At 40.1% G+C, this 1153433-nt stretch overlaps 11 protein-coding genes, 2 long non-coding RNA genes and 1 other non-coding gene across 69 annotated transcripts in view; 7 read left to right on the top strand and 7 right to left on the bottom strand.

Annotated features, from left to right (window-relative positions):
• Positions 1-159128, top strand: part of TENM2 (teneurin transmembrane protein 2) — a 1003091-nt gene extending 843963 nt beyond the window's left edge. For 2 of the 9 annotated variants that reach the window (XM_048960703.1, XM_048960704.1), the window contains exons 9-34: positions 3731-3969; positions 38600-38722; positions 48494-48699; positions 56490-56685; positions 59500-59601; positions 63318-63350; positions 76403-76597; positions 81799-81999; positions 83423-83635; positions 110350-110496; positions 120590-120800; positions 122970-123089; positions 124587-124848; positions 125584-125851; positions 126981-127124; positions 128687-128936; positions 131663-131683; positions 135556-135788; positions 136751-136905; positions 137385-138259; positions 142670-142845; positions 144420-144655; positions 148668-148964; positions 149896-151510; positions 153770-153900; positions 154776-159128. In XM_048960703.1, the coding sequence (XP_048816660.1) occupies positions 3731-3969; positions 38600-38722; positions 48494-48699; positions 56490-56685; positions 59500-59601; positions 63318-63350; positions 76403-76597; positions 81799-81999; positions 83423-83635; positions 110350-110496; positions 120590-120800; positions 122970-123089; positions 124587-124848; positions 125584-125851; positions 126981-127124; positions 128687-128936; positions 131663-131683; positions 135556-135788; positions 136751-136905; positions 137385-138259; positions 142670-142845; positions 144420-144655; positions 148668-148964; positions 149896-151510; positions 153770-153900; positions 154776-155537 (7411 nt within the window). In that variant the 3' untranslated portion in view covers positions 155538-159128. The remainder of the gene's footprint in view (positions 1-3730; positions 3970-38599; positions 38723-48493; positions 48700-56489; positions 56686-59499; positions 59602-63317; positions 63351-76402; positions 76598-81798; positions 82000-83422; positions 83636-110349; positions 110497-120589; positions 120801-122969; positions 123090-124586; positions 124849-125583; positions 125852-126980; positions 127125-128686; positions 128937-131662; positions 131684-135555; positions 135789-136750; positions 136906-137384; positions 138260-142669; positions 142846-144419; positions 144656-148667; positions 148965-149895; positions 151511-153769; positions 153901-154775) is intronic. The other 7 variants (XM_048960706.1, XM_048960711.1, XM_048960712.1 and 4 more) reach the window with 7 other exon arrangements.
• A 1278-nt stretch (positions 159129-160406) lies between these two features.
• WWC1 (WW and C2 domain containing 1) lies at positions 160407-222565 on the top strand. The gene is made up of 23 exons (XM_048960713.1): positions 160407-160680; positions 187206-187315; positions 192119-192322; positions 193753-193829; positions 194738-194817; positions 195694-195823; positions 196300-196446; positions 197302-197375; positions 201886-202128; positions 203535-203624; positions 205927-206465; positions 211284-211392; positions 212701-212781; positions 213658-213744; positions 214583-214775; positions 215851-216003; positions 216603-216703; positions 217505-217652; positions 219077-219241; positions 219526-219618; positions 220101-220331; positions 221350-221471; positions 221978-222565. The coding sequence occupies exons 1-23, from the start codon at positions 160562-160564 to the stop codon at positions 222042-222044; spliced, it is 3363 nt and encodes a 1120-aa protein (XP_048816670.1). The 5' UTR covers positions 160407-160561; the 3' UTR covers positions 222045-222565.
• A 133-nt stretch (positions 222566-222698) lies between these two features.
• RARS1 (arginyl-tRNA synthetase 1) lies at positions 222699-272386 on the top strand. 8 transcript variants are annotated; one of them, XM_048960730.1, is made up of 16 exons: positions 222745-222831; positions 223905-224004; positions 226313-226447; positions 226944-227132; positions 230264-230375; positions 231323-231423; positions 231873-231994; positions 232325-232445; positions 232690-232819; positions 233147-233251; positions 234159-234337; positions 234855-234964; positions 235687-235792; positions 236384-236556; positions 236815-237062; positions 244307-244459. In XM_048960730.1, the coding sequence occupies exons 4-16, from the start codon at positions 226980-226982 to the stop codon at positions 244414-244416; spliced, it is 1770 nt and encodes a 589-aa protein (XP_048816687.1). In that variant the 5' UTR covers positions 222745-222831; positions 223905-224004; positions 226313-226447; positions 226944-226979; the 3' UTR covers positions 244417-244459. The 8 variants fall into 8 exon arrangements, with proteins under 8 accessions (XP_048816685.1, XP_048816683.1, XP_048816684.1 ...); XM_048960728.1 differs by lacking the exons at positions 223905-224004; positions 244307-244459 and adding an exon at positions 272186-272386 and having other exon boundaries at positions 222699-222831; XM_048960726.1 differs by lacking the exons at positions 223905-224004; positions 244307-244459 and adding an exon at positions 265220-265613 and having other exon boundaries at positions 222699-222831.
• LOC125700277 (rho GTPase-activating protein 7-like) lies at positions 240378-306701 on the bottom strand. Of its 19 annotated transcripts, none has more exons than XR_007379830.1 (12): positions 306142-306700; positions 286577-286648; positions 286081-286162; positions 285447-285510; positions 283605-284917; positions 282771-282941; positions 282260-282416; positions 281855-282053; positions 281205-281424; positions 279792-279906; positions 278739-279101; positions 242910-243213 (listed from the first exon to the last, which is right to left on the bottom strand). XR_007379830.1 is itself a non-coding variant. In XM_048960720.1 (11 exons), exons 1-11 carry the CDS (start codon positions 306146-306148, stop codon positions 242888-242890), a joined length of 2538 nt encoding a protein of 845 aa, XP_048816677.1. In that variant the 5' UTR covers positions 306149-306701; the 3' UTR covers positions 240378-242887. The 19 variants fall into 19 exon arrangements, 6 of the variants coding, with proteins under 6 accessions (XP_048816677.1, XP_048816675.1, XP_048816676.1 ...); XR_007379834.1 differs by lacking the exon at positions 278739-279101 and adding an exon at positions 279319-279538 and having other exon boundaries at positions 306142-306698; XR_007379840.1 differs by lacking the exon at positions 278739-279101 and adding an exon at positions 279319-279538 and having other exon boundaries at positions 242946-243025; positions 306142-306698.
• Positions 306702-310738: 4037 nt separating this feature from the next.
• On the bottom strand, positions 310739-313587 carry LOC125700280 (uncharacterized). The gene is made up of 3 exons (XR_007379842.1): positions 313477-313587; positions 311881-311961; positions 310739-311762 (listed from the first exon to the last, which is right to left on the bottom strand). It is a non-coding gene; the product is annotated as an uncharacterized LOC125700280 (long non-coding RNA).
• On the bottom strand, positions 313422-313493 carry TRNAD-GUC (transfer RNA aspartic acid (anticodon GUC)). The gene has a single exon. It is a non-coding gene; the product is annotated as a tRNA-Asp (tRNA).
• Positions 313588-316354: 2767 nt separating the features above from the next.
• Positions 316355-331174, bottom strand: PANK3 (pantothenate kinase 3). Of its 2 annotated transcripts, none has more exons than XM_048960504.1 (7): positions 331011-331174; positions 328658-329010; positions 326965-327218; positions 326195-326371; positions 325241-325364; positions 323436-323561; positions 316355-322583 (listed from the first exon to the last, which is right to left on the bottom strand). In XM_048960504.1, exons 1-7 carry the CDS (start codon positions 331036-331038, stop codon positions 322533-322535), a joined length of 1113 nt encoding a protein of 370 aa, XP_048816461.1. In that variant the 5' UTR covers positions 331039-331174; the 3' UTR covers positions 316355-322532. The 2 variants fall into 2 exon arrangements, with proteins under 2 accessions (XP_048816461.1, XP_048816460.1); XM_048960503.1 differs by lacking the exon at positions 331011-331174 and adding an exon at positions 329659-330413.
• A 4014-nt stretch (positions 331175-335188) lies between these two features.
• SLIT3 (slit guidance ligand 3) lies at positions 335189-848962 on the bottom strand. Of its 7 annotated transcripts, none has more exons than XM_048960347.1 (38): positions 848910-848962; positions 809608-809857; positions 783440-783511; positions 779459-779530; positions 755178-755249; positions 561836-561907; positions 550507-550635; positions 537649-537720; positions 517406-517477; positions 513052-513215; positions 500310-500451; positions 486721-486792; positions 480756-480827; positions 470716-470787; positions 459339-459482; positions 456981-457144; positions 444406-444556; positions 443443-443517; positions 439158-439301; positions 435846-435989; positions 430291-430454; positions 428027-428159; positions 419857-419925; positions 418464-418535; positions 418212-418283; positions 412236-412307; positions 407425-407588; positions 402705-402829; positions 387472-387569; positions 380932-381071; positions 368979-369072; positions 364308-364445; positions 357929-358169; positions 357256-357386; positions 344465-344619; positions 341911-342196; positions 339651-339859; positions 335189-338589 (listed from the first exon to the last, which is right to left on the bottom strand). In XM_048960347.1, the coding sequence occupies exons 2-38, from the start codon at positions 809787-809789 to the stop codon at positions 338351-338353; spliced, it is 4689 nt and encodes a 1562-aa protein (XP_048816304.1). In that variant the 5' UTR covers positions 809790-809857; positions 848910-848962; the 3' UTR covers positions 335189-338350. The 7 variants fall into 7 exon arrangements, with proteins under 7 accessions (XP_048816304.1, XP_048816305.1, XP_048816300.1 ...); XM_048960348.1 differs by lacking the exon at positions 848910-848962 and adding an exon at positions 820380-820402; XM_048960343.1 differs by lacking the exon at positions 848910-848962 and adding an exon at positions 809963-810389.
• Positions 848963-862774: 13812 nt separating this feature from the next.
• SPDL1 (spindle apparatus coiled-coil protein 1) lies at positions 862775-887139 on the top strand. Of its 9 annotated transcripts, none has more exons than XM_048960619.1 (13): positions 866875-866959; positions 868054-868458; positions 870129-870306; positions 872333-872509; positions 873055-873249; positions 873539-873688; positions 874327-874425; positions 875225-875335; positions 877696-877836; positions 878593-878702; positions 878872-879059; positions 880108-880453; positions 886314-887139. In XM_048960619.1, exons 3-13 carry the CDS (start codon positions 870148-870150, stop codon positions 886462-886464), a joined length of 1827 nt encoding a protein of 608 aa, XP_048816576.1. In that variant the 5' UTR covers positions 866875-866959; positions 868054-868458; positions 870129-870147; the 3' UTR covers positions 886465-887139. The 9 variants fall into 9 exon arrangements, with proteins under 9 accessions (XP_048816581.1, XP_048816576.1, XP_048816574.1 ...); XM_048960617.1 differs by having other exon boundaries at positions 866902-866997; XM_048960620.1 differs by having other exon boundaries at positions 866916-866959; positions 868420-868458.
• Positions 887140-889546: 2407 nt separating this feature from the next.
• Positions 889547-1043540, top strand: DOCK2 (dedicator of cytokinesis 2). Of its 2 annotated transcripts, XM_048960175.1 has the most exons (52): positions 889547-889793; positions 898317-898400; positions 901409-901449; positions 901992-902047; positions 902194-902290; positions 904523-904671; positions 906355-906490; positions 908637-908791; positions 910211-910292; positions 910760-910895; positions 911430-911505; positions 912525-912601; positions 913045-913170; positions 914028-914152; positions 918122-918220; positions 919285-919357; positions 919432-919535; positions 920383-920566; positions 920668-920765; positions 921826-921915; positions 922173-922273; positions 925912-926046; positions 928135-928243; positions 930380-930450; positions 930925-931031; positions 942461-942603; positions 946184-946279; positions 978152-978250; positions 979542-979636; positions 991293-991371; positions 1002105-1002205; positions 1002305-1002363; positions 1004047-1004195; positions 1011804-1011889; positions 1015277-1015433; positions 1017129-1017169; positions 1018849-1018939; positions 1020038-1020157; positions 1021592-1021681; positions 1022054-1022158; positions 1024072-1024213; positions 1025503-1025584; positions 1028191-1028275; positions 1029178-1029264; positions 1030488-1030664; positions 1031962-1032045; positions 1035470-1035607; positions 1037178-1037305; positions 1038810-1038981; positions 1040266-1040386; positions 1041349-1041491; positions 1042794-1043540. In XM_048960175.1, exons 1-52 carry the CDS (start codon positions 889754-889756, stop codon positions 1042866-1042868), a joined length of 5496 nt encoding a protein of 1831 aa, XP_048816132.1. In that variant the 5' UTR covers positions 889547-889753; the 3' UTR covers positions 1042869-1043540. The 2 variants fall into 2 exon arrangements, with proteins under 2 accessions (XP_048816132.1, XP_048816133.1); XM_048960176.1 differs by lacking the exon at positions 1020038-1020157.
• INSYN2B (inhibitory synaptic factor family member 2B) lies at positions 951967-977120 on the bottom strand. 4 transcript variants are annotated; one of them, XM_048960180.1, is made up of 5 exons: positions 976839-977120; positions 959403-959544; positions 957404-958761; positions 955518-955592; positions 951967-952437 (listed from the first exon to the last, which is right to left on the bottom strand). In XM_048960180.1, exons 3-5 carry the CDS (start codon positions 958741-958743, stop codon positions 952251-952253), a joined length of 1602 nt encoding a protein of 533 aa, XP_048816137.1. In that variant the 5' UTR covers positions 958744-958761; positions 959403-959544; positions 976839-977120; the 3' UTR covers positions 951967-952250. The 4 variants fall into 4 exon arrangements, with proteins under 4 accessions (XP_048816137.1, XP_048816138.1, XP_048816135.1 ...); XM_048960181.1 differs by having other exon boundaries at positions 959419-959544; XM_048960178.1 differs by adding an exon at positions 961532-961603 and having other exon boundaries at positions 957404-959544; positions 976839-977119.
• A 5379-nt stretch (positions 1043541-1048919) lies between the features above and the next one.
• FOXI1 (forkhead box I1) lies at positions 1048920-1057467 on the top strand. Its single transcript, XM_048960182.1, has 2 exons — positions 1048920-1054799; positions 1055776-1057467. The coding sequence occupies exons 1-2, from the start codon at positions 1054226-1054228 to the stop codon at positions 1056327-1056329; spliced, it is 1128 nt and encodes a 375-aa protein (XP_048816139.1). The 5' UTR covers positions 1048920-1054225; the 3' UTR covers positions 1056330-1057467.
• Positions 1057468-1102380: 44913 nt separating this feature from the next.
• Positions 1102381-1122424, top strand: LOC125700471 (uncharacterized). 4 transcript variants are annotated; one of them, XR_007379939.1, is made up of 5 exons: positions 1102381-1102459; positions 1110943-1111110; positions 1114473-1114565; positions 1120074-1120184; positions 1120719-1122424. It is a non-coding gene; the product is annotated as an uncharacterized LOC125700471 (long non-coding RNA). The 4 variants fall into 4 exon arrangements; XR_007379938.1 differs by having other exon boundaries at positions 1102425-1105586; XR_007379940.1 differs by lacking the exon at positions 1102381-1102459 and adding an exon at positions 1106378-1106483.
• Positions 1122425-1123715: 1291 nt separating this feature from the next.
• LCP2 (lymphocyte cytosolic protein 2) lies at positions 1123716-1152078 on the bottom strand. Its single transcript, XM_048961095.1, has 21 exons — positions 1151765-1152078; positions 1148696-1148758; positions 1144790-1144836; positions 1138814-1138879; positions 1137782-1137813; positions 1136913-1136947; positions 1135522-1135720; positions 1134705-1134805; positions 1133440-1133497; positions 1133155-1133238; positions 1132343-1132368; positions 1132232-1132251; positions 1132019-1132123; positions 1130906-1130936; positions 1130194-1130206; positions 1129131-1129245; positions 1128470-1128519; positions 1128162-1128265; positions 1127254-1127331; positions 1126007-1126162; positions 1123716-1125313 (listed from the first exon to the last, which is right to left on the bottom strand). Exons 1-21 carry the CDS (start codon positions 1151840-1151842, stop codon positions 1125188-1125190), a joined length of 1587 nt encoding a protein of 528 aa, XP_048817052.1. The 5' UTR covers positions 1151843-1152078; the 3' UTR covers positions 1123716-1125187.
• Between the last annotated feature and the right edge of the window lie 1355 nt (positions 1152079-1153433).

The raw sequence follows: 1153433 nt of genomic DNA, 5'->3' as shown, positions 1-1153433 counted from the left end.
GGACTTAACTTTCGCATCGGTTCAGCTGCTTTGGATGTAAGGCAGTATATCTGGAAATATTTCTTTCTTAAGAAGTACGAGCATGTATATCTACTATGCATTATTTTAAGGAGAGTTACCATAAAAAGTGGTGGCCACAGGACCTAGAGCACTGGTAAATTTGAAGTTAGTAGTTCGGATGTGATTAATCAACCAATCTTTCCTTCTCCCACATAGCTTTTTTTCTCTGCTTAATGTTTTGTGTCAGTAACCTCCAAGCACATACTGCGCCCTGCTGTGTGCAGTGAGGTGAGGAGCAGTCACCTCCCCCTCAGAGAGCCCTCAGTTCTGTCAGCATGGCTGCTAATCCTTCAAGAACCCCAGAGCAAGGACATGCTATTAAACCTCCTTTGGGGAGGACTGAGGCCCTTAAGCAACCAAATCTTCCACCAGCTTAACACTCAGAGTTCATTCTTAGCATAAAAAAGCATTAGAACAGTTTTGGTTTCTTTTTGTCTAAAAGTGAGAAAATATGAAACTTTGCTGCCTGAGTCTGGCAGCCACTTTCAGGCTTTCATTGACACAAATGGCATGGCTACTCTTCTGCACAAGAGTTTAGAAGACTAGATTTTTTTGTTCCCGTACAAGTGGGCATATAAAGCTCCATGTTGCATTGTGTCTTCTGCAACAAATAAATGTCACAACATGATCACGTAAATACAATTGGATGTGATATTATCAGAGCTTAAAGATCACTTATTTGTAAGTCCTTGAATCAATCGAGTTATAAACTAATCTCTTGGAATGTTTCTATTTCTTAATTCCTATTAAAACGGTAGTATGGAAAAAGACACTTTAAGCATTACAGCTCTCCATATTTCTTTTTTCATACAGAATGAGCTTAGGATAGCATGAGGAGTGAAAGAAGCAATTTCTGTTATGGTACCTTGTTCTTCCTTTCTATTACAGTTTTTCATCTCAAAAAATGATAGATTTTTTTCTCAGCTGGTTCTTGCAGTGTGCTGCCATGACAATCTGACCATAAAGAAGGGGGGAAGAAAAAGATTTTTCTCTCAAAGAGTATGGAAGTTAATACAGGCTCTGTCAGACCACTATTCCCTGAACACCAGAGGTCCTTTTGACCTGTGGGAAAATAAATGCTATAGAGAGCTCTGAATTAATGAAGAAAGCAAACGATAGCTTTTTCCATTTACCAGTAATCCTCAGGACTGTGGACAAATGTCCCCTTGCATGCTCCTCTCCCACAGATGTCACCTCTGCTGGCAGTGTGCCGCATGCAAGGCAGCGCTCCCTGCTCTGCTGTGCCTGGGTGCGAGGGGCCAAGGATCAGGGGCTGCTGTGGGGGAGCCCTGAGTGAGCTAGGGGACCAGCTGGTTTTCCATCAGCAGCATGCAGACTCCATCCATCGCTTTCACAGATGTTTAAATTACTGAAGCTTTGCATGGTGGTGATGGCATTTTGTAGTTATCCTGTATAGAAATGCTTTGTGATGCACAGAAACTAGAGAGACTGTGCTAAGATTAGCAAATCTATTCCCATGCTTTCAAAATATGTTTAGGCCCAATCTAAATCATAATACTAATCCTAAGTGAAGTGGTTAATGCGTTTTCCCTTACAGTATTTGATAGATGAACGTGGAATATACAGTTTATTATTTAATTCTACTACTTGAAATTAAGTGAATGGATACAAACAAACAAGATCATTTCTCTCCATAAGCATTCATTGTGCAATATCTTCCAGTCTTACCTCTGAGAGAATGTAATTAATGTTGATAAATGCTTGTGTTCTTCCTTTGCAGCTTTGGTCCACAGACAATTGGTTGTACCAGAGCATGGCAAATCCCACATAAAAATATAGCTATAGATCATTGGTTTTAGGGATAGAGTTCAGACAAGTCAATTTATTTCCATTAGGAGATGAAACTAAACTTAAAACTCGGGGGGCTACAAAAATGTTGCCTGTTATGTTATCAGTCATTCTGGTCTGCTTTGCTGTAACGTAAGGTGTTTCCACTAATCTGCTTTCCAGCTTCTGAACACAGTGCAGCTTTCCAAAATGGCTCGGTGGGTGCTTAACATATCTTTAGTTAAATGTCTTTTTCTTAATCTTCTGAAGATGTAATTACTGTACTCTAACATGGCATGAAATCTTCTGGTGTTTGCCACTTTGTCAGAAATGCTCTTACAGAGATAGCAAACTTTCCGCTTTTGAAATACGTGGACAGGAGTTGAACGTGTGACAAAATGGCATATTTCCTTATATCCATTTCTGTCAGCCTTTTTGCTTCTATTAAGTTCTGAGCAGAGTGACAGAGGTCATGTTTGCATGTGTAAGTATTTTGCTTTTCTTTATATACTTCACATACCCAAAGTGGACCATGGTGGGACTCTTCTACTTTTTTTCCCTCTTTTTTTTCCTCACTGAAACTGTGTATGATTGGCATGTTCTATTAAAACATATCTAGGTATTCATTCATTCATTCTTGATGGGAGCGGAGTTTCATTATATATCTGAGTTTACTTTAACAGTGCTATATTAAAATTTCTGTTAGTACTGCAGCTGCCTTCCTGGCTGAATAGCACATAACATTCCCGGGTTAAAAGCTTTGACATTTCAGATAAAGGCAGTGCCAAGGACTGCAATTTCCAGTTTGATTTTGTGATTTCCTGCTTTGGGGCAGGAGAAAAAGGACAGTAAGAAGCACCTGCTGCAGACCCTGAGGTCCAGGCCTGACAGGGCCACGCACCACAGGGGGCCGGCTGAGCAGCTGCAGTGAGTGGGAAGGAGAGATGGGCCAGTCTGCGTGTGACCCACGTCTGCTCTGCCTCGCCACGTCTGTCCATCCGTCCTTCCTCACACCACATCTCCTGTCTGTCCATCCTTCCTCACACTCTGTGTGGCTTCAGCCCCGAGCTCCTGTCACGGAGCAGCGCTGTGCTCCCAGCAGCAGCAGGCTGCCAAAGGCGCTAAAACTGCTGCTGCTGCTGTCGGTCAGGTTTAACCAGGCTGAAGGAACAGAAGTGTCAGCAGCTCTCACGTAACAACACCGGCTTCATATCATCATTTCCCAACAGTTATTTTAATTGAATTGTTTTTCTTTTCAAAAGCAAACAGAAACAACAGAATTAATCTGCTTGAGATACTTAGCAAGTGTCTGGGCAGTCTGAGAGGTTTTACTTCTGCTAAGCTTAGCGCTTTTGATGATAGTTCTAGTTCTTCAAACCAAACTGCCCTAATTATTTTTTTTTAATGGTTAATTCTAATTCTGGTAAAATCTCTTCCTGCAAGGCTATAGTCTTTCTAAAATTTTATTTTTTGCTGGCAGCTTTTTCCAAGGCTTATAATGTCACATCTGAGTGTGAGCCCTGTTACCAGACTGCTCCCCCTCCTTGATGGACACAGTCTTAACGTACTCAAACTTTAGTCATGTTGGTTTTTTAGTTACTATCCAGGCCAACTGCGTCTAATCACAAAAAGATCCAGAAGGTTATGCTGGCAGAAGACATCCTGACACTGTGTTTCAGTGACAGTTGTTTGGTTTTGGTGGCAGAAGGATTGTGAGAGTGTTCGTTTTCCTTATTTCTTCATGCAAAGTCATTTTACTTCTTGAATTTAATCCTTATGTCATCTGGGTTAGGAACAGGAGATAACCTTCCTTCATAACTACAAGATTTCTTACAGTTTTCAACTGTAGTTCCATTTTTTGTTTTGTCTTGCTTTTTTCCAGGCATTTCTTGTTTAAGACATCTTCTGGAACGACGCCGCTGTTCAGTAGCTCTTCCCCTGGCTACCCACTGACCTCAGGAACAGTTTATACTCCACCTCCCAGGCTGTTACCTAGAAATACATTTTCCAGGAATGCATTCAAGCTGAAAAAGCCCTCCAAGTATTGTAGCTGGAAATGTGCTGCTTTATCTGCAATTGCTGCTGCAGTCCTGCTTGCCATCCTGCTAGCCTATTTCATAGGTAAGACTGTTCTCTATGTCAAATCACATGCCTATGTCAGCAAATGAAACTTGAGCAGATGAAAGGGTGGTTTAATCTGTTTTGCAGATCTGTGTAGCTACTGAGCAAACAAAATTTTTATTCTTTATACTGGTTGATGAGAAAAATACAGTTCTCTCGTCCTGTTTGCTGTCATAAGAGTGGGAACAAGACATGGATTCAGGATCCTCAGCATGCATTGTTAAATGGAGGTGTATAGGTGCTTCAAACGGGCAGATGTAATGAGGATTTTTTTAAGTATTATATTGGTTTTAAAATATTTTGCAAAAATGGTGATAGTGAATCCATAAGAGTAACAGAAGGTACTGGTGTTTGAATTGAGGTAGCACCATAGCATGCTGGATTTAGAGGAAAAAAAATCCAAAATCATTTTGAATGATAAGTCTCAGTTTATATCTCTTCTCATGCCTAAATTCGTCTTGTTTTTAGACCTCAGTAAGATAAATCTATTAGGTGTGCTATTGTTTTCTGCATGCCACACATCCTTAGTGTTTTATAAGGAAAACTCAAATTTTGTGCTGATTTTCTGTGTTTAGCATATTAATAACGACAGCACTATGTTCTGTCTTTCTTGGTCTTTTCAGATTTTCTTTAAACGTGCTCCTGTGCTTTTTTTTGTCTTTACTAGATTAATTTTTCTGATTTCTCCCTCAGTATCCTCCTCATTGTCTGTTGTTTTGGAGATTTTTCAAAGGATCTATACCAGTTAGATGTGTATTTTGTACCTTTTACAATGCCTTCAACAATATGTTGATAATGACATGCTACACAGATTGTCCAGCTTCCCTGAGTAAATGGCAAAATTGTAGTACCCTGTAAATACTTTCTAGACCCATTATGTTGGGGTTTTTGTTCATTTCTGAGACTCTTTGTGTTGATATTAATATGTTGCTACCTTAAAGAGCAAGGTTCATGCATAATATGTGAAAGCCCTGTAAGGATGCACTGAATTTTATTCCTATTTCCTCCATTTGAAGAGTGATTATTTTTTTATTTTTTCTTTTTTGACCAGACAGCCTAACTCAAGAGTGTAGATAATGCTTTCTGTGGAGATTTCAATTTTCACATTAATGGTCTTCCACAGGTAATTAATACACATGAGGTGAAAAAGAGCTGATGAGCTCCTTCATTGCTTTTGTCTCTTTAGGCCAGGCCTGCATCCCAGCATATTCAGTACTACAGAGTAACCAACTTTCTGTGCTTCTTCTGTAGAAAACCTCAGAAGAATAGCAGCCTTAGTTTGATACATAAATAAGAAGATTGGAAGGCACATGATTTATTGAACTTGACAGTTATCATACAACAACTCTCTGTTTGAGTGATTATGCACATGGGAAATGATATACTGCAAGCTGAATATTTTAATCGTGCATGACTTTGAAGTGATGAATTATGAGATGTGTTTTTCCCTGTTATTTAGGCTACTATAATCTAAAGCAAAACTTTGCAATGTGGTTATTGCCTTCAACAGTTTCTTAACCATTTAAGACGAGGTGATGTAAAACAATACATAGACCCTTAGCAATTGACGAATGGTCTTCAAGTCACGACATAACTGATCTGTCTTGACAGAAGTTTTTGAGGTCTTTTTGGAAAAGACAGAAAAGAAAACTGAAAGGAAATTGCATTGTCTTAAGACAGTATCTTGAGACAGCGTCTTGAGAACAACAGGATGGCAAAAAGGATGTGCTTAAGACCATCAGCTATAAGCTTATCCAGCCATCAAATTGTTGGGACTCTGCTGTCCTCCAATGGTCTGATCCTAGACACTGAAGTCTCCTTATTACAAGAAACCTGAAAAATCTTTCCTTGTTCTGCAGTTCCCTGGAGGGATGCCTTCTCTTGGGCATGTGCAGTACTTCAGACCTGGGAAAAATAATTATCCCCTCTCTTGGGCAAAGAGCAGCAATCCCAAATACCAGCTGTCTGCTCTTCTGCTGCTTGCTTTGGAGCTGCTGACCTACTAATCCGTGAACTGCTGTGAAGACAAAATAACTCTGTCTTGTTCCAGTCAGTCTCTTGGAAGAAAAAAATGTTTTTCTGTTTTTAAGATGATCAGAATTATGTTCAGATCAGACCAAAATCCCAGTTCTGTCCTAATCATTGACACAGCTGGAAAGTGAGAGCTGTTAATCTACTGGGGGTGGTTATTTAAGTTTGACCAAGATAGGCAGGAGGAAGGGCAGCACTACCCCAATGTATTTTGCTGTCAGAACTGGAAACACAGGGGACTCTTTAAAAACACTGATAATGTTTTACTGCTGCACATGTCCAAAAAAGCAAATTTCTTGCTCTCCACCAACACAGAAGTTGTATTACTGAGGATACATCTGCTAAAAATAATAGCTATGAAAAAGTTATCAAAATTTGCGGTGAATGGTTCTGCTCTTTAGGTTTAGCTCAATATATCTAGGCTCCGTGAAGATGACTGTATCAAAGTAGCAAAGACTACTGCTGGACTAAATGAAAAACACAATGCTGGCAAATAAGAAGTAAATTATATTGAAAAAATAGTTTGAAGATCTCGTAGGCTTTCTGAATGAATTGTCCTAATATAACAGATGTGGGAGTCAAAGCAGTTCATTGAAAACATGCTGTCTTGGGTTTCAACATCTGAATTTCAGACTGCCGAAGATGAATGGTGTCATGAAAAAATTTCTAACAAGGGGTGATTTAAAAGGACAGGCAAAAAGCATATCATAGAAGAAGATATAAAAGAATATCAAAGAGATGTAGGCATTCTTATTGTCTTGTCAGGTAAATAAAAACAGCCTGAATGAAATGGGGAAAAAAAAAAATAATCACAGTCCAAAATACCCTTTGGAACTAATTGTCCTCCAGACCTGTTTGAGATTTGTCATTTCTCAAAGTCTGGGATTTATTCTCATTTTCCTTGGGAGACATTTGAAGAATGTAGAATCAGCCATTCAAATTAGGACATCCTGGAGACATTGGGCTGGTGGTGAAACCGAGTTACAGGAAAGTAATTTATAAAGTGTCAGAAGGAAAGCATATACCAAACGTACTGTCTTTGTCAGTGTTCACTTCAGAGATTATGGGAGTGATGAAAGACATTGTCATGTTAAATTAGTTTTTAGCCCTTCAGATTCATGCCGAACTTGGAGGGGAAAAAACAATAAATAAAGGAGGAAAGTGAGGAAGAAGTCTCCCTGTGCTCTCCACGATAATAACTCCTGCCAAACACTAAATATCATGTTCTTGCAAGCCCCTACACTGCTCTGATTTTTGCCAGTCTAACTTGGAGCATGGAAGAACATGTGACCATCAGCATGCCAGGATGTTAAAAATGAGGTAATGTTAAAGTGTTTACACTTTTCAGAGGGAGGCAACAAGTAGAATAACATTCCCTGTACGATGAGTTCAGAGATGCTCCACTTAAAAATAGCATCTCATGCTGATAACTTTTGGTGTTGGTGTATTTTGTCTACTTCTATTCTGCTCAATGATACAGAAAAATAGAAGGAAAGTGATAAATTATGAAAACAGCATGTTTGTACTGCATCTTTAGCTCATATACCGCATAGGGAAATGTTATCACTCATTTATTCTTCAGTGTTATTTGACCCTAAATATGCTCAAGGCTTTAGATAAACTCCAGTTTTCTCCTTAAACTTAAAATAAGATAGCCATGTCTGTGCTCCAGAAAGACCTGGATTGCCAAAGGCTCTGGCTGCTATTTAAGCAAATGAAAGTTTCATTTTTATACCCTATACATTTATTTAAAATTAAAGCCTGGAAAACAGTGGCACACAGAACAAATATTTGGTAAGTTTCCTGCTATTAGAAAACACCACAGCAGATTTGTGAATATAATACATATAGGCAAATAAATGGTTAATTTATTTGGTTATCTTTCTCGCACAGTAGTATTCATTTGTTTCTGTGACAGGCAGACAATAAAATGTATGGGCTTCTTGAGGAAATTAGGCTCGGAAGCAGAAGTCTCATCTTTTCTCTGCATGAAATATGTGCATAGACTACAGTTTTCATAAAATTGTCTTCTTTTGATGTTAATATCATTTTGAATTATTTTCATCCCAAAAATGAGTACGATATTTGCCAGTGTAAGAGCTTATGTGAAGTTTTTTTCATTCATATTTGTATTTTTTTCCATTCATAAATGCAGCACTCAAACTATTACTGTAAATCCTTTCACTGCAGCATCTAGAGCTCTGCAGACACCACCGCTCCCAGAAACACAGACGTGTAACTAACTGCTCCTAGCTTCACTGGCTGCAACTTTTGCCATTCGCGAGAATATTTTTGAATTTGGGAGACATTGATGATGATATAAGTCCAATTGTCTTCTTGACTGGTTCCACAGGTCAGGATTCATGATAATAGTTCACGCAAGTGGTTGCTTTATGTATCAATTGATTTATTTTCTCTGTCTTTGAGCTGTTTTTGACAAATGGCAACCTATGTTTCATTTGATTTTTCTGCTGCGTTTGTGTTGTATCACTTTTAAAGTCAGAAAACCATTGAGCTGTTCTTGGCCAGACTTCACTGAAATCAAATATGCTAGGCAGCTGGGAAACCAAGATTGACAAAAGGGAAAACCATGCTAAGATGGAACCTCTGTCATGCAGGGGGCATCTGGTTGTCAATCACTGCTACCAAGTTTCACTTGAATCTTGCATCTTGTGAGATGAGATGGTGACAGAAGTTTCTGTTGTAAATTTGCAATGAAAATAGGTATTGCTTAGGGGGCAATAATTAAGTTTTAAGATAAGCCTATCACTCATTCAGATATTCTTCTTGACTGATTCATTCAATCTGAGGAAGAGAAGAGTGGTCATCTGGTACTAGCTCTGAGAATAAGCTTTGAACCTTTCAAGGAAAACTGTCTGTCCCCATTCTATAATGAAATTCTGCACTTTTGCTGGGAATTGTGGAGCTTGGCTCCAGGAACATTGAATGTGGAGTTTTCACTTCACAAGGGTCCTGTTTCAAGGTGCAAATGTGAGGAAGAGTCATTAGGTGAAGTAGATCATCTTGCTTTAAAAACAGCATGCTCCTGCTGCTATAAATGCATAATGGCACAAAGAATAGGAGCATTTTTATGAGAGGTTATGTGGGTTTAGTTTGCCTGTGCCTTTCCTGAGTTAAAAATAAAGGCTTGATCTAGAGGTTTGCTCCAAGAAAAGCAAATGCGCATGTTTTGCCTAGCAGAGATCTCAGAGATAATAGAAGTAACTGCCTTTCAGTGTGCAGGGGCAGTTTTATCTGCCTGTTCAATTCTTTTCCTCTTTGTTGAGGATTACCATACCTTAAACCTGAGCACTTGAAACCAGAGTGAGCCTAATGTTTCTGTAACTCACAAGTGCCACCAGGCGCTTAGCGCTTGAAATTGAATACCCTTCCTACCTATTTACCAAGTCAAACAAGCCTACTCAGAAACCCTGGTAAGAAATGGGAGACCAAGGTGATGCTTTGTGTTGGGTGTTACAGAGATTTGTAAATGGGGAGAGTGGTGTTTGTTTTTAATGCATGTTTAATGCAATCCAAGAAGAATATCCGAAAATATTTTTTCACAGATTTCTCAGATGCTGGTTGTTAAAAGTGTCGAAAGATACTGCTGTGAACGTGAGAAAAATAACATAGAAGTCTAGCTGATGCTGCTCTACTCAAAACGTGTATGTCCTTAGTCTCATAAAAGTTCTCAATGTGATCTAGCAGGATACCAATGGCTAAACTGGAAATTTTAGAGAAATAGTGCTTAAATTAAGTGCTACTGTCATAGAATCGTTATTTACTCAGCCCAGTTTTTTGCTTTTTGCTCAGACCTACAAGAATGGCTTCCTCAGAGGCTCTTTTTTTCCACAATTTATAGTAGCACTGCTTTATGTTGTGCTTCACATGCTCCATTATTTTCCTACTGTGCCCAAACAGGTAAATATCCCCAGTTTCATAGTAGCTGGGGAACAGAACCTGTTTTCTGTCCCATTGGTGCAAGGACTGATTGTTTTAGTAGTCTGGGATTGAATCCAGAACTACAGGTATGGAGTCTCATCAGGGCAAAGGTGTAGCAGGGATAAGCAGATGCAAAGCAAGTCTGGAGGAAATCAGGGAAAAATGATGAAAAAGCTTTGAGGCAGTTCAGTGAGACATACTTTATTTATAGCCTGGCACAGCACACTGAGATGAGACCATCTTTCTGAGGAAGGGTGAGCATAAGCGATCTTGAAGATTAAATTTTGCTAATCTAATGCTAAGTCAGATATACCTATCAGATAAATCTGCAGTCATTTTCTATGAAAAGTCACTGTTCAATATCAGTGTAAGATTTCACAGTTCTCACAGTTCTCCCTAAGGAAACGTTGCTCTGTTAGCTGCTGTTTATGCTGAGATCATCAGTTGATCATTTCTGGATTCATTTATATTTATTACTTGTTGCTGCGTTTCTTTGCTAACTGATCTTGTTGTTTTACGTTTTGTGTGCTTACAGATTTTATTCATTTAAGCCTAGAAGTACATTATTGCTTTTAGGATTATAACTGTCGCTCAGTGGGGTAATAGTAGATCAAAAGATGTGACAGGGATTTTGTAAGTATGGCTAATATAGCTGCTAAAACACTGTTATGAAAGCCATGAAAAAAGCCCACAGATAAAAGATATTTACATGTACTACAGAGAAAAGTGGAATATAAGAGGAACTTGCATTAAGACAATTTTAAAAAAGGAATTAAATTCATGTTGTGAAAATAATAGGACAAGGTAACAAAACACAGAAGTCTTGGAGGAAAAGAAATTGAACAGTGGGAAGAGAAATGTCACATCACTATAAAATAACAGAAAACTTAATTTCAGTGCATTACATTAAATAGCGAATAATCTCCTTTCAGTAACTGAAAAAGCTGTTTAAGAAACAGTTTTTGGGTTCATTTCAGCTTTTGGTTGTTCAGACTTCAGTTCTGTGTAGTTTTGCAGCATCATACTTCGTGCTGCCTGCTCAGACTCTACTCAGACACAGAAAATATCCTGACCATTTTATACAGTCTGTATATCCATATGCCTATATGTCGTTGACTTGCAAGGGTCAGTGAGTTTGAATGCCTCACACATCACATACACACCATGTTGTGGGGCCTTGTTATTAATCCTTTATATGTGACTCTTGTAGATATAATGAGGAAAGCAGTGTTTTCCATCACAGTCTGCCTGATCTCTGGTTTTGCACTCTAGATTTAAGTTTATCAATGACAGGATAATTCAGGGTTGAAGGGACCTCTGGAGGTCGCTAGTTCAACCTTCTGCTAAGTCCAGTCTGGTCTTGAAGACCTTTAAGTTCAGGGACCACATGACCTTTCTTGGCAACGTTCCACTGTTTGACAGTCCTCATGAGGAAAAAGAATTTCCGTGCATCCAATCTGAGTCTTCTCTTACCGTATGCCATTCATCTGCATTCTCCTGTCATGCACCAGTGTGGCTGCCTTCATCCTCCTGATGACCTGTGGTGCTGCCATTTCGCCACCGTCACCTTCTCTAACACAGCTCCCCCAGCCTCTGCTCCTGGGACAAGTGCTCCAGCCTTGAGGATGCTAGTGACTTCCAGTCGACTTACTTTGTTTTATTGATGCCTTTGTTGTACTGGGAGAGCCAGAACTGGATTCAGTTACAGTAGAAGCAACCTAGTGGAATGGTCTGGAATGAGCTGGAATGAGGTGTTTGAATCACTGCTACCAGAGGTGTTCGAGAAACATCTAGATGTTGTACTGAGGGTTATTGGGGAAGTACTGGGGGTAGGTGGCTGGACTGGATGATCTTGGAGGTCTTTTCCAACCTTGGTGACTTTGTGATTCTAATGAGTGCTGAGCAGGTGGGAATAATGTCTCCTGGCTGTGCTTCTGTTCCTACAGGCCAGGCTTCTGCTGCCCTTCTTTGCTGCCAGGGTGCACTGCTGGCTTATTGCAGCTCTGTCCACTGGGACACCAGTGCCCTTCCTGCAGTTACTCCCAGACAGCCAGTCCCGAGCTTGTTTCACTGCAAGGAGTTAGGCAAATGTCCAGTGAGCAGGGGCATCTTTGCCTGAATAATGAGGAGTGCTGAACTTTTAAGATACGTTAGTATTCACTAAACATGAGTGAATGCTTGTTTTCCACTACAGACTTTGATTATTGTGGTTATAGGAAAGACAAAGCCTATTTTATTTCATAGAATAGGTTGTATTCTTCAATTGAGCAAATTCTGTCTCATTTTATTTCTCATAAACGTATCTGACATCAGAAGCTTGAATTAAAATAACAAAATGAAGAACGTAGTTAGTTGGGAAAATCATGCATCGACTTGCATGTGGAGCAGATTTGATAATGAGAGAATCACTATTGAGACCCCCCGTGTGATTATTAGGCATTATTAATGTCTTTATCTAGGCTATTACTAATTAAATAGCGGAGAAGACAAGTATTTGTATTAATATAGTTCCTGAATATCAGAAGAATTCCATTCTCACATATTGGTCTTACATAACCTTACTTAAAACATAAAATACACTGTGTGTTTAGTGGTTTGTTTTCTTCTTCTGGGATGTCCACATTTATCCTGCTCTGTTGCATTTAATTTTTAAAAAGCAATATACATTATGCATAAGTGCTGCAGTTAATTTAATTTTCAGCTATTTTTAATTTTCTGGTTGGTTGATCAGTTGGTTTCTTCCCACATTTTTCTTAGTAAATACTTCCTGAGGAAGGTCAGAGAGTATAAAAAGTTTTAACGTACTGATGCCACTGTAGTGGAATGGACTCCCTTTGCCATATGGGAACAGACAGCCTGTTTTTGTGGTGCTTTGTCTTGCAGGAATTGACCTGGACTAGATAATACTCTGGAAGATCAGCAAGACTTTTCCTTATGTCCTGCTGGAAACTGTATGCTAACAACTGTTTTGTTTAAGCCTGGGTGTACCCCACTCCATTAGCACAAATAGTTGCTGGAGGATTTCTGTGTCAGTCATAAAAGTAAAAAAAAAAAACAAAAAAAAAAAAACCAACAGTGCTTGATATGCTGAGAAAAGTAAAAGATGCTCAAAAAAATCTCAAGAGTAAGCAGTAAGAATCCCAGCTTAAGGGAAGAATGTAGCCTTTAGTGAAAGAGATGCAATGAATTTAACTGCCAGCACACTGACAGTTACCATAGAGAGACACTGCAACATCACAGTCCCACTCACCTTGCCTTACTGGGTGTGTGTGCTGACATCAGACAAGGTCTTCTCCAAGGAGAGAACTGCACGTTTATTCCAATGCAGTGCAGAGCTGGGACCTGCAGATAAAGAGAACTGTGTGAGAATTGGCCACAAGGAAATGGTGAGCTTAAAGAGAGGAGAGATGCAATTCAGGTCCCTGAGATTTATTGAGCTTAAAGTTTGTTTCACCTATTGTTTCTTTCTTCATATATATACATGCATATAGGTATGCAAATATATATCCCCTTCTGCATCTTGAGACTCCATTAATCAGTGTAATGCAAGCCTTCAGCCACACGAGAAATGAGAAGGAAAACCGCACAGTAGAAACTGCTTGTAAAGAAGATGCTTGGGATTATGATTATTCTTATTCTTGCATGGGGAGTATTTAGCTTTTCTTTACTCTTTTCTCTCACTTTAACTCTTAAAATAATGTTAGTGTCTTTATAGTTAGAATTATTTTGAATCTTAAAAACATCAAAGCTCTTCAACATAGGCCGGGGACTTGGAGCTTGGTTCATTAAATGTGTAAGGGTCTTTTTCATAAGATGAATTTTTCTGTACCTCTGGAGGCTTCCTGAAAATCCTAAAATAAATAATAGAAAAATAGTGATTTAAAACCTAATTTCTAATACAAACCAGACCTGGCTGTCTAGATGAAGAATAAGCTTCAATAAATGGGAGACAGGCGCAAGCCTCTTCAGTATGAAGAGTAGCGAGGATGCAGAAATAGAAATAGGTTTTTCATTACATGAGGGATTATGCTTGGGCCAGAAATGCCAAATATTCTGTGGACCGCAGCTGCACTTTCTGTCTGCCGTTGTATTAGCTGGTAATAGTGAAACAATGATGTGATGGTAGAGACAGCTATTTGTTCTCAGAAATACAGAAAAGTTGTTTTCTTTGCTCAGATTGCCATATTGTACTTCATGGTATATCTTAAACTTCAGTCCCTTTTGCAGCAAATGGGCTACAAATTAAAGTGTACATCCTCCTTGGGCACCACCTGAGGATGTCTGTGCAGGTGCTGATGTGCTCCCTTAGCCAAGTTCCTCTGTTGTTCCATCACACCTTAGTCAATCTGGGGGCCTGTTATTAACCTGGGCCATTGCAATTGGCACAGCAGCCGTGGGCAGGCACTGCCTGTTGTGCCTGCAGCCGAGGTGTGCTACTGTTGCTGAAAGCAGAGAATTTATAGGCATTCAGGGAAATGGCAAGATACATCTTGACTGGTTGTTTGTCATTTGATGGGCACAGTCATGTCATACGGACTGCAAATAGTGCTGGTTTTCCGGATGTACTTGGAAGGGTTTCACTCAGTCTCATCATAGAATATTGGTGAAGGGAAATTGGTGAAGGTTCAAAAGCTGTGATTTTCATCACTGTTTTTACGTTTCATATGGATCTCTTCAGAACGAGCTTTATCTCTTTTTATATCTTCATTTGTGCGCTAGCACAAATTTAACAGCATCTAATACACTGTTTTCTTCATTTTTAGATTTTTCTTTTTTTCTCCTGTCAAAGCTCTCTGCATGTTCTTTCTGTAAAACTACTGTGAAAACCATCTGCTTGACTCTATTTCTCTGTGTTATGAGGTATTGTTTTAATATGTTGTTTGATTTTTTTAAAGTGAGCATTCATAAATCACTCCTCTTTTCTCTCATATTTTCCAAAAGAAAATTGTAAGCAGCTAGAACAGGAAAAAAACTCCTAAACACAGTGCAATTTGCTTAACGTTGATTTGAAGCTCCTGGAGTACGAGGTAAATGGATAAATTGAAGTAACACAACTTTTCTTTGCCTTCACTGCATGTGCATTAGAAAATGTGCAGTTCCGAAAGCAGTTTCCATGATTTTGGAAATACGTTCAGTATGGCATTCACCAATTCAGGTACAGCTGTCTGCATCCCAACCTGCTCCTAAACCCGAGTCTCCCAAGGGCTCCCTGCTTTTCAGCCGCCTTCAGCAGAGCTGAGGAGCGTTTGGTGCAGAGTTCGGTGCTCCTGAGAGCAGGCAGCAGAGCAGGCAGGGTGCAGTGGAGTTAATGGTCACATACATTGCACACCTCTTTATCTGCAGTATAGTCACGACACTGGCACGGTATATATATGTATCTATATGTAGCATACGTATAGAAAATACATCTAATGTTTCTTAGCTACACAAAGCATTTTTATAAGCTCACTACTGACAGGTTTGAGATGAGCAGATTACAGCACTCAGCTGATCACCGGGACATTTCTGTATGGATGCTTGTAGCCAAAAACTGCACATTTTCATAGCTGTTTTATTGCACGTCATTTTTCTATTTTCAGAGACAAACACTTTTTTTGCTCTCTCAAGGCAAAATGGGCTTCAAATACCAAGGGCAAGATACAAGTTTTTGGAGGTAGCATTCATTCAGTATTTTTCTTTGCTCAGTAAGGTTGCTCATGAAAATCTTCAGACAAAAGATTTACTGATTTGATCAGAGAGCAGCAGACAGGCTTTAAAAGTAGGCTGATTCTTTGGTTAGGCACGTATGCACTTGTAGATAAAGGGGAAGGCATGCAATTGTATTGAAGATAAGAGTCACTCTGTGTTTCCCTTGGCTGGAGATCCCAACACAATTGTGACCTTCCTTGGCTGAAGGAAAATTCAAATTTTTAGATGATGTCCCTTCCTCTGAAGAGTCTTTAGGGCTTCTTCTTGTCCTCTTCTGCTGGGAAATCATTCGTTAAATATAGTTTACGTCCACGTGCCTGTGCACTGTGCAATCTGTGTTCAATCTTTATTAATTCATACTATTTATCAGTGCCAGCTGCAGACATGGGGCGGTCATGTGTGTCACCTTTCTGAAAGTATCCCCTTGGCCTATTCAGGAGGTAGAGATCTCGCAGTCGTTAACCCTTTTTGGGGGGAATACATCTCCTGCATACCATCTGTGATTGAGGTGGTTTTGCTTAGTATAAATGGCTGTTTCAGTTTGAACTGTGTCATGCTATCTTGTCCTACGATAGCTTTAAATTTTAAAGGTTTTTCCAAATATAAATAGACGTGTTCCCTAAGGCTTTTTCCTGGAATTCAAAGGTCTGGAATGAAATGGCATCCTTGTAATAGAGTTGGAGCTGTGGATTATTAAAAGGACAAAGTAGACAGGACTGTGTTGTACAAAGTAGTCTGCTTATTGTTTTTGTGTGTCTACATGTGTATAGACATTTACAAATTTAACTGATTTATATGTATATGACACTGCTTGATTTTACCTGCTTTTTGTTATATGTTTTTGCTATGTTATCACATGCACTGAAGTCATACATAGAAAAGCTTCTGTGCTGTCCTACAAGTAACTATTGCTAGAGATTCTCTGGTTTTCAGTTTGCTTATTTTCTGTCTTTGCTAGAATTTTACTGTAGTTCCTCTCCTGAAAACACTCCATGTGCATCTTTCTGAGGTTTGTTAGATCTGCACACGAAAGTCTCAAGTGGGAAACTTGATCAGAATTTCTGCAGGGCTTTCAGCACAAGGGAGCAGTTCTTCGTTTTAATGAACGTGAAAGACAAAAATGGCAGTGGTGGCAACTGGAAATACTTTCGTTTTGCTAAAATTAACACTGTCTCTAAGTCTTTAATATTTCTGGAGTAACCCAGTATTCATTTGCCAGCAATACTTAGTGATAATGAATTACAAATTTTTTCTCTTTTGTAGAGAGTGATGCTGTGACTTTGACCCATCAGTGCTGCAGGGTTGACTGTAGTTTCAGTGCAACGTTTCATGTAAGTTTTAGTATAGCAAACATAAGGTTCACTGAACCCCAAACCTAGGTTTACCAACAGGTTCACAAATCAGCCAGGTCTTTGAAAAACTCTCTGTGTATGGTTTTCTTAGATAGGGCTCTAGGGAAAGTCTTTAAGGACAAGTCATTTAGGACAAAGCAGTGGTTCAGAAATTGGGGAAAAGTTTTCTAACTCTCATATTAATGGTCTAGATTTAAACACAGCCCTTAGTTGGGAAAAAATAGAAAATAAAAAACAAAAATAGCTGGAAGTACCTCAGGTACCTCGTAGTTGTTAAAAGAAAAATTCCTCTGTTTCACTGGCTGAAGGTCAGATGCGATTTCCCACATCCATGAGGTGAGGGGGGAGGTAGTGCAGATTTTTCACCTATTCCTCTCGAAGATCATCTGAGGCTGACCATCCGTTTTCTCCCTGCCCTTGGCAGCGGAGCAGGCACCACTTCACAGGGTCTCTCTGGCACAATCAATCTGTTGTATGAGCTTGCAAGTCAGAAATGTGCAGAGATGCCATGTTAGGAAAACAAATAGTACCAGTGTCCTCGCCAAGGACTAACAGATGGGGCTAAATTCTGCTATCCCCTTAGCAAAGCTAGCTAGAAAATTTATAGCCAGCTTTCTCTTTACTAAACTGAAATAAAGTAAGTCCCGGATCTACGGAAGAAATTCCATTCTCATAGAACTTGAGACTCTTGGCTCTGTAGCTGAAATTGAGATTGGCGATTTCTTTGAATCGTCGCTTTTTTTTTTTTTTTTGAATTTATTTTTTCCAAACAGTATTTCCATATTGGCATTTTAATTCTTGACATCTCTTAGCTGACCCAGATGTTGCTGGTGTCATTCAAAAAAACGCAGTTTTATTCACATACTTGGATTTTAAGTGAAAACATATTCTGCAGTGCTGTCATAATTAAACAAAGGATCATGTAGAAGCCATTGTTCTAAATGTTATTTTCTTTAAGAAAAAGTGAGCATCTTTTTTAAGAGAGAAAAAAAATATTTATTTTCAAAGCAATGGCTGCTGTGATTGAAATTAAACATGGAATCATGCTGCTTCTGATTAATTCTAGCACAGAGGAGACAATAAAAGACCTGATTTTATTTAAAATAAGTTAAATTAGCTTTAGGTAAATAATGCTAGTTGAAGGAGTTGAAAAGAAAGACAAAAGTTATATTTCCTACCATTTGAATTAGTTATTCAAATTCTGTGAGATTTGTAGGAATTGGAGCCATTGGGTTTGTGTGTTCTTCTGGAACAGTATCAGATTCTATATTCTGATATTTGAATGTGGTACAGTAACTAGAACAAAAGGAATCGCATTGAGTTTCAGAAAGAAGCCACAGTGTGAGTGACTGTGGTATGACAGACAACTCATGTCTATGAAGTTAGCAAAGAATGATAGACAATTCATGCCTGCTTTTAGGTAGTCCAGGAGGAGAGATCTGTGTGTGTGAACATTTCTGTTTGTAGGTAATGTAAGTAATTACCTCTTCACCAAGTGCTGAGATAATATAAAATTCACTACATGCCCTTTCCAAAGAATCCCAGCCATTCACATCACCTTTAGAGTATGTTATCTTTCCAGAATAGGCAGTGACAAAGAGCGCTTCCTTCACAGTGAAAGTGAAGTGGGACCACTTATGGAATCTTCCAGTTCTACTCCTATTGTGAGAGTAAATGGGAAATATTAGGCTTTGGGCTATCGGTCTGTTGTCTTTTGTTAACAGGATATTCACTTAATAAAATAAAATTAATTAAAGTACAGTCTAATGTGGTGATAACTATAGCAGTAATAATTAACTATTTTACATGAATGCTCTGTTGTGAAGGGAAGAAAAGGTTTATTCAGTTTTCAGTACAACTTAATGAAAAGAACCTTGTGGAGCAAAGCAAAAGAGCAGTGTTACTGCTGCATTCAGGTTGATTTTCTTTTTGAGACTGGATCCCAAATCCTATGGATGTTTTCCAGCTCAGTCTGCTATCCCATCTCAGGCGTACTCATCCATTTTGTGAAGCTGATACTTCCCACACATTTCAGGGCCATGATGTGTAGAGATAGTTCTGTTTTCTGTGCATTACTGTTAGTGAGGACGATGGATTTTCTCATTTCATAATCTACAGGAATCTTGTGCCTAATTCCAAGGGAAATAATTTGCTTATTACTGCTGAAAAAAATTTAAAGACCTTGCACAAGAAAAACACCATTTGAGGAAATTGAGTATTAGCAATGCTTTTTTGCTTGTGCATTTGACAGCTCTCTTCCCAAAGTATTTTAAATATTTTAAATGTATTCTTTTGAAAATACAGTCAATAGTTTAATCTTGGCAGTAATATCTTGATTGCTGATACAGATTGCTGGTACTCCTGCTGACACAGGAGTTACATTGCAGAGCTGTGTGATGTCACTTCTGTTTACATGGGACAGGTTCATAAAACAAGGTGTTTTATTCTTGATCATTAAAGTTTTAGTTCTTAAAATTGTTTTTTTTTTTTTATAGCTTCTCTATTTGTTATGTAGAGAGTTATTATAGAAATGTACAAGTTTTCTCATTGATGCATAGGACTTGAAGCACAGCTGTGTATATCTTCTTTTACAACTTCCAGCACCTGCATTCCAGTGCACCAGTGGCAGCATGCATAGTGCTGCGCTACTGAAAAATTCAGTACAGCTTCAGCCTGCAGCGTTTCTGTGCAGGCCTGCAGCAGACCACGTGTGCGGAGACGGAGCCTTCCTCCCTCTCATCCTGTCCTCGGCAGCTCCGTGTCTTTTGGCAGATCTCACAAGGCTGCTGTGAAGAGCAATGGCAGCTGGCAATACAGCTGGTGCCACCCCGGTGCTGGGAAGGAAACCTATTGGCTTTTGCCCCCAGCTCCAGGATGTTTGGTTTGCTCGTGGCTGATAAACAGCCTCAGAGAGTCCAGTAGGGAGGCTCTGGCCCTGTTTGTAACTGAGTTAAGACCCCGGCTTTCCTGGAGAATTTCTGGGTTTAAAAATCCCAAGCTGAGGGTTGAAGGGTTTAAATTAAATTATGCAGAAGCTGATGAAGAGCTACAGAGGGAACAGTCTTCACTAAAGACTACATGCTTTAACCCCGGATTTCCTCCTTTGATCTAATTACCAGACAAGCTCTTGTTGCTCAAATTTTCCCTCACTTCGCAGAGCTGACAGTTGTTTTATCCTCCATACGCAGAGAATAGAAGTTGCTTCTTGGTTCTTTAAAGGAAAAACTGAAGAGGTTGTGTTAGTGTTTTCCTTGCAAATAGTAAGGTTTTATTGCCATCTCACCTGGATATGACTATAGCTGATGTGGACAAGCTCCTGAAGCTTTCATATGATCAGTCTCATTGCAGTTTTCCAGGAGGGATTAAACTTCATTTCTCTGCTCTGCATGGAGTTGTTGAACTCCAGTTAGACTCCAGTTAGACTCCAGTTAGACTCCAGTTAGACTCCAGTTAGACTCCAGTTAGACTCCAGTTAGACTCCAGTTAGACTCCAGTTAGACTCCAGTTAGACTCCAGTTAGACTCCAGTTAGACTAGTATTGTTCTTGGCTTTCATGGAATAGATTCATAGTAAGATGCAATGGATACATAGACCTTGTTGACCATAGTTGATCACGTATTTTAAAACTGGTACTGTGAAAGATGTCAAGTTCAAGGGTGTAGTGCCATCAGACACATTTCTTGCTCCAGTTCAGATCAGGTGCTGTTATTGAAACCTTATAATATGGAAAAATTGGACGTGGAATGCTTGTGCTATTCAGGATGGCTCTTGTATTCATACTTCTGTAATGAAACCTTAATATCCTTGCCACTGCATTTACATGACAGATCTAGTGAATACTTTAGAAAATTGTACCACTAATTAAGAAATGCAGTCTGAGTTACGCAGGTGAAATGTATTCAGCATGATCCTGTAGTGCAAGATTTATTCTCATAATCATGGCTATCAGTGCTGAGGCAGCTATTCTAAAAATTAAAACATCCCTTCGTAGATAAGATTTTTTAGCCTTTTTCCTTATTTTCTGTTATTTTAAGGGTTGCTAAGTTGTAAGATATAGGAAGGTAAGTTTACTTAATACATTTTGTTGAATGCATTCTATAAAATATTATTGTGATCCATGGCTCACTATTGTGGCTCACTATTGTATATCTGAGGATTCGCTGAAGCAGAATTGTCATAAACAACAGTATGAACTTGATTCGTGATTGCATTAGTCCTTTCTCACACTGATACAACTACACTGAAAATAATTGGCTTACACATATGGGATGAATTTGACTCTGTACTGAAACGTGTAGTTTTTTGTTTGGCATTTGCTGTACCTTAGAAAAAATCAGAAGACCAATTACATCAAATCACAGTATTCAAAGAAACCTTTCTTTGCTCTGTGGAATAGAACTGATCTAAAACATTTATGTGCTCAGAATTTTCTCAAAAGTGCACTTTTTTCTTGCCCTGTATTTAAAAATTGATAACCAAGGGGAAAAGAATGTTGAGTTATAAAAACTCTTTTTCACTTGTAATTGTGTCAGCCACTGGTAAAACATAATTGAACTCAAGGTTTGCATTTGCAAATGACCTTGACCAAAGTTTTACAATTCAAATAATTTGTTTAATGGCTTAAACTATCTAGAAGGGTAGAACAGATAACAGGGCAAAAACTGTGTAGCTCCCACTGAGGACACTCAGTGTTTGGCAAATTCAGAAAGTGACTTTTTCTGCCCCTAATGGGATGACTTTAAGCTCCGTTTACAAAGAAATTCAGTATGAGGTAGCAGTTCAGACTGACACTGAATGATCTTAGGAGTCTTGTTCTTGCCTTTGGCTTGAAGAGCCAGCTTGTGATCTCTCTGGGGGTACCTGCCTCAGCAGCCTCCTGTAACCAGTAGCCTTTTATTGGCCCTGGTTTGGGGAATAATGTTTGCTTCATTGCTTTCTGCATATGGAGGCTGTTACATGTCACCAGGATGACATTGCTTTGTTGTGCGTTCTGCATGAGCACTGAAATAGTTCCTGCAAGGCAAAGATGGCTCGATAGCATGTCTGCTTGGTACACACAATTCCCAGGCTCACACCAGATATAGCACGTATGGTCTATTGGTTATGGAAATCATAATGTATTTCTGTCAGTCCTCATTGCTCCTTCTCCTTTCTCCCTCCTTAAAGGGGAGATGCATGCTTAGACTTTTCCTTTGATTCAAGCTTTGAAACTTCATTGCATTTTTTTTTCCTGAGTGGAAATGAAGGAAAAAGAACAAGAGAATGATTACATACCATTAAGTGCTTGAAGATGAGAATCTTCAGTCTTAATTTCTCACCTTGAAGCTACTATTCATTTCTTCCTGAGTAAATTCTTTCCAAGAAGCATTAGTGACAAAAGCAGCTGTCTGCATGGATGTCCCCTTGTAAGCATGTGTTGAGTCTGTCCCAGGGGTGCTTACCCACATTTGTGGTGTATGCTGAGTATAGTATGAAGCACTTTGGAGGGTGAGTGTTCATTGCTAATGTGGAGTATGGAAGTTCTGTAAATTCACAAGCTGATTGAAGTATGTGTTGTTCTTTCTGTTGAGTTCTTTAGGGGTCTTTTTAAAGGCATGAACCATTTGCTTTATGACTTCTGAACAGATAGAGCAAGCTGTCTGACTGTACCTGATGATGCTTTCCTCTAGATTCCTCTTTTCTGCCTCCAGCTCCCCTCACCAACTGTATTTTCCTGTAAGTGCATTCGGGAAGGACGATGGGGGATGAAATGACTAAAATCATTTCTCTCGTGAAGAGTATCAACTCTCACATGTCCTGGTCATTCCTACAGCTGATGGGGGTGCTGTTAAAACCCACTGACAAGAGGTAGTTTCTGCTTATGTGTTACATCACTGCCCTGGCCAGGGCTGTGGTCAGACACAGCGTGCTTGAGCAACAGAAGCCGAAGTGCCGCGCTCCCTGCTCAGCACAGGGCAGTGGATTCCTAGCTGGCAGATGGGATTACATTGCCAGTGCAGAATCCATAGGAAACTAAGTACCTATATGTGTTCCTGACACTTAAGATATCTTCTTTATTTAATTCTTCTTTTTCTGGCTATTCCCAGAATATTCTGCTATTTCATAAAATATTCCCAGATTATTCTGCTGTTTCATAAAAGCCAGGGACCTTGATCAAAACGTATTCGTACTGTGCTGCAGTCTTTCTCTTAGGCTCTGTGTCCCTTTCCCATCTTGTGTATACATATATTTGAACATCTTCTGGAATGTCAAGGATATTGTTTATAATTAAGTAATGGCTATTATTTAAAATACCACTTGAATGAGAGGATGTTATAATCATACCTGTAGATTTTCTCCTCTGGGGCAACCTGTGTTTTAGTAACCTCACCAGAATTCCACAAATGTGAAGGTGGTCTCAGCCTTCGAGGTGTTGGGTTCTGCATTTCTCAGTAGTTGTGCTTCATAAGAGTTCAAGTTTGTCATCTGCTGTTCCTTATCTCCTCTCACATACATGCTGTAAAATATTGGAAACTCAAGGATCAAATCCATGCTTCCTTTTAGCGTGGAAAAATATACATGTTTAAAAATAATTTAAAATGGAACTTCCCATTATTAACAGCACTATTGTGAGAAATGGGCTGAAAGCCATACAGTTCCCTCCTTGCCAAAATGGGGTATGACCAAATTTGTTTAGCAGGCTTTTCATAAGTGTCAGTCCTTACAGTGAAAGCTCCTATTCTGTCACCTGTTCTTAAATGCATCAAATTTAGGAAGCCTGCTGCAGATGGTATCAGTAGCTTTACTGATCTGAGGCCTTGGGCAAATTCATTTGAATTGCTTTGAAACTGCATATTCAAAATTCAATAAAATAAGAGGGTCTGATGGTGCAGCTGCAGCAGATCCCCTCCAGCTGGGTAAGCTGAGATGGTTTCAAGGCCCTGGACTAGCAAAGCCTGGGTGCGATATACAGATTATACAGATAGCTGCCAGGGAAGAGCTTTTGGCAGGCTGAGTGCAGCAGTACCCCCTGCCAGCAGACTTGGGAGTAACAGTGGCTTTCGTGCGACGTGGCATCTTTTGCTGGCTTTCCTAGACAGAAATTTGTTGGTGCAATAGTGGCTGCAGGCCAGTGGGAGGGGATTGCCTCAAGGGTAAAGGGATGGGATGTAGGAAAAACAATAAAATCAAAACTCTCCAGTTGTTCTGAAAGTGACTGGCTATCCTGAGTGCGTTGGTATGAATCCAAAATGATCTGCTCCGTGGGCGGGTTTTGTTAAATTGCATTCAGAAATCATATTTGCCCTTGGGCAAATACCCTTGCTTTTATGCATGCGAGGCAAGTCACGTGCACTCAAATGGAATTCACATGGTGCTTTAGTCAAAAAGCTAATGTCAGTCATCATACCTTTTATGCATATCCAGTCCCCCGGTTCTTTATGCCCATTTACATATGCAGAAATGCTTTTTATTATTACGTTGCCTGTAAAGCACTGATCTATATAAGCAGTACAATTTACTGCGTTACAGATCTTTCTCTGCCTATCTGTTCAGCACTCAAAAAACCAAATCAAAATTGTGAGGCATCAAATATTTGATTTTCTGAGATTCTTTTGTGTACTGTGCACCCATGCTTCCCAAATAGCTCGTTCTGTAGCAGTGCATGCCTTATCTCTGCAGCGTTGGAGCGCTGGTATCCTTGTGAGCGTCACAGCCCTGGCAGCACCACGCAGTGCCTAAAGGTGAGCTAATGGCAGAATACATGCAGGGGTGTTATTTGAGCACCATATCATTGGGCTGCACAGCGTGTCCCTCATTACTGAAAAGGCTACCATGAAATTTAATTTAGAATTTTACAGACGCATTTTGAATTGGAAATCTGGGTAATAACTTTCCCTTTGCTCAGCCTTTTAACTGTGAAATTCAGTTGGGGAGTTCTGAAGCAGCAGGTAGCGTCGCAGCGCTCTAGAGGGATTTTGCCAGAATTCAGCTTAAGTGCTTGCAAGTGTCATTTCCATATTTAACTAATTTCAGTTTTTAATTAGCTCCATGTGAAAAATGAGAGTTCACAGCGAGCTAAGCTGTCAGCACAGAGCCTTGTTTCCTTTCTAGCCTCTCAGGACAATCATTGCAGCATTCTCTGTTTGCAATGAGAGTGCTCAGCCACGGCTTGTCCAGTCCCTCCCGTGGTTGCCTGGCAGGGAGCGGGGGGGTTTGTTGTGTCTGCAGCAATAAAGTGGGGAGAATAAGTTCTGAAAATATTTCAAATACAAAACTGGCTTAGTAAATGTTCAAAGAACCTAATAGGTCTGACTCAGAAATACACAGCAGAACATAATGCATCCTTCCCTCAGACCTCGGCGGCCCTTGTGCAGTCACTTATACTGTTCAGAACAATATCTGATCGTTTCAGCTTCGTTACTTACTGCAGTGGGTAATGCTGCAGCTCAGAAAGCACAGTGTGAAAGCCATTTTTCTCACGGTGCTTTCTGTTAGCCGAGTGCTAACAGCACAGTCCTCCAGAGACTGTTCCACCCCAGCGGCCTTTGGCCCTCTGGAAAGGAAACTGCTTTTGCATAAAATTCCGTAACAGTGTAAGGAGGACAATTTGTTAATCCCTGTGTACCAACTGAAAGTTTACCTCTGAGGACTTGAGTGTTGATGTTAAAACATTTTTCAAGAATGAATTGAGACCTGCAGTTTATGTAAAATCTGCAAAAAGCATGGGATGTGAGCAGATTTCTGAAACAATGCTATGAACCAGTAGAGATCCTGAGTGTCACCTGCATGATGTATGTATCATACCATTGTTTATTGTTTACAGAATGCAAAAATGTCAAAATCACATTTAAATGGAAAATTGGTGAAATAATTCTTTAAGTTACCGGATTTCCTTAAAACTATCCTAGAAGGTGAGCTTTGTAAAGCTTAATGGGTAAGTCTGATAATGTCCTGATTCTACTCTCTGTTTATATCCAAACAAAATTAAGTTTGTGTATATTTTATTTCTTACTGATTAGTATGGATAGCCACGTCCAGTAGACAGAAGCAGATTTTCTCTATTGGACCATAAAATCAAATGCATCTTCCTCAAATTGAAACTAATAGGGAAAAATCTCAGCTGTAGCACTTTTCTGGGTAATTAGTAATGTTGTGAAAGGAAGTAAATAAGCTGCACTAACCTGTCAGGCACAGTGACACAGTGGAGTTCCTCATTGTTTTTCTTTTAAGTTATTGAGGAGCAGCTTTGGTACCTGCTCTGAGATAAAGCAAATACTCAAAAGCAAAATAAAAGGGAAATAAATTTAACAGTGAAGAGTAAGGCTGAAATGCTAGATGGCTTTTGTCTGTAGTGTGGTCATTTTTCGTTATTTTTGTTTTTAACATGTAGTGTTTACTCCTTCAGTCAAAGGAAAAAAGATACGTAAGGCCAGTTTGGTTGGTGGCCATCCAGAGAAGCAGAACTGGAGTGCTAGCTGTTAAATATTGACATGGAGTTCCTGATAGTGTCTGTTGCTTTTGGCCCCTTGTAGCTTAAGTGGTCTTGTCTTTGAGGAGCAACTCCTGTTTCTTTGTTGGTATTCCTAAGTAATATTGTCACCTATACTAAAATTGATTTTATTACCATTTAATCCAGTTTGGTTCTACTGTTTAAAGTATATGGAATTGAGTTTGTTGCTGGAGTCAGAGGTATTTGTGGATGTGTAAACTAGCTCATATTTTATTCTCGGATTCATTAATTGCAAACAGTGATGCATGTGCTAATGCAGTTTAAACTGTTGACTTTGGAAGGTATAGGTCTTTTCTATGGGCTTTATTGCTCTTGCCTATAGAAAATGCCCTTTTTTTCAGGCATTGTTATGATATTCACAGTCTCCAGTACTTAAACAGAAGAGCTCTGAAGTGAAGCTCTCTCCAATGAAGTCAGCGGCAGTTTTGACCTTGATTACAATGGGCCTTGATTTTCAACAGCTCCAAACCGACTGTTGATGAGCACTGTGCGTTGCTGACCTCAGACTATGGAATTGGCTGCTTTGCCATTCTGTATGCGAGATGGAAAGCTTCATTAAAATGATCATGCATCAGATGCCCTATACAATAATTTGCCCTCATTTTTCTGTTGTGGGCAGCAGCTTCATCTGTAACAGATCTCTATTATCTCTGCTATAAATTTTGTTTTATCAGGAAGAAAATCAAATCGAGCCAGATGTAAAAACTTATGATAAAAGGTATAATAGGTTTAAGGTATAATAGATAAAGAAAATAATAAAAATCACTGTTATTTAATTAAGTGTATATTATGATGGTGTTCCCTAGTTGAAGCTATCTAAATTATATTTAATTATCTGCCATTATGTACAGTGCCTAAATGGACTGAGGTACTCTGTTGTGCTATGGGGTTTGTTTCTCAGGACTTGAAATGGGTACGCAAGCTTCTCTTCATTGCTATATAGGCCAGTGAAACTGTATAACAGGATGTTTTGGTGATCAGTCTGCTAATCCTGTATTCACACACACAAATTTGTTGTAAAATGTCTATTGCTGCATTTTGAAAACTTGCAGCTCTGCAATTTAAAGATAAGACTGTGATCTAAAACTAAATTCCTGGTATGAATAAACTTGTCATTGATCTCTTTATTCCTTAATGTACTTCCTCCTCAGTGGGATCTTCCTACAACCGTGTCCTCACTTGCAGCTCACACTTTCTCACCTGCCCTGGAATTCCAGGCAGGACAATGAGAAGGCATGGATGCGGGAGGGCAAAACCTTCAGTCTCTGCTCTGTTGGTTACTGTGGAGGATAAGTAAGAAAACCTCGAACTTGGAAATCTGCGAGAGTAAAGCATGTGTAAGATTGAAAATACAGTGGAATGATAGAATCCTTATAGTTGGAAGGGACTTTTAAAAGTCATCTAGTCCAGCTCTCTGCAGTGAACAGGGGCACCCGCAGCTCCATCAGGTGCTCACAGCCCCATCCAGCCCGGCCTTGGCTGTCTGCAGGGATGGAGCACCCACCGCCTCTCTTGGCAGCCTGTGTCAGTGCCTCACCACCCTCAGTGTGAAAGACTTTTTCTTTATAGCCAACTTAAATCTCCTCTCTTTTGGTTTGGAACCATTTCCCTTTGTCCCATCACGGCAGACCCAGCTGAACAGTCTGTCCCCTCTGTTCTTCTTTAGATACTGAAGGTCGCTCTCAGCTCTCCCCCTAGCCTTCTCTTCTCCATGCTGCACAGCCCCAGCTCTCAGCCTGTCCTTGTAGGAGAGGTGTTAGAATCTCAGGTGTTACAGTCTCAGTTATAGTAAACCCATTGTGAGAAATGGTTAGTGGAAATCATGTAAGGAGAACAGATAAAATATTTTGTCAAAAATAACTAAAATCCGGTTTTAAAATTACTTCTTTTTAAAAATGTACTATTAAAAAACAGGAGTAGAAGGCCTGACTGTTTCTTTGTATAAGACATCTGTTAAATAAAACGTATATTTTTATTTTTCAAGTATGTTTCTATTCTGGATCAGTAGAATTTCTAACTCCAAATACATTGTAAGCATCAGCTTTGCAAGGTATGCATCAAGTGTAATTCTGCCTAGATGCTAAATATAATCTGTAATTGTATCTTAATTCCAAGATGTAATTTAGGCTATGTTTATAATATATCTTTTGAAGCCCATCGTGAAGGAAGCATAAACAGTATGTAGTATTGAATATGAGTGAGAAGCTCGGAGGAGAAGAAATCACGTTTATTTTTCATCTTTTTTTTTTTTCATTTATTTTCTCTTTGTAATGAACTTCTACATTCAATAATTATTTTTGTAGAGAGTAAAAGCTTACATTTTCTCACTCATCCAATGTTTTACATTCACATGATTCAATTAGGCCGATCTGTATAATTCGTTATACATACAGTTTGCCTGGAGAAATTGCTCTGTCTTGCACTGAGGACAGAAATCTGGCCATTCATAACTACATAGTTCAGTTTCATGTAGTGTATGCTAAAGAGCAGTAAAGGTAAAAAGTATTTTTTTAATCAATATGGATAACAATCAGAGGTTCAAGGTCTCAGTGCTTTGGAAGAGTGAGATGAGCAGAGCCTCGTCCAGCATGTTGGTAGAGATGCAGCTGCAGTTTTGAAAGGTGAACATAGTGCAGCAAATGTTTGAGATGATACTGCTTAGAACTACAGTTAGTATTAAAAGTACAGTTGCAATTCCGGGTGTATAGTGTAATTCTTGTAAACCTGTGTGTCAGTGCTTTAAGAGGGCGTGTTGATGTCTACATTCCTTGAAGCTGCAGTTTCAGATCTCAGCTAGGTTCTTCCTTCTGGGAAAGAATAGAGTACTTCATTCGTGATAATGGTGCCTTTTAGGTGTGAAATTAAAACTGAATTCAGTTTGCTTTGTGTTAACATTAAATGCTCACAGTTGCTCTGAGACATTAGAGTTTCTATTGTGTTTTTCTCAAAAGTATCCCTTTCTGATGCTGTAAGCCTTTTTTAGCAGCGGCGGTGTTTGGGCAGTGCTGGCGGTGAGGATCTTCTGCAATGTGATGTGGGACCTGTCAGGCTGAAAGATACTGTGCTAATTAATACAAATATAAACACCTTTCTGATTAGTTACAACCACCTAGTTCAGATGCAAGACCAAAAAGGCTGCAGCCTTGGCTCTTTAAATTGCCATAAGGAGTGAGTTCATTTTATATATTCTGAGGAACTGATTAATCTTGTGCCAGTTTTCTATGCTCTCTACAATCTAAGGGCTGTCATGAGAATAAATGAATAGTGCACTGCATTCTGCCTCCCTTTAAGGTCTTTGTTGTGAGATTCCAGATTGTAAAGGTAGCATGCAATACTGCTATCCTTCTTGTGACAAAAAAGGAGTCTCTCAGAAAGTGGCACAAAATCAAAACATTTCAGTTTTCAGGACCAAAAAGAGAAAAGTTAAAAAGTATAAAATAAGAGTTCTTTGTCAGTCCCGGGCAGAACAGTGCCTGGGGAACTGAGAGCAATCCAAGGTAGCACTGCTGTTCCTGCAGTCGGAGGCTCTGTCGTTATCCTTGGAACTGAGGACGGGGAGCCATACCTGCTCCCCACTGCCATCCCCAAAAGTAACAGCAAGTGTGTGTAAGCTTTTCAAGTATTTTGGAAGTGGAAAGGCTGAAGTTGGATATAGAGGAATGAACTTTCAAAGCATTGCATGGCAGATAAGCAGACAAATCACATTACCACTAATGGGATTTGTGGGCATATCTTTCATGCTGTGCTTTGAAAATTCATTCCTTTCAATTTACTGACGTACATGAGGAAAGAAATCAGTTAGCTTGGAGGGAGTGTGTGAACAATTTAAATTTAAAAAAAAGAAAAAGGTTTTCTTGGGTCCCCCCATTTCTTCCCTATGAACACAGTGACAATGAAATGTCTTATGGCTTTCCTTCCATCTCCTGTTTCATCTTCAGTAACGTTTATTCAAATGAAAGCAATTAGTAAATCTCAGCAGAAGTTTGGCCTATTGTAACAATGCACCCATTCATCGATTTTATTTTATTTATTTATTTTGTGGTATTTCTATAGAACGCTTCTGGGGCTAGAAATGCCTCATAAAGCAAGAGCCCTGTCCTAAACAATTTATTATCTAGAAGAGTTTACATGCTGAGGGTGAAATTATGCCTGAGGAACACTTTCCGTAAGATTGTTGAAGTCAACTTTCCACTGTGCTTTCAGAAAGGCACTGTATCCCTGTGTCACCCTGGTGAGCAAAGAAAGCGTGCCTGACATCTCTGCCACGAAGGGGAGCTCTGTGCTGCCCTTGTGCTCAGCAAGCACTGGCACTGCAGAGTGCAGAGGCAGAAATAAGAGTCTGCCTCAGTTTCCTTCTGCTTATGTCCTGGAAAGCAAGGCATCAAAATTCAAGTTTTACTGTAATGACATTTATTAGACCACTGTTATGTAGGGGAAGATAGAGTTGTATTCTCTCAGCAGCTGCAGAAAGGCAAGTAGAACATGCAGCCTGGTATGTGTTACCTATGTTGTTTAATAAGCCTGCTGGGTAAGTAAGTATTCCTCAAGATATTCCTAGTAGTACAAAAAGACAGATTGTGCTTCTCTTGGAAAGTTAGAAGAAATTTAAGATTATGATAATTATTTAAGTAAAACTATTGAAGAGGTCAGACACAGTTAAGTATAGAAAATAGAAATGCAGATGAACAACAATATCAGTTTAACTCAACAGATGGAGAAATTAAACAAAAAAAAAGATATAGAAATAAGCAGCAGTGTAGTTAGTGAAGTTCTCCATTTCTTAAAACTGTAAATTAAAAAAAAAGAAAACCAATACTAAGAAGTAAGATATTATGTTCAACATTATATAGAATAAATAAGACAAAAAAATTGGTTCTTTGTTGGGCAGATGCAGAATGCAGAAATGCCTATTGTTTTGTTGGAAATAGTGAGAGCCGTGACTTCTGAACTTGTGCATTTTGGTAGTGCTTTAAATGGAATTCCCAAATGTAATTTTAATTCAAAATTATTAAGAACATACAGTGCATACCAAATAGCATAGTGATGATTAATGTGATTTACTGAGAATTCATGGCTTTGGAAACGAACCGTCCATTTGTTGTTGAACCTAGTGGTCATGGTCAATAAGCCATACTTTTATTATAAATTCTACAATAATAATGTTAAAACTAGATCAAGTGATCTGTCTTTGAAACAGTATTTTAACTTTTGCTGCAAACAACTGAATGCTCACAAGTAGAGGAGACAATGATCAGTACATCCAAATATTGTACACGACATCTGTAGGATCGTTAGTAGTACAACTGGCAGTCTAGAGACTTTTTTAACCTTAGATGTCTTATAAAACTTTACAGATGAAGTCTCATCTCTTGTGCTTTTGAAATCTCCAGCAAGATATTTTAAAAAATACTTCCCTTGTAATGATAGCTTTTCTTTGCTCTTAATTAAACAGGGTATTTACTGTTGTGCTGGTGAATAACTACACAAGGTTGAGATGCGCAAAGTGAAAAACAAGCTTTGTTTGCCATTTCATACACTGCACTCCCAGCTCATTTAGATGTACTGAAGCTTATGCCCTAGGGTACCTAAAAATCACACTGCTTCTAGGAAATGCTTTGTGGCATAAAAATTCAAAGGTTTGTCTGTGATGTGCTGATCTAAACATCACTTGGTGTGTCTGGGCTGGTGGATGGGTAGAGGATGTGCTGTGGTACAGTGTAGGGGATAAAAATACATCAAACGTGTCAAGGAACTTGGGGACACGTACATACACCAAGGAGTGATGTATACGTGTAGGAACAGCTGTGTCAGGTCAGATAAAAGTCAAATAAGCTCATAACTTATTGCCAGCATCCAAATGTGGATGTCTTGTATGAACAAGCAGAGCAGGTATGTACTTTTTCCCCACTGATGTTCCAATCTCTGGTTTTGGGTTGTCTCTAAGAAGCAGTCAGGTGTCGTGGCAATATTCCTTACTTTGTTCACTTTTCCCATATGATTCGATGTTTGATGCTCTCTTTTTTTACTTACTTGAATGCTGAATTGAAATTTGCAGAGAACTTTATCATTTAGCTCAAACTTTCTCTGTCTGAAAACAGTCAGCTCAGAGACCATTATTTTGTACTCAGAGACCATTAAGTAATGGAATACCTAATGGATATACATGGAGCTAAGGCTACTCTTCTCCAGTATGTTTTATTTTATCTTAATCTTGAATGTTGTCTGCCACTTGGCTGTGCAGTCACTCAGTTGCATTACATGCTTATGCAGTTCTTGCTCTCCCTCTGCCTTGAACAATGCCACATCAGCAGCAGACTTGTCCCCACCCTGCATGGCCTGGTTTTCATTTGGCACCCTACCTTAGCTCAGTTTTTTTTAAATACTATTTTAAATGTCATGTAGATAACATAAGAAAGATGACACTTGTCCACCCAGCAGTCTATGTGCCTTTGTTTTGCCTTTAGAAGGTGGTTTGGGAACACAGTAGCATCTACGGAGCTCTCTCAGAGATCCTTATGAGTACTCCAGCATCTATGCTCCAAGCACACTGGGTATCTCACAGCGTGGTGTTTATTTGTCTTCTGCTTGCCTAAGAAGACCCAATGTGGCATCAACATAGTTTGTGTAGGCATCAAGCACATTTCTTTCATTGGTAATTCACATGCAACTATCACACGTTTGCTTTTGATTATTTTTTTTTTCAGCAGACTGCAATGGAATCAAAACCATTCTATTTCCTGAGAGTAAGTTATTTCATTATGAAAGTTTAGAAGATTGTAAAGGAGCAGGGAAGAACTGAAAGTTCTGGCAGCTAGTCCTGAAATTTAGGAAACGCATTGCTGTGTATGCAGCAAAGAGAAATGGTAACTCGTTCACATGCGTTCATTTTAAAACTGCTCTCTTTGAATAGTGAAGTCTCGCGTTCTGCAGTAATGGTTTTCCAAACACTTTATCATATGTTAAACCTGAGGAACCACAGTTTACAACTTTCTGTGGACACTGTCCCATTCTGCCAGTAGCAGAATACAAAGGAGCCTTTGTGTAATTGCAAGTCCAGGTCCTGAGGTCCAGCAGCTTTCCTTCAGACAGCTGTCATCTATTAATACAAGAAGCCATACAGCCTGCCCGTTGTAGCTGCATACTGACAGTGCTTGTATTCCTCTGCTGCACATGCAGACAAAGACTGGCCAACAAAATTACCTGGAGAAAGGTAAAAAAAAAAAAAAAAAGCCTCTGCAAAACAGCCAAGACTTACTGAAGAATTTTTCAGGCACATGTTGCCAAATCCCTTCGTGGGAAAAGACTTTTACTGTCTGCTATGCAGACATACTGCATACATGAACACTTGCAGAATTGCACATCTGATGAAGGCTAGCTGTTCCACATGTTCAATTTCTAATAATTAGAAGATGCTACCAAAATATGGCTCTCAATTGAAATTTAATTTAGCAAGATCTGGTTGTGTGTGTGTGTGTGTGTTAACATGAATTGTCAAGAGCTAGGGAAGGCTCCTTACCTTTGTCATTACACCCACCCAATATTTCCTGCTCCCCAGCTAGAGAGCATCAGTTAGAGCCAAGCACAGTGTACCCAGGCATTGTGAAAGTTTTTCATGGGCAGTTCCTTCAGACTCCTGCCATTCCTGTGCAGGACGCCTCTGCAGGAGAGGCTCCTAACTGCATTGTATCATAATTCCCACTGTAATAGGGGCACATGATCACAAGGGATCATGGTTTAATTTTATTTTATTTTTTTTTATTTCTTGGGATACATTTATTCTTGCCAAGTCATTCAGGTCATCCATCTTTATGTTCACAGAGGAATCAAATGCTATTTTTTCACCTTATACAACTATATGGGCGGTATGTTGTTTTAATTATCTATTATATTTATACAAAAATCTATCTGCACATCCACTTTTAATTTATATAGTCAGTATAGTGTTTTAATGCATCATAACATAATAAAAAATGCACGTGCAGAAATTTTTTAAACATACACGCTGTAGAATTACATGTTGCTAAGATTTATTAGGAACCTTTGGTTTCAACTTGTCCATGATTCATTAGGGTCTGATTTGGAAATCATACTTTTGTCACTCAAAATTGATTATACCAGAATAACAAGTTTATTTCATAACTGATCAGAAAGGAAATTCTTTCTAGAGTGTCCACTGCCCTATGATAGACTAGCCTGCAAAAAACAAATGTGTCTGTTTTCTAATATTTTTGATGCAGACCAGTTTATCTTTCACATGAAAAGAGATGAAGCTGCTGAAATTAATAGAATACTGTGTTTAGATACATCCTGACGAAGTGAGATCATAGTTTGGGAGGTTCACGGGGTAAAGTACATAAGGGGAAGTGCTTTGCAGTGGTTTAGTATGCATGGCAACTTGGAAAGTTAGTATTTAGAAACACTCATTATTCTGGACACATTTATAATCTTCCCAACTTTCTGAGTTGCTCCAGGAATACTGAATTTCCTGATAAAGCAGTGATGTGTATCTCCCAGTCCTTAACTGGGAAGATGCACTAGGAGTGGGAAACGTGATGATCGTTCATCTGTGTATTCCTCCTTTTAAGGAGTGCCGTAGAGGGAAGGTCTAAGTGCAAAAATTGATTCTGTCGTGTTGTCAGGCTCTCAGTTATAGTGCTTCAGTGAATGAAAAGACCAAAGGTCTCCCATTTTAGAAAAGTGTGTGCCAAGGGAGGACAGAGAGCTTTCCTAGCTTGGAAAATGTTGTCCATTAGACTGAGCTCTGACTGGTGTGAAAACTGGGGCTATGGCCACAAAGTGGGATTGAACTAAAGAAGAGTCTTAGAGAACATTCAAGAAAGTTTCGTATGCCAATTTTCTCCTTTGTCTGGGGACCTGCATGCCTTTGGGGGTTTCTTAAAATAAGGTGTGATTCATTCTGGTAACCTCTACCATATGCAAGTTAGATTGATACTTGACAGCTGTAACACCTTTAGTGCTAAACTAGCTCTTTGCTTTTGTTCTTGATGGACATACAGCTTTAGCTTCCAGTTTTATGTGTTTTCACCGTGTGTGCATGTCTCATTGTGGTAAGGTTGGTTTTTTGTGTTTGTTTTTTTTTGGTGCATTTTGTTTTTTTTACCTAAATTTCAATGGTTTCATTTCATGTGTTGCTGTAGTCTCATTGTTAGAGAATATAAATGTACAATTCAGTCTCCTCAGTTGCTTATGTTAGTGTTAAATGAGCCAGATAAACTGTGACAAGCTCAGTGTTTGAAATTCAAAGCCAGAACGTGAAGAATGTGCTTAAATGCTGAGGAGGAAAGCAAACAAACGCAATTAAATACCTATAAAACATACAGAACTATAATTTATAAATGTATCATATGCATAATATGAAATGGCACTTCTTCTGAAGGGTTAATCTGTAAACCATATGTGGAGCTCAGGAACTGTGTCTGAGTAAGTGGGCTGGTGTGGAAGAGCAGTGCTCCCCTTGGTGTCCGCGAGGCCACGGCTGTGGGGGCCAGGCAGCCCCCAGTGCCAGGTCTCCAGTCTGTCTCAGCATATGGGTCTGGCTGCATGTCCCAGCTCAGCTGGCTGCTGGACAGATAGCCACAGGAGAGAGAAAGCGTGGTCAGAACCCGACCAGAGTGTGGGAAAGGAGGCAGTCATGGCATCACAGGTTGTTCAGCTGTTTGAAACAGCAGACACATAGAAAAACCAACAATAGAAATAAGCAGAGAAGGGACAAAAATTCTCAAGGCCAAATTTTTCGTCTGATACGCACACACTCAGCTTCTGAGTGGATCCCAGTATTTCTAATTTAATGGGCTTCTGCTTATTGCTTTGCTGGAGGCTTTTTTTTTTTTTTATTAACAGAACAAAAGGTTAATCATATAAATTCCCCATCTCGTGTCATTCTGAAGCAGGAGGGAATAGGTATCTCCTTGTTCTCACTGCTTAGCTGCTATTCAGGCTTGCTATGTGCAGTACAAACACGGAGCTCTCCCTGCAGGCCCCCATGACATACTTTTCACACTGTGCTCTTGGTGGAAGATGAACGCTCCTCACATTTATGATTCCGCTTCTCTTACTGGAAGGATGGGGATGGAACAATGGCTATGTGAGCTGTGCAGGAGATCCTCATCTTTGGCTCTGCAGGGAGCTGCAGCAGATGCACGAACCCCTGCTCCATTAAGAAGGAGCTGTAATTGCACCTACCTCGTGTGTTTGTGATTAAAACACTGAGCGGTGCAGTCACTAATGAAATCATGGCAAACTTGGAAGCAGATGGATCAAGGTTTTCCTTAATATCTTTTTTAATTCGTTGTATAAATCTACCTGGTAATTATGAGTTAGCAACTATAATTCTCTTGGACAGGCTATTAGTTATGATTTCTTTATCTCTTTGTTGTAAAGAGTGGTTCATACTTGAAGCAACAGAATTTCATCTCCTCAAATGACCTACATTTATGGTTAAACCTGCAATAAAGAAATAATTGCAACTTTGAATAGAGGATAAAACACCAAAGTCTAATTCTCCTAGCACTAGTTTTCATTCTGGGAATCTGCAATGCCCTTTGCTTAGGATAGAGGTGCAGCAGGACGCTTGGTGGCAGCAGGTTGGGGCCCGGCCCTGTGCTGCCATGCAGTGTCTGCCCTCAGCGGGGCCAGGCAGCAATCTGCCTGTTATGTGAGCTTTGCCGTGCGTAAAAGAAAATCATTTGCTTGAGATTAGGCTGATAAGCTATTTAAAAACGTTTGTTTTGGCAAAGCGAAAAAAGTTGTAGTTGAATAAAACATTTCATCCGATACAGCTTTTTCGTTAACTTTCCAGGACTTGTTGCTCAGCTAAGCATCATTTCAGGCTATTTTTCTTCATTTGTAAGAATACATGTATGGATCAGTCCCATTCCCGTGGATCTGTGTGTTCCGAGGCGCTGTGTCCGATGGTGTCTCGAGCTACAAACCACAGCTCTGCAGGAACTGCTTTGCCCTGACACTGAAGCAGCAGCAGTTGGCAGTTGCCACTCCTGTCCTCACCGCAGCACTGGCACGTGGCACGTTACCTCACGTGGGTCTGACGCTGCAGGAGGGAACACTGATGGTGCCCATCATTGTAATGCCAGTGTTCTCTGCCAGCTGACAGCGCGTCCCTCAAACACCACTGTAGCACATAACTCAAAATACTGAGTTCTGGCTGGGGGAAGTGAGCGAGCGAGCAGGATGGAGCACACGAAAGTGAACAGAAACTGCACAGCGGCCTTTTCAGTCCGCCACCTCTACTCTGCATCGGGAGGATGTCACAGGGATAATATGATGGAAGTATGGAGATGTATTCAGGTAGCTTCTGTTTATACAAAGCGAAGATGCACATAAATCCACAGCTGAGTGATTCAGACCTGTCAAGTCTCATGCATTATGCACAGGAGTTATTCAATTAGCCCCTGCCGCTGTGCCTATAGCTCACGCTGTTGTGAAGGCACTGCAGCAGCCCTTCTCCCACTCCAGAATCCTCAGCGCCGGCCGTTGCCGCGCGGCTTCCGCTGTTCGTGCGGGGCCGGGTGCGGTGCGGGGCCGCGATGCCCGCGATGCTGCGCGCGGCGCAGGCAGCGGAGCTCCTCGCTCTCGGTTGGAGGTTTGGCAGAGCCGGGTTTGTCGGTGAAGCGTAACCCGCAAAATTAAGACAGAAACTAGTAAACGTGTCGATACGTTGTAATAAACGTGAAATAACTGCACGCTATTATACGCGCAGCTAAAGGTAATTTTACCATCAGTGAAGACATTATCACACACGATAGAAACGTGGGGCAGCACCGAATCTCCGAGAGCGGCTCCGCCTGCGGCGCTGTGCGGTCCCAGCGCCTGCCAGGGTTTGAACTGATCCGCTAGCCGATAAAGAAATGAACGGAACAGATTGATGGGAGTCATCGGGCTTTTCTTTGTGTTTCGATTTTTGTTGTTGTTGCCCGTTGTGTTGTTTTGCTTTTTAGCACACTGCCGTTCCTCCGGGACGAGCCGCCGTAGCGTTTCCCAAAAAGCCGTTTAATTGAAATCAGCTGTATCTCCTCCCCCCTTCCCCCCTTCTCCCCTTCTCCCCGTCCGCGTGCAGCGGCCTCACTGCTCCGCTTTGTGTCTCCGGCAGCGATGCACCTCCTGGGGCTGAACTGGCAGCTGCAGCCCGCGGACGGACACACCTTCAGCAACGGGCTGCGGCCGGGCGCGGCGGGCGCGGAGGACGGAGCGGCGGCGCCACCTGCAGGCAGAGGTGAGCTGCGGGGCCTCGGCCTGCGGGCGCGCGCCCCGGCCGTGCAGCGCTTGGCGAGCCCCGGCCCGTGCTGCTGTGGCGCGTGGCGCGCCGCACGTTGCTGTTATTCCTTTGCTTGAAGGAAAACCGCGTGCCGTAGAGAATGAAGAGCGAGGGCAGCGAGGAGGAAACGTCTGGAACCAGAAACGCTTTCTTAGTCTATGAAGGCATACGTTAAAAAAAAGAGAGAAATTACGTTATCGTAAAGAGGCTTTTAAACTTTTAAATTGAATGCTTTCTAATGATGATGAGGTTCAGGTGTTTGCTACGTAGCACTGCGGCTTTCCCTGGCTCCTACCAGAAGAGCAGCAGTAAGGCAGAACGTGGCCTTCCAGCTCCAGGTGCCACGGAGTGCTTTGCAGCAGGGTGAGAGCGCTCTGTGCTGGTCTGCAGCACAGCTTTGTTTGGAGCTGAGCATCGCTTTGTTCAGTACCCACAGCCCACGCCATGCCTGCTGCTCCCCGAAACAAGCCTTAAGCTAGCAAGTGTTAATGCAGGGCATGTGCATGGTATGGATGGACAAATCTCAGCCAAAGTGGTGTTGGGAGCAAAGCTGAGTTCAGTTCTTCGGCATGCCGGGCCTTTTACAAATTGCAGATTTGCTGCACCTCTGCTTCTTCATGTTTTCTTGTGGAGGCACCAGCTTTGGCTTCCTCCTTTTGTTGGAATGCAACGTCCTTGTTGTGGCAAGACAACTGTAGGTTTTCAGACAGCAGCTTGTTGGCTTGGCTTCCACCTCCTACTGTAGGTCACGCAGTGGATGAACAGCACATCCCTAAGTACCTGGCAGAATGTTTGTATTACTGCTGAACTCCTTCCAGATTGCACACAGGTGAGAGACCCTATGGTTTGAGGCAGGAACCTGAAGAGCCTAGGACCTCAATTATGGTCACTTAGCAGACAACTGCAGTGTTTAACACATTTCCAAATTCCCTCCCCTGCAGCTTTTTGTTGCCATCTCTGTGCAAATGTAGGGCAGCAGAATTGTTGAATTTGAATGTTCTCATCTGCCTGGGGCACTGCAGTGCAAATTCTGGCAGTGCATCCCAACCCTACTCTAATTAGCATTGCACATTTCAAGAGGCAGAGATGCCGGCTGTTGGGGATTGGTAGCCTCCTGTGGAGGAGACAGGAGGCAGCGCTGTTAGTTATGTCTTTAAATTGCTGCAGTTGGACTTCTTCAGAGTGTGTTGGAAAAGTTTTCTTCTGACATTTTGTAGAAGGTTCCTGAAATGTTGATAATTTTGTAGGAGGAAGGAGAAAATGTTTAGGTAAGTCATCTTCCACAGAGGAGTAATGGGAATGACAGGCTTGGGTGAGCACAAGGAATATCTGAAACAGACATTCTTGCAGCAGGGAAGAGTGAAAAGTTTTTCTACCTCACCATTCATTCTATTATGTTCAAGTTAATATTGCTACCCCAGCAGTTTTTAGGAAAGCCTCTGACAGCTTTTAACACAACAACCATTTTCAGGACTCTGGCTGTGGAGAGTGACCTTTTTATAATTGACACAGCTCAGGATGAAGCCATTCTTTTCAAAACATGGCTCTCCCAAAGAAACCTTTAACCCCTAGTCTGAAAACAGCCACTTAAACACAAGCTGTGCCTACTCAGCAAGTAAGGCATTTTAAAGAAGAGCAATTCAGACGGGAAAAAGAGGCAGATACTTCAATTTGATCTGCTTGTTCCTTATTAAGAGACTGAATTTAGGTAAGACATAATAAAAATGCAATTTAAGGGAAACTTGAATTACATTATTACCACATTTTCTTATCAGAATGAAAACAAAATTCACTATTAAGAAAACACAATTGGACATTTTTTGTAATTGCACACTATGTATCGCTGGTGCTGGGGTTGTCTGAAAGGAACAAGCAAATGCAATGGGCAGAAAAGTCCTCAGTGCTGCTGTAAAACCACAGGGGAAGTCCACCATGCTCTGGCTGCAGGGAAGCCCCAGATGACTTCCTTTGCCTTTAGGCTCTCATACCTGTGCTGAACTCCAGATTTTGATTAATCGACAAATTGAGGAGATTTTGCTTCTTAACAAGTGGTAAGGCAGTAGTCCTTCATAGTGCATTAAAAAACAGAAGTTGGGGCTGCCTTGGAGTCATGGAATTGCTACAGGAATGGGATAGATGTTATGAAAAAAAATCTGAGAGTGAAGCCTGTTGGTCTGTTACTATTACAGAAGGATAATGTTAGAATTTTGGTGTAATCAATCTAGAAGAGGAAAAAAGGAAAAAAAGAGTGTTTGGGCATAATCATTTCTTCACCAACAGGTGAACTAAGTGACCTTACAGTGCTTTCATTTGCCTGGATTCTGTTAGTCTGTGCTATGAGTATATTCTAAATTTAAAATTACATAGCAGGCTGGACACATTTCCTGACAGTATGTGCAGTTTCCTTTCTAATTGACAGAATGTACTATAAAAGTCAACTTTAATCATTTCAGAGTGCACCTAAGATAAGTGTAATTCATGTGGAATTATCCGAAGTAGCTCCAGCTGCAATCCCAACTGCAGTATACTTTAGAGATTTTTTTTCTGTCATTTGATATATTGTCTTTGGTGTTCTCACAAATTCATCACATTTTATATTACTTAAAACCAAAAATCAAGAATTTCATTATTGTTTTTATACTTTATGATTTGCTAAGTTAAGGTTCCATACAGCTGAAAAACAAAGTACAAGATGGACCCTAGAAATGAGCATTTTAAAAGATACCAAAGGCAATTATAGGCAAGGAAAGATCAGTTTGGTTACTATATATCTGTTCACTAATTGGAAAAAGCAGATTTGCATGTAAATTCTGATAGTCAGATATTCCTGGGTTTGGGTGTTTTTGAACCAACCAGCTTCATCCAGGTTCATCTCAGTGAGGCACTTTAGGAAGTCCACCAAGGCATGTGGATTTCAAAAACTGTGTTACCACCAATGAAGAATACTTACTTCCAGTTATCAGGTTCAGTGCATACAGTGGCAACAACAAAATGAAGAAATGTAAGTCTTCTGTTAAATTTTATATTGTCCTCTGGTCTGAACTTACGTCCTTGAGATGGATGCTTAAAACCTGTCAGATCTAGGGAGACAAAAAACGGAATTCTACTCATTTAGCAGAAATTTGCTTTGCATTGGTATGGAAAACTGCAGTCTGCAGTCATTGTGAAGCTGTGTAGCTTGTCTTCATCTCTCTCCATGTTACGATGAGAAAGAGTTGAAAGGTTTGCATACAGCAGTGTTTCTTTAACATTTAAAATATTTTATTATCAGAGCAGCAAACAAGCAGCATTAAAGAAATGATAAATACTCTACATTGAAAGAATCTTTACATATTGCTGGGGATTCAAGTGAAATAAGTTGGTCCCTGACCTGAGTGCCAGGAACAATGACTCTGAAAATGGCACAGTCATCAGTATCAGGACTGGGGGCCACGTGGAGGGACTTCATTGTCATGTTGCAGAAAATTAGAAGATTTAAGAAAACAAAACAAAACAGACTTCAAAGCTCATTAGCAATGTAAACTGCATGCATCTTTGGGTTCCAACTGTTTCCTTTTAGACGCTTTGAACAGATGATCAAAACGTAATAACAGTCAATGTATTTTAAATGTCACTTCCGTTATCTTCATTCAGTTTAATTAAGACGTGCTGTCATTTTCCAGGTGGATTAATCTTACCAAATACTTATGTGGCTAATGTAACTTAGAACTTAATTAACCTGTTAGTGAGCAGGAATAATAATGTGGACCCTATGAAGGGTGGCAGATGTGGTCTTCTGAAAGTACACCAGTCTCCAAGGCTGCCAGAGCATAAGCAAAGTGTATGACAAAGTTCAGCAGAGCAGAAGAGGAATTCTTTCTACTTGCTGTGATCGTGTTGATGATGATGGTATGAGTTGCTATGTTCAGAGTTACTTGGTGAGCTGTATTATACACCATCAGAGATGACTGTTGCATTGATGCAGGAATACATGCCAGTGGGTTCTTTGCTTAACGCTGGGAACTAACAGCTCTTCATTTCATTTCAGTTATAATTTGCTTTTGATTCTGAAAACAACACATCTTGCGAAGCTGTGCCCATGGGAATGTGAAAATGTGCCTACGTTTCTGGGTGTATCAGAGTAGCAGAGAGACGTTTCTTAATTCCACCCGCAGGGCCAGATTGCTTGGCTGCAGCTGAGGCAGAGCAGTGGTCTTAAGCAGATGGTTCCTTTGCAGAATTTCTTTCAGCACAATAGAAATATGCAATCCTGGCCAACAGTCCCGGTGCTGATTTTGTTTCAGATGCTGTTTTGCTGGACTCCTGGAAGCTCATACAAATTCAGGAGCTTCCTTCCTCTTCACTAAATAGAGCTCATTATTACCTCAGCATCTTCAGCGTAACTGAAGTTCAAGAAGTGTCATAGCAGCTTCTGCAGACAAACCCTCATTTCCTGGCCTCTTACATTATTGTAGTTCTGGGAATTTGTTTTGCACCAGCAGTCAATCTGTTTTACCTGTTTTTCACTTGGGTCCTAGGTATTAGCAGTAGGTAATTTTGGAGTGTAAGTTCACAGAAGAATTAATATGTGAGATAGTAATGCATAATACTGATTGATTTATTTTTTCAATTCTGAATTAATAAGAAATGCCTGGTCATATGAATAACAAACTTACGTGGAGAAAAATGTCCATCATTAAAAAATTGTTAATTATCATCTTTTTTTTTTTTTTTTTTTTTTTTTTTTTTTTTTTTTTTTAGCAGAAAATCAGCGGAATACATTTTTGAATGCTTACATATATTTATTTTCTTTATTGAGTGATTACACAGTGATACCATACAGCTCATTGGAATTCTGAGTCAACTGTGAAGATCTCTAGTGATACGAAAACAGAAAAATGAGTTAGATTTAAAGATAAGGAAAGCTTTATCTGAAGTGGAGAGGTACCGGGAGAGCAGCGAAGGAGAAAGCTCTTTAACCATCGTGGTGATATTTGTTCCTTGTAATTAATTTGAGATTATCCAGATTGTTCTGGTAGTTTTTTATGGATGTGTTGGAATGGTTATTTTGCCAGATATTTTTCAAGCATATTATCAGGACACATTTTGCAGCCATCTCTGTTATAAAGGCACACAATCAAAGGACTGAAGTAATTGCTATTTAAACGTGATGTCTGTAGCAGGACGCTGGCAGTAGCCAGATTTAATTTTGACTGTTTTGAATTTTGACCCTGATGTGGCAGAGCAGCCTATAAACCCCAAGTTTTCTCGTCTCAGCGTAGGTGCAGTTCTGCTGCATCGCTGACACTGCTTGACGTAATTTAAATTAAAGGCTGGATGGGCATGTCGTATCAGCTGCCACCTTGAGGCTGACCTCCAGCTCAAAGATGAGGCCAACTGACAAGTGGGGGAGTTTGCCTTGCTGTTGTCGTGTATCGCCTGTCTGATAGCTTCAAAGGCAAACATACTGGAGCTCTAAAACAGTCTTTTCAGATGTATATGCCAAAATAGTAATTCGACTGGGTAAATAACACAGCAGTTTAAATGAATAAAAGTGTTATTTAGTTGATAAATATATGTTTGACTGAGAGATTGAAATGACTCCCCTGGGTAAGGAGAAGAAGTACGCTTTTAAAACTCTCTTTTTGCTGATGTTTATAGGGAGGAAATCACAGGGGAAAAAATCAAGTATCCATAGACTTACAGAATAAACAAAACTCTAAGACAGCCACCCGCAGCAGAGAGAATGATTTGGGGGTTTATTTGCTCATGGTAATGTGAGTTGTTTGGTTTGGTCTTTCTTCTCAAATTTGTCAGTCTGTCACATCTGTAACTTCACTTAACTGCAGTTTATGTTCTTTGAACGTGATCTGCAGTGGTCCATCAAAATGGAAAAGCTTCTAAAAATAGCTGGAGGGAGTGAATCAGGTGGAAAGATGCATGCTCTGCATTAGGAGGTGAAGACTGAAGGAAGCTATAAAAGAGGTTTACTTTAAGAGTCTCTAGAGACAAAGTTTTTAAGTGAAGCTGTTAGCGCCGCAAAGCTGCTGTAAATGTAAAGCTAGGATGACGGTGTTCTGCTCCTGGAGTTTTAAAGAAATGAACTGAAGTCAGTTGGCTAAGATCTGGTTCAGTGGCCACGTGTACTTTGCGTTTCCTTCCTTTATTTCTAATTTGAGGTGTAAGGAACATGATGCAGCCAATGGCGAGAGCCTTCCTATGCTGTTTTTTATGTGACCGAATTATTGTTGAAAGTGAGTTTTTAATAGATGATGATTAATATTTGCTTTACAAGTATTGATCTTAGAGTGTCACGATGATGACCAGCTCAGTGCACTGGCTGTGACAAAGCAAGAAGTCCTGCCAAAATGCTTGTGTCTTTTTTGTGTTTTGTAACAATGGGAGAATAATTCAGCAGGAATTTATGAAAATACATTCAATAATGCATACTCACTTGAGCTATGCTTGCTTGCTGGACTTAAACCTTCCCTACAAATTAGTTGAAAATATTTTGACATGACTCCAAACATTTGTAAGTCTTACAACTTCAGCATTATAACCAAGAGCCATAAAAACAGGAATTCTTGCATTAAATTCTTAAAATTAAAAATAAGGGTCTCTTTCACCATGCCAGACAGAAGGCAGCAGCTAAATTTCACATACGTATGGCATGGGCTGGATGCAGAGCAGAGATATGCATTACTCCAAAAATGAAGACTTGAAACTAAAGAGTCATTCATCCATTCCATTCTTTGTTCTTTTTTTTTTGAGGGGTTAAGTGTATCTTCATCACGTGTCTGTCACTTGATAAATGCTCATGTAACTCACTTTTAAAATTCTCTACTGAGTTGAACTCCTCCAGCTGTCACAGTCCTTAGGAATTGCTAAGTGGAGTCTTGAAACACTGAAATATTCTGGAAGGAATGGTTTGGACAAGTGGAAAGTAGGTCACCTTTGTAGTACAGCAAGAAAATAACATCTATGGGGAGGTGCTTCTGAAAATAATGCCAAACCAAACTGAATAATTGCAGTAGTTTTAGGAGTCTGAGTCATGTTTTTAGGCTGATTATTCTTTATTAGTTTGCTGGTCTTAACTGCCATTTTAAGCAATTTTTACACTAAAGCTTAATTATCTTCATGAGAAAAATAAATTGCCATTTTGCCATTTAAAATTTTTTTTTGTAGGTTTGACATTCAATATATTATCACCTGTGAGGTGTGCATCAAAGTAGTGTGAATGTAACTCTGGTTCTCTTGATGACTAGAATATTCTCTTCTAAGCTTGGTTGATGTATTACGAGGTTAGATCCTCCTGGAAAATAGCCTTTCTCTGTTAGAAACACAGAACAGAATTTGTAAATACAGAGGAGGCTTAGGCTAAATTCAACCACAACTACTAAAACTCGAGCCTCTATTGAAGATCTGCCTTTTAATGATAGGAAGTAAACTTATTTGCAAAGTAAGTGAATATACAAGCGCTGCTCCAAAAGTATTGCCTCCTGCTTTATTATGTAGGCTAAAGTGTGCTGACCAAAACATGCAAATCAGATACAGCATAAGGTCATTATAACCCCATGTCAATTTTAAAGTGTTCAAACAAGGATTCATTTCTGTGTCATAAGCTGTTGTGCTGTTTGGTAGCTGGCTCAGGACTTAGCAGCTCTGATTAGATATACAGTGTTTATGAGGTGAGGTAAATGTAACTATAAGCTTCTTTTATTTTTTACCTGCTTGGAGCATTGGATTTGTGCTGCTGACACAAACCATATCTCTGACTGTACAGGACCACTTTCCATTGAATGTTAGAGTTGGATCAATAAAGTATTGCTTCAAAAGAACTGAAACAACAAGCAGATTCCACTGCAGGGGCTGGAGGGGAGGTGGAGGGAATGGCTGTTAAGGTGAGGCAGAGTTGAGCTACAGATTCACACCTGCTTTACATCTGGCTCGGTAGATTACATCTGTCAAAGATTTGCACTGGAGTTGATGGACTGAAGTGACTTTGTTGCAGTCATGAAATCAACTGAATTGAAAATACACAGTTCAGATTATTCATTGATGAGTGAACAGGTTTAGAATATTGGAAGAGGTGCTGGTGTATTGATCTTTTCACCTTTACTCCTTATGCAGCCTTTATCATAACAGTAATGCTTATTGTCATGCTACCTGTAAATAGCTTTTTCATTGAAGGCTTCTCTTCAACTGCACATGTTCTTAGAAAGAGGCAGGAATAACTAATTAGTCAGCAACTAATTCTCCTTTCTTTGCAGGCTGTCTCTGCATCTCTTTCATTGCTTTAAGAGCTGTAATGATAAATATATGTTTGATTGATCCGTTAGCACAGAAAATGAAAAAAGAAAATTTACCAAGAACTGGGTAGCAGTTGGTGTTCAAATCATTCTTTTACCACTTGAAGACACTGCCAACGTATCTGTTTCATTATGTACAAGTGTAAGCGCTGCTAACAGATCATTTGGAACCAGAAATGAAGCAGTGCTATTGCAGCTCTCTCAATTAAGGATAGCCAGTGCAGAAAAGCTGTTATGTTATGTACTTACCTGCTGGAATTATATGTTACTGTGTGCCATCCTGTTACGTTCACACAGTGCTGGAAAACATTTCAGCAGTAGCTTGCCACATATGGAAATTGATGTTTCACCATGACAAAGACATGAAGTAAACAGCTGAGCTTTTAACAAATCCTGAGGTATTGGTACCATCCAGTATGCATCAGTAGAGATATTAATGACCCCTTTAGACTTCTGTGATGGCAACAGAAATTTGTCTTTTTCTGGCCTTTTTAGTATCTGTTATAATAATTAAAATACGGACTTATTACCAGGTTGCTTGAGGATACAAGACACAAAATGAAATGTTGTATGCTGTAGCTTGAAAGCACTGCTAACTCTTCACCTATCACACTCCGTGTTTAAAATGTGTAACCTCAGAACCATCCTGATCACTGCCAAGCAGACGAGATTCACACCAAGTTTTGAAGGCTGTTTCAGGGGCTGGAAGCCAGAGCACTCAACCAGAAGGGCCTTGTATCTTGGCTTCAATAATGCATGCTGAAGAACCATCAAAAGATGGATTTTAGCTAACCCTGCAACTATCTGTGGGGAAGAAAGAGACCTATAGATAGACAGTCTCACTGCTTCAGACAGAGAATTAAAAGGCAGTGAATTGAGTTACACTAACTTTCTTTAAAGAATAAGAAGACACATGTTACAGTACAGAAACTGTTCTCTAAATCCTCTTCTGTGCATTTCATTTCTTCTACCAACTCTATTGTCTGTGAACGGGGATTTATTGGACTGCTTTGCTATATAAAGCAATAGTAATAAAATTTGCAATCAGTTCATTAAGATTGAAATTACACCTTCAGTTCACCTTTCTGAAATTTGCTATGCTGGTTGCATAGAAGACAGCTGAAAAGCGCAAAAGGAGATTGCAGTGTGCTTAAATGAGTCTCTAAGCAGTCACAGAATTGAAGGCTCAGAGGAATTAGAAGATTGCAGATGCTCCACAGAAACAGGTTCAAAGCCTTCTTTCTTAGCATATATGGACCAAATTCTTCCTTTTTTTATTGAACCAGCAACAGATTGGATGAAATTAGCAAAGTCACAGTTCGATTTAAACAGCAGCATTGCTGCAGATGTTATTCTTGAATGCCACTGCTAAAAGTGCCTTTATTAAAAGCAGTTATCTCATTTGATTTACAGTTGATTTATATTTGTTTTTATTTTATAGGACCGTGGGTCACTAGGAATAGCAGCATAGATAGTGGGGAAACAGAAGTTGGCCGCAAGGTCACCCAGGAAGTGCCCCCTGGAGTTTTTTGGAGGTCTCAGATCCATATCAGCCAGCCACAGTTCCTGAAGTTCAACATATCCCTGGGGAAGGATGCTCTTTTTGGTGTTTATATAAGAAGAGGACTCCCACCATCGCATGCACAGGTACTTTATCCATGTATTTCTTGGCTGTACATAGGAAAATTCAGAAGTTGGGAGAATTTGTGGGTTCACGTTTGAGCTTTTGGAGCTTAAGCTTAGGGATTCTGTGTGGTATTTTGGGGATGACTCAATTTTTGATATTTGCCCTGATATTAAGATTTCTAGGTTATTACACACCTTAACAATATTTTGATGAATGAAATAACCAAGTATGATGTTCTTGCTAGTCAGGTTTATAAAATTACTTTCAGTTTGGCATGAAAGGTCTTAAATCTCTGAGGAAACTATGGAATCGGTTGCAGTAAACCTATGTAGTTAAACGTCCATCAAAAATGATAAAGTCAAGGTGGTCAGATTCACAATATCAAAACACTATATGCAGTTGGAATGCAGCACAGCTAGATCTGATAACACATCATTTTAGGCCTTTGTAGAAGTTTCAGACTCCACAGGATTTTGACAGTATTGCTGAGCACACAAAAGGTTTGAGCATCACTGCTACCCAACCATATTAGAAGACAGAACACGGTGGCCATGTCTGGAAAGCTTTAATTTTACTATTTTTCCTCAAAGGTAGTATTTAGGCTTAACATCTCACTAAGACTTCGGGCAGGTCTTGCAGCTTGGAATCCCAGTTCTTAATTTCTAACTGTCTGCAAGATGAAAACTCTGCACCACCGCTTTTTTTGCATTGACTTTGTAGTACATAATTAAGGGTGTAGATAAAGATAGCCTTATAGTAGGACCAAATTTATGTATCTTTTTCCTCTAGGCTGTGCAGTGGTGTTTAGATTTCTTTTGCTGTAATAATAAAGTGGCATGCTTTGTTTTGCAAAGAGGAAAAAATACATTTAAAGACATTAATGTGAATAGAAAGATTCTCATTTATTTAGATTAGAACTGTAATGAGCAATAATATTTTGCAGTTGCACGTACTGAAAGGAAAGAGCCTCCATTGTTTTTAGAGAACAAGGACAGGAGAAATAGGAACCAGCTTTTGGAAAGGAACCTTTACTTCATGCATATCCTTGCTGCTGAAAATCAGTTCTTCATTAAAAAAATCACCAGCTACACTTAAATGCTTGATTTAGTTTATGATTTCCAAAGATCAAATTTAGAACTTTGAGGAAAAGCCTTTTCAACATTCGTAGATGCCTTGTCCAGGTTTGCAAAGGACTGATAGTATGTTTTCATTTGGCAAAGCAGACTGCAGTTACATAAATAATTAAGCCAAGTGCAGAGACTTCAACATAATTGCATTGTCATACAAAGAAAGTGTTTTCATATTGCTTGCAAGGAGGTATCAGCCCTGAGAGAACAGCATCCATGTGCATGCACAAAGTCATGATAGAAGGAGTATCTGAGGAAAACTACACCTATGTTAACTGAATTTGGGATCTACTTATTATGGAACTAGTCTGCATTGGCTCTTATTTCCTGGCTGTTATTCTTGCCTGAAGTCTGAATTGAAATCCAAAATTTTTAAGCTGATTTGGGTAGAATTGAGAGAAAAGGTTTACATAGATTTAAGACTTCTGCTTTTAAGAATTGGTGAGCAAGTAGCTTTACAATTATTCAAACTCCATTGGCTTCTCATATGCTGTTAAGAATTCTTCTACGAGTTACCAAGTGTTTGTATGAATCTGATATCCAGATATGTCTGACTGGTAAGAAATGAAGACCAGCAGACCACAAATGAAGGAGAAGGGCGAGTGGTTTGTTTTCCATACAGCCAAGGGCTAGTATATAACATCCTGAAGTTCTGTACAAAGATCAGATAAACTGGGAACATTTTTATATAATGTTGAGCAATTTTCAGCCATTTTCAGACATCCATCCATCACAGAAGATATCCACTGAGAATATGATCCAAGGCTGGGACCTTTCTGGAGGATGTTTTGATTTTTTTGGCACTTGTGTTTCGATGCGTTGTCACTGGCCAGATAATGTCTATGGATCATAAGCTGCACATGAGGCAATGACATAATTCATTGAGCATGTCTCATCAGTGCAGAATTTTGGTGCTCTCTTCCCATATCATGCCACCATGGAAAATCACCCAGCAATTTAGATGATGAAAACAAACAAAAGTATAAATCATGAAGTAAAACTAGCTTAGGGCAACCAAAGCTCCAAAATGACCGTCAAGATTTTATGTAATTACAAGTTAATTATAATTGTCTAACTATCACATAGTGGAGGTAAGAAAAATAAGTGGTAGTACAAAATAAATACAGTTTGTACTTCAAGCCGAACATTAATTTCTATTGCACTGTGTTCAGCTATATTTGTTCCAGATCTCATTATAATGTTCTTGTCTGAGAAGCTAGGATCAAGCAGAGTTCCATTCTTTCCTTTGCTAAACCTTTTGAGCACTGGATATAAATTTCATAACCTTTCTGATAAATTAAATAATGAGAAATACCAACTGTGTTTCCAACTTAGCTTGAATCCTCCTTAGAGAACCTCATTTCCAGCCTTTAGATAGTGGAAGCAGTTCCAACCTTCTTCCATAACAGCATAATGAAATCGTATATTCGTGCAAGTTCTTGGTGCTTTTCAGTGGGAATAATACAGCAGAAGATTGCTATATCAAAATCCACCCAAAATGCTCCCAGGAAAAAGAAAAGCAAGCTGTTACACACTGGATTTGGTAAAAGGATGACCTGTTCTGACAGAAAGAAACAGAATGGTTTTGTATTAATGAAAATAGTCTGAAGTTAACACCAGGCAATATTTTAGAATTGAAATTTGAAATCCTTGTTTCTGCAAGTTAGGGACGTGAACTGTAAAGCAGAGAACAGCTTGACTTGACAGTTCATCATGATCAGTGCTGGTATGTCAAGCCTAGCAAAATCCTTTGTGGGAATAAGTCAATAATCAGCAAATTAGATACATGATTAACCTGAGACAACAAGATGCAGTTCCTGTCTGTGGGCCCTGCTGAGATTTAACCTTCTCAGTAGAAGTGTTTAGCAGATATTCCAGATGCGTAGTTCAGTCAGTCAAACTGATGTAGCTGTAAACTTCTCTAGAAGCAGTTGTGTGCCATGTGCATGGGGAATGGAGCTCTAGAGGAGAGAGGAAATATTCTGAGTGGCAAGCAGACTAGAAAAAGAAACGCATTGCTTTCAAAGAAAATTCTTCCAATCTATGTAGTACTGCATAGAACTAGAAAAATGTGCAGTACAGGCTTGATCGTAGAAGACAGTATTAATAAAACTGATAATGTATGGAAAATGAACTGTAAATGTCAAACAGTGCATGAAGTCATCCTGCAGAGATTACAGCAATTATGTTACTACACGTTGTTAAAGTATTCCCAATGATGCATGAAATAAAGTAACCATATAGAAGCATCCCTACCATGTCTGGAGAAGGCAGTGCATGGAGTTGTTTTGCCTCCGTTTGCAGCAGTGTTTTCTATTTAATGAAAACCATTTTGATTTAGAACTGTCTTTAGTTGAAACAGTGGGAATAGCTGAAGAGCTTCAGTATTACCTTGCTTCCCAGCCACTACTGCGGCTGGAAAGTGATCTGTTCATTTCAGAGCTCGGTGATGGTGGCTGTGCTGTTGTAGTGAATGCTGTGTTGCACTGCACCCATTGTGTTCTGTCACAGTCAAGATGCACGTTTAAATGCTGAAATGAACGCCTTGGCTGTTGGCTGTGTGGGTCAGATGTTTCATGGGTGTATTTTAATGAATAATTATCAACTGGATTTGATAAAGAACTAATTTTAAAGCACTCTGCAAACAAGTTTCCCTGACATTTGTTTTATTATTGGCTTTCTAGCTCTTACAGGGCTTTAGCAAAATAAGATGAATGCTAGCCACAATGCCAGATATGCTTTTTTCTTCTTCTTTTTCATTTCTCTTTTTTTTTTTTTTTTTCTCCATCTGAAGACACATCCATTATTAAGACAAGAGCTCTAATAGTTCTTTCTATTCAGCTCCTATTTTCAAAGACTGTTAATGATTTTGTGGTAGTATGCAAGTGGTTTCAAATCTAAGAAAAGACGATGTTCCAGTGCCTGAGAGCTGTTTGCTTCTTGATGCTTTCACAACTCGTTCTCTTCTGGCAGGCAGCTGTTCTCAACAGATCTTATGAACGGATGTGTGGCATTGTGCAGAGGATGCATTGTGGATGATGCTGTGCATTGTAGTTGCTATCGTACATGCTCTGTTCCTAAACTGTTTTTCTGACTCCTCGTGGTTACTGGAAAAAGAAAGACCTTATTAGCCTGTTAATAAAATGCATCAGAGAAAGATAGAAGAACTGAAGGAAGAAATCATAAAAACAAATTGCCCAGCAAGAACTTAGCGTGAGATTTAGGTTTGTGAATAAAAGTATGCAGTAGGGTTTTGGTGTGCTGTGTAGTAAAATAAATGAACAATCATGGAAAGTGTGAATTTAGAATTTGTTTGAAGAAGTAGCCTTCTTTATATGGAGCTTTAATCCTTGTAAATACTCTCCCCTGCAAAACTGAACGGTGAGGATGTCATCATTTGTGATTTCTGGTGCATTTTGTTTCTGGCCAGATTTTAGTTGTTTTTAGTGTGATTTTCTGAATGAAGCCGCAAAATATAAAGGATCATTAAAAAAAAAAAAAAAAGCCAGTGAAAATTAATAACTGCTTCAGAGCTGATTTTGATAGTTGACTAGATCCATTTCCTAGTGCGTGCAATTCAGTTTTCCTCAGTAGTTGTTCTTGTTAGATTAAAAAATTACACAGTGGCTTCTTAACGATCATGAAAGTATTTATTTTGTTTCCTAGCTGTGTCTTCTAATCTGTGCATATTTGTCAGTAGGTAGCTTTAAAACAAAAGTGATATCTTTGGAACAGTGTTATATAATGGTAATTAATCATGAAAGTGGAGTAAATCAGAAAATCAACAGGGCAGCGAGAAACAAAATGATGATCCAGCCAACCATAGAGAGAAATCAAATCTGGTTATGACCTTCTGAGTGACCTTTTGGTCAGGGATTTTAGATTTTGGGGTGCACCCAGTACTTCCATTAAGATTGTACATGCAGGCAAGCAGCAGCAAATGAATTATCTTCTTTCTTTTTCTCACAGTCCTGAGGAATCCAGAGAGGGATAAACATTTATTGTTATATTCTACATCAGTTTGCGGTGGTGCTTCACAAGTCATAAAGTTATTGATGTTTAGTCATTACACTTTTGCCTGAGCATGAAATAGTTCTTCACGGTTTAATTGAAGAGTCTCTACAGTGTGTAGTTAAAATTATTGCCTTATGGGGAGCCATGCCAAGAGACCTGCTCTCTCTAGGTCACACCTGTCATTGTGAAAAGAGATTCTGCAGCTAAAACTACTTCAGGCAGTTTCAGCCTGAGTACTATTCCCCTTCGATCTTGCCAACTGCTGAGCCTTCTCTGCTATATGAGGTAGAATCAGCATCAAACAGAGGGGAGGCAGAGGAACCTGCCAGCATAAGCAGAGATGAACAGCATGTTGCCAGTGAGAAATGTCAGCTTTTATTGCTACTTCCCTAGCTGACCCTTTGTGAACGATTGTTCTGAGGAACAAGATTTCTTTTTCCCAAGATGTTGCCCAAGTAATAACATTTCCCAAAGAGGTGATGAGTCTGTCCTTAACCTCTGACTGCTAGACAGTAGGTTTTAGTAATATTTCCAAATGTCATTGATTTAAGAGATAGATACATGTGTGTTTGGCACCTCGGATGCTCTGAGAGTTTCTGACACGCCAGAATTCTCTACACCTCTGGTGTGCATTGGCTTAAATGCATTAATTTACCTGATTTATCTTCTTTGGTGAAAATCCTGTGTGAAAAAAGGCTCAATAAGAGGCAATTAGATTTTAACAGTTTGGTGAAACTTTTTATTTCACATCACTTATTCTTTTGCCATGAGTAAAGGCATTGGGAAGAGTGACTAATGCACTTACTGTGGCAGTAGCCTTCAACAACGTAGATACAGGCTCCAACTTGTGCTGTCACAGATTTCCTTTGTGGCTGCATACTGATGTCATGGTTTCATGTATTTAAAAAGAAAGTACTAGTACCTCCATACTTTTGCCTTTGTTGTAATGCTAAGTCTGTTGAGTGCTTTATTGCTCCTATTATAATCACTACACAATTTCAAAACAGAAAGGTCAGCTTTTATATCACTGCTTGAAATAGATGTGCAGTATGTCACTAACTCATTAAATCAGTCCAACCTTCTGTCTTTTCTACAAGAAGGGATAATCTTCGTTATTTTATTGCATATTGTGTATTATTTGCTAGAACTCAATGTTAAGGAGCGCAATTCGATGTACAAGACAGCCCTTATGGATCTTTTTTGGATGGAGGTTGACAGTTTTCTGTTTAAAATAAAACAAAGTGAATGTTTATGCTTTCTTAGAAGTGCCACAAGCACAGGCTGTACATGCTGGAGATAACAGAAGGAAGTGCAATGAAACTACTGGCCAGCAAGCATGTACTTTCACTATATTTTATTGAACATATCTCTTTCTTTAGATATGTCTGTCTCTATCTACTCATAGATAGATAAATGTGTCTAAAACAAGTTGTATTTTCATAGGGGACTTGTTATGCAGCTATGAAAAGATGAGATATTTTTTCTTGTTTCCTAAGGACTTCCCTTAGATAGGGGCCATGAGAGCTGGGAAGCTGAGCGTAGCATCAGATTGAGAACATGAGAATCACAAAGCTTAAAGACAGAATAGGAAAAAAATATATATATATTAAAAAAAAAAAAAAAAAAAAAAAAAAAAAAGAAAAGAAAGAAAGAGTATTAGGAGTTCTGGTACAGCTGCTTTGCTATGCAGAGTTATTCCCTATTGTAGATTAACCAATATTTCTTCTAGTCTTTGTTTAATTGTGTGATGCAGTGGCATCTCCACTGGGAGGCTATTACTGAGCTTAATAGATGGGAAGCTTATCTGACATTCATCTTAAATTTCTTTCTTTCTTTTTTTAGCTTCATACCGTTAATGGTGCCATCCCTCTTATACTCTAAATAATCACTTGCTATGCTTCATTTGTCTTCCAAAGATTAATGTAATTTTCCAAAGCATCCAAACAGAAATTCTCAGTTTTCCTTAATAGAAGTTCAATGCCTTCAGCTACCTGATTTGTGTTATTCCTTTTCCATGCTCTCTCTGGTTCTTGTATCCTCTTACCCGATTGTTCTGCATATCAACTCAGGTAAGCAAACTGCTCTGTGATGTCAAACTTTCACAGTGTGTTTTAATTGGATACTAACTTACATTGTGTTAGACAGACCCATTTTTTGTTTGTGCTTTCCTGTTTGTTTTTGCATTCTGGGGTTGTCCATTCAATTATATGTCTGAAGGTGCATCTGACATATTTGTACATCTTGCAGCAATAAATTGTGGCAGGTGATTGCTAAGGAAAGGGTGCTTCTCTCACATGTTAAGGTTTTCCAGCTTTGAAAGCTCTGTAGGAACCTAAAATTTTGTGAAGAGTCAAAGCATTGATTTTAACTTCTTTCTCAAAACTCGATTGGTCAAGAAATACTGCTGGTACATTTTTAATCACCTGTGCAGAGGAAAGATGCACAGTTCTGTGTCAGTTTTTAGGAAAACAGTCACGAAATTCTGTGAGTTCAAGGGGAACCCAGTAGAAATTAGCTTCACATTAACCTGTCTTCCAGAAATACCATTTTATGATGTTTCTAATACAAGACTATGTGAGATTTTGAGATATCATTCTGCATTCTGGTCTGTTTGTTTGGGGTTTTGTTTTTTTGTTTTCTTTTTTTGTTTTCTTTTTCCTATACTGCAGTATGATTTCATGGAACGCTTGGATGGGAAAGAGAAATGGAGTGTGGTGGAATCCCCACGGGAACGGCGAAGCATTCAGACTCTTGTTCAGAATGAAGCTGTGTTTGTTCAGTACTTGGATGTGGGTTTGTGGCACCTGGCGTTTTACAATGATGGCAAGGACAAAGAAGTAGTCTCCTTCAGTACAGTTATTTTGGGTAGGTATTTCCAGAAACTGGGCATTTCTTCTCTTTATTGATACGTTCTCATACTTAAAGTCATGATACTCTCATTCAGTCTTTAGTAATCAGCCTTTTTTTGTCCTTGTGTTGTTGTGCATTTTTTCTTAACGCTAATCTCAAATGGGTCCAGTGGGGTATTGATTTTTTCATTATTTTTCTTTTAAGATTTTTGCATTCCTGTAGTTCTTGAGGTTAGTTCTGAGAAACAAAACTTCATTCTCCAGCTGATGTTCCTCTCCCTTTTCACAGTCATTTTTTATACCTATTTGCTTCTCCAAAGACCTTTCTTTGTAAACCAACAGGACACTGCATTCAACAAGAGAGCTGTTTAATCTTTGCAGAAAGATGGTACAGAATGCTGACAACTAAGAATGAGGTTGTTTGCAGTCACCTCAGAGGTGAACTAAGCTCATTAATTAGGTGTATGCCGTATTACAGCTAGCTGCTCACCTAGTGGTGAGCATCTAGCTGGTCTTCATCTCAACATGATGGAATAAATAGCAGAAGAGCATCCAACCTATCATCTGAGATGCTTTCAGTTTTGTTACAAGATTAATTTTGGCTTTAATTGAAAGCCAAACTGAACATAAGCTCTCCAAGCTTTGTCAGAAGATGTGTTGATCTCTGGAGCATTTCATGAGCTGTGAAAGTCTTATCACAGTAACATCAAAAACTGAGATAGTCTACATGCTATTCCATCCTGGCTGGTGAAGTGTTAAGTGACTCTATATTGCACAAATGTATTAGTTTTGAGAAAGAGAAATTGAAAGAAGTTGAACTGAGTGAGTCTGATGAAAAATAAATTGGAGGTCTTTTCCAGCCGTGTGTGATTGATGATATGAAGCTTTTTCTTCCTTTTACATTATTATAAAATTTAGTTTCTTAGCTGAAGTCCCAGAGGGTGGGGGAGGATAACCAATACTGTGGTATTAAGTAGGAACCTAACTGTTCATGTGAACTTCAGTTGGGATGAGAAAACATTTTGGATTCTGTAGTTCATGTGTGGTTTTGAAAGGGTTACTAGGTGCTGTGCATAATGTTTTATGTATTTGTGTATCTGCCATAGAAGGCATTTTCTGCTTCTTCGAAAACAATTGTGCTTATATCTTGGTATGCTGCTACTGTGGCTTCTTAGAAACTCTTCAGCTATGATCAGCTGTCCTTAAAAGGGCTGGCTAGCCTGGACTACAGCTTTCAAGAGTATCAAAGGTCTAATGGACAGGTAGACCATATGATAGTGCAATAATAGTGATTGGACTGAAATACAGAGAAAAATATAGTGTTTTATCCAGTTCACAGGTTATTCTACACACACCCAGTATCAGATGTTTCATAATCAAAAGATCAGAGAGAGATGAAGGCTTCTCTGATGTGAGAGGAGAAAAAATGACAGAAATGATGTTGGCTCTCAGGCAGTAGTAAGTTTGCCATGATTCTGAATACATAGAATTGTGTGCCGTGAAGCACAACAATGAATAAATCTATAGACAAACTACTTCATGAGACACATTGATGTTTTTGACCATTACACATTACAGTTCTCCTTTTCACTGTTTATAAGATTTATTTAAAGAGGACAAAATAAAGACATCTTTTTGAAATTTTGCTTCTTTGTATTATTCTTATTTTGTTATTATTATTACTATTATTTACTAAGTGTCCTGCAACTGTGATATTAGATTTACAGTTTTGCTTGACTCCTGTTCCTCTTTTCAGTTTGGCTGGACAGAAAAACACTCTGTATGGTACTAATAGTTCTAAATCCAAGATTTGTTTTCTGTGTCCTGCAGCTGCTCTTTGTTTGGTGTCTGGGACTGACATTTAATTTGGGACAGTGCAACCCACAACAGGGAATTATAGGGAAGAGTAACAACATTCCATTTATATTTTTGTTCCAGTAATTCAGTGTTGACAATATATTCCTATGAAATCCAACAGCTTTCAATTGAAAATAATTTAAGCATTAATTTCAAAATTGTTATTTAATTTCCGCTTTATATTGTGCAAAGCAAATGTATATGCCATCCAAAATAATAACAAACTGTGGAAAACATACAGGCTGGTACAGCTGAAATTTTATCATCAGGCTGATGTGCTTATGCTTCACAGATTATTGAAGTCACCAGCATTTCAGTTATTTAAGCCTGGAGTTAAACCTTGCCCTCTGGCTTTACAGACCTCTTTGTCATGTGCTTGCGTTGCTACTTGGACTTTTTTCGGGCTTTTTTTTAGGGTAATGTTTGCTGGAGCAAAAGAGCTGTTCTTTGTCAGGTGCAGCAGACATTTCTGTCAGCTTTCTTAACAAAGCTTTGAGTATCTGTGGAAAGAAAAGAAGACAGACTCCTTGGAATAATCAGTTCCACATGGAACAGTGGCTGTGCAAGATCAAAGTCAAATTGTAAAAGGGAGATTGTCAATTTTCCTGCTCAAGTATTATGTTTGAAATACAATATGAATTCAAGTATGACTATAATGATCATAAAAGAAGTTTTGGCTACCTGTTTGAGCAGAGGACTTGAGTGCTAGCAGTGAATTTGAGTGCTGGTGATGCTCAAAGACTTGCTACCTTTAGGCTATCACTAGTTCCAACACTTTCTCATGCTGCCATAAATGTTGGTAACTTTCTGCTTCCCCTGAAATTCGTGCTGTTAGCGTTATTAGTGTTCTCTGGTTGTCCACTTAGTACTCTCCCAAGTATTTAAGACAAAATAATGTTAAAAAAAAAACTAAGCAAATAATTTCCAGGTGAAATAGGAACCATTTAATGTGTCTGTGATGTTTGTATTTCAGATTCAGTGCAAGACTGTCCACGTAATTGTCATGGCAATGGCGAGTGTGTTTCTGGTGTCTGCCACTGTTTTCCTGGATTTCATGGAGCAGATTGTGCTAAAGGTATCGTTTTCCTATGTTTACAAATAAACACAGTGTGTCTTTGAGGTATATGGATCTACAGTGCCTACTAGTTAGCATGGATCCAAGCCAGATACAAGTTGATCAATATGCATTTTTTTCTTAGTTCTCTTAGTTAAGTGTGATCAGATGGAAGTATTGCCCCACTGCTTGCATAACTGCAACTTCTTTTTCTCAAAACCAGTATGCAGAAGTAGCAGAAAATTTCCTATTGTCTGTACGAGTGGACAAATAATGATCAATGCTTTCTGAGAATAATTAATCCACATGTATACAAAAGACCGATTATCTTCATTAATAGAATGTAATGTGTATTCTGGCTTTGCTGAGCCATGCTTCTAGTTCATTGTTGCTGTCTTGCATATGCAATTGCTCTTGACCAAAGGATGTTCACCTTTTCTTTTTAGGAAGCTAGAAGAACTTGGTGAAATCTTAAAATAAGCCTTTTCTTGAGTCTTGAGAGTTTGGAGTAGCTGTGTTAGGGGAAAAATTTATTAAGGATGGCCTCTAGTTTATAAAGCTATTGGTGCGTATGTTGCCTAAAATCAGTGGGTTGGTTGAATTCCCCAGTGTTCCTGAGCACCGTCATAACGTCACAGTTTGCTTCCTTAGTTTATGTAGCTTTAGGCCCACTGTAAGTATCAAATATTTACCATTGTTTTCCACAGGAATAGTGTTGTTAGTGTTAAAAGGTGAAAAGTGTGTCATTAAAAGCTGTTGAAATGCCTTGAATAGTATTATAAAACTGCTTGGTTTTGCTTAGATCATGATGCAGTGGTGAAGATAGTTCATTGTGGCCCCAATTCTTCCACTGTTGCAGTAGGATGGCAGCTGGCATACCTGTGCCTGTCTGTGAAATACTCCTTTAATAGCTGTTGTAAACATAGTGGAGGGAGTAACTTCTATTTTGTGTCCCTGTATTTGCCTCCTAGAAAGTGTCCAATTAGGAGGGGGGGGGGGAAAAGACCCCAGGGGCGTAGGGAAGTTAATGATATCTTAGTGGTAGCCTGACTCATTTTGGAGTGCTTAAAATGTGCATGGGGTTGGATTACTTGAGAGATTAAGACCCTTGGCAAATATACAGAGGAGACGTGTATATTACAAAATAAATGGTGTGAAAATGTGTGCTCTAAATACACGCTGACAGCTATATGCATTTCTGTGGCCTTAACCTGTGAAAGTATGCATGTAGTGACTGTGTGCTTCCCTGCCACTCCCTGCACATACATGGCCCTTAAATCAATTCATTTGCATTTTAAGTTGTGGAGGCTCCAGCTTTGTGTACCAAACCTCTGTGTAACGCTGTATTCTATGTTTGTGCTAGAAAACAGTCTATTCAGAGTGCATTAGATGAGTATCTTTTTATAGAGTATTTGTCAAACTCTGTCTGTTTCTACAACCCCTCAGAATTTTCTCTGTGGTTCCTGCTGTGTCCATTGCATTGTCTCTTTCTCCTCCAAAGCAGGTTTTGTGGAAGCTTCTTTCACCTCTCTTAGTATTTCTTTATCAGACATCGTGGTATTTCTAAAGAACTAAGAAGCCTAAAATACTGTGTAATGTGACAAAATGGATTTATTGTCCGAATTCTCGTGTGCATATGCAAGCACGCAGCTGCTCATCTACACACTGTAAGACATACCCAGAAACGTGAGGCTGAGTAAGTGTGTAAAGGGCTGCATGCCTCACCAGTGTCAGACCTGTACCTGTGCCCACAGGCTTTTTAGTGTGCTTGAATTCTGATTATACGTGAGAGCACTTTCAGAAGATGGAAATCAAAATCAGGATTGAATAGTAAGCGCATTAAAAGGAGATAGAAATTAAACCTACTGCAGCATATTAAATGTTTAAATACATTTACCATGTATTTACTGTGATGTTACATTTATATTTAAGTAGTATGGAAGTAGCATGTATGGAAAGATAATTATTTTACTTTCCATCTGATTTTTTTTTAATTTTTATTTTTGCTATATTCCTGGCAACACATTCTTTCATGTCTCAGTTCTCCACTGTAAGATGAGGGAAGACACAAACAGAGAAGTGTGGAGAGAAGATGACCAGGCCCCTTAAATAGCTGATATTACTTGCTTCGTGCTGTAGCACAGCAGCCTGAGAGCTTCACAGGAGGCATAACCCGAGTTTGGGAGGTGTGAAATGTGGTCATTTCTATAAGGTTCTACAGTTGCTGTTTGCTAGGGTGATCTTGAGGATAACAAAGACAGTAAATCTTGAGGGGAATCATCTGTATGCTTTGCAGATGGTGCACTGTTCCTCTCCCTGTTCCTTTAGCCAATCCATGTAGACCTAAAAGATTAAACTGAAGGGAATATATGAGAGAGAGCACAGATTTGACTTCAGATCCAATAGCTCCAGCAAAGTCCCACAGAAATGACTAGGAAGGTTGAACTTTTGGTCCAATGCGCAGGTTGAAATACCCTTCCATGTGTTGATTGAAGCAGAATAAATTTCACTCCGCCAAACATTCCAGCCAAATACTTGGGACTTTAATTCTCAGCCTTATCTGTGGAAGTAATTTATTCTCAGGTAGCCAGTCTCAACTGATTCACTTCAGCCTTGCTCAGACAAGATTCCCTTTGTAATCATGTGGAGTTTAGCCTGATTAAGAATTTCATCTAACACGCAGAAAAGGTGATATATTTTAATCTCATATGGTTAAAATATGACATTTAAAGAAAAGGAAACTCTCATAATCAAAAGATAATTTAGAGGATAGAGATGTATCCTAATCTAGAAATTGTGCATGGTTAAAGCCAGTGGAAGATTTGCTGCAAATTAAACTGCACTGCAGGTATCCTCTTGTGCATAAATAATTGGAAAAGTCATTGATAAAAAGGGATGCTACAGCCAAAGATCAATTAAACAATCAGATTTGCAGCTGTTATTGTTGGTTTGGTGTGTTGTCACTTCTTTATATTTGTTTCTATTTTTCTGTAATTTCCATGACATTGACATACCCACCCACATGTTTCAAAGATGTCCTTCTTACTTGGTGTTCCCACTGTTAATGTCTGGTAATAGTTTCCTCTTGTAACTGCCCAGTCTTGTGGTAAATCTGCAAGCCGGCGTCCTTCATTGTGTCCCGCTTTTCACCCCTTCTAGAGTTCAGTGTCACAGAGGTGAAGTGACTGTAACTTCATTTCATCTCGCAGTATTCTGGAGGTCATACAGCTCTTCCACGCCTTTAACCAAAATGCATCGAAAGACACTGTCATGTACAGTTTTGGGAATGTGCTCAGAGACACTTCAGATTGTGTACTTAAGAATTCTAGCATTTATATTGTAAGCATATTTATCTAAACTGAAAAGGTGAAACAAGTGCCATCGCATGGGGTTGCTGCATTAATACAATGAGCACAGTATGTTAAGAGATGGTGCGTGATTTGTAAACAGGAACAAAAATGAGTCGAGTGGCTTGTCAGCTGCCATGAAGTTGCCATTTAGTTGACACTGTTAGTGGGTTATGCAATGCAATAAAAAACGTGTTTAATATTTTAATCTAAATAGAGTGAAGGCTTTTGGATTTTTAAAACCATGTTTGATCGGTTGACTCTTTAATCTGATTTTAAGAACTCTAATGACTTAGATTTATGTTATACTCAGTTTTTTTTCCTGTTCTCCTTGTGTGGGTTTTTCATTATTTTATTTTCATTCTGTTTGTTTTTGGCTTACTGGCAAAGGACGGCGCCACTTTAATAAGTATAAAAAGAAGGGTAGGTTTTTAAATTTTCTTTTATTTCTTTTGCGACATCTATTTTGTTTGAAATAGTTGCTAAGCTGTAAAGTGCAGTCTATCTTTTTTAAAGTTCAGTGTAATGAGTTTGCTGTTTCTGATGATTGCCCAAACCATGATACGAATTCCTACCACTGCTGTTTTGTTATGTGTGTACTGTTAACTTATGTACAAAAATATTCAAAGCCCTCAATTATTAGGTAAGTAAGGTGTAATTGCTAGAAAAAGCAATGTTTGCTTCTTCATAGCTGGTATTGAAATACTGTTGCAATTTCGAATTTTAGTTACTGGGGACTCTTCTTGCTCTGAGGTTATTCGGAGCCATATTGTTTGGGCAATGAAATCTTAAGTGCATAAAGGAGTTTTTTGAATATTGAATACTCAAAACTATTCTTGAACCAGAATGAATGTCCAATGGCATAAGAGGTTCTGGGAGTGATCACTGTGGGAAAATAATGAATTTCAGAGTGTGCATTTCTGAATAATTCCATACTCAATTCATTGCTGTAGAACACGTGGTCAACATGAATGAATGCTGTCCAGCACACGCTGCTAATGCATAGCAATTAGCATCTCCTTTCTGCGAGTGATGAAAACAGTATTTGCCTTTGTAGTTTGGCTAGAAATTCTAAGAACTGAAAATAGCAAAAGCAGACAGAAGACCACTGGGCTTGGAAGGAAAAGGTGAGAGCTAGTTCTGAACAGCCTCTCTCCTTTGCCTGTCTTGCACATACTGTGTAGCCTGACAGAAAATGAGGGACCACTGTGGGTCTTCCAGGCCATAGTCAAACCTGGGTGAGTGTGTTTGTTTTATTCAAATGAATAGCAGCAAACTTAGAGAATAAATGATGATAGGCAAGGAATTAGGCTAAACATGGTGGTACCCCAAAACAGTTTGGTAAAGAAAAGAGGAACAGTAATATGGGAAAAATGCCATAATGCAGTTTAAAGGAGGAGATATGTGTAGACTGTCATAAGCATTGCTACTTGTTCAAACTAATCTGTTGTGGTTAGGACTGTACAAGTAAACTGAATGAAGACAAGCAGTGCCTACCTCCAAGAACTTACCATGTCAGTGTGAGTTTAAAGGGAATAATTGGCTACCAAGTGATATATGTGGCAATATAGAGGGGAAAAAAAGTATGATAGACAGTGTTATAGAATACTGGTAGTGTGACTGCTGTTATTTTTGGGAACACTGGTTAAAAGGCAATTTTAAAGGGGGGCTAATGGCAAACAGATACCCTGTTGGTAACGCGGGGAAAACGGTGCCTACAAACCAGATGAAGCACAGGAGAGAGCACACAGCAGCAGGCATGAGTGCAGCACAGTACACAGACATGAGTAGAGAAGGCTGAATTTATCCATGCTGTAGAACAAGATTTTGGTTTGCTCAAAGCTAACACAAAAATCCTTGCAAACAGATGCAATGCAGAAGAAATCTGTGAGACTTGGACAAAATTTGAGTGTGAGGTGAGGGAATGGGTGAGTCACAAAAATCATCCAGATGAGTGACCTAAATGACAGGCAGAGCAATGGCTTTGTCCACAGCACCAGAGAGAGAACATGGGAGGGCTGGGAACTATTAAGATGGAGAGAAAATAGAAAACAGAGCAATAGCATTATTGGCAAACATTTAATGTGTTCGCAATCATAGCATGTCTCATCAGTAACACTGTATGAATAAAAATAATTAAGCGTGCTTTTCTTTAGAAATACTGCTTTCATGACTTATCATCCACACACGCCTCTCCTCCTTTCTTGCAGCTGACAAAATCCAGCACATCCAGCATCTGTTCTAGTATCTCTTTTTGGGTGGGATTAGTTTTAGTTTTGCTGTGTGTTTGTGTGTGTGCACCAATTTTTGCCACTGCTGCACAGTCCTGTCTGCTCCCATCTCTCGTTTAGGGGTGGAGGTATCATTCTTATGCTCAGACAAATCTGTCTTGGCAGCATTCCTCTCCAGCAGTTCCCATCTCTTTAGATTCAGTACCTTAAAATACCTTTGTTATAAATTTCCATCTCCCTTTCCCAGTCTCATTCTTTATTAGCAGACATTTTTCATTTCTGGCAAACTGATTATGTTCTTGGTTGGCTTCCAACAAGTTCTGTGTACAGGGCAGTGCTTGTCCTGTATGCCCTGATCTGGTAGTTTTACATAGCTGCAATGTGCTCTGAAAAGAGTTCTGTGCTATTAACTGTGCCTAAAATCATTACAGAATAAATCAGTGGACATATAACCTATTTTGACAATGATTGACAGTCCTTCTATCTATCAGCTGCTAGCTCTCCTGCACAAAATGGTATAGTAGCTCAAAATCTACTGCTCTGATATTTTCTAATTGGCAATTTAAGCAAGAGCCAAGAACAGAAAGGGTTCCAGGCTGAGTTCTGTCTGATTGTTAGTGGTCATGGCTCTAAGGGGTTTGAGGTAGGCAGTCAGTAATGCAACAAGAGGAATACAGGAACTGTTGTTTCCGGCCTTCTGCTTTCCTCATCAATTCTCATAGACTTGGTTGAAGATTAGATATTTAAAAAAAAATGGACTGGAATGAGTGAACACCTATATTCTGCATACAGGTGTCGTTCACTTTCTGTTACAGCACAAGTCATTAAGCACCCTAGCATTTCATGCAGGATGCATATCATTGTGCATTATAGTTTCTAGCAAGCCAAAAATCCTTCTTCCAGAAGTCTTACGGTACTTCCACTGGAGACTAAGAATCTGTCTAACTGTGCTCTGCTGAGTTGAATTGTGCTCATGATGAAGTATGCTTTGTGAATTTGTTTTTGTGTTTATTTGGTTAGCTTATTTAATTGCATTGCAATCTAGTTTTTGTTTTTAGATCACTTTGTCTCTATAGATGTGTACTGATTTTTTTTCTTTATTTCATTAAGTTTTAAGAGTTTGTCTTTGCACTCATGTTGGCATCAACTTGGAGTCCTTGCGAATGGTAAATGTCATTGAAGCAGCTATGATCAAGTACTTGCAAATCACATTATGGAAATACAGCTGTTAAGAGACCTTATGCACTTTCTGTCTCTGAATAACAGATATGGCCCTGAGGCACAGCTTCAGATTTCAGCATACTTGACTTTTAGGTGTCTTCATATCTATATTGTATCTAGATTTGAACCTGTAATATAGATTTCTTCCTATATTTAGTCCCTACCCGAGTGGGACGAATGAAGTTTGGGTAGCTGACATCCCCATTCACTCTCTCTAAAAACCAAACATATTTCTAATTCAAATGTAGCAAAATCTCAAATGTTTATCTGCAGTCCACATAGAACTATGTAATTGATCATGTTATGATTAAAATCTGTTCTGATGAATTTTATAATACAAATACTAGTAACTAGAATGACAGCAGAGCAATCTGGATTTTAAATGCACTATTTAACTCTTATTTTTTTTTACCCACTATTTAGGTGCAGTCCTACATTTATTTAGTCATAGCAAAACTATTACCACAGAAGTATGGATAAAACCAGTTCTGTCATTTCAAATTCCATAAAATCTAAGAAAAATTACTTCAGTGTTTCACTTTACATTTCTTTTTCTAAAACGTCTAAAACGTCTAAAATGACTTATTCATGTTGTTTGTGCTTCTCTGTTACGAATCACAGCACGTGCTTGGAAGCATAATTCTCAAATGTGTTGGTTCTCCTTGCTGCTGCCTTTTGAAAGCTAGGAGCTTCATCTCCTTGATTCCTCTCTGGTTCTTTCCACTAAGACAGCCACTGAAACATCTAAACTTGTTTTCCTTCCTCCTCTGTTTTCCAAGGGTCAAAGTTATCACACATGCAAATGAAGAGCCACATGCTTGCCTATGGCAGTAGCCTAGCTCAACACCTAATGCCATCTGTTGGTACAAAGTAGTTTTTATCTCTCTCTGTTTTTACAATTGGGTCAACTGCTCATCTCTAGGGTAGTGTTACTTGTTCCAAAGGGGGGGAAAAAAAAAAAGAAAAAAAAGGGTAGCAGGGTTATGTTTTGGGTTGGGTTTTTTTGTTTGTTTTTTGGTTTTTTTGTCCTTTTTTTTTTTTTTAACAGAATATCTAACAAACTGATTGGCAACTCCCATTTCATTGAATGCACTTATGCATGTAAAGACCCGTGTTAATGCGGCTGTCTTTACAGGGAGGTTCCCTATTTACGAGGGGATTCCTGAATGGAATAGCTGAAAATTAATCTCTGCCATTTTGCAAATGATCTTAGTGTGCTGCATGGAGAGCTACAATCATTTCTTTAGCATAGATAGTGATAGTTGCAGGGCTTCAGTAATAGTGGAGGCAGAACAGACAGGTTGACAAAGTGTCAAATTCAGAAAGTAATGACAAGAGAAAGTCCACAAGACAGTTTGAAGCCTGACACATCTTGAGGATTTTTCAGGTGTTCATGTGAATTGAAATGTCTTCTTTCCTCTCTCTCTCCAATTTGTAGTTTGCTTTGTACCGCTTGATTTTTTTTTTTTATGTTTAGCTCTGGCTTTAGCAGTGAGAACACACAGCAATCTTCTCCAACCATTTAGAAGTCTGTATCTTCAGAGAACTGAGATTTAGATCTTTGTTGATGGCTAGTTAATCTTCAAGCCCATCTTCATCTTAGTAGTAATGGAGCTGCAGACCTTTCAGTCCACTGTGAAATTTGTTCAGGTATATCTGACAGTTGCTTAGTTTTTACTGCTGCTGTGCATTGTTATCAGGCTCTATACCTAAAGCAAGGACCAAGCGGGCAATCCCAAAGGGATAACATCAAAATATGCTGTGATTCTGAAAATTTATACTCAGCACTTAAAAGTTCATATTATCTATGTTTTGCTAGGTAGTGTAGGAATAAACATTCATATTTCTTTCATGGATTTTTGTAATAATTGCAAAGAAAGCAAATATTTAATGGAAATGGATCCTTTGCAGAGTGACACAGGAAGATACACCACGTGTTGTCTTTTCGACATGGAGGGTTGCATGCTGCAGGCGACGAGAAAAGCTGTGACATTTTTGATAAATTTTGGTCAAGGCAAAAGTTTGCTGAGTGTTCAGAAGAATGTAAATATTCATTATACAATTATTGCTGTTCAATCACTTCTATAAAAATCCTGCCATTTTTTTCTTGTCGAACAGCTTTTAAGTACTTATCGATTGAGAACTTCTTTAACTCTCAAAATGGAGGCATCCCCATATCTCTACAGGTATTTTAAATGAATTGAATTAATCATAGGCTTAAAAGTCTCTAGTGATCTTCGTTAACTTTCCTGGGTTTAATTAAAACATCTGTGCGCTTTTAATTTATCGATTCATCCAACTCATATGTCATGTTTTTAACACACCCCAGCATGCTCTGCATCATTTTTAACCCGATTTCCACTTAACTAAAGCAATTAAATTCACCCCGGATTAATTAAAGCATCCATACTTTAGTGCTTAAGTCAGCGTGTGCTGCTTTCCCCAAATGGTTTCTGAATGTCAGAGATTTGACACACCTGATGAGTTTTTTGTCCTTCTGGAAATTCTTTTGTGAATCTCATTCTTGCTTACTAATGTGCAGTTTGACAGAGCTAGAGAAGGGAGCATTGTATGGCTCAGATCTGGGCAACTGAGTAGGGACTGCAGAGCGTGACTGCTGGGAAGCGCTGTGCGCTTCCTCCTGGTTCTGCCGTGGTGTGTAGAACATGGAGAATGATACTGTTAAACAGTCTAAACTGTGCTTTCTGTGGTCAAAGTAAACAGTTTTGAGAAGCAACTTAGGAAGCTTGTATACTGTCAGTAACAGTTTTGTGTTCGTTCTGCTCTTGGGTGAATTTCTACGAACTGACTTCCAGGCTTCTCCTTGGCAGAGCAGAAAGTCCTCAGACATGGGCATGCACCCTTCTGGCTTTCCTGGATGGCCTTGAGTGAAAAATTGTCTTGGGCCTCATATAAAATACATATGATAGTAAATACATATAAGTAATATTTTTCATCAAAGCATGAAGAAAGAAGGACAACACAAACATAACGTTGTTTTTTGTGAAATATTAATCAAATGCATATTGCAAAACTAATTAAAAATATACCACAAGTTATCAGTATCAGAAGTTCACAAGTTAGTGAACTTTTTGAGACATTGAGAACTACAAGATTTGTCAGCACTGCGAGAATATTCTGAATATTTCCTCTGCAGTGAATATGCTGTCTTTTTAAATTATTTTACAAAATAACACCAGCCCCAGTTTTAATTAAGCAGGAAATCCTACATGTCTGCTTCATAACAAAAAATGTGTGTCTTCACAGGCACTCACCCATGTAGGTAAGATGAAATATTATTATTAGTAATTGTGGTGTTTTATTTGCCAGCAGCACAAGCACACAGAATGTGTAACACATACAGGTTTCAATCCAACTCCACACAGTGCAGTGGGTAAGAGACGTGGTCAGCACTGCTCTCCCCTCAGCAGTGTTCTGTTGTAGCCTATACAGTCTGTGCTCAAGCTATGAGCAATGAACTCGTGAAAAATACTGCTGAAAATCACATAATTGTGTTAAAAGTTCACAATATTTTGGGACCTCATTACCAGCTGTCCAGTGCTGTGGATTGGACGCCTGTCCTAGAGCAAGCTGCAAGATACTCTAGGTCTTGCTAATTGTTACTGTTCTTTTTCAGCCTGGCTGAAGTTAGCAATCTCAGAAAAGCAGGTAGGCCAGTCCATGCCATTCTTTCTGAGTGCTTGTGAGGCATACAGAACAGATGGGCAGGATTCATTCCAGCTCCCATTCCCAAATTATTTTCTTCGGGTAAAGCTTGATGGGTATGGGAGCTTCGTAAAGCTTCATACCAGGAAAGTGGCTTGGAAATAGCATAAATGAGTAAAAATGAAATATCATAAACCACAGGGCGGTTTTAGAAGTTATTTCAGATTCTCTTATCAGTAAATGAACTCCAGGAGAAAGCAGTAGGCCTGCAGACAAGAAATGTGCACCTACCTGATTAAAATAGGTTTAAAGGTAAAATAGGAAAGATGAAGTTGGCAGACAAAATGTGTATTTTTAAACTACAACTGAAAATACATATCTGATGTCTCCTACTTTTTAGAAATATCTCGTGGGCTGACATTTTATGTAACGAGATGTACGTGATGATTGTAATGTTTCAGAACTGTTTTGTTTAAAACAATATTAATGTAAATTGTAGAGCCAACATTTTCAGTCACGTTGTCCAAAATTAACAGCTTATGCAACTGGGTGGACTTTATAAAATTCAGGTGTTTGTTGTTCCTTCGTTTTTTATGGTTTGGTGGATTTTAAACTATTCAGAAATAAGTTTGTTGATATGTAAGTAGGTCTAACTTCAGGAGATTGACCGTAGGCAAAAGAAAACAACTTGTTTGTGGTTTTTGGAGTGGATCTACATACAATTAGTTCAGACTTTAATATATAGTCATAGGACTCAGCTCTAGCATCAGTAAAATACATCTTCACCTGCTTACACGTTCTTCGTGTTTGTCCTTGGAACAGAAGTTAGTGTTTTTAGATGAAGTGCTCCATGTGGGTTACTAAGTTGAAGGCCGAAAAAAGAAGCATGTCTGTAAAATGTGACTTTGCAGATATTTTTTAGGTATCTGAAACAGGCAGTTGTGGATGACATCAGATTTTATCTTACCTGTATTTCTGCTAAAGCTTGGATCTGATTTGAACTGCATTTGTTGGTTTCAGATTGATTTCTGATAAACAGTGATCTGTTTTTCTAACATATTTGCAAAATCATGCATAATATTGCAACGGCTTATTCTCTGCTAAAAGGAAGTCCTAGTGTGAGCTATTAGAGAATCTGAGTGAGTTATCTTCTAGAGGGATTGCACCCGGAATGTCCACTCTGAGGTCCTTGGTTAGAAGTTCATTCTACGTTGGACTTCACTACAGTTCCTAGTGGTCAATCAAACAAAGAACAATTTACTTAATATAAGAGGACTTTAGGCTCTGTGTAAGTGCTCTGTTAGTGTAGCCTTGAACTGACACTTCAACAATCAGGCCCAGTTCTCCGTACACTGTAAATACATGGTCAACCTCATCTTTTGTGTGAATCAACTTGCAGTAGGAAGAGTCTGGTTTATATTTAAAATCAGGGATTACAAGCATTATGGGTACAACCTTTCTAATCCTTAGTTGAACAGCACCTCACTGGCACAGACACAATCATTTGTCCACCCAGACCAGTGACACCCCTCACCAACCTGCCGTGAGCTTCTCACCACAGGTTTCTGTGGAGCAGATGTCAAAGAACTTTGATTTGATATGGGGTGATGGCTGAAAACTTGTTTGGGCTCTGAATAAGCCGGAAGATAGCACAAAGGAAGCTAACTTTCTTATGCCATGTTTGCAGCTTTACAGAGCTGCTCTGCTTGCAAAATGTGATCATTATAAAGACATTGCTTATGACCTAGTCCAGGGCAGGGAAGCAGTTCAGGTACAACTTGTAACATCTTTCAGGTCTGCATAATTGTGTGCCCAGAAAGTCACATAACTTTCAAGGCAAGTATATGAATTTGCCTGTATTATGAGAGGAACTGGAAGAAAGCTGCCACGGAACTGACATCTGAGGTCCTAATGATACAGAATTCTCTGCACTAGGATAGTATTTGCTCTACAGAAGGAGGAATCGAGCCAGGCCCCTTCACAGCCATTTTTGAGCTTCAGGTATCAGGGGAAGGCCTCTAACCAAGCAGCATTTAAACTAAACCAAGTTCTGCAACTACCTCCAAGCATTTGGCTCCTGAAATATCCTTTACTGATTTCTTGTCATGCTCTTGAAGAAAACTCTGGTGAGTACGTATGTGTGAATACCATAGGGGTGGGTGAAAGGAGTGTGAACATGGACTGCAGCTGGGATACTTATTAAATATCCGTGGACAAAATGATGGCTTTTAGTGCCCTGCAACTTGGGCATTATCCCTAACAATCTCCCTTTCTAGTCCATGTGTAGTGGACTGTTATCATTTTTTCTCATCCACCAGGGAATATTATCATTACTCCAAAATTTTCAGTGAAAACTTTGAGAGGGAGAACTTTCAGACAGGTTTTTGGCCGGTCTTCACTGCCCAATTCACGCTCTTAAATTTGTGCATCCCACAGAACTCAAAGGCCTATACGTTCCATCATCTGTAATTAAATCAGCTGACAGCAATGTTAAGAACCCAGGCTGTTTTGTTCAAGTATTGGTAAAAGGCAGAATCACATCACCAAAACCACATTCGTGGCTGTAACTGTTGTCCTTGTTTCAGCTTGACTCAGAGGATTCACCTCTGTGCTTATCTGACTGGAGTTTTTCAGTACTTCCTAACAGTTCTGTCCCCTTTTTGATGGTGATGGTTGTCTTTATGCAGTGTAATCTGCCTGCAGAAATGAGATAGAACTTAATTGTTCTATAACCTTTTATTCCTTCACATTCTTCCAGCATGCTAGATGAGAAACCAGGACTGTGCTGGAATAGGAGATGTCTGCTGCACATGGGGGAAATAAGCACTCCTAGAAAACCAGAACTGCAGATGACTCCTGAGTTGTTTGGACATTTATTGAGGCAAGCTTGATGGAAAATTATGATCGAGTGCTCTGGATTTCACTCTTCAGCAATATGACCTAGCAATTAAGCCTAACAGAACTCTTCTTTGACAGCCTGCTATTGTTTTCTACAGAAGCAGCTTGATTCTCTCTCTGTTCCTCACTGAAGTCAACTAATAAACCCAGAGTAGAAGCATTAATGAAGAGCAGTTTACTACAGCAGTGACAAAACAGCTTCTCACTACCCACTCTTGCTTGCATTCTTGCTTACATTTTTTTAAATCTTAACTCTGTTATTTTAATTCCTAAGATTAAATGACAGATTCTTTCATTTGTGCAAAGTTAGTTCTTATGTCACTAACATCTTGGCAGTGCATCCCTCAACTGCAGATCACTGAAGGCAGATTGCTTTTGAAGTAATAGAGAAGCTTTGCCAAGGACTAAATAGTCTTGTGAACCCTCTGACCTGATTGAAGCACAAAGAGAGAAACAAAAAGCTACAACATGGCTTTCAGCTTCGCTTAGATTCCTAAAGCTCCAGAACAGGGCAAGGGAACACCGAAAAAAGAAGAAAAAAAAAAAACTACTGTTGGATCTCTTTATTCTGCAGCCCAGCACCATCTGGTAATCCTTCTTCTGCTATGCCAGCCATACAATCTCTGGTCTCCCAGAAGTTGAACCCTGCAAATCTGGATTAAAAGTGGGAGATGAAAATGACCCTCCCATAGGCATATTCCAAAAAACAGATATATGTTTGTCTAACTGGACCATAATCGCCAAATGATTACTTAGATTTAAAGTGCAAGGCAGGGAAAGAAGCAATCTTACAGCAGATGTCTGACACGTTACTGTAGCTAGGTCTAGGTGGATCCCATCTAAATTGCATGGTGGTTGGTTTTTTTTTGTTTTCTTTGTTTGATTTCTAATGATGGCTGTTTATTTCTTGTCCCTCTTGTAGGCAATTCCTCAAGTCCCTCTTGTAGGCAATTTGCTCGAATAGGCTTATTGTCTGTATTTTAATTTTGACTCCAGAGGAGAGGGTTGCAGAACAGACATCTTCTCTGTTGTTGAGACTGATAGACAAAAGCAAGATGTGCAGTCATGTCACAGTGTAGTTGGAGCAGCTACACTGAGCAGCCGTGAATAACATCAAGTCTTTTCAATGGCTTGGAAGCATATAGAGAACATGCATCTAGCAGTAGCACTTCATTCAGTAATGAACTTGAACAGTAGGGCTGCAAGTTTAACCACCATATACAGTAGCTCAACGGTGTGACTTTCTCAGAGAGATTTTATGTTAGGATGAGACTCTACAGTGTGTCAGGGTGTGGAAGGTGGCATCTCAGACTTGGCACTCAGTATGATTGCTCCAGGTCTTTGGGACGAGCTGCCTTCTGATCATTCACCTTCTGATCCACAGCAGTGGAAGTGGTCCTACTGTGATCCCATTCTGAATGGCTCACCTACATGGCCTACCATAGCAGCAGTTAGCATTTCTAGGCTGTGAAGAGCAGTAAGTGCATGCTGAGGAGCTGAGATAGAATCCCTGATGTAATGCTTGAGGACAGAATTAACAGTAAGTGGAATGGTATCCAAAGTGCTAATGGTTGAATGTATATTGTGGAAGGATGTTTCATAGTGACATGCAAAAAAGCTTTAAAACAGAATGACTCAGAGTGCAGTGTGGACATGATGGATGCTTGTCTCCATTGCATTTTAATCCAGATCGTTCAGTAGGCATAATTCTAAAACCAGCTGCAAAAAGCAGGAGTAGAAAGCGTAGCATAAAGTTTCATAAAACACAGTAAAGCACTTAAAAGCAAATATCACCTTTGAAATCTGAAAACTGCTACTGAAAATTATATTTTATTTGCACTCAATTTTGGAGTGAAGGAGAAAAAAATTAAACAAAATTGAAAAGACTCAGAGTAATGGTGTTGCTATTTCTACCAAAGGATTAATCATATGGCACTGAGACAGTGAAGGGAAAGCAAAAAAAAACCATCCAACCTCAACTTATTGATTTTATTGTTATTTTCTTGTAGGAAAAAAAATAGATTAAAAAGTGCTATAGAAGTGACATATGTCACTTGTATATATATGTGTATATATATATATGTCACTTATAATCCTAATTGAAATGATTTGCAGCACTCCAATTTTAGCTGAAATCCAAGGTTAAAAATGTGAATATGTTTGTCTAATTATTTTTTTTTTCTGCTTCAAAGAAGAAAATTCTTGAAAATAATCCCTTCTCAAATGTGTATTTGCAGCAGATCAGTGGACAGCTGAGATTAATAAGGGTTGCTGAACAGTGGAGAAGTCATATAACAGGACAATTACATGTTTCTTTGTAGTAAATCAATTACTTGGTTCTTCTTGATCATTCAGGTTAACGGGATAATAGAAGCAAGAGGGACAGAAAGACCTTTTAATGATTAATAGTAGCTTTGGAGTATATTTTTGGTACTGTAGAAGTAGCCATTAGTTTCTGATTGCTTTGAAAGTTGAAAAGATGGGGATATACTTTATAGACTTTATCAAAGAAGAGGGCAAAAGTGCACCTCTTATCAAAGATACACTTCATTAGTTCTATTTTCTTTTACTTCTTTGTTATTTTTTCCATTTCTCTGGCTGGGGACCATATGTTGTGTTTGGCAGGCATGTAAGTTCACAGTCTGCCGTGTTTGTATGACAGTCATAGGCATATAGATGTGTAAAAATGCCTTAGTGTAACTTTTATGTGTTTTAATAAACTATTTACTTCTTTCCATTGTTCTGCATATGTCCAACATTTGGTATCCAAAACCACCTTTATTATTTCTAGGTTGCAGTTCATTTGCATAATGAGTCCTTAATATTTGCTCAGAAATTCTTATTCCTTTAATACAACAGGAAGGGGTAGGAGTTAATGGTTATTTCTTGCCAATACACCCAGGGAAGAAACGTTCACTCTGGGATACGGGTAAAGATTAGGCAGTTATATTGGTGGCGCATGAGTTTGTTGTAGATAAAAATGAAAGCTTTTGTTACTTCTGTGTTCAAGATCCTTATGAGGGAAAAAGAAGTCATAGGGTCATAGAAATTTTGGAACACTAAATTAAAAAATGTTGTGAAAGAAGAAAGATGCTGTATACTGACGTGTTTGGGGGATTGTGTTCTGCTGACTGTGAAAACTGGACGTTACCTAATGGAACCAGGCGGAATAATGTCAGAATCAGGTCTCTTCACATTGCCTCATTAGTTATCCCAGCCATCATGGGTGGATTGTAAAGAATAGTAGATGTACTCGCAGAATGCCCAACATATGCATGCTTTGTTAAAAAGTACTCAAATAGTTTCTTTGCAAAGAGCTGAAATAGTACAAATTGGCTTAATTTTTCCAGCTAATTAAGATACTTGTGTATAACTATTTAGTAGTGGATTTTTAATGCACTTTTACAGGAATACTTTTCTGACCTCATGTGCTGTTTTTTCTTCTGTTCAATTTTCCAGCTGCCTGCCCAGTGCTGTGCAGTGGCAATGGTCAGTACTCTAAAGGAACCTGCTTATGCTACAGTGGCTGGAAAGGTCCAGAATGTGATGTACCCATCAGCCAGTGTATTGATCCCTCGTGTGGAGGTCATGGTTCCTGCATCGAAGGGAACTGTGTCTGTTCTGTTGGCTATAAAGGAGAAAACTGTGAAGAAGGTAATGCTGGGCACATTTTCTTTCTGCATTGTGAGATTTTTTTTCTGGTTTTGGAGCTCTTAGAAAAGAAAGGAAAGGACAATAACATTCTGAATGTAAAACTGCTGTAGCAGATATTGCGAAAGAGAGGTAAGAACGTAGTCCATCACGATTGTACGGATCCATGAAAGCTTAAATTAAAGTTCTGATTTTTATATACACTGTTATGTGGTGCTAAGAATGTCTGCCACAAGTAAACCTGAATAATTCCTTTTCTGAAGACAGAAGATAAATCTTTTCTTATGGATTATATGTATTGAACAATTTAGATTTGAAATGCAGAGTAAAAATGAGTAGTAGTAGGGAGAATTGTGTAACTGCAGCTCCACACAAAGCAAAGAGATAAATCGCTTTTAAAACAGAAGTTGATGTGACAGATTGGAAAGACTTGGGTGTCCATGTTGCATACAGACATCACCCAGCACACATTACTCCTATTAACTGCAGTCTCATGGGAGTAAAGAAAGGTAGCTGGCACATGAAAACAGCAACTACTTTTGAAGTGCAGAAAAGCTTTTCGTGTTGGAAGTGTCCAGTTCTTTGTGTATGCAGGGTGAGCAAATGTAACAAAATGACCCATTGAAAATGTGGTCATACATTGAGCTTGGTGTTGGTTTTATTCACAGTGGGTGCCGTTAGAATGCACTGTGTCAGTCAGACTCCTGTTCTTTTTAAAATGCATTGCTATAGTTTTAGAACGGAATTTAACTCTCCAGAGGACTGCTGGATCGACAGTTCTGCATACCTTGGCATGTCCTCAGAGAGTAATATTTCAAGCAATTTTATGACTTCTCAGAGTTTATTAATCCTCCAAAAGGAGGAGCAGTTTGAAGACAAAGGTGACAGAACTGGAGCTGCATGGGTTTAGGACTGAAGGGCCTCTAAGGAGTATTCTGAGTGGAATGCAGCCCTGTACACTACATATGCATCAATGTTTATCTTACCAAACACCTATTTCTCCCATTAAAGTAAAAAGGAAGAGAGGGAGGGAGGGAGGAAGGGAGGAACGAAGGAAGGAAGGAAAGAGAAGGAAGGAAGGAAGAAAACTATAGGGACCTAAACCACCAAGGGACTTCTTTGGATATGGACTGCAGTCATCAGCTTTGGGACAAGACTGTGCATTAGTCTGTGCGAAGTTATTTTGCTAGGAGCAAAAATAAGCTGTGATTCTCACTGGTGGCACTGCCAAAACTGCAATAATTTCTTCATTCTTGTCATCTCTTTCCAGGAATTTTTCACAACACTGTAGCTCTAATTCAGAACTCAACTGGAATCAGTAGATTTTCCATTTCTTTTTTTTACAGTTTATGCAACATCCAGAAAATTCTGTAATGTCCTTTTTGAATGGTAGATTTGACAGTTTGCAGTTCACTCGGAGTGTACATTTCTGGGAAAAATTCAAAGATGGTCTGAAATACCCTGCTGTAAGCAGTGTTCTCATGGGCACTGGACATGGAAAGGACCATGTAGCACACTCTGCAACATCCAGTCTATCCCCCAGGAATGCAGAACCTCTGTGGCACAAACTGCAATTGTTTGCTCAGTCTAATTAAGTTATATGAATTTCATCATGTTCCTCATTGTTATATTAGAGTTAATATTATTAGAGAGACTATGGTAGATGGCCTAAATTGATCCTTCTTTCATTTAATTCCATAAATTTTACCTTGTAAGCAGTTCCTCATCCATTTATATTATAATTTCCAGATGCTCTCTTTACTTTCAATTGTGTAGAATGCTTGTTCTGTATTTGGGCTAGACATCTCGAATCCCCTAACGCTCCTGTAAGAGAAGTAGGTTTTTCTAGTGCTTAATTCAGCTTATCCTACTGCGAACGTTTGAAGTGGGTAAACCAAAACATCAGCAATTCCAGATAAGTTTATAGAACAAGCTAGTGCATGTATAGCTGCAAAGGAGTTAATGTAAACACCTTTCAGAGCTGGAAACGCTCCAAAATTTTCAGTCAACAGTGTTGGGGAGATGCATTAATATGTGAGGGGAAAGGATATAGATTATTTAATCACCAGTGCTTCAAAGGATAAGGATTCTAACAGATAAATGGATTACAAAGGCAAAGAGGTATTAACTGCAAGCTTGGAAGTGCCGATAACATGATAGAAAAGGTTAGAATAACCTTTTGCATACATCATTGAGCAATAAATAACTCAATAAATTAATTTACAAATACATAAAGAACCAACCAACATTTCTTCTCTAAAATTCCATTACTTCTTTACATATTTCTCCTATTAATTCATGAGGTCTGGGAAGAGGATCTGATATGAAGTCTCTCCAGTTGCAAGTAATCATCTGCTCACATTTAAACTTTCTGTTTGAATTAATGGTAGAACAATACAAATAAATATATCTGTATACAAGATAAATATATCTTGTAATATGAAATCTCTACTGATTTGAGTTTTCAGAAAGAATAGCAAAGGTTGGTTCATCCTCCATTTTCCAGCGAGGAAACTGAATTAGAACAAATGGGTCAGCATTTCTTCTTCCAGTTCACTTTTTATTTCTGATATTCATCATGGTCTCACTGTTCAAACAATTTACCTGAAATGAAAGTGGCACTAAAATCAATATTTTTGATGCACAATTTTTGCAGCATAAACACTGTTGTTCTATTAACAAATTTGCACACAAAACGAAGGGGCATGTTTGCCAGGTTTCATTCAATCTGGTATGTGGGGAGACAAGTCAAATTGACAAATTAGGTTAACGGTGTTTTTCTTGTCACTTTCATGGTCGAGTCATTTTTCAATGACATTTAACTTCATAAATGTAATTCATGGCTCTTTGGGGGTTTATGGTACATATTGTTCATAAAACTCCTTGACCTCCTTTTTTGTCCTTAGGGATATAAATTGCTTTCAGTACCCTTTTTATCAAATCTACAGAGGGCCCAATACTAAATGAGCTCTAATGATCTGAGCTGCCAAGAGACTACGAATTCCAAGTCTAACAGAGTGGCTTGCTAAAGCGTGTTGTCCTTTGTTTAAACACCAAAGAATCTCCATTTATAATTCCTTATTAAGTCCATTGTAAACTCTTCTAAAGAGCTGGGGACAGAGCCTGTGCAGAATTAGCCAGTGCAGTCCTATTGCAGGTAATCAAGCTACGCTCATTTTGGCAGGGTTCACATGAGTTGTTATTCTGTAAAATGGTGGGCTGGGATTTGGGGGAATTGGTAGGCTCATTCTGTGTTAATAAAGCTCAGCTGAAAGCATACAGCAATTTTGCAAAGAGGAAAGATAGTGCATTTATGTAGAAGGATAAGTTTTTGTTCCACACTGCTTTCATTAGCAATTGAGAAGGAAGGAGGTACATTTCTAAAAGGGGGCATACATTGGTACTCCTCAGTATTTCCTCAGGTTCCCAGCTGTGCTGCAACACACAACAGAAAGCTGCACATTATCCATTTAAATTTCACATGAAAATATTACCTTTAAAAAATAATAATACATTTAGGGGAAGACATGACCTTCACCCTTGAGATAAATTGACCTAATTTTTTCTTCTGTTTCTTTATTTATTGGATAAGATTCTTTTGCCTGTCTGGTTCAACAGAAGTGTCGTGAAAGGCGTATTCTTTGGAGCTTCTGGTTTTGCTCAGCACCAAGGCACACTAACAGTGCGGGGAAGGCATTCTGGATAGTTTTAGAACAATTAGTAATTTGTCATTTTTCTTTGGCAATTTTTTTCCTGAGCAATCATTGCTTATGTTTACACTAAATTGCACAATAATATTTTCAGATCCCATTAACTGAACTCTAAATCTTAGCAGAACCCCCACACTGGGGTCATTGTTACTGTGAAAATCTTGTAAGAAACGTTACAGTAATTTCTGTGCTACTGTAATCTGAATTAAAATCTAACGTGAGTTATTCTGATAACTCACATTATTGTATATCTAAACGTGCCTGCTTCAATCCTGAGTTGTATCTAATCTATATACTTACTTTAAATGTTCTGTAACTTCATAAAATAATTTGACATGTCTGTTTATAGAAAAGTTGAGATTTAAGAGATCAAGTATTGTTCACAGAAGTTAAAATGAAAATGTCTCTGCCTTAATTTAGAAGGATCAATTTGGAAAAGATGAGAGATAAATCACTTTCATTATAAACTGAGATCTTCCTAGAGCTGCAAAAGAGAATGCCAATCATTCTTGATTCTTCTCCTGTGAGCTGATATATACTAGTCATGAGGTGAATTCATTTTATTTAGGGCATAAGTTTGACCTTGGCCCTCAATTCCCCAGCAAGAGGCAGCTGGTAAAACCTCATGCTGCTGTTTGCAGGAAAGCATAGCACACTTACACAAATTCATGATATGAGATGGAAATTTGGACAACCATAATGTTACTGATAGAGTTTATTTGAAAGAAAGGTCGTAACATTCCGTTTATTTATCAGGGCTAAAATGGCAAAAGACATTTTATGGATGCCTTTCCATCGTAACTGTTTTTTTACTTTCTTCTTCTGCTGTTTCTGGATGGTGAAGAGACAAAATCTGTATCCACATCTGTGTTTCTTTATTTACTAAAGAATTGTCTGCTGGTTAGAACGTAGGTTGAAGTAACTGGGTCTTGTCAGTCTCACTGCCATAGTGGAGTAGGAATCTGAAAGCCACAGATAATTTGACTTCTAGGTACCCAACTGAAATATCACAGTATCATTCTCACAGGCGTCCAGCATTTGAATGGCAGTAATAGTAGTACTGATGAAGATACTGCATTTCATTTGTTGGTTGTTGGTTTTGGTTTTTTTTAAGTTATTATTCAGAATACTCTTTAACTCGTTAGAACTAGAGTGCATTTAAGAAGTAAAGTCCCCATTTAAGGCTTATGTATGGAATCTCACTGTGTGTATGTAGCTTTTATTTTTGAGCCTTTGTGCTTTTTTACCACGGATTTCATGCAGTAAGAGTTTGTTTTTCAGCCACTCCCTATTTCAGATGGACCTAATGCAAAGCACAGGTTCCTTCACACTTCTCTATTCTCAGACCAGATACTTATAGGACATGAAGAATCATAATGATTTGTTCTATTTTGCCGCTCTGTCAAGATCTTAAAAGTGTCCATCTACTTTTTTTCCATACATTGTATTGTGGGAACTGACCTTTGTGTGCATTCTTTTTGTTTTCTTATTTAGTTGATTGCTTAGATCCAACATGCTCCAATCACGGAGTCTGTGTGAACGGAGAATGTCTCTGCAGCCCAGGCTGGGGTGGAATAAACTGTGAGCTTCCCAGAGCCCAGTGTCCAGACCAGTGCAGTGGGCACGGCACATACCTGTCTGACACCGGCCTGTGTAGCTGTGATCCCAACTGGATGGGTCCTGACTGCTCCGTTGGTAAGAAAACTATTTCCTGCAATTTTGCATCAGTGCTCCTATTCTGGAAAAATGTTAATATTGGAGGCGGATTGGAAATGCAAATAGGAACTGTTCTTAGGAACAGGCTTGGTCCTGTTCTGGACTGTGTTGGAAAGAAGCATGCATACATTTTAGATTATTTTTTGTGACATCCCTAATTTGGGACTGACAGCTCGGGGTGGGGGTGTAGGTTAGGAGCCCATATTTCCTTCAGATACTGACTTCTTTCTGAACTGAGAAAGTTACTTAACTGCTTCATATCTCTTTCCTCACTTTGACTGAAAACTTCCATTGCAGAGATTCACAGATATGTCCATAATATTTGCAAATACTCTATTTTTGGTGCTTGTTTTATGGCACATCACAATGCTACCCACTTACGAAAAATATCACGAAACAGCAAGATCTCCTAAATATGGGGTATTTTTCAATTTTCAGTTGTACACTGAATATTTAAGCAATTAGTTTTAGGGCAAAAGGCACTCTAAAAAGCAAGAACAGAAGTGTAAGCTGAAAAATTCATCCTCTTCAATGCTTCAGTTGACTGAATATTGTAAAAGTGTTTATTCTAACAGAAATAGCTAAGGGGAAAAAAAGAACAGCTTTGACGTGACAGCAAATGTTCTATTTGTGGCAAAAAATACTTGGAGTTTTGCATTTATATTGTGAGCTGATTCTTGAGGTGCAATTGTCTCTCAAAGTAATATTTACAGCTTTCACATTTATTCAGTTATTTCTTAAAATTAATGACTCAGAATACCCCACCAGTGAAATGAGGATCGAGATATGTTTTTTCTGCTTCATGCATTAGCAGCAGCCAGCAAAATTCATGAATGAGAATTTAAACTGTCAATTTCTTTGATGATGCGTGAGGCAAAAGACCCTCTGCTTTTCTGTGACTGCTGGCAGAGAGCAAGAGAATTTAGGAGCAAGGTACTGTGTGTCCCACCATTATTAGCAATAGGATTCCAAACCTGTCACTTGCAAGTATGTTTTCCAGTCACTCCGAGAGTCTCTGTGACCCTGAATTGTGACCATTCTCTGCTGAATGTGTTTTAGGTGAGTTTCAGTCTCGTTCTTAATAAACAAATGTGTTAAAATCAGCGCAGGTTCAGGTTTGAGTAAAGCAGATCCATGTTCCCCCTTCTGCCATACTGAAAGGCATTGAGGAAATTCTCTGCATTGGAATGGAGGACACAGCTTGACCGTGATCTGTCCAGAATACAGCAGCAGATTTTTGTAATCATTTTCTGAACTTCACAAAGTTCAGTGCTTAACGCTGGTTTTGATCCCCACGAGAAGAGGCCTGCTTTCAGCAAAAGGGTGCCTGTTCTGCTCAACTGCTGACTTAGGTTGCCTCTGACATAAGCCAGCTATAACCTGTATTCTTTTTTTCTCCTAGAAGTGTGCTCTGTAGACTGTGGCACCCATGGGGTGTGCATTGGCGGAGCATGTCGCTGTGAAGAAGGGTGGACAGGAGAAGCGTGTGACCAGCGTGTGTGCCATCCCCGTTGTACAGAGCACGGAACTTGTAAAGATGGGAAATGTGAATGCAGAGAGGGCTGGAATGGGGAGCACTGCACCATTGGTAGGCAAACGACAGGCACCGAAACAGGCACATATTGCTTTCTTTTCATAAATCGTAGAGACATAGTTACTGTGGTGTACTGTGATAGGCTGTTCCTTTAAGGACCCTAACGCTTTCCAATATTATCTTGGGCTCCAAGTGTGTTGGGCGAAATGCAGATGAGCTCTTAGAAGCATTGAAAATAAATAACAAGCTGGTTTGGGGGGAAAAAAATCCACAGCAAACAAACATTAGTAAGTAAAGATGTAACAAATGGTCCATCACGGTGTCCTTTGAGCCAAGCTTTTCAAACTTAACTAAACATTCCTTTGTGTGAATGGCATCTTTTTTAATTTCCTGGTCTGATGCATCAGTGCTTTCCTGCTATTATACATCACATCTGAAACACACCACCACCATCTCCACACAGAGCAGGGGTCAAGTGGTGGAGGAATAAGTGCTCCTGGTGCTACAGAAATAGCTCCCTAGCATTTCCCTGTGTTGTGCTGTGACAGTGGGCATGGTGTTTGCATATAGACAATCACAGCATGGGAGGGCCTGACAAGTAGTGCAGCATGCTGCTGTACCCTTTCCTAATAGTGTGTTGCTCAGCGCAGTGTTGGCATCATGCAGAGTGCTGTGATTAACACGATTGCATCTCAGCTGTGATGTGTCAGCCTGGGAAGTTCAAAAAGGTTATACTTACACAAAGTAATGATGTGCTATCCCTTCAATTACAGCACTTGAAATCTTATTTTGAAGAGCAATTAATTGTTCCTAAATGATGTTCTTTATTTTGTCCCTACGAGCAGTCAGGCGGGGTATTTGGACAATATTATCAAATTACTGGAGGGGTGGGGGGGGGAAGGAAAAAAATGTTATTTTCCCTGTATTGTAGTTGAAAATTGGAAGATCTAAATGGTAAAATCTTGTTTGATAACTATAAGCAAAATTATATGGAGTAAGAGTTTCCAAATATGAACTGGAACTGTGTGAGTTTCAGGCAAGTGTATTTTTCTCAAAAAAAATTATAGAGAACGATGAGGTGTACCTTAAATAAAAAAACCTGGTGAATCAAGAAGCAAGATCTTCTGGAAGGGATGAATTTACCAGGGAAAGGAGTAGGTCAATTGAGATTTTCATGGCAAAAAGGGACCCTAATGGGACAGTCCTATTACAAGTGAATTGCTATTTCTTTAATTAAAAGTATGGTGAGATTATTGCATCCCTCAAGCTGTTTTTCTTTTTCATTCCCCTCTGATTTCTCCTTGAATATACAAACCATTTCAGATGCATACATGAGTTGGAAAGTAAAAGAATATGCTTATTGGTAAAACTAAATCATATTTTTAGGGCATATCTCTGACTTTGTGGTGCTGCATGCTTCCACCGCACTACGGCAATATGATTAAAGTCAAAGCTTTTGTGATTGAACACTTTATCACCAGCAAAGATGCAGAGCGTTTATTCACAACTGCTTCCTGACTTCCATCATGTCAACATCTCTCTGCTAGATTAATCCAGGCGTTTTGTTGTAATATTGAGTACAAAATGCCTACTTTATAAATATTTTTGCATTAAGTTGTGTAATTATTGCTTATTCTAAAAGTTGCTTCTTTGCCCTTTTTTTTTTCAATAATTTTTTAGAATCATGCCTGTTCAGAGATAATTAGTGTATTTCAAGTCTTCATTACTGTGCACACAAAAAGATGCCTTGTACTGATATCGTAAAAGAATTTGAAAAATTACAAGCTGGACAAGTGAATCCTGAAGTGAGATTTTTCGTTTAATTTTCAAAGCTGTGAAATAAATATTTTCCCTATTACTTTTCTTTTGAGAGAAGGCCAACACTGGTGAAGTGGTTAAAGTAAGTAAGTGGAAGCTCTTTTTGTTTGGTATGTATCAGAAAAGTTTCTTTTAAATTTAACGTGGGTCTGCCTGCAGTGAAGATTAGACTTTGGGCAAAAAAAATAAAATAAAATTAGGTTTGCCCTTCCATTTATCATACATTTAAATTTGTGCAGTCATAAGCTGTGTGCTACATGTGGACAGATAGATGTTGTTGTGAGGAGGCTGTATTAATGAGACATTCCCTGACTGTCAGACCATTGACAAAAGCAACAAAGCGTGATGCCAGAAATGGAAGTCAGCTGAGGAAAGCATCACAGCTTTATCCCATCAGTTTGTTTTCTCTGCTTTGCTTTTAACACAGAGGCTCGTTATAGGGGGCTCAAAAGGAGAGAGCGCGGAAGGTAAGGGTGATAAAACTAAGCTTTGTCAGTGATTGTAAAGAAAACACTAGGAGTTACTACTGGACAATTGGTCCTTGGAGAATAGATTGGTCCTGGGAGCCAAGAATGAATTGCTCTGTGTACTTTAAACGTTTGTGTGAATAGCTAAAACATACTTAAATTTTACAGGAACTCGTTCTAACTTAGTGCGCTCCCTTTATGGGTTAAGCTTTCAATTGAAATGTTGAGATCAGAATTACTAGCTAGGGAATGTCTGCCTTAAACAATTATATTCAGGAATGTTAATTAATGGTTTTTTAATTCAGAGCCATTCCCTTAGTCCTGTCTGGAAGGTACCTTGGAAACCCCACAAGTCTGTCTGTCCAAAGAGGAAGCAAGGCCAGGCCAGGTGCAGAAGGCATATGAGCAAAGGCTGAATTCTTTCCCTTCCCTCTGCACAGCTTCAGTTCTTTAATAGCTGTGTTCAGTCTCTCTAGGAACTTCACGATACGCACTCCCTACACAGTCTTCAAGCAGAAAACTGGGATTCCTGCAGGAGAGTTTATTTGGTCTGAACATTCACATATTGCTAGACCCAGTCTGAAATCCTTTCAAGTCAGGAGAAAAGCCCACTTTGATTTTAGTGGCTTAAGCCAAGTCTGCTCAGGATAAATCAGTCTACTTTGTGAGGAAAAAGAGGTTTCTATGTGTAAACCAAACTTTCTTTTATTTTCTTTGTGTTTCTTCAGCAGTTTCTCATTCTATATCCCCATCACAGTGGAAAAGAAATCATTATTGCAACCTGCAGGTATCCAAGTTTGTCAGGTTATTTTGTTCTATCTAATATACAGTCAGTCTTTTCAAAACAGTCCACTATATGTGTACGCTTTGGCTTTTCAGCATTGAGTATCTAAGCTCATATTCCTTCTCATGAGCTTTAAACAAGAATGTGGTTTGTCTCTGCATTAGCTGCATTATAGGAAAAAAATGTCTGCAGTGTCAGCTCACTGGTAACAAGCTGTGCAAGGCAGCCTTCACCTTTGTGTATCAATGGAGTTATATATAGAAACCAGTCAGCACAAATTCCATGTCACACAGAGTTTGAAGAATCCATATCCAAATAATATAAAAATGGTGCCTGGTCTTACTGAAGTGCTGGCTGGAGCAGAGCAGAACTGTGCTCCAGACACTTCATTTCACTTGGCTACTTCAGTTAGGAAGAAAAATTGCTTACTGGAGTGATGATAAAGTAAATGAATCTTTTCCAAGTGCAAAAATAGACCTGTCAGGATATCTTTATTAAGTGATTACTATTCAGTGATTGCAATTATGGAGGAAGTTATAACTAAATAATAGAGGTAATCTAGATGAGGAAGAGATTATTGGAAAACCACTAACAAAGCAAAAGCCTAAGATACAGCAGTTGCTAAATCTTGAACCAATTTCATGCCAGAATTTTAAGATGAAAGATTTATCTTTTCCTTGAAGCATCTGTGTGTTGCTGAAGCATGCTGTTATGAAACCGTTCTGTTACTTTCACTGAAAATAATACTTGAATGTGTAAAACTATTGTTTTTACTCTACTGTGAGGGCGTTCTCTATGTAAACTGCCAGAACTGTAGACTGAGAACAATGTGATACGTAAGGAGATCTTGAGAAGCAGACAACAATATCATTTTTAAAGTGTAATTTTATCTGTAATTCATATCCCTGCAGCATGAAATACATCTGCTATTAAGTGATTCGTAAAAATCTTACTGTGAGACCAGAGAAACCAGGATTTCATCCTGAATATTTATAAGTAAAATTTAAAAGACTGCAAACACATTTTATCTTAAAAGGTGAGCTCTCTCATTGGAAGTCAATACAGGAGATTTTATCAGGGCAGCCTGCCATATTCCCAAAGCCTCTTTCTCTCCTCCTCACATCTTGCAGTAGGTGTAAAGTAAGCATTCCTGCTTTCAGACAGGAAGTCGAGGGAAGATTGGAGTAAAGGATACTTGATAGTAAAGATACTCTGCTGCAAGTTAAAATCAAGATAATTCTTATCTTTTCTGTTTTTCTATTTTCAATGCAAACAAGCTGTGACCCCTCTGTCAGCCCTAGAAGCTGAGCTTCCAGTGCCTACCTAAAGGCAAAACACAAGGCTAGACTAAACTAGCAGTGGTAATGTGTGCATCTCTGCAGATTTTTGTCTCCTTGCCTTGGTGCTGTTTTTCAGGATCTAACTCTGGAGGTGAAGATCTGCCAGTCTCTTTCTCCCACTGAGTTCTTGGCCTCTACACTGACAGTGTCAATGGCAGAAATTGTTCCTTGGCCAATAAAGAATTCAGAGATCTCTATTAGCACTGTACCTATATCTTGTAGATTTACAGGGCCTTGAATAAAGAAGGATTTGAAGGAACTGAGATCCTCTAAACTACATGGTGAAAAGTAACATAAAACCTTCAGATTCATGGAAAAGTGCAGGGAAAAGAAAAAGAAGACTCTGTCTGGGGTGATTGATAAGAAGTTTAAGTTACAAATTGGGAGATTTGTATTCGGTAATAGGAAAATATTGTTACAGAAAATGAAAAACTAAGCAAGTTGTGGAATTGCTTCAGTGGGGCTTTTAGCAACAATTTAGACAAATGTCTATCAAAAATAGCATGGAGGTAATTCATCCTGCTATGGGGCAGAAAGCCAACCAGAAAATCATTGAACTATATGAGATCCCTTCCAGTGTGATTTTAAATGATAGTATGAAGTGGACTGTTGGAGCTTAAAAGGAAGCATTCCTTTTAAATATCTTATTTTATAATGGTCCAAGTTAAAATTTGTACTTTCATCCCCTCTAAGAACTTGTAAAAGTAGATTTCAATCATTTATCCAACCAAGGTGGCTATTTGCAGAATACTAGGCTGACAAGTTATGCCGTGAGACATTCTAAAACTCCCAAACAAGGAGAAAATTAACCCCAAGTGGGCAAACACTTAAAACCCCCTGCCTTTGGAGTACCAAGACTCACCAAACTGAATATTGGATAGATAGCATCACCTCTCTGTTTTACGAAGGCAAAGAAATGTTTCCTCAGGAGTTTTGCAATAGCCATGCACTTTCTAGCTTTTAGACATGTTTACATTTTTTTGGAGGCACAGAAGAATACCACATACAGGGTGGAAGCATTTAGACTTTTACCTTATCACGAAGTCAATAATTGATAGAGAAATTAATAATGGAGCATTATCTTTGGTTACAGCAGGATATTTTTGTCCCATGGTAATACTCTTTGTGTCAAAGATTTTTTCTTCTCCTGATTTTTCTAGTAATTATAATGGTAATGATTCAAAGATGAAGCAATTTTCAGAAGAGATAGAAAGTGTGTGGGAGGAGACGGTGGAAAGCCATTGGATCTGACAAAGAGCAATTTGGGAGTTAGATATATTAGACTTCAATGCAGTTCTGACTTAAAATTTATCTATACCACTTTATAACTTATCAAGGTTTAAAAAGCTCTGACAAAGACGAGAGATTTCGTTTGCATGCTCTGTAGAGTGAAGAGCACATTTTTTTCACTTTATTTGGAAAATGAATAGCACATATGGGTCATGAGCACCTTTCATGGTGGATGATACAAAAATGTACTGGTAATATTTATGATGACATGACCAGAAAAGACAGGGATGATGACTGTTTCCATATACATATGAATTCGGGTTCCTCATCAACAGTCCTTCTGTTGTCTTTACACCTGATTTCTTAGTAACCATGTCTTTGATGCAGTGCTTAGGAATGTGATGTCAAGATTTCATTTGGAGTATCATAGGATGGGTTCCTCCCATGCATTTCTTCAGCAAAACAGAACAGTCACAGATATTGCATACATTAATCTCAGATATTCTCAATGATTTCTGTTCTTGGCGCACAATTTGCATTTAAATTTGTCATGCAAGTATAGGGAGACTCAGTGTGAGAGGGGGATGTTCCACTAATAGACTGACATTTTTGTACTTTGACTTGAAAACAGTACTTTTTAGTTAGGTTTCAAGGTGGTATTTAATATTGTTATTCTTTTAAAATCTTTGTATGGACTTTCACACCTAATTCCTCCAAAGAAAGTATCCACTTCAGAAAGAGTTTACAGCAGAGAGACTTATATTATTATAGTAACGAAGATATATTTCACTACTGCAAACTAACTTCACAGCTGTAGCTTTAGCTGATGCTCCTGATCCATTTATGATCACAGATGTGTATAACATAGTGCTACGTAGACTTGTAGGTCAGGTTTGTGATATTTAGAGAATCATGTTCACCTGTGTCACATCATACCACGTTACATTACAGCCCAAAATGAACAAATGAGTTAGGTGGTATTGTAGTCCAGCATCACTGTGCTTCAGCAAAGGTTCAGGTGCCCTATGAATAATCAGCTAGGAATTTGTTCCTTGGAAGGGTGATGCTTTCAGTAATTTCCAACTACACTTGCTATTGTTATTTTTGTAAATGTCATCTTTTACCTCACCTCCAAAACTTGTGAATGATATCTCTGGATGGTAGTCCCCAAACTACACACTCTGCAAATAACAGCTCTTATTTGAGAGCTCAGCATATTTTCTTTTCTGCTTTGTTACTTCCTAAAGTCCTTTCCTGGTAACTTACCTGTACTTTGCTACTTTTGTCTATTAGGCCTGAGAGAACTTCCTGAGCAATTTATGTAGCACTAAAATATCCAGAACTACCATGTGTATCCTCTTACTTTTTTGTAGCCAGGGGCAATAGACTATTTCCTTCCAGATACATATAATCAGCTATGTAGAGATTTGCATACAGTGAGAATGGTTTGACTTTTAAAGACTTCAGAAACCGAGTTCATTTCCATTTACAGGATTTACACAGGGCAAGTAGGGATATATTTTTTTGACCAGGAGACAAGATTATTCACCAGGAAGAAGTTTCCTGTTAGCATTCTTTGCTGAGAGCTTCCTATGAATGATTGAAATATGCCACAGTGCAGCAACAGAACATTTGAGCAGCTTTTTTCTTTCCCTTTATATAGGATATATGCAGAACATGACCTTACTTCTCCCCTTTCTAGCCCAAAAACTGTAATGAGTGTGTTTTCAGCAAGGCTTCCTGTATTTTGTCTGCTACTTCAAAGATGCACCCAGCAGATCTCGGTGAATAGTTTTCAAAACTGAAATCACATTTCTTTCTCCTTTTGGAGAGGCTTCTACATGAGCTATACTGATTTTCTGGCCAATTCTTGAACTCTTAAAAGACTACAAAAAGGTAGGGAGGGCAATCAATCAAGCTGCTGATCTAACTTTTCAAAGGGCAAAGCTGATTTTGCTGTTCATAGACGTATTCACAGCATCAGGCAATCTTTTCTTGTTCCAGAGATAATGTTTTCTGTGTTATTTTGTACCCTGCGGTGTCAAGCACAGCTTCAGCGAGTGAGTGAATAACACGGAATGCTGGATACAAAACAACAAAGACAGGAATGCTTGTGAGAGGTCAGCGAGATAGAGATACAACAGTAGTGCCAGATCTTGAGAAATATGGATGTATACACGCAGATATAATATTTACTAAGAAACAAACAGAAAAGAGAACAATATCTGTCCATTCTTTTGAGGACTGCTGTTAGTGTTCCCATTAAAGATATCTTTTCCATAATTATGTTTATTCTCGCTTGTCCATCCTCAAGATATAATTACAGTATTTTTAGTATCAGTTTCATACAGTCTTTTATATTTGAAGATGCAGTTAAGGACAAATGTGTTTCATCTGCCTCCAGCCACCTCTGCAGAATAAGCATTCAGACATAAGCTATTACATTTTCAGCTTCTTGAGAATTTTGTTTCTGATTCCTACCTTAGCATCGTATTAACAGGATGATGGCAGGAGAAGTTAGGTTTGCCTTATTAAGGTATTTGATGCTATTGAATGTCTCCAGTTAATAATTTTAGTTTAATATTGTATTAAAAGTACTGGTGTCAGGAAAGAAAAAGCATCTCTGAAGTGTCAGTTCAGGATTTTGCTGTGTGATTTGTTCAGGGCTTTGGGGAAAAAAATGAGCTACTGAAAGCTTTTTCTTTATCATCAGTTATGTTTTGTGCGGTATAACTACTCATTGAGGATAAAGTAGAAACTAATGTTGAATACTGATACATCCTTCTTGCAGTGCTTTCAGTAAGAGCGTTTACTATTTTTAAAACAATCTTAAGAACCACACTGGGGGAACTTGTTCATGGTGCTGGCTGTGAAGCAGTCTGTGTCCTGAACCATTCACACTGAATGAAGTTTTTACAAAGGTATTCAGCTCTTTTCTCTCATTCTCTCTATCACTATTCTGACCTGCTTATGAAATTCTTATTAGAGTAAGCTCACCTTATGGAAGTATTTCTTGCAAGTAGCCTCAGCCTGTTGCATTTTTGATACATTATTTCAAGACATATAAGCAGAAGGAACGTTTTATGTCAAAAAGAAATCATCATGTAATGCAGTGTATTTCACTTCCTAAAGAAAACACAATTATGTATGTAACTGAACTGTAAGAGAGAAATCCAGACTTAAGCATTCTTGAAAGTCTTTGGGCCGGAGCTTGGTGGTCAGTGTTCACATCTGGATGTTGAAAATGGGAATAGTTGGTGTAGTGCTAAGGTCATTATTATTTGAGGTGTAGCTGCCATCGAATCTTAATTATGAGTTTGGGTTTCTACAACTTCTAGCACGTATCACTGTAGTGTTTTCAGTGATACAGTATTGACTGACATATAGCTGTCGATATCCTTCTGTCAGTTGTATTCAGAACACATCCACGCTGTGACAAAGACAAAGCAACATTGGTGGCTAATTAGTCCTTATTCTAGCAGCAGTTCAACACCATGTTGCTAAAATCCCAGGAAAAGTGGAACATGAGAAATTGAGGTTACTATATTTATCCCATTTCTCTCTTCAGTCATTAACAGGATTAGAACAGAGAGGATCCATTGTCCCACTATTTCCTTGAAGATTTTCTGATCCTAGAGCTGACCCATAGCAATGGCAGCTACATAGTAGATTTCAGTAATTCAGTCCAAGCAAGTTCTTCTCTTAAACAGTTAAATACTTCTCATGGAAAAGCAGCACCTTTTCTTTCAGTGTTACATGGATTGTAACATTATTTACTCCCTCTAATTCTTAAAAAAAACTTTAAAGGTGGTTTAGTTTCTGCCTTACAACAGTCTGCCATTTCTATGACCCATGACCAATACCTAACACCTAGCATTCATTCTTGTGTTTTCTCACTGGTTATTGGGAACCATGCAATGAATTCTGGACATTCAGAGTGTAAAGCAGGTTGCAGGTTCTTCATTCTCTCAAAATCTCATTCTCTTTCCTTGCATAATGGCATCTAAGTGCTACTCAACTAATTAATATTTTATCTGTTAGAGGATGCCTTTAAAGGGCTGTGTTTATTGCATAGGGAGCCATAATTTGGAAAAGCAGCCAATCGATGTCAGACTGCTTTTCCTAGCCCCACTGTGTTTTTAGTTGCTATTCAGTTTTTAACAGTCCAGCGCAGAGTAGGTGGATCAACTCAGCATCAATAGACTGTGACAAGCTTTCAGAATGTTTTAAAGATACCGTGCAAAATAGCTGCAGGGAAAGGTTTAAGTATTTCTGCCTCTGTGTTTTTGTGTGACTGGTGTAGGCTGACAGCCACATAACCTGATAGTTCGTCTTTCATCTAATTAAAAATTACAGACACTCTTAACATTTTAATATATTTTTACCAAAATCAATGTGGAGTAAAGATTAAAGTTTTCATTCTGATTAATTATGCAGATGAGATTTTTTTTTAGGTAGTTGTTAAAAGAATTTAGTTATTCATGAGCGTGACAAGTGAGTAAGATTCACAATGCGTCCAGCCAAAGGATGCTTTAATTTGCCTCCAGTTAGTTTTTCAGAGAATTGAACGTCTGAGCCAAAGAACCAAAGTGCTTCAAGAATGCAGTCCCTGTAGTACAACTAGTAGAACTAGTATTGGTAATTGGTGTGTTATCTGAGAAATCAATACCGTGTTGTAATCATGATTAAAAACCAGTGTTGTTTATTAAAAAGTAAACCATTTCGTACTGAAAAATAGTATTGGGTTCTGATTTTAGATTGGAAACAGTGCTAAGGGGACAATTATCCAGAAGACCAAAACAGTAAAAAAGATCAATTTAGGGATAGCATGTTTCCCTACTATGCAGTGATTTGTTGGTCATAAAAGCACTACCACTTCAAATACTGTGATTTTCCAACTGTTAGGAATCAGAACTGATTGCTGAGCTGTTTGTGGAGTGAGTCCCTCAAGAATAGCACTGAAGTTATTTTTGTAAGTTCAGCATGCACAAACACAAAAAACTAAATGTCACAGAAGATGCTGATCCTCCTAAAGCCAAAGAGACATTAGTACAGATGAGAGAACTGACTTTTTGTTTTAACCGCTGGGAATATCAGAAAGTAGAACTCCATTCCCGATGTAGCATGGTGCCATCAAATTTTCAGCACGTTTTAAATATTAACTAATCTGACTATTTTCCATTTAATCAAAAATCAAAATCAAAATATGCCTATTTTGGGTTACAGATTGTTTCTCACTGAAATTAATGAAAGAATTAGCTCTATAGCATATAGTTTAATGACAGGACAGTATGCCTAAAATTAGGCAGTTATAGAAAAAGCAGTTGGATGTCTCTCTCTCTCTCTCTCTCTGTTCCCTATTTTCTCATATTTTTAAATTACAGAAATGCTTGTTTTTGAACAAGAAAAGTATTACTGAAAGCAAGAAGCAATGGGTCTTTATTTGCAGCTGAAGGAAGAAAGCAAAATATGTTCCCATTTTAACAGCTCCTGATAATTGTATTTCTGACACGTACATCTGCATTTGAGTGCACCGCTAACAATGCAGGAAAAATAAGGATAATGTGGTTTCTTTCAAAAAAAATTAAAAAATGCCTTAGACTTAAGGCAGAAAACCACTGCATAGGAGTTTGTTAGGAATGAATGGTGGTTGCAACATAGTTAATAGGTAGCTGAGTCTGGGGGCAGGAAAGTATAGTGGCACAGGTTTTTAGATCCAGTGCACCTTTTTGTTGTTTTATTTGGATTCTAGGGATAAAATTATTTTGTTGATGGTTTTGTTACCATCTCTCCTGGATCGTTATTAGGTGATTGTTTATCGTAAAGCCGATCATTGTGTCCTTGCATATTTGAGCCTTTTTTTTCTGAAGTAGGTCAGAAATATGGATTTAGAATGAAGAAGGCCTTCCATATTTAGAGAATGGTTTGTCAGAGTCAAGGTCACTTTGCAAAGGTTGAGAGGGCAGTGTTTGCTTAAAGGAAATACGAAGTGATTGCTGTACTAGAGAAAATATTAATCTTGTTTCAATAGCTCTGCATTACTTCTGAATTACTCCTCTAGAGAGATGATTATGTGCCAGAAGCCAAGAGAAGATATATGCTGTTATACTACTGTGCGTGTAGCTAGAAGGTTGAAGGGGAAATAAGAACCCCAGCAAAATCTATGCTGATGAGTAATCAGTTTGGAGTTGCAGCTCTCCTTAATTCAAATCCATAGAGGCCTGTAGAGATCATCAGTTCTATGATTTCTCATTGGAATCCTTTGTTAAATAATTTTATAATTGGTTTGTTTGTTTACATGCTGAAGAAAAAGGTGAATTAAAATTGATCAAGCTCACCCTTAATTTCAAATAATAGTTCATATCTTGTACCATAAGACTTGAATACATATGAAGTACCAAATTGACTCCTGACTTCTCTGCTTCACAAAATTTACTAAAATGAAATGGAGGCACTCCTTATTGAACCTGATGGTTTCCCTTTTTCTTTTAATCTGACAGTCTGCTGTGCACAGATCATTTGTTATGTAAGTCTGTCTTTCATCACCAGTATTTATATTTCTAGTTACCTTGCAATTCTTACTAGCACATGGAAACTTTCAAGTTTAAGATGCTTTGTGAAGGGAAATGTTTATTCCAAAAAATTGGGGTAATTTAAAATACTTGTCTCTATTTGAGACTGCATCTGTTTATTCAACTTGTGTAATCACAGGCTCCTCTACAATCATAAGGATTTTTTTCAGCAGTTCACAGATAAAGCACTGAATTTTTGAAATATTCTAGCAGGATGTACTCAGAGTATCTCATTCCTTGGACCAAATTTTCCTATTGAGATTAAATGGAAGCCTCCTTACAAGTTGTTTGCATAAATATGCCAATAGGCTTTAATTATTTTTTTTTTCTATATTTTAGTGCTTTAGATAGAGATGTTACAAAATGTGAGGAAAGATGTTGTTCAGATGTGAACAAGTAACAGCGAACCAAAAAGAATGAAGTTGGCTCTTTTCAGTGTTGTTCCTATGTTTGTAGTCCTGTGACTAAAACTTACAGGTATGTTTCCCAGGACTACAACTACTGGGTCCTAACTTGAACTAAGTGCTTCCATTCCCTGATAGGAAATAAGAAAATGTGGTAACTTGTTTTATTCAGAATGAAAAGCAGGTAGACCTAACTGGAAAACGCACTAAAATATCTTCAGCTTTCTAAGCTGTGCATTGATGAGAAAGGCAGTCCTTTGTCATTAGGGTGCACAATAGTTTTTCCAGTCAGTGAAATCCAGCTTAGGAAGGATTTTTGGGAAAGGTTCCTAACCACTTACAGGAGTTATTACAGTAAATTGCATAGGCACTATGCCTGATTAAACATATTCCCATGTATGTATTTACTTTGAAACCTAAAGCCGTTCCAAAGTTCACTTTGCTTGATGAAGCAAATTGTAGAGCGTCAAACTGCATCCATCCTCAGGTTTGATGGATTTGAAGGTCCTCAGAGACCTTCAGCTGAAGTTCTGTGTCATAAGGTGTTCTTTTGTTAGCTGATCATGAGTGATACAGTGAAGATTACAAACTGCAAGTCCTCTGCAGTTGGAGTTGGGACACGGCTTCTCACTTTGTGCTCCTGAGCTGCTGAAACGCTGCTGTGCAGTGACAAAGCTGCTGCGTGCTGCTTGGTTTCACAGCCCTGAACAAATGACTGTTGTGTAAAGTAAAGCCTAATTGATATATGTTTCTAATGTTCTGCAACCTTTATAGTGGGTAATACTTCAACTGTGAGAAAGACATGGAAAAAGGTACTGTACCCAATTGAAATTCCTGGAAACAGGCCGAGAACAGTACCATAAGTTACTGTATTGTTTGTACTCTGATGGTAAATAGCCTTCGGAACAAATTCACACTGTGGTAATTTTCTCTTCAGCTTTTCTTAGATAATTAATAATATGAACAGAAGATGGAAAAATTCAATTTCCTTGATATATATTTATTGCATCCTGAGATACTGCTCACGCGAGCTGTTAGGACACAGAATGTTTTCAGCGTTGCAGAGAAGGAACAAATTGCACAAAACTCTAGCAAATTGTCCTTTAGGAGTTCATTGTATGGATCTAAGATATTGTTTTTTACTTGTGTTATTGGAATTCCTAGTTGATTTCTTATTTTTAATCGTGTTAAGTCCTCTTTTCCTGTTTCTTGTTTTGTCTTGTTTTTCTGTCTGATGCAAACATCATGACAATGTACTGTTTTTCATCTCCAGGTCACTCAGTTACTGTTTCTTATCCATAGAGAAGGGTCCTCCCAATGTAACCAATAGCATCCTGCCTATCTCAGTGTTTTAAGTCGTGTCAAATGTAGGTGCAGGGCCACAAAAGCCCTGTTGGTGCTTCTGAGGAAGAGAAACAGAGAAGTGGAACCAACAGAAGAATGGAAAAGAAATGCTCCATTTATAAGCAGAAAGGCATAAGTATTTGTTCAGAATTAAGGTCTGTACCAGTGAGGCTACGGGAGGAGCAGAGCTATCGGTTGCCTGATAGGAAATATTTTTAATATAAAGCAAGCATTGCCTAAAGAGTCCTTCCACGTTAACATTGCTCCTAAATAAGGATGAAATGCTGTGGGCATTTTTTAGTGGTGAAATGGTGAAGACAACTCCCCTAGCAGATAGATCAAAATCATCTTTTCAGATGTATTTAAATATTATGGCATCTGGCTACGTGTGGAGGATTGTTCTTCACCATGTAGGCAGGTAAAAAAGGAACAGAAAAAAATGTTCATCTGAAAACATTCTTATTTCTTTAGCTTTTATTAGTTACTTGTGTATTTGGTACATACAAAAATTGGGAAACTGAATGATATTATTCATGAGGCTTATATGAAAGATGCAGAATGGATACCTAGGACTTCAGAATTAGATATGTTTATAAAATGCATTTTATGTATTGAAACATTCATCTTCTATCCTGATCTGCCAAAGCAACTCAGCATGCACAAACGCATAACTCAGAACGTGTTGTTCATGTATTTTAATTTGTTTTACATATGTTACCTTCATGGGAGAATATTGCATCTGTGTGCTGCATGCTTATTTCAATCCTTTATATTTGTGCATATTTGAACCCCATATATTCCATCCCTAATAATGATATGAGGTACATTTTCTTTAATATTCAAATATCCTTTAATTTTTGTCACTTAATTGTACTGTGAGAAGCGCACAGTGTATGTTGCCAAAGCTTTTTCCATTCTGAACTACTCCAGATTGCTTCTTGAAAAATTCTCTTTTTTTCAGCACTTCCTTTTGATTTTCCTTTGGGACAACTGAAATGTTTGGAGTCTGTAGTCCAGAACCGTGCAGTATGGTGCTGTCTGTTGGAATCCATGCAATTAATACTTCAGAAAGATCAGCTCAAATTATAACACATTTGTCAATATAGTGCTTTCCATCTTGTAGGGATTCCAGAATTCTATACTAAACTAAGGGATAGCTGCTTGTAGAGCATACTAATCTTTGAGTAGTAATGAAGGAAAATGTGTACTTATACTAAGGCTCATATTTGTTCCTCTGACAGAGACAACCTGCACATTTATACAGGAACTGCATTTGCATACCTGAAAGTTAATTGCTAAATTATAAATTCTATACAGACATCAATATCTGATGAACAGCAAGTAATTATATTGTAATAATGCCTGAGAAAAAAAAGGCATATGCTGCCCTGAGAATTATGAATAATAAAGCTCTACAGCGGAAAGATTCATAGATAATTCAGGTTGGAAGGAGGTCATCTAGTCCAGCCTTTTCCTCAAATGGCATTGTAGGATTAGTTCACATCAGACCTTACCAGGCCCATAGTTTTTAAGGCAGATAGTCTACAACCTCCTTCACTATCTATTAGCCAGCTGCTGTAGCTAAGCATCTACAGAGGCACGCTGAGCAACGCATGTAGTTCACAATATCTGCTTTCTCTTACTGTAGTGCCTTTCTTGTGTATGCACATACATGTGCACGTGTACCCTGCCCTCTGCCATGGTTTCGTGGGTTTTTGTCAGTGTTGTACATCATAACATCATGCAGTCCATGTCCAAATATAAGCAGGATTAGAAATATTCTTGTAAACTACTCTTAAGTAGTACTAGTGTGAGAGAAGCAGTTCTGTTTGGTCACCAAGTGCAGGCTGGGCTTACTAGTGCACTTTGGTTCATTTCTAATCCTCCTCTGTATAGTTGTAAAGCTATTTGTATATTCTGGGTGTTATGGTGAAAGAAATTCAATTTGTATTTGGAGCTGAAAGTGGATATGTGATTTTTCTATATGTAAGTTCTTATATATAAAGTGAATGAATTTATTTCATAATTTTGAGTTGGCAGCTTAAGATCTCTACCTCCTACACAGATAAGATGAGCTTTTGTCAGCTCAGCAGAGCTCTCAACCCCAGTTTCCATCCTTGTACCTTAGGCATTTTAAATATCCTGAGCCTACCAGATAAGAAGTAAGGCCTTGAACATGATTTTAAATTTCTTTAAGAAGCCAGTGGTGAGAGAATTAAAATAATATTTGATGTGCCTGTTCTTGTTAAGAGGAAATGCTTCAGCATTCAACTAGCTGAATTTAATGTAAGCCCATATATATTGTGTTGCTGTAGTCAAGGCAAGTATAAGGGAGGTAAATTCTTGTTATGAAATGGACTGTTAGAGTCCCTCAGAAGTGATTGATAGCACAGCTCTTACATGCCCTGTGTGTGGAATTTCTGAAGTGTATCAACGTATTCTGAAGTTAATGACTGAACTGAGAACTGTGTCTTCCCTGGAAATGCAAAATTGTGTTAGATCTGAAATATTAGCTTAGTTTAGTAGGAATGTGTAAAAACGTATGGGAACTGAAAAGTTGCTACCAGTGGTACATGGTTAGAATGGTTACATCCCAGATTTTCTTCACTGCTGAATGGTCAGACTAATGCCAGGCTAATGAAAGGAGATCTCAGCATCTGAGTAATCCATTGCCATTCAGACAGAAGCACTGCTTATCCGTGACCCTTTCAGGATGCAGGAAGAGCTGTAAAACCACCACAGCATTTTAGAAATGCTTTTTACCACAATCTGTTGTTTTTACCATGCTTGCTAGTCAGTTAACTTACAGGAATAGCTGAAGGCACATCCTTGTCTGAAGAGCTGCCAGTGCGGTAGCTTTTAAGCGTTATATTGAGGGCCGAGGTGCAGCAGACTGCTGTGAACACTGAGGCTGTATATTAGCTGATTGAAATCCATATCATTCTTTTGGATTTGTCAGAGTTTTGCCAGTATGGAGCAATTATGTCCTAGCCCTCAGCTCAAACAGAAGGATGAAGAGTCAATCCAGTCAGTGAAGGATTCAGTCCCTCATAAGATTTAATGGCTACTTTAATTACATGATAGTCTGACAGTTTTTCTCAGGCAAATACACTTCTCCATATTTGCAGTATTCCTGTAACAGGCCTGGTCTGTTGTAGCAGCTTTCTTGTCCCTCCCAGCTCACCATTTGGTGGTTTTGTTGTTCTCACTGTTTCTCTCTATATATTTCCTCAGGAGGCACTGGAGTTTGTTTGCTTGCCTTGTTCTCACTTTGTGCTGTGCCATCATTGTTTGCACTGTACAAGAAATAATTTTGTTGTTACTAAAACTGATGTAAGAGACCTAGATTCAGGTGTGTGTGAGCACAGCAGAGGACAAGATTTCCTGCTTAATTACAAACATCCTGGAATTTTCATACTACATCAAGTCTGAAGAATTACTTTAATGTAGTTACATTTCATGTAACTCACCAGAAATTGTCCGATTTAACCTCATTTGGCACTTAAATTCCCTGCAATTTGCTGCAACAAATGACAACATTGCTTCAAGTATGTTCTGAGAGGTAAAGGCAGTGACTGTGAGTCTCATTTAAAATTTCAAGCAGAAGAAATGCTGGGTGGCATTTCTGTCTCGAGAAAAGCTAGCCAGTGACAATGTGATCTCCCCTGCTGACTCATTGAGGCATTCAGAGAGAAAAATTGGATCTGCATCACTGGAGGGTTTTCAGTCAAATGAGAGAGCTGGGAGTACAGAGCCTTGGTAGTAGCAAGCAGTCCTGCCTTTTTCAGGGCTGATCTTGCACTTTTTATGTCAACAGTGTCTTAGATTTTAAATGTTTGAAATGAAGGCCTACCTCAGTATAGCGTTCTAATATATACTGGGATTTTAGAAGTTCCTATCCGAGCAGCTGAAGTGTAGGACTTATCTCTAGTGTTCTACAGGCTGCATTCGCAAGATCATCCAATTGTGTTCCCATTTGGATGAACATGGTGCAGTTCCATCTCCACTGGCAAGCTTAGTCAGTTGGGAGTGCAGAATGGAGTAAGAGCTCCTTTGTTGTTGTCCACACGCTTTTGTTGAAATCTGTATAGAGGAGCATAAAATGAAAGAAATCTGTAAACTCACAGCTTGTTTTTCAGGGCTCAAATATTACGGATGCTTCAGTAAGCTGAATATGATCCTGAGTTCATACTTTTTTTTATCTATTAAAAATACCAATATTACACATTTGTGTTATTTCCTAACTGAAGCAAGAAAAAAACAGATCACTGTGCTGGATTTATAAATCTCGGTTAGCCAAGTGAAACTGAGTGTTTGAAACCCGACGCCTGGCACCTGCTGGTCAGTTTCACTTGTCCTTTCGCTAGGTACAGTTCTCACTTCAGCATCACGTTGCATGTTTTTTCTCTTGGCCTATCGCTGGGACATGGTGAGGGCAGGATGGGTGAAGATAATTGGAAAAGAACACAGCTTTGTGCACCACTGTAAGATCAGGTTTTCTAAGTCTTGTATATTTACATGTAAAAGTATACCAACACTTTGCCAAAACATTTATTCGCAAAAGTTCCATGACCTGTACAAACACATGGTTGCCACATATTTAAAATAATTTTAAAAATCTAACTAGTAAAAAAGTTGAAGTATATAAAAACTGTACAAATACATGGCTGCCACATACTTGAAATAGAAAGCAAATTACACTTGTGCAGAGAAGTTGAGTAGCAATTACTGTGTGAATCCTGACTTTTACAAATGAATGACTCAAATTCCCTGCCATTGCACTGTGATTAATGTAGGGATTTTAGTTATTACATTTTAATTAGGTTATCCGTTCTTTTAAATATGAGGTCAACGTTTTGCTTGTTGCTCTTCAATTGACTGAATTTACACATCCTGTCAGTTTTGTCACTTTATCATTTCAGTGCCGATAAACTATTCATATTGATGTTATTTTAGAGATAAGCCCAGCTTGAGAAGGATCCTTCCTCTAGAAACAATATTATGTTTTACAAAGGATGATACCAGCCCTTCTACCCTGTATCAGAAACATTAATACAATAAAAGATTATGGTTTTGGTACTGGCTTTATGAATGCAATTTCATACCAAGTTATATTCTAAATGGATTCTGTTACAGTAAGATTAATTTGAAAGACCTCTCTATCTTAAGTACAAATTTTACTGCATATTTATGTATCTTTTTATTGGATATATGAAGATGAATTGAATATGAATTTTGTCTGAAGAGTGTGCACTGTATGATTTGAATATGCTGCTAGAGTCTCATTTTAGTCCAGAATCTCAGGAAATAATCTGCTCAGGCTATAGACAAAACTACGCACCTGTTCTGTAGCTTTTGGGCTGCAGCAGTGTCTTTCCACATGCCCATGTGTTCTGTGTAAATACCTGGTTTATGCTGGTACATTTGCCATGTTGCCTTCAAGTGGCCACTGATAAAGCCACTGTGCACAGAGCTGTTTCTGTGCAGAACATGGAGCACCCTCTGTGTTGTGGTTAGCATTCCTGGGGCATGCAGCAGCACCCATGCCTCCCTGCCCACAGTCAGGTGCTTGAGGAGCCGTGGGGGCAGGATCCTCTGAGCACCCCACACTTGCATGGTCCTGATCTGCACTGCTGGTTGCAGCAGGGCACTTGGCCTCTTAGCATCGCAGGAGCTTCTCCATCTTGGAACTGCCTTCAGTGCAGACTCCATTCCTTTCTGAAACTGTGTCTCATGTGTATTCCTAGTCCAAATTGTTGGGTTCACTGAAGCTATTTGTGTGTACTCGAGATTCAGAGCAGACCTGGATTCTTTTGTTATTCATCCATCTGGTTTCCTCAAGCCTCATGGCAGTGAAGCACAAATGCGTTGCCCTCTTTTCCCTGCCCAGCTGTTAGTTTGGGTATGGTTGCTCCAGAATTCAGTGTAGTTGGAGAACTCCTTCCATACATGCCAGGAGACCTCATGGGGATCTTCCCCCTGAAAGTACTGGGAGCCCTTGTGCCTGAGACAGAGTGAAACTGGATCAAAAAGAATGGACTGCTACTTACATCTCGAAGTTTTGTGATCTGTACTGCAATGTGAAATTCCCTCTATCCTTATTTTTTATTTCTCTTCATGCCAGTGACTTCTCTCAAGGCTTGCTTTTTAGTACCAGCGGTTCCCTTTTTTGTGAGGTTTACTTCTCTTCTAAGGACACACATCTTTTTCTCTCATTTTGCTGTTCTGCCTGGAAACCAAGGTGCTCTCCAAGTTACTACCTTTACAAGCGAAATAAATAACATAGATATGTAGTAAGTTGATGCAATGTTAAAGGAAATTTTGTTATAACATACATTTCCCAGAAACCGTGGTTAGCATTGTAATTGCTCTGTAAGTGTTGGCATGGAAGAAATCGTGATTCGGAGTTATTGAAACTTACTTATTAACTTTCCTTTTTTTTCATCCTTTTCAATTAAAAAAAAATTGTAGTTGGCCCATTCTTCTTTACTTGTAGCTCAGCTGGGCAGTGCAATCAGGTTTTTTGTTACACTGAAAGGCTGGGTTAGTTCTTAACAGCTTGCCAGTCTGTGCAACTGTCCTGCTTTGAAGACCTGAGCTGGTCCTCTGCAGGCTCTGGAGACTGTTCTGGAACAGTCCAAACTCAATCAGAGGAGCTTCATTTCTCACTCAACAAATGGTAAATTGTGTTGGCATGTGTTGAGTTACATATTTTGGATTTGAGCTTATTGAAATATGAGCTTGTTGAAATATAATGATGTAGAAAATAACTTGTGTGCTCCTACCATAATGCTACGTGTCATTTTTATTTTATGTCCTTTCTTTGGCTTGAACTGAGCCCCATAGGTTTTTGAATTGAAGGATTAAAAATAATAATAGCAAAATAAAAGCTGTGGATTTTTTTTCAGTGTTGCTAGGTACCTCATTATGTGTACCTCATTTATTATTTGCTAGATAGCCGTAGGTCAGCAGCAACACACTGAAGGAATGAACAGAAAAGTATGAAAATAGTGATAGCCCTCTAAAATACAAATTAAACTGTTATCATTATTGCTTTTTTCTAATTTCTCTATGTTTTGTAGGTACTGTGTCAGAGTACCTTCCTTTACTGCAGGTCTGTATTTAACAACTATAACGAGGAGGAGGATTTAGCTGAAATTTAAGTGTTTCCCTTAGAAACTGATGTAATGGATACTGTGTGACAGAGAACCCTGGGCTGAGCACCACAGTCCTCACTGCAAGGCATCTGTACCCATAGGACTACCTGGTGCAGCATCCATGCAAGTCAGTGGAAAGACTCCATTGCCTGCCAGAGGGTTTTGGATGAAGATGTAGAAAATGGAGTTAGACAAAGATAAATGAGAGGTGTTATATTTCAGACTAATAGCTGCACTGTGAACTAAATGGGGAGAGGTACAAGCAACCCACATCCCTCCATTAGTTATCAATTAGAGGAGATATCCATGCCTGATAGCTTTCAGACTAAAGGAATCAGATGTAGCCTCTTGATTTACATGTAATTTTCTGTGTACAAACTGGGTAGAGAATAAAATCATGTTTACTACTGTATGTGATTATTAGGTGCCAGGGAACATTTTTACCTTTTTCCTCTCTCTGCTGTTTCTCGTTTTCCTTGCTTGTTGCCCTTTCTTTTCCTTCAAGTGATTGGCCCCTCTGTGAGTTCTGGTGGTTATAACCAGATTCAAGATTTAGATGATAAACACAAATTACCTGAATGGCATGTCACTGTACTTTGATTTGTTTGAAGAGTTTGTTTTGGAGCTTTGAATTAGTTTATGCAAAAGAAAACCTGTATGTGCCTGAGTAGCTGTGTACATGTGTAACTGTGTACCTGGGGTTTGTCAGTGTCCGTGGAATGGAAACAAACTCAATGTGGAATTTATCCAAAACTGGATTCAGATTTTTCATGTACTGCCTAGATACTGGAAATTCATTTGCTGAGTTCATCAATGAATTAATCACCTTACAGTTTAGATCCAGAATAGTTTTACTGTATGAGCCTATGAGCACTGTCTCATAAATACATTAACCATTATCACTCTTGAAACCAAGGACTGTCCATATTGATTTTCTTGACTATTCATAATGATTCTGTGAGCTTTCTTGTTAAGTTCAGCTTTCCGTAAATCTCATAGGTCTCAAAAATAAGAAGTTATAGAAGCAGATAAAGCTGACATAGGCCTGCTAGAAGCAGTGGACTTAATTTTGCTTACAGTGAACTCAGTAATAGCAGTTCTTCTTGTTTTCTGGAGTCACTATATTTTTCTCACTCCTCAGTTGTTAATATGAGCAGCAGTAACACTTTAATTTCTATTTTTATAACATCTTCTAGGCCCCATCATGGACTGTGGCGATGTGGAGCTCTACAAACAGATAGCAAAGTCTAGTATTTAATACGTTGTGTCTTCTGGGTTGCAAGGGCTTTCAGACAGCGCTTTCTTTTCCTGTTACATATAACTAGAGGTCTTGAACCTTTTTGACTCTTTTTCTATAGTGAATATTAAGGAATAACTGAAATGAAATAATTCTTCATATGCATTTGATCAGAGTTTAAAATTGAGAAAACATAACCAAAGTGTTTTCTCTGTGTATTCTTTTTCTTAGTGTTTTGCGTAACAGCATCTTGTTCTTCTACTGCATTGTGTATGTAGCATCCATGGTGGATTCTCTTCCTCTTACTGATAAGCACAGTCAAGAGACACAAATCTAATTCATTCTTAGGACAAGAAAATCAACTGTTTTCAAAGTTTAGATTCAGAGATATAAGAGCTTTCATTTCTCCCTTTCCTTTCCCAGTGTCTTCCAGCATTCGCTTGACATGAATGCTGGATGCTTTTTCTGTGGAGTGGAGAATGGATTTTAGTGTTTTGATTTTGAAATCTTCTCTTACTGTGATACTCCCTCACAATGCTAGTCACATATTCCCGACAGTACACTGAAAATAGCACTGAATTTTATCTTGCTATTTTAATTCAAAATGCATATGTTCCTGTACATACACTCACCAGTCTCAGAGACCAGAGGGAGCCTGAAAGGGAAGGAGCTGCCTCAGTGCTTGGGCTCCTGCCGCAGCAGTGTGTGCAGGGCTGTGCAGGCACAGCTGGAAGAGTGAGACACATGAACTGCTGTTGCCCATACAGTGACTGTTCTGTGAATAAATAGCTTGTCTATCTGGCACTTTAAACAAGCACTTTCTTCTTTTTTAAGCTGGCTTTTTGACATTTTCCATTAAGCATACTGTAATAGAAAAGATGAGTAGAATTTTTCTACACCTTAGGAATAGCAACCTGTCTGCTTAGCATGGAGGACCCTCTCCGTGCAGTGACTGAGAGCTTTATGCTGTGCTGAATTACTTCTCAAGGTTAGATTCCAATCTGCTCACTGCTGTAGCTGCCTTGCTCTCTCACACTGCCTTTCTCTGTGAGTAGAGCCATAAGGCAGCCAGGAGGTAGCACGCTTTGTGATGTGAGCTGTGGCTGCGCAATGAAACCATGTTGTACCAAAGCACTCAGCGCTACCATGGGCTGACTGCAGTGTGTTTCCAGCAAAGGTCGCACGCCCAGCAGTGAGCTCTGCAGCTGGGGCTCCTCAGGTAGGGGCTCTGCTGCCTTGTCTGCTCTCAGAATGCTCTGAAATGCATCAAGGCGCTGTGTGAACGCTGTGTGCAGGGGCTTAGGTCTGCACCAGTCCATATGCACGTGGGCACATAGGAATTACAAAATACAGATTGCCAGACTTCAAATGAAAGTGCACTGCCTAAATAAAGTTTTTTTAAAAAAAAAAAAAAAAAAAAAACTTTCTATTTATATAGTAACTTATAATGGGACTCTTTTGTCTATTTAGTTAATGGGTCATTAGAATAAATTTTGGCCTAACAGATCTTGTGTACTTGTGTAAATATTTGCTTGAATAAAGATGTGCATATACAAACAAGCATAGTGTGTGTGCATAAATGCACATGAGCATGCAAAATAGTTCAACTCTTCTCCCTTGCTTAAAGCTGTTTTGAAAGTCAACACATCCATTAATTGTTGTCAAAATACTTAGATCATATTGTAGTCTGCAACTGCTTTTGTTTTTTTTTATCCTTCTGATATTTAGGTTACTCAAGCACAAAGTCTGTCTTTGGAAGCCCGTTAAATAAACTACAGAGGTAGCATAGTGTTTCCTAGCAACATCATGTCTGTAACAGTGATGCCTGCTTCCCTCTTTAAGCTAAAAGCAAAGTCATGTCCATTAATCCCCAGCTGCACATAAACTTCTCAGAGATTTTGCTAGCTCCCTACTGTTCGTGTTTTCATCTTGCTCATATGATGCAAAGTAAACTGTTCCTATGATTTAATTCTCTTCAGTGCTTCAGTACAAAGCCAACCTTGTATGTTTATTCACAATTACTGTTTGTTTTTCATTTAAAACGAATAATTTTTTCTCCAGTATGATGCCTCCCATCAGACATTTCTCATTTTGGTCATCCGAACAACCTGACAAGCCAAAGAGATAAAATAAATGCCTTGAAAATATGTTATCTGGGTTGAAAAACAAGTGCATTTTCATAGCTGGGGTATGTAATGCCAAAACAACCTTTCACTTAAGTAAAGGAGGAACTGTATTTTTTAGTCCTCAGTAACAGCACTGAAAACTCTTCGGATTTGTTTCTGTCTGTTGACAGCTTTCTCTGTAGAATGAACTGAATGATCTTGATCTAAATGTGTATGTTTGGTGGCCCTGCTAGGCAGGGGGGTTGGAACTACATGATCCTTGGGGTCTCTTCCAACCCAGGTGATTCTGTGATTCTGTGATTCTGTGACCGTGTTCACAGAGATCTGGTGTCTTACTTGGAGACATTTGGTAGAGGTGGAGCTGCTGTGCCAGTGTTGCCAGTGGTATAGATTTGAGCAACAAGCAGGACATGTGGAAACTTTGGTTGCTGTTATCTATAGACAGTCTTCTCCACAGGACAGCTGAGGTCTCCATCCTAAAAATTTAATTACTCAGTCTGAATTTCTCAGTAGCCCAGTAAGGTAAAGTAAGAGTGAATGTTTACCTCTAGTGATACCAGTGGTGAACAGCAGGGATGCAAGGCAGCTTGCTTTCCCACAAGGAAACTCCACAGCACTGTGTAAACCAGTTTGGGGTCAGAAGAACTCCTCTCTAGCATCACCTGATCATAGAAAAGGCTACAAGGAGTAGGAAGAGACCCAAATTCAGAGCTCTGACTTTTTGAACAGGCTGACAGATATGCACTTGTAGAAGGTTCCGTAAGCATAGCAGGCTAAATGAGTGATTTCTGGAAGGCTGCTCAACCTCTCAGCACTAGCTGTGTAAGTTTGACAGTTGTTCCTGGTCACCTGCAGAGGCCATGGGTTGCAAAGGTGACTTAGTCTTTCTCCAGTGCTGCATATCTGAAGTGGTGTTGCTCAGACAAAGGGAACACAGTTATTTGTTTTCAGGATGTTTCCCAGTGCTGCTTTCTTGCTTGTGCCTGATGAAAAGAGCGAGGGCTGCCCATTAGTTCCTCCTTGCCTCTAAAATGCCTGGGGAAGGGAATGGAGCACTTCATAGTCACAGCATGGGGTCACAGTGGCAAATGCAAAGGACTATTCCAGCTAGACAATGAGACTCTGTAGGAGTCTGAGAGTCTGTAGGAGGTCCTTCAGTGACCCATCACTGGTACTGAAAAGAAAATGGAGAGTATGAAGCTTTGTGAGCTGTTTTGAGATGAAATTCACTGCCCAAGACAAAAAGCAATGAGAGACGTTATGTGGTGGGTGTATAGATACCTGGCAGGATGAGACTGTATCTCCTAACTAGATGTGAGAGCTTGAATGATTGGGTTCCAATATCTGTTGTCAGAGTGGCAACACAGCCTTCTCCTCCTGCTCAGACTAATTAGAAGAGATAGGAGAGGTCCACTGCAGGACTATCAAATCTTCTTTCACATCCGTAGACTTGTGTGGATTGGATGTGGTGTATCTGGAAGGTTATCAAGACCTCATTATCTTACAGGCTGGAATTTGATTTTCATGCCCTTCATTCCAAAGGGATGCTCGGTAATATACAGAGGCATCTCCTGAGAATAATTTAGTTGCAGGAAAAATAAAAAGCAGTCAAGTTGTTCTCTTGCCTGTGGACATTCTGTTGGAGCTTATAAGCGCCTCAGCAAGTGAATGTTTTTGTTCCCCATTTAATTTTTGCTGGACACATAATTCCCATAGCCAATTAAAGACATGTATCTTTTGTGAGTTATCTCTTCTTGTCTTTCAGAAAGCATGGCAGGTTGCATCATACTGTTCAGTAAACTCAGTGTTAAATAAATAGTCTTTTTAAGTGATTGTTAAAAGAGGAAAATATTTTCAATATCATTTACTGAAACTTTGTGTAGAGAAAGCTCTTGAGAATCATGCAGTGCACAATATAAATGGCACCTGAGCACTGAAGTGCTTGTTTCAGAAAACATTCCCCCTCTCATATATGTACACAAACACACGGAAGGAAAAAAAACACGATCTTGCCAGCAGACTGCTGTTTCTATCCACTGCTTTTAACTCGAGATGGGAACATTTACAGGGCTCTTAGAACATAGCTGCTGTTAGGGCTCATTTTCCCACCAGGCTTGAGCTAAGTCCCCACTTCTCCAGGCTAGCTCCTTTCCTGACCTTCCATCTCCACATCACAGTCATGGCACTGGAGCAGGGCAAGTGTTTTTCCCACCAGCAAGAGCAAAACTTTCTGTATGCACAGTAATATTGCCAGCAGCGTGAGTGTGAGTGTGAATAAGCCCGCCTTGTACTTACCTGTCTCATTTCTTCCCCCAGATGGCTGCCCTGACTTGTGCAATGGCAATGGGAGGTGCACACTGGGCCAGAACAGCTGGCAGTGTGTTTGCCAGACCGGCTGGAGAGGGCCTGGATGCAACGTTGCCATGGAAACCTCCTGTGCCGATAACAAGGATAACGAGGGAGGTGAGCAGAAGTCTTCCAATTCCCCATCCCTAAAGACCAGAGGGTTATCCATATTTCTTCATGAGTCATTTTACTTCAGAAAGAGTTTGGCTGTCATTATCATCAAGTGTTGTTGTTTCCCTCCTTTTGAAACAAACAGGGCTGAGCGCTCTGGCCTTGCAGAGTGCACCTCTGTTAGAGTTTCACTGCAGCCCATGGCATTTCAGGGGTGCTGAGTACAGACCGCTGGGACGGAACTTCTTCCTGCAGGCTCCTGGCACACGTGCATTGCAGAACAGCTTACTATGCCTGTGTGCACAAGCATAGCAGCTGATTTAGCAGGATAGCTAGGAACATTTTTGTAGCTCTGTGCTAGAGGCCAGGGTCATACTCCTGTGTGCACAGCCCATGTAAGTCATTGTAGCGTGCTGTCATATTTCGCAGCTCATACGCCAGAGCTGAGTGAGTTGTGCTGAGCGATCATATATGGTAAGGTTCTGAAATCCCCATTCAAATTTCTCTCCTTTATCAGGAATACCTTTATAAAAAACAGAACTTATTCTGTATTTTACAAAGATCACTTTAGTTTATCTCTTTTTGTACAGCCTTCCACTTTGTAATCAATTATACTGACCTGAAAGCAGTTTTGAGAAGATGTATCATATAAATAAGACTGCTTGGTAAACTATCCCATTCACCTCAAACAGCTTTTTGTATGTCTCATTGCAGTGTCTATAGTAAGTCACCATAGATTCTTTTCCACTTGATTCTGCTCACCATTAAAAATCAAACATCAGACACAGCTTTTTTCTTTGGGACTCTTTCACTTTTCTTTGACCAACAATTAAAGAGTGCATCTGCTGTTTGCTGATTGATAAATGTTTTACTTGAGATACTTCTTAAAACTACAGATAAACATTTGACTTATGTGAATGATCGCTTGTAAGGTAAATTTGGGTTTTAATTTTATATAAAATTTCACTGTGTAGAAATGGTTCATAACTCCAAAACTGAGGCACCATGATTTTAACCACACCTGGATATCAGCTGCTAGCTCTAATCTGTAAATTCCCCATTAGTTCCTTGGTTTCATGTGATCAGTACTGACAGGAATATTTTGGAAGAAGTAGAGCTGATTGAATTTCTGAAAACTGAAATTTGTTTTATTGATATTACTGAATCTGTTACTCCTCTGTAAGAAACAGAATCAAACTCCAAGTTATATTATGTGGAGACTGCTTCCTTACTTTGGTCCTTTAACTAAACAAGAAAATGCACTAAGTGTATTAGTGTGCACTGTAAGAAACTAAAAGCTTAATTGCTAATTGCTTATGTTTGCAGCTTTCTTAGCTTTGAAGATTATAAAGAAAAATTTGTAAATGAGTGTTTCATCATATTTTTCCCCAAACAAGGAGTTTAGAAAATATTACTAGAAATACTGAGATAAGGTGTCTAAAAAAGAACTAAAATATATGCATATGGGGAACAGCTTGTTTACTTATTCCAGGACAGTATTCTGCATTTGTGAAACAGAAAGGCATGTGGGAATAATTATTTGACTACTGAGGTCATTCAGCTGATCCTCCCAGTTTAAAATTGCAAAATTCTAAAAATTTATGAAAGAGAAATCACTGACTATATAGAATATATATGCCATACAACAGATCTGTAATACTGATCAGCACTACCTTGCAAGATGCATGGTTTCTGGTTCACCATGGTCACACCTGAAGGCTGTAGTGTAACTGAATAGCAGAATACTTAAGGGGAGATTCCTAAGAAGTTCTCAGCACTTGCAGGTTGAAATTAGGGGCTAGAGAGACTGCTGCTCATTGCTTCTTGAGGGAGCATATGTATTCTGAACATCTGCACCCTTGTCAAGGTCCCAGCAACCTGAAAAGTCCACTTGGCCTTTTCTTCATGGGGATTTTATGATAAAGCAGAAATGAAACCCTTGTCTCCCAACCCTGAGATCAGTGCTTTAATCTAGAGATCATTATTGGTCTCTAGTAGTATCATCCTTGTCATGTTTCTGTAGAGCTTTTCCATAAGAGAGCTTAGAATCTGTTCCACACCTGTCCAGTGACCTGTTTCTTCAAACAACAGCAAGGTGTATGTTAATAAATTAAAGCTGTTGGATTCAATCACTGTGTGCACTGGTGGTACAGTGAGCTGCACTGCACTACTCATCTGTCTTCCCAGTGCCTCTATGATTTTTTGCTCTTGCAGTTTGATGATATTCTGGGTTTCAGATTTCTTTAAGATGGCCTGAGACCTTCCCCAGTGTTCTCTGTAAGGACAGACTCATTGTCACACCCATCAGGGTGTTAATTGCTCAGTCACAAATGAGAGCTGTAACAAAACTCGAGACTGAAAATAACTTGCATCGCTTAATAGAGTGAGGTTGTGCCTTTGCATTAAGCTGCTCTACACTGTGTGGGCCTGGTTCGCTGCACATCTGGCCAGGAGCACAGCCAGTGACCTCTGTGTTTATTAGTGCTAACTCAGGGGAGACCACAGGAGCATTCAGGAATGGAGAGGAAGGAAGGGATGTGTGCAGTGTGCTTCAACATGCACCTTTATGTAATTGTCACTGTGTCTAATAAGAAACAAATAGAATTAAGTTTCTTCACTTGGTGGAGCTGAGAACAGTACTGTTGGAATCAATTTTAAAGATTTAGCTAATTGCTGGAACCCCAACTTTCACATAAAATGCAAGTTTACTGAACGTTACAGAAATCTCCACATTCACGCTTTTCATTTTCATTGAAACTCAACTCAGCTTACTTGCAGCCAAATGCTGAACTCATTTGCTGCTTTGTTAACATCTTTGCTCTGTTAACGTGAGTGAGTAGTTCTGGAGCTGTACTGAGTACACACAGTAGTCTTTCAAATGAAGGCAGGTAGTTAAAACCACAATATTTTGTCTAAATGAGCAGAGGTGAATATCTGTCTTTCTCTATCCATTTCATATTGCTAAAATGTAGTTGTTTCAGATTGTCACTGAAATAGAACAATAACTTTTTGTCTACTATTCTTCCCCATGTGTCTGTGGATTTAACATATTTTGATGCTTTTTCTCTGTTCAACCATTCTTATTGTGATTCTATCTCACAATCAGATTCAAAGGCCTTGGGCCAAGTCTTCATTTCATGGATGTCAAGATGATCATTGCCACTGACTCCAAAGGGACTCAGATTTGTCCTCTTTTGTCTTATTATGTGCCACAATGTGCATTACATACCGTAGTTCAAAAAGAAAAATGAAATATCATACTTAATATTTTCTTTCAATTTTAGATTAATGCCCCTTAGCTGGTTTGTTTCTAGAAGTGGCAGCTATTGAGACTTACAAATCTTTGTGGTGTATGAGATGTCAGTGCATATTACTCATACAGATAAAACAGGATTCCAGAGGACAGTGTCCAGAGCTGTTTTCTCCTCTCACAGCTGTTCAAGTAGAGTTGTGCACGATCCGAGGCAGCACAGGCAATGTCACTTGTGTTTGTTCTTACCAGCACATCTAGATAAGTATTAATTGTGTCTGGTCTTCATTATGAAGATGTTTACAGTCACTAAAGGATACTTTGCTTAAAAAGATTCAGAGGGTCTTGTTTGTTCCTTTGTTTTTAAGGCAGAGACCTAACCAAAAGGTAACGGTGGGTGGGGCGTTTTTGGCACTGACTCACTTTTAAGATCCTTTTTATATTGACAAATGTTTCTGTTTCTTCTAAACATGTTTGAGTTATGCAGTTCACTCACTGTGACCATTTCTAAATCTAATCCCTTTTCTTAATCGCTCCCTCAGCAGTCTAATAGTTATTAAGCATCTTTTGGAGGGATTTGAAACTGCTTAATTTGATGACCTATAATTGTGATTACAATGTATAATCCCCCCAATAGACTTGTATAGCCCACTTAATTCACTGTAGACATATTTTAGAAAATTAAGGGATTAAAAATGGTATTTCGAGGAATGGGAGGAAAGTGCATTACTTATTAAATACATATTTCTTTAACTTATTGCATAAGGAAATCCCTGTAGGAGCGTATTTATACCCATCTTTTTACACTAACTGCTTTATAATAATTTGGTGGTTCCTGAATCGCACAATGCTTTTAACCTCTCAGAAGAGTCTTCCTAAATTGTGTATATTTAACCTTAAACCTTCCATTGCCTCAAGGAAAATGGGCATTAAGCAAGATTAAAAACAAAAAACCAAGATTAAAAAAAAGTTCATTTTCTGAAGAATATTTTGCTAGATGTTGGAAGCAGTTCATGCAAGGAGCTCACTTTTGAGACCCCTTTATCCTGATCTCAATGAGATAACCCACAAGAGGTATTTAAGGAAGAGCTCTGCAGGAGCAGCCTTGTCAGGAGACTCGTATCACCACTTAAGTTGCTCTTGCTAGGCTTTTCTTCTTCTTTTTCTCCCACCTTTTTCATCCTTTCAAAATTGTCACACTGATATTTATAATTTTTATTGACAACTCATGTAAATTATGTTATCTCAGAGAAAGAAAAACAGAAAACTACCAAAATTTTGCTAAATTGGTTTATTTAACATCTGACTGTGATGGAGAGAAAAGCCACAGGAAGGTTAAGAAAAAATCTGTAAAAGGCTTAAACACTTTCATTGCTTGTATCATTTCACAGTTCATGTTTCTCCCCAGAATGTAATTTTGTAATTATCTGGACTACAGTTCAGTGGTGAAGAAAGGGAAGCAGCCAAAACATTATAGAATGCTAAGGTAAATCCATTTGGCTTTGTAAAGAGAGTTGTGCATATCTCAGAAGACAAATTTTGCCCTTCAGTTTGCTACTATATAGCTGTAACAACTCCAAGAAGTACAGTTGGCGGTAGTTCTGTTTGGCACAAAACATTAAAGATAATGAATGAGAGAAAGCCAGCTATCTGCTACAGTATGAATCTTCTTCAATTCAAGAGAAAAATACATTCCCAGTGAAGTTCACTGTCAGGACAGTGCACTTGACTGATTGAAAGGCTGTTTATTTGAGTTGTCTTAGAAAACTCATCTCTAAAATTAGACAGAAAGAAAATAGAGAAGTGTCTTTCTGCAATAAACATTTAGAAAAAAATTGCTTTTAGAGAATTACAAATCCTGTGACTTGATACTGCATCAGGCTCGTGACATTTAAGATAATACAAGTATTTCACAGCACAAAAGCAAATCATGTAATTTAGCTTGCCTCAACAAGCATTGCCTCAGCAGGGGTCTCTAATTCAGCACAGACAAAAGATTTTATGAAGTTCTCAATATAAATACCCAGAATACTCCTGGCACAGAAAGTACCTTCCCAGAGCCTGCACAATAGTCAGTTTTGGAGCACTAAATGTAATGAGTGGTTGAAATCTGTTGTGGATGGGGGCCAGAGTGAGTCATGTAGACCCAAGTATAAAATCTGTACTGAAACTAGACATTATATAAGTTTGACAAGAGCTAATGAGTATGCTCGTATGTGATTTTGTTAAAACTTCGTGTCAGCCTCTAATTGTCTTTACACACATTAGTCAGCTTATCCTCACGCTGTCCCCCGTGGGATATGTTACTGCAATAGCACGCTCTTACAACCCACAGGGAAGGGAAAGCAAGAAATTTAGTGATTGCAGATTGCCTGGTTAAAAAGCACTGACTTAATGTATTTTAAAAGCTGTCTTATCACGGAGCCCTCTCAGTCATCTCTGCTGGAGATGTGGTTTGGAGTTGGAGCACCTAACCTGCCAGCATCCCCAGGCCTGAAGGTCCCCATGTGCTCAGTGCATGCAGGAGCTGTGCTGTGTTGTCCTGGGTGGGCAGGAGAAGGGGAACTGTTGCTCTACCACTACCCGAGTCCAGGGCACTTTAAACCTCACTGGGTAGTTTTTGGTATTCTGAGAAGAAGCCTGGGTGATTTTTTTTTTTCTATTTTATCACAATTTGGGATTTACAATCCAGTTTTTGTGGAAAAACAGCTTTGTTTCATGTTTAGGGTTGTGAAAATGTTCTGCCGTGTTCATGGTTTGCTCTAAAATCAATGTTACAATGGCATTTCACAGGGAGCCCTTCCAGCTAGGCTGAGCCAATTGAGGAGTAGGGCTGGAAGAGGATTAGAAGCATTTCCTTTCTTGTTAGCACCAGGACTTCTGAGGAATTATTTTGAACAACGTGTGCCAATATGACAGCAATTAGGTCAAGCTATAAAAGTGAAAATTTGAGTTAATATTAGATAAAAACTGGTAATAAGATGTACTGGGCTGTGGAATAGTTTATCCGTGGAAGCCATTCTGCATGCAGTTTTAGAGCTCAATTAAAATACTTCCATATTGGCAGAGGGAAGATCTATTCTTTTGATAATCTGACAGAGCATCTCTAATTCTTTCACCTTGGGTATATTAATACTACACATAATTAAAATCGGATCATGATAAATTAACTAATTTGCCCTTAGAGTGATCAAAGGCCCTTTCACCCTCAGGGCTTGTTGGAGCTGCCACTCCCCCCCACACTCCATTTTAATCGTAAGTCTGAAATGTTTATTGGAAAAAGAAGTATTTCCAGGAATTCCGCTCTGAAAGTGGCTGGCTCCTAAAGCTAATGAAGTGTAAGGATGCCCTCTGCTGAGCGTGGGCTCAGGAGTGTTGTTGGGAAACAGCACTGTCTCCTGCTGGCTACAGAAAGCACCTCCCAGGCAGCTGGCTGCCAGGACAAGGTGGCCATTCCAGCACACATGTGAATCGAATCTGTAGTACCACCAGGATTTGATGAAGAGTAAGCACTGAGGAAATTAACTGGACGAAGTTTAAAAGAAAACAAAGAGAAACCAGTAACTCAACTGTCAACTAACTTTCCAAAGAAGGATGTAGCACAATTTTGGAGTTTAAGCATCTGGAGATGTTCAGAAATTCCCTCAAGTGGTGAAGGAAAACTGATGTTTAGAGGTCCTAGATACTTTAGCAATAATATATATCACTGTTTCTATGGTATGCTTTTTTAGGCCTTCTAATGGTTCAGAAGCCATCTTGAAATGAAGCTGTGCACATCATTTTTCTTATGTGATATTTCAAAATTTTGCTTTTTGCTGTGCATTAAGCCTATGTATGATTTAGTTTTTGTAACCACTCAGAAAAGGTTAAAAAAAAAAAGTGCATCCCCAATAACAGATGTGAAGTCTTCAAGAGGAATCCCATGTCACTTAATTTGCTTCTGGAAAGATTTGGGAATAACTAAGGAACAGAGAGCTAATCTTGCGCTGCCAGTTTAAGTTAGATCAACATTTCTTATTTCTTCCTTGTAAGTTAAAGCCGAGTCAGGACTTCTTTGCATCTCAAACTGTTGGAGGAGGCTTAGCACCGTCTTAACTCCCTCTACGGTGTCTTTCCTGTCAGAGTGCTGCTAACTTAAACTCAGATGTACGCGCTGTGACAAGCAGTGGTATCTCGATGAGGCCTATAGTGAGGATTTTGTCATTGAATTAACTGTATAAATAATTCAGCATGCCTGAGGAAATCTTGAAGATGACAACTTCTGAAATATATATTAAAAACAAAGTCCTGAATTCTAATTAAAATTCATGCTTATGGCAGTTTTCTCTAATAGAAGGTACATTTTTTTCTAGCCTTGATTTTAATCAACTGAGTCTAATGCAACTAAGTGATTGCACAACTGTTCATTAATTTCATGTTTTGTGGTACAGTGTGGCTGGAGGAGTGGCCTGAGTGGAACCTCATGCAGTTCAACAAAAACTGTGAAGTGCTGCACTGGGAACCAGCAGCCCTGTTCTGTAGTGCGTAGAGGGGCACCCCACTGCAAAGCAGCTTTTCAGTAAAGGCCATTGGACACAAGGTCAAATGTGAGCCAGCAAGGTGCTCTTGAAGCAACCAAAGCCAATGGTGTCCTGGGCTGGGTAGGCTCAAGATCACAATTTTCTGTGATTGCAGAACAAAGGCATTACTGAAGGTTTTTCAGTGTATGAAGGAGGTTTCTCACGCTGAGACTCACCTTGAGAAAGTTTGCAGCAGTATATTTAAAATGGGATAATGATCCAAACAAGTAGATTTTAGATGTGTATATTTATGTTATAATACATGAAATATTCCTCTAAGTATATGAAATTGTGCAAGTATGAATTCCCATAATGCATGAAAACCTTCCTGCATGAAACAGCTCATGCGCAGGTTTCTCCCTGGTACGGAATGGAGATGTTTTTAGCCTCCCAGGTCCTGAACTGGCAATTCAAAGCAGTGTGATTGCCTGCTTGATTGTTTGTGAGATAACAGTAAGATTGGCAGTGACAGGGTAATTTACTGAAGATTGCAATGTCAGGCTATATCCAAGGGGGCTTGCTAGCATAAAGATGTGATTCTCATGACTGACAGGACACTGAGATTGATATGGCAATTGAAAGTTCATGGTGTCGTCAGAAGTGTTCGGTCACAGCAGCCCATAATCTGCTGCGTGATGAGGTCATTACAGACATAACACACTCACCTATAATAACAGGTGTAGCAAAAATACGATGCAGCTGTAACAGCTAAATGTAAATTTGTCAGAAAGAGTAATTTATATCCTCTATTTTGTTTCTGCTGTTACTGCTGATAGGATTCTCTTCACTGAGAGTCGTCTGAATAAAAGAACTGAGTGGACTAAATAGTGGACAGCTTTAAGTTCATAGTTTTAGAAGTGCCACAAACCAAGAAAAGAGAAGAATGGCAAGAAAAAAATTCTTGGAGCTTAACAGAGAAATCGCCCTGAGTTATAATCTGAGGCTGATGGGGTCTTCACAACGATTGCATAAAACAGGGGGGAAACAGACTGCAGCAAAATAGAAATAAAGATATGTACCGCCATGTTGGAAGGGATTTCAAGATGAATGGGGCTCCTAATGTGAATAGGCGACTGACCTTAAAGAAATCTATAGCTTTTACAACAAGATAGTTTGTCTAACTTAAGTTTCCTTAGTGGGCTGAATGAAAAAATTGTCAGTATACCTTGGCAATTTTGTTCTTAAATCAGAATCAGTTGTTTCGGGCACAAACAATCTGCTGGAAATTCGGGTTAATTGTAAAATAAGAAAGTTTCTTATAGCTGATTGTTGTTTTTTTCCCCTTCCAGTTATCACTCTAATGTAGTGCTGGTCTGCTTGGAAGATCTTGAAAATAAATGAGTTGTGATCTTTCTCTAATCTACATCTGTCAGCTGACCTTCTGGAATGGTTTTTCTTGTGTCTGTGATGCACTGCGTGCCCGGGCTGTATCTGTACTCAGCAAATGAGACTGATGTGCCTTGCAGTGTCTCTGAAAGTTTACAGACTTGCAGATTGGATGCCTGATTTTTGTGATTTCTCAAAAGTAGATGAATGAATGTTTCTAAATTCTCACAGATAATAATACTTCAAAGTAAACAGTTATTAATTTACTAAGCTATTAAGTAGAACTCCATTAAGAGAAAACATTTAATTTAAATAATGACATGAAGGGAAGGGATGATGCTGGAATTTGTTACCATATGTGATAAAAATAATTATGATTCATCTGCCTATGCAGATTGGTATCCCTATTCAGGATTGCATTTCAGTTCCCAGTGGTTAGATTATAATTATTTTTAAAAATATTTCTTAACAAATATTCTTCATGGACAAAGTAATGTGTACTATGATGGCTGAGCTCACTAGTTTTGTGGCTGATACCCCAAGCACGTGGCCGAGTTCTCATTCAGATATTTATGAGAGGTGAGTTGCAGCAGAATTCCCTATGAATTACCAAAGTGGGTGCAGCATAATTTTTGTTTTCATTAGGCAAGGATAACAATAACTTGTTTAAAATCCTTTACTCCTTCCACTATTCATTTTTTCTTATTTCGACTCTTAATGGATTTCTTTGGGCTTGATTCTCCTCTAACTCAGGTGTAAATTAACTTTAATGATGTTTAACTAATATACTTCATGAAAGTCTCATCTCTGTTGTATTTCTGGTTCAGTTACCAGTTTTCTGGCACAGAGATGCTATGAAGAGTGTGCATTAACGTTTTCTCCCAGTGCCTTGAGAGGTCCATTAGATTTTTTTGCTTGATAGCACTGTGCAGCTGAATGAATCTTGATGATTCTTGCCTTTCAGATGGCTTGGTTGACTGCCTAGACCCAGATTGCTGCCTCCAGTCTACTTGTCAAAACAGCCTGCTCTGCCGGGGTTCCCGTGATCCTCTTGACATCATACAACAGAGCCATTCTGGTTCACCAGCTGTGAAGTCATTCTATGATCGAATCAAGCTCTTAGTGGGGAAGGACAGCACTCATATCATTCCAGGAGAAAATCCCTTCAACAGCAGGTAGCAAGCTATAAATATGACATTTCATCTATGTGGTTGCACTGTATGGGAAAATTTCCCCCAGAGCTTTTGTTCATCTTTTTACATGAGATGCTGCTTTCAGGTTCTTCCTGTGTTTCCATCTCAGCAATCAATTCCATTGAGGGTACTCTGTTGCAATTTATATTATTGCTTTTGTTTTATAACACTTGAGTTTTATTTGCATTTTAACACACTGGCAACATCTAGAAGCAGGTTTCTTCCACTCAGCAAGAGCTGCTGAGCTTTATCATTTATAAAGACTGCAGTGTACAAGAATGGAAAGTGCACTCTTGTTGTGAGTTTGAAGAGATCTAAATAATGCTGTAATATAGTCTTAATTGTAATTACTAACAAAATTAAATTTAATTAAAAAAAAAAAAAAAAACAGCTGAAAACACCCATCTTACTTAATTTCAAGCAGTTAACTTAGAAATAATCAAGCTATTCATGTATGAATGTTCTAAGAATTACAAATCTAGCCTGAACAGGAGCTGGCTACTTCAGAGCTGAGACTCTTTTGAAAAAATCCTGTTAGAAATTTTAAATTCATTAAGTTTTTAGTGTCCTGAGTTGCAGGGGTCTCAGTTCTGTTTTATTTGCACCTCACATATTTTAGTATCTCCTTACATGTGGCCTCTTAAAAGACTACAAAAAAATTCTGTGGTATACATTACTATAAATGAACACAGTGCTTCATACAAGTGTGGATAGTACAGTTAGAAATAGACATCAGAGCATCCTGAGCATTTCAGAATAACAGAAGAGGCCTGAAAACAACCCTGGTATTACTGGTGGAAATGAATATGTACCTCTGATATGTACACCACTTTAGAAATACATGAATAGGGGATAATGCAGGCCTTCTGGCTGTCCCAGAACTGAACTAAATTTGTCCATTTTTGGCAAAACACAAACCACTTCAATCCCCTCATCCCACAGCTTGGCCAGGGTCCAGGAATCTTTGCTGTCAGGTCTCTGTTTCTGTCGGTGTGCCTGAAGCCTGCTAAGGGTTGTGCGCAGCTCCAGCCCTGCCAGCGCAAAGCCGGCTTGGAAATGGGCCTTTTTGTTTTCTGCCTCTGTATAGCTACCAGTCAGAGGTGGTGCACTATGCCAGAATTGCCTAGTGCTAGTTAGTATAGAATACTTTACACCTGCAAAGCTCAGTGCTGTGGTCCTTCTTGCAAGGCGCTTCTCCTTTTCATCTCTTTTTCTCATGCATCTTCCTTTTCTCACCAAGCTGCCTCTGTCAGGATTGGGAAGTGGGAGGAAGGGAGCCAGGAGAAGGAGTATCCTCTCCAGCTATGAGAGCAGGGAGAAAGGCAGGAAGAGGCAACTGTGCCAGGGAGCAGCAGAGCAGGGAGGAGTGGGGCTGCTGTTTCCAGGAGGCTGGAATCCTCATACTGCTGTATGTGCCTGCTGCATGCTCTCCAGCAGCGAAGTGCTCTCAAAAGAGAAGAAGTCTGACTGTGCCCGATTGTACAGGAATGACCAGTCTTCATTCCCTTTAGTTTAAGCAAAGTGGGTAGCCTGGTGGCTAAGAAAACCATTTATTCTGCCGGTGCATAAAGCGGGCCTTGTGTCAAATCCCTTCTGCAACTGACAAAGTGAAAAGCAAGGATTACAGATCAGGAGGCAGTGCACAGTGTACAGAGGTCAGTCACTCCCTAAGATGAAGGTTCATGGACCGTAATTTGGAAAATCATTTGTATAAAATGGAGATACATTCATTACACCATATTTTTAAAGTGTACGAGGCGTCCACAGATGGTGTTGTAGCCAGGCAGGGTATTCTGAGAAGTGATGGGTCATCACTGCTCTGGGACTTCAGGGTCACAGCTCTGGTTCAGCTGAATGTGAGGTGGCAAAGCCTCTGCAAGGCCTCATTAGACAGTTGCATCTGAGGTACAACCCAAGGGAAGGCATCAAGTCCGATTCCATCTTTACAAGCCCCAACGCATAGGTACACATTTTCTTCATTTAAGTAAACAGAGAGAGCTGGGTGATCCTGTACTATCTTCAGGTTCTAATAAACCTTGAAGCAAATTGAATTTAGAGTAAATGAGGCACATGTGTTCCACCGCTCGGTTTATAAACACTGTAAATGTTTTCATAACTAACTTTATTACCTTTCATTATTTTCTTTTCAAGTCTTGTGTCTCTTATAAGAGGCCAAGTGGTGACTACAGATGGAACGCCTCTAGTTGGGGTCAACGTGTCCTTTGTCAAGTATCCAAAGTATGGCTATACCATCACTCGTCAGGATGGCATGTGAGTTTGCTTCTTTCATTGAGTACCTATTATTTTATGTAGTATCTCTGCTGATTAACAGATGGTGCAATCTATTGGAGCCATGTGGTACCATGCATTTCATTCCTCCCAGGGCAAAGAGCTAATAAGTAAACACAAAAGTAATTTTTCACATGGCATTTTGAATGCTAAATGAAAGTAAATATGAAAAGGCTGACTTCTGATAATGATGTGTTAGCAGTCACACTCACTTCAAATAAATTGCTCTGTATCTATGAAAACATTTGTGGACTACAGTAATACCCAGCTGAGAGCAGAAATATTTTAGCTTAAAATGCAAGGCAGAAGAATGCTGCTGGGGAAAAAGGAAAGAAGAAAAGTTGCATCATTTTAGTATAATATATTTTGTTAAAAGTCCCTGTCTGTCTCTCTCTCTCTCTCTTTTTGAAGATCTGCTAGATTTTGAGTTTCTTCAGGGGTAGAATATGCTCAAAAGATTCTAATTGACTGTATTTAGACATTCTCCTGCTGTGCAAAGATGAGCTTTTTCCCCTTTGTATCATTTGATTTGAAATGCACACAATTTCAGAAAAATAAAAACTGACATGTCATGGTTTATCTGGCTTACTGGCTGTGGTAACTAAAACAGTATGTTTACAACACATACATTGTAAACGTTTGCCATTTTTTCTTTCATACAAAGAGTTGAATTACTTAATATGAATCAGTTGAACTACAGACTATTTCACGTCCACATTCCAGAGTATTTTAGTGTTAGAAATACAGCATAACATTATTGATTTCAGTGGTTTAATGCAACATCAGTATGTGTGCTGAACTTATATTTAGATCTAAATAAATTATCTAAATCATTGAGTAATTTGTTACATTACTATTTACACGAAACAACTGATAATCAGTTCTGTTGTCAGAACAACCTTGAATTATTTCATGCCTTTAGGAAAGATTTCAGAACTCCTGCAGAGCTCCACGTTTCTGCTGTGATTTTGCAGAGGCTTGGGAGTAAATATCTAATCTCTATGAAAAATGATAGAAACAGTAATTCTGGATACAGTAATTCTTATCACATTTGTTGAACAGAAACAGCTAAAGTCTTCATTATTATTCTTACTGCCATCCGTCCCATTACTTTTCTTGATGGACAGCATCTGTTAGGAAAGGAATAATTCAGTGCCCAGCCCAGTGTTAACTTGTTTTCACTGCTGGTTCTATGGATATGGGGGACATGCAGTAATAAATGTTTGTTCTTTTTTTGGAAATTATTTTAATGCAGATTTTATAATGTATCAGAACGTTTGTCCAGATGGCTACAAATTGCTGCTTGCCTTGACTGTGTTTCAGTCGGTCATTTTGCTGCCAGAGATTCACATCCAATGACAGATAATTTGAAACAGGACACTTAAAACATATATATTGCTGTGACATTCTGTTAGCCAAGAGTGTTATTACTTGGATCATTCAGTCTCATTGCCTCTAAAGCCTGCCTGTTTTTTTTAGGTTTGACTTGGTTGCGAATGGTGGATCATCCCTAACTTTGCACTTTGAACGGGCCCCATTTATGACTCAGGAAAGAACAGTATGGCTGCCTTGGAACAGCTTCTATGCCATGGACACACTTGTAATGAAGACAGAGGAGAACTCCATTCCCAGCTGTGATCTCAGTGGCTTTGTCAGACCTGATCCAGTCATCATTTCATCACCACTGTCAACTTTCTTCAGTGATGCTCCTGGCCGAAATCCCATTGTACCAGAAACCCAGGTAAGAACAGAGGGAAAGATACAGAAATTGGTGGTCAGGTGCTACTGTTGACATAAGCACTTGCCACAACCACCAGTTGTCTCCTGGAGTTGCTACAGCAGAAAGCTCTGTAGAGTTGTATTCATTCTGACAGATAACAAGTTTTCTGATGAAGACTGTAGTAGATATCCTATGTTTTTGTCACCCAGACTCGTTTGTCTTTGACTACCTTGCACCTTCTCATTATCGCACAGTATATTTCTGTATTTCAATTGAAAGCTTACATGTTTCAAGGGAATTTTACAGAGGCTTTGCTGTATGCTATTAAGCACAGTCCCAATTTCTTGTATGCTGTTTAGGACAAAGGAAAACTTCACTTGTTTTCACTTCTCTACTCAGTTAATATTTACTTTGTATGAATTGCTGGTAGAAATTGCAGGTTCCTTTAGCTGTATCTTCTTCTATTCCCCTTGCACATAACTTACAGTAAAACTGTTTGTTCTTATTTTGCTGTTGCAGTGGATTCTTACAAATAAATGTGTTTGCAGACAGCAAATAATATTTTCACCAGAAACATCAGCTGAACTCTGTCACTGCATTGAGTTAAAGATACTCATTACCAGTAGTAGAAAGTCATTAGGTCATAGGAATATTATTAGCTGAGAATAGTATCTGCTATTCTAAGAAAACAAAAAATTTAAAAAAAAAAAGCCACCAAAGCAGTAATGTAAAATGTTTGATCTTTTTCATATTCAGGTTCTTCATGAAGAAATGGAGATCCCCGGCACAAGTATAAAGCTGATCTACCTGAGTTCCCGTACTGCTGGATATAAATCCTTACTTAAGATCATCATGACTCAGTCACTTGTGCCACTGAATCTAATCAAAGTTCATTTGATGGTAGCAGTAGAAGGGCATCTATTTCAAAAATCATTTCAGGCATCCCCCAACTTGGCTTATACATTTATCTGGGACAAAACAGATGCATATGGTCAGAAGGTTTATGGGTTGTCAGATGCTGTAGGTAAGTCAGTATATACAAGCTCAGTAGCTTTCCAAACACAATTTTGTGTAAGAAAGCTGCAAAGATTTTCTGTGAGAAGCAGATATAAACTAAGCAGTTCTTGTCTTCCTTACACATTTTACTTGTGCATCATGTTCCTTTTATGTATTGAGGAGCACATTCAGAGGGTCTAGGCTACCACTGTGTCTATGTTGCCTAAACAGCAGCTCACTTAGAAGTTTTAGATCAGCCAATGGAATAAGCTGGTCGCAGGGACTGAGGTGAAATGTAGTCCATCGCTGTGCCTTTATTTTCTTTCAGTTAACAAATAAATCTTGTGTTTCAAGTGACTGGCATTCTCCAGTGCTTTTGGCATCTCCTGCATGCTATTATTACAGCCTCTTGTAGAATATTTGAAATGAAATAGTTCTCCTAATGTTGTTCAATCTAGCAGTACTACAGCTCCTTTTAGTTCCTTTATTTATAGATCTTGGTTCTAGTGGGTGGGAAAATGGGTGAACATCACAATGTTTATAAGTTTTCATTTTCGTTTGAATATTGAGAAAGATTTTGCTGTACCATTGCTAAAAATGTGTATTGGAGTTGTGCCAACGTAGAATGAAAAATTTGCTTAAATCGTTGTTCTCCATATTTTTCTAAAATCTTTTTTGCTACAGTTTCTTTCTTATATTCTTGCATGAGATATTGCTTTCCTGAGTAATGCTTACAATGTCTGTGAGTGCTTGAAGCACATGCAGTTGTCACTGCTCCTTGGTGTATGGTGTGGAAAATGAACACAATACACGCTGTGAACATCCGGCAAATTAAGAATTCGATCTTGTCCTGTTATCTGATGGGAGAATGTTATTAGTATCATTTTTTTAATTCTATTTCCAAAGCGGTCACTTCCCAAAGCCAGCTGTTCAATAAAAGGGATCTGCTCCCTGCAGAGTTCGTGTGAATGGAGCTTAAAATTTGTGTTTAGTCAAAGATCTGAATTTAATATTGTAGATGAAAAGAGGGAAATGTAATCACGTCATCTTTTTGAGGTTACTGGGGACTGGAATGATGGCCCATTGAATGTGCCTTGGACATTTAATTCAGTGTTCAGCAGGTATATGAGATTTTTTTATTTTTTCATTTTTTTCAGTTTCTGTGGGTTTTGAATATGAGACTTGTCCCAGTTTGATTCTGTGGGAGAAAAGGACCGCGCTACTGCAAGGATTTGAACTAGATCCTTCAAATCTAGGAGGATGGTCTTTGGATAAACACCATGTACTTAATGTCAAGAGTGGTAAGTCAGTTAGTTCCACATGTTTTCTGGGCTATATGGAGTTCTGACTGTGAATGCTTCTTATTTATATTATCTTTACCCTTTGAAAAATGCAATTTCTTCACTCTTTTTGTTTCATCTTTAGCTTAGTAAGGAATGGGACGTTTTAATTGTCAGAAAATTTCTGTATAATTTCAACAGATTTTTTACCCTCCTGCCAAGCATTGTTTTCTAGAAGTCCAGATCTTCATCCTCTGTTCAGTTGTTCATTTATTCCCCTGTAATTAGTTTCTGTCTTCCTTCCGTGTTCTTTTTATGTTAACCATATCCATTCCCAGTCCTCCTTGTTTGTCCTTTTCCATTATTATCTGAGGTAGGGTTTCAAAGGAGTACGAGACTCTTGTTAAGATACTGATTCTCGTCTTTTCCTTTTGACACCTGTTGTGGTTTTTTTCCTCACTTTAAGTATCCTAAAATGAGCATTCTTAGACGTCACATTTTCTCAAAGACTGCTAAGGAGTTGAATGCTTGGTAATACACATTTCGTTTCATTCCTGTAGAGGGTTTTCTGCAGCTTTCCTGCTCTTTCTTGCAGGAATGCTCTGCATCAGCAACTTGCACAATATATTATTGTCCAAGAAATCTGAAGGAGCATTCAGAACAGGCAAGATCAGGCTATTCAAACACATTTATAAGTGCAGCAGATCAAATGCTTCTGAGATGGCCATTCAGATAGAGCATGATATTCACTGGTGACAACAGTAATGGCAGCTATACTTGTCCCTGGGGAGCCAGTTACTTTATGTTAAGGGTCACACAGCAGTATTTCCAAAAGAGCAATAAATGCAGCTAACTGTTTCCAGCCAGATTTCTATAATCTTTGACAACACTGAAAATGCCCATTTTGACAGAATGCACTCCTTTCTTGGAACAGATATGTACTTTTAGAATAATATGTTTAAAAGAGAAAACCCATCTTAAAGGCCTTTCTGGAAACCTAATAAGGAACTTACCACTAGCTCCCCTCTTGTCTTTCATTAGTGATCATAGGAGCTCTTCCAGGAGTTGCGTCTTTAATTTTCTGCACTGTCCTCTTTTCTGTCATCTCCATTTGTGCACAGAAAAACTGAGAGGTGGACAGAGAAGAGTAAAGTTAATAAAAATTCCAAACAAAATGCAACACAAGAAACCAGACTCAGAGGATCAGGGTGCACTAACAAGTGTGTATGTCCTCTGTGCTGTTTGCTTCCTCACTCCATAGTTACTAAAACTGCCTGAACCACTGTGCCAATGTAGGGATGTATGATGACATTTTCTTTCATAATGAAGACCAAAGTACTGTGGGTTTAAGCTTGGATTTGTGTTTGTAGCTGTATATGTGTGTGTTTTTAACAGAGAATCCTCATTACACTTTTGTTGTTTACTCCTGCAGACCTATTTCACTGTTTTTGCACTGCTGGAGAACCAAGCATTGAAATCATATCACTGTTCAGACCTTAACAGCAGCTGCTGAAAGGAGAACTACCTGAAGTCACCTGTAACAAATGACTGTAATAACCACTTCTCCTCCTGTCTGTTATTAGGTATATTGCACAAAGGCAATGGAGAAAATCAGTTTCTAAATCAGCAGCCAGCTGTGATAACCAGCATTATGGGGAATGGGCGCCGAAGAAGCATATCCTGTCCTAGCTGCAATGGTCTTGCAGAAGGAAATAAGCTTTTGGCCCCTGTAGCACTGGCAGTGGGAATTGATGGAAGTCTCTTTGTTGGAGATTTTAATTACATTCGGCGTATCTTCCCATCCAGGAATGTTACTAGCATACTGGAGCTGAGGTAGGTGTTGGGACTCCGATTCCGTAGCCTGTGCTTAAATCAGCCTTTACCATTGTTTTTATAATTTTGTAAAACATTATCACTGTCAACCAATTCAAATTCCAGTGGAGAAATGGGGCACAGAAATGCAGAGTTCAAAGGCTATAGCTAATCAGAGCAATGCTTATAGGGAAAGATGAAAAAACCATAGTGCACACCATCTTATTCTCTCCTGGTGGTGATTATTTGAACACAGTTTTCTTTCATTTGTGTATGTAATTTAGTTTTATTTGAAAAATGCAGAACTGACTGCCCTTAGGTATTGAGCCACAGTGATAAATAAAGAATTAACACTCTTAGGAGATTAGAAAGGAGGTTTTCACATCAATGATTTTGAGATCCACTTTCCCACTTCTTTCCCTTTCTTGTAGGTTTAGTTCTGTAGGTTGGCTAGTACAGTAGAAGTTGACATACAGAGTCACTTTGCACCATCAGAATTCTTTCTAAAATCATATCTCTATTCCTCTCAAAACATTGAGATTTTGGCACTTTTCAGGGAGGGCATGAGTGTAGAGTGTACCACTTCACCCATTTCTGTTTCATCTCCTTTTTTCGTTCCTCTGGTAGAAGGAAGAGCTATTGCTTCCAACCATAACTCATGTAACTGTTCTTTATTGTTGATACACTACTGAGTATTCGGCAGAAAGCAAATGAGAAGTGGCTTGCATTGGCTGTCCTCTGATACTTCTGCAACCCGCTCAGGCAGTAGGATCAGTGCTCTTGTAAATAACTGCAAAGCGCATTGATTGGATTTAAGTCATTAGCCTTTTTTTTTTTTAATAATATGAGCAATAACCAATACCTCTTCTTCTACTGTGCTTTTATTTTTTAATTAGTGGGGAAAAATGCAAAGTTAAAGAGCTGTTAGGGAACAGGAGGCCTAGCTCTATTTCACACCTCTCTCCCATTCATGTCATTCTGTTGATGTCCCTGTTGTGAATTCTGATTTATATAAGAGAAAAGAATCAGACTTGGGCCAAATCAACTCTGAGATCACTGACACCTGCCTACACACCATCAGGCTGACTTACTCTCCAGAGGTTTTAAAAAAGTACAGGTTAAAACAAGTAATAGATCATCCAGTGCTTTCTGATTGGCAGCTGGGGATGGACCACAAGAGGTAGCTGGTGTGGCTGTATGACCTGCTATAAACATTTCTATCAGCATACACTATAGTTCTGCATTACATAGAATATGCTGATGTTTGGGTTTTTTTCAACTAGTCCGGTTCTGCCTAGCTGTCTGGTGAATAGGACTACAGCATTATAGGTGAAGAGAAACATTTTCAAACTAGCATAGTTACTGGAAGGCATTTATGTCCATCTCACCTCCAAATGTTAGTCACTGACACAGTTTCTGAGCAGTTTCTGCAGGTCTGCAGCACTGCTAGTCTGAGAACTTTGGTTTCCACCTAGGCAGGAGACAGCTCAGACTTTTCAGAATGTGTGAGGGATTATAGGAAAGATATCAGTAAAGATGAAGATGCCTATTTTCCATTTCTGCTGTTGTCCATTTTCTCTTTTCTTTTATGAAAATCTGTTTTCCACAGTGTAGTTTCTTTAGCTTCTTCTACAACTATTAGCAATGAGCAGTGAATGTTACATTTTGAGTACCTGTTGCACAGCTGCAAATGACTTGGCACCCAAGCTTTTAGGATCTATGGTGGTATTTTTACCCCTTGTAGAGAATTCGGTAGGGTCCATTCCAGCAATCATGTACAGAAGTAGTAGTGATTCAGTGGCCATTTTAAATTCTGACTCAAATGGCTTTAATCCCCCAGCTCTTAGGCATTTAAGTATAAACTGGAGTGAGTCTGCAGCAAGTATCAAATATAACATGCAAATAGTGCTTTCATAACAATTTCAACAAAGTATATTCAACAATGAACATTGGTACTGCAAGCTGGGGGCTGTGCCTTGAGTTCTGCAGGAGTCATGCACCTTGCTCCTTTTTTCAAAGTGTATTCCTAAAAAGAAATGATAAACACAGTGCAGCACTGTGGTGTGGAGAATGGATTGACTTCCTGGAAGCAAAAGATTCTTTTGGCTTGTTTCTAGAAAGTAGACTAGGCATCAGTTAATGCTACGTATCTCCTTTGTACAGTATTTTACTGCTCACTTAAAAGATTTGGTTTTTTTAACCTAATGTTTGCTTTGATTGACTTAAATAGAATCTAGATAAGATGCTATAAAGTCTCATCCAAACTTGTCTTAAGTGCTTTTTTAGAGTCTGGGGGAATAGAAAAAAAACCTGTGTAATAGAAATTTGTTTAGAAATAGCCTGCTAGAAAACTGTTTTGACGAGAGAAGTTGCCCATAGCTGGCAGACAATATCCTAATCCCCGTGCTTCCCCATTCCCACGTTTATATTAAGAAAACTGCCAGTTCCTCTCCCTCTCAGCCCACGAGCTGCGTATATTTCCATTTGAAAACTCTTCCAGTCCTCAAGAAAGCTTTCTGCAGCGTATATGGGGGTGGGGGATGAGGGAAGGGGTATCATACCAGGGAACTAGTTGGCAAGTGGATTCTTCAGGCATTCTTCATCTGTAAACAAAGATAAGGCTAGTGCTGGATAGAGGTACCTTCTCCTATGTCCTTTTGTAAAATAAAACAAATACTATGTTTGCTTTACCATCTATTCTTCAGCTAACTGTTTGTTCTTTTTCCTTCTGTTCCCTTTCTATAAAGAAATAAAGAGTTTAAACATAGGTAAGACATGAGCTCTTTCCCATATAATTTGATATGGTTTGTTTGCTTCATTGTGTTTGCTTTTTGTGTTGTGCTTCTTGTGTAATGTTATGTTCTTCATGTACCATATATAGAAACATTTTATGTGCTAATTGTGTGTTATGAATATGATAAGCATTAGCAATTACAAAATGTAGTCAAAAAGCAACAAAACAAGTTATGACAGTAATTAGAAACTTATAGTAGAATGCAAGTATAATGAACCCCAAGCTAACTTCTACATAATCATTCCTCCCTGCTGTCTATAACTGGTCCAAATGGTTGAGACAAACTATGAGAGCAGTTCTGCAAATGCCAGAAAGTTTCACAAAAGCACCGATGAGTGGAAATAGGTCAAAAATGCACTTTCTGGACATCAGCAACTCCCTGAACAACGTCCTTACTTATAAGTTAGTTTCTGTGTCGTTCATTGAATACATTCAACAGCTGGTTGTGTGAAATCACTAGAAGGAATCACTGTATGATTTACAAGGGAGGAGTTACATTTCTGGAGGAGTACAGATTTTTCCTCTTGCCTCACGTGAGCATTAGGCTTTCTGGATGGGAGCAGCAGAGCAGCATAGAAAATACTTATGCCTTCTTCAGTGCGATACGCCTTCACCCTGCATAATACCAAGGGCAAGAACAAGAGAAGCTGTTAAAAGTTCTTCCGTACTGTTCTGTCCATGACTTTTTTAAAGGTATTCTTTGGTATCCTTCCATTTCTGCTACGTAAGTTAGATACAGAAGATAGTCTGACTAAATAATGTAATTTCCTGTTCACAATGTGTTTTGGTATATGGAGTCTAACTCCACTGAATTCTTTTATTTAGATGAATTCACAATTTGCTAATGGTTATTGGTGATGCTGGAGGCTTCTCATTTGCAACTGTAAGCTTAGTTAATTCTTCAGGTGCATAAAGATTTGCTCTGAGCAGCTTTTCTTTTTTGGTTATATTTCAAGAAAAGCTGTTGTAACACTATTTATGCATGTATGAGAAGAGCAGCAACCAGGAGCTGGTGCTGCCTGTACTTGCTATCAGGCTCCAGGCTCCCTGGAAGATGAAGTAAGGTTGCAGATTGTAACTACTATGCACACTAGGGAAGACTAGAGGAAGAGAGGCTTCTGGGCAATATCAGATGTTATGGAAAGTATTTTAAAGCAAGGTATATTCCTTCATTTCCTATAATTCAAATAAAAGATTGAAATGGTGCTGAGAAAAAAGACGCAGAAGGTGTTTAGTTGCTTAGAGGCCAGTTTGAGAACTATGCACTGTTCATTTATAAAATACATCCCTGTTTGAGGTAATACTTTCTTCAGTTTTTCTGCGACTGTGGACGCACGCCCACCAGTTGTCTTGTGCCAGAATTGTTCAAATGTGTTTTGTGGAGCATCTTCCACTGCCTGTTCCCTTACCAGGCTCAGGAGCAAAAGTGAATAGGCAAGGCTAGCAGCTGCACTGAGTTGTGCCCTGCTCTGGAACAAAAGCTATCTAGCCCACACCCTGACAAAACTGCTCTGAGGGAGATGCCAGTACACAAATACAGGACAAGCCCCATGGTCACATCAGTGCCTGCAAAAGAGAAGAGGGAGATGAGCCCACATTCCACCGTTGCTCTTGACTGATTCCTACTTTGCACTGTGCTGATAGCAGCAGGACACACCTAAGACTAGCTGTGGGCAGAAGGGAGGCAGGGGCATGCTCATGGGAGGGCAGGCACAGGCTGGCAAAATCATATCTGAACAGTACAGAAACCTTTCCTGCAGCTCACAGGGCTGCAGCAAGGGTAGAGCAGCTCCCACAGACTCTGCTGAGAGCACCCCAGTCCAGGGGAGTGCCCTGCCTTAAGCAGGCAGAAGATAGGTAAGGGCATCTCCAGCCTGTACATGCCTCTTCCCATCTCAGCAACACATTCTGGAAAAGACAGGCAGAAAACATTAAGGATGACAACACAACAGGCCCACAGCATCAGTGTGTAAGCACTGTCTGTTCTGCTGCTGTTGCAAGGCTTTGACTTAAATTTGGGTGTCTTTGCAAAGTGATGTATGACACAGCACTAGTGTCACAGTGAAATTTCTTCCTAAGTGCCAAGGAGAAGGTGTGATGAAAGTAGAGCAGAATTTCAAAACAGTGAGTAATATGCAGGTGTTTGCATGGCTCAGATACTTGGGAGTGTGAAGAAGTGGAAGGAAATATTTTGCTATGTGGCAAAGATTAAGCTTTGTTTTGGAGGGATGAGAAGGAATGTGGTAAAAGTGTAGTGAAAAGGTGCAGTCTGCTGCTGAAGATAAGGAGAGGAATTTGGAAAACAAAGAGATTGTGCTCTAATTTCAAGCATGTCACTAGTCTCCCTGTATAACCTTGTCTGCACCACTTAACCTCTCTGTGCCTCAGTTTCCTCCTCTGTAAAATGGGTCTAATACCCATCTTTATAAAGCACTTTGCAATTCGTGCATGAAATAAAACTGCCAAGTATTTTTTGTTTATTGTATATATTCATCTCTAATTTCTACACTCCTAGACTTCAGCAAATGGCATTTCCTCTGCCTATTTAAGTTTGATCAAACAAATCTCCTTCCTGCTTTCCACGGTTTTAGAACTAATTGCTATTGACCTAAAGTCCTGACATGTCACAGACTGGCATAGAGGAAGATAACTGTAAAAAGTGATATTTTGGGGCCTCCTCATTCCTCCAAATGTGCTCATGACCACAGAAACGCAGTTGTCTTTGTTACTGATAATCATCTGCCAGATGTGCCCTTACTGTACCTTCCGCGAATCTGATCAAGAAATGGCTTATGTCCATCATAACTTATCACTAAGTATCCTCACTCTTGGAGATGGGCACTTTTGCCACTTGAAACTAGGAGTGTGGATATTTGGAGGCAGATCTCTCTGGTTACTGGTAAGTAACCTTCATTATTTTTCTTCCTGTCTTCATTTGTCTTCTATGTTTTGAAACCACCATTGACCTTATTTATGCTCACCCATAGGCACCAAAGGCTTAGAAATTCAGATCATGCTTAAAATCCAACTAAATTGAGTTAAACTAGCCAGGCAAGATTTTGAAAATATTTCTGCACTGCAGTTCAGTGTGTGCGAATGTATATATATCGCTTGAGATTGACATTTCTCAATTTGCAGATGATTTGCTAAAGTAGTTCCAAAATGTGACAAGCTGTCAAAAAACATATATCTCATATGAGAAGTAGCTTCCCATATGAGCACCTGTTCTAATCTCAAACTGAGGACCAGTTTGTCAGTAACAGAAGGTTTGGAGTTAAAGTCAGACACTCGGGGTCTCTCTGGTTTTAGTTACATAACCAACTTCATCTACCGTAAATGAGATTCTTGATAAGAATGAATGAGAATGAATTTGCTTTAGGAATAAATTTGTTATGCTTCTGCCTTCTATTTATGCAAGACCACACAAATCTTGTGGCATAATATATGTAACTCAGAAGCTGACTTTTTTATCTTACTCCTATTACTTCTCCTTTCAGGAGAAGGGTGGTGTTAGCAGGTAGATATAAGCCAAAGAGAATGGACCTAAAGCACATTTGGAGAGCTAAAAAGATGAAGGAGAAAGTCCACTGTATGGTTCTGGCTTATTGGGCTTTGTTATGCAGTGTTTGGTGTAGCAAAGAGCGTGAGATTTGGAATGACAATCCTGAAACGCTGGCCGGTCCCTAACCAAGTTAAATCTTCAAACAGAACTTCTTCAGACCCCAACTCTGTATGAAGGTGTCGGACTTTCTTTCCAGATCTCAGTGTGTCTGATGAATATCTACACTCTGCGAAGTTTTTGAGTTGCTCAGCTCTTTTTGTTTTATGCTTCCTTTTTCTCTAAAGCAACAATCCTGCTCACAAATACTATCTGGCCGTGGACCCTGTTTCGGGCTCCCTGTACGTATCAGACACCAACAGCCGACGGATATACAAAGTCAAATCTCTCACTGGCACGAAAGACCTGGCTGGTAATTCTGAAGTGGTGGCGGGGACTGGAGAGCAATGCCTGCCCTTTGACGAAGCCAGATGTGGAGATGGAGGGAAAGCAGTGGACGCAACCCTAATGAGTCCTCGAGGTAACGTAATAAAAAAAGGCAGAGAAAATGACTATGTGAGGCTACACTGGATGTGGAAATAATTATCTGGCAATTAAATCACTACTTGCTTGGTAATTTTTATTCCGTGCTTTAATTACAGTGGATTGGCAAGTGTTCGTGCTTTGTTTAGTTAAGCAAACTTTATTACCCCAGCACTGAATGCCACTGAATAAGAACAGAACAGAAATTAGCAGGGTACCACTTACTCCATGAAGCAAACATGAAAACTAGAAAACAAATCACTATTTGAGATACAGTATTTTGGGAAGAAAAACCTCCCACTGTGGCATTTTTCTCTGCTTTCATATGTCGCCTTAGATGTCTCTGATTTTTAAAAAACAATTTTAAAAGTGATGTAGAGATTTGGGAGACACATTGCTGTTCAAGTTCTGGATTAATCAGGTCTATTGCCAGGTGTTTCAGACACCTTTGTTTCTTTCTAATGGTTGAAAGTAACTAGATGATAGTAGAAGCGAAGAAAAATGAATAAAAACAAGAGGTCCTGTTCTTTGTTTAGGTAATAGTTTCTGTTTATATGTACAAAGTATGTTAATGGGACAGAACAGCCCTACACAGTGGTTGAGAAGATAAAGCTTCCTCTTCTCCCCCTCAACAGTACAATGAGTACTGCTGCAACCAGTGTAAGGCAGAAAGCTTAGATGAGTATTTCACTTTCAGACCAAGAACTGAGCTAGGCATTGCACCAAATTAAAGCAGGAAAGCCAAGTGAGAGTATGCCTGCCCTCCTTCGTGACAAGCAGCAGCGTCATTCTGTGCCTCCAAGAATTCCCTTTTCATTTTTCTGTGCCTTTCCTCTTCAAGGATTTACAACTTGGAAGGCAGGAAAAGTAAACAAACACCGCCATCTTTAAACTTGTTAACATGATTAATCCTACCTTGAAGCTAGAAGCTTCACTGACGCCTATTTTTCATACTTGCAGGAATTGCAGTGGATAAGTATGGACTCATGTATTTTGTTGATGCCACTATGATTCGAAAAGTGGATCAGAATGGAATTATATCAACTCTGCTGGGCTCCAATGACCTAACTGCTGTACGACCTCTGAGCTGTGATTCCAGCATGGATGTCAGCCAGGTAAACTCCTACGTTTTTTTACTTCTCAGCCTTAGAAGAGATGGGCAACTGTTTTGGATGACTTCCTGGCCACTTAAGAGATACATTATTTATTGCAAGATGATAGCATGTTTGATTCATTATTGAGATGAATGAACTATCCTTTTACTGTGGTTAATGCAGGTTATTTATGCAACAATAGTGAAATAAGGTTGAGATAATGGAAGTAATTGTCTTAATTGCCTGTTTTTCTGTAATTATTGTAGAGTTTCCACAATGTAGCATTCATTCTTTGCACCGAAACACAATTCGCCAAAGTTACCATTGCACATAGCTTTAATATTTCCAAGAAAGAAAATGATTGTTTGAAATAGTTGCAGTTTCATGATTTGCGCTGATAAACCCCTCACTAATTTGCTGTTGTTACACATGGAATTTTAAACACTAGAAGTGTACTTTTCAGTTATGAGTTTTACAGTAATAATTTGTGCAACTCATAGGTACGGCTGGAGTGGCCTACTGATCTCGCTGTCAATCCCATGGACAACTCACTTTATGTCCTAGAGAACAATGTTATTTTACGGATCACAGAAAACCATCAAGTTAGCATTATTGCTGGACGCCCCATGCACTGCCAGGTTCCTGGTATAGACTACTCTCTTAGCAAACTGGCTATTCATTCTGCACTTGAATCAGCCAGTGCCATTGCCATCTCACACACAGGAGTTCTTTACATCAGTGAGACAGATGAAAAAAAAATTAATCGGCTACGCCAGGTAACTACCAATGGAGAAATATGCCTTCTTGCAGGGGCAGCTTCAGACTGTGATTGCAAAAATGATGTCAACTGTAATTGCTATTCTGGGGATGATGGGTATGCCACTGATGCCATCTTAAATTCACCATCTTCCTTAGCTGTGGCCCCAGATGGTACCATCTACATAGCTGATCTCGGAAATATCCGCATTAGGGCTGTCAGTAAAAACAGGCCCATTCTTAATTCTTTTAACCAATATGAAGCTGCATCTCCAGGAGAACAGGAGCTGTATGTCTTCAATGCTGATGGGATTCACCAGTACACTCTCAGCCTTGTTACCGGGGAGTACTTGTACAATTTCACCTATAGCAGCGATAACGATGTCACGGAGGTGATGGACAGCAATGGCAACTCCTTGAAGGTCCGTCGGGATGCCAGTGGAATGCCCCGCCATTTACTGATGCCTGATAATCAGATTGTCACGCTGGCTGTTGGCACTAATGGTGGACTCAAACTAGTCTCAACGCAGACCCTGGAACTTGGATTAATGACTTATAATGGAAACAGTGGTCTCTTAGCAACGAAGAGTGATGAAACAGGATGGACAACATTTTATGAGTAAGAATGTTTTTGGATATATTAAGCGTACTTTTATTTTTCAAACGGTAGTGATGGGGCCCTGAAGTGATCCCACTGAAATTTGTTGTAGGTTTTTCACTGATACCGAATAAGGCCTTTGCACCTCAATCTATTATGATGCTGGACATAATTAAGTGGCTGCTTGATTTCATCGGTTTTGCCGTGTCCTTTAGGTGGGTACGGAACCACCTAAACTCCTGCCCATAGTTTGAGGCCAGTGAGGAAGTTTACTACCTCCAGCACGAAGGACTGTGTGCGACATTCAGAAACGTGCTTTTGTTTTGCCAGCTTGGGCCCCTGTTCCCAGTCGCCAGCAAGAATGCAGATAATTTGAATCCAAGCCAGCCCCCAGCAATCTGTGGCTCCTACTGAGTTGCCTGTGTCTATAAACCTTAATACCATGGTTTCTTTCTTTTAGAGCTCAAATTATCTTTCTATTCAGGCTCATATATTACTCATGGTTGATAAAATGTTGATTAACTTTACTGATTGTTCATTCTTGAGACAAGTGAGGAAATTACATCCCCAGCTATCTGTCAGACCCCTGTGTAACTCACATAATTTGTTGATAACCCAAGAGCACATTGGTGTTCATGAGCGCATAGATTAAAAAGCCAGAATGTTCTCTTTAGATGGAATTCATCAGATGAGGTTCAAAAGCATATTAAGAATCTAGAAAAAACAGTCAGTTTTCTCTTTAATAATTTCCATATTTTTAGTAGTCTTATTGCCATTTATTGACCAAAACCTTTTTAGAATGAAGCTAGATGGAATATTGTAAATGTATGTATGACTTCTGAGTATGGTAAGTCTGATGCCTCTATTTTTTTTTTTCAGGGAAGTAACTGTTTATTACTAAATGCCATTTCTCAAGTTACCAGCTAGAAAGTATAAACAGGATCTTATGTTTGACTTTAAATTGTAGCTTTATTTTTAAGGTTACAGAATGGTAATAATGCACACCTTTTTTGTTTATTAATGCATTCAGCTTGGCCAACATTTTTTTTGTTTTTTAGAGAAAACTAACGCAGGATTATAAGGAATGGTGTTCAGTCTGCTCAAAATACATCGAAATTAGCATTGCTCATCAGGGCTTTCCCCACTATGCCTTTTCCTTGCAAAGGAAGGCAGTGCCCTCTCGTGGTCCTCCTCTAACGTGGCCCTGGAAATTGAACAAGCCCTGGTTTTCACAAGGACTCGGTAGAGATCCGAAGGTTTTTGCTCCTTAACATTTTAGCAAGGGTATTTCTGTACCAGGCGTTAGTTAGGAAAATAATCCAATTATTTTATTGCTCGTTTGTATAGCTGTGCCCAAACAATTCTCACAGAATTCAGTTTGTTGCATGTATCAATGTGTGCACGTCTATAAGCAAGAACACACACACACCAACTATTTTAATGTACAGTGAATACAAATATGCAATGAAACTGTGCTCTAACTGGAGTAACAGAAGCTCCGTGACTTCAGTGTATCCAGAATCCACCTCAAGTGAAGACACTCAGATGGCCTTATCAGATCTCATTCATCCAGCCTGATGCTGTGTCGTGCTGTGATGTGTATTAGCTGCGTCCAGCAAAGGCACAATAAGTCCCAGAGTGATCAGTATATTTTTATATTGCCAACTTTTTTTTTCTAACTTGATGAGAATCAGGTTTGTGTCATGAAGAAGAAAGTTAGATAAGCATTTAATTCCTGCATATCTCTATTCTTATTATTCAGGTAGATGCCTGGTTTTTGTAGTCTGCTAAGCACTCGCTCTCAAGAATACATAAATTCAAAAGAAATCTCAATAATATGTCACTTCTAAATTACAGAGTACATAAAAGTTTTCTGGTTTATTTAGCTTGAATTTTTTACCTTTCATGTTTTTTTAATAGGATTTTATTGATGCAGTGCATAAAACAGTAGTGCCTCCTTTCTATACACTGGTATTGCAATCTGTATATATTATTAGGTAGAGGTTCTTTTATGCCTAGCTCGTAAACTAAACAGTCTGCAGATCATAGAGAGTACAATTGTCCTATAAGCCCTTCTTTGTTTTCTTTTTTTTTTGATCTGCCATTTTTGTTTTCAAACACTGTGACCAGCACTGGGGAAAATGCCCTGGGAGATGGAAGGGGCAAAACAGTGATTTGTAGAAATAGCATTAGAATATTTCCATTTTTCTGTTTCAGTCTCTGTACATCCTCATTCATATTTACTTTTAGGCTGTCCTTGGACTTTAAACAGAGATTTTCAGTGAGTAGCCCACAGCAATCCCTAGGAATTTTTCCTGAGTTAATTAAAAACCCAGCAATGTGAATGAGAAGTTTAAATTAATCTGTCTCATTTGCATTACCTAAAATATATCTGCTGATGGGGAATTTCACCAGCCATTTTTCTGGATATTCACCAAGCTCTACAGCTTTCTCTGAGTCTAAAGCCACTCACAAACTTTTGTAGTTTTGCCCTATGTAATATTTTCCCTTCTGCAGTATTTGGCACCTAAGTATTCTCTTCATACCTTTGCTAATCACTAGGCATGCAGAGTTGTCACATGCAGATCCTTAGGGGGTATCCCACTATTAACCTTTTAGATTTCCAAAGGTCTATTTTTGGTGCTTCTTGTTTCCCTTGCTAGGTGGATGTTTGGCTGGATCAAGTTCTCTCCTTATCTATGCCTTCTGAGCAATTTCAGTATTTCTTATAAATACTTTTATAAAGACTTAACCAAAACCCTTTTTGTAGGTTACCTAAATGTATTGTGTTTTATCCAGTATATGGTTGACAGAGTAAATATCTGTCTGTCTGTCTATCTATCTATCTATCTATTTATCTATCTATAGTAATGGGTAGAAACTTGTGGCTTTTATTAAGAAAAATCATGCTGCTTTATCTTTATTTGAACCTGAACTGCTTGAATGAACACACTATATTATTGGTTCCTTCCAGGTCGCATGATGCTTTGTTTTATTGATTTACTTCTTTGCCTAACCCTTCCGTTGGTTCTGGTAAGACTTGTTGCTCCACAGGTGATTTTTTTCCTTCCTCCTCCATATTCAGTTGAATGAGTGCAACCAATTGCAATGGATTGAAAGGCATAATTTATATTTGCGTTAACTGAGGAGCCTATTTTGTATGTTAATCTTGGAGATAGTCTGTACAGTTCAGGTCCACTTTGAGATTTCTTAATGATTTAATTGTAAAAAATCACGTTGAAAGCACCGATATTTTTTCTTCTTTGCAGCTAAACACTGACCTACAAAGAAATGATCCAGCTTTGTGATACTAAATGTTCTGCTCTTCTCTTCTCCTACTCTCAGGCAATGCAATGGATTTACCAGTTCTCTTCCAGGCTTCCCACTCCCTGGATTTCTACATCCAAAGGATGACCAGTTGGTTTCAGTCTTTACCTAAACTTTTCCCTTTATCTACACAGGACATTTTTTCTTGTCTTTCTCCTTTGCGCTTTGGTAGCGGCTGGGTGAGAGACTTGCACAAATAGAGAATTGCAGCAACTAGAGGAGTGCTGATTTTGTGTTTCAGGTCCCCATTTCTTGCCCTTAAAAGATCCAAGGGATTGCTTCTTTAGCATATGTATGCACAGAAATACAGCATACAAAAGGAAAGGGAAAAACAGAATAATTCAATTTCTGGCAGCATTCCTTCTTTGCCTCCTCCCCAGGCTTTATACCTCTAAAAAACTTAACTGCTTCTGTAAGGTCGATAACCTAATGGAGAGCCCTTTTACCTTTGTTTTTTATTTTTGTGCCTCGGGAGCACTTAATCCATCTTCTAAGGTGTATTCTGAGTGCTGACTGCTGCCCTCTGTGCAACTCCAACCTATCCCGTGCCTTAACTTCTTACCATTTATCTATATGGGCAAAAGACTCACCCCAAAAGGCAATGCAGTACCACAGATAAAACCTAAATGAAATTATTATGTTCTCAAGTTGATGTCTTTTTTTTGATCTCTTATGGCAAATTTACTCCTTGATATGTCATTTAAAGTCATACTTAGTAATTTCCACTAAATATTCAATTGCAAATGTGGAACGTAGTATCGTAATGGTGCCACATCCTTAGAGTTAAATGCAGCAATCAAAATACAGATGAATTTACTAATTATAATGGATCCACATATCACTCTGTATAACCGTAAGAATTTAATTGATTTTAAAAGAGACTAGTCTGGATTTACACTGATGGAGTTGAGATCAGTATCTCTAAAATTAATATTTCATCATCATAGACCCTTTCAACAACAGAGAAATAGATATAGCCAGGATGTTCTTGAAAATCTGTTTCATTCTGTATTTTTGCAAAAATTTGGTGCATTATTAATACATTGGGTATTGAAATGAACATATATCCTCATGCTTTTTTGCTCTTACTAACTTTTCTATTAGCTATGATCATGAAGGGCGCCTGACCAATGTAACACGTCCCACTGGAGTGGTAACTAGCCTTCATCGAGAAATGGAAAAGTCTATTACCATCGACATTGAGAATTCTAATCGGGATGATGATGTCACGGTCATCACAAATCTCTCCTCTGTGGAGGCTTCCTATACAGTTGTTCAAGGTACCAAAGTGCACTTCTCAGCACATCTCCTAACCACACACACAATTTGAGAAAGCAATTCTCAAAATATCTGTGTCATAAATACAGTCATGAGCAGGGGAAAAATGATAAGGTTTGCAAGACAAAATCCCATAGAGCTCATTCCTAAAATGACAGGTCTTCAGGACAGGTAAGAGACATTTCACAATCATACTTTGTGTCAAATACGTGTGGTCGTTTTCTGCTGATGAAAGTTAGTCCTGCTGTTACCTCTTGTGTCAGGTTCTCTTTACCCACTAATACTGCTCTCTGTACTTCACTGCAAAATCTGACTTTGCTGCCACAAAATGTAGTCTGGCTGATGAATGTTGACTGTCTATGTAAAAATCCTTGTGGAGAAAGAGGCTCAGGTACCTTTTGTGATTAGACATGAATCTTTCAAATGTATGCACTACCATTAAATAAAATGTGAAACAGCACCAGTGGATGGTCTTGTGCCCCAGTTAGCGCATGAGAGAATGGTGTAACGCCCCAAGTGTGTCCAAAAAGGTTAGCAACAAAATGGTTAAATGTTTGTGTAGATCTTCCCAGCACCACCCAAGCATTATATCTGACAAACTGAAAGCAGTCACAGTTATCAAAGACACGCTGAAAGGAATTTGATGAATGATGAGGGCTTTTAAATTAAGATAGAATGTCACTGCCGTAAGAATATCGTCACTGAAAAATAGCCTCCTCCTGACATAAACGTCAACATTTACAGACTGTTATACTGCGACATGTCTGGTTCCAAAGTCTTTCTTTCTCTTCTACCGGATGATTAATTATGTAGATGCTGTCCTTTTGTCAGACAAATATTGATGCTTTGGTGACAGTTGCCCGCTGTAGCCCTCTCTCCTCATTGTCTTAGAACAGAGCTCACTGTGTCAAAGCTGGGAGAATAGCACTGCCGTCAAAGTACTGGATTATTTTTATAACTTTCCTCAGCAAGCAGAAAGGCCGGGGTGTGATTGGCTAGTGCAGTTCTTGTGTGGCACAATGAAGAATGACAAATAAAGGACTGTGGCTGCCAGCTTGTATTGTTGGAGCCTCGTACCTTGAGGATTTAAAGCTAAACTAATTCTGTTCAAAGCGCCTGCTTGGAGACAGTTTCTAAACAGACAGGAAAAGAAGAGGAGCTTACTTGGTCACACACAGAAAGAGTCTAACAGTTGTGTGGGTTTTTTTTTCTTTTTATCCTAGAGCTTAATGTTTTATTGTTTATCCAGCAGTTCAGTTTTCAGGACTTTTTGCTCATATTAGAAATAAATTACGTGGTTGCAGTATATCACTGTGCATTTTGATTCATAATTAAGACTAAAGGGAAAATGTAATGAAATAAACATAGTATCTCTCTGCAGGCTCACTGTTACACTACTGTTCTTTACATGAATCAGTAACATCTGTAATTTCCACCATAGTACCACGTAAGTGGTAATTGCAGGCTGACTTCATTTAACATCAACAGGAGTGCAATAAAAAAGCAATCAAATTAAGCTATATGTTTTCTTTATGACTGGAGTAGCTAAATTATTTTCTTTTCGTTATTGCTGTAGATCAAGTGAGGAACAGCTACCAGCTCTGTAATAATGGTACTTTGAGAGTGATGTATGCCAATGGCATGAGTATTAGCTTTCACAGCGAACCTCATGTCCTGGCTGGGACAGTAACTCCCACCATAGGACGATGTAATATTTCTCTACCAATGGAGAATGGTTTGAACTCAATTGAATGGCGTCTGAGGAAAGAACAGATTAAAGGCAAAGTGACTGTGTTTGGAAGAAAGCTCAGGGTAAGTAGAATTACTGCAGTGGCAGCATTACAATAATGATCTTTTCTTCTGTGGGCTGACAGCTTTCCATTTGAAGAACACATCTTTTCTATTTTCACTTCTTTAAAATGTGTGAATCTAGGATTGTCTTTGGTGTGAGAATCTCTTTTATTTGAGAGGCCAGTTAAGTACGTGGAATCATCTGTAATAAGCTACAGAAATTTCATCCGCAAGAGGTTGGTAAAAATATCCAGAATATTGCTGCAAGTGAGAAAAAAAAAAGCAGCTGACCACTTGTAAAAATCCCATGTCACTCTTAACCACAGTCAGTCCTCTGAAGCACACACAGAGTTTGAGCAGTTACATTCTGCTTACCTAAAATCCCCCTACAGTTTCATCCAGTCTGGCAGACTGTCGATTCCCTTTCCTAAATGGCATGGTTGGAAAATAATTGCCATAATTACAAAGTCATAAGCATAGGAAATGAAAGACACTCCCATCATGTAAGCCATCCCCTACAAATTTAAAGATCTGCTATATCCAGATTGATCCCATTCTTTTCTCACCTACGCTCTTTTTCACCTGTTAAATATCCAAACACTCTCGTTTCCTCAGTATATGCAGTTTTGAGAGGATTTTCAGATACCAGGCAAGAAAAAATGTAGCGCTGATCCAGGTCTTGTTTATGTTAATAATTCTTTTGATATCATTGGTCATGAGATGCAATACTGTGTGTTCAAGATGACCATAATAAATGCAGTGTATTTAGCCAACTACTTGTAAAACTAAATTAGACTGGGATGTTAAATTTTGGTATTTTCCTCTTGCTTAGCATCTAATTCACGTTCTTCCCTTATTTTCACAAATCCTCAGAATATGCACATATTCGTGTGAGAGGGAAGATTAGACAAAAAATTGAATGAGATTAGCAGGTAATCCTTAATGACTAAATTTCATGGCCGCGTAATTGATTTTTGATGTGTTGACCTGCACAAATTGACTGTAAGTAGAAAATAGATCAGCTCTGCATTTTGACTAGGTGTTCAAAATAAAAATAAATAGGACTTTAAAATGAAAACTGCTGTAATCCTAACTCTCGATACTAAAAATTTAATAGAGGTACTTGTGGTAATTAAATGGAATTAAACACATCTTCGAGCTGAAACCTTGCCTGAGATGGATTCTCTTGCATCATGTTTATGCAAATGAAAACACTGCTTTATCTAGCAACACCTCAACATTTAATTGTCTGCTGTTAGTTCCTGTAACAATAATCACATATCCATTTAGCTCTTTTAAATGAAAATCACTGTGAGATTATAACAGGTTGAGTGGACTGAAAATGAAATCTGAAAACAAGGGAGAAAGCGTAGAATTTATTTGCATCTCATTTATCCGAATTCATCTTTATAAATTGTTTAGTGAATGAAATATAGCGACTGTGTTGGGAAGTGGGTGTGGAGCAGTGCTGGGCAGGGCAGCTGTGGCAGCTGTGCCAGATGCAGTGCCCAGCAGCACCAGCCAGGCCACAGGGGAACACTTAGCAGCAAGTGTTCTTCTATGGACCTGGTTCTTATGAGAACCTACTGTTAATCTCCAGTCCTGCAGTTGCTCATTAAGTGTTAGCAGGGCTGAATGTGAATGCAAGTACAGCCCCTTTGTACTGGGGACAGTACAAAGCTGGGGACAACAGTGCAGTCATTCCTTCATTGGGTCTTATTGCTTCTCATGAGCGGTACCAGACACACAAACAGGAGTGAGAAGTGGGAACCTCCTCCCCCTTAACCACCCACCACCAGTTCTCGTGCCACACGTCCAACGTCTCGCTAGTATTTTCAGACAAGGCCTGGATCAGATTTTGTTCAGAAGAGTTTCTGATACACTGCAATTAAGTGATTTATTTAGGGAGACCTTTTACTTAGGGAGACCTTTTACCAGCGCACAGAAGGGATGTTGCCCTATTGCCTCTTGTTCAGCAGCAGCGAGAGGAAGAGATGTGCACAGAAGTAGCAGAACAAAAGAGAAATGGCTTTTGAGATGATCCTCAGCCACGATATTTGCAGCAGTGTTATTAGTGTTCCCAAGAAGAGTGGGAGTTAGTCATTCTGCTTGGGTTTCTATATAATTAATATGACACCACAATTAGACTCCGTAGCTTTACTTGTTTTACAAACAAAAATGAAGTTACTGAGTTATCCAAACAGAGGCTTCTTTATTCCCCGAGTGCTGTTTATGTGGTGTAATCATTCCAAAAAACTAATATTTGGGTTATCTTTGGGGGAAAATGAAATCTAATTCCCTTTATAGTGTCTTTGGGAAAAGGGAAGATCTTTCTGAAATACTTGTTAAAAAAAACTCTGCCTATCATTTAAAAAACCAAGTTCTTTCTGTCATATCCTACTCTTTTATTTTAATGTTACAGCTACATACTTCTGAGAAGTGAAAGCTCTGTCCTGCTTCACCAAGACCTTTGTGCAGCAAAGGGCTTTGACATGTCTCCATCATGAGAACTGACCTCACGTTTACAAAAGCAGAGTAACTGGCTGAGAAAGGGCTGGTGCCAACTTTGCCTCCCAGAGCCTTGTTTCCATTAACTTGGGACAGCAGAGCATGATCCATTTTGCCAAGATGTTTTTAAAACCACGCCGTGCCTTTGCTTTGACTCACAGGAGAAGTTGTTGCTGGAAAAGCATTTGGGAAAACCTACAGAAAAGCTTTTCCTAATGATTGCCACTGAGGAAATGCAGACTGTTAAAGAGCTAAATTTTATTAATGGAAAAAATGAGGATAATGAGCGATAATTTGAAATAATTACTTCTTTACAAACACAAAATTGTATTAATTTTAAATTTGCTGTCAGTGCAACTGAATTCCTACAGAGTCGGTTGTGATGGGAATTGGGTTTACCCCTGCCAGTGAAAAGATCTCTGAATAACTTTCATGTCTGCAAGAAAGGCTCAGGGTTAATTTACATATTGTTTGATGTGCGGTTTAATTTTGGATAACAGAAAACGTTGCTTAATCAAAGCTACTGAAAAATATAAGCTGAAGAACAAATTCCCAGAAACCAATGAATACTTTCTAAGCAGTCACTGCTGTCAAATGATATCTAATTTAAAGACTTGTACTTTATTAATGACGCATCTACAATTAAATTACTTAAGAAGCTTTATCAGATTATAGCATTAGCCTGAATTCTGTGGCTTAGCCTCCAGTGATTATTTTGATGTATCTCTCATTATAGTGCTTTCACTAGAAACCTCACCATTTTGCATTCTTATGCTCTTTTGTTTTGGCTTTGCTTTTGGTTGTGGTTTGTTTGTTTGTTTTTGGGTTGTTTTTTTTTGTTTTTTTTTTTTGCTTTTTGCTTTTTTTTTTTAATTCAAAAAAGAAGTAAAAAATCTTGGACTGAAACATTTCATGCTGTGCCTTTATTTGAAAACTAACTAAAAACTAGATGAGAAGAAAAATATTTAACCTAACTGCTTAGAACATTTGTTTTGCACAACTAGAAGTCCATCCCAGCCTGCTCGACTGGGATTTTTGATCAGAAGAAATGAAATACATTGCAAGTAATTGAGCTGCTTGAGGAATCTGTTGAACATTTGGAAAGTAAATGAAGAAAACATTAATGACATGAATGAATAAGTGGGTGTTCCAATTAAGGTGCCTAAGTAGTTAAACCACCAAGAAGATACAACATTATATTTTTTTCTGTTGTCCATGAAGTCACTGTAGGGAAAAATGCTAAGTTAGAGCTACTGGTGACAGATGTGAAACAGTTACTTCCATGCAAAATCACTCGTTTTGCTGCTAATTGTTAACAGTCTGCAATTCAGGAGCCAGGTATGCAGTATGTCTGTCCTTTGACAGGGGAATCCTTTGTACGATTACAGCTCTGGGCGACAGCCCAGTCAGACACATAAAGCATATCCTAAATTACTTAGAATGAAATATGAAAGCCTGTCAGTCTGAATCCTACACTTTCAACAATTCAGTGGTCACTGAATACAGCCTTCGTTCATTTCAACAGGTTCATGGAAGGAATTTACTGTCCATTGATTACGACCGGAATATACGCACTGAAAAAATCTACGATGATCACCGCAAGTTTACCCTGAGGATAATTTACGATCAGCTGGGACGGCCCTTCCTCTGGCTGCCCAGCAGCGGCCTGGCTGCTGTCAACGTGTCCTATTTCTTCAACGGGCGCCTGGCGGGGCTTCAGCGCGGAGCCATGAGTGAAAGGACAGACATCGACAAGCAAGGCAGGATCATATCGCGCATGTTTGCAGATGGGAAGGTTTGGAGTTACACCTACCTAGAAAAAGTAGGTGCTGTCCTTTTACATTCTGACATTCGTTACAAAGAGACAGGACTACTTTACTTTGTTGCTTCATTTTAAGCTCCATCTATAATAAATTCACACTGAAGTTACCCAAAAATATAATATATGCAGTTACATATTACAAAAGCTGCTAATAATCCCACTGTGCTTGATCTCAAATATTATTATTTTTCAATTAGTAACTGAATTTGACTTATTTTTTAATAGGAGATCCTTTTTTCATGGTTTGTATCTTTTGATATTTTCCTGAAAACGAATAGACCACCCACTGCATTGTGGCATAAACTAACGCAATGAGTTGTGCTTAATTAAGAACAAAAATGCAGGACTAAATCTGACCAAAGGTTCAGGTAGAACAGGTAATTCATTTCTACTCATTATGAATTAAAAGAAAATACTTTAGTGCATTTTTATTTATCCTAATTAAGACTCTTTAATAGTGAAAGAAGCTTAAATACCTGAAAATTGCAAATTATCTTCCCCTTCTCTTCTTTGAATCTGTTTTAACCCATTCTCTGCTTAGTTTGTCACATGCTTCAAAGCAATTGCTGTGAATTACAATTGCTAGCAGAAAGATCAATCAATTCATTTACCAAATTCCATTTCATCCTAAAAAAAAGAAAGAAAGAAAAAAAAAATCGTACTGAAGAGAGGGTAGCTAATAGGTTTCTAACCTACACTTTCTCTGGAGTGTCAGCATATTGATTTCCAAGTAGCAGATCCTTTCATCTGGCAATCTGACAATACTTCAGAGCAGCTCCGTGTCCCTAACTAACGCATAGATGTCTCTTTTCATTAATTTAACATTATTGCCTCTTTAGAAAACTTCTGTTTTTTTAAAATGCCCTCTCAGAGGTCACAAGCTAAAAAACGGTAACTGTGTATGTATTGTTGTGTTGTATTTTTTCCATAGTCAATGGTACTACTGCTTCAGAGCCAGCGGCAGTACATCTTTGAGTATGATTCTTCAGACCGGCTCCATGCTGTTACTATGCCTAGTGTTGCTCGGCATAGCATGTCAACTCACACGTCTGTTGGCTACATTAGGAATATTTATAATCCTCCTGAAAGCAACGCATCAGTGATTTTTGATTACAGTGATGATGGGAGGATTTTGAAAACATCATTTTTAGGTACTGGTCGACAAGTCTTTTACAAGTATGGAAAGCTATCCAAATTATCCGAAATTGTTTATGACAGTACTGCGGTTACTTTTGGATACGATGAAACTACAGGCGTCCTAAAAATGGTGAATTTGCAAAGTGGAGGATTTTCTTGTACAATCCGCTATCGTAAAATTGGCCCTCTTGTGGACAAACAAATCTACAGATTCTCTGAAGAAGGTATGGTCAATGCAAGGTTTGATTACACATATCATGACAATAGTTTTCGAATTGCAAGCATCAAACCCATCATAAGTGAGACACCTCTTCCAGTTGATCTTTACCGTTATGATGAGATTTCTGGCAAAGTTGAGCATTTTGGCAAATTTGGAGTTATTTATTATGATATAAATCAAATTATTACTACAGCAGTTATGACACTGAGTAAGCACTTTGATACCCACGGACGCATTAAAGAAGTGCAATATGAAATGTTCCGATCCCTGATGTACTGGATGACTGTGCAATATGACAGCATGGGAAGAGTAACTAAAAGAGAACTGAAACTTGGGCCATACGCTAACACAACCAAGTATACCTATGATTATGATGGAGATGGGCAATTACAAAGCGTAGCAGTAAATGATAGGCCTACCTGGCGCTACAGTTATGACCTAAATGGAAATCTTCACCTCCTGAATCCTGGAAACAGTGTTCGATTGATGCCCCTGCGCTACGACCTAAGAGACAGGATTACACGCTTAGGTGACATACCATACAAAATAGATGATGATGGATTCTTGTGTCAACGAGGCTCGGATGTATTTGAGTACAATTCCAAGGGACTTTTAACAAGAGCTTACAACAAAGCAAATGGGTGGAACGTTCAGTACCGCTATGATGGACTTGGCCGAAGGGCTTCCTGTAAGACTAACCTAGGGCACCATCTGCAATACTTTTACGCTGATCTTCACAATCCAACAAGAGTAACACATGTCTACAATCATTCCAATTCAGAAATTACCTCTTTGTATTATGATCTGCAAGGCCACCTCTTTGCAATGGAGAGCAGCAGTGGGGAAGAATATTACGTCGCCTCCGATAACACAGGCACTCCATTAGCCGTATTCAGCATCAATGGCCTCATGATCAAACAGCTTCAGTACACTGCATATGGGGAGATTTATTATGACTCAAACCCTGATTTCCAGCTGGTTATTGGGTTCCATGGAGGGCTGTATGATCCTTTAACCAAACTCGTTCATTTTACCCAAAGGGACTACGATGTCCTTGCTGGACGCTGGACATCTCCTGATTACACAATGTGGAAAAACATTGGTAGAGAACCTGCTCCTTTCAATTTGTACATGTTCAAGAGTAACAACCCTCTTAGCAATGAACTGGATCTAAAGAATTATGTAACAGGTGAGACTTCGTTGCATTTTTGTATAAATAACGCTGTTGTTTTGAAGTTCATTTGGGAAAGGACTCAGAATTCACCTTACTAGCCATATACTGGTATCAGAGCATCAAGATTGGGCTATTTTCTTTTCTATGCTGTGAAAAGGGCTGGCTACTCTTGATTCTTTGATAGTGCTCCTCCCTGGAGAAGGGCAAGAAATGAGAAACCACAGAGAAAAACGGGAAGGAGGAAAAGTAATTTTGGGCTAAATACTCAATTTCAGTTCAACTTAGGGCTCTTCCTTTTGAACTCAGTGCTGTATGGAGATGTGTTTGTAAAAGATGTAAAGCAAAGTGAAGTTACCAGTAAGCAGGTTAGTAAGCAGAATCAAGAACCAGAACATCTTGGAATCTCTTCCCTTCAGGGCTACTTTCAAAATTAACTTCTGACTGAGCCCACAGACACATTACATATTAGCACCAAGAATGGATTTAATTAAACCTCTTTTTCCCATTTATCTTTTAATATGCAAACAGTTTTTAGTCTCTACAACAAAAGTTCTGTTTTTTATTTTTCAACTATTATTTTCTCCTGAAAAACTTAATAAATTTTATGGCACACGTTCAGAGAGAAACCATAAAGTAGTTTTGATTGTGCATGCTAGAACTGGGTAAAACTTGTAACCTTTTCTTAATTAGTAATAATTTCTCACTTAGTAAGATCACACAGTACTTGAACTGGCTGCCGGCAATTTCTAAAAAGAAAGTTAATTAACATATATTTAAGAAAAGCCTTTTTCAAAGTTGAATCTGTAGTGTACAGTAATTAGAGCAGTGATACTTTAAAAAAGGATCTAAATTTTAGCAGTACTTTGAAATTCAAGAGAAGTGTGCATTTCCTTCAAAGAAAATTGTAGCAGGTTTCCTTCGTTCTCTGGGACCCAGTCACACGTGTGACATCCTGTCACCTCAACTATAGCTTCTTTGCAATATGAAGACAGTGCAGTTCTTCTTAGTGTGAGAAATATTGACTAAAATTACTTTGGGATCAAACTTCATTGTCTTAAATGCAACAAAATTCTGTTTTTATTTATCAGTGCTTGATTTTGACCTTCAATGCCATCTTCTGATATTTTGCTATATTCAGAATTAGCATTTATTTTATTTATCCATCTACTGGATTAAGTCCCAGAAAATGCATTGCTTTTGGTATAGCACATATCTTCTCTGCAAAAATAATTCATTGGCGGTTGTAACGTTTGTTGCTATACAGACTAAGCAAATCGTATTGCACAGGAAGTGATTATGCTGGCACCTCAGATTTCATGGTGAAAAAAAAAAAAAAAAAACCTTCTCCCTCATGTAATTGGAAATATGTATAAATATGTTCATACAAACAGAATATTTTAGTACTTATTTTACTGTCAGAACAGTTGAGAAAAGGAGACACTTGCTGTCACAACCAATAAGTATAACACTTTACAATCAGTACTACACATTAGGATGTCCACGACCATCGGGTATTACACTTTTTATGAGGCAGCCGCTGAATCTTTAGGGAAAAGAGGCTTTGTGGCAGCAGACAGGTGCTGGCTCATGGCCATGCATGCCCTAGGGGCTGGCAGTGCACGGTGCTTAGTCCCCAGGGCTCCGCAGCAGCGAGCAGGGCATGGTGGGCACTTTCAACTAGAAAAGAAGACAGGGCTTGTCATGTTGAGCTGAGAGCTGGAGCTCCCCACAGCAATCCCTGGGCTGAGGTGAGACCCTGCCCTGCAGCACCCTCCCTTTTCTCCTGCACTCACAGTGGACCTGCCTGAGCGGGCACAGCTGTGCTGTGGAAGGCAGACATCTGAAGCTTTTGACTGCAGTTAATGGGTACTCCAGGGAGCTCAGGACAGCTAGGAGGAGCAGATAAGAAGAGAAAGCCGTGCATTTTGCGAGAACACTTTGTAGCTGTTCTTAGGAGTACAAACCTAATACAGCATAATTTTACAATATCACTTACGGATTTCATTAACCTCATCAGAAGGTGTCAGAGAGGGGACAGATATTACATAAAGTGTTCCATGTGCAGTTGTGGAAAAAGAGTGAATGAAAGAGGTTGTGTATCACTGATGAACTATTTAGGATGTATTTGAGGTGATATTCCATGTTTGTTCACTGTGGAATACCACAATTCTGAAAACCGCTACTTGCAACAAATGAGGTCAAAGGTGGATTTCCTTAATCTGTGGATTTCTTGCACATTTATTTCTTACTTGCCTCCTTACTTTTGATTTTTAGATGTCAAAAGCTGGTTGGTGATGTTCGGATTTCAGCTTAGCAACATTATTCCTGGTTTCCCTAGAGCAAAAATGTACTTTGTGTCACCGCCGTATGAGTTGACTGAGAGTCAAGCGTGTGAAAACGGACAGGTAGGCAGAAACATGAAGTCCTTTTTCCTGATAAATTTGCCTCTCTGTGAATAGAACTGCTGTCTCTTCAGTAGTTACAGTACTTACAGTGGAAGGCCAAGGGATTTATTTCAATGTAAAACAAAAGTGAATATAGCTAGATTTTATATTAATGAACATATGTCTTTCTTGCCAGCCCTCGTTACCATAATTACAGTGTCATTAGTTTGTCTTTTATTGACTTCTTCCTTGATTAACAACTTGTAACTTGATTAACTTGATTAACAATGACAAAAGGAAACTTTGCAAGGTAATTTATCATCTGTTGTACCATTGGTAAAATTAAGCTAATAATGTGGGTGTCACAGTGAACTTAGGTTGGGACTCATTGTACTGCTAAGAAATGATTTTGCTCCCCACCCCATACAAGCTTTTTCATTGCTTTTTTTCTTGAACATTTTCATAGGAAGAGGCTATGGTTTCCTACTTCTGTAACTACAGCTAGTGTCAGTTATGGCCTTCATGTGCACTTGTGGGGTTAAGGCTGGGATATGATATATGCTTTCTGCCTTCATCATAAATTCCAACCAGTTTAATATATTTAAAAGAAGTACTAGGCCATTTTCAAACAGTCTGTGCTAAACTTGCACAACCGACATGACCATGTAAACCAGCACATGTGACCATAATCCTTTACTTGACATTACTGATTACAAAATTATTTGCCAGATGTATTTTTATACCAATTCTGGATGTATTTATATGGGAAGGGAGTGGTCTTTCCACAGAATTTTTCATTGTGCAACTTGCCTTTATAAAAAGAAAACAAAGATTAGCACTGTTCTCTGAAAACAGTATTTTCAGGTCTCTATCTTCTTTGTTTTGTTTTTTTCCAGCTAATTACAGGAGTCCAGCAGACAACAGAAAGACACAATCAAGCTTTCATGGCTCTTGAGGGACAGGTCATATCTAAAAAATTACATGCCAGTATTAGAGAAAAAGCAGGCCACTGGTTTGCAACAAGCACTCCTATTATTGGGAAAGGAATCATGTTTGCTGTGAAGGAAGGCCGTGTAACCACTGGCATTTCCAGCATAGCCACAGACGATAGCAGAAAAATTGCCTCTGTCCTTAACAGTGCTCACTACCTGGAAAAAATGCACTACAGCATCGAGGGGAAGGATACTCACTACTTTGTCAAGATAGGCTCAGCCGATAGCGACCTCGTCACCCTCGCGATGACCAGCGGGAGGAAGGTCCTGGACAGCGGCGTAAACGTGACCGTCTCCCAGCCAACCCTCCTTATCAATGGAAGGACTCGACGGTTCACAAACATCGAGTTCCAGCATTCCACCCTGCTGATCAACATCCGCTACGGGCTCACCGCCGACACACTGGATGAGGAAAAGGCACGAGTGCTAGACCAGGCTCGGCAGCGAGCCCTGGGGTCGGCCTGGGCCAAAGAGCAGCAGAAGGCACGGGACGGCCGCGAGGGCAGCCGCGTATGGACAGACGGAGAGAAGCAACAGCTTCTGAACACGGGAAGGGTTCAAGGTTACGAGGGATATTATGTCCTGCCTGTGGAGCAGTACCCAGAGCTAGCAGACAGTAGCAGCAACATCCAGTTTTTAAGACAGAATGAAATGGGAAAGAGGTAACAAATTAAACTGCTGTCATCCTCTGATGGATGAATCAGTAGTCATAACTGTTATCTCCTCTCCTAAGGAGATGAAGACCTACATGGGGGCACTAGGCTGAGCTACTTTGGGATAGCAAGTGGCAGAAAAGCTCATATTTTTTGAGTTAAATGCTACTGTTCAAGTGATTAAAAACCACATCCTGAAGTGGACTAAAGCCTGACTGAAAACTCTAACCATACAAATTTAAAAGTACCCCTGAAATATTACCCACTTGTTCTGGGTCTAAAGAAAAATAAAAAGAAGGCCTCGTATTGTATTACCTCACTCCATTCACACGTGAGCAAACTAAGAAATCCAAGTGGGCCACTTTCACTAACCAGCTGATGAAACACAAACAATTCAGACTGCTTGTTTGATAAATATCCAAGAGGTTTTCATTTAAAGCAAAATACAGGTGCATTTAAAACATGACTTTGGGGTGATTTGTGTGTAGCAATTGGAGGAAAAGGAGAACGCAAGTGAGAGCACACTGGAAATAGTAAAGGAAACTATATTTAAAATAACAAAACCGCACTTGCACTCTGACCCTCCATTTGTCTGGCCTGAAGCTTAACTTATTCAAAGAGGGCAGAGTGTAAAGTTACATACAAAATGGTGGCTATAAATCACTACAAATAAATTTCATACTCTGTTTGTCTTTGAAGATTTCCATTGTGGACAGTATAACACAGTTACAGGGTGTAGTCTGTTTAGATTCAGTAGTTTGTTGGTATCAGTTCCAGTAGAGCTGTGGGCATTGTGTTACACTATTGCAAATGGGCACCACGTCAGATCACCCTGTACATACATCAGCCAGAAGGCACAATCACTGTTTCAGATTTAAAAATTATTAGTGTGTTTGTTTGGTCGAGAAACTGAGACAATCACATTACAGTCACCGCAAAAGAAAAAAAAAAAAAGTCTAACAAGAACTTTGGTACAAGAACTTTTTTGTAATATACATGTATGAATTGTTCATTGAGTTTTTATATTAATTTTAATTTGCTGCTAAGCAAAGACTAGAGACAGGCAAAGATAATTTATGGCAAAGTGTTTAAATTGTTTATACATAAATAAAGTCTCTAAAACTCCTGTGAATTATTGGTCTTCTATTGTGAAATCTCTGAAAATGAGAAAAATCTTAGTGTGCCACTGTCATCTCGTGTACAGCATCCAATATGTAGAAATGATCACTGTACCATGGATTCTGCAGAGGGGTGTTCCTTTGATCTCTGGGTAAGCAAAGTCTTACATAAGCATCACCTGTTTATGACAACAAAATAATTTGTAAATGCTCCTATCAACTCTCTCTGCATCTCATGACTAGTAACCCTCAGATCGCCACCTTACAATCCTGAAATTAGTTTAATTGCACCAAAGAAACTTCCAGACTGTTTGAAAATGCAGTAACATGGTATTAAATGGAAGACGGAAGGACTTGCTGTGAGCCCCGGAGCCCCCGTGCAATCTGTCTTCTTTGTGAGATTGCTTATTTCTACCGCATTTACAAATGGGAGGTAAGATCAAAGACCCTCTCCTGAGCTAACAGTCGCTCTTGATGATGTTAAAAGGGAGCCATGCATCAGCGAGAGCCCTGCTGCTTTTATCTCGTTTAAGTATGTAGTCAGAAAGCTCCACTTAATTTTGAGAGCAGTCTTGCTTTTGGGGTTGCAGATGAGGTTTTTAATGATTTATGGTATCAGCAGAGATGTTTGAATTGATTACAGGCGTTAATTCACTCCAGGGCTCGTTTAAAGCAGAACAGCTTGGTGGCTGTTCTGTGCAGCACCTATCGCACTCAGAGCCCATCTGAGTTTTGCTGAGCAAACAGAACACATCCTGTTCTGATTGCAGTGTTGCACCTGTGTGCTCCCGCTGTGCACTGCATGTGCCAGAACTCCAGGCCCTGTTCTCTCAGAAGGATGAATCCGGGTACATTTCCAGAGAAAGTCCTATACGTCCCTCACTGCAGATGTTACTCTGTGCTGATAGATGTGAAGTGCTGTTATCAGACTTGTCTAGAAGTGAAACTTATTAAAGAAGTGAAATATTAGGTGGGTATTCATGGAGCTTACTTTGTTATTACTTTTGGTGTAAACTTAAACCGTGAAATCACAAGGTGGAAGCACTTCTCACTGTCACGGTTTTCCTGAATGCTCTGATCTGTACTGGTGAGCTTTTTAGGTCATTTTTTTAAAATAGAAGTTTTCTTGCAGCTGAGAGGCTGGATATGAGAATTTGCTGCACAGTCTTGTGTTTCCTTTGTTCTCTTACCAGTGTCCTAAAGCTGAAACTGTTCAGACTTAATTTTGCTACTTCTCTTTATCCTCTGCAGAAGGAAACAAGTGAAACACCACTTCTGATATTACTTCCTGGGGACAGATTTGCAGGGGAAGAACTCAGAAGGACAAGTTCCTCTGCAAATACAGGCATCATCAGGGTACTCTTAAACAACTTTTGGACCTGGTTCAGTCACATAGTTAATACTCAGAGACCATTTATCCCCATCCGTGAATGGTTTCCAAAGCACAGGTCCCTAGCAACACATTTGAGCTCCTAGATGCAAACAGCTTGTGCTGGAGGTCATTCCCCTGAGCCCTGTGTGCAGCACGCAGCTCAGCACCCACGGTAAGCTCCTGGTGGCACAGCGCTGCCAGACTCCCTGCAGGAGAGCTGTGTGCGGGGACCTGCAGGAGGTCACGTGCTGCCAATGGTTCCGTTTCCACACGTCCTGTTCCCAGAACCTCTGCAGCACTTGTTCAAAATCCATATCAGGCATAAATAAATTAGGCTTCTCCTTATTTTGTTTGTTAAGATACGCGTAGTGTCCTGACCTCTCCTGAGAACTGTTCTGAGGCCGAAGTCAGGCTTCTGCTGCAGAGTTCGAGCTGAGAACTGAAAAAGCAATACGGAAATTGAAAGCACCATGGGAGAGAGTTGTTTGGAGTTTTGGAGAGAGGCAAGAGAACGTAGCCAGTGTATGAACCCTCAGCAAATACGATTTACAATGGAAGTGTCAGCTCGATCATTATGAGTACAGAAGGTGGCAGATAACATACCATAATGCTGCCTGTGCTGTTACAGCAGCTCAGCAGCATATTGCTATTGGAGAAACCATATCTACAGAAGTTTTATATCCTTAGACGACAGCTCCTGGCAGGTTCTAGCCTAATTTTGTAATTGAGTATGGAAATCTGCTGGAATCATGCTGGATGCAGCCCAGGTCTCTTTGCTGTTGCAAATAGGCACACATAGTGTGCTTCATCAAGTGAAGAACACATATAAATGAAAATAGAATTTCAAGAAGCATCACCTAATGCTATAAATCAGTACTATCAGAAAAACCAGGCCTTTCCATCAGTTAAAAATTCATATCAGAAGTAGGAAGGAGAAACCTGTTCGCTTCTGTGGGCTGTAAGGACACTTATGATGCCACCCCCACCTTGACGCATGGTCTCTGCCCAGGTGAGGAAGGCAGGCCGTTACAACGCACTGCCGCAGCTGCCACAGCACCCAGCCCCGCCGCGGGCCAAAGCACAGCAGGGTCTGAGATGAGCGCCGATCTGCGCCTGCGCGGCCCCTCCGTGCTGCGGCCCGCGGCGGTCCCGCCGTGCGGCACACCGGTGCGTCCCAGCGCGGAGGCGTCGGGCGGGCTGTACTGAGCTGTGCGAGGCTGCGCTGCGGGGGCACGGCACTGCGCGCCCGATGGAACGCGCGGCAGCACGCGCAGTGCGGTCGTTTGTAAAAAACAAACAAACATAAAACCTTGATGTGGTTGAGGAAAAAAAATCTCACAGCACGCCGAGGGCGATGAGAGGTGGTCATTCCCTCGCTGCGGACGGTTTTGTGCCCGGGCCCGCACGTGCGTCCCACGCGCTGCCCGCTCCCCGGGCTCGTTCTGCTGGCGACGGGCCCGGCGAAGCTCCGTGCTGCTGAAAGCAGCCGGCGGCAGCGGGGCTCATAAAAGTGAGTAAATCGTTTCATCCGAGGGATTCTACTCCTTTTCTCAGCGCTGAGGGTAGCGTGCCGCTGTGGGAAAGGCCGCTTGACATTTAACAAATCCGCGGTCACCTGTCCAAGGCTCTGATAGGGAAAGGCCAAATTAAACTTTCCTCTGTCAGAGACCTCCGTTGGTTTGAGTACAGCCATCGATGTTACTGGCTGCAGGGGCTCCGTGCAGGGTTCGCTTGGCACAGAGCCGTACCGATGCGTTCAGGGCTGCGTTGGACGCGCCCCGCGCAGCCGTAACCTGCGGGATGCGAGCAGGGCGTGCAGCCGGAGGGCCGAAAGGTCTGTGCCGAGCCTAGGCACGCCGTGGTTGTAGATTCCTGGACGACACAGGGCGTTCCGTCACGCCGTAGCTCCGCTGTGGCGGGCGGGATAAGACCGAGAAGGGTCACATGGGGAGTGGTCTCTCAGGTCAATCGAAGCCGCCTGCGCGCACGTCCGGGGAGATTTGCGCCGCGCACAAACGGCCGTCGGAAGATGGCCGGCTGCTCGCCGCCGCACCGCAGACGCCGGCTGCCGGGCACAAGCGGGCATTCCGCGGGCCGCCCCTCCCGCCCCGGGGCCACGCCCCCGTTCCGGCTCCGCCAGGCCTCCGCCCTTCCAGCAGGGGGCGCTGTCCGCCCCGCCGGTGCCGAGCGCGCAGGGGCGGGGCCGCGAGGGCGGCGTTCCCGGCCGGGGCAGCGTGGGCGGCCCGAGGCGGCGGAGCGGCGCGGGAGTGGGGCCGCGAGGGGTCGAGTCCCTCCGCAGCGTGTTCCGAGGGCTCTCCCGCCCCGCCCCTCCGGGTCCCGCCCCCCCGCCAAGCCCCACCCCCGCCGCGGGGCCGGCATGTGAGGAGCCGCCGCCGCCTGGGGCGCTTCTCTGCGCGGCTGGGCCGGCGCGGCCCCGCTCCGCACCGCTCCGCTCCTCGCCGTCCGCCCGGCCCGGCCCTAACCCGGGGTCGGCCACCGCTGCGGAGCGGGGCGCTGCATGGGGCGGCGCGGCCGGCACTGGGGACGATGCCGCGGAAGGAGCTGCCGCTGCCCGCGGGCTGGGAGGAGGCGCGGGACTACGACGGGAAGGTGTATTACATCGACCACGGCAGCCGCACCACTAGCTGGATCGACCCCCGCGACAGGTGGGCGGTGGGGGGCGGGGACGGCCGTCTGCCCGGGGAGCGGCCGCCTTGCGGGGCTCGGCGCCGGGCCCGGCCTCTCTGTGCCGTTCCGCCGCGGGCCGGGCCCGCCCTCACCTGCGGCGCTGCCGCCCTCCTTCGTCCCCGGGGCGGCCGTACCTGCGGCGCGTCCCCCCTCGGCGCGCGGCCCCGATCGGCTGCTCGTGGAGCGCGGGCGGTGCCGCGGCCCTCCGAGTTCAGCGCCGCGCGGGAGGCGGTAGGACGCGCGGGTCGCCGCTTCCTGGGGCGCTCCACTCGGCTCTCCGTGTTCCCGAGGGGTTCTTTCCTGGCGTCGTTCACTTTGAAGAGCCACGGGAACGAAGCGGGCCGCCCCGCGCTCGGGCCGGGTCCCGGCGGTTCTTTGTCCCGGCGCCGTGTCGGGCAGCCGCTGCGAGCGGGCGCGGGGAGCCCCGTTGGGGCGCTGCGGGGTCCGAGCGCTTCCCGTCTCGGGTGCCGTGTCGGGAATCCCGGGCACGCGGCTCGGACGTCCGTCTCGATGAGCTGCAAATCCCGACTGCTGAACGTGGTCGGCGTGTGCTGTGAATGCACCTTGCGGGCTTCCTTCCGTGTCGTTAAGTATTCCCCGCACCCCGCTGGTTTCCCACTTCTCCTGCTCAGCTCCTGCTCAGCCCCTGCTCTTTGCGGGGCTCCCGTTGCGGGATCCCACGTGGGATGCCGGCACTGTGTTTTATTCCGGTGCTGCATAGCTCAGCTGATGTTGAAAAGAAGTGAGTTGTGCAGTTTTACAGGATTTTAAGGAGTGTTCTGCATTCCAGGAGGAATCCTTTTGTATCCTGGTGACAAACGTGTAACCTGTTGGACTGCTGAAGGTTTGGAATGTGTTTTAAGCTGATATTTCAGTGAAGTGATTAGAAGAGCTGAGAGAGCACGTTTGTGCCTCAGTGTGTTGTTTAACCTTGGTAAAAGTTGATATGAGCTTGAAGTGGGGATACTTTCTTAGTGTCTTTATTTTTGGTGAAGATAAGTGAGAAATCTCTTAGGGCTGATGGCGGCTTATAGCAGTTCTGGTGTGTCTATGCTTGTGAGTCAGACACAGAAGCAGCTGAAGGCTTGCCTTATCCATGCAGGGCTGACTGCTCAGTGCTGTTAAAAGAGAGCATTCATCACCAACAGGCCCTATCACAGGACGTGTTTGTTGTGCACATAGTAATACACCTGAATACACATGGCCCTGATGGGCTTTGCTTCTGAGTCATCTTCCAGCAGCGTGACCAGGCTGCTGTGAACTCAGGCTGTTGGGCACTCCTCCTGCCTCAGAACACGAGTGAGGTTGGAAGAGCTCACTGATCGACTGCTGAACAATTTCAGTGTTAAAACATTTACCTGTCATATGGGGGACCACGTGTTTGAATGAGTTTGGCACATGGTCTGCTGTACTTATGAGAATAAGTTTCAGCTGATGACAGCTCTGTGGACACCAGGTGATGGGAGTTTCTGAGCAGCTCAGGCATAACTGTCCCTGCTATAGGGAGGTTGGCTTTAGGCACTGTGCATCTGATGGTGTGCGTTCAGCATTTCTCTGCATGGACATGGTGTGTGAATTAGCTGCAGCTGAGAGGTGATTGTGTGTGTTTGCTGCAGTGTTTTCTTTGCTCTGCTCATGTATGCTATCCTTGATCCAGGAGGAAGCAATAGATACTGGGTAGTGTGATTGTTAAACTGCAGACTTCAGGGAAGTGGGCAAGATTTATGTTTGAAGGTTCATTCTGAACCCCATCGCCTCTCAGTGGTGAGATCTCATTGTGACTGTCCTTTTAGAATACCTGGTTGGTTTATTTAGTGAGCAACAACTAGTGGCTAAAAAAAGGCATGAAGGTTTTGAACCTCCCTAAGTCTTTCATTCCAGCTTAATTGAGTGGAAAAAGCCGTGAGCAGGGATACCATCTAGCTTCAGGGCACAGACTTGCCCATTACAGTTGGGATCACAGCTGGTGTAGGGTTTGTGCTTGGGTTGGCACTGCCATCCCTGCAGGTCTGCCTTTTTTTTTGTTTGTAGCTCGCTGCACCACCTCTTCAGATGGGCTGTTGGTAAGAGGGGCCGTTGCACTTCAAGTGGTACAGAGTCACCGCGACCTGGGTGAGTCGCTGTCCTGCGGCGACCTGAGTGATGCTCTGACAGCTTGGCTGGGCCTGCTGTGTGCTGGGGTGCCTCCTACCTTGCATCACGTAGGGCTGTTCCAAATGAGGAGGCCTGAGGATTTTAGAGTGTTTAGGGAAATCATCCAGAGAGGAATTTTGTAATGTAACCATTACTGTGCTACAGTGTAACAGAGGAATTGGGTATCCTGTAGGCAAGGTTTCCGGTTAAAAAAGCTGTGAGGCACTTCTAGAGGGGCAGGTGGGAAAAAAAGATATTTTTTTCTCTATATAGAAGGGTGCAGAAATAACGGACTTTTTTTTTTAGTTGTAAGTTTGTCCTGTGTTAGGTAATTCTGGACTTGGATGCATTGTGATAGGTGACTCAGCCTTACTGAGCTGCGAGAAAAATCAGTTTGTTATTCCTAGTTCTAAAGGCAAGCATGATTTTCCAGGCATCCACCAGCATGTGGTAAAGCGTATTGGAGTCCTGTCCCAGCTGTAGGGGATGCATCTGCTCTGTAAGCTGCTGGGCTGATTAGCAAATCAGAGGTAAGAGTGTGTCTCAAACATCAGCCCCAGCTGCTGTCTGACGCACAGTGATGTTTAAGAGCAGGAGCTGCACCAACACAGTGCCTCAAATGAGACTTTGCTTTCATCAGACATCGGGGTTGGAGACAGGTATCTGGATACCAGGGTGTGTGCTGTCCGTGGGTTCTCTGCAGTGTGTAAGGGAACTTCTTGATCTGCCTCAAACTGTCTTTTAAGAGGGTTTTCTACCTTGAAGCTTCCGGAAGGTGCCTGGTAAACGTGTCCTATTCTCCAGGTCTTGTGTTCTCATGCTCCTGGTTTGTTGGCATACGTGGGTTTTTCTAGCTGTTGTAGATGGAGCTGGCTGACCTCACTTTGTCCCAGTCACTGGGCTTCTGTTGAGTGTGGAAGATGACAAACTCAGAGAGCTGCTCAAGTCATCCTGGGGAAGCTACTGAACCACAGAAGGTGCTTGCATTTCTGGGAGGCAGCAGTGCCTCAGTTGGTGCCTTCATTTTTCAAAGGCTACGGCGATGTGCGTGTTGGAGACGCTTCCTAAAAGAAAGCTCAGATTCTGCAGTGTCTCTCTGAGTCAACTTCATACTCTGTATAGAGACTTCTTCCACTCAGAACCTGCAGAGCTCTGGTGAAGATAAGAAGGGATGTGCCAGGGTTCAGGGCAGATGTATGTCAGTGTATTTGTTGTCACATGGAGCATACTTTGTGCTCTTAAAGCTAGTGCCGCCTGTTTACTTGTGAATATGCTGGGCTTGAAGAGCCTGAGGATCTTGATGAAGACCAGCTAATGTTATATAGAGAGCATAATCATCTTGCTGTGCCCCCCTTAAGCCTCCCTGCCAGGCTCTATGAGGTGCTGCAGCGTGCTGTGTTTCTTCTGTTATTCTGCTCATGAAGCTTCTCACACCTGGTCTGCTCTGCACACTTGATCTCCAAACTTGTTGTATTAAAGAATGAAGTGTGAGCGTCTTGCTGAAACTTCATATGTGAGTACCTGCTACTTAGATTATTTGCCTATTAACTATAATCATTGCAATAAAGCGAAATTTAGCTACTTAAATTGTAAGAATTGTTAAGAGTAAAAAGACTTGAAGGGAGAGCACTCAAAAGCCTCAAGAAAGAAGGGAGCTGTGTTTTTCTGCAGGTGAAAATCGATGTCAGGAGAAGACAAAATCCTGACAAAATCCTCATTTCTTTTCTCTGCATTTCTTTATCACCAGCAGCACCACGGCGTGCTGCTGGCTGGCCTGCTGTTATCTCTTGTTACTGCTAGTTGCCCTAATGCCCTGTCAGGTGTATGTAGATCTGCATCTTTCTCATGTTTATATTCCCCCAAATAGCTGATTCTTTTATTATAAAGAACAGGCAGTTCCACCTGTGTGTGTAAAAGCCATTTTCTGTGAGCACACAGCTGAGTGACAGAAATGCAGTCTTTGTAATCACTTCAAATGCTGTCTTTGGGAGAAGGTGTCTCAATGTGTAGGATTTGTACTGTTCTTTGGGTTCTTTTTCCCCTCTCAGTAAGTGGAAGTTAATATAAGTTCTAATGCATAGGTTACTCTGAAAGTAATGCCTCCTGTTTATTTCTGTGAAAACTACAACAGATACAAAGAACACAAGAACACTGTTTGATAGAACAAATTTTCAGCTATAAAATACCATTTTCCAACACAGTCACCACCAGTAGCTGTGCATTTTCACCAGTAATGAACGAGAGCCTGCATGCTGTGCTTGTAAATATACCAGCAGAGGTGACCCACTGTCACCACTGCAGAAATGCAGCACCCACCCCTCATTGTGCTCACATCCACTGCTGGGTTTCCATAGTTTAGGTTGAGCTTCATCTTCTGCTCTGCAAGGTTGCCTTTCTTGTGGGGAGGGCTTAAATTGTGCATCAGAAGGGCTGCCAGCTTGTGAAGTTGTGAAGCTGTCTCTGACTGCAGCTCACTTGAGCAGGGGATCAGCAGCTTCCCCCTGTGCAGGTTGTGTGTCTTCATAGCAAAGTAGCTCTACTGAAAACCAGCTTGTAAATGATGAAGATGTGAATATGGCGAACATGTAGGTGGCTATCCCTGTGCTGTTGTGCTGGGCCCAGGGGCACTGCTGACTGGGACAGCTGGAGCTGCTGCTGTTGGAATGGAATTCTGTAGCTGTTCAGGAAGCCTGATCCAGAATGTGCTCTGGCTGGTAAATGTCTCATTGTCTGGATTTGTTTAACAGCAGCAGCTGATCCGGGTCCTGTATGGCAGTGTGGGAGCTGTTTTGGCACAGGTGGTTCCAGGCAGGAGGTTGTGGTGGCTGCGCTCAGCCCAGGAACACTGCAAGGACATGTTGGCAGCTGTGGCCTGGGCTGGCTGTGCCCAGAGCTGGAGGTGCCAGCTCTGCCTGTAGCTTCTGACTGCTTTCTGCAGGTAGGGCACGTTGTGTAGCAGAGCCTGAGTGAACACTGCCTTGTGGCGCAGTGTCCTGGGGCTGTCACTGACACTTTCTTCACAGTGCAGCTGTGGAAGGAGGAGCTGGTGACAAATGTGATGGTGTCTGAATCTGATTTGAAATCTTCTAGGTTGTGTGAGAAAACATTGAAAGACCCAGAAAGGTTGGTCCCAAAAAAATAACTGTTAATGGAACACCCTGAAGACAAAGCAATCTGTGCTGGCAGCATGGGGCGCAGTCCTGTGGCTGACCTGCTGCTGGGCTCTCATTGCAGTGACTGAGGAGTCTGTTGGTAGATGATTGATTGTGTCTCCTGTTCCAGCAAGTGTCGGCGAGGTGCTGAGGCACCATGCTCTCTGCTCAGCATGCAGGTGTGGTGCTGCCCACAGTACAGAGGTATGGCTGGTGGTGCTCTGTGAAAGAGCTGGGCTCAGTGTGGCACTTGGCTGTGTCAAGTTTGGGAGAATTGCATGGCCTTGCCATACAGGGGGAGATTGTATATGTGTTAGTGGAAAGTCCTCCTCGCATTGCTCAGTACTGCGGCTGGCTGGCTCAGCCTGGGTGCCCTGCTGATGCCCCTGGCAGGGCACGTGGCAGCTGAACAAGTGGCCAAGGGCTGGTGGATGGCAGAGGCTGGGATGTGTGGGCTGCTGCTGCCACGTGCATGTGTCCAGGAGCTGTGTAGATCAGCCACTTCCTCAGAGGGAAATACCTTCTCTGCTGGCTGCTTGCCATTCATGATACCTGTTCAGTAAGGTTATGTGCTTTGCTTGTGGTAGTGAGAACTTAGCTTTAACTGCTCCAATAAAACCCAGAGTTCTCATTCACAGAGCCTGAGGTTACTGCTCCCCCTTCCTGTCCGTCCCCCCACACACATTCAAGCTGCATGCATAGATAATTTGCTGAGCAAACAACAGACAAAACTGCTCCCAGTAGAATAATAACCATTTTTCACTGCCACTCAGCCAGTCAGATGACATCTGGAAGACTCTCTGGGTATTCACAGGAGGTTTGGTCTGCAGCGGGAAGACGCAGAGAAGCCAAGTCTTACAGCTGTCAGTGTTCTTCTGCTTTCTCATGCTCTTGGATGTGTTCTGCTGGCTCAGCTTGCTCTGTTTGTTCTGGTACTTATAACTTCCACCCCACCTCTGTATTCCGTAAGAGAAATGCCTAGCACATTTAAAAACAGATGAATGGTGCTCTCAGTCTCGTGGAGGTGCTGTGGGGATTAATTAGTTCTGATGGAGTGCTTTCTGGCTGAGGTGTCACGCTGATGTTTTATGACTAATGGTATTGTTTAATGAAACTATTTAGTTGTCCTAAAATGTCTAATCACTGTTTCAAGAGAATTTACTCTGTGGAGAAAAGCTTTATTGATTTAAAGTACCCAATGAGCAGTATTGATTTGCAGGAAGCAGTCATTCATACCTGTTCCGTGTTTGAGAGAATTTTGGTGCTCTAAAGTTGGAACCACTGCTTGTTTCACTGCAGGTTGGTGCAGGGGGAAAGTTTTCAGCCAATTTTGTTTCTGTAGTTCTAAAGATTCATTTTGAGCCGATTGGGCACATGCATGTGTTGTGCTTCTGCATCTTATGTTGCTGATCTGGAAGAGCATCTTGAGAGGGCTGTGCTTTAGAAGTGATGCTCCTCTCCTTAACTGCTGGGTGGCTGCTGTTCAGGCAGGCTCTGGCTGCTGCAGTCCAGCCTTTGTTCACAGTGGTGCTGCTTTGATTCCTTGCCATCTGTTAGCACAGTCTTCTGTGCTACACAGGACTTGAGCTGTTGTTGGGACTCAGCTATCCGGAGACCCTCCTTTTCAGAGAGATACTGCTGGCAGCTGCTTCTGTGTTGGTGGTGCTTCTCCAGATACAGCCTAGGATTGATGGAGTGATGCTGGAGGGAACCATGAAGCTTTGTGTCCTACTGGTGTTCTGAATGAGTTCCTGCAAAGCAGAGAGGGAGAACTAAAGGAAACCTTTCAAAGATAGAATTGTATGACTTGCCTAATTTGGGATGATTGGCACTGGATGCCGTGTTCCAGGTGAGGCTGTCAGTTTTAAAAAAAAAAAAAGTCTCTCAACATGAGTGTGGAGTTTTGTGGTGGTTAAACCAAAAATGAAATCAGCAGTTTGTACAAAGGTTTTGTTGGAACGTGTTAGTGGTGAGCTCTGGTGTACTTGATTAGCAGCACGTGTTCACCCTACAGAGGATGGGGAGCTTAAAGCACTCTGCCCTGTATGCTGGTCAGTGTGTTTCAGCATCTCATTTCTCTCCACCTCAGCTGTCACTTCACCCACTTGATCAGATTTCTTCTGAAATTCCTCAAAACTCTCCACATCCAGCTGCCCCAAATAGCTGCTTAGTCAGTAGGGCAGTGAGTCAAACTTGCTGTTTGTCCTTTCTTATGTCGGCCGTATTTCGCACTGCAGAAGATCTAAGCAGCAAGGGTAAAATCTGTTGCCTTGGAAGGACTTTTTAATTCTTATCTGGAAGCTTATGTAGAGTGCTTTGGGCTGCCTGACAGGTGCATCTCTATGAGGAGGTTTTCCAGTAAGATAGAAATAGGCAGATTTGTCCACAGAAGAGATCTTCCATGGGCAAATCTCTGTATAATTAAATGCAGAGTTCTGCATTTTCTCTGTGAGCGTTGTTCTGTCTGTATGTTAACCTGTGTGTGCAGGGAGGGGCAATGTTGTGCCTGTTATCCATATCCTGTCACTTTCTGTGACACTAGATGCTTTAGACTTCTTATTTTTTTGCTTTTAAACTTTGAATATAGGAACTTCAGAATTTATCTTGAGCTTACTCTGTAAAATGTGTGATGCCTTTCCAGTTATTATGGATGTCATTCCCCTATTTCAGTTCTGTGTGATTTGTGATCTGCGTCTTCTGATAGTTTTCCTCTAACCCAGTGCTCTGAATGTTAGAACACCCTTCCTTTCATGCTGTCTGTGAATGGAGCCTATCCCTCTGCTTTCTGCTCTTTCTCCAAAGTCTCTCGTAGTGCCTAATAAACTGCAGTTCCTTCAATCTGTGAAGCTGGGCCAGAAATGTGATACTGCAAAGATGTGAGTGATAACCAAAAAAAGCTGCTGTTAGGGCTCCAAGCCTCCTTGACTTCTGGGAAGTAACTTTCAGGCTCTGAGCTCTCCTGTATCTCTGTCGTAGTTTCTCCTCTGCTGTTTTGCACTGTCTTCATCTGCTGCTCCCTTCCTTTGTCCCAGTATTTGATTGCTGATAGACTGCTAGCAGGGAGGTAGAGCAGCAAAGCTGAGACTCCTGGTGTCACCTCTTGCAAGCTATTTATTGCACAGGGGCACACTCTTTCTGTGCTGTCTTGGTGAGAGACAGCATCAGATCTGAGAAGGTGTTCCAGTTAAGTGCATGTTCTTGGTGAAGCACTTCTGACTAAAGGATGGGAAGTCAGTTTTAAGGGTTAATCCTTAACAGCTCTCCCCAGTATGTTCTGTCTTACAAAGAACCTTCTGCAATCTTCCATCTTAACATTTTGCTACTTTATTTGGCATGTACTTCTGCTGATGAGCAGCTGCACCTGGTGTGCTCTGCAATAGACTGTGCAGCTCTCAGCTTCGTTAGAGTGATGATGGTTTGCTACGTGGGCAGCTGAAACAGTCTGTAATTCTGAGTAAAGGTAAATGTGTTGTCATAGGCCATCTGTTAATTCTTCAGAGAAGATCTGATAACACTGTTAGTTCCTCATGCGACTAGCTCTCTAATAATTAAATGTGGAGGGTATCTGCTGTCATGGTCTTTCATTGCTCGATGCTAAGAGAGGCATGTTCTGAGCCCAAATACTTAAGATGTGTAAAATCAGAGAAACAAACATAGTTGGGCATTAGTTTGCCCTTCCTCTTTAAGCTTCGCTTCACTTTTAGAGGAAGAATGTGTGGGATGGTAGGGAGGGTGGGTTATATGGCTTAGGAACCTGCCTGGATCTTTTGCAGGAGAGTTGCAGATTGAAATAATTTACCAAGATCAATTTGCAGCTGAGCAGCTCACACTTAGTGACATCTTTCATTCAGGTTTGCTTTCACACTTCTTTTGTAAATGCCACTCTTAGCCCTAAAACAAATGCTCTTTGTTGAATTTTCTCATCTTTACTCCCTATTTGTCCAGTAGGCTGTAGCTAATACCCTGACTGCATCCTGGTGTACTTTCTGTCTGCTTCCCTGGGACAGGCTGCTGCAGCTTTGGATAGTGGTTCTCCTCTAGTTCTGATGGTATTGTTGCATCTTCAGTAACTTAGGTGGTCTGGCAGTCCTCGTTCCAGGCATGGTTGCTGTAGTTTTGGATTCAGGGCGCTCTTTACATTTCTTCCTTCATGAGGATCTTTTTCTCTGTTCTTATTACCATGGCAAGGCATGACTTAAGCTGAGTGTGTTGCAGTTGGCAGCCTGGATTAGGTGTGTAAAAAGGCAATGATTATTTGGGAGAAGAAGGAACTTGTCATGCGTTGATCATGTTCTGTTGTGCTCCTATGGCTGCTGCATCTGCCCTTCTGCTCCCTGCAGTGGGTCTCCCCTTTGCAGAAGGGGGCTGTAACCTGGGGGCTGTTTCTGTTTCCCATGCAGAGCCAAGTGACACCAAGTCCTTGGAGGAGGAGGACAGCTGAGGCACTTAAGTTCTCAATGCTAAGAGTTCTGCTGTGTATTAACAGGAATGAAAGCAGTGCAAGTGTTGGTGATTCACCCCTGCAATCATTCTGCTTGGAAGCCTGCTGTGACTTGGTTCTGATGGAGTGCTGTATGCTGGCGAGTGCTTTTTTGCCAACAGGTTTATTACAGCATAGATTTGCAATGAAATAACCTAAATTAAATCATTCCAACAAGTATCTTTAAAGGCATTGCTGAAATTACTTCTCTGAGGTCGTTAGGCAGGTGTGTGGCAATACCCTCCTGAAGGGCGGTAGCACATCGTGCCAAACATTGTTGAAGACAGGCTGAAATGCTGCTTCCTGAGCAGCCCGGGTGCCTGATGAAAGGAATAATGGAGTTCCATCAGCGGCACAAGGTTTTTGCATTAGGAGGTTTAGTATTTATGTTGCTTCCTAGATGCCTGTGGAGGATTTACTTCCCTTTAGCTAGAATTTTTGCAATCAAAAGCAAGCTATTGACCTGTCACTTCACACCTTTATTCCCTACTCAGATGTTCTGAATACTTTTTCCTCCTCTCTCTGGCTGTTGTCATTCCTGTTTTCTCTCTCAAGTTGTGTACCACTGTTGCTTAGCTCTCTCGGGGACATGCTTAAAGGGTGTTTAAAGCCTCTCATACAGTATGTGTTTTCCCTTATGGAAGGAGGAGATGTAGAGAGTTGTTGTTTTTTTAAAGGGTGGAAGCAAGAAATGCATTGTAGGTAATAGATTTCAAAAAATGCAAATTTGTTCAAGCACCTCCTTAAAAAGAAGGGAGGAAGAATAAAACTTGTGTTTATATACATGTAGATGCTAGAGGCAAAGCAATCCATTCATAAATATACAATAGGATTTATATCGTGGTGAGAAGTGCTGCATGCATATTCATGTATCATTTGCAAATCCTTTAGCGATTAAATACTTTGCTGCAAACTCTCCAGAACTAAATAACCTTCTCATTGAAATGAGATGTCCAAAGGCCCTAATGTTCCTCCAGCTGAGGTGAAAGGCTGAGTGGTGTAATAGATCTGATGCTCTAATTTTCGCTCTAAGAGGGTTTTTCGTGCGCTTTTGTGTGTTATTTTATTAGGATAATCAGTAAGCCTTGAACAAAACATGTGAAGCAGAGAACTGTAAGAAGCATTATGAACCTTAACATGCTAAGAAAGGCATGGAAACTTGTTAAGATGTTTTTCTCAACTGATTTTAATGAACGAATATAATGGTCTAAACTTTGATATCCTGTGCATGAAAATGGAGGCACATGTTCCTGTACTGCAACAGTCAGCTCCAGGGCTCTGTGTGTACTTCATGTGTGTTGCTTACTGTACCCTTCCCCAGTGTTCTGACAGCTCACCTTGGAATTGCTTCTCTTTACTGATGTTTGAGTTCTTTCTCCTTTGCTCTTTAGTTTTGTGTTGGGGAGAATATAAAATGCATCTATGTTGGATGGGAAAGGCTAGCAGGGTTCCCATGTTCTTTCCTCCCCACTGAGTTCTTTCTTGAAAGCTGTGTTGTCCAATTTAGCTTTCCTGCTTTCTTGCAGCCTGCTTCTGGGATGCCTTGATTCAACTGAACAAAAAAGCAAGGCAGTGCACTCAATTCACTGAGGACTATGTATTCATTTTTCTGGCTTGCACAGCTGTAACAAATTGCCCTCTTAGTCCTGTTTACTTGTTTTCTTAGCCGGTCACAGGTAGGTTCTCTGCTTGATGCTCAGAGAAGTTCCCCTTGCTGTCATATATTGTAAGCAAAAAGACAGACAGCAGAGGTGATGTCCCTTTGGTGCCTGGAGGCTCTGCTGTACAAAGCTGAACTTGTGTTGATTTGAAATAAGGTTTCTAGGTAACTGGAAAGTTGTTGCATTTACAATGAGCGCTGAGAATTCGTTACCGTCTGCCGTGTCAGAGCATCACTGCACCCGAGCTGGTGACTGGACACACAGGGGACCAACGTGCAGCACTCTGCACTTGAAGAGCATTAGGTCCTTTATTTAGCTTTAAAGAAAGGACAAAACCGGAGTAAACAAATCTGGTCCTTCTGAGACTGAATCCTAAGAGGTGACTTGTTGACTTTACGCGATGGGCACTTAGTCCATCAAGTGGTTTGGGTGCAGATAGGGGAATGGCTGATGTATGAAGAAACGCAGCACTTCTTGTTGCTGTGAGGCTCTGCGTTGCATTTTTCTGAGAATATTTTTATTGTATGCTATTGAGGAAGAATAGAAGGCATTAATTTATTAACAAATCTCATTTTTTTTTTTTAATAGTGAGCACTGTGACTTGTTTTACTCCTGACTTCTTTGTGTTAGGCCCTGATCTCTCTCACTAGACTACCTGTCTGCATCATTTTATTGAGTAAAGTTAGAGGCTGGATGGGATGTGGGTTAGATTCTTTTCCTTGTATCCTGACAGTGGTAAGTGGTTGCCTCTGGATTCATCATGAGAGTGCAGCAGACCATAGCTTATGATGTGCAGGCCACTTGTGCACTTACTTGCAGGTGGAAGGGCTGGACAGCTTTGTCCCAGAGCCTGTCATGGCTGTGGCGCATTGTGGCCTCCTGCCTCTCTACTGCTGGGTCCTGGGAGGTGTGGGTCCTTCACCTTGCTGTGCCTCAACCCTACTCTGTGCTTTCAGGGCTCTGTTTCTGCTGCTGCAGTAACCAAGGAGGCATGGGGGTTGGGCTCTGCAGCAGGAGAGCCTTCCCCCACAGTGTGCTTCCTTGGGAAACCCTGACTTGGTGCAGGGGCACTGAGCTGGCGCTACGGGCAGCAATGTCACTTCCGGTTTGCCTTTCGGGGCAGACAGCTTAAATATCAGAGATGGATGCTGTCTTAGTGCTGCTCTGCAGGCTGTAATTCCATCTGCTGTGACACTGTGAAGGTGACACCTAACAGGATGCTGGCTTCTTTCTGGATGTCCTTCCTGGATCTGCTGTGTGCAGATCTGGAGGGCACTGTTCTGCATGTTTGCTGGACTCAGTGCTGCTGCTTGGGAACTCTGCAAAGCAGTTCAGAGGAAAAAAGTTGTTAGGATTTCAGTGACTTCATTCATCCTGGGCACTGCAGTCTCTGCAGTATCACTGTCCTTTGTCTTCTTGGGTGTGGAACAGTAGAAGCACGTGTTTCTGCCATTGATTTGGCAATTATTAGAAGGACATTGAATAAAGGACACAATTAATGGAAGAAAGGAGGAGAGCTCAAAGACCTCTGCTGGTAAGGTCTGTGTTTTTAATAGTTATGTGCATTCATCACTGATTTTGGTTCTCTGAATCAGTTTGTAGGCTTGCTTAGATATGCAAAGCAAGGTTAGCAGGAGTATTTGATTTGCTGGAGGACTTCAACTTGGTCTTTGTGGACTACCTGGACTAAGAATGATAATTCTTTTAGTTGCATTGATTGAAGGAAATTAATGTATGCATATATAGCTAAGTATGCGTTGACCAAGTAGGTCAGTGTTTGTGTGAGGCGTTAGAAGAAAATGCTGAAAAAGTAGCTGGTGTGGGAATTGCAACTTGCACTGGTGCTGAAGGTCTGGGCTGAGCTGTGAGCCCTGCCACTGCTGTATGGCTGCTTCTGGTGGCCCGGGGAGAAGTCCTGTGTGTGAGTATAGCATGAGGTGTAGGATGTGATCCCTTAGGAAAGGGATGTCTGTAGGATGGAGCCATGCTATGGGGCTGAGGCAGACTGGATGAGGGCGATAGAGCTTGTGTAGAGGTAATGTCAGATGCTTGGAGATCTGAGAAGGTGAAGTGAGATCATTAGCAGAAGTTCTTTTAAATATGAGAAATATCAGAAACTGACTAATCCACATAAAACACAGCTATTGCTATTCGTTTTTACATAGAATGCACCCTGATGCTTTGTTAATGAGCACAGGAGTAAAATGAGAACCAAACCGAAGTGCTGAACACACACTGTCCTACTCTGTGACACTTCCTATCTACTGTGGCAATTAGCTGGCAGTGGCAGTGGGCATCAGCCTGCAGACCCAGCTCTGCGCTGCGGGATGTAGCGCTGCGGGCTGCTGTCCTGAGCTCTGTGGGGACCAGACTGGGCTTCTATAAATGAAAGCTAAGTGAGTGAAGGACAGAAACATGCTTGCTGAGGCAGGTGAGCTGTGGCCTTGGGTGTCCGGTGCCTTTGAACGGGGGAGGGGGGAATTGCCATCAGCTGAGGTGTGGCTGCTGCCATAGGAACGGGTCTGTGAGCCGGGGGGGGGGGGGGGGCTTCCCATGTTCATCTCTGGGATCACCTGAACTGCCTGGCTTTCCCCAGCACTTGAGTTGCTTTTATAATACAAGAAAAGAACATGACTTAAACGTTGCACTGCACTCTTCTCGAATGTTGGGAGGGAGGGGGAAAGGAATAGGGGTTCTAAACAGTGTTGGGAAAGCTGGATGTGCAGCCAGATCATATGCAGCCAGTGAGGCTCAGGGGCAGCCCAGCTTTGCATTCAGATAGGCTGGTTGGTGAGCTGCAGACATTCCAGATAGTTGTGTTCGTTCTGGCTGTATCTAGGCACATGGTCACAAAGAGCAAGATGCGTGCAGTGAAGTATAAATCCCATGCTCTAATGACTCAGAGCACTGTGGTGCATGCACACATGCCTAACAGCTTGTATAATTAGCTTGCCCTGTGAACGGGCAGCACATAAGGTTTTTTTGGAAGCTACCTAGGAATCCTGCCTGGCACAGCAAGGGCCTGTGGTCCTGCTGTGTGTGCAGGGATGAGTGCTGGGCAGAGGAGGCTCCCAGGCTGACACCTTACGCACCACTTCCAGCCCTGCGGCAGGGTGCTGCAGCCACTCACTCCCAGGAGAAAAGGATACAGTCAGTAAGGTGTTTCTGAGCCCAGGGAGCCAGCTGATGAGATGGGGTGTGCTGGTGTGGAGGAATGTGACAGGTTGTGCTGGTACCTAGGAGACATGTGGGGTGGGAATGTGCTGCAGCCGCAGGCTGCGTGCCTGGGGTTTCACCGGAGCCAGGAGGGAAACAAACATGACCTTGAAAATCCTTATCAAGATGAAAAGGTGCAGTCGGCAAGCGCGTTCTTTGCCAGCCATGTGCAGTGGGCTGCTTGGCTGCCCAGGGCTGCAACAAGACAGCTCCTTGTGTCCTGCAGCGTGTCACTGCCGGGAGCACAGCTGTCCCTGCAGCACAGCCAGCTCCTGCTGGTGTGCAGGGATTTGGGGGACCTGCTGCTAAAGCTGACAACTTCTGTGCTCTTCACTTATAAGTAATAATGAGTGTAGATGCATTAGTGTGGCTGGATCTGGCAGCTGGGGTGAATGGGCCACTCGGGAGGCCCAACTTAAGTTACAGTGCTGTGGCAGATGAAGCACATTCAAGAGCTGGGTTCCCAGCATCCTGGTGAGCAGTCAGACACCTCACCAGGTCCTCACTAGAAGCCAGGGCTGCACTCTCTTGCTGAGGGCCCTCACTGTTTCTGGTGTGCAGCTGACTGCTGAGAGCCCCAGTAACTCGGGGGTGAATTGACTCTCATTAAAATCTGTGTTACTGACTGGGAGCAACTTGTGGGAGGGTCTGGGGTATGATAGGGGAGGGCAGAGCTGCGGGAAGGAACCAGAGCCAAGGGCAGGGTGTGCAGGTTGGAAGGTGGAAGAGCTGCTTTTTGTGGCAGCAACTATTTGCCTGGCTCAGTTGTCAATGTATTTGTGCTGTAGATTCTCCCCTCCTCCCCTCTACTAGCATGTGTTCTTGTACAGTCGCATGGAGTGCTTGGGTAAAGAAATTGTGCTGCCTGAGAACAGATGGATTCTGTTCTGAAATGCTTTTTTGTTGCATTTAATCCTGGAGCACATCCCAGAAAAGTACATAGCTTCACAGTCCAGTAAAACAATTCTTGTGGTATGAAAAAGAAACTGATGCTTATTACTATGAATAGGTGCTATGAAATGATAAATGCTGCATTCCTGAAGGAACCATAGTTCCATTGCAGCCTGACTGTGACTGTGGCACTTCCAGAACTGTGGCTGCTGCAACTTTGGGAGCAGATACTTAAACTCAATGTTTTCTCTACAGGGATAAAATAGTAATGTCTTTCTTCTGGTTATGTGAACTTCTGTGCTGCTTATCTTCCATTAAAGGAATTGAGGTGTTTGCTATTGTCTTAGGTGACTTGTTTATAAATGCTTTTCTTACAGCATTTGGTCAGAAATGTTTCCTCAGTTATCAGACTTTCCATTTTAGAGGTCTGATGTGTGCTAGGAATTTGGATGTGTGCTAATGATCTTCAGAATTCTATTTTCAGCTGGTACTGTGAAGTGTGGCCTCTGCTCACAGCAATGGAGATGCTCTTGCTCCTGCTGGTTAACCACCAGTTACCAGGCAGGAACTTGGTAATGAGAATAGGAAGCTAGCACTACGTAGAAATGTTCCCTTTAAAAAAGAAAATATTAATGTGGGAGATGGATGTCAGTGCTGCTAAGTGGTGGGGGCACTGCCTTCCCTTCAGGAGGTGAGATGCAGCAGATAAAAAGAAATGGAAATAACACCAGGTTGCGTGATCCCACAAGTGTCTGAAGTACTACAGGGCAGGTGGCATGGGAACATTAACTACTGATAGATGCTGTCTGTGTTTCAGGTGCAGTTAGATTATATCTACTCTCCAGTGTATATCTCAGTTTCGGCAGTGTACTTCCCCTGCTGCACAGCCTGTGGTTACACACAGGGCACTAACACTGCTTTTTGAAGTGGTGTATAGGCAGTGAAGTGCTTCTGTGGCAGCATAGATGTGCGCAGTGCACAGCCGCAGTTTGGAGTGTGAGCATCTATGCTGTCTTCACTTGCTGGTAAGAAAAGCTGTGCATTTCTGAGGAGTAGCTAGAGAAAAAGCTTTGACTGTGGGTAGCTTTGTGGAGTCCAGTTGGAGACCAGGCACTTGAAAATAAATACATTTGGGACACGCTTCATTAGGTACAAACCTGGTTAATTGCTTTAGGCCAAAGCATGCAGCATTCTCATTTCTGCAGCAAAATAACTGTGTCAGTTTCCCATTCCAAACAGATGACAATTTAACACCCACATGCACAGGCACACACACTTTAAAGATGCCACCTTGCATTTTTGGCACCCGGTTACAATTTGTCACGGTCTGGTTTATTGCTTCTACTTAACTGCTGAGCCTTTCTATTCCTATCCTCTTTGAACAATTGATACAGATTAAATCCATAATGTTGTGCTCATAAAAAGCCTCAGATAATACTCCTTGCAACAATATTTGAGTTGGAAATGGTTTGGGGAAATGTAATTTTCATAAGGAGTTTTCCCTTGAATTCTGAAAAAATAACATATGTTGCTTCTGTATCTTGTCTTAAAATACTCTAAATGTTGAATGTGAGCAGACTGCTCATCCCAGTTAGCAGACAAGTTGCAATTCAAAATACAGTGAAAGTTGTACTAAATTCAGGAATATTGTCTTCTTTCTCAGTCTTCTACACCAATATAGAAACTGTGGCACTGCTGGGGAGTCTCGAACATGCTCAGCACCCAAGCCATTGTTCTGCTCCTGTTTGTATGAGCTGTGGTTCCCAGGTCCCTGGTCTGTGCACCGGGACTCAATTCTTCTTGTGCCTAGTAGAACCTGGGGTGGGAGGCTTTTGAGGAGGGTGAGAGGTGGAGAGGGCGAATGTTCAGTCTCTTGTTAATGCAAATCTCACTTTTACTGTCCTCAAGTGAGCAGGTAAACTTCAGTAGCTGTTGATCTGTATTGACTCCATTGCAATGGAAGGAGAGTATGTTTTGGGCTTTGTACTGTTCATGGCACTAAGTATGGCTTGGAGTTGTTTCTTTCTGTTTTTTACTAGGCATAACTACTTGGTAAATGCTCCTGTTTCCCAAGGTGAAAACAGTGATAAACCTATTCTTACCCTGATGCTTTTGTATTAGGCTTCTTATTCATCCCCTGAAGCTTTACTCTCCCGTGGTACTGTTAGACATCTGCTCTTCTTTGACATTTCTGCTTTTTACTTTAAAACAGTATGATTTTACAGGAATCAAGAAATTGTGTCAGCACCAGAAACAGCAGTTGCTGTTCTCAGTAATGTTTTCGGGGTCATACTGTTGTGATCATACTGTCTGAGGCTGTGCTGGTGCCTCATGGGCTCACGGGCAGGTGTGAGAATGGCTACTTCTTGGATGAGAAGTCTTGGAAACCGAGAGTGCTGAATGCTCCATGTGTAATATGGTAGGCAATACTCCATTCTTGATCTTAGTGTTGCTGAAGTGTTCTGCTTTTCTTGGGAGCTTCTTCCAGTTCAAATGTAGCTGTATCAGTGCTTTTCCTTTGTTGACATAATACACTGTGTTACTGGTAACCTCAACTTAAAAACTAACTTCTTGAAGAACTACCCCAGGAAGCTCTGCAGCAAAGCTCTTAGGAATTGTTTATGTGGGCCTGTTGAAGTAGTTTTGGTTTACCTTTCTTGAGCAGAATGGCACATATTGCAGTTCCCAGGGTGATGTTTATGCTTAACTATTGTGTTCCATATCTTGAATTCAGGATGGCTTTCCAACTAGAATCACAGAATCACAGAATTGTAGGGGTTGGAAGGGACCTCCAGAGATCATCGAGTCCAACCCCCCTGCCAAAGCAGGTTCCCTACAGTATGAAGACTGCTTCTATTGTTTTCCATTGCTCCAAGACTATACTGACCAACTCTCTCTGATTCTAGAGGCTGACAGAAATACTGTGGCTCCCATCTGGCAGTGCTGAGGTCATGGAGACATTAAAGGAGCAATTGGCCTCCTCTAACTGCCCTTGATCTCTTTGGGGCTCCTGTGGCTTGATAGGATCCATTGCTGAACCTGCCTGGACAGGACTTCAGAGCTGCCAAGACCCTATCAAGTGAGGGAGCAGGAATCATTCATTATCATTCTGTATTTTTTTTTCCTCAGTAGGGATAGAACATGCTGGTAGAAATGAGGCGATGTGTGCTGTTCCTTGAAGAATTCAGGTTTTTACTTGCCAAACAGTACTGTGTGAAGTGAAAATTCAGGGTGCCTGCCAATGTCTGTTTGCAGGGTGAACCAAAAATCACTTCCAAATGGGCAGCTCAGTTCCTACTCTGCTGCCACTACTGAGTTCTGAGTGCACGCGGCCATCCCTGGCGTAACAGCTTCCTGAAGACTGAGGTATATTGCTCAGTGCTTTCCATGTTGCCAAAGTCTCAAATAAATGTGTATTTTAGTAAGTAGCTATTGGCTCCCTGCTGTATAAGCTGGAGGTAGGCAGGAAAGGGTGTCCTTTACTCCTCTTTATCTCTGAGGCATATTGCCCGTGTAAACTGTTGCTGCCCACGCTCTGTAGGCAGCCTTTCAGAGGAGCGCAGGCTGCATGAACAGAAACAAACCTTCCAGTTCCTAATCTTCAAAATACATCAAGAAACTAGTTGGACTACTCAGGCTGGATACTTGGTAGACAATTGACCCATTGCTGTGAAGTGGAGAGTCCCTTTCTTCCAAAGCAGCTGAACTGAGTGAAAGGGAGACCTGACTTGATTCTAATTAATCTATTCAGGCTTTGCAGGTGGGAAGGCTGCTTCTGATGGTGGAAGAACTGAAGTCAAACTCCTTTGGGGGGAAAGAAAATAACAAGAAAAAACAGCCTTAACTGTTTAAAACCAAGGATGCTTGAATGACTCGCATGGTTAAACTCAAACTCTTGTATGCTTTAAGAGTGGTAGTGCTGCACTGTTCTCAGAGTTGTACCTTACACTTCTATATCTTTTCTGTTTAATCAGTTCTGGAAAGCATGCAGGATATACAGGCCGGCAGGCAAGTTAATGTTGTGAGAAGCCCTAGCTCCTACTTCCTGACTTTTAACCTTGAACTATCTCAGGAATTTTGCATTTGAGTGATTAAGAGAGTATGACTGACCTCCTGCCTCTCTCCTGCTAGCAGAGCCAGTGTGTTAATCTCTAGGAATGATCTAAAACCTGTAACTGGTCTTTGATAGTCTTTTCTACACAAATAGCTTAGTAGTTTTCTGTTTCCAAAGGTGAATAATCTGTGTGGAGAAGAAATGCACAGACAAGTACTGTCACTGTGCAAAGCAGAACTTGTGAATGTGCAAGGCTTTTTCAAAAATGGGTAGAATGAGCAAGCAGCTCTGAAGCAGTTGACTGATGCATACTGGGATGCTTGCTGGGTTTAGTGGGGTGTTAAATTGTGTACTTTGATACTTCCATTAGTCTGTTTGAGTAATATAGATCTAATATTACTACTGAATGTATGAATGTATTTCATAGAACCATAGAATGGCTTGGGTTGGAGGGACCTCAAAGATCATCTAGTTCCAGCCCTCATTTATTTGGAATGCTTGGAATACAGGGTGTATCCTGATTCCTGGAGTCCTTGCAAGTCCTTGGTGCTTTGTGTGCTGCCCAGCTAGATGCTAACACAGGTTGTTTCTGTAGAAGAATAAAAGAATTTGTAAGTTAGCAATTTAGGTACAACTCAGATTCTCCTTAATGAGCTGTTTGGTGTATTCTCATGTCTTGGTTAAACAGTAGGAGAGACCATAGCTGAATTATTGGGTGTCAATGAAACTGTTGAAAATGAAGATACTGTGGAAAATAAGCTTCTTCCAGAGGTGACTCAATGCATGGAGTTTCTGAAGCTGGGAAGAGACAGAGGATGAGGTGAGTCCTTGAATCACAGAATCACCAAGGTTGGAAAAGACCTTCAAGATTATCCAGTCCAACCATCCACCTATCACCAATAGTTCTCACTAAACGATGTCCCCCAACACAACGTCCAAATGTTCCTTGAACACCTCCACCTTTGGTGGCTCTTAGTGGCTGCTTTCTGCTCTATGGGTGGGGAGACTTCCTCCGCTAAAAATGTCACAGTGCTGGGGAGCTGAGTTGTAGTGGCCCACAGCTGTCTGTTGTCACGTCTCAGGGGCTGGCTGTCAGGGGTGAGCTGTTCTCAACACCTTTCCCTGCATTGCAGCTGGAGCAAAATGCAAGGGAGTGTTTCACAGTGCTCGGGATGGTGGGTGAGGAAAGGTTTGCCAGCGAGATCCCAAAACAGAGCCTCCCCGCTACCACACCTTTGGCCTCCAAAGGTAATCCTCTATGCAGCTAGAGGAGATGCTCTGAGGGAAAATGGAGTTACTATAGAGACGAATAGCCCAGTGTGTTTGAGGGCTGGATTGCAGATTTGAGTAATAAATGTGTGGGAGTCTATTTTTAAAAGCTCTTGTAAGGGGTAGATTGCTCCAGTCCTAGAAAACTTGTCAGAAATGTGACAGATTTTATTTTTAATGCTGGAGTTTAAAAATAATCATCGACTGTCTTGAGAACAGGATGACCTCATTAAAAACAAAGACTCTGTATGCTGTCATGGTGAGGCTCCTGGCAGCAGAGCAGCCCACTGAGTGGCAGCAGCCTTCACTGCAGCGCCTTACCTCTGCACTGCCCTCGGGGAATGTGTGCTGCCGGGGGCTGCTGGTGGGCTCTTGGATTGCTCCAGTCCAGTCTGCATGGTGTGGGCTGCCATGCTGCCAGAAGGGGATGTCAGGCAGGTGGGACGCAGAGAAATGCTGAGTGAAGAGCTTGTTCAAGTAAAGCAGTTGAATATGATTAGGAGTAGCCCCATAGAGGACCTGGGGGTCCTGGTAGATGAAAAACTTAGTGTGGACCAGCAGTGTGTAATTGCCACCCAACAGGCCAACGGTGTCCTGCGCTGCATCAAACAAGGGGTGGTCAGCAGGGAGAGCGAGGGGACTGTCCCCCTCTTCTCTGCCCTTGGGAGGCCCCATCTGGCGTCCAGACCCAGGCCCCCACCACAGGAAAGATGTGGAGGTTTTGGAAGGGGTCTGGAAGAGGACCACAAAGATGATCAAAGGGCCTGAGTGCCTCTCCTGCAAGGACAGGGTGAAGGAGCTGGGCTTGTTCAGCCTGGAGAAAAGAAGCCTCCGGGGAGACCTTATTACAGTCTTCCAATGTTTGAAGGGAACTTATAAACAGGAAGGAAATCAACTTTTCACAAGTAGATAGTGATAGGACAGGGGAGATGGTTTTAAACTAACGGAGGGGATGTGTAATTAGATGCCAGGGGAAGTTTTTCACTGAGAATGCGGTGAAGTGCTGGCGTGGGCTGCTCAGAGTGGTTATGGAGATGCGCTGGCTCTGACTGGATGGGGCCCTGTGCGGCCTGACCAAGTGCTTGAACTAACAGTTTGCAACCCTGCCCATTGCATGGGGGTTGGAACTAGATGATCTGAGGTCTCTTTTAACTCAAGCCATTCTATCATTCTATAAAAATAAAACCTGACTTCAAGCCTTCTCCCACAAATTGTTTGGTTCAGAAACTGATGCTGTAAAATAAATGTTATGAATTGAAATATTTGCCAGAACTGGTAACTTCTTATCTTGTTTCATAGAATCACCAAGGTTGGAAAAGACCACCAACCATCCACCTACTACCAATGCTTCCCTGTTAAACCATGTACCTTAGTACAACATATAAATATTTCTTGAACATTTCCAAGGATGGTGACTCAACCACCTCCCTGGGCGGCCTGTTCCAGCATCTGAGCCCTCCTTTGGAGAAGGAATTTTCCTAATATCCAACCTGAGGTGGTACTTGTCCATGAAGCTGTGTGCTTGTAGGAAGAAAAAACTGAAGGCAGCTGCTGCAGTTGCTAGTCTGTGGTGGACATTGCAGTGGCTGCAAGGATCTGCTGCCTGCAAGAGCTGCCTCACCTCGATGCGCATTGAGCTCTGCAGTCAGTGTGGTGCTGTTGGTAATCCCTAACTTTGTAGTTTCACCCATGGAGAGTCGTGAAGGATTTCTGTGTAAGGCCATGTGATCTGTATGGAACTGACTGAAATAAAGCTCTTCTCTTGGAATGCCTTTACTTTGCTGTGGTGGTTTGAGGAGCCCTGCAAATATGGGGATTAAGTGGGTTTAAGTACTAGGCAGGAACTTGACAGTCCCTTGATGGTTGATAAACTGTCTTTGTGACCTAAGCACGCTGTTTCCTGCGTATGTGTGCATATGAATACGTGTCTGTACACACAGCTTAACTGAAAGGCACCATGGTTCTGTCAGATTGCTGGGGGCTTGTAGTTGGCACTGAAATGCAGTAGCTGAAGCTAACATGTAACATTATTTTTACAGGAATTGATTTCTGATATCTTTATAGTATTAAGTTCAAATCTGTAAATGGCACAGTTCACCTGTTTGCCACTTCACTAAGAAACCTTTGTGATGTTACAGCTGTGTTTAACAAGCCTACTGTCAATCAAAATCTTGTTATACAAGACTTATTTGCCTTCAGTTTCCTGTGTAATGAGGCTTTTGGTTGACAAGAGCAGAGTTGGAGATAGTAGAAACGCTTTCCAAATCCGAGATGAGCAGGGTTGAATTTAAGTATTTGTGCATGATAATGCTGGCTTCCAGTTTTATCTGTACTAGGAGCTGGAGGTGATATGTAAAAAAATCATAAGAAATAGAGAAACCTCTCATTAAAAATGGCAGTCAGAGCTAGGAAACTGTTTCCTGCTGTGGAAGAGAAATTTGAAAATCATTTGATGTATGAATACTGGAGGAGTTATGGGCAAACGTTTCATAGAGGTGGAAGCGTCTCCACGCATTTACGGGGTGATGAGTGGAAGCTTGGGCTAAGGCTTCCTCTCTCCTGTTTCTGCCTCAAGACCAAATGATACTTCTCAGGGTAGTGCGCCATGTGGGGCTGTTATCTTTTACCTCTGTTATCAGGATTGGTCTCTGAAGCAGTGCCCTTGGCTTGCTGCTGGGTGTTGGTTGCTAAGGACACCTAGTTTCCAGGTATCTTAATGATCCATTACACTTTCTGGAAGTTACAGCTGAATTTCCTGAATATAAGATCAAATGAAAAAGTAACACATTAAAAGCTTAGGTGTTATGAATCGATAAAACTAAGCTGATGTGCTGTTTCTAAATGCTCCTATTTAAAAAACCAAAAAAAAAAAAAATCCAAAAAAAACCCCACCAACCTTGATTGAAGCTTGCTGAATGAATGTTCTGTACTCTGAGAAGGGGAAAAGGCAGCCACAGGCAAGGTGTCAGGGCAAACCTAGTGTAGCTGGAAGATGTGCCTAAAAGTGTGTCACTTCTAACTAGACTTGCTTGGGTTTAATAGAAGTTGTTTGATGTGTGAGCAACCCCCCACACGCATTCTGGTTTCCTCTTTGGAGACCAGAAGTCATGCATAGTCAGGACCTTCTGAACTTCTACATGTGCTGCTTTCCCTGGGAAGCTTGGATGAATGTGTCTGGAGGTTCTCTATCCAAGGACAGTGAGGAATGCATAAATACTTCTGTAGGTTCTTTTCCTTGTAGTGCATGCACAGTGGGTGAAAGGAGTCAATTCTTTTAGACAGTTGAGTCTAGCTACAGTGAAGGCCAATTAAATGATAATATATTTGACTGAGTTGATGAGATTTTTCCGAGGCTGTGAGGAAGCTTTGTGAATTGCAAATGAGATGTTTCAAAAGAAGTCGTTCTGCAGATGTGTCCTGGCTTTAATTTCCCATATGCAGAAACTCTGCTGTTTTTGCAGAAATTACACTCGGACTGAATTGTGACTTGCTGTATGAGAAAAGCTTTACCTTTTCCTACCTTAATAGATTGTGCTGCATTGTGGGTGTGCTTAGGAAGACACTTGATTTTTTGGGCTCCTGTTGGAAGTTGAAGTATTTGTCTTCATAACAAATGCACAAATCACACTATCTTAAAGGAAAGTAATATCTCCCTTGTAATTGTTTCTTCATTAATCTGGCTGTGCACCACACTGCATGTCTTTCATCTGTCATTGTAGCATTGTTTCTTTGATATGTGCCAGTTTCTTTCTGCAGCACCAAAGGAAGGAGTTTAGAAGAGTGATTTGGTTCTAAAGCTGCAGTTATTTGAGGAAATAGCTATATGACATATGTTGTCTGTAATAAATGAAATTATGTTGTTAATTCTGAGGCTAATTACTTCTTTGTTTGCTAGTTGAATGTCAAATTTTTCCTTTAATGAATACTTCCTTAACTGCATAAATGGGATAGTTGCAAGTTTGCTATCAGCAATGGGAGCCAACATTAGTCTGGTTGGTGGTGGGTGCTTTTTGGGAGATGTTCCGAGCTTTAATAGTGACTCTGTGCTTCTGAGCCCCAGTACCTGCTGGCAAGTCTCCCAGAAGAACTGGGCTGGCTCCTGTCCTTGCTAGATTAGAGTGATCTCACCTTTTTGCCTTCTCCAGGACTCCAGCTGAAAGAACTGAGTGGCTGAAGTACACGCTTGGCATTTGGGAAGAAGGCATCCTGATGATGCACATCTAGCTGTCAGCAATACTGAGATTGTTCAGAGTAATCCATTTTCTGTATGGATGTTCTATGGTATTGATAACAGTCTAAATAATCTTCTTAAAAAGTAAAAGCAACAAACCTTTCAGTAGAATTTGAGTGATAAAGGGACTTTCAGCAGTTCTGTGCTGGGAAGTTCTGATTTTCTTCTTTTTGTGATATAATTCTTCACATTTTCCATTTGAGAGACTGGTGGTTCATGCACTGCTTCACATGGCAAAGGCAGTGTGTTCAAAGAAGTGCAAAGGCAGGTAACTATAGAGAGGATATTGGCTTCTGCAGCTTTCCTGGACGTGTTTCTACATTGGTCTTGCCATGTACCGGATTTCCAGGTCATGTTTTGGGGACGTGCATTAGTCATCTTAAATGTTAGTTTTATGTTGAACCTCTAAATCTGGAGGCTTGTTCCTAGAATGCCCTATTCTGCTGACACATGGTTCTCAGCTATTAACGTGGGTTCCTGGTTCACTGCATAGTGCCTCCAGATAAGCTCTGTTGAAGTGTGCTCAGAACTCTACAGCTTACAGAGCTCTCAGTCCTGCTGAATTTTCTTGGGATCTGAAGGACTTCCCACAGACCTGCTCGGACTCTTCTGGCTGCAATGCTCATGGTGTGTGCAGCATAACAGCTGGAGAAGGTACTTGGTGCTTTGCTTTGCATCCTGTGTCTGCTGCCCCAAGGCCCTGCTTCTGAGCTCACCTTGTTGGCATGAGCTGAACCTTGTGAGCTCAGAGTCAAAGGGAGGGAAGGAGTGCAGCTTCAGTAATTGAAGTCTGTAAGGCTGAGCTCAGAAGTGAGCTTTGCTTTAGCTGTGCAAGCCTTCAGAGAGCTGCTGCCTGTGCTGAAACTCATCAGAGCAATTTTGTGGAAATGATTCTTGTTTGGACTGAGTGGATTACTTGTTTTTATGATACAGAGAAACTGTTCTAGTTTGTCAGTATTGAAACAGAACATATTGCAATGCAAATGACTGGAGTGATCCCACAGTCCTCAGCACTTGCTATTGATTGTATAGTCTTAATTATTCATGCTATGCAAATTATATTTCTCATCTTGCTTCTTCTCTTCTTGTCTACTTATTTGGATACAGGACTGGCCTGCAAACAATCTTGTTCTTTCAGTGAAGAGATTGGGATTGTTTCTGGCAAAGTTTCTCGTGTTCCTTTGAATAGTACTGCCTGAGCCAGGAAGGCTCGGACATTCTTTCACAGTGAATTCATTTTGCTGTAACTTCAGATGAAGAAAGGGAAGGGTTTGGGGAATGTTATTAAGTAAGAGCAGAAGCTTTAAAATAGTTTTCAACTTCTTCAGTGTTTTATACCAAAAAGGGACTTGGTTTCTTCTTGGAATTGACATGTGGGAGTGTTGTATTTTTAATCCTAAATATTTTGCATTTCAGGTATACGAAGCCACTAACGTTTGCTGACTGCATTAGTGATGAATTGCCATTAGGATGGGAAGAAGCGTATGACCCTCAGGTTGGAGTTTATTACATAGACCACAACACCAGTAAGTGGCATGTTACTGTACTTTGCAGAGACATTATCTTGTACCTTTAAAATGCACTGAATGGAAAACCACAAAATTGCCTGCCTTTCTGCATATTGGGAGCTACTCTTCCCCCTCTAAAACAAGGATTTGAGACCTGTTTGTTTGCGGTCTTCAGATCAACAGTCATGTTCAAGCTGATAATGTGGACACACCTCTCTAAGATTTGGCTGTACTGAAGAGTCCGACTAGGCAGCAGTGATCTGGAGTTTGTTCTTACCTTGGAATTTGTCTTTGTGACAAGACCATCAGAAGCAGTGCAAAGGTCCTGTGTTGATTTCCATGGCAGGGATAAACTGAATGACTGCTGGTATGGTTAGTGGTGCTTTCTCTGAGCTGCTAGAGTTCACATCCCTTTTACTAGGGAGGAAATTCTCAAATTTGAGGTATCCTGAATTGTGTGTAGGTAAGAAAAGAGTTAAATTCAAGCTCGTGACATCTTATTCTGTATGGTCAAACTAAGCCACTACTTAACTGTCTTTGTTAGATTGTTTGATAGACCAAAAATGTTGTGCTTTGCAGCTCATTGAAGTTACCTGTAATAAAACTTAAGAACTTGATTGTGTCATTACAGATACTGTTAAGAAATGTGTTGTGCTAGAATTAATGCCCTGAAAAAGTCATAACCAAAATAAATCAGTGACTTTTGCTCCCCTTAGAGAAGGGCTGCGATTGTAGTCCAGGGGTTCACAGCAGAGCCCTGCACAGTCCCTTTCAAATGTAGATTATTGTAACTAACGAGAAGAGAAACTTCTAAAAAAAAAAAAGCAAAACACAGATGTATCTTGACATTAAAAATGTTTAAAAATAAATAAAAATCTGCCAACTGAGAACCTCAGGTTTTGGTGTTCTGTTTTTTAAGCAAGCTACAAGAAAGATCTTTTAACTAAAATTATGGAGGTCCACCTTGTGTCTTAGCTATTTTTTACTCTCCCTTCCTTTCCTGGGGGGCCACATTTCCATCTTGCCTGAGACTGCGTATTCCAGGTTATACCAACTTCAGAGTATTAAAACTGTAAGATGGAACAAGTGTATTCTCAAAAAGCCCTAAGTACGGCCTGCAATACAAAGTTTAAGCATCTTCAGATCTAATAGTGACACAAATTTTTTTATTTAAAACTTATGTCATCCCAGTAGCACAATATCTACATGCTTTTAAATACCTGTTAGACCTCTTGAGTGTTGCAGGTAACAAGCTTCAGTATGTCGTTAGGACAAACGGAGGAAGATCTATTCTGTGCGTTTGAGTTGACTTCACTGTGAATGCATAAAGATTATGCTGCAGGTTTGAGTTCTGTGTGGTCAATCCAGGACAGTTATCCCTGACCCACGCTACTCGAAACCACAAGCTTCAAGGGTGTGCAGTTACAGCTTCAAATGATGCTGACACCTGCTTAACAGCAGTTGCTGTTAAAGTTCCACTTCTCGAAGATGCCAGAGGCTGCAGTACTTGAACTAGAGCTTCATTTAAAAGGTTAAGATGAATGGAAACAAAATCATTACCGTATTTCTTAAGCCAGCTCTAATCCAAATCATGATAAAGCAAACCATATCCTCTTACCTTCAGTTAATCAAGAGGCACATCTTTGTGGTTTGTGTCAAATAGTCTCTGGAGAGTGTCCAAAACCTTACTCCTCTCTAAGGCTCGGCCTGTGCAGGAAGGAGCAGCAGGGGATGGAGGCATATTGGTTCTTGCTTTAGAACTGATATATTTGAGCCTAATTATCAGAAACAAGCTCAAGGACAGATCTAAGTTTAAATCGAAAGCTAGGAACCCTTTAAAGTGAAATGGAGAAGACTCCTAGCCCTCCCTCAGTGGCAAAATAAATGTAATTAAATTGAGTATTCAGAATATTTCTAAGACAGTATTGGTGCATAGCCTTGGGTATCTCAGATCCTCATAGAACTTCTTTGGAATTTGATTTGTCCAAAGAAAAGATTCTTTTTAGTTACAGATACAAGAATATTGAGGTTACATTCTTCAAATATGAAGACTTGTTTATGACAAGATCAACACTAAATTAAAAATTCACAAGGCATCCCATGATATAATGACCTTTACTTCTGTAGCTCTTGCATCTGACTTACAACTGTATTTTGCATTTCTTGTTAGCTGAGAGCAAGCTAAGAGCTCTTGGCCACCATGCTCGTGGATGGCTTTTCAGAACAGGATAACAAATCTTGATGCTACCACTGAGGGATACATTTAGTGATTATTAAGAAAGAAGAGGTGAATATTTGGAAAAATGGGATTAAAGCCATTTCAGGATTTCCATCCTCTCTGAGCTGGGTGCCAAGCATTTGCTTTGTCTGATGGCATGTGCCTTTGGGCAGCACTTTCTCTTGGATGGCTCATTGTGGAGTTGCATGGACATTACTGTGTGTGAGCAGAGAGCTGTGGCAGTGTCAGCTTAGGAGTAAGGTGTGGAAGAACACACAGACATGTAGCACATAGATCCAGACAAGCTAGAGTTTTCTTCTCTGCTTCCTGCCCTTGCTGTTGCGATGAACAGTACTGTACTTATTTTTGTGTGTGCATGTGGTCCTTGTATCAGGCAGGCTGGACCATGTACTGAGTTAAGCTGCTGGCTTTCTGAGAGATGCAGGAGGAGTGGAAGACTTGAACAGTCTTCATCCAGGTGGCTTATAAGGAGGGATTTCCCTGCAGCAACTTCCACTGCCCTTCTTGTAATTACAGGAAGAACAGGCTGCTAGTTCAAGGGAAAAACTGGACATTATCAAAGCTTGAAGAAGCCACAGGTACAGGTAGACTCAGGATCATGCGTCTTGAATGAGTTCTGAAGACTCATGGATACTTTGCCAACATATTTGTTAAGCTTGAAATAAAGAGGCCTGCCTTGTGGTTCCTGATGATCATTGATGCAGTCTGATCTGGGGAAGCTGCCCATCAGGATTGAGATATCCAGGCATCTCCAAGTAACTTGCAGCAGGCTTCACCTTCTGCTTAACTATGGAGACAAGGGAGTTACTCCATTTCAAGATGTATGTAATGACTATTTGGAAAATGTGTTTTTTGTGGGCAAGTACAGAGACAGGAGTATGTGATTTTGAGACTCCTACTGCTGATATGTTCCTGTGTCTCCCTGACTTTTCCTTTTCTTTCTCTAAGCAAGACCACAGCCTCCCTCTTGGGATAATGCTAACACATTCGACTGATAAAAGCAGTTGTTTTTTTTCCTCAAGTTATTTTGAAGCATTTTTTTTTCCAGGTATCTCTTCAGTATTCAAAATGAGTAAAAAATCCTGCTTGCTAGCAGGATCTGTAACAATGTTTTGCTGAAACAATTCTATGAGCTATAGTGTTAGTTTCCTGAAAGTTTTGGGGTTTTTTGTTCCTCTAACCACCTTTTGCAGCTTTTGTTTAGACTGTGCTATGTCATTTGAAGTGCTGTGTTGTTGAGATGTCCTGTTAATTTTCCCCTCCATGGACAAGCTTGTGAAAATGTCGTTGAGTGTCCATCCTTTGTGTAGAATTCTTCATTTTGATTTCTGCTTCTAGGGTTATTGTCAAAATGTTGTCTTGCCTAAGTCCTGCAAATTGCAGTGTTAGTGTTATGTCTGACTCACTGAAGAATTGCTCCTAGCTTCCACTGTGACTGCTCTAACTACATATTTAAAGAGGCTCTTAAGATATGCATATTAGATTCCCTCTGATAGTTTCAAGCAGCTATTCATTCATTATTCATGGAGTGGTGACTAGGTATGCTTATTCATGTGCTGTAGTTCAGACAGCTTATAGCACTTAGTCACATGAGCATTGGAACCTGTACCAAGCAAGAACATGTAATAACCTTGAAAGAGAAATGGAAAATATTTGGGGCACTTCTTCACAATAGAAGCAAATACCAAATTTGCTGTATTGATATTAGGGTACACAGGGTATACAGACATAAGCTACGTCTGTGCCCTTATGCTTCTTCATTGATTAAAAATCTTAAAAGTAATGCATTGGTTGTTTTGGGGTAACGGAGATGAAGGTGATGTAGCTATCCATGACTGCATTGCCTGTGTTGCCCAACAAAAATCTATCTCAAACTCTACCTCGTATATTCTGCAGTGATTTACTGCTGTGCTTTCTTTTGGTGAGGGAAATGTTTACTCTCCTCCTGAGATGCTGTTTATATAAAGTAATATGAGGTGCTTTCACACGTGCTCTGTGACTTAGGAATACTTTGTACTTACCTATAGAATGTGAGTGTGAAGGCTTTATTGCCTCTTGCTAATAACAGACACCTTGCAGCCAAACAGGACAGGTAGAGTTGTATGTGATAATATGAAAGCAATTACAGTCACGTGGCAATGAAGTTTTCAGAAAATTTTTCTATCAGTGAAATAGCAGAGCTATTTCATTAGAAATGTTATAAACCAGGTACAACAAAGATAAGCCTTGCATTCAATGTCAGTTTTCTAGTGTCTGTGTGGGCATATGCTTGCATGGGCGTTTCAAGAGGCTGAATCGTGTTGCCATCGACAGCAGATGTGGTCGTGAGTTGTGTGTTGATTTCAGCTTGTATTATTCTGTACAAGTCAGAATAGCAGAGATCATCACAGTGCATTGTGAATCAATGGTCACTTCCTAAGGGGTTGAAAAGAAAACGTAAGTGTCCTTATTACAATCTTTTTTGCTGGGAGAAGGGGCACAAGCATTTTTAAAATATTGTCATAGATGGTGGAGCTTGTCCAAGCAGCAATACAGACCTGGTTTTTTTAATTCATCTTGCCTCCTTCTGTTTTCTCTTAAAGAAACCACACAGATAGAAGATCCTCGTGTGCAATGGCGGCGGGAGCAGGAACATATGCTGAAGGACTATCTTATCCTGGCCCAAGAGGCAATTGCTGCACAGAAGGAGATCTATCAAGTGAAACAGCAGAGGCTTGAATTGGCCCAGCAAGAATACCGGCAGCTGCATGATGTTTGGGAGCACAAACTGGGCTCTCAGACCAGCTGTGAGTACTGTCAAGTGATTTTCTCAGTCAGATCTCACTAGGAGAGTAAAATGCTTGAAGCTGCTTCCCTAATAAAGCCCTTTGGTATGTTATGCTGTGTCAAGTTACTTGTGTGTTTGCTTTTGAAACTAAGCAAGACTTGTTTAACACCCGTTTGCTAAAGGATAGTATTATGAGCATTATTACTGTGGTTTTCCTGGTGACTGGATGTGGTGTACAGATTTTAAGCATGGCCTTCAACAAATGCAGGGGGAGGATAAAATGAGATTCTGTGTTGTTCCTTGATCCACCTTTCCAAAATACAGAAACGAGGCCAGAAGGCTGCTCTTGAGTAGCACTCTCAGGCCTCTTTGGAGTTTAACATCCCAGGTAGTTTAGTGACTGTCTTAGGATGCTCAGGAGTCTGTATAATATGTGAAGTGAAAGGAAGCACCGGTGGAGTATTTCTATATGAAGAACATTGCTTTCTACTCTGTATTCTCTGTCACAGCAGGAAACCTCAATGCCTATTGCTTAAAAAAAAAAGGTACAGAGAAGTTTATAGAAGGCCAAGATTCTGCTTGCTGTTACTGGTTAGGAACTGGAAAATGTCCAGAGGAGGATGTATTTCCTGCAAAGAATGTTTTTTTCATAATCCTTACTATTGTAAACTTTGTTTTCAGGAGCCACATCAAAGAACCAGCCCCCTACCCTGCCCTGCTGTCTCTTCACTCTCACTGGGTTATATATTAAAGGTGGTGAATCTTATGCCTGATGTCAGAAAGTATTTAAGTAGCCTTGTCATTGAAGGGTTCTTAACATTTGAATAGGGTTCTGTCATGTCTGAAATGAAGTTTTTGGTATTTTTTTGGTCTCCACCTAAGTACTGACTGGTGTATTAAAGTAATAAGTTACGAATTTGAATTGCATTAGGGTGGTGCTAATTTGTAAAAATACAACCAAAGAACTAGTAATGTTTTCCCATGTTTTTGTATGGCATAAGATGATGGCTGCAAGGATGAAAGTAACTCCCTTGCCTACAGCTGCTTCTAACAACATTGCACACTGGGAAACTTCTGTACTTTCTGAAGCGTAAGAGTTTTAACCGCTGCTGAGAAGAGAGTTCTGCTCTTAATGGGCACTGATTTAATCCAGTGTGACACATTGGATGATTGGCTATGTCCTCAAGCCTGTGAGAAGGCTGGCATCACCTTTCTTGTTCTTCACGTTCCTTTGTTTCTGAATTTTCAGGGATTATTATACAGCTAGAAAGTGTAAAAAAATCCTTATGCTTGTTGAAGGGAGCTGTTTCCCTTCAGTTCTGCTAAATGCTTTTGGAAATGCGAGAGGTGAGAAGAGAGATTCTAGTAAACTAGATTCATAGTGTGGGGCTGATAGAAGAGTAGGTGAGGATAGTAAAGCTGCTAAATTTAGTGTTTGTTTTGCTCTAGTGCTGTCTGGCTCATCGTCAAGTTCCAAGTATGACCCAGAGATCCTCAAAGCAGAGATTGCTACTACGAAATCCAGGGTAAGAAGTGCAAGTGGATTTTCACTTGCCACAAGCAAACTTCAAATATTTCCAAACCTCATGAAAAACATTGAAAGGTGACTCAAAAGTAGTTGAAAGAGCTAATTTGCTGTTCGTTATCTAGGAGATAAACTATCAGAATTCTCAAATGTTACCGGCTTAGACTGAAACAATTGTTTTCCTGATAGACTTTAGACTTCCTTGTATACTGATAATACATTTTGCTCCATTTAACTGCATGCTCTCTCCTCAGTGTGCTGCAGCACCAGAGAGCTACAAGCTCTCTCCAGAGAATGGCAGCTGTTTTGTGGAGAGCTCAGTGCAGATTGTTAGCAGTGGCAGTGTGCTCCCTCATGCAGAGCTTGGTTTGGGAAGAAGAAAGGACTGAAGTAAAGTAGGTCAGTCTGGCCTCTGTGGAAGAATATAAAACAAGCTGTAGGGTCAGTGGATTTACAATATGTGTTATCGGCCTGCTGTGTTACTCATGCAGAGAGGCCTTTTAATTTGATATCTTGGAGGATGGTTTGTATCATTGCAGTGTAACTCTGGTCCTGATACTTAACGTTTTTTAATGACTGGAAAGATTTTAAACATCAGTGAGTAAAATCAGCATGTGTTTCATTCCTGACTTTCAATTTTTTCTTCTCACCTTTTCTGCTTATGAGGTTGGAGCTTCTCTTGAGCCCCTGATTAAATGATGTGGCATCTGGGTGTTGGATAAATCCCTAGACACTGATAATGTCCTGGAGAGTATGCATTCAGCTGTTAGTTGCTGATGGAGTGATTATCTGTGAAATTTGTCTAGATAATATTGTCTACACTAAAAAAAAAATTTGAATTGAATGGATACTTCTGTGCCTAAATACTCATGTCAGGTATTGTTCTAAACATGCACCAACTTCCTACAGGTCAATAAACTAAAGAGAGAGGTCGCTCACATGAAGCAAGAAATCCAGTACAAAGAGCATGGATTTCAAACTCTGAAGAAGTAAGTTGGATCTGAAGGTCTTACTTTTGGTAACTTGTAGTACTTCCCCTTCTACATTTACAAATAGCTGCCTGAAGAGCATAAGCTGAGATATGTTGCTGCTGAGATCTTTAGGCACATGAGCGACTCATAGCCATGGGGTTAGTTCCTTCAGTTCTGTGTCTGTCTGTGATTAGCTAGATGAGAACTGACTTCATGGGGAAATTACTTTTACACTTCATGATAGTATCTTGGTTCATTCTGTTGTACTCAATATTTTTCAATATGTATACAGTACAGCCTATTGTCATAATAGAGAAAGATAGGAAAAGATAAATAGATAAAATAGAAAAAATTGGGGTGGGGGCAAGCTTCAGGTGCTTGTCTCTCTGTGAATACACACATGGCATTATTAAGTAATGTCACTGATTTAGTATCCTATGGTTTTTTCTCAAGTGCCAACTTCAGTAAATGGTCCTTTCAGAAGAGGGAAGGATGAAGTGGCTTGTGATTAGCTTGTACCCTTTACATCAGTGTGTGAGGTCTGTGCCTTAAAATAATGCAGTTAGCATACAGCTAACTTATCTGGTTTAGAAACAAGGTAATTAATAGAAGTCTGTCTGAACACTGTTTTTTTGGTGTTTTTTTTTCCTCATGTCTTCCCTCCCTAAAGAATCAAAGCAATTGCGTGGCTAAAATCAGAGTTTCGATGTTTAATGTACTTCTGATGAAGTAGCTTAAAAGGAACAAAGAGCTCCAATCATCACTGCTTGTCTTTTGACATACTTAGTGTGTTTTCTTAAAAATGATTGTCAAGATGTATGTCTAGGGTGATTTATATAATGCAGTTAATTTTAGATGTTAGCTTACTGTATGTTTTCTCAAATTTCTACGCAGTATTGACATGAAAATGTCTGATACTCAAGGTGGCTACAAACTTGATGAAGCACAAGCCATTTTAAGTGAAATGAAAGCTCTCAAGAAGGCCATCACATCGGGGGAGAAGGAAAAGCAAGACCTCATTCAGGTACTGAAGCAGCTTTTGTAGTATTTTGTCCCTATTAAATTACTTAAATTTAACTTTATATTAATTATTTTGATTTTACATGTCATTTAGTTTTTATTAATCTAAAGTAGTTCTATATTTTGGCTGGACTGTGACCCTAATCTTCAGATTTTGGAAATAAGAAATACAAAATAGCATAACTGACAGTAGTGAACACTTGGTTAGAGATGGGCTGTTGTCTTAGGGTTTCTTGATCTTGTCTGCTCTGCTGTCAAAGAGCAAATATGCAGAAGCCTTAAAAAAACAGTGGCCCATTTGGTCTGTGTCCTCCAGCAGGCTCCCAGCAGAGAACATGTGGGCATGAGAGTGTGCTAATGCTCTCGTGTCTGCAGGGTCTGACTGTATGCAGTGAACAGTCAGAGTTTCAGCCAAGGCATATAGCTGCCAAGGTATTTTGAGTGAAAGTGAGCTCATGTGATGAATTTTTATGGTTTCAGAGTTTAGCCAGGTTAAAAGACAGCTTTGTGAATGACAGAGGATCACAGTCAGACCTGTGGGCCAGCAGTGTGTCCTTAGAAAGCTCAAGCCCTTCGTTACCCAGGCAGTATCTGGATGTCAGCTCCCAGACGGATGTTTCAGGAAATGTAAGTAACAAGTGAGAAACCAATTGCATGTGGAAGCATTCCTCTGAACTGGAATAGCACTGCCATAATATTACCATAATAAGGTTTCAAGCACGGGTGAGTGCCTATGAAATAATGATCTCCTGGTTTAAACTTCCACGTGACCAAAGCTCTTCATAAGTGATACGCTACTAGACAAGAAACATTCCGTAGCTGTGTATGGACTAAACTCTAATGAGAACTCTTCTCTTACAAGAGTGCATTTTGCTTTCAACTTGTAAATGTTAATGAGTAAGAATGATAACATACATGCTGATATTTTGATGCCATTAAACATGCGTCGCGAGTGCTACGTAAGCCTTCAGTCTCAAGATCATAATTGGCAGGCTTTTGCCAGCCTCAGCGAGGGTTTGAGCAGTGCTTTAGAATGCACTGTGTTTTATGTCAGTCATCACAGAAGCCTCTCTTGTGAGCCATTACTTAAATGTTTGTGACCGTTTTCAATCAGGGCCTCACATGTGATTAAAGCTCTTCAATTTGGCCATGATAAGACATCATTTGTTTTCAAGACTTAGCAGCAGAAGTAAGACTTCATCCAAAACCAAAGATGTCACAGAACTTTAAGATTTCAAAACTACTCGTGTGTGCATGAAAGTAGGAGCCTGAGATGCATGCAGTAGGAACTCCACTGTGGTGAATGAGGCAAAAGAGCTGCTGAATCTTGTGGAAAATATTTTCCCATTCTGTGATTGGTATAACTACGATAACTGATGAGTTAGTTTGATAAGAGAAAGTGTAACTTGCAGCATCATTAGTGTCATCAGAAAATGTCAAAATAGGAGTAATTACTAAGTTACTGATTTTGTTTTGTCTTAGTTTATTACCAGCAGCAATAATCAGTTGGCTGAGAAAGTAAGATTGCGCCTTCGATATGAAGAAGCAAAGAGAAGGTAATTCTATGGTCTGTTTTACCTTTGAATGTCATTCAGCTTATTTTGAAATTGTGTTCCACTAGGAAAGATGCCACTTAGCAGTATCTCTGGGTTTCAGTCTAAATAAATACACTGATCTTTGAGCCAGGGAGGCAACACGTTTTCTGGGCTTACGTTATCATTTAAGAAATAAATATCCATCCTAGAAATTACTGAGTGACTAATACATCAAGAACTCAGTTTAGCCACACCTGTGAGGACATAAGTGGCTTTGCTGCCCATTGCCAATGCTTCCCCATTCCATTCCAAATAAGGAGGCTGTACTGAAAGGCATCTCCTTACCTTATTCAAAATGTAATGAATGTTTACATGGCTTCAGGTCAGATAAGAAGGAATGAATATTGCGTTCACACCTTGCATACCAAGACGTGGTTGAATGACTACAGTTTTAGTGCTTGTCTGCTTATCTGACAAAATGTAAGCTTTTACTGTTGTTTTCTGAGATGAATGGAGAATAGACTTTTTAAAATTGTACCTACTTAAAAAACTTCTGCCAAAATTAGACTGTATCTTATTTTAGTACAGATAAGAGCTAATTCAGCTTACTAGGAGATCCTTTCTTTTTTTTTTTTTTTTAATGGATCGATACCAATCTTAAATGAAAAAAAAACCATGAAGCAATATTATTTCTGTGGACTTTGGCTGGGCTAGTCCTTGTTGAGAGGTGTAGCCATCAGCAGTAGCGTTCTTGATGTTAACTGCTCTGAAGGGACTTGCCTATTCCAGAATAGTAACTTTAAAGGTGTGGAACAATCAGTACTTGGGATATTTGCAAAGAGAAGAATTTTTTCTCTAGTTGCTGTTCAGATACAAGGCTTAAGGCTGAAAATATCCATAGTGTTCTCATCTTAGTATACTGGCATGCACGTTTCTCAGCAGCATAAATTTTGATCTGTATCTGTGGTAGTTGTCAAAGGGTGTGTGTGACCAGCCACTGTTGACAGGAGCTGAAACTTCTGTGGGAAAGTTTGTCAGAATTGACTGTTTTGCCAAACCAAGGTAAACATCTGCCATAAGATTAAAATCATTCTATGATTTAAATCAATAATAATAGTAAAATTATTAATCCTCCAGGTGTAACAGGATGTTTCAGTGTTAAAAATTATTTACTTTTAAGCTTTTCTCAGGACTGCAGTTTAATTTACAGTCTTTACATCTTCAGATTGAGATGAAGATCTCTCACTATAGCCTGTATCTTTTCCAAGGAGCAAGTGAGTAAAATGAATGTGAAGAGAAAATGAATATACTCTTTACAAAGAAATGACATTATAAGAGCAGGCTAATACTTCATTTGAAGTAAAGAAGAAGCACGTACAACAGCATTACATTTAAAGGTTTAATACCTCATGTCTCTCTTAGATAATATATAGATTTTTTTCATTGTTAAAAAAAGCATTGAGGAAAGATTGATCTGAAAGGGAATGAATAATTAATGCTGAAATGAAAAAGTCTCCATCTGTCAGAGCACCGTCGTTTTGGCAAAGTCTTCATTAGGAGCTGCAGAAAGAAACACCATAACTGGTTTTAAGATGAAACAGTACTATGGATATAGTGACTAACAAGGAATCTTCTGCTGCTATGAAGATTACTCTTTATGATGCGTTAGCATCTCCTGTCTCCAAAATGGAATATTAAAATGTTTCAAGAACTGAAGGAGAGAGCAGTTCACTCATACAGGTTTTATGAAGGGAAACAAAATGGTAGCAACACCTCTGTCCTATTAGCTCTGCTTTGTCTGGAAAGGTAACACTTAAGGCTTTCAGATCAAGGTGATGTCATATTAGGTATTTTATAAGGTCCGGATGATTTTGAAAAGAGACAGTAGTAGACAGCTTTTGCCAGGTGACCAGACTAATGCCACAAGATGTAAGGGAGTATTTAGAACTTTTCCAGGCAGAGCAATTAGAGTGCAATTGCGTGTTCCCTCATCTACCACGAAGTCCTTTTCCTTCATGGCTTAGTGAAACAATGAGAGCCCTAAAGTAGATCGTGTCAAACATGCACAGAAGGAACTAGGGACGACTGCAATGACAAATTTTAGGCTAATAGGTTTGGAAACTAATCATAGACTTACGCTGAAATACATGTCAATGCTGCATCTTGCCTAGGAGATAGCTCCTGCAGCAGTGCTGGAAGGATAGGTGTCATCAGGTTCTGTGCAGTTTCAGACATAATATATTAACTCAGTTGTGTATCAGTTGCTCTCCATGCAATGCTTTAATTCCTTCAGCAGCTAAAATTTCATTTTGGGTGCTATGTGATTGTTGATAACTCTGGACTTTAAAAAGTACATTCTGTATTCTCCTAAACTGGAATATTTTAAAGTCAGTTGAAGCATTGGAACAGTGGTGTGGATATATCACAAATCAGTTTTTTCGAGTGCACTTTCCAGTTGAATTTTTCTGAAGAAGTGATCTGGGGATGTGTATATTAACATGCACGTTTCTGGAGATGCATGTACTTCATGAGGTCTCCAAAAGGACTAAAAATGTTACGTGTTATGCTTATACCAGATAAAGATATTCATGTATCTTTCCCAAAGGGAAAAATTAAAAGCACTTGATATGACAGATGATAAATCATTTAATAACTGAAGTTTTATCCTTGTTTATTTTTTATACTAGTAGCCACACAGAAATACTATGCAGTGACTTCAGCCCAGTACTGCTGATTTCCTTGCAGTGCAAAGTTGGCATGGCACATGGGTTATGTAGTCCAGACTCAGTCAGAGGATGCTGAAGGGTGAAGTTTTCAGTCAAATGTCAGTCTGCAAAGCATTTCTTTTGTAATGTTACTGTCTTAGTGGACTAGAAAAACTGACAAGGAGGAAAAGTGACCATATACAGAGCAGGGTGAAAGTTGGGGTTAGTGTAACAGAACTGCTAGACATGGAAGTGCATAGAGAACAAATTCCAGTGGAAAAGCCATATCCATGCAAATGTATGCCAGAAGTGATCAGATTAATGCCAGACAATCCTCTTAAACTCATATCCCTTCAAAATGCACAGAGGAATTCTTGGATTATGAATTAATGCCATTGTTAATTCTTCATTGGAGCATAGTATTACACTTAATCAGGCACTCAAAAATAGAATAGCTCCTAAGAAAACATAAAACTAGTTGAGTTGAATATCTAACAATTATGGACATTTAATTAGAATAAGTAACCTGCTGTGGGAGATGGGTTGACAGAAAAAATGAGGCTTCTCTTCAGAAATGTAATCTCTAGCTCATCTCCTGTAATGGATGAGGCAGATCAGTCTGGGCAAGCCTAATTTTTGCACCTTGATTTTACAGGCTGCTGTAGGGCTTAAGTTTCTCTTGGCATGTGGAGCTTGGGAGACAAAGCTTTATTCTTCACGGCCATTGTTCAACCATTGTGTAGCTACTGCTGTCCGGGTCTGCATTCTGTTACTCGAATCACTTCACACTGAGTTTGTTAGGTTTTGCACTTCTGTAGCATAAAGCATATTCTGGAAAGAATCATCCAGATTAGTAACCATAACTATTTGTTGTGCCCAGTTTATGTTCAGTAGATCCATCACATCCAAGACCCACACAGGTTTTTTTGCTTGCCTCTGTTGCATTGCAAAGCAGGTGATTGTTAGAGCAACTTAGATACTTGGGAAACAGGGAATGGGCAGATAGTTGTGGTGAGCTGCTGCCTCAGCCGCTGTGAGCTCTGCTATCCTCTTCTGGAACTTAACAACAGCTTTGTCAGGCAGATCTGTGTTGCAGTTGACTTCTTCCTGAACTCTGGAACGATATGTTATATCAAAATGCACTTCGGTGTTCATGCAAATAAGTGATTCTGGATTTAGGTGAGATTGTAGTGCCTCTGACTTCTCACATCATGTTGTGCCAGAAGAAGCCTAGCTATTAAATATTTTCATCAAGCTTAGTGTTGAATCAATGGTTGTATTATTGTAATAGTGAATGCATGTGATTAACTTCAGCACTGTAAAATCAGAATTTGTTTCTAAACTATTGAGTAATCAGATATTTACCAGCTTGTTTGAATTCAGTGTAGGGAGTGTAGAATTGTCTTCGATAAAACCAAGTAAACGTTGGATACTTACTGCATGACACTGTCCACACTAAGCACTGCGAGGGCATGAAGGTGTGTGAAACACCTCTAGAATGTATCTGACAGCTTTTTTTTTTTTTAATTTGGAATTTTGAATGCTATTCCCTAACTGATGGAAACCCCTAGTTAGCTAGAGCCTTGGCTTTCCATTGGAAGTAAACATGAGTTAAAATCCCATTCTGCATATTGGCCCCCTGTCAGAGCCACTCTTAAACACCCCCATAAAGAGGGCATAAAAGTGAGATTAGTTGTCTGTGTGCTCAGATTCTTCAGTGTTATGGAAGATGTGGTTGGTATGGTGCATCTTTGTGCATCCGTGGAACAGCAGCTCCAACACTCCTCCTGGAATAATTGTTGTTTTTTTTTTTCTTTTGCCTGCAGAATAGGAAACCTGAAAATACAACTGGCAAAGCTTGACAGTGAGGCCTGGCCTGGCGTGCTGGATTCTGAGCGGGATCGGTTAATATTAATTAATGAGAAAGAGGAGCTCTTAAAAGAAATGCGATTTATTAGCCCCAGAAAATGGAGTCGAGGAGAGGTAGAGAGACTGGAGACGGAGAGAAAGCGCTTAGAGGAAGATCTTCAGGCTGCTAGAGACACTCAAAGCAAAGCTCTAACTGAGAGGTAGGTCGCTGGGTGTAGGACAGAGCTTGCCTCGTTGGAGGGGGTAATCGGGAACAAGCAGCAGTACCTCCTGGCTGGCTACTAACAGCACTGTGCTTTTAGCCTTAAATAAGGCCATTTCTGAAATCATCTTTCAAAAGAAACTGACTACAGTTGTTAATCTCCAGTGGGGAGTCCTTGTTTGGGCACATTCCTCCGAATTGATCCTGTATGAAAAAGAAAGAAATACTCTAAATAGCTTTGTATAATGATAACTTACTCCGTTGTTCCTATATGCAGCCAGCTGCTGCAGTTGCTTTGCTCTCTGGAGCCTGCAAATGTCAACAGATAAAAGTTCAAAATTTAAAAAAATTTTAGTTTGTTCAGAACACCCTTGTGTGGGATTTCTCTAGGAATTGGTACTTGACAGGACTGTGGGAGACAGATGGACTGTCCTGTGAATCTGAACTAGCTGAAAGAAATGAGAGCTATCCTCCCTAATTTTGCTTTTGTTGCAGTAGGAATGTACACTGAGGATGAATGCTGCATTAGGTGCTGCCTACAGCTGCTTTACAGTCTGGATGTATTAATGTGGATGCCCATGGCAATGCTATTTTTAGTCACAGTCTCTTCAATTTATGTGGAATAAGAGTACTGCATTCATTTGTCTGTCTCTATTTTCATTTCCTCTACGTGCTCAGTATCAAGGCTACATAAATTTTCTATGTCGTCTCTTTATGGTTTTATTGTATTGGAAAAATTTTAGGAGTCTCAGCTGCAGGATTTTCACCAGCATGAAAAATCTATGGTTGACCAAATGTTTCTTAGCAATGCTGCAAGATGAACATTTTCATTTGTGATTTTTAGGAATATGGTTCTGTTCAAGTGTGCTGAAGAAATAAGTTGTTTCTTGGGAAGGATTTCGTGCCTGAAGGCCTGTTAAATTAGAGAACAAGCACCTAACTGCACATTGTGCCTCAAACAGTCCAGGTGTGAAATAAAAGTGAGATGTTCTTGAATTCCCTTAATTCATGTAAAGTCATAATGAGATGGTTAATAACTGAATCGTATAAGCCTTACTGAAAGCCAATGAAAGCCACTTCTTTATTAGCCCAGTAACTATAAGAACACAGTGTCATATGGCAAGCAAAATCTGTTAGACTTCTTGTGAGGCCTGATCCTAAGAAGCATAAACTTTCATATTATGATGCATAATTTTCTGTTGTTGGGAATGTTTTCAGGATTGAGTTCTTCATTCTAAGAGTTTGGAAGTTGGTAAGCACTGCACATCCTAACTGAGTTCTGTCCTTTATGTTGTACGCAGTCATTAACTTTAGTAGGATTTCACTGGAGGAATAGAATTTCCCTTTACTCTTCATTTTAAATTGCAAATGCTGTTTTAGATCATCTTTTTTCTTTTCCCTTAGACTGAAATTGAATAGCAAAAGAAATCAGCTAGTCCGAGAACTGGAAGAAACAACACGATTGGTTGCCATGTTGCACACCCAGCTGAAGAGGTATGTAACCTTTAACAGAAGTTGTAGGTTCTTTAGCTGCATGTGGTGTAACTGCCCTTTCTCTGCTAACAACTTCACCTCTCAGCTGAGTGATCTTTAAAGACCTGCGGTAAGTAGTTGCCTAAGATGCCTGGGATTCCTGTAGTCAGTAGAAAGAGGAACCTTGAGGATTATGTGCCCCACTCGAATTAGATAGGCATTTAGAAGGCGATAAGTGTCTTTGCGATGGTGCTTCTGAGAACAAAGTGAGTTCCAACAATCCCTTTTATTTCTGACATAGGACTCTTAGGTGACAGTGGCTAGGAGTGATTTTTCCTTTCGCAAATATTTGGAGCTATTTTATTAGTATGTATGTTAAAGACAGCTTAATATCAACACAGCAAGTGAAATGTGTCTTAAAAATGTAAATACATGTTACTGTGTTACGATTCCAAGTATGCTGTTGCTTACTATGTAGGCAATGTGTTGTGTTACCCCAATACTGCTGTGGTTAATGTGGTATACAGAAATATTTCTGTAATCTTAATGTAGTCTGCTTATGTAGGTTGTAGTTCTTGGAAGCAGTGGAGTTACTCTTTTCAGAGACAAATGCATGTCTGTAAGCCGTAAAGTCAAATCTTTGTAAGTGGCAACTGTCTTTAGCCTTGTGATTAGAAAGAGTGTTCGGTGGGGTTTTTTCTTTGGTTGAGGTTTTTTCTATTTGTACTGAATTTATTCTGTTTGTAGCTTCTGTTCCACTTGGATTCTGTTTCATGTTGTGAAGATGATACCGAAAAGACTGGAAAAAAATCATAGTGCAAGACTGATTTGTAAATAAGCCACCATGGAGAATAGCTATCTGTGATGTTCTTGTGCAGTGGAGCTGCATCATTTTGGTTTCTTCTAGCTGATCAGGGATCTTTTGAGGTGACCGAGAAGCATGTGAAACTAATTTTTCCTAACTATGTTCTCAGTGTTCTTGGCATGCTCCTTCATAAGAATAAGCCTTTGCTATTAACCCTATAATACGAAATGTCTGCCATTCAAAGGTATGCACAAAGTGAAGTCGAGCCCAGTTGGTTGATGAGGACAAAGTTAATTTAGAACAGAAACAAACAAAGAAACCCGCTCCGTTTTTGTAGAGAAGTACTAAAGACCTCTAGATTCATTAGCCCTTAACAGATTTACATATATTGCTAAAGTGCAGAAATGTTTATCGCATCTCAATTGTTTCATCCAAAGGTTTTTTTTAACAAATGTGGTGCAGTGCACATCTGTCATAAAAACGAAGACATTCTGTGCCAAAATTATACTGGATTCTTTTTCTTGTAAGGTCATAGGTATAATTTTATGACTAAGCTTCTAGCTTGTTCCCATAAATAATGAATTATTAGGCTTAATAACATCCTCACTGTTTTTCTGTGAGACAACTTAAGCCTAAGCCACTCACACATATGCAGAGATATTTTTAATAGCTAATCCATATCTAAAGTAACAATTAAGAGGTCCTTAAACAGTCAGCAGTAAACAAGGTATTTATTATCTGAAGCAGCAGAACTGATTGAAGCAGAATTTCTAAAGATGGTATACATAGTCAGTACCAGAGGTCTAAGCACTTGCTCAAAACTAATTTTACTGTTATATTTTGTTATTGGGTCTCTAGGGAAAAATAATTAGTGAGGACTAACTCCATAGTTCAGCCCCAATTCTTGCCTTTGCTCTTATGGACCTGGAATCCATATAGCAGCCTTTCATGCAGGTAGATCCTTCCAGTGTTCTGGAAACTGCTGCATGTTGTGTGGGCCATGTGGACAAGTTCCAGGCAGCTGGTGTTGTCCTTCAGAGCTGAGCTCCAAGATTGAGGTGGATAGAAACTTTCTTCTGTATGGACAGACGGATGCAATAACTTGATCTGCTTGCATGACCTTGCCTTTTCTTTTTTTCTTTTTCTTTTTTTCTTTTTTTAATGTGGTGGTTAGTGGAGATTAACAGCTACCACAGATTTTTGCAAACAGAAGTGGGAGGAGAATGTTGTCACTAACTTCTGATTGCTTCAAAACTATTTTAGTATTGCTTTGGCTGAACAGGAGTTCTTAGGAGAATGTTAATGGTGAGTTCAGAAACGTGCGTGAACTCTTTTTATTAAAAAGTGGCCTAACTTTTCCACTGGGTAGACTGTGGTTCTAGATTGGGGTAGATGGAGCTAATGCATATGGCCTGAGCTGACAAAGCAAAACGCACTGACTGCGCTTGGAGATATTTTAGTGTCTATTTCAGAAGTCAAGAAATACAATATAACTGTTTTCTGACTTGTCTCCTTCAGTCTCTCCGCCAGCATGCTTTCCCTCTCCTCAAGCAGCAGCCCTGGCTCTCTTGCATCTAGTAGAGGATCTCTTGCCACCTCCAGCCAGGATTCATCCACCTCTGCCAGCTTCACTGACCTCTACTGTGAGCACATGGAGCAGTTGGAGCAGCTGGACTCAGACTATCAAAACAAGATTGACTTGCTCTTGGAAGGAGCCACTGGATTTCGGCCATCAGGCTGTATCACTACTATTCATGAAAATGAAGTTGCAAAAACTCACAAAGCAGATGCCACCAGTCGCATACAGGCTTTGAGATCGCTGTCTGGTACTCCAAAATCCATGACATCACTATCTCCAAGGTCATCTCTCTCTTCTCCATCCCCACCTTGCTCTCCACTGGTGATAGACCCACTCCTTACTGGTGATGCCTTTTCAAGCCATATGGATTTTGATGATACAGAGATAAGTACAAATCTCTCAGAAATCACCCTAAACATTGGGAGTGGCAACTGTAGACTGGAAGAGCCTAGAGCAGGAGATAAACATCTAGGTCAAGGTATGATAACAGAACATTTTTGTGCACGTGTATGGGTTTATTTTAATGTAGTTTAGAAGGCATTAAGAAGCAAGTGTCGCAAAAGCTGTCCCTCATTTCGAGATCTGTGTTGGAAAGTGCATTCCTTTGTACATCCTGCTTGGGAGAAAGGCTTGGTATTTTAATTTGTGTGCAAAATTACCAGTAATTTGATGATTCATCCAGAAGACTGTTTTTAGCGACTTGTACGTATACACAAATGTAAATTTCAGTGGTGGGATGTCTGGATTAATTAGGCACTTAACTACTCAGACTGTGGTCTATTGTGTTAGGTCTGACATTAGGAGGCAGATAATGCCATACTGATGAAAATGTTTTGGGTGAGATCTGAGGATGACTCGGAAAGCCGTTCCGCTTAACAGCAGACAAATGATAATCAAAATCCTTCCCTGCCACTTCAGCATGCATGACAGCTCACTCTGGATCCCAGTAAATCAGTGGCAGTGAATTCATTAATGTTAGCTGAGCAGGCATGTCAAGGCTGTGCTCAAGTTTCTGCTGTTTTGAGGGGGTGGTCTCTTAGCAACAAAAACGTGTTCAGGTTGTAAGCATGATAAAATAAGCCATTTAAAGGGTGTGAATGTTCCAGTGCATACATATGGCTCGTATGTGGTTGGGAGATATTCATCCATTTTTAGAGTGATGGCCCTGCTGTGGTGGAGGGGAAGCAGGAAGTGGCAGTTAATGCCATGAGCTGGGGCCTGTCTGAAGCTGGTGTCTTGGCAGTCAGGTTAAACCCAAAGGAAACAACTCCAAGAGCTTGAGTTGTGTGTGTGGCAAAGAAGAGCTTTAAGGCAGTGTGAACTCCTTGGCTATAGAGTTATGAAAGGGCTGTTTGTTTTTTTCAGTTTTGTACGGGATCATAAAAAAAGCCTACGTGAATAGAGGAACTAGCACCATGTCATCACTTCCTTCTGTCATGGTTGCCATTAGAAAAGCTGGTGCTATTTAAAATATGGTAAAAGACATGAGTGCAGAGCTTCCCCTTTAAGTTACTATTTTCCTATAAGCAAGAGATATTATGGGTTTGAGTAGGAAACAGTAATTATTCCTATTAGAACAGGACACTGATTAGTTCTAACCTTTTTAGCTCTTCAAGATTTGTCAAGGCTGTTGAAGTGAAAGCTAAGGTGTTAAGCAGATTAAGCGATTATTACTGTTACCCAGTCAGCAGACAAAATAATCACCATAAGTAGTTTATTTCAGGGCAATAATGAGACGAGATTTTACTCCTCTGGCATTTTGTGGGCAGTCTGGTATAGCACCCAAAATGAGGTGGCTGCAGCTGTGTGGTCAGTCCATGGCCTCGTGGCAAAAGCATGCTCACATGTTCTTGTTAAGAAGAGCTGAACAGCATGGATTTGAAAGATTTGCTTTTGTTTCCTCTTAAAAAGGAAAATAAAAAAAAATCCCTGCCACTTCTGAGGCTAATAATGTAAGGTTTCTTCTACTACCTGAGTGACAACTGAGTGGTTTAGGTGAAACTAATAGCAAAACTTGGAATTTGGTGGTGTCCCATTCTTTGAGGAAATGGCATGGAATGAGGACAGTGCAAAGCATGTACTTTCAAGTTCTTGTTATGCTGTGTCAGTGACAGCCCATGAAAGAGGAAATGGCATGAAAAGAAAACTTACAATTTTTTGTATGAATTAAATACAAAAACTGAGGGGAAAAAAACATAGCAAGTGTTACCAGCCACCCTGTGAATTAAGAAGGGAGTAGAGCCAGTAAACTTCCATTAACTTGCTTTTCTGATTAATATCTCTCCAGAATCATGCAGTTTAAAATAAGATACCCAAACTTTGCATTAATTAGCTACATGAAAAAGTTCCAGGTCTAGTGTGCATGTGTGAGTCTTAAAGTGCTGAGTGTCTGAGTGGTTTACAGGAAATGTGAGGGGGGGGAAGGATGGGTGCATGGCGTCATTTTCAGCAAACTCCTTCATCTTTATTCAGGTTTACCCTTCAGCATTCTGATGTCTGTGTACCCACTATATTTTTGGTGTTTGTGCATGCTCTCTGTTCCCTGTTTTTTACTGGGGTAAGGATGAGTCAGAATTCTGCCAGTTGCTTTCATTTTAAATGCACGTTTGCCAAACAAGACACAGCAGGTTCAAATTGTCACAAGTTCCTGTTTCTTCCGAGGCCTTTTCCTTTGGGATTTCAGTTATCTTGGAGCTCAAGAGCAGCTGGGAGCTGAAACATCAGACAGGGAATCTCTGCTTCTGAGATTCCCCAACTACATCTCAGTACCCATCAGCTTTACCCATCAGTTTTCTGCACTTTAGCCTGTGCCAGGGGCTCCTGTTCTGGGTGAAGGTGTCCCAAAAAGACACCAGAAAACAGCAAAAAACAAAACAGGCCTCCAATAGAGGGAGGCTTAAGTTTCCTTAATTGCAAAGCTAGCAAGCCAAAAAGGGGCTGGAAAAGAAGTGATTGCAAACTGTTGCAGATCTGAGATGTGTCCAGAAGTGTGCGTTGGGAAACTGAGAGGATTCGTTCACTCCCCTTGACCACAAGATACTCAGGTGGAGTTATCAAAAGCAAAGGCTTTCTGGGTTGAAGTGATTAAATGGCACTGGTAATCAAAGGAGAAAAAGAGCTTAAGCGTGTGGAGACCGATTTGCAGCGTTCTTCTTAATAAAGAAGCTTAATATGAAAAGATTCCTGGATTGGCATTTCAGGGAGCAATGCATAAACATCCAACAACTAGAAAGCAGGGGAGGAACCAGGGAAGAAAGGGCACAGAGCAGTGCGGAAGGAAGAGGAAATACTCCTGGCCTCTCACGTACCCAGGGTCAGGGTGTGGGGAGCACAAGGGGCCGGGCCCTCCCACATGGTGTGAGAGCAAACGGGTTGAATTGAGTGCCAGCATGAAACATCTCCACTACTTTCTGTTAATGATTGAGCTGCTGTGTTATGGATGGCAAAGTTTACTCGTGTGGTTTGACCTCTGGGGAAAAGGTCTGGATGTTGATTTCTGTCCAGCAGTTCTATGGGCGTTTTCGGGTGGAAAAAAAACAAACATCCTTTGGTGCTACTGTCTACAGAAAAGGATGAGTTGGCCCAAATTACTTGCACACATGAGCAACATATTGATGTTACCTGCAGCACCATCTACTGATAATTGTGGAACAAGTTTTTTATCAGTCTACAATCCTGTGTTGAACTTGCACACTTCTTGCACCGGTGCTTTTCAAATCTGTTTTTAATTATGGGGCTTTATGTAACTGTGTGCAGGGAAAAAAAAAATCTGCTTGGTAATAAAACACAGGATGGAAACAATAGATTGATTCAGGGTCCTCATAAGGAATCTCTTTGGAAAGACAAAAATCCCACAGGAGGAGCGTGTCCTCACACCTCTGCTGTGGGGTTTGTTGCTCTCTGTGTGACAGCATGGTGCGTCCTCACCCACAGAGCAGATGTTTCTGGGCCCTGCCAGTGCTGGAGGGGGATGAGCTGGATGTGCCACAGTGCTCATTAGCTGCTCTGGCACACCCAATTCTCAGACCTATGGCTGAAGTTCTGCCTGCAAAGTTTGCCAGAATTTTGAGTGTGCATCATTCCCTGTTTTGTAGCACAAGAAATGGAATAGAATAGTTGTTAGAAGGAACGTACCAAAGATCATTGAGTCCAACTGCATGACCTCTCCAGAGCTAACCAAATGTTAAAGGATAGTAATGAGAACATTGTCCAAATGCCTCTTGAATGCTGATGGTGTGAGACATCCATTCCTCCAGGAAGCCTATTCCAGTGCTTGACCACCCTTGCTGCATTGAAATTTTCTCTCGTGTCCATTCTGACCCTCCCTGGGCACAGCTCTGTGCCATTTCTGTGTACCCTGTGGTTCCCATACACCAGAGACCAGCACCACCTCCTTAACATCCATATGCAAAACTTTTTGCTTTACCTCTCTCCTTTTCTGTTCTGCCTTCTGTGTGTTTCTGTGTCTGCTGACCCGAGTCCTGTAACTTTTCTCCCCATGTGTATCTAGATAACCTTATCTTTCCAAACTTATATTGTGTCTTTTGTATGCTAACCTAGTTGGTCAAGGGGTATGGGAGTGTATTTTCTTGCTTTTCCCTCTTCCTTGAGGCTGAACATGGTGTAAGCTCTCCAGGTAGGATAAACCCCTCAAATAATCCCTTCCTGGCCAGAGCTCGCTTACCAGTATTTGCCTTCCTTGCTTCTCTCTGTGGTGGTAGGACAGAAGGGCTAGTACCTGCTCAAGGCTCACTTGCAGAAGAAGCTCTTTTATCGGTTATTGATGTAATTTTTTTTTGGAGTTTAGAAGCTCTATATCTTCTACGCATTGTCCTCTTGTCCTGCATACCTCCTTGCCTTTCAAATGCTCTGAAGCATCATCACTTCTTTTCCCCGTACCCCCAGAGGTACTTGGGGCAGCCGTGGTACTGCAGCCAGCACAGCGTAGCTTCCATCTGTGGGCACTCTGCTGCAGGACACAGGTATTAAATGGGCACTGACTGTGCAACTCCTGCTCTCCTTGCTGCCACATGCTGTTCCTCTGGTTGTCTCAAAGCTGTGTGCCCTCCAAGTCAGTCTGGCCCTCTCCATAAGTACTAATTCCACTCTGGATGGTGAGCACAAGTCACCCTGTCTTTGTGCTGTCTGTGTTCAGAAATGTGCTGTTGTTTACCTGAAGAGGGGTGGGGAAAAAAAATGTAATTCAAGGGGAGAATGAGGAAAAAGCTGCTTCTGATCCAGACAGTTCATTATCATTAACATTTGTTTTTGGTTTTCTTCTGTGCTTTTCTGATAGGTGTAAATGCAGCCGGAGGGCCAGCGCTGAAGGTGGCATGTGTGTCAGCTGCAGTGTCTGATGAATCTGTTGCTGGAGATAGCGGGGTGTATGAAGCCTCTGTGCAAAGGTAGACATCAGATCTTTCTCTAGGAAGAAGCTAACGATTCAGCATTGCACACAGGATTCAGCTGGGGCAACGCTGCTTGGATGGTTTTTTTTTTGTGATTAGATGACTAAGATTCCCGACCTCAGGCTCTATAATATTTCTGAAAAAAGCAAAACTGTAAGCAGGTTGCACTGGATTACAACTATGACTTGCGTATCCCATTGCTGGAAACAAGGGTTTCACTTCTGTCTTCATGGAGAACTGCTTGAACAGCTCATCTGTTTCTGAAACCACCGGTGAGCTGTGACAGCAGAGAGCCATCTGGCAGGTGTAATGCTCCCCTCTTGCCAGCCAGCCCTACTGTGACAGTGACAGCCCTCAGCCTGAAAGGCCTCTGGTATGCTATGGAGGAACAAAGAAGCACCTTATAGCTGTCTGAGCTGTGATGCAGTTTCTGGGTGTTTTGGGTTCAGTATGTGATTTGTGCAGATATTTATCTCTTAGAGAGAGGGGAGGAGAGAGAATGGGGGGGGAAGCAGAGAATGCATCCCATGCGTATTCATGTCTTACGTGACTTAATGTTTGGGTTGTTGACTTGGCAACCTTTGTAATGGCTGCAGTATTGTTTTGATTCCTGTAAGAAATACTGAGCGTAGGATGAACAATACATTTGTCCTCTGTGGATGAAATGCAGAAGGTTGCCAAGGAATATGGGAGACACTTTGATCCTGTCTTAACATGCTACAGGGTAGTCTCTCAGCTAGTTAGATGGTGAATATAGCTGTTGGGACTTACAGCTCATAAAAGCTTGGAGGAGAAACTGGGAGGAAAAACTATGCAGGTGGCTACTTTAAAGAAAACTTATCAAGGTACTCTGTTATTTTTAATGTTCCTAGGGAAGTTTGATTTGTTAAAGAAACAAAGGAATGACTTAAATCTAATCAAACTTGAGAATGCTGTTGTGGTGCAGGATAGGATTTTAACTGTTAAGTCTTATTTCTGTTGTTGGGCAGTCAGCTGTCTTTAATAAAATCCTGTCAAGGGAACCCTTTAATAGCCCTCCCTGCCTTCTCTTTGCACAGTTTGTCATGTGGCTTTCTTGGCAGCAAAAGGGGAAGGCATATGACTTTCTGCTGATAAGGACTGCAATACATAATACATACCTCTAAGGGTGACTGAACTTCTTTAATTGGGCTTTCTTCTAGATGCTGGTTTTACAAAGTCTATATGCTCAACTCCTGAATGGAAGGCAAAAGATTTTCTATTGCTTGTGTGGTAGCACCTTCAATAAGAGGGAAATTAAGCCGTTAATTGTCTGATTTCTCTTAGACCGTTTGCATCAGAAGTGATGGTGTTTGACAGTGATGATACAGAAACAGTTGGGACAGCTAAAGTGCAAATTGCAATGAGGTAAGCACTATGTATTTTACTGGATTTTCCTTCCTATAGAAAGAATATTCAAGTTTATGCTTTGTTCTGTTTACTTACCATATTTACCTTATCCCACTGGTATTAACAAACACTCTCTTTGTACTGTCATTGACAATTACACTCATCTCTGTGAGATCCTTGGCCCAGTTGCCTTCTTTCATGTCACTAGAAGTCAGTTGGTGATAGTGGTATGACAGTACAAAGTAACATTTGGAGCACTGACATTGCTGGACTGCAGGAAGCATTTTGGTGGTTCCCTTTGTCTCCTTCAGTATGCAGTTTGTGGGGGCAAAAGCTGATGAGGGTAAATGGTAACCATTGGCCATACCTGAATCCCACAAGAAGCAGGTAAGGCATAGGAGGGTAGGCACAGAAGTGTTGTCCTTAAATGATTCAGTAGAAGGTGATTTATTAGTAGAGGAGATAGAAGAAGTGTAAAATTACCATGACTTGGCCATCAACAGTGAAACAATGGTTACCCACAATGTCTTTGCGGTACTTGTATCAAGTATTTCTGCATGCAACTTTTTTTTGTATTAGATTGATTATATAAGGCCTTTCAAAAGGTTTTAGTTCAATACAGCAATTAAGTAGATCCCCAAAAAATCAGTGTGGTAACAAATCTGTAGTGCATTGTATCTACGAACTCTAAAGTTACGCTGCACGTTCTTGTAGCAGGATTTCATGTAACGCAAACTGATGTAGTTATAAACTGCAGGCAGGCCATGTTCCCATTATAGTTTTGTCTTAAACGTGTAATGCTTTTTCCAGTACTGTTGAAAGAAGTGGAACACTCATTCATGGCATCTGTGACAGACTTTTCTCTAATGGGTTTTTTGTGTCTTTTCAATTCAGATATGATGAAAAAAATAAGCAATTTGCAATACTGGTTATCCAGCTGAGTAATGTTCAAGCACTGCTGTTACAACAGGACCAAAAAGTGTAAGTGGGTGAAATAAACATACTTGATGTATTTGTATTAGATTCCAGTAGGAGCTAAGCAGATGTTGATTCTTTGCTCACGCTTTTAAAATGTGTGTGTGTATATATATAAATAATATATATAATTCAAAAAAATGTACCCCTTCTGAAATGCTTGTGAGTTTCATAATGTCACATCCTTTATGAGGCCTGTACTCAAACTGGAAGATGCAGCTTTCTCCTCAAAGGTCTGTATTAACAAGAGCAAACTTTGCTGGGATTAACACTGGCCAGCAAGATTCTTAACTCTTGCAGCACCCAGAGCAACTATGTCAAGTGACGAGAGGGCTGTCATTCTACTGCAGAACTCATCTTGGAAACGTGCACAGATGCATCCATATATGGGGAAATGCACAGGTTCCACTACACTCATTCAAGGCATAACTTTTAAATTCAGCTGTATAGTGAGTAAACTCACATAAGCTTGATTGATTTTTGCACTGCTGTTTCTACTAAAGGGTCATGTTAGTGTGTCATATAAGTTTAAATTTAGTCATATAAGTTTCTCTTTAGTGACAGGCTGTGCAGAGGTAAACCACTGTGTGAAGCAATCCCATGATCTTCCATCACAAGATTCAGAGAGATGAAACCTACAGCAACTAACACCGCCTTGTCTCTGATTTTGTGATGAGATGTTCCTTTTCTTTCCTCAGTTTACTAATATTCCAAACAGCAGGATAGGACAATCATGTTCACCGTGCTCAGGAAGAATTTTGCTTACAGATCTATGGAGCTGTTGCAATGGAGATGACTGCAAACTTGTCCAGCAGTACTGACTGCAGCATGTTTTTTGCAATAGGAACGTTCGCGTGGCAGTCCTGCCCTGTTTGGAAAGCACAAGCTGCTTGTTTCGCACGAGACCGTTGGAAGTTTCAGACAATCTCATGTACAATGAAGTATTTTGGGTTTCTATCTCTTACCCAGCTTTACGCCAGAAGACTTTAAGAGTTGATGTTTGCACTGTAGATAAATCTCGCCTTGAAGAATGTTTGGTTAGTATTCATCTATTTCAGTACATTTTCTGTGTTGATTTTTCCTTTCTAAATTGAACAAACTTTTAAACTTTGAATTGTGGCAACTTCTCAGAGTCTTGTTTTTTATAACCCTGAGCTTCACTATTAAAAATCACATAACCGCTGTTCTGAGTGCTTGTGATTCCCTAGGCACGTAGCCCCTTCTTGTTAGACCAGCCTTTTGTTCAGTGCTAACTGGATAACTTGATTTAAATGCCACTGCTTCTGGAGTAATGTACTCTAGAACACAAGTAGAGTGTGTCGAACTGGGATATAAGCAAGTTAAGTTACAGAACTCTTTTTTCTCCTGCAAGTGTTTTGTAGCGTCTTCTATGGTGCAAGGAAGTGCATGTTTTATGATGGTTCTGCATTTCTTCCTTCACCTGCTTTGCAAAGCAAATCCGGGGTCAGGAAAAGACCTGTTTTCCAAATAGAGGTTTCCTGTCTGGCAGCATGTAATGTCTTACTGTACCTGAGCTCCTGATGGGACCACATTAATCGCATGACGTGTGCTCAGTGTGCAGTCTGCTGAACTGTGCTAGTGAAATGGAGTCTGCTCAGACGCCAATTAAAGTAATTGCAGAACAGCTTTATTTTGGTTGTAGATTTGTTAATTAAATATGAGGTGGGAAAAAGGGAAGGCAGGTGAAGAACGGAATACAAAGAACTATAACATCACAGTCTGAAAGAGTGATATTTTTTGTCAGCCTTGCAGGTCTCTTGAAAGGAGTCTTCTCCTGTTCCTTTTTATTTTGAAGCTGTGGCTGTAAGTTATCCCAGCTGCAGCAAGACTGTTAGTACTTGTACACAGGACCTGTAGTAAGGCACTTGATATCTGGATTGGAAGTCTTAACCAATGTTAAAATAATTAAGCATAAAACATTACTAATGCAATTCCTCACATGCTGTTGAAATGATGGGGATAAACAGGGCAAGTTTTCTTTCAGGTGAACTTGCCAAACTCGGGCAGTCCTGACTTTTTGCTTTCTTCTTACTGGTATATAGTACTAATGCATTTCAGTATTTTACTAAAACTATTTTTCCCTCTAAATAGGGTGGAGCACAAATTAGCCTTGCTGAAATCTGTAGATCTGGAGAGAGATCAACCCGTTGGTATAACCTCCTGAGTTCTAAGTATCTGCAGAAGCAAAACAGAAAAAATAAGCAAGGAAACGTTTATTCTGAAATATCCAGCACTGATAAAACAGTAAGAACTCCTTAAATCAAAGAAATATCTTACAAACCCTCTCAATAGTACTTTTGGGGTGGCTGAAGAAAGGACTTTTACAACAGACAAGAAACAAAGTCTGTCGTATTTATGTTTAGAATGTTACTAAATGCAGCAAAATAGTAGAGTGATTACAGATATGCCCTTGTCCCAGGCTAGCTGCTTACTGAAATCTGCACCTTGTGGAGCATGAGGACTATGGTGTGCAGTCTGATGTAAGCAGTGTGTCAGCTTTTGCCTTTCTTCTCACTAGACAGATTACCTTGCTGCAATAAACTTGCTGGGCAAGTGAGAATACACAGTTACCCTTTCTGTGTGCACGGCATGCAGCATGAACGTAATATGCTCAGTCTGGCAGTTGCACACATGCTGTGCAGATAGCAAAACTGGCAAAAGCTGGACCAGGTATACTTAGTGGTTTTGACTGTATGCTGACATGTATTGAGCTGCTTGAGCAGTGTGGATGTAGAGATCACAACTTTCTCCTGCTACACAGCTGGCAGGGCTGTTCTGACCAAAAGGTTGGGTGTGTTGCTGTCGGAGTGCTACCTTTAAAAGAAGCCTCTTGCTCTCCTCAGGACTCTGTATCAGCACTCTTAGAGCAGACGGCTGTTGAACTGGAAGCTGTGGAGAAGAAACTGGAGGAAAGCAGAACCACTTTAACTAGTGGAGAGGGCTGGTAGGTAGCATTCTACTGTCTCGTTATCATGGGATTATCAGAGCATTTGGGGATTCAAGACTGAAAATTGACGTGCAGAGAAAAAAAAGTAGGTGATACCAATCTGTGGAAACCTGCTTCCATCTTGCCGTGAATTTTGTATTTCTTCTGTTATGGAGATAGTGCTTGGGAAATTAGAACAAAGCTTAAAGCTTAGAGATAGTTATGATAGCACCGTGTTCATTCTTTGGTAGAATGTACTGTGAACCTCCGAAAGCTCCGCTGCATGGTGGATGGTTTTGCTTCAGTATTAGTTTTGGTGGTTGCTTACACTGTTCAGCTTCAAATTCTATTAATGGAGCCTTACTTTTGAAATAAAAATGCAAGCCAGCCCAATTGACTTGATTGAGAAGCCAGCAGAGTTCAAGTGAGCTGAAAAGGATGTTTAAAAAAGTGTTTCCATTTTCTCCAATATCACTTCTTAAACTAAGATTAGTTGCGTCCCGAGAAATGGACTCATCTTAAGCTCAGACTACATGGCTGAACCCTGAACTTTCTCCATTTATAGCAAGATCAGTGTGAATGCAAGGTTCTGGTTGCAGTGGTCTTCTACTGCAGCTTCACTATAGTTTTCCTTATTCTCTTGTGTATAAAACTTCAGTGTGTGTAATCTCAGTTGCTACAGAACCACTGGCAACAGGTGCAACTGACTGCTGTAGGGATGAGTTTCTGTTCAGCAGCTTACGGGAAGTAACCCCCTTCTGGGACACCTGAATGTTGTACAAAACAGGCCAGTTCAATAACAGAAGCTCTTCTTAACAGGCAAGATGAAGAGGTTGCTGAGCAGGAAGAACTGGATGAGATCAGTGAAAATGAAGCAGAAGAAGAGGAAGAATTCTGTGCTGGAAAATTGCTGTGGGAAACAGAAGAAAGTCTGAATTCCCATCCTCACGTGGAAATGGCAGTAAAGGTAAAGCTTGAGTTAAACTTCCTGTTGTTTAATGCAGCGTTCTGAGCAGCCCCCGTTTGATTGCACCATCCGAAGACTTGAGGATGAAATCTTCCTTTGCTTTTCTCTTAAGTGCTTACATGTGCAGTGTTCATACTTCACTCTAGTTTTAAATGTGAAAAGGAATAAACCCTCAGGGAAAAAAAGCCATGGTGAGGCAATGATTGAGAACTGGTTATGAACACTGAAGACGCAGCCCTCTGCAGTAAAGAGGTACCTGTGCTTGATTTTTATTCTGTTTATGGCCAAAACTCAAATTACACTGGGAAACTGACTTTCAGCAGGTATGAGTTTGTGTGGTTAGCTTGATTGTGCAGACTTTCTCCTACCAAAAACTCTCACGGATTGGCATTGAAAATAATCATTTTCGTATTTCACTGGGCAGCAACCTGATTTACTTACACAACCACAAGGCATTGCTAGTGTGAATGGTCTGCACCAGATGCTTCCTGTGAAGAGTGAAGTGTAATTCTACCCCAAAGTCCTTTATGCTGAACCAGTATTGTCTATCCTGTGATATTGCACATAAGGCTGTGTATTTTATTAGCTGTGCTTTTTTCTTCTTTTTAACAAAAGATTTTCTGACTTCTAGAAACTCAAAAAAATCATTGTTTTTATTAGAATATTTTCTGTTGTCTGATGTCAACATTTTTCTCCTTTCCGTTCATCTCCTGCTAAGGGAGCTCTTGTTTTATTTAAGGTTTCAGTTGAAAGGGAGAAATTGCTGCTGCTTAGTTGACTGGGTTGCTGTTATAGAGCTGCAGCAGTTTTTGAAAGCTCATAATTGATTTTTAAATGCTTACCTAACTGAAATATTAAATAACTGCATGACCACTTTTCCCCGTGGTTAATAAGCATTTTCACGCCTTCTTTTGTTATTCATGGAAACTGTTTTCATTAATATGTGGCTGTGGCTTTGACCTTATATGGTTTTGAGTGTTACTACATTCTCACAAGCATAATTAATGTGCTCTAGATCTGCTCTCTGTGCATGTAGGTACAGCTATTTATATCTGTATTTGCTGCAGATGCACAAAAGGTAAGAGAGTGGTCTTCAAAATTGTAACTCACTTTCTGTATGCGAAATTGCTGGTTCACACTGATGTGCTGGATCCAACAGGCAAAGCTCATTGGACTCAATTGTGTTGCACAGCAATCAATGGACACAGAGCCCTTAGGGAGCAATACAGTTAATGTAGCAGCTGCTGAGTTCAGAGTGAAGTGTCAGAACACCCTGTATGAAAAGGGCTAAAGAGCATCTGGCTTTTAGTGCGATGCCTCTGGGCTGAAAGCAGAGATCTATCTCAGGTGGCTGCCAGACAGCCCTGGTATGTCACTGCTAAGATGGCGAGCTGGCATTTTACACTGCAGTATCTGTCTTTCAGGTGGATAAAGAGACAAACACAGAGAGCCTCGCACAATCCTCTGCTGTAGTTCGTCCAAAAGACAAAAGAGCAGCAAATCCACCACAAACTCAGTTTGTCAGGGGTAGCACCATCATCCGCTCCAAAACATTTTCACCGGGACCACAAAGTCAGTATGTGTGTCGGGTAAGGAAAATGCAGCCCTGGATCTATACCATATTGCTTTTCATTAATGAGAGAATGATACCAGTGTTTGCACAGTCTCAGTTTTTTACCGAGTCCTGACACTGCTTTCTTCTCTTCCCCTTTGACTTCAGAAGTTTCAGTCTTTTGGGGGGGCAGTGTCTACTGCAGTCTTTACGAAACCTGAAAGTTATGCTTACATCACAGCTTACACTGTGATGTTGCTGCTAACGTGAGTACATACTTGTATGTTTGATGGAAAATGTTTTTTCACTTCCATTTTTCAGCTGAATCGCAGTGATAGTGACAGTTCAACGCTATCCAAAAAAACCCCCTTTGTTCGAAATGCAATGGAGAGACGAAGCGTCAGAGTGAAACGGGTAAAAGCATCACTGCTTGCTTTTTGTCTAGTACAGATGTGTAAGAAAAGGAGCGAAAACTGTTTAAAAGGGAGAATGCTTTGTAAACACAAATCAGTTGCCAAGTGTTTTCATTCGGAAACTTCTTTGCATGTGAGATACTTTTCTTAAGGATAATTTACTTGAAATACCAGAATGTGACAGGATTGTTTAACTTCAGAGTTTGCTTAGAGAAATCATTTTAGAAAGATTGTTCCTGATATCTCCCATCGTAGAGTTGAGTAGCAAAAATTTGTCTGCTGTGTTTATTGTTGTAATAGCATTCAGTGCTTGTGCTGTGATGAGCTGGGAAAGAAGGTAAAACGAATACAGCTTCAGATCTCAGGACAGATTTTTTTTTTTTAACTAAGAGGTATTGCAAGAACAAGAACAGTCTCATGAAATTATTGGGTCTTCAGTGAGCTCTGGGTAGTTCTCACTCTTGTCCATAAATTTTTTTTCAGCCTTCAATTAAGTCTGTTGGTACAGAGCGCCTGATTCGCACTTCACTGGACCTGGAGCTGGACCTGCAGGCTTCAAAAACCTGGCATGATCGGCTGGTTCAGGAGATCTCTGTGCTGAGAGAACTGAAGGAACAGTTAGAACAAGCTCAAAGTCAGGGTGAGAAAGAGTTACCGCAGTGGGTGAAGGATGATGAGAGATTTCGACTGCTGCTGAGGCTAGTAGAAAAACGAGTAAGTAATACCTGCCTTTGGATTTTGTTTAACATTTGAGAAGTGTGATTTGAGAAATGGGATTTCAGACAACCTGGAAATTAAACCTTAGCACTGCGGTCACTCGTGTCTTGCTTGTACTTACGATTCCATCAGCAAGCTATTGATGATGGAAGTTGCTGTTCTCAGATTCTGTTTGCAGACTGCAGTCTGTGCCTGCCTGCCTGCAAATACAAAGGTTAGGAGGATAGCATGTAAATCTACTTCTCCTAAGAGAAATGATGGCTCAATAAAACTTGTGCATGATAATCATGAGGTTAAGATGATGATCATTTCTAGTTAGCGTATGTCTAGCATGGATGTATGAACTCCCCTGAGCTGAGTTCTCTCCTAACCTTGTTGGAGTTTGTCTTTAGCTTCCTTGCAGCATTGTGTTACTCCTGAACCCGTGCAGCACAAGGGTTTCCTGTCTTAGTTCAGGTGCAAGTATGGAAACTCACAAATCCCATCTGTTCTGTAAAGTTCAGCCTCCCAAGCTACAGTAGGGTGCAGTGTGCAGTGGTTAGCACTTAACCTTACTCCATCTACAAGTTCCTTTCCCTAGTACATAGGGCTGCTTCTCAGCTTTCCTAGTTTATCACAGCACCTCTGGCATCAGGCAGAAATATTTTGAGTTCTGATGACGCAGCATGTAGTTGATTTAAAAAAAAAAAAAAAAAAAAAGCCCTCTGGGATAGAGCTTGGAAGATAGATGACCATGTTCTTGCATAAACTGAAAGAATCATGATAGAATCATGATACAAAGAAGACATAGATGATAGCTGTAAGTCTTAGCGAGGGGCTTGAAGAAGACCTTGCAAAAAGCTCTCCTGGTTACAGTGGTTGACAAGCCTTCGATTTACCTTCTGTGGCTTCTGCTTCCAGTGTGAGCAGTTTTCAAACCATTCAGACCTGCAGGTGAAACTGCTGTATTTACAGATTTATTCAAATAGAGCAGTTCCTCCCGGAAGCACAAACAGCTTTCTTCTGTTTTTTTTAGGTGGAAAAAACAGAACACAAGTGCGAGCTCAAAGCTGATAAAATGATGAGAGCTGCTGCCAAGGATGTTCACCGGCTCCGAGGGCAGAGTCGGAAGGAGCCTTTGGAAGTGCAGTCATTCAGGTAATCATGGATCATTTGGTAAAGGGGGTGAGGACTGCCTTCTTTGTGGATGATTACTGTACTGATACAGCTGTTTTTTGTACAAGTAGTGAACTGTTCTGCTAAACCAATTCAATTTTCAAATCCAATCTGGAAGTCAGAATTAACTGCAGCACTGCGTGTGAATGCAAAGCAGCTAGAAATAGTCCAAATCATTCCCTGCCTGGCACCAAACATGCAAATCATTATTTTAATGCGGAAGCAGTCCTTTGCTTCCTTAAGTAACATTACTCATCGTGCCAATAATGATCCTTTCTGAAATGGCTTTTTTTTTTCTTTAATTAGATCAGTATTGTGGGTTTAGCTGCAAGGATCTGTGGTGTGTGCGTAAAAGGTGTAGCTCGAGAGAGGGTGTGCTGCTGTTGGTGGTGGTGGCAGAGTGGCAGATGGTGGGTTACTTGTTAATGCTGATGATGCACATTTCTGGCGGGACCTCTATTGCACTAACAGTGATCATCTTCTTCTAGAGAGAAAATGGCATTTTTCACACGGCCCAGGATAAACATTCCAACACTCTCTGCGGATGACGTGTGATCACCATAAAGTATTTGCTTTCGGGACACTTCTACAACTGCAGTTTGTTTGTTTTGAAGTTATTTATGTGGTATATGAAGGTACCGAGGCCTTTTTACGTTAGAGCTTCTGTCAGTGCGTGGATGTTTTAAGGACTTCAGGTTGACGTATATCATCACAGAAACCAGCATTCAAGTGACAAGATTGTATAGTTTGTATATTTAGGAATGTATTTTTGGGAAATAGAATTTTAAATAAGAACAAAAGCAGCAGCATCCGGTGCTGTTATTCATAAATAACGCTGTTTAAACCTTTTGTACAGCTCAGCGTTTTAGCAGCCTGACGGCAGTCGGCAACACTGGAGAAACGGTGCGGCAGCAGCTGCCTGTCTGCGGGGCGGCCGTGCGTGCGGTGAGCGAGGCCCGAGGGCCGTGTGAGGCACGCAGGTGCTGCACGGGAAGCGTGAGCCCACGGGCCGCGGTGCACTGCGGGACTGCGGCACCCGTTGAAGCCGCGGGCGGAGGGTGGCGGCCCCCGGCTCCGTGCGGGGTTTTCGAATAAAGCAACCGTTCTGCACACCCGTGGCTCCTCGCCTGCTCTTGTCTCCCGCATACCGGCGCTGTGTGACGTCATCCCCCGACCAGCCGCGGCTCCTATCCGCGGTGCCCTCCCCTCCGCTCGGGGGCGCTGTCTCTCACGTCGGCGTTTCCGCTTCCGCTCTGGCGCTGCCGTTTCCGCTTCCGCCCGCTCCGGCAGCGGGAGGATGGAGGCACGCGTGGCGCAGGCGGCGGCCCGGCTGGCGCGGCAGGTGGGGGCGGGAGTGGAGCGCTTAGCGCGGCTCGGCCGGGCGCTTCTCCGGGGTGGTGAAGGCGCGCGGAGATCCTCGGGTGGAGGGGGGGGAAGAACCGTGCAGCCGCGGGCTATGGGGCGGGCTTCGTATTCGAAGGAAGAAAGCGGGCGGAGTATTTGGTGCTGCCACGGCCGTGCTTCTGGGGAACGAGCAGAGCCAAAGCGCTGCTGCGGAGTGGGGCAGCTTCTGCGCGGGGCCGGAGGATCCCGGTTGGCCCAGGCGAGGCGGCAGCCCCGGGTGTTCCCGCAGGGGAGCGGTGGCCCTAGAGCGCTGTGGTGGGGAAGGAGGATGGAGCCAGCTGTTACCAGGGGCTGTATGTAAAGATGAAAGGCTGTCCAGTCAGCGTTAGCACTGCTTGCGTTAACAGTAGAGTACACGGACAGCTTTAGGAAAACGTCGCATCCTTCTGCAGGTGTGCTGCTCACGGTGCCCCAGAACGTGCCTGGGCGTGAGGGATTGCTGCACAGCCGAGCTGTGAGTTTTCCCTGCCATACGCGTGCGCTCAGACAAAGCTGCGGTACGTTTTCAGCTCACAATTTAAACATAAGAGAAGCACTTCCGTTAAACGCTGAGATAATAAATCTGGTTGCTGAACGTGTGCAGCTCCTTGCGTTTTCCTTTGTAGCTGCTGAGAGGCAAGTCGTCTCAGGGCTGAGCCCTTGTCCCAACTCCGGAGACCCCTGGGGGCCAGCAGGGTTCATTAGCTCTTCAAGAGAGCGAGTGTGCAAAGAAAGCAGTGTGCTCAGCCACTATGCTGAGCCGGCTCAGCAGCTGGTGAGGCAGGCGGGAGGAGCAATAAAACCGTGCAGGTGGCGAGAAGGGAAAGGGAGAGAGTTGTTCCTAACGCTGCTGCGCTTTGTCAGCCATTTGCTTTCTCATTTTTTTAATGCAGCGGAATAACACTGTGTACCCAAGACTGAAGTGTGTACAAGTTCAGTGATAGTTCAGTGGAGCCTGAATTACACGCTCACGGAAAATACAAGGATTATTTTGGTCTTTTTGAAAAAGCTATAGTTTTTTTGTATTTACAGGTGAGGGGAAGATTGCTAGTACTCAGCTGACCAAAGAGCCCTTGGAGATGTCAGCATGGCTTCATGCAATTCCCGCAGCTTCTTGTGAGGTGGTCATCAGGTATGACCCTTTACTGACAAGTTGTGATGCATCCAGGGCTGTGCAGGTAGAGTAGAGGATAGAGTTGTATTCCTGGAGCAGCAGCTTTTCCCTTCCTTTCCTCAGTTACTTGTTTTGCAGATCAGAGGCGTAGTGCTGTTGTGTTCTCTCCCTCCCTCCCTCAGAATATACTGTGGGAAAGGAGGGATATCCATGCTTTAATGTAGTAATCGATTTTTTAGGACGGTTTCAGGATTTGTGTCTGTTTAACAATACCCAGCATTCACAGGTGATTTGCTAGATTTATTTGCAGGCTTATTGCAGGTGGTTGTCATTAAGGGTGTTTGTAATGTGTGTGTGCAAAGACTTTCTCAGGTGATCTTAATGATGGTCGTGCTGCTGGCTCAGCCCTTCTCATCCCCTCTGTTCTGGGACATGATGTAACACCAGCTGATTTTCAGTCTTTCTGCTCAGTGGTTCTGAATGAGATCAATTCGTCGTCTGCATTAGATGCTGAAGAGCGAAAAAGGGGAAATTTATATGGCAGCAGCAATGCTTGGGTAGGCAGCCAGAGAGCTGGTGGATGCAGGACTTAACAGATAACATGACCTTGAGAGTAGAACCTCATCTTTGTGTTTTTCTTAAAGTACATTCTAGGTTTTTTGAGTGTAGGTGAGTTTGTTTGTTTTGCTTCTCCAGCATTGCTCCGAGTTGCTTGTTGCCATAGAGCTTACTTAAATTTACAGTGAAACAGCCATGAAATAATGCGAAGAAATCTCTCAAGCTATTTTAATGTGAAGTTCAGTCTGGAAATTTGTCGAGCAGATCTGTAAGTTGTATGAAATACCACCAAGTCAGGGTAGTAAGAGAACTTTTAAATAAGGAAAGCATATTTTCTCTTGGATTAGTGGGAGGAAAGGTGTATGAAAGCAAAAGGGTCTGACTTGGGTTTCAAAAGAGAAGTAATAAGATACAGAAGACCAGCCGGCTGTTGGAATCAGGTCTGCTTGAGCTATAGCTTTGGTTCTGCATCATCTAACACTGCAGGGCACAGCTTGTTCTCCCGTGGCAGAGGACACCTTGGGGCTGTAGAAGAGGTGTGCTGGAAGCATTGAAGCTGAAGTGCAAATGAAGAATGACCTCAAAACTTTTCAAAAGCTTTCCAGCTTGCTATGCGGATGGAGCAATCTTAAGATCACTTTGGCCCAGCTCTGAAGTTTTGAGCATCTGCAGTGATGCCGGCACCTGTGGGAGCTGCTGTTCAGGTGAAGATACTGGGCCAGAAGATTGGATGACCCGGATTTTGTTTCCTTAATTAAAAAATGTTTCAACTGTTCCAAGAGCAAAAAGCAAACGAGCTCTTTTTGTAAGGTTTGGCCGCATATTTGTCTGTGATAATAGCCTGAGCTGCTTCCTGCTGTGAGCATGTTGATAGCCCAGAGCCTGGTCGGATGAGGGGTCAGGATGGGGAGCTGCCTCCTAGAGCTGCCACGTGTTTCCAGCAGCACCCTGACTTCTCCTTGTGGAACAGGTTACAGGAGAGGTGGACAACAGGGAAGAAGCTTATGAGAGCTGGGTTCCTTGGGGCTGGGAGAAGGAAGTGGCTGCTCCCTGCAGCAGCATTGGGCTGCTGGGCTGTGTGATTACACCTGGGCTGTGAGGTCAGGAGGGGAGAGGGGAGCGGTGGGTGCTGCTCCTGCAAAGAGTTCTTGGGCTGTGGAGGACACAAACCTGAAGGACGGCTGAAAGCTGGAGCTTGTTTGTTTGGAGTGTAAAAGTCCACCTGAAATTTCTCCCATGGCAGTTTTAAGAGAAGAAGCCACTGCAGCAGTAGGGGAGGAAACACGCCGTGAGCTGGGAGCGAGCACACGCTGCAGGCCAGCCTCACACTGCCCCGTGAGCTCAGGTTGCATCCGTGGTTGTGGGTTCATCCTCTGGGAGAGAAAATGTGGCCCAGCTTTGGAAGTGGTGGAACTGGCTGAACTCCTGAAGGAGGCTTCAGGGAATTTGGAATCGAAGCATTGGATGTCTTTGCTAAATTATAAAGGAAAAGCTGGAGGAAATGCTTTTTTTAAGAATGTATTCTCTTAGCCTTACCTGTTGTCTTTCTCGTGCTTCTGTTGTGAGCCTAGTAAGATGATGACTACCTCACTGACCCATGTTTTTGGCACGAATAGAAACCACCTTGAAACAGCAGATGGTTGGAATTACTTGACTTGCTTGTAGTTGTTACCTTTATAAGGCAGGACTACACCTGAAGTCCTGCACTCCCCACCTGCTGTTCCCCTTCTCCAAGACCCACTGTGTGTCCATCTCATTTGCTTTTCAGGAAAACGAGATTAAGTCACTAACTGCAGAAATTGAGCATCTGAAGAACTTTGGGTGCTTGGGAGTCTCCCCAAGTTTGGAAGGCTTGCGAGACGAAAACGCGAAACTGAAGTATCGGTTGAATTTCCTTCAGAAGGTAAGGGAATAGAGAATTTAAGGTGCATTACGTGGTTCTGGTCTCATTAAGAGAAAGTAAATAAATGATGTCAGTTTGTTGCAGTTAGTGGTGTGTGACTCTGCATTCTAACGTCTTAACTGTTGATTGTGCTTCAGATGTTTCTTGGTTCCTTAAACAAACCGTGACTTTATGAAGGATGTTGGTTTGTAAGCCCCCGCTGTGCTCCCTCAAATGGTCATGGAGCTGCAGCCCAGCTGCTTTACCAGGATCACTGACTGACTGATGTGAGAAATAAAACGCAGCACTGCGTTCAGGGGAAGTGTCTGTGCTGTGATATTCAAAGGGAGATGTATCTCTTGAGTCTCATGATCTCCGTGCTGTATATGTTGCTCTTGTACCTAGAGATGTCAGCCGGATCTTTCAGTCATGCTTTGCCAGGCAGCCAAGGAGAAAAGCAGGATGTGACTGTTCTATATGTGCTGTGAATTGAGCTTTCTGTGTTTTGTTTTTCCAGAGCCTTCAAGAGGAACAAAGTAAAACAGTGAAAAGCATGATTAATATCAACAGCCGTCTTCAGGAGATCTTTGGAGCTGCCATTCAGGCTGCCTACCCAGAGTTAGAAAACCCTCCACTAGTGGTGACACCGAGCCAGCAGCCCAAATTTGGGGATTATCAGTGCAACAGCGCCATGGGCATAACACAGGTAAATCTGAGGGATCTTGCAAAGACAAGAAAAGTGGGAATGTTGCCTGCTAGAAGCAAAATGGTAGACAGCCTGGTGACAGTTGCAGTATTGAACCTGATTAAGGCTTGTTTCAGCCCTCTGGGATGAGAATTCACTGAATATCTAATGGCATCGAGAAAGCATTGACCTTTACAGAGCAGATCTTTATGTCTCTTTTTAGATGACTGTAATGAGTTGAGAATATCTGAGTTATACATTGCCACAGAGTAACTGGCAAGTTTGTAGGATTTAAATCATTTGTATTCCTTTATTTATGATTAAGTACTTCTTAATTACTTCTGTATTTTCTGTTGAAATATGGATCAGAAGTTAGAAATAGTGTTTGTTTTGTTATGATATGTATGGAGGTTTTTGGGCAGCTGTATCAATGGCTGCACTTCACAGAACACCTGTGGTGTGTGTGCCAAGGAAGGAGTGGGGTTTTTAATCCTGGCAAGTACCAGCAGTGTTGCTTGGACAAGTAGGGCACTGCTGGTTTGTAGAAGGTGTTGGCCAAAGAGGACCCAGACAGAGTAAGAGGCACTTCAGGCATTGCTCAGTAGGAAGGGACTGTAGTGAAGTGAAATGAGGAGGTGAGGAACAAGGTGCTGCAGCCTCATTTGGACGAAGGAAGTGTCCACACTTCCAATGCCTTGCTGCTTTTGGGGGAATAGAGAAACTCTTCGTAACTGGAGATCCTTGGTTTTGCAGTGAGCGGTCTCAACAGAAGCGACTTTTGTTGTTAAGATAAATACACATGAAGTTCTGCAGTCCCAGGCTGCCCTCTGCAGTGCCTGTGCCTGTGTCCTGGGCAGCACCGATACGTGCCAGGCAGCAGGCTCTGGGGCTGCAGTGCCAGGGCAGAAACAGCCTCCTGAATACATGTCTGCCCTTGGTCTTGTTAGCACGCTGCTAGCATACTGTGCCTGGGCTGCAGCCAGAGGGCTGCGCTGGGTGACTGCACCGACACAGACTTTCAGAGCTTTGCCATTTTTCTGACCGCTGCTTTACCCCAATTAAGTCGCTGTTAGAATTCTTGAGCCGTCCTGGCTTCTCAGTGTCAGCATTGTTCACATAACTCAGTGTCCGACCAGTTCCCCGTTGTCAGCAGTACTGGTGAGTAAATGTTCCTTGTGCTGGGCTTGGCTGTAGGGTTTGTTCCTTGGCAGGCATGGCGACACACTGGGCTTGGGAGTACTGACTGACACACGCAGGGTAATCAGTGCAGCAGAGCCAGTGGATGCAGCGCAGTCATTTCTGTGAGAGCAGTGAGTTAGGTCGGAGATCTGACCGTGCTGCAGTTACCTTTGGAGCTGGAGCATTGCTCACCACAAGAGGAGCAGGAATCATCTGACTGAGGGCAACCACTACGTGCCAGACAGCAGCCTCTCCCTTCCAGGCGCTGATGTGGAAACAGCCCTCACAAATGCATATTGTTTTCCTTTAAACTTGTTAGCATATTAATGCCAGGGGCTTGAGCAAGGAGCTCTGCCTGTTCCTTAGAGTAATAGGAGTGCTGTGGCTGTTTCTGGAGTGATTCAGAGGACATGCCTGTCATCCGGTGGAACATGCTTAGCGTCTGGTTTTGCATTTGTTCTTCCTGAAGTTTGCACTCTGGGTAACATAATTTGATCCCTGCAGAAGTTTGCATTTCTTGCCCATTCAAAGCCATAACCATCTTGCAGTAATCAGTGGTGTGGCAGATCTGAACTGCAGACTAACATCTAAGCAGAAGTCACATGTTGCAGCAGACTGCAAGTTAGCATGTAGCAGCAGTAGCAAGCTTAGATTCTAAATTGACCAAGATCTAATTGTTCTTTTTGGCTTTGGTAGGAGTGGGGTGATGGAATGCTTTCAAACGTGCCACATTAAGAACGAAAAACCGTGCATCAGAAACAAGTAGTTGCAGTAATATAGGAAATATGTAGCATTAATATAGGAATGAATGAAGCATTTTGCAAGGGGAGAGCTCACAGCATCCTCCTGAAGGGTGTTTTTCTAAGATCTGCAAGAAGCTGTGTGAGAGGTCTGGGGAAGGGACAGGTGAATTGTGGAATAACCTAGAACAGAAACCTGAGTCATGTTACTGCAGCTTCTCTCTGTGGGAAGTTTGGAGGGAAAAAGAGAGCTGCCTCACAAGCAGTTTTTCTGATGTTCTCTAAGGAAAATCAGGCAGCATTAGGATTGTCCTTGGTAGCTTGGGTTCTGCTTTTTATTACTTACTTATTGATTCAGGTTGAGTCTAAGGAAGAATGGAATGCCCTTTGTTTTGGTAGCTTGTAATCAGAAATCAGAAACCATGGAAAAGAGAAGACAATGGGGTAACCTCATTGCAGCCTTCCAGTACCTAAAGGGAGCCTATATACAGGAGGGGAGGCAACTCTTTCAAAGGGTAGATAATAGCAGGATAAGGGGAAATGGTTTTAAGTTGAAGGAGAGGAGATTTAGGTTGGATGTCAGGAGGAAGTTCTTTACAGAGAGAGGGGTGAGGTGCTGGAACAGCTGCCCAGAGAGGCTGTGGATGCCCCGTCCCTGGAGGTGTTCAATTCCAGGTTGGATGGGGCCCTGGGCAGCCTGGGCTGGTATTAGATGAGGAGGTTGGCAGGTGCTGCCTACTGCAGGGAGGTTGGAGCTTGATGATCCTAGAGGTCCTTTCCAACCCTGGCCATTCTATGATTCTGTGATTCTCTCAGGGACAACTTTAAATTCTTCAGACAGGAGGCCTGGCACAGCTGAGGATACCTGTGAAATGGGTTAACAAGGTTTGGCAGTAATGCAAAGGACGTGCTGGCTGTTTCGATTTTTAAAGTTTAAAGTCAGTTTAAGGAAATCAGAATCTGCCAAAGCACTTAATAGCCTGAAAGATTTTCATCTGACGTCCAGCCTTTGGGTGTGCTGAATGTGTTGGGTCTAATTAGCCTTCTGTTGTGTGGAAAGAGCTGATCTAATCTTTAAAAGGTGCTGGAGTTGTTTTCCTTGGTGTGTTTGTGCCTACGTGATGAGGATAAAGGATCGTGGGGCTCTTCTAACACAGCAGTATCTACATTTTCTGTTTGATTTTGTGGAATGCTGTGGAGGATTGAATTTCACTGGCTCTTCTTGTTTTTCAGATACTGCTCAAAACCAGGGAACAGAAGGTTAGTCCGAGAGAGATTGCCGAGAAAATAACAGAGCATATTCCTGTGAACGAATGCATTGAGAAGGTTGAAATTGCTGGTCCTGGTAAGATACTTCACGTTACAGTCTTTTATGTTAGAAAGCTGAAGGGGTGATTTTATACTGGATGGAGCTGAATTGAGTTTGACTCGCTTCTCATTTACAGTTGATGTTATGAGATGAATTAGCTGCTGCTTGGTGAGCTTCGTAGCCCCTACGTTTCCACAGCAGCAGATCTACCTCTGTTTTAAACTGGTTGGTGTGGTCCTAACCCCTAAAGGACCAGTTTTACACCTTGAGTATCAATGCACAGGTATGGGATCACAATCATATGAAATTACTGAAGAATTGTATGTCCTTCTCATTCAAGACCTGGCATGTCTACTGTTGCTTATAGGGCTAAGGGGAGGCCTTGCCCTTTTGGCACTGCAGGAGCATGGAAGTTACTAACTGCTGCATCTGTTTTGTCCCTGTGACTTAGGAAGAAATAGGGCTCATATTCCTTAGGGCAGAAGTGTAAAGATGAATATAATGTGGCACAGGCCTGCAGGGCGCTTGGGCAATTAACTCTTAGAAGTAAAACACTTGTCCTACAAGCATGAATTACGGCAGATGGAACTACATTTTAGGACATTAATTAAATAAAAAAAAAAGATAGTAGGACTACTTTTTGCATTCTGCAAACTCTGATAAGATTACTTCTTTTCTAATAAAGGAAGTTTTTATGAATTCAGCTCTGAGTGATAGTGTGCTAAAAGGAGTTGTGGGTGGTCAAGCAGACTCTGCTGCAGTAAAGGGCATGACTGGGTGAAACAGGCTCTTTTAATCTGGGTACAGAATCTGTCTTCTAGTGACAGCTTTGTTCTGCTGTTGCTGGAATAAATTTTTGTTTAGTGAAGATAACCTTATAGGCTCTTGTCCTCAGTATGAGGAAAGAGAAATCCAAGGGGGAAAAATAGGAAAAGTGGCAGTTAAGCAGCTCCTATGCTCATTGCTGATTTTCTCCTCTAAAGGTTTTATCAACGTCCATCTGCGGAAGGATTTCGTATCAAAGCAGCTGAGCAGTTTATTAATGAATGGAGTTCAACCACCAGCTATTGGCAAAAGGAAAAGGGTATGGATGGCAGTAAGCAGATGGGCATCTTGCACCCACATGGATGAAGCACGTGCCAGGCTACAGGCTGCTTTCAAGTCCTGCCCCTTCCACCCAAAAGTGGTTTGTTGGATGGGTGGCCATGTCCGCTGGGCATTACAGTGGCGTTTATGTGACTTCAGGACGGGGGGGGACCATGGGGGCCCACATACCAAATGTTGAGGTTCCAGGGCTCCCTGGGGATGGTATGTTGTTCCCAGATGGGTCTGTGACTGATCCCTGACCCTCTGGGGCAGTTGCAGTGGAGACCTGGGTTGAAGCGTGCTCTGAGGTCCTACACGGGCTGCTCTGCTGTCATGTGCTGCCAGCAGCGTGGGTATACCTCCCTCTGCCCACCCAACAGAATCCACGTGAAACACATGGGATGGCTGTTGCCTTTATTCATATTTTCCTTTTGTACCATCTGTAAGGTGATACTGGATTTCTCCTCCCCTAACATTGCGAAGGAGATGCATGTTGGTCACCTGCGGTCCACCATCATTGGAGAAAGTATGTGCCGCCTCTTCGAGTTTGCAGGTTATGATGTGTTGAGGTGAGAGTTGCTTTTTGGGTGGGATAAGGTTCTTTGGCTATGTTTCTACAGTAACTGTCGCTGTGCTTTAGTCGGCAGTGATCTTCTTTATGAGCACATAAAAAAGTAGTCCTTGATGTGCAGCAAGGTAGGAAACTGAGCAAGTGTAGTGAGGTTAGGAGTCAAGATTGGCAGCAGTTTCATTTCCCTGAAGCAGGGGCAGAGCTTACCTGCTGTTGGTTTCTCTTACTGTGTGTTTTTTCATGTAGAATATATATGTATTTAAAATGTTCGTGTTTTAAGACATATCTTTGAGAAATCATTTTTGTTGTGCTCTTTAATTGCTTCAAGGTTAAACCATTTAGGAGACTGGGGCACCCAGTTTGGAATGCTCATTGCTCACCTGCAAGACAAATTTCCAGATTACTTAACTGTTTCTCCTCCCATTGGGGATCTCCAAGCTTTTTACAAGGTATTTGTAGCAAACAATTGTGATATTTATGTCAACAGCCGAGAAGCAGGTTCGGGTAATAGATGATTGCAATTACCTACCCACGGATAATGAGTTAATTACAGTATCTGGAGTTGTCCACGTGGGGAATGATTAAAGGACCTGTGGTCTGAGATGATCGTGCTTTGGGAGTGTGTTGTGGATGTTCTACTCTTTTTCGAGGGAAAAACCAGGTGCTTCTTTCATGCAGTGTGTTTTACCATAGGAATCCAAGAGGAGATTTGACACAGAGGAGGAATTTAAGAAACGAGCCTACCAATGTGTGGTGCTGCTGCAGAGCAAAGACCCTGACTTCATTAAAGCGTGGGAGCTGATCTGTGACGTGTCTCGGAAAGGTGACTGCCCCATTCACAGCCATAGCTCAGCACGTGGATGGTGTGGTTTTTCTCACCGTCCTCTAGTTTTTTTTAATGAGGTCACTGCCACCATGCTATAACAAGTTTAGAGAAAAAGGTTATGAGCCAAAGGACTGGCCTGTCTGCGGGGGAGTTCAACTAAAGCCTTTGTCTCCTTGGTCTGGTCTGAGTCCTTCTCTGATAGCTTGACTAAGAGATAGAAAACATATTTAGGGATTTGCTGTGTTTGTTAGTAAATATGTATGCTACTAAAATTTCCACTGTATGATTTAATGAAAGTATTTTCTATTTGTTTTCTTCCTGAAGAGTTCCAGAAAATCTACAACTGCTTGGACGTCACGCTCACAGAGAGAGGGGAGTCGTTCTACCAAGATATGATGAAAGACATCGTGAAAGAATTTGAAGATAAAGGTGAGGCTTTTTGTCTTGAAATGAGCAATGGTGCAGATCAGCACGAGAGGTAACTTCGCTCCTAGCCTCCGAGGCTTGGGACTGATGTTCAGAGAGGTGCATGTTCTCTGCACTTTGCTCTTTTTCTCAGCAGCAATTTCTGAGTGGGTCTTTTGTGGAAGTTCCTCCCAAAGAAGCACAGGCAGAACTCATTACATATATCACTCCAGAAAGATTGAATCTCTCCTGCTGACAGCAGAAGTAGTTTGTGGGGGTATTTGTTGGAAGTAGCACGAGGCACTTCTGGAGTTTATTTTATTTTCACCAGCTATCTTTCTTAGTGTTGTGACTATAGGTGAACTTGCATTAGAGAAATTTTCTCTGTGAAGGCAGTGACACTTTTGGTTCACATTGACTCTGAGACACACAGGAAGCCAAGTGGAATGTAATGAGTTTATAATTTTATGTGTTTCTATCTAGATTTTGCATTTCTTGAGTCTCACCATCTGTGTTGCTCTAACTAGTCTTATGTCCTATAAATATGTTGTGCATCTCTGTAGTTTCCATTGCCTTTTGCGCCTTCCTTTGTAATGGTATTTTTGCAGCTGCAAAGGTAGATCTGGATGCCAATGATGTGGGTTTTTAAATCCAACTAAGACTCTTGTGGAAAAGCCAGAGTGGTACAGAGCTGCTTTCTTGTGCCCGGCCTTGAGTTCTGGAAGTGCAACACAAAATCTGACTTGGCTGTTAAGGGAGTTCTCATTTAGGCTTAGTGTTTGGTTTTGTTCATGTTTTGAGATGTTAAGTATTTATTAATGCATGTGCATGGACTTCTCTTTCTGATAGCATCAGAACACGAGATGTTTCTGCCTATCGAGTCCCACAGCCTCCCCTTGATGTACAGTGCAGTATTGCATTGCTTTTCTAGGCTTTGTCCAGGTGGATGATGGCCGGAAGGTGGTCTTTGTCCCAGGTTTCTCTGTCCCGCTGACAATCGTGAAGTCAGATGGAGGTTACACATATGACACGTCTGACTTGGCTGCACTTAGACACAGGCTGCTTGAAGAGAAGGGTGATATCCTTATCTATGTTGTCGACAGTGGCCAGGTGAGTATGTCAATCTCTCCTGTTTCTGCTGATACAGATAATCAGAAATCTCATAAATAACAAGCACAACGATGAGTTAAATGGAACTCCTCTGTAGGGTTTTCCATGTGCTGTATGGGCTTTTGACCTTAGTGGTATAATGGTGAATCTGATGTGCTGGCTGGTGGCCTCTGTGAAGAGCCGTGGAATGAAGTGATGAGAGAAGCACAGTGACCCCTGGAGATATGCTGAGCCTAAATCTCATAGAGAGATGTACTGTGTATACTTTACATCTCTCCTTACCTGAGGAAATGCAGGACTGTCAGTGCCGTATCTGAGCCCTGATGTAAGTTCGCTGTTTGCTGCTGTTGTAAGCCCAGCAAGTTCTGGAAGATTAAACTTTCTGAAGGGGAAGTGGAGCCAAAAACATTTAAAGTTCGCATTGTCAAAGCAACATTGTAAAGGCAATGGAAGTGACGAGAAAGCCATGTCCAGAAGAGTGGGTTGAGAACTGGTTGTTGGTATTTCTTCCTTCCAGTCGGTGCATTTGCAAACAGTGTTTGCAGCTGGGCAGATGATTGGCTGGTATGACCCCAAAGTAACCAGAATCACTCACGCTGCATTCGGAGTGGTGTTGGGAGAAGACAAGTAAGTCTCTAGACTTGTACTTTTTTCCTCTGAACGTGCTCTGAAGAGGATGTTTGATTGAGTGCAGATGACGTTTGCTTGTTTATTGACAAGTATGTATGTGATATGCCATATCAGGGCCCTTAGTGTTGAAGTCAGGTCTGGCTTCTGCTGCCTCGTATTTGGGGAGAGGGCTGTGAATTGGATAGTAGAAATGCAGAGGAAGGTAATGCAAATACTGGAGATGGCAGTGGTAAAGGCCACGAAATTCTTGTTTTCTGTGTGCCCTGAAGAAGATGGAATAGAAGTTGGGAAAAGCACACCAGTGTTCTGGTGTGCAGGTTATGCCCTTGTGCTCCAGAGTTGGTCTTGTGTTTCAGTTAAACCAGTTGTGTACTGCAGTCACATAATGCTGCAGACCGAGTGGTTTTGCTGTGGGCTTGTTACAAAAGTAAAGATGCCTTGCTGGATTCGAGTCTTGCACTGGTATTGTGTCCTGCCTGATACTGGGACAGTTCTGGCTGTTGGAGCCTTCCCTGTTCCCCCACTCTCACCTATCCTATGTATATTGTTAGATTCCTACACCTTTCATTAGGTTTGGCTGTCTGGTGCCCAGTTCTTCAGTACAAAGCAATGTGTGGGATCGTTTGTTTTTTTAAGGTACCAGAGGTGTTAGCAGTGGAAATTCCTGGGAGTGTTTTGCCTCATGTGTAAGTGGTCATTTTGGCTGTGTATGTTTTCAGGAAGAAGTTCAAAACTCGTTCAGGGGATACAGTGCGTCTTATGGATCTTCTGGAGGAGGGGCTGAAACGGGCCATGGACAAGCTGAAAGACAAGGAACGGGACAAGGTAGCTCATATTTCCAGGGAACCACACAGATTTGTTCACGGGTGTAAAACTTGGACATTTTGAATGTGTGCTGAGACAATGGATGCAGCCAGGCTGCATGGGATTGGGAAGCATGGCTCCTTCATGCTTTGCTGAAAGCTCCCTTTTAAATGAAACAACATGAAGATCTCTCAAGGACTCATACAATGTAGGTACAAACCACTTGGCCATGCTGACAGCTTGCAGCTGTACCGAAGAGGTGCTCTTTGAGTGTTTGGCTGATCCAAAATGCTCTGCAGGGGCATTTCAGAGCACAGTGTGTGTGCACAGGTTGTGAGAAGTGGGAGCACAGTGTGAAAGTCCGCCTGCATGGTGGCAGATGGTTAGATGTTATGGGGGGGGCAGGCCTTCAGCAGCAGAGGATGCACTGTGTGCATGCAGGCCTGAAGGCACGGATGGGGTGTCAGTCCCCTATGTGGAAAGGCAGTTGGGAACTTGCTTCCATGTGCCATGGGTTAAAAACTCCTGAGCTTGTCATGCAAGCTGTTGGGCGTTGTGGTGCCAACGTAGCTTTCCTCCTTTTGATCATTACCCGTTTTAAAATTGTAATAGGTCCTCACACCAGAAGAGCTGAAAGCTGCCCAGATGTCAGTCGCTTTTGGATGCATTAAGTATGCAGATCTCTCCCACAACAGACTAAATGACTACGTGTTCTCCTTTGACAAGATGCTGGATGACCGAGGAAATACAGCTGCTTATTTGCTGTATGCCTTCACGCGGATCAGGTGAGTTGAATGTGGAGGGAGTCACTTGAAGCATGTAATTAGCTCTGAGTCTGTAGTGCACAGGGAGGTGGGGAAGGAGTGGCTTTTGTTCAATCAGTGCTCTTAGGGGTATGTGGAAAGAGAAGTCAGCTCCATCACTCATTGTCCAATGCCCACGTCATTGGAGACGTTTGCCTGTGGTACCTGAAGCAGGGTACTGCTCTGCAATGGTGGAAGTTGTTGGTAATGACAAGCAGACCGTGGTCTGTATCATTTCAGGGCTATTGCTCGTCTCGCCAATATTGATGAGGAGATGCTGCGGAAGGCAGCAAGGGAGGAGGCACTTGTCCTTGACCATGAGAAGGAGTGGAAACTGGGCAAGTGCATCATGAGGTTCCCAGAAATTCTGCAGAAGATCCTGGATGATCTGTTATTGCATACCCTCTGTGATTACCTTTATGAGCTGGCCACCACCTTCACTGAGTTTTACGACAACTGCTACTGTGTTGAGAAGGACAGGCAGACTGGTGAGTGCTGGCCAAGCGGTGCTGTGCATGTCATTGTGTACTGCAGGGTCTTTCCCTGTGTGGGGAAGGCGGTTGTTGCCTTAATGGTGGCGGTCCAACAAGTGCTGTCCACGGGAGAGGGCTGAAGGGGTTGGCAGAGGAGGAGGATAAAACTGTGAGCAGCCCGTCCCAGGGGCAGCTTGGGGGCAGATGGGCCCCAAGAGAGGCGGCAGAGGTGGTTCATCTGAGCAGTGGCTCCAGCTTCAATGTTGGTCTGTTGTTGTTTTGCAGGCCAGATTGTGAAGGTGAATATGTGGAGGCTGCTGCTGTGTGAGGCCACAGCCACCATCATGGCCAAGGGTTTTGACATCCTGGGAATTAAGCCGGTGGAGAGAATGTAACAAACTTGTTCCCTGTGGGGTAACAATAAAAGGACTGACTGCCTGTGTCCGTGTCTGATGGCAAGGGAAGGCGCTGTAGAGGAGCAGCACCCAGAGGGGGAAAGGGGAGGGAACTGGAGGGAACACAGAATCACAAGCTTGGAAACGACCGATAAGATCATCTAGTCCAACTGTCTTCTCATTACCCCAAGTACTAAACCTCATCTCGTAGCTCCTCATCCAGCCTTCTCTTGAACACGGCCAGCGATGGTGACTCCACCACCTGCCTGGGCAGCCATTGCAGTGCCTGATCTCTCTCTGACAGGAAAGATTTTTCCCCAGGTCCTGTTTGTTGCCTGGAAAAACCTCTTAGAACCATTAAGGCTGGAGAAGACCTCTACAATCATCTAGGCCAAGAGCCAGAGGGAAGTGTGACCTTTTATTGAATAAACCTTCCTGGTGTACATGCCTGGGGCTGCGTGCCATGGCCTGAGCAACCCGATGGGGCCTGTGGAAAGACGTGTCCCAGGCACCGGTGATTGGTGTGAAACACTGATGGCAAGCAAGCAGAGGTGCAGGGGAAGGCCCAGAAACATCTGCTGGGGCTTGAGTGCTGCTGGCACAGTGCAGCAGGTGAGGCTCATTGTGATGACCAAGCCATGGATGACAGCATCACTGTGGGACGGGTGGTGATGACCCGGAGTGAAGGGGAGGACTGGCAACAGGGCCAAGTGATCCTTTGTGACATCGCTGTGCGGTGGATTGTGACTGCTCAGCCCACCCTGCTGCAACGCGGGTGCGGCAGCCCAGCCGATCAGTTCGTGCCTGGCATCGGACCGAGCGTGTGTGCGAGGACCGGAGCGCAACAGGGCGAGTTTGGAGCTGGAACGTGCTCTGGGTGCTGCTAGCGCAGCTCTCAGCGGCCGTCTCAGAGCCACTTGTGCCGTACCCTGACCCTGCTGGGAGCAGGCAGACGGGACTTTGCGCAGAGTCGCGTGCAGCAGTGCAGGTAGGCAGCGTGGCAATGCCTCACGCTGGCAGCTGGGGGGATGCTTCTTGAGGAACCCTCCCCAGGTTGGTCGGTGCCCGTGTGGTCTCTTGTCCTATTGCAATGTGACACCTGCTGCCCCAGCATCAGTGTCGGGGAGCAAATTGTCATCTCCCACTCCTCCATTCCCACTGCAACTGGTGGAAGTGTGGAAGCAGCTTTAGGCACCCACTGCCCCTTGTGCCTGGAGAACTGGGACAGCGTGGCATACACTGTGCCATGCTGCCACCAGGTTTGTTTCCACCGCATCCAGCGGTGGACTAGCAGCAGGCCCCAGTGCCCGCTCTGCAAGCAAGGCACGCAGTCCATCATCCACGCAGGGTGGGCAGGCAGGGACTTTGAGGAGCTGGTCCTCAGGCCAACCGCAGCGGCATCCATTGCTGCATGTTGAACCTGCCTAGCTTTGTCACGTCGTCTTGTGGCACCACCTCATGACAGGTTGGTTACAAGTTACATGTGCAGAAGAAACACGTGCAATTTTTGTTTTTCCAAGTATATTGCCATTATGAAGGAAAATCATGGAATGACGGAGGGTGAGGGAAGCCCAGGCTGGTGCCCCAATACGTGCAGTGATGGACTGTGAGGTCTCCGACCGAGGGGTTGTGACGGCAACGAGAGACGACTGTGACCTCAACAGCCCTTGCTGTATCCATTTGGGTGCCAGCAGAGGCCAGCGCGCACTCGTGCCTGGACTCCAGCTGAGCGTAGCTGCCAGACTTGGAGCACTGAACCAAGCGGTTGTGTTGCGCTGTGGGGCTACTGGCAGCAGTTCTTGCTGCCCATCCCACAGCATCACCAGCGTTTCCCCCAGCCCTGCCTGGCTCAGGCAGCTGGGGCTCTGCAAGGTGCACTTGCAGCAGCAGAGGTGAGAGGTGCAGGACGTGGCCCCTGCAGCAGCTGGTGGAGAACAGGGACCGGGAGGGTTTCTTGCTGAGGGACCGGGGGGGGGGGGGGGGGGAGGCATCACTGCTGCCTGCCCCTGGGGCAGCAAGCGACTGTGGCCTCTCTTTCTCTTTTGCAGTTTGTAATACCTTCTGCCTGCTGCAGCACCTGCGAGGGGAGCAGCTTCCCAACCTCAGCTCTCCCCAGCCCACCGCAGAGCCCGGGACCATGGACGTGCCATCCAACTGGACCTGCCCCGTCTGCGGGCAAGCTCGGGAGGATGTCACCCATGTGACCCCCTGCCAGCATCGGCTCTGCTATGGCTGTGCCATCTGGTGGGCCCAGAGGAAGCCGACTTGTGCCATATGTGGGCACAAAATCATCACCATCCGCTACTCCATCAGGGCGGATGACGATTATCTTGAGTGTCCCATCCCGCAGCCCACGGGACACTCAGATGATGGCCTGCAGGACGAGCAGGGGCCTGCAGAGTCAGTGCTTGCAGAGCCAGTGCCTGCAGAGCCGGAGCTCATTCCACCGGAGCACAACTTCCCTGCCGAGGTCTGGGCTGCGTTTTTTGGTCAACATCGGGAAGACCTCGCTCCCCTGCTCTTCTGGCTGCAGGAGGTGATCCGGGTAATGTCCGGCGACAACTGGTGGGAGGTGCAAGCGGGACTGTGGACCACGGTGAACTTACTGTGCGAGCACGGGCTCGACCAGGCGGCCTTGGTACGGGAGCTGCAGGTGATCACCCACTGCGACATCGTGCCCTTTGTGCAGCAGGTCATCAGCATCGCCGCAGCCCTGTATGGCCCCCTGATCCGCCGCCAGCTGGACCAGCAGGACGGCCGTGCTGCACGAGGGCGGGAGGACGGCCCTGCAGCCAGCCCCAACGTCAGCACCTCCCATCAGCATCCTCCTGCCTCAGGCACCGAGGAGCTGCTCGGCGGCTCCATTGGGGGACCTGGGCTCCCCGGCACCGCCACCGCAGCAGAGGAGCTACAGGAAGAGCCAAGGCAGGCAGCAGCTGCGGGCCCTTCCATCCCGAGCAGAGACCGCTCGTGTGGGGGGCCCCGGCGCGCCACGAAGAGGAAGGCCCGCAGCAGCCCCCAGGATTCCCCCCCACCCCGCAAGAGGCGGCCCCGACGACGGCGCTAGGCCTCGTCCCACTGCCATCAAAGCACGCCTCCAGGGGGCTGGGAGGCCAACATCTGCCTCCCAGCCTGCTGTTTGGAGACAAAATAAAGACACTTTCAGAAAAAAAATGTCTTGGTGTTATTGACAAGGCTGTTGGCTGCTTTCTCCCTCTTCTGGTCCCATGGCGGGGTGTAGAATCACTGCTTTATTTCCACCACCACACACTGGCACTCACAACTTGCAGCTACTTCCTCGGGTCCTGTTTGTTGCCTGGGAGAAGAGGCCAAACCCCTGCTCACCACAGCCTCCCCTCAGGAGGTTGTGCAATGCAATGAGGTTTCCCCTGAGCCTCCTCTTCTCCAGACTGAACAATCCCAGCTCCCTCAGCCGCTCCTCGTAAGACTTGTGCTCCAGACCCCTCACCAGTTTCATTGCCCTTCTCTGGACACACTCCAGGGCCTCAACATCTTTCCTGTAGTGAGGGGCCCAAAACTGAACACAGTACTCCAGGTGCAGCCTCACCCACGCTGAGCACAGAGGGACGATCACCTCCCTGCTCCTGCTGGCCCCACTGTTTCTAATGCACGCCAGGATGCCATTGGCTATCTTGGCCAGCTGTGCACACTATCAGCTCATGTTCAGCTGAGCATCAACCATCACCCCCCAGGTACCTTTCTTCTTCACAACCATCCAGCCCCTCGTCCCCAAGCCTATAGCACCGCATGAGGTTGTTGTGCCTGAAGTGCAGGACCCGATGCTTGAATGGGATGGTGGAACCTCATCCCATTCATCTCAGCCCCGTGATCCAGCTTATCTAAATCCCTCTGAAAGGCCTCTCTACCCTCAGGCAGATCGATGCCACCTCCCAGCTTGGTGTCATCTGCAAACTTACTGAGGGTGCACTCAGTGCCCCCACCCAGGTCATCAATAAAGACATTAAACAAGACGGGCTCCAGTGCCGAGCCCTGGGGGACACCACTTGACACGGGTCGCCAGCTGGACTTCACTCCATTCACCACGACCTGCTGGGCACTGCCCTCAGCCAGTTCCTTACCCAAAGGACCTGTCCAGTCCACACACCAGGCAGCCCGTTTCCCCAGAAGAAGCCTGTGACAAACCGTGTCAAAGGCTTTGCTGAAGCCCAGGTAGACTGCATCAACAGCCCTTCCCTCATCTACCAGGCTGGTCAGCCAGTCATAGAAGGAGATGAGGTTGGTCAGGCACGGCCTGCCTTTCACTAACCCTGGCTGGGCCTGATCCCCCAGACACAGCGCACCTGCCGTGCGATCTCACCTGAGATGATTTGCTCCATTACTTTCCCTGGTACCAAGGTCAGGCTCACAGGCATATAGTTCCCCAGATCCTCCTTACAGCCCTTCTTGAAGATGGGAGTCACATCAGCAAGCCTCCAATCCTCTGGGCCCTCTCCAGTTAGCTAGTGCTGATAGATGGCCGAGAGCAGCTCGGCAATCACCCCCGCCAGCTCCCTCCGCACCCAAGGGTGCAGCCCATCCGGTCCCATGGACTTGGGACAGTCCAGATGGAGGAGAAGCTCTCTGTCTCCACCTGAACTGCCGGGGGCATATTCTGAGTAGCATCCCAGACTGCCAGATCAGGGCGTAAAATGTCCAGAGGATAACTGGTCTGGCTATTAAAGGCAGATGTAAAGAAGGCATTGAGGACATCAGCCTCCTCTTTGTCTTCCGTGGCCACATTCCCTGCTGCATCAAGTATAGGATGAAAATTATCCTTGGTTCTTCTTTTGCCTTTGATATACTTACAAAAGGATTTTTTATTGTCTTTTACGGCAGTGGCCAATGTGAGTTCAAGTTGGGCTTTTGCCTTCCTAACCTCCTCCCTGCATACCTTAGCTACTCCCTTGTAATCTCCCCAAGTAGCCTGTCCCTTCTGCCAGAGGACGTAGACACTCCTATTCTCCCTGAGTCTCAACAGTAATTCCCGGCTTATCCACACCAGTCGTCTTCCCCTACAGCTCACCTTACGGCGCTCAGGGGACAGCCTGTTCTTGTGCCTTAAGATTTCCATCTTGAGGAGCGTCCAAGGCTTCCTGGACCCCTTTACCCTTGAGAAGCGACTCCCAAGGGACCCGTGCTACAAGCACCCTGAGCAGATCAAAGCCCACCCTTTGAAAGTTCAAGAAAGTAGTTTTGCTGGTCACTCTTTTGACGTCTCCAAGAACGGAGAATTCTACAATTCTGTGGTCACTCTGCCCAAGATGGTCCCCAGCCTTCACTTCTCCCACCAGTTCTTCTCTGTCAGCAAAGACCAGGTCCAGCAGGGCACCGCGCCTGGTAGGCTCTCCGACCAGCTGCATAACCACACAGTCTAGAAACCTCCTGGACTGCTTCCTCTGTGCTGTGTTATGTTTCCAACATATATCAGGGAAGCTGAAGTCTCCCATGAGAACAAGCGCTGGCGATCGTATCCAGGTCCAGAGGCAGACAACAGGTGATGTGGGCGCAGCTAAGAGCATTTCTGGTCACAGGAACCGAATCCCCATGGCTGTACTCTTTATCCTGAAGTTTGAGAAATCAGAAATACAAGGGATCTGCAAGGTGCGTCCCATGTTTGATGGTGTCTTTCACAGCCCTCACCTAAGTGCGGGGTTGGTGCTCAGGGTGCTCACTGCATAGAAGGTGTTAGTGAACTGATAGGGCTGCACACTTGTAGCTGCAGAAGAGGTCAAACTCTTCTCTGGCTCAATCTGTGGATGGGGAAGGAAAAGGCAGTGAGCCAGAGACTGTGTGGGATCAGAGGTGCTGTGATCAAGGCTCACATGGCATCACTGCATTACCCCTGCTAGGGCACCCTGACTCCAACCCCTCTCTGAGAAACCTTTAAGCAGCAGGGGGCTGTGAATCAATACTCAGCAGGACAGTGGAGAACACTGAGGCATACCACCTGCAAGGACATCCCACATTCTTATTGCTGTACCTTGCAAGGGCCCTGTATTAGCACCCAGACAAGCAGTGTCTCCTGCCTTCAAAGCCCAGCTGCTAAGTAGTATGCATGCAGCCACACTCTACTGCTGCACAAGCCTAGGGCAGATCTACTAGCAGAGTCCTCACAGCTGGTAAAATGAGAACTCCATGCTGCTTTCCCTGTTACTGCACCTTCCAAAAAACCCAAAGCTAAAGGAGACCACAGGTGCATGAGATTAAACATAAACCAGCAAAGGTGCATGAGGACTCAGGGGACTTTGAACACTGCTGGCAGCAAGGATAGGCATTTCCCCTCTGCCATCCTCTGGAAGGACTGTGACTCTGGGTATCTCCCTTGGTTTACCTGCTTGCTGATACATCTGTTTGTGAGTATCACCTCCTACAGCTGCCCCCATCCTATGGCACAACCATCCCGCCTCAGAAGGCAGAGCTGGGCACCATAGCCATCCCACAGTACCTGAGCAGTGCCTAGCAGCTGAGCACAAGTTCCAGCACCGGCTGCTTTTTGATGTCAAGGCCAAGCCAGGTAGGTTCTGGTCTAGAGACAGCAGCCAGGGTCAGGCGTGGTCCAGTGATGAAGGCTTGAGTCTGGCTGAGCAGGTCCACATCCAGGTAGAGCTCCACAGGGGCCACTCCTCATGGTCACCATCAGGAAGGGGAGCAACCCTGTCTCAGCTGTCCAACAAGTGCTGTCCACGGGAGAGGGCTGAAGGGGTTGGCAGAGGAGGAGGATAAAACTGTGAGCAGCCCGTCCCAGGGGCAGCTTGGGGGCAGATGGGCCCCAAGAGAGAGGGCAGAGGTGGTTCATCTGAGCAGTGGCTCCAGCTTCAGTGTTGGTCTGTTGTTGTTTTGCAGGCCAGATTGTGAAGGTGAATATGTGGAGGTTGCTGCTGTGTGAGGCCACAGCCACCATCATGGCCAAGGGTTTTGACATCCTGGGAATTAAGCCGGTGGAGAGAATGTAACAAACTTGTTCCCTGTGGGGTAACAATAAAAGGACTGACTGCCTGTGTCCGTGTCTGATGGCAAGGGAAGGCGCTGTAGAGGAGCAGCACCCAGAGGGGGAAAGGGGAGGGAACTGGAGGGAACACAGAATCACAAGCTTGGAAACGACCGATAAGATCATCTAGTCCAACTGTCTTCTCATTACCCCAAGTACTAAACCTCATCTCGTAGCTCCTCATCCAGCCTTCTCTTGAACACGGCCAGCGATGGTGACTCCACCACCTGCCTGGGCAGCCATTGCAGTGCCTGATCTCTCTCTGACAGGAAAGATTTTTCCCCAGGTCCTGTTTGTTGCCTGGAAAAACCTCTTAGAACCATTAAGGCTGGAGAAGACCTCTACAATCATCTAGGCCAAGAGCCAGAGGGAAGTGTGACCTTATATTGAATAAACCTTCCTGGTGTACGTGCCTGGGGCTGCGTGCCATGGCCTGAGCAACCCGATGGGGCCTGTGGAAAGACGTGTCCCAGGCACCGGTGATTGGTGTGAAACACTGATGGCAAGCAAGCAGAGGTGCAGGGGAAGGCCCAGAAACATCTGCTGGGGCTTGAGTGCTGCTGGCACACGTGCAGCAGGTGAGGCTCATTGTGATGACCAAGCCATGGATGACAGCATCACTGTGGGACGGGTGGTGATGACCCGGATTGAAGGTGAGGACTGGCAACAGGGCCAAGTGATCCTTTGTGACATCGCTGTGCGGTGGATTGTGACTGCTCAGCCCACCCTGCTGCAACGCGGGTGCGGCAGCCCAGCCGATCAGTTCGTGCCTGGCATCGGACCGAGCGTGTGTGCGAGGACCGGAGCGCAACAGGGCGAGTTTGGAGCTGGAACGTGCTCTGGGTGCTGCTAGCGCAGCTCTCAGCGGCCGTCTCAGAGCCACTTGTGCCGTACCCTGACCCTGCTGGGAGCAGGCAGACGGGACTTTGCGCAGAGTCGCGTGCAGCAGTGCAGGTAGGCAGCGTGGCAATGCCTCACGCTGGCAGCTGGGGGGATGCTTCTTGAGGAACCCTCCCCAGGTTGGTCGGTGCCCGTGTGGTCTCTTGTCCTATTGCAATGTGACACCTGCTGCCCCAGCATCAGTGTCGGGGAGCAAATTGTCATCTCCCACTCCTCCATTCCCACTGCAACTGGTGGAAGTGTGGAAGCAGCTTTAGGCACCCACTGCCCCTTGTGCCTGGAGAACTGGGACAGCGTGGCATACACTGTGCCATGCTGCCACCAGGTTTGTTTCCACCGCATCCAGCGGTGGACTAGCAGCAGGCCCCAGTGCCCGCTCCGCAAGCAAGGCACGCAGTCCATCATCCACGCAGGGCGGGCAGGCAGGGACTTTGAGGAGCTGGTCCTCAGGCCAACTGCAGCGGCATCCATTGCTGCATGTTGAACCTGCCTAGCTTTGTCACGTCGTCTTGTGGCACCACCTCATGACAGGTTGGTTACAAGTTACATGTGCAGAAGAAACACGTGCAATTTTTGTTTTTCCAAGTATATTGCCATTATGAAGGAAAATCATGGAATGACGGAGGGTGAGGGAAGCCCAGGCTGGTGCCCCAATACGTGCAGTGATGGACTGTGAGGTCACCGACCGAGGGGTTGTGACAGCAATGATAGACAACTGTGACCTCAACAGCCCTTGCTGTATCCATTTGGGTGCCAGCAGAGGCCAGCGCGCACTCGTGCCTGGACTCCAGCTGAGCGTAGCTGCCAGACTTGGAGCACTGAACCAAGCGGTTGTGTTGCGCTGTGGGGCTACTGGCAGCAGTTCTTGCTGCCCATCCCACAGCATCACCAGCGTTTCCCCCAGCCCTGCCTGGCTCAGGCAGCTGGGGCTCTGCAAGGTGCACTTGCAGCAGCAGAGGTGAGAGGTGCAGGACGTGGCCCCTGCAGCAGCTGGTGGAGAACAGGGACCGGGAGCGTTTCTTGCTGAGGGACCGGGGGGGGGGGGCATCACTTCTAACTGCCCCTGGGGCAGCAAGCGACCGTGGCCTCTCTTTCTCTTTTGCAGTTTGTAATACCTTCTGCCTGCTGCAGCATCTGTGAGGGGAGCAGCTTCCCAGCCTCAGCTCTCCCCCGCCCACCGCAGAGCCCGGGACCATGGACGTGCCATCCAACTGGACCTGCCCCGTCTGCGGGCAAGCTCGGGAGGATGTCACCCATGTGACCCCCTGCCAGCATCGGCTCTGCTATGGCTGTGCCATCTGGTGGGCCCAGAGGAAGCCGACTTGTGCCATATGTGGGCACAAAATCATCACCATCCGCTACTCCATCAGGGCGGATGACGATTATCTTGAGTGTCCCATCCCGCAGCCCACGGGACACTCAGATGATGGCCTGCAGGACGAGCAGGGGCCTGCAGAGTCAGTGCCTGCAGAGCCAGTGCCTGCAGAGCCGGAGCTCATTCCACCGGAGCACAACTTCCCTGCCGAGGTCTGGGCTGCGTTTTTCGGTCAACATCGGGAAGACCTCGCTCCCCTGCTCTTCTGGCTGCAGGAGGTGATCCGGGTAATGTCCGGCGACAACTGGTGGGAGGTGCAAGCGGGACTGTGGACCACGGTGAACTTACTGTGCGAGCACGGGCTCGACCAGGCGGCCTTGGTACGGGAGCTGCAGGTGATCACCCACTGCGACATCGTGCCCTTTGTGCAGCAGGTCATCAGCATCGCCGCAGCCCTGTATGGCCCCCTGATCCGCCGCCAGCTGGACCAGCAGGACGGCCGTGCTGCACGAGGGCGGGAGGACGGCCCTGCAGCCAGCCCCAACGTCAGCACCTCCCATCAGCATCCTCCTGCCTCAGGCACCGAGGAGCTGCTCGGCGGCTCCATTGGGGGACCTGGGCTCCCCGGCACCGCCACCGCAGCAGAGGAGCTACAGGAAGAGCCAAGGCAGGCAGCAGCTGCGGGCCCTTCCATCCCGAGCAGAGACCGCTCGTGTGGGGGGCCCCGGCGCGCCACGAAGAGGAAGGCCCGCAGCAGCCCCCAGGATTCCCCCCCACCCCGCAAGAGGCGGCCCCGACGACGGCGCTAGGCCTCGTCCCACTGCCATCAAAGCACGCCTCCAGGGGGCTGGGAGGCCAACATCTGCCTCCCAGCCTGCTGTTTGGAGACAAAATAAAGACACTTTCAGAAAAAAAATGTCTTGGTGTTATTGACAAGGCTGTTGGCTGCTTTCTCCCTCTTCTGGTCCCATGGCGGGGTGTAGAATCACTGCTTTATTTCCACCACCACACACTGGCACTCACAACTTGCAGCTACTTCCTCGGGTCCTGTTTGTTGCCTGGGAGAAGAGGCCAAACCCCTGCTCACCACAGCCTCCCCTCAGGAGGTTGTGCAATGCAATGAGGTTTCCCCTGAGCCTCCTCTTCTCCAGACTGAACAATCCCAGCTCCCTCAGCCGCTCCTCGTAAGACTTGTGCTCCAGACCCCTCACCAGTTTCATTGCCCTTCTCTGGACACACTCCAGGGCCTCAATATCTTTCCTGTAGTGAGGGGCCCAAAACTGAACACAGTACTCCAGGTGCAGCCTCACCCACGCTGAGCACAGAGGGACGATCACCTCCCTGCTCCTGCTGGCCCCACTGTTTCTAATGCACGCCAGGATGCCATTGGCTATCTTGGCCAGCTGTGCACACTATCAGCTCATGTTCAGCTGAGCATCAACCATCACCCCCCAGGTACCTTTCTTCTTCACAACCATCCAGCCCCTCGTCCCCAAGCCTATAGCACTGCATGAGGTTGTTGTGCCTGAAGTGTAGGACCCGATGCTTGAATGGGATGGTGGAACCTCATCCCATTCATCTCAGCCCCGTGATCCAGCTTATCTAAATCCCTCTGAAAGGCCTCTCTACCCTCAGGCAGATCGATGCCACCTCCCAGCTTGGTGTCATCTGCAAACTTACTGAGGGTGCACTCAGTGCCCCCACCCAGGTCATCAATAAAGACATTAAACAAGATGGGCTCCAGTGCCGAGCCCTGGGGGACACCACTTGACACGGGTCGCCAGCTGGACTTCACTCCATTCACCACGACCCGCTGGGCACTGCCCTCAGCCAGTTCCTTACCCAAAGGACCTGTCCAGTCCACACACCAGGCAGCCCGTTTCCCCAGAAGAAGCCTGTGACAAACCGTGTCAAAGGCTTTGCTGAAGCCCAGGTAGACTGCATCAACAGCCCTTCCCTCATCTACCAGGCTGGTCAGCCAGTCATAGAAGGAGATGAGGTTGGTCAGGCACGGCCTGCCTTTCACTAACCCTGGCTGGGCCTGATCCCCCAGACACAGCGCACCTGCCGTGCAATCTCACCTTAGATGGTTTGCTCCATTACTTTCCCTGGTACCAAGGTCAGGCTCACAGGCATATAGTTCCCCAGATCCTCCTTACAGCCCTTCTTGAAGATGGGAGTCACATCAGCAAGCCTCCAATCCTCTGGGCCCTCTCCAGTTAGCCAGTGCTGATAGATGGCCGAGAGCAGCTCGGCAATCACCCCCGCCAGCTCCCTCCGCACCCAAGGGTGCAGCCCATCCGGTCCCATGGACTTGGGACAGTCCAGATGGAGGAGAAGCTCTCTGTCTCCACCTGAACTGCCGGGGGCATATTCTGAGTAGCATCCCAGACTGCCAGATCAGGGCGTAAAATGTCCAGAGGGTAACTGGTCTGGCTATTAAAGGCAGATGGAAAGAAGGCATTGAGGACATCAGCCTTCTCTTTGTCTTCCGTGGCCACATTCCCTGCTGCATCAAGTATAGGATGAAAATTATCCTTGGTTCTTCTTTTGCCTTTGATATACTTACAAAAGGATTTTTTATTGTCTTTTACGGCAGTGGCCAATGTGAGCTCAAGTTGGGCTTTTGCCTTCCGAACCTCCTCCCTGCATACCTTAGCTACTCCCTTGTAATCTCCCCAAGTAGCCTGTCCCTTCTGCCAGAGGACGTAGACACTCCTATTCTCCCTGAGTCTCAACAGTAATTCCCGGCTTATCCACACCAGTCGTCTTCCCCTACAGCTCACCTTACGGCGCTCAGGGGACAGCCTGTTCTTGTGCCTAAAGATTTCCATCTTGAGGAGCGTCCAAGACTTCCTGGACCCCTTTACCCTGGAGAAGCGACTCCCAAGGGACCCGTACTACAAGCACCCTGAACAGATCAAAGCCCACCCTTTGAAAGTTCAAGAAAGTAGTTTTGCTGGTCACTCTTTTGACGTCTCCAAGAACGGAGAATTCTACAATTCTGTGGTCACTCTGCCCAAGATGGTCCCCAACCTTCACTTCTCCCACCAGTTCTTCTCTGTCAGCAAAGACCAGGTCCAGCAGGGCACCGCGCCTGGTAGGCTCTCCGACCAGCTGCATAACCACACAGTCTAGAAACCTCCTGGACTGCTTCCTCTGTGCTGTGTTATGTTTCCAACATATATCAGGGAAGCTGAAGTCTCCCATGAGAACAAGCGCTGGCGATCGTATCCAGGTCCAGAGGCAGACAACAGGTGATGTGGGCGCAGCTAAGAGCATTTCTGGTCACAGGAACCGAATCCCCATGGCTGTACTCTTTATCCTGAAGTTTGAGAAATCAGAAATACAAGGGATCTGCAAGGTGCGTCCCATGTTTGATGGTGTCTTTCACAGCCCTCACCTAAGTGCGGGGTTGGTGCTCAGGGTGCTCACTGCATAGAAGGTGTTAGTGAACTGATAGGGCTGCACACTCGTAGCTGCAGAAGAGGTCAAACTCTTCTCTGGCTCAATCATCTGTGGATGGGGAAGGAAAAGGCAGTGAGCAAGAGACTGTGTGGGATCAGAGGTGCTGTGCAAGGCTCACATGGCATCACTGCATTACCCCTGCTAGGGCACCCTGACTCCAACCCCTCTCTGAGAAACCTTTAAGCAGCAGGGGGCTGTGAATCAATACTCAGCAGGACAGTGGAGAACACTGAGGCATACCACCTGCAAGGACATCCCACATTCTTATTGCTGTACCTTGCAAGGGCCCTGTATTAGCACCCAGACAAGCAGTGCCTCCTGCCTTCAAAGCCCAGCTGCTAAGTAGTATGCATGCAGCCACACTCTACTGCTGCACAAGCCTAGGGCAGATCTACTAGCAGAGTCCTCACAGCTGGTAAAATGGGAACTCCATGCTGCTTTCCCTGTTACTGCACCTTCCAATAAACCCAAAGCTAAAGGATACCACAGGTGCATGAGATTAAACATAAGCCAGCAAAGGTGCAAGAGGACTCAGGGGACTTTGAACACTGCTGGCAGCAGGGATAGGCATTTCCCCTCTGCCATCCTCTGGAAGGACTGTGACACTGGGTATCTCCCTTGGTTTACCTGCTTGCTGATACATCTGTTTGTGAGTATCACCTCCTACAGCTGCCCCCATCCTATGGCACAACCATCCCGCCTCAGAAGGCAGAGCTGGGCACCATAGCCATCCCACAGTACCTGAGCAGTGCCTAGCAGCTGAGCACAAGTTCCAGCACCGGCTGCTTTTTGATGTCAAGGCCAAGCCAGGTAGGTTCTGGTCTAGAGACAGCAGCCAGGGTCAGGCGTGGTCCAGTGATGAAGGCTTGAGTCTGGCTGAGCAGGTCCACATCCAGGTAGAGCTTCACAGGGGCCACTCCTCATGGTCACCATCAGGAAGGGGAGCAACCCTGTCTCAGCTGTCCAACAAGTGCTGTCCACGGGAGAGGGCTGAAGGGGTTGGCAGAGGAGGAAGATAAAACTGTGAGCAGCCCGTCCCAGGGGCAGCTTGGGGGCAGATGGGCCCCAAGAGAGAGGGCAGAGGTGGTTCATCTGAGCAGTGGCTCCAGCTTCAATGTTGGTCTGTTGTTGTTTTGCAGGCCAGATTGTGAAGGTGAATATGTGGAGGTTGCTGCTGTGTGAGGCCACAGCCACCATCATGGCCAAGGGTTTTGACATCCTGGGAATTAAGCCGGTGGAGAGAGTGTAACAAACTTGTTCCCTGTGGGGTAACAATAAAAGGACTGACTGCCTGTGTCCGTGTCTGATGGCAAGGGAAGGCGCTGTAGAGGAGCAGCACCCAGAGGGGGAAAGGGGAGGGAACTGGAGGGAACACAGAATCACAAGCTTGGAAACGACCGATAAGATCATCTAGTCCAACTGTCTTCTCATTACCCCAAGTACTAAACCTCATCTCATAGCTCCTCATCCAGCCTTCTCTTGAACACGGCCAGCGATGGTGACTCCACCACCTGCCTGGGCAGCCATTGCAGTGCCTGATCACTCTCTGAGAGGAAAGATTTTTCCCCAGGTCCTGTTTGTTGCCTGGAAAAACCTCTTAGAACCATTAAGGCTGGAGAAGACCTCTACAATCATCTAGGCCAAGAGCCAGAGGGAAGTGTGACCTTTTATTGAATAAACCTTCCTGGTGTACATGCCTGGGGCTGCGTGCCATGGCCTGAGCAACCCGATGGGGCCTGTGGAAAGACGTGTCCCAGGCACCGGTGATTGGTGTGAAACACTGATGGCAAGCAAGCAGAGGTGCAGGGGAAGGCCCAGAAACATCTGCTGGGGCTTGAGTGCTGCTGGCACAGTGCAGCAGGTGAGGCTCATTGTGATGACCAAGCCATGGATGACAGCATCACTGTGGGACGGGTGGTGATGACCCGGAGTGAAGGGGAGGACTGGCAACAGGGCCAAGTGATCCTTTGTGACATCGCTGTGCGGTGGATTGTGACTGCTCAGCCCACCCTGCTGCAACGCGGGTGCGGCAGCCCAGCCGATCAGTTCGTGCCTGGCATCGGACCGAGCGTGTGTGCGAGGACCGGAGCGCAACAGGGCGAGTTTGGAGCTGGAACGTGCTCTGGGTGCTGCTAGCGCAGCTCTCAGCGGCCGTCTCAGAGCCACTTGTGCCGTACCCTGACCCTGCTGGGAGCAGGCAGACGGGACTTTGCGCAGAGTCGCGTGCAGCAGTGCAGGTAGGCAGCGTGGCAATGCCTCACGCTGGGAGCTGGGGGGATGCTTCTTGAGGAACCCTCCCCAGGTTGGTCGGTGCCCGTGTGGTCTCTTGTCCTATTGCAATGTGACACCTGCTGCCCCAGCATCAGTGTCGGGGAGCAAATTGTCATCTCCCACTCCTCCATTCCCACTGCAACTGGTGGAAGTGTGGAAGCAGCTTTAGGCACCCACTGCCCCTTGTGCCTGGAGAACTGGGACAGCGTGGCATACACTGTGCCATGCTGCCACCAGGTTTGTTTCCACCGCATCCAGCGGTGGACTAGCAGCAGGCCCCAGTGCCCGCTCTGCAAGCAAGGCACGCAGTCCATCATCCACGCAGGGTGGGCAGGCAGGGACTTTGAGGAGCTGGTCCTCAGGCCAACCGCAGCGGCATCCATTGCTGCATGTTGAACCTGCCTAGCTTTGTCACGTCGTCTTGTGGCACCACCTCATGACAGGTTGGTTACAAGTTACATGTGCAGAAGAAACACGTGCAATTTTTGTTTTTCCAAGTATATTGCCATTATGAAGGAAAATCATGGAATGACGGAGGGTGAGGGAAGCCCAGGCTGGTGCCCCAATACGTGCAGTGATGGACTGTGAGGTCTCCGACCGAGGGGTTGTGACGGCAACGAGAGACGACTGTGACCTCAACAGCCCTTGCTGTATCCATTTGGGTGCCAGCAGAGGCCAGCGCGCACTCGTGCCTGGACTCCAGCTGAGCGTAGCTGCCAGACTTGGAGCACTGAACCAAGCGGTTGTGTTGCGCTGTGGGGCTACTGGCAGCAGTTCTTGCTGCCCATCCCACAGCATCACCAGCGTTTCCCCCAGCCCTGCCTGGCTCAGGCAGCTGGGGCTCTGCAAGGTGCACTTGCAGCAGCAGAGGTGAGAGGTGCAGGACGTGGCCCCTGCAGCAGCTGGTGGAGAACAGGGACCGGGAGGGTTTCTTGCTGAGGGACCGGGGGGGGGGGGGGGGGAGGCATCACTGCTGCCTGCCCCTGGGGCAGCAAGCGACTGTGGCCTCTCTTTCTCTTTTGCAGTTTGTAATACCTTCTGCCTGCTGCAGCACCTGCGAGGGGAGCAGCTTCCCAACCTCAGCTCTCCCCAGCCCACCGCAGAGCCCGGGACCATGGACGTGCCATCCAACTGGACCTGCCCCGTCTGCGGGCAAGCTCGGGAGGATGTCACCCATGTGACCCCCTGCCAGCATCGGCTCTGCTATGGCTGTGCCATCTGGTGGGCCCAGAGGAAGCCGACTTGTGCCATATGTGGGCACAAAATCATCACCATCCGCTACTCCATCAGGGCGGATGACGATTATCTTGAGTGTCCCATCCCGCAGCCCACGGGACACTCAGATGATGGCCTGCAGGACGAGCAGGGGCCTGCAGAGTCAGTGCTTGCAGAGCCAGTGCCTGCAGAGCCGGAGCTCATTCCACCGGAGCACAACTTCCCTGCCGAGGTCTGGGCTGCGTTTTTCGGTCAACATCGGGAAGACCTCGCTCCCCTGCTCTTCTGGCTGCAGGAGGTGATCCGGGTAATGTCCGGCGACAACTGGTGGGAGGTGCAAGCGGGACTGTGGACCACGGTGAACTTACTGTGCGAGCACGGGCTCGACCAGGCGGCCTTGGTACGGGAGCTGCAGGTGATCACCCACGGCGACATCGTGCCCTTTGTGCAGCAGGTCATCAGCATCGCCGCAGCCCTGTATGGCCCCCTGATCCGCCGCCAGCTGGACCAGCAGGACGGCCGTGCTGCACGAGGGCGGGAGGACGGCCCTGCAGCCAGCCCCAACGTCAGCACCTCCCATCAGCATCCTCCTGCCTCAGGCACCGAGGAGCTGCTCGGCGGCTCCATTGGGGGACCTGGGCTCCCCGGCACCGCCACCGCAGCAGAGGAGCTACAGGAAGAGCCAAGGCAGGCAGCAGCTGCGGGCCCTTCCATCCCGAGCAGAGACCGCTCGTGTGGGGGGCCCCGGCGCGCCACGAAGAGGAAGGCCCGCAGCAGCCCCCAGGATTCCCCCCCACCCCGCAAGAGGCGGCCCCGACGACGGCGCTAGGCCTCGTCCCACTGCCATCAAAGCACGCCTCCAGGGGGCTGGGAGGCCAACATCTGCCTCCCAGCCTGCTGTTTGGAGACAAAATAAAGACACTTTCAGAAAAAAAATGTCTTGGTGTTATTGACAAGGCTGTTGGCTGCTTTCTCCCTCTTCTGGTCCCATGGCGGGGTGTAGAATCACTGCTTTATTTCCACCACCACACACTGGCACTCACAACTTGCAGCTACTTCCTCGGGTCCTGTTTGTTGCCTGGGAGAAGAGGCCAAACCCCTGCTCACCACAGCCTCCCCTCAGGAGGTTGTGCAATGCAATGAGGTTTCCCCTGAGCCTCCTCTTCTCCAGACTGAACAATCCCAGCTCCCTCAGCCGCTCCTCGTAAGACTTGTGCTCCAGACCCCTCACCAGTTTCATTGCCCTTCTCTGGACACACTCCAGGGCCTCAACATCTTTCCTGTAGTGAGGGGCCCAAAACTGAACACAGTACTCCAGGTGCAGCCTCACCCACGCTGAGCACAGAGGGACGATCACCTCCCTGCTCCTGCTGGCCCCACTGTTTCTAATGCACGCCAGGATGCCATTGGCTATCTTGGCCAGCTGTGCACACTATCAGCTCATGTTCAGCTGAGCATCAACCATCACCCCCCAGGTACCTTTCTTCTTCACAACCATCCAGCCCCTCGTCCCCAAGCCTATAGCACCGCATGAGGTTGTTGTGCCTGAAGTGTAGGACCCGATGCTTGAATGGGATGGTGGAACCTCATCCCATTCATCTCAGCCCCGTGATCCAGCTTATCTAAATCCCTCTGAAAGGCCTCTCTACCCTCAGGCAGATCGATGCCACCTCCCAGCTTGGTGTCATCTGCAAACTTACTGAGGGTGCACTCAGTGCCCCCACCCAGGTCATCAATAAAGACATTAAACAAGACGGGCTCCAGTGCCGAGCCCTGGGGGACACCACTTGACACGGGTCGCCAGCTGGACTTCACTCCATTCACCACGACCTGCTGGGCACTGCCCTCAGCCAGTTCCTTACCCAAAGGACCTGTCCAGTCCACACACCAGGCAGCCCGTTTCCCCAGAAGAAGCCTGTGACAAACCGTGTCAAAGGCTTTGCTGAAGCCCAGGTAGACTGCATCAACAGCCCTTCCCTCATCTACCAGGCTGGTCAGCCAGTCATAGAAGGAGATGAGGTTGGTCAGGCACGGCCTGCCTTTCACTAACCCTGGCTGGGCCTGATCCCCCAGACACAGCGCACCTGCCGTGCGATCTCACCTGAGATGATTTGCTCCATTACTTTCCCTGGTACCAAGGTCAGGCTCACAGGCATATAGTTCCCCAGATCCTCCTTACAGCCCTTCTTGAAGATGGGAGTCACATCAGCAAGCCTCCAATCCTCTGGGCCCTCTCCAGTTAGCTAGTGCTGATAGATGGCCGAGAGCAGCTCGGCAATCACCCCCGCCAGCTCCCTCCGCACCCAAGGGTGCAGCCCATCCGGTCCCATGGACTTGGGACAGTCCAGATGGAGGAGAAGCTCTCTGTCTCCACCTGAACTGCCGGGGGCATATTCTGAGTAGCATCCCAGACTGCCAGATCAGGGCGTAAAATGTCCAGAGGGTAACTGGTCTGGCTATTAAAGGCAGATGGAAAGAAGGCATTGAGGACATCAGCCTCCTCTTTGTCTTCCGTGGCCACATTCCCTGCTGCATCAAGTATAGGATGAAAATTATCCTTGGTTCTTCTTTTGCCTTTGATATACTTACAAAAGGATTTTTTATTGTCTTTTACGGCAGTGGCCAATGTGAGTTCAAGTTGGGCTTTTGCCTTCCTAACCTCCTCCCTGCATACCTTAGCTACTCCCTTGTAATCTCCCCAAGTAGCCTGTCCCTTCTGCCAGAGGACGTAGACACTCCTATTCTCCCTGAGTCTCAACAGTAATTCCCGGCTTATCCACACCAGTCGTCTTCCCCTACAGCTCACCTTACGGCGCTCAGGGGACAGCCTGTTCTTGTGCCTTAAGATTTCCATCTTGAGGAGCGTCCAAGGCTTCCTGGACCCCTTTAGCCTTGAGAAGCGACTCCCAAGGGACCCGTACTACAAGCACCCTGAGCAGATCAAAGCCCACCCTTTGAAAGTTCAAGAAAGTAGTTTTGCTGGTCACTCTTTTGACGTCCCCAAGAACGGAGAATTCTACAATTCTGTGGTCACTCTGCCCAAGATGGTCCCCAGCCTTCACTTCTCCCACCAGTTCTTCTCTGTCAGCAAAGACCAGGTCCAGCAGGGCACCGCGCCTGGTAGGCTCTCCGACCAGCTGCATAACCACACAGTCTAGAAACCTCCTGGACTGCTTCCTCTGTGCTGTGTTATGTTTCCAACATATATCAGGGAAGCTGAAGTCTCCCATGAGAACAAGCGCTGGCGATCGTATCCAGGTCCAGAGGCAGACAACAGGTGATGTGGGCGCAGCTAAGAGCATTTCTGGTCACAGGAACCGAATCCCCATGGCTGTACTCTTTATCCTGAAGTTTGAGAAATCAGAAATACAAGGGATCTGCAAGGTGCGTCCCATGTTTGATGGTGTCTTTCACAGCCCTCACCTAAGTGCGGGGTTGGTGCTCAGGGTGCTCACTGCATAGAAGGTGTTAGTGAACTGATAGGGCTGCACACTTGTAGCTGCAGAAGAGGTCAAACTCTTCTCTGGCTCAATCTGTGGATGGGGAAGGAAAAGGCAGTGAGCCAGAGACTGTGTGGGATCAGAGGTGCTGTGATCAAGGCTCACATGGCATCACTGCATTACCCCTGCTAGGGCACCCTGACTCCAACCCCTCTCTGAGAAACCTTTAAGCAGCAGGGGGCTGTGAATCAATACTCAGCAGGACAGTGGAGAACACTGAGGCATACCACCTGCAAGGACATCCCACATTCTTATTGCTGTACCTTGCAAGGGCCCTGTATTAGCACCCAGACAAGCAGTGCCTCCTGCCTTCAAAGCCCAGCTGCTAAGTAGTATGCATGCAGCCACACTCTACTGCTGCACAAGCCTAGGGCAGATCTACTAGCAGAGTCCTCACAGCTGGTAAAATGGGAACTCCATGCTGCTTTCCCTGTTACTGCACCTTCCAATAAACCCAAAGCTAAAGGATACCACAGGTGCATGAGATTAAACATAAGCCAGCAAAGGTGCAAGAGGACTCAGGGGACTTTGAACACTGCTGGCAGCAGGGATAGGCATTTCCCCTCTGCCATCCTCTGGAAGGACTGTGACACTGGGTATCTCCCTTGGTTTACCTGCTTGCTGATACATCTGTTTGTGAGTATCACCTCCTACAGCTGCCCCCATCCTATGGCACAACCATCCCGCCTCAGAAGGCAGAGCTGGGCACCATAGCCATCCCACAGTACCTGAGCAGTGCCTAGCAGCTGAGCACAAGTTCCAGCACCGGCTGCTTTTTGATGTCAAGGCCAAGCCAGGTAGGTTCTGGTCTAGAGACAGCAGCCAGGGTCAGGCGTGGTCCAGTGATGAAGGCTTGAGTCTGGCTGAGCAGGTCCACATCCAGGTAGAGCTTCACAGGGGCCACTCCTCATGGTCACCATCAGGAAGGGGAGCAACCCTGTCTCAGCTGTCCAACAAGTGCTGTCCACGGGAGAGGGCTGAAGGGGTTGGCAGAGGAGGAAGATAAAACTGTGAGCAGCCCGTCCCAGGGGCAGCTTGGGGGCAGATGGGCCCCAAGAGAGAGGGCAGAGGTGGTTCATCTGAGCAGTGGCTCCAGCTTCAATGTTGGTCTGTTGTTGTTTTGCAGGCCAGATTGTGAAGGTGAATATGTGGAGGTTGCTGCTGTGTGAGGCCACAGCCACCATCATGGCCAAGGGTTTTGACATCCTGGGAATTAAGCCGGTGGAGAGAGTGTAACAAACTTGTTCCCTGTGGGGTAACAATAAAAGGACTGACTGCCTGTGTCCGTGTCTGATGGCAAGGGAAGGCGCTGTAGAGGAGCAGCACCCAGAGGGGGAAAGGGGAGGGAACTGGAGGGAACACAGAATCACAAGCTTGGAAACGACCGATAAGATCATCTAGTCCAACTGTCTTCTCATTACCCCAAGTACTAAACCTCATCTCATAGCTCCTCATCCAGCCTTCTCTTGAACACGGCCAGCGATGGTGACTCCACCACCTGCCTGGGCAGCCATTGCAGTGCCTGATCACTCTCTGAGAGGAAAGATTTTTCCCCAGGTCCTGTTTGTTGCCTGGAAAAACCTCTTAGAACCATTAAGGCTGGAGAAGACCTCTACAATCATCTAGGCCAAGAGCCAGAGGGAAGTGTGACCTTTTATTGAATAAACCTTCCTGGTGTACATGCCTGGGGCTGCGTGCCATGGCCTGAGCAACCCGATGGGGCCTGTGGAAAGACGTGTCCCAGGCACCGGTGATTGGTGTGAAACACTGATGGCAAGCAAGCAGAGGTGCAGGGGAAGGCCCAGAAACATCTGCTGGGGCTTGAGTGCTGCTGGCACAGTGCAGCAGGTGAGGCTCATTGTGATGACCAAGCCATGGATGACAGCATCACTGTGGGACGGGTGGTGATGACCCGGAGTGAAGGGGAGGACTGGCAACAGGGCCAAGTGATCCTTTGTGACATCGCTGTGCGGTGGATTGTGACTGCTCAGCCCACCCTGCTGCAACGCGGGTGCGGCAGCCCAGCCGATCAGTTCGTGCCTGGCATCGGACCGAGCGTGTGTGCGAGGACCGGAGCGCAACAGGGCGAGTTTGGAGCTGGAACGTGCTCTGGGTGCTGCTAGCGCAGCTCTCAGCGGCCGTCTCAGAGCCACTTGTGCCGTACCCTGACCCTGCTGGGAGCAGGCAGACGGGACTTTGCGCAGAGTCGCGTGCAGCAGTGCAGGTAGGCAGCGTGGCAATGCCTCACGCTGGCAGCTGGGGGGATGCTTCTTGAGGAACCCTCCCCAGGTTGGTCGGTGCCCGTGTGGTCTCTTGTCCTATTGCAATGTGACACCTGCTGCCCCAGCATCAGTGTCGGGGAGCAAATTGTCATCTCCCACTCCTCCATTCCCACTGCAACTGGTGGAAGTGTGGAAGCAGCTTTAGGCACCCACTGCCCCTTGTGCCTGGAGAACTGGGACAGCGTGGCATACACTGTGCCATGCTGCCACCAGGTTTGTTTCCACCGCATCCAGCGGTGGACTAGCAGCAGGCCCCAGTGCCCGCTCTGCAAGCAAGGCACGCAGTCCATCATCCACGCAGGGTGGGCAGGCAGGGACTTTGAGGAGCTGGTCCTCAGGCCAACCGCAGCGGCATCCATTGCTGCATGTTGAACCTGCCTAGCTTTGTCACGTCGTCTTGTGGCACCACCTCATGACAGGTTGGTTACAAGTTACATGTGCAGAAGAAACACGTGCAATTTTTGTTTTTCCAAGTATATTGCCATTATGAAGGAAAATCATGGAATGACGGAGGGTGAGGGAAGCCCAGGCTGGTGCCCCAATACGTGCAGTGATGGACTGTGAGGTCTCCGACCGAGGGGTTGTGACGGCAACGAGAGACGACTGTGACCTCAACAGCCCTTGCTGTATCCATTTGGGTGCCAGCAGAGGCCAGCGCGCACTCGTGCCTGGACTCCAGCTGAGCGTAGCTGCCAGACTTGGAGCACTGAACCAAGCGGTTGTGTTGCGCTGTGGGGCTACTGGCAGCAGTTCTTGCTGCCCATCCCACAGCATCACCAGCGTTTCCCCCAGCCCTGCCTGGCTCAGGCAGCTGGGGCTCTGCAAGGTGCACTTGCAGCAGCAGAGGTGAGAGGTGCAGGACGTGGCCCCTGCAGCAGCTGGTGGAGAACAGGGACCGGGAGGGTTTCTTGCTGAGGGACCGGGGGGGGGGGGGGGGGAGGCATCACTGCTGCCTGCCCCTGGGGCAGCAAGCGACTGTGGCCTCTCTTTCTCTTTTGCAGTTTGTAATACCTTCTGCCTGCTGCAGCACCTGCGAGGGGAGCAGCTTCCCAACCTCAGCTCTCCCCAGCCCACCGCAGAGCCCGGGACCATGGACGTGCCATCCAACTGGACCTGCCCCGTCTGCGGGCAAGCTCGGGAGGATGTCACCCATGTGACCCCCTGCCAGCATCGGCTCTGCTATGGCTGTGCCATCTGGTGGGCCCAGAGGAAGCCGACTTGTGCCATATGTGGGCACAAAATCATCACCATCCGCTACTCCATCAGGGCGGATGACGATTATCTTGAGTGTCCCATCCCGCAGCCCACGGGACACTCAGATGATGGCCTGCAGGACGAGCAGGGGCCTGCAGAGTCAGTGCTTGCAGAGCCAGTGCCTGCAGAGCCGGAGCTCATTCCACCGGAGCACAACTTCCCTGCCGAGGTCTGGGCTGCGTTTTTCGGTCAACATCGGGAAGACCTCGCTCCCCTGCTCTTCTGGCTGCAGGAGGTGATCCGGGTAATGTCCGGCGACAACTGGTGGGAGGTGCAAGCGGGACTGTGGACCACGGTGAACTTACTGTGCGAGCACGGGCTCGACCAGGCGGCCTTGGTACGGGAGCTGCAGGTGATCACCCACGGCGACATCGTGCCCTTTGTGCAGCAGGTCATCAGCATCGCCGCAGCCCTGTATGGCCCCCTGATCCGCCGCCAGCTGGACCAGCAGGACGGCCGTGCTGCACGAGGGCGGGAGGACGGCCCTGCAGCCAGCCCCAACGTCAGCACCTCCCATCAGCATCCTCCTGCCTCAGGCACCGAGGAGCTGCTCGGCGGCTCCATTGGGGGACCTGGGCTCCCCGGCACCGCCACCGCAGCAGAGGAGCTACAGGAAGAGCCAAGGCAGGCAGCAGCTGCGGGCCCTTCCATCCCGAGCAGAGACCGCTCGTGTGGGGGGCCCCGGCGCGCCACGAAGAGGAAGGCCCGCAGCAGCCCCCAGGATTCCCCCCCACCCCGCAAGAGGCGGCCCCGACGACGGCGCTAGGCCTCGTCCCACTGCCATCAAAGCACGCCTCCAGGGGGCTGGGAGGCCAACATCTGCCTCCCAGCCTGCTGTTTGGAGACAAAATAAAGACACTTTCAGAAAAAAAATGTCTTGGTGTTATTGACAAGGCTGTTGGCTGCTTTCTCCCTCTTCTGGTCCCATGGCGGGGTGTAGAATCACTGCTTTATTTCCACCACCACACACTGGCACTCACAACTTGCAGCTACTTCCTCGGGTCCTGTTTGTTGCCTGGGAGAAGAGGCCAAACCCCTGCTCACCACAGCCTCCCCTCAGGAGGTTGTGCAATGCAATGAGGTTTCCCCTGAGCCTCCTCTTCTCCAGACTGAACAATCCCAGCTCCCTCAGCCGCTCCTCGTAAGACTTGTGCTCCAGACCCCTCACCAGTTTCATTGCCCTTCTCTGGACACACTCCAGGGCCTCAACATCTTTCCTGTAGTGAGGGGCCCAAAACTGAACACAGTACTCCAGGTGCAGCCTCACCCACGCTGAGCACAGAGGGACGATCACCTCCCTGCTCCTGCTGGCCCCACTGTTTCTAATGCACGCCAGGATGCCATTGGCTATCTTGGCCAGCTGTGCACACTATCAGCTCATGTTCAGCTGAGCATCAACCATCACCCCCCAGGTACCTTTCTTCTTCACAACCATCCAGCCCCTCGTCCCCAAGCCTATAGCACCGCATGAGGTTGTTGTGCCTGAAGTGCAGGACCCGATGCTTGAATGGGATGGTGGAACCTCATCCCATTCATCTCAGCCCCGTGATCCAGCTTATCTAAATCCCTCTGAAAGGCCTCTCTACCCTCAGGCAGATCGATGCCACCTCCCAGCTTGGTGTCATCTGCAAACTTACTGAGGGTGCACTCAGTGCCCCCACCCAGGTCATCAATAAAGACATTAAACAAGACGGGCTCCAGTGCCGAGCCCTGGGGGACACCACTTGACACGGGTCGCCAGCTGGACTTCACTCCATTCACCACGACCTGCTGGGCACTGCCCTCAGCCAGTTCCTTACCCAAAGGACCTGTCCAGTCCACACACCAGGCAGCCCGTTTCCCCAGAAGAAGCCTGTGACAAACCGTGTCAAAGGCTTTGCTGAAGCCCAGGTAGACTGCATCAACAGCCCTTCCCTCATCTACCAGGCTGGTCAGCCAGTCATAGAAGGAGATGAGGTTGGTCAGGCACGGCCTGCCTTTCACTAACCCTGGCTGGGCCTGATCCCCCAGACACAGCGCACCTGCCGTGCGATCTCACCTGAGATGATTTGCTCCATTACTTTCCCTGGTACCAAGGTCAGGCTCACAGGCATATAGTTCCCCAGATCCTCCTTACAGCCCTTCTTGAAGATGGGAGTCACATCAGCAAGCCTCCAATCCTCTGGGCCCTCTCCAGTTAGCTAGTGCTGATAGATGGCCGAGAGCAGCTCGGCAATCACCCCCGCCAGCTCCCTCCGCACCCAAGGGTGCAGCCCATCCGGTCCCATGGACTTGGGACAGTCCAGATGGAGGAGAAGCTCTCTGTCTCCACCTGAACTGCCGGGGGCATATTCTGAGTAGCATCCCAGACTGCCAGATCAGGGCGTAAAATGTCCAGAGGGTAACTGGTCTGGCTATTAAAGGCAGATGGAAAGAAGGCATTGAGGACATCAGCCTCCTCTTTGTCTTCCGTGGCCACATTCCCTGCTGCATCAAGTATAGGATGAAAATTATCCTTGGTTCTTCTTTTGCCTTTGATATACTTACAAAAGGATTTTTTATTGTCTTTTACGGCAGTGGCCAATGTGAGTTCAAGTTGGGCTTTTGCCTTCCTAACCTCCTCCCTGCATACCTTAGCTACTCCCTTGTAATCTCCCCAAGTAGCCTGTCCCTTCTGCCAGAGGACGTAGACACTCCTATTCTCCCTGAGTCTCAACAGTAATTCCCGGCTTATCCACACCAGTCGTCTTCCCCTACAGCTCACCTTACGGCGCTCAGGGGACAGCCTGTTCTTGTGCCTTAAGATTTCCATCTTGAGGAGCGTCCAAGGCTTCCTGGACCCCTTTACCCTGGAGAAGCGACTCCCAAGGGACCCGTACTACAAGCACCCTGAGCAGATCAAAGCCCACCCTTTGAAAGTTCAAGAAAGTAGTTTTGCTGGTCACTCTTTTGACGTCCCCAAGAACGGAGAATTCTACAATTCTGTGGTCACTCTGCCCAAGATGGTCCCCAGCCTTCACTTCTCCCACCAGTTCTTCTCTGTCAGCAAAGACCAGGTCCAGCAGGGCACCGCGCCTGGTAGGCTCTCCGACCAGCTGCATAACCACACAGTCTAGAAACCTCCTGGACTGCTTCCTCTGTGCTGTGTTATGTTTCCAACATATATCAGGGAAGCTGAAGTCTCCCATGAGAACAAGCGCTGGCGATCGTATCCAGGTCCAGAGGCAGACAACAGGTGATGTGGGCGCAGCTAAGAGCATTTCTGGTCACAGGAACCGAATCCCCATGGCTGTACTCTTTATCCTGAAGTTTGAGAAATCAGAAATACAAGGGATCTGCAAGGTGCGTCCCATGTTTGATGGTGTCTTTCACAGCCCTCACCTAAGTGCGGGGTTGGTGCTCAGGGTGCTCACTGCATAGAAGGTGTTAGTGAACTGATAGGGCTGCACACTTGTAGCTGCAGAAGAGGTCAAACTCTTCTCTGGCTCAATCTGTGGATGGGGAAGGAAAAGGCAGTGAGCCAGAGACTGTGTGGGATCAGAGGTGCTGTGATCAAGGCTCACATGGCATCACTGCATTACCCCTGCTAGGGCACCCTGACTCCAACCCCTCTCTGAGAAACCTTTAAGCAGCAGGGGGCTGTGAATCAATACTCAGCAGGACAGTGGAGAACACTGAGGCATACCACCTGCAAGGACATCCCACATTCTTATTGCTGTACCTTGCAAGGGCCCTGTATTAGCACCCAGACAAGCAGTGCCTCCTGCCTTCAAAGCCCAGCTGCTAAGTAGTATGCATGCAGCCACACTCTACTGCTGCACAAGCCTAGGGCAGATCTACTAGCAGAGTCCTCACAGCTGGTAAAATGAGAACTCCATGCTGCTTTCCCTGTTACTGCACCTTCCAATAAACCCAAAGCTAAAGGAGACCACAGGTGCATGAGATTAAACATAAACCAGCAAAGGTGCATGAGGACTCAGGGGACTTTGAACACTGCTGGCAGCAAGGATAGGCATTTCCCCTCTGCCATCCTCTGGAAGGACTGTGACTCTGGGTATCTCCCTTGGTTTACCTGCTTGCTGATACATCTGTTTGTGAGTATCACCTCCTACAGCTGCCCCCATCCTATGGCACAACCATCCCGCCTCAGAAGGCAGAGCTGGGCACCATAGCCATCCCACAGTACCTGAGCAGTGCCTAGCAGCTGAGCACAAGTTCCAGCACCGGCTGCTTTTTGATGTCAAGGCCAAGCCAGGTAGGTTCTGGTCTAGAGACAGCAGCCAGGGTCAGGCGTGGTCCAGTGATGAAGGCTTGAGTCTGGCTGAGCAGGTCCACATCCAGGTAGAGCTCCACAGGGGCCACTCCTCATGGTCACCATCAGGAAGGGGAGCAACCCTGTCTCAGCTGTCCAACAAGTGCTGTCCACGGGAGAGGGCTGAAGGGGTTGGCAGAGGAGGAGGATAAAACTGTGAGCAGCCCGTCCCAGGGGCAGCTTGGGGGCAGATGGGCCCCAAGAGAGAGGGCAGAGGTGGTTCATCTGAGCAGTGGCTCCAGCTTCAGTGTTGGTCTGTTGTTGTTTTGCAGGCCAGATTGTGAAGGTGAATATGTGGAGGTTGCTGCTGTGTGAGGCCACAGCCACCATCATGGCCAAGGGTTTTGACATCCTGGGAATTAAGCCGGTGGAGAGAATGTAACAAACTTGTTCCCTGTGGGGTAACAATAAAAGGACTGACTGCCTGTGTCCGTGTCTGATGGCAAGGGAAGGCGCTGTAGAGGAGCAGCACCCAGAGGGGGAAAGGGGAGGGAACTGGAGGGAACACAGAATCACAAGCTTGGAAACGACCGATAAGATCATCTAGTCCAACTGTCTTCTCATTACCCCAAGTACTAAACCTCATCTCGTAGCTCCTCATCCAGCCTTCTCTTGAACACGGCCAGCGATGGTGACTCCACCACCTGCCTGGGCAGCCATTGCAGTGCCTGATCTCTCTCTGACAGGAAAGATTTTTCCCCAGGTCCTGTTTGTTGCCTGGAAAAACCTCTTAGAACCATTAAGGCTGGAGAAGACCTCTACAATCATCTAGGCCAAGAGCCAGAGGGAAGTGTGACCTTTTATTGAATAAACCTTCCTGGTGTACATGCCTGGGGCTGCGTGCCATGGCCTGAGCAACCCGATGGGGCCTGTGGAAAGACGTGTCCCAGGCACCGGTGATTGGTGTGAAACACTGATGGCAAGCAAGCAGAGGTGCAGGGGAAGGCCCAGAAACATCTGCTGGGGCTTGAGTGCTGCTGGCACACGTGCAGCAGGTGAGGCTCATTGTGATGACCAAGCCATGGATGACAGCATCACTGTGGGACGGGTGGTGATGACCCGGATTGAAGGTGAGGACTGGCAACAGGGCCAAGTGATCCTTTGTGACATCGCTGTGCGGTGGATTGTGACTGCTCAGCCCACCCTGCTGCAACGCGGGTGCGGCAGCCCAGCCGATCAGTTCGTGCCTGGCATCGGACCGAGCGTGTGTGCGAGGACCGGAGCGCAACAGGGCGAGTTTGGAGCTGGAACGTGCTCTGGGTGCTGCTAGCGCAGCTCTCAGCGGCCGTCTCAGAGCCACTTGTGCCGTACCCTGACCCTGCTGGGAGCAGGCAGACGGGACTTTGCGCAGAGTCGCGTGCAGCAGTGCAGGTAGGCAGCGTGGCAATGCCTCACGCTGGCAGCTGGGGGGATGCTTCTTGAGGAACCCTCCCCAGGTTGGTCGGTGCCCGTGTGGTCTCTTGTCCTATTGCAATGTGACACCTGCTGCCCCAGCATCAGTGTCGGGGAGCAAATTGTCATCTCCCACTCCTCCATTCCCACTGCAACTGGTGGAAGTGTGGAAGCAGCTTTAGGCACCCACTGCCCCTTGTGCCTGGAGAACTGGGACAGCGTGGCATACACTGTGCCATGCTGCCACCAGGTTTGTTTCCACCGCATCCAGCGGTGGACTAGCAGCAGGCCCCAGTGCCCGCTCCGCAAGCAAGGCACGCAGTCCATCATCCACGCAGGGCGGGCAGGCAGGGACTTTGAGGAGCTGGTCCTCAGGCCAACTGCAGCGGCATCCATTGCTGCATGTTGAACCTGCCTAGCTTTGTCACGTCGTCTTGTGGCACCACCTCATGACAGGTTGGTTACAAGTTACATGTGCAGAAGAAACACGTGCAATTTTTGTTTTTCCAAGTATATTGCCATTATGAAGGAAAATCATGGAATGACGGAGGGTGAGGGAAGCCCAGGCTGGTGCCCCAATACGTGCAGTGATGGACTGTGAGGTCACCGACCGAGGGGTTGTGACAGCAATGATAGACAACTGTGACCTCAACAGCCCTTGCTGTATCCATTTGGGTGCCAGCAGAGGCCAGCGCGCACTCGTGCCTGGACTCCAGCTGAGCATAGCTGCCAGACTTGGAGCACTGAACCAAGCGGTTGTGTTGCGCTGTGGGGCTACTGGCAGCAGTTCTTGCTGCCCATCCCACAGCATCACCAGCGTTTCCCCCAGCCCTGCCTGGCTCAGGCAGCTGGGGCTCTGCAAGGTGCACTTGCAGCAGCAGAGGTGAGAGGTGCAGGACGTGGCCCCTGCAGCAGCTGGTGGAGAACAGGGACCGGGAGCGTTTCTTGCTGAGGGACCGGGGGGGGGGGCATCACTTCTAACTGCCCCTGGGGCAGCAAGCGACCGTGGCCTCTCTTTCTCTTTTGCAGTTTGTAATACCTTCTGCCTGCTGCAGCATCTGTGAGGGGAGCAGCTTCCCAGCCTCAGCTCTCCCCCGCCCACCGCAGAGCCCGGGACCATGGACGTGCCATCCAACTGGACCTGCCCCGTCTGCGGGCAAGCTCGGGAGGATGTCACCCATGTGACCCCCTGCCAGCATTGGCTCTGCTATGGCTGTGCCATCTGGTGGGCCCAGAGGAAGCCGACTTGTGCCATATGTGGGCACAAAATCATCACCATCCGCTACTCCATCAGGGCGGATGACGATTATCTTGAGTGTCCCATCCCGCAGCCCACGGGACACTCAGATGATGGCCTGCAGGACGAGCAGGGGCCTGCAGAGTCAGTGCCTGCAGAGCCAGTGCCTGCAGAGCCGGAGCTCATTCCACCGGAGCACAACTTCCCTGCCGAGGTCTGGGCTGCGTTTTTCGGTCAACATCGGGAAGACCTCGCTCCCCTGCTCTTCTGGCTGCAGGAGGTGATCCGGGTAATGTCCGGCGACAACTGGTGGGAGGTGCAAGCGGGACTGTGGACCACGGTGAACTTACTGTGCGAGCACGGGCTCGACCAGGCGGCCTTGGTACGGGAGCTGCAGGTGATCACCCACTGCGACATCGTGCCCTTTGTGCAGCAGGTCATCAGCATCGCCGCAGCCCTGTATGGCCCCCTGATCCGCCGCCAGCTGGACCAGCAGGACGGCCGTGCTGCACGAGGGCGGGAGGACGGCCCTGCAGCCAGCCCCAACGTCAGCACCTCCCATCAGCATCCTCCTGCCTCAGGCACCGAGGAGCTGCTCGGCGGCTCCATTGGGGGACCTGGGCTCCCCGGCACCGCCACCGCAGCAGAGGAGCTACAGGAAGAGCCAAGGCAGGCAGCAGCTGCGGGCCCTTCCATCCCGAGCAGAGACCGCTCGTGTGGGGGGCCCCGGCGCGCCACGAAGAGGAAGGCCCGCAGCAGCCCCCAGGATTCCCCCCCACCCCGCAAGAGGCGGCCCCGACGACGGCGCTAGGCCTCGTCCCACTGCCATCAAAGCACGCCTCCAGGGGGCTGGGAGGCCAACATCTGCCTCCCAGCCTGCTGTTTGGAGACAAAATAAAGACACTTTCAGAAAAAAAATGTCTTGGTGTTATTGACAAGGCTGTTGGCTGCTTTCTCCCTCTTCTGGTCCCATGGCGGGGTGTAGAATCACTGCTTTATTTCCACCACCACACACTGGCACTCACAACTTGCAGCTACTTCCTCGGGTCCTGTTTGTTGCCTGGGAGAAGAGGCCAAACCCCTGCTCACCACAGCCTCCCCTCAGGAGGTTGTGCAATGCAATGAGGTTTCCCCTGAGCCTCCTCTTCTCCAGACTGAACAATCCCAGCTCCCTCAGCCGCTCCTCGTAAGACTTGTGCTCCAGACCCCTCACCAGTTTCATTGCCCTTCTCTGGACACACTCCAGGGCCTCAATATCTTTCCTGTAGTGAGGGGCCCAAAACTGAACACAGTACTCCAGGTGCAGCCTCACCCACGCTGAGCACAGAGGGACGATCACCTCCCTGCTCCTGCTGGCCCCACTGTTTCTAATGCACGCCAGGATGCCATTGGCTATCTTGGCCAGCTGTGCACACTATCAGCTCATGTTCAGCTGAGCATCAACCATCACCCCCCAGGTACCTTTCTTCTTCACAACCATCCAGCCCCTCGTCCCCAAGCCTATAGCACTGCATGAGGTTGTTGTGCCTGAAGTGTAGGACCCGATGCTTGAATGGGATGGTGGAACCTCATCCCATTCATCTCAGCCCCGTGATCCAGCTTATCTAAATCCCTCTGAAAGGCCTCTCTACCCTCAGGCAGATCGATGCCACCTCCCAGCTTGGTGTCATCTGCAAACTTACTGAGGGTGCACTCAGTGCCCCCACCCAGGTCATCAATAAAGACATTAAACAAGACGGGCTCCAGTGCCGAGCCCTGGGGGACACCACTTGACACGGGTCGCCAGCTGGACTTCACTCCATTCACCACGACCTGCTGGGCACTGCCCTCAGCCAGTTCCTTACCCAAAGGACCTGTCCAGTCCACACACCAGGCAGCCCGTTTCCCCAGAAGAAGCCTGTGACAAACCGTGTCAAAGGCTTTGCTGAAGCCCAGGTAGACTGCATCAACAGCCCTTCCCTCATCTACCAGGCTGGTCAGCCAGTCATAGAAGGAGATGAGGTTGGTCAGGCACGGCCTGCCTTTCACTAACCCTGGCTGGGCCTGATCCCCCAGACACAGCGCACCTGCCGTGCAATCTCACCTTAGATGGTTTGCTCCATTACTTTCCCTGGTACCAAGGTCAGGCTCACAGGCATATAGTTCCCCAGATCCTCCTTACAGCCCTTCTTGAAGATGGGAGTCACATCAGCAAGCCTCCAATCCTCTGGGCCCTCTCCAGTTAGCCAGTGCTGATAGATGGCCGAGAGCAGCTCGGCAATCACCCCCGCCAGCTCCCTCCGCACCCAAGGGTGCAGCCCATCCGGTCCCATGGACTTGGGACAGTCCAGATGGAGGAGAAGCTCTCTGTCTCCACCTGAACTGCCGGGGGCATATTCTGAGTAGCATCCCAGACTGCCAGATCAGGGCGTAAAATGTCCAGAGGGTAACTGGTCTGGCTATTAAAGGCAGATGGAAAGAAGGCATTGAGGACATCAGCCTTCTCTTTGTCTTCCGTGGCCACATTCCCTGCTGCATCAAGTATAGGATGAAAATTATCCTTGGTTCTTCTTTTGCCTTTGATATACTTACAAAAGGATTTTTTATTGTCTTTTACGGCAGTGGCCAATGTGAGCTCAAGTTGGGCTTTTGCCTTCCGAACCTCCTCCCTGCATACCTTAGCTACTCCCTTGTAATCTCCCCAAGTAGCCTGTCCCTTCTGCCAGAGGACGTAGACACTCCTATTCTCCCTGAGTCTCAACAGTAATTCCCGGCTTATCCACACCAGTCGTCTTCCCCTACAGCTCACCTTACGGCGCTCAGGGGACAGCCTGTTCTTGTGCCTAAAGATTTCCATCTTGAGGAGCGTCCAAGACTTCCTGGACCCCTTTACCCTGGAGAAGCGACTCCCAAGGGACCCGTACTACAAGCACCCTGAACAGATCAAAGCCCACCCTTTGAAAGTTCAAGAAAGTAGTTTTGCTGGTCACTCTTTTGACGTCTCCAAGAACGGAGAATTCTACAATTCTGTGGTCACTCTGCCCAAGATGGTCCCCAACCTTCACTTCTCCCACCAGTTCTTCTCTGTCAGCAAAGACCAGGTCCAGCAGGGCACCGCGCCTGGTAGGCTCTCCGACCAGCTGCATAACCACACAGTCTAGAAACCTCCTGGACTGCTTCCTCTGTGCTGTGTTATGTTTCCAACATATATCAGGGAAGCTGAAGTCTCCCATGAGAACAAGCGCTGGCGATCGTATCCAGGTCCAGAGGCAGACAACAGGTGATGTGGGCGCAGCTAAGAGCATTTCTGGTCACAGGAACCGAATCCCCATGGCTGTACTCTTTATCCTGAAGTTTGAGAAATCAGAAATACAAGGGATCTGCAAGGTGCGTCCCATGTTTGATGGTGTCTTTCACAGCCCTCACCTAAGTGCGGGGTTGGTGCTCAGGGTGCTCACTGCATAGAAGGTGTTAGTGAACTGATAGGGCTGCACACTCGTAGCTGCAGAAGAGGTCAAACTCTTCTCTGGCTCAATCATCTGTGGATGGGGAAGGAAAAGGCAGTGAGCAAGAGACTGTGTGGGATCAGAGGTGCTGTGCAAGGCTCACATGGCATCACTGCATTACCCCTGCTAGGGCACCCTGACTCCAACCCCTCTCTGAGAAACCTTTAAGCAGCAGGGGGCTGTGAATCAATACTCAGCAGGACAGTGGAGAACACTGAGGCATACCACCTGCAAGGACATCCCACATTCTTATTGCTGTACCTTGCAAGGGCCCTGTATTAGCACCCAGACAAGCAGTGCCTCCTGCCTTCAAAGCCCAGCTGCTAAGTAGTATGCATGCAGCCACACTCTACTGCTGCACAAGCCTAGGGCAGATCTACTAGCAGAGTCCTCACAGCTGGTAAAATGGGAACTCCATGCTGCTTTCCCTGTTACTGCACCTTCCAATAAACCCAAAGCTAAAGGATACCACAGGTGCATGAGATTAAACATAAGCCAGCAAAGGTGCAAGAGGACTCAGGGGACTTTGAACACTGCTGGCAGCAGGGATAGGCATTTCCCCTCTGCCATCCTCTGGAAGGACTGTGACACTGGGTATCTCCCTTGGTTTACCTGCTTGCTGATACATCTGTTTGTGAGTATCACCTCCTACAGCTGCCCCCATCCTATGGCACAACCATCCCGCCTCAGAAGGCAGAGCTGGGCACCATAGCCATCCCACAGTACCTGAGCAGTGCCTAGCAGCTGAGCACAAGTTCCAGCACCGGCTGCTTTTTGATGTCAAGGCCAAGCCAGGTAGGTTCTGGTCTAGAGACAGCAGCCAGGGTCAGGCGTGGTCCAGTGATGAAGGCTTGAGTCTGGCTGAGCAGGTCCACATCCAGGTAGAGCTTCACAGGGGCCACTCCTCATGGTCACCATCAGGAAGGGGAGCAACCCTGTCTCAGCTGTCCAACAAGTGCTGTCCACGGGAGAGGGCTGAAGGGGTTGGCAGAGGAGGAAGATAAAACTGTGAGCAGCCCGTCCCAGGGGCAGCTTGGGGGCAGATGGGCCCCAAGAGAGAGGGCAGAGGTGGTTCATCTGAGCAGTGGCTCCAGCTTCAATGTTGGTCTGTTGTTGTTTTGCAGGCCAGATTGTGAAGGTGAATATGTGGAGGTTGCTGCTGTGTGAGGCCACAGCCACCATCATGGCCAAGGGTTTTGACATCCTGGGAATTAAGCCGGTGGAGAGAGTGTAACAAACTTGTTCCCTGTGGGGTAACAATAAAAGGACTGACTGCCTGTGTCCGTGTCTGATGGCAAGGGAAGGCGCTGTAGAGGAGCAGCACCCAGAGGGGGAAAGGGGAGGGAACTGGAGGGAACACAGAATCACAAGGTTGGAAACGACCGATAAGATCATCTAGTCCAACTGTCTTCTCATTACCCCAAGTACTAAACCTCATCTCGTAGCTCCTCATCCAGCCTTCTCTTGAACACGGCCAGCGATGGTGACTCCACCACCTGCCTGGGCAGCCATTGCAGTGCCTGATCACTCTCTGAGAGGAAAGATTTTTCCCCAGGTCCTGTTTGTTGCCTGGAAAAACCTCTTAGAACCATTAAGGCTGGAGAAGACCTCTACAATCATCTAGGCCAAGAGCCAGAGGGAAGTGTGACCTTTTATTGAATAAACCTTCCTGGTGTACATGCCTGGGGCTGCGTGCCATGGCCTGAGCAACCCGATGGGGCCTGTGGAAAGACGTGTCCCAGGCACCGGTGATTGGTGTGAAACACTGATGGCAAGCAAGCAGAGGTGCAGGGGAAGGCCCAGAAACATCTGCTGGGGCTTGAGTGCTGCTGGCACACGTGCAGCAGGTGAGGCTCATTGTGATGACCAAGCCATGGATGACAGCATCACTGTGGGACGGGTGGTGATGACCCGGATTGAAGGTGAGGACTGGCAACAGGGCCAAGTGATCCTTTGTGACATCGCTGTGCGGTGGATTGTGACTGCTCAGCCCACCCTGCTGCAACGCGGGTGCGGCAGCCCAGCCGATCAGTTCGTGCCTGGCATCGGACCGAGCGTGTGTGCGAGGACCGGAGCGCAACAGGGCGAGTTTGGAGCTGGAACGTGCTCTGGGTGCTGCTAGCGCAGCTCTCAGCGGCCATCTCAGAGCCACTTGTGCCGTACCCTGACCCTGCTGGGAGCAGGCAGACGGGACTTTGCGCAGAGTCGCGTGCAGCAGTGCAGGTAGGCAGCGTGGCAATGCCTCACGCTGGCAGCTGGGGGGATGCTTCTTGAGGAACCCTCCCCAGGTTGGTCGGTGCCCGTGGGGTCTCTTGTCCTATTGCAGTGTGACACCTGCTGCCCCAGCATCAGGGTCGGGGAGCAAATTGTCATCTCCCACTCCTCCATTCCCACTGCAACTGGTGGAAGTGTGGAAGCAGCTTTAGGCACCCACTGCCCCTTGTGCCTGGAGAACTGGGACAGCGTGGCATACACTGTGCCATGCTGCCACCAGGTTTGTTTCCACCGCATCCAGCGGTGGACTAGCAGCAGGCCCCAGTGCCCGCTCTGCAAGCAAGGCACGCAGTCCATCATCCACGCAGGGCAGGCAGGCAGGGACTTTGAGGAGCTGGTCCTCAGGCCAACCGCAGCGGCATCCATTGCTGCATGTTGAACCTGCCTAGCTTTGTCACGTCGTCTTGTGGCACCACCTCATGACAGGTTGGTTACAAGTTACATGTGCAGAAGAAACACGTGCAATTTTTGTTTTTCCAAGTATATTGCCATTATGAAGGAAAATCATGGAATGACGGAGGGTGAGGGAAGCCCAGGCTGGTGCCCCAATACGTGCAGTGATGGACTGTGAGGTCACCGACCGAGGGGTTGTGACAGCAATGATAGACAACTGTGACCTCAACAGCCCTTGCTGTATCCATTTGGGTGCCAGCAGAGGCCAGCGCGCACTCGTGCCTGGACTCCAGCTGAGCGTAGCTGCCAGACTTGGAGCACTGAACCAAGCGGTTGTGTTGCGCTGTGGGGCTACTGGCAGCAGTTCTTGCTGCCCATCCCACAGCATCACCAGCGTTTCCCCCAGCCCTGCCTGGCTCAGGCAGCTGGGGCTCTGCAAGGTGCACTTGCAGCAGCAGAGGTGAGAGGTGCAGGACGTGGCCCCTGCAGCAGCTGGTGGAGAACAGGGACCGGGAGGGTTTCTTGCTGAGGGACGGGGGGGGGGGGGCATCACTTCTAACTGCCCCTGGGGCAGCAAGCGACCGTGGCCTCTCTTTCTCTTTTGCAGTTTGTAATACCTTCTGCCTGCTGCAGCATCTGTGAGGGGAGCAGCTTCCCAGCCTCAGCTCTCCCCCGCCCACCGCAGAGCCCGGGACCATGGACGTGCCATCCAACTGGACCTGCCCCGTCTGCGGGCAAGCTCGGGAGGATGTCACCCATGTGACCCCCTGCCAGCATTGGCTCTGCTATGGCTGTGCCATCTGGTGGGCCCAGAGGAAGCCGACTTGTGCCATATGTGGGCACAAAATCATCACCATCCGCTACTCCATCAGGGCGGATGACGATTATCTTGAGTGTCCCATCCCGCAGCCCACGGGACACTCAGATGATGGCCTGCAGGACGAGCAGGGGCCTGCAGAGTCAGTGCCTGCAGAGCCAGTGCCTGCAGAGCCGGAGCTCATTCCACCGGAGCACAACTTCCCTGCCGAGGTCTGGGCTGCGTTTTTTGGTCAACATCGGGAAGACCTCGCTCCCCTGCTCTTCTGGCTGCAGGAGGTGATCCGGGTAATGTCCGGCGACAACTGGTGGGAGGTGCAAGCGGGACTGTGGACCACGGTGAACTTACTGTGCGAGCACGGGCTCGACCAGGCGGCCTTGGTACGGGAGCTGCAGGTGATCACCCACGGCGACATCGTGCCCTTTGTGCAGCAGGTCATCAGCATCGCCGCAGCCCTGTATGGCCCCCTGATCCGCCGCCAGCTGGACCAGCAGGACGGCCGTGCTGCACGAGGGCGGGAGGACGGCCCTGCAGCCAGCCCCAACGTCAGCACCTCCCATCAGCATCCTCCTGCCTCAGGCACCGAGGAGCTGCTCGGCGGCTCCACTGGGGGACCTGGGCTCCCCGGCACCGCCACCACAGAAGAGGAGCCGCAGGAAGAGCCAGGGCAGGCAGCAGCTGCGGGCCCTTCCATCCCGAGCAGAGACCGCTCGTGTGGGGGGCCCCGGCGCGCCACGAAGAGGAAGGCCCGCAGCAGCCCCCAGGATTCCCCCCCACCCCGCAAGAGGCGGCCCCGACGACGGCGCTAGGCCTCGTCCCACTGCCATCAAAGCACGCCTCCAGGGGGCTGGGAGGCCAACATCTGCCTCCCAGCCTGCTGTTTGGAGACAAAATAAAGACACTTTCAGAAAAAAAATGTCTTGGTGTTATTGACAAGGCTGTTGGCTGCTTTCTCCCTCTTCTGGTCCCATGGCGGGGTGTAGAATCACTGCTTTATTTCCACCACCACACACTGGCACTCACAACTTGCAGCTACTTCCTCGGGTCCTGTTTGTTGCCTGGGAGAAGAGGCCAAACCCCTGCTCACCACAGCCTCCCCTCAGGAGGTTGTGCAATGCAATGAGGTTTCCCCTGAGCCTCCTCTTCTCCAGACTGAACAATCCCAGCTCCCTCAGCCGCTCCTCGTAAGACTTGTGCTCCAGACCCCTCACCAGTTTCATTGCCCTTCTCTGGACACACTCCAGGGCCTCAACATCTTTCCTGTAGTGAGGGGCCCAAAACTGAACACAGTACTCCAGGTGCAGCCTCACCCACGCTGAGCACAGAGGGACGATCACCTCCCTGCTCCTGCTGGCCCCACTGTTTCTAATGCACGCCAGGATGCCATTGGCCATCTTGGCCAGCTGTGCACACTATCAGCTCATGTTCAGCTGAGCATCAACCATCACCCCCCAGGTACCTTTCTTCTTCACAACCATCCAGCCCCTCGTCCCCAAGCCTATAGCACCGCATGAGGTTGTTGTGCCTGAAGTGCAGGACCCGATGCTTGAATGGGATGGTGGAACCTCATCCCATTCATCTCAGCCCCGTGATCCAGCTTATCTAAATCCTTCTGAAAGGCCTCTCTACCCTCAGGCAGATCGATGCCGCCTCCCAGCTTGGTGTCATCTGCAAACTTACTGAGGGTGCACTCAGTGCCCCCACCCAGGTCATCAATAAAGACATTAAACAAGATGGGCTCCAGTGCCGAGCCCTGGGGGACACCACTTGACACGGGTCGCCAGCTGGACTTCACTCCATTCACCACGACCCGCTGGGCACTGCCCTCAGCCAGTTCCTTACCCAAAGGACCTGTCCAGTCCACACACCAGGCAGCCCGTTTCCCCAGAAGAAGCCTGTGACAAACCGTGTCAAAGGCTTTGCTGAAGCCCAGGTAGACTGCATCAACAGCCCTTCCCTCATCTACCAGGCTGGTCAGCCAGTCATAGAAGGAGATGAGGTTGGTCAGGCACAGCCTGCCTTTCACTAACCCTGGCTGGGCCTGATCCCCCAGACACAGCGCACCTGCCGTGCGATCTCACCTGAGATGGTTTGCTCCATTACTTTCCCTGGTACCAAGGTCAGGCTCACAGGCATATAGTTCCCCAGATCCTCCTTACAGCCCTTCTTGAAGATGGGAGTCACATCAGCAAGCCTCCAATCCTCTGGGCCCTCTCCAGTTAGCCAGTGCTGATAGATGGCCGAGAGCAGCTCGGCAATCACCCCCGCCAGCTCCCTCCGCACCCAAGGGTGCAGCCCATCCGGTCCCATGGACTTGGGACAGTCCAGATGGAGGAGAAGCTCTCTGTCTCCACCTGAACTGCCGGGGGCATATTCTGAGTAGCATCCCAGACTGCCAGATCAGGGCGTAAAATGTCCAGAGGATAACTGGTCTGGCTATTAAAGGCAGATGTAAAGAAGGCATTGAGGACATCAGCCTCCTCTTTGTCTTCCGTGGCCACATTCCCTGCTGCATCAAGTATAGGATGAAAATTATCCTTGGTTCTTCTTTTGCCTTTGATATACTTACAAAAGGATTTTTTATTGTCTTTTACGGCAGTGGCCAATGTGAGTTCAAGTTGGGCTTTTGCCTTCCTAACCTCCTCCCTGCATACCTTAGCTACTCCCTTGTAATCTCCCCAAGTAGCCTGTCCCTTCTGCCAGAGGACGTAGACACTCCTATTCTCCCTGAGTCTCAACAGTAATTCCCGGCTTATCCACACCAGTCGTCTTCCCCTACAGCTCACCTTACGGCGCTCAGGGGACAGCCTGTTCTTGTGCCTTAAGATTTCCATCTTGAGGAGCGTCCAAGGCTTCCTGGACCCCTTTACCCTTGAGAAGCGACTCCCAAGGGACCCGTGCTACAAGCACCCTGAACAGATCAAAGCCCACCCTTTGAAAGTTCAAGAAAGTAGTTTTGCTGGTCACTCTTTTGACGTCTCCAAGAACGGAGAATTCTACAATTCTGTGGTCACTCTGCCCAAGATGGTCCCCAACCTTCACTTCTCCCACCAGTTCTTCTCTGTCAGCAAAGACCAAGTCCAGCAGGGCACCGCGCCTGGTAGGCTCTCCGACCAGCTGCATAACCACACAGTCTAGAAACCTCCTGGACTGCTTCCTCTGTGCTGTGTTATGTTTCCAACATATATCAGGGAAGCTGAAGTCTCCCATGAGAACAAGCGCTGGCGATCGTATCCAGGTCCAGAGGCAGACAACAGATGATGTGGGCACAGCTAAGAGCATTTCTGGTCACAGGAACCGAATCCCCATGGCTGTACTCTTTATCCTGAAGTTTGAGAAATCAGAAATACAAGGGATCTGCAAGGTGCGTCCCATGTTTGATGGTGTCTTTCACAGCCCTCACCTAAGTGCGGGGTTGGTGCTCAGGGTGCTCACTGCATAGAAGGTGTTAGTGAACTGATAGGGCTGCACACTCGTAGCTGCAGAAGAGGTCAAACTCTTCTCTGGTTCAATCATCTGTGGATGGGGAAGGAAAAGGCAGTGAGCAAGAGACTGTGTGGGATCAGAGGTGCTGTGCAAGGCTCACATGGCATCACTGCATTACCCCTGCTAGGGCACCCTGACTCCAACCCCTCTCTGAGAAACCTTTAAGCAGCAGGGGGCTGTGAATCAATACTCAGCAGGACAGTGGAGAACACTGAGGCATACCACCTGCAAGGACATCCCACATTCTTATTGCTGTACCTTGCAAGGGCCCTGTATTAGCACCCAGACAAGCAGTGCCTCCTGCCTTCAAAGCCCAGCTGCTAAGTAGTATGCATGCAGCCACACTCTACTGCTGCACAAGCCTAGGGCAGATCTACTAGCAGAGTCCTCACAGCTGGTAAAATGGGAACTCCATGCTGCTTTCCCTGTTACTGCACCTTCCAATAAACCCAAAGCTAAAGGAGACCACAGGTGCATGAGATTAAACATAAGCCAGCAAAGGTGCATGAGGACTCGGGGGACTTTGAACACTGCTGGCAGCAGGGATAGGCATTTCCCCTCTGCCATCCTCTGGAAGGACTGTGACACTGGGTTTACCTGCTTGCTGATACATCTGTTTGTATCACCTCCTACAGCTGCCCCCATCCTATGGCACAACCACCCCGCCTCAGAAGGCAGAGCTGGGCACCATAGCCATCCCACAGTACCTGAGCAGTGCCTAGCAGCTGAGCACAAGTTCCAGCACCGGCTGCTTTTTGATGTCAAGGCCAAGCCAGGTAGGTTCTGGTCTAGAGACAGCAGCCAGGGTCAGGCGTGGTCCAGTGATGAAGGCTTGAGTCTGGCTGAGCAGGTCCACATCCAGGTAGAGCTCCACAAGGGCCACTCCTCATGGTCACCATCAGGAAGGGGAGCAACCCTGTCTCAGCTGTCCTCAAGTGCCAGCACCAGGTCCCTCCCCCAGAAGGGCAGAGGATGTTGTCACAGCCCCTTGCTGTGCACCACTCATAGCAGGATGGTGCAGGATGGCTGCTGGCCCAAGAGTAGCTCTGGGGCAGGCAGCAATGCTGGGGCTGAGAGCCATGAGGGAGTTTAGAACACCGCACCCCTGCAGTGGGCTTCAGGGCTCACTGGGGAAGGGTGAGGGAGGCAGCTACATACTGCTAAGAGCCATGTGCAAGAAAGAAGAGCAGAGCTGAATAATGGGATGCACCAAGGGCTCCCTGGGATAAGGGGGCTGCGAATCAGTTGTGATAAGGCTGCAGGAGAAGCCACCCTGTCCCCCAGTACCTGAGAGAGTGGCAGACAACAGTGGAAAACAGGGTCAGCCCCAAGTGCAGATCATCAGGCACATCCGTGGTGAGGAGTGCTAAGTGAGCCAGGAGGTGGGGCAGCAGCCAACAGAGCAGGCTCAGAATCGGTGATAGTAGACAGCGTGAGTCCCAGTCCAGTAAGTGCTAGCAAAGTCCATAATAACAAGGTAGGGCCGAGGTCAAGCTGGGAAATCAGTCTGTGGGAAGATCCAAATGCAAATTAATGGGGGGGAGATGAGGGGCTGTGGGCCAGACACAGGCATGGCTGTCACTACAACCACGGTTCCAGCACAGACTGTCATCCCTTGCCAGCTCCCTCAAGATGGGAGGGTCAGGCCTGGCACCAGTGGGAATGGGGCAGCCCTCAACTGCACAAACACCAAGCTGGCCCCAAGCCCAAGGCAGCAAACCCTTGCCAATGCTTTTGCAGTGCGACATCCAGCACCTTACCTGGAAGAGCCTGTTGCATTCTGTTATCATGTGGGCCAAGCCCTGCGTGGCTGCCAGGTTGTCGCTCAGCTCCTTCTGGTCCGGCTTCCCCAGGCTGCATTTCCTCTGGCTTGATCTGTGAATGGGAAAGGAAAAGATAGTGAGCAAGAAACTGTGTGGGATCAGAAGTGCCGTGCAAGGCTTACATAGCATCACTGCATCACCCCTGCTGGGCCACCCTGACTGCAACCAAGGCGGGGCCAGCTGCTCAGGAGAGACAGGGCACAGCACTTTGCTTCCCAGATCACATCACACATGGCCACAGAGAGCCATAACCCAACTGCTCTTTCTGCAGCCTTCAGCTGCTGTGCTCGTCTGAGACCCTGCAACATCCGCAAGGACTACATGGTCCACATTTCAAAAAACAGACCCCTCTTTATTTCATACTCACTATATGACAGAATTAATCCTAGTTTCTGCCACTTCTTATCTATGTGCATTCCTGCCAAATGGCTCCAAAATCCATTGGGAGATCAAGTCCTCAGCCACACACCTCAAAGGCAGCCTTGCCTGCCCCGTGCTTTGAAGTCTGAACCCTGCTCTGCAGCATTAATGCCTGGTTACAGCACTGCTGAGGGTTCAAAGGAACCCCCTTCTGCACAGTGACAGCAAAGGGAAAGCTCAGACTCTCCTTCTGATCCTGGTATTTCAGAGGATTGTTGAATTGAAGCCAGGAAGTGCTCACAGGCACCTGCAGCTGGGAGGAGTAGCTGCCCTGTGCTCCTGCCTCACTGAGAGCAGCCCCAATTTTTAAGTCACCTATGGGGTGACAAGTGGCTGTGCTGCTGGGCACTGTGCTACCCTTAAAGCCTCCGTGCCCTGAGACATGTCTGTCCACACCCAGGGGCACAGAGCACAGCAAACAGCTGTGCCTCAGGAGCATAGATAAGGCTGAATGCTCTCTGAGATTCCATTTGCCTGCTTTGGCCCAAGGGCACCTTCCTCTCCGCACGTAGGAGCAGGAGATGTTATGCAACCCAGATAGCATAACTTCTACTTAAGGAGATAAACGCGCAGGATCCCCGTGGCTCTGTTTGGCAGAAACAATCCCTTATCGCCCAGAGGAACGAGTGACAGCAGCTGCTGCAGGCTGCCAGGGATCTGCAGGTCCTGCACACCCCACGGTAACACAGGCAGCAGAACAGGAGGTGCCCCAGAGTGCCAGGGATGTGCTGCCTTGCTCACACACTCACCAGCAGTGGGACAGGAGGGGCACATTGCCTGTGCTGAGCCTGAACTGAGGGCAGCTCCCACATCTGCACCAAACCCCAACTAGCCCCCCTAGAAGCACTTGGTCTGTGACAGCTACACAAAGCATCGGTCTAGCAAAGAAAAATGCTGCTGCAAGCAGCAATGCTCAACAGGATGAAATACCGAGTGGAGGAGGAGGAACTGTCCCGTCTGAGGGTGTTGAGGTGAAACAGCGATGGGGCGAGACAGACAGCAATGTTGGTTGGGGTCATTTGGTTTTCCTCAACACACGCGACCACATCTCGTAGGAAGAAGAGGAGAATTTTCAAGGCTTCCCGGTTCTCCTTAGGCAGGAGGAGAATGGCAGCCTGGACAGCCTGCAGTTGCTGGTCCTTCGGCACATCTGGAAACAGAAAACAATGGAAATCACACATGATTGCAGGGCAGCATCCAAAGGCATGCCAAGCAGGGCACTGAGAACATAGGTTCATGCATTGCCCTTTCATTCCAGCTCACAGCATAAAGGCTGCTACTGCCATCACAGCACATGTACAGCTTTTGCCCACCACGTGGCAATACACATTCCACAATGCTGGTGCACTGTTTGTAGTTTTTCTTCAATGTCGTGCCAGTGGGCTTAGAGAGCTGGCTCTAGTTGCAGCCCAAATAACAGCACTGAAGTTGTCTTTTCAGTCAGGCCCTGACTCATCTGACTGTGTGACACTAAGGTAACATCATAGCACCAGTCCCAGTCTGTCCAGCTTTATACAGTCAAATGCTAAAGAAGCACAAGATTCTCAAGGAATTGGAAAGCCAAAGCTTTTGTTACCTACATTGGTAGATGTGGAGGAAGGATTCACAGAGCCTGCTGGTAAATATGGGCTCAGGAAGGTCTCGGAAATACTGCTTCACCATATCTGCCACATCAAAAGCTGACTGCCCTTCGTAGCACACACTGTTCGACCTGGTTTCATTCATTTCTCTTAAGGACAGGATCCTGGATCTAACACCAGATTTGCGGAACAGGCCAACCTACAAGGGAAAAGGAAAAAGTTAAAGACAAAGTCATCAGGACTCAAACCTCAACACAAAATCATTGCTCCCTCCCTTTCCTTTCGATAGTTAAAACCCTACGGTAGCAGGACTTAACACCAACATATTCTGGTACCAGTGGAAGCAGCATGGCTAATCCCCCCAGGCATACCATGACTGCTTAGTGGTATGTCCTCAGGCCATACCTGGTCAAGGAAGTGGCTTCTTAAATAATCCAGTGCCTGCAGGATGCCGATAGGCAGCGGGTGGTTTGTTCGCTGAACGTTCAGCAGCAAGGGGACCCCAAAGACATTTTTGTCCTTGTAGTCAGAGGTGTTTATTTTTTTTGATTTTGGTATAGTCCTGAAAACAAAAACCAGCACACGTAACTTAACAGCTGTCCAGCACAGCTCTGCCCAGTCCGCACTCGCCTCCGGTCCTGTAGTCTCTGCCAAGCACCTCTGTCACAGCCCCAAACATGGGAAGATTCAGAGAGAAAATACAAAGCGCTCTGAAACCAGGGACCAGTGAGAAACAGAAGTTTTGTCTACAGCAGATGAAATGCTGGAGCCACCGCAATAAGCGCAAAACAGCCCTGATTTAGCAGGATGAAATTCTTCACTGTGGACGATGTCACCTAGTCAGACAAGGAAATTCACCTGCTTGTTTTAAATCCTGTCTTTCCAACAGTATTTGCTTTAACAACAGACTACTTACCAGTTCCAGCCCTGCTTACTGGAAGGGGAGTATCTGTCCATGACAGCAGTGAGTTTCAGCAGTGCCAGCTTCTGTGCCCGGGCCAGCTGGGTGGCCGATGGACTGTCAGCCTGTGTGGAAAAGCCTTCCACGATCCTGCTGTCTTCCACAGACCCACATTGCTTCCTGTGCCTACAGGATAAGTGTTGGTCATGCCAAAGGACAATTTCCCATTGTCCCTCTTAGCTTTCTGCTTGCTTCTGTGAAACCCCCAATACTCAACACAACCCGTGCCTCCCAAACAACCTGTGGTTAATCACTTACAAACAAAGTGCTACTCTCTACGGCTGTACCAAAGATTTCAGTAAGAAGCACAGCAAGCCAGCCGTAAGTCTGACTCCAAATATCTAAGTACTGATTGAGTCATAAAATCATTAAGGTTGGAAAAGACCTCTAAAAGCATCTTGTCTAAGCACCAGCCCATCCCTACCGTGCTCACGTGTCACTCAGTGCCACATCTCCACAGCTCTTGAACAACTCCAGGACAATGAGCCCGCAACCTCCCTGGGCAGCTGTGTCACTGCATTACCACTCTTCCTGAGAATAACTGCTTCCAACTACCCAACCTGAGATCATGAGAGCCCTGCTTCCAACAAGATCAGAGCAGACGTAAGTAGACTTCATGCTGCCTACAGCCCAGAAGTGCTTGGCACCACCAGTGCAGACTCTAATTCCCAGAATAGCCTCCCTTAATTATATTTTGTTCTGGAATAACAATTACGTTTTCAGTGGAAAGAATCAACAGGGAAAGCTTCTAGAAGGGTGTTTTACTAGAGAAACCCAAGGATGACTGACCTGTTGGTCTTTGTAGGGTCTGTTATGAACACCAGGTCTGTAGAGCTGAGCTCCTTGCCCAGCTCACAGCTGTCCTCTCCCTCAGAGGACAGCACAGCTGCTCTCTTAACTTCTGAGTGCTCTGTGTCAAGAGAGATTTCTTTAGGTGAGGACGGATACAGAGACGTTGAGTCACTGGGTAAGTCCAAATACCCATCATCTGAGAACTTCTCTGTCCACTGATCAACCAGCTTTCTGAGACCCTTGACATCTTCTATAACACTGTTCAGTTCTGAAAAAACGTCATCATCTCCAACTTCTGCTGCTTCCAGCTTATCAAATTCAACATTAGGCATGTTGTCATACACACTCAGCCTGTTATCTGCGCGTGAGATTGGGCTGCTGGGGGCTTTGGAGTCCTTGGTCTTGCTTCTGCTCCAGCTCCCTCCACAGCCAGTTCTCCAGCTGACAGGAGAGTCATCTCCTGGAGACACAGGACTTTTCATGAGGGCTTTGGGGAAAGTGCCAGGTTTGTGGCCGTGTGGTACTTGAAACATCTGGTTTGTTTGCAACTCTACTTCATTGTTTAGGTTTCCCTGAGATGCATCACTCCACAGCAGGCATTTGCCCAAGTCCTCAGCACACCTCCCCTTTCTTTCACAGCAGCTTTCTGGTTTTTTAAGAGGACGGGCAGTGCTCACCGTTCTGTTTTCAAACTTATTGTTTCTTATGCAGCTAGGAGGAGAACAGGAAGAATTGTTCTTTGTTCGGATGCCAGGGAGGTCAGCGATATTTACACAGTTAAGCATCTTCATCTTCTCCTCATTAAGTCCTTCCAGAAGGAAAGGTTCACTTATGATGGGTTTGGCCTTTGACTGACCACTCCTTAAGTTGCTGCTCCTTAAATGCAACTTCTCCATTTTCTTTAGAAGGCTCTTCCTCTTTTTGTACAGTGACTTATCCCAAAGCTTCTTCTCATTGGTGGCATTTAAACTGGGGGGAAGTGAGCAATTAAAGGCAGATTCCAGTGAAGCAACTTTACTGGAAGAACTCCGGCTGGCTTCCATGTCTTCAAAAGACTTTGGGGAGCTAACGGCATCACTGTCACCGCTGCTAGTGCTATGAATTGATGACGTATCGTGTTTGTCACCATGGTCCAAAAGGACTCTGTTTTCATTACCAGTGCTCTTCAGCATTGGGCTGCCTGGGAGGGATGCACCAGCACCTTCTGTAGAACCTTCTAGGCTCTCAAGGCGAAACCACTTCTGGCTGCACCGCTCATACGCCCATTTATTACTTATTGCACAAGGTTCATCATCATCGGAGTCGTCGCTCTTGGAAGAAAAGTACATTTCAAGGGCAGTTTTGAAAACATTACATTATTAAAAAAATGTAAACAAAACTGCCTACCTCTAAAACCTACATACGGAAATGTAAACATTCAGTTAGCAAAGGTCTACCCTGAGGTCTGCTCTGTTAGTTGAAAAACATGGTGACAAACCACAGCCCAGCATGCTGACAAGCCCGCTAAGTTTACCATAGGAAAAGATGGCAGATTTGATCTCAGGATAAAAAATTCAGTTTTGCAGCAAATCCGGAGGATTTGGCCAAGTATTTTTACCCAAAGACAAACAAATCAAACACTTCATGCTTCAGTGACCAAAACTTCCAGGTAGAAAGTCTCCTCTTGGAGACCTCAGCCACACCAACCATTTGCACCAGGTACCGTGTTCGCTATGTTGCCCGCACACCAAGTGAGTGCCTGGCAACAAGCAATCCTTCATACACCTTTGAAAAAAGTATTTTAATATAACAGTTAATCACCTTCTTACTGAGAACATTAACCACATTTCACAAACATACCTGGTTCCTCTGACAGTTTATTTCCACTTCCATCAATGCACACTTATTCAACGTGTTCAGCCGTCTAGGGTAGAAGAAAAAGAGTTGAATTTAATCTTTTTTTTTTTTCCCCTCAAAAAACAACATGCTCCAAACTAGTAGCAAACTTCTAAACTGAGTCAGCATTATTGGTGCCAACAACTGGTGCACAGCCACATGTTCTCCATACGTTTTGGCCCAACCAGTGCCCACTAACTTTGACAACACTAACCTGTGACATTCACAGGTCCAGTTCTGCCATCTCAAAACTAAAGAGGACTGTACTTAATCAGATGCACTTGTTTTAAAAAAAATCTTATAATGAGCTTTAAGGATTCACTGTGAAAAACTGATTCAAGATTTTGAAAATGAAAGAACACTGTGCTGACTTCTTAAAAGAACATAAAAAAAAAAAAATGAGGCTGTGAAACTAAATCCTTGGAAAGAGTTATTATCCAACATTTTAATTAGAGCCTGCAGAGTCAGTTATGACGCAGTACAGTCACAGCATAAGTGACACTGTCATACTCTGACATAAATCAAGCCAGGAACAGCTGAGTGACAAACACCTTGTGGAACCTGCAGGTGTTGAAGATGATCCAGGAGTAACATTTACCTGAACAGTGATTCGATTGCATCTCCATCTAAAAATTCATGGTCTTTCCTCACAGTCCTTATGTCAATAGGAAACTGCATATCTGCAAATAAAGAAGTTGGAGCTGAAATTTGAATGGCAGGGAGTTTTGCCACAGGTTTAGCACAGGCTAAATACATCAAAGTCTATTTCGACAATTTTTCTGCGTGTCCAAAGAATAATGCTCCAAAGAAGAGACCAAGAAAATTATAAGCAACAGAACATCACAGAAGCAGAAGTCACACTCTAACCTCAACCAGAAAAGCTCTGGTCCAGTGCAGAATTCTCCTGAGGCCACTCCAGCCTCAATAAGGTGTCACTCCTGCAAGAACATGCACCGTGCTGCACGCTTTCTATAGGTTTGCATGAAGATACTGCAGAATTTGGAGGTGCTCCATCAGAAGTGCCAGATTCTGAAAGAATATTCATATTAGCAGTTCCGTTTAAGCTCCGTATCAGCTGCTCTTTGGGATCATACCTTCAAACAGCTGGGCATACTGGGGAAAGCCGGCAGCCCGCAGCCAGGCACAGGCTTCTCTGGCTTCAAGTTCTGCAACGAGAACATGACATCGCTCACTTACAGGGCTCACGAGTAATGCTTTTACAGAATACACAAGCTAGTTTCTTTCATCCAGAGGATTCCCAAAGGGCCTTGTATACGAACGTGTCATCAGTATACTACTAAGAGAAAAAACTCACTGCATCCAGCGCATTTACACGCACATATCTCTGTAGCGGTGGTTCTGACATAGGATAGACATCAAACATGAGAGTTCAGTTGTAAGCATGTACTCGAGATGCACCAGGGCCCTCATACAGCAAAGACCATTTGTGTGCTCTGAGCTGATAAGACACAGACAAACCCTATAAATAGGCCTTAAATCCTATCACAACATTAATAACGTGGACTCTGCCTGAGCATTCCCAGAACAAGAGTTCTCAGGAGTACCTGTTGCTAGGGCCCATCAATATTTATTTCCTTGCCAACTTCCCACTCGACTTGGCAGTCACTTCAGCATAACAGATGTCAAGAATTAACAGCTCACTTTCTGACAATCCATAGAAACCTATGGCCAATGCTTTACCATTCCCACAGGAGCAAGAGCAGAATGTAACTTCACAGAAACACTCAACAGATGCCTCAAAAACATAAACATGTTTACATGAGGGCATGCCAGAAAGCTCTAACTCGGCAAAGACTGGCAGCTCTTGGGTCTGTTGATGGAGAGGAATCCCATGCTTGCACACTTTTTAACATCCTCATATACTATGGCACTTGTCAGAACAGACATGGACCAAAAGGCAAAGGCTCCTTTCAAATGAATGTTACAAAAGCACATTTAAAAGGCAGAACCAAGTCTGACGTATTCCTCAATGGCCTATATATGCTATGCTAACATTTATTATTGTACCCAACACTGTAATTTATCACAATCTTTACCAAAATGCCGCACTTACTGAATACCAAGGCAGGGGACCGACAAAGCACAACCATTATACTCACAGAGAAAACCACAACAGAGAGCAAACCTGCTGACAGGAGCCAGGAGAAGGACCAGTATAACAGCACAACAATCTGAGGTTTGCACATGGGTCAGACCACGGAAATAAAGCTCAGCGGTCTCACGCTCAGCCCTGCTTGCTACTCCCCAACACTCTAGATGGATGACACTTTTTAGAGCAAACCAAAACCCAAGCTGTGATGAGAAGAAGAGGTAAACAAATATTTTGTGGCTAGCAATGACACCAGCTATGAGTAGGACAGAAAAAACAATGATATTTTCACACCTAGAGGTGGCCTCTTCCATAGAAAGAAGGGGCAGTGGTGGACACACACAGGGCAAGGCATGGGGCCAGGCTGCCCAGCCCACCCAGCCCTGTAGGAATCCTTGCCATGAATGTGCTCTTCTTTACACTGGGGTCTGACTTGCTCTCTTATCTTTGAACTAATTTTCCAGGGTATTTATAAAAGTTGTGGTAGGTACAATACTTCCACATTGAGACAATCAAAGAATTCTTAGAGTTAAAAGTCCCCTAGTCCAGCTCCCTGCAATGAACAGGGATACCTACACTGGGTCAGGCTGCTTAGAACCCCATCCAGCCTGACCTGGAATGCCTCCAAGAACAGTCCATCACGCCTCTGAGCAGCCTCTACCAGTGCCTCACCACCCTTACTGTGAACAACCTCTGTATACCCAATTTAAATCTCCCTCTTCTCATCTGAAATCATTTCCCCTCGTCCCATCACGATGCAGTCTTCCATTTTTGAGTGGTGGTCAGGTCTTACTTCAGAGACATTTCAATCTCCCCCAAACCCATACCAAGGAGAGGTTTCTTGCTGCTGACAGCACCTTGACGTCAGTTACCCCAGCACCCCACTTTCCAGCTTTTTTGCAGTTCTTTGTTTGTGAGAAATAACAGATTTTCTCAACAAGGCAAGTTCTCAAGGCACTTCTGCTTCTCCCTGTGCCATGCAAATACAGGTAGAGCAGGTAAGACGACTGATTCTGCCTTTATTATTATTATTACTACATATTACCCTAGTCTGGAAGGCAACTGGAAAAAAGTCCAAAGAATTCTGCTCTTCCCCAATTTCTGATTACATGGGAAGACTTTTTCCACACAGTGTTAATCCTGCTACAGCAGTAACAGACAAGACAAGGCCCAGGCACCCCTCCTTGAAACCTGTTTTATCGGAGATGAAAGCAGACTGCTCCCCAGCCCAGCCAGTGCGGCTGCCTCCCTTCCCCAGCAGTCCCAAACCATTGCCCTGCTCAGCTTCCTCAACAGCCAGCAGTCCTCCATACAGGGTAACATAGCAAAGACTAATTGCACTTTATTAACCCACCAGAGAAAAAGCAAAAGCATCCTTGCTTGGAATTTTGCCAGGGTAATTTAGGCTCTACACAGACAATAAATATGTACATCTGGAAATGTAAACAGTGAGATATCTGCCCTTTGTTTCCTACTTTACTGTCATGCTGTTGTTTTGGAATCACAGCCAACTCCTCAGTTATCACAGCTGAGAAGTGCAATCTATCCCCAGACTTTGCGGTGAGTTTAATTGCATCTTTATCCAGCTCCTTGCCATTAGCTTCCCAAGCTGATTACTGGGGCTCCCAAGCCACCATTAAGATCTTTGCTCGGATCCTTGTCATTAGCCTCCTTTGGCAGTCACTGGGACCCAGATAAGTCTAAAGGCATTTTCTTTGCAGATCACATTAACTAGCTTGCCAGCGTTCGCTGATCTCTTAATTCCTTCTACATGTTAGAGGAAGTACTGTTTGCTCCATGTGATTTTCAAAGGACTCGGCAAAATTAGGTGTCCAACTCCCATTGACTTTAGAGGATTTCTAAAATCACACTTGAGCAGTATTCTCCAAGCAGATTGGAGATAAAATTCCCTGCAGTCCCAGACCCAGTGCTTCTCCATGCTTTGCTCCTGCACACTGTCCAACAGCAGCAGGTACAGCATTCTGCATGGCTGGTGTTTTACAGGGACTGAGATAAATTCCATGTGAAATACTTAGGAGGAGCTGTAGCTTGGGTAATTGCTTGCTTCCAGTGCAGCCAACATCAATAAACCTGTATTACAGAAGTAGTGTGAAAAAAGCATCTTGCCCATGCTGTGGCATAACACTAAGTTTTCCTTAGTTCTGATTTTTAAGCTGAGACACATAAAATGATGAATTTCTAATAGAAGGGCACAACCAGCCTTTCCAGCCTGAACAGCATTTGTGCAGGGATAGTGAAACAAGGCAAAGAGCTCTGTGTAGGCTGGTCTCAGAAAAACTAGAACATTTAATGTTACTTCCCTGGAAGTTAACTTCAATCACTACTAATTTGATAGCTTCTGGACTGTTAGGCATTACAGTTAGATAGGACAGACATAAGGTAGAATGCTGCAGTAATCCACAGTGACCAAAAGATGATTCAAACACTATGAGCCACTCTAGTGTCTATAAAACTCTGTAGGACAATGTGCGATGTTAAGGCTCTTGTATTCCAGAACACTAAAATAATATATATAGCAGGGAAAAAAAAAGAAAAAAAAAAAAAAAAAAAAGGAGATGGAATGAATGCAATACATAAGCAAGAATTTTCTATTTAAAACAAGAATTCTTCCTGGGCCTGGGCCCCAAAGAAATGCAGTAGTCTCTAGAAGGCAGTCACAAGCTCCCTCTGCACAGACACATTTGATTGCAACTGAAATCCACTCTTTCCTGATGGTAACAAATACAGAAACATTATATGACAACTAAAGGAGGAACGACTGTAAGTAGAGATGCTCACGGAAATGGAAAAATCTTTTGCAATAAGAAATGCCCTAGAGTAGGCTGAGGAATCTGAAGCTGGACAAGAAACCCCACATTTTGTTTCTGAGCTGCTGACAAAGTAATGGAACAAAGTAATTTCCACCTATTTTCTTTTTCTGCCAGCCAAATAAATAGGTGTGTATAGGCAAAATATCATGAAGACACTCAGGTCTCCAAGGTTCTCTTGACTATTTCATTGCTCATAGGGAAAGAAAATCAGAGCCATTTTGTCAAGTTCGCACCTTCCACTACCAAGGAGATGAGAGTATAAAGCCCAGAGGGGGGCTCAACACATGTGCAAAATAACAATAGCATGTGACAATAAATGCATAAGGATTTGGGGCCTGGTGCCACAGTCAGCACCAGTGAACAGGTTACGTTTTCCTATGTGGATACATATACACATACACTTAAAGGCATGACCTCATTTCAACAAACACCAACCTTCACAAGTTAAAACGTGCTTTTTGAAGATTCCTTTGGCATAGGGAACATTAAGAGACCAAGCTCTTGTCTTTGCAACACAAAGATCCTGGATCTTTCTTTTACTTCCCAAAGGGAAAGATGCTTGCATATCTTAACAACAGGAGCCATAAAGAACCTAAAAGATTTCTTCACAAGGGTATAGAACTGCCTTAATACTGAAGTTTTTGGCATGAAGGCTGCTGCCTCCAGATGCTCTCACATGGCCAGCTTTGACTCTGGCCAAGATGTCAAACACCACAATTGAGAGCGTAACAAAACAGCTATGCAAGAAGCAATAAACTCCAACTTGGCTGTAGGTTCCACCTCAGTGCCAGCACTAGGAAAGTGAAAACACAGCAAGAGGGTTGCAAAATGGCATGCATCTTGAAGTCTGTTTCCCATGAAAAGGAGTGGATGAAAACAACTGGTATAGCTACAAGTTGCAAAATCCTTTCTTCCAGTGAGTAGTGCCTAGCTGCACAGAACATCTCAGTGAAGATGGAAACGCACTGATACTACTGCAGTTGCATTCACCTGATGAGTGTGGTGTCCTGAGTCTGAGAAGGTGTGTACAACCTGGCTGAGTGTTTCAGGCATCTCTTTCCCCAAGATGAACTTTCACCTCAAAATTGAGTGCTTCCATTTTGGAAGTATACATACAGATAGAGAGTTTCACTTTTGCTTTCCTAATAAAAAGAGCTCATGATTTGTCTTTTTCAGATGGTCATAGAAAAGCTGCATGATTTGGGTTAGACTGATGGGCAGGAAATACATAATACAATGCAGAACACACAGGTAATACATTAAGACAACAGTTAAAAGATGGATATTTGAGGCAGTGGGGAAGAACTGTCAGTTCCACAAAAGAAAATTAACAAACATGATGACTTAATTTTATCTGATCACTTCCTATATTAATAAGTCTAACTAAACCAAAAGCTCCCAACCCAAGAAAATCTATTGATTGAAAAAGTATTTTCCCCACGGACAAAGGCTGGGGGGTCACTATCTATGACATCATCTGGTCACTCTGAGCGACCTCCTTTTCCATCTGAGCAAGTGTCAGAGTTAACCAGACACCCAAATATTGGTGTTTTGGAATTGGTTTTTACCAATTATTACCACTAGTGGGGTTTTGCATGGGAGCAATGGGAGGAACGTGGTGCAAAGAACTTGTAATCCTGTTACAGGAGAGCTGGGTACAGTGGTTCTCCTTAATAAGAAGCACTGGAGTAGAGAAACTTCAGTTATAAGTAATTGATGAAACTAATTATTAATCTAGTAAAAGCTGAATGAAATCCTGATAGAATGCAGACTAAAGAGGTTTAGCAAATGCTTGAGTTCTCTACAGCAGTTTGGTTTGGCCACATTCACACCCTTACTTTGTTATTTGCAAGCATTTGAGAGCCCACAGTTTTGCTCAGATTAATAACCTGTGGCCAGCAGCTCCTCCTTGTAGCTAGGAAATTTGCTGGTCTCTATGAACAGCTAATGTTTGTTCATTAGTGACTGATCAGCCTGCATTCCCACCATAGGCTGAAACTTTTTCCAGTGGTATTTGATGTTTGTTTGCCATTCTATTCCAAGAATGTGTCAACAAGAAAGAAAGAAAAAAAGTACTGCTTAATCCCAGCCAAATCTGTCATTGCAGACCAGAAACTGATTTTATGATATAATTCATGCTATTTGCTGTTTTCCTGGATCAAGCTCATCATCAGACACATCCTTGACGTCTTTGAGAACTTTCTAGAAAACAGCATTTTTTCTAATACATATCTATATTTATATACACACACATATATATACACACGTGCATATATATATACACATATTCTCTGGGGTGTCAGAGAAGCAGAGATGCATTTCAGCTTTCCAGTTTGGAAACTGGAATGTGAAGAGGACATTAAAAGAGAACACAAATAAAGCAACTGATGCACACAAAAAATGAAGAGAAAAAAGAAAAAAAAAAAAGACCACAATCAGAACGTGAAAGGCGAACTGTGGAATGGCAGTAAGAACTTGCCAATCCATTTTCCAAATGTACAAAGCAGACAGAGGATCTCCAGTTGCAGCCACCATATGGACTGTGACAAGAGTCAAGAAGTGGCTCAAGAATCTCATCGTGTTAAGATAACTTTCTTTGGAGTGATTCTGTAGAAGTGGAAAAGCATTGCTACGATGGCACTGGCGCCCTAATCACACACCTCCTTCCTGCAACAGGTCTGGAGATGGCTTCAAATCAACATAAAGGTAACATAAAGCTACATTCAAATGCGGTGGTAGGCTCTGTAACACACTAATGTATCTCAGCCATGCCTTGTGACCAGTTTTAATCCCTTCGTGCCAAACTAAGTGCTTACTCAAACAAGAGTACAGAGTCCACTGCAGCTTTTCAAACATTCTAAACATCTAACATTTTAGCACAGCACTCCCAGCACTCCATCGGCTTTGCTCTCTGTTCTGTGGATCCAACATGTCCCTCGTCAGAGTTTAAGCTCTGCACATAACTCGTGCTGACCTCTCTCTCTTCCCCAGAGCGCTCGTCTCACCCAGCTGTCAGGCATTACAAGACTGCTTATTTAAACACAGTGCATCAAATAACTCACAACTTTTTAAACATTTCTATCAGCATTACATGGTTAGAGGACATCCAGAAATGTCAAAACTCCTTGAGCTGGGTTGGCCCAAAATGGGCGCAGCACCGAAGCAGTTTATGAAGTAGCTGCAGCTCGTATCAGCTTAAAGCCCTTGGCAAGCATCCTAGCTCTCAGCCTGTCTCACATGGGATTTGCAACATAGAGCACTAAATGTTTGAAGAGCAACTGCCTGAGACACCAAACCTTCATTGTGGTTTAGTCGTGATTTTCATTTTAGGAGATAACAAAGAACCTGAAGCCAGTACTGAAGCCACAGCTTTGGTTCTGGGATGGCTGGCAAGGCCCTTTCCCAGCTCCTCTCCCAGCAGGGCTGGCAGTACCTGTTCTGGCTGACAAAGCATTGCCAGATCCAGGCATAGATCTGGTGACCACCTGAGCCTCAGTGCTATCTCACATGGCATTGTGGAGACAAGACAAGACATTGGATTTTAAATCTCATATAAGTACATTAAAGATACGTGGCTGCATCCTCCATAACACCTGCAGTTATCACAAGGTGCCCACACCAACTGACAGGTATGAAAATGCATCCACTGTCCAGATTCCACCACAAATCAACATGAGCCTGTAAGGCTTGAAGACTTCAAAGCCTTTCATCTTGGTTATTAAACTACTTTGTCTTTATAGACCTTCCAAACTCAAAAGAACATTATTTCACATTCCAGATTTAAGGATGATGCTCAGAGAAGAAATATTGATACTAAAACTAGCAAACAACTAAAACCCATTAACAAAAGCATTTCAGATCAAAAGATCATGTTTTGCCTTAGCTGCCTTCAGATTTCATTGCTACTCAGTCCTTCCTTAAGACTGAATTAGAGCTCGGTGCCTGCCTAATCATGACAGGAGGTTAAGGTCTTATTTGTGCCCAGGCACGACACAATTCTTGAACCAAATAATTTTTCCTTAGATGGGTTGGCGGTGTATTCTGTTTCAAGACGTGAAGTTGGCAGATCACAACAGTATGTGTTGTGCTGGGAGACTGCTGACAGAAAGTAAGAAGTGGGCTTCAATTCTTCAGTGTATTTTTAAGCAATGAGACAGATACAGCTGGTTAAGTTGGTATCATAGAAAATATACGTGTCATTTCTTCTGGTTACCAAATACACACCAAATTTACTTGAGGCATTACAAATGTCAGAGGCTGGTACAGAGTAAAATTTGGAAGGCTCCTCATCTACCTAGTCAAGGAAGCAAGTTTACATTCCATATGTAAAAGTCTTTAGAAAGATCAAGAAAAACACACATTATCCTGACAATACCAGGATGTTAGCATGTGCACATTCTCACTTTGTCCAAAATACTAACTTAGTATGCTTTGAACAACACAAATCTTTCTCAGCCTGTTCTGCAAAGAAGGTACCATCCCTATGTCTACCACCACTGGTAGCAAAGTAAAAGGAATCAGGCCTTCTGATTCCAGTCAAATTCTAACACATACAAACTAAACATCAAAGCAGGAACCTGGTTTCAGCCAAACGATGCATCATTCTCCATAGGCGCAAACCCACCTAGAACAAACTGATGGACAAGCACGTGCTGCAGTTCATCTGTTGCCAAAAGTTTACTGTCATCTACCTTTGCCCAGAAAACACTGTGACATAGTTCAGTAACAGCAGCATTTGTCATGTTTTCCCATGTTCAAGAGTGCTGGGTTCCAGCTGGCCCCCAGGCATGCTGTGAAACCCCTTCTGTGACACAGTCCTTATCTCTGGAGTGAGGGAGCACCCAGGCTGGTAGGAGCTGGTGAGTTGGTTTACATCAATATCGGTTACTCAACTTCACTGCAAATCTTGCTGTTCTTATAAAGGAGACGCTTTTCCTATGCTAGGAATACTAGGAATTCAAGTATTCCTATGCTCCTTCTTTCCTCCTCCCAGAAATACCTTTCGTCGTCTTTAAAGAAGAATGAACAGTAAAAAGGGGAAAAAAAAATGGGCACTGCTCCCTTCCAGCACCAAGCCAGCATAAGCAGTGACAGCACCCACACTAAATATTTTACCATTAATAGCTCCAATATAAAGCTTTCTGGATGATCTATGGAAGCCCTGCAATCAGAAGTCTTACAAGCTTTGCTCAGCCACATTTCCAATTGATGGCTTTCTGATGAGAGGGGAGTTGCCCTCACTTCTATCATCATACTTAGAAATCCATTTAAGTCTCTTTGAAGTTACTTGAATGATCACTTCTGAAAGGGTATAAAAAATGCTGCTAAGCCATATTTGTTATTTCTGTGAAGTCTAGAAAGTGTAAATGCTTAAATCATCGACCAAGCACATAGCATTCATATTCAGCATACTTTTTAAAAGCATACTTAGCATAACGCTGAGAAAGATCACTCTGCCGACGGAAGTCAAGTGCCCGGATTAATTTAGAGGAGTGTATTTCACAATCCATCATTCCAGAACAGGAGAACAAGGACCTGCTCAGTTAAATTAAATGGCAAGTTACTCAGGAACATATCAAAGGAAATCCATCTCTGCACTGTGTCTCGTTCAGACATGAAATTCAGGGCTGACATGACTAAGAGCCAAGCAGGCTAGCTGGATTTAACAAGAGACTGTTATTTATTTACTTGCACTCTCACACAACATGCAAAGTGACAATTTATCTGCATCGTGACACAAGGGAGCAGCTTCAGGCCAGCACCCTTCAAGGACTCTTTGAAAGAGAACAAGTGTAGAAAAAAACAGCCTGGGAACAGTGGGCTGGAAGCAAAACCAGCTTTACAGATACCACCAAAGCCTAAGATTCTCACGGGGTATTTTTAACTTTTTTTTTTTTTGTATCTTTAAATAACTTCTGTATGTTCCATTTTTCCACCAGCTCTTCTCCTCAGTTCTCCCTTCACATTTTGGACTTTTTTTTATCCCTGCACTCGCACAGATATATTTAACCCAACCTTCTCATTACAGGAAAAACAGTAGTTTGAAACAGGATGTCCCAGTGAAATGCAAGTTCCTTTAAAACCATTCACTCTTTAAAAGTAAATCGCAGTATTACCCTCATACTTCAATATCTGACAACATTCCAAGGGAAAAAAAAAGGCAAATTTCACCATGGAAATGTATGCTTACAGGCCAGTCAACTTCTGGGAGGCTGTACCTCTCAGCTGGGAAGTCAGGCTGAGTCAGTCATCCCACAGCCTTGCAAACATCAACAGACAGCCACCAGCTGTGACCTGAAGCACAGCAGTCAGCAAACATTCCAAGCTGATGTCAACTTTGATAGCAATAGCTTTTTCCTCCTTATCCAACTTGATGGATTTGGGCATATCTCATAAACCTCATACACAAACCAGCACACTGTGAAAAGCACTGGAGTACTGGAGGAGGCATTGATCTGGAGAGCTGTGCTAACTGAGAAGGCAAAGTGAGAGAGCAGAGGTTGCTGCTGGCCACAGCTGATCACAAAAGCTCCTTGCACAGCTCACCCTCCAGGGCCAACCTGCTGCAGTACATCAGCTTCTTGCAAATCAGCACGGGGTATCACTTCCATCATCTCAGTGTGATTAATATCTCTATTGCAAATGGTATCTTCTGCCAAAATACCAACCATTTGTTTTTATACGTTTGGCAAAACACTTTTTCCTTTTATGGGCTTGGCCAAAATCAGCCCAATTTTTCAGGTTGATTGGGCATTTGGCAGTAATGCACCTAAATGGCTTTCTAGTGCTGTATGATAACTGAGCATTGCCACAAGAAGATTTATGGCACAGAGCCCCAGGTAAGGATGCTCCATTTTCCTGCAGACTGATTAGCACTGTCTATTTCAGTGATTTAAGTGTTTTCTCAAAGAAGGCATTCCAAGAGCTGAAATGGATACATATTGTCAGCTTCTGGCAGTTTAAGTGCAAACAGCTGCCCTGAAAGCTCTGCACCCTACCACAAAGAGATGAGCCTCCCTGAAAGCGAGTCAATCAAAGGAGATAAATCCTTGTGTCAGCTCCAATTATTGAGATACTCCAGTTAACTCAGGGAATCATACACATTAGACTGGCTTTAAATGCCCACGTGGCTGGGACTATCCCATTGCTCCTGGGAGGCAATTTCACTGTCTGACAAATCAAGAGGCTTTTCTCAGCTAGTTAATTCCAATTAAGTTTCTCCTCTCCATTTCATCCTACTATCCATTATCCTCAGTCAGCTACCCTCAGCAATTCCTCCCCTGCCATGCTGCTTGTGTTAAGAGTCCTGGAAATAGTGACATTATTACAAGTACCTGGTGATGAGACCCACGAGACCTCCTAGCACTACAGCCTCAGAGCAGACAGCTAAGGCCATTTAATCAAGCCATAAGCTTTAATTTAGGCATATAGCTAATCTCCTCTTTGTTATTCCTTACGTGCTGTCTTTTTTCTTCTGAGAAGCTTTGTTTCTTCTGATTATCCTAACCGCAGATACCCAAGTGTGAGGTGTGATGGTGCAGCCTTAGAAAACAGCTGCTGCAGAATCAGCTCCTGCTATCCACCTAGAAGTGTACAAGCACCAATGTCCTGAAACACTGTGAGCAGAGGTAACAGTACAGAAAATTAAGTTTTGGGGTTTTTTTTTTTTTTTTTTTTTTTTTTTTGCCATACTACTTTATATCAAATGCATTACATTAAATAATTCCTTTCCAATAATTCCTCTGATAATTACTTGGAATAGACGGACTTTGTGGCACATTCTAAGGTCAGCATCAGACCACCTCAAAGAAGAACAATTGTAAAGGCCAGTAGAATCAACTATATTTTCAGTTGATAATACTCTGAAACAAAGATTATTTTTTGTAAAGTTCCATTTTCCCCTTGGGTTTGTTTTCTAATGATAAAATTATATGCATCAAAGCTGAACTGCACTCCTGAAACCATTTATAACCTGGCTGCACACTGGCACATCTTATGTTCTTGAGATGGGATGGACACACTGCTTCCCAGCTCCCCTTCCTGTACCCACACTGCCACCTTTCTCACACTCTCAGGAAAAGAAATGTAATGAAAATAACATGTAAACATATTCCTCCAGCACAGGAAGTTCAAAGGTTTTTCCAAGTTTATTTCAAGAACCAAGAGGAATTCAGCTATTTTTCCCCCCCCCCCCTCTCCTGAACACAGCAGTGAGCATCACAGGGCTGCATACTCTTTAGAGAAAACAAAACCCCTCTCCAAAGAGCAGCAGGAGAGAGCACAGACACACTGGCCTCAAGGAGCAGTCCCTACCTGTGGGCCCTGACGGATGAGTCCACAGGTTCAGGAAGAGCTGGCTGTTGTCAATGCAGGCACTCAACAACCTCTGGCTGACCACTGTGACTGGGAGAAGTGCCTCACAAGGGCAAGAGGACCCAGAAAACTAAAGGCCAGTCAGCCTCAAATTGGAGAGGGAAGGTGATGAACCAGCTAATCCTGGAAACCATTTTCAGACATATAAGCAATGGGAAAATCATCACAAGTGTCTACTTCGAATCTAGCTTGGAATCACCAAGAAGTCATGCTTGACCAACTTGGTAAAGTTTCAATGATGGACCAACCATATCCAGTTCTGTGGACTCCCCAGCGGGGGCATGGAACTACTGGAAATGCTTCAGCAAAAGGTTGCTAAGACGATGAAGGGACTGCAACGTTTCCCATGTGAGAAAAAGCTAAGGGAACTGAGACTGTCCAGCCCAGGGAAAGCTCAGGGGCATCTCATCAACACACACAAATACCTAGAAGGGAGAGTGCAAAGAAGAAAGAGACAGACTCAGTGCCCAATGACAAGACAAAATGTAATAGGCAAAAACTGAAACAGAGGAGGCTCTGTCTGACCATCAGGAAGAACTTCTGTGCTCAGCAGACAATGGAGAACTGGCATAGTTGCCCAGAAAGCTTCTGGACTCTCCTCCTTTGAAGAGCTTCAGAAGCTGCCTGGACGTGGTCCTGTGCATCTGCTCTGGGCGGCACTACTGGAGAGGGGCTGGGCCAGAGGACACAGAGGTCCCTTCTAACCTCAATCAGTCTATGATTCTGTGAAAGAAAAGTTTGAATCAGACATGCAGAAAATGGACACAGAACTTAAAAGTGTCTCAATCCAGCTGCCGTCTCCTGACCCAGCTAGTCCTCTTTGAACTGCATTTCAGCACCTTTATGTAATCATTAATAACATTTCTAATTGGCCACTGTATGATAATACTTCATCTCTAGCATACGCATACCACATCTGAATTATTCACTGCTCCTGCTTTGAATCATGACCAATGATGATTGGATTAGATGATCTTGTAGGTCCTTTCCAACCTTGTGGTTCTAAGATTCTATGAGCGTACAATCTTGGAGAAAGGAAATAAAGATGAAGATACCTGCAAAAAAGGATGCCTCCTTCAGCCCTTCCAACTGCATGAGCAGCAGAATAAACTGATTACAAAACCTGCAGCCATTTTCTCTGTCAGGACAGAGAAACATTACTAAGAAAAAAAAAACTGGAAGAATTTCAGAATGATCTGTTTGTAACTGAATAGCCACTCTCAGTCCCTATCACAGGTACAGCAGAGAGCACCAAGCCAAAATCTGCCTGTGTTGCACAAGCTGAATTCCAAAGGCACTACTCTGAGGTCATGAGTCAAATTCACACAAGTGGGAAGACAACTTGCATAGATTTATACCTGTGATTAATTTTATACCACATGCCATCCCACTGAGATCCCACTGAGGGATAAAATGTGTCTATGTTCAAAAGTCAAGGTTTAAGCTCTGACCTAGATTTACACCAGCATAAGGAACAGCACTACATAGCCCAGTATTTGTGCTATTCAGGCCAAAGAAAGAAATGTGCTGGCAGCTGTGAACAGTCTGAAAATCAAAATCCTGATGAGAAGACCTTCATGCAGAGGTTTGGCTTGTTATTGCAGCTGACTCTCTGCATATCCTGTATCTTTTTTTTCCCCCCCCTCCTCTCAGAGGTAGCTGACCTTAAATGCAAAGGGATAACATAAGTCAGAAGGAGCATTTACTACGGATGAGCTATTTTTCTTTCACGTTTGCAAAAACTGGCAGGAGTCCTTGTTTCAGCTGGATTTCAGACCCATGGGTGATCTGGAATTTAACATTATTTATGTCTCTGTAAATAGAAAAAGCAATGAAAAGGAAGCAAATTGAAAAAAAATAAGCAGAACACAGCTGAGGTCTGATAGCTTTTCTTTTTAGAACCATTCAACTCCATTTCCACCCTTGTCTTTGCTGAAGTCAGATGACTATTCCAGTGGTTTGAGTGCATGCTATATAGAAGTTAGGATATTCGTAGAAATTGGACAACGCACTTCTATGTTGTTTCACAAGCAAGGAGCATGAAATGTTTTACAAATTCCAGGAACTAACTTGCGTGGCAGCGCTCCTGCTGCAGGCATTCAGACTATCTGCTCACAGCTCTGCTGTATTAATTGCTGTGCAAGGATGCTGAACTAAATCCTTTGCAACATTGGTTCAGAGATGGGTACTCTGTATTCTGTATGTGTGCAGACAGGATCGCTGGGCAGGGCTCAAACCCTGCTGCTGCTGCCACTGAGGCCATGCTCCGGCCTCTCAATCCCCACCCATTGCTTTTCATCAGGTCACAAGGATGCATGGCCAGATGCTGCCTCCCTGCCCACCCCGTGCAGTACGTGGTTCCCCAGCACCCCCCGACTCCAGGGAGATCTCAGTAATATAAAACTAACTGCTGAGTGCAGAGGAGAGCCACAGTTCAGCACTCCACTTTCAGCACTGACCAAATTTGCACCTTGCCAGAGAGGGCCATTCCTCAAGGGTGGGGTTGCAAAGAATGTTTTTAGGAAAGGTTTGTTTGCATTTGCATGCTCCCAAAATGGTTCTAGGGCCAAACCCATCCTGGCTGCTTTTCTAAGCTGTATTTGCCATCAAATAACACACAAAACTAAGCAGCAAGTTCTTAAAATATTCAGAAAATGGGTTCACTTTTTGCCCATGTTATTTCACAGAAACCTTCCGACAAAGTTAAGGAAGAACAGAGTTGTTCATTATACACAGGAGGAAACGAAGAATGTTATCAAAACCAGGGGCCAGTCCTAGCGGCATAACAGGCTCCATCCACACCTCTTCTTTGGCTGCTCATCCCTCAGAAGACCTGACCTTGAGCTGATACCACTCCTTGACTGAATGCCCCATCTTTCCCACATAGAGGGAACTGTGGGAAAGCAGCACAATGCAGCCCTCCACAGCAGCTCCACAGCAGCTCCACAGCAGCTCCACAGCAGCTCCACAGCAGCTCCACAGCAGCTCCACAGCAGCTCCACAGCAGCTCCACAGCAGCTCCACAGCAGCTCCACAGCAGCTCCACAGCAGCTCAGAGGAAGCGGTCATTAAGTTCAGAGTAGAGATAAAACAGCAAGTCTTGAAGAATGCATTCTGATGCACAATAGTTTTCACTTTCAAGCATTTTTCCCCTCTAGCATTAGCATACATTAATTTTGTGCATACTTAATGTGAAGCACCAGTCAGGTTGGAGCAGCATTAGGCATTTGGCTCGAAATTCAGGTGTCCATGTAACATCAGGCCCTGGAAGTGAAACTACGGTGACATTTTCAGAAGTATCTAAATTTGCTTCACTCTCTAAGTTCTACTGAAACTTGCTTGAGGTGAATTTAATGGAACTTTCAGGCACCCAAATCTCATCCATGTTAGATTCTGTTCTCAAATTTAACAATAAAAAAACTGCCTGGAAAGTCTGAGCTGTTGAGTATAAAGCAGGAATCTGGATAGCACGAACACGAGCATAACTGAGCACAACTCCTTTGAACAGTAAGGGTTAACTGCACTCATGGTCACACAGCAAATCAATGGGCAAACCTGAAGCACTGCCCTCAGGGCATATTACATACAATCGGATGCAGGAGTAATTGAAGAGGCTTAAAAGTAGCATTACATCAACTTAAAGTATGGCTAGAAAAAAGCATAAGGAGACCCAGTGATTTGCTGAAAGGGAAGAAGAGTCAAGAGCAGAGCTGACGTTTGGCCTGAACATCTTATTTCATCACACTGGTAGCCTAGCACTGGAAAATCTGCTACTAACTTATACTGTGTAGAACTTCTGGTTTTAGTGTCATCATTTTCACTGTCCACTAATGGAAATACTGAAGTTCTGAACTTGAAAAGAACCTCGCACTGAACGTCACTGCTTTGACACAAGATGCCCAGTGCCTTGGCTCGGACCTCGCACAGGGCTGACAGCAGCTGCTGGGCAAGCTGTGCCTGTGTGCAGCATGAGAACCAGACCTGTGAACCTGAGAACCAGACTGGCCCAGCAGGGCACTCACCAGCCCTACCTGACATCTCACTTCTCATTTCAGCTGCCAAAACTGCATCTACAGTTTTGAAGTATTTCCTGTTTCCTAATTTGAATGGTTCCCTCGGTCGTTTTTCCACTCAGATGCTCAAGCATTTTTGGAAAACATCTAAACAGGAAGAGAGCTGACCTCTTCTCCCTGAACATCGTGTACTCGCTTCTCCTGGCACCAGAACATAACTCAAGTGCCAACTCCCACAGTGACTCCAGGACACGCTGAGGGGTGGATCCCTCACCTTGCAATTGACATTGGCACTGCTTGCATGCTTGGAAGGGTGGCATCATCCAGCAGGTCTGCTTCTCTGGGATGGTGCTGGTCCAGGCACCAGGTCAGGGAGGAGCCACCCCACAGCCACCACAATCTATGGAAGAATGCCCATGGACTCACGTGGTCTGACAGTGGGCCAAATACTTATTTCTGGTAGATATTAGGCAGCTCCTCTCCCGTACAATTTTACATGGCACAAAACCCTTTTGGGGTTTTGGCCAGCCAAGTCAGAGGGAGCTGCGTGAGCATGTGAGGTGCCAGGAGGGATCTGCTTGCTAAATTTGCTTGCTATGCTCTGGATTCAGCTCTTCTGCTGGAGTAAATCAAATGCTGACACAGAACAAGAGTGAAAAGTACATGAGCAAAAGGAAAGGACCTGTAGTTTTCCATGCTCACATGCTTTCCCTGCAGAGCACCAGGCTGGTTATCTGCACTTTCCTTAAGAAGCCCTAATGTGCCTAGAAATTACATTTCACATATGTACTATATATACACACAAAGTGCTAGTGGGAGGGCCTTGCAGCAGTTTAGTCACACTGCAGAATTTAAGATTGGTGGCAACTGCAAAAAATTAGGTTTAGATGAATTGCATGATTTTTTTTCCACTCCCAGAGACTTCCTCTTCCAAGTCCCATAACCATCCCAAATAAGCAAACCTGCTGGAAAATGCCACGCTACCAAGTCACTTCAGTCTCTATGCAGGAGGAGACCTTGCTGCCACAGCCATCACCACTGGCAGCAGAGCCCCAGCCCACAAACCCCAGCCACCAGCTCTGGACCCTGGTGGCTCAGGGCTGCTTCAACACGTGCAAGGGTGCTGCATTCTGTATTGCTCTGGACAATCTGAGGCATTTCTTCCAGGGAAGGAGAACATGGCCCACGTCAGCCCTTGAGAGGCATCAACCTCTATCTCCTCTGCTAGGGCTTAGCAAACTTGGGTGGGACAGTCCAGGGAAGATTTTGCTGCTTTCCCTGGTGTTCAAAGCAGCTCACTTGGCCTCCTCTCTGCATGCATCCTGAGCATCATCTTCCCAGCCTTACCAAACATAAATCATGCTTCTCCAAGACCCAGACAGGCTACACCATTTCCCAGAGCCAAAACCAGGCAATCCCTGACAAAGCAAAATTGTAACATATTACTGCCCAGAAAGACTCATGGTGTGAAAATTAATAGAGGTGAGTAGTTTGCAGCTGTCTCCCATCTGCTGGTCTGCTTCAGGGGAAGCGATGCCCTCTGTGCATTGCAGCACAGTGTCTGGCACATCGGTCACAAGCTGTCATTTAGGTTTATCCAAGTTCTTCATTTAATGTCTGACCAGTTGGGAAGCAGCTCAAGGCAGATCCCTGCAGTTTCTCCTTAAAGCTGCTTCAAGCAGCTCTCTAGCTTCAGTAATTAGTAGTATGTTCAGCTAAAGCCCTGAACACACAGAACCCTGTGCTGATAAGGGACACTGAGCCCACAACACCAGTGGGACAACAACAGCAGGAGCTACACATTGAAGGCATTGAGGTTCAAAACAAGTTTTCATTCTGAATTTTGAAATCCACAGGATTTTTAGGAATGTTTTTAAGTTATGGATCCTTTTGAAAAACCTTTACACTCCATGAGAGCACCTTCATCATGAAGCGATGCACACACAGAAACAGCATGGGAAGACACTTGCATGTTGGTCATGGGGGAGAGGAAGCAGAGTTGGTGTGAGGCAGGGAGCAGCCCTTGTACTTTCACACTGTAATTCACTTATTCATTAAGCAAACAGATCTCACTGGATACTCTACATACTATATAGTCTTCCACCCATATGTCAACTTTTAATAACTTCATGAAGTTTAGGAGAAGACTTCACAGCCCATCATAAGCCAGGCCAGACCCAACCAAGCATACGTTCCACCACTGGAACATTCAACAAAACACCGTGCAAAGTTAGCTCTCCTCTGCTGTCAAACCGACCAGCCGTTCAGCTCAGCACACCCCAAGCCACAGCAGTGAGGTGCGCTGAGGCTCTGCCATTTGCTGCATGTAGCATCCCCAGCTCACTGCCATCACTGCCTACAGCAGCACCTGGCCTGCATCACCCTGTCAGCCTCGTGTTTCAGCCCTCCTGGAGGCTGTTCAATTTCATGCACCACCACCAGTGACATACTCGGTGTTAGCTTGAACAACGATGCAGAAATTAAATCAATAGGCTTTGCCCAACAAAGGGAAAGGCCCCATCGGGCACGGCCGGGCTGTGGGCTGCTCACTGAGAGGAACAGCTCCCAAACACCACGTGTAACACGGAGAAGGTCACGTTTAATAGTCTGGCTGCATTCCTTCCCCACGAAGCAAGCAGCCGTCCTGTGCTGGGGCAGCACTCCAATACAAAGCATTCCTGCGGTGACCCTTCCCAGCACACACCTAGCACCGCGGCCATTCTCACGGTCTGTAGCTGCCACCATCACTGCACTCATTCCCAAAGACTAGCGATATCCCCCTAAAGCGACTCACACCCCAAAGCAACCGCGAGCCGCCCCGCCCGGCCCCAGCACCTCCCCGCTCCCGAGTGACGCGAGGCGACGAGAAGCAAACAGACTCCAAACTTGGCTGGAAAACCTCAACACGCAGCAGGCTGCGAACACAGCTCGATTTATTCTACGGAGAGGCACGGAATACACTTTCATCCCCCATAGCGGCTCCGGACAACGGCTCTCGAAACCCAGCCGGGGCGCACCGCATCCCCGCATCCCGACGGCGGGCGGCTGCTGCCCCCCGGAGGCGACGCGTGCCCAGCACGGCCACCCCGCGCCAGGCGGTCGCTGACTCTCAGATGTTCGCTTTGCACTTTCTAACTACAGGTTTTTTGTGGTTATTGGTTTCGTGGGTTGCTTCCCCCACCGGTACCACACTGCTAGCACTGGAAAGTTTTCCTCTTTCTATCTAAACGTACACCGGCGCAAACCAAGCCGCCCCCAAACACGCCCTACTGTCTGAAACAACACTGGAAAAAAACAAAATAAGTATGGAAAAAAGTAAAGGCTGCTCCTACCTGCCATGGAACGAACGACGAGAGCCACGTCACACCAAGCACAGCGATATCTGTCCCTCCGAACGACTCGTGGGGGCAGCTGAGCCCTGCCGCCCGCTGCCCTTTAAGGGGAACGGGGAGATCCCACCCAGCGGGGTGGAGAATCCCGGCTGGGAACCGGGAGAGCGCAGCTGGGTCACGGCCCTGCAGCTGTGTGCATCCCGCAGGCTTCGCCATGCGGCTCCTTTCCCCGGCGGTCGCTTGCAGCCCCTTTGGCTGCTGCCACGGTAGCAATGGGGACTGTGCAGTCACAGAAATGTATCGTTTAGATCAGCTGCAGGACAGAAAGGCATGACGTGTAGAAGTACTTGAAACACTGGAGTTGCAAAACTGAGAAATCCCCGTTTAACTGAGTGGCCCAGCTGAATGAGATCAGCACACAGCATCATCCTGGTACTCGGCTGTATGCTTACCACAGGCAGTGGGAACAAATACACTAAACGTAATGCTTCTACTGCTTCACACAGTAAGGATTACAAATTCATTCTGGATGGAGCACAGGCAGCTGATCACAGTTTGAATTTACCTTCCAATAAAAACCAAGCAATCAGATGCACCTGCTTGGGTGCTGCCCCACACTGGACCAAAGTGCAGGTGTGAAGCTGTGCTGGGGAGCAGCCTGTCCAGCCACCCACAGTTCTCCTTGGGCTCTCAGCTGTGACAGACCTGGGGGTGCCAGCAGCACATCAGTGCTCTGAATTAGTTATTAACCCCATGTGTATTTACCCACAGTTTGGGACTTATTCCCCTTTCCTTCAAGATTTTCTGTGTTAAACCTTAACTGTGTATAATTTGCATTAAAAATCAATTTAAAGAAATGTGGTACCAAAGAACCATAGCCATTTTTCAAACTAGGAGAGAAAAAACAAAGCCAATTTCCCAACTCGCTGCTCTCCCACAAGCTGCTTAAGCTTCTAGCTCTCCCATTTCCATCTTATCTTCCAGGCACCTGGAGCAGCCCAGCAAACCATGGCCAGCTGTCCTGCATCAGCCCTTATCAGGGTACACCTGCAGGACCTCATTAGCACTGATTTTGGCTCCTAACACTAACACTGAGCTGCTGTAGTAACATTACCTTTTTAAAAGAAATAAAACCAAGCTTTCATCAACTGATGCTTGGGGGATCAGATGCCTGCATTCTGTCTCACCAGCAAGCTCCCTCCCATCTCTTCCTTCCCCCAGCCCAATCTGCTGCTCTAGGACAGGCAGCTGATTGGCAGCCTGCAAGAAGTAGAGACTGTGGGCCATTCTCCAGGTCCAGAATTGTTGTGCTGTGCCTTAATTTATGCCTGGCTTTCCTCCCACTGAGGAGTCCTGCTAGCTGTCCTCCAAAAGCACTACAGATGCATTTGATGTGGGGTGCTGGGGCCATGCTGGGGGCTGGTTGGGGCAATTACCAGGGCTCTGCCTCACACCTTGGAGAGAGCTGGAAAAATATTTTCCAGATGTATTCCCCCCTTCTTCTTGCTTAAATACAAGCTTTTAATTCCTTCTGACACAGGCTTCCTGAAGGAAGAAATCAGGGGAACAAACCTTCAGAGGGCTCCATCTGACGGGGCAGTGGCACGTCCCAGAGCAGGCAGTGTTGCAGGATGCTGGCCACAGCCCTGTGACACAGATGTGGTCCTCGGTCCTTCCCAGCCATGCCAGCTTGAGCACAGCTGGTTAAGGTGCTTCAAAGGAAGTAAATGTAGGACTGACAAAAATATCTCCTGAATGGAGATTTGCCGATAGTTTTCTACATTGTTATAAAATGACCCTTTTTTTCTTGTCATCTTGTAGGGCTGAATAAATTCAGCAATGTCTGAGCAGAGCAACAGCGCAGTCCAGAAATCAGCCCAGCAATCAGAAACTGTTGTAACCGCCTGTGGTAACCTCTGCTGAGCCTTTCTTTAAATCACAAATGCACTGCAAGGAGGTGGAAAACATTTATCTTCATAATTGCCTTCCACTAGTCTGTCCAGCAGTGCAAACAGAAGAGCAGGAGGACCAAATTATTGCCTTCAGATGAAAAATGCAGCTGGAGAAATCTCTCTCCTGTTCTGAGCAGAGCACTGTCCTGGGCTTTGGGGGACACCAGGCTGTCCTCCACACATCACCTCCTGATCCTCAGGAGGAACAATTCCTTCCCACCAGCTGCTCCAGCCCTCCTGTGACAAACCCCGGGTTCCTCACACAGCACTGTCTCTGGATGCTTCCCACCTCCCATCTCTCAGAGCCATCCCCTGAGGCTGCCTGATCCCAGCCTCCTTCCCAGCCTGAGGGCTCTCACAGGAACAGCAGGAGATATTTTTAGCCTGTTTACAGAGAGCAGCACATTTGGGTCCAGCCATCCGGGCAGTGACATGGCAGCTGGCTTCTGGGGAAGGGAAGGGAGTCAGAAAGAGCACCAGAGCTGGGAGAGGCCACCAAGTGGGTGCTGGATTACTGTGAACACACCACAATTGATGCTGGAATGCCAGCAGATACCATTTACTGTTCCCTCAACTCTGGGATTTTCTGTTCCAGCCAGGATGTTCTGGTGTGGACAATGCTGTAGCTCTTCCCCAAATATGCCACAGGCAAATGCCCTTTGCACCGCCAGCACAACTCACAAAGCAGCAGCATTCATGAGGAGTGTGCTTCCCATAAGCAGGCCTATGTTAATTCCTTAGTGGGAACTACAGTCCAGGTGCCTCATTCCCATCAGCACAGGACTGCAGCTCCTCAGACCAACTTGAAGGCACCTTTCCCTCACACTCCTCCAGCAGACATCCCGTGTGGGGGTTTGACATGATTGCTGAGGGCTCACCACATTCACTGCTGTACTTGTTGCCTCTATAAAGGGAAAGTAAATAAACCTGGTGCCTTGCAGACCCAATTTATGAACAGAAACGCAGGCTGGATCTGAAGCAGAAGACACAGGAATAAAGTCTTCTCGAAAGTGCAGCTCTCTGCTAACTGCTCCTGCTCCTTATGGACAAACTCCAGAACCATGGCTGGCACTGCTGAGGGAAGCCTCTATCACATCAGGTACCTTACAGAATAAGTTGTGGTATTTGTGGAGAATGCTCAGCACAGCAACACTCCATGTTCCTCCAGCACAAAGCACCAAGTCTGCCTGGGAGCAGGGCAGGGATCTCCAAGCCTGTTTCCAATGCTGCAGCCGCGTGCTGCAAACCTGCATCCTGATTAAGATGACTTCATTAGTGTCTCTCAGCAGATGGGACCCGGAGGGCTGCAGCATGGTGGCTGGCAGGGATGGCAGTCATGCAGAAGCTGTGAGCTGGAGCATTTTGCATCCTGTCCTCAGGGCTGCCGCATGCCGCATGCCTGCAGAGAGCAGTAGTTCTCAGCCAGGTGTAGCAATGTGCCTATTACAAAGCTACACACACCAATGGTTTTTTGGAATATTAGAGACTCAAAGTCAGCATCATGATCAACAGAAAGCATGAAGCATATGCTTCATTTCAAAGACATGACGTGATGAGAACTAAGCATTTCTTGCCAGCATGTTCCAGGTACAGCACTAGGAACTGCTGAACCAGCAGTTCTGTATCCCATCAGGAATTACATCGGGCCCATTGGAGATGATGCTGTACATTTCTCCTCTAAAGAAAATTAGGATGTGGTTCAGAGAATGGGGAGTCACAGAGACTGAGGGAGACCAAGCCTGGGGATGGGCAGAGAAAAGTGGAAGAGAAAACACAGATGGAGGTCACCTGCAGAAAGCAGCTCCACAAAAAACCCATGGTTGCTGTGGGTGGAAGTCTGGAGCATTCACTGCAATTTCATGAAGTTATCACAGCTGTAAAAAAGAAAATCTGTGTAATAAGGCCACAACAACTACAACAAAAACTAAAGGAAGAAAGAAAAGTGAGACAGTGCACAAAAGGGAACTGAAGTTCTTCCTGCTATCTGACATGAGCTAAACTAAAACAGGATACAAGCTAAAAATAAAGCTACAGCTAGAGAAAAGCAGCAGGGCTGCTCTACTTTCTTAGGAGCTTGTCACATTCACATCTCTGTCCTGGGACTGCTGCAAGGGCTGAAATGCTTCCAGCAGAAGGCAATTCTGGGATAGAGCAAACATCCTTTGTCAGCAGATGCATTTAGGAAACTTCGGCCTGCTTAAATTTTCCAGAATGTGAAAGAATCAGATCTAAACAACAAAAGCCAACAACTACTTACTGCAGTCCCTGCAAAAGCGATCTGACAGTGTCCATGGAATTAAAGGTCAAGATACAACTATTCTCACATAGCATTTAGCATTTCCCTTGCAGAGAACTTGAGAGTTTGCGCATCTGGATTTCATCTGCATCCAAGTGAGCTGTGGGTGGGTGAGTCTGTACTTCAGTTACAGTGTATTTTGATACTGCTGCTCTGCATTATCTTCCAGAAATGTTTTAAGGGTGTGTGAGCATATGTGCTCTATTAGAAATAGAAAGAAGGGAAGGGAAGGGAAGGGAAGGGAAGGGAAGGGAAGGGAAGGGAAGGGAAGGGAAGGGAAGGGAAGGGAAGGGAAGGGAAGGGAAGGGAAGGGAAGGGAAGGGAAGGGGAGTGACAGGGCACTGTTTCTTCTGAAGACTTGCCAAAAGGCACAGGCTGTTCACCTCTGTTTCTATTTCACTGCTTACAGCCATGATCAACTGAAGATTGAATACTTTACCTGAGAGAAAGAATCACAGATTTTTACAACATCTGATTGTTCTCTATGCTCATTGGAATCAGGCTGTCAGTTTTAAGTGAAGCACGCTATAAATTATCTTCAGCAAACAGTGCATTGTGAAAGGCAGCAGCTTATCTGTCAATATATGCCATATGGCATAGCAGAAGTGGCTGTCCCTCTGTTGGGACATATGCATTGAGACAAAGTCTTGGGAGTTTTGCTACATCTGTAATTGCAGATTAAAAATAAAAAAGATATCAGAGTAGTGCTTTCTAATTAGCAGTCATTAATTTGTCTCCATATCCACGTTACTCCCAATTTAGCCTTAGTTAAGCACCTGTCTGTTTGTGCTCAGAGTGCTGAAAGACAGAAACACAAAGGCAGCAAAGGGGCTGGGATCCTTCGTCTCTTGCAGCTAAAGCAGGGCTGTTGGATACCTTGCAGCACCCACCCCGAAACTCCGGGGCTTTATGGGCTACAGAGGGGCTTCAGATATTCACTTCAAAACAAGGCTGAGGTATTTGCAGAATACTTTCACACACCTGGACATCCTTCAGGAACACACTCCACATTTTCAAACTGTTCTTTCAACCATGAAGGTACAAGTGCTTCCATACAGCACCAATATTTAGAACTGTACAAGGATATGCCCACAGCATGGCACAGTGAGAAATTAGGATTCATGTGGTGCTGCTGATCTTGAAACTTAAAGAGTTTCTAACATTACAGTATTTATTAGCGTGAGAGAAAAAACACAGTTCTCTCAGGGATGAAAGTCTCCAGGCAGCCAGCCTGGAAGCAAAAAGAGCTCAAGCAAAATCAAGCAGGGGTTTCCAAATGCTGCAGGACCTGGAGCATGTCTCCCACTCAGATATGAGCCTGCTGAAGTCTTTACCACGCATGGACTGCAGAGGATGCGGTGTCAGGGTGTCTGCTGGTAGGGATGGACAGAGAGATAAGATGTTACCAGAGTACGTGAGAGTGGTGACAGCCACATTTTGCAGCTCTCACTAAAAGACAAACTGAATCCGGTTCCTGCGGTAAACACTAACCCAGATATCACATCCAAACAAGATGTGTTTCTCCCTCTCTGGCAGATGGAGCAGGAGAGCAAGGAAGCAAGCATCTGGCACCTTTAAATTGATTAATTAACAGATCATGGGATTAGTATGAGGTAGAAGTCTCTTAGCTGCATACACAGCACTGCGGGATGTGCACCCATGCAGGTCTCTGTGCTGCATCTCCTGTTTCAGATCCCTCATTCCCAAAACAATCAGGAGAATGCACGCTGCCCACTGCCACCAGCCCAGGAGGACAGCAGACAGCAGCAGAAAGCTGTGGAGAGCTGCAAGCTCCCATGTTGCAGTCACAGAAAGGGCAGGAATGGGGCAGGAACGGGCGAAGTGCTACATGTGCTTGGGCTGAGAGCTTCCGGAGCAACACATGAGGACCAAGCCACCGACATAGCAGTCAAACCCATCTGGTTTTGTTTCTGAGCATGGATGCTGCACAGCTGAAAAAGGACTGACCAGCATCAGCCACATTCACAGACCCAAGCAGTTTGTTGATTATGCACACAAAGCTTCACTGGACGATGTTTGTGAAAAAATTCTTGTTACCAGTGGAATTAGAATAGTTTGGTGAAGCCTCACCTGCTGGACTGCAGATTACTCAGCAACCAATTTTTTATCGACTTTGATAAGGATTTCTTTTTACAGGATAATTGCCATATGGGGTAGTTATCTGAAATTTTACTTTGCCATACTTGCTCTGCGGAACATATAAAACCCTCACACAAGGAGAGGAGCAGAAGCCACTCAGCAAGGTGGTACCTGTGCCAGCACAGGGATCTTCACACTATTTCAAGCATTTACAAGTTGTCTATGATAATAAACATGGAGTAGTGAGAGTGTACTGAACTCAGTATTTGGCTGTGCAGTCAGCCTGATGGAAACGTGACAGGGCAAATATTTGCCTTCAAGCACCAGCTGGCAGCATTCCCAGTGCCCAGAGCCAAAGGGTTGCAACACATGGTCTGAGCTGAACGGCTAAAGGCAGCACTGTGCCTGGCACTGCTCTGCTGCAGGGGCCTGCAGGTGGGAGGGGGATTTCCAGTGTCACCTGGAGCAGGGCTGCAGCTGTACCAGAGCACTGCAGCAGGGCTGGAAGCTCCGTGCTGCCACAAGCACCCAGCACGCACACGGCTCTGCTGAGCTTTGCTGCGTCCACAGGGCACACACACACAGGGCAGGCAGAGCTGCGGTCTGGGATTCCTTCAGCCAAGAGAGATATGTGAAGGAAATCATGAGTGATACTATAAAAATAGACTCAAAATACAACTCTAGTTTAAGCAGCAAGCATTATTCCAACAAGCCTAGTTTCAGACCTCTTCAGAACCCTCACTAGAAGTGCCCGGTGTTTTTTTTTTTCTCCAGCACTTCCCCTCAGAGCAGCAATGGCGGCGCGTTTCTACACCCAAGCTCTATTTCGCTGCATTGCTTTATGCTCTGACCCAGAAAAGGCTGCTCCAACCCCAGTCCGTAACTCAACTTAATGGAGAGCAGCAACACTGCTCGCAGCAAAACGACATTCTCTCCCCGTCGGGGAATCGAACCCCGGTCTCCCGCGTGACAGGCGGGGATACTCACCACTATACTAACGAGGAGTGGAGGACTGTGCTGCACTATCACTCTTTGGCTGCACCGACACCTTCGGGTCTGACTGACTCTTCAGCTGCTCACCCCGAAGTGACGCCCTATTACTTGTAATGCCTGCAAAGCTGCAGACATGCACGTGAGTGGACTATTATTGGTTGTCCCAGAAGGATCCACTTACCCAAATGAGAAACTGCTGGGCACCACGCTTCCTGCTTTCACAAGCTAGGTGAACTGCAAGGGAAGCACTTCCTAAGGCAGGACCTTGCTGGGAAATCCATGTGAAATGCTAGGCTGCAATTAATAGATTGTAATGGAATGCTGATAACAGGCAATAAACTCAAAACAAAGCCAAATGCTACACATAATATCAATTCTACTGCTAGCAGCCAGCACTGGTTCCAGGTCAGTAACACAAACATTTTTTTTCAAACAGCAACTAGGTTTGTTACAACCAGGTTCCCAGATAACTCCTCTCTCTCATATGTTTAATGCCACTGAGTTTAGCATAAGGAGTTCACACTGCACAGCTCCTCTCCTCCCATTCCCTTGCCAGCAATGCCTGTTCCCCTGCTGCCTCCACTATTGTATTCCTCTGCTGTTGCCAGTTTCTGGTAACAACTGCTCTCTGGCCAAAGCTCAGGGCCATCCATTCACCCTGACAACACCCACCTCAATGTACTGCTCTCATAAACAAAGTAGGGTGGGTTCTGTTGAACTGCGATCTCTAGTAACAGAAATCACAGGGAAGACAAAGTGCTCAGTACTTCTCTGCCTTAGGTTCTCACTTGACTTTAGAAAGGTCTTTTACATCATCTCTCACAGTCTACTTATGGGTAAACTGGCGAAATATGGAAGGAAGATTTACAGACTGACCAGACAGACCAGACGTGATTAGCAGTATAGAAAACACTCAAAATTTAATTTGCAAATGTGACCCTTAAGTGTTTTCTCTGCCGTAATGTCACATTAATCATAGGCCGTTTACCTTACAGGTCTTGCAGAGTCTCAAGGCTGCTGACCAATATTTGCTCTGACTTGGTGTTTTTTCCCTGACAGTTGATGACAGTTCATCTGCTTGAAATATGCAGTTTGTCATTTTGATCCTTTTTCGTTTGAGTTTGTTCATGCAAAAATTGGCTGCAATTCTTCCTTTAGGCAGTGCTCATTGCATAAGCTATATTAGGGCAGAAAAGCGATACGTGTCCTTTGGAATTACATAACCAATGAAGATTGCTGCAGTAAACTACAGCTAAAAGTTTCTCTCAGTCACCACTGCTCAAGTCAGAACCTAAAGGGTGCAGAATGTGAAGTGTGCACATGGCACACAGAGGCATCTGCCTCACACTTCACTGAGCTGCTTATCAACTCAAACTAGTTGAAAGAGGGATTTTTACCTACAGAAAGTTCATACTGTTTCTTCTGCAACAGCTCGTGATTTTGCTGTAACAGACACTCTCACCAGTCACTCGCTGGCCAGCTTCTGGGGCCCACCAGCCACTCACTGCAGCTTCCTGAAAGCAATCGCCCTCAAGACTCCGTAAGGTTAAAACAGAGCCACCACTGCCACGTGAACTCTCAGCCACACGCTCCAGAGCTGCGTAAATGCTGTCCCCCAGCTGTGCCTGCAGACACAGTGCAGCAGTGGTGGTGCAGCAGCCCTGCAGCCGTACCTGCCTGAGCAGCCCTGCTGGCTGCACGCTGCCTGCTCCCTCTGCTGGATCCTGGCTGCGAGCTGGGGACGCCCCCCACTGCTGTGCACAAGGCAACTGCTACCAGACGCTTCATACTGTAGCATGGAATACTTGACAAAGTGATGGATAGAAACACCTTTAGAGCAAAGGACTTTCACTCCAACACCAGGATGAACTTCATTTTTAATCTACGCTTCTAAAAAGACAAACAGTGAAAGGATTCTTAAATAAGATGCTTCTGTGTCCAAGAAAAAAAATCCCGTACAGCTGGCTGAGTAAGAGGAAGTCACTTTTCCCACAGAAACAGATTATTCATCTCACCAGTAGAGAAGATGGAAATAACGCAGCTGACAGAGCTGACCTGGAGGCCTGGCCTGAGCTCACAACAGGCGGCACCAGGACGTGGTTCAGGATCCCAGCTAAATGCAACTGGCTTCTACAAAATCCTAGGGTGCTACACTCAAAGAAGCACATCGCGTTTCTGCGTTAAACACAACGCACTCCAGGCTAAGCAACACACCACGAATTTGTGGAATAACCTGTATTTCTTACAAGCTTCTCTCTGCATGGCTTTGGTGCTGAGTTCTTCAGTCCATGGAGATATGATACAACGTGGCATTTCCAGTTTCATCTTTGGCAATTTAAAACTAGGACTTGGAGATGGGAGAGCTCAAAGCTTTGTAAAATGAACCCTGAAGGACAATCCCTGACCCACCAGGACCATCACATGAATTACTGAAGTGCTTCATGGCACAAACTTCAGTCCTGAAAACTTCTTGCCTGTTCAAGACAGTGTAATTTGGCTTTATTAAAACATAAACAAAGGAAAACTTCAATAGAGACTAAGTGACAGCTTATAAAGACACGGTGTATTTCATTCAACAGGAAAATATAATTCTCAGTGATTTGAGTACATGTAACAGTATGTGCTCCCAAGCTCATTTGGAAGGCAAGCCTAAAATTATTTAGGGCATGAAATGTTTTTAAAAACAAACTGAATTCAAGAAATATAAAGTGAATGCTTTTATTAAAGGAGAGGAAGCAACGAAAACCATGCCAGTCCCTTTCCTCGACATGACATGTTATGTAATGACCTCGGTATCAACCATCTTAGCAAGTCCAGGAGCTAAGGGAAGAAAAAACCCACCCAGAAACCCCACAAAGACCAACAAACAACAAACAATTTCAAGTTATTTATTAGGAAAAGACAAAGTACTGTTTCAACATTCATACAGAATGACTGCTAATAAAACCAGGAAAATGAACTGTAAAAAGTAGGCCCATCACAGAGGAGGTGGCTGATGACAAAGTAAATGAAATGCAAACTTCATTCATGCAAACAAGCAGTAAGGAGTTATTTACAGTTTTGATGGGATGGTTTACAGCCTTGGCCACATTTAGGGCCCAATGAAATTATTCAGTGACATAATAAAGGGTCTAATCTGTACATTCAATAATGAGAATCTATAAAAGGAAATAATTTAAACAATTTACAAGAGCTGCATTACAGATGGCATAAAGGTATCATTTACAAAGCTATATTAACAGGTGACACAAAGGTATTAATCAGTAATTTATGAATAAAAATTTGTAGCACATTTCTCTATCACATCTTCAGTGTCAGAACAGTAAACAAGAAAGAAAGTGGAGACATAACATGAGTGCAGTGTCATAGAATAAGGCAACTGAACGAAATGGCTCTTGAGAGAACTTCCATCCTACAAGGGGTTTGCATTTTACAAATCTGCCTGCTCATTTTGCTAAGCATCTAAAACAAACACCTGGAGACAGCAATTGGTCATTAGCAGGCCTGTGTATGACAGGAAAGTCAATGGAAAAATCAAATACTCAAGTGTTAAAATGCCAAAACTCATCAGAAATGTAAAGCAGCGCAGATTATCAAAAGCCCTCTATATCCTATAACATCAAAACACTAATTTCCATGTTCTAGATGCTGCTGATTTATTATTTCTCAAAATACTAGTTCCCTACTTTTATAATTACTGTTTGTACTGCACAGCCTGGAACTAACACACCTCCTCCAAGGTCTGTATTTACAATGCTCTCAAACTGATGCTAGAGGAATCGTGAAACACTAGTATTTTATAGCATGGATTAGCAATTGATACACCAGATTCCAGTTTATTTTACAGACGAGACTAATGAATGCATCCCATTTTAAATGGTAGTTCTGCATTTCTTCAAAAACTTCCCCACATGCTAAAAGGAATGTCTGATTTTCTAGATGTTTTAGCAGAAAACAAATGCTGATCCTGTTCTAGTTGGTGCTGTCTGCTTGTAACAGGTTACAATGACAAAAGAAGCCTGAAGGTAACACTGAAATCCTGCAATGAAAATGATCCGTACCGTAACACAACCGGAATGTCAGGAGCCTTACAGAAAGCAGCACGGGAAGCTAAACCCTGTCTGTTTCAAGTCTCTCAGAAGGACCAGGCTACACACGCTTTATTCACCATCTCTGGTTAGAATTTTTCTCTTTCAACAAGTGATGTAGCACCAGCAGGAATATGCAAAGTAGCATGATTGTGTTCCCCAGGCAGGAGGCCTGGAGGCCAAATCCTGCTCACTCATTTCAAACAGCCCCAACTTCAGAGAATTATCTACTTCAGTAACTGAAGAGAGCAGGACTTGGCACTCAGTTATGCTGACTTAGACTGCTCCAACAAATTGCATTAGCACACAAATAATTACAATTATATTACAGCATCTTTTGAGATGTTTTCACAAAGTGTGAAGTTTTTACAAAGGTTTAATATATTTTGTACGTGTGAAGTAAACAGAAGTAACTAAACAGGCTTCTTTTGCAGACTTTAATACAAGGAATTAATAATGGTCTACCTCAAATGGCAGAATACTGGCAATGTACTTTGGAATATATTAACAGAAGTCAAAGAATGCAAGTGGACAACTATCCCTCCATGCTGGGCAATAATGTGGTGGGGTTTTTTTTGTCTCCCTTGGTCACATCTGAGGACTTAAAATAATTTGTCCATTTTATTTACAGTGATCTGAACTATTCTCCCTCTCACTGTGTTAAGTGTTAAATACTAAAATCAAACAGTAACTAGATGTGTCAAGTGTCTTCCTAGCTCTGCACTGTAATCAATAGGTCTTGGTCAAACACTGCCAGTCTGACCCACAGTATTTCTGGTAAGTTTTTAACCTAAGAACAGCTCTATTACACACTCAGTGTCTTTTAAGCCTATATAATAATAATTAGAAAAAGGATATAGAAATCCCTGGCACTAGGAAGACACTGACAAGGGAAAGAACTAACCTCGGGATATGTGCAAATGGACTTGGGATAAAAAGCTGACCAGCTAAATAGAACTACGCTGATCCTGAGCTCTGTTCTGAACTCAAGCAAACTGTTGCCTCAGAATTACAGCCAACCTGTTTCCAGATTGTGAATTGTGAAAGCGATGTTTAAAATGTGGTCTGAATGAATGCAGGCATTAGTGTAAGGTACAGACTGAACGTGTAAGATACCATCTAGATACCTTTAATAAGCAGGGATTTATTCCAGAAAGTAAAGATACTGGTTAATTTCAGATGTTAAAACCTCACTGTTATTCTGAAACGTTTAAGAATGAGAAGCTACTGCAACTTACTTGAAAGTAGAAATTTCCTGAAGACCTATACTGGATAGAGACAAAGCGTTAGTAATTAATCTTTAAAGGCAATATAATCACCTTGCAAATACACTCAAATGCAAGCAGACGTGTCACAGTACTACGGAAGGAACATTTATTCCACTATGAGAAGCCAGAACTGAACTTTTGTTCTTAATATGCAGGCTGGGAGCAAGTGTGGCATTGAAGGAATGAGATCCTGCTGTCTCAACTCTGAAATACAGAAGTATGCTAAGATGTGTCAGGATAGTCACACAGGTGCTTGCTCACCTAAGGAAAGACAGGCAAAGATCTGCAGAAGGTACGGCAGACACCCAAATATCCTTTAAAATCTGGACCAAACCAGACTACCTACACCAATGTTGCTTCTCTCTGAACGGTCAACTTTGAGTCTTTATTAAAAAAAAAAATTCAAATAGTACTTACACTTCAACCTCTGCTAAGATACGTTCACTCACTTTTATTACATATTCAAAGTGGATTGTAGAAAAAGTTCTCTTTTTGTTCAAACTGCTGTTACCCTTTGTAGAACTGGAATGGTGAAGAAGGTTAACAGCTGTATCAACTTGGGATAGTCTTGTATCAAAAATTTCTTTGGCCAGAAAAAAAAAAATCTAATATATTTTCTCATCTGGATAAAAACCAGTACATTTTCAGGGAGATACAGATAGAATAAAACTGTGCGTTGAATGGTTAAAAAGGTCAAGCTAGAGAGAGTCAGAAGTGCAAAGGCACCACCCCAAGGTAAGGGCTATGGAGGTGGGCAGCCCAAAAGCTGACACAGTTTTCCTGGCATCTCTAGCCACACTGGATTGAAGGAATCATCTCCATGGCTGATAAAATTATCTGATAAGCAACACTGGTCAATAAATCACATGGATTAAGTAGTACCATCAAAATTGGCATTATACAAACAACTTAAAAGGCACTTGCATGGCTGATTGAGTTGAAAGCAATTACACATTCAAAATGACTTGATGTTTTGCTTTAGAAGTATCAGACAGCCTTCCTTTAAAGCAGTTCTACTTGAGAAAAGTAGCCCTGAGAAAACCCCAGACATTCTCCACTGCTGTACATTAAACCAGTTCGCTCTAAAGCAGCTTGAACCCGTTAGCTTTGTGGAAGAGAAACAGCAAGCATGAAAGTAAACAGCAAAGACTGGTGAAAAGCAAGTTACGTGAGTTATTTGTATAAAAGATACAAGCCTTTTCAGCTAATGCAGAGGAGAATTTAGGTAAGACGACTTTAAGGCTTATCTTGCAACTACTTACGAAGCCCAGCAATATTGGTGGTGGTAGAGTCAACCTTTGAGACTCCAGTAACAAGTTCTAAGTTGAGATAAAATGAGACACATCAAAAGATGGGGCTTAAATACTGCACCTCTGGGCTTCACAGCCAGGCTGGAAAACCTGAAGGAATGAAGTAACAATTGTGCTGATAAAACAAGCAAAAGGAAGCAGTTGTTTCTTCGCAAGCTAAAGAAAAGGAAAGCAGAGGTAGAGCATGCCTCTTCATTCTCACAGTCATTTCTACAGATTACTGCTATTCAATAATTACTCCATTAATTTATTCTGTAATTGCCCAATTAACCTTAAAAATGTATTTTAGGTCATAGCAGTTTCAAACGGTTTAAATTAACCATGGTCATGGTCATTAAGTAACCACCTCCTTCCTACATGTGCTTCTTGTTAAACATAATAGATACTTCCAATTACTGCTTCAGTAGCAGCATGAGAAGTGAAGCAGCATCAAATAGTTTAAAAGGACTGTTTTTAATCAATCTGCAGTGTGCCTTAAAATTCTTTGCTTTGCAAGGAAAATAAATTTTCAGAAGGCTGTCAAAACATCACAAAATTCATTTTTTCTTTCTTTCTTTCTTTTTTTTTTTTAAAGTTCTGCAGCCAAATTGAGGTCACTTTCTATACTCAATCAGAACTTAAAAGTAATGGTGCATAGTATTTACAGGACACTACAAAAGCCATATTCACCCATTTGCTGAAGTGCTTGGAGAGCATTAGATTTGTTGAACTGTGAGTACATATATTTTTCAACATCTAGTTTGAAATATCACAACAAGCACAATGGAAATGTGAGATGAGCAGTAGGAAAAGCAACGAGACTGGAATTGGGCTTAACAAAGCAGCCACTCTAAATTACTGCACTCTTAAAGCAAGACAGTTTGTTTCCTTTTTAAAAGCAACGCAGAAAGAACAACAACAAAACCCCTCGCAGTGTTATGACGGGGCTCTGAAATTAAATGAAGGACAACTGAAAACTTCACACTGAGCTGTCAAAGCTACTGGGTGGGTGTGCCTGTGAATACAATGCAGCCATGCTGTGGAATACTTGAGCAATCATCAGTTTTAAAAACACACTGAAACCCAACACAAATGTGTTCTACTTTGGTTGCTCCTCGGGCACTTATAAAATCATATAATAAATGTGAGTATTTTTTAGTCCACAATAATCTCCTTTCAAGTCCAAGATCTCACGCCTGCTTCAGGACTATGCTTATTGCAATAATAACAACTGTAAATTTGAAAAGTACACAGGAAAAATATTGAAAGATCAGTTCTAGAATATGGAGTTTATCCCAAGGCCACAGTCTGATGAACGGTTCCGTACTGTGAGTGCACCACATATTGTACTCCTAGTACTGCAATACAACCTCCGATGCTGTCTGCAACTTTCAGAGCACAGACTCTCAAATCCAAAAGCAACCAAGGAAACTTCCAGATTGAACGTCTAATTAGAGGCTGATTAACTCACAAAATTACAGAGGAATCAGATTTTCAGTACAGCAGGATGGCAGAGAAAAATTCCCAAACCTCCATATAGATGAGCCAAAGCATCAGAATCGTAATGTTCCATTTTCAGACAACTTTATGAGGACTTAACTCTCACGGGCTCTGTGCTGTCTATACAGGTTACGATGTACAGCATCAGAATTTATGAAGCACCAAGAAAACCCCCCAGAATAGATAACATTATTTTTGGAAGTCACATCCCAGAGGGAAAATAAAATAAATCAGGAAAACCTTTAATTAAGCGAAGAGGGCAGGTATGTATATTCACAAAGCCTTTAAAACATCAACTGCTTACTCTGCTGCTTTGGCTGATTTTCTGTTTTTACTCTTCCCACTGAAAAACAGAGCATTAATAATGCTTCCATTGCACATAAAAACAGCCTAATTACTACTGCCACTGTGGGAAACAATTGCCTATGGACTCCTCATTTTGTTGATAGTACCATACTGTTTCTCAGGTTGTGTACTGAAGGGAAATTGTGCTCATGCTGAAGTATAACCAATAAAAATCATTTTCTGTTCAATGATATACAAAACAAATAGGCTTAAAGCCTCAGAAGGAAAGTGGCAATATTTTAGTACAGAGCACTTAGAGGGTTGGCATTCCTTCTTCCAGAAGCTTGTTTTCCAAGGATGTATTGCATACTGAAAGTTCAATATTGGCTACATGAATTAATGAACACAAATGATATCCCCAAATATTTCACTTTTGAATGCCCAACGGAGTAAAAAACTGCTTCCTTATAATGGCAATATTCAGTAGCTCATCACTTTTTCAATTTAAAAAGTTACAGAAAATCTGTTATTTCCTTTTCCCCTCCCCAGATTTAGTTCCCATTGCCAAAAATAAGTGTCATACAGGTGGAAAATAGTTCAGTGTAGTGACCTCTTGTATCTCAACTGAAATTAGGCAGCCCAAGAAGAGCACCAACAGCTCCAAAGTAGCCCTGTTCAAAACAAACACAAATTCCAGGGTCAGTCATGACATTATCCTCTTTCATTCATATATATTTCATTAACAACAAAGCATCTGGTGGGCCAATGCTACAGAAAGAACATCTACTTAGTATATTATCCATCATATTTCTCATTAGAGCTTTATGAGACAAATATTTTACCTTTATTATTGAGCTATTACTGCAGATACTGGCATGAAGCCTGATCACTGTCAGACTCACCATAAGCTACAAAAGTGTTGTGAGAACTGACCAAAGGGGTAGAAATCTAATTGTGGCAGATTAGCAAGCTGAGGACAAAGACTGCCACCCCTTGCCAAGAAGCTGTATGTCCCAGCTGTCAGATCTGTGACTGACACCAACTTCCTGTATGTTAACCAACACAGTTCAGATCTTTCAGCATTACATACTGATCTAACTGCAGAAGGTGCTGCAAAGCAGATGAGTCATAGAGAGCAGAATCATTAGAAGAAAAAGTGTAACAAGTATCTGTGGTGGTATGAAAGCAATCTTGATAGAAAACAAAGAGGACTTTCAGGACTGCTCAAGTTTAATTGAGAACAAACTACGAAAAACCCAAACAAACAGTTAAAGGCTGTAGTGCAAATCTTTACATTTCTTGCGCCTCCCCAGAGAAATCTGTAGCATGAACATGGCCTGCACAGACTGAAGCACTTCCTTCCCTGGCTAAAAGAGCTGTTCCCATAGAATCAATGCAGTCTGAGAAATCCTGTCTGATTTTCAACATTTACTCAAGTGTCTCAGGATATCACACTAAGTGTGCAGCTGCTTAATACATGCACTTTTAATTAGTGGAAAAACAACCAATGTACTACAGCATACCTCATGTTCTAGGAACAAGGCCTTCAGCTGGCCTTTCGACCAGTAATCCAGTGCATACGCAAGAAGCTTCATTGACAGAGTATTCACACGTAAAAAATTGCCAACAAACACAACTCTATTTATTTTCTAAAAAGAACAGAAAAACAGCAAAGGATTAAGACTGCTCAGCACAGAAGCTATGAACCAACACTATCTCAAGCAAGAAACCGTTCCACAATTAAAACACCTGTGGAGAAAGAACATTGAGGAATTAAAGCTCTTAAACCTACAGAGTAGCACCTGTGTTTCAAATTATGCAAGCATTCTCTGTAACTAAGCCAGAGAACCAGCCAGACCAGAAGTGAAATTTAATGACAAAAATACTTGGATTTGGAAGAGAAGACTCAGTGCCTTCATAGCCCTGTACAATGCTGCTTGATCCATATGCAACAAGGCAGCACTGTAAAGAAGCCGAAGGCAGCAAGACAGATGTTCTTTTCATCCTCAGACCACAATATACGTCAGTGTAAGATGAAGCTAAGACTTACACACATACTGCAAACGAGCTGTGAATTTTAATCAAATTAAATGTATGGATGTAAAAAACACGTGCTTTTCCCCATTCACTGAAATATATCTGACATTAAGTGGCAGCAACATTAAACACTGATTTAACGATACGAGAAAGAGAAGCAAGGAAAACTTAATTGCATTAAGGGTGTTAGATGAACACTCGTATCCAGGCTGTGACAAAAACCAGTATGGCAACTCCACATACAGCCAGAAGACTAAGATGCTACTATTTTTTTGCTATCCTGATTAGTTCACAGTGAAGACAAGAACATTCTGTTAAGGTAAACTAATCAGACATAATTCTGCTTATAGCTGAAATACGAATTGAATCAAATTTTCATCTTTTCATATGATCAGCTCATGATACCAGTTTGTTGATCTACATCAACCAAATCTCCTACATAAAATGATCAGAGCAGCTAAGAAGGCTGTTGACATTTCTAAGACTATCACTCCACAGATTCTAAGCAGAGCTCTAAATACAGTTGCTCTCAGACTTAGCTAAGAAAGCTGTTACTGAACCTTGCCTCATTTAAAGTTTGTTGATAATCAGCGAGGAAATCTCTGGTGTTTAGACACACCAAATATATTTAAATTCAGTATTCTTTCACAGGTCTACACTAGGTGTATTAAACTGAGCTTTGAGAAATTGAAGGTGGCAAGAAACCATCTCTCTACCAAGCACAAAGAAGGCAGGTGTCAAAACAATTCCAAATCTCACGTTAGTAAAAATTAAAAACAATGTTTAACAAAAAGTAAGGTGTTCTGTGAGCTTTTGTCAGAGAATAATTTCAGCTGGAAGGAACTGCTGGAAGTCGTCGGCTACGTCGCCACTCAAAGCAGGTCTAACTGCACGTTGCTCAAGGTTGTGTCTCCAAGTCCACGTTTCAGTGCTAATACCAATCCGATTTCCCTTTGCTGCAAACTGTGGCCACATCCTCTCATCCTCCTGCTGTGCACGGCTGTGATTTGCTCTCTCCTGCATTCTGGATAGTGAGGGTCACTATAGCCTCTTTTCAGGCTTGCTCCAGACTCCTCAGTGTCTGCTCCAGGGCTTGAAGACTCATGTAAGCCTTCTACAGAGACTGCCAAAGTATTATGAACCAATTCTGAGTTCTTTACTACACAAATTTCTTTGTTTCATTTGAGAACATATGTAAAGGTTTGAAAAGACGCATCACTTTGGCACTCATTTAATCTGAAAGGAAATAATAGAACTATAATTAAAAAAAGATCTTCATTGGAAGTTTTACCTCATTTACTGCACACATCCGGGCAATGGACCCAATGTTATTGGTGATGGTGACCAATATGGCTCTGGCAAGATCTTCTTTACTAACAGTCTCTCTCTTCTCTTTGTAGATCATGTTCCCAAAACTGGAACAAGAAAAAACCCAGTAAATACAAAGTGATCCGTGTCCATTTGAAGTAATTACAGAACGTAGTTTTTATGCTGCAACAGAACTTACACTTAATGTTTGCTTACGAGAAGCTGTCTTTCAAGTCCCTGTTACATACAGTAATTTGTAATGCTGCAACTGACACTACTGCATGTGTCTTTACTCCTTCACACTAAAGGGCTGTTACAGTAACAACTCCCAGCCAAATCCTACTATACAGCTGACTTTCACAAAGAAGCACACACAGCCAGAAGTAGTCACATCCTTTTGCAAAACTATTCTGCACCCCTAGGCACTGTAAATGAAGTCAATGCCTAAGTCTGACTGATGAATAGTCCAACTTCTCTCGCTTGCTTCCTCACTCACAGTATTTATCCAATCCTCTCTTCTAAACGTAGAAAGAAAGCAGAGATGAGCTTATTTTGTGAATCCTCTGGAACCAAACAAACAGCTGACAGAACGATATTTAGGTTGTATAAATGCAGAGTTCTAAATCAGAAGAACATACTCACTACTACCTGCAATAGATAACTTCTCATTAATTAAAAAAAAGGAAAAGATGACTCCACAGCTACATGTTTTACTACTGTGCCAGATCTAAGACAGGTCGGAGTCAGAAATGTTTTTATGATGATTCTCCTCAATTTAGAGCAAATGGAACTTGATTGCAGTAAGTTTTACAAAAAGAACTTTTCTTTAATATCAATAGTTTAAGCCCTGTATTTGAAACTGTATCACTTCAGTGTTACAAGAAGAGAGGGAAAAAATTAAGACCCAAAAACTAACGATCAAGGAACTATTGCTTACCTGGATGCCACAGCCCATCCTGGCAAGCCAAATCTTTCATAGTCTCCCCCATAAATATCTCGAACCAGCTTGTCAGCATGTGTGCTGTCTCCTTTGGATGCCATTTCCAAAGCTTCTTCAAAACTTTCACAGCCTGTCAACAAACTGCATAAACCAAGAAAGGTTCCTCCACCTAGACTAATAAAGAAAAACAGCTGCTTTTAAATACTATTTTATCAGAGACTATGTCTGATTAACAAAACAAAGCTCTTGAAGCAAGACATCAAGTTGCCTCCCTTTTTGTTCAAGGTCCATTATATGAACAGTTATTACTCAGCAATTACCTAAGAAATTTACAAGAAGCTAGCTGCACAAGAAGAGCTAAGAAATAGGCATTAACTATCAAAACATCTGCTGGAAAATGAAATCAGAGAAGGAAACATCCTGAAAAGCCACCAGGCCACTGACTGATCCTTGACTGCTTCCAGTAAAATACACATGAACATATTTATTCTTCTGTGGAGCAAGAGAACAGCATTCAAAACTTAAGACAAACTATAAAACTCACTCATGGTGCAGTTCTAGTGGCTAAAAATAGATAAGATATGGGCTACATCTCCTCAGTAACAGAAATACAGGTAAGGGCTGCAATGAATGCAGCTGTAAATTGAAGGTACGCATTTTCAGTACTGCAGGGAGGAAGAACAGAGCCAGGGAGAGAAGAAAAACTCTGAAAGCAGAAGACTCACTGTCCCATAGGGCAATCACCCCAACGTGGGAATTTAAGTTACCTCGTTCCAGTTACTCTCTTATAGTTGTCTTTGGAATGGACTGATAAAATACTGACTCCTGAACCAATGTTAACAACCAGCAATGGATACGGGTCATGCAGGTTAAAAGGCATCTTCTGGCATCGCTCGGGTTCTGAGGCATTTTCAAAGTAATAGCACTCTGCCTGGCCATTGAAGCTGACAGAGTCTATGTACAGCAAGCCATTGACAAGGCAGTCAAGCTCATCCAGTTTGTGCAGCTGGAGGTTTCCAATCTGTGTTTAAAAAAAAAAAAATAAAAGAGACAGTGTCAATCTGTTCAAACATTACTCAAATATGCCACAATTCATGAATATCTTTGGACTGCCTAGCTTCAAGAAGCTGTCTCAGATGGCTAATTCAGAAACTTCCAGTCCACTACAATGCCAATGAAGAACTCAAAAGGTAAAACTCTTGAGTAGCCCCATCAACAAATTAGTCTATAAACGTAGGTCTCAGGATCACATTAAAGACAGGAGGTATAAACACCTGCTTTAGTCACACTTTTGAATTGCTAACTTTTGAGATATTCAGATATTCATCCACTGAGAAAATCATAGCATTTTTCACCAACCTAAAAAAAAAAAACAACAAAAACCCCACACAGGCAGCAAACACCCTGTAGGCCCCACTAAGTGTCATCTGTGAAACACACACATCTGCACACCTCCCCAGTGCTTGTGGGCTCGCTCTCACCTCAGAAGGAAAAGAGTTATTGTAAAATATCAGCAGATCAAAGGCTAAGATAAACACCTAAACAGCATCCTATCATCATCATATCATTATTAGCAAAACAAGGATTATTAAAACAAACAAACAAAAAAAAAACCAAACAGGTGAGAAATTCTGTAGGATATGAGGGTGTATCTCTAAACTGCATGAGTTCACTTTCAGACAGCAGCCTGGTGCAGATCATGGAGCTGCCAACCAACTGGGTCGCATGCTATTGACCAATACCAGTACCAGATGACAACATTGCCAGTCCCCCTCTCTTCCCAAAGCTCCATGCAGCTTTTCTTGCCCTAGCGTAGCTGCTTGCGAAGCTTCACTCTTGAGCAGACCAGGGTCTGTTCCAACAAAATATTTTTGTGGGGTCTGACATAATGAAGCAGTTTTGCTCCACTACAACAGATCTGCAGCTATTCTGAAATCAGGACGTGTTGTACCAGATACAGTGATGAGACCCCCAGCTATGAACAACTGCCTTCAGGTAGAAACTGCATCTAAACAAATAACCCATTTTGACTGTCAAGGGAAGAAGAGCCAAAACACGTCAAGAAAATCCCATCCCCTCTGCTGCTGAGAAAGATTGCCTTAGAGATATTCACTTGGTCACAGATCTATAATAAAGCACACTGGACTAACTTCATCAAAACACACCTATAAGCACCAAATTCCTATCATCACAAACTAAGAAAGAAAACCTAAACCTCAGTGGTTTAAGCATTATCCCATCAGAAGAAAAAACCCACTACAGATTAGAAAAAGGCCAATCTCCAAAAAGCTACCTGTACCTTTAAGTCAGACAGCATATTTCTAAATGACCACACTAATGACTGAAAAATAAACAGTTAAGAATCTCCAAGCACTCCCTGCATCTTTCCAAACCCTGCTTTTCCAACCTGCCACCAGCAGCGCCTCCTGCAGCAGCACGAGGGGAAGGCAGGCTACCTACTGTGCGAAAGTCTTCCTCAAACTTGTAAGCGCCGCCTCCCGTGGCACAGAGCACCGTATGCAGCGTTGAGAAGTTTTTATCCCTTCCCATTTGGATAAAAGTAGGCAGATCATGAGTTGGAAATCGAATAAAGTGCAAGTTTCCTCTCCGACCGAAAATCGTTAAGTCTTTCAGCTCCAGGTGGACATCCCGAATGCCAGTGGATCCGTAGGCTACGTTGGAAGTCAGATACTTGCGGATGCTCTTCAGGCTTTCAACTTCCTCCTGCTCCTCCTCTGCAGTGATATCGATAGGTTCGAAATAGGCCAGTTTCACCAAGGTTCCCCCAATGTCCATACCAAACCATGGAAACGCTGCGGAGATAACGGACAGATCAGCTTTGTGAGACAGTGAAAGAATAAACCAGCACTGTACTTTTTAACAGGGAAGACACGAACAAAAAATCTTACAGGAATGGAGAATCAGTACTTCTCTGACCAAAGGTACAACAGAACAACAAGGAACTCTATTTACACATTCAAGTGCTGCCACGCGCTCAATAAACACTCCCCCAAACCACTCTATACCCTCCACACTCATTCAAACAAGATTCAACTATTTTTCTTTTCCGATAATGAAGGATCAATGTAACCTTCATTCCTAAAGTTGTCATTATGGCACGTTTTGGCATAGAAACTGCAGTGCTCACTTGTGAGAAAACCAGGTTACGTACTGTAACTGACAGCAGTGGCACAACACAGTCATCCTCTAAGTTATTTTCTCTTGCTCACACAACACGTTCCTCTAGCTGATAGGAAAACATTAATTGGCAGATAATTTAAGAACTGGCACAATTAAGATGCTCAACTTATGAAGAGAGCTGTTCATAGATGCCAGTGAAGTTACAAACAGCTAGTTACAATTGTAAGTGTAGAAACTTTGCTTTGTATTATATAAATGACAGAAAAAGGTTTATTATGAATTACAAGCAAGATATCTAGATTCCATTCCCTCTTCTGTACCAGGTAGGAAGGGAGAACTTCCGCAACAGGACAATGCTTGGGCCACTTCTGTGGGACGTTTTCTCTCTAGACAGATCTCAAGCAAAGGCAGTTCAGCAGGATGCTTTGCTCTCGTATTTATCACCTGCACCTCAAGTAACCTTTGGAAGTTCGCCTTACAAGAGCCAGACATTCTTCCTCATACGGACTTCCCTGGAAGAACGATCGTGATAGTGCTTGTTGAAAAGGACCTTTGAGGTCACCCCGACCAGCCTCATTCATGCTAGCAGGAACTCTGCCTGGGCAATATTAACTGAAACCTTAACTACAGCTTTGTCTAGCCAACACTTTAAAACCTCTTACTTTCTTCAAGAACACTCTAGCGATGGAGAGTTTGTAACCTCCTCCTAAGGTTACATCAACTACTCAGTGGAAGTTCTTACCCATTTGAACTTCTGCTGCTCTCCTTTAATATGCCTATCACTTCCCATCACCTTCAAAGGAAACTTAAGTGGCCCTTGGCCATCCTCTTTCAAGAGAGTCCACCTCAGAAGCCAAATTCCACAAACTCAGCACAACAACGTAGCAGCACCAGCATTAGCTAGATGAAGACTTCTAAGGGAGGACCACAACAAGGTGCCTGGGCACTGAATCAACATCAGGAACGGAAACACAGCAGATGCCTCCAACCTGCCCACCTCTATGCTAGGACAAATCCAGCACTGAGTCACTCTGGTTCCAGCACTGATCAGTGCAGGTGAAAGCAGAGATAGGCAGTCAATCTGCTCAGCTCTGTTCCTATCAGGCTCCTATCAACATGCCCACGGCCTCCTGCTCAGCAATGGTTAGCCACTCTGCCCCGCATCAGATTTGGCTCCGATGGCTTCCTCTAAAAGGAAAATACCGACTCAACAACAGTCCAGTTGATTAGAGCCTCTAGCTGCCGCACAGCGTCTGATGAGAGATTACTTGGCGAAAAGGCTGTTACGAGCCCAACTCAGTTTTCAGGCTCACTTGAGCACAGAGCCCAAGCTCCATCTGCAGGCCTGCTGCACCTCAGGCACCGCGACCAAGGAGAGCAGAGATCTGCGCAATGACTCTGAAGTTCACTGCCTAACGAACTGACTGCAGTCAAAGCCCCCGGGCTCCAGACACGTTGCAACGACACGACGGACCGAACGGCCCATCCTCGCCCCGCGACCTCCGCGCTGCTCCCGCAGCCCCGACCGGCACCGAAGCTCCTCCTCAGCACCCAGCCCGCAGCAGTCGACGTTTCTCCCTAACGCGTGACGGTGCTGTTTAAAGGCGAGCTTTAAAGCCGCTCTTAGGGAAAAACGAACCACCGCCCGGTCCCCGCGGATCGCAGCCCTTACACGGCTTCTTGGCATCCTTGATCTTCATGGCGCGGCTGCGGGCGGTGCGGCGCGGGCTGCCCTGCCCCTCTGCCGATGGGGCGGAGGCGGCAAAGCGGCGCGGCGGGGCCGGGCCTCGCTCTTCCGATGCGGACTCAGGAGCGGCGGCGGCGGCCGAGCCGGGCCCCGCGCGGCGCCTCGCCCCGAGCCGGCATCGGCTTCCGGGCGACGGGGCCGGCCCCACGAGGAGGCCGCGTCGGCGGCGGCCCGGCGGCGCGGCGCGGAGCCCTCCGGCACAAGATGGCGGCCGGGCCCGGGCAGCCGCCGCCGCGCCACACAATGGGGCCGAGCGGCGCCGCGCCTCCCGCCCCGCGCTGCCGCAGCGCTCGGCCCGCCCCGCCCCCGCGCCGCGCCACGCGCCACGCCACGCCACGCCGCGCCACGCACGCCGGGAGCCGCGGCCCGCCCTCAGTCGCCGTCACCCCACGGCCGTGCAGCCAATCGGAGAGCGCCGCCGGCGCCTGCTGCGGGACGGGGCTTCGAACGCTGCGGTCCCGGGATGGCGGCCTTGGGGGGCGGTCGGCTGTGGGTCGCGGGGCTGCGCGCTGCGGGAGCCCCGGTGTTCCGTTGGGTCTCGTGCCGAAAAACGTCGTGAAAGCGTTCTTTTTTTTTTCTTTCTCGTAAATAAAGTAAATTTCTTCTGTCGATATCGCGTCTGAATCTGGAGAGCTTGCTCCGAAGGCTGCTCGGTGCTGAGCTCTAATTCCCAAGGGGGAGCACAGTGCATTGACGCAGCTGTGCTCAGCCTTCCTCCGACTCCTGCGTAACTCTGGAAACTCCGCTCTGCTGTTTGTGCAGAAGGGGAATTCTGGTGTGGTTTTCTGTTCTGATAGTACTTGCAACTGAAGCTTTAAACACGAGCATTTACATACGCTATGAATTTAGCTGCTGCCTGCTAAAATGCTGTAGTGTCTGCGTGGAATTAAACCACGTGAGAGGACTTTGTAGCAAAATGAGCGTTAATCATGTCGTGTTTTAGGACTGGACAAGCACTGTAATGTAGGTCTTTGCACCTTAAATTGTATTTTGGCATTTACCTCCGGCACAGTGAAATACATATATTAAAAGAAGAGAAAAGGAAGAGGAAGAGGAAGGGAAGAGGAAAGGAAAAGGAGAAGGAAAAGGAAAAGGAAAGAGAATTCCACCTCCCCAGCAATTCAAGGAGTGCTTTTCCCAGCAGAAACCGTGGTGGTTTAAGAGAGGAGATGTATATTAGGGTATAATTAAGAAAGCTCAAACTCGTTTGTAGTTACTGGCAGTTGTGCATGCTGTTATCACACAGGAAGTGAAAGCATGATGCTATCCAGAATGCTTTGGAGTCCCAGCGTAAATTACTGTGTGGTATTTGGTTCCTGTAAGCTGGTTCTGCATGCGTTGGCTGAGGCAGGGCTAAGTTGTTTGCTTGTCATTAACAGTCCTTCCCAGCAGCAGACCATGGGTTCAATCACTTGTCACTCCACAAGGTTTCAGCTTTGCCAAGTGCAGATTTCATGTGTTATCTGCCTTGTGGTATTTCTTTCTTATTTTCATGTTTCAGATCTAACAGTTTCCAACAGTGATGCTAAGGAAAAAGAGCCCTGCCCTCGTCTAGCACCTACTGATATTTTGCCAGTGTGATGAAATATGTATCTTAATTCTGTCTTTTTCTGCCTCTGTAGAGATTCCTGCACTGAGCTGTGCTAGGATTGGCAGGCTGAGGGTCTGTGCTGGAGACAAGGCAGTGCTGAGGGCTGAAGGCACTGGGTGGAGGAGCAGGGATGGGCTCCCAGCAACCTGGAGCCGCATGCAGGGTCTGCACCCCCTGTCCCCTGCAGGAGAAGCACAGCAGGAGGCTGAGGTGCAGCTGAGTGGTTCAGTGCTGCTGGCAGAATGTTAGCTGAAGGCCTATGAAGGCCACTGTGAAGGTAACATCCCGTTTTCTGGGTTTGAGCTGGTCCCTGAGCACAAAAGCCATTGTGGGGCTCATTCAACACCCTTTCTTCCTTTCCACCCATCTCTGTGGTAGGACCTGTACTGTTCTTCCCCACAAAAGATGTAGCATTTGTGAAGCAGTATTCCTATGGAAAAGGAGTGGCCACGGGGACAAGAGCCAGAGACAGTAGGAAGAGGCAGCATCATCCACAGACTGCCTTGAGGATCACTTCATTCTGAAATCAGAAGAGCCCAGTGAAAGGAAAAGGTCAAGAGTTCATGTAGGAGCAAGATGCAGAGGTATGCAAATCTTACAGTAACTTCTGTTCCTTCTGCCTGTGAAATTATGGGATCCCCGTGTGTGTAATGGTGTAAGTTCAAACTTCCTCATGCTACTACGTACTGCTTTTACAGCTTCGCTACCTGCTTGAGGAGTTCCTTGCTGTCTGTAGGGCTCTCTGAGGGCTGAAGCTGGGTTTTCATGCACAGACAACAGGTAACGTGTGTGCTCCTGCTAGCTGGGAGTACAGCACTGCTGGGTAACAAGTGCCCTGCATTGCCTCCCCTACAGAGGAAGCGGGCCGTGCACTGCAAGCAGCCAGGTAACCAGCCCTGCAGTAAAAACAGCTTTACAGAAAATTGCCATTCCTGCTCTGCCTGGGCTCCAAGACTCATTTTGAAAAGAATTAATGCATTTGTCACAACATCTGGCATGGGGCAGAGACATGGTGAAGGTGAGTCTGTGGGTGGATAAGAGCTGGGTAGTGGCTAGCCAAGTGAAAAGAGATGTGCACCATGAAATCTGAAGGCCTGTACCAGAGGCTGGCAGTACCAGGTCTGGGCACCCTTCCTGCTTCAGTGGTGGGTCCCAAACAGTGGCATGGGACACGCTGTTGGAAGTTTATTTGTGTTGTACTCAAAAACTGTAAGGCACGTCCTGGAAAAGCATTCTGGCTTAGCTTGGACTTGCAAGTCAGTGATGCAGTCTGACATCTCATGAGCCTTAAAACAAAGAGATTACTTAAGAATACCCAGGGCTTAGCAATACCAAGCCAATTCCAGCTGTCTAGCACACTGAACTATGAAGCTGTCTTTGTAGAAGCCTCAGAGGCTTAAGTAATTGGGAGCTAACTTTAAATATCACAGAAACTAGAAGTCACAGGACCCAGAGAAAACAATGCAGGAACACAATCTGACCAGTTCCTGACAATTAGAAAAAAGACAAAGATAGAAGAAGGTGAGATAGATAAACTGTTTCTCTGTGTTATTTGCCAGAGAGCAATAGATAAAAAGCAATACCTAAAGGTAGCAGTACAAGCAGAAGCATAAACAAAGTGTCTTAGGCAACAGTTGTGTGAATGCTTGGCAAAATACCTGTGCTCCACAAAGCCATGAGTCATCTCAAGTAACTGCTGTACAAACCAGGCAGTACCTGGGTATTTCTGAATAGTGCCTGCTGCCTTTTTTTAGTAGGCTCAGGTAGATTTTCTTCAGGTGAAGATGCTACCATCTGCTACAATTATATGATGATATAGTTCATAGTTCAGCCTTAATGATGCTTGTTAATTTGATTTTTGTTTTTGTTTTTTGACTGAATAATTTCACAATTTTTTAATGAATTGACAAAGGCAGCCCAAAGTGCTGCAGTATGGAGAATAATCAGCAAAATGTAAGCATTAAATGGGGTTCAGGCAAGTGAGGGCTGAGGACTGAGTGGGAGATTCTTTTCAGTGTATACTGAGGTTGGAATGTAATGACCAGAAGTGCTGTTACATCTGGGTCACTACTCATAATAGCTACAGAGATGTAGCAGCAAATTGGAATGTATCACAAGATCTTGTCATCCGCTGTTGGCTCAGTGGTTTCTGTTTCTTCAGTCAGACCTTCGTCGACCCTTGGTTCCCAATATTTCTTCTTTTATCCTGTTCTTAGTTAATGAGCGTGCCTTCGCTGCAGGCCTTTTAAAAACAATTTAAAAACCAGCATTTCATTGAAGAAAATGCTTAAAAACAATGTGGCTTAAATTCATCTGTGCGTGTAAGACTACTAAAAACATCCAAGGATGTTAGCACTTGCGACAGTGTTTGAGCTAACTGCAGCTACCCAGAGGAACTCGCCATCCCCCACCAGTTTCTCTGAGCTGCCTCACTGCTGCTGAACTCCCAGACTCCAGCAGATCCCTCAGCACCTCAAATGGAGAGTGAAATAATCTGCATCACAACATAAGGTATGTTACAATCTTCCATAACCCAACGATTTATTTAAACTTACATCACAATGAGAATCTATTAATAAAATACATCAGTTCACACCAGTCTGCATTGCCAGTTTTTAAGGGTTAGCATCTTTCTTCACTTTATATTAAAACTTTATAGAGGTAAAAACTACCGCACTGTACCCACAGTAGTTGAAATCACTGTAACATTAGGCAGGTTACAGAGGAGCTTTCAGAGTTAATTACACTTCAGTTAACCTCATGTTTTTTGGCACTGGATCTGACTGCTTTTTATTTTCTTCTTAACGTAAAATAGTTCTGTAGCAAGTCACAGAATCATTGACATAAAGCATCACTATCCAATGGCAAGTGCTACCGAAAAGCATACAAAAATTGCATCATTTGGTTACAAAATAGGTATTTCTTTATCCCAACACTTAGCATTGAGATGCCGTGATAGAAAAGGGCTGGGAACAGGGCCAGCTGAGCTGTTGCTGGTCCCTTTGTTGCAAAGCCTTGGTTAAACAAATCCCAGAGTGATCAATAACAAGGTATTGATGGCTTTTGCCTTGCCATGCAAGGTTATTCCTCTAAAGCACCCTCAAGCAGGTGTGAGGCCACAAGTACACGTTACCTTCTCTCTCATATGTGCTGCTGCTCATGGGACAAGGCGAACACATGCACGCTTAGTGTTCAAGAGGGGCAGCGTTTCTGCAGGCCTTGGCTGCTTCGTGGCTGCAACTTGTGGAGCACACAGCAGCCTTGTAACCACAGCCCGGCTGTATGCTTCTGCATGGCATAACAGCAACTGCTTCTTCAGAAATTAACATGCATTAAGCAGGAATGCAACATTAATGGTAGTGGTGTGCAGGCACATCTTTGTGCAGCCGTCTGCGGTTATCTGCATGAAGTTTTAAACTTGCAGATTGAAGGTTTGGCTGATTTCTGTTGTACTCCACAAACCCCAGCTGCTTTGAGATTCCAACACAATTCTCAAAATAGAAAGGAGTCCAGGGTATTTGCAAGCAGGGTTAGTTTTCCCATACCTCTTGAACTGTACTGTTTCAATCAGATTTTGGCACATTAACTAGAGATTGTTTTGTATTTTAATGATTGCAGGCCCCTCATACTGGTACTTATTTTGAGAGAATGCTATTTTATTGATTATATCCCTTCTACTTGAGCTGCTCTGGTAGAGCAGAGAAATTGGGATGAACTGCTGCAGTTAAGGGAAGATTTCATTAGCAGAAGAGCGTTAAGCACGTTGCAGCTTTTTGGTTGGGTGATGGCTACAGGATCATTTTTCTTTAGCAAGAAATAAACATCTGTACTTTTCATGGCAGGATTCCATTTTGTGGATCTTTTCAAAGGCTCATTCAAACAAAAGCCCCACTTGCTTCATTCAGCTCCCCTACTGATCAGCTGCAGAAGCCCATGAGCTGAAATCTCTGTGGTGAGACCACTGAGTGTTCCCAAAAGGGGCTTTTGGCTGCTAGAACTCACCTCTGACTTTACCTCTCTTAGAGAAATTGAAGAAAGCACTGTAATACTTTGTTATGCCAGGGAAAGAAGGAAATTACACTGATAATGGAACAGTTACAGATACAGATGTTTGAAATTGATAGTAAGAGAAAATTCAAGGTATTTGTGGTACTCTTTGCACATACTTACTGACCCTGAAAGGTAGCCCTGCCAAAAACCCTCCAAAAATCAAACTTCCTCCCAAAGAGTCACTTTTTGTTCCACATTCACAGTGAGAATTTATCCCTGCATTGACTTTGCTTCCTATTCAGCATTTGCTCCGAATGCAGCTAAAGTTACTGGGAGCCCTTTGGGAGAAACAAGTGCAGGATATATAAAATAGTGCAGATGGAAAAGCTTTGGCTGGATTGGTCAGTCTGCACCAAATGTGAAAATGGAATGTGATGTAGCTATCAATGTCTCTCCCTATGCAGAGGAGAGAGTGCTGCTAAGATCAACAAACATTGGCTGAATAAGCTCACAAGGAACGCATAGTGCAACTTCTGCTCATTCAAAAAGCTGTGGAAAGGCAGCCAGCTTCTTGGTACCAGTGCTGATGAACAGGCAGCTACGGACCAGCTTACATCCACATGGCTGAAGTGACAGTGAGAGTCAAAGCCATTATGCCACAGGTACATTCTGGCACCTGCACCACTTTCATGCTCGTTATGACCTTTGCATGATACAATGTCAAGGCATGACAAATTTAGTAGCAGTGCATTCCTTGTATTTCCTATATAAAAAAGGGCTCAAGGCTGGGAGCAAGAAGGCACAAATCTGGGAAATAACATAGCTGAGGAATTAACACAAAACTATTATGTCATTTATTAGACATTACTTAGCACTTATTTCACATCTTGCCCCCAAATTTCCCAAAGCAACATATATTTCCCCACTTTCTTTCCCTTTGTCCCCTTCTTTTGGATAAAGCTGCCTGTGCTCTATAGATACAGTTGCTGAAGAATATATTGTGAACACAGATAAATACAGCATACACAGCAAAAATGTATTATAGCATTACAATAGTCAGATAATGTAGTTAGCCTTAAGCTACGGCAGTGCTTACGTGCTACAGGGAACCAGTTCAAGAATATCAAGCAGAGCCACCGCACAGGACCAAAGCAGCATCGGCAGTGTTAGGCAGAGCAGGGGACCGAGGGGAGGCTGCTCAGGCCTGTGGGCAGGCAGGTCATCAGTGCGGGGATCCGCTTTGCTACCAGACCCAGCCCACAGCCTGGGAGATTTCTTCAGCCCGTATCAATTCCGCAGCAGGTCCTTGGAACACCTTTACATCTGTCTGTTGTGCATACATATTAAGTCCCCCCCACCCCACCCCAACATTTCTCCTGTTAGGCTATGTTTTCTTTATATAATTTTTTTAAATTTTAACTTTTTAATTTTTTTTTTCTTACAACTGTTAAAAAAAGTTTCATGGTAAAAATAACTCACTATATGATACATATACCCAAAGTGGTGTGATACTTTATATAATAAAAGATGAAAATAGTCACTTTCCATAATAAAAATAAGTTCTATTTTTTGTTTATTTTACAATATACTTAATAATTCTTTTCTTCTTCACTCTGAAAGTAAATAGGTCCCATTTTGATAGCACTTCTGAGTCGATTAAAGTGGCGAGAGGCTGGAGAATGGCTTATGAGCATTTTGAGCAGCCGCACTCCACGTGTCTCTCCAGTTCCTCTGTGAAGGTGGAGCCATCCACGCACTGGAAGAAGTATTTCCTCCTTTTGCTCCGCAGTGGGACGCAGCACTGCCCGCTGCTGCAGCTGCCACGGCATTCCATGCGGGGCACTTTGGAGGCGGTGACGCACGTCGTGTAGCCCTGCTGCTTACGGACCACTTCTCGAATGATCTCCCCTTGGCAGAGATTCTCTGGTAAGACAGCGGAGATGTCAAGGAAGCAATGTGGTAACCATTTTGCTAGATATTCCCCACACATCAGCGGACAGCCCTGTGCATGTAGTGATACTCAGGGCAAGCAGATGCCGTGAGCAGAACCGTAATCTTTTACTGCTTTGTACCTGCCACCAAAACAGAGCTTGTGTTACACAAATGTGCAATATCCGGCACAAGGCAGAGGCTGTGCAGGCCTGATGGCTTTGATCAGCAGTGCTGGAAGTGCTTTAATGAATGTTGGGTGTTGAATCCTGCAACACTCCTGCAAAATGCAAGTTAGTTTTACTATGTCTGCTTCACAGGATCAGAGGTCAGCCTGCTCTGCGTGACATTGGCCATCTAGGGTGCTCACTTTGTCACAGGCAGATCCACTTTAGTGAGACTGCATATGATCTGTATAATTTGGAAAGTCTGTAGTTCACAGAAAAGGGACAACAATAATACAAGCCAGCTCCTTCCTTCTGTACAGGAAGGACTGAAGGCAGAAGGGATGAAATTAGAAATCGCTAAGTTTCCAGTGTTTTCAGGTCAGGGCAGAAGAGGCACATCCCAGCACAAGCTGTGGGATGCTCCAGGAAACCTGCCCAGCTGCAGCAGCAGGAGTGAGCTGGGAATCTTCACTGCCACTTCAGACAGGACCTCCTGCCATCTAGGCCCTTGTTGTGCTCTCCACAAAAGCCCCTGGTATGCAGTGTAACACCTCCTTTCCCAGCACTGCTGACTGACTGATCACTGTTTATCCAAGGAAAGCCTCACAACAACGTCCACTTTAAACAACCTTACAGAATCTTGGAAGCAGCAAACCTTGAGGATTCAGGAGACAGGGAACAAAACCCTGCACTACAGATGTCCTCTTTCCATATGTTAGATTGTAGTGGTTCATTTCTCTGTTGCTCCATAGAGGGTGACTTACCTTTATCTTTCTTATTATTTGCCATTTACTCTCTAATACAAATTACATGGAAGAGAGGGGGAAAAGAAAGATGTAAAGCAGAAGCACAGCAGACCAACATCCTGGTCCCTGTGGCCAAGCATACCTTTGTCACAGTGGTCTCCGCTATAATTGGGATCGCATTCACAGTAGGGTTCCCCATGCTCAGAAATCTTACACTGCCCATGGTTGCATTTCAAAATCCTGCACGGGTTCGAGGAATTGTTCTTCTTCTCACAGTACATGCCTGTGTAGCCTTCCATGCACTTACAGGTGTAAGCAACATTGGCTGCCATGCACTTACCATGCAGACACCTGGAGAAAGAAAAGTACTCAGATGTTGAAGTTCCCCTTCCCAGGAATGTTTGTAAGTTTGGATTTTGCTGTTTCTGCATACTTAAAACCACGACAGTAATCTAAGAAACAGCAGATCGGCGTCAAACACATTGAAGAAACTATGAGTTTTCAGTGAATAGTAGATAATGTTCAGAGAATACACTTGGAATTTGTGATCCAAAGTGATCTCTTGGAAAAACATCAGGCTCTTCCATGAGCATGGACCAATACTTGGCACCCACGCGAGACAGCACCGCTGTGTGGAACAAAGTGCCAACAGTCAATGCCCCGGCTTCCCTAGCAGAACTACTCTACAAATAATATCAGGTGATAAAAAACATTATGAGAAATAAAGATTTCTGTGAAAAAGCCTAACACAGACTTAACCAGGCAGTTCTAGCTGAAGAGTTCCCCAGCTCATGTGATTTGCCTTAAGCTTTGGTATAACTGAGGGTTAGGGTTAGGGGTAGGGTGGTGATCCTTAGCAAGCTCTCTGGCACCATGCCTGCTTCTGGGAGGACAGATTCGGAACGGGCAGGGAAGAAAGCAACACGTCCAGTTCAGGGAAAACTGCTCAGGGTTCATAGCCTTTATTCTATCAGGTCTCACTGACATAAACCAGTGGCTCTTTTTTCTTACTTCTTCGTCCTTTAAAACTGTCTCCTGCTTATGTTGAACCCTTACACATTTAGTTTTTAATCTATGCAAATAGAAAACACAAATAGTAAAACAGTATCAGTCAAGACATGCAAAATAATAAAGGTGGTCACAGGCTGTGAAGCAGTATTTTCTGCCCCGCTAACTAAAGGTGTGCTTGGGTATCAGCTGTTATCAACTGCCTGTTCATTACGGTTGCATTTCCTCACTGAGGTTAATCTGTGAGTGTGGGAGCAGTGATCTGTCAGCCGGCCTGGACACAAAGGGCTTGTAACTCCAGAAGTGACTTAATGGTAAGGTGGGGCAGTAAGAGAGTATTAAAAATATGCACAGCTACTTTTCTTAGCAAGGTCTACATTCATTATTGTGTAACACTCTGTGGATCACATGAGAAAAAATCATCATGTAAACATCTGGAAGTCCCTCATTTTTCTCTGTCCAATCACAACAGCCTCATTTGGGTCACTTCAGTCTGTAATCTGTGAGATGCTTCTCAGTGCCTTCCAGGGTACTAGTTTGCAGAATTAGCAAGTTTAAAACAGTACCTCTGCAAGTCATATTTGGGCCCCCACTGACCAGAGTGATTATTTACTGTGTCAATTTACCTGTCAAAAGCATGTGGTTCTAAAAAGCCCCTTCCAAAGATAGTGCAACCAAAGCAGCTTCTAAAACCAGAGTACTTCCATCTGCTATGAAACAGCACTGAACCACGCAGTCTGCTGGTCTGCCTTGGGCTGTTTCCTTGTGTACTTGCCATAAGTAAGCTATTCATCCAGTGTTTCTGATGGAGATGTGGTTATTATTGAGCCTTTGAAATGTGAGTGCTTTATAGTCATACTGCCTTTGCATGCAACACCGTGCTACTCTTCAAACTTGCACTTTAAAGGGGTGTTTCAGAATGTAGTATTTCATTCAGCTATTTAGGAAATTCAAAACTGTTCACAACAGACTGCATAATGGTTTTCAGGGAGTTAACTGGAATTCCCTGTCCAGAGCTGCTGCATATCACTACAATGCAAACCTCTCTCTTGTGGCTGGCTCTGCTCTGGATACATGTGTGCACTCACTGCCTCAGAGGCAATGTGCAGCCATTAACAGATGTTTTCATACTTTAATGTGTAAATATAGCTGAAAGTAAAGCCTGCTGTATAAACAATTAGCTCCTCTAGGAGAACGAGGTCATTTGGAGAGTGACCAGCATCAAAACGAGACATGAAAATTGAACAGTCCACGGACGCCGACTTGCACTATCAATAATTTATGTGGGAACCCAGCACCTCCAAAAATGGTCACATGTGCTTTTACAAGATGAAACGAAAATATGCAATAGCTTTAAAGCTTTTGCCCTCCCATCAGCATTCATTCACGCTTACTTGTGGTTAAGACATGGGTCTCCAATTTCCTGGTCACACAGGGGGCCTGTCCAGCCTGGGTGACATTCACAAACCACACTTGTTTTTTCCAGGGATCGGCAAATGCCGTGCTTGCAGATGTTACAGGATTTACAGCCAGGAAGGACTCCTATTGACTGCTGTGGTAAATCCTTGAAATCCTGTAGCTCGTTATTGATGCGAACATCGTGAATACATCCATGAAAGCCACTTGGTGCCTTATCTGCACCCTGGCGCAGTGAAGATAATCCAGTAGAGGTCGGGATCCCTTCAGATAAAAAAAGAAAAAGGGAAAGCTTGCTCACAGTTACAATGATAGTATATAAATTATAATAGCTAACATTTCTTTTGCCTCAGCACCTTGTAACCTTTAAAGAAGTGATGTGCATGGCACCTTTGTAAGGCAGCGCAACTGTATTGTCCTCATTCTGGAAATGCAAAGGAACAAAAATACAATCACTTGTTCAGCTTACGTAGGAAATATATTATTAAAAAAGGGGGGAAAAGAAGCTCAGATCTTTGGTGGATGGTCATGTATTTTGTCCTTAGATAATGCTCCTTCTGCCTACAGTTCAATAGCAATTCTCCTTCTGAAAGGTGAGAATGTTTTTGCTTGTCAGCCAGTAGCTACGACTCTGGGATACAAGATAGTTATCATGATTCAACCATCAAGTTAAGGAGTGCAACCCATAGAAACTAGCTCAGAAGAAATCTAGAGTCAGAGAACAGCATATCAGGAGGCCAGCCAAACCTTCGGGGTGAGTGCCCTTCATGTCGTTCAAGCCCTTGGAAGAGTTCCCAAGCTCAGAGAGCCAACAGCTTTTTTGGACATCGTGTTATGCCCTCCTCACTAGCATCTGCCTCAGTTGTACTTGCACAGGCAAGTGCTTCCATTTTCAACTGTATAAGGTCTCTGGATTTTGCTATTGGTAACTCCACTGTTAAAGTCGAAAACAGATCAACATCTTTGTTTAATAATGATTTAGGAGGAAGGTTGCTAGACCAAGTGGAGAGATGTGCAAGATTCTGGGTACCTGAAGCCTCAGGTCTGTCTTAAAGGTTACAGTAAGAATTGTTCTGGGATTAATTTAATGACTTAATTAAACAGCCTGAAATGGAAGGGCAGTTGGCATTTATGGCAATGCTAGATATACGTAAGTGGCACATGAGTGAGGATTTAGAAAGACTCAAGAAGAAATGCACTGGGCAATACAAGTCTCTGCTGAGCTCCATGCATTCTGGTATCCAATAGAGTCCTTCACTTCCCTGTGTATAAATTGCAACAAGGTGGGAATCTCTTTAGCTGAATTTGAGAGAGAAATGATGATGGCCTCAACAGCAGATCATCTTTGATGCACAGTGCTCTTTAATAACCGGTGACATTCCTAACAGAAACCAATTACAAAAGTTCAGCTCTGTAAAAAGCAAGATCAGCCAGTTTTCTGATTTACAAAGGCAATATTCAGGGCTCTTTTAGAAAAGGGTTATTAAAAGGAATTGTTTATAAAAAGCTTAACCAGCACCAAATGGTCAAGTGGTTTCTACTATTGCCTTACATAATCAGAAAAAGCTTATAGAATAGATTTTTTAGTCTGTTTTTATTCTGCTGAGTTTTGTATTTAGAATAGGCTGTCAAAAAAAACAAAAAACAAAAAACAAAAAACAAAAACCAACAACTCTATGTCACAGAAAATGGGAGATTTCAACGTTTATTCCAGAATGGAATTGGTGGGGGTCTGGCACAAATAAATCCATCAGGCAGAGCACAGGCTTCATTGTCTCTAATGCCCCGACACTTCATCAGTGGGATACTCTGATTCTGAGCATCTGCTTTCCACTCTATGTGGCCCCAGAAATTACATCCTGAATATGAAAAAACTTTTTAACAGAAGTTTGATCAGTTCTAAAATCTTTCAAACATTGTTCTGGCATCAGTTTCCGATGAGAAAACTGTTAGCCAAGAAGTTTTTAGTCAGCTTGTGTGTTAATACTGTTTGGAGAATATAATCTTTTCTTCTCCCCCCAACTTTTAAACCTCTATACAATTCACAGCAGAAATACAGTTCACTTATAGTATGTATAAACCCACTGATGTTTGATTTGCTTTTCTGCAGTGACTCCCTGCAATACTTCCATCATATTCTTCACCATAAGATCTTACTGCCAGCAAGTTCTGAAAGCTTTAGAAATGACCAACTGGTCTCTCTAGTAATGGCCACTGACCAGAGACTGCTTGTGCCCTGCTTAGGTTAATTCCCTGGTCTGGCATGTGGGTTCGTGCAGACCATGCAGTGGGATGCTAATGAAATATGAAGAATGAAATTGAGAAGCAACCTCTGGCGGAGGAAAAGGACAAAACCTCTTGTTTTCCCCCAGCCAGAAAGTCCTTTCCACGGGATGGAATACAATTTGCTTCTGAGAGAGTTCAGTGAGTCTTCTGAGAATTATTATTATTTTTAACAAGCCTCTGTTCTGCTTTGCTTTTTTTTTACAAAAAGATTTTTAACATGTCAAGGTCCAGAGCAACTCACTGTACCTCCAATGTAGAGCGGTGTGTTGAGGCTGACAGAAGACTGTTTCTGGAGTTTTCCAAGACTTTTGGGAGTCCCCTTGTCCACCACCAGGTTCAGAGTTTGATTCAACATCACAAGTTCCACACTATGAAACTGCCCATCATTTACAGTTTCCACACTAAAAATAAAAGAGAGAATTAGATGGTGTTAACAGTGATCTGTGTACGCTTCTGTTACACCTTGCAAAGCACAGCCCCCATTCCAACTACCTTTATTGCCATTGTCCTCGACAGTTCTTCCACCACGAGCCACTGAGGTACAAATTCTAAACTTTGCTGATGTGAGAAGGCAGAGTATCTATATCTGTGTAACACTGGAGAGGAATGCTGCATCTGAGGGTTGTGTCCACCCATGAAATTGATTAAAAACTTGTGCTTACACATGTTCCACTTGTAGTGTACCCATTAACCCTCCTTACCGTCCCACAAAGCCAAGACAGTAACTATTGCAACTGTAATTCTCAGGACATAATAGCAGAAGTGTAGCCCCATGGTACACTGGCTTTGGTGGCAAAGCTAATGAAAAGTTCCCATTTTCTAGTCATAGCTTGCTGCCCCTCTGTCACGCTGCTTGGTGCTCCGCTGCAAGACCAGTTATTCTTCTGTGTTAGTTTAAACTCAAATTACTTTGCAGATACAGCAAGGGACTGCAGTTCAGGGCAAGAGACAGCAGGGGCTTCAGAAACCATGATTTCCTTACAGAGCCAAACTATCCTTCAACTGAAATAAACTGCCCTCACACACTGTGGTGCCAACCCTCCCTAAGCCTGGCCTGTGAGACCCTTGCCTGAATGCCTCCTAAGTGGGACTCAGACATCCAACACTGCTTTGCTGACAATCCAGATTTGAGTTTGCTCCATAAGTGGGATATACCATATTAAAATAAAAACAGTAAGTTCAAAGAACGGGTTTTGCTCATTCCAATGGCCTATATGCTCAGCGTCCTCCCTCAGCGTTTTAAGTTCACAGGTCAGATTCCTTTCAGGTATTCTGCAAACCTGCAGTGCAGATGTGCAGGTCTCAGAGCTCCTTTGCCATATTTTCTTTACCATCAGTGAAGTGGAACAGAACACTCAGGAGTGACCCACCTCTAAAGAGGAATCACCTTGTAGATCTATCTGCCTCCCAACCTATTGACATGCTGCTGTCCATCCTTAGGGTCCTGTGCTGTATACAGATGTAAGGAAGCAGTGACATGGGTAGAGGTAAGTGCCAAGGACATACATGGGATGTACTGCCACAGGCTGCGTACCCTGCAGAACACACCTCCAGCCCTCTAGCACTGCTCTATGGACTGACACCAGTTGGTCTGAGCTTGCTATTCCTGAATTCTGCTAAGAATGTGGCAAATATCTGCCATGTTACAAGGAACAGCTGTGTAATAACTCCCTGCACGCCTCACTGCTGTGTCGCAATACTTAATTCATGTGTATGAAGCACTGGGACTTTCAGTGCAGCTGAAAGGTGCTGGATACATGGCAGCACAATAACAACTGTTACTTTATGCAGCAGTGCCAATGAGAAGCAGAACAGCCCAAAGCTGGGCTGTGACAGTCGAGCTCCAGACGTATGGATGGCTGCAGGACAGCATGTTCCAGCTGGGATGGATGGCTGCAGGACGGACCGTGTCCTGGCAGGATGGGTGTGTGGGGCCATCACACAGAGCCGTGCCGCTATCTGAGCAGGGCCACGCTGTGGCCATTTGTCAGAGGACAGTGCTATCACATCTGGCAGCGCTGCCTGTTCCCCGGGCCAGGATTTCACAGGCATTTATCAACCACTCCTCCACAGCGAGTGCTTCCCCCAGATTGTGCAGAGAGCCCCGACAAGAGGCCAACAAACGGCTGTGTGTCCTGGCAGCAGCAGCGGCTGCCTATGTGGAGCTGTGCCTCTCAGCACGTGCAGGCAGCAAGCTCGCTGGGACGGAGCTTGTCCCCACCTCTGGGTACACGTGGGCACACATGGCTGAGTGCTGCTCGATTCTGACTTCAGCTCAGAGCCCCGCTTAGTCGTCTGGGACCGCCGGAGACAGTGGCTTGGCTGCACATGAAGGGCGGAAAGCCACAGGCGCAGAGCAGAGCCCCACACGCTGCTCGCAGCACAAACTCGCAGCGCTCGGCTCTTTTACCGGAGGCTTCTGCCCGTCCCAGCTCTCTGCAAGGCTCTCCTTCAAATCTTGACCGAATATCATCGGGGCTCGGGTGGCCGTGCAGCGCTCATCCTTCAGCAACGGCCCGCGGTGTGGAAGCGCTGCCTCGGGGTCGGGGATCGCAGCCAACGCGGCCTCGCAAGGGCGCCACGAGGGGGCGCCGCAGCCCCGCGGAACGCGCGCGGCCTCGCGCTGCCCGGTGACGGCTCGGGCCCGGCGGCCTCGCGGCGCCGCTCGGAGCGTTTGTCGCTGTTTACCTTCCAGAACTGCACTGTTACTTTCTCTAAGGGTCCCAGAGCCAGTGGGAAAGAGCACACAGGAGAAAATCAGATTTTAAATGACCCCCGGATACGGCTTTTAGTTTGTGCTGTCTGGGTGGCTGCGCCCAGTGGGAGCTCAGGGCTGCAGCTCCCCACTTGCAGGGCTCGCTAAGAGCCATCAGCACCTCACAGTGCGGTGACCCCAGCAAGATGGGCTGCATGCACTGAACCGGATGGCACACACAGACAGGGCCATGGCCTCCACCAGGGCTCAGACTTCAGAACACGAGGAAGCGAAGGGAAAAAGCTGTATTAAATAGAAATACTCAGGGAATGTATATAAGACCCGATTCTTACTCTCATCTTTTATATATTTCTCTTCTTTCTCTCCTGTTTGCTTTCTCCTCTCCTCCAGCCCCCAAGCACGCACAGATGTTATAAACACGACTCCCCCTGCTCTAATACACAAGAGGTTTACAACCGAGCCACTGTAAATATGCCTGTGAACAGAAATGCATTAAAGGATTAAAGCGTTCAACTTGTAAAGCTTGGGCTTTGGGGTTCATTCTTTTCTCTGACATGTAATGTACCTTTAGTGCACGCAGCAGAAGCAGCAGGGCAGAGAAGTCAAAACAAAAATAGCTCTAAGTATCACAGCAAACTATGTCACCAAGGAAATGCGTAACCATCAATTATGCAAATGAGAACATCAATTCATTAGCTACAGTCTCCAGATTTTCTTGACCTCAGTCTTAATGGGGACATGCCTCATCTGAAGCACAGAACAAAGCAAACAAGAAAATGGTAAGTGACTGGGGAGAGAAGGCCACAGGAAACACTGAACTTGGGCAGTCTTTGAAAAATCCAAAGTAGAAGGGAATAGCCAGAAATATCTGTCCAAAAGAGCTCAATGAGCACTCAGCACGTGGGGAGAACAGGCACTAAAATCAGGAAACAGGTAGAGCTGCAGGGAAATACATGGAGACACAATTTGGGAGCTGTGAAACTCCCGTGCTGGGATGACTTCACATGCCAGTGGTGATAGGCTTTCACCTTTCCAAGCTACCGCTACCTCCTGCCCTTGGTTCCTGTTATAATCAGTCCCCAGCTTAAAACAGATTTAAACTCCATGGCAACAATGGCAAAACCATAATTGAGTAGTGCTTGTGCTACTTTTACAATAACACATCCCTTCAAGCACTATCATCTCCGGAAGCCAAATAAAAACCACATGTTGAGAAGAAAGCACGAAAAATGCTAATGAAACACAAGACCGGGGAAATAAGAGGTGAAAAATATGTATTAAAGCACTCAAGCTCACTTCCAGCTTAAAATACACTCCCTTTTGTTATGTTCAACCTACATGATTCGGGTGTCAGGTCTCCTAAACTGAGAGCACTCAATGGTTAAGATTTTTCCTTGCTACCTCCATGCTCATGTGCTTGGCTTTATACCTTTTCTCTTACTTCTAACCCTGCAGACCACCCAAAAAAGCCATCTTTCTCCTCCTGGTGTTTACAGCCCTTAAACACTGGCAGCTGATTACCATATCTCCCTTAATGATCATTTGGCCAGGCTATGCATATCTAATTTCCAGTCATAATTCCACTCCTGCAGCACCCCTGCCAGCAGTGAAAGCTATTGTATTACAGACCTTCTAAGGGAAAGGCAAGGACCTTTTTTATACTCCTGCAACATGCAATTAACGCAATCCTGACCCCTTTTTGTAGACTATTCATTAAAGGGGCAGATTCATGGCCAGTGTAAGCACTCCCTGTTTGCAGTAAATTCTCACCATGTTCCTGACGTGGGCAGAGGGGCTGAATCCTGCACCAGTCTCCTGCAGGATCACAATGTCGCTGCAGAGCTGAATGCCTCATTCTGCCAGCTGAGAGTTAATTAAACGTAAGCGTTAAGAGCAATAGAAATAGCTTGAATGAACTCTGCAAGTCTGAGGCCCCCCTGACTGGGGGTCACAGTGCTAATGCCTTCCCATCCGGCTCCACCACAACAGTTTGTGCATGATGGCACACAGTGCACTGCAGTGCAACGAGCTACTGTTTCTCTGTTCTGTTAACATGCCTCATGTAAAATAACAAGCCCAGTAAGCACAGAGTGTAAAAATGATTACATATAGGTTTTGCAATGCCACTGGGACTCATTAAATCATTTACCCTTAAAAAAGAGCAACAGGGCCAGTCCCAGCACCCAGCACCATCTCCTTTGGCAAGAGCCACCCCCCACATGTGGCTGTGGCAGCCCTGCCTGCTGCCTGGACCTGGACCTTGGCACCAAACAGGTGCTGGTGCTTCTCCGGAGTGCCAGGGCCACAGGCTACTGACAGCAGCTCTGACATTCTACTGGTTATCACGGGTCTGTTTCCAATGAGGAAACCCATCAAACATCTTCACAAAGTCATTTTGTCTGACAGGACACTTTACACCATCTATCCTCTTTTCAGCTCTGGAAAATATCAAAGTATCTGCCATTTAGCAATCAAGGTCCAGGGCCACTACAGAATACAAGTAAAAGTGTTTCCAATTTGAATGACTGAGAATCAGTTTTTAAATCTGAAATCCAAGGCTAAGCCCTATGAAAAAAACTGGCTATTCAGAAACCTGACAACAGTCAGGAAATGAAATTGTCTCCATCCCATCTATGGCATCATACCTACAGCTGTGCACATCTTCCACTACAATAAACAAAATCCATTGCTATCTGACACCTAGAATGGCAGCTGCTTTGCTTTCCTTTTCTAGCAGCACTGGCGCATGCTGGCAAAGCTGGGCCCCACATTTCTATACTGGGAAGAAGCACTGAAATAATTGTGCACAGAACTGTGCTGCACCTCCGTGACCATCCTTAGTGCCAGTTCTGCATGCACGTCTTCCAGCAGAGACAGTGTATTGAATCCAGAGCCTGGTGCTTGGAATAACCAGCATACACAGCTATCACACATGGCACACACATACACTTTGTGTTACTCATCATGTTTACACAAAATTTATGGGCAGAATGAAACAAACTTGTTATATTAGCTTGCTACATTTTTTGCTGTGAGGCAAAACCCTCACAATTCAAGACAGAAGCAGCCACTAGTGGATATGCAGATTCTGAAGTTTCTTTGAGTACGACTTGGTTTGTTCCAGCATCGTCCGCTATGAGGATACTGCAACTTTCCTCTGAAGTAATCAGTATTAATCAATGCTGGCAATACACCAGACTGACGGAGAAAATGCCTTCCTGCTCTGCACTGTGCTGGAGTGTCCTCACCTCGAGCAGGACTGAGTGCCACAACACAAGGATGTAAAGCTATCAGAGAGAGGCCCAAGGAGGGCTGCGAAGATGCTGAAGGGTCAGGGAGCGGAGGGCAGTGCTGAGCTCTGCTCTGTGTGACAGCAACAGGGCCCAGGGAACGGCTGGGGCTGTCAGGGGAGGGCAGTGGGCACGGCCCCAAGCTGCTGCAGCTCAGGAACACTGGGACTGCACTCTCCAACATCAGGTTTGGCAGTCCTGTGTGCAGTCAGCTGCTGCACTTGATGGGCAATGTTGGTCCCTTCCAGCTCAGCATATTCTGTAAATACCTTTGCATGCTTTTCTCCAAGCTACTTGCTGGAAACAGAGCAGGTTCCCAACATGGAGAAACCACGGTGAGTGCTCAGGTGGACCAACACCATCACTGGTTTACAGGAGCTCAGGAGTTGCCAAGAGCATCATTAGGGTTTCACTGATGCTCTCTCTAGATGAATCATGTTACAGACATGCCACTGACTGAATCAAGTCATCACAGAGAGTGCAAGAAGTAGTTCTCATTTCATAATTACTTTTAGTTTGGCTGGGTAGTTTTAAGGGTTGAACTGAACTGACTGAAGTCAGGCCAGCTATTTACTTTAACAAATGCAGAAAACCTTTATTTATAATGTGGGTTTCCACATTTGCAGCAGCAAATTTTCTTTTGGTGATAAACTATGCTATTGATTTTAGTCAGTCAAGTCACTTTAGAAAACAATTTTGGGCATCACTATTCATCTTCACATAAAGCCAGGAGTGCTCCAGTACAAAAACCTACAAGTACTTCCAAGGTGCTGAGCTCCTTGTAGAGCTTCCAGGAGCAAACTCCTCCCTCCTTGATGCTCTTAAAAATACTTAGGAAGAGTGATCAGTGAGCTCAGCTGCTGAGTGAAATGTCAGAACTATGAGGGATTTGCTTCCCATTTTTGGGCCTAATCCTCTGAAGTGTCCATGACAGGAAGGAGCACTGAGGAGCTGCATGAGGGCAGTGTGCTGCAGAGTTAACTCTAACAAGAGGCTGTTTTAACATGTTGATTCCTTTCAGACTTCTCCCACTTTTTGTTTAGTTCTGAACCACCCTTATCCCGTCACCTCTCATCTCTTCCTGGGATTAATTCCGACATCTTGCTGACTTTGTTATATTTTTATTATTATATGCTGAAAGAAATCAGCATTATAATGGCAAACTCACATATTCATGTGTGCACTGCGGTCCTGTTTTGCACAGCCCATTCTAAAAGGCTGCTGAGCAAAAAAAAACCCCAACAACATATCCACCTTTCACTTCCAATAGCTGCAATACAGGTTAATTTAAATAACAACTTCAAATGGCACGAAACCCTCAGTGGCATAAGAGCGCCTACTGTGTTTCTTGCCTTCACAAATGGGCTTAATTTTGCCAAAGTTCAACATGGAGTGCTGAAGGGAAGACACGAACAAGCATGCCACTGCTTTAGCCACAGTTCTGGCAGTGCAGCAGTGCTGGTGCTGTGAAAACATCCCACACCAAACCCACCTTATGTGTATGGTTTAGAAATTAAACTGTGGGTCTGCAGCACAGTGTGCCTGGGTACTACAGTCATGGAATCATCAGGGTTGGAAAAGACCTACAAGGTCATCCAGTCCAACTGTCCCATGGTATTAGGATGAAGAGAAGGAGGCAGACAGGAGGAGAGAGAGAAATCCTATCATTCTTTCAAGAGATAGCTGAGATTTTAGAAAGAAAAAAAATTAATTCAGTTCAGTAAGATTTGCCTGCTAAGCCACCAGGCAGCCTGGAGGAGAAAACTTTCCTCTTTTTAAGCTTCATTTCAGCAGAAGAAAGTTTCTGAATTTCATGAAAGCAAATATTTGATTCTGAACCAAATGATGAAAGTTGGATGATATTTAAAGATCTTGGCCTTACATTTCCTTTGTCCTGCTACAAAAAAAAAACACGGAAAACTATAGAAATGCACTAAGAAAAACACTTGTCTTTTTTGTCCTGCTCAGATACACCAGAATCCTTTATAAAGGCAAAAAAGAATTCATCTGTCCTTCGCCTTGGCTCATGCAAAATGTATATTACATTCAAATTTTACAGCGTTTGCTGTGCAGGTCTGAGGTTAATGCTGGTCTCGTTCGTTATATTTGATGAAAATTCCCTAAGGAGCACATGAGAAAAATAAGGTGTGTGATAGAAAGAACAAAATGAATTGCAAATGTCTGTAATTATTAAGAGCTCAGTAATGCTTCATAGAGATCTCTGAAAAACAGACTATTTAGAGACCATCCAGAAATACCAAAAAGCAATCCCATGAGGGACAGGCATAGCACATAGATTGTGAAGGTATTAGGAGGAAAAGGACCATCATACAGTGAGCTCTGCAGAGAGTTTTGGTTAAAAAAAAAAGGGTTTGACAAACTCTAATAATGATTCAAAGAAGAATTAATGCTTTCACTCCTCCAGCACATTCCTCCCCAGAAAGCAGTGTATTAATGCCATAGCCTCCAAGGCTTCTTTTCAGATAAGTGACTGCAGCTAAGGAGAGGTGATTACAGAAAAATCCCATCTCCCCCTTCTTTGGTCGATGTGGAAGCTCTTCCATCACTGAGGTAATTGTTCAACCTCAGCACCAGCAGAGCGGAGGAGAAGCCTATGAAATCTGAATACGGGGCCAAAATCATTGAGTCAGAATCCCAATTCGGTTCTTTGGGGTGGTGTGGTCATGGACCTGCCACAGGGCAGCGAGCTGCTGCCTGCAGAGGCTGATGTGGAAAAGGATGGGCAGGTGGCAGACACTGGGCTAGGAAGCTCAGCCACAGCCTGGTGGAGACAGAATCTCGTCCCCTGGGGACACACAGCCCATTTCTGAAACACTTCCTTTCTTCTGCTCATTTCTGTACTTTCTGTGCACGAAGAAACAGATTTAATTTGTCATCCCACAGTCATCATGTATGATACAGTAAACTCCCCTGACTTCAGACTTTGTGCTCTAACCACAAGAACATCCATCTATGCTATGTAGGAATTAGCCAGACCATGAGAACAGCATGATACAATCTGTTAGAAATATTTCTAGTGATACAGAATTTTTGAAAACAGACTGTAAGGATACTTTTATAGAGAAATGTGATGTAATTTGGGCGTAGGCTCTGCAGAAAGACAAACACAATTAATTCTGGTGTTTTCCTGATTGCTTCCTTTTTTACTGCTGTCAGGAAGCCTGCATGAAAACATGATTTTACACCAAAGATATTTGCATCTCTCCCTTTAGCAGTTACAACAGTCTGTATGCAACATAGCAATCTGGGAACTCTGCAGGGATTTGGTAGTTTCTGTCAAATTTCTATTTCCCATTTCTATTAGGAAGGATCAATTTAGCATTCAAATCAATGTGATAGTGTGATAGCATAAAACCTAAAGTGGAAAGAAACAGTGCAGGCAAGGTTTTATTTTTGGTTCAAGGAACAGTTGTAGCAAAAGAGACTGAAAAAGAAAGCTGATAGACACTAATATCAATGACTGAAAACTAAAAGTACAAAATTGCATGGTTTTTGTTAATTCATTATATATAAAGTGAGTGATTAAGCAGAATAAAATAAATAAGAAGTAGAAATCCTACTTTAAAAATGGATCTTCTATAACGTGTTTGCTACAAGCTTTAGGAAGCCTTTATTACACAGCCTGCAAGTGAGGAATTCCTGTAACAAAGCAGTCAGGTTTCCTTTTAAAAGGGCACTTTCAATCACTGCATAGTCATGCATGAACTTGTATTTCTTTCTGACTTGATAAATGAGAATGTATTTTTAGGTAAACCTTCCCATTGGACATTTACTGACCTTTATTCTGACTGGAATGAAAGAATGACTGCTGCTGATAGGATGCACAGGGATGGCACAGAGTTGTGCCAGGAGACGTTCAGACTGGATATAATGAATCTTCTTACACAAACGTGGTTCAACACTGGAGCAGGCTTCCTTGTGAAGCAGTTGATCTCCCACGCCTGTCAGTGTTCAAGAAGCCTTGGACAGCTCTCACTAAGGTGCTGTAACATTTGGTTAGCCCTCAAGAGGTCAGGCACTTGGAGTAGAGGGAATGTGAAGGTCTCTTTCAACTTTTTGCCATACTGCTGCGCTAGAAGTCCAATGTCAACTGTAACCTTTCCATTCAAGCGTAACATGAATAATATATGTAAAGTAAATCTCAACATGGAGCAAATTAACCTTGGGCTTTTCCAGATTAACTTCGTCCTGTACTTCTACTTAAATCTGCTCAAAAGAGCAACTAAGACACAGGAACCAGCCTGCTCCAAAAGCCAGAGGGAGCCTGTCCTCACCAAGCAGGTAACATCAATTGCTTCTTGGCATGCCATATACCATTGTGCCACATCCCTGTCCTCAAACATTTTCTCAGAATAATTTGGAAAGGGAGGCCAACTGCAGAATATATTACAGCAGGTTAAGTTCAGAGCACACCGTGCTGAACTGCACCATGGCTATGTCCTACTGTGCCCGTCACCCTTCCAGCACACCTCACCAAGTCCTACTGAAAACTGCCACTGCACATGCCATTCTTGCTGCTAGCTTCTAAACCCATCTGGTAGCAGGTTTTAATCTCATCCCTACATGATATCATGTGAATTAGCCAAGTACTTTGCTAATTTTACCATTCTTAAGTACTATTAATAAATCTCATAGTAGAAACCCTGATGTAGAATTACAGATAATGTGGCTTGCCAGTGTCTTCCCATATCCCATCACAGGAGTACCTGAACTAATCAGTAAAACAGCTCAGTTACAGCACTGGTCCAGGTCAGTAAGAGATTTCCTGCAGCTGTTAATTGGCACAGTTCCCACCAGGCAGTATTTTAACTCTTCTGGCACGTGCTTCTGAGGCAAGCAACAGCCTTGTTGCACTGTTTATCTCTTCTGGTGAGTGGACCCCTTTGGAGAACAGCAGCTTTTGATATTGCCTGAGAAAATGAATCTAATCTTCGTCTTTCAGCAAACTTCAAAGACAATCAGTCCACTTTTGCTGAGGATGAGATTTAGATATGGCATCTAAACAAGAGAGCCAGGTGCAGGTAATAGAGAAGGCAAACAGTTTTACCAGTGGCGAGACTGAGATGTAAAAGTTTCTGATTCACCTAGTAATCTTATTTTTAATGAACAAAAGAAAAAAAAAAGAGTAAATGTGAAAGTTGCCGAGAAGAGTTGCTCGGTTCCAAAGGTTTAGATGAACTGCACCAGACAATCAGATATTAATTTCAGTTCACTGCAATTGAACGTACAGATAAACTCATGAAAGCCACTACCAGATATAGCCTCTAAAACATCCAGAAGGAATTAGTGAAACTCAATTTAGAAATGATGGCTAATGCCATCATTGCCATAATGGAAATGACTGCCCATTGTCCAAGCTGCTAAAAGAAATATAGGACTTTCCATTCTGGGGCCAAGCTGTAGTCAAACACAGCTTATGCCCTTAGTAAAAGTCAAACAGGATATACAGGGAGGTCAAACCAGATCCATTCATATCTTCTACCCTTAAGTCCCAAGGGAGAAGCAGCTTTCCTCCTGCTTCCTCAGTCCTTAAGGAAAACAAGTCTCTTAATCTATTTAGAGGCCCTTCTTGACATTCTTTGGTTGTAGTTTTTCTCAGTCGACCTAATCTTTTCCCATCAAGCTCCATGCTAATCCCATTTTGCTCCACTCCTTCAACTAATAAAAGATTAGAGTGACATTTCAGAAAGGGCATCGTATTAAGCAGCTACTTTCCCATCTCAACAGATCACACAGTACAAAATGCAGCGAACAGGCCATTAATCTTATGTTAATGAGGTGTCAGTCTGAATGGAGACCTCCTCCTTGATCAATAAGAAGGGCACAGTAATAATGAGGACACTGCCACTTGCCATCTCTGGGAGCTTCACCACAAGGCAGCAGATCTGTAAGGCGTTGTTGATGGTGGCAACAGCTCTTGTCACCTCAACATTCTGCCCGTGACAACAGAAAGCAAGCATCCATGCTGGTCTGTCACCTCATGTGCTGCCCACACACAATAAGCTTTTCTGTGTTCTAATTAGTGGTGTAAAACTGTTTAACAACTTTGGCTTTGCTCTAACATGAAATCAATTAGGATTAGCAGCCACACACAGGGAGATTTCTCATACCTGTCCAGCCAGTCAAAGTCACTAAGAAACCACTTTCTTCATTCCTACAGTGGACAAGCCATTGTTCTTTCTGATGACATTCCTGCACTGGGATTATCCAACTTGTTATTATAAAGAATTGTCTTGTTTTCTTAAATATATCACTGCTCTCCTTAAAGAAAACTGCACAGCTACCATGTTGAGTGGACTGAAGCTTTATCGAGGGCTGAGAAAACTTTTCAGTAGAAGAACAGGGTAAATCACAGTCAGTCTTAATGCCATCCATACACTCACTTTAACAGAATGGTCTTCTCTAGAGAGAGAGGCAGGATAAGAAATCCACCTCTTCTGCATGCACACTGCAAAGGAATTGGAGTGAACCTAAATGGCCTCTGAGAGGGAAATGCTCTATAATCTAGCTATGTAACTTGTGTTCTCTCATGGTTTGCATTGTTACTACTGATACAGTTAAGAGATCTACTAAAAACATTTCCTTGTAGAGGAATTCAGCTCTTCTCCTCCTCTTTTGAAATGCTCTCATCCTGCCCTTGCATAGTTACTGTTCTGTCCCAGTACGGAAAGCCAATGCTCAATATCAATGTCAGAGAAAGAGACTACTTGCAACTGTTTCAAGGAAAACATTCATCAGATACTAAATCCATACAGTAAATGAGAAATCACAGCAATTTTCTGCATTTGCCATCGGACATGATACCATCGGCATTACCTACAAATGACCATTTTTAACCATGCAGCCTCCAACTAAGGCTTTATTCTGATTTTCATGTCTATTTGCATACAGTAAAGAGATGCAGTGATGTAAAATAAAGGATTCTTCTTTCATGCTTGCTTTTTAGAAAAATCCTGCCTTTCCATCTTTTCTTCAGAAATAAATTGTCTTGGAAAAGCTTAGATTCTTACCTGTATACTGTGGTAGGTGGAGAATTTAGTGTGTCATAGATGAGTCTCACATGTCCTTGGTACAACTCCAGAGCCAAAGGATCATTGTCTCCTTTGTATAACAAGATGCCATTGTCCTTGTCTGTTGCTACCTGCATAACATTAATAACCAGGTGAGGTTTCTTGAGAAGGATTAAAATGGAAACAATAAACCTATATTAAAAATTGCAACTAAATAATATATGCAATTCAAATGTGATTTAATAGAGCATATATATGAGGAACAATGAAAGCAAGAACCATGAAACACAGAAAAGGACTTGGTGACATGTTCATACACAAACATGTTGGAAGGCTCCCCTGTCTCAAATGAGCAAGAGTTTTCCAGTGAAAGCTGCAATATATGTGAACCCTGCTGATGGACTGTAGCTGTATTTTTGGTGGCACCCGAATAAATGTATTTCCCAATAAACTGGTATTTTAGAAAATCACCTTCAATTGCAATGAATTTCAGCAAGATCACATTCTATCTATGAATATGAAGAAGGTCAGCTCAAGTTATTAGAAAGTCCTGCTGCATTCAAATGGGAGATTTTGAGTCAGGAGGGAACAGAGCAGCCTTCAGCTGTTGCGCTTTGTAGATGTAGATATGCTATTTCTCAGAAACCAGCAACAGATACTCTGCATGACATACCTGGAGGGAAATGTTTGCCTGGGGGCGAATTTTGGCTGATGGCAATTCCACATAGGAATCCTTTCCAACAAAGTTCACCGTGATGAGCTTCTCACACTTCTGCCCAGCAAAGCCAGCAAGACAGTGGCAGACGGGCTCCTGGTGCGCGACGATGCACTGGGCGCCATTCTGGCACTCGTAGTTATCACATGGGCTTGTCTGGAGCAGAACCATCGGCGGAGGAGTTTCACAGAAAAGTCCACTGTAGAAAGTTAAGTGAAGGAAAAGCAGCCTCGTTTATCCCCAATTTTTGTATGGAAGAAAACGTTTTCAGATGCTGACGCTACAATACTATTGTGGTATAATGACTCCAAGATTCAGCTACCATGTGCCAGCTTTACTGTGTGAGAGCTGTACAGCATCACGCTGTACAGAAACCCCCATGCTGGGTTTGTATGAGCCAATTCAAATACTGAAAACAATTCGTTCTGCACTTTGCACTGGTTATCTAGCTCTGCAAGGTACAGCAGTCTGCCTCAAATAGCTTCCATACCACACTGTGCCGTGCAGATGTTCCCACAAAAACAGAGCCATTTAAACCCAAACCTGAGCTCAGCCCAGCACTCCTCAGCCAAAAATCTCTGTCTTAGGCTTTGTGACTTGAATCTATTGCTGGTGTTGTAAGTGGCACAAAAGGGAAATCCTCTATTTGTAGCATCTCGTACACTCTCCTCACTTGCTTTACTGTGTACCAGAGAGCACAAAATCAACAGATGGGCAATGGCTAAAAATTCTCAGAGGCACCGATACTGTGCTGTTCTCTGGGCAGTTTCCCTGCAATGGCTGTTTCTGACAGCAGTGGGATTATTAACTTTATTCTAGCTGAGTTTGTGGTTGGCTACATCGCAGACCAGAAAAATGAAAAGGAAAGGACCTCCCAGAGTTGGAGGCAGGAAAGCCAAGTGCCCAGTCTGAGAACTTGTGAACACAAGATGAATTCAGACCTGGAGGAAAGTGCTATGGTTTGGTCTTAATGATACAAGAGGCTGTCTCATTACGATACAAGCCAAACCCACATATAGTAGCTTCTGAGCTCCAAGGCTCCCAGGAGCAGCACTGGCTCAGTCCCCAGCCTGCGCACTTCACAGGTTATTTGCTTTCTACAATAGAGTGGAATGACTCAACTGCAGTTAAATACTGACATCAGCCTAGGAGGAATGGGGAAAAGGGAAAAAATGTAAAAAGCTGCAGACATCTTTCACAGTGATATCATGCGTCACACTGAACTGCAAATAGCAATGGGGAACCTCTGCCTAGTACAGCCTGCAGGCCCAGCAGTGGGGCCAGGCTGGCAGCACACACACCCTGCACTCATAGGGGGCACCCCGACATTTCTCCTTACAAGGCACCTTCCAAACCCAACAAATCCATTTTGTATTGTTGAGAGAACATAAAATCTTCGCATTGAATTCTGTGACTGCTTGAAAACGTGCAGACAACAAAATGATGAAAAATCGCTGCCTGGGGAGCAGGGAGAGCGCGTCAGGCGGTGCTGGGGAGCGGCGCGGGGTGGCTGCGGGCTCCGGCTCTCCACGCTCCTTAGTACTGGGACAGGCAACTTTCCAGGAGAGGATTGTGGCAGACACATTCTTGCAGTGAATAACCCCTCAGCTCAGTCTTGGAGCACTGAAATCCCACTTGTCCCACTAGGAATTTCCTGCCATTCAAAGGAGCACTTTGTGGAATAATAGCACTCCTAGAAAAACAAAGCAGAAGGTGCCAAAAACCTCACTTCTCTCCAGTAAAGCAGGTGAGATGTTGAAGCTTGGTGAATTTCTAGGCAATCTTAGAACAGAAACCTAAACCATAATCCCACAGTACATAGTACCAATACTAGATGTGCAAGAACAGCAAATAAAACAGCAATCTTGCTCAGCCATAGGGACCTGCTGCTTCTGAAACAGAAAGAATTGGCTTTCCTTTTCATATCCTCTGATGTAAGTTTTGCAGAGTACTATGGCCCTATCCAAAGAACTGTTGGCATGGCATCCAACCCTCTCCTGGCCCCTATTCTCACAACCCATGCTGCCCTCTGGTCTGCCTCTGAGTAACTCTCTTTGTATCATACACAAGAAGGAGAAACACACAATGAAATACAGATGGAATAAACTCTGAACTGCACCAAAAGCAGTGCAGTTGCTCTGCCTATCCCCTGCTTGGGTGATGCTTGGAGCTGTGAGTGGGCTCAGTCACAAACTGCTAATGCTTTCAGCAAAGAACTGGGGGGAAAAAACTAAACACAACACCAAATCACAGACAGCAGTAAATATCCTCTATCAGGAAAGCATATTCTTGCATAGAGGCAAGCCAATCTATTAATCTAGACAACTTATCTCAGAAGGGTAATTTGGCAGGCAAGACTGTTGGCAATCAATAAATCCCATTCTCTTTGCTCCAAGGAGTATTTGGAGAGGTATAGGGGTTAGTACAGAGTTCAGCATGCTGTAGGGAGCAGTGGAAATGGGAACAGGAAAGGCAATATGGTTTGGGAGAATAACTGCATGTGAGAAATGGTTCTCTTTGCTTCATCTGATATGATTCTCAAAGCAAATTTGTTCTTGGGAACATTACTTTCTGAACACACCTGAACTACGAACTAGCCACAGACTAAGAGACGTTCCCTTCCTTATGGTGTGCTGCTGCTGCAGCCTGGCAGAGCCCCACAGGCCTCCTGCTCCTGGAGGGCAGCACTGTGCTGCAGGGTGTGGCACGACCCACCAAGATGTGGCTTGGATCCCCCTTTCCAAGAAAATAAGGGAACATGAAAAAACAGCAACAACTTCAGGGGAAGACAGATAGGCAGAAAGCAATTCCTGCCAACTTAAGCTAGTTACAACAGTGGTTGCCTACCAGCCTGGCAGCCAGACCCAGTGAGAGCTGATGATCATAGTGCTCAGAGCATCAGTGCTCCATCCACACTGCCAGCCAGGCACACAGGTGGGCTGAGTGGAGCACTTCCCTGCCTGAAGCCTGGTTTCATTAAGTCGTGATCTCCCTCCCCAGCACGGAGCTTTGCAATGAGATGGCCAACATGTCAGAGGTCTGACAATGGGAACAAACAAGGGCTGACCCCACAGATGATTGCCACCACTGACCTGATGTCAAGTGTAATTTGTTCTACAGACGACTAGCTGAAAGGAGCCCTGCTAAGCCAGCCCATTAGGTTTGCTCTGCCTAACACCAATCACTTTGTTTTGTCTGTGAGAAACAACTAGAAAGCAGAAGGAAAGACAGTGTTTATAACTGTGATTTCATGGAAGTTAAAAATAATAATAATGAAAAATACATGCAGCCCGCAACAGTCCCCGCTAACAGAAAGCAAATGTTGCAAGAAGCCAGTGTGTCTGTGCTCGGTGCTGCTCTGAAAGATTTCCCAGACTTCCCATACAGCTCTTCTGCAGCCTTTCCTTGCCCTGAAACCCTTTCAGCGGGTGGCTCCACAAGTGTGGCTGTCCTGCTGCTGGGATCCAGACATTACATTTGCAACAAGTGAACAAGTGTCTGTCGAGGCCTTTTCTATTTTAAATATTAAAAATAGTTTTATAAATCATTAATATGACTTATTTCTGTAACAGAGGAATGTGGAGCACCGTTTTGCTGGCACAGCTTGGCCAGCTCCCCCCTGCCTGGTACCATCTCTTTTATTTAAATAATCACAGTTGAGTTTCTTGCAGCAAACTGTCCCAGTGGGGAACTCAGGAGCATTTACACAATGGAGGATCAGTTCTCTGTATCAAGCTCAGCAGCATTAGCATGTGATTTCCAACCACCTCAACATTTATCAGGACAGCGCTACTGTGAGGCCGATTGCTAGAGGCAAGCTTTGATAAGTCAGCTTTTATTCAGTGGGTTCACAAATTCTTGAACGTTTTCATCTAAGGGAGGTAAACAAATTGTACAGGAAACAGAAAACTTTGCAGGAAGAAAATGTATTATATAATTGCAAAAGGCTGCTGAGTGATAAGGTATGGGGCATAGCTGCAAACGAACAGTGAATAGCAAATGCCAAAATGGAAAAGCAGGTGTGTGCATGTTGGTGCTCCTGCTTTTGGGGCTGTAATTGGAGGTAACTGTGCATATGAGCGCTCCACTGCTAAGGATTACCAGAGAGTGCCATTTGTCCAGCTGTACGATGATGTTAAGTTTTTAACCATCTGCAAGTGGCTTTGATGTACAGCATAGCAACAACTATAAAATCGCTAGAGCTCTATGCATTTACGACAATAGCATAAGCTCCAGATAACTGGGAGGAGGTCACTCTGTAAGCTCACTGCTGGGAAATGACTCTTGAAGTTTAGCCAACTAACTTTATTCATCATAACCATGGGTCTCCTAGTTCCCTTCTGCAGATCATCCTCCTGTGTTCTCTCCTCACCAACACTTGTGGCGTTGCAAAGTTATCTCCTTGCTGCACAGCACAGCACCTCAGGCACATTGTGAACAGCCAAGTCTATAACCCTATGCCATCCAAAGTCTGAACTCTGTCAATCACCAGCTTTCCAATTGCAATCTTGAAAGAAAAAACACATCAGAAACCCTTTCAGAGCAGCAGGCCTTCAAAGCACGAAAGGCCAGAGTCATGGGAAGAATAATGAGCAGATCATATTTTGCTAGCAGAATTTTAAACATGAAATCAAACAAGAGCAGGAACTGTTCTGCATGGAAACTCTAGGGGTTTCAGCTCATCCTCTGCCTTGACAGACAGCTTCTGTTACTGCCCACTGATGCTTTCTTCATAAAACACCCTCAACTCCCCTGTGTCTTGCACAGGAAATTAAGAGATGCCATGGAGGGATGTCACAAAAGGAAAGCAAACACGGCACCTCAAGTCATTCCTGGCTCTGCAGTTGTAAGGCAGTGGAGTTTACCTTTCTTGCACAAGTCTTACCCTGGGCTATGAAGCACTGTGTAAGCTAGTAGAAGAGTTTAGAAGCTTTGTGGAGAAAGATATTGCTGCTTCTTGAAGTACTTCAGTGGAATGGAAACTCCTCATGTGATAGAGTTGGCTTGCTCCAGATCCTTCCTCTGAAGTCCCTGCTGTGAGAACAGCCAACCCAAGCTGGCAGAAGAGCCACCTGGGATGCAAGAATGACCCAGACCAGACTCCCACCTATCCCTACTGTTCAGCTCAACTGCGTCCTGACTTAACACACCTCTATCAAACATTGTGATACTGTCTTACCCCCCAAAAATTCAAACAGCTCTTATTTATCACCACCTAGAGCTGGCATGCCAGGGCACCTGCAGCAGAGGTCTCCCAGTCACTGCTATCTGACCACAGGAGTGAGCTACCCTTGACTCCTGATACAGTTTAGCAATCACATTTTTCAGCTCTCTGAACAATTAGATAACACTGAACATTTACAATTCTACTGTTATCCTTTTGTTATCCTCGCCAGTCACCAACTTGCAAGATCCCCAGGGCCATCAAAGCGGACGCAAAAGATATGAACTTTTTGGTTTCCTATAAATAATAAGTCTGATTCTATGTAACCATGGGTTGACAGCATGTTATATATCAGTACCTATTCAGAAAAGTCTGTCTACTTTTCAATAAAAATGTTTGTTAACAAGGGAAAAAAAAACCCAGAGAGGATGAAAGCAAGAAGAACGAGGACAGTTGCAGATACAAGGCAGAATAAAGGATTTATAAGTGTTCACGTAATTTCGACTTTGTCAAGACTGATCTTTTCAGGTATTCCTCTTTGTCTCGTGTGTGTATTTCAAACACAGGAAAAGTTTAGCTGGAAGGAAACCAGTATCCAGCCTCAGGCAATGATTAGTGAATCCATTTGGAGCAGCACACTTATCTTTGACAGACAGTGAGATTTCCAGGAGTCAGATTTATTGGCAGCTGTCAGAGACTGGAAATTTACAGCCCAAATCGTAGTGAGCCTGTCCTCCAGCAGGCACAGAGATACTGGCACAACATCTTCAGAATCTTATTTTCTTCCAGCCTGGTCTGAGGGTTCATATGTATAATTTTATTATCCTTTGCTCTCTCTCACATGTGCAAAACTTATCTCCATATCATTTATGTGATTGCATTACCTACTGCTTTACCAGGAAAGGCTGGGGCAGGCAGGCAGGCAAATTGACACAGCACTGCACAAAAGGCAGACTGCTGTTTGAAAAGCAAATGCTAGCTATTCAGTTAACTCTTTAAGATCTATTTCAGCTACAAGACAGAAAGCACCAGGCTATCTATTCCCATAGGAATGACACATCAATACCAAATGTAGAGGCTGATTAGCTCTGAGAATGAAGGCAATTAAAGAAAATGCCTCAATACCATGTACAAAAGACAAATAGTGTGGAGGAGGAGGTGCCTCTCACGTACCTGAAGCCCTGAGGACAGATGCAGGTGTAGCCATTGACTGCATCTACGCAGACAGCTCCATGGCGACACTTATGGCCCACACAGTCATCATCATCTATTTCACAGTGTTTGCCACTGTAACCAGGCAAGCACTCGCATCTGCAATACAAGAAGATTGCCGTTAATAGCTTGTTTCAACATTCACAACAGCAGCACACATAGGCAACAGAGCACCAATCTGATTTGAGACAGAAAGGTGTTAGCTATTATTCCTGGAAGCATCAAGCACAATTCCTGCCATCAGAAACGCTCAGGTGCCTCCCATCTGTCTGCATTTGAGGTTCTGCAATCTGCTTATGTTCCAGCCAAGCAAAGCAATACCATACTTCTGTTTTTTTTCTCAGCCAAGTCTGTGGAGAAGGGTGATGGGATAGTGGTCTCCCTATGGTGTTAAAGATGACAACAATTCCCCTAACTTTATAGACTCTATATTCTGCAAGGGCAGTTGCTCTGATGTCTCCGACGATGTGAGTGCAAAACAATTTTGCCTGTTTCCATGCTGCTGCTTGAGATTGACTCTGTGCAACTACATAGAGTACACTAAGCTTCCATCTCCCAAATGGAAGCAATCTGCAAGCAAACCATAAAACCCAGCAAATGCAAACAAAAAGACCATCAGTTGTGAACTCTCCACCTCTCCATCATCCATCTGCATGGATGTAAATGTTGCTTCCGCTGGTGAAAGTTACCTCTGAAGTGTCTTCTTTACAATGGGGACACTCAGACCAGGCACACACCTGCCCCTTGTGGGGCAATGCCATTCTCAAAAGCATTACCTTTTAGATCAGGTTTGTTATATGAAGGTCATGTCACTATTTCTGCTATAAGCCTCGCGGATATTTACAACCTGACAATAGGAAATGCATCCCAAAGTCTCTGAGTTGGAACAGACTTTTTTGGGATAGCTGAAAAGCCTCTTTTTGAGTCTATGGTGTAGACAATGTTTAGTCATGAACACATTTTAGTTCACAAAGCACATTTCACTACCCCCAGCTGGATTCTTCTGCACATCTGGAAAACAAAAGGCATATCACTTAAACCAAAACAAGGGAAGAGCTGCACTTCAGCAATAAAAAGGAGGTCTGTGCTCTTGCCAGAGCCCGTTGTTTAGATCTGTGAGCTTGTCAATGTAAGCTGGAAGAGCTCACATAAATCATAAAGTCAACGGAGGTGTCACCAGCAGAGATACCACTGTGCCACTGATCTATTCTGCTGCCCTTCTGCTCCTCCTGCCTGCTGGCAGCCTGGCAGGGTGGGTACAGGTGGAAGCTCCTTGTGAGAAACCTCCTCAGAGGAACTGGGCACCTGGGAGCTGTCAAGAAAGAAGATACTTCCCCTTTCCAGGCAACAGTCATTGGATGGAAGTTGGTTCTGAGTGGTGTGTTCTGGCTGCCAGCCACTCCCCAGCTCCTCCAGGCAAGGCAGTGAGTTATCTCTGTGTGGGGCAGTGACTGATGAGCAGCTGCCACAGCTCCTGCACTGAGAAGAATTGGGCCCCCAGACTCCATTTTGTTCACAATGACTGGCTAAAAATGGACAAAAGAACGCAAAGCCTCTTAACCCATGGGCTATAGAGGGGTAAAGCTATGTAGATGCACAGGATTTCCTTTTCCATCCTTCCTCTGGGAAAGGCCACCATAACCCTCTGCAGACACAGGATGGTTGATGTTCCAGCTCTGTTTGTCTGAATCGCCTTTTTGCACCTTGGTGGCTCAGGGAATACTGTGATTAACATAAAGGAGATGACAGTACAGAGGAAAAAGTAAAAAGTGTGATTTCCCCAAAGTATAAGAAGTGTGCAGCACTTTTTGGCAACTTCAGTCACACCTGCAAGAAAAGAATGTCAATCAAAAAACTGGGTGGAAGGGGGTGAATTGGCAGCATTTAATCCTGTTGCTTTTTATTGATCCCTGCAGTCCTAATATAAAGTGATGTAATAATGAACGATGTGCAGTGCCTTATTCAGGGCTGCCATGCATCAATTTTACGATGTGTATTGGCTATCTCAGTAATGACAGAACCACCACTTTTCTCTGCAGGGCTGCATTAAATCAGCATTTTAAGCTGTCAGGTAATAATTCCAAGCTTTACAAAAATAAAGTATATTTATACCATGCTCCAACATCACTATAGTGAATGGAATAACATGTTCTTTTCTTGAAGTTATTTTTTTGAAGTCTTTTCATTGTGTTAAATTTTTTATTTTATTTTATTTTTTTCAGCTGTATACAGAAAGCTCCTCCTCCTCTCTGGTAACAGCACAGTAAATACGTGAAGGCTGGAAGTGAGGAAATCCACCTACAATCTTAGCTTAAAAAGCAAAGAGTTCTGTGCAGCTGAACACACTGGAATAGTGCAGTTTGCTTCCAAGCTTGGCTTTCCCTTTAGAAACACGGAATCTCTTTTGGGTCCATCATCTCTGAGCTCTTAGGGCGCTATCTGGGCTGAAGCTACCAAAAATGCATGCATGGCACCTGGCAATGAGAAGCAGCCGTTGAGCACCTCACCTAGCATCCTTCTAGGAACTCCACGTCTTGTCCTCAGAGAACGATGGCAACTTGGTGCCACCCCTCTCCCACACAGCACTAGCAAGTGTCTGTGTATCAGTAAAAGTGTGGTGCAGTAAAGATGAAGGCAAATAAATGTTTATGCTGAAGTCCTGCTAAGAGGGCAATCTACATGATTAGAGCATTTATCTCATTTCTCAGTGACCATCCGACATCAGAACAACTGAAAACCTGTTTTCTGCTACAGCCTTGCAGTGATGGAAACATTCCCAGTATCCGAGAGCCTAAAAACATGTCTTGTGGTGTTCAAAATGTTGGCCTATCCAGGGGGATTTGCATCTGCATGCTCTCAATGTCTATTGTATTAAAGTGGTGATTCATAGCTTCTATTGCAAGGCCACAATGGAATTTTCCTCCCCATATGAATATATAACTTGGCTTCCTATTTTTTCTCTCTTTATCATCTTTTCCTCCCTCTGTAGACTTGCAGGCTGACTAGAACTGAACAGAGGAGAGGCAGCCTGGAGTCTCTGCTGCTCTGACATCCTTCACTGGTGTGTGCCACTGCATGCCCAGGGCACAGACTGCCCACTGGATGCTCAGGGAAAAGCTGAACCCACCATTAACCTTCCTGCCCTGTCAGCAGAGCACAGGACTGACGCATGAGCCTGACTCATTCTGCATGCACTTTCACACTGCCCCATTACAAACTAAATATACTGCACATCATGGGTCAGGGGATCAAACTGCTCAAGGAATCAGTGACAGCACAGGAACAGAGCTTGTTGTTTTGAATGAGACCCAACAGCAGCCACATATTGCTGCAACAGCTGCTGAGTGTTCTCAGCTATTTCTGAATGGTTTGGTGCAACTAAGGCATGCAAAAAAAAAAGCAACACTGGGATAAATCTGCTTGCAAGGCTGGAAAGGCTCCCTTGCTTTTCAAGTCTGGCTTGTGAGAAAGCAAAATGGGACCAAACAAGCAAAGAAATTTTGTTTAGCATTCCCTGAACAGTAGGAAGAATAACTCAACAATAGTGGGAAGAAAAACACAAGAACAGTAGTAGAAAATACTTATGAGCATGATTATTTAGGCTTCTCTCAAAAGTTAAGGGCCCTGCTGTGAAGGACACTTCTTTAGCGAGCAAACAAGCAGAAGTATCTTATTTCCTCAAAGCATTTGAGTGGCAAGTACAAAAATACTTCCAATAAGGGTAGACCATTCAGGACCACAATTATTTCCATCCTTACATATATCCAGTGATTGAAGGAAATCTGAGTTAAAAGCCTTTACCCTTAACGTGCTTTAGCTATTCTGCATTCTAGATATGGAAGAAAAAATGCTACGGACTATCTGTATATCAGCACACAACAGCTCTTCCAGTCTGTGTATCATTTCGGGAGCTGTGCTAATCATTTGACAGTTCCATCTTCCTTGAGAGTTGGAACCATTTCTATCTAGATAATTTTCATCTGAAAGCAAGGCTCGAGCTTTACAGACTGACTGTCTAGCACAGATTCAGCTAATCTTCAGACAGCACCACTGAATTTTTTTTTTCACTTTCTTTTACCTATTCTGAAATGCTCTGTGTCCGTCTTAGTGTCCGTTATTCTGACCTGCTGCTTCACAGGGCTTAGTCTGACCAAAGCTGCAGGTTACCAACCAGGTTAGCACTACTGCCCCTCCCCGGACATACAAGGTGTGCTAGGTGAAGGCGTCCCTTGCCAAAACTCCAGCCTTCCCTCCCAGAGGGAAATGGCGAGTCTCTAGGACAGCACTGTGGCTGTGAAAACAGCCTTAGAGAAAAGTGCAGAACACAGCTCACAGCTGCACCAAGACCTCTTGAATTTGTTCTCTTTTCTTACTGCTTTGATTCAAAAATCTTTCCTCCACAAGCTTTCCATACAGAGTCAGACATCTGAAAAGTCTAGCTATTTGCTAAATTGTTCTGAAATCCTCTCTCCAGTGACGAATGCTGCTAACATGTGCCTCTCGAAACAGCCCAAACCACAAATGGCCAGGGTTTCACCGTCATTTACAGTGAAGGGCAGTCAGTATCATTCCCAATACTCAAAGCCAACAGATCTACCCAGTGTGTGCTGACCAATGTGTACACATGCTCACCTGGATCCTTTGTCAAGTGGAACACATTTGGACTCATGTTGGCATGGATTTAGCTCAGGAATGCAGTGGTTAATCACCTCATCACACAGTTCACCTACAGCAAAAGAAAAGCAATAAAGCTGTAACACAATTTGGACAATCCTGAAGAGCTTCAATCATGATGTTCAGTGATGGCAGATCTCCCTAAATGGAGACACTCAGTTGTTCAGCAGGGAGTGACAACACTGCATGTGAGATCCTATGAGACTTCATTAAACTGGGTTCTTTTGACCTACAATGACTGTACTGATTATATCATACAAATCTGAAAGATTGGTATAAAAAGCACTGACATGAAAGCCCCACTTGGAGACAGGCTAATGATTGAATGGTCAGTTCTTGACCTCTTGCATCAAAGAAAGAAAGTGACACAAGAACGAAGTTACTCATTAGACTGTGACATTTTCACACCAAAGCATGCAAGCCGCAGTCACTACTCTGCCAAAGAGGCTGATGAGACATCATTCTGGAAAAGAAAGACAACTCACAAACCCTCCCCCAAACCTCTGTGACTCTCAATAATAGGAACCAGCTTTACGACTGCACGTAATTATGAAACATTCACTATTTATACGAAAAGCACTAGCTCTATTGTGCTCACAGGAGATGATGTCTTTTTAGAAAAAAAACCAACATGTAAGCTCAGCTCAGCTGTTTCTAGGTATTGTGTTACACGCCAGGCACCTCCCTGGATTTGTTTAAATGTTAGTAATTAATAGAATGCTCAAAAACAGATAGTTTATTTAAACACCCCCTTCTCTCAGTCCTAAATTATTCGGTCACACTTCAGTATCCCAGGATTTGAGATCCAGCCAAAGACTACAGAAATGTTTGGCTTCCCAAGACACCAACAGAAACATGCCCCCCATCTCCCAAAGCCTTTCAGGAGAAGCAAAGGTCAGGTACTCTCAACACGGAAACCCTTAAAAATACAGTCCCAAAGTCCCCCATGCAGCTCTATCAGAAGACCACATCTGCAGGGTTTCAAGGGTTATGCATATTTTGTGTGCCTATACATGATACATGTTATCGTACAAGCAACAGGTCATGTGGATAGTGTGGGAAAAAAGATACCATGTTTGGCCCTGGTGAGCTGGCAACGCTTCAGCAGTACTGTCATGAAGCTGCAGGTCTGCCTGTCTTAGAATGATCTCCATTTTCAATAATAATTGCATTTCTAAATGTAGTGGCTACAGAGAAATACATGAAAATACAACCCAAGAGAACCACATATATAAAAATTCAGAAGGAAAATGCAAATCAGAACCACCTTTTATCAGTCTTGTGATCTGGCAGGGATAACTGGGAGTACAGTTTTGAGAAGGACTCTGGTAGTGGCAGATACGAGTTAAGCTGTTAACACCCTCAGCTCCCCCACTTCAAGCTATTTCTCCCACATATCCAGCCTCCATACACTACAACACTACAATGCTGGTACACAAGACTTCATTTGACTCTTCATATGAGAATGGAAGAACAATGAAATTTGCAAAGATGACTCAAAAATTTTAATTTAAATTAAATTAATTTAAATTAAAACAAGGAACATGTATCTGCTTTTGAGAGTTGTCAAGCAAAAATGAACAAGGGTTGCAGGAATGCAAGCCCTGAAGGCAGAAGAGGTGACTACCAGTGTAACCACAGCATTCATATGCCGTATGTATCCTCATGCCTTTTAGAGGGTTGGGTTGGGCAACACTGGAAAAGTACAACATGGCAATCCTCAGTAGGCAGAGTTTGTTATTTGTACAAACTTTCCATTCCATTTGGAGCCAGGGAATCCCAAGAAACCACCGCTTATTAAATGCTATCAAGCCTTTTAACAGTTGTGGACAAAACTTGAGCAAATGTCATCAATGCATCCAGCTCAGGGAAGGGATGTGCCAATAAGATCGAGACCCTGGGAACCAGGGAAACAGTTCATTCCCTGGACTTGAGGTTTGCCACTGTACTTTGTTACTCCTCAAAAGCAACTGGGGATGTTCAGTTCTTACCGATAGGAAGGCCGCCTCCATGGAGGACAGTCATTAACACATTTTTGAGGCAGAAGGACTGGAGATAGGTCTGTTTACTTAGCAATCCCAGAACTCACAGCCCACAAGCTCTCCCAGATATTAAGAGCCAAAGTGACAGCCTCTGCCTTTGGGCAGACATGAACACGAGCTGGTCAGAACTTGCTGCAATGTCTGGAGAATTGCCAGTTTGTCTTCTTGGTGTATCTCATGTCCCTTAGCAGTGCACTGCAAATCTTATGCGAAAATAAACATGAATAAAGCGTAACTGGCTGGTGACATCAAAAGAATGCAATGATCTAAAGCAGCAAATATTTTCTGAAGACCATTTATTAACTGAACACAGTGTGGACAGATGCCTTCAACCATTCTTTTGCTGAAAATCTTCAGTACAGACTTTTCACATTTCTATTTCTCTTTTTGCTTTGAAGAAGAGGAAATGGGCTTTTTTTAAAAAAAAAAAAAGAACTGTTTCATAAACTCTCAAAGGAAATAATAATTCTTCTTAAAGTATTCTTCTCAACAGTCTTGACAAGCGCTTAGAGATCCAGTAAAAATCTCCCCAAATGTCAAATATTATGACTCACTGTGTCATTCTGAAGGCTCCACTATCACAATTTAGGAGAATTCCAGGCTTGGTACCAAATACCTCATCCAAAAAATTTATCAGTGTTCATGCAAAACTTGGAAAGTTTAAGAACTCTTCCTGTTATTTTTCCCATCTATCACTCATTAAGGAGTTCACTTGGGAATGCCTTGCAACTAGAGCAGCATCATCTCAGGAAGAGAATTCTAGATACATTATTTCAGACTCCAACAAAGTTCACTACATGTTGCAAAAAACATGCCAAGGAAATAAAGCACTTTCTGAAAGCAAAATCCAAGGCACCAGCTGCACAAAAACGTTCTTCTACTTCACTTGCTCAGAAAATAACTGGGCCGAAAGATCTGCCATCAGACCTGAGAGTGCACTATTCACTAGCCACTTCAATGCCAGCATCAGAGGAAAAATCTCACCCACTCCCTTTGTTGGTGTGACACACAACTGCTCCTCTGTGAAAAAATTAAAGGTCTAGTCCAAGTTCCTCACTGGATAGCTATGTGAATCTGAAAGTGAACTGGACAATAATCACAGGCAAAATTCTAGCAGCATTCATTCTATTTGTGGGAGGTATTTGACAATGCTAAAACATCAGAAAGTTCAGTATAATCCTTTCCTAAATGTGGTAAATCTTTCCATCTTCCTCTGTTCTCTGTATCCTCAAATCAGACCTCCAATCGGAACGGATGAAGAAAGTAGTGTGATCTGCCACCAACATGCAACTTTCAGATTAGAACCAAATTGTACTGACAAGCAGAGCAGTGGCAGGTGGATCTCCTATTGCTGTCACTCCGGGCTTTAAAAGAATGAAAAAAAATGACCCCCTCGTATAATAGAAAAGGTACGTTGCCCCTTTGAAACCACTTCCCATCTATCCTTCACCAGCACTGCTCACTACTTTTTAAAAAGCCACAACAAAACATTTATTATCTCATGCAGCATTTCCCTGTTCTTATTTTTTCAGTGAAATCCTGAATTTCATGGGGCTTTCCATATTCACTTTTCACAGGGCTTACTGCTTATGAAGAACTGCCAAGAAACATGCTTAGGCTTTTCTTTTTCTTCCACATGTCTCAGAATGAAGCCAAGGCAACAACAGAGCAATAAAGAAGACTTTAACACACAGTTTAATAATCATCTTTCCTTTTTTTTTCTTTTCTTTTCTTTTTTTTTCCATTCTGAGATGTCAAGAGAGTTATTCATTTCATGCCACACCAGACTTTTAAAACTAGGATCCAAGTTACACTATTCTCCTTAATGACTAAAAGAGAGATTTGGAGGGTGGTAGTATCTAAGTAAAACTACAGTTCTGAAAAGAGCATCTAATCCACCAATTTGCAACTGATGAGTTCTATGATTTTCTTTTGTTTCCCACATCAGCTGGATTATCCTTTGTTCTGTCATTCTTGATACTCAAGAAATAACTGGTAAAGCAACGTAGAAAACATTCTCACTATCATTTGAGAAAACCTTACGGTGGGCCTGGAGGACTAAAAGCAAAAATACTGTTGAGCATTTCACAATATTTCTTGAGAAAAGGAAGGAACTTGCAGTGAAAGAATGATGGAGAAAACCTGGCCTTTATCCGCACAGCAAACTTTTCCAGCTTGCGCAGCGAAATGATTTGTATTTGAGTGGTTAAATAGTATGTTGCAAGTTTCTGAACTTTGCCAGGTGAATCGAAATAGAACTCTTCCCTTTACTGGCAATAAAAAACACTGAACTGTTATTCTCATAAGAGATTACTCATTTGATATCTAATAACTTATATCGGAAGAAATGTTTTTTTGCATTTTTCTATTCCCTTTCTCTCTTTTTAGTTATTAAAAAGAAGTCAGTGCCAAGTGGAAATTTCAGGAGAACAGAGAACCTAAAAATGGTTGGGTGGACCAGACACAGGATGTCCCTCCAATAAACTAGAAGAGACACTGCCAAGAAAATAACTAAGTTGGGAATGATGTTGATACTTGATGAAAAAGATTTGAGGCTCATCTTAGAAAATAAAAATTGGATTTTTTACTTCCAAACTCTTTAAACTTGCAATGAGGAAAAGAGAAATGCTGTCAAAATCCAGCAGTAGCAAATGCACTCAGCTGCCATGTTAAACACCAATACTGTGTTAAACAAAATAAATTACCTGGAATCCACCACTGTAACAGAATTCTCTGTATGGATAATGAATGGAGCTTGCTCTGGCTTGATGAATGCTGCCCAAAATACTTAGCTGGCAAAAAACTAACAGCAAATTTATGCTTTTTATTCTGTGCTAATGCTTTGAAAACTCATTTCCGAGTGTTCACATATGAAGTTTTGGCCTGTTAAACAGTAGCTACAAGTTAGCCTCAACATTCAATGTCCCAAGAAAATGGCTTGTGGTTCAGAACTGAGGAGCAATTGCCTCTCAAGATAAAACAAGGCAATACCTGATTAAATAGCAAGGCCTGACTAGAGAACTAACAATGCTTTCTCCAGTTAATCAAGTCCTCCTCTAACTAATCAGTGTTAAGTTACAGAGATGCTGAAGTCACACTTTTTTTCCTGAAAGTTCTAATCCAAACTCTAAAAGGCTTACAAAAAGATGAAGATGATGAAAGAAGATGATGACGAAGATGATCCTTCAAAATAGATTTTGAAATGCAGAGATCTTTGAAAAATACTTTACATGCAGAAAGACTTCCTTATTTTCTACTGGCAATGCTAACATGGCCGCCTTCTCAGCACTGGAGTGCTGAATGCCCCGACCACCTGCCAGCTGCAGGAAAGCAGGTCAGTTGTAGGCTCATGGTTAACTTCTAATCCTTTTTTGTATTTCTTCACAAATTGGATTTCATGAATCATGACTCCCATTTGTGGGTAATCACTGCATCAATCCCTTAAGACAGCAGTAGCTAAGTATATGGATAACTGAATATACGGGAAGCTGAAATTACATTTTCTTAAGAGATATACAAAGGTCCTGATGAACAAAGAAATCTTCCAGTGTATCTACATCCTAAAATATGAAATATGACATTTTACAAAAGGGAATATGACCAGCAGAAATCCCGGAGTTGAGAGCTCCAGTGTGACAAAAGAGCAATTGCAAAGGCTGCAGCACTGCTCTGTACTCTTCAGTCACAGTACAAGGGGTTCAGTCTGATAACAATGGCATGGTTCTCTTTTAAGAAGGCAACACTTGAAGTAGGTGTATGCTTTTGAACAGAGCTAGGACACAGAGTAGCTGAGGCTGAAAGGGACCTCTAGATTTATCTGCTCCAACCCCTTGCTCACATGGGGCCACCTATTCAGGACAATGTCCAGATGGATTTTGAGTATCTCCAAGGAGGGAGAACTTGCAGATCTTGCAGGTCTTCTCCTTTATGGTTATACGTCTGGGAAACGTAGGCGCTCTTTCATTTTTTTGCACAGAAAACAAACACACTTTACAGCTGCCAAGTAACTACAGCTGAGAAACTTCCATGTAAGGCAGAATTCCTTCAAGACTGAAAAAAATGCACCAAACTTTGACCATAATTTTGTTTGTCTCAAGGAAATATGGCTAAAGTTCCAAAATTTTAAGAGACCAATTGTTAGATGCTTGTTCAAGTATTTATCAGACATTCTAGGTCCCCGCAGAACCACAAGGCTGAACCATGCTATCTAAACACTTCCTGCTCCTACGTCCAACGCGTACTTAAAAACATGCAAGGGACAAAACCAACCTACAGCACAAGGTTTCACTTTAGCACAGTTCAGCTTCCACTGATGCCCATCTCAAGGATTGTTTCCAATCAGCCTCACATTGCTAAGCTAAGGGGAACAAGCTGGAGAGCTCCAGCAATGAGCGTCAGCCACAAGTCACCCACAGAACTTCTTTCTTTCAGAGTCATTTGGCTTGACTAAGTGTTCGGCTTTGGCTGTGCAACATGACCACAATCAGATACGCCAGAAAAAGAGACCATAATCACTAACAGCAAATAGTGTTCTGTCTAAAAGTAGCATAACTGCAAAAATCTCAGATACCATCTACCACAGCACACCGCAAGGTCCCCTAAGGTAAAATACATCTTAGTCTTGTCTTCCAAACACATAAATCCAGAAATAGTTTCTAGCTTTGCTTTTGAGTTTTTTTTTTCCCTGTGATACAAACTACTTGCATTTTTTTCCCAGGGAAACAAACTATTTTAAAACTTGCTTTTTTCATCCCCTCCATGGGATGCTGTGGATTTCAGGAAAAAAAAACCCAATCCATTCTCAGTATAAGAAGCTGCTGATTTTTTATTTTTTGTTAGGTCTCAGAACAAAGAGGTGAAGCCATTAGCTGAGGCTTTTTAGGATTCTTAGCAAAAATGGATATATTTATTGATTTATTTATTGCATGAGACCTACTTATTTCTGCTTCAGGCAGACTGGAGGAAGCAGAAGTCACAGCAATCACAAATAAGACTAAATGAAGTAGCAAGTCAAGCATAAACTAACTCAAAGTACACATTATATGTTTGGTATAGACAGTCCTTCATGTAGGTTGGAATACTTCTTCAAGTGAGAGCACAGACAATAATGAGAGTAAAGGAAGGATTTTTTTTTTGGAGGTATAAAACTGTACGTTTGATCTGTAGCTACAAACAGATCAGTGAAGTCTCTCAAGATTGTCTGAGATGAAAAAGAAAAGAAAATGGGAATGGAAAGGAAAAAAATGGTATCAATTCTGTCTACACTGCTAAAACAAAAAGCTAGGGAGATTGTGTTGATATTAGCTAGAGATAGGGCATGGTAAAGCTATAGATTCAGACAAAGATAAGGAAGTTAAGAGATCGAGAGAATGATGAAGATTTAAGAGAACAGTAGGATGAAGGAATTGGACAAATATTAGAAAAACTCAAAAAAGAAAAGATTGGGGTTACTAATTCATAGCTTCCTCTTCTAATATTCCTATATATTTTCATTTTTGGAGAGGAAAGACTACAAAACTGTAAGCCCATCAAATGGTCAAACCAGGTTGTAAAACAGCTGATAAAGTGCTCAAGCTGTAGAGCTGGCTAGACTAGGGCTATGATTATCCCAGAGGAAATACATGTTTTTAATTTAGCTTCAGAAATAAAGTAAGAAGTTGGGCAAAGAAAAAAGAATCTATCAAATGGAGGCAAAGGCAGTCAGTACTCTGCTATGCAGTGTGAGTTGGTTCAGTTATATAAATGCACACAACAAACATGGAAAATGCTGAAGAACAGGGAGGAAAACTTGTTCAAGCAAAGGTTTGATTAAGGAGAATCAAGTCTCCTTTTCTGCCATAGATTCTTTCTTTACATGGCAATCAGCTATCTGCCTACTTTCTCTATTTTGTTCTCTTTAACTTACGCTTTCCTATTTCATACAATCCATTTGTATTTGCACGTTGTATTAATGATTAGATGGAAAAAAACAAGGAAGAAGGTTATTGCACTTAAAAAAAAAAATTAAATGAAAGTGAAATAGGGCTGGAGTGTGGGAAATTCCTTCCTTCAGCAGTCACTTACCAAATCGGTTGGTTTTTTTTTTTTTTTATCTGCAACCTACTTTGTGTGGGGAAAAAATTGTCAAAGGATTTTAAAGGAAAACACTGCAAAAAACTATTAATTGAAGAAAGATTTCTGGCTTTCATTATTAAAACCAACGAAATAAAAACGTATGCACCAGTATTTGGGATATTTTTTCCTAAAAAGGCTACAAGTCAAACTTGAAAGACAGAAGATAAAGCACAAAAATACTGAGGTATGGAAAAAACCAAACCATGGATATTGTCTACCTGTCAATAGCCAACATCTCCAACACATGCATTTTTAATTTCTTTTTCACATAGGAACATAAGATTAACTATTAAGATTTACACATTAATCAAAGAAATCAGGGGAGATCGCAAAATAGTTCTTAGAGAACAACACACGTGCTCTTGGATCTTCTTCCTCCAGGTACTCTGGAGGAACTTCTTTACGTTACAAAATGCATTTATTCTCCAATATTTACTGCAGTATGATTCAGTCTTAGAAGTATTATAGCACCCAAGACAAAAGAGTGATGAGGGATTAAGACGTTGCCTCTCTGTACAGTCAAGAAAAGAAAAATCTGAAATAAGAATCTGAAAAGAAGAAACTGAATCTGAAATAGATGCTGAGCATCTACAGCAACCAGCCTGAAGGCTACTGAAAACATCACAGATTATCACAACAGAAACACCTTGTCTGAACTCCAGTATAATTCAGATTATTCTTAATTTGTATTAAACTAATCTGGTGAGAAATCCATGTTGTACCTAGAATCAGCATTTCTTGGATAAAACCATGTGGTCTGGATTTGTTCAGCTACCAAATCCAGCCATTCAACCTTTTACAGAAATTTCTGTTTTCAACATAGGCATTAGTAAAGTATGAAAAGTCTTGCTCTGCCTACTCAAGATAAATATGACTTTTCTTGAGAACTTGAAGACCTATTCTTAACCTCCCAATGGTTCTTAAGCATCATTTCTAATCCTCCTTCTCATCTCTCAGCTTGTCCCTATTGAATAGTTGGTCCCAGCAAAAAGAGATACTTGCCTGTATTTTTCTGTCCTACTGGTTTCACCCTACCTATGGGTATCACTGCCCCTGTTGGCAAAGCATGGCACTGTGAGTCCATTATACCCCAAACTACTTCGCACAAGAGCTACTTTTGCCTTTGAAAGTATCTCCCATCTTTCTTTCTTTGTTCACATACATACATATAGAATCCATACACTTGGCAGCTCTGAAGCACATACAGTTTGCTAACTGAATGATTAGCAGAGTCAGCACCCGAGAGGGACGCAGAGAGCTGAATGCAGTTATGAGAGCAGCAATAAGTTCCTGACCCCCCAGAGAAACCACACTCGATCTTGAAATGTTAGCATTCACCATTCTCAGTGTATTCAAACACAATATTAAAGTTGTCAGCACCTATTTATTTATTATGATCATTTTCATTTTAAAGGTACTACCTTACTATCTTCAGGTCTTGTATCACTACACCATGGTTTATTTGAGGAGAATATTCACAGAGATGCCCCGAATCTCATAGGAGACTCCAGCCAAACTCTATGCTTATGGATCCTTCTCTTTACAGGTCATGCACACCCTCCTTCTTAAAGTGCTTCTTCACAACTTGCCTGTTTACTTCCATGAAGTTTCCTTAGCTGCTGTTCATTCAATCAAGCAACTTCAAATGATGTTCAGTTTCTTGTGTTTGGATTCAATTCTTATGGAACCCTCAAAATCATGGCTCAAATTCACTTGGCATGTATGTAACATTTGTTTGGCTGACGGTTTGAGTTCTTGCAGCTACTTTATGCTTTTCTGCTCAGACAGGGCCAGGCACATCTCAGAGGATATTTCAGCCCAGCCAGCTGCACTGCAGTGAGTCCTTCCAGGTGACTGGTCAGGCTGGATGGAATATCCGTCTCCAAAAAGGAGGTAAAGCAGGCTAAGGCAATTCTTAATTGGCAATTCACAGTTCACTAAACTCTCCCTTTTTAAAAGAAACATGTAAACTCATCAGATTTCAAACTTAAGCTACCCTCCCATTTTTGTAGCCTTTCTTCATTTCACTATCTATATCATATTTTTCCAGAAATATTTTCTGCTCTTCTTCACTAAGTCTGTTTCAACTGCAGCCAAAGCTACTGCCTGTACTCTAACAGCAAATCATTACTGTGGGTACATACAATTGTGCACATACTACATGCAAGGCTGGGATCTAGCATGCAGTGTTACAACACACAAGTATTTGACAAATTCCCCCAAACAAGCACAGACAGTATGCAGGTAAAAAAAAATAAGATGGAAGTTGACTCAAAACATTTCAAAACTGATTCTTAAGTATCATGTGAATTCTCTGGCCTGTAGCCAGATTCCTATTTAAGAAGAAATCCCAATCTAGTTCTTTCCTGCTTTTCTTCTCTTCAATAACCAAAATAATCTGCAATAAGCCTGTGAAAAGGAAATGGCATTTACATATATAGTGGATTTAGTTCCTTACTAGATATATCTTTTCTTGGCTTGGCAAATACATTTCCTCTTGTAAATATAAAGGCTCTGCCGCCCTGTATAGAATTTTGTTTGAAACCACCCAAGAATAGCTCACATAAATAGTGCACAAGCAAGCACAATTGGCTCAACATGCTTACAGGCAAAACTCTTTACTCTGCTAAGTTGAAGCTTTCCAGTTTTTGGCAGAAAAATCATTTTAGAACTCCAATAAATGTACATTCAAGTCATAAGGCTTTTCTCAGCTAAAGATTTACATGGGCCTCCTTTGTATCAGCCACAAAAGTATTTTAAGTTCGAAATTCTAGAAGCTTTCCCCTACTCCACCTCACCCAGACACTCAAGCTTGATCCTCATTAAATCCCTTGACATGCAATATATTCCTGTGTACAAGAAGCCCTTCATTACTTCTCCATGCTTAGAAGGTAATAAGCCCATTTCAAAGGATGGAAGTAGGAACTATTGCAGGTGTTTCCTCACTGCTCCATGCTGTGGAGGTTGTGCTAACAGTTTGAATGAGTCAGTAGTATACTCCAGTAACGATTTGAGAAAAAAACATTTTTAGATTGCAGTTAGGAAGGTTTCTGGCCTTACAGAAGTTTTAGGAAGGAACTTCTCTGAAATACAACCTGGGCACTGGAAATAGTCATTCCATTTCTAACTCAGTTACCAACTTCTGTCACTGTGGGCTTAGCAAGTGACTGCACATCTGCTGTGCTGGGCTAACTGCCATAGATGCACTCTTAAAAATACAACTGAACCTGCAGTTTCTTAGTCTTTGCTTCTTCGCTTGTGAAACGGAGATAATGAAATTAAACAGCAAATTATCAGGCTTAACTTATTTAATATATGCCTTCGAGATCTCCAGTGAAAGCTATGCCCAAAAAACAACCATAATTTAAACTGGAGCCATTTTAGTTTTTCAAGATTTATATCAGATGTGTATCAGATTCAGTTCAGTACTGGGAATATTTTTGAAATGTAGTGAATGCATGTGAAGAAATAAACATTTCATGGACACTTAAAATTTCAGCATTTTTGAGTGTATTTTCCAATGAAGAATCAGCAATTTGACTCAGAAGAGTGTTTGTGTTTGTGTTGAATATTGGTAGAACTGATACCTTTCCAGTCATTCATCAGTAAGACATACAGGGAGCTTAGAAATGGGACTAATTTTTTTTTGTTAATTATGCATTTATGACAAAGTAAACACGCGATTAGACCCTTCCCCTTCAGCACTGCAGAGACTCCTCATGTATTCTTGTTCTTTAATTGTGGACCTTTCTTACCTGTGTAATTAGGAGGACAGAGACAGACATAGTTGTTGATCCCATCCACACATGTAGAGTTATTCTCACAGTCATTATCTTCGCAGTCATCTGGGTTTATTTCACACCTCTCCCCCTCATAGCCGAGGGCGCAAGAACAGCTTGGGAGAAAGACAAAAATTAATACAAGTTAGCATGGATCTGAAGGGGCAGGAGGTTGTGGGAAAGAAAATGAAATTAAAATACATACAAGAGAGTTACTAAAGCCAAACTCACTTCTGCTGTGAAGCACATAACATTTTAACCCTATGTGTTTGGTGAAGGATGAAATCTCATGGTTCATGGGGTCATATAATTATTTACATGAGACATAAAAGCATCAGCAGTATATGGCCTTTGTTGTGTTTCCCATTGCTTTCTTTGTTGATAACCGTAGAACTGAAGGAAGCGGCTCCAAGGCAGGAGAGTGAACACTCTTCACAGGATTCAGCTCCTTGGCTTCTCTGCTAATGGCTTTGTGAGTATGTGGATACTTGCTTATTGAGGACCATATGATCATAGGGCAACTTGTCAGCTTTAAGATGGTTTTCCTTCTTTAAAGGAGAACATCTTGAACTGAATTTACAGACATGAACATTTTCTTCTCATTACCACTTTGTCATTTATCCAAAAAAGAAATGTTTGGGAATGGCTGCTTTTATGAGTGCAATAAGGTTTCAGTACTTCCACAGCTCCTCCAACATCTATTTGCAGAAGAACTGCTGATGCCTAGATGATTTAACTAAAGTTAAACACAGACAAACAATGGCAGAGCTAGTAATGCTTCTGTGAGGATGTGGACACTATTGAGGAATAATTGCATTAAATATTTTATCTCACAAAACCGTGTTGCATGGTCCCTAGAGTGAGTGTAAGAAACTAAATGCTTGAAGAATTTTTTTTTCAGTCTCAGTTTCCTCCCCACATCTAAAAGTTATGGTTGCTAAGAGAACCTTTGTATTTTAAACTGTAAGCGATGAAGAGATAATGGCCACAGTTTCCTAAAAGTGGGTCTAAAAGCATGTGTTAAATGCTGCAACCATTTCAGTAGCTTCTAGGAAGCTAGCAGTGATATTTGAAATGTCAGTATTGCTGTTCACTAGTCACAGAAAGCATGTATGCAGAATGGAAGGGTTGCTTCAAGTCCTAATCCAAACTACACACTCAGATGTTCATTTCCTCTCACATGCAAGTTCTGGTGGCAGAAAAGGCATTGAACAAATGTTAAACACTGCTGATTGAGGAGGATGAAAAACAGAAAACACCAGAGCAGTCACACTAATGCCAGCCACTGCTTCCTGAAACCAGGAGAGTTTCCAGCGCAGAGACAACTGCAGGGTACTTTTTCAGCTCGGATGGATAAGAGGACATGGGGCAGTTATCCTGTGTGAGCTGCACAGAGTTGAGCTGGGGAATGCCCAGGACAAATAGGAGGCCTTCAGAATCTGTGAAGGGAACCTGTACCACTATTGAGCTGGTTGTTCTCAGTATTACATCTGCTTCTCTTCCTCATGTGTGCCACACACCCAGAAGAGTGCACAGACTCCTGGGTAGATATGATACAAAGTGCTGCACTTCTCATTTGGCAGATGGCAGGCTGGACCCTGAGGATGAGGCTACATTCTGGGCAACCTCAGAAACATGGGGAATAACAAAGAGGAAGTAAAAAGGGTAGGGAACATGCCTTGAGCAACCACAACAGTAAGACCTCTTAGAGGGGAAGAGGACAGGCACATAGGTCACATGCCAACAGTTATCCTCCTTTGGTCCTGTGGTGACCACTCACAGGTCATGAGAGTTAGAAACTCCTCACCATGAATAACCAAACCCAGAATGCTCACATCAATCCAATTCAGGATGCAAGAAGCAAAGAAATATTTTCTTTTCTAATCTCTCACTATTGCTAATAAAATATCTCCTTGCTGACCCCACAATGATGCTGAGGACTACAGGAGGCAGATAAGAACGAACAGCTGGCACACCATCTTTTGTGGCAGCAAGAGTGTAGGGGAAGGGGTAAAGACATCTAATTAATTACAGAGGCACATTCATCTTGTCACGCTTTTTGATTACAACACCCCCTTTTCAGGGGCCTGTAACTCAGCCATAAAAATATGCTCCAGGCTGCAACTTGGCATCCAAGGTCTTGGTTTGGGAGCACAAATTTTTCTCTCCATTTAAAGGAAAGCAACAAGAGTGGTTTTGTGCTGGTTATTTTTATGTGAATATAACACCATTTTCTTTCCACAAAAGGACTGGGATAGCTTGCATGTATGCAATTAAAAATGACATTATTAAATACTATCACAGGAATGATTCAACTCAATAGTTACCATTAGTAATAATGCATATGGAACTGTTAACATACAATTGCTTAGTATTAGGACACATTCCATACTGAAGGAGATGTCAGCATAATTGATGACATTTGGCTACTGGTCCCGATGTATTATAGAGAGTCCTTACATTATTGCTTACGTACGATTCTTTATTTTGATTTGCATTCAAATGTGCCAAATATGAGGACTGAAATTAAATGATAAAACACACAGTTTGGGACCTGGATTGAACCATATGTTGAAAGAGTTGCAGTTTGGGACTGTTTGTATGTATTTTCCCAGAAAAAGCTTAGAAGAAAAATGAAGCTTGCAGAGTGACTGGGAGGTCATCAAACTCAAGTTCCAGCTGACCGAGAGAGAAAATTAATTCCAGAGACAATGATGAAAACTGTGTGCTGACTAAATAGTGAGGCACTGTGAGACAGCTTTTCATTTGGACCCTGGAAACAATGGAGCTATGGAAGAAAGAACCATTTCCTAAGATGCTGTGATCTAACCTCATAAAGATCCAATTCCCTTCCAGTTTAGGGATTCTGTTTTAGTGTTGTGCTCCCCTAAAAACAAAAAAAATAAATAAAATCTCACATCATAATTATTCTCTTGAAGGTGAAATACAACACATCAATTAATGACAACTCTTTGGGGACTAAACTTTTGGAGCTGCAGTACATTGACAATTTCTTAAGTTCATTCTATTCAATTTTTTTTCCAAACTGTCATGAATCTGTTTATTAAAAGAGGCATACACACAGTGTATCATGCTTAAAAACACACACACACAAAAACCAAAAAACTTTTAAATACCAATGGTAAATTCTTCCAAAAATATTATAGCTTCTTACTAAAGAAGCCACCTACATCTGCATGCCAACAGAGTAGCCTGGAAGCACAACAGTTCTTGAACTAGGTAGAATTACCACTGGGCAGTTAATCTGTTCCAGGGTTTTACATTTATGAAGGAACTTAAAGTCCGGGGAAAACACTAAAGAAAATGCTCTGTACAATGGAGATCTTTATACGTGGAGAAAAGTTAAAATATACTGCAGAGGCTGTTTCCCAACACCGTAGGCAAGCAAAGATAAGCTGGCTGCCTGCAGCTAACTCCAAGGCAGAGCTGACAGCTCTGCCTCCTACATCAAAGTCCCAGTTTTAGGCATGCCAAATGAGCGTGACATGTCTGATTGACCATCTTGTTTTATCGGTCTCAAATAAGCACCTTTTTTTGGCAACCTTTTGTCACAGCAGACATAGATTAGATTAGAATGAGCAATGTAAAGAGCGGAAGAACTTCATGTTTCTAATCCCCTGAGTCACACAGTGCCTCTTAATTAATCTTTAATGCAGAAAAAGACCCTATCTTAAAAGAAAAATATTAGAAAGAAAATATTGCAGATTTTAAAGAGTGCAAGAATACAAAGTGCCAAGAAAGACTGAAGAACTGCAGTTGAACCTGTGCTCTTTGGTTGTCCCAGCAGAACCCACTCCTGCAGCAGTCGCAGTGACCCAGTGCCCTGCTGCTGGAACCCTGGCAGGTCCTGGACACAGCGGGCGAGTCGGGCTGGAATCTCAGTCGTAACATCGAATTTCCTGTCTTTGCCTGGTGAGCATCACCACCTCTGCACTATTTAAAAGGTAATTTTCTTGTCTAAAACTACAGAAACTTGAGAGTTAAACTGCTTGGCATTTCATAGGCAGGGAGTTTTGGCTTAAGTTTCCTTTTTAAAAGAGTAAAGATTTGACAAGTTTGGCAGCAGAGCTTGTGTATGAATGTATTTCCCTAGGGAAGAGAATATACAGAATATATAATTTCTTTTACAGGCCACACAACAGAAAAATCCAAGAAGGCCTCTCATGAAAATGTTTTTGACATCCACTTCCTCACAGCCTATAATCTAAGGCAACATTTTCCCATCTTGATGAACACAATTTATATGCATGTAACTCCAGCTGCTGCCATCCACTGGAGAAGAGACTTCCCGACAAAAAAAGAAAAGAAATATATATCTCAAAATGCTTCTTTTTTTTTCCCCCTTCACTGTTTCATCCCCACTTCACACCTTCTCTAAGACATGCCCAAGCCCCACACTCTGCTCTTCAGAGCAGCATGAGGCCAAGGATGCTTTAGCGGGCTGACTGCATTACAAACATGGTGCGGAACTACAGCAGTGCATAAGCTGAATATTCAATTTTATGAAGCAAGATTTTGACAAGATACGGTTTTATAGGTCTTTTATTAGACCAACTGAAACTATATAAATAACTATAAAAGCAGAAATCTTCCCTACAAAGCCCCAAATGTCAAGCAACACAACCACTCCTGCTGTTTCCCAAGAACCTTGAAACCTACGTCTTTCTGGAACAGAAGCAAAGACCCTGAAAATGGAAACTTAATGAGAAAAAATCAGAAGCAGCTTTCATTTTGGGTCAATCAAAGCATTCTTTTTACTTTCTACCATAGCACGAAACAAAGCTAGACAAAAATCTGAACCAAAACACAAACTGAAGTTTTTTGCTCCAGTGTTACAGATACTATCAAATGCTTTACTGGCACATTTTTACTATCAGATAAAATTTTGCAAAATGAGTACTGAGTGACATAATATGATGCAACTTCGCAATAGCACGATCTGCTGAAAATTGTCTAACCGCTATTACAGGAGGGTGACCCAAAGGGAACCTGAACTGAAGACCAACAGACCATTATTCCTCTGAACAGAAACTGAATCTGTACTCCAAATCCTGCTGGGGCTGCTAGCATCAGAATCAAAAAGAAGGATATTAGATTACCAGAACAGGATAGAGGTTTTCCCAAAACTAGAGGTGACCATTTCTGTGCTATGGACTGCAGAATCTCCTTGTCTCACCACCATGCACCAACACAACTCTACGCATGCATCTGTATCCAGAGGATGTGCTGCTCTGCTCACAGTTTTGACATAGCTGCTCAAAGAGGGTTGCCTTGATCCCACCTACAGGGCAAGACGGGAGCTCTTCTGTGCCTCGTTCCCATCCAAGGGATTTAGGAAATCAAAAAGAAGCCACAGTGCTTTGCTGGAAACATAAAATTTGTTGAGCCTTTAGCTGGGGGCTGGATGGCACATTTCCAGATCCCCCTATGCCCTTTCAGTCACTCAGTCTTTCACCTGGTTCCGTCTATTTTCTGAGATAAGAGGATATGGGTTTGCTGACTTGGTTAACAAACTTGGTTAACCTCATCTGGAACAGTCATAATTACAGCTGAAAGCAAACTGGAACTAAAAATAAATAAATAAATAAATAAAATCACTGGTGTGACTCCTGCTTACCCCATTTATAAACCTTGTATTACTGTGTCTCACTCCAGCTGTCATGAAGAGGAAGCAGTGCACAGGAGAAGACACAGCAGCAGCACGAGTAATGAATATATGCATTTAGAGATGAGACTTTCATATATTCTGTTGAAACATCATGGTGTAATTTTGCACATATTTTGAGCAAGAAATAGTATAAATATTGAGGAGGAAATCAATGAAGATTTGAAAAATGGCTTTTTGCAAGACAGTTTCTAGCAACTTCAATGACAACTAGTGGCCAAAACCTGAAATCTGTAATTTCATAGCGGTAAAACAGGACTTCAGGGTGCACAAATCTCCCATTAACTGCATGAAAAATGTCTGGGTTTCTCTTGGAGTCTCCCAATCTAAGCTACATTTTTCTTATAGGGGAAAACTGAAACCCATGATGTCCAGCTATAAAGGCTACTGTCTTGCAGGCATTATGCCCAACAAGATGTAGCAATCTCTTCATGTTTTTTAATTGTTTCTTTAAAGCCTGTTTGTCTACAAGATGCAGTATGAAAACATTTTGCATCTGGTTGTCAAGCAACAGATGCTTATTTTACAAATAGAAAAAGGGGTATGCATGAGTTTGATATGCCCTGAGGAAAATTAGCATACAGATAACACAATACAGATCAGGCAGACTGCTCAAAATAGCTCTTAGAGTATAACCCATTATGAGACAATAAGGAGATCTGTTTCAGAGGAAACAGTGTGTCACCAATGAAACCAGATTAAATTTTTGGCCTGGCAGATAGAACTGTCACATGCAGCAGCTTTTACAAAGTACTCATTATACTTCATTAATGTAGTGTAGAAACACAACTATTTTATCATCTTGCTTTAAATGAACTTTGTGTTACTACCTGAATCCATCTTTATTTGCCTCGGTGAGGTGGCAGGTCCCTCCATTCTGACATGGATTTTGAATGCAAGAATTAATGGGCACACTGCAGTCCCGACCCTATTTGAGAAAATTTAAAAGAAAAAAAGGTTAGTAAAATGCATGTCATCTGAATCACAACCTTTTGCTCCCTTACTCTATGTGCGGCACCACTTAAAGGAGAACTTCAGATGTGTTCTTTACTGATGGGCAGATACATGTATCACTAAAATGAGGATCTGGGCAGGGCACTTCTTCCAACCAATGGGACTAGAGGGTATCTTGGTGTCATTTAAGTGTCAAGATACTGGTTAACTCTTTCATTTTATTATTTTAAGCAAACAGCTGGTTTTATCATTACTCCAGCCCATTTTAATCCCCAACATTAGTTACACTGAAAGGACTGAATCATGGCCAAAGGTAAGCAGAAGCCCACACACAGTCAGCACAAGACCACGTAATCAACCCTCATTTACCAAGTGCTCAGTTAAAAACTGTAACTGTACACCATACTCATTACTACACATTGTCAAAACTAAAAGAGGGAAATCCATTTTTATTCTGAGAGCTGAGTTTATCTACAGAACACACTGAACCCTGTTTGAGATATTAGCATTGAATCAGCCTCTTCTTAAAACTCGCCCTAAAAAATACATTATTTCCAACTGAACTTCACCAGCTTGGACAATATCCACTGCTGCCAATTGACTTTTTATTTGGCTTTTCAAAGCCTAGACATATTTATCTGATCATTATATTCTACTGATTAGAAAAAGCTATTTGTAAAATTGCCAAGTACATCAAAGAGGTTGTTCTTTCCTTTCATTTACTGTCACAGTAGGGTAGAATAGAGACACCTGAAAGTCTGACAGCACTCAAGGGATCTGTGCAATCACAAGAAGTTCAAGAGATCTCTGCTTTTTCTATCGAAGATCCCATTAGCAGTTGCCCTCTGCCAGCTCATCTACTGGAAAGCTGATAAATGATTGCAATCAAAATGAGAAAAATATCAAAGGAGACACACTCATTCAGTCAGTTTTGCTGGGGTTTTTGGCTTTGATTTAGGAACCACTATATATACTGTACTTCAGAAGAATAACAATGGTATATCTATCTGGAAATCCACACAGAGGGCAGATGTCAGCCCAGGACACCAATTCATAACAGCTGTAGCCTTCACTTATCAGTACCAAACACCACACTACCACTGCCGACCATCCTTGCTCACAACACTAATCAAAAGCCACTCCTTTCTCCACTGCCTTTGCAACAGCTTCCAACAGTTCCCTGACTTTGAATATCTGGTATGATGTACAGCAGGAGGGAGCACTAAAATAATTATTTCTGTAGTCTCAATTTTTGTAAGATTGCTGTGTTGTGGAAATGGAACGTGTCAATGCTTCAGCCATATACCTGCACCTGAGACCATCAACTGTGAGTACAGTTTTCATCTTTGAGGCTTCACTGCTCTCACTTGCTATATATCCATATTACAAATAGACAAGCCTAAAGCTGTACTTGACAGATATCTAACAGTGATTAGCTTGCCTCAGGATGGATACAGTGGGGTTAGAAAAGGCACAGAAAAGGAGTATAAAAATGTTTAAAAAGGTGGATATATAGGAGAATATACAACAAAGAACAGGACTTAGTCTGAAGAAAAAAAGCTGACGAGAATGCTATGACTGAGGTTTACAGCATAACAGAACTGGTAAATGCAGAATTTGTTACTCTCTCAGTACGCTCCACAGCAGAAGAGGAACAATGACTGATATTAAAAGATAAGCTTACTACAGATTAAAAAAAAAAAGAAGTTTGCCAGACTATGAGCTTCTGGGAATTTTGTAAACACAAGACTGTAAAGTGAGATAGTATGAAAGCCATTAGACAAATCCATAGACAACAGATCCAAAATAGATATGGAAGGCAGTCAGCGGACATCGGCATCCCCAGTTGGACGATGGTGAGTAGTGGGGTAATTGGAAAGAAGTGCTGACCAAGCTTGTGTCCTTTCCATAGAAATCAAAACACGCTGCTGCCTGCACTACAGGCAGAGAGCGAGCTATGGTAAGCACACCACAGACCAGACTGGCATTTCTCATGTTATGACAAAGCTACTTGAAAGGCTTATTCCATTCTGAATAAGAAAAGGTTCCCTAGCTTTGTTTCAAAACCTCCAGAGTGAAGACTGCTTGACTTACTGTATTTTAAGGGAATAGCTCTCATGAAAACCACAGTAGGATAAATTTGATCCGTTTGTCTATGGCTGAGCATCAGTTTGGGAATTCTTGCTCACCCCTTCGAGCTAAGACCAAGTAGGCTGGTCAAATCATACTAATAGGTCATAACTGGCCACTTCTCTCTTACACTATGCAGTGACCACATGGAATTCTTGCTCAGCTCTTGATAGGTGCCCCTGTTTCCAATGACGTGTCCAGTCTGGGGGTGACAAACTGCTGGGACAGGGACTGTGCTGGTTCTGTGACAGCTCATGCTCCGTGCATGCTTTCTGTTCAGTATTATTATAGCAGCCATCTTGTCTCTGGAGCGCTCATTTTGAAATTGGTACAGCCTCATTAAGCCCCATAAAAACAACAAAACCATAACAGCCACTAAGTGTGAACCGTGAACTGCTCTGTAGAGTTCATTTGCTCAGGTCTGTCCACATACAGTGCCAGGCTCCCCATGTCGCATGCAGTTCAGCTCCCCAGATACTACTGAAATCTTTAGTATTCTGTTGGGCAGGACATACTGCCACTCACTGTGAGAAAAAATGCAATACACAGTAATTATACCTTTGTCCAACAGCACAGAGGGGCTTTGTTACAGAAATGGTAGAAGAAACTGTATTTTCTGTGTCAACCACCACTTCCTCCCAGCACTCCCCAGAGAGATAAGCTTTGCATTTTAAAATTTGTGTAAATACAAAGAAACAGGGACATCCTTTTGCCTGGTTAAATCAGAAGAGAAACACTTCCGAACAACAACAGAAGTACCTGGCTAATCCCCTGCCTCACTGCAAGTTCATTCCCCAACTGCAGCCGTGCAGGCTGCACGCAAATACCTTGCAGAAGAAGGTTCTGCTTCATTTGGACTGCATTTGCCAAGCAGCCTGTGCTTCTCCATTTGAAATCCTGAGCCCCCCAATGTCTCAGGGAAGATTTGGGAAGTGTCAAGGGAAGCTCACGCAGGTTTTATTTTGGCACCATCCGGCCCACAGCACTTGGCAGCCATGAGCCACGCAGCATTAGCCCTGATCTGCTGCTGCCCCGCTGCACCAGCGCCTGTGTCCGTCCATCTGTGTGTGCTAACTTCACTGAGCCATCCTCACGGAGCTGGAAGATGCAACCTTTTGTATTTGTCAGACTGCATCCCTGAAGAACGGATCAGTTTACGATACTTCATTAACATCAGCCACTTCTGTTTCATATGAGCCCTCCACCATTAAGATATTAAATCCTTTGCAGATAAACGAAGCAAGAAGTAAAGCAAATCACAGCATTCATTTTTTTCTGAAGGTTAATAACGCAGTTGAACACTGTATAAAACAGTTCCCATCATTTCTGTGGTATTTTTTCAGATTATCTTGAATATTCTTGTAAAAATGTAATAAATGTTAAAATGAGAGCAAGACATTTTCAGTCTCTCACTGACACATGAAATTTGTGATGACTTGGACTAGGCTCTCATTTCTTTGCTGAACTTGGCTGAATTATTGGCCTCAAGCATCACAGAAACCAAACAGAATGTGTTGCTGAATCAGACTTAATTACAACACTAACTTGCTATCTGGCTTTCGGAAAATTAAGAGTCTCTGAGTCAGTTTACTCACGCTAATAAATGAGCAAATGCCACCTAATCCTTCACTGAGGATCTTCTTCCCTCAGTTGATTTTATCAGTAGCACTTTGAGAGCCCACAAAACAACTGCAATTTCTCTAACACTGGAGATTATGATAACCAAAGGATTCCAAAAGCAGAGAATCTGCAGAAAAAATTGGTACCAATAAATCTATAGCACAGCAAGGCCATTCTGTTTCTGCATGAGACTGTCACTACTCATGAGAGCCCAAAGATATTTTAGAAACATCTTTCAAAGGAATAATGCAGTTCCCTAGTCTCAACTTACACAAAGGCCATTCTTCCTGGAAAAGTGGAATCACTGTCAAACATCACTTACATTAATTTATTTCTGCAGTGGAAAAAACACTTTGAAATACATTCCCTAGAAAGAAGTGTTCTTACAAATGAGAATATTGTATGTTTGCTTCAAGGCTGAAGAGCCTTTTAATAAAGCCTGAACCAGAAGTATAGGCACAGCCTGTGTTTCAAGGACAAGAAAGAAAACATGACTGCCTCAGCAATCCACAGCAAGAGGATGAAGGTCCCTCTGGGTGCAGTATTTTATTTCTCTCTAGAAATTAGCTTCTTAAGCTGTGATAAATTTTTATCTAATCTGATAGGAAAGCATCAGATCCAAAACACTTAATAGAATTCCCTTCATTTTTCATAAAAAAGGAAAGCACTGCGTGGTGAAACACAAGATTTCTGCCACTGAACAGAGACACAGATGTTCCAATTCCAGCTGACTTCTAAATTCTAAAGTACTTCAGCTGGTTCAGGCTGTAGCTGAGCTTCTCCAACTCTGCATTTTCAGTGCATGAGCACAGACTATCCACCATGCTTGAAAAGTGTCAGCTCTTTCATACTCAGCAGCAATTAGCCATACTGGGCACCAGTGTCTGTACAAGCTGTTGCTCGCTGCTGCTGTGCCAAATTCTGACCTTTACAAGTACCCAGTACTGGAAAACGTTACATCATGATCAGCAAAACACCAAAGAAGTAGCAGCAAAAGCTAATTGGGACCTCAGCAGAAAGAACAAAGGATAACATAATCAAAAAGCACCTTGATACCATTTCAGTCAGGTGCAATGACTTCTTTAAAATTAATTTTCATGGCTGACAGCTTTGTGCAGGCTGAAATCTTCATTCAGACCTGAGCTCTGCCCACTCCAGAGTGATCCTTCACCCCTTCTAACAGCAGCCAGCACAGAGCAGAGGCAGCAGCACAGCGTGCCAAAGGTGTGGGGCAGAAGCTCCCCGGAACTGAAGGCTCTTGCTGCTGGCTGCACTACAAACATGATGCAGTCCAGGAAGGAGACACCCACAAGTGGACACAAGGCTACCTGGCTGCAGCCATCTGAGCACAGGGACACCTCTTTGCAGGTAATGACAGCCTTGTTCAATGGTTTTGATGTTTTAAAGTATGCTGGAAAAAGAACTGTAGAAGAAAAAATACTGGAATTCATTTAAGTTGTTAACAGTGTAGAGTGTTATTTAGATGGTATAAGCAGAGAGCGGATGGCAGCATTCACGTGTTGAGTAAAAGTGCTAGACTAAGACCAAATAGCTAATAGAGACTCCAAACGAAGCAGCAGGACATTTTCACAAACAACTGAAGTACCATGCTCAAGGTACAGCTAAAAGTTTTAGGGAAAGAAATAATAAAAAATGACCAGCTACAAAGATACTCTATGCCAAACCTAATCCCTTACATTCCTACCCAACTCTGTCATCCAAACATTAATACACGTGTCCAATTGGTGTCCTGGACAAAAGCTAACAAGTACTCATTAACTGAAGGGAAAAGATAACATAAATGTGCCTCATGAGGGGCTTAAAAGGAAAATTCACAGAAGGTAAACTGAGATGTACAGCATCTTCTATGAGTGTGCATTCAGAAACGCTATTTAAACTTGAAGAATCTCCTCGCTTCAAAATGTTAACCTCTTAATATTGTGAATATTGTGAAAAAGAATGGACACAGCCACATACATAGCTTTGTTCTGCCTTAACAGAGCCTGAAAAGTTTAAACTTTAATTACTTACATTGACCGTTTGAGTATTGAAATGACATCTGCATAGGTCAGTGGGACTTGTTCAGACATTCAGACCTACACAGGTCTAATAGCAGAACGAGGGGCTAAGTGTGGTATGTAAGCAAGGCTTGATTCCTGGTGCTTTGTATAAAAGAACGAGGTGAAACGCAATGAGAGGAGAGAGGGGAGAACACTCAGAAACAGTAGGAGACACAGACACCAAAAAAATTCAGTTTAAAATCTAGAATAGCTTTTTGACTTGAATTTTGCTTCTTTCATGCTTAAGAAAGTGAGAATTGAAATAAAAGGCTCTCTTGAAGTTATGGCATTCAGCTACATAATAAGGTACAAACTCATGCTACAGTCTTTATCTAGTGGCATCTTTAACTGTATCTTAGGAAGGACTCAGCACTGGGATTCACACTATTGCCATTTTAGCAATGAAACCATTTGAAACTGATTCCTAATTGATTTCACTAAAATAAAGATATATGTAGACATTACACGGTGATAATCTGCATACAGTAGTCTGAAGTTCTTCAACTGATCCAGGTGGTACTGTTTCCTTATTTATGCTCTCCCTGGCTGTGAATGTAATGGCTAAGCCTCAATCTGGAAAAGATGCAGATGACGCTCATTGGCAAGGTCAAGCAGCTACAAGAGCTGGCAGGGTGTATGTTAGGTCCATCTGCTTAGGCACATATACAAATTATTTGGCAAAACACGGGTAATATCACAGTAATTTTGGATCAGACTGCTCTTAGATTGCCAGGTGGAAGTAGAAAGATTTTGATCATCTGTTGTTTGCAAAGAGGTTATGACTCTCCTTTCTGAATGCAGACCTTGCTACAGACATCCACCCCGCAGATGCCTCTAGCTTAGCATACTCACCGTGGTTATGAATTTACTATTTCTCTGTATTCTTCTGTCACAATAGGGTAATAAAAATGCCCCTTCTTGCATTTGCTGTTTACAAGTCAATCAATTTAACTTGAAAAATTAATACATTTTACCCATTTCTGATCTTGAAAAAAAAAAAAAATTAAAATGAGTTTGAATTTATTTACACAATTATTTTTTTCCTAAATTCATTACTGTTTCTGTACAGCTAATCTTACACATTGACACAGAAACATGACAAATCCAAACACTGTCTGCAAGCATTGTGAAAAACAGCATTTGCTACATTATACTGAAGTTAAATAATAGAAGAGATACTGATATTACTTTTGTTGCTGCATCCCCCACCATTTGGCTGATTTAACTGCCTCTGAAAACTTTCCCAGCATTAATATCTGAAGCAAATATACAGATAATGGTTACTTATATCCCATCATCCTCAGCACTGTATAGTTATCATCTTTGCCAGTCTAGCTTCATCTGGCACCTGATTAAACAATTGGGCATGGCAACAGCACTTCTTAGTGACTTCCTTGTCCTTGTTAATAAATCACAATTGTCAATTTATAGCAAATTAGGCGAACTCTGCTCTCTTAAGCCTCATTTTATTTAAATCAGTAAGATTTATGATCCTCCAGAATATAATACACTTCCCATTACCTCAGTAGCTAGTAATTGAGAGTATGCCTGTCAAAGTGCAAGGATTCATCATATTATTTTCTAAAAGCTCTGGCTCTTCTCCGAAAATTACCAATGCTCATTCTCAGTGGACATCTGAGGTTTACTTTGCAAATTTTGATGTAAATTCTGATTGTCCTTCTAAATCTCTCCTAACGTCGACATTTGGGTTTCAATGGTCTTTTGGGTTTTCAATCAATGACAAAAGATGTGTCATCAATCTATCACAGAGCTGATTCACATAGCACATATCTGAACTTAGTCCAGAGGTATAAAACTGGATGGAGCAGGTGCTCCAGAGCTTCCAAGGTTGATAGATCAGCTCTGTCTGATGCAGATCACTGTGTGAACACGAAGAAGAGAATGATCAACACTGAAAATTTGTGCATGCGTATGAAAGAGAACAATGTTTTCAGTACCCTTAGAAAACCAAAAGGCCTATTTATTTTACAACACTGCAGTGACAGTAAAATCCTTCTTCTCAGGCTATCAAAAGCCAGTGAACATGAACACTGGATATAGAGCTATAAAAACATTTGTATAGAAAACACAGTCCATATTAATAAGAAATAGGGAATTAAAGAAAATGCAGTAATTGTATTTTAAACTTATTACTCAAGGCAACGGACCTGTGCTTAACTTTTAAGAAACCGAATACAGAACATGTCTGAGAGATGAGGAGCACATCACATGCAGAAACTCAAGGAAACCTACAGTGAGGAAGGGCCTATGTGATTAAAATACCTCCCCAAACCACTCAGTAAATTTCTGAAATAAAGAAAGATGATTGAAGAGCCACAGTCACATAGTGAAACACCAGCAAAGATTTCTCCTGTCTTTCCAGGATGCAGCATTTTGGTGTGGGACAATTCTGTAGTGGTATTTCAGTATAAGACCTTTCATTTCTGTAATCTGTTTTGCTTGTGAAAGCTGTGTAAGGCTTCCCCTACAAGGAATGCCCATCCACAAGTACCAGCAACCCTGTCTGGAATAAACCAAACCATAAATCAAATTATGACAGTGGACTGAACTAATGCTAACAGAGAAAAAACGTTTTCTAACGCAAACAAATATGCAAACAATTTTTTCTCAGATAACTAAAGAAATCAAACACGCACACCATGGAAATGAGCAGTATCATGTCTAGCACATACTCCAGAGGCTCTCAGAAGCTCAGGGAAGGAACTCCCAGGCTGCAGGGATAATTGCTGCCCTGCACTTGCTGGAAGGAACCAAGAGCACACAGCTCTGTGCTGACTTTAGCAGCAGCAGCACACTTACCCCTACACAGAAATCATTCTCTAGCTAGTCTGGTATTTATATCATTTCAATTAACAAGAAAGAGTTTACTCTTACATTATAAAGAAAGTTTTCTTTTCATCTTTGCCTGCTTACAGGAATTTCACCAATCCCATCATTCCCAAAGGGCAAGCAGTCTGGCAGGGCAACCTCTGTTCATGTTCTCTGGAAACAAAAGAAACCCAAAGGGCACATCCTTACTATGGCCAACCTCAAGAAAGCCTAAAGGATGACAGGTGGCAGACAATCACAGGGAAATCCAACAATAAGGATTTTCAGCTGTGACCAACTACTTCAACTGATTCAATTATGTGGAAAAATTGCGGGATGCTGAAGATCAAGAGCTGGTTAAAGAGACCTTGATTAAGCAAAGTTATAGGAACCAGTAATCACCTGGATGACAGGCCACAGAGAAGGAAAAACTGTTATTTAGTGTAACAGGACCAGGCAAACATAAGAAGAGCCTAAAATCTAGCCTAAAAGCCAATAAAAAGTTCTGTACCCTGGGAAAAGATTAACTGAAAGCATGGTCTCTCATGATATTTTGTACTACATCAAAAAAGCAATAGTAAAAACAAAGTGGGAGGAATAGTCCTCACTGCCAAGGGAATGAAAATGATGATGCCCACTGGTGGGTATGGCTTACAATTCAGCTTAACTTCACTGCTTAGCTCCTTCTCCTGAATAAGCAAAGGAAATGCCTGAAGCTGCTCAACATCTGCTTTCTTGCTGCCCTAACACAAATGGAAATACTTCTTTAGAGTTGGCTTTATTATTAAGAGCCCTCATTAGGGCATGCCAGAATGCATTATTACATTTTTTACGGGGTTTGTGGTGGGTGTAAGCATGCCTCGCCGCCTTCAGCCAGGCAGTAATCCCTCCTTAAGCCTTTCATTTTTATGCTCTTCTGGATGCATATCTGCATATCTCCATTCTCTTTAAACCTACTAAAATAGCAAGGGCAAACAGAAAGAAACACAAGTCTGATGCACAGCAAGTTTTAAGGAGGAAGCACACAGGAAAATACTGCTATTTCTTCTGTTTTTTCCCCCATACCCCCAGGGAGCATTAGATGAGATTACAGCCACCCACTGCTGACACTGGTCCTTGCCCTGAAAATTCATACATAAATACAGGTCTACTCATTTTACATGGCCACCCATTGCCTCACATCCCCAAGGGCTTCCTGCATTATTTTACTAAGAGTGAAAAATGCTTCTTCAACATTCGTTAGGAAGTATTTTAAATATGGTTTGAACAAACAAATAAAAAGCAGAATACCTCAGATCACACAAACACACGCTCCCGGCAAAATTATCACAATGAGAGTTCACTGCAGAATCAGCTCACAAAAACAGTATTGTGCCATGTCGATTTCTTCATATGAAAACTTGGCACTGAGCTTACATTCCTACGTCTGTCCTCCCAGCCCTGACATTGGGAAATAAGAAAGCCAGGAGAGCAATACATGAAAGCAAAGATGTTTGCTCTCCCATCCCACATGGATGAGGGCAGGCTGGTTTATGAGTTCCTTCCAATTTTCCTTTCATATGCAATTGCAACTCGTGGCTTTTAATCTGTGCACTGAATTATGTATATGGGGAGTTATATGACAATAGCTCCGAAGAAACAAAAGCAAGAAGATACATTTCCAAGCCTAACAAACAAGGGCTGACATGGACTCTCACACAGCTGGCATGCATCAGTAGCCAAACCCTCCACTCAGTTAGTTTCATAAAACCCCAACCAAATCAGCATTACTGAGAAACTGGCCCGCTGGAAAAAACTTGCACTGCCTCAGCCTTGTGGTGTAAGAGCTTCCCAGAACAGCCGGACATGAAATAACATATGATATCTACATTTTAAAACCCATTCTATGTTATTACTAAAACAATCATTATCCTTGGTCTCCAAGAGGTTATTCACATAACATCAACAGGGTGAAGAACAAGTACAGCAAACTTTGCTTGCCCACACTCCAAGCAAATGCAGGACATGTGCACCCTCAAGAGAGAATGACATGGCCAGAGCAGCACTGAGCCCATGCTAATAATATGAGAGGTCTGCAATGATGTTATCCACCTATCAGCCCTGTGCTGAGCAGTCAGAGCTTCTGCCTGGCTACATCTGTCTGCTGGCACCTCAGTCTTATCTGCGTACAACATGTGACAGACACAAATCTCACATATCCCACAGACACTCTTCTGCTCTGAGATTCTCAATTTCTAACCCTGTTTTCAGGGACAAAATCTTGGCGCGGAGGGTTGGAGGGAAGAAGAGCCAAATTCCTAGCAGAAGTTTGGAGCCAGCTTCCTCACTATCATTCTGGCTTCGCTGTAATGCCTCCCACCACAAGAGTCTGGCTGCAAAGCATGTTGTCTCTCCAAAGCCCAAGAGCTTTACCCAGAATTTTTCCAATTGTATCTGTCACTCTGGATGACTGGAGAAATTGGTTGAACCCTCAGGATACTGCAGTGCTGCCTGAGAAGCCAGGACACTGGCTGAACTCACCAAGGAAGAGAGCTGGGTGAAATTTACATCAGCTCTACCACAGACACACCAGCATCTGTTGCCCAAAGTGTGGACCATGTGAAATACTGATTTTACGTCTCCTCACTTTCCATTTCAGACAGCTGTCAGCAATACCAGAACCCAGAGATGACAAAAATCTTTGCATCCCAGCAGCTCAGGCTCCCATTTATCTGAGTAACCAAAGAGGCTGTGGCAATGCCTGGGCAGGCAATTCATGGCATGTTCCACGTTGACAAAGTTTTTTCATTTCAGATAAAACACAGATGTATTTTTAACGCTCATTCCCCATTTCTACAAATAATTCCATCTTGAAGAATGGAAACATCTTTCCTTCATTTGTTGTTACCAACGTTTTAAGAAAATAAGTGTGAAAAACATAAAAACCAGCCTCTCCACCAAAATAATAGTTTAAAAAAACAAAACAAAACAACAAAACAACAAACCCAAAGAGTATTTCCTGAGTACAGTGGCAAAGCACTACATTTGTTTTGCTCACCTTAGGTTTTACTATAGCTATTCAAGTAAATCCTTTCTCAATGGCTTATTGATTGCAGGTTTGATTACTCTGTTGAATTCTGACATGCATATACTTGACAATATCAGTGAAGTTACAGAAAAACTACATGCTGTAGGATAATGAATTAGCACAGTACTGCTATCTATTCACCAGCTGCACACATACATTCATGGTGCAGATGGCCAGCAGAATTCAAAGCAAAAGTAAGCTTCACTTCTCCACCTGTAATCATACTACACAATCTAAACCACACACATTATTTAAATAATCATTCAAAGAATGCTATGGAGAGAAAAATAAAAAGCAAACAACACAACACTGGATAATTACACCTACACCTGCGTTTAATCTGAAAACACAGGTTTGGTAACACAAACAGACGTTTCCTGCCAGAGCACCCTGGGGCTCCAGGTGGCACAGCCCACACTCACCTCATGTGGCACTCTCCTACTAGCTCTGGGGCTCTGTCCCCAAAGGAGAACTGCAAAAAACACTGTTCAACCATGGCTTATCTATAGCCAGCCCCATTCCTAAGAAAGCAGACGTTTCCTTCTGTCCTCATCAGATGGAACCACCTGGCCACTGGCCTCTCAGCTCCTCATCAGTTACCTCCCTTTGACGTTCACTCACACCTATCACAGGCAGCATTACACAGTGCTACAAGCCCCATAAAGTATGCATTCAGTAGGAAAAACATTTTTGTGCTCATGAAAAGTAAGAGATCAGACCATCCTCGGTGTAATAGTAAAAAAAATTGCACTGTCCAATTTGCTATCCCAGTAAATGGCTGAAGTTCCTGACCCCATCAAGCACTCGTTTGGTATCTGATTGCTCGAGCTGCTTACTGCTAGCTGGCCAACTGTTTTTTTCTGAAGGCTTGTATGAGGATAGGAACCCCAGAGAACAGTCTGTAGCTATCTATCCCTTCCCAGAGAACATTTAAAGCCTTTATCTTATTTGAATGAGTTTACATTTGGAAAAAAGAAAAAAAAAGGTGGGTTTTTCACATTATTGATATAAACTCCTCCACACAGGATTTTTTAAAAGTCTACATCAAACAAGGAAAAACAAATGCTGAGAGGGCAGATTTAGGGCAATTTATCAAGGTTTGGGAAATGGCTTCCAGATGGAGAGAGTTGTTTGCTGCTGGCTGGTGAGAAGGAAGCAAGGTATTGTTATTGAATTAGCATGAATCTCTGGTGGAGAACTGCGTGGTAGATAGAGTGCTCCTTTCATATGGTTTGCATTTGGACCTGTCAGATTTCATTTTTACTCAAAAACCTGTGGTAAAGACAAAGAGTTCATTTCTGCTTATTAAATTTCCCCTGATTCTCCCCATGCTGTTATCCAGTCTCTATTTTTAAACTCTATGCTAAGTGCCATGCCTGGGTCTGTTTGCTCCATGCCATGCTTGGATGATAACCTGGTGCTTACAAACACACAAGTGGTTTTGGGTTTTGCATTCACACACTGCACGTCACCTAAGAAAGTGCATGAGAGAGGAGAAAAGTTGGATGCCCTATGAGATGTTTAAACCGAGTTCAAGAGTTTATCAAAACCTTTCTAAGTAAAATGATGTACTGAGGTCTAATGTACATTAGAAAATTACTACTAATAAAACTAGAGGATTATTCTTGATTATTCTTTGCCAATAAATCCTTCCTTTATAAACATGTCTTCTATTAATATAAATGCATGTATACTAGTGGATTTGCTAATACAGGAATATATAAAACAGATAAAATAAGGGCAAAGGAAAGATATTCTCCTAACCAACACAATTGTACTCTGAATAACCCTAGCATCTCTTCCAGCATGTGTGCATTACAGAGTAAGAGATAAACAAAGATTTATGTATTTTCCTGATAGTTTAGAAAACTTACTTTTGAAGTTATCCTAGGAGTCGCTTAGCCGCATATGAGGAATTTAACCTAGTTCATGTTAAACATCAGATTAGAGTGACCATTAATCTGTTAACCTCCGGAGATTAAACAGACACAGCTTCCCCATCATAAAGACAAATCAATTGTTACTGACTAGTTAGTTTTAGATAAATGAATGTTTGACAATGTGGTCTTTTAATGTCCTGGAAAAACTTCAGGTTGACACGCCAATAGGTAGAAGGATTTTTAAGGAGAGGAAATTATCAATAGATTTTTCATTTTAAGAGAATTTGTATTTTCTTGAGTACTAGACATGGGGGCATTAGAATGAAAAAGCAATGAGCTTTACATCTTCTCTCATCCAGTGTTTCAGGGATTCACCACAATGAGTCTATGATCAGCAATGTACCTTGAGTAGATACAGAAGGGAAATGGTGATATCATCAGCTCCAACTAATTCCCAAATCCTACTTGGAATGTCCGCCAAGGTATCTGTGCCTGCTTTCCTTATATATGTCTGGTTATGACCTTTCTGTTCTATAGTTCTCATTACTCTGTTTTATGAACATCTGCTTTAACTAACCAAGACTCTGTAAGAAATATCCAATAAGGTAAATAAAATCACAGTTTACAAGATGCAACTACTTCTCTGCCCATAACATCCCATCTAGAGCCTGTGAACAATCATATGCCTTGTTTATTACTTACATTTAATCCCTCAGCTTCTTACTATTGAGCTAGGTTTCCAGAGTAATCAATTCTGAAAAAAATTTTTGGTAGCCTTAAGCTGTCATGGTGCAGTGTTAACAAAGGGATTTATATATCACTACTGAAGGAATGGCATTACTCAGTGATGTCGTTTTCCAATTTTTGTATCTGTTATCTAGAAACAGACACTGCACACTCACAACAGTACGTCTAAGAATTCCACCTACAGAATTCTACATTTTCAGATCACTCTACACACAGTACTCAGAAGTCAGAGACAGTTGAGCTTGTAGCAACATCTCTGATCAATTACCACTTTACTGCTAATCAATCTGTGTGAGATGGATGCAAGCTAGCAAGTAGCCCACCCTGTTATTGTGGATGAAACTGTCCTCGATTCTTATCTGAACTGCATGCCCTTTAGCATGGCAGCCTATGAAACAGCTATCTTGGTGTTCGCAAATAAAGAAAAGGAAGATAAAATCAACTGGCCATTTCGTATAGATATCTACATCACAGAGAATGCCCAAGGTTGGAAGGAACCCCTGGAGATCATCTAGTCATGCGCAAAGCAAGGTCAGCTAGAGCATATTGGTCATGGTACATCTGTACAGTCATGGCACAAGGAGAAAGAAATGCCTTTCCCATTACACAGGATAAAAATCTGGAGAACAGTTGAAAGGTCACACACAATCTGTTTGAATAAGGCATCCGTTGAACTAAGCTGTCTGTACAATTGACTTCTCATGGTCCAACAATTAGAAAGCAGAAGGGATGAAGAATACTTTATTGCTTTTCATGTAGTTCACTTGTAGTCATACCTTGAAGCCAAAAGGGCAGGTGCACTGATAAAACTCCACTGGATCGTTGCTGCATGTCCCGTTGTTCTTACATGGATTGGAGAGGCAGGGGTTACACTTGGACACAACACTGATATCTGCTGGCTCTGGAAGGGCAAAATACAGTGTATGAAGAGAGAACTGGATTACAGAATTAATACTTTGCATGCTCACATTTTTCCCTAATGTAGCATTCACCCTGTATTGGTACACATGCACATGCTATGGGTGCAACGTTACACAACAGCATGAGGGATTCTCAGGGATTATGAAGATTTTAAGTACTTAAATCAAGAGCTGGGTAACTTTCAACATTGCTTATATTCTCCTGCACATGGAAACATCAGCTCTGAAAAAACACACTGGAAATCTCCAGAGAATGGGATTATATATATATGGCTTTCAGCAATTCTTCCTTCTCTTAGTGCTGGAAATTCTGCAACAGCAATCCCTAGGGAACTATAACATGTCATTTCTATGGCTGGTAACAAGAATGAAAGTGCAGATGCAACAGTAGAAATGAAAAACATGCGTAAGAAAGATTCAGTTAGAAGCTTATGGGACTGTTTAGGTGCAAAGTCTTCTACCATCCTTACTTTTAATAGAGTTTAAAACTTATTTTCCTCCTGTTCCAACCGGAAGAAAGATCACCAACATTCAGACACCTTGGCAAAGTGCAACAATGTTAAACACACAAATCTGTAAATGCATGCAGGTAAATATGCATGTCCATTTTTTAAACTCGTAATAAGCCATACTTTTTAAGAGATTGGTGATACTTGTGCACAAGCAGGAAGCTGAACACAGACCAAAACAATATCAAATAATTTGGAATACTAAATCAACAAATACTTTGTTGTTGATATCTTACAGAAAGTTAATTCAGACTGCTAAGTTTATGGTTAAGAAAATGGTGATTTTTTAGTGGCTAAATTTCAAATATTAATGAGTTAACAGCTTTTACACATAAAAAATAAAGCTGAGCACTTCAAAGGGGCTTCAATTATATTTGACAGTAAAGGACCTAACATAACTTTATCTCATTTTTAAGGTAATACATTTTAAAATCTCTTAAAATTAATCCCATGTGATTCAGAGTGGACACAGGCCTTCTGTTACTGAATGATAAGAGATAAGCAGGAGGAAGTTGTGATGCATCCTCAAAGTGGAGAATATAAGCTTACATCTGACATTAGAGAGCAGGTAGAGCTGTAGAGAGCTACAAAGATCAAAGATGAAAAGATCTCCCTTTCAGTCAGGAATTTGCTTTGGGCTGTCCTCTGTGAGATGCAAACCCACATTATTCACTTTGAATACCAGCATGGCACCTACACGGGGTTAAGAAAATCAGAGAAATAAGTACCAAGGAGCCTCAGCTGAAAAGTGCCTGCTGTATAAAGGCTATATCCTGATCTCATAATGATGGCAGGGTCAACATGGCTAATAAAAGCACAGTTAATTGCAGAGCAAAATGCATCATAATATAAAAATAAACAAGAAGTAACAAATCCAAAAAATGAAAAAAAAAAAAGTTTGTTGTCTTCCTCTTCTACCTTTGGGTTGTTTTATGTCTAACTAAATGTCATGCATTTTTAACTTGGAGTTAGAACAGGAAGAGGAAATAGCATTTGGATTTCTGACACTGTTGGCGAAGTGCAACAAATGTGAGCTGCTACCCTTCGGCTCCTCCCAGAATGCGCGCAGGTGGCTGCGCAGGGTGTTCAGGAGAGACAGCAATGTTGGTCTTCAACTCGATTTGGAGGTTATTGAGCCAGAACTCATTATTTATTTATTTTATAATACACAAACATACATTTTCCAGTTATTCCTATGGCACAGATCAAAGCTAATCAATATAGGAGTTAATGAGAACACTGTTAGTTCCTAGCACTTAAGTAGTTCATTAGTTTGCCCTTGGGGATTTGGTTTATAAATTCATACAGCAAAATGCCCTCAGTCTAGCACATTCCTTTCCTCTACTGCATCACTAAGAGGGCAATTTAATAAAAAACAGAGATGGGTTTGCATGACTTCCACATGACGTGCTTTTATTTTCTTGGCTCTGCTGAGACGTAACCTTCTGCTCAGTCACATACTAAAAACGTGATTTTAACAAGAATTTGCTAAACTACTTATATGTGTATATGTACAGATTTAAAAGCTACTGGAAGCCACAGAGGATATCTGTGCACAACCTTTGTACAAGCATATCGAGGTCCTGTGCTCAGTGTGGGATGACACCTGCAGCAATGACCCAGGCACTTTTGAGGTGAGTGACATTTCAGCCACCACTGAGCCCCCCCTGACCAATGCTGGGGAAAGGACTGAATCTACATAGTCAGAAGTATGGACATACTATTGGACAATCCGTGTTATCCCACAGATAGTGTCATTCTGCTGCCACAAGCTTGTGCCACAGCTACAGCTCAGCATCTGTAGCTGAGAGACCATGCAGCTGCAGCATGAACTGAGGATGTACCATCCCTGTCACGGGGTGCAGGGTAAATGTCTCCAGGCTAAGAGTAAGTGTGTGCTTCACACTGTAATAAATTTTGTCACTTTACCACTAATGAACATCACTCATGTCCCAGTGGAACAGCATGAGGAGTACAATATTAAATGTGCACATGGGAAATAGGTTCAGTTACCATCAGATTACAAAATCGTGCATTGCTTTTCAAAATACATGCATTGCGTTGAAAAAGGGTGAATTTTACTAGGGCGTGGAGCTTCTTGGAGTATACTGAAACTCAGTCAGACCATCAACAACATCTGCCTGTACAAAGACTGCATCTGAAACAACTTTTTTTTCTCCTTTCATATTGAGATAAAGCCAGCAATGGAGACAGCTAGGCCAGTAGAAAGCCCAACAGTTTTCTGGAGGACCTAACTAATATTTATATAAAAATGATACAGCTGTTTTAACAGTCAGAATCATGGACTCACTTATCTTCTGCGTGTTTTGTTTAGAGAGAAAGTGAATCTAATTACTGATACATGACATTTTCAAAATGAAAAATGCATTGGCCTTCTCCTCTTGCATTAAACTTGTTTCACACAATCATTTTCTTCATTTGACTTAGTGTGAACAAGTACATTATTTGGTATTTTTACCATTTAGGGAGTAATTGCATTTCACATTTTAGGGACCACTATAAAGTCTGCAGTTATGATGATTGTAGTCAAGAGTTCTGGTAATTTTGAGAAAGACATTTCAAAGTAATTAAATTATAAGATTACAGTTATTAAAAATACATCTAACAGGCCATAAAATTGACCTCAGGCTTGGCAACCAGTGATCCAAACCCACTAGTGGATATGCAGATTCTGAAGTTTCTTTGACTATGACTTGGTTTGTTCCAGCATCATCCATTATGAGGATACTTCAACTTCCCTCTGAAGTAATCAGTATTAATCAATGTTGACAATACACACTGGACTGACGGCCTGTGGGACAGTAAGAAAATGCCTTCCTGCTCTGCACTGTGCTGGAGTGCCCTCACCTCGAGCACTGAGTGCAGTCTGAGTGCCACAACACAAGGATGTAAAGTTATAGAGTGGCCCAAAGAGGGCTGCAAGGATGTGGAAGGGTCTGTGGGCACGGTGTGTGAGGAGTGGCCAAGAGCGTTGGGTTTGCTCAGCCTAGAGCAGAGCAGGCTGAGGGCAGCCTTCATGGCGGCGGCGGCTCCTCATGGGGAGCGGAGGGCAGCGCTGAGCTCTGCTCTGTGTGACAGCGACAGGGCTCAGGAACGGCTGGGGCTGTCAGGGGAGGGGTGTTTGGGGGTGAGGGAAAGGCTCTGCCCAGAGGACGGTGGACACGGCACAGCTCCCATGGCGGTAGGCATGGCCCCGAGCTACTGCTGGATTTGAGAGGTCCTGTGTGGAGGCAGAGGCTGCATTTGATGGGCAATGTGTGCCCCTTCCAACTCAGCATACTCTGTGATTCTCTGATATTCATATACTTGGTGGCAACCTCTGCAAACCTCCAAAGCTCCTTTTACAATAAGAATATGAGTCTTACCTACCCTATATTCAACAATATACTATTTACTTTCTTCACAAGAAAATGTGCTCCTTATCTTTTACTGACTGCTCCCTAATGCACAGTAATCCTGTCCATGACTACATCTAATTGCTAACAGCTGCACCTCCGCGCTCTCCTGAAAGTACACTAAATTCAGACATTAAAGATTTTCCATAATATACAGTTTCTGATACAGAGCTGGTGAGGACATAAAGTTGTTTGTGTATCTTCAAATAAAAATATTATTTGGGTAAATATCTGCTTTAGTACAACAATCTGAATTCTCAGTTTTCAAATGTATGTACGTAAAAACTAGAGAAGTCTCTATTTTAAAATGTCTCCTATTTTACCGAAGTTGTCTGTGGTAGGTAGAAGGCAAATAAGTTTATTTGTTTAACTAACTCACAATATCCTCTATGCTAATTTGCTCCTACATAATCTGGTGCCAACAGCAGCAATACTAACTTTTTGGAGGTTTGCTGTTTTTCTTTCCTGTGGTGCAGTTAACTGAGCTCTGTGGAAGAACACTTCAAAACACCACTTGAATGCAGTCTGATGCTTCAGTAAACGAAAGCCAAGCACCTCCTCACTTTAATGCCAAGCAGCTTGCAAGAGTATAAAAATAAAGAGTTGTGTACTAGGAAAAGCAATAGGAAACAACAGTTTGTTTGTGCCTACCTTTGCACTGGAAGTGGTGAGTTGGTGTTGTGAGCAGCAGCCTGTCCACCATGGCTTCTGGCCCGCTGCAGCGGGCTATTCCTGGCTCTTTGTACCCTGCCTTCACCCACTCAGAAAGCCAGCGGAGGTTGCAGTCACAGTGTAAAGGGTTGGTACCTAGAGCCCTAGTAGTAAAAAAACAAACAAACAGCAGTTATTTGGGTTTGCAATTAAAGATAACATCCCTTATCTCAATGAAGTACATTTGTACCAGAATGCTTTATTTCAAAATGTGTGAAATAAATCTTCTGAATATTCAGAAAGTCTCCCAGAATTATCTCCCCCAGTATTCCTCCTCCTCTTCTTTCTTTCCATCGTTAGTTAAGGAGGTTGTATAACTGCTTAACAACAGATCACCTTTTCAAACAATAAATCACTTTTTCACAAACTTGTGCTTGAGAAATGTTGAGAGACATATATTACATCCACAGGGTTTTACAGGTTGGTTTCTTTTATTTTACTCTTTGGCCTTCATGAGCCAGTGAACTGCGTTATTTAGTTTGGATCTGATGGCTCACTGGATGAGTTATGCACACAGAGGATACCCCTATTTTCAAAACTGCAACCTGGTGTCTGTGAAGCTTGTTTATGGCTTTGAAAACATATCTGCATCTCTTGAGTGACGTCGCATGGTTGAAGCAGATGGGTTCAAATAGCGCCATTATAATTCACAAAACTTTTCCATTATGAATGGAGATCCATTCAAAAGAAAAAAAAATAAAAACACAAAACCCTTTTTACCTTAGATTTAGGTGCTGTCTTGACTCATTTAGACTATTCTTTCTCAAGTGTCATTTTAAGCAATGAGTCTGTCTCAGTCTAGAAACTATCAATTTCTGGACGTGTGAAGAAATGTATGCTGGAAGACTGCATTTATTTTGCTGAAAGGCTTTAACTGTGCAACAACTGAACTGCAATAGGAAAATAATTACCTAAATAGTTACAGATCAGCACATGGGAAAGATACTTAAGAAACCAATAATTCAAATTGCATTTTAGACTTTACATATGTTAAAAACAATATTTAATACGGTATTTTAAACATGATCTTCCTTCAAATAAAAATATCAGACAGGATATTACGATAAAAACCTCAGTAAGTTTGTTGATACATTTCTATTGGAGTGACTAATGAACCCACTGTGCCCTAGACAGATTCACAATGAGGGTTCATAGGTTCAAACTCTGTCTAGGGCTCATTCATCAAAATTAAATGTGTACTAAAGCACAGTATTAAAAAATATCTATCCATTCCTTCTGTGATTCTATTGCTTACTATGGGAAAAAAAACTACTCATTTGACTTTTTGACCCTGTAACTGTAATCAACCGGCTTGCCTGTCCAAGGTCAAACAAAATACAGCAGCGAAATTTGGACCTAGAAATTAACTTCATCATTCAGCAAGCGCAATGTGAAAAACAGCAGTGGGAGGATAATTGAAGCCCAGTTACCTGTGTTAATTAATCTTCATAAAGTACACTGGAAATAAAGTTGCCCTACAGTCACTAGAACCGATTATCAATAACATTACTGTACAACTACAGAAATGATTGCACATATCTTTCTGATAATTTTTTTCCCATACCTCAGATCTGTTGTAAATTATTGTGTTCTCATTCATGTGCTCTGACATATGCACTCTATTTCTCTGCCCATTCTACCACACTATCTGAAGAAGGTAAAAGTATCTTGTGCTGTAATAAAATATCTCCAGCAGTATTTTCAAAACATGGTGCAAATATTTCTGTTCAGCCAACTTTTTTGAACTTACAATAAATTCAATTAAAATCCGCGGACAGGAGATGCCTCTCTTACAAAGAAAGGTTGAAGGGCTTGTTTAGCTTGGAGAAGAGAAGGCTCCAGGGAGACCTCACTGTGGCCTGCCAGTACTTGAGGGGAGCTTATAAGGCAGGAGGGAGACCAACATTTTACATGAATCTGATAGTGACAGGACAAGGAAAACTGGCTTTAGAATAAGAGAGTGGAGATTTAGATTAGATGCTAAGGGGGGAATTTTACACTCAGAGAGCGGTGAGGCATTGGCACAGGCTGCCCACAGAAGCTATGGGTGCCAGATCCCAGGGGGCAATTGGGCCAGGCTGGACGGGGCCCTGGGCAACTTGATATTTTGGGTGGCAACAGCAAGGGGTTGGAGCTGGATGTAGATGGTCTTTATGGTCCCTCCCTACTAAGTCATTCTATTATTTTATGTACAACTAACTAAGATAACGCAAAGATACAGAGTGCTATGGGAGGACTGCTTATTTCATTTGATTTAATTTCTTGATAACTGACACAGCTAATGAGTAAAGGCAAGATGATTCAACAGAATCAGGAATCTGAGCTGTTTAGCAGTAACATGTTTGAGAAAAAGATCTGCTGTACACAATTAAGAAGAGTTTCTCTGTGAAATCCCTGGAGCATGGGAGTATTTGGCAAATCGAACTGGTTATGGAGCTGTGTATATCACCAAATGGACAGAGATGAGAGGACAGCGTATGTGGGAACTGACCTAACTGAGAAGTTCCCAGTTTTGCTCCAGCAGATTTTGAGTTCTTTTTAGATACTAATGTACATGATTCTTCACTAGTACTTAAACATTTTTATCATTACCCTGGACTAAACAAATCAGCAGAGTCATGGCTTAAATAGACAATTAATTATGTGATTCAACTAAATAAAGTTGTAAATTCAAACAGAACAGTTTATGGTAATATCACATATAAACTCTTCTCTGTTTTTAGTGAGGTTTAGGTTACAGTTTGTCATAACAGCTACAATCAGATAATATATTTACAACATAAAGGAAATTCAGGTTATCATCTAAGCTTTAAACAGCACTGGAAAAAGTGATTAAAGTATCTAGATGTCAGTTTTGTTTTTCCAATTGCAAACCATTTAAAATCTTCTACAAAAGACCGATTAAACCAATACTTCTGTCTCTTCTAGAATAATATCCAGCTCGGTACCCTGGTAGTCAGCTTCCTTTATACCTGTCCTACCCACATCCATACAGCTACATTTAACGTCATGTTTTGTTCTCCTGGAGTTACAAGTTTGATGAGTGGCAGCTTCTTATACCATCTAAAAATTATTCCAAGCATATGCTTTCTACTCAAAGATCTAGGTATCAGGAGAACTCAAAAACAATTTATTTGCAATTTATTTGCAAATCCTTAAGACTTAGAATAAGCACAGCCTTTTCTGGCTTGTGAAAAGCCTAACATCTAGCAAGATCCTTGCGGTTGCTGAAAGTTTCAGATCATCACACCGCATCCTCTTTAAGAAACCGGAGAGCACAACTGTCCTGTAAAATTAAATTGTTCAGCTGTGCAAAAATACACCCCAGACAGGTCTTATTTATTTTATGGATCCTGTTTATTACTGTTCATTTGTGTTTTGTGTGTTTTACATTTCTGGCAGCACATACATCTAAACAGACAGACTGCAGTAACTGTATTGGACCAAAAAGGTTTTTATCGTTCCCCAAGGTGAATGGTTTACCCAGGAAAATTGTGTCTGCACTTCATTTAAAGTGAACCCTGAGGAAAGTCCAAACAAATGGGGCACGATATGTTTATCTCATACATTCTAAAAATACCCTCAGAAGCCAGACTCCCTGTATGGAAGGTGTCACTGCATTCCGAAAGGTGATTCAGGGCTTCGGCTCTGTCAGACTTTCACTCCAAAACAACACAGAAAATGACTTTACTATGCTGGGAACATGAGAATGGAATACATTTTATGCAAGATGAGTATTTTCTTTGACTTAGACACCAAGGTCTAAGTTTGAAACAAGGAATTTATTTCTCAGTTTCAGCTGAAATTCCCTAAATTGCTCATATATTATTTCTGTCTGTACCAATCTGAGATATGTTTATTCTTCTTTGTCTATAAAAAGACTGAGATAGAAAGCCTTGCACGGAAATCACAGCCCAAGGACAAATTTGCTATCCTGTAAATATTTGTGTTTTGCACAATTTCTGGATAACAGTGCTGTTGTGTTCAGTAAGTTTTCTGGAAGGAATGTTTAAAGTTTAAGAAACAGATACAAAACTATGTTCAGTGTACACACGCACAGGTATCCTGTGTAATATCACACATTATCTCAGCAAACATTTTCTGTTTGCTATTTTGGCACTGACCGTGAAACTCCAGGTTTGTCTCATAGCTATTACAGCTGTTTGTCTTTTACAGGTCTTTCATCAATTGAGTTGTGATTAAAAAGATCCTGGAACTCCACTAATCCAAATCATCTCTTGAAATACCTGAAACTTTTAATGACTTTTAATTATTTTATACAAATTACGAGTATTAATACTGTAATTTGACCCATTTCCCTATGATTGAATATTAGTCTGAGGTAGTGATTCATCAAATTCGTATACATTTCAGTATGCAAAACATATGACACTTGTTAAGCACTGTATTCACATTTGCTGAATATTTGCTCTTTGTGGGAGGTTTCCTGTCTCCGTCTCAGACCATAACACACTCTGCATTTCTCTTAGACAATGCTGAAAGAAAACCTGAAAGTCCACTGAAGAGGAAATTGTCACATTTGCTCATTTGGCTTTTCTTAAGAAAATATTTTGGTAACTAATAACAACAGGTTCCTCTATTTATTTTATTTCCTTTGAACATTTGCTCTGTGAATATCCAGAGCAGCATACGGAAAGTACGCAGGAGGAACAGAACAGTCATACAATCACAGATTTGTAATAATGGTAGCGTTTTATAAGTCTGAAACTAAAGAACACAGAAGTACTTACAGATGAGACAGGGACACCAGGTCATTGAAGGAACCTTCAGGAACACTGGAAATATCATTCCCATGGAGCGTCCTAGAAGAGTGGAAAAGCAGGAAGGTATCAAACCACAGTCAGGTCTGCTCCTCAGAAGTGAGGGAATTCGTGCTTAAGAATGATACTTAATTTTCCTTCCTTGTGAGTTTTTACAAGCTTCACGACTCACAAGCTTCCATGCTGCTACTAGATGTTGACATTTAAAACAATGACAAGATCAGAACTGTTGGTGACTAATGTTTTAAATTAAAAAGGTGATACACTATGCTATTAAAAGTGTATTGATGACAAGCAGACCCTCCCATACAGACCTGTAATTCTTTTATAGAATCCCATTAGCTGGAAACACAAAGAAAACAGAAGAGGGAAAATAAGAAATGCAAGAGTTAAATTAAATACTGACTTCAGAGAAACCCTAGGAGAGAGCAAGGATCCATGAGGGCGAATACATCTGCACTTTCACATTCGAGTTTTCCATTTTTATAGTTGGAAATGCCTTTTTTGTGTGGTATTTTAAAAATCTGCTTGACAAATAAATTTATGTTACCAGTGAAAATACTTGAAATTAGTTATTTTAGGGCTCCCTTAATTCTAAATAAACAAATATTTTCTTATCAAGGCTTTCAGGATCTTTGTGAAAATGTTCTCCGCTGCTCCCAGGACAATTTCAGCAGACACTCTCTTTTCTAAGAAATACATTTATGCATGTTACACAGGCAAGCATGAATAGATGGTTATGATAGACAGCAGGAGGGGAGCGGATGCTGGAGGTGACAGTTGTACAATAACTGTCTAGAAAGTGCACTAGAGAAGATCATGTAAAATTTCATCTTTCACATAAATAGAAACAACTGTTTAACTGCTCATCCTCTGCCTTACTAGATAATTATCAGGCAAAACAAAGCCTACAGTAACATTTAGGTAACTTTTCTATTTCCTATGTCACTGCCTGGAAGCTTAATACTTCACACAGTAATAGAAAGAGCTCATACGGAGTCAGTGTCACTGGATCTCAATTGCCTTTTCTCAAACAAAAGTTGGCAGAGAAGTTGCAAAGGAAAATCAATATTTTAATATTTTTTGCTTTTTTACAATTCTCCCCCAACCTGCATCACTGATAGCAAACTCCAACCAAAAGCATGCTTTACATCCTCTTTCCCAGCACGTACCAGTACCGTATATGATCTAGATGTGGCAGAAGAGGGCAGAACACAGAAATCTGATGTGTGTCAGGTTTGGAGCAGAAATTTCCCTCAAGTTCTCAAGTTTGCCTGGTGATCTTGAATTTTTTGACGGTAAAGATGCTTGAAATGGTGAAAAAGCCAAATATCTGGGCCCATGGCAATACACAATAACCCAGATGAAAATAAAAGCATCTCTTCTTGCATCCTTTTCTCCTTTCTGCACCCTAACACCACTATGAACCTCATCAGGATCTATGTGATTTATGCTTTAGAACTTTTATGAATGTAACCTTGCCATGCTGCCTTCCACCAACACGCACACAGTGAGGAAGGCCACGCTCCCCAGGTGATGATGCCCCTTACCCTGCATTCTGGAAGCCTGGGCCCTGCTATGGAGGCTGTGAGCTATGTGACACAAACAATACTACTATGATCACATTTCCCAGCAGCTCACTGCAGCTGCAGTTTCTATTTCTTATTCTAATGCAAAATTGTTCAGGGCATGAAACAGCAAAAGCTGCAGCACAGTTGTCCTGCTGGGATGTTTCTTACAGCTCTTGACATGAGAATACCAAAAGCTTCCCTTTCCATCATCCTGAATGTCTGCTAAGCAGATCCAGCTTGCCTATCATTAATAATGCTTGGTGTGTGTAATTAAGGATAGATCTCCAAGTAATTCATCCAAACAGGAACAGGAAGGATGTGAAGTTCCACACAGGAACTCCAGATAAAGCACACTCTCCAATTCTGAGCGGAATGAACAATGGCAAAGCCATACCCAAACAGCTCTGATATACTTATGTTGGCACGAGGATGAAAGATCGGGCCTGGTCAAGAAATTATCAGAACAATGCATCCTCCTTGATTTAAATAAGAATCTTATAATGAACTTATGTTCTGATGTTTTATACTTAAAGATGTGCAAGTGCCCTCTGAACAGAGAGCAGAACTTCAGTTTCTCTTCACATCATACCAGTTGTCTTTATTCTGTGAATGCGTGTATTTGCCTTCCTAAACAAAATGTCTTGGAATCCTTTTCCAAGAGAAGCTTAAGGATGACAAAGTCATTTATCTACAAGAAAGTAAAAAAACTACATACCTCAAACACTGAGGTATGCTGCATGGATGCCACTGACAGCATTTTAATGAAAAAATGATGTCAGCAATACCTCCACCTATACAGCCAAACTGAAATGATAAATTACAGCTAAAAAGCTATAAGAACCTCAGTACAAAACAGTGACAGGAGAATTCAGCAGAACAATGACTTTTTTTTCCAGTTGGATCAATGACACAAACATTTTTATACCTGAGCGAAAGCTTGATTAAAATCCCAAACATTTGGAAAGTTAAAGCACAAGCATGCATGCATTCACCCCCACAGGCACAACTTCCAGTTATCTCCTTGTCTAAACATCAGTAAATATAAGAGTGTGAATGTAAGGTGATGGTGGTCTCCTTTCAGAACACAATAACAGAATACCCAAATTCCTCAAACAAAAACTTCCTTCTTTGTGTAATCTAATTTATTTCTGAGCCCTAAGATAAAGGAATCAACTAAGCATATCTCTATGGATTTCTGTTTTGGTTTGTTTGTTCCTTGTTCTTTAAAAATAACACACAACAGCAATAACAAAACCCCAGCTGTCCCCCAGCCCTACTCCCAACCTGTTGTCTGGTAACATTAGGTAACTGTAGACATACTTTTTTAGTAAAGAACAATCTACTCGGTAAAGACAGTAATTTGGCTAAAAGCTTGGCTGAACTTGCAGAATAGCTACAAACAGTCATTCTGTGATGCACAAAAACCCAAACAACAACAAAGGCAACTGTTATTTCTCTTAGGTCAATTCAGTGCAACATCCAACACAGAAGTATATTGCAAAAATTGGTTCCAAGGTTTTGTTTGAAGAGTACGTGCAGCAGCTTTCTCATCACATGTATTACTGTGTTTGTGTGAGCTCTGAACTACAGCACTTTTCTAAATAAATGTGTGCTCTTGAACTGCAGTAAACAATTCATCATTTTTCAGTAAAACTGGAACATCTCATTTTAGCAGAATATTTTGTAGCTCATTTAGAAATTTTTCCATGAATACAACATGGAAAATTGTTTCATGATCTGATAAAGTAGTTCTATTTTTGGACTTTCCCTCCTAATTAAACAGGGACAAAATATTGCAAGTTACAACAATGTCAAACATTAAAAACAATCAGTGCAACCAGAAAATTCTAACATTTATAATTCCCTTGTTTCAATCTCTCAGCTTTTAAAACCTACTAATATTAAGCTTCTTTAGTTTTGGAGAAGAAAGTCACAAATTTTCATTGCAATAGTTTTGGTGGAAAAAAACTCTGATATAAACTTTTCCTTTTAAAAAAAAAAACATTATAAAATTGTAAATGTTGAAATTGCTCCTCAGCACACTCTGGCTGCTATTATGGATCAGCCAGGCAAAGACTGAAGATGTGATTATGTAAACACTGATATATACTCAGGCTTAAACATAAACATTTTGACTTTGCCCTTTTCTCAACTGGACTTGTGCAGAAAAGTGTAAGAGACAGAGGACAGAACCTGATATCATTCAGAGATCAGTTTCATCATACCTCTATGATTAGTCTGATTTTCAAATATGTATTTATTTTACTTAGTACAGAGAGTCAAAAAGTAAAGAAAACATGAGGAATTTGGAAGACACTGAAGTCTGTATGAGAAGGTCATGTTAACTTTCAAAGGCAAGCACTGCCAAAGGGACTCAGATATCTATGTCCTTTTTATTAAAAAAAAAATAATTAAAATGTGAAAATTGTATTGCTGATGTTTTCTCTTTTACATTCTTTTGAGAATATGGATAATAAATAACTGACAGTAACAGATTGCACTCTATCACTCGGAAGCCCATTTTCCCTCTGGAGAATCGATTTTTAATAACAATGTAGATGACATGTGGCAAAAGTTGTAGCTGATACCAGAATTTTGTGAGCCATAATAAATCAAATCAATCTGGAGGCTTCCAAATGCAATGAGCATTCAGAGATTCCCATTCAGGCTTCATTTCACTCACGCTGCTCTGTGCAAGACAAGCAGGGCTTTTGCCTTGGAGAAGGAAGATATTTTGCAATTTGATTAGCAGATCACTTAAGAAAGCCAAAAGATTACAGCTGATACTCAAAATAATGCCCTTTGTTTCTGTCCATATGTGGTCTGCAAGAGTGGAAGTGAAAAGATAAACTGTAGCTATCGGAAAGAGTGAGACAGGGTATATCTACACTCCAATTTGTTGTAGAGAATCCCAAGCTAGCTTTAATCAAGCTAGCTTGCATGTAAGAAGCAAGCCAGAAGATAGCTCCATATGGAATAATTTATTTGGCCACGAAACCGAATATATTCATATGTGGCTGAATTTCAGGATTCATGTAACAGCTCAAATGTGACCATCCTATTGCAGTAGTACAAATCAGAGTTCCAAGCCAAACTTAAAATAACAAATCCAAATCACGTCTATTTCTTGACTTTTAACAATGAAAGCTGGTAACCTATATCTGTCTCTCTCTGAGACCTAGATATGTATTTTACCACTTATACCACAGTATCAGAGCCCTGCTGGGCACTGCCCTACATCTTCTCCAGCTGTGGTACCTCCCATCTTAACAGCTTGATTCCACACTTTGGGATTCAATGTACAGCAGCCGTTGCTCTTTAAATTCACAGAAGCTTCTGTATGCAAATGAAACCTAACTTAAAAAAAGAAAACATGAATATGAAGTTTCAAAGCTCTTGGGACATACTACTCAACTCCTGCAGGCCATGTAGTGTTCAAATCTTTCCCCTCTGGCACTCCAAATAATCTCATCACAGATGAACTATTTAAATTTTTTGCTTCCAGGTTATCATACAAGTAATGATAACCCACTTGTTTTGCTGGGCGGTGGGGAGGATGGTGGTTTCTCCACCTTGTCCCAATATCTGCGCACGGTGTCACAGAGCCACACAAAGAACCAAGCAAAGTGAACTTGGGGTGAGCTTCTGATAGGCAGATTGGGACGCCAGTAAAAAGAAGACAGAAGTGGGAATTATTCTAGCAGATACCTAAGAAAAGCAGCGGAGGGCTGCTTTTTGTAAGGAACAGGCCCACAGCCAACACTCGAAGACCACGGAAAGAAGATAACTTTCAGAGGAGTCTGTAAGCAGATTGCTCAATCCACTCAATCCACAAAAAGCTGCTGAATGCAGCTACATCAGAAAAGAAGAGAGGAGAAAAAGATCTCCAAAGAAAGCAAGCACACGTGTACATTTTGGAATGCACCCACACTTCTGTCACCATGAGGTGAAACTTCTTCCACTAGCATTTGCTCTTGCATCTAATGTAAATTTACACTCTAAAACATTATTGGTTCTCACAGGCAAAGAGATAAGTCCTTTCCTGTGAGATACTCAAGCATTTTTGAAGTAGAAGAGACAGACTCACTGCAGCCTCTTGGAGGCCTGTTCTCAGGATAGTTCTTGTCCCTGACCTATCAGAGAAAAGTCATTCATCCTGCAAAAATGGAACTGCTTCTTTTCAAGGTTTAGTGTTCACCTGCTCTAGTCATTACTGGACATATTGCACCTAAGTACAAGTACATTGAAGCTAATTGCATGAAAATATTTATGACTACTGAATCAAGTGAAAGCCATCTGCTCATTGAAAACCTCCCTGCCATCAACAGCATCCTAATAAGCTGCAACTCAGCTGCACTGAAAAAGTGATACTTACAGCACTCTAAGAGACCTGAGCCCATTGAACGCATGGACTGGAATGCACCGAAGTCTATTGTAGCTCAAGATGCTGTGAGAATGAGAGAATGCAGTTACAACACTGTATTTTCTTTGATCATTCCACTGTTATTTCAACAATGAAGAAGCATGCAAAGCCACATGCTTGAGTCACAAGGTATATACTAACCGTTTAACATCCAGGATAGCATCTGAAAAGCAATTCAAATTTCAAAAACATTGGGATACTTACAGTGTTGATAACTGGGTCATGTTGCTGAAGGTATAATTGGCCAATACACTTATGCTGTTGTTGCTCAAATCACTGAAGGAATGAATAAAGAAAATATCATTCATATGTATGACTTTAGAGATACATGTCTTTTTTGGAGGTTACCTAATATGTTCACAGCAAAATGATTGAGGCAACGGAGAAGTCAAATGTTAGCAAATGATATATTTTCTAACCGACTTGGACTAAGCTCTAAAAGCAAGTCACATCAGAACATTTTCTCAATAAAAGCCTAGGACTCTTCAGTAAGGCATATTTCTAGCACACAGCATTCCAAAATCAACGACAACAACAAAAAAAAAACAAAAGCAAAATTTTCAGAGAAGAAGGACAAATTAATAGGTGATACAAGAATGGGTGAATATCTGCTGTACCAGTTTGCTTTTCAATTTATTACAGACATACCACTTCCATATGCTCTTAACACTGACAGCTACTAGAACGACCCTGTGTGAAAAGAATTCTCACTTTGGAATAAATTGAGTAAATAAAAGATGGGATAGGAGTTTGCATTGCTTCAGCGAGAAACAAAAGGTATTGCATTGTTCATTTCAAAATAGCCATTCAGGCTCAAATAGAACATTTTATTTTCTTGTTGCTCTCCTGTGAAAAATAAAAGTGGAGATATTCCCAAATAAAATATTTTATATAATATATATTATATAAAATATAATATATATGTATATATAAGTACAGTGTATATATATCTACTCCCTATATATATATTTTATATTTTATATATATATATATGCCTGTTATTGTTCTGCCCATTTGACTTGAGTACCTACAGGTGATTGAAAAAAAATTCTGATTTTTCAGCTGATAAATAGCTGATAAATATTTCAGCTAAGAAATTTTGCTCCAGTGTGCTTCAGGGAACAGTTTACTCAGTGAACTCTAGCTGTGCCTCGATCTGTACGAGTATTCATAGTAAAAACAGCTATGTAAATTTTCATTACCTTAGCATTATAAATACTGCGTCAACTAGAACAAATTAATGCTGTCTCCTCTGTTAATGACCTTTACTGCTTTGCACAGATAAATCTGACACGTGGTACAGCAGCACATTCACAGAGGTTTATCCTGTAGCAGATGCTGGAAGCTCCTGCAGGGGAAGGGTCCATGGTGCCCTTGGTCATTTCATTTTGCTCTTTCTCCACTCTTTAGGAACGTTCACTGGCAGCAGTTGCTACAGCTAAATTCCTTCCCAATTCAATTTACAGAAGGTTTGTGTTTTTTGTGTTTTTTGTGTTTTTTTTTTTTTTTCCCCCAGACACTAATTTCACATGTTCCATCTACAAAACAGTGCAGAACGAGTCATCTATGTTTCTTGACATTGAAACCACGTACTTACATCAGTGTCAGGTGCCTGAAGGCAGAGAGTCCTTTTGGCACAGCAGTCAGGTGGTTTCCTTCCAGGTATCTGGAAAAAAAAAAGTCGCATTTGACAGTTACATAAACATGTTAAAAACAAGTCTGGTCACCCAGACTGCATCATGAATGAAGAAAATACAAATTAAAGTCAGTTGCTAAGGAAATTGTCTTGGATTCACTGCTTTGAAACTGTAAGAACTTTTCCTTTGTAAGTGAATTATCCCATATGCAAAACATGATGGTAGCTTACTGATGGTTTTGTTCAAAACTTGGAAGCAAATAAAAGATACATGGCCCACAGCAAAGGGAAACGATCACTTGGTCTTCCTAGGACAGCAAATGAAGAAGTAAGGGGAGAAGGATTGTGTGGGTTGTGCCCTTTACAGAGAGTTAGCTTTAATAAGATCGTTGAGAACAGAGTGCTGACTGAACCTGGGGAAAGTTGTCGTGTGCCTGAACATCCCTCGCACCAACAGGAAGAGCTGTGCTTCCAGGTCTCTGTGTAGCACAAAGTTTCACTTGTTCCTCTGTCAACATAAATATCTGTGACTTTGATGCCACGTTTATTACTCTGGGCATCTTTGGTACTTATCAAAGTAATGAGACTTCAACAGAAACGTGCCACAGCACTGCCCTTCACAAAGCTGCCCGAGGCCACGACCACCAGGCCGCAAATCGGCCTTCTCAAAAGTGCCGTGTGGGAGGAATGCACAGGTGGGGACTGAGCATCCAACAGTTTCCTCTCAGAACACATCAGGGCGTTATTCCTGAGGCAGGCAGACCGCTGCCACTGCTGTGGTACACTTTGAAATGTTACCACACCTGGTCAGGAAATGGAGCCCATAGACAGCAGAGCACTCCCTGCTCAGAGCATAAGCCAGCACCCACGGCAAGAACGTGCATCCCGCACACGCCATGTCCTTGTCTTTGGCAGCAGACCTCCTTATTCTGCATTTACTGGAGTAAACAACAATAAGAACAGATCACTGCTGTGCTGCATGTTCCCTCCCTACACCAACTGCAACAACACAGAGATATTTATGTAAACGAAATCCAAGAAATGTTTCCCACAAGTTTTATTTTTATTTGACATCGTTTAAAAATAAAATCTATAAACACTAACAGAATTTTTTACATAACACATTTTGCAACTGTCACGTTTTATTTTTCCCCTTTAATTTTGATATAATGACCTGTCATCATTTTTGCTGCCTGAGCTCTCTTTTTAACTGGGCTATCCAGGCAGAATTTCTTGCAAGTTGCTGCATGCTGGAGCCTGCTAGCATAAAAGGGAAAATCCTCACTCTGAAATGGGTAAAGAGGAAAGCTCACTTTTCTCCTGTCCCCAGCCTTGTGGTTTTCTGTTTTGTCTGTGCACAGAGTCCCATACAGGCATAGTTACATTGAAGCACGTTGTGGAGCTGACCCAGACCCCGCTGGACAAACTGGACTACGGGCTTTTGAATTTTTAACCCAAAGCAAAATCCTTCCTTAATGAAAACCTGTTGAGCATTCACAAAGATCACAAGCATTGAGTGCCGCTGTTATAGCAAACAGTTCACCCTTGCAAAGCAGAGAGGGCCGTTCTGCTGCCGCAGGTTACCCCAAACCACAATGTGGATTAGTTATGCCACATTCACGCTTTCCATGGATATTCATAATCAGCAAGTGTAAAGTCATTGCTAATTTTGACTGAATTTGATAAAAAATATTTTGAAAATCAAGTGGCTTGGTGTAGTGTAAATTCACACCATAAATTGTTACACAGAAGATCCTCAGAGTTTAACCACATATGTTACTATTTAGCAGGGCAAATGGTGTCTCATTTCCCCAGTTGTGGTCTGCTATAGATGCACGGGGCTGCTGCTGAGAGTCCGTGCCTTCCCATTTATCCTACAATGTCTGTAAATCCTGTAGTCGTGTATGAGGTTAAGTCAAGTCTCCAGTGTTTATTCCACACGTACAATCCAAAGGATTTCCAAAGGAAATCAAAAGCAGGTCATGCATTGTATATTTGGAGGCAATATATGATTTTCATTTAGGGAAGAAGACTCAACTCTTGCAATGCATTGAAATCTTCAGAAACAGATTTTCAGGATATTCTGTTGTTGATCCCAATATTAAATGGTGCGTTAAAAGCTGTTTTATTTTTTATTTTTTATTTTTTTTGACTGTTTTCCTTTTTTGTGGAATCAAAACTTGATGGTGTGCATTTTAATCCAGTGCTTCACTCCTTCAACTAACACAGACAGGCTGGCTCCTGCAGTTAAACTCCTACAGAAGATCTGCTTTGAACAGCACTGGATTTGTACTGCAGACAATCTGATGGTTACATAAATGTGCTTGCAAACAGCTGCAGTACTTACACTGATGGTATAATTTCTGAACACAACTGTATACTGAAAAATTACTGACCATACACTTCTCATGCATGCAGAAGATCAATTCCCCACTATTAAACCTTATGCTACATTATACAAAGGAAGGCAATATTTTCTAAGCAACGGGCATTCATTTTGAAAGTACTTAAGTGTAATGGATTTGAAATAACCAGAGCCTTACAGACAAAAGAAGATGCCAAGAGCCAGGAAGGTCTGAGCCGCAGTATTTGAAGAGCACAATGGCAGCAGATGAACTGCCATCCTCAACAAGCAAGGCCCCATCAGAACAAGGAGCAGATACGGACCGACAGCTCTGCCCTTGGCTTGGCTAAAGGTGATCTACAGGGACAGCAAGAGGGCTGGAACTGGATCTAGTGAATAACAGAATTATTCCTGAGAGTGTAGGGGCAAAGCCCAGTAATAAGACTCTCTGCGGGTACATCTAAATATGGAGGAAGTTACAAAAAACACATCCAACAAAGCAACGGGATAATGTAGAGGAAAGGTTGTAATTTCTAATTGTTTCTAATGCTTAGCCAAAGTAAGATGATGTACATGACATCTGGTGTGCAAAGAAATTCTGGCATGAATGAAAAAAATTATGTCTAATTTTAACACGCAGAGTCAAGTTATTAATACAGAGAGACAGAGTCAAGAGTGGGTGTCAGTGCCTTAATGCAGACATGCTGTCTAGTATTCAGAACAACCTCCTTTGCTTCCTAAAGTCTCTAAAGTCTGCACTTTAATGTATCAGATTGGAAATTGTTTTTTATCCCATGAATGCTGCTGGGAATCCTGCAGTCTGAATAACAACCTGTAGCCAACAGGTAACTACCAGAGTCAAAATAGGAAAAAACTCCACAAAACATGTGCTCATGTTCTTACAGAACAACACCAACCATGTGTCAGAAAAGATTCCTAAAAACTCACAGGAGCACTAAAGGCAGAAACCTTTAGGAGGTTTAGCACCCGGAGGGCTGGTGCTGTGGGTACAGCCAAGCATTGCTCGCCCCTGCCCCACCTACACCAGGTCCTGGAGCCCAGTGCTCACAGCCTCCAGGGGCTCACCCAGCACCTTCCACAAGCACTGACTTCGTGTATTAAACATTTAGAGCTATGCATAAAAGATGACAAAAGCATCATGTAACCATCTGAATTACCTGGACATTTTTTCTACTGAAATGACCATTGAGCCATAAAGCTGAGCTCACAGCAGCAATCTGTGCTACAAGGAGAAACTGGAGAGAGGAATCAATTATCAGGCAGTAACTGACACAGCACAAAGCCTTTTCTTTAATTTCTTTGAATATTCCGATTACAGATTGTTATATTAATCCAAATACAGATTGTTAGATTAAAAAAAAAAGAGAGAGAGAGAGATTTGACAATTTTATGCAGCTCTAAAAGTTATAGTTGAAAACTTTTAATGCAGAATGCAGTATGCTAACATTTTGATGCAAGTTTTATTTCCTGAAAAAGGTGGCCTTGAATAGAACTGATGTGAAAGATGAAATATGTGAGGATACCACACATCTGCAAAACATGGATTTTAAGAGTTTCAGTTACAGTTTCCTGAGAAGAAAGGCAATTCAAGCACTGATTCAGGTACGAGTCTGGATCTTACATTTAAGAAAGGCTTGGAAAATTGGATTCTGGATTTTGCTGCACTGATATGTCAGACCACCACCCACATGGTTGACACACAGAAATGTGACCGTGTTTGTGATATAAGTGAAGGCCCTGAAGTTACACTTAACTTTATTCTCTTAATGCTAAAATCACCTTTCTGACATGCACTCCAACTTCACTCATGCAAAATATCATTTGAGACTGCTGATCTATTTAACTGTTCTAAACAGATGGCTGCAGATTTTAGTTCTAGATTTGAACTGCAGCTAGAATATTCTTCTGTAGACCTATCCATTCCCTCAAAGCTTTGCTTTGCTGGAACAGGCAGCAGCCCAGAGGCAAATAAGGAAGAGTTGAAAGGCTGTTGGATGGATTCCTCACCACTCAGCCTCTGCTGAAAAGTGCAATGCAAAAAGGAACTGACCAGGCTTGCAGGCAAAGAAACAAAGCATGTCGAGGAAAAAACATAAGCACGAGAGAAGTTTGTAAGGAGAGAAACATCCAAAGCAAGTGCAAAGATTAGTATGTATTAATATAAATCACGAGCAGTGATGTATGGTTGATGTCTGACAATCCCATCACTGCTCTCATATAGCACAGTGCCATGACAACACTGGGTCTAGAGATGACACTGTCCACATGACTGCCTTCAGCTTTTTCCCTCAGTGCAAACTGTTACTTCCTGTAGGTCTATAAAAGGAATAGGATCTTGTCAGATAAGACTGTACTAGAAATAGAACATGAGTTTATCAGAAAAAAAGACCAGCACTCACACACTGAAGTAATATGTAGATGGAAAAAGAGCATGGGAAACTTAGTTCAAACAGACTTTAAAAAAAAGAGAGAAAAAGAGAAGAAAGCCTAGAACACAAAGCAGGAGTGAGGTTGTTCCAAACGAGCTCACTGCATAAACACGTGTTGAACTGCTGGACAAGAAAAGTGGCCGTGGTCAAAGAATGAAGGCTTCTCTTCAGAGCAACTAAACAGTAGGAAAAAAATGCAGGCAGTATGTGCATATGTATTTATGAAAGGAATCTGGAAGAAACAATACGGTATTTCCCTATTCCTAGGAAGCTGAACACCCCATGATGATGAGTTCTGGGAAAGAAGCTCTGGGAAATACAGATTTCTTGTACTGTCATCCATTTAGAAGGCAGGAGCCTCTGTGGTCTCCCCAGCTCTGTTCTGTGTGGAAGCATCCTCTGCCAAGGCAATCCCTGCTCCCAAGGGACTGCAAACCAAGCACAGGTACATCTCCTGCCACTCCAGCTTTAAACAGGAGGGAGATAATAGATTTCCCATTTGCTGTCGATGCCCACATTCAGAACAGAGAATCAGGACGAAGCTGGAAGGGGTGAGCCCAAATCTCCAGTACACCATATCACAAACATTTCAGCTGAGCACAGTGAAACGAAACCCAGCAAAGGTTAAATAACCTTTTCCCTGCTTGCCCATGTCAGAGTTACGTACATCTTTTCACACTGGTATTTAATGTCTGTTTTACACAAGGAAAGAATTCCTGCTTCAAGGTTATTTTAAGACCTCTAAAAGAATTTAAAAGATTTCATGAGAAAGTTGTATTCACCCTCAGCAGATTGGTTTATCCAGATACATGGCAGTGTTTTCTTTTTTTAATCATGTTGTATAAAAACATACTGCAGGCTAATAGAAAACACTGTAGCTAATGTGCCTTGTAAGAGATTGAAGTTTATAAACGCCAGACTGGCACATTCATAAAAGTCCCACTGAAAAGCTCCCCTGTATCCCATCACCTTTCAGGCCACCCACAAGGGAGCTGCGGGCTTTGAGGACAGGAGGCTCTTCATGCCGCGTCCCTTCCTTGGCACAACCTCTGTCCTTAGTGGCTTTGTGCTATGGTGGAGGCATGGGCCCATGCACTGCCTGCAGGTTGCTGGCCTGACAGTGCAGAAGGGGAGAATGGCAGAAGCGGAGAAAGGCAGAATGAGCTGAGGTAACATGGAGAAGGTTTTTTCTCTCCCAGAGCAGCTCTGACTGCTGCACTGGTTGGGAAAGGCGAAGGCATCCTTGCCCTGGAGAGAGTGATGGCTCTCCCTGGCCATGTGAAATCATGTCTGATGCAGCAGGTAACTCATGTGCTGGGCAGTTCCTAGTGTCTGTGACAATCTTTGGCAACATACTTCAGCCTCTAGACACAGCTGAAGGGATCTGGGACTGCGCTGTGGGAAGGAGGGCATTTTGGTGTGAGGAGTGTAAACTGACTGAACAAAACTAACCACTGCGTTCAGACAGTTATTGGGTTCAGTCTGCCAAACAGCTGTGGTCCTCAAAGTGAGGCAAGAGGTGGAGTCCCACAGGAGATGTTGATTGCCACAGCAATTATGACAGTTCTCAAATAGAGCACAGTAAAAACTACACGCTATTAACTTGATACATTGTCTTCTAGATTATGGTTAGCATGCTAATCTGGAAGCAGAAGAAAGGCAAGTAAGACTGATTTTATTTCATTTTGTAAATTTTGTTCTTTTCACTGTTTTCACAAATTTTTTTGCTTCAGTAACTGCAGCTCATTTTTTGGCATAGATACTTATAAGGAGTTGGTTGAGAGAAAAGTGATCAGGATTGAACTGGGAGACAGTTGGGACAGATTCAAGATTGTATTTGCAGAACATGAACAATTCTGAGCCAGCCTGTCCATGGCTGACTGTGTTCTGCTGACACATTTCTGGATTGAAAGCAGAAAACAGAACTAGAAGCTTGCATAGCCATGAGGCTCCTACTGAAGAAGACAGTCATGTAAGCCTCTATGAACTCAAACTGCTCAATTCCAGGCTACTGCCTCAATTGCCAAAGAAATAGCTTCAGAAATGTAGCAGTTTTCAAAAATGTGAGATTAGCTTCACTCTTTTTGTGAAAATTATGTTGTCAGTGTATCGGATAGTATCAGTAAAACCCGATATGCAAAATTTAAGGATAAAAATTCCTCAGAATGGCAGTGGAAATCAAAGCAAAATCTGTGCTATCTTATTCTTGGCAAGTCATATTTGAACAAGAACAAGATCTGAACAAGAAAAGAGTAGAAACTGTATAGACTCTTTATCATGGATGACAATATATAAAGTAATACACAGGCCTGGACTTGGCTTTGGATTCAAATCACTTCAAACATACCCAGTGTTCCCATAGATGTATTAATCTGTACAAAATATCAACGTTATTTTTAATTCCCACACACACTCTCAGTCCACTCCCCATTAAAGTAACAAGGCCCTGTATTTGACTACAACATAGCTAAAAACAGACAACCCCCTTCAACTGCAAAGGAAGTAAAAGGATGTGTATTTCACTCATCAGTTGCCACATTACTGAATGGGGTAAAGCAGAAATGATTTTCATCCATTACAAAATTCAGTGAACACAACAACTAACTCAGCCAACTACATTCATACAGAAATATTGATGAGCTTGTAAAAAGCTTCAGGAACAATTCACCTGGGATAGATTTGAATAAGAATCTATAGGAGAAAAGCTCTGTATTTCCACTGCCAACTGTTTAAGCAAAGCAGTGCCACCAAGGTATTTTCTTTCTTTGGAAAGAATCAAAATCCAGTATAATAGTAAGGAGTAGTTGAAAAGAAGCCTAGAAAGATAGTTCTCAACTAGGATTTGTTTACTTTACCATGTAATCTAATTATCAGTTATTTTAGACATTTCATGAGGCTTGGAGAAAACTCATTGTTTGTTTCCATCACATGGCAGATTTTTTTCCTCCTTTCTGTCTCCTTAGAGGATAATTAGCTCACAGCTGCGTAAGTCAGGAATACATTTTCATCGTCCTTTCAAAATGCCTATCGTGAGTTCAGGCAGCTCAGAAGCACTACGGAATCATTTGATACTAATATGTGCACTTGTTCCCAACAAAGAACTAATGAGTGCAAGGACAGATAAGCTCTGTTCCCATTGTACAGCAATGCAGTTGGTCAAGGGACAAATAAATATAAAAATAACAACAGTTAAAATGTACAGAAAGCACCACAACACAAAATACCAGCCACTCTGTCACTGAAGTCAAAGGTAAAAGCCCCAAAGGACCCACAAAGCTTCCCCACAATGTAATGTCACGAACTTCTCATGAAAGGAGCCACGTGAAATGTAACTTACAGCTCAGTCACATCTTTGGGAATTCCTTTGGGCATTACTCGCAGCCCTTTGTTGCTGCAGCGTACCACCGAGTCCATGCAGGTACACTGGGAAGGACAAGGAGGAGAAAGCAAGCAGCTGCTTTCATCGTTACCTGCAGAGGAGAAATGGGATGCTCAGAAGGGAAATCAGCTTTCAACGCAGCACTTTGACAGCAGATTCTTACAAGGAGCAGTGAGGAACATCCCTGAATCCAGGCTGACCATCACAGAACTTTGAAGTTGCTCTATGGATCAACATACAAGTTCTTCAGGCAACAAGAGCAACAGTTGAAAAATGGAATGGCCGCATTTTTAAATAAATATATTATATATATATTTTCTCCCAAGCAGTATCTACTTCTCTGTAATCTTTCAAATACTGTAAAATCAGTTATGTGAATCCTAAATCTTTCCCCTGTCCCCAGGATGGACATGGTGAAATGGATAACATGTTATCCTCAAAATCATCTAGACAGATGACATTCACGATCTACTCTGTTCAAGGAAGACTTTTCTATAAATTCAATTTTTAGACGTTAATTTCTTATTTTCTAACATCAGCCTGGCACTTCATTTATCATTTGAATTGAAAATCTCATTGCTTTTGACAGGAACAACCAGGCAAACAACAAACTGAGCAGCATACTTCCAACTGCTGGCTGCCCATCTGTGCACACATAAAAATATCTACATTTTCCAAAAATGGATTCAAAGTTCCATAAACAGATTAAATCCCATAATGGAAGAACAATAGGTTCTGCAGAACAAACCAAGTCTTTGAAGTTAAGAACACTCAGGCATGGATTTTCCCCAAAAACAACAGGCTTTACAAAACATGAAGCAAATGCATAATACAGTATCACGATGTATATGGAAGAAAACACTTAGTGGCACATTCTGTAGATGACAGTGAGGGGAACCACACAACTGTTTGAGAGCACAGGCAGCCTGAGTGGACCAGTGCCGAGACACAGGGCTGCGATCCAGAGCACAGTCAGCTGTCATTACGTGCCTTCAGTTGTTGAAAACTGATGCAAGGACTAATTGAGACTGATCTGTTTCTTCCTTCTCCCTGCTGGATGTACCCATGAGCATTGAGATTAAAGAATAGGAGTGGAACTCCTGCTACAAGATAACAAAATTACCCATAAATGTACGGGCAGGGAGTCATTTGTATTCAGTGGGATGGAGAAGCATGACTAGTTTACAAAAGAACAGGGATTCTTTTTTTCTTTTTTTCCCTCTCTAGTTGAGCTTTGCAGATGGAAACAAAATTCAAAGCCTTTTGGAAACCTGCAGAAAATGTATTTTCTGCATATTCAGCATATTCCATTTTCCCCTGAATTCTGTTTTTCACATCCTGCCACCATGTACCTTTCATTCACCACAGCTGTTTCACTGCCTGTGCAATGGAGAAAGCTCTGAAGTGTGGAATGTCATTTCATTGACCAGGATTTTTACTTTCCTAACTAAAAGCTAATTATTCCTTAAAGACTAAACTTGGTTCCCTTGTGCTCTGAGTCCAAAGCGTTTGGGCCTGCTGCCAGGTTGCCTGACTAGGGCAGAAGTTCATTTCAGCTCCAAGTAGGAAACTCATATTACTCTCAAAGTCTCTTTAGAGGTATGAGTACCAACACATCTGAGCCTTAAAGCAACTACAGCCTACAAGTTAGTTAGCAGTGTTTTCGTCTGTCAGTTTTTCTTATTTTCCTTAAATTCTGCTTGATCGTAAGAACTACCTGAAGAATAATGACATCTAAGGAATTTCTTTTTTCATTTGTAACATATGGACATAGCAAGGCACTAAGCATCACTGAGTCTTTAAAGGACCATCTGCATTTTTTTTTATTATTTCCCTGCATTCATTTGCTAACGGTTAAACCAAGCAGTTCCCCAAATACAGAATAAATTCCAATCAAAGATCACTCCCACAGGCTTCAAAGAATTTTAACTACGTGCATGAATAAGGAAGTGGGAGGAAGAGCTAGGGTTATATTGAGATTATACAGATCAGAGCATTTGTCTTTCATGAAATTGTTCTTTAAGTGAGGGTAGTGGAAATGCAGAATGTGGACAACAAGAATGAAAGTAAACTGATAGGGAACAGTGATCTTCAGCTGCAGAAGGCTGTCTTCATTATCATTAAACAGAAATGTTCACCATGGATTATTGCCTGATAGGCAGGGAGGTGCTGACGCAGGATCAACATTACCACAGACACCAAATTGGACTGGACTTTCTTACCCTCACAGGTGAAATCCTGGGTATCTACATCTTGGATTGGAATATCCTTCAAGAAAAAGGGTTTCAAGCAGCGTGGATTTCCACTGACAATTCTCTTCTTCCTCAGCCACTTTCCCAGCCAGGCCAAATGACAGTTACAATTAAAGGAGTTAGCCAGCAAATTGCTGAAACGGAAAAAGACATAATTGCATCAAAAAAAGAACATACAGAAATACTTAAATAAATAGTGAAAAAAGACAGGTTCCATGTCCAGACTCTTTCCTGCCATCTGTTTCTGTGAGATCCTGTTCTGTTCTACAGACAGAGCACATGCTATGCAGTTTTGATAGGAATTAGGGTTGTAATAAAATATATATGCATATAAATATATGTTTATAAACCAAAGTACTTACTGCTGTATCTATTATTTAGATGCACTTGCATCACCAACAGGGCTTTACTCACAAGTGTATTTAAGCTCAAGCTATAGCCCACACTCAAGCCTAAACTCAATTCACACAGTGGCACATATATGCACGATCTTCAGAGGGGTGACTTCAGCTGATGCCACACAAAAGCTTAGCATACACCTACAGTACTGTCTCACATGTGCAGTGGGGTGGGAGCTTCTTTTGGGTTGCTTACAGAAATAGCTGCATAAAGGTTGCCTGCATGCACATACGTATATACACACAGATGTATATTAAGCAGCGCTGTCAGCTTGGGCCACTCCTTATGAAATTTCCCTTCTATGCTCAGTACTATCTGAAAAACACATGATTTACTGCTTTCTGGACTTCACGAGGTCTGCATCAAATTGCAACCACTCCAGAATATCCTTCCAAAACAGCTTCAGCTTTGCTACAGCACTACGGTGTGCAGGACACAAAGAAACACACTGACAGCCTCTCTAAGAGGAAGGGATCTATAGCACAGCTTGTTTTAGCAGTGTTTGAAAAAAGAAAGCTCTATCCATTCTCTTGTCAGGCCACAAAAGCATAGATGTCACAGCCATTTCTCAGTGGGACACCTGTAACATAGATATTGGTACAGAGAAGCAATCATTCACATGCTTTTCTTAATAGCCTGTGTTTCTTGAAAGGACTGTAAGGTGACACTTATTTTGAACAAGGATTTTTCTAAGCTAGTTAGAATTAGAGTTGAGAATCCTGGAATTTTTTTTTTTCTGTACCAAAACTCGTATATATTATTTGTGTGGGTTTCAGAATTAAATTTAAAATGAAGGCAAGAGGCTGACAGTCCTGGTAAAAGAGAAGGCTGACTCTTTTTCTGCACAAATACAGAGAGAATCAATAGCCTGAGTTTAGGACTCCATACTGAAGAAAAATGAACCGTCAGAGCCTCACGTATGGAAAATGCAGTGTCCAAACTAATGCTGAAGGAATTCTCACATCATACGTGTGTCCAAGGCTTCTCATTTCAACAGAACAGAAAAATAGATCATGAAATTCCTCCATAGCACATCATATCTTAAAACAAAAAATGTTTCCTAAAGAAACACACACTTCAAATACAGGTGCAGTAGCTGAAGGTCTTGGAAATCTTCACTTGCAACATACTTTTGGAAACTTAAATGTGAAGCCAAGATCACATTAGGTTTTCAACCAAGCAAATCCTTTGCAATGCAATAGTGCTGAAGGTGAAAACATCTGGCACAGCTAAGGTGCAGCAACAAGAAAACAAATCCAAACAAATTCCTAACTGATGTAGGTCCTAGGTCAACATGACATCAGCAAAACGTGAGTTACAGCTGCTCTCCGTGTCACAAAAGCACACTCCAGTCACTGCACACTACAATCACTGCAGCAGCCAGGAGCTCTGCATCTGTAATTACATGGGGAGCCAGCAGAGACTGTTGTACGTGTTGTAGAGGAGAAACAGGGACTACAGTACTCAGTTGAATGCTTGATAATAAGAATGCTCAACCTACTACATACTGACTAGGATTTGGTGGCAAGGCTAATGTGATGTATAAAGATGAAAAAACAAACAGGTTATGAAGAAGCTTTCAGTTGGAACATGCAGAAATAAAAACATCCATCTAATTTTGGTTACTTTCTTTCTGAATTATTCTCCCTTTTGTTTTTTTTTTTTTTTAATCCATATTGGGTCCATATGCAGGGCACCTCATGTACTTTCCATACAGACATACTTTGGCATGAAGTGTGTTTAAACCAAGAGTTTAGACCTCCAAACCTAAGTGAACCATTGCTTCAAACATCATTTGTTTCACTGATGGAAATGAGTGAGATCATATTCACAGAACAACTTCCATGACACAAATCCTTACAATGAAGTCACCCACAATTGGAAACAAGCAGCAGGTATATGTAATCAGGTTACTAGAAAACATGCAGCTCAGAAAGTAAGGAAAAACTTGCAGAAACATTCATATGGTCAGCCTACAGATCACTCCCATCAGAATAGTAATTATGCTCATTTTATAGAAGTTTCTTTAACTTCATGTGTTACTGCCCATTAGCCGAGCAGCAGCAACTATCCACAAACCCTCACCTTTTTTCTTGGCAAACACAGGTTAACATATCACTAAAAATATTAAATCCTTGGCTTACATTTGGATTATACTTTTCCTAGCAACCAAGCAACATATTAAATGAGTGGAGAAATAAATCTGTTGTTCTGAAAGTTAAATAAATACAGGGAAAAATGTTAAAGATTTATCTTGTCACAATCACATGTGTTCTACTGCCACTTTAGTGGCACTTGAATTTCATCCTCTGTCCAACTGAAGACCAGCCTCTTTCTTCTTTGTTTAATATCAAGGTGACGTGAGCACATATATACTCTTTCCAAGGCAAAACTGTGAGATTAAGGATCTCTGAAGTGTCACATTGGACAAGAGATCCCCTACGTGACTTGAAAAGCAACTGAAAGTCCAGGACAGCCAATTCTTTTCATAATTTTATCTTGGAATCTGGCTGTTCAAGTGAACTTATCACAAACATTGGGAAAATTGTTTTAAAAATTCATAATTAGTAATCAGAATTCCCACATGCAATATTTAACCACTGTAACAGAAGCAAAGCAATCACGCTTTTAGCAAAGATGTCTTGCTAACATTAAATTCATAAGTGCTTCCTCAAGGACACAAACATATTTTCAAAATCAAGGGTGAATAGAAGTCTTGAGAAATGAAATATTCATATCCTACTACAAGCGTCTCTGTTAAAAATTGCAAAGGATAGAATATTAACCCTTTACATGAATTCTGGTGACTTGCTAGAAAAACATGCTGAAACGCGTCTGGATATTGTTGAAATTAGGCTGAATACATCTTGGGATTCAAGTGAAGTTTATGAGAGAACAGTTGCATGCTTAAGTCATGAAGAGGCAGTTCTGCTTACAAACATGCCCAATTGACACTATAAGGACTGAAAGACATGACCGAATACCACGTATACAAAAGTGCAGGTGCACTTCCAATTAGGATGCTAAATACATATTTTGACTAGTAACAATTAATAAGAACTGCTATTCTTTTCCTCAGTAATTTACAAAATTGATGCTTCTCCACTACTGAAAACCATTAGCACATTATTTTCAGAGCTGTCCATGTTTTGATAGTATCAGTGAAGCAATAATAAAAGGAGCAATATTTTTTTAAGAGCTGTAAATACACCAAGATAAAAAAAGGAAAGAAACGTTAAATTTTGTAGGTTCTGGCTCCCACTGGCAGATACAGAGTTGAGTCATTGCAAATCCTAATTAACTCGCAAGTGTGGGCTGAATGGGGAAAGCAGTTATAGTATACATCTTCAACAGTGTTGTCATCTCACGTAACTACCTACAATAGAGTGCTTCTAGGAAATGAACACATTTGCATTTCGGATTTATTTGTGAAAGATCATTATGCCCTGTTATGTCCCAGTGTCACAAGAAGTCAAAAGCAAACCTCCTCCTGCCTGTACTGTTCATGGATCACCTAAAAATGTACAGAATGTAAAAATGAACAAAACTTTTCTTCAAGACACCAGTAGAAACTTGCCATGACCAACATGATACTCAGCCAGGGCCAAAGCAATGCAGTCTTATTACGAGCAGCTTTAGCTTCTCTTGCTATAAATTCTAACATTTGTCATCTGCAGCTGAAAAAAGGAAACTGGGCATCTTCTAACAAAATACGACAAAGACACATCCATGCAAACAAGGCAGGGACTTTACAGACTGATTCAGAGTTACAGCTATGAAGGAAATACAGAAGCAATCGTGCAATAAGCAGGCAGGCACTGCTTGCAGCACTGAGAGAACAAGCTTTCAGTAACTACCACTAAATTTGACCCGTGACTTGAAAACAGTCAATAAAAATAATCTGGTTGTCTTTATTTCTTTGTTCTCCAGCTTCAAGGGGGCTTTTGGGGCTACAGAAAATAAATGAAAACAAAATCTAGGTTCAAAACCTGAAATGCAATAGCTCCAATAGTTTGTTTTTATTGGACAATTAGGGTCTATTTTCAGGGCAGTGTGAAGTGAATTAATCAGACAACTTCCACTTACAGCAACATCAGGGTCCACATTCACAGCTGGAAACAAAGAGCAGACTTTCTCTCCATATTTATCAATCTGTACTTTATTAAAATGGACACATTGTAAGAAGTACAGAAGAATATTTTAACAGCAATGGAACTGCTTCAAAGAAGTACTGAGAAATTGTATAACCAAGATGTTATAATCACAATACAATTGTGTATAATCAATAGATATCAAGATGTTATAATTGCAATATAATCAAAAGAGTAAGGCAAAGCAAACAAGGATCACAAAAGAGAATAAGTAGAAGAGCTTACCCTTGGGTTGAGCTCACTAGAAGATACCAAAAGAGGGGATCTCCAGAAGAGATCCTTCCCCTCTGGTAGCCAGCTCTTAAATAGGTCCAGGAGGGGTGGAACCTGGCTCCACCCCTTCCGGCAGCACAGGTGAATTGCCTTCACCTGTGCTCCTCTGGCTGACTCATGGCTCACCTCAGGTGATCAATCAGAGGTTCAGGCCGTGACTCAGCAGTTCCCATACAGAAATATAAGACAATTATCAGAAAAGCTTAGATTAGAAATTTCAAATTCACATTCAGTAGGGCTGGAGTATTTTGTCTTATTAGGCTCTTCTGAAAATCTACGCATTAGCTACTTGTTTTTTTCTGATATTTATCTTATTCGACTGAAATCCAAGAAGGCTGCCGTTACAAAATTACTCCACTGAAACTAATGAAGATTTGGGGAGCTCAAGTGTAAGATAAGCTACGCAGCTCTGAATCTGAAGAAGCTGCTTTACATGAACCCTCCGGTGCACTGCACTAACATGGCAAAACATGCAGTCATTCTGCCTGAAATTGGCAACATCAAATTGGCAACAGTTCTGATGGCTTTATGAATGATACCCTGATGGTTTCAAACCTGTGATTTCAGGATAGGGTTTTCTTTCTTTAAATGAGGTTTTCCAAATAGGAATAAGACACTTGATTTTGAAACTCAAATGCTGTCTCCTTATAAAGAAAGTATGGAACAAAAACACCACAACGTTCACATTTTAAGATAACTTACATTGTAGACAAAGAGACTAATGTGCTGAAGGCTCCAGGTGTGATGGTGCTGATGTGATTGTCGTACAGAGAAAGAAGCCTCACCGAGCTCAGTCCAGCAAAGGTGTCATTGTTTATGCAGCTGATAGAGTTGCTCCTCAGCATCCTGAAAAGATTTAAGAAAGAACTTAAGAAATATTGGGAGTGGGTACAGTTTCAAGCTAGGATGTTCAGTTTCTAGGGCATCAACAGATGGTTTGGCAATCACTAGGCTCCATTTTTATTGACTGCTGTAGGACTAAACAGCCAGAGGAGGGCTAAACTCATGTAAATGTTGCCTCCTGAATTTAAAATGCATTTCCTCTACATAACATTAGGAACTGATGGAAAATTGACCTGTGAAATTAGTTTGGAATTAACGTTATCACTAGTGGTAAACTTGAATTAAATACTCTCAAGTCTCTTGATTTACTAAGTGTCTGAGAGCAAGATGTATTTCAGAGATGCATTGAGAAAGGCTGTCAGAAATGTGTGACAGTAACACTAACTGCATGGCTTCTATCGTGGATGTAATCCACAATGCAAAAGCATGGAAGGAAAGAGAGTCCTTAGCAGAAATGAAGGGATAGCTTAAGAAACATTTCCAGATGTAAAGCAAGCTCTGAAATCTTGTTAGTATCACTGACAGGACAGGTAACAGTAACCATTCCATAATTGTTTTATTTTTTGCTCTGTGTTTGTATCAGATGAATCAATGCTGTGTATCAGAAGATATCTTTCTCTGAGTTGTTATGGTAACAATGAACTCCACGATAATTTCTAATTAATTTGAAAGACTGTAGTGTCTTGTTTCTCTCCATAGCAAAAAAAGGCTTATGAGTATTTGTTACAATTCATGCCACTCAATAGCTGGATCTGTAAACATCACCATTGTAATATCTCTACTTAGGTGAAAAATTATTTAGTAATTAAAGCACACAATCAGAAATATACAGAATACATGCAGCTCATGCTGCTCTTCCAGTAGATTGATGCTCTGAACTGAGGACTGTTCATTCTATGGTATCACATTCTTGCAGTGAACAACGAAAATTCAGACTCTGTCAGAAGTCTGGCCTGCAATCTCCTGCAAGTTGGGCATTTAGGTATTAGAACAGTAGACTTTTCAGAAACACCAAAGAGAGATTAAATATAGCAAAGAAATCACAGTGTAATCACAAACACTCAGTGCGTAAGACCTGGATACTGCACTGCTTTAGCATTACTCTTCTCTGCATACAATAATCATCACAGCCACCACAGTCTCAGTAGTTTCTGTGCTGCAACAGGAATGAAGCCTTCAGAAAAATCCCAGACACAGAACTCACACCTTGTACATGGAGTACTAAGGTGCTTGAAAGCCAGGTCACAGGCTCCAAAAGGTGAGTGTAAACACAAAAAATAAGACCTTCAGTGGCTTTGGTCACTTCAGGAAATTCATATATTGAAGCAGTAGGAAACATTTTTTCAGTTCTGTACGTGAAGTATCAGACAGTAGTTCTGAAAGGTGGTTGGATTACAATATATATTTCATGGTGATCTGTTACATTTTAGGAAAAAGTCTTTCAAGAACTGGACTACAACTCTGTCCAGCGTGGCCTCTTCATAAAAGGTCTTAACTTTAGTGTTCAGAACAAGTTAATCAATGGATAGACATATACGTCCCTCAAGCTTAAACCTTTGCTTTCATACCATGGTATACCATGCACTGTGTGCCCTTCCTGAATGAAAACTTATACTTACAGATCCTCATTTCATGCTGTGTGTATTTAGACTGCTTTATCAGCTAGGGAGAAATGTAGGTCAGGTCAGCAGGACCTGAATATTAAGTATCTTTTTATTTAAAAAATGCTGACTACTCTTTTGGAGTATGGCTACAGACTGCTTTACATTACGAAAATTAATTTAGTATCTATGAACAATATTTTAAATTCCCTTAGTAAAATGCTTACATTAAAGAACAGATGGCTGTAACCACAGGAAAATAATGTTAAGGAATAACAGAAGAAAAGATCCCTATTTGTCATTACAGGCCAAAGTCCTCCAAGTGAAGCCTGGATATTTTTTTCATACTTGTACTGAAGGAATCGTGCGATGATATTGTGCAACATAAGATGCATTTGCTGCTAATGATGAATACATTGCAGATTTTAAATTTCATTTTGATTCCTAGAGTCTTCATAATGACAGCAGCCACCTCATCAAGTGATTTCTTTCCACAGCAGGGAGACTGTGCAGAAGTGGGTATTTTTCACATGCAGATCATACTCATCGTTTGGCATGAGTCTCTGCGGTCACCAGAGGCCTGACTGCTTCTCAGGATAGGGAAAAGGAGTTGATAGGATGCCATCTTGAAATCCTGTCTTTGAGCCTTCTTCCAATATATTTTTTAACTTGAAAGTAAATGAATGCTACTTACTATGAGTTTATGTATAAGCAATACTTATAAGAAGTAAATTGCAAAGTTGTTCTAAGAGCAAAAGTAACACCAAACTGATTTCTTATGCATTTGTGCTCTGTGCCTCATATGCACTGTCCCCAACCGCAACCATGTTAATAGTACAGCTGCAGGTATGTTTTATAGCACTTGGGGCTATCTGGACATCTCAAAGCCACGTGTGTGCTCATGGCCAGCTATTCCTGGTGCAAAGTGAGCGGGGCAGCTACCTTCTGCCAGCAGGACCTACAATAATTTGGTTAGGACCACCTTAAACTGCTTAGCTACACCAGCTTTTGGTGGTGGCAATAATTCAAGACTTTTTTCTTTGGCTCCTGCTGATTTCATGTAGCTTATAGGATATTAAAAATCCCTTAGGTTCCTCCTCTCCTCTGAGGTTTGGTTTACACAGACCAACAATTCCAATTGGATGGAGGGGGTTGTGGGTAGATGAACTAATAGCTAACAAATACATTCACAGAATCACAGAATTGTAGGGGTTGGAAGGGACCTCCAGAGATCATCGAGTCCAACCCCCTGCCAAGCAGGTAATTCCCACACACCTTGTTTCTATAGGAAATAGTGTAAGTATTAAGTGATTAAAAGCACCTAAATTTGGCAGGTTCACCATCAAGTTGCTCCTGAAACTTTTGAAAATCCGTTTTCTTCTACAGAAAGTACATCAATCTCTCACCTACTCAGGACTTTACTCAGCTATTTACTGCAGGTTCATCACACTGAAACAAGACACTGCGTTCGAGCTTGTTTTCTAGTAACAGATTTTAGCAAGCATTGCTGAATTTGAGTGTTCCCACTCAAGATACAGAGGAAAAGAGAAAGACAGGTGTTTGCACTCACAATGTCTTCAGCCCCGTAAGGCCCCTAAACATTCGTCCATGCACTGATTCCAGTTGATTCTCTGTCAGAATCAGCTCCTGAACTCCTGAAGCTCCATCAAACGTGCCTTCTCGAATCTCCTTGATCTTATTATTGCTCAGATTTCTGGAAAGAGACAACCAGTCACAAAAAGAAGAGGATTAGTGTTTCATTCAAAACACGTATCATCACACTGGAAAGGAGAAGGACAGTTACATGCTTTTCAGTGGTTATCTAGTAAAGCATGCAGTCAGCAAGGAGAGGATAGAGCAGCTCAGAAGTGTATTTAATGTACTTACAAATAGCTCTCTTCACTCCACTTATTAAAAATACAGATCAGATTATCAAGAGTATTTAAATCCATGGAATTACCAGCTCTAATACCTCATCTCATTGACGGTAAGTGTCTCAGACCTGCTATAAACAGGGTTTTTTAACACAGATTAACATCCTTGAATTTACAGATTCTGCTTGGGACTGGGTGCTCAGCAGAAACAGTATTACTACCACTGAAATAGGGATCATCATATTGAAACATGTTTATTTAGCAAACCACAGTCTTTATTTTAAACTGACCACTGGTATAAATGTAAAAAACTGTGTGACTGAATGCATCTGATACAAATTTTAACATGCGCACTCATGAGCTCTTAGGCATTTAAATTTAATACCATCTTTTAGAATGAAATGAGTATCATTTAACTCTCCGTTCACACCTACTGCAATACACAACATTGTTTTCTAAATATTTACTCTGCCTCTGCAGCCTCAAGATGTTTGTTGTAGATCAACACTGGAGAACTTCAGTCTAGAAAGTCAAATGAAGTCCTGATGGAATGAAAAGTGAATCTTCTGAATATTTCATGTTTGTGAAAAACCCAGTGAATAGAGAGCTTCTGAATGATAAAATGCCCTTAGAAATGCATAAAAATAAATGGCTTTTAATTATTTAAAACACTCATGTAAAAGGCCACAGCACATGAAAACCTTGGGCCTCAGTCCTTCAAGCACGCCCTTATGAAGTCCTGTACAGGCTGTAGTGAGTAATCCTATTTGTTTAGGCTTTTGACAGGCAGCACTATTTTTGTTTCACTGTCTACAATAAAAAAGAGAAAGTAAAAAATACACTCTTGTTCCCAAGAAGATGCCAAATTCCAACACTATTGCTAATACTGAACAGTATCTTATTCCAGAAATGATCCCACTACACACAGCATGAGTAATAGTTTCAAAATCCAATTCCAGGTGATATAAAACAAATGACAAAGTATCAGCTTAGCACCTGGGCTACAATGCTCAGAAGAACAGGCAATCTTGTTGGGATAAAAGTTGACAGAAGACATGGCAACAGGACAGCCTGGCCTCAGACACGAATAATGTGGGTCTTGCTCCTTTCAGAAGTCATCACTTAATTTAGAAATGTTGAGTCTTGGAGATATGTTTCAAGTGGGAAACTTGAGTATGCTGGTTTATGTCTGCTGAAATACTGTCAGACACTGGGCCCAGCATGTGGTCCATCACCTCTGTGCATTCTGTGCATTCTGTGACCAGAAAGGAGCATGCCAGCAATCAGCAAAAAATGATATAGAAGTGTATAGAATACTTAAATGCTGGTTTTGCTTTCCAGAGGTTTTGTACTTCGTGCTAACACTTACACAAAGACTTAATGTGAGTTAAAAACAAGTCAGGGATGGATACTCTGACATATGCATTTAATTTAGGGGCTCAGCTATTTCTACAATGGAAACGTTTATAGCTCAGCATCTCTTCTGAATACTGACATAAATAATTGCTCCCAATGATCCCTTTCATAGTTCAGTTCACACCATGATGCTCATTTGTACAGAAATAAATGTATAACTAAATAAATGTTTGTGGTGGGAAAGGAGCATGAGTTTTTTAAAGACTTTTGACTTTCAACTCACAGACTGCAGACTGACCTACATTTGTAGTTAAATGTTTCACTAGTTATTTTTTTACCATCTAAAAGATATTTAGTCATGTTTCCTAAAAATGGGTGCAATTTTAATGGATGATCATAAGCTCAAGGCAAAGCATGCAAATACTGGCACCTTTACACCAGCCAAACCATCTCAATTTTCTTTGCTGGCAAGGGACCTCTGTAGAGAAGCAACTTCATTCATTAAAGTAAATAATGCCTCCTCATTTCAACAACATAAAATCATCCAAAAATACGCTAGCAGTTGCAGAAAAGCCCAATTACATGTACTCTTCCCATGCAAGAGATTTGGAAATCCAAGATTAAATAGTATAACAAAGTTGCAAGAGAAAAGATTTACAGTGGGTAAAGAAGATAGAGCCCTATAATACCACTTGAAGTACTGTCAATTACAAATTTCTTTATTTGTTTTCCCAAATTAAAGTTTCACTTATCAGAACGCAACAGAAAGTTGGTAGATGACAGCAATTACTCTTCTGAGTCAATGTATCATCCCTACGGCTTTACCCACTAGAATAACAGACATGAGAAATTACATACTTTGCAGTCTAGAATTACCAGAAAAAATAATCAACTGCTGATACAAATCTTGAAAAATAAAAGCAGTGGAACTTTTGCCTGCTCTGCAACTCAAGAGAGCTTCAGTCTGTCCTTCCCAGCACTAAAATAATGTTTCCTAGATGATGACTGCAGCACTTGACAAGGAACTTTTTTTTTTCTATGAGAAAAATTCTGACAGGCTTTACAGCAAACCCCCGTTATAGAAAAACCCCATGGTCTCACAGTGCTACACTTCTCTCAGGACCTGTTCTTGAAATACTGAAAGACAGTGGAAAAGGAGTCCTGAGTATTTCCCAAGGTACCTATGGCCTCTGGCAGGATCCAAAGAACACAGTCTGATAGTGATAAGGCAAAGGGGGAAAAGAAGGGAGATTTAGATTAGATGTTAAGGGGAAATTCCTTACTCAGAGACCCTGGAACATGCTGTGCAGAGGAACTGTGGATGCCCCATCTGTGGAGGTGCTCAAGATCTGGGACAGAATTGATCTGATCTGGTGGGAGGTGGCCCTGCCCATGGCAGGGGGTTGGAACTGGAAATGCTTTAAGGTCCCTTCCAACACCTTCCAGCCATTCTACATTCTACAATTCTGTAGTCAACCTGGTCACTATAGAGGGCTGTTATTTCCTTAGGGACTCCCTGATTTACCATAGTGATAAATTTTAATCCGATTTCCAGACATTTATTTTAGGGAAGAGGTCAAAAGAAAATTTCAGAAAGCCAAGGTTTCCTTTATGTGTTGCTATGAATAGGAAATGAACAGATTTAGGAAGCTCTCAAGGTGAGATTGTTCACACAGTTCACTTTTCAGTCAGATTTCACTGAGCTTATGGCTAAAGTTTAGAATAATATTATTTCTGTTGATCTTCTTACTTCAACACAGAACAAGCTGGGTGCTACTCAGACTTCACAGAACCATTCATCCTGCCATACCTTCCAGGTTAATTTTAACATTTCACTGTGGTGTTCATCACCAAATTACCACAAACACAACCACCAGATTGCAGCCCAACTGCAAAAGCTCTGCTTGGTTCTTTTATTTTTCTGTTGTAACATACTAACGGCTTGTTCTGAGAGGAGTTTTCCCTAGAATATAACAGGCTGTTGGTGTGCATAGGATTTTAAAGTATAGTTTAGGAGGAGAACCCCAAAGCTATTGCATTCTTGAGGAGAAATGAAGCTTGCAGTGAATATTTTACAGCTTGTAACAAGTCTGGCTGGCTTTTACAGAACGAGTCCTTCTCTGGAACAGGATGGCACTGGAAGACTTAAATACTACAGACAGACAGAGAAATATACTCAGTGACATTCATACACTCATGCAGAAGAGCAGATTGATGGTATCACTGAAAAAGGAGGCATGTGATAAGCACACACAACATTCCACAATTTCATTTCCACTAAATAAAATCTATTTCTATATAATAAGTGACAGGAGACTGCAACCTCAATTGCCATGGCAAAATTTATGCTTAGGGAACAAACAGCAGGTAACAGCTGATTCTGACTTTTGTCTCCTCAAGAAACTCCAGTTTCTGCTTATTAAACCAACTACTAAACTACTCTCCATAGTTTAACTGGGCCTGTCCAAGAGTTAATCTAAGAGTTAACTCATTCTGTTTCCTTAAATTTACATTAAAACCAACAAATTCTGCTACGACAGTAGCAAACCAAAAAACTTCAATCCTTCCTCCTTCCTTGAAGTTCAAGACAACACAAATTCTAACAAGCAAATAACTTGAACTTACATTTTTCTGAGGTTGGGCAATTTCTTGAAGAGTCCAATAGCTTCCAGAACAGAAATATCATTGTCATTCAAACGCCTGAAGGGAAAAGAACAAAAAGACATTTAATGCTTCACAGATCTCTTTAGATATATCTCTGTGACATACAGGACTGTCACAAAGAGAGAATTATGACCTTTGCAAATAAGATACTATCTGCCATGTGTCTCAGACTCCCGGAGCGTAAAAAGATATAAAAGCTCAGGATGCCTTTAAGAGTGTGATGCCAAAGGACAGTGTAAGAATGCCTTCTTTCAGTGCACACAGTAACATATTATTAACCTTCACCATCACAAGGCTTTGTTTGCATGTCTAAATCTCCCTCATTCATCCTATAAAAGAGATGTGCAGTTGAAGATCTAGTCCACTTCAGTAGAAGCAATTTGATACCAATTCATTTCCCATAAAATTCCATTGATCTTCAAAAATAATGCAAAAGCCGCCATCCTGGCAGGCTTGGGATGCGAATCCTTTCTCTGATGGAGTTCAGTTTTTATACACAGAGACTTCTCTGTGTTTCTGGACATCTCTTTCCTATATTCTTCTATCTTAGCTTCGGAACAACAGTTCACATACTGCTTTGTAAGGTCAAAAAAAGACAATTATGTTTGAAAAAGACAATTACATTTGACAAGGTGTCAAAGGAAGAGGAACCATGAAAATGGCTCGTGTGAGCCACGTGACAAAGCAGTATGTCAAGAAGACATGGAGAAGGAGCTGATGCGCAGGGCCATGGCTCCTTCCTCATGCCTGTATTTAGCGTGAGAGCTAAGGAAGTAAGAAAGATGTGGTGCTCCTCCAGAACAAAATTAACCTACCCAGTTTCACATGGCAAGGTGCCTTGATTTGCAGAGCCCTTATACAGCCTTTAAAATCTAGGAAAACCAACATGCCTGACTGAGCACATCTTGGAGAGGCAGCACTTACAGATCAGTGGTATATTCAGGAAGGTGGCTGGGTAAGCGGGTGAGCTTTTGGTTGGAGCAGTCCACAACTGTTCCCTCACAGCGACACTTCTCAGGACAGACAAGATCCATGAAACACTTCCCAGTGAATTTACTTCTGTAATCCTCTGACCCTGCAATAAAGGGAAAATACATTCCAGCAAACAGCTCCTGATATCTGCAGCAATCAGAGACTTATGGAACTGGTTTTCAACACTGCCTCTTGTCAGCTACAAGCTTCTGCACTCAATTTTAATACTTGCAAAAAGTTTTTTCAACAATTTTTGAAATGACTCTCCCAGAGTAGCCTCTGTTTTTTCATTCTTCCCTTGACAAATTAATTCCTTGCCTACCTAACCAGCATACCTGTTAAGGCACTTTTTTTACATCTGTAGATAGCCGAGAGGTCTGCTTCAAGGAAGCTCCAGCAAAGTTATTTTTTCAGATTTTGCACTTATTCCAGCAGATAGGAAGAGGAATCACATGAAGGCAGGAGTTATTTTGATGCATGCAAATGACAAAAATTTTCTAATGAAGTCATTAAAAAACCCCAAATTTTCAAACCTCAGCTCTTAAAGCTATCTTAGAGACCAACCCTGTGTAAGAGTACCATGTCAACAATTTCCGACAATTAGACACCTTTATTAACTGCATTAAACAAACAGTAGAAGAAAGTAATAGCACTTTAAATCATTTTCATTTTAATTAAGAAACGGGTAGACCATATTTAGTGAGAAGCACTCCCTCATGTGCCGTTATACCATGATTGCCAGACCTCTCTGACTAGGTTTTTTGACCCATTCTAATGAAATGCTTTTCCAATTAGGCTCAGTGAACTAATCTGTCCTTTTCTGATTTGGTTTTTCTCTTTTAATAACAGCAGGTTTGAAACTTGATCTCTGTGTTTCATGGAACCAGCAGCATTAATAAATGTGTGTGCAATCAAAGCGTTGCCAAGACAGACCCCGCCATGCAATACCTGCCCACTCACTTCATATTTCACAACGGAAACTCCAGAATTGTCTCAGGAATTCTGTGTAATATCCAGCAATCATAACTACCAAGAAATAGTTTTAACTTTTGCAGAGTCCTAAAAGCCAATTTCAACGCTTTCTCAGGAATGATTTGAGCATGTTCAGATTTTGCAATGAACCATAAAACAGCAGTGGAAACTTCAACTGAAATTTTGTTTTAGAGACTTGACAACATTCTTTACCTGCTTCCCTCTTCCAGACTGATCATTACACCAGTACTCATTTCATCAATGGACACTATTTATTTTTTTCAGAAGGAAAAAGGAATCACCTACAATTTCTACCATTTTAACTTCTGTTACACATTACTTGCATTGGGTGATGCACTGAAAGCAAGCAGTTCCGCAAGCAATCTAACATTTTGATTCCATTGATACACTTGGGTTTGGTTTTGTAAAAGCTAGATTATGACAAACATTAAACATGCAGCTTTGTACACTACCACCTTTGTGGTGGTAATCACCTGCAGGTCATCATGGTTCTTGTAAATTATACATCTGTAGTGAGACTTGACTACTGTTTTATAGCCTGATGGCACAGCACTTAAAATATGAGGAGCACTGGGCATTTTGAAGTATTTCTAACATACTTAACATTTCTTCTTACAGCCATAATTTAAAATGCTTTTTTTGGGGGGTAGGAAGGGGAAAGGGAAAAAAAAAAGAAGCACATCTGATTTCCCATCCTAAAAATTGCAGGCTTGGCAGTCTGGATAAAATGTCAAGTGACAAATGTACAATTTCTTGATTCCATAAACAGCTGTATTTTCTTAGGCTTATAAAGCAGTACTTATGGTTGCTTATGATTCCTCAAAACAATGCCAACTATGAACAGCTACAAGGATCAGTTTATTAAAACTGCTACAGTTATAGTACACATTGAAAAAAAACAAAACAGAATTTTTCAGTCATCACAAAGTGTCTTGGAATTCCTCAAATTAACCCCTGAAGAAGCAATTCTAACTTGCATTATATAAGCATTCTTTGAATGAATAATCACAACCATCATGAGGTTACACAGGGTAAGATTTTATTAAGTATACATTTTTGTCTTACAGATACAGGATTAATATTCCTAAGGAAAACAGAGAAGGAGGAGAAAGTAAGCAGGACGTTTTGTGAAGGAGAAAAGAGGGTGATGGTTTTCGTTTTTTTTTTCTTTCATTGAAGCTTTTTGGCAGAGTCAATAAAGGATATTTACCTCATTTTGGCTTATCATACTGACGCTCCTGATGATGTATAACTTTCCAGCCTGCAGCAGCCATGGGAAGCTGTTGTCATGCGGCCATCAGTGCACTGCCTCCACACAGCAGGCGAAAGCCCTCTCAACTCAGTAGGAGAGGAAGGGACCTTCATACCTTCCTTCCTTCCTTGTTGCATTTTATTTAACTTTATAAAAATATTTTATAAAATTAAGGTTTGAATACGAATTACCCAGGTAGGCACAGTCAGAAGTTCTCAATGGCACAAATACGCTCAGCAAGTACTTAGTCACCCATTAGGCCGTGAGAAAGCAGGAATCATCTGCCAACAGCTAAACAAAATTTACTGTTTGACCTGAGCCTTGAGGTCACTTTGACAGGTGGCTGCTCTATTAAGATATTCCCATCTGGGATACTAATACGAAATGGAGCCATCTGCTTGCAGAACTAGTTAGGTACATACACCCATTGCTATCTTTATTGCTGCATTGCTACAGGGCTCTGAGTGGATATGACAGGAATCAGGAAGCACGATCAACAACCCATGCATGCAGAGCTTTTCCTAAAATCACCCATGGAAAGCCATGGAAAAGAGACGCAGGATGTGCACAGAGCACACACTTGACTTTATTTTACTATTCCAGAGCTGCCATTTGGTCATTTTATTACATGTGAAAGCACACGTGCAGTGTAGATGAGAACACTGCGAAGCCTGGCTGAATGTAAAACATGACCAGGAGTTTTCAGTAATTTCCAAAAGGAAGAAGTAACTTTAATATCAGTATTATGAGGAGCCAAGGCAAGAGCAAGGCATGTATTTTATTGAGGGTAATGCTATTTATCTGAATTGCTAGTGACACTGATAACATTTTCATTTCACAATCTACGTGACATTGCTACCAGGTATCAGTGCATTGTAATTCATGCAGCATCAGTGAGCAACACCAAATGCCATTTTACAGAACAGCAGTACCATGATAAAGAAACACTGCATTTCCAAGCACTCACATATTTCAGGGGCCTCTCTACTACTCACACAGAAAAATTAAGCAGCACAGATAAAGAGCTTTTTCTGCTCTTGTAAGCAATTGCTTAGAAAACCTGATTTCAGTTTTTAAAAATAAGCAATTCCAAAAAGACTCAAAAGGAGTGCTGAATGATGCGCTCTGGAAAAAATCAAGCTATTTTTATTCAAGGCATGATGACTGACCTGATATTTTCCTTCTATAAAACATAGATCCAACTGTCTGAAATTTGGCAAAAATAAGATCACGGACATCACGGATCTAACACTTGGCGGAAACCCCAGGAATCCTGACATTCACTTCTTTACTTAACCACTTGATCACAACTTTCTTACATTTTCAGAGGAAAAAAAAAACACAGGATGTACATTGTTTTATATCATTTCCCATCCAAAGCATTAATTCTTATCTGTAATTACACAGAAAATCTAAAAATCACATATGTCCTCGTTCTGATGCTCCACAACAGGTATGCAGCAGCTCTGTGGGATTACACAGCATTTCCATACAAGAAAACTTCTGCACGAGGCCCTCAAAGTACTTTATGAAATATGTGTAATAACCTCTGGGAGGAAAGTTAGGAAGAAGTACATTAAAGGTCTTACCTATGCTGGCTGATCCAAAAGGGCTCATTAGAGTATGTTGATTCAGCTCTGAGCTATGTGATCATTGGATAACTGCTTCCATACAGGCCACATGACCCGTGTCATTTCATGATAAGATATAATGCTTTGCAGAGTCTCCTGTAGGTTAAAGTTCTTCTGCAGCATACTTCTTCGTAATGAAATGCCAGCACAGTAAGACTGCTCAAATCAGGTCCAAGGTTACATTAAGCATCAGACATCTCATTACACAACACGGCAATCAAAAAGTCCCTCAAGCAGAAGGACTCACAGGACAGCTCAGATAGAGAGATGCAGTTTACATTATTCATAAGGTAAGTAGACAAAAAAGAGTTTTCATCTCTGTAAGTATGACTGGAGCCACCCTTGAATCTTATTCACCAACAGGATGCCTCACTTTCTCCTTCTAAGAGCAACTAAACAGATTAATTACTTGGAAACGGTTATTCAGCATGCAAGCCCTTTGGAAAGTCAGACCCAACGTCACCATGGTTCCCCCAGCAGTCCCCAGGTGCCTGGAGTCTGGTTAAGCAACACACATCACCTTTTTGACTTTTCCTGTGAGAAAAGGGGAATCTCTCACCTTTTGATGGTTCTGAAAACAGCAGAAGTATCCCAGCATGCCATGCGGCAGGGAGTATGCAGCCTTCCATGGTGCTTGACAGAACCATGTTCAATTTGTATTGTTCTACCACATGGTTAGATCAAGCACAAAGGAAAACCCCATGGACAGCCAGAGTCAGAGTTAGGCAGCGCCAAAGAGAGAAGAGCGTTGAGAGGAAGCAGCATGGAGAAGCACAAGCTGAAGGTTCACTGAGAGCTGCTCTCCACTCCGCCCATGCAAAAAGGTGCTGGATACAAGAGGTCATCCTTTATGCTACAACTGCAGAACACCCTGGAGCACAATTGGGGTTAGTGTACAAGAACAGAGCCCGGGCAAATTCAGAGACAGAACTAGTATGACAGAAACTGCTACCAAAGCACTGCTAATAGCTCTCTCCAGGAACGATGTGCATCTCCCACCACATGTGAAGGACTGAGCTGTGCTGCTCTTTATTAGCTACTTACACGCTCATGGTGCGTCTCCCAGTGCAAATTCCATTTCAGTTCTCCCCATTTATATAAATCCAACCTTAGAAGTACCACAGTTTGTATCTAAAAGAGCAGACTCTGAGCTGATTGTGAACCTCTGATTGTGAACGGCAGCCAACCTTCTCTAAGCTCCCTGTGAGCCACTCTCAGCTCCCAGCGGCCCTTCATGCTGATGACCTGTAATCACCACTGCTTTGCCTTGCTTTTTTTGTCTGTACTTTGTAACATGGCAGACAAGGTAGCACACGTAAGCCACTGAAGAAATATTAAGGCAAACAGGAGTATTTTGTTCTGCTTCTTGGCATAAAAGTTGTGTTTTCTACACCCCTGATTATTTTGAACAGCTTTGTTGTAACTCACTCCTGCAGCTTTAACACATAAAGTAGGGCATTCCATTTTGGCTTGACTGCTCCCTCTGAAATAAAACTCCCATTGACTTAATGTCTGCAGAGCTATGCCAGTGATGAGTGCTTTTGAAAGTCACATCCCAAATGTTCTTGCAGGCTTCATGAATGAGAGCAAGTGCCTGTCCTCTGCAACTGCTCAGAACATTTTGATGGTCTTCAATGAAGGTCAATACTTGAGACTTAAAAACATAAAACGTCACTTTCCTGAGTAAGGGCTTTGTGCTGCCCAAAGCACAAAGTCAGCATCAAGCAGATTATTCACTGCCTACAGAGAGAACAATGGGAGTACTTGGGCAGAGATGACAGATAATAGAGCAAGGGGCTCTGCTTCAGTTTGTACGTTTTGCTGTGAACCAGCATTACTGCAGAGAACAACAACACACAAACACTTGCAAACTTCAGAAACTATGTACAGTGTTAACTCAGCCACCTTATGTGTGGGTTTGTTTCCTTAACAGCATTGAAAGTCAAACTAGCAGCTTTTTGGGGAAACCTAAAGATAAACCTTCCCACAAGCTGCCAAATTAGACACAGCCCTAAATGACGCAAAAGTTGGATTATCAATTTTCTTTTGTTACCCATGCAGAAGGGCACAATGGACATTATTATTAACTTGCTTCTATGATTTGTTCAAAGCATCCATAACACTGGAAGCCTGACCCCATATATTTAGCAATTAGTCATATGACTGGCATTTCTGCTAGTAATTCTGTATGTCTCTAGCCAAGAAAGGCTCAGAGTTTCATATCCTTATTCCTACACCTGTTCAATAATGCAGCAATTCTGGCATTCTTCAAGTAAATTCATCAGCAAGCTCATCAGCAATAGCAATGAGCTAGAGGTACCAGCACACCAGGAGTGGTCTGCCAAAATCCTAATTTACGTCCCCAAAAGACATGAGAAGTGAAATTCTCCACAAGTATATTTTGGCCTCTCAGCACGTTGAAGACTACTGCAAAAAATATGCAGGAACAGAGCTTTTCTTCTTTTTCATTCTTTCTTTTTTTTGGCAAATGGAGTAGCAATCAGGGAAGCATGCTACTTTGTCTTAGGTACAGTAAATAATATTTCAAAAAGAAATTCCCAATGTCTAACTGTCCCACAATGTTATACTTCTTCAGGACACTGCTGTAGTCTCCAAACAGGCAGAGGCAAATTTATTGTCCATTTGAAAGCTCAAACATTCTAGCAATGGTTGCAGCAGACTGGGTCTCCTCATGCCAATGTCTCCCCAATTATTTTATCATATTCAAGTGACTTCATGTTCAAGTATTCATATTCAAGTTACATGCACAAAAAAGTGCTAAATTTAGCATCTCTGATGAGTGTCTCTCATCTTAATCTCAATACACGCCAACAGCAATGTGATTTTGGCCCCATCTCCTGCTAACCAAACCCACCAGAAGGCACCACTTGTAAGGGGAAGAAGGGCACAAGCTGTAACCACTCAGCTTCTGTCATAGCTAGGGAAGGCATCAGCAGAAGACAATTCAGATCTCAAATGAGGAATCCCTATTGCTCTGCATTCCACACATGGAGAATTTAGAACAGTTGCATTATTGCATGCCCAAGAGATGAGGATGCATCTGTGCCTTGCCATTCCTTCTCCTAGCTCTATACATAGCAGGCACATTGGGATCCCAGTGACTTTTGCTTCATAAAAATGTCATGCAAAACAAAGCTCAAATATACTCAGTCACAGAGAACAGTGAAGACTTCATGCTCATAAGTATGAATTAAAAACAAGATTTAATCTGCAGGTGATTTGTCGCTGTTAAACAGCATTCCAATTAGACACAATTATCCTTATGCACAACATATCCTCAGCTTTGCCATATTGAGACTCTGAAGATGATTTTGCCGAGTCTTTTTGCCTTTTTAGAAAACAAATTAACTGCAGGACTCTCTTCCCCGCTCCCCCCCCCCCCCCTTCCCCCCCCAAAAAAAAAGCAACCAGAAAACCAAATCACACAGCATACTTTAACTGAATTTAAAAAAAAAAAGTAAAAAAGTAAAATCTGAGTGCTGTTAATTTTCCAGTTGTCCAGATCAGAAGTGATTCAAATTCCTCCCACTTGTGCTCAAGCCAAAGCCCAAGTGAGGAAAAGTGTCGGAGCTTGGCCTCAGTAGTCCTGTGCATCTTGTGCAGGATTGCCAGTGCCCACCACTTCAGCTCCAGCACGGACAGACCCCCGAGCCATCAGAGTTCAGTGCCCACTCAGGCAGGAGCTGCTGGAGAGCAGAGTGCTGGGGACAGGCCAAATTGTGATTCCCTGAGCATGCGTCACTGCAGCACTGCAGCAAAGCAGATGAGCAGGTGCATATCAGTGCTTTTCATCAAACAGAAAATGCTAAGGACAGCGATACGCCTACATAGTCAGTAAATGACTATTTGCTTACTAAAAACGGAAGGAATTTGCAAAGCTGTCATTAGAATGATTTGTAAATTATGGGACAAGGGAGTGTTTCAATCAGATAAATTATTTATGTAAGAGCTGGATGGAATTCACTTGCTTTTCTTGACTTCTTAACACTAGTTGAGGAGCAACAATACACTGCACCATTTTGTTTTGAGAGCTCCAAGAGCTTAAACGTTGACATATCGTAACAGCAGAGAACTGAAGAACCTAGAGGGAACAAGGGGCAGGAAACATGACCCTGGGCAGAAAGCCCTGATGTGCAGCCTGTTTTCTCCTGGCTGGGAAAACTATGTCCACTGCAGTTCTACTCTTCTAAGGCTGAAACAATGCAGAAAAAAAGAGGATGACATTTCAGGTGATGACAAGTGTAGGAATTCTGCTCCAGTGTAGACAGGTAAAACAGGAGGTATCAATATGTATAAATACAGAGACTGGAAAAGACACATAAGGAACTAGAGGGAAAGCTGCAATTCCTAGCAAGAGAGTTTACCAAATACCTTTGAAAATCATGAGTGAACAAAGAGCAATACATCCTCTGCTGTACTGCTGTCCAGTAACAATGGATACCACAAGAGATACAACACCGGCCCTAAATGTGAAAGCTCTAGATTTGTAAGGACAGCAGAGGCTGACTTTGATCGGGCTCAGGTTAAAAAGAGGCAGCATCCAAAAAGGAGAGAACTGTGCTGGCAGATGGTTTGTTGGCCTCCTTCTATTACTCCAGGTGCTTTTGACTTGCACAGCACTGTCTAGAACTATCCAGAACATTTAAATACGAGCTATGCCCTAATTCAAGAGGGAGCAAGAAGACAGTTTAATTCTTAGTACTTCTAACAGGAACCTTGTTTCTAAGATTTCTATTGCTAAAAAAACTTTGGTGATGTGATGCTCATAGGCATGTGTACAATCTGATCTTTATAAAAAATGGTCTATGCTTGGACAGCAGGTAAAACTTCCATCACTTTTTAAATACACAATACACTGAAAAACACAAATATGTTGAAGGGAACAAAAGATACACAACTGAATAGTTGAGCAGCCCTCTGCAAAATCTATTTCATACAGTGTCACATAGCAATCAAGAATCCTGCCAGCTCTTGAAGTGACAATAAGCTACCACAGAGACAACACAATCTGCTCATAGATTCATTTCCCTTCCACCTAAAGCCCAGCGCTTAGGTGGCTTTAGCCCAGCCACAAAACTGCTGTGCAGAAAACTTAGCCCAATTCTACTGGTCAGAAGATGTTGTTGTTCTTTTCTCCTGTTCTTACTAAAAATGGAAGCCTTCAGTGACCCAAAACAAGAAAATCCCCTTGGATCTTTAAGTCACAGTGGGCAGATACAGTCAAAACAAAAATGATCGTAAGAATTTTACCGCTGCCATTGAAAAACGACAGTATCTCCATCTTCAAAACGGAAGACAGAGTTTATTACCATTCATTTCTCCAGCTCCTCTTGCAAAAAACAAACAAACAAACAAACAAAACCAACCCCATTTTTTAGTCTCAAATACTATAACTGTGGGGAGACAGTTAAACAAGAGGGAGGTTTATTACTATTTTGGTGCATCACATTTGATTGAAGGCAGAAAAACACAAGAAATAGTATCTATTGCAATTCGAGGCTTAAACATTTCAGAGAGTATATCCAACAGCTTTGCCAGTCTCACAGCCTTGGGCAAAAACATGCCCCTTTTCCTGCTGTTACTTCATTTCATGCTATAATGCTTCCAATTCTCATTTTAAAAGGAATTATGTACATTACCTACCTGTTGCACAGAATCTGCTTCCTATGGCTACTCATAACCTTTGCAGATGTTGCTTCATCGTTATCGGTAAAAGCATGAGTCATGTTCAGAAAGGAAACAGCATCTGGAAGAACTGCCTTGATAAATTAAAGAAGAAAGCATGTTCTTCTTGCTAAAGACTATCTAAAGGATGGTGGGAAGTTGGAATAAAACATGAAAGAAACAATATGCAGAACTAAGTTTGCTAGATTTTTCTTTTCTTCTTTGCTGTGCTGCATAGTTTTGTCCTCACAGCTACACATAATTAATTAAATACCATTCTGTTTAGCCCATCCACACTGCTGAATGCGTACTCTTGGCCTTATTTTCTTGGTATGTCTTTACCTTTTCACACGGATGTAACTTATGGGCATGATGGTCACACTGGCAATTTCTGTGCATCCTCATCAACCTCTCCTAGGCCAAAGACTAGTCCAAGTTAACACCCCTCACACTGCTTCCTTAACTAACTCACATATTCAATGGTTTTTCCCCTGCAAGACCAACTTCTGGCTACTAACATTAATTAATCATATTAAATTGCATGAAAATATTGGACCCTGAAACAAGAAACCTCTAAGCAAAGAGATGAACATTTACAAAAAGATTTAATATAAAAACTCTTTTCCTAAACACTGAGCAAAAGATGTAAAACCAATGGGGAAATCCCACATCCGTCGAGGTCACTGACAAGTTACTAAGCATTGCCATCTCAGTGGGATTGTGGGGGATCATTCCTGGGTAACAGAAAGCACTGCTCAACAGGCTGTCTGAATGATGAAGATTCATGCCTCGTGGACTTTTCTGCACAGAGACGTGCTGTGTTAAATCCTGGGTCACATATTCCTCAAAATGAAAACATGGAAAATTCCTGCTGCATGCAACATCTGAAACAGCCGTGATTCAAAGGGACAACATGAGCAGAAGAGGTGCCAAGGATGTCTGTTCTCTGGATTGATTTACAAACTAAGATTCTTCTTAATCATGAGATGTTTCCCCACCCCATGTGAGCAGTGAGTCAGGTTCAGTGTATCTCAACGCCATCTGGAAACTCTACAAGCAAGGATAGCTCCTCTATTGAGCTTTTCAATAGAATTAGCTTTCATCCAGTTGAAATCTTTGTTCTGAAGCTGTACAATCCCTGCCCTCCTCCTTCATAAGTCAGGTTTATGCCTCTTCCATGTGGTTTTCATATACTTACAGAACTGGAGAGCAAGGGAAAAAACAGACTAATGCCTTAAGGAAAGGACTCCCAAGATAAGAACTCTCACAAAATATTATTCTCAACATCACCAGGTATGGTGTTCTGCATTGTTGCTCTTCTCAGCTATGACCTTTCATAAATGATATCAGATGGTGTTTGCCTTATCCAATAGACTGCACCATTGTTAGAGGCATGCATGCACATACGTAACGTAAATTTCTCTATTAATAAAGGCAGAAGAAGGTAACCATGGCAAATTGGGTACAGATTTATACCGATTTGTTTCTGCAGATTACTTTTTTTCTGAATTATATTTATGCATTTTTATTTCAAGTTTGTTTAAAGATAAACATTACTGACTAATTAACTTGTTACTATAATAGACACCCAAAAACCTCAATGAAAGTATGTTATAATTTCAATTCTAGTTATAAATTTCGTGGCTTAAGCCACAAATGATTGAAGACTTTAACAAGCATGCCCAAGACAATCTGACTGCAGATGAAGTTATCTTTATTTTATTTTCCCCATAAAAAGAAGGCTTAGCTCAGCATATTGCTTGCAGATACCCAAAGCACAATAGCTTGTTTTGGGCTGCTGCCATTTGGTTTCATGCTGCATCCCCATCTAGAGTCATCAATCTTTTAGCACCAGGAACACGATTAATCATGGCTGTTGGTTTGGTTTTGTTTTTTTTCATAGGGAAAAGACAAAAATCACAGTAATTTTTGTAGAAAACACCGCAAGTTACTCCATCAATAACAGTCATTTTTCTTCTCAGTACACACTAATAGATTCCCCCAATGAAACCTGCTTGTCTTTACAGTATACAAGAAATGCAATAACATAATATATATACAAACCAACCAGTAGAAAAAAAATACATGAAAAAGCAGTCTGCTCAGTTGTGCTGTATAAGGCAATAAATGTCCTTTCACTGATAGCTGGACCATAAATAAAAACCAGACAGGATTGAGTAAAAGGTGTTTATGTTACTTTGGAGGTTATTTTCAAGTGGAAACAGTTTTTCATCTGGCTCACAAGAAAAAAAAATATCTCTGCACAAACTGATAAAAGCCACGATATAAAACTTAATAGAGACAGAAATCTTACAAACTTTGATGAGCTTTATGTGAATTCATGCAAGATACTTGTGGATATCAAAAATTTATGACAGTTTACGAATCAACACCATCCCCTAAATCCTGCTCACCCACATCCCAGGCCACAGGAGCCTGCTGCCAGTTGAGTAAAACCCTCACCCATGCTGCTCTCAGCCTTTCAGAGAGAGCTTAAGCTGAGCTGTGATTAGGGTCATTAAGAGTTCCACCTGAATACAAAATGAAATTCTATACTGGTTCTACCCCTCTAAAATATGTCAATTGACATTTTTACCCCTTTGAAATATGACATTCCTATAAAACTTTGTTTTCCTCAGATTTATAACTTTGAGATTTCCTCGATTTTATAACTTAGAAATTCTTCTAAAATTAAATAAATTAAATATCACAACTTTTCTCTTTTTCCTTTTGTTTTAAGGCAGCTATAGGCTCCCTTTTTTTTCTTTCTTTTTTTCTTTTTCTCTTATAAATCCATAAGGTAATTGGCTTTCTGAAGAACTAACTGAATTTTCCAAATTTAATTTTAAAAGATGCTCCATAATATCCATTATAGCAAATGCTGCCCTGCAGATTCGATTAGCGGGCTCTCTGGACCTGCTTATTTCTGAATTGAAAGTGCAGTACAGCCTGGATAAATGAATTACCTGAGCAGCGGAACTTCTTGCTCTTGATCTGGCTGATTCGTTTGTTGGCAAGGCGACGCGGATTGCTGCATCGAGCGCCGCTGGTTTCTATCGGATTATCCTGCAGGTAATCAGCCAGCCACTTCAAATGGCAGTCGCACACAAATGGATTCTGAGCTAAATGTCTGAGAGAAGGATGGGATGTTTAATCAGAAGTGACCTGTGACACTGTACTCCATCACTGTTTTTCGCAAATGCAAACCTGAAGAGTAATTGAATAAGCTCCCAAAAACCTGGGCCTGGAGGAAACCACAGAGCTTCACATGAATGGCAGAACTCTGCGAGCTATCACGTTTTGTAGCTTATTAAGTCTGTTGTAAGTTTGTTCATGGAGGAAACAAAAATTAATATAGTAAAGCCTGCTTTAAAGGACACAGACTGACTGTGTACAACGTGCGGTGTTTTCACCTGAAAGCCTGATGTGATCAACTGAGAGGGAAATGCACCCATCTAAATGCACCTGAGCTGAGAGATCAGTGTGCACTCTGCTTTAAAATAAATTTCATTGGCAAGCTCAGTTTTCTAAGGATCAAAAGGTGAGTAAATAAGAGTGAAATTGATACTTGCATATGATCACTGTGCCTAATAGAATTCTCCTTACATGTATTTCTGCCTGGTTTTGCCTGGATTATTTATAAAAAGTAAGACTTGGCTCTGTCCTTCACCAAAATTTGCACATTTCCCACAGGAATACGCAGTATATCACACTTTAATTGGACAGTTATACTTTGTTAATAGAAATCCTCAAAATTTCCTTGGAGAAAAAAGCATTTATCTGTTGCTGTTATTACTTTTTTTTGCTTTATGAAGTTAAACAGTACACTGGGAATCTGTCAGGTTTTACTCAGAGCTTGATTCTGATGTCAGTTAAATGAACTTGCACCCATCCTCTAATTTCCAGGGGAGCAGGACAAGGCTTTCTGATAACTGCAAAAGCTAAAAGAGAAATGTTTAAAGGTGGGTTTGGACAGAGGTATAAAGTTCTTGTGAGGACATAACTGTGGTCTGTTGTTGCTAGTGTATTTTTATCATCTGTACAAACACGTAGGTCACACCAAAATTAATGCCTCCTATTTATTTCCATGGAAACAGCAGCGGCTATAAAGAGCATAATAACACCATTTGACAGAGCAAATTCTCAGCTACAAAGCACTATTTTTCAACAGAGTCACTACCATTAGCTCTGCATTTTGACCAGTGATGAACAAGAGCATGCATGCTGAACTTGTCAAAATCTGCATCAGTGGAGGTGATCCACCGTTACTGTCGCCACTGCTGAAATGCACCACTCACTCCTACCTGAGCTACATCCGCTGTTTGGTCTCCATAAGCATGCAGCAAGAATCAATGAACATAAGTGGATGCCATTTTTTTCTGCATTCAATTCTACACCTTTGCTTTAGACACACTTCCATGTCAGATACCATTTTCTCTGACATCTGTCACATGGCAACAGAATGTAAGAAATACTGGCAGGAAGGTTCAGCCCTACCACCACCTGACGCCAACATTCTGATGTTGTTGGCCAATGTCATAAAATAGGAGGCATTACTTTCGGAGCAGCCCTCCTACTTTTCTGTCTGCATATACAGACACAGAACCAGATTTATACCTATACAGGAATTAACATATCTAAACAGCCATACACAATACTGTTTGTGAGGGGTTTGTTTCTTGTTTTTCATTTACATCAGGCTGGCAATTCAGTTCTGATGAAGTACAAAACCCTCCATAAAGTTATCCAGCCATTTCTATTTATTTGCTTCCAATTTTGCTTCCAAATGCTCTTCTCCTAATGACTCCAATTCAAAGAGTCTCAGAAAATGTTTAGGGGATTTTCTTAATGTATTAAATAATACAATCATAATTTCCCCTGAAATGGGATGTCAGCTGAAATATAGTTTCAGGATTTATGAGTAGAAGAACTCAGTCCCAGTGAAGAGAGAACTCAGTACCAACTCAGTAGCTCACTAAAAACTGGTAGGCAAGGATTTTAACAGAATCTGCTGTTCATATATTGTGCAGAGTCAAATTTGTGTATTATCTTCCACCAAACAGCATGAATGAATGAATTCAGTATCTTTACGCACGTAGACATTTAGATTACTAAGGGCAGGCTGTGTCGATGGGTATCTGTGCTGAATTCACGCAACTGTTCTCTTTTGCCTGTTCCTTTTGTTTCTGCCAGAAAAGGAGGGGCTACTACCTCAATGTCTCTTCCAAATTATCTTAGTGTCAGATGCAGAGCCTTTGTAAAGACAGGTGACATCTTTGGGGAAAAGGGGAGAGCTGTCATTTCCAATACGCTTGCATACTCACAGAGTTTGAATCGATCGGAGAGGTGCAAAAAGCCCCTTGCTGATGGTCTGCAATTTGTTGTCATAAAGAGATAGCAGTTTGAGATTATGCAGACCTTGGAACGTGTTTACCCTCAGGCAGTTGATCTTATTGGCATTGAGAAGCCTGGAAAGAGAGGAAAGATTTATAATTCACTAATCTTAGAATAATCAAATAAAGATAGAGTGAACTTTGGGGTTAAATCTAAAAGATATTAACACGGTCACCAAAACCACATTTAAACATCATCATTTGCCTGCAACTTTGCAAAGGTGAAAAAAAAACACTGGCAACATTAGTACTCAAAATTCCAAACAAATATTTAAAGAAGCCTCCAGCTTAATATACGCAGAAATGGCAAACACTTCCCCCCTTGCTTCTCCACGCACACACACACACAAAGCCCTCACTGAGAAGAGCCCTTTTTTCAATTTTCTTGTAGCCAGCAGCTGTCTTAAGTCGAACTGAAATTTCTGAAGGTTGACAACTTGTGATAAGCAGTGCAGGGTTAATCTGATCATGGAAGAACAGAAAATGTGATTCTTCTCAGAGACAAAAGGAGAGAAACATAGGGTCTGGACTAAAGCTAACAGAAAGGCAACTCATTTCATGCATAAGGACAGTCAAGAAGTGCGACAGATTAACCAGAGAAGTGCAGCCTCCATCAGTGGAAGTTTTCAATATGAGCAGCCTGCTCTGACTCAGTGAGCCGACCTGGCTTAGAGCAAAGGTTCTAAGTTTGATTGGCCTGAGGTTCCTTCCCAATTCCACTGTCCCACAGTTCTCTGAAAAGACTGCATTCCAGTTATGTCAGATTTTTGTGCAGCTTTGGAAAAGCAGCACAAAGATGTTTTGAGATCCTTTTATTTATTTATGAGATTGCACATTTACACAGCAACCTGTTTGTAGAATTAATCAGTTCGGGCAGAAAATCTTGGACAATGCTTGTACAAGTACTCTTATGTTACCCAGCCAGAGTCCTGGCTACCATACAGTATATACAACCCCAGCAACAAGCTGGATCTCCTTCTGAGACAAACAATCACCACTGTCATCTATCTATGTGATATTTCACACTTAAATGGAAAATAGACATGAAAGGACCTGTTCTTACAGAAGCCCAAATCCACATTTTTCAACGACTGTCAGAAAAAATGGTGCACTGCAGACAGTGGATAGCATAAATCCAGCTGTGTTCATCACAGTTCTTGCTACTTTGTAGATGAGTCTGAAGGGTTTAATACTGTGACCGTAATACCAAATGAGAAGACAAGTGTATTTATAGGTAGAAAGGAAAATATGTTTTCCATTCCTCAGCAAGCAAATTTGTTGTCTTAAACACACCTCTAAGCACAAGGAGCTTCAGTTCTCACAAAACCGTACACAGCACTCACACAACAGGGCAACCCACTGGGCAAGTAAAGTATGCTTTCTTCTGCTCCAAAGTATAACTTCAGGAAGTGTTTCCTCTCCACAGCAGCATACCTTTCCATTGCTGAAACTTTTGGAACACTCATACACCTCAGTGCTCCCACCAAAGTTTTGGCAGAGCCATATTACTCTACTGACAGTCTTCAGTAATAGTAATATGCAGAAGATGGACACATTTGCCCAGACTACTTTTCTCAAGGAGAACAGCAGTGTAGTGCTTCGGAATGAGATGTCAGAGCAGAACTCACCTCTAGCCAACAGAGCAGTCAATAATAATTCACCTGAATTTTCTTCTCAATAAGTCTTTGAGAAAGAATTTTGATGTAAGATAAGAGAAGGTCCCAAAAAAGGCAACAACAGATAAAGATGTTGTATTTTGCAAGGACGAATAGCTAAAATAATTTGAAGTCTTTATAACCAGCATTAGTATGACCCCTCTACTGCCTGCATTTCTGTGACTGTTAATTATGTGACACCTAATCCAAACTTCCATTGACTCCATCAGAAATAACTGTAATTTCCACATTAGGATTAGAGTGTAATGCATCAGACTTCTGAGGCGTTGCTCCAACATCAACGTCATCCCTTACAACTTGATTCTTATAGCCATTCATATGTCTAAACCAAAGCAATCTTCATTCCATCTCAGTTCTCATGCATTATGCATTTCTCTTTTATGCTTGAACATTATCTTTTATATAAATAACATGTTAATGAGTCATTGCAAGGCACAACCAGCCACTGAGCTTTGAACAACAGCCCCAGACATACACTTAATGCTACAAATCCCCATCTACTCCCTGTCTCCGGGTACTGGTCCCACATTGTTTTTAGGTAATGCACATTAACTTAGACTGGTTGCTCCACAACAGGCATGGTATTTAGTTGTACAAGAAGAAAACTGGAAGCTACGATGTATTTTGTTTTATTTTATGCTATCTTCTTCTATTATGATAGTAATAGCTTACATTGCAAGCCGTACTTTTATCAAAGCATAAAGCAACAATAACAATTATCTCAGTAATAAGAGAATTTAAAACTGAGCTGATGTTGTTTCTATATATGCGAACAACCACCATGGCTGTTTGTAATGCTCAAGAAGTGCACACAGCAGCATTTTGCTGTGTTGGTGCTGCTCACTCTTGTGCAGAGCAAGCCTGGTCATCGCTGATCTCACTTACTAACTCCTCAGAGCAAAGCTGAGCTGCAACTGCAGTCCAACCCAGGATTCAAGTTCATTCTGTCTTTCAACAAAACATGAACAAACCCAACACTGGGAATTAGAATTTACAGTGTGACAAGTTTTCCTAGCATAAATTTTCAGTGACTGGATTCATGGCGATATAATCAGTGACATTCCTGCATAAACCAAATACCAAAATGAGCAAAACTGATCCTATGCACAGTCACATAGACAGAGGCACACACTCTGCTTTAAGCATCAGAGAAAGTAATTTGTAACAGGAAAGTGCTTCTGCAGACTGTTTAGAAGTGGGAATTCAGGTACTACAAAGCTTTTCCAAGGTGACAACACCTATTCCATCTCTCAACTACACAATATATGTGCAGTACGTAAGTCTAAAGAGGCAGATGGTGCACTTAATGGTAATCCAGATGTGGCCACACTGGGTGGATCATAACATGGATTAATGTCCAATTTCTGACCAGAATCAGTGAGAAAGGGAAACAAAAGTGAAAAACTAGGAGAAAGCAGAATAAATCACTCCTTTTTTTTTTTCTCCTCCTCCTTACTGTGAGTTAGAGGACGACTTTTGGCCATAAGCATTCAGGTTTATGTCTTCGAAACACTCAATTATTTTAAAATATCCTCTATGGGTATTATTCTAACTTTTTATTGATTCCTTCTTAAATGTCACAGCCCTCAGAGGCCTCTAATTATTAATTAGATATATGAGGCTGATCCCACAGTTACAATGACAAGATTAAAGAAAAAAACAACAACCACAAAGGTGAATGAGAAAACATACTGTAGCAAGCAGGAATGCTGACCTGCCTAAACACTGAACTATGTTGTAAAACAGACTACGCGTTTGTTTTCATTGGACTTGCACCAAAATAAGAGGAAAGATTAAATGTTGAGTCTTATTTTTGCAATAATTGCATGGTATTTGTGTTGCACCAATTTACTGTGAAGGTAAATTTTACTAATTTTCCTGTTTTTTTGTTTTTGTTTTTTTTTTTAATCAGCTTGATCAGATGAGGTTTACAGACAGCTTCCAGATGTGGTGCACCACTAAAAATAAAAAAAGTTACGAAGTCAAGTAGCAATAAAACTGCATGCTACCTTGAGGAATGAGAGATCATTAACTCTCAATTTTCATCCCTCTGGATCTTTAATAAATACAAAGAAACTCTCTTGCAAGTCCAGGACCACCACAGAATAGAGGAGGGAGGTGAAAGCCGTTGTGGTTACGCACCATTGAAGGCAGCGAGCAGAGCAGTGCAGTATCACCATTCTGTGATCCTGTTTCCTGAAAGAGGGAATTTGTCCACACGCTGAAATAACAACGTGTCTCAGCTAAGCCCTCTGAATGAACGCGTACTGAATTGGCACGGTAATTGGATCAGATGCTCGTAAGCGCCATCTGCATAATTAAGATGGTCCCATAATTGAATTATATGCCCAAGCACAGTTTCAAGTGATTAACATTTAAATAACATTTTGAACTCCAAAATCAAAATGATGGAAGAAATTGTTTTTTAAGTGCAAATGGGGATGTTGATTTGGCTTTCACCCTTAACAACGTTTGTATTTTCAGCTCGGCGAAGTCACGTAATCAAACTATCAACAAATAACTACGCAACTAGAAACTGAAACAGCAGCCTAGCAACGCTAACACGCTGGGGACTGCAGGTTGGTTTCTGTTGCTGTACAATGGACCAGAAATCATCCTAGGTGCAGTAACCAGCACACAGGAAAGGGTGGGACAAATGCAGCACCGAACCACTAGAAAACTTCTTCTCTTTCCTTTCACCAGCTTTGTGTTTTAGCAATGATGACAACACGAGGCAAATGAATCCCATGAACTGTCTGGCACATCCCACAGGCCAGACTCCACTGGGGAAAAGAGAACTCACCAGAAAAGACAAATTTAAAATGCACAGGAGAAGAGTGCTGAAGTTATTTGCACAAGTAAGAGCAGAATACAAATTCAATACACTTGCCTTTTATAGAATATCACTAGTCAAAAGCTGCACCTACATTCAAAGCACTGTATGGTAGCAAAGGAAGGGAGCTTGACAAAAAGCACTCCTTAGACCTGCTACACTATTTTGTTACAATACAACAGACCTGTCAAAATATTTCTTCAGCATGGCTTTTTCAGTGTTTTGTCTTGAAAACTGTAGGGAATGGAAAGCCATCCACTACAGGACAACAGCAGAAGCACCTACAAGTGGGGGTTTAAGAGCTGGAATAAGGTAATCCTTAAAGTTCTCTCTGACCCAAGCCATTCGGTGATCCTAACTATGGAGTCATATAAAGAGCCACACAGCCAACCCAGCAGTCACCGACAAGCTGTGCTTAATGACAGAGCTGTGTGTCCCTGCTTACTTATTGGCAAAATAATTCTGTTAGGTTCCAGGAGAGTTTCTGAATGGCCTGGAGTGTAAAACAGCCATCTGAATGCCTCTCTGCATAACGATACTTCGACATCCACTAAAATTTACATTTTCTAATGTGATGACTGACCACCAAAGAGTCTGTCAGCACTTCAATTGATAATACCCAGTGTGAACTCATCATCATGCTTGCTTGAACCAGCTTCAAGTGTTTCTTCATGTTCAGGAAAATGGATGTTGGTGATGACAAATTTATTCAAAGTAAATTAAAATGGAGAAGTCACGAGCTGATAACGAGTCAAAAAGCAAGTCTGACAGTCCCACTTTGGAGAGATTTTAAAGACCTCATTTCATTCCTCACCCAAAAGACTGCAACATCCATAAAGCAGTCCTGTGGTACTCGTGTACCTGGAGAATTTTACAGCACATGGTACCACAGCATCTGGGCTCAGGCTATTCAAATTCAATACTGTCCAATTTATGCCTGCAGATATCCACATGATAATTCAGATGCACAGGGGAATAAAAACATTTTCTCAGCTTCCTGCACTACCAGGGAGCTAGTTTCTTGTGCAATAATAACTAGGAGAGCTTCTGTCAGGTGAAGCCAGCTTGGAGGACTGGCGTCAGAAGAGCTAATAAATTACACACTGACGTACAAAGTAGCGGTTGTTTTGGGAAGCTGCATGCAGACAGATTACAGAACTGACACAGGAAAGGCAGATGCTGCTGCAGTCTTTCATTAGTGCTCGACTGTAATTTTATTTCTGTGTCTAGCAGATGCTCCTCCCTCACTTTAACTGCAGTTATTGAGTTTAGCAATATTATCACAATGGCAGCCTAAATGCAGAAATCTAAAGAAAAAAAAGCTTGAGGCAAAAGGCTTGAAAACAATTCTAAAGCTATTACACAGGTCTGTGCAGGGAGTATTCTCTCCTGGAGTAGAAGGATGAAGGCTCTGTTGTTAGCTAGTGATATTCTGAGTAATCAAGGAGAAGTCCCTATGTCATTTTGCTAAGAATTTAGAGTCACAAAATCCAGAAACTACATAGGTAGTGATAGACCTCAGGAGGTCATCTTGTCGGAACCTCACTAAAAGCAGTCAATGTAGAGGCCTTTAGCAGACACTTGCTTCATAATTCCTGTCTCGGCTCACAGGATAATTCATGATGGCAGGAAGCTCAAGAGGTTTCCTGTCCTGTTAGACTGCCTAAAGCAGGGTGAGCTGTGAATTCAGGCCTGTTTGCTCACAGCTCTACTCAGCATGGTCTTAAAAACCTTCAGGGACAGAGGCTGCACAACTTCTCTGGGTAACCTGTTCCGCTGCTTGGCTTGCCACTGTGAAAATGCTTCCCCCTACCTCTACCTAGTCAGTAGTTCTCATTTCATTCCTGTTCTCTCTTCTCCATGAGAAAAATGATTAGCGCCACAGAACAAGAAGATTTTAAACATCCTTTGTTAAACAACACAGGAGATTGCTATGAGGAGAAAGAAACTTGGAAAACGGTCAAATCTTTATTCTGGCATTCATGTGGTGTTTGCATCACTGTTTAATGATACTTTTGTTTATATCAGTGTAATGTATACAATACAAAATATTATAATTGATGTACATTCTTTAGAGTATTTTTTTTTAAACATTTTGTATGGGTTTGTGCTTAACTGGATTTTCTTTGAGCTTTTAACAAGCTCCAAAAGCGTGCAATAAATATTTGGTAGACTGTAGATCCTATTTTAAGCTCCTAAGTACTGGGATTCACTTTATAATTACACTTCAATACAAGTACTTCAGACTTGGCAAATTTACCATGGAGCTAATTTCCAAGCAACTGCAAAAACTAAGACAGTACCAAATATTGTGCAACTTATCCAAGGAGAAACAGCATGAAAAGTACACTAAGAAGGAAAATAAAGAAAATCTGACTGGTTGAGGTCTGGGAGGACTGATGGTGGCAGATTCTAACAGCACACACACAGCTGCCCTCTTCATACAAAACTACTTTCAATAAAGGTCAGTCAGACTTGTCAAGATGAGATCTAGTCCCAGTTCTAATCCAGGTCAGATGATGGGATCTGGAAGACTAATCTTTCATCGCTTTTGAAGTTATTTTATCAATTAACATGTCAAACTCTAGGCATCACCACAAACCTCTGCTTTCAATGTGTATATGCACCAGGAGTACATCTACTTGAAGTAACATTAAAACAAAATCAGCAAGGGATTCCCTCTTGCTTGCAAAGCTTGCCCAGCAACCCATGGGGATCTCAGGCACGAGATGTACCATCAGGACACCTGAGCACTTGTATGACTAGTGAGAATGCAAATTGAATTTTCTCAAGAGAAAAGGATTCACTGAAAACTGATACTGGACAGTTTGAAAAATGAGATTTCATCCTCTTATTTTGCTATATAATCTCTTGAAACAGGAGAGATTTTACAACTTTTGGTTCCAGGAAGCAGAGTGCTCTGTTGCATAACATGTATTACTAATAAAAAGACCTCCAGAATGTTTCTTTTAATATGGTTGCAGAAAGGAAATATTATTTAGGTATGAAAAATAGTGGTTAATAAACTTGATGCCCATTATCCATGGCTCACTGCCTTGAGCCACTTGACTCTGTTTCACTGCTGTCTGTCTCTGCACGTTCACTCATTTGGGAGCAAGCGGAGCAACTGTCAGGTTTATCTGTCACAGGGTTGCTGAAAAAGAAAGAGCTGCACAGCGTTTTGTTGTGCCCCCTGTGCAGTGACTGGCAGACAGCTTGGCAAGCACAAGGGCTCATGAAAGAGCCTGTCCACATTCCAGGACAGTTGAAAGACAGGTGAGAAGGACATTCAAATGTATTCCAGTTTCCAGACAGACTGAGATTAGTTTAAGGCCTCCTGGACAGGCATTCAAATTGCCAACAGCTAGCATTTACTTGAAAACTTCCACCTTAAGCTGAAATCCTTTCTACTCGTCTGACATTCAAGTGCCAGTTACACAAACAACGGTAACTGAGCACGTGCTGCTCCACAGCTTGGAATGATCACTACCTCAACAAAATGAAAGATGCAGTTTACTATGAAAAAAAATATTAAAAAATCAGATTGCAGCTGTGCCCACTTCTGGAAAAAAGAATAGGTCTCTCAAATCCAAACTGACCTAAAATTCTCAGAAGGCACTTGATCCAGATTGCTGAAAAGAATGTATGAAAAGTATGAGGGTCATGATGCAGCAGCTTCCTAGAATCCTCCCTCCTGGAAACTCAAACAGGGTAAGGAAAATGACACCGTCCAGGAAAAGATTCAGTTCCACAATACAGATACACAGTTGAACTTGTACAATAACCTTTGCTGCTGTGGTGGTTGAGGTTGCATATTCAGGAAAATATAAGATTTGTGAAATGAGTAATTTAACAAATCCGATTGTGTGATTATTTACAGGAGAATACTATTTAAATAAGATAGCTAATAATGAATACTTCAGAAACAGCATTTAAATTGACCCAATAGGAGTAAAATTAAAAAATAATAAGAACTAAAAACCATCTTGCTTTGCCTGGTTACTTTCCTGCTAAATATGTTATTCACTTACTCTGTTTTGTGTGACAGAAATACAGAATTCTCATGTTATCTGGGTCATCTAGAACTTGTTCCAAATTCCTCATTTCCCATATACCAAAGACAAATGGGACAGCTTAAGATGCTGTCATGCTGAGCCGAGTATTACTCTACCCAGCTGTAGTGTTCCTGACATCAGTGGCACTACCTGAAGGTGTAGGGTACTTGCACAAAACAATTCTGCCTCAACAAAGTGGAACAATTTGGGCCTACAGAGTGACAGTACACTTAAACAGGACAGTGACATTTCTGAGAAACACTGATAGGTCTTATCCAAAACAGTAAATTACAATATTATCTGCTCTGCAATTCCATGTCATTTGTTTCCTTCTAATTAAAATCTGAACACTTTTGCACAGGACCTACTGCCACTGCCATTTACTGAGCATGGACTTCCTTACCATAAGATCACTGTATTTTAAAAAATGTTCCAGCTTGTGCTGAGGAAATTATACCAGCTATCAGGAAACTTTAATCAGAGCCTTCTTACCCACATGTCCCCAGACTAATAGGAAGAAATCCAATCTAGAGACCACTGAATGCTAAATTAGATCTAACCATGGAGCACTTTTCCAACTGTTCAGCAGCAAGTCTAAAACCAGCAAATGCTGTTTAAGTGTCCATTAAAATACTACAAGCAATATGCCATAATAGTTGTTTCAAGGTCATGATCAGAAAAGCGTCCATGAGCACTCAATGTTCTCCTCGCCAACTGCTCCTTCACAGACAAATACTTTCAGAAGTCCCCTAGAGCCTCCAGAGCCACAGAGTACTCTGAGAATTTCATGAAGAAAGCAGCTTCTCAAGGCTTACCTACTAACAGTTAAATGATTAAAGCGGTGTTCCCTGTTGTCTGGCATATAGGTTTTGTCTCTTTCAAAAAAGGCGTAATCTGCATTAATGCACACGGGATAATTGCTGCATCTGGGCTTAGATATGCAACTCCTTGGAGCCCAGCACTACATGCACACAGTGACTGTAGTATAAAGCATGAAAGGTGCATAATGCTTTATTCAAAACGTGAGTTATGAGATGGGTGATCTTTCTACTGCAAGAAATTTCATCTATACAGCATCCTAGGTTAGAAAGAGAAATTGTGTATCGCTTCAAACTTGCAATGACAACATACTTTTGGATGGGGGGAAACCAGAAGAGTTATATCAGAATTAATTTTTTTTAATGGTTTCCTTCTCAGAGCTCAAAACAGTGAATAAATTTTTAGCTTTCCTTCTGCCTGCAGCATCCCCACTGTACCGAACACAACGCAAGTCTAACAGCAACAAACATGCCAGACATACCAACACGCACCAAGTCACTTCCATGCTTACTGTTCTCATGCCTGTTAAACTATGTCCCTCCCAGATATGCAGTCTTGCTTCTAGTGCAGAGGCTGATCATGAGGGCACTGCAGTAGCAACAGACTGGTGAGATATGGGCCAGGAAAGAAGAAAGGAGAGGCCAGAAAAAGTATGCGTAAAGGGCCAAGACAAAATCATTGGCTGTCTACAGAAGATGGACAGCTTGCCACCACTGCAGCTCAAGGGTTTGTCGTAACCAAACCACGTGTGCTTTTGCTCGTCTTTCTCTAGAACAAGGTGGCCCATGTCTGCAAATAAAATCTTATGACTCAATGACACATCAGAATAATCCTCTGCTTAAGAAATAGAAAAATTTAAATAGTTTTTACATTTTAGCTCTTTGGCTTTGCTCATGAATTTATAAACTAAGTCTATGCTTATTTTCATATAGCATATAGCAGCATCAAAGACCACAGTCAGAATGGCAGACATTAAAGGGTAATCGTGAAAGTTCAGATTTTCATTTCTAGTAAAGGCAGAAAGAATTAACATATATAATAAATGCTATGGTTTTTTATTTTATATTTTATGCCATTTAATATTGGAGGGTGGTGGGGGTACATGTGTTATAAGCCAGAATCACTTAGTTTTATATATCACCTTCTCTGAGAGCATCATCCATGATGATATTAGGAATGCATGGAAGTTAAACTCACTTCACATCTGCTCCCTCTACTGACTGGCTGCAATAGCAGCTGACTCCCCTCTCTGAAAGAGTTATGGATTCCAGTGTGATGATGGAGATGAGTGCGTGCAATTCGGAATTTCACATTTGGCTTAGGAAATTCTTTATGCCACATTAATAAATACTGACGAGTACACGTTATACCCCTGATTATGACAATGTATTAAATCACACACAGCATAAAATACTTGAATATACAATCGAGTCTGAAATGATTTCTCTTACAAGTAAGCCGCACTTGGTGCAATAAGAATAAAATACTGAGCATGGCTGATAACAATAAGGTCTTTCATATGCAATTTTGCTTGCATGTGCAGGTACTTGCAACACAGTAGTCCTGAAGGATCTAGACACTCAACCACAAATGCTAAAAGCGTAAAAACAATCAGATGGCACCTCCGCCCTCACATCAGCCACTGACCAAATTTCCTTTCTTGGACTTTGCTGAGGCTCTCATTTCCTCCTCACACTTAAATCTTCTATGTCTGTTATAATCTGTGACTTGCACTGTGCTATAAAACTGTTGGCATATTACCTTTCTTTTTTCAATCCTTGCCTCCCTTTTGCCCGACAGAAACAACAGACTAGCACGTCCCAGTGACTTTTCAATGGAAAAGGTGATTATATTAATGTTAAAGCTGAAAAATCAGTAAATCTAGTTAGTCTGTAAAATAAAGAAGAGGAAAAGATCATACTTACAGCAGCTGCAGAGACACAAGATCATCAAAAAGGCCCTGGGGAATCTCTGTGATCTTGTTTCCATAGAGCACTCTGAAAGATACGGGAAGGCAAAATAAATCTTAAATAACAGACCAGTTTAGTGTCCTCCCACATCTCTGCATTATCATCTTTATTGATCTTGTGTACCATGCCCAGGATCTGTGGGCATTTCATTTAACTACTGATCTCATTTTCTTTTCAGAGAGCACACGGTATCCAATGAGTCGTTGTGATTCAGGCTTCGTCTGGTGTTGGAAAGCATTTCTAATGTAGAAACTGGACATTATCCAGAAAGTGTATCTAAAATATTTTTCATTCTGTCAAGGTTTTTTTCATCCTTTTTAAGTATTTTAACCATTGAAAAGCACATTGCAGGAATCAAAGACCTAGAATTCTGCTCAGAGATAGTGAATTTAAAAGCAGAAGCTAGTTGCAGATAAAACTTCACATAATTGACCCTCTCCAGATATAATAATTGCCAAGAAATGTGACACAGGCATCAGTGGATAAAATGTTACAGCTTCACCAGCTGCTATTACAGTTTCAACTGGCTAATATATACAAAAATAATAAATAAAGGAAAAGTCTGAACTGGGAATAGTCATATATTTTGGAAACGCTGAAGTAATTTAGGTACAGTTTAGGTACAAAAAAAAACCAACAATGAAGATTAAACACACAAGTAAAAGGCACTGTATAAGCCTTCATTTTTTCAACCATAAATATATGCTCTCATATTTATGATTCATTTCAATAATAAAAATATTCCCTTTTTTATTGAAAAACTGAAGGCATATCATCAGAACTAAAAAAACCCACACACAAAACCACCATTACAATACCATACCCTACACAGGGATCAGAACAAAATCATAAAACAGGACTTCAAACCTCTTAAAGCACTTTCTCAAGAAATTTTTGTAAGTTGATAAAATTTGCCCAGCCGAGAAGGTGAGTAACGAGTTCATAAGAGCCACAGGAACAGGGAAGAGCTCCAGGCTCCCTCTGAATGTTACCCCTTGACCATTTTAGTAGGCATCAAATTGAGGAAAACAAGATTTATGTTATTTGCGGGCTCTGCACTGGATGCAATAAATGGTTACAAACCGGTTCATGCCAAGCTGTGCTGCTCGTGTCACTGCAACGGTTCATTCCCAAACTTTTTAATGTGCAGCAACACGCAAGCAATGAATCAAACAGCTACGTGAGGCTCGGACGCTGGCTCAAATCCTGGATTACTCTGACTTTCAACACTTAAAATATTATGGTGTGTTGAACACACTGAAAAACAAACACTTTGCACGACAGGCCATTTACATTACTCTCCAGCCTGCCCAGAGTATGGCCACTTCAATTTACTGTTCATCGGTCACTGGAACAATATCGACTCTGAGTTGGAGAATTCCTAGATCACTTCTGAGCCTAAATAAAATGAATATAAATAAAATAATACAACTCAGATATGAAATTCTGAACTTGAAACTTCATTTTTCATGACTTTTGTAGTTTAGAAGGAACTGAACTTCCACTCAAGGAATTAATGATCACAGCATTGCATTTTCTCTGAACAAATCATGGAATCATTAAGGTTGGAGATAACCTCTAAGATCATCTAATCCAGTAATTTCTATTCATATACTGCAGAATCAAGAAGCTGGCTTTTAATGTACTGATACAGTGAATTTTTGGTGAGCAATGAATGCCCACTATTTTTTTTTTCCTATTTCTTCCCTAATTTCATTTGCAAATAGATTTTTTACAGTCAAAATATGAGCTTAATGTCTACAGAATCTAGTGAACAGTATTTTTTTTAGCAAGTGCTTCGTCTATATACAAAGTTTAGATGAACATTATCATCTAAACTTTCTGAAGCGAGATTATCATCTTATCTTTGTGAAGCAGCAGGATAACCAATGCTGATCAGCAATGCATAATAGCAATACATAATACTGTAGAATACAGGAAAGAGTTCAGAAGCCAAGCCTTACAGATGTATGTGGACAAAAGGAAAAAAAAATATCCATTCCAGACTAAGGGTTATTTTGGCTGCAGAAGCAGTAAAGACGTGAAATAAAGGTCTAGAGTATTTGCAGCTAGTACAGTTGTTAGTTGTGGTACTACTAAGTACAAACACCACAGAATGACTCTGGTTAAAGTAATTTTTCATTTACTTATTTAAAAGTCAGGTGGTCACAATGCTGTGTTCCACTGAATTTGAAACCTTGCATGTGTTTATACAGCTTCTTTGTTATTTTGAAGAAAATAAAGCTCATTAAAATCGTCTCTAAAACAAAACAAAGCTTCACTTTTAGAAGCCATGAAAGGAAAATAAGAATTTTCAAACGTAATTGGGCTTATGTGCTTGTGGCAGATTAGCATTCGAACAAATTAACAGCTAAACAAAAGTCAGTATGAGAGCTCAGGCACTTGTCTCAAATTCATATTCATGTTCAGCAATACACAGAGCCAAATTAGCTAATGCCATTGTCTGCCTGCTGTGCCAGAGCTGCAGTCAAACGGTCCTACAGAGGAGATGCACAGACCTTGCATTTCAGTTCTTGAGTTACTTATTTCCATTCACTCTAACAGAAAACACAGAAACTTTCGCTCTCCTCAGAGCTCTTGTTTTTTTCTACGATAGGAAAACATACCCACGGATACGAATAACTGTCAGGTTCTTGATTCAAGATGCTTTTGTTCTGGATGTATCACCTGCAGCACCCTGAATAGTACCCCCCTACCGAAAAGAATGGCCAGTCTGTGGGCATCCCATTAGAGCCTGCACTGCCCTCTCTGCCCTGTCTGCTCACCTCACAGAAAAACTCTGCAGTGCTTTTGGACAGTGGCATTGGGAAGGGTGGAGGTAGAGAAGGAGAGAAAAAAAAACACAACAGAACTTCAAACAAAACAACATGGGAAATAAGGAAAAGGCCATATAGTTAGGAACTCGCCAGCCAGTAAACTTCATTTACATCTCCAATTCTTTCACTAAATTTTAGTAGACTACAAATTTTAGACCTCTGCCTACAGTGTTATGCATCTTCACTTGCATCCCTCTTGTATTTTCATTATATTTTGCAGGACACATAGGTTTACCAGCTATTGTACAAGTCTGGTGTAGAAACATATTCTATTCCCTAGCATCAGAAATTTAAACCAAAAATATGTTTAATTAACTAATAACATTAATACATACCAGAAAAACAGCTTACTAACTGCTACCAGCAGACAATTCATTGAATCAAAGTGAAATTTATTAGAATGTTAAAATAATTACTAAAATGTTTGTTCTGTGCTCCTCAACTTTCGTGGGAAACCAAATGAGCCACAGGTCTGATAAATGCCATCTACTGTCAGGTGGAGAAGATGTACACTTCAGTATAATAAGCCTGATATACTCTGATTCTCTATTCACAATGCTTATTTTGAAAGTATAAAATAAGGATATTATATATATAAATATAAATATAAAATAAGCCAAAATAAATGAAGAGACCAGTTTTTATTATGGTTCCTTTTTTCCTTTTCTCACTACGCATGACAGCCTCCATTACAATGATGGAAACCAGCATGAAGGAAGAAAACAGTCACAAAGATGTGTCAAAATGCTAGGCTTGCCAATGCATAGGGATTATTCTTGTGTTTTCCACACACAGGTACAGCTCATCCCAGAATGCCTAGAATAAGGGATTGTTCATGGTATTTTTAATTCAAGCAAACATTTCCCAGTTTTTGTGGCTCTTCTACCATCAGCAGGTTCCTGCTATGGCATAGGTGCAGCTGAGCCAGGAGGGGCCAGATTCTCAGCAGCATGAAGAGCATCAGTTTGTCAGTTCACAGCTAAATGCTTCCAGCGTGGCCAAGAACCACAAGCTGCTATTCTTCAGAAGCACCTGGCGGATTGGCAAACAACCTGCAGCAGTTTTGAGGCCGCCATCAACCTTCCTAGCAGTGGCAAGGACACTGCACGCAATGCACAGCCTCTGGCTGCACTGCAGATGCCCAGAAGCACCCCCTGTTTAGCTGAAGAGGGAGTGTTTGCTGAAAATCCAGGTATATTCAGCTTTTTACAAGAAGTGCTCTAAAAATAGGACAATTATTTTTTTTTTTTCCTGACTCAACTAGTTGCTTTCAACTAAAAGAACTGGAAAAAGGAATGACTTATAAACCTTTATTTTATCCCTCATTAAATTAAAACGTGCAGTTCTGTGTGTAAAGTTAGTTATGATGCTTGAGTTCCCATGTGCAATCTGTAGTGCCCAAACATGCCCTGCTTTTCCCCAGCATCACACAAATACTTTTCCTCCCTCAGCTGCCTACTTGGATAGAATCTGTGGGAGTTTATCATCCCTGAGAGCTCCTCCACAACAATTTCAGCTGCAGCTGGACAGAGAGTTAATTTTTTATACCAGAGAAAAAGAGAGGAGATTAAGATTTGTTGGGAAATTGTGATGGCAGATGAGTGTTTCCTCAGAAGCTAAGTGCAACCCCTACTGCATTTTACAAAACCTCACCCATTCCCCCTTATAGAGTTATCACAAATCTGCAGTAGGAAATGACATAAATATATAAAGTCATAACAAGTCATTATAATTTTTCAGCCTGATAATGTTATTCCACTTTTATATGCCATATAAAGTGTATCTATTCCAAGATACTATTAATTACCAAATAAACAATTACTGGTTACAACTAAACTTCAAATTTTGCAGGTTAATCCAGCTGATGCTCTAATCTAAAAGATTAAGCAGTCACTGCATAACTTCATCTAAAAGTCTGGGAAGCATCAGACAAAGGATGATGCACTGGGAGCACTATCTCATGCCTAGCAACAAGTGTGTCATCTTAGTGAGAAAGTATCTGGCATGGCAGAGCCCTTCAGCAGCACTGGAAATGTGAAAGCTCCAGTGATTGTTCACAGTCTCGAGACATTCTGACCTCCTGGACAATTTCAAAATTAAGGAATTTGCTGACTCTACAAACACGCTGCCTTTCACATGCACTGAAGTTTACCATACCTACTTCGAAGTGCCTGAAACAGAAATTGCTGTGTTGTCCTTATTGTCCTTATTTTACAGTTCTTTGGCATATCTTACTTGCAAGCGCAGTTGCAACATAGCTACTTGGTAAGTCAGATCCCAGAATCCTGAGATTTTTCCCTGGGATTTGAGTTGGAGCTGCTTTGGGGTATGAGAGCCTGAGACAGAATCCCTCATTCTAGGCCATCTGGTTTCCAGCTAACTGTTCCTTTATTTTGGCTTGGCTCAGACATTCTTACTGAAGTGTCAGATTTTCACTTTATGCAATGTCTTTTTCAGTCCTCAAAATGCTTTTAACTTTCCTTCAGATTGTGAAAACAATTCTTGCTAGGAAGAATTATATTTCCCAAGCTGCATACAATGGCACAGGCTCAGTAAGAATTCAAGTTTTCAAAAGAGAAGGAATTGATAGAGGTAAAACCAGCAATAAATTCCTAATATCTGATAGAAACTTAGACGTGACTTTTTTTTCCCGGCACTATTTCATTCGTCTTCATAACAAGTTAGGCTAAATAAATCACAGTAAAGCTATCCAAAGCAATTTGTTACCTTAAAGTAAGTTTGGCAGTTAGTGCAATAGACAGTGCTTTACTGCAGATTTCAAATCACTGGGAATGACATGGCATACATCAGCCGGGAGATGATGGTCAGAACGGGGCTGCTGTGCCACAGCCTAAGCGGTCCCTCATCTTTGTGCCTAGGCTCCTCTAAGCTTTTCAACTGTTTACAGGCTTAATTCAGTTCATGAATGAAAGCAGAGGAACTCACTCTCTGCATAAGTCTGAAATGTATTCATTCACAGCTTAAAAAAACTGTCCTGATAGTTTCGATACAGCCTTCCAAATGTACTCTTGTGGGAAGTTTACTGACCTGAGAATAACATTTATCTCTGACACTATTAACAATAAACAAATGCTGAAACAATTCTCTTGCCAATATTACAAACTGATTTTGATTTGATTAAATGAAAAATTAATTTACTTCAGAAAGTCCATGCAGCAATCTTGAAACATGAAACTATTCATAACCCAGCTCCATGTTCTGCACTGAGTTATTAACCACTTCAACTCCAGCAGAATGGAATTCAGCCTATGTAACTTGTAAATGCAAGACATTACAAATAGAGCATTTCTCAAACTTTTGCTTACAATTAAGATATTGCAGTCTTTTGCAATTGACCAATTCTGCTGTGCTTCTCAGTGCAAGTGTACTATTTGCTTCCACGTTTCTGTGGAAAGGAGTATTAGATAACAAGAACACGTGTCCCAGAACACAAAAGCTGAGGCTACATTACCACTGTTCACTCACATCCCTGCTGTGTACTCTTTCTAACTGCTTATTTTTTTCTTGGGGATACTTCATGGGGTCCCAAACACCACAGTATTGCTACAGCTTTCAGCCTTCTTTACAGCCTTCAGCGTATCCTCATATCTTCTCTTTGAGACACAAAAACACTTTCAGTTTTTCAGGAGCGCAGACGTTGGTACAAACAGGATACTTGTCTAACAGCTACCACAGAAGTCATGCAATATAACTTTTTCTGCCCAAATCCCACAGTGGCTTTTTTAAAACTACAGACACTTTTTTCCATATCTTGGCCTGTAACACCCTCCGTCCTCAATAGCCAGCACTCCACAGGCCTGTTCTGCCCAAACTAGACTTCATTGGAGTTTTGGCCTTCTTCTGTTTTTCATTTTGTTCAGAAAGAGGATTAAAGTTTAGTCCCTACCAAAAATATGCTAGGGACCCCAGCTGCAGTGCCTAAATACTGAAAGAGAACTTCAGAAACTGTAATAGAATCGAATGTGCAGAATGAACTCACAGGTGACCAGTTAGTGACAGAGCCCAGCCTGCATGTGACACAGCAGGGAGAAGGAAAAGCAACAGAACTCTGGGAAGAACTGAAGATGTTCTTAGAGAAGAAATTAATAAATCTACATCCCTACATATTTCTGATAAGAAAAATGGAACAGAAAATCCTTATATGACAGAGCTGTTGTACATATAAGGGAACAAAACCCTACAGAAAAATGGATGGGGAGAAAATAATTTTTTGTCCTTTGTGCATGAAATGAAGAGGCCCTGAATCCTTATGAGAGCAAGTTTGCCTTTCTTTAGCTAAGTGCAGAGAAAATCCAGGGTAGAAATGGCTTTTTCGGAATGTTAACTTTTTGTGACCTGCTTGACTCCCCCTGATGGATTTCCTGATAGAAAAAATACATGGATTTAAAAGAAAAACTTACGATCTGCTAGAATGTGGGTCACTAAGCAGTTCTAAAAGATTTAAGTTACATGTATTTTTAGAGGAAATCACTTCTAATAATGTAAGAAACATTCCTGTGTTTTAAAACTATAATGCACGTTTTTTTCTTCCATCTCTACCTAGGTAGGCAGAGTACTCTTAGAAACAATTACTAACCCAGGTTAACTTCAGAAGAAAGTAGAGCAGCAACTCACTACACACAGGCCTCCACTAGCCAGCTAGGCTAACAATGTTGGCTGTCTTCCAGATGAGCACTTTCACTCTCTTGGACCCCTAGGGAGTAATGCAATTGCATGCAATCTGGAAGCTAAGGGAGGAGCTAAAAAAAAAAAAAGCATGGATTTTGGGAAGTACAGCACTACTTCATTTTTAATGGAAACAAAGTTGATTATTTTCATTTGCACTTTCATACTTCCCACTCCTTTACTACTGCATTAACTCAGCAAACTGAAAAGTCCAGCTGCTTTGTGCATGGGTTAAACCTCAACGGTGTCTCATTAAAATGTATGCCACCAATCACAGCTGGCTTCTATACACAAAAAATAAAAAAGTTTCTCTCAGCTGAGCGGCAGCATTGTATGCAGAGCAGTGTTCCTTTAGGGCATGCAGCTGAGTCAGGTTAGTGGGGCCTCAGGCACAAAACCAGCCATTTAAAAGAGAAAACACTAGTTAGCAAACTGTCTTACTTCATTTCTACATCCCTGTTCTTTCCCCTTTGGCATTTTCACTGGGAGGGCTGGCACTTCAAAGAAGTCATCTGCTCTTGCACTTGTCTTCTTGTGGTTGACAGAACTGAACTGGTGGCTGTATTAGAGGTCAGATGAAAATAAAACTACATCCTCCTGTTTGGAGAAGGGCTAAGACAGAAAAGCCAGATACTGCACATCAGCAGAGCAGTAATCTGAGAACAACGAGAACAGTGACCAGGAGAGAAGAACCTGGCAGAGGTCTGTGTGAAAGAGAAGGGAACTAAACTATCTCTTGCCTGTCAGCCACAGGCAAAGCATCTGTAAGACCTCCTTGCAATGAACAGCAAGAGCAAAGCCTTTCAAAAGAAAGCAAAACCAGTGGCAAGCATAAAATCTATTCCATCCACTTGGATATAAACATACTTAAGCCAGTTTGGCCTGATTTACTGAAAACACAGTTTTGGGTGACTGGTCAGAGAATACAGAATCACTTCACCTGCATCTTTGTGCAAGTCGTACCACTAGAACTTCCTGCCCTGTTTATATTCTCACTTCATCTCTCTTGAATCCAATGTGTTCTGTCCCACTCCTGTCACTCCTCCCACTCCTGGGGGGGTATCTGAAGTATTTGTAGCTAAATCTGAAACATTTCTGAGTTGGGAAGTCAGCCCCAGTGGAAGCCTCCTGCCTGCCTAGTTTACTCGAGCCAGCTTTGCCAAGCCCAGAAAGCTGAAGCACTGCAGCATCAGCAGTATCACGTGATGCCAAAACTGTAGTGTTCAGTAAATATCATTCTCTTAGTGAATCATTTCCAGACAGCACTGAGGGATTTGGCCATTTCCACAGTAGGTTGAATAACAGTGCTCTAACTATTCAACAAAGGCTAGCAACACTTAATATATATTTCTGGCATTTTCCCAGCTGGATTCAGGGCACAATGAAACACCCATCCTTCTGCATTCTGCCTCAAAATTTCCTTGCAACACAAATTTAGTACTGAATAGCCTTCTAATATTAGATCTAGAAAACAAGTTTTATAGGTTGTTAGAATTATAGAGCATTCAGAGGATAGAACTATGGCAGCTTTTGGGAATAAACTACAGCCTTAAAAATGAAGCTATAGGACATGAATATTAATGAGTTAAATGTTTCTAAACTGTCTTTAATGCAAGTAAATATTGGCACAGTTGAGCTTATTCTCTTGTCTCAACTCAGGTCTCTTTCCAATACTCCATTCCAGTTCATTCTCCTAGTGCAGCTTCTGAACTTTTTTAAGCTCTCTTTTACCAACAAAAAGTTCCATTGTTTTAGCAGTGAGGTGAATAGCTAGGTCAAAATACTTTGAAATCAGCTTGGTCTTACAAGCAGTTTCTGTGTTCTATAAACAGAAATGAGTGCTTGTCAAGAATCCTACCTTCATCTTAGTTTCTGATTAAAGTAGTATTTTAGTCCCTTTCCAGCTTAATAATGTAGTAATTATAGCTAAGAAATGTGAAGTTTTTGCTAAGAGCTCAGGTTCTTCCCTAGCTAGTTTGAAGAAACTACAACAAAAATAAAACACAGAAAAAAACCCCACAAAAGCTCAGACCTCAGTTTTGTACAACACAGAACTTTGGTAAGGAAGCATCGGCCCCTGATCTACCCTGATTGATACCATCAAAAACATTTAAGCTATGATGGCTTTTGTGTGCCATGATGAGGTGAGGGTATGGATTAGCCTGCAGGTACACATGTACAGCAGATGAAGTAATGCATGGGCTTTGAAGAAGTGAACAAGTATATAACTTTGGAGGTGTCCAACTATATTTTATAAATAAATACACTTCTTAGAGATGTGTAAACCATTTCTTTTTCTAGCCTTCATGACCTCCTATCCTTTGTGATCAATTTTTCATTTACAAAAGATTAGATGCTTCATGCAAGCTGGCACTTGCACACAGAAACACAACTTCTCCCAGACAGCACATTATCGTTTCTCTTACATACATACTCTCCACAAATACTACTTCAGTTCTATTTTCTACTTACAATGAAATGAGAGATTTCAAGCCTTTGAAGGCATCTGGTGCAATGTCAGATATCTGATTCTTGCTGATGTCTCTGTAAAAAGAAGGAAAGATTAAAAGAATATTTGTAAAATGGAATGGGATGAAAATATTTTAGCTTGAATATTTACATAATTGTAATGTTTTGGAAGAAGATGCTTGATACAGAAATGCAACTAAAACATGATAGTACCTCAGAGGAATTACAGAATGCAGGGACACAGACAGGAAAATTCCAGCAATGAACAAAAACCATCAGCTGTACGACAGGCTGAAACTTCAACACACTGCAACTCTCCTGTAGGTAAGGCCTATCAGGTTATGGGCATTGAAACAAAGAATTTTATGAGAAGCTTTTAACAGTAACAACAGCACAATGGCCCACTGAATATTAACAGTTTATAAAACATCTTAAGAACTTTTAATAGTAGATGTGGCACTGTGACTGTGCAAGGCGTCCCTCAAGCACGAGGGGCAGCCTATGCTAAAGCTCTAAGATGGTCTGTATGTTTAAACATTGGCTTGGAAGGGTAACTTAATAATAGTAAGCAGACCATATTTGGATTTTAAGTGAAATCATAGATAAAGTGAGGAAATGTTCTGAAGTAATTAGAAAGTGCTGTCAGGACACACAGTAATGAAGAAGGTGGGATTAATGTTGTCTGCGTGGTGCAGGCACTGGGGAATGGCTTCTGAAGCAGCAAGACAGGATTTGGCTACAGAAAAAAACTTTGTGGTAATTGGGGTGTAGAGATGAGCATCCTTATAAATATGAGAAATGTAGTGTAGTTAAAATAAATTCCCATCTAAAACCTAGGAAATTACACTAAGGGTTAGTCTCGGTGTACCCCTACCAATATTGGTAATTCGTAAGGTGACAAAATTCTTGCGATGTAGGACTTTTCCTGCACCAAACTCAGTTTGCTACTTATGGGAGAAGGAATGGGAAACAGACTACCCCCTCCTCCTGATCCCAGAGGAGGTGACAGTGTCACAGTTTAGCTTTGTACCAGTTATGCTTGTTTTCTAATGGCCTGGAGAAAACAAGTAGCGTAAAATTCTGCTAGGACCTTCATCTGGTGCAGTAGGTAAGAAGAGGATTGACACAGCAATGGCAGATCTGCACCGAGTTTTCAGATGGAAGGGAAAAGATTTGAGTATCTGAATGGAAATCACAGACCTCTAAAGCCTTACACTCTACTGGTGCAGAACCCATTTGGGAACCTCAGTGAGATTTCTCCAATACTTCAGCTATGCTGTGTGTGGAATTCAGTTATACAATGCTGTCATTTGCTAGGGAAAGCGTGTTCCTTGATTGAAAAAAAAAAACCAACCAACCTTCAATCTTAATCACAACCAACCATGTATATATCAGTCAATTATAGGCTGCAATACCCTTTCTTCATATGTGGTGCCAAATTTACAGATGCTCAGATATGGGAGCCTTACCATGGCTGTCACTGCAAGCCAATCGCGCTGTCAATCAGTTCAACCTGGTGCTTAGCTAAGGGCATAACTTTCAGCCGCTTTGTTGCATTCACTGATAGTTCATATCAACTTTTATCAGCAGTATCAAATAATTTAAATGATGGCTGAAGCTGGAGTAATGCAGCCTTTCAGCCTATACATCTCTACTCTAACTTCTGCCAGGGCAGATGCTAACAACCCTGGATAGATCCTCAATAAACACTATTTGAAAGTCAGGAATCAGAAAATAAATATGCTTTCTATTCTACACATGCCATGAGGTATAAATTCTGTTGGATACAATTTTAATGAACTGTTTTCAAATCTAGCTGCATAAAGCAGGATTTTCTTTAGTTCTTTGGGTCAACGAATAACTGTTACGCAACCTACCAGTGTTTTCTGTCACAGCATTCTGCCTACAAAGACAGCATTCAGTGAAGGTTTCTTGTTTCTTGGCTCAACTCACAGAAGCCAAGTTTGTGACAGTGAAAAGAGGTATATTTAGTTTTCTGTCTTTTTTAAAATCTCTAGTGCTTGCTGCTTTTTGTCTTATAATTCACAAGCACAAGTCTGGTATGAATTTGTGCTGTTTATTGGGGATCACAATAGGATTTGCTACAAGGGAATGAAATCAGCTTGCTGAACAGAGAATCTGAAAAGGGGAATCAAGTACTGGAAACAAGTATTTCGGCACTATTTTATTGACTTGCTACATTTCAGCATTTCCATCCTTTCTCTCTCCCCATGTCCAGATGCTAATGAGCATGTAATGAATGGTGCCTGAACGTGCATAAATGCCATGCTGAGTGATGAAACTTACCACTTCATGCAGATGCACTACAATCAGCATTAGAAGATAATTAGACACATTATTTCCTTTCCATTAGAGCCAGGATCTACTGCTGTTGGAAGAGGAGGCTCCATCTCCTTCTGATTTGACTGAGACAAAGGGATTCAATTATGTCATTGCATTTTTGCTCTCTTCCTTTGGTCTGCTGCTGTCCGACAAAATCATCTTATTTTGTGCTTGATTTACATCAAGACAAAGAGATAAGGGTTTCTCTAACCTATTAAGTCAATTTAGGTCTCATAGGGCTCATTTCCATAGTTTAGGGTATTGCTGAATCACTCAGTGGAACTGTGGCTCTTTGGCTGGAAATATAATAAACTTATCAGGATTCCACCCAGGCAGGGAATACATTAGTCACCACACACGCATTTCCCTGCAGCTCTGACAGCACAGTAGAGACTGTCTGCTTTCAAAGGGCTGCTTAACACACCTTGGAGGGTGGCAGTGGGTGGCAGTGCCCAGTTACCAGTTGGATACATAAACTGCTGATGACTTTGCAGTAGGGAATAAAGTGCACCTGTGAGTCACAGTATATATAACATTTGACTGCATGGCAAAGACATTGGCTTAAATGTCTTTGCTGTGAAAGGTTTAGAAACAAAACATCTATTTTTAGATGCAGCCAAATGCAAAACTATTAGTGAACAAACATTCTCTTTGTTGACCAGCATTATTAGAGATAACCTGAAAATCTCTAACACTGAAACTGGGCTATTCTCATCTGACAAGAGTACTCAGTAAAAACCCATGTCATGTGTGGTTTAGTTTTTAAAAGCTGCTTCAAAAAAGTATCAACATCACAGAGCTACTGAGAAGAATGTCAAATCTCAATGTGTTTGCTGCTCAGATGTAGTAAAATGAATTTGAAAACATGAAATGCCATTACAAGCACTAGAGCTAAAGAGGTACATCCACATCTTTCAGAGTGTTGATATGCACTTAACTCAGCATTATGCTACAAACTTGTACTAGAAACCTCAGAAAAGCAAATACAAAATGCAAGGAAATTATTAAAGAATGATATTAGCACAACTGTTAATACATAAATATATTTAAAAAGGCATGTATGGGTGAAGATATCACTGCTTTTCCTTGAAACAAATGGGATGTACCTCGTTCAAGCCCTTCCATACTCTTCTAAAGCCCCTGAGTGATTGAAGAGCAAGCAATGATTTGTAATATTCTCCTCAAAATCAGGGGAACCATCATTCTGGATTGTATAATTCAACTGCACATTTGAATCCTACAAGTGTCTAGTCTGCCTTCTGAAGCAGTTACATTTAGCTTAACATAATCTACTGTTTGACAAAATGTGGGTAATTAGGGGAATTCCAGGTCACACAAAGCATTTTAAGCTCTTTTGCCAAAAACCAAGCACTCTGTCACACTGGAAGCTCTTGAAGAGACATTCTAAGTAACTGAATTTAGCTAGATGCAAATACAAAGTTGAACTAATCTACATACATCTTCTGGTATCATCCCAACCTACTGATATTAAGTCATTTAAAGATTAAAGTGGTTCCTACCTAAAAAGCAGTACCACTCATCTAATTATTTAAGAAAAGGAAATAGCATCATCTTGCAGGAAATAGTAAATCAAAATACTGAGAGCACTGCAAATGAGCAGTCTGTATCCTTAGCATTCCACCATATGTGCCCACCAGAAGGAGTAGAACAAAATAATATGATTCATGATATTGTGCTAATATTATCCCTTGAGTTCTATGAAAATATTATTTGTAATATCTATAGTAAGAAGAATAACAAAGTTCTTCATTTGTACCCAGGATAGGGCATCAATTAACAAAATGAATAATCTTCATGTGTTACACCACACACTGAAATGACAGTGTGACCATGCAAGAATGGAGACTTCAGTGCTATTAGGAATGTCTTGGTATTACCTTTATGGGAAAGAATGGATAATACTTGTCTTTTAAGAGATAATTTCTTGACAAGATATATCTTAATATACCTTATGTTAAAGATAATGCCAATTATCTCTTCAAATCATTGGACAAATTGTTTTAAACTTCATGTAACAATAACTGCTGGTCTAAAGCCTCACTGTCCAGTAGCAAAAAAAAAAAAACAAAAAACTTTAATAAGGAGACAGGTTGATAACCAAATTTCAAATCATCATGTTCATGATGGGACATTCTGCAGCCTAACTATCCCTAGGTCTTCCACGAAACAGCCACATGTTAATTAAGCTTTGACACAGATCATTTGGAAGGATAACTCATTATGTGAGTTCAGATCCCAGTGATGATGCCAGTAATACTCCAGAAAGCTGTTAACACAACTTGCTAATGGAATTCTGCTCTGAAATTCTAATATTAATCATTTCACCTAATAACTGCCACACTGGGTTGGAGGAGTTAGTCAAGTTACAGAACTTTTTTTTTGTTAAGTCTCATATCAATTCTCAATCATGAAAAATGAAAGGATAGTAAAACACTGCCAAAATCTAAAATTAGTTATACCTCAGAAAGAACTCAACCAGTGCCTTTAATCATGAAAAAGTTACAAGTTAGGTCACTGAAAGGGATCTGTCATTTTTCAATGAAATTACTATCTCGCTATCTAATACAGTACTTCTTTAAAAATACATACAGCTATATTGAAAGTGAGACATTAGAACAGAGACTCTGCAAGATTGATGATTTGACCAGTTAAATATTAAGATCCATATTTACAGCTCTTCAGCTTTAGCAACTTGATAACTCTGGACCAGCAAACAGTAATTTCACTCTCAAATCCAATGGTACAGCACATTTCAGATTCCAAAAGCATTAGCATTTTGATGATTCAGTAGCATTTTGTCAAGTCAGCTGACAGTTTCTTAATTCCAGAAAGCACTGTACACAGTAGAAAACAACAGCTGTAAGAGGTAGCATTTTTAAGCAGTCTTAGCACTGAATACAAAGTCTGGACAACTTCTGGTCCAGTGGTACCCATCAACATCCATAGGATGGCGAGGCAGGAGTAACATTTTTCATCATTGTCTGAATCACAGTTCTGCTGTCACAACGTCTCTCATAAAGCAAGACAAACCAGGGGACCGACCGGCTTGTATGCATTGCTGCTACAAATCAAACTTTGTAAAATTTATTGTTAAATCCACAGAGACAACACAAGAGCTAATCAGGAAGGAATTGCCTGTGCATTCACCAGTGATTGAGAAATTGAGAAAGTGAGCTCCACTAGGCTTGTTTTCCTGTAATCAAGCAATTGAATGCAATATAAATATTCCTAACTACTCTGCAGGAACATTTACTCCTGCTGTAACAGGGGTCAACACAACGGAGTGCTGTGAACAAAAACCAGAATGAGTAAGAGAAAAATACAGAATTTAATACCTTTTCTGAGTAAGCAGATTCGTTTGAACAGACTAACTAATTAGCTCACATACTTTGAAAGGGAATTTAAGCATTATAAAGGATTTCATGCACTGGTAGTCATCCTAAATCTAATCCTGTTGTTGCACACACTATGAAGAGATGATTTGTGCAATCCCCAGTGATTTCAACATAGAAATTGCCAATATGTTTCTAAAATAACACTGCAAAACGTGAAGCTAGAAGATTCAAAATTGCTCTTGCATTTTGGCCTTATTATTAGGACTTACATTCTCTTAAGTTTCTTGTACTGGGTAAAAGCTCCAGGGGGAATGATTTTGATGAGGTTTTGTTCCAAACGGCTGAAAACAAACAAAGAAATATGCATGTTATATACACAATTACAGGAGTGGAATAACAGTAAACATTAAAACTGTTGGGTTTTTGTTTGTTTGTTTTGCACAAATACACAATTATTTCATAGAGGTTTATACATGAAATAGATTTTCTTTTGAAAGTTCTAAGTGGAAAAAATGCTGAAAAAAAAATGCTTAGAAAAGAAATTCATCTCGTTGATTACATTAAGTTTGTATTTAAACAAACAAAAAAAAAGCTGTAGAAATTGCTTCTTTAAAGCACAAGGGATTACTTTAAAAAATCCTAGGTATACTGTATGACTGCTTAGTCAAAATTAAGGTAGAAAATACAGACGCTTTCCCTCACTGCAAATAGCAGGTAACCAAACCGAAAGCGATGCTATTTTGTGACAGCTTAATGAGCAGATTAATAATACCAGCTGAGTGACTCAGGAGCAACAATCTGTGGGAACACGCCAAAGTTCCGCCCCGTATCCAACACTTGCATTAATAATACTACTGCAGAACAGTGTGGAAACCACTGCAATATAAATTCAGATGTTTAACTTTTTTCCTTATCTTTGGGGGAGGGGAAATCTATTTAAAACAGAGGAGAAAGGACTCCATGCTTCAATTTTCACTAACAAATATCGAAATTGTTATAAAGTATGGTCCAGACTAAGTGAATATGCTGCTGTTTTCATTTCTGAGCTCTGTTTTGAAAGAAACATTCTTTATAAAGTAGCATAAATGCTTGTACCAATAACAAAAAGTGAGCAGCATTAAGATACTGCATGCAGTAACCATTAATGTGATTCATTTCTGTGCCTTCTCAGAAGCAAGATCCCCAAATACCTGTAAGAAGGACTGTGTTCTCCTCACATGAACCCTAAATATGCATCTCAATTACAAATGTAAAACAAGACCCCCCCTTACAACAAATTCAGATGTCCGTGGCAGTTAAAATCATGCAAATGCAGCAGGAATAGAAAGCATGCTTTGATTTTACCTAGATCTTATTATTCAAAAGTTGTGTTGCTGTTGCTTTTTTTCTCTTCAAAAATGTGATATAAAGAAAGAGTTACAATAGCAGAAATCTGTGGTTGGAAATGCTTAAGAATTGAAATATGAAGACAGTGGAGTGAAGGAAGGAGCCACTGGAGTTATTTAGGGTTGCTGCAGCAGTGCAGAAGGGAGGAAAAAATTAAAGACCAGGAACAGAGGTAAAATGAGCTACAGGCAGAACTGAACGAAGGTTTTTAAGGACTATGGAAGGGGGCAGAGAAAAGGAATACAGCCCATCAACCCTCTACCGCACAGCATATCCTTCTGTTGATCTGTGCTTTCAACAGGCAAAAAATTCCCTTGAAAACACAGTATTTTGCCAGCTCGGTTACGCTTTGAGAAGCTATTTAAGCCATAAACATTGAGATATTTGCACAGCCAATTTGCACAGACCTTTTCATTTCTGTAGTAGTCTATTTTAAAGGCTGCAATCGGAGTTAGTTCTCCTCCTTGTTTTGTGATTTGAATTAGCATCTGAGATTTCCCTCCCTTGCTCTAAATATAACGGGCATCGTTCCCGGCCAGCCCGCAGTGCATGCAGATTGCTGCACGCTCAGCACACTGCTATTGTTGGGTGTTTGTCACCAGAATTAGCGGTACACTCTTCCCATAAAGGCTTTTTGTCAGCTTGCCAGCTCCATAACTCCGCCCAAATGTTTCTAAGCAGACACTTCTAGGAACAAAGCAGGGCCCGCTTGCCCAGCTCCTTGCTGTACGGATGGGAATGGCACACAGGCACAGAGCTGTCCTTATGGTGCGATCCAAACACACCACCAGGAGGGAAATACGGCCTGGTTTTATAACTGCTTCAAATTCCAAGGACATTTCAGTCACTCGGAAGTGTAAATCCACACAAAATAACCCCACAGAGTGCAAAAAAAACCCAAAACTGGAGTAGCGCAGACTTTGAGTGATACGACCAATTTCTGGAGAAGGCAGAGAGGAATACGAAAGGGCTGCTCCACAGCACAACCTGCACTGCCCTTTCCTAGAACATTTGCAGCAGTGGCCAAGAGAGGAACAAGGCTGCTGTCATCTGCTGCTGCACTGCCACCTTAACACCTCACCTGTTCCTACTGTACGAAGCTCTTTGTCAAAGAAGGACTAAAGGCTACACATGGTGTTTCTGCTTGGTGCACTGTGCCTGCAGTTTGCAGATGCTCACACAGAAGCAACAAGTGGTATGGCAGGCTGAACCTCTCTCACCAGCCCTTGTTCTCGAGTGATTCCAACCTGGGAACAAAATGCAGCTGAACTAGAAGCTGCTATACCCAAACACAGCCTCAGAAAACTGTTTCTTTCATGGTCTGTCCATGCATCCCGGGAAGCACTGACACACTATAAAACAACCTGCACTAGTGCAAAGGAACGAGATGATTTATTTTGTGCATCACTGAAATACTCTATAAATTAGTTTTACAATACATTTGAGAACTCTGTACATGAGATGAAATCCTAAAAGAGTAAACTTTGATCATTTGAACTATTGTCTGCCACATTAAAGATTTCTTACAACTCAATAAAATTTTGCTCAATTTTCCTCTGGTATTTCATAATAAGATCCATTTAAAAGGCTACACAAGTTGAATTCACAAGGCTGATAAAATAAATTGGCCATGTTCAAACCTCTCAGGGGCTTTTGTTCCTCCTTTCAGTTACCCATTTCACTGTGCCTGTCGCCTGCTGCCAGCTGCATCATTTGGATGAACTGAAGCATATCTCCCCCCTCCTGACATGCAGCAGTGCTGTCTGCCTCTTGAAGCTTTATTTTATTGCCTTCGACAACAACATCAAAGGACAAGAACAATTTCCTTTCCCCTCTCTAATATGTTATCAGAGATTGGAGAGTATGAGGATCCAATGGATTCAGATACATTTTTCTTGTAACAACACGATGCTAGACAGGATAAAGTCTTCCTTCTTCTCACTCTTTCTGAATAACTTTGCAGCAATAAGAGCAAAAAGTAAACATCGGGGAAAAAAAAACACAAAAAAATAGGAAACTATGCGGTTAGATATGACAAATGATCCCAGAGCAAAGAATAAGCACTCAAATTCCCATGCTAATCCATCTCAGAGTTCACTGAGGTGCAAATCTTTTCATCACCTCCTCAGCTGGCGCCTGTACTGCTCACACCCAGGATGGCAAAACACAAAGGTTAAAAGCTCTCCCTAAGGCAGCCTTGCAGAGCCAGCTCAGCTCCCAGGGGTGACGAAGCCATTTGTCTTGAAGAATGATTTCCCCTGCAGAGTGGGGGAGACAGTTGTATTAATTTGGACCTTAACTATCTCTCTTTCAATGAAGGAAAGAAAGAATTTGTTACTTGGTCTCTAATGGAGCAGTTTGCTAGCAATTTTCCCATTTCAAACACCGTCTCAGCTGCTAATGTGTAATGTTTTGTCAAGCTTGCCTACCCATAACATAGACAAATCACTAGCTTAGAGAAAAAGAGAGAGGGAGTGAAGCATCAGTACCGATAATTCTCAGCTGTCAGATGAATAGAGCCTACAAATGAGACAGCCATGCTCTATTAACAGTGCCATCGAGCTCTTGCCTGAGATGTGTCAGAAACGTCCCTCTGAATCCAGCAGCCATGAGCTCCCTGCTGGGAGACAGCAAGCGAGTGAATGAGCCGGGCTGCTCCCTGCATCACGCTGCCAGCCGTGCTGTGGGGCTCACCGGGGCTCACATCACCCAGGCAGCTGAGAACTGAAAGTGATCTCCAGGAGAGAGACAGCATGAGATTGGATTAGTGTGCAGCAGTGACTGTCAGAGCTGGTCTCTGGCAGGATGCACAGCCTCTGTGAAGGTTCTTGGGAAGGGCAAAATGCTTTCTTCCCTCCTGCCCTATAAGGGGATTTTCAAGAGCCGGTCGAGGCTATCTGGGAGAAATAAACCCACATGTTCACCCAATGCTTTGTATTAAGGAGGATGAAACTTCTTGAACAACAGACAGCATGCTTGTCCTTGCCAAGGGGAGAGAACAACTGGATCACAAAAGCTGCTTGCACTATTATTTGCCATTTATCTCACATTCTGGACTTGCATATCTTATCATGCATTTTAGTCTTCAATGAGGAAAAGTTCACAAATTTATTTTCAGTATTTAATAGGAATAGATTATACTTAAAATCTGGTTGTCTTACAGCAACTACGGGCTAGAGCCAAATGCTGTCCTGACCCCTTTCTTCCTCCACCCACAGCAGGCAGCTGCACTGATGGATTCACCCAAAGACAGCACTGCATAGGGGACACCTTCACGGGGTAGGGAGGAACCTTGTCCTGCATTCACACTGTCAGCACTTGCAGCTTACTCTGCAGTGAGAAGCAGACGTCACACAGTCCCTGCTCTTTACACCGCAGCATTGCACAGGGCACTTCTCTGCAAAGCATGAGGCAAAAATCCTGCAGTTCTGTTGCTTTACAAAGTTTATAGATCTACACTAACAAGAATACCTCAGTGCTTGCTTTTTGTTTTAACTAAGATAGCTAAAATCTTTAGTCTCTACCTTAGCCAAAGATTGCCACTATAAACACACACAGTTCTCCAAGACTTTTATAATTCTACCTTTCATCACAGTGCCTGAACGACTTCCAAACAAAATTAATGTCTATTATGAAAAGCTCTCTCATTGAGCCTGCCTCTCTGTGTTAGGAATTAGAGAAGTGAGAGCCAGTGAACTGTCCACCTATATTAATACAAGGTGACAAGCAGAGTTCCCCTTGAAGAATAATATACTTCTTATACTGATGTTTGGTGTTGATTTTCAGGATCCAGCAGTCAAGTTCCTCATGCTTCTCAGGCATTCATCTAAGGGCAAATTCTCAGTGGACAAAATCTCACCAAGAATGAAGTGGCATTTCAAAATAAATCTAGCTAGGAAGTTACATAGTCAACTCCACTAACCAAAAGGCATCCGCCAGAATGAAACCACTTCTTTTGATGTGTTCCCCCATACCATGGTGTTCATCTAAAAGTAATGCTAGCGATACTGGATTTTCTGACATACTACAGTTAATTTGGTTAAGCTGACCCAGGTCCCAGCGTAAGAAGTGAATTTATAATGGTGGTCAGACTGGAAACCCACTGGCTCTGTTGTGGTATTTTAATTTTGTGCCAAGTGCTGTACAGACAGACAGGGATATATCAGATAAAACTGTAGTTGGCTATTTTGCAAAACAGTTTTTGACATGATACCAATGTTTTTATCTATACAAACACAGTATGCAGTAAGATACTGCCAGACCTCAAGGCTTCTCTGTCTACCACTGCAATACTCCATCTTCCCTGGTGGTATTTTTGGCTTTTCTCATCATACTGCAGTATTACTTTCTCCTGCCAGTCCCACTGATTGCCTTTCCCTGCTCCATCTTCAGAGGGGGTGCAGCACCCACCAAACACGATGTCGGTGCCTCAGCTTGCTCAGCCCGCAGTCCACATCTGTGAGACCTTTTTGCAGGCTGTGCCCAGGGGTAAAAGCAGCGATTTCAATTGCAAGCCATCAGCAGTAGGTACAATCAGTGAGGATGCTAATAGGCTAAATGCAAGCTGTTCTAGGGGTAAAATACAAAATATCCTCTCACTCTTCTTTTGCTACTTCCCATCATTTGATATTTAGGATCACTGCTGTACCTTAGAAGAACCTAGCTAGCATTAGATGGAGATCACTTCCCTTCTCAGCACACTTCCATGGCTCCCACAGACTTCGGATCTGTATTTGCAGGAAGATTCTCTCTGGGATCGGCCTACAGATGGCTGTGAGGACCATGGGACAGAATACGTCCTTCGTCCGCAGACAATCAGCCACCTCTAAAGAAACACAGCCAAGCTGTGTGCTTCATTCAACCAGCAGGTGTGTCTTCCTGCAGGTTTGGGTTTCCAAGATCCTTTGGCGTGGTAACAACAGCAGAAACTTTGGTCTCACTTTCAGATTGTTGTGGCCCCCCACGGTTCCAGCTGAGACCTTCTGCATTCAGTTCAGAGAGCTCCAAGGAGACTGGCCTGGAGGATGCTACATGAGGGTGAGGTTCTCTCAGCTACTTTTCAAGAATGCAGGCTCAGATCTCTGCTGAGCGTGTTTTGTTGTGGCTGGTTTTTGTTGTTGTTGCTTTGGTTTCGTTTTGTTCTTTTGTTGTTTTTTTTTTTTCTAATCTGAAGCTTCAAGTCTATACATGGGAGATGCACTGTCTCTTCAATGCATACTAACAATCAATACTTGGCCTACTGCTACATTTCACAAATGTAAACAAGAAGCAGTGGTTTTCAACAAACCAGACTTGGCAAAAGGTTTTGAAATACATTTCTGTTAGGGAGTTTTGTCGATCTGAATCTCCTACCCTTTTCTGAAAGATATTCAGTTAACAAATTTGATTATGTGGTACCACTACTCGTTGCCCTTTCTGGCCTTACCATTCATTTCTTGTTAACAAGGCTAAATACACGTCCCTGCTGAAGTGATGTCTCTGGAGCAGAAAGTGACCAACAAAAAAAGCCAACAGATCCAAACCTACAGCCCTGTAAGAACAGTAACTCCTGCACAGCTTGCCTCAGTAAATTTCACCTGCACTTAACTTCTTTTTTATTAATTTTTTTTAAAGTGTAAATTTCTCAATTGTAAAAAGAGAGAACATGGTAAAAATCATGCGACCAAAAGAATGAAAATCACTATTGGTGTATGCAGTCTAGATTTATCAAAACAAAAACACCTTATCTTGCTTAGGGATGACACTAGTTACTTACACAGACAAACATGTAAGAGATAAATCCTGCCTTGGTCTTAAAGCAGAAACTCCTTGCAGTTACTGCCTGTATTATAAACTATTTTTCTTCAGCTACCTCAGCAAACAAAGCACCTTCTTGACATTTCCCATAATTTTATATTTTTTTTCTGCTGACGGTCATCCTAAAATATTTTATTATTTCATCCTTATTTTTGGGTCTTGCCATCATTCAGTAGAAGGTCATCTACCTGTTTCTGGATTGACAGTAGAAATCTCATTTTGATGTTGAATGTGAGGAGCCAATAATACAGTTTGCCTTGTGAAACCCACTAAACAGTAGTCAAATTTGACATGTGAAACTGTCCAGAGCCAATTTACAGCAGTGAATGAAAATCATATTACATGATTCAACTACAGGAGCCAACCTGATTCCCTACCCAGAGAACTTGCCACCAGAGGCAATTATGGAACATTTATTACGGTGTTCAAAAATACTGTGCTGGCTTCAGCTCCAGCATTTACCGGAAGCCTGGGAAAATCAGTATAAGTTTCTTTTAGGAGGGAGAATAACGTTAAATTCATAACTGTCGTCCCTCTACTCTCAAATGTGTGGTGTCCACACACTTATATTCTTGAGAAATGCAAAAAACTTTTGTCTTCTTGAAGCTGAGAAAGTATGTCCATACTTCAGGATTCCCAACACAGTGTTACTCCCATGACAGCAATTCTCAGAATATTAAATTTGTCAGAAATGCATTGATTAAAGATGGAATAAGTACAACATTTCGTTTCAAAGTGATTTTCTTGAAGAAATGTAGGCTTGTCTTCATTTTGACAGAATGATGCAAAAAAATAACAGCATTAGATCTTTTTTTAACAATAAAATTCCAGCATTTTTCTTAAGTGTAGAAATTGTACCAAATTCAAGTACTATTCATGCCTAGAAACCCTTAGTCATCAATTCAACTATCAGCTTTCAACAGAGAGAATGATAAAATAAATCAATAAAGAGAAGTGACTCAAAACTGACCTTAAGCCTTAGCTAGCTACTGGTAGCAGCACTGCCAGCCTGTTTCACTCTCTGACTCTCTGCTCAGAAGCCAGACTAGAAGCTGTGGTTACCATCTCACCAGATATGTCATTAAGTGTATCTAGATTCATGTGTTTGTAGACTGCAGTCTGCAGACCATGGGGACTTGGCTTTACAGAGTAATAAGTGTAGAGCAACACTGCATGCCCAAAGCAGTCCTACTGACTTTTACTGCAGCTGTGAGTCCTCAAGTGCTTCTGAATATCTCAGTTGAGCCAGCCAGAAAAGGAAGATTACATCATTAATGACCACCCATGGAAGTCTGTGCAACTCACTTGCTCAGAATCAATCAATAAACCCACAGGCAAAAGGAGATACAACCCAATCTGAACATGATCTCCTCCAATGCCCTCATTTTAGAATTTTCCTGTTTTTGCACCAGATTCCATACAAACACATATATATAAAATTTTCTTTACTGCTTCAACCTGAATCCTTAAGTATTTTCATGTCTTTCTTTATTTACTGAACTCAAAATCAAAAGATGCCATAATCAGTTCCAGCAAAAGGAATCATGAGCAGGACAAGTACAGAGTCAACACCTCTGAATTAGTATTTAACTGGAAGAAATAACAACAGTTAAAATAGTTATTGGCCATGTTGTTTAGCTGTTGTTGGGTTGCAAATGCTCATGGTGACACATCAGGAAGGCAGTGTTTCCATCTCTGTGAACTGCACTGGCTCCAGCTTCACCTCTGTCGTGGCCTGGCAGCCTGTCTGGCCCTGTCTGTCTGTCACCCTGCCATCCCAGCCTACCTGCCACATCCCCAAAGCCCACTCGGTGAGCTGTGCCCCAGGATCACTACTGGCAACTACAGGCTTTATCCCCAGACATTCCTCACTTTCTCAGACTCTTCTATCAGTCTGTCACAATTGACTTTGTTTCCGGTCATCATCACGTTTGCTGTTTCTTGTTCAGCCTTCCTTACCCCAACAATTTCGATACAGAGCAAAGCCCATCTTTATTCTCTCAAGTCTCTGTCCCAACACACACTGCAATCCTTGGCGATTAATCAGATCCTCCTCTTACATCCTCAGAAGGTCCTTCAGAACAGCAGTGCCTGATAAGATCAAGTCTGATCAGAAAATGGATTGTCTGGAGACTTCATCTCCTCCCCAGTCCCTAGGTCAGCCCTCCTCTCCAAGGCTGAGTCCATTTTGCACGTTTTCAAGCCATTATGCTATCTCTCCCTTTTATCTTACAATCATTTTCTCTTACCCTTCCTAGACACATGTAAACTTCTCCTTTTATTGCATATACCACGCCAATGTCATGATGTGACCACATCACTCATTTACCAGCAAAGCATGAAGGCATATTTGTTTTGGTATTTCTCTTTTAGTAAATTTCCAGGTGCTTAATGATTTTTGCTTTCATCAGAGCATTCATGCAGAACTGCTCCATGGCTATTCTCTTCAGTTTCTCTATAACATACAGTGGTCATCTGTTCTCTGAAATACGGAAGGGAATCACTTTGTAAAAAGGGAATCTTTTACATCACACAACATCCTTTGTCTAATCCTTAGCTTTAGTTTCTTGAGTTTTCTTCTTCATTTTTCCTCGGTTAATTTGGCTGCTGCTGTCAGCTCCTAACTAAACAAATAACTTTACAGAAAAGGAACAGCATTTCGTACATTCTAGCTATCTATTTTATGAAATGATGAAGAAGTAAGCCCAGCACACAGCTTTCTAGCTTTCCTAAATTCCTTTATTTACTAATGAACACGCTTGTAACGAGGGCCTTCAGGATAACGCACCAAAAGGAAAAGTATAATACAGCAACACAACAAACTTCCAAGTCACATGTGGCAGAGGTCAGAAGCAAGGGAAAATGAGTATTATATGTTATCTGTTTTATGTCCTGTGACAAGGGAAGTGTCTCTTTTGTGATAGCTTTTTATCAACAAAAGCAAACGTAAGACTTTTTGGAAGCTTTGCTAGAAATGCTCTGCCTTTCTATTATTAATGAAAAAAGAAAGGAGGAAGAAGGCAGAGTAAAAGACCCTTAATTAATACTGAAACATAGAGTAAAATGTTCTTCATCTTTAATGATCTGGTTACAGTAACAGCTGTGTGTTTCAGTTCTGCAGGAACTCAGTCAAGGGTTCTTATCTGGCACAGTTTGGCTTATGAAGAAAGATGAAGTTAAGAGGAAATACAAGTAGAAAGCTGTAATTGAATGTAACTAATAAGCAAAGGAACTTGGAAATGCCCCAGGTGGAGGAGTAAGCACAGCATTTTAATACTAACATATAAATATTCTGAATAGACTACAGTCTACAGAGGAAATGTTTGGGGTTTTTTAATGTGGAATGTGTATTTACAATGCTAGGTAGAACAGATAAATGAAAAATACACCACCTCAAGTAATATCCCATAGGAATTTTGAAATGTGGTGTGTGCATTAGTAACCCAGCAAAGTAGTTTGTTCATACCACGTATTCCAAAAGAGGAATTTCATCTCTAGTAAGAGACAGATCTCTATAAGATAATCAGAATCAGCCCACAGGGTAACAGGGTACAGAAATAAGTGTTCAGGCAGCACCACTACAGCTGCCTTTTATGCAAAGGGTGTGACTTATCTCCAACAATAGGGAACAACCCCAAAGGGAAAAAAAAATACCAGCCAACACATAACCTCACAACTCTCTGTGCTGAGAGATGTGGGCTGCTGCACATAGGGAGAATTTGTTTGGTTCCATAGCTGCATTACAGCAAGAGAACATTATTCTGCCTATTGTATCAAATCAAAAGACAGTCATTATTCCATGTATAGCTGGAGCCTGACCTTTGGATGGATTTTTATTGAATAAGTGTAGAGTAGACTCAGCCAAACTGAATTTCTGAGCAGTACAATAAACTTCTCATAAAACAGAATGGTTTTCTTGGTCAAAGGAATTTACGCCAGGATTTTTCTGAGAAAACACTGCGGCAGCAATCTTCCATCCTTCTAGAAACATTTTGTTCTGTGAGAATATCCTTTACTTAAACTAGATGTGAGAATGTGTAATGGTTTGCCCTTGGATTTTAGATTATTCTTTCTTACCAATACTTTGACAAAAAAACTGCTCTACCAAAAGAAAAAGAATGGTACGTGCCAATGGCAATGTCACTGATGTCACTCATTCTGATAGAACTACTTGAATTTCTTAAGATATATTTCATTAAAAAAGTAAACTTCTCAGCATTGACTGCATTATAAAGTCAGCAATAAGGTTTACATGAGGGTTAGCTCACATTACACTCTGAACATACTATTCACCAATATTCCTTCTGCAGAACTACACCCACCGGAAATGACAATGAATTTGTAAAGGATGTATGCAGGATTAACGTGATCTAAAAGGATTCTCAGTAGGCAAAGACTGAAACAAGCATGGCCTAAAACGCAAGAAGTCTGACATGTAAGTCACTAACGAGCTTCAGGCAGTGTTTTATGGAGCTAGAAGTTTTATAACCTGCAGGTCACGAAAGTTTCTCAAAATGTTACCTGCATCTTGACTAGCTATCTCATCATCTACCTTAAAGGATCTCCAAGTTTTCCTCCACTTTCTGCCCTCCTAAATCACTTTCAGAAGTCATAGGTGCTAGAGATACTAGAAAGGAGACAGGATGTGAATATTCAGTGCTACTGTGACCAAGCTAGGGACCAACATTTTCACTTGCTCTCTGACTCTAACTGCACTGCTGCAGGGAAGTGTTGGAGCACACCAGTTTCAGTCTTCCTGCAGATACTGCTGTCCATGTGACTTCAGCATAGGGCCACAAAGCTGATTTGATTTCTGCTAACATTGTTAACATTACCAAGTAACATTTTACAATTCTCTAAACCCAACCCTAATTCGGGAGCAAGTCTGAAACCAGTCTCTTTTCTGCCTATTATAAAAAACTGTTCCAGTCACTCCTGCAAACTTGCTTGTCCCCTATCTGACAGAATTGAAAACAAGATTGTATAACCAAGATGTTATAATCACAATACAATTGTGTATAATCAATAGATATCAAGATGTTATAATTGCAATATAATCAAAACAGTAAGGCAAAGCAAACAAGGATCACAAAAGAGAATAAGTAGAAGAGCTTACCCTTGGGTTGAGCTCACTAGAAGATACCAATGAGGAGGATCTCCAGAAGAGATCCTTCCCCACTGGCAGCCAGCTCTTAAATAGGTCCAGGAGGGTTGGAGCCTGGCTCCACCCCTTCCGGCAGCACAGGTGAATTGCCTTCACCTGTGCTCCTCTGGCTGACTCATGGCTCACCTCAGGTGATCAATCAGAGGTTCAGGCCGTGACTCAGCAGTTCCCATACAAAGATTAAACTCTGACTTTTCTTAGCACACTGAACAAAATTCATATTTTTAGGATATTTTTAAGCTAACTTCCATAGATAGAAAATCAAGTATTACACGTACATTTTATATGCAACAATGTAAGCAGACACCAGCACAACAAATACGTTCTGAATTTTGTCAGGAGGCAACTAAACAGGCATTCAGAACAGCTTGTGCATGGGTTTATACTTCCTGTAAATGTTTTAAGGACTCTACATACATGCTCAACAATGGTAATTTTAAGATGTTTATTTTCTGCATTCACTGTGCTAATATTTTATACCCCAATAGGAAATAATCAAGCATAGTAAGCCACTTCTAATTGTTATGCTGAGATAATAATCCAAACAATTTTGAGGAGAAAAATAATAAAAGCAACTGATGAAGTCAGAGGAACAGTACTGTAGAGCAGATCATCAACAAGCCATGTAGCACATTGCCTTCACTGGCCATAACCCCTACATTCCTGGCAGTCATAACAATGGAATTGCTTATGTGTAGCCTCACCAATTTATCCTTCATTCCACTGAATTTTGCAATGCAGCACTTTTTCTACAGCAATTAAAAGCTGCCTACTGACAATAAAAATATTTAAATCCATACTATGTAGTCTGTAAAAGCTGGTTGGATATTGGTAATCACTGCACTACAACCTCCTAAACAGGAAAAGAATTGATCTGCATTCCTTACAGACTAAACAAAAGCAATTTAGTTTTCTCTAATAGTATTTCAGGATCATGGCAGAAGCTACGGACACAAAAATAGATGATTACAAATCTTAAAAGTGGTAAAAAGAAACAAGTCTGCATTTGATCTTTCAACACACAATTAAGAAAAATGTTAAAAGAATTGGGAGTAATGAAATGTGGCATACCAGAAATTGGAGGGACAATCTGTTCTGATGTCATATCTCACCTCTTTACAAATGCAACCTGTCAAATTGACATGAAATCCCTCCACTTCTTGGGGAATCCACCAACAAAAGATAAAACAATCTGACTGGACGAAAACAAAAAGGGACTGTGTTTTTCATGAGTATACAACTGTAATCCCAGACTTGTGAGATGTAAACAGTCTTCACATAATGTGACAGGAACTTCACCTTCTTGCGAGGTAGGGAACTTCAAGCAGAATCTTAATATATATCAATGAATGGTTTGAGCCCTTAATCAAAAGAGTGTAGGCAAAGAGGACAAGTACCATAATCAGTTATCTACTCAGAACACAGTTTTCAAAACACATGACTTTCTTTCACATAACAAGGATTAAAAATGGAGAGAAATGACAAAGAATGATGCACTGCACTGGCACTTACATTTCCCAAATGTCCTCCGGTAGGTTAGCTGGAATTTCTGTTAAGCCCCTTCCTCGACAGTCCACCACATTGTTGCTGCAGGTGCAGGCAGATGGGCAAGTGATGGAACTGGCACTGCATGATGGTGGTTCAGACTGGGAACCTGTGACATAACGAAATCATTACATGCTAGTTTTGAAAAATGACTGCCTGAGATTTTCACAATAAACTACATCAGCCTCCAAGTTTTCCAGATCCTTCTATCATATTAAGTAATGATGTATTTGGATTCAGTGAATATAATGTGCTATAAATTAACTATCGAGAAAATATATCAAAGGTTGCTGTGTTCTTCTTCCTTGGTCTCTATTCAATCTGTTTTTCTTCCCAGACAATTCTTTGGTTCCCTCTACAATCAACCAAATTAATTTATTCAAAGATTTAGAAAATAAGCCTGAAGATCAAGGAGCATCTCCAAAAGTTGTCTCTGCCTAGAAGTTTCCACTACACCAACTTTTACATAGTGAGAGAAGAATGTCATCAACAATTACTTTTGTTTTTGAAATGATGTGAGCTGTTACGGATCAAAGACTAGACATAGAAAGCTAGTTTTCTCAAGATAAGACAACACAGATAATGGAAACACACAGAGAATTACAAAACATAAGTTCTACACTTCATATCCCTGCTCAATCTAATAATTTCTTGGAAAGATAAGAAACTGGAAAGCAAATGTTTAGCACGAGGATATTGTTCTATATACATTCTGATCAGTTCATTAGATTCAAGTTTAATTGTCAATAACATTTTTAAAACTGTAGCAATAATACCAATTTTTTTGTGTTTATGATTCTTACATCTAAAATTTTTTAAATTTTAATATACACACACACAAAGAAGAAGCTTTTGCCACACTAATTAATTTTATCAAGATGAAACAGTTGCTGATGTAATTATGGTAAGTTACACTTCCAAGCTGCATATAACAAAAGAAACCTCAAGTATCTTTTTGAGCTGTGACCAGAGAGGACTGAATACAAATGCTTGTGGTGATGAGATGTGACAAAATGCTATGAGAAATCAGGAAAACTGGTACTTTCCTAGATTATGTAGATTATAATCACCCTAACCGTGGTATCACAAATAATGTGAAAACATGGCAAGCTCCATGCAGTGCCTGGGGTTTGTCTTGGAAAAGGCACATGACGGACACTTTCATAAAATGTAACTGCAGGGTATATTATTATGTCAATTAAAATATTTCATGTACGCATACACATTGCAACGTTCTTACAAACTCTGTTGATTTATGCCTAAATACCCTCTGGTTTACCCCTTAATTGTGCACAGCAAAGTCAACTCATTGTAAAGCAAATGTACATATGCATGTATTTGTCAAAATCTGAATAACATCTGATAAGTAGCCAAGATATTTGGAAAACATAATATGTAAGAACTGCTTTTGAAGAGTGGCAGCTAGAAGGCTTTTTGCACCTGGGGAAGAACAAGATCTTACAACACTGCTGGCTCAGATGCTGCTGGCAGACTATCTACCGTTTTCTGAAATGCTGCTTGTGACAATACCAGAAGCAAAGCTGGTCCCAATGTGTGTTCCTGGAAGAGCAAGAAGCCCCAGGCAGCCTGGCCTAGGGGGTAGCAACCCTGCCCACAGCAATGGGTTGGAACTAGATGAGCTTTAAGGTCCTTTCCAGCTAAGGCATTCTGTGATTTCAATTTTGTAAGAAATGTTGCAGAATTGTGGTACTGTGTTTGAAATTTCTTTTTAATGTATCATCAGTGGACTTACAGTCAGGACAGCAAAAAAAAAGTTAAGTTTCAAAGCACTGTATGTTTTAAATATACCTTTTTTCTGATGCTAATCAGAGCTGTGAGTGACTCTTGTTTGGCAAACCAGCCCTCAGAACTCTAGTTCAGGAGTCTAAAAATTGGATTTTCAATGGTAGTGACCATCTTAAAAAAAATGAATGTCAGAGGACATCTGTGGTATGGGCAGGAGTCACATTCATCCTCCATGAGATTGTGGAGCTTTCATCATGAGATGATGCCTTCTCTTTGCTAAAATACCCTGCTGCACTCACAATCCACTTTCCAACTTTTCTGACAGCTACAGATAAGCAGTTTACAAGCAACAGCCTTTATCTCAACACACAGATGGTTTGAATTCTAGAACAGCTTCACCCTGCAGAACCAGTTGGGCAAAAACAGAGTATAAAAATAATTCAGTAGTGTAATTAAAATCTAAATTCTAGTGCATATGCTCAAGGAATCAACTTCATATTTTTTATCAGACAACCTGAACACTGACAAGTTTCAGTTCCAAAATGTTAATAGACACTGTCTTAACACAGTCCAAATATGTGAGCATGTGTGTAATACAGTGCTCAAGTTCTAGCTACTTGAATAAAAAAAATCCCTAAGCTTCACTAGTTAAAAACATACATGTAGAGCAGACAAGACAAGCAGCTCTACTGGGCCTGTCTTCTGGCCATAAAAATGCAGGGCAGACATATCATCATTGTGAATTAATAGAATTCCTTCAAAAATTAATGGAGCTCTGCTGCATATCACCAAAAGCACTGCCAGCTCTGCCTTTCACCATGTCCAAGGTTTCTGTAAGATTTTAACTGTGAATGCTTCCAGAAGTGGATTATAGCATTTCAGAATGCACACCAGCCTCTGCTATCCCCACATAGGTCTGCTTTTACAACCTCACCACACAATTTTTACTTGTTTTCTTTGTCTGTCTACACTGCGGTGTGATGTCCAAAACAAAAGGAACAATGAAAAGTGCAAACAAAACACATCAAGCCTTTCCAGACTGGGAGAAATGCTCAGAGTGGGAAGGAACACTTCAGAACAACCCTCGCTCTCCAGAAGGCGAAAGGAAAATTGGCAGCAAGGTCAAGTCTTCTACACAACTTCTATCACACACAATGGCTATGCTTGCTGAAGAGATTAGTAAAGAGGAAAAGGCATTTTGCAGTTATACCACTACAACATACTGCTGCGGGTTACAGAAGCTTTAATAAACTCCCTTTTCATCAGGGCACAATGTCAAGAAAACCCTGAATTACTGCCAGTTGGAGTTTTAAGAGACTGTTCCCAACTCTGCTGTATTTAAATCAGTATCTAGTACAAGACTCAGTGGAGCTCAGCTCATCACCTCCACATTTTGTGCACCACGGTACTGCCGAGCGCTGTGTACTAATGGAACACTTTGAAAGGAGGTTATTATATTAGATGCTCTGAAAAGCATGACAAAACAACAGAAAAACCAATCTTCCTTACACAGAAAACAAGTAGCATCAGTGACAAGGCGCTAATGAACGTCCCATTACAGTATCTCAGAACTTTCCAGACAATGTTTGAATGGAAAGGTGATAAGCTAAGCTATTTGTGCTGGCTGCTGCACCTTCCACATCCTCTCCAAAGAAGGACCTGACACATCGCTGACTGAAGCCATTGGGAGTCCTTTAATTTATCCTGCATTTGGAGCATTTACTTCTGCTTTTCCACTAGGAAAGAGGAACTGCGTTGTGAACAAAATTCTGATCTTGGGCTACTGTGTAAAACCAAACCAAACCAAAAGCAAAGCCACCAATTAGTTAGCCATAGAGATACACTGAGCCAAAAGAAAGACAGAAAGCCATATAACAAGTTTATTCCTAGTGCATGTGGAACTGAAATTGGATGGTAAAATAGCACTGGAGATGTATAATGTTACAGGATCTAACTTCTGCTGAAAAAAGTGAAGCAAAAAGTGAAGGAAGGCTGTGTTTATGTGGCTCTATTTCCCACATATAATGAGTGATTCCTTTTATTTATTTATCTATTTAAACTTTACTTTAAAAAGCATGGAAAAATGACTGTTTTTATAAACTTAATTTCTTATTATAAACCTGAATTCTTGGAGAGCCCGAAAATATCCAGTGCTCCTGTCACTGCTCACTGACATTTTATGCTCAATGTAAAAATACTTTGATCCATACTGAATGCAACCCTGTACTGTCAGTGAAATTCCTCCTTCACAAGCAAAAATACATCTACATTGTAGACTTCTGAACATTTCAGCAGAATAAAAAGTCTTTATGAACAAACTGTCAATTCGTAGCATCCAATGGTTTTCTTAACGTTTTCCTTTTGCAAAGGGCAAAATACATATTATGGATGCACACTGAGCAGGGATCTAGCACCTGTTACATCAGCTTTTACAAAATCATGAAGCTGATAAAGAAAAGGTCTCTTTAATAATGTTGTAAACAGTATTTAGTATTTTATTTAGCTGATTCCATTAAATTAGGATCTTGGCTTAGCTACACAGTAGATCTATAGAATTAAAGCACCAAAAAATCTCAGAGAGTTTAATTAGTTTAATGTTTGCATACGCGTAGAGAGATGGTGAAAAACAAGTCTATGTAGGCTATGGAGTTTGAAGTTCAGAAAATCAAAATTTGGATTTGAATTCCATAGCTACTAGAGAATGAGAATAATGACGTATTGAGGACCCCAATGTAATAAGAAGAATATCTGAAATCTAAAAATGCATTTTCTTTTTGCTGCCAATACTTCCTGGAAAGAAAAGACCTGGGAAAATCCTAAGTATTTCAGGATTCCTGTTTGTGTTCTTCACAGCTGTGGTGGAAACAGCAATGGACAAATCAGCTGCATTTATGCCATCTCCTTCCCAAAGGTCTTGCTGTCACCTTATCATTTCAGATTTTTGTTTCTCAGTTTCACACAAGCACTAATTCAGCATCTTAGCTATATTTTTCTCTAATTCTTAAAAATCATCAACACAATTATACATGTTGTTATATAAAAGTTACCCAATCAGAATATGGAAGCTAGAATAGGAACCCCACCAACAAAAATTACTATGCTTTTTGTGCTTGATATAATGGATGGCAGTCTCCATGAGTAGGGTAGTTGATATTTGGCATTTCATCAGCCTGCAATGCTTTACGTTACAGTTTTATACTTCAGGTTAGAGAGAGAGCAGAGATGGGGAGAGGCTCAGAACTCTGCCGTTTATGGAGGAATTAAGTGCTCTTTTCAAATAAGTGTCTCATTGGCCTCTAGCCTTTTAAGAGCAGCAAACAGACTGATATTACAATTAGCACAGTATGATTATGGAGTAGAAATGAGGAGTTTAAATGTCACTAGGATTTAAAATAAATTTTGCAATGACTAAATAAACTAAATCTCATTTGCACTGACACCCATTTACGGCACGCTAAGTAGTATGCTTTATTACCTCCTCACCTATCCAATGCCTTTGCAGCAGCTCTCTTCTATCAGAAAAATTCTAGTTATTAGTAAAAAAGTATTGATGGATTTCAAGAAAATCTGACAGGATTTAATGGTTAGAAGTCTGTGGTGACTTTAAATCCTTTTAAGTATGGCAGACATGAAACTATTGATCAATAAACAAAACAGTACAAGTATTGCAGATCTGTGGGTATGTTATGACCTTTTGTGGTGTAATTAAATAGCTTATTACAATACTGGGACATCTGAAATCAATCACTACTACATGAGCTTTTAATGGGCTTCACTAACAAAACCTCAAAAAGATACCTAAAACAGATGTATTGCTTTAAATGGTGCTTATAACCCAGCATTCAAATACAATTGAACATGCACAGTCCTGCAGAGAGATGTGAGAAAGACAATCACAACTATCTCCAATTTTCTCCTTCTTTAACAATGGCAAATACCCCATAATGGAGGAAAAAACTGTATGTTTATTCTGTAGGAATGCACAGTAAATGGTTTATGAAAATATTTTCATCCTTAGTTCAACAGATTTTCACTGAGCACAGCATTAAGAATTTATGATTAGTGACTTAGGCCTCAACTGACAATGTTAATACCACCAACTTCACTGTCTGCAGAAAATTGCTTGTTATGAATATTCATTATCTGATTCAAGTTCACTGTTTTGTTGAATATTCCCAAACAGTAAGTTTATCTGTTAAAAATTCATGGCAAGAGAATGTAACTCTTCTGTAGGCACACTCAGTACTAATTGGTTTACAAATAAATATTGAATAATAAAGAAGAAAATACCCAAAGGAAGTGAAAGGAAGGCGTGTTGTAATAAGCAAAGCCTATTTTATTCTACACAAGTCCTATTTTGAACGTTTTGAGATGCCCTGATAAAGTGAGACCTCTGAAAATAGACCTCACATCACAGTGTTGTACCCTAAAAACACTATTTGCAATTATTTCATTAACGATGATAACCCCCAAATTGCATGCAGTATTTCTAAATGAAATGAAATACAGTGGACCAAAGAAGCAAGTTCACCTGCAACAACCAAAGTCTAATGGGTAATTTGTTCTTCTGAAGGATTAGTAAAACTGCGACAGAATCTGTGAGACATTTGAAGTCATTGCAAAACTGTGACAAAGCTGTTCTTCTGTTCTTTGAATATCTTTCTCCATCCTGGCAACATAGACCTACTTTGCTAACAGCAGCCAGAACTTGCCTTTCTGACTATCACGCCCTGAGGAAAGCTGCTGGCATGTATTTGGTTCTCTGGGTTTGTACAGATAGGTTTCTGTAGGGCTCCCCAGCACCCTTCTGCTGCTGTGACCTGTGCCACAGCTCATGGTATCCACCCAACTCAGCACTCAGCATCATGGTGCACTCCCACTGAATACCAAAACAGCGTTACTGCACTACTAATAAAGCAAGCCAGTATTTCTCGACATAAACATGAAACCTAATCACATTATTATTGTTAGAGCAACAGCTCAAAAGCCAAGTGGATGAATAACTATACCTGAATCTGCCAGTTTTAAACAAGCATTTAAGAACTACGCATACTGCTCTGGGGAAGGAGAATTCCAGAACAGAGGTAGTCATACTAAAAAGGTACAGACATAATTGTGTGACTGTAAAACTAAATTCATTGTAATTTAAAGCCAATTTTAAGCTTTGGTCTTCAAAGATATATTAAGTGCCCGAATAAATATGAATTTTACCCTCAGATTTGCAGCAATAACACCATATGTGGCATCTTGCTCATGAAGCAATGCAAGTAGATTCTTAGAGTATAAACTCATGTAAATGCTAATGCTACAGTAAATTTAAGTTGGTAATGGGGAACTCGGTGTAATCAGACAACAAACTCAGGTAAACAGTGATGAGTATCTCGGCAAACCTCCTGCAGGTTCTCACTTCTAGAGCAGCTAATGAATGCATGGTATTGAAATGTTTCTTTAGACTAGATCTAATGTTAGTTTGTGCTGCCAAATTATAACAGGAGATAAAAATTCAATCAGAGTTCCACAAAAAGTTTCTAAGAATATTCAAAGCTTTTGCTTTGTTGTTTTTTTTTTTTTTCCCAAAAGGCTTTAGAAGTCATACGGTACTGAAAGTTCTGCAGAGACCCCATTGTAAAGAGCAGTTACTGTATTTCTGTTGGTCATAAAAAACCTAAAACAACAGTGAGAAAAAAAGATGATATTTATCTAACACAACTCACTCTATGGGAAAGAGGTGAAAACCAAACAAAATGCTTCAGATCACATCTAAAAGCAATAAAACAGCTGTACAATCAGGATGTCCACAAGGCAAAAGATGAGAATTGACACGCAGAAAAAGGCCTCCTCTTCCTACCTTGTTCAGCTTCTTGTGACCACTAAGCCTAAGGGCCATTAGCAACCCTACTCTGCAAGATCTGGGGTATGCTGCATGGGGAGAAATCGCCCTGTTCCCTCAGGAGCAGTAACTGCTGCCCTGCGCTGGCACAGCTTGAATCACTAGGAAACATTCCTCCCTGCTTTTTAGTTTCCAGGAAGCACCAGTCTTCCATGCTGGCAGTACCTCTACATCCCATGCTGAAAGAAACAGACCCACTGCTAATTATGCAGATATACCATTGTGCAGCTTTTTCAAATAGGAACAGATGGGGAGGAGTTCCCCTCTCCACACACTTTTCCTTTGGCATCTTCTGAATGTTCTCATTAAGACACTAAGCTTGAGGAGTGATATTTTATTAGTTACTCATTGTTGGTTTTCCCCTCAACAATATGCTATGAAGTTATTAAGAGTAAGATGGAGAAAGACAGACCATTGAGTTTTGTGTTCTGGGCCAGACAGTAACAGCTATATTTTAAGACCATTTGACCTCACCTAAACAAATAAATCTGCTTCCTCCTTCCAGCTTCCCGTCTGCATGAAGCAACAGGAAGCTAGCATATTTTCATTATTCTGTATCTCAGCTGCAGTTTCAGAGTATAATACAGAAACTAGATCTTCAACCAAGATTTGGATCTATCCAGTATTTTCTTAAATTCAGTATCAGTTTATTTAGACAAAAATCATTGTACATTTGGTTCTTCATTACTTACTTGCCTCAGCTTCAGTCTGATGCAACTCTTAGTGAACTTTCACTGATTTAATGCAAAATTAAGAAATAAGGTGCTACTGATAGTGTGACTTCATGAACCCTCTACTTCAGTTTGCAAAGCTTTACAGATGTGCTAATGTGAGTGAGAAAACACTACATGACCTGACATAACTGATCAAGATGTAGATTAATTTCAGCGTCAAGTAGAGCAGGTAGAAGAAAAATCAAGGAGCGACAATACAGCTCACGAGAGAGCAAAATCAAATAAAAACATTATCCTAAGGGAGCTTGGGAGAGAGGGAGCAGAGAAGGACAAATAGACAGAGAGAAAGAGCAAAGAAAGAGGCCATGAAACATGGCAAGGAAACGTGGTTTGATCCAAGCAAAAACTGGAAGGCTCTGAGTTTTACTGAGGATATGGCAGCACACACACAGATGCTTCTCTGAGAGTTAAGGGAATATAAAAAGTTCCCAGGCATCACAGTGCAGGTAGTATTTCAACTGTCATCAAATCCTTGCTCCCCTCTCTCTTGTCACAGCAACATGGAAGTGAATTGCAAGATTGTAGTGAAGAGAGAGAGTGGAGATACATCATCTCCTATTTGCAGCTCATCAGCTAGACAGTCTCACTCTGGTGCCAGGTTAGCCCCTTCCACAACATTTTGGCTTTTTTTTTTAGGAGCTACAGAACCACACACTTCTCAGAGTTCTTTGAATCAAAGCGGCTGCATGGGGCAAGAGCATGCTTGAAGATTTCTTTGGAGACATAACAAAAAGTTATGTCAGGTCATGTAGTGTTTTCTCACTCACATTAGCACATCTGTAAAGTTTTGCAAACTGAAGTAGAGGGTTCATGAAGTCACACCATCAGTAGCACCTTATTTCTTAATTTTGCATTTAAGGCCCAGATGCAGGCAGGCTGCTCTGTCAGGGTGGCTCTGGAGGAGAGGTTCTGGTACAAAGAGGAGACAGCTTGCTGAAGAGCCAGCCAGAGGACTCTGCCAGAAGTACGCGGTGCTCTCCCCAGTGCTGAGAGGCCAGCCAGCCCCAACCCTGCTTGGTTCTGTTAATGACCCTTCCCCTGCTTCCTCAGAAACACAAATCCATTTAGACATATTTGCAAACCTTTCTCCAGGCAACTGCACATTATTTAATCCTACACATTAACCTACAGTTCTCAGTCAAATGCTCATGGGCACGAACAAGTGAGGTCTGGAATAGCTTTTCTACTACTCACCACTTGCCTGCAAGTGCCATTTGAATTAATATTTTTATAATTTACATTATAGCCGACCAGTATTTTTTGAAAAAAATTAGCTGCAGTTTACACAGTTTTCATATATCAGCAAATATCTCTGATTTCAGCAGTGTTATGTTGACAGACCTTGAACGCAATGCTAATAAACCTGACTGTACAGGACAGACAGCACTGTATCCAGAAGGAAACAAGAAATTTGGGTTCTGGGTATAATACATCTCTGTCAGTGTTTCACCTCTTCTTTTCCACTTTACATTATTCCTTGCTTTGAAGCATTCAAAATTTGTTTCAGAAGCAGTGTGTGTCATGAAAGGATTTAAGAAAAAAGTATTTTTGCACAGGATTCAACGAACAGCCAGGAGCTGTTGAACAGGGTTACTATTCTACCTTTCCTACATTATCTTATTCTCCTCTTTCTACTCTGAAATATGCAGCAGTACAAGCTCTGAACGGGAGTACTCTGATAAAGCTCATTTTATAGTGGAGGAAAAGTTGAGATTTTTCTTCTTCTGTAACGTATTCCCACTGCCATAAAAATACAAGTACTTGAAATTCTGAGCATGTATTAAAACAAAGTAGTTCAGTACACTGTATTTCAGCACTTTGTAAGTATGATGCAAAGAAGCTTTCACTGCCAGCTAGAGGGTAGTTACAGTGATTCATATAATCTTAAACTGTATAAAGTTCCTTTGCAGAGGGACAAGTTCAGTCCACCATTCACCTCCTGTTCTAGTGTGACTTCATAGTCAAACAGGAATAAATGAAGCTGTAAAATCAGCAGTAAGACCTGTAATAAGGAGCAGAGAAGATTTATAATCTCTTTAAACATGTAGGCTTTTTTGTGAAAGCAGCAGATACTGAGTTCTCTGCTAAATCTTGCACTAAAACAAGCTCTTCAAATGTACTGCTTTACCAGGATGTGTGATTTCCCAGATGAAGGCTAAGGCATACAGTGTACGAACAGCCCCACTGGAAGTTTCTTTAATTTTTATTAATTTATGCTTTAATGAAAAGCAGGACAATTTTGAGAGTTCTCTCTTACATTCTTGGTCCAACATGCAGCTGTTAAATAACCTTTTTTTCTTTTGGAAGTAAAAGGCTGCACAGAAAACTCCATTTTGATGAGTTCTGTCCATGTTAGATTTCACGTTCAGCAATTATTATCTCCTCTCCTGATTTAAACCAATTTTCTTTCAGATCACTAAATCATAAATCCAAATAACTGAACTCACCCTCCATCTGAAACTTCATTTTGTAAGACAGACATGCTCTAGTTACATCTTTGGTAAAATGAGATTCTGCTAATAGCTCAATCAATTATCCCCTTATTTTTATCCTTTCTCTGCCAAGATTGTCAGATCTCTAGGTTTTTCTTTTTGCTAAGCTTTTGATGTATTTTGTTTCTTTGTTTTTCAGATATTGTGGGCATTTTCAGATCTCCTGAACTGCACAGAAGAAGCTCAGCCCTCCTAAAAATCATGCCACAAAAATTATTGGTGCACAACTTCATTTTCCATGTGCCCACAATATTTCCTGCAACCTCCAGGGCTGGACATCAGTTTACCAGCTATGATATTGTCAAGCTTGGGATCAAACATCTCTTCTCAAAGTAGAACCATTTTTCTCATTGTTGCATGTAAATGAACTTACACACAAAAGAGTGAAGGCACGCATCAAGAGATGCTTTATGGCGTGGACTCACAGATGGCAACTGACAAATAAGCAAAAACAAGTACAAAATAGCAAAACAAATCCTTGAGACACCTGTTACGCAGTTCTTGTATTTACTCTCTTTGAAAAGACTTTCATGTTTACAAACATATCTAACCAGTACACAAGTCAAGGCAGGTACCAAAATATATTGGTAGGTGTTTTACTGTAATGTCAGGTATGGTACATTTAAGTACAGTGCAACTTTCCTACAATCAAACCGTCTTCTTCAACTCAAAGATCTAAGATGAGTTCAGGGGCCCTGTGGCTTATTATGCTAAAGCTTACTGTATGCTATGTTCCTTTAATTTATTTTGTTTGGCTGATTTACAGGCCTTTAATTTAAAATATGCATTAGGAGGGACCTATCCTCTTCAGACACATACAGGCTTGGCACTAATACAGCTGCTGAGTGCTGACCTGCTACACCTCCATGCTTGCTTCCTGTCTGATCAGCTCAGTATTCCCAACTGAAATTTCTAATGAAAGAAGTGACCATAACTGTACCTCTTCCTTCCCTGTTTTATACTGCTCTCGTGTGTTTGGCTTACCTCTTAGGCCCACAGCGTGTTTGGCTAGCCTAACTGCTGTCACCACCAGTAGGTCTGGATAACATACAAGTGGTGTATGCTTCTGTGCATCTTGTAACACCGCAGTCTAACACACCAGGCTGTAGACCTGCAAATTTTACCATTTTGTCTGCCAAATTATCTCCAAAATTGTGTCTGAATCTTCCCTTCTTTTTCACAGCATACATGCTCTTAAGTCTTTCCTCTGCCAGAACTTTTCAGTCGAATCTAAAGGTTTCTTTTTTCAATTTTTCTACATTTTTTTTTTCTTGTGTAAGACGCATTTCTATCACAAAAGCCAAGTGCAGATTTGGAGGCTTTATGAATGGGCCTAATATATAGACACATAATTTGCAAGTTGGCCATCAGCTTCATTTATATACAAGGAAACTTGTAGACAGTGAAATGCTTTGGCTCCTGAAGAATCCTCCTTCAGTCCCTGAGATAAAATCTGCCCCTGCCATTCCATAATCCAATCATTTATCAACAGATTCAGATTAGCATTTTCTATTTCCTTTCCTTTATATTCCAGTCAGCTGTACAGCTCTTCCCCTGAGAAACGCCAAATTATCTCCACTTAGCTGATAACTTTGGTTGATATCATTGCCAATACTGAAGGAAAAAAATAATAATTTGAGAACTGAATTATTAACTGAAATCCAATAATTCACATAAAGCTGAGAAAAACAACAACTTGATCTATTATTACACAGTTTAGCTATGATAAAAACAGCAGCGCTACAGAGCGGCATTCAGATACAAGGCAATCATTTTCCATTCCCTCTTTTTATGCTAGTATCAATACAAAGTCATCTGCTGATAGAGAAACAAAGCGGTATCGTTACCAGAGCAGACGAAGTCCTTTTTCTGCACCTCGGCCACAAGGAAGCCCCGCAGGCTGACCGGCGCCAGGCAGAAGGTGAACTGCCCGATGGTGCGTCGCTGCCGCAGCCAGTCGGACAGCCAGGCCAGGTGGCAGTCGCAGTGCAGGAAGTTGGAATGCAGCCGCCTACAACACAGGGAAGCGCCCAGAGTTACCAGCGGTGTTATAACAGAAGGCACAAAGCACAGCAAACAAGTACGATGCTTCCTGCCTCTTCTCCGCAGTGTAACAGGCATCAGTGAAGGTTACTGGCTCCAGCTCAGCCAGGTCTCAGCTGTCTACTCTGCCATAACACACACAGAAACATCTACATAAAAATTCAACTGTTTTTCATAGCTGTGTAATCACAACCACTCTGGAGAAAAGAAGATACTGAACTTTAGAGGCCTCCAAGTAATCATTTTGCCTATGACTTCATTTCAGAAGTAACTGCATGAATGACATGGAACCGAGTGAATTTAAAGAACGCCTTTTACAAACGAGAGGACCAGGCTGAAAAAACTGATGATAGGTAATTCTTCCCTCCTCTCTCCTTTTTAAATAAATGAGAAATAGTAATTAAACAAAACCAAATCAAAGATCTGCAGAGTCTATTGATCCCTTTCCTGTTCCCGTGTTGCCTGTATGAGTTCACCAATGGTGAACTTTTACTCTGGCAATTTAAGACAAGTATTTAGATTCCAGACAGGGCTCGTGATGAAGAAGGGCCCTCGGCCATGCTCCCTTCTGCACACCTCATGCCTGGCACTGAACACTTCCAGAAGCATGACCACACTGGGAAAAAAAAAAGTCTGCCACATTATGATGCATTCAGAGAGTGAATTTGTAAATATCTTAATAGCTACCAAAGTTCAGATCAAAACAATGGCCCAAGATGTTAATTATTTCATCCTTTGTAATGACTCGTTTATTTGCAGTATTATAGCAAAGCTGAAACGATAAAACAGATCTGTCAGAAATGGTTAGACAAAGCATTATTCACTGATATCACAGGCATTACACACAAAAAAGACAACCCCAATTGGTGTTGCTGGATTTAGCCTTGTCTATCCAGCAGAGAAGGTGTCTGTCTGTCTGTGAGCCCTTCCTGCTGCCAGCTCTGATGTGGGTCCCAGTCTGTATGCTGGGGTGGGCACCCACAACTGGAGGGTGCAGACCTGGGACTGAGTTTGCTCTGTGGAGATGGAAAGCACCTCCTGGGAGAGCTGTGAAGTGTAGTTGTTTTAGAAGGATGGCTACAAAACATTGTTTTTTTTTAGAGATCACGAAGCTATTTAACAACACTGCAGTAAGTTAGATTTCTAATAAAAGGTATTGTTATTAATCTGTCTGGAACACTTTGTATCGGTCGAAAGCAAACAAATGCATTCACAAAGAAAGGGAAGCAAATAACATCCAGTCAGAAATTATCCTACATACAGCAATGCTGCTCTAACTGCTAAAGAAAGCAATGCATTTACACGCTCAGAGTGTTGTCCCTTCCCATGGCCATGGCAGTCAGCTGTGATGGTGTGAATGACCCTCCTTCAGGAGGTGGAGTCTGGCCCATTTTCTGCATCCTGGATATGACAGGCAGGAGGGAATATTACATTTGCTTTTCACAAAATGGGCATCTTCCCAAATCAGTGAGCTGGTAAGGTTTGTTCTATTTTTCTTCTCATTAAACGTGCATAATTAGTTTTTGGGTTTCCCAGTGTTAATGGTGTGAACTGTCACCCCCTCAGCAGCTCCTCTGGGAGGGCATCAGCAGAGGGAATGTTTTTTGATAATTAATAGTTAAAATATCAATAATTAATTAAGTATTAATAGCCACAAGTAGTTTGATACACTGATTCTCTGCAAGCATGAAAAGCAATGAAGCGATTCAGGACAATTTCAGTTTATTCTTTAATAAAAATAATGAAAAAATAAATAAATTACACGATTCCCTACCTCAGCAGTCAAAGTGCAGAGATAATGGGATATTTACCATTAAGCAAATAAGTATGAGGGACATGCTTTAATATAGCTGTTTCAAGCAAAGGAAAGCAGATCAATAAAAACTAATTCCTGTCACTTCCAATCAAGGTTAAAAGATCAATGAAACTTAGCAGAAGGAAAGACAAGACAATGAAAAAGGTTGCACAGGAGAGTTGATTCTCTTGAAGAATTCTTCAAGTGCTTCAAACCTTACTAGTTTTTTATTATTATTATTATTTCTTTTTCTCCTAGGAGTTCACGTTCAAGTTGCATATGCTCTCTGTTTTTTCTGCTCTGCTCTTAAATGAGCAGATTGTTTTGAGTGCTATGACAAAAAAGCTGTTTGTCCACAAAACCACCACAGCAAAAGCAGCTGTGGCACAGGCAGCCCCAAACATCCTTTAATGGATCCCATAACACGTAAAAGGAGATATAGAGGGAAAACACCATCTGCACCATGCTGGGCCTTAGCTAGAGAGGGCTTGTCCCTGCTTGAGGGACACTCAGACTAGGGTTCCCTATAAGATCTTCTAAAAGTATGTCTAAATGTGAAGCTTTCTGAGAAGGCAGAAAAGTGGATTTCATTTAAGGAAAGCGTAGAGCTGTAATGATCCATTTGACCTGAATTTGCATCCACAACCAAGAGATTAAACAGTAGATGTTGTTCAGCCGTTGTGCTTCAGATAGGTATTTCATTTCATGGAAACTGTTCCTTGAGGCTGTGTATTAATGTGGGAGAAACAAGTTACTAAGTGAAATAAGGCCCAGGAAAGTGAGAAAATACTACAGTTCTCACTTCCCCTCCCCCAAAAATCTTTGTATAAATATTTTTCATTGGTGAACCAAAACTGATCAGTTTTACGCCTGCTCAGATCCACATTAGCTTTGTTAATATCCATTTGAACACAACTTGGTTAAATCTAAACAGTATTAGCCTAAAATCTGAACAGAAGATGTTGAGAAAGTATTACATAGCTATGCAAACTTGCTTTGTCAATGATTAATAAAATATTATTTGTGAGAAGTGATGATTCAGAGACAGAGAAAAAAATTAAATAGGAAGAAGCAGAAGAAATTAGGAAGTGCTATTTGACTCCTTTGCTTGTATTACATTAATTGCTACTTTGATGACTTTTCTCTGACTCTGCTGAGACGGAAGGAAATACAGAAAATTAAAGTATTTTATTGTATTTCCACCTACCTATGCTGGTTTTTTAATCCCTACACTGTACTCCTGGAAAGGACACTGCGTGTTTTTTGGCAGTTCTTCGGAGACTAAAACATGCCACTCAATATTGATGAAACTACCTTCACAGAACATAAGGTGAATGAATACAAATGCAAGTTTGTAAAGGTGCCCTTTTAGCCACAGACCCCAAATTAAATTTCCAGCAAATCCTTTTAGAGCGGGTCAGCATTCATGTTCTATAAAATGTGGCTCTCAGAATTCAATATAAAAGCTTCCCTTTATAAATCCTATTTATGACTTCCTTCCTTTTTTATTTTTTTTCTCTATTTTTTTTTTTTCCTTCTTCCCTTAATTACAGCAGAGAAGGATTAGTCAGTGTAAGCCTCCAGGGAGCTATATACAAAGCCATCTCCGAAATTAAACTAAAAGGAAAATGGCAGAACACATTGAGCTCTGGTAACAGACAAGACTGATTGATCTGAAGAAGCCAAGCAAATTTGCTGGACCACCGTGGTTGAAGGAGAACAGGCAAAAGCACAAGAACCTTAACCCTACCTTTATCTGCTTTATCCACTCTCTTCTAAAATAAAAAACAATGTAGTTCTCATTTAAATACTTACATTAATTTCTGTGAAAGTAAATGTAAATGAAGCTATCCTTCACAGAGTGACACGAGTGAGAGGCATTTCCTTCAATTCAGTTAATTTTCCTCTCATGACTTTACATACACATACATGGTACCCCTGCCTCATTTTATTTTTTAGCTGCATGAAAATAATTCAGGCTAGTTATTATTACCTTTTCTTTACTTTTAAGAGTAAATGCATCTTGTTTGGTTTCAGATTTTGGAGGTCAAAAAAAATGACTTCCTTTAAGCTTTTATTCTGAAGCTGTGTGTTTCCTAAAGGATTAGTTTATCTCAAGAAAATGCTATGGCTAAATTCCAGAAATGCACAGAGTCTGATTTTATAGTCTTTCTATTTTCTTCCAGTTAATCCAATCAGAGCTTTTCCAACGGAATGAAGATCATCTGTAGAAAAATTGATTTTCTGGCCAGGCTGCATGGGGCCACATTGCAGGTTGAGGCCTGGCCCTGGCCCTCACATGATGACAAATATTCCAAGTGCTGGCTTAGCCCATTATTATTATACTCAAAGATATTACTCACAGAGTCCTGATCTTTGGCATGTGATTGAAACTGGTAACAGGAATGCGGGTGATGTTGTTGTTGTTGAGAGTACTGTTGGGGAAAAAAAAAGAAAATACAATTGAATCACAGATTGATCAATTATTTACATCTCTGCATCAACACGCTATTCACAGGAACAAGCTGCTTCAACTCATACAACAAATCTGCTGGGCACCAGCAGTAAGCAGTGATGACCAGAGCCTCAGACAATTTGTGACATGTCAAGAAAGATATTTTTAGAGCAAATAACAACTATAAAAATGGATGAGGGATACCATTTACCACATCCAAGCACTAGGAAGTACAGGAAATGAGTTTCTACCTACTCTGAAAACAGACCCAGACTTTTTAAGCTGCTACCATGCTGGAAAATCTGGGGCTAGCTGATTGGAGACACGTCAAATTTGTGTGCCACAAAATGAAAGCTTTGGACTTGAAGTGCTCTTACTCAAAATGAGAGCTGCTGCCTTGCACAGCTTGTTAATGTAGCTGGCTCACCCAGCCAGACAGCTCAAATGGACTTTCTGAAAACACACGGGCGGATGGGTACATCTCTTTGGTTTCCTTATGAAAAAAATATGTGGGAAGCAGGAGGGACTGTAATAAAGCATGCCGTGACCCAGGCGTGTAAGGATTTCTGCTCCTCTATCAAGGCAGAGCTTAAAGAGAAAGAGCTAGAAGAGAAAATGATCTTGAGCTGCTGGTAGGGACCCCCTTAATGCTTCTTATGAAAAATGAACTGACTACATTATCATCAGCTGTGTGTGCTGCTCCCATTTACATAGCTCCTAATTATATCAATGACTCTTTAGCAAATTAGAAGCTATAAAGTTGATCAAGATGGCACAGGAAATGGAAAGCACTCCAACAAGGCATAATTGCCATGCTCGGGGCTTCAAATGTGCAAACACAGAGTCCCTCTGCCATGAGAGATGTCAGCAGGCCCCATCCCCTGTGCTGCTGCAGCTGCCCAGATGAACGCGTGTCCCCACCGTGTGGCGGCACGCAGCCGGCCCTGCCCTGTGGGAACGGCCCAGTGCTCTGCAGCACCTCTGGGCTTGGAGGCAGTGCTTGGTCTGTCTGTGCATGAGGTGAAGGAAGACCTGCTGAAGCACCACGCCGCCTACCCTTCCCTGAACTGTTCTGCTGTTCTGACAATATGCATTTACTCAGTTTAGCCAAAAGCTCTTGAAAAGGTTTTCAGAACTCAGCTAGCCTTCTTGGTCATGTGCCAAGCTAAAAACATTTCACAATTCTGCCCAGAAATCCCTTGGCAAAACCGTCATCTACAACATTAGCAGATTAAAGTTAAATTAGATTATATCACACTACCTTCGCTATTACTTGATTACTTAGTTTGGCTAATGATGCAGGATGAATGCTTTTTGCGGACAGTCAGCCAAAACAAGCACGTACAACAGAACTTCTGCACGTGAACAAGGATACATTCATGTGTACAGCACACCCAACCCCCAACATATTTATTTGCCATTTGTATCACATCCATGTCTGAAAGTTCAAATGGGACTCACAAATGGAATTTTTAATTGAACCAGTATTTTCTGCAAACATAAACGTGTAATTCACCCCCTGCCTCAGCTGCCTGATATATAAAATTGAGCTATGCACTTGGTCGGAAGATTTCAGGTATGCACCGACAAACAACAGCAGTGTGTAAAGTCGGCTTACAAAAATTAAATCACACACACATAGCTGATGTTCCAGTAGGTCACATGTGGCACTACAGGATTCGTGGAAGCCATAGGAATTCAAAGACTTCGCAGTGATTTCAGGATGCAGGCTGGATTCAGGCAGAACACGATGTGGCAGGGAGCTCTGCCCTGCCAAGGGCACAGAACATATCCCTGTCTCCCAGCTCAATTCTTCATCTGCGTGTGGAAAGGTCAGCGCCTTTACCATGGTATGATGATTCAGATATATCTTTAATTTTCTTAAAATATTTCTGCTTAATAGACAAAGCATTATTTTAATCACATACAGCATTTCTGCTTGCAAAATATTAGATGAAGGAGGCTTAGTCTTTGCCCCCAGCATGCAAAGGGATCCCATAATTCATCAACAAATACATAACCCTCCTTCTAAGAATCCTATGTCCATGCTGAATTTATATACTCCTTTAACAAAAATTTCAAGGATAAATCTAACAGATAACTACTGCACAGATGACTTATTAATATATTATTTCATTGATATTTAAATGTTAAATATAATGAAGGCAATAAAGCACCAATGATAACAGCAATTATTTCAGGACAAAAAGGCCAAACGCTGCAAAGGGCACTAATTGACAGTGAACTGCCGGCACTGCAGCTGAGCTGCAGCTGAAGGAATGTAACGTGCTGCTGGTTGCACAGCAGGCACTGCCCCAGCACAGGGAGAACTCTTTGGCTTCTGAACAGGGACATATCAGGGAGAGGAGTGCTCCAGAGGCATTTTGCAAAGCTTTCTGTCATGCACATGAAGCCTTCCCAGTAACGATTTTAATTGCATCCTGATGGGAAAGCACACACTAGAGCAGCATGTTTAATGTGAAAGGAAAAATAAATTCTGTTCTACTCATTTGCTAGCAGCTTCAGGGCCCCGCTCTCATTTCTATGCCACTAAGATTCAATTCTATCAGAAAAGATGCACAAACATCAGGAAGCTATATGAAAAAGAAAACTACCAGAATCTCTCGAGTCCTTCAGTGTTGTTTGGGGAATCATAGAAATATAGAATCATAGAATGGCCTGGGTTGAAAAGGACCTCAAAGATCATCTTGTTTCAACCCCCTGCTATGTGCAGGGTCACCAACCAGCAGACCAGTTGCCCAGAGCCACATCCAGCCTGGCCTTGAATGCCTCCAGGGATGGGGCATCCACAGCCTCCTTGGGCAACCTGTTCCAGTGCTTCATCACCCTTTGAGTGAAAAACTTCCTCCTAAACTTCCTCCGAAACTTGTATGCTGCTGGGTTCTCCCCAGCCTTGTGCCTTCCTCCTCTTCCACAGCCCAAATACTCTTGTCCCTTGTACTGTCCTGTTATTTAGAAGTCCTCTCCCTGTAAACTATTTGCATCCAAAATGCTGAATCAGGAAACTGAGGTTATATAAAATATTATTTATGCCAGCAAACTTCCCACCTTGAGCCGTGATCCTTGTCAGATCATGCCAGCTAAGCAGAAGCAGACTGCAGCAGTCCTAAGGGTCCTCCAAGGACTACTTGGAAGACGCATAACATGAGATCAGCAGCCTCTGAGGTGGTACATCCTCCAGCAATACGTACTGTCATAGTCCCACTGATTTCAATTTACAACCCCAGAGGAGCTCCTTTCCTAACTCACTTCTCTGCCAGTAGCCCAAACTGGATAGAAGCACGCACAGTGCTGCGTTCTTCCATCTGAAGAACAAAGCTGATTTATAGCCCTGACTAATCTGGTTTTTGTAAAGGAAAGAATGTTCAGTTTTCAATTCCACCATGACTTGATAACAATTACCTGTCTCCTTTCACAAACTCCTTGTTCAAATTTAACAGCATGCAGCTGCAGTTCTGTTGTCTTCTGCCTTGCTCCAAATTCACATACACCACTGCAGTTCACTGACAAAGAGTCATTAATTCTACACTAAGTGTAATTAAATCAAAATCATCAACTCACAGAAATGTCTCTCATGTGTGGATTGCTGCTTTTGTTTGTTTTTAAATAACATTGGTACACTGTCCCTGTTCACTGCAGGGGAGTTGGACTAGATGACCTTTAAGGGTCCCTTCTAACTCTAGGGATTCTATGGTCCTATGATGAGTTTTTACTCCTCTCTCCACTCTTGAATAGGAATACAGGTGTTCTAAATAAGAGAAAAAAAAAGATAGTTTGGGGAGGAAAAAAAAAAAGAAAGAAAAAGAAAGGATTTACATTTTGAATCCCACTAATTATACAAGTATCTTATTTAAACTCCTCAGGAACTGCAAGCATCCCTTAGAGTAATTCAGAGAGAAATCCCCGGCTGTCAGACCAACAGTTACACATGCTCAGTTCTTTAAATTACAGAGTACACAGAGATTTTGTTTCTCTTACTTGAAATTCAATTAGTGATATAATTAAGAGCATATAATGAATATCAGAATGACTGCTGACTTATTCATCTGGAATAATAATACTTTCATTACAGTACATCTCCCACTCTGTTCCAGTTAAATACTAGAGAAGCATCTTCTGGCAATGATGTCAGAAAAATGTTAGATAACATAACAGAATTATCTGAAATGTTAACTATTTCATTTCTTCAATTAGTACTTCAGTAAGTAGAATGCACATTAACATTCTCCAGTCACATTTCAAGTGGAAAACGTGTAGAAGAGTTGGTTTCTTTTTTCAAGCACATAACACTGATGACAGTAACAGCACCTGATGCATTGATGCATCTCAACCTAAAAAAGCTACGTTGTCCTATTTTGTCACTTACGAAAGGTAAAAATTGTTATACAAATATCAGTTTCCCTAAGCCCAAAGCATACCTGTGAGCATCGGTACAACACCTACAATGATGCTTCCTGTTTGCAGTCTGAATTCAAACTAAAGGGATGGGGCAAACCTGTTCTATTAGGTCACAACTGAAGACATCCTGTGGTTTTTGACTCCAACAGAGACTGATTTGCTCTCATATTCCATTTCAGCAGCTGATTAGCACAAGCAGCTAATCAAATTGAGAAATTATATGGTAGATTAAATTTTTGATTAACACTTTTGTCCACGCCTTAACAAGCACCTTCCACAGTTACCAGACGTTGTTGTGTACCATTCAGGTTTTTGATACACACCAGGATTCTGCTGGGTCACAGTTTGCAGCATTTCCAAAATTCTCAGCCAGCAAGAAATAATCAGGCCCACAGATGCTCATATCCAGCAGAGAAAGAAAATGTAAAGTCACTCAAACCAATATGCATACAATCACATCTAGCACTGTGCTATACACTGCCAAGTAATGTGATAGGTAAAAGGAAAAAGATCTGAGAAGGAGCCAGATTGTTTACTGTGTTTTTGTTTTCCAACTTCTACCCTTAGGAGACAGAGATTCTTTACAGGTTTCTAAAACACATCATTTGATAGCAGGAATCCTGCAAACAACAGCCCTCGTTTGGCAGCGCGCTCTTTGGCGTAGCTGTGGGCTTTGTGCTAAGCAAACAACAACGCGCTGCAGAAAGAATAAGGTGCTGAGCTACCTCGCTGTGAGATAAACCCTTATTGTGAAAGTGAGCCTGTGAGATGTGGGCTGTGAGCCTGGAGCAGACAAGCAAGGCAGGCAGGCTGGGTGGGAGCAGCCGCGTCAGGCAGTGCAGTGCTGGTAGCTAACAAGTCTAACGTTTCCTTCTGTCTCCTTCAATTACACCACGGCTTTATCACTGTGTGCTCGTTGCCTGTGTATGTAATCCGTGTGTTGTGTGTCCATAACACCATGTAATTGGGCCTAATGTAAGATTATTATCTATGTGCATGCAACGGATAGCTACAAATGGCGTATCTGCAGGCTTACAACATTCCCAAGAGTGAATTACTGTCATACTCCACAAGTACTACTTCTCCCATAACTGTCATGCTTTACAGGCTTCCTATCCCCAGTGCAACTATACATCCAGTAAATGAGACTGGAAAATTTATTAAGATTTAACCAAGGCATCTCCAGGCATAATTAAACCTCTCATGTAAATAGTTTTCATGATAATGTCATTTCTGTTCAGTAGTGGGTGAACTGATGCAAAAAAGAAAGATTGAGCAGCTCACCCCAGAATGCCAGTGAAGATGCAAAGGAAACAGCAGTGCTGTGACAGGTTGTGACAGCAGGACGCCCTCAACAAGTCTGCAGATGACACCAAGTTGTGTGGTGTGTTGCATTGCCTCTTACTGTTGTGCAGCTGACAAACACGAGGGACAGGATGCCATCCAGAGAACCTAGACAAGCTGAGCAGTGGGCCCAGGGAACCTCATGAGGTTCAACAAAGCCTAGTCTGGCACCTGGGTTGAGGCAACCCCTGCTATCAGTACAAGGTGGGGGATGTAAAGATAGAGCACAGCCCTGCCGAAAAGGACTTGGGGCACAGGTGGATGGTGAGCTGGACGTAAGCCAGCTCTGTGCCCTCAAAGCCCAGAAAGCCAACTGTATCCTGGGCTGCATAAACACAGTGTAGCCAGCAGGGTGAGGGAGGGGATCGGTCCCTCTGCTCTGCACTGTGAGGCCTCACCTGGAGCACTGCATCTGGATGAGGAGCGCTCAGTACAGGAGAAACATTGACCTGCTGGAGTGCATCCAGAGGAGGGGCACAAGAACAATTCAAGGGATTGTTCTCGTACAAGGACAGGCTGAGAGCCAGGGCTGTGCAGCCTGGAGAAGAGAAGAGAAGGCTACGAGGTGACCTGGTAGCAGCCTGTCAGTATGTAGAGGGGCTGTATGAAGGAAGGGGACAGAAGACCCTTTAGTGGGGTCTGTGACAGGACAATGGGAAATGGTTTCAGGATAAAGGAGGGGAGATGTAGATTGGATGTAAGGAAGAAATTTTTACAGCAATGGTGGTGAGGCATTGCCACAGGCTGCCCAGAGAGGTTGTGGATGTCCCATACCTGGAGACATTCAAGGTCAGGCTGGACGAGACTCTGAGCACCTGATGGGATGCAGATGCCCTGTTCATTGCAGGAAGTTGTACTGGATGACCTTTGAAGGTCCCTTCCAACAAGATTTTATGATTCTATGACAATTTCTGAGCTTGGTGGAGGAGCAGAGTGCTGGAACAGCATGAACTGGGTGCCCCTGCTTTGGGTTGGGACATGGTGACAACTTCAGAGTCCTGACAGCCTTGAAACACCGTTTAGTAAAACTAACAGCGTGGGCAGCGTACCAATTCCAAAAACTGAATCTAAGTCATTTTTAGTAACAAAACTAAGACTTGATTAATGTTTGTAATTAACTCAGAGACTGTAGAGAGTAAGGAGCTATATTTTCAAAAGTTCTAAAGAGCTATTTTTCAGGTCAGGAGGAATTTGCATTAAATTAAATATTTACTACTTCTTATGGCCTCTGATGAAAAAGCAAAATGGCTTTGGCACTTGATCCCTCAGCACCGAGCATCCAGGATTTGCTCTTGCTAGGCACGAGGCAAAGCTCCACTGGATCCGTCAGTCTGCTGAGCCCTGGGCCCCTCTTTGACTCAGTCCTCTGATCTCCCCACAGTCTGTTTAAATTAAAGCCCACAACTACCGTGTGAGCATATAATGAAAGCAACTGATGCTGCACTGATTAATCCATTACTCTGAACTGTTAGAAAACATAATGATCTCACAAGGGGCCTTATTCACTGACATACAGCAGTAGAGCTCTGATCTGACACCTCAAATTAGCAGCAAAAGCAGTAACAGCTGGGATTTTGTCTCAATATTTGTACCCAACTCTAAAATGAGTTGGCACTATACAAGTGCTATTTTTAAACACAATGTTAGCCCAGGAAAATAATCTTCTAAATAGTCTCCAGGTGACATACAAGATCCACAGAAATAAATAAAAATAACTATTTGCCAATCAGTGGTTTCTGTTCTAGTATTAATCTTTCACCAGTGTGCTCTCAAATGTTCTCATCACAGCAACATGAGAGGCTCCAGCGTCATTAACTTGGGAAGCTGACATCAGAAACATGACTAGTTTGAGGATACTGAGAAAAGAAAATGTTCTTTTTGGAAATGCATGAAAAAAATAAAATAAATGAGCTTTGCATGGAAGTACAGACAAAACTGCCAGCAACTTTTATTGCTACAGTACTGTGACTCTTCCCATTCTATGGCTGATTTTCATGTGCATGTATCTTTCAGATTTTAGCTATTTAAGCTTATTAAAAAGACCAGATGTTTGTGGCACATTGATTTTCTTTTCTTTCCTTTTTTTTTTCCCTTGAAAGAGTGAGATTACTTTTAAAAACATCAGACTTTGGGCAAACTGAGTTTTTTTTATGAAATGCTCTGTTACATCCCCAAGCACTGAACTTCCATCTGTCCTGCAATGGTTTAGCATTTAGTCACCCTGCAAGAAACTAACCATGTTCATCTACAGCAATAGCATTAGGTCATGTTAACTGAAGTGTACTGTCAGTGTTCTAGCTCTCCCTGGAGACAATGCTATGGCCTGGTTGGAGCCTCTGGAGCTGGTGATGCCAGGAGCCAGGGCTGAGAGCAGAGGATAAGGGCTGCAGCTGAACAAGTGGTTGGGCAAACATCCTGTGCAAGGAAGCTGGGACTGGGAGTCAGTGTAAATGGGTAAAAAAGAAGCAAATCGTATGTGTCTGTACAATCCAAGATTGCACTGTCATGCGTACACAAGTGGGAGCAAAACACCAATACCCAAATAAAGTATGCTAAAACAAGATGAAGTGGACCATAAAATAATAGAATAGAATAAAGTAAAATAAGCTGAGATAAACCAAGATAAGGTAAATTAAAATATAAGAAAGGTTACACATACAATGCGGGGAGACAGTTCATTTGGCTGTGGACTTGGCTAGATGTCAAGATAAGAACTGTCACTCACAAGGTCTTACAAGAGACATCTTCTCACTTCCTCTCAAATAAGGTTTCTATTTCTATGAAGAGAAGGACATATCCACTTTTCCACATTATCAAATCATCTCTATTAGTTGTACAAAATGCAGGTACCACTTGCATCCCAATTCCTTCTAATTCCCATTCTCAAGTGAGGGTTGAAGAAGATTTTCACAGTAATTTCAATCAGCTTTTCAATCTTTTGCAACACCTTTGAATTCTATGCTGGAAATACAGATTCAGTACAGCCTGAATGGATTTTTTTCTTGTAAAAATATCAAAACAAACAAAGACAAAAGAACACAAGCTGAAACTACATTGAGCATTCTCCAATGGGCTGTTTTTCTAGAGTAAAAAATGACACAAGAAATACTGCCTTTACTTATTTTTGAATCAGAAAATTTGCTCAAGTGTTTGCCCAAAGCCTACACATTTTTCATTGCATCGTACTGGGAATGATGACAGTGGCTCTAAGCCACAGCTACCTCTACAGTTTTCCGCAAACAGTGAATAAATGCTCTACAACATCAGGGTGGTTTTGATTTACACAACTGATACATGGGAAACAAGTCCAAATATCACAATATGCAGATCCAGGCTGGATGTGGCTCTGGGCAGCCTGGTCTGGTGGTTGGCAACTCTGCCCATGGCAGGGGGTTGAAACTAGATGTTCTTTGAGGTCCTTTTCAACCCAGGTCATTCTATGATTCTGTGATCAACGACCACTGAATGAGTGCTGATTTTAGCAGGTTCTGAATCTAGTTCTTGCAGTCCACTTAGTCTGCTAGACAGATTTTCATCAGAGCTACAGGGATCAAACATATAACTGCATTCAATATCAAATTGATTTTAGCACCTAGATTCATTTGAAAATCCATTGCTTGACGAATTAGTATAATTAAAATAATAACAGAAATATATACCTGTAATAGAAATTAGTGTTTAAATGGATACTTTTTTTAGGCTATACAGAGATCTCTTATTAAATATGGATCTTAGTGTTGCACAACCGCATGCTTGTCAGATACTGCATTTTATAGATCCTGTGCCAAAATCAATGGAAACTGGATTGGTTCTCTATGCATATGGAAGTTTGCAAGCCTACTGGTGCATATTTATGGAAATGATGAAAAAGAATCAAGACAGAGTTTAATGCATCTGTACTTCAGCAAAATAAAACAAATTTCTAGCTTCCTCCTGGATCAGTTGCTTCTGGTTAGTCCTTTCCGATGCTAGAGCAGCTTTATACACATCGGCTAATTCAAACTAGCACTATCCAACTCTACAATTTGAAAGAAGCAAGTAACTTTTGCCATTTGCTCAGGCTGAAGGCATTTGATGATGGAGATTGCTATCAAGGTAGAAGGTTTCAGCACTGAGTCAGCTAAGTGCTGTGGTTTCCTTACAGGACCTCCACTGAAAGAAATTCTTACAAAATGGATCAAATTTGGATCAGAAAAAAACAGTATCATTCCTGTGTTTTAACTGAAGTGGATACGCTTCCCTACTATAGCAAACATACACAGAAACAGAAAAGACAGTTCAAGCAATGGACCTACAATGGTTTTCTGCTCATATGTAGAGAAAGTGACAAAAAAAAGACTTGTGAATCCAGTGAAAGGGGCCACGTGACAACATCCTATCTGTGGGATTCCCGCTGTGCCAGCCTGGTGCCACCTGGTGAACTGCCGCAATGCGGCACTGCGGCTCCCTGCAAGTCCCATGCTGGCCACTAGGACTGAGGGAGGGACCCTCAGTGTGCTGCATGTGCTCAGGAGGTACACGTATAGCAATGAGTAGAAATGGCACTGGCAGCAGTTTGGTGTCAATGCAAAAGACTTTACAAGAGCCTCTTAGAAAGCAGGCGCCTGGCATCCATGGGGCATGGGCTGCCAGAACCTTGTGTTTCTGTGGCCCTGTAATGGCTGACTACAGGTCCTGCATGGACTTGACACCCCTAACACCTTGCCAGAGCTGCCCCTGGTTCCTGAACCCACCATCTCCACCCCACAGCCAGTAGCACTGCGAGGGCAGCATGAGGAAACCCGTAACAGCACCGATAACACGACAAAGGGCTGCGAGGGGCTGCACAGCCCATCTCCTCCTCCAACAGCCATCAGAGGAAGGAAAAGAAGCAAATATTTCAAAGAAGGCACTTACATCTCTGCTACCAGAATCCCCACCCCAAAATGGGAGAGAGGCAGATACGCATCAGCAGAATAATTTTAGATGCTAGCAGTATGCAGTGCCCCTAACTGCAACTCATACATGGTGAAAGTTAGGATTAACATATAGTCTAATATAAATCCTGGTGAATGAAATAGGGAATGTGTGATATACACATTCTGTGGACTCAGACCAACATGCATGAACAATTGTTCACCAAAAATTACCTTTTATAGAGAAAAGAAAGGTTTTGAGAGAACAAAGCCAACACGTAGTTCCTAGACAAGGGCAATAACACATCTCTTGCTGAAGCTGCAAAGGGATCTGCTTTCCATCAGGAATTAAACATCAAGTTTTTCTTTTAATAAAACATTAGACAGCATTTCTGTCGGTTGCACAAGAAAACATCAATATGTTTAAAAACATCTACCTTTCAAACTTTTAAACTTCTCCCAAACACCACCTGCCCACGAGGAGCAACAATACCTGCTTATATCCATGCATGCATACACAATCAAGGTAAGAAACCATAACCATTTGAATATCAGATACTCACAGTGTGACAATGGTGTTCAGTCCATTGAGTGAAAAAGTGCAAAATAAAACAGACACGAAAAAAATTCAAAGCGCTTGTGGCCAGTTCGGGAACATTCTACAAGCGCATTCTACATCAGCTAAATAAAAGGAGTCAACTGCTCCCCATATATGAGTGTTTCCCTGGAATATCTGTACCCATACCAAATAAAAGACCATTGCGGATGGTCTGCCCTAACTACTTCAGCCTAAGTATCAGCTGAGGCTCCTCGCCGCGTTTCTGACGCCCTAGCCGCGGACGGGGAGACCCAAGCCTTTTAAGACATGGCTGGAATTGCCCAAGGAGCCAGTCAGCAGCCGGGGGGTGCTCGTGGGCCCCCCCTCCCAGAGCCCGCCCAGCCGCAGCCCCTCGCAGCAGCAGGCTGCGGGCGGCCTTCAGGCGCGGGGCTGCTGCAATGCGGCAGTTCCGCCATCACGGGAGCAAGTCCAAGGCTGGAAGCCACGCGCGAGAGCTGCCTCCCCACCCTCCTTTCTCCCTGCACCACCAACACAGCACTTTGGTGACACACGCTACCTACGATCGTGGTGGCAAAAGACGCAACAGCAAACCTGAATGACCAAATTGGTGATCAAACACCTTGTTCGGTGTGTGCTCCTGTATCTCTTCCTCATGGCCAACAACCAATCCTCCACAGCCAGCTGCTGTCTGCCATTCAAACCACTGACAGCCCGCACCGGCCACCACCGTGAAGCGATGCGTGCCATTTTTAAAAGGCACTAGTGTTCCTTATTTCCCTCTGTGGCTTTACGGGGTCACCTCACTTGACCCTTTAAGTGACCACACTCATTTCTGAGGTATCTCAGAACTACTCAAAAGCAACATGCTACATCACAACAAAAGATCCCTGGGCACTCTTACAGTGTTCAAAAACATCTTGCTACTAAGGCACTGCAGATGGCCTCAGCGTGGCCAGCATCATGCCTATGTACTGAAACATCCCCAGATCGCCCACCCCAGAACAGAAACCCAATAAATGCAATGCAACTTCAGAAGCATCAAATCGCTTAGCATAAAATTGCTTCATTTATGATAACACAAATAACATAGAAATTGGGATTATTTGACTCCAAATTACTTTTAAATCATTTCACACTTTTATTCTTTATGCAGCTCTTAAACTTTCTTGTTTGTTAAGCAGAACTGTATATGGTACACAAAAAAGTCTAAATTATATAGACCTTTCAAGTTTTGAAAATTATTCTCCATTTATATAATTACAATAACCAAGTCTAATTAAAACATGTATGTTCTTTTCAACCTGTGCGTGTTGCACATTCACAATATGTAACTGTATTTTATGCATAACCTTATGAATGGCAAGAAAAAAATGCACTACTTGATTTTAGGAGAAATTTCTATGTATGTACTTTTTAGATGCTAACGTAATTACCTATCTTATTTCCAAGCCAGACATCTACATATCACTGTTTTGAATTCCAGTTTTCTACAGATACAATATTACTGTCCAAACTAAAAACACTGGAAAACGCTAATAATAAATAACACATACTACCCTGGTCCCAGCAACTGCATTTCAAGGTTACACATCAGACAACACGGCATGCTAACAATTCGGTACACAGAGCTCTCGTCAAAACTGCACTCTCCATTTCCAGAGAAACCGGGTTTTTGAGCCCTCTCCTGTATAAAGACTGACAGAGCTCAGAGCCTCTCTTTGTTCTACCAGCACAAGAGGCAAATGTAGCCTCTGAAAGAAGCAAACCATTCATCCCCATATAGATCATAAACCACACCTTTAACTGCATACAGAACAAAAGAAGACCATCTCTGCATGTTACTAATTTTTTAAAAAATTGTTACTGTGTTGACTGATCCCAGATCAGCAGCAGTTCCTTCATTCACCACCAGCTTTGGGCTCAGTGTCTTGGAAGGGCTGGGGACACCCTGGAGCCTTTGGTGTTGGTGTGCCAAAGGCTGTGCCACACAGGCATTCAGTTTCCTCTCCCCACCAAAATGCCTTATTAATGCCAGCAGGACACAGCTACCATAGTACAGCCATCCAGCTTCTTTGGGGGGCCATACAAAGAACAAATTGCAAGTTATGGCATAAAGTGCCTAGTCATCTCTCTGGAACTTGTTACTTCCCTTCGCAACTCCATTATCAGCTCAATTTTATCTGCAAGGAGCTTTGTTTCCATCACAGTCTTCTGCTCAGCTTCTGGATAAGGTGTTTGGCTGCCTATCTGCATTAAATACACAGTTGAGTGTCTTCGGGATTAAGTCGTTCACATTCATTTGACTTTCAGCAGTCAAAATGCTTGTTCTACATCTTTTATATTACTGACAAAGGAACTGTATTAGTCAAAGGGGAGGCAGGGCAGGTCACAAAATGAGCAGAGCATGCAAATGAATCAATTAATACCATGGAGGAAAGGTTTGCCAGAAATCCCTGTGTCTCCTGGAGTTTTGACTTTGGCGTCTCTCAGATCAGTGACTGCAGCACCAATAAAGGACTTACTCAAGGCAAGCTGTAAACCTGGGCTTTCTCAAAAAGCATATTGGTCAGTGATTCATGAATCTAATAATTCTAACCTGGCACTGCTCTTATCTTGATAAGTTCTGCAGTCTGCAGGGCTCCAGGCTATTCTCAAAGAAAAAAAAAAAAGAACAACTCCAACCTAATGGGAGCAGGAAGGGAGAATGAGCACAGCATTCGAATACTACATATGCTCCAGGAGGGAAACATCACTTTTCTAAATATGTAATATAGTATAGCATCCACAGTGAGGTCTGACAGAAATGTTCATCAATTTGCCGGGGCATGCCCAGCACATACTGCAGGATTAGCAAAATCATAGATCAATGAATTTATGCAAATATATTCCCCCCATAAAGAGAGAGTTACATCTGTAACAGGCATCAGTGATTTTCAGAGGCCCTTGATTGCCCGCTCTTATTTTATCTCAGCTGGTCTTTGATATAAAGCCTGTCACCATGGTGCCATCTGGATAGTGTTCTGTTCACTATGCTGTGCTTCCAACCTCACAGTTTGTAATGTGCTGTAGAACAGAGGTTATCTCAGATTTCATTTCCATATCTTGAGCAATGATGCCAGATCTCCCACTGAAATAGATCAGCAAATACAAACATTTCTTATCCAGCAACTGTGTAAGCACCCCATCTTTCCACATCTACCCATGTTAACTATTTATCTCATTTCTTCAGGGTCTGCTGGGTGCGGTACTTTCCGAAAGTTCTCCAGAAAAAGGCCTTTCTGTAGCTAATCTTCAACTTATTTGTGTAACAGAAAACCGAAAATAACAGCTAAGTACATCAGGAACCTTTCTCATTCCTACAAACATCTACAGCGACACAGGAGCCAAGAAGAATGGGAAGGGTACAGAACACTGGACAGTTGAATGAAGAATGGAGTAAAGAAAATTGGAAATTAGCCTTTGTCCACTGATACCTCTGTACTCTGGGTGAACCCTTTCTCGATTGCCAGAATGACTTTTATTCTTCCTCTGACATAATGTGACCTCCTGTGGTATAACCTGCACACAGGAAACTGGGGATACTCTTAGGAAATCCAAGCTCTGTTCTGTGTTTTGGGGATTTCTACCACTGGGCAGACAATTCAATTACTCACATGTAGCCAATAATTATTTCAGTTTGGTTTTTATCACCCACGTTATGTGTACATGCTGACTGATGAAAAAAGTAAAGATTTTTAATTTGTTGTATTAATTTATATACATTTAAGCTAACATATATCCTTAGGTTAAAAAAAAAAAACCAACAAAAAAAAACACTCAATCTAATCATTCTAATTTTACTCTACTCAGCTACGAATGAATGAAACAGCTATGCACAACATTTCATTTAAATTCCTATTTTCATTATTATATTCAGGTATTTCAGTATCAGCTATAGGAACACCATTTACAGAGCTCAGATTTGATCCTGATTGCTTCAACAAATCATAATTTCCAGGAAAATAGAAGGAAATCACCTTTGTGTGGCATTTTCAGGCTTTCATTAAGCAGTGACATCTCATATATTTAGAGTTATGTCATGACTTCAGCTCCCTGACTCTCCATGTTGGGAAAGCAAATAAAGATCTTCTACCTAGTTAAGACATGCCCAGAATAGCATTTCAAGACTAAGTAAAACTGATCCTATAACTGAGTTCAGCACGCAGAAGACAACAAGAGGAAACAGTTAAATCCTGTCTGAAACACAAAATAACGATTCAATTTTATTAAAGTTCTGAAAAGCAGCATGTATTATAAGCATACACATCCATGGCAGTTTTATCTGAAATTTCAGTGATGACTAAAGTTTTTACAAAACACAATTCTTTGTCACAGGAAAGCATGGGAGAGACAATAACAGCATGACAGCACTGTAAGGCGCTTGCTAGGATGGAGTTCTATATGGATCACACGCGTCCCACACAGCGCGGCTTGGGGGAAAGGATGTTCACAAGGGCTGATATAGCAACTGTAATTTCTAAGACTCTGATTGTCTTTATTTCACGATCTCAGAGATGGAAGGTGAGGTGTTTTCATTACAACTATTTATTCATTTATTTTTAAGATCAAATATTTAGGGCTCACTTGGAATTTAAGGCGCGGTTTCAAACTGTTGCTGACATTTGGATGACTGCATCCAAACTTCTTCAGTTTTACCTGTAGGTGAATCATCACGATTCTTCCCACTGCACTGCCCAGAGTTGACTGATGGATTCCTACAAGCACGGTTTGTTGCTATGGTCTCTTAAAGGCCCATTCACTTCAAAAAGCAAGTGAAATTTTGGGAAAGTGATTTTTCAGACTATGGAAGACATAAAAGACCCAAAACATTGCGACTGACAACAAGTAAAACTCCAAGTTCCTCTGTACTAGCTCCGTCCAGCAAGAACTCATTTGTCTTCTTTAATAAAACTGTGTCATCAATCCTCTTCAGATTAGCTCTTGCTCTAGTAATATTTTTTGGTTTGTGATTTTTTTTTTTTTTTGCTGAAGAACTGCAATGAAAAAGCATGTTCAGACTCGAGTCCTTTTTAGCAGTCATCATAAAGCAGGAAAAACAACAGCTTTTACAGTACAAAACCAGGAAAACACTCCAGGTAAATTGTCAACAATGACTCATAATTCCTTCTATCCTGCTCACATAGCACTACTACTGTGTCACCACACTGTTTTCAAGCCATTCCAGTGAGGACAAACAACAAGAAATAAATTAAAAGTTGGTGGTTTTTGTTTTTTGTGGTTTTTTGCTAAATTGAGCTCTGTATCTTACTGAGAAATGGATCCTAATAACCATGTATTGCTCAGCACTTCCAGCCTAATGATAGCATGGCCATTTGCTCAGTCTTAATGGCTCATTCAGTTTGACTGGGCTTTCTGAACCACCCAGAAATTACTTCCTTTTATCCACAAATCCAATAGGACTGAAGGGGAAGTTCTGAGTTCTGGAAGAATTTTATCTTTTATGCATGGTAACACTGAACATTTGGATATGAAGATACAGAGAAACAAATAAAGGATATATCTCACTGCCACATCCCATAAGGAACACTGGGCAATTATTCTTTAAAAAAAATAATCTGAACTTGCTTACAGGTACACCAACAAACATTTCTCAACAACGCTGTTATTGCAGATATTGCCACAGGACACAACTAAGAACTGAACTCAGCAGAAAGTCTTCTAAAACCAACACTTCAATTTCTGAAAGTTTCACACCAATTTTCTTCAACTTTTCTGCAGGCTATTATGTTAATTAATAACTTGTGTCCCTCCTTCTACATGTTGTAGCTGTTTGTTGGCTGCACGCACCTTCTTTTCTGTGTGAATGTGAGAACAAACCCAGTGAAGTATGTTTAACCCTATTACTGTAAGGAGGAAAAGGAGGGATGTCAACAGGAGAAATCCCTACTTGTCAACATATTGGAAACAAAACCTTTTGGGGAGCTACACAGAAGATATGATGCAAAAAGGAATAAAACCAGCCCCTATCCACAACTATGAAGAAACGTTGAAGTCGGCGTGTCGGTTGAGCGCCATTTCTCAGACATCATCTTCACCTTGCTGCAGAGGCAAAGCCAACCGCAGAAAGCACAAAGCATTTCATTGCAACATTTTCGCAGCTTTTTACTCCCCAACTCAGTCACCAATAACACTTAGCGTGTGTGTTATGGGCTACATAGGTCAGACCCCAGGATCAGAGACACCTTTTGGGACCTCTGAAACACTGAAGCTCACAGAGATGTGATCAGAACAGTGCTAGCGTGGGGTGCCAGTACCTGGCCCTGACCCAGCATTCAAGTGAAGTCACAGCTCAATGCCCTGTTTAAAGTACTGAAATTAGTCACGAATTTCTGAATCTCTGCCTCAGTACTATTTGTTGATATAGGAACTTAGAACACAGGAAAAAATACAATAGAAGCTGCAAGTGAAGACTGCTTGCTTGAGAAGTGGAAATAAATAAAATGGACCACAGAGCGCTCTCTATTTTAAAGGAAAAATGCAATTTCCTTCTGTTGCTACATTTACCAAATCACTAAGATCCTTACAGTCATGTTTTCTGAGGAATTCAAGTTGAGTGAGAAGTTTAAACTGGAAACCAAAGTGCTCTTCAAGGTGTTAATGTATTTTCTGGGTAACACGATGCATTTTAGCTCTTCCCCAGGTAATCTACAGAATTGCAGAATTCTGCAGACAGGCAGGAATGCAGAGAAAAGGTGCAGAAATGTGTTTGATATCATAAAGGTCACATGATTTCAGGAAGATAAAGAAGTAAATAATTGGGTGCCCTTGCAAACTGCTCAGACAGATAATTTTTCTTTTTTTTTTTTTTTGTGCCAGAATGATATTTTCTACGTATTGCATTATGAGTCAAAATATTTCTCCATAAAATACAGTGGCAAGCTCTTCTCTGAAATGTTATCTTGATGCCTTTTGGTTTCGCTTGATGATATTCTTGGATGGCTCAAATTGCTCTAATTTTTTAGCATTTATGTCTGTTTTACAACTGAAGATGTGATATCCTCTAGTGCATTAGGCAAATGTCTTTTGCTAGAGATTTAAATGCCTTGGGAAAAAAAAGACAACACTTCAAATTAAGTTTGAAGTATTCTACTCAAATTTTGTGACTGAGAAAAATAACTAGATACTATCAATCTATTTTCTCATCTTATTTAGAATGAGATTGATTTTTCCTGTAGCAGTATGTGTGTGCTGAAAATTAAAGATGCATTCAAGATCTGACGATGATGTATTTTATACAGTAGACAGAAAGCCTTCTCTTCTCCCACACACAAGTATATGGTATAGAAGTAGCCAATTGCAAACAGAGGAGTAAATAAACTAACTTGACATCCCAGGGAGAAGGAATGTGTTCCCAGCAATTATTTCAAAGCCTACAGAACTTGGTGTAGTACAAATAAAGGTTCCAAGTACCACCCAGCCGGTTGTAGTAGAGTTCTAGCACAGGCTGCTGTTAGTGGAGGACTGATTAGCCCTTCGTGGGTATGGAAAAGCAGTCCATCACAACAAACAAACAAATGAGCAGATTTTTTTTCTTCCTTTCATTCTATGACATAGGCAGGTAAAGCTTTATTCATTGCTTTTAACTCACTGCTTTTCCTTTAAAAGGGCTGTAATATAGAATTTGAACGATACTCCTCAGGTCCTCCTGTTATCTTGATATGAGCACCAGACAGTCTCTGACTGATAAAGATGTCCCAGCCTGGGAGAGCAGGACCACAGGCACTGGGGCTGTTATGGCAGACAGGCACGGACACAGCTCCCCAGCACAGCAGCAAATGAACCCACATCTGCTGGCACTGAAAGCAGAAGTTATTCTGTGAGCCTCTATCCATGGCGGCCAGAGCCCATGGGGCAGAATTCCCTTTATTATCCCACAGACATTCCAGAGAGCTTTGGTGCACTGCACAGTGCCATCGCTATGGCCTTAGTGCTGCTGGTACACAGCAGCCACGGGCACTGTGCCGGCCCTGGTGCCTGCAGGTGCCAGGTCTGTGCGAGGCACACACCTTAAACCCCCTGCTATCTCGTCCCACTTAAGGGCAGTGCTGGCAGCAGTCTGAGCAGCCTTCCCCACAGCATTAGGCACAGGCCGTTCGGCTCTGGGGCAGCACCAGCATCACTCTGATGGAAGGGTCTGACCAGAGGAGTGCTCCTGTCCCCCTGCCCCAGCTCCCATCCCTTGTGCCTCAGGACTGGGCGCTCTCTGGCATTAACACTTTCAGCTTTGCAGCATTAACTTTCAGAAAAGCCTTTATCCATTCCTGTGCTCAAACTGTACTGCAGAAGAGGTCTCTATGTGAACAAGTACCTGTTAACAACGAGCAAGTTACCTGATCGGTACAGAGCTCTGGTAACGCAGGGTTTCGCATGACAACAGCGCTATAAATCTCATGCTTTTTCTCTGACAGAGGCGGATTTCATTGTCAAATCTTTTTTGTTTTTTCCTTTTTGTTTTTTCCTTTTCTGTTCTCAGCTTTAGCAGTCAACGTGTAAAGTTTGCGGCAGCCCCGAGCTCGGCGTGCCTGTATTTCAGCCCTCGGAGCAGGGTCCTCCCCAGAAGCCGACGCCAGCACCGAGCGACCCAACCGAGCCCCCGCCATCCTCCCTCCGCACACCGACCCCTTTCAGCAGCTATTTGTCCATGTCGGCTGTCAGACACCGCTCCACGCGAACCCGTCCCCCCCTCCCGGCCCCGGCCCCGCGTCCCCCGGGCCGCCGCGGAGCGCTCCGACCGCCGGCGCGGTGCCGCGGTGCCGCCCGTTGCGGTGCCGCTCCGCTCCCCGCGCTGCGGCCGCTCCAGCCCGCTCCCCCAGCACTGCAGCACTAACAGCCCCCCCCCTTCCCCCCCCGGCGCCCCGCACAGCCCCAACTCACAGGATCTCCAAGTCGCGCAGGGCGCGGAAAGCTCCATCCTCGATGCAGCTGATCTGGTTGTTGTCCAGCTGCCTGCGGAGAGGAAGGGAGAGGGTGAGGGAGGGCAGAGCCGCCCGGAGCGGGGCCGGGTGTCCCCGAGGCGGTGCGGGGCTCTGTGGCTGTGCCAGCGCTGCACGCTGCGCCGGAGCCTGGCAGGTCTCAGTAAATATTAATTGCGCCTTTTTTTTTTTTTTTTTTTTTTTAAAGGCAGAAGGGAGTAATTTCATTACATTAGGGCATCCAATCCATTATGAGCTTTTACCGTCATGTCAGTGAAACAATTTCATTAAGCTAAAGGCCTGTAAATCATTGGAGGTCACCGGGCTGCCCTCCGTGACCTCCCACAATGCCTTTTCTTCTTTTACTGGAAGTTGGAGTCCTCTGTCCTGACAGTACTAAATCTCTCCGCTTTATCTGCCCGAGAGCTGTGAGAGCGAACAGGGAATACACCAGTTCCAAATTAGACTCAACTAATCTAATTTTATAGTCTTTTTATTATTCTAAGCACCAAATGTCTGTGGTGGTTCGATGCCTCCGCGCATTGTTACCGGTCCCATCTGGTAGCCCATTCTATTGAAAGATGTCTGAGCGAATGCAAAGCCTGCCTAACCGCATCAGGGAGCGCGGCCGCGACACGGAGCATCCGCGCACGGACACTCACAGCACCACGCTGCTTCCTAATGTCTCATTTAATATCTGGAGTGCGGGCTTCTCCCATTTGTTTCCCTGCACGTGCACATGCATTACAATAGGTGGGGATGCAGCGGTACAGGTACATCTGCCTCTCTTGTTAGAAAATTACAGTTGTAAGTGGTAATCTAAAATTTAGCGCTTACATTTTCAGACATCTGATCACTTGAATGTTACACCTACAGAAATACACCTGTGTACCTACTCATGTGGAAGCACAATGCCTGCACCTCAGACAAAAACCGGAGCAAACTCTTGGCTCTGTTTGCTCCACTGACACTGAGTGACCCAGGTGTGTCCAGGTGAAGACCAAAGGGAAGTTGCCCTTGGTCTGGTCCCAATGAACATCGGGATTTTTATGATTTCAGTGCATGAAGTATCACACAAGGTCTGCTAAAAGGTATAGCAAGCATAAAGGCAGCTAAGGTTTCTCATCGCTCTCGTATCTTTGGAGAACATGCTGAATTTGGCAAAACTTCCAGCAGTATCTCCTATACCAACATACACCAGGATGTAAATCATCCAGAAAGGATTCTGTAGCATGACAGTTCATGCATTTTTTAAATATATATTTATGTAATTACATACATATTTATTTATGTTCTCTCTGCCTCTCCCACCACCCCACCAAGGTGACAACCAAGGTGCATCCAACTGCTGAGATAACCAAGTGGCTGCTGAGTGACTTCTTCCAAGATCGCTGTTTAATTGAGTGGGTCGTTAGCATTTTTTTGCTCAGATGGAAAGAATGGTGGATTTCAGGAGGAATAAACTTAGGATGAGTTAAATATAACTCTGGTTGCATGACTAAGTACTTTACACTTCAGTTGGCTTTATTAAGCATACTTTATTAAGCATAAAGCTGGCACATGCTAGAAAGATGAAGAGAAAGCAGGAGCAATTTGAGAACCACCTCTCTCTTTCTTTCTACAAGAAGTATTATATATTGCCTATTTTTATTTGAGTTACACTGTAATATTGATTTTTCTGCCAGATACACTAAAACAAGCAAATAAACCCAGCATGCTACTCACAGGGCCTTCTATTAAAAAGCTTCATACGCTGTGCATTGCTTTCCTAAAAAATGCTCCTCTCATAGATTGATTTTTGTTGAAAAAGCACAATAACCTTAATCACGTTTCTATAGGCCCAGTCACGCTAATGCTAACAATGAAGTTTAGCCTATGTAAATAATCCACAGGACTACTGTAAGGGAAACCTCTAGATACAGCAGAATACCTGAACGTAGCAGGATGCTCAGTAAATTAGGAAAATACTCATTATAGATGTCACTTGATACTCAATGCAGCCTGGTTCTTCTACACCATGAATTAAATCTATGTCTCTGGGAGGCACGCATGTGTGTAATGCTCCCTGTGAGCAGCAGGGCACCTGACTCCTGACACCCACTACGACCAAGCACTCAGTTCTGTGCTTAACTTTAAGCATGAGAATTTCTTCCCGGAAGGAAAGGATTAAAGATATTAGTTGTCTTGAAATTAAGCATGTCTCTGTTTAAGACCCTTTACCTCCTAATGCATTTGTCTGTTCGTAAAGGTAGAAATTCAGTTTCTTTGCATGCACATAGCAGCCTGTGAGAGGCTGAGCAGAGACTGTAGATTTTAGGGTTCAGAATCTGAACAATGGCTTCCTACCAAGACAACATGTTAGTTCAAAGTTTGGGAAAAACCTCACGTACAGCCCTACAGAAAGCCAAAGCTGGGTGTTCAGCATATCCTTGTATATCCATGAAGGCAGAATAAAATGCACATGACATGGGCCAGCAGCCAGACTGCATACTCAAGCTGGGTTTGCTGTGCTCTTCAATGCCCAGAGCAGAGTGTTCAACATCCACTGAGAAGAACCGATGATATGCAGAGTTTGTAGAAATTCAACTTCAGAAAAATGTGAAATTCAGCATTCAAGAGCAGCTGGACGTGCATTTCCTTGAGGCATGTGCAACACCACTCCTGTTTCCTCATTGCTGCCTTCTGCATGGGCACTCACCCCTCCCAAGCACCACATTACAGAGACTGGGTCAGCTCTCTGGTCTCATAGACATTGAAAAAATGGTCTCAGCCAGCAGAAGCATTTATTCAGATTTAAACATTACTTCCATTTGTCAGAGCTCTTACTCTCTATAGAATAATTTTGTCTCTTCAGTATTTGTCATGTATGCAGTGGTGTAATGCGGTGGCCAAAAAGAGAAGCCAGATGAAACTAGCTCAGATTTTAGTCACCATTTTTCATTGGACAAGGTTAAGTTCTGTACCTTTGCTCACTTCCTGCCTTTTGCAGGAATCCAGCTCTCATCTCAGGCTCTATCTATAACTACCAAGTCATTCAACTACCTCTGAAGGAAACACCTGTTCTCATGTTCAAAAAGTGTTAGAAGAGTGCGTGCAATGAATGAAGACACAAAGACGGAGCTGTGAGAGACAGCCAGACAGCACGGCTGGGACGGCTTGGTAGGAAGCCATTGTTAGAGCTGCAAGGCAGGGGATGAACAAGAAAACATGGCCAAACTTTGTGCTTCCAAGTTTTTGCTGGGTTAGATGGATCTGTAACATTTTTCTGGGTGAAATCACGTGTCTGGGTGCTCGTGCTGAACCTCTCACACATGAAGCCCAGTGCTGGGATCCTGGCAGGCCAGCACACACACACAGCTCCCCAGCCTGAGCCCAGCAGGGGCAAATGGGCAGCAGGCAGTGCAACAGCTACAAAGAACAATGCTGGGAAACCCCCCAGAGTGGAGCAAACACATAGGAAGCAAAACATTTAGAGGGCACGTGGGGTTTACATGACATGTGATGCAAATGCTTGCAAATAATGCTGGAATGTATAAAATGGTCTAGAGAAAAAGGCTCCTTTCATCTGGTAGAGATGCCATAATAATGCCATGTGTATCCAGCTTCATGACTACAAAGCTCATCTCTGTATCTATTAAAAATTATGATAACCACATGACTAAATTACATGCAATAAATCATTATCTATGCTTAAAATTCATATTCCAGAGGAGAAAAAAGATTTAAAGCTAAAAATGAAACATCACCTCTCCATGAAATGGAAAGTAACATTGCACCCATTTCTTTCAGAAGATGCTCTGTGGTTTAGGTAAGCCTCTGCTCTAACTGATAAAATACCATTTCCCTGTGTAACACTCTGGCTTAGCCATTTAGATTTGAATGTTATCTCTCATATTGAAGAGTTACATTTCAAATAACATTTGGAAGGAACAGGGTTTTACAATGCTGATATTATTTTTGCCAATTGAAACAATCCTTTAAATAGGAAGATTTAGAATTTTTGCTCCCAACAATAAGAGCATTTAGTTTTCAAATGCCTTTGAGAGAGAAAAGTCAACAACGAAGATACAGTAATTTTTATCCTGGTACTGAATTTAAAAAACAACAACACACAATCCAAACTGCAATAAAATATTAAAGATTTGAATTAATGCAGTAAAAACATCCCAAACTGAAATTATCTCATCTTTTACTAACATTGAAAGTCAGTTAATGCTTAAAAATTGTAGAATCATAGCATCACTACGGCTGGAAAAGACCTGTAAGATCATCCAGTCCAACCATCCACCTTTCACCAACATTTCCCACTAGAAGTCCACACAGATGTGTACCTAGCAGCTGTTACTCACGTAACACCAGGTAACCAACCTAACATGGTGTTTTTTCAGCAGTTTGCCATAATCTGATACCTGGAGACATCCTTCAAAAACACTGAACATCCCAACAGTGAGAGGTGAGATCAGTGTTTTGTACTTCATTTCAGCTTGGGTTACTTTTTGTTGGCTGGTTAGTTGTTTTCTTTCTGATGCACTGCAGAGATCAAGCGCTCATCTTGTTTTTAATTACATCGTGACAGTAACTTAATTAATATAACTTCTTTGTATGTTTTCTCCAGAATCTAGTTAACTTTTAAATAAAAGCCCACTTTAACCCGCAGTGTGATGAATACCTTTCAGGTGCTTTTGTTTATCATATTTGAGATGTTTACCATACAAAGAAGTGCTGTAGACTACTTGTGTATTTCAGAAAGTTCTTTGTCACAGATGGGAGATTACGACTGTTCTACATACCTGCTGTTCTAGATCTGAGCTTCAGCATTTCCCAGTTAGTAAAATACTATATTGCACATTTATCCAGGAGTATCCATGTTAAACATACCACCCTGAAAACATATTTAAAACGGATGATTTTTCAATAGCCACTTCAGCAGAATGTAAATCCACTGCAACATACAGAATTGGAGTTGGAAAAGAATTGGATTTTGTTAATTAAGTCTCCAATGGAGCCTCAGTTTGGACAGCATTTTCCCCTCAGTTTTTCCATTTCTTTTCTAATAAAAACTGCCCAGTCTATGCAAACACTGTAGAAGTTGTACCCTAGCTATATATAGTTATACTACCTAATTGGTAGTATTCAATAAAATGTAAGAATTAGAAGGGTGCTCTATGACGTTTAGTGCCCAGTATTCAAGGTATTCCTTACATGAATACCTGAGAATGCCAAAAATTGAAACAAGTGACCTGATAAATGTAGGTAAAATTTCTCCCATACCAAACTAGAGGACTGCTCCTTCAGCTGATAATGAAGCACTACAAATGGTAACAGATGCTACTCTGAACTAATATTGAATTTGAATTAAATTGGCATAAAGTTATTTGAAAGCCACTTCTAGTGCATTTTTCATTTATAATTTGTACTCTTCACTGAAGCATTACTAGAATAATTTTATAAAAGCTTACTTGCATTAGAAAAATAAAAGAATTGCTACGTTAAGTTCAATGTTAACATAATTCTCAAGTGGAGTAAATTGGTGGTGCAGAACACAGAGGACAGAGCTGCAGTGCTCTGGTTGTGCCAACAGCTCTGGCTGAAGCACTGCACAGGCACAAGCCATGTGCATGGCAGCATCGGGCACAGGAACGGCTCTGGGTGTCAGCCCTCCCACGCACCTGTGTTGTGGAGCTGGTCAAGGAGGGAGGAAGGGCTGATGGGAGGAAGAACTGCTTATGAATATTTGCTCTGCAGGCTGTGCAGAAGAACAGGTATTTGCTCTAAGTTAATTACGTCAGTTCACAATTCAAAATGTTGCTGTCCAAAACCAGTATTAGCTTAATGCAAACCCAGGTGACGAACAAACAGGTAGAGCCCTGCCTCTTCCCACCAGGATAAGTGCACACAAACCAAGGTTTCCTCTCAGTATTGGGGGCTGTAGAACAATTTTTTTTCTATTAAAAAACCCCTCCCTCTGGTTGCTCATGCAACAAATGGTGCATACCCAGCACACAAATGGCTGTCTCCATAGCAATTGGGGCAGGTTCCGTGTTTCCCTAGTTACTCCTGACTGATAACCATCTGTTGTTCTGCTCTGCCACAGCCCCAAAGGGGAGAAGGGGAAGAAATGAGGAAGATAAAATGGGTGTTAGAGAATATGAAAGTTATTTACTGCAGTAAATAAGGTTTGCAGTTACTTACATCTTTTTTTATTCTTGCTTTCAGTTGACAAGTATGGAGTACCGCACACAAAGAAAAGCTGTAACTCCAAAATGTTACCAATCATTCACCTTACAATTGTATTAGGAATATTAAAAGGAAACCACCTCATTAGAATGTTATTATGAAACTGTGGAAAATCTGGAACTAAGGCACTTAACAGAGAAAAAAATACCTAGAGAAATTTAATTTCAGTAATTAGTAGAAATGTATAATGTAAGAGCGTGGGGCAGAGGAGGTGAGGAGGTCAGCACCCCGACTGCTGTGCCTGGAGCAGGGTCCCTCTGCAGCTGCCTCAGCCCGCAGCATGGCCAGGAGCTCCCTCACCTCCTGGGGCCGTCACTGCTGAACCATGGGCCCCTCTTTCATCCGTGTGCCCAAGGGGGATGCAGGCCGTCCACATCCTTCTCGAGGATGGCAGCACCCTGGGGCAGGCCTGATGACCCTGAGGCATGCTGAGACAGGGATTATACACGGGACCAGTGTTTGCATAGGGCCACGGACATCATGGCACTGCTATGGAACTAGTGGTGCGTTAGTCTGCTCGTTTTGCAGAAGCACAAACAAGCCTCCACAGGCTGCTGTTACAGCACATAGATACAGCAGCACGCCACTGTGCTGGGTTCTATTTTCTTTGAAACAGACTCTATGCATGTTCCATATAGCAACAAATCCATTACAGAACCAAAACTTCTAAAAATGAAAGACATGGGATGCTTCAATCCTCAATATAATATCAGCTGTCAGACAGACAAAGCTGTCTGAGGCTGTTTCTCCAGCAGGCCAGAGAACTGCAGGAACTCTGGAGAGCAGAGCAGCAAGGAGGGCTCTGGCTCCATGGGCTCTTCCCCACGGCACAAAGGATGCTCTGGGCACAGGGATGCACCGAGGGCTCCTGGCTGCACACCTCCGTCCCAGTGCAGGGAGGGGTGCCCATGTAAGTGGGATGCAGCAAAGCGAGGTGTTACAACAAGGTGCTTTCTGGAAATCATGTCGAATCTGCTGTTTGCTTGTTTACACATCCTTGTTATCAATAATTTACTAAATGCAGTTTTGAGAGGAAAACTAGGGCTCTCGTGCCTTTAAGAGGCTTAGATGTTTTTAGCAAACATGAAAATTACATGATGAGATAGCGGCTGTGGCAGAGAGCAAATGCAATAGACCTTAGCAATTAGGAGAAGGTAAACTCACTCAAGGCCCAGACACCAGAAGCACCTCTTATATGTGGTTAGGAAAATGACAGAGCACAAAGGAATCTTGACATTTGATCTCCAGACATCTGTCCCCTCTAATAACACATATTACATTAGATTAATTCTATCACCTTCAGTCATACAACATCTTGAGATGTCTTCTAGATCTTACGACAAAAATCAGCAATAAGTAATGTCAGAACAGGGAGATGTGAGTAGAGACACAACAGTGTCGACCTTGTTCCACGGTTGGAAAATTTGGGCAAAGCAGCAGAAATTCTTGTGATTTGATAGCTTAATTTTAAATGTGAAACGAGTATAAAGACCTAGAGGATGAATATCCAAACAGGGAAATGTTATTGCGTTTATGAACTGTGGAATCTCAGCATAACACACCAACAAATTTGTCAATCAGATCTTTTATAGCAAATCCTCTGGACTGCTGTTACAGAACATTTTGGTAAGAGATACTGGTTGATCCCCGTGCCTTCAAAGACAAAAAGTAGCCAGCTGTTTCCAGAGAGGGAAGAACAAATGTGAGCATCTAGGTGCCCCATCTTGAGTTTTGGGTGTTTTATTATTTATTACTGTATTTTGTCATAATTGAACTCAATATCTCAACATGCAGGAAGTACTAGAGTAATAACTAACCCACAACCACTTGATCACAGTTTACCAATACCACATATTTCAAGATGCTGCATCAGTCTTAAATGACTCAGGTAGGGCCTTCCAGTCCTGATCCTGCATTGTACAGGCTCCCAAGCTTCCTATGGGGCTACAAAAGGCAGGCTGTTTTATCTTTGTGAGGGCTTTGATTTTGGGATAAACTGCACTTCAGGTGATGAGGGTATGGGGGTGCTCTGCTTCCATTTTTGTTTGTATTTAAGTTTTTTATGCCTCCATCAGACACAGTCGTTGCTCACACTGATCAGACAACAGCAACTCTGTCTTTGAGGCATGAAAATTATTCTATGTTGTAGGCCACTAAAAATACTCAAAGAAAAGTAAGAGCTTTTGATTACATTAAGACAGGGAACCACTTGGCTTAGCTTCAGTGTTCTTTTGCTCGCTGCCCACTTGTCTGGGCATTAGCAAAGTCAGAGGTTATGGGTTTTACTTGCAAGTGCTCCTAAATGGCTGAGGTCCAAAGGGAGCTCCAAATTCTGACTGCTCACTCTGATTACACCTTACTCTGTGATTCTCAGGCCTGCTGAAATAGAGGAAGAAGACCCATGTGCATATGCAACTCTGCTCTTAGGTCCGTTGCTTTCTTACTGGTATAAAACAGCAATGGGTACTATAAAAATATTTGAGATTTGTTGTGTAGCAGTTGCTTCACTGCACACACAACTTCCTGATCCTCTGGCTTTAAGTGTCTTCCTTCCTAACTGTTAGTTCTTAGTGATGTACTTTACAAGTCAGACTCGTAGCTGACTTGCAATCAATGCTAAATCAGCATATGGGCAAGTTTAGGTGAGATGGTGCTAAATGTAGAAAACACATTAGAATTTATCCTGAAGCTTCTGAGCTTTAAAGGCATTTACATCAACTTCATGCTCTCTACTCAAGGCAATGAGTGCTCAGTGAAATTCCCACTGGAATTCATATTCAGGTCTGTTACCCTGGGTATGCTGATAAAGGTGCAAGCAAGCACTGAACTTGCTCCTTTGCTGTGTTAGAAAGTGAGCATTGTATGCAAACACAACAATACAAAAAAGCCAGCATTCCTGAGCCAGAGATGTTCCGTCTCCAAAAAGCAGTGACTGAGGAAGAGGCTCCAGGACCTGGAGAGGCTGTGCTCCTCCTTACCCACAAGATAGCAGAGGAGTGCAGGAGGCTCTTGTCACACAGACCCCAAAACATTAAGAATTTTTTTCTGTGAAGGGGGTAAGCTATGAGCAACTGAAGGACGAAGAACATTTGACTGGAGGCTGCTCTGGGCTGTAACACTGTACACATTCAGCTGTAACTGCTGGACTCTGCTCTCCAAACTCAAAAGCTCTTATTTCAGATATGTGTGTTGCCATGTCCTGTCTGCTTCACAGTGAGGTCCACAGGGGAGGAGACCTCATTTCTGTCTGCATCCAGAGCCTGACCAGGCCCACCTGACTCATTATCAGCAGTGCCGGAGTCCACTCACAAAAATGCAACATTCACTGGGCGGTGACATATGAATCTAAAGATCTATCCATCTTTTTCCAGTACCGATCCAGGCTGAGATTAATCATCTCATGACACATGTAAAGAAGGTGTCACACAAAGTATGCCTTGGTGAGGTGTGCCCTCCGCTGCTACCCACTGCTTGGCCCAAACTCATCAAATCTGGAACATCTGTGCAACACCATCCCAGCAGCACAACAAACAAAAGCCTGGTTAACAGGGCATGTACAGAACAATAAAGGTTAAGAAAAGCAACCAGCTTCTAGACAGGAAGAATGTTAAAGAAAAGCCAATCAAAAGGAAACCTGGAAAAGATGTTAAGAAAAGAAAGCAAATAAATGACCTGATGTATTAAATGGGACCCAAAAATAATGTTGCTCTTACTCATCGTGGGACCCAGCAATCACATCAATTTTGAAATACTTAGCAAAGTGCTATGGAAATACACCGCAAACTGTATCATAGTTGACACAAAAAGCCATTTTGTTTTATCGTTTCCAAGCCAGCCAAATTTATGTCATCTGAGAAATGTGTATCACCCAGGGTAAGGACAACAATCCATCCTGCAGATTTATGTTTACAAGCACTTTAATAAATGTTCCTATTTGAACATCCATACAAACCATAAGCATCCAGTATGTTTGGAGCACTACGTTCAGTTTTTGTGAGCAGATCTTTAACTTCCACAGTAATGTTTAACCAAAGCAGCGTGGCACTACTATACATCCTGCAGGAGCAGGGCACAGAGCATATGTGACAAGCCTTCCACATATTCACTAGGGAGTGTTTCTTTCCTTCTGCAAGAAACCATAGGACTATTTATTTAATTCACTAAAGCAAATGGTATTCATCTATTTTTGGCATTTATGTGATCGCTGTAGTACTGGAGAGCCTCACTCTTTAATACATTTATTCATTCTCCCTGCAGACGCACAGCTGTCAGCAGCACAATGAGGTTTTATAAAATTTCAGGAACTGAGTGCACCGCTTCCACTTCCACTTACCTACATCATTTCTAAATTAAAATGTGCTTCCCCAGCCTCAGGACATGTAAAATACCAACCCAAAGGAGAGAACGGGGTAAGTTTCTATCGGAACTGCTGAATGTCACTTATTGCAATGGACAATTATTGATAATGTTACTATTGTTGCATACCAAACTGATAAATACATAGGTAAAAATATGTCTAACAGCACTGACTTTTTACTGAATTGCAGTGCTTGAAAGTAAAAATACCCTCAAAAACCCTACTGATACCTGATATCATCCTGCACACTTGGTTCTTGGATAGAATGGAAAAGTAGCCAGGTAAAGAAGCCTTGCTCCTAGATTTCCTGCTGGATCCCTGTTAGCCAGGAGAAATGAACTGCTGGGCAACAAATAGCTTAACCCTGGATCTAAAACTCCACAGTTTAGAAATCTGGTACGAAGGGACACCCACAGTCTGCAATACAACACATGCTGCCAAAATGAGACAACAGGTCACCTCCAGAGGGCTTAATTCCACCTTGCAGGACGCTCTGGTAAGTTGACTTTAAAGTCAGCATTTAACTACGAATGCACGAGCAGAAATGTGAAAGCTATTCAATTAAAACCAGCAAAGTCAGAATAATAAAATAACCATCCTTCATTCAAATTTTAAAAGGTGATGGTTTATCATTGAAAAGATAGTCAGCACATCAAACTCATTTTTACAGCTTTTTAAAAATTTCCCTAGAAGTTACAGACTTCAGCCTTTTTGTCTGAACATAGGCTAGTTGTTGTGTGCTTCTTTTAAAGAAAAATATTTCATTTTAAAAAGTAATCACATCAACCTCCAGGTCACATTAGACATTGTGATTTCTTAAAAATAAATGGCTGCATGTCTAAGCTGTTCACTCACATTTACTTGGTAGCCTCTGAATAATGATTCTACAAAGCCAACAAAACTGAAGTCATGAACAGAGACCTAAAAGTAAACTTGATCCATTCAAACTTTGAAACATTTGTGCTGAGTGGCATGGTTTGTGTTGTTTTTTTTTTCCTCCTGATTGTAATCCATAAATCTGTTCATAGCAGACAGCTGCTTCCTCTGCCAGGACTGCAGCAACAAGAAAGAAATCTTGTGCAAGACAGCTTTCACTCTTAAGTAAGATCAGACAGCAGTTCGGGATGAAATGAGCATACCATTGCCTTAACTGACCCCTTAAAGAAATCTCAAGCATCTAATTCACTTTGAAATGTGAAAGCACTTACACAAAACAGAGAAGACCAAGCTTTGTCCCTCACAATCAAAGCAACGCATCTTCTATAAGTAGGTAAAGAGGGTACCTGCACAACCCTGGCTCCACTGCACCTCTCCCATCCTTCTCAGTCACTCCTGAGTGCTGCACACCCACTTGTGACAGCCTGCTGCAGGCCCCTCAGTAACCCCTAGTGACGCCCACCAGCTGCTGCATGAGGACTGGAAGAGTCACGGCTCCCAGCAGCCTGCAGCACAACGCTGAGAGCTAAAAGCAAGCAGCATCCCTCCCCCCCCCAATATACCCCACCACCAAAACTGCTCAGCCAAATGCGAGCCCCGGGTTTCAGGGAACCAACCGAAGCAACCCACAAAACCTTGCAGCAGCCACCTTCCAGCCAAGCCTGGCTTTAAAGGCAGGATGGAACACAGCTGATGCTGCACAGGAGCTGAGCTGAAGTATATAAATAAAATGCAAAGGAAAGCAAAGGTAAAACTTGTGTATGGGGCTACGAAGGGGCCATAAAAGCAGAAAGAACTCAACCTCTTTCTAATACTGCCTCTCACGGCTGAAGGATCCTTTTACTACAACATGTCACATGAAACTGTTTTTAATATGCACAAAAAATGGCAGGGTTGGCTGCACTGAGAAGTGGACTGGGCTTGGGAATGCTGCAGGAATGCTGCAGGACTGAGCACAAACCCTCTGCATGTACAGCCCTCATGCACCACGCCAGAGCTCTACGGGAGCACGTTAAGTTATCTGCTTAAATGAGAGTTAATTTATGACTTCTTTTTCTAGGGAAAAGAATCATTTTGTATTCTGGTCTGATTGTATCGTGGCTGCCTTATAAGCACCTTTTGACAGACAGGATATTGAGATGGAATTATACAGTGAAATAATCCCGATCACTGTTGAACGTCTCATGTTCCTTCCAAAGGAGGTCTGAGATCCTCACTTCCTCTGGTAAAACAAAAGAAAGGAAGAACTCCAGGTGTGAAACTAATGAACAAGAGCTGTGTGCACATTACCTCAGAGTTACAGCTCTGCTGTTGGAAACCAATTGAAAAAATAACTCCAAAGAGTACGGAGAACTGGAGTGGAGTTTACTTCCATATGAAGACAGAATTCTCTCATTTGTTCCTCTGACATTTGTGGAACTAGCAAAGGATAAACAAAAGCAAAATTAGATCCCACGGGCTTTTGTTAGGAAAAAATAGTAGAGGAGAATGGCATTCTGTGGCAAAAATCAGCTGTGCAAATGGGACCATCATCTCAGGGCCGTTCCCAGTGCTGCTAGCCTACTTTCTTCCATCTGATCTTAAATAAAATAATTTTTATTGTTACCTACCTCAGAGGTATTTCATTAAGGCTAATATCAGATGTAAACCTAGACAATCAACATTACATTATTTCTATTAACCTCCAAACCCATTTGAGCGTCTGAGGATTCCTTCTATGCTTCGTTCAAGCTAGATCCCTATTTTACATTAGACATATTGAAAACACTGCAGATCCCAAGCACAAAAGCTTTTTAAAGAATAAAATAAAAGAAGAATCCTCCACTGGATCTCCACAATATCCATGCATGAGCAACCTGATCTACCGTAGGGGTCCTTGTTCACTGCAGGGCATTGGACTGGATGACCTTTAAAGGACTCTTCCAACTCAAACGATTCTATGATTCAATGTGATTTACACAATCTCAGCTGCACACACCCATGTATCAATACCTGCTGTATAAACACGGTAAACATATGTTCACCCCCCCCCCCCCAAAAAAAAATAAATTAAAAGTCTGTAAAATAAAATTATGCCGTTACAGTTGAAGTTTTGTTTTCCTCCAAAAACGTTTTCCTTTCAAGGCACAACAATCTCAGACTGAACTGAACTGCAGATGGCTTTGTTTTCCTAAGGCCCCTTTATCTCATGGATCCACCCAAGTGCACTACGTGAACGGTGAAGCCGCGTACCAGACTAAACGAGAAGCATAAGCATTCCCTTCTGCGCTTCCTATAAGGCAAGAAATTGCACAGGCACTGCTGTTGTTTGCAGCCCTAGCCTGCTTGCACACAGGGGCTGCAGTGGGGGAAGCTGTGACTGCGGCACAGCAGCAGCCATGCTGGGGTAGGGGGAGCATGCATCTCATTCCATGGCCAAGGAGGAGCGGGGCCTCTATTTCCCTGATCAATTACTGGAATTAATTTTTGAACCTAAGTCAAACCCTCCTGGGGAAAACAAGAATTCATCGACTAGTTTGCATCAGGTTTTCATCACTGAAATTTACACAATTTAAAATAACATCTGTATTATCCAGAAAAGTAATGCGGGAGCTTTAAGAATTAAGGGAGTTTTATTCACCCGGAAAGGTACAATAAATCCGTGAGTACTTTTGCCTGTTTACAAGATGAAAAATCAAAACTTAATCCCAACGAAATGGTAAAACAGCTTCAGAGCAGGGACACGTGCAGCATCTCTGTCTCAAAACCCAAACCATTGCCTCTCCCACCAACTGCAAGCAGCAGCCCGGCGCTCCTTGTCCTGCACAGGAGGGCTCCTGCAGCAGCAGCCCTGCCCTCCCTGCACCAAAACTTGTGCTGGGTGGAGAGGGGAAGACTCAGATTGTGGCTTCACCTTCCGTCTGACTGGAAGGGTCAAGAGGAGAATGCAAACTTTATTCTGGTGGTGGATGGTATTCAGAGCCCCCATTTATTCACGGGTGCTGCCCTGCAATGCTGTTGCTGTGCTGCTTTGGCTTAGAGACGACACGCTCTGACCCCGCTGTGCCCAGCACTGCACCAGAATAACTCAACACAAAAGGTTTGCATTAAATGTAATGAAGCAGATGACAAAATCAATAAACCTGGAGTGGTGCGGCTATCATAAAAATGATGTAAATTCAGAGTTCACAGTGGTTATGAAGCTATTTAGGATTATAATTAAAACCAGCACTTTTTTTTTTTTTTCAGAATAAAAGCTCCTTTGACAATCATAGATGAATGCTACAGGAAATTTTCAACAAATGCATTCAGAATTAAGAAATGGCACAAAGACAGCATAAATTACCCAAAGATAAACTGTAGGTGTAGGCTAGCCTAAACAAGTACAAAATAAAGAAAATTTGATTTTCATCCTTTTTCAACTGATGTCACAAGCCATTTTAATCAAGTTTTATATCAAAAGGACAGTAAGAATACCACATAGCCCGCTTTTAAATCGTGGTATTTTCTGGAGTTGATTTCTGTCAAAGAGACTTCTACAAGAGCATTAAAACAAAAAAGGGCCAAATCTGCTATCCATTATTCTCCATCAGAAAGCAGCACTGCAGCACGGGTGCTGCGTCAAAAATGTATCTATGCTTATTAGGATGAAGAACAACAAGTCCAGAAAACGGCGTGCAGTGCTCAGCAAAGTGTGCTTCATCCCTGCAAGCATCCACAGCCACATCGGCTCTTGGTGGCTGACCCCAGCCCTGATCACAGACCTCACTCTGGCTCAGGGCTGAGCCTGAGCTCCTCATCCAGCAGCAAGGAGCTCGATCCCACTGCTGGGCCGTGGGCACAGCTTTGCTGGTGGCTGCCACATGGAACCCTGCTGCTGCTGAGCCACCTGCAGCACTGCGAGACCAACCGCTGCAGGAGAAGGCAATGCAGTGCAGAACACAAAGCATCGGAATGACCAGAACTGAATCGGAAGTAGATTCTGCTCCGCTTAGGTCTGTATGGTACGCTTGTCTGTCCTGTGGGCAGCATTAGGATTTTACCATATGAAGAAGGAAAGGTGCAGCCTTCAAATGATGTTTAAAACACATTTCTCAAAAATAAAAAATAAGATTGCTATTTATGCTTGTCTGAAGCTGATAAGGAATAATTAAACATCTGCGCTTTGCCTAAAATTGATGTCTGTTACAGTGAAAATGCTGCACACAAAAGTAGAGTGAATCGAAATAACATACAGCTGTATTGGAGGTGCTCAGCTCTGATTATCATCAAAATATTCATTTTTGAAAAATATTAAATATCATCATGTTAAATGCCATCAATTAAATGCCATTTCCTAGGCTGTGATGTACCATAGGCTTATGTACTTCTGTTTTATCACTAGAGCACACTTAGGAGGTATTTCAGCTTTTATTTATCTGGCATTTTACTAAGGGGAAGCAACCTTTAGAGTGTGGAAATTTGTTTCTTGGGAGCGACGCTTTGGCTTTCAGGAGTTGTTGGTGACAGATCCCTCATGGCTGCTCAAATCACAACTGCGGGCATCCACAGAACAAAGACACCTGAACTGCAATGGCACAGCAGAACAGAGCCGACAGCCAGCCCACCTAATGCAGGTGTTTTCATTTACAAAACATCACTGGTGTGTTTTCCAATCTGTGAAATCAATCTCAAGTGAGGTACAAATGGTAGTTTAGCGCATTCAACAGATTTCAGATCATTCTGTGCTCGTGCGCCCACCTGGTGTTTTATTTATTAGCTAGAGACATGGGAAAGGGATTATATAACCTAAAATGTGTTTTAAAAATGCAAGCTTGGTCTGATCACACTACCAAACGCAACATACGTTTAAATACTTCATGAAATGGATCTGGAGTTTTCCAGTGTTGATCAGGAGTGTTGCAGAGCTTGCAGCTTATTGCTCTGCAGACATTTCTGCCATTGCGCCTTTGTGCACTTGGGACCATCTCAAATTCTTCAGGAGCATGGAAAGCACAGCATTCCCCTGGGCAGCCCTGCTCTAAGGAGTGTCCTGCAGTGCGGGACTGGCCCCTGCAGCTCAACACATGGAGAGATGACCAAGCACTGCTGCAGAGCCTGCACAGAAATGGTCTCTCACAAGTGAAATAACACACTAGGTCCAAGACTACTGCCAAACCAGCACCTCTTCGTACCAGCGAACAGTGCAAAAACCCCACAAAACTTCTCCCCAGGAGGCAATTCTGAAGAATGATGAGCCCTTACAGTGTGAAAAGAGATGCTAGCAAACGTGCCAAGATCGTAATGGCACTTGGAAAAAATAATACTGCTTGGCCATCGCAATAATCTGGTAGAAAGCACAGCTATTTAGAAGGCACTCTTCAGAAGCAGCTTTGATGTCTCTGATGTAAATGGGACAGGGCGGGCAGTACGGCAGCTTCAGCTGGGGACTGACACAGCAGTGCACTTCCTCCCTCCATCTCCTGCCTGCCACAAGTCAGGCTGCACAGCATTCAGATTCTCTTCACTTTTTGCCTCCAAGTTTTACTATAACATAGGACAAGAGAACTTATTTAGAAGGATCAGGGTAGGTAGATTTTAAAGGTTAGTGATTCAGAATGGAATAAGCTAGAAGACAGGAAAGCCCTGTGTGTCAAGCTGCCCTCAGGCAGTACAGCGAGCAGCGGCTCCCCAAGCAAAACTGTGCTAGCAGCCGGGGTCAGTCCCTGCAAAGATGCTCACAGCCCTGGGACACAAGGCCTGCCTGAGGATGGCCCTGTGCATGGGACTGAGCAGAGATAACATCGTGAGCACAAAGCATCCCGACTCAGAATCTCTGCTTGGTTGGTTTTGCATATCTCACCTTAAGTGCATGCTGCATTGTGGAGCGAACATGCGCGTGCATTTCAATCAATCATATCTTTTAAATGAGATAATTGTGAAATATATGCATTTTGCATTCATTATAAGGGGTAGAACAGATGGCAAAGGCTCAATCTAATCTATTCATAAAATTAACTTACGCTGTAGGTGATGTTTTTCCATAGAAAGTGGAAAGTTGGTAACGTGTTATTTTAATGTTATAATAATATTGCATCACAATGGAACTTCTAGGAAAGCGAAGGCGATGGCCGCAGCGATACCGCCTGAATTCATTACAGTCACTATCACAATGAATACCAATTACAGGAGACAGAAAGGAGGACATTGCTGGAATACATTGAGCACAGTGTGAATTTACAAATAAGGAGGACTAAAATTGTTTACAAATTATTCTGGTTAAGGTAATGCGATCTTTTCACCCTCTATAGAGTGCAAGGGGTCTGACTCTGACTCTGACAAGTACTTCCAAATTGCTGATGGTGCTTCAATACCTCCGAACTGTTATGCCAGCTCTGAAAACACTCAAAAATACCCACTGAGATCAAAGCAACCTGAAATTTGTTCCAAAAGAGAAAAAAATATTTATGTATGGGTTTTAAAAATATCCTGTGCCCCCTTCACATCATCAGGCACATCATCAGGTACCAACGCCTGCTGCTCAGCCCGTCCAACGACACATAAGCAATCCAACATCAATAGTTGATTCTCCTCCTGCCATTCACTGCTTTGACTGAGGTTAAGCACAGACTGCAGTAGAACTCATTGCAGATTTTACACCAAACAAGTGGGAAATATTGCCAACTTTTTATCTCCCTCTTTTAATTCTGCTTTATTGCAAACAGCAACAGTAAAACTGAGACTCTACACAAATGTCTTGAAAGCAGAGCCAGGAATTTTGGAGGGCTCAGGACAATGGCTTCCTTTGGGAACCCAGTCCAAAGCAGGTTAAGCTTCTAGTGTCACATTTCATTGATATATCTTGTGTATTTACATACAGCAAATAATTCACCATCACTTTCTTTCTACTAGGGAAATGGCTACACACATCGATCATCATTTCCTTAGGCTTATTCATTATTTTAACTAATTTGACAGGTATATTTAATTATTTCTATCCTATAGCTGACTAGCGAATATGAGAAATATGATCTGCAGTGCGGGGTTGCAGTAGAACATTTTTGGTTTGTGTAAGTGAATGCAAAATACCTCTCAACATAAAGAGCAAATTCAGCTTTTTCCAAAACCTGAATGTGCAATCTAGATGTTTAATTTCTGTAAAAGTCACATGGATCAATGGTAATAGCAGGTGCAGGCAGAATTGAGGGCATCTTCCAAGAAAAGCCATTTAGCAATAGTCACAATAGTATTTTACAGTACTCATATGGCTCCAATTTTTATGTTGCATAGGTAATGTAAGTACTTGGAAAATAAATAGACGTACAGAGATGGTCAATGCTACATATGTGCTGACATATATCTGCGTATTTTAGAAATACTAAATGCTGAATTTTGTCCTCAAATGGAACCTTTAGGGTTATGAAGCAGATTATCCACAATTTCTCAAGCGATCCCAGGGTAGAAGGAAAGCAGCTTCCAGGCCCAGTAACATGAACTATTATGCAATGTACAACTGTGAAATATTTAGACACATGCAAGAAGCCCATATTAACATGATAGATGAACCTGTCAGCTTGTGCTTTTCTGCATCCCACTGCTACAAAATTCTGCCTTTTAGTAAAAGCCTAAAAAAGGAAAAAGACAGAAGATGGGAATTCTATTGAATCAAGAACAAGAAATGACAGCAGCTCCTCCTCAAAGAAGTGCATGACTCAGTTGGTGGGTGAGGGTGGCCCCAGCTCCCCTGCACTCAGCTGCAGGCATTCTCCCCTACAGCATATGTGTACACTGGCTTTCCTTTCAGGTTTGCAGTCTTGCTTGCAGGGAGATGCTGACATGCAGAAGGGCACCTTACACAGCACAGTTTGAGCTGCCCTACCTGGCCCTGCAGCAGCTCCCTGATGCGGCACATGGGGGCTGCACAGACACAGCCACTGACTGCAAGTAAACACACTCTGTCTGTCCAGGATATCCCTCTGCACTCTCCCTGTTTACAGAAGTGGCTTTTCCTTTAGCCTGAAAGGTGCAGGATGGGAATGAGTGGCACAGGAGCAAAGGCTTTGGAAAGCACGCAGTGGGTCTGCTGCTGCTTCAGATTCAGACAGTTCTCTGCTTGAGGGGAAATCTATTGATTTTCCCTACTGCAGTGCTGCAAACAGAGGAAAAACTTCTGTCAGCAGATAACAAAAGGGCAGCGACTTGTTAGGATCTGCTAGATCTGCCCTGCACATTTCTTACGGGGCAGTACCAAGTCCCAGTATCACCATTTCTGCAGGAATCATGTGCTTTGTGACCCCACACAGCTCACAGCCCAACAAGAGCACAGAGCAGGGAGAAGCAGGAGCACGCGGCCTGTAGGTACTGGCAACACCTGGCAACACAGGCACTGCTGCTGGGAACCTCTGTCTGAGCCACCTCCTCTTCCTATTGCGGGAATGCAAGAATGCCTCAGCAGAGAAATGCTCGTCTGGATGCCAAGATATGATACATGCAGAAACTCAGGCAGTGGCTTAATATATTTTTGTGACGGAAGGCTGCAGCTGATAGTGCTGCGTTAGCCCAAAGCTCAACAAGACCCAGATCCACATGCTTTAATTCTAGAAATAAGTGTGCTTACTCAGGGCTAGAGTCCTGCAAGAAACATTTCCTGCTCTCTAGGTAATAGCTAACAGAAATTGAACACAGGTGTGCTCTGCAGCCTGGCCCTCTCCTGCCCTTGCTCCTTCAGTTCTTTATCAGAACAGTGAGCACAATTTATGCATCGATTCTACAATACTTTCAAAGTGTCAATTCTCTCCAAATTCCCATATAAATGGACTGTTGTAATGGACATTGTGTGTTCCTGAGACTTGCTAAACGCCACATAATTACTTCTATGTTTTAATTAGAAAAAGACTTGCTAACTTATTCTTGCTGTGTGCAGATTCTTCCTTGGCATTTCATAGTTAAACAGCAGAAAACACTTCATATGAAAATAGTTCACACAACTAAACATGGCCCTCTTGGGAATTTTAACATCACTTCACCAGGAGCTGCTTTGTCTTGTGCAAAACACTGCCCTCTGTGACACAAAAAAGCTCTTCTTTAGCATAGACCTTAGTAAGACTACTTCTGGGCTCTCTATACCGCTAAGAGAATGAGATGAAAACCTTTTACCATTTAAAATGAAATGCATGGTGAAAAATATCCTGACACACTGCCTTCTCCAACATTTCATTTTATATTTCTTATCATCTTAGATTTTATTTTTTAATGGCCAAACCGTATTGTACTGTACCAGTCCTGCAGTGCTGCTGCTAGAGGAACCTCGCCATCTCACTTTCATTCTCCAGCACATGCAGCAGCATTTACTTGGCATTTGTTCAGTCAGTGTTTTTACACCAATATGCTCCAGGTGGAAACACCTGCTGTCTGTGCTGCCTGTTGCAATGGCCACGCTGAGACAGGGCAGCTCTTGCTGGGCTTGCAGATAGCACTCACTCAATTTACAGGGAGCCCCTGCACTGTGTATTTCAGAGCCAATATCCAAAGGGACTTCGTGCCCTGCCTCAGGCTCCCATAACAATTTCTCTGCAACTGTCTGTGAGTGGAAACTTTCCAAACTGCGCTTAAAAGCAGTCTTAATTGGGATACTTTAATGGTCCATCAATTGCTGTGTTCTCACTGCAGTATCTACAGAGGTATTGTTTCTGTATAATGTTGGCACTTTTTTATTTTCAAAGAATCTGGAAGAACTTGAGACCACGTTAAATATTAAGCCATGAGAACAGAGACAATTCAGAGCCAATCTTTTCCTACATGAGTTTTAAAGATTGATTGGAAAGGGCAGTGTGAAAGAACATGTGACTGACTGCTTCTCATGTCTAAGTCTCCAAGATCCCTCAAAAACATGCCTCAAAGGCTGAAGGAACTCTGAGACAGAGCAATAAATCTGCAAAGTGATAACCAGAGAAAACAGCCAAGCCTGCTGCTATCACATCAGAGCATCTGTGTCAGAGAGGCTCCCGGTGCAGGTGCTGGAGCAGCTGAGTGGCACTGAGGGACAGAGGCCTGCTCTCTCCCACCAGGTGCTCAAGCAGTCACGCTCATTGGTACGATCATTCCTGCAGCTCCAAAGGGAGCATTTTGGCTGCCAAACTGAGATGGAGAATGGGAATTGGCACGTTGAACCTTTCTGCTTACAGCTTTAAATATTAACTTGGTTCAGCTTGCATCACAGCCGCACAGTTACTGCTGCAGAAACAGTAACGCGTTTCCAGGAGTGAGTTGGCTCAAGATTTTCTCACATTCTTCTCAGCTACTCATAGGCAACTCATATGGCTGGAAGCAACAGTCATCTAGTGAACCATCCTGGACACAACATTCATATGTTAATCACTGAGAAAAGTGAGTACAGATCTTAGTGAAGCTGTGGAGAAGTCTGCTTCCCATTGTAACAAACAGGACTGGGGATCCGATGAGCAGATCCATTCATTAGAGCACTGAGCTCTGCTGAGCTGGAGGTTGAACAAAATGACCTCCAGAAGCAGCTCCCAACCATGATAACATCTGTATTCCTGAAAGATGGAAAGTGTGACTACAAGAAAGCAAGTCTGATTCCGTGTCTCTTACAGCAAAATAATAGATACTGCCTAACGTGACAATCACAATTTTTATTAAAGCTTTAGATCCTGACATTTATAGAGTGCCTCTAAGTACTGCAGCCAGCCATCCCTTGATATCAGCTCATGGAAAGGTGAGACCCTGATTCCTTCTGTGCTGAGGCTGGGTGTGTAAATCAAAGAACACCTGTGATTTTTCTGACATCTCACCAGAGAGGAGTAAATCAACTCTGAATGTGAACTTTGCTATTTTAAATGAAGCTACAGAACTAACAGTGAATTATGGCTGGGAAAGCTAGACTTTCTGAAACAAAACACTATCTATTGTTCCCTTACGCAGAGTAAGTAAAGTTCATGCTAACGTAAGTGCCATGCTTCTGTCTAAAATCCACACGCTTCTTCCCCCTATAAACAATATTTTCCAATGTTTTCTCTCCTCTTTCACTGTACTTTAAAAACCAGATCCATTCACATAGGTCCTCTGATGTTCACCCACTGAGGAGGAACACTAAAGCCAAGGCTTAGATGAATTTAGCCTACTTCTTACAATATGATTTCTCTTGACGAGTTTCAGGAAAAAAGCCACTCTGCCTGGGTAGCAAAACTCCCTTCTGCACAGAGACAAGGAACAAACACTGAAGAATCATAAGCCTGACAGCCCAATACCTGCAGAAACAGCTGTTAGTTACATGACGTAAAAATCCTCACACTGTCCTTGTGCCAACCAACATACATTAGGAACCTTGCACAGAGCTCAGAGGGAGCTGGAGTGTCTCACAACATTGCTCCTGTGCCTATTTTTTCTGGTCTGGGGGAGGTAATGTGCAGCTTTTCTTTTGTATTACAGTCTCCTTTCCACTATCCCCATGATGTGATATAATCATTACCGGATGAAGTGCCAGAACTGCACTTTGCCCTTGAATGCAGATAGAATCATAGAATCATAGAATCACCAAGGTTGGAAAAGACCTAAAAGATCATCCAGGTGATGCTCTGATTCACATCCACTGCCCTTAATGGTTTCTGTGCTGCCCAAAGAAAAAAAAATCATCTAGGCATTTAAGAGGTTAATTGGGCAAAGAAATGAAGACAAAGCATAAGTATGTCACAGTAATGTTCATTAGAAGTGTTTTCTTTTATATTTCCAGCAGATTTTTATACTATGTAAACTAAAAAAAAAAAATAATTAAAAAAAATCACACTATTTACCCTGTGCTTACTGCATTTAACATGGTGGGGGCTCAGACTTCAGCTGGACAGTGAGCTGTGGTAACACTACCAATACTGATGGCCCTGAAATGGCTCTGAGAGTGGCTCTGTTTTCTCAGGAAACCCTGGGTTTCTGCCAACATGCTGCCTGTTATTTCCTTTTTCAATTTACTGTGTGTTGACTCTAATGATGCACTTGTGTGTGTGTGCAGGTGTGCACCTAAATGCATTTCTGATATGTAACATACAAGTAACTTGGAATCATACAATTGAAAGTCTTTGTTTACACATTTATATAACTATGCCAAGTTAAGGCAAACAAGATTTGTTAGCGCCAACAGTAAAACCCACTGTTCATCCTGTAATTGCTTTTAAAAATTATTTTTGTTTTCAATACTGACTGTCAAAGGAAGAACAGCTAACTTCTCCTATGTCTTCTCATCTCTGGAAATATGTGCTCAGCTCCTGTGTCTGTGTGCCATATTTGCTTCCTAGTAACAGAGTGATAGCACGAGAAATTTCAGCTAAGTGAAATAATTTGATTTTGCTCCCAAATTCTATCATATCATTTCCTATGCATATCTTCTTCAATGTTGGGACCATGATTTCACCAGATTTTGCAGCAGAATACTTCAGGGAGAAGAAAAAGCCTTTAAGTGCTCTACTTTCTTTGCTCAGAACTTCCCTGGGTGTTTTGTACACTCTGTGTGGGGCAAAGCAGCATGCAGGAGCACACAGCAGGGCCCTCTGCATAGCACACGCTGACCATGGTGTGCTCAAACAAACAGCAACAGCCAGAGGTAACGAGGGAGAACTTCTGCACCACAAATACTAATTAAGTTGTTACTTACAAGTTCTTCACATCAATGATTCCTCGAAAGGCCTTTCTAGGGATTCCTTTTATCTGGTTTTCACTGAGGTCTCTGAATAAGGGAAAAGAAAAAGAAAAAGCATTTTTGTTAACAAAGGGAATGTACTTCTCAAATCTACATGACATAATGGAACAAAGCTTGCTTGGAAAAGGAGATGTTTCTGGGTCTGTTACACTGTAACACTTCCCTTTGTCTTCTTAGAGGTCTGTGGCATGAGCTGAAATAACTCTCCAACCAGAACTACCAGAGTTTGAGAGAGCAAACGTTCAGAAAATATCACTCAGATGTGCATGATGTGCACAACTCCATGATTCAGTGGCAGAGTTTCTACAGCTAAATCTCATACCTCAATATCATACCTCAACACTGCAGCCTTATAGCGTAAATAGAAATGTTCCTCATTGTGATTCTGTTAACTGCTACAACAGCATTGGCTTATCTGTGCTCAGATTATAGCCTCTGCTTTTAAATTAATATTCAGGAAAAATGTGGCAATTATTCCCTTCAATTGTTTTGCAAGTTTATGGAAAAAAAAAAGATTGATACAACACAACAAACAAACAAACAAACACAATGTGCTGTACTGTGCATTAGTGGGAATAACAAATTTTGAGCTTGTTTTAAAAACCATTTAAAATTATTTGAAAATTAAAAAATTAGCAATTCAGAATGACTTCATAGTACTTCAAATGCTATGACATGGTCCAGGTTAAATCATGACATCTGCATTGTGAGGACAGGTGGAGCACTGCAGTGCCAGTGCTGTTACATAAGCTGCAGGCAGTTGCTTTTCTCTTTAACACACTGTAAGTGTTTCAAGAGAATTTTTCAATCATGCAAACCCCTATCAGCCACAATGGGGGGAGAAGAGCAGGCACTGGGAATAGGGAGGAAAGAGACATGGAATTGGAAAGTTGGGATGCTGTCATGCTAAGGAAGAGGAGCACTCTGCTGGTGCACCATCAGCCTGGGATAGGAGGGAAGATTTTGGTTCAGTTCAGGGGGCAAAACTGGGGGAAGCGTTAAATGTAGGGAGACAAAAGGAAGGCAGAAGATGAGGAGAGAAAAATGGAAGAAACAAGCAAAGGCAGAAATGGTGGGCACAGGAATGGCTGGAGGAAAGGACCAACAACAGTGATAGCACAGGACAGGACATTATGGTGTATGTCATTTGGTGTGACTGCCACTTTGTTAAACAAACCAAGGCTTTACCCCATTTTAGGAAGGAAAAGTCTGCCTTTCTGGTTGTTGCTAGGACAGAAAGGCACTCATCCGTACCATCCACCAGATACTTTTCTGTGAGCACGTTTTGTGTTGCAGCAAGCCTCCTTTCCAGTCTCCACCAAATTGCCTTTATCAAATGAAAGGCCAGAAATCACTGCCTGTCACAAAAGCCCACATTGACACTGCAGGTCAAGATGTGTCATGCAGGGCTTTCTTCTGTTTTCCATCAGGCAGAGAGAGAAAAAGGGGACTATGTCCTTGTCATGAGACTAATTCAATTTATACCAGTCATGCAGTCTACACCAAATTCTCAAAGTAGCCACAATTGTTCATTCAGACTATCACAAACAAAAAGGTGCTGCTGGATACAAGTCTCTTTTTCAAACCAGATTAAAATTCTTTGTGACCTTCACAATTTGTTTAACACTGATCCACACCGTGACCCTTCCTTCACCTCCCCTCTTTTTCTGCCAGCAACAAAATATTAGTTCTTTAAAGACAGATCTTCTACTCAGAGAAACGATCAGGCAACCTGCAAGCACAAGAGTGGAAAGCAAGTGCATTTCAGACCTGTAGAAAGGCAGTCTTACACTGAAGACAGATTTGAGGGCAGGGAATCATTTCGGTGTGACAGTGAGGCACAGCAGGCTCTAGCCAATGGTAAAAGTGTGACAAAATTGCCTAGGGGGGCAGAAATTAGCAAGATATGGGGGCAAAAAAGCATATTAACTGCAACAGAAAGGGCTTGAAAAAGCAGAATTGCAAGTTTAAATGAAATATGCATCAAACCCACCAACAACTCAAGTTACACTTGTCCAGTATTTTACCATGCATTACTTCAAACCAGGTTTAAAGATAAATAAAAAACATATTTTTTCTAATATTATCATTATCCAAAAAGGATAATTTATATTATTGCTTTCTGCTTTCTCTCTATGCTTGGATCTCCCCCGCAGGAAGGCAAAAATAGGAGACTGGAAGAAATTTATCCATGTTCTATGACAGCCTCCTCATAAATTGTATTAATTTTATTTCCCATTTAGGCACTCTTTAGCTAACAACACTCCCTCTCTATGTCTCCAGGCCCGTGCACTGATTTCATAAATAAATGTAGCAGTCTGGAATAGGGACAGCCTGCAGGGTACTGGTGATGCAGCACGGATGAAATTCACAACTGCATGCCTCATTTTCCATAGCTGCCCTCTCACAAGTATGACTGTGGCTTTTTGAGATGGACAGGGGAAGAATTTACCTCTTCCTAACAATGTGCCAAACTTTTGTAAGCAAAACGCAAGCAGGCCCTGGGCAGGCTCAGCCCATGCCCATCCCAAAGTGTGCCAGGAGCCAGCAGGAGCTGCTTGTCCTCTGTGGTTGTTTTAGAGCTCCAGCTCTGCAATCCCTGTTCCTGCTAATAGACATAACGGGAAGCTGTCCCTGACGGTATGTAAAATAAATATTAGTTATTAATAGAAGCTGCAGAAGACCAGATAAACTCGCGTGAGGCCAAAAACGCCAAAGCAAATCAAAACAAAACATTACACAAACAGACAGAAAAGAATTGTGATATGCAAGAAGAAATAAACAATGAGTCTGAAGAAAAATAAATAAATGATGATTACCAACGTATTTCCTATTAGGGAAAGGTTTTAAACTCTGTATATCCATAACAGAAGACAAGTTCAATGCCCCTATGCGTAATGAATGGAGCCTTGAGGAGGAAATCAGTGAAACAAATCCAGCTTTAGAGAAACACACATTCCCAAAATCCTTGTTTTAGTAAGCAAGATTAGTGAGCATTGAAGGGAAGCACTTGATGTAGGGACAAAGCAAAATGTGCCATATGCCGGCAGCACCTCATGCTCACTGCTGCTCACAGAGCTTCCCCTCATACAGACAGCAGCAAGCCCAGCGCCTTGTGGATCACATGCAGGCAATCAAGGGCAGGAAAGGAAAGCTGTTTAGTGAAGACACTGTCCTCAGCTAAAGGCGTGTCTGAGTGTGCACAGCCCTCAGAAAGAAGGATGCTGGGGAAAGAAACTTGTCCTTGAAGTTCATCAGAATCTCTCCTTGGGCACTGATACCATCCTGGAGCTACAACAGGGACACCTGAAGGAGGTTCTAGAGCCAGCCCGTGGCTCCAGTGTTGCAGTCCCATGGGCACATCCCCGTCCCTGGCACAGACTCCTGCCTGCTGGGGCTGCTGGGGAGCACTGCAGCTGGGGAGGATGTCGGACCTGCAACCAGCAGCTCCCAGAGCCTGCAGTGTGTGGGGGTGGCCCCAGGGAAAGGACACATTTCAGAGGTGGGGAAGCAGAGCCAGAGACATTAGGTCTTGAAGTTTGCATTTTGTTGGGAGCCAACAAAATGGAGCAGCTGCTGCTGACATGCCCACACTGCACAGCTCAGAAGTCAATAGATATTTTAGTTTCTATTTTGACTAAAATGCTTTGGACATAGATTAACTCCCTCTGCAAGTATAATGTTGTTTTGCTAATCTTCAAATGGAAATTGCAAGAGCTTCGCTGATAGAAGGGTTGGGAAGGAAAAAACCAAAACCGTGGACATTTTCTAAGTGCCTCTGTACTCCACTACAATGCTGGGTTTGAGCTTCCTGCTTTAATGCTGCCTGCTGCATCCTAGGTGAAACATCAGCTAATACAGCAATAAAATGCACTTTTTTTTAATTTGCCAGTGACGGAACATAAGCCACTTAATTGGAACACAGAGTCTTCACTTGAACTACAGATCTAAAACGCTCAAATACCTACATTAGTACTGCTCACAAAGTTACAGTGGAACTGGGAATTAAGTGCAGCATATGAACATACAGGCTGAAAGCACTATGCTTAGGTTGTCCCTCTTTTCAAGAAAGGAACAAAAGAAAAAATAAAAAGATCCTTTGAATATTTACCAGTTATTTTCCAGATCTTTTTTGGTGTACAGATTCTGAAGTTCAAAAAGATTATTTTTAAATGAAGAACTGCCTGAAAAGCAGCTTGTCTGAGAGGTATTTATTGAGCTTGAACACCATTTTCTTATATCTCCTGCTCAAACGGGCTAAAGAACAAATCATTGTTTGGTGTTACCCAATAAAAACCCATTGCAGACTTGCCTAGAATGGCTGAAGAGCTGAAGATGTAAAACACAGTCATCAAAGGCAAATGGCTCACAGCCACAGCCCAGCTCGCACCTTTCCCAGCACACACTATTGTCTGCTGATCCCAGAATAAAGCAGAAACCTCACAGAGTTAACCATTAGCACACAGACCCAATATTCAACTAACAAATAAAGGAAAAGCTGGTCTAACTGCCATGGTTCCTCCAGGTGGCTTTCAGCCCATCCCCAGTTCAGTGGTGTCTTAGGAATCCGCCAGGGAGCTCACACAAAGCACAGCCACACGACAAACTCTGATTGATTCCACTGCACACCGCCTGAGAGCACAGCAACCAACTGCTTCCTGCAACCTCTGCCTCACACAGCAGAGTTTGCATTAGTTAGCTTTATTTTGTATAGCAAACAACGGAAAGGTATGAGTGCTGACTGTGAGTGCCAGCTACTGCCAGTGCTAAAACATACAGACCCAAGGTTCACTCCAGTCACAACATGCACAGCTCAGAAAAATGAGCATTACTTAAGCCGTGCTTGTAACTTGCTTGCAGTCTTTTACCAAACAGGATTTCTGAGTTAAAAGCATTTTAGTCTTACGCATTTATCAAAATTAAATAAAGTAGGTGTTCTTGAAACTCTGTGCACTGTTAAAGGTTAGTAACTATTCCTCAAGCCAACGTCTTTACAACCAGACTGAAGACAGAACTGCTCTGCAGAAAGGCGTGCTCTAACACAAAATGGTCACTGCAATTTGTCTCTTTGGAGTAGTTTTAATTTGAACAGTATGTTAAACACAAACTCTAAACTACAGCATTTAACTGAATTGAACAATTCCGGAGTAGGGAGTGATAGAATAATCGAGAGGAAAGAGGTATCTCTTCAAGTATCACCTAATAAAGGATAAGCAAGTTGGCTTTTTCATACAGCAAAAGCTGGAAGGAAGATAAGTTCCAGAGGGCAACAAGGGAGGGCAAAGGGACCAGTGCTTACTAAGGGACAGAATGAAACAACACGTGAAGAGAAAGACGAAACCCACAGGGGGAAAAAAAGTTAACTGAATTATAGCAAAGCCAGCACAGAATATTAATATGGGCAGAGACTTTTTGTTTTGCCATTCCCAAGGGTGTTTTGTTGTCTCCCAAAGTTTCTATTACAACTCACAGCAACTGGCAATGCCTCAAGCCAACTGCTCAGCCTAAAGCACAGCACAACCAGGATCAGAAAGACTGTAGCATAGATTCTCTTCCAATTGCTACAGATTCTTCTTGTCCATTAATAAAATGTTCCTTCAAAGATGTGAGCAGCTCAGAGCAGCTCAAAGATGCTGCAGCTCATCTGGTCACATCCTCCCACACAGCTCCAGCCACTTAGTGTCAGGAAGCAGTGGAAATGGATGTGGATCTTTCTTCTTTTTAATATGCATCTATTTGCAAAGACTGCTGTTGTTAAGAAGATGGAGTCAGGAGAGTGATCATGTATATGTATGTACCCTTGTATCATATTAAACTGTTGTTCCATTTACAGTAAAGAAAACGTTTTTAATCCTACTCTGCCAAAAGTGTGCCTGTTTTTTAATGGTTAAGATACTGTCTGATACTTCCAACAGCTAACTACTCTTCCTATCTATTAGCAATTGCCCTAGTATTTGCAAAGCATATTAGTGTTTTTCCTATCCTGTAGCTGAATTAACAATAACTGAGTCCATTGCTGAGGACAATTCAATATCTTTGAGCCCTGTAAATACGCATGACGTACTTAAGATATTTATCATCTTCCAGGTGGGAAAAGCATTGACCAAATCACCCCAGTAACAAGAACAAGCTGTGGCAAGGCCAGCGCTCACATCAGCACCTCTGCTCAGGAGGGGCCTTATGCACACTGTGAGGCAAGGATTTCTCTCCTGTGTTCAGTGTAAAAGATGGTGTTTCCCTATCATAAAGCAGCAGTTATCACTCTCTGTACAAAAGGCAAAATTTACATGCACTGCTGCCAATGGCCTACAAGGGCAGAGCTTAAGAATAACAGCATTGCACAGCATTACTCGGCTGAAACTTGACATTCCTGCTTGTTTTCTGAAGGGAAAAAATATCTTGCTGCTACTACTGCAGTAAAAGTGTGGATGTTGACAACATCCAAGTTCTGTGAAATGAGAGCAGGTCATACAGATGTTTTGTAGGTTAAGCAATTCCAGGTGAGTGTGTTTTCACTGAATGGTACAGCTGAATAGCACTTCATACCCTGGGAAGCTGCTGAGAAGATCTTTCTGGTCTGGTTTGGTTTGTTACAAAGGGAGGGAACTGAGGTGCAAAATTCCAACCATACCAGTCTTCAGTACTTCCACAGAGCCCCACACTATTGCCAAGATGCCAGAAGACAAGCACTGCAATTTCCTTGTTGGTGGGGTTGTACTGTGAGGGGACAGAAGGCAGCTCTACACCTCTGTACTTCACTGGGCACCCAAAGCCTCCTGGAGCCCAACTACACCAGAGATGGCCAAGATGGACACAGAGTATGTGAAGACAAGGACATGGGTATAGGCTATCCTAATGCAGAGGAAGGGTGCTAGCTGAGTGATTGAGGAAGGAAAAGATCTCAACAGTAGATAATCATTTTAGCATAATCCTCCTCCTCCTCCAAAACCAAATTTAAAGCCATCTGTTAAAACTATTCTTCTTTGATAGGTTCATGACTTCTGTCCTGCTGCAGTTACAAGAGTTGCTCAGCACACTGTGAAATTTTTCTACATGCTTAAGACGACAGAGAACGCACATTTGTGTACTCTCTGTGGGAAGATGAAAAAAATGCAATCCCTTCAACCAAACAAAAGCCCTCAGATTATCTAAATGAGACCCAGTGCTACATTCAGCTGTCATTGTACCCAAAACAAAACCAGAAAATTACATCCACCAGAATCCCCCTTAGCAACTATTTTCATATAATTCTAAATGAACAATAATCTATGTATCAGTGCTCATTTAAGGACAAATCTTTCCTCCCTCTTGCCATTTCCTAAATACTGACCAAATGCTGATCAGACAGTATACCGGAGGTTCTTCTTTTAAAGCCCATCGCCTTGAGACACATTAGATTTTTTCTTTTAGAAAGCAACACTTATTGTGTCTTTCAGAATGTATGCACAAAAATCAGATTGTACCTCAATATCTTTATGTTCTATTTTGATTATTCCCAGGAGTGGGGATTGACAAGCAACTGGACTCAGAGGAAGCATATGAGGATGAGATGCGCTCCTCAAGAAACACAACAGAGCTTCTAATAAATGACAGTAATGCTTCTTTATTAGCAGCATTTAATGCAGGTCTTCAGTGCTTTATTAAGCAGTATCAAGAAAATAAATCCTTTCTTTATACAGATTGGCCAATTGTTCCTGGAGACAGCATGGGACTAGAGCAAGATGCTCTGCGTTGGGGTGTGAAGAGACAGGAAAAATACTTGAAAGTCAAATACAATCAGTATCCTGTTTTACAATTTATACCTTAAGTCTTTACACACATGGTAAGATTGGACTCTCAGCAGAGAAACAGCACACACAGTTTTAACAGTGTACTTAAGAGGAATCTGTTTTGATAGATAAACCCTTTTAACTGTGGCTTTATCCAGAACCACATTTATTCATTCAAGGCACTACCAAGGTAGGGTAGGCTTTGCTCTACCCTAATGAGATTCAAGCACAGAGACACCAAAGTGGTCTTGTACACCTCCAACAGTTGGGAGCAAAGTGCTGACATCAGTTGCAGGAAAGAAATCCCATGTATTTGCAAATAAAAAACAAAAACCAGTAGGCAGTATGACCCTCTTCTGATCTCCACAGCCCAGACCTTTGCCCTTGTTTAAGCACAGTATGATTGCTTAGCAAAAGTTATTTGCAATTTACTGGAAATGGTAAATAAAAAAAAGGGGAGCCTTTACTTTCAGCAGATAAATATACGCAATCATAAAGAATAAAGCATGAGCTAGTAAAGTGTGCCAACAGGGAATAAGCGATCAAGATTTGGTGGAAGGCTTGCTCTCAAATGATCTCCTTTGACCTAATCCCACCTTTGTTAATTGAGCGTTTCTATAAATGAGTAATTTTTCACTCTTTATTGATATCCCTTGCTGACCACTTACGTTCTGGTGCACCTAAACATCACACAGCAGAATAAAAATCACTCTGATAATAGTAATTTAATCCAGGCTGAGAACCCAAACCTCAGCTACGGAAACAGATTATTTGCATAGGAGCAGGCAGCAATTGCAGGTGTGAAGGTGTAGGCTGTATTTGTTACAAACTTCTCCAGAAAGAGGCCAACTATTTAATTTGTTTGCATAATCAACACAAGCATTTCTTTGTCTATAAAAATAATAAAAATTAAACCGTCTATAGACAGTAAAACCAACTACAGTGATATTTCATTCACTCTGGTGAGGTAGAAGTGAATTGCAAATTATTTGAATGCACTGCAGTGAGAAAAAGCAACGTTCTGGTATAGCTAAGTCCTGGTTATCACAACATTATAATTCTGTGGTAAAAAGCATACCTGTGTAAGAGGGGTATGCTAATGCTCTAGCTGTAATAGTTTTCAAAATTAAATTATAATACTGGGCCAGTAACATTTACTGCAGAGATACTCAGCAGTCTGTACTCCATTAACAGCTACAGAAGCCCTAAACAATGGAGAAAACAGTTTTACACATCTTGTCCCTTCTTTCACAATATTTTAGCTTCTATTGTGACTCCATGACTCCACATTTATATATCTTTCCTTCTATGAATAGTTTAATCCCCGAAAGCCACCATGAAACACTGCAGATGTAAGAAGATACGCTTCAGACTGATTTGTATCCTTAATTCATTTTCCTATGTGGATATGATATTTAGATTTATTAGACCAAGATGTAATACCATAAAGCGGTTAACTCTACTGGGGATATTCATGTAAGACACACCTGTTTAAGCAATCCTCGCATCTCCCTTTTACAGTAGGCTCCTCATACCCACAAGCTATTCAATTATTTCCGAGCAGATCTGCCCTGACCATCACAGCTGCATGATATTTCCAAACCTCATTCTGCTACTTTATACATACATAAAAGAAACGATTCACTGAAGCATAACCAAATCACTTCTTTTTTGAAAGGCTGAAGAGCCAAAGCACCTTCAGGAGCCCCCTGTCATGTACAGAAATTTTATCATTCAATACTGCCAGGTTTTAAAAAAAGTAATCTAAACAGAAGACAGATTTTGTATATACAGAAAATAAAATCTAAGTTTGCTAGTAGAATGAGCACGCTAGTTAATGTGACGTAGCACTAAGCCCAATTAACTTTTCAGCTTACAAACACGCGTAGAAGAATAAAGTTCTCCAAAATAAACTGAATTTGTAATCGCGACACCCATCTGATGGAGTGCTTTGTTACTTCAGTGTTCTGGCAGACCACCTACCACAGATCTGAGGCATTACCGAAGAGAAGGTTAAAACCAGGAGAATTCACAAGATGTAACAGTCTCCCTAAAACTTCACTGCCACTTACAAGCAAGTCTGTATAAGTTAAGAAGTGAGTTCTGCGAGTCCAATTGAACCCTGCACTCTGAAATCATAGAATCATAGAATGGCTTGGGTTGGAAGGAACCCCAAGCCATTCCATATCTCATACTAGACCAGGTTGCCCAGTGGCCCATTCAGCCTGGTCTTGAACACCTTCAGGGATGGGGCATCCATAACATCTCTTGGCAGCCTGTGCCAGGACCTCACTACTCTCTGTAAAGAACTTCCCCCTGACATCCAATATAAAACTTTCCTCATTAAGCTTAAAACCATTTCCCCTTGTCCTATCACTATTTACCGAAGTAAAAAGTCTCAGATCTTCCTTTGAAAACAGATTCATCGTGTGACTCCAAAACACAGAAAATACTCATAGGGAGATGTGGGCATTTCCCTGTGTTTAAGATTAACCCATAAAGATTCTTGTGGTATGTTGGGAGCTTTATCCCTGAAGAAGACAAGGAACAAGGGCACTACTCTGATTCATCAGCAAATGCCTCGCTTCACTGATCAAGAGAGTTGATTTGCATAAAGCCACTTCCAAAAATGAACTTGGCTTTCCTCTGAGTCACTGCCAAGCATGTTACTGAATTCCAGATCAACAATGTCAGCTCAGAAAATTAAATTAAATTTAAGAAAAGCTGATAGCAGGCTGGAAAGAGGGAGAAGGGCTCCTTGCACGACAGACTCCAAAGGGAAGCAACAAAAAGTCTGCACATTGTTTGTTTAGCTCTGAAGCACTCTCAAATCAAAGGATGTAAAATTCCAGAGTGATTTGACTTCATTGCTGCTGGGAAGCATGATGACTTCCTCTCAAGTCCACTGCAGTTGTTTGAGTCTTTGAAAGAAACCGTGTGGCAACATGTCTTGTAATTATTCTAACGTTTCTTCAATTTATGACCCAGCTGTTCAACTACTTCAACAAGCTTTTAAAAAACAAGTGGCCCTCAGGTGTCATGAATACATAACGCCAAGAACACAGTGATTGGCAGGAGCACTATTGATGGTAAAGATGCATGCTTTACCTTGAAAATTCAATGCCACTTTTGGAACAAGCCACATACAAATGACCAGATAGAGAACTTGCACTGCCTAGGCAGTGGAAAACTGTATTTGCGGCTTCAGATGGTGTACTGCATTCAAATCATCACTGTAAGGTGAACAGCGCATGCGATAATGATAGAGCATGGCATTTTTAAAATTTTCCTATTTTTACTTTTATTTTCCATTTCTTGTTTCATGGATATGACCAACTTTCTGGCCAAGAAATGGGCATCTACAATTATTATTTTGAATAAGATCAATGCACACCACCAAAGTGGGAAAAAGAATCAATTAACAACTCAGAAGCAAACCGACTGCACAAGAAGCTCTGAAATTGAACACTGAACAAGGACAGATACTATCTTGTATAATAGTTGTTCTACACTACACCTTCTTGCATGTTTTAAATAATTTATGATTTCTCCTTAAATCTTGCATTTGATACTATAAAACTGGAAAGTTTTACATATGATGCAAATAGTTGTATCTTATCAAATAACAAATTTAACTCAATTTTACAGCTTGGAAAGTTTACATTCTAGTACCATTTCCTCACATCATTACTTCCAGATGCACAGACATAAGAACAACAATCAAGAGGCAGAATCTAGAAGTCAGTCAAGACACACATCAATTTCTTCACTGTAGTTCCATACACACAGGTTGGGTTTGCTTTGGTTTTACTCCACATCAGATGCAATCGCCTTTTCTGAAAGCAGTTTATTTCTGGAAAGAAAAGCCTAAACACTGAGGAACTATGTCTAACCCAGAAAGGAGATTTCCAGCTGAACCTATCCCACCCTGTTAAGCTTATATGATTATGATATGGATTATGTACAACTATAGTACACATGGTTTCAATATTGTTTCTAGCTTGGACTCTTTATTCAGTCTTTCTAAATCATATAACAAAAGAATGATATGAATAAAGAAAGACAAAACAGAGTAAATGGATGGAATGTATTACCAGTACTTTACCAAAAACAGTAATATAGCATAAGCATAGTTTTATATCGAATTAAATAATTAGAATTTTCATCTGTAACATGAGTAGTGGAGCATAGAATTCATTAAAATAGAGAAGAGACTATTCCTTCAGCTTTTCCACTGTGTCTGGTAATTAGAAATATTTTAACCAAGTGAGAAATCATCACAGTAAAACTCCAGTGCCCTGTTGCACTCTACCAGAACTACTCTTACAGATTGCTGCAGTAACTTCTGCACTTTAATCCACGTGCTACCTCCCTGCATTAGGGTCTGCATCAGGATTTTGCTCAGTTCACAGCACAGATAGCATCTCTCATAGAACACTCACAGACTGGCCTCCCTCTGACATCCCCCATTCAGATGCCGAGCCCGTGTTATGTTCACAAGGCATTCAGAAACCAGCTCCTGCTCAGCAGCAACTGCCTGTCAGTTTGGCTCAGTTAGGTTGGCAAAAATAAGAAGGAAGGCCCAAAGAAATATGTAGGGTATATAGTCTAACTCCCTCACATTTAACTCGTTATCTTCAAACTGACCTCGAGAAGCACAAGGAATGTGCCCAGAGCTGGCACAGTGCATGGGCAAGAGCACATGCAGCTGCCCACCTCTGCACCAAGGCTGACTGTTTTGCCTCATTGCTCCTGCTAAATCGGGGCTAACAGTTTCATAGCATCATGGAATGGCTTGGGATGGAAGGGACCTTGAAGATCACCCATTTCCACCCCCCTGCCACCCACTAGGATCAGGCTGCCCGAGACCCCATCCTCATCTTGAAAACCTCCAGGGATGGGCAGTTTCACTCAGAACAACTTCCAAGCTAATTGAATAATCTATTAATAGTGAATTAATATTTTTTCCCCTTTTTGTCACTAACTCGGTGCACAAATCCTGCAGAGGATGCATTGGGAGTTTCTGTGTAGCTGAGACTTCCATACCGCAATCATCTTTGGCGAGATAACATAAAATTTCAGAGCACATAGTTAATGTTCAAATGGCAGAATATATTGATTCTCTGCCCATCCCCTAGTATCTTAAGTTTACCCAGAAGACTATTTTATTTAATTAACTTGGTGCTTTATTAATATAAATATTCCACTATTGATCATAAGAGAAGCTGACGCATGTTTGAGTCAGGCATACATCAGATCCATTTAATGGAGCTCCACTTAGAAGAGTAGTTGGCTCTAAATCAAGGTAAATGGTAGCAAGTGCTCCTCTGGGATGACAGGGCTTAGCTGAATCTATAACATTTTTACGGAGCTGGTTTTTTTAAAAGCAGAAAGCGTATGGAAATTAGATATGAAAATGGTCTCTCCTTGCACGTATCAATTAAGCATGTCAATACCTTAATTAAATTGCTCAACTTAATGAGATTTATACCAATGAATACGTTTTATAGTTATAATAGCTTTTTTGGCTACTGTTCAAGATGTCAAATAAATTGTGAAAAGAGGATTAAAAAAGTAGTAATTGACATTCTGAACTGAAGCCAGTATTTTTTTCTCTCATTTTTTTTCTTCATTCATGTGATTTTGGAGAACATATAAATAAAGTAATGAACCCTGTAATAGCTTTGCTTTTAAAAATGTCTTCCTTTTCCAGTTCTAATCCTTCTTATCAAATTCTCTAAGTAGCACACCACTTGAATTAAGAAGCACTTCAACCTAAATGACTGTACATCTTTTTCCCCTTTCAGGCTCACTATTATTCTTATCCTCTGAGTTTGAAAGAAATAAAACATTTCTATCCAGGCATGTAGTTACTGTAAAGACTTCTTTACTGAATGGCAGCAGAATGCCTGGTGGTGCATGGATCCTACCCTGCAAATAGCAGTGACTTCTGCTCTTACCCTGGACTTCTTTTAATTTTGCATGGGACATCTCTGACCAAACACAACTTGCTAAAATCTGGACCATACCTGAAGTGCTGAAACATCAGAAAATTTATTTTGGAGAAGAATCTGTTCCAGTCCTTTAACTCTTCACAGAGCTCTAACTTGCAATTGCAGGTACCAATAAAATATATATTAAACGTTTTAAACAAAATTCTAACTCACTGCTTTTATAACATATCTCCAAAAAGAAAACTATATTCAATGTGCAAGCTGCCTCCTCAGGTCTCAGTGGCCTCTCTGGTTTCCTAATTAAAAGGAAATGTAAGTAATGTTGATCAGAAACAACCACTGTATTGCAAGCCCTAGAGCATTGAGCTCCAATCTGCAGGTTTCCAGCTCAGAAGTACAAAAATATACAACACGACCTTAGAAAAAGATATAACCAAAGCAAACGTCTTCTGCAGTTAGAAAGATGGACAACTTTCAACTAGGGAATAAAGAAATTATGGGATGCTGCAATTCCTGGCATAATTATTGGCTCTGTCCTAAATGCCCTTTTGCAACCTTGGCAAAGTCATCATACGTCCCAGTGATTCAGTTCTCTGGTATATGGCAAGGGGCACATACCTTTATCGTGAGGTGTACCCAACTCCCGTGTAAAAGTGCATGTGTATTTCCAAGTGAAAAGTGCTACAAAAATGCCAGTAATTGCTAGCAGACTGCTCCAGCAGGGCTGCAAGGTGACCAGGCAACACAAAAAGCCACTTCCTTTGCTAAGAGCAGACTAATGAGAAAGTTCTGTTGATGTGTGTTCCTATCATTGCCTGGTAACAGATACAGAAATACTGAAGATAGCAAAAAAGCACTGGGGGAGGGTGGGGGAGGGGGGGTTGGAGAAGGCACACATACAAAAATCTAAGTAAAGTACCAGCATTTCTTGCTTTTTTTTTTTTATTTTAAATAAAAAATTATGACTAGCTTAAGTCTTTGAATAATTCTGGTTTCAGGTTTCTGTATGTTACACTCCTGTTGGCAGCTTTTGCCAACACTTGGTTTTGCAGAAGCCCATACTGAATTGCAATTAAAAATCAAGTACCATTTGAGAGCATTCATTCAGAAAAAAGAAATGTAGCAGCCCTATTTTTCTGTTAACCATCACTCTCCTTAAAGCCAGCTTCCTCAGTCCTTCCTCACTCCAAAGCTACCAATAGTATTTTAAATGATTCACTTGAACAACAGTAAGAGACATGCATTACAACTGCTTTGACTTTATTTCTTACCCTTATTAAATGTCTCTCTGTAATGTCAATCTAATTTTTCTCCTTTGTCAAACCATTAAATCAATTTCTTTAGCTGAATTCCACAGCAGTATCTTCTGTGACAGTGAAGGATAAACTCCTTGATATAAATCAATTTTTTAGGTTAAAAAAATAATAAGAATGATGGCTAAAATGTCAAGGAAGAACTAATCTGTACAAGCCTTATCCTAGCTCACTCCACTATTCTTACAAATATTTACAGGCTGCTCTGAAAGTAATGCCTCCTATTTATTTCCATGGAAACAACAAAAGATACAAAGAGTACAACAACACTATTTGGTAAAGCAAATTCTCTGCTACAAAGCACTATTTTATCAACAGTCACCGTCATTAGCTCTGCAATTTCACCAGCAATGAACAAGAGCCTGCATGCTGTGCCCATAAACCAGCAAAGCTGACCCACTGTTGCTGTCACCACTGCTGAAATGCACCCCTCAGCCCTCACCGTGCTCATCTCCACTGTTTGGTCTCCACAAATGTTCAGCAAGCATCCATGAATGTCCACAGGTGCCAATTTTTCTGCAGGGAGGAATTCAGTTCCACCCCTGTGCTTCATCTGCACTTCCATGTCAGACACATTTGTATCAGCCTGCCCCTCCGCTGCCATCTGTCACACAGCAACACAACGTAATGGAGTATTGGTGGGAAGGTTCAGCCTCTGCTGCCATCCCACCAGCATCTGCCTGTACTGTTGTGGGCCAACAGGATAAAATAGGGGGCATTACTTTTAGAACAGCCCTCAAACATTGTAAACTGATTTTCAGTTGGCTAACGCAAGCAGGATTTTCTGTCTTTACAGTAATGTTTATGACATATCACAGTACCATTATTTAAGTGAGATACTAAATAATTGCTTATTTCATTTCTTAGTTAGGGTACCTGCTGTTTTCTTTATGCAGTTGATCAACAACCATTTGTTTTCTGTTAAAATTACATTATTCCAGTTAGATTGTTCTGTTACAACCTAAACACCCAAGCAAACCATTTCATTGCAGCTTCTTATACCTTTACTGCAGTAGTCAACAGGCACAGCTAAAGATATGCTATATTAATTCCTTATTAATTTCTAACTTTCTATCTAATAGATTATATTTCAGGAAAAAATAACCCACTGCAGTCAGCTGGTGGCCTAAGCAACACAGAATCACAGAACTGTAGATGTTGGAAGGGACCTCCAGAGATCATCGAGTCCAACCCCCCTGCCAAAGCAGGTTCCCTACAGCAGGTCGGCATCCAGGCAGGTCTTGAACATCTCCAGAGAAGGAGACTCCACCACCTCCCTGGGCAGCCTGTTCCAGTGCTCCGTCACCTCACTGTAAAGAAGTTCTTGCGCACATTTGTGCGGAACTTCCTATGCTGCAGTTTCCAGCCGTTTCCCCTTGTCCTGTCTCCACTCACCACTGAAAAGAGTCCGGCCTCGCCATTCTGCCCCCCACACCTTAGATATTTATAGACCTGGATCAGGTCCCCTCTCAGTCTTCTCAAGGCTAAACAGACCCAGCTCACTCAACCTTTCCTCATAGGAGAGATGCTCCAGGCCCTTCACCATCTTTGTGGCCCTCCGCTGGACTCTTTCCAAGAGATCCCTGTCTTTTTTGTACTGGGGAGCCCAGAACTGGACGCAGTGCTCCAGATGAGGCTTTAGCAGGGCAGAGTAGAGGGGGAGGATCACCTCCTTTGACCTGCTGGCCACGCTCTTTTTAATGCACCCCAGGATGCCATTGGCCTTTTTGGCCACAAGGGCACACTGCTGGCTCATGGCCAACCTGTCATCCACCAGGACACCCAGGTCCCTTTCCGCAGAGCTCCCCTCCAGCAGCTCATCCCCCAACCTGTACCGGTGCATGGAATTATTCCTCCCCAGATGCAAGACTCTACACTTGCTTTTGTTAAACCTCATCTGGTTTTTTTCTGCCCAGCTCTCCAGCCTGTCCAGGTCTTGCTGAATGGCAGCACGGCCTTCAGGCATGTCAGCCAATCCTCCCAACTTCATATCATCAGCAAACTTGCTGAGGGTGGCCACTATCCCCTCATCAAGGTCATTGATGAAGTTGTTGAACAAGACCGGAAGACACATTACAACAGAAAAAAGCTGACGCCCTGTCAGTGATCTGTTGCAACATCTCTATAAGCACTCTCTTCATTACTGTATTATATGAAGGTGTACAAGCCCACATTGTTCTACACCTCACCAGAAGTCAGAGTGCAGTATTAGAAATGCCATATGCTGCTGTTTACTTTAAGGTGACTTCGCTTTCTCTATTGATGAAGAGAAACTTTCTGATAATCTACTTGCCCAGCTGAATGCAAAACTTAACAAATGACCAAAATTCATCATTTGCCATTACATGTGCCAAAAGCACCAGAGTTGGTGAGCTATCCTGTTGCTGGAGGTTTGGGGCAAGTCAAAAAAAAAGGCAAAACTTTCTTTCATACCATTTTTATATAATACAATTCATGTTTTAGAAAGGTAAATATAGATATATTTTGTTAATGTAATGCTTGAATTGGATCCCTAATATATCACTTCAAACGCTGCTTCCCAAACTCAGACCATGCAGATTCAATATTCAGAAGTCCTTTCTTTTCTTTTCATCTGCACTGATTCCTAGGGAAAGCTAGAACTGAGGAAATAGTGAAACAGAATATAAAAAGCAATGCGTTTCACGTAACTTTTAAACAGGTATTTATTTCCCATGTTTTCCATTCACCAAGTCTAAAAATCAGCATTGGTTTCAAGTTAGGAAGTACTACAAAGTGAAGTTGAAAACCCCTGATAATTAGTGAAGTGTTCCACATGTACATAATAATGGAGGGGATTTGACTGGTTATGGAAGAGTAAAATTCATTTCTCTTCACAGCATTGAGCCTAAGCCAGCTACCTCATTTCTTATCAGATACACCGTGTTCTTCTTGGAAAAGGATGCATAAAGAGGTACATGTTTTCAAAACAAAGCAGACCATCTAATCAAAAGACCTTATGCAGAACCAAACCATCAGCCATCAGTCATCCCTAATAAGAAAGTCACATTAGAGCATTTCAATGTTTGACTGATTATACACAGTCATTTGAGAGAGTGGGTTTGCTTGTTGTTTTTTGTTGTTGCTGTTGTTTGTTGATGTTTCTTTTTTAACCTCAGCGCTAATGAGACCCAAGATTTGGGTAACTGACTCCAACTCACAGAAACTACAGAATCAAAGCTGGAATGCCCTAATGAGCACATTTTCCCATTACTAGAGAAGTTGCTCTGGATTTTTCTTTTTTCTTTTATTTAAAAAAAAAAAAGAAAGAAAGAAAAGAAAGAAAAAAGGCATAGCTTTTATGGGCAATTTAAATGGTGGACATGACCTCACTGTGAAACTCAATTACTTAGATTTCATAATACTTGATGCCAATATCAGAAAGGAAATGTCATCCACTAATGACAAGTTGCAGGAAACGCAGTTTTGTCGTAACACTGAAATCCACTATTGTCACTTGCTGCAGAAGCATCTAAAGAACTTTGGAGAAGAATCTGTTCCAGTCTGTCAAACACGTCACAATGCTCTCACTTGTAATTGCAAGCATCAGCAATTGATTAAAAAATACTGATCTGTTGCTATTAAAACAGATCTAGAAACAGAAAATGATACTCAGTTTGCAAGCTGCTTCCCCAGATCTCGCTGCCTTCCCAGTACCCCAATCTCATGTCTCTCAACAACTCTGCTGCAGTAAACTCTAAATTAAGAGCTTGGAAAGGAATGTTTTAATTTTATATCCAAAGGCCAAAGTAAATTTACTTTAAAATTGGGCTTACCACGCACTCTGAAAACAAAAACAACAACAAAAAACCGTTCTTCAAATAAAACAGAATTGCAGCTTTAATTATTACTTTCAGATTCACAAAATGAAGATGTATATTCTAGTTCAAATGCCACATTATTAATAAAAATGTACTTAGCAAGGGAAAATAAAGAATATGTATCTCGTTGTTGTGAATGTATTTACATTTAAAATAAGGATGTTTCTTCAAAGCTAAGTGTGTTATTATACAGAAGGCAAAGCCTCTAATATATGAAATGTTGGCATATAGCAGTCTATTATTATTTCATTCTAACTGTGGTTCTCTAGGCTGAAAGAAAACATTAAAAATATTGCCTATAACCAAGAAAATAGCTTTAATGCATAACAATACCAAATATGTCCTTTTTAGACAAATCAGATAATCTGAATGAGCCAAGGATGCTTACAGTCAATGTCTATCGGATAAGGGGATGATTTAATTCTTACAAATGTAAGATGGAAGAGGAGATTGCACAAATAAGCTCCACCTCCACCGTGGGTCCGGTCACAGCATGTGCCAGAGATTTTCTCCATGTATGACATGAGTTGTTAAAGCCTTTCCCACCTGTGTCAGAAAGAGTAGCAATGTTTTAAGGGCGCCCATTCTACCAGAACCTGCATGGCACGTCTAGAATGTGGACAGCAATTTTTATTTCCTACTTACAATGGGAACTTTCAGCATTCAAAACGGAGGCAGTTGTGTAAGCACAGTCTTAGTCAATATGCAGTATATTCCAAGCAACTTAAAATTCAACTTGTCAATTGTTTTTGAGAGAATTATTAAAAGAAACTGCCAAATACCAGACAGACACATCTGGGTGTTACTGACATCCTTCCTTCAACAACACCTAGGGATAAGCAGAAAATCCCATCTGCAGATTGGGCTCTTTCCATGAAAGAAGGCTGAGGCAAGCGGCCCCCCCAGGAGCTGCCTTATAGCCAGCCTGCCTCATCCCACACCTGTGGGGATGATGGGGTCAGCTTGATTTAATGGCAAAGGAAGTTGAGCCTCATTTTCAAAATCATGCTTCCTTTCTTTCATGCAAATGATTGTTTTTCAGCTGAATTTACATTAAAAAATAGCATTTATCCAAAACAATCTTTGAAATCTCCATCCAAGGCTCAATGAAATCTTAGTGTTGAGGTTTTTTTACTAATATTTTTACCACCTGTTTAGTAGCATGTGCACATTTTTCCCAGTGTACTTTTTGCAGCTTCTGAACCAGTAAGAGTCTTCTTCCACGTCTTTATTCCAGCGTGGGCTCCAGCTCTCCTAAATCCCATCAGTCAGACAGTATCTCTATGTTCCTCTCTGGTTGCCCTTCCCTGCCTCCATGCCTTTATGATTCTTTTTCTCATATGAGTTTTGTCACAAGCTCCTTATTCCCACTTACTGCCCTTGCATAAATTCCAGCTCTCTAGATAGAAAATTTGAGCTTGGAGAAGACGAATCCTGAATCAACACACTTCTAGCGACACTAAATGTCACCTGGAACCAGTCTGAAATCTTTTTATTAACTGGAGTTTAAATGTTTTATTGTATTTTATTTCTTGATAATGTCTCCTTATGACAGTAGTCAACTAAATTCCTTATGTGAATAGACAAACAGGTTTTGTCCTCTTCACTGTGGAGAATTACAAATTTTGGCTTGCACTGTACCAATGAGAGGTGACAAGGTGAGAGGAAGGAAGAAGGGAAGTAGGAATCCAACACCTGTAAACTGAAAAACTTTCCAAAGCAGTCCCACTGCTGGTAGTGTCACTCCTTCCTCTCATCTTACTGGAACTACAAAGCAGTAGCAGTGCCATGGCAGATCCCAACACAGCATGGAGCAGTGGGTCTGTGCTCATCTGCGTATATGCATCATTTACTACACTCAGCAAAAGCACTACTGACTGCCCTTCATTACTGCTAATGGAATCTCAAGGTCAATGACCAGTCATAGACATCTATTCTAAATAAAATGTATTGAAGACATGCTGCCCAATGTCTTTCATGTTGGTTTCTGGTGAAACTAGGAGTGTCAGAAACCCAGTGGACTTTTCAAGATAAAGATATTATCAGCTCTATGGATTTAGATTTTAATCTGCCTCAATTAAGCGTACCCACTAAGATTATAAATTTCCTGTGTGCTACTCATAGTCTGTAACATGTTTTATCAGTATTCATTTTCTCTCCCCCATGGTCACGGTACTCCCACGTGTTGGTCTTCTATCATGTGTATGCATTAAGACTCTGGTGGGAGCAGAGGTATTATAACAGCACTGTAACACTCTTTGGCATTTTGATATTAATGAATATATATTCTGTAAGTTTAGTTTGCATGTCTCTCCCTCTTCACACAGAACAGCTGTAAGTCATTAAGAACCGCACAGTTCTCCTCAAACGGAATAAATAACATTTGAATTCAGAGAGATAGAAGGCAGACATATGGACAGAGAAAGTAAAAGGAAACAAAGCAACAACAAAAATTTACCTAACATTTCTGCTCAGCTGCTGCACTGGACAGACTTGGGGCATCAGCAGTGAGCAGCGCATCCTGTGCTCCAGCACAGGAACTCAACTCAGGGTCCTTGCAAGCACTGGTTTTGATGACATACGAAATGAACCGTTCTCTTAAATATTTCAGAACTTCCTGTTACTGTAGAGAAGAAATGATTTTCTGTAAGGCAGGGAAGGAGGAAGAACTGAACAGGGCTACAGGACTACAGAATTATGTGCTTTCTACCCTAGAAAAAAGCAGTATGAGAAGAAATTTTTGTGACAAACAGAAACTACATCATATTAAGTAGCTATCAAAGGCAATTAACAAGAGTGATTTTCCCTTCAAAAAAAAAGATACCTTTTATTAATAAACTCTCAGCTCCGGAGAAGGGAAGCAGAGGAGTGGGATAGCACTGAATGGATCCTCTGATGGAGCACGAAGCCACTACAGCTGACACTGCCAGCTCAAGAACAAATTAGGAAGAGAAACTTTACCAATGCCAGAAGACTAGATGAGGAAAAAGACTGGATTACAAAAAGAAAAGAAGGCAAGTCCTAGAAATAGATGGAGGGAAAAAAATCTCAGTACTACCTGCATTTCTGACTGGTCAGTCAGCCCAGCTGTAGGCTGACACATTGCTTAAGGCATTCATAGAGAGGGCACCAGGTTACACATGCAGTACTTTCTGTGCTACCACCATAGAAAACTACTGGCATAGTTCTTTTTGCTCAACTGAAAGCCAAATAGCAATCTGCAAGCAGAGAGCACAACACAGTGTGATAATCCAGAGGACATACACAGCCTGGAGTTATACCTCATTGCTCACCTGTCAAATTGCAGCCCTTCTGGTGGAAGCTACAAGCAAACCAAATAGCCTTTTTGTAGTCATTATCTTTACTCCTTATACTTGTTTATCCCAAGGTCTGTTACATTTGTGCTCCTGGCTTTTGATCACTGTGATAAACAATTCTGTATAATGCATTTCTTCATGATCATATTACTTTCCTCTACATTATATTCAGAAGCCTGACCTGTTTGGGTTACGCTCAGAGTGTCAGCAATTGCATAAGGATTTATAACTTCCCCTAGAACTGTAAGTTATAGCAGAGGGATTTACGGCTTCCCCAAACAGAATACTGAAGCTGCTTTATTCATACTGCAGATCTGCAAAGTTCTCTTCACTGCTTTTTTTCCCCTTTCCTTCAGTGTAAGAGGGAAACTTCTTCCAACAATAGAATGTAAAAATACTGCTTTTAAAGATGTTTTGAAAATGGTGTTATTTCACCCTCTAGATGGGAAAAGATTAAAAAAAAAAAGATCAGAGAAATGCATGTTTTCAGTTGGCCGAATAATTTTTACAGAGCAAGAACTCCAGCCATACTGTATTGGTAGAGGTTTGTTTCGACGATAAGGGTTAATTTTATTGGAGCTTGCACAAGCATATTGTTTTCTTCAAGTGAGCTAGATTAGCCAGATGCCAAGCTGATACAATAAACAGCCATGCCAAATCTAATGAATTAAGAGAAAGACAACCACATGACGAAATTTTCACATGAAATCAGGTGATGACAGGAAAGAAAAATTAAGATATGTTAAAATACATAAAATAGTTCAATATTCGAGTCACAGAGAGACTCCAAACATGAGAACTGATATGCTGCTGCCTTTATCATATCTATGCATTTTAGCCTACGAAGTCAAAAATACTTTACTTTCTCATGGAAGCAGTGTCTTTAAATAAATTGGCATAGGAGTAAACATCCCAACACAAGGGATCCTGTTTCTGCCGAAGGATCCCAATGAATGACAAGATTAATGAAAATGTTATCGTACCATTTCTTAGAACAAAATTCTGCATTTAACTGCTTTGCTGTGTGCTTAATGCTCATATCCAACTGGCCTACAGAGAGTTCTTGATTACAGGCAAAAGAAGAGCAGAAAAGGGATGCTCGGGCTCATTACAGATGCTAATGCAGTTTAATGAACATTTTGTTTATTTATTTATTACACCAAGACAAAAGCAATGTAGGAGTCCAACAGTGTTGCTAACAGAAGCTAAACGAACCACAGAATGATAGAAGTACTGTGATGTGCACTATTAGCCCCATGCAAGAGAAGCCGTCATCAACAAAAGTACTGTGGTTGAGGAGATCTCACTACTTTTCAGTTTGTGCTATTGGAAATTCTTTGTATTTTCAATCTCTTTTCATACAGATTGGTAAGAAGTGGCCACATACCTGAGGGAAAATGGAAGAGTGAGCCAGTGAAACAATGTGCACTGTATACATTGTGAGGGGCAATGTAAACCAACTGAAACATTGAACACACAGCTGTGCTTCGTTTTCCTCACAGAAGAGTGTCTCTGCTGAGAGTTACACTGATACTACGAGCTGGGGATGATCCAGTATGGGTTTTATTCAGTTTTGCTGGGGTGCAAAACAAAACAGAACCGTCAATACCATCACACAAACCAACACTTAGAATGAAATGCTCAGCAGCAGGATAGATCACACCACTAACATAAAGCTTCTTCCTTTTCTGCATTTTATAATTTTATAATACTAAGTAACTAAAATAATATGGGTTGGAAAGATGTCCGCAGTTGAAAAATGTATATCATTTTTGGCTTATATGTACTGTACAACTCCACCCAAAATGCTTTTAAAATATGTTCTGTAATTTGCAAACTCAGAAATCAGCTCAAGCATATGTCAGATTGAGGCTTCTTTTCCAGCAAGCAGCTGATCTCACAGTCTTAGAACTATAAAAGCCCTATGAAGTCAAAACAAGCCAATGCAGTTTGAAAAAACCTTCTTTCCTGTGTTTAAGCAAATCTACAAGTATCTTGGGGCCAACACACAGCTCACACCTCAGCAATAACCATTTGGTATCTTTTGCAAGAATTGTTTGAAAGGCTAAAGCAAGGTCTGTATGAAGTTTCTCTACTGAAGATTACATAACTTAGCAACATAAACAGCTGTGTCCTACATGAAAGAACAGTATAGATAGTTTAGATGATTCATTTGAAAATTCCAGTGGAGCAACTCTTTTCATCCCTATTAAATCCAACCCACAAATGTCAGTCAACAATCCTACAATAGAACACTATTTGGTTTTCTCCAATGGAGGCAGCCAGATAACTAATATACAATTCAGAAGTCACTGCACTGCAATACCTTCTTCATTGGCAGTACCACTACACTGATAATGAGTTATTTCATTTTGGGTTTTGATATTAGTTGGAAGATAATAAAAAATAAATTGCAGCACACAAAAGGAAGAAATATCTTCCCCAGGAGTAGATGTTATTTAAATTCAATACAGTAATACACAGTGCTTGTGTAGCAAGCAGACAAATCCCCAGTAAATATAACAAATGAATCCTGACACAAGTCCATTTAATACATTTTCTCACATATCTCCTTGTGTATGCTCCTTCCACTAAAACCCGTTATGCCTATCTACTTTAATATTGCCTTGTACTGAAACTACTGTCCTCAGCTCTGCCTGAAAGGTAACTTAGGAACTGAGCCCTTCACTCATCTTCCTCTTCACTATTAAAGGACAGAATAGAAAACACGTTTAAAAGGTAATTCAAGAAATATAAAGGCTGAAACCAGAACTGTAGAAGTCCAGAAAACCAGAATATTATGTAGAAGTCACATTGCAAAGAAATGCTCTGAAATAGAAACTGCTGCCTTGCAAAAAATCCTGATCTTTACTGATGCCAGCATCCTTTGCCCTAGTACCCTTTGCTCACAGGGAATGTGAAGAAGCTACTGAGAGCAGAAGAGATGGATAGAACAAAACGACCCCAAGTTCAAACTCTATAAAATACCTCTAGCTACATTTTTACAATCTCTTCTTAGAGATGTGTTTAATTAAATAAAAGGGTGATATATGCCACTGTACAAAGCTCTTCTGACAACCACACCAGCTAAGAAATAAGGACATAAAAGTTCCTCTTAAGAGTTATTTTAGAAAGGCACACAGATTACTGCATCTGCAGCTTGTGGCCGATTTATCACAAGCCTACTAATATTTCCAGTGCTTCAAGCACGTTTCAGGAAGAATTTATGGAAAAAGAAAAAGGTTTTTTTCCTAATCTCTGCTTCAGAGGGGGAAAAAAAAAAAAAAAAGGTCTTTCAATATGTTCTTGTTCTAAGGAAAATTTTGAGAGAAGGATCAGTATTTACGTCTGCTGGACTTGAGCTGATGTTCAATACACATCTAGTCAGGACAGTGCTGACAAGAAAAGTGGCTTGCATCCTGCAGGTAGTGCTTGCAGGGAGCTCTCACATGCCACACCAGGTGTACCCGCTCCTCATCTGAGAGCCATGGCAGAAGCCAACCCGCAGGAAAAGGAAGGACCCTGGGCCTCCTTGTGGCGATCGCCAAGGATTTCACTGCCCGCAGCCCGCGCTGCAGTGCCACCTCTCAGCTTTTCCTTGGAAAGACAGCAGAAGAAGATGAACCATACTTGCTATCTGTGTAGATGCTTTTATAAACGTTATTCCTGTAGACAAAAAATATGTTGAAAACCAAACTGTTATTGTTGAAACACTTCAACTTCATAACATACCCAGTCCATGACGGTATGCAGCTCCTCGGCAGCTGCTGCGATGGAAGCAGAGCACAGCGGTCGGGGTACGCCAGCATGTACACCCAGCAGGGCTGCTCCACCATCTCTCCCCGCAGTGTTTTCAAGTCCTGACTTGGCCTCTCCTTGCTATATTCTAAGCTCAGTAGAAAGGAGACTTTATTCTTTGTTGCACCCTATGCCATCTGATTTTCAGGCCTCCTTATCTTCAGCATGCCTTCAGGAAACCGGACTGTAAATAACAGTCCCTTCACAAACACCACAAGAAGGATTGCTTTACGAGACAATTATGGATTGCAAACAATTAGACAGAACTTTCCAAACACAGGTGGCCCCTGACCCGTACAGCTATGGCCACACAACAGCCAGGCTGTCACCACCTCCTGCCTCTAACTGATGTGCTGAGGGCACTGCCAGAGTTCACAGGTTTAGGCAGCCCTCCTTGCACAGCATAATGATGTCCTGCAGCAACCCTGGTGATGCATGTTGCAGAGCAATTCTCTTAATCATACGAAAGATCATTGCAAAGGCATAGGTCTGGATAACTCTAATTGAAATAACAAATGTAGAGGTATGAATTAATAGCATACTCAACACAGCCCTACTGTCATCCTCAGCATTAGGAGTCTTCTGCCAGAATTTTCAATTTGATTTATAGCAATTCAGACCTTCATAAATTTGCCTCATTCTTCATGACTTGTTTTGAGACATGCCAAGCTTGCCCACTCTTGATCAAGGCCATATGCAATGCAAACATTGGAGGAGGACTCCATAGAAAAACAAGCTCTCAAGGTAGAAGATATGAATGAACTCTGACTAGCACTGTGCTACTATAGCATTAAGCCAGAACATGATTTCAACGCATTTTTCTGTCTAAAAATAGAAGTGCAAGACGAAATTTTCCAAACAGTCAAGTTTGAAAAGCCTTCTGGAGATCATTCAGTACTACTTCCTTCTTAAAGTAAGATCAGCAAGAATAGCTTGTGAAGTTTCCAAATAGCTCCATCTTCTATACTTCAATTTGTGCCCCTTGTCCTTTCACTCAGCACTACTAAGAAGGGCCCAGCTTTGTCGCCTTTACTCTCTCCCACTGGTTATTTGAACAAAACGAAGAATTACACTCCTCCCCCACTCCCTGGTTTCTCATCTCCAGGCCAAGCAGTTCCACCTCCCTCAGCCTCTCCTCCTGTTTCAGAGGCTCCAAAGCCCTTCAGCACTACTGTGGCTACTTCCTCAACTCTCCATTAAGTCCATGTCTTGTGCAGGTGTCACAGTAATCAGGGACCAGATCTTATAGATCACATGCAATAAGCCATAGAAGAACTTACTACACTGCCTCAGCACTCAAGTCATAACCCCTACTTTTGCAAATGTTTCCCGGGTGTAGTGCAACAATTTGACCAGGTACAGCCCTCATTTTGTATGAAAGTACACATATCTGTCCATAGAGACAGTGCCCTCAGTTTCTCACCAGCTCCTTTCTGCTGCAAGGCAAAACATTCATCAGACAGGATGCAAAGATTACTCCAGCAGAATGAAGCTAGTCTTCAAACATAATCTTCCAAGCTTAATGATAGCTCAGAGCAGCCAATAACATACTGAATTAAATTGAGTCAAGATTCACTGGACAATTTGTGCATATATTATTAGAAATTAAGTTACAAAAAGGTTTTTAGTGAAGAAAGGAATGCTCCTTCTCCATCTCACATTTTGACAAATGTAGATTATTAGCTAGGAAACCAATCAAGATAAATCTCTTTTGTTACACCTATTTCTTTTACTCCCATAGGTATGGTAATGCCATACCTGGGCTGCCAATGCTTGCTGTGAAGCTGCTACATGCTTTACCCAAAGACATGCACACAAAAGTGGGCTCCTGGCACAGGGCAGCAGCTGGTGGTCTCACAGGCACTGAGTTCTGCCTTCCTCTCCCACCACCAGTGCAGTGATTTCATACAGCTGACTTTCAAGATGAATTACTTCTGATGTATGCCCGCATGAAGTGAGAGTAAACCACTTAATTAGATTAACTGATCTAATAAGCAGGGAGCTGCACAAAGATCTTAAAGCTCCAGCTTTCTTCCTCCAGGGAAATCCTTCAAATACGTACCCTGAGGGACTTGTTACCATAATGACAAACAACAACTCTGTAAGATGCACCCAAATCACCCCAGCAATAACATCTCTAGAAGTCTTGAAACCCCTTAGCATCAATTTTCAGGGTGAAAGAATAAAAACCCAGCCAGTTACATGCATCAAAACATCAGATGTGTTTTACTGTAGGTGAAGTACAAGGTCCATTCCTTTAAATTAATACAAAAGACATTTCCTTCCCCTCCTTTGCTGGTTCCCTCTCCCTTTTAAGAGTAGCATAGGGCATGCTGCTTTTTCCTTAAGAAGCACACCAGATTTCCTGTCTTAAACACACTCTATAATTAACAGCCAGCGAATAATGAGTACCCAGGATATATAAGTCTATTAGAGTGCTGGCAGTGCTAAAGACTCATGCTGTTTCACTGTGGGCTCCACTTGAAGAGGTGATTTATGGAGGACATTTTTTCATTAAGTAATAGCAAATGGTTTCCACCCTCACAGTACCCAGCAATCTTCTGGGAACAGAACAGCAATATTGAGTTCTTTTCTGGAGAGGAACATTTCAAGGACCTTGGCTAGAACATAAAATGACAATCATTTACTCAAGGTCATTAAAAAATAAGGGCAAATACAACCCAGAGGTTAAGCCTGGCTATTCTTGACTGCATAAAATCTGTCAGTTACAGAAATAATACAGTTGTGTTCAAAACTAGCAAGGACTGTAACCATACCCTCATAGAAATAAAGGGAGAGCCAAATTGTCAGCAAGTGTCTCAAATTATCGTTGCTATTGCTACCTCTTCTATATTTATTATTGCTCATAAGCAGCTAAGCTCTTATTTCCCTTAATCACTCTAAATAATTCTACCTTGAGAGAATCATATAGAAAGCTCCACTATACAGTGACAAAGCTTTGGGTTCTGCCTGTGTGCCAGCTAATACCACAGTAACATTGGTAGCTAATCATTTCAATTACTGACTTCCTTCTCCCCTAGGAGTAACTGCACAGAAGAACAAAATATAATTACATTGGCACTCCTGCTATTGCATCTGCTTTCTCTGCAATTCTCCAGTGCTATTTACTACAAGACTCTGTCTGTTAATAGGGATTTCTCCAGTGTATGGATATGCAAGAATTAAAATATTGTAATTATAATGCCTTGCCTTCCTAGACAACTCATTTAAGGAGTTCAAATATTGTAATAACATTAAAATAAACTTTATGGCATTCATGGGAATTACTCTTCGTATTACCAGTGACAGCACACCATTGTGCTGGCAGGTGTAGGAAAGTACTTTGCAGTCTTGGCTCCTCAAAATCCAGCACTGATTTTTTTTAAATGTTTTCCCTCATCACATTAATAAAAAAAAAAAAATTGTCTACATTGAAAGATCTCACTTAGGATTCCAAATAAGTATGTACAGCTACTAACACAGCTCTGAGATGCCAGGAACAGATTTGGCTGTGATCTGTTCCCACAAGATGCGAATACCAGGCAAAAAAATCCCTTCCATATACTAAATTCATTTAATATCCCTTTGAACGCAGTTTTTGTTTCTTGATTCGGTACAGTCTTAAATCATGACATCAGGATGGAAAATCTTAAGTCTGCATAGTCCCACTGTAATCCAGAGAGTGAGGTGGACACTGCAAAAATAGTTCATCTCACACACATCCCCCCCGTCCTGAAAGGCCCTGCAGTCATGCAGTGCCACAGCAGAGAGGAATGAGCCCGGTGTGCAAGCAGCACCACCGCAGAGCTGCAGTTATGTGGTCTTTTGAGAAGAAAGACAGGGGTTTCTGTGGCACTCCCTGTAAGCACAGCCACATGCACAGATGTATCACACTCCTGAAAGCACAAGAAACCGGAAAGCACGATTTTCTCTCAACAGTAAGCACATAGTTGGCTAGGTGCTTACTGTTCCATTAAAAATGAGTTTGCAATAGTCTGAACGTGACAGAAATAAACATGCAGAGCCCAACAATTTGTGTAGTTGATGTCACTTTACCGCTTTTCTTAATTTCTTTTCTTCATGCCTCATATAATGGAGATTTTGCAAAAACTACTCCAGGAGGAAATGCTGCACTCTGGAACAAAAGCTGTTCTGAGAGGGCTTGGTTATAATAAAGAAGGGGCTCTGCTTTCTGTGCTTGGTGAGGAGGGGGAAATTGGCAAGGTGTCAGAGCTACATTCGCTCTGGGGCACAGCACACAGATCCAGAGGTTCCATGAAATACAGGGCAGATCGGGCTCCTCATATGGGGCAAGCCCAGGGCTGCCTGGGAGCTGCAATGAATACAGTGATGTTTTGTGGGTGCACTGGTCCCAGCAGCTCTTTGACCAGTTCTACACACACCAAGCATCACCTGCTGGGCAGCGTACAGCCCGTGGCAGACAGGATCCCTGCTGGGAGCTGCCTAAATCATACACAACACTGAGATGGTTATCACAAACCGAACATGGTAAAGCATATTTTCCATAATATCTGTGAAAACACTTCCCAAGTGACAATCATTATGTTATGCTCATCTGCCTTAAAAACACAACTGCACTGTAAGGACCCTAAGGAAAAAAGGACCAGAGCTGCAGTTGTCCTCTGCCTGTTTTACCACTTGGTAACTTGAGATGTGCCATGTTTTCAAACATCCCTTGTTTTCCACCAGCTTCCCTCCTCCATGAGCCAGAAGGTGTGCAGGCTGTGGACACACTCAGGCCCTTGAGCACAGCATGCTGCCTGGTGCACACAGCACAGCTCACCTGGGCAGCAGCAAGGAGACCAGAGACCACCATGCTGCAGCATCTTCAATGCTTGCATCAATGCACCATGCTTTTCTGTCATTGCCTCTCTACTTGTGACATTCTCTAGAAATTTAATGTCACAATTTGCACAGTTTTCCGAGAATGGTGAGGGATGGAAAAGCGAAGAATAAACCTTTCACCTGCCCAAATTTCTGCTCTCCCCTACACTGCAGAGGGCTCTTATCCAGCGACATTTGATCGCTGAAAAGAAGAGGACGTGTTTTTAAAAATACAAAATCTACCCTTTCAAATGTTCACTTTAGCAAAAAAAAAAAGTTCCTTCAGTTGTAATACACGCATTAATATGCAGAGCTTCACTAAAATTTGTTACCTAAAGGAGTCTCCACTGCCCAGGAGAGCAGTGGAAGATATGCAGAGCAGTACTTACTGCAACACACCTTTATTTCAGGGGAATCCATGCAGTACACTTAGCAGTCCTTAAACAGGACAGTTTGAGTTACAAGTGAGAGTTCAGATTCTGTGCTCTTTGCCTTGCTCAAAATTGAAAACCATTCATCTTCATTAATTTAATTGATGTGTTTAACGCTAACACCTGCACTAGAAGGAAAAACATTTTAGGGGTGCTATTGCAGTGCTCTTCTTGGGCTACTAAGCAGAAGAAGTGATTCGGAGAATTGACTTCTGGCCTAAGTTCCAAATGGCCAACATGCCTGGGTTTCATTCTATCAGAAGACGGCAATAATTTTTTTTGGCTTAGATAAACAAGGATGTCTATGCTTGCAAAAGATGCCACTTTTCAATATGAAAAAATTCATTTCTACTGTTACTGTAACATGAATACATTTTGTATTATTTAATATAAAAACTAGCATTAGTTGACAAAGTTAGTAAGTATTACTTGTTGGTTTAATTACTAAGAAATGCATTTTAACAAAGGTTTGAAGGAAGCTTTTTTCACTGTACAGATATTCAGTATTCTATATTGAAAGAAACCTGTTGGTATACAAAATAAAACTGACCCAAAGATGACTTGGCCTTTACCAGATCTATCAAGTTTTCTCTGTTATTTTAAGAAAAATAAATTTGTGTCTTCTAAAGCATTTCAGAGCTTCTTCTTAAGTATGTGATTCTGAAGGTAAGACTCTACAAACCAGGTAAACTATCAATTGACACCTCATAATCCGTATTTTTCTTCTTTCAGTAATACCCCCAAAAGTCCCTTACGTAGAAAAAAATGAAGTGCATTGATTCAGTGTTTAACAATAAAGGAAAAGTTTCATGAAACATGAAATTGTTGAGATACCAAATAGGATTAAGTAAAATTGCTGGTAATAAAAGGATACTTGAGCCACTTCTCTGATTTCAGCATTTCAAGCTAAATGACTTTGCTCTTCCAAAAAATCTTGATTTCATATAAACAGTAGGTAGTTAAATTACCCTCTTCTTTCATTTCTTTATACTCTGTTAACTTCCAATGAAATCTCATTAGAGATGGATTTTCCAGCAGTACATACAAACACTCAGCCATGCAGTGTATTTGATACAAGAGCCTCCCATTAATTCAGATGATTAAAATATGTACATATCTGCCAGATTTTATGGCAAGTCTGCTTTAGCTCCAGCAGCTAAATCAGCAACAGAGTAAAGCTTAGAACAGGGTAGGATATTTTTCCTTTGGATCACCTCTGTGGGTGACTGCTGGGAAAGCAGCCTGGTGCCCATCTCCACCAACAGCTGTGGCTGGGCAGCAAGGCAGGTGACCTGCTGCAGGCCTGGGCACTGCTTCATGAGGCAACACACACAAATTAGGCAGCCTGCCTAAATGCTCATTGCTTTAAAATTTAGGGAAAAGCTGAATATAAAAAAAAAGTTGAAGGAAAAGCTACAAACAGCACGTACAGAAGTAATGCAAAATACTGCAGTCGCATTGTACTAAGAATCAAGGAGGTCAGTCATTGCATTAGATAAGACAGCCTGTCCACAAGTGCTTTCCTGCTGGAGAAGGTATTTTCCACATTTTCACAGACTGCACAGCACGTACTGATAACTGCAAGATGCCACCACCCACTTTGTCCACCTCACAGCTTTACAAAGGGCTGTTTCCCAAAGAAATGAATGGAAGAAAGATGGGAAGTTACCAAAAGTAGAGAGGAAACTAACTGATACATAGCAGCTGAAATTCTGTACCAGTAGTATTGACGACAACTACCCCTCCCTTCCTGAGTCCCACCGAGCTGGGCAAAAGCCACATGAGAAGCAAGAAGCAGGTTTCCCCCCAACCAGGACCTTCACCTCACAGCCCCTTAGCTGAGCATCCCAAAGAGTGCTGCTCACACAAGCCAGAAAATGCCACAATGTGGGATGGAGCTGAGGAGGCCTTTATCAAAGCCCAGCCGTGGTGCAGGAGTGACAGCCATCCTGCAGCTGCCCAGCCACAACACCTGCTTTCACACAAGCACAAAGCCGTGTGCTACTGGGAAGGTGAAAAAATCCTGCTCTAAATGATTTGCAATCCATAGCAATCAGATATCCACTCACAGTTACAGACAGCATTGGGACAGCACTGGGAGAGCATTATATAATTTACTGTAGGAATAATAAAACTCTGTGTTTTTCAGCAGAGAAGACTAAAAACAATAATAATCGCATTTCATATCCAGGACGTACCAACAGAATTCAGACTTACAGCTGCTTACAGAAACAGTGAGATGTAGTGACTGTATTAAATAAACTGCTTTAGGTAAATCCTCAACCAAAAATATCCCTGGAAAACCCTCTTAAGTAAGTTAAGGGTATATTTGGCATTCCCACGCAGAAGGAATGCTTTCCTACGGCCAAGAACATTGCTGCAAAATTTATAATGATTATTTTAAGGATTTTCAAAGGATTTTTTTCTAAATTATTTTCTAAAAGCCAAAGGTGGTGTTTGTTTGTATATAAAAGAAAACTAAGTCAAAATAAATGAGGCCACATATGAAGACTAAAAGATGGTAAAACCTCATTCTACTAGCAATTAACTTTTATAACACTTACATGATTCACAGTTCACAATCAAGAAGCTCCTTCTAATGCAATAATAGGCCACATTCCAAAAAAAGATTAAAATAAAATTAGTTTTCTAGATCTACTGCAAAGATTGTCAAGAGAAATGCGTACATCAATGCACAGATACAGTTCTCAAATAACAAAGATCCCCTAAAAAGGCATGTGTGTCCATAATGCATATTTTTTATGTTGCTGCCATCAAGAGATTTGATGACTAACCAATAACATACATATCACCTCAGGTATCCTGCCACCAAGCATCTTTGAATGTGATGAAAGTTTGGTGATGTCAGTGGAAAGCTCTTACCTTTTTCCCACCCTAGTGATCAGTCCAAAGAGTTCTTGTGTATTTTTAAAACCAAAAGAGATTAAATCTTATTATTCATGATATTGTATGTAATGGAACCAAAGGTCACACACAAGGAAAAAAAACCCAAAACCTTATTTTTATTCCAATACAGAAAGATCAATACATCTAGTCTTGAACGTTGCTTTGCAGTGCTTTTGTGGGCTTAAAAGGCATCGTGTCTTTGAGGAAATAAGTGCTACTCAGGAAAGAAATGTCACGTGCACATGGGTTTGGGCCCTGCACTGCTGCTGTTTAGGGCTGAAAGAACTGGAACAGCAAGAAGGAAAACAGCTGCTTTGTAACAGGTTGTGAGCTTCAGAGCAAACATAACACTGAATAAAATCAGAAAAGGACAAATAAGAGATAGGGGCTGGTGTTCCTTTGAAACATTACACAAGCAGTGACACAGCACTCACAGCATGTAATTTCAACATGAATCTTAACACCTTTGACAAAAATATATAAAAGGAATCCCAAGAAGCTCCTTAATGATGAGTTTTTCTAACTATGTACTAAAATAGGACAGCTCTTAATATATAAATTGCATTTAGGCAGGCCTTACATAATAAGGTTTACAGAGTGTCTTTGGGGAAAACAGCACAAATCAATCATGCTGCAAGACAATACTGACGAGTCTCAGTACTCCAGCATCCTGGGAATGCCAGAAGCAGCCTGCCTGATGCACTCTGTTGTAGCTCCAAATTGAAAATTATATATGAAGGCAAAAAGGTCATATCCATGAATTTCTAGGATTTGTCACAGTGCGGACGAAATCACCAACACCCAGTTGGGCTCACTAGTCCACAGAGCTCTCATGTCATTTTTAAATTCTTAATATAATCTGTGGGACATTAATACAGCCCTGTAATGTCTTTGTTTTATGACTACTCAGTATTACTTTGTGTGAGAAAGACGTGAGAACGGCGTGAAATCAGCAGACAGAGTGCTCATCTTGCCAATTAAATCAGCCCCAGAATGCTGCCTCTGAGTTTTAGTGGAAATTAACTTTTAGAGCAAAGTTTGTGAGTAAATCTAATTAACTTCAAAACATTACCATCAAAAATAGATCAGTATAAGCATCCAACCCAGGAACAACTAAACACATTACAGAAAGTAACTGCAGCATCTTCACATCCTCATAAAAATATTGTGTCATCAAATCAATACAGCTGGAAGTTGAAGCTAAGACGACTGAGCAGAGGAATGAGATCTGGCCTTACTCTCAACTTGTTTTTAACTTTCTATATTGTCTAGACAAACAGTGCTCCACCCACACATTTTTAGTTCTTTCTTAATAATGGTCACGTAAATTGATCGCAAATACTGTATGTTACACATATATGTCATAAATACCATAACAATTGTCATCATACTTCAAGAAAAACAAGGTTATTGGCAGTATATGCTAGAAGATAATGCTATAGTAGCAGAGCAGTAAAATACATCAGTGTTTGTAATAAAACCACAAGATATCCAGATTTCAGATGAAGAATGTTCATTGTAAACACATAAAAATTGAGGATAGGTGCAAAAGTACCTGAAAGTTCAGAGACCTCCCGAACACTGTTTTTCTTTGATCCATTCAAATCTAAATATACCTGTGCTAACCCTCTCGGTTTCACTGAATGAAGAATTATGCTCCAAGTTTTCCTCCCTTGAAATAAAAGCCTTGCAAAACTGAATTACAACCCCCTGAAAACAGAGATTTAATAGAACCATCAAAAGGACCACAGCTGCACTATTGGATACTGCCCTAATTAATATTACATAATCCATACAACACATGTGATCAATTTAGAGGTCCCAGGCGGTTCTTAAGTGAATGAATGCAATTTGTAAGCTCTGATCTGTCACTTCCACTTAGAGCAGAAGTGTCTACATTTCATATTACATTGTAATGCATGCTGTAAGCCTGTATCAGAACTCCAATTACTCATATAATGATCAAGTTTCATGGACATAATTAGGAAATGGGGAAGACAGGACCCATAATGTCACAAGATGATGGCAGAGAAAAGGTAGGGAGAAATGGAAGAAAAAAGTTACTGAAGGGTGAAGTGTAAACTGCTTGGAAAGACTACAGCTGATCGTTGGTTGGCACCGTGGGGAAGAATTTGGCAAAACTTACTTTACTTCAAGGTTGTTTTGCATGAAGTACCTGTCACTTTCAAGGAATATCAGGTGCTGAATCTAGGAGGACTTTCTAGGAAAGCTTCCTACACTTCTTATTTCCTGTGTACATTCTATTAGTGAAGTTAAAAGAAAACAAACTTTCATTGCTTCAGAAGTTCATCTGATACAAAAAATAAACATATTATTTACCAGCACATTATCAGCTGATGGGCTTTGGTCAGAAAACAAGCTTGCTTAATTAAATCACAAGCAGGAGCTACAGTTTCTCAGTAAGTTTTACAAATTCCGAAATTTGACTGACTAAGCCCCATTGAGAGAACAAAAGTTGTGTGTTATTCAGTTTGAATCGTGGCTCCATTGCAGAAATAGGAAAACTGAAATGCATACCCCAGATCTTCTTAACAGGATAAGCTTCCTATTTAAAATATGACAGGAATACCTTCATTTTAGCAAACAAATACACAGAGACCATATAAGCATTGTGTCTCTGTTAAAATCTACTTAGAATATTTCCCAGAAGATCATATGCATTGAAGGAAGATTAGGAAATGTCTAAATCTCATACAAAACAAAGCATACAATTTGTTTTAATGAATCAAATCCAAGGAAGCCTGTAAGACAACGTTTTTTCATCAGCCAGACCTCAGGTAACAGTGCTTTGAAATAAATCCACTTAGAGCACAGGTTTTGGCAGGAGTGCTAGAGGCTGGGAAACCCAGCTCTGATACCAATGGTGAAGTCTCTTGTGCAGCTGTTTGCCTTTCTTTTACAAAGGGTAATTCTTCATAAGATACTGAAATAATTAATGTAGTTAAAATCATCCAGTATTTCCTACACAATGGTAAATCTTAGCCAGAACTAAAACAAATTAGATTTAATGTTTTAGAGTAAATAACCCCAAACATGAAAAAAGATACTATAATTACGGTCACTAAACATGGCTTCAGATGATTACGCTGACATTGATTGGGAAATAGTCATGCTTAAAATGAACACATTTGTAATTTATTTTTTTTTTAAGGAAGAAAACCATTTTAGGAAGGGGTAGGAAAATCCAAGAGAGCAACATTTGCAAAGCTCCATTTTGTCCTTATTTAATTCTGTAGCAAAGATTCCATTGACTTAACTTAGAATACAAGAGGGCAGGAAAGAGACCAGCCGAACTACACAGTTAAAAAAAAATGCAAGTGAAGGGCTGCACGATAGACGTGCCAAACCTGCTGTGAGGTAATGAAACCCAAACTAATGACTGATCAGTCTAATATTTCTCAGAACCATCTTTCAGAGAGAAGACAGCATCGCACCAACCAGCATATGCAAAAAGAATTTGAACATTGCAAATGCTGAAAGATGAGGACATCCTGTTAAAATGGACGTTAACTGTGGTGGCCATGCAGACGGCAACAGGCAGCAGTTGTGAAGAGAAAAAACAATTAGACACACCCTGCTCTTTTCCACTGCTGAATTATTTACTACAGAAATCTGTCCTGAGAACGTGCCATGCTCCGAGCACCGACACGCTCCCTACACCACGTGTTACTCCTGCAAGGAGCCACCAGCACAGGGCCGCCATCCCCACAGCCGGCACAGACAGACGCCGTGCTCCGCTGCGCTCAGCCCTGCTCCACGGCTAATCTCTTTACAATGAGCTCAATCCACTTAACGGCAAAGAACAGTAAAACGTCGGAGTAATTGGATAAGAGCCTGCCATTCTGTAATTATTCCATTAGGGTGGAAGGCGAGGTTTAAGCAGGGGACACCCACAGTACTGAGGGGTCACCACAGCCCTCAGCTGCTCCTGAGGGGAACTGGGACAGATGGACAGTGGAAGCATTTATGAGTGAAAAGTAACATGTTAATGATAAGAAGAGAGTTATATGATAAGAGAGCGTTATTTCAAGCGTATAACAAAATAGACCATAGTATTTCTGCAGAATTCACCTGATATTGACCAATATATTAATAAACTGAGTGCCCTAAGGTCCGTATCCGTGCCACACGCACAGGTCCACCAGAGAAGGTAGAGCCAATCCTCCTCGTGTGGACCAACAGTGACATCTGGGGGAGAGGCAGGACGAGCAGAGGGTGTTGCATTTCCTCAAGTACTCGGAGGCAGCAGAGATGAGCTGTGAGCAGCTCCCGCCCGGCACACCTGGCCTCCTGCCCTCCCATGCATCTAACTCACTGTGCAGAAGTAACGCCGTAACATTCGGGCTCTCCACTATTGCCGACAGATCTGAGCACCCGGGGCTCAGCTGAGGAGCGGCACTGCTTAGGTCACCATTCCACACCCAAAAGAAGAGAAAGCATGAATATTTATATTCTTATGGTTAGTTATGAACATCTTAAACATTGCTCACTACAGGTGTAAAATTCTGGTAACAAAAACATGTATTTTGCTTAAAAGGAAATAAAGAGCCACAGGTGGAATTAAAGTGTCCTTTTGGACTAAAACAATAAAATTGCTCAAAAAATGAGATTTTCAAGAAGTTTTTAGGGATCAAAAGCTCCCCTTGGAAATCTCCATAGTTTGTGTTAATTACAGAGTGAAAATGCGAACTTATTTATGCACTAAACAAAGGAATGGATGACTCCCACACATTCCCCTTGCCTTCTTCCCATCTGTGCTCTTCTCAACTCCCACACTTGACTTCTGGCCCCCTCTGAACAACCTGACCACAGCTTTGCTATTTATTTATCCATCCATATCTTCAGGGCAGAGGGCTGCAGGGCGTTCCTGCCTGCACTGAGCAATGCCCCATTTCCTCTGCTGCGGTACAGGAAGACAAGCAGCTCCACCAGAGATGGGCATCTCCACAGTACTCTCCCCATGGGGCACGCTTGCAGTTGGCACTGCCTGGGTGCCCCAGTGGGGCAGTAGCAGCTTCCACAGCCTTCTGTGCACTGGAAATAAAAGACTGACTGTGCAGTTCCAGCTATTCGCTGCAACTGCTTTTCTCAGTGGGTGGCCCTAGCAAAAAGATCTAATATTCCAAAAATAAACTGTAGATCTTCAACAAGTATTTTGGCATTCCAAAGACTTGCTGCGGTACCTGTGATAACACACTGTCATCTGAAATGTTTATCTTCAGTTACTATAAATCTGATTACCAAAAAAACAGAATTGCTCAGTAGTAAGTTGACAACAGCAGTTTCCTTTTTCCTGATTTCATTTGCTGTCAATAGCTCAAAGCTGTATTGTTTCTGGGGTTTTGCATAAAGAATTTAATTTTTTTTCTACTTTCAGATGAGTATCAAACAGCTCTCAGGAGCCTTTATTTCTTTCAACTCATAAACTGTTCTGGAGAAAGTATTTTTGAACTCAAGAGAAGTGGTTCATTACAGTTCTATAACCATTTCCCCCCCTCTCTCTTACATGATTATTTTGCTATTCCATCTCTACATAAATTCACCATTCTGAAATTCCAGACCATCAACTTCTTTTAGAGCTCAATGATCAACACTTCAGGTCACTTTCATGCTGCTGCTTAAGTTGCTTTACACAATGGCAGACAGGATTTGTGAAGCACGCCATCAAGAGCACTAACTGGAGCCAGTGGACAGTGCTGCTTTCACAGGAGCATGATGGGGATGATACTGAAAGATGGATGTTTACAAACAGCAGCAGCTACACAACAGGCTGCACTTCTCACTGCTGTAGCAACAACGTGCAAAAGCCTTTGCTTCTCCTGAAGATCACCATCTTGCTTGTTTTAAGGCTGCCTCTTCCATGTAGTTTAGGAATCAGAAATGAACACAAGGGATTGGAACGTTTCCCAGGCAGAATTGGTGTTTTTGTTATGCGTGAAGCAGTAATAGTAAGGAATCTCAAATTGCTGATAAGAAAAGCAACATTTGAAGCATGATTCAAAAATGTGAATCACTGAATTTGTTTCAATTGGTGCAGAAGAGTTAGAATAGACATCTGCTTCAACCAATCTACTCATACACCTGAAAGTCAGGTACATCTCAGCAGTGGTGGCTGCATGGTTATGTGCCACAGCAAATCAAACCATCACAGGCAAAAGCAAGAGCTAACACACACATATAAACACCCATGGCTTTGCTGCTGCCTGCAGCAACGCTTCTCATATACAACAGGAACAAAATCCTGCACACAGTATACAGACATCTCAGTTAATCTTGCCAAAATCAAAGCTGAATCCCTTCTGGTGAAAACAACCAGAATATTTTGCTGTACATTAGGATATTTCCCACTTGAACATGAGAAAAGAACGCTGTCAACAAATCAGAACAAGAGAAGTTAGAAAGTACCTGTGACGTGGTAAGGACTGGAAGAATGCATACGATTGAAATGCTGAGGCTGACTGCAGTAACATCTGTCAGATAACAATCTTACGAGATTCCTTACTAAATAAGGCAAGGGCTGAACAACATGGTATGATAATCAGGGCTGGAAATTCCACACACTATTGCGATGTACTCACTCTGTAAGTTGAGAGTATAGTTTTACAAAGCACCTGATTACAATTTTTCCCTTTAATTATATATAAAAGAGCCCATAAAGTGGGAGAAATACGATGTAAATTTAGTGAATCAAGCCCAAAAAACAGAAGAGAACTTTTATTGCACACGTGTGTGCACAATTTCCAGCTCTTACAACAGCCATAGGAATTTCAGTCACATTCAGGATGTGCTAGGATTGCACTAATGCACCAGGTCCATGTGCTGTAATAACCAGAGTCTCCAAAGGTTGTTTATCAGAGAACAATTACTCCTGAAATTTTTTATAATTAGTAATAAATAATCTAGATGTTTTTCACCCAGATGAAAGCTAGGAACAGTCCTGGAATCAATGGAAAACAAACACAAACGACCAATTACTGAATCACTAAGTTTGTAATCAGTGAGAAGCACAACTTTCTGCAGGCATGCACTCCCTATGCTGTAGGAACACAATAATCCCGTGGCCTTCTGAAAAATTAGAGTTGTGAGCAATTGAAAGTATTGGCCAGGTAGACTACCAGAGCCCAAACCCATCACAGCGAGATACACTGGCAGACAGGAGCCTCTTGGGTGGCCCACAGATACTCCACCAGCAGCACTGGACACAGCAGATGAAGACATTTTTATATGGTGGAAGAGGGGAGACAGCACATGTGTGCACATGTTTGCAGGGGCGTACAGGAAGACAGGTCTAGTCTTCAGCTTCACATTTTCTCTAGTTAAATGGGATGAATTTTCAAATACTTCCATGAACTTAGGAATTTAATTGGTTGTGAAATATGTCAAAGAGTTCAAAAGTGCTCTTTGTAATAAATAAAATCATTTATTGTGAAAGATGTTGGCAGGATTATATTTTATTTTTATACAAAATGTTGGAAATGGCCTCTAACAAATTTTACGGAAGATGGATCACTATTCTAAAAGGATGAAATGGACAAGGAGAAAAATAAATATAAGCAGAAGCCAGAGCCTGATATAGCTTAAGTTAAAAAGAGAGACCTCATTTTTCTTTCCATCCTGAACGTTACAGCTGTAACAGCTTTATTACTACAGCTTTATATATGTTTACATTTTTTGCTGATTGTTGGCATTACAGCCACATCTGGTATCATTTTTCTTAACTTGCCTTATTACCATTTGTAACGTGTTTCCCCCCACTCCCTGAGCCTCTCAAGGATCAATCTTCCCCTGCCATGCAGCCCTCTCTTGCCCTCCTACCTTCTCCTCTAAGCGTCATTCTTCCTAAGACCTTTCTTCAAGAGGTAACGACAACACGAGCAAATCTTTTTCATTCTTTTTAAATAAGAAGAATGCAAATAGAAGGGCTGACCTGACAGCCTGACTGTTTGGCAGTGCTAGCCCCACTCTCACAACCCTAAGTCCAACTCCCACGCTGACATGCTGGCCAAAAAATATATTTAATTCTATCACGCTGGTAGTACCAGGCCCAGATAACCGTTTCGCTGGCAGCACTTTCCTAAACTGACCTTGTGGCCAATATCCCAGCTTTCACAGCTCAAAATATATTCCAGGCTACAGAGCACCAATTTATCACCTGGGAGACACCCCCAGCTCTGCTCAGCACAGAGTTATGAGGAGCTGCCTTCCTCTGAAGCTGAGTCCACATCAAAGAAAAGTTACAGGGTCTCCTTTCCTTCTTCAATATTTCTAGTTACGAGTAATTAACTATCTGTGACATTTGCACATTTTCACACTAATTGAGAACACATAAAATAATATTTTATTTTAAATACAGTTCTAAAACCTAAGGGAATCCTCCATTCCTGTTATTAATGAAAACCAAAGTTCAGGATATTTTGGGGGTTGGAGTAAAATTTGTCACTAAATAGAATACAGCTTCTTACTGGCTAAAATAATTTATTATTATTTAAATGGTTAAACTGTCTCAGATAATTGGAAAATACTTGTTTCACACTGCCATTTAATAGCAACACTGAATGAAATTTACAGAGCAAAAGGAAAAGTGTGTAGCTGGAATAAATCATTAGGATTTTCTTCTGAGGCCAAAAAAAGGAAGTCAGGGACAGGCCATGGGGAACGTTCATATCAAGAAGACAACAAACCTGAATTCAGAAAAATTTATTCTTCTATTGTCCTTGTAGGCATTGAGTACATGGCTATTCTTTAACTGAAGACATCTATTAAAGGCACTAGCAAAACTACCATCAAAAGAGGACTCTTTGGGGTGGGCTTGTGACTGTTGAAGAAGGTTGGATTTGGCAGCACTAAGAGATGAAATCATGGCATGAGAGCATTAATCCCATCGCCAAACCAAGTGTTTGCATCATGGCAGGAGCTCGGAGCCTCAGCAAAGGGCGAGGACTTGGCTGTGCTATGAACAGAAATCAAAAGGACCCTGGACCCAGAAACTTGCTCATATTGATATGGATGCCATTAAGGTAACGATTACTGAGCCCACAAATATTTTCGAGGACTTGAGTTCAGTGATAACCTCCCACGTGGGCTGCCTGTTACAGAAAATTTGCTGAACAGAAAGCAGGGCCGTAAATTAAGACAAATTTTAACACCTGAAAGGTTAATAGCTTTGTTAATAGATTTTGTTCAGATCTATCATGGAGTCTGAAGGTCAAATAATCTGAATATTTCTAGAGGCACTGAAAAACACAGATGTGATTCCTTATGCAGAGTGGCTAAAAATGGGTCAGAGTGTGAGGAAATCTTGAAAAACAGAGGGTCAGGAAGGCCGCACTGATAAAGCTGCAGCATCTCCTTGAGTTCACGTCACTGTTGATACAGTTTTATTTATTTGTTTAACATCAGGTAATTCCAGTGCAAGGAATTAAAAGAGGAGAGATCTTCTCAGCACAGATCTGTTAAGTTTAATCCCATTTGGAGTGCTCTACATGAAGTTTTAGCTTTGATGCTCTGTTTATTCCTGCCACTTAGAGGCACAAATGATCTTTGAAAAGACACGTCAGAACATGCAGGTGTTTTCATTTTGACATGCAGTTTTAAAGAAGGAATTACAACCCGGTGATGTTGTCTCTGGTGCAAGGCATGGCTTCTAAAGCTGCACGTGTGCTGCCAAAACAGTATATTTATAGTATATAACAGTATATACTATATTGAAATTAGAGGTGTAAAAAGCACAGTGTCCACTTTGTTTTCTATTGCCAACATTAAAATAATCAATATTTGAAGGGAATGCCAACTGTTTAACCATAAAAGGAATTTTGAACTGGAACAGGTTGCTCAGTTTTGTTTTCTAGATTAATGTTTTCCATTTTGTGTGATACCTTCAGTGTCCAACTTCTCTCCTTGTGCCTGAGCATCTCTCAGCCTGGCAGCATTTCAGCTACAGTTGTGCTCGTTTTTAAGTTGGCTATTTCATACAAACGTTTTTTCAATGGATTTTGCTTTTAACAATAATATATATGCTTACAGATAGATATTATATTCACACTACATATGTAATAAAATGCATGAAATATAGTATCTTTCTAAAAATGATTTTAAAAAAACAAACAAAAAAATCAAACATATGTTTAACAGCTGCCTCCATAGATACTCTGTTCAGAAAAGATGGTTCGATGCAGATCTAAGAAAATCAGTTATTTTTAATAATAAAATAAATGGGAGATAATTGTCTGACATGAAAAAGGGTCTGAGTTCTCTGAAGTCTGTCTTCCTTCCAGCCCTACCAGCTCTACCTCTGCCAAGTTTGAAACACCACAACACATCAGCATAAACCGATAAGGCTTCACAAAGCAGAAATTAAGAAATCAGTTGAAACTTTTCAAACAGCTGAGGCAATCGGAAAACAGACATTTTTTAACATATGCATATATATAAACATAACAAGTAGAAAATTTTGAAAGGAAGTGCAGTTGTATTGAATGAGAATTGTAGTAAGCACACAAATCAGTGAGGTGGGGGAGAAGAATGAGAAGGAGGACAACTGGACAGTTGTAGGAGGTGTTTAATGTCCCCTGCCTTGGCACAGGCTGCCTTGGCATCAGCAGAGACAGGGAAACCACAGTATTACACAACTGAATGCAATCATTTCAACTTGGAACACAAAACTGTGAGCAGTTCTGACCTATTCTGAACTTTTCTACCCCCTGTTGCTTTGCAGTAGATGCATGGTGATATTTCTGTTTTATTTTTAGCTTTTTGATGAAAGTAAAATGTAAGAGTTACTCAAAAAACCTGAAAAGACACTTTCTGAAATGCGTCCAGTTATCAAGAAATCTAGAAAGCTGCTGTGGCTTCCATTAACTGGGCCAAACCTATAAAAGGCAACAGGTGTTGTGAATAAAAAAAACCTTGGCCTCAGTTCCACATGCCTTGATTATTTATTCTTATTTTCTGAATTAGTGTCTGGAGTTGGACAGATAAAGAACTGGGACAGCAGACAATATAACTGGCTAGTGGTAATGACAGCTGTTATCCATATGCTGACAGAAGGACTTTGTTTCTAGCAACCTGGACCCAGAATGTGTTTTTCTGTGAGTACCTAAGGATGGACAAGCAGTAATGAGCGGTGCACTGAATAGGAAGCTTGGTACAGACCCCAGAGCAAAATTAAGTCAAGGTGTTAAATGATACACTGTATACATTTTAATCTGGAATATAAAGGTTCTTTCCTTTTGCTCCTTAAAAAAAGTTCTCCTTCTACAGATTAAGCGTTTTAAATATCTTAATATTTGTACACCCAAGGGAATATGATTTCTGTACTGACACAGTCCCAAGCAATCATGCAATCTAAAGAGCATGCCAAGTCTGGAAGGCATATTGAGCATGTTCTCCGACGATGATATCATAAAGGTTCCCGCAATGGGAAACACATGGCACCAATTCCTCACATTCCCTAACCTGTACACATGAAGCTTCATTCAACTCTGAACACTTCGGTGACAAAACCAAAAAGAGTCGGGATCTGAAATTCAGAAGATAGGAACTGCAGGCACCTGAATGTTGCACACTAATGCTGCACCGGGATCGACGTTCTTCAAAATCTCAGCCTCTAAACAGCATCAGAGTCAGCGTAATGTTTGCACTGCTGATGCAAACATGCAAGCCACGATCCAGAATTGTTTATTACCAAGCACGCCTCAGAAGGAATGACATTAAAGCAAACTCCTTTCTCCTATATAAACATACATGTTCACTGAAACACTGAAAAATCTGGCAAAAGCATTCTCTAGCAGTGAAGCTACCAGATGTAAGTGCAGTTGGAGCTGCTGCAGCTCCGCGGAAGCACTTCATCACGCTGAGAAATGATGCCTCTTCTCTGTGAGCCGGAGTGCTATCTCCTTTGTCTCCCTGTGTGTTGTGCACCCTCAGGAGCTATTCATCGTGTCCTCCGCTCCTCATATTTGCTGCAGCTCATATGCTTTCACATTCATCTTTGACAAAGTTCACTGGAATTGTGCTGTCAGTAGGCAGCCATGCTAGATGGAGATGTACTGGAAATTCCAGAGAATGAATTCCTAGCACCAAACTTTCTGTACCAAGGATTTGCTTCATTGTGTTTTACAAAAGCTTATTGAGAAAACTATCCATGCTAATGAGATACAGAATTATGGGATATGGAAAAAAAAGTGCTTGCTGGCCAAAAATCATTATTATGTATGGGAAGAAAAACTTCCATCCATGTGGTCAGAAAACAAATACACTTCTCTCCCCCTTCCTACTGAAAGAAATCACATGGCTCTCAGAAAGCTCTTAAAGCAATATTTTTTGTCTCTGAAATGTACAAAATCTCTTCAGTTCAGACAACATTGTTTACTATCTTGACAACAAGATATCTGATATTTATCTAAGTTAAGAAAATTCTCAAGACAACTTACTTAGAGAAAGAGAAAAGGGAATGCACCTAGTTCATACACATAGATTTTTCAATACTGATTTTCATGAGTAAATTTTTACTTCCTTTAAATGGAAGTGCCAGAATTGTTATTCCCACTTTATACATGAAACAAACAGAAATGCAGACAGATGAAGCAACTCAGCATAAACACAGAAGGATGGACTAAGAGTTTAAGCAAAGCTGTTACACTATTTCAGCCTTTTTTAGACAAGGAAGGAAAAGCTACGGGTTTTACTTGTAGCTTAACCACATCAAGTAACTGTGGACGGAGTATCATACAATATCATGCTAAGTAAAAGCTCCCTTTCTTATTAAAAACTTGTAAATAAAAAGAAAATAAAAACCAGAAAAAGCAGACAGCCAATAGATTTCAGAATAGCCTCTGTAATTTAAAAAACGTGTTGTGCAATGTCAGCTGCCCATATGTCACCTTCTATAGAAGGTCCAGACATGCTGAGAACACAGCCACTATTTTCCCAATTGCTAAACATGCTTCACAGATCCACACACTTTAACACCATGAAATAACAGCCTGTTGTTCAGTGACTACAGTGAGCCTGAATACCAAATTAATTTCCAATGCCATAAATGTATAGCATGAAAGGACTAAGCCACAACTAACTGGAAAGCTGAGCTAATCTGCAGTGTCAGCAGCTTGCAATGAAAAAGCTGATATCAGAAACAGATTACAATCAAATAGGTGATCTTATGAAAACCTTTGAAGTGTTCTCAGATCACTCAGAAATCTTTTAGATATGTAAAAACTTGTACGTTTTACAGTGAGAAGTGTATATGTAGAGTCACTTTGTTCAAGCTGGCAGCCTCCTCCCAGAGGATTTGGAAGACTGAGCAAGAATGAGTGTGGGTCTAGACAAAGGTACAGTGGAAAAGCTCCTCCTCTTTCTGCCTTCAATTGTTTGGCTCCAGCCAGTCCTCTAAGACACTTGGATGGAAAGATGTATACATAAATACATATACAAAGCATACTTATACATGCTTTATATAGACATGTGTGAAAAGATGGCTCTAAAGACTTTATCTAAAAACAAAATCTTTATTCTTTCTTGTTATTAAGGAATACAAGAGAAAAAAGAAGCATATTTTTCCTTGAACTTCAACAACTCCCCTTTCTTCTCCTATTTCTTTCTATGGCTCATACATAATTAGCCACAAGAAAGACAGACACTCACCTATTTGAAAACACATTAACAGAACACTTTTCTCCCAGTTGAGCTAAGAGAACCATCCATAGTGGATGCTGCACACTCAAGAATGTTGTCACTGGTATCACACTGTTTATCCCAGTAACAAGCTTCCTTACTGGCAACTCAAAAAGGTGTGTAAATAATAAATAGTAAATATTTAATCTTCTAGGAACACAGTGATTTGTGATCTGCTCTCTCATGGCTTTCACTTTGGAAACAATGGCACGTGGTTTTACTTGAAATTTTTCAAGGACTGTTTAACCCTTGCTTTGGTTGGTCAAATCTGAGCAAAAATAAGAACCGTAATTCCAGGCTTTTTACTTTCAGCACTCATAGAAAATTCAGTTATCAAAAACCTCTAACAGCAAAAGAAAAATACCAGTTCAGAAAAGCAAGTTGCAAAAGATGAGATGGTTTTGAAAAAATCATGATCAAGATCGTTCTTTGTTCCTAAATATGTGAGAAAGTTAAACAGCACACAAAATGTCTTCTTTCAACAGACAGCTTCACTGCAGAAAAGAGAATAACCAACTTTGGAAGAGTCTTTGGGAGCAAACACAAAATTGCCAGATTGTCAACTCTGATGCATGAGACACACGTTAGTTCTTCAGCCACTCAATAACGATCTATCAGCATCGCCAGAGGATTTTAACTTATTAATAACATCCTAGAAGTATTCTATCAAGTTCACTTACACCAAACATCAGGGTTTCCTTTCTGTTGTTCAGATACGAAATTACAAGGATCTCAAAGTAAAGCCATTTTCTGACCTAAGTGAATGACTTTAACTTCTATGGTGAATCACCAAGAAAATTTCACCTAAAAATACTTCAAACAAAAGCATACTGAGCATTGAAAGGGTTTTTTCTTTACCTGTGTCACTGAACTCCCAAATACAACCTTCTTCAAAAGTAGGACTGAAGCTTGCTACTGTAACTGAACAAGTTCAGAAGACAATTGTATGTTGTGAAACAAGAACACAGCTTCACTTCTTCACAAACTCTTCATAAACTCACTAGCCATAAATCGCAGAGTTCAAGGAAGCTAGTTGATGTGCTTTGCACTGCAGTGTTTAACAGATACAAATAATGTCTCCAAGTCCAATCTTTTTCAATATGAATAGGATTCTTTGGAATACTTTCAATGCGAAACATTAAAAATAATCACAGCATGATCCAGCACAATTCAGACTGAAATAAGAAAATCAGACAACATAGGAAGTAGGAGACTGAAATCAAAACTAAAAAAAATTATTCCTATTAGATTCCTTTTTCTGCTGACCGAAACATTACACAAGTTCAGAATATACATCCATCAAATCAATGTATGGCAGATGGAAGCCCTTGTGAAGTGTGACCAGCTCCTGGAAGTACTTCAGGCACCGATGGAATTCTGTATCGGCCACAAACGGGACCAGATGTGTTTCTCCACTGGACTCAAAGTGACCACACCAGGAAGAACAACACATATTGCCTTGATTCAAAACTATTTAGACACGGACAAGGTTTTATAATCAAGAGTTTCTGATACATAACACGAGCAATATTCAAGATCTGGATGTAAAAAGGCCGGCCAATATGCAAACATCCCTCATGAGGTCTTGCAGGCAGCTTGGTGAAAGCTCCTACCTCTAAATATCCATGGAAAAAAAAAACCTGGATTTAGCTGTCAGCATTTTCAGTCTGAAATGTTTCAATCTACTGCAAGTTGAAGATGTGCCTATCTATAATGTTGGAAAACAATGGAATTAAACTGATGTTTAATTTCCATAATGACCTGCCCAGATTTAATCTTGGATTTATTTAGCATAAGCAAACACTTAATTTACAGTCAGCTAACAGCTTTTCCTGGCAAATTAAACCTGGTTTAGGACCCTTGTTCACACTTTATCTCTTTGGAGCATGTTTGATGAAAATGTCTGTATCATAAAATTTAGTTTGAAAGTGTTTCTTTAAGGATTCAATCTATGTGTTTCTATGAAAGATTGCATTTTATATTAAATTCAAAGCTTGAAATATTGTAAGTACTGCAACGCCTATAGTTTCCATTCTGTAAGTTCCAATATTAAATTATTCTGTTTAATGAAATGTCTTAAAGGTGTAAGAATTCTCAACTCTATGCCTCAAGCCAGTGACTTAAAGAAAGAGCAGATTTGCAGCATAGCAATGGGTAAATTACTTAACTACACAACTTTAATCCCCTGTCTAGCCTATTGCTCTCATGACAGTCATCTGTGGATGTAATATAAAGAAAATAAATTTGTTTCAACTATATACCTTTCATCATTAACTTTTAAATTAAACCAATGCTAAAAATATTTTTGTTTTCCCCTAAAATTTGCTCACGTCTTTAACTGAGGCTTGTACTTTTCAAAGTGACACTGTTGATTTATATGATATATATTGGTGCAGTAATACATTTGTGTCCTTTAGTTATAGCTACCTGATTTATCATAATTGTCTCCATAACTACACTGCAGAGCAGTCTATAAACAATTAACTGGATTTAGCATTGCAATAGTTTAAAAATGATCTGATGAGAACCATTTGCATGGAGTTATGGGACTGAGTCAGACAACTCATTATAACCAATACTTACAGAGGAAAAAAAGGACTTAAACCCTCTTAAAATGGTTCATTGTATTAGTAAGCAAATTTTCATTTGCTCATTGCAAAAAAATAAACTACTCAGTGATCAGAATTCTGTTAGGAAAAGCAGCATATTCATAGCATCTTTTGCAGATAGATACTTGTAAGAGTGAAAAAAGCTTGGTAACGTGGACAAGTTTATAATCCAGTAATAAAAATCAAAGAGCACATAACCGTTCCAGGAGGTTAGATCAGATCATCTAGGAATACGTGAAGCTGATAGAGGCTGCAAGTCTGAGGGAAATAAATCACATAAATCACTTACGTTAGCCACATTCTGAACAGGCCACAAAAGGTGCAGCATGCAGGGGAAGCAAAGTGCACGTAGCCACCGTCCAATTTATTGCTCAGTAAAGCACAGCAGAACACATAAATGCGACCAATAGCACGAGTCAAACATAGCTTTCCTCCTACTGAAAAAACCAACTAGAATTTATGGGATGTTGTTCCAACACCTTCAGAAGAACTCTTTCCCTTAGACATGGCTAAAATTAGCCACAGCAGACTAATGGCAGGACTGAAGAGCAGCTATGCGAAAAGACCAGTCCCAGCCATCACAACATATCTGGAGAAAAGGCAAGACCCAAGAATCACAAACCAAAAGCATTTTGGCTGGTATTTTCCAGAAGTACAAGGCTGCTGGATACCACCAGGGTTCTGTGAAAACAATTGCTTTTAAAAAATATGAAAGAACGTGAACAGGTGAAACAAATCTAGTTCAAAAGCCATGGAAACAGGTAGATGAAAAATAGCCAGGGAAGTACTGAGTCAGAAGAAGCTGTAGAGGCTAAAATATCTGTCCCAGAGGAAAGTGGGACCCACAGAGAATCTAGAGTCACACAGATAAGCACACCTGCAGTGATACTTACTTACCCAGCTAATACACACGTGTGGGTGAGAAAAAAGCATGTGATTTTATTGCCCATGAATGTCAACATGATGTAAGTAGATTATAGAATAACAGTAAGAGAAACAAAGTGGATTTATTCAGAAAAAATCTGAAAAACCTTTTGTGAAGACATCTGACCACTCTTGGTCTCTTTTCCTTGTTCCTGGTATATTCCTTACCATTCTAAAAAGAAGTGGTTTTAAACACTATGGTAGCACAGCATAAATTCTTTAAACTACACTGAAAAACTTTAGAAGTTGAAGTTTCAACCTATTTTAAGGTAGATTGGGGGTTTATTCTCTATTTCATCCTCAATTTACTCAGAACTAACTTACATCAGTGAAACAATACCAGTGCTAAAGGAAAATAGCTAGCACCCAGACTCTGAAACATTTATAGCAAAATGCAGCAGCTGAAGCCAAAAGGTGATCTGTTGTTTAGATAATTAATTTTGTTTATCACCCAGATATAATTAATTACCATACATTTATCCAAGGTGGAATAACCCTGAGAAGGGTTTGGGGTGTTGATTGATGAAAGACTCAACATGAACCAGTAATGTGTGCTTGCAGCCCAGAAGGCCAACTATATCATGAGTTGCATCAAGAGAAGTGTGCCCAGCAGGGCAAGGGAGGTCATTCTGCCCCTCAATTCTGCTCTCGTGAGACCCCACCTGGAGTACCGTGTCCAGATCTGGAGCCTGAACACAAGGATATGGAGCTTTTGGAGCAGATCAGAGGAGGGCCATGAAGATGATCGGAGGGCTGGAACACCTCCCCTATGGGCTGAGGGAGTTGGGGCTGCTCCCTCAACTGCTGCTGGAAGGCTGTGAGGGAACCTTGCAGCAGCCTTCCAGTACTTGAAGGGGGCCTACAGGAAAACTGGGGAGGGACTTTTTATAAGGGCGTGTAGCTACAGGACAAGGGGAAATGGTTTTAAACTGGAAGAGCATAGATTTAGCCTAGATATTAGGAAGAAATTCTTTATTGTGATGGTGGTGAGACACTGCAACAAGGCTGCCCAGAGAGGCTGTGGAAGCATTCAAGGCCAGGCTGGACAGAGTTGTGAGCAACCTGGTCTGGAGGGAGGTGTCCCTGCCTATAGCGGGGGGTTTGGAATTAAATGAACTTAAATGTCCCTCCCAACCCAAAACGTTCTAGGATTCTATGAATGTTTTCTTCCTTCTTTGCACTGGTAGAAACCATAAATTTATTTCAAAAGGGATCCAGATGCAAACCTTCAACATTTCTGCAGGCAAAATATACTACGACGTATGTTCTCCTTGGCAAATATAACATGCAAAATGTGCCTGGAGATATGCAATACTGATTATGAGATATTATTGTGAGGTTTTATTATCCTTCTAAACAATAAAGCAAGGAAAAAAAAACATAAAAGCAAGCAGTTCTACACCAGATGTAAGAGTTTAGTGCTATCCACCCTGACTAGCACTTGGAACATGTGCTTCAAATATGAAACTTGTGTAAGCCTCCCCAGGTGAGCAATTGATCTTATCTCACAATTTCTGCTGCTTTTCAAACAGTGCAAAGCACAGTCTAGCAGCTGAATGATCTTAAAAACATGACAACAAACAGGGTGTGGGGAGGGGGCATTTCTCAGACATCATAATCCTGAAGTAAGCATTACATTCAGAAAAGCAATTTCATTGCAATATCAAGTCAATCTTAGAATGGGACAAAAGAGTGTGGAAATGTTTGGGCTTGGTACTCCCCACTCTCTCTTTCCTTTGCAAGAGGTCTCTCCTACAATCCCACAGTTAGCAGGAAATCTTCACTCACTCTTAAAACCCCAAATTCAAAAATACACAACAGAAAAGCTCTGAAGCTTTTAAGTACAAGTACATCTAAAAAGCTTTTAGATGTACTAAAACAGTCAGTCCAAAAGATAGCTTCTCCTCTTCAGTAGTTCTGAAGGTATTTCTCACTCACATCATGTCCTAAAATAGAAGTTAAGAAGTCTCTGAAGGAGATATATATACAGACATATCTTTCTGTAGTAGTTCTTAGTTACTAACAAAATCAAAAGCAAATTAATGGGTGAAAAAAAAAAAAAAAAAAAAAAAGCATTCTGGGAAAAGTTTCTCATGTGAACACTACAATTTCCTTTCTTAGGTCCTCTTTTATAAAGACTACTGAGAAGGATTCCTCCTTCTGTGAAAAAAAGAGTCCCAGGTTATTATTTTTCTTTGAAGCGGACGTGATGGAGATTTAAATGAAAGTAATGGATATCTGAACCAGGAGCGAATCAGCTTTCACTTGTGATAAATAATGAAAATACTGGTTCTCCTTAGCAGACATCTGTAGAGGCCTGGCTGTTAGCAGCATTTAGCTCGCTTCAGAGAAATGTGAAGTGTACTGCTACTAAATTCAGCTTTCCTACTGTTTCTTATTTACAGTAGAGTTATTAAATATTTATTGTAGCAGAAAGCAAGTTTTCTAAGTTGTTCTAATTCAGTGTCTTTCAGCCTAATGAAAAAGTGAAATAACAAGGTGCTTAGAGTTTTTTTCTTAACATGACCCTACAATTGCCAAGAAACAAATGAGCCTCCAGTGCTTGACAAGGCCTATATACAGAAGTACATTTGCCTGATCTTCTGACAACTTGCTGTTTGACAGCTTGCTAAACGAGGAAGAGCAACACTACAATAATAGCTGACAGATGCTGTTTCCACTAACTTTCAAATTCCTTAAACCTTTCCAAAAACACATGCAGAAACTGATCTGTTTGTCTGTCGACTTCAGATCCCAAGTTCTGATACTGCTGGCCTATCAGTTTACAGGGATATTTTTACATTATTCAGATGTACAATAACCACAAATGAGAAAAAATATTTAGCAGAACTACTTGCAGTTGTACTTCAGAAACACATTACTTACAAGTGACACCTGTGGGAAGTTTCTAGAATCTGAATTTAAAATTTGAACGCAGTATTAAGCTACACATGCCAAATAATCAACTCTCTTCCATTTTCTGACACCTGGTTATAAGAAAAACTGCACCATGCACCTTATTGCTGTATGCTAATCTGCATCTTGTCAGATTTTTTCCATTTTATTGGGGCCAGCCATATTAGGGTGCAGGGTAGAAATGCTATTGCTGAAGAACACCTGACTTGGTCAACAGGTCTGAAACTCTGGTGTTGATTTCTTACAAAACTAAGTTCCCTGCCTATTAGTTTCCAAGTTCATAGATGCCATAAAACATATCAAAGTCATACTCTTCTTAATAATTAATACCATTTGAACAAGCTCGCTGACAAAATCTAAAATGTTTGCCTTTAGCAAAGAGTTTTCAACACTTCTATGTGCTCTGCCCTTTGACCAGAAGGGCGGGCGGATTATTCACAATTTACTGGCAAGCATAAGCAGGAACAGATCCTGAAGTCTGTGCCCAAGCTGCTGCTGAGATTTCCTTCTAATGAGCCACTGGACTTCAGCAGAGAGAGGCATGACTCATCTCCTCACCTCAGCTATCTGAATAATGGGCATTTAGTAAACAATACCAATTCCAAGGATCCTAAACAAAACACCTTTTCACATAAAATCTTTAACGTAACACTGAGGTTTTGGCTGTTTTTGGGAGTTCAGAAGACTTTAACAGAAAGGCGTAAGAGGCCAGAGTTAAAACTGAACTTCAAATGGGCAGTGAGGTTGGAATGCCACGGGGAGGTTTGTGACACTTGATGCAGTCCATTACTGAAAGGGAGAGAATGCACAGCAGCTCAAGACAAGGAGAGGATCATCTTTGTGAAAACTCTACAGTGATGCACATCACTACTGCAGTATGAGCTTGGGGAGGTTTATGTGTGCTTACATTCTCTGCAAGTCTAGGACATACACACCTACACTGCAAGATTGTCGCTCTGAACAAACATACATTTTTTTTCCATACCAGATGCTTGACTTTTCCTTCCACATTACTACCATACATAATATCTCAACAATACCACAGATGGAGCTCAGTCCCACCTTCAGCCAGGAAAGACAACTGTACTGCAGAAGAAAAAAAAAACTGTGTAGAGAAAAAAAACACTGCTCTGATATTCATTTGCTGAAAAGCCCAACTGGAATATTTTCTCATCCATTAATAGGTGAGTGGCCAACAATTCAAAACAAACACGAAAACAGATCACTGCACTGCATTTCCTTTCCAGGCTAGTCCGCATGATTTCTGCTAGGGGAAGTGTGACAGCACAAACATCAACAACGTTTATAGAATCATAGACTGGTTTGGGTTGGAAGGGACCTTTAAGGTCACCTAGTTCCACTCCCATTATAGGCGACGGGGGCAACTCTGACTTGATCAAGGCCATCTAGCCTGGCCTGGAATGCCTGTTATTGATGTCCTATTAGGACAGGTAACACAGGGCCCTTGGGAAGCCAGGAAGTCATTCTTACTTTGATCGCTGTCATTCAGATGTGGTATGCAGACAACAGCAGAAAGCATCTCAGTGCTTACCTAATTCACTACTTCTAAAATAAGAACCTGCAAGAGTTAACACCCTGTAGCTGCTCCACAGAATCTTTCTGAAAAGTAACGTTTGCCACCCCATCTGCTCCATGTGCACCTGCTGAAGGATGTTGTGGTTCCTCAGTTACCTGAATCATTGTTTGATTTCATTGGGCAAGACTTCAACGGCCTGGCTGCGTAGGTAGACAAATACTATTTTTTTAATCATTTATTTAATGTGTATGGCTAGAAGGTTATGCATTTGCAGCTTAAGCACTTTTCTTATTTCAGTCACCGACTTCTGTACAGAGCAGTCAGAAAAGAACAAATAAGATTGTTTCAGGATAAATCTGGAAACTGTACTACAGACAAAAGTACTAAAGTACTTGGCTGCTTCAAGACCTGTGTTACAGAACGTAAGATTTTATGTAGTCTTCAACTTGCCATCCAACTGCAACGCCAGTGTCACAAGCACGAGGAATTTCCAACTTCAGAACCCCTCCAAAGCCAGGAGTCAGTTTGCATTCAGTTTTCCCCAGCAGCAACACAAAACATGTTGCTGAAAGTGCACACATGAACCCATGCAACTCCGCTGACAAATAGCTCCTGAAGTGACAGCAGCAAAGGAAGGAAGGCTGACAAGGTGTACTTCCCAGAGCTGAACACAAACGTTATTTAAAAGCTCCTCGTTAACATGTGGATTTTAAATTCCTCAGGCTTTAATCCACTCAAAATCTTTTGAGAGGAACAAAAGGCAGAGCAGACAATGAAGCCAACCTATAAGCAAAGGAGGACAGAAAGCAGATTTTCATATTCACTGTAAGTGACAGCTGGATGAATTACACAAACCATGTGTCTCTGTTTCCTTCTATCCATCATACTGTATTTATCCATCTCTTCTGCCTATCTTCAACTTCAGAAAAGACATACAGTACCGCTTAAATTATTAATTTTCTGCTCAGTTCTTTCCAACACCGGTTTCAGTTCACTGACCTGTGTAACTATGATTTACCTACTGCATTATCTGAAACATCATGTATTATTAATAAGTTTGCTCTCTTCAAACATTTCCATGACAACGCGTCAAAATAAAACACACACATTTGTCTTGCATATAAAATGACTTCTTCCTTTTTTTTTTAAATCGTCCTCAGAAGAAGTGAATACCGGCTGCTCTGTTCCTGTAGCGGTAGCCAGATTAACATCTGATACCCTAATCTTGCTCTCCCAGAATGAGCTGCTAATCTCCCATAGCCTGTACACCCTCTGTTGTACCTACTATTAAATTCTGCCATGCTGACATACATTAGCTAAAAAATCTAAGCTCTCCAAGGATACAAAGTGCTCTCAATTTTCAGCAATTACAGAAAGAAAAACAAAAGGTGTTTCATGTAAAAACTAAATAAAAGGCATTCTGAGAGTCACAACAAATGTAAAAATGCACTGAAGCACCACCAGGACAAACTGCCTGCCCCCCTCCCACCTCCCACACCTTGTATCCCCGGGGAAGGGAATCCTGTCAGCATTATATTCTGTTTTCTGCAAAGTCATCACTGAATTTAATGTGTTGGGCTGGGACAGATTACAGAAGAAAGGAGAACATCATTAGTAAAGCTATAAAAAGCTTGAGAAATTATGTGGGGTGATGCACTTTGGTACTAACATTAATGCCAGCTGTTATATTTTGAAAAATATGGTTGATATCCATAGTTTCTCTACCTACTCACTCTAAAAAAAGATCCAACGCATTGCTCTACCACAACAACCATTTATTTTGGTTAAGGATGTGTACAGACTACAGCAACAGCAGGAGGGAGCTGAGGACATTCTTGCTATTCCACAAGAGGAAAAGAAGCCATGAGTTGTTCATTGATGCTCGGATGCTCTCCTCCATGTGCCAGCTGTGGGGCTGTGAAATGAATGCCACACTTGCCCTCCCAGCAAGCACCTCCTGTTGGCTCACTTTAGGGGAATAAAAATAAATTAAAAAAAAATAAAGGGAAAATGTAGAGCTGCTTTTTTTCCTCCTCGGTGCCCGAATTTTAATAATCTCACACCCTCTAACATGACAGAGCTTGTTCATACGAGCTTTCAGATGCCATAAATAGAGTCAGGAGTCCCGCAGCACCTAGTCAGGAGGTATTTCACCTGACACATTCTTTTTAAGAATACACCACCGGATTGAAACCGCTTCCCTTTGCTATCCAACAACCCGAGAGCAAAGCACGCAGCATCAGCAGCGCAGACCTTCACTCAGCGCTGGGATGACGGCGGTGCCGCGCTCTGAGGCAGCGCCGTGCCGGCGGGGAGCGCTGCCCTCTGCTGCCCCCTGCTGCCCGCCGCCCGCCGCAGCCGAACAGCACCAGGGCAAGGGGTGGCGGGCACCGGCCGTGCCTCGCCGCTCGGCCTCGCCTGATGGCGCCCAGCAAAGGCGGGCTCTACGGCCCGGAGCCTTATGCTAGGACGTGGCTGCCTGGGCCCGGAGCCGCATCGGCCTCCCGTCGACTGATGGAAAGGCGGATGGACAGACGGCCCGTCTCCCCGCTCACTGCATCTTTGCAGGCACAGCGCCGGGCTGTGGCCTGGCAGTGTTTGGGATGGAGCCTCGCTAAGGCTCTGTTAGGCTGCTGAGGACTGCTCGTGAACCCGGAGCACACGGCTTTCAGCCACTGCCGAAACCTGGGCAGATCCATCCCCACAGTTCATGGCCCGTGAACTAAAGCAAACTAAACCGAAAGCCATGGGACAACATGCTTTTAATGTCTTAAAATTTTATAAGACTTCTTTTTGTTGTTTGGGTGGGGGCTTTTTGGGTCTTTTGAGGTGTTACTCTACACGCCTCCAAGGCCTTACTCTCCAGACCGTTCTGCTTCCTGAAGCTATGCAGCCAAAACAGAAGGCACCACGTTCATGGTTACATTCACCAGTTCTGCAGACTCAGCACTACGATGACTGGACTCCGTTCTCAAGAGTGAATGCTTCCGTTGCCATGGGTTATGAAGGTGCCCGTGATAACAAATTTTCTGATGTATTTCATTTTCACAAGCCCAGAACATCAAATGCAAAAAAATTGCCCATTATGTTCCATACATAATGTTTTGATGCTGATATTGCTAAGTGTTGTTCATCAAGTGCTTAAAATATTAATAATCAAATCCACAGACAATTCTGGCTGAAACCTGAGGACACGGGTCCATGGGCAAGAATGTGAACACCTCCTTTAGAGCCAGGCTCTCACTGCAAATAATCACATTTAGAAATTCTATAGTATTTGTACTGAGGTATTTTACTGTGGGTCAAATATAGTAAAAATGTTAGTCTACAGATGCTTGGATCAAGTGAAGGGCTTTTTTTCTATCAAATTAAGGATTCTACACCACCTTGGTTATGGTTAAAAAACTGTTTCACATGAACCCTTTCTCCTGTCAGCTATTAAAAAAAAAAGAAGCATAACTATTTGTCTACACCATGATAAATAGACAATTTTTGCTATTATAAATCTCACTGAACAAAACACATTTATTTCCCTGCACTACCTGAACACTTTGACAGCACTTGGATGTCACAGGCAATGATTTGCTTTGCCATGCCAAAGGGAAAAAATGCATGCTTCTTCCATATAAATATGAGACTCACTTAAAACATGGTGTATGCAAATTTCTGCTTAGATTCATCTCCTACTATTTTTGGTTCTGGCAGTGAAGGAGGTGGGCTGGCTCAGACAAAACTACCTCTTTATTCTGATCAAGCACTTTATTAAATCATCACAATACAGTTTAAATTGTTGGCTGCCCACTCTCTCTTTACCGTGGAGGGAAACTCAGGCTCAGTGTAACTGTTTGGACACCAGCACTGAGAAGACACCAAGCACAGCTCATGTGGGACGACATCCCCACTTGTTCTATGACTCAGAGCCCAAACATTTCTTTGTGCGTCCCACATTTTGCAGGAAGCTGGGTGCAGTGGTGCAAAGGCAACGTGATACTTTCAACACCCTGTTTCTAAAAGAGAAGTTCTGGGACAAATGATAGGTAAAGTCCTTGGAAAAATGAACTCAAGTCTGTAAAATGTTCGCTAATGTTTTCATAACTTTTCCAGCATCTATGGTTTCTAACAGATCAACTGCAGCTCTACGAAACTCCATGGAAGAGTTGGAGATGGATGTGTTGCAACCTTCCCTCTGACACAGACACTACATTATCCAAACTTGATAAAAAGTACTGCTTTGGTCATCAGTTGCATTTTTTATACTTGAAGGTGAACCATAATGGGAAAGTTTAGATCAAGTTTTCAGCTGTGTTATTTCAGGGCAGTTGGTCAACCCCAGTAACAGTTAAGGTATGAAACAAACACAATTTTTTCCAATGTTAAAACAACTTAAAGCATCTCTATCGTACCAATAAGTCAAATACACCTTGTGAGTGAAATATATTTCAGATAATTCTCAGAGAACAGTCTCACTGTTCATTTTATGATCACTGCTGAAATAATCTAACACCTCCAGTGACTAATTTAAGCTACAAGCTACTCATGTTTACTTCCTTTCTTCTCTAATTCTAATTTCTTTAGACCAAGATGATGCTTATTCTCCCTGCTATGTGCTCCTGGCCATAACTTCTTCAAGCATTTTCCTTCCCTTATCTAGGTTGTCACTTACAGTCTGCAAGATGTTTCCCACCATTAATATAAACATGCTTTAACAACAGCAACTTAAATCAATTCCGTGCAGAGCTTCCATATAGGTTTTAGAAGAAAAGTTTGATGAAGCAAAGATGGACTGTCTGGCTGAGAGCACAGGCAAAAATGAGGTTTGTCTCCCAGTACTTTACAAATTTACAGCTGCCTTTATCTGACATGAAAAGAGCTCACGGAGAGCTCTTCAGGCTGGGAGGAGAAACTCAAGCAACACAGCATGAGGATGAGAAAGCCTGTTGTGTGCAACACTGATTGCTCATGCTCCCTATTCATCTGCTGAACAAAGCAAACCAAAACTACCCTGCAACATTTATTCTATACATAAAAAATGACATTATAAATATTATGCTTTGAATTCAATTGTTTACAATGCTCAAGATGTGAGAGGCACTATTCATGCTCATCTGAACTACCTGTGTCACAAACACGTGAATGGGTGCAAAGCAAATTAACCCCACTTCAGGTCGCTTCAGACCATGCTTTACACATTGCCCTGATGCAGATGAAGGATCCTTCAAAAGGTGACTGGCTTTTCCCTTAGAACATACTGAGTACCTTTGCACTTAGAGAAATGTTGGACAGAGCCATCTCTGCAGAAGAGACCACCAGCACTACTTTTTTATCATTATTGACTCCTAGACAGTGAATATTCAGCAGCTGCCTCTTCAAATGTGGCAACTGCATAAAAAAAATCCCTACTTTGGAGGACTGGTTTCCTGCTACTTCACACTGCCAGAGAATAATATGAGTGGTTTGGTGAAAAGCTTGTTCTCTTAGGTAACTTTGTCAAGGCCAAGACACAAAGCTCACTGGGAGCTCTCTGATCCACAGAGAATACATTACATTGTGTGCACTGTAACTACTGCTAGAAAATCCTTCCCAGACAGCACAAGTGCAGTGAGCCCCAATTCTTCCCAGTCTTTTAGATTTATTTAAAACTCTGGACTTAGAGATCAAAATGCTGAAACCTCTTCTGCAGTAAAACACCCAGAATACAACAAATATAAACTTTGGAAGGAAATGTTTGTAAAGATATTCAAAATAGTTTACCATTCCAGTACTTGCAGTTTAGCCCACGACCTCTTTCAATTCTGGCCAGGCTGAGCAATTCTTTATTTCTACTTAAACAGTTTTGCTAACTTGAACATTTAGAAACAAATAGCCCAAAAATGGTCCTTGCAGAGGAAAAAAAAAATTCCTTGCAGCAAAGTGACATCTGGCATCAGGGAGACATCAGTCTATCCTACTTTTTCTACTTCCTAGCAAGGGGAAAACCATAAATCATAAACCACTTTGGTCTCTCCTCCTGCTCCCGAATCAGTCAAATAGGCTTTCTAATTGCCAAAATTACATCCTATTTTAAGGAAACATGCTGCAGACTACACCTTGCTACACCTTGCTCCATAGTGTTTGTGGGGTTCATCACAAATGCCAAGTCACCTGTGTTTGTTTCTCTCTTCAAACAAAATGTGCACCTCTATTCTTAACAGAAGAAAATAAAGAGGAGCAGGAAAATCTGCCATTTTTAAGAAATTTAGCTTGAATTTTATTATTATTATTATTACTATTATTATTATTATTTGCTTTTAAAGAATGAAAGAAATAGAAGGAAACAAAACCTCTACTTTTCAATCAGAAATAGATCTTTGATTTTGTCTGAACAAGAACTTACACTGTTGGTGAACGGCACTGGGGACAGTCCTGGAGACTGAAGCTGTTTATTTACTCACAAAACAAGCATCAGCTATAAAGCACTTCCCCAGAGACCAGTCAAAGGCACCTCATTTACCATTCCCATTCCACCTGTAACTTTTTATATTAAAAAAAAAAAGGTGGGAGAAAAGCAAGTTTACCATCCAACATCAGTTAGCAGTTCAAAGAACTCTTGAGAAATGTGATCTCAAAGTCTGCCCACTTTCAGTGGACCATCAGAGCTCCACAAGGTCACTGATGGGGCTTGAGGTCTTCATCACTGAGCAAACAGATAACAGCTTAAGAACCTTAAAAACCCCCCAAAATAGAACACGAATTCGCACACACAGGCAGCAATCCCAGAAATAATAGCTACATTCATGAGAACAGTAGTTAATATTTAGATTTATGGAGTGTGATGTACTAATGCATATAATGAAGCAGACAATTTAATGACTCAGAGTGCTAAAAAGGGGGGGAAAATAAATCCACAGAAGTCACAAGATTGACTTTCCAGATTAATGGGGATAAGCCAAACATTCCAGATGTTCGAATCCAGTGTTCCTGTCTCTACGCTACAGAAAATCACCTTTCCCACTGCAAACAGCTCCGTCTTCCTTTCAGCCTGCACTTTTGTTCCCATCACCACTCACGAGCAGCCCATTTTGATCTATCCTCTTTTTCTTTCCCTTACACAACCAAAATGAAGGCGCGTACACATTTTGTATATGAAACATCTTAATAAAAGTCTCTCCAAAGACAAAATACCATGTGATAGAGGTATCCATAATATAACTTATCAAGGTGAAGCAAAACAGGATATCTTCATGATGGTTCTTTACATTTTAAGAACATCTTCTATCAGACTCTGTTCCAAAACTGCCACTGTCACCATTTTTCTTCTGCTGTAAAACCAGCTCTATGTACATGCTCTATTTACCAGGAAAAATTTACTGTTCTAATTACCAGACCTCTTACAGCTAACAGAAAATAGGAGTTACTGGGTTTTGTTCTGAAGAGGAAAACTGTTCAACGAGGTAACAGTAGGATGTAAAAGAGATTTGGGAATCTGATGAGTCTGTGACTTGCCGTTACTATGGAAATGAATGATCATAACAAAATATTCACATCTTAACCATGTTTTCTAAAAGACTGACATCCCTAAATCAGTTCTATTTTTAAATCCGAGATTTTGCCAACCTACTAATCCAACACCCACCACAAACACTGCCAGTTCCCTGCTGAGGAACGCTGCCTCATGTGAGTGCATTGCACTCACACAGCCTCCTCTGCCCTGCTGAGCTTCTGCATCCCGTGGGTGAGCACACAGCATTTGCAGTGCCACCTTTTCAGAGAGAAAGGACTGCCCTCTGTGCTAACACTATTAATTGTCCCTCACATTACACATGTACTACATTAATTATGCCCATGTTTCCTAGCATCTCGTTGAAGTGGACTGAATTACACTGTAAACTTCAGACAGAAAAGTCTTGTGCAGTCATGTTGCAGGTTACTCCATTTCCCACATCTCAGCATTATCTGCAAAGCAAACGTAAGTGTCCATAACATTTAGTGAACACAGGAAACAGCAACCTAGAAGAGTGAAGCAACCACAGATGCCTGCTGAGATTTGATCATGAAGGTGTGAAAATAATTCCTTAATCACTGTCAAGACTGTACTAATTTACAGGTATCTAAGAATACAGTTGCATGGCTATTTACAAGCACTAATGCCTATAATCCACTATCTAAAATGCACTGTTGCAATTATGAAATTCATCCCTACTCACCTTTGGTCCTTTTATAAAGCAAAAACAAAATAAACAAGTTGGAACTCCAAAGTTAGAAATAAAAGATAATTCAAAGGCTATTTACAGAAAGCGTGTGGTGAATAGGCTTATGAAGGAAGCAGGATCTCCAAAGTGCTTTGAATACCACAAATAACATATCTGAGACTTGCAGAGACTGCTGAGTTTGTTCAGAAGGGGCTGGGCTGCTGTCCTTCAGATGGAGAGCCTTAGAGATGCCAGTCCTCAAGATGGATCTAAATTACAGTCAGAGCTTGAGAAAAGAGGATTTTTCCTTTATGCATTTATTTTGTTTCTAATTTTGCAGTCAGAAGGCCAGCCCTGTGTTCTGATATACCTTACTGACTCTTCCTAGTGGGGTATAGCAAGAGAGATCTCAGCACGACCTGCCACCATCTCCTCCACTTTTCACACTGATGTTCGAGCCCACAGTCAAAGCATGTTTTAGGGCTCCCAGGAGCTGCTGCCAGCAATGGCAAGGACTGTGGCTTGGCAAAGTCAGCGTGTCCGGTCAGTGGCATCACACATCTGCAGCTGCCAGAATCACTGCCAAATGAGCAGCACTCAGTTGGAGGGAGGAGGACAACTTCTGTGATTTTAGACCTAATTATGCATGTGGTTGCCACATTTCAAACCCCACTCAGCTTCCCACATAACAATCATTCCCTGCTACAGAAAGTCACACACCAACTTTAGGTCTCCCACCCCTGTCTACTCCAGTCGGATGGAATCTGGTGATGATGCGCAGCCAAGAATGTGCAAACAGCATGCCTGACTCTGCTTCTCATCTCCCAGTTTCAACAGAGATGCTGAGATAAACAACTGCACTCTGAAAATAAGGACTACAACAAAAACACTGTACATTGTTTTCTGACTTGAAGAAAAATCTCTTTTTTTAAATTTAAAAATGCAAAATCCTGAATTGCGCTTTCTGAAATAGTCAGAAGCCAGTTCAGCAACAGTTAGTTTCTAAATAAGATAAAGAAACCAGCCTTTATTAAATTATATGAAAGGGGGTCAGAGATTAAAAATCCTCTGCCTCTCATTATTAGACTTGAGATGACAGATTCATTCCAGAGCACAGAAGGAAATATATTATCCCCAAACAGGATATGAAGTTCAGTCCCAGTAGATTAGTCTCTGTTAAGTAAATTTATTGTCTAATCTTTTAACTCTCCCCCCAAACCGCTGCCCAAGACCCTCTTTGCTATCAGTACAAAATCCCCTTCCCTTCCCTGCGGGACCTTACCCCAGAGCCCCAACAACACTGCCCTCTGGACTCATTCCCATGAGGACTGTGGTGGTGCATGAACATCACAGGAAAACAAGAAGTGACGGCAGCAGAAGGGAAAGGACTTACGATTGCAGTCAGCCAATAAAACCATAATGTGCTCTGAATTGTTACGCAGAGGAGAAACAGAGGATAAATGTTGTGCTTGCTTTAAACAACAGCAGGAAAGTGAGGTCCTTTGCCCAGTGATCACAGTGAAGAAATTCTTCAGAAGAGCTGTATTAGTAAGGGTAATTTCTAGGAAGAAATAAATGCACTGTATGAAGCTAGAAGGTACATCAAACAAAGAGCTCCTCTATCCCCATTCTGTTTACCAAGGCAGAAGCACTCTTCCATACGACGACACGTTTCTAAGATGCTGTTTAGTCTAACTTCAGACCCCGTGAAATTATTTGCAAAGATAGGGATTTCCCAAAAATTCATTTTAAAATCTGCTGCTCTGCCCTTCCTTTTCCCACTTCTTTAATTGTAGGAAATTTACTTGTAAGACATAAAGAGAACCATGTCAAAACCAAAATAATAAGAGGAAAATGTGCACTTAAAGAGTGGTGCAGCTAAAAATATTTCTTTCTATACGGGCTCTAAGATGGTTCCATAGCAAGTTTTACAAATCCACAATTACAGCACTCAATAACCCTAAAATCATTGGACTATTTGTGTGCAAGGCTGCTTACATTCTCTTTCTTTATCATTATGTAACAAAATACTCCTAACACGGTACTGAACGCAAATCTCTTCCATGTTCTCCTGCAGCAAAGCTGTGAGGCACCATCTTTATGTACAGACAAACTGCAAAACAGCTTGGTTTCACTGACAGAGTATGCTGTCCATTTGTTATTAAATTGAAGGCAACATCATTAAGAGATTTTTGCATTATTTTATCTGGAGATCTTCTGTTCTCAGAATTCAACTCTATGATAAGATGTTTACACATCTATCTGCCCCTAGGACAGATGGCTTTCAACACATCTGCTACAGAATGCCATTCTTGGCTACATCGTGCATTGCTGATGTCCTGGGCTACACAAATGTCGTTTTTTTTCAAACCCTCTTCTTATTTACTTTGGGGTTTTTATGTTTCTTTTTAGACTCTGGGTGGAGAAGGCATGGGAATCACAAACAACACACTTGGCAAGATTTCTTTCCAGCAATGGTGAAGATAACCATTCTGAGCAATAAAAGGATGTCCAGCTCCTACTTTTCCTTCAGTTGAATTCTAGGGTTGGTACTCCACCAGCTTGACCCTTTGCCATTTAAGGTCAATGTATCTTCATAATGAATGGTATCTCGTCTTTTATTATTGAATTTTTGATGAAAAATCTTTATGGAACAAGTTCAGGTGTTTGCTTTTTTTTTTTTTTTTTTTTTTTTTTAAATCCAATTTTCTTTTGATACATAGCTTTGGATTTGTTTTAATCCATAGCTTCTTCTTAACATTTGCACTGATCTTTAACAGATTTAGAATTATCTCAGTGGCAGATTCAGAAAATATTACTCAGATTCATTTTCAATTAACTCAGTACACCATACTCCAGAAAAAGAAATGCAAAAAATAAAGCTCTAAATTCCACTCGTTGCACCTGAAGGAAAATAAGAATACAATGGTTTCCAGCCAGAAGTCTGCATAACCCATTATCCCCATATGCAACTTTCCTCTCCTTGGAAATTCACTCTTCAAACAGTTATGTATTTGTAAGTAACCAGAAATACATTTGTTTCCTTCTACTGATACAAGCCACGCAGCAAGTGGTTTCCCTCTGTTTTGCCTACTGGAGCATCACTTTGAAAACAGGCTGTAAGTCATCTGGTGAAAGAGTATATGGGGCTACAAAGTAAATGGATCTAGCAGACATCTGTGAATTACTCCCAGTGCAATATACACGAGACGCTTACATCTGCATAGAAATATTTATGGGGACATACAAAAACACACACACATGCAGCAAGGCTGCTGAGGTGACCAGCCGAGCAAGTTGCTGAGGTGCTCTTGGCACATGGCTGATTTCCTCCGATAAGCCCCACGCTCCATGGGGCAAACCACATGTTCTCGGTTCAAAGAAATTCAGAGGTAATCAGAGCACTGGAAGGACCTGACACATCGCCTCTTAACGTCACTAAGATGCTGTTAATACAAATCTAAATCAAGCTTCCCAAATGGGACTTCGGGGGGCAGCACAGTGAGGACACCATCTATCCTTACCCAGATGTATCCATCATCCCCACGTACTTCTGACTGACTGCAAAAACATTGAAGTTTTTATTTTTCAAAGAGGAATTATTTAAGAAGCCACTACAAAATCATATTGTCTAATAGGCAAGCACAAAACGGAACGCTGTGCATTTCAGGAGTTGGTGCTAATTAAAAAAAAAAAATCAACAAAAACCTCGTCCTCCACAGCCCTGCAGCACAGCAGCAGTCACTTCTCTGCCTCTGGGCCAGAGATGCAACACAGCCTAATTCCAATCCATGGAAATACTCAACGCTTTCGGGTCGTGACATTTTAATGTTATATCAAGAGGAGAGAAAAGGAAGGGGACTAGAAAAAATCTTTTGTATTGAAGAGACTACAAAAGAGAAGTGCTGTTTTCACTATGACATGCCTTTCCAGCCTCTGCTGAAAGCTGTCCCTCCAGCCAAAGGACAAAAGGAAAGGACACACAGGGACAAATGTCCTCCTGCCCATCTGACCCTCTGCAGAGCTCAGTTGAGCCCCCAGCCCTGCTTCACAGCAGGAACTGTGACATGAATGATTTTTTCCATTAGACACAAGCAAATGAAACTAATTTTCCCTTGCATTATAAATAGCTGGCTAAGCTGAATATTAATACAAGAACTCTCTGGTTACAAGGGGCAGGAAAAAGGAGAACAACCGCTAATGTGATTTAAGTCAAAATTCAGATGTGTGACAAAAAAAGAAAAAAGAGAAAAGAAACAGAGCAATTCTCTCCTGAGTGTTTAGACCAGAACGGCCTGCTGCGGTCATGAAGTCTGATCCCTAGCTGAGTAGGCTGGATTTATCTCTTGCTAGTGCACACTACTACAGTGTATCTCCTCTGAGCCTTTCAAAAGGGGAGATGTTCTATAATAAGTCACCACTCACACATGCAGCATACAGTGTACAATCCCTGATATTTTTAATGCTATATTCAATTCCACTCTCAGATGAGCTCTGCACCATGGCTCAGAGGTGGCCAGAAATACTAACTGTGCTATGCTGTGCAAAGCTTTAGTCCACACAGCTTGAAGGGATTTACCCCATGCAAATGGCTGCTTGCACAGCCAATGCTGATAGCAGCAGTGTCATCATCCAACCTTGATGCCTGAAAGAAAGTGAAAACCTTGCTGCCCTGTGAACCTGAATAAAACTCAAAGAGGGGTTCCTGTGGGTGTATCTGCATCATCGTGATGGAAGAGAAGAAAGAAAAAGAAATTAAAAGAAAAAGGAAAGTAAAACAACAAAGCGTCCACCAACAAAACATCCACTCCAAAGAAATGTCATTTTTAGAACATTAGTTCTGCCTGTTTCATTATACAAAGTTAAATGTTACTGTTTCATCTAATCTACCAGATGGCAGCATAATAAATATCAATAATATTTTTTAAAGTGAGTGCAATTACAGAAGAAATATTTAAGCTGACTCATTAACATACAAGAATCTGACCTTGGTATGACAATTCATACACCTCTGTTCCACGTAATCCCAATGGAAATGGTGAGCATGCAAACAACAATTCATCAACATTGTAATGCCTGCAGTTGTTTATCTACACGTAAGCACAACCACTAAATTAGATACCTGTTGGAATTCCAAATGACTGATATGTTTTATATGAGACATACTGTACTGCTGTGGATAATGATCGCAGCATTAAGTACAAAGTCTGCATGCTGTATGTGAGCACACAAACATGCCATGCAAATGTGGTAATCTCAAGCTGAAGAGCTCCTTCTGTGTGTTTGATACACCAACTCAGTCATAATAGATAAGCATCATGCACTTGAGCAATTTCTTCCAACCAAGTTTCACAAACCAGATGTAGCCAAGTCATGCAAACAATGACATTTATTCTGGAAAGTAAACTTAGAAGAAAAAAAAAGCTATTGACCTACTAGGTTTAGATTAGAAAGTTAGATCTCCAGTTTCACAATGAAAGCCAAACACACTGAGAAAGCAAGACAGAGCGCCTTGCTACAGAGATGGATTTCTTTGGACATCAGTTTCTGAGTTCAGAACTAATTTGAAAAATAGTGCACCATAAATGCAGGTTGGTCATTTCGGGTCATTTCTGCGTTTCTCTCACAAAGAAAGTGTGTCATTTCAGGAGAGTCACAACGAAGTGAGCCAGGGAAAATGTATGGAAGTCTTCATACAACAACAATGGAGTGACTAACACAGATGACTCAGTTAATTGCTTGACTTTCAACTCAGAGTACTCACTGAGACAGAAATAATACTAAATCACAAGGAGTATATGGGAAAATTATGAAAAAGTTTTACCAGAACAAATATCTGAGTGTTAAGAGCATTATCTTGTGCATACTGGAGCTCTCAGAAACTGGGTGTCTGTCTCTTCTTGATCTTCACCCCAGACCCTAGAGTCCTAGGATAACTGAGGCTGGATGTCTCCAATCCCAACCTGGCTCAGCTCTGAGGTCAGACCTAGTTTCTTGTAGCTTTAGGACAGGGGCTGCACAACCTTTGTGGGTAACCACAGCCCACTGCTCAGCTGTCCTCATGGAACACTATTTTTTTCTAATATCCAGACACCACTGTGCAGGGTATATCGTACACAGAAATAGGCAGACCCTGAAGATAGCTCATTTTTGTAGCAAAATTCAGAAATTGATTCTGAAGTCAAGACTGCTCCTTGACATCTGACTGTACCCATACTATACTGCTTAGCAAAGGTTATCTACCACTTGAAGATAACTAAGATAACCTTATCTTGTTAGTCTTTGCATGCCAGATCTGGGATTGAGCACAGTTGGTGTAATAAAAAGAGCTAAACTAGCAATAATTTGGGCCTATTCAACCTCTTTACATGGCTTCACGCAGGATAAAAATCCCACGTCTGTCTATCCCTAATTGCATGAACAAGAAGTATCCAGCACGTACCCAACGGATTTTAATGCCACTTAGAATAGGGTGTTCCCTAATGAATATCATCCTTACTAGTGATTCAGCCAAAGAAACACAATTCTGTAGCATCGAGGGGAAGGATGGGAAAAAAAGTCAGAAATATGTGGTTATTGCCATCCTACTAATCAATATAATTTATATATTCATTTATATGCATGTATAAAATATGTTTGTAGATACTATAAATGTGATTAAACAGCCTTCCAGTTTCCTTTCAATTTTGAGATGTTAAAACACGTAATACCCAAAGAAAGATAAAGCTGTTCGCTGTTTTATTTTTTTTTCCTCCCTCAGCTCTCAGAATTTAGGAACACTCAGCATTTGAGAATGAATAAAATATTAAAATACAGTAAGATATTATGAGGCCTTGGCCATAAATTCATAGTACTCATAGCTGTTTCATTTGGCTACACATACTGCCATGTAATATAATGAAACTGTGAATAGTATCATGAATTTGGTACCAAATTACTATTCCCAGAGAAAGCAATGACAGTGATAACATGATCTTCGTGTCATCTCAGTTCTGTATTAAGCAACAGAAAGAAAATAAAAAACAAGCACTGCCATGATTTTTACAAGAAGTATCTAATTGATTTTTCTGCCACTACTATAGTTTACAAATAGTCCTGCAATAATGAATTGGTTTAACTTCAAATATCACACAAGTATTTCTGTAGTGATGCAGCTACGTATGTTTGAACCAAAGCTAGACAACGTATGCTACAAGTGAAAGAGAACTTATAACAGAAAAACTAAAATGCACACACAATACAGTAGCAAAACGGTTCTAAGTCATTATCTTAAATTTTGGATGTCACTCTTAGAGAACATCAGTGGAAAGCAGAAATCAAATAGCTGAAAGGCTCAAAACATGTTTAAGATTTGTACTTTCTAGGTTTCAAAGAAGTTTTTCTTTGATGATGCAGGTGTGTTTAATTCAACCTCCCACCCATTTTGTTCCTCTCCCCAAAAAAGCCATCATCATCATTTTTAACTGGGATTTCTGCATTAAAAGTTTTACCTTTACACACCTTCACACGATGTTAAGTGTTCGGGGCAAACTAGTAAAGCACTGAAGCAGCAAGCTCCAATGCTCGGTCCCTTCCAGGCGGCAGCACTGCCCTGCTCCATGCCAAGCAAGGGGAGCGTCCAGCTCCACCAGAGCCCCACTCCCCTGTGCACAGGACTTCAGTCCTCCCCTGCTTATCATATTCTGAAGGAGATATTTCATGTCCAGATGCCAAAAAATGAGTAATGTTCACAAACAATGGAAATTTCTGGTCAGTGACTAAAACACAGATCTTCAGAGCAACTTCCATTGCAAACACATGAAGGAATTTTCAAGGCTGACCAAGAATTATTTATTAACTGAATTGAACAAACAAAACATTAGTTTTTGGTCTCCACACAGAGAAATATTAGTGCCTCATTTCCTTCAATATTTATTTAGTGAGGCTATTGCCATCACTAGGAGAAAAAAATAAAATATATTTCTGTTGGTTTTACCTCCTCACTCCAGCACACGGTGGTCCATGGCACAATGTGGGCAACACTCCACCTGATCAGCAACAACTACAAATGTTGGAGACTACCTATCAATTGGGAATATCTCTCACTTGACAGCTATGGATATCTCTACCGGGGCAGCTCTGGAAAGAGGGAGCTTGCTCCAGATACGTGCGATCTTTTACACAGCAAACACAAATGGTATCTTTTCCATCAGAAACTGATGATTCTACTCCGTAAATTCTGGAAACAGTCCTAGTGTGGCATAAAAGACTCTACTATTGAACACGGCACTGGACACTGACTCGTGGAAGCACCAAGTATCCCTTTACCAGCATGCCAGCAGAAAGCAATCAGTTATTACATGAGCACAACTGCTACCTTAAAATTGGCTTGACTTTGAGGTGCATCATTTACCATGTCAAGAATATAAACATCTCACCGGTTTCACATTTCTCAACTCCTCTACTGACCCAATAACATGAAAGAACATTACATTTACCAAACAGTTAGGGCAATCCTAAGGAAAAGTGATGACTCCAAGCCTCAGGCTAACCTCAGAGATTTGGTTTTATTTGTTTACAGCTGAGATCATTCTCACGATACTGCTATAAACAAATAGGTTTTCTGATTGTAGTATGCTCATAATGGAATCTTGACCCCTTATAGCCTCTAATAATTACAGTACTCAATAATAATTAGAGAGCTACAATAATTACAGTACTCCATCTTAACTCCTCAAAAGGGTAAGAAAACAGCATCCAAGTGTGAACCATATTTGTGGAAAATGCCTGACAGAAAACACGCTTAGCTCTGGATATGGCTCCACCAGTGTCCTCAGAGCACACGTCAGCTCTGTTCCTCAGTCCACTCAGGTACACACCGACACAAACAGCCACCACACCGAGCTAAACGCCTCACAGGCACCAAAGCACTGACTGTGAAATCAGAGAGTGAAAATTGCTTTTGAAGATCATGTGATCCAATTAGCATTTTCAGATCCACATTTTGTTTTTACTTTAGGAAAAAAATACATATTTAAAACTGTATTTTTGAGACAAACTATTCTGACAGCTTTCTTGACACAGTTTTTTGTTGTTTTTTTTTTTTTTTTTTAAATCCAGAGCCTTAATCTTAAATCTTTTTAAATCTTTTACACATTGCTAGAAAAAAAAAAAAAAGAAAACAAAAATGTTGTTTGTGAAAACAGCTCCCACTTCTCTGAGGGAAAATCCTTCCATGACATGTGCCAACCTACTTATGCAGGGAAGAGACAGAAACCTTCGACAATTGTAGAGAAAAAACATATTTTGTGCTGTGTTTTGTTTGTTCGTTTGTTTTTAGATTTGCTGGAGATTCTCAATAAAGAAAACTAAAGAACTGTTTCCTAAGCCCCCTCCAGAAACTTTGTTGCTTCAGCAGCCTGGTAACGGTTAGAGACTGAGCCTAAAAGTTCACAACTTGAAAAGATCTGGCAGTGATTTTCAACAGCCAAGCGTGCTCCAGCAAATATTCAGTTTAACTGCTATTGAAAACCCTTGGTAAAACTACATGGATCCGGACTGAGATATTAGTATGTTAAAACAATTTTACTGAACGTTGCTTCCCAACAAAAACATACCACTTTCCTCTTATTGGAAAAGATGTCTCAATTTCCTTTATGAAATACTGCTTTCAAAGAAAAGTCCCTTTTGTATAGATGTAACTTAGTTATTTAATTAACTTATGAGAAAGCAAGCGCTCCTGACACCCTGCAGCACCAGAGAACTGAAATACAGCAAACAGGCATATTAACAGAGGACAGTCAGCCAATGTGCATAGGTCACTCCAAAAGTATTGCCTCCTACTTATTTCCATGGAAACTACAACAGACAAAAACAGCAAAATAACACCATTTGACAGAGCTACATTCTCAGCTACAAAGAATTATTTTTTAATGTTGTCACCACCATTAGCTATGCATTTTCATCAGTGATGAACAAGAGCCTGTATTCTGTGCCTGTAAAAATCTGCACCAGCAGAGGTGATCCACTTTCACATCTGCTATGATGGTATCATTGCTAAGAAAATATCTTCACAGTCCACCTTTCATTGGCTGACACAGATGGAAGTTGGGAGGCCCCTAATCCTAATTATCCGGTGGATGTGGTTGGACAGTCCAGTCCAGACTGGCAACATGCTCCATGGTCTTCAGACTGGTACGGGGCCTGGCATTATTGTGTTGCAAGAGACTGTGTTCTTATCCAGCCTGACTGTGGAAGCTTGAGTCCTCAGCTTAGTCAGTGTCACAATGTAGTGGTCAGAGTAGATGGTTTGCCCAGGTTCCAGCAAATCTAGAAGGACAGCCCTTCCCAATCCCAAAAGACAGTGCACATCACTTTACCAGCTGAGGGCTGCATCTTGAACTTCTTTTTTCTTTAGTGGGAAATTCACGTGTTACCACTCCCTGGACTGCAGCCTCATATTGGTTCAGTAGGCCCTGACAAACTTGACAGGATGTTCTTTCTCTTTCTGAGCGAGCATTTGTAGGACTCACGTAGCAGAAACTTTGTAATATTTCAACGTCATCACCCTTGTTTTCAGTGCACTGAAACTAATACTCAGCTCTGCACACAGTTCCCTGGTTGTAGCCCACCCGTCCATGTGATTGAGCTGATCGAGACACTCTGTCTTGTGGTGTGACAGCTTTGCATGGTCATCACTGTCACCACTGCTGAAATGTACCACCCACCAGCTCACATCCACTGTTTGTTCCCCATAAACATTCAGCAAGCACTGATGAATGTCAATGGGTACAACTTCTTCCACATGGAGGAACTGATGTGTATACTCTTGCTTCATATGTAATTGTTTCACATGTACTTCTGTGTCAGACACCATTTTGTCAGACTGCCCCTCTGCTGCAATCTGTCACACAGCAACAAAATGCAATGGAATATGACAGGAAAATTCAACCTCTACTGCCATCCCACCAACATCCACCTCTGACATCACTGGCCAGTGTAATAATACGTTCTGGAGCAGCCCTCTGAATGAAGTTTTCCCAGCATGGTTTCTTGAAAGTGTAACTCAGAACATAAAGAGATTTCAATATTAAGAGGAAGAATTGCTAGAATTGCTATTGAACAACACAACTGTTTAGCTTTACTAAGCTAAATGAGTATTTCATGTATCTTAGCAAAATCTGGCTGCATGATAATTTTACCAATCTGTTTTTGCACTACTCATTTAACGTTTTTTGTCATTCACATCAGCATAGCAGGCCATAGATAATTCCTTGTACTTAATCCACAACCACGAGTTTACAGTCAGAAAACTGTAGTGAAATGATCTGACAATGATTGTTTCACTCTACTCTGAATCTCTAGGTTACTGTCTTCATCTCATCTACTTGACTAACTTCTGCACCAACGATGTCCACACACACACATGCAGTTGTTTCAGTTGTAGTGCTGAGAAGTTGCCCTTCTGCTATACTCTTGGTTGCTCATTTCTTTTGATAGGAGCACAGCACCATAAGCCATCCCACCAAAGATCAACTTCTTGTATTTATATAGTCTTCCCTTTCCAAGCCAAAGTTAAATGAAGTTGAAGGCAGCTACAGGACAAACCAAAGTCACAGCAGGATTAGAAGAAGCCATTGTTTTCATGTCAGACATGTTTTTATAATATAGACCATGTCTATTCTTGTTACTTCATTTTGATCACCACACCAGCTTTTCAGCAGTCAGCCGACCCTTTCCCACACCACAGTTTTAAAGACTCATAAACTTTATCTTTATTATATTAAAAGAGATTCAAAAATTTTAAAACAGATGTGAAGTCGCTCCTGCCAAGAGCCTACACACAGTGTGATTCAATAGGATGTGGGTGCTGTAATGTGCTCAAGACAAGTCATTTTAAAGCTCTGAGCTAAACTCACTGAGCAATTATTTTTGTCTAGGAAAACAAAAGCTTAAAATAATTTAAGAGCTTCTATCTGCTGTGACTGTGAGCAGTCCGATGACCTGGCTCCAGACACTTCTCATAGACATGTCCATGGAACTAAAAAAATGGATTTTTCTATTTGCTTCTTAAGGCCTTGGAAGGCAAACAGCTCCTATCACACATCTCCCAGTGGAAAGTGACACCGGAATGCTGCGCATAGCTGCAGGCTGCCCAGGCTTTCCCTACACAGCACAGGGCAGCTGCCTTCCTTCCCCAAACTCTCTCCCAGGGGCTGCTGTAAATTCTTTCCTTCAGCCCCACAGCTCCTGGAGCGCGCACAGCTTTTTCTCTTCATGATCTGGGGCTATGACAACGTTCTTCCCACAAAGCAGAATTGATTCATGGGACATCAGAACTTATTTTTTTCTATTTCCTCTCAGCAGCCAGTAGCTTTGGTTTCTAACTTGTTGTGTAGAATCTCTATGTGGTGATATGTGTAGAATCTTTTCTGGGTGTTTTTTGGAATTTATCACTTTCATCTGTACACAGCTGAATTTCTCAAACAACTGAAAACCTTATGTAAAACAAATAGAGGGTTTTCTCAAGAAACAGTCTTTCCACAAGTAAGGACAAAGCTCATCTTGGTTGTTACGTTTGTTCATTTGCTCACGTGCCTCAGGTGAACAGAGGGAAGAAGCGCACCGTCCAGACGGACCCATGGCAGATTGAGAGGGCCCTGGAACTGAATGCACCACAGCTCTGTGCTGTCATCTCATATGCATGGGCAGCAGCACGAAGACAAAGCAAAGAGCAGGGAGCAAGTGAGAGTCTCATGGTGTAGAGCATTCCCCCCCAGACACCGTGATTTACAGGGACTGCCTCTTCAGCTGGCTCCCCAGCCGTGGTGCCACAGCCCTCCACCAGAGAAAGCTGAGAACACAAAGCCCAAAGCCCTGATTTTGTTGATTACTTACAGGTATTAAGCTCACAGATTATCTTTTTAACCACTTATCTCTAACCCATTTTCACATTCCCCAGGTTTCTCCTTACCATTACAGTCTGCAGTTGCATTCAGGCAGTTAAGACCACAACAAAAGGAAAATGAATAATTTGTAATTTCCATTATTTGTCTAAGAGATAACACAGGCTGTATATGCGAGGCAGTAAGATGTGAAATTATGTAAAGTATTCCACGTATCCAGCACCTGCACAATATGAATGGCACAGAGCAATCAGATCCTCTGTGGTGGAAAACAACTACAGCTCAGCAGTATTAACCATGTACACAGACACAGGGAGACAGATAGTTTCCAGGGTGTCCATGTGCTTAGGTTGGAAGAGACATGCCAACAGGAGCCTTCCTGTTAGCCAGCAGTAGGCACATGTTTCTATAACCTCTTCCTCTGAAAGAGAGTTCTAGGGAAATGTACAACCAATGGGCAATGGAACGCGACCAGAAATTCAATAAAAAACAAGATTTGCATTTGCAAATGCAGGACAGTAAGTTGAAAAGGAAATCCTATCTAGAAATGCACTGTGAACAACACAGTCTGCATAGCAGCATGCATGCACTAGATGCAAGGAAAAGTATTATTACAGGCTGTGGAACAGCTGTGTCCAGGTCAAGCCCCTGGCTGCAGATGCCTCCTGGTCCCAGCTAACACCAACACCAGGATCTGTTGGCTGGGACTCTCACACAGGTGCAACATAAATACAGCTTACTAACTAGTATTAAAGTGGCAAACTGTAAGGTACAAAACTACCTGTGTACAAAACTGTAAGGTACTCAGGTAGCTCTCACCCATGAAAGGGTTTTAATTGTGCTGAAAGAGAAGTGCTGGGCTTCTGTTTCCACATGCATGTCTTAAACATGACCATATAAAGGCCCACTTCTTTGCCTGTACCCAAGGGCAGCACAAACTGGTTGGGAATGCCCAACACCTGTGCACAGCACCTCTGCTCCCTCCTGCAAGCACTTTAGCCACACGTCCTCACACTTCCACCATCAGTCTTTAGCATATTTTTTTTCTGCTGGAATAGCTCAAGATTTGAATTTTCTAAGCAAAATTACACAAATAAGATAAAAGAAAATCAAATGGCTGATATCAAACAATGGTACTTTGTACTTCAGAAACAAAGAAATTACAGTATTAGGAAGTTGATACAAACTTATTCCAAAACTAACAGAAGTACCTGGTACGTGAACCATTTAACCTAACATGAAACACTGCAACTCGAAAACTTAAATACATATGAAACATAGCAGATGGTTTGGTCTGTGGAGCACTCTGCAGGTATCATGTAGCACTAAAAAGCAATGTTTGTTTTTTATTTAAAACCAAAGTAAACAGTAATATAAAATTCCAATATAATAAACTCACTGTTCAAATGGGGATGTGCCTGGAGCAAAATTTCCTAGTTTTCCTGAAAACATGCATTTTGCTCTTTGGCCCAGTGCCATCTCTTTTTCGTTTGGCTCTGCCCCCTCGGGGCCACGCACTATTCAGCTGAATAACTGTGAGGCTCTCACTTGCAGGCAAATAGGAAGGACTTTAATGAATCACAACATTTTGTTCATATTTTGCTTGGAGGAAGCATTTTCCACATTTTCTCCCTCTTAGAGAAGTTCACAGAAATTCCACCCAAACTCTGTATAACTGCTTTATTGAGACCAAAAGTTCACTGTCAGATCTCAGGCTTTCCCTACCAACCAGAGAGGGAGAGAGAAGGGGGCAGGGAAAATAAATGCTAGTATGGAGAGAATTAACTAATGAGCTTGCTGAGGTTTACTTATATTCCTCCAGGGACCTATGAAGAAGAGGGCTGTGAACAGTGCTTACGCATGCATACAGTCACAGCTCACATGCTGTGGAATGCTCTTTCAACTATTAAAAAAATTCTTTTGAAATTCTTTCTCAGTGATATAGGATTCACTGGAATTCAAATTCCCATTGCTGTTCAACATCAAACAAAGAGAAAGACATGTGGGAGAAAACAGCAAAGACGTGTGATTGAAAGTCTGACTTCAGCTGGCCCAGTGGAGTAAATGACAGCTGCTTTGATCATCTCAAGGAAAGATTGGCAAAATGGAAATCAATGCGCGGTTGCTGAGTGTTGCTGATTTGATTCATAAGTTGTCCTTCCTTGGGCTCCAGGAAGCGAGGAGGGTCGAAGGGACAAGCTAGCACTTTTGGTCTTCCCAAATGGCCCTTTGAGATAAACATGGAGGTCAGTGAGGACAACACGAAGCAAAATTAGAGCGGCTTCTAAACTCGGAGCTAGACTTACGGAAAGAACTTCACGAAACAAGACAAACATTTCAAAGCTAAGATAAAAGGTCCCTTCTTTTGAATCCAGCGAGTTGAAAGAAAAGCTAGATGTAGAGAAACCCACTGAAAAATATCCATAATGACTCCACTAAAATAGGATGGTAAAGGTGCAGAGTCTACAGATAAATATTTAGAAAGCATTCACTTACTTCTTTTACTTGTTTAGCAATTTTTAATTAAAAGTTCCGCATTGTGGGATTCTAAATAGAGGAAATTAGCTTGAAGGCACATTCATTTGTGCTATAAAAGAGCCTTTCATTAATCCTTAATTAGATATTTCTCTCTCTTATATCAGCTAGACATTCAAAAAAGAATGAAAACACAAATGATTTCCAAGAAATTGCTGTATGCAGCTCCAGAAAAAGTCATGTTTAATTGAACCTTTCCTTCTTTTTTCTCCTCTAATACCTTTCCCTCCAGCCAACTGCTCCTGAACGCCCTGAACAATTTGCTCTCATTTCCAAAAAACATTAAAAATAAAGCAAGTAAATACTGCTGTTTTAGAAACAGCACTTCTCTCCAAACTTACTAATGTACTTCCAGAAAAAGATCTCAGATGAAAGGAGAAGAGAGGGCTGTTATAAATGTATGTGGGGAAAAAAAAAAGAAAGAAAGAAAAAAAAAAGATAAATAAAAAGCTCTAGATGGGTGGAACAGTGGAACAGAAGCTGCCAAAGTTTACACAATTTATATATTAATTGTTGAGAGAAAAAAAAAAAGAGAGAATAAAGCAGGCCTCCTTAAAGAATTAAGGAGGCAGAGACTCTGCCAGCAACTCTATTATAGCACTTCTTTCTCTTCTTTTTTTTCCCAAGCAGAGTACTTCTGGAGATGTTCATAATAAAAGCACAGTTAGGGCAAATTCAGCATTCAGTAGCAAAGAAGATTAAAATACCAACTCTTCTTTCACATTTTTCATCTTGCTTCTACCTCAGTAGATCAAACAAACTACATTAAGAGCATTAGAGCACGCCTGAAAAACCATGTAATAACGAAATACGTTTTACACTTAGAGAGCTAATCAACATATTAGCTGTGTTAGGGAAAATCCCATTTTGCAACAAATTTGATGCAAAAAAAATCACAAATATAAAAGTTTCATATTATTAAAATGAATGAGATGTTCAGATATCTTCAGCGTGACTTTTTAGGCTCCTTTCTTGCTTGCCTTTTACTTTCCATTAACAGTATACATTTTGGTTTTAACTGCTAATTACATTCCTCGCTTCCTTAATCTGTCCATGGGAGTAAACCCATGTTCAGATTGTGTTTCTTAATTTGCCCCTCTTGAATTTTCTCCAACTTCAGGAAGAGATAGAGACAGCAGAGAAAAATAATCCAAGTGAATTACAAGTCCCATCTACTGAAGAGGAAAAAAACAGAAATAAGGCAGCAAATTTCTGTAACAGAAGTAAAAGCACCTATTTGCCATGAATGTGTTCCTCTTGACTGTTTTTGTCATGTTAGAGAGACAGTCTTCAACTTTTTTCAGCAAGATGTAACATTCATGAAGTAGACTCCCTGTTGCTTAGGAGAACAGAGCTCTTAATACAGATAACCTTATCCTTATTCAGCTCAGTGGTCAGCTCTGAAACCTGTCCTCCAGCTATCTGCATACTCTTTTAGTTTTTTCAACATGTCAGTTTCTCTGCGAGTGAGGCCCTACCACATCACTTGAGTGAGAATGTGGCAGAGCAAAGTGGGCTGTCACAAAGAGAGTTACCTAAGAGAAGTCAAAATCCATACACAGCATCACAGGTATGAATAAGCAGGGAAAACATCAACTTTATTAAATAACAGGCCAGTTATGCTATATTCTGTGTCATAAAAGATTTCCTCCTCCCTGGTACAGGGGATGAACACAATACTCTGATGAACACAATACTCACACATGAACGAGGTCTGGCACAGGCAAGAGGAGAGTACAGGCACACTGGGAGATCGCCCTCCTCCCCCATTCATCTCCCTCCTCATCCTCATTTTTTTCCTGCACCACCATTCTATTACTATGCAGACACATAACACATACAAGTGCTCACACCAGCCTGCCATCACATCACCTACAGCTTGCCACAAGATATACAAGGAAGGAAACAACTCCCACGTGTCCCCCCCCATGCTCCTGAGGAGTGCTGCTCCAGGAAACACTTGCTGACAGGTGCAGCACTGGATAATGCTGATTGACAAGCAATGACAGCACTTTTCAAAGTTTGGTGTAGATGGACACATAACAGAAGTAGAATGAGACAGGAGAAGCACAGCAGCAATTATTATTATGAATTAAAAATATCTCTTATTTCCTGTGCTAGGGAGAAGAGGAAAAAAATAGTGTTGAGACTACAAATTATAAAGTAACTATGTACAAATATGTCCTATAATTTAACTTTAATTCACATGCAGCATATCTTCCTTGAATCTTTCAAAAGCTCCTTGAAATGCAACCAGAGGTTGCAGCAGAGCTTCAAGTCTTAGATGGCTTTCTATGGATTCTTGAAAAAAAAACAATGTGGTATCACCGTGCCAATGGTGGCAACAGCAAGCACAGAAATAGAAGTGTGTAAGTAGATACAGGAAGAAATCAGAAATGTAAAAGATGAAAACACAACAGTAATGGGAGCCTTCCTGTACCACCATGGCAACAAGGTAACATCAGGAGGAGTTCAAAGCCAATAGTTAAGGAGATGCTCAGCTGCAGCTTCACTGAGCAGCGAGGCAGGAAACAGAAACACACTTCACTTAGCAGTGTTGTGACCTGGTTAAAGGTTAGCATCAAGGAACTGTTCTGCAGTCTGCACAGCAAACTCAAATCCAATCTTCACGTAGGAACAGCAAGAATGCAGAACAGTGGATTTCTGGTTTAATTGCAAAAACAAACTGAAGGAAAGTAAGAAAACTTCTTAAAAAGGAGTTTAAAGAGGCAGTGTAGATGGCTTTTCAACATGGCAAAGCTCTAACAGCTTCCCTCTGAAAGCAGTAGATGCCATAAGTTGCCATAATTCAAACAGAACCTGGTCAATCTAACGGAACAAATTAATCATGGAAATATTCACAGCTGTAACAGCCTTGCTATCTCTGTGAGCTTGGGATGTACTGGGGACTGCAGACTTCTACATCTGTCTGGGCAGCTGCTGCAAGCAGTTAGAAATACAGCACTGGGCCTGGCAAAGTGCTGCCCAGAGCTGAGCTGCTCCTACATAGCAGTCACCAAAGTCAGTGACTGCAGTGGTTGCCACTGCTTAACATATTTGACTGGAAAAACTGCAAAAAGGATAAACAAAAAATCTTACAGCATCTGAGGCCTTATCTTACTGCTCTGAAACACTGAGGCTTACTCAGAGAAGTAGTGTTAAGAACTGCCCTACATTAACAGCTCCATCTGACCTGGACAGAACTGTCACTTGAATGTTCCTGTGATCTGGTAGCATTACAAATGAAGAAGCAAGAATGTCTAAAGAAAAATGAAGAATAGCAAGAATGGCTAAAGAAAATTAACCTAAATTTATAATGAGGCACACAACCCTTTCCTCCAACTAATTATCATAAAGACAAACTCTAAGCAAATATTGAAAGGATATTGAGATTTTAAAAAGGACCCAAAATCATGTCTCTAAGCATTGTCACGTTATATTTTCCCTGTTACAATAGGTTCAGACACAGAGAAACAAGTCAGGGTTCATAGACATGACACTAATAATAAGAAACTCAGCATAAGATCTTCACTTACAAAAGGGACTTATATTTACAATCTTCCTGATGCTATCAGCAGTGCTTTCAAGCTAATTTTAGGGTAAGGGGAACAGAGAGAGGTCCATATAAAGTGAAGGCAGAAGACAAATTCACTAAATCAGAGATAATTTGTATTACGTAAAGGAGAATTCAGTGAGCAGAGTAAGGTAGTACTAGCAAAGAATCTTGTACGATTTTGTAGCAGAATCCCATTATTTTTTAATGCAATCTGTGTTCTTATCTTACTTCTGAAACTGCCATCCAGGAACAAGATGCAAGACAGGAAAAGATTAAGCTGGGATATTCCAGGGAAGAAGATACCAAACATCATGGTGGCAAGCAGCTTAAGCCAACTGAAGTAGATTTTAAGCTCAAATGGAAGATATTCAGCTCAAGGTAATTAAAACACTGACAATTTACATGAGAAAGTGAAACTGAAAACTACGTGTTGAGTTTATTTGACTTTAGAAATAGGTTCTAAAAAAAAAATAAACAATGAGTTAAAAATGAGTTAAAAGCTTGTTGAACACGTTTTACCTTTGAAAAGGAAAGAACAAAAAGAAATTTTCTCACATGGAGAAACTGGTGTCAGACAGCTGAGTTGGCTGGATTTTGACTGATAAGACTCTCCGAATGACAATTGCCTGCAGATGTAACCCAGGACTGCAGAACGACCCTATTCCCACACCTACGTAACTAATACCTGAGTTTCACCAATTCTGGTGAAAATCAATCAGAAACATGTTAAAAATCAATATTTATATGAAGTGATTGCACAGTGACAGCATTAGCTCAGCACTGTGAAGTACAGAGCTGCCAAATGAGCTGGGCCACGAGTTACATGAGAACTGTGTGTGTCACTGAGTTCTCATTCCCCCCTTCTTCTGCAATTTGATTTCTTAACTTGTATTAAATGCTTGAAAAGAAATGCTGGAAACTCTACCCACCTTCTAGGAAAGGCAGATGGAAAAATAATGATAACATACATATTTTTTTCTACAGAAATTATTAAACATCCAAACCATAACCCAGAATTTTCTACAGATCATCTTGAAACCATTTCATCATTCCAAAGCAAAGGTGTAATTTTTGTTCCACTTAACAACAATTTAGGAAATTTTGAGAAAGACCATTTCTTTAATTGACATTCAGTGGGGACTTAGAGCATCGCTGTGCGAGCAGAGCACACTGATTTCCACACAGACGTACGAGCAGCTGAACAGCTGACGGTACCTTTTTTTCCAGTCTCGAGCTTTGCTGTTGAGAAAATGGCTCGGTCTGGCTTTGGGCCCACGGCCTGAATGCTCAAATCAATCAAAGGAACGAGAGAGATACTGGAGTCGAGCAGCACCAACAGGGGACTTCTCAAGGCTTCCAGCCAGATATAACAAGGGTAAACATGAAAAGCTTCATTTTCCAGGAACGAACCGGTGTCAGAGCAGCACCCAGCACAGGCCTGGCCCCTCAGCCCTGCGGGGTCCCAGCAGTGATCCCCCCCTGCAGGGCTCCTCCTGCAGCTCTCACACCCAGCTCTGAGCCACAAAGCCACAGCAGACCGTAAGCACTCCATGCTTTAACAGAACTGCTGGACTACAGACCTGGGGAAGATTGACTCATTTCCACACTGCAAAATTCAATTTCTTGAAATGTTTCTTTCTCACTGTGGCTGTTGTGCTACTCTGAGCCCAGCCCAGTACTGAGACTGCGGCCAACAAGAGGAAGAGAAGAGAAGCAGGGCTGCGCCTGATGACCTCCCACAGATCTCTGCAGCCTGACCGGCTCTGCGATCTCCTCATTTTGGGTAACTGCATCCTATACTTTGTTAATGAATTATTTTTCAACTGCCCTTCAGAGTCACTTCAACACCTCCATTTCACTTGCCACACTCCAGATCAAATTCATCCCACTGATACTACTGTAAATTATAGACACAGAATGTGATCAGATCAGGCCTCTATCAAACAAACAGGTTCAGCAGACATCACATGAAAATTTCATTTTTACATTTTTGCCTGAAGTAATGTGATAAGCATGAGCTTTGACACCTAAAAAAGAAAGAACAATATTACCAGAGAGAACAAAGCTATATAACAGCATCGTTGGAAAGATTTACCATTGATGTTGGTTGTACTAGGGACACACAAACAAACAAGAGCAGAAGGACCCCAGCCAGTGAGATGCCAATTGAAAATCAGAAGGATGGCCCATAGTGACAGAAATACTGTGCTTTCGAGCAGCTGTAAGCTGTCTCACTCATAGCCTATTCTTATCATCTGAAATCTGAACTTCTCTTCTCCTTCTGAATTGAAATACAGTCTCTTTCAAACACTCAAGTCTGAAATAAAAGCCACAGAGTAAGTAGTTGCTCTATGATGTTCACCACTCTACATCAAAGAGCTAAGATTTTCCTCGCAGCGAAGCCATTTACCATTCAGCCACAAATGACACACTGTGTCAGCCCACAACCCATTTCCAGCACCTCTGCCACAGTCTTCAATGTGTAAGGATAAGAGCTACCAGACTAGGGTGAAGCACATGCCACAGCTTAGTTCACACTGGAGAGCAGGGGAAGTTGGCAGAAATGGCAGACATCTACCATTGAATTACAGAAAAATTGCAATTTTCACCATTTTAGATAAATTATTTCATAGTTACTACTTCATAATGTACATCCTAGCTCAGCCCTTTAGAGAAGCACTGGCTCTTTTCAATGAAAAATAACATAAAACAAGTAGATACTGCATGTATTACTTTAGATTGCTCTGTTCTCTCTTTAATTCAGAAAACATTCATTTCTTTGTCTTCCCCAGGCAGGAGCTCCCTGGCTGGGATGGTGTTCTCTAAGCCCCCACCAGCTGCCTCTTGCAAGGCTTCCTCCATGTCACACCTTACACTGGGGAGGGACTATGCAGGGAGCTCCTGCTGGTCACATTTTAATTATGGTTTAAAATAACATTTCATTGCAGCCACGTCTGTAGGAAAATACAATATTTTACTTAGTAACTGACACAACTGGGGAGAAAAAAAAAAAACAAAAAAACCCACCACTTTTATCCTTCAAACTATCTGAAGCTCAAAACTGCTTTTCCCAGCTGTACCAGCTTCCCTGCTTGCATTTTTAGACTATGACAGTTATAACATAACAACACTTAACTAGGATAACATTAATCATTTTTTCATATATTAAAAAATATATCTTCTCATTACTTTTCTAGTAGAAATAAAAAACACTGTATATAGCTATGGAAGAAAAAGATTTAATACGTTATGCAGTCAGTGGTGCAGAAACCCAAATAATAATGCAAGAACAGCAGGGATCAGTCTCTTTCCACAAAGCCTGTAACCATTCCAGCTTCAGGAAGTGCCCTAATCATAACCCATATAATACTGCATGAGTACAAAAGTGAGATTAGAAAGGATGTATACAGAGTAGCATTAAATTTTGGTCTATAATACATTGGGATATCTACCATAAAAACAGTAACCATCAATTGGATTTACCACAAATGTCAAACATATGTTTAAGCCATACCAAATCCTATCATAAGTGTATAAAAACATGGGAGCCAACCAGACCAATTTTATATAGAACTGCTAATTCACAGGACTTGTGATGCTATCTAAAAGAGCTCTGTATAGGAACATCTATATTTTGCAGAAAATGAATTGAAAATATAGCTCATTCCTCTAAACCCTGCTTTAATGTAGCTGATCCTTACAGGACAGGATCTTGCCAAAAGCTATGCTAAAGCTTGAAATTGTTTGCCTCTCATTGAGGTGCTCTCATTACAAAAAGCTATCTTCCACTGTACCTTCCCTGCTCGAATCTAGGGACTTCCGTTTTCTCTGATGGACCCCAGAACTCCAGGAGTTCTGGAACATGGCTGCTTGCAGGCTTTTTGCACTGAGACATGTGCACAGTGATGGCATGGCCACATGCAAAGAGGAGCAGCTGTCTATTCAGAACACAACGTGGCTTCATGGGTTTACATACAGAAATGCTGGTGTTGTTATGTCCACTAATAATCCCGAGGGCACACATTCCCAAACGTTGTCAGTGTTTTATTACCTGCCAATTTATAATATAGCCCCAATTTATAGTGAAATGGCTGACAAAAAAAACAAAAAACAAAAGCAAACAAAAAAGCAAAAACAGAAAAACTCAAGCACTTTTATTAAGTTATTTACGATAGAATTTTTGAAGTGAAGTTGCAAGTCATCAGCATCAGCTGCTCATTTTTCTTCTTTTAGGAAGCATTAGAAGTGCTTGGTTTCCATACCATTCCCACTGAAAACCAACTGTTTTCCCTCTTGGTGCCAGATCCAACATTCCTTGCAGCTTTTGAGGATTAAGTCACCTTTAGACTTCATCCCACACAGGAAAAATAAAAAACCAGAATTAGCACAGAAAGCCAGGCAATTAATATTTCAGAGAAAGCTTTATGAATGAAACAAAAGAAAAACTGCAAAAGAAACTTCAATAATGCCTTAAAATCACAAATAACGCCTTAAAATCACATTTGAAAGTTCTGATAACTGAACATTTGTGTCTAGCAGTCTAGAGGTCTTTCCAATCCCATCTTGCCAATATTGGGAAGTATTTGTGTAAGAATCTCCGAAGTGCCACAAAAGGGGCCTTGCTTTGGGTGTTATCAGAAATAATAATAATCACCCCATAGTTTAGCAATATCAAACCCAGGACTGAAAAATTGTTAGCCAGACCTCTCAGAAAAATCCTTACTATTGATTTTCAATGCACATCTTATTCATGAAATTACTTTTCTGCCAGGGCATGTTTAAACCTTCAGGTTTTTGAGATTCTCACATCCCCTAGAGCTTTAATACCAAACCAATACCAATTCATGACTAATGCTTTGATTCCAGCAACAAGAGTTTTACAAAAACTACTTCTGTGAGGTTGGAGTTAAGATGCCCAAATGGCTTTTCGAATTCACTCTCGTTTTCCGCTCTACCTGGAGCAGATGCCAGGGCTCAGCACCATCTCCTCTCCTGAAGCACATCACACAGCCAGCAGCACCACGGAGCTCCGCCCTGAGGAGACACCGAGCCGGTGACGCACAGGAGCGCCGGCTGCTGCTTGCTCTTCCTTCTGCGGCCAGCAAAGACTGTGTAGCAGTGGTATTCCTGGCAAGATAGCAGGGCTATTTCTGAAACCAGGGATATGGGATTGTGAGAACCCCATCACATCTGTTTTATTGCAGGAATGTTCAATTTAGGAACTTTCTGCTGACTCTGGCCTCATTACCTGATATCAAGGAGATGCTTTTCTCTGTTTTTACTTGGAAATAATTACAACTTCAGAACTCTCAGTACAAGATTGTTTTAACTGCACATAAACATCTGTTGAAATAGGTTTCTGCAATTCCAAAGGCTCAGTAATGTGATTATCAGAGTTCAAACCATGTCCTGCAGCTTAGCACTTGTGGCTTACCTTTAAAAGGCTGCAGTAAGTATTCCTAAAACAAAAACAAACAACAGCAAAACCAACCTTGGATCACCTTAGGATCCACAACATATTGCTTCAAATGCTTAAATTCAAATATTTCATGAAGTGTTTATTCTGTTATTGCTCCAAAATCCATAGCCCAGAAAGCTAAATTAAATTAGTTTCACATAAACAGCACTTGCCAGCTGAAGACCAGAGAGCACACCAAAATGTGGACACATTACTCAGCCACAAGCAAAGCACATGTGCCAGAGTTGATTTCTGTTAGATGTATTGCTCCAGCACTGCACTGAGACAAAATAAGTTAAAGACAAAGTGAAGCATTCTTTTACTGGTACAGCTTTATATATCTATCACGAGAAAGGGAAAAACACTTTCTTCATAAATTACAATCTAACATTTGGAAGTTGCCACTGCTTTAATACAGACAACCAATTGAATAGACTTGCAGCCATATGCTGAGTGCATCGCTGATCTCTTTAATAAAGCAAAGGAACTACTGGAAGCAGGAAAAGAAGAGAAGAGGAAACATAAATCATGCTTCTCTAAATTCATATTCAAAGCCTTTGTTTTTTCTGCATAAGCTGTGGTTTCAGATTCACTAATGACTGTCTTCTGCTATAATGGAGCAGAATTACATTTCTGACAATAACTACACTACCAATGAAACCACCAATTGAAATAAAAGACTCTTTATGCAACTTTGTTTAAATTTCATTACTGAAGACACTGACGCTGTGCAAACTCACAAAGGCTCACATAAAATTTATAGGGTGATTCAATTCTAACCCACCATCAACCGTGAGCTTTCAGCCTTCAAGTCCCACAAGAAAGACACAGGGTCTGTACAACTGCCTCACCAGAAGCGTGCAACAGTGCTGACAGAGGCTTGCACGTCTCACACCAGTCTATAGGCAGACACTCAACCACAGGCTATGGTGGCAGGAGCAAACTGAAATCCCTTTCAGATCCTGCTGGAAGCACCGCCTTCACACCCCAGCTGGTAAAGCACAGCATACATCAAAGTAGGTAGAAGAAATATTTTGAAGATACAATAGCACAACACATGGAACGAGATACAAGATTTCCCTTAAAAGGAGAGCACGGGAGCTGATGAAATCTGCTTGAGGCCCTGCTTTGGACAACTCAAGCTCTTTATAGGGCTGTGCAAGCTGACAAAACAGGGCCTCAGCCAGTCCCTGCCAGCCCCGAAGTGCTGGGTGCTGCCACATCGCTGGGCCCAAGTGTGCTCTGCCCATGGGAAAGCACCGAGCACAAAAGCAGGCCCATAAATCCCAGCCTGGGCATCAACTCAGAAGATTATTCTGCCATTTAAACATTTCAGCGGCACACTGAGCTTGCCACTACAGCAACTTCAGACATCCCTTCCTAAATTCTATTAAGTTACTATACTCCTAGCCACTTTACAGTGCATATCCTCACTTAAGCTCTGAAAACTTAATTTTTTTTCCCAGAACTTCTGTGAACTTCTGTGTAACAATTCTGAAAATGATCAGATTGCTCCCCTCAGCAGAAATGCTTTCAGGTGACTTAAAAATCGTATAATGAAAATAAAGAAGAAAAATAAAGTAGTCTTGCCTCCCAAGGAAGCAGCATTCCTCCTATTCTTTCTATATTTGTATCCACTGAACCATCCAAACTTACCTGTGGCAACCAAGTCTAAAGAGATATTTAGAAAAACATTTCCCTGCAGGCATGGGTGCAAATGGCCAAAACAAAGAGCTTGAGTCTAAATATTTAATACATGCAAGACCATAATAAGCATGACTTCATTCACCATTAAGTATTTTTCTGCTGCTTCAACAAGGGAGAATAATAAATGAGTCTTTTCAGATTTCAGTATAGAACACTGACTAATCCAGAAAATAAACTACAGTTTACAGGATACATTTGTAAATGAAGTAGCAGATATCAGGGATTTTCCATCAAATAAATCAGTAACTGTTTTGGGCAACAGCCTACAGGGATTTCTATGCTGCTTTTCACTTCCACTCATCATAACCTTCTCCTAATCACCTCTGATGTATTGTACAGAAAAATTCTCAATTGATTTTCAATCCAAAGCAATATTTATCTTTAAAACTGGAGAGAGATCACTAAAGCTCACCTGCTCCCATAAGTAACAGAACTGAAAAACAAACATTCACCACTTAGAGAAATAACATTCCTCTATTATTAAATATTTATTACTGCTCTTCTAGCAGGCTTGCAAGCTGAGTTGCAGTGAAAGGCATTTTTATTACTGATTGGATATAAAATATTTTCATTGACAGATCCAATACCTGCCATTAGATATTTATGCCACAATAAAAAAACTTAATGAGCTTCACTGTTGCTTTTTTTTTTTTTTTTAACAGGTATGTTATTGCTGGGCTTCTGTCTTTTTGTTGACTTTCATTTTCCAAGCTCTTTATAGGGCTTGGAACAGACTGCTCCAGCTTCATTAACCTCACTGCAACATTTCCTGCTCTATGTTCAATTCAAATCTCCCCTATTTCAATTCATGACCACTGCATGAGCTCTGCTCGCCTGCCCCTCAGGGATTCCCCTGCTCCTGTCCCTGGGGGGCCATCAGATTGCTCTTTGGGCCCCAAAATTCTTCTCTTGGCTGGACAGGCACAGCTCACTCAGCGTCTCCTGCCTGGCAATCCTATCATTCCTACATCTCACATAAGCCAAGAATAATTGAGTTCTTGTATCCATTTAAAATCCTGCTAATACGTATTGCACATAGAAGGTCAGAAAGAGTACCTTTATAAATTCCTTATGAAACCTTAGCTATCTAGGGATGCTGCACAAAGCTTAATGCTCTGCCCATGTTCTACTGTGCAAGTTTGCTGAGTGAACCGGAAACACAAACAAACCTTAAAGCCAGAGAGCCTAGAAAATCTTCATAGCTTGTGGTTTCCACAAAAAGCACAACCTTGTTGGACTACTTGTTTTTTGTTCATCATCTTTTCTGTACCTTGGACACCCACTAGGCGACAATTAGCTCGCTTGGTTGACAAGCCCTGAGCTAAAACGCTGACTGTGATTTATGATGCAGCAAGTCATGCAAGGAGTGAGACTGTCCCCTTGTGAGTTCTCTCTTAAGACATTGGAAAAATATAATTATAAGGAATATATGTTAGTAGGAAACTGTGGTCTGATGGTTGAATTGTTGCTTTTACTACAGCATGCTACTTCCTCACATCATCATATGTTAAAATTTCAGCAAGAGAATCAAAGTCATGTGGAAAGTTTTATTTATGCATTCTAATTATGCAATTAATAACCTTGATACAACTGTTTTAGCAATTATTGCAGACATTTGCCTTATACACACCAGAGGATCATGGAGAAATTTGTAATCCTACAGGAAGCAGAAAACACCTTTCCCCTTCATAGTGAAAACTGAAATCTGCCTTTAGGCCATTTCACGGGGTCTGTTCAGATAACTATTGTAAGAACAACACAACAGCTTCTTGTCTTGTTACAGCCAGTTGCCCACCTGAGATCAGGGGGAAATGGCTATTGCTCTTAGCTGCCGTGTTTGGGGCTTTAGTCAACAGCCAATACAAAAACAACAGTACAGGAGGACACAAGCTTCTGATTTCAAAAGTTGATCAGAGACGCTTAGAGCATTAAGATGTAAGAACACACCAAGATCAGTTAGTAACAAGGAAAATTATAACTATGTTGCTTAGGAAACTCGGCTGTTGACCTTATTTACCTGATGGGCAAACAAATCCTTATTGCTGAGTTGAAAATAAACGATAACACAGCAATGGAATTTTACCTGAGCTGGAATGCATTGCACAAACACAACATCCTCCAGCTTAGGGGATATTAGGAACAATCTAATCCCACCTTAGCAAAAGTCAACAGCTAACAACAAAGCACTCGAATGAGACAAACTCTAGCTAGAAACCCAGGGAACAAGTAACTTGCAAAGGAATAGGCACATGAATATACAAAGTTTCACTCTGAGTTTCAGGAAGGTAAAAACATCTGAAAATATTTTTAAGCATTTATTTTTAAAGCAAAAGTATAAACAGAATGCACTGAACCAAGTAGTACAGCTTGCTTCAAAATAGCTTTAAAGTGGTTTAATTCAGTCAGTGGCAGAGCAGCCCAGAGCTGATCCCTACAGACGCTTTCCAGCTCTGAACTTGCAGGTAGCAAGGCCTACTCACCTGTTGGCAAGCAAGCCTCAAATCTGCACACACTATACTGATAGAGCCCATATAAGTACATACATGTCATTAGAATCATCAAACCGTAGAATCACCAAGGTTGGAAAAGACCTTCAAGATCATCCAGTCCAACCATCCACCTGTCACCAACAGCTCTCACTACACCATGTCCCTCAACACAACGTCCAAATGCTCCTTGAACACCTCCAGGGTTGGTGACTCCACCACCTCCCTGGGCAGCCCATCCCAGTGCCTGACCACTCTTTCAGAAAAGCAGTATTTCCTAATGTCCAGCCTGAATCTCCACTGGCACAACTTGAGGCCATTCCCTCTAGCCCTTGCACAATGATATTTTTAAGATAATCCTGTTCAATGAAATAAAAAAGACATGGTCACAAAATGATCTAAATAGGTAACTGTACAGTCTTCAATTGACTCTAACTGCCCGGTGTCCTAAAATAGTATGTCCTGAAGTTTCCAACCACTGAAATAATTTCTTTGACTGAGGGATATTTCAGCCAGCAGCACTGCACCATTCTGTCAGAGTCCAATTTTATTGATGTTGTAAAAGCAAAAGTTCACATAGCACATAGTAACATGGAACTTCTCACCAGAAAACCTCATGCAAATAGCAATACATTATACTTTTTCTCTAAACAAGAAAAGCCAACATTTGTGGGGAAGCAGCATCCTAATAACATTTAGAACAAAATGAAACAACTTGCAGGTATGAGCTGTGAGCATCAGTAAGTGTACTGGCCGGGCAAACACGCGGCTCACTGCCCTGTTTGACTTGCGGCTCATTGGCCCAGAACGCTCTTGGCTCTGACTGCCTGGACACTCCTCCAGCTCAGTTTGCCCAATAAAGGCGTAGCCACATAAATCATCCCTGAAGAAAGATTTTAACAGGACCAATTTAGCAAAACAACGTAACGTTCAAATCTCTTGCTGAGTAAGGCATACTTTGAAGTGTGAATTACAACTATATTTTAAAGGCAGCATTTGTAAAATATTTTGTAAATTTAGGAAAACGTTTTTATACTCCTTATTCAGGGAAACAAGTATTCTAGATATGCTTTGAAGGTTTTTTTAAGAACACAAAATACACAAGGATTTCACCTAGCAAACATCTTTTCTGTCTACATTCTGCACGTAATACAAAGCAAGAAAAATTTTCTGTATGATTTTTCTCACTTGCACATCACCTGTACAGCAGGTTTGAGACAAAAAAAGAAAAACATATAACATAAGAAATCTCACTTAAAAATATTTTTTCTTTTTTTTTTTCTTAACAGTTTAAGTTATCCTAAATATCCTAGAATATAATAAAGTTTTACTTCAGTGTTGAACTGCGAATCAGAGACGACTTGCTTTCCACTTGACACTCACATGAATCTGATGCTGTAAAACTTAGCAGTGCCCATACATCTCATGATGTGGAGGAAAATGAGAATAAATTATTTTCATATTGGTCTTTATTTTGGCACCATTCTGATCTCTGGGATCTGAGGTGCAAAGCTATCCACCATCACCGTAACTTAAAAATTGTAAATTACACAGCGAGATCCAAGCAGCTAAAGATAAAAAGAGACAGAGGTGATATTCTGACTGCCAAAAGGCTTACCATGCAAGTGAAAAAGGCAGATCAAACGTGTACTTGAAGGTAGCTGAGGGACTTCTAAGGAAGCAACAAATACAGTTCAGTGTGACAGGAAGTGCTGTTAGCATGTTAACAGACAGCTGCACAGATATTTTTGTCAGGAAACACAGCAAGAAAGAATTTTAAGGACAGATATGAAGGACTGAAAGAAGGGGCTCTGCTGGTGCTTACTGGGGATGCCTTTGCAGTATAAGGGCAGTGTGAAAAAAACCCGGAGGTGTCAAAGCATCTCAAAAATGAAGGAGAACAAAATTCTGTATCACAAGCCAAGTGGATGATTGATTGCTCCCTTGGTTTTGAGGATGGGTTCTGAGCTGAAGACAAACAGCTTCCGCATCACATGCTTCCAAGGACTCCACTTTCCTGTCACAGCAAACAAATTGTCACATTGAAAGTAAAAAAAAATCCTGAAAGTGACCTTTGCAGCAGCACTCGGGATTGCCATGAAAAAGCAAGACTTTATTATTCGACTCATGAAGAACAAAATACTCAACAGTAAAGTTCGGGAATTATCTGTCCAAATCAACGGGAAGCTAAATAAAAGGTTGAATTTAGAGACAATATGCAGAAATAATAAATAATAATAATACATAATCAGAAAAAAAGATAAATGGGATGTGGTGCAAGTCTTGCTCACCCTCTTCTTTTGGCTTGGTAACAGAGCCGGTCTATAAATCCTGAACACGTAGCACTTACACTGCACGCTTTTTATAGAAGTAGGTCAGTGGCTTCCAAAACACTTTTTTTTGTGTTTTTAGATACATGTCTTTTTAATCTGTACCTGAAGGATATTCTCGCATAGAGAATCAAAGCTGAACACAGCTCATTAGATCTTCCTACACTGTGCAAAACTCGAAGACAGAGGTCTCTTTGGTTTCGTAATTAAAGCTGAAAGACGAACCCTTCTTTGTGGAGTCTCAACTCCCAGCTCCAATTTCAAACCATCTACCTTGATGTTTATTAAAATCTCAACATGTCCAGAGTATTGAATTACTCAACACTCAGCAGCTGCTTGACCTCTCTCATTTAATCTCCTCCCTAGGTGAATACCCAAATTGAATTAAATGTTTACTAAATACGTGACTCGGGGCAAAAACCTATGCCAGTTTGAGCTTCATGTTATTGGTGTTGTTGATGACCAGCACATAAGGAATTCAGTTTTCCTTACAGAAGCAGGTAGTTTTGTTGTAGCAAATATAAAGTGATGTGACAAAATGATGGCAGAATAAGCTGAAGTGAAAATGCTTCCCGGAAGATTAAAAGCTCATCTTAGACCTTAGTTAACTGGCTTATTGCTATGCTCTGTTATTTTGAAGATATATTAGAAATGTTAAATGCTGAAGTTCCTACGATGACAACACCAAACTTCCCAGAGTGCATCAGCCTGTTCCCATTACAAAGGCTCTAACCAGGCACTAACTAAGATTTAAGTCCAAAGTCCTTTGCTACAGACTTTCTGCTTTTCTTTAAACCTCAAACTGAGAAATACCACTTCTGACAGCTTCTTGGATTCACCAGCGAATTTGCCTCATTACATCTATACCTTTCTACCCCTCATCTACATCTATACCTTTAAATGGAAACTTCAGAGATCATCTTAGATATACTTCCTTCCCATATGCTGAATCAACTCCCAGTGATAAGAGTGAGGAGCTTCTTTCTGTGACATTGTTCACTGCTCAGCAAAACTCCTCAAAGCTTCCTCCTGCTTTGATTCATGTTGCTGATTGTAAGAGCACTGTTAGTTGCTGTACTCATTATTGGCTGGGCCAAAGTTACTCTCTGCTGTTCTTGAAAAGCTCCATGCTTCTGGCAGAGCTTTTTGAATTAGGTGAGAGACAGCTCTACCCAGACCCATCTCTAGTAGACCTCTAAAGCTCTACCAGGAAAACATTTTTGGGCCATTCTTCCTGTATTATTTTATGCACAGTCATTTCTTACTTTTTCAGTCTGTATATTGTCAAATGAAATACATTACTTCATTCACTCATGTCTTATTCCCAAACTGGCACTCGTTTGAGGTGCAAATGCTTCCAATCCATCCCACCATACCCGTCTCCATTCCTGAATTGCCATCAGAATGCACCAGCAGCTTCATCACAAATAGAGAAGGATGAAGCTGATGTTACAGTAGCAGACCAAGATCCCAGACCACAGCATTTATGCTGATAGCTGGCACAAGCTGTACGCTGACACACGTAAGGTCCTCTCCTCTATGTGTAGGTGAGCAATTATGAGAGTTAGGCACTACAAAACTGTATACTCTCAAATGAAATTAAATAACCACTTTGTCTTTTAGTTTTTGAGCATTTCAACCTCATGGGTAGTAAAGCACTACTTGCAGTTGTTTGCCAAGTCAACAAGCCAAGTTCCTTTCTCCAAACCAAATTTCAAGCTAGCCTGCACTCATCAGTAGCTTTCTTTATAACATAGGCTTCCAAGTCATGGCAAAAAAACTTGGAAAATACTAGAAGACAATAATAAAGCAAAGTACCTTCACACTAACTGAGATAGTAAGCCACCCAGAAAACATCAGATAATTCCTATAACAGAAGCTCCCACCAAACTATACACACCTATTTGGTGCACAGTGTCCCAGTTTTCTTTAAGAAATGTCTCAGTGTTCCTGCTGCAGCATATTTTTAATTGACTTAATTTAATTATCAGAGCAATGCCATTTACCTGCCACTTGACTTCCAAGAAAGTCACATGCCACTTGAATTCTGAAACAAGATTAAGAAGCTAACAAGCTAACAAGAAGTCTGATAAACATAAGCAAGAGGAAAATACTTGGAATGATTTTACACAAGTGCAGATTCTTAAATACTTGCACTAAATGAGCAAGAATAAAAGACACTGACAAGTCTGGTAGAAAAATAGACTTAAAATAGTTCTATGATCCCAGGTATCCACTATATCAGAGCATTCTCCCAATCTAGACCTCAACTCTATCCCAGTCCTATTATCAAAATTATCCAAATTCAATAACAGGTTTTCTCCTTCTCAAAATTAAAATATTTTTAAAAAGAGAGAGAGAAAGAACATTTATCTGTCAGCTGTGCAGCTTTATAATTCAGTGAACTTCACCACGTACAGAATGTGGCATTTCGGCAGCCAAGTGCCTGCAGCAGCAGTGCGGAGGTGCGGGCCCTGAGGGCGGCCTCTGTCAGTGCAGAAACCCTTATTCTTCCACTTACTCTCCCCCCGTGTTTGGAAAACAAAATATTTAGATCTGAGGCAAGGCTGGTCAGGAACTTGAAAGAAACCAGAACTATTAAACATAAAGTTGAACAAACACATCTGTATTATTTAGATATAAACGTCATTCTTTGAACTACATTGATAAGTCTGTCAAAATGGTGTAAGACATAATAAAACATACTGCCTTTCAGATGCTTCTACTCAAAGAAAGCAGTAATTTAACAAACAGGGAATAAGCAGATTCATAAACTGAGAAACTAAATCTCCAGGTATCACACCAGCAATTTATCTCGTAAATCACCACAACAGCAACCCTGTGTTTAATATATTACCACAATATTAATAGGAGAGCAATAAACCATGGAATGAGATTTCAATGTTGTAAACTGAGCTAATGCAGAGGTCAACAGCTCTCGGCAGCAGCAATCACAGAGGAGATACAAGCACATTTGCTTTCCTCTCAGGCTGAAGAAGGGAAGAGGTCATGCAGAGCCCCCAGGCAGCTCCCACTTGAGGCAGGCCCTGTACATCAGTGCAAGGTGAGACACCACCATGCAACCACAGAGGGATGCAGTGCATCCAAAGACAGGCACTGAGTGCTGGGACAGCAGGGGAGCCGAGAGCTGCCACCACTCCAGCAGTTCTGACCATGGCTGTGACTTCATGCTGCTCTGAACAGGGACAGGAGAAGCAGGCAGTAACAAGCTGGGCATGGAGGGGCCTCAGTTGAGCGCCCAACTGAGCCCTGCCTTGGTTTTGCCACAGCAGGAGAGAGTGGGGCCCACGGCAGGGTAAGGAGTGAGCCCTAAGATGTCCAACCTGTCCTGCCACCCCACAGCAACCAGAACACCAGGCAGGGAACGGGAGCAAATCCCACACATTACCAAGAAAACAATCAATCCATGTTCAACAGCACAGAACCACCACCAGGCATCAGTCTGCTCTCCTGCAGACACAGCCGATGTAAGCATGCACACACCTCTCACATGGCCGTGTTATCTAATCTGTCTGCTAAAGACATTAGCTATCAAAGTTAAATTACTTCTCCGTTTGAAGCAGTGACTGACTATGCACATGCTAGGTGATCCCACAGTGCTTAAAACAGAGCAACAGACAGGGAGGCTTTAGCCTTGCTCAGTCCTCTGCTTTCTCTATCATAAATTGCACAGAGGCTGTTACAAATTGCCATCAGCAGCAGCAGTTATTCATGCTGTAACTTTACATCTAGCAGAGAATGGGCAAGGAGGTATCTCGCACACTTAAGTAAAGTACACATCCCAGATCACCACGCAAAACATTGCAGGGCTGTAGGAGGCTTCTAGCAGTTTTCTGAAGTATGTTTAAGAATAACAAGGAAGTGAGAGCCAAAGGCAAACCAAGCAGCATCCCTTCAAGTGCTCCTCGCAGACGAGCAGCAGGCACAGTAGCTAAAAGCACCCTGTGAGCCCACAGATAAACACAGGGCAGCCCAGGTTCAGAACGTGCTATCTGAGGTAAGGAGCACTGAGAAGTCCCAGGGCTGCCCGAATGACACTCCTCATTTGTCTCACACGGGAAAACGCTTCTTCCTCAGAAGTGTGCACAAACACGTCAGTGCTGAGATGCAGAGCGCAGCGCCGTGCTGCAACACTTCATCTGTTCTGCGGGGCTGCCCTAAATAACACTGTGGGATACATTCCCCGAGCTGAGTGAATTGCAGGAAAGCTTTACAAAGAAAACAGAGCTTTTAAGACTTGGGCTACCAGGGATATTTAACAGCACTTCCATCTGGCCCTACTTCAGTGCTCAGCTAGGCCTCATTTCACTGCAAGAGCACGTGTGTAATCCTTTCCATCAGCTCTCTCCTGATGCACCACAAAGGACTAATCCAGTGCCTACCACAACTGCAGCTTGAGGAAGAAGAAGCTGCTGCATAAAGAACCAAAGAGTGAGGCAAAGAAAAACCCAACAAGTGGGATAAAGATGAGGGGAATTAATTGTTAGGGGCTGAGAATAGGGTTTGTCAGAGGGAGAAGGAGCTGTGACAGCTGTAGCGCACACCTTGATTCACTCAAGCTATTTGTAGTGGACATCCTTTCTGCTTCTGCTCATCTTACTGACTGGAACATTCTGGGGACTGACTTCTTCTCTTCACAAGTGGTTGGGAAGGACCCCCCACACAGGGAATGGTGCATCTGTGTAGCAACGTACCGGGGTGCAGCTGCACTGCCCAGCCAACAGAGAGTCTTGAGAAACTGATACCAATCACACACAGGCACATCAGGAACAGGCAGAAGTGGAACACGGTAAGTTAGAACAAAGCCAAAGACAGGAGAATTGGTATGAAGAACTATCAGACACGAAAGGAGTATGAGGATCACAAAGATCAGAGAGCCACAAAGCCTACAATAAACATTTTAACTTAACAGAAAGTGGCATGGCACCAAAGGGTTAGCAATCATGAAATAATTACATAGCAAATGACTTTAACAAATTGCCAAGTAAACATGCAAAGCTATCAATGCATGAAATCTGTATGCTCAGTGTAAATAAGATGCTAGAAATTACTGGCTTTAATTAAATTTATTCTGTAAATTTAATAAAATTCTACTCCAACAAAAAACACACCTCTGCAAACACAGCAGTTGGCTGGAATTCTCCAACACTGGGTAGCAGTATAAACATAACAAATTCAACACCTAAATCAAACCTAAACAAAATATCTTTAAAGCAAATAGCACCCCATTCAATGCCAGTGCACCCAGGAAGAGTTAAAAATCATACACCTTGGTGTCAGACCACCCACGTTATACAACGCTCTACTCCGAGGAAGAGTTTTCATTAACACCCATGAATACTAATTTGAAGAATAAAGCAAACAGGTCCTTGTGAAATAATGTTGATGGCAGCAGACCAGGACTGACTTCACCAGGTCTGTGTCAAGATGAGAACATTAGCAGCCTGTGGCTGCTCGGACCATGGGGAATCCATGCAGGTTAACATTCTCCCCATTGCACAGTGTGCCTCTTGACAAAGTTACCATTACTCCCTAACAAGCACAAGCTCATCCCAAAACATGATCTACTGATGCTCCGTATAAAGGGGTTTGTTTTAATAAGGATTTTTCCACATGTGCATACTCCAAAGCTGCCCAGAGGGTTTTTGCTTAGAGGAGAGGTTCAGAAGTGAGGTGCAGGTCCAAGTCTTGAATTCAGGTGCACAGGTAATATAAGTCACCATTTCAACATAAAAACAGCCTCTCTTGCTGCACGCTTCCATCTGTAAGTATCCTACCAAGCGTACTGGGGCTTTTCCCGGGGGCATCGGTCATTGGTAGGACAAGGCAGCACCAGCACGATGCAATGAGTGCATCCATCGCACAACCCTGGCAGGCAAAGGGGAAGGAATAGCCTGGTGTGCAGACCCAGTGCTTCCCATTTCTGTAATGGCACTTGAGTTCCGAGTTTGAATAATGCTGCCAGAGTTCAAAAGTATTTGATGTCTACATCTGGACACATCGTTATTCCTATGCCAGATTGTAAATTCATTTTGCAATCAACATGGCAAGAATATAGCTGCAGTTAATATTCAAACACTTTATAGGAAAATGTCTAATCCAAAATCCAGTGAAAACAGGATAGTTAAAATACAAGACACAAATATTTAGGCTGTTACTAAAGTTCAAATATCTACAGCAGATTAAAAAGAACTTGGAGGCAGTTGTAAATTCTTACAGGCTTATCTAGGTTCACCAAAGCTGAATTGCTTGGTACTTATTTCAATTCCTGGGCTACACTGTGTTGGCTTTATAATGTATCTTGAAGCTGCCTGCTATTTAACAGTTCAAATGAATTGGGATTGATTCAACTAGAGTAGGAACAGCCCTCAGCCAAGGCTGCAGGCACTAAGATCTGCTGGTTACATACAGCACTCCTACTGCAACCTTACAGCATGGCATAAAATTTCAGTTCCTGGAGTTGTGCACTCCCACAAAACTGTTGGTTTTCATTTTCAGAGCAGTATTTTGTTGTTGTTTTTATTGAGGGTTTGTTGTTGTTGTTTTTGTTTTAACATAGTAAGGCTGAAAACTGAACTAAATAAAAAAAGGGAATACAAAATAAAAGAAAAATATTTTATTTTCAGTGCTTAACAAGCCATTTCTGTATTGTTTTGATGAAATGATGATTTTTCATTTTGAGAAGCGTGCTAGGAAATTTTGCAGCTGTTTTTCCTATCTGAATCGTGGGATTCAGAATTCAGTTCCCTGCTTAGTTTGTCTCTAAAGAGCTCTGAAACACAACAGCACTTTGGTCATGAGTTCTCTTCTTAAACCTTCCGCATGCTGTAACCATACCTGCTCCAAAGGCTCTGAAGCTGTAAACACTGAGCCCCAGCAGCGAGCTTCAGAGAGCCTTGTCTGCTACTACTGCTCTGTGAGGGGAAATATTGCAACACCTGGCTGGCAAGGAAAGAACTTTCTAAAGAAATGCAAAAACAACAACAAAATTTTAACCACCTAATCATGGCATGAGGCAAGTAAATCATTTCAACAGAAACTCCGTGGTAACCCAGTTACCAAGAAACTTTATTGATATCCAGTAATTCCAACGGGTTTCGTTTATTTGTTTTGCAGATGCACCAAATAGAAATGTTGCTCTAAACAATTAGAGATAACAATTAAGACTTCTTTCCAGGCACACAGGGAAAGGCAACACAGAAAGCAGTTGTTGAATAACAGGCTACTAATGCAATACTAGCAAGAATGTGCAGGAATTACTCCTGTAATTATTTTGTTTAACTCAGTAGTTGTGAACTCCTTGGGAGCTGCTGGGGTATTTATACCCAAAGACCCATCTGACACCTCCCCGGCCCTTCCTTCACTTTCATGTTTTGTTACACCTATGTGAGGTGAATTATCTTCCCCTACCCATCACACAAACATCCCATCGCAGCCTGTCTAATTGGCACCTCCTTGTGATGAGCAGGCGTGTACACAGGTGCAAACCCCAATTCCTTTCTTATCAGTTTGCAGCCCAGTGATGGGGCAGAAATGGGAATGTAAACAGGCACTGCTTTCTCACAAGTATTCAAAGCACAATGGTGTAATTAAGTTTGCAAAGGCTGCCAACACTGAACACTTTTTCAAATGAGATTCTGATATCAATATTCTCAAGAAAAAGCACAAAGTCAGAAAAATAATCATTCAGCATTTAATTTTGTCAAAGTGTTTGCACTACTGACATTGTGTCAGTAGCAAGCTTGATCAGAGAGCACATTCTAAAAGGAAAGTCACCCTTAAGACATAGCAGCAAATGATTTCCAACAATTAAAATTTTGTTTTAATTTCTTTTAAAAGTTGTATTAGTTTTCCATGGGAAAAAACCTGTAACTTATGACCTTAAATAGAAGTTACCGAATGAAAAAAATAAGCCTTTCATAATGACTAGTGCTAATACTGCTGCTGAAAAAAACCATGCTTCTAAATCCAGAGATGTTTTACAAATTGTGCAGCAGAAGCTGTGCCCAAGAGCCGTCAGTGAAAATAGAGAACGGACTGCAGAAATTTCCAGCTCTGAATGGTTTGGTTTCTGGCTTTCTTTGCTTTTCACAACCAGTCACTTCAATTCCCATTCATAAATTCAGCAGGTAATCAGAAGAACAAACAAAAAGAAAAAAAAAGAAAAAAAAGAATTCTTTCACAAATGCCAGCAGCCCCCTGACACAGGTGGGTAGGCTCAAACACGAGGACACGCTGCAGAGCAAGGCAACATCTTTCTTCACCATCAAGACTTTCCTATCCAGAAACCAAGGAGATGAAATGAAAAACAGACATTTTTTACTACGCATATAAGTTCCCCTGCTCTTTCCAAGTTAAGTGGAGTTTAATATTTTCTCTGGACTGCCAAGTAACTCCTGTCAAAAAACCACATGCACTCCGCTATAATGAGCAGTCTCTGCTTGGGATCTCTGCTCCGAGAAGGAATCGCACACCTCGCCCACGGGCAGGGTGGTCTGTCACAGGGACACCGAGTTCTCTTGGCAGGGCAGGGAGAGTGGACACACACCTGGCACACAGATCAGATGAGGAATTAAAATAAGGAAAAAAATAACTGCTGCATTTCAGGACCCAAATTAAAAACAGTTAAAAAGAAAAAAACAACCTCTGTCATCTTTTGTGTCTGTAAATCCCAGCCACTGCTGAGCACACCAGAAATGCAGTGCACCATTATTAACCATAAATCTATGAACTGATGATATTATCACAGCCAGTGCTGCAATGAATACAAATATGTAAAAGGGCCATTTCTGGATGTGTGCTGCTGTACAACACAGCCCTTGCACAAGGGTTCCATTGAACGGTTCATCCTCAATTATCAACATCATTTCCTACAACTGCTCTCTTTGTGGTGCTGGATCTCCTGTGCTGGCTGAACAGGAGGTGTTCAGGTCACATCCAATTTCAGCAGCTTACTTTTTCTTCTGAAATAAATGAAAAGTAGATACTACCTCAGTATCTTATTTTAAAAAAAAAAAAACAAAAAAAAAAACAAAAAAAAAAAACAAAAAAAAAACAATCCTGCTTGCTTACTTAGAGATAAAATCAGCACATCTAGTAATCAAGAGCAATAATATGACCAAGGATACTGGCACAGTTCGGACCTACAACGTTAGACTGTTTCAGAAAAGAAATTGCTGTTTACAGCCTCTCAAATTGCAGTGCAATTTGGATTTCAGATTGTTTCAACCCTTAAACAGAAGTTTCAACCAAAGTATGGTTGTTCCTGTTCCTGCATCCCACCACAGAAGCTGTGCAGACCTGCCCAGCTCTCTGTGGGCAGCAGCTCCAGCGTGGGCATGGATTCCCCAGGTGGGCACAAACCGAGCGTACAGACACAGATGGGACCTCCTGCAAAGCACAGATTGCTGCCCTGTCCCCACTGTTAGCAAAGAGCAGGCAGTCTGCTGGAGAAAGCAGGGTGTGTTAGACAGAAAATGGAGAGATGTCAGCAAGGCTGACTAACTGGGGTTACAGAAATCAAACAGCCATTTCACACTTAATGCCGAAACGCAAAGGGTTTGTGCCTAGAGATCAGAACGCACATCCTAAATTCCATGGAAGGATCAAAGAAAAGTAGCAAAGAGAGAAAAAGCAGAACTCATTTCAAAGCCCACTGAAGCAGTGAGCACACCCTAACACTGCTGCCATGCTGCTCCTGTGTTTCCATTCTCCCACCATGGATTTAGGGGGATGAAATAATTCAAAGCATTATCTGAATGATTAGAAAATTTCTCACACAAAATCAAAGCTTTTTATCCCATTACAACTCCAGGCAATGAAATCAGGAGCCTTGAGCACCTTCCACTTCCATCTCTTAACTCAGATTGAACGATTACTTCTTGCAATTTTACCAAAAGCATATAAAATGTGTTCTATTACATAATTTAAAAGTAATATTCGAGGAAAGGAGAAGTAAGCAATTGCACTGCAAAACTAAGAGCTGACATCAGATCTTGCTACTCCATTATGAGAACAAAGCTCTCAGAGACAGCTTCTGCTTGAAGACCAGAGAAGCAGGGCTTCTTGCTTCTAAGAACCCATCTCACATTGAGACTTCCTATTTAAACACAGTATTTGCAGCTGTATTTTCTACTCATGCCATTCAAACTAAAATTAAGAAAAAGATGTTAGAAAGTACTGTTAGAATTTTATTAGTATTTGTAACAGGAATTCTTCTGTATTGCAGATATATTTTCCTCTGTGCAAAGACAGCACAGTTATTCAGTTAGATTTCTGGATACTATATTATACTTCTTTCTTTTAAACAAGATCTGGCCAAATCTGATCCACAGATCTGGCCAAATTCTATTAAAATAAGAAAAAAAATTCCATCCCACAAAGCAGGTGCTTTTTTGGCTGTTCTTTGACAGCTATAAATGCAAGCAGCTTACAGCTGGTTTGACACTGATTTTACTTGGGGCTTCTCTTCCCAGTGCTTATGGATTCTGCAATAAGCTCTGAAAATAAACAGCTCATTTGCTGGCCCCTAAGCCTCTGCTACATTGCACTTCTGCTGCATTGAGGACTCTGTCCACATAGCAGCACTAACATTTCATTTTTCTGCTTTTGTATTTCTGCATGTGAGGTCTATAAAAAACATGACTACATGAACTTCCTCCATGAAAACAGGACCCACATCACGGAGTCTCTTCTATTGTGTAGGTTTACAAACATAGACGCTCTGCATAAAATCAATTAATGGTACTTTACAATGGTATCAAATCTATTTTAGTGTACAGTAAGTATTTTAATACAAAGGGATGGGTTATAGTCTCAACAAGTGGACACAGAGAAGAGATTTTCTACTCAATTCTTTGCATACTTTGCAGTACATAGCTTCAGAAAATGAAAAAGCTACAATCCTTCTTCTCCTAGTGCATGAATGCTGGTTTTCAGATCTACTTATTCTTTTCATCTTCTATCTCTTCATCTTTAGCTTCTTTGTATAATTCCCAAGCATAAGACAACTGCAACTCTGTCAGTGAAACAGCAACTAAATGATTCTATAGTCATCAACCATTTACTCTGAATAAAGGTTCTTCAAGAGGCCGAGGTTGTTGTGGGCCTGCTACAGCAGAGGAAGGGACTTTAAAATGCTCTGAAATCACCCAGACTCAGCCAGGAGAAAGATTGCTGAAGCCCCTGTGAAGATGGCAAACATGAAGATTAGATCAATCAGAACAAGGAAACCTCCTCCTTAAGCAGGTTTTATGAAACAACAACAAGCTTCTATCCAAATTCCAGGATTGAGACATAAGTAGGAATAGAATAAAGTTGTTTAAAGTTGGCCTCTGGCCACAGTGTTGTTCTGCTCTGCTCCGTGCTGCTGAGAACCCGCCCTGCTCATTTATGTCAACAGGAATTAACAGTTCTTAGAGCGGGATTAAGGGCTTTCACTTCTGGCCTCCTTACCATTGAAATATCAAATTAAGGGTGTTGTGGATGGAACATTTGGTACATCTTAAGAACGCACTTATCTGATGTTCAGTGCTATAGTGTTTCAGTCAAAAAAAAAAAAAAGAACAAACACCAAAAAAGATCTCTGATGTAGAAACTTTTGGCTGTACCACGTTGTGCCTGCCCAGTTCAGATCTGCAACAGTAGATGAAACATCCCTGTAACATAAGGACAGACTGAAAATACTTCCTTGGAGGGGAAAGAAGAGAACCGGGTGGGGTTTCCCAGCCCCAAATGCAGTTGCCTCCCAGACTGATGCTGTAAATTCATGGACTCCAAACTATTTCAAAACTATGCATCACAGGCCTCTCAGAGACCTTGCCTGGATCACCATAACAAATTTCTTGGCATAATAGAGATCAAAGTGCTTCAGAACATCTGCTTATGATCTCTTTGTGCTCCGATAATTCAAAAATGGCAGTTTTAATCTCTCTCAAAACAACACTTGGGGCACAGTTTGACTCAAGAATATGAAAAAAATAAAAAAAATATTGGCTGAAAAAATTGAAAATAAAAGAATAAAAAAAAATTAGAAGGAACAACAACAACAAAAACCCAAACCATAAATTGATAAGAAAAAAAGAAATAGAAACCAAACCCAATAAACAGCCCACCATTGGCTAAAGATCCAAGGGAAGCAATAGGTTTTATACATGCAGGGAAAAACAAATCTGTTTTTATTATGGAAAATACAACTTCAGAGCTGACTAAAGAGCATGAAATCAAATGTCAATCAAGCAAAAAAGAATGTAATGAAATGACTTCATTCCTTCCCATTTCATAAGGAAAGTGTAAATACAGAGTTTTTAATTTCTCCACAGAGCAGTGCTCATTTTACTGAAATGTTAAGCAGGGATTAAAGATGCAATAGGTTATAACTCCATTCTTATGTTTGATTTCCTTGAAGAATCATGGGATATTTTGGCACGTGTATCTTTTCTTGGCTATCTCCTCCATAGCCAGTTTCTTTAATCATACACAGTTTTTGTCATTCAAAATAAATTCAGTTTATTAACATCTCTTTACTGCTTCAGGTACAGTTGAACACTGCTCAGAAGCAGTAGAAATCTGAGCGCTGCCTCACTATCTGCCGTACCCTCACAGAAGATCTGGGGGTGCCAGAGGCCACGCATTCCCAGTCCTAGAATTAAGGTAGGCCTCCTAGACCTGGGAGTCCGTACAAGGCTTACTTTGCTGCTGAGAGTATTTTCTCAAGGAGAAGCTACATCCTACACAACATGAGATACAATATGAGCATTTCCCATAAACTGCATCTGAGCAGAGCCCAATGCCTGCAGTGAGAGTGTACTGGTCTTCAAGGAGATGCCCGTAACTGGAACTGCAAGCCATTTGCATGCCTCCAGCCCTACAAACACATCAATAGACTGAGCAGAAGGCAATTGCAGTGCATTTGCTGTTACCACAGAACATCAAACAAACTACTGCTACCTGCAAGTAGCAAGCTGCCAGGGCAACTTTTTCCCTGTCAAAACGGATCCATAAAACAGATTGTGTAATATTTCACGAGCATATTCAGGCTGGGCAAAAGGCAGAAGCAGGAGTTCGAGCAGTACACCCCCTCTGAACTTGCTGCACTGCATACAGGTGCTGTTCTGAGATGCAGTAGGCCCAGACCCACCCTGATGGCTCCAAGTGAGCACACTGCCACAGACACTCTTCAGACAGCTGCACCTGGGCTGCACACAGCACTGTGAGGCTGCCTAGCACTGAGCACTGGCTTCCCTGCTCTCTGCCCTGGATTATTGCAGGGGGAGTGCGTGGGTACAACTCTGTGCACAGATTTGTTCTTAATTTATAGCCTTTTCAACAACCTTTTTACACTGGCTCCTGGAGAAACTCTGCCCATCAGGGAGTTGTCCATCTCTGAAATTGGAGCTGCAACTCCCACTGCTGCATTGTGGTTTCAATGAGAAATGTAGATTAGAGAAAAACTTTAGCTTGGAGATGACAATCCAGAGTAAATGAAAGCAAAGGTAAGCATACCATTTCCTCAGCAAACCTCCATCTGTTCATTGCTGGGACATGAAACAACTTTGACTCCAAATATTAACCAAAGCAGCTTCAGTCAGGTGAAGAAGATCAGGATCTACAGCATCATCCATCTGCCACCATCTCTTCCCCTAACACAGGACTCCTTGGAGGACTGAAATATGTCTCTATGGAGGAGAGGAGCAATTGGGCAGGTGAAGAGGCTCCCACATCCCTCACACTGAGAGCTGCAGTTCCTCTCTGCTCTATATCACACATCAGCCTTGAAGAGATGCAAAAAAACTTCCCCAAGGTTTGATCAGATTGGTTCTCCACACAAGTTTAAGCCTTTTTTATTTTTTTTTTAAATGCCACAGAGTAGCTCTATGTTGTACCATGCAGCAGTCAGTGTGCAGTTCCTCCACTTGCATACACTGCAGCCCTCTGGTAGCTTCCATGGTCACTCTTACAGACTTCTGCTTACCATTCGCTTCCCTAAGCAGCCACTCAGATAAAAATCACATTGTCCCAGCCTCAGTATCATCCGCTCCCAAATGTGACACATTTGTAAACAATTAGGAATTAACTGGTTTCCTCAAGGCTTGCAATTACTGCTGTTTGGTTTTAAAGCACTGCCAGTAAATCAAAGGCATTCTCCGTCAGAAATACCTTGTGCAATTCCTACTTTCTGGTACTTCAGTTTTTGTGGTGGCTAAAATTGAACAAGTCTCCTGTAATACTGATACTACAAAAGGACTGGGGCTGTTTGACTGAACAAGCTTCTCACCGTGCCTTTATAATTACTCTCCATTATTTGCAGAAGCTTTGCACAGCAAATGCATCTTGAAACACCAGACAGAGATCCAGCCCAAAATATTCTCAGGTGGCTTACATTTGGTGCAATAATCAGTACAGGCTTTACATAACAAAGAATTAAATATAGAGGAAAAGTCTTTTTGGATGCAAAAGTACTCAAAGCCACTCCAGTTACAATTCTGAAGATCAGTTTTGCATGATGTGTCTGTTCTCTCCTTTCAAGCACTTATTTTCACTATAAAAAGTTTTCCTTTCCTCTCAGGATGCGGAAACAAAAATTAAGAACAGTCTGAAACCCATAAAACAAATAAAAAGTTTGTCCAGCTAAAAGGCAAACTGTAACAGCAGGCATGGCAGTGACTATGCTGTTTTGTGTTGGCTTCCAGCTAGAAGCCATTCCCAATTCAGGGTGCCACTTCACTAAGGAGCTATTTTTTTCCCAGCACTGCTCTATCTGGAAGATCTGCCTTGTTTCCTTGCCTTGCAACACGCATGCCTCATTCTGTGCATTTGCAAGCCACCAGCAGCAGATTGCTGTCACAGCTACATCATCACCAGTGCACCGTTTTGTGATGGAGTCAGGTGTTCTTCAAGAGTGAACTGACTGACTTTGCTCCACAGAGTAAAAGACGGGATGACCAAAGGCCTCAGCAGCAGTTAATCTGAGCCTCATCCAAAAACTGTAAATGGATGTACAAAAGGAAAGGTCAACACAAGACAAATAGCAGTTCTCTGGATGCACTTCTTACAGACAGCCTGCCAGAAAAAAGAGCAAAGCCCCGTTTACTTCAGTAATGTCTCCTCTAGTGACTACAGGCACTTGCTTCCGTTTTCCTGGAAGTAAGGAAAATATGGAACACTCTTATCTTTGTACTAAAAGCTACATCTACACCTCTGTGGTGAAAAGGAAAGGAGAACCAAGCTAGCATTTAGAAAGTAGCAGAGAGACATAAAAACCTAGAAATAGCACATGACCGACCATGTCACCTAATAAAGACATGCAAGCAAATATCTACAGAGAAAAGGTAAGTCAGTCCTGGGAAGACAAAACCCAAAGAGATCTTTTGGGCTGCAAGCAGAATCCTATTAGGCAGTTCGAAAGAAAATATTAAAAGCCTTCTGATCTACTAACCCTTGTTCGTAAAATACAGGAAAGTACAGATAATGTTGATAGTAATGCAGATAAGGGACAATGCCCAATATTTGAATAGGATAACCCTATTTGCAGTTGCTTATCTTTTTGCAATGTAAGCCAAAAGGTCCAGCAAAAGTGATCCCACAGTTTTGCAGAAGGTTGCTGCAGAGAAATATTTTGCCCATACAACACATTATCCTACAAGTTTTTCACCATAGCCAGCTGGACTTGTGCAGGCATTCCAAAAGAATCACATGAAGAAAAAGCACATACTGCATCAGCCATATTAAGAGTGCACAACACACTCCAAGTCCATTTAACACCTTATGTTGAATTCTAAACTATAAAATCTGACTGAATGCCTGCCTCAGCATCATTCTTTCTCTTAGCAGATACAAGAAATAGCTGAGCCTCAAAAAGATGTCAGTGAACACGTTCCCACACTGGGGATTTGCCAGCAGCCTTTAACCAAAGGCTGATAAAATGAACACTTTCTCCCATGATGACATGTAGTGCCTGGGCCCTGGCCCTCCTGCTCTCTTCCTCCAGAGCCCATCAGAGCTGTGGCATCGCTGGTCAGACAGGCACTGTTTGCAGACAGGGAACTATCACCAGCTGCTCCTGTCCCACCGATGGCCACACCACGACAACAGATCACCTCACTGCGCCTTGCAGCACAACAAGTCAAAAGAAAAATAAAGAAAAGAATGCCATCCACCAAGTTTATGCATTTCTAGCAGAAATATTCAAACCTGCTTTTTTACATATGTGACAAAGTAGTTTTCTAACTAGGCCACTCATTTTAATGTTTTCACATAACTAACACTAACCACAAATTATGTAAAGCTCAACTCTTCTGAATACATGTAACATCAAAAAAATGTGTCAGGTATCTCAACAATCTGTTGGAAATAGCAAAAACTATATATAGTTTAATATCTCTTGAGCTCAGATGCATATTAGCAGCCTGTTTTAGCTGTAAATACCACAGAACGTCTCATGCTGCTGTCAAAAAGTTTGCCCACTCTACTTATCTGGAAGTCACTTTATCTGTTATGTGATGCAGTGATCAAGGAACACTTTTTTTTTTTTAAATACACAGTATATACTGCATTACATTCAACAATTGACACAAGCTTCTATAGTATTTCTTTCATATAAAGGAACAGATAAAAATGTTACATGTTCAGAAAGGAATAGTGACTTGACTTGGACCATTTTCACAGGACATCATTGAATAAGTCTTGAACCTGATTTACAGAGATTCCCCTTCCACACGGCTATCAAAACAAGCAAAACATAAACCCACACTGCTTCTGTTAATTTCCAGTTTGCATCACAAAAATAGATGAGCTGTAATCATGTCTCGTCAGCTTCATTTAACAAAATAGACATTTCTTCTAGTTTGTGTATACCTCCACCATCTCTGTATGCTAGCTTAATAAAACAGTAGTTAATCTAAATAAGAATGTTAGTTTTCCATCCCAAAATAATACACCCAAGTTTCAGGCATGCTTAATTTTGGAACCTATGCGGATGATGAATGGTACAAATATTTACAAGTTTCAAAATAATTTAAACTGAAAAAAAATAGTTCACAACTGAGCTGTTTGATCTTGCTCATGCAGTCACAGCCTGTTCTGGTAGGCATACACACTCCCTCCACGCCATGCCTCCTTTCTCTTAACACTGTCATGCCTGCACACTTTGAGACAGAAGATGAATGTTTAGGGTAGAACATGACTGTGATTAAGTTCTCAGCACATTCTTCATCTGTAGTGCAGCTGGTGGAGCACCTCCACTGCTTCTCTCTTCCCTATGGGCAAAGTCTCCATTGAAGTACTGAGCTTTGCACAAAGGTGTGAGATTAAAAAAGTAAAGAAATAAAAAATCTGCCAAGACACTTCAAAACCTCCATGAATTATCTCATAAGTGCTACGTGTTACATTTCTGCCCAGTCTCAGGAGTTGCATTTTACAGAAAAAAAATGCATGAGAAAGGAAACTGAGTTTTTATCTGTTCGTTTGGTTTTGATATTGAATTCATAGAATTTATGAAATAGCTAAACTTTATGAAACAGTAAGATATGTGCATTTTGTTGTTGTTGTTTTAACAAAGATGAAAATAAATAACCTTGTTTTCACCACCTCTTCCTACCTGCACCCCTGCACCCCAGGCACACCCCCTCACAGTGCTCAGTGGCTCATGGCACCGTTTGCTCTGCCACACCACAAACAGATCATCTGTTATGAACCAGCAGCACTCACCACCACACATACCCATCACAACATGGCAGACAGGAGTACTGCAGACAGACTAGGCCTATTTTAATTATTTCAAGTAGTACTGTCCCATTAAAGACTGAGTCAGAACTCAGCTCTTCCTAACTCTCAGAGCTACAAGCCTCTTGCATTGTAGTTTTCAAAAGCTGTATGTTTTTAAACTTGGGTTGTCCAAAAACCACATTCCGCAGCCAAGTTATCAACCAACCAGCCAGCCACACTGACAATAAAGGTCACCCAAATGCAAAACAACTTCACTGTCTGTGTGCCAAGAAAATATTGAAGCTCTTTCTTATAAATGTCCAACGAACACCTGCAGAAGCCATTTTAATCAATAATTTGCTGTTGTGCTCATCACGTGCTCCCTCTTCTTATTTCTGCTCAGTATTGTGCAGACTCATAGGGCAGCTGGCGCTGCAAGGCTCCTGTCCCTTCCCCTGGCTGCAGCACACTGCTCAGCAACCATTCCCACTCCTGTTTCAAGCACCCCAAGGTGATCTCTGACATTTCTTTGCACTGCTGGTTATCCAGCATTCTGCCACCCTCTTTGTGGAAACATCCTTGTTCAAATGGATCTTCATGTGATTCAGTGTGTGCCCACTTGTTCAGCAACAGGAAGCCACTGCGAAGAGTCTGGCTCCATCTGCTTTACCCCACCTCACCACGTATTTGTACACAATGACAAGATCCCTTGGAGCTTTGAGGCAAGATTAGAAGCACAGACAAGGAGAACATTCTGTTAAAGGAGAGTAAATCTGTACCACACCACTAGAGAGTCCTGCACAGAAATGGAAGATTTCCATGAGCATATATTCACTCACTTAACTACTTGACTTCAGCATAATCACTGGAATAAGTTTATGCTGAGGCTTCTCACTTCTAGCTTCCAGCTGGGATTTTTGTTTTACATATTCTGGTTGCCTACAGACATAGAAGAGCTACATCTAGAAACATCCAGTTATGCAACTAACAGGCTTCTGCTTTGCACAGGAAGATAGTAGTGGTGATCTAGCTAACATTTCTTACCACAATTTATTTTTGGCAGAACAAAAAGACATTCAGACACATATTCACATTCACCAATTAAGCTCTACAAACTACTCAATCCCTTTAAAGAAAAAGCAACTTAAAATTATACCCATCGTCTCTTATTTTCCCTTCCTCTCAACTCTTTTTCTGCGCATTGCATCTGTTAAAGCTGTCAAATATCCCCTTTCCTGATGTTTCATAGCTTCACAAAATCTTACTTTCTCTAATTTCCAACCACTTCCCTTGCATTTGCAGCTATACATTGCTACACATACAAAGATCTTTACAGAAAGTTCAAAGCAACATTTTTTTCCCCGTTTGCACCTGTCTGTTAATATGCCTACACTTCACAAGTTGGAAGGTTTCCTCCTTAAACAAGCGTGGGTCCAAAGCTGCAGTGCAGCAATACTGCAGCCCCACCTCAGCTCAGTAATGGGAGATTGGCACAGCCCAAATTCCACTGTGTAGCAGGGAATGGCCCTAGTTAACAAGCCACAGAAAAGTTGTTTATTTTAGGCAATCCTTAACAGAGACAGCAAGATCACCAAAATCACAAGTGCCTCCAGCAGTTCTCTATAATATGCAGCAGGAATACACTGCTGTGCTAGAATGCAGTCAACTTCTCAAAATATTATTGCCTGCAAAGTTTGTTCAGTTTTTTCACACTGTCTTCTGTGGTTGCATAAAATCCTTCTGTGAAATGGAATCTAACACCCTTCCATCCACCCCTTAATTAGGGAAAAACAGAAGATGTGGAAGGATTGCATTATGTTAAAGCAGAATGAACCAGTGGTATAAGAGTTTGTTGGAGATTTTCCAACTCTATTGAAACTTTCCTCTTCAGAAAAAGGGGCGAAAAAAGGGTCAGAAAAGGCCCAAATTACCTTTCTGATTATGGAACGACTTTACACAATTCTCCCCACACAGGACAAAAAAAAAAAAAAGAATCTGAGAAGCTAAGGGAGGTTTCACAGCAGCCTTAGGCACTGAGAATTCATGAAAAATGAATTTAATCATCAAAGCTGAGATCAGGAAGAACTGTTCTACATAACAAAAAAGTTCTCATTTGCATTATTAAAATCATTGCTTGAAAGATCAATTTATTTCACAGGGTTGACTCTCCGCATTAGAAGTTATCAAAGGCACATGAACTAAAAGGAGTCTTTCTATCACGCACGGTGCCCATCTGCTATAATTGCAGTAATGCTTTCAATCATTTTAAGTTTTATTTTTATCCAAATGTAGACATAAGATGGTCGCAGGAAGCTTAATAACTTTAACAAATGATTTGCCTAAGTGTAACAATGTTCCCGTTTCTTTAAATTTTAGGTAGAAACCATTACATTCCATTCCGTCCCCATTCCAATCCAATAGCCTGAAACACACCAAATAAACTTTACACTCCCAACAGATGTAATCAAAACACACTTTTCTGTGGTTTCAGATCAGTTCCAGAAGACCAATATTGAGCACAAAGGTAAGTCTGAAAGTAGAAAGTCACCTCCCCCCACCCGCAACAATTTCTCCCCTGCTCTGCTATGTATGCCTTGCACTCTGCGTGACGCTCGTGTATGAACAAGGAGGATTATGGAATAAAGCTGATCCTTAAGCCCCTTCCCAGAAAGCAGAGAACCAAAGAGGATGTAAGAGCCTTGAGTTTCAGTACCATACTTCACTCCTGCTTCTCATGATCACCTGACAGTAGCTGAAATTTAAAAAAAATAAGCCACATTTCAACTACTATACTCAAACAGAGGATGAAATAAAGGAACCACAAAAAGAAAGATTAGCATTTGATTATTTTTTTCCTAATCAGATCACAGTAAGTTTATCTTAGACTCCTGGTCTGTGGATTCTGCTTGTATATATATACATATTCTATACAACCAAGGAACACAACTTGGCTTTATAAGACCATACACTCTCACAGTATCTACCACGCTTTTTGATTCCTCTTAAAAAAGATATTCATCACTCAACTTGACTCAAGTCTCCCCTCAGTCTTCTTTTAAAATCACCTCTAGCTATAGGCATATGAGAACAGATTGCTAGGCTCCTGTAATATCCCACCTTTCGTGTTTGATTTCTGAAAGTCACTGTAAAATATTCTGATATAAAGCTTTAGTATGAGGCTTTGGACCTATAAATAACACAAGTCACAACCCTTGCTGTTTTGCTAACTGCACCATTGGTTCCAGTAACTATGGGAAACCAGATGAAATCTGAAGCCATTCATCAAAAAATAGAAAATACTCTTTCTGTAAGTCAGATACCTCAAGAACAGTCTAAGTCAGTATCCAATGCCACTGTGACAACGTTACATCATCTGCTGTAGGTGTTGATAATATAGCAAACACGAGTAGGAAAAAAGACAACCTGAGCCACATGAAACAACAATAATAAAGGTCTATTTATCCTTCTGTTTAGGAAACATTGAAACCTCTGAAACCAAATAGCAAGTCTTCGCTGTGACAATTCTTGTCACATGCACTGTTTAGAAGGGAGTAACCATTAAGCTGAAGGTTCCAATGCAATACAATGTGTTTGTACCAAGCAATAAACTGCCTTTAAAACAGAGCAGGCATATACTCAACATGAAAACTTGTCCGACAAATTAAGGCTTGCTAATTTGGAGAGACGTGCACAAATTACTTATTTTAGTAATTCAATTTCCTAGTAATTAATTACAAAAGTAATGTTAGGAATGCAACAGTGACAGAAGACTCTACAGTTTTTATAAAATACAGTATCACTTTAAATATAGCCAGTAAATAAGTGTGCAAAGATAAAGGGAGAAATGAAAAGTGTGTACACATTTATCTATTCTCTGAGAAATACATATTCTCTTAAGTTTGTACTAACCAAGAGTACAATATCCAAATTTCCCTAGGCTCTACATTCTGCTATCCATACATAGAGTTTGACATTCAGGAATAGAAAAGCTTTCTATATCCCAACAGCACACGTAATTCATAAATGCTGAGGCAACAACCATTAAAGGTTAGGCAAAAATCTGATTTCAAGACAAAATCTTCATTCAATTGAATTCCAGTTCTAAACTGGAAATAAGAAAATGTACAATTTATGTGAGATTGCACTTAAACAGAATAAACAATTCACCCTGAATTTTAGCAGGTCATGGGAAAACAAGTGACAATTTCAATAGCCCTTATTTTACAGCTGGAAGGTAGAGACAGAAGGAGGTGTAGGTAATAAATCTTTCGTTTTACAGCAACTTTGTAAGCATACAGAAGACAGGATGAGGAACTGGTTAGCAAGACTCAGTTTGGAGACAGTGCATAAAGAAGTCTGGGTGATACTTGCACAGGACTTCACTGGGTCCCTGTTATACCCAGTTTGGTGAAGAAGCAAAATAATCCCAAGTAAATCTACTGTTCTTGCCGCTGTTGTGGATGTCATGATGTGATGGAAAGGCGAAAGCAAAGCAGACATGGCAAATTAAAACATTAAACCACAGTGATGTAACATCCTGGTTCGCTGTTCCACACAGTGCCACTCAACTCAGGATTTATGAAAGTGATCAAGTAAGGTAAAGGAAGGCCACTTGAAAACAGCCATTTTTGGGGAGTGTAAACAGTCATTTTCATTGACAGATAATCCCGTACCAGTGACCATCACTCCTACATGAGGACACTAAAATTATGCAGATAGAAAAACACTGCAGATGCTAATTTATACAAGGAGCTTCACTTGGCGAACAGTTAAACAGGAAACTGTGAAAGCCCAATTTTATCCTTCAGAGAGGAGCAGCAACCTTATCTGGGGGCTCAGTAGTGTTTTCTCTGTATTTACTGCTTGCCACGATTACAAACTTTCAGTACAAAACTGGACAAGTCACGGTAATTTGGCATGAGATAAACATCTATAAAGCCAGATGGCAGCTCACAACAGCTACAAATTGCTGAAGTGGTATGGGAAATCAAGATAGTTATCAATTCACTATTATTACTCCAGCTCCTCTCCTATTTCTATCTTAAGTCAACGTTGTAGACATTTTAGTCTATGGTTGCTAATTTTCATAGCTAAAACTACAGCCAAACATAGCGATCTAAGCAGGGACAACTGATTCTTCAGCTAAGTCAAACACACACTGACACGTAACTGCTCCCAGCAGGAACCAGTTTGTACTCAGCATCATATTCAGTCACTTCAACTACAGTCACCAACTACAGCTTACAAACGTAAATGCTTTGTCCATCTCAAATAATAAGAAGCTAGGAAAAGTCTCCACTTTTGAAACATTTACGTTTCTAGTTTTTCACACAGAGGGTGGTGAGGCACTGGAACAGGCTGCCCAAGGAGGCTGTGGATGCCCCATCCCTGCAGGCATTCAAGGCCAGTCTGGATGTGGCTCTGGGCAACTGGTCTGCTGGTTGGTGACCCTGCACATAGCAGGGGGGGTTGGAACTTGATGATCACTGTGGTCCTTTTCAACCCAGGCCATTCTATGATTCTACGATACTACCCCAAAAATAATTACCTATGAAACTTCTCCAAGCCTCAAATAGAAAAATGAATACCACCGCCAACACCAAAATCTCCCACTGTTTCATTCTGAGTAATTCTTAGTTGAAATACGTATTTGATTAAATTTGACCAAGCCTGATGACCTTTTCCAGCAATCAATAATCAAGGCAGAATGGAAAGACGGTTTGCTTGACCTTTCAAAAGTGCATCACCTTGCTTGGCCAGGGCAGCTTTGATACAGCTATTTTTGTTTCTGAGCACCAGGCTCAGACTTGCTGTACAATCTGGACCTGTCTGTGCAGTATCTGCTGTAGTCTCTTTAAATGCTCAGCTGAGCAGTACAAGCTTGGAGGAGGAAATGAATTCACAACAGGGGCTCCTCTAGTTGATTAACTTCACCCCCAGCCATGGATGTCAGTCACATTAATTGGAATCAATACACAGCAGTTAAGGGGGCACAGGAATAATCACGCAGGGCAAGGCAACAGGCCCATCAGTTCTTAAAATAAGCTATCTGTTAACAACTTACAGTGGCATGTGACAAACCTTCCCTGCAAAGGAATGCCAAGCATCTCTAAAATTCCAATTTAACACTCAAATAAAGATAATTTGGCAACACTTAGCTTCCAATCTAGCAATAAAGAAAACAGTCATTGCAAATTAAATCAATGTTAAACTGATCAAAGTAATAAAATGAGAAATTAGGCTCCCAGAATAGTTTATAGTAAATCCTTGATCCAATTTTTACACAGAATGAAAAGGTTAGGTCTGAAATCCCTGCCAGTGATAATTTTAATTATGCCCAGCTGCAATTTTATTGTACACCTAAGGCTGAAATTCACTGCAGTTTCAAAAGAGGTAATATGCCTCAGGATGAAAAAGGAATGAAATCCCAAAGATTTTCTACATTTTAAAAGATGAATCAGTCGGGACACCCATTAGAACAGTCACGTCCCTTCCTCCTGCACCTATAACTCAGCAGCATGCCCTCTGCCTCCCACCTTGTGACCCAGTGCACCATCTTAGATCTGGATGCCCAAGATTAACAGTGTCCTTGAGCACCATGTTGGAACAATACACATTCAGGTGTTAAACTGAACACAGAAATGCCTCCTGGATGGATCTCACCAAAAAATCCAGAAGAAAAACACAGTACTACCCATACTACTGTTACCTTCTTCTTGGCTCACACTGGCACACAGTTACACCAGATGTAAAATCCCTTTTGCATAACCTTATACACGAAACTGAGAAATCTTTTTCAGTACAATAGTAAGACAAATAATGCACCTACAAGAAGAGGCATCTTAGTTTCTTTAAGAATACAAAATGAACTTGAGTTATAGAAAACACTTTTTTCTTTGCCTTTTAAACCCAATACAATACAAAAGGGAGTAAATTAACCTTTGGCCAAATGCTTTTGTCTCTTCCCTCCACTCCTTTAGGGAGTGAAATGAATGCCAGATGTTTTATTGCAATGTCTTCATACTCCAAACTACAACAAATATCTCTAAGACAGCACCAGTTTTTTCTTTATTTTTCTAAGGGGGTCAAATCAGATTCAGCAGATTAATATAAAGACTGTAGACATCTACAAGCCATCATCCTTCCCATTAAACTTAACCTAACTAATTAAATGCACAGATTCAAATCACTGTTTCTTCCACCTCAGATCTTTGTGAAATTCATTTAAGCCCTTCAAGATGGGAGGCTTTCAGTTAACCTCTTTAGTCGAAGAACATGTAACAAAAGGAAAGGAAATAAAGACATTCTGTTCATTATTGTCAATATGAACTAGTCATCCCCTCTGCAAACAAACATCTCTTAGGAGTCCAAAGTTATTAAAAGAGCTCTTAAATGGAGGAAAAGCAACGTCTTCCTCCTCAGAACCACAGGTCTGCTTTCTGAGGGTTGGCCACCTGACAGTGCTAACCTATCAAGCCTGTCATGGAGCAGTCAGGTCAGCGCTGTTGACTGCCTGATGGTGTTGTTCCAGCCAACACTTGCTCACTCAGATATCAAGGTTAATGATGATGGTCAGTTTGCCAATGCAGGAAATGGAACTTTTTCCAGCTAACAGACTCAAGGGTACCCACTCCCAAATTGCATGGCGTCTGGCACAATGTCAGATTTCTGAGTGCATTGGTCAGAACAATCCACTACATGATTTAGTGAAGGTCCATACCCTCTCTTGACTTTCTTTGTATATAAAATATTAGAATTACCACACCCATATTAATACTTTAAAAAAAAAAAGTTTATGATCTTCAAAAGAAATGTTGTACTTAGCACATCTCTTTAAAAAAAGAAGTCTGTCTACACAACAGTAATATCTGAATGTAAACTAGACATTACAGCATTATATTTCTTTGGAAATCTAGCTTAATTTTTGTTCACGTTCCCACATCAACTAATTCATCACGCAGAATCATCTTTTGCCAAGAGAAGACTCAGATGTGAAACCAAAAGACTTGCCTATACAGGAGACATAATAGCACCAACTGTGCAAGGTATGTAATAACACTGAATAGATTTCATCACCTCACTACTGTCTTAAACTTCTAGCAAACGAAGCAGAGAGCTGGACACTTCTCAAGACTCTTGTTAAGCATTGGCATAACCAGTATGATCTCTTGGCTGATATTCGTGCACGCTGGTGATGCCGACTGATGCTTGCATAGTTCCAAAGAGCACTGCAAGCACAAACCGCATCAACTTGAAAATAAGAAAGTTCAGACTGTCTGTATGATTGTGGGTTAATTTTCCAGGGAAATCTTCAACCATCATCAGTTCAGGCTTTACATTAACAAAAAAAAGTACATGAAAAATATTTTTTTCAATAATTCTACTTTACCAGTTCCAAACGATATAAACTCAACTATAAATAGAGGAGAGATTAAGGAGGTAGCAAGGCAGCAGAGCACTACAGCTGAGTTGAAAGTCACACACAGTGAATTTAAGAGCTTTAAAAATAGGAATTCAAGATGGCTTTTGAAACAATGATCTAGATCAAAGCAAGCCTAAGGAAACGTCCTTGCATTTTACTCTTCATCATTTATAAAAAGCATATCTGCATTAAATAAACAAAAAGAAAGAAGCATAACACTTGTAGGTTATGAATATAGGGTACTTTTTGTGTTATTTTCATGCTTTTAACACATTGCAGTAGTTTTTTTATTTTACTAAATCAGATATTTAAACTTAATGGATATAAATCAACATATAAAAACTATTGTTCCACTGTTACAAATGGTTTCAATCAACACTTACACCTTAGCAGCATACACATTTTTGTATTAGCTGTATCATGCCATGTAAGATATAAAACTTGGAGCTATTTCTATGGTTGGTTTCCATTAGCTGGAAAGGATTAATATGAAGTGTTTTATTATTACAGCAAGTGCAAGTATGAATGTGTTACGGATAATGAAGACAAGCTAGTTCCAACAAAGCACAGCTTAACTATAACTGAATACCTCTTGGCATAGCACTGCAACTGCCTAGGTCAGCATTATGGGGCACGACCACCTGAAGAGATGTGAAGAGACTTATGGGGTGAGCAGTACCACTGCTCCTTCAGACTAGAAGAGTGAGAATTAGGTGTCGTTACTGCCTGCAAATGTTTAAATTACCTTGGGAACTGTTAAATGCCTTTAATTGATGGATGAAGCCTGTTTTTCCCCAGGCAAGGGGCATTTGTATCTGTAACCCATAATTGCATTGGTGTTTCATTCTGGAGGAACTGAACTGTTACTGACAGAAGAAGAAGAAATCACAGAAGCTGTTAACAGAGAAACTTCTGCTTTCAAGAAAAAGCTAGAAAAACACTGAGTTAGATGAGCCATGTTTCTTATTATTGTGAATCCACATAGTGTGAGCAATCACTAATGTAAAGTTAAACATTCGAAAATTGAAAAAATTATTTTAGTCATTTTATGCAAGAAAAACAGCTGTAAAGAAGAATACAGGCAGAATCTCCTATAAGAGTACAACTGAATGTCCTGATATTTCCTGGAAGGCCAGAAAGAGGGCTGGTCCAGCACCACGTGAGCAAACTGTCTAGCACAACTTAGCCAAAGCACTGTTGCTAAGTACTTCTACCAGCCCCATTTTTCAAGGGCTCCATCTAAAAGAGGAGTGCTTTGAATTGAAGGTCTGCAGCTTGAAAAATCACCCGCTACCACTTAATTCAACAGGATGATCTCGGGATCAAAGGCTAAAGCCAAAAGGCACAATAACCTTCTCACTGAAGCTGCTGGTGTGAGGCTTTATGGCAGAATTTCGGACTTGTTTCCTAAATTGTTTCCTTGACACACAAACCATATCTTTATGGAATACATACGGTACTCCATACTTCATTGGAGTTTCTAAATACCATCTTAATAAAAGCAATATAACTAAACAAAACCAAGATTTTTGTAGTTCCTCTGAAACTTATGAGAAAGTAGCTCAAGAATGAAGAGTCACAAACTACAGGATTACCTGTGATTCAAGTGCACACAGTTTAGATTCTTACAGATTACCGTGTATCAACATTATAAAGAACACAAACCCTAAGTTACATCTCTTAAAAATTCTTTTAATCTCAGCATTAATCTCAGCTACATGTTTTAGAAACATATAAAGTAAATCAATCAACAGTTCGCCAGGATTCCCAGGATTTCAGAGCTTGTCTGTTGTTTTTTCACTTAATCCCATTCTTACTCCTTTTGGGATGAAGTTTTTCTCAACTATTTCTGTCTTGTCCCATATTAACTGAAGCTCGGGACGAAGAACAGTCAAGGACACATCAGGCTCAGCCATACCACACCAGTATCAGCCTCCTAATATGTTCATCTCCGCTGATGAGATCACAGTTTTACACAAAGACAACTGATAGAGACAGCAGCCTAGAAGAACACATACAGCAGTTTCCTCAGCTGGCTAGGGAATGTGAGCGTGAGAGAAAACACGTTCTTCAGGGAAGGATAAGATATCTCTGACAGTGAAGTTAAACTCACTTCTCAGGCAGAGAGCCCAGCAGGAAGATGTGATGAGCAACAGCAACATTCCATCCAAAGAGCTAACTGGGACTGCACAGAGAGTTGGCAGGAGGAAGACAGAAAGCAATGAACCAGCAGCTCACACCTATCTTAGAAAACAAATGTGCAAATGCAAGACATCAGCATTTAGTGTGGCAATCCTAAACTCACTGAGCAGTTCTTATTAAAAACAGGAAAGAGAAGAAAACCTGCTTGCATGCTAACATCCATGATGATTGGTGGATCACCTCCCTGCACCCACTCTCACCCGTCAGGAAAGAAGAATCATGCTCATCTGACAAATCCAATTTCTACATGCTTTTGGTCTGACAAATCCTAGCACTCCTGTGGATTAGTAAATCAGACACATGTTTACCCTACGCACAATGAGATCTAATTTTGTTATCTCTAAATATTCCCCAAGTCCAGTCAGCCTGAAATAAAATACGTACAGGCCACATTCCTTCTAAGTGCACGTTTTCTCCATGAAAGATGGATTGATGGCAAAAGCTGCAATCTAGAGCATCCTGGGACTATTGCTGAAAAATGCTTAATTCCAATACCAGGATTAGAAGCCTCCAGAGCCATGATGTGAAAGCTGTGTAGAAAGAAGCTGCTTGACCAAAACCACAGTAATGGCACTTTGTGCTCAGAAAAATGACACTCTCAGCTTACTGATGCACTCTTCAGCCAGCCAGAGCCAGATGCCTTCTCCTTACCTATATGCTAAGGCCTGAAAGAAGGTTAAAAAAACAAAGTTTTCACAGCGTGCTTTAATAATCACAGAATTCTTCTGCACACACCGTGTTATTCTATTAGCTATAGCTTAACCACAACATTAACTATTCATGTCTCTACCTGGTTATTCATGGCAACACGCAACTAATTATTTACTCATTGCCTACTTTCATTTTTGAGTCAGCTTCTGCCAATTTAATAACAAGTTAAACAGCAAGACACAGCAGGCTGAGCTGTCACTGAACAGCCATTGACACCACTCTCAAACCATAGGAATATATATAAACTAACAGAAGATGACGGTCAGTTTATAGCTCTCAATGTACAGAAATTAATATGAAAAATATTTTTTTAAATCGTATGGAAAATATATCCTTTCCCATAAAACAAGCAAATTTGGAGCTGCTAAATATATGTAATGCTCAACAGCCCCATTCACAGAAGTCCCAAGTAGCTAAACCCTTGAAAGAGTGGCAGCCCGCTGTGCAGATGGCAATGCATCCCAAATGGCATTAAACCACAGTTGTATTCAAGAGACTACTGACAAAGAATCTTGTTAACCCCAGTGCTTTGAAGCTTTAAATAACTTTTACATCAAACAAATATTTTGAATCAGTTCAGGGTTGTTTGTTTTCATTTTAATCAGTCTAATATTTCAATTTTATTCTGGTACTTATGCATTTCCTGCTTTGTAAAGTTAAAACTACTTACTTACAGGCTGTATCTACTTTAGAGCAAACACCTCATTTTGGAAAGATAATCAGCATTAACTGCAAAACTCAAGAGCTGATTCCAGTGGGCAGGACTCAGCCTTAGCACAACTTCATGTTCCTAGAATAGATTTCTTGTTCCTAGAAATGCTCTCCTGGACCACAGCACAAGGGGATATTTCCTCCCACTTAAGTACTGATGACTCTGGCAGGACTGCTACTGTCTGCTCCTTTTGCCACCCAGCCCTGCTGCATGCTGCTTTGGATTCTTCATTTTACAGTAAATCCCACTTACAGCCAAACTGGATACATATGGCATGCAAGAAGCAGAGCATGGCATCGAAAGCTTTGCGTGTGATGTCTTGCATTGTAAATCTGAATTCCTGTCAGTATTCAAACCTGTGAAATGCAGAGGGAATTTAAATAATGATTTTGTTATGGGAACAGGTGGTTGTTCAACTTGCTGAATGTTCATCCTGCTGTTAACAGCTTACACATTTCTACTACAGTGCATGAAACAGTAAAACATTAGAAAGAATATAAGGTGTTAACAACCACTACAAAATATTTCTGTAAGGATACTTTTCCTCCATTTTCCATCAACATAAATTCTGACAACAAAAACAATATTAATTCATGCATTCACCTACAACATCTGCTTTTAATTTGCACATTAATAGAAAACTAAATTAATTATTCATTTTTTTCTCATTAGTGATTGAATCAATATTTCTACCCCAGTTTTTAGTGTCCATTCATTAGTTGCCTGAACCTGATCGAGTTTATTCAGTTATTTCAAAAAGAGCCCAGTTTCTATCTATACAAACACGTTGAGCACTCAGCTCCATAGAGGTTTCACTGTATATCTGCATCTCCTGAAGTGGAACCATCTCCAGGTAGGCAGCAGAGCCTCCAGCTCCCATGAGGCTGGACTGAACACAAGCACTCCCCATACTGCTGGGAAACTTACACCCAAGTAACTGAAGACCATTTATTAGGAAAAACCACACAGTGCTAATGGCAGTGCAGTGGTTCATATTCTGCTACCTGAAATAATATTTCTACCTCTTGCTGAAATAAACTCAATACTTATTATTAGATATCCAAATTTTCCAGGCTTGTGAAGATTTTGCGAAGCAGCGGATAAATTTGGAAGCTTCTCAGGTAACGCATCCCTGTCTCTGTGCACTTTCAAGGCAGGGCAGGATCAAGCCCTGGGCATCCTGACTGAGCTGAGTGTGTCTGTGTTCACTGCGGGGGAGTAGGACTAGGTGTCATTTGAGGGCCCCTTCCAACTCCAAGGATTTATCATTCTACAATCAAAACATACTCGTTCCCACTCAGTGACAGTGTAACTGAATGGTTGTTGCCAAGGCCTTTTTCATCCGAATCTGGGATTATCAAAATCATAATGAGCAGTGGAGGGGAAAAAAAGCAAACAAAAAGCTCCACAAAACTGAACTGCTAGCAGCATTCCTCACCAGCTGTGATAGCCAAGCAGTGACACACACACACTGCAGTTGAAGGCTTTTGAGCAGCAGCCTTGCAGTCAGGGACAAAGAGAGCTGGGCTGACAGATCTTGTTGACCAAGGAGATTCCTAGGCTATCCCTACACTCCTCTGTAGTTCTGTGAGCTAAGAAAGAAGCTGAAATACAAATTCATAATGAGAGATGAAATCCATAAGGAGGGATCGAGCACCTGATCTCTTTGGTGCAGTTAGATACACTGTCCTTTCTCCCCTGACAGCAACTACAGCCCCAAAAGCAAAAACGATCCTGTGAGCTCTCAGCAGCCCCAGTTTGTTCAAGCCTCAGTCTGTCAGCTGGCTTTCCAGGGAAGCACAGTACAGAAGACATAAAGTAGCCCTGCTTCTGTCAAGCCTGGCATGGGAAGCAAATGATAATGTGATTGCGACGGCTATATTTGTGGGGAAAAACAAAACAAAAATAAAAACCACCAAAAAAACACCCAAACATTCTTACTGTATCAGAAGAACAAGAGCTACTGCTGGCAAGCACTTCTCTATTTCTTTTCCTTACAAGATTTACTACCAGCAAACTCCCAGAGAAAAAAATAGGGTGTATGCTGCGTTGCTTTGGGGAATGCGTAGATACTATGGAGGATTATACCATGCTTATTTGTTCTTGGGCAAATCTGAGTGCAAAAAAAAATCAAAGGAATTTTTCACCCAGGATTCCATACTTTATATTTCTCCAGTTTGTGGATTTTGTGTCTGTTCTTTCTTTTTTAGTTTTTAAATATATTTATATATATATATTTAAATAAAAATTAAACTAGCTGAATTATATTCAATTATTCAGTAGTTGAGCAAATACTGAGTGTAAACCACAAAAAATATTCTCCAGTAACTTCAAAACCCTGGCAATATGTGGAAGGCAGTTTACACAAACAAAAGCTTCTGTAGCTGCACAAAGGGAATGAAACAGCTGAGAAAAACATATCATTACTGAACTTTCAAATAGTCTGCTTTGACAGTGTCACAATAGAACACATAACTGGTGATTCCTTATTTGTATCAGCTCTGCTGATAGAGAATCAGAGTTAATTTCCTAACTAAAGAAAACCACATGCATGTTTTACCACTTCCTGCCTTTTAGTGAAGCCTAAATCTACCTACGATCCCAAGTTTATGAACCAACTTCACTGTTTCCTTTGGAAGGTGACAGGAATCCACTAATGATGTTAATGACTACAAAGTTTTAAAAATTGAGACAATTACCCCTTTCAGTCTCTAAACAGGTAATCAGTTGTGAGCAACTTTTCTCAATTTGCTAACAATCAGTAAGTCTTAACTAAACATTTAAAAGCATAAGGACTTCATTTAAAAGTTTAAGTAGAATCAGTATAAAACTTAAATGACACCATCTGTTCTTAGCAGACCACATTCTTAAGTGCTGTGAGCAGAACAAGGATGTACAGCTCATCCAAAAATAGAAAAGTGCATGCTAAAATTAAGAAAATCTCTTGAAATTCAACTCCAGAAATACTCGGAGGCACCTTTTTAATTATTATCTACCAGCAAAAGGCATTTACATTCATAGCGCCTTTGTACGCGTGTCTCTTGGAAAGTAATGCCTCCTATTTGTTTCCATGGAAACTAAAACAAATACAAAAAGCACAGTAACAACATTTGATAGAAGAAAAATTCTGCTAAGAAACATTCTTGTCAATGGGTGCCATTTTTTCCCCATGAAGCAATTCAATCCCACATTTTTGCTTCACATACACTTCCATACCAGACACCTTTTTGCCAACAGTTACATGGCTACGCAATGGAATGGAGTACTGGTGGCAACATTCAACCTCTACCACTATTGTGGGAACATAGCAGCAGCTCTGTTTCTGTGGGCCAACATAATAAAGTAGGAGGCATTACTTTTGGAGCAGCCCTCATATATGCCAGTGAAGGGCAGACCAAAAATCCTACTGGGATTGTAGAGAGAGACATAAATATTAATAATGATGTAAGGTAATAGAAATTATAGTTTAATTTCAACTTGTTCTGAAAAGGTGTACACAATATAAATATTTGAGGACTTAGACCAAGTTTTAATAAGCTGGCAATGTTTTTTAAAAAGCTACAACGAAAAGGAAGGCGTTAAAACTGAGTATTATCTTAAAAGAAGCACTATTAATTCAATTTGCTAGGCATGATTTATCCAAGTTTCATAAACAATTGCCTTCATTCTTAAAAAAATATTGAACAATTTTCAAGACGATATCATCCTCCTGATGTGACAAGGGGTAAAGGAGTTATGTTCACAAAATGAAAACATGTTAAAGCTTTGACCATACAAAAATGCTTACGCTACCAATGGAAGCCATGCATGTTGGTACTACAGCGACAACAGTGTGAAAAACAGGTGGCATATTCTACGGCATTATGATTTGGTGTTTTGAAAAATAGCCCTACATAAACCACTGTGCAAACACACTGCAGCATATATCCCAAATGAAAATCTGAGGAACTCATGTGCCTCCTCTTTTACAGTGAGAACTCACATGCAAGCACTGCAAACCATTCTGCTTCTACTCACTAAGATTTTAGTGAAATAAATATGGCAGTCTGAGTTTCAATACCTGCTGTTCCCTTGCTGTTTCTCACACTAGTTACGCCAAGTCCTCCAACACCCTGAGCACATGCAGAGGAATACTTGAATCCCTTCACCCTCCAGTACCACTTTTTCAAGAGTGCTGTCAGATCACACTTTTAGAAAGGGAAAAACAATGATCAATCTCGCTGGAAGCTTGTTAGGAAAACTGACCACTAGGGAATCTAAGCCACTCATCCGTTACCTGAAGTCATCACACTAACTGCTTGAACTGAAGGGAGAATTTGCATCTGATGATAGCAAGCAGTGTCTTTCTCATCCATATACAAACCCAGCCTGTTCTTTTTGTGTTTTAGCAGGACGTTCTGAGCACAGAGTCAACAACATAAATCAGGATTTAGAAGGCTGGAGTGTGAGAAGTGAAGCTTGCCCCACTCCCACTGCTTACATTCCTGGGCTGCAAGTGCAGAGCAGCTCCAGCAATGCAGGAGATGAGGCAATTATAAACCTTCACTATCGCTTTGTCATCCATAAAATTGGTACAAAAACCCAAGTGATTTTCAGCACAGCAGTAGGATAAATCTCCCAGTTACAACAACTATTATTTCTTCCTAAATTGAAAATCATCCAGAGACATTTGCAACCTATCAGTGGTTTGCTTAAGATTTAAGAACCTTCTTAAACAGCTAAGGAAATACTGTATTCACACAGGTACAGCTTTTCAGGAGCATAGTCTTAAACATATGGAGCAAAAAATCATTCTATAAATTAATATGAAATGTTATAGTTTTAATATTAACTGACCCCAATCACAGTCTGCAAAGGTTTGGTTTTTTCCAGGTCAGGCCTTCTAAGTTTTCCCCTTCATATGCTGGAAAAGTTCCCATACTAAAATTACAGTGAATACAAAAGAGACTTGAGAGAGTATATTTGAAATCACTATCACATCTCCTATCAAAAAATTACACACCTAAAATATGTCAACACCAGCACTCAGTACCCATCTAAAAATGCTATCTCTAGGCACATCGGGGAAGTTGGAATAAGGTGAGGTTTATTAACCTGAAGTAACCAGCACTGAATTTCCACCCTTCTAGATCTCAAAAGAAGTAAAACTCTCACAGCAATTACTCTCAGAAACCCTGCAGGCTCCACCAGCTCAGCATTGCTGTGCTCAGGAGCCCCTGGCCCAGCGCATGGAAGGCAGAAGCAGCAGGGCAGGGAGCTGTACAAGTAAGGCTTCCATGCCCCAGACAGCATCCTTTATCCTGCTGTCCAGCTTACCTGAGAAAGACCAACTTCCTCCCATAGCACCAAAACTTCTTTGCAAATTCACACTTTTCTACTGGCCAGCAAACAACTCCTTGCTCAACTACCATGTTCCTTTGGCAACCATGCTAATTTGTTATTGAACGTGTAGTAGTAGTCACATTGAAAATAAAACCACTGTCAGCTCTGCTTTGGAATTGATGTTGACTTATCTACGGTCTGTAATATGAAAACGAGATTTGCCTTGGTTTGCCATTCTGCAACACAGAGACTTGGGAACATGAGAAACTAGCACTCAATACTAACAAATCATTTCGTTTCTTGGCTTTCATTTCAGAAATCCCAATATATCAATTGCTACAGGAAAGTATTATGTTCTCATTCAGAAAGAGACAAGAACAAATTTCACACTCATTACCTCATTCTCAGTGCTGATACACTTATATTCTTTATGGATGACAATATTGATTTTACTTCTGTTTTATAGAGAGGAAGACATTTAGGTTACTACTGCCTCATATTTAAAAAGCTTAGAAAGAGAGACAAGTGAGAGGTCCCTATCTGGAAACTAATATGGGAAATAAAATGTGCTGAAATACCTGAATGCAATTATTTAGCTATGATCATGATTAGCTGCTTTTAAATCACAGTAATGAGCTAATAGAGTAGTACTCATGCAGAAGAAGTCAATGGGATTCCTTTTTAAAGCTAATTAAAAGACAATCTTCAAGAAGAGTCGTGGTTTATTTCTAATAGGTCACACAAGCCAGTGAACTGTGTACTTGGAAAAATTTTGCCAGCAAATCTGGGAAGCACCATTCCCCTTGTGCCTGTAAAACTACAATAAATCTTGCTTTAAGAAAATCTTCCATTTCAACAAGAGACAGAAAAACATGTCGTTGTTTTGTTTTTAATGTATGAAGAGAAAGAAAATAGGAGAAGTGTAATTAACAGTACGTAAAATACACAATGCACTCATGCTGGCTCGCTGCACTAGCAGTGTAGTAAGTAAACGCTGAACAAGTGCTAAGTTAGAAAATCACCAACACCATTTCAGTTCTGTTCTTTCTCTAGCCCCAGTGGCCCATCCATGCTGCTCTGCCAACCAAAAGGAAAATTTTAAGAAAAACAACGTGCAGTTGTTCACAATTTAACAACATTAACGTTACTGAAGCCTATAATGAGTTATTTCAGTAATGCTTTCTAATTGACTTGACAGAAAAGATTTATGAAAAATTCAACAAGAAAAGTAGGAGTAAATACCTAAGAAAAGTTCTATTGCTATTTTTGGTTTGGGAAAGGAAAAAAAAGAAAAAAAAGAAAAAAAAAAAAAAGAAAAGAAAAAAAAGATGCCCTGAAGGAAAACATTGCTGTAACCAGTGTGTTAGGAGCTATGAGCAGAGTGATGAATGACTATGCTGTGCTGAAAGGGCACATGACAAGAGGATATTGTTCTCACCTGTGGACCTCTACTTCACTCAGATTTAATGAATCATGGTCCTTTCAGTTCACTTACAACTCTCAGCTTCTTTACACTCAGTACAAGACTTCAACATTTCTGTTCCCAGCATTCGTAGAATTACTGTTGACTGAAGAATTTATTACTCAGTACAGTCGACAGTATGCTGGAAACAGAAGAGATTTAGTCTGTCTTTTCTATACATTCCCAACATCTCATTTGGACTCAGGAAATATTCATCATTTTCTAAAAACGTTCCCCCTGCTCCCAGGCTACAACGTGGCCAAAGAATTGAAGAATAAAACTGTGTTACACAAACACACATTTACTGAAAGGATTTATTTAAAGATTTTGTTATAACTGCAGTCAAAGAGTAAAGTATAAGTTCAGTATAACATCTCTAATGCAAAATTTCCATTTTGGGGTGCAACAAGTACTTTACAAACCCCTTCCTTAAAATGAATTTAATACACTTCTTTCTGCACCTATCAAAGTTACAACACCTACCTGGACTACTTAATGTTTTGCCATTCTACTGCACTTGACAAATAAACAACTGCCACATACCCAAAAAACTACACTAGGTGTTTAATGACCCTCAAAAGTTAATTAAAACTAGATTAAAAAGCTCTAATGCAGAGTTAATTTAGCTTTCCTTTAGTTTCTAATAAAAGAACTGAACAAGCACTGCACTTTTGATGCAACAAATATGAGAATGCTTTATTTTCAAGTCTAGGCAGCAGTATAGAGCCAATTCTGTGCTATTCACACAAGCAAATCTTCGCTTCCAGGTATTCTCCCGTATTCCAACAGAAAAGCTTTGCACCAACTTGCAGTGTTTTGTACTCCGTATTTGTTGCCAGTGGTCACAATTTTTATTACACCAACACTAGAGGTTGCTACAAAAGTTTACACAAGCTGAAGAGATGCTCTGCACTAATGTACTCAACAGAAGAATACCAAATATTGATGGCACAACTATTAGTAATACTACTTCTTGCCTGTCACAACAGCTCAACACCAGCAAAGCATACACAAAGCAAGTTTTCCAAATGCCAGTACTGATTCAAGTCATCTCCTGCTTTGTATTTTAGGATTCAAAACTCCTGGCATTGTTACAGTGCAGTGCAGATAGCACCAGTCATTTGCATGATGAAAGCCTGCTTTTAGAAGGCCACAGCTTCGTTAAAAGTAAAAGGTAAGATTAAGATTTCAAAAGTTAAACTTTTATATAAAAAAAAAACCCACAACTTTTTTGATGTTTCCATGAATTGATATTACAGTTAGGGTTCAGATGCTAATACACAACTTTCAGTGATTCTTTCAAATATAATTATTACTGTTTGAATACAAAATACACATCATCCATCCTATGGTTGCCAGATGAATCATAATTTCTCCTATTCAGAAACAACACAGTGACATTTGCAAAAATGAGATTCTTGGACACATGCCGGTTGTTACAGTCCAAATCCTTGTAACAAAATCTGACAAATAATCCCTTCTGATTTCTTTCTAAAGCTAATATTCACAAACACTTCTGTCTACCTGAGCTTAAAATTTGACGGGCTTTTAATTCAAACCATGCTAAATAGTTTGCCCATCACCAAAATAATATAACTCAAAGACTTCAGATGTCAGTTCACACGTTAGAGATGTTATGTATTTTTATACTGCTATTGACCCCTTAAATCAATAATCTGAATTTGGGTCAATTTGAATCACTGCTTTGTCTGTGGGACACTTACAGCATCTGGAATAGCTTTAGCATTTGAAAAATAAACCTCAAGACAAAAACCATGAGAAGTAAGATCATGCTTAAAGATGACTGCATCAGTTAAGCACATTTAATGGCAGGATCAGATATCCTGAACTCAGATTTATCTCCTCTTTCTTTTCCAACATGCTCTAACTGCAAATAGGACTACTTTGATTCAAATCAGACAGACTGATAATGCCAAGGCAATGTTTTTAATACCTCCTCTGTAATTAAATGCCAAAAGCTGAAATGCAATTATACATACACCATTTTTACTTATTGAATCATAGAAGAACTTTTATACACTTTTCTGCAACAAAAGGGAACGTGACAGGACATCACTCATTTGTAGCTTCTGTCTCCACTGAAAAATTCACTAGAGTATGGGGAAACTGAAGACTGTGTTCTTAATTTTACTACAAAAGAAGCCATATCTATAGCCTCATTTCCTGTGGACTACGGAATATTATCTCTTTAAAATTACTCTCTTTAAAATTACAATTAAATGATAATATTTAAAATCAGTCTTTCTTCAATCAGAAACTCCCCAAAGATTGGAGAATCAAAAACTTTTAAAAAAATATGAGAAATTATAATACATATTATTAGATATTCACCTTTAACAGCTATCACGCCGGTGTCTTACCAAAGCACCGAGTGCTCTTAAGCACAACAAAGCTCTCTGCGTTCCAAACAACCAGCACCACAATCCTGTAAATGGATTCAATGCTTTCAGGAGTTTCAACATCACTCAAGCTGGCATTTGCTGTAGTCAAATTACTACCAACAGTAAAGCTAATGAAGCTATCAATATGAGCAATCCAAAACACGCTTTATGAGCAGGCAGGAACCTACCCATGCATGACTGTTATTTTTCCTAATACAAAGTCATTCCAGAGCCTTTGAGCAATTCAGAGATTTAATCACTGAAACAACTTGCTGCACTTTTATTTTAGAAGGGTGCTGTTTTGAAAAAACTATCTACCAATCTGTGTTCCAAATGAATTTTTTTGAGAATGCTCTCGAAAGTAATTACATGTGCCTTCCTGGCATAATTTGGAAATGGTTCCTTATACTCAACTCTTTTCATGTTACTAAACTTGAATAACTGCTCTGTTCTGAAACCACAGTTACAGTTCACTACAAAGCATTTAAACAGCTGAACAGCTCAAAAATGTTCTGACCTCTGAATTTTGTTGAGCTGAATAATCTACACGTCTTTTAGGTCTATCCAAATTACATAGTGTATCTAAAAAGACAAGGCTTTGATCCACTTAATCAAAAAGTGAGCAATTAACACTTATCTGAATGGGTAATCTTTCCTGTTTCACTCCATCCTTAAAAAGAGACAATAATCCTGCAGTATATTACCATCTCCAATATATGGTTATTAAGTATAATTTATTTTGTTGTGCTCAAGTGGCAAGTGCACGAGAAGAGGTTATGACCCTTTATTTATTTATTTGTGGTGGTCTTCTGCTTAAGTAGAGGGAAGAGCTAGAGCCAGCCAGCAGAAAGCACAAGCTCTTGGCTTCCATATTCCAGCTCAGTGGATCCTTGCAGGACAGGCAAGGCACAGCCAAGCCTTATGCAGTCACAGAAGGGCACAGCCAGGAGGTGCGACAGGGCTTGAACGTTTTGGTGCAGCTCAGCCTCCAGCTGGCTCTCTCCATCCTCAGCCAACCTGAAACTGCTGAAGAGATAGAATTGACCTCTGGTTGTGCACAAAAGAATAACAATAGTGACAGCAGGAGAAGACCTTGTTCTCCAAGTTAAATGGAGCTCTGGAAACAAGCTTCCAGGTCATATAGCAAGCTATGTCAGTAGATGCTCATGACCATTACAAACTTTCCGACCAATTATGTTCTGATTTCCCAGCAGTTGACATCACTATTGTCATCAGAAGCAGAGGACCTCAGAGTAGATCTGAAATCTGGACTGCAATTTTTGTTCTATAAACTGAAGGACACATGTTCACCTCAAATACTTTCTACCTTTAACTCATTCTTGGAAACACCACCGCAATCAGGGATAATTTATTATCATGTCTTCTATTAATTGCTTGGATGTTTCAATAATTATTTTTTATTTAAAGATTTTACAATTTTATCCTACTGAACACATTCCTCAGTTACCAAAACGCACCCATTTATTTAAACAAAAGAATAAACACTGTGTTTAAACAGTGAGATTGGATAGCACTGCTGTGCTTGGGTTTAAGAAGAGGCCTACATTACAGTGAAGCACAGTGTTATGCGCACATCCAAATAATTCAGCGCTAATTTGATACTGTCCTTGCCAATCTATCACAGCTCAAAACTAATCCTTGCAACCCACTGACCAGCACAAGGGTGCAGCACACCAGGAGCCCTGCTGCAATCACCACAACCATGGCGGTGCCACATCCCAGGCAGCGCGAGCAGCGATACCTGTGGGAGAAGCAGGAACCACCCGGCTACTGGAAAAACGCACTGAGTTTTACAGGCTATGAGAGCTAGTTATGCGCAGGCTGCACGTTGTAAATTCTTTCACTGTTATGGAAATACCTAATTCTGTGTGGCCTTGAGAACTAACCTGATCCTCTTTCAAAGGCCTTTCTTCAGAGTTTCCAGCTCTGCCTTTTTCCTGCCATCCTTCCCAGCTTTACCTCTGCAGAGCTGCAGCTGAGCAGGACGGGATGATGAAGTGAGGACAAGAAGGAAGGAGTTTTCCCCAAGTAATGCATTCCATGCATTTTGCTTGGGTAATGGCCTTATAATTTGGGTTTAATTCCCTTTTGGCTCATTTTAAAAAAAATCAATTCCTAGCTATATTTCTGCAGAAAAAACTTTCAATGTTTCATTGTCAACTCCCTCAACTCCCATTTCTCCTGAGCACCAAAGGGGAAAACCCTGACTGGTTCTAGTTGAAGCTTTAATGTTTTGTGAATTCCTTCAGCTGCATAACACAAACCTCATATTTTATAAATAGCTTGGGAAAGGAGGGTCCCCAGGTCCCACTACCATTTTATTCCTGATCTCTGCATTTAAAATGTGAGCAGACAAAAAATTCAGCTGTTTTATTAATGTCTTCATACACCCTGCCTGTATGCCATACTTCCAACAACTTGAAAGAACAAAATCCAAGGATGGTCCAGTTACGTTACATACATCCCTACAAAGAGGTACAAATAGTGTCTTAGAAATCTTAACCTCAATTTCAAGCTCTTAGTAGCTGATATTTTAAAAGCTAAGCTGTCTCACTAACCTCCATGTTCTGAATATTCTTTTTGCTTCCAGGACAACCTTCCTATTATCCCCAAAGCCAGCTGGAGAATAGTGGGTTAGTTTCCCCTGCACACTCAATAACTGGTTCTTAAAATCTTGAATTTCAGATGTTTAGCAATTCGCTTTTCCAGGTTCCTGATTCTTGACAAGTAGCAGTATGTTTGTCCTCCGTTTGGGTTACGAAAGAAGAAAGCAACATTAATCTAACAGCCTGTCTCCAAACAATAACAAAGGAATTGTAAGTGAAGCTGTGTGCTGATCACTTTCACAAAAATCTGAAGAACTCCAAACCTTCATGAGTGCCCACTGCCATTTCAACTAAGTAACACTGCATTAAAAAAAAAAAAAAAAAAACACATTTTAAAATGCTTATACATCTAAAACCCTGGTTGGATGAGTTTTCTTACATAGATTTTTAAAAATATTAATTTTCAAAGAAGTGCTTTTTTTTTTATCTGCAGTATTCATAATTTGACATATATGGAGATAAAATGAATTTGTTTTTAATTCAGGCTAATTACTGTTTACCAGTAAATTACTGGTCTGAAAAAAGTTGCTCAGAGGTGAAGTCTTCAGGCATTAGGATGTCACATCTTGACTTTAAGAAAAAAAAAAAAAGGAAAGAAAGTCACTTGGTTGTTCTATGAAATTCTCTCATTCCACTTCAGACATCAGACGATTATGTCCACCACGCAGCAAGCAAACGGCTATTTGCAGTTGAATCAACCCTTCCAGTGAACTAACTGTTCTCAAGGTGCAGCAGTCAAACAGGAGCTCCTCAAATCAGGGAAACACAGGGCATTGCACCAGGACAATCTTCAACCCATTAGTTCTTGTCCCTCTGATGTACCTGACGTGGCCAGTCTGCTTCTCTCCCAGATGTGTAACACTGAGGACAACTGCAGCCACCACCGCTCTCTCACTCATTTTCTCAAACAAAAATCTCAAGCTCCGTGCTGACTTGCTAATTGCCTAAGGGCAAAGGCATCGGTTTTACACAAATGACAAAGAATTTCAGAGCACATTCAACAGCAGAGGGTCAGCCAGGTGTTGTCCCATACAAGAAAACAATTTTCTGGTTCTGAACTTTAACTTCTGCTCTTGTGTTCTCCGCAGGGATATAGTTTATTTCTTATTGAACAAAAAAAAAATCACGGAATGTAAAAGAAGAAAGTATATAAGCCAATGGAGCTGTGTTAAAACAAAGAGATTATTCTTACTGATACACAGTAAATGTGAGCCAGGAAACTATTAATTCTTAATAAAAATTTACTACGTACCCTCATATTTCTTTACAAAGTCAGCAGGAAGCACGCGTTAATCCATAAAGGCCCATAAAGGCATTTCTTTCTGCAATATATTTCTGAGGGAGATGAAAAAAATTCTGACAGGCCTATGTATTATTCAGAAAACCACCTTCCTGACACTGAATAATACAAAACCTCTCCTCTACCTCGAACTTCAAAATAGTAAATAAAAATTCACCACTAGGATCCAAAAATATTTTTGACTGAGCAGACCGAGTTCAGCACTGATATTTTCAGCTAGAGGTTATCACCTCTATGCTGGGGATGTGCATTTATACAGCAATCCACATGCATACACACTCTGTACACATACATATGTTTGAAAACGTTCTTTACTACCCGTGCAGGAACTATTGCAGTGCAATTACTCCTTTAACATGACAGTATTGTGGAAAACATATTGGAGGTAGAGCTTGGGATGGCAGGCCATCTGCTTCAATACAGAATGCTGAAGGGTTTGTAAGGCAACATTTTCTTTTATGTAAAACTTTATGTGTATGATTAAAGTAGTGACAAGGGTATCAGAAATGTATGGGTTATATTCAGTTTTTTTTCCTGTTTTGCTCTCAACTGTATCCAAAGATAAGATAGTAGAAGGGTATGCGTTCCACTGAGAACTTAGAGGCAATAATCTTGGCAAATTTTGTTTCAGAATCTTTGCTAAAACACAAAGATATCTCAGGATGTCTTTTCTGGGATTGAAGACAGAGGATATTCCTAGTAGAGGAATCACCCCATGCAATTCACCAACAATATTTAATAAATTACACCCTATTTCAGAAAAAAAAGGGGATAAAAATGTATTCTTATGTGATGTGCATACTCATCACACATCAAGTTGGTGAATGGCAAAGGGAGCTTAGTTTTAGTTAACACTCCACATTAAGCTGCCTGAGCAGCTAATAGGAAATGCTGCTTCCAAATTACAGCTTCTCAAATCTGTTTACTGCTTCTAAGTTTAATTGTCCATCTGTATGTGCTGAATTTGGGCACAGCAGGGAAGACAAAACACGGACAAGATTGTACTGAAATATTCCAGCAACCAGGAGAACACAGCTCTGAGGCTGGGCAGGCTCACTCAGCTCTGTTGCTCACCAGCCTGATATCTCACTCCTTGTTGTGAAGCTGTAAGATTTGCATTAATACCAGAACTCCTACTCTCAATGTAGTAAAAGGAAAACATTTGAGGTGTCTCTGCCTTTACTCTTCTAAGAGCTCTAACACAGGTCACCAGCCTCTGCTCCCCTGGAAGATTTTGCAAAGGAGTGACTCAGGTTTCTTCTCAGCAGTGGGTAGAGATCTTCAGTTCAGGCATTATTTGATAAAATAACAGCAGAATTTCACATGAAAGAAATTATGAACTTAAAAGAATTGCACTGAACTTGGAAAAAAAAAAAAAAAGAAAAAACAAAAACCAGCACTGATTAATTTAGCAGCAGACAGTAACACTGCAGCACCACAGAAGTATTTAGTGGGTACATATTTTTGGGAGCTGTGTGGGGGTGGAATCAGGTACAGTCCTAAAGTTTGTGCTTGGGGATTTTTTTTTGTTTGTTTGTTTTTTAAAAGTTCATGTAAAGTAAAAAAAAACAAACAAAAAAAAAACTGCGTGCTACAAATGAGAAACAAATATTTCCAAATCCACGGATAAATTAATCTAAAATGCAGCAGCAAAACCAACAACAGCAAAATACAAAAAGGTTCAGAAAGTATTTCCTGTACACAAATAGCTGCGTGTGAAAGAAGACAAAAGATATCTCCAGACTGAGGCTCCACAGAATTAGCCCAGAGAAAAGTAATTACTACTTTGATGGCATCACTTAAAATTAATAAAAAATGAAAACATTCATGTCCCATATCTTATCAGCTGTAGACAATTACCCGGAGCAAAGATAACGAGGACTCCAAACAAAGCCCATTTTTATGCAGTGATTTATACACATATTTTAAATACAGATCTGCAAGTTAGTTCATTTTAAAACTGCAGACATCATGGCCAGTAGCAGTGCCTCTGCAGCAGTGCTTCCCTCTCCTACTCTCATTACCTAGCTTCAGATGTTTAACAGGAGAGTTTCACAGTGCTGGATTTGACTACTGCCAGTGAACCAATTGCTGTCTAGTTGCCTCAGTCAAAAGAAAAGAAGGAAGGCAAATCAACTGAATTGTGCAGCTCTGAAGGCCGTTGGTACTCAGCCTAGCATAGCTCAAGGACCATTCATAAAGCACTTATGCATATCTTATTGTGCACAGCAAAATAGGGATTTTATCAAAGGTCTGCATGGAGTTTAGCACCCAGGTCATCAGTTTTGGGACTGTGGTAATGCAATTCCTTGGACTATTAGGAAAACCAGAACTTTGGAGTGGAGCAGGAGGCTTTCCTTCCACATGGTGTCTGTGTACTTGCCTACGCGTTACAGGTTAGACCAAGGAAACCTTCTCCCCGCACCCTACAGGCTGGCGTTGGGTTTTGGGACGCCGGCCTGAGAACCTGCATGTATCCCCAGAGCACAGCAGTCAGCCAGTTTGCTCCCTGATGGGCAGAACATCAGCTCCACCAGCAGCTCTGTGAGAAAGTCAGGATGAGGCTTCCTGGGCACTGATGTCGGACATGCGGAACTGAATGGCTCTGTTTCCGAGGAAGGGAAGGGATGAAAGCATTGGGTCAGATACAGCAGGAAAGAAGGCTTCGCTTTTAATTTCTCCTTCCAGCAAACGCTCATTCTGGCACCACTAAAATATTTCACGTTTTAATTCTTTTTAATCAACTATGAATCAGTTCACTGATGCATCTAAATTTCGCAACCCACAGATGAATACCATGTTGGGTCTGATAACCAGTAATGATCATGAGGTACATAAACTATAATTATTCAGCAGCCATTGAACTGCCCTTAGGGTACAATGTTTGGGAGGTCTAGCTAGCAGTGCAGAACAAACGTGCAAACTCGTAATTCATACCCTGCTTCACTAACTGTTGAACTGCACTGATAATGAAACAAACCCAGCATGCTTGCATTCACATCTCAACAAACGTGATTTCCAATTAACAAACAGAATTTACATTAAATAATACAAACACAGAATATACAAATATATAAATACAAATATATATAAAACCCACTCTTGTTATTTCTCCCTCTGTCTGCAGATGGTGTTATAAAGGTTTATCAAGTACTTGAACTCTCCAAGCTAATACAAACGTCTATGTGGAAAAAAAATTAAAATATCAGTAGCTCATACTTCTGAACGCAAAGGGAGGAAAGCAGGAGAATTTCACAGAACCACAGTCCTGACAGGCTGCATTCCTGCCTGAAAGGACACACCTGTGCCACTGCTCTGCAGCTCAAGAGATGCTCAGTGCAGAAAAGGTCGAGAGACAAGCTTGACTCACACACAGGAACACGGGAGGTAAACCAGAAAGCAAACAGCCACTTCTCCGGGGTTGCAGATTTTCTAAATTCATGGCATACTCAGTCATCAGTAAGGTCTAGAATACGGACCAGATGACAGAATGAGTCAGTGCAGATAGCATTCTTCCTACACAGATCTCTGATTTATAAACTCAACTTAGCACCGCCTGAAGAAAATAAAACCCTGCTACTGCCCAGGGAGAACACAGAAAGAACTGGAAAGATGTTACGAAGTATAGCTTACTATTTCACTTTACTACCACTACGTTTACGCTAGGTGATTTCTAAGTACAATTACTTATTTTCAACACCATTCAGTAATGATTAGCATCTATGCAAAAGAACTGTCACTGCCACTCAGTCTATGGCTAACTTTTCACTGCTGTTTTCTGAAGGACAGAAGTTTGTTGGTGTTTTTTTTTTGGCTTTTTGTTTGGTTTTTTTGTTTGTTTGTTTGTTTGTTTGTTTTTACAGCATCACCTTATTTAGTTAAGCCAGCTACCAACAACTCCTCTGGCAGCACTGCAGTTTAAATCTTGTCAAGCTGAAACAATTCTGTTACACTTTCAAGTAGCTTAAAAAAAACTGTGAAATAACAGGAATATCCACATTACACACTCTTTTTAAATTATGAAAAATAAAGTTCTCTGTCATCTAGATTAGTAATTGGCAATACAATAGAGAGCATCAGAGTTATAATGGCAGCACCTGGACTAAAGCTCATCTGTGAGAGCAGCTAACTGCACAGTGCAAACAATGAAATAACAAGCATTGAGAAAGATCCTAACTTCAATTTCCCATCCTACTATTTTGTTTGAAAGAAAAAAAATGTAGGGTTGGTTGTTTTTTTTTGTTTTTGCTACAGGTCTCTGACAGCAGGAAGCTCAAAATCCTTCCTTAGGAGTCCAATGCAAACCAAAGACCCCCACAATCCACAGGCACATACCCAAAAACAGTCTCTTGAGTTCCTGGTTCACTACTAAAGAGCACATTGCCAAAGAACTGCTAACTTTTAAAGATGACTATTCTCCCCCTTCCTCCCCATCTTACTACAAAATGGGAGGGAAAGACTGCAATGTACTCGCTGCCTTGCTATCCTTCTTTACTCCATTTTTTCAGGAAAAACAAACTCTCATGCCACCCCACTTCTAACTACTTCCTTTGAGGCTTATGAAGCTATTTGCACAGGGTGGAGTGGCTGCTGTATTCTGCTTTCTTCTTCAAATGGAAGGCTCAAAAGTAAACTGTGCAATTCCAGGACAGTATGTGCGCATCTGGGCTGCCTCCTTTTCTGCAGAAATGAGCTCTGAGCAGATTAATTTTAGAAGGGAGTGCTAAGTTACCCCAACAAATGACTTTCCATATATTTTTTGCTGAACCAGTTTAGTTCTGACAGATGTAAACAGAAGAAAGATGAGGGAACAGGAAAAGCTTTCTTCCATAAGCCCACGTGCACAGCTTTTAGAATTGGATACAACCAACACTTGAGCATTTTTATGACATTTCAGAGTAAAGTCTGAATTATAAATGACAGACTTTGTAACTTGCCACATAACTTGTTTCTTCAAGATCTTCTTCTAAAATAAAACTAACCTTACTACAGAACACTACATTGTGCTTAATTCAGCTATTATACACGCTGCTTTTCATTGCCATCATTCATTTTGCAGCCTTTAACACCCAGTCTGTTGAATTGCCTTTCCACACGTAAGAGTTTGACTTTAGCATTGTGAAGACGCTATGAGGGAAACAATAAATAATTACAATGACTCTTACCCATTACTTTAGTTTCCAAAAGTAAAGTGACAAAGAAATAATTTACTAATGAATTCGGTTACATTTTTTTCATCCTTTGCATTAAATGAAATTTAAAAAAAAAACTACCTCTCCTTTATGTTTTCAATAAGCTTCAAGCATTTATTAAATTAAGATGATGCTGCACTAACAATGTCCTGTACGCAGATTTAATCTCTGCAGGTAAATACAAATAGCTGCTAAAATTTCCAATTGTACAAGGGCTGCTCTGAAAGTAATGCTTCCTATTTTATGTTAACCCCCAGTGTCAGAGGTGGATGTTGGTGTGACAGTGGTAGAGGCTGAACCTTCTCCCAGTATTCCATTACATTGTGTTGCGATGCGACAGATGGCTGCAGAGGAGCAGCCTGACACAATGGAGTCTGACAGGGAAGAGCGGATGAAGCAAAAACATGCAATTGAATTCCTCCATGTGGAAGAAATGGTATCCATTGACATTCATCAGTGCTTGGATTGGGGATTGGGCTCCACTTTTATGGAGACCATACAGTGGATGCGAGCACAGTGAGGCAGTGGGTGGTGTGTTCCAGCAGTAGTAAGTGCGGGTCAGATTTCTGTGGGCACAGCGTACAGGCTTTTGTTCACTACTGGCAAAAATGCATAGCTAATGGTGATGACTATGGTGAAAAATGGTGTTTCATAGTTCAGAAACAAATAGTGTTATTGTGCTCTTTTTTTCTGTTCTATTTTCCATGTAAACATATAAGAGGCATTACTTTTGGAGCGGTCTATATACCTAGCTCTCCTAGAAAGGACAGACTTGTTCAACAGTGATAGTATTTCTCAGTGAAGTTTGGTCCACATAGAAACATTGTGCTTTCTTTCAGAGACCAACAATCAAGCAAGCTAATTGCTATCCACAATAGTCAACAGCTACAAGAAGAAATACAAAAAAATTTTCTGAGAAATACTGTTTTCTGCAAATACAGAAAAGTCACCCCTAAGAACTCTGGTTTTTTGGTTTTTTTTTTTTGGTAACTTGCCTGTTGTGGTTTTAGGGGAAGATTTGTTTCACCAAATACTCATAAACAGCTGTCCAAAGTCCATAAATTACTTTCCACTACTGAATTGAGAGGATTAGATCTCAGTCTAAGCAATTACTGCACTACCAAAATCAGGCACTTGCTCTGGCACTTCTATCTGCGAATCATGTCTTATTCTAGCTAAGAGCAGCCACTTGAAGTCTTCTTGTCTGGACCTCGTGCACACTCTGCTTCATTGCTGCTATTTTTCTGTACTCAATTTTATTTATTTTCATCTTTCAACCTGTAGGCCAAATTTATCCTGTTTCTGCAAGAAGCCTACAATACAGGAATGCCCAACACATTTTTTCAAAACATTTATTTTTCCTAATTTTTACACTCACTTGAATATAATAGTTCTGAAAACTAAAACTGAACTTTCACTGTACTTGGAGTCTACGGAGGAGAAATGATGAAAACTAAGAAAAAGCAGAAGGGAGATGAAAAAACAGAAGTTATGGAAAAAAAAACATCCCAAGCCCAACTACTATGAAATAAAAAATGCCTCAGAACGTGGTGCACGCATGCCTGGAAAAGATGTGATATTCTCTCTGTCCTCTTGTGTTCCTTCAGAGAAAGTTCTCTGACAATCCGTCTCCTCCAGCAGATGCATTTTCTTCCTAGAAACCAAATTACCCGTACCTACATAGCACAGTGCATCATTACACAAAACATAGAGCCCCACAAAACTCTCCAGGAATTCACTTTAAAAAAAATCTCTGCCTGCACAGAAAATTAAATGCAATCTAAAGCTAGACCAAGGCAATGTTATATCCCCAAAGGCTTTACCAACGGGTTATTAAAACCAATAAACTAAAGAATTCTACAGTTGCTAATTCCCCCTACCGAGAATTAAGTACAAAGCTCAGAATCTTGGTTCTGTCATTCACAAGCTCCAGACTCATCCATACATGTGGGAAGTCTGCTCAAAATGGGGACAGCAGTCAACAGCTTTGCTTTGGCAGCACAGCAGAGAGCTCTCACTCCAAACAGAGCAGAGTTTTACAGTGAGACAGAACTGTAATTGATGCTGAATGCAATTCACACACATCACCAACACACAGTTTGCCTGTGTGCAAGGGAAAATTCTTGATTTTGACACTTCAGATATTCCTCATGAACATCTGCCTTAAATTGCATGAAGACAGGTCAATCAACGTTTTGTTAATTTCTTGATCTCTGTTTTCTCAGCAGGAACATTAAGATCAGCTGTAACAAAGTTAGTAAAGAATGGCTGTTCATATCAGACTTGCATTTTGACTAAGTTTTTTCAGAGATTTCTATGTGGCTATGAATTACTTAAATCACTGAATTTTCTTTTAATTTCAGAAGTTAGGCCCTTCAGCTTCATTCTAAAATCTATAAGCCAACAAATTGTTCCTTCACTCCGAGAGGATTGGGGTTCAAAGTTGTCTTACAATTCTTATAACAAATGAGAAAGGAAATCCCATAACTGAATACTCTGTCCTATGATAAATCTCTTTTTTATTACTTCAGGAGACAAAAAAAAAAAAAAAAGCTGAATGCTAGCTGGACAAGCTCAGCATTGGAGTCAAGTGAAGCAAAACAGCACGTGTGGAAAATGAACACATCCTAGCAATCTGTCAAAAAGGACACAGAATGGCTTGCCACAGGCACTCAGAAGGGCTGCTGCAGGTAAGCAGGCAGCATGTCCAGGCTTAGCTCTGGGCCTGCTGCAAACAACTGGCCATTGCAGGAAGGCTGCTCTGCAAAGCTCAGCCCAAGAGACCGGCTACTTCTCAAACCACAATGCATAACTGCTGCTTGGAAGGAGAACTTACAAACAAGTAGAAAATAAGTTATACCTCATGAGAAGCATCCATCTTGCTTTCTCAAAATGATCACTCAGGCTCAGCACTACAGCTCATCGTAACATCATTGTACAGTTAGGAGATGTTGTACAGAGCACTTCACCTTGCTGATGGCGTTACAGCCTGATGTATTCATCTTTCCTATTCTGACAACTTCAATAAAGCTTACTTATATTCTGCATCTCTCTCTAACCTCTCTCATCTCTGTCTCAAAACCTTGTAACAAAACTGTTGGCTATATCAAATATTTCAGTTGGAGTAAGAACATATATCAAGAAGTTCAGCAGGTAGTTATCACAGGTTCATTTAATGAGATCTACACAAAATGCCAATTTCTTTTCTTTTTTGCATCAAGTCTTTTGCTGATTTGTTAGTGTACAGAACACAGTAACTCACAAAAGGGACTTAATCACAAGCAAAAAAAAATGCATGAAGAAAATAAATTGTTTAAAATTAATACTATAAAATTTGAAATATCTACCAATATGAAACAATCTGTACATCCTGCAACATATTTTCAATATATTAACCAAATCCTGAACAATTACAAAAAAATAAGGAGAGATTGATAAGCTGTGCAGTCATTCATACTCTTACTTCTCTTCTAAGTATTCATTCATTTACTTTCATATTTTAAATCTATATTCATAGTCAGAAATGCATCGCTGTCCTCATTCTTGCAATGCTATGCCCTCAGGACTTCTCTATTTTGGCAGCAGAATATAGAAGATTTTCTCTTCTTTATACCTATAAATCATTTTAAGCATCACAGCTCCAGTATTGGCTACAGCATGAACAAGTAGTACAGCAACTGAAGATTATTCCTCTTTTTGCACCAGCAGCAAGAAAGATGTCAGGAATCTTTCACTGGAAGATATTTTTCACTTCCTACTCTGTACACTCTCTTGCTAAGAAGAAATTTTTGGGAGGAAATCTGAGTTTTACCACATCCGGGGATGCATATGTATCTGAAGTTGTTTAGAAGAACACAGCATTCATCTTCTGCCAGAGCTTAAGATTTCATGTCATATTTAAGGGAAACGTGAAATTGCATTTTAAAAAGTGGCTAGAACATACAGCAAACATTTCTTCCTCCAAATTATATCCTTGATATGCCAGAAATAGACTTTGCCTCTAACTACTCTTGCTTGGTGACTGAACAATAAAGGGAACAAACTATCAGTGTTTGCAGGCGTTTTTCTATGTGTGGTTTCTGATTGTAGGCAGCTTGGTTGTTTGCCTAACCACCTGGAAAGGAGACTAAAAACAAACGAACATCTCCCAGATGTACAGAGATGCAAAGCCCTGATTAAGCCACTGACATGACAACTGGCAACCACAGCCCCTGGCACTCTTCAAAAGAGCGATATGGCAAGTTTCCAGCCAAGTTCTACCAATTAAGCAGTCAGGGGAACATCATCCACCCTAAAATGCCAGGACTAAAATAAGTGGCTAAAACACATGGCAAGCTTATTTAAGTGAACTAAGCTAGCAGCATCTTCATTCTGCACCTCTGAGCACACATTTAGCTTCTAACTCATTCCCTATCTGTGCAACAGGGATTACAGTAAACTAGGTTCATCAGGAAGGGGACGAGGAGCCTGTAACAACAACGCAGAGGGGTACTGCAAATGCTCTTGCCATTCTCTCAGAGAAAATGGTGTTAAGAGCCATTTAATGTTTTGGATATTTTTTTTTTCCTAAAACTGCTGCAGTCTTTGTCCTTTTTCAATTTTGCAACTCAGGATTAACTATTCCTGTGTTTTCCAGATAATATAAGCATTGGCAGGGGGTACATGAGAAATAACTATTACTTGGCTACACAACAGCGTAGGCTAGATGACTGTTCAAAATCCTTCAGGCTGTTCTTCAGCATTCTCTATTTGTGAATTTGGTGTTTTTTGTTATGAACATCGGTGTTCATAACAGCAATGAGCTAACTTCTGATTTTCTCAATGAAGAATCCAAGCAACAGACTACAGCACTAAGTAAAACATTTAGTGTTTTTACACTACATAGCACTGGAAAAAAATTCTTACAAGAAACAGCTGCCTCCTTCCTCTTAATAAACAATATTTATTTAAAAGGTCTGGGTTGCATAATAGCTATACAAATTGAAGAATCACTTTTATCAAAAGCAGAAGGATGAAACACTTGAAGAATCCTTGCTGTAAGGGAAAGCAAGCTCCCTGGACTAAGCAGTGCTCAGCGCAAGCAAGCCAGGCTGCAGTTCAGGTGCTCTTGCTTCTGGTAGCAGCTAACTGTGACATTTTAGATGGTGTGCCTGATTTCACGTGCCGCCCTACTAGCATACACTGACCAACACAGATCAACTGTGCAACCTGCTATAGGGAGCCTGCTTCAGCAGGAGGCTGGACTTGATGTCCAGAGGTCCCTTCCAACCTCAATGATTCTGCAATTCTGTGAGACTCAGCTACAAATTATGTCAACACACGCTATACTGTATTTTACATCTTTCAAATAGAACTTCTAAAAAAAACCATGAGTAATCCATAAGATGAGGTACAGTGAGCCAGTTAACACATCACACGGCCAAGGCACAAAAGGAGAAAGCATCTCTGACTTCCAGTGTCACAGAACACAGCAGAGGTGGAGAAACCAAGAACAAGTAAAAAACCTGTAACAGTCTTGTGTTGAGCCAGTTTCTTCTCTTTCTTGATAAGCCCTTCAAACCAGGAGCCAAGTACCATTTTCCATGTCAGCAAATTGCCCCAGCAGCAAAGGAGACATCTCCCACGGCAGTCACGCATTGCATCCACTGTTTGCTGAAGGATATCGGCTGTAACTAACTGCTATAAGGAATGGCCTAGTTAGACACAGGGCAGAGATCCCAGCAAGTGCAGTGCTTTCATTAAGAACATATTATACACACAGTATGAAGAAATTTATCCCTTACTAAAGAACCCCTGAAAAATCAGAAGCTCCCTGGAGAGGAGAGCTCTGTGATTACAGCAGATCAATACTTAACGCTTTTCATCAATCATTCACAAATAGCTCAAGTTCTTCACCCTTTGGTGAGGGAGGCAGGACAAGAAATAACAGAATAAGAATTTTAGATGTGCAAACACAGCTGGAAAGGAAGGCAAACTTGGTATTTTGTTAGAACATTACTGAGCGTAAGGCTTTGTTAGACTGCAGCTATTCATCAGCCTGAATTGACATTTGTCAAATCAGAATACGCCTAATATTGCTTTTAACATTTGTTTTATTACGATTAAAACTATACAGTTAGTTCCTTGGAGGACTTAAGTACCAAATGCATCTTGGGATATGCCGTATACTGAGCATCAGAGCTTCTGACATCTCTTCCGTATCATCGGATGCTGACATCTAACCAAAGCAAATACAGACATAACATCTACTCCAAATATAAAAATCCACCAGTGCAGAGTAAAAGAAGAATATGTGAAATGTTCATACTAGAACTTAAATAAGTGGAAGAACTGTACTCCGAAACTAACTCAGCACCTCACAGAACTTCATACTTCTCCTAAAGCTTGCTCTTTCCCAGAGAAATCCTTCACTTAGCTGATTCTTTCCAACATGTGCATCAGTTTCCTTATTTAGATTTCATGTTCTGGTGGAACAACCTCAAAGACTTATGAAGCAACTCAGGAAGAATGTACATCAGAGCATCAGTTTATATGCAAATATTTAAAATAGGAAGATATAAATTGTGATTAGAAAGTGAAAATACTATAATGACTTCTACAAAGATCACCCTTGCAGTAGTGCATGCCAGAAGTCCTAATTAACAGCTAGATGTAGGTAGCAAAACACCACCAAATAACAAATAAATTAAGTACTAGCTGTGAAATTAAAAGGATGTTTATTTTGTAGTTTCTTAAATACTACATTTATATTTGTCATTTATAAAGCCTATTAACACTGTCAAGCATTAAACTTCAGCAGGTACTTGGGACTCCATTCTACATGCCACATAATTGAATTCCAGGTGGCTTTTCAATTTTCATAGAACTTGGTATTCATGTATTAAAATATGGTTAATTCCTGACAGGTGGTATGCAGTAAGGAATTCACACTGATGCATGAAATACAGACTGGAGCTGGATTAAGGCACAGCACAATTGAACCTTCTGCCAGATCTTACTTACCAAGAACACTGCCTGTTTTGATTGCATTGGTTATGACGTAGGCTAACTGTGATTTTGGCACCAGCAACCAAATTTGACAGCCATTAAATTGCAAAACAAATCAATTAATAGAAATCAGATTGGATTAGATTTATCCCAGACATTTTCACGAACATTTGACTTCAGTTAGCAATACGTCACTTTACTCAAGTTAGAAATAAATTTCATACCATTTACATAAATTTTCCTCTTAAAAACAGATCTGTCTTTTAAACATCTAAGTTGAAAAGATGCCTTCAACAAGTGAGGGATTTTTTTGCACCAATCATGCTGAGATCCGATTGGAGAATTTTCTATTAACTAATTAGTGGCATATCCTATTTTCCTATGGATTTACAGCTTTTGATTAGGCTTGGTGGGGAGCAAACTGCAAAACAGCACTACATCCAAAGTTTGTTTTTCAGGGGGCTAGACTGCTACTCATTTTCAGACACAGATTCCCTTAAATAGAATATAAAACAAAGGCTGACATAAGTATAAATTTGTGTACACTTGAGTTCTATGACAAGCTTTGATTACAGAAGTGGAGGTCTGACACCACAATCTGGTGGTCCTGCTCAACTCAGACTGCCTATTTTATGCTCCTGGTTATTATTTCAACCACTAAAATTACAACAAGATTGCTTTGAAGTCTGGTGTAGTATTTTGAAAGCTTTTTTCTTCTTAGACTCAAATCTCAAGAACACAAAACCCATCTTTGTCAAGTAACCCGCTTTGTTAAGTAATTTTGCAAAATATAAGAGCCAAACTGAATGTTTCATTGTCCATTTCGGTGAATATTCCACAATTTCTAAAGATTATCTGGGAAATTCTCATGAAATTTTGTAGATTATCCTAATTTAAGATGGACAAGACAAATTTAGAGAAATTTAAGGCTATGAGAATTCATATAAGCAGGCAGTTAACATAGCAAGCCACAGACATGAGGAATCAAGTAAATAGCCAACGCATCAAAGCAGAATAAATCTGCAAATAAATAGCTTTTTCCAATATTAATCACAAAACCAAATGAGAAGTGCATTTTTAATTATTATTATTTTTTTAAATAAGAAAAATAGAAAAAGAAAGTATCCTCTGACTATATAATCCTCGTGAGGCTTCCAGGCCACAGAATGTAGGATAACTGCATTCCTTCCATACCAATCCCTTGCTTGAAGAAATCAGGACTGGAATCAGTTTCTGAAACTCATTTAACAGACCTGCTTTCCCCTTTGTTGAAAGAATAGATTAAAATTCAAAGAAACTTGCACATGTGAAAAACAATGAATGTTTCTAATTAATCAATCACTCCCTCAAAAAGTTTTAATCTCTTCCTATTTTTAAAATAGTTCTTTAGCTTTTCTAGATGTTAAACTATGATAATTTCACATGCAGAATACTTAAACTTCATTTTAGAATTCATTAACTATTCAAGAGCTCACAGTGATTTAGCTGAAAAAGCATAAATGAGAACAAATAAAATACAACTCAAAGACAGGAGTTTCAATTCCAGAAATCCATGTGAAGTTTGCTCTCAGCAGTTTACAAGGGAAAAGCATCATTCCCCCGTATCATTTAAGGAAAAATATATTGTAAAGTTCTGTGGTGGAAAGAAATTCCATTCAGCAAATGATTTCAATATTTTGAAATGAACCTTTGTTTAAGCAGAAATGAAACCTGTATGTTTTGAAATCTTCCAAAATCCTAAAATAGAAGTACATTTAAATGAAACAACCCTTCAAGAGCACCAGCATTTAAAAGCAAACAACCATCCAAACAGCACTTAGCTGATAAGAATGTCAAAACATGGCCATGTGGCGATACTGAAGTGTCCATCATCAACATTCCTTTCTGAAGGAGAAAAATGCTGGTGAAATAAAGCCCATTACATCCGGTATTTCATTTTGCCTTATCTGACAAATTGGTCTAAGTACAGTTATTATCCATTCAGTAATAGCCTTTATTTCCAAATTTAATTGATGTCTGATGTTAAAATTGTTCTGCGTTTTAATAAATACTAAAGGAATCAAAAGTAGCTCACGGTATCTGGGAGCGATTTAGATGTATTTGTGCACGTCCTGACTCCCTTTTTCAAAGGTGTCTGTAAATACTTAAGGAAGAGCACATGTACCTTATTGTCTACATAGGAAAATACCTGCTGGTGTATGTAAGCAACTTGCTTAGTCATTTGAGATTAAAGGCTGTACATGAGCAAAGCACTGGCCCATCCTGACGCCTGTATGAAACACTGTCTGCTACTTAAATAGCACAAATTCAACTAAAGAATATGAAAATTAGTTTGCCCACTTAAGCACAGTTAGTAGATCTACTCCTCCTGTACCTCTCTCTTAAATTGCTGTTGCTCATGTTTGTTTCTACACGAGCAGTCATATAGTGTTCTTTTCAGCCTAGAGAGCTCACTGATGAAGTACTTGCTTCACTTAAGATTACCTAACACCACTTTTGTTCTCACACATATGAAAATGTTGTGCATTTCCAATTTCTTTCAACTTAAACCCCTACAGGAAAAAAATCTGATTTGAATATTAATTTATATAGCCAGTATGTCAAATTTTTCAATAAACATATTTTAGAAATTCCCTACATATTCATTCCTTCAAATATATGATGTTCAATTGGCCAGAAGTACTGAAAGTAGTTATTCCGAGAAGCTCCTGCTCCTATGTTCTTATAGTTGGGTTTTGTTTTTTTTTGTTAGTGGTGTCATCTCTTGCTACACCTGGAAACTGCTCTCCACTATGTAGCCCATTTGCTCTCACAGATAGAGAAATTCCTCCTGGCACTGAAGGGCTTCCCCGATCAATTCATACTCCATTGAAACAAGCCAAGTCCAACTGGAAATCACAACCATGGAACATGGCAAATCCTGCTGGACTTAATCTTGCTGTTCCACTGCTTCAAGACTTTGTAGCATACAACTCTGCACTTACACAGCCAATTGTGAAACTCCACTATAAACTCCACGGTCACAGTGGAAGTTGTGGTGCTACTGTTAAAAAGGTAGCAAAACCACATTGTAAGCAACAGGGCAGGAAAGCCTTACTCCTGCCCATGCATTGCACCTCAGCTCTGCTGAGTGGGCAGTGCTAACCTCACAGAAATGGGAAAACAAAAAGAAGGGCTATGATGCAGGAAAGCAGTTTTCTCGCTCTTAAGCCAGCATCTCATGAATTTGTATCCTTGGACACAATTCAGTCAGCCAATAAGTAAAACTAAAGGATCTCAAGGACTGAATCTCTGTTCTATAGCTTGCATGCTTCCTATCCATGCTGCGCACAGGCTGATTCCACAAGGATTTCCCAAGCAAGTAAGCCAGAGCTTTGTTTTGAAGGTAGTTTTATATTACAGGATGTAAAAGTCCTTGGAAGAAAACATTTTATTTTGTAACCATGTGAACCACGTGTCCATGTGCAGAGAACTCATTCTAAATATACATTCCTTGAAATATAAAAATAGCTAACTGTATTCACCATTTAAGTGCAGGGGTTGTGAGGCAACTGAAATGAAACAGTTCCTCATCACTTCACACCCAAAATACACATGCACAGATCCAAAATTTGAAGACACCTCTCGTAGAGACCACTGCACAAGTTCTACAGAAGTCAGCTAAGCAACCCAAACCAGCAGACTCCAATTCTTCACCCGAGAGCGCATTAAGGAGCCCAAATAAGGAACTGATCAACCTGATGCAGTTCCTCTTTGTGGGTTTGGGGTTTTTTTTTCTGTTATTCTTACTTATTGGTAAATAAATACTGCTTACTTTTTATAAAATACTAACAGCCTACCTAACATTACAGAAATACTTATAATACATAATATATATATTATCCCACTTAGAGCTGTGTTACTGCCACATTTTATCCTAATGAGGAACTAAAGCATCCTTTTCTTTAGGGTTTGGCTCAATGACCAGTCTCAGTCACACCTCACCTAAGCAGATCCAACATGATTCAAATCAGCTTTCCCACTGCCTCATCGCTGATGACATCCGAAACCGTGCCTAGCACCACAGTGTCTGTGAATACCTTAAATATATCACTAGCAGATTCAAAGGAAGGTGCAATATCTGAAAAAGCAGATGGTGTAAAAGGTCTGGCCAGTTGGATAAAAGCCCAGGTTTTCATACCTTAAAATCAATTGAAAGCTGGAGCAAAATGAATCCAGCAGCAATCTGAATATGTCCAGATTCTCACTTCAGCATACTTTTTGCACGAGCAACCTTTCCTCACAGTCTGGAACTGTGCTTAACAAGATAAATGAAGAAAGCATGTTGCCATGTAAAGAAAGTAAAACCAGAATCTACCATATTACTTGCTGACTGGTATATAAAACACAAAGAGAGAAAGGAAAAAAAAAAAAGCGATGTACAGCCACATGGAATGGAATATTCCCAACAACTGTCACTGTTAAAACCATGGCAGATAACATTATCAAAGGAATTTTCCAGCAGGACAACGTCTGTCCTCCTACAGTCCGAACTCTGGATTTGTGTTTTCTTCCATCACTTTACAGCCAGAAGCCTTGAATGAACATCGAGAGGAAGTGGAGACCACATGAGAAAACCCTCATGACCTTAAATGCTATTATGAACATCAGTGCTCATCATTTGAGATGCAAGCATACAGCAGGGTTCCTTAATGTATGTCAGTACACCAAGATATCTAATAGGAAGAGTTTCTCAATGGAATGAAAGAACTTAATGCAGAAATTGAACTTATTTTTATTACATTTCTTAACAACTGCACTGGGATTGATATCTAGTTATCTATTTTGGTATAAACACCACTGCCTTCAGAAAAAAAAAAAAAAAAGAGCTTTGAAATATACACATATAAGCATATTACATCAAAGACGACTTATTCTCAGCACTGATTACTTCTATCACAAACACTAGCTACAGACATAACGTTACTTCTTCTGTTTGACCCAGAAGAGAAACAGGCAAATAACCATCCCACATAGTAAAAGGCTAAAAGGCTGCTGATGAACTTCTCATGAATGTAAACTTGTTTACAGCACGCAGAACCAACTATTTAACATAGAACAGCCCTGTGGCAAAGCATGGTACAATTAAGTGCTCAGCATTACAGTTAATTGTCAACACTTGCCTGTCTGCTTTCACACAGGGCTATAAACACACGACATACTTTGAGACTTCAGTGGATCATCTAGAAAAGAAGTGATACACTTTTCCTCCTCTTGAAGCCTAACTAGATGCAACTTTTTTCTTTAATACTACAAATCAACCACAACTCTTGACAGGATCCTGGAAAGCATTGATCACTGCTTTCAGATAAAATAAGTGATAATGGTTTTATTTGTCAGATGATTGGAGCAAACTTAGTCCCATAAAGAGAGTGAGCATTGTTTCTGGCATAAATACCTTCCTGTAAAATAAGGCTTGGGCCAGTCTTCATTGTTGCTCTTTCAGAAGCAGAAGACATACCGCATTCACAGACGACATACAGCTTTCTATGGAAGTCTCCAAGATCTTGCTGTTTCATGCATCTGTCTCCGAGTCTGGCATAAGCTTACTTTTCCTGATTGATATAACATTTAACTGAGCCTGAGGTAGATTAGGGCTCAGTTAAGTGGGATCCAGCTAACTTTTAAGGGCATGGCATACGCATAAATTGAAATGAATGTATTTAAATAGTACCTTAGGCACTATAAAATCACAAAGCATTCATGACACTGAACAGCACTCTCTTGAGAGATGACCGTTCTCACAGAAGGTTAGATTTATACCATTATGTTTCATATCTCCTACTTAGCATCATCTGAGCTTTTAAGTCAGCTTGAAATACGTACTTCTTCACAAGGAACTGTCTTCACACAAAATATCCTCTGAATTCTATTCCCATGTTTGATATTGTTACTTACAGTTGCCAAATACCTGGCACATTAACTGCAGAATATTAATCATCCAAAGATCCCTGTATCACTGTATGTCTTTATAACTAACATTTCTAACATCACTTCAGTTTTCTCACTCAGTGCAGTATTCTGAAGTTTCTGAAACTCAACACAACATAAAAATACATCGAAAGAACACATATCTTTAATTTCACGTTAACACTTTGGAAATTAGGTATTTGAATGATACCAAAGTGTTTTAGTTGACTCTCCCAGCCATGTAAAGAAAGGGTAATTGACCGTTAGAAGCGGAAGCAAGAAAAGCACTAGTATGCCTTGCAATTTATATGTTCTCTGAACCAGCACAAGCTGTATTCATGTCATTGCTAAATTCAAATAACAAAAAAATAAACAGCATTTGGTTCACAAAAACTAGACAAAAAAGGATAACATTGCCTTGCAAATCTCAAAACTAATTTAAAAAATAGAATTAGAAAAAAAAATGAGCTCCACTTGGACAAGTCAGACCTCTAACTTTACCTTTTGTAACTTTACTTTGTTCCAGCATGCTTTCTATTTTCTCTCACCACTTTAAATCTGGCCATTAGACAAGGTGCCTTTGTGCCTGCTTGGCACAGATGTGCCGTTCTGCCTGGGATCACAGCAAATCTCTAGATAGTAAAGATGACATCCTAGGAAGCTGCAAGCAAGTGAGGCACAGAAGTATGGTAAATTGGAGACTGTTCCACCTTCTATATAATTTTTATTTTTATGTTGAGTGACTTGATGCTTCACCTTTTCTGACCTTCCAAATCAAGTTCTCCCTAGGTTACAGCATCAAGAACTTTCTTTGACTCCCACCTCTTCCATGAGTTTATCAGCCACTCAGATTTCCTATAGGGGTCTAATATTTACGTCCAGTACTACATCATATCACATAATTTTAAATTTAAGCACCAGATTCTATTACTAAAATGTGTAACCTACACATTCCTGATATAATAATGCATATAGCTACTTAAAATCCTTCTACTGAAATAAGTTTTTTTTTTCTTCTAGCCAAACCAATTACATTTGGGATTTCTCACGACTGTTGGAAATATGCTAAGATTCCTATCAACTTGAGTATATCTGAAGAACACGATTTTATTTTTAAATTAAGGAAGAGTCACTGCAAAAGCACATCTATAAGATCTTCCTACATTCTACCAAGTAGTTTGAAAAACTATTCACAGAAAAAACAACTCTATTTTTCAGAAGCTTAGTTTCTTTTTAAATTACTGGAAATGTTGGAAGGCTCTGTCAGGAAGCCTTATTTTAAAATCACCTTCAGAACTGAGATATGCTGCGCGTAAAAGAAATACTCTAAGCACAGAAACACTTATTCTCTATCAACAAACTCAGTGCTCTGCCATAACTTCCATATCTCTTAAGTACTGAAGTATCTTCCATTGATTTTTGTAATAGTAATTGAAATCGCTAACGTAGGAAAGTTACAAAACCTCTTGGTCGAGATTCAGATCTGAGAACTGTGCAGGCACTTCGGTACCTTTTCCTTAGAAATAAATAATGTATAAACATCTTATCTCTAGAGTGAACTTCATTCTCTGCTGCCCCTCTTTCAACATGAGGCACTGAATTGTTACATTTCTACATTTTAAGGATATTGGTTTTCAAGAGTACTTTTATTCTACACCAACCTCCTCATCAACTGCAGACTGCAGCTCCAGGAAATGTAATTACTGAACTGCCTTGTATGTTTTGTAACTTGAACTGAAGAGCTCTAGTGATCTATATCCCCCCATCCAATCTTCAGCACAAGGAAACCTTCTAATTCAAGCCACAAAAAAAAAAAAAAAAAAAAAAAAAAGAGAGAGAGAGAACCCTCTTATTAAAAGTAGCCCACACAACAGAATAAGGACATAGATGCCATATTTGATTATTGTTACAGAATTCTGTTTTAAAATGTTGTAGGTTTGAGGTCAGTCATTGTTTATTTTTAATAGACGCCAGAAACTTATAAATCCCCAAATGAGGATCTTAATAGTTCAGTAAACTTGTGCTGTTTTCCAGTTAGTCAATATTTCTCTCATTATTTCCCATTCTCCCCGATGTAAGAAGATTCTCCATATTTGGATCACCAAGTTAAACTTAATTGTGTTAACCCCTCTTAAGGGGTTTAAGCTAGCACACAGGAGGGAGCGTTATGAAGGCAATTGCACAAGATGTTTCTAACTGGATACAATCATAGCTAAATAACTGCCATTATTTACAGAAAAAGTCCATTACAAATTGTGCAGCTACTGCAATGCTCAGGGCAATCAACATGCTATGCTTCGACCATGGGCAATGCAAATGCATAGTTGCCTGTGAAATACCACCTAAATGGACATTAAAGTTTTGCCTTGGCCTTAGCACATGTGTCTTCTGGCCTTTCACCATCCATAGGAAAACAGGCCAAGTAAAGAAGCAGGGCTATGAAGTCAAGTCATATGCCTGCAGTTGCCTTGCTGACTTTACAAATCTTTAATAGTTGAATGTCTACTTTTTGCAGAAGGAACATTTCAATTCAAAATCCAGCTCTGCAGGAACGTAGATCACTGTTTTCACTTTTCAGCTTTTCCCACAGTTTAACAACGTCTACCTGCAACATAGCTGTGTCAATCCACTACTCTCTAAGCACTCTCCAACTGGCCTTGTGGAATAACCACGTTGCTCTGGGTGGCTAACTACAGTTAAGGTTCCCCTTAGCTATAGCTGCATTTCTTGACACATTCAATACATAACACAAACACATCTATTCAAACATCAGTGCCTTCTGACAGTCCACGTTCACAAACACAACAATATCTAAAAGACCTGGATGTTTGCTGCTGCCAATTTTGTGTTGCACAATTAATAACTGTCAAAAGAATTTCAGTCTAGTCAACAAAGCAGAAAAAGGCTTCAAAATCTTTTACACTCATGTCAAATCAGTGAAAAACATACAAGAGAGCAGCTCAGCATAAAGATCACAGTGCATCACATTGAGATGTTTTAATCAATGCATGTTACAAATTAAACTTATGCCCATAATTACTTCACACTATTTCTGCAGCCACTCTACATTTCAGGTTATTCTCTAATTTGCTATAGCCTAATGAAAACAGACTTTCAGCATTAGTGCATTCCAGGCTTCTCACGTTTGGGAGCACAATCTTCCTCCCAAAATGTAAAAGATCTTGAGTCCATAAAAAGATAAGGCTTAAAAACACTCAACCACTTTATACACTCTAAAGAGCACAGTTTTGACACAATGTGGTACAGACTTCAAACTATGATTGGCCTAAGTAGTCAGTAACATGATATAGGGATTATTTTAGTTGGCAATAAATTACATCATGAATACTTCATTTTCTTCAGATTCCACAGTTAGACAAGAAGAAAAGTTAACTCTGTAGCTCCGGAGAAAAAAAAAAAAAAAAAAAAAAAAGGTTTTTTTTTTTTTTTTTTGGTTCTGCCTCAGAGCAAAGAATAATTAGAATAATTTTGAATATAAGAGATTATGCAAAAACTTCTCTCTGAAATAGAGCTCTTAAAAGAGAATAAAATGCTTCAGCTTTTATGTAAACAGCAGATACTCTTTTCATTTCTTTGCAACCAATAGGAACATCCTACAGCAGCAGCTGTATGAACAGCTACTTTTTAAGGCATCAGCTTGTAACTAACAATGCGTTGATATATTGACTGACAACCAATAAAGGCTTCTGATGCTGTGACAATTTCATTATTTAATGCACAAGAGAGCTGATCAGACCAACAGCTCAGACCCCATTCTGCGTGTTGATCACATTGTGCCACTTGGAAAAAAGAAAGTTCATCTCCCTGCAGGTTCAAACAACAGAAACCTGGAGCAATCCTATTTCCTTGCAAACGTTAGTTTTGGACTTCCTTTGACACTGATGCAAAACAATCACAGCACAAAAACAAAATATAACTCCTTAAATGGCAGAGTGACAGACCAAATGAGAAATCAGACACTTCTTTTGCTTACCTAATTTGTATGACTCTTCATATGTTAGCTTATCTGTATCTGTAATCCTGCATAAAAACAGGGTTACACTGAAAAAGCAAGTTGCACATCTCGTGCCAGCCTGAAAAAAACACCGACATACAGTCATTCTCTCATCATTTGTCACCCATAAATTTAATATCAGCTCAAACCTAGAGAGCATCAGTAGGTTTTTAAGCACCAGTATCTGTGTAAAAGCACGTTTATCTTCTAATTAGCTTAACAATCACACAACAAAAAATGATCGTTTGCAGATAATTACGCATTGGAGTCAAACAAATGCAAGAGAATCTGTGACAGCTCCAAAAACCCTGCTCCACCAGCCAGAAAAGCAAAGTGAGGTCAGGCAAGACTCACCTCCCTGCCAAGATTATGACCATACTGTAAAACGATCCCAGGTACAAACAGAGTACATGTGCCACACAGATCTCCAGATACACTCCGTAGCCTTATTGTAGCTAAAACATTTAATCTGGAGTTTAATATTGCGAAAGAAAATGAAGCATAAAAACAGAGATTAAGAGCTTTTAATCTTATGAAAGACTTTTGAGGGAATGAATTACTGCACTTGAAATACTATGTAACACCTTACATTATAAAAGCCTGAACTTGTCTCCTACTGATCTGGTTACATTTTGACACGCTTAAGTGTGCTATGTGTTTCATTTAGTAAGTTTAGTAAGTCAACTTACTAAAATAAATGAAAAAAATTCTTTTACTGTTTTTGACTGTCAACTTTTTGCTTTAAAGATACTTCAGTTGAGTCTTAAAGAAAAGATACCAAGAAATAACACCTGTCTCATGACAGAACTGCACAAAGCTGCCTTTCAGCAGAGCCCTGTTACACCTCTTGTCACAGACCCAAGTACGTTGTTGTCTCTGCGTGGGCTGTAAGCTCTGAGTGTGCCATGCACCAGAACCACAGATATTTTGAGAGAAAGTTGCTGGATCACAACAGTTACCTGGAGAAATGAAAAAAAAATCTCAGTGATGCCTTCTATTTTATAGCCTTAAAAAAAAAAAAAAAGAAAAAAAAATTAATAAAACAACGTCGGCACAGTGGTGTCCTGGCTCAAGTTATACTGCCCAGCAGCATTCACCCCTTAGCTGCAGGCTGCCAGGGCAAATCAGGCCCAGAGCCACCATCTGCAGAAGAGCCCCTGCCAGGGCAAGATCCAACAGGCAATGCCAGAGCTACCAGTGTCCAGCTTTAATAAATCATGCCTTGCAACTTTCAGCTTGAGCAATTGGTGATGCTTTTTTATGCAAGACAGCACACTGTACCTCACTGCTGTGGGTGCCAAAGTCATGGGAGGTTTTGCAGGTGCAGCAATCCTCTGCTAGCCGTCTGCTCCATTCAGTCTCACCTGTCCCTGCTTTGGATAAGGGTTTCAACTCATACATTTACCATTTAATCAAATGATTCATCCAGACTTTCCAACTTGAAAACACAAGCACAATTCAGAACAAAAATAAAAGCGATAGCTGGGGGGAAGGAAGCATTTGTCGGCTTGTTTTAACAACTCTTATGGATTCAGATATATGCAATAGCTGGTGGAAAACAGTAGTGTCAGTAAAACCACGGTTTCCATGGAGAACAAAAAAGGTCAAATCACAATTTCATGGAAAGAATTCAATTCTGCATTAGTAAAGACTGACATACTTCAAAAATTTAGAAAAACTGACATCCATGTCAATTGTTCACGTGGCTGAAATGCAACTTGAAGGCAACACCTCAAGTGAAATCTGTCATAGAAATTATAAATAAGAAGTTGGCGTGATAAACCTGGTGAAAAATAGTAAAGAAAACAGAGCTGCATGTCTTATCAGCACACGGTAAGGTGTTCACACAATTTAATTTCTGTAATTAAATGTCAGATTACAAAAAGCAAGAATATAATTAGTTCAGCACAATTTAATGCTATTCAGATGGAACCAGAGCCTTGTGTACTCACCAAACAATTTGTACTGAAACAACACAAGCTGTTCAAACAAACTGACATTTTATTTCCTACTTATAATGGACCTTTATCTTCAATTTCTGAGGCACAATGTTTATTATGAATACAGAAGTTTTTCAGACTACTTTACTTTGAAAAGGAAGAATACACAAAATGCCCAAGCAGTTTATCACAAAATATTCACTGCAAATTTAATTGGGCAACCCTGTAATTCTTGAGACTGAGAAGAGTTCAGGCATCACTGCATACGCAAGTGGAAAATACATGACATATCTGCTGACCTGGATACTGTTGCAAAAAATTCCTATTAAAACATTGCTTCCTTCAAGGTACTCAAATGCTGAATGTGTTTTTAATATCTATGTCACAAATATTTCATACCAATATTCATAATTAATAGCAAGTACTTAAATAAACAACTCTATATTCATGTAAAGAGTAACAATGATCTTGAAATTTATATCTGAAACCCTCACTCAAGGAAAACAAAACCAACAACCAACCAAAGTGTCAAATCTTCAGAGAAAAGATTCAGAGAAGAAAAACTCCACACCCAAACTTGTAGATCCATCCCTACAGAAAATAAACTTAGTTAATTATTGCAAAATATTACCAAATTAGCACTTGGTTTTAACTTTACTCAGAGCATTTTTGTGTTAGAATACATTCCCAAGCTTGCATTGATTCTACTTAAACTAAAAAAAAAAGGGGGGGGGGGGAAGGGGGGAGAGTGTGAGGAGAGGGAATGGGGAACCAACCTTACTCTTCACAGCCAAAGCAAGTAATCCTTATTTTGTGCATTTACCGCTAATTATGCTCAGAATCTGAATCATGTTACTGCCTAGTCTTAATCTCATTCAAGGGAAGATTAACCTTTCTTGACTTTTCACCACAGAATCAACTCCTGAGAATGACAAGGTGAGGACAGACACATGACGCTCATCCTGTGTCACTGAAGCACAATTCCAATTATTCTCACATCGTCTGTTTCAGACTATATATAAACTATTAACAGGAGAATTTTTTTGCAGTTCAGTTTTCTAATTAGAAAATATCAAACGATTGCCAGAACAGTGCATTAGAAAATGTTTGAGTACAGGTCAGATAGGAAGGGTTTGAACTTCACAGGGAGGGAAAATGCACAAACACTCCTGCAGCTAACTAATAAAGCAAAACTTGGTTAAAAGACTAGAAAAACTGAAGATACATCTATAGAAAATGAACAGTGCTGACAGTGTACATGCTTAAGCCAAATCAAGAATAATGCGGTTCCCCTCCAGAATGATTCCCAAAGGTGCCACCGAAATTAAGCTTTCTATCCAATCAACACTTAGACCCCTTACATATTCATATCTCCTGAGTCACCCTCAAAGGCTCCTTGGTTGCCCACTTCACAACTGAGAGTGTTCCTGTTGCTCTGTTTTACTGACATCTATGTGGTAGAGGGGGGAGAAGAGTGTTGATAGCCTGAAACTTGCTACACCAGCATCTTAATAAAAAAGAATCCTTCCAGAAATGCATTAACAGTTCATGCACGGGTGTTAAACCTTTGAATTGACAAGAAACCCCCCATCATCATTACTAAGGAGCATTACTAAGAGAGACCAATGGTCAGGCTGTGAAACTGCGCCACCAGTGAGCGAGTGAGCTCAGGTGATCTCACAGCAGGAGGAACTGGTAAGCCATGTACTGCTAACTGCCTGGGAGCCAGCTTCCTCCCGCTGCTCCCAGCTTCTCCTCTGCACCAACCGCTGCAGCAGCACAGCACTGGAGAGCATGAATCATAAGCACCAGAGCTGTGCAAAAATAATTGTTAAGACACCTCTTCTACAGAGCTGTATATAATATTTGCAGGCTGAAGAGATTAAGATACATATCCATATGCTTAAAAGTGACTTTGTGATGACCAGCGAAAAATGCCTGAACACACACACGCAAAGTAAAGTAACCATTTGTGTTTTGGACTCCTTCTCTGCCAAATACTTTCTTAAGCTAATATTGATATTCTAACCACAGCTCAAATTCTCTGCCTGAAGTAAATATGCCTTTATAGTGGATTGCTTTTCCTGGACATTTGCCACTCCAGACATTATCCCTCGTTAACGACAGAAATGGGACTGGCCCCTGTCAAGATGCTGCTAAGAATACACATAATACACATTATTTTTCTTCTTTCTTCTTTTTTTTGAATATAAAACAAGGAAAGCATTAACTTATTGAAGTATACACAGAAAATATTCATCTACTAATTAAACACATTAATCTTTTTGAACAATTACTTCTCATCTCCAGAGATTCTTCTTTTTTCAAGTATTTCTCTTACACGTCCTTGAATTCAGATTATTTCATCTCTTCTGAACTACCAAGAAGATCTTGTCAGATTATCATCTGATACGTCATGCAACAGTGAGTAAAATGCATCATACCACTGACTTTCACAACACTAAGCAAGACTTGTTTCTTGCACATTATCAAGACTTTGGTTACCATTTCTGAATAATTCCAGATTTCCCTTCCCCTAACTAAGACTACAGCAGTGCCCCTCTCTCAATGCTGTCCAACAGTAGGGTGTTGGAACAGATGATCTTCAACAGCCTCTTCCAACCAAAACCATTCTGTTTCAATGTATAGCACTGATGGTACCTTCATATACAGACTGCCTCTGGGACTCTAGCATTTTTCTTCTCAATTCCAGCATTTTCTTTAAAACTTTATACATGAAACCTGATTTACCTATACTATAAATATAGCTAAGTTAGAAACAAATGTCTTTTTTTTAAAAAAAAAAAAAAAAGAAAGCTTTTATTTCATTTTCTATAACAAGAGTTTGCCAACTTTACTCACTGCATTTAAACTGTGATGCCAATGTAATCATTTCATCTCCAGTAATACATATTTTAAGAAAACTTTCAAATATAATCACAACTCATCTGAAGTGAAACCTTCACAAAGCATCAGCAAAGAAAATCCCAGAGGTCATGGCTACAAGCAAGTCATGGTGTTGCCAAGACAATCACAACAGCTGTTTGTAAAACTTGAAGGGCCATTTTTCTTCTGTAGCTGTAATTACACAGTAGCACTACAAAGCCTAAAAGCGAATAGCATTTTTTCCTTTGGAGAATCCAATACAGTACCTAATCCTTAAAAACTGTAAGTATGTAGAAGTTAACGAGTTTGATATAATTTCTTTAAAGAAAATTTGTCACGTATTTCAGATAACTCTATCATTTTGAATTCATCCACCAGTTCTAACACAGAAAGAATTCCTATGGCGAACATTACAAACATGCAAATCTTGAAAAGCATACTCTGAACTCCAGATAGTAGACAAACTCTTCTTCCAGTTCTGCTATGTCTCTGATACAGAGGCAAGACCACTCAGTGGTCTATATTCAGTATATTCGTTGTAATTATTTGTTATTCATCTTTTCTATTTGGATGATATCCGTGGAGCTTTTGGAGAGGGTCCAGAGGAAGGCCCCAAGGATGATCAGAGGGCTGGAGCACCTCTCCTATGCAGAGAGGCTAAGGGAACCGAAGGCTCCAGGGAGACCTGACAGCGATGTTCCAATACTTAAAGGGAGCTTATAAACAAGAGAGAAAGCAACTTCTTATGTGTGAAGATAGCGACAAGATAAGGGGAAATGGGTTTCAACTAAAATAGAGGAGATTTAGATTAGATGTCAAGGAGAAGTTTTTCACTAAGAGGGTGGTGAGAAGCTGGCATAAGCTGCCAGAACAGCTCTGGATGTGCTGGTCCTGGAGGTGTTCAAGGCCCAATTCGATGGGGCCCTGTGCAGCCCGACCTAGAGACTGAACCAGAAGTTGGCAACCCTGCCTGTGACATGGAGTTTGGAACTGATGATCATAGAAATTTCCTCAAAACCAGGCCATTCTATGATTCTGTCAAAAAGTGTACGTATCATGGCAAGAAAGCTTAACTATCGTGCACTGTGTAATAGTTTAAGAGATGCCAAGGGAGATCTCAGAACTGCTTGTGTGTTAAAAGAGCAATTGATTTTAGGGTTGACTTATTCTCAGACTGTCAGTACACTGATGGCCAAGTGTTTCTTAGGTTTCACCATCCCTAAAATGGAGTAGAAATACAAAAAGGGCACCGTATTTCTGCACTCTGTTGACTTACTGTTTCCAGTTACTCTTCCCTTTTCTCTCCTCCTCTGAGAAATAAAGTTTTCATAAAAGTTTTAGTTAGTCATAAAGATCAGAAAAAAATAACCTTTTGAAGCACTCCCCCCCACACCCCTAAGGCTGTATTTGAATAGTTTTTTACTGATGTAGGTAGTTACGTTCAACTAAACTGCTGAACAGAGTTTGTAGTTGGCAAAATTCACATCCAAGAGTTTCACAATGTTTGCAAGAATTTGCAGTGTTTACAAGAAGTCATGAACACTGAATTTCCATTCAGTTTACAACTTCATCAAGAATGATAATTTTTCATTGTTAATTGCATGGCTCTCTGAAAATGCATGCACCCACTCTTGTTTGTTTCCAAAGACTTCTATTGAACTTGAAAAACAAACCAGTGCACAGATTCTTAAAGGTATTCAGAAATTGCAGCATCCATAACTGTAACAGATGAAATGAAAAAAATGTTAGTTAAGTGTATGCAGCATGGGGCCCAGATGAGAGAGTCATGCAGAAATTATTTTCCAGTATGGGTTTGTTTTCTTTTGTTGTTTTAGTTGTTTTTAAATCTTGTTTTGTTTTCTAAAATTGATTGCAGTAAACAAAACAGGTTAAGACTGGTCACTTCCAAGTCCCTTCTGACCTACTCCAGTGATTATTGAGAACAGCCTTATTTCAAAAAGGATGGGAATAACATAATCCAAGTCACTCCTTCATCATTTTCTCCTTCTATTTTTGCTTCCTTGTACTTTTATGAATAATCTACAGACAAGTGGAAAAAACCCTCACTACTGTTTTTGTTCACTCCATTAGAATTTAAATTTCCAAGATACCAAATGACAGCATTATATTCATAGTTCTCTGAGCAAAGAAAAGGCAGTTTGTAATTACAACTAATCATGCTCAAGTGCAGAATCTCACTTAATTTAACGAGCAGTTGAGCAACAGTTGGAAACCTGGAAATGGCTTAGATTCTGAATGGCAGAGAGCTGGAACTTCCACGACACAGAAAGAAATGTCATTATGCAATTTGCAGCTGTAAGAAAGCATTACTTCTACATATCTAAACTTCCTCTATTCTATGCTGTGTTTCTGAGGGGGGATCCCTGAAAATCTGAGTCCATACCTTAGAGACCTCAAGTATGCAGCCGTAACTTATAATTTTGCAAAAGCATGACTTGATTTAGCCATAAGGATGAAGGCTAGAACCTGCTCCTGTAGTACAAGGTAGTTTCAGTAAGAACTCCATCAAGCAGCAAAAAAAAAAAAAAAATAAAATAAAATAAAAGGACTGTATTAACAGAGGATACTATTTGTGAAACATAAAGGAAAAAGTAGAAAAATAAAAATTAGTCTTCAGTTGAATTTAAAAAATACTTACAAACAATAAAAAGGCTATTTCCTTAAATGCAAGTCTGTCTCACTGACAGCCATTACAGGGGGAATTTCAGCTGTGACCTATTATTCATGGGTTTGTCCCAGTTAGAGTCAGTTCATGAATTTCACTGATAACTTGTATGAAAGGAAGATTTTTCACTATGGCTGAATGGACTCCAAAATCTTCTGGAATATTTGAAAATTCATCTTCTGACTGCATTTATGAAATTTTCTAATGATTGCAGTTGCAGAAACAAAGACAAGTGGCTTCACATACGTAAGATTTTACAATGTAAAAGTTAGCAGTTACTCACAACGTGTCTGACCTCACAATTCAGACCTGTCTCACAATTTAGATTTATTTTTTTTTAAAGCAAACAGTAAATTCAAGGGGGAAAAAAACCATAACATTAAACACAGTTTGCTGAAGCAGTTATACACTAGAAATTGTTCTTCCTGCTCCAGCGATTTATCCAAGGGCAAGGAAGCTTATACATCAAGAACTAATGTAAATTGAACACAATCAACTGAAGTGGTTAGCTTTCATTTCATCTTGTGTGAGGTTACACAGAAAGGTCCCAATCTCCTTAATGGGACTCGGGTGCATAGCTAAGTACACTTGCAACTAAAACTCTGGCTAGAAGCTAATGTAGCAACAAAGAGCAAAGTGAATGCCTTCACCAAAAAATAAACACAGAATCAGGAAGAAAAAAGGCCCAGAGGAACTAGTTGCTAATTACAGTAAATTAAACAATGAATAATGAAAAAATGAGGAATTCACCAATAAGACTAAACTTGCCTACATTTGTGCAGGTAATACAAGTTTTGAAGATACAAAGGAACCCAAAAGCCTATCACAGTTAAACACACCACATGTTTGTAACTGCAATCAGAAACAAACGAGCAGAGCAATTTTTCCAAAATGATTGAAAAACATGGCAATTAAAAAAAAAAAAAGTGTTTTGTTTTGTTTTGTTTTGTTTTTTTTTACTACCACAATACCTGCAAAAGCCCCAAACAAGAAGCAGGAGAAATCTTCCATGGCAAAAAGAGATCTAAGTATTTAGATAACTGCACCTGCTGCTGACAGCCAAACAGCTCCATAGTTGTAGAAAGTACCTATTTTTAAGCCAAGAATATTTAGCTTAGCAGGTATCATTTCACTAACTCTTTTCAACTAATTTCCTGTTTACAGTTTACATCTTAGTAAATTCAGATCTATTGCATTTGTTACTTATCTATTCCAAATTCTCTTATTTCTCCTATTTGAAACAAGATTTCTAATGTGCCTGCATGCTGTGCCTAAGCTGTGGCATATTGCTGATCAGCCACCAGTGTTAGCAAAGGTGTTCAGACAAACATCAGACCAACTTCACCAGTGCCACGTCAGATTTCACAACTATTCTTTTTCCCCATCTCCTCCAAAATGTGTAGAGAAGGGACAAAGCACATCCTGACCTTAAGCAGGCTGCAGCACAGCACAATACAAAGATGGGTGCCACATAACCATTCAAACAAATTCCCTTTTTACATGTGAAAGATTTGCATCAGAAGGTGGCAGAAGTTGGAGCTTTTGCACAGGAAAGGAAGGCACAGAATAAGAGCTACCAAGAAGTCGCCTGGGCACGACTGTTTTTCTGCTCTCTATTATCAGTAAAAGTTTATGCATCTTCACACACAAAATAATTACATTTAATCAAACGATTCTGCCCTAAGGTTATAATTATCATTGATTCACTCTGAGCTGCTAAATTAGTAGTCCTGTAATGAGGCAGTTATTCAATTAGAAATTGTCAATCTGTAGACAAAGGTAAGGCTAACTTAGCAGTTAGAAGGAATCGGTTTTTAACTTCAGTTTGTACTTCACAAGAAAAGTCTGCAAAACATTTATTCTTCTAAATTCTCAGATATAGGCAAATATAACAGAGGGTTACCTGCCTAAGTACATACAAGAAAACTGTTTGGGTTGTACAGTCAACTGAATTTAAGAAAAAAAAGAAAAAAGAAAAAAGGAAATACATCAATTTCCAACATCAAGCATTCAGAATATTTCCATGGCACAGCTCCATGTCTCCAGTCACCTCTCAGGAATGGTCATTAACACTGTTCTCCACACTACCCCTGGATGCCACCGTTCCACACTCATCTCTGCATTTCTTTGCTGGCTTTGAACACTGGCCATTTTTCTGCATAATTGTAAGCATTTGTTTAACCCTTAGTAGGACAAGATAATTCATCCCCGCTGCTCAGCTGCAAAGGAGAGCTGACAAAGGAGGAGGGAAGATTTTCATTGCCTATAAGCACTTGCAGGAATATTTTTATTTTACACAAGTGGTGTAGTTCCAATGGAATTCTTACCACTCAGCACAAATAAAATCACAAATAAAATGGATTAGCTATTTTTAAAAGGGCATGTATACTAAAAAGCAAAATGGAAGAGCCACTACCGACCATAGACAAAACTGGTTCTTATCCATCCCTCTGATACTTCAGCAAACAAGAGAGAAGATGAAGAACTAGGCTTTAAAGTCTGTCTGCTTTTGGGGGATAAAGAAAAACAAAGAGCTCTATGCTCTTCCCTATTTAAAGATGGTCTGAAATCCTTCTACATCTCACCATCACTGATAGCATAAATCCATCCTGAGGTAAAGCCGATGAGCAGTCCTCTGACCATAATGACTAAGCATAACAGAACTGTCAGCTCACCTCCTTCTTAAGCTTTTTATTTTACTCCTTTTTTTTTTTTAACTCCTTTTTTTTGTTGGTTTTTTTTTTTTGTTTCTGTTTTGTTTTGTTTTTAGCAAGCTAATAGTTTATTCTATCAGTGCAGTCTGCATCTAAAACTGCAGTGATTCCCAACGTAGCCTTCTGCTGGATGCAGTTACATTAAAAAAATCTTATTTGTAATGTCAGACTAAGCAAGTAACACTCTATATAGAATTGGTTCAACATAGATCTATAATATTTTCTGTATAATTAATATGTTCTGCACGTACAAAGGAAAATGGTAAGGTCACGGACTACTTAAAAATTAAGCAGTGAAAATGAAAGCTGCACACTCTCCAAAAGCCAGGGGTGAGATACTATAGAACAAACGTCACCATGAGACCACTGTAAGCTGCCTGCACAAGGTCAAAATACTATGGTCTGTGTGATGTGGATGCATGTACACCATGTTTGACTCAAAAAGCCAGCCCAACCTGAAATAGCGTATCTATATACCTGAAATAGCATTTCTATATGTTAGTATTGAAAGCGTAATTGTAGTAATTGTTTTTAAACCAGGCATGCTTGTTTCTTATATTATTAAACCTATCTTCTATTGCTCTTGTACTGTATGCACTGCATCGCAAGAAATGTACTGGGATAAACATGAATTGATTTTCAAAGCATAAAATCTTTCAAATAGATCAACATAAGAGGTAATGGGTTACATCAATAAAATCAAATTGAGACTTAATAGATACACTGGAGTAATTCCCAACACTTAATCAACAATCTTATTAAAAATGTATTGCAAATGTTTCTTACATAAAGCAGATCATCTTATGGGATTTAATATTATTCTATTCAGTTCTTTGCAAATGTTTATTATCATAACAAGTTTCCTGCTTCTCTGAAAACAAGACTAAAACCTTAAGTACTTCTCACTACGAGATTTAAGTAATGCCCTACACATCAAAGGTAAACACAAATTTATCCCACTGAGAATTCCTACCTGGAATTATCCAGTTCACTTCACTCTCTATGCCAAGTGCCACTCATTCTTTAATTCACATGAATATTTTCTACGTTCAGGTTGTGTCTTGACGTAAAAGCTGCAGACTTCTCTTATTTCAACATTCTCAGCCCTCGTTTTGAGGAGAGTTAATCGCCAGAGAGAAAACTCTACTTTGGACTTTGTGGGGAGAGCTGAGAGCCATCTGAGTGCTAAGTTCTCCTGCTCTTGTCTGTCAGATTCTTACCATTGGCTCTCCCCATGTGCTGGCTGCACTTGGCTGGAGCTTGGATTTGCCAACCTGCACTGTTCTGCTGCAGTGACAAGGCAGAAACCACAGCCAGCAACTCAGACAAGTGTGCCCTACAGAGTAAGGTGCAAAATGAGAAACAGCAAACAAACCAGTCCCAAAAAAAGTCAAGAAGAGGTTAAAACAATTAAGGGTATGAAAAATCTTCTCAGTGCATCCCATTTAACTCTCTGGCTAACAAGGTGTCCAGCACTTTAGAAGAGCATAATAGTGCAAACTACAACCACGGTCACTATTAATTGGGTCTCCACGCTCATTCCGCAGTGCTGAGATGAGTTCTGCTCCTCTGATCTCAATACAAAGGCGACGCTAGCCTCCTTCCAAATTTTAAGTTCCTTCTGAGATATTGTTGGTTTGTGGTTTGGTGGTTTCTCTCTTAGGGTGGCATGGGGGTGGGTGGAATATTTTTCTTTTCATCTTCACTGTTTATGCATTTCCTTAAAGCCGTACATGCAAAAAAGTTCCCATGGCTTGTAGCAGCTACTATAGAAAATTATCTTTAGCACATTATATGTGGAAGTAGATAATGAAATGCAACAATGTGCTTTACATATTTCCAGAAATGCAGATGAGAAATTCTGAGTATTTGAATGAATGCACCATAGAAGTGCAGGATTTCCATGACGAGCACCAACAGACAGAAAATGAGTCTGATGAGAAGACAGCCTGGGAAGTGCTGCATGGCACAACTGCAGTTACACCAAGGTTACTATGCTGAAGTAAGACTGTGCTTAAGCAGAAGCAGATTTTTCTTATTTTTAAAGTGGTACACTCTGTTTTCCATAGGTCTAGTTCTGAGCCCAGCAGGCAGTTTCACTAAAGTTGCAATTTATAGCCTATCTCCTTCTGTGAACCAGTCCCTCCTTCTCTTTTTCAACTTATCATTGGTTTCAAACCATATATTTTCATATCAAATAGTTCCTTAAGCACACCTCTCCCTCCAGCAGCTGAATTTCAGTAATCTCATTTCTTTGAAGACACTAATCTGGAATTTCAGACTCACCGTAAAAAGGCAGCCAATAGTTAAAACACACATGCTTTGCTGTTAGAAAAACATGATCCGATCTCAGGCAATACAAGCCTTGCCCGTCAGGATTTAAGACAATTATTTACAGAAACATTTGCTAGAACATCAGCTTCTACACTTCTACTATGTTGGTTGCCAAAAGACAGACCACACAGATCACAAAATGCAATTGGACAGAGTTTAATAACTGCTACGTTTTGACAGAGACAATAACTTACTGTATTCATGCACTTGCTTTATGAATTGCCTTGTGCTACTAAACTCTTGCCAAAGACATGTCTGCTGCATATATTGTCTCATTCCTCCTAAATACCTTCAGGGATCCCAAGAATCAAGTCATCTTCAAAACATGCACATGAGTATTTTACATATGGAGATCTTCAAATACAGAAGATTTCCTACCCTATTCTTTGCACAACTTTCAGCAGTTGTGCATTTCCTTTTCTCATCCGAGTTGATGACAGGGTATATTACCAGTTTCTCCAGGCACAGAAATACCCTAAATAGCTCTCTTGTACTATTCACCCCACTATTATGGACCTAACTCTTCTTCCAACGCGAGCTCAAAATATTTCACATGCAGTCTTACATGAAAACAATATAATTAAAAACATACTTCAAAGTCACTGTGTGTGCCAATCATCATGGTATTCATACATTTAAATTATAAATGTCTTGCACACATCTGAGTATTTTTATGCTTTCATCTTAAGAATGCAGAAAACTTGAAGCTATTACTATATATTTCCAGGCAGCTCTGTTAGCTCCCCACCATTTGAAGGCTGCCCTGCAGTTTCTACCTCTTCTTCCCTCACCTCTCAAACACTTGCCAGAAGCACGAGCACATTTTGTCACTTGATTATTCAGGAACTTACTCTTCACTGCAGTATAGTACTGTCTTATCCTCTGACTGCAGAATCATGTGGCTAAAGGTTCTTGTGGTGACCTCTTAATCCCTCCACTAAGATGTTAAGATATCTTCTGAAGCATCTTTCAGATCCTGCTGCATACCTGCCTGTGCAAGCACAGTCCACATTGGAGAACACTGCTGTCAACACAGATCTGCATATTGCACTTAACAACTCTGTTTACCCTTCAGGAATGATACATGCCCAAGTCCAAGTAAGGGAAAGTCTCCAAATCAGGGACTCAGCAGCTGTTGGTCATCAGAAAATACTTCTTAGTTTAAAGAAAAACACTAGGAAACAGATATTTTTCAAGAGAAAACACATACGTATCTCAGCCTCTAACAAACCTACCTTGGCTACACTAGTATTATGCTGCTGCCTATTTCATCCTAACCCTGCAAAAACATTAAGCGAAAATCAACACAGACTCAGAATATTTTTTATATACTAGTTACACTTTCACAGGTTTGTTTCCTTTAAGCAACTCAAGTGCACAGCATAAACTTTTCAAGTGTGTCCTCTCGCACAGCACTCCCTGCTTCACTACAGCTCTCAGCTGCTCTGCGCTCTCTTCGCAAGCAGTGGGGCTGGGCAAACAATCTCAGACCTTCTGCAGCAAATACCAAACTCAGTGTCTCGAGCTGTTTATGATCCTGCTGCTCCTCGCTGTTCTGTACAGAGGAGAGGGGAATGACATCTGTCTGCACGAAAGCTCCAAGATTTAGATAGTGCTTTTCACAGAATTCTGCAAAACTCTGCTAATTCTCCTGAAATGTTCAACTGTGAATGCTCTGCAATTAATAAAAGAATTGGCTGGAGAGATTAATTCATACAATCAGATTAGAACAGTAAAACAACTGCTGATACATAAACTGCAAGGACTCATTGCTAGGTTATGTTTCCTGTAACTTTCATATCAGTGAAGCACAAGGAACTGTATTTACCAAAATACGAATGCTGAAATGTGAAAAACCAAAGATCCACTGGAAATGCCATTATTACGTGAGAGGAAGGAGCAAGAAATAAATAAAAGTAAATAAATCTCAGCACTATGTAGGGCCCACAGCTCAGGCTCTTAGGGTGCAGTTAGATGATTGCCCTTTCAGTGACAGCTCTGGCTCAGCCAGCATCATCGTTTCAGCTGCCCTTGCCTTGCTGTGATGGCAGAAGTTGTCATGACCTGTCCATATTTGAATAGGAACAAGATTGTAAGACATAAGAGTAGCTTAAGTAACCCATGTAAAAAGACATATTTCATTTCTTGAATTTCTTTTTCACTCCAATCAGTTCCATCTGGTTGCCATGCCGAGGAACAAGTTCCATTATCAGATACTGGCATCTCAGTCAGCACACAGCCACTAAGACCAAGCCAGCATGTAACATGCCAGGCTCAGTGGTAGCGAGGGCACAGAAAGGGTCATTCAGTCTCACATCTCAGGCTGCAAGGAGTGCCCATTAAGCTACAGCTCTGCTCCCCTGGGGACGGCTTAACAGAGAGCACCCACACATCTTTCTTCACAGAAGTGACCCAGAAAGGCCTAACTCAGGCTGTGGGCTCTGAGGGAGAAATAAGCTAGTGCAATTAATCTAACCTACAGTTTGTTCCCAGAGAAATTCAGAAGCACCAGAGAAATGGGGTGAGGACTAAATGGATGGCTTTGACTGCGGCAAGGACCTGGCCACAGCCACCACCTTCCTGCCCAAGTGACACAGCCTCGCTCCACCCGTGCCTCTGCAGAAGAGCTGTGCCAAGGCACACAGCCCTGTGGTTTGAGAAGCAACCGCAGAAGAGTAAAACAAAATGCTTCTGTTTACTTAACTAATGTGAATGAATAAAGAGGTTTGACTTGGAAAACTTTTGCTTGAGTGCACTCACAAATCACACCCACAGCAGGTCTGACCAATATAGCCGGTATTTACAACAGCTTACTTCACACCAGGAAAAAAAAAAATCATTAAAAAACAAGGCATTTTAGTGTACTGAGACTAGATTTCCATTTTGCTTTCACCTATAATTATAACCAGTGTCCTTGCAAAACGCCCTTCGATATTTGACCAAAATTAAAAGTTAACATATTTTCCTCTGTCTTCTCAATACGCCACATCGTTTCTTCCACTTCACAATTCAGAACAAAAACAATCTGAAACCAAACTGGAATCACACATAAAACATTCCTCTGCTGTGGGTAAGTCTTATACAACAGGAGTCAAAGCAGATTCATGGGAGAATTCTTTTAATCTGAAGAAAAAGGAGCTGAGTAGAGACTGATTTTTCATATTTTCTCAATGTCAGTATTGCTATATCAGTTATTCCAGCCCACCTCTGTCCCTAGATATTGTTTGGGATGTGTAGACACACAGCATTGGCATGCTTGATATAAAAAAAGGAATGTGACAAAAGCCAAAACCAAAGTATGGCAACAATTTGATAGCCCAGCAGTGTTTTGCCCTCCTGAACCCTGGCAACAACCCAGAGGATTTGCACTCCACTGCTAATCACAAGTCTGGCTGTGGCTATTTCCCATAACATTGCTGAAATTCTCCAGAACTTGCCCTCTCAGCTTTGCTAGCCAAGCCATACTGAAACTATTTGCTGTGTCCTTGGGCTGTCAGTCACAGCTGCCCTGCCCCAGCCTCCTGGCCAGGCTGCAGCCCTCCCACACCTCCCACTGACCCACAATGAGAGCTAAATGCTCCCTCGGGAAAGCAGCTCCTTCTGCAGAGCTGCTTTTCTCACAGCAGAAGTAGCAGGTGCTCCTTCCTGACATACTTCAAAAGCAAATCATACACTTAATATTGAAGCTTAAATGTGCAAAATATACTCTTGGTTCATGCACATAAATAATAATTTGCAATCTATTTCTCAAGTTAACAGACCAAAGGCTGCTTCTATGCAGCATGCTGGCTGCTCCAGGTCAGCCACTCCCTCTGGCAATGTATGGTAATAGCTTTGGGTGATCTGATCCCCCCTGCTGTATCAGGAACTATGGCTAAGACAATCCAGTTTCTGATCTGCACATTAGTTTCTATTGCACTTTAAAAGTGGACAGAGTTACTAGTTCTGAAGAAAATCACAATTAAATTTAATGTTGCTTAGATCTTTCATTCAGGTTTGACCAGTTCCCTGCATTTAACCAATAATTTCCCCAGCTTCCAAGGCACAGCACAGCTAAGCCCTCTGCTTCCTGTCTATAGAGTATTTAATGCTGGTTAAAATTAGGATTTACAACTGATGAAAAACGTCTGAACTTCAAGAACAGGAGTGATACAAATTTAATCTTCTAAAATTACTTATTTCTTACTTATTTTCCAAAAATTTAAGATAATTCAAAAAGCATTCATTAAAAATTCCAAGCATCTCAACAGCTGGCTATTTACCTTTGCTACAATAATCCTAAAGTGAATGGGAACTTCATTATAATGCTTTATTGGAAACTACAGCAGCGTGTGTGTATATACATATATATATACACACACACGTGTATATATAGACACACACATACATACACACACACAGTTTTTAAGAGCAGCTCTGTATCAGCACAGCATAGAATGTCAGTGATGGAAACAACCACAAAGAGCCAGGAAAACATCCACATGTGCGAAGGCACCAAACAAAGATGTGTGAGTGTTTAAAAATAAAGAAGTAAATATAACTGACCAACTCTTAGCACCAGCACCATCCAACTCTGAGATACTCCACAGGTAGCGCTCAATTAATAATGTCCTCCAGTTCTTCAAACACAAGCAGCTCACACAGAGCGCCTGCTTCAGCAGCTAAAAGCTCCTATCACAACACGGAGTCCCCCTTAGATCATTCAAAAATCTCTGTCCTCTGTGCCTACTAATTTTTATTTGCCAATGCGACTTGAAAAACGTGTGCGAGCTGCCAGCTATCACTGGTAGATTCTGAAGAAATAGATTTTCCACATAAGATTTGTGTTTTCACGAGCTGTGATATAGTGCAGTTAGAAATGTTGAGCAGAACAACGTGCAGATTGACAGCAGATGGACTGTGCAGACACCTAAATCAAATTCAGTGCAAGGACAGGTAATCTAATATGCAAATAGAAATGTGCATCTGCAAAACAGGAACATTAAGTCCAAGTTGCTCTTCATAGCTAAGGATATTTACAACGTGGATTCTATCTGTGCCGTGCAAAACAACAATATAAGGAATTATTTGTCTTGACTTTTATTTGCTGGAAGTGTCCTTGTTAAACATTCCAAACTACGTTAGCACTGAGTGCTATTTTTGACTTCAGGTGGTTAAGAAATGCATGCTTTCATATTAGTTGACAGTGTGACCTGCAAGCACAGGGCTGCAGTAAATCAGCAGGCACGATCCAGACCAGCAACCCTCACTACAGGGAGCTGCCTATGCAGAAATCCAGCAGGGCTGGCTCCTGCTGGCTATTAGATAGCTTGAATATTGGAATAAAATCTGTGCCAGAAGATCCTCCTGTGACTGTCCCTCCCAGGCTGCCAGACAGAACAGGGATCACTCAACCTCCCACTCTTTCCTCCTCTCATATTTTTATGGCTAGCTACCACAAGTGAAGTAAAAGCAGCCAATTAGCCTATACCTGCATAAAATCACGAGGGGAAATCCAAAAAACAACTTCAATTCCCAGAAGTAGTCTCTAAGCATATTTTTATTAAGTGATGATAGCTGACAATATGTTACAAATACATTTCCCATCCTTTTATTCACACACTGAAAAACTCCAGGGATAAGTGAAAGAAATAAAGGCAATGCACCTCAAAGACAGTTTCTGTATTTTCCCTTTGGAAGCATAAAATCCATGACCCTGCAATGCAGGTAAATGACCTCCTTTCTCGATGGCACTGAAATGTGGTATTTTTAGTAAGAATCATAGCTCTGTAATTAAAACTGAGATGCACACATTCGCAAAAAGAGTTGCTTGATAGATCAATGTTGGAACACCTTCAAAGTAACAAATAATTTAAGAATTAAATAGAAGCAGTTGCTCTCTGAAAATATTTAATATAAAATTAACATTGACTCAAGTTTCTAAAATAACCAAAACCATTCCTTTTCAATAGTTAGCAGTCCATGTAAGGAAAAAAAAGTTCTCTGACTTTTAATGTTCCTGTTAAGGACACGGATTAAATCCTGTAACAGGGAGACACAAAAAGTAAAAATTTGCTAAATAACTACTCTATTTTTTAGGCCTACTCTATTTTTTTTTTTTCAAAGGCACTTTGCATGTATGCCCGTAAGAAAAGCAGAATAACAAAGCCTCCAACCAACCGCCTTGAACAATAACCACTTGTCTTTGGTGAGAGGGAGCAAATCCACAAATGGAATCTTTTTTTTTTTCTTATTTAAAAAAAAAAAAAAAAAAAAAAAGGACAAAAAAACACAATCAAGAAAACAAAACACCACTGGGTAACACTATTATCAACACTGTGCTCCTCCTAAATCCAAATCAATAATTCCAGCCACTGTGAAGAAAACCAGCTCTATGCCAGCTGAAAGCAAGACAGCCAGGAAAGCTCACTGTGGGTCCTGGGAGCCAGCTCACAGCCATAGCCCTGCAGTACAGGCCATAGCACAGAGCTCCAGATGACATCTTTGTGGGGATCACATCATTTTTCATTTTGAACAAGGCAGGAAAACTTGGATCAGCCAGAAGAAAAAAAACCCAACTGGAAGCACCCTTCCCCGTATGAAGCTCTCTGCCAACCCCACTGTGAAAGGGCTCCCAGAACAGAAGCCTCTGAAAGGGAAACATTATTACTGCATTTTCTAGGACCAACCCAGAATCACCCATACACATATGCTACATAATAATCCTCACACACCTACCAGCCAGGTAATCCCATGCTTAAAAGGTGGTTTGAAGCTTAGAAGAATCAGGTTGCACTGGGGAAATGGATGCAGTTATCAACTCTAACCTACAGGGAGATGGTACAGCGCAGAACACACAAACAGTTCACGCCAAGGTGCTTCTACCTCTGAAAAGGATACTAAAATAAACCTTACAAGCAGATCCGAACAGCACAATTTGGAGCAAAAGACAGCTAAAAAAAGAAACTCTTTACCAAAAGCTCTTCTAACTTCATTAACTTTCAAATTTTGAGGGAGTTGAGAATCCTCAGCTCACACTCACACAAGATGCTGGTTATAAGCACAACCTTACGCACAGTATCTTCCAGCACCCACCAAAATGCTCTCTGCTACACTCAATCTTTAATTTGGAATAATAAGAAACAGAAGAAAAAAGGGAAAAGTGTACAATCTAGTAACCCATCCACAACAACTGTCAAATCTCAAACCAGCTAAACATTCCCATAATGTAACACTACATACGGCAAGTAACATACATTGGTTGTTCTGAAAGTAATGCCTTCTATGTATTTCCATGGAAACTGAAACAAAAAACACAATCATGCTATTTTTTCACATAGTTACCACCATTAGCTGTGTTCACCAGCAACGAACAAGAGCCTGCATGCTGCACTTGTACACATCTGCACAAGCAGAGGTGACCCACAGTCAGCACTGCTGAAACACCTCACCAGCACCTCATTGTGCTCACAGCCACTGTTTGGTTTCCACAAATGCTCAGCAAATGTTGATGAATGCCAATGGGTGCCATTTTTTCTATATAGAGGAATTCCATCCCTTTGCTTCATACGTGCTTTCATGTCAGATGCCATTGTGTCAGCCTGCCCCTCTGCTGCCATCTGTCACAGGGCAACATGTAATGGGAAACTGAAGGGAAGGTTCAGCCCCACTACCATCTCACCAACAATTACCTCTGATGTCATGGGTCAACACGATAAAATAGGAGGCATTACTTTCAGAGCAGCCCTTGTATTAACCCACATGATTGCTCAGGTGATAGCAGATCTGTGGAGGTCACCTGTTTCAATTTTCCACTCACAGCACAACCAGCTTCCAAGCCAGACATGGCCACTAACAGACAGGAAGAAATCCAGAACAGTCTGTCTACAGGGAAACAAAAGGGACAAATGACCTTGACAACATAATACTAGATAAGAAACCTTAAAAATCAGATGTCAGTTGGAAAAAAAGACCCAACCTAATAATGGCTGATCCAAGACAAGCCATGACCTCTATGTCTACAACTAATCCCCACACAGTCTGTTCAGGTGAAAGCAGCTGAAATGGGTGAAAGTTTCCCTGACAAGCATCTGTTGACTAATTCAAACCATGCAGTTTGATGTTACACATCAGTGTCAGTGCTACCCAACTCCACAGAAATTCAGCACAGACACCAGTATCTTTAGCATCCCTAGCCCTTCTCCAGCATTTAACATTCACTGGTAATTAAAGAAGCTTGTTTTACGCGTAAGTATCCGAAACTTCAACTACAACGTCCAAAGAAGAAAACAAGCTCATGATTATTTATTTTTAACCTTAAAGTCTGACATCAGTCTCAAAGCCTGTCACACATCACTGCATCCCACAGACCAATATAGTGACAGATTCTTGGTACATGCACTTAAAGCACAAAGAAATTGGATCCTCTCATTGAGCAGGGGCCACAACAAATTGCAGCTGTGAGAGAGTGAGGTAAACCCTCATTTTGAACATGCAGCAATGCCATTTGGAAAAAGGAGTAAAAAGTAGCATATGTGTGTGTGTGTGTGTGTGTGTATCTCCAGTCAAGCAACTGAAATCCTAGTTTTTAAGACAAAATAGTGAAAATTCTGAGACCAAGAAACTTTTTTTTTTTTTTTTTTTTTAAATCAACTTCACCACCAACTGGGGCAAATGCCTGCATTCCTCAAACTGTTTGCTGTCATGTCAGGAAAAAAACACCAACGTTATTGCTGCGATCCCTCCAGCGCTTGTAATTACTGATGACGATGAAGTAAACTAAATCAAAACCAAGCAGACTAACTGTGCAATGCTAATCTAACTCAATTACATACATAACTAATAGTAATGGAAATACAGTACCAAGCAGTTCCCATAATGTAGCTAATAGAATGAACAACACAAAACACGCATAGAGCTCCAGTAGATAACTTGTGATGTTACTGGCTAATGCAGCACTATTTTATTCAGGTGAGGATGTGCTACCACATCCTCTCGATAAACCCAGTAAAATGCATAGCTAGATTTATATGTCTTATGGCAGCCACTCTTATAATGCTGCTATTTCAAGTTTTGGCAGCAATAAAAACAAGCACCACAGCAGAAGAAATATCACGCCTCTAGAGCAAAGGCAGGCAAGTCAAGCAAAGTACCTCCTACTGACCAACAAGTGACCAGAACAAAAATGATTAAGAATCAGACACTAAAACAGCTGCCAGTTCTGAAGAAAAAGCACCAGCAACTAGCAGAAACTAAGCACAATACTAAGTTAGCTCTGCTCCCAATAAGGGAATGTAAAGTACAGGAATAATCGAGAAATAATTGAGAAAGTGCGGAACATGAAAGCGCATATACAAATGAATCCAGGAAAAAAGCAAAACTCTCACCCTTACATACGTTTACTAGTCGTATGCATGCTAAATGTAGAAAAATCACTTTCAGTCTGGAAGACTGATAATGTTCCAGTGGAGTTAGCAGTCCCTCTGCACTTCCAGAAGTACAGAAAACACGTTGCAGCAGGACTGGCACAGTGATTTTATCAGAACTAATGCAATAAACCATTTGCCTTACACAATGGTGAGACAGGATGCAAGATTATTTTCTTCACAAGAGAAACTAACTGTAAAAGGATAACTTTTGTATGCCATCGTATTGATTGACTTGCTTTTCAACATTTTCCACACACAGAGTTCAGTAACTATCATGGCATCTTGCACATAAACCACTCAGAACTTAACACACCTGCACACAACAATAAGGATTAAGTAATTTCATACCAGCTGGTTCCTGAAAAAATACTTTAGTGGATGTGTTCCCAAACAGCCTATCAGTACATTAGTCACAACCCATCATATTTGAAAGTCCATGGCAGTCTGGTGAAGTTCCCACTGACTGGAAAAGGGGAAACATAACTTCCATTTTCAAGAAGGAAAAAAAAGAAGATCCAGAGAACTACAGACCAGTCAGTCTCAACTCTGTGCCTGGCAAGGTCATGGGGCAGGTCCTCTTGCAGGCCCTACCAAGGCACACAGAAAATAAAGATGAGGTGGCTGGTGGTAACCAACATGGCTTCATCAAGGGCAAGTCAAACTGACAAACTTAGAGGACTTCTATGATGGAATTACAGCATCTGTGGATAAAGGAAGAGCAACTGACATCACCTACCTGTCCCACACACCTTTGTTGCCACTCACTGGATAAGGAATTGTCTGGATGGTCACACTCAGAGAGTAGCAGTCAACAGAAGAATGTTCAAGTAGAGACTGGTGACAAGTGGCATTCCTCAGGGATTGATGCTATTTAACCCATTTTTGTAGGCGACATGGTCAGTGGGATTGAGTTTCTCCCTCAGCAAGTTTGCAGATGACACCAAGCTGAGTGGTGCAGCTGACATGCTAGAGGGAAGGGATGCCATCCAAAGGGACCTTGACAGGATTGAGATGAGTCCATACCAACCTCACGAAGCTCAACAAGGCCAAGTGCAAAGTCTTGCACATGGGCCAAGGCATTCCCAAGCAGAAATACAGGTTGAAGAGAGAATGGCTTGAGAGGAGCCCAAAGGAGAAAGATTTGGGTGTGTCAGTTGATGGAAGGCTCAAAAAGAGCTGGCAATGTGCACTTGTAGCCCAGAAGGCTAACTGTATCCTGAGTTACATCAAGAGAAGAAACACCAGCAGGTCAAGGGAGGTGATTCTGCCTCCCTGCTCTCATGAGACCCCACCTGGAGTACTGCATCCAGTTCTGGGGCCCTCAACTTAAGTGGGTCCAAAGGCAGGCTGCAATCAGAGGGATCACCCCTACAAGAACAGGCTGAGGGAGCTGGGGCTCTTCAGCCTAGAGAAGAGAAGACTCTGGGGGGATATAATAGTGGCTGTCCAGTACCTGAAGGGTGCCTACAGAAAAGCTAGGAAAGGACTTTTTATAAAAGCATGAAGCGACAGGATGAGAGGAAATGACTTTAAACTGGAAGATGGTAGATTTAGACTAGGTATTAGGAAGAAATTCTTTACAGTGAGGGTAGTAAGATACTGGAACAGGCTGTCTGGAGGTTCTGGATTCCCCCTCCCTGGAGGCATTCCAGACCAGGCTGGATGGGGATTTCAACAACCTGGTCTAGAGGGAGGTGTTCCTGCCTATAGCAGGGGTTTGGAACTAGATGATCTTAAAGGTCCTTTCCAAACCATACATTCATCCATACAATTCTATGATTCTATGAAGTTAAGCAAAGGAAAAGACAAGTATTTAATTCCAAATATGCTTCATACAATTCCTGAATGGTATTTGCATTTTTATTGCAGGAAATCTCAAACTTCAACAGTGGAATTACTGTATATTTGAATTAGGCCTTTAAGCTCCAAAGCATTATGTAAGAAAAAACATGCTAAAACCAGCTCTTAGAATCTTTTAACACACTGTCATGAGCCTCCGTTTCCAGTATGTTACACAGTGCTAAGAAAGAAGAGCTGCTCAAAGGCACACCCTGTATCACATCCTCCTCTTAGTCATAAGACTAAGAAGATAATAAACCTCCCTTGCTGATCTATTTCTGTAACAGCGCAACATTTCATGACTTGCAAGAGCAGCAACTCCTTAAAAAATAAAATTTAAATAACTTGTGCAAGTTTACAATGTAGGCTGCAATCGTGAAACCACCTCACTTAGTCTAGATGAAATCCCTCCAGATCAGCTTCAGGTTGACCCTTTTGAAAGGCAGGGTTGCACAGACACATGCTTCAGGCTGAAATCCCACTACTTCTCTCAGCTGAAGGAGGTTTGAATTAGAATGAAATCCTGGATCACTCATGATTGTATTTCAATAGGAATCACAGAGCATTTACAAGTTATAGCAGTATTCATTTTGCTGACTTTTTTGTGTCTGAAACATTTGAAATAGACATGGCCTATAACCCCATGAAACATACTGAAAAATTCCAGAAAGCCTGAGTGCAGCTTCCCATTGTACACATTACAGCTTTCAAGAATAAAACAGAATAAGAATTAAAACAAGGCAGCGTTTGGTTTGTGTCATTTTGCCCACAATAACATTTACACACAGAGCACTCTGAAGTCACCATAAATCTCTGCAGGTAAAGTTGAGTTCTGCTGCTGTCTAAAAGCAAACAAGAGACTGAAGTACCAGAAAGCCACTGATGGAAAAAGGCTTTTCACTTTTGAAGTCATAGATTAAAATCCAGACCCCTGAGCAGCAGAAGTTATCCCTCTTGTACCCTGGCAATGACTGAGTTGCCTACTACTATCCATATAAACACCAAAAGCAGCACTTATTTTTTGCAAGGTATTTCCAGAGTATTTGCAAGGACTTTTATAAAACATGGAATTTAATCTCATCTTTAAGCTCAGGATGACAGCCTATTGTGGAAAGCAATGGAAGTATTTGCATTATCTTTACTAGATTTTTCCTGTTAAGCAGATGAGATGTCTGTGCTTCAGGCCACTAATTCATTCGTACAGTCACTTCATTTAAGGAAAAAACAGCCTCAAACACAAGAAGGATGTCAAACATTCCTATCACCTGTTAACCAACAAAGCTGTATCTGTTCTCTACTTTCACCTAGTTGCAAGATTGAAAATTTACAAGGGAATTTGCAAGTGCTCATTTTAACTATGGCCAGGAACCTCAAGTAGTTCTGGACCTTTCACTAAGCCAAGCATTCAGCAAAATGTTTTTCAGCTGCTCTCAATGCTCAGCCAAGGAGGAAAGTTCAAAAGAAATTCACACAGGAATTAACTAAAAAGCATGTTTTTAAACAAAAGCAATATCCATACAGCAATAAATTATGAACAAGTACACCATGATACGCTGATGTTTGCAGACTAGCTGTGATGCAGAGACCAAAACGGCATGTTAATAAAGCAAATGAAGTGAATCTGACACACCATACTCCTTCCAGCAGGCAGTCAGACCAACATGGCCAGTCAGCTTCTGTAAAGAAGGAGCCTACAGACCACCGTAGGTCAGATTTCCTACAGAAATAATACATACACAGATGTAATCTAACTATTGTTTGGCCATACTGCAACCCACCAGGCTATTCAACCCTCTGAATTTAGCAAAGCAGCCCACTGCTTTAATGCATGCCCCCACTCTGCAGAGGTTACTGTAAGGAATGCTTCCCCAAACACACCTTTACTACAAAGCAATGAAGAGGAACCACACTACCTCAACTGAGCAATGCTTGAATTGTGCTAACAAAAGCAAAAGACTGAAGTTCTGAAGTCAAACACAAGAAAATGGAAAGCCAGAAATACCCACCCACAGTTATCGTATTTCATGAGTTCTATAATAGCTTTTAATGACTCAACTTCTTGTTATGATGGCTCTCACGTGATTGTGTTTTGCCTCCAGTTTTAGGTTTTCTACTCTAAACGCAGAAGTTGAAGCCTATTAATAAAGGTGCATTTCAGACTGGCAGAGCATACACCATCATATTCACAAACCATGCCTCCAGCCATCCAGCCAATGAATAACCAGGGCAAACTGACAAAGCTGTTTTCCTATAGTCGCATAACAGCAGCAAAATGGCCTGTCCCACCAACAGCTGTTAAAAGGAATTTGAATTCCATCTATCATCTTCAAGTGAGATTACTGCAAGTCAATGCTCTTCACATCACTTGTAAAAGGGCCTTGAAGATGTAGTTCTCAGCTGAGCAGGATACAGAAATCACAAACAGCCCATTTTGCAGCTCATGCAGGATACTCGCCAGGACAACTCTACGCACTTGGTGTCCCTGCAAAGCCTTAGAAGTAATGGAACTTACTTTCTGCATTGCTAACGTTGTGGTCTCTAGCACTTGACAAGAAAACTATATTCTGAGAAATGTACACTAAACAAGGAAGTGGAATAACATCATAAAAGAAGAAGGTAAGGCTGTCAGAAAGATTTATTGCTGCAGAAATTGCAAGAGATACAAAGAGCACAATAAGGCTATTTGATAAAGCAAATTCTCTGCTGTGAAACTATTTTTCAACAGTCACCACCATTAGCAATGTGCTTTTGCCAGCAATTAACACCCATCACCTCATTGTGCCTTTATTCACCAGTGGGTCTCCGTAAAGCTCAGCAAGTGTCAATGCATGTTAGTCAACACCATTTTTTCCACATGGAAGAATTCAATTCCATCCCTTTGCTTCAGAAGCACTTCCATGTCAGACACCATTGCATCAGCCTGCCCCTCTTCTGCCATCTCTTACACGGCAACACACTGTAATGGAATACTGGAGGGATGGCACAGCCTCTACTGTCCTCCCACCAACATCCACTTCTGATTTCGTGAACCAACAAGATAAAATAGGCCAATGAATGCTTTCATGTGGGATTTCATAAAAACGTAATGCTCACTTTCTTCCACCCAAGTCAGGAAGACACTTGGGCACACCCTTTCTTCTACAACTTCCCTTCTGAGACATTCAATTCCACCTTTCTACACAGCCCCAGAATAAATCAGCAGTTATTCAGTGTCAGAAATGGTTGAAACCAGGAATTGCACGCTACTGCAAAAGTCAACTGTTCCTTCTGGAAGAGAAAACCACCTGTAAGTTTCTTCTGCTTATCAACACAACAGTTCTGCAATTTTTTTTTTCTTTTAATGTACACTGTAAGCAAGGAATACAAATGTTCTCTAGAAAAAAAATATCATTAGATTGCAATTCTGGAAAGCCACATTTTTCTATACATCTCCAGGAAGCAAGGTCAGAAGGTTGAGGGAGGGGATCCTGTCCCTCTGCTCTGCAGTGGTGAGACTTTACTGGAGCGCTGTCTAGATATGGGGTCATGGCACAGGAGAGATGTGGACCTGCTGGAGTGCATCCTCCAGAGGAGGGCCACAAAAACTATCTTTGGGATGGAACACCTCTCCTAGAGGAGAGGATAAGAGCTGGGGCTTTGCAGCATGGAGAAGAGAAGGCGGAGAGACCTCTAGCATCCTGGTCAGTATGTAGAGGAGCTGTGAGAAGGAAGGGTCAGACTCTTTAGCAGGATGTGTGGTGTGGCTTCAAACTAAAGAGGAGACATTTAGGTTGGATGTAAGGAAGAAGTTTCTACAGTAAGAGCAGTGAGGCCCCAGGACGGGTTGCCCAGGGAGGTGGTAGATGCCCCATCCCTGGAGACACTCAAGTCAGGCTGGATGAGGCTCTGAGCACCTGATCTGGTGTAGGTTCATTGCAGGGGAGCTGGAAAGACAACCTTTAAGGGTCTCTTCCAATTCAAAAGATTCTATGATATTCCTCATTATTCTGGAGATAAGAAACATTTCTGATGGGATTAATACCTAATTGAATAATGTAACTACATAATGAATTTTACTGACATAAGAGTAGGAAGAATTTTAAGAAACATTATAATCTATTTATAATAGTAAATAGCACTGACAATGTGAACCTCCTTTGTTGAGCTTAGAAGGTTCAAAAGGCTAATCTCAGTGTTAGAAAAATATACAAAGCATTCTCCAGTTTAGGACTATGTTAATTAGACAGTAACGGTACAATCTTATTTAATATATGATCTCTCAGACTTATAATGTGCTTTTAGAGAGTGCTTCTAAGTACATCTAGAAAAATGGATGCCGAGGAACAGGATAAGGCTACCATATCAGTAAGTGGCAAATTAATCTTTTAACCAATTGAGAGGTCCCCTGAATTCTTGGGCTGAACACAAACCAAAATACTACATCTGTTCTATAAAAGCAAGGAAAAACACATTACTCATCTAAAATCCTTTGCCATAAACCACTTGCTCGCACAAATTGACAATATACATCTTCTTAGAAAAAAGTTATCACTAAAACAACTTTCCCAGAGAGCACTCTTTCTACTCCAACTGTGCTCACCAACTATGCTTCCCATAGGAGGGAAAACAAGGTTTTTGGTCAGTATAATTTTAAATAATCGATTTTATAGAGGGTGAAGAGCCGCAATGAGGATGAAGCCTTTTGATGTTTTCATTTTTCAAATGTTTTCATTTGCTTTCTTCTCTCCCTCACTGTTTATTTCAAATTAAAAAAAAAAAAACACTGAAAGTAGCCTTTTGCACTAATTTAGACAGGAAAAAATCCACCGATGTCCAATAAAAAACTGATTTGTCTATATACTAAAAAAGCCTGCTAGATACATTACTTGCAACTAGAGCCAAAAGGAAGATATAAAATGACTTCAGCTTGATAAATGGTGTAAATGCATTCCAGCTATCTGCAGCAAAGATCTCTGACCTAATGCACATCATTCTCAAACCAGAAACACACCCCAGAGACCAGCAAACACTTACTGTAATTATTTACTGTCTTCTCAAAAGACCCATTGCAATTTATATACAGTAAAACTACAGTTATTGTATGTGGAAAAACCACAAAAAAAACGCTGTTGTAGCCTGAGCTATTTTGTCATGGCAACACCATCACTCAACCTGATATAAAAGCTGAATTGTCGGGATCCTGCTTTAATATGAAATGGTAATGGAGCTGTAAGTCAGAGATCCATCAGATCTCCTTCTGAAAAGAGAACAGAAACAAAAATAAACACTAAGGAGATTTAGCAACTGGTCCCTTTTCCAAACACGGCTTCTGAAGACATCCATTAAAGAAAAGATTCTGAATTTGATCAGACAACACGATTCCGTGATTCCACGCTCACAGCTTGCTGAGGGTCAGGCTGGAAAGGAGGGTTTAGAAGGTTCTAAAAGGTCATGATCAAGTCTCGCACAAATCGAACACACGAAGCTCGTAGCAGCAATGAAGATCTGAACTGCAAGAGGGCTCAAGGGAAAGCAGAATTCAGTAAAATCTAATCCACACCTGCCCAGTTCAAACCAGAAGATGCTGACTTATCTGAGCTAACTTCTGATTCCAGGCACATCATGCAATAGGATGACAGCTCTGCACGGTGAACCTAGAAGTACACTATTTATCAAGGTTAGCTCCCTGAGTAAGGCAGGAGCCACAGAGTTCCAGCTACTCCTACCAGGGATCACCTGATGAAGCTACCTGGACATAACCAAATATACACAGTGCACAAACACTAAAATCAAAGAATCACGTGATTTTGTTTTTAAAAAGAGATGGACAATATTGATGTATAAAAATATAATTTAAAGTTAATATGATAAACAATGAGTTTGCATAGGCTGTCAGCATCCAGTAATTTTGTCATTAAAATTGCTTTTCTATACACACATGCACAGAACAATACGTGTTTCCCACTTGGCCTGGTAGGGTGCGTGCGTGCTTTCTTGCTTCTAAGTTCCCTTTAAAAACAAGTCAAAGAGACGCTGAATATTTGCTGACACTTTTCCAGTTATCAAAATCCCAGTTACTTATTTGACTTCTTACAGTGATAGGTACGCCATATTAGTTATTTATCTCATAATAAACTAGGAAACTCACTATTCAAACACACACAACTATGTTTATTAACTTCATAAACAAATTTGATGCTTTATTTTAATATCAGAAAATAATAACCTGATGATCAAAGCCTCTTTATAGAACTGTTGCATTACATACTTTGGTTTTCAATACTTCTTTGCCACATTTAATCACTTCTATAATTGTAATTCTTGCTTTTTCCCCCTCAATGGCTCAATATGAGTAAACAGTATCTAAAGCTATACAATTTTTTCTCCATTTCTGGAAATATCAAAAGTGCCTTTCCATTATTCAGATTTCTCATTAAAAACACCTGCAATTTGAGTTATTAGATACTGAATTATTCATCCTAGATAAAACAATTAAGAAGCTTAAAACCTAGGAAGTCAAAGCAACAGAGCAATGTCAGGCACTTCCACTAGAGAGTTCAACAAAGGGTTCATTCACCAGCTACCTTAAAACTCTTATCTAAGCTAGAGCAAATAAAATCTACAAGTCTCAAAGCCACGCTTTCTTGAATAAAAGGCTTAAAAGTTTATGAGAAATTAATTTTGTGAGATGTCTCATATTCCATCTATGGTTTATTCCCATATGTAAACATATCTTTCTGCCTTCTCATGTCCACTAAATGTGACAACAAAGCCTAGGCAACACTGTAAAAGATGGAAGGATATCGTGTATGTTGGAACTTTGGGGCAAAGTTGTAGAAAAATACCAAAGGTACCCGAATTGCAGAGATTAATTTAGAAGCCTTCTAAGTCAGTATCTACTTCCTTACTCAAATTTTATTAGCTATCATAAAGACAACATCTCAGTGACAATGCACAGTGACCTCAGTGTACTCCAGTGACAAATGAAGAAACGAACAGTGCCAAATGGACAGCTGTCCTAAACTACACGAAGCGTGTGCTTGCAGAAGAAAAGAGTATCCAGACAGATTTCTACCCCAGTCTTTCAAGCATATCACTGACAGGAAAACAGCGATCTGTAATTCTATTTCCAGCAGCAACAAGACTGAAGATACTCCGTTGATACAAAACTGCATGAAGGTAGATTTAAACTAGACATTAGGAAGGAGTTCTTTATTGTGGGGATGGTGGCACACTGCAACCTGTTGCCCAGAGAGGCTGTGGATGTCCCTCCCAGGAGGCATTTCAGGCCAGGCTGGATGGAGCTGTGAGCAGCCTGGTCTAGAGGGAGGCGTCCCTGCCTGTCGCAGGGGGTGGAACTCGATCGTCTCCATTCCAACTCAAATCATTCTATGATCCTAGCTGTATAGTTCCCACAATGTCCAAGTATATACACATATGCACATCTGTCCAAAACCCATTCCAGTAAGTAGCAAATCACTCATTCTTTTTTCATGAACGAAAAACATACAATCCAACTGCATTTGGAATCAACCATTCAATTTACTAAGATCTATTTTACTTAAAGGTATTCATTATATTTGAACTCTTGTATCTTCAAAAGAAAAAGCAGATTTCTACTCACAAACATTGCAACAGCAATCCATCCTAAACACTATTAAAGGGCAACAAGACTTTGAATGAACAGCAGTGAATGAAGGCAAGTGTTGCAAAAGCATCCATTGGGAAGCATTACAGAATACAGCACTCATATTAATAATCGTATTTTATGCATTTTTATTACAATCTTTTAAATTGTAATTTAATTGCAAAATTACTCTTGCTTTTAAAGACTATAATGTATCATGATTATACAATCTAATAAAAAATGCACTCTGGTATTGGAAAAGGTGAATTACGTTCACATAGATTTTTTTGTGCAAAACTCCCTAAGACAGAACAATACAAGTGATCAACAACCAACTTCCCTTTGAAACGACATGACCAAGAAGTTTTTCAACCCTATAATAGTCATATTACTCACAGATGAAGTTGCAGCATGCTCAATAGGAATTCATATTAGTGGATATGTGTAAGCTCTAATTCTTTTTTGTTGTTTTATTTTAAACTTTAAAGCATCACCATCACTTCAGGAAATCTCCATGAAGCAAGTTTTTTATGAAATATATACAACCAGCATCTTCTGGAGAGCTGATAATGGTATCTACAAGTATGTACCAGCTCATGCTTTACACTCAAAATTAGTTTAAATATAGAGAATTTTAGAAATAAACAAAGACCATTAGGAAATAAAACTAAATTATTCATTCTTAGCAAATCCATTAGGCAAATATTTTCCAGTGCACTTAAAAGGTAGGAAAAAGTTGAATTATTCAAAAATCCAAATTTTGAGACCAAAGAACAGCTTTAGCTTGTAATTTTTTCATTTATTCTCTCCAGAAGAACGTGGTTCACTTGCTTGTACAGTAACTTTCTCAAGTTCTGACACCAAAAAAGTTCATTAGAGAAATTCTCCAAATCTGAGCCAGTACCTGTCACTGCACAGTGCTGCTCAACTTGTCTGCTTTCAAACTTTCAGCAAAGAGACATGCTTTAAGTATTCAACTGATTTCAAAAATCATCTTCACCATCACCACGTTTTACATTTCCACAGAGAAAAAGTGTACCATATTGCCTCAATGGTTTGCTCACGTTCTGAAGGTAGTAGAATGCATCCACATGGATGCAGCAATTTTTCAGCCACCCTACAGTAGCTTTTCAATGTCACTAGCCAAATCCTAGACCTTACAAACATGTTTCATAAACAAACGAGCCTAAAACAGAAGTTTTAAAATGTAACTCATTCTTCAGAAAAACAGATTGGATCATAAGCTGGCTTCTTAAATCCTGGCAAAATTTATTTCAAACAGCTTTTGACTACTGCTTTCAAAAGGTAGATTATCCTTCTCTTGCTAGTAACAGTGCAGGCACCTCCTCATCCATCTGATTTCTATACACTCTTCCTTTTCCTCTAACAGGTGACTGTATTAACATTTCCCTTTTCCCTTCAAAAAACAATGGTGCAAAGCTTACATTTGTCTCCTCTCTGTTTAGGCTGATACTGCTGCCATCAAAACATCTAACACAGGTGTTTGGTTTTCTTGTTTTATTTCAGTAAGATGAGAAAAATATTTAGAAAAAAAAATAAAAACAACCTGCACTACGCCAACATGTTTTTTAGGTAACAAAAGTATGCAGCCTTCTTGTGGACATCTAGACTATAAGCTGCCGCTTTTCACAATTTCTATAACTATACACAGAGAGTTGAGAATAATTCTTCTTGAAATCCCTTTCGTATTTATGACCTACCAAACTACCAGTACATGCAAAGAAAACACAGCACCCTAAAAACCTTTACAACCTAGCAGTTTTAATACCATGAAACCTCTCACCACAGCCAAAATACAAACAATGCAAATCCATGTAAGGATAAGGAACATTCAATAGAAATATAAATTGGATTATACTTACAATCTGGTTAACTTCTGTGTGTTCTGAAAAAGGAGCTCTGGAAGAACTTGCAATTTGTTCTTGTTCAGACGCCTGAAATGTTAGAATCAGAACAAAAATTACATTGCCGTCTCATTTTAAAAGCTTATTCTATTATGCATAAACACAAGAAGCCCCTATTGTATTAAAGCTTATGTTATAAATTCAACACGGAATGCTTTAGGTACGTTAATCATAGATGAGCTAAACAGATCGTGCCATCTGTAGACCACCTGCCTACATTCTTGAGATAGGGAGTCAAGTGACAGTCACCAGAAAGTTTGAATGTTTTAATATGGATGAGTACACTTTTATTTATCTTCAGTTTTGCTCTGGATGTCTTCCAGTAGTGAAACGTATGGCTCCCATATTCAGCTTGCAGTGCTCTGAGGAATAATTAGCAGGAGTTATCTGGATTTCTTGTTTGCTTTATAAACATCACAGCACAGTAATTTAAATAACGTGAACAAACGAGTTCATTTCCAGATTAGTTAGTATTCCTCCAGTACACGCACACGACAATTTTATTCATTCAGAAATTTCTTAAATCTCCACTTTGAAAATACGAGCAGTGTTGAAGAACATATGAAAACACAGAGGACCAGACAAACGCTTGGAGTTTTGAATTACTACCTTTAAGCTGTTCTCTGAATCATTTCTGTAAGAACTGAAGTGTTCATATGCCAGCCCATTTCATTTCGGAAAAAGAAAATTATGCTGACGAGCAGATATTATCAATTTTGAAGAAATCTGCCACATTACAAGTTCTTCCAGCTCGGTAGCTACAAAGAAAAGAAAAACCACCAAACCAACACACTCAAACTTTCTCTCCTTGGTAAAAAACAGCCTTGTAATACCTAGAAGAAGTTTCATTGGCAATGGTTTGTTTTTTTCTTCTCAGTATTTTTTTTCCATTGACAACAAAAACAACTACTTGCTTTCGCAGTTCTAATGAATGTTATTTGCATATTTAAGTGGGCATAACAATTTCATACAGCTACACCATTCTAAACAGGAAGATGGCTTCTTCCACGTGCCTTTGTATTACTGTCTTCTTCCCTCTCCTCTTCCCAATCTAACAAATTTCACCTTGATAACAGATGTCTGTTTGCTAGAATTTTGATCATGGAAGATAACTGGAACTTTCAGAACCTACTGATACTTAGCATTCAATATCTGGTGTCCAGTTTCCTTGCAACAGAGTTATTTCACTCTCAGAAGTCAAAATTCTTTTTGAATTGAAAGGCCTTCCTCAGAGATCACTCTAACCTTGTGGAATTAGAAGCGCAGTCTTCATATGGCTACCATATGAACAAGTCTTGCAAGAGAAAGCGGCAGTAAGGGAAAGGGGAATTATTTACTCCTCTTTCTAACACCTATGACAGATCAAAGACTGGATACACAAGCTTGCTTACAAAGCCTAAACACGTATGCATTAGACATGCATGCTGACGTAAGCAGATACAGAAATTGGTTATTTCACATCACTTTTACCAAGTAAGCAATTTAATTTCTAACAAATCAGTAAATGAAACACTAAACATAAACAAAGGAAACACGAAGCACTCGTTTGTATTTGGGAAAGTATATATAGGAGTTTTCTAACTGGATTCTTTTAGCAGTGTGAAATTTCACACTTCTATATTGAATCAAGCTTGCCTTCTCTTTGAAGCTGAGAGTGTGCAACTTCACCCTCAGTAAATCCACATTTTCAGTTAAATATATATATTTTATAGAGAAAAAAAGTCTTAAAACACAATGAAAAAAATTTGTGAGAATACAGCTTCACATTACAACTTGCTGTTCAAGGGCAGAAAACATTTCACATTGGTCTAAACATGCTGTAAAATTTTAATGCAGTACCGTTAGAAATGAAGAGTTGATTTTTTTCATACTGCAGCAGTAAGCAAACCAAAGCCTCCTGTCAAAGGCCAGTACCATTAAGTCGTTGTAAGTTTGCCTCAACTCACGCATAAGCTTGATTTTCAAAACAACTCATCCCCACATTAGTGCTCCTCTGTGTGATAAGCTCGTGATGCTGTCCTCAGCATACTGCAAGCATACAGTATTACATTATTACAGTCAAACTGGGCTTACAGCTGGTGAGTCACAGAGGTGTAAGTACTGATAACTATGAGAATCTGAGGTAAAAACAAACTGTTTTGGCTCAAGCTATGATGGGACTCCACAACCATTTCCATCACTTCCTAAGACTTGCTTCAGGTTGTAATTTCTGCCAGTTATTTTATTCACAGATTGATCCTCAGGGGAACACAGAAGACTAACAGGGTATTGTTTCTCTTCAATACCACACACAGCATGTAAACAGATCATAATTCAATATTCACCAAAGACTAGATCAGCCCTTATAAACTTAGATACTTTATGCGCTTAATATAGTCACAATTACTATATACCAGTACACCACCAACAGCCTAGGAAAAAGCCTAATTACACTTATTTCTCTTCCCGGGACTGAGAGAAAGTTTGTTAAGGAAGTTCTTAATATAGAAGTATCAAACTACAGAATAAGATTCTTTTAAACCTCACAGAAGAAACAATGAAGTGTTCAAAACCATTTTAACAAACAGAAAAAAAAACCTCTGCATGGTCATCAATAAGCCCTTTTTCCTTCGGTTCGATGGGAAGTGCCAAGCGTGAATGAAATGTAGTGGAACAGCTCCTCATGCATCATTTTATGGGAACTTAATTTTATCCTCATCTACCAGTAGATCCAATGACACAGAAATAAACATCAAGTGCAAAGTGAAGCAAGCACTAGTAAAGCCAGCACAGGGCAGGGCAAGCTCTAATGTAGCACTCTCAAGCAGAACTTCAATGCACTGGCTAAACGTGCTATAAGGAACCAATTTGGTAGCAGCATCTTCACACAGGAAAAAATTAAAAAAAAAAATAATAACCACAAGAGCAATACAAAAATTCCCTATGCTCGCATGAGACTTTTACCTATGGCAGCCTTTCATCTTCATATCGCCATAATCTTGACCCTATCAAGAGGTTCACTCTATATACAGCAGTGCTTCTCATTTTATAATAAATATCTTTAAAAACTTTAAGCCATTTATTCCAGTAAAATAAAAACTGATAGAAAAGAAGATTATAAACAAAATTTTCTAAGTTTATGTAAAAAGATTTTTTGGAGAGGTCAAAATGTTCCTGCCACACCAACTCCTTTGCATTGCTCAAAGTGAGAGCACAGCCTGGGACTCATAACACACTACAAATGAAATCATTCATCTGTCCTCTAATGTTAGAAACATGCTGGCTGCACAGTCCGCACAGGCACATCACCATCATTGTACCAATACCGAGGTATGCCTAGGGGAAGGAAGGAATCTGATTATACAGCCAGAGATCTGGTTCAGTTTACTTGACCAGAGACTGCTGGATGAGAATGCAGTTGTTCAGTCTCTGAATTATTTTGAATGGGATATTTTAGAGCTAATAAGACCTGCAAAGTATTTAGGGAATGCAGTGCACTGGGGAGAAAGATACATAATCACCTAATGCCACAGAACAGATTAGCTCCAGAGTTGGACCAGAAGCTGCTCTGTGGATGCACACAGCACGGAGCTCAAACCAATAAAATCTCCTGGAAGCTGAAGAACTATGCAGAGAGACTCTCCCAAGAGTCACATAGGTGCTGGCCTGACCTGAGTCAGGCAGTAAAGTCTGATCTAATGCATGCCGACTGTATAGTCAACAACATCCGTGCTGCAAGGCGCTCTGTCATCCAAATTACCTTTAACACCACTGCACATGGGAAATATAAGTTCACACATACTGAACTGTTCTGCTCTTCAAGTCCTCATGCGTGACCTACAAAAGGCAACTGATCACCAGCTTTACTCAGTAGTACTCAACACACAATTAGTGTGTCCCCACGAGTCCACACATCACCTCTGTATGAGACCACCACACCGGTACAGCACAACATCCCCTCACAAGGAACAAACGTTCACCTGTACGTCAGTTGGAATATGCCTTAGGAGCAAGAAATAGCAATGGCTACAAAAACCTTTATTTCTGTATGCTGAAATTTACAACAGAAGTGAACTACAGTTTCTTCTGAAATTACTACAGGGCATTACCACACTTCTCACAGAAAAAAAAAAACCACCAAAAAAAAACCAAACAATTGCTTAGTAAATGGGAAAACTCATTCAAGGGTACCAACTTCCTGTGCTTGGATACAATCTTATTTCCTCCTATTACAATCATTCATATATAGCCAGGCATATGAGCAATCAGCTCTTCTAGTCACTTTACATAGGAACACAAGGGTAAAGAGAGTTTGAAGAACTGAAATACTTCAGGAACATGTACTTCTACAAAATGTGTAACACTTAACATACGATAATGTTCATAGCTTGTTATATATACATACATGCATATTTCCATCCACTACAGTAGTTTTGAATGGTAGCTTTATGTAAAAAAAAAAAAAAAAACAATCAGCCTTTTATTAGATGTGCCCATGAAGTTTTAAGAGAAGAATAAGTCCTCCCTTCAGCACTGCAGACAGCAAGACACGCTACTATTACTTCCTAACATACGTATCTTAGGTTACTTGTTGATTTATTCTGGATATTGCAAAAAATACTTTTCAAGGCAGATATAAAATAAGGTAGAAACAACATCAAAAATTAACTACAATGATAGTGCATCTCCAAGGAGAAAATTCAATATATCTTTAAAATAAGGAAGCCATGAGTTATGATCTGAGAAAGACTCACCTGCTCTTACTGGTCTGCAGAAGAAATCTACTTCTCTTAAACAGAGTACACTAAGCCATTTAAAAATACAAAAAAAAATAAAAATGAGAAAAAAAAAAGCTTAAAGAGAAAATGTACAAAATACACAAACCAGGAAACAAAATTAAAATAAATTTAAAGATAGACTTGCCTGTTCTTCCTCGCAGCCTCACAGTTTTCTACAGTGTTGGCAGGGGCTATCCATTGCAGCTGAAGTCACTCAAGATTTTACAGGTGCTGGGCTGTAATTTCAGGCCAGGCACATGATAATGATTTTTAACCCTTCCTCTACTTTTTAAGCCTTTTACTTGATACAAGCAACCTCAATCAGCTAATACTAAGATGAGTCAAAAGCTGTATTACAGAGGTCAGTTGCAGCTACTCACACTGACTCCAGCAGCTATATGAGCATTAAAAGCAGTAGACTATCTGAGATAGTCACAGATCTTGTCAACGCAGGCAGGCAAGTAGGTATGAGGTAACAATTCCTCCAGAAACTCTGCAAAACAGCATCGGTAGTTTGGGATCCTATTCAGCTATGGCTACTATAAGGTGTCAGCCTCAAAAGAAAAATAAAGAAATAAGTAAATGCATGACTAGGAAGATCTCAGGTGCAACTGCTTAAGCTATCACCTGTTAGAATTAATTGGAAACATGTGAGATGCAGCCAAAATAGTAGAAAAAAAAATAATAATAATACTTCAGTGTTTTTCTTCTCTCTTCTTCCAGAAAAGTCATGCTTAATTTCACATAGTTTTTCAAGTTATTGAAATAAAGCCTCTTGTGCTTTAAAGACAGGTATCGCAACATTTATTACCAATTAAAAAGTCTACCTTTAAAAATCAAAATTACATCATGCTTGTAAGCAAAAAAGAAATAACAAATATTTTGTCTTTTCAAAGCTGTAACCCAGTTCTATTGAGATACTGAGCTGCTGGCCCCATGTAAAACGTCATATTGTCACATCAAAGTATGGTGTCAAAATTATATTTTAAGATACCACAAATGAGTGCCTCACAGAGCCATAATAACAGAATGCACAAGAAAATAATCTATCAAAAACATGCACAAGATCTGGTTCTTGTATTACACTCCTAGGCCCTGAGTATGAGAACGGAAATGTCACCATATTGGATTCCTTGGTTTAACTTTGAAAAGCAGACCTTCATGAATATCAGAAAACTCATTAAGAAGTAAATGAGTACTTGAAAGATTAAAATATTTGTAGGCACCACAGAATGTACTCCAAAACAACTCTGTGACATAACCCCTGCACAGATACATACTTGGATTTTAAAAAAGGAAGAGCAACAAGGTCTCCACTGGCAGCAAACAAGGACCTCTACAAACTGCTCAGCATACTGTTATAGGTAACCTAAAAATACGCGAGTGTGGAGTGTGTTTTTCTTCCCTTAGTAATACAGTGAAGGCTGATTATAAACTCCAGAAAGAGCTAGTGGCATTCAGTGCCTGAATGGCAAAACACCATATAACTCATTGCAAGTTAAACTTGAAAACGTTTCCTTGTTTGTTAAGTTCCAGCTTAACAAATACAGCAGTATCCAACCCAGAAGTCACTTCTTAGAAAGTACATCCATGAAGACATCAACTTAGTCTTCTACAGAGATTTTTCAAGTGTTAGAAATTATCAGAAGGCTGCTTGATGGCACGTTTATTCTCTTAAAGCCGTTGTGTATTTACACGTTGAAGACTGAAAACTTAGAATTTCCACTTCAAGAATGGTCGTATAAGGTTTGGAGAAAGACAATTTTGTAATAAGAGAAAAAATTGGAAGCATTTTTTGGAATGCTATTGATGCTAGCTTGAAAGAACAAACGTTTCTTTTCCTGTGCAACAGTCAGTTACTTTGCACAGCAACTGGTGGTTCACCATTAGTGCTAGTTTCTATATTTATATAAGTGACAGACAACTAAGAAAAATATTAAGTAATATTAATGACAAAAGTTCAACTGATGATTCCTGTGACCTCTCTCTGCCACAAGAAACATCAGGCTTTGAGTGTTTTCCATAGAAATATCATTTATGTGCTTTCTTTTGCTCTTAGAGTTTCAACTAGAGATCTAATAGTGCCTTACTTGTACAGTGGGTCTAAGCTACTACAGATATTAACTTCTTGCTTTTGGTACATTTTCTGTTTTCTATTCAGTTTATCAGGAATAAAATTCAGTACAAAAAATGTTAATATATGCTAAGCAATACAAATGCAGATTTTAAGCATGTATTCAAAGAACAGCAAAGCCACTTCAGGTGATGAAGCTGGTCTGCTGCACAAACTGAAAGTGTTCCCAATGTAAGACTTAAAAAATATTGAACAGCAAGAAGCAAAGCAAGACATACATAATTAGAGTTGCAACCAAGAGACAGGTATGCCTGTACATGGTGTGTATGTTTATACCCAATTATGTCCATATATTCCTCTATGAACATGACTTTTATTATTTCAATTTACTTCACTCAAATCCCTTGTGTTCCAACTCTGGACATTTTCACATGCCTCCAGTAAGCCCCTTTTGCTCCTCATAGATATATTTAGATGCAGATTTCTGTTCTCAAATAAAAATAGATACATTACTTCATATCTTTGTGTAACAAGCTGCATCTTCCTACTTCATGATTCAGATAGACTAAAAAAGATGTTTAAAGAATTTGTGAATTTTAAAAGTGACCAGAATACATACTCCAATGTATTTTTGGCTCATTGTAGTGTTTCTTTTTTTGTTGTTTTGAAATGGGCCGCATGTAGCACAACAAAAGTTTCAACAAAAGTCACACCTCCTTTCCCCTACCAAAAATATTTTGCATATATACTTCAGTCCCTTAGAAAGTTATGTCTCTTATTTATTTCCATGGAAACTACAACTGACACAAAGAGCACAACAGTACTATTTGATAGAGAAAATTCTTAGCTACAAAGCCCTGTTTTTCAACAGGCACCACCATCAGCTACACACTTTCTCCATTAATGAGAGTCTGCAAATGAGAGTCCATAAAGAGTGCATTTATGATCAAATGCTATGATCATAAAAATTTGCACCAGAAGAGGTTTCACATCATTATTACTAGGAAAATGTGGCCCTCTCAGTCCATCTTTGAGCAGCCCAAAGAAAAGAAAAGTCAGAAGGCACCAAATCCAGACTATACAGTGGATGCTCTTCACTCCAGCCAAGACTGGCAATGTGCCCCTCAGTCTTCAAAATGCTTTGGCGACTGGCATTATTGCCTTACAAGAGAAAGACTCTCTTCTTTGACTTGACTCTGGAAGCTCAAGACTTCAGCTTAGTCAGCATTGTGATGTAGTGGTCAAAACTGATGGTTTGCTTGAGTTCCAGAAAGTCCAGAAGGATCACTGCCCCTCTATCCCAAAAGACAGTCAAATCACTCTTCCTGCATATTGAACTTTATCTTTGATGGAGAATTTACATGGGACCAACCCACGGACTGCCATGTTGACTGCAGATCATAGTGGTTTTGCCACATCTTGTCACCGATAATAACGTGATCCAGGAAACTGGATCTTCAGCCTCATATTGGTTCAGTATGTTCTAACAAACTTGTATACGGTGTTCACTATCTTCCTTGGTATGCAATTATGGGACCCACCTAGAACAAACATGATGATATTCCAACACTGCCTCCATTTCCAAGGCAGCGAAGCTGATATTCAGCTCCATACACAGTTCCCAGGTCACAATCCAACAACTTGCACGGATGAGCTGATCACAATATTAACTTCATGATGCGACACTGTGCACGGCCATCTGGAATATCTTCCACATTTCTATCGCCACTGCTGAAACTCACCATCCACCACCTCACTGTACTCTCATCCACTTTTGATCTCCACAAATGTTCACTGTCAATCAAAGTCAGTGGGAGCCATTTTTTCCACAAGGAGGAATCCAATCCCATGCCTTTGCTTCATAAGCACTTCCATGTTAGACGCCATTTCATCAGACTGCCCCTCTGCTGCCATCTGTTGCACAGCAACAAAATGTAATGGAATACTGGTGGGAGGTTCAAACTCTACTGCCATCCCACCAACACCTGCCTTTGACATTGTGGACAGACATAATAAAATAGGAGGCGTAACTTTCAGAGCAGATCTCAACAAGTGCCAGGTATTCCCCTTCCTCCCTCAGCCCCTCACCCATCTGGGGGGTCCCATGTCCTGAAGGCAAGGGGAGGAGAGAAACAAAGGCAACTACAAGGTCAACGTCAATCACTGACTATCAAGGGCTCTTAAAACAACAATGGAGAAGTTATTAACTGTGAAATTCCTACCTTCCTGGCTCCAACCAGGCTAATAATATTTCTTTCTCTGTCTGAACCTGGGATAGGAGAAACTTAACTATTAAGATCCCCCTGACTGTTAAAAAGAAACAGCCAGTGGAGGTTAGAAAGAGAGAATGCTGCCAACCTAGCAGTAGTTTGAAGTTTATCACAGCGAAATAGAAGGGGAAAAAATCTACAACTATATGGGTTTTCATGTTTATTTCCTTTTTTTTATTTTATTTTTCAGCCAAGTTCTGTAGGAATAGAAGTATCTCAATTTTGATAAGAGAATTTTTAAATTGCTTTCGAATCAGTGATCATGTTTTCTTGGAGGGGATACTTCCTCTGGAATATGGACTTAGCTGGATCTCTTGTATTTACATAATAGGAAGGGTCGGTTCTAGATCAGAAAATGCTGTCTCACAGAGTTCCATTCACAATGAAAGCAAACAGGAGCTACAGCTGATCTAAATTAAAGGCATGATCAGTAGGAGTGGAAAATAAAAAGTTCAATACATAAATACAACTATACACAGCAAGATAAGAGTCATCAACTTCATAGGTCTATAGCTGTTCAGACATGGGAAACAGTTTTCTACATCATATAAATCTACATAAAATGACTATTTTAATCAGCCACTCATAAAAACTTACCCTTCTCAGTCAATCATTTCAGTTTTTTGTTCAAAAAGAATTGAAATTACATTGTTGTCTATTACAAATTACAAAGAAGAATCCTATTTCAATGATCATGCTGTTGTTTGTCACTTACTTGCTCAATATCTTTTTGTTCTCAAAGCCTGAATAGCTAATGGAAGATTCCAGAAAGTTCAGAGAGAATGATGTAAACTATCAGCTCTGCTATTGGGCCTTGTAGTTACTTAGGTTTTTAGATTACAATAACAACCTAGGGTTTTTTTTGTGTTTTCTTTTTAATATATAATAATCAGCTAGTTTTTACCGTTGGAAAACACGCGATATCTACTAACCTCTGGATTACACATCTGCTTCTCTACCGAGGTTTACTGCAAAATCAAAGCATTACATGTTTGTCAAGATATTAGTGGTACTCTATTCCTTTGCAAGTTCAACACCTTTCAAACTTGATTCGAGATCTGTATTCTTATTACTACATAATATTCAGCTCATTCTTTAAAGTCAGAGGTACTCTGCTTTTAAATTTTTAAAAGGGTTAGTTTTAATGGAGCAGCCCAGCTTTTAACACTCAGTAATTACCCAAGTAACATTGGGCTCACTCTCCAATTTGGTCATTTATTCTGTTTCACACTCAAAGCATCTGGGTCTCATTTGGCAATAAACAAGCTGGTTTCTTTCCTCCTTTGTTATAAAGAGCTCTATAGCATTGTCCTTGGAGAAGAGCCTCGGGGAAAATGATGTAGTTGAAGCAATTTCTAAGACTTCCTTTAAGAGAGAAGCGGTTACATCACAAGCTTGGGTGTAACCAAGAAGCAATAAAAATGAAATAACACATAACAGCAGACTCAGGCAGAAAGACGGGAGTTATTGAATTCTAAGAAGTTTCTAAGTTTTCTTTTCTAAAGTATACTGACTTAGGAAACAGTGAAGTAAGAGCACAGCCAATTTCATTCACTGGTTTCATCAGAAAACCCTGCCATCATCAAGAAGTATGTTGCTGTCATTAATGTAACTTCTTCACTTGTTTTCTAACACTTAGTTTTGTAAGACACTGCATCCACACACACACAAAAGTCAACTTTATCCATTACTTTTGCACAGCATCTCTTTATATTAACAAACAGGGAAATAAAGCCAGATGATTTAAAACGGAATTTCAATAAGGTTACTACGAGGAAGTCCACTGCAATTTTACAGGATCATGGTTTCAAATACACGAATTTTGTTTACATGAGATGGTAGTACAGAAGCTTTTCCAAGAACTGTGAAAGTCAGCACTGCATGTTGCTAAGATTGTTTTTTAGAAAGAAAACTGTTTACAACAGTTACAACTTTGAGATTCCTTATTACAAACACAGCAGACTGGGTGGTCCTGGTTCACATTTTCAAGGCTGTCAAAAGCAATAAGCTCCACTAGTAACTTTTCATTAGACTGAAAAAGATTATCCATCCTCTATCAGAAGCAGACTACATTTCTCTTTGCAGGAAGAAGCAGTGTACAAACTGGTAACTCAAGTTTTCAACTCTCCATATAAGAATCCTTACTTTTCTTACAAGATCTTTTTACGTGGAAAAATATGTTACAAGATGAATGATAAAGCTATTGTGTAAACATTATACGCAGGTTTCCTTTGTCTGGGAACAAATTGTTAACGAGCAAAAATAAGTATGAGGAACAGGTTTTAAATTTAAACATTTTCCCAAAGACAACACAATTAAACAAAAAAGATCCAATATCATTCATACATGCATTAAGGCCTGAGGTCAGCTCTCTGCATCACTGAGAAAGGGGCATAAGGGTTAGCACCAAACTAACTGAATGAGGAACAGAGAATCTTACTAACAGAGAATGTTTATTGATGGCAGTGCCAATCCAACAGGCAAGCCCATAAACACAGAAGCAGCAGATGTCAGCTAACAGACAATCCCTTACCTCAGCAGCATGCATTTATAAAACCCAACTACATGCATTCAGGGTGGCAGCTCATACCTGACTGTCCCAGACCCTGACATGTAACATTTCACATTTTCTTTTAACTGTCATTCAAATAAATACAAAAAGGCTTGGTCACTTTGAAACACAGAGACACCGCACAAGATATTGCAGAAGATAGCCATTTCTCAGTTTCTGCAGTGCTTTAAATTTAATGGTCATGCCCTCTTATTTCAAATCTTAAAAAAAAAAATTGGGAGTTCACACAAAATCTTTGATTTTTTATATCTTCAAAACTCTAACGCTAAGTGGAAAAAAAGTAGTTACTTTCTAATTATTGTTCCAAAGCCTATGTGAGAATAACCGGACTTTATCCAAGAAACCTATAGAATCTACTGTAATATCCCTAGATGTTCAACACTGTTTATATTCAAACAGATTTTGTGAAGTCAGTAAGATAGACGTGGTGAAGATGTTATCCTACACTAATGAGTAATCTCTCCAGCCCAGCACTGGAACTTTATGAAGAAAGCAAAATGCAAATTCTAGTGTGCACATCTCCAAGCTGTGTTACCCCTGTTAACGAGGCTTAAAAGCTCATATTAATCAAACTAACCATTTCCAGAAGTCAGAAATACCTGTGAATAATTAGCTAAACTTGCAAGTGGAACTACTGTTGCAATTTTTACCAGAAGGAACAGAACAGTATTCCTATTTATCTGCTTAATAACTCGATACCAGCCCGGCTCACCACGCCTCTCCATATATAGTAAAGAATGCTTCTGTGGCAACGTGTTGCTCCTTCCTCCCTGGGGCTATATGCCAAGCAGAACTATTAAAATACGAAGGCAACCATAATCATCTTTTGCCTGAAATTAAACTGGATGCTTAACAAAGGATGCATCTTCCAAAGCTAACAGAATGAAGACAGGGAAATAATTAAGTGGAACAAAGAACACGCTGCATATTCAACATAAATTCAAGTGCTTTATCACAAGCCTATGGGAATGACTTATCTGAAGTTATTCAAATGATATTTTCATCACTATTAAGCCATAAGGGGTAAATGGCCACAAAAATCCACAGTTATAACAGAGACTCTAATCTAAAAACACTCACTTTCTCTGATAATTACCTCCGATTCATTATCATCTTCCCAAGAAATTATCAATTGCAGGGGTCAGCTTTTCCTGACATACCTCAGTACCTATAGTTTGTATTTATCTCATGTGCCTAATACACTGCATCACACCTGTCCCATTAAGAATGACTGAAATCAAATGGACAGAGCACATGTAAGAACCCTAGAAATCTCTTTTTTCCAGGCGATTCTCATATCATAACACCCTGAGTGGAAAAAAAAGAAATAACTGGAGATCATCTCTAAACAACTGGAAATGTAATGCTAGAGTTAGCTATAAGGCAATACGAATTAGTTAGTTCTATTCTATATGGAAGGCTGCAGCTTGAGTTGAGCTCCAGCTAAGTGGATACGGATAACTTGGAACTGGGCCAGAGGAAAAGGGTATATTCTTATGACCAATGTCAGATATTCTGCCATTATGACCAATGACAGAAAGGCTGCAGGACCTACATATTCATATACATACTTTTCCAAAGGCGGGGGGAGGGAGAGGGAAGAGAGATGTTAAGTACTTTGAAATCATCATTACTCAGAAATGCGATTATTTAAAGGCTGCTGTGCTTGACAGCATGAAATTCATGGAATTTCTAAGACCACATGCAGTATAATCATTCAAATATGAGAAAGCTCACAAAAGCACCACCCTTTTGATAAAATTATTTAAGCTAAACAAAGCTCATCCAAATTATTCCAGACCACTGACAAAGCAGTTCTTACCCAACAGCAACACAAACCTTGAAGTATTTCCTACAGCCTCTGAAGAAATGAATTCTAAATCTGCAAGTGTTTTGCTTAAGCAAATACCCCTATAAATCTTCATCAGATATTAAAAAAAAAGTGCTAAAATCAAACAAACAAGCCACAAAAGTTTTAATGTTTAAAACTTCTGATGTAACGTTAAATGCTAATCAGCTATTCCAAGCAAATTATGGTCACATTGTAATGGAGTGTCATTATTCCATTTGCTTTGTAACCATTCTTTCAGAAGCTTAAGAATTCTGTGGTTACTGAACCCCTTACACACATAAATGAGACCCAAATTTGCTTTTGCATGAGTTCTTATAGGTCAGTGATCTACTATGAAAATGTTTTTGATGAAACCAGGCATGTTTATTATCATATTGTTAAAATAAATCTCGTTGCTGTGCAGACCTGGCCAGAAGTACTAATGCAAACCAAACCCAATTCACTGAAGCATGCATCCTGCGTTCTTGCTGGCAGTCCTTTGCCTCTCTTGCACTTTTCCTGTATTTGGATTCCTCCTGTGCAGACCTGTTGAGAGAGCTGCTAATAGTTTCCTCAAGAGAAGAGGTGCCTTTTTAAATTTATTATTATTTTTTAAATGTTTACAAAAGAAAGGAAAGGTTCACCCTTGGATCAGCAATAACAACAAGTTTGCCTGCCAGCAGTGGCTGAGTAATATGTAATTGTAATTACATGCTACAAACAGACATAGTAACCTGAAATTTGAGGATATTAGTGCCCTCTAGGACTCCACCGAATGTAGTAAATGGGCACTGTAATTTTCTCAACTGTATGCACCCAATCAAAAGGAAAAAACCCACCAAAAAAACCAGCAAATTTATACTTCTTCAAATGAAGATAGATGGTCTCTCATACAATTTCTCATTTCAGAGATATCTACCTTATTCATTGAATAGTCTATTAAAGAAAAGGGAATGCTACCATATTTAAAAAATACCATTTGTAAGAAAGATGTATTTCTCATGTGCCAGGATGCACATAGTATTAAACCTACCGTCAATAGTTACGGAGCAAGTTTTACCACGTTGATGTTGGCCTTCTTTCCTGAATTCATCTGCAACTACTTACTCAGCCCTAGGACTTCAAGAACAAAAATCACAAGATCTTACGGCAAAATGACATCCTGCCATGTTTTTTATGGCAGAATACAAAAGGACAAGACAATTTTTGCTTCTCTCAAATGACCATGAGAAATCTCCATTATTTCCAAACACAACCTGCATCTATCACAAACACAGGTTCATTTGTGCAAAAAAACAACTACAAATTCCAATGCTTGATCTAATTTCAAGAAAAGCTAATGTAAGTTCTGTGCTTTAAGAAAAAATGTAAAGGCATCAAAATCCAGATGTCTCTTATCCCGGAGGTAACACCATGCTCAGAGTACTTTACATGGCTAAGAAATGCTGTGTTTTTTCCAGTGTACAACATCAACAAAGTATGCCTCCAGAAAAGCCTCAAACAGTTTTTTCATGATTAAGCTTTTCTTAACCTTTTATAGTTTCCCAGTGACATTTCTTTGAATTATCCAATCTTTTCAGAATATGGCTGAAACTACATAAAGTCTTTGAAATATAAATGCTGCCAGCTGTATTAGGACAATGAGCAGGACACTGACTTCTGGTATAAGCAGAATGTAGACAAGGTTTAGCTTCTACAAATTGCTTCAAACATATTAGGTTGTTGTTGTATTTTCCCCCCCAGTACAGCCTTCCTACACTAGAGATCTGTGTTTACTTCTGAACCACCATGTCTCTGAAAACATGGACACAACAGAAGTGCATATACAGCGTGCTCACTGTTCTACTGTTATACACATCAAGTTTTATTCTCAAGCCTAATATATTCTTAGGATTTTACCAGACACCCAAAAAACATCTTCAATTTTGCCCCTGAAAAATAGCTTGTTTACTTTCAAAGTTTTAGCAGTAACTCATCTCTGTGGTACATCTACTGAAGAAAATCAAGGAGTTTTTATAAAACTTTAATCGCTTTTCAAGACTGTGGCAAGAAATTTTGCTACCATTTAGGGGAGCTAACTACTACTTAATAGAATGCTTTAACAGACTAGAGCCATGCTAATCAACACTACGTGTTGCTGGACACCACTAAAAGCTGAGGATTTTCAACAAAAAGCTAAAATTAGAAGTTGTGCTAAATATGAAGGCATCAAAATTCAACGGGAAAACCAATGTATTTGGGACTTCCAAAATAATAAGGTGTTTCAAAAAGCTCAAAGTATTCTTGTTTTGGGATGTGCACTTACTACTCAACCAATACGTGAAAGTTGACTATTTCTGTACAGTACCATTCTATATTAGTAGATGTATGGGAACTGCTGAGTCACGGCCTGAACCTCTGATTGATCACCTGAGGCAAGCCATGAGTCAGCCAGAGGAGCACATCTGAAGGCAATTCACCCGTGCTGCTGGAAGGGGTGGAGCCAGGTTCCAGCCCTCCTAGACCTATTTAAGAGCTGGCTACCAGAGGGGAAGGGTCTCTTCTGGAGATCCCCTCTCTTGGTGTTTTGTGGTGAGCCCAGCTGAAGGGTAAGCTCTTCCACTTATTTTCTTTTTGTTATCATTGTCTACTTTGCCTAACTCTCTTGATTACATTGTGATTATAACATCTTGATATCTATTGATTATACAGTAGAAAAATAGTGCTTGAAACCGTATAAATAACAGAAAACATTGTTATTACTATTCTGAGAATCTGCATTGTATAGACCACACTTGAGCATTTTCTTCAGTTTTTAACTGTTGTGAGAAGCTTGACTCGACATGGAAACGTAAATAAACAAAAATTTTATAACATTCCTTTGCAACAAGAACAATTTTTTTGGACTAGCACATTTCTCAGGAAAGCTACCAGCTTTGCCCATGTTTTTGCTAAGTCAGTCATATAGGAAACAGGATTTCCTTACAGGTGATTTGACAGCATTCCTTTCAAGTCAGATTTCTAAAATGAGCTTCTTAGTGAGGTGGTGAGAGGCAGATGTTAAATACCTCCTGCTCTAGACATGAAAAAAAAGTGAAACTTCCTGAAATGTCTCAAACCTGTCCTCTGAAAGAGAAGGCATTCCTAATTCCTCAGTCCTAGGCAGCTAGTTCAGTACAAGCAAAATACGGTTTGAAAAAGATGACCAACAGTTCAGATTCTCGCATCAGATGAAAAACAAAAAACACCAGTAACGTAACAGCTTGGCTGAGTCAGACTTATAGCCCATTGAGATCAGGATCTTGTTTCCAGCAGTAGCAACATGCGGATGTATGCAGAGGCATAAACTGCAAAGGCATGCATGATACTCTTCTACTAGCTTTGCTTTCAGCTTTTTTCAGCTACACTTAGCTGATAAAGGCTTTGCATTTTTATGATACCTCAACAGATCGGTCTTGCTACACAAACCCAGCCAGTCTTCTGCTGGACATCTGTGAACTTCATTTCATTCCTTACCAGTTTTAACATTTTGGGATGTTTTCCCCATTTTTCCCCATTGATCAACTCTGAATGGCAACTACTACATCATTCCAGAGTCACTCAACTTCACAAGGTCCTCAGTGAGGATTAAGCCTGTCCATGAAACAGTTTTTTGGAAGACTAGAGAAGCATGATGGAGATGCAGGACTAGACCTCAGCAACTCTGCTAGCTGACTTGATCTTTACCATGCAGGTTGTTTTCACTGATACATCTAACAGCACTGAGTGGTAAATTCATACGAGTTCGCTAAGAAGGAAGGGACAAGTCTGGAAGTCTTGGTACTAATCAAGCCATTCTAAAAAGTTTTGTCTCTCTGGAAATTATATCTGTGGCTTAGAAAACTGATAAAAATGAGTCACAATCATTTCATTTTTAAAGTGAAGTTATTACTCATCCCACAAGCACAGAGACAATTCTTTCCCCTTTCAAGAAAGGAAAGTATTGGGAAAGACAGAATGTGACTTAGCTACAGACTAAAAATGCAGAAGAGCTCTCGCTTACTGCAAATCACACAATGAGGAACAACAAATCACTCTTTTTTGGTCCACATGAAAAGAAGGGACAAGGTAGGAGATTGTAGCATGCAGACTAACATGGTGTGGTGCAATAAACATGGACGAATAATGAGAAAAAGGTAACAACAAAGACCAGTAAAACCTGTATGAAACCAGGCCCCAAAAAGAAATGCAAGGCAGCACACCAACAGACACTCAAAGAGCTACACAGTGCCACGCGAAGATGCAGCACATTCCTGATGAACTTGCACATAGTTATGACATATTCAGGGACTATATTTTATTTCAGGTGAACATTAAACACTGAGAACTTCTGCTTTGCTTCTGCCACCGAAGCTAAACAGGAACTCCAATGCAACTCTTATTACGTCACTGCGGGAAAGCACTTCTCCAAGATAAAGACAAAAGGCAGAGACAGGGAGTACAATTTCCTGTAATCTGTAGAAACAGCATGTGCATACCTGTAAACAGCACTAATGATACTGTGGAGACTTTTCCTTCCTCTAGCCTTAGGGTTCTGAAGCAGGATCAAATTACGGAACTCTGTGCAAAAGCTTAATGTACTTAAAGTACTTCGTGAACTTAGAAAGCTGGTATGTAAGTATCTGTTGATACCTTATTGCTAATCAAGGTCCAACCATCATGCAGATAGAGTAATGTTGTCACCACCTAAGTGGTAAAAACTACATCTTGGCCACTTGGAAGACCCACTATCAAAGAAAAGAAAAAACAACACTACAATTCAATTCTCAAAACCGGTATTAACACTGTACCTATGCAAGTTAAATCAGACAGAAATAAATCTGTCATTTTCCCATGTACTTTCAGAGGGATTGTCTGGAAAGAAAACTTCAGGCCAAATACTAAATACTGGTGAGTAACCAAGAATGGCAGTGACTCTGTACTAGGAAGATCCTGCAGTACAGCGTGCTCCATCCTCCACAACTGTGTCAGTTGCATCAAAGAAGAAGACCAGTAACACCTCTTCAGATATTGCACCCAAACATTCTACCTCATCACACTGGAATTCTCAGTGTCAACAGTCATTTACTGGAGTGCGTCTGGGACAACAGTAGACTTCTCTTGAAAATGCAAGATTAAAAAGTGCCTTTTCAGATGTCTGTTGTAGATTTCCCTCCCCTCTCAACCCAGACAATTTTTCAGATGTTAAGGGCAAAAACATGAACAAATATCAAAAAATATGGCTTGAACTTGCAAGTTAGGAGGCCAATGGCACCAGGAGCTGCATATTACCAGCTCAAGGATTCAGGCAACATAAAACACAAGAGCTAGCTATTCTTCAAATCAGGAGAACATCATGTCTGAAGATGCCAAAAACTGAATATCATTTTATTTATTCTTTCTCAGCTCTATCAAAGAGTTGCTAAGCTTACAACTGGTCTTAGAAACTGATTCCTGCCATTTACAGAAGTTTACTTTGTTGACACACAGCATTAGATAGTATAGGTTCATCTCACCCTACTGATGATGCACTGTTGCAGCAATAATTCCTCTCGGTATGAAAGATAAATGCAGGTTTTGACACTTGTACACACTTCCTTAAAAGTCAGGGGGAAATCTTAGTTATTACACACGGATGACAGGAATGAAATACCATTCCTCCCAAATGCAAAGAAGGCAACTTTCAAGATGCCTCAGCTGACCTGGATTACCATTTCTGTCCTCATCTGAAGCTAAAAGATTCTGTGTGAAGAGCAGTCCCAAGAGCAGGGCACAGAAAGGAGGGTGATGTTTTGCACTCCTGGAGCACATCATGCGCCTCAGTAGTTTGGTAGCAAACCAAGCACAACCCAACTTACACACCGCAGAAGGAAGTATGTAAATAATGAAATTGATGAAATATCAGCTCACAGCTCTAAATCCATTTGACTGCAACTTCAATCTCCTGCATTTCCAGATAAACATTTCATGATTACCGATCTCAAACTGGATATGTTATCCAAAATGTCATAGGGAAATGCAGACAGAAAACAAAGCTTCCTTCTGAAAGGTTACATGCAAACTGTCTTTCATATTTACAAATCCATATGGCTTCACAAATGAAAAAAGCATCATGTGTGCAATTCCAGAAATTCTTCTAAACTGCACACACTGCAAACCTTGTATAAACACCATAGATTTGTCTGTGCTGCCAAAGATTTGCAATAAGCTTTTGTTTACAACAGCAGAGAACTGTCCAATGCCTTTATTGTTTTGCCTGCTCTGAAGCACTTAGCAAACTTCCACTCTTCCTGTTAATTATGGAAGATGCTTTTTGTATTACATGATTTATTTAAAGCCTACTCAATCTCAATATATTAAATCCAGATTGTGAAGCATCTCATTACAATTCTTCTCCTTAGCATCTTTGGTCACTAATACAAATTTGACAGTACTACACCAAATAAACTGACTTCAGTACCGTTAATCAAGCATTTAGGAAGCAGCTTACAGAGATCCAAAACACAGTGGTTTCTCTTCTGCTAAAGGTCAAATACAATTGCCATTCTGACCTTGGTCTTAGCACATACAAAACCAAAACCATATACATATATGCTAGGGTTAAAATTTGGTTCTAGTTTTTGTGCATTTGGTTTTTTTTTAAGCTAATTAATTTTCCTAACTTTGAAAAGATTTGATTTGGCCGTGCTTATACATTTTCCCCACTCCTTTAAACAACAAAAACATGGTTTTAGTGTTTTCAGATGTTGAGATCTTTTATGCTAGCTAAAGACACTGATTTGAGTAGAAAGAACCAGCCATCAGCCAAAGTCCAGCCTTTTGAAGATAATACAGCTACGTGACAATTTCTGGCAGTTGGCTATGGAAAAGTCAGGATCAGCTGGTGTCTTAGATCGTGCATCATTTTTCACATAAACGTGTGACATCTGGCTCTGAAAGAAATTTCAGTTCATCTTTTAGGCCCACCAGTGTGCCTCTTTCCTCTTGCTCCTCTTTGCACACGAAATTTTGTAATAATTTTATCTTCGCATTTTACACACGTTAACATCACAGCATATAGCCAAAATGTCAAAATTCAAAATAAATTTGGGTATAATTCATTGTCAGTACAAACTACGTTTGTATGGGCATACGCACACTACTTCAAAACCGCAGAAACAAAACCAGAAAAGATCAAAGTCAGACCTTTTTCACTTAACCACTAGGAAAAACTGCAGAATGGAACAAGTTTAAAAAGAATTAGAATCTGAAGCCTTCTGTACCTCAACAAGTGATGCTCTAAAATAATTACTGACAAGGGGGGCAGATGCCAAATTTACAGCTGGCACTTCAAGTTTTAGCAAAGCATCTCCATAACTTAAATGCTTATTGGACAGGTGCATATGTCTGCGCTGCAAAGTCTATCAGTCAATGTTACTTTGTCATACCTTTTCTAAAGCAGCACTCTGGAGCCAAATAAAAGCTGACAGCTAGAAAGCTGCTAACAAGCCATGGAGGAGACATTCTGAGGTCATTCTAGCACCTCAGACATATAAGCCTGCATTAGCACGTAACGTCTAGAAGTATTACAGATTGTCTGAATTGATACTGCACTGCACAAAAGCACTGTCAGTTTGTTTGACATCCAACACCATCAGAATAAATAAAAGACAGTAAGATGTTTGGACCAATTAAATCTATTAATATTGTATATTAACTGACAAACATTTTATGGTCAGCTACATCACCTGTGTGTTTTAGAGCAAAACTATTGAAATTACCTGGAATAAAGCATTCCTGGTTTTCCAGTGTGCTGAGCACCAGTGGATATTGTCAATAATTCTGAATCTTAGAACTCAAAAGAACAACTTACACAAAAAACCAACACATTTTTTATACAAGGCAATGGTAGAAGAAACCAGAACAAGCAATAAGCAACCACTGCTTATTCTTCAGCTTTCCTCTGTAAAACTAAAGAAGAGTCAGTGCAAGCAGTGGCTTCTATCTTCCACACACAATTTCTCTGTTCTTTTGCCATACCCTGCACTATGTGCTTCCTTGAACCAACACTGCCAGACTTTACTAAGAAATATATGATTTCTTACAACATCTTGCCTTCTGTTACTTAGGTCACGCCTTTAGATGCTCCATCTATATTGTAAGTATTAATCTCCCATTTTAAAAAATTAGAACACATTATAAACAATGAGACCCAAGTAAGTGGAGAGACATCATTATGGTGTCTGGGGGAGCAGTAGTGAACAACTGTAGAGATATTTTATTCAAAACATGCCTACTGTTATGCAGAGCCATACAACACATTTCACAAACAAAACTGCTCATTTACTTCATTAATGCTGATGAATTCGTTTCAATATCCACACATGTGAAACTATGCCAATCTAAAATAATATCCACCTGAGGTTATGTTCTGTGCCCTTTCAATCACTTCCACAGAGGAGTGTGGGAACAATATAATTCAACTGTTACTTTGAATTAAAACTTTTATTCCTGGCAAAATACCATATATCAAAATTGCTCCTGTTTTAAAGTCAGACTCAATGCAGCTGCTTTGTTTCAAAAAAAACTTAATGGTTACTTTTTGCATCCATTTCAATAGATCAAAAACGAATGTTATTCCAGAATTGAAGCAATATATGCAATTTTTATTTGTTATTTGAAAGAAATTAAATGGAAAAAAGCCAATTTCTTTTTAATTCAACCATCATACTTTCTTCATTAACATTTTGCAATTTTAACAATACTAAACAAAATAGCTTTAAAACTACCTAAAATGTTGCAATTCAGCCTTTATAAGTTATGCCAAATTTTCCACAGTTCATTTTCCTAAGCCTACTGAGTCATAGCAAAAAAATAAAATAAAAGAATATATATATATCAGATTTATAGTTCTGTCTTAAAGATGATTTAAGCTAAAACACCGACAAAAAGTTGTGAGTTTCCAGGCCTCCCTTTCGTACTACATTCATTTAGGAAATATTTTAATGACAGGCAATCTTAAAAGAGAAGCAGAGAGAGTGTGTTTAACAGGCCAAGTTAAAGAGTTCAAATACAAAAAAAAAAGAAAGAAAGAAAAGGAAAGAGAGAGAGACTTTCCAACATCACATACTCAAGCAGATGCTATTAAAGGTATCATATTTCCTAACTTCTGGTTTCACAAGATGCATTACGTTCATCTGGTAGGAGAGCAAGCTCTACAGAAAAGCAACACATTAAGAGAGTGCTTTAGTATTTATCATTTCTGGTTCCTGATAGCAGGTCTGACTCCCAGACTTTTTTTCATAACTCATTTCATAATTGAACTAAATTTATCTGAATTAAATCTGATAATTTCATTAAACTGAAACTTGGTAGTTAGGGTACTGACGGTCACAGACAAGGTATAACCTGAACAAGCTGTTTTCTGCAGCATCAGGCAGTGCTCAATTTTGGAAAATTAAGAAATGTGTATATTTTTATTTATTTATTTGTTTATTTAGTCTCCCTACCTCTACTAAGAAGTGTGAAATCAGTCATGACAGAACTCTTGCCCTGCAATATAGGTCTAGGAATTGGAAAAGTGGCCTGTAATTAGAATTTGAAACTCATCCCCCTTACTGTTAATAAGGTAGCTTTGTAAATGAAGAAAAAACCGTGAGTTAATTCATTTTGAAAAGATCAGTGCAACAATTAAACAACTTAAATAAAAGCCTAATCCTGAAACCATGCGAAACAGCTTTAGCCCAGCATACGCTCAATACTCCAGAGTTCTCTTCAACAATTGCTACTGTGAACTTAACTCTTTAAAGCTATGTTGGAGAGAAAATCAATTAGAAAAGTCCAACAAATGCCTTACAGATTATCAAGCATAAAAGAAATCTGCTTCTTCAGTTATCAAAAAAGCATTCCAAACCAGCATGTTATTTCTTTATAGTCACCTACAAAGAGTAATTCCCAGAAGTATTTCAGTATTACAGAAATTCAGTTCTTCTCCTACCATAAGTGAACAAAATTAACCTAGATTCATGACAGTGCTTCATGACCCAAATAAGAGTAGCAATTTGAAAAAGTATTACTTTTGCATTTACTGATATTTAACTTCACTCTCCTGCAAGACATAATTTCCTACAAGCTCAATTTTGCATTAAGGTGGTTTTTAAATTAATAAATTGTATTTATTTTGATTGCCATCAAAAGCAGAAGAAATCTGACTGTCTAGTTTCCTCCACCAAGCCCAGCACGATATTCTGGAATCCATTGGTATCTATCAGTGGCACCATGCAACCTTAAATGAAATGGAGCTAAAAAGAAAATTATGACCAAAAGCAATTTTAGAAATACTCTGGTTCTCAGAGAGAACAATTACAACTTCCATTAGAATCTAATCTAATTAAATTTTATTTAACTTTATAAATAATGATTATAAACAAATCTTTCTTCATGTACATACTAGTTATAAAAGTTGCCACAATAAAGTTCTTTCAAAAACGTTGTCCAGACTCCAGTGCCAATGATGGTTCTGACTTCCTTGTTGAGTGGTTGTACATTTTCTTTCAAGCATGATCTATCACATAATATCAAGTCTATTTTGTTTAAGAGTGTGCTTTAATTCAGGAAGGTACCATTTCACTTTGGTCATTTTCTGTCTTTTTTTTTTTTTTTTTAAGAGTTTGTTTTTAATCACGAAATATAAGCAATCATTGGAAGTGTGGTAGAAAAATGCCAGACTATGTGGAAGTATTGAACATGAGATACTTACAGTCGTTCAAGTTGCTTTAGATCCTGAAATGCTCCACGTTCTATCACACTGATCTGATTTTCTTCCAAGTGTCTGCAATTTCAGAAATATCAATTAATTTTAATGCAGCATAACTGTTCCTCCATTTCACACGTGTTATAAAATAGCTTTTCGCAGAACTAACAGTTCAAGCTCTTTAGGTCACTAGCAGGAAATGGATTAAAAATTTGTGTCCCGACTGCCAGATTCAGTAACCGTTTTTGTTCCAAAAACATTTGTAACCATCTTGTTCAGAAAGATGTTGGTTTAGAGACTGATTGATACATTCTCAAGTACATACTTTTAGCTTACCTAATGTTACTGGGAATGAGGACCGAATCCTACAGCCAATAGCAGAAAAGGTAATAAAATTTTATCCAGTCTTCATGTTCTGCAAAGATTTCAGGCTTACCACAGAGTAAGTTATTTGTAAGCAGTCCAAAGCAGTTTGGTCTCTTGCAGCCATACCAGTTATGTTTGACAACAGTACACAGTCTGTACATCAGTGTGAAAAATAAGAGAAAATTCCTAGATTTCCACTATTCCCAGTGTGGGACCTTGCTTTTCTTCACCCTCTGAGGCAAGGATAAGTAATAAACAACAGAAACCAACTTCTCTTTGATTTACACTGTGAAGGAAATTACTACTCATTCACACAGCAGAAGTGCTCTTCACAGGTAAAGTACAAGCCAAGCAGCAGATACATCATTTAAGTTAACCTTCTCTCTCAGTGCTGACTTCCAGCACACACCGAGTTCTGCTTCGGATAACAGTATGCACTCCGGGCCCTCAGAATATTGTACATGGCTTTAGCTAAGATAACAGAAAGGAAGAACGTAATTTGTAGTAAGCTTGGCTTCAGACCAGACTGTGATAAGTGGAAATGCACTCCTCTCTGCAGTAGCCACTCTGCACCCAATCCTAGGATTCTCAACTGAACAGTGATTGTGAAGAAAGACAGCAAAAGACAAGTCCACAGCAATGAAAACTGATTGGAAAAAAAAATCAAAAAGAAAGGCAAACAAATGAAGTCTGTTCCTAAAAGGAGAAAAAAAAATGAAGTTATAAGATACAAAAGAAAAAGGAATATTTTCCATCTTTGTTGTCAGTTTGAGACTGGCAGCTTCCTTGTGTTCTACCACTCTACCAGATTCTGAGTCATTTATTTGTTCTCCTCATCATGAAGTCTCTAAAGAAGACTAGACCACCTGTCTAGGCACTCTGAAACAGGTTTCCTATTTCCGTTCCTCCCACTATATTCCCGTCGCACATGGAGAAAAAAAGGAAAAGAGCAGGTTGTTAATAACGGAGAATAGCTTTCTCTTATGGCCTTCCTAACTCTAGCTAAGTAAAATGAAGGAAAATGTGCAGGACTTCTGAAGACCCAAAGTTCAGCAGTACAAAGTGGAAGAAAAACTCAACCACATAATAGATACGTCAGGGACATGAAAAAGTGAAATACATGGCAAAGACCTACAAAGAACAGATTAGCAAATGCCGAAATGGCATATCCTGGGTTACAGACAGTCATAAGACTTTCGTCAGAAGACAAAGCCGTTAGAAACTATGGGGTTTCTAATAGGCATGTTCCGCTTTTATTCCTGATGACTCTTATGAGAAATACACCAGACACCATTCAGAATGGCTCAAGGTGTTACACAACCTAAAACAAGCACAAAACAAACATTTCAAATCAAGATTGGCAATTGCATATTTTACTTTCAGTTAAGGATGTTCAGTTTAAGTGTCTGTAGTGGCTTAGGTAGTACCTAACTACAGACAGTAGAAAAAGGCAACAAAACCATCTACTGTACGTGTAAACAGTACTATAATGCAGACTTCCAGCCTTGCCGGTATTGACCACTGCAATAGGAGCCAAGGAAATCTAAATGACTTCACTGCTAGGTCAGAAACGCTCTCTTGGTTCAATAGTACTTAGATAGAAGCAGAAAAAACTTGCCTTTTCCCTGGCAGATTTCAATTAATTTACCAACTGAATTATCAATAATTTAATGCAGCAGTTTTGAGGACTTATTTTAAAAGGCAATCAAAGGAAAAGACCAACTGCAGAGGGCAATCAAACTGAAGTTTTGAAGGGGTGCTGGCAGATCCATGTGTTTAACTTCTGAGAGCTGTTTCAGGAAAGGAGTGTTAAGAACATGAAAACCAAACTGGCTCTATCAGCACTGGGACTCAAAATTACGTTCCTGCCTTGATTACTAAAACTAGGCATTAGGTACAACAGTTTATAAACTGCTTTCAGTGAAGTAGGTGACATACACAGCATGTAGTCATTTGAAAGGGCACCTGATAAACAGAACCAGGTAATTCTTTCAGAAAACTAATATTAAAGTGAAAATTTGAATTTTGCCCTCTTGGTTACTGTTAGCAGAAAGAAAAAAATCATATTTCAGAAACATTTTCAAAAAAACATCTTAGTCATAGCTTTTAAATACACATCAACACATCAGACCTTCTCTGATGTTTGCAATGTTTCTACTAACACTTGCAAATCTGCATTTCCACAGTAGCACTCAGTGCCCAAATACAAGCTACACGCAGGCAGAAGGCCATAGGTACATTAAGAGAGCTCTGGAAAAACCCAGAACCTTGCAGCTTAACCTTAACTCATCACATTGCATTCAGGACTGTTGCTCTCATCTAGCTTTTTCCCCCACTTTATAGGTGCACAAATAACAAAATCCGTATATTCAGATCTGTGTATGAAAGTAATGCATAAAACTTGCTTTTCACAAGGAAATAGCAGATTCCCTCTGTATTTATGGGGAGACACCAACATCTATGCCTGCCTCCATACTGATCTGGAGGGAATCTAGACTGTTTGATGTAATTCAGAAAGTCAGTCAGACAAGATTCAAGGGACAAACGAATTCCCTTCAAACAGAAAGAACCTTTGACTTTTCCTGGAAGAACTGAAACATTTCTACTCACCGTTAATGAAGATAACAATTGATTACTCGCTCGTATACTTAAATTTACTGAAGCTCTAAGGTAAATGCTCATGTACTCTACATGATATTCAAAGACACCTTAACGACACACCTTGCTAATTAACCCCAGATATGACATTCCCATCTCATTCAAAGCCTAGCATAAATATGCCATAGTTGTTAGAGTAACTAAGGAGAAATAATAAGCTAATGACAAAGCATCAAATGTATTTTCTGTTCTTTTGATCCAAGATTTAAAAACAAAAAACAAAAAAAATACGTGCAGCTATAATAGATACCTATGAAATAGTTCTATATTTCATCACTAACTGCATGCTCCTTTTTGAGGTTCATAAAACCAAAACAAGGAAGTTAAGAACTAATTGGCTTTAAACAGGCTGGTTGTAGAAAAAAAAACCTGTAGATTAATGTGATTAATGTTTCACCTTCTGTTGTCCAAGGCCCATTTGGAACTAAAGCTGAACTCCTGACTGATACTTCTAGATCAAGAGATCCCCCACCGTTTTTGTATTTATTACTTCATTTTAAAAAAAATACCAAAAAACCAAAAACAAAACAAAACAAAAAAAACCCTCATAGGTTTCCTTGTGTACAACTTCCACAGCTAATAAGTGTTCTGAAGTTACTCTTAATCTCGTGCAAACGTACTGATGTTAACAAGATCTGAAAGTCCTATTTTCTCATGTTTCAGTAAAATTTATTTATGCATAAGCAAATTGTGAGGTGGACCAAAACTCTTACAGCAGTATTTGTTAAAAGCCATTAAGAAACCCGAAGAATCAAACAGCTCTGAGACTACATTCAGACTTGAACACAGAACTAAAATTAACTTCATGTCACAAACCGTTCCAATTGCCTACTCTAAAATACTACCACTAACTCAGTAGTGTGCAGAAGTTATTAACACTTGATCTCTACGACTATCAGCATCCTTAGTACAAGCAGCCCAAGATAATCTTCTAAAGAGGGATGAGTTTCGTGTTATACTCACAAGACACGGAGATTCTTCAGTCCTGAGAAGTCCATCTTTGTGATTCTCGTTATATTATTTTTTTCTAGATCACTGTAAGAGAAAAAAACACAGCACTGAGACATTGTAAATGACATCCAAAGTCCTGATAGGAGAAAGCATCTCCATCAGTGCAGTATCTATCAGCTACTCAAATTGTACAAACTAATATTTCCACTGAAATCTGAAAGAAGTGGATCCTTTGTCCTGCCTCTTCCTCTTTGTTTACTTCACTGCTCTCTCACAAGAAGTCTTCCAACTTCTATACAGGTGCTCATGTGCTATACTTTTACATCTCCCTCAAGACAACAAACTTTTGAGAGCCAAAAATACATTCAAGACCTGATTTTTATGGTACAGCTGAAATGCAGTACTCTGCCCCAAATGAACACTCAACTCTGGAGTTATTCCAAGCCCAAGTGATGCCTGATGCACACAGCCTAATGCACAAAATTTGGCTAACTATGGCTTGATGGGAAAACTAGAAAGCATAGGGCAACCCTCACAAATTAAAGATTTGTAGTTACAGATCTGCTCCCTCCCAGCATCCTAACGAGGCAGGCTCAACAACCCATTTTTTGGAAATGCCAGTAATCAGAAGATACTGTTCATAACACCAACCTGTTGCCCATGCTTATCACAAATTGCCAATTTGCATCTTCTATCTTCACTTGAATCCTCTATTTTCTAACACATCTGTTATCTGTCAACACATTTTCCTCATGTAGTCACATACCAAATATTATTTCCTGCACTGTTTCAATTTGTGATAATTTATGCTCTAGATTCCAAATTAGTAAGAAATTGGCATCTTATCTACAAAAAAGAAAACCCACTGCAATCAGATCTTGGGCTGTCCAGTTTTTTTGTAACGAGCACATCAAAAACACAAAAGAATTTCATATCTAAAACATGTATCTTAATAGACATTAAAACAAAACGCTCTTCAGCTTGAGTCAAATTCTATTTAAGTCTAAAATACATCAAATTAAAAATGAAGGAACCCATAATTCAATCCTACTCTTAAGAATCTTACTTAAAGCTTACTCTCAGGATGCTGAACTGCAGGGTAACTGCAGAATAACACCTCATTTCCTAACACAGAGTCTTTCTGTCATTTCACAGGTGTCATCTTCAAAGCAGCAACTGCTGAAATGGGGATGCCATAGGTTCTGTGCTGTTTCTCTCCTTTGGATTTGCCCTTACCAGGCACCTCCAGAAGTCCTCCTGGTTGAGCATCTTTTGTTAATTTTCCTTTTTTCCTGCCCAGACTCTTCTATTTGACTTAGTGCTGATCACCAGGAATGAGAAACAGCTAGATTTTACCCCTAGTACTCAGTCAGGCTTATTTCTGTATAAGCAAAATCCAGCAAACTTAACTTTAAAGTAGGTATATTTCTTCAATTTCACACAAGTATGTTCTGACAGTTTCCTAGATACAAGAAGTACTTCAACAAAAAGCAAAACTTAACATTGGAGTATTTTTTTTTTCCATCTGATTCATATTTTATGCCTAGTAAGACATCACTAAATATAATTTAAAAATACAAACATGCAAGCTCTTGGGTTAATAATTATGCCAATAGAAAACCGAGTATTTTTCTGAAGATCACAAGATTATAAACACATGCCAACAAGTTTTGTTGTCTACAGATGAAAACAGTCTGATATGAAAAATCAGTCACGAGGCTTGGCATTTCCTAAAGACAACAAGATCATAAATTTACAAGAGAAAGTACAGAATTGTCCTGTGAAATTAAGTTTTATCATAGTCCCTGCATTAACGTGTTCTCTACTATATATACAAAGGCTCCATTTCTTTTCCATTTCTAATAAAACTCAACAAGATAAAGGAAACTAACAGTCCCATTTTTATGCACATTCATCAGAAACCTTGACCTTGAAATAATTCCTAAAAAAAAAAAAAGGTAAGTGTTTCAAGTTGAATGCTTCTGCAGGTACAAAAAGGAATCCAGGAATGCTTCAGGTGTCCCCTCTGCATTCTGAGAAATGCTGCCTAGGCTGGCTAACACTGAATGGCCTGTAAGTGCTTCACAAATATTAATGCAAAGGAAATACGAAAGCTTTCAAAGTAGAACAGTTAAATGATATGAAATCTTTCACACACTATCCTACAGGGGAAAACAAACAAAAAAACACAACAGCGTTAAAATGTTGATGCGTAAATAACTAGGAAAAATAATCTTTGATCCTTCCAACAAATACAAATAAGAACATTTGGCAACGTTGACCTGGCTAGCACAATTTAATAACTTTTTACCGCGCAATTCCACACATACGTGCAGCCTACAGTACAGCTGCTACTTAAACCAGTCTTTTTTTCCACCTCACATCAGACTCAGTCAGCAGAATAGATGTACTACTACTAAGAAATATGCAACTGTTCAAGAAATGCTTAAAATAATTTACGTTGAATCAAAAGCATTTATTTTTTTATGAGAAGAAGCATGTTCTTCTACAGCATTAAATAAAAAGCACTTGTCATAGTATCTAATTTCATTTTTCTACTGTAACTCACGTTGTCGAAGAAGGAGCAGTTGGATATGTTGAAATTTAGCTTGTTGAAAGGTATATCTTCAACATTCAAAGAAATAGAACTGATTTCTTAGCATAATTGCCACATTCCCCAAATGCTTCTAGACACAAGAACAGAGTCTCTTCTAATATGAATGTCACCCTTAATTAAACATAATCTCGACTACACGGATGAGAACGGGTAACTGCACTCATTTGTTGGAGGAAACGACTCTTCAAATCGGTAAACATATATAATTGTTTTCTCATGTGTTCCCTAAACCTCATCTGCAAACCAATTTGGAATTAAGCTCCTTTTTATGTCATTTTAACATGCTGGTGCATTCACTTACTGTAACTGAAAGGTTAAATGAACAAAACAAAAACCTACACACAGTTTTGCATAGACTTCACCACAATTGAGTGCAGTCTGGCACTCAGATATCAGCAATAATGATGATTAAGCTTGGAGTTTACAATGACCAAAACAAACCAACCAAAAAAAAAAAAGAAAAGAAAAAGAAAAAAGAAACTCACCCTAGCCTGTCTACAAGACTTGTGCCAGGGTCAAATGAAGTTACAGTGTGAGATCTTAATCTCTTACCACTGCAGTTTAATTTGCCATAGACTTCATGAAGAAAGAATACATCATAGATTGTTTAAAAAGCTCAAGCCCTAAGATTCAAGTCAGTCCAATTATTCTACATTTTCCATAATGGTAAAATTTTCACTGATTTTTGCTATTAAAAATGGAAGCCATACAGTGTTCTTATAGTTTCAACCTAAGGCATAAGCAAAACATTACCAGAACTGAAATAGCATGTAAGATACACTACTACCAACAACTAGTAACAACTTTTTGGTCTGCAACATTGAAATGCACTTCTTATAGTTATCGGTAGCAAAAATCTTAAGCCATGAAATGGTATAGAAAAACAAAATAAACTGTTGAGTTGGCTTATGCATGTTAAGACCATACCTACTTTTATAATAGAAGAAAGAACTACTTCTGTTCCCTTATCAAAAACAAGGGATAATGATAACGAGACGTAGGTGGAAAAGAATCCCTACATTTTAACTGTAAGTAGAAGAAATAGATGATCCTTGATACAGACAGGTAGGTCAACTATATTTAAGAATAATTAAAGTAAAGAAACAAAACAAAACAAATACATTTAAAAATGCCCACAAAACAACATCAACAACAACAAAAAAGAAAATACCACCACACAAACAACAACAGGGCATTTCCACAGTATGTAACAGCCTCTGAATCATGCTCCTCTCAAGGAATACCTTTGAGGCACGGCCTACATTTTTTCAGATTTTCCAGCTTCATTTCCTCTGTGTTTGCAGTTCAGTTTTTTGACCCTGGTGCATCATTAACTGGCACTGGCATGCCAGGTGACCTGACTGCAAAGGCATCGGGAAGAATTAACTCTGGAGCAAACAGTGCATAAATAGCTTGGTGTTCTATTTGCATGTTGTTTCCCATCTGCTTTTTATGCCCTTGCCTGTGTTAACAAAAGTTCTACCAAAGCACAGCCATCAGCAGATCAGAATTCTCCCCAGTCAACTTAGTCAGCTGAGGGGCACACAAGGCAAAGAGTCACTATCCCCTTGTTTTCCCCATTGTGATAAGCCTTAATTCTCAGCACAACGCATTCCCTCAGCATGAGCAGGTGTACACAGACTTTCATTCCTGTCACACATATGGAACAGATTTTTTCTTTCCCCCTTTCAAGTCTGTGAGACCAGTCCCACACATCAACTCCATTCCTCTCTTCCTTCAGCCCCAGGAACATTCCCACTATTCAGCAAGTTCTGCAGTACTCTGTACTGAGAAAGACTTTCTTGAATGCTCTTTGATCAACACACATCCTTAGATTGTTTTTTGCTCCACTCCTGTAGAATGACACAGCCTACACTGCATATAAGGTCAATCATCCTATTAAATCATCTGAACATTAGGAGCTACGTTAAAGCTTCCATTTCAGCAAGTAAAGTTACTTGGACAGCACCCTAAGCTGTAAGACAACCCTTCTTCATGAAGTTAACTTCCTTAAACCCTTTGGATTTTATTGATAACTGCTTCCTCTGCATTTAAAAAGCAGTATTTACCTTCTGAACGCCTACCTGTTCAAGCAAGCTTTCCCTCAAGGCTCGTCTGCCATTTGAAGTAAAATAGACTAAAACCTTGACGAACTACTATGTAACACTTCCTCCTCCTGTTCAGAGTAGGTCTAGCACTGCTGCAAAAAAAGCCCATTACCACAGGTTACCCCCTTACTCAACTAAACTTTGTTACTGTAAAGTTATTGAACTGTTGCAGACTTCAGTGGTTTACAGCTGGTATTTGTGGGCAACTTAATATTTTATATTTCCCTTATAAAAAGCCTGACAGCTGATTATGAGCCCACTAGTGGGTTTCAACTACAAAAAGCTAAACCTTAACATCTGATCTTGGTTGACTTTCAAATACATGGTGGCTCATAAGAATTGTTGGAAGCAAACACACAAGCAGCTTTGAAAAGAAACTGGATCAAAGACACAAAGAAAATTATAATGTCACAGTGAATCTAATTTATATTTAGCTTCAATAAATTTCTATCTGCAGAAACATTCACTCAACACAAAATTTCTACTGTGTGAAATTCCTGCACTTTGCATGTTGTGAGGCCAAAGGGATCTTCATTCTGACTCAGAACACCTATCCTGCTCCAAGTATACACAGGCCCAGCTACAACTCTTGGTTGCTCCATGTTCAGATAAGTACTGTCCCAGAGAAATGAACAAAACACCACTGTGGAAGATAGGTTTATTTTGATCCATCAACACCTCAGTGGAAAGCACTCATTAAAATGAGAAGAACCTGGAACTGTCATCATCAGTTTTAGTAAAGCTTTTGATACTAATTCCCTATTGTCAATCTGTTTTTAGCATAAGTATGTCTTCTTTCAAGGCAACCTACTGAACTTTAAAATCAATGTTTGAATATTTTAAAGCATCCCCAAAACTCTCTGGAGCATTCCACTATGCAGATCCAAGCCACACCAGAAGAGCTAGACAGACTTCCTGCTACACCACTTCAGGTGACAATCACTCTTCTGAGCACCCAACACTCCCCAAGTATCCAGACAGAGCTCTACCTGAGGACCGCTCTGGTCCTTGAACTTCATCAAGTTCATAAGTCCTGGAGTAAATCAAGTTGCCACAGACACATTGTATTAAGTGCTCTTCACTTCTGTCTTCTGGACTCCTATATCTCAGAGAACACATACACCTGGACAATCTGAGCCTATAATTATTACGTATATAAGGTCAGAACTGAGATTGACAGCAAGAACATTCAGATTATTATCTTTAAAAGGCAATAATCAAAGGCAGTGAGATGCTGAACTCTTGTAACCATTTCAAAATAATAATTTAATACTCACATGCATAAATACAAAATCCTTATAGAAAATTCAAATGCTTACACACACAAGGATGAAAAAAATTCTTTAAAAAAGCACTAAAAAGCCCTATTTCACTAAGTTTTTATTACTCAATCATCAATTTGCTACTTGATGAAATATTGAGTGCTTTAGTCTGAGGTAATTCAAAATTTTAAGATGTACAACTACAATAAGAAATGAGCATAACTAGGTGCATCCCTAACTTAATTCCCCAACCTTTTTCCAGACTACATATAAATATTCCTTATTGATTTTAACCAGGGATCCATTTTGGAGCCAGTTTTGACTCCCTGCTATGCCTCCTGGCTACGCAGTTCTCGGTGCAACTCCTTACCAGGATTTTTGCTCTCTGCTGCTGTTGTTGTCATTTTGTTGCTGTTTTTACTAAGCCTGTGAGGCTGGCACTACACAAGTTCAGAGGTATGCAAAAGCCACTTGGCCTGATCGTTACAACTGCAAGTGGAATATTTGCTTTAAGACAAGCTTTTACTTAAAGGATTTTTCTAAGCTGCAATTTCTGCTGATTTGGAAAAGCACCAAATTCCAGCCTTAATCCTGTTAGCTTTTGGTTAGAAAAGAAGCTGCTTAAAGTTAATTCTCTTCCTGAAAGAAACCCAATTATTTCATTTGATTAAAGCTATTCATTGTCCATGAATTTTCTACTGTGAAGAAGTCTGCCTCCCTTTTTTTTTCCTGGGGTACCAGACTGGCAAATAGCAGCACTCTGAACAACAAAAATGAAGATCATCTCTGTTGCAATACCTCAGAACAGGAGCTAAGTGTCTGCCATGTACCAGCTCCAAACTATATGCATTTATGTCACACTTGTGATAAACAAATCATCAAGACACTCATTTCTCTCAAAACAAACTGCATAAGTCCTATGTAATTCAAAGTTTATGAAGTGAAGTTCCCTGAGAAGCAAACAGGTAAGGAGTCAATGCACCATCTACATCTCACATCAAAGCAAACTTCAACTAGGACAAATTGTAGAGAAGTTCCAAAAGTTCATTAAGAGTATAAGAAAAATAATTTCTATATGAACTAAATTGTGACAGTTTTGGGGATAGAGACATATTCCTTATCATAAATGAAAAAAAAAATCATGCAATCTAAATAATTTATTTTAAATGATAAATCAACTTGGTAGTAACAGATACAAAATGAGGAAGCTAAAACCAACGTGATAAACAATTCAATCCAGATTCCTGATCCTAAAGAGTTACAGATACCTAACAGGACCCAATACCTCCAAATAACTCAAGCAGCAGTCTGAAGAAACTCAAGCAGCCTGAAGAAACAAGGCTTGCATTGTTTTGCCATTACACTGCTAGAGGACTTGGTCGATCCAAGCCACCTGCTAGAATGACGGCTGAGTCATCCCCTGAAAATCTGCCTCTTTCATTTGTCTGCCCAACCCCCATTCACTTTGCAAGGTAACCATGAACACAAACACACACCAGGTGAACCAGAGAAAACTTGCATTTTCACAAGGTAAGTTAACCATTGACTTGAATGCCTGCTGCACTCTAGAAGCTTAAAACCAAGAGGAGTTCTCAGTGTTTCTGAAAGCTACCTTTGGGACTCAAGTCACAAGGTTCTTCAGTGAAGCCCCTCTCTATGAACACTTTCGTTTGCAGAATGAGAACACGCTAGCACCACGCTCATTCAAGAGACATGTCTTTTCTCATGTCTGCATGTATTCACTTCAGCATGTCTGTTTTTGGCTAGTCTCACTATCTGTTCTGTTATTTTAACTATTTTCCAGAATTTCTTCTATGGGGTTAACTTGCCTTTAATGGATACATAGTGCCACTAGCCTCTTAGCCTTAAATGACTGCAATTCCCCATGGAAGGCAGTTGGCAATTCTCTTGTGCCTTCAGTCCAAGAACTTCAAAGTTACTATGATAAACTGCTCAGTTATAACATTACCCTGAAGCCCTCTGGCAGCACAATCTGCATATCTTCAGATTTAACATATTTCCAACTTAACTTAGGCAATGCAGGAAATAAAGACCTGGGATCATATTTTATGAAACACACAGATTCCATTGGTTCGCAAAACACTCGGGCAAGTACGAACTTCAGTTATAAAGAAAAACAAAAAAATCAGCTCATTTCATCAAAGAGAAAATAATACAACCTACCTCTATGTAAAAAGACAAGTTGTTTTTTGCTTCTTAAACTAGAAACAGTTGATTTCTCAAATTAGCATGAGAAAAATATTTCTTTGCCGACTTTTGGGAAGACTGGTACTCTCTAAATACTCCACAATGCAATTAATTGTAAAGATGTTCTACATCTTCAAACTAATTTTACACAGAACGGGAAGCACATACAGGTTTTCGATTTACTTAAGAAATATCCTGCAGCTCAAACAGCTAGAGAGATAGCTTGCCCTCTTGCTAGCTGTTTCCAGGGGGCAAATTTTAAAAATGGAAGAGCTCAATTATAGGTCACTGATAATAACGCTTTTATCCATGTTTTTCATACTCAAACACATGAAGAACACAAAGAATACAGTTACTGGCAGGAGACAATGTCAATTAATAGAACCATACTTAATCATGCCTTTGTGTGATGAGATGACCAGCTGTACAGAGTACAGGTGAAGAGAAGATATCCTCTGGATATCCTTGGTTTCAGCAAGACCTTGGCACTGTTGCCCATACTCTCTTTAGACCCACACTGGTCTGATATGGGCTAGGTAAACAGTCTGGATGCAAACTGGCTGGACCTCTGAGCATGCAAGGTGATCAGCAGCTCAGAGTATTCCTCCTTTGAAATCAATGGTAGGGCCAATATTGTTTAGTGACTTTATTAAAGACTAGAATATCAGAGTGCATGCTTAACTTCACAGACGGCATCAAATAAACAGGTGCAGCCAGTACTAGAAGGTGAGGTGTATCATAAAAAGGTCAAAAAATTAGGCTGACAGAAACCTTGAAAAGTTCAAAAGGGGAAAAAAAAAAAGAAAAAGGAAAAAAAAAAGTCATGTACATACAAGAAAGCAAGCCTCTGCAACAATTACAGCCTGGGCTCCAAGAAGCTGCTTTGGAAAAAAGGACCTCAAAGTCCCAGAGAGCCACGAAACTGTCAGCAGTCTAAGCCCTTTGAGCAGTGAAGGCCACCACTGATCAGACTGTGGAGCAAGAACCAGAAGAGTGCAGAACTTGACTAGCACCTCTTGTATTCAGCACTTATGAAAATTCACCTGATCTACTCTTACAGACTCACAAACACAAAAACAGGCTGACAAAGTGGAGAGAGTAAAATAGAGGGCCATCACAGTGATCAGGCAGCTGAAATATTGAAATACACAATATGAATAGAGGCTGAGAAAGCTGCATCTGTCAAACTTCAATATAGGATTCTGAGGAGATTTTACTGCAGCCTGTAACTACAAAGAAGGTAGCAGGACCAGAGAATATAGACTCCTGTCTCTGCTCTACAGAAAGAGGGAATAATATATGAACGAACACTGTAGAGAAAAATAAGTCCATAACACCATGTCCCAAAAGGACTCAGAAATATTCTGCATAGCTTCCCCAACATTAGCACTGCACAAAGTATATTAATACAGCAGTATCAGGATCCAGTAATTTTGATAGTCATGTTAAGCCAAAATAACAATAAATTATTAGATGGCTACACAATAGCTAGAAAGTACAAATTCTATGCTGCAGTCCACTGTCCATTGTACACAACTACACAATACAGCTTTTAATTTGAAAAAATTAGACAGAAACAAGAGAAAATTGATCTTAAGAGGTATCTAAATCTTGAGAATAAACTAGCCACTTCCAAGCCAACTACAGTAGCTTGGTTAATGGCCCACATTAAGTGCCCAAATGATCTGGAACTGCTTGCAGGCAACACAGTTCTGTCCTCATCTTTGTTTATTTTAAAAAAAAAAAAAAAGAAAAAAGAAAAAGAAAAGGAAAAAAAAAAAACTTGGCAACTGTAGGTGCTAAAAACACCAAGGAAAAATTGCTTTTTGAAACTGCTGCAGAAGCTAAATTTCCCATTAAGGGGATAGTTGTTTAAAGTCAGACCTGAGGCCTGCAGAAAGCACCACAATGGACAGGTAATTTAAGTACTATTTCTTCAAGGAAATACATGTTTGCTTCAGCCTGCAGAAATTTCTGACTAATCACTGTACCTTGCAGTTTTCGTTATACATAGAAAGAAAATGTTACATTGGCCAAATGATGTTGTAGGAGTGCATTTTGCATTCCCATGCCTTTCAACTTTGCCCTCAAAGTTTTGTAGGCTACTCTTCTACTCAAGATCTAATGTGGCCGTGCAATCTGTGCAAGACAAAGAAAGTCTGCAAGAACAATAAAATAGGATTAAACGGGCCCAACCTCAAGTGCCAGAACATAAATACAGACCCTGTGAAACAAGCAGGAAGAGCTGAAGTTCTTACTGCAAAGGCAGAAAGACAACAACTGTGAAATAACCATATGGTAGGATTGCTTAAGTTGTCAGCCTGTGTCTGATGATGGCTGGATACAGGGTTCTCAAAGACATACAAGGAGGAGGAGGAAAAGAAGAGGTTTTCCTTTATGTAAAGGATCAGCTCAAATGTCTGGAGCTTTCCTATAGACTAGATGAGAGGATCACTGAGATTGGGCTGGTCTGAGTCAGAGAAGAGGTCAGTGAAAGAGTCATCATGGTAGAAGCTTGCTACAGCCGCTCACACAGGAGGAAGGAGGGCACACACTGTTCTTCAAGCAATGAGAGAAAGCCTCCAATCACTCCCCTTGGTTCCTAGGAGGGACTTGAACCTCCCTGACACTTGCCAGATAGGCAGCACAGAGTAGACAAATGACTTAGCAAGTTTCCAGATGGTGCCAGACATAACTAGATGCTAGATGGGCCAACCAGGGGGTAAAGATGTCCTGATCTGCCACTTACATGTGAGAAAGTAATTGGGGGTATGATAATAAGTAGCACTGCTGCTTTAGTGACGTGCAAAGCACTGAGAAGTGCAAGGGTGTTAAGTAGCTGCACATAGGCTTGGACTTCAGAAAAGCTGAATTTTTCAGAACTCAGGAGATTTGCAGGATTTATCCTCCACAAAACTGTCTGAAATAACCATAGCACAAGAATGCTCCATTCAGATGCTGAGTAAAAACAAGCAGGTGTGTCAGAACACCACTTGGGCCTCAGAGGCATCTCACAACTGAGCTGCAGTGCAGAAGAGAAAGTATGGTACACAGAGTACAGAAACACTGCCCAGAAACAAGGGATGATATTAGCAAAATCACAGCTATGCTAAAGTTTAAACTGGCAATGGGCATTAAGAAAAGCTTCCAGCAATATATTAGCTGTAAAAGCATAAAGAAAATATGATGGTTTAGTGACAGACTGATGTGCTCATTGCCTTCTTTTTATTAAATCTTCCCTGATAGAGACTTGCCAGCCTTCACAACTAAAGACAAGTTTCAAGGAAGAAAGAATCAAGTTGAGCATCTCCTAAGTAATCCTAACTTGTAGGATCAGATAGGACAGATCTGGTACAGCAAGATCTATCTGAAAAAGCACAGTGACATCATTCATAAGTACTAAAAATATTTGATAAGTAGAACAGGTAAATAGTGCATTTGTCTTCAAAAAGAACAATACAGCAAGGTACAGGCTGGTCAGCATCAGACTCACTTCCTTGTCCCATGGAAGATCACAGAATAAACACTATTAGAAGCAATTTCTAGGCAAAGAGAAGATGACTGGAAATAGCCAACAGATTTATCCAAATCACACTTGAACAACCTGCCTGTCTTCTAAGCTGCAGCCACTTACATGAAGAGGGAGGGAGAACAGTGAACGGACTTTTCTACGTTCATCTGGAATGCCATGTTCAATCTGGGGCTCCTCAGTCCAAGAAGGATTCTAAAAAACTTAATCAAATCCAGCAAAAGACCACTGAAATAGTCTTTACAATGTAAGATGAGTCTGGGGAAGCTTAACTTGTTTATCCCGGGGAAGGGCAGGCTTCAAGGTGACTGAATAGCAGTCTTCCAATAACTAAAAAGAGGTTACTCAGAAGATGGAGCAAGAGTTTTTAATAGAGGTACACAGGATGAGAAAGACATAATGATTATGAACTGAAACAGGAGTGTTGTGGTTTAACCAGGCAATCAGCTGAGCAGCACACAGCTGCTTGCTTGCTCCTCTCCAAGTGAGGATGAGGAAGAGAACTGAAAACAAAACAGAACTTGTGGGTTGAGATAAAAATCTATCTACTAAGGCAGAAGAGGAAAATGGAATAAAAATGCAATGATAACTATAAAACGGCCTGCTGAGCAATGACCTGCCAGCAACACAGTATCTCACCATGCCAAGTGACACCCAGCAACATCCAAGCAGCCAACTCCCCGCAGCTTTATGGCCTTCCACATGATGTGATGTGGTATGGAAAGACCCTCGGCCTAATTCAGACCACCTGTCCTGGCTCTGCCTCATCCCCTGCTGCCAGACTATGAAAGCAGCAGCTCTTCCCTGCTGAATAGTCCAGCCCATCCCAGGGCACGCTCCCATCACTCAGCAATGACCAAGACATCAACATGCTATTAATGCTATTTTGGCTGAAACCAGGACATGGAAGTTCCATCTGTTTATTTATAAAAGCATTAATAGAAAAACAGTTAAGCTGTGGAACAAGTTGCACAAAGATGCTGTGGTTTTCAAGACTCAAAGCCCTAAGTAGCCCAGTCTGAATTTCATGGTGAGCCTGTTTTGAGCAGAGGTTGGACTAGGAGCCCACCCCTAAGGTCCCTTCCATCCTTAATGATTCTAAGTCTGCTTTCCACACAGAAGAGAGTAAAATATTTGTTTGTTCCTCTATATTTGGGGTGAGGTAAGAAGGGTTAACAGAAAGCTTTAAACATGAAGCACACATAAAAAATATGAAAAATAGTCAAAACAGTTGCTACAGAAACCAGAATTTGTGCACATTGTAAAGAGAAAGTACAGTCATTCTTGGACACACAAACAAAAAGAACTCATTCTGTCTCATGTTATTTCTTTCCAGTTCTTGAACAGAAATGATTAGTTAAATGAATTCAACTTCTATAACCCTACCTCATCTTTCATATTCAACATGTACCAGCTGATTGGATATGAAAGGTAATTACATTAGTCCAGTGCTATTCCAAAGACCAAACAGTACACAGGTAGAAAACAGAGAATGTCAAACTGTTTGGGATACAATTGCATTCAACTATAAAATGGTCAATCTCATCAGAACATAAATAGATATATCCACATTTTGATCTTCATCCCATTTGGACTTCAAAGGTATCTCTCTCTCTGGCACAAATTAATTCCCATTCTGGGGTGCACTAAAAAGAACACAGCCAGCATGTCAAGGGAGGTTACCCTCTCCCTCTATACTGTCCTGGTGAGGCCATATCTAGAGTTCAGAACTGTGTTCAGTTCTGGGCTCCCTGGTTCAAGGCAGACAGGCGACTGCTGGATAGAGTACTGCAGAGGGTCATAAAGATGATTAGGGGACTCGAGCATCTCCATCACAAGGCAAGGCTGAGAGACCTGGAACTGTTCAGCCTGGAGAAGAAGATACTGAGAAAGGATCTTTTCAATGCACACAAATATCAAACGGGCAGCAGCCAACAGGAACAGGCCAGGCTCTCTTCAGTGTCACACAGAGACAGGACAAGGGGCAACAGACACAAACTGGAACAGACCACGTTCCATATAAACATGAGAAAGAACTTCTTTATTTTGAGCGTGATAGAGCACTGGAACAGGCTGCCCAGAGAGGCTGCCGTGCCTCCTCTGGAAATATTCAAAACCCACCTGGACACTCTCCTGTGTAACCTACTGCAGGGAACCTGCTTTAACAGGAGGGTTGGAGTGGATGATTAATGAAGGGACAGGCATCTGTTCAGTTGCTGTTCAAAAATACAACTGGCTGCCATAAGACTTCACAGCTTGGAAAAAGTTTTACCAACAAACAAGTGATCTTAGCGAGGCCTGAAATGAAAACAAAACCTTGATTTCATCTCCCTTTTTTCCCCCACTTTCAGACACACACAGACTAGAAACTCTTCCAAGTAGATCTTTTCCTGGAAATGTAAAGAAATTGATTTTTTCTTCCCTTTCTTTTTAATTTAACAAGCACCCAGTTTCACCAACTCTGTCGCCATGAAGAAGCACACTGGGTGAACGTGCTGTAGCCACTAAGTAGCAGATTAAGTCAAGAAGTCACCATCGAATATGTAGGGTTGTTTTAATACATAAAAAGCCATTTGAGGGATGCTGTGCATTTACTTGACAAAGTTAGCATCAGGATGTTACGTCACTAGCAATCTTCATCATTCTTAAGTAGATTCCCACCTTTTATTTCCTTTGTTCTTATCCAGCTTTAGGTTTTCAACATAAGATGAAGCAAAGCAAAATTGCTTTCACAGTGTTTCTGAAGAAGGGTAGGCATATTTATTCGATACTTTGACTTGCTGAAACTACTCATGCTTATAAGATCATTTTGCTCTAAGTCACTTACTTCAGGACTGTGGAAGACTGAACTTAGAAAATATTTATTATATAAAACAAAGTTAACATCAACTGGGAATAATTCACTTCCAATTACTAACCACCTTCATGAGCAATTAGCTAAAGAACTTCCCAGAGAGTTTCCCTGCATTTTCATCTGTTAGCTATTAGAAATCACTGCACAAAAGGACAGCTAGCCTGTTTCTTTCACGTTCTTATCTGAGAAACTTACATCCAAATGAGTTCCTCAGTCTGAAGAACCAGGCTTTGCCTTAAGGCTTTTCTTCTTAATATCCACTTCCACTTCTGGAAAACCAACTTTCTTTGCTTAAGAACTTGAATTCTGCAGCTTGTTTCACCACTATATTCTTCTCTCCAGCTTACCACCCTACTGTATTTAGGCATTTCATAAATGCACGAATGCTATTTTCCCGTACTATTTCCTACTAATGAGTTTTCTTTGCTCCCCAGCTATATTATTAAATGACCATCTCTAACCAGCTCTTCCACTCCATGAGACTGCTAATATCTAAAGCTGGCACTCTGCAGCTATTTCAAAGCTTGTAACCTAGAAGTTCCCACCTTACTAAGTGATGTTGTAACCACTGCCACTCTCACCAAGCAAATGTGTTTCATCCAGCATTTTCCGAAGTCAGCATTTCAAAACACAAGCTCAGTACAATGCTTGTTCCAATCAAAACAGCACCACTATACAGACAAAAGACATATAGGAGAAAAAATTCCTACATTAAAGCCCCATTGAAGTCCAGGCAAACAATGCATCACGGCTAACAGGACATTTGAACTACTTTCACGACGCAGCTTTGCCTTGCTAAAACCCTCGGAGTGATGTTTGAACAAAACAACCATTTTAATTAAACCTTGGTGTCTCCATATCTGGGGATGACACATTCGCAGCGATAAATTTTAATAGGCCTTATATCATGTGACTGCATATAAGAGTTTTATGTTGCAGATGATATCCCAAAACAAACAGATTAGGCAACCAAATCTTTGGCAGGAAAGTAATCCATGCATTTTGTGACTTTCTATAGTAAGAGAAAGAAAACTAATATGAAGTGAAATTACATTCATTCTTATTTTGGCTACCCTGCACGTAGCGGGGGGGTTGAAACTCAGTGATCTTTGTGGTCCTTTTCAACCCAGGCTACTCTATGATTCTGTGATTATTTGGTCATCCACGCTTGGAAAAACTGCGCATCTCAATGAACAGGAATACTAAATTTCTTCTATTTTAGAGTCACCTTTTTGAAATCTAAAGAAAAACTGAAGTTAGGAACTTTGCTGCTTTGGGACAAACTGTTTGCAGAAAAGCCTTTTCCAAGTTCCTGCATTAGGCTGATGCCACGTAGTACCTGTAACTATCTGCTTTATCTACTGCTAACAGCCATTTTGCCAAATAAATTTCCTCAAGTTTAAAGTTGCTAAAATAGAATTCACCAGTACAAACCCAGAGAAAGACTGCAGTGACAACTTCAATACAGAAGGGCAGTTTGAACTGATTTAAACATTTTATGTTTTTTACAGCTTACCTTTTGCAACTTTTCTTAACTGTCAAGTTTACTCATTAGCGTGCCTATCACCACATTATGCCAGTGCTGCTTTGCAATCTAATACATTTACTTTATACAATCTCACTATCACATTCTTTATCAGCCACAGAAACAAAGGAATAAGACCAAGTGAAAGAATGGGAATTAAGAAATAGTTACTTAATTACTAGTATGCACAAGAATGCACTAATGTCTCTGCTTTTAGGATAAAATTTCCATACTAGTAAAGTGCCTATCTACTGAAACATTTCATGAGAATGTTCATTCACAGGAAAAAATACTCTTTCTCTCTTTCTCGCTGAAAGTCAAGCAGACAACTTTAATTCATCTCTTGGAAAAACAATTCAGAGCTAGACATTAAAAAAACATCTTTTATAGTGCTGTAATTTGGGATATGAGCACCTCATATTCAGTAATATGAAATTTAATACCACTTCTATTCTCATCACAAGGACCCTTATAACCATTCAAGATCTCTTACGTTAAGCATTCTACAAAGAAGCCCCAAAAAGGGCTTTTAAAGGAAGAAAAAAAAAAAAAAAAAAAAAAAAAAAAAGAGCAAAGAGATGGAGAAAAGAACACAAAGTGGTAAAGGTCAGTAAGGTGAGTACAGCAGGCACTGCCCTTGACTCAACAGCAGACTAACTTGAATTAAAGTTTTGCCTGACGTCATGAAAATTGTAGGGAATTTAAAATTTTTCAAAACCACTTTTCATTTCTAAAGGAGGACCTTTCCTCCAAAGCAAGAGCACCAAAACAGAAGATAAAAAATACATCTAAAATCAGAGTTCTTCAACAGCCAAAATAACCAGCACCATCACCCTGTAATACTATGGAGCCCTGTCTGAAATAGATCTGATCTTCCATTTGTATAGGCAATAACAATTGTGTACATGGAGAAAACATCCTAAAAAGTTACAGACATTTGATTTGTCTTGTTCATTTGGGCTGATTGCCTCTATTTGCAGGCATAGCATAAAGTGACTACAGTAACCCCACACAACAGAGGAGGTTTAGTCTCTCCAATTAAACTCCTAAAGATAGCATCACTGCTAGCAGCCTTGCACCTCAGATTGAACAGAGATAGAAGTTGCAGCCAATGAGGTATCAACTATAAGAATGCTATCTACTTGAATTGTCTGCATTCCTTGGTCTTTAAATAGATTTAATAGGTGTTTCAGGAACTTCATTAGTAACCTGACACTATATAGACTATGTTGATTATTCACCACACAGTTCAACAGGAAGGTAATCCTACTGACCCCTATGCAAGAGGCAAAGAGGATTCTCCAAAAAAGCCTCACTAACGTAAGAATTACTTCTGCAGAAGAATCACAGATTTTCACAAAAACCGAAGTAAATATGAGTTTGGAAGCAAGATGAATTCTGAAATCAATTCTGAAATTTCAGATCAAGAAATACAGAAACCTAATTAAAACACGTGATGGAAAAAAATCAAGACAACAGCAGCTTTAAAACAGCAAGGTTTTTCTTCATCTTAGCATAAGAGATCTTCATTAAGAATGCTCCCTTCGTCAGTGAGAAGGAAGGGAATAATATAATGATCAGTATAACCATCAGTTAAGATTTCCCCCTGTGAGGGACAAAATTAGATTAAGGTCTCAGAAAAAGCAGCAACTCCTAGACAGAAAGGTAAAATTCTAATTAAAAGCTCCAGAAATCTATCAATCACAGAATTAAAAACACACACTGCAGCACCAAACAGATGGTATAAAACTGAAATACAAGACATTTATTCTGACAGAGACAACTTACAAACCAGATTCAGTTAAGGGAAAAAAAATAAAAACCACACTGAAAGCAACTGGCAGAGAGGTAAGAAGCAACCCCTTAAATCATATCTCTCCTACAGCTTCTCTGAAGATATGGCCTGCATAACTTACTTAGTGAGTGCAAGACCACAAACCTGTTCACCTTAAATATAAAGGCAGAGAGTAGACCTCTTGTGTATGAGGGCTGTGCCTCCTATTTTATCTTGTTGGCCCATTACATCAGAGATGAACATTGGTGGGACAGCAGTAGAGGTTGAACCTTCCCACCAATATTCCATTACATTTTGTTGCTGTGCAACAGATGGCAGCAGAGGAACAGTCTGACAAAATGGCATCTGATATGGAAGTGCTTATTAAGCAAAGGCATGGGATTGAATTTCTCCCTGTGGAAAAAATGGTACCCACTGACATTCATTGATATTTGTTGAACATTTATGGAGATCAAACAGTGGATATGAGCACAGTGAGGTGTGGTGATGGAGCGTTACATCAGTGGCAACAATGATGTGCAAGACATCTCAGATGGCCACGCACAGCTGCCACACCACTAACAGTGTCTTTGCCAGCTCACTCACATGAATAGGATTACAACCAGGGAACTGTGCAACATCAGCTTCAATGCCTTGGAAACAATAGTGGCAACACTGGAGTATCACAACGTTTGTGCCAGGTGTTCACACACAAATGGAATAAGCACCATTTGCAAGCTAGTCATGTCCTATTAGACCCATATGGGGTTGAAGGTGACTGCTTCCAGGATCCCATCATCACCAGTGATGTGATGGTGTCACAAATAAAAGCCAAAGTTAAAATGGCTGTCTGTGGGCTGGTGAAGCATGAATCCCCCATAAAAGAACAGTTCAGACACAGCTCTCGGCAGTCAAAGCGATGTGAACTAACTTCTGGGATACAAAAGGGGATCCTGTTGGATTTCCTGGAATCTGAACAACTATTGAATCTGACTGCTACATCACAAAGCTAAGCTGAAAGCTCAAGTCAGGCCAGAGAAGATGACAATTTTTCTCTTAGAATATGATAATGCCAAGCCCCATACCAGTCTAAAGACCACAGCATCATAGCAATCATGAAACAGTGGGGCACCTCCATTGGTGCAGATTTGTATGAGCAGCGCATGCAAGCTCTTGTTCATCACTGGTGAAAATGCATAGCTAATGTGGTGACCATGTTTAAAAATAGCGTTTTGTAGCTGAGAATTTGCTCTATCAAATAGTGTTATTATGCTTTTTGTGTACAATGTTGTTTCCATGGCATTACTTTTGGAGCAACCCATGTATTCAGTACCACTACAAAAGAACATCAATTGCTTACAAGGCCATTTTTCAGTGGAAAAGTTCTTCCCATTCCTGTGAGCCATTCAACATCTGAAACAACACATCTGACTGAACAACACTGAAAGGAGATTTGAAGATTAAATAAATGGAACTCTGGAGAAAAGACTTGAAAAAAATCAAAACAAATCTCCTTGGGCTATGTTGCAATCAGAATATTACAAGAACCCATCCAGAATATTACCAGAACCCATCTCTTTCTTAAGAATTACTTAAAAAAATAAACCAAAAGAAGTCAAATTTATACAACCAGACTTTGGCAAGCAAAACCTGTTATTGAACCTAAAAGGGATGGGAATGACAACAACAGCCTCTAAGCCTAAATCCACATTAAACTATAATAATGTAGCTGAATCAACAACAGTGAATAGAAGCTTCCTGTCAGCCAAGGAGCAAAAAGGAGACAAGCCCTGTGCTACAAATTTATCTCAAAGAATTCATCAGAGGATGGTGCACAGAATTTACCTCTACCATGATAACATTTTCTGAACATTCTGCTTACTCATCTACACGTCCCTTTAATGTGAATACATGGATATAATCACCAGAGGAATTGTTACATATTACTTCTAGTCATTCTACCATTTTTCTTCAAATAGTTTTACCATTTGAAGTTAACATTAGTTCTTCCCCTCAGTTATCTTCACATCCTTTCCTCATGAAGCTGGAAACTTGCTTTGTCTCAACTTGATGATAACAAAACATTGCTTTGTCTTGCAGGGCTGGAAATTAAGATGAAGAAGGAACAGAGAGCTCCCCGTTAGGGAGTCATTCAACAAGAAGACAGAGGATGTACGTGTTGGCTCCTGCAGCTGTCATCTTCATGACAAAACCAGGAAGCTGACTCCACTTAAAGTTAATACATGTCCTGCTAGTGCTGGAGAAGCAGTCTCTCACACAGGCAGACTTTTTCCCCAGCTACTGAAAGGCATTCAACAGTGTGCTACCAAAATTCTCTACCTGACCCACATCTGTAATTGAAGAGAGCAAAGGAAAAAGGACTAAGAGGTACCAGGTTACTTAGGGAGAACTTTCCAGTCTCTGCCGAAGATTAACAAAACAGGTGAGATCATTCAGTAGTTGTAGTATTAGGTGACAAAGTTGTGTTTACCTCCTCAGAACTTCTGGAGTTCCAAGCTCAGTAAAGAGGAATCAGCCATTTAATTTGTTATACATACAAATTCATTATAGTGTAACACCTTATGAGACTGCAGGCACTTCTGAAGACAGGAGGCTGCACAACTTGCAGTTGATGTTCATTCCAAACTGGATTTAGTTAAGTCACTTCAAAGATTTAGTTATATGTTGTCAGTTCAAATTCAGGGAAGGAAGTAAACAAGGAAACAACAAATGGATAAAGAAAATGAGAATTTATTGAGGAGGAAATTTGTTTTTCAGATTTAAAAAATGAATACACAAATGGAATTGTTTAGTTTGCAAATATGACTTGAATGATCACTACAGTCCTCAGTCAGATGGCAAAGAAAGCTCGATTCAAGTTCAGTCCTCAGGAAAACACCTTGAAAATGACACAACTTCAGCAGGCACCAGATGAGAACTACAAACAGGAACACAGCTGTGAATAAGAAAGGATGCACACACAAACTCAGAGCAAAACTGTTTTCTATTCATCCCTCGTGGATAAAGCATAAGTCAGCAGAAACGCAATATTTAAGCAATAGCTTCCATTCTCCATAGCTGTGAAGGTCAAACAGCTTCACAGCAATCAACTTACAAGTGACAAACAGTGGACAGCACAGGGATTTTTATACAGATAACTAAAAATAAGAGTATTCAGATTTTTTATTTTCAGTATAATTATCCGTATAGATATGTGAGCTACACTGACTCAGGCACACACTTTACTGCCAAATACATAAATTCCAGAAAAAAGCAGCATACATTCTCTGTACTTTAGGACTACCTAAAAATAAGACAACTATTCATTTAAGGAGAAATTCTCCATTCATTTAATTGCTTTGTGTGAATCAATACTTCACAACAAAAGTAAGAGCTTAAGAAAGCGAGCAGCTTCATTTATTAGAAAAATACTCAAGTAAGTAATCTGATCCTCTTCAATCTTAACCCAATTTGTACAACCTACAGACAACATGATGATGGCCTTCATTTCATTATTTGCCTATGTACCTGCCAGAATCCTCCTTCCTGCTTTCATCACTTCAAGACAACATTACAAATTCAATAGTGCAAGACTCTGATCCAGTATAGCTGGACGCATTCAGTCAAACACAGTGTTAAGTTATTAAAGGGAAATTAGCCAAATCAAATTCAACAACTCAGTCAAGTTTCCCCAGGATCAGAACCTTTGATCAGTACCTTTTGCCTCTTCAAAGCCAAAGTCATATATGTCCATTTATTGCTACATTATCTAGAGAGAAAGAAAGGACTCATGCAGAGTTTCGGAGACAAACACTACAGAAACAAGTGGTAATCCTTAGTGGAAAGAATCCTAAAAAAGCCCAATGTGAATGTAAGAGTCAATATGATTTGCACGTGTTAAACATTGTGTTCTGCAATAATATGACAGCATTCAAGACAGTAGCTAAGATCTAATTCAGAGACAAAAATGGAGGAAGCTGTAGACATTATAAACCAATGCAACTTCAGCAGCTACATGTACCTAGGCCAAAAACACCATAATAATATATTTGTATAACAAACCCCAGACCACATGAAAACTCTATAGCAAGCAGATGACTAAGCTTCTAAATTGCACCTAAATGTGGACATGCTCAATTTAGCTACTCAAGCAAAGCACAGAACTGATTAGTCCTGCAAGCTTTAGCAATTTAGAAAGGTAAAGAATCCTCCATATTAGAAGACAAAACAAGATAAAAAACTGATGCAAAAGCTATATATTAAATCAGATTATAAGCCACCAAGTATAAATTGAGCAACAAATCAACATGGCTAAATTCCTGAATTTTGACACACAGACAGACACAACGTGCTGCTAACAGGGAGAGAGCAAGACATTAATCAAAGGAAAAAATGCCAAGGCATAACTTTCATACTCAAGCACAGAGTACATACTGACCCATAAGACAGTAGTTTCTGCGTGTCACTTGCTCCTTTCAGAGCTGAAGGTAGCTTTGATCTGCTCACTACATTTACACCATTTCAAACTAAGCTTGACTATCAGCATTACTGTTACAAAAAATGACAAGTATAATATTTTACACATACAGAAAACACTTCTACTGAAGAAAATCACATAAATACAGAATCACGAAAGAACTGAAGTGTTGCTAAGCAAACTGACGGGAGAATTCTGTTGAAGCAGGAGCCGTAAGGAACAGTTTGGAAAGATAAAATATATAAATATATCCATAAAAATCTTGAGTATCCCTAATTTTAAAACTCTTAACTTCTGCCTCAGCTATTTGCAGAAAACACCTTATCAGTTGAACAGCTTGGATAAAACAATCCCTGTGCCCACCCCTAAAAGTTAACTCCAATCCTGTTGGTAGGATGTTGTTACTTGACAAATGGATCAGTAACTACTAACAAGCCCCAGAGTCAGGTATGTTACTGTAGCAATTAGACATGCACATCTTGGACCTAATTTCATGAAAATCTCTTCTTTCATGAGTAGTGGGGTATCCTGGGGATTCCTTCTCTAGCACAAATGTAAATGGGGTTTGTAATGTAAAGTATTTGTTTCACCACCTCCAGACAAAATATTTCTGAACCAGTAGCACACAAACATTTTCCTCTCTTTTTAGCTCTTCATGAGAACCAACTTAGCAAAAACTTCCATCTACACCAGACAATTAGAAGACTACCATAGAACATAATAACAAGGTAAAACGCAGCGCAAACCTAACACGACTTGCTATAATTGTAAAGCTACCATTAAAGATGAAACTGCATAAGGAAAATTTTAGGCTACTCATATGCCATTTCTGTGATTATTGGTTAATTTGTGAATTCCCCTGAAGACAGAAATCTCAGGTACAACTCTTCACAAGAACTGTACCTCAAGGCACTAAAAACAAAATGCTAGAAAAAGCATAAGCCATGTTTACTATGAAAAATGACTAATAAAAGCTCTGTTGATGTTTGTTTCTTGTAATATCAGAAGATATTTACTAGTTTATTTAACAGAACTTGTCAACAAGAGATGTTTCCGCCTAAAGATTTTTATCATCTTTTCTTAGGGTTACATTTGCAGTTTCCTTGGGCTTCATATTGATGCAAATTTACATAATATTTAACTTGGCTCCTGTGGCCAAAACATTCATAGAAATGTAACTCTCTACAAGCTTAGTAGCAAAATAATGTAAGTGACCCTGTTAGATCTCTCATTAATTATTAAGGCCAAAAGTTTCCAACTTACAGCAATATGTAGATTTTTTTTTTAGCTCAAAAGAGTGCAGAAAGAAGATGACATTTTCATATGCTGACTACAAAAATCTGCTGGGAAAATAACACAGCAAAGCTTTTTGACGACCGCACACTGGGCACATAAACATTTTTCCAAGATAAAAAGTACCTGTCTCTATTTACCTCAAAATGACAAAAACTGATTACAAGTCGAACAAACCAGTTAAAGACTAAACATCAACCCAGTGTTACATCATGGGTACAGAACGCCATGGGCTGTGAAGAAAAGGAGGATCTTTGATACATCCAGCGGTTGACTAACGTTTCACCTAAGAGGAAGGGAATAAGGTCTTTTCCTTCACTGATCCAATTAGAAAATTCAGGTTAGTTCAGTGACTTGCAATCTAGACTTAAGAGAAGTTACACAGGCTTTAAACAACTGCTGCAATGAAGATGACAGTGAACAGCATAAAAAAAAACAGCGAAATGCTCATAGTGAAGTAGTACATAAAACTATAGAGTGCATCATCATGGATTCCTCTGTGTTATTTCCACCATATTTTAGTCATTGAATGCTCCAATAATACACTGTTTTCAAAACAAACCAAAAAGCTGTAACACAGCTATAGAGCCTATTCACCAGTAGAGCATCTCTGAGGTTAAAGATTCAAACTGAATATTGTGAAATAGCTACCACTGCTCATCATGCAGCCATTAATCTAAAACTTGAATCTGTAAGCTACACCAAAAATGATCAGAACTAAGAACGCAGCGATTACATGCACTTGCATTCTTTTTGAAGCTTAACATACCAAGATCAAGCAACTTACTCTTTCAGCCTGGCTTCTTACAAGAGGCAAAGGAAACCAACATCTCTATTAAGTACATTCTCAAAAAGGAAACCTAGTAACAAAGTGAACTCAGCCTCCCTAAAACCTAGGCAATAATAAATCACTACACCGCTCTTCAAATGCTTCTCAGGTGGCGAGCTAACCGTGCATTCGTGAATCACTTCAACCTGAAATCCGAACATTTTATTCCAGCCCCCAACTCTTAAACTGAGCACATCTCACAGATGAAGGATACCAACAGTTGTGTAATCACACAGCTACACCTACCCTTGCTGGCTCGCTATCCTACCAGGTTGGGAGGGGTGATTCTCAGTTGGCTTGAGAGTTCTGTTTGTTTATTGGTGCTCAGATTGCCAGTTTTAGAACGTACATAGTTTCATGCACAGATGGAAAGATTTCAGTAACAGACATCTGAAAACTATTGTTCAAGCAGCTGGGGTTAAAAAGAAGGCTGATAGAGCTACAGAACATTAAAGATGGTGGAATAGCCTAGTAAAAGGTCTCCCAGCACTATAAAACAAATTTAGAAACATTCAAGGATGTTATAAAATTTCATTCTGGGACAGAACTTAGCTTTTAAAAGGCCTCTACACATGAAAGCTTGGTTTCCTTAGTAACCTCATTTAGCTTTCTTAGGGAAAAACTGCTTGAGAGTTTGAAGTTTCCCCCAACTGTAGGATCCAAAAGGAAATAAAACAGGAAGTCAACCCATTGAATCTGCAGTTTCTGCCAATGAGTTTAAATGCTTCAAGTTGTCAGTTAATCCACATAAGGCACAACTAACTGCACTTCTCCTAGAGACATCAGTGGAGCCCAGCACAGAGCCGTGCTGAAGCTCTGTTTAACATTCCATTCTGGACATCTTCTGGACATCTAGCATTGGGTATTCTCTGCAGCAAGCCATGTGCAGCATCAAGAGATGCTGCCCTCTGCACCAACTCAGTGTCAAAACTGTATCAGAGGTCTGAAGTTAGCTTTCAACTTTCCCCTTCGGAACTTGCTACGTAACACAGTCAACCAAAAAAACTCATAAGAAGTTATAACACAGAAGATATACTCCACACATACTCATAACATTCTCCTGTAACTGAGTGGAAGCATCTCACAGTATTACACTACCATAAACCCTGTAGCAGATTAAAAACTAAGTAACAAGCTTCCCTCCCCTTAACACCAACTTAGGCAATTTAAGACAGAAATTAGAGACTACTTTCATGTGACTTCTTATCCATTTGCATTAGTTTATGTCAGTAGTTGATTTTTCCATGGTGATGAAGTCACCACACTGGGAAAACTAAGCAAGGGGAAACTGCTGCCAGCCACCAGGTGAAAATACCCAGGTTTCCAATTGCATTTTAAATTGGTGTTCTCATTGACAATGATTATTTCGTGGGAACATTCCATATAGAGTTCTAAGCAAGTTAGAAACAAGTCAGTGCAAAACCAAATCAACAAGACCCCCATCTGCTAGTATGGTCTGGAAAACACCATGAAGCTTCAAAAATAATTTTTATTTATTTTATTTTATTTTTTTAAAGTGAAAGCAGCAGCAAGATAACCTGTAACTTCTGAAAAGCTCCTCCCCTTCCCTCCTGAAAACATTAATTCGTGTTTCATTACTTAAGCTGCTGTTACTATGTACTCCACACCGATAGGCAGGTGTTGAGAAATTCATGCCAGATGTTTCTATAAGTACTTGAGGAGCCCTTAACGTTTACTACTTACAGTCTCTCAGCATTCCTGGGAATATCCCTCGGTACAGTTTTGAGTCCTAGTCCATGACAATCCACGTTGGAAGCAATGCACGTACATTTATGAGGGCATCCTCCAACAGGCATCCAACTCATGGAGCTCCAAAAGCTCAAGATCATTCCAAGGCACAGAAACGCACTTCTTCCACCAGACATGATTTCTTGATCACTCCAGCGGGTATAAAAGTGTGTGTGAGCAGCCAGCCCTTCAAGATGAAATGCCTCTACGAAGGGGAAAAAAAAAAAAAAGAAAAAGAAAAAAAAAAAAAGGCTCTTAGTACAGCCCAAGGGAACCCACCACTGCCATCATCGCCGGAGCAGCAGCAAACCTTCAAAGGCGCCTGAAAGGGTTACGTTAGGTGGAAGAAGGTGGGGGATTGCCTTTCGGGCTCAGGTTTCCTTCTGTTATCTACGAGCGGTACCAGAAGGCAGATAGTTTAACAGAGCTCGAGCCAGATGCGTCTTCAGATGAAAGAGAAACCGGGAGCGAAGATAAATACACACAAAACATCCATCAGAAGCGGCGGCAATCTCCCAAGCAGCCTCCTCCGCTCCGCATCGCCCCACCTGGGCCGGGCAGGTGACCCGCGGAGGCGCCGGGCGGCAACTCAAAGCTCCGCGAGCTCCTCAGGCGCTGCCCGCCGCCGTTCGGCCGCTGCCGCCGTGGGCCGGCACCCGCGCGCTGACGGCCGGCCGAGCCGGGACCGGGAGGCGGCGAGGGATGGACGAGTGGCGGCGGCGCTCCCACCCGCGGCGCTGCCGCGCCCGCCCGCCGCTCTCCATTCACTGGGCATGGCAGCCGGGCGAGCGCCCGCGGCACGGTGCCACCCCTCCCCCCTCCCAAAATATCAGCCGCCGCGCCCATTGGCCGCGCGGCGTCTGACGTCACCCAAACGCCGAACTTTTGGAGCGGAGGGAGGGCGAAAGTTTGGGGCCGCTCCGCGCGGCGGCGAAGGAACTCGGGGACCCCCGGCCCCATCCGCGCCCCGGGACGCGGCTCCCGGAGCCCCCCGCCCGGTTCGGATTTCGGAGGGCGACGCGCGGGACGCGGCACGGACGGCCCGGATCCCACCGAAGAGGTCTCGGTCTCGAGTTTCCCTCCGGGGGGGAACCGGGCGCCTTTTGTTCGGGCCGTGCGCACTCCCCGAGTACCCTCTGGCGGTGGGAACCGGCCCGGCCCCGCTCACCCCGAGCTGCCCCTCCTGGGAGCGCCCGTGCGCCGCGGGCTACGAATTCACCGAGAGGGCGGGCGGCGGGGAAACGTGCTGTAAAACGGGGGAAGCGGAATGCGTCCGCATGACGGTCGTGTGCCGGTCCGACGGTGTTTGGAGCTCCGAACGTTCTACTGAAGCTTATTAAAAGAACGAGCGAAACACAGGGCGCCTTGCAAATCTTTAAATAGTTAGAAATGACTTGGAAAACGGAGAGGCCTGAGGGAGATGCAAGTAGAGCATCTTTTTAAGTTTAAGCCAAGTCAAAAGATAATTAAGATGAAGAACAAAGCTGGTATACACATGACATGAAATATGTTTCAGAATACTCAGTCCCCTACTTGGCACACCTGAAGACCATGCAGAAGCACAGTGATGCACAACACATTGCTCACTGAGCTGATGCACACAGAAAATCTGCTCTGTGTCTACATCACAGGGTCTTGGTCCACAAGCATGGACTCTAGATTCTAGTCCTCTGTGAACGGAAAAGTTTTCCTTCCACCTGTCCAACAAGGAGCCTGGTGAGCACTGCCCTGAAACTGCCACAGACACCTCCAACAAAGACTGGGCAATGCTACGTTACCGTGGGTTTGCGTTTCCCACTTGGTGCTCAAAATGTTTTTTTCTACAAACACAAAATTTTAAATGGAAAAGCTTCCAGGAAAAAAAAAAAAAAAAAAACCAACCAACCCCAAACACTAAGACACTCATCATCAGGCATGGATTCCAACATGTGCAACTATTTGTTGGTTTCTGGCTATGTCTGCCCCACTGGGATTTCTGACACTTACAACCATGTGAGGTGTTCCTGTCACCTCGATAGCCAGTTTTACCCTTAAATGAAACGCCACCTCCACAGCCAGCAGGGCAGCTACTTGTCTACTGCCCTAACAAGGACACATTGGACACTATAGAGAATTTCCCAGGAAAGACCAATTTGCCAACAGCGTGTGTAAGATCACAGATCACTTTCACCTCTCCTTTTCTGGTCTTTGACAAAGCAAAACAAGAAACAAAGTGTTTTTCTCATTTTTTTACTGAATTATTTGGTCTTTTTTTTCCCCCCACAGAACCCATTTTGATCAAGACTTACACCTGAACTGCTTACACGACTAGACTCAGAACTCATTTAAGCAGTCCTTGTATAGCAGTATTCAACAAGAGAAGGCTCAGTGACAAGTCACACAAGGATTGAAAATGTACAGAGACTCAGCTGTCACCCCTTTAAGTGGCTGCTTTATGCTACTTCAGAAAAGATTAGAAAATGCTGTTCTCTCCACCTCTCTCAAATCTACAAGAGGAAAGGGATTGGGAAGGTGTACGTAACTTCATCTGAATTCCCAAATAAACCTTGGCTTTCATGGAGTAGAGGCAACAAAGATGACTTTAACCTCCCTCCCTAACAGACCAATTGAAGAGCAAAGCCTAGCGAACCCCACTCCCGCCTCACTATACAGCAACACGGGCAGCAACAACTGCAGGATCTTGAACCACACCCCTCCCCTTTACCCTCTTGAGAGGGCAAAAGCACAGCCAGCTCCAGGCATGTCACTGACACTCATCGCTATCTATTCTGAGGCAAGCGCCCTCCATCAAGCGTTAGTTCAAGAGATCAGCTCTTGAACACAGAACAGCTGGTTCGGCCAGATGACAGAAATTACACTGCTTAGCAAGACAAAGTACTCCGAAAGCTCCAGTGTCTCCTCCACACAGACTGAAGGTACACATCCTTAGTTCGTTCAAGCAGCGAAAATACTTTCATTGGAACCTAACTTGCCTTGGCAGCCAGGCAACATCATTCCAAAGAAAGATTTCCTGCTCTGTTTAACTTGCAAATCTCTTTCTAGCTATGGGCTCATGGAGAATTATACATCCCTCGCCTCAGGATGGACACGTGGGGGTTGTTGGATACTAATTATTAATACAACTGTAGACAATGGAAGCACAACTGTCCAATGCAATACTTATTTTTAAGTTACTCTAATATTCAGCTCTGCAGGACCAGTTCTAAGAAATGCTGAAAAACTCCCTGGAATGTCTTCTCACTATCATCCACAGCAATCAGCATATTCCATGCTTCACTGTTTCTCTCTCACAAGAAAATCACCCTGAATAGAAAGGTGCACCAAATGGCAGAAAGCGAGCTGAACTGAAAGCCAAGCCTAATCTTCAAATATATTTCATTGTTATAAAAACTGAGGCATGTTTACATTCCAGTTAAAACAGCACTTAGAGGAGACAGTCACATATTATCAAGTCACACCACAGAGAAGCAGAGTGTTGGCTCTGCTGTTTTCTTTTCGCATATCTACTATGCCTTCCTGATCTTGGCAACTGCTGCAAGCTGGCAAACCAGTCACTTCATCTCTTAGTATATGACTGGCACAGTGTATGGCATGTGTTACACAAAAAGGCACAAAACAATACAGACATTGGAGTATCTACTGAATATGGATCTACAATGCAACACTCCTGTTTGGCCCTGTTTTGTATTTATACTAAGATATTTAAGTTATTTTTATGAAGCTATCTAAAGATGGACAGTTTTCATACATACTTTTTCCCAAGCATTTGAAATGATCAACGTTTTCATACATGCAAAACGCCTCATAAAGGTTATCAAAGGTGTGCTGCCTACCCAGCAGGAATTTAAATCTTGCCTGCTGCTTCTGCAATATGAAATATAGTCCTTTCTCTTAGGAAAGGAGTAGCTTCATCATATCTAGAACATCCTTACACCAGTTAGGAAATTGACTACTCAACACATGAAAATAAACAGGAAAAAAAAACTAAGCAAGAAAAAAAAAAAAGTGGTTTTCTTCTTCTAAGATGGAAGAACGTTCACTGAACAGCTGTTCAGATTACATTCACATTCAAGTGGAGCTGTCACCTCAGCTGCTTCCCTTCAACCTGCCATCCGTAACTGGGACTCCATGACTACCCCTCCACTCCTTGCAGAACTGCCTTTAATACCATTTATGGGCTAGAGGAAGAGCACTGAGTCCTGGGAACAGTGGAAAGGCACGGTGAACAAAACCAGATGATTGTGGCAGCTACTCAGAGAAGGAGAAGAAAGAGGAAAATCACTTCTCTAGGCAATTTTGACATTTCAATACTCTTCACTAAATACAAGCACTGAAAGTGTTTTAGAGTTAATTTCAAGACATGCTACAAAATGTCACCATATTTCTTGTCATGTCCTGGGCATACGTGCAGATGCACACCATATAGAAAGTGTGACATGTCTGAGAAACACGGCATTCACTGCATTTGCTTTGCGCTTGTGGCTCTCACATATGTGGTAAATATGATGTCTCCAAACGCTGTTTATTCCATGCACAATAGTGCATCTAGAAGCCTGGCAGAACTGTAGCAGGGCCTGTTCTGCTGGCTGAAATCCTGAAATCTGAAAGTTTACAGCACAAAAATAAGACTGGTTAAAGAAATCCAAGCAGACAGTCCTCTGGTTCAGGTAACAAAAGGCCATCACAAAACCCCATGCTGCAGGACTGCTTGCACAACAGACAAAAGTCTCTACCACCACCAGCAGTAAAGCAGAAAAGGGGAGAGGGAATTACTTCAGAAGAATGGACACCCAAATCTTATCATTTAACTGACAAGGCTCCCTGAACAGCTTGAAGAGGAGCTCTTCAACACATCTGCCACTGAGAAGAATACTTTGCCAAGGGATCAAGCTGATATGTGCATTTTAAAAGATACTAAGTTCAAATTCCACCTAATTTAAAGTCACTGATGCAATCATTTGGGAAGCAATGACATATACCAAGTTATATAAAGTATCTCAGTACATTGCCTAAAAAGGACATAAAGCCAACACTTGACAACCCTGTCAATGGTAAGGAATTTGAACTTGATTTTTACTAGAAACTAGAAATAGAACATAGGTTTAACATGACTGATGGCAATACTTTGGAGTTTTTTGTTTTGTTTTTTTTTCCCCCCCTTGGGAAAATAACATCAAAAGTACTCAGTTTTGCTCTCCATAGCCAGGGCACAAGCTACGAGACACCTATTTTAAAGGCAAACATAGACTTCAGCGCTGCTTCCCTAAACAAACAGAGCCTAAATTGTGTCACGATGCCCTCTTGTGGCTGTTGAGCTCTCTCAGGGTCCTGAACAGACGCTGCAGCCTTGTGAATGTCTCCTGCACAAATCTTAAGCTGAAGGCTTCATCATCTACAGCACATAGCTCATTTCTAAAGGTTAAATACTTTTTGAACCTGTGATTTTTAAAATGCATGTGCATAAGATGTCAAAGCTAGGGCTAAAATCAATAGCAAGGTGATACTGTCCAGGTTGCGGCTGTTCACCACACCAGTTGATGCCCAATTCAGTGCCCATTTCACAGGAAAAAATAAGCACTAAGTTCCAGACGTTAGCTTTTATACAAACAGATAAAAAGCAATATTTTCTTTGTTGAGAACAGGCTGGGATAAGCAGAGTATATTTCTACGAGTGCCTTAAGGTTTTAAATATCATGTTTGAAGATCATGCTTGAAAACGTACTACCTGCTTTTAATAGAGTCCAGCTACAAAACAAAAGCAATCCTGAGGTCTGACACATAGTCTACTGCTTGGTATGAAACAGCAGATAGATTAAGTAGTCCAGCAACTGAAGTTAGCCTTACATTCCCCTCAAACAGAATAAAAACCCGAAGATTACCAATCTGCACACCTTTACTCACAAATTCATTCCTATTCTGCTACATGGGAAATGAGGAAGATCAGTCCATGCAAGAAAGCTTATGTTGCTATTTCACATGGAATACTATAATTCTCTGCACAGTGTGCACAAGGAGCAGCAACTTGGAGCAGCAAAGAATTCAAACAATTTATACCACTAACATTGGGCAATCTCATTGATAACAACAATGCTGAAAACAATGAATGAATGTTAATAAACCATACATTTTCAATCTTGATAAGGTTCAGAGATGGCATTTCAGTTATTCTTGAAATTTAGAATTAGCTTGTTCTCTCAATTCTAATGGCAGATGACTTGGTTTTATACTTGTTCCTAATCTACCTGCCTCTGCTCTGCTAGTTAAGTCAAACTGGAAAGCAGCAGAAAGATAACTGGCTAACTTCAAGTATGGCTCATGCCTCTGCACCATTTTAAATGTGTTCAAGAATTTTAAATTATAGCTTATGAAGAAAACAAAAATAGTTCCACTAAGAGTTCTGAAAATTAAATTAGGCTCTGCTGTATTAGATTTTTCTCATACAACAGAAACAACATAGAAGTCCCCCACATTATATTCCCTCTGCTATTGTGGTGTATATTCCATCAACTTTTGGTTTATTCTTGTGTTATGTAGTTTAAACCCATATACATCTCTTTATAGTTTGTTTGTTTTTTGCTGTTTAAATAAATATTAGAGAAAAGGAAAGAAAAATGCAAAATAAACTACTGTTATATACTTCCTGTGCATAAAAGATACTTAACGAGGGGCATTTTGTTCTTAATTAGCTTAATTAAGCCCTGTAATCAATGTGAATGCAGCTTGCACATAACAGCAATCTTCAACATATTTCATTCAGTTTCTGAGGCACCGCATGCTGGTGTAAGAGTACTGAACTAGCCGGAAAATCTGAATCATTTAAATAAGTTGTGGCATATTTGAAAAGATCAGGACAGAACAGCACAGCATCATTCCAGCCTTCAGAGCATTACTTTCAATGTGTCAGAAATAGTGCAGCCAGCAGGAGCGGAGAAGTGAGCATCTCTGTGTACTCAGCCCTGGGGAGGCCGCACCTCGTGTGCTGCCTTCAGGTTTGGGCTGCTCACTACAAGAAAGACATGAAGGCCCTGAGAAGGGCAACGAAGCTGGTGAGGGAGCTGGAGCACAAGTCTTATGAGGAGCGGCTGAGGGAGTTGGGACCTTTTGGTCTGGAGGAGAATCAGGGGAAAACTTTGTATCTCTGCAACTCTCTGAAAGAAGATTGCGACAAGGTGGGGGTCAGCCTCTACTCCGAGGTAACTGGTGATAGGACTAGAGGGAATGTCCTCAAGTTGCAATGGGGAGGATCAGGTTAGACATTAGGAAAAATTTCTTCTCCGAAAGAGCAGTTAGGCACTGGAATGGGCTACCCAGAGAGATGGTTGAGTCACAGCATTTGGAAGTTGTACTGAGGGACGTGGTTTAGTGGGAAAGGACAGCTGGACTGGATGATCTTGGAGGTCTTTTCCAAACTTGGCGATTCCATGATAAAGCAAAGCACAGCAGGAATCAGCACTGGTTACCAGGACGGACTAAAGTGCCAAAACGTATAGCCCATGGCCTTCAGTGGATTATAAAACAATTTTAAAATATTTTCTTAGTTACCTTTTGTTTTGCTGCAGCCAGAATCTGTCACCAAGCAATTTTAAGAGATTCTGTATTTAGAAGAAGCTTAGTTTTCTTTTATTTGAGGGATAATTATTTGGGTACGTAGCTACACTTGAGTTTCAATTATTAACACAGTCTAGAAAAACTGTTTTCATACAGGAGGCTTTGCAAGATTCTGGTATAAGAATACTTTCTCTCTTTACAGTTAAGCAGATAGGAGAACTAAAAGCCTCTACATACATGCAACAACACACAGTAGTTTGAGCAGTGGAACAGGATTTAAAATGTTACATTTCAGGACTCAGGTCATTGGACAAATAAGCACAAAGAGCACTATTCACAACAATACAATCTTGCTATATTAAAAAAACAAAACAATTGCTTACATTTCAAGACTGCTTGCACAGAAATCTGAAAAAAAAAAGTCTCCTGTTAGAAAAATAAATTCCTGTTAAGAAAATTCAAATCCATTCCAACACCCCCAGGAAGTATTTGGAAAGTAAGGGAGAAAGTGCCTGGGCAAATAAAGGAATCCAAACACAGGCTTCAAGCACAGTCTTTGGAGTGTATGAAATGCAAACGTTTTCAGAGCAATAAGCTCACGATTGAATACTTCCTTTGCACACAATCTAACAACTGCACATAACAACTCCACAGAGACCTCACTGCAGCCTTCCAGTACTTGAGGGGAGCTTATAAACGTGATGGAGACCAGCTTTTTACATGGCCAAAAGGAATGGCTTTAAACTCAAAGAGGGCAGATTGACCTTAGATGTTAGGTGGAAACTATTTGCTTAGAGAGTGCTGAGGTACTGGAACAGGCTGCACAAAATTTATGAATGCCACATTACTGAAGGTGTTCATTAGCAGGTTGGATGGGGCCCTGGACAGCCTCATCTAATGGATGGTCACCTTACCCTACCCCACAGAACTAGATGGTCTTTTAGGTCCCTCTCAAAGTTAGACATTTTATGATTCTGGGATATTTTGAGACAAAACTATTATGTAGGAAAAGACCATCACCTTCATAAGCTAAAAACAATTTAAAGTCTTTAAAGTTTTGACTAGTTCCAAGTGTGGAACCCAAAATCAGAAGGATGAGACAATATTCACCTATTACCTGAAATGAGGTGCTTTCAAAATGGAAGTATTTTGATTTCTTGTGTGAGTAAGCTAATCTGAAAGACTTTGCAGCAGACAGAAAGCATTCAAAGCTGTTATTAATAATCTTTAGATTCAGTATTTTGTTTGCACATTGTTAATGCTTGCATGTAGAATAAGCAATCTTGTTTCCACAATGCAAAATGTTTCATTATCTCAAGTGTAGTTCACATAGCTCAATGAATCAAAACAGAACTTGTTTTGAAACAAGTCATTTCTTAGACTTTTTTCTTTAAAGATGTAGTTCAAGAAATCAAATATAATTTAGCATGGCTGGCATCAGAGGTCATGTCTTCATCTACACAAAGTATAGTAGTTTACTCACCTCTGATGACACAAGTTTTCACTAACATCTCCAAAGCTTAAAAACATTAAATGTAAAGCTTAGGCAGCTAAATCCCCATCATGTCAACAACTAACATTACAAAATTCTTTTAACTACAGTGAGGAAATAAGTGGTGCTTAAAGTAGGAACAAGAAAATCTGAGTTTTGTTTCTGTGTTACTTATGGGTTCTGACCTTGGCAACTCAACCTTCCAGTCTCCACTTATTAGTTCATAAAGATTTACAATACACACAAGGTTATACAGCAGTGTGAGCTTTACAAAGAACGTTTTGAGTACTACTTTCAACCTAAGATGAAATCTGCATTACTTATCAACTACTAGAAGCATTCTGAAGTGTTTTATAAATATGAAGTATTTTTCATAATATAACTTCCTGGCATCTTGACATTAGAATCATAGAATGGATTAGGTTGGAAGTGACCTTAAAGATCATCTAGTTCCAACCCCTCTGCTATGGGCAGGATTGACTTTTTTTTTTTTTCTTTTTGATGCCTTTAGTGGGTATAATATTTAAAAGGAAAGAAAACAATTTTGAATCTTCTGTAGTTTGAATACTGGACACATACTTGTATGGTCATCCAGATAAGTATTTATAACAGCGCTCTTCCATATCTGCAATACATTGATAGTAAGAAAAGGGACTGAAAGTCAAATGAGATCAACATCTATGCCAAAAGTTCGCTTTAGAAGGATGCTAAGCAGCTTCAGGGTTAGGCTTATTTGTGCCATAACAGCTTTGCCAGTGTTCTGCACCAGGTGGTGAGTACAAAATACAAGCTGGTCCATTTTTTATTTATATTTAACTATTAGAAGGATGTTGAACAAGGAACTATGATCAAGACAACAAGTGGCTAAATCATCATTAAATCAATTTAAGATTTCAGGAAAAAGATAGCAAGCTAGTGTCTCAACTGGGTAGAAAAAGGAGAAGTGTAAGACTATGAAAAGGAAGCAATAAACTGTCCTGTTACTAGATTATAGGATCTATTGAGAAAGAAAGTAAGTGCCATAAGAAGCCCAGATTCCTACTTACCCTCATTCCTTCATCATTTAGTTGATATAACCGCTTTCTTGTGCCATTAAGAAGCGGTTTCAGGAATTAGGACAGAATTCATATTCTGCAAACATGCACATTAACTGCCCAGGCGATCAAATACAATTTTATTGGGCCACTGTGAAATTTTCTGACAAGCTAATTACAGTAGCATATTAGAAAATATAACAGCCAAAGAGACACATTTAGCCAGATGCCAGACAATGGCCTTTAAGTTCCATTTGGAAGTCCAAACTCTTTACTTTGCAATTTCATGTAAATCACAGAATCACAAGGTTGGAAACGACCTGCAAGACCATCCAGTCCAACCACCCTCCCATTCCTATCAGTGCCACAAGCTACTAAACCATCTCTCGTAGCTCCTCATCCAGGCGCCTCTTGAACACTACCAGGGATGGCGACTCCAATACCTCCCTGGGCAGCCATTGCAGTGCCTGACCACCCTCTGAGAGAAAATGTAACAGTTTGTTTCAGGCATTCTTTTTGACCCAGCTTTTTGGATTTGATTTTTTCCCCCATGTTACAATCAGAAAGTTCAACATGGTGGTAGTACAATACAGGAGTGCAATAGCAAAGGGACTAGTGCAAATGAAATGGTGTTACAAAGGAAAAGCACTCACCCTTCTCAGAAAATGTAGGCACACAGTGAAAACTCCACAAGGAAGGATCTCCAACCAGAGGACCTTCCCCAGTGGCAGTCAGCCCTTAAATGAGGTCTAAGAGAGGTGTAGCCAGGCTGCAGCCCTTCTGGTCACACAGCTGAATTGCCTTCACCTGTGCTCCCAGGCTGACTGTGTTCTTTCCCCAGGTGCTCCATCAGTGGGTCAGGCTGTGACTCAACAGTTCCCATACAGCCCACCACAGTTCAGCAGAACAAACACGCAGGGTAAAAGGCTAAGACGCAGAACAGTATTTTGTTGTTGTTGATTGTTTGTTTCCAGAAGTGACATGGTTTGCTAGAATATTTCTTTACTATAATCAGGAGTGAAGCCTTATTAGGTCATTTACACCTTGAGCCTATTCTTTAAAAATTAAATCATTAGTGTCCAACTACAAATGGCTAAGAGATCTGGCTATTACTTTTCAATGTTACATTACTAACTTCCATTATTAAAACTCATCTTCACTTATCTTTAGCATATTACACTTCCACTTTTCAGCTAACAACATCACTCCTCAAATATGTGCAAAATACATAGTAATTTTAAAATTATACACAATAGACTGGACACATTCAAACTGCTATAGAATCTGGTTTTGGTATTGTGGCAAAGACCTTCTCTTAAGCATGCTTTTAGTCACAAGTAAATTTGTGATTGGTTAAGATCATAATCTGCAGAGCTTAACATTCAATATTGTATTTTAATACCATCACAACTTCGTGGTGCCAAATTTTCCATATCCAAACAATGACAGCAATATACTGTCTTTATTGGTATGTGTCTTTTGAGGCAGCACTTGGGTCAGTTTCACAGCAAGGTTTCCTTCCCTGTATGTTTACCTCTATCGCCACCAGCACTAGGAGAGGCTTGCAGTGATGCTATTTTAGAAGGGAATTTTAAAAATACTTATTCTCCTGATCAACATCATGCAGTAGATGAACCAGTGCTATCACAGCTATTGTCTGCTTTATAAGCTGTGCATTTAAAGCCATCACCTAGTAAAAGATTCAACTCAGGTAGTCATGGGTTCATGCGTAGCTCCCCTTAGCTGACATTTATTAGCGCCTGACTAAAAACTTAGTTTCCATCCATCCCTTGTTTCATTCTATAATTTGCAATAGTACTGATTTAAAAAAAAAAAAAAAAAGTTATTGAAGATTGAACTAAATAGCAAAATAAAAAAAAGACTTCTGTAAAGCACACTGAGTACTACTCCAAAGAGAGGTATTATGAATAGAAAAACCCACCTTATGCTTCACTTTATGCTTTCCTTGTAAGACAACTAATCTGTCAACACAGAACAAATTATTACTGTATTTAAACTAAAGAAACAAAAACAAGAGTAAGAGACTTCTCAGGGCCACTGAAGCCTCTCTATTCCCTCAAGCAACTGTTTTTGCTAAAACATTTCAAAAAGCTTCCCCTGCTGACAGGAAGCAGGCAGCTTTGCTACTCAAAAGCCATTTTTGCATATTTGAAAATCAGTTTTCTCTAAGATATTCATAATAGTACAGGTAATTTTTTCATCTGACCTCCAGAGCAGGCGTAAATGTCTTAATATCAGACTTATTTTCAGGTTTTGCCAGCTGCAAATTAGATTGAGAAGATATTGAGAACAATAACTCACAAGAAGAAAGGACCACAAGGAATTTTTAACATCAATAGAGATTGCTGCTCTGAAACAGCTTCCTGACAATCATCTCGAGATGTTAACTTCCAAGAAATGAGAAACAGTGAATTTAATCTGATTAAAGAAAAGCTATAACTTTGGTATCTGAAGGTAACTTCTGTGCCTTGTTTTGTGCTGCTGAAAAACAAAACACAAAGTAATTAATGATCTACAATGAACTCATTTTCTGTAATGATTGTGTGGTCCATTTCTCAACAGGAATAAAAATATGAAACTCACTACAGATTTTTCAGTAATCTTAAAGTCAGCCAACAGTTTCCAAAATTAATGTCATGACAATAATATCTTAAGTTACATACAGGAAAAAGAAAATACTATATTTTCTCTCAATTATTTATAATGTTTGTCCAGAAATTCAAAAATTGTTCCTTTGTAGTTGACTTCTGTATTGTATACAAACTCACTTACCGTTAAATCTCATTGATCCATTAGTTAGCATTGTATCAGAGGACAAGAAAAGTGGAAACGTTCACTAAAAGTTACTGAAGTTGAAGCTGTAGCAACTGTAAGACTTTTAAACAGGTTTGATGCAGCACAGATTTTTCTATGCTAGTGGAAATACTTCATTTTTGCTTGTTTTCATAGCAGAGTGCTGTTTTCTTTTATGTACATAATTTTATATTAAGTATTAAGATACACACGTTTAATCTTGAAACTTTGTGCATATACAGTGCCCTATGTGCAAGATAACTAACTAGCAGAAAACTTTAAGAATAAGTGGAAAATGGCAAAGAGGTATGAGGACAAGAATACTTCAGTTCCATAAAAGAAACAGTTACAAGTAGAGAGGAGAATGGAGGGTTAAAGATCACTTTTTTAATTTTCACAAACAGGAACAATGTAACCTCCAAAACATTCCCATAAGGAAATAATCAAATTGCTTGAATAGTTGATTTTTACAAGGAAGAGCATAACCACAGAAAAAGGACAGTCTTTTCTGCTGAGAAGAGATATGGTTCCCTACCTGAGAACAAGAGCAAGAAAGCTACACACACAAGCACGTAGTAACTTAATAGAACTGAGTTCAATAGAAGCCTACAGAAAATATTATGACAAGTGTCAGACACAAGATGATATCAACAAACCTAGTGAGGCCACATTTCCATGCTAAGAAAGACAAAACAATGGTAGTAACCAATAATAATAAAAATCTGTTCCACTAAGAAAGGATTCAAAGAATTTTTCCCATCTTTGCACTGCAAAATGTTTTATATTAAAACATACAGTACAGACCCATGATATGTTTGCTTCCAGCTAATACCAGAAAACTCCTATGGTGACATGTTGAATTCACTGTGGTAGGTGAAATGAGTACAGTTACAACTTTTCTCCAAATATAATAAATGAGCACAAGAAACTAGCAAATTCATTCATGTTCTGAGAACATCTGTCTTACAAGATTCACTGTAAGACAGCATTTAACTGCACTTGAAAGTTTCACCTTTGTTTTGGGTCAGGCCTCCTGCTCAGCCACTTTACAAAGTTTAAACTTACCAACTTGACAAAGTTGGACTATGTGCTCCTCTCCCTGTCTTTGCTCATGAATTCAATCAGATTGTTGAATTTTAGAAAGCCTTTAAAACAGCAGCATCAGCTCACTCTCAAGCACAGTACATGAGGTTCAAGTTGAAGCACAAATCTGAAGTTATAGTTGCACCGTAGCCAAGTATTCCACCAGAAGCTACTTGCTAAACCACCAGGAATTTTTCTACACAGTGCCATCATTAATGTGTAAAATGCCCTGAATCACAGAATGGCCAGGGTCAGAAGGGACCTCAAGGATGATGAATCTCCTACCCCCTGCCACATGCAGGGCCACCAACCTCCCCATTTAATACCAGACCAGGATGCCCAGAGCCCCGTCCAACCTGGCCTTGAACACTCCCACCTCCATGAAGGGGGCATCCACAACCTCTCTGGGCAGCTGTTCCAGCACCTCACCACTCTCCCCTGCAGTAAAGAACTTCCCCGACATCCAACCTACATCTTCCCTCCCTCAACTTAAAACCATTTCCCCTTGTCCTGAATATTCATTGTCACCTGAAAAAAGTGTCTTGCTTTTATCAGGGAAAAAAAAAACTTCTTACCAAAGGAGAGGTCAAGGGTTGAGTCTTTTTTTTTTTTTTTTTTTTTGTTACCCCACTATCTAGTTTTCAAGTTTGTAAAACTTGAGTTAATATTATGCAAGTAGAAGAAAAACCTGCATCTTTGACAAACCCATGAGGGGCTCTTTTAGTTCAATAATGTTTGAGTTTGTGCACTTTTCCCAGAAATAACTTCTTGTGTTCACTTTATGGCAACTTGTCACCTTTTTGTGAGACAATATTATGGCCATTTAAATAGCCAGTGTTAGGAAGAACATCAGTGCTGGTGTTGACTTAGATCAAAGGTACTAGATTGAGCTGCAGAAGTCCTGCTGCTCTCAGTTGTGCTGATATACAGGACTTTTTTTGTACTGAGTTTGGCTACCAGAAATTGAAACTGCTAAATCACAGTTATATTCCAGGACATGGCCAATAGCTAGCTACAAAAAAATCAATTCTGTCACTACTATACTTCATACACTATACCTGACTTAACAGTTTTTCCCTCCTTTTCTCTAATTTCAGATGTGATTTTTTTTCCTAGTTATAAATGAATATTTGGCACAATCAAAACAAGACTTGCAATTCAGATGAGACTTAACAACATACATGAAATCTCAAACAATTGTTACTGACAGCCCACAGGCGTATCAGAAAGACAAGACTGGGAAGCATTCCAGGAACATCCCCATGAAGTAGACAGAAAATATACATTGTCAGGAAGAACAGGGTACACACATTTGCTGCAGAAAGGACAAACTTGTCAGAATATTTTGACTTTCCTTTTGAAGCCAGTTATTAAGCCACTAAGGTAACAGACTTCATCCCCTAAAACAGCTCATTCAAAATCATGAAATATGTTTAAATAGAAACTGTGTTTGCATTGTCTTAGGTTTTGTTATTAAAAGGAGCTGAGAGATGGGAAACATTTCTTATCTTGCATATGTCTTGGCCTTAAACTATTTTTATAATCTCATTAAGTCAAAACAATTATCTGAAAGTCTATGCAACATACACTTAAGTGATAATCCATAATTCTTATCCTGAAGAAAAAAAAACCCACACTGTTCTCATGCTTTCTTGTTAACGCATAACATTTCTTGTGTGAAGTATTGTAAAAAATATCAGATCATTTGCTACCACCACCATTGGAACACTCAACATATGGTTATACTAGATGTTCATTAAGAATTTGTCCCTTCTTGCACCAGAAAATACTTTGTGTGCTTAATAAATAATAAATTGTGTGCTTAATAAATAATGGCTTTACTCTTGTCACATTGGTGGAGTGAGATGCACTGTTTAAGGAAACACATCTATGTGAACAGTGAAGTACATCTTTAGTACGCCTTCATATTTTCACAGCTTTAATACACTAAAATTTCATCTTCAAATTAAAACCAGTGAGATTACTATAGACTGGATGTTGCTTAAAGCATCAGTAATACCTTGCCATGCTGCTGGACGCGTAACAACCTTAATAAACCTCCATTTTAAGATTTAAATACATTCTAATTAATTAGTAGGGAAAGCAGCTACTTCTTTCAAAACATCCAGTCGTACCTAAATGAGTGATAAATGATGGCTACTATATTTGGCTGACACGCCTGAAGGCTGTGTTGCCATTCAGCAAGACCTGGATAGGCTGGAGAGCTGGGCAGAAAAAAACTGGATGAGGTTTAACAAAAGCAAGTGTAGAGTCTTGCATCTATGGAGGAATAATTGCATGCACCAGTACAGGTTGGGGGATGAGCTGCTGGAGGGGAGCTCTGCGGAGAGGGACCTGGGTGTCCTGGTGGACAACAGGTTGGCCATGAGCCAGCAGTGTGCCCTTGTGGCCAAAAAGGCCAGTGGCATCCTGGGGTGCATTAAAAAGAGCGTGGCCAGCAGGTCGAGTGAGGTGATCCTCCCCCTCTACTCTGCCCTGGTAAAACCTCATCTGGAGTACTGCGTCCAGTTCTGGGCTCCCCAGTACAAAAAAGACAAGGATCTCTTGGGTAGAGTCCAGCGGAGGGCCACGAAGATGGTGAAGGGCCTGGAGCATCTCCCCTATGAGGAAAGGCTGAGTGAACTGGGTCTGTTCAGCCTTGAGAAAAGAAGACTGAGAGGGGACCTGATCCAGGTCTATAAATATCTAAGGTGTGGGGGGCAGAATGGCGAGGCTGGACTCTTTTCAGTGGTGAGTGGAGACAGGACAAGGGGAAACGGCCAGAAACTGCAGCATAGGAAGTTCCACACAAACATGCGCAAGAACTTCTTTACAGTGAGGTGACGGAGCACTGGAACAGGCTGCCCAGGGAGGTGGTGGAGTCTCCTTCTCTGGAGATGTTCAAGACCTGCCTGGATGCCGACCTGTGCGACCTGCTGTAGGGAACCTGCTTTGGCAGGGGGTTGGACTCGATGATCTCTGGAGGTCCCTTCCAACCCCTACAATTCTGTGATTCAATTCTGTTACTAAGCTTTATACAGTGTACTGATTAAGTGAAATTATGCCAAAAGTTTGTAAAGAAAAGCGACAGCAAGAGCTATTGCTCCAAGACTGTGAGTACTCATCCAGTTCTTACTAGTAAGAGCATTAATAACTGTCTATTCTATCTGTAAGCAATGCCAGAAAAATATGCTTGTAATGAAAATAAGGAGAGACAGAAGCCCCAAAAATTCCAGACCCAAATTTCCAGAGATGCTGAAATCAGGGATTACAGCAGCTGGTGACAGTGTTACAAGGCATGAAAAGTGGGTGCTGTTGTCTTCTGCATATTATGATTATACGTTTAAGATTCTTATATATATTTATATGTATTTTACATATTTATGTTTGTACCTAATTCAAACACCCGACGACCTGCTTCAAAATTATGTCCCCTTTTTGGGCATTTGTGCTTCTGATACTCCAGCCTTTATAATAAGAAATGAAATTCAACATTTACCCAGAAGAATCCAAATTTGCTATTAGCAAAATACATCTTCTGCATGCAAGTTGATAGCTGGCTGGCACAGCCCTTTCAGAGGTATCTCTCCGCTCATCACTTGACTCAGACTTTCTTCTCTCTTCAGGCTAAGCCTGTACAGCTTAGGAGCTCCCAGACTGAAAAACTCCTGCTTCACATCACGTCCAACAGGTCTGCACATAGCTTCATGGACTGGCTAACATCCCAGAACCATGACTGGCTTGTAAGATGTGTCCCATATTAGAAGCAATGGCCATATAGATGTTGCACTTAAATCCTAGCCTAGCACTTCACACCGTGCCTGCTCCTCCCCTTTGTCTATTACAGTTGAAACATAACTACATCTGAGTTTCCCAGAAGGAATTCCAATAAAAAATAAATTTAATTCCCTACACCTGAAGCCTTACTGTCATAGAACGGTCATGACTCCTGAATGCTATTAAAACAGAGACTGAGATGTACCTGATAGATTGCATTTAGATTTACTCCTACACTTTGTCCTCAGCCACCATAGTTTGATTTTGGGGGCTGTATTTCAGTCACACATCACACAGCCCATCAGAGAAAACTGGAGCACCTTCTTTAACAGTGGATACTCTAACAGTTTTTACAAGGCACGGTAGCACATGGGTTTAGCTCGTCATTACTGATGCTGGTACTGACTGCATTCACACTTTCACAGTGCATTACTTTCTTTTGGCAGTTTTTGTATTATTGTTTCTCATTTACAGTTCAATGGAAACGGTTGTTACTTTAGTTCTTTCATAAACAGGAAATAACTTCTAGATACCTCACATTCTTGTCACCTTCAGTGATGAGGGGAAATAGTGAACTTTGCAGATCATTACATTCCTTTAATTACTGGCAGGCTTGTTACTGGGACATCTTGGTTAAAATATATATATATTTTTTATATATATATATATAATAAAGCCTTTTCTTGTTTCTTTTAAGTTCCCTTTCCGAGGAGCTCCCAGAAGAGCCAGCTGGCATTCACAAACTCCCACTAGTTGTGACAAGACAAATGTTTACTTCCGTTATGGAGTGCTAAAGTAGAAAATCAGTGACAGTTTAACATCATGACCAAAAGCAATTTCCTACAGAAATTTTAAGAAGTAACCCAGATTAAAACAATTATGACCTAATTTTGAGACACAAAATTATCAGGAATAACAAGTGACAAAGTCTAAATCTCAGTTATTTGTTTGTTAGCTTCTTAGTTTTCACTGAACATAAATGAAAATTGTTTGGGAATTGAGCTACTACACCACAGCTAACATCACTGCTGATTCAGAGGTCAACATGGGATCTTCTTGCAATGATGTGAACAGTCAGTCTAGTTCTCACTCAAACAGACATATTTTTGCTTTTGTAGTAATCATGAAGTAAAGACCATCTAATGTTGTAAAGATGTATCCTTCCTTACCTATTAGTGTAATTGGGAATTTAACAAGATGCCTTCCCTTACTCAGCTCTGAACTCATAAGCTGCTATTCCAACTCAGATGCATGAAACTTATGTTCCACAGGGATGAAAAAAATGATGGCTTTTTTTTAGAGTAAAACATTAGCTAACAATATAGATTTCTACAAAAGTACACCTAACTTATATATGCTACCTTTTGACTGACATACACATGTTACAGACCAATTCTCCACACTGGGAGACATTTTTCCAGCAACAAAAACAGAGCAATCCTATGTCCAAAAATAGCAGCCAAACAGAGTGCAGTTTGATTTTATATAAATTACAGGATAATAATTCTACAAAGAAAAAAATAAAATAAGAAAGCAACTCAAAATATTAAATGCTGAAGGTATTCACACACTTTACTTTTTTCTGTGGCTCTTTGACAGTTTAGGGTAACAGTTTTTCAGAAACTTTGATCCCAGGCCAATTGCTTCCTTTGTCCCTGATACATGCCAGCTTGCTGCAGCAATTTCATTTGTCTTCCAACACTTTGTCTTAACTTCCTTAACTACTTAATTTAATACTTGCTTTGAGATGTATGAGTGCACGCACATACACACGTATAGATGCTCTTGCTATATAACAAAAATCACTTACCCACCTTTTATTCAGTTATTCAATTCTTTCTCATTTTGAGTTTACAACTTCGTTTTGTTGTCTTGAAAATTAATTGCTTTTGCATAACTGAGCGTCATCAGACATTCGTACCACGCGCAGCAACATCACCCTACAGAGTCACAGATTCACTCTGACACAGCTGAGAGATCTGAAAATATTCAATTATTCTTTTCATTTGTATCAATGCATTGTCACTAACTAAAACAACTACACCAAAAATAGATCAAGGCATTAATGAGTTATTGGCTCACTATCGCGATATAGGATTTATGTCAATTGATAGAACCAAATATAAAAAATTAACAGATTATTTTTTCATACACAACTTAAGGTATGCTTAGATATCCATCTCTTGTGGTCTCCGCCCAAAGCAGTAATAATGACATCAAGTATTTCTGGCTCAGCTAATCTAAACAAATTAGCAGTTTTTAATTGACTTGGTAGTCAATTCTGTTCTAATCCAGGCAGACTCGCCAAAATCCTGGGACCTCAGAAGTGACACGATGTTTATGTTTACATCTGGAAACTGTTTTAGATACTTAGAATTTAAAAATAAAAAATCAATCTGAGAAAGTCACCTTGTCAGTTTATCCCTTCTTCTTTAATCGCTAAAAATTTTTTGAAGATATTTAGTCTATCTGCAGAAACATAACTATTGACAGACACGTGAACAAGTTTACTAGTTGTGTCAGTGACCATCAAAAAGAGAGTAGCAGATAGATGGTTGCAAAATATTTCAGGTCCAGCCACTGATGTATGGTGAAGTTTGACAGCATTTCAAATGTGAATGTTAATAGTGAACTAATGAGAAAAGAACAGTCGTATTGAACTTTAAACACTGACCAAACACGAGGAGGAAAGGCCATTCTTGACTGTCATTGACAATGTATCAGTGACTGTTACAACAGCCATTCTGCTGTAAATAGGAGTAGTCATTACTTTTGGAGCAACCTGGTTAATTCAACTGAATTAAACACTCTACTACTTGTAAGACCAATTTGCCCCTCTTCATAGGTCATTTTTATACACTATTAATGCGGTAATTAAGATAAAGTTTATTCTTTGTCTTTCCCTAACATCCAGAATTTAACATCAACATGGTATTTGAAGTGGCCAAGTATTTTTTAATGAAATATTTTACTTTCATTTTAAGTTCAGAAAAACCTACCTAAAACTTCTGAGATAAAGCTGGAATCAGACCTCCCAAGTGGCACTGTGTACATTTATGCACAGATAAACAAGGAGAATCAAAGCTGAATGAAGTAAGGTCCAAAACCACGGCTGCACCATGTAATTTTTACCCATAGAATCCATGTGCTGTACAAACTAGTTTTGAATTTTCTTGGCACAGTTTCAAAGCAGTTTCTCATCTCTGGCAGATAGAAGTTAGACATGTAGTTTGTTCTTCCTGGAGTCTTACCAAAAATTGAAATTATAGTAGATGAAAAAAACATCTGTTGTCTCTTAAGTGGAGCCTGGTTTAGCCATCAGAAATGGTTGGGCTTTGTTATTCTTTAGTGATGCTTTAACTTTTATATTTTAACATTCATTTCAAAGTCTTAGGTCATCATTTACATCAGTGATAGTTACAATAAAGTCTTTTTGAGAATGGAAGATGGAAAAGCAAATTAAAAAACGATCTTCACAGCAGATGAAAAAAGCAGCTCTGGCACAGCATTTACTAGCTACTTATTCACATTGCTTACCAAATCCTAAGTTAAATAATTTGGTAATATTTTGAAATGTCATCTGTATTAACTTTGTGATCTACTGTGACAGAAACTTAAGCAGTATGTTTGAACCTTCTCCTGTGCACTCAGTTTGAGAGCGGATAGATAAATACTTCCAATAAGACATTAGCACAAGTGCTAATAAAGTGGACACCTGAAGTCATCTTGAAGACAGCCCAACCCAGCCGTGTGCATTTGGCAAAATCCCACATATAGCATGGTTAGGGTTCAAGAGTTGTTTGTTTTCCAAATACAGAATTAATTTGCATCTTCCAGTTTATGAGAAGTTCTTGATTTAAACATTTTTATTCTATAAAGCAAGTCTGTTACTTCAACAACTGCGCAGGTCTAGGCCAAATGACATTTGAATTAAAGCTGCATTAGTTAGAAACTGTAAGGTCTCAGTTGGTGCCATTTAAGCTGCCCATAGTTCAGGGCAATCCAGTCATTTCAGCTAAGTCTCATAGAAGCGTTCTTGTTTTCTGTTTATCTTAAAATAACTGGTGAGATCAAACTAATGCAAGCATAGAAGCTCTTAGCGTAAGGATAATTTAAAAGACAAAGATGAGGATTAGTTAATAATCTTTTTTTCTGCCAGGGTAATGTAAGCAGATCAAATGGTTTTCACCATTAATTTATTTTAATAAAGACAATGATTTTAATTAATATACTAGCACCAATATTCAGTGGATTAAAAAATTAGCTTTTCAAATATTATCCACATATTTATAAAAAGCAAAGGCTCATAATTCTCTGCATTTAGTATTGGCTGTTATGTTTTATACATTAAGTCACTGAGTCTTTAATACCACGGCAAGAAAAAAAGTTGAATGCCATACCGCATAAGTATGTAACCTCTCATAGCAAAAGAAATTTGGTTCCTTAATGTGTCAGCTCTCATATGAGACAATCACACCGTGCTGAAGCTGAGTTTTCAAACACTGTGGTTGTAAAGTTTCCTTGAAAGCTGCTAAGCATTTAATTTTCCACACTAGAAATTCTATGTTTGCAGAGATAGTTAAAAGCCTCTCTCTGGACTCCTATCTACCTTTGCAAATCTCTTTTAACTAGTCCCAGATACTCAAATGCATTTTGAAATTTAACTCTCAATTAAGCAAATTATTTCAGTTTGTATCTCGTCTTCTGCTGAGCTCAGCTTATGTTCTGACTCAAGAAGAAGCTGCATAACTGCAGCTAATACAACACCAGGCACAGCTAACAAGCACAAACCTTCAGCAAAGCTGATCTGTTTTCAGCTTTGTGCTACCCATAGCTACATAGGTTCCACTCAAGACAACAGACAGATCACAAAAGTCTACATAGAGATCAAGCTGAGTGACAAACTCTTATCTGTTCTCAGGCCAATTTCCTCTGGAAGTGCCTTTACCCATTTACTATACAGCTTGCACTTCATATCTACTGAATCACACTTAACCACTTTGGCTTAAAAGCAGATTTTAAGCGATCCAAACATAACGTAGCTTCCACCAGCTAGAGACCACAAAATAAGTATGCAAAACCTTTTCTAGTTGATTTCTCAAATAATCTCTTTTTGTTAACTATTCAACAACTTCTGGTTTATGGATGGAGACAAGGAAAAAAAAGCATAAAGGTAATCAGCTTAAGTACAGGCCATTTCTGTAGTACTGCAAGTATCCACAGATTTTACAGCAGCAGCAGGTGTATTTTTAACTTTCTGATTACAGAAGCAAATCTCTCTCCAGTCCAGAAACAAAGTCTGAAACATCAACCTGAAGGAGGAAAAACAAGACGTTCAGAGTATGCAGCTTGCTTTCCACTGCTACTAGAAGAGTTCCTAATACACTGCTGTGACAATTTTTTTATTTTAGCTAGATCAGGTGCTATTACTGTTAAGCACTGTCATAATCTATGGTAACTTCTGGGTTTGTAGACATTTAACAGAACCAGGCCCTCCATGAGTGTGTGTCTTCTATAAAGCCCGTTCACATGGAGATTGTCAGTGCAGCAGGGCTGCTGGTGGGCTTTGACAACTAGCTGGCCTTGTGTAAGTGATAACCAAACGTCAGAGCTTCCGGAGTTGGATGCCGCAGCAGACAGCACACTACGTGCCACCTGAAATTGCTTTCCTCAGTACGTGAGACTGTTTAACACCGATGCAAGGAGGATTACAACAGCACCACTACTCAAAGACAGCAAGAACAGACGTTCATTTTACTAAATCAAGCAGTTTGAAACCCAGGGAATTAGCAGTTTTGTCTGAGGTCTTGAACAGAAATCTCAACTACAAAGGATGTCTGAACATCAGCCTTCCTATTTCATACTTCAGCTTTCTGCATCTATTCTCTTCACCATAATACAACAAGATCTTGATAAACTTGAGCTACATGAATTTACATCCCAATAAATCAGGATTTCTGATCCCACAAAGAAAACATTTCAGATTGTTCTTCATATCCAAGTTATCTTGAAGTAATTTCTTAAACTACCTATGACAGTTTCATTTGAGTCACTGCTTCTCTGCCTTGGTATTGACTGCAATATTATATCTCAAAGAGTAAAGGAAAAATGAACTTCATCTTTAACAAACAGAATCACAGAGTCTTCACATTGATTTATAATAGTACCAATGCCCAGAAGGGAGTAAACATGTATAATCTGGAGTTCCAACATGGATTAAAACCTGATCACTAAATTACAAGTCAAAGAAAACTTGTAGGGTAACTTCGTAGGACAGGAAAATTTGATTCCCTATCAAAGCAGTTACAGGAGTGGGGAAACATCTAAACGCCCGTCACTGAAAGAAATACTTGTGATAGAAGCAGTAGGAGCAGGATCTCAGCTATCAAAAAGATCCAGCATTCTGAGAGCTGGTTGCCTGACTCAGATTTAAGAAAATAATTACATTTGTTTGATTTGAATGATTCGTCATCACTAAAGCCCCTACTCTTTCTTAATTTGCAATTTATTATACTAAAAGTTATTTTCCCCATTTACCTTAAAATTATAATACGTTTGATTCTTACCATGCTTCCTAAATACATAAATGCAAATGTTGGTTACACTTGCAGAACTGAGTGCAACAGTGTTTTTAAGACCTCCGAGTATGTCGGCGTGGCTCAGCGCTGAAGAAAACAGCCTTTTCCCTGCCCACCTTGGATGCTTCTAAATGCACACACAAAAAAAAATGACCTTAAAGTTATTTTGCTGCAGCCTTCAAGTTGGACAGAGGGCTTCAACTCCACCCCATCTGTCTTTAAAATAACAAAACACAAACTCTCTGAAGCTACAAAAGAAAGGAGTAAATCATTCTTCTGTTTTGATAGTCCTGCAAATTGAAGCAGGACAAGCATAATCTTATAAACCTGAGATAAGCAAGATTGCTTCTGTTGGTTTATATCAATTCTGTTTCAAGAGCTACAACATTTGTGAAGTGTATTGGAATTAACTTGGAATTTTTATGATAAACTGGATTGAAATTGCTTAAAAAATTATTCATTTTGTTCTTACGCTCTAAGTTGTGACAAGCTTGATTTAAACATGGTAAAACAATGAAGTACATGAAAATATTTATGCTAAGCACTTGAATCTTCAAAGACACGGCTTTTCCTTAATCTGTAAGGAAGTACAGCATGTAAAAAAAAAAATCATGGAAAATGAGAATTTCCCCAGTTTTCCTAAACAAATCTGAATGCCCTGATGTCGCAGAAACTCATCTGGACAGAAGAGAAAGAACATTCCTGATTTCTTCTAATGAGACTATCATTCAAATATACATTGCAAGAATTGTCCAAAGGGAAAGTTCAGCTTTCAGTACTAGTTCAGTTCCATAGTATTTATTCAGTTCACTGCTGACAGTTATATACATTCAGTTTAGTATCTGCTCAGCTTAGTTTTCCAACCACTGCTAAGCCTACCTACTTTTCACATACAGTATTTTTCTTCCTGACATTTTTTATAATTTTATTAAGTGCTACGTATTTGAGTGGCAGGCTGTAAGAAAACAAATAGACACAACCATGAAGCGCAGCCAAAATCCTGCAACAGAAGTTATTTTGTTGAAGGTGATGAAGGAAGACAAGACTGCAAACAACCCTTTTGCAGAGAAGCATAGTCCTCACTATTGGAATCTAGGGATGCTGCCAGGAGCCATCAGTGGCAAACTCCTTAAAGGATCATTATTAGAAACTTCTATTACATGAGAGTTGCCAGTGTTATAATCCGTGATTATAATACATGTGATGTACAGTCCATAATACTTCCCTGAAAATTGACTGAAGTGTTTTGATCAAGTAGAAAAATCAATTTCATCAATAAGTATTCTTGGGATATATGAGGATAATTTACCCCAGAGAATCTATATAAACAAAAATAATATTTGTTTACATTGGCCACAACAACCCCAGGCAGCGCTACAGGAACACCGTGCAGAGGAAACAGACCTGGGGGTATTGGTTGGTGTCAGCTGAACATGAGCCAGCAGCGTACCCAGGTGGCCAAGAGGGCCAACGGCATCCTGGCTTGTGTCAGAAATAGTGCAGCCAGCAGGAGCAAGGGGTGATCATCTCTCTGTACTCAGCTCTGGTGAGGCTGCACCTTGAGTACTGTGTTCAGTTTGGGGCCCTTCACTACAAGAAGGACATGAAGGTTCTGCAGCGTGTCCAGTGAAGGGCAGTGAAGCTGGTGAGGGGTCTGGAGCACAAGTCTTAATCCCAGCTCCATCAGCTGCTCCCCATATTTCCTCTGAAGAAGAGGCAGCTTGGGGCAAACCTTACAGCTCTCCACAACTATCTGAAGAGAGGTTGTGAGATGGAGGTTGGCCTCTTTTCCCATGTAACTAGCAATAGGATGAGAGGGAGTGGCCTCAAGTTGCCGTCTCCAAGGGGAGATTCAGGTTGGACGCTAGGAAATACTACTTCTCCAGAAGGGTGGTCAGGTGCTGGAATGGGCTGCCCAGGGAAGCAGGGGAGTCACTGCCTCTGGAGGCTTTCAAGAGACATTTAGATGTCCTGAGGGATGACATGGTTTAGTGGGAGCTATTGATGACAGGTAGACAGTTGGACTGGATGATCTTGGAGGTCTTTTCCAACCTTGCTGATTCCATGATTCTATGATTTCACCCAACTTCTTGAGTGCAGCTGATGTAGAGACTTAAGTCACTTATTACTTTCAGTGTTAAGAGTTAGGCTTCGTAATTCCTAAACTGTACTGTTAGTTTCATAGGAATAACTTCCTATGATAGCATTTTTTAAAACCTCAACTCCACTAAAAGATGCTTCTACACCATTTTTCACCACCTTTTTTTTTCCCTCCAATTGTCAGACATATATCGTAATAAAGATCCAGTGCTAAATATTATGTGGAAGCCTAAAAATACAAAGGAATACACAAATGCTGTTTTAGTTGCAAAGAGGAAAGAGGAAGGAAGATTTGCCACACCTCAAGCAAAGCTCTTCAGTGTAACCTTCCTTCTCCACTCTCACAGCACTTCTCACTGCCAAAAATAAGAGTTTTCTGGTTCAATATCTTATTAGAAGTGGTTTGGAACTGTAAATAAAGATTGCCCTTTTTGATTTCTGCTATGTTTAGGGAAATACAACAGTGCACTATAATTATAAACAATACCAGCACAGATGAAATGGTGGTAGGTAGGGATGGTAGAACTAGACCATCCCTTCCTATTGCTTTCCACAAAGAAGTTTCAGTTATGAGACATAACAGAAGCAGTCAATAACATCTCATTTTTATTGCTTATATCTTCAGAAACTAACTCCATTGCAGATTAGTTAATTTTTAGTGCAAAAATATAAATCTTGGCCTTGTAAAACAAAGATATCTGATCTAGTCAATGGCACATTCTGGAACATAATTACGTACATGTATATTCCATGCACAGAAACGTTTAATAGAGGTTAAAAAGACTTTAAAAAATCATCATCATCATATGGTAAGATCAGTGGGCAGTCAATTTTCAGATAAAAAAGCAACTAATTGAGCCAAGTAGGATAATTTCAATTATCCAACTGCTATCTTTCTGTGATGTTATCTATCTTCATTTTATTATGCTCAATACTTAAGGGAAAACAAGAACTTCAGTTTTCAAAACCATAATTCTTGAGCAAACTATAATATCTAATGGACAAAGTTCATAGCATTTTCTTTCCATTGCTGAAAAGATAACTTCGCAAGCATAAAAGTATGTTGAAGCATCAGGAATTTTTACTATAATGACTTTCAAAATAAAACCAAAAATCTTTCTTACTTTTCCACAAGTCAATGACTGGAGTAATTCAAACCCATTCTTCCACACGCATAATCTCAGATTTTATCATTTTATCATTTGTGGGTTCATCAGAAACAGAAAACTCTTCACATTGAGTAAATCTACATTTCATAATAAGCCAATACCCAGCTGTTATAGGAAAACCCATTCAAATGTAAATCTGTCCACCCAGTGGTTGACAGCTTTTAGGTCAATTGTTATTTTAATTTCATTAGGAGTTCCGTAACAGCACAAGATCGATTCTAGATAAAAAACTTAAAGAGAACTTAGATGCTTTAACAGGTGTATTATTTATTTTTTCTCACTGTCATCACTGGAGAAATCCTTGGACTGTTATCCTGCTGAAAGATTCTCATTAATCTAAAAACAATGATCGCTTTCTTTACATAGCCCAGGTCAACACGTTTCATCTTGCAACGGAACTAAGTGTGCTCCAATTACACCAGTTAAAGGAATGGCAAATTAAATCTGTTTGGTTTTCATCAGTTTTCAGATATTTGAGTTAATTAAATTACTGATTATCAGAAGGAACAAGAACTCCTAAGGCTAAGATTTTATGCGAGTCACTACACTTTTAACCCACCAAGCCAAGAACTGTGGGGCCTACACATTGTTCCAACTAGGAAGATAATGGAGTCTGGCATCTTTGATGCCACCTTCTTTGTTTATAATTATAGTGCACTATTGTATTTCCCTAAACATAGCAGAAATCAAAAAGGGCAATCTTTATGTACAGTTCCAAACCACTTCTAATAAGATACTGAACCAGAAAACTCTTACTTTTGGCAGTGAGATGTGTTGTAAGGGTGGAGAAGGAAGGTTACACTGAAGAGCTTTGCTTGAGGTGTGATTTTGAGCTGCTGGATCCATCCTGGGGGCCCCTCACTGCCACAGTTTTTCCTGTTAACCTCATATCTCTTCTGTTGACATAGTACCACCCAGAATGAATGTCCTTAAGGGTTCCACTGTTTCAGTTGAATTCTCTTCACTGAAGCATTTGAGTTCAGTTTTTTTCAGGGAGAGACACGCTAACTGCTTTGTGATGTGTACGAAACCCTCAAGTACCAATTTCTCCCTTGCTCAGTGATAACAACAATTCATGTATGTTTTTTTTTTTTTTTTTTTAAACATCCACAGAAGTTTATACCTAAATCACAGAACCACAGAAACAACCGGGTTGGAAGGGACCTCAAGGATCATGTAGTTCCAACCCCCCTGCCTAGCAGGGCCACCAAACATTCACATTTAGATCAGGTTGCCCAGGACCCCGTCCAACCTGGCCTTAAACACGTCCAAGGATGGGGCATCCACAACCTCCCTGGGCAGCCCGTTCCAGGGCCTAACCACTCTCCTAGTAAAGAACTTCCCCCTAACATCCAACCTAAATCTTCCCTCCTTCAACTTAAAACCATTTCCCCTAGTCCTGCTATTGTCAGCCCTTTTGAAGAGTTTACTCCCCTCCTGGGTGTAGGTTCCCTTCAGGTATTGATAGGCTGCAATGAGGTCACCCCGCAGCCTTCTCTTCTCCAGGCTGAACAAGCCCAACTCCCTCAGCCTGTCCTCATAGGGGAGCTGCTCCAGCCCCCTGATCATCTTAGTTGCCCTCCTCTGGACCCTTTCCAAAATCTCAATGTCTTTCTTGTACTGAGGGCTCCACACCTGGACACAGTACTCCAGATGGGGCCTCACAAGAGCCGAGTAGAGAGGGACAATCACCTCCCTGTCCCTGCTGGCCACCCCTCTCCTGATGGAGCCCAGGAGAGGTCCTGTTGTTCTAATTTCCGCATGTCATACAGATCCTAAGGAAAGGGAAACAATTTCACTGGTATTGATCAGACAAGAGAGCACCTAAATAAGCAGTCACTTTCAAAAAGTAAGCCAACGAGCCATGCATCTAAACTAGCTAAACAGCCTGATTCATTTCCTAGAAATGTAATTACCCTAAAAGCAGTACAGTGAGAACATCTTAAACATTCCTCTCAGGCAGAAACGAGTGGTGGCTTAAAAAGGATCATCAAAATAAACGTGTAGAACAAAGGCAGAGCTTTTCTACCCTTCCACCCACTCTCCACTCCCTCACAAAAAAAAAAAAACCACAAAAAAAAACAAACAAACACAACACTACAGGTGGGAAGAAGCAGTGTCAAGCCTGTCAATTCCTTGAACTTCTGAGGTGAATAAATCTCTACTATATATCTGCAATCACTTTAATAAAAACTGATCTGCAAAGGAAAACATCCAATCTCTTAAGGATGATGGCCATCTAGCAGTTAATACTACTTATTGTGCTGTCCAAAAAGGAAAACATGCTGTAATTGCTGGAGTTAAAGAGCAGTTCAAAGCCTTTGAGAAATAAACGGATGCTTCACACAAGTGATTTTTCTAACTTGAGCCAGCGCCAATTCAGTCATGTTATAGCACTGCACAAGCAATGTATGGACAAAAAGCAATCTTCTTATTTTTTGGTCTTAAGAAAAATTAGCACTTTACATTGCTTTAAAGATTCAATTTTTTTTAGTAATTATTTGTTGAAATTGGAAAAGTTGGTGTCATATGAAAAAAATTATATAGGATACAACATAATTTTCAGTATATTTGTTTGGCAAATTAAACTTAACTACCTCCTATTGGCTTCATGTGAGAGCACTATTTCTGTGGAGAAAACAAATCATTATGGTCAAGTTGATGTCTCTCCTGTAATAAGCACCATTCTCTTGCTTTCATTAGCAGTAATGGAAGAGCTTTCTCCCTACTGAATTGAGAACAAATGTAAAGAAATTAGCAAAGAATTCAAGTGCTGAGCACATCCCAGAGCACTATCACCAATGCAAGACCAAGTCTAGAGTGACTAGGAATTGGTGTACTGCTAAAGTTAAAAAAAAAAAAAGAAAGAAAGTAAATAATAAAAAAAAAGAAATACTCAGAAGATCCAGAAGTTATTCTACTCCAATACCAATGTGTCATCCATTGCTCTGTAAGTTTCCTTTGCGTCAGCCTTCATTCTGTACTTTCAGAGCAAGTTAGCTTCATATGTTTTAAACCAAAGCACAGAAAACAACTATTTTCCATTAAAAACCTGATTAGGACTCTTAGTTTCAACCTCAGCAGCTTCAGTAGGGTTAATTTTGAGCTTATTGGAAATGGATTTTATCTTAGATGGGGCAGCTTCTGGACTTTTCTCACAGAGAAATCTGGTTTGCCAATGAGTGTTTATTTTAGTTCCTGTGAGAAATAAATCCAACAAACAAGGAAATAAAATCTGTTGATCCATTAGATAATCTACTTTCTAGTTATTGAAAAAATCCATATACCCATAGTGCTTAAACTGCAGGTAATTTCAGTACCTTTCAGGTTTTTTTTTTGTTTGTTTTGCTTTTTTTTTTTACTAAGCAGTAAATTAGTAAGCACCTAAAGAAGTGGAATGGTTATTCAGTTCTATTTATGGCACAAGTCTTACAGATAAAAAAAAAAAACTTCAAATACAAGGAACCAACAACTAGAAAACTTAGTCAACAAATACTAATTTTCCCAAATTGCCGCATAATAGGAAGCAAGGTATAAAATTTTACTTGTTGCATTTTCTTTTGTCCTAAGTAGGGCAGACTTTTATTAGCATTTCACCTATTCTATGATCCCATGGCAGATGACTAGGTGAAAATAAATAGTACACAGTGCATTCCAACCCAAGACAGGTAATGACCAGAGGCTCTGTTTCCTGCTATAGTTCATGCTAGAAGAATGCTCCATATATATGAAAATCGTGAAGCAGAAAGCAAACAAGGCCGTTCAGACCATGGTTCGGTCTGGCTCACCACAGAATAATTCAGACAGTGATCCCTTCCTGACAACCTCCTGCACTAAGATTGCTCCAGGCAAATCAATTGATCTGGTGACAGACAGCCTGATGTGACCTGAGTAATTCTGTGTTCTGGAAGCTACTGCTTCTCACTTGACTAGACAATCCTTCTAAGTACGCAAGACTAAGTCTCAGAAAGCTATGCACATAGGAGGTCAAGGCTCGATGTGATGTGAAGTAGCCAAATCATGTCTTCCAAGTATTCCACAAATCAAAGTGTTACTTAATGCCTGGTCAAGACAAAAAGACTTTGATCGCTGTCAGAGTTCCCAGTTATTACTGCGGTCAAAAATTAAGTGGGATCCCAAGACCTGCCACCTCAGTGTGAAGAATTCTCATATATCTCAGAGCCTTTCAAGAAGGTAAAATGTGAGGGGAAGCAATCACCTCATCACTTCAGTTCTGTATCTTCTGTTTTACTTTAAGGCTTATTAGGGAGACCTTTTAAGTATTTGGGAAACTTCATGTTTGTTTGGTTTTAATTTCTATCAAGCAAACATTAAGACTCCATTTGTAAACTTAGAGCTTCTATGTCCAATCTCTATTCGTATTTGTTTCTACAGCATTTTCCTCTAGTGTTTACTTCTACATTGACACATCAAGGAAAGGTTTACTTCTGACACACTTGCCAAAACAAATTGTTATGTGCACGAGTTCCTTTCATCAGAACTTCAACACATTAACAGCTTACTCTATTACATGAAAGTGTATATCAGGGTTACAAAAGCTGATGGTGGAGATGAGGGTGGTGAGAATAAGGCACATGTTGAGGCAAGAAAGATTAAAGAAAAATATTTCTCTGAATTGCAAATTCCTCTTGACAATGCAGCTGAAAAATTACACCCTCAATTTTCTTTTGTCCCTAAGCAAGTTCAACTCTCAATTAAGTCATGTTTACAAATAATTTGGGATCAGTCCTCCAGTCCTGGAATCAACAAGAAGTTTAAAGTGGAATACTTCTTTTGGCAGGAGGGAGACAGGTGGTTAAAAATTGAAGAGTTGAACTAAAGCAATTAGCTATTAACTATCCCAAGATTACCTGCCAAGTGGGAAGTAAAATATACAGCAGTTACAGATAAGGTACTTTGGTATATTAGATAACATCTACCCATAACAAAACTCTTCACAAAGTCCAGCTAACTGTGCACAAGTACTTTTATGATTATTTTCCAGATATGGATTTGGAGACTTTAATTAGAACAACTGAAAAAATGAGCTCAGCGCCTTACATTTGAAATTTAGATCTTGTATCATATATCAAACAGTCTGGATTGTGATTTAACTGGTATTTTGCAAAAACTTCATAATAAAGGATAACTGTCAAAAAACAGTTCCTTGAAGATCCCGATTTGAAGTAGCCCATGCTTTAAGATCTTGATCATGGTCAAAAGGTTCTGCACAGTAAAGATGGCAGGCATATGTCAGCTACATTATTTTGGAATGCATTTTTCTTGAGTAACATAGAGATGTAACGTCATTAAGACTCTCACTATGAGACCAGTGATATCTTAACGTTCCTATCAGTAAGTAGGAACTGTCCTCATCAAAGCATGCTTGTGCACAGTCTGTTATTCACACTAGCATGCCATGATAAAAAAAAAAGTCAGCTTATTGAGACCAGTAACACATCAGGCAAGAGGCTATAAAGAAATGCTCCTACCACCCATGAGTGAACTTTCTCTTTCAAATTAGAAATCTACCTCTTTATAAGAATAGCAATAAAGATGATTCACTGGCTTATGTTTAACAAAGTGCCAGGATAAAACAATTTCATATAGAAATATGGCTTAACTTTAGATCAAAGTAGCTCTACAATTTTATTAAAGCAACTTAGTTATAATCATCTGGCTGATAGGATTCATTATACACCACCAGTGACTCACTCTCCTCCTCAGTGCCAGGGGTGCTGTGTAGACATGCTGCAAGAGTCCAATCCACCTAATATAAACTTAGTTTTTGTCATGACTCAGTCATAGGTAATTAAGCCACAACACTCATTTTATATGTATATCCAGTGCGGGAAAACTTGGCAAAACTAAAAAAAACTTGCAAATATCAGAGCAAACTTAAAAACAGCTGATGAATATAGCTGAAGGAAGGTTATATAAAATAAAAATTCTAATGAAACTAGGCTCAAAACTGAGCTTAAATGAAATTCATTTTTCTTTAGTTATTTTCCCAAGATTGAAGACTACCAACAGATTATAGACATACATATAATTCATTCATCCTGTGTCTGGACCCCAAAAGTCATATTGGAGGATGTTCAAAATGTTGTCTAGTCTAAATCACCTCATAATGTTAAGTTTCTTTGTGGATAGTTTATACCCATGTAATATAGAATTTATGCCTCTCTTCCCTCATTTCACTCAAGTACTTGTAGACAGTAGCCAGTGCCCTTACTGATCATGCTTCAGTTTGCTCTGCTTAAAAAAAATGAAAAAGCAATAATAAGCTTTTAGGTTGGTTACCTTGCCTACAAGATACACCTAGGGACAGCAAAGAGAAAGCATAAGTGAAGCATAAGAGATTAGAGAATTTGAACAGAAGCAAAGAAGTGAGACACTAATGAAACCAACCACTTCTAGCACTTCCATCCTTAAAAAAAAAAAATAATAAGCCCTCCCATCCTAGTACAAATAGAAAAGGATAACAGGTGGGTCACTGTCAGGGCACTGAATTCATAAAACTGAAAGAAAAAAAGAGGATTTTTGTAGTTCCATCACATCTGTAAAAGAGAATTAGGTTAATTACTTTGCTTGATCTCTACAGGTCTTGGTGGCTCTCTCATTAATCCTAGCACAAGAACAAAACGTGGCACGGAACTGTAAGAACAGCATTAATCATTATGGTGTTGTACAGGACATCAGTAATTCATATCTGACAACATCCAGTAGAAATACAAGTGTCCTCATTTTCTTCCACTCGTTTCTCAACTGTCTGCTGTTTCTTATAATACATTCCTTTCTAACGTTCAAATTACTGACTTTTAACAACACAAGATTTTAACTTATTATCTTAACAGCAAGCCTTTAAAGTTTCAACCTATGTTAACCTCATCCATCATGCCAATGAGTCACACCTGTTAAGAAAGCTATACACAGCAACTGAGAATCTGAACATTTTCAAGACTGGTAGGCAGGTACTAGCAAGATTTCAAGCTTATAGTACAGATATTAAATAGATGAAAAGAAGTTGTTGCTCCTTAGAGTTTAATATTTGTTAAAGAACTAGAGATATCCATTTCATTGCCTGAAACAGAGAAACTCAGGAAAAAAACTTACATTACTCTTCACGTAAACTCAAACAAGCTACCCTAAAAGAGCTTGTCACATTGATACATAATGCACTGAACCATTTCATCAATTGCCTATTTTTAACTACTTCCCCATGTACAAATCCACTCTTGATAAACAAGTACAAAAAGCTTGCCTTGAATAAACACAATCAGCAGACATACAGTTTTAAAGTAATTACACTGAGGTACATGATGTGTATTTTGATATTTAGTTGCATGTGCCCAGTTTGGAATAATAGAAACAGGAGAACTGATGAGAAATTCCTCGTACAGTTCTGAGACAAAGGACTTGTTATCAGGTTTGCACAATTCCTATTACTCTCAATGCTGATGTAATTTTTAATTCACATTTTTTCTCACCTTCCTATCACCAGGATACCTCTCCATATTTCAACTGCTCCTAAAAATCACTGCTTCACGTCACTGTTCTGTCCAGAGGTACAGCATGAATTTTGCACGTGATCAAAGTTTCAGTCTTACACAACATAACTGGGAGCTACCAACTCTAATGGAAGCATTGTTGCACAGATATACAAAGGCAAATGGATTTGGACCCCCCCCCACTAACAGTAAAGGAAAACTGTATGAAAACTCAGGAGATGACAAACATAGCTGAATATTCACAGGCAAATTCTTTAAAACTTCATAAGCATTAGAACACTTTTGTATTGTGTTTGAGGCTTTCACTTGCTAAGAATAAAGACTGTGAAACAAAAGAATTAGAAAAACTTCCCCTAACTCCTAGAGAATGAAGTCACTGGATCTCTGGCATTGAAAAATAATAATTTATCTTGCCCAAACAAAATTAGGCAAGAGAGAGCTGAAAAAACACAACTATTGCTATCTATCAGGCCTTACTTTAAAACCAAAGTTCAGATGCACAGAAGACCTTCTGTCTCCAGCTTGCCTTTTCATACTCTACGCAACTGTTTCATAGAATCATAGAATGGCTTGGGTTGGAAGGGACCTCAAGGATCACAAAGCTCCAACCCCCCTGCTGCACACAGAGCCATCAACCTCCATATCTACTACCAGACCAGGCTGCCCAAGGCCCCATCCAACCTGACCTTGAACACCTGCAAGGACTTCTCATCCACAGCCTCTCTGGGCAGCCACATCATCACACACTGATCACATGAAAAAACGACCAGAAAGCAAGAATACTGTCTAAAAACAAGAGAAGGAAAACTTTCCAGAACTGCTAAAGATCTCCTTTTAACAGTTACAAGTGGTCTAACATTATAATTTCATTAAGTGACAAAACTTGGTAATTATAACAACAGCATAAACTGACTTGTTAACTAGTTCACCTTTTTTTGTGAATTTCACTTGAATGAAAAAGATTATGTGGTAAGAAAAAAAATCATAAAGCAGCACAGAATGCAGGGCAAGCATAGGGGATATTTGCTGATGCATCAGCAATTATTTAAGCAGTACTGATTCAGTCTTAGTCACATATTTGCTATCCCACATAAATATACATACACATCCATACAATTACAAGGAATTTTTCTGCTAGCAAAATATGCTTCACATATTTCTATACTAACAGCTTCTCCACAACTACACATGCTTGCAAACAAGACAACTACTGAAAGAGCTGACATGAACACTTTTATTCAGTTCAGGATGTGGTAAATGAACTGCTTGATCAATTATTACACCTAAATTTCGCAAGGCCAGCTTTTCAGTAACTTAGCAGCATACTGAGTACTGCTTCCAGAATCTTGAAGCAGTAATTTTTTCCAGAGGATAGTATTATGACTTCATTGCTGGAAGATTAGCTTCATTGTTTACAAGCTACTGGCAGAATTTCGTTGAACAGAAGCTTAAAGATTAGCTTTAGGCAGGACTTTCCACTTTGGCACATATTCATATCTTGACCTGCCTTTGTCTTAGAACTTCATATCTTTACCTGTCTTTGTCTTAGAAATTGCAGCTTGTCTGATATTCACCTGCCAGCACTTATAGTACGGATATCTCAAAAAAATCCACCACAGTAAGGGCTCAAATAACCAAAAACCCCTAGGCAAAAAGACTTCAACCCCTTAATATCTACACCAGATCTATATCAGACTCAGTAAAGGATACCAGACATAATGAAGTAAAAAGTCAAGAATAGACAGCTAGTCCTATCAGGTCAAATCAGGACTGCTGTATCCTTACAAAACATGAAATGTTTCTGAAAAGAAGATTTACAAGGCCTGGGCACAGAATCATAGGGCTTGGAAGGGACCACCAGAAGTCATGGAGTCCAACTCTCTGCTAAAGCAAGTTCACTGGAGTTGGTTGCAGAGGAAAGCATCCAAGAGGTTTTGAAGACCTCCAGAGAAGGAAAGTCCACAACCTCTCCAGGCAGCTTTTCCCAGTGGTCTGTCACTCTCAGAGTTAAGTTCTTTTATTCCAGTTTGTGTCTGTTGCCCCTTGGCCTGTTGCTGGCTGCCACTGAAAAGAGCCTGGCCCCATCCTCTTGAAATTTAGATATTTCTAAAGTGTTGATATAAGATTCCTTCCCCCTTCTGCCCTGCCCCCTGCCCCGAGTCTTCTTATCTCCAGGCTAAATTCCAGGTCTTTTAGCCCTTCCTCATCAGAGAGACACTCCAGGGCCCTGATCATCCTTATACCTCTCTCTAGTAGTTCCTTGTCTTTCCTGAAAACTGAGGAGTCCAAAAACTGATATATTTACATGGCCCAGGAATAGCTACACAGAAATAATGTCAGTCATCATCATGTACTAGTTATTCACACTGCAAAGGAGAAATAGAGCCAGCTTGATTCAGGCTGTATTTCCTCTAGTCCAGGAAACAAAGCTCATCCTGAACCAGCACAGACACCGCTACAGCAGACTGATATATTAGAACAACTCTGGGAGATTTAGGATGTGTTTCATGCCAACAGCTATAAAGAATAACAATTTTTTTTTTTTTTAAAACTCTTTGAAGTTCTGTTTTAATGCACAAAAACAAAAAAAAAAAGCCCTTGAAATGTTTATTCTAGTATCTAAAGTAAGCAGCTGAGACAATAAACCCATTAGCTAAGGTATGAGACAGATACCTTGACAACCATTCACTCTATCAGTTGAACGTTTTCCTGTTCTGGCCCTTACATTTACATGCATACAATGTGAGCATACAATCTGTTTATGAACTTGAAATGCTCAGAAGGCTATTTCAATTTAGTCATATGTTATTAGCAATGCTTACAGTAACGCGTCACATTGGTCTTCAGTCCTGGTGGCCACCTACCTTTAATGAAACTAGAAAGCTACTTCAGACTTGCTACAGGAGAAAAATAACTAACTTCCGTATATACCAGGAACTTGGTTATCAGCTTAATCATACACTGTATGTCACAGGAACACATTTAGGAAGGTGTTCAGTCCTGCAACAACTAAGATGGATGAATGTGCCTTGAAGATATGGAGAATAACTAGGGTACAACTAAATACTCATTTCTTAACACATACATGGGAGAACTTCCTAGACACAATCTCTTCATGATGAAAGTTTAAATAGTACCACATTAGATTACCTGAAGTCTCTGTTTTTGCTCCTCTGATTATTGACCTCAGTAAAACCAGTTGTTTTTTTGGCAAGGATCTTCTATATTTTTAAATGCCAAGACAAATTAAGACTATCTGTACAGAGAGGAGAAACAGTGCAAGTGGTCCTCAAACCACCAATTCCTGGGGGCTGAAGGGACAGTGCTCCAAAAGGGTACAAAGATGACTTCTTCATTGCATCTACACGTCTTCATCACCAAGAAGACAAAGACAAAACCATATTTCTTTTAATGGCATTTGTTCTGAGCTTCAGATCTCCTAGCAGGAACTGACATGACAAACCTTGAACACAGCACATGCACATTGACACTTAATACTAATAGTCGTAAGACACATATTCAACGAGGTAGCTTGTTAAAGATCTTGTTTTTATACAGAACATCCATGTATGTACAAGCTAAATATCCTGCTGGGAACTACGAGCTCTAATATGCTCAAACACACACAACTAAAATCTTTTGTGGAAGAAATAAAATTCTTAGGTGCAGCAACTTTGAAGAAAAGCTCTTCTAAATGAAAAATGCCAGGAGTACATGAACTTTGACAACTGTTTTGCAAAAAGGAGATAATGCCCTACACAGACTAAAGTGATTTGTTCCACAGATTAATAGAAAACTCCTAGTTCTGGTTTTGTTGGATAACTTGAAAAACTTAAGATTGAATTTTTTTTCTTTTGCAAGAAATGCATTAAGCAACTCCAGTGTATAGAAACTTAAGGTAGTTCATGATTTCTACTTTGGTTACTTCTCCTGATACATCAGGAAACATTCAGAAATCTTGGTGTTTACAATATGGACTCAATATAGACATAGCCAGTTTTCTAGCTTCAAGCAACATCACCCCCTAGAGAAAGCCCACTGTACCCTTTGACATAGTTAATTGTATGATCAATGAATATTAAGATGTTATAATTACGAGAGTTTGGCAAAGCAGATTATGATAACAAAGAAAGAATAGATAGAAAGCTTACCATATCCTGGGCTCACTCACAGAACTCCAGCAGAGCGGACCTCCAGAAACAGACCCTTCCCCACTGGTAGCCAGCTCTGAAATAGGTCTAGGAGAGGGGCATCCAGGCCCCACCCCTTCCGGCAGCACAGGTGAATTGCCTTCACCTGTGCTCCTCTGGCTGACTCAGTGCTCACCTCAGGTGATCAATCAGAGGTTCAGGCCGTGGCTCAGCAGTTGCCATACAGTTAACCAAGGCATACAGACCTCATAATAGCTTTCAAGTCTGACAATTTGTACAAACACATGTAGCAATGATATCACTGTTATAGCTGTCCAAAACAAATGTTTCCTTCAAAATGACCAGGTGACACCATAAAACTAAGACAACTCTTAAGTCAAAACAGTAAAAACCTCACCAACAAACAGCTAAATAATTTTTATCTGAGTTCTAAATCTTTCGTTTCAAAGTCCAGTTGCCTTCCTTAGGCAAAACTATGTGGCATTTCATCACTCTGCCTTGATCGTTCTGAACACTGTTACTATCACGTTCAGTATTGTTACTAATCAACTCAGCCACGTGCATTCCCAATAATGTATATGTTGTATAGATCAGGCCCTGTGATCCATCTGCATACGGAGGCAAGACATAAGAAAGCTTTTGAGGAAGTGTACCTCTTGTTGTAAGATCTTGTAGAAGGCAAAGAAGAAAAGTTACACAACATCACTATCTGTCTACAGTGAAAACCAGAGTGCAGAGAGTAATCACTATTTTATCACTGATATTGAAACTGAATAGTTCAGGGACCTCAGGAAAGTAATTGACATAAAGAAATAGTCATGATTCCTTTAGAGAGTATAAGATGAGATGTTGGGAATCTGTAACAAATACTAAAAAAGATTTCATTATTTATTGGTTAATACCACAGAAGGCAAATTGCTTGATACACTTCTATTAATTTTAATACCACTCTTCCTCTTCCTACAATTCTTCCATTTATCACAGATGTTTTCATTACTTCAGAAAAAAATTCAACTTGAAACACTGGATTTTCCATTGCAACATACAACTATCCAAGCAATATAAAAAAGACATACTTGATTAAAAGATGCCTTTCCTGTATATTACAGAAAATTCAAACTGTATATGAGTCTAAAATACTGCGAGTGCACTTTAAGCATTCAACAGTGTGTTCAAATCCTTAGATTTAAGAAATACAACTCTGTGCAAATATTTGCATTTTTTAGCTAACTCTTTTGGTGAGCAGACAATTTGGTGAGCAAATATAATCAAAAGTGGTTAATGCCTAAACACGAAATACTTTAAAATGATTCTCTTCAGAAAACAGCTGTGTCAAATCTCCCCAGATTAATCAGAAGCAACTTTAAGTGAGCTCCTAAAAATCTCTATTCATTATCCAAGCTATTTTGTAACTAAGAATAGGTGCAACCACAAACTTTTTTATATAATAAGGTCACGCTGCACACGTAGTTAATGCTGGTATAGGCACCTGAATGTTATAAATCCTTCAGTGGCTCAGACAAGACAGATAGTAAATTGCTACATGTGAAGACTCCAGAAGCCCCATTAACATGCAGTACTGGACAGACACTCACTTGGATAGCGATTCTTATTGTTAGAAACCTTAACAGTTAGTAAATATGTATAATTTGCAGCTTTAAATCTGGGCAAGAGTGCAGTTCGCACTTTATTCCGCGAGGTGGCAGCTCTGAGCCCTCTCTAGTAAACCTTCGTCTCCTGCCTCTGATGAGATTCTAGGAAAATTTTCCCACAAAGTGAGATTCTCCTAGAATTTACAAGAAGTTCATACAAGGACAGGAAAATTTGCCTCCCATAATTGATCCTTAAACTGATCTCTCTCTAAATGGAGTCTTAGAGTCTACATATTTACAGTCAGATAGATTTAAAAGATGTATTTAAAATAGATTTAAAATACACATTTAGTAACCAGGTCTTATAGGGCAAAGTGAATTAAACTGATCAGTTAATATTGTATTTAAATATGATTTAGAGTTAAGTCAATTCAATTACTTTAGGACCAAATTTTTGCTTGTTTGCTCCTGTCCTACTGAACCTAAGTTCCTTTATATCCCAAAATATAACCAGGTTCTCTTGCAAAGTTACGCTCCACTTGCTAGAACCGATTCTTTATAGCCCAGCATTCAGGAAAATTCATCAACTCGATAAGGTAAACAGTTAAAGAGTAACAAATAGAATTTCTGCCCGCATGTAATTTGAAGCAGAAATTGTTTAAACTATTTCCTGACTGAATTTGGCACATAGCTTATGCCCCAACACCCAGAAGCATGTTTGCACCTGTTAGTGCAGTAAATGAAAAAAATATAGATGATATCAAAGTCATTGTGGCAATAGATTGTCACTGAAATAAAGCGAATATAGCATTTCAAATTTTAGTCAGTCAAAGAAGTCAAAAGGGTCTTCAGTGCAAATATGGGTTTGAGAAACATAACTTCTTAAAGCTGCCATCTGGTTTAATTTTCATTCAAAACAGGTTACAATCCACATTCTCTAAGAAAGATCTATGAATCACTGGAATTATCTCATCTACTGCTATTTGACAATAGCAATGAAGCATATTACTAAAGGCAACATTTTCCAGATGAAGCAGTCCACTAATTAGGCATAAAAAGTGCTTTTTAATTCCTTTTTCAGAGAAGACTGCTGTGAAAAAGACAACAAAAATGGCACCATCTGTTAATAATCCAATTAAAGAATTTCAAAGCAACAGAAAGAAGAAACCTAGCTGTTAGTGATTTATTTTTCAGTTCCACCACACAGAGGACCACATTCTTTGTAATTATGTTCTAGTTTGGAAACTACATTTCATGGAACCGAGGAGAAATCACATCATGGGGGTAACAAAAAAATGAGGTTTTCCCATTTTATCTCCCATATCTGAAATGGTTTTACCACTTTCTTCTCACAAATTCCCTAATGATATATAACAGTAAAACAAGTCTCTGAACACCTTGAACAGAATATTCTCAGGAATGATGTAGGATAAAACCATTCCTTTCCTCTTCGTATTTATGGTCAATATTATTATTAGATGTGCAAACATGATGACAACTTGTCCACTGTGACTGAATGCTCCTGTACTTAGGAAGCAACTGCGGCTCAGCATTCAAGCTTATTTCAATTGAGACAGGAATTTGGCTAACCTTATTTAGATAGGTCAGGAACTTATCAATGACAAAACACAGTGTCTCTTGCTGGCCTCTTGCTGAAGAAGCCAAATTCAAGATAACCAAAAAGAAACAGGATTTCTAATGCCAACAGAGAAATGGATGCAGCGATGGCTCCCTTGGCTCTTGGCCTCCTGGTTCCAGAGCAGAATCTGCAGTGAGTTCAAGGAAGCACAGGAAAGGGATGTAGCAGTAAGATATGGGGGTTGGACTCGATGATCTCTGGAGGTCCCTTCCAACCCCTACAATTAAAAAAAAAAAAACAAAAAAAACAAAAAAAAACAAAAAACATCTTTGAAGAGGTCCTCAGCTTTGGGAATAACAGTCTTCTCCTTACTGGAGAGACACAAACGAAATGACCCTCCTAAGTTCTCATAACACGTACATGGACGACCATAAAGGATTCAAGGAATATCCTAAGGCATTAAGGCATGCTTCATCCAATACCACTGTAACACTGTTACATGAATAGATGGGGTGAGTCAATTAATATGGCCACACTTGACACAGAACATAACATTCCACGTGAAAATGCCCAGGGGATAAAAAGCAACCTATCTTGATAAGAAATGTCTGAATTCTTCTAGCACTTATTCTGCCTTCCAGGAGTCCTGTGCATCTTTCCAAATCAGATAACTTCATTGAAAATAGTTGAAAATATAGCATGGATATTTTTACTTCATTTCCTGAAATCAAAAGATCGGGTTCTGCTGTTCAGTGAATATGTTATGCTTTACTGCTAAAGGAGGGCATGCAGATAGAGAGGAAAAGTGACCATCACATCAGTTTTACCACTCCTCTGCTACCATTTAATTAACTTCTTTAACAACTGATTCTTTTTAACAGTATTCATTAGGTTTAATAAAATTAATAAAAAATAATAGTAATAAAATTAATTTAAAAAGGTCTCACTTGGCAGACAGACGCCATTTTATAACAAAGAAAAAAAAGAATAAGAAGAAAGCTTTCTGAACCTTTTAATTTGATATTTATTCCTCTCATTTGCTGAGAAAATGAAATGGTACTAAGATATTTTGTTACTGTACTATCTGTACGTTCAGTATATGATGAGCAAATATGACATCGCATACCACGTAATAACTGATATCACTTTCAGATTTAGACTTCTACTTTCCATAACTAAATCATCAGAGTGAGTAGAGAGCAATACAGCACACAAACATGTGACAAAAATATTTCATTTGGAGGTAAAGAATAAGAAACAAAAAGGAAAAAGAAATAGAGGCTCAATGCCACTGGTCACACAATGGTGTCTTTTGTCTTCTTGAAATAATTGCCTTGCTTTCACTTTTAGTACTGATAGATGTTTTTAAATCAGATATTTGGGAAAGTCTCATCAAAGTATAAAGTTCTACAGGACTTTTAATTTAATATTAGATGCTAGAACAATGCAATTTTCTATAGAATAGACAGTGAGTTATAGACTGACTGAAAACAGCTGGGCAGCTGATGACTATTTCCTTGTTCACTAGAAGTATTTCACTTTCTATTGTGGAAATTACTGTGTGAACACTCATCATCAGACCAACTTATGCTTTACATAGTTTAAGCACATTATTTCCCAGGTTGTTATTGAAGTTACACCAAAGCACATTCTGATCATTCTAAGTACAGTCCCAAATGTCTACAGTCTAAAGTAGATCTCAGTTATTTCAAATAACTTTCTCTTCCAAACTGTGTGACAAAAAATTCTGTAACTGAAGAAAAAAAAAAACCACCCCAACAGTATAGCACATTGTGAATGGTAATCTAAGTACAAATTCTACTCTTGCTCATTCTCAACTATTAACTAATTGCTAGCAATCTAAATGCCTTTTACAAGAATGCTGTATTAAATAATTTTGAGATAAATGTCCTCAATGGACCTACTCCCAAGGGAAAAAGAAGTTCCTAATAAAGCTAGTCTATGCACCACTAATGGCTGATTTCCACATTGTGCTCATTCAATTCCCTTCACTCACCCAGTTCCAGAAACAAGATGTCTAAATGCAAAGACAAAGGAGCATGCAGCTCTGAGAGCTAATATGAGTGCCAGGGTCTAGGTTAGTAAAGATCAGAAAACAACAAATTGCCTAGCAAACAAGATATGTCAGCATCTGTCATGAGTATGCTGAATGCTAGATCTTCAGGACTTCTGAGGACAGGCAGGTGCTCAACATATAACCACTTACCACTGCATATTTGAAGATGCCAGCCAAAAATATTCAACCCAATGTGCTCAAATCCATTTTACCTCATAATCTGCTGGAAGGAGTACAAATTACATAATCTTTTGCCAGTTTTGCCTAAAAATTAAACACATTTGATTCTATTCCCCTGAAGGAAAAGTAAGAGTAAAGCAACTATCATTACAAAGGTATATAACAAGTCAGGGTAAACACTCTGAGATAAAATAAAACCTGTGGTAAGCAACTGAGTCAGTGGATGATTCCTCCTACTCCTCCCATCACATTTGAAGTTTGCCTAAAGAAAAGCCTTAATTGGAGCTTGCATTCTAGAAGTGACTGCCAAAACACTATGTGCTACAAGGGTGTGGGTTTCTTTAAAAAATTATTTAAAAGCCCTTTCTGCAAATGACCTGAGATTGAGCAATCTGTTAAATTTCAGGTAGGACTTAAGTGACACTTCAGAGTTCACTTCAGAGTGAAGCAGTTAACATTAGTCTTTTATTTGGTAGGGCATTTGCACTTGGCTTTGGGCACTGACGCAACAGGACATCAAATCTCCACTTGATCAGTCCCACACAAGCCTGACTGACCTCAGAGATTGGTATTTCAGGATTGAGCAAACCTCTAAAGAAATGTGTTAGAGCTCAGTTTCATTGGAGACATGTACTAAGCACTCAAGGTCTGGAAATAATACTGCTTCAAATCTTTGATTTTTATTACATTGCTTTTTAGTTCAGAAAATAGTAATACTTGATATCATTGAACAAACCTCAAAGCAACAAGTGCATTATTTCACTAGGAAGAAAACTTTGCTATAGAAGTGTTTCTGAAATGATAAAAACACAGTAGTTATTTAATACAGGGTGCATTTTTCCCCTCTCATACTCCTCTGTACTGCACTATTGCAATTCCAAAAAGCAGACCACATTAGTCTGAGAAGATCAAACTTTGGAGTAAGTCAGTTGCAAATAAATTTGTCAGACTACCCACCTAAACAGAGAAAAGTATATGCATCTGTATATCTGCTTTATGCCTGAAGCTTCCTTTAGATTCAGAGTTACAGGTTCTGTGTTAGTAATTACTTTTGAATAATAAGAAAGTTCTGGATAGAAGATCTGCTAGGGTCAAATACTGAAAACATGTAAAGACTTGTTAGAATGGATAATGACAAGAGAGTGTTTAAGATTTTAAAAAGGACAACTTAGCAATAGGAATGCAGATTTTGCTGAGAGCAAACAGGTTGACAACATGCTGAAAGTAATGACAGAAAGAGGAAATTGGACACCTTGGAGGAAACTACACACAGCAAGACAAAAGGTGCAGCCAGCCCAATATATGGTGCAACTGTGAGTTACATAGTGAAGCTACTGAACAAATGTACCTTTATGCCAAGAAAAATGTCGTATACTTCAGTAGCCACTTTAGGGCTAAGCGTACTTGTTGAAAAACTTAAAGCAAAAATCTATCAGCTTTCAAGTAAAGTAAAGACCTCAAGACAATGTAATATTAGAAGAACAAGGGTGTTCACTTGGGAGGAATAACAGTATGCACCAGTAGAGGTTAGGGGATGGCCTGCTGGGAACGAGCTCTGAAGAGAAGAACTTAGGGGTCCTGGTGGTTAACAGCAGCATGAGCCAGCAGTGTGCCCTCATGGCCAAGAGAGCTAATGCTGTACTAGAGTACATCAAGAAAAGAGCAGCCAGCAGAGCGAGGGAGGTGATCCACCCCTCTACTCTGCCCTGATAAGGCCATATCTGGAATACTGTGTCCAGTTCTGAGCTCTCCAGTTCAGAAAAGACAGATCTTCGAGAGTCCAGCAGAGGGTCACAGGGATGACTGGGGGCCTGGAGCAGGTTGGTTGGAACCAATGATCTCCACCAGTCCCCTTCCAACCCTACAATTGTGATTCTATAACATTCTACAACATAACATTTTTAAAGGAGAATATTGCTGTTTTTTTATCCTAGATATTGAAAGTGAACTCATGCAGTATTCTTCATTTCCCACTTTGACAGTATTTGCAGCAGTTATTTCCAATTCTAACCATAAACATGGAGCAAAAGGATTATTTTAAAACAACCTGTGTTCAAAAGTTTGGCTCAAGCAAGCATCCTTACCAGATATCTAATGCCCTTCTACTTCTAGAATAAAAAGAAAAATCTCACTAGATAGTGTGTTACATTGGTCAGACTGAAAGTTTAAGAAAGACCAGTGGTACCATTCTAGACTACAGTAAAACTACACTCTATTTGTTTTGCTGAAGCCATCAAAATTTGACATGGAACTTAGCTTTAATATAAGTGGCTTACTTAGAGAACATTCTGCTAATGAATAATAAGTTTCCAAATATTCTGTAAGAATATGAATACAGTTGGTTTTGTTTTTTTGTTTTTTGTTTTTGTTTTTGTTTTTTGTTTGTTTTTCCACTCCACAGATTCCTGCCTTAACAGGAAAAAGTTAAGAACTTACCTTCCCAAAACTCTGAACCATATGTAGTTCTGTACAGCTGAAGTTCAAGTCAACTTTATTTAAAGGATTTGGTCAATGGAGAAATTTACTCGTATAAAAGACTGCTTCTACTCTTGTTAACTTTGACTCTCTTCCACATCTGTTTGCTCTTTGAATGAGTGAGCATATTGGAATGGCAAAACTTAACTGTAAACAAATCTCTTCAACTGATAAGATGCAGTTCAATTTCATAAAAGCTCCAACCTCACAGCAGGAAATAATTTTCTGCTGCACTACACTGAACATTACATTATGCAGCTCACACAAAGTACTTGCATATAATGGCTGAGGGAAGTTACTCTGCACATCTTGGATTAACAGAGAATACAGACCCTGTATGGAAGAGCTTTGATCTTCTGTTGCTGAAGCCTGTATTCACTCAAAACGTTTTTAGAATATAAAAATCAAAGCAAAGTTTTCCAATAAGTTAATATGGAATTAGTTAATATGTGCCATGTGGACTGCATTCTTCCAAATTCCCACAAGTCTTTTAATTAAGTCTAAATGATAAAGCAGTGAAGGTACAACTTAAAAAGGCATTAGCCAGAAAGACTTAATCTTTGCAATTAGTCACTTAATCAGAAAAAAAGGAGTCATTACAATTACCTAGAAAATGACACTATGTTATGCTTATCACTTCAGGCCAGATTAATGTTAATGTAACTAATTTTACTGAAGCTATAGAAACATTTTTAGTAGCATTGTTGAAGCAGCAGGCAGGCAGGGAAAGGGGAAAAAATGACAAAACCTTTCAGTTGCATCGCTGACTTATGCTGGATTAAATTGCTCACAGAATCACAGCATGAGCATTTGTACTTCCCACACCTTATCTGTTGACTACAGACAACTACAGCCACAGCGGGCAGACCAGTAAAAAGAGAAAGATTGTAAGGAATCATCAACACACAGGAAATAGAGGTTCACAAATTTTGTTGTTCATGCAAATCACTTGGCTTTGTATCTGCAGTTGTTGGCATCTAAGAGGATCCAAAAAAGAAGAAAGAAAATAATCAAAAAACAACTCTATGGACAGATGGAACATGTTGGCTGCTGATCAGAGAACATGAATACAATCCTAATTGCTTTTATTACACATTTATTCCTATGTATGTGTGTGTGTATATATGTATATACACACACACACTCAAAATGCAAGCTAAAAGATAGTTACACTAATGAAGCTAAGGAGTGTTTAAAGAAAGTACACAAGATTAATGAAAATAACTGTAATTGATGGAACAGAATTAAGTGGGTTGAAGACATGGTACCATTTCTACTAATTCACATTGTCACAGAATCAGAGGATCACCAAGGTTGGACAAAGCTGCCAAAATCATCCGGTCCAACCATCCACCCACTACTGATAGTTTCCCACTAAACCATGTCAGTCAGTACAACATCCAAACATTTCTTGGACACTTCTAGGGACAGTGATTCCCCTACCTCCCTGGGCAGCCCATTCCAGCACCTGACCACCCTTCTGGAGAAGTAGTATTTCCTAATGTCCAACCTGAATCTCCCCTTGGAGATGGCAACTTGATACTATTCCCTCTCATCCTATTGCTAGTTACATGGGAGAAGAGGCCAACCTCCATCTCACAACCTCTCTTCAGGTAGCTGTGGAGAGCTATAAGGTCTTCCTTGAACCTCCTCTTCTCCAGAGGAAATAATCGCATCTCCCTCAGTCGCTCATAAGACCTGTGTTCCAGATCCCTCATCAGCCTCATTGCCCTTCTCTGCACACACTCCAGGTGCTCCATGTATTTCTTATTGTGAGGGGACCAAACCTGAACCCAAAGATGCGGGCTCACCAGAGATGAGTACAGGGAAATGGTCACCTCCCTGCCTCTGCTGGCTGTACTATTTCTGTTACAAGCCAGGATGCCATTGGCCTTCTTGGCCACCTCCACACGCTGCTGGCTCATGTTCAGCTGAGTACTGACCAACATTCCCAGGCCCATTTTTCCCACAGTCTTTCAGCCACTACCTCAAGCTGGGGGTTGCTGTGGCGGGACCTGGCACTTAGTCTTGTTAAATCCCAGTTCATCCCACTGGCCTCAGACATGTTTTCATAGCTGAGAACAAATAGTATCTTCTGCTTGAAGTTCAACATATGCCAAACCTCACTGAAATCTGAGGAAAACCTGTTTCAGCATCTAGCACAAACAACATATTCTGTAGAAAATAATGGCACATCTGATGCATCCTACATAACTACTTCTGTTTCTACTGCACTTAAGCTGTATTAAGACTTCAGATCACAATTCCTTAGTGTTACCAAATGAGATACATTTCTAACTTATCGGGAAAAGATTCAACTTCATTTCTATCTACAGGCTGCCTATACAGGATTTTATTAAGAGAAACTTTCATTCTACACAATTGAGCAGCACCGTAGCACACAGGCAGAATGCAGTATTTCCACTGTTCAACCTTGAATAATCAAACAAAATAAAATTAAATGTAAAGGCAAAACACAAACTTGACATAAAACTAGTTAACTTAAATAGTCCCAAATGTGACAAATATGTGACAAATAATAAGATTTTAACAGATGCTAAAAATTTTAAGTAGATAGGCTGAGTGCAAATCTCATTATGAACTGAATATATGCAAAACCAGTAATGATAAAATATAAATATTAATGATAATATATAACTAAGTTTTTAGCAGACAGTGAAGCAAAGTGGTAATCACATTCTATTTGTAGATTACTCATATAGAAAACGGAGGCAGTTAAGTTCCAGTCTGGCTTGCAATAGGAATATGTCCCACTATTGGTTATGCAGAATCTAATGAAGTATTATATATCGAGCACATCAGGTCAGAGAATACAAACAGTTCCTCAGTATTTTAACTGAGACACCTTGCCTGTAACCATTATAACCATACTTTTCACAGTCCTTCTGTGCTTAAAGTCATGCTTACGACAGGAGTAAAACTCTAATTACTTACTTTATCATAGTATCAAAAAAATATGTTAAAAATTGAGCTTTGCACTTGGAGAAAGACAGTGACATCCAGTGGTACATTATTTAATCAGTGGCATATTTTTAAATAGCTGCTTTTGGAAATATTTGTTAAGTCTTATGAAATATTATCATTAAAACCAAATCCAGATCCCAGCTGCTGAAGCCAATTTAAAATAGGTCCTGAGATATTATATGGTCATTTAGCATGCCACAGGAAAAAAAGAAACAAATCAAATTATTGCAACCTCGGTATTGCTATTCTTCACTACTATCATTGTGTAAAACAAATAAAACTGCTAACACAAAGTACAGAGCATTTGACTGCAAAGACTTAGCAGAAGTTACCTGTATTCCCTTTGCTACGATATAGAAGAAATGCCTGTTTAATGAAACCTACATAACAGTATAGGATAACTCCTGCTTTAAATTTCATGTGTACATATTATATGAAAAAATATATGAATATACAAATTGTTTAGCTACTCAAAAAATCCTATCCTGATAAAGAACACAGGATAACCCATGAGAATCACTACATTAAGTGAATCAAACAGAAAAAAACAAAAACAAAAACAAAAACAAAACAAAAAAAACTGATCTGAGTTATGTTTTTAGCTTCCCTGTCACTGGTGTCTCCCAGAGGTCACAGTGCTCTGCAACACCCTTGTCCATGACATCAACAGTAGGATCAAGTGCACCCTCAGCAACTTTGCGGATGACCCCAAGCTGTGTGGTGTGGTTGACACACTCAAGGGTCAGGATGCCACCCAGAGAGACATGGACAGGCTGAGCAGTGGGACAGCGTAATTATCATGAGGTTCAACAAAGCCAAGTGCAAGGTCTTGCACCTCGGTCAAGGCAAATTCTGCTATCAGTACAAGCTGGGGGGATGTAAAGACAGAGCTCAGCCATGCTGAAAAGGACTTGGGGGTAGCGGTGGATGGTAGCTGGACATAAGCCAGCAATGTGCCCCCACACTCCACAGAGTCACCTGTATCCTGGGCTGCATCTAACACAGCGTGGACAGTGGGCAGGGAGGGGATCTGTCCCTCTGGCTCTGAGCTGAGACACCTCACCCAGAATACTGCATCCAGATGTGGAGTGCTCAACACAGAAGAGATGTAGACTTGTTGGAGAGCATCCAGAGGATCATAAAAATGATCCAAGGAATGAAACACCTCCCCTGTAAGGACAGGCTGAGAGCTGTGGCTTTGCAACATGGAAAAGAGAAAGTCCTGGGGAAAGCTGACAGCATCCTGTCAGTATTTAAAGGGAAAGAAGGAAGGGGACAGACTCTTTAGTGGGGTCTGCTGTGACAGAGCAAGAGGAAATGGTTTCGGATTAAAGGAGGTTGGAGATTCATGATCCCTAAGGTCCCTTTCAACCCTGGCTATTCTGTGAATCTGTGATTCGGTGATTCCATAAAGGAGGGGAGATTTTGATTGGGTGTAAGGAAGAAGTTTTTACAATAAGGATGGTGAAACACTGGCATAGGTTGCCCAGAGGTGGTGGATGCTGCATACATGGATACTCAAGATCAGGCTGCACGGGGCTCTAAGCACCTGATGTAATGTAGGTGTCTCTGTTTATTGCAGGATATTTGAACTAGATAACCTTTAAGGGCCCTTCCAACTCAAATGATTCTGTTATTACTGAGAACATTTCAAGACAAGCTACTGTTTTACATCACACTGAATTTCATCACACACAACTTCAACTATATATATATATATAATATAGATACACACATACACACGTACATAGTATTGATAGTTTAGCATGATATTGCAATTTTTATACAGAGATATGGTCTTTCTGAAGAGGTATGTTTGAACCTAAAAAACAAGGTAAAAGATGAATTTGTCTAAGCAGGAATAAGATACCCAGACTACTTTTGGCTGAAGAAATACAGTAACCAAAGCAAACACAGAATCACAGAATCACAGAATTGTAGGGGTTGGAAGGGACCTCCAGAGATCATCGAGTCCAACCCCCTGCCAAAGCAGGTTCCCTACAGTAGGTCGCACAGGTAACACTGTGCTTCAGGTTACACTATATGATAACTTTTCTACTTCTGACAACCTTTCAGGTCATTTATCAATGTAATTTGTGTAAAAACATTTATTGTATTGTTAAAGACACTATAATTACAAACAAAAAGCAGAAAAAATGGTTACAGTTCACCTTCATTGAGGTCTTCCGTGAGATTTTGCACTCAAAACTTAAGCAGTTCTTATATACTGAGATACAGCACAAATATGTACACTGATTTATGATTCAAATATTTTTAGAACTTAAGAATTAAAACTGGGCTCTAAGCTGTGGATTTGCAATTAGGACTATCAATTATCATAATTATGTAGCAAATAAAAATGGGAACTAGAAATGTCAAAGCATATGATGAGGTTATGCACGCAGGTATACGAAGAACATTCAGCTGATCAGCCAAACAATTCCAAAGAAGAAATCCAACGCTCATTGGATCAGAGAACAAGCAAAAAAAAATGTTACTAACCTTTTCCAGAGGTTTTTGATAATGCATTGTGACTGCTCGATGCCTACATTTCTGCAGGTAAATAACTTGCGGCCTCCCAGTCATAGAATGAAGTTATTTGTTTGTTGCCATCAATGGTACGGTTGTAAACTGGAAAGCAGGCAGGCAGCTGAAAAAAGAAAATGTGTTACTGCATGAAGTAACTAAAAACTCCTTGAATCTTGAAGTGTTTCTAGATTCTGCCTTTTAGCTGGGAGGTATCACATACTGCTAGTTTGATGAACTTCAAAAAAAAATAATAATTAAAAAAAAAAATATATATATAGCATTGATGATCAATATTTACATTGACCAAAAAAAAAAAAAAAAAGTATTTTATAGTAGGCCTGAAATGGGGTTCAGGTGAGAGCTAAATTGGCTTTGATTGTGACTAATGACTTCCAGCTTGGAATGCTGATTATACTACTTGAAATGCACAGTAACAGTACCATAATTCCTGTTCAGAACATTGATAGCCTATTCTGATAATCTATTCTTGAATCTTATATCTTTTTTCAAAACGAAGCTCCATTAAGCAAAGCTGGTTTAACATTTAAAAGTTATTACCTAAGCTTTGTTTATCACGGAAGAGATTCGTAGAGCACCAACAACCGAGAGCAGTCCCTGCAGGAAATGCACGCGGTAAGTAAGGCAGGCAGCCACGAGGTGGTGCTGGCGGCTCACGGCTCCCGGGCAACGAGCGGGGAGCTCTGAAGAAGTCGCAAAAGTAAGGCGGCTGGAGAACGCTGCGCTACCGTAACCATTGCGGCGGTACAAATGCTTGAGAGGCCACGGCTGTTGTCGATAAGTACATCCATTAAAGCACGAGTTACAAAAAGCAGCAATTTCAAAAATGCTATGGGGCAGTTGGTAATGCTAATGATAATTGTATATTCTCATGTCACAAAATGTAACTTTCGATGCTTATTTGATACTTTTACTGAATTGCTTGTTAAATGTAGTACTGAAATACTACATTAATTAAGTATCAGTGCAACAATTTAAACAAAAACTAATGTCACATACCTAATTCATAATGTGTGTAAAAATTAATTTTAAAAAGGTTCAGGACCAGTGTTCAATTACATGTTCAACGTAATGGTTACCTAAACTGATATTAAAGTACGGGTGATTTCTCTTGGTGCAGCTCAAAACAAAAGGGATGAAATTAGAGCTGCAGAACACTCTTTTGTTCTGTTAAACTGTGATTTGATGAGGATTTTGATATAGTTGTTATGAGAGTGACAGAAACTTTGGGCTACCAGCTATAAATTGTGAGCTACCAGCTGGTAATTTTGTCATTCACTATTTTGTAATTGTCGCTTTAATTGTAGATGTTTGGAAGGCTTAAAAGAAACATACAATTTGACTTGAAGTTTTAAAGTGAGGATGAAAAGTAGGAAAAGGCAACATGGCATACAAGATGCTAGTCTACTTATAGTGTGACTTTCACTACAGTTCAGTTCTGAACTTCTTCACCTATCTCCACTAGAGTCTGTACACCTCCATAACTGGACCCCTACCTATTACATGTATCTAGGAATTTCATTCCGAGTCTCCCAGACCGTTGAATAACTAGCATACAATGTGACAAATTGGAGTAAAAGTAATGGAAAATGCCAGCTTTTATACAGGAGTATCTTGTATTTAAAACAGACTCTAGATAGACTACTTATTTATGTTCCCCAAGTAATCATGCAAAGCCTCTGAAGGCTAGTTAACATGAAATTAGCAAGAAAACTGCAAGAGATGTCTTTGTTTAGCTAACATGTCTGAAACAGTGAGACCAAGTGATTTGGATGAGGTCAGCCACTAATAGCCTAAAGTGGATTAGAAACAGCCTGTTACTGGCCCTCAATCTGTTGCTGTAATTACTGAACTACGTGATTTCTTTGCAACAGAACTGAAGCACCACTGTACTTGGAATTCAGAGTAATAACCCAGAGACTGTTAATTCTATATACTTAAAGGTGAAAGTGCCTCATCTCAAAAAGAAAAAAGAAAAGCAGAACACTTCAGTAATAGATATCAACTTGAAAACACGGGATTAAAATTCCTCTTTTAGATGTTGCACCAGCAAGCGTAACGTCTGCAGATTGTACAGAATGTAGGGCTCTGAAGTGAGGAGTAGGAATGTCAACAAACAAAAAAGCAATCCTCATGCTTCTGTTGCTTAACCCCCTCAAAATGAATTAAGCAGCTAGTAATCAGATTCTCAGTAGGCTGCTATTACTCACTTGTTTCCTATAGCATTCAGGATCTTGAGCATAGAAGCAAAACAGTTATCAGCTCACATTATAGTGTTCAGATTCACTAAGCAATTAGTAGGTAAAGATTAAGGCATATTTAATCTGATTTGTTTTATAAAGGCATAAAATCTCCTCTATGTAATTACTTCATTATTTGATACAGAATACTTACCTGCTTCCATAGATAAGACTTAGAAGATATGCATTTACATTTTATACATTCAGTAGTGTACAGTTTAAATTCATAACAAAGTGGGACAAAAGTGTTTGTCTCTATCAAACTACATGCACTACAAAAGATAAACTCTGACCTTGTCTTTCTATGCTCTTCTACAACCACTTACAAGTAAAATCTAGTTTCCTACAAGCTAAGTACTCCCACATTTCAAGGAATCTTTGTATGTAGCCAAGCTCTGAATACTGTTATTATGCAGCTATTAGATCTTTTATAATGCTGGTGAAAAATCTTACGGTATTATGATAAAAACTTTGTGCCATTTGACAAATCTGTATTACAAGAAGCTTATTAGCAACTAACTGGTGCAAGTGTTTTATATTCATAAATAATAGATGTGATTTGTAAAACAGAATCAAACAGTATCCTAGTTGGTGCTAATTCAATATGGAAAAGAGAAGTTCTGATAATAATTGAATGTTTTAAATGATTTTTCATATAGGGTCCATGTCTGTTTTAAATATCAGCTGCTAAACATGGCTGTGGGACTGAAATGAGGGAGAAGCAGCATCTGTTTCAGTTGTTTGGTAATTTAGCACTTAATGTTGGATAATTGATCTGATGGAGTAATCATATTAATATGTAGCATTTACAATGCATTCTACATTTTTCAAAGCTGCACTCAAATAACTGCCAGGAGAACTATATAGAGTTGTTAATTCAGCCACTGCTATCCTTGTTTTAAAACAAGGGGGCTGAGCTGTAGGTATTTGGAGTGGCTAATCACACAACCAATGCAGCAGAATCAGGATTAGACCAGAGGAATCTCTTGCTTCCTGACCCCGCTCTAATCAAGTTGGCATTCTTGCCTGTCTAGACCATTCTGTTTTTAACTATTAATCCCATTTCTATTGACAGAAGCTAGACCCACATGCTTTGATTAAACAGTAAAAGTATATATAGTAATATATGGTTCTGACTGTTTCCTTTTCATTGCCATCTTCTGTAGAGTTCTGTACCATATGCTTATTTTCCGAGCCCCAGTTATCATAAGATGTCTATTTTTGTCTTGGTTCCTGCAAATAGGATTGTTACCCATGCACCTACTTACAGCCTGTTGCTTGAATTTAGCTTTGTGTTACATGAGTAGATCCCTAAAGGCAGAATTTGCTTCAGTGTGTTCCTGTGTGGTGGCTTTTCTTGTGCATGTTACGTTAGATATGAGAACACATCTTCCATACACACTGGTGTCGTTAGAGAGGGTGCAAGCATATATAAATTTATCATTTAACCACTGCTTTAAAAATGAACGTTCCTCAGGCTTCCTTTCAGAGCAAACGAAAGGGCTCCAATGCCCATATTTTACTGTTGCTGCTTGGACTCCACCAACAGAAATGCACAATGGAACAGTCCAGCTGATGAGTTTTGCTCTTTTGTGGATGTTATTCACAACTATGAATTCTGGGCAACCTACTGCTATGAAATTCCTGTCTGGCCTCCCTGTCTGGTGGAGCAAAGGAAGATGAGCAGATCCCAATACGTGCTAGGGAGAAAGGAGCAAGCAGGACTAGTGTAGTTCATGCCTGTGCTGTAAGCTCTGCCATTTGCTGCTCAGACTTCAGAGGAATTTTGAGGATAAGCTCCACTGAGGGGAAAGCACAGTTTGGTTAATTAGAAGGCTGTAACGTTTCCTCGGGACAGCAGTCACCGCTGAAGAATGGATCTTCTTAACGAGGCACAAAGGAAATACTTCATGTGCTCTGCTGTCAAGACCAAGAACTCTCCTCTAAAATACTGCAGGGTAGAGCAGATTGCTCCTCCGCTTCGCAGCACTCCTAGATGATTTGCAATGATTTCTGTATCTCACAATTTACTCTGTGCTCTTTAAACGACGCGCTGCCACGTAGGGCTTTGCAGCTGAACGCAGTTCTCAAGGATGCCGTACATCAGCTACGCACCGCTAAACAAACACAAGCTAGGGCTGATTAACTTCTCAGAACCTCCCACTCCGTCTGCGCAGATACCATCCGCTCCCTCACAGACGCTTTCGCGCCCACGCTGCACATAACGGTCGCCACAGGCACGCGCCCGCCTAGGCGCACGCGCAATTCCCCTCAGCGGGCAGGCGGCAGCGCGCACGCGCTCTCTCTGCAGAGCGCGGCTGGCGGGGGCGGCTCTCGCGATACTTGAGGCGGGGCGACGGAGGCGAGTTTGAACGGTAGCAACGGTGGCGGCGCGGGGCGGCGCGGGGCTGAGGTAGCCGGAGCGGAGCGGAGCGGCAGGGCGCGGGGCTGTCTTTTACTTGAGGGTTTTGCTGTCTGTTATTACTCCTTCTGCGTTCTCCGGCGGCCCCGGGGATGCTGAGTGAACGGGGCTGCGCGCTGCCTGTATCGTTAACGTGGCGTAACGGCCTGCGTTAGAGAGCTGAGACAGCGCTGAGGTGGGCCGGTTGCTGAGGTGACGTGCTCGTGGACGGGGTGCTGAAAGGTCAGATTGCAGCCTGACCCGTCTTTTGTCCTTGTAATACTTGTCCGCCCAGCAATGCGTATGGCAGAAGCCAGCACAGCCCTGCAAATCGCTTGGTGGATGATGAAGTAGAGTTGTTCGAGTAACCAAAGCAGTCTGTAAGGGGAAGGTCTGGCCTCAAAGACAGGAATTGCCTTGGATCTTACAGCTGTGGTCTGACACCCATCAGTACTTCTGGTCGGGTCTGTGCTTAGGTGGCTGCTGTGTGTGAGCCCTGGGGTTGGCAGTGAAAATAGAAGGAAGATACAGAAGGGAAAAGAAAGTTTAAGTGTCAGGAAAGTGCCTTTTTGTCTCTCACCTGTTATTTGTTGTAAGGAGTGGTTAAATGGCTGAATAATGGGAGTCTGGACACTTCCACACTGAATCTGTTATAAACTGTAGCCAAAAGTAAGTGACTCCTGTAAGGGTGTAAATGCAGACTGACTTCCTTCTTGCCTGCCCACTTCGTTAGCTATTGATTTAACTTGAAAAACTTTTCAGATCAATTCACTTAACCTCGTGTAGAACATGAAGTAGCAATCTATTCCCCATACCACACTGTAGTCTTATGAACAACACTTCCTGGTCCAATTGAGTTCATCCCAAATAAGGCAGAGAAAAGTTGAGGTTCCCTGTTATCCCGAAGACATACTTCTTCCTTGTACTCAGCAAGAAATTTGTGAATAGGGAACCAATGGGGTCTTTTCAAGCTTCAGTTAGAACATTTTTTAATTTCATTACATCCTTCTGGTGTTATTCAGTAAATGATCTGTTGACAACCAAAAGAAATTGTCTTTGAAACTGCAGGAAACATCGGAGGAAAGACTGAAGAAATGGATGGTAGCAAGGCAAATTCACGCATGGTCCCTAGAAATGCCATTGGTGCTGGAAAAAGGCAGCCCTGGATGTAGCCCTGCTTCCCAGCTTGGGAAGACAATTGCAGTGCGTCTTTCCTTTGGCAGCAGTGCCGGATTTAGCTGTTCCTCTACTACCTGACAGCTGTCTCAACAGAGGTTTGAGTAAGATTTGCCTTTCTGCGGGGTTTTAGCAGGTGATCTCATTTCCGTGAGACAGCCGCGGTCATTGAGCTCTTAAGACAGGGACTGCTGTGAAGGTATCAGCAATGTGTACTTTATCTGGAATGGACAGCTGTGTTTGTTGTTTGTTCCGCAGGGCATAAAGGTTAAGTGAAGCTTAAATGGACTTTTGAAGGTGAGTTAAAAATATTACTGAAGTTTAATGTAAGCCAGGGGCAATTAAATTATCTCTAATCTTCACATGTTTCTGTTGGAGCAAACAAGTTATTTTATATTATTTTTTTAATTTCTGTTTATTAGGTAAGAATTAATTAACGCCCTTTGGTGCAAATGCCTGCAGGGAGTTTTGTCTAGTTTTACTTATGGTACCTTCTTGCCTTTAACAAGAATTAGTTAAAGATTAAATTCTAGGCAGTGTGTGTCTGTGTAGTACTTACAGTGTTCTATAAAGTGTTACAGGTTCTTCTAACATATTATGTGTATGTCAAATCTGTATGGTTTAAGATTTATTTCAGGTTAAGGGTGTAGAACTGCTATTTCCAGTACTGGAATAAGTAGACATGAAAAAATGGTTTCTAAGTTTAACATAAAGAAGAAATTAGGGAAAATTAATACTGATTTCCATCTTGTCCCTGTGAAAGGAACTCACAGGGTTCTAATGCAAAGGTTTTCTGTCTGTTAAAATGGTATCTTATAAAGGAAGCTGAGGAGCTTTAGTGGGATTATTTTTGGTACAGCTTGCAAAGAACGAAGATATTACCCTGAAAACTTACTTATAGTCTTTGCTGTATTCACAAGTGAAATTTGCTCTACATTAAGACTAGCATCTTGTGCATAGGATATCTTTGTGAACGTCAGCCAGTAGGAATGAAGGACCATATGATTTTTTTTGAAGTGATATAAAAATTAGGATCATTGGCTCTGCGAAATTGACTGTAGTTTTTGTGTTATTGTTACTATGTGCTTTCTGAGAAAATGCTTAGCTTACATGGTTCAGAAGCTCGAGTTTACTTAGAGATCTCTGTTTTAATGGGATTGTTTTGTACTGTATGGATTTAGAAGGCTTAGGAGTAAGCAGTCGTGCAAGCAATTGGTGCAAGTGTGGAATGAACTTTGCTTTTTAAATATTTTGCTTGAATCCGTGTTTTTCTTTCCGAAACATCGTCCTTTACTTATCTCTTATGTTTTGATATGAAGATGAAAAATTAATGAATTTTCTAAAACTTGTGACAGACAGATGGTTAGTAAAAGTAGGCTACCTGAACTAACTTCAGTTTAAAGCTAATAACACTCATGACAAACAAAAGTAAGCGCTTAAATAAAAATCTGTGTTAAAATTCATACATTCTAATCTGGACTTTACTTTTTACTTTCCTTCAACTGCCTCTGCCCATTTCCATGTCCTACTTGGTGTCATTAGGAGTAAAACGTTTGTGAATACAACTGTCTGCATGTCTTAAGTGTTATTGCATGCACATGGTTTTATTTATGATAACGTGGAAGACATCACTCACATGAATAATTGTTTTTAGCCTTCTCTGTCAAGGTAGCTATGTGTTGGGTATCTCTGATTCTGCTGCAGTTGCTGTGTTGTCAGGAACTGCCCTAGGGTATGCAGGACTTGTTCAGCATATGCTGTTCCTGCTCTGCAGTCACGACCAAGTTGACAAACTAATCATGTTATTATTCACAGGACTACTTGTTAGAAAGCTGACTGCTTTTTGTCTTGTGCTGATGCAAACATGCACCTCTGTATCCTAATAAAGCATGGAAATACAGTAACTTTGTTCAGTTGAACTGCTGTAGCAGGTTGCTATTGTAATTTTTTTTTCTTTTCAAATTGAGGTAATAAAAGGAAGAAAAAATGGAGACGGAGACCATTTTAAATCTTAGACAACAACTGAAAGAAGCAGAGAACGAGCGAAGGAAGGCTGCACAATATGGCTTACACTTGTTGGAGTCTCAAAATGAGATTCAGAATCAGTTGGATCAAATACGTCGGGAATTAACGGAGAAGACTGAGGTGAAGGTTTTAAGTACAAGACTAAGAAGTTACTTCTATTTTCTGAAAGTCACAAGTGTTTTAAACACCTTCTAGAATTTCTAGATGGACCTTAATTAAACTCCTTATTTTAAGTATCGGGAGGGTTTTTGATCATTGCTTTAAGATACGGAGCACAATTTTATCCAGCTGGGCGTGGTTTCAGAGCTCATTCTGCATCAAGTGCTCAGTACCACGTAGGATTAATTACCTCTTATTAAAAATGAATAGTAGTTGCTGAAGTGTGTGTTGGGTCTGTCTAACGATTTATGATATGCTTGCCTTGTGATCTTTGTGTTGCTTAAGCTGTACAGAAGGCTTTGGACCACCAACGTGATGAAGTTGGTTTCATTTGCTGTACACGCTTCAAATTTTCTAAATACTGGAGGACTGTGAATTTTAGTACATTTCTTTACAGCTTAGAAGTAGCTAAGTGTTAAAATATAGCAATGTTAATTAGTCTTCCAGTCTTTTAGGTAATTGTGAGAGAAAATTGAAGTGTAAGGAATCTTTTTCTGCTTTGTTAAACGGTTTAATTTTGGCTTGTTTATTCTCAGCCTAGACTTCAAATCTTCTGTTTGTCTTTATTTGCTCCTAGCTGTGCATTGCTGTCTCTTCCGTTGTGCTAGAGCTAAAATGTGTATTTTTCTCCTGGCCAACTGTTGTGTTGTAGCACCCTGCTGTTCTGGAGGAGCACTAATAACTTATTTTGATTGGTTTGCCATTAGCAGGCTTAGTGCAAGAGAGGCAGTTGGAAATTACAAGTGATAAAGAAGGCATGACAGGATGATCCTTCTGAGCAGGCAGCCTGCTGTGGTATTGCTGTGTTGTGAAGCTGCACCGTGGGTTGCATCCCACCACTACAGACTTGAGCAAATCTGAGCTAGGCTTGTGTGCACTAGATCCATAACGGAGTTCAATTTCAAGGGCTGGGGGAGGGAATTGTTTGCTTTTGTATTGCACAAAAACGTGTGAAAATCGTGATTATCCAATGGATAATTTAGGAAATGATTTCTGCTTTTACCTGTGGAATCTGAGAACCAAAACAACGCTCATGGATACAAATGTGAATTTTAACAATGGGTACAAGATTCTTCAAAGAAGTTTTGCATGCACTTCTCTACAAGTCCATTTAGGTACTTGATAGCATTAGACTTCTTGCTTTCCATGGGTCTGCACTACAGTGCGTTGCCAAACGCTGTCTTTGAAGCTTGTTCTATGTATTCAAGGTAAATGTGTCCTTGCTAAGCAGGTGTCTAGGCTGCAGGGATGGATTTCATACCTGACAGGTCTCAGTTTTATGTTCTTCTATCTTCTGATTTGACTTTAAAATTTATTTATTAATAAAACATCCTGCACTTGTAGACTCTCTAGGTGATTTATCTTTTCTACGTTAGTGTTTTCTTCTCCTTCTGCTTAATGGCTAGCTGAAGGAAGAGTGCATTGAAGGAGATATTTGGCACAGAGGAGGAAGGTAATTAGGAAGGCATTTTTCAATGTGGACATGCTCATCGGATTTATCACTATCTATTGTCACATTATAACACTAGGGAGCTTTGTCTTTACCAGGCACAGATCCCAGCTGTTCTGCAGCAGGGGAACATTCAGCGTAGCGTAACAGCTCTTAATGCAGTTGGATTCCATCAGTGGTAGAAATACAACATGTGAACTTGAAGTTTTCTGCCTCTCCCTCTCTTCCCCTCACCCTCCCAAAAATAAAATTACAAAGTTTTCAGAACTATTTTGAGTAGGAAGAAATGCAGTTTCCACAGAGGAGAGAATATTACATAATCCACTACCAATTCAATCATAAAAATTCAGAGTGGGGGGGGTTGAGTTTTCCTACTCCTTTTTAGTAGGGCATGAGAATTCCCTAAATGGATCTTCAACAAAAGGTTGAGTGAATTTTGTGCTTTTAGTAGCTGGGGTCTTGATGTAGAACCTTTACTCAGTGAATTGTTCTGCATGAACATTTTCTCTAGACTTACTAGCATGTTATTTCTTTCAGAAATTTGAACAAGAGAAATATTCTCTTCAGAGGGAAATCGAACTTAAGAATAGGATGTTGGAAAGCCTGAGTTTTGAATGTGATGCCCTCAAGCAACAGCAAAATGTGCAACTGGATAAACAGAAAGAACAGCTAACCAGAGCTCATGGACAAGAAGTCAATGACCTTAAATACAAGGTTTGGTATCTAATATACATATAACATGTTGCTAATAGCACTTGAAGAAGAAGTGTTATACTCAGGAGCATGTACTTGTAAGCAGACAAATGTAGCAGTTGTGTTGTGTAGCCATGCTTTATTTTGCCATGTAAGTTCAGCAGTTCACCTCTGAGCTGAGCTTGTGCTTTATTTTCAGCTACCGTTACAAAAGAGTTAAAATTATCATGATGACTTTTATTCAGATCAAATCTTGAGTAAACACTTCAGGAAACTAAGGCTGAAGTTGTTGATTAAAGAGCAGAGAAAACGCATTCTTTAACTTGTCAAAGAATGTTGTCACAGAACCAAATTATTGGCATTAAGATGAGAGCTCATTTAGTTGATGTTTAACAAACAAATCTGCATAGTTACACTGAATTGCATCTGATTTTAAGGCTTATTTTTAAGAGATGACCCTTAAGTTGCACTCATAAGGCATTTCTACAATTAGAACGTAAGCCAGAAGCGTTGTGATTTTGACTATTTTATTATAAGCGTTTACTTAGTTCTCAAATGTCTTTAAGTTGGAGAATCTGAAGGCAGAACTAGATGAAACTCGGCTCTCTGAGAAACAACTGAGGCACAAAGTAGACCATCAGAAGGAAATAATTGCTGCCAAAACAGAAGAGCTGCACATGATGTCTGAACGCGTGCATGAAACCATGTCTTCAGAAATGCTCAATCTTCAGATGGAGCTCACAGAACTAGAAAGTGTGAAGGTATGTGATTTAGCAGTTGATCAACAGGAATGAGAGCTACTTGAAGGTAAAAATTCTGATTCTTACTGAGTTTTAATCGCTGTGTATATTTTGCCAGTTGGATTGGCCTTGTAAGAAATTATCCACCAAAAAAGCACAATAGTCTTAAGTATATTTTAATACAATCCCTTCCACGTAATATTTTTGCATTAATGGCAGTTATTAGCAACAAACCTGTTTGGCTCCTTGGCCTGCTTTTCTTGAAACTGTTTAATATGCTTTTTATTTCATGCCTGATTTTTGTGTTTAGGCCAGTGTTGAAGAAAAGCTGAATGAACTGCAGTACAGCAAAGAGCAACTAGAACTCATCAACAGTAACTTACGTAATCAGCTGGAGCGTCTACAAGCAGAAAAGGAAGAGAGGGAAAAAGAAGTTGTTTCTTACTGTAATGCACTAGAGGTAATTTTATTCAACCGTGCTGAATAATCCTTGAGTTCAACAAGTAGCTGGTGCTAGATTTCCTCTGAAATAGGAAGAGGAGCCCTGAGAAGAATTCTGAGTGGGGGGGGAGGAAAGAGAGAGGATCTACTGGCTAAATTATGCTTAGTAGATCAATGTTACCTGTAAATAAGTTATTTCTATACTGATGTTCTCTTGTGGAAGGCTATCTGTGAAGATCCTTTGCACTGCAATATTCTGCCTCATAAGAGGAACTTGTAACAGGTCACATATTTCCATTTCTATTTCGCATTCCTGCTGAATGCCTTGCGAGATGCTGTACTAGGGAGTAGCAGGTGTGTAACTCAGTATCACAGAAAGGCTGGTAGTTTGCATCATCAGTCCAGCTGAAAAAGCTCTGAGTCTTTCTCTCAAGGGTTTAGTGAAGCTCTTGTCTTGAAGAGCAAGTGGAATATTAGGCCTTCTAGTGAAACAACTTCCACAGTCTTTATGGCTAGAACTACATACACAGCTAAATGCTGTAGTATGAGTATTTACTTGTGCTAAATGCCTAAGAAATTAACATATATAACAACTTGATTAAATTATGGAACTGATGTATTGCATATTAAAGTAATGCTCTCTTTGCTTAAATCTAGAAAGCTCGTGAAGCTAATCAAGAGCTTCAGGTTCAGCTGGATCATGTGGTGCAGCAATCTTTGGACCCTGCAAGTAAAGGCAATTCTCTCTTTGCTGAGGTACAGCTGTGCCATGGGTATCTGGGAATATTCAGAGGAGGGAAGATAAACTTCATCATAAGAATAGGAAAGAACTTGTTTTCAGTGCAACACCTGATTATTTTTAACTGATCTGTCTGGCACAAGTATCTGTTCTTCCAATAATCCTTCCGTATTGAATTGTCTGGGAATGTCTGTAGAAAAGAATTTTTATGCGTTTTCTAAGGTTGGGGAGTGAAGTCATTAATGTTGACTGGTTGTCAAGATGAAAGATGGCAGTCTGCAGCTCTTGGCTCTGAAGAGTTTTATTCAGCTGGTAATCTTTCCTTAATGCAGAAGATAAATGTTGAAAAACCTAAATACTGTTTTTTTTAAAGCTGCTGAACAATGGCTGGATGTTGGAGCATTTGGCAGGGTTTGTGAACTAGCCTTTGAATAGGAGTTGAGCTGGTACTGAATGCCAGCCTTTTCTGACCACACTCAGTGAATGGCTTGAGTTGATGCACTGTTCGTATTTATTTTAAGTTGCTTGCTTCGATTTAAATCAGAACAAATCTGTAGTGAAGCTGATGCTTTTAAAATATTATTCCAATATCAAAAGCGCAGAGAAATCCCTTGTACTTTACCAATGGCCTTCAGCTGCTTGCAGCACTATCTGCTCACTGTTCATCTCAAAAGTGATGCTAATAGCACACTGCTGATGGGAAAGCAGTATTTTCAGAACCAACATCAATTTCTAGGCACCTTCTCTTGAAACTCAGAATCCAAGTGACAACTTGTTATCGTTTTCATAGTAATAATTGTGAAAAATGTTCTGTAGGTGGAGGACCGTAGGGCAGAAATGGAACGACAGCTGATCAGTGTGAAAATAAAATATCAGTCACTACAAAAACAACATGCATTCACTAGAGAACAATTGCAAAGAATGAAGGTATGATTATCACTGTAATGCTCCAGGGTTTCCTTGGGGTCTGATAAGTCAATGCTTTAGAATGTAGGCTAGGAGGTCTGATTCTCTCAAGTGTGGTAGCATCAGTCTGGGTGGATGGGTGGGGAGGAGCAGGAGACATCATTGCTTCCAACTCAAGTAGAGCGCATCAGCCTTCTTCCAGTGCCACTTCTTTATTCTAGAATGCCAAGTTGCACTGAAGAAGCTGTGCTTACTTTAGCAGTAGTTGTTTACTGGGTAAAGTATAACAGTTTCTGTCACTCAAACTAGCTTTCAGTTTGTCTTGCCTGTTGCTTTGTTTTTTGTTTGTTAGTATGTCAATAAATTATTTGTTTTAATTGAGGCTATTAGGAGTAAACAAACTTCTCTTCCTCCTGTGATCACACCTTTTTCCTTCTGAGTTGCTTTCTTGGTTGTTTTCTTCCTACTTTTCCTGTACTCAATGCAAGAGCAAGAGTTCTAAGGCTTCTCACTACTGTTTCAGTTAGCCCGTTTTCTTAGATTGGCAGCTTGTAAGTTAATAAATATTGTTGAGAAAGCTAGTTAGCAGAAGCTGTTTTGCAGCATCCCATTTACACTATCATGTAAAACTGCCATCTGTTTTCATGTTGGCTTTCTAATCTCACAGTACAGGAGTGGATTCTTTGAGTTTGATCATGCATCTTGTCTGAGAACAGTGCTGAAACAGAAGTGATGATAATGAGTAGCACTGCACAGCTGTGTAGCTTAACCAAAGTTGAAAGTAAGATGTCTGAGTAAGATCAGTTTTAGAATCTCCCTTCCTCCTTGTGCAGTGTGGGAGACGGCCATTCAGCCAGTTATGAACATTGTATTCTGAAAGGCTTTACCTGGCACTGAAGTAAATTGGTATCCCTGTTCTCTTAATGTTGGAATTTGTAATTTCAATGGCTCAGGCTGCCTTCTTAGGTCCCTTTTAGTATCTCTTCTGTTTTGCATCGCATCGTGCTGCTGTGTTAAACTCAGTGTTGAATTAACTGATTTCTCCTTGTTCAGCAGCTGGCTCCAATATTGTAGTTAGCTGTGTTGTTTGAGCCTCTGTTGTCAGAATATTTGAGTGTGGTATTGCCTGATAACGTGTGAGGATCTGACTTAGGACCATAATGTGAATGCTGCTCCCATAGAGGTTTCCTCATGTCTGGAGTGTTCCCATAGCTTGCAGTAGCCCTTCCAGTTTCTTAATTTTTGTAGTTGTTTTTTTATGTAGATGAACTGCTGTTGTCAGTCTTGACAGTTAGCAAACGAGCTCTTAAGTGAAGGGGAAACATCAGGATTCTACATCCTTGGGAGAAAACGAGTGTGCTTCTAGTGAGCCAGTGGGGATTAAAATGTTGTGTTCCCCTTTTCTCCTGCACAAGTTACAAGGAGGAAATTAAATTGTTTTTAATTCCAGTTTGAACACATAACTGTTAATATCCTTTATTTTCTATTTGAAAGGTAGAAGATGGCGTAGGGTAAATGTTCTTCTGCAGTTTTCTTTGTTAATCTGCAGTCTAACTTGCTTCTGTTGATCCTTTCCCTGGGACTTCTCCCACGTGTCTTTCAGTGGTGCTCTATCCACGCTCACCTGTCTGGTGACAGTGCCACAGTTCCCATTAACGCCACGTTGCATGTGTATGTGCCTGCGTGTCCTTTTCCTGTTGGAATGCCTGTTGTGCCACTCACTACTGACTGTGCTAAGGACCTTCTATGGTGTTGCTGTGATACTAAGTGTCAGAAAAATCTGCTGTAAATATGAGAGTTGGATACGCTTCTCCTTTTGTAATGAAAAAGGATATTTCTGTGCTTGGAAGGGTTACATTTTGGGATAAGTAATACAGAATGTAAACGTAAATTACCATCTATTCCTCAGAATTAGAAATGCAAAAAAAAAGTTATGTTCTTTTTTTGTTCGCTTTTTCTTCACTTTTTGGAGTGCTGGAGTATTTTAAGTGAGAAATTCTTCATAGATATGTTTAGCTTTCAAGGGGCTGGGCTGTAGTGGGGTTCTTCTTACCATGGAGTTTAAGTTTGCTGTGAAATGTCTTGTGTACAACTTTGGCAGCATATTTATAGACTCCTTAGTCATTGAGGAGAAAGATAGAGCACCTTGGGACCATAATGAGTTCAGGAAGGCCTTATCTGTCTGGCAAACTGTTAGTATTTGCATTGTCTTAGGGTGGCACTGTTTAATTGTCAGAGGTGCATTTAAGCCTCCAGTGCTGTTCTGTATTCACAGTTAGCAGCACAGGGCTTGGATACCCTAAGCTTTCAGGGAAAGAGGATAATATTTTCTGTCACTTAACCCAATGCTTGTTCTAAGGATTTATTACCTTTTTTTCCAGCTGCAAATGGCTACCCTGCTACAGATGAAAGGTTCTCAGGCAGAATTTGAGCAGCTGGAACGCTTGCAGTCAATGTTGGAGCAAAAGAATGGTGAAATAGAAGATCTTCTTGTGAAAGTGAGGCAACTAGAAAAATTCAAGGTATGTGGTCTGTGATTAAGTGAAGTCACACAATTGGGAGTAACATAGGAGAAAAACTGTGGAAAAAATGTCATGTAAACTTGATAGGTATTTATTTTTTTTCTGTACCATAAATAGTCAGGAAAGAAAAAGATTGTTTCAGATAGCTGTGGAGTACTTGTATCTGTTGACTGATAAGAGGTTCTGAGATCTGGTTCAGATCTTCAGATGTGTAGAGGGACAGTTTTAAATCTGAGTAGCATTTTCAAATAGCAAAAAAGAGGTGAGCCTAATGTAACACAGTGCTGATGTGTGTTGTTGAACACTTGCTGCACCTGTAACATCTTCAGTAAAGTTTTCATCTAAAAATTGTCAGTGACTTTGGCTGTTGAGTAACAGGGTTTGTCCTTTACCTTTGTGCGTCCAGCTGTTGAAGCATAGAAATAAAGACTTGAAGCAGATTTTTGAAGGGTAAACTAAACGTTCTGTGCTTTCAAGTAAAAGAGGAAGATATTATTTTGCTATTCTGTTTGGAAACCTTTTGGATTAGGGAGCTTGTTGCTTAATTTTTTTCCTCTCCTTTCGCTGTGAGAGAGAACTGCTAGTTTCAATGCAGTTTGGCCTTTGTAGCAAGTTCTTCTGAGGATTCTTGTGTGTTTAAATGTTTCTACAACGAGGCTTCAATAGAGAGACGCACAGAGAGCTCGACCCAAGGACTTAAGCCAATGTACTTCTGAAAGTTCACTAGTTAACAGCTTAATGTTTTCATTTCATGAGACTTTATATGAGAATATGGAAGAATGTAGAGCTGGTAGCAGCTCAAAAGGAGGAGAGTCTGAAGATGGTTACTACGCTGACTTGCTGCAAATGAAACTCGACAACTCAAAGTAAGTCAAATTGAGGTAGAAACTTTAATAGCACTGGAAGATCCCTTTTTATCTTCCTACTGCTGGATTTTAAATGTGAATTTTATTTGGAGCAGCTGAATGTGTACTTGACTCTGTACCTGCTGTCTGAAAAAGAATGTCTGAATGACTGTATTTTTTTCCCATCCAGCAAGGAAACCGAAACCTTGAAAAATGAGCTATCTTTGCAGAGGATGAAGGCTTTGTATGAGAGCCAAAGGGTTCTGGAAGTTGAAAGAAAACTCTTTACAAATGAGAGGCATTTGCAAGCTTGTCAGAGTGAGAACATGAATTTGCGAGTTATGCTGGATGAATTAAAAATGAAATATGAACCTGAAGGTAAAAAGTTATTTTCCATATATATAGAGAGAGAGAGAGAGAGAGAGAGAGAGTTTCCATATATAGAGGGCTGGAACACCTCTGCTTTGAGGGAAGGCTCTGGGGAGACCTCATTGTGGCCTTCTAATGTTTGAAGGGAGCCTATAAACAGGAGGGGGAACAGCTGTTTACAAGGGTGGATAGTGATAAGACGAGTCTTTAAAATGAGACGGGAGGTTTAGGTTAGATGTTAGAAGGATGTTTCTCACTCAGAGGGTGGTGAAGAGCTGGAACAGGTTGCTCAGGGAGGCTGTGGGTGCCCCATCCCTGGAGGCATTCAAGGCCAGGCTGGATGTGGCTCTGGGCAGCCTGGTCTGGTGATTGATGACCCTGCACATAGCAGGGGGTTGGAACCAGATGAGCATTGCGGTCCCTTTCAGCCCAGACCATTCCATGATTTTATGATACATGTATAGCAGTACTTGTAGGTATCTGTTGATGAGAAGTATCAGCTTGCTCAATGCGAGCAGCTAATCTGAGCTTTGTCATGTACGTGAAACACTTGGAGGAAAAGCTGTTTGGGAGTGTAAGGTGTAAGTGTAAGTACTGTAGATGAAGTTTTAACAAGAGGCCCACCTGAAAACACATCTGACACCTGCCTTTCTGCAGAAACAAAGGACTTGCAGTCTCTGGAGGAAGATGAGTGAGGAGTTGTTTGGACAAATTTGTTTTAGTACATTTGTCCAAACCCAAAAACTTTAATTTTTATTGTATTTGTGGAAGCTTATGTCAGCAGCCTCCAGAACAGTAGATCTGGTGTTTTGCAAGCCTACTTCTGTTGCTCTGCATTGTAATGTAATATTACTAAGAGACTGCGTTCTCTGGAAGGGATGCATGTTATCTCTTAAGAATTGTTGTGAGGTCTTCAGTCAGGTGAAATGTTCTTTACTGGCTTTAATGGTTTTTCTTTACTGGCCTTAATGGTTGGAATGTCGTGTTAGACAAGTTAGCCACAAGTTATCTTTGTTTGTGTACACAAAGTACAGCTCTTCTATTTTTTTTCCCTTAGAGTTACTTAAAGTCACTAAAACTAAAAAGAAAAGGGAGAAGATTCCAGTGGATGCTGCTTGTGAATACTTAGACAGCAAAAATACTTCAGCAAATGAGGCTCCTCTCATTCATCTTCCAAGTAAGGAGGAAGCTAAGATGACTTCAAATAACTTGGAGCAAATTGATTCTTCATCCAAAAAACAAGCACTCGAAGCATCACCAATAAATGTAGCTCTTCAATCAATGGACAAAGCAGTAGAACCTGAAAGAGAAAGAAAGAGAGTTAAAACTAAAGATGACAGTCTTGACACCTGCACGTCATACAGCAGAAGCGGAAGTAATTTGCTGACTTCTAATGCCCCCAGGTCAGTGTCAGCTTCTGTGTGTGGTCAAGGCAATCAGCACAGACCTGCATCTCTTTTCTTTCGCTGCATGAACTGTGCTATCCACTTGTTTATCTGTTTCCTCAGTGTTGCATGCAGTGCAATTCCTAAGCTCCGGCTGCCTACCTTCAACCTCTCAAAACCTTTTAGAAAGATTAAAATGGAATAAATCATAAAATTTATGAAAAGGACTCTTGAAACTGCAACTGTTCTTGAAATAATGTTCAGGTTCAAGGTGTGTACATACTGTTACAACTCAGTTGTTTTGCCTTTCTTTCGAAACTCAGACTGTTTTCTGTCGTGTAACTGCATTGCATCTCTAATTTAAAAAAACCCAAGCAATAGGTATCGTGCTTCAGTTTCAGACCTCATTCTAGCCTTCCTCTATTTCAGATTGAGATAAAAGCCTAAAAAAAAAAAAAAAAAAAAAGTAATTCTTAATCCAAATAAAGCTAACAGAGTTTGCTGTATGCAAGATTATATGTTAATTGTGCTATGAATTCATATTAGCAGGCCACTGCCTTTGCTAACCTGGATGCATGATAACTTGAAATATAACTGTTAAAACTAAGATGGCAATTGTTTCATAAATGGAGAATGAGGTTACTTTTGTTAAAGTGTTTTAAGGCAGTAATTAGTGAACATCTGAATTCTGATAGAAGCAATGCTGTTTCTTTTTCCCCCTCAATTCCTCTTTTCTCCAATTTATAGACATCACTGTATTAAACCTAGTACTCTGGGGGTAATTTCTGGGATGCTTTAGATGATTTGAGCTTATGAAATGATAATATTTGGTAGCAGAAATAACACTTCTGTACTTCTCTTGTTTCCTACCCCCTTTCTCCTTAGCTTTTTTCAACTTTATGTTGTGTTTGTGCATCTCTAATGTGAGCACATAAGAACTTTAAGTTATCATTCAGGGAGAAAGCAATAGAATGTTTGTCAGGAATATACTGATAAATAAAAGAAAAAAAAAGGTTCTTTCATGCAGCTTCCTTATGGTTTGTTTTCTTTGGCTTTTCATGTAACCCTGATATGAGGCTGGAGATAAAAGGATTACTTGAAAATCTAGAGTGTCTTGAAGCCTAAAGCATCCCAGTCTAGAATTCTGTTTTATCTGTCTGTCCCACACAATCCAGCTTCCTCACTGTTTCTTTGTCTCCCTCCTTTAATGTGTATTTTGTTTTACAAGATTCCTTACTGAGTTCTCCATAGCAGTAGTTTTTTTACTCACTAGATTCCATGAACCTTCCAATGAGGCCGAGATGTGCCAAAATATTTACTCTGTTTTTAGGTACTAAGTTTGTGTTTAGTATACAGAAAGCTTTCTTGATAGGTGACTTGATAGGGACAAACTGGAGATGCTTAACACTGTCAACAAGAAATTGTTTCCTAACATTCTTAAAAATAGCAGTGTGACTTGAGTTGAGGTTTAAATGTGTTGATTGAGAGAAATGTGTCTGGATTCTCAGCATTCAGAGGGCATTTGTTCCAGAACAGCCTGAAACGTGTTTCAGTTTTGAAACAAAACTGAAGAAAGTTAAATGGTTGTTTAGGGTAGGACTGTGTCTTATGTTGAGGGGAAAATGTTGGTGTGAAAAACACTTCAGGTCTTACCGACAAATAGCTTTCAGACCAGTGGAATCTAGATTGACAGCAGCTTCCACGATGGAGAATGGCCTGCTGCCTGAGCTCTGTAGTCTGATCCAAAGTGGCATTCAGATGCAGTTGGTTATTTTGACTCGGATCGATCACTCGTGGCTGCTGGATGTGGTTCAGAGGTTGAAAGGAACTGCGCAGTGCAGTCTTAGGAAGCTGTCTGCATCAACTGTGAGTGAACGAGCCGTTGATTTAGCTACAGCAGTGTGTGCAGGGACCCTTCCTGAGGAGGAAAGAGCAGAGAGGTCAGGCATGGGTGCAAAATGTTGAGAGGAGAGATTTATGGTGTTCTCTATGCGTAAAGGAACAATTGTGTGAACTGGGCAGGAAAATGGAACCTTATTTTTGAATATTTTTCTGAAGAAGGTGAAATGTCTGCAAGCAGTAAATTGTAGGAAAAGGGTTCTGTGGACTGAGGAGGTAAACCTCTTCTGAGCTGGAGGGGGGTTGAGGAAAGGAAAATGTTTTATGGCACTGATGTTTTGGAAGTATAGAAAAAGCGAAAGAGGATGAAGCTGTAGTTCAACAAAGGTTTTAATCTTGCACACATAAGGAATAAAATATAATAAGGGAGAGGGGAAACATCTTTCCAACCCTTCGTAAATCCACCCCCACATCTGGTTTTGAAATGATAGCAGAGTGAGTAAAGGGTAAATCAAGGAAGAAGATTCTGGGCATGTTCAATATCATATCAATAAAATAGCAAATCCCCAACTAATCATCTTGATAAGGATTACCATTAAGGATTTCCTAAACCTTAACATTTTTATGCTATATTAGGTAGGAAATCTTGATAAAATCTGGGTATTTGAGAAGCTAGTTTCTTAAATAAAGAATCCCTGGACTGTTTCGTGATGCATGTGGTTAAAACCCTACATGGGGTCGTTGCTGAATGGAAGGGGGCAAAAAGTGTGGGCACATTTTTTTGTGCAATAATGTGGCAGTGTTACAGCTGCACGGAATGGAATTGGAGCATTAACACTTTAACTCCCAGTGCACTACGTGGTGTTATGATGTGGAATACTGGAAACCAGAAAACACAAAACCTACTATGCTGGTTTGTGAAATAAAATGTTGTACTGTAACACTTAAACCTGAAGTATAAACTTCAGTTGTGAAACTTGCAGCTAAAACTGCCGTGGTATCAGATGGTCTTCAGAATATGACTGGAGCTTTCTTGAGGGAAGTGTGGGAGAGGAGCGCTGAATTCTGTCCTCAAGCACAAGAATTGGACTGTGTTAGAACTGAAAAATAAGAGATGTCTTGTGATGCTCCTGAGGAGCTGCTAGGCCAAATTCCCAGTGCATTTGGTGACTTGAGCAGTCAGCAGAACAGTCCAGGTGAAAAGTACAGGTGAGCATATGCTGAGTAGTGTTACTTTTTATCAGCTCATTGCACGTGAATGAGCAGTTGTGTTTGTATCTTCAGGAAAGCTGAGAATAGAATAGTAGCTCTGAACTGACTTCAGCTGTTCCCCAGGTTGCAGAGAGCATTAGATTTCTCTAAAACTTTTAGGCTAAAAATCTCAGTCTCATTCCATGTATCCTTGTATAACAGGGGTTTGGTTAAGGGAATGCCAAGTCTCCACTTTGGTAGGTTACATAATTTTGAATGGTTGTTCTTAAACTGCTTTTCATTTGCTTTTTATCTTAGCAAGTGTGTTTCAAGGTTGTTTTAAATGGCTTTCTAATATTTACCGTAGGCACACAGAGTATCTGTGTGGAGGTAATGTCAAGGCATTAAAATGAGGATGTTGCTATTAAGAGTTCTATCCATGAAAATGATATCCCTTGAAGTCTGAGTCAATGCAATTCCTATAACTTCTTTTGTTTTTACCTGTAGTGGAGGAAAAAACTCTTGCCTGTAATTGCCTGTAACAGTGGATGGATTTCCATGATGAATACATAACGTCGTGCCCTGCTTGTTCTCTGACTGAAGTATCTTCCTAGATGTGTCTTCAGTGTAGACTTAAATTGAGGTATTTAGTGGAGGACTTCAGAAGTATTAAATACAGATTTTAAACGTATTTGAGGCTCCTGGTAACAGCAGAAGTGTTTCTATGATAGGTAGCAGTCATGGTTGAGTGTATCGAAAGAGTAGGGAGTTTTCTGGGATGCCAGAGGTATTCACTGGTGTTGTCTTCATGTTCTTTGTGTAGCTTGCAAAAGTACCTTTTCCAGTGTCACTGCCAGTCTGGGCAGTCATTGCTTCAGACACCGTACAGCTTGATGCTGCGTTGGCATTGCAGTGAACCACGTGAGGGAACTGATCTAGCTGCTTGGTTTCTGTTTCCAAACCCTAAAAAGGGATTCTGACCCTTGAGAACATGGCGTGTTGAGGCTGTTGTTGGAGGGTTTTGTTTTTGTTTTTCTGTTTTAGAAACAAATAAAAATGCTGAGCTGGGAGTCCCTGAAGGGGTGGTGGTGTGAAATGTTACACTTGGAAGATTGCTGGGGGGAAAAAAAACAAAGCTTTTTGCTTTTTTTAATAATAATAATAAGAAATATTTATTTTTTTTAACTCCATAAGCCTTAACAGCTGAATGTTGTTTGGTTAATTTTGGAATTTAACTGAATACATTTAAGCGTTGCTTCTCATGATCTGTACTGCCCATATCTATTGCAACTTGTATGTGCATGTAGCTGAGCATTTTAAGTATAAATAGCTACATTTTTCTCTCCTGTTGGAACAAGCAGCTGTTCAGTGTTATTGTGAGGCAATGATGCTTTCATTGTGAATCGGATTTCCAAAGGTACTTCACTCCATCTGCATTTGTTAGATAATTCTGTTAAAATCCTGTTGTGCAACTCTGGAACATTTACAGTTCTGTTTTTATGCGGCCTTTTGGTTTGCTTGAAGACTTGATTTGCACATTGGTTGGTTTGGGGGATTTTTTTCCTTTTATAGGAAATTCTGCTAGAAATTCTGACAGCTAGGCAGCTTGGGGAAGGTGGGAGGTGGGCTTTGGCAGAGATCCTTCCAGGTGGAAGAGAGGAGTGGCAAATGAAGAGCACCTACCATAGGAATGTGGTTGGTCAGAAAGTATCTGTCTCTGAATACAGGTGCTAGACTGTAGCACAGTCTGAAATGCAGATTAAACTCTAACCAAGAGATAATTACTCAGTGTGTTTTCTCCTTACTCCTCCTTGAACTGGAGGCTCTTGTGGTCATGCTCTTACTTGGCCACTTGCAAGTTGCAGCACACCTGAAATGGAGTGCAGCTGGTGGAAAGCTGCTCATGGACAAAAGATGGGTTACCCATCAGAATTACAGGTGTGGGCTGCTTACACAGTAAGTCCCAGAGCAAACATAGCTGGCTTAGGGGAGATGCACAACAACCCATGGTTGCTTTGTATTGAGACAGTGCTTATAGGAAATAATGTGCAGGGATGAGACGTTAGGTTTGTATTGACGTGTGATGTTTAATTTGTGACTTTTCATAAATTGTTTTGCTTTTGAAACAATAATAGTCAATTGTTTGTCGGAGATTGAGAAAATATGACTATAAACTAGTTTTAATGACATTTGTATGCCTGTTAACTAAAGCATCAAATACTTTTGAGGTCTAAATGCTTTTTAACTCTTAAACAGCATCGTGGCAATTGCCATTGTGTTCCCACCTACATTCATAACAGAATTAAAACAAATCACTGGACAAATGATGTAATGTTGAGCCTGATGATAAACTTCCCACTTCGTGTTTTCAGATCTTCAGGAACAGAGATAAAGAGGTAGTAATGCAAACCTTGGTTGGAAACCAGGGTGTTGCTTTTTGTGGATTCTTTTTTTGTACTGTTAATACAAAAGCTCAACTTTATCACTGTCTGATGTTGCTGGGACTTGTTTTCACTTGGAGATTTGTTTTCATGTGGTATGATTTCCTTTGCATACGTGGCACAAGTAGTGTGTTTTTCTTATAGGCTGATCCCAACCACTCACCACTTTCAGTAAGCTTTATTTGCCAGATACTTCAACAGATAAGAGGCAAAAAAAAAAGGCAATATTGAAGTTACCAAATGAGAAGGAATTATATAAACGATATTTTCCCCTCTTCTCTGCTTGCTCTGTATTTGCATGTGGATGCTCTATCCTGGTTGGCTTGCTCATTTTTGCTTTGATCTTTTATTTTAGCTCTATTTTTTATTAAGTAAATATGTATTTAGAATGGTTGCTTTGCCTGTAGGTTAACAACTGAATCCAGATTTGAAGCTACAGAAACCCAAGATAAGAAGGAAAATGTAATCACGACCAAGAAGAAAACACAAAAGAAAAAATACACTACATTGCATGTGTCTTCTAAGCCAACTCCTGAAACACAGTGTGCTCAGCAATAAATCTTTCTGGAAGGAATCTGAATAATTTGGAGTCCTGCTTCAGCAGGAAATACTTCTTGCACATAAACATGCAGGTTCCTGATGCTGATCTGCCTTGTTAAATGAACAGTATGGCTGCATTAATGATGTGCACATCTGATGACTTCACTTCCCAGGACCCTGCTAAGTGCCCAGCAGCATCACCTGAAGTGTCGCCTGGTGCTGAGACTGAGCACTTGTTAGTTCTTGTTTGTTTGAGTCAGCGGTGTTCTGAAAGACAAGCACTTGCTATGGAAGTCACCTCATGTGATAAATGAGGGTTAATCCAAGCAATACCTGGTGGGCAGTGGTGACTAGAAGAAAGCAAAGCTGTCTGTAATTGCTCCTGAATTTCTTCCATTTCCTGGATTCAGATTTCTTAATGTTTTTTCCCCCAATTTGCATCTGCACCTTCACTGTGAGGTTGCTCTGAGAGCTGAATGTGTGAAACTCTCTTCACACACTTTGTGAGATGGTATTATTTTGAAACTTTATTTTTACTGATAATTAAAATAAACTTCTGCTTTTTATTCCTTCCTAAGGTTGATCTGTTGCATTGGAGACAAAATATTTTTTTCTGAAACTGCCATTTTGAGAGAGATTTGATGGCAAGCATTTTGTTTAAGAAATACAACTTAATAAAAGCTGGTAAATCATGATGCGTGTGCCGTGTCTTTGTTCTTAGGAAATGAACTGTTTCATTCAGTCTGATCTATGATGTCTGTGTAGTCTGAGAATCTTGGTAGTCTTCTTCCAGCAGGTAAGCAGATACCCAGGAAGAGTTCGTTCTTCTTGATGCTGACTGCACGTATGAACACCGCGTGGAAGAGACTGTGCTTCTCCTAGTACAAGCAGCACACATTTCTTCCCACATGGTTAGAGGATTAATTTTGTTTACTGTTACCATATGCTGAGATGCTATTGACATAAAATAAGCAAAGCACTTGGTAGCTTCAGTTAGAGGAAACCTCAAGTAGGTCGTGCGTGTGTGTGCCTTAAGTGGGTATATTGCACTATGGATCGATGCAGGGCAGTTACTTTTACATCGAACTGCTGAGCATGTGACAATTGAGTCACTAAACTGAAGTAACTTGTTGGTGTCACAAGCAAAACGATGTCATTTCAACAAATGGCTCAAACTGCTTAGGGTCATCTAGTTACCCCCAAGAAGTGTTGCTTTACTTGCACTGCTGCTGTTTATTTTGATCATGTAGTTATCTCACATAATAAATGCATGCTTATCATTCTCTTGAATTAGAACTAACAGGTGGGAGATATCTGGAATTCAGACTTCTGTTGCTGTGACATACTTAGGGTACTTCCTTTTAAGTTCATGAAAACTCTTTGTTTATTTTTGTTTTTCCTGTTTTGTTGTATCGGTTGCAGGATCCTTATCTCTAAGACAGGACATTCAAGGGATCAGAAAAGTATTTGTAGTGGGACTCTGGTTTGGAGATGAAATTTCTCTGTATTGTTTATTTTCCAAATATAGTAGTCATCTATTTGTGCTAGTTTAAGTGATGAGGGCTTAATAATGGAACACAGCCTGGTGTGAAATACCACTTTCCTCAGGACTTATGCCTGCCTCCAGTACATAGTGAGGAAGAGCAAAATTCTACAAGATAGTAGATGCCAGTCATGGTCTTTGGGCTAAGCAGAGCATGGGAAGGGGGCATTTGCTGCAGTAGAGGTTCAGAGCAGGAAGGGAGATGTGTTATAGTTCAAAATGCACAGTAAAATGAAATGGTTCAGCCTCAAGATCCAGTTTCAGGAGAGACAGCTAAAAATGAACGTTCAAATGGAGAAGAGTAGTTTGGGACTCTGCAGCTGAAAGTGTCCTTAGTTGTAGATAATCACAGTTGCTCAGAATCTAGCTCATGTTAGTAAGTCTAACATGGAATGCCTGCCAGTGTGCTGTTTTAGCAAGTTATTTTTTTCTCATAGATTGATAGCAAATCCTTCTACTATGCATCATGAAGGCTTTTTTATTCTCTCTAGAAATGTATTTTGGGGTACCTTGTGTAACAGAGAAGAAATCTGGCAGCTGGGACTTCTTATGACTGCTGGTTAAAACTGAGAACTGGCCTGTTGTGTTATCAGAAATTTCCTGACAGATGCAGCACAGCACTTTTAAAACCGTTCATCTGAAGAACAGTTGTGACGCTGTTGTGATACGAAGAACTTCTTTCTTGTGTGGGTGATGGAGCTCTGGAACAGGCTGCCCACAGCTGTGTGGGCACCTGGCTGTGCTCCCTGGAGATCCCTGCTCCCTGGGGCAGCTCTGGAGGTCCCTGCCAACAATCCAGGTCTGTGATTCTGTAGTATCCTAAGGGCAGGATGGTTGTATGGGTTTGTTGTACCATGCAAGGCAGAAAGAAAATATAAGTATCTTCTGGTTTTCACATATTTTAAACTGCAGGTAAAGAACATGAATGAGTGTCGTGCATTTGACCCTTATCCTGTACGTTGTATGTAGTCCAGTCAGTGAACAGCTGTACTTCATCTCTGCGTCCCAAAACGTTGTGTAGGTTACCTTGCATGGCAGCCTGTGTGAAAGTAAAGGCTGTAAGTATTCATATTAAGCTAGTTGTTGAAATTTTGTTTAGATAATGAGTCTTTAGGGTAGTGCTGCTTTGCTCAGAGAATAAAGAGAAACTCTGCAAATGTAACATTGCAAGATGGGACGGGTGGAGTTTGAAATGTGGTTTTGTCTTCGCCTCGTTTCTCACGTGAGAACGTGACTGTAACATAAAACCTTCCCAGAGCGGGTTAAAAGAAAGTAGTTTTTAAGATGTCTTGTGGAGTCGGACGATTTCAAATGTTTCTGATTTAGTTGAAGACAAGAGCTCTTGGCAGCATGAAGGTGTAGTTTGGGTGCCTGGGCTTTGCTCGCAGTACCCCTCCAGTGAGATGCGAGCTTAGGCGTCGTGCAGGAGAGGAGTGTGGTGGTTCTGTTTCTTTTTGCTTGCTGATGTGTTACAGCCAGTGTCATGCAGCAGAAACACCCAGTATGGGTTTCCCCTCCCCCACGGCACTTGGTACAATATCTCAAGTTGAGAAAAGAGGAAGGAAGCTCAGAAGAGCAGCAAATCTCGCAGAACCCATACAGCTGCCTCGACCAGCTTCAGTCTCCTCCTCGTCATCAGTAACAGCAGCTGAGAAACAGATTTGCTTCCAGCTCCTTTTTTTGGTTGTCCATCTTGAAGCCTGCATTGCACAAACCTCGTTTTCCTCCGTGTTGGGCGCCCTGCGGAGCGGCGCAGACTGATGCATGATGGCAACGTGGCACAAGACGGAGAAGAGCGGCGTGGGTATGTAACAGTGAGCTGCTTTCTGAGTTTTGTCCTCATAACTTCTGAACAGGATGTGGGTAGGTGTTATCTCTGGTGTGAGAACACCCTCCGCTTTACCATGGTGGTTTAACTGAAATGGTCAATTTCATACCAAATTCTAATTTTCCAGAGAGAGCAACAAGAAGCATGTGAATGCCAGTTTGGAGAGGTACTGCTTCTGCCCCACCGTGCTCTCACTGCTCTAAAACATTGAACTGCCACAGTAATGCAGCTTTTCCTACCTCTGTGTTTTAGAAACACATGGAACAATTGCTGCTCATTCAACAAGGAGCAGCTTGAGGGTGCAGTGGACAGACGTCAGGGAAAGGGAATCCTGCAGTTCTCCTCAGAGAACATTTATGTTGTCATTTGGGGTTAGCGTTACTGAAAAATGTGCATGCAAGTTAGTAAGTGCTTTTTGGAAGGAGTGTCCTTTTCCAATAGCAGTTTTCCATAAACTTAATGATTTGCATAAAGGACTGAATTGCAATTAAACAAACAAACAAAAAAAAGGCCTTAAAATTAGCAGTCAGCACTGAAGCACTCGAAGGTAATTCTTTGCTGAAGTTAACTGTAGGTTTCCAGTACGGAACATGGTCTAGTTTATGCTTCCATTAGTTTGTTACATGCTAGTGCGTAGTTACTAGCCTGGAAGCCCCAAATTACTGTAAAATCTTTTCATTAAAATTGGGGTGTAATATTTGATATTCATTAAAAGCATGAGCAGAACGCCTTCATGAACTAAAGTGAATCAAGGAATTAATAAGAGGAAAAGAATGTCTTCCTGTTCAACTACCATGTGCAGCAGTGGCAGAACTGTGAAACAGAAGGAGCTTGTTCTGGTGGCAGTATATGAAAATGAATGTGCGTAAAGCTCTTCTGAGTTTTACAAATAATCTCATGTACTTCATGTAATTCTGCACTTTTTTCCTAAAAGTTACTGACCCGAAGGCCTGCCTTTGTTGGATGTGTGTCTGCGTGCCTACTGGCAATGGAGTATCTTGCATGTGGATGGAGTGCTGGATACTGAGTAGCTCTTCATAAGGATAATATAGAACAAGCTTCATTTCAGGGGGCTTTTTACAGGGCGTTACTGTGGGTTGGAATGATTTACATAATTACAGAGAAGTCGAGCTTTTCTTGCACTGGTTTTAAACAGAACGGGAGACCATTATGTAACCTGGCAGTGTTCAGTGTGATCCAGTGATTTCTGTGTGCACGCTGCCCCAGTGCAGCAGCCTGGCACGTCTCCTGAGGAGGTCTGCACTCTGACGGCTGTCATTTGTGCCAAGGTCACTGCTGGGCATTGGTAGCAGGGGGAGTTTGCCAATTGATCACTTCACAGCCAGTGTGATTGCTGAGTGTATAAAAAGCTGATGTGACCTTGTAGTCTTTGTGATATCTGAGAGCTGCAGTGAAGAACACCTGATGTCTTTCACAAACTTTTTTATTTCATAAACTGGTAATCAAATGCAGAGATGTTTGTTTTCATAAAGGCTAACAATGCATGTTGATTGGATGCTTCTTTGCTTAAAATTCAGTATTCAGAATAAGTAGTTTTGTATAGCAGTAGTCCAATCTATCTCTGGCTTCAGACTATTTAATTCGAAATAGCAAGATGAGCTAAAATCACTTAGTGTGTTTTAGTTGTGGTCTGTAAGAATCAATCAAGAGAAGACACATAATGACAGTATTTCAACATTATTTCAACTATAGAGATGACATGGGGAATTGTAAAACTCAGAAGGGCTGGTTTTACTGCACCTTGCAGTGGTACTGTGCTCTTGCTGCCTTCTCAGAAGTCATCATCTCTAAGCATGGCACACCCTTCTTAGAGTACAGACCGTGTGCAGCTCATAGGGCAACTATCAGTGCAATTACAGTTATGTGCAGGTGCCATTTTCTGAAATGTGTGCTAGAAATATTGCTGCTACTCCTCCCACCCATCTCCCTGGTTACTGCTGTCTCCTCAAATCTGATTACTGAGGTTTAAAACAGAGCCAGGAAATTATGAGAATGATTTATTAGCATAAGAAGTCTTTAGCTGATGTGCTAAAGACAGTTTGTATTACTCATATTAGTCCCGTGAACATTGCAATCTGTTCTATCATAAGTCAGATGAGGGGCTTCAGAACTTGGGGAATTTTCAAGCACCAGCAATCCAGCATAGCTTGTCAGCTAATGGCCAGCACTAAGGGAAGACTGACTTGCTCTCATACAAGTGTCCAGGTCACTGAAAGTAGCTTAATGTCAGAAAGAGTGAAGGTGAGGACAAAGCAAACATGAATATTTCCTTTTATTTGCAAATACATTTCCTGCTGCCAATTTAGAAGTCAGTTAGCTCCTGGACTGCAGTTGAGTTTAGTTCAAGGATCAGCCAGCTACCGTTGGTCTAAAAATCAACAGAACACAGGAACAGTGAAAAGGGCTGAGGGAGTGTGCATAATGGGAAATGGTGCAGTGAATTATGTCATGCTTTTAAGGAACTCTGTGTTCCAGACCAGATTGGTAATTTTGATAAGTTTTATTGAAGTAAAGGAAATTACGCGTCCAGTTTGTGAAGAAGCAGTCTGACTTATGGTTGGCACTGTCATAGTTCCTGAGGATGGTATCTTTTCTGTTACATACATTGTGGGGCAGAAAGAAGTAAACCTAGTTGGCTACAGGTTAACTTACTCAAGAAAAAATTCTATGCCTTTGTCTGAGCTGGACTATCAGTGGCCAACAGAGAAATAAGCCTACTGTTTAAAAGGATCATCAAGTTTTGTATTGCTGGGGGCTTACTGTAAATTTGAGTCTGTAACTTTTATAGCTGGCAGATATCAGATCTTAAGGAAAGCATGACACGAAGGACTTCTAAGCTTGTATGTCACAAACAGTGACAATATCCATGTCTGAATCTACTCTGTTACAAAACAGAACAGGAAAAATGGGTACAGTAGTCAAATGGATTTTCCAACAATAATGAAATACCAGTTAAATGCATGTAATCTTCTCTTGTTGGTCTTATTCACAGTTTCTGCTGTCACACAATTACTTAAGTTAATAGAAAACTGCACGTTCAAGGAAGGTCAGCAAGGCTGAAAGAGAACTGCAGCTTATATACAGAACTTCCTTTTCTCAGCCATGCTAGCTGTTGACTCGCAGCTTATTTGGTTTTCCTTAATTTACGTGGGAAACTAAAAATGTATTTTATTTCTTTTATAACGTAACTAGATGAGAATAGACTCCAACACTTTTTAAAACCTGCTCAGCAACAAGAAAAAATAACCAGGGAAATGGTCACAACTGAGGATTTAGGTACAGGCATTTTTTTCTTTGGAAGGGTGCTGAGAAGAGTGTTTGAAAATTAAATGACATTTATGCTTTTACAGATTGAATGGAAAATAGTGTAGCTACTGAACTTTACCAGTAGGAAGCTCAAGCAGAGTTGAAGCCTAGAAGGTGGGCTAAGGATAAGTGCAGTCACAAAGTGCTTTTGGAATTTAACAGCTGTGTTGTAAGCATATTTCTGTAGTCTCCGTAAATCAAGAAAAACAGCTGAGTCACAGAGGCCAAGTTCATTAATGCTGGTGAAGTTCCCGAGTTACAAACACAAAGCTTTTTGACCACTTCAGACTATTTTGTTTTCTGTGTTTCCAGAAGCCTTTGTTTTCAAGTCTCTGGGGAATGATTCTCATATTGAATTTCTAAGCCTTTTATTAACAGCATCCCTAACAGTTTGCAGTTCAGTGCCCAATCAGGAGTTTCAGCTTGGGACTGTTTTATCCAGCCTGCTTTGGAGCCAGCAGTAGTGCTCTGAATTCATCTGGAAGATCCCCAAGTCTTGGTTGAGATCCCTGCCCACTTGCTATTTCAGTGAATTAAGTAGCATATGCCAGATAGCTGGCTTCCAGCCATAGAAGTAGTGTACATTTATGCTAAGCATGCTATAAGAACAAACACTGTGTATAAGAAGAAGGAACATGTTGCTTGCTCTGTGAAATGCAGACCCTGAACGCAGCAGACTGCTGCAGCTGCTCGGGAAGCAGCAATCTGGCTCTCCATCAAAAGCAACCTGAAACAAGATGAAAAATAAGCTGAGAAGGCAATCTTTAATCTTTCAAGAAAACGATAAAGCCTGGCTCAATACTTTTCTTCATAACGACTTCTAAAAAAAATAAGTCACCTAAAAAATCAATCTGGCTATAAAATACGTGAGGAAATGTGCATTCACACAGCTTTACTTTGCAGTAGCTCATAAGTCACTTTGGCCAAACCAATCCTTGAGGTTTGTTATGTACCTTGGACCTCTGGAATCTTTATTAGAACTTCATCCATATTTCATTTATTATAGCAGACCTGTTCTGTGGGAGTTACAGGCTGATCCCTCGCTCAGGATACTAGAACACAAAATTTACAGGTTTCTTTGCACGAGTCACACGTGTTAGGACTGTGTAATACTTTTATACAAGGTTTGTCAGTGTCCGAGCTGAGTAATTTCATACTGGCTTTTATGAGGGAAAAAAGTGGTAGCTGAACACAGGTAATAGATCAGTCAGGACAGAAGGTGATACTTTGATGTTACCTCTCGTAAAGTGGAGTTGTAATATTCCCCAAAATAAAATGGAACAGGATGGCTGAGGCTGTCCACTAAGGCTGTTGGAATATGCAGCAGAGCTCCATGAGTTAGGACACAGATATTGCAGATAATTCTACTATGGTAAAGTGAAATTAAGAACTGATTCAGTAAAACTGTACCTGAGAAATTATTTTCAAATTCTTTTTAAATGGCAGAGAGGAAAGTAGCCAAAGGAACCAACCAAGAAGGCTGTTAGTAAAAAGTGGCACTCACAAGTGAAGCAATTTAATAGAAACGTTTCTTTTAAGGAGCAGGAGTTCATGTGAAGGAAAATAAGTAGGAAGGACAGACAGGAAGGATGGGTTAATAAATGGCTTAATAAATGGTTAATAAATGGACTACTCCTTTCTTACCAATCCTGCCTTGCCTTAGCTACAGTCTAATTGTGTGAACACCAAGCGTGGCTCCTTGTCTTTGAAGCTGAGAATGCAATCTCATTTCGATAATGCTAACTGTGTCCCTGTGTCAATCAGCTGCTCCTGGAATTTATAGTTAAACAGGAATCCTACTCTGATCAAAGAACAGCTGCTTCATTTACCTTTTGGTAAGGTAATTTATTTACCTTTTTGTAAGTAAATGAAGTTTTGTACAGAGTCACGTGGTTGTTTTGGTACACGTGTGCATACATACGTCATGGTACAGCCATATGTAGATTTACAGCAGCATCTGCATGTATTGTCTATATATATCCAGTTGGAGGAATGTTCATATGTTGCTCCCTGCCATTGATGTGGAATAACATACTCAACAGCTCTGGCTTTAATATTTCATTTAGCCTTCACTTTTTTTTTTCTTTGATACTGGAGTGGACACCATTAGATATCTTTCCTTGTTCTCTGAGTGCTTGAATGTGGGAGAGTGATATCAGAATGGCTTCTTAGACTGTCTTTACACTTCTTTACTGTCTTTATATTGATAATCTGGACATGCTCCAAAGATGCCCACTTGTACTTGAACAGAGTTAAACTTGGAGAAATGTTCATGTCAGCACTCTGACCTGGTATTTTCTGGGCTTGATCCTGTGTTTTTGAATGAACATGCAGTTCTCCAAGCAGGAGAGTTATAACTGGCATGAAGGATGCCAGCCAGTGGAGAGGGGCAACATTCTTCAGAGTGATTTGAAGGGACCTCAGTTTCTGAGGGTGTATTTTTAAAAATCCCATTGTAATCATTCTTATGTAAATGTTAGGAAAATAATTTTCAAATCCATGCAGTTTTGTTTTTTAAACATTATATTACTTTTTAAAAGCAAAATAAAACAAAAAATATTCATGCACATATGAAGGTGGAGAGGAAGGAATCTTGGCTGGTGAACTCTGAAGTGATCCAAGAGAAGAGAGTCACACTTGGATGGAAACAATATTAATTGAAGTTAACAGCAGATATACTTGCATTTATGCTGTGCTTCATCCCAGCAGGCAGCTCAGCACCACACAGTCATTCATTCACTCTCCCTTCCCAGTGGTAGGGGGAAGAGAATCAGGAAAAAATACAGTGAAGTAGAACTTGTTGGTTGAGATACAACACTATTTACCAAGACAGAAAAGGAAACAACAGTAGTGATAATAATATATATGTACAAAACAAGAGGTGCACAAAACAATTGCTCACCACATGCTGACCCACTGCTGGCATGGCTTGTTTTGTGACTCTTGTTACACCACTTCAGAGTCCTGCTTTGAAATGGGGCAGTATCCTTCAGCGCTGCTCCCTCAGTTTTATTGTTTGTTTTTTCCCCACACGATGGGATGGAATAACCCTTTGGCCACGTTAGGTCACTGTCCTCATTCTGTCTGCTCTCAGCTCCTTGTGCCCCCCCCCCCTTACGTTACAGTTCAAAACCTTTAGTAGGAGTTTGTTAAACACTTCCCACCAAAAACAAGTCTGAATGCTACAGTAACATCCCATCAAGCTTCTACTTAGTCATATAGAAAAGTCTTAGCTGGTAAAGCCACTTCCTTTTGTCAGTTAGTTACTGCATTTTTCATTATATTAATTGTTATTAATGGAGTTATTAGCAGAAAGCAAAACCAATGTGCACCTTAAATACATGACCCAGTCATTTGCATCTGCATTTTGAGAGAAATGCAATTGGAAGTAGAGCAGTGCAGGTTTTGAAATATGAAGTGTATTTTAGTCAACAGTAGCTGAATCTGTGTGGATCTTTCAGGAAAACAGCAATAGCCTCTGCTCCACAGCCCTCACACACTGATGGAAACAGATGGCAAGTACTTGTAAATGTAATGTTTTATGTACTTACGAGGGTTACTTGCCATCTTAACTTATTGAATTCTCCTTCAAGATAATAAAAGATAGCTTATCTAAACACAGTCATACATCACTTTAATTTTGTGTTTAGCTGGGTCAGTTCAGCAAGATTTGGTTGAATGAATGGCTTAATCTGCAAAGCAGAGTCTATTCAACTGGTTTGCTATTTTTTTCATTGTGTTTAATAATTGAATTTCTCTATCTTTATCTATACAACCAGGAGGAGGAACTGGTGGGAAAGCCTCTCCGTGTTAACAGGAAAAAACAACATTTTTTTGTTAAATAAGGCTCCTAAATTCCTACAAATTTGTTGTAAAAGTATAATGAAGTATAAAGACTAACAAGAAACAATCAATGGAAGATAAATGGGAAATATTAGCTCTATGCTTCTGCCTTGGACACACACTTGAAAGGCTCATTTGAGAATTTAAACATGATTTTAAGTGCAATGTTAGAGCAAAATGTGTCGTTGACAAACATTTTGGCCTAGCAGAAATCAAGATGCAGCTTTAGAAGCCTCAGGGAGAAGGGTACCAAAAATATGTAGGAATATGCTGACTGGAAACTGACCTTTCTAAAGAATCTTTATTGCTCAAAATACTGCGTGTTTGGATGCCTTGGATGGATGGATGGATTGGGAAGAGAGGAAGAAAACCCTGTATGCTACCACCTTTCTGGCACCACAGAAGTGGCAGTTACTGTGCTGTTCCTACTTGTGCTGCTTAATTCTGGTTTTAGGTTTACATATTTTATGTAGTTTCCGAGTGATAATAGATCCAATAACCACTTCTAATCTGTAACACTATTGTGGAAGTCTATAAACAAGCACACAAAGAAAAAAGTACAGAAACGAATGCTTACCATAGCAGCCCACATCCTGCAGCCATAGAATATAAGTACAAGTAAAGAAGCTCATTTTTCTTGATTGCTCTCTCTAACAACGTACAGATAATCTTCTGATTAGAAGACTTCTAAAATTTGCCACTCTTCCTTTTCAGAGTGATTAAATACACAAAAATAAGGATTTTTTTTTAACTGGTTCCAAATGAAACCGTTTCACGTTAAGACGAAGCATCTTCAGAAAAATTTGGTAAATTGACTTTGCACACATCTCTCTGTGCCCATTTGCCCTGGCATCACAACTACTTTATGTAAATTGTGTGCTCAGTCCGACCTGCAGACTAACAGATCTGCATGACAGCAAACATGTACAGATATGTGTGTGTGTGTGTATGTGTGTGTGTGTCTGATCTGCATTCAAGCTTGGGGTTGACATTTGGACTTGATGATCTTAGTGATTTTTTTGCTGCTTATAATAATTCTATGATTCCATACAATAGTAGAGTATTTGCTATAATGGCTTGGTTTTCTTCCTGTGCTTTTTTTCAGCACGAGTGCATTTTCAGAAGGGACAAAGTAATGGGAATTGAGATGAAGCTCCTTGATAGAATTACAGCTCCATGTATTTCTTTATTTATTCATGTCTATTTATCTAGTATCAGAATTCAAATAAGTGCCTATTTATCAGTTTAACACAGTTATGTGTTTAATTTTTAGTTTAATACAGTTATGGCTGTATTGAAAATCAGTATTTTTGCCCTCTATATTTTCAGCAATATACAATTTCAAAGGCACAGGAGTACAACAGCTACCTCTGCAAATTGGTGATGTGGTCCATATCTTGGAGTCCTGTGAAGGTAAGCCAGTGGACTTAAAGTTATAGTTTCCTTTTAAATAATTTAATTTCCGTTTAAATGATTTAATCCTTTGTTACATACGTTTGACTATGTTACATCAGTAGCTGTCTGATTATGTTTTTGGCATGTATTGGTGACTGTTGTATTTTTAAGAAAGAACTCACTCATTTTCGGAAAGCCAAAAGCAGAAAAGTTACAGGACATGTGGTTTCCTTGAGAAGCCATTACAAACTGAGGAAGCATCAAGGTAAATGTCATTTGTGAAGTTCATGTCAGGCTGTACCTGATGGAAGCTACGTTAGATTCGAGGCAAACTTTAACAGGTTATGATTTTGCTTCTAATCTAAATATTTATTGCTAGACATTTGTTACTGATGCTGCATAATTGTTTTTATTCGGCACTGCTGTATTCCTACAATACAAGAAGGAAATCTAGTTGTTCAAAATACATTTAGGTCAGCATGATAAATCATCCAGCTTACTGAACATATTAAACAGTAGAAGTCCAAGTCGAGTATTGCATGATAAATATTCAACATGGTGACCTAAGATTACAGAGCTGGCATAGCTGACCAACTGCTATAAATATAAAATAAATGCAAGTAGCAGAAGAATAAGAGAACATCAACTCTGTAGATTTGTAAAGCTGATTTCATTGTTGATACTGGCATGCAGGTGGTAACAGTGTATTCGTCCTTATTTATACTTCATGTTCTGACTGAATTATATACTGTGTCCATCAAAGTGATTGAACTTTTCATCTACCATAAAGCAACGGTGTTGCAATTATTAAAAGTTGGTTGTCTTTTCAAAAGTCGTTGTAATACTGATGTATTTCTGTTTGTTTATGATCTGCAGTCACATAATTCATACAATCATAGAATGGCTTAGGCTTGAGAGGACCCTAAAGATCATCCAGTTCCAATCCTCTGCCTTGGGCAGAGTTGCCAGCCACCAGATCAGGCTTCCCAAGATCCCACCCAGCCTGGCCTTGAATGCTTCCAGAGATGGAGCATCCACATTTTGGTGCAACATGTTCCAGTGCCTCACCACCCTCTGAGTAAAAAATTTTTCCTCACATCTCACCTAAATCTGCCTTCTTTTAGTCTAAAGCCATTCCCGCCCTGTCACTATCAGACCATGTAAAGACCCCCCACCCTCCTGTTAATAAGCACCCTTCAAGTGCTGAAAGACCACAGTGAGGTTTCCCCAGAGCCTTCTCTTCTCCAATCTAAATAAGCCTGACTCCCTCGACCTGCCTTCGTAGTGCAGATTCTGCAGCCCTCTGATCATCCTGGTGGCCCTCTGGACCCGTTCCAACAGCTCTGCATCCTTCCTGTCATGGAGAACGCAGGGTTGGATGTGGTGCTCCAGATGGAGCCTTAAAAGGACAGAGTAGAGGTGAATCATCACCTCTCTCTCTGCTAGCCTCTTTTGATGCAGCCCAGGATGCCATTGGCTTTCCAGGCTGCAAGATCATGCTGCTGGCTCATGTCCAGCTTTTCATCCACCAGGACACCCAAATCTTTTTCTGCTGGGTTGCTCTCAATGTGTTCTTGCCTTGACTCAAGTTAAACACCTTGCAATCATCTTTGTTAAACCTCATTAGATTCTTGTGTGCCCGCTTTTCAAGTGTGTCCAGGTCTCTCTAGATGGTATCCCCCTCCTGTTTTGTCAACAATATAGTAGATGAGGTAAAACATCAAAATTATCCTTAAAAATATGAATTGCCTCAAACTTTGCAAACCTAATCATAATTATTATCTCCATCCTTCTTGCACTATAGGTTGTATCTTATTAAATGCAATAATACTGGAGGTCAGGCCACCACTGCTTTGTGCAGTTAGAGAGTTCAGTGCTGCAGAACACTGGTCATAAGTCTTGCAAGAAGACTGGCTGAGCCCTGTCTGTTCTCTGTTCCACTGCACAGACCTCTACACTTTTTGGAAACAGCAAGTTTTTTGAGAAAAGAGCATCTGAGAAAATGCATCTCTGATGTTTTTGAGCACAAGAACTGTGGGGGTTTTGGGATTTGTAAGATAAATGCACTGTCTGTGAGCATTGCTGTAAAAAAAAAAAATTGCTTAGACTAACAGTCAGTAGATGCATCTCTCAAAGCTACATGTAGCAATTCTTGCAGTCTTTAAAAAATTTAAAAGTCTACATAATTTTTTAGACTCTGTATGCTTTGGCCTCTGTTAACTGCAGAAATAACCAGCATCTCAGGTTTCTGACCTGGAACATGCTAAAGTCGTAGAGAAGTTGTCATTACAGTCTGGCAAAGGAAGTGGTAATTTTGCAGGGTCATTTTTTTTAATCTAAATGTCTGTTACAAATTTTCTGCTCTTAAAATATGTCATAGCTTGTTTATGTATTATGTTTGCCAGTGAAGAAGTGGCAACTTTCATCTCGTGCAAGAGGAAGCAGATCTTCCATCAGATGCCTTAAAAAGATGCTGCCAGCTGCAGCTGAAGAATAATAGTAGTTGTTTTTTCTGGGCACACTTTGTGCTATTTTTGTTTTGCACATGCAAAACATGCATGTAGAACTTGTGTGTAGCCACAGAAAACAGAATGAAGTAAATTGTATTACTTTGGCTTAACATCTAGAACACAATCAGCAGAGCTTAAAGGGCTTTTCAGTAAAACAAGTAATGTTTTATCAAGCTTTATCAACTTCTATAAGTGTGTAAACCTTTACATACATAAGGTAAAAATGCTTATCCTCTTTTTTTGTACAAGTATGGGGGTGTTATATTCTGCATACGAACATTTGTTCCTTCTGTGCAAGACTTGAAAGCAGATCATGCTTGCCTGTGTATAAGCCTTGCTGACTATTTCCTGCTACTCATTTGTCTTTCTGAATTTTTTGGAAATAACTTTTTTTTTTTTTTTTTAAACATCCTGTGCCAGATAGCTTTTACATGGAGGGAAAAAAATAAAGGCTTGTATGTTTCTTCAGGTACGTGCTCTATCGTACTGAGTGTACTCTTTCTCCCCTTCTTTTAGACTGGTACAAGGGATATTTAGTAAGACATAAAGGATCAGAGGTAAGATCCACTATTCACTCCTATGAGACTGTTCTTAAGGAATCAGCTGACTGATACTTCTTTTTACCAGATTCTGTTCTGATCAGTGAACTCTGCCACCTCTCTCCTCTTTCCTTTCAAGATGAATAGAACAGTGTTTATTCTGAGCAGTGTTGGTAAATATTAGAAATAAGCATTGTTTGAAACAAAGTGATGAAAAAATAATTGCTGTGCCTTCAGGTTAACAGGCTGATCAGAATATCACTTGAAATAACTTTTGAATTAATTTACTTTTTTCCTAAAGGTCTTCAAGGCTCCTTTTAGTCCCAGGCTTTGTACCACTTATGAATTTCATCTCCTGCATTGAGAAAAATTTATCAAAATCTTAGCTCAATTATTAAGCCTATATATGCTAGTTCATGTGAGGTTTGTCGTGGATAGACTGATAGTCAAACATTCCTTTAGGATGAATTAAAAGGTTTCAGCTGTAGTACAGCCAGGACACGTCAGATACCGAGAATGATAACAGAGTGCATTGTAACTTTCTTTTCCTCTGTCTACAGGGAATATTTCCTAAATCTTTTATTTGCATCAAGGAAGTTACTGTTGAAAAGAAAAGGTACTGAATTTAATTTTTATGTTAAGCATCTTGTCTGCTAAATGATGAGTTATAACACATTTTATACGCCTTAAACACAGTAACCATAATATAAACTCACGAAAAACTGGTAAATTTTTGTTGTTTTAATTTCTTCCCTTTCTTAGACATACAGAAAATGTAATACCTGCTGAAATTCCCTTGGTTCAAGAAGTTACCACTACACTCTGGGAATGGGGAAGCATCTGGAAACAGCTCTATGTGGTATGACATTTTGGTGTGATGTGTGTGGCCTGCTACAAAAGTAATGCCTGCTATTTATTTCCATGGAAACTACAATAGATACAAAGAGCACAGTAACTCTGATAGATCAAATCCTCCACTACAAAGCCCTGTTTTTCAACATAGTCACCACCATTGGCTGTGTTTTCACCAGTTCACCAGATAAACAAGAGCTGCATGACACATTTGTAAAAATCTGCTCCTGTGAAAGTGACCCACTGCCATCACTGCTGAGAAGCACCACTGTGTGGTCTCCATAAGTGTTCAGCAAGCAGTAATGAATGTCAGTGAGTGCCATTTTTTGCTTCTTACATGCCTCCATGTCAGATGCAGTTTTGTCAGACAGACCCTTTGCTGCCATCTGTCACACAGCAATAAAACGTAACGGAACATTGCAGGGAAGGTTCAGCCTCCACTGCCATCCCACCTCTGATGTCTTGGGCTGACATGATAAAATAGGAGGCATTGCTTTTGGAGCTGCCCTTGTATTTAGTCTTGTTGGTGTACACTGAGGCCTTCTTCAAAGTAGCGTCTTCTCATAGATGTAGGGCAGGATCTGGGAGGGTTGTTAAATGAGTACCTCATGACTGAATCCATCACACCACTTTCTTCAATGGCTTTATTTCAAAAAACTTTCACTTAAAACTGAAGAGTGGCATCATTTCATGCCTTTAGTTTCAACCCTTAGTGTCATCTAGCTTATAAATTCTTGTTCTCTGTGGATTGTACAAGTTTCAAGACAGGAGTACTAAATATAGCTAAGATGCATTAGAAAAAGCTTCAATATATTACTGGGGTGCTAGAATTCTACTGGAAGTGTGTAGTTGTTAACAACTAGCAATTTTCAGAAGCCTCTTCTTCACTTTCAGTGTCTTAACTGTACATTTCTTAGGGATAAATGCCTTGTAGTCATACTGATTTCAGAGAAATAGGTCAAAATAGTCACTGCATCAGCATCTGTTCCTTGCAGAAAAAAAAAGCTACTATTAGAAATGGTGCTCATTTGTCCAGTTTGTAATGCTCTGTTACGAGAAAGCTACTGTTTAGGAGGGAAGATCAGTAGAACTGTAGAAGCGATTCATGAATTTGATTTTTTTTATTTGAACCTGAAATATTCTGGCAGGTGCCAACTATCCTTTATATAGAGGCCAACTATTATAATATTTTACCTGTGCTGGCGACTGGTGGATTTGAGCTCTATAGAGAAGTGGACCCAGAGAGCCAGCATAACCTAGAACATTGTCAGCAAGTTGCGGGCAGAATGTCTATAAGACACTTAGATTTATATCTAAGTGTCTCATATATTCAAGCTTTATAGCTTGAATTTTAAGCATAGCAGGCTAATTTGCACATTTGTGAAATCATAGATATTTTGCATGTTGTAACACAACCATCTCTACTGATGCTAGCGATATTTTTAAGCTGGCTGCTAAGAATTCGTAAAGATTTGACAAGAAACACATCAAAATATGGTGAATTCTCCAGTGCCTGAGTAGTCTCTTCTAGTGGACAACCTGTTACAACAATTTGCACTGATTGATTTATTCCAGGTTCTTTACTACTGAGTTTATTTTTCCTTGTTGGGGCAAAGAAACCAATGCTACTGTGTAGTTTTTCTATGTTAATACATTCTTTTTCTGAAAGCAGTTACTTCTGTCTTCCTCTTGTTAAAGTCAGTAAATAGAATATTTCTTGTGTCAGTGCATGACACTGGAACTGCTCAAGTGACTTCTGTGTGTTATCTCAGCTTTGTCTTAAATGTCTTAATACCACTGTCAAATCTTTTTCTCAGCATGTTCTTGTCAGTGTGTTATACAAAAATGAATGACCTCTCTCTAATCATTTCTTTAGATAAGACTTCATGAATTTCAGTCCACAAAACAATATTATTACATGAAACCAAAATCATGTGTCTACGCCCATACAAAATGCTTAAATTTCACATTGTTCTTTTGCAGTCACATTGGAGATTCTGTCCTAAAAAACTTCTTGAATCAGAGGAGGAAGGAATTCAGGTTTAGTGATTTTAGACTGTCTGGAAAGATTTGTGGAGAAATGCACAGACTTAGAGATGAGGGCTTTGATTAGCAGGGTTCTTTTTCTCATCCTTGTGCCTGCAGTTGTTCAGCATAAGGCATCCTTTAATTGTCAAAGCCAATATTTCACTTCAACTTTCTACAAGCCTAAAAACTATTTTCTTCTTCTGTACTTCAGACAAATAAGAAGGAGAGGTTCCAGCAGGTACAGTCTATGATGTATGACTTAATGGAGTGGAGATCACAGCTTCTGTCCGGGACTCTGCCAAAAGATGAGCTTAAAGAACTCAAACAGAAAGTCACTTCCAAAATTGACTATGGTAACAAGTAAGTAGCCTACATTGCTTCTGAAAAGCATGATTGATTTTAAAGTGCACAGCTACAATAGAGATCATGAGAAATTTTTCCTCATTGGAGTTTCATAGGTTGTTAATATTTGACGTGGACATTGTAAATCATTCTTTGCAAACTTCTGTTATTGTTGTAGTAATAATAAATATCATGTTGAGACTTTTCATGCCAAATACCATTTTCAAAATATTGATTTATTCGTAAATTATGGAAGTATCAACTTGTCAGCTATAATCACTTGAGGTTAGATTAGAGTGGTCTTTATATTAATATCAGTGTATTCATGCCCAGAACCTCGTCTATCCCTTCATAAACACAGCCAACTTCCAGTAGTGTTATGCAACCACTTGAGCAGTGGTGTTGAAAGACCTGGTGTATAAATAGCAGAAGTCTGAAGTGTACAGTATCATTGTTAAAGGCAATTCTTTTCAAATTTACTAGGGAATTTCCATGCAGAATTTAGTTCTGGTAATAGAAGTGAAACTACCGTAGGATGAATAGTTACTAGACAAAATGCCATACTTGTTGATGAAAAGGTATTACAGGACATGTTTTTGGCAAAAATGCTGTTATGCGGGTTGATAAGGAGAGGAAAGCTTGATAAACCAGCCTTCCCTGTAGGCATTTTACATGCAGTGGGATCTGCTAATGATCTGTACTAAGCTACTGAAAATGGCTTGCTATTGTGGCACAGAAGCCCACATGCAGTTGAAAGACTTCAGCTACTTGTGGCTTAGACACAAGCGATGCCCTGAGATGTTGTGGAATTCTTATCTTGTTCACTGATCTGAATCCACAGATTTCTGGTAAGTTGTATTCTTACTGAACGTTCTATGGGAATTCACATATCTTGATATGCTGTGTAGGAACTGAATGGTCATTCCAGGACAAATGTTGATTTTGAAATGCTTCAGTCAAAGCATCTCAGCTCTCTCTAAAAGAACATCAATATTTCTTTGCTGTCAGATTATGAGACTGTAAGCTGCTTTCCTGAGAGGAATAAGGATAGAAGGGGTTTAAAATGGCTTGGAACTGGATGGTGGTAGAGTGCTAGGTGGGGACTATTTGTAAGCAGCTGCAAGTGTGGTGCTAAGAGCTGTGATACATGAAGGAAACTGTGTGGAAAGAAGAAAGGGAACGAGTGTAGAAGGTGAGTGGTCATTGTGAGAGAGGAGGTTCAACACCAAGCTGGGAGAGGTTAGGGAAAGATAATAACACAAGATGAATAGGGTTGCATGATGGTACAGATTGATTCAAACAATGCTTGCAGTGCCATAAGGGTAGATTTTTTAGAAACAGATAGGCACAATCTGTTTAGAGTTTAGAGGGAGATGTAGTAGTGAGATATACTGGATATACAAGAAGTAATACCTACTGACTGACACCTTGCTACCCTCTAAGAATGTATGGAGAGTACACTCAAATCTATTAATGCTTTGACATTATCAGTTTTAATGAATTGGTAGTAAATATTGAACAACAGCTTGAAATGTAATTGCAGATTTGAGTTAATTTTTTTCTCAATTAAATTCTATTGTATCTATTTAAGCTTACTTTACTACCTTGAAACTTGCAGAAAATCCTTGTGAATTACCTTTCTAAACTGTGTTTTTATAGAAGGAAACTTGATAAAACTACCAGATCTTTCTGTTTTCACAGGATACTTGAGCTAGATCTGATCGTTAGAGATGAAGATGGGAATATCCTGGATCCAGATAAAACCAGTGTCATCAGCCTATTTCATGCACATGAAGAGGCAACTAACAAGATCACTGAGCGAATTAAAGAGGAAATGGTAGGAATGATGGGACAAACTTAATGCTTCCTTTGCTAAAAATTAAAAAAAAAAAAACATTTTGAAGGACACAACTTACCAAAAAAAGATGGTGAAAACTTTTGCCCCTAACTTAATCTTGGATTCACATTCACATGTTATAAATATGGTGAAACCTTGAATTGAGTTAGTTATATTTGTGCATTAGATTTCATCTGTCAGCTAGACTGAAAGCCCATGTCTAAAGCTGGTTCTAAATCAATTCTCAGATGTCTAAATAGAAAAAAACTCCTAAACCCACCTGAGGTCTACTTAATAGGCACAGTGAGTAGTTAGATACTAGGAGTACACTGTGATTAACCAAACATCTTTTTAGACCATCTTCTGAAAATACAGGTTGCTAGCTCTAAGTTGCAGCTTATTGGTTTGGAGGATCTGAAGAATTTAAACTTACTAACAAAGTTTGGTCAGAATTATCTTGTGGTCAGCAATATCTAACATGTTTAAGCAAAGGGCTAAAAGGACATGTAGGTTTTATCTTTTAAAATGCAATGCAAGTGACTACACTTCCTTTTCCTCTTAAATATTGTCTGTTTAGAGACTTGAGTCTTCATTTATGAGAAAGTAAATAACTATAAAGGAAGTAAAACATTTGACAAAAGAAGTTTTACCATAATGACACTTCAACAGTGCCTGAGTTGGAAATCACCTTATCAGTTTTTCTCATCAACATTATTAAATAAATCTTGCTTTCTAGATATGAACATGTAATTAACTGATGATACATGGAAAATAAAACTTAGCTTTCTGCAATAGAATATGTTGACTTTTAGATAGAAAGAGCTTTTGGCCATCATCTGTTCAATGGCTGTTTTTGGTGGTTAAAACAAGATGTGGTTGGAACCTACGTACCTATTTTTGAGATGACAATGCTTCTCAGATATGTCCTGATCTCTGCACATGCCCCTATTTTATTTTTGTTTTTTACTTGTACTATTTTGTTTTCAGAAATCTGTATTTGCCTTCCTGAAGTTCTAGCAGCTGCAGATAGCTGGTCTTCTGCTGTATGCTGCCATGTTCAAAAGTCATCTTGTGCAGATTTGTTTGCCTCTGTAGTGAAAGCTTGATATTTTCTCATCTGCTTTTAAAAAGTGGCGGTAATGTTTCATCTATTATACCATAGTCTTGTGGCTAAAGAATTGGCATTGGGTATTGAAGTCAAGTTACTCTTTTTTTCCTAAAGGGGTTTATGTTCTTACACCCCTAGAAAAAAATTCTGAAATCCTCTGGGGCATGATTAATGGGCATGGTTTACTAAAATTTTAGTAAAGGACTTCAGAACTGCTCCATTGAAAGCAACCTGATTTCTTGTTAGCTAAGGTTTTGAACATACTGATACGCAGGAGAGGAATTTAACCTGGCAATTATTTCCTCTGTGAAATTAAGAATAAAATCTTCAAGATGGAGATTTCTGGATGTGAAGGGAAAAGGAAAGAGAAACAGCATAACTGTTGTGTTCCTTGGAAACATTCATAAAAGAAGTTGAGACTTGTTCCATTTCAAGTAGGTGCCCTTTTGGGAAGGGTAGACTTAGAATCTGATACAGGAGTTTCTCACTTAGTCCACTAAGTCCCACAAAAGGTGGTTTTAAGGAAACTCTGTCGTCAGACTTTTCATTGTTTGCACACTGAGATAGCTCCCTAGGCTGATCAGTGTTTTGAAGAACTTAGTCTGAACTTTTGATTTTCTTACATACATTGAAGGCTCTGGGGAAGAATGGGATGCAAGGAATCTTCCATATCTATGTTACTTCTATGCATTCTAATTAACCTGCTAGCTTTCTTGATTCATCGTACAAAAGGACTTTGGTGGTAAAATATTGTGAAGTGTCAGAAACTAATTTGCTGGTCATTCTTGTGTTGTTAAGAAAAGTCTCTCTGAGGAGTATACAGGATAGTGTTTTTTTTTGTTTTGTTTTGTTTTTTGGCACATGATGAGCATTTTTAATTCACATGCCACTGTCTGGTGGATCTTCAAGTGAGCAGAATGTGTGATTTTTGAGGACCAACTGCTGTATGCAATTGTATATCTGTAAATCGTAATTGCTTTTAGTATCTTATCACTTCAACTTGTGGATCTAGCTAATGATTTTTCTTCTTTTGTGTAGTCAAAGGATCAACCAGATTATGCATCATACTCCCGGATGTCTTCATCCCCCACTCATAGCCTGTATGTCTTTGTGCGGAATTTTGTTTGCCGAATTGGAGAGGATGCAGAGCTCTTTATGGCACTTTATGATCCACAGAAATTAACAATAATAAGGTAAGTTTTGTTTGTTTTTTTTTTTTAATGTAAGAAAAAATAATAGCGATAGAAGTTGTCCACCAAGAAGCACAGTAGTTGCCAGCATGTTAATAAAGAAAAGGATATATAAATGAAAGGAAGAAAATCAGGGGGAAAAAAGGGAAAGTGCGGACAGATTTAGCTGCTGGTTGCTCAAAGACTCTGGGTTAAGGGATCCCAGATATTTTGAAAGCCAATTTCTGGAATAAGCATGTCAGAGTTCTGGACAATTGTCAGATCACTTCTAAATTAGAAATAGTACTTATTATTACAGTACTGTTGGTGGGATTTTTATTACAAGTAAAGACATATTTTTTTTCCTCTAAAGCTTTTACAGATTTTAGGAGAAAAACTTCACATGGTAGTTATAGCAACTGAGCCATCACATATTGAGGTTTATAAGACTGCCAATCCAGCCAAAAGCAGTCATATTAGGGAGAGTCTGAGGCAGTTGTTAAATTGGTTTTAAAAGGAGAAGTGAAAGAGGGAAATATGCAAAGTCCAGAGATGACTGTCCTTGTTGGTAACTGAAAGGTAACCTTGAGATTGTCTTGAGAAATTGATGGGGATCCTTCTTTTGTGGAAACATGCCTTTCTAAATATAGTATGATTGCTTCCATAATAATTCATGTGAAAGTGCACTGGTGTGCCAGAATACAAAACTGGATTGTCTTTCCTATGATATAGCTCCATAAAGTAGAATGAATTAGACTGAAGGAATCTCTGGAGGCACCTAGTGCAACTTACCTATCAAAGCAGGGCTGTCTTAGATCAGATTGTTCAAGGCCTTGTCCAGTCATGGCATTTTTACCAAAGATGGAGATTCAACAGCCTCTGTGTACTTTGGAAGTACTGTAACCTTCCTTGGCTCTATGAGGAGGAAGTAGTCATAGATTGAAACCATCTTCTGGCAACTGTCAGTTCCAGGTCTGAGTCTGGAATCTTGATTTTTTTTGCCAGACAATCTGTACAGATGACAATAATGAAAACAGCATTTGTCTATACCAATAGGTGACTGGAAGGATGACTCAGGATGTCACTGGATTGATCACTTAAGTTTCTTGGGGGGAGTGTTGGGTTGTATGTGAAATAAAGTGCTGAAAATTGAGGTGAGAGATAAAAACGTGAAGGACACATACAGTAAAAGGAAGTGTAAGATTTGCTGATGATCTCTATGCAACAGCTCATGGTGTCTGTTTCCTCAAAAAGGGTGCCATTTTGTCTAACATTCAAGTTATTTTCAAAGTTTACTGGTGGTGTTTCATACACTACTACTGTGTTTTAGTCTGGTTTTAGCTTCAAACAATCACCACATGCTATTGTCTGTTACATGACTTTTTAACTTACTTTGAAGAATTTTAAAATCACATGATAATAAGAAACTTTTCTTCAAAACAGCGAGAACTACTTGGTGAGATGGGGGAGTAAAGGCTTTCCAAAGGAAATTGATATGCTCAACAATCTGAAAGTAGTGTTTACAGTAAGTGCTTTTCAGATATCCTTATATGTTATTTTCAAATCAGATTGTCTCTTTTCTGTGGTTGCTATCAGAAGATTGAGCAAGATGATGAAGGAAACAGAAGTTAGAATGAGAGCAAACAGAGCAAAATGACCAGTCATTGAGTACTTTATGACAGCGACTTTGTCCTTTCTTGAAATCAGTCTGTACCTTTTCTCTAATGTCTGCAGCATTAATTTACTGATGTGTTTGATATTTTATCTGCTGTAGCTACTGTTTGCTTCTTTATTTATCTTAGCTTACATTTGCTTTAAATTTTAATGTGTCAGAATTTTTCATCCTTTCTGTGAACTCAAGTTGTTGTGCGGTTATTTTTTTTCCCACTGGTTATTTAGACTCACAATTACTGAAGGTCCTTCTTAAATTTTAAAAGATAATTCTTCCCCAAATAATACTTTCTCTATTTTTTTTTTTTTTTTAAATCTTAGGATCTTGGAAATAAAGACCTTAGCAGAGATAAAGTTTATTTGGTTTGTCAAATAGTCCGAGTTGGAAGGATGGATCTTAAAGATAGTAACTCAAAGAAATACACACAAGGACTAAGGAGGCCTTTTGGAGTGGCAGGTGAATGAAGTCTCATGTGCTCTACCTGAAGCAGGAGTTAATTGATAATTGCTAACCTTGGGCAGTAGAATCTACCACAGCATGCCAGAATCTAGAATAGCCATATCAAATATCTTCTATCCTTAACGGTTAAAGTCTGAAAAGGCTGAACCTACATTAGCATTTTAGTTTGTGTCAGAATTGTGCTTTTGAATTTAATTTCCTAAGTAGTAGAGCACTAGTAAGAGTGGATGAAATAAAACCACTGATTATGTGCCAACAGCACCACTAAGGTGAATGTGCACACACATAGTTCTATTCTGATCCTGTCAACAAAAGTAATTCTGTCCTCACATAGTCTCATGTTTGTAAAGTGCACATTGCACTAGAAGCTCGGTTCCACAATTTTACCCCTACTGATTTACACTGCTTGCTGATGAAAATCTATATCTACCCTGAGGAACAAGAATGTATATAATATACTGTATTAATGGGCAGGAGGAGATATTCAGCAATGCCATTATATGTTCTGATAATTTTCTTTTATTTTTCTAGTCATGGATATTACAGATATCATAAAAGGAAAAGCGGAAAGTGATGAAGAAAAGCAACATTTCATACCTTTTCATCCGTAAGATAGTCATAAGTATCCTATTGCTGTACACAAAAACTTCAACACATCTTTCACTGCAAAATGACCTGTGAAATGCCTCAAGAGAAAATAATTTTTCCCTTTAATGTGTTTATGCTGTGGTAATGTTAATTATTTAAGTATCACTTTAAAAGGCATTTAAGACTTGATGTAGCACATAGCAAGTTAAATAAACCTAGATTGCTACAACTGCTCTTTGTGAGTCAGCTGCTCTCATGTCCTGTTTAACAAAAACAACAACAACAAAAGCTAAATTGTTACATATCCAGTGCAGTAATCCTTGCGAGTTTGAATAATTAGTAATTTATGTGCTTGATTCTGTTTTAAATTTGTGAAAAATCATAGTAAGAGTTGTGAAGTAAAGCAGTGGGATGGTCATACGTTAGCTATCTTGAAAGTAATATTTGGGGATTATAGGCAGACATCAGCTGCCTAAAAATGTGATACTCATAAATTAAATGGATGGATGTCAGTATTCACTGGAAATGTATTTGCACATTCTGCATAGCACTACTGTTATGTGCTATGGTGAATAAATTTAATTCTGAAAATAAATCAGCTTCTCAAACTTCCAGCCTATTTCACTTGTTTATAATTTGATCCAAGTTGTTTGCTATGTGAGCATTTGCTCGTAATTTCAGTAGTCACTTAAGTCAATTTGAAGTTTATTTGTCAGGTTGTTCATTATGGAAATTGGGCTGGACTGGCATGTTGCTGTGTGCGTTCAGGTTGTGCTGTGCTACAAAAGGACAGGCATTCATACTGTGGTCAGCTTGCCACACAGACCACAGCCCCTCAGTTGTTCATTTCATCTTTTTTTCACTTTAGTCGACTTCTATGTTTAGAATGAATGGTCTCTGTAACTTGGTCTGAGATGATGAAATTACAGAATGTGTCATAATAATGTCAGATACAGCAAAGAGAACTGAGACTGTTCTTCATCTGTGTTCTGACATTTATTGCTTAATTCCTAGTAGTCACTGTTTTTATTCCTGCAGGGTAGTGGCAGAGAGTGACTTTCTTCACAGTCTCCTAAGCAAAATCACAGCATCAAAAGGAGATAGTGGTGGTCAAGGTGAAGTACAATTTTTTTTAAAAATCAAGAAACAAGTGATTTTAGTGGCACTTCATTTTATACAGTTTAGATTTTAGAGAAAGGCTTTCATGTTCTATGATTCTGTGCTATCACTGTATGGTTATGGATGCACATGGACACGGGTGAACTTTCAAGCTGGCAGGGAAGAATTGTGACGTTGAGATTGTAGGAGATTAATCTATTAAATTACTAGATAGTGTTTTGGATTAAAAGCATTTGTTTCCAGTGAAGGAAAGTGGGAGAAGTGAATTCTTACTATTTTGGTCAATAGAAGAGAGCATAATCTGAATATAGGTGGGTTTTTAGTTCAGTTTTGTTTTTCCTTTCCTTCAGTATAAATGCAGTCTTTTACTTTTTTTATTGTTTTATATATATATATATATATATATATATATTTTTTTTTTCCCTCCCCCTCCTAATAGGTCTCTGGGTAACTGTGAAAATGCTTGTTGGAGATGTGACGCAAACAAGGAAGGACTATCCACATCTTGTAGACAGAACAACAGTTGTTGCTAGAAAGCTAGGATTTCCTGAAATAATCATGCCAGGTAGGAGGTTCTTTGTTCTATAATGGGAGTTTACTTATTTTTTTTGTCATTACGTTAATGAACATCAACTACTTGATTACTGATATCTGTAATAGGTAACTCAGTCTCTAGAATTCACTCTACATGTTGAATTTGTCTCAAAACTAGAGGTTTATGTAAAACACTGAAATCTTTGGAAAGTGTTACAGAGTACTTAAACAGAAAAAAAAAGACAGTAAAGGATAATCTGAGTTTCTTCACCATAGATTTTTTGTTTGCTAAATCTTAAATTAACTTCAGTTTTATTGCAACTTCTCACTGTGTTTTATTCATAATAATGGAAAAAATGAGATACCATACTCTTGATTGTCGATTTGTGACTATATAGTTGCCAATTAAATTCACTATTTACCGTGCTTTGTCAAAAAACTAACAAAAAAACAACACCAAACCAATTCAACCCCCTAAAAAGACAAACCTCCACACCTTCAGTTCAAATGTAGATACTTTTAAATCTTGTTAACAGGAGAACGTTAAATCTCTTCACATAAGACAATTAAAATATGAAGTTCCTTCTAGAATGACAGCTGTGTACTTGGCCAGAATTCAGTAATGGCATCCTGCTGTCATCTCACCAGCAGGTGTCAGTGCAGGACGAGAGTAAATTGAAGCCACTTACAGGAATGCTGTTTTTAGTCCGTCACACAGCTCATCGTACGATCTTAGCTAAGAGTGAAAGGGCTGAAAATTTAAGTTTGGATGGAAAATAAGACGTTTTCTATGGCAGCATGTTTCACTGTTGAAAAATTATTGTGAAGGTCATTTGACTTTATGTTCTCACAGCATTCTCATTCATAACTTTTCTGTTTCTTTTTTAGGAGACATAAGAAATGACATTTACATTACACTGCTGTATGGAGATTTTGATAAATACAATAAAACAACTCAGAGAAGTGTGGAAGTAATAATGTGTGTTTGTGATGAAGAAGGGAAAACCATACCAGTAAGTTGCTTTGTGTTTATTCCCTGTATGATGGACATATAAACATGAAGTGCTTTAGAGAAGTAAGCCTTAAAAAGAAATAAGTCTTACAAATTCTAAAGAAATACCATTATACAAAAACTTTATTCCCAACTTGGCATCTTTCAATAGATGAATTTTATGATGTTGACTGTAACAGATCTATTCAAATCCTATAAATGTCTTGCATAATACTGTAAAACTGCTGGAGAGAAGAAGTAAATATGAATGACCTATTTTAGCTATGACTAATGAGCAAACAGATTAAAAGCTGTTTCTGACAATTACTACATCATAACTCCCAGGGTTGTTTTCTTTTTTTGTTATTTGTTTTTCTGTGTGTGGGAATTCGTGGAGGGAATATATTTGTGCATTTAAATGTGTGAAGTACCTTTTTTTTTTTTTTTTTCCACAAAACTCTGGATTTGTGCCAGGAAAACTGTTCCTTCAGTGAAGTGCATGGCAAATAAAAAAAGAAGTGAGAACAGAGCAGTGTGGACAGGTCACATGCACAGCATGAATGTTTATGGTGTCTTTTTGTTAGTCTATTTCTGTTCTTATGAATTTTTGTCTTTTCCTAAAGACAGTTTAAAACCAGTTCAGTATTCAGGGGAATTTTCCACCTTATGAGCTTCATATTGTTCTTTAAATCATGAGGGTGAAATCATGCTGACACTTTCTGAGATAAAATAAAGCTAGAAAAGCTCATTGTACTTCATGAGTTGCTGCAATGTCAATGTGTTCATGAATTACAGCTAAACATTTGACCCAAAAAGTAGCTTCAAAGCTTGAATAAAGAAAATCCTAAACACATGTACTACCTAGGATCCACACAAGAACTAGTAACCCTGATCACATATCTCTGAGAACACCTAACCATCAGCCCTACAGAGAAAGGCTTGGGGGTCCTGGACGTGAGCCAGCAGTGTGATCTTGCAGCCCAGAAGGCCGATGGTATCCTGGGCTGCATCAAAAGAGGCAAGCAGAGAGAGGGTGATTGTCCACATCTACTCTGCCCTTTTAAGACTCCGTCTGGAGTAACATACCCAAGCCTGGACTCCCCAGCACAGGCAGCATGTGGAGCTGTTGGAGTGGGTCCAAAGGAGGGCTGCAGAACCTCCACTACGAAGAAAGGTTGAGGGAGTCAGGCTTTAAATAAGGTCAGGCTTGGAGAAGGCTCCAGGGAAACCTCATTGTGGTCTTTCAGCACTTGAAGGGTGCTTATTAACAGAAAGGGGAATGACACCACACAGTCTGATAGTGACAGAACTGGGGGGGAATGGCTTTAGACTAAAAGAAGGCAGATTTAGGTGAGATGTTAGGAAAAATTTTTTACTCAGAGGGTAGTGAGGCACTGGAACATGTTGCACCAAAATGTGGATGCTCCATCTCTGGAAGCATTCAAGGCCAGGCTGGGTGGGATCTTGGGAAGCCTGATCTGGTGGCTGGCAACTCTGCCCAAGGCAGAGGATTGGAACTGGATGATCTTTAGGGTCCCCTCCAGCCTAAGCCATTCTATTATGGAACTTGCATGTGCAGGAGGTTACCGTTGTGAAATAGACTTCATTGAATTCTGTTAGTTGTAGTCGCAGATAATATGCTTAAAATACATGCCATAATATTCTTTAAAGAAATTAATATATTGCAATCCATTAAATCTCGCATTTCAGTGTTATGTATGTTTATATCCATAGGTGGACTTCTTCTCCAAATGCTAGCAGAAAATATAGTTGTCCCTTTGTGATCTGACTGATGTTCGAAAAATGCCTCTTTTCTGGAGGCAATACGCATCAGACATGTTTAAGCAAGTTTTCCAGGGCTGATTGAAACACCAGTGAATACAAGCAATACAGAAAGCAGCTGTTGTTCTGTTTTAGCCTCCAAAATGAAATGTGTAACGGTAAACTTCCAAAACTATGAATTTATAAAAACTTCTATATTTCTAATTGTTGTTATCTATAATTCAGACAAAAACAAATTTATGTTCATTAAACATGGAATTTGTGGGCTCTGTTTACATATCAAATTAATTTCAATTGAGAGGGCTAGAAGAACATTCACTGTTATGAGCAAAAGGCCTCTTGTACGAAGTAAATGTCACAGAACGCATTTGAACAAGTTGGTACATAAACCTAGAAAAATCTCCCTTTGTGGAGATGAGACTTACCTTTCTGTAGGTAAGTTGTAGAGATCAGGTGTTAGAAACCTTCATGTGTCAGAATTGCACCTTTCTTTTCTTGTCACAGATGTCTTCCCTGGTGTTTGAAGATTCACAGCTTTTAGCATCAAAGATTCAACTTTACATTACTTAGTGTATCCTCTGTAAAATTAGCTTCATCTATGCTCTCAGTAACAAAGTCAGCACATTTGCTTCTTTCAGGAGTTTTCACATATGATTGGTTGTGAGATGTCAGTGGTCACGCGTCCTCTGCTATCACCATTAGTGATTATTCTGCACGTATAATCAGTCAGGGAAGATGGAAGTACATTGAGAGTCTTCACAGATTCCCTTTTAAACTTTATAGGAAGTTAAATTGGGTTTGTACTGGTTCTGACCGTAAAGCAGTGTAATCTGTGCTGTGGAGTTTGATCAGATGAGAAATGGAGCAATGTCAGGGAGGGTCAGGATGGGTGCTAGGAAAACTTCACCTGAGGGTGGCTGGACATGGGACAGGCTCCCTGGGCAGCATGGCCCTGAGCTGCCAAAATACAAGGAATGCCTGCATAATGCTCTTAGGCACAGTTTTTGAATTCTGGGTGGCTCTGTGTGGAGCCAAAAGAGTTAGACTCAGTGATCCTTGTGGATCTCTTCCAACTTGGGGATATCATGGGATTCTATCAAAATGAGCAGCAAAACAGGATGAATTGCAAGTGAAAATAGAGAGGGTAGGTGTCTTTAAAGTGGTCCTGTTTTTTTTTTGTTTTTTTGTTTTTTTTTTTTTTTCTCTTTTTTGCTAAAGAGATCTAGAATAGGCTGTAGGGAAAGGAAATTAGGCTGAAAGGGGGAAAAAAAAAAAAGGAAAAAATTAAAACATTGTAAACATTGGGGGAAAATATAGGACGTGCTGTTGGTGCATCTACAACTTCTAGTTCAGAAATCTCCTTTAGTACACAGACAGATACTTCTGTGATTCTGCTAGAACTGAGTAGTTTAAAATCAGGGGAGAACTCAATGGAAAAATTAAAGCTGGGTTGTTGTTGCGTTGTGTTCCTGCCCTGCTAACAGAGATGAACGCCTTCATTACTTAAGCTCGTCGGCTGGGAGGGAAACGCGGGCTCTGCTCGGTACCTCGCTGCTCTCACAGCCACGGCGCCACCCTGTGCAGTGCCATAGAGTGGTAGAGCCAGTACCAGGGAAACGTTCGGTTTTTTGCGTTCAGAGCCTTGGAAAACATAATTTCCTGTCAAGGCTTCCTTTCTGTTGATAATGTCATCATTAATTTGTTTTGAATCACACCAGGCCCAAATTCAACACTGTTTTGTTTTTTTTTTTTTAAGATGGCCCCTCTTGCCCTGTGACCAGTGCCAATCCTGTACATGAAGCATTTATGAACTGCACCTCCCAGGCTCCAAAAGGCTTCAAGCTGGAGCCTAGCAGGGTTTTGGGGCGGCCTAGCCCTAACCATGGGATTTTTTCAGTTAGTAAGGGTTCATCTTGACTCGTCAGGCTGAGCTCCAGAGAAGCATGGAAGGCGCCGTCGCTTCGTGGCTGTGGAAGGCGCCACGGCTGTGGGCGGGAAGCGCTCCCAGCGCTGGCTGCGGGGCGGACCGTGGCCGCTGGTCTCGCGCCCGTTCCCGCCTCGCGTTGAGGTAAACGCTGCTGCCCGGAGCCGGGATGCGAGGAGAGGCTTTTCCCGGCAGATGGGTTGGTTCGTTGGTTTTGCACGAGTCACAACGATTTACAAAAATTAACGAGCCGCTAAAGAGTGTTTGTTTCCTCCTTTTTGTCAGAACGCTGTTTGCCTGGGAGCGGGGGACAAACCCGTGAGCGAATATCGATCGGTTCTCTACTACCAGGTCAAACAGCCGCGCTGGATGGAGACCCTAAAGGTAGAGCGCAGATTGCTGCTGTGAGCCTTCGCTTGGTGCTGCCTCGTGTGAGGATAAAACTTCAGCTGCGTGGGAAATAATAACAAACTAAAAAACCTGAAGGGTTTTTTACCTACCTGAAGGGAACCTACACCCAGGAGGGGAGTAAACTCTTCAGAAGGGCTGACAACAGCAGGACTAGGGGAAATGGTTTTAAGTTGAAGGAGGGAAGATTTAGGTTGGATGTTAGGGGGAAGTTCTTTACTAGGAGAGTGGTTAGGCCCTGGAATGGGCTGCCCAGGGAGGTTGTGGATGCCCCGTCCTTGGACGTGTTTAAGGCCAGGTTGGACGGGGTCCTGGGCAACCTGATCTGAATGTGTATGTTTGGTGGCCCTGCTAGGCAGGGGGGTTGGAACTACATGATCCTTGGGGTCCCTTCCAACCCGGGTGATTCTGTGATTCTGTGATTCTGTGAAAAAATATTCTTTTGAACCACAAAAAACCCCACAAAATTTGCATTTCTTAAGTATCAGCTCTTAGTTATCAAATCTAGCATTAGCGCCTTTAACTAGAAAATGCTCAGAGACTTTTAGAAGTAGTTCTTAAAACGCATGTCTGAGGCTTGATAGCAAGCATGATTACTTTCTAAAGACACCTGCTGAAGGTGATATTGCCACGTTCAGTGAGCCTGCTGCTACAGCCGGGTGCTCTGCTGAGGGTGGGGACGGAATGGAAGTGCTTTTTGAATAGGAAAACATTGAAATCTGTGTTTCCACCCTTATATGAAATAGGTTACGTCACTACTAACAGTAGATCCCCTCGGACAGTGTAGTCGATGTGAAGAATATTATTTAGTCAGAGTTTTAAAGGGAGGGTGAGTTGTAAATAAGCACAAGGGAGTGCAAGTCTGAAGTTTTAGCATTATTAGCTTGATATTATTAGTAGTATTTTAAGAATTGGCCTCTTGTTGAGTATTTTGTTGTCATAAGTAGGAATGGTAATTAAAGAAAAAAGCAGTAATTCTGAGATTGTACTCAAGGATGTGGAAAAAATTGATCACAATTTATTTTCTGCTTTTATTAAAGGTAGCAGTTCCTATTGAAGACATGCAAAGGGTGCATCTGCGCTTCATGTTCAGACACAGGTCATCTCAAGAGTGTAAGTGGGGAATTTTTTCTTTTGTGAGGTGTGATTAACTGACTGATAGTCAACTGCAAATATTGGTTTTGCAGCTAAAGATAAAGGAGAAAAGAATTTTGCAATGGCCTACATAAGGCTAATGAAGGAGGATGGAACAACTCTTCAGGATGGCATCCATGATTTGTCAGTCCTAAAGGTATTGGTTTTTTTTTTTTCTCCTTTTTTCCTGACTGAGACTGAGAAAATATATCGTCTTTGACTGCATTTTATTATTCTATCTAAGACAAAAACATTCTTTATCTGTTAAAAATAAAAGTATGCAACTCCTGTGGGTATTAAACATTATACTGTGTTTTAATTGCAAAGAATTTATGGAAGAACAGTGGGAGACAGCTACTCTTCCTCCTGTTTTTATTCGATTTTATCTGATTTTGACCTTCTGAATTAAAAAGTCATATGAAAACTGAGTACCTGGAAATGTGCCATTGTTCTGGCTGAAAAGAGATTCCTCTCTTCATGGAATGTAATCTCCTTGTGTTTGTTGGTTTGGTGGGTTTTTGGTTTTTTTTTTTTAATTATTATTTTTTTTTTTTTTTTATTTTTTTATTTATTTTGGTGAAGAAGTGGGAATTGAAAAACCAGGGATTGGTGCTAATATACATGATTTTTTAATATGGATGAGATTGTTTTCAGTAACCTAGTTTGCCATACCAAATAGCAAGTGAGATGCATACAACTGAAAGCTGTTTACATACTCTAACAAAAAATAATGCTAATATATGGCTATTTACTTGCTTTTTACACATCAAATTGGCAAATATTTAGACCAAAATAGTGTGGTAACCGTATTGTATGACTAGTTAATGTTGGTTATGAAGCTTCATCTAATTAATCCCTACTTTAACTCTGCATAATTTTTTTTTTTTTTTTTAATTAAGGCCATAGAAACGTAGTTTTTGTTTACTTTTGCAGGAAGTACAAAGTACGTTTATTTTTAAATTCAATGGCATTAAATATGTGATAAAAGCTATGTTATTTTTCAGGGTGACAGTAAAAAAATGGAGGATGCTAGTGCATATTTGACATTGCCTTCTACACGTCTACATATAGAGAATAAAGCAGCAACCCTAGGGAGAAACTCCAGTATTGCAGGAGGGCTCTCAGTAAGCTCACGAGATGCGTTTTATATTTCAACTCTTGTTTGTTCTACAAAGTTAACTCAGAATGGTATGTATCTTCTAAATAGGTAGAAATTTCAGGAAGAACATTTCTGCACAAATGAAAAATCACATCTTGAATTTCAATGTTTGTCAATTGTTTTTTGATAGTGGGCTTACTAGGTCTACTGAAGTGGCGCATGAAGCCAGAGCTGCTGCAGGAGAACCTGGAAAAACTGAAGATTGTGGATGGAGAAGAAGTTGTGAAAGTATATGTTTTGTTGGAATTTTGCAAATACTGGGCAACAGTGCAATACTGGATTCCTTTCTGAATACTTTTATTAGATTTCTGCTCTTTCTTTAACTTACTCTAGTGGTTTATGCTCTGTATGTGGATGTGTGTGTATAAACAGATGATCCCAGGCTTACATTATGCTGATAAAGACAGGCTTTAGCCACAAGACAGCATCAATAGTATTCTGCTGTGAAATATGCAGAACATTTCTGAAACAGGAGTAAATGATCCTGTTTAAGATAAATTCTCCATTCTGATGGAGGAAGAAAAAGAAACAGCAGTTTCCAAAATGACCAAAATTGATTATAAGATAAATTTGAAAAGAGAATTTTGCTCTCAAATCTGAAATGAGAGAGGAACAAATAAGTAGTCCTTGTTAGATTTAAAAAGGATTAAACCAACCAGGAATGTAGTGTTCAGATTAGGAGTCTTGTTTGTTTGTTTGTTTGTATGTCTTGTTTTTTAAATAAAAGCAGCAGATGTCTCTTGAGTTTCTTTAGGAGGAAGGTGAATTTACTTCAGAAGAAACAACAAAAACCCACAAATATCCCTCTCCTCCCAGATGAAAACAAAATTTTTGTTTTGCCAAAAACAAAACCCCACAAACACTTGGTTGTCCAATCACTGAGGAGCCTTCCTTCAATTTAAAGGTTTTTGAATCAGGCCACAGAAGTAAGAAGTGTGGTTTTAACCACCTTCTGTAGGTAACGGTAGCAACTCCTAATTTGTATCATTAAGGAACTAGGAATGCTGTTTTAGGTAGCTATATGTAGTTCATATAATATTTTTAGCTGAATTCCATAAGATTTGAGCTTAGTGTGTATTGTTGCTTGTTCACGTCTGAGGATTTAAGTTCATCATTTAAGGAAACTAGAGCCAAAATCTTCAGAAGTGTGTTCTGAATTTATCTGGTGTTTCAGCAAAGGTCTCTAAAAATTCCAACTTGGGAAACACAAAATTGCCTGTCTGTAAACTCAGTTGTGCATTTTTCAAGCTGAACTGGTTGTCAGTTGACGATTTAATGTTTTTTATAGTTTCTCCAGGATACTCTGGATGCCTTGTTTAACATCATGATGGAACATTCCCACAGTAATGAGTATGATATCCTTGTCTTTGATGCACTGGTAAGAACCGACAATGAAAGATTTAAGCTGTGAAAGAAAAAAACTCTATGAATGTGAGTGAATATCAAATTGCTTATCTCAAGAAATTGCCCTTAAATTCTCAACAAGATAACAGGATATTATTATTTGGTAAACAATTCTTTTAAACCTATGAAACTTTTAAAATGGTGGATTATCACAAAATCTTCAGCAGACTTAATGTTTTCACCTAAACTGTGACTTTATGGAAAATGCTAATTGTATCTCCTTCTACCTAGATATATATCATAGGACTCATTGCAGACCGTAAGTTTCAACATTTTAACACTGTTTTGGAAGCATATATCCAACAGCATTTTAGTGCAACCTTGGCATACAAGTAAGTTGTTTTGGTTTTTGTTTTCCTTTTTATTTCTTCTAAAATCTCTGCAATGAAATTTAAGGAGAGCAAATCCTATTTGTGGATTTTCTGAAGTAATTATAACATTTATTTTGATACTGCTGTTTGCTTATCTGCAAACAGAAAAGGCCTATGATAAATAGTTACAGATTATGAGTAAAATTAATTAACAAAAAGATGAGCTTGGGGTTAAATAATTTTTTGTGGTTCATTTTTTCTCTTGTCTGGATTGTGTTGCTATGTCTGTACTTCACTTATGTCCTGTGAAATTTGCCAAAAGATGCTGTGCTATACATCCTCTCCATTTGCATTCCTGTTTCTAATCTGAAGTGCTTTAAGTGAGGAATGTGTTTAACCACTTAGGTGTGTTTCCACACATAGGGAAAAAAATGTTTGTGAACTGTCAATTCTTCATATGCAATTCACTGTCCAGTATTGCACCAGAAATTCTTAGGCACAGTGAAATGGATTTTTTTTTTTTTTTTTTTTTTTTTTTTACTACATTGTCTGTTGTGAACTGAAGTCTTATTGTGGTTATGGCAGTGGGAAGTAGAGTCAGGGACAGAATTTTGTGGATTTTATGGAGCTTAAAGATAATGCTCAAAGGGGAAGACTAACATTAGTAGAGATCAGAAACAGTAGAGATGCATTGTGCAGTAAATTTAATACTAGATTCCTTTGTCTAACTACTTTTTCAGGTGATGGTAGGATAAAATTCCTTTGTCTTATGAAGCAAGATGATGCCACAGTTTCTGTTAATCTCTGGGAAGTGCTAACAGGATGTATGAATAGATGGATATTTTTCATCTGCCCGAAGTCTTGTTCTGACTATTCACTGGGGTGACAGATTGAAGCAGAACTCTAATCAAGGATTTGAATAATAGATGAAAGATCTTAGCTGAAAGCTTGGAATAGTTGAGAACATATTGTTCTGTTCTGTGCTGGATATTCTGCAGTTCCAGCTTAGAATGAAATGTGCCTCAGATGTTACATTAGAACATAAGATTGCTTGCAGTGCACAATCAATCCTTTCTCATGTTCCAGGAAAGCTGGGTCAGCTTTATTGTTTTCAGAAAGCTCAAGCAACAAGCAACAAACTACATGGTCTTTATTTGTTTTTCATTCCATATATAATTTGTAATTAGCATATGCAATTTAGTGCTTTCTACTGTTGTGGAAGTAGAGGAGGTTGGGTATGAAACTTCTCAGGTCAGGCTGATTTGTTTAAAGTACACAAGACTTTCCTAGCTGGTATTTTCTTATGATTTAATCAAAGTTATGGAGTTAAAAATCATGTTATGATTGTTCCAAAAATCTTGAATTTTGTTGGCATCACTGGTTCCTCACATGTGAAAGATAAATTATTTTTAAAACAGAATTTATGACATAGAGATAACTGCATATGATCTAATTCATAGTTAGGAAGGAGACGCTGTGCCTCAGACATACAACAACTGCATTTTCTTCTGTGTGAATGTGTCTCTAGATTTGTGGAAAGAAATTGACTGTAGGACACTGCTTTTATCCCTGGTGTTTTGTAGCTACAGTTGTCTGGATTTGGACTGTGGGTAATTATTTTGTGATCAAACATGGGTCTGATGATTTTTATAGGAGTACTTTATGTGAAGTATTATCAACAAAGGACTGGCTCTCCTTGTCTCAGATTTTCCTTACTGGTCATTCATTCCCAGTGTCCAAGTGAAACATAAGATCTTATAGAGCCTTATGCCTCTGGAGATTTGAGCAGATAGATAGCTTTGGGTGCGAGGTAGGAAAATTGATAGTAGGTGGAAATATGTTGCCAGTTCAGCAACAGATTAACTTTGATCAGTAGCTTTGCTACGGAGGTAGTTGTCATTGAGGCATTTTCTGATGCTAGCAATGATTCATTGCTAATTATCTTCACATCAGAGTAACTTGAAGAGTTTTGTCATAGCTTGTAGTTGGAACCCAGTGTCTACAGATGCTACTGATTAGACCAGTTAAACTTGTCGTTCAGCCAAGAAAGGAAGTTCTGTTGAAAGTCATTCCTAAATAAGTGTTTTGACTCCAAGAGTGACTTGCTCCAATTTACAGGAGGGAGAGGAGCTTCTTTTAATAGATGCCTGATGGTGAGATTAAGACACAACTGGTCAGATGTTAGCCCAACCAGTTTATTGCAAATCCTAGTTGTTCAGGGAGATAGGGAAGGGAAGACAGGTGATAGAAAAGAGAGGAAATAAAAGCAAGGAGTCTTTGTAGGAAGCAAGATAGCGATAGTCAACACAGTGGGTCTGTGTGCTTCATAGTTCAGACGTTAATCTTCAGTAGTGATGTGTTGTCAGGGATGGTTGTTTGGTTGACAGCGATGATGGAAACCCTTTCCAAAGGGAGTACAAAGGCCAAAGTGGTTGAGTCAGCTCCTTTTGGAGTGACAACTCCTTGTTTCCATCTTCTGGGCCTTGCCAGCAGATAAGAGGGAGCATGGAGGTGCCAACTTGTATTTTACCTTCACAGGATACAATGGTATCGTTCCTCACTCTCCCATAGCAGCCGGAGTTATTTGGTCGCAGACCAGATCTTCTGCCAGTAAGCAGCCCTGAGCAATCTCTTCTGGAGGCAAACAGCTCCATAGAAATGCTTTCAAATGTAAAATTGTCCACACAGTAATGTCGGATGCCGCACAGCAACACTCACTACTCATCTCCTATTTAAGTCAGAATCTTATTGCAAGAAATGCCTCGGAAAGCAAACTCTGAGCCAAAAAAAGGGCTCAGACAATGAGATGATACGATCTTACGGCCAAACTGTGATGTCTTCTTTCTGTTTAAGTTTAGTCATCCATTTGTACCTTGTTTATAGAGTTTTGGGATGTCTTAACATTGAGAATTGAGGAACCCTCCATGGACTGACATTGCACATAAGTCAGATAAATTTTATTCTAACTCACCACAGAGCTGTGAATTCAGAGAAGCAATACAGAGGAATAAATAGAAATCACAATGGATATTGTGCCACAGTTGCCCGAAAGGCTGAGATTATGGAACTTCAGTCCTGCAGCTGGAGATAAGATGGTGCATTGGGGCTGAGGTTGTGTCTGTTATATACACATAAATACATGTATATATGTGCATTCTGTGCATTAGCTAGGCAATACTGGAGTTGTTATTTCCTTGTGAAAATGTCAAAATGCAATAATTCACTTCATGAAGTTTCATCAGCAGAGCTGGGGAACTGTTAAATTTTTCAAGAAGCAAGCGCTCGTTTGATTTTTTTGGTTGTTGTTTTTGTTTATTTATGGTAGGGAATAGTATGTTCCCATCCCTTTATTGATCTATGGGGAAAATTAAACCAACAGAACATCAACTATGGCTTCTGCCCTTCTTATTGCCACATTAGAATGAAGATTACATCATTTAAAGCATTTTTAAAGATGCTTCCAGGATTGTTTGAACTTATGCTGCTGGGATGAGATTTCGGTGTTTGTGCAGTTAAGAATTTCCTCCTTATTTCTTCTGTACTGGTATAATTTATGTGACATAAACATAAAAATAAATGTTATGTGTGTGCTAGATTAAGCATAAATATTCACAGAGTTGTCAAAAGAGGTTATTTTAAGAAGTTTTTCTTAACTACAGGAAACTGATGAGTGTTCTGAAGACTTACTTGGATATTTCTAGCCGTGGAGAGCAATGTGAACCTATCTTAAGAACTCTGAAGGCACTAGAATATGTTTTCAAATTCATTGTTAGATCCAGAACATTATTTTCACAGTAAGTACCCAAGCTACTGCCATGTAACTATCAGTGCAATATCACAGAATAATAGACTTATGAATCAGAAAAAGTTGACTGGAAAATAGAACTACAGTTTTCATTTTTTGCAAGTAAACCACAAAAACTTTCTGATGCTGCAACAGGTCTGAGATACAGGCTTTGATGAAATAACCTTTTTTTTTTTTTGGAGTGGCAAACCTCTAATAATTGCTGTCTGATTTGCAGTGTAAGTCCCAGAGATGCATGTAGTAATGGCCAGTTTGAAAGGCTGATTATTTGTAGTATCAGATGGGTTGGCCTAGCACCAACGGATGGCCAAACGTTGTGACAGATAACTTAAAGCTGGATGTTTATTCTTGAGATATAACTGTGTTCAGCAGCTCAGGCTATGCAGAGAACAAGGTAATTTTCAGTAATTATTGTACAACTGAATGTAGTTTGGAGTCGATTTGAAATTTATAGGAAAGACTCAAGCAAACAGATGAAGCATGTTGTTTATGAGTTGTATTAGGCATGGGAAAAAGGGAGCAGAGAAGAATAAAGGAAGTGGAAGCGGAAAACTTACACCACAGTATTGATAAACTCCACTTCCTCCACTAGCCCTTACAGTCTGTAATCTCTATCTGTATCCTGCAGATCTCTTCTACATCTTTTCTCTCTTCATTTCTGCTCTTTCCACTTATGTTCAGCTGCTTTCCCCATAGAACTTGTTCTGTTGCCCCCCTGACATGTGCCAAAGGTATGCAATGCCAGAAGATTTGTAATGGCAAACTCAGGTTTGTGGGTAACCCAGCTGTTGGTTTTATGCTCGTGATTGGCAGCCAACAGAACAGATCTGTGCCATTCTTATCTACCTTTTGGTCAATGGGAGCTCTAATACAGCTTTTCTGTTATTCTACTGCTCATTTTTCAAAAAATCCATGTAAGTTTGGTGTCTTGTGAAATTAAATGTGTTGTGTGATAGACTGAAATTTTGGCCAAAATAGTGGATTTAAAAGACATGGGCTGCAGGTACATAGTCCCTCAGAAATATTCTTGACCATAAGAACTTTCTATTTCTAAATGGATCCACGCAAACAAGATGAGAAGCTGTATAAACAAAATGAACGGTGATCCCGAGAATAGAAGTTTAAAAGTAGTTCCAAAACTTTAATTTTTTTTTTTTAAATAGATGTCCTAGCAAAAACAGGTATTGAGAGCCTTGCAGGAGGAAGCATTCTGTAGGGAATAATGGGACAATTGTTGCAAGGCTGAAGGACAGAAGCCAGAGTTGTTTGTATGTTTGTTTTTGCTTGGAAAGCTTTACTCTCCATCTTAATTTGTCATATTAGCAAGCAGCATAAATGTGCACATTGAACAGTCCCTGGTTAACCAGATTACTGCAATATGGTGCCTATTCCATTGATTAGCTGTACGTATTTACACCTTCTAGTTTGCCTTGTAACTACCTTAACTGAAGGTCTGAAACTCCAGGTTCAGTCCGACAATTATTATTATACACAGTAAATGCTCTGGTTTAGCTTTAGCTGTCGACTAAACCAGGAAAACAGTAAACACTCTCATTTGATGCTGTATAGCCATTTCTAGCTGTTACCATTGAACCATTGAAATGAAGGAAATCTGGAAGAAATGGATTAATGTAATTTCTTCCCATGAAAAGAGTTAGTATTTAGAACTGAAGTAATTAATTGTCAGACTGAGAGAAGACATCTCAGAGGCAAATATTTTGAATTAATAGAGCTAATATAGATTTTTCTCTTGGTAAGTGAAATGAACTCTTTTTACCTTTTTTAGTGACTTCAAATCTGACAGGTTTCTCTCTTTACAGCCTTTTTTGAAAAAAAAAAAAACAAAACCAACAAAAAACCCCACAACTTTTTGAAAATTTAATTATGTCGTATTCAAGCTGAAGAACACCTTCTCAATACAGTGGATAACAGTTAAAACCCGTGGCTGAAATACCAATATATGTAATATTATACTGACTTCTAAAAAGTACTTTTAAGTTAATATTGAACCTGGCACATTTGGAGCTATGTTTTTATTTCTAATTCTGAAATGATAACCTAGTGCCTGTCCCAACAGATTATATGAAGGCAAAGAACAAACAGAATTTGAAGAATCTATGAGGAGGCTGTTTGAATCCATCAATAACCTGATGAAAAGCCAACATAAAACTACCATTTTGTTGCAGGTTGGTGTGTGTACTTGGCACAAATTAAGTCTGTTTATGACTTTTGTAGTATGATTTTACAGTATTTTGTTCGTTGTTTGTTTATCAAAATTGAGGGTGAGACAGTTAGGTAAATTTATGGTCTGTTTCTCTTCTAACTGTCCTTTGCCAAAAATTTCTTAATAAAGTTGGTGCAGAAAAAGCCAAAAGAAGATACATTTACATCATTTTTAGCACACAGTCCTGGAGTGAAAAAATGAACATGTGGATGTTAGAATTTCTTGAGGAATCCAGGAAGGTGTGGCCTCCACTGAGAGTTTCTTCAGGTAGTGCTAAACAGGAATTTCTTCCGTTGTAGTTTGAGGAGTAAAGATTGAGAAGTAAAGTATTGGCATTTTGAAGATATGAGATTTAAGCATCTGAAAATAGGATCGTGTCAGTTCTATTTATTCTTACTTTTTGGATCAGGTGCTTTAGGGAAACAGGAAGAGAAGGAGCTACTAAGGCCATTAATTATCAAATAGTTGATAGGTAGTCATGCATTCAAATAGGAAGTAGTCAGAGCTGTGCACTTCAAGTTGGAAGCAGATCTTACTGGATAACTCCAATATTGGTGCTTCATACATTCTTTGCTACAAGGAGGTTGTATTGGGCTTGAATTTTCCTGAATTTATGATTTGATTCCTTTTGCTTTGAGACCTACTAGGAAGTAGAAGGCAGTGGATTTTTTTCTGCTCTGAATAAATGTTCCAGGTGGTTGACTTTTTGGAGAGTTGTATTCTCTGATACTTTGCCTGGAATTATACGTGCCTGCTAAAGAACTAAGCATAAATACTACTTTGATTGTATTTGAATTGCTTTACACTGAGTTTAAGAGACTTAAATAGTCAAGATTTGTGTTTCATTTGTTCCTTGTTTACAGTGTTTTGAGACCACCTTTGATGCATGGTAGTAGTTCATTATTTAAAAACTTTTTTTTATTGTTAATTCAGCTTGTAAATGGTTGTAGTTCAGGTATGTGTGGACTTCAGGAGGTAATGGAAGCCCTCCTGTTTGGCATTTTTGAAATTTATCTGGGTTTTGTAAAGCTGAAAGTGCCTTCTTATTTACTTCTTACGTTAGGTATAAACAAATGACCCAAAGCAAGAGTTGTGTCTATTGGCAAGGCAGGCAGGAAACTCCATTGTTCTCAATAAAAGTAAAACATGAAATTTCAGTGTGCATTTCCTAGATAATGTGTTTAATCTGTCTTTTAGGGTACACCATATTACCTAGAAGGAAAGACAGTAAACCTTCACATAATCCACATTTTTGGAATGTGTTCCTACTTCATTTAACAAACCAGGATGTACCAAAGGTGGAACTGGCCTGTTATAAAAAATTAAAGCTATATCAGAAACAAACTGTTCAGTAAGTTAGTTCCCAGCAGAATGATAGCTGTAAGTTACACCTTTGAGTTGTGTAATGAACTGAAGCTGCTATTAGTTTTATAATTCTTTTACTCTGAACCAGGCAGAGATTAATTGAATGAAAGCTTAATACACTTAATTTTCTTCACTTTATAGCAGCATGCAGATGTGATTTATTATTTGTAGGCATTTTCTTAAATGCTCAGTTCATAGAATCATAGAATAAGTTGGATTGGAAGGCACCTCAAGGATGATCAAGCTCCAAGCCCCTTGCTCAGGAGGGCCAGCAAGCTCCACATTTAATGCTAGACCAGGCTGCAAGCAGTTCATAATGGCAGCACAGATTAGCTGTAGCTTTTACCCAGTAAGCAAAAAATTCATACTGTGGTCTTAATTTTGATAGTCACAAATGCATGTGGCAGGTAGAAATTCAGTTTTCAGCTGAAGCAGGGACAGAAAACAGCTGATTTGTTTCAGAGAAAGGACTGTCTCTTGGTGTTGTTTCTCTTGTCAACCAACTATTGCATTATGATTGAATCTTTGTTTAAAAAATAAAAATAAAACTAAAAATCAATTCATGAGGTATTGTATTAAGATGTCATGCAAAATTTCAGCCTGACAGAAGAAATCCAAATTTGTCACTTTGTTTTATGTGCTTCTGTTTCAGTGCTTTTATTCAGCGCTTTGCATTGTTTGCTCTACGCGCAGATAAACCTACAGAATTAACACAATCTGTGTTCTGGTTCAGGTTGCTGCCTTAAAATACATCCCATCAGTCCTTCATGACGTTGAAATGGTGTTTGATGCCAAGTTACTGAGGTGAGCTGATTCTGAACCTTTCCTAAATGTATCACATGGTCATGTGTAACGTGGCATACATCATAACACTAATTCCTACCTGGAATAAATGACTGTGAATTGATTTTTTATTTACTGAGGTCCAGTTCTTAAGTAACTCAATGAAATGTCCAAGTGGAATAACTTATCAGTTTTGTTGTTTTTTTTCTCCTTGAATAAATTCTATTCAAGAGAACCAAATCTCATTTTAGCAGCTTGAAATGATTACCTTTATTTGTCAAAGATGAATTGCCTCCAGTACATTAAAAAACATCTTTATTGCACTGGGAGAAAAAAATAATCTAACTTCACACTGCTCCAAGTGATTGTGACATGAGAAATAAGTCAAAATCTTAGAAAGAAGAAAATGTTTAGAACCATATAGCATTTTGCTCTTGCTATTTTTTTTATTAAACTGTGGCATGTGTGTTTATGGCACTTATCCTTTCCATGCAGCCAACTGCTATATGAATTTTACACTTGTATTCCTCCGGTGAAGCTCCAGAAGCAGAAGGTGCAGTCCATGAGGGAAATCGTGCGCAGCAACCTTTTTAAAAAGCAAGGTAAGTACTGAATGCCTTTAGGGCTTAAAATAAATGAGAGTGAAAATGTTGACTTCTGTTTTGTGTAACTCATGTTTGAAATTCAGTAGAACTAACAGTCCCCATGATTGGCCATCAGAATCTTCAGATCTTCAAAAAGAAGCTGCTAGGTCTCTTAAGTCCTAGCTGTGACCAGTAGTTAGAGTGAGCTGCTGGCTTTGTGGGAGAAAATCTGGTTTAGTGTTTTCTGTGCATCTTCAAACAACTTATTTAGGTAACTGTACTTCAGCCGTCACACTGATTTTTACAATTTCACAATATTTGTAAACTCAAGCAGAAACATCACAACAGAATAATGTCCCCATTAATGTGCCTTTTCAAAGCTGACACTTTTCCCATTCATAAAAACCTTTCCATCAATGTGAAAAATAAATTCCTGGCTCTGGTTTTTAAGTTCAGTTTGAGCATGCCTGAGGACTTCTGCTCCATGATGGCTCCTCAGCTCTCTTGAACTGATCAAGATTAACTGTAAAGTCAACGTTTGTTTACTAAGCTTCTGAAGAAATACTGTGTTCTAGGAAGTAACCAGGGGCTTATTGTTCCTTTCTTAAATTTTCTTAACTGTTTTTCTGAGTACTTCAAATGATAAGAATAATAAACCTATTCTCTAATACTACGGGAGTGTGAGTTCCAGAAGCCTGACTTACGGAGAGGGTTTCCAGCTTTTTATCTAATGGCAATTGTGCAAAACATCTGTACTGCCAAAGAAGAAGGAACATGGAACTCACAGAAATAATTTCATATCTTTCCTCTAATATAATGGTATATATATGTATATTCTTTGAACCCCACTGTAAGCATTCTAGTGAAGTAGAAACATGAAGTGAAACCCTGTGCAGACAACTGATGATAATGGGACTTCTGCCTAGGTAAAGAAAAATTTTAAGTGTGCTATGGTGTAGCTTAGCAACAGTTCACGGATAGCAATTCTGGAAACAGTTGCAACAGTGGTAGCAGGTAGTACTGGTGTATAGTTACAGAGAAGGATACAGTAAAAATGCTGTGACTCGTATGCTGTTAACTCTTCTCTTACTGAAGATTGGGACTTTGCTTCTTAATTTGGTTATTTAGGTCAACGTCTTTACTGACAAATGTGAACAACTATGATCTTGCAGTTGTTAGAAATATGTGATTTCAGTTAATTACTGAAAAACAAAATTTACCAGCAAGAGGGATGTTCACAGCAAGTAATAGCAAATATTGGAGTTGGATACCTGGATTCAAACTGGAGGGTTTAGATTCCCTTTGCAGTACTTGGAGACAGATGAAACTGACAGAAGAGCTGTTCTCTTCCTCGTGTAGTCTCTGTAAGTGAATGTGTTTCCACAAATTGCTGCAGGATGAAGAGTTATCTGTGTCTTTTTGTTACTTATGTTATATGGGAGATATTTAATTTACCCCAGGGGTATATGCTGTCACGAGTGCATTTACAACAGGATAAGATCATACATAGAAGCATTTATTTTGGAGATGAAGCAATGTGGTAATTTTTTTGTAATAGATTTTTGTACACAATTGTTAAAGAACTAACACTTGGATTCTAATCCAGTGTTGAGAACATCATTCTCACAAAGAATTGCTCAGAGAGTGTGCAGGTATTATGGATCTGAAGGCAGTGTCTGGTTCTCAAAACAGAACAATTATTTTGAGCAAATTCATAGTTTGGAGTGTTTGTGACAGAAGCGTAAGCATGCATATGGAGACCACAAAAGTGGTCTTGAATGTATGTGGTAATCTTAACACATCTGTGTAGCACTTGAAATATAGAATATTTGAAGTGCTATGTGAAATTGGGAGCATTCTGTAAGCTGGTGCTAATTGTCAGAGGAGCATCATCCTGCTTGAGAGCCTCCTCCCATTAGGCAGGAGTGTGACACAGGCACGGTATTGCCTAAGGTTGCAGCTGCCATTTAAGTATGATTTATCTTTTCCTTCATAAATGCTCAATGTTTAATGCTTTCAAAGCTGGTTATTAACCAAAGTTTTGCCTTAGGTCTAACCTCACAAAGTGTGTGTTTTTCAAAGGGATATGGAAATATTTTGTTTTAAGCTAACAGTCTGGTGCCAGCAGGCCTTGAGTTTAGGATCCACTGAGTTGCAGATATATAGAGATATATTTTCTGACTTGATTTGCTAAAATTGAATTTAAACTAGAAATAAACTGTTGCATCAAGTGCATAACTAAAACTAAATCTGCAGGAGAGAAAAAGGGGAATGGAATGTATGGGATATGGGGGGGGGGGGGGGGGGGGGAGAATTAAGAACAAAAATAGAATTTTGGCTAGACAAAACCAGATGTCCCCCTTAATCAGTGCAATTGACAATTTATGGTTCTTCTAGATGAGTCTTTGGTGATTCAGTCATCCTTGGCAATTCTTACAGCTGCTTGCTTTGTTTATGTCATGCTTTTATCATCAGGCTGCGTGCTGCTTGTTTTTTCTCCCTCCAAATCGGCAGTTTGTCCAAAGATACACTTGCCCTTTTTTCTTATATGTCTTATTTGGTTCTGAAGTGGTACAGTATTGTAAAAGAACCTGTAACTTTTATCTGAATGTGTAGAAGTATGGTTTTTTTTCTCAGCTTTACACTGAAAAATATGTTAACATCTGGGAAATGTGTTTCTCTGGGGAATCCAACCATTCTGCAAACCTTGAGCTTTTTTAATTCAGTGGGAGTCCTTCACCCTAGGTGATATTCTAATAGGTCATTTCTGAATTTATTCTGTCTCAAGCAACCACTGTGGAATTATTTATTACTTATTTAAGTAATTGCTTATATATAAAAGGAACAGAGATTGGCAGCTCTTTTTTCCGTCTTGTTTTATCCAAGTTAAATTAAAAATGTCCTGTATTTACTTTACCTATGTTGGATGTATCTATTTGATAGCTATATGAACATCATCTCATTCTAAGCATAGCTTTGGAATTCAGCTTAAGGTCTGTAGAAGATGTTTGGCAACAGTCCCCAATGTGATGTCATCACATTAGCTGAAAATCAGGTCACTTTAAAAGGGCTCATACAGATGATAATGAAGCAGTGCTAATGCCTTGTTGCAAATGAATATTTGTGTTTTTCTTTATATTAGAAATTTCAAAATCACTGTGATAGGAATATTTAAGACTCATAACTTAGGCTGACTTTAAACGTAAACATCATACCAGGAAATCTTTGTTTTGAAGTACATACTTTGGGCAGCACCATTTGTTTTTGCACATGATTAACTAGTATTGTCATACATATTCATGCATATTCAAGCACTCTGCAACAATCCATAAGGAAGCTGTATGTAATTCAGCTGTATGTTCAATTCAGCTGATTTTGAACAGGTAATAAAGGATTGTAATTTCCAAGAGCTCTTTAGCAGCAGTCAGAACTGGAATGTTTGACTTAGCTCTTCATCTCTTCAAAACCAACACCTCCTCTCCCCTCAGTTTTTGCTCTTATTCCTTTCCCAAACCCTGTTTGTAGTTTTCTTACAGCCAGCTCCAAATGAGATGAACGTTCCATTCTGCAAGGTCCTCAAAGCAGGAGGCACAGGTTTACTTACCATGTAATAAGGAAGCAACTGAATTTGATGCTTGGCTGTTTTGGCACTTTTTCTTGATAATCCGCTGCTACGTTTTCAGAAGAAAAACCAGTGTTTTCCCAGTTGTTAAGGTTGTCTTTCTTCAACCATTAGTGAGATTCAAAGCAAGTTACAATTACTGTGTGTTTAGGGTGGGATTTCTTTCATAGGTTTAACAAGCCTTTGCTTTAGCTACAGTTTGTTAATGCCTAATTCTTGGTAAAGATCTTACTGCTTGCAGATAAATAATAGTAAAAGTTTGCTGCCTGATTTTTAAATGCTGACTGAAGTCTTGAAATACATTGCTGGGATGTGATACAAAATGTCAACTTCAGATTATGTTGCAAATTGTTAAAAGGGTATGTATTTTCTATTTTGAAGTTTACAGAGTAATAGTGAGTAGGAAGTTTTGCTAAAAAGATTTCTAATACTGAGGAACTTTTATAAAAAATGACAAATGGTGCTGTGCTGTACTGCTGATACTGCTGATCAGATGATTGGTACATTTTATTTTTTCCTAGATGAGTAGTTACTGGAGTCACTGAATTCTAGTTATAAATTCAATGTACAAAATCTCAATGTGCAATTTTTGCTAATATAAAACACTTAACAGGAAAACTAGTCAGCTAAGACCATAAAGGTAGCATATAGTAATTATTTTAGCTGTTTGCTAGCCTAGCATCTTTACACTGGTTATTAAAATCTTGCATATCTGCAGAGTAAGTCACTGATTCAAACTTGTTCCAATAATTGAGAGTAAAGCCTGTGTATTTTGAGTATGTACAACTAATAGCTTGTTTAGATAGTTATGATGGCTTAGACTAGATATTAGAAAAAATTCTTTACTGTGAGGGTGCTGAGACACCTGGAACTTGTTGCCCAGTGAGGCTGTGGATGCCCCCCTCTCTGGAGGCATTTCAGGCCAGGCTGGATGGGGCTGTGAGCAGCCTGGTCTAGAGGCAGGTGCCCCTGCCTGTAGCAGGGAGTTGGAACTAGAAGATCTTAAAGGTCTCTTCCACCCCAAACCATTCTATGACATGCAAGATCTACATTAAGGTGATGTTACCAATATGCAATTTATTATTATATAACAGTGCTTAGATTATATTGTTTGTAGAGGAGCCTCAGGAAATACCAACTGATGTTTTTAATTATTAGTTTAAAATAAAAGATGATATTCTGAAGAAAGTTTCCTAAAACAGAGAAATGAGGTAGGTGTCCTTGTAAAAGAAAGCTAACATGTACACTGTTATCTTTCTTATCTTAGCATTATGTTAGTATTATCTTGCTAGTCAGATAATATTTGCTTTAACTAAAGAATATTAATTGAAAGATTTTGTATTTCAATACTTTGATTAAGTAAGAGAATAAAACTTCTTGGCATTTTTGTAGAGTTTGAAACTTGGACGTATCCAGACCTCACCATTTCCTTTCTCTGATGGAGAAGGGGGGTCATGCCTTTTCACTGTCCTTGATACAGTCCAAAGAGGGGCTCTCCCAAGTAGGTTTTACTTCCTGTGAGTCCATTACATGGAGAAATTCTGACTGTGGTTAGCTAACAAAGTCAGTATTGCTTCAATAGTATTACCTAAATATGTTGTGGTTTTCTTTCTAAAGATTTTCTTTCACCTGATCTGCCTGTAAGTTTCTAATGGCAGAAAATTGACCTTGATGTAACTGCAGGATGTTTTTATTTGTAACTGATGTTTTAAGACTTGCAGTATGCTGTGGTTTCGCAGTGTTTGGGCTTAACCTGCAAGTTGTAGAAAGGAAAAATTCCCCAGCATGCTTAATTACCTACACAGTAAAATGTGAAAAGACCAGTACGAAATGATTTATCTCTGGCTGATATTACAGAGGCATGAAAAATATTTCTGTACAATGCACAGAGAGAGCCAACAAATCCATCTCCATGTATATTACCTTGGTTTAAAAGAGAAATAAAACTCCCCAAACCATCTTTTAGTGGTCAGCATCAAATACAATTCATTCTAAAATTAATCATGTTTACCACAGCGTTTGCAGAGTGTAGGCACTGTCTAATTCATTACTTGAAGCAATGATGTGGAAGGTAATTAACAAGAATAGAAGCATATGTAGTGTATCGCAAAATAGGATCCAGCATGATAATTAACAATATCATTAACTAAAGTTCACGTTTATCTGGAAGTAGTGTTCTTCTGTGAATATGGAATATACTTAACTAAATTGCCAATTACAGTGAAGTATATTAATTTGTATGTTTCAGATTATCCTTTTTTCCTCAAGGCTTTAGCACTTAATCTTTTTCCATGTAGTTCATTAGAATTCCGGTTAAGTTCATTTACTTTTACTCTCAGTGGTATTGTCCATAGATCTTAAATTTAATTAGATTTTGCATACTGGTATTTCTCTTCCTTTATCCATTAACGTTCATAATGCTTCCTAAGGAAGTAGAATTGGGAAAACAGTGAAATGTGTTTCCAAAAACTAAAAAAAAAAAAAAAGAATCTGTGAAATTTGGTTCTATTAAATTACATATGAGCCTGAAGTTGGAAGTGTTGAGATTAAGGTGAATGTGCTGGTATTTAATTCTAGGCTTTCAAAACCTTTCTCTCTAGTTGGTCACAGAACTGAGTGCTTTTGTCAGGTAGGATACATTGTCCTATGGACACGGTAGGATGAGTGTTACCATAATCTCTCTTCCCTCACAATGCCTCTGTTTTTGAGAGTCACCATTTTTAGATGTAGTTGTTTACAAATTGCTTGCATTTTTTGATAATGTTAGTACTTATGAGCTTACAATATTTGGAAATAGTTGTTTTTTTTCTAAGCTGCTCATGTAGTATTCACTGACATTATGTTGCAGTTTGTAAATCAGCCTTGGAGAGTTGCTTTTTTTATTGGTATGAAATCGATATAGAATGCTTAGAAGAATAATAGAAAGTGTCTGTATTCACACTGCTGCTTTTGTCTTTGTATTCTCTGGAGGTCCACTCCTGATTAAGAGTTTATTCTGTAGCAAAACACCATGAGATCTACTCCAAAGAATATAAACTCTAAGTAGGTCACACAGATGGTCACCAGCAGGGCTGGGAATAGAGCTTCTGTCTCTTAGCCCAAAATCCAGAGCCTCTGATCACTAGCTGTAGACACAGCTCCTGCATGTTCAGCATATGCAAACGACTTGCTGATTTCTGGAAGAGCAGCAGCAAGAGACATATGTTATCTGTAGTGGTTAATCTGCCAAATGCCAGAAGGAATGCTGAAATGATAGTAGTTGTTTTTCTAATGGAAGGACTCTTTCTGCTGTACACTTTGTTTAAACAAAATGTGTATGTGCATATGTCGACAGCTAGGTTGGTTTCCTAATATTAATGTGAATATTACAAATTTTGGTGCTGTTGGAATGTTCTGATGCTTTCATTTTACTGCTTGAAAAGTATCAGTGTTAAATGCATTGGTGATCTAGAAGAGAAAAGATTTAAGTCAGATCTGAGATTTATTCTTTAATAAATAATGCACATTAAAGAACAGTAGAATGAATAATAGTAATTTGACTTAAACATCTTTCTGTTTTATTATTGCCAGAGTTTGAGTTATGAATAAAAATTGTAACTATTTCCACAACAACTTGTATTCCCATTGATATGAGTTCTTAAGCAGAACTTTTGTTTTTCATTTTCTGTGGCTGTTTTCCTGCACTGTTTGGCACAAACTTCCAACATTTTAAAATGCATAAATGTAGGAGTTTGATAATGCACTTCACTCTCCCATTTTTAGCTACTGGGAAAAACCTGAAAGCGTTCACTTTTCATAAAACCCCTTAAAAATGGCTCTGTAGTGAAACAAAGCATTTCCTGTAGATCCATTCTTGTGTTAATTACTCTAGTTTTAAAAAAGTTCTTTTAAGAAATACTTTTGTGGTGTTTTTTTTCTCCTTTCTTCATTTTGTTAATATTCAGTAGTAGTTTTAGTGTTATGTTACCCTTAAAGCATCACTTTTCAAATACTGCATTCACTTCTTCCCAGTTTTATTCCTGAAGTAGCTTGATGTGGACAAGGAAGGCATATGTGCACCTGCAGGTATTTGTTCTCATGCATTTGTGGTGACACACGAGGATTAAAACCTTTAACTTCTTCTGTTTATTGAGGAACATGCACTGTGCTGGATACTTCCTTAAGTATTTGTTTCTTGTAACCTTCTCCTAGTCTTCACCCCTTTAATAGTTTTTTAAGAATAAAAAATATAATTATGAAATATTTGTCATATGGGGGGAAATCCAAATCTAGCTATGTGAACTAGTTTTAACAGTTAACTTACAAGTTCACATTTTAAAATACTGTTTTTTTTCTAGCTCCTTTAAGTGGAATAGAGAGAAGAAAGATATATAATAGAAGTCAGCACAAAGCTACTGCTTTTTTTAGCAAAATTTAGTGTATCAATAAAACAAAACGTTAGAATTCATAAATATTCCATTGTTCAAACAGAAGGCAAACTTTTAAATCTGCCAGGGAGGACATGCTGACAAGCATTTGTGTCAGGCTGGCAGACTGCTGTGACTGCAAACTGGAAAAGACACCGAGAGCTCAGAATGTTGTTTTGGCTACAGCAATAGTAGTGTTAGTTGTTGCTCTGGCTGCATTCCAGTAAGTGATATTACTCAGCTCCTGCAAGGAAGTTGAAGATATCCCTTGAAGTGGGGAAGTGGTTGCATTGCACTGTATTTATGCTTGGAGTTGCTGGTGTGCTGTGACCATTAAGACTGTACCTATTCTGCCATCTAACCTTTCTTGCTGACATTTGCTTTGAACGACCAGCTTGATATGATACAGTGATGTGTGCTGATTTCTTAAGATCCACCACCGTGTTTCTCTTTCCCGTGTCAGCACTGAATTGTAGACACACAAAGGCTTTGTAGCTTACAGTGCTGTCAGTCTGTAGGTGACCCTACAGCACCTCTCTGCTCTTTGGCTCTTCTGTGAAATTTGGATTTACCCATGAAAAAGATACATACAATTTTAACTTCATCTCTCTTCCAACAAAGATTTAGGTGTCAAATAAAGGAGAGGGAAGACTGCTAGTAGAAAGATGCATGCAGTTGTGAACAGATGTGCTTTGTGAAGAAGCATGGCACCAAAACTGTGCACTGACTGCCATCAGAAGTCTCTCTTTGTTGAAAGGATGTTGTTCACTGATTTTATTTTTAAGGCTTTGCTCTAAATCTATATTCAGATGACATCTATGTCCTCACTAATTTGGCATGCCAGTGTAAGTGGGCATGAAACAATCCTAACAGATGGCTGGGACTGTAGTCTTGCCAGGTAATCAAGAGTAGTGTTTCCTAAGGGAGACAAAAGTGGTGTTAAATTTTTATTACCATTTTGGCTGCACATACGAGGCAGTCAGGAATGAAGCACATCTGTGGTTTTTGCTGAAGGAGACCCAAATGTCTTTTCTAATGACATTATTGCATTAATGACCTGAAATTTGATTTCACTTACCTGACACAGAAGAAATAATTAAATATGAAGAATATGATGAAAGAGGAGTTTCAAAATTACATGCAGCTATACTTAATCTTTTACCTGAATGAACCTTATTCATTAAGCTCTTATCAGGGAACTTCTCTCTGAGAAGTGTGCTGGAATTTGGGGCTAATCTGTATGTAGAACATTTTTCTGGGAGATGCTGATGAAATAAATGCAAGAGGTTCACACTGTACGGTGATGTATCATGTTCAGATACAGTTTGAGGCAACATATGTTTTATTCTAGTTTCTAAAAAATAGAAGGCAGTAAAATGTTCAGCAGTTCTTGTTTTTGTTTTTTCCACAGATTCTAATGTTAAGAAGGAGTGTGTCTGTTTTTTGCTGGCAGTCCATCCTATTACCTCATTCATCAAGCAGAAAAACAGCTAGCACTTAAAACTGCCATTCTTCCTGCCATCTCCTTCCCATCTGTGTTGAGTTGTCTTTAAAAGCTGTTTTAGTTGGGTGGAAATCATAAAATCATAGGATGGCTTGTGTTGAAAAGGGACCTCAAGGATCAGCAAATTCCAATCCCCTGCCACAGGTGGGGTTGCCAACCAGTAGATCAAGTACTAAATTAGGGGTCCCATCCAACCTGCCCTTGAACGCCTCCAGCTGTGGGGCATCCACAGCCTCACTGGGCAGCTTGTGCCTGCACATTTCCTCCCCCTCTTCCCCCTGAAACACAACTTGCGTAAACTCTCTCTGTGTTGCTCCCTGAACAGGAAATACAGTGTTGCTGTGTTACTTTTGGGTTTGTACCGTGCTCACCAAATTAAATGTCTCTTGTAGCTTGGAAGAACTGTTATGGGAATATGAGATCCATTGCTTTTTATTCAAGTCATGCCATTATCAATAGCAGAGATAGTTTCTTAGGAAAGAAATGAATCTGCCCCTAAGGCACAATTAAATCCTGCTGGCCTATATGGCTAGGAGCTGTTAATTGAAATAAAAATAATCTCCAATGATAACCTCTCTTGTTTCATCTACAAAATTACAAGAATTAATAATCTTCCAATTTTTTCTCACCCTTTAATTCCTTTCCCTCCTCCCTTCTTGTTACTGACACTCTTATAATGAGGACTCTGTGTCCCTGGCTTGATTCTAAATCTCACTGTATATACCTCTGCGGTGGCTCACGCTGTGTTTGTCAGTGTATTACAATACTGAATATCTGGGTATGGATTTTTAAAATAATCATTAAATGAATGAAAGTCACGTTTTTGTTCTAGCTTGTAGAAATCAAGAAATTTTCTAGTTATGTGGCTTTGATAGAAAATAGTAAGCAAGTGATGGTGTATATTTTCCATAATGCTTGCAACAAGTAGACTGTTTTAAGCAATAAGAATTGAATCAAGTTATGGGAGTAAGAACTTTAGCTGTCTAGCAGTTACTAGAATGTTTTTTAATTGAATATTTTCCTGGAAATGCCTTTTATTCTGAAGTGGAAAATTTCAGTCTGCATTTAGCTCTGCTTTTATCTCAGGGCTTTTTTTTCATAGATACATGAAGTTTGTGAAGTATTTGCCCAGAATTATTCACGCTGTCGCCTTGTAGTCTTTAATTGTATAATGTACAAATAAGGTGCTACTTCAATCACTTCACAGCATGTCAATACATTTGAAAAAAATAATCTTTTTTACCTTTTGTTCCTTGATAGTCAGTGCCTTCAGTGCCTTCTCTGAAGTTCATTTAAAGTTTGTGCATCTTCTCCCCTTAGCATTTCAATAAGGATCTCTATCTCAATATATGTAAAACTACAGTGTAATTAGTTTGTCATGTTCCTTACATTTAATCAATAACACATGTATGCACAGTTCTTGCTCTTTGTAGGCATGAAAATCCTTTCATAATAATCTGTTTGCTATCTGCGCTTTTGTATGTGTTCTTAGAAGTCATGCTTCAAAATGATGCATACAGAACAATTGTTATTTTGCGTCTGATTTTCTGAAATGATAATTTTTAAATTATTTTTATTCACTAAAATCATGTCACTACTTAAAAATAGAGTATTTCTAGTCCCTTTGTGTAGAAATTGAATCATTTGTCAGTATCTGTTTGGGACTACTTAAGCAGTGTTCAGTATTCAGCTGAAGCAATTTATATTCCTCAAAGAATTGATCTTTTATATATAAGAAATACTGTTAACTTGGAAAAGTATCACACAAGTTTAAGAGTAACCCTGAGACACTGTTCCACATGGCAATTGGTTATAGATGTTAAAGGGTATTTGTTTCACTGTTTGGAGGAAGATCTATTTGCAAGCAGTGTTTGATTTATATTTGCTCTTAACACCCTTTTTTTCTTTCTTTCAGAATGCAGGGACATTCTGCTTCCTGTCATTACTAAAGAACTGAAGGAATTACTGGAACAGAAAGATGATCAGCAGGTCCAAGAGAAGAAGTACTGTGTTGAATTACTCAATAGCATCCTGGAGGTTCTGAGCTGTCAAGACCCTGTAAGTATTGATGATGATTTAGGTGGTTCACAACTGCAGTAAGGCTGAGCTGATCAAGTGGTAAATTATTGATGCAGATGAATCTAATTTAAATTTTTAATGCGAGCTAGTGTCAAATTGAACTATTTTCCTATTTTTCACAAACTTAATTTAGAGCAGTTGATGTATTAAATGTGAAATGCTGAAATCTACGCTGTCTCTTTTCTTTCCAAATTTTATATTCCTTAGGTAGCCAGCAGCTGTAAATCACCACGGTATGATTAGAAGCAGAGGTAGCATTGATTTTGTCCTAGCAGAGCTTCTGTCTAGTTTGGGCTGGTAAAGTTCCACAGTGTAACTACTGAAATGAATTGGACTGTTATTGTAGGTACTTGGAATAATTTTCAAATTTCATGTTGTTTCCTTTTATAAAAAGTCTTGTTCTGAAGAGAAATGTTTTTCAGTGCACAAATACTGCAACTCTTTGCTTTCTGCTTTCAGCTGTGTGTGAACATTACTCTTTACTATACTTTACTATACTTCATTTTGAGACTGTAATTTTTCACTTGGGCTCCTGTAATTTGGAGCACTGTAAAAATAGTGGTTTGAGTGATTGCTTTCCTTATTTGAGAGAATATCTAGTTGCCTTTTCAGTCCTTCATCCTTTCATGAGTAGAAAGTTATTCAATAAAGTTTCACGATCAGTTGAGCTTTTCTGAGAAGAGCTCACAATTGCATTAGCCAAATTGTAGTTCCTCCCATGAACAGGTGCTTATTTTGTTCTGGGCTTTATATTTCTTCAAACTTTGAAGGCTCTGGATAAAGGCAAGTTTTCATTTTATTCCAGCTTTCACTATGGGTCATTGCATACTTTTTCTAATAATGAAATCATTGCAGTGTGGTGTGTGACTTTATTTTTTTTGTGAGTTCATAACTGAAAAGACCTGTCTGTTTGCACAGGCAAAATCTCCCTGGTGATCCTTTAATGTATATTATGAGCTATAGATTAATACTTGCTGCATGTGCATACACTATTTTCAACCTTGAGGTTATTGCCCATTGTAAAAGTTGCTCCAGGAAGTTTGGGTCTGCAGCTCGCGTTTCCATGAGTGAACAAGAATCTCTGCATGCAGAACAATTAGAAGAAATCAAAGTCTTGCTGCTTGGTATGCATACATGTGGTCCAGTGCAGTCTGTAGGAGTTGTGTAGCTTGTGTATTGTTTAATTTCCAAGAGTAGGAATTGAGATATCCTGAATGATGTAGAAATGTGATGGACTGTTTTAATGCATGTGCTAACATGTCTCTGAAAATTCAAAGACTTAGTGGAAAATAACCTTTAATTACTTGAGCATATGTTTTTTCCTTTTCCCAGGAAAGGTATGTTATGCACTACTTGTGAACTCAGAATAGAATTCACCTTCAATGATGGAGTTATGGTTAATTTTGAAACCATTATATAATAGTCTGAACTGTTACTGACAATTAAGGTACAGCATGTACCAAAACATGGAAAAAAGCAATCGTGGGTTATAAGATCCTTTGTCTTTGGATCAAAGCAAAAATAAAACCAACAAAAGCAAACGAGTAAACAAGTGAATTCCCTGTGACAAAGGGAAGTGTGAAAGTGTGCAAAGTGCTGCTACACAGCTGATGGTTCGGGGCTGTTTATTCTTTTGTGTATGTTCAGGGTACTCTAAATACATTTAGAAATACATGTTATTTCTTACTTCCAGATTTCAACTCTGCTGAACTGAATTAAAAATATCTCTAAGCAGTTCTTGTCTTGATGTTGCTCTGCCAGTTTTCTAGTTTTCATATGCAGTTAATAACCCATACAAAAAGTATAACTGGTTCTATATCCTGCTCTGGTTTACGTAGACTGAAGTGTTTATGTAACTACTTCATGAGATTCTCAAAAAAATAATCTAGTAACATAAAAGTACCTTTTTTTTTTTTTTTTCTAAATGACAAAAAAATTCTATTTGTAGTAAAGTGTGTGGTTAAGATGGAACTATATAATAGGCTGTTAGACATGGGCTTGTGATCCTGTACAGCATTAATGTTTCAACAAATGTACTGTGTTTATTGTTCAAGGAAAAAAAAACACTGTGCCTTCTAAAAAGTAAAGTAAATTACAATTGAGGCTAGGAGCAAACAGTGACAAAAGACATGGATACATCATGAATATAGCAGGAAAATATCTCACATGATTTCTAGTAATTTCTACATACCTTGTATGTTTTTCTTGAGACATGGAAAATTAAACTGAACTTATTTTTATACAGGATAAACATGTTAAGCAATTAAGCAAGACTGAAATTTGATGAAACTGTTAGTACAGTTCTTGGAACCATGGCATATACTAGTAATTTAATGAAAGCTACTAAATTGGGTTGGGAAATTACTTCAGAGGTCTCCAGGAAATGAGTCTGAGAGTAGCCTCAAGAATTCCATGAAAGAAAGCATTTTAGAAAAACGCTTAACAACTCTATGTAGAAATGAAGAAATAATAGCAGTTTTAAAAGCAGATCCAGTAGAAACTGTAGAGTTGCTTAAAGGGTTGCTCATCAGTACATCCAAGCATCTCTGTATTGTCTTGACATCTTCAAGCAATTATAATACTTAATTCATTCTAAAGGTATTTAAATTTAAAGCTGTACTCTTTTCATGAAAGGATGACTGTGATTCAAGTGAGACGTTTTACAGCTCTGCACTTTTTTAATAATGGAAGTATCATAAGATAATATGACTAAAGAAAACATATTGCAAAAGAGGCCAAATCATAGAATATTTATTGCAGCACAGTAAGTAACAGTTCCAGCTGACTTGCCAGTTTTGATCTCTACATTTGATAGCTGCAGGAACAGAGTTCTAACCAAGAAACTGTTTAAGTGCTGTAGTTAGCACAGGGTAATCTTTTCTGAGTGAAAAGAAAGTATTCTTTGCAAATGACATGCTCTGAGCTGTAGTGTTTTTAGAATACTATCTGAAGGTTAACACCGTTTTTAGTTTGTGAGGTTTTTTGCCCTGGCTGAATAGGAAGGCAAAGCTACCTGTCACTTGATTCAAGTTGGTGAATGGTTGGAAAAACATGGTATTGACCTGTAGTGGGTCTCTAATGTATTAGCAGCCCAATTGACCTGTACTGTGGCAATGGAGACCTCTTTTTGTGTCCTCACAAAGTGAAGTGAACTTTTTCCATTACTAATTACATACTTTGTGAGTGCAAGCTGAGATTGTTCTTGAAGTCTAAACAGTACTGAGGGCTACAGGCAGATGTGAAGAGTATCACAGTTCATTTCAATCACCTGTTCCCAGGGTTTTGCTATTAAGCTATAAACAACTCATTGGGAAAACACACAAGTTCCTTGATGAGAGATGGAAAGTGATGATTTCAAACAAAGCAGAGTTTGTAATGGCTTGGGCTAAAACTGAATTGCACCACTTGAAATAAATATTCCACTGACATTACTGGAACAAGAAGTTAGTATTATTCTTTCTACGGTGCAGTTAGATAACTGTCAACATGGAAATAATTGATCTCATGTTTTACAAGAGATATGAATTTAACTGGAAAACTACTTTTTTGTTCTTTTCAGGCATCAACTTATCACCATATTCAAGAAATAATGGTACAGTTATTACGCACAGTGAACAAAACTGTTATTACAATGAGACGAGATGATTCCTTAATTGTGAGTAATATTTCAATGTTTCTTTTAATACTTTGAAGATTATTTAATAATTCTCCTGTAAAAATGCAAATACAATGTTTGCAGAGACCTTACTTGTGGACTTCTTGAGATTTAAAATGAAAGATCTAAAAGCCTTGCTCTCTTTTTGATTCCACTGTTCAACTTTACTGTCTTCCAAATTTTAGTTGAGCACTGACAGGTGAGCTTTAAAAAACAAAAATGAAATCAAAGCCAAAAACCTCTACGTCTAAAGTTAATTGCTTTCCTATGCAAACAGCTCAATTGGATGCTCCATTTCTTCCTGCTGGTACCTAATGCACACAGGAAAAATGTCTGGAGATGTGCTCAAACAGAGCAGTTGAATTATTTTTTTGCGGGTATTCTGTGGCTTAGAAGTTATATTCAAGGACAGATTCTACAGCTTACTTAGATTTAGGTATGTGCAACATAACTCATTCTCTTGAATTAGACTACTTCTGAGAATGCAAGCCATTGTGTTCTGGAACTTGTCCTTCAGATTGGGCACTGAAGAGAAGATATGTATTCTATCTTATTCTTAGAGAATTGCATTATTCTGCAAAATCATCAACAGCGTTTACTTGATTGTTTCAGCCTTAAGAGGTGTGTTGCATGTCTTTGTAAGATTTCTGTATTTTCTTGATCTGGAAAACCAAAATAGCAGTTTTTGAGCCATTTGAAGTGTAATGTTCTCCTAGTAATCAGCCTCCTAGTAGCTGAGCTCTTCAGGGATATTTGCCAATGGTCGCTTAAAATACTCAAGTGTTACATCTGCAAGTTTCAGAAATCTTATTATCTGTGCATCAGAATTCTGTTGTGTTTGCAGCTCTCTAATGTTTATGTGTAGTCATAACAGGAGCAGGCTCTGAATGAGAAGACAATGAACCTGTCAATTTTCTAGTGTTTGAAAATGTTTTCTGTTTTATGGATGACATAAGCAATCCACTGAGAAGTATTTATGCATACCATGAATAGTAAATGCAGAAGCAAAATAGAACTTTTAATCTTACAAAACATATCATAATACTTAATAAACACTAAGAAACAAGACGCTTAAAGTCAACTAACATATTTTAGGGATTTGTCATCTTCTGTAATTTGTTTAGGCATGCGGATGTCTGAATGGTAATAATGCTCACCATCACCTGTGTGTGTTGTTGCATTGCCTCCTACCGTGTGTGTATATCATATTATAGAGGTTTCTCAGAGCAAAAATGAAGGGTGTTTTAGAGCTGAGGCAAGACCTCATAATGGGATAATTGGATAATCTTTTGTATATATTATTCTTTTTTTTGTGAAGTACAAATTAATATCTGCAGTCAGAAATGAAGCACAAGTGAAAACAAGCTCATTTCATGTTCTGCATACTGTCTTCAGTGCAATTACTTTGCAGGTTAGCTTTAACGGGCAAAACTTGATAGGGCAGAACTTCTTTAAAGCCTAAATGAACAATTTTTCAGAATTAGTCAGAAATTAGTCAGGAAGTTTGGCTTTCTGCAGAATGCTTAGGTGAGCTCAAGTAGCTAAAAGCATGATGTGCTCTTTCAGTGTAGGTGGACACAGAATAGCTGCAGCTGGACAAGGTTTACAATTTACAAGGCCTGTAATTCTTTGCAGGTGTAAATGTTTGCAGCTGTCAAGTCTACTGAAATTTATTTGCCTTCTGTCAGAGATGAGGAGGTTTTTTGTAACCTTCTAGATTGTTAACAGAGGGAGCTATGGATTTTTGGCTTAGAACTTCTAGCTTTAATCTTTGCTTGGTACAACACCATTTGAACCACGGGGAAGGCTCTTCGTTGTGCACAGCAGGTAACAACATGCTGTGAGCTTTGTTCATGTAATTACTGGAAAAGGTCAGACTAAGAAGGACATGATCTCCTCAGGAGAAGTTGGCGGTAATAGGTAAGTAATTTAGCTCCCTGCAGCTACTGCAGGGAAGGCACTTAAATGGCACTGAAGGCTTTGCTTTGGTGTTTTGGCAGTTGAAGGCTATAATGGTGTCTTGCTTTGTTTCCACTAGTTAAAATACGAAAAAGAAACAAATAAGTCTCCTTAGTGATTATCACTGAAGTGCTTTTAATCTTGTAATAAGGAAAGACGAGTTTATTTTGTGAGATTTACTCTTTATTCTGTACTGGAATCTTGATGTGAATCTTGGCTTTTACTTACAGGACACAGTGGTGCAATGAAGTACCACGGTTGTAATTAAAGAAGCAAAATATAGAGAAGCATGTAGAATAGGGAAGTACTTAATTCAGTATCAGCTTGTTTATGGAAACAAAAACATTGTTTTTGTGTTGTTTGCAGATGCATGGTAGATGTTTTAAAGGTCACTGTTGGTATCCAAAGTTTATCTTCATCTCGTTGTTAGTTTAAACAAAGGTCAAGAGGGTTAAATAGTTAGCAAGAAGAGTCTGACAACATTAGTAAGATACTGTACGAATCAAGACTTTGCTGTAAGAAAACCAATCAGGCAGAGATTTGTATTTATTACTTTTCCACCGTGGACATAAATAAAAGTAAAGTTTCTGGATGTAAACAACCAACATTTCAAAGGAAATTCCCAGGATTGAAACAAACAAACAACAAAACAAACAAAAAACCCACAGTGCTTTAATAACCCGAACTGCTCTTTCAGGAGATCATGACCAGAAAAACCATTTTATGGAACTGACATTGTTCAGAAAAAAAAAAACCACATACATTAAAATAAACTGGCTAAAGCCTCTTTTTTGTTCAGTTTTCGGATTCAGACATTTTCTCTACCTAGAAAAACTGCAAAGTGATTTTGTGAAAGAACCATTTATTCATTTCCCATTTATTTTTTCTTTCCATAGAACAACTGTTCTCTTCTTTTAAAATCAAAATATTGTTTTTTATTTATCAACTCCTGAAACTTAAGAAAAAGATTTTATTTCAACAGATGGCACCCCATTTAAAGAACATAAAGATTTACAAAATATACATTTGGTGATATATTTCATTAGAAAGATATTCTGAATCTAAAATAGCGTAATTACTAAGTATTGTGTCTTTTTCAGAAGAGCTACATGAAACAACAAAAAGCCCTGCATGACCTGACAGTACATGACAAAAAGCAGTCATTACCCCTCTCACACATTTGGAATTTTTAAGGGAAGTTAGGTTGACTCCATAAAACTGCAATTTGAACTAAAGTAGGTCTAGAATTTATGTGCTGTACAGTATTTTATAAATCACACATTGTAGTTGTCAATTAAATGTCTTCAGAGAAAGTATTTGAGTATTTTGTATGTGAGTGTTATCAGTTAGCTCTGGTTGGTGTTTTTTTTTAAATTTATTTATTCTGATTTTTAACATTTAATTCCTACTCTGGTGATGGTTTCAGGCATTACACAATGAATTAAGTCAACAAAATTCTTTTAGCCGTTATTCTTTTAGCCATTATTATTTGCTTATCTACCCTTTCCATTGCTTTTCCAATGCTGTCATCCTGCTGTGCTGATGTCTTCTCACTATTACTACTAAATTTAACCAGTAGTTTTTTTTGCTCCAACGTTGTTTTTAAAATTTTCTGTGCTAAGTCTGTTGTGCGATATAGGGAGAAAACTCAGTATGATAACCTCTTGCCTTTGGTATAGCTGGTTTTATTGTGAAACTATGATGCTTAATCTTTTGTACGAATAATTTATTTCTGGCATACTTCATTTTAAGTTAAATTGTTGTGGGTTTTTTGTTCACAGTATCAGGGCTTCTGGAAGCCAGATGAGTTCTGTCCATGCACATTTCTAGAACGTGTTTGGCTAGGAAGTTTTTTAGGTGGCCGCTGCTGACTCACGTAGCGCATGGTTTCTTACCTTATCTGCATTCTTATGTTGTACTTTGTTAAAGTTAAAATAAACTTCCTTGACAACTCTGGGCCAACTCAGCATTATGAAGGACAGTGCTTTAGGTGAACTCTTGATTTCATATTTTTTTTCCATGTAAGAATTTAGTGCCCTTCTTCTTTGAATGGACTTTCCTACATTAAATAGCATATTTGTGATCTCGTGCAGTTTTACTTACTTCAGGAATTGATTGGTGTGATGTGGCAAATCAAAATGTTGTGATTGGTTTAAATTCAATGATCTGTCTTTATTCAAGGGATACATGCAAAAACAAAATCAGACATTAAAATGAGCCTTGCTGTACTTATTTAAGAAAAAGGACAAGAAGATGACTTTCACATAATAGCAGGTCATTGAAAATCAGCTTAGTACAAGAATAAACTCACTGGTTTTGCTGGTATTGCTTTTATTGGTATTGCTTATTATTGTACCTTTGTCCTCCAAAGATATTCATCTTAAAATGATATTTTAATACACAACCAACCTTTGCACACTAATACATCCTTCAGCATATCAATTACAGTAATGCAAAATAGGAAGGCTGTTGGAATGCCAGCATAAGCAGTGTGTGTAGATGGGTGTGATAAAATTACATACTCTTATCTAATGAATTCTGGTGCCTACTACATCCACAAACCATTACTGACAAACTTTTCTGGCTCACTAAAGGCATATACTTTGCTCATAACATTTCATACAGCTTTCCCTTCAAAAGGCCTTTAAAGTAATAATAATTCTATGTCTGTCAATTCCATACTGATTGTCCTTAACATATTTTTAAAACTGTTGTCCTTTAGTATCATGATACTCATGATTAAGCCATGTGACATAGCATCACTGTAAATGAAGACTGGTTTTTTTAATCTTTGGTCTTTTCTGACAAATGTCTGGTTAACCCTAAGCACTGGAGAAACACCAGTGTACAAAAAGAATAGACGTTTTTAACTAATATTACAAGAACTAATAGTATATGGTATAAAAAAGGAGGATCTAGAGGTAAGACTGTTGAAAACCCTGGCATCGTTTGAACTGTTTAACCAGAGTTTAAGAAAAATTCTGCAGAACAGACAAATTTTTTTAATATTAACTAATCTACATTGTATTTAATAGGCCTTCATAAAGTCATTCACCCTCCTAAAACAAAAAAAAAAAAACAAACAAAGCCTTAGAATGTTTTGATTTAGCAATACAGATATTAAATGCATAGAGGTACAATTGGGAAGAATTAGGTGAGTGTTTTAGCAGTACAAAAGCAAAAGTGGCTATTCCTCTGTATTCATCAGGCCAAGGTGCACTGGGATAGAGCAAGATGTAATGAGTACAAGTCTGAACTTAGTAAAATCTAATCAGATGTTCTTTTCATTGTGGAGATGGACAAATGCTGGAAAACGCTGCCATTGGATGTTATGAATTCTCCATCACTGGAGATGCTTAAAACTAAAATAGATCTAATTGGACCTCATTTAGGAAAGAAATTAGATCTAGAATTACTATGATTTTTTTTTTTAAGATATACTTAACAAGAAGTCTATTAAATGACATACTTTGAAATAATTCCTTTTCAAATTGAACTGATATAAGAACAGAATAAAACTTGAACCTGAAATTCTTCATTATGGTTAAATTGTAGATGACAACAACCAATATATTTCACTGCAGATGTGAAATAATTGTAATTATCTCCTCTGAGGAGATTCCCCTGGACTTATACTTGATTATGCAGTCTGTTTAAAGGTCAGCGAAGTTCCTTTTCTTTAGTTTGTGTTGCTTAATATGAAATGAAGTCTGCAGGTTTGACTACCATTGTCTTGTCTTTTTTTTTTTTTTTTTTGAAACTTGAACAAAAATGTCTTTACAAAGAATGTGAGCATCACAGGAAAAGAAAAAAGAAGAAAACTTAAATTTCTTCTTCAGAAACAGTCCCTTCATGTGTCTTTATTCAGTGATATAATTCTTCTGATTTGATACTCAAATATTCTTTAGCGATTTCATAATAGTGTATTTTCAGTTCTGTGCTTCCAAACCTCTTTTTGCTCTACTGTCCTTTGAAATATAAAAATTGTTTCAGTTTAAGATCTGTAAGGAAGTCAAATCCACCAGAAGCATTTTTTTTTCACCTTTTTTGTTTTCTTTCTCAACTCCTTTTTCTCGTGGAGTGGATGATCAAATGACGGCTTCTGAGGCGAACCTGAAGCTGGATTTTGCTCTGCATGATCCAGCCTTTTCAAAATCTGTTGAAATCTTCCTTCTTGTTGTCTGAAGTCATATTCTACACTAGAAAAATGAAGAGATGTGAGCTAATAAATGAAAAATTCCCTTTTTCAATGCTTACTTCATTAGAACAGATAGTTTCTTCATTAGAACTTGTTTACTTTGAGGGTGACAGAAAAGTGGAACATGCTGCCCAGAGAAGTTGCGGCTTCCTTCTCTGGAGACACTCAAAACCCTTCTGGACACTTTCCTCTGCAACCTGGGACCTGTGTTAGCAGGGGGTAGGACTAGATCTCCAGAAGTCCATTCCAACCCCTATGATTCTGTGGCTCTGTTACAATGAGGCATTCAATATAAGAGCCTGGTTAAAATGCAGTGTATTTTGCTGCCTTGAATAAAGATCATCTATTAATATTTTCTGAAGAAATCCTCTTTCTTTACATGAGATAAGAACTCCAATATTGTTGATCTTTTAGTGCACTTCATTAAACATTCAGATTTCAATTCTGTTACCTAACTCAATCGTGTATCTGTCATGAATTCAAAACATTCACATATTAAATGTGAGAAGTTCATCCCCAGTAAGGACAAAAATATGTATGAAATAACCTAAATAAATAAGTCTTTGAAATAAATGAATTGAATTACTGAGGAAATAGGAAGTAGAACTCTACTCACAATGTCTGTATGGAAGCCCATAACTGTTACTGGTGTAGAATGAGAGTCAAGATGATAAGAGCAAATATATGCACAGAAAGTAAGGCTCAAAAGAATCAATGTGGAAAAGAGCATTTTGATGCAGTCAGTATAATTAAACAAACAAACAAAAAAGGAGTCAGCACTCTGTGCTTTTTCTTTATTATCTCCACATTTTCTAGGAAGGGAAATGAGATTTGTATCAGCTCTATCTGCAGTATAGATTTTTGCTGCAGGAGTGGAAAGCAAGAAGAAACTGACTTTTGTTTTATTTTTCATAATGCAAGCATTTTTGGAGGAAAAAAATATTATCAGATGCATCTGTTCAATTTTATCAGCTTTGGGCTAAAACACAGTACTATTCACTAGTCACAGGTCAGGAACACCAGAGAAGGAAATGTTATTTTATAAATCAAAAACTAAAACAAACAAAAAAAGGGAAAGCCTCTGTTCCTTTTTCCTTACCTGCTTTAAGGTTTCAGATTTGTTTTTTGGAGAAACTGTCTCTAGAGATCAATTCAGTCTCTATTTAATAACTTTCCTTGATTTTTGAGGTAACTGCTTGTTTTCAGTCCCACCTGTGTTTATTATAATAAAAACAGTAGTGTGATATGTACTAGATTGGAAGTCCCAAGGTACTGCACCTAACCCTGCTGATTAGGTAATAAAGGTAAACTTACAGTCTGGTCTAAATTTGCTTCTGCTGTAAGACTGAAAAGTTCTTCATTCCTTCAGTAACTCATGTAATCAACTCTTTAACAGGTACAGATTAGTATACTGACTGCCTCAGGCTGTGTATGATGAGGAAGATTCAGTGACACTAACACATCATTGTGCTGTATTTGAGTCACTACTGACTTAGGTTGCTGAAGAGCAGGAGAAGAGGGCACAAGGTGAAACATTTAGTTCTATATTCAAAGACAACAGTCATGCTGCAAATAGAAAAAATACATATATGGATTTTTTTAGGCTAAACAAAACCCATTACATGGATTTGTTTAAAATAAACCTGATAAACACAAATACTTCCTTCAAAATGTAATGAACATCGAATATTTGTTACTCAGAAACTTTTTTGTAGCTGCTTCTTACGAGACGTTTCTATGAGAATGGAAATGATTACATTTCCTTACTGTTTTATGTTTTGTCTCTTAAAACCAATAATTCTTCAAAGTGGGATCTGCGTTCTTGCTTCTGTTCTACTAAGTGGTGTTCTTTAAGCCTCCAGGCAATTTTAGCATTAAGAAGTATGTACTATCCCAAAAGACACGTCAGTGTTTAACTGTTTCTTCTGTTCTTCATATATTTGCACTTCTTACTCAAGATCTTTCCTGTATTGCAACTGTGTAAACTGAAAAGGCAGCATAAGAAGCATAGTTTATTCTCCTGCAGAGAGAAGGTATCCCGTGGTAAAGGGTTATTTCTATATGAATTCTACAGAATTTCCATGTAATGTGTGTTCCTGTAAAATCCAACAAAAAGTTGTTATCTTTTCATTTGAAGCGTAAAAAATAATATGGTAAATTTTGACTATACACACATCTTAACTTTTCATTCTCTTCAGTCTACAAAGTATGTCTGCACTGTGAGGAGTCTGGAATGGTGAAAGGTGGGCTCCCAGTCTGATTATGCTGCAATTGTTCAGCATTCTTTGAAGATTCCATGCAACATAATGGAATCAAATAGCTAAAGATTTGTATTCTGACTTATAATAGAGCTTGCATTGACTGGACAGTGTGTTTACCAATTGATTGAGGTCCTAGAAAATCCATTGCTGACAGGACCAGCTACTTGTGCAGTATTACAGAGAGTTTGTACTTCCTCGCTTTTTGCTAATGGGCAGAAAACCAAAGACTTTCTGTGCTAATATGAATGCAACACTTGGAATTGGTATAGTTTGCAGAACACACTAAGTTCGTCAGAGTACAAATTCATGCTGTAGTTAAAGTAATTTAGACTCAAAGTGCCTGTTTCAAAATAATAATAAATAAGCCTTTGCTGAAGTAAGAAGGGGGACGTGTTCATTGTTCTGCGTTACACAGACAAGAACTGGTGCATAATGGTATTTGGAGAATGTTCTGCTTTTGTTTTCCAAGATCCAAATTTATGACAAATTTTATCTCAAAAAATCTAACACATACACAGAATTTCATAATCAGAAACAACTGCAAAGGTTTTCAAAGCATGATAATACTAGTAATGCTGTGAAACCTTGATGGAAGTTTCTGTTTGAATTTCCAAAAGTACAGTATCTTCTTTTGATAACACCAGTGCTAACTGTTCTTTACCTGGGAGAAAGGAAACAACAAAAGCTCCTTACATATTCCCTTTTCTTTTTTAAAAAACAGGGATGATGATATCAGACCTTTTACAGCTGTGAGCAGGACATAGCATTGTACATTTGTGAGAGATATACAGTCAGTGGAAAACTGTGCAAGGCATGGTACCTGTAGATTATACATGCGGTGTTCTGACACATGCTGCAGTTGTTGAGGTCTTGACCGGTGTGGTAGAAGTTGCGCCTGTAACAAACAGTTGTTCATGTAATGTGTATTTGTAAGTACACTGACATACTTCTATGATAAAATATTTCCAGGCAGTAACAAATCTTCAAGCATTCTTTGAAAATAGCTTTTTGCCTTTTTTTTCTTGTAAGAAAATTTTGACATACGTGATTGTCACCACAGTCTGTCGTATCCTGCTAAGTTTTTGAACAGCCACACAAACCTGTTCTACCCACATGAAAATGTGTGCAAAGACCTGGGTTTTCATCAAGTGGGTGAGTCATTGTCATGTTCTGGACTCTTACGTGCAATTGAACCTGCACAAATATCTCAAGGCAGCCCTTCTGTCATGTTGCAGACACAAATAAGCTTGCCAGGTGTATTCCTTAGTTGTAGTCAGGAAATACTATTGATACACGTGACACAATGCTAACATTAGGGATCCGGTTTTATGCACAACCAGTTGTGCACAAATGATTTACTTTATGTGTCTGAGTGCCGCTGTTTTATGCAGTATATGAGATGTTGTGGGAAAAATTAATTCCATCCCATCCAGGCACAGCATACTAAACCAGCTACGTTGTGTCTAAAACTATATGTGCAATAACCTAGACTGCACACTGTTTTATTGAAAAAGCAAACAAAATTCTTGTTTGCTTGTTTCTTTGAAAGATCCACTGGCTGTTTTGTTTTTCTTCCCGAAAATAAAAATTCTTTGATGGAAATACTACATTATCATGAAAGACAACTTTAAAATGCATCTAGGATACATTTACTGTAAGCTGAAATTGTTGTTAATAGTTTGAAGAACATTAATAGTGTATTTTTAATATGTAACTTGACCACAGAAATATTTAATATAGTACTTTGTCATGTGAATATATCTGCTTCCTGAGTGTTCTGACATGAGTTGTGTGGGTAGTATGGATATTACTTATAATTCATGAATACGTTACATAAATACTCGTTGTGGCTTTGGCTAATAGATAGGAGACTGTTCACTAAAACTGAATACAGATCATGCATTCTTACTGATACTGCAGAAAGCAGTCATTCTAAAATATGAGACTCGTAAGAGTCTTGCTAACAATCTTCATATGCTCCATGTTCATAGCTTTAATAACTTTTAAGCCCTCACCTTCACTTCCTGCAAAGATTTCTTGACACACTGAAGGTTAAATTAATAAAATTAATTTAAAAAATTAATGTGGTCTTTTGCCTTTTTCAATTCTAAAGGCTTTCCCCTTAAGTGGATATGTTGTAAGTGATATAATGAAACATAACCAACAACATAGTCCCAACAATGAAAGCCTGCAGATGTTGTGCACTGGCCACTAATTTTTTTGCTTGCTCACTAAAGCAGAATTAATATTGAACAGAAGCATGGTTTTGCTGATATGAACTGTTTCAGCAATGGTCTGTTTTGGCACTAAATGCATATCCGACCTTGACAGAGAAAGCTGACTTGCCGTAGATTTGTTATATTACTTGGTACATTAGACTGTTGGGTTTTTGTTGTTCAGCTGCAGAGAGATGTTAGCTAGATGGAGACTGTCAGCTGTGTGCTGGCATTGTACCTGATAACATAAATCTAAATAACATGGAGTGCTAATAAACTTCCGCTCAGTTTACTAAAGGCAGTGATAATTAAAGCCAACCTATAGAGAGACTTTTCTGTAAAGGCTCAAACTTCTCAAAAACTGAATGAGATTATTTCTGCAAACTCATCTTTGAGTATTTAACAGAAAAAATATAGTAGCAAAGGTTAAAAGAGCGATAACATCTGCTTCAGGTTTTTGATGAATTTGTGATATTAAAATGCACCGTACCCTTCACTGAGGGCTCTGGATTTTTCAAGGTCTTGAATTACATTCAAAAGGACTTTAATCTTCTCCTGGTTTGACAGCAAGGATTCCTCTACAGACTGCAGCTTGCCTTGTAGAGCACATAGTTCACCATGTGTCAAATGAATTTGATTTATTTCACTAATCTCTTTGTTGATGTGTGGTTTTATTTCATTCCTTGGCAGATAAGACTTCGTGTGAAATCCTTCTAAAGGGCCATTACAGTGGGAAACATCAGACAGAGTAGAATTTTTCTCAGTTTCAGTACTAACTGAAGAAACAGATTTTGATGCATTGCTGCTGGTCGATGACATTACTGTGTGATCATCATTTGTTACTGTCACACAGCTGGAATCTGTTTTATTCTCTACTGTCTGTAGATAGCTTCTGAGGAAACAAGGAGATGAACTTTGATTCGATGGAGGTGATAATGGAGTAGTTTCTTTACTGCTTGTGTCTTTGCTGACTACAAGCAACTCAGGATCACTGTTAGCTGTTTCACAAGAGTCAGAATGAGGATTACAATCATTGCCGTTAGTGGAATCACTTAGGCAAGGGTGTATTTTTTCAGGAATAGATGACAGCATGCTGGTTTCATTGTTTTCATTACTATTTATGATAGTAGAAGAATTAGAAGAATGCAGTAAATTATTTAAATTCATGGTTGTGTCTGATGCATCCATGGAAGTATCACTGTTTTGTGGAAAATTCACATGAATGTATTCAGGCACCTGTGTAGAAGCAGTTGTCTTTTCTGTTATTGAGGAATCATGGATTTGGATATGTCCATTTTTTTGTGCTTCTGGCAGTCTTTGACTTGACTGACCATCTGCTTTACTATTCCTGAATCCATCTTCCAAATGGCTACTTATTCTTAAGTAACAGAAGTCTGAAGACATAATGTCTTGTTCAGAAAGATTGTCATTTACTGGCATGCAGTCTTTAGTCTCACTTGGCATTTCTGTTAGTGATTTGCTTACCGGCAGCTTTTTTCTTCTAAAAACAGGGAAGTGTTTCCTGAGGCTAGGAGATGTTTGTATGGCAATATTCTGAAGCCCCTTCTGAGCCTTTGGAAAAGATGGAGGTTGTAACAAAAATTTGTGTTGTTGAGATATTTCTGTATTTTCAATCATTAATGCAATGTCTTGGGCAGGATTATTATCCAGATCAGTGACATCCACTGTCTTTGTGTTGATACCATCATCCTTGAAACGAACTTGCTGAGATTTGCTTCTGCGGTGATGTGGCTGCCTCATAAAATCAAATGAATCCAGACTGTTTCTCTTCAGTAGCACCGGGCGCACTTTCATGTTTTGCTGGGCCATTGAATCACAATTTAAAGTCTGCAAGTAATGGGTCGCAAAGAAGCACATTACATTTGTCATTTGAACTCTGTCATATGATTGTATACTTTAGATTCAAATGAACACCTTGCAAATGAACAAGATAAGCATTTCATTCTTCTTGTTCTTTTTCAAATTTAGTTGCTCATTAGATTAAACACTAAGGTAAAGATATTATATATAAAATGTAAAGAAAGATTTATTGTAGCTGGAAAATGCAGAAAGTCTTCTGAAGCAAACACGATTCTTCATTTTACAGAATTGCAATAGACAGCTATGCTTACAGTTAACTCATTTAAAGGTCACATTGTGTCTTATGGCTTTCCCGATGGCTCTTAGTTGTCAGTCACCTCTCCATTATAGCAATCCAGCTTTTTTTTTCATATGACAGATTAGTCATACGTCTTAAATGCGTCCTGACTAAACAGACGTTGCAAATTCTGGGGGCACTTTCATTTCCAATGCATAGTTTTACTGATGAAAATTATATTAATTAATAACAAACTGAATTGCTTTCTTAAGAAAATTTTCCTCTTCAGCCGTTTTTCCTGTTGAAAGTTAAACTAACACTTCAAAATAATGTAGCCACTTGTGACCAGATAAAAACATAGCATCAAGCAGGGTTCAGTAAGAAGCATTACTATGTGTAATCGTTACTTCAGTTCTTGCAAACAGGCCAACTGTATCCGAGGTACTGTGTCATCTGGGAAAGTCTTGTAAATACTTTGGCATCAGAAGAGTGGTCCAATCTGAATAACCAGCAAATGCAGAATGACATATTTCCTGGAAGTAAAAAGACAACAATTGTAGATGAACAAATCACCAGATACGATCTTGTTCTACTGTCTCTAACAACTCAATCTCCTGTAGTTTTGTAACTTTGACAGCGAGATCTCTAGTAGAAACTGAAAGTTGTTATTTTTTTTTAATTTGGAGCACCTCATATGAAATGTCATAAAACAACCAAGAATGGATACAAAACACTGATGTTTCCTTCAATTCAGCTAGTCACACTATAATACACCAATGATACATGCTTCAGTGGCTGAAGGGATGCAGAGTATTGTTGTTTCCTTCTAAGAACGTGAGCCATGTGTTGATGTGTGGTGCATTATGGTATGAGAAATGCACATAAAGCAGCATTGCTAATGAATATGTGATGTATTAGTGCTGAAGTAAGAGAATATAAAGGCACCAACTGTAAAAGCTATCTTGCACTTTTCAATCTGTGTGCAGACACTTTCACATGTAGCTGGCAATCACATAGGCCATGAGGAATCTTGTTACTTGAATATTTTTTGCGATATTTTGATAGAATTTTGCTGGCGACCTATTGTTACAAATGTAGACTCATGATGGCCCCCTGAACTAGAACATACAGGTATATCACATATTGTCTTGATCAAAATAGTGTGCTGTATTTTTTTTAGTCAGCACTTTTTCATTCCAGCTGTTGCTGATTCTCACCAAAATCATCTGTGCTATGGACTTGCTTTCAAATGTTCTCCTCCACAGCATTTTGGGCTGAAATTCAGAATATGCAACAAACAATGATAGACTGTTAAGCTAGCTGTTGGAATAGAATAGAATTGGGCTAATAAAATAAATTTGTGCAAAATATGAGAAATATACCACAGGATTTCTAATAATCCAAAGAGATTTACTTTAGTGATTACAGAGATGCTTAATATTGTGACTAAATTCCCAGCATGAAATTATACTTGTGTTCAACTGGCAGTTTAATTACCTGTACTTTTATTGTCTTAGCCTAATGTTTTTTTTAAGCATTGCACAAACTTTACCATCTTTAATTTAGGGGACTTAATGAGCTGGATGTATTGGGAAAGGTATTTTGTCACAGTGTAATCAACAAATTCATGTAGCCCCACGTCATTTCAAGCAATATAATTTAAGCAAATTAATAATACAATACCATTCTATTATGAAGCTTTAGAAGAAAGTGAAAGTATCAGATGATTTCAGTGCAGAGACAAATGTCACAAAAGATATCAGTAAACAAATATGTACAGTAATACAAGTTATACTTTCATGATACCACGTACCTCAAATTGCTATGCTGCTTATTCAGTGTAAACAAGTTAAAACAATAAAAACATCAAGTTGTTACTGCAAACAAAGTTCAGTGCCAAGATCTGAATTCTCATATTGTTTACTAATTACTGGAGCCTTTTTACAATTTTATTTGAGAATCTATCCAAATATTGCAGTAACATTCCCTATGTCCCACCACAGCTGCTCCAGGCAGATAGACTGCTTTAATGTGAGACTACTTTAATTCCCAATTAAAGTAATGGATGCCAGGTTTTCATGACTGACCTTGCATTCAGCCCTCCTATTCCTTCCCTTCTTCAGGCAGCTGCTCACAGATCTCAGGAAATGCCTTTGAATTGTTTGGTGGTTTTCTGTTTTTTTTTGTTGTTGTTGTTTTGGTTTGGTTTTGCTTTTTTTTTTTCCTGAATCACACAGTGGATTGCTTCCAATCTCCTCGTTCACTGGTTGCAGTTTGAGGGAAAAGTTAAATATTTTATCTGGTTTTTATATTCCTTCATTTATAGTTTGACACCTTAATTTTCCATTTTGCTTGACTTCTTTTTAAAAAATATTTTTTATTTCTTTTAATGACAGTGTGACAGTAGTATTCTACTTTAGTGTTTCTGGGAAAAGGAATCTTAACAGACTTTGTTAAGAAGCAAGTAAATCACTAGGTAAAAGCATTTTATGAGGGCAAGAAAACGATTAGTATAATCACCTTCCTTAATGAGCATCAGCACTTCAAACTTCCTTGTTCACTCTAGATTATTTTGCCACCTTGATGGTCCACCTACCAAAGATTAAACAGATGAATTTCAGCATTTCCAATGCAATGATACTTGATAGGGCTGTAGTGACTGAGTGACTTTGTCATATTTGATTTGGTTTTTTTAATCCTGTGTAAAACCTATTTTCTGTAATATGCTGCTAGAGGAATATTTTTGTTTGCTTCATCACGTTACTACATTAAAATTTCAGAGCTCGATGAAAAATACTTTATCCAAAGTATAATTAAAATTTTAAATCTAAAAGTACAAAACACAAGGGCTGCTCTGAATGTAATGTCTCCAGTTTTACTGTGTTGGTTGCACAGCAGTAGAGGTTGAACCGAACCCTCCTGCCAGTATTCCATTACATTGCGTTGCTGTGTGACGGAAGGCAGCAGAGGGGCAGTCTGAGACAGTAGTGTCTGACATGGGAGTCCATGTGAATCAAAGAGGTGAAACTGAATTCCTCCATGTGGAAAAAATGGTACCCACTGGCATTCATCAGTGTTTGTTGAACATTGGTAGAGACCAAGCAGTAGATGTGAGCACAGTGAGGAGGTGAGCAGTGTGTTTCAGCTGTTACAACTGTGGTTCATCTCCACAGGTGCAGATTTTTATGAGCACTGCACGCAGGCTCTTGTTCATCACTGGCAAAAATGCATAGCCAATGGTGGTGACTGTGTTGAAAAAGAATGTTTTGTAGGTGAGAATGTTCTCTATCAATTAATGTTACTGCATTATTTGGTGTATTTTCCATGGAAATAAATAGGAGGCATTACTTTTGGAGCAGCCTATGAATGTTAGTGGTTATTTAATTTTCCAAGTTCTTAATGTTGCTCCATTTTTTCTTTTTTTAGTATTCTCTCAAAGGTAACATCTAGGGCAACAGTTGTAGTAAGTCATTCAAGGATGAATTTTAATGAACGGATTTAATTTTTATTACATAAGAAACCCCAGTGGAGTTTATGGTGCTATTATTTTTTTAGCATTTTTATGTTCAGTAAGGGCAGAGACAAATTCATCACAGTCCAGTGGACTGCAGAATTATTTCTAATAGTTTCACCTCTGATTTAATGTCATTTTCACGTTTATAGAAGGCTCTTTTATAGTAGCATCAGGTTACCAGGAGATTTTGCAAGGCTAGAATAGAATAATAGAAGTCATTATGTGAACATCTTGTAGCAATCTCTGCAGATTATACAAGAAAAGAAAAAACAAACAAACAAAAAAAACCCACCTGTCAATTAATTTGAAAATAAATGCTGACCTCAGATATTTAAGTGTACTTTTTTCCCAGTTATGGACGCTGCAATATTTTGTAACCACAAAGAACTGTCATATCAGGTATTACAATGCCTGGTTCCAGCACTCAGGAACACTAATGCTCTTGTTACTTTTTGCATGTTCTCAGTGTCCCTTTTAGCACCACAGGCATTCTGGGAGTAAAAGAAATGTGCTTCATCTTTTTCTTGATGCGTTACTTTTCATCCTCTTCCTGTCTGAATCTTACCATCTTTTAGAAGGGAATTTCATAGGATTTTAGGAGATAGAATGCTTCAAGAATGCTTTCTTGAAGCATTTATGTGCTAAGATGTGAAAGTGTTCGTGTATATTCAGCTAGAGTTGTGACTTGCTCATGGCTTGATGAAAGGACCAACATTGAACAACATTGGTGTTTTATACAGAATACTTTATAGTATGTGTAAGAGACTTGTTCATTTGGATTGATCCTGTTATATTAGGATACTGGTGAAAACCTGCAGCTGCAAGTATGCGACAATACTGATCTTCATTAGAAGTGCTTTTCTTGGTGGATAAATATCTGGGAAAAGAATATTTGTTTTCTTTAGACGGATGCATCATATGTTTTATAGGATGGTTAAAATGAAGCAGTGGATTTTGATGTTTTAGGCAAAGAGATGTACCCTAATTATTTGCACACAATGCAAGTAGTTAGGGTACAAGCAGCACAAGGGGATGAACACTGGTTGGGACTTCTAACTACTAATAAATTAAACATATTAGTAATTTAAACCAGTGCGATTAATTTTTTTTCCTATGTGTTTTTTCATGGACTTGGATCAGCTTGAGTACTGACCCAAGCTGAAATACATCTCTTCAGGTATAAGCTGTTAGCCACCTAGCTATGTAGGGTGCTGTTCAAGTCCAGTGTTACAATTCTGTTGCAAAGTTTACTCCCGAATTTGCTGGAAGGTACAATTAGACATCTTCTGTCATGCCTGGGACCATTCATTAATAGTTTTGTTTGTTTGTTTGTTTTAAAAAAAGGACAAAATACAGATAAAAATGTGTAACACTTCACAGTTACCTGCCATAGGAATTACATTCCTTAAGGTAGTTTAAATATATTTAATAGTTACTAAAACTAATGGTGATAGTGAAATCAAATCCTAGCTGTATTAATTTGTTATCGTTGTACTGCAAATTTCTCAGCTAAGCCATTCCTTCAGATAGGGGGATCTTTGGTTTGTTAACTTCACTATTTTGTTTGATCTTCTGAAAGACTTTAGTGATGCTTTCAGGTTGTTCAAGGATCTATTTGCTTTCCGTTCCTTAAGCAAAATGCTTGACTTGATCTTTTAGCAGAGTAATTTGTGAAATTAGCAAGGGGCCAAAAAAAAAAAAAAAAGGCTTATACTGATTGGAATTTATTTCTCTTTGGTCAGATGGAGAGAGGAAATGGTGGACAAGCGCTGTTGTCAGGAGGTGTCTCTAACATCAGTACAAATTCTGGGAGTTTCATAGAAGTTTCTTAAAAACTATAAAGAAAGTAGGACTGAGAATTTTAGTGAAAGCTGAAGAACGTTTGTGGCCTCCTTTTGTGTGGCTGTGCTTGATAGCTTCGCTTTTGGAAATCACACGTAGAAAGCCACAACATCAGCATTTTCAGAAAAGCCTCTGAACCCTGCAAACTACAGCTAAAGGCAACTTCTGTTTCCTTGATGTGGCCTCTCTAAATATAGTGATTCTATGTTTCTGCAGTGATTTTATTCACAATATATCAATTAATTTAATGTTTTAAAAGTTACCCATATTTATTCTGTTAGAGCTTCAGTCTTAATTCCAAAACGGCAGAATTCTGAAATGACCACTTTTTAATGTTCAGGAGATTTTTAGTCTTATTTCGACCATTTAGAAACTGTGCAGTGATTTTCTCTGCTTTTCAAGCCTACAAAATAAGCAGTACCTAGTTTTTTCAGCATATACTGAATCGAGGAAGTCACCACCTTTAAGCACAGATGTTAATGTGAAATATCCCTGTCTCATTATTCTCCAGTCACCATTTTTCCTTCAAATTGCAAATGTTCAAAAGCTGCTGAGGAAATTAGTCTCAAGTGAGGCTTAATTTCCTTCTTTTATGGTGTTAATATTCAAAGACAGCATGTGGAAAACAAATATTTGTTGCTTGCAAAAATTATACATGACCAGGACAGTCTGTCATGCAGTAACTTCGTATGCAGATCTTAATGCTTTCACAACATTTGCTTGCAGTATCTCATTGGGATTGAAACAAAAGAATTATCTTGAAATTCTAAATTGAAATTGAAATTCTCTCCCCAAAAAGCCTTTAAGAATAGAAGTTTTAACAAATATTTTACATAGCTTCTTCCGTAAGAGAATGGATGAAGATGTACTTAGAGTATAGACAAACTGCAAGCAGGCTTGTGAGGGAAATATTTTCAACTGAAAATGTATGAAAGGTGCAGAGCCTACGAATTAAAAACAATTCCCCTGCAGTACGAAATTGCCTACTGTGATGAAATACAGGAAAAAGCTGACAGAAAGGAGGACACATGAAGCTGCTGAGAGCAATTTTTTAAATGACCTCTACATGTACAGGGATGTTCATCAGTCACAGCAAGGAGTCTTATTTCTTTGAGTCTTGCAGAATAAAGCAAAATGCTGTCCATGAAGGTGAATACATTTGTTACTGAGAGAGATGAAATAATTTGTGTAGCGTAGTTTTGTGTCTGGAGATCTCTCCAATGCATATGTTGTCTTGGGTAGTGTTTCATTATTTATTCTTTTTGATGAATACATAGGAAATCTAGTTCTGACCGTGAGCAATGCCACAGATCTCTGTTTGTATTCCTGTATGTGTGTAAAGGTTCCCTTCTGCAGTGGTTTCAGTAATGCTGAACAAACCGTACCTGAGCACCAAAGACCACATTTATTTATTTATTCAAATCCTGCTTGTAGGTTTTGTGAACCACCTAAAGTTGGGATCGGGACACACATAGAGAAGAATTTACTATAGATCAGTAATACGTGATGCAACAACTTTCTAACTTCAAAAAGAGAAGATTTTAGCAGTGGGAGAGATTATAGGATTTTGTCTCTGAGCAATAAAACAGCAAGGTTTGAAGATTACTTCAGACTGGTGAGACAAGGTAGGGAAGGTGCTATGGTATTTACCCTTGGGAGAAAAAAAATTGGTCTTGGCTGAGCAAGTTTTAGGAATACAAATGGGCCCTGGCTTGGCTATACTTTGCTTGAGATGACGTGATGCCCTTCTGCATGAAGTGTTAAAGATGCAGTGAAAAATAAAAACAGTGAGGATTTTCATTTATTTATTAACATAATTTTGAGAACTACGCTACTTGAAATTCTGTTATTTTACTTAAAAAAACAAAACTAAACATGAAACCTACCTCGTCAGAATACATGAGTTGATAGAGCCCATTGGTGTTTGGGAACAAAAGGTTTTATAGATTATAAAAAACACAGATTTCATAGATTATAAAAAGCTCTTTTGGAACGTTAGTGGTTGTCAATTCAAAATTTACAGTAGGGAGATTATCTAAACAAACTTTTACTGATTACAAATGAATAAATTCAGTCCTACATAAACAGCTTAGAAGCCCTTTTTTTTTTTTTTTTTTTTTTTTTTGGCAGTGTTTACAGAGGTAGCTGTACTTAAAACTGGGAAATTTTTCTTGAGGAAATGCTTGAGTGCTTACAGGGAGATGGAAGTTATCCAGTGTGACAGGTTGGTGAGTTGGAAAGCACCCAAATAGCTGGTTCATATCATAAAATTTCACTGCTTTTTCGTGTATAAATATGGTATTCTACTATTTTCTTGTTCATTGAAAAAATATTTGGAAGTACTTTCTGATTGTGTAAAAGTGTAGACATACATGTTACACCTTAAATTACTGTACATTTACATCCAGGCTTTACAGAACACCAACATATGCGTATCTGTAGATATAGATATATAGATAGCCTGTGCGTAGGTAGACATGCAGTCAGAGATTATTGCTTTGCAGGCCTCAATGCTTTGATTAGAACCACTCTAATTAATAACGTTTATCTCTTACCCTTCTCCTTCAGTGGGTAGGTTTAACAAGTAAGCCAGCAACTAAACTTAATGTATCTCCTGAGCAGCAATCTAAACCTACATTTAAAGGGTCACAGTTTGCCTTCTCGCTACCACATTTCCTGCAGATTTTCATGAGCACTGCACGCAGGCTCTTGTTCATCACTGGCAAAAATGCATAGCCAACGGTGGTGACTGTGTTGAAAAAGAACATTTTGTAGGTGAGAATGTTCTCTATCAATTAATGTTACTGCATTCTTTGTTGCATTTTCCAAGGAAATAAATAGGAGGCATTACTACTGGTTTACTTTTTGACGTATGTATATAATGCATATTGAATACAAGACTTTGGCACCTTTCTCCTGATATCCAGTACCTTAATTGATACTTCTGAGGTCTTGTTGTTCTTTCAAATATCAGTTTCTCATGTATTACCAAATGATTTTCTCTGTATCACCTGTGGTTTCTGTAGTATTTTTAATTTCCCTGCCATTCTAGTGTGTGTTGTTTCAACTAGTGGAGTGTCAAACAAAAGACAGCAATATCTTCCAAAGTCATATGTTTGTCTGAATTTCTGAGCTTGTTTTATTCAAAACTTTATTTCCTAAGGTTAACATTCCTTCATTTCTGTTCTGAACTTCTTCTTATAAAGTGTCTACAACACTTGTTTACTTAGTCTACAACTTTTCTAGACAGAGGAAGAGTAAACCCAGTCCATCTCAAGTGTCTAATGCTGGTTCAGTAACACAGTCCCTTCCCATCATTCCTCTGGATTTTATTTTTTTTTACTATCCTCAGAGCAACAAAAATTGATGAACTTCTTACAGTAGATTACTTCATTAAGAAAATCGTGCTTCTTCAGAGTGCTTGTTCCACACTGATCTTTTCAGGGATTCATTTAATGTGAGAATCTTGTGTTACACAGAGATCTGTATCATCCTAGAACTGAGTTGGAAGTGTCCCTTAAATGCTATCTAGCCCAACTCCCCTGCAGTGCACTGGGACACCTACAGCTCCATCCAGTTTCTCAGAGCTCCGTCCAGCCTGACTTTGAATCCACCACACTTGTGGGCAACCTGTTCCAATGTCTCATCTCCCTTTCTGTAAAAAATGTCTTCCTTATATCCAGTCTAAATCTCTCCTCTTTTAGTTTGAAACCATTTCCCCTCATGCAGTTGCAACAGACCGTGCTAAAGAATCTGTCCTTTCTTACAGCCCACCTTTAGCATGTTTGCATGTTGCTGTAGCATGCAGTGGTAACTTTTAAAATGGCTCAACGCGTAGTTGGTAAATGTTCACTGAAAGTCCAGCTGCATAGGGGCAGATAAACAACAACTCAGATTGCTGTTGCAGAGTATATCCGTTCAGTTTAACTTTGGCAATATTTATTTAAATTTGAATTCTTCTTTGCACACTGAGAGTAGGCATCTCTTGGTTTAAGTCTTGCTGACTTGGACAAACAGAAACCATTATTTCCTTAATGGGATTATTTTTATCTTGATGCATGTAAAGCTCCTTTTACAAAAAAGAAACATGACCTCTGTCCCACCTGTATATACTGAATATGATTTCTTCTGTGTTTATTTATGAGCTGCAGAATCTTTAGGTAGGAATATATATGGTTAAAACTAAAATTCAAATAGTAGGAAAATAGTATTGCATATTAGGTTAAATTTCAGTTAATTAATGGTTATGAGAGTGATTGTGTGCCCTTGAGAAAAAATAAACATGCAGAATGCAGTAAAGCAAAGTATGTAACAAAAAAAAAAAAAAAGCCTCCTTCTATGAAAACTTCATGGAATTGTCATTGCTGTGCTTCAGGATTTTGAAAGACCATAACGAAATTGTATGTCTCTACTATGTATAATGAACTTTACATATGTGGGATGCATGCACGAAATCTGAATTTGAGGGAAGACTATTTCTAACCTAAATCATTTAAAAAGAGAAGGAAGTTGCTGGTCTTCTGCACTTAATTGTTTCTGTCATTACAGAATTTTTTTTACCTTCGGTGAACCATATGGAAGAGACAACTGTCACATACATATTAAACATCCTGCATATGTTGGGAGATGGCAAAAGAAAAAAAGCATGCAGGTTCTTGCTTAAACACATTCTCCCATGATTCTGGGGTTCCTATGAAAGAATGTGAACCTGTGCAGAAAGCTTGTGTCTCATCGTGATAACACATCTGGAATTTAAAATCTGCATCTTGAGGCTTTTTTACCTCCACTTGTGCAGGCTAGTGGGTGACATCAGAAATGCAAATGACGGTACGTTTTGATCTCATTAGTTGCAGTTTTTAAGTACCAGGCTAAATATACCTTGCTGTAGATCTTTCTAACCTTCTGGTTCTGAAAAGTATTTCAGTGTGAGGGAATTGAGTTATGGCAGGTTAGAGACTGGATTACCAGAAATTGGCTGACAGTTACTGCTGGAGGTATGGAAATTATACTGATTGACTTTGGCAGGTATATACAGAGAAGGGCATTTCCTGTTAGCCTCTCTATTATTTGATGAGAAAAGCTGCAGGTGGAGGACTCCTACGAAAATCTGGTATCAATTATGATCATGGCTGCTTTTCAGTATCAGAGGAATCTCTTCTCAAGTTTTATCCATCTTAGTGCAGCCTGCTAAAGCAATCTAGTGATCTGGAATGCCTTCTCTTTCAATTTTTGTGATATGAACAAGTGATATAAGTGTTGATGTGATTGTTAGCTGGGATTCATGTAAAACTTCTGTTTCGTTTCACTCCTGAAGTGAATAAGCTGAAATTATCTGATCTTGAGAGGAATCTGAGAGAACAGAGAGTAAGAGGGAAACCTTTCCTTATTGTCTGTATCTTCTATGAGTTATTTTACCTCAATGTAAATGTGAGGTAAATGTGACAATGTTGGCATATATGATGATGGATGCAGTTAAATAACAAGGAATACATAATAGAAAACTCGTTGATGTTCCTTATTTATTTGCCCCTTAGCAACTCCCTTTGGTTTTGCATTTGCAGATTTCAGTATCTATTCCATACTGTCCATTGTGTAGGCTTTCAGGAAAACTCTGAAGACAAATTTTTATAGTCATGCTTTCAGTTTTGTTCACCAGCTGGTACCTTCAGTTCTCTGTGATTTTATTCTGTCATTTTATAGCCCACTTCTGTCCTTTTTATTTTAATGTCCTATATATAGTTCAGTGTTGCTTGTGAGGTGTCCAGATTATGCAGTACAAGTGCCTTTAAAAATAAATTGTAGTTATTGCCTGGCTATCTTTTCTAAAGGTAGAGAGAAGTTGTTTTCCTGATTACTTAATATTTGTTAGGAGAAGATTTGAAAATAAAGCACTGCAGTTAATTATTTGCAGCCAGAAAGTACTGTAGCCTTGCAATTGCTCTGTATGCTTTCCAGCACACCCACTATTAAGAGCCCCAGGCGCTGAACGTAAGCTGTGCTGCAACTCAGTTTGCTGGAGGTATGAATTCTAAGTTAGAACATTATTGCCATGGGCAGCATTATTTCAAAATATTTATGGCTAAGTATTGTTAATTCTTCAAAGCAGTAGGGTGGCAAATCATTCAAATTCGGTCCCACTGGGGTAAGGCAAGAGGATGATTTGTTTATCACATTTTAATAAAATACTATTCTTTTATCCTTTGATTTCTGCTGACTCAGGTAAGGAGAGTTTTAAATTGTGTCAGTACTAACAATTTCTAAGTGTACAAAAATAAGTGCTTTGCCCCATGATATTTAGGAAAAAAATATGCTTATTTTTATTGGCAGCTTTTTAATTTGTGAATCCAGTAAGGTGAAAAAGGCACAAGTTGAACAGGGCTGGGCATTCGGCTGGAACCCAAAGGCTCTTAATGACTGAAGTGTGGAGGGTGACAAGTTGAAAAACATACTATGGAGGTGGATTTACAGTTTTTCTGTCTGCTGTGTAACTGTGATTGTGAACGAGGTGTGTGATGCGTTCAGTTCTGAATGTTGATAGTTTTTGCAAAATCTCTTAATATTAGTTTTAGAATGCTGACATAAATAGAGGGAGACTACAGTTAGAGGATCTTATTGAGGTACCAGAGAGCTCTAAAGCTGGGGCAGAAACTCAGTAACTATGGATCTTTCAGCATGCTATGTACTATTCATATAGAAACAAGAGGAAGAAAAGGTACAGCTGCATACTTTAGGAGATAAGTAGTAGGAGATATGTAGTAAGATAATGAGTTGTTTCTGGCGCATTTAACAAGATGATAAATTCTATAGGAAAATTAGTAAGAAGACATACAATGGCAGGAAGAGGGTGAGATACTTCAATATGTGTTTTTTGAAGGCAGCTAGAATCAAGCAGGCCTTGTGCCTAGTCTGTCTTCAAGTCCTTTAAGAGAGGAGAGCTGCAATCTGATTTTTTAAAACAGTCACAGAAGTGTAGATGAGCATTTTACTGTCTTCCTGATATTGCATCTCTGAGGTGACAGAACACGCAGGATATCAGTCACACTTTTATAATCTACTGATTGGTCACTAAAAGAGAGACTAAAACCTTTAAACACAAAGGTCTCTGAGTCTCGCTGAAGAAATTAACATGTAATTTCTCTGGGCAACAAAAGCAAATGTCCGAGTGATGTCAAGGGCAAAAACACTCATCTCAAACCACCGCAACTTCTTGGCCTTAAATCAGATAGCTTACATCTGCTTTTACAACTGGTATGAATGCAAATTTTGCTTTAGTTAACAAAGTTATTTTTAGAGAAGTTAATTACTGATAATCGTTTCTGTAGTAAATCTGCACTGCCCTGAGTTGTTGAGGCACCAGTTTGTCTTACAGTGTTGTTTTGAAATTCAGTCCTTTCTGAGGCTCACATTTTTAAGGTGTCCGGGAGCTGTGAAGATTGAAATATGCATACTCAAAAACTATATGGAAATAAGTGTTCTCAAAAATACCTTGTAGTCTGAAATGAGTTTTCCACATGGGAAGGCAGTAAACTTCAAAACAGACAGGAAGATACATACTTAGATACTTAGTAAAGTCTACAAATAAACTGAGAATCGTGTTCCTCATAGGATGGCAAATCCCTAAAAAGTAGTCTGTAAATTAATCACTTTAAGTAACTGTCTTAAAACCTCTTTCTCTGTGCTCTCCAAGACTCCTCTAAAGACAATACAGAACAGCCTATGCAGTGAGTATTTCACATGACTGTGGCATCGTCATTGAGTTTGAAAAGAAAAGAGCAGTCTGCATATTGACAGTGTAATATGGTCAGCCCTACTTTGGTGTTTCAGGAATGAAGAACATCTTTATTGTATTTTGTATCTCTGGGATGTCTTCCTGGGGGCTGTCATAGCATTGCCAGTAATTTAATAGCAGTTATTTCCTTTACTCCTTATGCCTTACAAGCAGTACATCACATTAGTGCCTCTGCAACAAGGTTATATTCACAAAATTATAGGCTTTTTTTTTTTTTTTTTTAATTTAAAATTATTACTTTATTTCCTCAGAAATAGCTTCAGGTGTAAATTCTATATCTTATATACCATGACAAATTTCAGTAGTTTACTTCTGAAACTGACGCTGGACATGATAGTATTAATTTGGAATTGCGTTTAGTGGAGGTGTAGGTTGCAGCAGTTCAAATCATAGCCCTCCTTTTGTACATTTTGTTAGGTATATACTGATGTTCCCACACGTTATTTATTGCAGCAACCAACCAGAGAAAAAAATCCTTGTAAAACTGTTCAGGAGACACATGCAGGTAATATCAGAGGCATAACAAATATGGAGATAAAGACAAATGTTCCTTCTTTAACAAAAACAATAAACACAATGGCATTATACCTCTTTCAATTTCTAATCTGGTTTTATTGCTAGTTTTACAAAGTTAAACTGGTTACAGAGTACCAGTTCAATGTTCTTAATTTGGACAGGGACAAATGACAATTAGAGCTGCCAAACCGTATGCTGCACTTTGACAGCAGCATACATATAAATATCAGGAATAGCACCAGGCTCCTCACTGCAGCAGTTTGACTTTATCTCCGTGTTTCAGCTGCTAAAAAAAAAAAAAGAAAAGGAGTAGCGTGGATTTTTTTTGCTAGTTATTAGTTAGCTATACCTAATGACAAAATAGCACTAGACTTTACAAAGGCAGGCTGTGATCTACCAAAAGGATTACTCCAAGCAGGAAAGGCAGTGCTGTTTTTAATCCCAGCCTAATAGAAACCTAAATATTGGTGACTGCTAATGTTTTGTGTACCTTGGGAAAACTAAGATTTTTTCTTCACCAGTAATGTATGCTGTTATACAGACTTCAAGTCTCTTTCCATTAATGGCTTCAGGATTGGATGTGATTCTCATGGACTTTTGATAAAAATTGTTGCCCTTGGGAAGCTCAAGTACATCTGTACTATTACTTAAATAGTAATGGTTAAAAAACCCACCTTATTTAATTGACAATAATATGTATTAGTGCATTTCTTAAACAATTTACTATTTATTAATTGTAATTATGTGCAAGTTTCTAGATTTGTTAATATAATGCATAGGTGTTGTTGGAGAGATATTTTCATGGAGCCTGATTTTCTCTGTAAGATTATTTTAAAGCAAGAGGCAAGTTTTTGAAGCTTCTATCATTGTTAAGGGTAACTTTTCTGATAAAGCCTTACTTTAACCATCCAAAACACATTGCAGTAGCATCATCTGTGATTATGCAGTTGAGCTTTTAAATTTAATTTTTCTGTTGTCTTATGTTCAGTTCAGCTGAAAGGGAACAAAATGAATTAAAGGGTGGCTGAGTTCTGGGAACAGATGAGCTGGCTCTATTCTGTTTTAAAGAAGTGAATCACCAGTTTAAGACATCTGTCTTCTCAAAATGTGTAGATTTAAAGTACATAGTTTAGAAATAAAAGATGTTATTGCTCTTTCTTTGCTTAACTTTTTGTACATGCAAGAATAAATTGCTTAATTCAAGCCATATCTTCTAGGCCTAGTTGTCAATCTCCACGGCAGACTGTGTGCTTTATTTTGTAGTGCTGTACAATTGGAAATACCCTGTTACTGGTTTGTTTTTTCCTGCTGTTACACTTCTAGAGGACTAGGTCCTGCACAGCACAGGCATTGCTTTTTTTGTTTCAGTCCTTTTACCAACTGCAAAAGGCCAACCAAACTTTAGTACAATAAATATTTTTCTGAATGTGAAAAAAACTTAATATTGCTCATCTTATACTTTGACAGCTTGTATTTGCATGTGTTTCAGATGTTTTTGTGGAATACTGTCTGGGAAAAGCAGTAAATTTTACAACCCTGTATTTTCAATACAGACATACTCATAGGATGAATCAATTACAGTCTTTATTCTAGCTATGGACTGTAGAAATTCTGGGTTGGATTTACAGAAACAAATTGCAGCTGCAGTGAAGGAACTGAATGGAATTAATGTTATTTTTGAATATTGTTGGGAAATCAACAAAATGTTTTTTAAAAAGAGTAAAAGCAAAATGCTGAAGGATGTATGTTCTAAAAACATCACGCTGCTGTCATGCCATAAAACTTCTCAGTGCTTTTATATATGTTTGAGAAAGTCCAATGCAATAACTTCAGAGCTGCCCTGATTGTCTAGCTTACTACTTATTGAAATCTTACAGAGCAGCTGCTGTTACTATTTCATTGTTTCATTCTTTGGCCATCAAAAGCGCTTGAATTATCAGAAATTATTCATGTTTACATTTTGTTTGCTTTTTAATGATGAGGGTTATGTCTTTGCACTGTGGCTCAGTGTTGGTAAGCATAAATATTACTCTAGTATGTGAAATCAGTGTCTTCCTTCATCATTGCAGAATTCCACCTACACAAAAATTACTCTGAGTAGCCACTGAAATACTCTTACATTAGTACTGAAGGGGAGCTTCATTCTATCATGTTTGTGTTGCTGTTTGTTTTCCTGGTGCATTTACTGTATTTATTCTTGTGGTGCTGGTATTATCTGAAGTTACTACGGCAACCTGTCACCATTTGCTATTATAAAGTATGCTGGGATTTAGTTGCTAGGTGTTGAAGTTTGTTGTCTTACTCATATGACCCTAATATTTTTCTGATGCTTCTTCTGTGCATGTTGCATCCACAGCTAATATTCACAAATTCACCTTAACAACCAATTTGTTACTTTAGCTAAACTTTTCCAGTGCTTATATTAAAGCAAGTCAGCATTGTAATTCATTAAGATTTGATGAATTTGATATAATAATGCTGCTGCTGCTGCTGCTTTTTTTTCCAGTGGGCAGGAAATTTGATTATTTCCTGAGACATTTTCTCCTGTGTCTTATTTTCATTTGACTTCTCATTTACTTTGCATTCCAGCTGGAAATGTTATTTATTTTCTGATCTATTTCTTTACTCGTATTTTTTCTTTAATGTTTTTTATGCTTTTTGAAAGCATATCAACCAATTTATTAATTCAAAATTAGAATTCAGTGCTGCTTCTGTTCATGAACTCTTTTATATCTAAATGTGTGTGAATGTTTCAAAATTGGAAAGTACAATATATTCCAGTGTCATTTCTGATAATTTTTCTTATTATTCTTAGTATTCTCTCATCAACAGAGTGTTTACTCAATTCTTTTTTTTTTTTTTTACACATTTGACCTAGTTTTAAGCAGCCTCTCTGCTTTAATTCCTTGGATAAATCCTAAACACAGCTGAAATGACTTTCTAGGCTTCTGCTTGAACTTCATCTTGTTTTGTTCAACCATTCAGTCCTTACACATAATACGTGATTTAATTAAATAAACTTTTAAATCCTCAACATTAGACTGTTGTTTCTGTAGGCTGTGCTTGATTCCAAATTTCTTCTATCTAGTGAGCTTGCAGTCTTCATTCAAAGTGTTGTAGGTAGTTACTGTGCAGAACTGAAAATAGCTTTTTTCAAGCAGTTCATGTTCTTTGCATATTTTATAGCAGGTACTTAAACAGCATGGGAGAATTTAAGAGCACAGAGATTTGCAGACTTGATCACAGCTCTCTATATTCCTAAATGAGGCTGTTTTCATGGTGAAGCTGAGAGAGCATGAATACTTGAATTATCCGAGGCTGCATCTGAGAAGTGAATGTTTATTGCTGGTGTTTCAGCTTCAGAAGGGGAGGGGCATGCATTTAACCTATGAAGGAGCAGGCAATTAATTTCTAATAGCTGAGAGTGTGGGCAAGAAAAATATTAGAGATTAATTTGGCATATTTTTGTGCTTTACAGACGTCTGGAAATGATGGAATAAGTTTTAGTAGCAAACCAGCTGTCACCTTTTTATTTATAACGTAGCATTAAGTCACACTGATATGAATTTGACAGGTGGGGGCAAAGCACCTGTATAGTAATGTGCTATCTTTGTTTCTGGCTTTTTTTAGTAATCAAAACATATGATCTATTAATTATAAAATGACAATACATGATGATTAAGATTAGGCATTTGTGCTGTAGCATAATAACAGATATAGCTAGACATATTTTAGAAGTTGGTTACAAGAGCAACGCAAAATAACCTTCTTAATGTCTTTAAGCCTTTAAGCAACATAATGGATCTATTCAAGGCTTGTATAGAAATTCTACTTATTTCAATAAATGATTATTTAATAAGAGTATAGAAAAGCATTTTGTGGCGTAAGTTTAATAAAAATAAAGGTTGTTTTAAATGTACAGTATTCTCTAACTTCTGCCAGGTTTTTTGTTTTTGTTTTTTTTTTCCAAAATCAAGACATCAGAAAGAAGAAAATAACAGTTTCATTACTGCATCCTTTGTAATTCATTATTATTTCCTCTTACAAATTTAACATCACAGGAAACATTTTTCTGATTCACAACTGTTAAAGTGAACTTCTACTGCAGGAAAATCAGCATTTCTTTTTAAAAAAGCATCAGTACCCGAGAACACACGATGCCTTACCTGAAAGCTTTGAGTGTACCCACAGGAAATGTCTTCTTAGTCTTACAAAGTAGATAAGCCTCTCACTAGCTCTAATGTTACTCCAAAATAAGCTATAATAGGTCTTTTATATTGCAATTGTCACTGTTTATATGCAAGAAGTGTACTAGATCTGCTCACGCAGGAATAAATAAATAAAAAAAAAGGCAGTGCAAACTGAACAGCAGCTAACATGAAAGTAAAAGACCTCTAGTGGCCATAACCTGAAGTTAAAGGAGGTTTCCCTTTAGTAGACAAAATGGTTGTGGACAGCAGTCTGCATGTTTGGTACTTTGGTAATGTATGTATTTGTTGACTTTCTGACACAGCAGAAGTGTAAAGCGAAGCAGAGTTCAACAGAGAATCTGAAGGACAAATGAGCACAGAGGGACTGTGGGGAGTCACTTCTGACACTTCTAAGCCTGCATGATGAAAAGAATCAAAGTGAAATCAATCTAGAAAACTATTTTGCATGCTCACTTCCTCCAAATCCTCTTACTTTAATAGAATCAAGGCATTTAAGCAGATTCACTCCTAAAACAGTAATGAAGAAAATTAAAAGGTATCAGTAAAGAGGATTCTTCACTGTCTTAAAGGAAAACTAACAATAATTAAGCATGCTATTACTGAGAGATAAGAAGTATCTTTGTCAGTCTCAGTCAGTGGCTGTGAAAACCCAGGCTTATGAATCATTTTATATATTGCATTGTTTCAGCTTTAGAAATAGAGGGAAATAAAACATTTACTTGTGAGGAAGTTTGAGAGAAGTTATGAGAAAAAGAGGTATGCTACCAAGATTTAGAGTTCAGTAATAGTTACTTCAGTGCCTATAAAATTCATCCTTTCTTGCAGTATTTCTTCCTGTAAAATACCATAGCCTTTATTTCTACAATGATTAGAAATTTTTGATTGCAGTATTCTTTTCTTCCTCTGAATTCATAATGGTAGAATCCTAGGAAATATCACCTGCTTTTCAGGAATCTTTGGGTAATATTTAGTTGTACTTTATATATAAGTACAGCTCAGACTATGTGCTTCCAAGTACTTTTTCATAAACGATGCCACTCTTTTTTTTTTTCTCCAGAGATGGCTATTGCCAGGGTAGTTTTTGAACTCTGATTTCACAATATGTTTCTTTCATCTGAGTTTGTGAATGTTTGCATTTGATTTTATTTTAACATCCACAGAAAGATTTATTAGGCATTCGGAACAGTCCAGATCTAGACTACAATCCAATATCTAAAGTAAATCTAGATCTGTTACCTTTCTATTGATTGCTTTCTGTTTTCTTTCAGAGTCATTTTGTTGCATGCATGACAGCCATATTAAACCAGATGAATGATCAGCATTACTCAGTTTACATTGAAACTTTTCAGACGAGTTCAGAACTAGTGGTGAGTATAAAATAAACATGGATATGATAAATAACTTCAGTATTTTATAAGCTATGAATCATCGGTAGCGTTGCTTAGTATTTTGCCTGGTTCTTCCTAGCATGTAGTCTGTTTCTGCAAATTTTTTGCCTCTAGGTCATTTTATTCCCTCCCTCTTCTGCTGGTGTCCTTGGAGAATATACTGTGGTCTGAAACCTGTGATCTCATTGAGGTCATCTGACTTTTAGGTGATAATTTAGAAACCAAGAATTAAGTAAGAGGATCTTTGTTATGTACTGTTTTGAGGAGAAACATGTTGAAATACATAAACAAAACAGAAAATCAACAACAAAACAACCCTTAACTACTCAAACCTTCCATTCCCATTTTGCACATGGTGATCAGTTTCCACTTTTCACTACTGGACAAGATAATGTTGCACCTAAATGCAGTTAAATGCCTTTTTCTTCTGATGCAGCGTGCTTCGTCAGTTGTTCCTGGCATAAATGAAGAATATTTGCTGTATTTTTCTCATTTGTATCAGTAATCACTGGTTTTGTCTCTTATCTCTACTTGTGACATAACTCCAAAATAAGCTGGATACAGGGTAAGGTTTTCATTACATAATCTACAGTTTCTACATGGAAGTAATATTTTTACTTGGGAAGGTTTGTCTGCTTTACTTTCTTTAGTACAGTCAGTGCTATGCTATAATTGAAATGCTGACAGATGAAATCATGGGTAGCTTTTGCAGTTCTTCATGTGCTTGAATTTATTTGAAAACATATGAGTATGTTATAAATAATTTCAGCTTCCAAGGAAATTTGGGTACTTGGTCCTGGATAATATAATAATAGAAGATAATAGAAGTTTTAGTGAAAACTATCAAGTGCAGTAATACTTCATCTGCCTGAACAGCTCTTCAGAGCAAATTTAAACAAAAACAACAAAATACACCATGGTTGGGTTTTTGGTTTTTTTTTCTGTTTATAGAAGCATTGGTTTGTTGACTTGTCATTTTTTTCAGGAGCACAAGTGTATGTATGAAGATGATAAAGATTTGTTCTCTGTGCTGTGGAGAGCTATTGTTCGCTTCTTTCTCTTTAAGTAATTTGACAAAGTACAATCTTTTCAGAGAGCTGCTTGCTAGATTTTGGTAATAAATGATGACATTTCAGCTCACTAGCTTCATGCACTTTTAGCTGACTTGCTTAGAAATTCAAGGTTAAAACTGCATGGGTGCACTGTACTTGAAATACCAGACACAAACTTTGTGCTAGCAGGCACAGTTTTATTGTGTTTTGTTTTCCAGGACTTCTTGATGGAAACATTCATAATGTTCAAAGATCTCATTGGAAAGAATGTTTACCCTTCAGACTGGATGGCTATGAGCATGGTGCAGAACAGGTAAAGAGGTGCTCATGTTCATTGTGCTTGTGAAAAGGGAACTTGATTCATATCTTACTAAAAAGTGAACTTTTGCCCTTCCAGCTGACAACATAATTCCAATTTGCTTGATGCCAAAAAAGTCAACATCTAAAATAATTCATTAAATAGTTTATCTGTTTATGCAGTAAGTCCATTTATAAAAGAAAGGGGAAAAAATAACCCTGAAGTGGAACTATATACTTAGCCTGTATGTTGACAGTCAAAAGAAGCAAAACTGTAAAAGTCTTTTTAAATCTTACCAACACAGTTTCTACACAGATTTAGAACGTCCTCAGTAAGTTCACTGTGATGCAAGTTAGCAAATGCCATTTTCTTTCTGAGCTGAAAAATGATAAAGGCCATGTCTTTGAGTACATCTCTATATTTGTAGGAGAGGGGCGAGTACAAGAGGCTTCCTATAGCTCATGTACTTGAGGAAGTGTATTGCTATAGCTATAGTATGCATCATCTGTTCATGATTGATTAGTTGAGACAGCTTTGTTGCCTCTGTAGATGAAGACAGTATCTATCCAAAAGCTCATACATTCACATTTATCATACTTGCTATTATTTACTCTGAGAGCTTGCTATTAATAAAAAAAAAATCTTTGAGTGCTCCTATATGATTAAACTGACTAAAGGAAATACCTTGTGGACTTACCTGTGCAAATTGTACACCTTAAGCCACACCTACAATTTGTCAGAATAAATGATGATGGGATAGACAAGGTGTTGGTCAATATTTGTTAAGCCATAGGATGACTGTGATCTTGATAGTAGGATTTCACATTATGAAAGTGAAATGTCACATCACATAGATTTTGATACACATGAATTCTTTTCAATTTGTAGCTTGATTTCATGTGATATGGAATTGGAAAGAAGAAAAGTTATGTTTGTGTACCTGCACATTGATAGCAGGTCTGGAGAGTTAGTTTGGTTCAAGGTATCACACATGAATTTCCTTAGAGTATCCTTGAAATAATGCTGTTGGAAGAAGAAAGAAATATTTTTCCCTTGAGTTGTGAGCCTTCTTGTTTATTATGGGCATCAGTTACAAATGAAAGTTTTTGGCATTAAGGAAAGTCTAGTATATAAGCATGCAGGGAGGACTATGTGAGGATTTATTTTCTATAAACTTTTTTTAGCCATTCTGAGATACTCTTTTAGTGTCAGTCTAAGGACTGCAAAGTAAAATATGTGATTGCTTATTGCATTGTTGATTCTTGTGTCTGACTACAGGACAAGCAGGTGAGGAAGAGATTCCTCAAAATTTGAGCATGTTTAGTAGTATAGTAACTTAACAGTATAACAGTAACTTAACAGTATATAGTAACTTAACATTATATATGTAAATGTACCAAACCTCTTATATGTATGTGTGTGTGTAAAAAATAATTTCAAAATCTATAAATTCCTATTAACAGTTGTTTTTTTCTCAAGTAGAAGATTTTTAACTACAAAGAATGGAAAAGAGCCATCAATCCTCATTCAGAAAAGATGACTTACGGGTTTGGGGGTTTATCCAGCAGTATCTAGCATTAAGAAAAGGATTCTAAGTGACTTAACAGTGATATGTAAACACACTGGTTACCTAAACTGACTTGGCACCTTTGCTATTCCCAAGGTTAAATAAGTAAGATGAGTTATGAGTCTTACTTTAATTCTTTCATTTTATGTTATATCAATATCAGGGAGGGGAGGGATTTTTATTACTAGTCATTACGGAATTTTTTTTGAGGGGTCACGTGTTCTCTGAATTAAATTGAAGCCTAAATTAGATTTTTAGATGTCTTACTGACATGCTTTACTTCAAGCCAGAAAAGTAACAAAAGAAAAAGAAGAAATCAGACTGGAGTTTCCTATATGGGAGAAAAAAAAATATACCAAAAAATTGTTAGCACAGCTAAAGTTTTGCATTTTTAATTTCCCTTCTGAGCAGAATTATATGCAGGCCCTCTTTAACCCTGAGGGTCTTGTTTTACCTTAACAGTCCCCCCTTTTTGAATTTGCAAAAACATAAGAAACAAGCTGTAAGGCATCTCCATAGTGTAACACAGCCAATGGCAGAATGTGGTTGGCACTTCTTCCACACGGGCATTCAACAAACCCTCACAATCTGCCCCAGATGCTCTCCTGCATTTTGTACCTTGCAGGGAAGCGGGCATTGGATGAATTTCAGTTCAAGATATACTGCACTGCAGAAAAATAAAATTGGAGTGCAAACAGAGGCAGGAGAAAGTGAACAGAATAACCAGTACCACAAATTCATCCTGTCCTGATGAGCAGGACACAATAACTGTTCTTCCACATAAAGAGGTGGTCAGAGTTATGATGAGGGATATTTTGACTATTTGTCTGGTGCAGATAAAGGGGAAATAGCAGATGAGAAGAACTAAAAAGGTACTGAAAAATTTTAAGAGGAAAACATTTTTTTAAGAGCATTTTCTGGGAAAGGAGAAGCCTTTGGCCAAAGAAAGGGAGAATGGACACGCTCTGCTAATGCAGAGAATGTGCAAAATTGTAAGGTAATGCAATTCAAATTATGCTCAGAGAAAACCATAGTATTAAAACTTGTTACATGATGGTTGGATTTATGATCTTCTGGGTTTTTTTTCCTAACCTAAAAAATTCTGTGATTTTATGCCCAGGTTAAACTGTTGCAAGAAAGTTCCTAGAGTGGGAGTAGAAATTTAATTGACTAAACTTAGACTTTACTTGTATCAGGATGGAATAGCCCAACTCAAATTTCTTAAATCACTATTAAAATTGATGTATTGCGTCCTTTCAAAGCATGTTCTTATTTCCAAAGCCCATCAGAATGTGAAGGAGACAAAGCTGAACTGTTCCATTAGCAACTAAGAATCAGAAACAGAGTACTTTTGTTTATCTTTTTTATTTTTCTTTCTTCATTCACAGCAAGGTGGGAAGGATGCTCGTTTTCATGTCACACTAGATGCAACAGAACACTTTGGGAAATAGTAAAATCCTTACTGAGGTCATGAGAATATAATATCTGAGTTATTTTTGTGATCCTTCATAAGATATTTAATTAACTTCTGATGAGAGTTGCTTACTGCACACTTCTTGCTTGTTGCCACTGCTTGTGTGTGCACTTTATTCCATTTGTGGTATGTAGATTATTGCATATTAGCTTATTAAAAGCAGTAATTTCTGGGTGTGTGGCATTTGTAGGGAAATGATTTTCAGGCTTAGCTAATACCACATGGCCTGTTTGTCTTTTTTATTCATATCTTTAATTTAGAGACAAGTAATTCCTCACAGGAGATGACCATGCTTCATTGTCATCATGAACTGCACAGGGACTGAGATTCAATGAGTTAAAGAAAGGATTAGGGTGGTTAGCAGATATATGGACACTATAGAATTTCATTTCTTTCAGATGCCACATTCTGTACAGTCATTCACCAGTGATCAAACAAAGTAACAAACCACAAGTCTGAAATTCCCTTCTGTGCTGGATGATGAATTGGAACTCATTCTGCTTGGTTTTACCAGCTGGCCAGGACCAAATGATCACAGCAAAGCCTATGGGCTTTCTTGGTAGTCTGATAAATGGTGACATTACAATGGTGGCAGTGATACGAAGCCATAAATTGATAAAATCTTGATAAATATCAAAGTCATCTCAATCTGAGTAATCACCATTTCCAAACTCAGAGGAACAATAGTAAGAGATATGAATGCTTCCTTTCATCCGATCAGCAATACTTTTGAATATAAAAACCCTTCTCAGAGTTTTCAAAGCAGCTGTTTATAGTATTGTCCTATAAATGACAAAAAAATATTGCTTTCTGCTTTATGGAGAGATGGCATTTGTGAAGTTGCATGCACAATTGTTAAATAACTAGCACAGACAACAAATTTGGTGGATGCTGGACTGCATTTTCTTTTAAACTTTCTGAAGAAAAATAACCAAAGGCTTAGGAAGCACAATTTAAGCATATTATTCAAGCATGACATTTATACTAGGGAGGATACTGAACAGAGTTGCAGGAAGTATGGCAACATGCCTTTTTCATGCAAGTTTAAGTATTCATGGCAGAGATGCTACAGATTGTTTGTTTCTACTATGAAATCAGTGGGTTTCATTTAAAAGAAAAACTCACTTGTTAATTAAAATAAAGAACAGTGGATGTTTCTATTCATAGGAATTAGTAAAACTGACTCTGTGCAAGTACACAAATTCAGTTGGTAAGAGTATGTTTTGTCCTTTATTCCAGCTGGTACCGTAGTAGGGATTCAGTCTTTGATAATTGTGATGGGATTTTTAGATTAAGAATATCATTGTATGTATTAAAATAGGAAAAAAAAGAAGTCCTTAATTTTACTTTCTTGATTATTAATTCCTGCTCTCATAGGAAACGGAGAGGAAAATGGTGGTTTATGCTATCGAGATAGAATAAACATTGCCTGACCCACTGTTTGTCTCACAGAAAATAATAGTTTGGGGAAAAAAAAAAAAAAGAAAAGAAAAGAAAAAAAAAAAAAAAAAAAAAAAGGGCATTTATTTATTTATTCTTGAGAGGAGAAAAACTGCAGTTTAGCAGTTTAGGTTAGTTTTTGCTCTTTTCAGATATATCAGGTGTTAGGTTTAATTTACATAACTAAAATGGATGGCAGTGTTGTGGTTTACTTTAAACAAATAAGACAATTTGGAAGGTTGATCTGTTGTATGAGTAATTTTTTCTCATTTTCCTCTGGAAACCTTTGGCCTAAGCAGGCTTGATAGAAATGTGATTGTTTTTCTCAAGTGCTTGAATTTTCAAGATGTCAGAAACCAATCACACACTTGTTCGTGGTATATTGCTGAACTTATTTAATTAAATTTGTGGACACATTATTCTAAGAACAAGTACAAATGTCTACTGAAAATACCCCTTTATGCGTAGGTACACAGAAAGATAAATGGAATATAACAAGTTCAGACAGTCAGGTATAATAACAAGATGTGTGCTCAGATGGTATGTTTTTCTGTAAGACTAAAAATGACCTTGTTTAAATGCAGTACCCCATGGGTGTATTTATATATATGGATAACATACACATAATATATAAAGAGATCCTTCCAGAGATGAAGAACATACTTTTTATTAATTTATTTTTCTTCTTGGTGGGTTACTTGGTGCACAGTGTCACGAGGTTCACAGATTTGCACATTCTTTCCATTAAATCTAGGCATATGTTTTCTAGGTGACTTTCCAAGTTCTCACAGAAGTGAGTACTTGCAATAGGGCAAATAGAACAAGGTTTGTCTGGGAAAAAAAAGGATAAGGTAAATAAAGACAAGGGTCAGTTCTTTCACTGTGGGTTTTACACTAATTTCTATGGAAAGGTACACTTCCAGCTGCAGCTGGTGTGGCCAACTGAGCCATTTCATAGAATGGCTTGGGTTGGAACAGACCTCAAAGATTATAAAGTTCCAACCCTACTGCCACAGACAGGGTCTCCAACCAGTAGATGGGCTGTCCAGGAGCCCATCCAGCCCAGCCTTGAGCACCTCCAGGCATGGGGCATTCACAACATCTCTGGGCAGCCTGTGTCTTATTATTATTCTTTGCCATTTTATAGCAGCAAAGCAATTACTACTTCATGTCTTTCTCTAGGTGTTGCTTTTGTGTTATTGTCAAATTACCTCTGGTATATGGTAGCACGTAGTTTTTTTGTACGTTTGGCATAGCTATTCAAGGTCAATTTTCAAATAATAAGCACTCTACTAATAAAGAAAATTAATTGTACAAAATAATAGGAAAACCTGAATAACAGCTACTTTAAAGTACTTGTTTTCTGACCATGCTGTTTGCATAGTCTTGTAATACACTAAAAAAAGATTTTAGGAAAATGAAAATTGCTATATTATTAGAACTTAACCTGAATGAAAAAAAAAACGCTTCAGTCTGTAGTGATACTGAGCTGAGACAATGAGAAATATGATTAAATTATACTACTTTCCTTTCACCACTAGTTGTATTTTTCCAGTTACTATGGTAGTGAATTGCTTCCTAAGTGTTGCCATAATTATGCTCTTAAGAAGAAGGTTTCACTGGCTACAAAATTTTAAATTGTATTTTCATTTCCATTGCCCTTCATTTCTAAATCAGTGATAGTTTGCCTCTTTATTAGCAGATATTTCTACTGTTAATTTGTGAAGATTTTGTGTTTTTATCTCTTCACTTGTTTTCTTAGGCTTTCTCCTGCTGCTGTTTTGGTCACTAAAAGAGTGAATGTTTTTAATCTCTCCTGTCACGCTGATTCCTTATCTCATTTCTTTTCTGTATGTTTTACATCTTCCACCTGCAGTTTATAATTGCTGGCCATTATTTCAGTCCTTGACAATGATCAGCATTTGACATTGGGTCTGACCCACTTTGCAAGTCTATTCTTGATTTCGTATGCCAGTTCATACGCTCTGCACACATGAAGGCAGAGGAAAGATTACAGAGCCCCACAAATGAATCAGTTGACTGTAGTAGCTGCTTCTCCTTTGTACTTGCTTCATGTTAGAAAAATAAAGTATCTTCTGCAGAGTGTTTGTATGAGGATGCTTCTGTCAAGTAGTCATAAACTAAGTTGAACCATTATTTTGATTCTGTTATCTCCAACCCAGGTTTTCATGCAATTGGTATAACAGCAAGACTATGACTGTCAGAAGTCAGAAGAGATTGATCCATCTCCTAGGCTTTGAAATAATTCCTCTCATGTTCCTCATCTGCTCCAGTAGAGGGTTCACTAATGAAAGTGCTGATTGTCAACCTTTGTGGATTACAGAAAGAAACCTGCCAAGATGAAGTCAGTGCAGCTCCTCCTGACTTTAGTTTCTGGGCCAAATTCTCTGAAAGAAAAGCACTTAGGATTTTTGGGAAGAAGTACTGAATTTTAAGTCTCTTCAAGTCTTCACTGTTTTTCAGATAGGTACTAAAAATCCAGCTTTTTAACATTTTCTTGGATTAAGAACTTTGGCAGCATAGGAGCTAATGTCTTCAAGAGTCTTTTTTCTTATTTTCTTTTTTTGTCTGATTATCCAGTTGTCTGTAACTGATTAATTCTTTGCAGATGTTACTGTCTTTGTAGTGTAATCACAGCTTTAGAAGTCTCAGCAAACATGAGATTGAGTTCATGCTCACAGACACCTAAGTGCAAGAATTGAACTTCACCTCTGAGTTGAAAGATAAACACCCAAATTTTACATAGTATTACAAACTTGAAAAGACACTGAAGGGGATCTCCTTGCTATTGGACCATTGGTTTAGAAGAATTCGTGTGTGTGTCAGGAGGAATGTGCGCTCATGCTTATGGTTTATAACTCTCCACTTGATTGAGACATCTTACAAAAAATTCTGTGGTTCCAGACTTATTTTTTGTTTAGGTTAGGTACTCAAAACATTGTATGTGGAGGGCTAGGAGAAGAACTAGTTTAAAATGTGAAGGACAGCTACCGAGTGCTCAGCTTTTATTGCAAAGCTCTTTTTTTTTTTTTTTGAAGCCCTTTTATCTATTCACGGTTTAAAAACAAAGGGGCATTAGACTACGGTTTGCAGCTGTGTTGGCTGCAGTGTTCTATGTCTGAAATTAGGTGCAGAGAAAGACCATCTTTTGCAAAGCCACAGAAGAACAGACAGTGCCAATTTAAGCTGATAGATTGCAGTTGGCAGCCGTTATTTTAAAAAAAAAATTTAATGCAGAGTTTCCTGTGGCTTCACCTTCATGCACAAAGTCAGCTAAAGTCCACCTTACAATATTTTAAGGTAATTATCTCTTTGTTTCATGCTGCAAGGAGCTCATGCACTAATTCTAACTTGTTTGCTAAAAATAACTTGGAGTTGGAGATTTATATTTTAGGTTTATCACCTGTTTGCACTTCTAAAGCTAGGATAAAGAATACCCTTGGAATCTTACTCTGATTAACGTATTGATGCTAATGAATACATCTCTCCAGCTCAGCCTCTCTGTTTTAATTTACCTGACAAACAGTTTCAAATCAAATCTTTATCTTAGCCTGATATAAGTTTTCAACTTTTCTTTGCCTTACATCATTTGTATATTTGTACCATTCTAGCCTAAAAATACACAAGTACTTGCATTTCAGTTGTGTGGGATTCTGTTCTTTGCCTTTTAATATAAATAATTTTTATTAATAGTGCAATTGAAAAATTGGAAGCAATTTTGTTTTTAGTACAGCAAAAGCAGTACCACATTGAGAAGGGTAAAGGAAATAGCAGGAGAAGAACCGTGACAATCCTTTTGCTGTTCTAAGCCTCAGGTTTGCCTTTCTGTACTCAAATTAAGCCCAGGGATTTTGGTCTTCAATATTATCTATAAATCTTCAGGCCCGAGAGTCTGGTAAATTAGAGGAATCAATGACTGTAACTCAGAAAATATCATGGAAATTATTATAGGGAGATATAAACTCAGAAAATATCATAGAAATTATTGTGGGGAGAAAAATTTAATCAACTTTAGATCAAAATTATTTCAACCAAGGCAAAACTAGATTCCATATTACTCAGGTAATTCCAGAGGACTTTTTGTAATTGAACACCTAAAACAGAATATTAGTTGCCCTGTGTAGTTTTTAAAGTTTAGAGAAAATATGACAAGAGAAATTCAGTTGGAAAAAGCAGTTGTCCAATAGCATTGTCTGTGTGAGAAACTAAGATCCTGTCTTTAGATCAGCCTAGATCAGTCTTGACTTGCAAAACAGAACTGAGCATATCTCCCAAAGGTCCACGAAAAGTAAGCTCCAATGATCAACTGTGGAAGTAAGGGGAAAATATATTATGCCGTGAGAAGCTATTTCAGTAATTTTTCTTAATAACTTCTTAAGAAATTGGGTAGTACGTACAGCATTTTTCAGAATCATTCTCATGGCCAGTGTTTTTACAATCTCTTTTCTATCTGTATCTTCTCCATTAAGTTTGTTACCGTGGCTAACTTACATTATGAATAATCATGTAATGAGAATGGTTTCTGCACTCAAGAAACTTCAAGTTTCTCCTCTTAGAGCAGTACTTATTTCTTTAGGATTATTTTGTCAGCAGAAATAAATATTATACTTCATATTATTTTCATCAGAATCTGTCTATTTCTAGGCACCTGTTATGCTTCATATGTGTGGCTAGTTAATATGCCCTTCTTTTGAAGGAGAAAACTGAAGCATATAGATATCAAGTCACTGAGGTAGGACAGCATGGCATTGACAGGCGCCAGGAATAGAATTCAAGCCTACTGCCTGAGTGACTTACAGACTTGACAGAAATAGTTGCATCCTCTAGGCAAAATACAAATGCATGGAAATACTTGGAACCTGACAGTCAGGAAGTATTGCGTGCTTCTTGAAAATGTGTAATTCCAGTATGTCAGATAAAAATATCTGTGGAAATGACAGAGATACTCACAGAAGATACAAAAGCTGCTACAAAAGTAATGCCTACTATTTTATTACGCTGGCCCATAATGTCAGAGGCAAATTTTGGTATAGAGGTTCAAAGGCAACATTTTGTTGCCCTGTGACAGGTGTCAGTAAGGGGCAGACAGAATGACTTCTGGCGTGGAAGTGTGTATGTAGTAAAGCGGTGGGACTGAGTTCCATGTAGAAAAATTGCACACACCGACATTCATTGACACTTGCCGAACATTTATGGAGCCCAAACAATAAATGTGAGCACAGTGAGGGTGGTGGTGTGTTTCAGTAGTGACAACAGCAACATGAAAGACAAGCCACGTTCTGGATGGCTATGCACAGTTATCACACCAAGAAACTAAGCGTGTTTCAATCAGCTCATCCTTGTGAATAGGTGGGTTATGACCAGGGAACCGTGTGTGGAGCTGAAGGTTAGCTTCAGTGTGTTGGAAGTGTTGGTGGCAATCTTGGAATATTGCAAAGTTTGTGTAAGGTGAGCTCCAAAAATGCTCAGCCAGAAAGTGAAAGAACACTGTATGCAACTTTGTCAGGTCCTACTGAACCAATATGAAGGTGAAAGTGACCTTTTCCTGTGGCAAAATGTGATGTTGCCACTACGTGCCAGAGTCAAAAACATCAGTTCAAGATGCAGCCGTCTGTGGGTAAAGTGCACTGCATTTTGGGATATAGGAAAGCAGTGGTCCTTCTGGATTTACTGGAACCTGAACAAACCATCAACTCTGACCATTACACTGCAGTGCTGACAAAGATGAAGGTTCAAACTTCCACAGACAGGTCAGAGATGAGGAGTTTTTCTCTTGCAACAGAATAACACCAGGCCCTGCTTTGCAGACAGTCTCAGCTGGATTGTCCTATCACAATCCACCACATAGTCTGGATTTGACACTTTCTGATTTCCGTCTGTTTGGGCCATTGAAAAATGGACTGCAGCAGGCAGTATTTTCCTAACAATCATAGCAACTGTGGAATAGTGGGTCACCTCCACTGGTGCAGATTTTTATGAGCATGACATGCAAGCTCTTGTTCGTTGCTGATGAAAATGCATAATTAATGATGGTGTGCTGAAAAATTATGTTTTGTAGCTGAGAATTTGCTCTAACATGTAGTGTTACTGTCATCTTTGTATCTGTTGTAGTTTCCATGTAACTGAATAGGAGGCATTGCATTCAGGGCAATCTAGATTGCTTATTTAGGATTGTATTTTATGGAATTTTGTGGATTTTTTAAAATTCATTTCTTGCAACTATTAGATCTTTTTCCTGATGGGCAACAGTTGTGCTTGAGTACTTAGGATTGCTTTTTCCTTGTTTCACCAGTAACAGCTAGTGAGTGTACCTGAGCATTTAGGAGTGTTTTTCAACTTGTGTTCATGTCTTTGAGATTGCACAAAGTATTTCACCTAAAATTTCATGAATTTTACCTACAAAGTAGAGGAATATGGATGATTTATTTTCTGAATAGTAAATGCAATGAAACTAAATTATTTAATAAACTTAACAAATGTGCAGAAATACCACTGATTTTAGTTTTGCAAATGTACACTGTTGCAAAGATAGACAAAGAAGTCTGATTTATAAATGTCATTTAATCTTGCTGCTTTAGTAATGAGCATAAACATACGCTGCTTTTCAAGCTGAAGGCATCATGTTTACACTCTTCCAGTTGGAACAAATAACTGTATTAATTCAGCTTTGAGTGCATTTTAATAATCTACTTGAGGTGTCAGAGATGTCATCTTCATCCTCAGCCACCTGTGAGAAAACTAAAGAGCTTTCTTTTAATTGGGAAAATGAAGTGTCAGCTTTTAACCATAAAGTGCAGGAGTTTTCAGCTGTCAAACCCATGAAGAGGAGGCAGTAACATACTTGGAAATGAACCACTTTGTCACCCAGAAGGTAAAATTGTGTTTAAAAACACAGTATGTTTTTTCAAGAATATAATGTATTGTGCAGCAGAGGAAAAAAAGAAACGTGTGAATTTTCAGTGAAGATCAGGACACTGACAGTTATGCTTAAAATTGGTGATGCATAAGTAACATGACATTAGACAAAATAATTTGTTCATATATTGTGAACTTGGACTCTTGTAGCTTGCCCAGTGTTAAAATGTGTTTTCAGTACCACACAGGGTTGGAAAAGAATCCCAAAGAATACATGCATTAATCTATATTGCTTTTTTCTTTTTTTTTTCCAGAGTATTCTTGAGAGCCATCAACAAATTTGCAGAGACAATGAACCAAAAATTTCTGGAGAATATGAATTTTGAAGTACAAGTAAGTGTTAAGCTTTTGAGTTGAATAAAATAGTTCATGCATCCTGGCCTTCCGTTCCTGACTGTCAAAGCCCCTTCTGATACTTTATCAGTAATAGAAGTACTGTTGAGTCAAGTTTTGCAAGATTAGGCTATTTTCAGTTTTTCATATTTACGTTTTTTGAAAAAAATATTTACATGTGATTAATTGTATTGTGACTACCCAGTCTGCAAAGACTAAGTGGACCTTCTTCATTTTCAGTGGACCAACTTTTTCCAAAATACTTCTAACAAAAAATATGCCTTGCTATTCAAAAGCTTTGATGTCGTCTTTGTGAAATGCATCAGGTTATCTTCAAAATTACAAAATTTTCTTAAAATGCTTTGAAGTGTTAAGGCATAATGAATAGGAACAAGGAGTAGAAGTACTAAGGAGTGCAAAGAGAAATACAATCTTTTTGCTTTCTGAAAAAGAACCTTTTTTCTTCATGCCATAGCTTGAATCTTCCTGCTCTGCTATGTACGTCCATGTCTCCTATTTGTGACTATTGGAAGGTTCCTCTTTGGGGTGGCACTTCTCATGCGGATTGCACATACTTACAGCATAGAGGGCTGGCGTGGATGTCAAAGATAGTGAAGGTGATGGAGTTATTTGCCACAATTCCAAAAAAAAAAAACTCATTATTATTAGGAAATGAGTTAATGCAAAAAAAAAAAAAAAAAAAAAAAAAGGGGTACCTTTCAAACATTTCAATATCAGCATGTCTTGGTATGTCTTGGCTGTAAGCAAGCATTAGTAGTGACTACTCAAAGTAAGTGGGATACTTCCACAGATCATAAAATAGTTCCCTTTAGAGTTTCCCTCTAAACTGTTAATATTTTTAGATGTAGTATTTGGTTTGCCTCTTTTGTTTTGGAGTATTTTAGTTAAAAAACAAACAAGCAATGCTGTGTAGCTGTTGCAGTGCTTGTATATTTTTATTTTAGCTATTAAGGTACAAAAAGATTAGTGTCAGGGAGCTTTGGTCTTAGTTACTGTTTTGCCAACGAAAACTCTAAATCAAGCTTTCTTTTGTTATTATTTAACCATTACCTCTTTTCAGACTTTCATGACTGGATAGTCCTGAAACAGGAGTTAAAATTTGAAGTGCCTTTCCTTCAAGGGGGTGAAAATGTTTGGGATATCTTTGAGGTGTCCATATTTCAAATAAATTTAGGAATTTTAGAGTAACATTTGTTTCGAGAAATCAAGCAGTACATTTATGTATTTCTGATTTATTGATTGCACATCAAACTTTTGAAAGAAACTGAATGCCTGGATTGCATTAGTGACTACTACAGATGTAAAAACTTCATTAAATTTTTGTGAACACAGTTTATGTGAAACAAATGGTTTCTCCTTAAAAAAGCTGACCAAAAAAAGCCCAAAACAAAGGCTTTATTCAAGGGTCAGTGACTCATTATGCAGCAGCCTTTGGGCTAAATTTTCTTATGATATACATAGCAGTGATTTCTAGTTTCAAAGAACAAGGGATGTTTACAGTTCAGATCCTTATAGAGAATATGCATTGAGAACAATGTCTGATGAGTGTAGAAGCTAAAGCAAAGGCAATTGTTTTAATATTTCCAAAAAATGGTATTTTAAAATACAGAAATGGAGAACGCTGGGAAGGGAAAGATAAAGATGCACATAGTTAAAAATTAAAAATATATAATGTTACCTCCTTAAGTCCTCAGTAAATGAGTGAATGATTTATACTACTTGTAGGGTTGTATTTTCTTATGTGCAGAATCTGACTATCTTTTGAAGATAAATATTACTTTAGAAGTAGTAGTTAAAGTCATTTAAATCAAACAGAAGTGTATCTGAGTATTTTTCCCTTGGCAGGGTGATGACATGACTGTGTAGCAGACAACCTAGCCAAACAAAACAAGTAGACTGTGAAGTAATTGAGTAAATAATAAATAATACATCCAGAGCAAAAGCAGTGTGGAAATTTTTGCTAGTCTGTTGAAGTTTTGTAGATGGAGGTTAAGAGGTTCCTAGTCTTTTTCTTCCTTCTGAAGAGGAATTGCTTTTTTACTCATTATTTGAGTTAGGCAGAAAGGAAATAATAATAGGTATCATTTAGCACCCGTGAGAGGTTGTGATATATCTGAAGAACAGTAGTTGTACTCTTGAAAACTTAAATGTTCTGAAATGTAAAACCTTAGATTCAATGGTAAAGCTATTACGTGCCTTAGAGACACATACAAAAACTATGTGCAGAACAGCAGTGATATCCCGTTCAACATAAATTTTCTGACTCATCCTGTAACAAGCTGGGGTCCATGGGGTCCATTTATGTTGAAAGCCCTTTTTAAGATTTCAGTGCTTTCACACCTACAGTAGGTCTGAATATTGTGAGTGTGATTGGCAGTGGTAAGGCAGGAAATGCCAGGGCTGTTGTTTGGTTTGAGAATCATCATATAAGACTCTTAGAGGTAATTGAAGAAGGCATGTGATGGCTGAGATTGTAGGCCAGCATGGGGAGTTGGTGATTTTGTTCGAGTTCTGCTTACAGAGTTTGTGCTGGATGTATTCAAAAGAATTTCAAGCACTCCCAGTAAAAGAATCAAAAGTAGAGGCTGCGGATAAGAGATGTTGATCCATTTCATAATGAACATGAGCTAGAACAATAACGGAAGAAATAACTAAGAGACATTTGTTACAGAATATTTATTATTGTGATCTTATTTCATTAAAAAATTAAAATTTGCTTACCCGCTGCTATCTGGACTTATTTAGATCACTGTTAGCTCAAAAATTTAATGAATTCTTAACAGTCTTTAAATCTTTTTTGTGTGTACATTTTTGAAAAGAAAAGACAACAAAAAAACAACTGTGGTGCACAAAGAGGAATCTTTTAGGTTGGACATGTTTTCATCAGGGATTACTTGTAGGTTAGACTGAATTTAAACTAAACAAAATTATGCTAATTTCTCATTTTTCTGTCATTTATCATTTTAGAGTGTACATTTCAACGCATTAGAAGATGTAAATATTCATTTTAACCTGTGTAATAACTCTTGGATAATGTAATTCATGCTAATGTTCTTCAGTGTAAAGCTACTGCCTTCAGACTTCCTACAAAGTAAATTGGTTTGTTAAATACAACCAGTAAGTGCTTTGTCAGAGTTCTGTACCCTCTGGCCAGGTTTTTAGGTACTCCACATGCAGAGGTTGTAACATTTAATATCAAATTTACCTATTTGAAGATTGACAGTGTTACATGAGGTTTTTCACTTTGCACAGCAAAACTGGAAACAGTAAAAATGTACATTTTACTAAGCAACTACAGCAATTGCTGCTAAATTACAATACCAACGTGATTCCCAGTACCATTTTCTGTAATACACTCACAGTCATGAAGCTGGGTGTTCCCAGCTGGTTGTCTTCAAGAAGCAATCTTCAGGATGAAAACTCAGGTTTGTTGCTCTTTTCAGAATTCTTTTCTTAATGATTTAGATTTTATACTCAACTTTGAGCTGAGCCACGTTTGTAGTCCCTGTGCTGCTCTGGCATTCTCAGGTACATTCAAATTCTTTTCATGAACTCAAGGGCAAAATATTTACACCACCAGTTAATACAGTCAGTTGACTCATTCATCTGATAAAGTTACTTACCCCAAGCAGACACTGTGCTCTGGTCCCCTTTGTGGTAAGAACCTGCAATTACTGCCTAGATTAAGTGTCCTCTCATGTTTCCAGTTCTGTCTTTGGACTGTTTTATTTCTCATTAGGAGGAAAATTTATAAAGAGTATTAATTCTGACTGCAGGACAGTGGTGGTTTAGAGCATGGCACCAGGACACTGCAAAAGAGGGGTTGGGTTATAGAAATGTTAAAGACACCAGGGTAACTTTCTATCCTAAAGGTGAATACTGGGTAAACTGTCAGATTTCCTGCAGCTCAGCAGGAGCTGTTTTCAGCAGTTGAAAAATGCCTCCATATTCATAAGGATTTTCTTAACAGAATGCAGAACGGTCTCATGAGCCAACCATCTTGCCATATCTGTGCTCAGCATTGATGTAGTTGTGATTTGCATCTCTGTTTTCTTTTGTGGGCGGGGGATTGCTCTTTTTCATTTTGATAACCAGCTTCTGCTAGGAAAGACAACTTCTCTTTGGAAAGACAGCCATTGCAGGTGTTTTCCATTGAGTATTAACTTTTTAAGGACTTGCCAATTTAAAATGTGGTGATTAGACAGCCTGTACAAATCACTGTTTCACAGCTGGACTTTTGCAGGTATAAGAACAGATACATCACTTCCTTTTCTGTAATGTATTGTATGCATTGGATTTAGGACAGATACTGATGAGCACTTCAGAAGAAATTTAATGAAGAAAAAAATTACAGAACATTTTTTGAAAAGGCAGCCTGGTTTCTAAATTAAATTGTAGCAAAAATTTTGTATGGTTCTGTAGTTATGCAAAATATGTATTTATGATACCCTCAAAACATGTCTGGAATGTTTATTTCAGTTGTAGTAAATGGGAGAACTTGGGGAGTTTTCAATACTTCTCTTTTACCTTCTGTGGTAACTATGCAATCTTAATCAAAATTTGCTAATTTTGTTTGATTGAAAACCTCTGTGTTTCAAAACTAGATACTACATGCCTATCTCAAGGGTAACGTCCAGGGTTTTCAAGTCTGAATAATGAGGGAATAAGATGACTAAAGTCTAAATGCCTTTACCAAACAAGTGTAACAGTTTCTATTTTATAGCAATTAACATGCAGCTAGTTAGATTTGACAGTTATGATTCACAGTGATCTTAAAGAAAGCAAATATTTGAAAGTAGTTCAGTACTGATACAGAACATTATCTGTCCATACAGGAATAGAGATGCAGGTATAGAATAAAAGTAAGTTCAAATGCAAATTAACATTTTTTTTGTTCCTAGTAGAAATAAATAAAGCAACATTCCTAGTTATCAGGCATGTCTTAACTGTCAGCAGTTTACTCATTTTTATGACTGAAGAACAAGGGAAAAAATTGATGGTTTTTGTCTTGTTTTGTTTACTTCAGCAGAAATTCCTTTTCTACTTTGTAAGTCATGGTTTTTTTCATTCTTCACTTAATTTAGTTTAGATAAAACATAAGCCAGTCTTCCAGTAACAGTAAAATAAAGATAACAGTAATTATTTCTAATGGTTCCCTTCAAACTTTTAGTTAATTTTTTTCCATCCGTTTTTATTATTGAAAAAAAGGGGTCAGCATCCATTGTCACAATAATTCCATGAAGTGATGTTTTGTCCCACATGGCTTTTGTAATGTTTCCATCTGGAAATGTCAGCTTCTGATGTATTAGGGATAGGAAAGATTAAACACCTAGGAAATGCTTTGTTGTGTTATACTCAGGCATAGCTATCCTAAGCTCTGTTTTGTGGAATGCTGGTTTCTGTTCCTTCCTATCCTTCCTCTCTGTTAATGGTATCTTTTAATGGGGCTTTAGAAAGGATTATATTGCTAAATCTGTACTGCTACAGCAATTATAATTTCATATTACTCATCTATATACTTACCACAGAATTTTATTGCTAAAGACATAGTCCCCATAGTGTTATAATGTCAGTCTAACTTAAAAAAAAAAAAAGCTAATCTTTTCATTTTTCCCTGTCTTTCTCTAGTGTACAAAGCACCATTATCAACTTAGCATTATGAAATGTATTTTAGCATCACTAGTGAAATTGCGTGTTTATTCTTTTTTATCTTTAAATACTCAGTTAGAAACTCCAAAATCAAAAGCTTCACTGCATTACAGTGAATAAATAAATATACAGATATAAATGCATGTTGTATTGTGCAAAAATATACATAATATAGTTAGACAATGCAGAAAACCTTGAAAGATGTTTGATACTAGAGTAAAGAGATGAGAAAAGGCACTAGCGCTTCATTTTAGCAACTGTTAAGAAAGTTCTCTATCTCTATTAACTACACCTGCTATATTTATATTAATTTCATGTTAATTAAATATTGGTTATGTTATCATATTCTTCTTCTTTGGCCCATCTTCTGCTTGAGAATGATGAGATGCTGGAACAGGTTGCCAGAGAAGCTGTGAGTGCCCCCAGCCTGAAGGTGTTCAGGGCCAGGCTGGATGGGGCAGTGAGCAACCTGCTGCGGTGGGAGGTGTCCCTGCCTGTAGCAGGGATGTTGGCACTAAATGATCTCAAAGGTCCCTTCCAACCCAAACCATTCTATGATTCTAAGATATTGCTATGTATTAGTATAGACCAACGCTAAGATATTGATGTACTTATTTATTTTTTTACATTCATCTAGATTGTTTTGGATATTGGACTCATTGCTCAGGATGGAAAGAAATATGTGGAAAATACGTTTTCAAAAATGTGACATAAATACACTTAACATTTTCTAGATTTGGGAGTGTGCTTATTTCAAAAGTGTGGCATGTTTTCTAATGCAGGAATGTGAGATACTTGGACTAGAAAACGTGTGCAAATATTTCACATGAATTATGTCATTCTATGAGTGTATGACAAAAGAATGGAATGAAATAATGATGTGAAAATCTTTCAGCATTAAAAATGAACAATAGTCCTTTGTTGTTAAAACAACAAAAGAACATAATATGTTTCATCAGAGCTTCTTTAAACTTATTTTCATTAACCTGAAAATGTTCTACTTTTGTAATACATCATCATTGCAAAGAATAGTTGGCAGAGACCCCAAAAGATTTTCAATATTTTTTACCTAGAATTGCATAATATTCTCCTCTTCACCTCAGAAGAAGCACAGTACCTTTTATGAACCAGTCTGCGTACCGTAGGAATAAGCCCTTACTAATTACCCTTGCAATTTACAGAATTTATGAATGAGTTGTAAGTCTAAAGTTACTATTTTTTGAGACTCTACGTGAGCAGAAGAGAATGCTTGCTTTACCCAGTTCTTAACACTTATCAGTTGGTGAGTCATTCTGAATTTTAGCTTTCACATTCTCCTTAGGCCACTGCTCAGCAGGTTTGTTAGTGTGATATTCTACAGTAAGTGCAGAATAATTTTCATGACGTAGGCTTGGATTCTTGTGCTGCTTCTTGTACTTGTGAGTATTAACTTATTTTAGGGAAGATTAATGAGAAATTGCTCATATTCCCCTTCCCAATCAAATATACTGCTTTTCTTCTTTTTTTTTTCCCTATAGTGAATTTTAAATTTTCTTTGAATTTTTTTGCATATAATTCTAAACAAAATATGGAATCCTGTTGTACTTTATTTCCTCAGGGCAAGTCATTGAATGTTAGTATCTGTGCTTGATCCAGTGGAGCTTTCTATTTAAAAACACACACAATTTGCTGTTCATGCGTTTAAATCTGCTAGAACTTGCGTGACTCACAAAAATAGTAAAAGTAGGAATTTGTTCTAAGTGAATTAGTTTTAAGTTATGAAGAAATGTGATTTAGTATGTGAAAGGGAATGATATTGGATGAAATTATCTCATTTTTGTAATATCATATATCCTGAAAGTAAATTAAACATTTCTTACAAATATTAATTTAAAATTGTAGAAGCTTATTTTTAGCTAACTTAGCACAACAGCTGTGACTGTTTCTCTACAAAGTCAAAGTAATGAAGCCAGTATCTATCTGCAATGTGTTATGTCTCCTGGTCTCAAGAGGCTGGGCTTTCTGTTGTCATAATTTTCTAAAGGAAAAAAAATACAAAAAACCTGCAGTCTTATCTGTTAAACTTTCAGAAATGTTGGAAAACAATTTGTGTGTCATAAGTTATCAGAAACTCATCTTCCAAAGACTTCATGCGCCGGCTGTATTATAAAAAAAATGTTAATAGAGGAACCAATGGCTAAAAGGTAGACATCAGTGAAAAAGAGTCATTGATTTCAAAGGCATGTATGCGGGAAGGGGCAGCATTTTTAGTTTACTTCTGGTAACTGTCCTGAGAAGATCATCCAGACCTCATCCTTGTGAAATCCTTAGAAATCTCTTGCTAAGTTAATTCCACATTTTCCAAAATGGCAGCTGTCACATTTTCTAGGGGTAAGGAGCACTATGTTTTCAGAAAAAAAATAATGAATGAGAGATCTTTTAAGTTAATTTAAGTATCTTAGCCCTCATATATGCAAGGGTGTTGTTGCTTCTGAAGCCCTCTCAGTGTGTGCCAGTTCAGTTGCCATAATTTGCACTGTTAAAATACACCAAGTTGTTTTATGCTGTTACAGTCACATGCTGCATGTCAGTATGAATTTGCAGTGAACAATAATTATGGAGAAGGGTCACTTCTCAGCTCTAGCTTTGTCTCCAAGCTGCTGTCCCCTGCCAGCAGCTCATTACTGAAGTTCATGTCAACAGGAAGCAGCAAAGCATGAGCATTCCTGCTCAGCACAGGAGCTCTGATACTCTTCTCTATCTGTGTTTCTTCAGCCTTGCCATCTCCTAGATAGCTTGGTGTTTGAATACAGCACATCTTGGAATGTTGTTGTGTGTTTAAAAGAAATTAGAACTTGTCTTTTAAATAACTTTTTGCATTCGTTTTTAATCTATACATGTCTGTCATTTATATTACTGAGACACTACTTTGCCCCACAGGGTTTTAGTGTTAGTTTTGTTGTTTGAAACTGTTATTTGTGTGTTCTTATCTTGATACACTGTCATAATTTGAGGGTCATAATTTTTCAGCAATCATTAAATATTCTATAAAAGAAAGGAAATTTCTTTCATACACAAGGATTAATTCTTTAGGTTACATTTAAGAAAAAGGCAGCATCAAGCTTGGAATTTTTATGTGAATAAATAGACCATTAACTACAGTAGGAAGGCTTCCTTTTTCTCTCTATAATGAGGAGTAATTTGAGAAGTTTTCCATTTTGCAGGTGTAATTGACGTATGCAAACTGATGGACTCTAAATGGATCAAATTTATCCTTAATAATCTTTGGCAAAGGAAAGTAGAGACTTTTCAGAGCATAAATAATATTTATCCTGGGGAAAAATACTATGACTTAGCATGTGCTGTTAGTGTACTATCAAATATTAGACGTAAATATAGGTTAAATGTTTGTACTAAGGGAGAAAAACGCTACTGCCTTACAAGTGCTAATATTTAAGCCTAATTTTTAATGTGGCTGTGATTGTTTTAGATGAATTCAGACCATCTTTAAATTGTACAAAATATAACAAATTAACAAACATCTCCAATGAAATTCCACTTGAGTCTGTGCACAGAATCATAGAATCGCTCAGGTTGAGAAAGACGTTAAAGATCATCCAGTCCAACCGCAACCTCACCAAACTACCCGAACTCTAACAGCCCTCTGCTAAGTCATGTCCCTGAGCACCACATCCAAATGGATTTTCAACACATCCGGGGATGGTGACTCAACCACCTCCTTGGGGAGCCTATTCCGGCCCTTAACAACCCTTTCTGTAAAGAAGTGTTTCCTGATATCCATCCTAAACTTACCCTGGCAATACTTGAGGCCATGTCCCCTCGTACTGCAGCTCTCTGAAATTTGGCTCTGTGGACCACAAATACTTGAAGACAGCAACTGCCCTCCTAAGAGCTTTTGGATAAGCAGGTCTGCTAGGGAGAGCTTTAGGTGGGCTCCTAAGTGAGGAATAAACTTGACACAGGATGCTTGGCCTTATGGAGGATATTTGAGATTTTTATTTATTAATCACCTGTGGTTTTCTGTGTATTTTTGTGTGCTGGTGTCTATTCTGTATGGTTACTTGTGCACAAGAGTATTTTCCAAAGTCTAAAGAACAGACGTCTCTTTAAGTTTTTGAGAAAACTTTAGATTTTAAGAGTAATAGTGTGGCTTCCCAAAATAGGATTGTGTTTCACATGCAAAATTAATCAAAAGCTCTGTAATCACTTTTTACAATTTTTTAAATAATGTTTTGTTTCTGTCCTTTAAACTACTGCTGAATACCTCTACTGTTTCCTTTTTACTGTGTCAATGATACCATTTACACATATTCTTAGTTGTAAATATGTTTTTAAAGAGGTATCTATAGCTACTGCTAACTGTTAAGAAGCTCCCTGAGGTAGTATTTACTTTCTTGAATTTGTTTCCTACTGTGTTTTCTTTTTTCCCTCCCATCTCTAGAATGAGAGAAGTATTTCATTTTGATCACCTGGAGGACAAGCAGTCTGCTTTCAGAAAGGCAGAGCTGTGAGCTGAAAATAAAAGCCTTATTCTCTCAGTTCTGGAGCATGACTCAGTAATAACAGTCGTTATTCAGGGCAGTATTTTGTCCTTGTTTAATGAAGACAGCTGTTAACAAAATACGCTGGAATTTCACACAAGCTGTTGTTGAAGTAGAACTTAGAAGGCAGTAGATACTTCTTGAAGATGTCAAATAAAATGCAATTACGTCAGGTGCCTTTAGCTCCAAGTTGTTAAGATTAACTGGCTTGTAATGTATTCCACTTGTCCTGCTCTGGTTCGTGATTTAATGTTGTAAGCTAATGAATTTCATATAAATCCATCCTGGTAATATTTATTCAACTGCTGTATTATTAAGAGCAAATGTGTAGTGATTATTAAAATTCATCTTCCTTGCTTTTCTCCTAATTGTATAATACTAGTGATGTACAACATAGCATAATATTAAAATCTCAAATTGCTTGCATCGTTTTGTTTCCTAAATAATTCAGTATTATGCATGTGTTAGTACTACTCCAGCTTTGCTCAAAACTATTATAATTTCCTTATTTTCAATTTATAGCTCTGGAACAACTATTTTCATTTGGCTGTGGCTTTTATTACCCAAGATTCGCTACAACTAGAAAATTTTTCCCATGCAAAGTACAACAAGATCCAGAGCAAGTAAGCAAAAACATATACTTTATTTTATATCGAATTTTTTAACAAAAAGTGGGAAAACATAATGATTAAAAGTACCTGAACTTTATTATTTTTAACTAGATATGGAGATATGAGACGTTTAGTTGGCTTTGCTATCCGTGACATGTGGTACAAACTTGGTAAGTAGGCAAATGAATTTAATTACAACTGAATGCGTTGCACATTGCATGTTTCACTGGGAAATGTCTGATAAGAAATTTCTCCAAAATTTCGAGATGGTTGAACTTTATTATGCAGAAATTGAGAACCAAGTAAATTTTCCAAGAGTAGGTGGCTTCTGATTCATGTTAAGGCTGTGTATCTTAAAGGTAGAGAACAGTCATGACGAACTCTTCTGGTTACTGAACATAGTAGCACCTACAGTAGGTGCTTTGAAACTGGAATGTCAAACAATTGCAGCTGTTTACATCCCTCCCAAAGGGTCATCTTCAGGAGCACAAGGCAAGATTCAATGTGATGGGCTGGATGTGAAGGTAAAGGCCAAATATTTATCCCAGAGTGCCACAGTGCAGTTCTTCATGTTCTGCTAATTACTCAGTTTATTGAACTTAAGCATTGCTAGGCAGATAACAGCATACGAGTGGAACAGGTTTTTACATGACAATCATTTTGTATGTGAGTTGATTGAGGAAGTTTCTCTTTACATTTTTAGGCAGAAATTTAAAGAGTTTTCATTTTAATTATATCAGTGGAGCAGTCTGTATTTAAATCATTTAGCTGAAAATATCTCTTATTTTTTACTTGTATAAAAGCCTTCTGTGGGAGAATGAACATTTTTAGAGGTGAAAAAATATTTACATTGTACATTAATTCCTTTGGTTTTGGTTTGTTTTTTTTTTTTAAATTTCAGATCTTTAGGGTCTTATGCCTATAGATATTGGAAGTGATTCAGACACTGTAAGAGTCTTTTGAATCTTATTGATATTACTGATATTTCTAGGTTTACTAATATTTTTAATCAAAACGACTGAAAGAAAAAGTAATGTTGCATAAAGCTATTGAAGTTGTTCAGTTATGCTGAAAGTTACAACATTATGGCAGCTGTATGAGGGGAAAAACAGAATCAGATTACTTTTATTTATGAAACAAGTCTAGTCATATTTGTTTATGATAATATTTTAATCTCCTTACAAGCTACCAGCAATATTGACATTCTGAGGCAGATCATTGGGCTTGGACTTATGTGACCCACACATCAAACTTTTTCCTTTCGCTCAGAAACGAGCAGTATTTGAATATCTCAAACCTAGTTGAAGATTTTTGCAGGCTTTAAGGCTCTTTCACAGGTGCAAAACTGTTGTGCTACAAGATAATATTGTGTGGTTTTAGGAGTTGCACAGACTGTGTTCCTATTACTGGTTGCAATGGTTGATGCATTGATTAGTTTGATTTATTGGTTATGATGTTTGATGCTATTTGTAGTTGAAAGCAAGTAATATGTCTAGAAAGCATCTCATGTGGCACTGTCCTGCTGAGAGAATTTGGTGGATTATGAGTGTTTTTGATTGCTTTCTTCTCAGAATTTTTAAGAGGAGATGTCTAAATCTGAAAAGCTGAAATACTGACTGAAAATGTTAACTCAGCTGGTATGCATTCATATTTCTGGCACTGTCTCTTGATATGAGAGCATATTTATTAACATTCTTTTAGGTTTTGAGAAAGAGTAGGGGTAAATGACTAAATTCTGAGACAGTTACCAGCATAGGTAGTTAAAACGCTGCTGTAAAATACTGCCTGCCCTAAATGTTTTTCTAACAGTTTTTCTTCTCTTCTGAAGTATCTAATTTGTCATTCTGTTTTAGGCCAGAATAAAATCTGCTTTATACCGGGGATGGTTGGACCCATCTTGGAAATGACTCTCATTCCAGAGGTTGAACTGCGAAAAGCTACAATTCCAATATTTTTTGACATGATACTTTGTGAATATCAAAGGACAGGAGAATTCAAAAAGGTAATTAAAAATAATGTTGGAAAATTCATTGTCTTGTAGCCGATTTATTTTTGGTAAACATTTTTTGTGTGGATTTCTGTGCTCACAGAAAGTAAAATCAAAAAGAATAAGAACAAAAAAAGGGTTCCTGCACAGGAGAGTGTAGGCATTCCAAAGTGTTTGAGTTGGATTTGAGAAAAACATCCTTCACAATGACAGCTATAAGGCCCTGGAACAGGGGCCCAGAGAGCATAGGCAATTTTTATGAATTTTTTTAGAATCTTACTGAACAAAGTCCTGAACAAAAGACATGACACTGAAGTCAACCCTGTTAAGTAGGAGTAGAATTAGATGACTTCTTGGGGTCTCTTCTAATACTAATCTTTCACGAAACCCTGATGTGATATAGATCTTTATACATTAGAAGTTTTAACTTTTAATACATACTATCCAACAGGAGTTACAGTTAATAGCTTGAAGTTAATTGCACATTATTAGATTTTTCAGGAAACTTTTCTAAATATTTGCTTTGTGAAAAATAATCTTGAAGAAGAGCTGGCATTCAAAAAGGTTTTCTATAGGAGTTTTGCAAACAAAGTGGATTTTTAAATCAGAAGTATTTCATACCCTTGACAGAAAAGAAATAGGATAGGACACTTGGGAGTGTGATTTAAACTCGATCTCCTGCCATGCTTGTGGTGTGTAGTCAAACAGTTGACATCTGTCTGTTTCTCTCCCACCTCACTTTTCTCTGCGGGCTCTTTTGGGCACAATTTTCTTATTCTCTGTTTGCACACTGCCTTTCACAGTAGATTTTAACTTGGAGCTTCAGGCACAAGTAGTTAATTTCAAACCATCTGTGTAACAGTAAGTGACAAAAAAAAAGTCATAATTTAGACATTCATAGAAAAGTAAATACAAATGTGTCACTCAAACTCCGCTATGTTTAATACTTTAAATCATATGGGGCATTTCTGTGTCAACTAAGTGTGGAACAAACTAGCAGATGGAATTTTGATTTTGATCTGCATTCCAGAATGTAAAGCTTTTGGTTCAAGGCCAAGATTAAAAACCACTTGCTTCTCTGCATCTGTTCCTTATTCTAGTAGTTCTACATTTGCCTTCTTAAAAATATTTTTCTATTCTTGGCTTATACTGCATCTCTTGGGAGGGATGCAGAGATCTGTACAAACCAAAAATCCTGGAAACTCATCGCCCAAACTGACTGATTAAACAAGAATAGCAACTTAAGTGCCTCAATGATGCTAGATACTTTGCTGACCCTTAAATCACTCGTTATGCTAATATAGATTAGTTTCAGGTTATAAATTTTCAGTGCTGAGGATCAGGGGTATTCATTTTATTACTGTGTAAGAATAATAGTTAATTTTTATCAGATGGCACTTAAACATTTTCATAATTTAACAGTTGAGTGTCATTAGATTATAATATTCTGTTTTGGACTGTTTCCAGTCAAGAATTCAGATATTAATTCACTCCTCTGGATGAGGTAATTAAGATAAATTTCTAAAATTTCTTCTCTGTGTCTAGCAATTCTGGTAAACTTTATTTAAAGAAATACATATTCAGTCATATTACTTAAAATTGTTACCATGTTATTTAGAAAAGGCAAAGAATTAATGTGAATGGAATATTGATGTAAATGTAAACTCCACCTTCTGCAGCTGACATTTCTGATATTCAAATTGGCATTTAGTTTTATGAGGAATATTTTTCTAAAGCTTTAGCATAAATTTTTCAAAATTATTGTTTCAGTCCAACGTTGTCTTACTTATGAGTCTGGAGTGATGCTGATGTTCAGTTGAAAACATAATTGTGATGAACTGTGATCACTTCTGATGAGAGAAAGGGAAAAAAGCACAGAGACAGCTTTATTAGTAGTCTGCATTGGCAGTGGAACTAGAGCTTTAGTGGTGCCTGCTAAATCATTTAATAAGCTTTCCCCAAGTTATTGATTTCATTAGCTTGATGTGGTGCTGTGCTGAGATGTGTGACAGCACTTCTTTTCTGTGTGTGCATATGTGGTAGGCTGTCTCAAGAGACTGTGTTCTGCATTACATATACAGTATATGTGCTTTTATTCATCTCACTCTTCTCAAAATGAGGAAAAAAAATGAAGATATTCAAATTTATTAATCAGGAGTTTTATTTTATTTTTGCTATTGCTAGGAAATCAGCTAGCCCCAGAGAAAACAAAATTCCGCCTCTGGTTATCTCAAAAATAACATTCTACTACACATATATTTAATAGCAATAAATATGTAGATGTATGGCATACTGAGGAATTTTCTTTTTGATTCTTCTTTTTACTTAGCACATATTACTTCCACTCATTCAGGAGAAGTGTTACATAAGCTTGTAATTTTAGGCATCAGGGCCTTGTCTAGCATTAGATAGGGAATCTGATCTCTGGGAAAGGCTATTTATCCAACTTACAAGAGGTGCCTATGGATAGATTTGAGCCTTCAGATATATCCCCTCCTCCTTCATCTACAAAGGGAAGCTAGTTGTGTGTCTGTTGGGCACATAAAGTTCAAAGAATCTCACCCTCCAAGTATTGATTACCCATTTTTCCCTCAAATATTAGGTTGTACATCTTATCAACCATCAAGCAAAATACTTTTGTTTGCTCTGACTGAAAATTTGAGGCAAAATGTTAGAAAAGGCTAACTTAAAAAAAAAAATAGTTAAAGACTAGCTCTTTTAATAGTAAATAAATTACTACTTAAATAAAGATGGATTCATGTTCTGTTAAGGATTTTAGCTTGGATTAGGAAAGATTGATTCATCTGTGTTTAGATTTCTTTTCAAATAAATAATTCTATTCACATTTGATTTTAAAGTGAAAATACTTCTCTTTATTTTTACCAATTGCTGAAGCCATCTGAGGAGGTATTCTATGATTACTTTCCCTCCTGACCTTTGTTGAAAAGAGCAAATAGTGCAGATTGGTTGTGTTCATGTGCTTTCATTGTTTTTGATCAGTTTAGAGGATAAATGTTTATTTTACATGGACTTGTTAGAGTCATGCAGCTTTCTGAGCTAACAGCTGTATAAGGTTACTAAATGAGTGAATGGAAGTGTTCTTAGCAAGCTCCTCTGGCACATGTGCTTTGTAATTGATGTTCGTATCCATATTTCTTCCTTGAAATTTTGAAAATGTATTATGCTCAAGGGTTTCAGAGGCATGTGAAATACTTCCACTGGCAGGAAGCAGCTTTAGATGGCTCAGTGCTTCAGACAAATCCATGCAGAAAAAAATGAGCATGTGCTTGGTATTGACACTTGTTTCAAGTTATGAGGATTTATTTAGTCTACTAGATAGATAAGTGAGTGATTTTAAAGCAAAATTAGTACTAATACAATTAGGCACGTTGTTTAAATTAGATGAGAAATACGGCTACTAGGGCTGAATTTTGTCAAAGACACATTACAACTTTCTTCCATATTTCTGCTAGCTTTTTAATTTCTGCTGTTTCATGCAATCAGCTGCAGTTGACAAACTGCAGGAAAAAAATGCATAGAAAGGGGTTTTTGTTCAGGTCCCAGAATCTGTGAGATTACCTTCTAAAGAAGTCATCAATTCCCTGCCTGCTGAATAAGTACTAAGGAAAGATTTAAGAGGTGAATGATATTTAAAGAGCTGAGAATAGCTAAACCTACTAGTAACACGGAGGTCAAATGATTGTTTCTGGATCACAGTGTGTTGGTACTCCTAACAAACCGAAACTCTTTCCATTTTCTGTGAGAACCTTAGGCAAGTAACTCTTAAATGGAGCCTCTGAGATCTGAAGTCATTAATTATTTTGGGAAGCAGTGTAGCCTTTTCAGTATGCTGTGGAGATTAAATATTTACTCCAACCTGTGCTTTGCCACTGGATGGCTATATGCTGCTCATTTCTCCTGGAGCTAGTTCTGGGCTGCTATTAGTGTTTCTCATACAAATACTATGCATGTTTGTGAATTCATATCCACCAATGACCTTTTTTATGTAAAGATCTCACTGGCTATACATAGCAACATATTTTCTCTGTTTTACCTTTTCTTTGCTGCCTTCATCCAGATTGTTTTAACTGCGTCATATAGAAGTGCAACTTGAACAGTGAGATTCATGTTCTCGTGAACATTGCATTTCTCCTCAGTCATCTCAAAATAGGCTGATCTGGTGTTGCCTGTTTATGGCATCGTGCAGTTTGTACACAGTATATATCCAAGTTCTTGAGAATCACATCAACTCCTAAAGTGTTTAAATATTTCTATTTAAAGCGTGTCTGTCAGATGCTGCATTAGATACCATAATTTTGGTTTCACATGTTTTTAACTGTTTTTAACTGTGGTTTTGTCTGTTATGAAGCATTTAAATTCCTCCTTCCCCTACCACCTTCTCAAAGAAAAGAGGCATACATTTGCACTGCCTAATTTTCTGTACTTCGTTTTTTGCATGATGAATGTAGAAGACGGGGTCACTCAATACATTGTTTCAAAGCTCCTAGAGAGAAGCAACAGCCCAGTTAAATCTTATGTCCCCAGAGTCTGCAGAATCAAACCAGCTGTGGTTGGTTGTGTGGCTTCCTGCTGCCATTTTGATGAATACTGCTTGAGTAATCCTGCTGTTTCTACTGTCTCAGTAGAAATGGGATTGTACTTGTTGCTGTGGGGAAGTGAAACTTGTTAAATTCCACAGTAAGTAGGTAGTGAGCATGTAACATTTTCACATTAGCTTAAAATTTAAATTTGAATAGGAAGTTGATTTTCTGATGTCCTCAAGGGCAGTTCTAAGGATGTTCAAATACAGATTTGTATGTCTTATGTAGTCTAATAAGTCTGTTCCTTTCTGAGAAGTTGTTTTAATATAATTGTATGTCTTCATTTTTACAGACAGAATCACTTGATTGGCTTATATTCTGGAATGACATTGATATTTGCCATTAACGGGTCCTGTTCAGCTGAATCTCAGGAGAAAAAAAGGAGGCTTATCTAATATTCAAAATGAATTTTTGCCAGACCTGATAATTTATTCATATGATTTTCAAAAATTTTAGGAAAACTCTGGTATGAGGGCACTGAAAGAAGTGACTCTGTAAACCCATTTACACCTATGTTAGAAACGTTTTTTACAAGCATTACAAGCTTGTAATTCTCTAACAGATTCTTTATAAATTTATATTAGGTTGTTTTTTCCCATGGTACCTGAACATAATGCAGTTTGTTGGGTGAGAACAAAGAATGATCATAGAAGAGCTGATATTCATGTCTCACACCTTTCAGAGGGCATACACAAAAGGAATAGAAGCTTAGTGATAGGGTATGTGGGGGCTTTCAGCTAAAAGCTCAGACTGTTAATCATGGCGATGAATCTCGGAATGCTTTTATAAGTTCTAAGGTTTTAGTATAAGCCAAAACAATGTCAAAGGATGAAGAATCAAAGGAAAGCCATGGAAGAGTCTTAGTAAGAAGGAACACAAAAAACCAGGTCAAACCAACTTTGGTAATCAGAGAATATAAAAAGTATTCCCTTTGTAGTTAAATCTAGTTAGAAACTGCTTAGTAAAGGGAGGATTCTCCCTTGAAGGGGATTTCCTTTGGCCACACACTCATATTTGTACAAATTTTTCAGCCTACAGGTGCAAAAAGATCCCTGTTTCTTTACAATATTGAGGCCTGGGAAAATCATATAAAATATACTGGCTGTCTTTTAGTGATTTTTTTTTTTAAATAAATAACTGAAAACCTTGTAGCATTTTAATATAATATTTTTGCTAAGCTTACTGAATTACCTTCTGCCATGTAGTATTATATATTACATTAATTATAATTAGTCGTCTGTTTTCCCAGATTCATATATCAGTAAAGTTATTTTAACCTCGTCAGCATTTTGGAGCACTTCATCTTATTGTGAATTGTTTTAGATCGTGTCTGAAGGACGTCAGTGACCCACTGCACTCAGCAATTTTGTACAGGACAACAGAGTCTACACAGAACTGTATTAACAGTGGTACCTTTCTCTTGAAATGCTCTCCCAGCATGTTTCCATACATAAGTTACATTAAAAAAATAATAAATCCACTGGTATTTTTCATTTTCACAATCGTACACATAGAGGAAAATCTTATCTTTTGCATCTCTGTTGCAAGTGTGATACATAAATAAAAACTTCTGAGGATATTTTTTTAACATGTAAATCGTAATATTTTAATATGCTTGAAGAGGAGGAAAAAAACCAATTAAGTCATATGCGTGTATCATATGCACTGAATGCAATATTATGCAATATGTGGCGAAGGCCTGAAAAAAATAATTCCAGATTCTCATATAAATATGAGTTAGACTGGATTAACCCTTTCAAAATCATAGGGCAGTTTCCTGTGTATAACCTATTGCAACAACTTTGAAATGACAATTCACAATTATATATTCATATTGAAACAATACAATGCCGTTTTAAAGAGGCTTTGTGTAATTAAAGTATGACCCAGTGCTGGATTAAAGTAAAATCTGACACATCCCTTTCTTTAAGAGATAGTGGTATACTGCTGACTAAGGAATTCTCCAGAGATTTTGTTGGAGTTAATGGTACTTCAGAGATGGCAAGCCACAGCACTGCCAATTTGAGTACAGATTTCTAACAATGCGTTTACAAGTTATCACTAGTTTTCCAGATATAATTTTATTTTCCCATGTGGAAACCTGTGAAAGCATGTTTTTCATCTATTTTTTTTATTATGTCGTGAGAGATAATGATCCTTTGCTTAATTATGTAAAGCTACCTGATGAATATATGTGAGATTTTAGAGGAATGAAGAGTAAATCATGTAGGTAACAGCTTCAGATGTCGAGTTTCAATGAATTTATTTTAGGAATGCCTGAGCCTAGTAGTTAGCTTGATGTTAGAATGTTAACTGTGCAGACTTGGATGGAATACTTCTTTGAAAGCTGTTTGAGGTACAAGGAAACTTAGAACATTTGGAGTTTTGAGGGCAGGCTGATGAGTGACAGATAACAAGGTGGAACCAGCAGAGAAATATTAACAGTTTTTTTTTCTGTTTTTACACGTGTAGATTTTTCAAGTCAGAGAGCTGAAAAAGGTACTTTTGACTTTACAGGCAAAGAAATAAGGTTGTTGGCAGCTCCCAATGAAAGTGTCATAACTGTAAATTGAAACTGAAGAAATGGTTCACTAGAGGGGAAGGAATTGGGCTTAGCTACAGAAATCCCTAGTTTGCTATCTTTGATAGTTTATATGTCACTGCTTCCTAATTAGGATATAGCTAGACAAACAGCAGTTAGATAAGGCACTGCATCTTCATTTATATTTTGTGTGGGCAAAGGTAATTTGATTTCGTTCTGATATCCCACGTTTCACATCTGAGGTGTTCTATGAAAACTCAGTACAGATAGGCCTATTTCTTCAGATTATTTTATCAGTTTGTTCATTAAAGAATCTGGAGGAAGTCTTCTTTACATTATTCAATTGGAATATATTCAAACATTTAACTTTCAGGTGTTTGTGATACAGCTATGCAAATATATCTTTCTGATGCCAGTTTGAAATGTGTTTGACCTCTAGATAGCTTCTCAGTGTTTAGATTATTTTTTTTCCTTTCTTAGTTTGAGAATGAAATCATTTTGAAGTTGGACCATGAAGTGGAAGGAGGACGTGGAGATGAACTCTACATGCAGTTGTTTGAGTCAATGTAAGTAGTGCATGAGAATAAATGCCTTCAGGATGTGTTTTTATCTTATTGTTCCTGCTTCTCAAATTGCTGAATTTATTTTAAAATACAGTCAAATTGAAGCAGCTTTTTTTTCATCAAGGGATTGGAAATAGCATGCTGTTTCATTAAATCTGGTTTGAATTGCAGTTATGCCCACTGAAAGTATTTGCATGGCTGCTTTTCTGTACTTTGTATTGCGTCTACATTACAAAGAAATTATACTTAACTTGCTTTTCACTACCCAACTTCAAAGCAAAGATAATCCAACCTTTTTCTTTTCCCCATTTTTCATTGTAACCTTTCTTGGTTTTATGTGTTACACTAATAACAATAAAAGCATTTTCAACAGTCTGTCTTGCTTTTCTCAGTGTCTAGACTGGACTTCAGATTATTTTATAACTCACACAAGGTGACTATCATGCAAAGCTGTGACAATATTGTGAAGTGCTACAATTAAAAAAATATATTTTAAAAAATTCATAAAATAGAGCATCTTCCTCTTGGCCAGCCATGTTCTTTTTTCTTCTCAGATATAATAGATAGCTGTGTATCTTCATTGGGAGCTCTGATCTGATGGGCTGTGGTGGTGCCCTTGTGCCACTAAGTTCTGAGACTTAGTTCATAGCCTTGTGATTACAGAGTGTAATAGCGAGAAAGGCTGTCAAAGCCTGCTAATTTGTAATTGTATGTTTGTGTAGTGGCATAGCAGTCTTCACAGATTCACATCACTCTTCAGTGGCACATTAAATTCTTATCTACACCACAACAGAAAAATTCTGTATTCAGTTTTCTAAAGAATACTGTGTTATTTAAGCAAATAATATATAAATAAGAATAATTAATTATAATCTAACTTCATGGAATCTTCATTTAAACAAAATATCATTTGTACATTTACATTAGTTTAGTTTCTCTACTATGAAGAGAAAGATAAAGTGTGGAGAGGCAGACTTAAAAACAGTGCTAACACTTCTTTGGGCAATGTAAAACTACACTGATATACGTGCTGACAAGGAAAGGTGTTTTTGAAATGTCACTTTCACTTCCTAACATACAATGACTGTGTGAACAGAAAGCTATAAATTGTTGTTTGAGTTTGAATGTTTACTCTTTGTCTGCTAGTCTTAGGAGATATACAGGCTGGCTCTTGGTATGACCAAGAACAGCTCTGCAAGTAGATAGTTTTCTCAAGCACAGTGCTGCAAAATGTGAACTATGCTGCCTTCCTAAACTGTTGCTACAATTCATCATCTCTAATACTGGGGATTCAGCAGACACAGGGGACATTTATTGCAGTGCTTAACTTTCTTTGCTGCTAGTAAGCTTTCTTCCAAATATCTCTACTAAATCTTCTTTGCCTCAGTCTAAGCTGGTTATTTCTTGTTTTAGCCACAGGGGACATGAAGAACCATTTACTGTTTCTCTTTGTAGAAGTTTTAGAAGAATTGAAGGTTGATGCCAAGTTTCCTTCAGTCTTCTCTTCAGGTTAAACAGCCCCCATATTTCACTTCATCATATGCCATGTTTTCTTGACATGCCAAAAATGTCTACCGCTGTTTAAAAATACTACAGTGCCTTAAAGCTGGAGAGAGTACTCAAACTGAGGCATTAGAAATACTGAGAGAAAAATGTTTCTTCATATCTCATTTGTTAGACTTTTGACAACTATTTATTTTTTCTGAGCTGTGTAAAATTGTTTTTAATGTTTGCACTTTGATCCCACTTTCAAATATTTTTTCTAGAGAGCTGGTGGCTGTCCAGTTACACTCAGTTTTTCAGCAATGGAGTTGAAATTCTCATCAGATGTATACTACATAACATTTGACCTTCCTGCTTTTGCAAATTACCTTTCTTTCTTTTTGATCAATTTAAAGAATGTTCTGGTTTTATTTTCCACTTTACTCTGTCACACTCTACAGTGCTTTCAGATGTTTAAAGCTTTCTAAAACTCTGCAGATGTCACTTCATACTGTCTTGAGTTTTTTTATTCCACCCTTGAGATTTTCTAATGATTCTTCTTGAGACACAGTTGAAGCAGAGGTTTGTGACCTATCTGTGGTGGGACCCTGTTGTTCTCTCTTTTATTTTAATTTTTCCTGTCTTCACATCTGCTTCAAACCTCTGTCCCCAGCTTCCTGTTCCCACTGGATACAAACCTAGTTAAATTGTGCTCCAGATGTTCCTTTGGTCCTTTTCTTATCAGATAATTTCCTTGTAACTATTTTAGTTCTCACCCAAAAGGCACGTTTTCAGCAGAACCAGTAACTGCTTTATGTGTTGGTGCTCACTGCTGCCACCAACATTCATCCACATAGGTTGGTTTCTGGAAACTTGCCAACACCAAGTAAACTAAACAGGGCCAGCAGAAATTTAAATACTGCCCTGTTGCTGCTGTCTGTAGTCCTGAATGCTAGCACACACAGTGCTAACCAGAGTTATGTCTGTGCAGAGCTGGGATAGTATGGAACAGCTGAGAGGTTGTTCTTTATAGCAGAATAGGCATTGCTACCCTGTTTTGGGAAATGAGGGTAGTGAACTTAACTGTGTGAATTCAAGTGCTACTCATCCTTGGGCTCAGATAATGAACACTGGCCTACCTTTGTTTACTGACGTAGGCACAGAAGAAAAAGACCTTTGGAAGCTTTCCAGTTCCCCATCGTTGCCCTTTCAGGAAAATAACTCTATCTTGGACCCATACAATAAAAGGAATAAATATTAGGTGTGTTTTTAGTCTGCGTATGCTAATATTTTGTTAATATAAGTAGGAATATGCTGATATTATAGAACCTCACTTCACTTTTTTTTTTTTTTTAATCAAAAGATGACTGCTTTTTTTGGAACTTGCAGAAAGTTTGTTTGCTTTTACTTATTTCTAAAGGGAAAATTGCTCTGGTGAGGTCTTGTTAGTGAATTTCCTTTTTGACTTAAAATCTGGATTTGTTGTTCTGAACATTCTACTCGCATGTAATGGTACAAAGAGAAGGAAATAATAATCTTTTATCTTCCATGGTAATAGAGGAAAGTGAATTCTATGTTTATTGAAACAATGTGGCACTAAAGAGATTTGAGTTCATGCCGTCTCACAGATGTACTTCTACTTGACTTGGAAATTCTGGGTATTCCTTTATATTTGCAATAATTGTTGGGCAAGAAAAGTAAAGTGTGTGTATGTATATATTTATATATTTGAGTTATATCTCGTCTTTTTTTCTGTCTGCCAAGATTGCCGACCCACAAAGGTGACTTTCAATTCATTCCGTAGTTACTTTAGCTCTGATGTAATTTTTGCCTTGGGTCCTAACAGACCTTCAGCTGACGGGACTCTGATTTTGATAGTACCATAAAATCTATTTGTTCTGTTTGCAGTCTTACAGAGTGTGCAAGTCAGTATCCTGCCATTTTTAACCTGGTTGAAAGCTTTGTCAGCCTAGTTAAAGGCCTCTTGGAGAAGTTGCTGGATTACCGAACTGTAATGAATGATGAAAGCAAGGACAATCGCATGAGCTGCACGGTGAACTTACTGGTATGTTCTGTCTTGTAGTTCTTGTGTGAGAATTTCACTTACCAAAAATGAAGGGACTAGTCTGCAATGCTTGAAAAATAATTCAGAGCCTGCGGCAATAGATTTTTGCATCCATTTGCATGGATATATACATAAAGCTGAAAGCAACATCCACTCAGTTTTACTTGTGTTTTTTATCCAGTTTGATTTTGTGGATAAATTATGTAGTCCACTACTCGTACAATGTATGTTTTGATAGGCTTACTGTAACAATTGGCTTTTACAGAATAAAGTTTTGTTCAAGGAACAAACCCGCTTGCTGCTTTACTAACTCTGCGGTTCTGATTTTTAAATCTGGAGAAGAAGCATACAAGATATGCTTGGAGTAGGCTGCTAAAAAGTTTTAAGTCTCTGGTCTGATTTTAAGCCACTCTATCTTTTTTCTATTACTATTTTGTTATGAGGAATACCACGTAGAACAATGATATTTTACTACCAGGAAATTTCCTCTGAGGAGCAGAGGAACCTTAATGAAATTTAAGCATGGAAAAGAAAGCATGATAAATATCTACATGCACATATTCTTCGTTCCTCAGTAATCACTGTGCAGCGTTGTATACATTTTTACAACCCTTAGGGAGGCAATTCTTGAGGCGTGTTTTGCACAGCCTATCACCTCATATACATGCTAAAGACTCATAGTGAGAAAAACGGATTTTATTCCTATATTGAGCCTCTTTAGAGGTGCTGAATAACAATGCTGCGTGTACCAAATTCAGTAAATAACAGATTCTTCTCTGGGCACCACATGTAGAGAGAATATGTAGTTCATGTTAATGCATTTGGATATCCATATTTACCTCTTTTCCTACCATCACAAATGACTTCATTAGTGAACTAAGAGTGTATATATATATATATATATATATATATGTAATGTATGAGTAGTAAAAACACTAATAACTAACTAAAATATTAATTAAAGCAGTGGTAGAGTCAAATTTAAACTTAAGGTATGTAGGTTCTTCCAAAAGTAATACCTCCTATTTTTTTTTCCCCATGGAAACTACATCAGATACAATGAGCACAAGAACACTATTTGATAGAGAAAATTCTCAGCTACAAAACAGTATTTTTCAACATAGTCACCACCTTTAGGTATGCATTTCTTCCAGACAAGACCAATAGCCTGAATATGCTGCACCCACAAAAGTCTGCACCAGTGCAATTGACATTTCACCACTGCTGAAACAAACCACCCACCACCTCACTGTGCTCGCAGCCACTGCTTGGTCCCCATGAATACTCATCAAGCACTGCTGAATGTCAGTTTTTCCCACATTAAGAAATTAAATTCAATTCCTCTGCTCCGTGCGCACTTTGTGTCACACCCCATTTTGTCCGTCTACACCTCTGCTGCCATCTGTCTTTCAGAAATAAAATGTAATGGAATATTGGCTGGAAGATTCAATACTACCATCCCACCAACATCTGCCTCTGATGTCATGGACCAACTTAATAGGACATGTTATTATGGACCAACATATAGGGGACATTACTTTTGGAGCGGCCCTCATTGTTTTATTAGATATTTCTTGTACAAGAAAAACGATATCTCAACATTTTAATATTTTTAAGCTGTGTTTTACTGAAAGAAATTAGGAAATAACTTATAAATATATGTCTTATATAACTTACAAATGTTTATGTCCCTAGAACTTCTACAAGGACATTAACCGTGAAGGAATGTATATCAGGTATGGCAGATGCTCTGTTGAATGTTTAAGAAGAGCACAATAATACTTTTTAAAAAAATTCTGCTTTCATCACTGTACTTGAATTTCTATTGCTTAATGGTAGTTTACCATCCACTGATTCTGTTGTCATCCTGGCCTCATTTATATTTACAATCCATTTTTCACTTAGCTTTCAGCAACTTTGAATTTATCATATGCATTTAGAAGCTGCATTTTCTTCCCCAAGCATCAACTTCTAGCTGATCAAATCACTCAACACTGTTTATTGTTCAAAATAAAGAAAATGTAGCTAGACTTGAGGTTTGGTGGGGGCTGCATCATACATTTAGAATGGCATGAAAAAGCAGGTTATCTAGAATTGTACAGTCTGCCAAGTCTCTTTAAATATGCAACACTGCATGCAATACAGAATTACTAGTAAAGCATTATTCCCTAAGAGCTATAGCTATCCTGGTAAATTCTTTCTTGTTTGACATGGCCTCTTACTGTCTCTAAGGATTTTGCACATGGGCTATAGCAAATCTTCTATTCAAGAATTAACTATTTCCTGCCTCTCTTACCATTCTGCAAAAACTGTAGAACTACTTCACCTTATCTACTGGAGTGCAAAGACCAGCATCTCAGCTGTGCTGAGCACTGAAGGTGCTTCGCTGCTAAGTGTGGAGTGGTGAGCTAAAGTGGATGGGGACAAATAATGCTCTCTCTGAATGGTATTTCTGGGGGAGTCACATTTTAACCAGGATTTAGATCTAGGAATAGTAACAGCTTGAAATGCTTCAGCAGGGTATGTCTTAGTTCTCTGTCAAAAGTCCCTGTTGAATAGAAGGGGTTGGAATGCCTTTTTCTCTCTGACTGGTGGAAGAGATGTGACTTAAGTCATGTGGTGAGCAGTGACAGGATGATAACAGCAATGTTGTTCTAAGGATCAAGGAGAACACTGACAACGTAAAACAGCTCTTCCTCCCATATCACCTTGTCAAGATGCATAGGGACCTGCTTTGTCTTTCTAGGCTGCTATTACCCTTTTCTCCTTTGCCTTAAATAAATTCTTCATGTCCAATCTAAACTTCCTTTCATGAAACTTGAAGCCATTTCCTCATGTCTTATCATTTTTCACTTGAGAAAAGAGACTGACACCCTTCTTAATACAACCTCCTTCTTTGTACTTGTAGAGAGTGATGAGTTCTCTCCTCAGCTTCCTTTTTTCCAGACTAAGCAAACCCAGTTCCCTCAACCACTCTTTGTATATGTCATTTCTAGTTCTTTCAACAGCTTTGTTGCTTTTATCTGCATATGCTTATGCACCTCAGTATCCTTGTAGTGAGGGGCACAAAACTGACAGTAACAGTCAGAAATAATGGATGCAGTGGTCTGACTTAGAATTCAAGTTGGAGTAGTAGCTCTTGCTCCTCCTAGAGGAGGAGTTAACAGCAGTTCACAGAAGTAGGGTAGGTCTTTCTCCTCCTTTTATGCACAGTGTTCCAATATACAAAGATACAGAAAAAGTCTTAGTAAATGTACAGTGCTTTAACCTCACTCAGTGTCCTTGAAGACTCTTTTAGTAGTGACTGCACAATATCTTTCAAGTTTCCATTATCTAGAGTTTATCTAGAATGTTTATAACACAGAATTCAAGTCATTTCAGCATCTGGACTAACTTCTGTTCTCTGCTGTAACAGATATTTGTATAAATTGCGAGATCTTCATTTGGACTGTGAGAATTACACAGAAGCTGCCTACACCCTTCTACTCCATACTTGGCTCTTGAAGGTTAGATTTTCCTAAATTTAATGAATAAGTAAGCCTTTGCAAAATTCAAATTTTTAAATAAGAAGTGGTAGTCTCAATCTCCAATTTACTGCATATTAGTTATTTTCTTTAGAGATATTCAAGTTCATACTTGCAATTGTTATGGCAGGTCATAAAAAGTTAACAGTAAATGTGGATTTTTTTTTCCAATAAATGATTCAATGTCACATGCTGGTAAGGCTCAAAATATTGTTGCAAAAATAGTTTTACTTAGTAGAGAAAAGCCATTCCGCTTCCTTGTGTTTTTCGTTATTCTACCTTCTTCTTATCACAAATATAAATAAGTATCAAAATTTCCATCAAACCATCCATTTTAAGTAGTATGTATTACACTCCAAATTATGCTACCTTTCTTTCATATTTGGTAATTGTTTTCACTACAACTAATGTTTCTCACTGTAACTGACAATAGCAGTAGAAATGGCCAGTAACATCCTTTTCCATTTCAAGGACAAAATCAAAATTTAAAAGCAAAAATGTGTGCGATTCCTTGGGGGTTTTCGTTTTTCTTCTTTTTTTTTTTTTCTTTCTTTTTCTTTTTTATTTTTTTTGTCAGGGAGGGGGCGTGGGGGGGCGGGGAGGGAGGTAGAACCCTCTAAACTGTGCCTTTCATGTTGCTGTTTTAATTAACCTTCCTTTTGACTTTTCTAGCCATGCCAAATTTCAAGGTACTTTTTGTATGTTTGTGTAGACAAAAATAATTTTTTATGCATATATTTTAATACAAAAATCAAGAACGTATCAGTCAAGATGTCACCACTGAAATAAAATCAACCAATTTGCCCCCTTAGATTTTTTTCTACAGCCTCTTGGGCTGAGGAGCAGGGAGGAAGATGGTTTTAAAAATGTTGTGTCTATTCCTGTTTATTGCATGAAGTACAGCATTGTTTGAAGTGGTGATGAAAATGTTCCCAGTGCCTCTTCCATTATCATGTGGAAGGTTAAAAAAAAGAGTAGGAAAAAAACAACAACTTGGAATAGCTCAGATTTTGTGGAGGTTGAGGAGCAAGATGTTGAACTCCAAATTCAGGGCTTATTTTAATATGTTTTAATCCTCAGTGGTCAGATGAGCAGTGTGCACCCCAAGTCATGTCAATGGAGTTCCAGTGTTCACAGACCTATCGACACTTGAAAGAGAATCTCTATGAGAAAATCATAGAATACTTTGACAAAGGAAAGGTAGAGTTGTGGAGTTCTCTCTGTCAAAAAGTCTCTTACTGTGTTATTTTGTATAGTAACATTTAATGACTATTCTCCATAGAAAATGTTTGTTTCGTTATTGTGTAGGAAATCCTACTTGAAATGTGGGTCAACTAAAAATTCTGTCCTGAAGGCTTGTTCACAGGGTACATCTGTTGTGTATGAACATGTTCTTTCAATAACCACATTTACAAAGAAGGAGGTCAGTAATTACAAGTATCTGTCAGGCAGTAATAAAATAAATGTTGAGTGTACTTTCCCTTGCTAAGAAAATAATAAGGACACCACAGATTGTATTTCCAGACTATTCAGTCATTATCTCCCCCAAAAAACAGAGTTCAAACTGGGCACATTTTTACAGAGACATCTTAGAATTACATCCTAAAATTAAAAAACTATTAGTTTGATGTTCAACACCTGGATCTAGTTCAGTTTCTTTAAAATCTGTGCAGGAAATGTAGTGTCATTTAGCATAGGGTCTTGTTTTATCAATTTGCATTGGAAATAACTATGATATAGCAGTTACCTCCTGGAGTATAAGAATAACCAAATGCTATTTCTATTATACCTTGCCTTCTGGTTCTCCAGGCAGCTGAGTGCCCCTCTCAAATTCAGAGCTACTTAGCCTAGGGGTACATAGCACTCTGTAAAAATGATGGTAATGCGTATGACCACCAGTAACCTTACATCAGTAAAGAGTTAGGCTCAGAAAAACTATTTTGTCTCCTTTATTCTGAATAGATGCAAGACTTGTAGAATTTGAGAAATATCCTCAGGAGTGCGAATATCTATTTGCTTTAGGACCACTCTTATGCTGCAAACCAGAAAATGCCTTTAGCAGACGAGAAAAGTAGTCCTAGTCTTTCAGAGCAGTTTTGTAATTCCTTACAGTAATTTTTGGAGGTGGCTGTTAGGTAGTGTGGAAAGAAACAAGCTGTGTTTCCGAGCAGGGAGTAATTTAAGTCTAAGCCTTGTAAGTTTTTAGCTAACCAGGAAAGCTGTCAATGCCAGGATGTCTGTGAAAAATGTATGGTTTTGAATTTTTTATAAATTGGAATGTTTGATTTGAAGAGAGGCCCTGCCTCATATGCTGCACCTGTGCTTAGATGATATCTGACTTGATGATTTACTGCTTGATTATTATATCTGAAATTTCAGGTGACTTTTGGCAAAATTATTGTAAGAAAAAAGTAGATTTATTCCTTTAGTAAATCATAAAGCACTTTTATTTTCTGTGTTAATTTGTTTTCCCAAAGTTTATGGTTGCTGGGCTATTTCATTCTAAATATGCAGTTAATAAATGACTGCAGTTTAAAGATGGCATCATCAGTGCAACTGCAGTTAAACAGCAATGTGTTAAAGACATGTTTGTTAGTATTGGATTTACTCTTTGAATATGTGGGTATGTTGCAGATGTGGGAAGAAGCTATATCGTTATGCAAAGAACTTGCAGAGCAGTATGAAAAGGAAGTTTTTGACTACGAGCTTCTAAGTCAAAATCTGGTAAGATTATATACAAATCTTCAAATTATTTTCATCACAGAATTTGGCAGTTTAGTGCTATCAAAAATACAGATTTTTATTTAATTTTTATCTAATAGATTTTTACTTAATTGATTTTTATTTAATTTGTCGAAGAGTTCCTTTGTTGTATTACAGAATTCTAGTGCTAGAGATTCATAAATAACTATTTCATAAAGTTGTATGGGCATTTACTTACTGCAGTATTTTGAAACTATAGATGAGATAAGCATGTTCTTATTTTGTGCAACAAAATGTGATGTATAAATCAATGGCTATAGTACTACTGCAGAAAGTAGTAAGGAAAAAAACCCAAAAACTTGTAGTAATTATTGTGGCTGGTTTTGCCCTTAGGTTCAACAAGCAAAGTTCTATGAAAACATCATGAAAATTCTGAGGCCTAAACCAGATTATTTTGCAGTTGGATATTATGGCCAAGGATTTCCTACATTTCTAAGGGTAAACCTATTTACATTTTTTAACTTTTTTCAATCTGTTTTCAGGTGCTTATAAAATTGTACTGTATATCAATGCAAAGAAGTCACTGGGAATATCTGACTGGAATTTAATTCTGCTGGGATGCAGGATTGTTGTTTAACATCTACTGCCATCAAGGGCTAATGTAATAAAATAGGAGGCATTACTTTTGTAGCACCCATTTTTTATCACTGATGTACTTTTTGCATCATACCAGTGCTCTCTGTGACCCAACATTATGTCTTTAGCAGTAAGGAATAAAAGAAATAATAGAGTGAGAGAGAGTAAAATATATACAGTGTGTGTATAGTGCTGTTGATCTGGTATATATTCCCTATTTAGCTGATAAAGGGTTTCCTGTATTGGAGGTTATACTGTTGTGTATTAGAACACGATGAATTACTCTACAATGAATGTTTCCAATCTTTTTTCTGAATGGCTGTCCCCCAAAACATACCATCATTAAAACACTGTGTTGGATATTTACTGCAGTCTTTTTCTTATCACCTGGTAATTTCTGTGCACTAGTTCTTGCAGAATCTGAGAATCTGAGAGTGATTGAACACTTGTTCTTTCATCATTTTCTTCATGCCACTCATGATGGATTATTCTTTAAAGATTTGGTTCATTTAAATATTGCTTCCACAGGAAACTTTCCTTATTTTTGTACGTTGTAGTTCCCTTGCTGAACTAAATTTTCTAGTTCTTGGGACAACAGAACAAGAGTATACCTAGTATTTGAATGTGGATTCACTGTGATTTTGATACTGATGTTTCTTGTTTGTTTTCCTGTTTAACTCAGTTCTTGAATTTCAGATCTATAATATTCAGTGAGCTGAAATGTTCATCCCAACCATCTTCTACTACATTGTTTTGTTTTTTTTTTTTCCTGAATAGTAGCATCTACTTACATATCATAGAACAGTTTCTCAAGTTCATGTTGTGTCCACTGAATAGACCTTGAGCTGTTGAACCTACTTCTTCTCTTTTGTTTTTCTCCATTTTTTACTACCATGTGAGAAAATCAAGAACTCGGGGGGCCTGTTTTGTTGTTTTGGTTTTTTTTGAAGAAGTTTGCCAAACTTAAGAAGTCAAGCACAATTTAATTTTACTTCAAAAAGCATTTTTAAAACATAATAAATTATTGCTTTAACTCCAGTAGTGACTGTCTTCAAAAAGGAGAATTAACTCAAATATTTGATATTTTTCTCCAGGAAGAAAAATCATACTGAATACAATGACTGTGGTAGCTTTCTTAGTGCTCAAGGAAATTAAAGAAATAGAAGACTCCTCTTTCGTGGCCTCGAAGGCCAAAGTTCCTTGAAAGAATTGGAAAACACAGTGAAAACATGCTAACATGGCAACTTTTTCTTCTGCTTTTATATAACTATCCTGTTAAATGAAGTAAAATGAACCACAAAGAAGCACACATGGGGATAAACTCTATTGTAAATTAGGGCATTCTGTTACATCAAGAAGAAGGAGCAAGCACAGTAGAACTATATACTATTATTAGAAAGCTGTGAAATTGTGAAATTTGGACCCAGATCACGTTTGAAAGAAAATCCTTTTATATGAGAGACAAGAAAAGAAATTTCAGTGCGTTACTTACCCATCCATTCCGATTTTATTGCACTCTACCAGGAGCATCCTCAGTGACGATGCCAGTTGATCTTCGTTCTAATGCTCAAAAGTATCGCTCTGGAGAGTCAGCAAAGTACTTCATGACCTGGACAAAGTCAGGTGTTCTTTATAGTTATTAGTATTCAGGTATCAGCAATGCTCATTTAAAAATTTGGTGACCTTATGGTATCTTTGTAGTGATAAACACACACACCTGCGATTTCTGCCTCAGCATCACACAGCTCAAGGAATCTGGTATTTATTCCTTGCAGAACAAAGTATTTATCTATCGCGGGAAGGAATACGAGAGGAGAGAGGATTTTCAGGCTCAGCTGATGAGTCAGTTTCCCAGTGCAGAGAAGATGAACACCACCTCAGCACCTGGAGAGGATGTGAAAAACTCTCCTGGTCAATGTATCCTTGAAAACTGAGGAGGTCACAGAATGAAAGTGGTTTGGGGAAACCTGTTCTAGCAAGAGTTAAACTGTATGGAACAAACATTTCCCAAATCTTATGGGGCAGTTCAGTTTGCAGTTTTATTAAATCTTGAATGTTTCTAATGGACTGTTCCTAACGTGTTTGCTCCTGTTTCTTAAGCAATTCTAAGATGTTTGTCACTTTCACCATTTGTTCAGGTTCATGCATGGTTTAACTTTACTGCCTCTGAGTGGCAAAATCAGTGAGGAACATGTGAATTTGCTGAGGCTAAAGCAGCAACTTGTCTATTACTTCTCATTCCTAATTTTTGTGACTTGATATTAATTTCTTCCTTGAACATTGTTTTCTCTGGAACTGCACTTCTGTATTTCTTTACAACATGAATATGGCTTATTTTCTTAGAAATTTTCCTAGGAAAATTGACACATCCACAATTTCTAGAATGCCCTAAATTATTACATCTTTTTCTTCATATTCTGGCTCAAATTACTACTGGCTGAGCAGATAAGAGATCACTCCATTGTATCAGAACTTTGTTCAGTTGTTGTTGTTCCTTAATTAATTTTCAAGGAAATTTTATAATGCTCTGTGTGCTCTCTTGAGCTAATTTTCATGCAACTGTAGGAATGCTGCTTTCTTTTCACACTCAAGGGGCTGAAGTATGAAGAATTACAAGCTTGTCCAAAATTGACATTATGTTTGAGAGTCACAATTTCATAAATTTCGTTGTGTCTTAAAACATTTTATTTTGGGGGGATCATGTGTTTTCAGTCCTTTCTGTAACTAGAATTTTCTGAAGCCTATGTGATAAATTTATTTACAAGTCATGACAGACTAAATCATAACACTTCACTAGAAAAAGAAAATATCAGGTGGATGGGCTGCTCAGTGAGATTTCTAAAAGAGAATGCTAAACATCATGACATTACTCATGCTTAAAGGTGAACAGTAAAATGGTTTACGTCAGATGTTGTTGATGTTATTTATGTAAGTTGCCTTTAAGATTTTAATTAATGAGTCAGTGTGATAAATTACATTAATAATTTTTAAGTTCAGCAAATAATAAAAATTCCCAGTTCAAAATTAATGTATTTTAGCTAGTTAGTAATCTAGTAGGGTTTTTTTTTTTTTTGCCAAGAAAGCTCCATAAATGAAACTCCAAACCCTGCAGATTTTTCATCAGGATATGTCTTTCTTCTTTCACAGCAGCATAAACTATTTCATGCTCATTGTTAATAATATGACCTTGACGTTCACAATTTCAGACATACAGTGTTTTACAGTGCAACCAGTCTTGGAGGAGCAACCCAGATTCAAAAATAAAGCAGTACCTGATCAAATTATAAAGTAAGTGAATTTCTGTAATGATTGAGTGGAATTCAGTCCATACTCCTAAGGTTACAACAATTATTTTGTGAATTCAGCCATTTGCCAAGATTCAGAGCTTCTATTGTGTTTACTGACTGATGCATGTCTTAGGCAGTTCATGAAAGAACATCTGTTGCTAAAGGAATGGCATGTGGTTACGAGGCACAAGAGAATCCATGCTTTGGTTCATGTTCTGGAGTTTTCAACACAGCTTCAAATACAAGTGGTGAAGACAGGACAGTTAGAAGTAGCTGACAGTAGGAGTATTTTTGAGTTGAAGGCTCTTACACATAAAATCTTGGTATGATTTACTTGCAAGTAGTACACAGTGCTTTTTGACAACATGGTTTTAGTTATACAACCAGAATTGTGTAAAGAAATAAGGGAATTGAATTGTCCAAAGTATTTTGAGAAATGATTGCCTAACTGGTCCAAATTCTTAATTCAATGCTGAACATGTTCAACATACATCCTTCTAATTGAGTGTTTTGACTGCATTTGGCTAGTGATGGTTCCTTCCAACAGGTCGTGCCAAAACTGCATACAGTACCTACTGGAGTACTGGCTGTGAGATTTTGGCTTGAAATCTCTTCAAGCTGATGAAATTTTGCAGTCTCAGAAAAAAAGTAGAACAGAGGAGACTTCCTAGTCAGATGATGGAAGGCACATAAGGGTTCTTATGTTTGCAAACACGATTAATAAAAGCTGTTGCTTATCATTAGCACCTCAGTGGAAAATCTCAAGATAATGTTTGGTAGCTTGTAACATAAAGACAGCAAGAAGTACATAGGCTGTGTGATTTAAGGCAGCTCGTATTTTCTACCTCTTCTTGTCAGTACCTTGTGAAAGCACAAGGTTCATCTCCCTAACTGAAATCAGTTGAAACATGCCTCTTAAGCTAAAAGTTGTCCAGCAAATCTATGGCACCTGCATTTTTTTTTTTTTATCCAACAGAAGCTTTGCAATGCCTCCACACTTAGACAACTAAGAATTAAATCATTTATAAATGTTTTCACAACATGCAGCTTCAACCCTCCTAAAAGAGACTGAAGATAGAAGGGCTTATTTTTTTTATCAGCTGATGTGAATTAATTCCTGACTGCTTCAAAGTTGGATGCAAACCAGCTTTCACCTCTGTCTGCAGCCTGATCTGCAGAATCTCTCCTGAAATTGCATTTGGTTTAGAGCAGAAAGATTCACCTAAAAACACATGCCCAGATAAATCAGGCACAAACAGAAGCTTTGTAGTATAAAATAAATGATATAAAAAATAAAATAAATTCTGTGGTCCCAATTTAAACTGGAACTCATTTAAAAATCATAATCTCACAAAACTTGCTATGTTTGACTTGACTTCACTGTCGTGCCAGCTACATTTTGAACTTATAATGGATATATTTAGGGAAGTGCTCCACAAGAAGTACAATGGTCTGTCATATGGAAGATTTTGTAATTGCTTGTCTCAGCTGCAGAATTCTGCCAAGCTGTTAATTTAATCTGGCCTTAGAGGAAATATTTATTTTTATAAGTGCACTTAATTAGGCATTTAATTGTTAGTTACACAAGTTGATGACGATGCATTTATTCTATCAAAAAGCTTTAAAATATCTGCCCTTTCAGATGGGATGGCATAAAGTGATTTAGCTGGGTACAGCAATATTCTCCTCTTTCATTAAGTTGTAGAAGATAATCTTGTTTGTTTGAATATCTCAGCTGGTCGGGGCTCTATTGGTCTGTTTCCTCAGCCTTCCAAAACACGGCTTTCTGAGACATGTTTTGCTCTGCAAAATTACCTTTTGTTTTACATTGCTTCAAATTGATCATAATTGATCATAATAGAAACCAGAGAGAGATTATTTTCAAGCAGAACACTTAGCCTAAACTTAGCAAGTGCTAAAGAGTGACTGGTTATGTGTTGGTGGGAATGCATGCGCACAGTGATTGAAATGATACATTAACTAAATCAGATAGACCAGGGCATAGATTTCTTTATATTAATGTCTGCTTCTAAAAGTGTTTATGTACATTTTCTTATCTGTCACAATAAATTATTAGTTATGGCCTCAGATATTTAGCTTATTGGATGACTGTTGTTCTGTATTGTGAGTAGAACTTTTAGATTAAGTGGATTAAAATGATTTGTTATGGTACATGGATGAAAAATCACATGTATTTCAGTCAAAGTAAATATATTCTTTTTGTTCAGTCAATTGCTTTTTAAAAAGTGTTCTCCTTTTAGAAGAAAAGCAGAGAGTGTGTCACAGTAACAGAACAGGAAAGTAAAAATCTTTTTTAAGCTCTCTTCTAAAGGTTCTAACATTAATCTGGAAGTTACAGAAGTTGTAGAATTTTCTTACCTCAGAATTGCACCCAGTCCCACACTGAAGCAGCCTGTTTGCAAAATACTCAATCATCATTTATAGATAAAGTAGCTGTCTCCTGAATTTTCAGTTGTGGAGTTTTTTTCTTCCCATTAAATTTCCTTTTAATTAAAACTAATTCAAGCTGTAATAATTAACTGTGATAACAAGAGAAATAAATATGTGAACTCTGTGTTTTACAAAATTCTTTTTTAAATCTTTCAGCTTTTATAAGTCCAACAATGTGCATCGTTTTCACTATTCAAGACCTGTTAGAAAAGGATCTGTTGACCCTGAAAATGAATTTGCTGTAAGTAAGCAAATGACGGAGTGATGCAGTTCTGGTAGATATGACTGACAGAATTCTGATCCTTTCTTAGTCTGAGACAACACATTCCTTGCAAAAATATACAAAAAAATTCTGTTATTTGCATGCTGATGATCAGTAGTGTCAATTGTTTCACATAAGGAGCTTCTTATCTACTGTTAAATAATTCAAATGCTGATCTACCCTGACATCCCAGTTATGTGCTCTATTATCAGCATTAGTGCTGTGCACTGGGCTCCTTTCCAAGCTGGAAAGTTTTGAAACTATTTATACACGTTCCTTTGAATTGTTATTTAAATAACTAAGTGGTTAATGTCTTCATTCTTGATAACAATAGACAGCATCCATGCTCACTTCATATAAATGGAAATTAGTGTGGTTGGAGTGCATTGTTTTGCATTCATTGTTACATTTCTCACTAGTGGCAGGTTATTTAAGCTGATATTGCTAAAATAAGGAGTGGTAGAGCAAATGCAGTAGAGGCATCTTAAAATGCCAACAGCTAGTCATCTTCAGAAGGAATGGGGGGGAAGTAAGGATGCTGGCTATTACTTCTTTTAATTGCAAAAACATATTTTGAAAGTAGAGGTCATTTAGTCACAGTCATCTGATGTGTAATGGCAAAGTAAGGAATAGATACTAAAAGACCAAAGGATATTTTTCTTTTTCCTGTGCTTTGTGCAGGCCTAATGTTTGAAGAAGACCTAATTTGAAATCTGAAAATAATTTGTTTAAATAGCTATGATGAATTCATTTTGCAGTGTCTTTTCATGCAAAGATAAATATGCATGTTTTGCATCTACAATCTGACATTTCAGAAAACAGAAAAGATTAAAGTTTAAATCCTGAAGTATTATTTTCTCCCTTGTATTTTGTTTTAATAGTCTATGTGGATTGAGAGAACATCATTCATTACAGCATACAAACTTCCTGGAATTTTACGATGGTTTGAAGTTGTCTCCATGTCACAGGTGTGTATTAACATGCTAGGAAACTGTATCATGTTTATAAGTATGAATGATCGTGTACAGAATAGCTTGTGTATTTGTCACAAAGGCAGACTTGTCACTTATTTTTACATGTACAAGCTGGTAGAATTTATTTTTTTTACAACTGTGATAGTTACATATTGATCAATAGGACTTTCATCTGATTGATAGTTTTAGGACCAAGTCCTAAAAGATTTGAAAAAAAGTATAGTTCTAGTGAATTATAAGAAAGTTGTTCACATACACACGGTTATATAAAACTAAAAAGACCATTTTATCTCTGTATCAAGCTTAAGAGTCGTTAGTGGAGGTTAGATATTTCCTCTGTTACAGCCATACTGTCATTTCACTTTATTGAATTAATTTGAATTGAACTAATTTGAATGATTTAATACATTCATTTATTGAATTTATTCACTCTTCATCCAAGTTTATCATAAAACTTTTAGAAGAGAAATCCACTTGGCTCTCATAACCTCTTGTTTTAAATTAGGCATTGAATGAATAAAGAGACAGGCATTTTATTTGCCTTCTACAATGTATTTAATGCATCAGAACAGCAGACAGGTACACACCCAAGGATGGTCTGCAGATCCTTGCACTTGGTTCAGTTGGTGCATTTTGGGGTTGCCTCTTCACAGCATCTGACAGACACAAGAGAGGATGTGCTTCTGTGTGCACAAAGACCATTCACACCTCATTCTGAATTATGATTATGGTGGTGTCTAACCAAACTCTATTGCTGGATTTCTGTGCCATGTAAGAAAGTATTTAGGAGTTGTCATTGTACATACGTAGCTAAGATGTCTTTAATGCAAATTCTAGCCTAGATGATGGAAATAAAGATAACTGGCTCTTTGTTCTATTTCTATGCATTGAAATACACTATCTGCAACTTAAATGGCATAATCAATAGCAAATGATTTGGTTTAACCGTCAAAATGACATAGTAACAAATAGTTGTCTTTGAATTGTATTTCCTTTGTGTAACAGATTACTGAAATACAAGTAACATTCAAGTCACAGAAACAACAAAAAATGAGTTCTTGCAAATGAGAGATTTTCAGCTGAAAATACTTTAATTTTCATAAGTAGCATAGCTAACATATCTAAATGTGCAGTTCCATTAATTTATCTGGATAAAGTTAGAAATAATCTACGTCAAGATTTACTATATATCTTTCATCTTTTTTATTTCTTTATAGACTACAATTAGTCCTTTAGAGAACGCTATTGAGACTATGTCCCTGACAAATGAAAGAATTCTGATGATGATTAACCAATACCAGAGTGATGAAAACCTTCCTATTAACCCACTTTCGATGCTTCTGAACGGCATTGTTGATCCAGCTGTTATGGGGGGCTTTGCTAAATATGAGAAGGTAGGAGAGATTATTTTTGGTTGTACTACATCCTGGTCCTACTTGATGGTGATACAGTGAAGGCTCAGCTGGGAATACGAAGGCCACAACTCCATCAGTTAAAAGATCCTTGTACGCTGGTCATTCAAAGCAGAAAGTAGCATAGGTCCAAAATAGATACTGGGAGAGTAACAAGCTCAATATTAATAGCAATTAAAAGAATAATATATATTTCATGTATGTGTGTTCATTTTTCCAAATGTAATGAAAATGGCTTTCACACATCAAAAGGTTTGCTCTGGAATAAGCAAATCAAGTTTATGCAACAGTAGGGCTGTAGGCTTTAGATGTGTTGCATTGTTATCAGTGTTTTTCAGCAATTGCAATCTTTCTGCAGAGCAGTATTTGTTAAAAATTGGAACACAAATATATTTTTTTCTGCTATACGTGGACAATTGGACATCTTGAGGAACTAAACTGTAACAAGTTTGTCCCTGAGGCCACTTTGTTGAGGGAAAAAAAAAAAAGAAAAAAAGGCAGGAATGTTTAATAATTTATAGATTCATTTTTTGATTGAATTCTAAATTATTAAAGTTTACGATGAAATTGAATGTAAAACTACTCCATAGCTGTCCAGATTTATTATTTCTGCCTGCCATTTCCTGATGAAAAGTATATGCCGTGCTGAGTAGGCTCAGCATGCTAGATGGACTGCAGGCATGCTGAATGGATGCTGTATATATTTACATGAACACACACATAAAATACTGTCAGTAAGCATGATTTACTCTGATGGACTATGACTTATGCTCTGTTAGTCCTAAAGTATCACTCCTTCAAATAGTTGGCAGTTACAAATAACTATTCTTCTTTCATACTTGGAGGGTGAGGGGGTGGGAGACACGTAGTTTCTTTGCTCAGAAAAGGATAGTCTGTATGCAGTACCTAGCTCTGCTTATGTATGACAGCATTTTCATTATAACGTTAACTAATGTTAGTGTGAGATACCTGAATAAATTTCTGAGTTTAATCATGTAAATTGTGGCGCTCCAAATTTGTGCATTTTTAAGTTTCAGTGCAAGTTTACAAAACAAACAAGTATATCTTTTTCACAGTGTCTCAAGCTGAGAAGTGTTGTATGAAGAATGAATTCGGTTCTCAAGCGATATAGCAATTATAGCAGCACCTGGCTAAGAAGCATGCATATGTCTTTTTATTTATTGACAAATATTATGGTAACCTGTTAGAGTCATTGAACCAATCACTGATCTCTTTATTTGTTGAAATGATAGACTGAATTATTTTTTGTTTATCTCAGGCTTTCTTTACAGAAGAATATATCAGAGACCATCCAGATGATCAAGAAAAGCTGAATAGACTTAAAGATCTAATTGCTTGGCAGGTAACATCTTTCTATCAGCAGTTAAATAAGGCTTCCTCAGCTGCTTTTTTTTTTTTTTTTCTTTTCTTTTCTTTCTATGACTTTCTAGCAGGACAGTGTAGCATCATTTAGAGGACCGTGTTAATTTTACTGTTTTTGTACCCATGCAAAACTTCTACTTGAATTTTTTTTCTTCACTCTTCACTCCCCACTGTGAGGAGGAAATAGAAGAATAAGATTCTGGTTAGAAACTCCAGACCTTTTGTTTCAGAATATGTCTAGTTCTAAAAGCACCACCTATTTATTATCTTATTTAAATACAAATGATTTCTTGTTAAGAAGAGAAAAGGATTTAAACCCTTTCAGTTTTAATGTGCCCAACAGGATGCATGAATTCTGTTACAAATCCTCTGAGATCACCGATGATACAGCATGACAGTAATTCTTCAGCATGTGATGTAGCATGAGATTGCTGCAATGTTCTTGGGGATCTAAGCTGCCCAGTCCTTCAGCTTTTGTTTTTTTTTAAATCTGAAAAATGGAAGAAATGGCTTAATTCCAAAAATTACATCTTATTTCCTCAGGATTATTATTATTATAGCACTCTTTATAAGTTCAGTGAAATGCTACCAGAATCAGGGAAATTACCCATACAAGCTTTCTATGGCCTGGGGGAAGTAGTGGGCCAGAAAAGAATTTAAGTACTTTGTAAGAAAACAGCATCTGGAATGGCTTATCAAAATCTATATATAATAGGCTGCGTTCATGGTTAAAAGGTTCAGGACTTCAAACTCAGGTTGCGTATTTAAGGACTTCAAGAAGTGACTGGAAAACAAGCATTTGCAAGCTTAAATTGTCTTGAGAAATAACTCTTTCCTAGAGGCAGCTGTGTTTTCTGTGTTTTTATTGTTTTGGGGTTTTTTTCTTTGTTATTGTTTGTTCATGGATTGGTTGGTTGGTTTTACACGAGAATCTTAAGAAATCCTAATGAAATTCTAGTTGCTCATAGGACTTATTTTCATACTCAGTGACCATTCCAGATTGTTGCTACATGTCTGTTTTATGGCAAATAGCATGGAATACTGCTAATGAATATTTTTAAATTTTATCTCCAGGGGAAAGCAAAACATTCTGCCTATGCTAGAAGCACTGATGTTGTTTCTTGTTTTATTTTTAAGCCTAACTAACCTGCAGAGCAATTTTGTCCTTGCAGATGAGAATGTAATTACAGGAGGTAGTAGCAGGAAAAAAACCTCTATTTCTGGTAGAGTTAAGGGAAAAAAACTCTTCTCATGAGCATTTCCTATGATAACAGAGAAAACATGACCCCATAAATTCTCAGTTCTGTTTGCATTATCTCATCCAAACAGAAGTTATTGTCAGCAATATATGGCATAATGAATGACTGTGAGGGGAGACTTTAACTTTTGCACATGTTTTGTTAAGAAAACTCTGAGGTCTTCTGAAACTTAGATGATTTAAATGAGAAAGAACTGTTTGCTGTGTAAATTAATATACATAGCAATTGCTGTATCAAACTAAAATATAGTGATCTCCTTTCAAGAAACATGTAATGAAATAATGTGAGCAGATCTGGAATGTTACCATCAGAAGAGTATGGCCTAACGTATTTCATTTCTATGCTCCATATCTCTTTGTACTACCTGACTCATTTAAAAAAAAATAAATCCTTCTTTCTGGCTTAATCTGATGCCATCCTTTTAAAAAGTTGGACTAGAAACAGCAAGAATTAACCTTTTATTCCTCTTGCAGCAGTGGAATAAATTTTTCAAATAGTTTTAAAGGAAAAGGGTCTCTTACTATTCTCTTAAAGTTTTTGATGCTTCTTCCCATCTCGTTTTGATTCCTCACCATTTGGTGATTTCTTTGAGTCACCAACCTTAACAGCTTTCTCCCACATCACTGGCCAACACTGGCTCATTTTCTGCACATCAGAAGTACTCAGTGCATGCAGTGCTACTCATTGATGATAGCATGAGGAAGTAAAATGGCCATCTGGATCTGCCCTGGTAAATCTCTTAGAGAGGACAGGCAGATCTGTTGTCTTCAATATATAAGTTTTAATGCCATATTTCTAAAGGGTGCACTGAATTGAACTACGATAAAAAATGATGAGGTTAATGAAGAGCGATGTATGCAATATTAATTGCACTTGTATGGTCAAAACTCAAAAGGGAATCTAAATGGATTTGGGGAAAAAAAAAAGCACAGAACAAAACACACAAGAAAAAATTTTACTGGGAAGTAGCTAAACTTTATTATAGTTAGGAAGGGTTACCTGCAGAAGGGTAGAGAAGTCTGTGGCACAAATCTCATGAATCGCCATTTTCAAGGACTGAAGAGTAATGAAAAGTCATACTATTTTAAAGAGAAACACCACAATTTTTGTCTTCATGAGTACAGTTGTTATTATTTCAACAGCCTGTAAAAGTATGCCATCCATCATCTTCAAAGACACTTCTTGTTTGTTTTTAACTGGATATTATTACACTAATATAGCAGAGATGTCAGCAGCAATATAAAAGCAAAGAAAGGAATTTTAGGGAAGAGAAAACAGGAAAGTACTATAACCATCAAATTTGCTTCCACTATACATTTACTTTATTTTTTTACTTGACAAGCAAGCTGTTCCATTTAGCAAAGGGCGAGGATTTTAAAGGAATTTCAAGTAGAAGGAGTTGTTTGATTAGCTGATACAGAAATATCTTTTCCTAAAACGTTCCTGAAATATGAGTTTGAGAAAAGGGAAGCACAGGGGTAACATAGTGTAGTCAGTTTGGTTAGTAAAAACTGCTTCTGGCTTGAGTCGTTCATTTCTGTACTGAAGAACTTACTGATTATTTTTTTTTTGAGATGTGCATAATGCAAAGGAAATCTGCAGAATAAATTCCATGAGAAAAGAAGTGATCACCTTCCAGTAATGAGGCATTAGTATGCTAAATTGCTGCAAAAATTGTCAAAATGATCACACACTTGAGTCTCCAGTAAACTGATGTCAGTGAGCCACTTATTCCTCCATTTGAAAGAGTTTGAAACAACTTGCTGAGAGACCATGTGGATAATTTTCATCCCTGCCATATTTATTATAAGCCACAGCAGGCATCTTCAAGATGAAGATTTTCTTACTTATTTTAAACTCACATGTTTAATTTCATAAGGTTTTAGCATTAAATGCAAAGGACAGAAAAAAATTTCACTATGACTGAACAAGTCCACTTTCAAGAGCCCTTTCCAACTGGTACTGATTTGCCTCTTTGCTGCTAAAACCTCCTGTACAGTAACATCACTCCTGGTCACCTCAGTGTCAGCTCATAAATCTGTCCATCAGTTGTAGTTTGTTCAGCAGATAATCGAAATAGAGTTAGAGGACCTGTCAGACTCAGTTGGTATTCTCACTTTTTTCTTCTGTTTTGCCCTCTTCAAGATACCTTTCCTTGGGGCTGGAATTAGAATTCATGAAAGAAGAGTTTCTGACAACCTTCGTCCTTTCCATGACAGAATGGAGGAATGTTTCAAGCATTTAAAAGCGAAAGTGGAAAAACAATATGGAGCCAGAGAATTGGTATCTGTGTCCTTTTTAACTCCTTTCTTCCACCTTCTTTATTTAATATGTATCTTGTTCTTCTCTTCTAAGCAAAGCATGTAGTAAATTTTTGTTTCTCATAAGTTATCTTGTGATCTGAAGGTAGTAAGACCCGAGTTTTTTTAGCCAGTGAGTTGATGAATCTGACCTATTAAGCATTCCTCATTTTGAAAGATTTGGAGTATGATATTATTTATATTAAAATGAAAATTTTTTTCTTCTTCCCTATAGTATTTCTACTTCCGTACCAGGAAGTAAAAGCAAATTCTTGTGCTTCTCAGATTTTTAGTTTTTCACAGTATCTTAGAGCTTTGATCTGAACTTAGTCTTCCTGTGCTAACAATTTCAGATGTATTTTGAAGTAAAATCTATGATGTAAGTAACACTAAAAAAAATTGATAGTTGATACTAGAAAGAAATACAGGAGAATAGTGGCACTACTGCCATTTTACCATGTCTGCTTCTCTTTGGTAGCTGGCAAAAGTTTTTTTTATTAAAAGAAAAGGAAAAGTAATGCATGAAAACTCTGCAGAAAAAAACAAAACAAAACAAAACAAAAAAAAACCCTTGAAAATAATTCTTGGAACTGTATATGTTTCCAAATCTTGTGCAAATCAGTCTTGATACAAAGGATGTGGAAAGCCAAATACTTTCTGGATAATGAGGGGAAAAAAAAAAAAAAAAAAGGCCTGTGTTTTAATATGAAATGTTTTTAAATTGTAGTACATATATTTAAATTGAGATCAACTGAAGTAGCCTAGAAAAGTAACTTATGGTATTTGTGCAGTGGGAAATGCTCAAAAATCTGGCTTATTTCATGATGCAGTGATGAGCAAAGGGCTGACATGCTCATCTCAGAAATATATGACCAAAAAATGAACAGAGCACACTGTAATTCTGCATCCCAGAAGTCAGTCCTGAAAAAAGAAAGCCATTCTAGAATTAGCCAATAAATGCTGTCCTTGTCCCTGCTTTATTAGCAAAGAGGAGCAAGAAAGCATTTGGAAATATATCAAACTTTTTTTAGTTAATTTGGTATCAGGCTGCAAAATATAAATAATTGTCAACATCAAGCTAATTTTTTCATGCTTTGCAGAGAGATGTGGTGTAACATATAATTTTGTACATGATGGATACATGAGAACATGGAGAATCCTCCTGTTCTTCCTGTCTGGCTATTTGGGAAATAACAATTCTGTCTTCGACAGCAAACATATAATGAAAAAGGCTACATTACTGTGTAGTGATGGCAGGAACTGGTGTATTGAAGGCAGAACATGATTAATGTCTTCTAGGAAGGACAAACTAAAGCTATAAATTGCATTTTATTTAGCTACTCACTGTAACTTAGATTTTGAGAGGTCTTAGGTTAAGACCCTAAGAGTGTATCTGGGAAGAGGAAACAATCACAGTAATTAATGGTAGCAAATAACTTCATTTATACCAACTGTTAAAACATCTGTGCTGTCTTTAAAACCTAGAGAAAAGGGGTGAAATAAGGTTGACCCAAACATGTTTGATAGAAAATATTCCTCTATTCATCTTATAGCCAGATTTTGATGACAAGAGAGTAGGACGGCCAAGATCAATGCTGAGATCCTATCGCCAGTTGTCGGTTATTTCAATGACTTCCATGAATTCAGACTGCACCACTCCAAACAAAATTGCTCCAGAAAGGTTGGTTATTCTTTGAGTCCTGTTTTTAGACCAGTTTTATGGGATGAAACTAAAAGATTTACTAGAAGAATAAAGAGACATTCAAGGTTAAAGCCCACTAGCAGTCTCTTCCAGCTATGCAAAAAATTATTTAAACTTTAGCTATTGTTTCCTCCAATCTTAAAGATCCAGTATTTCAACCATGGTAGACAAAATACGTGAGTCTCACTCAAAAAGACGTTTCTTCAGAACAACCTGAATGACAAAATAACTAATTGAAAAACATAAAGAACTGGGGAGAGGGAGAGATGTCCTACTGACATTTTTAACTGCAGCTCTGGAAAAGCTTGTAGAGTTCCAAAGAACAGATGTAGATGTCTTTGTTTAGTTTTTCATCCACAAGTGGTTTTGAGTGCTTAAAAAATGATCCTTTGGGCACAGAGTTTCTTCACAAGCAAAGCATAAATAAAATGGTGCAGTGTTTGTGATTATTTTTTAACATCTGATCTCTTTTTTTTGAGAATTTGGCTTATGAAAAGTGAAAGGTCTAAAGGTGTATGACACTAACTTGGAAGTCTATTTGCCTAAGATCTGCCTATCTTCTTGCATGTTGGACTGACAGTTCAGTGTTAAACCCTATTTAATTAAATTTTAAATGCTCCCAGGTTTGAGTTTGATAACAAAATTGCCTAGTACCCCTTTATGAGGTTTTTTTCCGAGCATTCATATCTACGTGTGTAGCACACAACCGTGATTTGTGCCGTATCTACCAACTCATGTCTCTAACAAAGCTGGGCACCTCATCTGTAACCAGGAAACTATATCTAAGCAGCTAAATCATGCACCTGTTGTGCTTCCTCATGATACGGTCTCTCAGATGGCTCAGCAAAGTAACATATTTTGCTTTACCTGTTTGTAAGCTGTAAAATAATTTCAGCCCCCATGTTCAATTTCATCGGCAGAGAGGGAATAAAGCTAGCATTGATTTCATATTTTTTTTAATTAAATGAAAAATAGCCCAATATTTAAATCATAAAAATTTTAAGAGTGTTGGAGGAAGATTTTACCACTGCATGCACTGTTGTCCCATATGCTGAAATAAATAGGAGAATGCATTTAAAACATGATCAGATACAGTATTACTCCTGTTCCGCTGTGCTCAATAAGCAGAATAGCAGGTCTTGCTTTCAGCACCATCACCCCACATAAATCCTCTTTATGAGATCTCACCCCATCTTCTCTAGGAGTCCTTGAGCTAATGCACACATGTTCAAAATGAGATCTGTGCTTCTTATTACTGTTTTACAATCTTTACAACATTTGAAGACATTGTGATACCTCCTGAAGGCATCTTTGTTAGTGTCTACAGTAGCTGAAACACATCACATACTTTCTGCCAGTGGTTAGAAAGTGAAGGGAAAGGATGACCTGCATTTATATTTCACGGGGAAATTATGTCAGAATACAAGTGGCTTTGAAAATATCATTCAGCAATTTCCCTATTTTTTCTTTTTTGCTCCTGCAGCTTTGATCTGGAAGTAGTGCTACCAAAATCAGAATCGGAGAAGAATGCTCCACAAATTAATCCTAACCCTGAAGTTAAGATGAGAAGGTCCAAAAAAAGAACAAAAAGAAGCAGCGTGGTGTTTGTTGATGAGAAGACAGCACCTGATATTTCCATCTCTGATATGAAATGTGTACGTTACTGATTTCGTCATATTTTATAATCCATAAAAAGAGGAAATCAATCCTTTTCTTATCCAAAAAAAATATATATCACATAGAACTGTAGCTGTCATAAAAGGAAACACACAGGATACAGAGGCAATCTGACCTGCTGTGAATGAGGTTTGCAAGATACTGAGGAAGAAACAAATCAGTGGAAAAATCAGATATATTCAGTATGTGTTTATGACCACAGATAGCATAGCTCTATAGCTGCAGAATTCTGAAGTCTGTTCAACTTAAAATGGAGTACTGCATTGTGAGGGTTAAGCATGCTTTCCTGTTGAGAGGAAATTCACTGTGCTGACACTTCATGGCAGCTCCTTGTAGTCAGGGCTATTTCAAAAGTGATGAGTCCTGTACTTCTTGTACTTTGTTATGGAACATGCAGCTGTTAGAAAACTGCAAGATTGCAAACAATGTTCCTCAAATGGTGTCAGACTGAAGTTTGGAAGCGGTGGCATCTCTCACTTCACAGATCATCTGAGTGCCTTTATCACACTAATAGATCATTGACTGTCTTATATAACACACACAGTGTTTGGTTTTTTTTAATACTTTAGTCCTCAGGAGACTTCATGTAGTGTAAAAAGAATTTAAAAAATCTGAAAGATGTCCTCTTGATAGACAAGCCCTATCTAAATTAAAATATCAGGCACTGCTTGACTGCTGAATGAAAAAGAGTCCAAGTCATTTGATCAAAAATTTTGGAGGAATCATCAAAGGGAAAGTGAGTTGAATAGAAAGCTAAGATTCTTTTGGGAGATGCATATCTTAGTTCAGAGCTCTTTTAACTATTCTAATCAAGTCCAAGAGAGATGGTTTTGTATCTTTTCATATTAACTTGAAACTAGCAAGGAGTTAAATTCACATCTGAAAAAGTTTTCTTTTTATTGACCTATGAGTTCAAAGATCCCTAAAAGAATTGAGGGGAAAGGTACATTGCAGGAAGTTACACTGACCCATCCTTTCTTAAGGATAGAAAAGGAAAGAAGGAAAAAACTTGATTCATTGCAGAATGGTTGACTTTTGGCTGATTGGCTATCAAGTTCAACATTTGATTTCACAGTTGAGGAAATTCTGAATGAAGCAGGACAAGCCCCTATCATTAGTTAAGTAGGAGAAGAGGCTGATATCCACCTTGCCAGAACCTCCTTTCAGGCATATCTCATCTCCTTATCACAAAACATTTTGGTTGGATCCTTGTTCCTTATATCTCACTTCATTATTAATAGCATTATGCGATTTTAAAACAGCTGTCACGGAAATACGAATTCATGAGTGACACCAACCTCTCAGAACATGCAGTGGCACCTCAGAAAACATCTGTCCTCAAGCAGATGAGCTCTGTCAGTCGTTCTATGCCAACTATTCCAGGTAAGCACCTTGTGGTAAGACTGAGCATTCTGCACTTCTTGGCAGCTTAAGAAAACGATGAAGGAATTGCTCTGAGCAGAAGCAGGCGTGCCTGTGCATCTGTGCGTGGCCCTGAGCTTCTGAGACAAAGATTACATTTTAAGCGTGTATTGTGCATATGAGGCTGGACTATAGCTTGGTAACACCACTACCTGGTACTGACATACGAGTTCTAAAAATCTTTCTGGAGCTCAGGATCTTGCTTCCTTGTATGGTATGAGCATTCCCTTGCGTTCAAAAAGGCAAGGTTTATTCATCTTCTCTGATTTATATGGCATCCCTTGCAGAAGCAAGGGCTCCTCTAGTCTTCAGTCAGCACAGTGTCAGAGGGTTTCATGCAGGAAGAAATGCTCTGTACCTTGCTTTGGCAGGTGAATTTCCCCAAAGATTGCCCGATAGTAACGTTGTCAACTTCTGCAACTGACCTTAGAGAATAATCTTATAAGCCTTCCTCTGAGAAAGAGGAAGGGGAAATGAAGTAACACAGCTGCCCACAGGAAAACTTATGACTGTGTAATAGAGAAGGGAAAAGTGTAACTTAAACTTATTTCTAGGCCAGAGTATACAGACAAAATGTTGCACAATTTCAGTGTCCTTTGCCCCATGCTTCTTCCATACCATATCTGGCTTCTTAGCTTGCACTTCATCTAGCCCTCTCATTGTCCCTATCTTTCTATATGGCTACAACAGGCATTTATTACAATACAACAGTAGTTTCCTATCCAGACACAAACTATGAATCAAATTGACTGATTTTCTTTTTTCACTATTCATTTACAATGCAATGAAGCTCAGTATTCTGAGGAGTAAGTTTAGATGACAGAAGTCTTTTTTCTCTCTAACAGTTGCATTAGATATTTCAAATTCTGCTTTTTCTCTCGCTGACTCTCCTTTTTTTGTTTTGTACAACGTTCCGTTCTAAGGATTAACTCTGTCTGTCAATCCTGTGGCATCTGATGAAACAATTGCATCACACAGGCTGAGTCAGCCAGTGTTTCCTTCCACCTCAGATGGTGATAAGAAAACCATCAAGAAAAAGAAGGTGAATCAGTTGTTTAAAACAATGGTAAGTTCTGTGTGTTGATGGTAAGAAGAGCTGCCTCTTTAAAAATTCTAAGCTATGAAAATGAGGTCATTTTTAAAACATCATGGGACTTCAAGTTAAACTGTTGTCTTTTTTGCTTCTCTCATCAGAGAGAGAAGTGGAAACTCAATGGGTAAGCAAAAATTTGCCTCTGACTGTGCTTTTGAAGTTAGGATGTACTTGGTATGTTTAACATAAAGGCACAGATGTGCACTTCTGCATCTGTACCACAAGAGGTCACATTTGACCTGCTGATTTTCTCTGACTTATATAACACTAGCAAAACCAGTTATTTCTTGTTCAATTGAGTTACGTTGTGCAGTTTCACTAGCATCACAGCAAGGTAATCATTGCATATATGGCAAAATGTGAAGAGTGTGAGTTAGTTTCTGGTGTATGAGACAATTGTTATAAAGTAGAAATTGGCTTACACTGGAGTAAATGTGTCTGAAACGTTTCCCTTCCTTCCGAGTAGTAAACCTTTCTCTGACTTGAGTGGAAATTTCAGAAGATTAAACACCACTGAATTTAATGTAGTGTGTGAGAGAAACAAGAAAAAGTATTCAGTGCAGATATCAAGATTCAAAGGTTTTGGAGTTGTCCCATTATTTTAGGTAGGAGAGGACAGCACACAGATGCTTGTGGCAATGTTTTACATGTTACCTCTCTACTGATATTTCAAATAAAAGATTGATTTCTGTATTTTTTGTTGAATTTTTTTTTTCTGGTGAACAGGTTTCATGTCCATCCATTAATTCCTGCAATCTTTCTATAGATCCATATGAAAGTAGGTGCTTCCAGAGCAACATTTAGTATATTCAGCAGTTAGATGTTTCCATACTCATTTATTTCTAGTAGGGACAAAAATACTCTTAATTTGAAGCTTATAGAGTGTAAATCATATTCAATTTATCAGGTAGTGGTCTTTTAAGACTGAGGAGTGACAACTCTTCAACATGACCTCATCCATACACTTTCAAATGTAAACTGCATATGAAATTAGAACAAGTTGTCCCATTTTTTCAAATGTAAAAAAGCACTGAATAAGAATCCTTTTAAAATCTACTAATATACTGCTTCCACAGAATCACTGAAATAATGTGAACAGGTTTAAATACAGATTTATGGTTCTGCAGGACAGAGAAATGAATTTAAACAATGAAAATCAGTGATTTTCTCTCTAACCACAGAGTATGGGCACAAGCTAGTAATTGGTACACAAAGTACTGAACCCAATATAATCATCATTTTAACACCTGTCGTTCTGTTCCTCTCTTTTTGCAGCGAATTTCCAGAGTTCTAGAAGATGGAAAGCAGCCTGTGGAGCAGCACTTCAAATCTTCATCTACAGACCTATAATGCATTCTGTTAAATAACCACTTTTCAAACAAAAATAATTATATATACATATGTGTATATATCCTATTTTGGACCACTGTCTACTGTAAAGAAGGGCACTAACAATATAGGTGACTAATAGAGAGTCTGAACAAAGTTATTGATGGGCTCTGATAGCGGTTATACCATACAGATACAGGAATAACATTTAAAGCAAATATTACAGGATGGGCTTACTGGGATACAGAACAGAAGTTTATTGAGCCTCTGGTTATACAAATCAAGGAACATTGTGTGTTCCCTGTGCTAAAAACTCATTCATGGTAAGAAAGATGCTAAAAGGTCATCTGCAGTGCTTGCCATACATATCACTTAAGTCCTGTTCTGTTCTTTTCAAAGAGCATATGAGTTATCCTTTCTTGTAGCCAATCACCAAGATTATACTGTGTGGCTGTTGGATTTACAGTCCTCAACTTCTTCTGCTGCTCCTATCACACTGATCTGTGTCCTCATATCTTTCTCAAAGTTGAGTCTTTGTGCCACTGTATGACCAGGTTATTTTCAGAATGGCAGCTATTATATTAAAGCTGTGCAAAAGTTTACTTAGATGTGTACAAGTTGATGTGACGACCAGCAGTGTGATAAACAAAAGTTGCATTTTCTGCTGTTTATCAATAAAATATTAAAACCTTACTTGCCTTGAACCTTTCTCACTGGATTATTTATATTTGTTACACATGTCAATAGCTTCTTACTGACAGCAAGTGGAACTTTACAAGCCCAAGGCTTCTGCATCCCAAATAGGTTTTCTGTGGCTACAACTGATGAGGTGGAGTTGGAAGTTAATGCCTAATCAGCATGAAGTTATACAGCAATACAGGTCAGCATTTCACTTTTCTTTTTTAATAACCTGGCAGTTCTTTCTAAAGGTAAGTAGTTTGTCCAAAATTAAACATTTCTCAAGGAGAATAATTGATTTCCTTCACACACACTGGAATATTTCAGACATCTGTCTAAAATAGAAACATTTATAATGTTGTGGGTAGGAGGCTGGTATTACTGCCATTTATGTGGATATGGGAAGAAAAAGAGATAAAAATTATTCCTTGCTAAGTGGTGGAATCAGTGTGAAGGCAACTTGAGTTTGTTCTGTGCCTGTAAACAATGTTATGTTCAACATGAATAATTTAATTAATTTGGACTCTCTTTGCAGATTGTCAATGTGAAGCTGTTTTCTTCAGAAATAATTAGCAACTGTTTTCTGTGAAAACTTTGAAATATTTGTCATAGAAGCTAATGCTGCACTAAAATGCAGGATTCATTAATACTAAATTTCTTAGTGATGAAAATGATCAAAGGCAGAAAACCAAAATGGGTTTAGCTTTAACACCAACTACAGTTTGTTGGCATGGAAATTGGATGTATTCTTTTTGCTTCATTTTCTTTTCACAGCTACTTGATGGATAATGCTTCTGAGGAAGCATACAGGAAAAATATCAAGCTGAGTTTAATAGAGTTGTTATCTCTCAGTGGGATTAAGTGAAAGGCTGAGGGGTGCATCTTTTGTATGTTTTACATCTGCTAACTTGTGGGAAGAAGGAAGAGGATGCCCAGGTTGTCCTTCACTATTATTTGTAGATACATTAAAGAAATATTGATATCACAGAATCAAATTATTTTAAAGAAAAAGTTTAGTTATACTTCTAAGGAATGAGGAAAGGATGAGTCAGTGACCATTTATTCTTTACAAAGATACACTAAGGTTATCTTCTGCCTATTATATCCTGTAGCTATGCTTGTATGTGAGAATGGAATAACGGATTATTAGCTCAAGCTGTAATATGAACAATAAATACGGTGATTCAAAATAGAAATGGATGAAGAGTGGAAAGAAATGAAGAGCACAAAGACAAATACCAGCAAAGCACAAGCATGATGCCAAAGTCAGTTCTGGTGCTGACTGTTTAACTCATGGTTCAAGGTTCGTGGCTGTGCTTTGATTCAGTGGCTGTGTTTTGATTCAGTTCGTGTAATTTGTGATCAAGGTTTTAGATTCACTCTTAATTGATGAAATGTTAGCAAATTCACATTAATTGTCCAATATCACAGATTCAAACTCTTTCTGCCAGTCTGATTCTGGATGGTTTCCAAGCTTGAAATAATGTAAATCAACTCTGGGCAGAAAAGGAAAAATAACTAAGAAAAAATAACTGTCAAGAACAGAGCATACATGGAACTGGGATTTAAAAGATGTTTTTTGACATGAAGCAACTCATAGGTTTCCAGAAACTGTATATACTGACATTTAGTCCAAATAAACAACGAGTGATGGTATGGGATAATAAGGTGCAGGTGCAGCAACCTGGCAACATAAAAACATAAATGAGCACTAACTATTGTCACTTCTGTCACAATCTGAACAGGCATATCTTGCATCTTGCATATACAGAGGAGGGTGTACTGAGATGGTACTGAACCCAACTTGATGGTTTTTTTAGAAATGAAGCTCAAAAGGTGGAACCCAACTCCAGGATAGGATCAGGCCTTGGCTGCTGTCCCAAGGAATTAATGAAGCATGTGTAACATCACCTGTAACCTGTATGGCTCCACTACCTCTCAACATGCAAGGTCAGAAAAGCATTTCTTTAGACAACAATGTTTTCATGTACTTCTTATATCAGAGTTCATTTCATTTCACTCAGACACTTCAGACAGTCTGGACAGTAACAGCCTGGCTTTCAGGATTGCTTGGCACTAAGGTAACCATTGGGTAATGTGAGTCTGTAACAACTTGTGTTTAGCATGGGATAGAAAAGGCTGCATGTACAGCAGCCTTTGCTGCTACACAAAGTTTTGTGTGTTGGTCGGTAGAAAGCTGTTACGCTGCAAACCATGTAAGATGCATTTAAGCTGCATGCCATTTATGTTTAGGTACTAGATGTCTGAATTTTAGACACAGACACCTAAGCTTTACCTGTTACGGAATGCAATACTGTTTTAATAGTGGTCTAGCTTCAGAAGAGCTGCTTTCAGTGGAGAATGAGGTCTGGTCTTACAAGGGAAATGTTTGCTTTCTGCTATATCGAGATAATCCGGAATATTCTTTAACTGATTTGGCACTAGCTTCGGTGTTCAATCTGCCCTTCTTTGTTCTATGCAATGATTCTGTCCACATTCTCATTGTTAATTATGACTGAATTATTCACGTTCTTTGGGAATTTAATGCTCTTGAAATGTCAGTAACAATTAGCTGGGGTAATGTGGCGGAAGGTGTTCAGAATGCAGGGCAGCAAGGGCCACATTTCCGAACAGTAAGAAGTTGTTTCATTAAAGATTTTACAGACCCCAAGAACACACTCTTTCTTGAACTAAGAGTTAATGTGTGAAACATGAGTATTTTGTTGCAGGGATTGCTTGATAGTGGACTTTTAATCTGTATCGCATGCAGTCTGTGATTTTTCTACTACAGATTGTTCTTTTTTGAGGGAGTAATGTGTGCCATATCACTTGTTCACTACAGAGTCCACAGATACATTAGGTATCGCTGGACTTCTGTTTTCATTTTCCTTGTTGATCTTGCTTGGTCTGGCTTTTGGCTCTAACTCTAATTGTCAGCCTGGTATTATCAATTCCTTGATGTTTTCTCTAATGCCCGTTAACTCAGGATTCTCACTGTCTGTCTTGGGATGCCACTGTCCTGCAAGGTAAGAAAATAGCATTGGATTTTTTCATAATTTCAGAAGTCCATAATTTTAAATTAATCTATATTTTTTCTTTTTCTTGCCAGTTCACAGTTGATAAAAGGTCACAGCAATCATCAACAAGTTAAGTTAGAACAATATGTTAAACTAAAAACATTAAAAGACTGTAAGTAGGTTTGCCTAGATGTATTACTAATTCATCTCATGAACTCTGTATCCTTAGTAATACACAGTCTGGAATATGTCTTATGTTTACATTGGTGCCTGATTACTGCTTGATCATCCTGGCCTGTGAAGATCAGATCTCAGTAGAATCAACACAGTGGAATACTCTGCATTCCATGAGATTTGAAATGCAGAGACTGTTTATGACCACAGTTTGTGAGGCATGGAAGCTATAAGGGAATAATACCGTAAGTTTCTCTCAATTTGTAAGCAAGTAAGCTGAGTGGTAAGGAGGAATTTTTAGCACTAACTGCTATAATGTGCTCAGTGTTTTAAGACAGCAGCCATTTTACTAAAAAATTTGTTTTGTATATGCTGACATCAATACAAATCATATAGCCCTAGGCCATTCTTTGTTAAGATGTCCCAGATCAATTACACAGACTGTAAAAAAGTAAAAGGAACTACTTATCCAAACACATTTCTTCTCATGTAGAAATCAACAGAATTCAGCTAATTTAAAGCCCAACTGTCTTTTAAGTTATCTCTTTTAAAAAACTCCTTATGACCAGAGAGGATGAATAATGTAAGGATCCTTTATCCTGTTAAGGTTTGGAGGTTTGTATCTCTATCTTCCCAAGGACGCAGAAGCATCCATGAAAAATACTTGCCAGCCATCTCCTACCCTTAATTCCTTGAAGTAGCCACTGATATTAGAATATTTACTTGTACTTCCTGAACTGATTTCCAACTTGTTCTTGAGCATTCAAGGTCCTTTCAAGATAGAACACTGGGCGACATGCCTGGGGCTGCCCACAAGATATCAGGACTTCAGCACTGACAGCATTTACTGCTGTAGGGTGATGAGAGTAGTTCTGTTTTACTGACTCAATCTGCAAATTTCTGTTCTGATTTGCCATCATAATGCAGTGTGTGCTAAAAATTAACGCTGTAAAGGAGTAACTAATTGTTCTGCAAACAAACCTGCAGTGATTGTGAATTTCATGAACCTTAAAATGTTAAATAAACGTGATTATAATTTCTCCTGATTGTGTTTTGGATAAAATTATCTCTTTTCTGTGCACTTTTTTTTTTTCATCTTCCAGGATAGCAGAAAGCCCTCTGTGCCACGAGTGATCTTATGGATTTCAGACCTAGAATTAAATAGCTGTTGTGAGTGTCTGTGCTTTTATAAGTATGGTTTGTGTGTTAAAGATTTCTTTTATGATTGTTAATATGTGCTGCAGCCACCATACACCCCATTATGCGTGTGGATATTCAGCCTGCCTTTCCTTTTCCTTTTCTTCATACCTCTATGAGAAACCCACCTCACTAACAGGAAACACAGGCCTGCCCATTAACTCAAGTCCTTAACTAGTTCAGCTGATGGTAGATGGCTGTTGGTGGTTTTTAGAATGGATTTCAGTGGTGGTTGATTGAAAAGGCACAGGAAAGTCATAGGGAATCAGAAGACAGTCATTTAAGGTGAGTTTTCAGGCCTGCAGCCAAAGAACAGACATTTACGTGAAGTAGATCTCTTGCATTCTTGTAACAGCAAGAATGAAAAAAAAAATGCATGACAGAGTAGGAGAGAAGATTTTCCATGTGAAGTTTGCTCCTAAGTTTTTATATATAAGAATGCAATCTTGGATCGAGCTGCTCTAAATACTGCTCTTGAGGTGGGTATGGTTGTCACCCCATAAAGCACATTCCAGTCAGAGCCCCTGGTTCTACAGATATTGAGGAAAGTGAAATCTTTACAACGTGGCTTCTTTTGCTTGCAGTCTTCAGCAGTTCTTTGAGTCATGCTGCAGTACTAATTCATGAAGCCCGAATTTGTAGTCTTTCTCAACAGGTGCATTTAGACTTCTTTCAAAAGACAAGCCAAGAATGCTGATAGAAATTTTTGAGAACATTTACCAATTGTTAGTTTTATGGGTCTCAGAATTACTAATCTAGGTTTATGTAATACTGCTAAGCAGGTAGTGGTCACAGTGTAGAAACGTACAAAGCTGCCTCTAGGGGAGTTTCTGAACTCAATACGTTCTCAAAACTTGTCACTAGGGGGAGGCAGGCGGCTGCAATACCTGCCGTGCGTCAGAACAAGCTATTGATCTGCCGGAAAACCAAAGTGGAGCAACTGGAAACGCGAGGAGTAACAACGCTGTAAACCATCCTATTCACAGGTTAGATGATCTTAGTTTACTGCAGTTAAATCTTGGTTAAACTAAAACAAAGTTTATCTATAACTGGGTGTGTCCATAGAGTAGTTCACTTCACTGACTTGTACCGATTCACTTAGCACTTTTAGTTGCTAATTAATTTTCCCCAAGTGTGTTGTGTGAGTACCAACAGGCATAGAGGACTCTGCAAACAAAACATTAAAACACTGAATATATATTAAAAAAAAAAAAAAACAACAAACCAAAAACAAATCCTGGTTCCAAAACGTTTTTTTTTTTTTTTCCAGTGAGGGGAAGTTGCCTTATCTATACAAATTGATGGTGAAATCTGACTTGGCCAGAATTAACTTAGGATGTTACTAATATTTTCTTGCACAGGAATTTAAGCTCTGAAAGCTTTTAGAAAAGTGTGCAGATTAATTTGCTCAGTAAACCCAGCTGATGGTCTTACATCTCATTGGATTTTAGGACCATTTACCTCTAGTAACAAAACCAAACATTTTGAGTGACAGGCATAGAAAAAAAAGCAGATAATCTAAAACAGGTGAGCATTCAGCTGTTTGGAAGCTGGTATGAACAGTGAGGTTTTCAAGATGCGATTGTTTGGGGTCGTAATATTTTCACAAAATTGAGTGACACCTTAGTTGCAAAAACTGTCCATTATGGTTGAACTTATGGCCTCTCTCCCTCACAGTTGTGTATGTAAATGCAGCAGATTGTAAGGGGGCCACAGGCAGCTGAATGGAGGTCCTGCATTTCTTGCTCTCCACTGCCTGTTATGGATAAAACATTAAGCAGAGGATCCCTAACACCCTGTACCATATTGTATCTTGGTAAGACAGTGCAAGGTCTTTGTTGAAGCAGGAGTTATGACTATTCTTATTATTGCAGTCCTCATGGTCAGAAAAGAGCTAGCAGCACTTCAGGTGTTAAAGTCTTCCACAATTCCAGTTATGAAGTTGCATGAAAAATCTACCATGGGTTTGTTCTGTAAGTTTTTAAAAACTTAAGGTCATTCTAGCATTACTGCGTTAATGGCACTGACCTAAACAACTTCTTTCCGTTACTTTAATATTCAGTCAGTATTTCTAGCAATTCAGCTCAATTCCCTTGGTTTGAAATACTGCTTGACATTCCCTGTTCTTTTTTTAGTGGTCTCAATGTGTCATTTTTCTGATGTTTCTCCTGATGGTGTGGTTTATTTTGTGCATACATTGGGCTAATGATTATTGGAGTAAGAGTTTAAAACTTCTGCAAGTCCTTTATGAGGCAAATAAGAATATGTACAAGTGTCTTTACATTAAAATGTCTTACTGACGGATATGGAATTGTTCCTGAGTTCAATATGTGAATTGTTTGAAACAGGCTGCATTGCTAGGTTTAATGAGTTGTAGATGTAATCTCTTTTTTCTTAAATCGAGTTTTTCCCCTTCTTTGTGTCCACGTGAATAGTTTACATGAACTTTTCTTCACTAAGGTTTGATGCTACACCAGGATTGGGGTTATGCACAATATTAACAATACAGCCTGAAGTGTCATACATCTGTGCACTAGAGGATTATCTGCCAGTAGCTTCTATGATCTGAACCAAGTGTGAACAATTTTTGGAAAATTAGCTCCAGCAGATGTCATAGGCTGCTTTATAATGGCTATAGGAGGAAGAAGTGTACACAGTATGGTACAAATTTTGTCAGGATGAAGTCACTACTATGAATTTTTTAACCTATTTTGGCAGTTAGAATGAATACATAGGAGCTGACTTAAAAACCTACGGAGAAAAGAGTTCTGCAGAGGCTTGGCCTCAATCTTGCATTTTGGAGAAATGTAGAAGAGAAAATCTATGTTTAACATAAGATTTGAGAACAGTCTGTTTGATCAAGAGTGATGATTGATGGTCATGCACACACTGGGCTCTACACTACTGCAGTGTAGTAAAAAATTATTAAATACAATATTAAAAACATGATGCATCCTGCCTACAAAGACCTCACCAAATCCAATGCATTGTGACCTTTAGAGGTAATGATCACTAAATTACGACTTTCTTTTTAGTGTTTTTCAGCTCTAAGCATGTTCTGTTAGGATACCTATGCCAGCATATTACCTGTTCCCAGTTTCATTACATGGAAGCCTCACTATTTCATTCTCCTTTCTTACTTCTGAAATTGCTGCCTCCATATCTTAGCCCTGCCAAGAACAGCAGTCCCAGTGGTGAGGACCCCAGGGCAGTGCTCCTGGCTGTGCTCAATTGACTCCACTTCGACAAGCCCTGCTCAGAGCAATCACAGCTTGAACAAAGTTTACTCTTCCCGTGCTGCCTTTTGCCTGCATATGAACATCTGCACCTGAAGTGCAATACTGCAGTGATTTTCAGGCAGTAAGGAGTGCCCACAGTACTGACAAAGTACCATTCTTACAGGTGCTGTTTATATTTCTTTCTGAGTAAATCAGGCACAGTCAGTTGGAAGAAAAATGTTGCAGATCAAATCACGTCTGTGCAGAAGCTGTGCCAGCATGCACTGGCTGGGGAGGGATCAGACCTTTGCACTTCCAGAGCTACATAGGCAGAACCTTACAACTGTTATTGTATTTCATTGCTCTAAAAGCAGTACTTGCCATTCTTCACCCCAGTGCTTGCTTTTCTTAATTCTGTGCTATACTTTGCTTGAATGTCACATGAAGGTAGGTCTGGTAGTAGCAGATTCACAGGCATTGGCATAGCACAGTTAAGGGCTGAAATGAATTGTAAAATGAAGAGCATCAAAAGTTTGTAATGATTAATTTGCAGAGGAAGTTTCAGAGCCTTCATCAGTCTCTGGTTGCAGAAATGGTATTTTTTGTTTTGTTTTTCTAGTGGTTGGTGACCCTGCTTGTGGCAGAGGGGTTGAAACTAGATGATGTTTGAGCTCCTTTTCAACCCAGGCCATTCTATGATTCTGTGTTGTTTGTTAATCCCATCGTATTGCCAAAGTATTTACCCAGCTCCCAGTTCAGTGCATTTTAACTGTATGTAAAGCAGAACATCTTTGATAATAGCAATTTGGATGATGCTCCTCAAAATCCGTGCTGAATTTTTACTTCTTGATACAAATAAACCCTAAGCAATAACAAATTAGGAAGTTTCTTTCGTTTTCCTTTTTATTTTATTTTCCTTCTTCCGTTTTTAGAAGGTGGGGTGGCAAAAGTTTATTTTCTTCAGAAGGCAATGATTTGTTACGTTTTCTCTCACACCACCTCGTGTACCTCAGCTCACTCCAAAACTGACTCCTGCTTTTGCTCACTTGAGTTTTTCTTTAAAATGTTATTCCACTGACTCCTCTATAAATGCTGAAAGGTTTTTGTGTTTTTTTTTTAATAGCAATATTTATAATAACAGTATTTTCAGGACTACAGATAAAATTTTAAAAGATACCTTTATTTAGTACATTAATTATGAAGCTGTATGCAGTGTTGCTCAGCTTTTCACTTGTGTGTAACTGAGATTCTCACAGAGAGAAAACTGGTTTCAGAGTGCTTGGAGAAAAGAGGTGCTCGCACTGTTATTTCCTGAAAAATGACTCATCATTTCTTTTTTGTCCTAGCCACACTTTTATTCAGTGGTTGCCACATAAAAACAAATCATCCCCATTATGTCCCACTAAGCTTTTGTCTCCTGAATGTTATTTGTATAGCCTGGTTAGCATTCACAAACTGATAGCAATTTGTTCACTCATACCTGTAGTGCATATGATTTTATGGGTGTATTGATTAAGTAACAGCTATAGCGGCGTTTCTGAGCATGAAAATTGGCTCTGTCACCCTGTACTAAATATTTCAGTTGTGTTTCGTGCCTTTCAGAGTAACGATATGAACATGACAGCACTGTCACAGGGAGCAGGGAACCTGGGTGGAATCTCGTGCTGCAGCACAAATCATTAAGTGAAATGATGCATGTGTGACAAATTAAAAAAGTCCTTGGTTCAGCCAAGGATTCAAACCTACAGATCAAAGCTCACATTTCTGCAGAATCTATGGGACTAGAACTATCTTACAGACTTTCTTGCCATCTGGGGAGTTTAATCGCACAAGTTACTGAGGCTGAGTCAGGTTCCAAACATATGTATGTGTGTACACTTAGATTCAGAAAAGGAGCCCACAGATATCACTTCTGTTGTCTGAGGAGAGCTGCAGGTATGCTTTTAACGACAGTGGAGCATTCTGTGCAGTTGTACAGTCTAAGAGCTGCCCTCATTCTGGGGCAGATGTTAATGAGGTTGCAGCTCTGCTGCTTCTTATTTGTAAATGCTGGGTGCCATGCAAGGCTGGAGGTTTTTGGCTGTTACTTACTGCTTATTTTTTAGGAACCTACTTTTGTCTGCGTAGTTACAAACAAAGTTGGAAATTAGCTGAGAAAATCATTACATCTTTTCCTCCTTGGAAATTCTGCTAAGTGCTTTTGTGACTTTTTGTACCAGTCCTGCAGCAAAGAGGAAGCAGCCAAAAAAAAAACAAAAAAAAAAAAAACCAAAAGATTTCCCATTTCAGTTCACCTTTTTAAGCTCTAATGAAAGGTTTGATTATTAAGCTTGATTGCTTTTTTTTCTCGTACGATTAATCCATTTACATCAATAAGATTACCCACGTGAGTACCCTGTTGCAGAATTTGCCTCTAGTACTGAGATTGCCTAGGGGGAAGTACAAGGAAGTTGCAATTAAAGTTACAGAAGGAAAAGGAGGTCTGACCTTTTCTCTTCTTTCCCTTTTCTTTCCCTTTTCTTTCCCTTTTCTTTCCCTTTTCTTTCCCTTTTCTTTCCCTTTTCTTTCCCTTTTCTTTCCCTTTTCTTTCCTTTCTTTTTTCTTTTCTTTTCTTTTAAAGTATGCCTGCTGTTTCATTGACAAATGACAATAGCTTTTGCTCTATTAAGTGTTACCAGCAAGAGAACAAAACTGCTTTTATTTAAAAAGAAACAAAAACTACACGCTAAATCTTTGGTGTAAAAGGTAAAAAGAGGTGGGTGTCTGATTAGGGGTTGTAACTTCAAGGTACCTCAGGCTTTCTTTATGTGCATCACATTAGTGGAAAATTCCTTTGTTCATTTTAGAAGATAAACAGTTGTAAATTTCACGTTTGGTTGATGTAACATCAATGACTGGCTGGGACTGCCAGCATTCCAAAAGGGATATCATCCTAATCTGCAGCCACTCAGGGCCATGGGGCGGAGCCTGCAGTCCAAGCCAAAACACTTACAGGTGCATAAGTAAGTAGGGAAGGGCACAGGTGATGCACCTGTCTCAGGAAAGGAGCACTAGCACAGGTGTGTCATAACTTATCAGCTGCCTGTGTTAGAGCATGAGCTCCTTTGATCCACAAACGCACTCTCCACCACGCTGCAGCCCACAATTTCCAAATATTGGTCAAGAGCCTCCAGAAATGAATATCTACTATGAGAACTTCTTCCATCCACAGAATATTCCCAGTCCGCAGCGACCGAGCACCTTTGAGACAACGGACTACAACAGCACACCCAATCCTTACCTCTGGCTAAACGGACCTTCCATTACTCCACCACCGTATCTCCCGGGATCCAATGCCAGTCCCTTCATTCCTCAGTCTTACGGGATGCAAAGGCAGCTCCTGCCTAACATGCACGGCTTGGGAGGAACTGATCTTGGCTGGCTTCCTCTCCCATCCCAAGAAGAGCTTATGAAGTTGGTTAGACCACCTTACTCCTACTCTGCACTTATTGCCATGGCTATCCATGGAGCACCAGAAAAGAGGTTGACTCTCAGTCAGATCTACCAGTACGTGGCTGACAACTTCCCATTTTACAACAAAAGCAAAGCTGGCTGGCAGAACTCAATTCGGCACAACTTGTCTCTCAACGATTGCTTCAAGAAGGTGCCTAGAGATGAAGATGATCCAGGTATATATACCTTCCCCCCACCTTTCTCCTCTCTATTTAAACGTGATTAATCTAATACACATAGTAGCTTCTCTTTTTTCACAGGGCTGCACTAGAAGGCAAGCATGCATAGCTGAGTTCCGATTCAATATTCTTGATCAAATCTCTGTAAAGAAAGAGATTCTTTAACGCTCTAAATCTTCCTCAGAACCAAGCACAGGAGCAGCCTGAGGAAGTCATATTCAGAAATCATTTGGTGTAACGTGTATGAATTATATCAAATTTAACTGAGGACTCATAGAAAGAGGATAAAGAAAATTCAGACTAGTCACAGAAGTCCAGTAGCTTTAGGGAGTCAACAGTACTTATCACAAGGAGAGCAGGCTGCTTTTGTTTTATTTCAAGTAGTGTTTTGCTTGGAATCTCACTTTGGCTGTTTCCAACCCACTGGTGAAATGTCATCAGATTCTTCTTCCTTTGCTTTTGTTTTTTTTCTTTCCTGTCAGTAGCCATTGAGAACCTTTTGGGACATTAAAGGCACTCGGTTGTGTTTCCAGAGAGAGCCAAAACTGTGCTTCTGGCTCATTGGTAAACTGTCCTACTCCACTGAATCTGCAGGAGCAACCCATTGTTGGATTTGATTACTTATTGCTGTAAATTTGGAGGACCAGTTATCTAGTGAAAACCTCATTCCCCCACCAAGAAAAACAAAAAGCAAAACTAACAAGTCTTTCTAGAGGCTCCAGTTGTAGTTCTAGCTGTGTGTAGAGTCAAGGCTACAGGACATGGGGGAAAACTTATGTGGAAAAACTTATGGGAAAAATTATTTTTTCAAAAAAAGAAGACTTGTGCTTTTGTGTGGTTACAAAACGTGTATTTTTTGCTCGTGCAAATTTTCTGTTTCTATGAAAATAAAATTGAAAAATCAAAGAAAACTGTTCTTTGCTGACTGCAGGCATATTTTAAAAGTGAAAATGTGTTTGTCCATCCTTGACAGGAAAAGGGAATTACTGGACTCTGGACCCAAACTGTGAGAAGATGTTTGACAATGGCAACTTTCGCAGGAAGAGGAAAAGGAAATCAGATATTGGGGCTAGTTCTGCCCATCTTACATCTGAGAAATCCGAGGACAGTGCCTTGACTGGCAGCCCCAAAGCTGTAGAGCATCAGGATCTTTTGGAAAACTCATCATCTGGGACTGACAATGCACCCGATAAAGGATCTCCGCCTCCATCTTCCAGCAGTCCGTGCCTTAGTAATTTCATTTCCAGTATGACGGCATACGTTAACGGCTCTAATTCAGTGGGCCGCTCAGTGCCATTGGGACTTAATGCTGAACCCACTGACAAAATGGGACAGAATATGGTAGGCTTAAATTCCTACTCTCCGCTCTCTAATGTCCCCAGTCATGGTGTGGGAGAGTGGTCCAATTCTATGCCTCCCAGTCACCTTGGCTATAGCAACTCAGTGCTCAACCAGTTTAACAGCCATTTTTACAGCAGTATCAGCACAAATAACACTCTGTTTTCCAGGGAGGGGACGGAGGTTTAAATAAGAGATCTTAAGACATCAAAATATAGCTATTTATGAGAGGGAGTGACCAGTGGGTGGATGATTACTGTTAGTCTGTTATCTCTAGGACCTGCATTGTGTCCTACCTTCTGACAGCCCCAAACATTTTAGCTGTTACCCTTACTCAAGTCACAAGCACTCCACATTTGGCAGCTCCATATAAACATGGAGAGATTTTAACAGCAAGAATAGTGAGGAGGTCTGCTGGAGGTTGTGTCTGTACTGCTGCCAACCATGGCCCCTATGGAGATCCTTGAGAGGAATTACTGTTCGCCTTAGGAATGTAACCTTCTGGCAAGGTACTAACTTGGCTATGATGCTTTTAAAGCACTAATATGTATTTGGCTATATCTGTAAATTACCTCTCTTGCTCATATAGGCTGTCTGTACTAGAGATTCTTGGTATTTTCCTATTTGGACAAAGCTATTCCGAGACACTGAAGGATCTACAGCAAAAACAACTGCATAGTGAGTAATAACTAGCAGGGATGAGTGAATGCCTTCTTTAAATTTCTCTAACACTAGAGCATACGTTGCCTCAACTCTGGTGCTGTTTCACCCCTAAGGGGAATGTGGTTGTGAAGCAGGCTAGCATAATCAAGGACACAACATTCATTTTGAAACTGAAACAAAGCATAACAAAACATGGAGTTGCCTTCTGCTGGTGCAATCGGATCTTTGTGTTTTAAATTCTGAGTACAGGGTCAAATTTTGTGGCAAACGTCTCTGTACTACATATTTTCTTTCTTTTTGTAACAAAGTCCATGCAATTGTTTTGTCATTGTGTAAATATTAGGAATAATTCTTATTTTTTTATATTCTACTGTAACCACAAACAAAAATTAAAATAAATGAAGTTTTTTCAAACCAATAATTGAATCAAGTTTCATACTTATGTAAAATAATACCTCAGACTGTAGAGCCTGCAACATATGCAGGCACCACGTTTTACTGGTATTTACTTTTACACTGCTGTGCACTGATCAGACTTCCAGAATGATGGAAAACATATTAATGCACTGTAATAGCTACTGCTTTGTCTTGATTTCTTGTTTTTAACTCTGGATGGATACAGTTTTGTTACAGGCCATCCCAGAAGCATTTTTAATAAAGAATTTGTATATAAGAATGTGTGTGTACTATATTTCTTACATCTTTAAAAGCCTCCTTAATAGTTTGACTTGTGCTGTTAGCTTGTGGAAAACCTAGTGAAATATTCAGGTAAGGTCAGAAAGTGAGACAGTATATGTCTAGTGAACCAAAATTTGCATGCCTGGGGAATACAGCTGGCTGCTATTATGCAAAATACTTTCACTAAAGAAAAATAATCCTTCCAGTTGCCCTCTTGGAGCTAAGTGGTGCCAATCATTTCAGAAACCAGACTGTATTTTCACATGCTAATTAGCCAAAGAGTGACTGCAATCATTTCTACATTCTCATTTATCATTTTGTCCTTATGACTGTTCACTGAGCTCACTCAATATTATGAGTTCTCATTTGGAAGCTGAAACTTCCGTCCGTGGCTAACAGCTCAAATAACAACATAAAATAACCTTCTGGCAGTGCCCTTCTGCCATGACTGTAAGTTCTTCTGAAGTCAGGCTGTACTGAGGCCTGAGCTGTAGCCTCCACCCTCTGGATTTTACAGCCATTCCACGAGTACCAGCCCAGATGAGCCCTACAGTGCCCTGCAAGTCAGCAGCCAGCAGCAGTTGTTGCAGAGGCTTGCTCATGTGACAACTGAGAAATGCATTGAGTCAGCACTGTTACGTGTGGGATCCAGTAAAAATGCAACAGACTGCCCCAAACTGCAGCTCCTGTGGAGTACACAGTTCAGAGAACAGGAAATTGACTTCTTTGCTCCTTACCTGTAAAATGTTCTGTTGTAGACTTACGGAGCAGAAGTGTGGGAAAAAGAAGATGCGAACTGTGCCAAGCAGAATGATATTGCTGAACAATAGCAGACAGTAGGAAGCAGCTCCTTTGTCACTTTGTGTTGCGTTTAATGTGTGCTTCCAACAGGACAAGAGTTTGGGCCTCATTGCTTCCCAGACGCCGTTAAGCAAATACCCCTTTTGGCCTCTAAGTAGTGAGGAAGTACTTCTAACATACTGGTTCTTCATAGGCAGAGGTATTTTTCCTACTGGGTGCCCTACGTGCAGGGGTCAGTTAGCTCTCCAATGACCCTCCAGCTAGGTTGATATGCACCAACTCTGGTGATGAACCTGCTATTCAAGGAAGGAATGGAAAAACACCTGCATGGCACACATGAACTATTATTCCTAAAAGCACAAATCTTTGTAACAAAAGCTATAAACATTCTTCTTTATTTTTTTTTTTTTTTTTTCCATAGGGAATTGATTTTGATAACCAGTCACACTGATAGGTTCCTGGAGCTACTGCACATCAGTCTAGCACCTGCAAGGAAACTGCTGTGCTTGTATGAGCAGCAGCACTGGTCTTCTTAAGGTAATGCTCCTATTCATGTATTTTGCCAGTATGGTAATTACATGTTTGGAATGAAAAGCATCTCTATTGTTGTTTTTCTTTAGTGTTTTTGTCTTTGTTGTTGTTTTTAACTACACTATATTACCAACATGTATCGTTATATGCTATCATACAAACATTTACTGATTGGTGCTGCTTGAAAATATAATCTGGGCTTCAGTGACTCTCATTAGTTTGGTCTGTGATGATTCCTGATTGATTGATTGTTATTTTCTTATTGTGTTTTGTTTTGAAATGCAGCTATCTTCACATTCCAATGTGGGCACTGTGTTCCTTGATTCTTCAATCACTTGTTCTGGTATAAATGTTAGCTGTTAAAGGTTGCTCCTGTCCCACCAAAACCACAGCCAGACGTGAAGTGGTCAGAACAGGTTCCTACTTCCCCTCCTTCTGTCATCACAAAACTTCTGCAAAGACAGAAGCCTTCTGTGGCAGACAGTGTGCTTTGAGTAATGAGAAATAGGCTCCTAGTTGAGGTATAGTTGAGCTATACCAAAGATTAGCTGCTGAACCACTTGTGCAGTTTCATCTTCATTCACCTTGGTAGAAGCACTTTCCCTGGATTCTTATTGCAGTTTCATGGTTCTGTGTTCTGCATTTGCAGCAGGAGAATCTGCAATCTGCAACACTTCAGCTCTAGTTTGCTCTAATATTAGTTCTCATTTCCACGTTTTCATTATAGACTTGAGCTGCAAATCATGTTAAAGATTTGGGGCTTCACAGCAGAAATCTGGGCAATGAGGTTTCCCATAGAAAGTGTTGTTCACCTTGTCATTGGATCAACTGCAAACCCTAGAGTCCAGCAGTGCCATTCCCCAGCAGTCCAGGTGGAGCCCCACCTACAGCTTGATGTATGTAGCAGAAAAAATGTTTTATAATCAACAATCTTGGTAAACATTTAAAAAAAAAGGCAGTCTAGTAGATCTAAATGAAATGAAGCCATGAGGTAATGCAAATCAGAGCCTCGCTCATCTGCCAAATCCAAACCAGGTCATTGATCAGATAATCAGATAATTGTAGACAGCGTAGGAGAAGAGGCTTCTGAAGAAAGGAGCAACACTGGTGATAGTTTGCCATAACGATGAGGAATGGAGAGCTGTTAACAATGAGATCAGCCAAATCTCATGTTACCATCAGCATGCAGGAAATGTAATTAATCTTGGTGGCAATTTACTCTGTGCTTCATAATTGTTTTAAAGGCTGAGTTTGTTGTGCAGCTTTCAGCTGGATTAGGCAAAGTAGTCAAACATCATTCTGTACTGGCATCTACTTTATTAATGGCAGTGGTTTGCATATGTTATGAACACAAAATTTAACATTCACTTTGAAGCACACAGGTTGCACGTGATTTTTCTGCCTCTGATCACCCCTTCATGTAGGTGGTTAATGCACTTTAGATCTTGATAACTGTGTCTACACAAATGCTTAAGTACTTTCTCCTTCCTTTGAGTCAGTCAAAATGAACCAGGCTCAAGAAACTCGCTACTGATAACTGCTAACACTAAGCTAAATAGCCCATGCTGCATCTGGTCTGGGGGGATTATGAAGAGAGAAATTAATAGACAGGTGCATCATATTTGTGCTTGACTGAAAGGCTGGTGGACAGAACCTTCCTTCATCAAGTGAAAGCTAGTTCACACTGCCCTGTGAAACCATTCTATGAAAGGGGAAAAAACTGCTATAGCTATTGCTTTCTGTAAACAATGGGAGACTTCTAAAGCACACATCAGGAATCTGAAATGATACAGACTCAGGAACACTCTTTCAGTGCTTGGTAAACAAATAGGAAGACAAATATGTCTGGTGACTGTTTACCTAGTTTTCCAATTATAGTACAGCTTCTTAGTTCTTTGCTTATCTAGTAAAAGGTATGAGAAAAAGAGACTGCACAACGCTGTGCAAAATATATAAAAAAAAGAATTATAAATACCTTAGGTTTCATTCCTTGTCTTACCAAACATACTGCAGTGTTCTTATTAAGTGGAAAAGAAGCAAAGAGAGACCAACTTGAGAAAACCTTTACCTCAGTGAGCTTTAAAGTTTGTATTTAACTGTAGAACTCTGAACTGCCTGGCATCCCAATATTGATAACCAGTAAGAGATTAAATGCTACTCCTTGTTCCAAGATGACACCAAGATGTGTAGCACAGGTATCTCTAAATGAAAATAATTAAAGTGCTGCCAGAATTTATTTCTCTGACAAACAGCAACAGGCACTTTGCCAAGTGTATTCTGAATTACAATGCACTGACTTTTTTCTCATGATGGGATACATTATGAAATTCTCCACTGTTTAGCAGTTTAGTCAATAGTTTCTTTGTTGCTTCATGTGAAAATGTTCGCAGGTGAGTAAAATAACAAACTTCTTCCCAGTAGCACTGCCAATTCATGACACTGCCAGCTAACAGCACTTCACAGCAATTCTTGCAACTCCTTCCAATTGAACTTGAGGAGAGCTGCTCAGAGCTATGTTGCTCTTTCGCCAAAGTCTTCATACTTTAAGATGTATGAAGTCTGAATAAGAACGTGCAGTTGGTCACTAGTAACCTTCATCTTTCTGAGCTGTAAGTGTTGACTACTACAAGAATCTGTGCTGCTGTAGCCATGGAGGTACTGCTGTTAACTCTATCACAGCTGGTACTTGTCATGTGCTAGAAACCTCCATGGCTCTGCGTACCTGGACAGAAAGACACTTCAGTTTTTCTTCTTTATGGTGTAAACCTAGTTTAAGAACTTTCATCTACACAATGAGTCCTTCTTGAGTGGACTTGCACAATATGCAGTCTTCTGATAAGCTGTGCAAATTAACTTTCAGACTACCCCTCCAGAAACAATTTTTTGTATTTTGTGTTTGCTAAATTGCAATACGAATTTTCCTTTACTCCTCACCTTGTCTTGACTCTTTTTAAATCCAAAAATATTCCTCTCCAAATTTCACTGCTGTAGACTATGCAACCAGTTCTGTGGGTACTTCCAGCATATCTTCCATCAGTGGTTCTCCGTTGCTACTTAAGAAGCAAGACAAACAGTCATGCAAACTCTTTAAGTAGTTCATCTTCATTTCTAGCCTGCATGCTACTCATTTCCTATATAAGTTAATTGGCAAAAAGCTGTTTATTGTTTCTTCATAAAAAATTCCTGAAATAATCCCTCATGGAGCAGTCTCACAAAGTACCAAGGATGTCAATTCATCTCTGTTTAAATTGAAACAGGAGAACTCAGCTCCTTATCAGTTTAAACCAGTACTGCCTGATGCATCTCACCCTGCAGAGTACGCCAGTGTGAGGGTGTCAGAACCTCTCTCATGCTCTTGTCTCCAAGACAACTGAAGGGAGCAGCGCAATCCTAGGATGACAGAAGCTTTCTGCTCTTAATGTTATTTGCTATCACTTGTTTGTTTATTTTTAATGTGCTTTCCCTGTGGAACACACAACATGTGACAAAGCTTTTCAGCAATATCCTTCAACTGTTAGGCGTGCATAGTTTAGTTAACTGCCTTAAACTGTTACTACTGCTTCCATTTAATCTTCTCCAGCCAAAAATTGCTCCTCTTGCCTCCTGGTTATCAGTTCTTCACAGAATTTGTTGTTCTTGCTTCTGTTCCTCTGACAGATTCCAGAAGATGAGTAAGGTGAGCAGGCACAATGACAGTGTTGTCATCAAACTCTGCATGTGTTTTCCAATAGGTAAGCAGAGCTAGCCTTTGGTGTGCTGATAGATTCCATGAAGAGCACTCAGAAGCTGTGCTGTAACTACATGCCATGTAAGGAGAGTGTATCCCCACATTTAATACTGTGCCTAGGTAATTTATGATCTAAGGGTGTCCAGCTGGATTAATAAGACACTTTTAATCCTGCATGCCACCAGATGCAGGAGCATCTGCTCCATGCTGTAATGCTAGAAGTTTCATGGCAGTGTTACATGGATAGCAGCTAATTATGTCCATAAGTGAACTGATGTATGTTTCCAGGTAGCACGCTGGAAGGAGGAACAAGAGGAGCAACAATATTTGTGTATCAGGGCTTTTTATTTGTTCTGCATGCAGTTTCATCTAGGAATCAGAACTGTCCTCTTGTTAGGATGCTCCACAAAACTGTGGATGTTACTTAGAGTCCAGCACAAGCAGAGATACAAAGCTACTGAGTTTATTTCTTTGCCTTTGGAGGTGTGGATTTGTTGTGGCACAGTACTGGTACTACAGAGCAGGGGGGTAATACTGATGTGCCTTATATCTCAGTAGCTACTTTTTATGCTGCTTGAACAATGTGTTCTGACACAAACAGCCTATTGTTTGCAATTTTGTGCCAAGAGCTTTGTGTATGCAAACTTGCATGCAAATCAGATTAATTTACTATGTTTCCCTGCAATGAAAAAGTGAAGGAAGGAAAAAAAACATTCAGCTTCAGCTACACATTTTCCTATGAATAGGGCAGCTATTAAATGATTTATGGAAAGAATGCTAAGAATGCAATAAGTTCAAAGAAAATGAACTGCTATCTTTCTTCCCTGACAGCTGGGAACCTGGTTATTTAATGTTAATAGTGCCATCATCCAACTAGACTCAAACCATTATTTGTGCACAAGGTATATGTGCATTTTACTGTATCACTGCAAGCAGGCAGATCTCAAGTTATTGGCTTTACTTTCAGTCAAAACAAAACAAAACAAAACAAACAAACAAACAAACAAAAAAGCCAAAAAAGTCTAGCAGGATTCTTGCAAGGAAGGGGAGGAGAAAGGATGTGGGGTTTGATGTTTACTCCTGCTCCCCACCTATTGCTTTGCTGGGGACAGGGTGGCTTCAGCTGAAAATGCAAGTATTCTAAGAGCTTTCCCTGCTTTAGGCCTGCACAACTCAAATCCTCGGATCTCGAATAGCTCTAAACCAGCACACCTACATGAATGTTTCTGTGAGAAAGTACTTCGTGCTGCACTGCAAGCTGTCTGCTATCAGAGCTCTCTGGAGGACAACACGCAGAACTAGAACTACGAAGGATGTCTGTAATAAGACTATATATAAGTATGATAGTATAATATGCTGTATTATATGTATAGTACTGTGGATAGTACTGATAATGTTATCTCACATATGACCTCATTACTAAACAGGTGTTTTTTTCAATTATTTGACTGTTGCATTAAGTTTTATTGATCCCTCATGCTCCCATGGAAAATGCAAAGTTCACAAAGCTTGACCTTTTTTCCAGAACCACAAAACCATCTCTTGTTCTACTTGGAAGTAACAAAGATGAGATAACTGTGGATAATTATGGAGAGAGATACTCCCCAAATCTGGATTTACGTAATACTGTCTCTATTCACTGTAAGTAAATACATGATAAGATAAGCAAGCATGGAGACAAGTCATTGTTTTCCTGCTGTACCATGTGTATCCTTCGGTATTTTTGATATGATGGAGCCAAACAGCATGACAACCTGAAACCTTCTCCATATGAGCAAGGGTCAGTGACAGTGCAGGGCACCTGCAGGCTGCTTGCACTATGACATTTCTATTTTTTGTACAGAATGCTTGCTATTTAAAGCAATGATTGAAAAATTATATGTTTGGGGATTTCATTTATGCAAATAAACATGCAAAGAGGCGTGTTCTCTTATTCCCTGGCAAGTTGTGAGGCGTCTCTTAAGTTTGAAAGCCTACAGAATATTCTCAATCAGGACATTTTTCCTCCAACAAAGTGTATTTAACATTCCTAACCTTGAGCAGCAGGGGAAAAAATAAGGTCATAGCTCTAGAAAAACCTGTTGATGATAACTGATAATATGAAAATGAAGGAGTCAAGCAGGCTGTGGATAGCATAGCCTGGATCTACTTAAAAAAAAAATATATATATATATATATATGTGATCATGAAAAGCATGAAAATTCCCTAGAATATGAATGAATCAGAAGCTATCACTTGCAGTCAGATTAATCCTTTAAGTCACTGCTGCCATCTGGGGCAGATGATGGCTGGAATGGCCTGTTATCCAAAATAACAGCGAAGGGGAGAAACACCAACAGACATAACAGTCACAAGAGTGACATAAACCCTGGGATGTGAATTGAGAGCACTGGCAAGTCAGCAAAATGTCTGTGAATTTTCCAAATTTCCATTCTATGTGGGACACACAGATCAGACACAAGATCACAGCACAGGTATTAGCTACCTCCTGTGGTTACCGGACATTAAATGTTGCAGTGGTTTCTGCGTGACTTGTAGAGCTCCTCACATGCACGTGTGTTTGGTAGAGGCAGGGGGAGTCATTATTTTTATCTGTGATCAACATTACTACATTTTACAGTGTAGTTATTGAGATTATTCATCTGATAATTAGTTTGGGCTTGCAGATTACACTTGGAAAGGGCATTTTTCACCTTACATTTATAGGGAGTTTTAATATTGCATTTCATTGGGCAGTTGTGCAAAATAGAAAGGTCTGTGTACTGCTGTATGCAGTGAATTCTGCAGGGGGGTACGGCCTGGTTTTGAATAGCGGGGTAAAGCAGGTAAGCAAGTGATAAATACTCTTGAATTTATACGAGAGTTATGAGGTAAGCAACAGTGTGCTGTCTATTGTGCATGCTGCTTCAGTGTTTTCCTGGTAAGGAAAGTTTTCCTTACAGAAAACAAGGTGTGTATTTTACCCTGGCTTCTCTCAGTACTTTGCAAATTCTTATAATCAGTGGGAGGATTTAGTGCACGGAGCAGTACTTTGTGCAGCAAGTGGAAGACTGTGTTGGAAGAGAATTGAATAGCTTTTCATAGAAATTGTTTTTCCTGAATATAAATGTGAATATACAACTAAAACATTGTTTGTATTTCTCTCTCTCCAGAGGCACCGGTCTGGCTTGTGTTGAAGGGGGCTGAAACAGAAGATGGGCTTGAAGTTGGCAGAGCAACTCAGTTCAGGCAAATGAATCCACAGAGTCCATTTGCTTGGTACAACCTCAGTGGAAACAATTTCTTACAGCAATTATGTAATTACTTCAGGCGGCTTTAAAAAAATCATGCTTTGTCAGCTGTATTCTTACTTTTGAACACTGCTCATGGACAGGACAAGCAGGACATAGGATGCAGCCTGCCAACAGTTCTAGGTTACTGTTACTAGGGGTTATTACATGTTCAATTAAAAATTGTAACACAATGCAGTTTCCTATGCTGCAATCAAAGGTATTTATAGAAATATCAGCATCCAGCTTTGCCTTAGACCCTTATCCATGTGATTACAACCTACAGCATGTCATTACCTTAACTTTCATGCAAAAAAGAGTCCACACATATTTCCACTGATCAGGTACACCCACACCAAATTGTGGTGGCTCTTGAAATTACAGCCTCCTGATTTTTACATACATGTTTATACACTCATTTTAACCTCACTCTATGGATTTTCAGGCTCAGCAGACACTGTCAGTATTTTCTTAGAAAGCATCTTACAGTGGAACAGAGTTTGAATAGCTCTGATCATTCCGCAGTTACTTTTGATTAGCAGTGCTAAGCAGGTGCACTCTGTGGTGATTAGGCACATTCATGATGAGGCTTCCTGCTGGCTGACTCGGTGCTTCAGTCCTAACTCCATTCTCAATGCCCCAGTGCCTGTAGCACGTAGTCACTGACTGCATTGCTCCTGCTGCCATGCCATTTTTAGTACTTTCAAAGATCTCCTAAGTAATGAGAAGACACTGCACATGCAAATGATTTTTATACCACTGCAAAGGCATGGAACTTAAGAAACAGAGCACAGAAAGATATGTGCATGTGATCATGCATATTAATCATCTTCGAATGCAGAAAATTAGTGAAGCATGCAGAAACAAACAGTACTCTTAGTTATACAAGATTTTCATCATGAAAAGCTTTAAAATCTGTAATGCTGTTTTCTGAAACAATTTACTTCTACTTGTATCAGTTGACTATTTATTGAAAAACTTAATTACAAAATCTACATTTACTATGTTTACTTTTGTCCTATCTTGAAATAGATTCTTCAGAAGATACATTTGAATACATTTTATGTCTTAGAGTCAATGACATTCCATTCATAACAGTACATAAATAAGCACAATATCCCTTCCCCATACGTGTAATGTTCATGAAAAGGAAACATGCATGGAAAGAGGCCTCTTGGTGTCCAGAAATACAAACACAAGACCAAATCCCTGCTCACCACTGCAACTGCACTTCTGCTGTTAGTTTTTGGCAACTAAACTGGAAGCAAAATTTGACATCCACTCAGGAAAGAAAGGAAACTCAATCGATTTTTGCACACTTTAAGGTTGGAAACAAATCCAAAAATGTCTCATAATTTTGCCTTTCCCATTTATGCATTATTTTTTTCTCATTCAAATTCAAACCTTCATTGGTACATTCAGAGCAAATAATTCAACTTATGTTAAAACAGCATGGTTTTTTTTTCTGAGTTAATAGTGCAAAAATTTTCAGGTTTCCTTTGAAAAGAAGAGCTTCTGGTCTATGACTTATTTCATTTTACACCTTATGAAATTATGTAAATAAATAGAAAAAAGATAATGCAATGAACATGATAGTGCTGCAATTAATCTTGTAATACCACCTTTTACATACCACTGAAATACACCTCCTGAGGGTTATTACATGGCAACTTGAGACATTATAAAGGGTCCACACACCAGTAGCTGCTCTCTTGAGTGACACATTCTGAATCTGCAGAAGGAAAAATAATGGGGAAAAAATACCTGTGTTAACAGCCCTTGTGTCTGTGTATCTGTGTTGACAGCCCTTTAGATAGAGACATTTTTAGAAAGAAAAAACAACAACACACAACCCAGAACAGAATAGAGAGAAACAGAAATAGTTGCTCCTGTAACACTGTCAGAAATATATCGTGTTCATTATGCAGCATGGACATACAATAAGGCACTGAATGGAACAAAGTAAAAACAAATATGTTAATTGAAATATAAATGGTTGCATCTGGCTGAAAAATACTGTAACAATAAATTGTTTATATTAAGTTTAATAAAGGAAAACAACCACAAACCACACGATACAAGTAGTATAGATACTACTGAAAAGAAAACCAGGGCTTTATCCTAAGTTCATGCACATGTGAGTCACAGGTTTCTGTTATATCCACCCAAAATTGCTAAAAATCAAGATGAGAATGAGGCCCAAAACACAATACTGGGGGGGGACGGGACATATATCTGTGTTTATAATATTTAGCAATAACATTTACAGCCCTGTTATCTGCTAACTATGCAAAAACAAACACTTGGTCCAGGTGGAGTGTGCCACATGTTTATATGTAAACAAATGGCTTAATCATGCCTTAGGGCACTGCAGTGTTATAGCACACAAAGCTCCACTGATAGCCTTGGTTTTAGAGAAACCAGCCACTGCAGGAGAAAGGTAATTTGTATAAACCACCTGTAGCGAATGGAAGCTGTTCACATATAGAAACAAACTTTTGACTAGGCCTAGATCTGACCGGAGTGAACAAGCAAAGCAGAGAGCTGAGCTTGCCAAATCAGCTACCTGTCTGCTTCAGCAGAACTGCACTAACTGCAAACAGCATGTCTGTGCAGAACAACACTTGCTCCTTCAGGGATCTTGCTGTTTTTAGGGTAGTGGGGGTGGGAGAAGGCACAGTGATTCTCATACTTCTTGAAAAGCTGTTTCATGTCATTCATTAAATGTGGAATGTAATCTATAAAACACATAGCATCCCCAATCTGCATTTTAAAATACAGTACATAAAACTTCCAGTTATTTCTTCCAGATACAGCTAGTGAGTTTGTTGATCCAGCTTAAAGGCTCTCATACTTTTCTGGAACTCTATGTATTTTACTGCAATGCTGAAAAAAAACACACTTGTTAACAAATAGTAAGCTGAAAGTAGTTTATTTGCTTTTGCTAATATGCTGTTCACTTTAGGTACGACACAAACAGGTCTGCCTATCTGCAAGTGCTTGAGTTCTGCAGTGGCACGGAGAAAGAAGAGAATCATTTAAAAAAGTAAATAAATCAGTATTTCAGGAAAAGTACAGTCAGACTGAAGTGTTTAGACCCAAACAACAGATGGTGAGGCTGCTGCAGAGCAGGCATAACAAGAAAAGTGCCTAGTTCATGACTTCCTCCTGATCCTTCACAATTCTATGATTTAAACCCATTCCTCTGAGGGCTGCTCTGAAAGTAATGCCTCCTATTTTATTATGTTGGCCCATGATGTCAGAGGTGGATGTTCTTGTGATAGTGGTAAAGGCTGAACCTTCCCAGCCATATTACATTGTGTTGTGTGTGACAGAAGGCAGCAGAGAGGCAGTCTGATGCAATGGCTCTGACATGGAAGTGTGTATGAAGCACAGGGATGGAACTGAATGGCACTCATTGACATTCCTTGACAATTGCTGAACATTTCTGGAGACCAAACAGTCTCAGGAAACTCAGATTTGGTTTTGGCCTTCTTCAGCTTGTCAGCATGTTAAAAAATAATGCTTCTGTTGTTTGTAGTTTGAATAAATTAAATATAAAGAAATCATGAGCAGCATGCCAGGAATATGTTTATCTGTCAAAGTCAAAGAAAATTAAGTAGTTCCCTTTATTTAAGCACATGCAAATCACTGTTCATCATATTTACTGCTTCCTTTACAGAAATGTATCCCTAGTCTATCAGCAAACAAAGATCGTAAGTACTGCTATAAATTTCTTGCTTTTTCATATCACGTTTGTGTTAAAAGACAGCTGCTGTGCATTTTTATACCTAACCTATTTTCAAACACAAATCTTTCTCAATGGAAGCTTTAGCCACTTTTTACATGTTACAAGTTCAATGTGACTGTATTTCCTGAATGCAAGTTACTGTGCCTAGTGAAGTGTGACTGATGAACAAGATGAGGCAAGAAGAATAGTAGCATGGCTGCTGTAGAATGTGCTGTGGAAGAACCATCTAGCATGTGACTGAAAAGTAAGGTCTAACACTCACTGTGTGCAAACTGAAGAAGGGTTAAAACAGGCTTAGTAAAGCCCAACATAAATATATTATTAGGGGAGGCTTTCCTGCTGCATTGATTATTTAAGTTCCTGTGTTTGCCAGAAACTAAACTGTGTTACTGCATTACTGCTGCATTACTGAAGAAGCAGGTCAACATATAAATGTGAAGGCTGTAAAGCATGCCTGCTGGCTGTGTAACATCAGCTGAAAAAAAAATATACCCACAGCTTTTCTACTGCTTCACATACAGTATTTAAAAACTGGAAGGAAGACACTTGAGGCAACCTGGACTCTCATACTTCCATGGGTCACAAAGTTGCTTGTTTATCATTTGTTTTAGGCCAAAAAAAGTTAGCCAACATATTATCTGCCCTTCAGATGAGAGAGATGAAACAGAGGGTAACATATAACGTATTGCAGCTATTAAACCCCCCGCATTTTTGCTACAGAAATGCAGGAAGCATCTAAAGAAGTAGTCCAGGTCAACAGCCCTTTTTTTGCATTATCAGTAAAAGCAGATCTGTGTTAAAGATGCAGCTCTAGTATCTGTTCCCAGGACAATGTGTTCACCTCCCTGTATGCATTTAAGAATACTGCACTAATCTAACTGCTTATCACAGAATGTCTTGGATTGGAAGGGACCCTAAAGAACAAAAGCACAGAACAAAATGCAGCAACCACGCAAAACACCCCAGGAGTATCAACAGCAAAAACTGCAACGATCTACTGTAGATTTCTAGCAAGACTGCGGTATTTCAGTCACTGTAGTACCCATGGAAGGCCAGACCAAGTGCCGTTCGCAGTGACAGGAGCAGGGCGGTCCCGCTGTGGGAGCTGCAGGTTCCCGAGGTGCCGAGGCCTGCCCCGCATCCGCAGCGCTCCGTCCCCGTCCGGCAGCGCGGAGCCGCCGTCTGCCCTCAGCGCCCCGCCGCCCTTCCCGCCAATGCCCGCCCGCGCGCTCCTTCCTCGCGCCCGGCTCCCCTCAGCGCCGCGCCGGCCCCGCTCAGGGCTCCTCGTGAAGCCTCTCAACCAGCACCGAGCGCACGCGTTTTGCAGAGTGCTTCAAACGTGTGTTGCTATGTAACGTGGAGAGACGTTTCCTGCTGCCGCAGGACCGGGCTCTGCAGCGCCTGTCCTCCATAAGGTAAAGAACAGGTGGGCTTCTGCCTCCACCAGGTCAGTCAGCGCCGCACTTAAAGAGTGCGCTTCATTTGTGGACATGTGCTGTTGTAACATTAACATTCTGCCTACAGAATTAATGAAATGGACCGTTGCCACTTTGCTTTTACAGAGCAATTGGCTGAAGAGGGCTTGAATTGTGCTTTGCAGTGCAGCTGCTGCTCTTCTTAGAACTGTGTCACAGTACTTAGAGCTCCTGGTTTGAGTTTAAATTGAGGGTCTTTCGAAGGCTTCACAGGCTGCAGAGACGTGTAAGGCTCAGGAACCAGAAAGAATCCTTGTTGTGTTGTGGGGAAGCTCTTTGCTCTCAGTTTGCACGAGCCAGATGTCTTGAAAATGTGGTGTTGGAAATCTGACTGCACCAAAGAAGTTTGAAACAGGTATTAGCAAGGAATGCCAGCTGCCCTGGGTAATTACAAGTTTTGCAATAATTTCACTTACAGCACTGTGGATGCTGTGGCCTAAAGAGCTGCACATTGGGTTGTAGCAAGGCTAGGAGTGGAAAATAGAGTCCTATGGTTCATAATGCAGGGAAAAGAAACTTTATTGCTGTCTGTTTGCCTGTTTCAACATTAATGGCTAGCATGTTAATAAGAGTCGTCTCACATATGGGATTAGATCTTACTGTACCTCCTAGAAAGGCATAAAGCTTAGTACAGCACTAACATTTCTTATTTTGATGTGAGATACTGAATTGACATGTGTTCATACTGAACTGACGTGCCTTGAAATGCCATGCTATCGAAATGTAAAGGGATTTGCTAGATGTGAAAGATCACGAGTGCCTGTGGAAGGGCAGTGCCAAAAGCCTTTTCTACTCTGACAGAGTGCAGGAAGTACCATTTTGTTCCTGTCTCTTTAACTGAGCTGAGCTTTCATATCTAACACAAATGAAGCAGTTCAGCCTTTCAGCCTGCTTACTTGATGCTATGGCCAGTCTGTGGCTCTGGAAGGATGATCTTCTGGATTTAAAAACAAAAAAAAAGGGGGGGAGAAGGGATAAAAAGCTCCCCCTTTAAATTTCACTGAACTTTATAAATGTTTTCATTGCAGATTACAACCTGATGCCCCAAACCTAGAAGTCCGTAATCTTTCATTTCAGAAACTCTTAAATGAAATGTTACAAATGATTTCTAAATGAAGTGCAGTTTTTGAGCTCCGTGTTTAGTTAATTCACAAACTCTCTTTCTTTTCTGAAGTCTTGAAGCTAGACAAGCTTGTAGAATCCTTCAGAACGGAATCTTCTGTGGCAATTCAGTGAATAACTCAAATGTGGTTGTATTTATCCATACGTACTGTCATTACAGCGTCCCTTCTACTGAAGTGGACGTAAGATCTGTGTATTGTTCCAAACAACAGTGATCTTATCACTAGAATACCACAGGGTATATCTGTTTCATCTCACTGTAATGTAATGTACTGTTTCAGTGTAAACTGAAACACACATATGTATTGGAAGTGACATGGAAATGCTTTATGTGTGTCACATCATGCCTACCTCTGTACCTTAGTTCACAGGCCAGGTGTGTAGCATAGCTGCCCTAATGAGTGCAGGCAGAGCAAGCTCTGCGTTTTCACAGCTGCTGTGAGGTACTGCTCATCACTTACAGCTGATGATTGACAAGCTCCCTTCCTCTAGGTGTAAAAGTAAGCATCATTAAATAACATTGTGAAGAACTATTATGGAGATAATAAGGCACTGCTATTCAAAAGCATGAGGGTGTAAAGCAAAGCCCAGTGGAAGGAAAGCATGTGATCCTAAGGGATTGCTTTGAAACTTACTGCTTTACAGCTATGTTTGGGTGTGATGGAAGAAGTAGTAGAGAAAAGCAGCTGCTTCTGAAAGAGTCATGCTGCAGCTCTGAGCTGTGTGATTCTCCTGTATTCAGGGAAATGGACAGAAATCTTTTTTTCCACAGTTAGAATGAGGTAAGTCTAAAACTTCTAAAGCAAAGGGACAGGATCCCAAAAATATTTGCAATATTTGTGATAGAAGTGCTTTGTTACTCAGAGGTCACGCAGCAGCATTTTGGATAGTCAGAAGATGTTTCAGACTTCCTGCCAGTCCTCAGGAACTGAGCAGGATTCCAGGGAAAAAATTCTGCATGGCAATTTCCAGTTTTCTTTCTAGAAAGAAAAATAGAAAATTATAAAAATATAAAATATGTAAACTTCAGGATGATGGAGTGTTTGGGGTCTGCTACTGATTTAGTGCTTTTTTTCCACTGTTGTTCTTTCTAAATTTTTTCTTTCCTTGCCTCAAGTAAAGGTAAATTCCAGCAATTCATTCCCTCCCCTACGCCCTCTCCTTTCTTCCCTTTTCTGTCCTCTGTAATAAAGGCAGGTAAAGCCATAGTTCAAAAGCAGAAAACAAATTCTTGAGACCAAAATGTGAAAGCTGAGCTTTATAAACTATGGAACAATATTGATGAGACTTCAGTCTCAAGATCTTGGTGTTTTATTGCACAAAGAATCCAAAGGCAAAAAGGAAGGCTGAGGTATCAGCTGGAAAATATAAAGCTTTAATATTTTGTGTTTAAAAAGGGTTTCTGTGTGTAAGACTTGAGATCTGCTGTGGAATTCTTTCAGAACGAGTATTTAGTTTTAATTAGCAGGGTGGTATCTTGGTTAATGGCATTCTTTGAATTCTTCAGTGGCCATGAAATGCTGAGACCTTAATAAAGAAGAACGTCGAGAAAGAGGAGTCATGGGAGATGAATGTACTCTTCCAATTTCTCAAATTGAATGTTCCAAGCACACACATTTCATGGTTTTCAAATATATTGTTAATTGAAAGAACACAGTGAATGCTTATGGAAGTGCAGCGGCGCGTTCAGGGGTGTAGCCCATCTCCTCAGGCTGCCCATGTGCTGTAACCAGCACTGCTCTGGGCCATGTGGCAGCTGTGCAGCTCCCTGTGAGCACTCACAAGCTGACCTGGAATTGTGGTGTTTTTTTTTTACTGTGTTACCTTGGCTCGAATGTTTCACAGTATTTTGAGTTTATCAAATAAAGAACTAGGAGATACTTCTGAGCCAACTTAATAATGCTGTAAATGGAGGGGCAATGCTGCTTTGCTTCCAATTTTCAACTGACTTTGCTAACTAACAACACACGTATGAGTCCAGTCTTCTTTTAGAGAAAAGGAATAATATTCGGTGTGAAGCAGATCTGCTGCTGTATTCTGCAAATGTCTTCCCTGGGTTTTATGCATGAAATACATGTCCAGTCTACAGTCAGCTACATTGACTCAGGCTGGTAGTCCAGCTGTCTCAGTATTCTCATGCTCCAAGTGATAAGAACAGAAAGTCATCAGTCTCCTTCAAGATTCTGAAGATGTCTACATTTAATATGCAAAATAGTAAAAAACAAACAAAAACCCCTCAGCCTTCCATAAAACTGAAGTAACCACATACTTAGGTTACTCCCAATTCCTGCTAATGCAAATACCAATATAATTCAAAGCTACCATCTTCTGGAGTTAACAGATGGATTTGATTAAATGAATAAGAAAGCATCTCACGTTACCCCTAACTGTAATAAATTTAGTATTTGCATATGATTTCAATGAAGGTTGTCAAAGACATGCAAACTAGAAGTTGAGCAATTGAGTTTCTGAGCAGATAGGGATCTTGAAATGTAAAAGATGATGCAGTCTTTGTCTTTGCTGAAATTTATACTTGTTTCTTTTGACCTTTTTTCCCCTTGAGCTTTTTGTGATCCCATCAGAAAGCCTTTTCAGACAGTTCACAGAGAGCTTCGAGGCTAGCATTCCCTCAGTCCTTGAAAATAGAAACAAACCTGTATCACTGATGAGATCTAGTTCTTATGTTATGTATACAGTCAAAATACACACATTAAACTGAATAAATAGCTCTATAACAAACTAAGTGGTTACATATGGCACTGCAGTCTTAAAAGGGGTCATGTCTACCTTTTTTATTATTTCATTAGATAAATAATATAGTTTATCATTTCAGAGTGGTCCAAAAGAATCAAGTGGCTGTGATTTCCAATGAGAAATAAGAGCCCAGTTGCTCAGAAGCACACATTTCACAGAGTTGCACTTCTCCCCTCTGGGGCTGTTATTTTTTGTTGGGAATCTCTGTAATATGTTCATTTTGGAATCTTAATTTTAATACTAGAATCCTTCTGTGACTTTTTGCTAGGGAAAGCAGCATAAACAGAAAAAATGAAGAGGGGAATGCAGAGAGAAGTTGAACTTGTGTGCCTGAAGCTTTGTGCCTGTCTCTCCATCTGCACAGTAAGCCTGGTAGGCAGACTGCTCTCCTACTGCCCATCTCATCTCCCATTTCCTTAAACATCTGCAGCTATAAAAGCATTGAAGTTACAAAACTGAAGCGTAACCCTCTTTCCATGCAGTGCAAAATGTTCTCTTACTATTACGTGAGTATCTCCTGTTCTAGAGCACAAAAATGCCCAACACGTTCAGGCTTTCAGCAGCTTACTCCCACACACCTGCTAGGAGAGCTTTCCTTTGCTGACACGCTGCCTTTCCACTCATCTCTTTACATCTTCCTTTGTTTCTCAGAGGGATTTTGTTTTGTGTTGGACACAGCCCCTGATTTAGCAGATCTGCTTCCTGAAAGACTCCAGCACAGTACTTCTACTTCCTTGTCCTGTCCATCTCTCAGGGAATAAGTGCAGAAGCTGCAAACCTCATATTGTGCATGAGCTCTGGCTTCGTATCCAGTGATTCTTCAGCCTTTTTTCAGGAGCCTGTGCCTTAGCAATGCTGTGCTCTCACCAGAGAACTTCTGCAACAGCATTAATTTTTTGAAATTATTTGTAATGTAACTTGAGATAATATCCAGGGAATGTTGAACAAGATGCTGAATTCTCCAGTTCAAGGATAGAAAGCTGTGAGGGGAAAATCCAGTGCAGGTATATGTGTGTAGACTAAGTATGAACAGTGGGAAGGAAGGTTTGTGGCGTTTGGTTCTCCAGATTAGATTCAAGGATAGGTAACCCGTGCAGTTTTTCTGGCTGTAAATGCAGCATGCTTGTGACACTCTGAGGAACTGTTTCATTAGTGAGTTCTGCTAGGATCTCTCCAATGTCACGTCAGTAAAAATCTGAGAATGACCCTTGGCTTAGTAGGGTTAATGCTTTCCTGTGTACCTTTGCCTTCTGTCTTTAAAGATGATTCAACCTTCGATATTTTAACAGAAGTCGTCTTTTTACGAGAAAAGCATTAAAAATAATCTGTGGGTGTGGTGAGGTATCCAGGGAAAGCATGCAGTTTGTAAATCCAGATATGAAACATGGTCTTGAGTTCCTTTTGATTTGAGGAGCTTCGGTAGTTTATAGATTCCATTTAAAGTTGCAGAAACCAAACTGAACCCAAGTTTATATAACAGCTGGGCTGGGTTCCTGGCCTACTTTGTCTTCCATGAGTCAGGTCTGATCTGGAAGCTTGGCTTATCTTGTCATCTAATTGTCTTGTTGATTTTGAGAGCAAGTGTTACTTATCAACAAAAAAAAAATGCATTAAATTTGAGAAAGTTATTTCATGCTAACGTCATTTGCTATCATCCACTTATCCAATAGCAATTAAACCCCATTTTTCTTCATTAGAATATGTACTTGAGCTGATGAAAATCCCCCTCTTGAGTGTAATTTTTTCTTTTGGACTAGTGTAATAATAATGCTTTGGGATTCAACCCAATCTGTTGAAGATCATCTTTTTCCCTGGGCTGTTAAGAATAATATCTATCTGAATTTTGTGCTGAAGCAGAGAGCTTAATAGAATCATAGAATCACAAGGTTGGAAACGACCTGTAAGATCATCCAGTCCAACCGTCTCCTCATCACCATTGCCACCACAAGCACTAAACCACATCACACAGCACGTCATCCAGACGCCTCTTGAGCACTGCCAGGGACGGCGGCTCCACCACCTCCCTGGGCAGCCATTCCAGTGCCTACCACTCTCTGAGAGAAGTTCTTCCTTATGTCTAATCTCAACCTCCTCTGCTACAACTTGCGGCCATTGCCCCGTGTCCTGCTCGTTGCCTGGGAGAAGAGGCCAAACCTCTCCTCACCACAGCCTCCCCTCAGGAGGTTGTGCAATGCAATGAGGTTTCCCCTGAGCCTCCTCTTCTCCACACTAAACAATCCCAGCTCCCTCAGCCGCTCCTCATAAGACTTGTGCTCCAAGTCTTACATCCTACACCAGTGGAGCCAGTAGAACTTTTCCTAAGGATCTCACTGATTGCAGAACTCTCAGTAACTCATTCAGCACATCCCTGAAATTTGGCAGCAGTGATCAGAACGGAAGTATTCATTCTGATAAAAGAGAATTTTCCTCCAGTCACTTTCACAGCACTAAGGTGGCATGAGATCTAGCTCACAGTAAGCTCTCTCTTCATACTGCTTGGAATTGAGTGTTGAATTTTTCAAAGTAAAGCCATCTTTCTACATTTTGGGAAGCAATTCCTGATTACTTTTACAGTGCAATGTGGTCTGGCTTTACAGCTATATGTGCTGTATGTTGTTCTGTGCTTTTCTTTTAAAGGAAGTCAAGCTGCAGAGTCTCCCTGTTATGAGAGAAAGCATGGTCTTGTCTTTCAGAAGAGCATCCTTTGTTCATGTTTGATATTTGTACAGTCCAGGTCAGCATTTAAAGCATTTAGGAGTATTTCTTTTTGAACTAGTGGATATCAGTTTTCATACATTTGATGATACCTTTGAGAGGGTGGTTCTCCACAGAGCAATTGCACTTGAAAGAGCATATCCCTGTGTTCAGTGGGATGTCCAAAACCAGAAAGATGAGTGCTAAGGTTTGGAACACCATAGTGGGAAAAAAAACATATTGAAAGATGTATGCTTTTCCTGCAAGTATTTTTTGCAAACAAAGACTGTATTAACAATACCTATATTTTATTGATACATATTTTGTTTTCTGTATGTTTTTCATATCAAGTGAGAATGCATAAAATGCAAGGCACACGTACAGCATCCGCATCAACACCAATGTGACACTGCATTCTGTGTTACCATGCGTGACATTAGAATAAAACATCTGCTTGTCAGCTTCATGCAGGGATTTTGGAGAGGAGGAGACTTGTTGAATTATGGGAATTTGGTTTCTTCTTTTAGTGGTGTTCCTTATTGCTTTATTATTGTCAAAGTGACAGTGCTGTTTATGTAGCTTGTATGCCATTGCACCTGAGATAGTACCACTGATAAAGGCAAATACAATTGATGTAGACAGTAAATACAGTCTTGTACAGGGCTTTTATTACAGCATTATAAAATCTGTGAATACAGTGCATTGTGCTTTTCTCAGAAAGAAAAGCAGAAACATGGAAAAAGTTGGAAATTTCTGTAATTTGATAGTAAAGGACAAATAAATAGTAAGAAGAAGACAGAATTTATCTGAAGGGGTAAATAAGTAGACATGGACTCTCCAAAGACACTGAGTGGTGTTTGAAACACACCTGCCTTGTGAAAGCATCTTTACTTTTTCTTTACATTGGACCTTTGTCAACAAGACAGAAGGCTTTTTGCAAGAAAACAGGCTGCTGGGTTCTTCAGCTTTCACCTTTGTGTAAAACTGTGATGTAGTTCCTGACCTTTTGCAGGGGAATAATGACTCCAGGGGCAGCCATTCTGAAAAACCTGTGTCAGGAAGGAGCCATGTGTGTTTGTGGTCTCAGCTTTGAGAAGGGTTTGTTATCAAGGACATCACTGCTGACAAATTCCAGACAGTATTCTATGCCTAGAAGTCCTGGAGTCTGAGCACAGAAAGAAGCATCAGCAATCTAAGACAAGACCTGTTTTCTTGTCTCATCTGTAAAGTTCTTGCTGAGGTTCTTCCCTGAAGGAAAGGAAGCAGTGCAGGGAAAGAAAGCTTTCATTATTAAGAGGTCAGTAATTAAGACAAGATTTTCACATTTTCTTGTACAAGTGTGAGGGGTGCAGTACTAAGAAATTCTAGATCAGGACAGGTTTGGGAAGCCAGAAAGGCTCCCTGGCTTTTCTACTGCAAGTCACTTCGTGCCTCTGTTAGAACCGGGCATTCTTTTCACCACCTGCTTGCTCAGTGTCTCTCAAGAGAGCCCTCTGTTCTGCCACATTACTTAAAAAATAAAGAAATAAGAAGAGTCGGGTCAGACTTGGGGCACTGAAGTATAAGGCCAGGTTGTTTTCACTTCTATGTGCACGTTCTTAGGAATTATATTTCAGAATGAATGAATCTATTTGTCTTTCTCAATTTTTTAGATGCTTCTTACCAACTGAACTTTCCAGTATCTTCTAAGTTGTTGTTAATTAAGATGAAATAGTTCTTATAGATACTTGTGCATTTGGCATATGTTTTTAGTGTATGTGAAGTACTGCTGTGGTAAAGTTGAAATGAGGAACAGGCATGCAGCACCACGTTCTTATTTGCTGTGAAGTGATTTAACAAATGTTTGAACAGCTGTTGCTTGGTAGACTCTGTTAGTACAGGCAGAGTAATTGGGAGAGCTGGTGTTTTGGTTGTTTGTAGTAGAAAAGGATTAATCAAATAATTCCTCACTTGCATAACTACATCAATGTAGTAAAGAGTTAAAGTAATTTATGATGAAGTCTATCAAGTCTAGCATTGCATCTGTGGAGATTTTAATTAAAGTATTTGCTTCTGATGGTTCAGGAAAGGTGATGTGATTTTGGTTAATCCAGCAGTCAAGACAGTAAAATTGCCTCAAAGCAGCCTTAGGATGTTGCTGGTTTTTATAGTACTTACTAAAATTCCCTTGGCTCTACCAGTGCACTGTCCCTAAGCCATCATTCTGGATGGACCAAAACCATGACTGCCATAGTGATCCATTATTTGAGGCTGAAAAATAAAATTTTATAAAAATTTAATTTTAAAATAATGTCACAGGGAAAGAACATGCAGTTTATATACACCAATCATTGCAATTAATCCATCCTTATTCCTTTGCTATGTTTTCTTGTATTGCTGTTCTTACCAGGAAAGGCAAGTGTGGAAGAGTCAGGAAATGAATTTCCTTCTTATGGGCCTCATGGAAGGGAGAGCTGAGGTCTGATGCCAGGGAACTGCTAAGTTTATGCCTCAGCCTCTGACCAGTTCTTCAGGCTTTTTATAAACAAGACAGTATGTAGTGGAACGTGAAAAGGACTTTCGTGCATTAAAGAAAAAGGCATAGTGAGGCATGCTTATTGCCATGCTGGTCATACAGGAAAGCAATCCTTTCCAGGCGAGCGAAAAGTGACTAAGATGCCTTTATTGCAAGGAATGCTATGTAACAATAAAACGTGCAATAAAATTTATATTGCTTGTACAATAACTAAGGCACAGTGTTTAAATAAAATAGCACCACTTTTACGAGTGCACGCTGTGATAGGAGTTGTTATCCAAAAGGAAGGATTTAACTGGATTTTATTTCTTCGTAAGGGTACAACTATCAGACTGTGTATTGACAGCTGTGAGGGCCTTACAAGTAGCTGGTTACTTGTAAGTGAAACGAAGCCATGGCTGTGGGTGGAGAAGCAGCTCCAGTACTAGTATGCTGTGTCTTCATAGTTAATCTGCTGTGGTGGGCATGCCGTCAGAAATTCACATAGTGAATTCTGTTCATCTCAGTGGGGGAAAATGTATCTAGAAAGAAATACTGTCAAGGGATCCCCATGCAGTACTTATGGCACAGTGACTTGTCATGAAGATGGTGGGGATATCAAGGTAGGCTTCAATACATTCAGAGAGGAAGCTTGTGCTGCAGATATCTTGTCAGTTTCCACTTGGTTTAGAAACACCTGTGTGAGTTCTTTAGTTCTTTTTCACAGAGTAACTAAATTCCATGTTGGAAATGCAGTGAGATTTGTTCTTTGATTTCATGGCTTTGGTCGCTGGCATTTTCTATGTGTGTTAAAAATTTCCATAATCTCCTAATGTTCCCACTAGAATCTTCTCTGTTTCACCTTTTCTCTTGATGACTGCATTTAAAATTATCAATTTTTTTAATTATGACTTGGTCTTTGTAATGAACTACAGAACTGGTCACCTCAACAACTGGTAACAGTCAGGTAAGTGATGATGTGCTCATGAACGTGAGTGGTAGCAATTTCAGCAGTTCTTTCATTGATAGTTATGGGCTTTCCTGCAGATCACAGAATCACAGAATCGCAAGGTTGGAAACAACCTGCAAGATCATCTAGTCCAACCACCCTCCCATTCCTATTAGTACCACAAGCTACTACACATTCATGATGAATGTGCCTTCTGGAAGAAGTGAGAAGTAATGGACTGAGAAAAAGCAGCTGTTTTAATTATGTTAATTATGTTAATTTAGGCGTTAAGTAATAGGAGATTTGATTTTGCACTATTTCTTATATTTCAGTAGACTGCAGGCATTCAAGAAAATGAGACATCTCAGAGATAGAGATTCAATCCAGCATTTCATATAGGAAATGGTAAGAAAGAAAAAAAAAAACTTTCCAGGGAAAACAGCAATGTGAAGAAATCAGGCACTGAGAGAAATAGGGTCTTACCTTTACCTCTCTCACCAACTCACCAACCAGGGAAAGAAGGATCTTATTTGCAGGTGAAGCAGTGTAGCCCATTTATTTCAATTAGCTGAGGATTTGACCTATTAGTCAACTGGCAAGTACATCTTCCACTGATTCCTCCTTTGAATTGGCTTCCTGTGATGTCGTGAGTGGCTGAATCTTAACTGTGCTCAATCTCCTTGGAAGGATTAGGGAAAGCTCAAAGCTGTTTCCTTTAGAATGAGACTATGGACAGACCTTTCTTTGCAGTAAAATGTCAAGTCTTAATGGATTCAGAAAGAAGATTGTCATAATCCTGTGTGACTGTATATTCTGATGTGTGCAAATACCCTGGAAAATAGTTTTGCTTCACGGAATGGAGTAATGGTATTTGCTCATCTACTTCTGTGTTTCCAAAGCAAAAAAAAATCATCACATTTCGTTCCTGTACAAAACATAATGAATGTTTGACTGTGTGGTCTATGAACTCTTGGGATACCTGACTATTAAAAATGATAGATTCTATCCAGAAATCTTTATTTCCTCAGTGAAAACACAGTCTAATTAGCTAATTTCAGAATAGACTTAAATATAGGTAATAATGCCCCAGAGACGCGTAGCCATAATGCCCTACAAAGCAACAACAAAGTGGTTGTTTGTGTGTGCAGTGACTGCAGTCGAATGAGCACTGTGCTGTGGTTGCACAGCACTCGCTGAAAACTTTGTTGCTTGCAGGCAAAATATCCTCTCTTTATTTCTTTCTGAAGTCACAAGGGAAATGTAGGCTTGAGACAAAAATTGATGCCATGCAGGACGTGTCCTGCACTCGCAGTGTCGCCGTCCCTCTGCCTCCATTCAGACTGGGTCATCTCCTCAGTAAAGAGTTTCAAACCTGCACTATCATTTCAGTGACTTCCCTAGGGATGCATTTCACACTGCTCTTTGAATTCAAATTGCTTTGGTCAGGCTGTTTTCCGTCTGGAGAAAGGAAGTATTATGTGCTGAAATTAGTGCAGACTTCTCCATCTGTCTTTAAACTAGCTTGTTCCAGCAATGTAGCCCCACTACCATGGAATACCAAACAGCTGGAAAATGCTTTCAAAGACACCACGAATAGTGCCTTGGTTAATGAGCTGCAGTTACAGTAGCATATATGCCCTCAAAAATCATTTTTAGGGGGGTAGCTGACAGACTTTGATGCATTATCAGCTGTGCAGAAAAGCAATAAGCACAGTTGGGGTGGTAGCAGAGGATGTAATTAATTTGTCTATTCTTGCTGCACCCTTCAGCTACCACACCAAGACCAGTGTGCACCAACCGCTGCTTGATCCTCTGGCACGTTCTCCCTGAGGCCAACTCTGTCATTCCCTTCAGAGAGCTTCTCTAGCACAGCCAACTGCTATCTATCTTGGTCTGTAATCTGTGCTATAATGCAGGCCCATTTTCCAGGCAGTGTTTACTGAAAACAAAGAAGCGTGCCTGGCTTCCTTAGCCATTCCTCCTCCTACCCTCCCACTCCCTGCCAAGCAGCACAGCTATGGAGGTCAGGCTGCAGGACTCTCCTCCTGCCTTTCGGAGTGCGTGGAGTAAAAGCCAGCAGCTCGTAATACTTATTAACCCTGACAGGTTCATGGTTACTCTGTGTGAGGAGCAGAAGTTTCACTGTGCTGACAGTCAGAGAAAGTGGTTGATAGAGCAAACAGAAACATGATTTAAGTACTCATCAGAAATAAAAACTGCTGCGCTGTGGGAAAGAATCAAGAGAGGAGAATGCAGTACAAGTTCAGAGCTTTCACTGAGATGTAGTTTTAAAATGACATTTCTGAGAAGAGCATAAAAAAAATAATCGAACAGGGTCAAAAACAATAAGGAATGTAAACTTCCTTGTTCTTACTGCTGTGCATTGATCATAACTGGGACCCATACGTTCTGTGATCACTTACACTTATGTTTCTGTAGATGTATGAAATTCTGGGAATCAAACTCATGCTGCCTCCATCAGTATTTTTGTCCCTGTGTTCTAGCAACCAGTGCTGTTGTGAGATAATTAGGAACTTTGATTGAAATCTTTCTGGATTTCTTTGTAAGTTGTTCTGAATAAATCTACCTTTTTCCTATTTTTCATTACTTAATCAGTGACCTAGAATCATGGAGTGACCAAGGTTGGAAAAAGACCTCCAGGATCATTCCGTCCAACCATCCACATGCTACCAAGATTTCCCCACTAAACCACGTCCCTCAGTGCAACATCGAAACAGTCCTGGAACACCTCCAAGGACAGTGACTCTACCACGTCCCTGGGCAGCCCATTCCAGTGCCTGACCACCCTTTCAGAGAAGAACTTTTTCCTGCTGTCCAACCTTAATCTCCCCTGGCACAACTTGAGATCATTCCTTCTAGTCCCATTGTTAGGACTGTCTTATTCTAGAGACAGGAAGAGCTGCTGCTTTCTCTTGTTTACAGCATAATGAACAGCATCTGTTTCAGACAGAAGAAACCTGCAATTTGATAGGCAGAACAAACTACAGGTTGTCCCATACCTCTGAAACCAATTGGCTCATTAAACGGTCCAGTATTTGGTATTTTGATTTGTCTGAGTTGGGACATTTGCGTTCAGTATCTGTCATTTTCTTGGATGTAAAAATACATGCATTATAAACGATACTGTTTGTATCTAATTCAATGTGTCTGAAATATGGGGAAAAAAAAGTTTGTGATTTGGCTTCCTATAGCATTCACATTAAGGGCTGTTTATGAACTTGCTATGCTTTCTCCGAAAATTCATTTAACCATTAGAAACCTTGTTATTCAGGACAGGAAATAACAGATACTTTCACAGGAAAAGATGTTATCTTCCCCTTAACCTTCTATTTCTCATTCAAGTGTAGCATGAATCATAGTGTTTGATGTAGAATGATAAAAATACAGGAAAATACTGAGTGAAATTGAAAGCAGTTCATAAGAAGTTTGAAGTTTTATGAGGCATTGGAAATGTGAAAAATTTTGCCAGTGTTTACTCATTAGACATGACTGAAACTTTTCTGAAACATGAGAAGTGGGACCCAGAAGTGGGGTGACACACATCTGGCTGCTCGCTCAGCGCACAGCTGGTCAACATGCAGCAGCCAGGCCTGGAGCTGAGCATCCGGAGTCATCAGGGCCTGGTTTGCACTGTGCCTCTGTGGAACCCCAGCAGGTCTTGCTTCTGTCCGCCCTCCAATTAGTAATGTGTCCCCTAAACTACAGAGTGTAAGAGATGGATTTGTTGTTTCCTCTGAAATCAGTTCTCTACTTAGAGAGAAGTATGTATTCATGTGAGTGGTGTACCTGAAGCAACACATGATACACTGATACTGATGTGTGCGCAGCATTTATTATTGAAGATAGGTGAGGGAAGGTGAAAGATTTTCATCTTCTGTATACAAGAACTATATTGAAGTAAGGATACCCAGAGATATTTTGTGTATGTATTTTATCATACAATTTGCATTTCCCTGTGAGATATGCATTATTTCAAGCTTTCAGATATACCCCAAGGAAAGAGTGCAGTTGTTTTAGAGGGATGAAAAAGTCAGATGAATCCGGTTTATATCATTGCTTTACAGATTGGTACTTTTGAAAAAAATGTCAGTCTGTGAAAAATACCTACAGTATACATACTGTCTGCTCTGTTATTCAGTGGTAAAAGATACAAGATAAACCTGCTGGCAACCCAAAATCCATTTCTGCTGCTTCTGAAGTGTCATGGCCATGTCTGTAAAGGCATTTCGTAATAACGCTGATAAAGATCATGTAGCACTGAGTTCATCTGCAAGCATGTCAACACGGTCTGAACTTGTGTGTCATTGTGTGTGTGCTCGTCTGGGTTTGTGAGCAATTGGAGAGACTTTTGTCTCTCCAAGAATTTTGTAGTGAAATAAGGGAAGTTTGTTGCTCGTTAATATTCTTCTAATTGTTCTTTTGTTTTGGCTGTTTTCCATAATCAGCCAATAAATGTGAAACTAAATGAGATGCTAGCAAAAAATGTTTCTGACCCATCAATAGTCACTGCATGAAAATCAGCAAATAAGCAGCATTTTGAGCTTGCAGGTCTAAGACTTTTAGAGTGGAAAGAATATGAGAGACAGTGCAGTAGTCAACATAGGAAAACAGCAATGGACTTTCAGTAATGTGCTTGATGGCCTTTTTTACTGTTAGTGTGTTGTTATGGAATCCATATCATATTACTGATGCCACTCATTCAGTGGCTCTTAGAAAGCCAGCAAAAAGGGATTTTCTCTAAATCTCAGCACAATTATCAATAATATGGGTGGATAGGATGGTGATTCGAGATGCTGTCTCCAATAGCTCTGATCTTGCACAGGAGAGAAAGGTTTGATAATAAGAAAATGGGATAAAACAGCTAATAGACAGTAAATGAATGGTTTGCTAAGAATGTTTGGTTTAACTTCTGATGTCTGGAAATGTTCTGAAGGTCCTATCGACTGTGCCTCTTAGCCTGTGCCTGGCACTGAAACCTGGGCCTTCATCACAGAATATTAAGAAAGAATTTGGGCTGTTTATAACAGAATGTTTAAGGTGTTGAGATACTGCTTTTTGGTCAGAATTAAGTAAATCTGGTAACACCCAGTTAAGCTTTGCAGAGATGAAGTGCTGCTGGCACAGAGTGCGTGTGATGGATGGCACTGTGACTGATGGAAACAGGAGCCTTGGTAGGGAAGGAGCGGCTTGGGCACTGCTTCTGTTGTGAGCTCAGGAGCAGGGACTGCCTAGTAAAGATTGTAGAGTGATACCTTCTGGGAGGGAAATCTTTTCAGTGGTTTTACAGCATTCTGCATAGCTCTCTGTGTCTGCAGCCCTGGTGTCAAATTCAGCTGCATTCTTCTTTCGAAAAAAGATTCATGGAACCACTAATAGCTAAGAGATTTGCTTGAAGTCAGACCTGCAGTGTTAAATTTATCTGTCAGAATTTTCCTGGAAGAATGCAAATTTGCAGTAAATGCAGCACTGAAAGCAGAAACATTTTTCTCTAATACATTTCTGCAGATCAGCATATAAAGATAGTACTTTATGAAAGCCTGGCAGCACAGATGGTCGGTTTCAGGCATTTTACTCATTTTCCAGGAACATAAATGAAAATGATTTCATGCCGAATAAAAAAACCATTTTTGCTCTCATCTGTAGACTTTAAATAATCGAGTCCAGTAGAAGGTCTGTAAGGGAATTGGCTTTTCAACACAATGTTCATTAATAATAGATCCTACTAACAGGGCTAATGATGTTAATAAACAGTTTGCAAAAGGAAGATTTATATACTTTCAGCATAGGTAGATTTTGTAACATAAGATTTAGGGACATGCATGGAAACTTCGAGCTGGTTACTAAGAACATTGTTAGGCTGACTGCAGTAAATGAATACATTAGCCTTACAGAAATACTTATTTTAATCCAAGGTGTTTTGGTCTGGAATTTCTTGGTTTTCTGCAGTGTTGTGTACAGTGGCATCGTGTTCCAGGGATGTGACTCCCAGGTTCTACACCATAGGAATTCATGGTATGAGCAGTAATTATAAGGCTTTCAGAAGCAGAGTGCCCATAGAACCATACGTTCTATGGTTCTATAAAAGACAACCTACTTCTGTAAAACTGGTCTGCAAAGACATATTCAGGTGAATAATCTGCTGTATTCCTTCACTGAAATTCTACAGTGTGGCCATGTTCCATTGCTTGTGTTACACATGTGTCTCCTGTGAAAGCATATTCTGTTGTCACTGCCAACGTGAGCTTTTTCAGGTAACAGGAGATTAATTTCATTTAAAATATAATAGCCGTGCAATCTCAAGGTGACTTTATAGAGACTGGTGTCAGTAGGTCTGATGCAGTCAGATGACTGCACCTGCTTTGCTTCATGGGAAATAAGGAGTGTAGGAGTCCTCAGAATTCTAACAGTGCATTTGGCTTCTTAAATTCAAAGCAAGCTGCAAGAGACAGTGCAGCCAACAACTGGAACGGAATCAATGGCTTTGCTAAATCCCTTACACCAACATTTCTTTCATGTTAGAGCAGAATGATGTTAGTGCTTGAGTTACAATAAGCTGCTGCTTAATTAGGGCAGAAACAAGTCATTTCTTTTCAGCTAATTCCTAGTTCAATTTCCCCACTATAAAACACTTATTAAAGAAAGCTTAGCAGCTGTACTGTTCTCTGAGGCATGAAAAATCTTGATTAAGTTCTCTATACTGGAATCAATGAAGCTTAAACCTCGATATACTGGGACACGGGGAAGGTGCAAACTAGCTTTCTACTCCATAGTGTCCTGCTGACCAATCCACAGAGGACTGTTTGTTTTGGGCTCTGAAAAGCGGCTTGCTAGACCTCCTGCCTATGAGATAAGTATCACATTATCTGTGCCCATTCATCTGCACGTTTAGGAGCAGCAAGCAGAACACTGTGGTGGTGGAGGAAAAAGGCAGGATAGTCTAAGCAGCACTTAAGGGCAGACTTGTGTGGCATTGCTGCTTCTGACAAAGGAGAACATGGCTGTTTGGGGGAGAAGTCACTTCAAGCTTTCTATACTTCAGATATTGGATTTGAGGAATACATTTTAGCTGCCCGCTGTAGTTGCAATAACTATGTGCCTCACACTTTTCTTTCAGCCACCACCAGAACTGCACTTGAATCTAACTTAAAATTGTTAGTGCAAAGTGATTGGTGATTGATGCAAATTGATCGTGTTGATGAGTCAGGCTCAACTCTGAACCGAACTGATGAAAATCTTAATAAATTAATTGTCCTATGTAGGAATAATCCTTTCAGCTGTGTAACAGGGCAAAGTTTAGACACCGTCTTTGAGATGCTTTCATCTCAAGATGAAACATATTGAAACATCTATTTCTGCTGTTGTGATGATGGTGACTTCAATGACTTTTCCAAGAAGCTGCAAGGAATAGTTCAGGTGTGTGAAGTTTCTGATCCAGATTGTGTTCAGCAGTGCTCCTGGCAATTGTGCTTTCTAGCACCAGACTGTTCTTTTTTTCTGTGTGGAGGGGCAGAGGGAGGAAGATCTGACAGATGCTCCTCTAATTATTCTTCCCATTTGATTTTTGCTTGTAGAACTTTCTGCACATAAATATAACCTGGCCTAGACATATCATTGTACCTGTCTCCATATAATGTGTTTATGTTTATGATGTTTAATAAGTAAGACATAAAACTGTTTTGGAGAATTTTTTTTTTTAATCCTAAAGCCTAAGAAATTAGCATTATTTTACCAGCTAGCATTCCTTTCTTGACTATCAACATTATTTTCATAGGGATATACAACTGCAGAGGAATTGCAGTGAACATAATATAGATAAAGAAAAAATGGCATCCACAGCACGTGTAATGCATGCATTTGTTATTTGCTTTCAGTCTATTAGTTTGTGTAGATTCTACTCCTGCATTTGTTTTTAATTATTTTAATTGGTGTACATTCACATCTATGTTTTGTGCATAATACCTGGCACGGAGTGCTAGCTGCTACAGACAGAATGCTGCTGCACCACCACATTAACTGAGTTTTCATTCCTCTGTTTTTAATATTATATTTTCCATTTACTACTAGGAATGATCTATACAGGACTTTCACTAGAACTGGAAATGGGGGAAAAATCTTTGTGGAGAGTTTGGTTTTTTGTTTGCTTAATTTCATTTATCAGCCTTTGAAACAACTGAAATATACTTCATTGCTTCTCTACTCATCTTCACTGATTATAAAATGTAAAAAAGTTATCATGAAATGTGGGGAAGAACACCAAACTCCCTGAAACAACCAGATTAACATGGAAGAGATTCCACCTGCACTGGCCTACCACCTGCTTTGAAACTCCCACTCAAACTGCAATATCTAAAGATATTGCAAAATATTTTAGCAAGGAAGGAAAAGATAGCAGGTGAAATGAGGCCACGTGAGCAAAACACTGATTGGAGATTGCAGTTATAGAATCCAGAATAATGTAAAAACATTTTTTATGATTAATGAAGATTGGGTAATAAGTAACTAGGGAAGAACAGTTCACACCTTTGCATTGTGGCTATTTAGGTGTAATTGGCTTTATTGAAATCACATGGCTATAGTATTTTATTTGTATAACCTTGTCTGATTTACAAAAATCACTGGGGTGTTTTTATAAGCTTGTTTCTTTTTTATTAAAGCAGAGAGGCTGACTCGTTGTTCTTAATCCATCTGTACACAGAAAGTCTCTGATGTGCATGCGCTTAAATTATCTCCCAATTGCAGTCTAACATGAACAAAAATTAATAGCCCTATTCTTTCAGCTCAAACATGCACTGTTTATACTAAGGATAAATTCTGTTGACTAGAATGGAGTTAAATGTACCCTTATGGAAAGTGCGTTCTCTGTGTCCACAGGTCATGGGCATCCCTAAAGCTAAAAGCTAAGGCAGTGTAGAATTAGATGTAAGGAAGAAATACTCAGAGGGTGGTAAGCTCCTTATTTAACTCTTGTTCTGTTTTTTTCTTTGTCAACAATTAGTGTCTATTCAGGTGAGAAAAACAAGTTATTACTTCAGAAAACACTGTTCACAAGTGTAGTGCTTGGAGGTTGTGGTAGTGCTCCTCTTTTATTTTTTGCCTGCTTTTCACATAGTTTTCATCTCCGTCCTGAATTTCATCGTCTTTTCAGATATCCGAAAGACAGAAATAAAAATTTAAAACTCAGATCTCCCTAGCAGCCATAGCAGTAGTGCAGCTAACATTATGAGAATCAGTTAAATACTGAGGCCAGGACTTTGGGTATTGAAAAATAGGATGGAACTACAGAGATAGATAAATGCCATGAGTTCCAACTCCTTGCTTAAGACACTTAAGACTGGGTGAGCAACCTTCCAGCAATCAGTCTCCAATAAGGTATGTCAAATTTTGATGCAAACTCTTGAAGCAAGAAGAATACTCAAATATTTCTAAGTTTTGCTACTTGAGGTTCAGAAGTTGTATGAACTCATACCAACAACAGTAGGTCAGCCTGCTTTAGACTAGCAAACAGAAGCTACAGCAGGCACAGTGATATGATTGCATTGGAGTTTTGAAAAGCTTTTGTTAGTCTAAAATCTCATTCACTGGCCCTTTTCCAGAAGTACTTCAGAGCTTTTTAGGGAAGAAATTGGGGAAAAATAGCAGAATTTTTGTGATCTTCTGTGAACTGCTGGCAGATGCCAGAAAATTAGTTTAAAAATTGTTAAGGAATTGCTCTCAAATAACTCATAGCTATTTTCATGTGATGGACATCATAAGAACTAATAAGGAATAGCACTGCTATTCTAGGTTTTGTATTCATTCTGCTATAAACAAACTCATTTATGTAGAAAGAAAAAAAACCTGAAATATTACTATTGTTGTAGGAACTGCAACTGTCACTGTCTTTAATTTAAGAAATACTGCTGGCAATAAACTTACACCCTTAGGGTGAACCTGCAGGATGGAGGAAAGCTGGAAGATGTAACCTGAAGAATTATGAATTTTGAGACTGTACACAAATTCATATTAATACTCCAAGCTGGAGTGAGCCCCGTCTGACTAGAAAACACCTGTTTCAGGATGGAAAATGCAGTATCTGCTGGAGAGATTTGAACTGTATTACCAATTAGAATTAACAAGTTCTAAATTTCCCATGTAAGAGGAAATCTATTGCCAGTATGTCTAAAATGAGACACTGCAATGCATCCTCACTCTAAGTACCACCAGAACTGTGAGTGTGCCCATAAAACTGGTCTGTTGCAGTTTTTTATGACATTACATTGTTTTTTTAGCCCAGGACAAAGGAGGAGGACATGTGCATAACACTGGATACAGATGGGTCCTGTTCTCAAATAGAGAAGGGTAAAACTAATGTACTTCATATATTATAACTGACACTGAATTGATTACAGAGACAGATGAAGATGTACATTCAAATGATTCTTCCTAGGGCTGACTTAACAAAAAAATTCAGCAGTTGGCTTACAGGAGAAAAGTGATGCTTAATTATGGTAAAATATTCTGTATTAAAATGTTTTCCATGATAATTTGTTCTTTGTAGACAAGAATGCACAGACCACCTGCAGGGACATCTTGTCATCTCCTCTGTTGTACTCAGAATAATTTCCTATAATTCTAAAGCACAGATGACTTGGTTATCAGTGGTGTGTGTGCTTCTGTGTAACCAAGAGCACATTGTAACCTAGGCACCTAGAAGATCACTTTTTTCCTTGATGTCTCCACTGAGTTTAACTGATCAACTTCAGGGATTTCTTTTTTTTCCACTGTGGGAGATAAAGAAACTCCATATAAGTAGTAGGTTTTTTGGTGAGTACAATATTTTTCAGGTTTGCACTCTAAGATTAATTTGGCCTTTGGTAACTCCATAGCTATGGGAACTGCATTTCTCTGGTTCACCTTGCTTCCTCAGAAACACGTTGAAGCTTTGAATGTGGGAATAAGAGAACACAGAGGATATGATTATCATCTGCATTAGTGCAGCTTTGCTGAAGATAATAGGTTGTATTTCTTAAGACCTGTTAGCCCATCTAAATGGTGCCATCCTATCTTCTGGATAACAGGTAAGGTGCTGTAACTGCTGCGTGGCACAAATCAGCAGAAGTGTAATGAAGCTAAATGTTTGGAGCTCTTAGGTACAAGCCCGAGCTGTAAGTTGTTCCTGTCAAAACCAAGTGTGCAGAGTAGCTTGCTCTGTGGAGAAAAGTTGCCCAAAGAGAACCTTTAGAAATGTAACCAATAGAGGAGAAGTGAGGGGGGAGAAGGAGGCCTGCTTAGGGGCTGATTCTATCTATGGTAGCTTATGCACTTACACCTCCAGTCATGTTATCCTATAATAATATGAGTAAAATGAATGTGCTAGTGGCCATAAATTTATGAATGAAATATGTGGCGTATGCACCAGTCATTCCCTAATGCCTTACAGGCATTCAGCACATACTGTTTATTTTAGCGCTGTGAATGACAAGAACAGTAGTGTTAAACTGTTCTTTTTCTTATTGCTGTTCTGTGAAAACTAGCAGCTGGATAAAGGCTGCGTTCTTATTTGTCACAGGCATTCAAGATGTATTTCTTATTACTGCAGTTGAGTTTTGAACCAGGAGCCAATTTGATGGTTACAGATCTTATTGAATCCGCATTTAACCATCCATTCTTACAGCAGAAGTATACTGTGGCATAATGCCTCCAAGCTTTAGGGGATTCTACTTTACATACAGAGTTAACAGGAAGGCAGTAGGCCCTATTTACCCATAGTGCAGGAGTTGCCAGAGCAGCAGAAATATTTTTTTCTTTCAATGATTAATATGTTCAATAAAAGTGTGGCATCTGCTGCCAGTTTTCATTAACAAATAAATGAAACACAAACCCGCATGGTGGGCAGGGTGTCTGGGGACAGCTGAAACAGGACCAAGCTGCTTTAGATTTCAGCTATTTTCTTTAGGACAACAGTGTGGAGCACTTTCTTGTTTATAGGATAAACAAGGGATTGAAGCGATCTGTGTTAGCACACAGGAGTGGTTGCTAACCCATAACATTGTGCAGAATACAAAAATTCCACAGCATGCTCCCTTGGGAGTCGCAGGCTATAATCTTCTTGCATGTTGGTTTCAGTGTAAACAACAGTTAAATCATCAGAACAGACAAGCTGCCAATAAAACATTGAATACAGTATTAGTTCATTTTCCTTCCTTCATAGTCCAGCAGGCTCAGAGCTCAGTCTCTGTATCAGTTCAGAGGATATGTGGTATTTCATACCACTACAGTAGCCTCTTCCTATGAAAACAGGGTTTATTTGATCGTGGTGCCTCTCTCTTCCACATTTTGTCTTTTTCAGTTCTGAATTTTATTGGTTAATTCCACCTCTAGGAGAGAGAAGAAAGTTGTGTACAACAGTGTCTGTTTGTAGAGAAAGGTTGCAGTGCCTCCAAGTAAGCTAGATTTCAGCATCATAGAATTCAGGCTGCAGAGAAACACTGTGGGTACACCATCCCATACAAGTTGTGATTAACAGTTTCTGACTAAGGTCAGCTCATAACCCTGAAAGAAGCTAATCTTTCTCAGCACTGATATTGCTAAAACTATATTCTTGAAAATTTGATAGCTATCACCTGAGGAGATAATGGGCTAGACCTGAATTTTGCATCTGTGACAAGAACTCCATTGAATCACTTTCAAGATCTGTAACACCTATAGTCTTGCTTTCAGCACCTCTAGATAGTTTTAGGCTTCTCTGCATGGAAATTGTGTTCTTTTAAACAAATATACAGAGAGCATTTGCCACAGTAATATGACTGTAGACACATAAGAAGCCTAACAATCTCCAGAGCCATCTGCATGTTTGTAATATACAATTTATTAATTCATAGTGGATAAATACATTACCGAGTGGCAAAACCATTTCAGTACCTGCAAACAAATGATATCACATCACAAAGTGAGAAAGATAGCAGAGCAATCCTTTCGAGGTTATATGATAAGGGACAGTGATGGCTTGGGAACCTAATGTATTTGTTCTAAAACCTGATGAGTACTCTGAGCTTAATGGCAATTCAGAGAAACCAACTGTACCTTCAACTGTACCTGTGATCTGTGCTGATACCAAGGCAACCTTCCCTATAAATGTTAGATAGGAGACCAATTCATCTGTACTGCTGTTCCCATAAAATCAATTATTATCCCTGCAAAGAGGGAAGTGTCTCCAAGTGGAAGAGAGCAAGCTAGATTTCAGCCATCACAAAGTCTAAGAAAACATGCACAACCAATAGATGCACAACATATACTTACCAAGTAGATGGGATTGGATTTACAGTTTTCCACAGTGTGACTTGGTGCTTAGTATAAATTTATACTCATGTTAATTGTACGGTCACGTACTGACGAGAATTTCATGTTACTGAGAGCAGAACCTAGTTAAGAGGTGCTGCAAATATCACCAACTTGCAGATGTGATTAGGTGCTAATGAACAACCATCCCTCTGTACTTCCATTGCATCACGCTTTTTGATCTCATATTCTTTCTGTGGTGATTAGGTTCCCTGTCTGGCATGACTCATCAGTCTCTCTAGGTATGTACAGAGTGTGCTATGCAGAATGGTGCACTGAGCAGGTGTGGCGAAGGACAGGGCAGTTCAGCTAAAAGGAAATTCAAATGTATTTTAAAAGAGAATGTACAAATACTTCAGTGTTTGATTTCCAGGGTGGTGATTAATTGTGAACTGTGAGATAAGAACATACAGGGCAAATAAGAGCAATAGCCGTTTGTTATATCATGTAGTAGATTCACCTCTGGTTTAAGCTGGCTTTTGGTGGTATGAACCAGAATGCAGGGACTCTGACAGTGTGAAGAGAAGTGAAAGCCTGAACACCCTCACCCTGGTGAATTCTTGGGGCCGGCCAGCTGGACCGTGAGCCCCCTGATCTCAGCAGTGCATGCTGGCTGAGATTTTCTGGAGCTCTGTGAATGATTAAATATGTTACTCCTGTTAGGTATGGTGGTGAAAAATTAAGATATAGTCTACCTACCTGAAAGTATAAACTGCAACCATTCTAAAGCCATTTCAACTCATCTTCCTGTATTTGCTTGTGCTGCAGAGCAAATCCTGGCTTGTTCATGCACTCTGAGTTAGGGAATACTGAATCACTGCATTTAACCCCTGAACTCAAATGTTGGCACTGTGATCTGCAGGCTCAGGTGCTTCAGTGTGTCATCACATTTTCTGCTGGTTGCACCTGTGCTAGGCTAAAGAGCTAAAGAAACCTGGAGCTTTCACCTCTTTCCCTTGGATTTATGAAATTGTTGCATGCTTTGGTACAACTTGCAGTCCCAGCTAAAAGCAGTAAAATTTGCAGTGTTCCAGGTCATAAATTGGGGTGAGATGGCAGTGCTGTATGATGAGGCTTGCACAATACCTGCAGAGCTTATACCCAACTCAGGGTTTTGCTATTAATTCTCACTTCCACAGTTGCTAAATTCACATCTTGTTCTTTTTCCAGTTCCCTGCCACAACCAGAATCCTCTTTCTAGACAATACAAAATACCTTGAGAGTAACAAATTGAAGCAAGATGATCTCTGACATGAAGCTATTATTTCCCCCTTGCCCTGTGCCTCACACCACTAGAAAATGAAATGGGTTCCTGGCCTGAGCGTTCCTGCTGTTATCTAACTCTCACTGTATTTCATGTCAATTATTAACGTCAGCAATGATAGAAATCTTAACACATGTTAGGAAACAAGACTCCAACATCATTTTTGTAACTCTTGTATTTTGCCTTAAGATCTCGGTTTGTTTTGAGCCTACCTTTCTCCATCTCCTTTCCATTGTATTCTCATAACTGGAGTGTTTGGGGCTGTCAGGCTGTTTTCTGTTTTCAGACTTTGGAGGACAGGCTACAAAAGCTGTTTACGATCTTTTTCACTCTCCAGCAAAATATGTTGTTCATTATATATAAACCTTTTGTTTATTAGGTAGTTGTTCCAAGAAGATTTTAACAGAAGCCAGCAGACACCAGATTTTGCTGAAAGTTTGGATCACAGCATATTTAGATATATTAGGGAAGGAACATAAGATCTGTGTAAGTGTGAAAAGCTTTGATTGTTGGCTCACTTAATTCTTTTCCAGTGAATTTTAGACCTAGTGATGCTGATTTTCTCAAGATAATAAATAATGCAATGGAAAACCTGCTAACAAAGTGAGCTCTCCAGTTACAGAAGCTCAGGGTTAAGAGGAGGGATATTCCAGGCACTTGGAATGAAACGTGAACACAAGGAACTGATCTGGCTATGCTTTGCTTCCAGGGTGGCTTTGAAACAGCACAAGCTGACCAGAAAGTACTTAGGGCTTTCCAGCTGAGAAGGCTCAGTGCATATCCAGTCCCTTGAAAACACTAATCTTGGTGTAGCATGTGCACTGGGGATGGAGAAAAATGTCATCAGAGCTGTGTCTTCCTGCTGTTTCTTTTCAGGTGACATAGTTTTAAGCTTTGACATCTGGCAAGTGTCAAAGCAGATTTCTATCTTCCTTAACATTCTCTAGGGTTGGGTTTGGGGACTGAGATTCAGAGAGCCAAAACTTGCCTCTTGACATTCTCTGTCCCTGCTTTGTCAAACATAAAACATACCCTGAATCTCACCAAAGAGAGGTTGGGGAGTGAAAGAACAGCAGGACTAAGCTGGTGCTGTGAGGTGACTAATATAGTCACAGCATCCACTGCTGAGTATCTCACTCCTATGCTTTTTTACTACCATAATATAATAGCATATGTGCAAAAGGGATCCTAACTTGTCTCCTTTCTTTATGTAATTGATTATTGCTAGGTATCTGGGTAGATGAAACAGAAATCTGTTAGAAAAAAAAATACATTAATAGAAGCTTTCTTCACAGCTGAAGCTCTGAGTTGGAATCCTGAGAGAAGATGGTGTACTGATTGCCAGCAGGGCAGTAGGTTGCTTCTGTGCAGGCCATGTGTTAGAGCTCTTTAAACAGCATTAAACATCACCAGAAAGAACCAGAGATCCGAGCATCCAGATTTCCTGCTTTTAATTCATAGGAATTATGCAATTGCAGAGAGCACTTGGAGTAGGAAGCATTGGATTAGAGTTACATTTTGACCAAATTATCTGCGGTTTTTAAATTTTGTTATTGTTGTTTTTAAAGCGCATCTTACTTTTGTTATCAGGGTAGGAATTCAACTTTTTAGATGATATTATGTCTAGTTTTTGCAGGGCCCAGCAACCCGATGAGTTTAGTGTATCAGAAGTTAGCTGGTGCAACCAAAATGTCCTTTTGGGACATTTTTTTGAGTTTGGGAATAACATTTGTGTTAGAAAACAGTTTGGATTTTGTGATGTACTGAAATTGTGAGAAAAATACTGAGAAGCAGAGATTGTAGAAAAGCTCTTACATAAGTTCCCCTTTAATTAACAGGATTTAAGATGAAACTTGTACTGATTTCAAAAACAGTTCAAGAAGGAATTCTTTTGGAGTGAGATTTTAGTTTAGATAATTAAAAAAAAAAGAACAAAAAAAGTGATAAACCAGTGTGTGGAATCTCCATCCCTGTAGCTATTCAGAAGTTGTGTGGAGTGTGGTCCTTGGCAGCCTGCTCTAGGGGACCCTTCTGAAGCAGGGAGCTGAACTAGATGACTTCCAGAGGTCCCTTCTAACCCAAACCATTCTGTGATTCTTATGAAAACCCAGTATCAATAGTGTTAGCATTCAAATTCATTACTTGTTGAAACAATTCTCTGCAATTCAGATACAAACTTGTTTTGAAAGTTTCCTTCTGTGAAAAGTGAATTTCTTAGGAACTTTCTGCCTTCTACCCCAGTTTGGTATGATAATGAAAATTAGCATTTGATACAGAGTGCTAGCTGGAATATAAACATTACTGTACCATCATTCAACGTGGCTGAATGTTACCTGATAACGTGGAAATGAAAATGATTTTGCAGTGGCTTCTAATGAAGTCCAGTGTTTTTAATATGTAGAATCCATAGCAAGGTCAGAGTAGTAGTCTATGTTGCTTGAAATAAATTGATCTAGGTTTGTTATACTGGTTCTTTTTGTTGTTTGGTTGGTTTTAAAATCATATTTTTCTAATATTTTATGTTTGCTATTTACAATTGTAAGAAGGCAAAGCACAGTATAGCTGCCTGGCAGCAGGTAATAAATATATTGCCAATAATCTCTGTTCAATTAAATTTGCTTAATCAATGCTCTTAACTAACCTTGATGGCTCACTGTGATTGTGGCAGATGTACTACAGTGAGCTGGAAAATAATATAATATTAAGATACATGGTTCCTGTGAGATTTCTATATCAATTTATAGCTGTGACATCAGTTATATAGTTGCATGGATGAGTATTATAGCCATTCAAAAATGGGATACCAGAGACAGAGGCTTTTTTTTGTCATCCGTGCTGAAGGAAGGAATTTAAAAGGGGAACAGGCAGAGATAAGTCCTACTGAGGTTATCGAGGACTGGGAGTGCTTGCCCATAGCATTAAAGACAAAAACACATTTAATTAAGCAAAAGAAAGACAGTGCTGAAGCTAGCAGATACTGTTGGCACAGGAACCAAAACATAAATTGGCTAGGAATAACTCTGCAATAGAATTTTACATAAGGTTCTTCAGAGAAATTCTGAAACAGTCTTCCAAATGAAATAGTGATAGGGGAAAATGGAGTGTAAGATTTCCATGAAAGGGTGATATGATGCAGTGCCATACAAGGCAATTGTATTCAAATAGTCATGAGGTCAGTTTGCAATTAGTGTTGCCATAAGCCTAAATTTCTTTGTCCTGTTTGAAAACATGAGCAGAATTATTACCAATTGCAGCCAAGAATTTCAGTGTTGCAGACCCTAGAAACTATGAAAGTTTTCAACTCGTTGCTTACAGTAAATGTTGATTAAGTGAGGATAGGCAGAGTGGCTGCTGCAGCATGTGGGACTTACATTTGTAACCCTGCATCTTCTGCTACTGAGTGTCATGAGGTGCTTCGTGAACAAGAGCAAAATGGGGGCTAATGTTACTGCCATCAGCTTCTCTCTTTTTTTTTTTTCCTATTTGTTTATGATACTGTTTACAGTGATCTTAATTCTACGCTCAGAGGGTGGGTGGGAGGACTGAGTACACCATCAGTAAGTTTGCAGACATCAAGTTGGGAGGAAGTGTCAATTTGCCAGGGGGGTAGGAAGGCCCTAATCCAGAGAGATGTGGACAGTTTGGATCAATGGACTGAGGCCAATTGTGTGAGTTTTAACGAGAACAAGTGCTGAGACTTGCATTTTGGTTACAAAACCCCTATGCATCATTATAGGCTTGAGGCAGAGTGGCTGGAAAAGCTGCACAGAGGAAAAAGATCAGAGGTGTTAGTCTGACAGTCAGTTAAATGTGAGCCTGCAGTGTGACCAGCTGGGCAAAAAGCCAGTGGCATTCCTGGTTTGTATCAGAAATGGTGCAGCCAGCAGAACTGGGGATATGATCATCCCTCTGTACCCAGCTCTGGTGAGGCCACAACCTTGAGTGCTGTGTTCAGTTCTGGGCTCTTCACTACAAGAAAAGCCTGGAGCATGTTCAGGGAAAGGCAGCAAAGCTGGTGAAGTGTCTGGAGCGCAAGTCTTATGGGGAACAGTTGAGGGAACTGGGACTGTTCAGTCTGGAGGAGAGGAGGCTCAGAGAAGACCTTATGGCTCTCAACAAGGAAACTTCCTGAAGGGAAGTTGTAGCGAGCTGGGGATCAGCCTCTTCTCCAGGGTAACCTGCAGTAGGACAAGAGGGAATGGCCTTAATTGTGCCAGGGGAGGTTCAGGATGGGTATTAGAAAGATTGTGACACTGAGGGACATAATTTAGCAGGTGTGGTGGTGATGGGTTGATGGTTGTTCTAGACGATCATAGAAGTCTTCTCCAACCTTAACAACTCTGTGATTCTATGCTAAGGCACTGGAAGAGGTTGCCCAGAGTAGCTGTAGATGCCTCTGGAAGTGTTCAGGGCCAGGTTGCTTGGCATCCTGGGCAACCTCATCTGATGGGAGTTGTCCCTACCCATGGCAGAAGAGCTGGAACTTGATGGTCTTTAAGGCCCTTTATACCCAAACTATTGTGTGACTCTACCATACTCTGTCATGACAGCCTGCTGTTTGTTAAAGCATTATTACCTTTGTATTAAGTGATTCATGAAATACTGTGCTGCCCTCTTGAGGCTGTATGATATATCTCCTGAGGAGCTTGGGGTTTTTTATTGCTGCAGAGAAAAAGATATTTTAATAGGATCTGGTTTTTTTTAAATGAAAATAAGCAGATTAGGCATGAGCATTTCAAAGCAGTCTCTGTGTTTTAGATGTCCAAGAGGAACTGGGCCCTTGCCAAAGTCCATGTCTTAATTTCTCCACCCTGACTCAATATATTTCAAGGATCATGTGCAAAAGTGCCAATGGTTGGGAGTAGAGTCTGATATGGTTGTTTGGTTACATTCTTTGTTTGGATTTGAATACAGGAATACTTGGCAGCAATGGGAGGAATCTTGCTTCTTGGACTTTGGTATTGGTCAACAGTCCTGCAAGAGCTTGATCTTGCAAGCTGATGGTGATACAGCATACAGTGACTGCTGGTTGTCTGCTGCAGCAATTTTGCTCCCTGAAAGTTTCTTCCACTTATGCATGGCATCTGATTAGAAATGGTTGCTTAAGTGAACTAAATGTGTCTAGATTGACTGAATGAGGAATTCAAGCAGTTAGAAGTGTTGCCACACAGAGTGTGGAGTTTAAGCATGGAGAAGGAAGACACTGCATGTCAGAAATCACCCTTGATAGCTTTTTTAAAAACAAAACAAAAATTAAAAAAAATAAAATAAAAGGGTTACTACAGACACTTTGTGTAATAGTTTCTCTTATATTAATTGCTTAAAATGAGACTAGAAGGGCAATGGTGGGAATGCAGAGCAGTGAAATAGGCTGCCTAATTGCTCATTTTTCATTTCTTGCTCTGGGAATTGATTTAGTGTACAACGTGTCCATCAGAGACGAACAGAAAGGGACAAAAAGGTCCCATGTGTTCCTGCACTGCTGTAAGGCTTGGATTTGACATGATAAGAGAAGATGTTTTAGCCCTCTGTCCTAGCTCCTGCTCCACAGTGCCTGTGCCATTCCAGAAGGTTCCTGGAGAAGATGAATAATAGCAGCTTGAAGCAGAAATACGCTGGGAGTGATTTCTAGTGGCAGAAAGTTTGGCAGGGCTCCTCCTTAACTGGAGGCAAAGGTTTCCTTTTGTTTTAGAATATTTGCTTCCTTTCCCTAAAGGTTGATTTCAAGACTCAGCTGTATTAATATGATTGAAGCTCCTTTGGTGACATTTCAGACTGGCTGCCAATTTGTTGGTCATGAGGGGGGGAATTACTGACAGTAATACAACGTGCCAAAATGAGTATTGTGGTATAAATTTCCATTCCAGCTGCTCATAAAGAAATCATGGGTCCTGTGCTCCATCTCATGTCAAACTACCATGACTGAAAATTAATAGTTGTACTTCAGTGAGCAAGTACCCATGGAATGGCTAACACTCCTCAAAGCCACCCCTATTACAGGGGCTTGTACTACTAAGTGTAGGAAGCAGTTATTCTTGATATCATCTGAAACTCCTTTGACCATTTGACACAGGAAAATCAGTGCTCTTATTTGGTATCTTCTAAAATATCTGAAAATGACTAATGGTCTGTGAACTTTTTTTTCTTCAAAGGTAGATATAAGTGCTTTTTAGTCAGTCTTTCAGTATGCAAAATTTCAAGGCCTCAAGAACTTTGCTTCCGTATATATATATATTCAAGTTTTTTGCATTCTCTCTATTATAATTGGCACATTTTAATGAGTGGATACCCCTACAGTTAAGAAGAAGAATTGAAATAAAAATTAAACAACAGTGCCTGTAGTTGACTATGAAAGAGAACTTCCTTTTTCACACCTTCTGTGTTTGAAAGCCAAACATTACTATTAAATACATATTTTCAGATTAGGAAATGCATTGTAACCATGACTAACAACTATGAAAAGAAGTAGAGAAAGAAGAAAAAAGAAAAAGCTTTTTCTTCAGGAATGAAATAATGTGCTTAGAAATGATTTGAGAAGCAGGACTGTTGACACAAAAAATGTGGAATTGAATCCTATTTACTGACACTGTCATTTCTGACAAATGAAACTTTTTCATGTGCAGAGAACTTAACTGAGAATATCTTCTTTCCTTTCTGTAATTCACAGTAGATATGCTTTCTTCCTCAAGGCAGTACAGCTCTTCAGCTTCTTTCTTGCCTGACATAACACGCCTCTTCAATTGCATTGTGCATAACTTCGTAGAGACCTGCAAACGGAAAATGCTGTCATATATCCTCATGCACTGGGGTAAGAATGCACAACTGTGGCCAAAGAAATATTGAATAGGGAAAAGACTTCCACTGCCTCCCATTCCCTTTTGTCATTTTGCTGCCACGTGTTCCTTTTTTTAGGGGCATGTTTATTGGAGAGAACAGTAGATAGAAGTGAAAGGAAACTAAGGGGGCATTAAAGCTGTTCATCCCTTTTTCTTGATTCCACTCTGTCAGAGGAGAAGATTGTACTCGTAGTGAACATAAAAGTGTACTCTGTTAAAAACATACTCAAAAGGCCATCCTGAAACTGGCAACTACATTCCTGATGTTAATAATAAGTAAAATGCAGAAAGCAACCTGCCACACAAACAAACCCAGAGGGTTTGCTGATGGATGTCCATATCTGTGAGTGCAGAGCAGCACCAAGATGCAAGTTGTAAAATTCTGTGCATGTCACACAGTTTTCATCTGGCAACACATGGAAAATCCAAATGCATGGTGATGGATGGTGCTGAATCACCAGAGCTCTGTATGTCTGCACAGGTACATAGCAGTGAGAGTGCCAGTGAGTGTCCTGCAGGAGGATGAGATGGTTTGGGCTTTTTTTATCATTCTAAATTATAGTTGTAACAAATGTGAGTCACATCCCTCCTTCTATGCAGACGTGCTGTCTACAAGAATAGCAGTGACAACCCAGACTGCACAAGCGCACATCACATCTGGGGTGGATGCTCAGGAGCAACGGGCCTTGCCAGAAATGCAATATCTTGTTTTCTGTCATGCAGTTGTCTGAGTTAGTTTGAAAATTTTTTGATAGCAGAGAGTTCTGGGGTTAATTTTAATACTGTTGGAAACATATAAATAGCTTCTTCATGAGCAAAATTTCTGGAAGAACTCTCAGAACTAGGGACACAGTAAGAACTGATAACAAGTCGCTTCTACAGAAATTTGTTTCTTTGAGGTAAGGAATATGCAGGCAGTCAGTGTGTAACTCTGTAGGGCAGATATGCTCCTGCTGACATTTTGCCTGTAATCTCTGGAGCAGAGCCTTTAGCTTTTCTGTAGATCATGAGATATTCCAAGTGCAAACTACCCAACACATCTCACATTCAAAAACTGTCGTAGAGCTGATATTGAGATTCATGCACTTTCCATATTTACTTTATTGGTTTCTGGAAGTTCATGGAAGGTGCTAGCATAGATTCCTAGTTTTCCTTTCATTGCTGTCAAATTAATATTAAACAGGGATGATATTCATGAACGCTTCATTTTAATTTCTACTGTTATCCTGGTGAAATGTCTGACTTGTGAAAGCTAAGCACACACAAGTATTTAAGTAAGAGCTTTAAATTATCTATATATTTGTGCATTATATTTCATCCACTATATCCTACTGTCCTCTGTCTCTTATTTTCCTGGACTAATGTGTTACAGCCTTAAGTATTACCAGGAATGCTCAAGCCTTTGTATGTCGTAGAAATGTGCATCAGTAAACAAAAGCAGCAGCTGTGAACTCTGCATCTACACACGGTGCTGTTTTATATACTACTTTTCTTTTTAAAGTAAAATTACACCTAACATGCAGTTCAAAAGCCAGCTCAAATTCATTTTGCCTGAAGCCATATGACCTTGAACTCAGACATGGGTTTTGGGCAAAACAAGGTAGGTCTGGAAGACTGAGGAAGGAGGAAATGACTTTGATGATTCAGGAAGGACACTTGCTGGTGGTTCAGAGCTCACACATGGTCATTCAGTAAGAGCATGCTTTCACCTGAACTAGTGCTGAGCAAGATGGGAGGCAAAGGTTTACTATTAAACATGCTGGCCAAAGTTTTCTTCAATTTCTTCATTTTCTTCAAAGACTTGCATATTCTCTCTTGTTCTAAATTATAAATCAGACCTCTTTTCTATCTTTGCTTTTTTGTGTCCAAAGTAGAGAAATGCATCAGAATATTAAATAAATCGACTGTCAAGCAGCATTGTGTTATTTCCCAGTAATAAATTGTTTCTGCCTAAGAATTAGAGGAATAGAAACAAGAAATTTGAGCCAAAAACATTTTTTGATTAAATCTTATACTGAGGTTCTGTGAGAGCAGAATTCTAATTTTCAGGACAAGTTCCTGTTAAGGTACACGTGTATGAAGATGTATGCAGCTGAAATGAATACATAACGCAAGTTGAGCAGATTTAACTGTGTTTATCTGGGCTTGTCACAGGTTTTGGAGGTCTTATTGATAGCAGAACTGTCAATGGATATTGCAGGCTTTTCAGCAGCAAGTGTAACATACTTTACATTGTTTGAGTAGTCTTTAGATAAGTGCAATTAATAATAGCACTGAGATGCACAGTTTATCATCTCAAATTCAGTTTCTTGGCAGTGGGTCACTTTGTTTTGTTTCACTTTGCTACTTTATGTATTGTTTCTCTTAAGTGGCACAATTCCAGCTCTTCCGGATAACCAGAGTTTAGTTCTGTTGCTTTATATGTAGGTTTATATGTAGGTCTTGCTCTTCAGCTAACTGAGATGAAAGATGACATACAGCAAATAGAAGGTGTTGTATGTTCTCCCTTAATCTGTCATGGGCATATTCCTATTAAAGAAGGAAGTTCCTGAGGACTTCAATCCTTAACCATAAGCAAAAGATCGCAGGAGTGACAATTCAAAGTAGATTGTCTTTTAAAGAAGTTTCTGTCTCATGGAGGTAATTAGAAGCATAGCTGGGAAGATCTTGCATGATCTTTCCCTATGGTCTTCCTATTTATTCCTACCACACTGAGGTGGTAGTTGTTTTTTTCCATATATCTACATATGTATATAGGTACGCATGTGCATCCATGTAGCTGGGAAATTGGAAGTGTAGCTTTGCTCTGAAAATGACTGCAGGTTGTACTTTCTTATCACTTCGGTCTTCATGCCGTGCGTATTCATAGCTTCTTACTTTAGATGCAGAGTAAGGATTACAGAAACATTGCTTCTAACATTAGTCACACTGATCCAACTCAGATAAAAATTAGGGAGCTGGATTCATTTTCCATTACATCAGCTGCGTTTCCTACAAGGTTCTCGATGGTGACATGTAAGCAAAGAACCTTTCATTGTCACGGAGGTGCTGTAGGAGTCACTGTGACTTGCAGATCTGTTCGGTGCTGGCAGTGTCAAGGTCAGTTCACTAGATGGGAAATTAGAGGGCAAGCGTGTGCGATGTCATAGTAGTAACCATTTATGCACTGTTTTAAGCAGAAAATGCTTGAAATGATAAAAGAATACTAACAAACTTGGTGTGTTTTCACATTAAGAAATATATTATAAAGCTTGCATGCTACTTTTCTTTTTCCTTAGAGTAGTCTTTCCATACAACTTTCTCTCTGTGTTTACGAGCCGGCCCTGGCTCAGGTGTGCTGAAGAAAATGTACTTTTCCTTAATTAATAAGTGTAGATGGCTATCTAATTATAATTTTAAGTCAGCATATGCAGTCATGTCAATAATTCACCACGTAAGTTGGCATATTCATTTTTTCAACAAACTAAAACCTGTATGAATATCAGCTTATCAGGTAAGAGCTTTCTGCAGCATAAGTTGTTCAAGCTTCGTTAGAAGCAAGTTTTTAATTGAAAGTTTTAAATCTGGAAAAATGATTCTCTTTAAACATACCTTTCAGAGATTGGTTCATGATGAAACATCATCTGTAGGTGACCTGAAGGGCATGGTGAAGAACAGACTTTTAGGTTGTTTTGGTAACAAGCATATCAGCAGCAATGGCCAAACAGGACATTTTGAACTTATAAACATTACATCAGAACTGTTGCTACAGATAACATGTTTGCTAAACTTCTCAAAATGAGCTGATACCACAAGTCATCTCCTTGTGATCAGCACTAGGACTATTTCCTGCTAAGACTGGATAGCGGACTGGTACATTACTGCTTGCCCAAAATATTGAACTTTAAAAGTGAAGCTGTCTTTATTTTGTGTAAATAAACACTAACATTCTCTGCTGGAAGGACAAAGAAAGGTTGCAAGCAAAGACAAATAATGGAAAACACCAGTATGTTAATGGTAAGGACATTTAAAATTAATCTGCTATTAAGGAAATATTACTATAATACTGATAACTATAAAATTCATACCTTTCAGCCTTTTTAAACGACATAATATGTATGTTTTGAATCGAGCAAAATAGAGCATTTCTATTTGAAAAGATTCTCTTGTTATGCTACAGGGTCATCTTAAATTTTGGAAGCTAAAAATGTACTAGATGTAGTGCTCTGTGAAATAGGATAGAAGCTTGTTTGGGTTTTGCTGTGTACTGTTCATCTTCTCACAGATTGCTTCCTGAAATTTTGGAAGCTTGTGAAAACTAGAAAAAAACTGTGTAAAGAAGCCACCTTAGGAGGGAAGGGGTGAAAAGAACATGGAGAAATACAAACAGAAAAGCAGGCCAGAGCACTTGCCTGCATTTACAGAAGGAAGTAACTTGAATTCGTAGAGGTATTCTTGTAAAAGTTCCGAAGTATTGGACTATTCCTTAGATTTTCAGGCTAATTTTCAGTGGACCATCACACCAGATTGAACTGTTATGACATTGTCTTTACCAAAGATTCATCTGGGAACTGACATAATCAGACAAATAGAACAACAGTCACATTGGCTAATGTTACTAGAGTTACAGAACAGAAAAGAATTAATATTTGGTATGAAGAAAAGTGCCCCCTATGCTTTTGATGGTAGCACACAGCTTAAATGCTACTACTGTCTGAACCTTATGCTTGAAAACCTACTGAGGAACTAAGGACTATTTTGCTTTGCTAGGAAAGCAAGACAAAATCATCTCTGTTCTCTGTGCTCTAAGCCTGAGGCAGCTCTACGTCAGTGCAAGCATCAATTCAGTATTGCTAGTCTTGTATCAGAACTTGGAAGTCTTGATAGCAAAACAAAATTGAATATATGTGCACTGGTTTATTAAAAGGAAAATAGCACGCATTCCCAGACCTGCAAAAAGAACATACTTCTCCTAAGTTTCCTCCAGAAAACCCTTTAGCCAAAAATGTGCTGAATTGATTACAGAGTTGTGTTACCTCTGAAGACACAAGAGATTCATCTCTACGTTGTGTTCAAGGTGTCACTCTATTCATCTCTTCCTTACAGCTGTAAATGCTATCTTGAATTTTTCTGCACTTACAGTTGTCCATTATTTGACTAAACGTTATGGTCAGAAAAATCAGAGTATTTGCATTATAAATCCTATCATACTTAATACATTTTGCTAATGCTAGATTTGTGTGTAATTCAGGTTTTCAATTACACTCAATCACATCATTCCAAATAATAGAGATGATTAGCAAGGATATAAACACTGCATATAATGAAAAAGTGAGAGAAGAAAAGCTAAATTGCAAATCCAAGAGTGGAGAAAAGACACCAGCAATTTTCTGTGACTGCATTTGAAAGATCAATGTATATGCAAGGCCTTATTTTGAGAAAGCAGCCCTGAATTTTCCCACTGTGCCAAGAAGATCGAGAATCGTTTCTAACTAGTTGGGCGAAGCCTGAAAAACACTTGTACTTTTACAGAGGTGCTGTCACCTTCCTTGCCTAGTTGAAAAGAAAATGAGAACAGTTCCATTCTAAGAAGGGTTGTGGTTTACTTTTCATACTGCCTCCACCAAGACCAGCTGTGCTAGAACTTATGGTCAATAGCACAACCATTAATACAACTATAATAAAACTTACAATACTGCCTTTACAAATACTTACAAGTAATAGATTTGGCCTTTGGGTTTCATAAAGTAGCTTCATAAATAGGAAAGCCTTCATAAAGTAGGAAAAGCAAGAAAAAAGTATTTAAAAATTATATAGAAGTTGATTCTTTCATTTAGAGAAGAATGAGGCTAATAATGAAACAAATAATATTGTAAGGTATTCTTAAACAAGAGGAGGAATCAATAAATCAAATAACGGCAGCAGTCGTTGACATTAACTACCTTCTCATTTATGGATTCATGGCTTAAGATTTAAGGAAATTTCTTACACATCACTGAAATGTAGAAGTAAGTAAAAACAACATAATCACATACGTGACTTTATGCATTAAGAAGCATTCATAAGCTAGAGCACAAAATGTGCATCACCTCCCTTAAAAATAAACATTTCCTAATCATTTCTTATTTTAGCTCTCCAGTGCTACAGGTGTGTTGCTAAATCCTAGAATTTAGTAATCCAAATAGTAACAGAATTATTTTCTGCAGCTCCCTTCCCATCTTTCCCCTCGCCCAGCAGATTTAAAGCACAAGTTAGACTGCAATATCCTAACAGTATTTTGCATCAGGAATATTCACGCTTGAAAGTTATCTGTGCAAAATAATCCAATGTTCAGAAACCACTTAAAATTAACCTTCCTGACTTTTACTCCAAGCACATATCCACAGTTCTTGTTGAAATAGCCTTCCCATAGTATCCAGTAAACCGTAATGAAATGTCGTATGGTCACCTGTATCATTGCATGATGCTATCCCAAGAAACAGGGCTTTCTCACAATGAGCCCGGTGGATCTCTGCTCCGGGATTTATACAATGCAATAAAAAATGACAAAAAACACAAATGCAAATGTATTTTAAAATATAATATTAGCATTGTCAACATAAAAGACTTTATTTACTGCCCCAGAAAGGAAAATATTCAGAATAGTGTCATTTGTTTCGGGGAATGCACAAAAAAGTTTCAACAACTAACACACAGTGTTTCTTTGCAAAATAGCCCTTTGCATGATGCTGAAGCTGAAATGTTTTTTGCCCACTGGTATCTACCTTCTTGTGAAAGAAGGTCATTCGTCTCTATTGTGACTACTCCTTTTGGATTACCTGGCTTTGTCTTTACACAAGTCAAATAGTAAATAAAAGTTATCTGTTGATATAGATTAGAGGTTAAACTGTTATTGATTGTCATATTTCATAGAGAGATCGTGTCTCTTACTGACCTTCTGACAATTTCTTTGCTTGTGAAATAAGTCATGCATTTGTCCTAGACAAACCATTTGCAATGAAAAAGAAATTAGACTCTTCCTGAAAAGGTACAGGCTTGCATACAGAAACTTGCGTACAGTGAGAAATCCTGATAAGGAGCAATTGCTTTGTTAGTGTTTCACATATTCACATCGTGTTATGTCTTTAATCATATTAGATGAAGAAATAGTAGAGAAACAACAGGTTTCCTCCTGCAGTTTTTTTTTTTTTTTTGAAGTTATCTTCTGAATGTAGTCTGGAATTTGAAAGGTGTTCAAGATAAAAAAATATATGGCACATTTTCATTCTCTTGAGTTTATGTAATAAACAGAGCTATGTAGATTAAAAAACAACAAAACAAAAACACCATTCTTTCATTTCTTCATTTAAGTAGATATAGAGAAAAACCATTAGTGTAACAGCCACTCATGTAAGGTACTATAATTGCATTAGCAGCATGCTCACACACCAGTTTGTGGCAGTATGTCTGCAGCGTACCCTAAATTAAAACACACCTCAGAAGTACGTCTGCATGGGTTGCTGTAATTTTTGAAACCACAAAAGTACTTCTTGATTACATATGGTATGGAAGCTTCTCATCAAAGTTAAGACAAAACTGATCTGAACATCCTAAATTGTGAGGATGTTAGAAATCCAGACTAATTCGCCCATCGTGATAAAAACCAACTGGAGATACAGGAAGGAAGGAAAGGTAAAAAGAACCTCATGCAAGTGTAATTCTCTCTTGTATAAATAGACACAGTCTTTTGTTTTCTCATCCAAGAATGTGTCTTTCAGGCCCAGACCTGACCAAATTCTGTACATTCAAGAAGTTTTAATAGCTGCTTTCTTTAGTACCCCTTCTAGACTGCTCAGCACCTGTAAATACACTACAGATTGTAGACAGAGTTAAATGAAGCACTATGCATCCTAGAAGAAATGGTGTCTATCCAAGGCATATTTCTTTCCTAGCCCATCTTCCTTGTCCAAGAGTTTGAGAAAAAGGTCATAGGAGGCAGCAAAGGTCCTACAGACAGCTGGATATTTATTGTGGTATGGCCCTCACAAAAACAGAAGCAGAGTACAGAAGGAAGTACCCTAGAACAAGCTGTGAGGTAGACTAGAAGTGATGAGCAAAGAAACTGTCTAACACTGCTTCTGTGTTATGTCTTTACAAAGGATTACACAATTCCATCATTTATTTATCTTCGAGAACAAAAGATACTGCAGGATCCTGGTTAACTGCTGGTTAACTTTACTTACAACTTCTTGTTTCAAAAGCAAAAATGCTTAGAAAGATTAAAATATTTTAAAGTCTTCAGTAATATCGGAGTTCAGATCCCTTCTGCCTGGGTCAGTACCTCTAGTGTCTGCTGTGTTACTATTGGAGAAACACTTTGATTTGTTTAACAACTCATTTATTCTTCTGCAGAGTAAACCCTCAAATCTCAAATTCAGTAAATAAGACCATACAGAATAAGCCATTGAACAATGCTTCCTTTCAAATGTCTTCACAGCAAACGTATGAAAAGCAGCCGTGAAACATTGTAAGGAGAGGAAAAAATTGTACCATAAAAATAGGGCAACCATATTTTCCACAAACTTCCCAAGTCATCTGAGGATGTTTATCTGGAAACAAACACTGCTGTAAAGGCTGGATCTGACTGTACTAGCCTCAGTATAAGGTAAGAAAAACATGAGGTAAGAGTTCGGCTCCTCAGTAGCATTTTCATGGTTTAGTTCTGTCAGTAACTTCTAGGTAGAAGTTTGTTGAATTCAACTGTATTGAAGCATATCTAATTTGAAAAGAATGTCTACACATTTGTGAAGTTTCTGCAGTCACGTATTTTTTAGACACACTATGCCAATCTACATAGTAGATTGGATAGGAAGTACAGATACTTCCCTTTAGAATTGATTGGTTTTGTGTATGTCTTGCTTCTCATTTTAATAAGTATTTTCTTGGAAAATCTGTCACGTTAATGACCAGAGTTTCTTTTTCCACTCTCAGTGCTGGAAAAGGTTAAAATCCCCAAAGCAATTGTTTTCTTGGCAGCACACTGGTGTGTATTTGTGCTTACTCTTGTTTTTAGACACTTCAGTCAGCATCTGAAGAATATATCCTAATTTTTGTTCAACATGCAAAGGATTTTATTATTTCCTTGCATATTGTACTTACACCTTAGATTGAATCTTGCCTCCAAACACCTGCCAATGTTCCCACCAAATTTCTTGGTAGTTCATCCTTTATACAGTTCCTCCTTTGCACATCTACTTCTCTCTGGAGTAGAAAAAAAAAGAAAATTCCATCTCATTTTTTCTGAAGTATATCTTAATCTAGTCAAATCCTACAAATCCTATACTGGATAGGATGGTGACTGAGGAACAAGGGAGAAATGCTTGAATGAAAGTAATTGTCCTCATCTCAAAGTGGCGAAAGGATCAACCTTTTTGTGACATGTGTATGGTTATTTGTTTCTTCTTAAGTGAATGAGTTGTACAATATCATTTTCCTTTAGTATAAAATCAATGCCCTTTGCTGTGAGTTTTTTTGCTATTTTTCTGATGATCCTGGTTTTGAAAGTGCACATGGAGTGCATTTTCCCTTCTTAATGAGTTCACTCCTGGAGGCAATATTAAACATATTACCACCTTGCTTAAGTCATTAAATTATTTTTAGTACTGGCTATAGAAGGAGATGGATAAGATTGGAAATTAAAGGAAATAACAGTTTCAGTGACATTTGATATCCCCCATTCACAAGGGTGTATGCTAGATCTGTCAGAATACACATCTGTGTATACATCTGTATAACTGATTTTCAAATAGCAGTAATGGGCATCCATCTCCACTGTGCACCAGGAATCCAAACTGTTTGTCTCACCAGCCACCAAACAAGAAAATCATCATATGCTTGCCAGCTTGAGACTCAAAAAGTAAACTGAATTCCTCTCGGCTTACAAATAATGAAGTAAAGATACTGCAGTATAAATGTTTTACTCAAGTAATTAATCCTATTAGTGATGCACAAGCTGGGACAGAGTCCAACTTACCTGCTAGTTTTGCAGGGAAAAAATATACTTTAATGAACAAAGAGAGATTACATGATTATAAATTTAGGCAAGGGGAAAAATGCAGTTGCCTTTCAGATGGTAGCTCTGCTTTAGAAAATATTTCATTTTGGCTAAGGTAGCTTGGATTCATTCATGTCTTCCTTCTGGAAGACACAGAGGGAATAATCACTATTATGAGCATGTTTTGAAAGTAAAGACTACTAGAAGAAACAAATGACTTTTCATACATAGAGGCATAATCCTTGGCAGCAGTCTAAATCCAGAAAAACAATTTAACCCACTTTCTTTCCTATAGGAGGGTCACAGTGTGCTAAACTGCCATAATCGCAGTTTCTGTTCCAGACCCTCATGAACTGCATAGCTATTAAAATGTGGATACATTTTAATATCAGAACCTGCAGTTTCAGATGCAAAGAAACAAACATCTAAACAGTTCAGTCCAAAGTGCTTCTATTTACTGCTTATACCAAAAAGGCTTAGACAAACACTAATAATAGAATTGCTGATTGCTAATATGTCCTGCCCAAAGTATTCCTGAACAATGTACATTGAGTTTAATATAAGGCTACATACCCAGGGAAAACTTGGTATTTTTGTTTCAAACCTTGACAGATCATTTGAAATATGACCTTAAAATTCACTTGTTCTGCTATTAATTTTGAATCTGTATCCATACCTCAGTTAAATATGGAATTTCTCCTTAAATACATTTTATTGTAGAGTTATTTCTAGTATAGCTCAGCCTTTCTTTGACCTCAAATACAGAGTCATATTTTACTGGCTGTTTACAGGCACTATGGTAGTTATTCAGAGTGATTCCTCCTGATAACAGTTTAATGGGTTGTTTCTTGTCACACTACTATTCATATCATAAGCTGTTTGTGCCATCCAAAGTAGCTATCTGAAAGTATAGAGCTTTATCTAACTGTCAGTTGTTCAGCTACTGTATCCTATATTCACCTTGTTACTGCTGGCAGCCTCCCTAGGCTGGGAAGCTCTGATGAGAGACCAGGCACCAGTGCATCAATGCTTACACTCTTCATCTTAGACAGAAGTACATTGGTAGGTGCAAATTTAAATTTCTTCTGTATCAGCTCTCATATTTTGTTTGCTCGTTTTCACATTGCATATCTGCATCCTGGTGAAATCAAAGTTAAGGAGTTTTTTCAAATCAGGTTTTGCACGTCTGTATTTTGAGAGCTCTGGAACAGTGCTACACAGAATACACAGAGATACTCCATTGCTGCCAGTTCTGCTTCCCAGCAGTAGAAAAAGAGAGATTCACTCAGATGTGAATGCTTGGTCAATGTGGTGAATTATGCAATGCTTTCCAAAGTTAGGCAACGTCACTCTGATTAGGCACAGTTGTCTCTACATGCAAAGCATTAAAGGACCTTTCAGATCCCTATTTAGTCACAGCAGCTGTTGCTAACAAGTCCCTGCTAATGTGATTGAAGTGTTCATAAACAGTGGCATGAAAGTTGCTTCTTGCAGTGCTTTCAGAAAGTGACTAAAGACACACTGCTTATTTAGTAGTGTTCACCTGTTGATGCTCCTGTGCATCAGAGAAACTTTTAATAAAGCAGCATTAATAAATTCCCTTAGGGGAATGATTTTTGTGAAGTAAATTCACCTCTTCATTTTGATATGATCACATACTTGTATTTTATAAATTTTGTAACGACACTTTCAGGGCTTTTTTCCATGAGTAGAGTTATCAATAACAAATGCATAACAGCTAGGAGACAGCCTTCTTCTTAGTAAAACCGACAAGCAGGTGATAAAATAGTCACTTATATTGAGTATCAAGAACTGAAGAATTTTTGTTTCACCGAAGGCTGTTTTGCAAGAGTTACAGTTTGTTACATGTATGCAGCGCACATTGCTCTGCTGAGATATGATGATTGAAATTGGTCAGCGAGGAACTTTGAAATTCCTTCTGCTTTTTTAATATTCTTCTTAAATACTTACAGTGAAAGTCCTTCTTGGAGAAGAAGCCATAAAAAGCAGCCACAGAAGCAAAGAGCATGACTTAGAAACAGGAAAAGTTAAAACGATCTTTTAATGTAAGTGCTGAAAAAAACTGCTGCAATTAAATATCATTTTTTCCAGAAAATTCTTTCATGTCTTTCATCTGAGATCCATTGCTTCCTTTAAATAAGGTAGAGCCAGGAGAGCATCTGGCTTGTGAAAAGGGATAAAAAACCAAGCAGTGACACTGACAGGATGCTAAAGTTTTGTGATTGGTTGTTAATATCAGCCATGCCAAGGTAGCAGAGACCAGTACTTTTCATCAAGTGGATCTCAGCTCCAAATGCAAGAGAGAAGCAGAAACCATTGCTGTAGTTCTTTCCCATGTCCACTGTGCTAAGTGACACAGTGTGCTTTAGAAAATATAATAATGCAACCTATTATTATTTCAGAGTGCCAGTTTAAGAAAAGTCTTGGGTAGATGGAAATGTCTCAGTCAAACAGCTGAGGCAGGAGTTGGTATAGAATCTTCTGCTCTGCTTTCTACTGGCCATTTCATGAGTTAATGATAAAGAACTCTTTGGATAAAGGAACAGAAAGAGCCAGACCTATAATTTCAAAGGAATACTAGAATTTCCCTGAGCAGATTATTGTGCTTTTGTTCTCCTAAATACTCGTTTCCATCTTTCTAAGGGTGATACAGTATTTCATGCAGTAATGCTTGCGGGTTGACAAATAAAAAATAATGTTTAGAATTACAATAGATACAGCTAATAGAAACCACAGTATCTATATTGTTTTTCTAAGTACTACAATTTATGCTATTGAATATATTTGAGTGAACAAGGGATCATTTCCAGTATACTAAATGATAAACCTCTTTTGCTGATATTAGCACACTTGCTTATTTCTCTCTTAATTCAGGCACTTTGCTGTTATTGCTGTGAAAACCTAGGAACATAAAATAGAAGTGTGGTAAGGTATCTGTAATAACTGAGCTGGTAAGCAATGCACTCTGCCTTCCTGAAGTCATTTCAGTCAAAAGGACACAGCATTTTCCTAAAGGCAACACAGGGTCACTGGTTTGTCAGATAATTTTGTATTTCCTTGCTATATAGACTTATTTTCCTCCTGGAGATGACAAAAAATCTTTCTGAATGGCATTTTTTTCTGCAAAGGGATGTACATGTGAGTGCATTGAAGAACTAGAAGCTGGCATTGCTCTGTATAAGTAAATGCTTGCAGTTGCTATGAAATCCCGTGTCATTTCGATGTTCTCATTATGAATGAGAGAATCCACGATACCATCAGAAATCAATTTTATTGGGAAACTGAAAAAAACCACACTGACCTTCTGAATGCTTCTTCAGAATGTTTGCTTTCCAGACAACTCCCCAGAGTATCAGAATTTCACGTTAAAAAGCTCTGCAGGTCAAAGTATGCTTTGAATTCCTTTGGCTCAGACTTTGCATGCCAAGCTGGACTTCTCTTTTTGTGAGTCTGACTAGGAGCTACTGCCTGTCACAGAAAAGGGATAGGAAAGGATTGTAACCTCATAACGTAGGGAAGTATTTTTGTTCTCTGAACAAGAATACAGAGAAACCCCAGCAAGCGTTGCTTTCATTCTGATTTTACAGTCCTATATATGATCAAAAATGAGACTTACATCTCCAATTTATACACACAGAATGATTAGATGGGTCATAGAAATCAGTATAAAATTGGTGGAGAATTTTTATAAGCCCTATCCACACATGTTATGAATTGATATGAATCATAACTTCAAAGCCTTTGTCTCTTTTACTCAAGTTGGTTCAATCTGAGATGCTAACTTCATAGTTAGTGCTATAGTGAAATACAGTAATAGTTTTCTTTCTGTAGAACACAATATTATATATCTATACTTACATTTTAATATATACATTGTGTTTATATATATTTAATATATTCTTAAATCTTACAACATTCTCAGAAAATTGTATTATATAATCTGTTGCAGTTTTCTTGATGGAAGCCCCTCAAACAAAGGAGTGTTTCACAACTCAATATATTATGTCACAGATGTGTTTTTAATTCAGTTCCTTAGTTCATCCTGATTCAAGAGCATGCATCCATATTAAGGCTAGTCAGCTCACTTTGCAGCCTTTTCTGCCTGCCACTCTGCCTCATCTAACTGAAATGTAACCTTTCCAGGACAAATTCTGGCTTGTGATCTGGTCAGGGTTTTTCACCTTGAGGATTTACCAGTTTTCATCAGTGAAAATTCCAGGTGTCCTGTATGAAATAACATTTTATTTCTTCAGAAATAACTGATGCATGTTGAGATTGCATGATTTGTTTATGTGTTTGTTGCTTTGTATTCTATTTGACTTTCCTAGCAATCGTTTTTTATATTCAGACAGTGGCTAAAAAAAAAGGCAGTTCCTCTTTTATTAGAGCTTTTTGTGTGAAAGTGTAATGGCATACATCTAAACATCAACCCCCCCATGAGACGCACTAGAAATTTTTAAATGAAAGCAGAGGCTTTAAATGACAAAGAAAATGAGTGTATTGTTAGTAAGAGTTTATTTCCTTAGATCCCATCTCCTATTCACTGCAGTGTTTATAAATATGATTTCCTTAGAGACAAGCACTACTAATGTTTGCTAAGTCACTCAGTGACATTTTGCTTCTTATTGAAGAGAATAGATTTCTTCTACTCCCCACTAAAACAATTTCTTTAAAATATTCCCTTAACTGTGATATGTAATGTGAGATCTTGGACTCTTTTTTTTTCCTTAGTCTGTGATTATACAGGTTATTCTACAGGTTTATACAGGTGATTATACAGGCATATTCTTTCTTTAGCGACCCTTCTGTTCAGTGATTATATGTTTTATTATTTTAATTTTCACCTGTAAAAGGTGATGTTACACTCCAGCGGTGACAAAGGCAGTTCTGTAAAGCAGTCTGCAGTTTTTGCCCACAGCGCCTGCTGATGCACATCATAATCCTACATTCATTTTCTGACATAGATTTCTAGTCCTCCTGATCTGTTTTCTTCCTTAGCGAAGTTGTTAGGTAGAAATTTTGTCTTGACCTGATTTTCAGAAAAGTGGCTGAGTAATTTCAGCTTCTGCACCTGAATTTGTTCTCAGAAAGACTCCAGGGAGAGTCATATCATGTCTTGAAGCAGCATACAGAGCCCAGCCAGCCCATGATGAGAAACAGCTTCCATCGCTTTCAACTGCACGTATCTCTGCCAAAATCTGTAGGCTTATTTCAAGTAAAATTAAAATCATGACACACAACCTAACATGCTGATATTAAGTTGTTAGCAACAATGGTGCAAACACTCCTTGCATAGAGGTGAAGCAGGAATTAATAATTTATTATTTTCAGATTTTCATTATGAAATATTACCTCACAAATTCACAAAATATTTCAAAAATGGTTTAAATGAATTTAATCACAAATTCAATATTTCTTATTTCTCTTTTATTTCTCTCCTTAAAAGAAAATGCCTCAACTTCCTATAGTGTTAGTAATCTTTCTAATTAATTTCTAATTAATTTCTCAAGCTATTTAAGATTATTTTTTGAATGGTCTTGCATTTTAGGAGCTACTATACTTGATTTGTCCAGTAGTTCTCACAACTCAATGTTGTTCATGTTTTGAACCCAAGTTTTCATGTAACTATCGTGCTTATTTTCTTGTCACAGCTAGTTCAGTGCAGAATATAAGCATGATTTGAAGGTTATTTATGCGAAGGGAAAGTCTTGCCAAATTCAGGAAGTAAATTAAAATAAACTTATTGAACAGAAGTCAATGTGGAACTGCCTACAAGTTCTCAAAAAATTCCCCATTACTCAATAATTAGCTTCTCTTGAGGTCAGCTACATCTTTCCCATTCCCTTCTACCATAACGTTTTTCCTAGCAGTTTCTACAGTGAAGCAAGCACCTATTTATCTTCACTTGTTTTATCTTTACATCTACACCTCCTAATCCATTCCTGGCAGCTATTTAAGCATTATCCTTGATAGATTATGAAGAAAATAACTGCTGTTTATAGTAACAAACATTTTCAGGAACTTGCTGGTTACCTGTTATATATTTTTTGTACACACACTTAAATGCATACTTTTGGATATTCTTTTATAGGCAGTACCATATAGAAACACCTTGTTGTGTATCTTCTCTATGCACACATAAACTCTGTAATTTTACCAGCAAAATCGCCAGCATCTGCAAACCACGCAGGACTTTTTCTTTAGAGATGTGTAGCTTTGCATGGAGTTCTTTGCAAAATGCTGTGAGCTGAAAGACTGTAATACAGGAATTAGTGCAGGTGTGAAGTGTTTCCTGCTCTGTATTTCTCATCTGCAGAAAGCCCCACAATCTAAGCAGCATATCATGCTTTCCCTTTGAATCATAGTTTAGTTGTTCCTTAGAACAAACTGCTTCTGGATTTCATTTTAGTTGCACCTGCAGTCATTACAAAATGCTTTGAGTGCTTTATTTTAAGGACAGTTTTTGTGAGAGCACGCTCGCGAACGATACAAAGAATGGAAGAGTGAGTAAATGGCAGGCAGCTGACATCTCTGTCCATCAGTCCTCTATTGCACACCCAAGTGATTCCACTCTTCTCTGAGCTAACAGCCACTCTGCTCCAGTGCTGCCAGGCAGGAAATCTGAAATACAGTCTGGACACTGAACAGCAAGAAAAGTGTTTGCAGTAAATCAAGCAAAGGCCTTGAAAGCCACTCCCTTGCTTGGTGTCCCTGGTTTTAAGGACTACAAGGCACGGACTGAGGAAGAAGCGAGCAGTTCCCAACTCCAGGACATTGTTCAGCACTTTTTGTAGATTTATGTCAGTTATATGCATCTAAGGGCAGAGATCATTTGATGTCTAAACTTTATATATTGCTATAGCAGAGCATCTTTTTCCTCTTCCATAAAGTTAGGCTCATTGTCTGATCTTTACTCACAATAAATTATTTTTAGTCCATCAGAATTAAAGTTAACAAAAAGAAACTGCTGATCAAGGTTTAGCTGCAACATGCAGGAATATTCAGCCCTGGGCTGCAAAGGGCAAGAGGAGATTGCTGTTTACCACTATCACAGTGCCACCTTCATCCTTTCTTCCCCATTTTTTTAGCACTTGCGGCATTTTTTACCTAAAATCACAAGTCCTACAGGGCAATCTACCAATGCCAAGCTGGGGGAAAGACTACGCAGGACTTTTGCTGAGCAGAGCAGCAGGCAGGGAAGCAGGAGGGCTGCCTGTGCACAGGGCTGTGCGCTCCCTCCTCCTGGGTGGGCCTTGCTGCCTGGCTGAGGCCAGGAGCTGCTGGCAGCACCCAAGGGAGCACAGCCTTCCAAGCACTCCACAGCACCCAGCTGCTTTCAGGTACCTGCCTGCACATTGCCTGGGCTCAGCCAGGCTGGTTTCCCCAGGGCTGCCCTGCTTACCTTCGAGGCCGGGCTGCATAGGAAAGGGGCACACTGTTCTTGCTGCCATTTTAGCTAAAATGGGGGTTCTGTTCGTCACATTTTTTGATCACACACAGTACTAGAGTGAAATTAGCTCTTTTTTTTTTCTTTTTCTTTTTCCTCCCATCAGTGTTGCGACAGGTTTCCTGTGATGGTCTATGCTGAAACTTGCCAAAAAGCTTCCTATTGTCTGAAAAGAGAAGAGCAGAGAGAATGGGGGAAGAGTACATCCAGGGATCTGGTATTTAATCTCAGCTCTGTTACTGACAAGCAGATATTCAGCATTTGACTTTTTTGTGTTTGTGCTTTAGAGTCATCTTCCTTAAATTCATAATGAAGGCTGGTTGCAATATTGCAATACCGTTCTAGGCTTTTTATGAAGTTTTCAATCAAATACATTATCATAGGACTTTGTTTGAGGAAGTCTTCATTACTATTATGAATATGCTCATTCACTATTTGTACCTCTGTGCTTAAGGTCTAAAAAAATATCTGAAGCATTGTCCTTAAACAAAAGTAACATAACTGTGTAAAATCCAAGTTTAAAAAAATCATTAAAAAAAAAAAAAGATGATTTCCTCAGTATGAAATAAAACTATTTGGCTGATTAGACACTATTTTCAAATGACAGTAATGAAAATGAAGTCTAGTCATTAATTTTTGTCAAATGTTATTATATATTTGATGTGTGTTATACATAGACTATTCTATACTATCTGTTAATATTATATATTATGAATGTAACTCCGTAACAATTTGAGTTTTGGCCTTCTAGGATCCTTGGCCCAGGCTGATGACCTTAATGCAAAGCTGCTGTTGGAATGGAAGAGAGACTTGGACAAAGATTCTGTGTCAAATGCATGTTCCATTTTTTGTCTTACTCCTCGATATGTTATGATGTTCTACATAGCAAGCTTTTTTACCCAGAGGTCTTCTAGATATGTATTTTTCAGAATGCATGAATAAAGAAGAGCTGATAATTAGGAAAAAAAAAAGCATATATCCAATATTCTTTAGTATTTTTCATTTCACAAAATCCCAGAAACGAATGCAGAATATGGTATAAATTTCAAAATTGAAGTTATACTTCATTTCAAATGATTTCTAATCTTAATTTCTCTAGACTTGATTAAGTATTGTTATTATTTGTTGAAGGAAGGCAACATGGTCTCCAAAATAAGTGCCAATATGTTGATTATAACATAACTGCATAGACAGACATAAATGTTCCCATGCATGTATTAATAAATTCATTAATTTCAGTGTTAATTCAGTCCCAATGTCTTTCATGCATGTTAACTACACAACGGCTCCACCTCGTGGTTGACTAACTATTGCCTGAGGATTCATTTCGGTAAGAAAACCAGGGTTGAAAACAAAAATGCAAAAAAAAAAAAAAACTGATCAGGAGAGGAAATTTTATGTATGATTAATTTCATTTCACTTTTCCGTTGTTGTTAAAAAAGAAAAACAACAAAAATGAAAAGGTGTTAGAAAGAAAAAAAATAAAGCTTGAGTGTTTAATATTTGCCTTTAGTATTTACCATCTTCCATATCTAGGTGGCTAATTATAAAAAGGAAAATTATTAATATAAAGAAACTATTGAAATTATGATATGCTGTGTTTCTGAGATTGTGAATTGTCTAACTGTTATGTTTTGTTTCTTCTTCATACAGATGTTAAAAAATGATGCAGCTAATCAGCAGTTTAACCTTGAAGCTGCAATTAAAAATGTTGACAAAATGTCCAATGAGCTGAAGAAACTAAATGGTAATTCTGAGTTCATCATCTAGGTATATGTTTAAAGTGTTCTTTGAAAGTGTTCTTTTAGCATGGTTGAGAATGGCTCATGCTTTATCATACAATTGCATTTTTTTTAATCTATTGGTAAAATACAATTACCTTCTTTTCATAAAACAATGAAACAATGGTGACATACCATTATTTTAGGTAAAAATCTGTTAGGCAGTCAAATTCATTCCTTTGCAGGGACAGTAATAGTTTGATAATGAAAATATTATGAATATGCTCATGCCAACATTTTTTATCACTTTGAAGTAAACAAAAGAATAATTTTTTTGCAAGAGTTGATAGATGTACACTTTAAAAAGTGCTACATTCAGTTGCCATTTGTTTAGCATGTACCGTTCAATAATCATAGAATCTTAAAATCACAGAATCATAAGAACCATAAATGGCTTGGGTCGGAAGAGCCCTTAAAGATCTCACTGTCCCAACCTTCCTCCCATGGCAGGATTGCCAGCCACTACATCAGGCTGCCCAGGGCCCTGTCCAACCTGGCTTTGAACATCTCCAGGGATGGGGCCCTCACAGCCTCCCTGGGCAGCAGTGCCAGCACCTCACCACCCTCTGAGTAAAGAATTTCCTATCATCTAATCTAAATCTCCCCTCTTTTAGTTTAAAACCATTCCCCTTTGTCCTATCACTGCGAGACCATGTAAAAAGTTGGTCTCCTTCCTGTATATAAGCTTCTTTCAGGAAGCAGAAGGCTGCAAGGAGATCTCCACAGGGCCTTCTCCTCTCCAGGCTGAACAAGCCCCGCTCCTTCAGCCTTTCTTCAGAGTAGAAGTGCTCCAGCCCTCTGATGATCTTTGTGGCCCCTTTGTGGACCCTATCCAACAGCTCTATATCTTTCTTGTGCTAGGAACCCCAATCAGTGCTGTGATACTGCATTGCCCTTTGTCTTTCAGTGGAAAGCCAACTACTGCTTTGTGACATTATTTTGAATTTCAACCAACCCATGAAGGCCAAAGATTTAAGAGAGGCTGAAGAAAAAGCTTGGAGTTTGATGGATTAAGTACTACCGTTCATTTTCACGCATTGTCTTCTATTAATAGTTATTCAGTTTGAACTGTAAAATGACATAATGGCTTAATGCACTTGGAATATTTTTATCTGGAAATGTAGGATGGAAAAACGTCATGTAGCATATTGATTTTGAGAAATATTTTGAACCCAGTTTTCTCACACTAAGCATATTAGGTGTGGAAAGAGTGGCATAATTAACTTAACATGTCAGGAAATTTGATCTGATGTTATTCCACACGTGGTTCACTCCTTTTAAACAAAGGCATACTGGAAGAGTAATAAAAGGTATTAAATTACTTCAAGTCAAGGCATTGCTCTTAGAGAAATGGGTAAGAAACGATCAGTAAAAGAGAAACTGCAACTCCTCATTTGATCTGCCTTCCTTATTCTAAAAATGTTGCTGAGGAAAGAGGCCATACAGGAAATTACTTGTGGAGAACCAGAAGTATTTTGATCAGGTTTTGGTGGTGACTCTAATGCACATGGCTGGAAAAGAAAGCAGAGTTTGGTAGTCTAAATACCCTGAAGTCTTCTTGGCCCAAAATTTGAATAGCCAATATGTTTATATATTTCATTAGAACTTATTCTTGTGAAAAGGTCTGAATTTTGAGGTATGTTTTTAATCATACAAAACATGTTTATTTGAATAGTCAAATCCAGACTTACTGTGCTGAAAAAGAAGTATTCAAAGCTACATTTTGTTATGTTGGTTTGATTTTTAAAGCTCTTTCTCTAATGAGATGCTTTAAAACAAATAAAACAATTCCATGGGAGGCATTTCTGGGTTATCAGATTTTTCAAAGGAATGTAATAGAGCTACAGCTCCCAGCTCATACAGTTGGTGGCAGTCCTGAGGGATTGATCTTATTTTGGAAAGACATTAAGACTGACTTTTCTTTCACAAGACTGGACAGGAGATGTTTTTAATATATACATGTATATATATTTTACTCGTAGTTGCACAGAAATAAAATTCTTTAACTTTGAATTCCAGCTGCTAGTCAAATATATTGGAAATGAAAGTAACATTTACAAAGCATATATATTTTAAATTGTATGAAATCTGATTGCTTTTTTTCTGAGAATCTATATAAACTGCATGGAAGACAGTATCCTCTGCATTGTGGTTCAACACACAGTTGACTTTAAAAGGGAAAATGTGTAACCTGGTCCAAGGCAATTCTTAAACCAAGATGTTAGCAGAAAACCAGAGTTCCTAGAAAATCTGGACAAAACAACTGGATGAATTCCACTTTTCAAAGGAATGGGAAAAAACTTTTGTTATTGTATTCTTCAGTGGTCCCTTCAGCTTTTATTTAAGAATTGAGAAAGGTTGTTGGTGTCTGTTGGTTTTTTTTCTTGAAAAAAGCATGGAAAAAAACCAAACAACCAGAAAGCAGTTATATAAGAGGAACCAAGTTTCCCTCTCTTTGTCTGCTTTCTAAGAGATTTGGGTGTGGTCTTCCAATTAAGAATCACATTGTTGATGTGTCTCCTATAAAGGAATGGTGGCTTAAATTAGAGTTAGAGATATAATTTAAGAGGAGTTTGTGTAACAGAGGAAAGCTTGTTCCTGTATGAGGTTAGAGGATCCCATAGAAGGCCTTCAAAAAAGGTTCAAATTTGTGGGCAAAGGCGTTCTTGTTCCTGAGTGAAGTTAGAAGGCCTGAGGGAATACATACTTCCAATATGTCGGCAAAAACGTGTCATCAGTGACTCAGCAGCGGTATGGCAGGCAAAGGATTGTGTCTGTAGACATTTTGTTTCTCTAGAAAACTGTGCACAACTTCATAGCTGAGTCACACGGACAGATCTTCACAGGCAGCTAAGTATCCAGGGGATTTTTGGGTGTTGCTGGAAGCTGAAGTCTTACAGGTCCAGGTTGGAGTCCTAATCTTTACACAGAAATCTCCATAGTTAAATCTATTAGGAAGTAGGTTGCAGAAAAAAAATGAATGCTGCTCAACTTTGTTTTGGTTCTTTTGTATGCCCCTTTAGATAATACTTTTGCTGCTGCAGTTCTGATCTGAAAAATAGGTTGCTTTTTTTTTTTTTTTTTTTCTCCTATGAAAGTAGTGAGCTGCATTGGTATATCTTTCATGGGTCCCCTAATACTGTGTGGAAATCATTTTAAGATAATTCGTGTTTGTTAGAAGACAGTATTCCTCACATAAAGAATACTCATGGTACTCTATGATTGGTGTACAGTAATAAATACACTGTAGGAAAACCCAATTTATAGAGTACTACATTTAAGGCATGACTTAAAAATGAAAACATCGTCCTTTTTTTTCATTAAAATTGAAAGTATTTTTAATGAATTCTTCATTATTTTAGCTCACTGAAAAATGAAGTATCCTGAGGTTTATAGGTTTTGGTAGACTTTGATCCTGTATGTGATCTTCATTTGGATTTCATTTAATATTTCCTGCAGCATATTTTAACACACACTGGTTTCTTGAACCCCTGTCTTTTCCATCAATCAGAAGAAGAGGCGTTCTTTGGAAGTAATCAATGATGTGTGCTACAGAAGAAAAATCCTGTGGGATAGAAAAATAAGAAAGCAATGGAGCATGTGTGAGAATTCTTAGGAGGATGTGTGAGAATTCTTAGTAATTACTAAAGTTATTATTTTTTTTATTTAAGCTCTAAATATTTTGCTGTCTAACAAGGTACAGTAAATATCATCAGAGCCACTGCTTTTCCTCCTGCCTTAATTTGCAACTCTGTAGCTGAGTGTCTAGTATGTGTATGAAGATGTGTTGTATAATTACTTTATGCAGATTTGACGTTAATACATGATGTTGTTATTCTGCTTGACATGACGAAAGTTCATTAACTTGACTCCTAAGTTCAGACAGCTTGGACTCAATCAGTACATGCAATGACCTGTCTGATGCCAGCAAATCCAATGCAGTATTACTGGAATTGAGTAAGCTAGCAGTCTCAAAGGAAAGCAGTAAAGTTGTCGGGTATGGATTTGCTCCCAATGGTGTATTTCCTTTATCTGTTATCTTAGTTGTAAACAATCATTCCCTGACCAATTTGCTCCTTGAGTGCAAACAGAAGAATCTGATTTTGCTTTCAGCAGTAACATAATTGTAGGAATAACTCTAAGACAGTGAGCAGAATTCCAGTGGAGTAAGACAGCTGATAGATTAAGTAGTTAGGGAATAAGACAAGAGGTACTTTCAGATGAAGGGAGGCTGTGTAAAAAAAACAACACGTAGTACCTCTTTTCCTTTCAAGCCAGTTCCTAACAAGTATGTCTGATCTTGCTCCTGGTAACGAATCTGGATATTGTATACTTTATCCTTGTACAACACCATCAATACATACGGATGAGTGGTAGTTTTTCTTGAGCTGTCTCTTACTAAGAAAGTTCCATCCTGAAAGATGAAAAAATGAAAGATGACATAAATGCCACTTCTGGTTTTGAGCTGCACAACAACCTTAAGTAAGAGCACTCATGATCTCCTTAGCTTTTCTTTTTAATCTGCTTTTTTTCTTTTTTCTTTCGTAAGAGTAACTGCACTATTAATAGAGAAAAATGTTCAGATCATTTCTTAGATGTTGTTATCTTTTAATCTGTTATTTCAACTATTTCCTGTCTGACACAAATGCAGAATTTTAGGGAAGGTAGGGCTGCTGTTTTATGAGGGAGAGATTCCATTAAAGGAGGGTGCGAAATATCAAAGGCACACTTACACTTCAATCAGAAGAGAATTTAATTCCTGTTAAGTTCCAATCGGGCTTCTGTGTACAGACAGCTTAAAAAATGATTGTGTCTGTGTAATTTTGGTAGAGACACTGATATTATTCTCTGTTTCTTTTTCTCCCCCTCTGCTTTTCTTTGTTTCAGATTTAACAAATCTTCGATTAAAACACCCTGTCTGGAAGGCACTGGCTGTGGTCTCCTGAACTCCTAATACAAGTCGTCAAAATGCTGTATATGGCAACTTCAGCTCATCTGTTGTGGGGCACCACAGATTAAACAGATTTCCCACAGTGATGGATGGGATACAGTTTGGTTTATCTCTACATGTCCAGTTAAGTCTGTGTTTCACTTGTTTGAATCTGTACTTCCTTTTGCTGGTAAATGTGGCCTAGAAAAGAGTAAGATTCATTGCATATAATTTGAGCCAAGATGTGGAATTTTTGAAAGTGCTGTGTTGGTGACAAAGAAATATTTATTGAGAATGTACCATTTCTCCTAAAATGCTCAAGATCAAATGACTCCCTGGAGATGCGTAGTTTGCTCTCTTGGGCTATGGAAAACAACAGCTTTCGTGGCTGATTTGATCTCAATATCTAACTTTCAAGTGGGTGAAGATACACAAGTTGAAGCCCCTACTATAATCATCTATATTGGAGCTCTTACCTTATCATGTAATTTACCTTCACTCTTCCATGTGACTGCAAGGACATACAGGCAGGCTATTAAAGAGATGCTGAGAATCCACAACAGTTTAAAGAGTACCTTGTTTATTTTTCGAAGAGCTGCCTCTGCTTCTGGCCGACTAATATAAGCAACATACCATTCATCATTTAGTGAATCCTGTATGTAGTGTGGGAGAAGATAGGGGAGAAAGTCATCTGTCAGTGAATTAGCTTATGATGTTGACAACATACTAGTAAGTAGTAATATGGAAGCGTTACAGACCTAGCTGTATTGCATCTTCAGATTTTCCCTCTAAGGGAGGAAAAGCAATATTCGGAGATATTTTCAATAAAAATTAGATTTTAAGTCTTAGAATCATAGAATGTTCATGGTTGCAAGGAACCTTAAAGGTCCCAGCTTTCCTGCCATGGTCAGGGACACCTTTCACTAGAAATGACATTTTCTCTTTTGTCTGCCTGGGACATTAACATCCTTTGCTTTTGTTTCTCTCTCTCTCTTTTTTTTTTTAATGATCATCTGAGATAATTGAACAGACTTCCTGTGATCATAACAGTGCAACCATACACGTTCTCATGGTTTTCTCTAAACGTGACATATTTAAAGATGTGTGAAACAAAATGCGCCTACTGGGTATAAATTCTCCACTCATCATGGTTTTGTGGAAAGTAATTAATATTAATAAGTAATTGATTATAATTGTAAGTAATTAATAAGTAGTACTACCTTCAAGCAATTGTGCAAAACAAGTAATTGAGCAAACAAGTTGTTCTCTTACTTTGTTCTACAGTTTTTTTCGCTTCAGTTTTTTTCTTAGTGGAGACAAAATAAAGCGTTAAATCTTGATGTAGAAAAGGAAACTGAAAGTACCTACTAACATCCTGACAGTGTCTGCTAACTAGAAAAAAAGGCTTTGAAAACAATTCTCTCAAGATCAGCATATTTGCTGTGTTTAGTTGTTACAGTTAATGCTTGTGATGCTTTTGTACCTCATCTTCCTCTGTGTTTATTTGGTGAGCAGTCTGTCTGCTAGGAATGGGCAACGGAGGTCTTAAATCAGCTGTGCCTCTTGAAGGAGATCTGCTGTTGTTGCCTTTAGGATTGCAGTACAAGAACAGAAAAAAATATTAAAACCAGGAAAAAATTACTTATATGAAATTTTGGCAATGCTTTAACTAGACTGTAGGCCCAAACTTTGTGGAAGAAAATCTGTTTAGATTCAGAATAATGCACTGAAACTTCCTTGTAGCTTTGAGCCGTTGTTTGTGCATAAAATCCAGAAGTATAGGATACAAACCTTGGGGAAAGCGAGGTGGTAGTGAGCCACTTGCAGACAGGCTTCTAACACTGTTTTAAAACAAAACAAAACAAGCTACTCAGTACAATATGTCATTGCTGTGCAACATTGCTATGCTTTAAAATACTGATCTAGACTGTGAGCCTGTTTTACAGAACATGGCATCTCCCTGAGTCCTATGAAGGATGAGAACAGCCTTCTCTTCATTTTTCATTCTTTCCTTTGATGTAAGTAGATCCACCAATAAATTGGAGCTCAGTGTCTGGGTATCAGGTGGGTAGGAATCAGTAATGTGTAGGGATCAATGTAAAAAACTACTGGAGTTTGTTAATTGTTCAGAGGCCCCATGTACATTATTACTCTAAATTAGGAAGAACAGGCAACAGCTTTCTAGCTCTTTCTTTTGGCTTCCACTTATGGTGTTGCTCTACACATGTGGATTTTTATTTTTATTTTTTATTTTTTACCAGTTTTGAGGAAAATTCAGCTTCTTGTTAATGTTGCAATTCTGGATATGAAGCTACTGGAGAAAGTAGCGAAGGACCACTAACATGGTAGGGAATTAGAGCATGTCACTTATGGAAAAACTGGAGAGAGCTGGGACTGTTTAGAAAAGAGATTAGAATTCAAAAGGAATGAGATTGCAAGGGGTGAAACAAACCTTTCAGCACCAGGCACCACACCTGGCTTAGGTAGAGGCTTGATAGATTTTGATGGGAACGTATTGGAGTTGTATGGGGGCAAAGATATCTGTGGCACTGGTCTTTGGGGTATATCTGTGGAGAAGAGGAGAAGAAAATGTAAAACTTACCTTAGTCAGAATGAAGAAATCCCATCACATTTCTGTTGTTTAATTAGATAAACTTACAAGAGGATTTAAAAAGTCCTTGATATTTTAGATTGTAACTTCATATGGTAAACTGAGAGCTGAATATTAAGGAAATTAAGAGGAAGATTAAATTAAAAATAAAATGGAGCGGACTGGAATATTTACATTATATAAGTTATGTTTTGGACAAGCTGCAATTCATACTCTGCAACTGCAGTGCAGCTGAGGGAGGTGACAGTGTGTTCTCTATGTTGAGCTGCTTCTGAACGTGAATTTGAGGTTATATTTTTAAACTTCATTTGTGAGATCTCTCCCATGTAATGTCCTCAGGCCTCAACTATATGTAAAAGGGAAACAGTTTAACTGTTCTCTGCTCTGTTCTTTATGGAGTCTTAGAGGCAATGGTAAGTTATAAAGATCTGGCCAAATACTCTGCTTTAAAAACTGAATTTTAGGGACTTACAAAGAATTTTATAATCAGTACAAATTACATGAAACAAGTTCTGCTTTTCTTCCTTGGACTAAGTACCATTACACAGAACACAGCACCACCAGGGTCTGACCCAGCATTCTTTTGAATACTGAAAACATGCCTCACTGTTTCATGCTGTGTGGAGATTACAGGTCTCTAAAATATGATGTGTTTCAAAGTGAGAAATCCTGCTGTCTTGTAACTAACTGACCAGAGGAAGCTATTAACTATTGATTTTCTGTGTTCTGTGGCTTTGCTATATAAATCTGCACGGGATACACTGTAAGCATTTTACAACCTGTCAAGATACCAATTGACTTTTAGAAATGGCTCTAAAGAAAGAATTCTAGAAACTTTTTTTTTTTGGTAGCACTAAGACAAAGAAAAACTTCACGTTTTTAAAGTTAGAGAAGAAATACTTACGTTCTTCTTCTTCCTGAGGAACCAAGAGAAAACAAATGTTAGCAACTCATAGCACGCTGTTTTACAAAACAAAGACCTGGAAGTCAATAAATTTTGATTATATTATCTAGCCTGTCACTTTCATCAAAATGCTGGAGCTTTGTCTTCATGTAACACCAAAAAACTTTTAAAGTTTTTTTGTTAAGGTGCAGCTGTTATTTACAAAAAAGCAGTGAAGTACTGTACAAGATGTTGACCCAATGCAGTGTGAACTTTCCTCATTCCTTAGGTGTGTATAGGTTCTCAGAGTTATCTGAAAACTTAAATTCTTAGGTAAGCTAAATAAAAATAATTTAAAAAATCCAAAAACAAAAACTCAAAATAAGCAAAATCACCTCTCCAGCATCATAAAAAATGTTGGGATTATTCTTCACATTATCTGTGATAAAGTATTTGGGGAATCAACTGATCTTGAAATAGAAATTATTAAAAGATAGAATAATAATAGAATAATAATAGAATAATAATAGAATAATAATAATAATAGAATAATAATAGAATAATAGAAATTATTAAAAGAAGTTATTAAAAAGAAACAACGTGCTATGAAGGATCCATCAGCATTCACTACAACGCATAAAGAAATAAGCTTACTTTTTCCAGAATTCTTACATGTACCTCATTTTATTGTAGTACCTATATCTTTACACACTTGCCTTGAGACTATACTTACTTCAGGTCTTTTCTGTTGTGCCCAGCCCTGCCTGAAGTGAAACAGAAAGCAAAACATGAATCAAAAATGGAATATTACCCATTCACTTGATGTGCATTAGGCTATATTTTTTATTAAGACGTAAACTTTTAGTAAATCCATATGTCTGTAGAAGCAATTCTTTCTCCTCAGATAAATATCCAAAATACAAATTTTCAGCCCTATTCTGGGATGGTACACTAATTCTTAGCCAATCATGACTATATTAGCAGCAAAATTCTGAATACTTTATCATATGATTAGAGTTTTAAACAAGTTTCTACACTGATAAGAGATCAGACCTCAAGTCTCAGACTCATTTACAGTACTCCACAACACTGGGGTGGTGAGGCATTTGCTCAGGCTGCCCAGGGAATCTATAGATGCCCCACTGGAAGGTGTTCAAGGCCAGGCTGGGTGGGGTCCTGGGCAGCCTGGTCTAGTGGGTGGCAACACTGTCCATGGCAGAGGAGGTGGAACTAAATGTTCCTTAATGTCCCTTCCAACCCAAGCCACTCTCAGATTCAATGATTCTGTGATGGCTGGAACACATGACACAAAGAAGCCTTGGTTCTTTGACAAATTTTCTTATCTGATTAGCAGATCTCAATTACTTCCTCATTTTGTTTTAAAATGAGTCACACTATTCAGCCTATGTTATCTAGACAGTTAGCAATTTTTTGCTGTAGGATGCTATTTGCTATGGGTTATGCAAGCTCATAATAGGAGAGTAAGCCTTTCTCTTCCTAATATTCCGCGCAAAATATCCTTGGGGTTCATGAAACAATGTTTCTTAGAGCAAGACCTTGATCTGGTGGTTAAAATATGGATCATATGTTTCTTTATGCCAGTAGAAAAGAAGCCTTGCCATGTGTAATGGCTATTTGAGATAGGACTTGAGAGACAGTTCTTACCACATTCACACTTCTCTGAAGAAACAAGACATTCCATGCATACTGTTAAAACAAAACTTTGACGTGTGCAGATACTACTGGTATGCAGTAGCAGTAAATCATATCATCCTACATTGCTTGTCCACATTTTTGTTGAATTTCATTTATATTTTCATTAAATTTTAATTAAATGAAATCTTACTTTACAGGGATTGGCTTCCTTAGAGGAGATGGATTTCCTCTTTCATATCTATCACTTGGTGGTACAGGAGGTTTTGGCATCATTGCTAGCTGTTCTCCCAGTGCTCTAAAGCAGGAGCAAGATGATGAAATAAAGGCAAAAATTTGGTTAATATGAAAAAATTGACTAATATTGGCATTAACAGTCTCATGTCAAAGAGGCAAAACTCCTTACCTTAGCTGTGGAGTCAGAAGCTGTGAAACAACAAGAAATAGTTAAGAGTTAAGAGCTAAGGATATCAAAACAGGTTAAAATTGTGTAAGCGCCAAATTAAAAAGAACTCACCTTTTCCGGATGGCCTGGCTTCCTCCCTGGAAACAGTAAAAGATGTTTAGAAAAGTTGTAACTGCAGATAATTAAACTTTCTATGAAAAAAAAAAAGTTTTGAATATTATCGATAGCAATGTTTTGCAAATTGCAGCACTAGGACTCCTGAGATGTAAGCCAGTAAGGGATTTGGGTTTTATAAGCAGTGCAAGAATTGCAATATCTCTTATTAAAGGAAAAATGATTAATTTTCAAAATGACACATTTTACAAAAATACGTTCTGTGATTCAGCTTTGAATTACTGAATACTTCTATATTGACATGTACCAAATAGATAATAACTATAAATCATAAAGTAGTCAGTTCATATTCTTTGTAAAGTACAGCATCAAGGTCTGAAACAAATGCCCTTCTTCCTTTCTTTCTGTGTTTTTTAAGTTCTCAGCATTCTTTTCAGTCTGGGTAACCATCTACATATAGTACTATGTAGAGATTTTTGTTAACTTTGTTTGCAAATTGTTCCCTCTTTTAACCTGCTAAATTTTCCTGTGATCATTCACTTAATTTATTTTATTGCATTTTTGTGCAGGAATCTCGTAATGTCTTTCTGATCAACCAGTGCTGATCTGCTATGTAAGTACTGCTCACATTATTTATTCCAAAACAGATCACCTTGTACATAACTGAGTTAAAGTACATTTTGTTGAGCCTTGACCTTTTGCATGAATTCTTTTGAATGAATTCAATGAATTATTTGATCTGATAATTTTGAATATTGTTATTTGTATTAATATTCAAGCCATTGATGTGACCACGAGCAAATACTGACCTGGTACTGGGCTTTCTCTTTCAAATGGTGGAGCAAGGCGATCCAGTGGGGGTTTCGTGCTTCTGTCTATAGAAGGAGCTGGGGCTAAACACAGTAACTATGTAAGGCAATGTGCTGATAGAGGTCAGTATAACTTTATTTTGCATAGCCATGAATTGACTTTACTTCTGAGAATAACAAAGGGGTCTTCTGAATAAATAGTAGTAGAAAATAAAGCTGAGGAGCTACAGGCAAAATTGAAGTGCTGTGCAGCCCATTGACAAAGAAAGCAACAGCTGTACTTACGTTTTGAAGGCTTGACATGCCTGTCATTGTTGCTTGGTAGAGGAGGGAAAGCTGGCAGCTAAAACAAACATTTTAGACATGGTTAAAACCTGCCCTCACTTTTCTCTTTTGATTTTAATGTATTGAACACACCACACTGTATCTGACAGTCTTAGTGTCTGGTAAAGCGCAAAGAATTGGTCTCTGCCCACTGCAGGATGGATAGGAGTCATTAATGCTCCTGAAGAATGACCTGCATACGTGGTTCTTTGACTCATAAAGAATTCCCTCTGTCTCATAAGGAATATTGTACTGGGATATTCTGTTTGGGGAGGAAATTCTGTTCGGAAAGAGCCAGTAGTTTCAAGAGTGCTGCTGTGGCTTTGTCTCTTCAGTGCAGCAGTGATAGTTTTGAAATCTGGTGTTGAAATTAGTGGAGCAAATTGAAAGCTGAGAAAGATGCACTAACACTGTTCTAGTGCTAGTTGCTGAGTGAGGCAGTGGGGAAAAAGACTGTTCCTTCCTATTGTGAGAGCTGGGTCAAACAATGGGTTATCAGAAGCTGCAAAAAAAGGGTGAGACTGTTTTGACATCTAAATCTGTATTTCTTCAGACAAATGTCTTTCTGTGTTCTTTCTTACTCCAATAAATAGTGCAACAATCTAGGGCACAGTTATGATAACTTACTACATTTCAAAGAGTGCTGTTTTTTATATATGTGAACTATGGAAATGAGTCAGACCAAAGGTCCCTCTACCACATCCTAAAATTACCTTCACGGGGGTAGGTCTTATGTACAGCTCTGCAGGCATATGCTGAACTGACATTGCAACTTGTAAGCATTACATAGCTTTCAATTTCAAAGATTTCAAAGGATAAAAAAATGGGGGAAAAAAAAGCTTGTCATCAGGGATAAAAAAAAAAGCATGTCATCAATTCCTTACAGTCCCTTTTTTGTAGTCTTTGTTCATTTGAAAAAAAATATTTCATATGTGTGTATTGTTAAAGAAACAAAGTGAGATCTATTAAGAATCTATCATTAGAATTCACAAGTTGATACAAATTTCCAATGTCAAAGAATTTAATATTCGACCCTCTAAATTGTATTGTTCCATGAAAAAATAAAACACCCTGTAGGAGTTCAAATATTTTGACACCAAAAAACTTTCTTTTTCCTCTACGTGTACTATTTGAATAGCAATAATTTTACACTTGGATTTCCATTTAGGTACTGGCAAAGTAAATAGATAAGTCTTTTGCTCTGAAATATCAAGAGAGAAACATACAGAAGCACCTCTTCCCCCAAATGAGGCTGGTGCTGGGGATGGGCCTGGCCGCTGGGGTGGTACTGGAGGCTGATGTGATGATCTGGCTGTTGGAGGCCTGTCTAAAGAAAAGAAAAATCCCAAGCTAAACAACGATATGAACAGTTTTGTTATTTTATTCTCATTAGATCTTTATGAAAAAAGAGCCCTTGCAATATGCTGCATACTTAACCTGACATATCATACAGACATTATGTTAGTGCTTAATGGGCAGTTGCTTTATGATCAGTGTTTTTTGGGAGCTAGAGGTTCATCTGTCCCTTTGGTGGTGGGACTGCACCTGCCTTATCTATTGGCTCACGTGTTTCTTTTTGTTCCGTGCAGCACAGTGTTTGCCTGAAGCGCAGCCAGTCTAACTGGCAGTGTTTTGTATTCTCATACTTGACCCAAACTGCAAGCTACTGAAAAATCAGAGACACCAAAAAAATGACAAGCTGAGGAAGCTGATCTCTTCCCAATTTTCACTAGTATTTTGCTGCTATTATGACAACTCATTCTGATCAAGGAACAACTGATAAAGCTAAAATAGTATGTAATTTTTTTTACTATATGCAGATTCCAAACCACGAGCCAAATTGTGCACACATCACATGAAACTTATCTTCAATCTGGCAGAGCTTGTCTGAAGTAGAAAATTTAGCTTTAGAAGTTACAAAGATACCAACTTGCAGTGTCTGTGCCACTTTGAGATAAAGCCTTCTATATTCTGTTACCAGCCATGTAAATGTAGTTGAAAATAATATGAAAACATTACTTATGATTTATTTTCAGTAATTACCTATATAGTCTGTGTTGTTTGCAAGTGACTTTGCAGGAAATATGACATTGTGGTGTGCTTCATCGTTATTGGATGGAGGTGGCTCATAGCCATCACTGTCATGCTCTGCTTCCTCAGTTTCTTCCGTTGGTGATTCATAGTCAGCCTCATCTTCCTTTTCCTGGTCATCATCAGGGCTTTCATAGTCATCATCTTCATCCTGACCAACGTACATAAAAGATGAGTGCTATAACAGGTTACTGTTCCTGCAGTTTCCTTGGGGCTTTTCAGTACAGTATTTTTCAACCTGGAATATATCAAGTCTTTAAAACCATTTTGAATGTCTGTTTTTAGATAACACACAAGGTATCGGCAAACAATTTGGAGCTTCCCGAAAGAACACAGGAGCAGCAGTTGAAAGAGCAGTTGAAACTCATTCTTACTTAATAGTATGTATTCTACAGACTGAAACTTGACTTTAAAAACACTTCTGAAAAAAAAATAAAAGAGGTTTGTGATACAGGTCTTGATTGATACTCTAACCAGAACAAAAACAGACACATACTACTAGTATCTTACTGGTCCTAAAAAGATCACAGTGTAAGCATGGTGGTGGTCACTGCACACATTTCCTGTGCTGTCTGCCATGACTTAAAGAAAAAGTATTTTTATTTTTTCACTGATGCCTTAGCTGAAAGTTCCAGACTAGCTCATACAGGCCTGCATTACAGGCAGTTACTTTCTTCTTGTATGCTCCTGAAATACAGCAAATCTCCTGCAAATGCATTAACAAGTGTTTTTTAAGGATCTCTCTCAAGTTTTTTTTTCCAAAATACATTGACAATGGTCAGTGAGAGGACTTCATAGGCATGGACTGTAGATCAGTCAGTTCATTCATTTTGCTAACTAGGTTGTGTTTGCCTCATCTAATGAAGTTTACCAGTGCATTTTCTATGCTGAAAGACAGAAAGCATTATTTGCAGTCTATCTGGCTTCAAAAAATTAATCAGATTTTTCAAAAAGTAAGCTTTACAGAAGAACAGAATAGCAAGATTTTGCCATTGAATAACCCAGCAACCTTTCCTTTACTAACCATTTCTTTCGGGAGCTTGAAATAGGAATATAAACTTTATCTGGTCACAATTTGTGAGCTTGTACTTGAACCAGTGGTACAAATCTGCTGTTGTGAAGCCCTGCCTTGTATAACTGGGCAAAAGCCCTTTTCTCTGTGAAATTTGCGTGCAGCTACTCCAATCATTTATGCTTCTCTTTTTCCTTAGTCTAACACCCCATGCCATTGACCAATCCATCTGTACTGTCTAAAGTAGGTAATGCAAGAGAAGATAGAGATTACAGAAAAGTTGTGCCATGATATTATTGACCCAGTATGTTAGGTTAATCCTCATACTCACAAATGAAGACCAGCCATCATCTTCTTGACTGTATCCTGCATAAGGAAGTCAAAGCACAGTAAAACTTGAAGATGTCAAGACAACAGTTGACAAAAAGGACAAAAAGCCATTCAAATCCATTCTGAACCACAATACCAGAGTTCCTGTCATAACAGGAGCAAGAAGGAGCAGGCCTGTCAAAGGCAGGCAGACTGGCATCCATACGTAGCTCATGGAAGGTACTACAAATAACATTCTTATTCAAAATTAAGAGTAAAGCTTTCCTTATATGAGATTATATATTCTGTCTCATCTAGTTTGTCCTGTTCTTCATGCTTCAAATATCATTTGAAATAGAATGCTTTCAGAATAAGCACAGCCTTTGCATCTCTTAAAACTTATGATAGCATTCAAATCTAAAGTTATTTTAATCTCAGTAGAACTAAGGGAGCATGGTAGATGCAGAAGATTGAAGTGCTCTTTGCCTATTAGGAAAATAATTAAAAATTCAGAGCCTGGCAGACATCTGGGTGCTTGGTTTCTAGTAGGATGCTGCTAGGAGTGGGAGCATGGAACACAAATATGTATAAGCACTGATACCATATGTGGGGTTAACAAAAGGCAGTTTGGGAATGTTCATGTGAGTTTCTCTACTCTTGCCTTTCCTCTCCGTTGTTTCTCTGTTAAAAAAAATATTTTCTTACTAGTTTTCTCATTACTACAATTGGTGAAGCATGCAACGTTTTGCTACTATATGCGCTCTTTTTTTTTTCCTTTTATGTCTTTTTTTGCTTTGCCTTGTCTCACTTATTGTACTCTACAAAAAATAAAATAGGTTTTTAATGTTTTTAAACGCTATTTGTATTTAGAGACTGCCAGTAAATGCTTACCTGAATTTTCAGGACACTTTTGTGTTTGGCCCCTATAACAAGGATATAAACAAATAAATTCCTTCCAATTGCAAATTTTTTAAAATTTTATGTACACTAAAATCTAATACACTAAATCTAGTACACTGCATTGCTAATGAAGTTAACGTTTAGCTTTAAAAGTAAATTGAAGTCTAAGTTACTTTAACTTTACACAAAATACCATAAACACACTACTTTATATTTCACATACAGTCACCAAATGTCAGCTCAACTGTCTTGAAAACAAGGCCAAGTCAGTAAGGTGGAGTATTTGGAAACAAGTGGAACTCAGTGAGTAAATTTACTAGGAGAATCAGTCCTTGGAATAGAACTTCAAATAGAAACTTAAATCATTCTACTGAGGCTGCTGAAAGTCAAGTTCAAAATGTTTGTAGGGTGTAATAAATATCTGTATGGTTTTCAATTCTGATTTTGAACTCTAGCTAATGCAAAGGTCCTTTGCAAATTCTTTTGCAAAGATCCTTTGCAAATCATGTCCTCAGGTGATCTAAAACAATGTCATGTAGACTAGACTTCAATTTTCACAGTGCATGAATTCAAATTGTTGTTTTTTCATGATTCCTCCATGCTAAAAATCCATGTAATTGATTGCATTTTTTTGCTCTTTTCCTATTTCAAGAATATTATATTCAGTAAGTTGTGAAGCATTTTAAAATGTAACGATGTACAGGTCTGTAAATTGCATTAGTGATGACTCATTAATGTAATGATATGTGCCCAAATTTTATAGCATTCCTAAAAAGTAATTCACTCAGTTGGAATATTGCATGAAATCTATATCGTTATTGGTTTCAGACAAGATGGAAATACCCAGGTTGTTCATGGGCTCAAGAATTCCTATTTTTAACAGATAACATTAACAACACAGTTTTGTTCTATACACTTTCCAGGTGATCCCTCTGACACACAGGTGTTACGAATCAAACCAACAACAGTCCAGGAAAGATACAGCTGAAAACTTTGAAAAACAAGTCAGAATTTTTCACTTACCATTTTGGGAAGAAAGATGTCCTTCCTTCATTTCTGTTTATTTCTTGACTTAGTTTGCTAACAATGCTGTTTAAAAGAATCACAGAAATAGTTAAAAAAAATAAAATAAAAGTCCTTGTAACCTGCAGTCACTTTCTTAGCTGCTTTCCTCCCATTTTATCACAATTTTTAGTAAATGAAATGTGACTTGGATTTATCATTTACTATGTGGTAGGAATACTTAATTTCTCTTCTTATTGCAAAGCTACACTATTGCACATAGAGGAAGGAAGAGCTTGTAACTTGGCAGTTGAATATTGGACTTGTTTGCATGGAGAAAAACCCATATTGTTGGATTGAATTTAAAAATCGACGTTAAGCTCAGCAAGCCTTAGAAATTTAGGGTGTGGGAGACATCAGGCACTGGAGCAGTGCTTTAAATAATGGTGTGGCATTCTATTACTTTGCAGGGAAAAAGCAAATGCTATTTCAGGAAGCAGCTTCTTTGAAGCCTGTGGTCATAGAAATGAAATTAAATGCACCTTGTGACTTTCTTTTCCTTTTGTCCCTCTCCCTCCACAATCATGATATGCACAGTCAGGAATCCCTCCCATCAGTTTCATGTTATAACATATGCAGAGCAGGAATACAAATGAAACATAAGATGAGTACACCTTTATGTCTACAGAGATTTTGATGTGCTTTTCATCACTCGTGCATAGTTTGTGTGCAGCATTAGGGTGAATAACAACCAGTGAAATACAATCCTCAAAGATCTTTAGGTCAGGAGCATGCAGTTAAGCTGCACTTATTGCTGGCATCCATACCCCACATAGATAACTGTGAGTGATGTTTTTTATATTCACTGAGTGCCTGAGAAGAGCAGCAGGGTTAAAGGACACAGTCAAAGAGAACAACTGAATTCAGCCCAGTGAGAGCAACATCACTCTGCTCTGCTGCTAATGAAATTTGCCTCAACAATGATCTTATTTCAAAGAAAGTTTTGGTTCCAAGAAAACATATGCTGAGTCATACTGCAATTCTTAACTCTCATTTCTTTTTATAGGAAGTCCACTCAGAAAGTCCTGTGGCAGCCAAAGCAAGTGGGTTACACACATATGGTTGAAAATGCCCCATTTGACTTCTGGCTTATGTTATTCAAGTCTAGCAGAATGTGGAAGTAAAAGTATGATGAAGAAAAATCAGGAACCAAACGTGTCTGCTTATGTCAGATTCTAAATTCTGTAAAAGCTTAATTTTATGGTTTGTAAGTGCAGATTCCTTTTCCATAGATCTTAGATCTGGCAATAAACTTTGTATCAGTATTTAAAATCTTTGCATGTGTCCAGGAATTGCCAGGCAGTTACCAGTCTCTTGTTTTTCTTCCTGTTTCATATCTTTTCTGCTACTTACCAACACTGGTCCCCTAATTATCTGATTTGTGCATCTCTTTCATGTCTAACTGGTTTTTTGGGCAGAACCCGAGTAAGGCAGGCTTTCAAGCACTCTAGCATCTAACAAAAAGCCAATAAAAACTCACTATTTTTATAATCCTGAGCCATGTAAATGCCTGCTGTCTTGGCATTGCTGCTTCCCCAGTATGTACCTTGCTGTAATTCAGACTATGGAAGTGCAACAGAGGCAGATTGAGCTGTCAGCCAGTATCAAATAACAAGTAATTTCAAAACAATGTATCTAAAAATGATAAAAATGGGTGATTTTATGTTAGGGGCATGGACTCAAGGATGAGTATGAAAGCAGAGGAAGGATATTGTGGGGGTTTTCTTTTTTAAGACTACTTTGCAATTTACCAAGTTTAAGCAAATGTTGTCATACTTGCCCCTTTTGAAATAAGTATGTGCATACAAATGTTAACAACCTAAGAGTGATCACAGAATTACAGCTGTCTCAGTCTGATCTTGTCACCCAAGTAAACTGTATGAGGGAAGAAAACTTCCAAATTACAAGGTTCTCTTTTTTCCTATGGAATTTGCACTTGTGTGCACAAGAAATCTTGTGCTGCAGGAGATCAGTAAGTTGCTATGTGAATAGTAAGACTCCAAGGGAACATCAGGACATGTTCTGGTGAGAACTGTGCCCTGCTTAGACACGTGCTTTTGTGGAGAAGTGGATTACAACACTTGTGCTTGGCTAGTTCACTATCATAGCAGAGGAAGTATCTTTCAAAATATTGAGCTTAATTTCTGCTAAAGAAGTGAAGAAAAGGCCACAGGCTTTAGAGTCAGTAGTTGTTTCAGTTTAGAGTCCCATAGGTGTGAATGTGATCTGAGTGTCTGCAGGCTTTCTGGACTGAAACCTGGGCTGGCTGTTGTGAGGGTTTACATCAGCCAGTACTGAGGAAAAACTGGAAAAGTTGCTCATTGAATTCACTCAGCAAATTAATCATTTTCTGCTTAAAATACAGTGTGTAGTCTTTCAGTTTGTTTTAAATGGTTCAAACCCAGTGGCTTAGAGAAGAAAGCGAAGTTTAGAATGGTAATTTTTTACAGGCAACTTTATTACAGAAGGTACGTGCAAAGAGCAGCTGAGGCTGTAGCCATGCAAGGAAGGAAGTACCAAAACCACACTGCTTTCTGAGTTGTGGGAGTGTGTGATAGGACAGGATAAGGCAACAGCACTTGCAGAAAATGTTACTCAGACTTCTCTTTCTCTTTCTGCCTCCTTCACCAGGCGCTTAGCTTAACACTGGCAGGAAGTTCAAAAAAAAACCCACACAAATACAAAAACACCAGTACTCCAAAAATGACTTTTGTTTGGCTCCTACAGATATTGCTGTCATGAACAGAATCCTTTCTGCGTGTATTAGGAAAAAGAACTTAGGACAGGTGAAAGAGAAAGAGGGTGAAGTGCTCTAAGACCAGGAAGTCGCATAGATTGGGCGCTGCCAAAAGCAGAGTTTGTGATGGAGGCTTTGAGTAATGTTGTGGCCTTTGAATAATGTCTGTTGGGCAGATGCAGCATTGTTATGTTGCCTTCAAAACAGACTATCAATTAAGTTTTAAACATTTCAATCTTTAGCAGCCTACCCAAGAGAGCATGTGTGCACAAATGGCATCACAGAATTGTAGGGGTTGTAAGAGAGCTCTGGAGACCACCTAGCCCAACTCCCTGCTAAAGGAGGTTCCCTCAGCAAGATGCAGAGGAAAGTGTCTAGATGAGTTCTGAATGTTTCCAGAGAAGGAGACTCCACAGCCTTTCTGGTCAACCTGTTCCAGAGCTCTGTCACCCTCAATGTAAAGATTTTTCTCATGCTTACATTGAACTTCCTGGGTTCCAGTTTGTGCTTGTTTCTTCTTTCCCTACCACTGAAAAAAAAAAAAAAAAAAAAAAAAAAAAAAAAACCTGGCCCCATCCTCTTGACTTTTGCCTTTAAATATTTATATGCATTGATATGATTCCTTCTTGTTCTTCTCCAAGCTGAACAATCCCAGATTTCTCAGCCTTTTCTCATAAGAGAAGCTCCAAGCCCCTAACCTTCTTTGTAGTTCTCCGCTGGACTCTCTCTACAAGTTCCCTGTCTTTCTTGAACTGAGGAGCCCAGAACTGGATAGAGTACTCCAGATGTGGCTGCTCGGGATTAACATTTAAATTGTGGAGGGTGGCCCATCATACTTTGTAATGACAACTGTTATCTGCTGAGATACTGAAAGGTTCCTGTAAATGTTAAAGAACCATCCCTAAAAAAGAAACGGCACAGTTTCATGCAAAACTTGATCACTACAATTGTTGAAATGCATGTATTTAGTAAAACCACACACTCTGTCTGGATGTGTGCTGTGGTTTGCAAGCCTTTCACAGTTTGAAGTGCACTAAGTACAAGTGTTGCTATTTATGTTGAGGCGTTTTTATAGACCTTTGCTCTGCCATTAAGTGGATCAGATGCTGGGATTAAAACATGCTAATCTGTATTTCAGCTAATAAAAGAGCTTTTCCTACGAGGTGATTTTTCTATTACAATACAAAAGCAAGGAGTGAATGTTTCACAAAAGCCAATACAAAGCACTTTCCATTTTGATAAGAGCAAGGAAGTTCCAAAGTAATGAAATTAATGAAAGGAATGACTAGATATTCCACACATCAATTTTATCTATTTTGTTTGTTGTATTCTTGATTCTATGTTGAATTCTATGATTCTATGATTGTGTTGATTTTTTTTTTTTTTTTTTTTCTTAAATGACATTCAGTTCTTTTTCCTACTAAAGCTCTAAATTCTTATTTTTACAGTGGCATTCTAGGAGGATTTCCCATCATGCCATTTTCCATGTGCAATTACAATATTCCAGTGAATTGCTTCCCTGTTGGTAAGTGAAGAAAAGTCATTCACATTTACTAATTTACTTATTTTTTTCTGTTCTTCAAGTTGTGCACTTCACTGTTCTTTTAAAGCTCTTGATTTCAAATTCTCATCTTCTTGAGAATCCCAACAGATCTGAGTGAAAAAGGCTGCTGGCTTTCTGCTCAGCTATTACAAGGCATGAGGACTGTGAAAATGGAATTTGCAAAGCGTTTTTGATATATTATTGATTAGAAGGGGAGCTGTGAGAAACTCGTTAAATTTTAACTGTTTCTCCATGATATTAATATCACTTATATGTATGTGTCTGTAAGTTGTTGCATTGACCACATTTTACTTATGAATATGAAAGGAAATCACCAAAGGTTTTCAAAATTGAAAGTTGAAACGAGATAAATTTATGAAAGGACTGTAGAAGAGGGAATAATTATGGGAAAATTACAAGCAGTGTGTTTTACAGTACAGTGATGTGAGTTTTTCCACAGTCTCTGTTTCCCTCAGTCTCTATAACCATGGTTAAATGGTGCTACTAGTTGACTCTAACTTTAGAAATGCCAAGACACCTGGGCATCTTTTCCATAACATCTGGGCTCACTTATAGCACTTCATACACCACTACACCCTACTGTGAGGAAACTTATTCTGTGAAAATACAGATATGATCTTATGAAACACATCGTGTTGGAGACTTTCAAGTTCAAGAATTTGTATATCTGATCTGAATAGAGGTATCTTCCTGCCTTCAGATCTGGCAACCAGTTTAACTGTGAGCACATGGATATGACAGACCAGACAGCTTTTTTTTGCAGTATTTTTAGCATCACCAAAACATCTTACACACGTTCTGATAAAACTAAAGGAGACTGTGTCTCTTAGCAAGATCAAGATATGCATAGAAGGAGAGAGTCTGGAACTGGGAAGTGAACGAAACAGAAATAGCCATTTTTGAATGACTTGATCTCCTCTTCCCTTACTCTGTTTAGAAGACCATGAAGAGCTCCATGTCTCTCATCATTAGGAGCGTTCTGACTTACATCACACATAAGAAAGAACTCACAGGAAAATAAAACACCTCATTTTTTGCCACAAAGTACTAGAAGTTACTGTTACTCTGTACTGACCCAGTGTGAATATATTCTTCATTAGTAACCTCTATGAAATTATGACAGCTGTTTGGGTGAGTTCAAAACATTTTCAAGGCCTACCTCACAGGAGGGAAGAAAATCAATTTAACTCTGATCCAAACCTTCCAAACTGATTTGTCTTTATCACCCACCTTGATGTAAAAGCACACGATGAAAAATGCTTTATCTCCTCAACTCATTTGTACATACCTGATTTTTTTTCCTTTGAATATGGGTCATGAAGCAATGAACAGTTAAATCTTACTTTGCAGGTAATATTTAAAACCTTCAGCCATTGTCTAACTGCTATCAAAAGAAAATTTGTGGATGAATTCTTTAAAACCCACCAGAGATTTTTTCTTTTAATTGTGACATTGTTGAGCTACCATGACACACTTCATTTGTTTTTATATTGGAAAACTCTTCTTTTTCTCCCATAGGGTACATTAACAAGTTTCTAACTGATTACTTGAAATCATTTGCCTGATGTTTGCTATGAGTTTTCACTGATGGTGAGTTAAAATAACTTTCAATGTTAAGTGGTTTAACTTTACTTACGGCACTCGGAGTTTGGGAAATTTCTGGATATCATTTTCAGACATGTTCTGCAAAGGAAACGTATGGTATAGATCACAGACTTGTCCATGAAACACCCTGTGGCTACAGAAGTTAGCGTGTTCAAAAATGTGGCATGAAGTTTCTACTAATATATAAACATCAATTGAATTTGTAAATAAAGTACATAGAAAAGTAATACAAGACAACAGGCTGCCACCCCAATGGCCCAGTATTAAATAAAGCTTAGATAAGAGAAGATTTTAATCAAAAATCTCCTCAATATTTTTTTCTGTTTTGCTGGATGTTAGACTTTATTTTATGTCATCATCATTGTATCAAATATGCTAGAAGTTTAATAAAAATCAGTGTATTTGTTTACACACAAATAACTTCCCCAAAAAAACGACCAATTACATGCCTAGCTTTAATGAGAAGTGTTTCTGTAGAAAGGTTGTTTTAAAGATAGCTGATGAAAAGTGGTGTGTAAGGAGTAGTATCCGAAAACAGTGCTTGTCTGATGAGAGCTGCATGAATTGATTTCACAGAATCACAGAATGGCCAGGGTTGGAAGGGACCTCAAGGATCATGAATCTCCAACCCCCCTACCACATGCAGGGCCATTTGTTTACCAACAGTGAGCCATTCTTCTAGAGATTAATTTCAAAATTATGGTACTGCATAAAGTTAAGTTGAAGTCATTTCCTTTTCTGATTTGGGATCTAATACAGTTCTTTATTGGTGCTCTATTGTCATACTGACTTACAAGCCTGATTAAAATTCATCGCGGCTTTTCTTCTCAAAAGAAATGGAAATTTAACTCTCCTCAACAACAACTTTCCCCCTGTAGGAGACTGTAAGAGATAGGTAAGCTAAAGCAGGCAGATAGTAAATGAAAAGGTTTGAGAACTATTTATAGCCTGCTATTAATTAATTTATTTACTTATTTGTTTATTTATTTTTCCCTTCTTTCTGGATATTGTTTTTTTTAGATTGCTGTCACCTAACATACAGTATAACATATCCTTTCTGTCTTGAGATGTAATAAATCATCTCAGTGGGCCGTGTCTCAGAATTAATAGCTACATTCTGGCTACATCCTGTGCTTCTTATGACAGAAGTGAGCTCAACAGAATGTTCGTGGTCTACTTGAAATTATCATCACTGATGAGAGTACTCTCCTTGGCAGTTTGAGAGTTATCACAGTAAATATTAAAGCACAGAGTATTGCTAAAGCTTTTTCAAACACTTGTGGTTTCAAAGCAGTGTACAAGTGAATTGTCCTTTGTAAAAAGCAGTTCTTAGTAGAGAAGGCAGACTTCTACCATAGATGATGATTTTAGGCTTTTTTTGCTTCACACCTTTTTAGTATAGCTAAAAATATGGTTAAGTGACTTCATGAACTGGATAATTGAATTCCTTCATGTCTGCATGGTGAAATCAGGCTCAATTGTGCATGACTGCAAAATTTCAGATTAAACTCTACATGATAAAATGGAGTGTGATTTGCCAGAACAGATGAGCTCTGTATGCTGTAAATCCAATCTGTAATATCACAGTGTATGAGAAGTTGTGGAGATGTAGCTGGAGGACTCCTTGGACTAAAGAGCAGCACTGATAGCCTAAGAAAGCTCACATGCTTTTTATTTAAAAAAATATATATTTCTAAAAAGTTGAGGGTAGAGTAGAATGTTCCCTGTGCTACCATAGTGAAGCAATTTGATTGCAGGTTACTAGTGACCTGAGCTGAGATGTGCTTTACTGACACTCCTGAAAAGAGAGTTGGCCTCTCTCTTCTTCCACGTGGTTGTGCCACTGCAAATTTAGGATGCATAAATGGAAAACTGGGAAAACTTTTGAGGAATTGTTTTTTTTTGTCAATCAAAAGCTTTGCTTTGGAACTTGGAGGTACGTGTGTTCTTTCTGTCATTTTTATTGCCAGCAGTAATTAATTTCTAATTATATATTGGGTTAAAATGACATCAATGTTTTTAAAGCCACAACAAATCTTAGCTGTGTTTTCCAGCACTACTGTGCTTCTTGGTACATCCACAGGAGTAAACTACAGCAAAAATATATTCCTCTTATGGAAACGTCCTGCAGGATTTACTGAAGCATCTTGATTTTTTCTAAAGACCTCTTAAGCTTCTCACTGGAACTCTTTTGTGGCAATAAACCTGACAAATGATATGGGACAAAACTCTCATAAAGAGCCATTCTGCTCTCTTAAATCTTGGGAAATTTTATTGAAGTAAGTTATGTGGAATCCCTCTGGTTTTATTCCTACTACATCTCAACTGGAACATTTTTGTAGTAGCCAGTAGATATAGAAATGTGACTTTGATACTAGCAGGCTATTCTAGTGGATAAGGCAGCCTTATTTCTGCAGTCAGTTCTACTGTCAGATCCAAAACCTGCATACAACTCAGTTCTAACAGTTTCTTATGTTGAAATTTAATTTGGCAGTTTTCAGTAATTTAGACATGAAGAGGTGTTTCTTAGAAACAGCATTCATAGAGAGGAAAAAGGAACAGAACTTGATTGCAGTCAAGAAAATTCCACTTAAATTCACATGTTGTTTTTAAGAAGTGAATCTTTTCTATGCTATAAATATAACAAGTAGGTCAAAAGCTTAAAAACATTTGTCTTAGAAGAGCTGAGGAGCTGCTTGCTTCCTTAACAGAAAAACATCCCTGGGATCTACTAGGAGTTTCTGAAAACATGCTGCACTCTGGGCCATTTACTTACAGAAGTGCCCTGGAAATAATACATAATAATAATAATAACCCCCACCAGTTTAGAAACTGCAGTTATTGCTCTTGTTATTTATCCCTCAAAATTACAGTATTTCAGAACATTTCCAGAATGTTTCCCTGCAGGCATAAATCCTCAGTGCCTGAGCTCAGCCAAATCGCTTAGTGGGTATCAGGATAAACTCTGTGCCATGCATCTGAATAACTCACTCTATGCAGTTAGGAGGGAGGTGTATATCCCATTCCTGTAAGAGATGTTTGAAAACTTGTATGTTGTATTTTAATGAAATACTTGAAAGTTTCATACATTACATACATAAGGAAATAAAAAACAAGAAGGTATTAAAAAAGACGAGCCTCAGTTTTTTCACTATGGCTAATAATACAGGTGATCAAAGTGCCTACTCTTGGGAAAAAAACCACAATATTTGGAAATGAACTAGAGCTGAAATGAAATAATGATAAAAGCTGTTACTTATCTTCATGCATGTGCATTTCAGGCCTGAAAACAATAGCTACATAAATGGGATTTGTCAGCTTTTGTCAGATTAGGCCAATTTATTGATACACCTTGAACTAATGCTGATTTAGACAATGACATGTTCTAGATTAGCTTCTATGCTCTTACAGTTCATTGAATATATGTTTTGACACAGAAGAAACCTGATTTTAACTATAGAGGAATGAAATAGTGACTTAAGTAGAAAGCTGGTCATTCTGATCATGTTCACGCCAACCCTTCATCAAGTAGGAGATGACTACTGGCAGATGATGGTGCTCAGGGACATGATTTAGCAGCAGGTTGTTAGAGTCAGGGTAGTATGGTTAGGCTGAGGTTAGATGTGATGATCTTGAAGGACATTTCTAACCTGAGCAATTTTAGGACAATTCATAAATACGAGTTTTCTGTAGTTAGTATTTGAAGAGATGAATTGAAGACAAGATTTGTAACTACCCTATCAGTTTAAAATGCACTAAAATCCATGCATGTTAAAACAACATGCTTGAGTTCCCAGAATTCTGTACTTACAGCAAAGTGTCTGGCTGATCTTCTCATATTTATACTTAAGTAATAATCTGGGAGTTGACTGTCAGTGCAAAGAAAGGAAGAGTCAAAACAATCATTGGATTCAGGGAATTTCACAACTCTACTTACCAAAAACCTTTGTCCATTTATACTGTGCTTTCTAACAACTTTCTCACAGTCCTTGTACTTTAACTGTCAATGAAAAGAAGATTATTACGATTATTATTACACTGTAATTATAAGAAACAATTGAAATACTTACAGCTAGCTTTGAATAGGTGCTTCAAGTTACTCTGTTGCGTGCTACCACCTTTTACCTCATCTATCCTAGGAGTCCCAGTAGTTTACAAAATGCTTTTTAATCCTCATGTGATAAAGTCATAACACAAAGCTGCAGCTCATTACCTCACTTAGATTTTTCTTTTATTTTTTATTTTTACACACCCTGGACTGTCTAAATTGATCATTTTTTTTTCCTGTAAATGTGATGTGTTTTGTTTTTGTTTTTGTTTTTTAACAGCAATCCTTCAATGGACTTGGATATTTTCATCCCTTGGGAACAGGAATACTAAATTCCCCACATTCAAAAACCAACTTGCAGTTTCCTGTTCAAAAAAATATCTGGAAAATGGATAAGGAGGCTGTGGTACTGACTACAATGAACAGTTGTGAAAAACAGCAAAAGCTCTAATATCTTGGAATAATGAAGCTTTGATCAGAGTTCCTGAATTCGTTGTTGCAATTGAAAAGCTTCCTCTGATGGATTGAAGCATTGAATTTTGCAAATCATCCATAATAAAGCTTTTCTAAGTTATGTTTTGCAGTAGCATCTGGGACATGGGTAGGCATTTCAGGATTCAATTTAAGAGTAAACTGGGGAATTCATAGGAAAAAAAAACAACAACACACAAAATAAACCTTAGACATATTTGATGAGACGTGACTCTTAAATATTTCCAGTGGGAACCTGAAGATTTTTATTTGAACAGAAAGTCTGGATGCAATTGCTACACTTGAAAGGACACTTCAGTGTATTTGAGAGCTCATCTCTTATTCTTAAAATAATTGATGAAATACACTGTGTAGCTGTTAAATATAACTCTCAGGATATTAAGAATATGAATATTTCTGCTTTTGCTCAAAAAAAGATCTTTAGAAATTATTTGAAGTTTTGGTTCTTTATTGTTCCTTTAAGTGCATAGTTGGAATTAGTTCCTCATTGCACTGTACAACCTCCTGAAGGGAGGTTGTGGTGAAGAGGCATTTGGCCTCTTCTCCCAGGCAACGAGCAGGACACGGGGCAATGGCCGCAAGCTGTATCAGAGGAGGGTTAGGTTGGACATAAGGAAGAACTTCTTCTCTCAGGGGGCGGTCAGGCACTGGAATGGCTGCACAGGGAGGTGGTGGAGTCGCCGTCCCTGGCAGTGTTCAAGAGGCGTCTGGATGACGTGCTGCGTGATGTGGTTTAGTGCTTGTGGTGGCAATGGTGATGAGGAGATGGTTGGACTGGATGATCTTATAGGTCGTTTCCAACCTTGTGATTCTATGATTCTATGATTCTATGAATTATTGGCTGTAAGTTAACACACCTAGAATTATAAACTAGATGTTATTGTCATTGTTATTGAAAAATTCCTAATTGGCAGATATCTCAGATTAGTCAGAGAAATTGCTCATTCCTCTTGGACTTGAACATGGCCTTTGAACATGCAGTATATATTAGTCAGTTGAAATAAAAGCATTCCTAAAGCCTTGAATTATAGAGAATTTGTGTGAGTTAATTTGGGGAGAAGGGTCTGGTCACTTAAAGCAGTAGCCCAGAGCTGTTGGACTTAGGAAAACATCATCATCTGACACAGACTTGACAGTCAATTTTAAGCAGCTTTTCTTTGCCTGACTCACCTCTCCAAAAGCAAGGAATATCTGGATCAGTAGAGAGAAGATACACAAAAATTAATCTACCGAGGCCATTCAGTTACAATTAGAATCATGCAGTGGCTTGGGTGGAAGGGACTTTAAAGATAATCTAATTCCAACCCCTCTGCAAGACTTGTAATTAATCCTTTCAGCACTGTCAGGAATATGATTAGCAGCTCTTTCAGGAAGCCTTTTGTGAGTCTCTTGGAAATGGTGCTGCAAACCACCATGAGGTGGTGTCATAATTTTTTTCTTATTTTCTGAAGCTGACTATTGATTTTGATGTCATCTGCTCCATCTCCAATCCTGTGTTTCATTTTACTGTGCCACTGACCCCCGCATTAGAGGTCTGCGTGTAGTTCACTGTTCTGTGGAGATTTTGTAGATATTGCATTTGGTCTGCTTATCTTCATTTGATTAGCACTCTAGTTTCAACTGTGCCACAGCTTCCCCAAGAAAACTCAGTGAAAGCTGTTGAAACATTTAATTTTGCATGATTTCAAAACCGAGCCCCAAAAGGCTCAGGAAAAGTTATAGTGATAGGAAAAAAGAGATGTCTACTTATAGGGAATGCCAAAGGTTTTCCAATTGAGCATAAAAAAATAAGGAGTACCTGTATCTACAACTGTTATATTCCTGGATGGGTTCTCATGGAAGCTTTAACAAGCAAAGACATTCTGTGCTTTGTTTGCCAACACTGAGCAATTTAAACAAAAACTCCTGAAAATCACTGAAGACCTAGCTAGAAAGCTTGTAATTTTCACATATTAATATCTTTTACTGCTCCTTGTGGATGTTATATCAGCAATTCACAGAATCATAGAATCGTAGAATATCCTGAATTGGAGGGGACCCTCAAGGATCATTGAGTCCGTCTCCTTGCTTCACACACGACCACCCAAAAAACCCACATGTCTTAGAGCTTTGCCCAAACTCTTGAACTCTGGCAAGCACAGTGCCACAACCAGTTCCTCAGCGATCCTGTTCCAGTGCTCAGCCACCCTCTCTGTGAGGTACCTTTCCCTGATATCTAGCCTGAACCTTCCCTGTAGTTGTAGCAAAGTGTACATTTTCACTGCAAAGCCTCTTTTCTCTCTTACATTCAACTTAAAATGTACTTTCAAGTTTCATTTATAGGTTTCACTGGCTCAGCTTCTTAACTGCCAGTGATTTTGCTTTTATTTTTGAAGCAAGTTTTGCTTACTATAAGCTATGACAATTTAGCACAAAGTCACAATAATGTATTCCTTCATTATATGAAGATGAAACAGTTAAACTTACCGTCTTAAAATATTCTGCTAAGTCATCTGGGTTCCACGTAATCACCTCTGAACGATAGGGAATGTTTCTCAAATCCATTTTTTCTCCCCCTGGGTAGTTAGAGAACGTTCATTCCAGTGCTATCGATGAAGCAGCCATCTATTGCCTTTTTGTGACCTCCTTCAGCAAGTCTAGTAGCTCCTTGCCTAATTTACCCAGATCTTTCTAACTTCTTTTAATGTCAGAACTACGTTGTTAGCGCATCCAAGAGAGACACTGCTTCCTCTAATACAAAACGGTCTCTTCTCAGAAAAGTTGTCAGCTAGACAGCCTTACCACTTCCTCTGTGTGAATATAAATAAGTAAATAAGGAAGCGCAGCAAAGTGTTGAAAACGTTTTGCCTGCTACATGCAATAAACTCCCATTCACCCTATTTGTTGGTGACCACATATATAAATGCTTGCATATTTACACACTGAACAGTATAAAAATATTGGCATATTACCTGCATAGACATCAGTCAGCATTTCTGTGTGCATTTTGTCCACACAAGACCCTCAAAACAAGGAAATGTTCACTTCTTCAGCATACCTCACTACCTGAATATGACATTGCCTTTCTCTGATTTGCACAATCACAAATAGTTACTTTTGGAATTGTACATAAAATATGCATTAATTAGGAATGGAATTAAAGTCAGCATTTTTTCAGTCTCTCAAATTTAGGATGATTATTTCTCACTGAAAGTAAAGCATGAACAAACTAAGATGAAAACTTGTTATATAGTCATTATTTCTCTCTCCAGATCTGTATTTCAGGTACCTCTAATGAGGAATTTATATCTGAAAAAGAATCCACACAACTGTAACATCAACAGAGAAATGTGATGTACTGCATCAATCATGTTTACCCAATTAATGTACCGTCTCTTCAGTAAGTTCCTTTGGTAAGACTACATTTAGCATTTTCCATTGTGCTTGTTTTTTGTTGCCCAGCCTGTCCATTCACTCTTTTCTGGATGCAGAGCTTCCTTGCAGATTGAATGCTGCGGTCACTTTTACTGCCTGCTCCAGTAGACGGGACTGAACTTTCTGCGTTAGAAAGAATAAGTTCATAGTTTGGAAGCACTGGAAGGGAAAAGTTATCTTATTTCTAATGAAATGATTACTTTTCCTATTCCTAGTAAATGAATTCCTTCTAATACTGCATCAAAAATTTCCCAGTTCATTACATACAGCTGGTTCTGAGAATACATCTACAAGTTTCTGTAGTATTATGCTAAGAATTTTCCTTTTGAAATTCACAGTCTGATGTAAAGTAACTTGCTGTCTTTCTGGATAAATATTTTAGGAAATGAAGGCAACAAGTTATTCAAAACTCTTTGAAAGCAAGCTGCTGCAACAGCTGTTCTAAACAGCATTGCATTTGTCAAATACATGATATAGTTGTGTTTTATTGGTTCTTGATTGAATTGATTTGTATAAATCATCCAAGGCATGTTCTTACAGAAATAGCATCACATCTTCATCTTAAATCTAGAATTGAGGAAGAAATAGGACTCAATGTGTGACAACAGATCTCCAAAGGAGAAGTAGTTCTGATGGTACATCCTCAGCAGTGTAAAGGTAAGATAAATAATGTACATTTGAATCCCCATCACACAGCATGTCTTTTAACAGAGAAACAAGC

This window comes from Lagopus muta, chromosome 14 (genome assembly GCF_023343835.1).
Source record: "Lagopus muta isolate bLagMut1 chromosome 14, bLagMut1 primary, whole genome shotgun sequence".
Classification (NCBI taxonomy): Eukaryota; Metazoa; Chordata; class Aves; order Galliformes; family Phasianidae; genus Lagopus; species Lagopus muta.
Note: the sequence above shows the minus strand (reverse complement) of the source record. Positions and strands in the feature narration are given on the sequence as shown.

Excerpts from the sequence above, each read along its gene's own strand:
- WWC1 (XM_048960713.1), top strand. The coding sequence starts at position 160,562 with ATGCCGCGGAAGGAGCTGCCGCTGCCCGCGGGCTGGGAGGAGGCGCGG. Across the intron at positions 216,704-217,504 it reads TTAACTAGTGGAGAGGGCTG|GCAAGATGAAGAGGTTGCTG; the intron begins GTAGGTAGCATT and ends TCTTCTTAACAG. Across the intron at positions 220,332-221,349 it reads TGAGGCTAGTAGAAAAACGA|GTGGAAAAAACAGAACACAA; the intron begins GTAAGTAATACC and ends TGTTTTTTTTAG.
- RARS1 (XM_048960728.1), top strand. The coding sequence starts at position 222,787 with ATGGAGGCACGCGTGGCGCAGGCGGCGGCCCGGCTGGCGCGGCAG. Across the intron at positions 233,252-234,158 it reads GAAAGAATTTGAAGATAAAG|GCTTTGTCCAGGTGGATGAT; the intron begins GTGAGGCTTTTT and ends TTGCTTTTCTAG. Across the intron at positions 236,557-236,814 it reads TATGCCTTCACGCGGATCAG|GGCTATTGCTCGTCTCGCCA; the intron begins GTGAGTTGAATG and ends GTATCATTTCAG.
- LOC125700277 (XM_048960720.1), bottom strand. Across the intron at positions 282,054-282,259 it reads GAAGCCACTTCCTTGACCAG|GTTGGCCTGTTCCGCAAATC; the intron begins GTATGGCCTGAG and ends TTTCCCTTGTAG. Across the intron at positions 243,026-279,791 it reads AATGCAACAGGCTCTTCCAG|GATAAAGAGTACAGCCATGG; the intron begins GTAAGGTGCTGG and ends CTCAAACTTCAG.
- PANK3 (XM_048960503.1), bottom strand. The coding sequence starts at position 329,830 with ATGTCTGGCTCTTGTAAGGCGAACTTCCAAAGGTTACTTGAGGTGCAG. Across the intron at positions 327,219-328,657 it reads TTGAGGAAGACTTTCGCACA|ATTGGAAACCTCCAGCTGCA; the intron begins GTAGGTAGCCTG and ends TTTTAAACACAG. Across the intron at positions 325,365-326,194 it reads GGATGGGCTGTGGCATCCAG|TTTTGGGAACATGATCTACA; the intron begins GTAAGCAATAGT and ends TTCTTGTTCCAG.
- SLIT3 (XM_048960347.1), bottom strand. The coding sequence starts at position 809,789 with ATGTCTGGTGGAAGAAGTGCGTTTCTGTGCCTTGGAATGATCTTGAGC. Across the intron at positions 358,170-364,307 it reads ATCTGTCCTCAGGGCTTCAG|TGGACTTTTCTGTGAAACTC; the intron begins GTACGTGAGAGG and ends AACTTTCTACAG. Across the intron at positions 344,620-357,255 it reads CCACCTACCACAGTATACAG|TGTGGAAACTGTAAATGATG; the intron begins GTAAGAATCTAA and ends TTTTATTTTTAG.
- SPDL1 (XM_048960624.1), top strand. The coding sequence starts at position 870,148 with ATGGAGACGGAGACCATTTTAAATCTTAGACAACAACTGAAAGAAGCA. Across the intron at positions 872,510-873,054 it reads TCAATGACCTTAAATACAAG|TTGGAGAATCTGAAGGCAGA; the intron begins GTTTGGTATCTA and ends AATGTCTTTAAG. Across the intron at positions 874,426-875,224 it reads GCAATTCTCTCTTTGCTGAG|GTGGAGGACCGTAGGGCAGA; the intron begins GTACAGCTGTGC and ends AATGTTCTGTAG.
- DOCK2 (XM_048960175.1), top strand. The coding sequence starts at position 889,754 with ATGATGGCAACGTGGCACAAGACGGAGAAGAGCGGCGTGG. Across the intron at positions 991,372-1,002,104 it reads ATATGAATTTTGAAGTACAA|CTCTGGAACAACTATTTTCA; the intron begins GTAAGTGTTAAG and ends TTCAATTTATAG. Across the intron at positions 1,020,158-1,021,591 it reads AATACTTTGACAAAGGAAAG|ATGTGGGAAGAAGCTATATC; the intron begins GTAGAGTTGTGG and ends GGTATGTTGCAG.
- INSYN2B (XM_048960178.1), bottom strand. The coding sequence starts at position 958,803 with ATGACAAATGTAATGTGCTTCTTTGCGACCCATTACTTGCAGACTTTA. Across the intron at positions 955,593-957,403 it reads TCCAGAGCCCTCAGTGAAGG|GCGCAACTTCTACCACACCG; the intron begins GTACGGTGCATT and ends TGTTTGTTACAG. Across the intron at positions 952,438-955,517 it reads ACCGCATGTATAATCTACAG|TGTAGAATATGACTTCAGAC; the intron begins GTACCATGCCTT and ends TCATTTTTCTAG.
- FOXI1 (XM_048960182.1), top strand. The coding sequence starts at position 1,054,226 with ATGAGCTCCTTTGATCCACAAACGCACTCTCCACCACGCTGCAGCCCA. Across the intron at positions 1,054,800-1,055,775 it reads TAGAGATGAAGATGATCCAG|GAAAAGGGAATTACTGGACT; the intron begins GTATATATACCT and ends CATCCTTGACAG.
- LCP2 (XM_048961095.1), bottom strand. The coding sequence starts at position 1,151,842 with ATGGATTTGAGAAACATTCCCTATCGTTCAGAGGTGATTACGTGGAAC. Across the intron at positions 1,133,498-1,134,704 it reads TTGGGGGAAGAGGTGCTTCT|CTGCCAGCTTTCCCTCCTCT; the intron begins GTATGTTTCTCT and ends TGTTTGTTTTAG. Across the intron at positions 1,132,369-1,133,154 it reads AAGAGAAAGCCCAGTACCAG|GGAGGAAGCCAGGCCATCCG; the intron begins GTCAGTATTTGC and ends TACTGTTTCCAG.